At 49.1% G+C, this 1,090,029-nt stretch overlaps 379 protein-coding genes and 1 non-coding gene across 380 annotated transcripts; 197 read left to right on the top strand and 183 right to left on the bottom strand.

The window, feature by feature from the left end:
* Positions 1–101: 101 nt before the first annotated feature.
* Positions 102–761, top strand: LTR64_005671 (uncharacterized protein; the record flags this gene model as incomplete). The annotated part of the gene is made up of 1 exon (XM_064900009.1): positions 102–761. One exon carries the CDS (start codon positions 102–104, stop codon positions 759–761), a length of 660 nt encoding a protein of 219 aa, XP_064753321.1.
* Positions 762–1,093: 332 nt separating this feature from the next.
* LTR64_005670 (uncharacterized protein) lies at positions 1,094–1,849 on the bottom strand (the record flags this gene model as incomplete). The annotated part of the gene is made up of 1 exon (XM_064900008.1): positions 1,094–1,849. One exon carries the CDS (start codon positions 1,847–1,849, stop codon positions 1,094–1,096), a length of 756 nt encoding a protein of 251 aa, XP_064753320.1.
* Positions 1,850–2,505: 656 nt separating this feature from the next.
* Positions 2,506–4,215, bottom strand: LTR64_005669 (uncharacterized protein; the record flags this gene model as incomplete). Its single annotated transcript, XM_064900007.1, has 3 exons — positions 2,506–3,894; positions 3,981–4,091; positions 4,141–4,215. The coding sequence occupies 3 exons, from the start codon at positions 4,213–4,215 to the stop codon at positions 2,506–2,508; spliced, it is 1,575 nt and encodes a 524-aa protein (XP_064753319.1).
* Positions 4,216–4,819: 604 nt separating this feature from the next.
* LTR64_005668 (uncharacterized protein) lies at positions 4,820–8,827 on the bottom strand (the record flags this gene model as incomplete). The annotated part of the gene is made up of 2 exons (XM_064900006.1): positions 4,820–7,102; positions 7,190–8,827. The coding sequence occupies 2 exons, from the start codon at positions 8,825–8,827 to the stop codon at positions 4,820–4,822; spliced, it is 3,921 nt and encodes a 1,306-aa protein (XP_064753318.1).
* Positions 8,828–9,342: 515 nt separating this feature from the next.
* Positions 9,343–12,195, bottom strand: UTP4 (U3 small nucleolar RNA-associated protein; the record flags this gene model as incomplete). The annotated part of the gene is made up of 1 exon (XM_064900005.1): positions 9,343–12,195. One exon carries the CDS (start codon positions 12,193–12,195, stop codon positions 9,343–9,345), a length of 2,853 nt encoding a protein of 950 aa, XP_064753317.1.
* Positions 12,196–12,673: 478 nt separating this feature from the next.
* Positions 12,674–14,593, bottom strand: LTR64_005666 (uncharacterized protein; the record flags this gene model as incomplete). Its single annotated transcript, XM_064900004.1, has 2 exons — positions 12,674–13,618; positions 13,709–14,593. 2 exons carry the CDS (start codon positions 14,591–14,593, stop codon positions 12,674–12,676), a joined length of 1,830 nt encoding a protein of 609 aa, XP_064753316.1.
* Positions 14,594–15,252: 659 nt separating this feature from the next.
* Positions 15,253–16,920, top strand: LTR64_005665 (uncharacterized protein; the record flags this gene model as incomplete). Its single annotated transcript, XM_064900003.1, has 1 exon — positions 15,253–16,920. One exon carries the CDS (start codon positions 15,253–15,255, stop codon positions 16,918–16,920), a length of 1,668 nt encoding a protein of 555 aa, XP_064753315.1.
* Positions 16,921–17,157: 237 nt separating this feature from the next.
* LTR64_005664 (uncharacterized protein) lies at positions 17,158–18,489 on the bottom strand (the record flags this gene model as incomplete). The annotated part of the gene is made up of 1 exon (XM_064900002.1): positions 17,158–18,489. The coding sequence occupies one exon, from the start codon at positions 18,487–18,489 to the stop codon at positions 17,158–17,160; it is 1,332 nt and encodes a 443-aa protein (XP_064753314.1).
* Positions 18,490–19,354: 865 nt separating this feature from the next.
* On the top strand, positions 19,355–21,261 carry LTR64_005663 (uncharacterized protein; the record flags this gene model as incomplete). Its single annotated transcript, XM_064900001.1, has 2 exons — positions 19,355–19,798; positions 19,849–21,261. 2 exons carry the CDS (start codon positions 19,355–19,357, stop codon positions 21,259–21,261), a joined length of 1,857 nt encoding a protein of 618 aa, XP_064753313.1.
* A 589-nt stretch (positions 21,262–21,850) lies between these two features.
* LTR64_005662 (uncharacterized protein) lies at positions 21,851–22,609 on the bottom strand (the record flags this gene model as incomplete). Its single annotated transcript, XM_064900000.1, has 2 exons — positions 21,851–22,524; positions 22,585–22,609. The coding sequence occupies 2 exons, from the start codon at positions 22,607–22,609 to the stop codon at positions 21,851–21,853; spliced, it is 699 nt and encodes a 232-aa protein (XP_064753312.1).
* Positions 22,610–24,400: 1,791 nt separating this feature from the next.
* On the bottom strand, positions 24,401–25,072 carry LTR64_005661 (uncharacterized protein; the record flags this gene model as incomplete). Its single annotated transcript, XM_064899999.1, has 2 exons — positions 24,401–24,944; positions 25,032–25,072. The coding sequence occupies 2 exons, from the start codon at positions 25,070–25,072 to the stop codon at positions 24,401–24,403; spliced, it is 585 nt and encodes a 194-aa protein (XP_064753311.1).
* Positions 25,073–25,302: 230 nt separating this feature from the next.
* NOG2 (GTPase required for pre-60S ribosomal subunit nuclear export and maturation) lies at positions 25,303–27,472 on the bottom strand (the record flags this gene model as incomplete). The annotated part of the gene is made up of 3 exons (XM_064899998.1): positions 25,303–26,292; positions 26,582–27,323; positions 27,375–27,472. The coding sequence occupies 3 exons, from the start codon at positions 27,470–27,472 to the stop codon at positions 25,303–25,305; spliced, it is 1,830 nt and encodes a 609-aa protein (XP_064753310.1).
* A 327-nt stretch (positions 27,473–27,799) lies between these two features.
* Positions 27,800–28,789, top strand: LTR64_005659 (uncharacterized protein; the record flags this gene model as incomplete). The annotated part of the gene is made up of 1 exon (XM_064899997.1): positions 27,800–28,789. The coding sequence occupies one exon, from the start codon at positions 27,800–27,802 to the stop codon at positions 28,787–28,789; it is 990 nt and encodes a 329-aa protein (XP_064753309.1).
* A 589-nt stretch (positions 28,790–29,378) lies between these two features.
* Positions 29,379–30,974, top strand: LTR64_005658 (uncharacterized protein; the record flags this gene model as incomplete). The annotated part of the gene is made up of 1 exon (XM_064899996.1): positions 29,379–30,974. The coding sequence occupies one exon, from the start codon at positions 29,379–29,381 to the stop codon at positions 30,972–30,974; it is 1,596 nt and encodes a 531-aa protein (XP_064753308.1).
* A 43-nt stretch (positions 30,975–31,017) lies between these two features.
* BIO2 (biotin synthase) lies at positions 31,018–32,054 on the bottom strand (the record flags this gene model as incomplete). The annotated part of the gene is made up of 2 exons (XM_064899995.1): positions 31,018–31,980; positions 32,034–32,054. The coding sequence occupies 2 exons, from the start codon at positions 32,052–32,054 to the stop codon at positions 31,018–31,020; spliced, it is 984 nt and encodes a 327-aa protein (XP_064753307.1).
* Positions 32,055–34,220: 2,166 nt separating this feature from the next.
* Positions 34,221–35,228, top strand: NIT2 (Carbon-nitrogen hydrolase; the record flags this gene model as incomplete). The annotated part of the gene is made up of 2 exons (XM_064899994.1): positions 34,221–34,283; positions 34,461–35,228. The coding sequence occupies 2 exons, from the start codon at positions 34,221–34,223 to the stop codon at positions 35,226–35,228; spliced, it is 831 nt and encodes a 276-aa protein (XP_064753306.1).
* Positions 35,229–35,561: 333 nt separating this feature from the next.
* Positions 35,562–36,054, bottom strand: LTR64_005655 (uncharacterized protein; the record flags this gene model as incomplete). Its single annotated transcript, XM_064899993.1, has 2 exons — positions 35,562–35,655; positions 35,729–36,054. The coding sequence occupies 2 exons, from the start codon at positions 36,052–36,054 to the stop codon at positions 35,562–35,564; spliced, it is 420 nt and encodes a 139-aa protein (XP_064753305.1).
* Positions 36,055–37,075: 1,021 nt separating this feature from the next.
* Positions 37,076–37,608, bottom strand: RPS26 (40S ribosomal protein S26; the record flags this gene model as incomplete). Its single annotated transcript, XM_064899992.1, has 4 exons — positions 37,076–37,181; positions 37,243–37,345; positions 37,402–37,529; positions 37,586–37,608. The coding sequence occupies 4 exons, from the start codon at positions 37,606–37,608 to the stop codon at positions 37,076–37,078; spliced, it is 360 nt and encodes a 119-aa protein (XP_064753304.1).
* A 360-nt stretch (positions 37,609–37,968) lies between these two features.
* Positions 37,969–40,004, top strand: LTR64_005653 (uncharacterized protein; the record flags this gene model as incomplete). The annotated part of the gene is made up of 2 exons (XM_064899991.1): positions 37,969–38,145; positions 38,226–40,004. 2 exons carry the CDS (start codon positions 37,969–37,971, stop codon positions 40,002–40,004), a joined length of 1,956 nt encoding a protein of 651 aa, XP_064753303.1.
* A 397-nt stretch (positions 40,005–40,401) lies between these two features.
* On the top strand, positions 40,402–41,991 carry RSA4 (ribosome assembly; the record flags this gene model as incomplete). The annotated part of the gene is made up of 1 exon (XM_064899990.1): positions 40,402–41,991. One exon carries the CDS (start codon positions 40,402–40,404, stop codon positions 41,989–41,991), a length of 1,590 nt encoding a protein of 529 aa, XP_064753302.1.
* A 1,193-nt stretch (positions 41,992–43,184) lies between these two features.
* Positions 43,185–44,774, bottom strand: LTR64_005651 (uncharacterized protein; the record flags this gene model as incomplete). The annotated part of the gene is made up of 1 exon (XM_064899989.1): positions 43,185–44,774. One exon carries the CDS (start codon positions 44,772–44,774, stop codon positions 43,185–43,187), a length of 1,590 nt encoding a protein of 529 aa, XP_064753301.1.
* Positions 44,775–47,701: 2,927 nt separating this feature from the next.
* mcm7 (DNA replication licensing factor MCM7) lies at positions 47,702–50,104 on the bottom strand (the record flags this gene model as incomplete). The annotated part of the gene is made up of 2 exons (XM_064899988.1): positions 47,702–49,296; positions 49,465–50,104. The coding sequence occupies 2 exons, from the start codon at positions 50,102–50,104 to the stop codon at positions 47,702–47,704; spliced, it is 2,235 nt and encodes a 744-aa protein (XP_064753300.1).
* Positions 50,105–50,605: 501 nt separating this feature from the next.
* Positions 50,606–54,256, top strand: PEX1 (Peroxisome biosynthesis protein pex1; the record flags this gene model as incomplete). The annotated part of the gene is made up of 1 exon (XM_064899987.1): positions 50,606–54,256. One exon carries the CDS (start codon positions 50,606–50,608, stop codon positions 54,254–54,256), a length of 3,651 nt encoding a protein of 1,216 aa, XP_064753299.1.
* A 97-nt stretch (positions 54,257–54,353) lies between these two features.
* Positions 54,354–55,489, bottom strand: LTR64_005648 (uncharacterized protein; the record flags this gene model as incomplete). Its single annotated transcript, XM_064899986.1, has 3 exons — positions 54,354–54,529; positions 54,584–55,264; positions 55,315–55,489. The coding sequence occupies 3 exons, from the start codon at positions 55,487–55,489 to the stop codon at positions 54,354–54,356; spliced, it is 1,032 nt and encodes a 343-aa protein (XP_064753298.1).
* A 671-nt stretch (positions 55,490–56,160) lies between these two features.
* Positions 56,161–57,384, bottom strand: LTR64_005647 (uncharacterized protein; the record flags this gene model as incomplete). Its single annotated transcript, XM_064899985.1, has 2 exons — positions 56,161–57,041; positions 57,087–57,384. The coding sequence occupies 2 exons, from the start codon at positions 57,382–57,384 to the stop codon at positions 56,161–56,163; spliced, it is 1,179 nt and encodes a 392-aa protein (XP_064753297.1).
* A 600-nt stretch (positions 57,385–57,984) lies between these two features.
* Positions 57,985–58,635, top strand: LTR64_005646 (uncharacterized protein; the record flags this gene model as incomplete). Its single annotated transcript, XM_064899984.1, has 1 exon — positions 57,985–58,635. One exon carries the CDS (start codon positions 57,985–57,987, stop codon positions 58,633–58,635), a length of 651 nt encoding a protein of 216 aa, XP_064753296.1.
* A 1,190-nt stretch (positions 58,636–59,825) lies between these two features.
* Positions 59,826–61,085, bottom strand: LTR64_005645 (uncharacterized protein; the record flags this gene model as incomplete). The annotated part of the gene is made up of 1 exon (XM_064899983.1): positions 59,826–61,085. One exon carries the CDS (start codon positions 61,083–61,085, stop codon positions 59,826–59,828), a length of 1,260 nt encoding a protein of 419 aa, XP_064753295.1.
* A 1,833-nt stretch (positions 61,086–62,918) lies between these two features.
* LTR64_005644 (uncharacterized protein) lies at positions 62,919–65,948 on the top strand (the record flags this gene model as incomplete). The annotated part of the gene is made up of 2 exons (XM_064899982.1): positions 62,919–62,955; positions 63,094–65,948. The coding sequence occupies 2 exons, from the start codon at positions 62,919–62,921 to the stop codon at positions 65,946–65,948; spliced, it is 2,892 nt and encodes a 963-aa protein (XP_064753294.1).
* Positions 65,949–66,290: 342 nt separating this feature from the next.
* On the top strand, positions 66,291–66,845 carry LTR64_005643 (uncharacterized protein; the record flags this gene model as incomplete). Its single annotated transcript, XM_064899981.1, has 1 exon — positions 66,291–66,845. The coding sequence occupies one exon, from the start codon at positions 66,291–66,293 to the stop codon at positions 66,843–66,845; it is 555 nt and encodes a 184-aa protein (XP_064753293.1).
* Positions 66,846–67,524: 679 nt separating this feature from the next.
* LTR64_005642 (uncharacterized protein) lies at positions 67,525–67,812 on the bottom strand (the record flags this gene model as incomplete). Its single annotated transcript, XM_064899980.1, has 1 exon — positions 67,525–67,812. One exon carries the CDS (start codon positions 67,810–67,812, stop codon positions 67,525–67,527), a length of 288 nt encoding a protein of 95 aa, XP_064753292.1.
* Positions 67,813–72,223: 4,411 nt separating this feature from the next.
* On the top strand, positions 72,224–72,820 carry LTR64_005641 (uncharacterized protein; the record flags this gene model as incomplete). Its single annotated transcript, XM_064899979.1, has 3 exons — positions 72,224–72,332; positions 72,422–72,684; positions 72,740–72,820. 3 exons carry the CDS (start codon positions 72,224–72,226, stop codon positions 72,818–72,820), a joined length of 453 nt encoding a protein of 150 aa, XP_064753291.1.
* A 3,133-nt stretch (positions 72,821–75,953) lies between these two features.
* On the top strand, positions 75,954–76,740 carry LTR64_005640 (uncharacterized protein; the record flags this gene model as incomplete). The annotated part of the gene is given in 6 exon segments (XM_064899978.1): positions 75,954–75,984; positions 76,003–76,080; positions 76,130–76,216; positions 76,268–76,312; positions 76,359–76,475; positions 76,535–76,740. 6 exon segments carry the CDS (start codon positions 75,954–75,956, stop codon positions 76,738–76,740), a joined length of 564 nt encoding a protein of 187 aa, XP_064753290.1.
* Positions 76,741–77,740: 1,000 nt separating this feature from the next.
* Positions 77,741–79,033, top strand: LTR64_005639 (uncharacterized protein; the record flags this gene model as incomplete). The annotated part of the gene is made up of 1 exon (XM_064899977.1): positions 77,741–79,033. The coding sequence occupies one exon, from the start codon at positions 77,741–77,743 to the stop codon at positions 79,031–79,033; it is 1,293 nt and encodes a 430-aa protein (XP_064753289.1).
* Positions 79,034–79,500: 467 nt separating this feature from the next.
* FMP32 (Protein fmp32, mitochondrial) lies at positions 79,501–80,278 on the bottom strand (the record flags this gene model as incomplete). Its single annotated transcript, XM_064899976.1, has 2 exons — positions 79,501–80,143; positions 80,235–80,278. 2 exons carry the CDS (start codon positions 80,276–80,278, stop codon positions 79,501–79,503), a joined length of 687 nt encoding a protein of 228 aa, XP_064753288.1.
* Positions 80,279–80,835: 557 nt separating this feature from the next.
* On the top strand, positions 80,836–84,741 carry RAD2 (DNA repair protein rad2; the record flags this gene model as incomplete). The annotated part of the gene is made up of 1 exon (XM_064899975.1): positions 80,836–84,741. One exon carries the CDS (start codon positions 80,836–80,838, stop codon positions 84,739–84,741), a length of 3,906 nt encoding a protein of 1,301 aa, XP_064753287.1.
* Positions 84,742–85,403: 662 nt separating this feature from the next.
* On the bottom strand, positions 85,404–87,365 carry LTR64_005636 (uncharacterized protein; the record flags this gene model as incomplete). Its single annotated transcript, XM_064899974.1, has 2 exons — positions 85,404–86,431; positions 86,468–87,365. The coding sequence occupies 2 exons, from the start codon at positions 87,363–87,365 to the stop codon at positions 85,404–85,406; spliced, it is 1,926 nt and encodes a 641-aa protein (XP_064753286.1).
* A 6,526-nt stretch (positions 87,366–93,891) lies between these two features.
* LTR64_005635 (uncharacterized protein) lies at positions 93,892–95,686 on the top strand (the record flags this gene model as incomplete). Its single annotated transcript, XM_064899973.1, has 2 exons — positions 93,892–94,049; positions 94,096–95,686. 2 exons carry the CDS (start codon positions 93,892–93,894, stop codon positions 95,684–95,686), a joined length of 1,749 nt encoding a protein of 582 aa, XP_064753285.1.
* Positions 95,687–96,505: 819 nt separating this feature from the next.
* Positions 96,506–99,169, bottom strand: LTR64_005634 (uncharacterized protein; the record flags this gene model as incomplete). The annotated part of the gene is made up of 1 exon (XM_064899972.1): positions 96,506–99,169. The coding sequence occupies one exon, from the start codon at positions 99,167–99,169 to the stop codon at positions 96,506–96,508; it is 2,664 nt and encodes an 887-aa protein (XP_064753284.1).
* A 3,975-nt stretch (positions 99,170–103,144) lies between these two features.
* On the bottom strand, positions 103,145–104,182 carry LTR64_005633 (uncharacterized protein; the record flags this gene model as incomplete). The annotated part of the gene is made up of 1 exon (XM_064899971.1): positions 103,145–104,182. One exon carries the CDS (start codon positions 104,180–104,182, stop codon positions 103,145–103,147), a length of 1,038 nt encoding a protein of 345 aa, XP_064753283.1.
* Positions 104,183–106,242: 2,060 nt separating this feature from the next.
* Positions 106,243–107,527, top strand: LTR64_005632 (uncharacterized protein; the record flags this gene model as incomplete). The annotated part of the gene is made up of 2 exons (XM_064899970.1): positions 106,243–107,374; positions 107,427–107,527. 2 exons carry the CDS (start codon positions 106,243–106,245, stop codon positions 107,525–107,527), a joined length of 1,233 nt encoding a protein of 410 aa, XP_064753282.1.
* Positions 107,528–107,590: 63 nt separating this feature from the next.
* LTR64_005631 (uncharacterized protein) lies at positions 107,591–108,301 on the bottom strand (the record flags this gene model as incomplete). The annotated part of the gene is made up of 1 exon (XM_064899969.1): positions 107,591–108,301. The coding sequence occupies one exon, from the start codon at positions 108,299–108,301 to the stop codon at positions 107,591–107,593; it is 711 nt and encodes a 236-aa protein (XP_064753281.1).
* Positions 108,302–108,774: 473 nt separating this feature from the next.
* On the top strand, positions 108,775–109,254 carry LTR64_005630 (uncharacterized protein; the record flags this gene model as incomplete). The annotated part of the gene is made up of 2 exons (XM_064899968.1): positions 108,775–109,011; positions 109,066–109,254. The coding sequence occupies 2 exons, from the start codon at positions 108,775–108,777 to the stop codon at positions 109,252–109,254; spliced, it is 426 nt and encodes a 141-aa protein (XP_064753280.1).
* Positions 109,255–109,824: 570 nt separating this feature from the next.
* On the bottom strand, positions 109,825–110,646 carry LTR64_005629 (uncharacterized protein; the record flags this gene model as incomplete). Its single annotated transcript, XM_064899967.1, has 2 exons — positions 109,825–110,451; positions 110,539–110,646. 2 exons carry the CDS (start codon positions 110,644–110,646, stop codon positions 109,825–109,827), a joined length of 735 nt encoding a protein of 244 aa, XP_064753279.1.
* Positions 110,647–111,305: 659 nt separating this feature from the next.
* On the bottom strand, positions 111,306–112,889 carry LTR64_005628 (uncharacterized protein; the record flags this gene model as incomplete). The annotated part of the gene is made up of 1 exon (XM_064899966.1): positions 111,306–112,889. One exon carries the CDS (start codon positions 112,887–112,889, stop codon positions 111,306–111,308), a length of 1,584 nt encoding a protein of 527 aa, XP_064753278.1.
* Positions 112,890–113,353: 464 nt separating this feature from the next.
* Positions 113,354–115,444, bottom strand: LTR64_005627 (uncharacterized protein; the record flags this gene model as incomplete). The annotated part of the gene is made up of 2 exons (XM_064899965.1): positions 113,354–114,549; positions 114,664–115,444. 2 exons carry the CDS (start codon positions 115,442–115,444, stop codon positions 113,354–113,356), a joined length of 1,977 nt encoding a protein of 658 aa, XP_064753277.1.
* Positions 115,445–115,986: 542 nt separating this feature from the next.
* LTR64_005626 (uncharacterized protein) lies at positions 115,987–118,065 on the top strand (the record flags this gene model as incomplete). Its single annotated transcript, XM_064899964.1, has 1 exon — positions 115,987–118,065. The coding sequence occupies one exon, from the start codon at positions 115,987–115,989 to the stop codon at positions 118,063–118,065; it is 2,079 nt and encodes a 692-aa protein (XP_064753276.1).
* A 2,110-nt stretch (positions 118,066–120,175) lies between these two features.
* Positions 120,176–122,152, top strand: LTR64_005625 (uncharacterized protein; the record flags this gene model as incomplete). The annotated part of the gene is made up of 2 exons (XM_064899963.1): positions 120,176–120,429; positions 120,580–122,152. 2 exons carry the CDS (start codon positions 120,176–120,178, stop codon positions 122,150–122,152), a joined length of 1,827 nt encoding a protein of 608 aa, XP_064753275.1.
* Positions 122,153–122,531: 379 nt separating this feature from the next.
* On the bottom strand, positions 122,532–123,101 carry LTR64_005624 (uncharacterized protein; the record flags this gene model as incomplete). Its single annotated transcript, XM_064899962.1, has 2 exons — positions 122,532–122,975; positions 123,033–123,101. 2 exons carry the CDS (start codon positions 123,099–123,101, stop codon positions 122,532–122,534), a joined length of 513 nt encoding a protein of 170 aa, XP_064753274.1.
* A 2,130-nt stretch (positions 123,102–125,231) lies between these two features.
* LTR64_005623 (uncharacterized protein) lies at positions 125,232–126,425 on the top strand (the record flags this gene model as incomplete). Its single annotated transcript, XM_064899961.1, has 2 exons — positions 125,232–125,266; positions 125,405–126,425. The coding sequence occupies 2 exons, from the start codon at positions 125,232–125,234 to the stop codon at positions 126,423–126,425; spliced, it is 1,056 nt and encodes a 351-aa protein (XP_064753273.1).
* Positions 126,426–126,886: 461 nt separating this feature from the next.
* LTR64_005622 (uncharacterized protein) lies at positions 126,887–128,476 on the bottom strand (the record flags this gene model as incomplete). Its single annotated transcript, XM_064899960.1, has 2 exons — positions 126,887–128,187; positions 128,245–128,476. The coding sequence occupies 2 exons, from the start codon at positions 128,474–128,476 to the stop codon at positions 126,887–126,889; spliced, it is 1,533 nt and encodes a 510-aa protein (XP_064753272.1).
* A 908-nt stretch (positions 128,477–129,384) lies between these two features.
* On the bottom strand, positions 129,385–130,252 carry LTR64_005621 (uncharacterized protein; the record flags this gene model as incomplete). Its single annotated transcript, XM_064899959.1, has 2 exons — positions 129,385–129,905; positions 130,138–130,252. 2 exons carry the CDS (start codon positions 130,250–130,252, stop codon positions 129,385–129,387), a joined length of 636 nt encoding a protein of 211 aa, XP_064753271.1.
* A 507-nt stretch (positions 130,253–130,759) lies between these two features.
* Positions 130,760–131,683, bottom strand: LTR64_005620 (uncharacterized protein; the record flags this gene model as incomplete). The annotated part of the gene is made up of 2 exons (XM_064899958.1): positions 130,760–131,329; positions 131,621–131,683. The coding sequence occupies 2 exons, from the start codon at positions 131,681–131,683 to the stop codon at positions 130,760–130,762; spliced, it is 633 nt and encodes a 210-aa protein (XP_064753270.1).
* Positions 131,684–131,747: 64 nt separating this feature from the next.
* On the bottom strand, positions 131,748–132,852 carry LTR64_005619 (uncharacterized protein; the record flags this gene model as incomplete). Its single annotated transcript, XM_064899957.1, has 2 exons — positions 131,748–132,626; positions 132,676–132,852. 2 exons carry the CDS (start codon positions 132,850–132,852, stop codon positions 131,748–131,750), a joined length of 1,056 nt encoding a protein of 351 aa, XP_064753269.1.
* Positions 132,853–133,301: 449 nt separating this feature from the next.
* LTR64_005618 (uncharacterized protein) lies at positions 133,302–134,773 on the bottom strand (the record flags this gene model as incomplete). Its single annotated transcript, XM_064899956.1, has 3 exons — positions 133,302–133,799; positions 133,863–134,106; positions 134,157–134,773. The coding sequence occupies 3 exons, from the start codon at positions 134,771–134,773 to the stop codon at positions 133,302–133,304; spliced, it is 1,359 nt and encodes a 452-aa protein (XP_064753268.1).
* Positions 134,774–135,463: 690 nt separating this feature from the next.
* CYM1 (Mitochondrial presequence protease) lies at positions 135,464–138,562 on the top strand (the record flags this gene model as incomplete). Its single annotated transcript, XM_064899955.1, has 1 exon — positions 135,464–138,562. The coding sequence occupies one exon, from the start codon at positions 135,464–135,466 to the stop codon at positions 138,560–138,562; it is 3,099 nt and encodes a 1,032-aa protein (XP_064753267.1).
* A 736-nt stretch (positions 138,563–139,298) lies between these two features.
* Positions 139,299–140,105, top strand: LTR64_005616 (uncharacterized protein; the record flags this gene model as incomplete). Its single annotated transcript, XM_064899954.1, has 1 exon — positions 139,299–140,105. The coding sequence occupies one exon, from the start codon at positions 139,299–139,301 to the stop codon at positions 140,103–140,105; it is 807 nt and encodes a 268-aa protein (XP_064753266.1).
* A 655-nt stretch (positions 140,106–140,760) lies between these two features.
* On the top strand, positions 140,761–141,606 carry LTR64_005615 (uncharacterized protein; the record flags this gene model as incomplete). The annotated part of the gene is made up of 2 exons (XM_064899953.1): positions 140,761–141,451; positions 141,500–141,606. 2 exons carry the CDS (start codon positions 140,761–140,763, stop codon positions 141,604–141,606), a joined length of 798 nt encoding a protein of 265 aa, XP_064753265.1.
* A 459-nt stretch (positions 141,607–142,065) lies between these two features.
* LTR64_005614 (uncharacterized protein) lies at positions 142,066–143,781 on the top strand (the record flags this gene model as incomplete). Its single annotated transcript, XM_064899952.1, has 1 exon — positions 142,066–143,781. The coding sequence occupies one exon, from the start codon at positions 142,066–142,068 to the stop codon at positions 143,779–143,781; it is 1,716 nt and encodes a 571-aa protein (XP_064753264.1).
* Positions 143,782–145,253: 1,472 nt separating this feature from the next.
* On the top strand, positions 145,254–146,165 carry LTR64_005613 (uncharacterized protein; the record flags this gene model as incomplete). The annotated part of the gene is made up of 1 exon (XM_064899951.1): positions 145,254–146,165. One exon carries the CDS (start codon positions 145,254–145,256, stop codon positions 146,163–146,165), a length of 912 nt encoding a protein of 303 aa, XP_064753263.1.
* Positions 146,166–147,108: 943 nt separating this feature from the next.
* On the bottom strand, positions 147,109–148,941 carry RAD7 (UV-damaged DNA-binding protein rad7; the record flags this gene model as incomplete). Its single annotated transcript, XM_064899950.1, has 1 exon — positions 147,109–148,941. The coding sequence occupies one exon, from the start codon at positions 148,939–148,941 to the stop codon at positions 147,109–147,111; it is 1,833 nt and encodes a 610-aa protein (XP_064753262.1).
* Positions 148,942–149,646: 705 nt separating this feature from the next.
* Positions 149,647–152,442, top strand: RAD16 (DNA repair protein rad16; the record flags this gene model as incomplete). The annotated part of the gene is made up of 2 exons (XM_064899949.1): positions 149,647–149,788; positions 149,810–152,442. The coding sequence occupies 2 exons, from the start codon at positions 149,647–149,649 to the stop codon at positions 152,440–152,442; spliced, it is 2,775 nt and encodes a 924-aa protein (XP_064753261.1).
* A 2,275-nt stretch (positions 152,443–154,717) lies between these two features.
* Positions 154,718–156,730, bottom strand: LTR64_005610 (uncharacterized protein; the record flags this gene model as incomplete). The annotated part of the gene is made up of 1 exon (XM_064899948.1): positions 154,718–156,730. One exon carries the CDS (start codon positions 156,728–156,730, stop codon positions 154,718–154,720), a length of 2,013 nt encoding a protein of 670 aa, XP_064753260.1.
* A 1,575-nt stretch (positions 156,731–158,305) lies between these two features.
* BET2 (Rab geranylgeranyltransferase) lies at positions 158,306–159,245 on the top strand (the record flags this gene model as incomplete). The annotated part of the gene is made up of 3 exons (XM_064899947.1): positions 158,306–158,576; positions 158,622–159,073; positions 159,120–159,245. 3 exons carry the CDS (start codon positions 158,306–158,308, stop codon positions 159,243–159,245), a joined length of 849 nt encoding a protein of 282 aa, XP_064753259.1.
* A 609-nt stretch (positions 159,246–159,854) lies between these two features.
* LTR64_005608 (uncharacterized protein) lies at positions 159,855–161,554 on the top strand (the record flags this gene model as incomplete). The annotated part of the gene is made up of 2 exons (XM_064899946.1): positions 159,855–160,291; positions 160,342–161,554. The coding sequence occupies 2 exons, from the start codon at positions 159,855–159,857 to the stop codon at positions 161,552–161,554; spliced, it is 1,650 nt and encodes a 549-aa protein (XP_064753258.1).
* Positions 161,555–162,085: 531 nt separating this feature from the next.
* MSH3 (Mismatch repair protein msh3) lies at positions 162,086–165,328 on the top strand (the record flags this gene model as incomplete). Its single annotated transcript, XM_064899945.1, has 1 exon — positions 162,086–165,328. The coding sequence occupies one exon, from the start codon at positions 162,086–162,088 to the stop codon at positions 165,326–165,328; it is 3,243 nt and encodes a 1,080-aa protein (XP_064753257.1).
* Positions 165,329–166,712: 1,384 nt separating this feature from the next.
* LTR64_005606 (uncharacterized protein) lies at positions 166,713–167,561 on the bottom strand (the record flags this gene model as incomplete). The annotated part of the gene is made up of 1 exon (XM_064899944.1): positions 166,713–167,561. One exon carries the CDS (start codon positions 167,559–167,561, stop codon positions 166,713–166,715), a length of 849 nt encoding a protein of 282 aa, XP_064753256.1.
* A 1,015-nt stretch (positions 167,562–168,576) lies between these two features.
* On the top strand, positions 168,577–169,639 carry LTR64_005605 (uncharacterized protein; the record flags this gene model as incomplete). The annotated part of the gene is made up of 2 exons (XM_064899943.1): positions 168,577–168,593; positions 168,856–169,639. The coding sequence occupies 2 exons, from the start codon at positions 168,577–168,579 to the stop codon at positions 169,637–169,639; spliced, it is 801 nt and encodes a 266-aa protein (XP_064753255.1).
* A 169-nt stretch (positions 169,640–169,808) lies between these two features.
* Positions 169,809–170,186, bottom strand: LTR64_005604 (uncharacterized protein; the record flags this gene model as incomplete). The annotated part of the gene is made up of 1 exon (XM_064899942.1): positions 169,809–170,186. One exon carries the CDS (start codon positions 170,184–170,186, stop codon positions 169,809–169,811), a length of 378 nt encoding a protein of 125 aa, XP_064753254.1.
* A 465-nt stretch (positions 170,187–170,651) lies between these two features.
* On the bottom strand, positions 170,652–171,662 carry LTR64_005603 (uncharacterized protein; the record flags this gene model as incomplete). Its single annotated transcript, XM_064899941.1, has 1 exon — positions 170,652–171,662. One exon carries the CDS (start codon positions 171,660–171,662, stop codon positions 170,652–170,654), a length of 1,011 nt encoding a protein of 336 aa, XP_064753253.1.
* Positions 171,663–172,484: 822 nt separating this feature from the next.
* On the bottom strand, positions 172,485–173,021 carry LTR64_005602 (uncharacterized protein; the record flags this gene model as incomplete). Its single annotated transcript, XM_064899940.1, has 1 exon — positions 172,485–173,021. One exon carries the CDS (start codon positions 173,019–173,021, stop codon positions 172,485–172,487), a length of 537 nt encoding a protein of 178 aa, XP_064753252.1.
* A 1,122-nt stretch (positions 173,022–174,143) lies between these two features.
* YOR1 (ATP-binding cassette transporter yor1) lies at positions 174,144–178,661 on the bottom strand (the record flags this gene model as incomplete). The annotated part of the gene is made up of 1 exon (XM_064899939.1): positions 174,144–178,661. One exon carries the CDS (start codon positions 178,659–178,661, stop codon positions 174,144–174,146), a length of 4,518 nt encoding a protein of 1,505 aa, XP_064753251.1.
* Positions 178,662–180,227: 1,566 nt separating this feature from the next.
* Positions 180,228–182,574, bottom strand: PRT1 (Translation initiation factor 3 subunit b; the record flags this gene model as incomplete). Its single annotated transcript, XM_064899938.1, has 3 exons — positions 180,228–180,641; positions 180,696–182,262; positions 182,309–182,574. The coding sequence occupies 3 exons, from the start codon at positions 182,572–182,574 to the stop codon at positions 180,228–180,230; spliced, it is 2,247 nt and encodes a 748-aa protein (XP_064753250.1).
* A 705-nt stretch (positions 182,575–183,279) lies between these two features.
* Positions 183,280–184,232, top strand: LTR64_005599 (uncharacterized protein; the record flags this gene model as incomplete). Its single annotated transcript, XM_064899937.1, has 3 exons — positions 183,280–183,438; positions 183,485–184,000; positions 184,047–184,232. The coding sequence occupies 3 exons, from the start codon at positions 183,280–183,282 to the stop codon at positions 184,230–184,232; spliced, it is 861 nt and encodes a 286-aa protein (XP_064753249.1).
* A 694-nt stretch (positions 184,233–184,926) lies between these two features.
* On the top strand, positions 184,927–187,373 carry LTR64_005598 (uncharacterized protein; the record flags this gene model as incomplete). The annotated part of the gene is made up of 2 exons (XM_064899936.1): positions 184,927–185,052; positions 185,154–187,373. 2 exons carry the CDS (start codon positions 184,927–184,929, stop codon positions 187,371–187,373), a joined length of 2,346 nt encoding a protein of 781 aa, XP_064753248.1.
* A 214-nt stretch (positions 187,374–187,587) lies between these two features.
* Positions 187,588–188,989, bottom strand: LTR64_005597 (uncharacterized protein; the record flags this gene model as incomplete). Its single annotated transcript, XM_064899935.1, has 3 exons — positions 187,588–187,944; positions 187,992–188,906; positions 188,954–188,989. The coding sequence occupies 3 exons, from the start codon at positions 188,987–188,989 to the stop codon at positions 187,588–187,590; spliced, it is 1,308 nt and encodes a 435-aa protein (XP_064753247.1).
* Positions 188,990–192,630: 3,641 nt separating this feature from the next.
* On the bottom strand, positions 192,631–195,360 carry LTR64_005596 (uncharacterized protein; the record flags this gene model as incomplete). Its single annotated transcript, XM_064899934.1, has 1 exon — positions 192,631–195,360. The coding sequence occupies one exon, from the start codon at positions 195,358–195,360 to the stop codon at positions 192,631–192,633; it is 2,730 nt and encodes a 909-aa protein (XP_064753246.1).
* Positions 195,361–197,671: 2,311 nt separating this feature from the next.
* On the bottom strand, positions 197,672–200,719 carry LTR64_005595 (uncharacterized protein; the record flags this gene model as incomplete). Its single annotated transcript, XM_064899933.1, has 2 exons — positions 197,672–200,479; positions 200,540–200,719. 2 exons carry the CDS (start codon positions 200,717–200,719, stop codon positions 197,672–197,674), a joined length of 2,988 nt encoding a protein of 995 aa, XP_064753245.1.
* A 703-nt stretch (positions 200,720–201,422) lies between these two features.
* LTR64_005594 (uncharacterized protein) lies at positions 201,423–202,471 on the top strand (the record flags this gene model as incomplete). The annotated part of the gene is made up of 2 exons (XM_064899932.1): positions 201,423–201,558; positions 201,603–202,471. The coding sequence occupies 2 exons, from the start codon at positions 201,423–201,425 to the stop codon at positions 202,469–202,471; spliced, it is 1,005 nt and encodes a 334-aa protein (XP_064753244.1).
* Positions 202,472–202,845: 374 nt separating this feature from the next.
* Positions 202,846–203,729, top strand: LTR64_005593 (uncharacterized protein; the record flags this gene model as incomplete). The annotated part of the gene is made up of 2 exons (XM_064899931.1): positions 202,846–203,398; positions 203,524–203,729. The coding sequence occupies 2 exons, from the start codon at positions 202,846–202,848 to the stop codon at positions 203,727–203,729; spliced, it is 759 nt and encodes a 252-aa protein (XP_064753243.1).
* A 213-nt stretch (positions 203,730–203,942) lies between these two features.
* Positions 203,943–205,256, top strand: IDH1 (isocitrate dehydrogenase (NAD(+)) idh1; the record flags this gene model as incomplete). The annotated part of the gene is made up of 4 exons (XM_064899930.1): positions 203,943–203,975; positions 204,031–204,091; positions 204,138–204,212; positions 204,265–205,256. The coding sequence occupies 4 exons, from the start codon at positions 203,943–203,945 to the stop codon at positions 205,254–205,256; spliced, it is 1,161 nt and encodes a 386-aa protein (XP_064753242.1).
* A 1,361-nt stretch (positions 205,257–206,617) lies between these two features.
* On the bottom strand, positions 206,618–207,431 carry LTR64_005591 (uncharacterized protein; the record flags this gene model as incomplete). The annotated part of the gene is made up of 2 exons (XM_064899929.1): positions 206,618–207,259; positions 207,327–207,431. 2 exons carry the CDS (start codon positions 207,429–207,431, stop codon positions 206,618–206,620), a joined length of 747 nt encoding a protein of 248 aa, XP_064753241.1.
* A 2,530-nt stretch (positions 207,432–209,961) lies between these two features.
* On the bottom strand, positions 209,962–212,136 carry DUN1 (serine/threonine protein kinase; the record flags this gene model as incomplete). The annotated part of the gene is made up of 1 exon (XM_064899928.1): positions 209,962–212,136. The coding sequence occupies one exon, from the start codon at positions 212,134–212,136 to the stop codon at positions 209,962–209,964; it is 2,175 nt and encodes a 724-aa protein (XP_064753240.1).
* Positions 212,137–212,699: 563 nt separating this feature from the next.
* STT4 (Phosphatidylinositol 4-kinase stt4) lies at positions 212,700–218,600 on the top strand (the record flags this gene model as incomplete). The annotated part of the gene is made up of 2 exons (XM_064899927.1): positions 212,700–212,707; positions 212,762–218,600. The coding sequence occupies 2 exons, from the start codon at positions 212,700–212,702 to the stop codon at positions 218,598–218,600; spliced, it is 5,847 nt and encodes a 1,948-aa protein (XP_064753239.1).
* A 1,307-nt stretch (positions 218,601–219,907) lies between these two features.
* On the top strand, positions 219,908–220,306 carry LTR64_005588 (uncharacterized protein; the record flags this gene model as incomplete). Its single annotated transcript, XM_064899926.1, has 1 exon — positions 219,908–220,306. One exon carries the CDS (start codon positions 219,908–219,910, stop codon positions 220,304–220,306), a length of 399 nt encoding a protein of 132 aa, XP_064753238.1.
* A 3,056-nt stretch (positions 220,307–223,362) lies between these two features.
* LTR64_005587 (uncharacterized protein) lies at positions 223,363–224,581 on the top strand (the record flags this gene model as incomplete). Its single annotated transcript, XM_064899925.1, has 3 exons — positions 223,363–223,658; positions 223,709–224,072; positions 224,126–224,581. 3 exons carry the CDS (start codon positions 223,363–223,365, stop codon positions 224,579–224,581), a joined length of 1,116 nt encoding a protein of 371 aa, XP_064753237.1.
* Positions 224,582–225,372: 791 nt separating this feature from the next.
* On the bottom strand, positions 225,373–227,300 carry ADE17 (bifunctional phosphoribosylaminoimidazolecarboxamide formyltransferase/IMP cyclohydrolase; the record flags this gene model as incomplete). Its single annotated transcript, XM_064899924.1, has 4 exons — positions 225,373–225,528; positions 225,575–225,816; positions 225,864–227,110; positions 227,158–227,300. The coding sequence occupies 4 exons, from the start codon at positions 227,298–227,300 to the stop codon at positions 225,373–225,375; spliced, it is 1,788 nt and encodes a 595-aa protein (XP_064753236.1).
* A 686-nt stretch (positions 227,301–227,986) lies between these two features.
* On the top strand, positions 227,987–229,762 carry MSM1 (methionyl-tRNA synthetase; the record flags this gene model as incomplete). The annotated part of the gene is made up of 3 exons (XM_064899923.1): positions 227,987–228,030; positions 228,087–228,109; positions 228,159–229,762. The coding sequence occupies 3 exons, from the start codon at positions 227,987–227,989 to the stop codon at positions 229,760–229,762; spliced, it is 1,671 nt and encodes a 556-aa protein (XP_064753235.1).
* A 274-nt stretch (positions 229,763–230,036) lies between these two features.
* Positions 230,037–231,472, top strand: CHA1 (catabolic L-serine/threonine dehydratase; the record flags this gene model as incomplete). The annotated part of the gene is made up of 5 exons (XM_064899922.1): positions 230,037–230,048; positions 230,123–230,565; positions 230,637–230,705; positions 230,792–231,012; positions 231,099–231,472. 5 exons carry the CDS (start codon positions 230,037–230,039, stop codon positions 231,470–231,472), a joined length of 1,119 nt encoding a protein of 372 aa, XP_064753234.1.
* Positions 231,473–232,795: 1,323 nt separating this feature from the next.
* On the top strand, positions 232,796–234,712 carry LTR64_005583 (uncharacterized protein; the record flags this gene model as incomplete). Its single annotated transcript, XM_064899921.1, has 5 exons — positions 232,796–233,709; positions 233,799–233,910; positions 233,962–234,201; positions 234,289–234,374; positions 234,448–234,712. 5 exons carry the CDS (start codon positions 232,796–232,798, stop codon positions 234,710–234,712), a joined length of 1,617 nt encoding a protein of 538 aa, XP_064753233.1.
* Positions 234,713–235,633: 921 nt separating this feature from the next.
* Positions 235,634–237,184, top strand: MDM31 (Mitochondrial distribution and morphology protein 31, mitochondrial precursor; the record flags this gene model as incomplete). The annotated part of the gene is made up of 2 exons (XM_064899920.1): positions 235,634–237,109; positions 237,161–237,184. The coding sequence occupies 2 exons, from the start codon at positions 235,634–235,636 to the stop codon at positions 237,182–237,184; spliced, it is 1,500 nt and encodes a 499-aa protein (XP_064753232.1).
* Positions 237,185–237,684: 500 nt separating this feature from the next.
* RAM2 (CAAX geranylgeranyltransferase alpha subunit) lies at positions 237,685–239,088 on the bottom strand (the record flags this gene model as incomplete). Its single annotated transcript, XM_064899919.1, has 2 exons — positions 237,685–237,918; positions 237,991–239,088. The coding sequence occupies 2 exons, from the start codon at positions 239,086–239,088 to the stop codon at positions 237,685–237,687; spliced, it is 1,332 nt and encodes a 443-aa protein (XP_064753231.1).
* A 1,853-nt stretch (positions 239,089–240,941) lies between these two features.
* LTR64_005580 (uncharacterized protein) lies at positions 240,942–242,945 on the top strand (the record flags this gene model as incomplete). The annotated part of the gene is made up of 1 exon (XM_064899918.1): positions 240,942–242,945. The coding sequence occupies one exon, from the start codon at positions 240,942–240,944 to the stop codon at positions 242,943–242,945; it is 2,004 nt and encodes a 667-aa protein (XP_064753230.1).
* A 457-nt stretch (positions 242,946–243,402) lies between these two features.
* LTR64_005579 (uncharacterized protein) lies at positions 243,403–244,283 on the top strand (the record flags this gene model as incomplete). Its single annotated transcript, XM_064899917.1, has 3 exons — positions 243,403–243,434; positions 243,485–243,617; positions 243,678–244,283. 3 exons carry the CDS (start codon positions 243,403–243,405, stop codon positions 244,281–244,283), a joined length of 771 nt encoding a protein of 256 aa, XP_064753229.1.
* Positions 244,284–244,688: 405 nt separating this feature from the next.
* Positions 244,689–246,289, bottom strand: CAR2 (ornithine aminotransferase; the record flags this gene model as incomplete). The annotated part of the gene is made up of 2 exons (XM_064899916.1): positions 244,689–245,690; positions 245,744–246,289. The coding sequence occupies 2 exons, from the start codon at positions 246,287–246,289 to the stop codon at positions 244,689–244,691; spliced, it is 1,548 nt and encodes a 515-aa protein (XP_064753228.1).
* Positions 246,290–247,697: 1,408 nt separating this feature from the next.
* On the bottom strand, positions 247,698–248,298 carry PRE10 (putative proteasome subunit alpha type-7; the record flags this gene model as incomplete). The annotated part of the gene is made up of 2 exons (XM_064899915.1): positions 247,698–248,012; positions 248,062–248,298. 2 exons carry the CDS (start codon positions 248,296–248,298, stop codon positions 247,698–247,700), a joined length of 552 nt encoding a protein of 183 aa, XP_064753227.1.
* A 1,192-nt stretch (positions 248,299–249,490) lies between these two features.
* Positions 249,491–250,283, top strand: LTR64_005576 (uncharacterized protein; the record flags this gene model as incomplete). The annotated part of the gene is made up of 2 exons (XM_064899914.1): positions 249,491–249,529; positions 249,579–250,283. 2 exons carry the CDS (start codon positions 249,491–249,493, stop codon positions 250,281–250,283), a joined length of 744 nt encoding a protein of 247 aa, XP_064753226.1.
* A 463-nt stretch (positions 250,284–250,746) lies between these two features.
* Positions 250,747–252,934, top strand: GTS1 (the record flags this gene model as incomplete). The annotated part of the gene is made up of 2 exons (XM_064899913.1): positions 250,747–250,983; positions 251,033–252,934. The coding sequence occupies 2 exons, from the start codon at positions 250,747–250,749 to the stop codon at positions 252,932–252,934; spliced, it is 2,139 nt and encodes a 712-aa protein (XP_064753225.1).
* A 445-nt stretch (positions 252,935–253,379) lies between these two features.
* Positions 253,380–253,760, bottom strand: LTR64_005574 (uncharacterized protein; the record flags this gene model as incomplete). The annotated part of the gene is made up of 1 exon (XM_064899912.1): positions 253,380–253,760. The coding sequence occupies one exon, from the start codon at positions 253,758–253,760 to the stop codon at positions 253,380–253,382; it is 381 nt and encodes a 126-aa protein (XP_064753224.1).
* A 702-nt stretch (positions 253,761–254,462) lies between these two features.
* Positions 254,463–255,138, top strand: LTR64_005573 (uncharacterized protein; the record flags this gene model as incomplete). Its single annotated transcript, XM_064899911.1, has 2 exons — positions 254,463–254,645; positions 254,692–255,138. 2 exons carry the CDS (start codon positions 254,463–254,465, stop codon positions 255,136–255,138), a joined length of 630 nt encoding a protein of 209 aa, XP_064753223.1.
* A 511-nt stretch (positions 255,139–255,649) lies between these two features.
* MSD1 (aspartate--tRNA ligase msd1) lies at positions 255,650–257,968 on the top strand (the record flags this gene model as incomplete). Its single annotated transcript, XM_064899910.1, has 1 exon — positions 255,650–257,968. One exon carries the CDS (start codon positions 255,650–255,652, stop codon positions 257,966–257,968), a length of 2,319 nt encoding a protein of 772 aa, XP_064753222.1.
* A 919-nt stretch (positions 257,969–258,887) lies between these two features.
* On the top strand, positions 258,888–259,478 carry LTR64_005571 (uncharacterized protein; the record flags this gene model as incomplete). The annotated part of the gene is made up of 2 exons (XM_064899909.1): positions 258,888–259,147; positions 259,175–259,478. The coding sequence occupies 2 exons, from the start codon at positions 258,888–258,890 to the stop codon at positions 259,476–259,478; spliced, it is 564 nt and encodes a 187-aa protein (XP_064753221.1).
* A 467-nt stretch (positions 259,479–259,945) lies between these two features.
* On the top strand, positions 259,946–262,692 carry LTR64_005570 (uncharacterized protein; the record flags this gene model as incomplete). Its single annotated transcript, XM_064899908.1, has 2 exons — positions 259,946–260,582; positions 260,630–262,692. 2 exons carry the CDS (start codon positions 259,946–259,948, stop codon positions 262,690–262,692), a joined length of 2,700 nt encoding a protein of 899 aa, XP_064753220.1.
* A 613-nt stretch (positions 262,693–263,305) lies between these two features.
* On the top strand, positions 263,306–264,538 carry LTR64_005569 (uncharacterized protein; the record flags this gene model as incomplete). The annotated part of the gene is made up of 1 exon (XM_064899907.1): positions 263,306–264,538. One exon carries the CDS (start codon positions 263,306–263,308, stop codon positions 264,536–264,538), a length of 1,233 nt encoding a protein of 410 aa, XP_064753219.1.
* A 410-nt stretch (positions 264,539–264,948) lies between these two features.
* On the top strand, positions 264,949–265,847 carry LTR64_005568 (uncharacterized protein; the record flags this gene model as incomplete). The annotated part of the gene is made up of 2 exons (XM_064899906.1): positions 264,949–265,135; positions 265,192–265,847. The coding sequence occupies 2 exons, from the start codon at positions 264,949–264,951 to the stop codon at positions 265,845–265,847; spliced, it is 843 nt and encodes a 280-aa protein (XP_064753218.1).
* Positions 265,848–267,109: 1,262 nt separating this feature from the next.
* On the bottom strand, positions 267,110–268,192 carry LTR64_005567 (uncharacterized protein; the record flags this gene model as incomplete). Its single annotated transcript, XM_064899905.1, has 1 exon — positions 267,110–268,192. The coding sequence occupies one exon, from the start codon at positions 268,190–268,192 to the stop codon at positions 267,110–267,112; it is 1,083 nt and encodes a 360-aa protein (XP_064753217.1).
* Positions 268,193–269,651: 1,459 nt separating this feature from the next.
* On the top strand, positions 269,652–275,821 carry SET1 (histone methyltransferase set1; the record flags this gene model as incomplete). The annotated part of the gene is made up of 3 exons (XM_064899904.1): positions 269,652–271,214; positions 272,012–275,666; positions 275,718–275,821. 3 exons carry the CDS (start codon positions 269,652–269,654, stop codon positions 275,819–275,821), a joined length of 5,322 nt encoding a protein of 1,773 aa, XP_064753216.1.
* Positions 275,822–276,637: 816 nt separating this feature from the next.
* Positions 276,638–278,803, bottom strand: MIC60 (MICOS complex subunit mic60; the record flags this gene model as incomplete). Its single annotated transcript, XM_064899903.1, has 2 exons — positions 276,638–278,683; positions 278,732–278,803. 2 exons carry the CDS (start codon positions 278,801–278,803, stop codon positions 276,638–276,640), a joined length of 2,118 nt encoding a protein of 705 aa, XP_064753215.1.
* Positions 278,804–279,119: 316 nt separating this feature from the next.
* On the bottom strand, positions 279,120–281,084 carry NOP7 (mRNA-binding ribosome synthesis protein nop7; the record flags this gene model as incomplete). The annotated part of the gene is made up of 1 exon (XM_064899902.1): positions 279,120–281,084. The coding sequence occupies one exon, from the start codon at positions 281,082–281,084 to the stop codon at positions 279,120–279,122; it is 1,965 nt and encodes a 654-aa protein (XP_064753214.1).
* Positions 281,085–281,397: 313 nt separating this feature from the next.
* Positions 281,398–282,659, top strand: LTR64_005563 (uncharacterized protein; the record flags this gene model as incomplete). Its single annotated transcript, XM_064899901.1, has 2 exons — positions 281,398–282,370; positions 282,421–282,659. The coding sequence occupies 2 exons, from the start codon at positions 281,398–281,400 to the stop codon at positions 282,657–282,659; spliced, it is 1,212 nt and encodes a 403-aa protein (XP_064753213.1).
* A 77-nt stretch (positions 282,660–282,736) lies between these two features.
* On the bottom strand, positions 282,737–283,459 carry NAT4 (N alpha-acetyl-transferase; the record flags this gene model as incomplete). Its single annotated transcript, XM_064899900.1, has 2 exons — positions 282,737–283,344; positions 283,408–283,459. The coding sequence occupies 2 exons, from the start codon at positions 283,457–283,459 to the stop codon at positions 282,737–282,739; spliced, it is 660 nt and encodes a 219-aa protein (XP_064753212.1).
* A 261-nt stretch (positions 283,460–283,720) lies between these two features.
* Positions 283,721–287,422, top strand: MSH6 (DNA mismatch repair protein msh6; the record flags this gene model as incomplete). The annotated part of the gene is made up of 3 exons (XM_064899899.1): positions 283,721–284,083; positions 284,130–284,295; positions 284,340–287,422. 3 exons carry the CDS (start codon positions 283,721–283,723, stop codon positions 287,420–287,422), a joined length of 3,612 nt encoding a protein of 1,203 aa, XP_064753211.1.
* Positions 287,423–287,950: 528 nt separating this feature from the next.
* Positions 287,951–289,811, bottom strand: LTR64_005560 (uncharacterized protein; the record flags this gene model as incomplete). The annotated part of the gene is made up of 2 exons (XM_064899898.1): positions 287,951–288,648; positions 288,740–289,811. 2 exons carry the CDS (start codon positions 289,809–289,811, stop codon positions 287,951–287,953), a joined length of 1,770 nt encoding a protein of 589 aa, XP_064753210.1.
* Positions 289,812–290,392: 581 nt separating this feature from the next.
* Positions 290,393–291,535, bottom strand: LTR64_005559 (uncharacterized protein; the record flags this gene model as incomplete). Its single annotated transcript, XM_064899897.1, has 1 exon — positions 290,393–291,535. The coding sequence occupies one exon, from the start codon at positions 291,533–291,535 to the stop codon at positions 290,393–290,395; it is 1,143 nt and encodes a 380-aa protein (XP_064753209.1).
* Positions 291,536–292,224: 689 nt separating this feature from the next.
* LTR64_005558 (uncharacterized protein) lies at positions 292,225–297,183 on the bottom strand (the record flags this gene model as incomplete). Its single annotated transcript, XM_064899896.1, has 2 exons — positions 292,225–296,736; positions 296,785–297,183. 2 exons carry the CDS (start codon positions 297,181–297,183, stop codon positions 292,225–292,227), a joined length of 4,911 nt encoding a protein of 1,636 aa, XP_064753208.1.
* Positions 297,184–297,914: 731 nt separating this feature from the next.
* LTR64_005557 (uncharacterized protein) lies at positions 297,915–298,926 on the bottom strand (the record flags this gene model as incomplete). Its single annotated transcript, XM_064899895.1, has 2 exons — positions 297,915–298,104; positions 298,157–298,926. 2 exons carry the CDS (start codon positions 298,924–298,926, stop codon positions 297,915–297,917), a joined length of 960 nt encoding a protein of 319 aa, XP_064753207.1.
* Positions 298,927–300,602: 1,676 nt separating this feature from the next.
* On the top strand, positions 300,603–302,153 carry LTR64_005556 (uncharacterized protein; the record flags this gene model as incomplete). The annotated part of the gene is made up of 1 exon (XM_064899894.1): positions 300,603–302,153. One exon carries the CDS (start codon positions 300,603–300,605, stop codon positions 302,151–302,153), a length of 1,551 nt encoding a protein of 516 aa, XP_064753206.1.
* A 206-nt stretch (positions 302,154–302,359) lies between these two features.
* Positions 302,360–303,505, bottom strand: arc1 (ARP2/3 actin-organizing complex subunit Sop2; the record flags this gene model as incomplete). The annotated part of the gene is made up of 2 exons (XM_064899893.1): positions 302,360–303,231; positions 303,283–303,505. 2 exons carry the CDS (start codon positions 303,503–303,505, stop codon positions 302,360–302,362), a joined length of 1,095 nt encoding a protein of 364 aa, XP_064753205.1.
* Positions 303,506–303,903: 398 nt separating this feature from the next.
* On the top strand, positions 303,904–304,512 carry LTR64_005554 (uncharacterized protein; the record flags this gene model as incomplete). The annotated part of the gene is made up of 1 exon (XM_064899892.1): positions 303,904–304,512. The coding sequence occupies one exon, from the start codon at positions 303,904–303,906 to the stop codon at positions 304,510–304,512; it is 609 nt and encodes a 202-aa protein (XP_064753204.1).
* Positions 304,513–305,715: 1,203 nt separating this feature from the next.
* PRE4 (Proteasome subunit beta type-7) lies at positions 305,716–306,552 on the top strand (the record flags this gene model as incomplete). The annotated part of the gene is made up of 2 exons (XM_064899891.1): positions 305,716–305,745; positions 305,794–306,552. The coding sequence occupies 2 exons, from the start codon at positions 305,716–305,718 to the stop codon at positions 306,550–306,552; spliced, it is 789 nt and encodes a 262-aa protein (XP_064753203.1).
* Positions 306,553–309,448: 2,896 nt separating this feature from the next.
* On the top strand, positions 309,449–310,503 carry FAP1 (FKBP12-associated protein; the record flags this gene model as incomplete). Its single annotated transcript, XM_064899890.1, is given in 2 exon segments — positions 309,449–309,452; positions 309,467–310,503. 2 exon segments carry the CDS (start codon positions 309,449–309,451, stop codon positions 310,501–310,503), a joined length of 1,041 nt encoding a protein of 346 aa, XP_064753202.1.
* Positions 310,504–310,814: 311 nt separating this feature from the next.
* LTR64_005551 (uncharacterized protein) lies at positions 310,815–311,636 on the top strand (the record flags this gene model as incomplete). Its single annotated transcript, XM_064899889.1, has 2 exons — positions 310,815–310,889; positions 310,986–311,636. The coding sequence occupies 2 exons, from the start codon at positions 310,815–310,817 to the stop codon at positions 311,634–311,636; spliced, it is 726 nt and encodes a 241-aa protein (XP_064753201.1).
* A 2,766-nt stretch (positions 311,637–314,402) lies between these two features.
* LTR64_005550 (uncharacterized protein) lies at positions 314,403–317,393 on the top strand (the record flags this gene model as incomplete). Its single annotated transcript, XM_064899888.1, has 1 exon — positions 314,403–317,393. One exon carries the CDS (start codon positions 314,403–314,405, stop codon positions 317,391–317,393), a length of 2,991 nt encoding a protein of 996 aa, XP_064753200.1.
* A 562-nt stretch (positions 317,394–317,955) lies between these two features.
* On the bottom strand, positions 317,956–318,393 carry LTR64_005549 (uncharacterized protein; the record flags this gene model as incomplete). The annotated part of the gene is made up of 2 exons (XM_064899887.1): positions 317,956–318,119; positions 318,168–318,393. The coding sequence occupies 2 exons, from the start codon at positions 318,391–318,393 to the stop codon at positions 317,956–317,958; spliced, it is 390 nt and encodes a 129-aa protein (XP_064753199.1).
* A 935-nt stretch (positions 318,394–319,328) lies between these two features.
* On the top strand, positions 319,329–319,893 carry pli1 (E3 SUMO-protein ligase pli1; the record flags this gene model as incomplete). The annotated part of the gene is made up of 2 exons (XM_064899886.1): positions 319,329–319,616; positions 319,699–319,893. The coding sequence occupies 2 exons, from the start codon at positions 319,329–319,331 to the stop codon at positions 319,891–319,893; spliced, it is 483 nt and encodes a 160-aa protein (XP_064753198.1).
* A 1,199-nt stretch (positions 319,894–321,092) lies between these two features.
* On the bottom strand, positions 321,093–322,341 carry LTR64_005547 (uncharacterized protein; the record flags this gene model as incomplete). Its single annotated transcript, XM_064899885.1, has 2 exons — positions 321,093–321,817; positions 321,978–322,341. The coding sequence occupies 2 exons, from the start codon at positions 322,339–322,341 to the stop codon at positions 321,093–321,095; spliced, it is 1,089 nt and encodes a 362-aa protein (XP_064753197.1).
* Positions 322,342–322,581: 240 nt separating this feature from the next.
* EFM4 (Protein-lysine N-methyltransferase efm4) lies at positions 322,582–323,445 on the top strand (the record flags this gene model as incomplete). Its single annotated transcript, XM_064899884.1, has 2 exons — positions 322,582–322,649; positions 322,701–323,445. The coding sequence occupies 2 exons, from the start codon at positions 322,582–322,584 to the stop codon at positions 323,443–323,445; spliced, it is 813 nt and encodes a 270-aa protein (XP_064753196.1).
* Positions 323,446–324,160: 715 nt separating this feature from the next.
* On the top strand, positions 324,161–325,993 carry LTR64_005545 (uncharacterized protein; the record flags this gene model as incomplete). The annotated part of the gene is made up of 1 exon (XM_064899883.1): positions 324,161–325,993. One exon carries the CDS (start codon positions 324,161–324,163, stop codon positions 325,991–325,993), a length of 1,833 nt encoding a protein of 610 aa, XP_064753195.1.
* A 662-nt stretch (positions 325,994–326,655) lies between these two features.
* Positions 326,656–327,867, top strand: LTR64_005544 (uncharacterized protein; the record flags this gene model as incomplete). Its single annotated transcript, XM_064899882.1, has 2 exons — positions 326,656–326,777; positions 326,823–327,867. 2 exons carry the CDS (start codon positions 326,656–326,658, stop codon positions 327,865–327,867), a joined length of 1,167 nt encoding a protein of 388 aa, XP_064753194.1.
* A 1,401-nt stretch (positions 327,868–329,268) lies between these two features.
* LTR64_005543 (uncharacterized protein) lies at positions 329,269–330,552 on the bottom strand (the record flags this gene model as incomplete). The annotated part of the gene is made up of 3 exons (XM_064899881.1): positions 329,269–329,946; positions 330,100–330,152; positions 330,354–330,552. The coding sequence occupies 3 exons, from the start codon at positions 330,550–330,552 to the stop codon at positions 329,269–329,271; spliced, it is 930 nt and encodes a 309-aa protein (XP_064753193.1).
* Positions 330,553–331,821: 1,269 nt separating this feature from the next.
* LTR64_005542 (uncharacterized protein) lies at positions 331,822–334,206 on the top strand (the record flags this gene model as incomplete). The annotated part of the gene is made up of 2 exons (XM_064899880.1): positions 331,822–332,202; positions 332,257–334,206. The coding sequence occupies 2 exons, from the start codon at positions 331,822–331,824 to the stop codon at positions 334,204–334,206; spliced, it is 2,331 nt and encodes a 776-aa protein (XP_064753192.1).
* Positions 334,207–335,471: 1,265 nt separating this feature from the next.
* LTR64_005541 (uncharacterized protein) lies at positions 335,472–338,639 on the bottom strand (the record flags this gene model as incomplete). Its single annotated transcript, XM_064899879.1, has 1 exon — positions 335,472–338,639. One exon carries the CDS (start codon positions 338,637–338,639, stop codon positions 335,472–335,474), a length of 3,168 nt encoding a protein of 1,055 aa, XP_064753191.1.
* A 528-nt stretch (positions 338,640–339,167) lies between these two features.
* Positions 339,168–340,266, top strand: hus1 (Checkpoint protein hus1; the record flags this gene model as incomplete). Its single annotated transcript, XM_064899878.1, has 2 exons — positions 339,168–340,193; positions 340,240–340,266. The coding sequence occupies 2 exons, from the start codon at positions 339,168–339,170 to the stop codon at positions 340,264–340,266; spliced, it is 1,053 nt and encodes a 350-aa protein (XP_064753190.1).
* A 782-nt stretch (positions 340,267–341,048) lies between these two features.
* On the bottom strand, positions 341,049–344,681 carry NEO1 (putative aminophospholipid-translocase; the record flags this gene model as incomplete). The annotated part of the gene is made up of 2 exons (XM_064899877.1): positions 341,049–343,155; positions 343,210–344,681. 2 exons carry the CDS (start codon positions 344,679–344,681, stop codon positions 341,049–341,051), a joined length of 3,579 nt encoding a protein of 1,192 aa, XP_064753189.1.
* A 596-nt stretch (positions 344,682–345,277) lies between these two features.
* On the top strand, positions 345,278–350,554 carry SEC16 (vesicle coat component; the record flags this gene model as incomplete). Its single annotated transcript, XM_064899876.1, has 2 exons — positions 345,278–347,408; positions 347,670–350,554. The coding sequence occupies 2 exons, from the start codon at positions 345,278–345,280 to the stop codon at positions 350,552–350,554; spliced, it is 5,016 nt and encodes a 1,671-aa protein (XP_064753188.1).
* A 1,143-nt stretch (positions 350,555–351,697) lies between these two features.
* CBF1 (basic helix-loop-helix protein) lies at positions 351,698–352,830 on the top strand (the record flags this gene model as incomplete). The annotated part of the gene is made up of 3 exons (XM_064899875.1): positions 351,698–351,711; positions 351,893–352,380; positions 352,430–352,830. The coding sequence occupies 3 exons, from the start codon at positions 351,698–351,700 to the stop codon at positions 352,828–352,830; spliced, it is 903 nt and encodes a 300-aa protein (XP_064753187.1).
* Positions 352,831–353,010: 180 nt separating this feature from the next.
* LTR64_005536 (uncharacterized protein) lies at positions 353,011–354,130 on the bottom strand (the record flags this gene model as incomplete). The annotated part of the gene is made up of 2 exons (XM_064899874.1): positions 353,011–353,014; positions 353,244–354,130. 2 exons carry the CDS (start codon positions 354,128–354,130, stop codon positions 353,011–353,013), a joined length of 891 nt encoding a protein of 296 aa, XP_064753186.1.
* Positions 354,131–356,765: 2,635 nt separating this feature from the next.
* Positions 356,766–357,594, bottom strand: LTR64_005535 (uncharacterized protein; the record flags this gene model as incomplete). The annotated part of the gene is made up of 3 exons (XM_064899873.1): positions 356,766–356,943; positions 356,996–357,297; positions 357,475–357,594. 3 exons carry the CDS (start codon positions 357,592–357,594, stop codon positions 356,766–356,768), a joined length of 600 nt encoding a protein of 199 aa, XP_064753185.1.
* A 1,586-nt stretch (positions 357,595–359,180) lies between these two features.
* On the bottom strand, positions 359,181–360,047 carry LTR64_005534 (uncharacterized protein; the record flags this gene model as incomplete). Its single annotated transcript, XM_064899872.1, has 1 exon — positions 359,181–360,047. One exon carries the CDS (start codon positions 360,045–360,047, stop codon positions 359,181–359,183), a length of 867 nt encoding a protein of 288 aa, XP_064753184.1.
* Positions 360,048–360,508: 461 nt separating this feature from the next.
* Positions 360,509–361,900, top strand: LTR64_005533 (uncharacterized protein; the record flags this gene model as incomplete). The annotated part of the gene is made up of 3 exons (XM_064899871.1): positions 360,509–360,563; positions 360,684–360,754; positions 360,833–361,900. 3 exons carry the CDS (start codon positions 360,509–360,511, stop codon positions 361,898–361,900), a joined length of 1,194 nt encoding a protein of 397 aa, XP_064753183.1.
* Positions 361,901–361,938: 38 nt separating this feature from the next.
* Positions 361,939–362,776, bottom strand: LTR64_005532 (uncharacterized protein; the record flags this gene model as incomplete). The annotated part of the gene is made up of 2 exons (XM_064899870.1): positions 361,939–362,291; positions 362,338–362,776. The coding sequence occupies 2 exons, from the start codon at positions 362,774–362,776 to the stop codon at positions 361,939–361,941; spliced, it is 792 nt and encodes a 263-aa protein (XP_064753182.1).
* Positions 362,777–363,313: 537 nt separating this feature from the next.
* Positions 363,314–364,291, bottom strand: CWC24 (RNA-splicing factor; the record flags this gene model as incomplete). The annotated part of the gene is made up of 1 exon (XM_064899869.1): positions 363,314–364,291. One exon carries the CDS (start codon positions 364,289–364,291, stop codon positions 363,314–363,316), a length of 978 nt encoding a protein of 325 aa, XP_064753181.1.
* A 285-nt stretch (positions 364,292–364,576) lies between these two features.
* On the top strand, positions 364,577–367,688 carry GPI13 (mannose-ethanolamine phosphotransferase gpi13; the record flags this gene model as incomplete). The annotated part of the gene is made up of 2 exons (XM_064899868.1): positions 364,577–364,731; positions 364,778–367,688. 2 exons carry the CDS (start codon positions 364,577–364,579, stop codon positions 367,686–367,688), a joined length of 3,066 nt encoding a protein of 1,021 aa, XP_064753180.1.
* A 609-nt stretch (positions 367,689–368,297) lies between these two features.
* On the top strand, positions 368,298–368,972 carry LTR64_005529 (uncharacterized protein; the record flags this gene model as incomplete). Its single annotated transcript, XM_064899867.1, has 1 exon — positions 368,298–368,972. The coding sequence occupies one exon, from the start codon at positions 368,298–368,300 to the stop codon at positions 368,970–368,972; it is 675 nt and encodes a 224-aa protein (XP_064753179.1).
* A 1,795-nt stretch (positions 368,973–370,767) lies between these two features.
* Positions 370,768–371,437, top strand: LTR64_005528 (uncharacterized protein; the record flags this gene model as incomplete). The annotated part of the gene is made up of 4 exons (XM_064899866.1): positions 370,768–370,786; positions 370,941–371,125; positions 371,189–371,262; positions 371,320–371,437. 4 exons carry the CDS (start codon positions 370,768–370,770, stop codon positions 371,435–371,437), a joined length of 396 nt encoding a protein of 131 aa, XP_064753178.1.
* Positions 371,438–371,532: 95 nt separating this feature from the next.
* Positions 371,533–373,177, bottom strand: YVH1 (tyrosine protein phosphatase yvh1; the record flags this gene model as incomplete). The annotated part of the gene is made up of 3 exons (XM_064899865.1): positions 371,533–372,490; positions 372,714–372,995; positions 373,128–373,177. 3 exons carry the CDS (start codon positions 373,175–373,177, stop codon positions 371,533–371,535), a joined length of 1,290 nt encoding a protein of 429 aa, XP_064753177.1.
* Positions 373,178–375,368: 2,191 nt separating this feature from the next.
* LTR64_005526 (uncharacterized protein) lies at positions 375,369–377,515 on the top strand (the record flags this gene model as incomplete). Its single annotated transcript, XM_064899864.1, has 2 exons — positions 375,369–375,718; positions 375,892–377,515. 2 exons carry the CDS (start codon positions 375,369–375,371, stop codon positions 377,513–377,515), a joined length of 1,974 nt encoding a protein of 657 aa, XP_064753176.1.
* A 2,072-nt stretch (positions 377,516–379,587) lies between these two features.
* Positions 379,588–380,196, top strand: SEC22 (SNAP receptor; the record flags this gene model as incomplete). Its single annotated transcript, XM_064899863.1, has 2 exons — positions 379,588–379,696; positions 379,769–380,196. 2 exons carry the CDS (start codon positions 379,588–379,590, stop codon positions 380,194–380,196), a joined length of 537 nt encoding a protein of 178 aa, XP_064753175.1.
* Positions 380,197–380,250: 54 nt separating this feature from the next.
* LTR64_005524 (uncharacterized protein) lies at positions 380,251–381,344 on the bottom strand (the record flags this gene model as incomplete). Its single annotated transcript, XM_064899862.1, has 2 exons — positions 380,251–381,132; positions 381,186–381,344. The coding sequence occupies 2 exons, from the start codon at positions 381,342–381,344 to the stop codon at positions 380,251–380,253; spliced, it is 1,041 nt and encodes a 346-aa protein (XP_064753174.1).
* A 1,262-nt stretch (positions 381,345–382,606) lies between these two features.
* LTR64_005523 (uncharacterized protein) lies at positions 382,607–383,665 on the bottom strand (the record flags this gene model as incomplete). Its single annotated transcript, XM_064899861.1, has 2 exons — positions 382,607–383,128; positions 383,171–383,665. 2 exons carry the CDS (start codon positions 383,663–383,665, stop codon positions 382,607–382,609), a joined length of 1,017 nt encoding a protein of 338 aa, XP_064753173.1.
* A 2,857-nt stretch (positions 383,666–386,522) lies between these two features.
* Positions 386,523–387,632, bottom strand: LTR64_005522 (uncharacterized protein; the record flags this gene model as incomplete). Its single annotated transcript, XM_064899860.1, has 1 exon — positions 386,523–387,632. The coding sequence occupies one exon, from the start codon at positions 387,630–387,632 to the stop codon at positions 386,523–386,525; it is 1,110 nt and encodes a 369-aa protein (XP_064753172.1).
* A 255-nt stretch (positions 387,633–387,887) lies between these two features.
* Positions 387,888–389,169, bottom strand: LTR64_005521 (uncharacterized protein; the record flags this gene model as incomplete). Its single annotated transcript, XM_064899859.1, has 2 exons — positions 387,888–389,043; positions 389,099–389,169. The coding sequence occupies 2 exons, from the start codon at positions 389,167–389,169 to the stop codon at positions 387,888–387,890; spliced, it is 1,227 nt and encodes a 408-aa protein (XP_064753171.1).
* A 1,277-nt stretch (positions 389,170–390,446) lies between these two features.
* On the top strand, positions 390,447–392,921 carry ELP2 (Elongator subunit elp2; the record flags this gene model as incomplete). Its single annotated transcript, XM_064899858.1, has 1 exon — positions 390,447–392,921. The coding sequence occupies one exon, from the start codon at positions 390,447–390,449 to the stop codon at positions 392,919–392,921; it is 2,475 nt and encodes an 824-aa protein (XP_064753170.1).
* A 223-nt stretch (positions 392,922–393,144) lies between these two features.
* Positions 393,145–394,017, bottom strand: CAF16 (CCR4-NOT regulatory complex component; the record flags this gene model as incomplete). The annotated part of the gene is made up of 1 exon (XM_064899857.1): positions 393,145–394,017. The coding sequence occupies one exon, from the start codon at positions 394,015–394,017 to the stop codon at positions 393,145–393,147; it is 873 nt and encodes a 290-aa protein (XP_064753169.1).
* A 348-nt stretch (positions 394,018–394,365) lies between these two features.
* Positions 394,366–396,039, bottom strand: LTR64_005518 (uncharacterized protein; the record flags this gene model as incomplete). Its single annotated transcript, XM_064899856.1, has 1 exon — positions 394,366–396,039. The coding sequence occupies one exon, from the start codon at positions 396,037–396,039 to the stop codon at positions 394,366–394,368; it is 1,674 nt and encodes a 557-aa protein (XP_064753168.1).
* Positions 396,040–396,520: 481 nt separating this feature from the next.
* Positions 396,521–398,152, bottom strand: LTR64_005517 (uncharacterized protein; the record flags this gene model as incomplete). Its single annotated transcript, XM_064899855.1, has 2 exons — positions 396,521–396,673; positions 396,743–398,152. The coding sequence occupies 2 exons, from the start codon at positions 398,150–398,152 to the stop codon at positions 396,521–396,523; spliced, it is 1,563 nt and encodes a 520-aa protein (XP_064753167.1).
* Positions 398,153–401,026: 2,874 nt separating this feature from the next.
* On the top strand, positions 401,027–402,745 carry LTR64_005516 (uncharacterized protein; the record flags this gene model as incomplete). Its single annotated transcript, XM_064899854.1, has 2 exons — positions 401,027–401,401; positions 401,489–402,745. 2 exons carry the CDS (start codon positions 401,027–401,029, stop codon positions 402,743–402,745), a joined length of 1,632 nt encoding a protein of 543 aa, XP_064753166.1.
* A 576-nt stretch (positions 402,746–403,321) lies between these two features.
* LTR64_005515 (uncharacterized protein) lies at positions 403,322–404,262 on the bottom strand (the record flags this gene model as incomplete). Its single annotated transcript, XM_064899853.1, has 2 exons — positions 403,322–404,165; positions 404,225–404,262. 2 exons carry the CDS (start codon positions 404,260–404,262, stop codon positions 403,322–403,324), a joined length of 882 nt encoding a protein of 293 aa, XP_064753165.1.
* Positions 404,263–406,035: 1,773 nt separating this feature from the next.
* Positions 406,036–407,855, top strand: LTR64_005514 (uncharacterized protein; the record flags this gene model as incomplete). Its single annotated transcript, XM_064899852.1, has 5 exons — positions 406,036–406,509; positions 406,659–406,680; positions 406,716–406,789; positions 406,836–406,997; positions 407,049–407,855. The coding sequence occupies 5 exons, from the start codon at positions 406,036–406,038 to the stop codon at positions 407,853–407,855; spliced, it is 1,539 nt and encodes a 512-aa protein (XP_064753164.1).
* Positions 407,856–408,475: 620 nt separating this feature from the next.
* LTR64_005513 (uncharacterized protein) lies at positions 408,476–409,649 on the bottom strand (the record flags this gene model as incomplete). The annotated part of the gene is made up of 2 exons (XM_064899851.1): positions 408,476–409,419; positions 409,580–409,649. 2 exons carry the CDS (start codon positions 409,647–409,649, stop codon positions 408,476–408,478), a joined length of 1,014 nt encoding a protein of 337 aa, XP_064753163.1.
* Positions 409,650–410,938: 1,289 nt separating this feature from the next.
* Positions 410,939–412,233, top strand: LTR64_005512 (uncharacterized protein; the record flags this gene model as incomplete). The annotated part of the gene is made up of 2 exons (XM_064899850.1): positions 410,939–410,983; positions 411,037–412,233. The coding sequence occupies 2 exons, from the start codon at positions 410,939–410,941 to the stop codon at positions 412,231–412,233; spliced, it is 1,242 nt and encodes a 413-aa protein (XP_064753162.1).
* A 234-nt stretch (positions 412,234–412,467) lies between these two features.
* LTR64_005511 (uncharacterized protein) lies at positions 412,468–414,849 on the bottom strand (the record flags this gene model as incomplete). Its single annotated transcript, XM_064899849.1, has 1 exon — positions 412,468–414,849. One exon carries the CDS (start codon positions 414,847–414,849, stop codon positions 412,468–412,470), a length of 2,382 nt encoding a protein of 793 aa, XP_064753161.1.
* A 2,054-nt stretch (positions 414,850–416,903) lies between these two features.
* YCF1 (ATP-binding cassette glutathione S-conjugate transporter ycf1) lies at positions 416,904–421,670 on the top strand (the record flags this gene model as incomplete). Its single annotated transcript, XM_064899848.1, has 3 exons — positions 416,904–420,976; positions 421,031–421,254; positions 421,321–421,670. 3 exons carry the CDS (start codon positions 416,904–416,906, stop codon positions 421,668–421,670), a joined length of 4,647 nt encoding a protein of 1,548 aa, XP_064753160.1.
* A 3,079-nt stretch (positions 421,671–424,749) lies between these two features.
* Positions 424,750–426,553, top strand: LTR64_005509 (uncharacterized protein; the record flags this gene model as incomplete). Its single annotated transcript, XM_064899847.1, has 4 exons — positions 424,750–424,963; positions 425,011–425,454; positions 425,510–425,737; positions 425,790–426,553. The coding sequence occupies 4 exons, from the start codon at positions 424,750–424,752 to the stop codon at positions 426,551–426,553; spliced, it is 1,650 nt and encodes a 549-aa protein (XP_064753159.1).
* Positions 426,554–428,307: 1,754 nt separating this feature from the next.
* Positions 428,308–432,932, top strand: SAC3 (actin cytoskeleton and mitosis protein; the record flags this gene model as incomplete). Its single annotated transcript, XM_064899846.1, has 5 exons — positions 428,308–428,370; positions 428,421–429,399; positions 429,448–430,362; positions 430,409–431,032; positions 431,080–432,932. 5 exons carry the CDS (start codon positions 428,308–428,310, stop codon positions 432,930–432,932), a joined length of 4,434 nt encoding a protein of 1,477 aa, XP_064753158.1.
* A 522-nt stretch (positions 432,933–433,454) lies between these two features.
* On the bottom strand, positions 433,455–434,186 carry LTR64_005507 (uncharacterized protein; the record flags this gene model as incomplete). Its single annotated transcript, XM_064899845.1, has 2 exons — positions 433,455–433,501; positions 433,559–434,186. 2 exons carry the CDS (start codon positions 434,184–434,186, stop codon positions 433,455–433,457), a joined length of 675 nt encoding a protein of 224 aa, XP_064753157.1.
* A 557-nt stretch (positions 434,187–434,743) lies between these two features.
* ADE4 (amidophosphoribosyltransferase) lies at positions 434,744–436,504 on the bottom strand (the record flags this gene model as incomplete). The annotated part of the gene is made up of 1 exon (XM_064899844.1): positions 434,744–436,504. The coding sequence occupies one exon, from the start codon at positions 436,502–436,504 to the stop codon at positions 434,744–434,746; it is 1,761 nt and encodes a 586-aa protein (XP_064753156.1).
* A 4,144-nt stretch (positions 436,505–440,648) lies between these two features.
* LTR64_005505 (uncharacterized protein) lies at positions 440,649–442,637 on the top strand (the record flags this gene model as incomplete). The annotated part of the gene is made up of 1 exon (XM_064899843.1): positions 440,649–442,637. One exon carries the CDS (start codon positions 440,649–440,651, stop codon positions 442,635–442,637), a length of 1,989 nt encoding a protein of 662 aa, XP_064753155.1.
* Positions 442,638–445,624: 2,987 nt separating this feature from the next.
* Positions 445,625–445,977, top strand: LTR64_005504 (uncharacterized protein; the record flags this gene model as incomplete). The annotated part of the gene is made up of 2 exons (XM_064899842.1): positions 445,625–445,699; positions 445,741–445,977. 2 exons carry the CDS (start codon positions 445,625–445,627, stop codon positions 445,975–445,977), a joined length of 312 nt encoding a protein of 103 aa, XP_064753154.1.
* Positions 445,978–447,204: 1,227 nt separating this feature from the next.
* On the top strand, positions 447,205–448,104 carry LTR64_005503 (uncharacterized protein; the record flags this gene model as incomplete). Its single annotated transcript, XM_064899841.1, has 1 exon — positions 447,205–448,104. One exon carries the CDS (start codon positions 447,205–447,207, stop codon positions 448,102–448,104), a length of 900 nt encoding a protein of 299 aa, XP_064753153.1.
* Positions 448,105–449,834: 1,730 nt separating this feature from the next.
* LTR64_005502 (uncharacterized protein) lies at positions 449,835–450,972 on the top strand (the record flags this gene model as incomplete). Its single annotated transcript, XM_064899840.1, has 3 exons — positions 449,835–450,050; positions 450,102–450,430; positions 450,483–450,972. 3 exons carry the CDS (start codon positions 449,835–449,837, stop codon positions 450,970–450,972), a joined length of 1,035 nt encoding a protein of 344 aa, XP_064753152.1.
* Positions 450,973–452,745: 1,773 nt separating this feature from the next.
* LTR64_005501 (uncharacterized protein) lies at positions 452,746–453,854 on the top strand (the record flags this gene model as incomplete). Its single annotated transcript, XM_064899839.1, has 2 exons — positions 452,746–453,519; positions 453,570–453,854. The coding sequence occupies 2 exons, from the start codon at positions 452,746–452,748 to the stop codon at positions 453,852–453,854; spliced, it is 1,059 nt and encodes a 352-aa protein (XP_064753151.1).
* Positions 453,855–456,633: 2,779 nt separating this feature from the next.
* On the bottom strand, positions 456,634–458,784 carry LTR64_005500 (uncharacterized protein; the record flags this gene model as incomplete). Its single annotated transcript, XM_064899838.1, has 2 exons — positions 456,634–456,947; positions 457,029–458,784. The coding sequence occupies 2 exons, from the start codon at positions 458,782–458,784 to the stop codon at positions 456,634–456,636; spliced, it is 2,070 nt and encodes a 689-aa protein (XP_064753150.1).
* Positions 458,785–459,243: 459 nt separating this feature from the next.
* Positions 459,244–460,200, bottom strand: LTR64_005499 (uncharacterized protein; the record flags this gene model as incomplete). Its single annotated transcript, XM_064899837.1, has 1 exon — positions 459,244–460,200. The coding sequence occupies one exon, from the start codon at positions 460,198–460,200 to the stop codon at positions 459,244–459,246; it is 957 nt and encodes a 318-aa protein (XP_064753149.1).
* Positions 460,201–460,636: 436 nt separating this feature from the next.
* Positions 460,637–462,263, bottom strand: LTR64_005498 (uncharacterized protein; the record flags this gene model as incomplete). Its single annotated transcript, XM_064899836.1, has 3 exons — positions 460,637–461,497; positions 461,546–462,033; positions 462,086–462,263. The coding sequence occupies 3 exons, from the start codon at positions 462,261–462,263 to the stop codon at positions 460,637–460,639; spliced, it is 1,527 nt and encodes a 508-aa protein (XP_064753148.1).
* A 704-nt stretch (positions 462,264–462,967) lies between these two features.
* Positions 462,968–463,656, bottom strand: LTR64_005497 (uncharacterized protein; the record flags this gene model as incomplete). Its single annotated transcript, XM_064899835.1, has 2 exons — positions 462,968–463,286; positions 463,337–463,656. 2 exons carry the CDS (start codon positions 463,654–463,656, stop codon positions 462,968–462,970), a joined length of 639 nt encoding a protein of 212 aa, XP_064753147.1.
* Positions 463,657–468,634: 4,978 nt separating this feature from the next.
* On the bottom strand, positions 468,635–470,203 carry LTR64_005496 (uncharacterized protein; the record flags this gene model as incomplete). The annotated part of the gene is made up of 4 exons (XM_064899834.1): positions 468,635–468,777; positions 468,826–469,528; positions 469,578–469,850; positions 469,904–470,203. The coding sequence occupies 4 exons, from the start codon at positions 470,201–470,203 to the stop codon at positions 468,635–468,637; spliced, it is 1,419 nt and encodes a 472-aa protein (XP_064753146.1).
* Positions 470,204–470,785: 582 nt separating this feature from the next.
* TGL1 (cholesterol esterase) lies at positions 470,786–472,759 on the bottom strand (the record flags this gene model as incomplete). Its single annotated transcript, XM_064899833.1, has 1 exon — positions 470,786–472,759. One exon carries the CDS (start codon positions 472,757–472,759, stop codon positions 470,786–470,788), a length of 1,974 nt encoding a protein of 657 aa, XP_064753145.1.
* An 847-nt stretch (positions 472,760–473,606) lies between these two features.
* On the bottom strand, positions 473,607–475,257 carry LTR64_005494 (uncharacterized protein; the record flags this gene model as incomplete). The annotated part of the gene is made up of 2 exons (XM_064899832.1): positions 473,607–475,181; positions 475,234–475,257. 2 exons carry the CDS (start codon positions 475,255–475,257, stop codon positions 473,607–473,609), a joined length of 1,599 nt encoding a protein of 532 aa, XP_064753144.1.
* Positions 475,258–475,899: 642 nt separating this feature from the next.
* Positions 475,900–479,739, top strand: LTR64_005493 (uncharacterized protein; the record flags this gene model as incomplete). The annotated part of the gene is made up of 1 exon (XM_064899831.1): positions 475,900–479,739. The coding sequence occupies one exon, from the start codon at positions 475,900–475,902 to the stop codon at positions 479,737–479,739; it is 3,840 nt and encodes a 1,279-aa protein (XP_064753143.1).
* A 1,280-nt stretch (positions 479,740–481,019) lies between these two features.
* LTR64_005492 (uncharacterized protein) lies at positions 481,020–484,334 on the top strand (the record flags this gene model as incomplete). The annotated part of the gene is made up of 1 exon (XM_064899830.1): positions 481,020–484,334. One exon carries the CDS (start codon positions 481,020–481,022, stop codon positions 484,332–484,334), a length of 3,315 nt encoding a protein of 1,104 aa, XP_064753142.1.
* Positions 484,335–485,006: 672 nt separating this feature from the next.
* LTR64_005491 (uncharacterized protein) lies at positions 485,007–485,363 on the top strand (the record flags this gene model as incomplete). Its single annotated transcript, XM_064899829.1, has 1 exon — positions 485,007–485,363. The coding sequence occupies one exon, from the start codon at positions 485,007–485,009 to the stop codon at positions 485,361–485,363; it is 357 nt and encodes a 118-aa protein (XP_064753141.1).
* A 1,399-nt stretch (positions 485,364–486,762) lies between these two features.
* Positions 486,763–487,869, top strand: LTR64_005490 (uncharacterized protein; the record flags this gene model as incomplete). The annotated part of the gene is made up of 1 exon (XM_064899828.1): positions 486,763–487,869. The coding sequence occupies one exon, from the start codon at positions 486,763–486,765 to the stop codon at positions 487,867–487,869; it is 1,107 nt and encodes a 368-aa protein (XP_064753140.1).
* Positions 487,870–488,389: 520 nt separating this feature from the next.
* Positions 488,390–488,503, bottom strand: LTR64_005489. Its single transcript has one exon. It is a non-coding gene; the product is annotated as a tRNA-Met (tRNA).
* Positions 488,504–489,543: 1,040 nt separating this feature from the next.
* On the top strand, positions 489,544–490,792 carry LTR64_005488 (uncharacterized protein; the record flags this gene model as incomplete). The annotated part of the gene is made up of 4 exons (XM_064899827.1): positions 489,544–489,676; positions 489,724–489,931; positions 489,981–490,156; positions 490,203–490,792. The coding sequence occupies 4 exons, from the start codon at positions 489,544–489,546 to the stop codon at positions 490,790–490,792; spliced, it is 1,107 nt and encodes a 368-aa protein (XP_064753139.1).
* Positions 490,793–491,270: 478 nt separating this feature from the next.
* LTR64_005487 (uncharacterized protein) lies at positions 491,271–491,807 on the top strand (the record flags this gene model as incomplete). The annotated part of the gene is made up of 2 exons (XM_064899826.1): positions 491,271–491,447; positions 491,505–491,807. 2 exons carry the CDS (start codon positions 491,271–491,273, stop codon positions 491,805–491,807), a joined length of 480 nt encoding a protein of 159 aa, XP_064753138.1.
* Positions 491,808–491,842: 35 nt separating this feature from the next.
* Positions 491,843–494,713, bottom strand: LTR64_005486 (uncharacterized protein; the record flags this gene model as incomplete). The annotated part of the gene is made up of 2 exons (XM_064899825.1): positions 491,843–494,613; positions 494,677–494,713. 2 exons carry the CDS (start codon positions 494,711–494,713, stop codon positions 491,843–491,845), a joined length of 2,808 nt encoding a protein of 935 aa, XP_064753137.1.
* Positions 494,714–496,273: 1,560 nt separating this feature from the next.
* Positions 496,274–501,469, bottom strand: LTR64_005485 (uncharacterized protein; the record flags this gene model as incomplete). Its single annotated transcript, XM_064899824.1, has 2 exons — positions 496,274–500,029; positions 500,087–501,469. 2 exons carry the CDS (start codon positions 501,467–501,469, stop codon positions 496,274–496,276), a joined length of 5,139 nt encoding a protein of 1,712 aa, XP_064753136.1.
* A 773-nt stretch (positions 501,470–502,242) lies between these two features.
* mrpl8 (54S ribosomal protein L8, mitochondrial) lies at positions 502,243–502,944 on the top strand (the record flags this gene model as incomplete). The annotated part of the gene is made up of 2 exons (XM_064899823.1): positions 502,243–502,546; positions 502,595–502,944. 2 exons carry the CDS (start codon positions 502,243–502,245, stop codon positions 502,942–502,944), a joined length of 654 nt encoding a protein of 217 aa, XP_064753135.1.
* Positions 502,945–503,421: 477 nt separating this feature from the next.
* Positions 503,422–504,786, bottom strand: GCD7 (GCD complex subunit gcd7; the record flags this gene model as incomplete). Its single annotated transcript, XM_064899822.1, has 1 exon — positions 503,422–504,786. The coding sequence occupies one exon, from the start codon at positions 504,784–504,786 to the stop codon at positions 503,422–503,424; it is 1,365 nt and encodes a 454-aa protein (XP_064753134.1).
* A 605-nt stretch (positions 504,787–505,391) lies between these two features.
* Positions 505,392–507,017, top strand: NEM1 (Nuclear envelope morphology protein 1; the record flags this gene model as incomplete). The annotated part of the gene is made up of 2 exons (XM_064899821.1): positions 505,392–506,793; positions 506,851–507,017. 2 exons carry the CDS (start codon positions 505,392–505,394, stop codon positions 507,015–507,017), a joined length of 1,569 nt encoding a protein of 522 aa, XP_064753133.1.
* A 213-nt stretch (positions 507,018–507,230) lies between these two features.
* FUR1 (Uracil phosphoribosyltransferase, synthesizes UMP from uracil) lies at positions 507,231–507,974 on the bottom strand (the record flags this gene model as incomplete). The annotated part of the gene is made up of 1 exon (XM_064899820.1): positions 507,231–507,974. One exon carries the CDS (start codon positions 507,972–507,974, stop codon positions 507,231–507,233), a length of 744 nt encoding a protein of 247 aa, XP_064753132.1.
* Positions 507,975–508,676: 702 nt separating this feature from the next.
* On the top strand, positions 508,677–511,640 carry LTR64_005480 (uncharacterized protein; the record flags this gene model as incomplete). Its single annotated transcript, XM_064899819.1, has 1 exon — positions 508,677–511,640. One exon carries the CDS (start codon positions 508,677–508,679, stop codon positions 511,638–511,640), a length of 2,964 nt encoding a protein of 987 aa, XP_064753131.1.
* A 1,363-nt stretch (positions 511,641–513,003) lies between these two features.
* LCB2_2 (serine palmitoyltransferase component) lies at positions 513,004–514,155 on the top strand (the record flags this gene model as incomplete). Its single annotated transcript, XM_064899818.1, has 1 exon — positions 513,004–514,155. One exon carries the CDS (start codon positions 513,004–513,006, stop codon positions 514,153–514,155), a length of 1,152 nt encoding a protein of 383 aa, XP_064753130.1.
* Positions 514,156–516,380: 2,225 nt separating this feature from the next.
* On the bottom strand, positions 516,381–518,648 carry HCM1 (Forkhead transcription factor; the record flags this gene model as incomplete). Its single annotated transcript, XM_064899817.1, has 2 exons — positions 516,381–518,552; positions 518,595–518,648. 2 exons carry the CDS (start codon positions 518,646–518,648, stop codon positions 516,381–516,383), a joined length of 2,226 nt encoding a protein of 741 aa, XP_064753129.1.
* Positions 518,649–520,015: 1,367 nt separating this feature from the next.
* On the bottom strand, positions 520,016–521,565 carry LTR64_005477 (uncharacterized protein; the record flags this gene model as incomplete). The annotated part of the gene is made up of 2 exons (XM_064899816.1): positions 520,016–521,442; positions 521,502–521,565. The coding sequence occupies 2 exons, from the start codon at positions 521,563–521,565 to the stop codon at positions 520,016–520,018; spliced, it is 1,491 nt and encodes a 496-aa protein (XP_064753128.1).
* A 1,539-nt stretch (positions 521,566–523,104) lies between these two features.
* ORC2 (Origin recognition complex subunit 2) lies at positions 523,105–524,701 on the top strand (the record flags this gene model as incomplete). The annotated part of the gene is made up of 2 exons (XM_064899815.1): positions 523,105–523,134; positions 523,262–524,701. 2 exons carry the CDS (start codon positions 523,105–523,107, stop codon positions 524,699–524,701), a joined length of 1,470 nt encoding a protein of 489 aa, XP_064753127.1.
* Positions 524,702–524,842: 141 nt separating this feature from the next.
* Positions 524,843–525,547, bottom strand: LTR64_005475 (uncharacterized protein; the record flags this gene model as incomplete). Its single annotated transcript, XM_064899814.1, has 2 exons — positions 524,843–525,037; positions 525,122–525,547. 2 exons carry the CDS (start codon positions 525,545–525,547, stop codon positions 524,843–524,845), a joined length of 621 nt encoding a protein of 206 aa, XP_064753126.1.
* A 2,148-nt stretch (positions 525,548–527,695) lies between these two features.
* On the top strand, positions 527,696–528,541 carry LTR64_005474 (uncharacterized protein; the record flags this gene model as incomplete). The annotated part of the gene is made up of 2 exons (XM_064899813.1): positions 527,696–528,357; positions 528,412–528,541. The coding sequence occupies 2 exons, from the start codon at positions 527,696–527,698 to the stop codon at positions 528,539–528,541; spliced, it is 792 nt and encodes a 263-aa protein (XP_064753125.1).
* A 213-nt stretch (positions 528,542–528,754) lies between these two features.
* Positions 528,755–529,702, bottom strand: LTR64_005473 (uncharacterized protein; the record flags this gene model as incomplete). Its single annotated transcript, XM_064899812.1, has 2 exons — positions 528,755–529,416; positions 529,621–529,702. The coding sequence occupies 2 exons, from the start codon at positions 529,700–529,702 to the stop codon at positions 528,755–528,757; spliced, it is 744 nt and encodes a 247-aa protein (XP_064753124.1).
* Positions 529,703–530,537: 835 nt separating this feature from the next.
* Positions 530,538–538,639, bottom strand: GCN1 (translational activator of GCN4; the record flags this gene model as incomplete). The annotated part of the gene is made up of 2 exons (XM_064899811.1): positions 530,538–538,462; positions 538,510–538,639. 2 exons carry the CDS (start codon positions 538,637–538,639, stop codon positions 530,538–530,540), a joined length of 8,055 nt encoding a protein of 2,684 aa, XP_064753123.1.
* Positions 538,640–539,451: 812 nt separating this feature from the next.
* On the bottom strand, positions 539,452–541,346 carry LTR64_005471 (uncharacterized protein; the record flags this gene model as incomplete). The annotated part of the gene is made up of 4 exons (XM_064899810.1): positions 539,452–540,655; positions 540,704–540,836; positions 540,890–541,105; positions 541,157–541,346. The coding sequence occupies 4 exons, from the start codon at positions 541,344–541,346 to the stop codon at positions 539,452–539,454; spliced, it is 1,743 nt and encodes a 580-aa protein (XP_064753122.1).
* Positions 541,347–546,096: 4,750 nt separating this feature from the next.
* On the bottom strand, positions 546,097–550,484 carry LTR64_005470 (uncharacterized protein; the record flags this gene model as incomplete). Its single annotated transcript, XM_064899809.1, has 2 exons — positions 546,097–549,590; positions 549,728–550,484. 2 exons carry the CDS (start codon positions 550,482–550,484, stop codon positions 546,097–546,099), a joined length of 4,251 nt encoding a protein of 1,416 aa, XP_064753121.1.
* A 557-nt stretch (positions 550,485–551,041) lies between these two features.
* RPL19B (60S ribosomal protein L19B) lies at positions 551,042–551,563 on the top strand (the record flags this gene model as incomplete). Its single annotated transcript, XM_064899808.1, has 3 exons — positions 551,042–551,145; positions 551,197–551,347; positions 551,396–551,563. The coding sequence occupies 3 exons, from the start codon at positions 551,042–551,044 to the stop codon at positions 551,561–551,563; spliced, it is 423 nt and encodes a 140-aa protein (XP_064753120.1).
* Positions 551,564–552,368: 805 nt separating this feature from the next.
* Positions 552,369–554,539, top strand: LTR64_005468 (uncharacterized protein; the record flags this gene model as incomplete). Its single annotated transcript, XM_064899807.1, has 2 exons — positions 552,369–552,402; positions 552,645–554,539. The coding sequence occupies 2 exons, from the start codon at positions 552,369–552,371 to the stop codon at positions 554,537–554,539; spliced, it is 1,929 nt and encodes a 642-aa protein (XP_064753119.1).
* Positions 554,540–555,289: 750 nt separating this feature from the next.
* CBS2 (Cytochrome B translational activator protein cbs2) lies at positions 555,290–556,908 on the top strand (the record flags this gene model as incomplete). The annotated part of the gene is made up of 2 exons (XM_064899806.1): positions 555,290–555,572; positions 555,623–556,908. The coding sequence occupies 2 exons, from the start codon at positions 555,290–555,292 to the stop codon at positions 556,906–556,908; spliced, it is 1,569 nt and encodes a 522-aa protein (XP_064753118.1).
* A 753-nt stretch (positions 556,909–557,661) lies between these two features.
* Positions 557,662–559,861, top strand: LTR64_005466 (uncharacterized protein; the record flags this gene model as incomplete). The annotated part of the gene is made up of 3 exons (XM_064899805.1): positions 557,662–559,221; positions 559,270–559,369; positions 559,419–559,861. 3 exons carry the CDS (start codon positions 557,662–557,664, stop codon positions 559,859–559,861), a joined length of 2,103 nt encoding a protein of 700 aa, XP_064753117.1.
* A 288-nt stretch (positions 559,862–560,149) lies between these two features.
* On the top strand, positions 560,150–561,547 carry LTR64_005465 (uncharacterized protein; the record flags this gene model as incomplete). The annotated part of the gene is made up of 1 exon (XM_064899804.1): positions 560,150–561,547. The coding sequence occupies one exon, from the start codon at positions 560,150–560,152 to the stop codon at positions 561,545–561,547; it is 1,398 nt and encodes a 465-aa protein (XP_064753116.1).
* Positions 561,548–562,911: 1,364 nt separating this feature from the next.
* On the top strand, positions 562,912–564,085 carry LTR64_005464 (uncharacterized protein; the record flags this gene model as incomplete). Its single annotated transcript, XM_064899803.1, has 2 exons — positions 562,912–563,361; positions 563,420–564,085. 2 exons carry the CDS (start codon positions 562,912–562,914, stop codon positions 564,083–564,085), a joined length of 1,116 nt encoding a protein of 371 aa, XP_064753115.1.
* A 438-nt stretch (positions 564,086–564,523) lies between these two features.
* On the bottom strand, positions 564,524–565,390 carry LTR64_005463 (uncharacterized protein; the record flags this gene model as incomplete). The annotated part of the gene is made up of 1 exon (XM_064899802.1): positions 564,524–565,390. One exon carries the CDS (start codon positions 565,388–565,390, stop codon positions 564,524–564,526), a length of 867 nt encoding a protein of 288 aa, XP_064753114.1.
* Positions 565,391–567,873: 2,483 nt separating this feature from the next.
* On the bottom strand, positions 567,874–568,796 carry fcf2 (dTDP-fucopyranose mutase; the record flags this gene model as incomplete). The annotated part of the gene is made up of 2 exons (XM_064899801.1): positions 567,874–568,248; positions 568,461–568,796. 2 exons carry the CDS (start codon positions 568,794–568,796, stop codon positions 567,874–567,876), a joined length of 711 nt encoding a protein of 236 aa, XP_064753113.1.
* A 1,470-nt stretch (positions 568,797–570,266) lies between these two features.
* Positions 570,267–571,527, top strand: HAP5 (Transcriptional activator hap5; the record flags this gene model as incomplete). The annotated part of the gene is made up of 4 exons (XM_064899800.1): positions 570,267–570,354; positions 570,459–570,619; positions 570,679–570,735; positions 570,784–571,527. 4 exons carry the CDS (start codon positions 570,267–570,269, stop codon positions 571,525–571,527), a joined length of 1,050 nt encoding a protein of 349 aa, XP_064753112.1.
* A 981-nt stretch (positions 571,528–572,508) lies between these two features.
* Positions 572,509–574,965, bottom strand: SEC15 (Rab GTPase-binding exocyst subunit S15; the record flags this gene model as incomplete). The annotated part of the gene is made up of 1 exon (XM_064899799.1): positions 572,509–574,965. The coding sequence occupies one exon, from the start codon at positions 574,963–574,965 to the stop codon at positions 572,509–572,511; it is 2,457 nt and encodes an 818-aa protein (XP_064753111.1).
* Positions 574,966–576,739: 1,774 nt separating this feature from the next.
* On the top strand, positions 576,740–578,436 carry LTR64_005459 (uncharacterized protein; the record flags this gene model as incomplete). The annotated part of the gene is made up of 6 exons (XM_064899798.1): positions 576,740–576,897; positions 576,947–577,145; positions 577,230–577,397; positions 577,446–577,871; positions 577,919–578,188; positions 578,236–578,436. The coding sequence occupies 6 exons, from the start codon at positions 576,740–576,742 to the stop codon at positions 578,434–578,436; spliced, it is 1,422 nt and encodes a 473-aa protein (XP_064753110.1).
* Positions 578,437–578,577: 141 nt separating this feature from the next.
* Positions 578,578–579,275, top strand: LTR64_005458 (uncharacterized protein; the record flags this gene model as incomplete). Its single annotated transcript, XM_064899797.1, has 3 exons — positions 578,578–578,607; positions 578,653–578,944; positions 579,010–579,275. 3 exons carry the CDS (start codon positions 578,578–578,580, stop codon positions 579,273–579,275), a joined length of 588 nt encoding a protein of 195 aa, XP_064753109.1.
* Positions 579,276–580,629: 1,354 nt separating this feature from the next.
* On the top strand, positions 580,630–581,724 carry LTR64_005457 (uncharacterized protein; the record flags this gene model as incomplete). Its single annotated transcript, XM_064899796.1, has 2 exons — positions 580,630–581,349; positions 581,440–581,724. The coding sequence occupies 2 exons, from the start codon at positions 580,630–580,632 to the stop codon at positions 581,722–581,724; spliced, it is 1,005 nt and encodes a 334-aa protein (XP_064753108.1).
* Positions 581,725–585,961: 4,237 nt separating this feature from the next.
* Positions 585,962–586,711, bottom strand: LTR64_005456 (uncharacterized protein; the record flags this gene model as incomplete). Its single annotated transcript, XM_064899795.1, has 1 exon — positions 585,962–586,711. One exon carries the CDS (start codon positions 586,709–586,711, stop codon positions 585,962–585,964), a length of 750 nt encoding a protein of 249 aa, XP_064753107.1.
* A 1,520-nt stretch (positions 586,712–588,231) lies between these two features.
* On the top strand, positions 588,232–590,114 carry LTR64_005455 (uncharacterized protein; the record flags this gene model as incomplete). The annotated part of the gene is made up of 2 exons (XM_064899794.1): positions 588,232–589,807; positions 589,861–590,114. 2 exons carry the CDS (start codon positions 588,232–588,234, stop codon positions 590,112–590,114), a joined length of 1,830 nt encoding a protein of 609 aa, XP_064753106.1.
* Positions 590,115–590,192: 78 nt separating this feature from the next.
* LTR64_005454 (uncharacterized protein) lies at positions 590,193–591,527 on the top strand (the record flags this gene model as incomplete). The annotated part of the gene is made up of 1 exon (XM_064899793.1): positions 590,193–591,527. One exon carries the CDS (start codon positions 590,193–590,195, stop codon positions 591,525–591,527), a length of 1,335 nt encoding a protein of 444 aa, XP_064753105.1.
* A 1,303-nt stretch (positions 591,528–592,830) lies between these two features.
* On the top strand, positions 592,831–594,480 carry LTR64_005453 (uncharacterized protein; the record flags this gene model as incomplete). The annotated part of the gene is made up of 1 exon (XM_064899792.1): positions 592,831–594,480. One exon carries the CDS (start codon positions 592,831–592,833, stop codon positions 594,478–594,480), a length of 1,650 nt encoding a protein of 549 aa, XP_064753104.1.
* Positions 594,481–594,837: 357 nt separating this feature from the next.
* ATG3 (E2-like enzyme) lies at positions 594,838–595,995 on the top strand (the record flags this gene model as incomplete). The annotated part of the gene is made up of 2 exons (XM_064899791.1): positions 594,838–595,373; positions 595,428–595,995. The coding sequence occupies 2 exons, from the start codon at positions 594,838–594,840 to the stop codon at positions 595,993–595,995; spliced, it is 1,104 nt and encodes a 367-aa protein (XP_064753103.1).
* A 1,127-nt stretch (positions 595,996–597,122) lies between these two features.
* LTR64_005451 (uncharacterized protein) lies at positions 597,123–598,229 on the top strand (the record flags this gene model as incomplete). Its single annotated transcript, XM_064899790.1, has 3 exons — positions 597,123–597,204; positions 597,249–598,076; positions 598,132–598,229. The coding sequence occupies 3 exons, from the start codon at positions 597,123–597,125 to the stop codon at positions 598,227–598,229; spliced, it is 1,008 nt and encodes a 335-aa protein (XP_064753102.1).
* Positions 598,230–598,512: 283 nt separating this feature from the next.
* Positions 598,513–599,511, bottom strand: LTR64_005450 (uncharacterized protein; the record flags this gene model as incomplete). The annotated part of the gene is made up of 1 exon (XM_064899789.1): positions 598,513–599,511. The coding sequence occupies one exon, from the start codon at positions 599,509–599,511 to the stop codon at positions 598,513–598,515; it is 999 nt and encodes a 332-aa protein (XP_064753101.1).
* Positions 599,512–599,816: 305 nt separating this feature from the next.
* PHO13 (p-nitrophenyl phosphatase) lies at positions 599,817–600,812 on the bottom strand (the record flags this gene model as incomplete). Its single annotated transcript, XM_064899788.1, has 2 exons — positions 599,817–600,680; positions 600,747–600,812. 2 exons carry the CDS (start codon positions 600,810–600,812, stop codon positions 599,817–599,819), a joined length of 930 nt encoding a protein of 309 aa, XP_064753100.1.
* Positions 600,813–601,059: 247 nt separating this feature from the next.
* LTR64_005448 (uncharacterized protein) lies at positions 601,060–602,370 on the bottom strand (the record flags this gene model as incomplete). Its single annotated transcript, XM_064899787.1, has 2 exons — positions 601,060–602,114; positions 602,160–602,370. 2 exons carry the CDS (start codon positions 602,368–602,370, stop codon positions 601,060–601,062), a joined length of 1,266 nt encoding a protein of 421 aa, XP_064753099.1.
* Positions 602,371–603,727: 1,357 nt separating this feature from the next.
* CDH1 (substrate-specific activator of APC-dependent proteolysis) lies at positions 603,728–605,506 on the top strand (the record flags this gene model as incomplete). Its single annotated transcript, XM_064899786.1, has 1 exon — positions 603,728–605,506. One exon carries the CDS (start codon positions 603,728–603,730, stop codon positions 605,504–605,506), a length of 1,779 nt encoding a protein of 592 aa, XP_064753098.1.
* Positions 605,507–606,521: 1,015 nt separating this feature from the next.
* Positions 606,522–607,373, top strand: LTR64_005446 (uncharacterized protein; the record flags this gene model as incomplete). The annotated part of the gene is made up of 1 exon (XM_064899785.1): positions 606,522–607,373. One exon carries the CDS (start codon positions 606,522–606,524, stop codon positions 607,371–607,373), a length of 852 nt encoding a protein of 283 aa, XP_064753097.1.
* A 1,919-nt stretch (positions 607,374–609,292) lies between these two features.
* On the top strand, positions 609,293–611,178 carry LTR64_005445 (uncharacterized protein; the record flags this gene model as incomplete). The annotated part of the gene is made up of 4 exons (XM_064899784.1): positions 609,293–609,804; positions 609,879–610,233; positions 610,288–610,822; positions 610,874–611,178. The coding sequence occupies 4 exons, from the start codon at positions 609,293–609,295 to the stop codon at positions 611,176–611,178; spliced, it is 1,707 nt and encodes a 568-aa protein (XP_064753096.1).
* A 609-nt stretch (positions 611,179–611,787) lies between these two features.
* Positions 611,788–613,340, bottom strand: LTR64_005444 (uncharacterized protein; the record flags this gene model as incomplete). The annotated part of the gene is made up of 4 exons (XM_064899783.1): positions 611,788–612,246; positions 612,323–612,599; positions 612,683–613,006; positions 613,156–613,340. 4 exons carry the CDS (start codon positions 613,338–613,340, stop codon positions 611,788–611,790), a joined length of 1,245 nt encoding a protein of 414 aa, XP_064753095.1.
* Positions 613,341–613,976: 636 nt separating this feature from the next.
* On the bottom strand, positions 613,977–618,738 carry MYO2 (Myosin type-2 heavy chain 1; the record flags this gene model as incomplete). The annotated part of the gene is made up of 2 exons (XM_064899782.1): positions 613,977–614,080; positions 614,133–618,738. The coding sequence occupies 2 exons, from the start codon at positions 618,736–618,738 to the stop codon at positions 613,977–613,979; spliced, it is 4,710 nt and encodes a 1,569-aa protein (XP_064753094.1).
* A 1,170-nt stretch (positions 618,739–619,908) lies between these two features.
* NAP1 (histone chaperone) lies at positions 619,909–620,969 on the bottom strand (the record flags this gene model as incomplete). Its single annotated transcript, XM_064899781.1, has 2 exons — positions 619,909–620,267; positions 620,315–620,969. The coding sequence occupies 2 exons, from the start codon at positions 620,967–620,969 to the stop codon at positions 619,909–619,911; spliced, it is 1,014 nt and encodes a 337-aa protein (XP_064753093.1).
* A 1,189-nt stretch (positions 620,970–622,158) lies between these two features.
* Positions 622,159–626,169, top strand: LTR64_005441 (uncharacterized protein; the record flags this gene model as incomplete). Its single annotated transcript, XM_064899780.1, is given in 3 exon segments — positions 622,159–622,173; positions 622,185–623,168; positions 623,215–626,169. 3 exon segments carry the CDS (start codon positions 622,159–622,161, stop codon positions 626,167–626,169), a joined length of 3,954 nt encoding a protein of 1,317 aa, XP_064753092.1.
* Positions 626,170–633,416: 7,247 nt separating this feature from the next.
* On the top strand, positions 633,417–633,754 carry LTR64_005440 (uncharacterized protein; the record flags this gene model as incomplete). The annotated part of the gene is made up of 2 exons (XM_064899779.1): positions 633,417–633,528; positions 633,579–633,754. 2 exons carry the CDS (start codon positions 633,417–633,419, stop codon positions 633,752–633,754), a joined length of 288 nt encoding a protein of 95 aa, XP_064753091.1.
* A 246-nt stretch (positions 633,755–634,000) lies between these two features.
* On the bottom strand, positions 634,001–635,219 carry LTR64_005439 (uncharacterized protein; the record flags this gene model as incomplete). Its single annotated transcript, XM_064899778.1, has 2 exons — positions 634,001–634,722; positions 634,868–635,219. The coding sequence occupies 2 exons, from the start codon at positions 635,217–635,219 to the stop codon at positions 634,001–634,003; spliced, it is 1,074 nt and encodes a 357-aa protein (XP_064753090.1).
* Positions 635,220–635,829: 610 nt separating this feature from the next.
* Positions 635,830–636,294, bottom strand: LTR64_005438 (uncharacterized protein; the record flags this gene model as incomplete). Its single annotated transcript, XM_064899777.1, has 3 exons — positions 635,830–636,026; positions 636,058–636,195; positions 636,258–636,294. The coding sequence occupies 3 exons, from the start codon at positions 636,292–636,294 to the stop codon at positions 635,830–635,832; spliced, it is 372 nt and encodes a 123-aa protein (XP_064753089.1).
* Positions 636,295–636,820: 526 nt separating this feature from the next.
* LTR64_005437 (uncharacterized protein) lies at positions 636,821–637,977 on the bottom strand (the record flags this gene model as incomplete). Its single annotated transcript, XM_064899776.1, has 3 exons — positions 636,821–637,253; positions 637,315–637,661; positions 637,729–637,977. 3 exons carry the CDS (start codon positions 637,975–637,977, stop codon positions 636,821–636,823), a joined length of 1,029 nt encoding a protein of 342 aa, XP_064753088.1.
* Positions 637,978–638,433: 456 nt separating this feature from the next.
* On the bottom strand, positions 638,434–639,591 carry LTR64_005436 (uncharacterized protein; the record flags this gene model as incomplete). Its single annotated transcript, XM_064899775.1, has 2 exons — positions 638,434–639,241; positions 639,290–639,591. The coding sequence occupies 2 exons, from the start codon at positions 639,589–639,591 to the stop codon at positions 638,434–638,436; spliced, it is 1,110 nt and encodes a 369-aa protein (XP_064753087.1).
* A 2,700-nt stretch (positions 639,592–642,291) lies between these two features.
* On the top strand, positions 642,292–643,962 carry LTR64_005435 (uncharacterized protein; the record flags this gene model as incomplete). Its single annotated transcript, XM_064899774.1, has 1 exon — positions 642,292–643,962. The coding sequence occupies one exon, from the start codon at positions 642,292–642,294 to the stop codon at positions 643,960–643,962; it is 1,671 nt and encodes a 556-aa protein (XP_064753086.1).
* Positions 643,963–644,757: 795 nt separating this feature from the next.
* On the bottom strand, positions 644,758–647,849 carry PDR6 (member of the karyopherin-beta; the record flags this gene model as incomplete). Its single annotated transcript, XM_064899773.1, has 2 exons — positions 644,758–647,064; positions 647,115–647,849. The coding sequence occupies 2 exons, from the start codon at positions 647,847–647,849 to the stop codon at positions 644,758–644,760; spliced, it is 3,042 nt and encodes a 1,013-aa protein (XP_064753085.1).
* Positions 647,850–648,441: 592 nt separating this feature from the next.
* Positions 648,442–650,345, top strand: LTR64_005433 (uncharacterized protein; the record flags this gene model as incomplete). Its single annotated transcript, XM_064899772.1, has 2 exons — positions 648,442–648,743; positions 648,791–650,345. The coding sequence occupies 2 exons, from the start codon at positions 648,442–648,444 to the stop codon at positions 650,343–650,345; spliced, it is 1,857 nt and encodes a 618-aa protein (XP_064753084.1).
* Positions 650,346–652,361: 2,016 nt separating this feature from the next.
* LTR64_005432 (uncharacterized protein) lies at positions 652,362–653,630 on the top strand (the record flags this gene model as incomplete). Its single annotated transcript, XM_064899771.1, has 3 exons — positions 652,362–652,615; positions 652,665–653,301; positions 653,403–653,630. 3 exons carry the CDS (start codon positions 652,362–652,364, stop codon positions 653,628–653,630), a joined length of 1,119 nt encoding a protein of 372 aa, XP_064753083.1.
* Positions 653,631–653,788: 158 nt separating this feature from the next.
* LTR64_005431 (uncharacterized protein) lies at positions 653,789–654,637 on the bottom strand (the record flags this gene model as incomplete). Its single annotated transcript, XM_064899770.1, has 3 exons — positions 653,789–653,983; positions 654,032–654,153; positions 654,205–654,637. The coding sequence occupies 3 exons, from the start codon at positions 654,635–654,637 to the stop codon at positions 653,789–653,791; spliced, it is 750 nt and encodes a 249-aa protein (XP_064753082.1).
* Positions 654,638–655,509: 872 nt separating this feature from the next.
* On the top strand, positions 655,510–659,358 carry SEC8 (exocyst subunit; the record flags this gene model as incomplete). Its single annotated transcript, XM_064899769.1, has 1 exon — positions 655,510–659,358. One exon carries the CDS (start codon positions 655,510–655,512, stop codon positions 659,356–659,358), a length of 3,849 nt encoding a protein of 1,282 aa, XP_064753081.1.
* A 688-nt stretch (positions 659,359–660,046) lies between these two features.
* On the top strand, positions 660,047–660,754 carry LTR64_005429 (uncharacterized protein; the record flags this gene model as incomplete). Its single annotated transcript, XM_064899768.1, has 1 exon — positions 660,047–660,754. One exon carries the CDS (start codon positions 660,047–660,049, stop codon positions 660,752–660,754), a length of 708 nt encoding a protein of 235 aa, XP_064753080.1.
* Positions 660,755–660,887: 133 nt separating this feature from the next.
* Positions 660,888–662,107, bottom strand: LTR64_005428 (uncharacterized protein; the record flags this gene model as incomplete). The annotated part of the gene is made up of 3 exons (XM_064899767.1): positions 660,888–661,573; positions 661,619–661,873; positions 661,975–662,107. 3 exons carry the CDS (start codon positions 662,105–662,107, stop codon positions 660,888–660,890), a joined length of 1,074 nt encoding a protein of 357 aa, XP_064753079.1.
* A 1,271-nt stretch (positions 662,108–663,378) lies between these two features.
* On the top strand, positions 663,379–665,129 carry LTR64_005427 (uncharacterized protein; the record flags this gene model as incomplete). The annotated part of the gene is made up of 2 exons (XM_064899766.1): positions 663,379–663,591; positions 663,672–665,129. The coding sequence occupies 2 exons, from the start codon at positions 663,379–663,381 to the stop codon at positions 665,127–665,129; spliced, it is 1,671 nt and encodes a 556-aa protein (XP_064753078.1).
* Positions 665,130–666,551: 1,422 nt separating this feature from the next.
* LTR64_005426 (uncharacterized protein) lies at positions 666,552–668,747 on the bottom strand (the record flags this gene model as incomplete). Its single annotated transcript, XM_064899765.1, has 1 exon — positions 666,552–668,747. One exon carries the CDS (start codon positions 668,745–668,747, stop codon positions 666,552–666,554), a length of 2,196 nt encoding a protein of 731 aa, XP_064753077.1.
* Positions 668,748–669,179: 432 nt separating this feature from the next.
* On the bottom strand, positions 669,180–670,424 carry LCB3 (Long-chain base-1-phosphate phosphatase; the record flags this gene model as incomplete). Its single annotated transcript, XM_064899764.1, has 1 exon — positions 669,180–670,424. The coding sequence occupies one exon, from the start codon at positions 670,422–670,424 to the stop codon at positions 669,180–669,182; it is 1,245 nt and encodes a 414-aa protein (XP_064753076.1).
* Positions 670,425–671,682: 1,258 nt separating this feature from the next.
* rho4 lies at positions 671,683–672,439 on the top strand (the record flags this gene model as incomplete). Its single annotated transcript, XM_064899763.1, has 3 exons — positions 671,683–671,805; positions 671,853–672,056; positions 672,107–672,439. 3 exons carry the CDS (start codon positions 671,683–671,685, stop codon positions 672,437–672,439), a joined length of 660 nt encoding a protein of 219 aa, XP_064753075.1.
* A 240-nt stretch (positions 672,440–672,679) lies between these two features.
* On the bottom strand, positions 672,680–673,168 carry DAD1 (Dolichyl-diphosphooligosaccharide-protein glycosyltransferase subunit dad1; the record flags this gene model as incomplete). Its single annotated transcript, XM_064899762.1, has 2 exons — positions 672,680–672,832; positions 673,079–673,168. 2 exons carry the CDS (start codon positions 673,166–673,168, stop codon positions 672,680–672,682), a joined length of 243 nt encoding a protein of 80 aa, XP_064753074.1.
* A 483-nt stretch (positions 673,169–673,651) lies between these two features.
* Positions 673,652–675,277, bottom strand: LTR64_005422 (uncharacterized protein; the record flags this gene model as incomplete). Its single annotated transcript, XM_064899761.1, has 4 exons — positions 673,652–674,257; positions 674,308–674,482; positions 674,554–674,912; positions 674,969–675,277. The coding sequence occupies 4 exons, from the start codon at positions 675,275–675,277 to the stop codon at positions 673,652–673,654; spliced, it is 1,449 nt and encodes a 482-aa protein (XP_064753073.1).
* A 768-nt stretch (positions 675,278–676,045) lies between these two features.
* On the bottom strand, positions 676,046–678,148 carry LTR64_005421 (uncharacterized protein; the record flags this gene model as incomplete). The annotated part of the gene is made up of 1 exon (XM_064899760.1): positions 676,046–678,148. The coding sequence occupies one exon, from the start codon at positions 678,146–678,148 to the stop codon at positions 676,046–676,048; it is 2,103 nt and encodes a 700-aa protein (XP_064753072.1).
* A 206-nt stretch (positions 678,149–678,354) lies between these two features.
* Positions 678,355–678,948, bottom strand: LTR64_005420 (uncharacterized protein; the record flags this gene model as incomplete). Its single annotated transcript, XM_064899759.1, has 1 exon — positions 678,355–678,948. The coding sequence occupies one exon, from the start codon at positions 678,946–678,948 to the stop codon at positions 678,355–678,357; it is 594 nt and encodes a 197-aa protein (XP_064753071.1).
* Positions 678,949–679,490: 542 nt separating this feature from the next.
* On the top strand, positions 679,491–685,622 carry LTR64_005419 (uncharacterized protein; the record flags this gene model as incomplete). The annotated part of the gene is made up of 2 exons (XM_064899758.1): positions 679,491–679,995; positions 680,041–685,622. The coding sequence occupies 2 exons, from the start codon at positions 679,491–679,493 to the stop codon at positions 685,620–685,622; spliced, it is 6,087 nt and encodes a 2,028-aa protein (XP_064753070.1).
* A 2,399-nt stretch (positions 685,623–688,021) lies between these two features.
* LTR64_005418 (uncharacterized protein) lies at positions 688,022–689,854 on the top strand (the record flags this gene model as incomplete). The annotated part of the gene is made up of 3 exons (XM_064899757.1): positions 688,022–688,721; positions 688,769–689,530; positions 689,589–689,854. The coding sequence occupies 3 exons, from the start codon at positions 688,022–688,024 to the stop codon at positions 689,852–689,854; spliced, it is 1,728 nt and encodes a 575-aa protein (XP_064753069.1).
* Positions 689,855–690,337: 483 nt separating this feature from the next.
* Positions 690,338–690,839, top strand: LTR64_005417 (uncharacterized protein; the record flags this gene model as incomplete). Its single annotated transcript, XM_064899756.1, has 2 exons — positions 690,338–690,693; positions 690,743–690,839. 2 exons carry the CDS (start codon positions 690,338–690,340, stop codon positions 690,837–690,839), a joined length of 453 nt encoding a protein of 150 aa, XP_064753068.1.
* A 1,133-nt stretch (positions 690,840–691,972) lies between these two features.
* LTR64_005416 (uncharacterized protein) lies at positions 691,973–693,880 on the top strand (the record flags this gene model as incomplete). Its single annotated transcript, XM_064899755.1, has 1 exon — positions 691,973–693,880. One exon carries the CDS (start codon positions 691,973–691,975, stop codon positions 693,878–693,880), a length of 1,908 nt encoding a protein of 635 aa, XP_064753067.1.
* Positions 693,881–694,576: 696 nt separating this feature from the next.
* Positions 694,577–696,113, top strand: LTR64_005415 (uncharacterized protein; the record flags this gene model as incomplete). Its single annotated transcript, XM_064899754.1, has 2 exons — positions 694,577–696,019; positions 696,060–696,113. The coding sequence occupies 2 exons, from the start codon at positions 694,577–694,579 to the stop codon at positions 696,111–696,113; spliced, it is 1,497 nt and encodes a 498-aa protein (XP_064753066.1).
* A 1,511-nt stretch (positions 696,114–697,624) lies between these two features.
* Positions 697,625–699,210, bottom strand: LTR64_005414 (uncharacterized protein; the record flags this gene model as incomplete). The annotated part of the gene is made up of 3 exons (XM_064899753.1): positions 697,625–698,309; positions 698,358–698,962; positions 699,034–699,210. The coding sequence occupies 3 exons, from the start codon at positions 699,208–699,210 to the stop codon at positions 697,625–697,627; spliced, it is 1,467 nt and encodes a 488-aa protein (XP_064753065.1).
* Positions 699,211–700,884: 1,674 nt separating this feature from the next.
* TPK2_2 (cAMP-dependent protein kinase catalytic subunit) lies at positions 700,885–702,735 on the bottom strand (the record flags this gene model as incomplete). Its single annotated transcript, XM_064899752.1, has 1 exon — positions 700,885–702,735. One exon carries the CDS (start codon positions 702,733–702,735, stop codon positions 700,885–700,887), a length of 1,851 nt encoding a protein of 616 aa, XP_064753064.1.
* A 4,904-nt stretch (positions 702,736–707,639) lies between these two features.
* LTR64_005412 (uncharacterized protein) lies at positions 707,640–708,184 on the bottom strand (the record flags this gene model as incomplete). Its single annotated transcript, XM_064899751.1, has 2 exons — positions 707,640–708,071; positions 708,119–708,184. The coding sequence occupies 2 exons, from the start codon at positions 708,182–708,184 to the stop codon at positions 707,640–707,642; spliced, it is 498 nt and encodes a 165-aa protein (XP_064753063.1).
* An 871-nt stretch (positions 708,185–709,055) lies between these two features.
* LTR64_005411 (uncharacterized protein) lies at positions 709,056–710,285 on the bottom strand (the record flags this gene model as incomplete). Its single annotated transcript, XM_064899750.1, has 1 exon — positions 709,056–710,285. One exon carries the CDS (start codon positions 710,283–710,285, stop codon positions 709,056–709,058), a length of 1,230 nt encoding a protein of 409 aa, XP_064753062.1.
* A 651-nt stretch (positions 710,286–710,936) lies between these two features.
* Positions 710,937–712,685, bottom strand: PGS1 (CDP-diacylglycerol--glycerol-3-phosphate 3-phosphatidyltransferase; the record flags this gene model as incomplete). Its single annotated transcript, XM_064899749.1, has 2 exons — positions 710,937–712,370; positions 712,422–712,685. The coding sequence occupies 2 exons, from the start codon at positions 712,683–712,685 to the stop codon at positions 710,937–710,939; spliced, it is 1,698 nt and encodes a 565-aa protein (XP_064753061.1).
* Positions 712,686–714,478: 1,793 nt separating this feature from the next.
* Positions 714,479–715,114, top strand: LTR64_005409 (uncharacterized protein; the record flags this gene model as incomplete). Its single annotated transcript, XM_064899748.1, has 3 exons — positions 714,479–714,709; positions 714,777–715,016; positions 715,067–715,114. The coding sequence occupies 3 exons, from the start codon at positions 714,479–714,481 to the stop codon at positions 715,112–715,114; spliced, it is 519 nt and encodes a 172-aa protein (XP_064753060.1).
* A 568-nt stretch (positions 715,115–715,682) lies between these two features.
* LTR64_005408 (uncharacterized protein) lies at positions 715,683–718,553 on the top strand (the record flags this gene model as incomplete). The annotated part of the gene is made up of 1 exon (XM_064899747.1): positions 715,683–718,553. One exon carries the CDS (start codon positions 715,683–715,685, stop codon positions 718,551–718,553), a length of 2,871 nt encoding a protein of 956 aa, XP_064753059.1.
* A 2,411-nt stretch (positions 718,554–720,964) lies between these two features.
* LTR64_005407 (uncharacterized protein) lies at positions 720,965–721,144 on the top strand (the record flags this gene model as incomplete). The annotated part of the gene is made up of 1 exon (XM_064899746.1): positions 720,965–721,144. The coding sequence occupies one exon, from the start codon at positions 720,965–720,967 to the stop codon at positions 721,142–721,144; it is 180 nt and encodes a 59-aa protein (XP_064753058.1).
* Positions 721,145–722,086: 942 nt separating this feature from the next.
* On the top strand, positions 722,087–723,217 carry LTR64_005406 (uncharacterized protein; the record flags this gene model as incomplete). The annotated part of the gene is given in 3 exon segments (XM_064899745.1): positions 722,087–722,581; positions 722,593–722,971; positions 723,024–723,217. The coding sequence occupies 3 exon segments, from the start codon at positions 722,087–722,089 to the stop codon at positions 723,215–723,217; spliced, it is 1,068 nt and encodes a 355-aa protein (XP_064753057.1).
* Positions 723,218–724,716: 1,499 nt separating this feature from the next.
* On the top strand, positions 724,717–725,997 carry CHS5 (Chitin synthase, class 5; the record flags this gene model as incomplete). Its single annotated transcript, XM_064899744.1, has 2 exons — positions 724,717–724,788; positions 724,849–725,997. 2 exons carry the CDS (start codon positions 724,717–724,719, stop codon positions 725,995–725,997), a joined length of 1,221 nt encoding a protein of 406 aa, XP_064753056.1.
* A 1,316-nt stretch (positions 725,998–727,313) lies between these two features.
* Positions 727,314–728,185, bottom strand: LTR64_005404 (uncharacterized protein; the record flags this gene model as incomplete). Its single annotated transcript, XM_064899743.1, has 2 exons — positions 727,314–728,032; positions 728,089–728,185. The coding sequence occupies 2 exons, from the start codon at positions 728,183–728,185 to the stop codon at positions 727,314–727,316; spliced, it is 816 nt and encodes a 271-aa protein (XP_064753055.1).
* A 553-nt stretch (positions 728,186–728,738) lies between these two features.
* On the top strand, positions 728,739–731,648 carry LTR64_005403 (uncharacterized protein; the record flags this gene model as incomplete). The annotated part of the gene is made up of 1 exon (XM_064899742.1): positions 728,739–731,648. The coding sequence occupies one exon, from the start codon at positions 728,739–728,741 to the stop codon at positions 731,646–731,648; it is 2,910 nt and encodes a 969-aa protein (XP_064753054.1).
* A 218-nt stretch (positions 731,649–731,866) lies between these two features.
* LTR64_005402 (uncharacterized protein) lies at positions 731,867–734,347 on the bottom strand (the record flags this gene model as incomplete). The annotated part of the gene is made up of 1 exon (XM_064899741.1): positions 731,867–734,347. The coding sequence occupies one exon, from the start codon at positions 734,345–734,347 to the stop codon at positions 731,867–731,869; it is 2,481 nt and encodes an 826-aa protein (XP_064753053.1).
* Positions 734,348–735,895: 1,548 nt separating this feature from the next.
* Positions 735,896–739,361, top strand: LTR64_005401 (uncharacterized protein; the record flags this gene model as incomplete). The annotated part of the gene is made up of 2 exons (XM_064899740.1): positions 735,896–735,901; positions 735,954–739,361. 2 exons carry the CDS (start codon positions 735,896–735,898, stop codon positions 739,359–739,361), a joined length of 3,414 nt encoding a protein of 1,137 aa, XP_064753052.1.
* Positions 739,362–739,642: 281 nt separating this feature from the next.
* On the top strand, positions 739,643–742,619 carry PEP3 (tethering complex subunit; the record flags this gene model as incomplete). The annotated part of the gene is made up of 2 exons (XM_064899739.1): positions 739,643–739,856; positions 739,906–742,619. The coding sequence occupies 2 exons, from the start codon at positions 739,643–739,645 to the stop codon at positions 742,617–742,619; spliced, it is 2,928 nt and encodes a 975-aa protein (XP_064753051.1).
* A 3,356-nt stretch (positions 742,620–745,975) lies between these two features.
* On the bottom strand, positions 745,976–747,548 carry LTR64_005399 (uncharacterized protein; the record flags this gene model as incomplete). The annotated part of the gene is made up of 3 exons (XM_064899738.1): positions 745,976–746,888; positions 746,938–747,078; positions 747,133–747,548. 3 exons carry the CDS (start codon positions 747,546–747,548, stop codon positions 745,976–745,978), a joined length of 1,470 nt encoding a protein of 489 aa, XP_064753050.1.
* A 926-nt stretch (positions 747,549–748,474) lies between these two features.
* Positions 748,475–749,650, bottom strand: LTR64_005398 (uncharacterized protein; the record flags this gene model as incomplete). The annotated part of the gene is made up of 1 exon (XM_064899737.1): positions 748,475–749,650. The coding sequence occupies one exon, from the start codon at positions 749,648–749,650 to the stop codon at positions 748,475–748,477; it is 1,176 nt and encodes a 391-aa protein (XP_064753049.1).
* Positions 749,651–753,625: 3,975 nt separating this feature from the next.
* On the bottom strand, positions 753,626–756,459 carry GLG2 (glycogenin glucosyltransferase; the record flags this gene model as incomplete). Its single annotated transcript, XM_064899736.1, has 3 exons — positions 753,626–754,219; positions 754,323–756,134; positions 756,418–756,459. The coding sequence occupies 3 exons, from the start codon at positions 756,457–756,459 to the stop codon at positions 753,626–753,628; spliced, it is 2,448 nt and encodes an 815-aa protein (XP_064753048.1).
* A 938-nt stretch (positions 756,460–757,397) lies between these two features.
* Positions 757,398–759,995, bottom strand: LAS21 (major facilitator superfamily transporter protein; the record flags this gene model as incomplete). Its single annotated transcript, XM_064899735.1, has 2 exons — positions 757,398–758,207; positions 758,322–759,995. The coding sequence occupies 2 exons, from the start codon at positions 759,993–759,995 to the stop codon at positions 757,398–757,400; spliced, it is 2,484 nt and encodes an 827-aa protein (XP_064753047.1).
* Positions 759,996–760,427: 432 nt separating this feature from the next.
* RAI1 (decapping endonuclease targeting mRNA) lies at positions 760,428–761,627 on the top strand (the record flags this gene model as incomplete). Its single annotated transcript, XM_064899734.1, has 1 exon — positions 760,428–761,627. One exon carries the CDS (start codon positions 760,428–760,430, stop codon positions 761,625–761,627), a length of 1,200 nt encoding a protein of 399 aa, XP_064753046.1.
* Positions 761,628–761,971: 344 nt separating this feature from the next.
* Positions 761,972–763,466, bottom strand: tit1 (tRNA dimethylallyltransferase, mitochondrial; the record flags this gene model as incomplete). Its single annotated transcript, XM_064899733.1, has 2 exons — positions 761,972–763,348; positions 763,398–763,466. 2 exons carry the CDS (start codon positions 763,464–763,466, stop codon positions 761,972–761,974), a joined length of 1,446 nt encoding a protein of 481 aa, XP_064753045.1.
* Positions 763,467–763,837: 371 nt separating this feature from the next.
* LTR64_005393 (uncharacterized protein) lies at positions 763,838–766,570 on the top strand (the record flags this gene model as incomplete). Its single annotated transcript, XM_064899732.1, has 2 exons — positions 763,838–764,078; positions 764,124–766,570. 2 exons carry the CDS (start codon positions 763,838–763,840, stop codon positions 766,568–766,570), a joined length of 2,688 nt encoding a protein of 895 aa, XP_064753044.1.
* Positions 766,571–766,907: 337 nt separating this feature from the next.
* Positions 766,908–767,717, bottom strand: LTR64_005392 (uncharacterized protein; the record flags this gene model as incomplete). Its single annotated transcript, XM_064899731.1, has 2 exons — positions 766,908–767,551; positions 767,624–767,717. 2 exons carry the CDS (start codon positions 767,715–767,717, stop codon positions 766,908–766,910), a joined length of 738 nt encoding a protein of 245 aa, XP_064753043.1.
* Positions 767,718–769,925: 2,208 nt separating this feature from the next.
* Positions 769,926–770,465, bottom strand: LTR64_005391 (uncharacterized protein; the record flags this gene model as incomplete). Its single annotated transcript, XM_064899730.1, has 1 exon — positions 769,926–770,465. The coding sequence occupies one exon, from the start codon at positions 770,463–770,465 to the stop codon at positions 769,926–769,928; it is 540 nt and encodes a 179-aa protein (XP_064753042.1).
* A 505-nt stretch (positions 770,466–770,970) lies between these two features.
* On the bottom strand, positions 770,971–772,947 carry LTR64_005390 (uncharacterized protein; the record flags this gene model as incomplete). The annotated part of the gene is made up of 1 exon (XM_064899729.1): positions 770,971–772,947. One exon carries the CDS (start codon positions 772,945–772,947, stop codon positions 770,971–770,973), a length of 1,977 nt encoding a protein of 658 aa, XP_064753041.1.
* Positions 772,948–774,556: 1,609 nt separating this feature from the next.
* Positions 774,557–774,982, bottom strand: HRT1 (RING-box protein hrt1; the record flags this gene model as incomplete). The annotated part of the gene is made up of 2 exons (XM_064899728.1): positions 774,557–774,805; positions 774,860–774,982. 2 exons carry the CDS (start codon positions 774,980–774,982, stop codon positions 774,557–774,559), a joined length of 372 nt encoding a protein of 123 aa, XP_064753040.1.
* Positions 774,983–775,679: 697 nt separating this feature from the next.
* On the top strand, positions 775,680–776,927 carry LTR64_005388 (uncharacterized protein; the record flags this gene model as incomplete). The annotated part of the gene is made up of 1 exon (XM_064899727.1): positions 775,680–776,927. The coding sequence occupies one exon, from the start codon at positions 775,680–775,682 to the stop codon at positions 776,925–776,927; it is 1,248 nt and encodes a 415-aa protein (XP_064753039.1).
* Positions 776,928–780,741: 3,814 nt separating this feature from the next.
* Positions 780,742–782,499, top strand: LTR64_005387 (uncharacterized protein; the record flags this gene model as incomplete). Its single annotated transcript, XM_064899726.1, has 1 exon — positions 780,742–782,499. One exon carries the CDS (start codon positions 780,742–780,744, stop codon positions 782,497–782,499), a length of 1,758 nt encoding a protein of 585 aa, XP_064753038.1.
* Positions 782,500–783,344: 845 nt separating this feature from the next.
* On the top strand, positions 783,345–784,319 carry PNC1_1 (NAD(+) salvage pathway protein; the record flags this gene model as incomplete). The annotated part of the gene is made up of 1 exon (XM_064899725.1): positions 783,345–784,319. The coding sequence occupies one exon, from the start codon at positions 783,345–783,347 to the stop codon at positions 784,317–784,319; it is 975 nt and encodes a 324-aa protein (XP_064753037.1).
* A 120-nt stretch (positions 784,320–784,439) lies between these two features.
* On the bottom strand, positions 784,440–785,175 carry AHP1 (peroxiredoxin type-2; the record flags this gene model as incomplete). The annotated part of the gene is made up of 4 exons (XM_064899724.1): positions 784,440–784,475; positions 784,528–784,692; positions 784,780–785,035; positions 785,126–785,175. The coding sequence occupies 4 exons, from the start codon at positions 785,173–785,175 to the stop codon at positions 784,440–784,442; spliced, it is 507 nt and encodes a 168-aa protein (XP_064753036.1).
* Positions 785,176–785,746: 571 nt separating this feature from the next.
* Positions 785,747–788,353, bottom strand: LTR64_005384 (uncharacterized protein; the record flags this gene model as incomplete). Its single annotated transcript, XM_064899723.1, has 1 exon — positions 785,747–788,353. One exon carries the CDS (start codon positions 788,351–788,353, stop codon positions 785,747–785,749), a length of 2,607 nt encoding a protein of 868 aa, XP_064753035.1.
* Positions 788,354–791,331: 2,978 nt separating this feature from the next.
* On the bottom strand, positions 791,332–793,608 carry LTR64_005383 (uncharacterized protein; the record flags this gene model as incomplete). The annotated part of the gene is made up of 1 exon (XM_064899722.1): positions 791,332–793,608. The coding sequence occupies one exon, from the start codon at positions 793,606–793,608 to the stop codon at positions 791,332–791,334; it is 2,277 nt and encodes a 758-aa protein (XP_064753034.1).
* Positions 793,609–795,252: 1,644 nt separating this feature from the next.
* On the bottom strand, positions 795,253–795,873 carry LTR64_005382 (uncharacterized protein; the record flags this gene model as incomplete). Its single annotated transcript, XM_064899721.1, has 2 exons — positions 795,253–795,734; positions 795,783–795,873. The coding sequence occupies 2 exons, from the start codon at positions 795,871–795,873 to the stop codon at positions 795,253–795,255; spliced, it is 573 nt and encodes a 190-aa protein (XP_064753033.1).
* Positions 795,874–797,554: 1,681 nt separating this feature from the next.
* Positions 797,555–798,280, top strand: LTR64_005381 (uncharacterized protein; the record flags this gene model as incomplete). Its single annotated transcript, XM_064899720.1, has 2 exons — positions 797,555–797,678; positions 797,871–798,280. The coding sequence occupies 2 exons, from the start codon at positions 797,555–797,557 to the stop codon at positions 798,278–798,280; spliced, it is 534 nt and encodes a 177-aa protein (XP_064753032.1).
* Positions 798,281–799,406: 1,126 nt separating this feature from the next.
* On the top strand, positions 799,407–800,870 carry LTR64_005380 (uncharacterized protein; the record flags this gene model as incomplete). The annotated part of the gene is made up of 2 exons (XM_064899719.1): positions 799,407–800,103; positions 800,188–800,870. 2 exons carry the CDS (start codon positions 799,407–799,409, stop codon positions 800,868–800,870), a joined length of 1,380 nt encoding a protein of 459 aa, XP_064753031.1.
* A 1,373-nt stretch (positions 800,871–802,243) lies between these two features.
* LTR64_005379 (uncharacterized protein) lies at positions 802,244–805,495 on the top strand (the record flags this gene model as incomplete). The annotated part of the gene is made up of 2 exons (XM_064899718.1): positions 802,244–805,429; positions 805,481–805,495. 2 exons carry the CDS (start codon positions 802,244–802,246, stop codon positions 805,493–805,495), a joined length of 3,201 nt encoding a protein of 1,066 aa, XP_064753030.1.
* Positions 805,496–808,099: 2,604 nt separating this feature from the next.
* On the top strand, positions 808,100–808,876 carry LTR64_005378 (uncharacterized protein; the record flags this gene model as incomplete). The annotated part of the gene is made up of 1 exon (XM_064899717.1): positions 808,100–808,876. The coding sequence occupies one exon, from the start codon at positions 808,100–808,102 to the stop codon at positions 808,874–808,876; it is 777 nt and encodes a 258-aa protein (XP_064753029.1).
* Positions 808,877–809,304: 428 nt separating this feature from the next.
* On the bottom strand, positions 809,305–810,330 carry LTR64_005377 (uncharacterized protein; the record flags this gene model as incomplete). Its single annotated transcript, XM_064899716.1, has 1 exon — positions 809,305–810,330. The coding sequence occupies one exon, from the start codon at positions 810,328–810,330 to the stop codon at positions 809,305–809,307; it is 1,026 nt and encodes a 341-aa protein (XP_064753028.1).
* A 373-nt stretch (positions 810,331–810,703) lies between these two features.
* Positions 810,704–812,677, top strand: LTR64_005376 (uncharacterized protein; the record flags this gene model as incomplete). The annotated part of the gene is made up of 1 exon (XM_064899715.1): positions 810,704–812,677. One exon carries the CDS (start codon positions 810,704–810,706, stop codon positions 812,675–812,677), a length of 1,974 nt encoding a protein of 657 aa, XP_064753027.1.
* A 5,748-nt stretch (positions 812,678–818,425) lies between these two features.
* Positions 818,426–819,684, top strand: LTR64_005375 (uncharacterized protein; the record flags this gene model as incomplete). Its single annotated transcript, XM_064899714.1, has 2 exons — positions 818,426–819,253; positions 819,301–819,684. 2 exons carry the CDS (start codon positions 818,426–818,428, stop codon positions 819,682–819,684), a joined length of 1,212 nt encoding a protein of 403 aa, XP_064753026.1.
* A 303-nt stretch (positions 819,685–819,987) lies between these two features.
* On the top strand, positions 819,988–823,485 carry ECM16 (putative ATP-dependent RNA helicase DHR1; the record flags this gene model as incomplete). The annotated part of the gene is made up of 1 exon (XM_064899713.1): positions 819,988–823,485. The coding sequence occupies one exon, from the start codon at positions 819,988–819,990 to the stop codon at positions 823,483–823,485; it is 3,498 nt and encodes a 1,165-aa protein (XP_064753025.1).
* A 3,721-nt stretch (positions 823,486–827,206) lies between these two features.
* Positions 827,207–828,980, top strand: LTR64_005373 (uncharacterized protein; the record flags this gene model as incomplete). Its single annotated transcript, XM_064899712.1, has 4 exons — positions 827,207–827,451; positions 827,499–828,082; positions 828,130–828,467; positions 828,525–828,980. The coding sequence occupies 4 exons, from the start codon at positions 827,207–827,209 to the stop codon at positions 828,978–828,980; spliced, it is 1,623 nt and encodes a 540-aa protein (XP_064753024.1).
* Positions 828,981–829,090: 110 nt separating this feature from the next.
* Positions 829,091–830,787, bottom strand: SQT1 (60S ribosomal subunit assembly or modification protein; the record flags this gene model as incomplete). The annotated part of the gene is made up of 2 exons (XM_064899711.1): positions 829,091–830,532; positions 830,763–830,787. The coding sequence occupies 2 exons, from the start codon at positions 830,785–830,787 to the stop codon at positions 829,091–829,093; spliced, it is 1,467 nt and encodes a 488-aa protein (XP_064753023.1).
* Positions 830,788–830,891: 104 nt separating this feature from the next.
* On the bottom strand, positions 830,892–832,019 carry LTR64_005371 (uncharacterized protein; the record flags this gene model as incomplete). The annotated part of the gene is made up of 2 exons (XM_064899710.1): positions 830,892–831,817; positions 831,869–832,019. 2 exons carry the CDS (start codon positions 832,017–832,019, stop codon positions 830,892–830,894), a joined length of 1,077 nt encoding a protein of 358 aa, XP_064753022.1.
* A 705-nt stretch (positions 832,020–832,724) lies between these two features.
* On the bottom strand, positions 832,725–833,417 carry LTR64_005370 (uncharacterized protein; the record flags this gene model as incomplete). Its single annotated transcript, XM_064899709.1, has 1 exon — positions 832,725–833,417. The coding sequence occupies one exon, from the start codon at positions 833,415–833,417 to the stop codon at positions 832,725–832,727; it is 693 nt and encodes a 230-aa protein (XP_064753021.1).
* A 613-nt stretch (positions 833,418–834,030) lies between these two features.
* On the bottom strand, positions 834,031–835,011 carry BMT2 (25S rRNA (adenine2142-N1)-methyltransferase; the record flags this gene model as incomplete). The annotated part of the gene is made up of 1 exon (XM_064899708.1): positions 834,031–835,011. The coding sequence occupies one exon, from the start codon at positions 835,009–835,011 to the stop codon at positions 834,031–834,033; it is 981 nt and encodes a 326-aa protein (XP_064753020.1).
* A 1,046-nt stretch (positions 835,012–836,057) lies between these two features.
* Positions 836,058–838,266, top strand: LTR64_005368 (uncharacterized protein; the record flags this gene model as incomplete). The annotated part of the gene is made up of 2 exons (XM_064899707.1): positions 836,058–837,809; positions 837,856–838,266. The coding sequence occupies 2 exons, from the start codon at positions 836,058–836,060 to the stop codon at positions 838,264–838,266; spliced, it is 2,163 nt and encodes a 720-aa protein (XP_064753019.1).
* A 622-nt stretch (positions 838,267–838,888) lies between these two features.
* LTR64_005367 (uncharacterized protein) lies at positions 838,889–840,415 on the top strand (the record flags this gene model as incomplete). Its single annotated transcript, XM_064899706.1, has 1 exon — positions 838,889–840,415. One exon carries the CDS (start codon positions 838,889–838,891, stop codon positions 840,413–840,415), a length of 1,527 nt encoding a protein of 508 aa, XP_064753018.1.
* Positions 840,416–842,264: 1,849 nt separating this feature from the next.
* LTR64_005366 (uncharacterized protein) lies at positions 842,265–843,116 on the top strand (the record flags this gene model as incomplete). Its single annotated transcript, XM_064899705.1, has 2 exons — positions 842,265–842,574; positions 842,620–843,116. 2 exons carry the CDS (start codon positions 842,265–842,267, stop codon positions 843,114–843,116), a joined length of 807 nt encoding a protein of 268 aa, XP_064753017.1.
* A 219-nt stretch (positions 843,117–843,335) lies between these two features.
* Positions 843,336–843,804, bottom strand: LTR64_005365 (uncharacterized protein; the record flags this gene model as incomplete). The annotated part of the gene is made up of 2 exons (XM_064899704.1): positions 843,336–843,446; positions 843,508–843,804. 2 exons carry the CDS (start codon positions 843,802–843,804, stop codon positions 843,336–843,338), a joined length of 408 nt encoding a protein of 135 aa, XP_064753016.1.
* A 3,191-nt stretch (positions 843,805–846,995) lies between these two features.
* Positions 846,996–848,689, top strand: SMI1 (Cell wall assembly regulator; the record flags this gene model as incomplete). Its single annotated transcript, XM_064899703.1, has 2 exons — positions 846,996–847,006; positions 847,054–848,689. The coding sequence occupies 2 exons, from the start codon at positions 846,996–846,998 to the stop codon at positions 848,687–848,689; spliced, it is 1,647 nt and encodes a 548-aa protein (XP_064753015.1).
* An 861-nt stretch (positions 848,690–849,550) lies between these two features.
* Positions 849,551–852,016, top strand: LYS4 (mitochondrial Homoaconitase; the record flags this gene model as incomplete). The annotated part of the gene is made up of 1 exon (XM_064899702.1): positions 849,551–852,016. The coding sequence occupies one exon, from the start codon at positions 849,551–849,553 to the stop codon at positions 852,014–852,016; it is 2,466 nt and encodes an 821-aa protein (XP_064753014.1).
* Positions 852,017–853,153: 1,137 nt separating this feature from the next.
* On the top strand, positions 853,154–854,266 carry LTR64_005362 (uncharacterized protein; the record flags this gene model as incomplete). Its single annotated transcript, XM_064899701.1, has 2 exons — positions 853,154–853,951; positions 854,030–854,266. The coding sequence occupies 2 exons, from the start codon at positions 853,154–853,156 to the stop codon at positions 854,264–854,266; spliced, it is 1,035 nt and encodes a 344-aa protein (XP_064753013.1).
* Positions 854,267–854,705: 439 nt separating this feature from the next.
* On the top strand, positions 854,706–855,815 carry LTR64_005361 (uncharacterized protein; the record flags this gene model as incomplete). Its single annotated transcript, XM_064899700.1, has 1 exon — positions 854,706–855,815. One exon carries the CDS (start codon positions 854,706–854,708, stop codon positions 855,813–855,815), a length of 1,110 nt encoding a protein of 369 aa, XP_064753012.1.
* A 1,050-nt stretch (positions 855,816–856,865) lies between these two features.
* On the bottom strand, positions 856,866–858,467 carry CBF5 (centromere/microtubule-binding protein cbf5; the record flags this gene model as incomplete). The annotated part of the gene is made up of 3 exons (XM_064899699.1): positions 856,866–857,246; positions 857,301–858,316; positions 858,365–858,467. 3 exons carry the CDS (start codon positions 858,465–858,467, stop codon positions 856,866–856,868), a joined length of 1,500 nt encoding a protein of 499 aa, XP_064753011.1.
* Positions 858,468–858,841: 374 nt separating this feature from the next.
* LTR64_005359 (uncharacterized protein) lies at positions 858,842–859,959 on the top strand (the record flags this gene model as incomplete). The annotated part of the gene is made up of 3 exons (XM_064899698.1): positions 858,842–858,888; positions 858,937–859,216; positions 859,492–859,959. 3 exons carry the CDS (start codon positions 858,842–858,844, stop codon positions 859,957–859,959), a joined length of 795 nt encoding a protein of 264 aa, XP_064753010.1.
* Positions 859,960–861,705: 1,746 nt separating this feature from the next.
* On the bottom strand, positions 861,706–863,264 carry WBP1 (oligosaccharyl transferase glycoprotein complex, beta subunit; the record flags this gene model as incomplete). The annotated part of the gene is made up of 4 exons (XM_064899697.1): positions 861,706–862,140; positions 862,186–862,910; positions 862,955–863,065; positions 863,117–863,264. The coding sequence occupies 4 exons, from the start codon at positions 863,262–863,264 to the stop codon at positions 861,706–861,708; spliced, it is 1,419 nt and encodes a 472-aa protein (XP_064753009.1).
* Positions 863,265–864,344: 1,080 nt separating this feature from the next.
* LTR64_005357 (uncharacterized protein) lies at positions 864,345–865,575 on the bottom strand (the record flags this gene model as incomplete). Its single annotated transcript, XM_064899696.1, has 2 exons — positions 864,345–865,250; positions 865,327–865,575. 2 exons carry the CDS (start codon positions 865,573–865,575, stop codon positions 864,345–864,347), a joined length of 1,155 nt encoding a protein of 384 aa, XP_064753008.1.
* A 1,418-nt stretch (positions 865,576–866,993) lies between these two features.
* On the bottom strand, positions 866,994–867,503 carry LTR64_005356 (uncharacterized protein; the record flags this gene model as incomplete). The annotated part of the gene is made up of 1 exon (XM_064899695.1): positions 866,994–867,503. One exon carries the CDS (start codon positions 867,501–867,503, stop codon positions 866,994–866,996), a length of 510 nt encoding a protein of 169 aa, XP_064753007.1.
* A 438-nt stretch (positions 867,504–867,941) lies between these two features.
* LTR64_005355 (uncharacterized protein) lies at positions 867,942–868,336 on the bottom strand (the record flags this gene model as incomplete). Its single annotated transcript, XM_064899694.1, has 2 exons — positions 867,942–868,177; positions 868,285–868,336. 2 exons carry the CDS (start codon positions 868,334–868,336, stop codon positions 867,942–867,944), a joined length of 288 nt encoding a protein of 95 aa, XP_064753006.1.
* Positions 868,337–868,875: 539 nt separating this feature from the next.
* LTR64_005354 (uncharacterized protein) lies at positions 868,876–869,902 on the top strand (the record flags this gene model as incomplete). Its single annotated transcript, XM_064899693.1, has 2 exons — positions 868,876–869,434; positions 869,490–869,902. 2 exons carry the CDS (start codon positions 868,876–868,878, stop codon positions 869,900–869,902), a joined length of 972 nt encoding a protein of 323 aa, XP_064753005.1.
* Positions 869,903–871,648: 1,746 nt separating this feature from the next.
* On the top strand, positions 871,649–872,944 carry LTR64_005353 (uncharacterized protein; the record flags this gene model as incomplete). Its single annotated transcript, XM_064899692.1, has 4 exons — positions 871,649–872,239; positions 872,292–872,336; positions 872,385–872,466; positions 872,520–872,944. 4 exons carry the CDS (start codon positions 871,649–871,651, stop codon positions 872,942–872,944), a joined length of 1,143 nt encoding a protein of 380 aa, XP_064753004.1.
* A 935-nt stretch (positions 872,945–873,879) lies between these two features.
* LTR64_005352 (uncharacterized protein) lies at positions 873,880–874,731 on the bottom strand (the record flags this gene model as incomplete). The annotated part of the gene is made up of 1 exon (XM_064899691.1): positions 873,880–874,731. The coding sequence occupies one exon, from the start codon at positions 874,729–874,731 to the stop codon at positions 873,880–873,882; it is 852 nt and encodes a 283-aa protein (XP_064753003.1).
* A 757-nt stretch (positions 874,732–875,488) lies between these two features.
* Positions 875,489–877,420, top strand: LTR64_005351 (uncharacterized protein; the record flags this gene model as incomplete). The annotated part of the gene is made up of 2 exons (XM_064899690.1): positions 875,489–875,710; positions 875,771–877,420. 2 exons carry the CDS (start codon positions 875,489–875,491, stop codon positions 877,418–877,420), a joined length of 1,872 nt encoding a protein of 623 aa, XP_064753002.1.
* Positions 877,421–879,451: 2,031 nt separating this feature from the next.
* Positions 879,452–880,891, top strand: LTR64_005350 (uncharacterized protein; the record flags this gene model as incomplete). Its single annotated transcript, XM_064899689.1, has 2 exons — positions 879,452–879,981; positions 880,033–880,891. 2 exons carry the CDS (start codon positions 879,452–879,454, stop codon positions 880,889–880,891), a joined length of 1,389 nt encoding a protein of 462 aa, XP_064753001.1.
* Positions 880,892–882,893: 2,002 nt separating this feature from the next.
* LTR64_005349 (uncharacterized protein) lies at positions 882,894–884,030 on the top strand (the record flags this gene model as incomplete). Its single annotated transcript, XM_064899688.1, has 1 exon — positions 882,894–884,030. One exon carries the CDS (start codon positions 882,894–882,896, stop codon positions 884,028–884,030), a length of 1,137 nt encoding a protein of 378 aa, XP_064753000.1.
* Positions 884,031–884,297: 267 nt separating this feature from the next.
* Positions 884,298–886,034, top strand: LTR64_005348 (uncharacterized protein; the record flags this gene model as incomplete). Its single annotated transcript, XM_064899687.1, has 2 exons — positions 884,298–885,290; positions 885,351–886,034. 2 exons carry the CDS (start codon positions 884,298–884,300, stop codon positions 886,032–886,034), a joined length of 1,677 nt encoding a protein of 558 aa, XP_064752999.1.
* A 2,012-nt stretch (positions 886,035–888,046) lies between these two features.
* LTR64_005347 (uncharacterized protein) lies at positions 888,047–889,392 on the top strand (the record flags this gene model as incomplete). Its single annotated transcript, XM_064899686.1, has 2 exons — positions 888,047–888,234; positions 888,279–889,392. The coding sequence occupies 2 exons, from the start codon at positions 888,047–888,049 to the stop codon at positions 889,390–889,392; spliced, it is 1,302 nt and encodes a 433-aa protein (XP_064752998.1).
* Positions 889,393–890,321: 929 nt separating this feature from the next.
* Positions 890,322–891,860, top strand: LTR64_005346 (uncharacterized protein; the record flags this gene model as incomplete). The annotated part of the gene is made up of 3 exons (XM_064899685.1): positions 890,322–890,708; positions 890,761–890,973; positions 891,024–891,860. 3 exons carry the CDS (start codon positions 890,322–890,324, stop codon positions 891,858–891,860), a joined length of 1,437 nt encoding a protein of 478 aa, XP_064752997.1.
* Positions 891,861–893,166: 1,306 nt separating this feature from the next.
* LTR64_005345 (uncharacterized protein) lies at positions 893,167–893,778 on the top strand (the record flags this gene model as incomplete). The annotated part of the gene is made up of 1 exon (XM_064899684.1): positions 893,167–893,778. The coding sequence occupies one exon, from the start codon at positions 893,167–893,169 to the stop codon at positions 893,776–893,778; it is 612 nt and encodes a 203-aa protein (XP_064752996.1).
* A 434-nt stretch (positions 893,779–894,212) lies between these two features.
* LTR64_005344 (uncharacterized protein) lies at positions 894,213–896,051 on the bottom strand (the record flags this gene model as incomplete). The annotated part of the gene is made up of 1 exon (XM_064899683.1): positions 894,213–896,051. The coding sequence occupies one exon, from the start codon at positions 896,049–896,051 to the stop codon at positions 894,213–894,215; it is 1,839 nt and encodes a 612-aa protein (XP_064752995.1).
* Positions 896,052–900,950: 4,899 nt separating this feature from the next.
* On the top strand, positions 900,951–901,790 carry LTR64_005343 (uncharacterized protein; the record flags this gene model as incomplete). The annotated part of the gene is made up of 1 exon (XM_064899682.1): positions 900,951–901,790. One exon carries the CDS (start codon positions 900,951–900,953, stop codon positions 901,788–901,790), a length of 840 nt encoding a protein of 279 aa, XP_064752994.1.
* A 578-nt stretch (positions 901,791–902,368) lies between these two features.
* LTR64_005342 (uncharacterized protein) lies at positions 902,369–905,158 on the bottom strand (the record flags this gene model as incomplete). The annotated part of the gene is made up of 1 exon (XM_064899681.1): positions 902,369–905,158. The coding sequence occupies one exon, from the start codon at positions 905,156–905,158 to the stop codon at positions 902,369–902,371; it is 2,790 nt and encodes a 929-aa protein (XP_064752993.1).
* Positions 905,159–907,336: 2,178 nt separating this feature from the next.
* SEN1 (DEAD-box type RNA helicase) lies at positions 907,337–913,851 on the bottom strand (the record flags this gene model as incomplete). The annotated part of the gene is made up of 2 exons (XM_064899680.1): positions 907,337–913,775; positions 913,826–913,851. The coding sequence occupies 2 exons, from the start codon at positions 913,849–913,851 to the stop codon at positions 907,337–907,339; spliced, it is 6,465 nt and encodes a 2,154-aa protein (XP_064752992.1).
* Positions 913,852–914,443: 592 nt separating this feature from the next.
* Positions 914,444–919,251, bottom strand: DNF1 (phospholipid transporting ATPase; the record flags this gene model as incomplete). Its single annotated transcript, XM_064899679.1, has 2 exons — positions 914,444–915,691; positions 915,742–919,251. The coding sequence occupies 2 exons, from the start codon at positions 919,249–919,251 to the stop codon at positions 914,444–914,446; spliced, it is 4,758 nt and encodes a 1,585-aa protein (XP_064752991.1).
* A 5,623-nt stretch (positions 919,252–924,874) lies between these two features.
* On the top strand, positions 924,875–927,272 carry LTR64_005339 (uncharacterized protein; the record flags this gene model as incomplete). The annotated part of the gene is made up of 3 exons (XM_064899678.1): positions 924,875–925,091; positions 925,141–925,573; positions 925,625–927,272. The coding sequence occupies 3 exons, from the start codon at positions 924,875–924,877 to the stop codon at positions 927,270–927,272; spliced, it is 2,298 nt and encodes a 765-aa protein (XP_064752990.1).
* Positions 927,273–929,640: 2,368 nt separating this feature from the next.
* Positions 929,641–930,288, top strand: LTR64_005338 (uncharacterized protein; the record flags this gene model as incomplete). The annotated part of the gene is made up of 1 exon (XM_064899677.1): positions 929,641–930,288. The coding sequence occupies one exon, from the start codon at positions 929,641–929,643 to the stop codon at positions 930,286–930,288; it is 648 nt and encodes a 215-aa protein (XP_064752989.1).
* Positions 930,289–931,139: 851 nt separating this feature from the next.
* On the top strand, positions 931,140–931,797 carry LTR64_005337 (uncharacterized protein; the record flags this gene model as incomplete). The annotated part of the gene is made up of 2 exons (XM_064899676.1): positions 931,140–931,180; positions 931,224–931,797. 2 exons carry the CDS (start codon positions 931,140–931,142, stop codon positions 931,795–931,797), a joined length of 615 nt encoding a protein of 204 aa, XP_064752988.1.
* A 1,601-nt stretch (positions 931,798–933,398) lies between these two features.
* LTR64_005336 (uncharacterized protein) lies at positions 933,399–934,649 on the bottom strand (the record flags this gene model as incomplete). Its single annotated transcript, XM_064899675.1, has 2 exons — positions 933,399–934,156; positions 934,208–934,649. The coding sequence occupies 2 exons, from the start codon at positions 934,647–934,649 to the stop codon at positions 933,399–933,401; spliced, it is 1,200 nt and encodes a 399-aa protein (XP_064752987.1).
* An 864-nt stretch (positions 934,650–935,513) lies between these two features.
* Positions 935,514–937,231, bottom strand: LTR64_005335 (uncharacterized protein; the record flags this gene model as incomplete). Its single annotated transcript, XM_064899674.1, has 2 exons — positions 935,514–937,142; positions 937,190–937,231. 2 exons carry the CDS (start codon positions 937,229–937,231, stop codon positions 935,514–935,516), a joined length of 1,671 nt encoding a protein of 556 aa, XP_064752986.1.
* Positions 937,232–937,786: 555 nt separating this feature from the next.
* Positions 937,787–938,589, top strand: VMA4 (V-ATPase V1 sector subunit E; the record flags this gene model as incomplete). Its single annotated transcript, XM_064899673.1, has 3 exons — positions 937,787–937,816; positions 937,884–938,389; positions 938,439–938,589. 3 exons carry the CDS (start codon positions 937,787–937,789, stop codon positions 938,587–938,589), a joined length of 687 nt encoding a protein of 228 aa, XP_064752985.1.
* Positions 938,590–941,036: 2,447 nt separating this feature from the next.
* Positions 941,037–942,506, bottom strand: LYS9 (saccharopine dehydrogenase (NADP+, L-glutamate-forming); the record flags this gene model as incomplete). The annotated part of the gene is made up of 2 exons (XM_064899672.1): positions 941,037–942,289; positions 942,347–942,506. 2 exons carry the CDS (start codon positions 942,504–942,506, stop codon positions 941,037–941,039), a joined length of 1,413 nt encoding a protein of 470 aa, XP_064752984.1.
* An 855-nt stretch (positions 942,507–943,361) lies between these two features.
* On the top strand, positions 943,362–944,768 carry LTR64_005332 (uncharacterized protein; the record flags this gene model as incomplete). Its single annotated transcript, XM_064899671.1, has 1 exon — positions 943,362–944,768. One exon carries the CDS (start codon positions 943,362–943,364, stop codon positions 944,766–944,768), a length of 1,407 nt encoding a protein of 468 aa, XP_064752983.1.
* Positions 944,769–945,046: 278 nt separating this feature from the next.
* On the bottom strand, positions 945,047–946,012 carry LTR64_005331 (uncharacterized protein; the record flags this gene model as incomplete). The annotated part of the gene is made up of 1 exon (XM_064899670.1): positions 945,047–946,012. One exon carries the CDS (start codon positions 946,010–946,012, stop codon positions 945,047–945,049), a length of 966 nt encoding a protein of 321 aa, XP_064752982.1.
* Positions 946,013–947,247: 1,235 nt separating this feature from the next.
* Positions 947,248–950,001, bottom strand: MNR2 (CorA metal ion transporter; the record flags this gene model as incomplete). The annotated part of the gene is made up of 2 exons (XM_064899669.1): positions 947,248–949,331; positions 949,437–950,001. The coding sequence occupies 2 exons, from the start codon at positions 949,999–950,001 to the stop codon at positions 947,248–947,250; spliced, it is 2,649 nt and encodes an 882-aa protein (XP_064752981.1).
* Positions 950,002–951,231: 1,230 nt separating this feature from the next.
* On the bottom strand, positions 951,232–975,858 carry LTR64_005329 (uncharacterized protein; the record flags this gene model as incomplete). The annotated part of the gene is made up of 2 exons (XM_064899668.1): positions 951,232–973,211; positions 973,245–975,858. 2 exons carry the CDS (start codon positions 975,856–975,858, stop codon positions 951,232–951,234), a joined length of 24,594 nt encoding a protein of 8,197 aa, XP_064752980.1.
* An 890-nt stretch (positions 975,859–976,748) lies between these two features.
* LTR64_005328 (uncharacterized protein) lies at positions 976,749–978,149 on the bottom strand (the record flags this gene model as incomplete). Its single annotated transcript, XM_064899667.1, has 2 exons — positions 976,749–978,070; positions 978,128–978,149. 2 exons carry the CDS (start codon positions 978,147–978,149, stop codon positions 976,749–976,751), a joined length of 1,344 nt encoding a protein of 447 aa, XP_064752979.1.
* A 1,421-nt stretch (positions 978,150–979,570) lies between these two features.
* On the top strand, positions 979,571–979,887 carry LTR64_005327 (uncharacterized protein; the record flags this gene model as incomplete). The annotated part of the gene is made up of 3 exons (XM_064899666.1): positions 979,571–979,598; positions 979,650–979,798; positions 979,849–979,887. The coding sequence occupies 3 exons, from the start codon at positions 979,571–979,573 to the stop codon at positions 979,885–979,887; spliced, it is 216 nt and encodes a 71-aa protein (XP_064752978.1).
* A 1,582-nt stretch (positions 979,888–981,469) lies between these two features.
* LTR64_005326 (uncharacterized protein) lies at positions 981,470–983,378 on the top strand (the record flags this gene model as incomplete). Its single annotated transcript, XM_064899665.1, has 2 exons — positions 981,470–981,598; positions 981,693–983,378. 2 exons carry the CDS (start codon positions 981,470–981,472, stop codon positions 983,376–983,378), a joined length of 1,815 nt encoding a protein of 604 aa, XP_064752977.1.
* Positions 983,379–983,548: 170 nt separating this feature from the next.
* Positions 983,549–984,484, bottom strand: HIS6 (Enzyme that catalyzes the fourth step in the histidine pathway; the record flags this gene model as incomplete). Its single annotated transcript, XM_064899664.1, has 3 exons — positions 983,549–983,844; positions 983,935–984,005; positions 984,126–984,484. 3 exons carry the CDS (start codon positions 984,482–984,484, stop codon positions 983,549–983,551), a joined length of 726 nt encoding a protein of 241 aa, XP_064752976.1.
* Positions 984,485–984,944: 460 nt separating this feature from the next.
* On the top strand, positions 984,945–985,838 carry FAF1 (pre-rRNA processing and 40S ribosomal subunit assembly; the record flags this gene model as incomplete). Its single annotated transcript, XM_064899663.1, has 2 exons — positions 984,945–985,283; positions 985,338–985,838. 2 exons carry the CDS (start codon positions 984,945–984,947, stop codon positions 985,836–985,838), a joined length of 840 nt encoding a protein of 279 aa, XP_064752975.1.
* A 2,623-nt stretch (positions 985,839–988,461) lies between these two features.
* On the top strand, positions 988,462–990,541 carry LTR64_005323 (uncharacterized protein; the record flags this gene model as incomplete). Its single annotated transcript, XM_064899662.1, has 2 exons — positions 988,462–990,242; positions 990,292–990,541. The coding sequence occupies 2 exons, from the start codon at positions 988,462–988,464 to the stop codon at positions 990,539–990,541; spliced, it is 2,031 nt and encodes a 676-aa protein (XP_064752974.1).
* A 616-nt stretch (positions 990,542–991,157) lies between these two features.
* LTR64_005322 (uncharacterized protein) lies at positions 991,158–991,763 on the bottom strand (the record flags this gene model as incomplete). The annotated part of the gene is made up of 1 exon (XM_064899661.1): positions 991,158–991,763. The coding sequence occupies one exon, from the start codon at positions 991,761–991,763 to the stop codon at positions 991,158–991,160; it is 606 nt and encodes a 201-aa protein (XP_064752973.1).
* A 1,851-nt stretch (positions 991,764–993,614) lies between these two features.
* LTR64_005321 (uncharacterized protein) lies at positions 993,615–993,899 on the top strand (the record flags this gene model as incomplete). The annotated part of the gene is made up of 2 exons (XM_064899660.1): positions 993,615–993,656; positions 993,741–993,899. The coding sequence occupies 2 exons, from the start codon at positions 993,615–993,617 to the stop codon at positions 993,897–993,899; spliced, it is 201 nt and encodes a 66-aa protein (XP_064752972.1).
* A 1,800-nt stretch (positions 993,900–995,699) lies between these two features.
* LTR64_005320 (uncharacterized protein) lies at positions 995,700–995,912 on the top strand (the record flags this gene model as incomplete). The annotated part of the gene is made up of 1 exon (XM_064899659.1): positions 995,700–995,912. The coding sequence occupies one exon, from the start codon at positions 995,700–995,702 to the stop codon at positions 995,910–995,912; it is 213 nt and encodes a 70-aa protein (XP_064752971.1).
* A 1,872-nt stretch (positions 995,913–997,784) lies between these two features.
* On the bottom strand, positions 997,785–999,449 carry LTR64_005319 (uncharacterized protein; the record flags this gene model as incomplete). The annotated part of the gene is made up of 2 exons (XM_064899658.1): positions 997,785–999,027; positions 999,058–999,449. 2 exons carry the CDS (start codon positions 999,447–999,449, stop codon positions 997,785–997,787), a joined length of 1,635 nt encoding a protein of 544 aa, XP_064752970.1.
* A 431-nt stretch (positions 999,450–999,880) lies between these two features.
* RRP36 (rRNA biogenesis protein rrp36) lies at positions 999,881–1,000,777 on the top strand (the record flags this gene model as incomplete). The annotated part of the gene is made up of 1 exon (XM_064899657.1): positions 999,881–1,000,777. One exon carries the CDS (start codon positions 999,881–999,883, stop codon positions 1,000,775–1,000,777), a length of 897 nt encoding a protein of 298 aa, XP_064752969.1.
* Positions 1,000,778–1,001,294: 517 nt separating this feature from the next.
* LTR64_005317 (uncharacterized protein) lies at positions 1,001,295–1,003,997 on the top strand (the record flags this gene model as incomplete). The annotated part of the gene is made up of 1 exon (XM_064899656.1): positions 1,001,295–1,003,997. One exon carries the CDS (start codon positions 1,001,295–1,001,297, stop codon positions 1,003,995–1,003,997), a length of 2,703 nt encoding a protein of 900 aa, XP_064752968.1.
* A 6,175-nt stretch (positions 1,003,998–1,010,172) lies between these two features.
* LTR64_005316 (uncharacterized protein) lies at positions 1,010,173–1,011,261 on the top strand (the record flags this gene model as incomplete). The annotated part of the gene is made up of 2 exons (XM_064899655.1): positions 1,010,173–1,010,850; positions 1,010,920–1,011,261. 2 exons carry the CDS (start codon positions 1,010,173–1,010,175, stop codon positions 1,011,259–1,011,261), a joined length of 1,020 nt encoding a protein of 339 aa, XP_064752967.1.
* Positions 1,011,262–1,013,351: 2,090 nt separating this feature from the next.
* On the top strand, positions 1,013,352–1,014,677 carry LTR64_005315 (uncharacterized protein; the record flags this gene model as incomplete). Its single annotated transcript, XM_064899654.1, has 1 exon — positions 1,013,352–1,014,677. One exon carries the CDS (start codon positions 1,013,352–1,013,354, stop codon positions 1,014,675–1,014,677), a length of 1,326 nt encoding a protein of 441 aa, XP_064752966.1.
* Positions 1,014,678–1,017,456: 2,779 nt separating this feature from the next.
* On the bottom strand, positions 1,017,457–1,018,155 carry LTR64_005314 (uncharacterized protein; the record flags this gene model as incomplete). The annotated part of the gene is made up of 2 exons (XM_064899653.1): positions 1,017,457–1,017,631; positions 1,017,668–1,018,155. The coding sequence occupies 2 exons, from the start codon at positions 1,018,153–1,018,155 to the stop codon at positions 1,017,457–1,017,459; spliced, it is 663 nt and encodes a 220-aa protein (XP_064752965.1).
* A 1,102-nt stretch (positions 1,018,156–1,019,257) lies between these two features.
* Positions 1,019,258–1,019,770, bottom strand: LTR64_005313 (uncharacterized protein; the record flags this gene model as incomplete). The annotated part of the gene is made up of 1 exon (XM_064899652.1): positions 1,019,258–1,019,770. One exon carries the CDS (start codon positions 1,019,768–1,019,770, stop codon positions 1,019,258–1,019,260), a length of 513 nt encoding a protein of 170 aa, XP_064752964.1.
* A 1,357-nt stretch (positions 1,019,771–1,021,127) lies between these two features.
* On the bottom strand, positions 1,021,128–1,022,377 carry GCS1 (ADP-ribosylation factor GTPase-activating protein gcs1; the record flags this gene model as incomplete). The annotated part of the gene is made up of 2 exons (XM_064899651.1): positions 1,021,128–1,022,156; positions 1,022,330–1,022,377. The coding sequence occupies 2 exons, from the start codon at positions 1,022,375–1,022,377 to the stop codon at positions 1,021,128–1,021,130; spliced, it is 1,077 nt and encodes a 358-aa protein (XP_064752963.1).
* Positions 1,022,378–1,022,622: 245 nt separating this feature from the next.
* Positions 1,022,623–1,025,191, bottom strand: MEF2 (Ribosome-releasing factor 2, mitochondrial; the record flags this gene model as incomplete). Its single annotated transcript, XM_064899650.1, has 2 exons — positions 1,022,623–1,025,153; positions 1,025,182–1,025,191. 2 exons carry the CDS (start codon positions 1,025,189–1,025,191, stop codon positions 1,022,623–1,022,625), a joined length of 2,541 nt encoding a protein of 846 aa, XP_064752962.1.
* Positions 1,025,192–1,025,684: 493 nt separating this feature from the next.
* VPS17 (Vacuolar protein sorting-associated protein 17) lies at positions 1,025,685–1,027,569 on the top strand (the record flags this gene model as incomplete). The annotated part of the gene is made up of 3 exons (XM_064899649.1): positions 1,025,685–1,026,020; positions 1,026,185–1,026,638; positions 1,026,686–1,027,569. 3 exons carry the CDS (start codon positions 1,025,685–1,025,687, stop codon positions 1,027,567–1,027,569), a joined length of 1,674 nt encoding a protein of 557 aa, XP_064752961.1.
* A 108-nt stretch (positions 1,027,570–1,027,677) lies between these two features.
* LTR64_005309 (uncharacterized protein) lies at positions 1,027,678–1,028,727 on the bottom strand (the record flags this gene model as incomplete). The annotated part of the gene is made up of 1 exon (XM_064899648.1): positions 1,027,678–1,028,727. The coding sequence occupies one exon, from the start codon at positions 1,028,725–1,028,727 to the stop codon at positions 1,027,678–1,027,680; it is 1,050 nt and encodes a 349-aa protein (XP_064752960.1).
* A 2,660-nt stretch (positions 1,028,728–1,031,387) lies between these two features.
* On the top strand, positions 1,031,388–1,032,824 carry LTR64_005308 (uncharacterized protein; the record flags this gene model as incomplete). The annotated part of the gene is made up of 7 exons (XM_064899647.1): positions 1,031,388–1,031,407; positions 1,031,456–1,031,527; positions 1,031,615–1,031,660; positions 1,031,707–1,031,794; positions 1,031,842–1,032,163; positions 1,032,273–1,032,321; positions 1,032,372–1,032,824. The coding sequence occupies 7 exons, from the start codon at positions 1,031,388–1,031,390 to the stop codon at positions 1,032,822–1,032,824; spliced, it is 1,050 nt and encodes a 349-aa protein (XP_064752959.1).
* A 545-nt stretch (positions 1,032,825–1,033,369) lies between these two features.
* On the top strand, positions 1,033,370–1,040,098 carry RLR1 (THO2 plays a role in transcriptional elongation; the record flags this gene model as incomplete). Its single annotated transcript, XM_064899646.1, has 1 exon — positions 1,033,370–1,040,098. The coding sequence occupies one exon, from the start codon at positions 1,033,370–1,033,372 to the stop codon at positions 1,040,096–1,040,098; it is 6,729 nt and encodes a 2,242-aa protein (XP_064752958.1).
* Positions 1,040,099–1,040,829: 731 nt separating this feature from the next.
* On the top strand, positions 1,040,830–1,042,518 carry LTR64_005306 (uncharacterized protein; the record flags this gene model as incomplete). Its single annotated transcript, XM_064899645.1, has 2 exons — positions 1,040,830–1,041,900; positions 1,041,955–1,042,518. The coding sequence occupies 2 exons, from the start codon at positions 1,040,830–1,040,832 to the stop codon at positions 1,042,516–1,042,518; spliced, it is 1,635 nt and encodes a 544-aa protein (XP_064752957.1).
* Positions 1,042,519–1,045,233: 2,715 nt separating this feature from the next.
* LTR64_005305 (uncharacterized protein) lies at positions 1,045,234–1,046,964 on the bottom strand (the record flags this gene model as incomplete). Its single annotated transcript, XM_064899644.1, has 1 exon — positions 1,045,234–1,046,964. The coding sequence occupies one exon, from the start codon at positions 1,046,962–1,046,964 to the stop codon at positions 1,045,234–1,045,236; it is 1,731 nt and encodes a 576-aa protein (XP_064752956.1).
* A 1,692-nt stretch (positions 1,046,965–1,048,656) lies between these two features.
* Positions 1,048,657–1,048,851, top strand: LTR64_005304 (uncharacterized protein; the record flags this gene model as incomplete). Its single annotated transcript, XM_064899643.1, has 1 exon — positions 1,048,657–1,048,851. One exon carries the CDS (start codon positions 1,048,657–1,048,659, stop codon positions 1,048,849–1,048,851), a length of 195 nt encoding a protein of 64 aa, XP_064752955.1.
* A 5,701-nt stretch (positions 1,048,852–1,054,552) lies between these two features.
* On the bottom strand, positions 1,054,553–1,055,125 carry LTR64_005303 (uncharacterized protein; the record flags this gene model as incomplete). The annotated part of the gene is made up of 3 exons (XM_064899642.1): positions 1,054,553–1,054,565; positions 1,054,616–1,054,838; positions 1,054,900–1,055,125. 3 exons carry the CDS (start codon positions 1,055,123–1,055,125, stop codon positions 1,054,553–1,054,555), a joined length of 462 nt encoding a protein of 153 aa, XP_064752954.1.
* Positions 1,055,126–1,055,836: 711 nt separating this feature from the next.
* LTR64_005302 (uncharacterized protein) lies at positions 1,055,837–1,057,147 on the top strand (the record flags this gene model as incomplete). The annotated part of the gene is made up of 2 exons (XM_064899641.1): positions 1,055,837–1,056,044; positions 1,056,099–1,057,147. 2 exons carry the CDS (start codon positions 1,055,837–1,055,839, stop codon positions 1,057,145–1,057,147), a joined length of 1,257 nt encoding a protein of 418 aa, XP_064752953.1.
* Positions 1,057,148–1,060,583: 3,436 nt separating this feature from the next.
* Positions 1,060,584–1,061,409, bottom strand: LTR64_005301 (uncharacterized protein; the record flags this gene model as incomplete). Its single annotated transcript, XM_064899640.1, has 2 exons — positions 1,060,584–1,060,889; positions 1,060,936–1,061,409. The coding sequence occupies 2 exons, from the start codon at positions 1,061,407–1,061,409 to the stop codon at positions 1,060,584–1,060,586; spliced, it is 780 nt and encodes a 259-aa protein (XP_064752952.1).
* A 1,692-nt stretch (positions 1,061,410–1,063,101) lies between these two features.
* Positions 1,063,102–1,063,586, bottom strand: UGA1_1 (4-aminobutyrate transaminase; the record flags this gene model as incomplete). Its single annotated transcript, XM_064899639.1, has 4 exons — positions 1,063,102–1,063,145; positions 1,063,213–1,063,346; positions 1,063,390–1,063,481; positions 1,063,533–1,063,586. The coding sequence occupies 4 exons, from the start codon at positions 1,063,584–1,063,586 to the stop codon at positions 1,063,102–1,063,104; spliced, it is 324 nt and encodes a 107-aa protein (XP_064752951.1).
* A 254-nt stretch (positions 1,063,587–1,063,840) lies between these two features.
* LTR64_005299 (uncharacterized protein) lies at positions 1,063,841–1,065,000 on the top strand (the record flags this gene model as incomplete). Its single annotated transcript, XM_064899638.1, has 2 exons — positions 1,063,841–1,063,949; positions 1,064,294–1,065,000. 2 exons carry the CDS (start codon positions 1,063,841–1,063,843, stop codon positions 1,064,998–1,065,000), a joined length of 816 nt encoding a protein of 271 aa, XP_064752950.1.
* A 1,668-nt stretch (positions 1,065,001–1,066,668) lies between these two features.
* LTR64_005298 (uncharacterized protein) lies at positions 1,066,669–1,067,560 on the bottom strand (the record flags this gene model as incomplete). The annotated part of the gene is made up of 2 exons (XM_064899637.1): positions 1,066,669–1,067,455; positions 1,067,517–1,067,560. 2 exons carry the CDS (start codon positions 1,067,558–1,067,560, stop codon positions 1,066,669–1,066,671), a joined length of 831 nt encoding a protein of 276 aa, XP_064752949.1.
* Positions 1,067,561–1,076,160: 8,600 nt separating this feature from the next.
* Positions 1,076,161–1,076,617, top strand: LTR64_005297 (uncharacterized protein; the record flags this gene model as incomplete). The annotated part of the gene is made up of 2 exons (XM_064899636.1): positions 1,076,161–1,076,431; positions 1,076,610–1,076,617. The coding sequence occupies 2 exons, from the start codon at positions 1,076,161–1,076,163 to the stop codon at positions 1,076,615–1,076,617; spliced, it is 279 nt and encodes a 92-aa protein (XP_064752948.1).
* A 1,169-nt stretch (positions 1,076,618–1,077,786) lies between these two features.
* Positions 1,077,787–1,079,508, top strand: MRS2 (magnesium ion transporter; the record flags this gene model as incomplete). The annotated part of the gene is made up of 1 exon (XM_064899635.1): positions 1,077,787–1,079,508. The coding sequence occupies one exon, from the start codon at positions 1,077,787–1,077,789 to the stop codon at positions 1,079,506–1,079,508; it is 1,722 nt and encodes a 573-aa protein (XP_064752947.1).
* A 688-nt stretch (positions 1,079,509–1,080,196) lies between these two features.
* LTR64_005295 (uncharacterized protein) lies at positions 1,080,197–1,081,357 on the bottom strand (the record flags this gene model as incomplete). The annotated part of the gene is made up of 2 exons (XM_064899634.1): positions 1,080,197–1,081,233; positions 1,081,285–1,081,357. The coding sequence occupies 2 exons, from the start codon at positions 1,081,355–1,081,357 to the stop codon at positions 1,080,197–1,080,199; spliced, it is 1,110 nt and encodes a 369-aa protein (XP_064752946.1).
* Positions 1,081,358–1,084,986: 3,629 nt separating this feature from the next.
* Positions 1,084,987–1,086,018, bottom strand: LTR64_005294 (uncharacterized protein; the record flags this gene model as incomplete). Its single annotated transcript, XM_064899633.1, has 3 exons — positions 1,084,987–1,085,160; positions 1,085,231–1,085,584; positions 1,085,656–1,086,018. 3 exons carry the CDS (start codon positions 1,086,016–1,086,018, stop codon positions 1,084,987–1,084,989), a joined length of 891 nt encoding a protein of 296 aa, XP_064752945.1.
* A 679-nt stretch (positions 1,086,019–1,086,697) lies between these two features.
* Positions 1,086,698–1,088,568, bottom strand: LTR64_005293 (uncharacterized protein; the record flags this gene model as incomplete). The annotated part of the gene is made up of 2 exons (XM_064899632.1): positions 1,086,698–1,086,729; positions 1,086,783–1,088,568. 2 exons carry the CDS (start codon positions 1,088,566–1,088,568, stop codon positions 1,086,698–1,086,700), a joined length of 1,818 nt encoding a protein of 605 aa, XP_064752944.1.
* A 375-nt stretch (positions 1,088,569–1,088,943) lies between these two features.
* Positions 1,088,944–1,089,227, top strand: LTR64_005292 (uncharacterized protein; the record flags this gene model as incomplete). Its single annotated transcript, XM_064899631.1, has 2 exons — positions 1,088,944–1,089,115; positions 1,089,166–1,089,227. 2 exons carry the CDS (start codon positions 1,088,944–1,088,946, stop codon positions 1,089,225–1,089,227), a joined length of 234 nt encoding a protein of 77 aa, XP_064752943.1.
* Between the last annotated feature and the right edge of the window lie 802 nt (positions 1,089,228–1,090,029).

The following is a 1,090,029-nucleotide window of genomic DNA, read 5'->3' as shown; positions in this document are numbered from 1 at the left end:
TTCGCCACAAGAAACAAATACACTGCAGCAGGACATCTGCAGCCTCAGAGTTGCAGCATTAGTCAATAGCCATCAGACATCAGACCACAGACAGTGGACACATGAGTATTCTGCAGGCGACATATCCTCCGCTACGGGACCTACGTCTCGCTGAGCCATCAGACATCATTCGAATGGGCACACTGATGTACGCCGCCTTTGCTTCAGAACCGATGTTCAACTACCTCCGTCCCAAACACGCGAGTGTGGTGCAATATGCTCTACAGTTTCACCGCGAATACAGCAGGGCCATGATAGAGAATCCCAACACCAAAATAGTCATGGTAGTAGAGGACAAGTACAACCCAAAGGAACAGAACTATCTCAAGACCGATATCTCTACGAAAGACACTTGGTCGAGCACTCAACCAACACCGAAGGAGGGTAACCCCGTCGTCGTGGGACTGGCATGCTGGTCCTTCACGCACGGCAGGGATGCTCCGCCCATTGGTCAGCACCAAATACGTGCAAAAGCTTTCAACGACGATACTTGGCCCGAATTCGGCTCACTTCAAGTTCCGGGAGATTACGATCACGAGGAGCACTGGAAGCTCTACGAGACTAGCAAGGATAGCATGCGCCGTGCGCGTATTGACGATTGCGGCATGACTCTTGAGATGTTGGCTGTACATCCAGCTTACCAAAGGACAGGACACGCTACGACACTACTGAATTGGGGAAAAGATTTGGCTCAGAAACTGAACGTTAACATGGTTGTTTAGGCTACAGAGGCAGGCAAAGGAGTTTACGAGAAGGTTGGCTGCCAATTGCTGGATGAGTTCCGCCTGATTGGTGATGAGGTATCTCCACGAGGTGCATCAGGATATTTGTTGAAGTATGTTAGCAAGAAGGGGCAGGGGAGTGATAGTGGCGGTACGTAAATTCACCCAGGTCGCATCTGCATACACTGGGACCTGAAACGGGTCCTTGAGATACTTGACCTATGGCAGTCGCGTCGCAAAACCAGAAGCAAATCATGTTTGCTACTCTCTCTCAAAGACTCCAATACAGATACTTCCTCAAAATCACATTCGCTGAATCCCATCCATACAAGCTATTCCTTACTACTCTCCGTAATATCCTCAACAATCTGATCCACCCTCACCTTCGCCTCCTGCACCAGCGTCCCCATCGGCTCAACCCGCTCCTCCTTCCGATTCAGAAAACTCAAATACGTCTGCCACACCACCGCAAAAACACCACTAAAAGCAAATCTCAAATGTGCCGGTATCACCGTGAAATTCAGCGCCGTCACGGCAGGCCAGAACTTTGCGGAACTGATCACGCTCTCGGGTACTGCGCCTTTTAGTCGTTCGATGATCTGTGGTAGTGTCGCACCAGCTAGGAATGCCTGCATCCCGAAGAAGTAGCTGTTGAAGAGCGGCGCGAAGAAGAATTGCTGAATTAGGACTTTAATGGTGATGGAAACAGCAGTCGAACCGTAGTTAAAATGGCTTCCGAGAAACAAAAACCATTTGTACCCTGGGATACTGGCTACAGCGCCGACAGTCAGCATACGTAGCGTCCGCTTGCCGTCGTAGGGTTCGCGGCCAATTTCCTGTGCTAGTAGATCGCCGCATAGATATGTCGTAAGCGAGGTTGCGAGAGTGGTGGTCAGCGGCCTACGACGCTGCATCCGGCTGAACCAGCCTAGGAAATTCTTCATGGGACCGAGGCGGTGGTACCATAGTGGTGAGGGGACGTCGAGGATGATTGAGGCATCTTTTGAGTGTGGGACTTCTGTTACGATCTGGTTGGGTGTGTGAGGTGTCTTTTGGAGTTCCGAGGTCTTGATTTGTTCTTTGGTCATTACTGTGCGATGGAATGGACGCCGTTCGAGGCGTGCACGAGGACGTGCTGCTGTTCTGTAGGGGACGCTCGCTCGGAGCGCAGAGCGTGGTGAAGACATGAGTCTGGTTTCCTAGGACATGGTACCTGGAGTTCCAGGAATTGACTGTTCAGCAAGTCTACGGAGCCGACAGTCGCGACAAGCAGCCAGCACAAAAGGCTTGTTCGTTAGCATCAAAAGTATCAATCTTTGAGTAAGAGTAATGGTGTCTTGGTAAGGTAGCAAACTGGAGCTGGAGATGATGTCAATCTGCTTGCCTGGTTCGAGACGAGTCCCTCGGCTCCAAGCCGATTGGCTGCTCCGCGTCCTTTTGTTCGATCGTAACTTTAGGCACCGAAAGCCTAGTCGAGAAGCCTAAAAGTCCAGCTTGCGAGCACATTGAGGGCTTGTTCCGAGGAGGTTAAAAGGCTTGCATCTGGTGTAGCATGACATACCGAAGCTTGAGGAATATGATGTATGTCTCGAGATGTGATCGAGATATTTTGGTAGATGGTCACTGGAGCAAAGTCGAGCTCATACAAAGTGGAGCTACAATAGATGTCCTTTCATCCCGCTGCTAAGAGGCCGCATATAAATGAGCTCATCAGAGACTCGGTGTCCTAAAGCCCACACGGCTTTCAAGATCTATTCGCTGGAGTGAACTTGATCATCAGCGGCTGTAACTCCCATAAGATGTAGAACCTCGCATTATCTACCCAGTCATCTTGTCCTCCTTCAAGCTTCATATCAAAGTGCCATAACAGCTTTGCTGTGACGAGTCGTGCCTCAGCGAGAGCAAGAAGTTTGCCTATACAATTCCTCGGACCAAGACTGAAGGGTCTGAGGACTTCGTCCGTGGATAGACCATATGGTCCTTCTTCTTTGACTTCTGGCCCTAACCATCTCTCGGGTCTGAACTCTTTTGCTCGGTGGAAGAATCGTTCAGATCGACCCATAAACCACTGTCCCATTGAGACATAAGTGCCGCCTGGTATCACTTCGCCATCGATGACGTGACCTGCCGGGGGTGTTACACGAGGTGTGATGAAGCTGGCGACTGGAAAGATGCGCAGGGACTCATCAATTGTGGCTTTCAGGTACGGCATGTTCGATACGGCCTTGATTGTGATGTCTTCTGGTGAAACAAAAGTATCTCGTATTTCACTCCTCAGTCTTGCCATGACTTGTGGTGTCTTGCACAAATGGTAAAGTGTTGCGCTGAGACAGGTACTGGTCGTTTCTGCACCACCTCCGACGATAAGGACTGAGTTAGCAGTAATCTCGGCGTCGGTCAATCTGTCCCATCCCTTCATCTCCCTCAACATCAAACCAATGATATCAGGCCGCTTCATACTTGCATTCTTCTTTGAGCCAGCCTCAGAGTTTGTACTCTCCTCCTTCTCTCGCGCCAGTCGTTGGTTCACAGCATCAGTAGCTGTGTTGAAGAAATTTTCCCTGTCCGCCATCTTGTCTTTAGGTATCAATGGCGCCAACCACTTCATACGAAAGCCAAATCGTACGAATTGATTCAACGTAGCTGTGGTCTTGAGCACGCTCAGAAGGAAGCTGGGCCAGGGATGCATACGCCTCTTCTCTAAGCACAAAAACTCCTGGTCGAGCGCCAACTGACCGATAACGTCGTTGAGCGTCCACAGTAACCAGTCGACCATGTTCTGAGGGCCTTCGGAACTGGCCTCGGTAAGTTGGCTGCACAGCAAGTCCGTGTAGTGCTGTAGGACAGGCTCGACTTCTGCAATACTAGAGTTGAGGAAAGCGGGGCCAGTGAGTCGTCGCAGTCGTGCATGTTCTGTATCGGGCGCTGTGATCATACTTCCTGGAAGTCTTGCTTCCTCATCTTGAGGTGGAAAGTGGAACTGTGTCTTCTGGAGCTGTGGTCGAGAATTGTAGATCTGGGGCCACGCTTCAGGAGATGTAAATGACAGTTCATCTGGCGCTATTCGGACTGTAGCACCGTAATCGGAGTGTATGGCGGTGATATACTTGTATAGGTCGCCACGAGCATGGTGCTGTTCTTCGTTAGCTAAAGATGTCGACCCAACTATATCTGTCGCTATGTTCTCGAAGTACAACAATCTCAAGATCAATCACTTACATATGAAGCTGGTAGACGAGATGCTCGCCATAGGAGCGGACCAGGATACTTGCAGAGTGGGTGTAAAGGAGATACGTTGTACAGTGTTTTCAACACTAACAAGCCAGTACACTAAAATCAGTCAGCACAAGCGTCTATGCTCGACACGCTGCATACTCACTACCGATATAAAACTGATCCAAATCACGAAAGAAAAGATTGCAAGGTCAATAGCATCGTCGACGCTGACTGCCATAGTGGAATACATGTGGCTCGAAGTGCTGCAACATCAAGCGATGTCAACCATGATCGAGTTCGAAAGACTATATCTGTCCTCCCGCTAGAACGCTGATGTCGTATTCAAGCTAATCAGCCTTCGAAATTGTATCCTTGTCGTGGTTCTGTGTTGGTCTGGACGCCTAAGAGCGGTCTCGCTTGTATTCAGCTGGGGGCAGGGCAGCTGACAGGATGATGACTGCATCTACAATACTGGATATATTGCAACGGCATAAGTTCGTGCCTCGTACACCAATAAGACTAAACTGAAGAACCATAGGTGGGTAAGGTCGTGCTCGCTACTCCTATGGGTTGAGGAGTCATGCCGAGCATGGCGAGAAGTGCCTCGGAGCCTGGCGAGCTCCATCTACGAAAGAGCTTTAAAAGAAGTACGAGACTGGGGATATGGCTGAACATTCTAAAGTTCTCTCGCTACTTGTTTGTTGAACGACACATTCTCGAGAGCATAAAACGACTCTACCAATATATGCTTGACAGCCAATCAAGATGGAAAGAAAGCGTGTCTGAGCAGGAACTGATGCTGAATGTACCATTGTTATCTAGACGCAATGAATCCGGAATCACTATGTACTATTCGTGACCGGAACATAACTCGAACGCGAAACATTATCCCTCCGTCCCAAGAGCCTTTTCCACCCACGTTGATACCACTTCTCCCTCTGACTGAACCCAAGCAATATTGCCCTTCCTCTGTCCACCCCGAATCGCATTCCATATTTGACCTGTGACTGGTACTCTTCTGCGAGATCCGCATCACCCTGTCCTGGTTGACCGCAAGCCCACCAACCAAGACTGAATGTATGCTGGTCAAATAGTGGTCTGAGCTCTTCCTCAGCCATCCATTCGGCCCCAAGAGGCATGAACTTCCTATCACACATGCTCGAACCAGCGAAAAAGCTCATTGTGCTTGCGATCGAGCAGGGATTCCGGGGAAGAACACCTCGTATCTCAACTAGGTAATATGCCATGGTGCCCAGGACCGTCATACATGCAAGTAGAGCTTGAAGTATAATCTTGGAGCTATCGTCGACTCTCAGGCGCAAGAGTTCGACTCTAGCGGTACCGCGTATCGTGCTGCTCTGGTTGGCCTGTTGGGCTCCTACTGACAGCTGGTCTTTGGGCTTGCGGAAGTTTCGATCTATTGCATTTGTCATGTATCGTCGATACAGAATTTGTACTGCGTCTATGAGCTTGGTCACGTTCTGGGGCCCTGTCAGCTCATCTACAGTTCGATAGCTACCGTTCAGGACACTGAAGAAGTGGTCACCGACAAGAGCAAACGCAGTTTGGTTTCCAAGACCACTGTAAAGCAGTGACAAATGTCGCTGCATGCGAAAGCCAAAGGATTCCGCTCCAGCAGTTCCATTGGTGAGGAACTTGGCTGTTTCGTTGTGAACTTTGCTTGGCGTGTTCATGCCGTAAGTGATTTGCACTTCCTCAACTTGCTGATCGCATAATAAGGTTGTAATCACGTTGGTTTCATTTGGCAGAATCGTAACCAGACCGAAGTGAATACCAATCGAAGGACATCCCGCTGGATTGTCTGGTTGATCAAGAGTGCCATCGCCCTCACCATAGTTCAGATACATCGCTTTCGACGCGTTCCATGGTCCCAGATGTAAGTCGTACATGTAACCAGATTTGTACGACCTGTTTGTGGAGGAGTATATGCTGTATTCGGAAGCCCATGTAATGGTATCAAGATCACCTCCTTGCCCGCCACGACATCCATCCTTTAGCGGCGCTGAAGTAGAAACATTCATGGTACTGAGAGTGTCATTCCAGACATAAGTCGTATACCGATCGGGTACAATATGACATTCGAGGTGTGGCCGCAAAGTCGGGAAAGTCAAAGTGTATTCCATCGTAGTATCATTGATCGCACCAATGGATTTGTTGAGAGACCTGTCGATGACCATCGGTTGCTGTATGTCGGGGAAGACATAATCACCCCAAACATACCTCGAAGGGCCGGATGTATTGAGCCGCATCCTTTCGTAAGATTCTCCAGCTTGCCTATCCGTATATGTACTGTTCTTCCAATCCCAATCCCATAGAGAGTTTCTCTCTGCTGCTATATCTGTTGTCCAGATGACAGACTCGGTGACTAGCAAACCAGACGCAACGATCGTCAGTGTGGCTCCTATGAGCGACGCAATATTTGACAAAGCAGATCCGTAATGCCTCCTCCGCAAAGATTGATGGAGTGCAATTGGTGGTGAGTGTCCAAGCAAGTCGGTGAAGAGTAGCCTGCTGGCAGACTTCGTGGCACGTTTGAGTGCCTGGAAGGGTGCTATAACGGCGATGACAAAGTCCAGTAAGTTGAACATAGTTGCAATTAAGGTCATGACTATCGGCGCCACAAAAGGAATGACATACTTCATGCTTGCACTGCTGATGGAGACTGTTGCAAGTCCATCATCTCTCACCGAGATCTGGTAGATTGCTTCAAGCCCAACGATCGCCGCAATTGGCATACACATGGTCAGTAGGATGGCAACTTTCCTCGCAGCAAAGGGCATCCATGCATCACCATGACCTGGGAGGGCTGTACTTTTGGTTCTGGCTGTAAACTCCGACATCGAGGTATCAACAGTGAAAGCATCCTGCGAAGTAACAGCCCGAAATGATGCTGTCGAGAGTCCCTGCTTGAATTCTGCTTTTGACAATTGTCCCGTGTTTGCTAATAAACTGGTTATCTTTGGGCTGGATGCAAGCACAGCTGCCATGGTTACTCTTGATGAGGGTCTCTGAGGCAGACCAGTGGGAGAGTCGTAGATTGCGAGTACGACTGAGAATAGAGATACCATGATCAACCCTACGATCATGCCCCACAACGGAGCTTCCTATAGAGCATTAGCTTAGGGACGTCCACGTGTCAACTCACGACAAGCGCCTTAGATTCTGGTCGCACGACTTGTGGGATTACTGACCTGCACATGAAGCCTATTCTCCCAGCGCGCAGCTGTTGCCTGGCCTCGGCTCCCCTCTGGTAGCATGTACATCTGCTGCACGTACTGAGCTGCCACTCCTGCCAGTGTGATGTTGGTAGCGTTTAGCAGGTTTTTCTTTTCAAAGAATTGACTGTAATCGAAAGTCACATTGTTGTTGATGGTACGTCGTATACCAGACACAAGCCCTGGACTTGGTGGATTGGTCCAGTCCGTAGTGCTCATGTAGGAAAGAGTCTCGGTCAGATTCTGTGAGTTCAGATCATCTAGACGCCTCTCAGACCGAGGACCTTGGAGCACGGCCAATGACAGGTCACCACTCCGCAGATCCCTTGTCACATTCCAAGACTCCAAGCTGTGATCTATCCTACAGAAGACAGCCGCACTACCAGCGATATTGGGTGTATAATCAGCCAGCGTTAGGCTTGAAATAGAAGATCGTGTTACGGTGAGATTAAGGGCAGATGCGACGTATCGGACATCAGTGTTGTTTTTGCTCGAGTTGTAGTAAGTGGTATCTGCACAGTCCAGCTTTGTCTGACTTAGGAATAGCCCTTGACACACCGTGTCTTTGCAGTCTTTGATCTGTATATACTTAGAGAAGTAATACGGGGCACTAGAAGAATTGACTATGGCAGGACAGGTCGAAGTCGACATACTTATGTTGAAGTAGTAAGCGCCGTCGGCGAGATCCTCAGATGTCTGGTTGTACGCAAGTAACTTGACATCAGCGGGCTCGCAATCGATGCGAGGAACGAACACATCGACAGCAGAGGTGATACTGTCTAAGCTTGTAGTGTTGTCGACCAGATCGAACGTGCGGAAAACCATGCCATTCTGCAAACCTTCGGCAGGTTTGATGCTGCCACCGAGCACACCGAGGTATGCATCGAGAGGGTCTAGCGTGATATTGCCGGCTGCTGTGGTAGACAAGGTATTGTCGAATCTAACCGTCACCTCCATCGGTAGTAAAGTATCGACAGCCACAATCAAAGCAGTAGATATTAGCGTCACGATTTTCAGTATCATGAAGCCTGCGGTTGACATCACGACTCTCCAGTGTTTATTTCGAACAGCCATCTGAAAGCTGTCCAGCTGTAGAGGCCATAGATAGTCCAGGAGTAGCGACTGCTTTGCCTCCACGACGCCTTTAGTAAGATTCTGCCATGGTTGCAACGACTTGCAATGGTAGTCAACCTGTCTCCACAGACTCACCACGATGACCAAGATGCCGGTAGGGCCATACTTCCACGACAGATGGTTCGAGGTGATGGTAAGCTTAAAGCCATGTTCTTGACGACTAAGTCTCCAAACCAAAAACAGAGATACCCATAGCGCACTAAGGATCAGGCATAGTAGGAGAAGGTACCACCTTCGCAAAGACAGTGGGCGCCATTGTCGATGGTGAACTACTTCTGTCTGGCTTACTGACAGCTTCTTGGCTTCCGAAATCAGGGGTACATGATCTGACGGGTTATAGGACGTTATCGACTGTAAGCTATTGTGGTTGCGAAGACGAGTGGCTTCGTTCCAGTCAGCTATATCGTCGAGTTCATAGTCGGGATTGCCGATTGAGGCTCGATCGCGTGGCCAAGTGGAGGGAACGCGCTCGTAAGCCATCGGAACAATTATGCGGTCAGAGCTCAATCAGCGGGTCATTCCGCCAAGAGCAGTATTTATGCCGTCTCGTGCAGCATGTAACAGATCAGCAACTTTCACTGTGTCCAAAAGCAAGTCTATGTTCTCGTCGCCTTATCTAAAAATTAGGTCGGAACCAAATTTTCGTGTTCTCGAGCTTGTCCATCGAAATCGCAGAATCTATGTTTCAGGCTGGGTAGGCTAGCTAATATTAGTACCCAGCAATTTGGCTCTACTTCGCTTGCAATTGGTTGCAATAACCGGTCACCGATGCGAGTCTTAATCTAGACCCCCAACAAGTACAGTTATGATGGTGGTGGTGAATTGGGGGCGGAAGTCGCTTGATGTGCACGATCGTCTTCACAAGACCGTGGCAGCTGCCCATTACTGATTGACATGAAGAAGACCGGTGTTTGCTTGAACGACTTATTTATCGAGTATGATGATGCTTTCCTGCCTGGACAACATCAAATCCCCAAACCTTTACATATAATGGTTTACCATTCCTGCCCACCCATAAACCTTGGCGACAATTCAACATCAAACATTGGTCTTTCTACGATTACCACCTCGGGAGCTGCATCGTTGTCCACAGCCTGACCTAGCACTGCCAATCCATATATTCCTCGATAAAGAAAGGTGTGCCAAGATGCTGGTTGTGACCGATATTGCGTCTCAGTCTCACTATCGGCTTCTTGGTCCTCCTTCTGGACTACAGCATCTTGCCGGCTCGAACCAGAAATTTTCTTGTCGACTTCGTCATCAATATCCATCATGTCGTCGTCGTCAAGGTCGTCTTCTTGCTTGATACTTTCAGGTGGACTAGGTATGTCTACCTTTATGCTGACATCGTCATCACCGTCGATCGAAGTATCAATGTCAGCCGAGTACTTCTGTCCATACCTCATTTCACCGCCAGCGCCAGCGTTTCTCTTCCTCTTCTTGCTCTTCTGTTGTTGTTCAATGTGCTCGTTCCTTGCAAGAGCATGGTTCGACGGCACTTCGATCACATGCTGGCCTAGGCGGCCGACCTTCACCAAGTTCTGCCCTGTCTGCTTTGCTAGATCTCTCTTCAAATCGAGCATGAACAAGAATGTACTGCCGTATAACCACAACCTCTCAATGTGCTCGCTTGGCCTCAAATCCACCCAAGCTCCCATCACGCGATCCTTGATCTTCCGGAACTGGTCTGGAAATGTAGTATTTGGATTCCTTCTCGACCAATCAGTCAATCTACAGTTGATCGTATCGAATTCGACAACCTGATGATTTGCAGTTACAGCGAAGAGGTAGCCGGCATCGACGGGGGGATGTTCTGGGGCAACAGGATGGTGGTTGTGCCTCGTTGGGTGAAGACCCTCGTTTCCATGCGTACGTGATGGATGGTCTGGCAGTGCTAGAGATGGTTTGAACGTGAGTGCTAGAACTGCTGACCCCAGAGAAGGCAGTTGCGAGCCTGCAGGTGTACGAATCCACTGCTGGCCATGTACAACACGAGAGTCTGTTTCATCATCGGAGTCGGAATCTGAGTCCTCTGATGCTGAACTATCCGCAGCGCCGTTCTCGATTGTTTCTGAAGTACCAACTGCTTCATGACCCTCAAGAACCCAAGTATCAATGGCACCTGAGAGGTCACCCACTGCAAGGATGCGACTATCGGGGGCGAATGACAAGGTCGAGATATTGTTTGCGTAGGTACCAAGTGCACTCTCCTGCTGCGCCTGAACTTTGCGTCTCTTGCGATCGAGCTTAATTACCCTAGGATGTAGAGAGGGTTTCTCCCTTGCAGCACCTGGCGGTGTCACCTTGACCATCAAAACCACGTTGTTCAGTCGAACGGCGGCTAACCATTTGCTGTCAGGTGAGAACCCAACTACAGTGGCTCCTTGTGCAGCAAGAACTGTAGGCAGGTCGACTGGTCGCGATCTGACTTCTGCTTGACCACTAGCTGACGTACTTCTCCTGATTTGGAACAATCTAACGCCTGAACTCGTGGCTGCTGCAACCATGGTGCCATTACTTGATATCTCTGCAGAAGTGATGTGCTCTTCCCCACTGAGACGAATCTGTGCTAGCAGCTTCTGATTCTGGAATTCGTCAGATACCGACTCAGAGTCTGTAGGTTCCTGATATTGTTGTGGAATATGCCAGATGAACAGGTCACTATCACACCAAGTGAGCATCAAGCGTGCTTCGGAAGAGGCAGACATTTGTGGTTTTTGTGGCAAGTGTGGCAGTGACCGATGGTATTCCTCGTTCCACCTCTTCAGAGGAAGCACGACAGGCACTGTATCTATCCCTCCTGACACGGCAATACTCATGCTCTTGCTCTCGAAAGCTGTGATAGCTTTGACGTCGTGCTCGTGAAATCTTCGATGCCGTATTTCGTACCATCGCTGTGTCTTTACGTTGCCTGTGCCAGATTGAGGTGCATATGCAACCGTTCGTCGATCAACACCACAAGTCAGAATCATTGTGCCAGATGTGTTGGTGGTGATGTCCAGTATATCAGCAATATGAGTCTTGAGCCGCTGTACAAGCGAGTAGTTCTGTGCATCCCATATCTTCAGTTCGCCTGACGAGTCGCCCGATAGTATTGTTCCATTAGGCAAGCACTTTAGTGTCCACACCAATGGCTGTGCAGTATCCGCCGTTTTGCCCAAAGTCATGGTTCTTATTGTCCTTCTGCTTCGCACGTCGATCACTCTGATTTGACTCTGCTCGAAGCCTGCGACCACAGTATTACGGTCGCGCCAGGTAATGCTGATACACCGACTCTTCTTAGTGCTCTGAGCACGTATCAGGAATTGCGTAAACCGTAACTCGTTGTCGATCGTAGAGAACAGAATGATAGAACCATCTGCGCATCCAGCTGCTAGAAGCTGCGACGGTGCGGTGCGTACTTGTTCAATACTGTTTCGCACCTGGCCTTCTGTCCATTGTGGCTGCGGCGCAAAGCACCATATATCATCTGAATTTCCTTCTGCATGTCTCTTCGGCGTGCCTTTCTGAACATCCCATTCAGTAATACTGGTCGAACCGCCACTACTGAATAATCTCAGGTGACCTCGCTCAATCTGCGAGTCCTTGATGTCCTCTTCATCTGGCACAATCAGATCTTGCGTCCACTGAACCTGTTCAACTGTTCGATCGAGACCACCACGTAATATTCTTTCTTGAACCCATTGGCCTTGGTTGGGATTCCACAATTCGATATCGCCGTTAGTACGGCCAACGGCAAGTCTAAGGTCTTTCGGCGTGTGCTGTTTGGGATTCGAGCTGTGTGAGAAGGCGAGCGCGTTAATCGCTTGAGGCTGGTACGGCACGAATCGACACCGATGAATATCCATAGCGTTAAGATCACCTTGTAGAGTCCTGCATGGCGTGATGGTCGTTTTGGGGCCAAGGTATCGTCAATTACTGCACTGAATGATATCTGCAAAGTGAAGCTTTACGCTCAAAAAGTTTCCTGGCCGATTATCACTTTTTAGCGTGCTTCAGTTGGCCGCATCGCACCTCGAACTTCAGGCACCAATTTCATCGCACTCACTGTTCTGAGAGCATAATCTGTGGACAACTCTATGGCCAAACGATGGTCTGTGTAAGCACCATATGCGCCGATGGTAGCATCTTTTCTTCGTCGCAAACCGTATCTACTGTTTCCGTCTCCGAGCCTGTGTCTAGGTATAGATTGGCGATAAACCATCCCCACGGACTACATAAAATGGTATCTAATTCTGTTCAAATTCTGGACGCGAAATTTATCCTTGCTCAAATTGACAATTACTAACCTAGGACCAAGTCCCTCGTCGATACAGAACTTAACGACTAGATTACTGAGCCTACTAGAATCGGGTCGTTATGCAGACTCTCCACAAAATTTCCGCCAATTTCTGCAAACGACGGCAGGCCAAAAGCTCTTGCTCTATCTTGCATTTTGCGGCAAAAGCTTTCAGCGTCCACAATTTTGGCCATGTCCTGCCTGATCCCGTAAACCATTTCATTGCTCTGACCAGCACTTTCGGCCTCGCTGAGGTCTGAGAAGAGCCTAGAGCGTTCAGCTGCGAGCATGATCACAACCGCATCCAGTGGAAATATTGCCAAGGCTTGACCTATGATGCCTTTGTCAGTCTGTAGGAAATAGTGTAAGCATTGGGTCAATTGTGTGCACACTGCCCTCTGAATCCTTCTCAGGTCGTGGAGCTTTTCCAATGTGATAGGGCCGTCAGCAAAACCTAAGTTCACTTCGTCTGCTTCCTCAGTCCCTAGTCTCTCGGGTGACAATGTCGCTGAGTCGGACCGTTTTCCGAGTTGCAGAAAGAGTTGCATAGCGTCGATGCTAGTTTCGAGACAATGAAGCTGCGTCATCAGGTTGTAGCACCAAGCAGCACCTATATCGAAGGTCTTGAACCTCATAGAGCCCGACTCGGGCCCCTCAGCACTTATATCCCTAAAGAGAAAGGTTCCGTATACAGTGATTAAACAGTCGTGCAGTCCCTCAAATCTATCCCATATAAGGTTAAGGTCTCTCAGCAGTCGCTGAATCTTGTCTGGAATGTTGGGTTTATGCATGAGAGGTCTGATGCTGTCAAGCTGAACCATGATGGCACTGATATCATCGGCCAAATCACTTATCTTCACAAGGAGATTTTGTGAACCGTGTCCATGTTCAGTAGTGGGTCGGTTTAGGCAACGGGCCTGTCCGAGGTTGTTGCTCTCGAATTGTTGTCGTTTCAGGCTTGAGAAAGAGGTATATCTATATTTCATACATAGCTGTCAGATGTTAGCGGAGGATGTAACCACGCTCAAAACTATAACCGCACTGTTCAAGGTCATGCTGATACAAGTTTCAAAACTACTTACACCCATCTCCGCGAAACGGTAATCTTGAAGGAGCAACCACGCGATCGATTGTCCTTCTTGGTCACTTCCATCACCAAGATGGCAGACCAGTTGGCTTACACCTCGTAAATGGCGCATGGTGGCACTAAAATCTGAACTAAGCATCAGCTCGAACATGGCCGCAGCATGACACGATAAGTAGAGGGATACAGCGTCTTTGGGTCTTTGCAGATTGTTTTTGAGCAGGGGTTCGAGCGACTTTCGAATGCCCTGCAAAGCACGTCGGTACATTTCCAATGCCAAAACCTTCAAGGATGTGTCCTGAAATTCCAAACTCTTCAGGAGAACGCCTATAGCTAGCAAGCATGTCTTGAGGACGCTGACTTCTTGTACCGACGCCCTCTTGAACGCGCTTCTCACCCAGTAAGCGCATGGTGTCCAAAGATATTGTTTGCTCTCCCAAGGCCTCACATTCGCGTTACCAATGGCTGGCGGAAGGTGAATCGAATCTGGTAGAAAACTTTGGCGCATGGTTGCAAGCAGAGCAAAAGCGTACGAGGCTTTCGTGTCTATACTGAAGGGGAGCAGGATCTTTGGGTAGGCGAACCGATTCGCCAAAGGTAGTGACCCTGCTGCTGCATCGAGTTCTTGCGCAGATGATACCTCCGAGCTCTCGACTGCATCAACATCTGTAATAGAGGCATCTATGTTGTTCGGTGAGCTCTGCAGCAAGGTAGAATCACTAAGCCATCGAACTCTAGAATGGTCAGCGCTGACAGCTTTGAGCGTTGCTGTCTCCTTCCTGCGACGTTCTCGTAATGCTCTCACATTATTTCGGACGCGCTCCCTACGCGCAGCGGCCCTTTCCTCGCCTGTTCCTGGTTTCGGCGGTCTCCCTCTACCCATCTCAAAGCGCCTCAGTTTCCACCAGCATTGCGTACATCGAGTTATCAGAACACCTGCCAACCGTTCGGTTGTCAATCAGATTTGACCAGGGATATCTTACGCGGAGACATAGCTTTGACAATCGGCGCATGCGCGTTTTCAGCGGCGCGTTGACTGATGGGACAGAATGAAACCCTGTGAAGGTCCAAGTCGAACTCCCCACACTCGCTGCTCGGGCTTCAGTCCTCCGATTGGCACAACCCATAGTAAATTAGGCACACCTGCTATATCAGTTAAGCACCACGGACAAGGCGCTTAGTAACAAGCCTCAAGTTGAATGATTCCGATCGACGCCAGGCTTATTAGCCCCTAATTAAACGTTGCAGTGCCTCCTGTAAGGAAAATCGTACCCTGCTTACCTCCGACTTTTGCAATATTGACCATCATAGTACTTGAAGTGGGACAACAAGAGAACCCAACTCCACGTACAGTCACCTGCATATCGAAGCGTGGGATGCAGTCAATAGCGTCCCTTGGAAAGATTACACGACTCCTTGCATTTGTTGGATCCTGAATGCGATTGACTCGACTGACCACTTCACGTGTCAGTGCGCACATCTGATCCACTCTCAGCAGCACGCCATACAACCACAAGACCCCTTTCTCGACATACCGCATGGATGACATCTCATACAGAACTTGGGTCAAGTCCAGGTAGCGACTCGTCGCAAGGAATTATCTTCACCCCAGCTGGTTCAGTGTCTCCCTTGCCCACGAATCCAGCATTCCACTCGCAACCTGGCATAGCACTACAGTCCCTGTCGAAGAAGAAGGAGGAAACCCACTGGCCTAGGCCGGGAGCGCAGCAGAACTACAGCGATACAAAGGACGAAGCAGGCTACGAGTCTGATGCAGGCGATATGTCTGGAGGGCCGCCTTTGCACCGCCCAACAGGCGGCTTCTCCAACACAAGCGCACCACTATTGAAGGAGGACAAGATGCCTCGAGGACGAAGGGACTCCTATGAACGGGAGCACGAACGATCGGTAGGCTCACGAAAACCAACTCGTAACACATTCCGCTCACGTTCACCTAAGCAAGCCCGTCCCGAAGACCAGGCTCGAAAGAAATACCTCTACGCCTCGTTCTTCCTTGTCCTGTCCCTTATCTCGTTCGTGATTCAGACCGAGACGGCAGTCTACATACAACACAAATTGCATTGGAACAAGGCGTATTGCATGCTATGGTTGACTCACGGGTCTTGGTCGCTATTGTGGCCGACACAGCTTCTGATATTACGGCTACAAAAGAGACGGCAATCATGGCATAGTTTCTGGCTGAGCCACAGATCGTTGCTGACAAGCACAGCTCAAATGGTACAAACGCAAGACCTACATCCTAGCAAACTCAGCGCACCGAGACCTTGGAAACATATGTTCCAAGTAACAGCATTCGTTACGACGTTTCTTACAGTGGCCGGCGGCAGCTGGTATGTCGCAGTCGACCTCACCACTCCTTCCGACCTAACAGCAATTTACAACTGCTCAGCCTTTTTCGCTTATGCATTCTCCATACTCCTACTGAAAGAGAAGGCACGACTAGACAAGATCATCTCCGTCGCATTAGCCATCCTGGGCGTCTTAATCGTTGCATACGGCGACAGCGGCCATCCCAAACATGGCTCACACTCTGGAGGCGCCACAAATCCGCAACCAGACGAGCCAGATAACCGAACCCTCGGTAATCTCATCATAGGAATCGGAAGCGTCATGTACGGCCTCTACGAAGTCCTTTACAAAAAATACGCGTGCCCACCAGAAGGCACCTCCCCAACTCAAGGCATGTTATTCGCCAACACCTTTGGCAGCATGATCGGCATATTCACCCTCTTCGTCCTCTGGATCCCTCTGCCAATCCTACACTATACAGGTATTGAGACATTCGCCCTCCCCACAGGCAAAGCGGCTGCACTCCTCGCTGTCTCGACCCTCTCAAACGCAATTTTCTCAGGCAGTTTCCTTGTCTTGATGTCCCTGACCTCACCAGTCCTGTCCTCCGTAGCCGCACTACTTACCATTTTCCTCGTCGCGATCACAGACTACTTGCTGACGGGCGAGCCTCTCTCGGGAGCTACCATCAGCGGTGGTATCCTTATCGTCGTGGCTTTTGGACTGTTGAGCTGGGCTACGTACAGGGAGATGATGCAAGAGGAAAAGAAGCGTGTTGAGGAGGAGGGGAAGAATTTTGACGAGGTAGAGGCTATGCTTGATGACGATGAAGCGTTGGATGAGGACTCGTTTGAAGAGGATAGTTTGGGGAGGAAGGGGAAACGGCGTGTTAGTGATTGATTTTTTCGCGCGATAGAATGATAGAGTATATCTGCTGAGTATAGCCAACAGAATTCTTGACACGCTACAGTGTACGTTCAGCAAGTGAATCTCTGTTTATTTTGGCAGATGTCAAGGTAGAATTGAAGGCGAAAGTAGCATTGCATACAGCTTGCGCGGGCAATAGTGCAGCGTGTCATGGTATTCCGCTATCGCCTGTTTCTTCGAGCTAACCAGAATCTACGACTCTATAGCTGCTTATTTCCTTCCCTTCTTCCTCTGCTTAGTGCCATTGCCGCTCATTTCATTTCTCACTAGGCTCGAATCGATCATCTCGAAGTCCTGGCTTGCACTCATGCTGCTTGGAAACGCTATCTCAGGTGTGTCCTCCTTTGTGAGTAGTGGTGTGGAGGAACCAGCCGTCAGAGGTGCATCAATCTTCTGCTTCACAGCCTCCGATGCAATCTCTGTCTCTGTCCGTGGCACTGTGTCGTCCAGAATTGGGACGCTGCTTTTGAGGAACGGGTCGAAGGCTTTTCGGAAGAGCCACGTCGGGAATCGAACGATAGCTGTATCTTTGAAGGTCGGTTCGTGAATCTCGTCCAGATCGAGCAGGAATTCTTCAGTCGTGACTTCACCAGTGTCCGGATCTTCGACTTCTTCGAGGAGGAAGACGTTGCCAACACTATCGACGAGCAGCTGCTTTCCATTTTCAGCTGTGACCTGCTTTCGTTGACCTTGAGGTGTTGTTGCCGCGATTGGCTCGCCTGTGCCTAGGACACGACCAGCGGACGGTTTGCTTGTACCACCTTTCTTACTATCTTTCTTGTTCTGCTTATCGAGCTCACGTTTCTGGCGTCGATTGAGGTTCGTGTAGGGATCTGCTTCGGGCTCAGGTGGTGGAGGGACATTTACAGGACCAGCTCCTAGATTGGCGAGCCCTGCAATGCCGGATTCGTTGCCCCATGCTGTCTTTCGGGCCTGCTTGATGTAGCGCTCCATGAACGCGCGTTGATTCTTGTAAGCGACACGCAAGGCAACATAATGAGCTGCACCACCTCCGACAATAAACAACCCAATCAAGACCGTGCCTAGACCTGGTCGGTAACGCGTGTAATAGTATCCTGTACCTTTCCACGCAGGAAATCCATGTGTAAGAAAGTGATCGTATCGTTCTCTTTCCACGCCTTTAAGTACATTTGCAACCACGCTTAGTCGGCTATATCTTGCTGTTGCCTCTTTCATGAATTTATCAATTTCTTTCTGCGTTGGCCCTTTCGACACATGAACTCCTGGCGTTCTCTTCTCACCCGCCTTCTTAGCTGGTCGAGTAGACTTGGCTGCCACGAATTGTTGACGAGCCTTGTCGGGGTGTATAGATCTCGATTTTTTCCGAAATGCCTTGTTGATGTCGTCCCATGTTGCTGACGGCGAGACGCCAACGAAATCGTAAAAAGAGATGCCAGGTCCTTCTGAAGCCTCTACCTCATCTCGTAACCTGAATATTTCGTGGTCCTCTTTCGTCCAGCATTTGACCAGCAAGATCAGACAGCAGAGAACCAATAGGTAACGGAAAGCCTCCGCTCGCATAGTGTAGACGGATAACTGACTGCAAGTGGAAGAAACGCGCCCGCTGAATGCAAGGATAGTACTTTATGAAACCCCTCTGAACGGGACGGAAATGACCAACTAAATGAGGCATGCAATGATAAACCATATGCAGGATTAGTGTGCGATTATCAGCACTTGGGCACAAACTGCCGCAGCGCCGATGCAAGGCAGGTCGGATGTGCGTTGTTCGATGCGGTAAAACGCCCTGAATTCACTTCCGACTTTCTGTCAATAAATGGATTATTTGGGGAACTAGAGATCAATTTATCAAGCGATTCCCCCACTACAGATCGATCTCTCTCTCTTCTTTCACTCTCGAGTCGAGGAGATATGGTCGAGAAGGATGTTACTCTCTGAGCCTGCAGCTGGCAGGTCGAGAGATACGTTCTGCTGAGCAACACCGTCTTCAACAGAAGTCAAATTCTGGCACTGTGCAGGCACCACGATATTCCTGCAACCGAAACCAGTAGGCACAGTCTACTACCAGTCTGGTTACTGTGGCTGAGGACACTAAAAGAATACAGAGCTGATTCAGCTGCTGTGGCTTGCGCACTTCTGAGCCTGCTGTACGGACCGAAACCAGGGGCAAAAGGGACTCCGAAAACTTTACCGGTTCAGAGCACAGGCTGCGGCTTCCCTCAACCTCGACAAACGGACACTCCTGCAAGACGATTTCTTAGGCCTTCTTTGTTTGCTGCTTACCTTACTGTTCACAGTCTTGACAACTTGTTGCTCGAATTATTCGGAACACTCTTTTCACTCATTCTTACGGTTGCTCTGCCATCGTCCTTGCTCATCCGCTTCGCTCGTCGACCTAGCCTAGGGATCTGTTCCAGCAGCCATAATGTCTCGACTCAATATCCCGATCGATGTGCTGACCTCTCGTCTCAACCTGTCTGAACGATTCGACAGCGTTCGAAGCCAGTCGATTACTCAACGATTCTCGAATCTCAAACCTATCTCCGAATTCCTCGACTTTAAGAGGCTGTCCAAGCCAAGGGACTTCGGAGATGTCCAAGCAAGAGTTAACTACAATTTGGGCTACTTCTCTAGCAACTATGCCGTCATCTTTGTGATGCTCTCAATCTACGCCCTGCTGACCAACACATGGCTATTGTTTGACATTGTTTTTGTTTCCGCGAGCATGTGGATTGTTGGCAGACTAGGAGGCAGAGATCTTGAGATTGGCAGTTTCAGAGCTACAACTTCACAACTGTACACCGGCATTGCCTGTATCAGTGTCCCTATTGCAATCTTCTCTGGACCAATTGGCACCTTCCTCTGGCTGGTTGGTGCTAGTGGTGTGACCATTCTTGGTCATGCCGCCCTGTTAGATAGACCTATCGAGAATGCTTTTTCCGAGGAGGCGGTTTAGGTGGTCGGCCGCGAACTCCTTACGATGTGCCCCGCTGGGGAAGACCACCAGGGGCACGACTGGGGAGGCAGAGGGGTGGTGTATATGGTGTACACCAGTCGTGGAACGAAGACGACCGTGTTCAAGAAGTGGGCACGGAGGATGAAGATAACTTTCTACGGCACGATCCACGTTATGCTTACGAGATGGACGACCGTTTCTATTCTGATGAACTTTTATTCGATGGTATAGACCCTAATCCGCAACAATACATGGGACACAGGCGTATGGATGGTTATTATTACGATGATTCTGAATTTGAGGGCGTTGACGAATACTATATGAGGGACAAGCATTATCCGCTGGAACGAACAGGCAGTCGTCAGAGCATGCTGGCAGAAAAGGAAGAAGAGCTAGTGGCACGAGCATTAGAGCGTATAGCGCGAGCACGAGCATTGGGTAAGACTGATGTAAAACTGAGTCAGGCAGAAATTGATGCTTTGGAACGATTAGAACGATCGAAACCTCAACAAAAAGTCTCACAAGCTCCAGCCATGAAAGCCTTACCTACAAGCAAAAAGACCCTTACTCGAAAGGCCGCTGAAGCAAGCACAAAGAACAGGGGAACGTCACCCAAAGCACGTCTGAGCGAGGGCAGGGTTAGAAACCACAGTAATGCATCATCCCGTTCTGCAAGAGAAGACGATCTGCCGACATATCCAATTCCTCAAGATAGTGGCCATACAGGACGTCCATTTCACCCTCCTGACATGAGAGCTGGCTATCAGGGTAGTCCTCTCAGGCCCGCAGGCTCTAGATCCAACTCGTACGGCAATATCAGACAAACGGTTGGTCCACCTCCGTTGTATGCGCCTTACTATCAAAATCAGCGGTTCGCTTCTATGCCTGAGGGTCCTTACCACAGGCGTGGCGAGTCAGCGGCTTCGACCAGGCTACGCGCTGACTCAGGTCGTAGCGATCAAAGCTCACGTTCAAGGTCGAACAGCCAACTGAGGAGCTATCCAGTCGATCAGCTCCCAAACCTGACACAAACGGCACGTGCTCCCAGGTTCGACCCCAACGATCCACGATTTGCTTCTCCTCGTCCCTCTCCTGGACGTCGACCACGAGGATCTGGGTCGCGTCGTCAGTCGGACGATCTATATCCAAGTCTCGCAGACGAGCCAGAAGTGATAAATTACATGGTGTCTGGCTCGTCGAGAAGCAGCTCAGATTCAGATGGAACAGGACCATACCATGAGCCCACTGTCACAGTCGAAGTCGCTGAGAAGCCAGGTGCCAAGGCGGGATACTCAATGAAGACTCGAAGCGCTGCAGCCGCTTCCGGAACCTCAAAGAGCAAGTCCGGTGCTAAGGCCTCAGTAAGACGTCGCTAGAGGCGGGTGCATAACGTGGTATGTTCGCAGCAAAGGAAAGGCAAAAGGTGTTATTGGTCGGAATCAGATGAGTAGCAATTGGCGTCAAAGGTCTACAGCACTAGTAATCTTTCAAGGAGCATTATTCGGTTAAGATTTGACTCTCTCGACGTGCGCAAGCCTGACAGTTGTCCTTTGTTCCATGCAAGATCGTCGTGCATAGAGCTGGCAGCTTTTGGGTACTAACTTGGTACAAGCCTATCCGATTCGTCTTTCTGTATAATTTCTCGCCTCATTCTTAGGGCGTGAAGCTGACCTAATCACCTTCGTTTAATGTTGTGCTTGTCGCTGTTGACATGAGTAGCTTTCAGTCTGCGTAATTGTCTTGCCTGCATAGTTCGTATTCGAGCCCGAGAGGACAGCAGCTCTTTCAAATCCGAGTACAGGAAGACATTTACTACGATCAAAAATTGTCCTATTGTGCTACGAATATTTCTACTTGATCCAAAGCCAGCGCCAGGTGCAGTTCCGGGTATCTTACCTTCGTTTCCTCCCTCTATCCCAAATCGTGTACTTGCATTACCTCGTCATCGAATAGCAATCAAGTGTCCTATCCAGCCAACGCACTGCTGAACAATTTACTCGCCAATTCAGTCAACAGCCTCGCCTTGTCATTCTGCGGCAATTCTTGGTACACGCTGTATACGCTCTTTCCCTTCTTATCTCGGATACCACCCAGTTTGGCACCCGCCGCAGCCCCAGCAATGCCACCAGTAATGTTGCCGATGATCACGCCGAGTCCGAACCCACTTGCTGCTCCGACAATAGTCCAGAACCGGGTATTTGGCCTTGTTGTGCGGTTGGGATCTTCTCCGTCTTCTTCAGCTAGATCCGCGTCGCGCATCATCTCCTCGAAGACGTTACCGAATTGGTCGTGGCTGAACTTGGCTTCCTCAGACTGTGCTGGCTTTGTGCCGAAGAAGGAAGACCATGGGAAGCCGCCTGCTGCTGGTTTCTGACCATCTCCTGCTCCTTGGTCTTCGTCGTCGTCGAAAGTGGTACCTGTTCCTGAGTGAAATTGTCGCGTTGCGTCGTAATCCCGCCGTCTTGTTGGGTCGCTGAGGGTATAGTATGCGTCGTTGATGCGTTGAAATTTCTTGGTTCGTGCTGGACGGGATTTGTCGTCTACTGGCACACGATCAGGGTGGTTCTTGAGGGCTGCCTTCTTGTAGGCTGTGCGGATTTGTTCTTGAGTTGCGGTCGGCGCTACATCAAGGATGGCATCTGAAGAATGGGTTAGCTTGAAATCACGAAGGGCAGAGGAACGCAACTAAAGAGGCTTACAGTAATCTATGAACGTATCAGACATTGCAAGATTCTCTCTCGAAGCGAATGTCTGCTTCGTTCAGCCTGGTCCTACCGATATCGATAGTGGTCGTCCTGGGGTAGTAATAGGATATTGTTCGGGATCGTGTAAACACAGGTAAAGATGCAGAGCCAAGGGTATACAGACAAGTACGTAGAGCTGCTGAGCGGTAACTTAATGGTCAAAGTACATGTATGCGCCTGGTAGTAGGAGCCTGCTGATGCTCATGACCGGGCTTTGGATACTTCAGCACACTAGGAAGGACGTCATCGCTAGGGACAAGAGAAGGCGCCACTGTGGCTTAAACTTGATGCTCCCCAAAGTCCCCAACTTGCACGTGTCAATTCACCAACTTTTCTCCACTTCAGAGCAAGTGAGAACCCGACTGCCAGCCACTGAGATTTGTTGCATGCACCTTCAGCCCCAGCAGGTCGCAGTTCACTTGTGCAACTTCTATACCGACTTTTCGACCGCCCCAATCGCTGCAGTATTCAAATTATCCTCTACACTGACTGGCTTTCGTGCTGTGTTAGATCTTTTTAGCAAGCTTTGTGCCTGCATCGATTGCGTCTCTTATTCGTTAGATCCAGCCAGGTTTCCAATCACTGACATTGGTTTGAACTGTTTGAGTGAACCGCTAGTCTAGCTCTGCAGTACCTTACATTGAGAAGTCTGGAGCGTCAAGCCTGAGCACCTTCGTTGAACTTGACAGACAAGATTTGCGCGTCTTGAAACGTGCTTCTCAACTTCGCCGTGCGCAGGGGCATCTCAACCTTCTTCTAAGAACGCAAGTTGTGGCATTTGAGCGATAACAGCCGAAGATTGGGACAGCTTTCTACCTACTGCAACAACTGTCGACAGTGTTTGCGCTCTCGTATTTTAACTGAAACGCAGCTGGGGTCTTTCGAAGATGGGCTTTTGGAACGATGGTGTGCGATCGCGATCAGCTTCAAGAAGTCCCTCCAGGAAACGCAGAGCCACATCTTCACATGGAGGCGTCTACTCGAGGCCCAGTGCAGCCAGAAGCGCTTCCTCCTTCCTAGAGTCCATTACTGGTTACTCGACTGCCTCCAAAGCACATACACCACGTCGCGCAGACTCCTACACGTCTAGAGATCGAGGTCTGTTTGGCTCTTCGAGTCACCACAATTACAGCAGCAGTAGTCGTGCAAGACCCAGGCATGGATTTGTCGCAAAGATAAGGAGATGGCTTAGAGACCTATATTACTACATGAAGCGTCATCCTGTGAAAGTCTTCTTCCTGGTTATTATGCCGTTGATCACTGGTGGTGCTCTCACCAAGATCTTGAGTACTGTTGGACTCAGACTGCCTCCTCAGCTGCAGAGGATGGTAGGCAGCAATATGAACAGAGGTTACACACAAACGGAAAGATTTTATGCACGTGGTGGTGCTAGGGACTTTGGTGGCGGCACAAACCTTCCAGGCATGGACAGTGGTGGCTTGGGAGGACTTGGTGACAGTGCTATGGGCATCATGAAAATGGCTAAGATGTTTATGTGAAGAATTCCCGACAATCGTGTTCAAGTTGATCACTAGGAGTACTCGAGCTTTGTGACGAGCTCTGTGGCTGTTTCACTTATGTCTAGTAAAGCAAGGCAATATGGGGGTTCGTGCGGGATGGCGACTAGATTATGTCAGGGTTTCGAGTCGCAACACTTGAAGAAGCAACGGCTCCGGCATGCGGACTGGCTACCAACAACTGAACATATCTTTCCAGCAACGAAATTGGCAACCAATTATACAGACACAGGTTCCTGCCCGATCTCCGATAATCAAACAACTCTCTTGCACGTCAGCGAGCTGATCTTTCTCGCAGGATCAAGCACAATCTCCTGCATCGCAGCAAGTTGTCGGGTCTCGACTCCTGCCAACTGCGTGGCTTCTAAGTCATCCACATCCCAAACGTCGACTTCTCCATCGTCGTCCCTTCTCATCTTCGGACTCGTCATGGCACACGGTGCCATCTCAGCTGGCAACCCCACCTTCATGACCATCAGGTCCTTGCAAGGCTCGCACTCTCGAGACAGCATGTTGAGGCATTGGGCGTTCCAGAGGTCGGTGAAGGAGCCATCTTGCTTGACGGCGGCCCAGTAGGAAGCACTGGCGCCCTTGACGATGAGGTTGACGTTCCAGTCGTTGTCGGCGAAGCAGTCTGCTGCGGCGATTGTGGCTAGGCTTAGCGCTGTGATGATGAAGGAGAAGACGTGCATGTCTATTGTGGTAGTGTTATTGGGAGTAGCGAATGCAATTGGAGATCTGACAGTATCGTCGTCTGTTGCGACAAAATTGGTTCGAGGCAGCACGAAATTTGTGTTTCTATATGTCATGCGCGAATGGGATCAGAGACATGACTGAGCACAATCCATTTTGAGACTCGGCCGCCTTTGTTGGATTCATACTCACGGCCAGACAGCCGCCATTGACTGCGAACATACAGTCGGCATTGTTGGTTGACTTCGTGGACGGGCACAAAGCACAATGACTAACAACCTGGGTTGAGGGTAGCCGTGCTATATTTGACGATGCACGAGGCTCCAAGCTTTGCCTTGCTGTAAGAGTGCGTCTCGATAACGTCGCAAGCTACCGCGAACGTAACATTCGCTCTCGAGGATTGTGAGACTGGAATCAACTGTATTAATTCATCCACTAACCAATCGTCTGGTATTGGCACTATTTACGCGTTCTCTGTCTCTTCTTTGTGATTGGCGGTGATTTCATTCTCGTCGTTATCAGCTTCGTTTTCGTCCTCGTCGTCGATTTGCTCATCATCCTCTTCAAGATTTATTCCTTCCTCGCTGTCGTCATCGTCTTCATCCAAATCTGACCGCAAGAGCTCTTCCTGAGCATCTTCATCGTCCGAAAATGTTTCGAGGTCGACACCAACGTCACTCGTCACTTCGCTTTTAGTCTCACTCTGTGCCGTGCTTGTGGCCTGACTAAGCACATCCGCTTTTCTTTTACTCTTGCCTGGCATCTCACCTAACCTGCCGTCTCTGCCTTCAACAACTTCTTGCTTCTCGTTAAGCACTACACCATCCACTTCGTCGTCCACTTTTCGAGGAGGGGGCGTAAACCATGGAATTTTGCCTCGTAGGAAGTCGTTGAGTACCATTTTTGCAACGCCGTCTACATCAGCCTCACCACCTTTCAGTAAACGACCACCTTTTCTGCCGAGTATACTGAGGAATTCGATAGGATCACCCTTGTACTCATCGTACTTCATCTCGTATGTTCGTTCAATGTGCTTTGTTTGTGTGCGCCGTAATACTGCCTCGACATATTGTGCGGGGTGCTCTACGTTCTCGACTCTTACGACACCCCGTAGGAGGATGTCCTCTTCAGTGTCAGACTTGGATGGTGGTACGATACCTGGACAGTCGATGAGGTATATTCTTTTCATGAGTGTGATGTACTGCCAGACTTTGGTCTCACCTGGAATAGGTGCAACAGTACATACTCTCTTCTTGCGGAGTGTATTGATGATGCTGGATTTGCCTGTATTGGGATAGCCAATGAGACCGACAGAGATCTGCTTGCGGTTGCTGTGGAGGGAAGAAAATTGTCGCAAGAGGGTAATCAGGGACCCCTTGCCAAATGAGTTGGTAAGGGACGCATGGAAAGCCAGGGTAGGGTATTCTTTGCTCAGTAGTCGGACCCATTGTGCCTAAACGAAAAATATTAGTTATGTGAAACATTACTAAGAGAGGTGCTATGATGTGGTTGCGAAAAAAGGCGAAGCAAATCTCAACTCAAATGGGACACCCGTCATGCTCAAATGACTAGAACAGCGCAGAATGCACCGTCATGTCGAGAAACTACCAGCCAAAATGACCAGTAGGTGAGCTTGGTTGGTCTACCACTGCTGTAACAGGCATCTTCCACGGAGCAGAGGAAAGGGGCCTTGACTTAGCTGTGGAGGCGAATATATAGGGAATTCAGAGATCACAACTTACGCAAACTTTAGTCGGCACCAGATCGCACTTGTTTAACACAAAGATCAAGTGCTTATGTGGTGCCTCTTCTTTCATATACTTTTCAACACTTCGACATCTCGTACCTTCCGGATCTCGTGCATCCAGAACGTGCAGGATAACATCGGAGGAGTCGATGACTTTGTAAAGTTCGTTCCATATTCTTTTGCTTTGGCCTTTCGAAAAAATAGGTTCTCGTGCAGTTGTAAGTTCTTTGTCTTCGCCAGTCTCGGCCATTTCTTCAGCGGTCTTTCCGCTTAACAACTTGTTCTCTTCCAGACGCTCGATGTAGTTGTCGTGCATCTTCACTGTGTCATCGGCAAGGTCGTTGATGCTACTGGCACTGAGTTTGACTCGTTTGCGTTGCGATTTTGGGCCGAAAGTGTCTTCGAAAGGTGCGGATTCGACAGCTATTTTGGCAGCATGTTGTTTGACACCATTCTTCGTGTTCTCGGCGTCTCGAATGAGGCTCATTGGCAGCTTGTTCGTCTTCAGCAGAACCTGATATGGATCCGCGGTACGTTCTGCAACGGCCTGTCTGAAGGAATCCAAGCTACCCTGCGAAATGACTCTGGTGTTCCCAAACCATTTTCGGTTCGGCTCTATACGTGCTTTTGGAATCTCTCGAGATTGATACGATGCAGCTTGGGTGACCTTTCCTTGAGCATTCCGTTGTGCCTTGCCGTCTTTGAGCATATTAAGGGTTTTGAGCTTCTTCGCATTGCTACGTAGTAGTTAGCTGACATTGTCCTGACTGCTTCGCATTCTTGCTTACCGATAGAAGTTCTCGCCTTTGACCTTGACATTTTGCATGCCATCGCCAGTCTTGCCTTGCCGCAATTTGCGGTTGGCCTCCTTCTTGCCTGTACCCATTCTGACAGAGGTGCTTGGCAACCAAATAGATGACTGATGAGCCTGGGACAATTGTGTCGCCGCGTATGTATAGACAAGTGCCTGTGAGCTTTTGGCCTCGAAAATTCCCAAGATTTCGCGGTCTGGAAGAATATATCTTGCCGAAGATTCACCGTGTGGGTGCAGAAATGAGCTACGGTTCTGTGAGCGGCAGCTTGCGCAGTAGTGCAGTTTGTTCCCGTGTCGAGCTGAGATCAACCTCCTTGTGGTATCGTGAAGCACTATTGCGACATCACGAGGGCGAGCACTACCTGGCCCTGGCATCGTGAAAACGACTGCTGTCACAACATGGAGGCGGTACGAGGCCACGTCTGTCGCTCATGTCGACAACGACTTGCTTCGCAAACAGGACCCCGGTCTTTTAGCACATCAACGGCCAAACGACAAGTACCGCCAGAATCACCACACTATGTCGATATTCCATCCTCGTATCAGCCTTATATGCCCTATGTCACCCCTCAGAAGGGCACCCTACCAGTACCTCGAGAGCTGTTCCCTCTCAATCGACCTGACAAAGGCAACCAGCGATACATCGAAAATGTTGCCAAAGAACGTTTGCCAGCCAATGTCAGGCCGCTCGAGAGTCTGACAGAGGTCGGAAGGTACAAGGCTAAGATGGCCGAGATCCGCAAAGCCCAATTCAAAGAAGGTGTAACAGGCTTACATAAACGAAAACAAGCAGAAATAGCTAGCATAAACGCCAAATCGACTGCCAAAATATTGCAGAGAGATACTCTTCTCAAACAATCAGAGCGAGAGGATGCGCGACTCATGAACGTGTCCATACCAGCGCTCTTGCAGCCAGAATCTCAACCCTCTATTGACGCCTTGAAAGAGCAGGTTGCCTTGGCCAGACAGATGCACGAGCGTAAGATGGCCAACGTTTCCAAGCACCAAGCTGCGAAGAAGAACAACAAGATGGATGCACTACACACTTTGTACATGAACGCTCGTCACTTCATCACATCAGAGGAACAGCTTCGCGAGAAAATTCATGAACAATTCGATGTTTCCGACGCTCAAAACAGCGACACTACTAGTCATGCACAATTCAGAACACTTGAGTCCTCCGGGTCCAGCTTATGGAACTTCGGTGCTCCGGATGGCATCAGAGACATGGTTGCGAGTGCTTCTGGCAGGAATCGCGATGCGTCTCTGGCAGCAGCCAATCCAGCCATGAGGTACATGGCGAACCTCAACGTCGGAGCTGCCACCATGATGAAGGACCAGGCAAGGATGAAGAAGATAGCCGAGAAGTTGAGTGGTGGAAAGATATAGAAGTATGAAATATGCACATTTATTTGTAAAGGTATCCGAAGACCAAGATAGAAATCCAGTGGTCGACACCGTTTCTATCCAAGGTTATGGGACGCAAGTCTATCAGAAGGAACAAGATGCCCAGCTACCGAAACTCAGCACGAGATACTGTAGTAGTGTTGAGACGAGACACTATCCAAGCCAACAACATTACACCTTGGTCAAGGTCAGTTCTTTCTTGTGCACCTTCGCATTATACTTCAACTTTATAAGACGCTGCTATTGCTCAGACTTTTGGCACGCGTTCCACCGCTTCGAGATCCTCTTGTCATCTTGGCGGAGGTATAGAACTGTCGACTACCGTCAAATCCGAGTCCTATCTCCACAAAACTGCCTATTTCAGCCAAGCATCAAGAGCATGCGCCGCGCGCTGACGTAGTCGTCGATCGCCATGCCTCTTCTACAGAAAAGTTAAGTGTGATCAACTTGCCTTGTCCTTGTTCATTTTGCATATAGACATCAATAGCTTTTTGTTTTGTTGAGCTGGTTCCGAGACTTCCTTGTGCCTTTTATCAACGTCGTTGCGCAACACCTAATAAGACAATACCTCATGGCAAGGATAAGGCTTCCTGGTAGCACAGACTCTCTACACACAAATTACAAATTCAACGTACCGCCTATATTACAACCACGATTGACGTGGAGGTATTGTCTTGCATCCACAGCACTAGCATATGTCCTATATTGCTTTCTTTTCAACAAGCCGTTTTTCTCGTCCAAACTGCCGCAGTACACGGGTCCTTACAATGTTGGGGCAATCGATATCGAGGTTCCGGTTAGGGAGCAACGGCTTGTTGACACAGCTGTCTTCAAAGACAGTGGTGAGCCAGCATTCGAGTTGAAGACTGTCCTCTTCACAATGTACTATCCTGCCGCCAAGGGCGTTCGCTCAGGGAAGCATCACTACTGGGTTCCCAAACCTCTGTGGTTGACCTCTTTTGGCTACGCGAAAGTAGCACGGATCAACAACTTCTTCACCAACAATCTGTTCACCAGTGCTATGGGCATACTGGTCGGCGGCACCAAGATCCCTGCTCACGTCGATGTTCCAGTCGTGTCGACTGAAGAGATCGCGAAGCAAGTTCGTTCCAGCAAGGAATCCTCAAGCTTCAAAAACTTCGAACCGACCTCCTTCCAATCCGACACAGAATCCAGCGGTCTTCCCGTTATAATATTCACTCACGGCATGGCCTCTTCACGAACTCAATACTCCCACTATCTCGGCGAGCTAGCATCACGAGGTTATATCTGCGCCGCAATCGAACACCGCGACGGTTCTGGTCCAGGAACACAGATCATCGATTCCTCAACCTCCTCAGCAACCGTCATCGACCGCCTTCACTTCAGCCTCAGCGACGTCAAAGCACCATCCGACACAGACACCAAAATCGAAGCCGACGACTTCAAACGTATGCAACTCGCCTTCCGCGAAGCTGAAATTCTTGAAACAGTCCACGTAGTCCACTCTCTCCACTCCGGATCCGGCGACACCATCATTGCCACAAATTCTCGCAAAGAAGGTTCGAAGGCTGATCTCCCCTCCTTCACCGGCCGCCTAAACATCAACACCACCATCCTAGCAGGCCACAGCTACGGCGCAACCGGCGCACTACAGGGTCTCAAGCCGCGGACCGATATGGCCCGAATCTTCGCTGGTGGCATCGCTCTCGATCCAGGAAAGAGTTCCGGCCGTCTGAACACTGACGTTGACGTTCCTATCCTGATCATACACAGTACATCCTGGTCTGCTAAACGCTCCATTTTCTACGGTCGACCACACTTTGAAGTCGTGCGGGAGATTGCCGATAATCTGAACGCGAAGGGGATTGGAAGTTGGTTCATGACGAGCTTGGGGACTTCGCATCCTTCGGTGACGGATGCGCCTTTGATTGAGCCAACGTTGTTGAAATGGACGACTGGGGCGGGGATTGATGCACATGAAGGGTTGAGGCAGTATGTTCATGTTTCGGATGATTTTGCCAAGTTCGTTCAGGACGGGAAGGAGAGGAATCTGTTGGCGTTGCCTGCGAATAGTAGGGAGTATGACAGGAAGAATGAAGGGATGGACAAAGAGTGGAGAGAGTACTGGCAAGTACATGCAAGTCCTGTCAAGACGAAGGGAGAAGGTATTGTAGATTCAAGGTAGTGCCAAAATCTACACAATGCTGTACTTTCTATACGTTTCGAATCTACGATGCTGTAGGTTGCTCCTGTTTTCGCTTGAATGTGTCAAAGCTCTGGGCTGTGAATTTTGGTTCCTCCACGACCTTGCTGGCTTCTGTCTGCATAGGTTGCAGACCCCACCGTTCGAACATAGCTTTGTCCTCGTCCCAGCCATTGCAGTCTGTGGTCAACATCTTCTCACCAGTAAAGACAGCATTTGCACCAGCCATGAAGCACAACATCTGCTCGCTTTCTGGCATGCTGATTCGTCCCGCAGCAAGTCGTATTATGGTGCTTGGCATTACCAAACGAGCAGTCGCTATGCAACGCACAATATCTTCAAGCTTGACAGGTTCTTGTCCGTACATTGGGGTTCCTTTGATAGGCACAAGTTTATTCACTGGGAACGATTCAGGGTGTTCCGGCAGGGTTGCGAGAGTGTGGATAAGTCCAACGTGATCTGTTTGTGGCACTTCTCCCAGACCAAGAATACCACCACTGCAGACGTGGATGCCAGCTTCTCTCACATTCTCGATGGTTTGTAGCCGCTCGTCATAACTCCTGGTTGTGATGACGCTGGGGTAGTGCTCTCGACTAGTGTCGACATTGTGGTTGTAAGCAGTCAATCCAGCTTCTTTCAGTTCTCGCGCTTGCTCTTTGTCCAGCATCCCAAGGGTAACGCAAGCCTCCATGCCAAGTGCTCTAACACCTTTGACCATTTCTACAATGTTCTTCATGCCTCGAGTTCGACCTTGCATATCTCTCCATGCTGCTCCCATGCAAAACCGGTTGCTGCCGTTTTGTTTTGCGGTTCGAGCAGCTTCCAACACTGAGTCAACTGTTGATAGCTTTGTGGCCGTAAGATTTGTCTTGTAACGAGACGATTGGGCACAGTAAGAGCAATCCTCTGTGCAGCCACCAGTCTTGATGTTCATGAGAGTACATAGCTGTACAGCACCTGGCTTATGGAATCGACGGTGGACCGTGCTCTGCATTTGGTATTAGCATGAGCATTCTACCTAGCAAGAATAGGAGTTCATACCGCAGCATAGGCCAAGTCCATGAGAGGAGTCTTGTAGATCTGAGATATCTCATCCTTGGTCCAACTAGTCCTGGGACTCGTAGCATTCACTGCATCATTGAAGACTGACTGCGGTGCTGGTGTGGGAGGGGCATGATGTGGTATTGAGGCTGCGGTCCTGGGAATATCGTGGACGATACTATACGGCCTCGCAGCAATAATGTGGTGCACTTTTCGAGCTGTCCGCTGACAGACACGACTCGTTTCCATGTTGTGCTACTGAAGCATTAGAGCAGGTTATAGGATGTCAAAGAAGAACAAGATAGCAGTTTGGCAAAGACAATTCAATGTTCGCTGGTTGGCTATCCGTGGTGGGGCACTGTGTGTTGATAATATGCAGGAACGATAGACAAGCCCGTGCTCGGCCGCTGCTGCAGCTCAACACCCCAGGAGCTCCACTTTCACGATACCGCCCATTGCTCCGACTCACGATATGGGTATTCTCTTCCTCTGGTTCTTTAACGTCACCTTACCGCCATTTCGTTCCCATGCTTGTCTTGCACACGACAGCAATGTAGGGCGTGTCCGGAAACCCACTCCCACGTGTTGTGCTTCCGAAAACGAGCTCTGGTCACTTCAGAATGTCTTAATACAGTTCTGTTCAAACTTGTATCAATCCGCTCTGCAGACAGAAAAAGTCTTCTTCACCGTTTACGTTGTGTTACTTGTATGGTTTTTTGAGTTTTGATATTGCCACATTCGTTACCAGCTATCGTTATGTACCTTCGTGAAGGCTCAATTTCCGATTTGCCTTACATTGCAGATATTGGCGCAGAAGCACTGTGGAACGACGAGATAATACAGTATATTGCGCCTCGTCGCGAGTACTACCCTTCGAGTCATCGAGCTAACTACCTCCACCGGACGAGAAAGCGTTACTTTGCTGGAGATAGACTGATTGTTGCCATTGAAGACGCAGCGGATGGTTCGTGGCCTGGGAGAGAGTTAATTGTGGGATTTGCATTCTGGTCTGATACTATGCATACATCAACATTACACAACCTGCCGAGCTCGATACTAGGCAATGGTAGACATCCACTTCTGAATCTCCTATCGTGTAACTGACACTGACAGGATTTGAGCAACTTGCATTGTACGTGGAGGGTCTATATAGACGATGTTTCAATATGAATCGTTCTTTCGATAAGTCCAGGCTTCTAAAGTTTTGGGATTTACTCGGTCAGAACCCCTTCTTCGAAGAACTGCCGCAATACTGGGAGCTAGAGGTGTTAGCAGTTAGACCTACCTTTCAACGACGAGGTATAGGTTCAATGTTGCTAGCTTGGGGTTTAGAGCAAGCAGCTTCTCATGATCTCCCTGTCGTCGTCGCGGCAACTTCTGTCGGCGAAGGGCTGTACCGAAAGCACGGCTTCACCGAGACAGGACGTTTGCACTTCCCTGCAACAAACTTCTCTTGGGCAGCTATGATCTGGCATCCATCTGCCCGATCAGGGCACGACCACATTCACCGTCGTCCAACGTTCACGAATGAGCGGACGTAAACTCCAGACGTCACAGTTCACCCGTGCCAGTCCATTACAGGCACGACTCCACATATCCTGGTCTTGAATCGACTCTTATACGATAATGGTTCTTGCCAGACAATCAAGTACAAAATTTCGCCAGGATTATTGATCTAGTCGTCGCTGAGTTCGAGCCGTAACGTCCTGGTCGGACTGGCACACAAACCACAGCATATACGACTAAGATCAGCTGCAGGCATCAAGGCCGAACCGGAAACTGAGCCGTACTCTAATGCTCGAGAAGTCGATACACACAGCCACGAGCAGATATCTGTCAGTGCTAGTTCGCGGTTTTGACGTTGTAGTGTGGTCCTCTGGTTCATGTCGCAAGATAGCAAAGTGCAAGATAGCTGTAGTGCGACGCGTCGCGGTCGCGACATGATATTTGGCTCGGGATAAGATGGACCGAGCGCTGGTTCTATGACCAGTCGAATCCATGCTCTACAAATCCCTGCAACGATTGCATATCATCTTGTGGTTGTCTATTATTATTCTAATTGTATTTTCTATTAATGAAGAGGATGGTTCTCGCTGTATGTTTGTCACCTGCCTGTAAACTCTGGAAATTTGTCTAATCTTGATACGATCATCGTAGGCCATAGGACAAATATGTTCCACTTCCTCCATGAGCCACAACCTGGCTCAATGTCAGAAACTGGTCAAGAAAGCAGCTGATGCGGGTGCAAAGGTAAACAGATCTTTTGGGACGCATGTATATCGAGACCAGAGCCAAGTCCCATTGGTTCGCGATGCTGTTAAATGGCATTTCGCCACGTGCATCTATACATTTCCTGCACTTCCGGCGAGCTTGGCATCCAGTCCCCTATCACGAATCAGCTATGCTTACTACTCGTGTCATTTATAGGCACTCTTCCTCCCCGAAGGATCAGATTACATCGGCAGTGGCCCCGAAGAATCAGTATCCCTCGCCAAGACAATACACGAGTCTGAATTTGTCCGTGGCCTCCAAGATGAAGCTCGACAGCACAAGATCTCGATCCAAGTTGGCCTGCACGAACCTACGAACCCACCTTCGTCTCGAATACTGAACACCTTACTATGGATATCTCCCAGTGGCAAGATCCTAGAGGAAACTCGCTACACCAAGCTCCACCTCTTCAACCTCGACCTTGGTGAGTCGGGTGGTCCTGTCATGAAAGAAAACAAGACCATCCAGGCTGGGAATACGATCGTGGAGCCGTATAGTACGGTCCTCGGCAAAGTTGGCTCGCAGATCTGCTTCGACCTACGCTTCCCGGAACCGGCGATACGGCTCCGTCGTCTTGGTGCTAATATTATCGTTTATCCATCGGCGTTTACTGTTCCCACAGGCGCGCTGGGTCACTGGGAGATACTCCTTAGAGCCCGTGCGATTGAGACTGAGTGTTATATCGTTGCTGCGGCGCAGTGTGGACGGCATAACGAGAAGAGGGTGAGTTATGGTGATAGTATCGTTATAGACCCGAAGGGGCGAGTCGTGACGAGGGCGAGCAAAGTGGAAGATGAGAAGAGCGAGAAGGAGGGTGCGAGAGAGCCGGAATTGTTGACGTTTGAAATCGACACAAAAGCTGTGGATGATGCGAGGAAGACGATTCCGTTGGAGAGGAGGACTGACGTATACCCTGAAATCTAAGCGATTGGTGATGAGAATCGAGTATGGGAAGACATGTAGGAAAGAGATGGAGGATATAGACCTGTAAATTAGCTAGATGAGCATATTGTGTAAGAATAGAATCGGCAACCGCAAAAAAGCTGGATGCAATAGTTACTGTGAGAGCCCATGAATTTGGAAAACATGCTTGCGCGCCACAAACGCCATCTGACCATGTCTTTGTCAACGTGCTTATATCGAAGTGCCTTTCCTGCGACAAGGGTGTAATAGCGTATGTACAGCCAATGATTGTTGCTCTAAAGCCACCACCTAATAACTTGTCTAATGTTTCTTTGCTTTCTCCAGAAGCCCGATTTATATTCCTGAGCTTGGCTTGTTGTCTGGGTCCTCCAGAATGCCCTCGGCCTCCAATCGTCTTCTGGCCTCTTCTAAAGCCCACGTTTGTATCCTGTGTACGTTGTTATTAATTTGTCCAAAGCGCGCCTCTAGACTCTGTGCGAAGCTGGTGGCCCTTCACTTACGAAGTATCTTCCTTCATACTATAAGCAATGACTGCAATCACATAACCAGCACATCCGAAATAGAGGGGTATCTCCCATCCTTCTCTCTCTGCCTTCTCTCCTGGTCTTAGCCCCCATAGCCAGCCTCCTGGTGGATCGTAGTGGGAGTCGTGGTGTGGATCGTGCTCGGCGTGTACCGCGTTGTGATCGCCCTTCGTCTGTGCTGTTGTGGCAAGGAGCCGTGGTGTGGTCGAGTACTGTTTGACAGAGGACGTCGGTCTAGAGACGATTCTTGTTGTGAAAGCTGGCCTTGTCGACCGCGTGGCGGCTTGTCTAAGGGGGTTCATGGTGGAGGTCGGGTATCGACAAGAGTGACGAGAGGTACAAGTGAATGCCAGAAGCGCTATGTTGAGCGCACCCTCAGTCGACGAATATGACGATTAGTGCCTTGTATGTCGTATATAGTGATACTTCAGAGCAGACACTTGGAGCTGCTGGTTTTGTGCAGGACTTAGAGAGTGTATAGACACGGCTTGAAGCTTGCCCTCATCGACTAGGGACAATACACTGACGACGTGAAGTTATTTGCCAAGGCCGTCGTTGGAGCCTCTTGCCCGAGCTTCACAAGCGCGACACTGCCGGTTGACCGTAACCAGTGTTTGTGTGGTTTGCTATTCATATTCCACAGTACGTCGGAATTCAAAGGCTTAAAACTTATAGCTGGGAAGTCTTCGCTGCTTGTTCGTTACAGCAACAATGAATTGACGTAGAGATCGTGTTACTACAGCCATCAGGTACTTTCTCGGACTCATCATAATGCATCATGTGTGTCAGTGCTTCACTACAGACACATTCTGAGGAAAGGCTGGCAGCAGATCAATATAGTCAGCAGTCGCCTGCTTTGGAAATAAGGAGATAGAAGCACAATTGGAGATGGGACGAGCAAGATTGGGTGATGGTGACCATATCGTGTTCTACAGTCCCCCAGCATTCTGGCATAGGAGCTACCCATTCAAGGATGTCAGACAGAAGACGCAAGATCCACGGCGACAACACCATTTATATCGGACATCAAAACCAGTAGATAGGATCGGCATGCTTGACATGGTTGTATTTGTGTTCACTTTCGACGTTCTGCCGTGCAAGTGTGTGCATCTTTTCTTGACGCTTGCGAATATGCCTCTGTGTTGCGTCTAGACCCATGCTTCCATTCTTGGACAGAGACTTGATATCTGATTCACCATGGCTCAATGCTCTTGGCGACGATCGCTCCTTGGTTCACATTATTCGCTATACTGCAACGTTGTGCAGAACTTGGTAGCCGTACCACATTGAATTCTCCATGCAACAGGTCAAACTTCCACACACTTAGGCGGTCTTAGCGGCTTGCTGTGGGTTGACCTTCTTGCCATCCTTGTTGTACCTAATCCTTGGTGGAGGTGCTCGGTTTCGTCGGCCTTCTCGTGATCGCACTCTGTGTCCAACATATCAGTACTTCATTCTTTGATCACCCTCGAGCAGATTCCTCAACATACCGCACGATCTTTCCGTGAATAGCGCAGGAGACACAATATTGCAACTTGAGGTACATCTTTGGAACGGCGTAGTCGGTGAAAACTGAGGCATCGGAGATATCACCTGTCCAGCTTTATTAATTTCTCTTTCCCACAAAATCCACCTTCAATTCGACATACGGATAGCAGCTGATTCGACCATGTTTCGGATAGTAAATCTCTTGATGGCCTTGTCCTTTGGCGTACATCTCGAGCAGTTACTGCATCTGACTGGCTTTACGTGACCTCTGCCTTTCTTGTTTCGTCCACTGCACCAAAATCAGTACTTGCGCATCCTCGTTCCCGCCTCGTGGTTGTGACTAACTTGGACGCTCGCTTCTTGACCATATTGTGTGGTTGGTGGACTTGCCTGACTTCTGTGCAAACTCGACAGAAGTCAATAGACAATTGTGTGGTTTTGACAAATGACAGCCAAGTCGCGATCGTCAACCCGAAATGCGTCAATTCAAACTGTGCGGCACCCGTCGCGCCAAGAATTACGGCATGAAGGCGCGACCTTTTCGTCAGGTTCACGTGACGTACTTGTCGGTCCGGTTGCCAATGCCTTTTGTTTACAGCGCTTGGTGGAGCTGAGTCGGAGAGCCAATTAGCCCAAGATTGATATCTTCTGGAAGGCCTACATGAAACAAGTCAGCCATCCTGCTCATTGCGAAGCAGACACCTTGTGCATTGAACAAGTCGTACACCATGTCTGCCCCGGCTGGTACTCTTCGTGGTACCCCCACAAGTAAGCGGGCGAACATACCTTTCGAGAACAGCCCGTCGTCAGGGATACCCAGGCCGAAACTAGAATCAGTACCCAGCGAAATGTCTGGTCACTCGACGATATCAGCAAGTCGGCAGAAGCAGAGCAAGAGAGACGAGGTACGTGTGTAGTCCTATCTTATTGGCAGGAGGCCATGGAACTCCTCCTTATGTTGGCAGGCAGCTAATCAATAGAGTAGGCCATTCGAGAGAAGATGGCTGCGAACCTCAACAGAAAGAAGGGTGCATCTTCAAAAGCTCGTCATTCACGAAAGGCACCACCAGGCACAGTATTGGCTCTCAAACCCAGTCCAGCTCTACAGATCAAGCCTAATACCACCGTTGCCGAGGCTGCTCAGCTAATGGCTGCGAAAAGAGAAGATTGTGTACTGGTTACAGACGACGACGAGAGAATCGCAGGCATATTTACAGCGAAAGATTTGGCATTCCGAGTGGTTGGCGCTGGTATTAAGGCAAGAGAAGTGACTATCGAACAAATCATGACCAAGAATCCCCTGTGTGCAAGAACAGATACAAGTGCTACAGATGCTCTAGACCTGATGGTCAGAAAAGGCTTCCGACACCTGCCCGTGATGGACGAAAACCAAGACATCTCCGGCATTTTAGACATCACAAAGTGTTTCTATGAGGCTATGGAGAAGTTGGAACGAGCATATAGCTCGTCACGAAAGCTTTACGATGCGCTTGAAGGTGTTCAGTCGGAACTTGGATCTAGCCAGCCGCAACAGATCATCGCCTATGTCGAAGCATTACGGCAGAAAATGTCGGGTCCTACTCTCGATTCAGTCCTTAATGGCACACCTCCGACCACAGTGTCGGTTCGAACATCGGTGAAGGAGGCGGCTCAATTGATGAAAGAGAATCATACTACCGCTGTCCTTGTGCAAGACCAGGGATCTATCACTGGCATCTTCACCAGCAAAGACGTGGTCCTGCGTGTTATCGCGCCTGGTTTGGACCCTTCTACCTGTAGTGTCGTTCGTGTCATGACACCTCATCCCGACTTTGCACCCTCCGACATGAGCATCCAAGCCGCCCTTCGGAAAATGCACGACGGACACTATCTCAACCTTCCAGTCATGAATGACGGCGGTGAAATCGTTGGCATGGTTGACGTCCTTAAGCTCACCTATGCCACCCTAGAGCAGATCAATACCATGGGATCTGGTGGAGAAGAAGGTCCAGCATGGAACAAATTTTGGATGTCCATGGGAGATGGTGACACAGAGTCGATGATGTCTGGTGAGGGCTCACACCGGCCCACGACACCGGGTATTAGGTCCATCATGGAATCAGATATCCGTCCAACTATTGAACGGGGAGATAGTGTCATGCCCCAGGACTCGGCTTCACATACAGGTGCCGATGATCAGTCTGAAATCATGCCTGAGTCTCCGCTTCCAGCTCAAGAGCCACAGACCCTACCTTTTCCATTCAAATTCAAAGCTCCGTCAGGACGAGTGCACCGGATGCAAATCATTGCCAATGAAGGCATTCAAAATTTACAGAACCACGTCCGAAGCAAGCTGGGTAACGAGCTCGAGGCGGTTGGCGGAGAGAGCTTCGCTATGTCTTACATGGATAACGATGGCGACGTCGTCTCAATAACTACTGATCAGGATCTCAAGGATGCCATAGAGATTGCCAGCAAGTCTCAAAGAGATAAAGTCGACCTTTTCGTACATGATCCGTCACAACCGGCTGTGCCTATCACACTGAATCCAGCACCACCACTAAGCCCGCCAGAATCAACAACGAAGGCAGTCATTGAAGGTGATGATGAAATACGCAGTCGACCTCGTTCTCCTCTCAGGGACTTTGCTCAGAAGCAGGAACGGCAACAAAAGCAAGAGGTTATTCCTGGTGTGCCGAACGAGCTTCTTCTGCCCGGAGCTATTGCAACACTGGCGGCCGTGATCGTGGTTGTGTTCGCCATCGGTCGAGCTTCAAAAAATTAGGTCGTTGTTTATGACCAATTTGTTTTTATACTCCGTCGTTCTAGCAGGCAGATAATGGTTGAGGTGGGCACGATACCCAAACACTTTTCTACTCCGCAAGCCCAGTCACGCTCTTGTATCTTGTACAGATTAAACACTTCGCAACGAGAATCTTTCTATTTCAAAATGACTACGTTGAATCTATCTCTTATACCAATACTGCTCATCGTAGCCAAGCTGGTGTAGAGCTTCGGTGCCGCTGGTTGTATCGAAAGGTAGCACAGCGACGGCAACGTTTGACCTTGGTGATATGAAAGTTGAACTTCTTATCGATAGTGCTGAAATAAATTTGGCAGTGGTAGTTGGATGCGATCTCGTACAGCAATTGACTGAAGATTGAAACGCAACATATTCTACAATGGCTACGATTGTGCCACCACCCAGCAAGCGGCAGAAGATTGCTGCGACAGAGAAAGCAGAAAGAGAAGCAGAAGAAGCCCGCATACCAGAAGGATTAGGCCCAATACGCATACAATTCATAGACCAGGGAACTGGCAAATCGGCAGGCCCAGCAGTCGCGATAGATGTACAACAAGCCACAGTCAAGAACCTCGAGAACCTCTTGAACACACTACAGGCCAAAGATGCCTCGGAACGAACCCCATATAGATTTTTCTTCAATCAGCGTCCACCAGATTCAGGAAGTGACGAAGCCTCCATACTTGACGTGGACAGAGACATCTATACATCGATCCTGAAGCCTGGACTCAAGACTACAGAAGATGCTATAGTCCTACAATATGCGCCGCAAGCAGTGTTTAGAGTAAGACCAGTATCTCGCTGCTCAGCATCTATATCTGGTCATGGCGAGTCTATCCTGGCTGCTACGTTTTCTCCCGCGACCTCTTCATTATTAGCTACTGGTGGTGGTGATAACACGGCAAGGATCTGGGATTGTGAGACAGGGACTCCGAAGAACACTCTAAAAGGCCATACAAGCTGGGTGCTGGTGGTGTCGTTCTCACCTGATGGCAAGATTTTAGCAACCGGCAGTATGGATAATACAGTACGCCTGTGGGATGTTAAGACTGGGGAAGCACTTGGAGGTCCGTTAAAAGGTCACACGAAGTGGATAACCAGCATAGCATGGGAGCCTTACCATTTACAGCAGCATGGTAAGCCAAGGTTAGCATCCGCCTCGAAAGACGCAACTGTTCGGATATGGGATGTGCCGTTACGAAGAGTTGAGGAAACGTTGTCTGGCCATAAGGGGAGCATAACGTGTGTGAGGTGGGGTGGCATACACAGAATATACACATCTTCTCAGGACAAGACCATCAAAGTGTGGAATACAAAGTCATGGAACTGTTTACACACATTGACAGCTCATGCTCACTGGGTTAACCACCTAGCGCTCTCTACGGATTTTGTGCTTCGTACTGGCTATCACGATCATACAAAAAAAGTCCCGGAGACCGCTAGCACAGAAGCCAAGGTCGTGGCTGCAAGGTCTCGATTCGAATCTGCGGCTCGTATTGACGGTGTAATAACAGAACGGCTTCTTTCAGCCTCTGACGACAACACCATCTTCCTTTGGCAGCCGTCATCTTTCGATCCAAATAGTAACAGCACACCTAAACCCCTCGCCAGGTTATTGGGTCATCAGAAACAGGTCAACCACGTCTCTTTCTCGCCGGACGGCCACTACATCGCATCTGCATCCTTCGATAATAGTGTCAAGCTCTGGAATGCTATTGACGGAAAGTTCATCACTACTTTGAGAGGCCACGTCGGAGCCGTCTATATGTGTTGTTGGAGTGCCGATAGCAGACTGCTTGTTAGTGCTAGCAAAGATACAACTCTCAAAGTTTGGGACATGAGAACACAGAAGCTAAAAGAGGACCTGCCTGGGCACAAAGATGAAGTCTTCGCTGTTGACTGGAGCGCCGATGGTGCTGCGGTAGGAAGTGGAGGCAAAGACAAAACTGTTAAGATTTGGAAGAATTGAGCTGAAAGGAAGGTCGAAAAGTGCTCGTATCTTTGTGTAGCAACAATATGCATACGCTGTGGTACTACTTTACTTAAGAAAGAGGTACTTGGCGCACGAGACCGTCTTCGTCGATCTGCCAACTATGCAGCCATGATGACAAGAGTAGCAAGTAGAGGAGCTAGTCCTGGTGAAGAGACCTTGGACCTTCAGTCAAACATCGTGGCAGAAGGATTTGTCGTTCACGACGCGTCGATCGCGGATCTTCAGGCATATCCTTCCCTGCCGCTTCACATGGAATGTTTAATGCGTGGTAAGTCTCCTCTTCATCTTTGTGACGAGTTGCCGCTTCCTACAATACATGACGAATGTCGGCAAAGCTCCCTTCTTAGTGCTCAAAGATCCACTCTTATCAAGCAGATCTTGACGCAACTGCACATACCTGAACATCGATAGATTCTGTCTGTGCTCCCTAGTGCATGCTCGAGCTGGCTCAGAAGTTCAAGTGTGACAAGTTGAAGTCCTCGTGCCGAAAGGGAAAATCGGGACAGCTCTAAGATGCCTTCCACCTGATATCGGCAGTATCGTGATGACTCTATGGAGTACTCGCCCTCGAGCGCTACACGAGCCTTCCTCCCAGCAGACAACAAAGCCGGCAGATTGATGGGAGACTACATGACCAACTGCATTGGTGCCTCCCTCCCACTCCTCTACTCCCTGGTCGGCGCCAATCACGCTGGACACACGAAGAAAGTGACAATGAACGCGACGCTGCTGATATCGTTCTGCTTAGGAAACATTGTCGGTCCGTTGACCTTCACTGCGGAATCTGCGCCGGATTATACCCCGGCTAAGATCTCGATCATTGTGACTTGTGCTGTGGCTATAGGGTTGACGCTGATGTTGCGATTTTACTACGTTTGGAAGAACAGGAGGAGAGATGTGCTGGCTGGGAAGGGTGGCCTTGGTCATATTGTAGATGTGGAGTTTAGTGATATGATTGACGGCAGAACTTGGAGTTTAGGTACTCGTTGTAAGCTATACGTATATGTGTATATATGTATGTACATATACGTAGATAGTGCTGAGGGCTTGGTGTGTAGTAGACTGTTTCTATATCCATCTGATTGCGATTGACGAGAAGCATAGCAATATAGGTGAACTCTGCGTATCAGCTGACCTCACTCCGTCTCGAATACGTGTTCCATTTGTCTTTATGATTTCTCGTACACAATCTCACCCTCAAACCACGTCGTAAGCACACTCGCGCCTTCAAAATCACCTTGACTTAAATCCTTATCAACAGCAATAAAGTTCGCCTTCTTCCCTACCTCAATACTGCCCAATTCCTTCTCCCGACCAACAGCCTCAGCACCCGCCAAAGTCAGCATACGACATAACTTTTCTCCGCCCAAGTTCCTGTCTCCACCTCCAACAATATCAACGACTTTCGCCACATCAGGTAGCAGGTCCGGACTTGCCCCTGCGCCCCAATCACTCCCGATACTTATCTGCGCATCCGCGGCTAGCATCTTCGGAAAATTCCAGTCCATTAGACCACCGCTCGCCTGGGTGATGGGATGTACGAAGAAGAAAGCGGGGCTCATCTCAGCTGTCACATTCAACGCCTTGAATCTGGGGTATTCGTCGTCGTGGACACCTGAGCAATGAGCGATTTCGTGTTTTGGGCCTTTGGGATTATGTTTCCTGGCTGCTTCAAAGGCGTCTAGGGCAAGTCTCGTGCTGCCGTGGCCGGTACAGTGGATTTTCATTGTCATGCCGCGCTCGTCGTATTTTCGTACTGCTTCGTGGACGTTGAGGGTGAGGAGCTTGGATTCGTCGACTTTGCCGTCTGAGTTTAGTGCTGCGTGGGTGTGATATGGTGCTAGGGGGACGCCGTCGAGGATTATCTTGACGAAGCGTGTGTCGACGTGTTTAGAGGCGTATGTTTTGGCTTCGTCAAGGGTTTTATGGAGGGTTTCTGCGCGTTCCTCGCCGATCCAGTCTGGTGCATAGACGATGTGAGTTTGGATATCTATGCTTAGCTTCCCTTCTCGCTCGAGCTCGCGCAGACCCTGTAGCATGATCGTATTTGCTGACGCTTCTTGACAGCTGGTTACACCCGCTTGGTGTAGTCTCTTGATGCCGGACATCAGTACTCTCTTGACGTGTGCAAGGTTGGGTTGCGGAAGGGTGGTCATCACTTTGCTCATAGCGTTCTCAGCCATCTCGCCTGTCAGCCGCCCCTGATCGTCTCGAAAATACGTCGCACCTTGTGCGTCAGGCTCTGACTCAATATTGTATCCTGATCGTCTCAAAGCCTCGCTATTGAGGTATGCACTGTGTCCAGCACCAGCACGGATCACAACTGGCGTGTCGGGAAAATCCTTATCGAGAGCTTCCAAACTGAAGTTTTCGACCATGTAGCTATGACCTACCAGCCAGTCCTGGTTGGCGTGGCCATATTTGCACAAACACTTGCCTTTCTTTAGCTCTTCAGCTACGTTTGAGGGTGTGAGCTCTGGTGGCATTCGAATCTGCGAGCTGTCTGCCAGAGCCGACATGAGAAGGTGGACATGGGCATCGTGGATGCCAGGCATCACAAAGTGACCCCGTAAATCATATACCGTCAGCTTTTGCTGCCGCGCCTGTGCTTCAATTTCCGCCGTACTGCCAATCGTGATAAAATAGCCATCTTGACTTGCGATGAAAGCTTCTGCCCATGGCTGCTTTTCGTTGACGGTATATACCTTGCCGTTGACATACGCTGTGCCATTGTTGGGTGTTGATGATGGTGGAGCCATCGCAGTAGTGAGTATACGTGCACAGTACTCAGAATCTGTTCAGAATGCCACCTTCGAGAGCGACGCCAGGTCGAGCTTCATATTCAATCTGGACCGGAATAGTTCCGCAGCTGCGTTGGACACCAAATACCACTTAGTACTGCTTCATCAGTCATGGCTGCAGTGTATGAGGTAATATCGTAGAGCCGAGGACCAGCTTCGGTGATGTGGTATGTAGACCTGCTTGAGGCACAGTGTCCGAAGAAGGAACGACTCGATTGCGGAAGTGAAGTTGCGCGAATACGTGTGTACAGCGAGAAAAAATGGAGAGGTAAAGAAGTGGCTGGCATTGATCTTGAGCGTCTCCTCTCAGGTGCTAGATGGGCATCGGCTACTTCTCTCGTGTACTTTCGTGAAGGAGTGATAGCTATTAATGAAAAACCATGATTGTCTGAATCAGGCATACAACGCTTGACTTCAAGCTATCTGCGTCTCCAATCAAGAGAATAGTTCGAAAGTATCGATCAGTACTGCTACAGCATGGACGTGGGTTGACTTGCAAGTCATGGAGCTGTAGAAGCCGAATCAGGAGCACCGTGATCTAGTTACGAGGAAGGAGCCTGAGCTACTCAACATCTGGACACGCTTTCCTGAACGCAAATATAAAGAGACCATTTCTATTTCACACTGACGAGTATCTCGTGTAGAATTACACAAACCCAGCAGAAGGTGTGGATCGTGCTGGTGACCATACCTGCTAGAAAACTTCCAAACTCCTCAAACGTCCATAAAGTTTGCATGGCCGACCTATTTAACTCATCATAGTGTCCATAAATTCTGCCTATCGCCGAAACGCCTCGCCGATGGTTCTGGTCGCTATTCAATCAGATAAAAGCTCATTTCAGCGGTCTTTGATGTGCCAGATCGCCATCCGTCACTGTTCTCATGGTCTGGTTTTGCTCGATTTGTGCTCGGAAAGGGTTGTTTCCTCCGATGTTCGTAGGGATGTTCTTTTGACTCCGCACTGGTCCTTCACCTGGAGCAGACAGAGTGTTTCCTGCCTTCATTCTCGCGTGATCATAGTCAGTGTCGTCCTCGCTTCCCGAGTGACTATGGCCTGGCCTTCCTGTCCGTTGTTGAAATTGTCGAAATGATGGTGCTTCCGCCTCAGAGAATCCTTGACTGCGTATTGGTTCCATGCCTACCAACGCCTGCCTATCTTCTTCATCATCTACTATCGTGTTCGCGGTTCGGTCAACCCTCGACGTGCTATGTGGATAGAATTCTCCATCCGTGCCAACGGTGCCATTTGGTCGGCGTAGTGGTACACCCCAGGTTCGTATAGGATATGCTCGTCCCTTTTCCCACGTATGAGAGACTGGAGGAAAGTACTGTCGATATGCGGCCCAACCACATAGTATGCCAAGGGCCGATCCGAACAAAACATCGAAGGGATGGTGCCGAGCGTCAATGATTCGCGAACCAGCGATCATTGAAGCCGCTAGCGTGGGTAGCAGCACTACAAACGTCCTCCATACCTCACCTCTCTGGTCAAGAACATGTAACTTGGCTGCAAGGTACAAGGAGAGATAGAACAATCCGGCAAAGGCGCTCGACGAGTGGCCAGAGGGGAAAGACCGAAAGCCTGCTCAAAGTTAGTATAGGCCGAACACGTAGAGCATACGTCGTGCGATCCTACCATCTTGTAGTATATACATATCGTCTTGCCTGCACGAGGTCCTATTCAGAAGTCCATATGCTGGTGGGCCAGGATCATCGGCAGTAGCAGGATCAAGATTACACCTGGCAAGCAAGTCCGGTCGCGGCTTGCCAATCAAATTCTTCAGGGAACCAGTAATCACGAATGCAGCCCCCTGAGCCAAAAACAATCCAAGAATACCACAATTCAACTCCCATACTCGATCACCCCACGTGTAACGTCGGGCTCGTGATAGATTCTGCTTGGACTTGCTGAAGATGCCATCGATGAAAAGTGTATAAACTGCAATGAGTATCCCTGGAAAGAAACACGAATATACCATGCACATCCATATTGGTATACGCTCGGGATCTGCTACCGGATATTGGAGTGAAATATTCTGACTCGAAAAGTGTTGTGCAAATGGTGTTAGAATTTTGTCGAGGATCGCATAAATAATGGCAAGTACCCTAGGGAATATGTTAGAAAAGCGCACAACCCTGGTTGCTGTACATACGCCACTACTGCATAGTCGAAGAAATATCTGAGATCATTAGCAGTGAGCATGCGGCGACAGCTGGAACCATACGAGAATGCGATCTTCAAGGTAATTTTTTGACCTGATGATGTCGTCGGCAGGTAATTTTGCAATTTGTCCATGGCGACCAGCGCCTGGTCTGTAATAGGAGACAAATATTACAGCTCTTTACAAACTCATTAATATCAATCATACATGTATCGCTGAAGCTGCAGGGATGTCGTCGAAGATGAAGTGATAGATTTCAAGATGTCGCGTGCCCGCGAAGTTGAAATGAGGGAATGTAAGAAGTCCAGCCCTTGTGAGTGGTGTTCTCAAACCTGGAGACGCTTGGGACTGCCTCTGCTCAGCACTATCCACAAAAGGTGGTTTGGGGGTGCACGGCTGAACGAGACACCAGCTTACTTGTTCCAAGATCTAGCCAGAAGAGGTCAATTACAAGCACGCTTGTGGGGCTGAGTCCTTGGCAGAGGCTTGGCCGTACTTGCTGGAGCGACAATTTGGCCCCGAAAATCATCAGCAGCCGCATCTCTACAGGCTAAACTCGATTTGTAACGTTTCAAGTTTAGCAACAACTATCCTGGTATAAATTCGCTATTCTCCATCGCCTCTGTCAGATATGCCTACCAGCAATGTCGAGAAGGGCGTTAGCAACACAAAACAATCCGCTTTGTCCAACAACGCCTGCGCTATCACTGTGTCCTCGCCAGTCTACTCATCGTCGTTCATGTCGTCGTCCGCCTCGATGAAAACCAACCTCGTGCCATTGTTCGCAATCTGCCACACATCTAGTAGGCCATACTCGTCGAGTGTCTTTTGTAGGTTCTCTTCTGTGAAGCCACGGCCTATCACCGTCTGCCTGATTCTTTCCATGTTCAGTTCACCACGAGCTCCGACAGTGGCAGCTCCCGAGTCTCGCATGCTCCGGATCAAATCGTAGATTTTGCTGCTCACAGTCTGATCACCGCCGCCACGTTGATCATTGTGCAGACTCGCCTTGCTGACCTCAACCAATCGTAGAGCCTCGTCTACATCCTCATTGACGACCTCCTGAGCAAACCTGAGTCGTGCCAGGGCCTGCGCAATTCTGAGAACGCCAAGTAGTGTTCGTGGTGATGTGTGCGTGAACTGCTTCTTGCCTCCTTCGTCGCGCTTCTGTTGTTGACGCATTCTCACATAAGCTCCAACCATGTAATCACTCACGGCCTTCGGCACGACTGGACGGTACGTTCTTGCTTGAGCGATATATTGTCTAACTTCGTGAGGTGCGAAGACTACACCTTCAGTTTGAGGATGCTCGTTGTTCATGTGCACATAAGTAACGTGAGCGGCCAGTTCTTCATCTGTTTCTCGAGAGGGTGTGTCAAGAATGAGGAAGAGGACGTCGAAACGTGATAGAAGTGCGGCGGGAAGGTTGATGTTTTCAACAGGCGAGATGCGAGGATTGTATCGACCGTATAGGGGATTGGCTGCAGCTAGGATTGAAGTTCTGGCGTTTAGCGTTGTTGTAATGCCAGCCTTGCTTATGGAAATAGTCTGCTGTTCCATGACTTCGTGAATAGCGGTTCGGTCACCGTCGTCCATTTTGTCGAACTCGTCTATGCAGCAGATACCGTTGTCTGCAAGCACAAGGGCACCTCCTTCGAGTACCATTTCGTCTGTGACGGGATCACGCATGACGGCTGCGGTGAGGCCGACACCACTTGAACCTCGACCGGTCGTGTAAACTCCTCGAGGGGCTACCTTGGAAATGTACTTTAATAGCTGGGATTTAGCTACACCAGGGTCGCCCATCAGACAGACGTTGATGTCACCACGAATCCGCATGCCATCTCCCATCTCTTTCGTGACGCCGCCAATCAGAAGCAAGAGCAAAGCCTTCTTGACATCTAGGTGACCATAGATTTCTGGAGCGATAGACTTGGCGAGGTATTCGTACATTTGTCCACTGGCTTTGTGTGATTCAATCTTTTTGATGACACGAGGGTCAGATCTCAAGTCTTGATATGCTTTTTTGTGTTGGGTGATATTTTGTGCCTCAAGATATGTATCAGTCAAAAGGCCAGCTCTGATGGCTCTGAATCCAGTGTATGGTGTTGGAAGAAAGATGCCGTCTATATCCACAACATCGCCTGGGTTGATCTGTCTAGCTAGGGATCCGTGACATTGTATTGTCAATGTTCTCGGAATGTGTCCCACAGGTACTTGATCTGCCATCTCCTGGATTTTGACCTCTTGAAACGGCACGAATTTGGAGGCTCGAGTGGAAGGAAACAGCTGGCCTTTGGTCGCATTCTCTGTGCAGGCTGGAGATGGACAAATGAACATAGGTGTAAATTGTTTTGTTGTTATAGGTTGGAACACCTCGCAACCACAAGTATCGCAGGTATAGGCTTGTATTTGAATGGATGGCTTCACATCCGAGACCCTGGTAGTGATGCCCCTGACAGTGATGAGCTTTCCGAGATGCTCACCGCGAACCTGTCGTACTGCTAGTGCCTTTGATTTGGATGTCGATTGTGAGACGGGTTTGAAATTCAATGTATATCTCCGCGTCAACTCTGGAGGAAAAGTGGAGGCATCGGCGAGTGACTCGCCATTGACCTCAGCACCCTCACGCATTGTCTCATTCCGCTTCTGCCGTTGCGACATGATGATATCCAATACATCGTCTTTGAATGTAATATCCTTGCTCTCTTTAGGCATAAGTTTATCGATAGCGTACGAGAAGAGGTCAACATAGTGCTTAGTGTTCTTCATGATGGAGTCGACGAGCTTTAGAGTCACGTCTGTTCCTAAAGACTCTTCGAAGCTTTTCAGGTCATCAAGCTCAATCAATATATTGCTGCGTTCCCGATCCGCGATTTTCTGTAACATATCCATGTACTTCTTACGTGGTTGCTGTCGCGGTCGCTCCCCATCCTCTACGCCTTCGACATCGTCCATAAAATCATATTCGTCGCTTGTTGCGTCGCCATCGAGGTGAAGGTCATTGATCGCATCTGCGGCTTGATCCGTTGCAGATTGTTTGAGCTCGAACTTGTCCAAGAACGACTCGAAGGCTGCAAGTTGTGCTTCATAATCAGCTGGCGCACGATATTGAAGTAGCGCCATTGCCTTGGTCAAGTACGGGGTTCAAGGTGGTTGCTTGGTAAAGCACGTCTATTTCGAGTTCAGCAAGGAGCAACACAACTCAAGAAGTGGGCGCGTTCGACGCGCACTTGACGCGTCAGGTCCACTAAACTCAACTCGGTAAGGACCTTCGAAAGTCGCATGCCGCGGAAGTAAAGGTTAAACACGGACGGTAGCTGCTGACAAGCCTCTCTATATGGAGATATGCGGCCATTCGCGGTGAGCTGAGAGATATACCTTCCTGCGCCGTAACAGAATTACGGTTGTGTCTAATGTACACGAATGCTGTCTCGATACCATACCGAGGCTTGCAAAGTCGAAAACTTGCTGTGCTCAAGTATTCACGATTGAGAATGTGGACCCTGATCGACTTTCAAGATGGCCATGGATACATTTTACATACTAACAGTACTGCTGTCTCGATATGATTTTTAGTAGTACGGGTACTGCGGTAAAAGACCAGTTAGTGGGCACCACAGAAAGATGTCGCGAACTGTGAGAGTAGATGTGGTATTTAGTTCTCTGAAGAACTGCTTGGTCAATTTACCACCTAGTTTGATAGCACTTATCTCCAACACGAATACACCTGTACAAGATGTCGTGGTTGAGATGCAATACCGATCGCAGATATCATCTTCAGGATCAGTTTCTAGCACCCAAGTTCAAAGAACAGCGTTCGCAGGATGGACAGGCATGCCCAGCAGGACAAGGCCGAGCTCAATCTTGAATCAAGAGAGGACACGAAGTGGCAGAGAGACTGAAGTTCAGACTGTCGAGGTTGATGCTACGTTTGCAAGGACACTGGGATTGGTAGAAGGTCAACAGATTGGATTGATGGTCCACCTGGACCCTCCTCTAGCACATACCGTCAACATCGAGCCTTCAACACCGGCTGACTGGGAAGTCATCGAACTACACGCAACCTTTCTCGAGCTCAACTTTCTGTCTCAAATTCGAGCACTACCCAATCCAACTTATACCGAGAAGGGGAAGAGTGAGCCAAATCACGCCCATCCACTGACGCTACATCTCTCTCCGACTTCGACTGCCAATATAGTTGTCACATCACTGGCGCCTACACTGTTTTCAACCTCCCCATTCGCAAAAATTGCTGGTGACGCCGAGGTAATTGTGGCACCGAAAGCGCAACAGAAGGCTCAAAGGCATATGCGTACAGATACAAGAAGCACCATCAGTAAGCGCAGCGTCAAAAGTGAGACCAGTGTCAAGACGGGCACATCGCGCAGACCAGCTCGTACTAAGGAAGCTGCTTTCGTGCGTGGACTGGATTACACGATAGCAACGGACTTTATACAACCTGCTGAGGTCGTGGAGGGATTGACTATATGGCTTAGCAAAGCCACTATCTCTTCTGATGCGCTGAAAAATTGTGCATTCGCAAGAGTTTCTGTCATTAAGCCAGCTGCGTTGCGAGTCACACCAGAACAAGACGTTCTTAATCGTCTGAAAGAAGAAGAAAGTAGTACTGTCGGTCGACCAGCATCTCGCTTAGTCGCACGTGTATTGCCATGGGTGTCTCCGGTGACCGACCAACACGCAGTGCTATCTCCCACTCTCAGCTTACTACTTGGTGTCGATTCACTAAGTGGATTGATACTCAGAATTGATGCTGCTCCGGATCCTCAACCGCGGTCTGCGATTAGAAAGTTTCTGTTCTTTCCCTTCCTAGCTGACAAGACCAAGAAGCCCGATGCCATCAAATTCGGAGGCGAGTCGCAAAGTGCTCGTCAAGCTGTCGTGGATCGTTTACGTATAACTCATGGTGGCGACGAAGGTCTACTAGCGGGTCCATTGACGGATGGTATGATTCTACCGCCTTCCAACAATGCACCAAATGTCTCGAGTTTCGACGGCGGCATCTTAAGATTTTCGGCGTCAGGTCAAAATGTGGACGAAGGACTCTGGGCTATTGGCGCCGAACAAAAGCAGGAATACGACGTAAAAGATTCAATACCCCGTCCTGTCGAGAACGCGAAGCTTTTCCCAACCTTTGCAAGAACTTTACCTAAGGACGCAAAAAAACTCATTGGTATTGACAAACCACTTAAACAGTGTATGTCAAATCTAACGCTCTGCTCCTCCGTTCTGCTCACTGGAGGCATTGGCTGTGGTAAGACTTCGGTCGCGGCACATATCGGTCATCAGTTGCAGGAGGGATACCTTTTCAACGTAAATTACCTCTCATGTCAGAAGCTTGTGAACGATGAAACTCGGATATCGAGCATCAAGGACGAGTTGACCAGGCTATTTGTGTCTGCAGCCTGGTGTGCGCGGCTTGGAGGACAGTCTCTAGTAATACTTGACGATGTCGACAAGATCTGCCCAGTCGAGACTGAACTTCAGGTTGGAAACGACAATGGTCGTAGTCGACAAGTCACCGAGATACTCTGCGCCCTCGTCCGGCAATACTGCAGCATGGAGAGTGGTGTCGCATTGCTTGCAACAGCACAAGGTAAAGATACATTGAACAACGTTATCATCGGTGGCCACGTCTTCTCTGAGATCATATCTATACCAGCACCGTCAAAGGATATCCGCAACAAAATTCTAGAACATCTAGTAGCAGAAAATACTGTTGCTCGACATCAGGCCAATGGGCACTCCAGACATATAAGCGACTCAAGTAGCATTGCAGACTCTTCTTGGATGAACCCCTCGAACCCGACTTCACGACCAGGCTCCTCATCTGATTCAGCACAGCAAATAGACGGGTTCCATGCCTCGACAAATCTGGACTTACTAGATATAGCCGGCAAAACAGATGGGTACATGCCAGCAGACCTTAATCTTTTGGTTGCACGTGCTCGCAACGAAGCTTTGATACGAAATGTGTCCAATCCAGAAGCTTCTCAACTTACCCTCAGCAAAGTCGACTTTGATGCAGCTATCAAGAACTTTACCCCCTCGTCTCTGCGGAACGTCACCCTGACACACAGCAGCACAACCTTTAGCTCAGTGGGAGGTCTTACCACAACCCGTAACATATTACTCGAAACACTTCTCTACCCAACCAAATATGCTCCTATCTTTGCTCGATCTCCTCTGCGCCTTCGATCAGGGTTGCTGCTCTATGGTTACCCCGGATGTGGCAAAACACTGCTCGCATCAGCTGTCGCTGGTGAATGTAACCTCAACTTCATCTCTGTGAAAGGTCCCGAAATCCTCAACAAATACATCGGGGCCTCTGAGAAGTCCGTCCGGGATCTCTTCGAGCGCGCACAAGCCGCAAAACCATGTGTCCTCTTCTTCGACGAGTTCGACAGCATCGCACCAAAACGTGGACACGACTCTACAGGTGTAACAGACCGAGTTGTGAATCAAATGCTGACACAGATGGACGGTGCTGAAGGCTTGGAAGGCGTCTACGTCCTAGCAGCCACCAGCAGACCAGACCTCATCGACCCAGCACTTCTTCGACCTGGACGCTTAGACAAGAGTCTGCTCTGCGACATGCCCAACCACTCCGACAGAGTCGACATCCTCCGCGCAGTGAGCACAAAACTCCACCTAACCCCCGATGTCGCATCACGCCTCTCAGACATCGCAGGCGGCACAGAGGGCTTCAGCGGCGCAGATCTACAGGCACTAATGTATAATGCTCACCTTGAAGCCATTCACGACCTGCTCGGCGACCTGAATAACAACAAGACCACAAAAGTCAATGGCACAAAACCTGACTCCGACAGACGTGGCTCACGAACTAAGAAAAATGATAAACACGACTTCATCCAATTCCTCTACGGTAAAGAAGAAGATACCACAGCCCGTCAATCCGTGACATCTACCGCTTTAGATCCTCGCGCCGTGATTGTCGCAAAACTCGACGAACTCAAATTAGCGCGGAGGAGGGAGAAGACAGCACTCAAGGGACAGGCTTTCGGCACTACGAAAGAGCAGAGTGATGAGATTGAAAAGGAAAAGCAGGAGCAAGAGAAAGTGGTTATTGAGTGGAAGCATATCGAGAAGAGTCTTGCAAGTACCAAGAGCAGTATTAGTGCGCAGGAACGAAGGCGGTTAGCGAATATCTATAGAGAATTCGTGCAGGGTAGAAATGGTGAGATGCCGAGTGGAGAGGCGAATCAGGAGATTGGTGGGCGGACGAGTTTGATGTGATGTTATGTGAAGATATACTGTGGACATGAGAGATACAAAGACTTCACTGTAGTATAGGAATACGATTGCACATTCTTATCATACGTACTATCTGTATCTAGAATATGGCAAGGGCGTTTGGTGGTGAGCCCACGCTACCAGGGACGTTCAAAGGACAACTCGTGAGGAGAAAGCTGTACTTCTTCTTCTCCTTGCAGACTTGTGAGAGAGCCTTTAGATCCCATAGTTCGCCGATGTTCATGCCGAAGAGGGACAGGAACCATTGATGGAGAACTGTTACGGGTTAGCTATCGTCCACTGTCACACTCTGTTGCGGGTTTCACTCACCGAGCTCACCGATCCCGCCTTGCGACCCATCCTCTCGAAGAGGTGGGATCGTCTCATAAGCAATCGCATCACCCGCCACAGCAGCAAAATGCTTATTCCAATGCCACTTAGCAGACTCCTTGTTACCAGCCACACCCACTGTCTGATGTGTTCCGAGCGCTTTCTCCTGAGCACTCGCGTCCATGGATCCAAGTTCCTCCGTGAATCCAGTACGGATAATCAAAACATCACCGTGTTTGAACTCTACGCCTTCCCACTGCGCGACTTGCTCTAGCTCGTCTGTTGTGATGCGGTGGTCGCTGAAGCAGTCGTATGATTTACCTTGGCTTTCGGACCAGGCTCGGTAGTCGAGCAGGACGCCTCGGGCGACGAGGCCGCCGCGCTGGTGCCAGTGGTTCAGAGTTGGGAGTGACTGGTCTACGTCAAGATTGCCAAAGTCTTGTTGGAGACCTTCGACGGTAGGTTTGACGCCGTTGTAGCTGAGTCCGGTGGGCTGATGGGCGAAGTGGACGAGGGAGTCCCATTGGGAAGAGGCCTGGGTGTTGAACTCGACTTCGTCGTCGAAGCCATGGAGGCTGTAGGGTCCTTCGCTGAATGAGAGGACTTTGTGGACTAGGCCTTTGCGGGAGAATCCGGGGGTGTTAATGGCGTTGAGGCGCCAGTTGAGCGATACGGAAGTACCTGGGTGGTATTAGACGGCCTGTCTGGTAGAAGGTGGGAAAAAGACATACCATCTTGAGCTTCTTTGAGAGCTGCTTGCACGACGTTGGGAGTGAGGAGATTGAGGCAACCGATGTGGTCTTTCTTGCCGTTCTTGTCGAAGATACCCCAGGAGCAACCTTGTGGCATGTCCTTCACGGGTGGCAGAGAGTCGAAGTCAGGGATATTGCTGTAGTCGTTGGCCATGGTGTCTGGATGGTGTTGACTGGTTCGGATAGTATTAATGGCTCAGGTCTTGAGCTATGGTCAGAAGTCGAGGGGAAGTCAATGTGTTACCTTTCACTGTTTACCAAGACAGAACGCGCTGAGAAACAGGTCCAGAGAGTAAGTAGGTCCTTTTGGCTATGGCTCTTATTATGTACAACATCCTTGGTCTTGCTCCTTCTTCTCTGCCTTTCCAATGGAAAGTTTCCCTTGTAGTGGGGGACAGGATCAAAGTTTAGAGACTCTGGAATTCGAGTTTGAATCCCCCTCACGGTCACCCATCGTCATTGGCTTCGAGGTTTTTTTCCCTATAGGAGCGGAACTGACTGCTGCTCGTGTACTTCACGTGTGACCATGGGGAAACCACTGGCTCGGTACCGAATGAGTCGCAAAACCGTGGAGAAGACACGATTCAGAGGCAACAATTCGACGTGAACTTTGGAGCAGAATGAACGCATCAGTTTGATTTGGTATAATGGCAGCCGAGGTTGTTGTCGCAGGAGAAGAAGAGAAGACAAAAATGTACGGGGTAGCATTGACTCTACCATAGCTGCATATTAGACACAAAAGTACGCCGTACATGGCATGATCTGAGCAGTCGTGCCAGTGCTCGCTAAACTGTATGCAAGCTCAACCTCTACAGCATGTTCAGATCAGGCTCTCATCCTGACACCCTCTCTTGGTCCAGTCGCAAACATGCTCGTCCTCGCCCTTGCACCAAGCTTACACATCTCGCCCACTACACCACCACCACTCAATGTCCATTTTTCGGCAACTGTATTATCAGTGACTGCCTCCCTCAGCATACCACTGAGTGCAAAGTATTCCAGCAGACCCTTTGATTCAGGCTTGCTCAAGCCCTTCAGCTCAACGAGTTGTGTATTCCGTGCTGTGTTCAGCAGGTCGTAGACTCGCTGGTCAGCTTCTTTGAGGTATGGATCCCATAGTGGAAAGCCTGGGTCTTGTCTTTGCGTGCCCTGATTGAGTGCTCTGATCTGATTGACCAACAAATCGAAGGATGGATAGCTTGGATGGTTGGACTTTGTGGTGCATGCTAGCACTATACCACCATTAGGTAGAGAGTTTGGCGTTGTGTTGAACACTTGAGTGAGAAGTTGTTTGATCAATTTGAATTGATGTGCATGAATAGGCTTATAATCTGCGCTGTGATATTTGGTCATGCCCATCCAAAAGTTGATCCCATCAATAGCAATGAGTATTGGTGGTCGCGCGGTCTTTCCATCTTGTGATTTTGTAGTAAGCTCTTTCCAGACGGCATCCCATATTCGTGTTGCCATAGATGACTCCTGAGCACCAATCATGGCCAGATCATGGAGGGTCTTCACGTTCCTGCCTTTAGGAAGGTCTGAGTGGTTGTGAATCGGGGTCAGCTTGGAGAGGAGATTGGAATTTGAATAGGCGAAGCGGGTAAGGAGATCGGAGGTTAGCTGTGGTTGCACATATACTTGCTCGTCTGCTTCATTCTTTTTCCGTAATGGTGCATATGCGGACTGGTTGAGTACGTACTCCTGGCCTGAGATATGTTAGTGATGTGCGTCCACGCTCGGAGTACACGTACAGTCTGGCACATTGATCACCATCCACTTGTTCAAATATGCCATGCTCATAGCCTGTAGCAGGTGAACACTCTTCCCGCTCATCTTTTCTCCAACTATGAGTCTTTTCAACGTAGTTTTCTGCTCGTTGACATCCTCAATATCGCAGCCAAGCTCAGCAGTCTCTTGTCGAAACAAAGTCGACGGCGTCCTGAATAGATTCCAGTTTTGAGTTGTCTTGAACGCTTTAGCTTCTCGAAGCTGATCAAGAAGTGGTCCATCTAAAGCAAGCACTTGACCTATCCTACCACTATCCGACATATTTTCCGTAGTGAGCTTGTCGTGGTCCTGCAGTGGGATGGCGTTGGTATTGCTGAGTACGATCCGCCTGCGTTCAGTTCTCCTTTGCCCTACAGGTGGAGGTTTCGGTCTCTCTTTGCTCTTTTTATTGATCCTCGCGGACCTGGATTCTCGCAGCCTAGGCGCATTTACACCCGCGACTTTGACTGTCTTCTTCTTTACCACATTCTGATTTATGGTAGAGCTGTGAAAGGAGGCTGCGAGTATCGACGATGCTGTTGGGATTATCGATAATGGTGCTTTCTCAAGTCGTAGCCGAGCCAGGCAGCTCGTACATATTGATAGCGACATACTGAGCAGGAAAGTGATGTGCTAGAAGGCCAGATGTGTTGCGCCGACGAGCTTGTGAACGCTATCGACCTCTCGAGAAATCGCGACCTCTACCCGAAATGGACGCGCTAGGTCACATGTAGATAGGCCGATAAGAATACAAAAAGTTCGGGCAAGAACGACCTTCCTCTGCAGAGACACGACCAACTACTGTGCAAACCTCATTTCCGAGTACAATAAGCAGCGTATCAATTGTTCCACTGCACCTTGAATCGATTGAGGGCTGTAAATATGGCGACTACCAGTCAAACAGAGCGACTACCTGTCGAAGTCGACAAACCTACGCCATACACCTACAGCCTAGGCCAACTATGCGCGACAGACCCAAATCCACTTCCACCAGCAAAGGACATTATGTCCCAATCGCCCTCTTCGAGAAATGAGACCCTGAAAGTCATAGCTAGAGACGGCGCACAGTCTCTGTTACGAACCCTCCTCACATCTTCCGAAACACAAATACAATCCACTCCAGACGGTCTCGTCATGAGCTTACCTCATGTCCAAGACGCAGACAGAACACCGCGGTGGAAACCACTCCCTAAACCCAAGGAGCCTACGAAGTGGGAAGCGTTTGCTCGGAAGAAGGGTATAGGCAAGTATGGCGGAAATCTCAAAGGTGGCGCTGCACTGGAGGACAGGCGGAAGAATGCTGTCTTTAATGAGGAAACCGGAAAATGGGAGAAGAAGTGGGGCTACAAGGGCAAGAAGGAAGAAGGAGCTGTTCAAGCCGACTGGTTGGTCGAGCTGGACGACAAGCAGATGCGCAAAGAGAAGGGTCTAGCTGAGGGTACCACTATCAGGAATGAGGGAAAGAGAGAGAAGATGGAGCGAATGAGACGGCAAGATAGAAGAGAGAGGTCGAATGCGAAGCGACAAAAATGAGATACAGGCTTGTCAAAAATTTACAACATGTGTGATTGACAGCTCGTTATCGTACAGCTGTAACACTATCGAAACCACAGAACGAGCAGCAGAATTCAAGACGACGAATCTTTGCGCGTGAGTCCTCGAGGTGCGATTGTCTACTACGTCCAAATGGCTGCAATTGTGGCTCGGCATAGTGATCAGGACTTACCAAGCGGAGCTGGCAACACGCTGCTCATATCTTCCACGACCTGGAAGACAGAGAAGCAAACCTCAGCTATGGTACAGCCAGCGCTGTGGAGTACATTAGCATGCGATGAACAAGGCCATTCTATGTTGCATGACATGACGCGTATCCTGCTGGTGTTTCATCCCCATGTGATGTGTCTATGAGGCAACTGATCAGGTTCTGTGGTTCCTTGCTTCTGCTGCTGTCCTGTTGCAGGCGAAAAGAATCTGGAATTGTTCGTATCTGGAGGGCTCGAAAAGCTTTCTGGCACAACTCACCTCTAAAACACAATCACTCGATTGAAGCCCAATCCAATTTATGGTTTCTGAGCTACAGCTCTCTGTGGGGACAGAAGAACTGTATGTTGACCAGATGGGCTTGTATGCGTACGTCTGCTCGCTGCCGACCTTTTTGAGCAAGTGCTCTCGTCAACGTGGTGCTGGTACCGGTGCTTGAGAGGACAAATTAGATGATATAAAGGTATCTGAGGCTGTGGCAGAGAATGCCTCGGGATACTCGCATTGACTAGATCATCTGACTCTGCACGATGCCGGCTCCATCGCGAATAGGTCGCTGATATTCGTATATCAGTGCTGTCGAGCAATGCATACGTGTAGGCGTAACGATGTTCAGAATAGGGAAGTTGAAGCGGGACAGTCGCCGTGCAAAATCACGTTCGATAATGCATCCGTGTACCTTAGGTCAATTCTAGCCAGTAGTCAAGACTGACTTTCGCTACGCAGGCGCTAATGGGAGTGTGCTGCACCTGGACGCGCGTGCCGTTTGGCCCGGTCGCTGGACGTGGGAGGGTTGAGACAGATCCAGTGATTGCGACCAGAGTTATGATATGGTAATACGTCGCCAGGCAGATCGTGATCTCTCCATGCAAATGGCGAGCAGCAAGATCCTCCACAGATGCACTAGCTTTCCCGCATTATCGTTCTGCGCCAGGCAAGAAAGTTGCACAGATGTACGCGCTTTAATCGTGTCGTCGAGCTGTTTGTTCACCGAGCTTCTCGAGGACTTTGTCAACCATCCCATCAAGCTCCTTCTGCAGCTGGGTGTCCCGGCTCAACTTGGCAAGCGACTTGTGCCAAGTGGTTCTGAGCATGAGTAGACGTTGTGCATACCGCCGAGCATTTGCTGCCTCGCCTCGATGGAGGCAGCTAATGATCAACGACTGTAGAGTATTAGGGTTTTCCTTGAGGATGTCGGGACTGTTGCCAATGAAAGAGGCCAGGCTATCATATTGGTCATATTCGAAGGCCAGAAATTTGTTCATTAGAGGTGAAAGAGCACGCCGTGCTTGGCTGATCTCTCGTTCGCTGCTTTGCGTTGAGTCAGCTGCCTGCCGACTTAGCGCCGCAGTCAAGGTCGAAGTGTTTGGGCTAGACCCATATATTTGCAAGCGACCACCTGCTTCATCCCCAACTTCGCCCGCTCCTGGCTTCCTGAGGTGCTTGCGACTTTCATGACTCGTAAGACCGCGAAAAGGTATCTCATCGTCGAGAACAGCACCACTGACTAACTGTGCCCTCTGGGATACTTGGTCTTTATCATGCGTGTTTGCTTCCTTCAGGGTCGTTGTATCCGCATGACGCCCGTGCCGAGTTCCCTGTTGCGTTGTACTTCCCGTTCTTGGTCGTTCGCGACCCGATTGTGGCTTCGGTAGTCGAGGTCGTGCAGTTGGGTTGGCACTAACGATATTGTCATCGTGTGAAGTCGTCGCGCTCACCTTTTGCTGTAAGCTTGTGCTGAAGTCAGATGCTTGTTGAGGCGAATGCTCAAGTGTGTATGCGTGCTGCTGAGTACTATCTTCCTGCTGTGTACGATCTGCCAATGAGGGTTGAAACCCTGCAAGCGATTCAGACGAACCACGACTTTCGTAATCGCCCCGGGATATCTCGAGTACTTCTGTAAAAGCGCGAAGCAGATTTCGTTCATCGAAGCCAGCATCTGGTTGGCCGGCATACATACGGCGTCGCAGGCCGCAACTGATACAGTGTAGCTCAAACTGCGCTCTAACATATGCTTCGAATTTCGCAGGATGTTGCTTGGCCTCGGACACAGTCTGCGGGGCTTTCTGCAGCCACCCTCTCTCCTTCACATCCTGTCGTCCCTCTCGTTCAAGGAAGCACTCTCGAAGTATGTCGGCAAAGGTATAACCGCAGGAGCATTTCAGCTGCTCCAACTTGACACCCTCGTCAAAGAGGACACCGCAGAACGCTAGCATACACATTCTTATTCTTTTGCGTCCTTGACGTCGAACGCGACTGATGCCGACGCTGGGATAGAAGATGGACGAGGATGCATCTAGCCTTAAAAGACGTTGGCATGTGCAAGGCTTTGACTGCGGCTGCTCTGTCTTGTTCCAATGGATATATGAACGATATTGTGATGCGGGGAGAGTCCATGCCAATCATGAGGTAAACGCAAGGATAGAAGCATAGATGCCCAAGGTTGCCGAACTGGCAATAAGTCGTCGGTGTAGTGGTTGAAAGAGCAACACGACGCCTTTGCGGTTTTCGGCGACTCTCGTGTAGACGAATAAGAAGCCTAACCAGAACGCCTCACAAGCTGCTTATCATCACCTCGTGACTGTAGCAATTGGTACATTGGGAGCACAAATTATTGGCCGTGCAGGGAGCAGGGGACAGTGTCCTCCAAGCGCATGCCTCCAATTCATACATGGCGACATGTGTTGTCACATTGGGCAGTAAGGCAAGAAGAAGCAGAAGAAGAAGTGAAGGCGCAGACTGGCACATAAGTCAGCGACACGAGACATCTGGCTTCGTGTGAAACATCAACAGTCTGCGGACCTAGTTAGTAGCAGTCGCTCAGACGTACGCGTAATTGCTCGAGACATGAATATCTCGGGTTTGTGGCAGGAAGCTTTACAGGCAAGTCGACCCTTCGTTGGTTTAAGACCTCCTCATATCTCCACAGTGCTCCGCTTAATAAGGTGTCGGGAGCTCTGACTCCGATCCGATCTGGTACTTTGTTCACTGGTACTTTGTTCAAGTTTTGTGGACCTTCAAAGGCACTGAGCATCAGCTCAAGCAACTTCGATTAAGAGAAATGGGCTAGCTAACCCCAACACCATCTAGGATGCCCTGCGGACCGACCCAGCAAAGACCACAGTACTAGCTGAGGAGTATTCTCTCATCGAACACGAGGCAACCAAAGATCAGGAATTCCTGGCCTTGATTCAACGACGAGATCTAGCATCGTTAGGGCTTCCAGACAACCCGAAGCACCGTGAAGTTTTGCAAACCCATTTTCGACGGATCTATCAGCGCGCATTGATGATCAGTGACAGTGCCCAGTCCCATTTTGTTACTACTCTCACGTGCCGATTATGTCGCCTGCTCGTTCAGGTAAGCCTCGCGTGCAAAGGTCACAGGACCCCAGCCTCGTTCTTTGAATCGAAGCTCTAGCCGTGACAACATATTGACCGACCGCAGATTTCTTGTGACCTTTGCACTGTGTCTGCGTCCATTGACACCATCAAAATTCTCGGCCTAATCCTTCAGTCTGTCGATCATTGGGGACGTAATGCCTCACCCTACGAGAATGATGTATCGTTGAGAGTCTCGATACGGCAGACTTTTCACCAAATCATTGTTCTACTATCGTTTACAAGGCTACATACGAGGCAAAACTGGTGGGAGAGGCTTCTGAAGGTGTTAGGAGTGGTAACATTGAAGTCTCATTTGCACAAATTGGAAGATTCAGCGATTAAATTAAAACGTGATCTGGATCGTATTGCCCAGCAATGTATGCAGTATATGTATCAGCTGAACTGGCTAACCGGTCTACAGTCTCGCAAGCGTCACATGACGGTGAAACTCAGGGCTTTTGTCCTCGTAACAACACAGGTGTTCTGGCAGCAAGGACACACGAGCACAGCATAGACAGCACTGGCTCTCGACGTCCAGCTCGTAGTGGTAATCAGCCGCCAAGCTGCTCTTCCCTGAATCTGCTGCCATCAACGCCTAAAACTCCACAATTTCATGTCGGTGGCCGAGCTCGTGCTCAATTCGGCGATAACCATTACCACAAAAGCTCCACCATGAATGCGACCTTTGTAGGTGAGACTCAAGCCTCAGGTAAGCCATTGTACGCATTTCTACATCAAACGATGTACTACCGAGATGCTAGCTCTAGTCTTCCATTTCGTTTTTCCCCTTTTCTCCTACTAAATCTTGTTTACTTTTTGAATGGTCCACTGCTAACTCAAGTATCAGTAGCAGATGAACTCCTGCTCACTACATGGATCGGCACTGATCCGAGGACAGATGGGATGCGAAAACCCGTCGTCTCGGGAACTTGCCAATGGTTGTGCAGGAAGCCTTTATGGGGTCTCTGGCTTAATGGGGGTCTTCCGGCACCTTTCCTCATTACTGGAGCTTCAGGGTCAGGTAAAAGCTCTCTTGTCAGCTTCGTGGTACAGGAATTAGCAACATCGTCTCCACAGCCTGTCCTGTACTACTCCTTTAGTGAGACGTGGGGTCCGGCCTACTGCTCATTAGAACAATGCCTGATCAGCATTCTTGTCCAGATTCGTCCTCACGATTGCGGTACGGCACGAAGCGCCGTTCGAGACTTGCTAGGGAAAAAAAAAGCTCACTACCCAGATATACATCATTGTCCGTACCCAGAATTGCTAGGGCTTGTCGAACAAGTTCTTAAACACTACCCTGCCTACTGCTTAATAATTGACGGACTGGACAGCTGCGTAACGGACCGACCATCATTCTACCAATTTCTGACGAATGTCAGTGCTAGGAACACGGTGGCTGTCATGGCAACATGCAGGAATGCTGAATCTTTAGGGTCTTGTGCTAAACCCACGCTAGACTTGGAAACTTGTGTTGAAGAAAGGCGCCAGGATCTCGAAATCTTTGTGAGGCACGCAGTCAGAAGACAGATGGATGTGGAACCCGAGCAGCATCCAACATGGTTACAGACAATCGTCCACAATACCCTAGCTCACAGCCAAGACAGCTTTCTGCATGCAAAGTTGCTCGTTGATCTCTTCCATGATCGGAGCACTCTTCGGGAGATCTTAGAAGTCATCAGCCGTGCAGGGCGCTGCTACAACGCGTACTACGAACAAATTCTGCAGTCCAGCGACGCAAAACTGAGAGATTCACTGAGCAGGATCGAGCGGCGACAGAACATCTTGCGTCTGTTGGCTGTCGCCCAAGAACCCTTGACCTTAAAGCAAATAAACGAGTTCCTGGCGGCGAAGGATGATGTATTGATGAGCAATGAGGATGACTTCGTTCTCAATATCGCCAAGGAGGTCGAAGAGCTTTGTGGGTCGTTCGTCACTATCGCGAGTTCGCATCGAGTTACGTTCTTTCACGCTACAGCCAAGGACTTCTTTGTCAAGCGCTTTTGGGCTGCGGGTGACGAAGCGAATTTATATCTTGCTAGAAAGTGCCTCTATGTGCTTAGCCAACCGTCATACCGGCACCCCGACACAGCAGCAAAACTTCTTCGTCAGCATTTGATGCCACGCGAGCTCAAGAGCGCTAATCTCGATGACGACTCGCCTTCACCAGCTTATCGATATGCCGCATTGTACTTCTACAGACACGTTACAACGCTATCATCTCCTCCTTCAGATCTTGTGTCGAGGTTAGGTCGATTCCTACAGGGCACTGAATTTGTGACCTGGTCTGAGTTTACATTCGAATTCAAGCCCCAAAATGGTTTCGGCACCCAGATAGATGCTCAGAGTTCGTTGTCCAAGTGGTCAGCGACCTTGCCTCCAGCTGATCAACGGGATATTCAAATGGACCAGTACTTTGTGACTGCTCATATATTGTTATCTTCGATTCTTGGAGACGACTCGAACAACGGAGTACTGCAATACCTCCCTCGTATGCGGCTCGGCGACTTTCTCAATGCTGCGGGACAATCGATGAAGGATTTGGAGGATGCCTACAAGCAGAAACAGATAGTCTTTAACGGTCTTTCTGCTCTCCTGCCAGAGAAGGACCCATTTTTGCTGCAGGCAAAGGCGTCCTTGCTGCAAGAGTACTTCTGGCAAAAGCGCTATTCAGAAGCGTTGCACAAGTTGCGGCGACTTTATGAACTCCAAAAGGAAGTTGACGGGATTTCTCCAGATGCCAGATTCGTGACAGCATGGATGATAGCCGCTGCCCTTATCGCACTTGGCCAGTATGCCGAGGCCGAGACAATCATATCAGAGACATTAGAACAGGTAAGAGAATTGTACACTGAGAAGTATAGATTCTTCAACACGTTGCTCCTGCTCGACGGCACACGACTCGAACGCGTCAACGATCTGGTCAAGGCGGCTGCTACGTACTCTGCTGCACTAGAGACAATGACAGAGATATCGGGTCCCGATAACACATTTGTATACATTCTAAGAACTGCCCTTGGGGCTGTGCAACGAAAACGGGGCGACTATGTCCTCGCGGAAGAGAACCTCCTCAAGGGTTGGGGTGGGCGACAAATTACCTCTAACATTAGCGTCAATGCCTGTCTCGATGCAGCGCTTCAACTAGCAGCGCTATATCGAGACAAGGGTGATACGGCGGAGTGTTTGAAACTTTTGGACTCGGTTCACAGGTCAACCGTTTTCGAAGATGATTTCGAGCGAAACTGCCAATTGGTCCATATCCGCAATTTAGCACGATTTGAAGAAGGCGAATATGCTACCGCAAAACATTCCCTCATTGAGCTGGTCAACTCAGCGACTGGCAAAGATCGGGAGAGAAACAACCGTGAACTGCTCTGGGTCCGTATCGACCTGGCTGACGTGATGCGCCAACACGGCGATGAGGCTGGCGAGGCCTTGATGCTATTCTCCGAACTTGTCATCCCAATCACCCCAACAGAAATACAGGACGAGCCGGAAATGCCAGCGCAGCTTGAGATTGCAGAGCGAGCTTTGCGACTAGTTCGAAATGCTCAATTTGCCGAAAGCGAAGATCTACTTCAACGGGAAGGACTTCGCTGGTTACGACCAGCTGACTTTTACTTTCTGATCCAGGGCGGTCCTGCCTTGGACACTTCTGTCATTGCACCTGTCAAAATAGGCGAAGCAAAACAGATAGCCTGAGCAATGGATCAGCCTTGACGGATTGCATTGCTGAACGTCGTACTTGAAAATGTTATGGGAGGCAGTGCTGTGTATACAAACACACACGGCTATCGAGCCGCTCGAATTTTAAGCAGTACACGCTCGCTGACATGTTTCGGCGATCATTGAGCGGAGACATAGCCAGCCAATCATTATTTTGGCTTCATCATAATGACGCCGAATTCGAGAAGCACCACTGATTGTTCAAGGAGGGAAGGAAGGTTACAATCTGCATTCGCGATTGCTCAAATCCAGAACAAGACTGACTACAAAATTTACAAACAAAGCAAGCACTCGCGTTATCTCCAGGCAAAACACACCATGGCACCTCGCGAATACCCACCAGCCGTCATGATGACAAAGCAGACACCAGAAGAACAAGCAAACATCGACCTATGTAAAGAATACATGGCAATCGCCTATTCCCCAACTGAAAACACAGGAGCCGACTCAGTAAAGCACCTCTGCCACCCCGACTCCTGGTTCTGGGCACCAGCAACCTTTCCAGGAGCCGAAACACCTCAGGACTACGCTCAATCCCACAGCGTCGTCATGCAATCCGTGTCAGATCTGCACATCATCCGCTTCGATCAGGCATGGGCCAAGGATACTCACGTCCTGCTTCGATACACAGCTGAAGGCAGCCATTGCGGAAAGCCGTATAAAGGTATCGAGAAAACTGGCCGACACGCGACTTGGGCTGCTGCTGCGATATTTGAGGTTAAAGATGGTAAGATCTATAGCTTCACCAAGGACTGGGATCAGAAGACTATGCAGATCCAGCTAGGTTGGGCGCCTGTGAACGATAGTGATGATCCGAGGTGGAATGCTGAGGCGTTGGGGGACTTTGAGGGATCGAGAAGGAAAAAGGAATAACTTTTGACGACGTGATGATGGTGGCGGCGTGTATGGTTGTCGGTTTCTTGCTCATGTTGGAAATTTTATTCTTTGCTTCACCCGAACTAAAAGGATGGTATGCCGCAACACAGTGTAATTTTTCCTAGTCAAGCCTCTCGGTATACGAAGTTTTGTCCTCATTGAGCAGCACCTTGCCCTTCGTCCTATGCTATTGTTTTGGAGTCAAGGAGGATGCCCAGTACGGTGGGTTAGCACAAGCTTCACAGCAAATTACGAAAGCACGGGTAAGCATAGACTGCTAGAAATCTCAATGAAGGCAACAAGGAACCAGAAAAGACACCGAAAACAACTCTTCCATTGACCCATTGCAGTCTTCAACTGCTCTACAAGAATCGAACTTGTGATAGCTGTGGCCTCTTAACCACAGAAAACTCTCCTTATCTTCCCATCTCAAAGTGACTGGTTTCCTCTCACATCCTTCTCATCGTGTCGTGCCCCTTTTCCTCTCTCCTCTTGTCCCACTGACAAAGATGTGATGCTGTTTAAAGCCACATCGTAAACTCTCGTCTTCTTGCTGTCTCCGCTGCCCCTGCTGCCCCTGCTGCCCCTGCTGAACCTGCTTCCCCAGCTGCCCCATCTGCCCCAGCTGACCCTGCTGCCCCTGCTGCCCCCGCTGCCCCTGCTGCCCCCGCTGCAGCTACTCCAGCGCCTTCTTCTTCCACGCGATCAACTCGTGGTCGGGTGACTCGTCGTCACCCATGTAGGCCTTCCAGGCCGAAAAGGGTTCGCCCTTGTACTTGGGCTCTGGCATCTCGGCCAGTTTGGGAGTTTCTTCTCCCGAATTTTTCGACTCAGATGAGTCGGAGGACGTCTTGGTGGCTTCTGAGGCCTTGGTAGTGGTGGTGGTGGTGGTGGTGGAGGAGGAGGAGGAGGAGGTGCCCATTGGGCTCTTGCTTGCCTTCTGGTTTGACGAAGGTTGCTCCATTGTAGAGACAACCCAGAAGGATATTCAGGAAAAGAAGACTTTTAGCACACCGGAGTGAAGGAATTTGTTTATCAACAACATGTGCAAAAACGCCAAGCAATTTGCGAACTGTCCTGCTGTACATTGACCAGCCTTGCGTGACGTTCGGCCTAGGGGACTGACGCCGCTGCCTTTAGGCAAGAACATTCGATGGGCACAACGATAGCAGTATCGAGAACGGTAGCCCTTGCCTGTACAGATTGGTTCGAGCTGGTTCTCACTGCTGTCGAAGTACATTCCTGTAAGATCACTTTCAGCGAGTCCCGTGTAATCGTATACGCAACCACAGCCGCACTCGATTGCAAAGCTCACAGCAACATCCTCCTAATATGCGTTCGGGACGTTCGACAACGCAACCTCAGGCAAACCTCATCGTGGCGCGGCCGAAGAAGAAGCTGGCACAAATGCATTCGCTTAGCCGAGCGTTAGCAACACTCTCAAAAGGGGCAAAACTAAGACCGTTCTCAGTATACAGCAGATCTTTGTCCGCCTTTCCCTTGAGTAGACCGGTCTGCTTCAATAAGCGGTGTTGGCGGAAGCGCAAAGAGATGGTATCACAATCTGAGGTCCTTGTCGCTAGTGGTGACTGGAAAGCATGGATAACACCACGAAGAAATCTCTCCTGATTGTCTAAATGTCCAGGCTGGTCTCTTGCAAAGATCAATACAAAGAAGGCCTGTCGTGAGGGCTGTCCCACAGTGCTGAAAGAGTTTGTTGTCCTAATATCCAAGATTTCCTGAACAGTCTCCCAGAGATCTAGTCCAGAACATATGGCAGTACCAACGACCATGGCTGGCTGACTTCGAAGACGTAATCTAGCTCGTTCTGCTCTCAAGGATCTGGCTCACAAGTTACGACACAAGCCTTCAGCATGGAGGAGAACAGTCGAAGGAGTCAACAAGCAGCACACGACATTAAGGTGCTCAACCACATCCTGTTGGCTTCGATACAGGAAAACTCGAGACATTTCACCTTGTGATAGATCACATATTCAGGCTCGGGCAAACTATATCAGGAGTCTGCCGGGTTGATACCTGCCATCTTTGGGCCTGACGGCCAAGATTTTCAGACACGTTGGTTGCGATTAATATGGCTTAAGACCTTGCTGTCAATGTGTCTGTCGCTCGTATGGCATATGCTCGTGTGATAGATAGTCGAGACAACGATGGGTGTCCTTGCTATAGGTTGTGTCGCCCATGGTAGTGAGCTTCATGTCCTGGATGAGGCACTTCCTCAAGACAAGCGCTGCTGGCAACTGGGACCCGTTGAGCACGAACCGACGTCGTCCTCTTGGGTGCTTACAGCCACTTGCCATTGCACATATTGGCCGAATCATACTCGAATCGGCAGCATGATTGCGGCTAATAGCTGAATGCATGCCGATCATTGAGCGCAGTCTTCATTCCGTATGAGTGATGGCATTGGGTAGACTGAACATCTGCCATGGATCAAGAGTGCATCATTCATCTACGTGCAGTATTGTGTCGCTGGGGAGCGTGAGACTTGATAGTTAGGTATTGTTTGCATATGCAATCCAGAACGACGACTCGGATGTGGTGGTGCTATTCTTTCTCGACACCAATTTGAAGGCAGATGAAGCTCTCACAGGAACAGCCTCTGGTGGAAAGATGACTTAACATCAGGCCAGCGTCGCTGACTCGGTCAAGGCTCCTTCGTGTACTGCTTCTGAGGCTCTTGAGCACATGGTAATTGTGCGTGATGTCTTTGCCATTCTTGTTCAGCAGGACATAGCTGCCGCATGCTTCTGCAGGTCTTGCAATTAGAAGTCAGGTTCAGGGAGAGGCCAATCGGGCATTCATGCCATGGTAGGTTGGTCGAATGTCGCGCTTGCTCTGAAGCTCGACCAATAAGTGTCGGACGGCTTGCAAGGCCTGTGATACACATGCACTGTAAGGCCAGGTAGGGGTCAATGAGTGTATTGTACTAAAGCTAGAGAGTCTTTCGGGTATTGGGAGGCACAATAGCTAAGTACTTCCTGTCATATGGATTGGCCAAGTGAAACAGGACAGTCCCGGCGTCTGAGACGACTGGATCTCGGACTTCGTTCATGTTATCGGAAGGTGCATAGGTCGCCCTTCGAGTCCAAAGACTGGCGTGTCGAAGAACATCAAGGCTAATCGGCTGTATGTAAGCAAGATAATTGGTGACATTACCATTTTGCTCGATACAAGAAAAGCAAGAAGTGGTGGAGGGGCATGTCGGAACGTCGCGACATGGGTGCGCTAGAGGCTTAGCTTTGGAGATGGCTGCGCCTATTATAAATGAAGTCGGTCATCATGCATCTTATGAGTACGAGTACAAACCTTTCACAACGGATGTTCAATGCTGTGATATCCAACGCGGCTCACTTGGTGCAGTCTGTTACACAACAATGTGAATGTGATGGCGCAGGAAGACGCGAACTACACTTGGACAAGCCGAACTCGTGTGCAGCTCTGCAACATTTGTGCTTCTGATTACTCGAGCTGTCTCCCAGGCCAAGCAGCCTACCTTGATGTCTACATTGCTATCTAACTGCCTACAATTGATATGACCTCGATAGAGGTATCTTCAACTCGCATGCTCACTATTAGTAGAGGGTGTATCGCTCTCGATCAGTTCAACAACAAACTGGCAGCTAGTGCGGGACATTCGGAAAACAGGAAACTACAAGCTGCATGGTTACTGATGATTCAGGCTGTCGTACCGCTGACCAAAGGAAAGAGATCGCTCATAGAGCAAAAGTAAGTAATGTTCGTTCCTTAGAGATTCTCTTACTATGCTTTAGTACATCTACGGAATGAGAACGCGAAGCTTTCAGAGCACTGTGGCTAGCCGCGTTGAGAAGTCGGCAAGAGGACTTAAGACCTGAAAGAGATGATACTACAGACAAGCCAGACACGGAATCGAGCAGACCTGCCCCAGAGATCTATCCTGGTTCAGTTACGCTCACAAAAGCAACGGAGAAGACATCCGAAAAGCGAATGGCATACTGCTACGGCACGAGTGGACACAGAAGTCAGAGATCAAGCACGAGATCAAGTCTGATCACAAGCCCAATTGGAGGCGATGATCGATCACATCTGACACATGTCCTGTGGCCATGGATGAATACAGCTTGCTTTATGTTCCCCTTCTACTTTGACTCGACTCATACCAGACTCAAATTACTGTCGCCAGAATTACGACTTGCTAACAATATCCGCTAGTCAAGTGAGGTAGATCTGCAGGAATTCCATAGTCGAGAACTCTACCACGAGTTTGTTGCTGCTACATTAGCTACTCGTCAACTACAGAACCAGAGAAAAATATTTTAGTGTCGTGCTGTGCAGCAGATACAATCCAATACTTTACAAGCTGACGTTCTACAGGATATTCCTTTCAAGGAACAATATGGTATTAGCACCTCCGCAGGTTTGAGCATTAGAAATGAGGAAAAGACTGAAAGGGGGTATACACGCATTATGAGAAGTGCTTTGAAAGGCAGGTGAAAACAGAATGCTTTCGTGGGCTTGCATAAGAAAGGACTGTGTAGGCTTTTATCAGTAGAACATGCTCTTACACAGTGCTACGCCCCTGTAGGCTAGTGCAATATGGTATTCTAATCAAGTTCTGAAGCTCCTGAATCACACAACAGACCAACCCGGTATTTGTGAGTTCGTCTTTGACCCAGCAACAAATCATCTTAACCCCTTTTCTGTATTGACCATCTAGACACCGATTTCCTTCTTGTTTGCAACAGTTATTCTGTGTCCTTGCGTTCTCATTATACCATAGAGCGTGACAGAGGCTAGGCAAGGGCGTGGAGATCTGCTACCGTAGCGCAGTCAGCAGCTTCTGTCCTGAGGACTAAGAGTTGGTCCTAAATCGTTGTGTGAAAGGTTGGGTCTTAAAATTTCAAAAACAGTAGTCTCGTTCAAGGGCTGATGCCTGTAGAAATCATGCGAGATAGCTCTGACTAGAATGAGCACCCAGTTGGCTGTGTATATCCGTTCGGAGCATACAGAGCTTATGGTCTTATCGTCAGCGCCAAAGACAGTCCTCAGAAGCCAGATTTACTTCCAGCCCCAATGTAAATCATCACAATTGCGCTGGAAAAGGACTGTCACATAGCACTTTCTCGAGCTCACTGGACCTCGTAGATAAGCGGTCAACTCTTGTCCTCCGTTGAGTCAAGAGGAGCCCGTCCGACTTACGGAAACAGTGGTTGCTGAGTGACAGCAGTTTCTGGCGTTCACAAACACTTCACTTTTAGCTTGCACACAAAACAAATCTTGAAATTGATCGATCAACCTTGCCCCACCCTGGACTATTTCTTTCGTTGCAAGATCTTCCCTTCTCTTCTTTTCTTCTTCTTCCTTCCAGCCTCAAGATGTCTCGTACATTGTACGAGTACATGTCGGATCGCTTCTGGTGGGCGATCCAGGACGCCTGCACCGAGGCGGACCTCAAAGAAGAGCACATCAACGAGTTGCTCACAGGTGAGTATTTCCACAAACCCGTATCGGTTCCCACGAAGAATCGTCTACGAGTTTGACCGATACATTTTTTCCGAGCTAACATTGGACAGCATACGAAGGCCAGCCCCTCGAAGCCGCCCAAGCTATCATCGACAGTGGCAGGCTGAACGCCGAGGAGATCGACTCCCTCGCTCGACCGGTCCTCGAATGCCTGCAGCGAGCAACGAGGACGCCGGTAGCCAACCAGGCTGCCGCAGAGATAGAGGGAGGAATCTACCTCATGGAACTAGAGACACTATGTGTCACACTTTTCGCCTCGTTGGAAGAACGAGAAATCTCTTGGGTCTGTTGGATCTTGCTTCACTTCGGCATTGTAAGTCTGAACCCAACCTGAACCCGAACCAACGCTGACATGCTTGATTTCACAGCCACTTGCTATTCAGACGTTCGAAGAAGTGGAGGATGCTCGGGCAACCATGAAGCTGGTGAGATGGTCGGATTCATTGTGAGCAGGTTATTCTGGGCTCGGCGCGTCGTTCAGAGCCATCTGGCGCCATAGCAGCTTTCTTTTGGGCATGGGATATGGACAGGGATAGTTCAAGCCAGGTAGCTTCATCGTACACCTGGCACAAGGGAGTCAGTTGGACTCGAATCAAGGAATGCTGTCCAATATCGATTTCGAATATTGCCCTTCTTTGTGTGTTGTTTACGCGTTTTTCGGCAAGCATGCAATGTGCTTCGTAGTAGTGACTTCACTTTCCAGATTGTGAGTACCTCGTTGGTATTAAGCAGTTGTCCATTGTTCCTTCCGATACAAATCGAAAGCGATAAGTCAGCATTCCGCCTCAGGACCTTCCGAGCCTGCTTTCGAGCTCAAGCGTAGTTAGCGTGCAGTGTGCAGATCTCCCGTGAATCCAGGAACAGTTCTCTCCAAACGCGCTGAGGAGATCCGGACGCCGGTTGCTTAGCTTCGTCCTTCGGTGTCCATGGTGTACTTCATCCGAGTCTAACAACAATACTCCTTGGCCAATCAAGATGCATCGATTCCATCCAAATGCAAACTCTTGCAACGCACCGATCGAGTCTATGTACGACTGTCCTTCCGCACCGCATCCCACGAAGATGGGGACACCAGTATAGAATTATGGCAACGCATACAAGAAGCATACACAACTAGCGTCTGTGGGCTCAAGAGGGCTTATGAGATACCCAGGAGTGATGGCCACATCAGCTGGGACCCCCTGTGGTGCGATTGTGTGAGAGGTCGGCAAACACCGAACTGACCATATCTTCCGAAATTGCGGTCAGCTGGACAAGCCATCCTGGTTCAACGCGAAAGCACCCCAGAGCAGCATGCGCAAAGACACCAGTCTGACCTGGCAGGATATATACTCTGATGGGAAGAAGAGAAAACAACCCGTCCCAAACACAGGCGGTAAAAGCGAGGAGTGTGCATCATGTACCCCAGTCCTTCACATAAGACAGCCAGCAAGCGAAATTACTCTTGAAGAGTATGAGTGTCAGATAACACGTCAAATATCTCCATGAGACCTGCCCACAAGGCTAGATGTGTTCAAAGCTGCTTGACAATCTTTGGTATCGGTATGGTTCGCTGGCCAGATCAGGCCAGCATCACGTAGAAGTGTTGCGTAACAAGCTTATGTGACCACAGTTCGGTACCGACAGAGCTCACCGATACTTCTGGCTTTTGAAAGAGCATTTGCTCATGTACATACGCCCTCGTAAGTAGAGGCCATACTTTCTCGGTCTAGGATACATCGTCTGTATTCCTGCTGACAGGAGATGTGGCTCTCTTTTCTCAACAGCACGCCTTTGGCATTCTACTCACCGAATATTGATGCCAGGGCGAGATGAGCCGTAACCTCAAAATTCAGGTCTTCTAGAGCTCGATTCTGAACCACATCCAATGGCCAACTTGAAATCGTCTTCACGAACTTACCAGTACCTGATCGTGAGTCAATATGGAAGCAACCATTGAGGCTCACCTGGCGCCGGGCGTTATGGTCGTGTCGGAAGCTGATGCAAATCAATCTCGTGCCATACTTACTCCTTTATCGTGCTTCAACCATGGTATCAGTTGACTGGTCAAGCACTACACGGTTTGATGACGTTCTTCCAGGAAGGAGGGCAACCCACTTTGCTAATACTCATTAAGACTGTAAGCATGGTCGTGGAAGCACTCTGGAGCCGCTCATGGCGGTCATTATGCACGTCCAGCTCTTCTTTAGCGCTGGAACACTAGAGGATCCTGGATTGCATCCACATGCGATGGCGAGTCCATGTCTAGTCGCCCGGACGTGCGTGATTTTTGTTGTCTACAACCCGCCGTGCTGGAGCCAGTGATGCTGCCCACTTCCAGTCTTCATGTCTGAATCTGCGGAAAAGTCTCCCCCATGACCAGTGCTCAGGCCTGAGTGGTGCCTCAACATGGAGTGGTCCATGACATCTCCCTCGCCCCCAACCGGCTTTTGTTTGTGTGCATGCTGGAAATATTATACGAAGAGGCCACCACTTCACACGAGCTTGAAGCTCCAAGTATGAATACAGTTTTTTATATGATCTGAGCCTCTCTTGACCCATCTTGGTGTCGGCAGCTTGCGGCTGCGGTGGTCTCGACGCTGGCCTTGCCTGCTAGACCCTTGGTTCCAGCATTTCTGAACAGTTTGGATATCGTATTGTCATACCGAGATCGATATAGCCACCATGCTAAGTCAGCTACTGCATGGCCTGGGCAACCCACGAGGAGGAAGCTGTGTAGAGAAACCATCATTGGCGATGTTCTTGTCTCTACCATGGGTATGTCGTCGCGAGGCTCAAGGCTCAAGGCGCAAGGCCTGGTCATGGTGTTCTCGTCAATCAACGAAACCTTCACTGCATAGGCTGGATATGTGCTGATGTGAGTTGGAGGGAATTGTTGTCCTGGGCCCTGCCTCTTCTCCGTACAATTGTGGTATTCCCATTCTTCAGTTGCGACGAAGTCCTTATCCTCGTGTGGTTACTCGGGTCTCTTTCTTGCGCTCGGAAGGGTTTGTGGTGTTGCTACTAGCTATGCACCAGATGAGCTAGAACAACGACCAATTCTGTCCAGACTGTGACGGTATTATGTTGATTCTAATCTCTGAATGTTCGTCAAGGCTGGGGCAGAGATGTTGAGAAAGCTACTTCACTCCGGAAGCGGTCGAGCCGTCCACTCCTATCTATTGTTTCCTAATATGGTGATAGTCCTCATGGCCCCCAGACTCTATCGACCAGGCAGAGTTGGAACGATGGGTCTAGTACACAGATGCAACACGCAAATACTCGGTCTTGTCTGCTGCTAAGGATCTAATCGCCTGGAAAGGACATAGCAGAGCGCCTGGTGGATCCCTGTCGAGGCTCTGAGCATGGTCGGCTTACACCCTAGATGTCTCAGCAATGTCCGAAGGAATCATTGACCTTCAGGCCGTGCACCGGCATTTCGAGAGAGTTGTCATACAATCTGCCTGCCGTCGAATCTTAGGTCTTGGCAAGGACTCAGCTGTTCGGATTAATCTTTCGCACTTCTACTCTGCACGATCCTCACTCTTGGCTACACTTTCTAAGCTACGATTTTGTCTCTCTCCTCCAGGCAGTTCAGACAGCATGGCTCCGTTGACGCGAAGCAGAAAGCGAGGTATGTATCATTGTCCAGTTCAAGGCAGACGTGTACTAAGCAGTGCAATAAAGCTCGACAACCTTGCTGCGCAAAACAAGCGAGCGAAGCACAATGGTGAGTCAACTCACAACGAGCTTAGAACATTACCTGATCTAGACAATAGACGACGAAGAGTCTGAATCCTCCGATTCAGCGCCACTGCACCCTCTCCATCCTGATCTGAATGGGTCACCGAGGACAGAACCACGAAGTATGTATCATCACAAAGTAATTGAGTTGGATCTGTACTAAGTAATCACAGAGCCCAGAGCCCCAACTGGTCGAAACGAGGGAGCAGAACAGAATGGTGAGTCAACTCATAACGAGCACGAAATGTTATCTAACCCAGATAGACGATGAGGAGTTTGAGTTGCCACTCGAGCCAGTCCATCCTGACCTAGGAGGGCCTATCCCGGAATGGCCGCCAGGACCAGGCTCGGAATATAACTCTTGCGCTACAAGTTACCAATGTCTGTGTGGCCAACATTGTCAGCTGCAGTAAGACGTGCCTTCATAATGCGTGATATAGCGCAATACCGCGAATTTAGGAGGAAGGATGTAGCCGCTTACCACACATACTGGATGGAGCGACTGGAGGAGGAGGAGGAGGAGGAGGAGCTCAGGCAGCACTACAAGAACTTGAGGCGGGAGCGTGAGAAGCAGCAGAAGGAGCGGGAGAAGCAGGAGACGGTGAGAGAGGAACAGAGTGAGGATGAGGGGAACAATGACGAGTAACGATCAAGAAATCGGGGATCTGCAGATTTCTGGTCAATGTTGTTCTCCTCTCATTCTTTGGTCACATTCGTCGTTCTCTACTTACCAGGATGTTGCGTGTGAATTGTGTACGCTCGGATCACCTTTGGCTTGTCTGGCTATTTATGTTCTGTCATACTGATGGCAGATTGAACAAATACAGGGAGGAAGCAGGAAGTGATCGAAAGCAACACCGGCGCAGGAAAAGAAGAGGCATTAGTTGTCCGAAAGCATATATAGCTGAGCGGCATGCACAGTGAAACTGCCACACAACTGGGCTCATCTTTCTATCGAGGCTCAACTGATGTAGCACTGGCATCCTACTTACTCCGTATGCGCCACAAACAAACGTCATACCACTTGCAAGAAGTGTAGCCGACCATGTCCGGTCTTGTACATATCAATCACCCATCTTCGGTTGACACGGCCTGGAGATGCGTTCGTTAGGAACATGGAAGATGTCTCTACGAACGGATCAGCATTGCATCCGGAGCATGGATGCTCGTGATTGGCCAGGGTTGTGCTGCAAGGGACGCGCCACTGCGTTAACTCATTTGTAATCTGCATTTGAGTTTCAAGCTTGTGCCTGAAAAGCAGGAGTCAGAGGGTGAGCCATGCTTCTTTCAGTATGGTCGTGGTTTCAATGGAGATTTGTTGCTGGCTGCCCAGGTGAATCTGGGGTTGTGGTAGATGATCTGAGCTTCTCGCCGCTCTTGAGCCTCTTCTCGTCTATGTCTCCATCCTCATCCTCCAGACTCGCCCTGTGCTGTCAATTGCGACAACATCCTACCATCGACGACATGCTGTAGCCTGCTAGCGGGCACGTATTGCCATCTTCTGATCTTCATCAATCACACTCATTTGACCATTCTTGTGGTGGTGCTGTGCACGACTGCTTTTCACTCTTTGACCTCGAGCGCAGTATACTAAGAGCTACTGCTACGAACCCTGTTCTTGAAGCCTCTCAAACATTGCGCGAAACATGAAGATCTTCCTGGCCCTTTTTGCGACCGTCCATTTCCTCTCCTTCCTGGTCACGGCACATCCGTTCGTTATCGTCAAACCACAGATCACGCAAGGCGCTGTGCGGTATCCTCAAACAACGAACCATCATTATAAGCGGCAAGGATTACTTGACAGTTTGGAAAGCGCAGCAAATAGCTTGCTTGGAGTTGGAGGCCAGACAACCACTTCGTCGAGCAAGAAAAACGAGAAGACGACTTCCTCAGCCTCCCTCAAGACCTTGGTTGCACCAGCCGTAGCCTCCACCACAATTTCCACGCAGTCTCCACGCACTACCTCTACAAAGGACAGCGATGACGACGACCACCACGATAATAACGAGCCTTCAACAAGCACAGAATCAAGTACCTCGACAACGGATGTGTCCGCAACCACTACTGAATCCAGCACAACAACTCAATCGGAATCCACGATCAGCTCAACGACAACCGCCCTGCCGGCGTCCACTACTTCAACATCTCAGCCTGCACCATCAACCTCAGTAACCGCGACACCAACAGCATCAGCAAGCATATCCAACGACTCGGGCGATCGCGTTCCACCCGCCGGCATAGCCGTTGCAGTCATAATGTCCTTGCTGATCCTCGCGCTCACAGCATGGCTCATCTTCAAATACCACCCGAAGTGTCAGGCCTGGTGGACAGCCCGACAAGAGCGCCAATACCGAGAAAGAAGTCATCGTGATGCCCTCGATAGACCTACCGCCAGATCGAACAATCCCCGAGAACAAGCACTCGACAGTGGCGTATCCCGAAGAGCAACCATGCTCAAAAGTTTCTTCGCCCCAGCCACCGTCCGCCTCGGCGGAGGTCAAGAAATCAGGCGCAAACCCGTGAACTGGGGCGCGACCAGTCCAACCATGACAGGAACAGAACGAGACATCGACGCTGACGGCGAAAAGATTCCCATGACGAGCTCAGCAGCACCAATGGGTCAAATCGAGAGGTTTTCAATGTTCCCAAAGTCGAAACAGGATCGGGATCAGAATCAGAATCAGAATCAGGTGCATGAATTACCTGCAGACATGGGTACTATTACTACCTCAACACCAGCACCAATCAGCCCAGTGAGTCTGAGACCGAAGCCGAGTCTAAGTAGTTTACCGCCCGTATCGCCGCTGTCGACTCATGCACGAGGGAGATCATCGGCGGCGGCAACAGAGGCGGAATTACCCTCTCTACCACCGATACCGACCTTGCCACCTTTGACGCATGCGAAGAGGGGAAGTGATGGGGTGTTTCGTCTGAATTGAATGATGGGGAGACAAGTATGTTGACGAGGAAGAGGTGTAGTAGTGCGACAAGGTTGAAGTAGTTGAGTAGGTGGACAGATAGATACCCCCCTTTTTCTTTTAGCGTGATGTGTTTGAATGTGATTTGTGTGTTCTGCTGTAGCTGTTCGCTCATACATTTCTATACTCGCTTTGTTTGCGTCCAGTAAGGATCAAGTAATGTGCTATCTTACGAGTTGACCTCGTCTGGCTTGCATCTGGTTCTGGTACGGCGAAGTTCAAAGTGAAAGATAGTCTAAAACATGTGGTTTGGAACACTTGAAATCCGAGCTGAGTCGTATACAATTTGTTTTACACAATGAACAAGACTTGATAAAAGCAGGCTATCTAACGGGTAAGTGTTACGCTTCTCGCTCAATTCAACGACACAAAAGGACGACAGAAGTACAGGCTGCTGTACTGCTGTTTCCAACACCAGGAACCCAACCTCACATAAGTAATCTCCAAGCACCGAGGATAAGAGCAGCTGTACCCGTGCAGACACCCATCAGCCACTGTAAAGTCGAGAACTTGACAGCCTCGACTCTTTCTCTTAGGCTAGCGACTTCCTGCTCAATTCTCGCTTCCGTCTCTTTGATCCGCATATCTTGGCTGTTCGCTTCGTCCCTTATCCTTCCCTTTTCCAGGTTCAGGTCTAGACGCACACTAGCCTGAGTACGACCAATCTCGTCTCTTAATCTTGCGCTGAGTTTGGCCAGATCCGAGGATAATCTTTCGTGACTGCTTCTTGTGAGTTGGATCTCTGAGCTGTCGGCGTTGGCGAGTTCGCTCCTTAATTTAGCGAAATCGACTTTTTGCGTATATGTGGATCGTTCGGCGTCTTCTTTCAGGACCATGGTTCTTGTGAGATTCTGGATGGACTCTTCGATAACACTGTTCAGGACACGCATCATAGCGACAGCCTGAGTCTCGTTGAAGCCCTCGTCTTTTAGTCTTTGGACAAACTTGAGAGTATCGAAATGGTGGGATTTCTGGTTTGCTCGTGTTGTCGCAAACGTCCGCTTGGCAATCTGGAACGTTGTCGCATAAGTGCCGTTGTGTCGAAGTGGTGCGCCAGAACTGGTTACAGGTCTGCGGGAAGTTGTGTGTTTGACCTGTACGTGTGAAGGAGGAGTAGATCTAGGAGAGGACGGAGCTTGAAGTGTCGAGAATCTGGAGATACCCCGAGCAGGTATTGTTACTTGTAACGAAGGCGTGACGTGCCATCTTGTGCGCACTGTAAGTGGTGAGGCACATAGTTTCCGAGTCGTTGTGTGAGCGAAAGCAGATGCAGGAGCTGGCACTTTCGCGTAGATAAATCGTGGAAGTTCTATTATTGCTTTGTGGGGAGCCATGCTTGCCGAGCTGTACTGTGTCAACGATGGTAGATATTGCGTGGTCGATGCATATGGGTGTTATTGCTGTTGCTAAAACATTCTATAGGCAACCAGGTGAGTGGCACCCACTTCAGATCGTTCCTGCTCGTTTTCGTGCTGCGCCGTACCAATCCAGATTCAGGTCGTTCCTTCCTCGTGACGACGCGAACGACTACGTCATCATGTACGGCTTGACTCGAGGCCTGAACAGGTGGACATTTCGGGGCTTCACAGGGCTCAATTGTGAGTACCAGACACTTGGGCGTTCACTTCGATCATAATCCTCATTTGCGCAGACGCCGTTTATGGGTGTTGTTGTGCGCAGCAATGAGGACGAACGATTGCTGGCTTCCGCACTTGGCGCATCAATGTTAGATCATCCCCCGTTCGCTCATTTCGATCTCAATCATGGGTGTTACAGGCTTGTGGACAGTGGTGGCACCTACAGCCCGTCCAACCAAGGTCGAAACGCTCAATCGTAAGAGACTAGCTATTGATGCTTCAATATGGATCTACCAGTTCTTGAAAGCTGTTCGTGACAAGGAGGGAAATGCCCTGCGAAACTCCCATGTCGTTGGTTTCTTCCGCCGTATATGCAAACTGCTATACTTTGGCATAAAGCCAGTCTTTGTCTTCGATGGCGGCGCTCCCATTCTGAAAAGGGAGACAATTCGCAAGCGTGCGGCAAGAAGAGAGGGTAGAAGAGATGATGCTGCGCGCACAGCTGGCAAGCTGCTCGCTGTACAAGTCGCACGAGCTGCCGAAGGAGAGGCTGCGCGTCAGAAAGATGCGCGAGCTAGACCTGACGAGGAGGAGATACCTGAGGACCAAGAACTTGTCTATGTGGATGAGATTGGCATGAACCAGCAGCAACGACAAACCGGAAGAGGCTTCAAGAAACAGGATCAATACCATTTGCCCGAGCTCAATATGAGCATTGAAGAGATGGGTGCACCGAACGATCCGCGTGTCATGTCGCAGGCTGAACTCGAAACATATGCGAAGCAGTTCCACGATGGCGAAGATATCAATCTATACGATTTTTCCAAAATTGATTTCGATAGTTCTTTCTTTCAGAGTTTGCCAGCTGGTGACAAGTACAATATTCTCAATGCTGCCAGGTTGAGAAGTAGAATGAGAATGGGCTACAGTAAAGAACAACTTGATGTCATGTTTCCTGATCGCGCGGCTTTCTCAAGATTTCAGATCGAACGTGTCAAGGAACGCAACGAGCTTACTCAGCGACTCATGCACGTCAGTGGTATGGCTGAAGGTGAATGGGACATGGGCAGCAGGATCGCTGGTGAGCGAGGAAAGGAGTATGTACTTGTACCACATGATGGTGTCGAAGGTGGTTGGGCGCTTGGTGTCGTGTCGAACCGGAAGGGCTCCAAGAAAGACACTGTGATCGACCTAGATGCGCCTGATGAGGCTGATGAAGCCGGATCTGAGGACGAAGACTTTGAAGATGTTGCTATCGAGGGTATCAATAGGATACCTCAATCTTGGAAGAGGAAGAGACAACAGGTCAAAGAAGTAGATTACGACATCTCTTACGAGGAGGCGGCTGAAAGGATCGCGAAGAAGCGCAAAGCAGTTTACGAGGGTCGAAAGAAGGCTGTCGCACAGCCATCAACTACACCATCAAAAGTGGTCCCAATGAAGCCCATGATGCCCAAGCAACAGTCTACGAGTGGAGCAGACGATGATGCCCTATTTGTAGATCAAGGAAATGTGAGCGCAGAAGACGAGGACGATGTATTCGAGGATGTGACCATGACAGTGCCATTGGATGATGACCAAGACGATCTACAACGAGCAATTGCCATGTCACTTGAAAAGCCCGACGATGAGGGCGGCTTCATCGCCACGAACGATGACAAAGCAATTCTGTCAGACAACGATGACAAAGATTTTGACCTTCAAGCTGCACTGGCGGAGTCACGATCTTCGAAATATCAGCCGAAAACAAATGTCAGAGCTAGTCCACCACACCGCCCTAAGAAAGCTCCTTTCGCGGGTCCTTTACCGTTCGAGTCACTCAACTTGGGGCAATCGTTGCTCGGCAAGAAGAAAGCAAAGAAAACTGAAGAGAAACTTGCTGGCGGATTCGATCGAGAGCTTGGGGACGATGCATTCAAGAAGCCAAAGAAGGCTCAACCTGAACCACACTGGTTCAGTAATTCTGCCGAGTCTCGTCCGTTATGGGCTCAGGCCATGGATGAGACAGCAGAGGGTCAAGGGTCGAACGGAGTGGAGGACGTAGGTGATACAGAAGTTCAGCAGCAGAAAAAGCCAACGCGAGAAGTCATCGATCTCGAAGCTGATAGCATGAACGACCAGCCCGAGCCTGAATCTGTAGAAGTCCTGGAAGCAAGTAAGGATGACTGGAATGCGCTAGAGGACGAAGAGCACCTTCGGCAGCAAGAAGAGGCAGACAAGAAGGCTTTAGAAGCAGAAGAAGTCGCAGAGGCACGTCGAAAAGCACTTCAAGAAGAGCGAGAAAAGAGATACGAACTAGCTAGGCAGATCGCCGCAGACAACGAAGACCCTAAGATGGACGAGGTGGCTGACTTGACTCGTGCAGATCCTCCACCTCCATCTGGAAAGCCTACAAATATACCCACAACAAATATCGTGACGACAAACGGTGACAATTCTGAAGATGAAGAAGTGGAGTGGAGTGAGTCTGACCATGAACAGCCAGAAAAACCATCAGAAGCTATACTACCACAATCCGAAGAGCCAGCTGGTGGCCGCATGCCTGATCAGCAGACAGTCGTAGAATCTGACGACGAGGACGACACGTTCGAAGATGTTGAGAAAGCGCCATCGCCACCGCCCTTCGCGAGACGTCCTACACCTCCTTCTATCCAAAAACAGCCTTCTGCAATCGATCAAAGCATGTTCGTTGATGACGACGAAGCACAGGCAGCCGACCAAGCCTTCAACAACAACGAAGCAGCTCCTGAGACTAGTGAACCTCAACAAGACTTTTTCGAGGATGACTCAGACGAAGAACTCATGCGTCAGCTTGCCAACGAGGCAGAAGAGCACTTTCGCTTCAGTAACGAGCTCAACAATACCAGGCCAAAATCTCCAACCCAGGCTATGCGAGATTATGAAAACGAACTCAAACAACTCCGGAACCAACAGAAGAAAGATCGTCGAGATGCAGATGAGGTTACGCAAACCATGATACAGGAGTGTCAAGCTCTTCTACGACTATTTGGCTTGCCGTACATCACTGCGCCAATGGAAGCGGAGGCTCAGTGTGCAAAATTGGTACACCTAGGCCTGGTAGATGGAATTGTGACTGACGATTCGGATATCTTTCTGTTTGGTGGGACAAGAATATACAAGAATATGTTCAATGCGCAGAAGTTTGTCGAATGTTATCTCTCCGGCGATCTAGAAAAGGAATATGCTCTCGATAGAAGGAAGCTGATCCGATTCGCACATCTTCTCGGAAGCGATTATACAGAAGGCATACCTGGCATAGGTCCTGTTACTGCACTTGAAATCATATCCGACTTTCCAGATCTAGTCGACTTTAAGGAATGGACATTAAAGGTGCAACTCGGCCTCCAAACACCGAGCGTAATGGAAGGACTCCTCACAACTGCCTTCCGGCGTAAATTCAAACGTACCGTTCAACGAAAACTATTCTTACCTACAAACTTCCCAGATCTCCGAGTCGACCAAGCCTACCTCGATCCAGAAGTCGATGCGAACCCCGAAGAGTTCCAATGGGGCGTACCTGACCTCGATAAGCTGCGCAATTTCCTCATGGCAACCATCGGCTGGTCACAGGACCGGACCGATGAGATCCTAGTCCCTGTGATCCGTGATATGAACAAGCGAGACGTTGAAGGTGTACAGAGCAATATTACGAGGTTCTTTGCTGGAGGTGTTGGTGCGGGCACTGTCGTGGGCCGTGGGATTAATGGATCTACTGGTACTGGTACTGGTACTGGAGGAGCAAGCGTGGAAGGAACTGCTCCAAGGAACAGGACTGGAAAGGAGAGTGGACGCATGAAGAATGCCTATACGAGATTGAGAAGTGAGGCCGAGAAGAAGAAACGCGGCGCATTGTTAGACGAGCTTCCTGATGATGGTGTTGATGGTGATAACGAAGGGGATGTAGATTTCAAAGTTCAGAACCACGATGATCATGACGAAGAGGAAGGCGAGTCATCGTCACCTGCTGCTACCGGTAAGAAACAGAAATCAAAACACAGGGCGGCTGCTGCTAAGCCGAAAAAGCCTGGACGACAAACTGCGAAGACACGGAAGACACGCTCAAAGACTTAGAGTGCTGTGCATCAGAGGACACTTAGTACTGTGCGCGTATGCATACCCATCATCTATAATAATTATCTTTCGAGTTGAAAATTCTCATTATTAATTGCATGCATGCAACTCTCTATCGTTTGTTCTTTAACATAGTGCATGTATGTATGTGCATTCGTTGCATACCACAATAAGAGTGGTATACTTTTCTTCTTTCGAACGCCAACAATCATAGACGGACGATCAGATTATCCTCGTCATAAAAACAATATTCTCGAAAAGAAAAACTCCTAACCAAAAGCCTTGAACTTTTCTTTGTTTCTCTCTCTCTCTCTCTCTCACTGTCGAAAGGTCATCACAGGCCATTAAACCCATTTCCTGTAGCTTTGTTCCCCAAAGCCCCCCAAAAAGGAGAAGAAAAAGGCGGTGCGTGCTTGTTCACCTTTGCACTGATGCCTTACCCTGACCTTGAATCCATAGTCCCAAATCGTGAGGAGGATATCAATACACGCTTTTTTTGCGCCAAAACGTCCTCAAAGTTCGACTGTTGCCGCCCATCATGCAAACATGAAAGATTCGTTAGTGAAAAATAATGCCTCTTTTCTCCGTGTCCTGCCGTAAAACCAATCACGGCTGTTTTTACAAATATGTCGCCATCTTGCTCTGTGCCTGTGGCAAAGTGTTTATACCACGGCAGCCAAAGTCATGGGTGAACTGAATGGAGCATGGTGTTGTTGTGGACCCGAATCGTCAAGATAGCTATGTGCACTTCTGCTCTTGGGTAAGCCAGCTCTTCGAAGTGGAGGACAAGGGGATGACGACGTTGCTTGAGGTTCGGGCACTCGAAACAGCTCATTGAGTGGATGCTGCTCCTGTTTCTTGCTCTGAGGTGTTTTTTGAGGACTTATCGAAACACCCTCCGCTTTTCTTACTTCTTCCTTCAGTGCCCTTGTAATGACACCAGAGCGTACAACAAGATCTTTGAGATCTTGCGTGTCAAACGGAAGTTTTCTCTGCTTCCGAATCTCAATCTCTCGTGGTGACGACCCGGTTCCATTGCGGTTCTCATGCATGGCCTGCAGGAAATGGCGAGCTTGAGCAAGACTTTCTCCTCTGGCTCTACCATGTACAGCAGGAGTCGTCATGGTGGACACGGATCTCCGACCTGTGTTCGTCTGACGTCGAGGCCGAGCTGTGTAGATCGGCTGCTTTGTGTCTGCAGCCATGTCAGTGAACGGGTCAGATGACGCAGGTGAAGCATTAATGATGCTGGTCTCGTCGTCGTTAATAGTGGCTAGATTGATGATAGTTTCAGCATCTTCCCACAAGTTCTTGGTTCGTCCGCCAAGTAGTTGCAATTCTGCAGCCTTTGACCTTAGTCGCTTCAGTTCTTCCACCAAGGCCATAAATTCCTGCACTTGACCAAATTGGAGATGTACGCTAGGCTGCCTATCGATGATTGCTTGTGGTATCTTCACACTTCTGACTGAATCTCGGCCATTAAATGCATGTGTATCAACCAGGGGGAAATCGGCATTGTCTTCGCAGACATCGTCAAAGACAAAGTCGTCACTCCATTCTTCACTGACAGGCTTGTGTCCCAAGCGCCAGGTCTGATATTTGGACGTGACAGGTAATTCTTCGGGTGGTCCTTCGCGGTTTACAGGAACACTCTGACTTCGGAAATGCAGTTGTGGAAGACCTTTCCTTCCTGACGAACGACATCGATCACCATTCAATTGCTTACCATGTACAGTCTTTGGCCGTGCTGACTCGCTCAATTGCTGATGCTCGGACCAGTCGAAGATCGAAGGTTTGGAGATACTTGTATGATCATCCTTGTCGTCCATGTCCATCTCTTGAAATCTGGCAATCAAAGGATGTGCCGCATTGCCAGGCGAGGACATTGTATTGTGAGCATGTGTCAACTGCAGTCTGGTATTGGGAAAAGCTTCGTTCCCGGAATGCCAATCTAGCTCATCATCGTCAAATGTCATGTCATCCAGCATATCACCCACACGATCATACTCTTTAGCTTCGTGGCCAAGGGGTAAGAGTGGAGGAGAGGAGTCGATATTCACGGGATGCACCTTGAGTGGCACCGGCGTCATGCTGAAGTCCTCCGTATGAGGTGAGGCCGTTCGAGGAGGAGTTGCGATTAAAGCATCGTCAGCCGTGGATGTGGTGGAGGCGGATTTGGATACGTCGAGGGTGATGCCAATACCATGCATCCTGACATCCTGGTTGTAGAATGGAGAATCGTGCATGTGAACGTCGTCCGCTTCTCTTTGGTTGAGTGTGTTCCACAACTCTGATCGACTTTCAGTTTCATCTGATGTTCGGGCTGCAAAGATTGTCTCAAGCTTCGAGTCTCTCGGGACGTTTGAGCTGGCCGTCGTGGCCCGAGTAGCTATGGAATCGTATGCGGTATCGCTTTTGAAGTCAATGGACTCGGTGTCGGAGAAAACACGGCCATCAGCATCTGAGCTGGTCGTTGGAGGATCAGAAGCTGATAGGGAGGTTCTGGGACGGAAGGAGTCGCCTCGATCGTACCGCAAAGGGGGCGGGCTTGATGTCAAGGATGTTGAGTCTACTGATGGAGGGACATCGAAAATTAGTGGGCTTTCATGACGTCGTGGCAACATTGATGTCGTCGTTAATGCTGTTGGGCCTGCACGTACAGGCGAAATTGTGCCGTGGGCAGCGGTTCGAGTGAGTTGGACTGAAGGGTCAGTGAAGTTACGCCGCCGTGACGTGACTCTCCGAAGAGAGGATAGCGAACGTCTAAGCCTACGATCCGGGGTAGGCAGGCCATTGTAGTCTATTTGCTGCTGAGGCTCTTCACGGGTAGTATCCAGTACCTCTGCTTCATCCAGGTCTGAGCCTCTTAGAACTACTGGTTCTGCGTGAGTAGGCAGAGAGATGACTCTTATCTGACCAGCTGCCGTTGCAGTCTCTGATTTCCTTCGTTTCCTGGGAAAGTGTGTCTCGAAGAACGGACGCCATGTTTCCCTACCAGATGGTCGAGATGGTCCAGTCGAGGGTAGAGTAGAATCCTGGATGCTCTGGCGTTGTGCAAGATCACTATAGGTCGGCCTCGAAAGAATGTCCCTGAATGTTTGAGAACGTTGGTGACTGGTTGCTGGACGGCGTAAGATCTGTCCTCGTGCTTCGTCCGTTGATAAGCCTCGCTGCGAGAAGGACCTTTTTACCAGTTTGTTGGGCATCGACGTCCCACTTGTCGCAGGTCGTTGGTGTAGTGTCGACGATGTGAGAGACTCGTCGTCGTCCTGACATTTGAGAGATGGGGCTGGGCTCGCGTTGTGGGATGAGAAGGACGACAGACGCTTCATCCATCCAGAACTAGAACCTGAATCCCGATGGCTTGTGGTACTCCTGCTTGCCGATATCCTTGGACGAAGGATGGACCGTCTAGATGTCGAACTAGCTCTTGAGGAGGCCTCATCTTGAACAGGCAGCTCTCTGGTTGTCGATAACAGTCTCGACGAGGAGGAGAGGCGCTTCCAGCCGACCAGCCTAGGCAGATGAGACGGTACATCCTCGTACAGAATTGGTGTTGTCGGCTGGGACACACTTCGTCGAGGAAGGGAGGGCGCTGAGGTTGGTAGTGGGGCGACATGGGGCGACGATCCAGGTCGTTTTCGCTTGCCAGGGTGCAATGAGGGTGCGTCAATGTAGTCGTCGGCCTGGCTGACACCAAAGGCCAGGCCAGCTGCAGCTGCTCCTAACGTCCCTAGAGCGCAAAGCTGCACACCTTGTCAGCACAACGAGTCACCTGAGTCATGTAGTCTGTCACATACCGTCGCAATGTGCTCCTTTTGTTCCATCATAAACCTCGTACAGATACAGCCTGGGCTGTACCGATTTCGTGTTCATTGACTTCGTTCATTTCGTCAAAGACATGGATAGGTAGTGGAAGGGCAGGTACAGATGAGTGAATTGTATGGTGCAAACGTTGCTGTATAGTTACACGTGGCAGCGGGGAACAGTCGGTGAGGTTCGTTCGAGTCTGTAAACACTGATAGTGAAGATGTGCAGGGCAACCTGAGAGTCACCGAGTGGGAGTGGTAAAGGAGCGTCAATGAGGAAGCCTCCTCTGCTTCATGCCGATCCGACAACACGCAAAAGCACAAACTAGAACAACAGACCCGTACACAGACAGCGAGAGGTTCGGAGAAAGAGCAGAATATCAGAAATGCTAAGGTATGCACAATTCAAAGTCGTGGCAGAGTCCATCTGAGGGTGGAGGATCCTACTGGCTGCCAGGGTCTCCTCAGTCGACTGCCATCGCTTGGCCTGCTGAAACGCTTGCTTCTGTCTAAATTGGCTACCCTCCGCTCACGCCAACACTGTTTTGGTGCTAATCTACGCTTCCTACGACTGCCTAGGACTGCCTCGACTGCTACGTTCTTGATGGTCGCTGTCTGTTGACTGTCCTTGCTGCTGGTTGCCGGTCTAGAAATCAAATTCAACCGGAACAGCACTGAGCAGGATGGTCATATTGTAAAACTGCTCATCTCCCTGCGGTCACCGCACTCAAGTCCTACTGCTATTGTGACACGATAGAGGATGATCCCCAGGTCATCTCAAGTACGAGGAATGGTTGTGCAGCACGAAGACGTGCAAGCGCGAGATATACCTTTCAAAGCAGGGTAAGAGCATCGTGTGTTTCCGCTTGTTGCGAAACACTATGTGCGACAATGGAGAGGCCATCAGATGTCTAACCTTAACGAGTACTACCAACCAAGGCACTTCGCATGTTGACAAGGGCTGGCTGCTCGACTGGTCCTCAACCCTGACTGGTCGTGAGCAGTCAGCGAATTAGGATTGGCATTTCCGTTCAGATACATGGGCAGCCATGTACACCACCATGATAACGAGGATATCCCAGACATTATATCTAGGCGGCTCGATATCGTTCCGTCACAAGTGACACCACTCTGCTCTTTTTTGCCTTGCCCCGCCGATAGAGCAACCTGCCACAGAAAGCCACAGACTTCGTCGTGCAAGATCGACTCTGCCTCTTCCACGTTGGGAACATATGAAGATGCGAGGATGGAAAAGTCACTCCCACTGGGCAGCTTATCGGCTACGCCGCACTGCACATAATAAGCAGCACCGTAAGCGAGTCATGGACGAACCTGAGTCAATTTTTGTCAGACAGTGCGTGTACATGGCCGACCAGGCGCAGGCTGGCGAAAGATATGCTTCCGTTTATGCTCGCTCGCTTTGATCATCCACGTCAATCCACAAAAGATGCAGCTGTACGTAAGATTGCACCAATGACAATTCCTCTGCCGCAATGTGAGCGTGTCCAAGCCACCGAGCTATTGTATTGACAGCATGGCGAAGGAAGGATCCACATGTGCTCGTCTTTGGATACAGTAAACAACACTACTCCTGATACGGCAAGGCCAGACATTCTTGGGAAATTCCCACGACTGCCACTTTCAAAAGCTTTAATGTCGCTCATTGTGCTTGCAGCCCGCTAAACTTTACTGCTCCATCGTATACCTGCGGCCAAGCAATTACTACTTCGCTGCTGGTTCCTTGTACATTATTCAGGCAAGAGATACAGTGGGGTCGTGTCATCTTGTGCCACATCACATCAGGCACGTTGCACGTGTGCAGTTTCAATCTGTGACACAGTCAAACGGCCTGCTTTACCATCCAAAGTCGACCAAGTACTATGAGTTGTTTGTCGTACACACAGAACTCTGTCAATTTTCTGGGAAACTGTCGACCTATCACTCCCTTCTCGCAGTTGTCTCTACAGTGTCAAATTGTATGCTGATGCTTGCTAGCTACCAAGCCGATTGGCGAACGCTCATGCGGCAGATGTTTAGGGTTAAGCCAGTATCATTGGCTGTCAGCATGCGCTGCAGCGGGGATGTCGTTCTGTGAGAAACCGCAGCAGTAGCTGCGGTTTCCCGAAAACTCGGACAAGGGCTATTGTGATCCACAATTGGTTGTTTTTCCACACGCAAACTGTTTCGACCAACCGTTGAACTCAGAGATCCATTGACTCCTCATGAGCTCAGGCACTGGTTTTTTACACACGTGCCGGGTTGTATGTTGTCCAGCATCCTTGTTTAGATGGTTAAATCACCGGCACAGAGAATTGCCGGTACCAAGCACAGTCGAACAGAACGTCAATGTACAATCTGATATCTCGTCAAATCAGCCAACCCTTATCAAAACGATTGCCTGCCTGAAACTTGCGTCAGAGCGCTAGTACAGAACAGCTGTTGCTCGTACTATAGTTGGCAACGGCCTGCAATTACGCCATCGTGCGCAATAGGAGTTCTTATCAGCAGCCTAACCTAGAGGGCTGGCTGACAAATGAGACAAGAAATCCGTGATCTGGCTCGGAATAGGTAAAGAACCTGTTTTGGCCTGGAACTTTACCAGTTAAGCGCGCCGCCTAGATCTCTGCGGAGAACTTTGGCACCATTCACGCGTCTTCAGGTCCCAACGCGGTCGAACGCTTCGTTCTTCGCTCACCTCAAGAATTCGGTAAACAACACTGTCACCAGACCGGAAACACGTCCGACGGTAGCGTTGCCTATCCATGGACTTCTGTGCCGACGATTCCGCGTACTAGGATCATGCTCCAAGAAGGTAAACAAGCTATTGAATGAGGAACACTTGGATTCATTCATAATTGTGCCAATGCCATGCCGAAGCAAATCGATATGTGAGCATGCTTGGCACCATTGCAAAGTATGTGTTCTTCTCAACAACGTGGAAAGCAGGTAGGACACAAAACAGAACACTTTGTTGAGTATACGCATCCCATCAGTGCGGTATAGATCTGGCGGGGTAGTATGCAAGTAACGACGTATGTAGATGCTCGACTATCTACTTTGTACAGGATTTGATGGAGTTACTTCTGCACCCATGCTAGCGCCATACTCCCACGGTACAGCGTCTCGAGCTGCAGCAATAATGCAAAGCTTCACCTTCGCTTGCTCGAACATCTCCTGCTATCAGCTGCACAACAATCCTGCTCGGCTCTAGCTGGGTTGCAATCGGAAAGTTGGTATCTAATTGTCTTGAGCACCGACTTCTAAGCGATCGAACGCTTCTCCTTCCAGGGTTGTGGGAACCTGGTTCCTTGAGTCGGCAGTGCCATTGGATGACATTATCGATCTCTTGCTAAGACCATCCACGAAGCAGATGTTGTGTACCTGAGGTTTTCAGCTTCACTGGTACTCCAAACTGTTGTGAGATGCTCTGTACCAGATGCCAGTGTTGAACGATCTGGCTTCGAGATGATGCATCACGGTGAGACAAACACAAGACATCGTTGATGTGGATCTATGTAAGAGAGATATTACACAACCACGCTGTTCGTCGGGTTTGTGGTGCAACAGCACGACGACGTGTCAGGGCTAACCAGCCTACAGCGATTGAGAATACAATTGCTGCGAGAACGTCGTTGCTACTGCCACAACCAGGTCGACTTGTTACCTGGGTCGAGCTGCAGCAGACCACGCGAAGCATCTCAAGGCGAACCTCGTGTTGTAGACCTGACTTTTCGTGACAGCACGACGACCTATTTGCGAGCACTATCAGAATCAACTTGGTTCACTGCAAGGTTGTTGTTGTTGCCCTCACAAGCCCCCTGTGCTGTGCGTCTTCAGTGTCATGGTCACAATGATGGTTGTGGAAGACTACGCTTTCTACCTTTCGCCGGGTTCTGACCTCGTAAACCTCGTTGCAATAAGGCAGCAAGTGTCGATCGTGACCGAACCAGGTGCAAGTTTCAAGTCAGAGACTCGATAGTGAGGAACGATTCGCTAGCTGGTTCGCCGCGCTGTGGCCTGTGGTGTGGTCCGATCGTCTCGAGTATGCCTGCTTGAAAAAGGACTTTCCACACAGGAATTGGCTGCAGTGAATCACCTTGGTGAGCAACAGTTCATACTGTCCTCGTCAGCATGAGCACGAGCGTCCCCGGCTTTCCTGTGTCTTGAATCCCGTTGGACTTCACCTCGTTCGATATTGCAAACATTGGCATGATCTGATATACTGGACAGTGTGTCTTTCCGAGACCCCTTCCTGAGTATAACAATTCTTCTTGATGTGGGCTGTACTCTCAGCCTCTGGGAGAGCTGGCTTCACAGTGTGTTCGAAGTGCTGTACATGATACATTGCACCAAATTGTTGAATGACGAGTCCTCATTTGGATTGTCTCCTTGTGACCAGTGACATTTTTATTCGAACCACGCCCCGCCTACACAGAAAAAAGGTAAAGCATGAGAACAGGCTTGTATTCATGATCGAGCTCGTGTATGAATTAGTCGAGAACGTTGACATCTCTGCCTCCATGAATTCCTACACATCAAGATATCTTGCCAATGTATTTCCATTCCTACTTGTTGAGGCCATGAACGACAAGAGAGAGGATGGTGGAAAGAAACAGGTAATGATGCCATTTCGTGGACCAGTTTCCACGTTCCCACCGGCTATTTTCGTGGATTCGAGAAGCTAATATTAGATCTCGCGTCCCATTAGCGGCTTCCTGCTTCAATTCCAGCTAGCTTCAGGCACGATGCATGCATCATGGACAAGGCAATCCCGACCTTCTGGATAGGAATGACCAAGCTTTCGACACAACGTTCAAGTCCTGTTACTGCCTCATTGCTCTTTTACTTTATTACTGAAGGCCAACGTCTTCTGTGCTTCTGTGAATGCAAAGCTCTTTGACCTCAAAAGTTTACACTCACCTTTGTTGTCGCGCCTTCGCGAACGAGCTTACGAGCGCGCCAGCCGGTAATTGGCTATTCTAAATTGTCGATGGGGCCATGGTCCATACTAATCTCGACTGTCGGCATTTCCAGACACGACGAATCCTTCGGCTACAGCGCAGTGATGATTGCGTGAGCATTGCAAGCTGCCATTGTCAGATTACAAGGCCTAAACCATTCTGAGATTCTGGGGTCGGGACTTTTGGGACTTTTGGGACTTGAGCGCTGACGAAGCCTGTCATTGGTTCCATCGATTTTCATGCAAGGAACCTGGGGTTCTGACCTTTAGCAAGCTAGTCCAGTACTCGCGCTCAGCCTTATCATCCAAAACACCACTCCACGAACATCCAGGGCGACAACTGGTCTCGTGGCTTGTATCAATGATCAAACGCATTCAGAAATGAGTGACGAAAGATCTCGAGTGACGAGGAGTCAAGGTCCAACTCAGAATGAATGGGAGGAGCTACGACCAATCATTGAGAGACACTACAAACACGAGAACAAGACTGAGAACCAGGTTCGAAGGATATTACTTGAAGAACATGGAGTTCCAATCACGTAAGCCTCTCATTTGAACACATCAGAGATCTGCTAACGAGCATAGGACTAAGATGTTCAAACAGCATGTACGGAAATGGCGGCTAGACAAGAAATTCAAACGGAGGGAGATGATATTCTCGCTTCGCAAAATTCAGCAACGTAAAACGGCAGGAAAGGCGACTAGGATAACTATTAGGGGAGAATTACTTACAGAGATGAGACTGAATTACTACTTCAAGCGGAGGCCCATGACTACAGCCGAGCAACTCGAGACAGAGGCTAATGCTTCAACACCATCAGACCTGGATTACGCAACTCCGAGAGACGATACTTCGACAGACGACGCAGCAACAGTCATTAATTCACCTGCAGCTTCTCCGTTCACGCCACAGTCGCCTGTGTCCCTGGGCATTAGCTCTATCATAAAGTCGCCGAGTGACCAAGACCTGGGAGCGACCATTACGGATGTCGTACCTTATCGAGCTCCCAGCAGAAATTCTCCTTCTGACCATTCAAATCCACAAAGGTGGTCTTTGCACTATACTCTCAGCCCACAGGAGACCTTCTTACGACAACTTTACGAACATGTTCGATTGACGACGGGTGGAGAGATTGTCAAGTCGCACAGAAGAACTAAGTTCGACACAAGCAGTATTCTCCGAGCCTCTGGTTGGTTTGATCCATTCCTCAACAACGCTGTGGAAGCCGAGAGGATGGGTGAAAGAGATGTTGCGAACGCTATAATGAAACGGTGCGCGGATGTTGTTGCAGCTGAAGTCGAGGGTTATTTTCCCGACATGTGTGTGCTGGAAATGGTGGAGATTGTACACTACCTACAACTACGCCGATGTCAACAGCTCCAGCTTCATTTCATGTATGCATTATACGACAGTGTCACGAACCGGCTAGGACAATTTCATCCATTAGTCGAATTGCTCTGCAGCGCGACCAAAGGATATACTTGCAGTATATCGTCAACTTTGATACCTACTATACTGGATTTTCTGGATGCACATACCAAGTCCGATGTTTCATTGAATACACTCTTGCCACTATTTGCTTTCCAGGAATTGAGGTCGATTGATACCATGCCGCGCGATCTGCTGATGCACGCTCAGCAAAGCAGCCACCGGCGATGCGAACACTGCACAGAAGCAATGGATCGAAGCCCGTTCGTCTCACAAGCATTTCGATCCTGGGCACATCGACAATTTATCAGCCTCCTCAATGACGTCTGGGTCGAGCCGGACGCACAACAGTCTGCGTTCCACGCCATAAGAAGATCTCGCGTCTGGCGATACATCTGGAAATTCCCAGACATGGCAACACGTCGCCAGGAACTCCAAAAGATGACGTTCAAGCAGCGATTCTGGGCTGTAGCAAAGATATGTTTCGAGCTCGTCACACGGAGTATCGAGAGGATCTTCCTCAACTGTCACGACGAGCTGTCCGCGTACGATTATGTGTCGAGTCTTGTTCGTCAAAGCAGGATAGGACTGGAAGAGGATGAGATAATGCCGCTGTGGACGGATAAAGGTGAGAGCTCCTTGTTCGATATGGAATTGCATACACCTGAGCAATGTGAGCACGCGACTTGTGGACGGGTCAAGCGATCGTTGCAGTACTGGGTAGGTGAGCAATTGTGCTGCGTCTGACCATTAACATTTTGTTTTGTCTTTGGGGCTTGGAGAATTTGGGACAGGCGTTGAATGGTAGATGTGCATAACACTTGCGATTCCGGACTTGAAGATTCAAGGTTATTGCATACGTCTCCAGTAGACGAGAATGGTTTGCATCGTGCTTAAAGGGGGGAATCTGGTCACATTTATACATAGACCTATGTAGTCAGGATAAACGAAGTCGCAAGACGAACAACCTACACTACAGTGGACAGGCAAGAGAGATAGTAATCGAAGAACAGCAAACTCGGAAAGAGCGTGCCAAAATCAGTTGATTATCACAGTACCCATCTCTCATTGCGATTCACGACTTTACGCAAATTTCCATCTAGTACATCTCACCTCACCTAATTTCCTTCCCTCCCCTCTCAAGCTTCAATACTGAAAGACTGAATTTCGCGCCACCATTCCCATTCGCTTGCTGATATATGCTTTCCCAGATGCTGAATCCTTCAACTCCGTACGTCCTTACTACCCAACCCAATGTCTGATTTTTCATTTCTCATTCCTTCGTTAAATGTCATTCCTAGCCACGTCTTACGGAACTTAGACAAGTGCTTTGAATGTCCCGCTCGGGTGTTTCGGTAGCAATCTGCCCATCACGTAGCTCTTCGGCTGGATCATGGTGCTGTCGCTCGCTGGAGAGTTGCTGTTATTCGATGCAGCTCGTTGTGGTGATCTGAGTTCCATGGTAGGCTTGTTTTGTTGTTGTAGGTTTGTGTCGGTTCGTCGTCGCGGTGCCACGATTGTGGCCGTGATGGTTCGCGGGTTTACAGTTCGATAAGAAGAACGATTCTACCGCTTCTCCGGACTACTTTCTCGAGTCATGTAGCCTTCGCTCTCGTCCTCTTCATCTATGGCGCCAACGACAGGAGTTCGTCGCTCATTACGTCGTTTATGTTTTCTTCTGCGATTACTGCTGATGTTGCTGGCGCTGTCGTCCGGCGCGAGTTCTGATACGTCGTCGGCGATGCCGTCATCAGTCTCTACCTCCCAATTCTCATTTGATGCGTAAGCACCGAAGGCGGATGCTGGTGTGCCTGCTCTGATTTCTATATCAGACTGTTTGCGACGTTGTTGAGCGGCGGCAAGACCAGCACTTCGTTCTCGGAGAGCTCGCCGGACTGCTTCTGCGCGGAGGTGTAGGTGCTCGAAGGCATCCTCGAGTGCTTCCATGCCTGTATATATATCGCGCTCGATCTCGGCTAGCGTTGCTATTTCAGTCTCTTCATCCAATGCAATTGGAGGGCCAGCCTTGCCGGCATCGATACCGCTCACAGATCGATACCCTGGTGCTGTAGCGGGCCGAGGGTACTGGTAACTTCCACCGCTATTTTGTCGCATGCGTGCTGAGTTGTATGCTGGTGTGGCACCCCTTGATGGCATTCTACTTATTTGCTGTGGCGTGTAGCGACCGTTTCCTGCTTGTGGCCACGGTCCGGGAAAGTCATCTTCTGCACCACTACGAAGGAAACCGTCGAAGCGTCCTGATATCAAGATCTCCCATTCATCGCTAGAGACTGCGGCCAGGGTGGCTAAGGGATGATGTAGTGTAGGATTGTGTAGCAGATATAGAGCTGTTTCTGGGTCACGAGGTGGTGCAGAAAGTCGATATAGACGCTGAATAGCAATACCAGCTGCAATGACGTATTCAGGCCGTACTTTGCGAGGCATAGGTGTAGGTACAGGTCGCGGAGGCTGACCAGACTCTCGTTCCGGGCTCGGTGCTCGTCGTGGTGGTTCTGGTGGGAGGTCTACAATACCAAGGAGTTCTTTGAATATTGGTCGTTGATCGCCCGGAATATGCGTCAATATTGCGAAGGTTAGAGTTTCGTCGTCCACTTCTTGAGGAGCTGGTTCTAAGTGTTGATTTCCCTGTTGACGATTCAGCCAACGATCGACGCTCTGTTTTGTCTTCTGCGATTGTCGAATGTAGTGGTCGCGGTACTCCTCGGGCACGTCTATGTCGAGTTTCTGCATAGGAGCTGCAAGATCGAAGTTCAAACCAAGACCTTGTGGTTTTGGCTCAAAAGCAAATGGTGGCCAGGATGGGAGATCTTTCCTGCCTGATACAAGTTCGAGGATCTCGCCCCAACTCACACCTCGAATATCGCCAGTTTCGTCGTCTTCGTATCCGCATATACTGCATGTACATATTTCGGCCGACAAATCGCGGGCAAAGACAGCTTCAAGCCGATCGAGAAGTCGTCTTGCGACAGAGCGATAACCAGTAGCTACGGCTAAGGAGCCATTCTTAGAAACGACCTTCTCGTAATCCTGCAGTAATTGGCTGTAAGGTTCAAAGAGGTTGGCAATAAAAATCGGCTGTTGAGATGGGGAAGATATTGCAGCTTGCTGTACTGCCATGGGCTTTCCAGCATACAGCAAGTTTTTCGGTACTGTGTGAGTGAGACCACCATGCTGTAGTAGATAGTCTACTCTTGGCACTACTATGGGCACATTAGGTGGAGGTGGTGGAGGTGGCGGACCGCCAGCAGAGGAAGGAGTATTGAATGCAGAGTCTGGCTCGATCACAATATCCACTGGAGTTTGCTGACGCGAGAACGATTCGACAGGTATGACCTGTGGTTGCAAGTAGTGAACAGGCTGTACAGGCGGAGGATGCTGAGGTTGCGGTATTTTCGAACCAGGTCTTTGTATCGAAGGTTGTTCAGGAGCGATGGAAGTAGCATCGGAACTGGTATTGGTGGCTTGTTCCGAGCCTGAGTCGTCTCTAGGAGGTGAAACAGTCCTAGTATTTTGACTTGTTGTTGTACTAGGCACTCTGCCATTCGTCTTATCCTTCAACGGTGTTGTGCTTCCAGTCTCTTTTCTCGACCTGACTTTACTGACGGGGGAGGTACTGTCTGGTGTTTTGTTTGACAGAGACTTGGACTTGGCAGGCCTCGTCCTTATGCGTCTCGAGGAGCCAGTATCGCTGCCACTGTTCTCTTTCCTGTCCTCCTCAATAATAGTGTCGACAGTCACTGGTCGCGCAGTAGACGATCGAGGCTGACCAGCAGTTCTATCTGTAAGTGGCGGGCTGGGAGGGCCATTGTTAATGATACGATTCAGGTTCGCCAACTTCTCTTTCGAGGCATTTATATCGGTAGAAGGAGGAGTGAATAGATTGAGCTCTGGCCGTGGTCCAAGGCTCTCTTTAGCATGTTCTCTCGACAAAGAAGGGTAGGAAGATTTGGCGCGTCCGTCAGCGTTGCTGAGCTCAGTCTGCTCTTCTAGAATTCCAGGCATCGAGGATTTCCTGCGCGAGCCACCCGAGGACAAAGACGTTTTTGAGATTGAATTGTCCTTGGTGGAAGTTGAGCGCTGTGATTGTGTAGAACGGTGCTTTCTCTCTCGCTCTCGGTCTTTCTCCTTGTCCTTGTCGTGGTCACGATCACGAACTTTCCTCCTCTCCTTTCTCCTTTCAGGACTGCTATCTTGGGGTATGGCAGGCATATTGACAGCGGGATAGCCGCATGGCGCAGACGGTCGCTATTCAAGCGGCGCGTAACTCAGTGTCACGATTTGTTCACGCAATTTCCTGCAGAATGCGGCGCTTGCAGAATCTTTACTATCTGCTGCGACGGTCAAGTCTATCAGAGTGACACAAACGGGCGTTCTGAGCAAGATGAATTGCATGTGCTGCCAGTGAATGCTCCAAGGTTTTATTCAGTGGACTGACGGCGGAACGGACCTTCAAAGGCTCAAACCACTGCATGATGTCGCCTGCTCGTGCAGTGGGCAGTGACTTCGCGGGGATGCCCATCGCACGCTTGCCAGTAATTCGTCAATGTACATATCAGCCGCTAAGTAGACCGTGGTAACACGTCATATCGGCAACTATATTTTACCCTTTCTGAGCCAGCGAGAGACTCCCAGCCTCACTTTCTGCTCTACGCCAATCACGATCCGTATTGCACCTGTGTATATGCCTGACTATGGACAGCAATTTGCTGATAACCACCAGTCGTTACGACAAGCGCATGTACAAAAAGCAGAGTGTTCGAGGTGACCTCAATCAACTCTGTTGAAAATGACCATCTCCAACCATATGGTTCCAGATTGAAAGACAACCATAGGCAGGTGGGAAAGGAGCTTCCGCTAGCAGTCAACTCGGATCAGTGGTATTCAGAAACTAGGAGTTGCAGCTGAATCAAACAAATTTACTGTTTCTTCGTTGTGATAACGATTTGTGAAGCCCATTCTGTTTGCGCAAATGCGAACCTTCACCATGTATCTACTACCTCAAGCTGTGGATATTCCACGTGACATCATTGCACTCTCCTCGACCTCCCGCCAACTTCCCACATGCATCCGTAACCTTTATTTCGTAACTGTCACGGCTGAGTTATGATAGACCCCTAGTCGATCAATCAAATGGTATCAGCAGCCTGTCACTTCGATTTAGATTCGGCACAAGCCCGTCTGCGACATGGTCTCACGACTGAAGCAAAGCCTAGCATTTCACGCCTCTCCCGAAGCATTCATCTCTGATCGCCAGCAATCCTTCCTCGACGAGGCCAGATCTGAACTCGGCGAATTACACTCTAACTCAATCGTTAAAGCGCAAATTCTCAATCGGCAGGTTCATATAGTGTCGTCATATGAGGCATGTTACAGAATACTAAACACTCCAGTGGCAGGTCAAGCAGACGATCGTGATAATGCGAACGCAAACACAGATGGTAGTGGTTCGAGCACTGGCCCGGGAGCGTTTGTCGCTGGTCCAGCTTACAACGAATTAATGGCGGATTTCTTTCCGTTACCTAACCTATTACTGCAAGATGGACGTGCGCATTCGATAGACAAAAAAGTGTGGATGGATCGTATAGGTGGCCTGCCTACTGAGACGGCGCAACTCGTTCGAAGACTTACTCAAGAGCGATTTATTGCGCCTTTGCTTCAGCAGACAGGTACCACATTTGATCTCTACGACTCTTTGAAAGCATTTTCCTGGGATCTACTCCTGAGAGTCTTTCTCGGTTTGTCCCGAGATAGTGACGCAAAAGCATTCAGACATGTGGAGGATTTACAGGAGCAACTGCTTCGGGGGCAATTCTCCTTGCTTCCTGTAAAAATATCCACACCACTATGGGCGTCCGCCAGATCGAAGGGGATCAAGGCTTCGAAGGCACTTGACCCTATACTGGAGAGGCGGTGGGACGAGATGACCACAACTGATGTTCCAGGTGGTGTCTGCCCATTTTTACAATCCAGCTCGAACCTTCGCCAGGATATTGACAAGTATAATGCAACATCGCACCTCCGTCTCTTCACAAGTTCGATCTCGAACAAAGCCATATCGTCACTGTTGACAGCTTTCTTCTGCAATCTATTCCTCTGGCGACCTGGAACGTCGACTCAAAAAGATCAATCTCTTGCAGGTATGATAGCTGGACATTCTGATGTGAATTTTCGTAGAGCGCTACTAAGGAGTATACTTCTGGAAACAGAGAGATTATCTCCACCGGTCGTTGGTGTGATGCGGCGAGTACAAAAAGATCTCTCAGTACCTGCAGGCTCCAGTCAGGGCAACTATCGCATACCAAAAGGTCATGATACCTGGCTCTATGTTGTTGGCGCAAACCGAGACGAGAAGGTCTTCCACCAAGCAAATGAGTTTCATTGGGATCGCTTTATGGCCGCAGATAGCTCAACCCAGCATCCGCTGACATTCGGAGGTGGCCAGAAGTCGTGTCTGGGTGTTGAGATTACACACGACATGTGCATTGAAGTCGCTGAAACGGCATTGTCCTCGAATCTTAGACTGTTGGGTGATATCGCCGACAAGGGTGTTCGACAATGGTTAGGCTGGGACGGTGATATTGACGTCAGTGCTGTTGCAAGAGACATGAAACAGCTACCTTGCCAAAGGCCTAGGAAGCCATTGCTCGTCGGGATAACAAGTTAACATATACCATTTCGCATACTTCTGGGTTGACGTGCAATGTGGCGTCCCATTCCTAGATCGTGTCGTGCTCTTCAAAAGTCAAATGTACAAGTCGTATATTTGTGCAGATCGTGCGCGAGTCTCAGTCGACCTTAGTATGCACCCGAACCCGCTTGACAAAATTCCTGATGCCATTAAACAACCACGCCGCATTGACCGAAAGAAATGCGCCCACCCCTAACTTGCACGGAAGGTACAACATACCAAGCGCCTGCCAGAAAGATTTATCCATCTGTCTTCCAAACAACCATATCATATAAGGAAATAGCGATATTCTAAAGACCGCAAAGCTCGTCAAGTACGCCGCAGTCACAGCCAGAATAAGGTTGCGTCTGTGTGGAGTATGATTAATTAAGAACCACCTGACGGTTCCAGGAATCGACGAAGCGTTCATGAGGTGCATTGCAGCTATGAGTAGCATACCCTTGACGCGGCTGGTGACCAGACGATACTGAAGAAAGAGTAGAGCCGCACATATGCCGATGTGATGGATTAGGAGGTGCAAGTAATTCACATTCTTGCCGCGTAGTGCTGGTGATCTGCTCTTGAGCCTGAGAGTGTAGAGGAGTGCGAGAGAGTCTGCTATCAGGTAGCCCGTCTCGAAGCCAGTGATTTGATTGCCGAAGAACGTCTTTGCAGTGATGATAGCGACATCTGTCTCGAGAGCAACGACTTTTCCAGCTGTAGGTGCCGCAATAAATATATCACGGTTGTGCCACATACATATTGCTGTCAGAGCAGTGACGACGCTGCAATGGCAAAGAGACAATGCTTCTCGAGCATTGGTCAGTGTTGACATAGATTTGGAGGATCTTAGGATGAGCAGCCATATGATCGAGTAGCCAGCTGTCGATCCTGCCGTTGACCAAATTGGCCAGTACTGGTCCTCTCGATCGGACAGCATAATACTCGTACCTCGAAGCACAGAAACTTTGTTTGCATCAGTCTGTCAAGCTCTGGTCGTGTTTTCGTTCACTGAACATCCGCAACTGCTGGTTGTTTCCACCAAGCACTCGCAAAACGATCATCGACGATCACTTCCAGCAGCATCCGAAAGGTGTCAATGCAGCGTTTTGCCACCGTGTGAATCCTGCAGATACGGTACTGAGACAGCGATGGACCTGGGCGTCGCTGCTTGAGAGGATAGGCCTGGCTTTGTGGCTATTTCAACGAGCGATGATGCAGTACCTTCACATTGTCAACATTTAGGTATGACTTTGATATACATATTGTTTTCAAAGCAGGGTCTTAACATATAGTCAACGTATCGTTCGAAGCGGAATGTCATGGTTCACTATATCTATAGTCTAAGCATTTCGACAACAAAACTGAAGTAGTACTATCCTATCGAGCAATTTCGATCCTATGACATTCAAGAAAAGAAAGTAATGAAAATATGCAGCTCAAGATCATCACTCAACGAACGCTACCGTCATTCTAGCCTCAGATCGCGTTTCTATAAATTTGTATGTGCATAACCATTACGCACCAATCAACTTGTTGTAGCCAGCATCCCACCAGCCGAAGAACGGGGCATATGTGCCACGCCCTGTACGGTGATGGTGAGCATGAGCTTTAGCACCAGAACCCCAGCCCGCTGGCAGCCACTTGTCATAGCCCCAAGGCAAATCCATTCCACAATGAACCTCTATAAAAAGGTAGACAAACACTGGTATGAAGCAAGTCCGTGTGAAAGCATGAGCTTTGATAATGTTCAAGGCAAAGTTGGCCAACATGATCAGCGTTAGCCTTTCGCCTACTGATAGCTTGTTCGTGACTTGCGGATGCATTTCGGTATGTTTATGATGCGGCTCATGCATCTGCGCCAGTGGCTTCACGCGATGGAAGGCAAGATGTGCGAAAAAGAAGAGCGTGTCGTAGATGAAAAAAGCTGCCGCAAGCTCACAGACAAGACGCCGTGATGTCGGTGGAACTGGTGGAAGTGCTCGTGTAAGTTGTAAAGGTGACTTCCATGAGAAATTGTGGAGGCTTGGCAGAAGGAATGTCGGACTGATGTTGGCGTGACTCGAGGTAGTGTTGCCAGAGTGTTGAACCATGTAGTCTATAGGGTAACCAGCAGAAAGAACGATGTGTTCCAGTGGCACATCTGCAAACTTCTTGACCATGACAAGATCCATGCAGAATAAGGGTGCGGCGTAAGTAAGAAACTCGCCTAGACGTTTCGTTGGACGTTTCATCTTTGGCAGAACCCAGCGGCCTTTCTCAGTCTTCTGCGAGCGGACATCAATACGTAGAGCTGGGTTGTGGATGAACTTGTACGTGTATAGCGGCTCAGCGAAGATGTAAGAGGCCATGGTGAACACTGTCTCGAAAAAGGATCGATTGTAGAACGGGGAGTGGTACAGGTAATGCCATAGTGAATTCAGTGAAGGCTGATATATCTGTGGGAAGATGACGGCCGTGAATACCAGAATACCAAGCAGGATTTGCGGCGGACCACTGGCCTTGTGCTGTGGTTGCTGTAGCATCTTATAGTGCCCAGTATCGGTATGAGGCATTGTGTACTCGACGCACAACAATGGTACTCTTTTGGTGTAGATGATGTGCAAAAACTGATGGTGTCTACAAAATAGTGCTGTGGACCCTATTACAGTCTAGACTGTGAAAGATTGTGAAAGATTGAGGACGACGTCGTCATAGATTCTATACTACTTTCTATATTACCCGACCTCGGCACTCCTCTATGAACAATACATGCTCATAACCCGTTCCATAATGTCATTACATTAAATACTTGCTAGAGGTATCTGCTGGGCGGGAAAAGAGCATGGAGTGATGAGCCCGTAACAGCTATGCGAGCCTAAATTCTTAGCCACTGCCACAGCTGAGCTAGTATTTTTACGGTATTCGTATTGTCATTCACCTACCTTGCAGATGTTTGTGTCAATGGTGTCTGAAGCTAGTGAGGTGGGCCTCCGAGGACAGTACGAGTTCAGCAGCAAAGTGGTACATCCTTTGTATGACACATAGCTTGCCTCGTTTGATTCGAAAAAGATTCGACAGTCTTCGTTTCAAACGCAAACATACCAAAACGGACGAGCGAATTGCTGAAAAGCAGTCCAGCATAGCTACTGCATTTCGGGATTGTCTTGAGGTCATGCTGACCTAGGTATTTCGCTTGCCTGTGGCGCCTTGAAGTATCGCAGCTGGAGGACGTCCATAATACCAGACGTAAATACGATTAGGCGACACGCCACACGTCCAGGCTATCATTAGCAATTGATTGAGGATTGTGTTCCATACCATGCCATTCTTGACCCATCGTCGAGGACTAGTTTGCACAGAATGTGTTAGGATGTCGATCCTACCCTGTTTCTTCTGCTTGATACGCCGCAGTAGGGAAACGTCTTCCATGATCGGCACGTCTGGGAATCTTCCAACCTCTTCAAAAGTTGCACGACGGAGGAAGTAAGCCTGGTCGCCATATGGTAGTTTCGCGAAACGTGCACGTATTGACGTTCCGAAGAGCATGATTCGTAGAGCCAGCGAAATAGGACCTGGCAAAGACAATAAGAAGGCGCCTAAGGCGGGAGGGTTGTCCTTTTCGAGAGTGGATATAACGATAACATCCCAATCTTGAGGTAGGAGAGTGTCAGCATGGAGGAAGAGTAATATTGGTGATGTTGCAGCTTGTGCACCGGAATTCTGTTGACCTCCTCGTGATGGCGGCCCTTCGTGAGGCAGGATTTCTAGCGTTGAGTGGCGTGTTGTCAGGGAGTTGAAAATAGTCCCATCATTAGAGGTTCGACCAGCATTCACGACTATGACCTTGGGCAATGAGCAGTGCGACTGGAGACGAACGTGACACCTAGCGAAGAGATTGTCGATCGTCTTGCTAAGGACAGCGTCTTCATCAAGTGATGGTATGATAACAGTGATCGGATGACTGTCGTCTCCGCCAAGTGCCGATAAAGCAGTCGCATATTGTTCCTCGCTGGTTGATACGTTACTATCATTTTTATAGCTGAAAAACAGCCTAAGACACACAAGGCAGAGCAAGGTCACGCATGCTGGCAAGACGATCGTGAGCGCACCAGGCATCTGTACGTGCGGTAACAACCCGACTCGATGCACATCGAAGCTTGGTGTTCTGGTTCAGTGACTTGGGGAAAGCTCTTGTTCACTATATTCGGCGAGTCTTCAAGTTCTCGGATGTGGTTTCCATTGACCGACTGCATATCTCCACTCCTCCGCATTTGAAATGCTAGCGTCTGTGGATATTGGATGTGTGATTTACAATCCGAGCACTTTGTGTGGTGAGGTTTGAATATAAAGATTGAATGGCTTGGTACTCCGCGAGCGATGCGAGTGCAATCATTAGCAGTTGGCGTCCTTTGTGCCATAGTCGACAGGAAGAGGTAGCTTCCAGCCAGCTCGATATGTATTGATGTCCGGTTGGAGTCTCGAGCTCGTCTATGGAAGTCAGGGTGGCAATGAGCAATACCCCAAAAAGCGCGTCTAAGATTTTCTTCTAGCAAGTCAAGCTCATACCGAAGCAGGGACATACAGACCTACCTGTACAGATAGGCTGAATCTGACTCTCAGGACACTAGCAACCATGTCGTTACATTTTCGAACAGTCCATTTCGGCCTTAGCCAACAGTCTACCAGACATGTCTCGAAGATGGGCTCATGCCTCTCGTCACGTACTAGTCTACGTACTCTAGCCTCACATACAGATCTCCCTAAATCTCGTCGACGCCTTAAATTCGACGCTACGGAACCAATGACTATCAAAGAAAGTCTCAAAATCGAACAGAAACGAGAGGCACGGAAGAGTATAGAAAGAGAGACTGCTTTGTACGAAGCCACACAGAACATCCCAACATTCACTGAGACGCTGAAGAACCATGGGAAATGGCCATTGAACAGAGTTACACCCAGCATTCTGCAGGTCAATATTGGCAAGCTTTGCAACCTTACCTGTCATCATTGCCATGTAGAATCAGGACCAACCAAAGTAAGGGAGAATATGGATGCTCAGACAGTACAACGCTGTATCGAGCTTGTTCAGAAAACCCCGTCGATCGAGACCGTGGACATTACTGGAGGTGCACCCGAGCTCAACCCGCACTTTCGAACACTTGTGGTGGAAGCACGAAAGCTCGGTAAAAGCGTCATTGACCGCTGTAACCTGGTTGTGCTCTTCGAGAAGGGCCAGGAAGATCTAGCGCCTTTCCTCGCCGAAAACGGAGTTCACGTTGTTGCATCGTTGCCCTGCTATACAGAGGACAATACCGACAAACAGCGCGGAAGGCGCGTGTTCGAAGACAGTATAGACGCGCTGAAGACCTTGAACCGACATGGTTATGGTCAGCAATCTAGCCCATTACGCTTGGACCTGGTCTACAACCCGCTTGGCCCGAACCTGCCTGGCCCACAGTCTTCACTCAATGCTGCGTACCATGATCAACTCTTCAGAGAACATGGTATCGTGTTCAACTCATTGCTGACTATCACCAATATGCCGATACGACGCTTCGCCGACTCACTACTACAGAGTGGACAATACCTGCCATATATGGAATTGTTGACTAACTCCTTCAACGTAAGCACTGTCGACCAGCTAATGTGTCGAAACACTATCAATGTGGCGTGGGACGGGAAAATCTACGATTGCGATTTCAACGCCGCCATGGGAATGGGCAGATCCAACGAGGCAGGACAGAGCGTTGATTTGTGGAATATAGGTAAGTTATGCTCCATACATGGTATGCATGTTGCTGATGTGTCATGTTCTAGATTCACTGGACGACCTAACCGGCAATCGTATCTATACCGGAAAGCACTGTCTAGGATGCACAGCTGGTGCCGGTTCTAGCTGTGGCGGTGCTCTGGAATAATTCCAAGTATACTCACGCAATTGAACAGCTATACCTTTTGATCCTTCGCGGCCCTGTTCACACCTATCGCACCTCGTCGCCAAAGATGCTTGCCAGGAATTTCATCGTTCTTGGGTACAACGTCGACTTCTGGTCCTGCGTACGCCAGAGGCGATCGAGGTCTTCTGGTTCGTCAACGTCGTCCAACGTATCTCCAACCTCACAAGAAATACCGTTCGCAGTCAACGCTTTAACTTGCGCGTCGCCTGTCTGATCAGAAGACCAAGGAATTCCATCAAATACATTGCCACTACATCTCAAAGGGATGCTGAGAAGTACATATCCTCCATCACGCGCTGGCAATATGTGTGCCTTGCTCGGCGTCACGAGAGCTATTGAGCCTCGAACTCGATCCGCAGTCAGATCGAAGCAGTCCATGCCGATAAATGTTACAGATGCTTGGTGATCGTCACTGAGCCGCTGTATATACTCTAAACCACCACTGAGACGGGCGCCAAGTTCAACGCCAGCTATCTGTGGATGAATGTTCCACGTTGACGATAAGCCTTCTTCCTGCAAAAACCTCATCAGAGCAGGACGCTCTTCATCCGGAGTAAAGAGAAGAGTTTTCCGCACAGGCAATCCCGCGAACAGATGAAGCAAGTCAGAAAGAGCTGCAAGCGCAAACACGCTGGCACCTTCTGCTCCCAGTCTTGGAATGAGACGTGTTTTGCACTTTCCAGGTGATGGAAACCGTGCTACAAGCAAAAGATGGCTGAATTGTAGAGGAGCCATAGAGCTGGATCGGAAAGTCCTACTTGGCGCAACACCAGCGATCAATTGCCACGTCCGTCTTGCAAATAATGTGTATGTTTGAGCTGCGCAAGGGGCGCCTTGTGGCTGAGTTTACACAAGCTTGCAGCGGCACAAATATTCTGTCCGGGTCTTGGCGTCCTGTTGTAATGTGTTATATCGCCTCAGGATAGAAGGGCTGTATTCGACTGAATTTGTCACGAAGCAGAGGGCCTGAGTATGTCAGTCTTGACAGCACTATGCAGTCTGATTATAAATGATGCATATTGGATCCCCAGCTACAAAGTATCTCGGTTCTGTAAATTCTGCTTAATTCAAAGTACAACTTACCATCATGTCGCTGTGAACCTCTTCTTTCACTCCTCGCAACCTAATACGTCATTACCTATTACACCACTAGCCGCAATTGAGGTGTGCCTACTATACAACATAACCTCGCCGACCACCAACCCAAAATGTCCAATCCATCCAAACCAAACCTCTACATCCTCTACAACGCCAAAGCCTCCCTAGCAGGAAAATGCGACTACGTCTACCGAAAACTCACATCCCCAGCCGACGCACCAGCATGCAGTGCCTGTGATCTGACGCACGGCGGTCTACGGCTGACGGAGACCGAGACATGGACGAAGACTAAGTCACGGATAAATGCGAATGTGGTTCAGTTGCATATTGATGAACTTACGCCTGAGGTAGGATTACCACAAACATGTAGTAGATTGGGATGAATTGACTGTCTTTGCTAGTTAAAAGAATTTTCGAAAAGTGCTTCGCTGGTGTTTCCGACTGTGTTGGAACAGGAACAGGGCGGAGAGTTGAAGGTGCTGCTTACGGCGCAGGAGTTGAATAAGGTCTCGAAGGACCATGAGGCGTTTCTGAGCAGGCTTGTTGAGAGTGGGCGGCGTGAGGGTGTGGCTGTTTCGGTTGCGGACTGAGGTAAGGGAATAGCAGTGTGAGGCATGCAGAGACGATGTTGTGCATCCCAAAATGCATGCTAGGGCACTTAGTCCATACCATCCGGACTCGGAGGGACGAGTCTGCTCAAATACGCTATTATGGTCGAGACTTCACTTCTCTTCTCACAGCTAGAGAAAGACTTCTCTTTTTGGTGGCGTTTGTGTTTGTGATCCATGTAATCCTAGGCTTCGAAACTGACAGCATGCGGAAGAAGACATACTGTATTGTATTACTTCTACCAAGTAAAAGAGTGTCTGCTAGTATCGAATGAATTACCACTTTTGCAAGTATTGGACGACCAATCCGCTGGCCACTAATGATGTACGATGTACTCAACTCTCCTTGTACAGACTGTACTTTGCTACTAGCCTCAGTGTTACCATAAGAACGGAATACATGCAACTTGTTAACAGCTCTTCTATGCTCAAGCCGCCAGAACGTGTTACCATCCCTATAAATGCGTCTATCTCGATGCTCCTCATAAAGATTAAAAATCGATGCCTTCCCTGAAAAGTGCTCATTATTTGATGCAGCATTGTATGTCCATACTAGAACATGACAGTAAATGCAAGATTGAAAATTACTGCAACGCCCAAACAGAGTATCACCTTCTCTTTCAAGGTTGGGGCAACTTGAGAAGAAGCAGTGGAAGGTGCACCGTTCGAATCAGCCGATGAGGCCGCAGTGGAGGATGTAGCAGAAGATGTTGGCTCGATTACGGTAGTACTGGTGGACGTGACGACTGGTGGTAGGGTATGCGTACTAGTTGAGCTGGTCGAGCTAGATGAGCTGGTGGGACTGGTCAGCTCCATCGAGCTATTTGAAGTGATCGACCCAGTTGGGAAAGTGGTTGTGCCATTAGCAACGACGGTGCTTTGGGTCGTGGTCAGTCCATTCGTCGAAGAGATGGATGGTGGAGGGCGTGTGCTGATGGTAGCTGTCTGCGAGCCTGTGCCTGGCACAATATTGAAGGTGGTAACACTTCCAGTGAAGGATGGTAGAGTGGCCGAGGGCGCTATCGAGACGGTCGAAATGGCAGAGTCTGATGGGCCAAGTACAGTCAACATGCCACCAGTGGGAGCTCGGACGCCAGTGAGGGTCTCGGAACCAACAGCGACAAGAAAGGTGCAAGCATCGTCGGTACAACGATACCCAATACTGGACAAAATGGTGACCTGATGTAATGTTAGTTAAGCGCACACCATGGACTAAGAGCAAGTTCGAGTGCAGATTCCTGGGTTTCTGGATGGGAACTGGCTTACTGAGGGTGATTCTGTAGCGCTAGAATCCGGCACGGGTGCTGGCTTGGTCTCGGAGGTAATAGTAGGAGCAGCAGGCGTCGAGGTAGTTGTCAGCAAGCCGAAGCCCATGGATCCAAACGTGAGGGTAGTGACTGTCGTAGCTTGTGGTGCCCGAGCTCTCAGATTTTGATTCAAGGTGTTGGGCAAAATGTGGGTCGTAGATGGTTTGTCGCAGGCATCTTCGCAGGGAGGGCTTGAGGTGTGAATCTGCCAAAAGGTATTAGAAAGATTCGTAGGTCTCACAGCAGCTACTGTGCATTTGACGGATCCTCGAAGGATAGTGAAAACGCTTACCAGAGTATCAGAGGCTAGCCCAGAGGACGAGATGGCTGAAGACACACCCGCAAGTGACAGTGCCGAGAGCAAGTTGTTGAGTAGATGCATTGTCGTGGCGTCAATCCAACTGGTTTTCTTAGACGTTGATCAGGATACTAGTACTGTCCAAAGCGAGGTAGTAGAACACGGAAGCGCTGGGCGAAAATTGTTTCGAGGAACGTGTTTGTTGTGGCCGGGTAAGTAGTGTGACGCGGCTGCAGGTGGAAGTGACCCTTCACCGGTCTTACTGTGGTTCGCCAAGCAATGGCGAAGAAAGCGCAAACAAACTGGTTCAAACGAAAATTTGACAATGCCGTCGCAAACCCACTGCTGACATGCTACCCCCAGCCAGATTTTCTTGTGATGGCAATATCGATGACTGTCCTTAGGCGTTTTCGCGGACTCATCATGCTTCAGACTCTCTCGATTGCAGTGAAGCCTCCTATAACGTCCCCAATAAAACACTTCCTCGTCATGGAGTTTTCCAGTCGCTCCTGCTCGTTTTCGATTGTCCTGACTTTATGTTTTTTCCTCCAGTCTGTCAATTTCTGCGCCGCTATTTGCGAATCATTTCCTCGTTGGCATAGGAAGACAACCGCGTTATGATTGTGATAATCAACCAAATCTGAGATTTCCTGCACTTTGCTGTCCTGCTGTAGAATCTTCGAAAAAGGGAAATTGACGCTTTGTTTCATTTGTGGTCCCATTTCAACCTCATGTCTTTCGCGGGTATCGACAATCAAAGTGTTCTGCCACATCTTCTGATCGGGCGCGTCGATGATGGCAGGTGTTCGTGAATTGCTCGCGACGGTGCGTAAAAATTCAGCAGCATCCAACCTGTTCTCCTTGCTCAGCAATTTAATATTTTCCACAATCCCACAGAATGTGACATAGTCCAGTTGTCCTTCAACAATGCCTTCCTTCGTGATCTTCTGAGCATTGTTACCTGCTAATACTTCTTCGTCCCCGCAGGATACACAATTCGTACGCCGAGGTCTCATACCTATGCTCCTAAACATACTCCTAGGATCTGTAGGCCATGCATTGTACAGCAACATGTTCGGCTTCCTTACCTCATCTTGTCCTTTCACAATTAGTCTAAGGGTCTCACTCGCCATTAATGTTCCGATCGTGCCAACAACAGACCCTAGGATGCCGATCTCACCACATCCCTTTACCATTTCTGGACTTGGTGGATTAGGAAACATGCATCTGTAGCACGGTCCTCTCTTAGCGTCATCAGGCAAAGGATAGTTCAACACCAATACCTGTCCTTCAAGTCTCTGTGCTGCTCCACTGACCAAGGTCTTCCCAAGCAAGACACAAAGATCACTGATTAAATACCTTGTAGCAGGATTGTCAGTACAGTCAAGTACAATATCGTACTCTGCCACAATATCGAATACTGCCTCCGCCCTAGCCTTACTGGTAACATCAAGCCTCACATCGTGGCCCACAACTTCAATCTCACTGTTCAGCTCTCTGCATCCTCGAATCGCGCTTTGCACTTTAGTCATGCCATTCACCACACTGCTTTCACGATGAACCACCTGACGATGTAGATTACTCGACTCTACCACATCGTTATCTAGTAGACCCAGCTTCCCTACACCAGCGCCAGCAAGATACAGCGCAGCAGGAGAGCCAAGTCCACCAAGTCCAATAATGAGGACTTTGGAGCTTGAAATCCGTTCTTGGCCAGGTACGGAAATACTCGGGATCAGCATCTGTCGGTTATATCGTGATGATGCTATTGCTGGCGCTGGTGTCAGAAAATCAGAAAAGTCGTGCTCTTTTGCACCATGGCCATTTCGATGATGGCGTTCAGGCTGTTCGTTAGCCGTAGAAGTTGCATGACTCAAGGTATCTGCGTGATTTGACCCATGAGGGACATCCTCTTGCTGCTGGGTCGTCGTTTCAGGCCGTACACTACCAGCGACTGGATGCGACTCATCGTTCAGACCATGATGATCAGCTGCTGACGTTGAAGCCTGCATAGTCGAAGGAAGGTCGGTGAGATGAAAAGATCGCGCGAGTGATCATGAAGAGCGCGCCAGTGGAGATCTGGCAAAGCTTATCCACTGGCTCAAATGAAGCGTGCCAGACAACGATTTTGTCGTTGCACAATGACCAGAAATTATGGTACATGCAGATTCGACGACATGGACACCGTAAAACGAAAGCAGAAGAGGTAGGCTGCAGCCGCAAATATCTAAGGCAGAAAATCAACAAAGTACGTACTAATGGTTTGTACATTTCGTAAAATTCTTCTGTGAGCAGAATGGGGTATCTCGAAAATCCCTATGGAATACGCCCGTTAAACAATTAAAATGAGGTTCTGAAGAGGTCCTTTCCCCATCCAACGCCATGTCTTGAAGACCGCTAAATCCAGACAACCCAGTCCCCAGCCCAACGTCGTCCCTCGTTAAGTCGTGCAAAGACAGGTCAATTATAGCGCTCGTTAGCTTTCAGGTAGCGAGACCGGGCTTAAATCGACTGTTGATGAAGGACTTTGTGTGATTGACTTGTCAAGCACGACATGGTCGGCGCTATTGTTCCCGTCGATCGTTTGCAACTCGTTAGCCCACATACTTGCTTCTTCAATAGCATCTTTCGTGACGGCTGGACTCAAAAGTCCTTGCCCTGGCATGATCATAGATTGTTGATATCCGTCGAAATCGACCTCAGATAATGCTTCGTCATTATCTTGACTTAACACACGTCCACCGAGTTGAACATCTTTCTCCTCGACCTGGTAAGCAAGTGCCTTCGTTCCATCTTTGATAAGTTCGTCGGTGAAATTTAGACACCTCTGTATGCTTTGCGTCAACTTCTGAGACTCTAATAGAAGTTGTTGATGTCTTTGCAGATCTAGCATGAGCTTTTTCTCGTCACGAGCTCGCCTCCGAATGACATCTGAGGACTCCGTAAAAGAGCTGTCATCATCGGACAAAAAGTCGTCTTCGCCAGCATGACTGCCGGGCTCGCTTGCAGTAGGAGAAAAGCTCAGGTGACAGGCGTCGTTGTTAACTTCATCCAATGTTGAGAGAGTTGACATTGATGCACCAGATATGACGCGATTTGTGGCAGTGGGAATCAGCGACAGCCTCCCGGAACGAGAAAGCCGTCGGAACCTTCTCAACTCGTTGTTCTGCTTCTTGAGTTCTTTTTCAAGAGTTTTATTGATTGCTAGCAAGGATGAATTTGAAATCTCAAGGTCGAGCACTTTTCGTTCTCGACGCGCATTAGCAGCTGCCTCCAATTGTTCTTTTGTGACTGGTTGCAGTACTATTGTCTCCGACGATCCACGAGCATGACGTGGTTGCACAAGCGGCTTTTTGATAGCATCTGTCGAGACCGGGTCGCTTGGCCTGGAAGTAGCATCAGGATGATTTGAGGCGATACTCCAGCTAGGGGCAGTAAATGGTGATATCGGGCTTGCATCTTCAGGTGGCACGGGTGGACCCGATGAGATGAGAAGCGACTTTTTGAGATCGTTTTGCAGAGCCTGTCGCAATTCAGGAGTGGCATTCGACTTAATTGTTGAACCTATGGTGGAACTGCCACTCAAAGATTTTCTGTGAGATTTCTCGTCCATTGTGGTGATGACCGGTTTGAAGTTAAGAGAGCTACTACGCCTCCTATCTGTAATTGAACCTGTAGTCACCTGAGTAATGGAAGAAGATCTTGACCTGGCGTTTTGAGCAGTGGCAGGTAGTTGCCCAAGTACCTCACGATTTGGATAAGATGTTTGCTTTGTGAGTGGCTCACGTTCATCTGATAACAAGGGCGACGGTGTTTGCCCCAGTAAAGAACGTGTAGACGTTGCGAGAGCTGGTGCAATGGTCGATTTAGTGTCGGAGAGAGAAGTCGCGGATCGAGCGACATGCTGCTGGGGTATATCATTTGCGTAGAAGAATTTATCATCCAACTTATTCTTGACATCATCGAGCTCTTTTTGTGGTGAAAGTCGAGGGCTTTGTGGTTGAGGTGAATATGTAGGCTTAGTCCTCGACGAGGCGACATAGGCAATAGAGGTAGGCTTGGAGTCATTTGCTCGAAAAGCCTTCGAGTTGTCTCTCACAGAGGAGATATTGCTGCATCCTGATCCGCGCCTGCCAGTAGCGGTAGGCAAGAACGACAGCTGTTCAGTCGCTTTTGGCCGTGGCTGTGAGGGTGTATATACTGGGCTATTTAACCCCAATCCCAGGATCGACTGCTCTTCTTGTGGTTGGTCTGCCACTATTCGTGCTTTGGCAGCGGTATCTGGTGTAGAAGGTGATTCAGTATCTATGCGGGAGATCCTAGCGCCTGATCGCGGTGTGATGTTGCTGTAGAAAGAGATTGATCGTTCGTCGTCGGGTCGTTCTGGCGACAAGGTTTGCTGACGCAAGGATCGTGTCTGCGGCTGAACTTGTGAGGCAGGTGATGTGGGAATAGCGCCAGCCAGTCGCGGTGTAAGTCCATGGTTAGGTCGAGTGCGCAGGTGGGAGCTCAATGTTGGTGTCAGTGGTTTAATAGTCGTCGTTCGTTGTCGCGACTCGATAGGCATGGCGAGTCCAGCTTGCCGTTGCCAATCTGGCGAAACAGATCTAGCTCTTTACCTGCCCCAAAGCAGGCGCATCGATGGCTATCGCTGTTGTCATATGGTGATGCAATCACTTTCGTTGCCGTCACTGGCTCATATCCTCCACTCTCGCATCGATATGCCATATGCTTGTGAACAGGGGTGGATAATCAAACAAAAGAATCAGTAAACACGGGCATTCTTTAGCGGCATCCGACTCGATCGCAGTCCTCCACAGGTGCAGATGCATGGGGCAGCTCAAAGCTTTGGCGTCGAAGCATTGGTTGGAAACAGTCAATGTCGACACCTAAGCTTAGCGCAATCGACCCCGTGATTACGGGCCGGATTTCAAAATTTCAGCCTGGCTGCCTTCACGCGTCGCCAGGGTTTGTTCCTGTGAACGCGCCACAGTGAAGTCCTTGCGAGTACAACCAGTAGTCAGTAATTTGAGGACCAGCAACGTTGGACCTATTGTTGGTTGCATAGTCTGCCTCTATGCTGGCGAGACGCTATATCATTCCAATGGGATGAGCAATAAAGATGATCACGATCAAGAGCCGAAAGGCTTATCGAATGCCCCTCCTTCCGCGCAGCCAGAACCTGTCTCTTCTAGTCCAGCAGTAACTGCTGACGGTCAAGATCTCGATGAAGCTATTGATATTGCAAAGAGTGTGGTCGCTGCCTCACAGCACCATTCGCTCAAGCACCATCTGCTCGGTCCTTCTCTCACCAAAGCCGGCCAAGGTGGCGTTGATCAGAAGAAAGTCGCGGATGTAATCTATGAAGCGTCGAAAGGCAGCAAGTTCTTCAACAACGAAGAGGTGAAGGATAAGAATTTGACAGTCAAGATCGAGCGCATCCTCAAGCAGAAGGCTCAGCTGGAAAAGTTGGATCTAAAGCACGACCTGCGACGAGCCGACGCCTATATTACCGAACTGGAGTTGTCAAGAGATTTAAGTCAATATGTCGTCCACATAGATTGCGACGCATTCTATGCTGCAGTTGAGGAGATAGACAGGCCAGAACTCAAGACCGTGCCTATGGCTGTGGGGCAAGGCGTGCTCACAACTTGCAACTACGAAGCTCGAAAGTATGGTTGCCGGAGTGCAATGGCTGGTTTTGTCGCGAAGAAGCTGTGCCCTCAGCTGATTTGCCTGCCTCTGAATTTCGACAAGTACACTGCTAAAGCGAAGGAAGTACGAGTCGTTCTGGCAGAGTACGATCCAGGTTTTGAGAGTTCGAGCATTGATGAGGCATATCTCAATGTAACACAGTACTGTGAGGATCACCATCTCGGCCCTGAGGATGCTGTCGCTCAACTTCGTAGGGAAGTCCATCAAAGATGCAAGATCACAATCTCCGCTGGCGTTGCGCCGAATGCTAAAATCGCAAAGATATGTTCCAACAAGAACAAACCTAGCGGACAATTTCGTATCCCCAATGACAGAAACGCGGTTATGTCTTTCGTAAGCAATTTACCTGTACGAAAGGTGAATGGTGTTGGACGAGTCCTTGAAAGGGAGCTTGATGCTATCGGGGTCAAGACATGCGGCGATATTTATGAGCATCGTGCTTACCTCAGTCGGCTGTTTGGGGAGAAAACAATGCAATTCCTGCTACAGACTTATCTAGGCTTGGGCCGGACCGACGTGCAACCAGCCGATGATCACCAAAGGAAGAGTGTTGGCACAGAAAGTACGTTCCGCGATATGTCAAACAAGGCCGAATTGAGGTCAAAATTACGGCATATTGCTGAAGAGCTCGAGAAGGACATGAAACGTGTGGAAGTGAAAGGCCGAACATTATGCTTGAAAATAAAATTGCATACCTACGAGGTATTTACGAGACAGGTTTGCACTCCTAAAGCAATATCGATGGCAGATGACCTCTACAATTATGCCCTGCCCATGCTCACGAAGTTGGAGAAGGAAATACCTAATATGACGCTACGCCTGATGGGTTTGAGAGCCACACACCTGCTCAGCACGAAGAAAGCAGATGTAGACGCCTTCTTCGCCAGAAAACAAGTCACGTCCAGACCAGTCAACAGTAATATTGAAGGAGAGTGGGAAGTCTGGCCTGACGAGGAGTTCGAGGAAGCGGCCAGACAGGAACGTGAGGCCGAGTTCCAGGAAATGGAGAGGTTGAGCCAAGGATACGACGATCTCCCTAAAACGACGAACAATTCTCTGCCATTTCCCGGCACAGATATCGCTGACTTACCAGAGCATGGCAGCCCTCACGTGGACTCGCTGCAGAACTTCTCGACAGCAGACTGGCATGAACCCTTTGGTCGGTACAAATACGGTTCGGCACCAAACACTCCGGACAAGGCACAATTGAATAAGCAAGTCTCCCAGGACGGCACATGGGATTGTCCCGTGTGTGGGGCTCCCCAAGCCGCGAACGACAAAGATTTCAACGAACATATCGATCTCTGTCTCAGCAGGGGCACAATTCGGGATGCAGTAGCGGAAGTTGCGAGTGCCCATGGGCCTGAAGATAAGACGCCCAACCGTCCAGTAAGCGCTATGGGCGTGAAACGGAAAGGTGGTACCACAACAGAGTTGGCGGGATCTAAGCAGAGAAAGTTGTTTTTTGCATAGACGAGGCAGCTGGAACCACAGTCTGACACGAAGCTATGATTTTATGAAATAGAATGTACAAATACTCTATGCTTTCCCTTGCCCAAACACCTTCGCTTCGTAATAACGTCGATGTTATTGGCTTTCGAGTTGCTGGGTATTCGTAGTACTCTTTAGTCGGGTCGACATTTAATCAGACGTGACTTCTGAATCACGAAAAAACACGCTAGCAACTGCGACAGACGCGCGTTCTGTTGAAAACCTCGCACTCAGCCGAGACTACCATCAATCTTCACCTCGTATTTGTATCGTCGCTGCTATCATACAAGTTCTGTGTGTACACCATGGACGCACCACGGCATCTATTTCCCCTCGTTGTATCATGCTCTTTGCGCGAGCCTCCTTGATGTCCTCCTGTTCTCTGTACGGTATAAACGATTAGGGCTTGGCCGACAGATAGATGCTCGGCAAAAGGCAGCTGCTTGTGATGCTTGAGATGGTGTCTAGAGCATGGGAGCTTGTGTGCATCGTGAAGTGACACGTGCTGGTACGCAATAGTAACGACCCGATGGTATAGGGCACCAAGCGAGCTACACAACCTTGGTTCTACAATAGCTTATGCTCCAACGATCGAGTTGATTGCGAAGCACACTTGCTGTCCACGATCGTATCTCAACAGCTATACTAATGCAAATGGACGAACGTCCATTTGCTTGGCACCCTCACGGAGAAGCCATCCCCAAGTGCTTATGCAACGTTGTGTAGAGCTGTCAACTGTCGCTATGAGAAGGATATCAAAATCTGCAGCGTCGGCGGCATTGAGACTCGGCATAAGATGGGAATACTTCAGCACATATTTTGTGCCAACCAAAGTTGGATAAGTACTAATTTCAAACGCAATGAATTGCTTCCAGTGCTGCCAATTTCACCTAACACAACAACTATATAAACTTGAACCGTAAGTACAACTCGCCATCTGCAAGGGGTATGGTGACAAGCACGACCTGGTTGAGACAAGCTATCGAGCTCGAGCATCAACCCGACGAAAGTCTTAGCTAGTTCCACAAATTATCGACCATTATCTGCAAGCTATATGTGCTCTCTGTAGACACTACCACGGTCCCGATATCATTGCCACACTGGCGCAAATCAATCGAGCAAATACCAGGTACTACAGCGAGGGAAATGTCTTAGGTAGTATATTCAGCCTTCAGGGTCCAGGTCCACCCAAATTGATTCGTGAGTAAGGGGCTTGTATCGAAGGAGATTTTGCGTGGATGGGAGCCCTCAAGCCAAAATAGTAGGCCAGACCTGTTTAACAACCAGGAAACTCCCCTGCATCACCAATCTGACGATACTAGTGATAGACTAACGTGAGTATTCTTTGTGTCAGTTACATTCCCTCACGAGATAGTCACCTTCGAGCCTCATCAACCCAGGGCCATAAACTACAACTTACTCATTCAGTCGTGCGAAAATTGCACCACCCACAAACGTCGTATACTCCACGACCAGACAACGACCCGGCGAGCTTCCGTCGTGCTCTTCAAGCTCTCAGAGATATTGTGGCACGATTATACAGATGAGTCAGGAAAAGTCATGCTCATCAAGGAGCACATACAGCTTGCTTTGGGAACGTATCCTGGCCGCGAAGAGGACAAAGACGCCCATCGAGAAGATACATACAGATTTTGATAGCAACAACCATGGTAGCGTTGTTACAGGCGACACGCCGCAGAACCAGACTGGACACATAAACACATATCTGCTCAGCAAGGACTCGAGCTCAACATTACCTCGACGTTGGCGGCGAGATAGGTCACATAGGCCAACTCCGTCTTTTGGCACACGCTCTATTCAAAGCACTGATAGACACACCATCACTCGTACAGCGTCAATGAGTTCATGGACCGAGGATGCAATTACGTTAGCAGCACATGAAAACTCTCTAGAGCTGCCTCCACCAAGTTGGTGTCTGAAGTTACCAGATGCAGTCACTACGACTCCGTCCCTACTGACGTTGACGCACGAAGAGTTGCGAACAAGAGGTATATGGACACCTCGGCCCACTTTCGAATCGACGAGGATTTGTCCATCGTTTAGCATCGCTAGGCCTACCACAGCCAGGACCATGTCCGTTCGGTCTGCCTTGTCCAACTTTGCTCCTCATCCAGGAGTGAGGCTATTGTTGTACAATGAGCGTGTTGTTGAGCCGCCTTCCAACACCAACCACGATACTGAAGTCTATCCTAGCTCACTGCCTCTAGCTCTCATCGTTCTTGGCATCTGTCTTTCTGTGTTCATCATATCCCTAGACAGAGGTATTATCACCACAGCAATCCCTTCGATTGTGATAGAGTTCCAATATTACTCTGACATTGGCTGGTATGGGAGCGCATACCTACTGACAGCCTCAGCATTTCAACCTCTTTATGGCCGCATATACACTTCATTCAACGTCAAGTGGTCGTTCTTGGTAGCGGTAGCCATATTTGAGGTAGGAAGTCTCGTTTGTGCTGTCTCACCACATTCCAGGGCTCTTGTTCTTGGTCGAGCTGTGCAAGGCTTGGGCAGTGCCGGTATCTTGACTGGGTCTTTCGTTGTTGGAACCCACAGTGTCCGGTTAGCAAGCCGTCCAATTCTCTTCGCCTTTGTCGGCGTGCTATACGGTACTGGCGCACTTGTCGGACCCATGCTCGGAGGAGTCTTTAGCCAGCTTACGACTTGGCGATGGTGCTTCTACATCAATTTGCCGATAGGTGCCATCACTTTCGTTAGTGTCTTTTGCTTTTTCGATCCAAGAGGATCGCAGAAAATGCCGGAATTAGGTCGTCAGACCTCGGATCTGACTAGCATTGGTAACAGCTTCTTTCGACGTATCAAAGCTTTAGACTGGATCGGCAACACTCTCTTCACCTCGGCCTGCACATTTCTATTCCTGGCTCTTCAGTGGTCTCAGGAGCGCTCCTCAGACTGGTCTTCTGCACGCTGTATCGCTATCATTGTGTTATCGGGCGCGATGTTCTTGAGCTTTGGAGTATGGCTATGGTGGCAAGGTGATGAAGCCCTAATCCCACTTCACATTCTGCGGCAGCGCACTGTGGCAGTCTCATGTATAGCCGCCTTCTTTATCTACGGCACATTACTTATACACACGTACTACTTGCCGATCTGGTTCCAAGCTATCAAAGACAAGACAGCCATCGAGAGCGGTATCGCTACGATACCGTATATGCTCATAAACGCTCTCTTCAGTCTGGCTGCAGGCGTATTCGTCTCAAAGAATGGACTATTTGCTCCGCCAGCGATCGCGGGTTGTTTCATCGCCACGATCGGTGCCGGTCTTTTGGCAACACTACAGCCAAACACTACAACTGCCACCTGGGCAGGTTTTGAAGCTCTCGTTTCGGCCGGTCTTGGAATGGCTATTCAGCAGGGCTTCTCAGCTGTGCAAGCCACGTTGCCAATTCATGAGGTACCTATCGGAACTGCCGCGGTGGTTGCTTGCCAGAGTGCCGGCGGTGCAATCTTCGTGAGTGTAGGCAACACTTTGTTACAAAATCATCTGTTCGATGCAAACACCGCGAACACGATACCAGGCGTGAATATCAGAGCTGTGATTGAGCTTGGAGCAACACGATTTCGCGAATTTGTACCAGCTGAGAGTTTGCCAGCCCTGCTCAACCTCTACAACGATGCTCTTCAGGCGGTGTTCATCGCTGCTGTGCCACTGTGTGGGTTGGCCTTATTCTGTACCTTATTCATGGAATGGAAAAGTGTACGTGAAGGAGAAAGTCCTCATTACGAAGCACAGACAGCATCCGAGCTTGAAATTGGCAGCATACCTGGCTTCTCGACACCAGAGCTCGGCTCCGATGCACCTACCCTTGCTCACCTAGCACCACGAGCGCGTGCGCGCTGGAATCAGAGGTGGAAGACGCCTCGAACCGCGTCCAAAACACCACTCTCGACATTGAATGTTGTTCCCGAGTTAAACATTTCGGAGAAGACGCTTGCACCCTTTCAGATCAAGCACGACGGATTTTTAGCTGGAGAGATGAAAGAGGTCGAAATTCAGGATGAAATTGGTAAAGCAATTACTGTTTGAGCGCATGCGAAAAGGGGCACGGTCACGTGAGATGTTGTTCTTGTGGGTATCATTGGCGTTTGGTATGCGTACTACTTCGCTTAGTAGAGGTCTGTTGTGCGATCGCGGGCCACTGACATCGACTATGACAAGTAGCACCAGCTTTTGATTTTCTCTGGATTCTGGTGATACAAGTCCTCATTCTTGTTGAGCCTTTATCTATGCGCTCTGCCACGTCCATTTTGTCCCATCTCTTTCGCAGTGATCGCCCATCTCAATCACAGCACAATCCTCTAATTATTGCTGCTAGAAATATCCCTTTCAACGCCACCATTGTTCTTTCTATTGGTCGATTCTGTAGTTCCCTCCTGGCCTCTTTCCTCCCCACTCCTCTTCTTCTTTATCCACGACCAAACCTCATATCAACTTTCCTAACATCAGCATCCCACTGCTCCATCAAATAATTCAACATCTCCCTCGCAGTCCGAAAACCACCCCGTCGATGATCCTCATCAAGTAAATCGTAAAACGCTTCGCTCGTAACACAACTGACGATGTAATTGACTTTTGTCTGCTCGTCCAGTGGTGCCATTGAGGCGAGTTTGCCGTTCATTTTGACGTACCATTCAGAGAAGCTGATGTTGTTTTTGGTGTGTCGGAAGTCGCTGCCGTAGAAGACGGGAGGGTCGGGAATGAGGTAGGTTAGAGCGAAGTGTGAGATGGTGGGACTGGGAGTGTGAGAGGGTTGCGCAGAGGTATTGGGAGTGGTTGAGAGGCTGAGGAATGAGGTTTCGTTGATGGGAGATTGGTCGTGCATGGTAGTTGGGCTGTCTTTGGTGGCCATCTGTGGTTAGATTAGTAATAATTGTTCTCGCAGCTTGTAGAAGATGGAATGGGTTACCGTATGAGAGTCTAGTCTGCCGGCAGACATTGACTCGTGAAGTTGCGCTTCGTGCGACTCAGCGAGCATTTGTGGATTTTGTGAGTTCGTGCAGTCGTCGATCAGAACCATTGTACAACTCGATAGACGACGTTGATAATTTGTGTGAGTTGAGAGTAGAACAGAAGTAGCAGTGAAGGAAACTAGTGAATCAAGTTGTAGGCAGCTCGCGAAATTTTAGTGCAGACCTTCACTCGTCAAAGGTTGACACGTAGAGTGCACTGTGTTTACTTACTTCCACCCAATTACGTTCTGATAATTACCAATACACCTCTTGCTATCACTACCGGTGCTCATGGCGTGAAAGCGCCTATGCCATTCCCTTCGATTTCTTCTTGAGTGCTTCCTTGTTTTCAGTGCTTCGGGATGAATCCTGGCAGCAAAAAGAGTATACGGAGGGCTCTTCATTCTGTCCTGGGCGAATTCATCGAGCTCATATCAAAGACCAGTATGGGCTTGTCGACTTCTTCACGCGTTGTAGATGTTGGGTTATGTTACGATATATCCCTTCTTCGACTATAATGTCAGACTTGCCCGAAGAATTTGATCGAGAAAGACCAGACTCGCTTGGAAGATACAAGCCATCTTTGGTAGCTCGTTAAGCTGATCAAATGTTTCGAATCGCACATATTCGGGCAGTCGACTGGATAGATGACGAGTTTCAGGAATTGTAAGTGAATCTGCATCTCGAGGGTGTATTCTTCCTGGTTAGCGAGCCAGGATAAAGTGCTAGTAGAATCAGCAACACTGCCTTGTGTAGATCATGTCATGCTTGACAGACAATGCGTCTCCAAGGCCAACAACTTGTACGATGCAATATCGTGGTGCTCGAATGAAACCTCTCACAAATTACCTCCTATGTTCGATCGAAGCCTCTCTCGGTTATCGACAGCAAGTTCGTTGCCACATCTTGAGAATACTGACCCGGTACAGAGACGAGGTATGGCCTGAACATCGTCTCGAGTGTAATTTCCTGATGGCTGTTTTATACCCATGGTTGAACGAGTATTTTATGAAGCCCTTCATTGACGCTAAGTATGTTAAGAATCTGGGCCACTAAACAGCAGTTACTTGTCGGGGTTCTACACGGCAGGAGCTAGATGACATTCTCAGACGTGTAATTGTGCTGCTTGTTGCCGCTGAGAACTGGAAGGAGCTTCTCAATCACTTGAATAAAAAGTGCACGTGATGGAGTGGAAACAGGGTTTATCGGGTTCTCTCACAACACTGACTTTCTCCATCATCCATCAATCGAAGCTTTCCTTGCTGACAGCTTCGCGGTCTGGCATGTACTTCGTGCTTCAACTATCTTCCGTCTGCATGCCTCCAAGCCATTGATGATCCTACATGCCTGTGTCCCTTCTCCTCCTTGTCCAGCTACTGATTATGCGGTCTCTGTATCGATGCTGTTTGCCATCATGGTCTTTGTCGTTGCTTACATGCGAGGGCAGACGTGTCGATCTTGCTATGGCATGTTGACATATTGCTGGTGCTTTCAACGAAAGTCTTTGATGGTTTGATATCTTCTCAAAGGTTTTTGAGTGCTGACATGGACTTTGGACATGAAGACAAGCTAGAAAGTGCGATGCTGTGCCCGCAACAAAGCTCACTGACTTTCTGCTCTGTAACTTCTGTCATTTTCCTGAGCTCCTTTGAGCTAACAATGTCTGTGGTAAGCTAGCTACCTGTTGAATCAGTGTATATATCCTTCCATCATCTTGCCTTTTGCTCTTGCCCTTTAGGACATCACCAAAAATATATTATATGCTCACAGTACTCTCTAGCCAACACACTTCCTGTGCCCTGCTAAATATATGATGCTCGGAAACTCGCGGCTGTCGTCGCGGCTCTGTCGCCAACGAAGATGACTTCGACTTCACAATCAGCTCAACAATAGCTACAATAGTAAGTCGATACTGACCTTGCAAGTCAGCACTTCCGTTTGACTTACTAGACTTTAGTGAAAGGAATACCCACACTTCAGCAGGCTGTGCTGTTTCAGATTGGAGGTGTTTGCTCGATGGATGAGTATTTAAACTCGTTGAGAGTGTTCTGTTACTCGACACGATTCCTACCAGACACAGTCGATCGGTTGTCCCTTGACTCAGCAGTCCCTCGTTCGATCAATAAACACTCTAGAGATCTAGAGACACAGTCATCATGGCTGGCTATGGTCAAGTTGCTCGCCGAGCTGAGTACGAGAGAGCGCAGCTGGGACTTCCGCTCGCTCTGCAACGTGCTTCGACCATGAGGCTCAATCACGCTCTGATAGACGCAAGAAGGGCGAGTGTTAACGTGACTATCCACAACGAATTGCGCGGTTATCCAGCTAGGTATGCAGTATACGACATCAACAACCTTGGCTATCCCTGTGGCACTCGAGAGGTATACTTGCCCGCAGCCAAAGCGAATCCTCCACCAGTCCACGAGCAATGGAGACATACATCAGCTCACCTTTATGAGCCTTTTTTCTGCGGCGTCGACCTCCCTCCCCTGATGTTCCGCCTCGAGCCACACCACGACAACTTCCGAGACGAGAATGGCAACGACCATCCCGTCCCAGACTTGTACGACCAAGAGACTCGTCGCCCAATCAAGAATGGCCGCGGTGCACACCTCCGTTACTTCTCCTTTCTTCCTCGATACATCGCCTATGGCGTCAACGGCTCCCTCCTTGACTTCTGGTTCAAGCTCGATCCTCGACTGGAAATGAACGACATCCTGATGCGCATGGAACCGAGCGTGCATTTTGTGCCCGGCAAAATTGCAACAAAAGGAAAAGTTCGCAACGCTCTGCGTATGAGAAGAGATCGCAACTTTCGAGATCGCATTGGCCTTGCTCGGTGGGGTGACAGCAGACTATATCCTGGTGAGGGCGATGTCAAAGCACTCGACAAGCTCGATAGTCTGCAAATCTGCCTCAACACTACCATGATTGTAGACATGCCCGGAAGACGGTTGCTCAAGCCTTCATTCCTCGACAAAGCTTGTCGGCATTTTCGAGGGTATATAGACTCAGGTCTGCCTCTCCATTACTTTCTGCAAGATGCACCAGACTCCGCGGTGCCGTCGAAAAAGATGCTAGCCACACTGGAGCTGAGAGCGAGAATGCAGCACCTGGCAGTACTCAAGGGCGTTGGTGGTACCCTTGAGGACAATTGGATTTACCTAAATAAAATCGAAGATTGGCCTCCATGGTGGAATGACAAGGCTAAGGGAACAAAACAAGCGGAGGGTAGGAAGATCCATGAGATTGACAATCTGACACATAAAGAGTGGGCCTTTTTAGGTTATGGCGACAATGCAAGAGGTGGCTGGAGGGAGAGGCAGCAGACACGAGGAGACGTGATCTAGACGGTACTGAGGGTGTTGAGACACGCCTGTGACGTGATTTGGTTTCATTCCAGCGGTTTGAATACTTTGAGCAGTTGACATCGTGGTCTACCGCATCTGACAGACGCATTGCCGTTGACTTTGATAGCGTTTGAAACAATACTCACTCATCATGCATGCGAGCCATTGCCAAGTGGTATTTGAGCCAGAACCTCTCTGTATGAGCTCTATTGGGCTATGCAGAGACCTGGAAATCTCATATTCCAGATAGATTCGACTCAGTATTATTCTTGCGTTAAATATTGTCGTATTTGCATGTGCATACCTATCTACGAAGAAGCCAACTCCAATCGTGTTACCCTCCACCAACACTTAAGTCATTTCAAGCATATAGCTCACCAGGAGAATTTGCATTGCATGTTGCTCAATATACTGGCTGTACCAGCACCCACGAGTCAAAACGAATAGTCCGTCAAGTTCAATCATTCAACCTCCAACTCCTCAACCCGCACCCACAAACCCCGCTGAATCCACAACCCATAATTATCCTCCTTCTGCAACGGTCTCAACGGATCCATAAAAGAAAAATCAAACCGCCTCATCATCTCAAACAAACACTTCAACAACTCGATCCTCGCAATCCGCTCGCCAAGACACTTGTACCTGCCCGTCAAGAAGACAAGTTCGTGTTCTCGCTCCATGCGCGCGAGCAAGTCAGGATCAGCTTCGATCCAGCGGTCTGGGCGGAAGTGGGCGCAGTCAGCGCCGTAGAGGGGGTTGTGGCGGTAGAGGGCCCAGGCGGAGTATCCAATCTCTGTGCCGGGAGGGATGTGTAGGCCGTTGTAGATGTCGCCTTCTGGACCGACGACTTTGGGGTTCAGGCCAGTGTTGACGGGGTAGTAGCGCAGGGTTTCTTTGATGACTGCGTTGAGGTAGGGGAGTTCCTGGGCGCGGGCGTGGGAAATGACTTGGTCGCTGGGGACGCCTGCTGAGGTGACTTCAGCTTGGAGACGGTGGTAGACGCGTGGGTTGGCGATTGTGAAGATTAGAGCTGAGCGCAAGATGGTGCCGGAAGTGTCGCTGCCTGCGAGGATCTGCAGTAGTGAGTCGTCAGCTATCTCACCTTCATTTAGGCCGTGATTTATCATGCTTTGCAGCATGTCGTTTCTGGGTTGTTTTTGTGTTTTGTTCTCTTCGAAGCGCTTTGCGATGATCTCGTGGGCCACAGCTTTGACTTTACCCATGCCGACTCGGTCTTTGACGGTGGGTAGCGTCATACGCTGGAATGCAGGTGCTCTCATCAGGCGTGAGAGGACGGGCACTGCTGACATGAAGTTCATGGCGGGAAAGTTCGCTTCCATCGTCGCGATATACTCGTACTTGTCCTCATCTTCGAGCCAGCCGAACGGTCTGCCTGAGGCGAGACATGTGATGATGTCCAGAGTCAAGAATTGGATCTTCTGTCCTATGTCAACAGGCTTCAGACTGCCAGTTTTCGAGACGTATTTCGACTTGATCAGATCAACAAAGGTCAGGATCACCTTGTCCATGTCCGGCTCAAGGTTTGGATTTTCTTTTCCAGAATAGCCTGGGGTCAATTTTGACTTCAGCCTGGCATGGTTGTCCTTGTTCGTCTCAGAGAAGGCATTCTCGCGATCAGCATCGAACCGAAACGCTTTGTACCAATCACTTTTTCTATATGGCGAGCGAACAGCATTGACCTTGCGAACCAGATCGGTGTCAGACGTGACAAGTATGTTTGGGGCGATGCGCACAAGAGGCCCTGTCAAATGTCAGCCTATCTGATTGGTTCCCACCGTTCTGGTTCGTGTCGTGGTACCGTATTTTTCCAGTGCTTCGTAGAGGTACAGATGTCCCTTGCGACTCGTGGCAGCCCTGACCCACCACAGATTCGTCCAAGCGGCGAGGGGAGGTCCGGGGATGTGACTCAGCCGCCTGTAACTGGAGACATAGCTGACGATCCTAAAGACTATGGTCAGCAGCACGAGAACCGCGACGGCAGTGCGTGGAGAAACATTCTCCAGAATGCTGGAAACCGGATTCGAAGTCATTGCAGCTTCGTAAGACTGACAGCAGTGCCGCAAGCTCGAGACGATGACAGGTGGCACAGCATTTTGATAATGATCTTCAGTTACCAGGACTGTACCATGTCTTGATTGCCAGCACACCTTGCACTAGTGTATGCAGCTCGCAGCCACTAGTTGGTGACGATGCACGCGATTCATGCAATATCACTGAGCTATAGAAGTCTGCACCAGTCCGTGATTGCGTGAAAGAAAGCTAGACGGGCGGATCATCACTATCGCAAACTCTGCCGGTCTTTGCCCAATTGGCGTGCGTGTGAAAACTCCGAAAACGAGTCGACCGAAAGCTCTTCGAATTGGATCCGAGCTGGCGAACCGAGGCTAGAATATATCTGGCTAGCCCTAGACGCGGTATCGATAGTTCACGAACATAACGCGACACTATGCCCAACGCGTTGAGCTATATCGATCTATAATTCGGATCATTACATCCAGGTAGAACTCAAAATACGACTAACGTTTCAACGGAACCGTTCACGCATGATTGAACTTGAATGAAAAGAAGGCGTCGTTTGATGATTTTGTTCACACGTTACGAAAGGCACGAGCTATAGACATGGCCGCACATTTGTTCTCCTCAAGTTCCAATGACAACGATTATGCCCTCTCGTGTGAACGTGTCCGAAAGTTGTGACCGCATGCTTCATACCGAACGCCTTGTGTCTCGTTTCTTATGAGAAGTGTTGGATTGCGCTTGACAATCTCCTCCTCAAATGCAGAAGTACACGACCAGATCAACGCTCTTCCGCATGTGTTCACCGCGATGGACCAGCCTCTGTCTTGAAACTTCATGCTAGTTCCACGGTGTTGCTCCCAGGACTTCTACTTCTTGCCATCACACTTTGACGTTCGACCCTCAATATGCTGCATCGTGCTTAATCGATCTCGATGTGAAGACCATAGCAGTCTTTGGTGACATAAGTGAGCAACTCTTTCACAGAATTGAAGGGCTGGTTTGAGGGATGAGCGCGTGTAGGCATCCCATTGATGCGGCAGTACCTCTCCTCGTCGATTCCAATATCTCCATCGCCATCATCGTCGTCATCATCATCCAAAGACTCCTCAATGGTTTCTCCGATATAGGTGATCTGATCCTGCACAGGGAAGACCTGGATCGCCTTTAAAAAGGGCTGAAGCTTGAGATACCAAGCCAAGCAATCTGCCTTGGACACAGAGTTGAGCAAGGGCACGTTTTCGACGACGAGTTGTGTCTGGCCATCTTTCTCGAATTTTACCGTCCCAGTAAGGACATCGCTGAGCTTAGCCTCCTTCTCTATGGCTTCTCTGTTAGCTGCTCTGATGGCCTCGGGCATCTTTGCTATGATGGTTTCCAATCTATTGGCGAGTGCCTCGAGCTGTTGGAGGACAGGGTCGCTCTCCTCCTGACCTGGGGAAGCTGGAGGCGTTGGTAGGTGCTGAGCATGGTTTGAGAGGGCTGATTGCATAGTGTCGTTGTGCTGATCCTGAGCCATCTTTGTGAGGTGTATCTCTGAGGTGTACTATTCCTTTGGAATGGGAGTAGGAGGAAAGACGGAGGAAAGGAGTTGCGAAAGAGAGATATGTTCGTTCCGAACAATGAGCCATTCGTACATTTACGCATCGCGTTTGTTGTTGGTCATGTCACTTACCGTGGGTGATATTTACCACTTCACTTTCCCTAGAGTTCCTAAGGATGAAAGCATCAAGATTCGACAGCATCATCTCGTCTGGGTGGCTAGTGCTCTCGAAACCTTTCAACAACATGGCTGTTCAAATTTTCCTACTCTACCAGTTATGCTTGCTAAACTCCCACAGAACGCTCAAAAGTCATCCGGCATCACAGCCTGAATGTCATGCACGAGCAACGTTGAGGGACTTCATAACGTTCTAGTGCACCCGAAGAAAATGAGGCTGTTTTGGAAATGAACAATTTGGTCTTTACACCATGGAAAGCGTCTACTATAGGACCCGTCGCACATCTATGTTCTTATTCCCAAGAAACAACGACCCAGTGGATCCTCCATGGTGAGATATCCAACGGACATGCTGCCTGCGGTGCTCCAGTTCCAGTGTGTCCAGATTCCCATCAAGTCGTGTTCGAGCAAATTAGTGCGTGAAATTGTCGTTGGAAATGGGTCTCCATCTGCATCTAGTGTCCTTGACCAGCTTCTCTCCTGACCTCCCTATGCAACGGTTGATCCCAGACTCTTAGAGACAAGAAGTCGGCCTCTTGCCGTCGGAACTCTTTGCCTTCGATATACTGAGCAGTGTTCAGTCAAGGTCAACGTCGAGACCGTAGCAGTTTTTGGTGATGTAAATGAGAAGCTCTTTCACAGAGGTGAAACCCCGGCGATATCCATAGCGGTACATGTGTTTGCCCTGAATGTGAGCCAACCTCGCTTCGTCAATACCACATTGTCCATCAATGGCGGATGAAGGTAGAGACTCTTCGACACAGCTACCAATATAGACGATCTGGTCCTTGATAGAGATGACCTCAAGTGCCTTCAGAAGGGGCTGCATCCGGAAATACCAAGTCACACAATCGATAGGCCGTACAGAGTTGAGAATCGGTCTTTCCGTGATCGTCAAGACTGACTGGTTCTTCTTCCCATACTCCTCGATTCTCGACTCAGCGACACTGAGCTTGATCTTCGTCTCATTGGCTTCTTTCCGAAGGTTGTTGACCATCTCTCTGAGGCTTTGGGACTCTGTTCTGAGTGTCTGGATTTGGCTCTTGAGCTCGGTATTGTCCTGTTGACCTAGAGAGATAGGAATCCATGATAGGTATTGAGCAGGTGGAGCACCCACGGGCTGGACGAAGCCTGTGATATCGTGGTTCTGTCCTTGAGACCTAGTTGTGGTGTATCCTCCCAAAGACAAAAATCTTCTGTTGGTGGGAAAGAGAAAGGGCGTGGAAAGAAAAAAGGCAGGCACAAAAATAACATCCAAGAGGTCATTGTAGATTTGTGGGATGTGTTTGCTGCTGATAACGTCAATTTTGGCATGTGAGGACTTACGAGTTTCACTCTGCTGAAATATGCGAGTGAAGGTCCTAATTGCCGCACTCCTCGGACACACTATTAGACTGGCGTAGATCACGGCCTCGATAGCAGTGATCAGAGAACTTACCAGTAGTGTATCAGCTCGTCCAGGAATCTCAATGTTCTTGAAATATTTCAGCAAAATAACCATGCAGACTTTGTACCATTTCAGGAAATGCTTGCTATACGCCCATAAAACGCTCAAAATCATCACATCACAACCTAGCTCTGGGCGTATCTTCCATGTAAGTCTGACCCTGTTTGAGTTGCGCTACAGCTTCTCGTACCATATCCTCAACAATGTCCTTAGCAGGTTTGATGTCCTTGATAATGGCACTAACTTGACCCATGAGAAAGGGTGGATCAACCTCGACATCATTCTCCATATCTTGCGCTAATGGCACGATACCTTTGTCACACAGCTCTCTGATTTTCTCTGGTTGAGCCTCCCATTTGGCCAGATAGTCGTTCATCTTGACTCTCAGAGGTCGGCCAGAAACGACTAGTGTTCTCAAGGTATCTGTGAAGGTAGCCGACACCACTGCCTCTTTATGTAACCTCGAAGCACCAGACTCTTCAGCAGCGACAAATCGAGTGCCTACCCAAACACCTACAGCACCCTGCATTAACGAGCTTGCCAGACCTCGACCGTCGTATATGCCACCAGCTGCGACTACCAATGCTGGTTCACCAGTCAAGGGCGATTTGTATTTCTTTGCAACATCGCATACTGAGGGAATCAGTACCGAGTTCGAAATGTCACCAGTATGTCCGCCTCCTTCACCACCCTGTGCGCACACGATGTCTACTCCTGCTTTCAAGGCCTTTTCAGCATGTTTAGGCGCACCAACCATGTTCATCACAAAAATACCTGCTTCGTGAAGCCTCTTGATTACACGCTCTGGTGGCACACCAACTGCTGAAATGAAGATCTTCGCGCCGGACTCGATCGTCACAGTAATGAGGTCGTCCAATTGGCCATGGGTGTAATCGTGGTTGGTCTTTCGAGCGGAGCCACCGACCTGCGGTAGAGCCAAGTCGACACCGAAAGGCAGAGACGGGTCAGCCAGATTGGCCTTTAATTCGTCTATGATCTGGTCATAGCACTTAGTAGCGAACGAATACTCGGCATGTGGCTCTCACCTCTTGCAGCTGCTTGGGCGAGTACCCAAGTCCTCCTATGCATCCTATACCACCAGCATTCGATACTGCTGCTGCTAATGGTCCACCTGAAGTTCTCGCCATGCCAGCGAGCATGATAGGGTACTTGATTCCCAGTAGCTTGCATAGCGGCGTTGTGAGAGTTGGTGTTGACGCCATCTTGATTGAATACAAAGCGATCAAAAAAGACTGCGAGACCGTATGTTAGAGAGCATTGACGAGGTTAGTAGCAGGAGGAAGTAGTATATGAAAACGTTAGCAGAAGCGTAACACGAGTCGCACTGCAGCACTCGTGTGGGGAGATTCGTCTCAAAGCCGGGAAGACCGAGGTTCGCTAGGCACTCAGGCAGAAAGCTTGCCGAAGGATACCAAAAGAAGTAGAGCCGGACTGGTTTGCCATCTATCTCCATCTTCAGGCAAATGGTCGTGTGATGGTCTGGAAGTCAGAGGTCAACATGCATAACTCAACGGAAAGGGAGGGACGAAAATGTTTCTCTGGTCAATGGCAGATAATGCTGTACAGTTGCGCTCTAGCCAAAAGCGATAGCACGAGACCACTTTCCTGAGATGGCCAAGAACCAGGTCGCACCTTCCCAGGCCACACCCACCTAATGCTTTAACCCGTTCACGGTCGCGGCCACCTTGCCATTTGGCTGTTGATATTCGACCATTTTCGCAGGTGGATTTGGCACGAAGGACTTCCCATTCAGATTTTCCAGTGGTGGCTGCACATCTGTGCCAAGGGTGTCGTCTTCTGGGTCACCTTCGATATAGCTTTCGTCCTCCTCTTCCTCGTCGTCGTATTCGTCGTACTCTGACTCGGTACCGTCGTCCACCATTTCTTGAACAGGGCCACCTCTCCCCTGCTCTTGCATAGACTTAATAATGTCGCGCATCTTCTTGTCGGCGTTCTTGTACTTGTCTATTTCTTTCAAATGCTTATCTCTCTCTTCTGCCATCTTCAGGATATTGTTCTTGAGAGCATCGTGTTTCTTGGTCAGTCGTTGGTTTTCTCGTTCAAGTACCTTCGTCTTCTTGCTCATCTCTTCCATCTCTTTCCTAAAGGTGAGGAAGAGCTCGTTCGAATTGTTGAGGGTATCTTCTACCTGCTATTTAGTAAGTCTCAGCTTCAGCTTCATACAATAAAAATAGGAGGAAGAAAGGCTTACCTGTTTGAACTTTTCGACATAGATGTTCAGCTGCGAGCGTAGTTCAGCTTCCGTGTGGGAGAAGGTGCTCACTTGGCCTGTAAGAGTGCGACATCTCGACGCCTCAGCATCAGCTCGTTTGCGTTCGACCTCATGCTTGGCTTGCAGATGAGCTATTTCTGCATCTTTGTGGCGTAGTATAGACTTGAAATGTAATTCACGTAGTTCCGCTTGGTCGAAGAGCACCTTGCAGCGAGTCTTGATTCTGAAGACAATGTTAGCATACGAGTTCTGACACTGGCAGTTCGAACATACACATCGTCGAGCTCCATGTTCAGGTTCTCACTGTGCGAAGGAGCCCTCGCGTTCATGACGTCCTGCACATCGTCGAGTAACTCGTCCAGACGTACGTTTACAGTCTCCCTCGCGACTCTTTCTGTGTCTTCCAGCTTCTTGTTGTCATCCTTGAGCTTCCGATTCTCCTGCTGGAAAGTCCTCGAAAGTTTCTCCATCTTGTCCTTCTGTGTATTGACCTTGTTGTGCTCAGAAGTGATCTTGTCTTTATCCTTCTGAAGTTGATCGGCCTTCTTCTTCTGCTTCGCCAATTCTCGTTCCAGCTTCTTCATGTCAGCATACAGCGCGTCGTATCTCCTCTTGATCAAATCAGCTCTCTCCTGGTCACTGGTGATCTTATTGAGTTCCTCGTCCACGCGACCTGCCTCTTTCTTGACCTCTTTATCAACTTCAGCCTGTTGCGTCTTTTCTCCAGCCTTCTCCTGTTCCAGCTGAGCCAGTCTGGCTTGGATCAATTTCGCATTTTCTTCACTGCTCGGCTTTTCCTTCTTCGCTTTGTTCTTTTTAGTCGCGATTGTGGGTGGTGGAAGATCTCCATTCGTGATCGATGCATTGATGGTGGTTGCTGTGCTCGCCATGACTTGCACTAATGTTCGAGTGAAGCTAGGATGATATCGACGACTTGAACCCGAACTCGATTTGCAGGCAGCGCATTATCCGCCACTCTGCACCACCCTTTCCAATAGACGACCCTTCCTCGAATTAGACTTGATGAGTGCAGTCTTGCCGCCCTCAAAGCTATGCTGAATACTTGTTTATACAAGCTTTGTGTCTATGACTGTGTCGATTCTTTTAGTCCGATCGGGAACGCTACCAGTTTAAGATGGTCGTACAGCGCGAAAAGTGTTGATGTGAATGCGCGGATTATACAAGAGACTGTTTAATCATCGATGAAAGTGTTACAGAGCAGACTATACAGGCGGTGGTTGAGGGGTGCTGCCACATCAGAGTTCGAGGCCGACGACTTCGAGATTGGCAGAGCCGCACGTGACATGGCTGCTCTGCAATTGCCTCTCATTCGATTATACAGTCGCGACTTAGACGACTGCCACAGCACACTTCATCTTATCGCCATCATCATTTACAACACACATCGTACCTTTCTATAACAGGTCTTTGATTATCGTATAGCCTGTGTACACTGTCCGAAACCTGCGCCAGCACCCTGTCACATCTCCCGCTAATTCTTCGAGTGGGACTGAGCGCCGTTACTTCCAGCTAAGCACGTTCAACAGGACCTGCTGAGCGGCTATATTACAAGAGCTGGAATGCTAAGGCATGTTGGCCAATATGGATCGCCACTTCACGGTGTACGTCCTAGATGTGTTGGCTTCTTGACACCTCGTAGCAGAGTGCAGAGATATGCTTCGGTGACGAACATAGAAAACTTTCCTGCATTGGGAGAGCAGTTACATGGCTTCACCCTCAAGCAGAAGAAACACGTTCCAGAACTCCATCTGACTGCTTTACAACTCGAGCACGACAAGACAGGCGCTGAGTATCTGCATGTGGCACGTGAAGACAAGAACAATGTGTTCGCTATCAATTTCAAGACCAACCCAATAGACCGTACTGGTCTTCCACATATACTTGAACATGTTACTCTCTGCGGAAGCGAGAAATTTCCTGTTCGCGACCCATTCTTCAAAATGATGCCTCGCTCTTTGGCCAATTTTATGAATGCTTTTACCTCTTCCGACTACACTTCCTATCCTTTTGCTACCACTAACGCTCAGGACTTCAGAAATCTGGCCTCTGTCTATCTCGATGCTACGCTTCATCCACTGTTGAAAAGGACTGATTTCCTGCAAGAAGGATGGCGCTTAGGGCCGGAGAACCCTAAAGAGCCAGCCACTGATGAAAATACCATTTTCAAAGGTGTTGTGTACAACGAGATGAAAGGTCAGATGTCCGACGCCAGCTACCTTTACTACATTCGCTTCAGAGAACATCTATTCCCGTCTCTTGAAAATTCTGGCGGAGATCCGGAGAAAATGACCAACTTGACTCATGAGCAGCTTGTGAAGTTCTCGAGGGAGCATTATCACCCCAGCAATGCAAAGATCTTCACCTACGGCAATCTGCCTTTGGCTGATCACCTTCAGCAGGTCGACCAGGCACTTTCACAGTTCAGTCGTGCTGCTAAAGATGCAGACCTGAAAGGACCAATCGACCTTGCTGATGGTCCGATCACCTATGAAGTATCGGGTCCTCTCGACACAATGCAACCCGCCGAACGACAAACCAAATCATCTATCTCCTGGTTAGGATGTCAATCCTCCGACATTGTCGAGAACTTCTCATTGAGCATAATGATTTCGTTACTGATGAGTGGCTACGGCTCACCTCTATATCAAGGCTTGATCGAGTCTGGGCTTGGCACGAATTTTAGCCCAAACTCGGGTTATGACTCTTCAGCTAAGCTGTCTGTGGTCTCGATCGGCTTAGATGGAATGAAGGCAGAAGATGCAAAGGGTCTTAGGACGACTATTCGACAAATACTTCGTGAGAAGGGCTCAGAGGCGTTCCAGCCTCACAAGGTCGAAGGCTATATGCACCAGCTTGAGATCGCACTCAAGCACAAGACTTCCAGATTTGGTATGGGTTTGTTGGACAAGACTATGCCAGGCTGGTTTAACGGCACAAGTCCAATGGATGGTCTGGCATGGAACGAGATCATTGATGCTTTCAAGGCGCGACTAGCAAAAGGGAACTTGCTTGAATCACTAATGGAGAAATATCTCCTGAACGACAAATCGTTACAGTTCACTATGAACCCTGCCGAGTCGTACAATGCTGAGCTTGAAGCACAAGAACAGCAGCGGAGAGCAAATATACTGGAAGCACAAACGAGAGCAGCAGGTAGTTCTGAGGCTGTCTTTGAGCAATTAGGCAAACAGGAGATGGAACTGTTGGCAGAGCAAGAAGACGCACAGCACAGTAACTTGGAAACTCTGCCAACTCTTCACGTCAAGGACATACCAAGAGAGAAAGAGAAAAAGTCGCTCCGCTGGGACACCATCGGTCAATCCAGGACGTTATGGAGAGAAACCGACACGAACGGCATCACTTATTTTCAGGCGAGATACCTCATCGATCAATTGCCGGGCGAGCTTCGCGCACTGATGCCCTTGTTTACTGAGAGCCTGATGCGCCTAGGCACTAAATCCATGTCTGTGGGCGATCTGGAGGCAGAGATATTGCTCAAGACTGGCGGTATCTCAGTTGCACCTTTGCTTGCACCTAGCCCTTTCAGCAACACTGAGTATAGCGAGGGACTTACATTCGACGGATACGCGCTCGACCGCAATATGCCTGCTATGCTTGACCTTATGAGAACCATCTTGCTTGAGGTCGACTTCGACGCACCTCACGCTACATCTGCCATTCTAGAATTGCTAGAATCGAAGACCTCGGGTGCACTGGACTCAGTGGCTGAGATGGGTCACCACTTCGCAGTATCTTCGGCTGCCGCTGCCCTGTCGGAGCGTGCTCAAAAGAGGGAACAACTTTCGGGCCTGTCCCAAATTGAATTCAGTGCAAAACTGCTCAGATCTGCTAGAGCAGATCCTCAATATTTACAAGAACTCATTGGGAAACTAAAACTCATTCAAAGGATAGCTGTAGCTAACTCGGCCGATTTGTCCATGCGTGTAGTCTGTGAACCCTCATCGGTTTCGACGAACCAGGGACTCATTCAGAAGTTCACCCAACGTCTCCCACAGGCACAGACAGCACCATTTGCGGAGTATTCCTCGCAACCCGTGCCAGGCTCAACCTTTTCGAGAAACACATTCTTCAACATGCCGTTTCAGGTATCATATACAGGAACTTGTATAAACACAGTACCGTTCGGATCACCAGACAAAGCTCCTCTCACCATACTAAGTCAGCTGCTTACACATAACTTCTTACTACGGGAGGTTCGAGAAAAGGGTGGTGCCTATGGTGCGTCTGCCAGCACTGGACCTAGCCGAAGTCTTTTCACCATGTCGTCTTATCGAGATCCCAATCCACGTAATGCGCTGAACATCTTCCGGAAAGCTGGCGAATTCGCACAAGATCGAGCTTGGAGCGACCGAGAACTGGAAGAAAGTAAGCTCAGTGTCTTCCAAGGTATCGATGCACCCACCAGCGTAAGCAGCGATGGTGCGAAAGAATTCATGTATGGCATTACAGAAGAGATGGATCAACAAATGCGAGAGCAACTCCTCAGTGTAAACAAAGACGATATACAACGCGTTGCACGAGATTATCTCGTCAATGCGAAAGAGGAGGATGTATCAACAGCAATACTTGGTGAGAAAAAGAGTTGGGTAGACGAAGATAAGAAGTATCATGTACGAGGTTTAAATGTTTCAGCATAGCGAGTGAGTAAGTCAGCGATTATTATAGACTAATGTACAGCATATCTCTACTTCACCAGATGCTGTTCGAGGTAGCTCTACTGATCGCTCTTCGCGACTTTCCCTTTCTACCCAGCATGCTAACAGTCAAGCGCGACTGAACAGAGCTATACGTCTGCGACTTCGAGTGCTTCCACAGTCGCAGATCACAAGTCTCAAAATGACAAGGCGCAAGAGCAATGGACACTACACTTCACAGCAAAACCTCCAGCCCCAAAAGCTGGATGGTCTTGTTTGTTAGCTGTATCTGACCAGCAGACTTCCAGAACTATCGTTCTAAGAGGACCAGGAATGGTGGACTAAGGAATGCGAACATCTCGTGCGTCTGGGATTTCATTATACCCAATTTTCAAAAGAACCGTTCACGATCGGCCGTGCCTGATTGGTAGTGTAAGTACTCGCTCCTTGTGTCTGGAAGCCTTGAGGTCGTTCTTTAACGATCTAGGCATAGTCAAGAAAAATTAGATTGCCTGCTCTCCTCTGGAGACAAGTAGCAAATAAGTGGCGAGTGCTAATTTGCAAAGACCCTCTACTCTTTCTTTCACTCATATGAGTACGGTTACACCTGCCCATTCTTCTTTAGTCCGACCTGCACTCCTGCACAACCATGTTTTGCCATTCTTGTCCACGTGCCATCCTGGTATTCTCTACCCTTTGTACTTACTTGCCTGCCTTCCACCTGCCTCACTCACAAGCCATGCCCGAATCTCATCAAGCCTGGAAAGTCAAACTAGTCACGGCATTTATCGTCGTCTGCGACTGGCACAACTACCGAGATGGGGCCTTTCGTGGACGAGTCACCGGAGATACAACCTTCGAAGGTGCTATTGAGATCTTCTTGCGTTCCAACGCGTTTAGCACGGAGGAGAAAAAGCAATACATTACACCTCTGTTACTGCACGTCCGCAGATGTGAGATCCTGGAAAGTCAGGGACCAGACGATGATGTTCTTGAGCAGCAGCGCGGAAGGATCAAGAAGTACTTCGAGATTTTCCCGCAGCAAGATAGCCACGAGCTAGAGATGGAAAACTTATCGTTATCGAAATCGGTCAGTGCACATATTGTTGAAGATGACGGAGAAGCTACAGATGACGGCAGCGAGAAGCGTATTGGCACACGGCATGGTGATGAGGATGTGAGTGATCATGAAATTAGCGAGGACGATGACGATGACGACTCTGCAGACGGCCACGCAGTCGAATTCGAAACCGAAGCTGGCTGGTATACAATGCTAGTATGTGCAGACGATGACGAGGTGGTGACTAGCAAGGTTTACAAATGCAGGAAGGAGGAGCTGACTGGACGATCTAAGCCTGTGTTTGAGAGCAATGACAAACATGAGGTCGCAACGTTCATCAAGATAGAGGAGAAAATAGCACTTCTTACAGCATCGAGGAAAGAAGCGAAGAGTGACGTTGAGGCGAAGAAGAAAGAACTTGAGACAGTACAAGCCGAAAGAGATGGATTCATGAGGATGATTGAGGGTCAAAGAGAAGGCCATTGAGAATGGTTGGAATCGAAGAGGTCGAGAAACCGATAGACGGTCATTGAGGTGATCTATGGTGGCACGTTGGCAAGCAGAGGTATTGCTGAAGCCATAAAAGCATTGGACGTACTTCATGCTGATCCCTGCACCAAGTACTGAGGATCTGGTGGAAGAGCTGCAAACCACTCCAGATCAGTGTATCACTAAACATAACAGAATGTGGCACCAAGCGACCTGGAATTCAGAATTGACGTGGGTCTGAATTTCCTTGAGATGAATCTTCACTCAGATATAGACAGTGAAGGACAACTTGTTCTGTGCACATATGCAAGCTTCAACTTTTCAAGTTATTGAGTACCTTGTCGATGAGTAAGACGACCAGTATGATCGGGCGAAGCGAGTTCAGATAATGCACCGGGAAGTGGTTGAGTGTCATGGTACTACGCGAAAGGGACTCGGAGTGACCATGAACGCCTGGAGAATCGGGGATGTCCCCCCAAGCCGTCTACTCTGGCCCAAATTAGATTTCACAGTCTTCATTGTTCTCGCTCCTCCATCCTTCTTCCTAATCACCATCTCACAATCCTATCAGCTCTATCTTGTTTCCTGTCCTATTCTCAGATTTACGCAGCACACCTTATTGGCCTGACAAATCCAAAGACCATCTCCCAGGATGAATACCCTCGAAGGCCTCGACGAAGTAATCGTCAACGCCCTCCGAAAAGGAATCAACCAATACCGCTACAAAAACGGTGCCTTCACCAGACAAATCAGGAAGAACACCTCCATCCACGACGCCCTCCGAGTCTTCATCAACTCACCTCTCGTCACCAACGCCGAGAAAGCCGAGCACTTCCTACCTACATTTGAATACCGTACCAAGCTCGAGCAAACTGCAAAGACGAAGACGAAGGAAGACCACGTGTTCTGGCTCAATGCGTTCACGAGATTGCTGGAGGTATGTGAAGTCTTTGAGAATGATATGAGAGCTCGTGGTGTGAATCTGGGACCTCCGCTGCCTGGGATGATTCAAGTTGCGGGTAGTGGGAGGGGAATCGACCAGACGTTGGTGTTTGAGAATGACGGCACTATCAGTAAGCATGAGGGCGGCGAGCTTGGGGTCATTCCCGGGGCACGTCCATCCTCGGAGTGTGCACGAGATGTAAATCGTCAACAGGGACATGCTGGAAGTGAGGCTGGAAGCAAGGCTGGAAGCAAACGTGGAAAGAAGAATAAGAAGTCACGGGCTAAAAACGGAGTGGGCGATGTCGAGCTGGCTGGATCGGAAATTGTGAAGGGCGAACACACCGGGCTCACAGACAAGACTGACTGTGATGATACTGGTAATTCTGCCAATGGCCAAGGTACGTTTGCATGATCCAAGAAACGTGATCGTCACTGACCTAAAGCAGGTACCATCAACAAACCGACCAGTATCGAAAATAATACGACAAAGCCCGACGACATCGGCGACTTCAGCGCTGCCTTTGGCAGAAATGCTCGGCGATTCTTCGATTGAGGCGTGTACCAAACACATAATGGCTTAGATTGACGTGCTCAATTGTGCGGACAGGCGTATGTCGTTTGAAGCAATGTGGATCGACAGCGTTGGCACAGGAAGATGTACCGACTTGCGTAGGCAGTGTCGTCGTCAACGGATCTGGTATAAATGATGGGAATACGCATGAGCAGGGAATTGCTGTCACCATTGAGGCTTGCCATCAACGTTGCTGAGGTAGATAAATGTCAAGATAAAGTTGTTGCATTGATCAGCTTTGTCGGATCTCTTTTTCTCATCCTGCTCAACATCAAATCATTCCGACCACTCTGTGACTCTACCTTAGTCATCACGTATCAAGCGTTCACCCATTTCATTGCCGTCGCCGATTCGTCCCTGTGTCAGAAATCGCAAAGCAGACCCCAGATAAAGCACCAAGGCTCTCTGAAAGTCGACCACCTGAACCAAGCCGTACACAACATGCCATACAAGCAACCACAACGCATAGATCAAAATCCATTGCTTCCCAGTGCGCATTGGGGCAAGCGCAGTCAACCACAGCGCGGGTCAGGTCATCATCAGGATCGTCAACCATTCCAGCAGGGTCCAGCTACTGAGCGTGACCGTAGCGAGCAGCAACGACAGCCTGGTGTGCAAGAAGAGGCAAGCACGCGGACACGCTCAACGCATGAGCCCGATGATCTGGATCTAGGACCCCCCATGCTGCCGATTGATATTGAAGAATCTGGTTCGATGATCTGGTCTGAGGAACGACATTGTTGGGAGCCCGTTCTAGAGCCTGAAGAAGTAGTCGACGATGAAAATACAGGCACCAGGATTGGACATTGTGGTCACGAGTGTCGAAGGTCAGCTGCTTGTCCGTACAACCAGCCACCTAGCAGCCTCGATCGGCAACGCATTCCGGAAGGTGCTGAGGTCGAATACACCAGCTTGCCAAGAAGGATCGCAGAAACCCGACCCTCTAGTTATGCTGAATGTCCAATTGACGCATCACGTGTCGAGGATAATGAAGATGCATATGATGGCGACTTTGAGGATTACAGACCATGTCGACATGAGTCACGGTCCCCCAACGCCAAAGAAGTCGACAAATGTGCATCACCACAGGTTGCACGTCTGGCGAGGATGGACGGAAAGGCTCAGGACAAGACGACCGCCGAACGCATGTTGAAACGCCACACAGAAGGAGTAGCAGAACGCGGAAGGCACCAAACTCCACGAGATCTGCTGTTCAATGGCGGTATAGCACGAACTTCAAGCGTCGAATCACCTAATTTTCCTCCACGGGCGTTGCGTGTACTCATGGACGATCCTGATTATGGCCATCTCATTGCTGGAAGGAACGCTGCTAGATATCTGCACCTCCGTACACGATCTGACAAGCTTCTGTATCCTTTGATCGAGCAGATGGTGGAGGAGATCGAAGGAGAGCTACTGGATCTAGTGGACACTTTTCAGGCTCGCTGGCACGGAGAGCTTGGCTTCAGTTATATGGAAAGTGACTTATACCCGAGAGCCAGTGGCGACGCGATGACGAGCGCCGAGCAAGCAATGGTCCTCCGTAGGGATGAGAATGCACGCAAAGAACTGGAGCAGAAGGTCAGAAGCAGCATGCAGAATGCAGGCCTGGACGTGTCGGCTGCCAGACAACCAGCCAGCGCAGCAAAAAGTTCCTCGTCCAGCATACCTCCGCAGGAACTGCCAGACACATTCCGGAGAAAGCCTGTGTCGATGAGCTCGTCTAGCCAGCCGGTATTCACTGCTCCCAATGTCCATTCAGAGGTACATGCTGATGAGGCTGGCGGAAATTGTTCCAGGAGTGGATGGCCGTCGCAACCTCAGCGCCTTATTACAAACATCGAGGAAATCAAGGTTCCCCAGGCCTCGCGGGTAAGATGGGCGGATGAGCTGGGATTGGAATCTCCATATATCTGCAGCGATCCAGCTCGCAAGCAAGCTTTCCTAGTGAGAAGAGTTCGGGATCGCGCTGATACACTGTCAAGCGGAACTATAAGGCAAGAATGTGAGAGCGAAGGAGTACAGAATGCTGGTCCAAGCACGCTCGAATCAAGAAGTCATGACAGTCCAGCTCGAGATGCATCTCCTAGGCCCGAAGTCAAGGGACGTATTGACTTAAGCAATTTTGTGACAAGCGCGCGAAAGCGGTGGTTCTGATAGTGAGCACAGCTTACTCATGATATCTTGAAGCCACGGGTTCTCGTTCAATGCTCTTTAGTGGGAAGTTTGAGTATATAGATGAGGTTTGACATCAAGCAAATGAGGATGAGCTTCACCACGAAATTCATTCCTCACGCAACCTCTCCACTTTCGAAAAGCTTGATGGCAACTTCGCCGAGAACACGAGCACGTCGCGCGTCTGCTTCTTTCACCTTACGCTGCTGGCTTCGAATCTAGCTATGCAACGAGAGTCTAGCATTAGAGAGTCACCATCGTGTAGATGTTCCCCAACAGAGCCTCACAGTGCAGTGTCCTTCCATTGAACTCGGATGACATACACAAACACGTATCAGAGCTGATCCGAGATGCGTCCTCCCGTGCAGACAGCATATGGCCTTCAGAAATTGGTCAGGCAGATACGAGCCGCAGGTACGTCAGAGCTTGCTAAAGTGCTTCCTAGGAATTCTTTGCGGCATCCAGGACTAATGCCTGCAACATCATACGGCTCACACACAGCCTGGTGTCCTCGTGTGCTGCATTCTCCCACTAATTCTCCCTGTTTGACGTGTCTGCACAGCTTATAGGACGCGTACATGAGAACGGCGGTTTTGTGCTTTCGAGTGTTTGTTCAGATGCCACCATTGACGATGGAGCGGCTTCCCTAAAGCCAGCTAACGACCTCACCACTGTCGAGTCGACGAGTCCAACCTGACATGTCCTTTGTCAAGCACAACAGATTCGACTTACAGTACACGTCAGTCTCCCAGCTACAGATTTTCGTCCATGCTCTTTTGTGAAGGCATATTGAGAATCTAGACGTGTTCATCAAATGCAGGAACGGATGTTCCAAACCTGCCTTTTACACTACTACCCCTGCGAAGTCATAGCACATATGAGCTTCCTATGCATAGATTGCTCCTTCCAGCAATCCCATCGATTGCAGTCAAGACAATCGGCCTAGATCTTAAGTTTGTGGATTCTCTGTTTGTTTCCCCAACAAAAGCACAATCTTTAGGAAGTCTCAAGCACAAGCTGCAACCAATCTGCGGATCGTTGAAGTTCTTTACCATCCAAGCTTCTCACGCATTTCGTTCGTCACATGGTAACAGCGACGCGAGTGGGCAATGCTGAGGAAACACGACCGTGCGGATCAGCTTCAGCATGAAAGTGCAGACTGTCCAACGCTATAAACACGTATATTGATTGGTAAATACGTTCGAGACACGCAACACATGTAAGTCTTAGTGATATTCGATGTGGAACAGCTTCACTAAATTCGCAGTGCGTGGGATGTACTTAGGAGAGCTCATTCTCTTTTCTTCTCTTCCGATTCTTCAAACCTTTGCACTTACAAAGTCTAAAATCTCACCAAAGTCGACATTTCCAAGGCACTTTTACAAGTCTCCGCAACTGTACAACACTCGAATCGAGATAGTTCCCAATCGCAATCACCACCAAAGGTAGTCAACATGGACATCCGATCAGAGTACTACAAGGCGGAGGGCGAGGCCATTGTCATGAATCGATTCTACGACGTCGTAAGGAAGCACGGCATTGCCTCCAGCTGGGTTGGTGGATATGTCTTAGCTGAAACGTGTCCTCGACGGACGTTGCAAGCACTGGCCGACGACGACTTGTTCACTATTGAAGAGCAGAGGAATTTTGTCTGGCCAGTGGTCAAGCACATGGCTGAGTTGCAAATCTTCGCAAAGAAAGCAGAGGACATCGAGCGGATCCATGTTCATCACACCTTCCACTACATCATCCAGACCATCAAAGAACGTTTTCCAGAATTACGAGCCTACCCCAGCCACGAATCGGTCGGACCAAAGAAGAAGCTGATCTGCTTTGTGGATGGATGGCGTCTTGAAGACGCTGAGGAAGAGATGACAGTAGAACAGCCAAACATCGGCAAGCAACCCAAAGCAAAGGCCTTGTTATCCAAGGGGTTTTCATCGACGGACCAGGCACGAGTTGAAGGCAAGTTGTTCACAAGCAAGAACAGCACTCCACCAGCTCGAACCAACGGCAGTGGTACCTTAGCTCAACCCAAAAAGGAGACCCTGCCTAAACCTGCTGCGCTGTCTAGCAAGCCCGAAACTATGACCGATGCTTTTCTTCCATCTGTCCTTGACCTTCCAACCTCTCCTCTCAAATGCGATACTGTCCTCACGACTGTGAATGCAGATGACGAGTCGATTGCGGAGCTTGTCGATGCCGAAACGGATAGCGCTACCGATCCCTTCACATTCGTAACAAAAGCTTTTGCCAAAATTGCCTCGAAGACGACTATGCCCACGAACGCCGCTGCAACAACTAACGATGATGACGAATACGATGATTGGGTTGAGGTGAAGAAGGATGATTGTCTGGAGATTTGACTGAAGGATTCAGGCTACGCTTGATCGTGTGTTGAGCAGTGCAAGCACACAAAATATTCAAACATTGACTATATGGGGTTAAGCGCCATACCGCCGCAATTGGTATGGTAGATGCTGGGAGAGTCTGATTTTGTTGACGAATTCTGGGTTTCATTGCGATGTGTGGTGGCTTTTTGAAAACGAAAAGCGTGACGAATGTTTGAGATCTTGAATTGAAGCTGGGGGTTACAATGGTAAACATTCATCGACCTGGGTATAGTCTTGCTAAGTCAGTGTTTAAGCTCTGTATTCAAGAGTTCTTGTGGACAACCACGATCTTCACTGGTCTACCAGTAACTGAAGTAGATAAGTCTTCTAGTGGCATGGCTTCCTCATCCTCCCATTCCCATTATGTAGAAGGGATGTTACTCCATCGCAGTGACACAGATCGTCGGCCAATCCACGACGGACTATTACTGTAGAGTATGCTGTGTTGTGAAAGCTCTACTACAAGACATCGCAGATTTTTTAACTTACCGCGTTCCTCTCAACATACAGCACCATCTTACACTCGATGTATCTGGACGTAGTCAGCTCGCATTCTCGAAGCCATTCCGATGGCAAGATGACAAGGACCCAAGGAGTGCATTCGTGCATCTATAGACTCCACCAGCCAACCAATTTGCTCTTAAATCAAACATGTAGAGGTGGGTGGGATGTAAATATAGACATGTGTAAAGGATACAAACGAGTAAGAACGTAATTTTGAAAGAAGAGAACATTGCTCATAAATTTCATATTGCTATCTTCTGCTTCTCGCTGAACTATACGCTCTGAAAGTCGCTAAAATGCTGGAATATACATAAAGGTCTTCTGTGGTCCATATACATACCACGATCATGTAAGTACTGTACTAGTAGTATGTGTGGAAGCAGTCGCGAAGTTAGGCAGGACCAGTAAAGGCTTAGGACTCTCCTACCACTTCGACAGCAGTCTGTGCTGTCGGAATGCCAATTACTGCAATACCTCGTGGAATTTGAAGCTCATTGATGGAGAAGCAAGCGAATACGGTCAACTTCTGTAAAGCGGGACAGCTCTTGAAGATGCCACTCATCACCACATCGTCCACATGAGTGACGAATGACAGGTCGATGTCTTGCAGAGCTGGGTAAATCTTGACGCCGTCAAAGACTTCGATTAGTGCTTCATGGCTGATGTGTCGATTTGAATGAAGATCAAGACGTTCCAGATTCGAGCCTGAGTGTTGGAAAAGACCTTTGAATGCATTCGAGCCGAATCCAACTGCATCTGGATTCCCGGCTTCTTCCTCTCCAGGACCGATATCAGGGTCAGTGTCTCGGTTGCAGCTAAGATCGACGAACGGTATTGGCGGGTTCGACCAATCTTCCCAGAAGAGGTTGGCGAACATTGCATCAGTGAAAGATGCACCACCGGTCAAGCGGAGTTTCTTCAATCGGGTACAGTGCTGCTTGATAGCCGCAAGTACAGTATCGTCGGCGTAGAAATAGTCTTCGAGAGATAGTGTTTTAAGATTCGGACCCAGGTTCGAAATTAGGTTGACCAGTACCTCAGATCCTGAGTCTTGAGCAACAGATAGTGACAAGTGCTCGATTGTGGTCATGGTTGATATGCTGTTAATAGAGGCTTCAGTCATATGAGGACAGGAACGCATCTTGAGCCGTCGAAGAGTAGTGCACTTTGCCGCCATAATCTCCACTGTTGAATCTTTCATGGCATCGTTCAGCTCTGACAACTTTAAGGTCTCTAGTTGAGAGCCCATCTGTTGGAAAAGATCTATCCATGCTGGGTCTGAGATGAGGTTTGTAGCACCTAGTTGCAGGTGTTTAATCTTGTGGTTCTTTTCGAGCATATAGTGGAGAGAGTCGTCCTTAAGTTGGCCAGCAAATCTCAGATTGACGGTCTCGAGATCAGGCATGAAGGCGAAGATCTTCTGGAAATCCTCACTCTCGAGCTTGGCACAGTCGTAGACATTGATGCGATCGATTCCTGGTTGGAGGAAAAGTTGTAAAGTTCGAGGGGTAAGGACTCGCTTCTTGGACAGAATCTGGCTTAGACGGTCGAGCAGTTTCTGTGGCAGCTCACCAAAGTCTTCGACGTCGTTCACTACGTCTGCTACCTTTCTCACACAATGCTCAACCAACGACTTGGCCCCAGGCTTGACGTCGCCCATCATACGATCGCTTTCTGTCTGTCTTTTCCGAGCCTTGGGGGTTGCTTTTTTCTTCTTTGCAGCATGATCAGCCTTCTTCTTCTCATCTTTAATCTCTTTCCCACACTTTGTACAAAGAAAGCCACCATCAGGACCGGCTACCGTGTAAGGTGTGACGGTAAATCTCTTCTCACAGACATCGCAGTTGGCAAACTGGCCTGGCTTGGGAGGTGCTTTTGGCTTGTTCATCATGTCTTGAACAAGAGCATCGTCGTTAGAGCTCTCGTCAGGGTTGTCCCTGTGATGTTCAAATTTCCTCTTCTTGAACTCTTTGCTTGCCTTGATCTTGGCTATGGCTTTCTCTTCTTTCCGCTTCCGCTTTTTACGTTCCGCAGCATCTTCCTCGTCGCTAGAGTCCGGCTTGTTCTCCTCGGCGGCAGCTGCAGCGGCGGCTTGAGCAGCTTGTTGTTCAGCATCTCTCACTCTCTGCTGGTAGTCGAGGTTAATCTGTTGAGCCGAGATGTTGTGTGATGCAAGGAAGTCGGTCAGGGCAGACTGTGGCCCTCTAATGGCATTGCCATTACTTCTGCGCCGACTCCTGTCCATTGTCAGCTACGTTCGGGTCTGTGACGGAAGCACGACTTACATATCGAAGGCTGTGAGTCGTAAGTACTGGTGCTAAAGCCCTGCTTGCCGTGCTGAACGCTGTTTGCACGACAGTGAAGGGTAGTGAGTAAGTGGGGGGTCTGCAGGCTGGAACAATTCTTGAAACAACAAACACAATGCGGCAGAAACTACTTTGTGTATTATTGAATTGTCTCCTGCTACCAGCCTAACAAATTCACCTTTTGGCTACAAACATATTGTGATCAGCAAACATCGATCTCGTACCAGATCTGGTGGCAAAAGACGTGCCCCTTGAACCACAAATTCAGGCAAGAACGACCTATCGATAAGGAGACGAGTGAGGGAGGCAATAGTGTTCATTGGTTGACACGCATCGTTCAAACGCGCCTGCAGCACTTTAGACCGCGTTTAGCGCGTGCCTGCCTGACCCACTTGTTCAAGAAGTTCCTCTTTCCTGCAAGGCACAAGAAGCATATTTCGAATTCCCTACCTTCTGCCTACTGCCTCTTCCTAATCGTGCCGTCCAATATGGCTTCTCGAGGCAGACGGTCGTTGAGGACTTTGTCCACACCCTCTAATGGCAAGTAACTCGCACTGCTCGTGCTATCAGCCGCTGATGACATTCCAGTTGCCACCTCTAACCCCTCCCCTGCACCCCGAAGTCGAGGACGACCACGAAAATCGATGGTCAAACTTGAGCCAGATATGCCGACCCCGGACTCGCCTGAGTTGGAAACTCTGACCTTCGAGCCACCTGGAATCAAAGCAACCTTTCAAGGAATCGTTGTTCCAAGTAGGACCGTGGTCAAGAATGAAATCAACACAAGTACATCGACCTCCTTAGTAGACTCGGCAGAAGTTAGTGACTACGAGACACCCGAGACAAGTGAGGCCGCCACACCTGCTGAGATCAAGCTTGATTACAAGGCCACCAGGATCAGTGCAACTGATAGAGTGAAGGAATTGCAGAGATCCAAGAAGCGAGGTCGACCCTCAAGACCAATAAACATCAGTGACTCGGAGGACTTGGACTTGCGTCTCGACGATGCAAAATTCGCTGCTCAGATACAGGCGGAAGAGTGGGATCTATCAGACGAAGCACCACCCACAAAGCGTCTCAAGCCTGGTCGCAGGTCAATGCAGGAGCTTGACGAATCTGACACGACTGAGAGCGAGTACGATTTCATGCCGTCGAAGCTCAAGTCACGCAAGCACAAGGGTAAGGCCAAGGCCAAGGCAATACAAATCGACAGCGACGATAACGTGCCCTTGCTCCATCACCGCTCAAAACCCAAAGCTCTTCCATCATCAGCTCCTCCACGTACGTTCCTTGTCGATAGCGACGGCTCTGAACTTAGTGATCCCGAGGATGTTTCTGATTTTGATGACGATGTCACCTCTACTATTGCTGATACTAGTGATAACAGCATTGAAGATGTCGCCGTTGTCCCTCAGTCTCAATCCTTCCGCGCAGGTGAGAGCTGGCAGGAACGAAGAGCCAGACTATACGACGAAAAGCGTCTGAAGCGAGCGAAAAGAGAGAGAACTCGACTCGAAACTCAGCATCCCGAAATCAAGACCATGTGGAAAGACCTCGAGAATGATCCTCCAATAACACCTGTTACAGCTGAGCAACCCATTCATATCAACAGAAAGCTGAAGCCTTTCCAATTGCAAGGGCTCGATTGGATGCAGAAACAGGAGCAGACTCATTACAAAGGTGGCCTGCTTGGTGACGAGATGGGTATGGGCAAGACCATTCAAGCCTGCTCTCTCATCATGTCAGACTTTCCTGCTAAGCAGCCTACACTGGTCGTTGTTCCACCTGTCGCCCTCATGCAGTGGCAATCAGAAATCACTGATTACACTAGTGGTGCTCTCAATGTTCTGGTTTACCATATCTCTGCTAATCCAAAGTGCAAGCTTCTGTCCAAGAAGGATTTGCAAAAGTACAATGTCATAATGATCTCTTACTCAGGCCTCGAGTCCATCTATCGAAAAGAAAACAAAGGCTGGGCGCGTGGTAGCGGCATCGTCAAAGAGGACAGCATCATTCATGCCATCAAGTATCATCGAGTCATCCTTGACGAGGCTCACAGCATTAAGCAGAGAACAGCCGGTGTTGCCAAAGCTTGTTTCGCTCTCAAAGCCAACTACAAATGGTGTCTGTCTGGCACGCCTGTCCAAAACAGAATCGGCGAATTCTTCTCACTGCTCCGCTTCTTGAACGTCCGACCGTTTGCATGCTACTTCTGCAAGCAATGTCCATGTGCTGAGTTGCATTGGGAACAAGATCAGCAGAAGGTCTGCGTCAAGTGCAAGCACAGCGGCTTTAACCATGTCTCTGTGTTCAACCAGGAAATCCTCAACCCTATCACTGGAGGTGCTGATGATGAGATTCGCCAGGCAGGATTTCACAAGCTACGCCTGATTACAGATCGCATCATGCTTCGACGACTCAAGCGTGATCATACTTCCTCCATGGAGCTACCACCCAAAGAAGTTATCATTCACAACGAGTTCTTTGGTGAAGTCGAACGAGACTTCTCCACGTCCATCATGTCCAACTCGGCCCGCAAATTCGATACCTATGTCGCACAAGGTGTTATGCTCAACAACTACGCCAACATCTTCGGCTTGATCATGCAAATGAGACAGGTCGCGGATCATCCTGACTTGCTTCTTCGACGACATGCTGAGGGAGGTCAGAACATTCTGGTATGCTGCATCTGTGATGAGCCAGCAGAAGAGGCTATCAGATCGAAATGTCGACATGAATTTTGTCGTCAATGTGCAAAGACATACATCCAGTCCTTCCAGGACGCCGACGCTGATTGTCCCACTTGTCACATTCCACTAGCCATTGATTGGGAGCAACCAGACATTGAACAGGACGAGGAGAACGTCAAGAAGAACAGTATTATCAACCGAATCAAGATGGAGAATTGGACCAGCAGTACCAAGATCGAGATGCTCGTCTATGATCTTTACAAACTCCGAAGCAAGAAACAAACCCACAAGAGTATCGTCTTCTCTCAGTTCACCTCTATGCTGCAGCTCGTCCAGTGGAGACTACAGAAGTCCGGCTTCTCTACTGTTCTTCTCGACGGCAGTATGACCCCAGCCCAACGACAAAAAAGCATCGAACACTTCATGACCAATGTCGACGTTGAAGTCTTCTTGGTGTCTCTCAAAGCTGGTGGTGTAGCTCTCAATCTCACTGAAGCCTCCCGGGTATTCATCATTGATCCTTGGTGGAATCCAGCTGCAGAGTGGCAGTCGGCTGACAGATGTCACAGAATTGGTCAACGACGACCTTGTGTGATTACGAGACTTTGCATCGAGGACTCGGTGGAGAGCCGTATCGTGCTTTTGCAGGAAAAGAAAGCCAACCTCATCAACGGCACCATTAATAACGACAAGGTCGCTATGGAGAAGTTGACACCTGAAGATATGCAATTCTTGTTCCGTGGTTCTTGAGCTAGTCAGAGGAACCCTGATCATTGGGCTTGCTCACAGTACGAATTCCCATGATGCAACAAAGATCAAACTCGAAACAATATGGCTAGGCATGTACCCTCAGCCTCGTGTTGCATGCTACCACTACTTGACAGCGGAACTATCAATAATGACAATACTGGCTTTCCTGATCATCTCTTAGTATGTGGTATCGTGGAGTATTACAATATCATGGAGTATTACAATATCATGGATTGTGATGACAGTTGTATGAATTTTCAATGGAGCAAACACGACCGTTATGGAGTTACGATAGAAGCGATTAAAGCAAGCGAATATGATAATTAAGCTGTACTACAACATGATAAACTGAACACTTGATTTGATATCTCCATTTGTCCACTTTTGCGCCGGAAACTAATAACGACGTGGGTAGGCTTCTTGCACGGTTTCTAGCGTGCAAAACGATATGAATATGCTTGTATTGTTCTATTGAGCTGCTGGTGCTGCACTTCCTTGGGATCCGGCACTCTGGTTTCTTCATGCGTCTCTCCGTCTGTTTTCTGGCCATGGCTCCAGATAGCTTTTTCCGGAACTCGAACATTGCACCGCCAGAGGTCAGTAGAAGTTCCCCCTACCAACTTGCATCAGCGAGAACCTTCCTACGATACTTGTAACTGCTCGCGAACCGCCTGGTCTCGCACAAAACCATCTCTTCGATCAACAGCCTTTTCATCACTCGCAACTCGCATCCTGCCCATCCGCAATATCCGAATCATAATCATGCATATCCTCAATCAACGTATCAATCTCCCCAATGAAAGCCCTAAATATCCTGGGTCGTGTGTTCATGAACGTCTCGACATCTCTGCTATGTCCGGCCTCAACCATCTGAGCATCGTTTTGATTCGGCCAGCGAAAGTCTGTGATGCGATTGTTGGTGCGTAGATGTGTAGAAGGGTGTTTCTGAGGAGTGTTAAGGAGAGGAGGGAGGCGAGGAGGAGAGTTTGGTTAACGGGTGGTGTTGTTGGTGGTGGTAGTGGGGAGAAGGATTGAGGTGTCATTGTTGTTGTTGCGGAGTGAGTGTCTTGGTGAGTGGTAAGGTTGGTTGATCTGGAGATTCTGGAGAGGTACGTACCGTGCAGTAGGAGCTGTGAACTTGGTTGGTTTAGGAGTAATTGAAAAGAGGAAGGGGTGTTTATAGAATGCTGGGACAGTAAACGTCAAGCCATTTTTAGAGATCGATCTGGTCGGCACCAATGCCTTCTGTGAATGAGCAATGCTCAAAGTGTGCAGTCAATACTATGGTTTAGCCAAAACGTTCTAGGTCCATCGTGTAGTGCGGAAGAAATTGAAGCCATCTCGTCTCTGTGAACTGCTATTGCAGCCTTCACCTACGGATTGCGAGGAATCGTAGTCAGTAGAAGATGGACGGGAAGGATCCGTGCCTGGGTCAATGACCTGTTTGTCAACGGATGTCGGCAGGGAGGTCAATAAGAGATACAATTTCAGTACGGCTTCACTCGCGTGCAATGTAGAGTCTGGCATCTTCTCCTGCATTGTGCAGTCACCGAAGACCGCGATAGAAGCCGCATTGTTGACAAGCTGTCAGCTTCGGAGTAGGCCTTTGTCCTGCAGCTGTTCCGGGCATGTTGTCATATAAAGGACAATAGTCTGGTAAATTGTGCATGTGTGAGAGATAGGTGCTCGAGACGATCACTGTGTCGCAGTTGAAAAGGCCAAATTCGTGCATAACTTGAGGTGGGCATGGTAGTATCATTCTTTGCCAGTGGGGGGGAAGATGCAATTCTCGTCAGTGCTTCATGATGGCGCTTAGCTCACAAAATCTCACAACAGCAGTAATGAGCACTACTACCAGGGCTCCGGCAAGACAAAACGGTATAAAATATGGGGTTGCGGAAATATTTATGCCAAGCATGCTCATAGAATCTCCCTGGCTGTCGTACAATGGGCTCCTTCAACCATTATTTGTGACGAGATGGGCACCTTATTCGAAGACCGTGTTCTTTATCCATGGAAAGAGCTGGTAATAATGTTTGTTGGTCACTCATACGTTTTCGCTCGCTATAGTCATATCAGACCTATACGATCCAATCGTGGATCAATTGGTGAAACTAATGATACAAACGGCATTCATGCCATGCAATAAACTCTCTCTTACAGAAATCTTACTCTGCTCTTCTTTTGTGCCAGCTTGTCTTCGCTCTTCCGAGTCCCATCTCTTGTGCTTCAGCATCAAATACATCAAAGTGTGAATCGTGCCTGCTGTACCGCATCATTCCATTCTGATTGGAGACATACTTCCAAGCTCGGGCAATTTTCGGGCCTGTTTCCTGTCATCCGACTCTTGTTCAGGTGTCTTGACAATTAACCTGGGCACTGCTGGAGCAGTTTGTGCATGGCCGTGACTCGGTATCCTTGTGCGCTCCTGACCGGACGCCGATAGACTCCTTTGTTTTGGTTTCAGAGGCACGGGCTGTGGTGGTGGCATCTGCGTTTGTGGAAGCTGATTCTGAGGCCGTTGGATCACGGATGGTGATGTCCCACGAGCATTTCCATACGCACTGTCAGGCTTCCGGATTGGTCCATCTCTTGTGGCTGGCAAATTTGTGCTGCTGCCACTCCTAGAACTCATAGCCCGGTCATCCACCATTCTCGGTTCATCATGCTGCTTTATAGAACCCTCGCGATCGTGTCTTAGTTCCTCGGCTAGATAATCCTTTTCGGTCCAGCATCCTTGCTGCCAACACTCCTTCCAATCAATGACCAAGAACTGAAAGCAGAATGCATCAATCTTTAAACAGGGTTGAAAGCATATGCATAAATTGCGATAATCCATCTTATTCTGGTCGGCATAGCTGTGCAATAAGCTCAAATGACATGTGATGGCGAAGAGTAAATAGTAATTAAATGGTGGTAGCTTAGAAAGTTCATCCTTCAACAATTGTGGTGTTTGCTGTGCGCCATGGCACTCTCTCGATATTCGTGCTTGAGTGGCCTTGGGGAACAGTTCGTCGGGCAAGTCACGTAACCAGGCCTTGAACATAGAGGCGATTGTGTTGACATCGTACAGCTCCGGCTCATCGAACAGATTTATATCACGTTCGGTATCGAAGCGGCGTTGCCAGAATTTGACGTCTCGACCACTGCCTGGAACACGATATAGACCTTCTTGCTCACACTGCATGTTGAGATAATCTATACATCTCCACGGCAACGCAGGCATCCAGTACTCAGTTTTATCGTTGGACTGATCGAGCCGTTTGGCTATCCTGGTCTTCCGTGTCTGCTTTACCAACGGCAGATTGATTGTAGTGCATGAATAGTGTTCGTCAGGCACAAGCTCTCTTTCGTTCGTACTGCCACTTCTTGTCATTTTGTTGAAGAGACCTCTTCCGGCTTTGCCTAGTCGATCACCAACCCCACGACCAGTATGCTGGAAAGTAGCAAACAAGCCTTCTCTCTGTTGTGGTGGAGGAGCGGCAGCAGAATGTCCGTTCGGTCTCGGGTCTTCGTTGCCGATTCGGTCGGCAGAGCGATTACGTATTGCAGCTCCTTCAGCTGGGTATACATGATCTCGGAAACCATTCTTGATTGGTGCAGTCTTGAGAGGAGTAGCGTAGTGGTCGCTTTGTTGTTCTGAGGGAGGAGATATCTCGAAATTGAGTTGTGTTGACGGCCTCTGTTTAAGCTTCTTTTCGTCTTCCGGCCTTCCTGACCTGGATCTTGTCAATATGCCACCGAGTTTCGACTTGCTCTTTTGCTTCGACATTGGGCCGTCTGCAGATGCAGGAGGTATTTGGTTGTTGCCGTCGTCTTGTTGCTCGTTAGCCGTCATCAGGCGAGGTAGATCAGGTGTAGATGTTTGTTTCCTCAAAGAGTAGGTTGACCTATCTTTCGAATTTCCTCGACTTCTGCCACTGGATTTTACCGATGTATCTGCTATGCTGCCCTGATCGGACTGCGCTAGCAATTTTTGAGTGGATTTGGAAGCCATGATATTAGAGAAAAAGGATTTCGAAGCGTCTCTAGAGTGCTGCTTTGGCGACACCCTGCCTGATGAAACTGGAGCATCTGGAGAGGTGCCCAGCCTAGGCGAAGCAGGGCCATTTTCTGCCCTTATCTGCATGTCCAGAGTCGTGGTGGTACCATTGAGAGCAGGCGATAGAGGAGGAGAGCGTGGAGATTTAGGAGAATCGGTGGACCGAGCACTGAGAGTGCCAATCTGAGGTGAAGCATTACGAGAGTTAGATAGATTCAGAGGAGGTACATTGATAGCCTTAGGCATATTGAGGCGTGTGCCTTGCCTTGTCGGCCGCTGCTGCAGGTATGCGTGCTGCCGGACTGCCGTGTTTCGATGTCAGATGCCGCCTTTCAGAATGCGGATATTGACTCGATCGACCGGCAGGAAGCCTGATAGTAGCCTCTGTACCACATGCAGTTATCCAGCTACCTCGCTCTTAATAGAAACGTCGACCAAGTCGTTTCAGAATGTTGTTTCCAGTGTTTGTTACGGTACTTCCTGCTCTTTAGATCCCGCGGCTGGTGACGAAGACTCAATTCTGGTTGGACGGCAGTATTGGCATAAGGCGGCAGTGGTAGCAAATCCAAGTTTGTCAAATCAAGCCGACGCTATTGTTTGTGTATATTTTGTAAATTTGAAGTTTGCGGCAAGAACCACGTGGTGGTTAGCCTGCAGCAACGATGCTCACGCTGCAGTGCGAGGCTTGCTACACAGCATGACCTTGTTTGTGGTGCCAACAGAAGACTCGTGGATCGCAAGCACAATTGGTCGTCGCAGGAGGATCTAACAGGAAGGCAGTATTATTCAGACGAAGTCAATTCACCAGAATGCGCACAAGGTGCAGACGGCGCAAGGTTCACTCTGGGGTTGCAGTAGCAGACGCAGGAAACACGCTGCACTTGACGCTGTTCCGATTGCCGAAATGACTTGCTGCAGCTGTGCTCGACCTTGTCGCAGTCGTACTAATGTCGTCAATATAGCCTGATAGTTCCGGTGTTGCGGTCTGAGCGGTGGAAATGTAGTCGCACCCTGAAACAGTTCATAGACAATGCTGATTATGCTGGTGAGTGGATGTTTAGGCTTTCGCCTATGCTTAGAAGTGGTGTCTGGGAAAGGTGGACACGCCACTGTTTCGTGCGGGCGGCCGCTAGCCAAAAACAAGCCTGGGGCTCCCAAGGCGTGAGCTGGACTCTGTTGTGAATGGTTGCTTTCTCAGCTGGTGCAGAATTCTTGAGCCGATAAAGCACCTGCAACCGTCGAAGCAGAAGATAACCTCCTACAAGGCATGTGCCAAATCACTTCGACCTAGACTTGATTGCAATTCGTCTTGCGTTTCCAGTACCGTCTGAAAATCCGTTCGTGCAGTTATCTCACGGGAAACGGCCTGCATGCACTGGCATCAATGATGATTACGTACATGAATTTTACAAGACCAGGGGTTACCAGGAACGAGGTAATTACACTAAAACGACCGCAATAGGCATAGCTCTTGGCAAATGCACAACATCGCCGTCCACGCTAAACCTGGATCTCGTCCTCAGGACAAAAGCATATCTTTACTTTTCCGCTGCACAATCTTCAGCGTACAGGCCGTTTGTGCCCTTCTGTTGACAACTGCCCTCTCTAGAACAAACTCACATCGTGGCTGGCAAACGGCACGCCTTATGTCTCTTGTCTCAGGTCCAGGTCGTGGAGGTCAAAAGCTAACTGACCTACCTGGTGAGCTTACACTGGCTATTGACCAACACGTAAAGTACATACAACAGCTTGATACTGTGCGTGATTCGAGGTAAGGATGCTTTATGGTCGTTGATTACTTGACAGCGCAAAGATGAGATTATGTACTGGATCACCGAACATCTGCGGCTCAATGGCGTGTATTGGGGCTTAACAGCGTTGCATCTTTTGGGTCATCCTGAAGCACTTCCACGTGACGAGACAATCAGGTTCGTGTTGGGTTGCCAGAATGTAGATGGCGCGTTTGGTGCTGCTCCTGGTCATGATTCTCACATGCTATACACATTGAGCGCCGTTCAGATATTAGCAACTATCGATGCACTGCCTGCTCTTGAGAAGTCGAAGCATGGCGGTAAAGAGAAGATAGCTGACTGTGAGTGAGCAACTGATGCTACGAGGAGCGATTAACACATCTCAGGGATTGCGGCACGTCAAGATCGTACATCTGGCACGTTTGCTGGTGATGAATGGGGTGAGCAGGATTCTCGCTTCCTATTTTGTGGGTTGATGGCATTGGCTATCCTCGATATGATGCACAAAGTTGATGTTGAGAAGGCAGTCTCTTTCGTAAAGTCATGTCAGAACCCAGACGGTTCCTACGGGCGAGTCCCTGGCGCGGAATCTCATGCTGGCCAAGTATATACGTGTGTCGGTGCTCTTGCACTTACCAAGAGACTTGATCTGGCTGATCTTGATCGGCTGGGAGCATGGTTAAGTGAGAGGCAGCTTCCGAATGGTGGTCTAAATGGCAGGCCGGAGAAGTTAGAGGATGTCTGCTATTCGTGGTGGGTGCTTAGTAGTCTCGCCATGATTGGGAAGCTACACTGGATCGATGAGGCAAAGCTGACCAACTTCATCTTGCGTTGTCAGGTTCGTTACAAGTCTGTATCTTGGATTAAGCTGATATGGTACACAGGATACTGAGCATGGCGGCATATCAGACAGACCTGGTGATATGGTCGATGTCTTCCATACAGTATTCGGTGTTGCAGGTTTGAGCTTGCTGGGGTATCCTGGACTCCAAGCAGTAAATCCCATATAGTAGGTCTACTTGCTGTGCTACCAAGGTCGAGCTAATACTTGCAGCTGCATGCCAGAAGAGGTGATTGAGAGATTGCCTTACAACAGAAAGTGACCTCTTGTCATCTAATAACCCTCTTGAGCTTACAATGACACTTGGGATACAAGACGAGAGAAGAGCAAAAGCATCATGTCTATGGTCCGCTTCAGTCACACCACATGGCCACAACCTCGTGGCCGTATAGGCATGTTGCAAAATACCTCGAGGGGTGCCAATCTGATGTTGAGCATGGTCAGACAGTGCCTAAGGCTCTCAAGTCGACGGTAGTGTGGAAGGCGCATCACGACCTCAAGTCAATTCGCTATGTCGTCAGCTCACCCGCGTACTTTCCACGACTTGATTTTGTTCTTTGAGACTTTTAGTACCACGACTTTTATTTCATCGTCCCTTCCTTGCTATGCAGCACGTCTACTCTGCAATTCCGAGTTCTGTTCTTCTTTCCACTGCGTCTTCCTTGCGACCTGTGCATTGGTGAGGAGGTGCTTCCAATGTTCCAACCTTTGCTTTCCATTCTGACAACAACCTGAGCTCCTCATAGCTGCTGCCTGTCCTTGTTGCTTCCCCCCCACCATGCCTTCTGATCTTCTCACATGCACCATCTGTGCCAAAAGTCAACGATTCAGCGATGTTTCTCACCTTTTAACCCATATCGGATCCAAAGGTCATCTGGCCAATTTGCACTCTTTGCAAGTTCTAAGCCACCAAGAACGAGATGCTGGTCTCAAGTTGTCAATCTACAATGCATGGTTCCAAGAGCATGGAATGGCAAGTCTGCTCTCTGAACGCATGCAACAGAAAGAGGAGAAAAAGGCTACAAAGAAGGCAGTCCAGCAAGCTCGGCTGAGCTCCACTCCAGGCTCGAATGCTATGAACCCACAGAAATCACGAAAGTCACGAAAGACGTTCAAGGCACCAATTGCTGTTGCAGCATACGAGCTTCAGCCACTGACGATCAAGCGGAGCGAGTCGGAAGTTGAACTCAACAGTGCTAGCTTCACTACCCCGAGGTATGCACTCAACTTCACTTTCACCCGTCACTTCAAGCTGACACTTGCAGGCAAAGCAGCTATCCCGCTCTTGAATCGAGCCCTCCTAAACGTGAATCTGATGCATTCGAGGTGAACGAGGATGCCTTGCCTACTCTCAGTGACGAGAACCTCTCTCCAAGCAAATACTCTCCTGGTGCGCCACAACTTAAGGGTGAAAAATATCCGGGCATGCACTTATTTGATGCAGCACCAGAGGCACAGCGGCGAAAGAGGAATCAGAAGAAGGATAGCTCCGTCTTGAGGCAGCTTGAACACAACGCTTCTCTCGTCGTGCCTACCGAAGTGGTGCACTCTTCTGCCGGCTTGGGATATGTCTTGAAGCGCCGCTCAATGGACGATCTGGAAAACGACAGTCCTGTAGAAGGTGAAGAGCCGTTGCCAACCCCTGCTGCTAGAAAGAAGAGAGTCACACGTGCTCCATGGATCAAGGAAGAAACCAAACAAGATGAGAAGAAGAAGAAGAAGCCAAAGAGACGAGGACGTCCTCGAAAACAGCTTGAAACGCCTACCCAAGATACAAGCTCTGCCGTTGAAGACGATGCTCAGCTAACGTCTCATTACTCACCTACTGTGGACGAAGATCGTGACTTCAAGCCAACTGTACGAAATGCTGGCAGAAAGAAGAGAAAGAATGCCTTCATTGTCTACCAGGACTTATCACCCTCCTTTGGTGTTGACGGCTCGTCAGAGATGATGCCCGCTTACGTCGACGCTGATATCGGTCAAACACAATTGATGTATCCTCCTCCGGCTTGGCAGAAACAGCAGATTGACCTATACGATAGCTTCAAGCTAGTCAGTGACCGATACACAACCTACGCCAATTCGGCTGATGCTAGTCGAGACAAAGAGAACATCAACCCATTACTGACCAACATCACTGGTTTTCACCAAGAGCAGAGCATCAACCCCCTAGCCGTTCACAGCGTCAACCACAAGGACGGACCGAACTCCTCAATTTTTGGTGGCCGGATAGATCATCACAGAACACATGGGTCAATGCTTAGCCACGATTACCCACCAGCACCTTTGGGTGTACAACATACATTTGAGGTGTCGGCTGGTCCATTTGCTGGCAACGATGCATTCATGTCAACAAGAAACCCTTTGATGGCAGCCCTTGAAAAGTTCAATACACCTACAAAGCACGAAGCCTACGGCTACGACGGTTTCCAGAACGATCTGACTCCACGTTATCGACAACCACTTTTTGCACCCTAGGTTGATAGGCTGTCAGTTTCAGCTGAGATGATATTTCTATACGATGAACGATGCAAGCATTTAGTGGTTAGGGTTAGCAATACTCACTCGTTTGTGTCTCCGGAAGATGATGAAAATACCACGATATGATTTGTGTACGAGTATATGTGGTGAAAGATGCAGCAGTGAAGCTGATGGTCAGAATAATAGATGTTCACTGTACTAATCAAGCATCAGTACAGATAGATAGATGTTTGAGATTGCAGCATGTACTTGTTCAGGTCTGCAGTATTTACAGAATACAACCTCTGAGGTCAGAGAAGATGGTTCCTGGATCTTACGTGAACAATATCTCTTACTGAAAGAATGAGAGTATCCAAGCGGTGTGTGTTCGTATCTAATCCCTTCGTTCCTGCCTATTACAAGGACTAGTGAATGTTAATCTGTGCCTTCTTCACGCGTAGCGTGTCGCGGGTCGAACAAGCGCGTCAGTTTCGCGATATTCAGTTCAAATCAGCAATTCTAGATTGTACACGATCCTCAAAGCCAGAAATGAGTTCTAAAAAGCAGCAGTCGATATCTGCGTTCTTCAATAAGCCCAAAACTCTGGTGGCAGAATCTGATACATTACGTAACGATGAAATTGAGGTGCCAGATGCAAAGAGACGAAAGACCAGTGCTGATACCAGGATTTCTGTATCAGCAGATGATACCCACGACTCGAATCGCGATGACTCTCACTTGAGACCACTATCAGCTAATGGACAAAATACCAGGGTCTTTCCAACTCGCTCTCCCGTGACAGACAGGACGTCGAGATACCTATTTTCACAAACACTTTTACCGGACGACGAGAATACACCTGGGCAACACGATCCGAAGAAAGCAGATCTCCATCGTCGTTTTGTAAAAAAGCTTGGGAATCCAGACAGCATCAATGATATCAAGCGAAGGAATAGAGCGTTGTTCGTGGAGGACAACGATGAGCTCGATGGGGAGGCTGACGAGGATGAAGAAGCAACGCCGGAACCTGCAAAGCCGACTGCTAAGAGGAAGGGAGCCAAGACTGGAAAGCTGACACCCATGGAAAAGCAAGTCATTGAGATCAAGCAGGCTCATCCAGACACGCTGCTAGTGGTGGAGGTTGGCTACAAGTTCCGCTTCTTCGGAGAGGATGCAAGAATGGCTGCTAAGGAGCTCGGGATTGTATGCATACCTGGTAAGATGCGATTTGACGATCACCCGTCTGAATCACACCTAGACAGGTTTGCTTCAGCCAGCATTCCTGTTCATAGGCTGCATGTCCATGTTAAGCGGCTTGTCCAGGCCGGCCACAAAGTCGGTGTGGTCAGACAGCTTGAGACTGCCGCACTGAAGGCTGTTGGTGACAACAGAAATACTCCATTCACAAGGAAGCTGACCAATCTGTATACCAAAGGCACATATATCGATGACATAGAAGTTCTCGAGGAGGAGAGTACCAATGCAGCAGCTAATCCGGCTCGCTCTACTGGCTTCTTACTATGCTTGACTGAAACCAATGCCAAAGGCTACGGCAATGATGAGAAGGTGCATCTTGGAATGGTTGCAGTTCAGCCGGCAACCGGTGATATCGTCTATGACGATTTCGAGGACGGCTTTATGCGAAGTGAGATTGAAACCCGACTTCTTCACCTAGCACCTTGCGAGTTCCTCATTGTGGGTGATCTGTCGAAAGCGAGTGATAAGCTTGTCATGCATCTATCTGGCAGCAGAGCAAACGTGTTTGGAGATAGGGCTAGAGTAGAACGGCTCAACAAGCACAAAACGATAGCTGCTGAAGCTCACAATCATGTTACGAATCACTATACCGAAAAGATGAGACAATCTTTGCAGGACGAAAAAGCCTCGAAAGTTCTGGATAAGATCCTTGGACTGCCGGAGCATGTCATGATCTGCCTATCGGCTTTGATAACCCAGCTGTCAGACTATGGACTGGCAAACGTGTTTGATCTCACCAAGTACTTCCAGCCATTTTCAGCTCGCTCGCACATGCTGCTGAATGGTAACACTCTCAATAGCCTCGAGATTTACCAGAACCAAACAGACTACACCGTCAAGGGAAGCCTGTTCTGGACGCTTGATCGGACACGAACAAAATTCGGTAGCCGGCTGTTGAGAAAGTGGGTTGGTCGACCTTTACTGGACAAGTTGCTCATTGAAGCACGTCAGAATGCGGTGGAGGAACTTCTTGATCCTGAAAAGGTTGTGCAGGTAGAGAAGTTGAGAAAAGTCCTTATCCGGCTGAAGAATGACCTCGAGAAGAGCCTGCTGAGAATATACTACGGAAAGTGCACTCGACCAGAGCTGTTAAACGTTCTGCAAGCATTTCAATTTCTGGCCAACGAATACTCGCATGCTACTGTTCCCAATGAAACTGGATTTTCTTCCACATTACTATCAGAATCTATTATGAGTCTGCCAACGATTCAGTCCGAGATAACAGCTTATCTCGACCAGATCAACCTTCATGCTGCTAAGTCTGATGACAAATATGCTTTCTTTCAGGAAGATCACGAGACAGAGACCATATCTGAGCACAAATTCGGGATAGCAAGCGTCGAAAACGACCTCGAAGCATTACGGACAGTCGCAGCGGAGAAGCTAGGTCGGAAGCGACCTGTAGACTATGTCACGGTGGCGGGCATTGACTTTCTGGTAGAGGTCGAAAATGCTTCCGCAGCTATCAAGAAAGTTCCAGCGTCGTGGATCAAAGTCAGTGGTACCAAAAAAGTCTCTCGCTTCCATCCACCAGAGGTCGTAAAGCTCGTTCGCGAACGTGATCAACACAAGGAATCTCTTGCAGCAGCATGTGATACAGCGTTCGAAGCTCTCCTAGCAGATATTAGCACGAAGTATTCACAATTCAGAGACGCTATTCTGAGCCTAGCAGCATTAGACTGCCTGATGTCCCTGGCAACCATCGCACAACAGCCAGGCTATACTCGTCCGATGTTCGTCGCTGACACGCAAATCGAGGTCAAAGGCGCCAGACATCCTATGATCGAGCAACTCCTTCTGGACTCGTATGTACCCAACGATGTCTCGCTACGTCAGGATAGCACTCGAGCACTCTTGGTGACTGGACCAAATATGGGCGGCAAATCGTCATATGTACGGTCGGTAGCTCTCATCACTATCATGGCACAAATAGGCTCCTTCGTTCCAGCCGACTCCGCCCAGATTGGTATTGTGGATGCAGTCTTCACTCGCATGGGCGCTTTCGACAACATGATGGCTGGCGAGAGCACGTTCATGGTCGAGCTTTCCGAAACGTCTGACATTCTGAAGTTATCGACCGAAAGAAGCCTGGTCGTACTTGATGAACTTGGTCGGGGCACTAGTACACACGATGGCGTGGCTATCGCTAGTGCTGTGCTGGACTGGCTGGTACGCGAGAAGAAGTGTCTGACGCTGTTCATCACGCACTATCAAGTCCTCGCGCGGATGGCCAATGGTTTTGACAATCAAGAGCTTAGGAACGTGCACATGAAATTCTCCGAAGATGAGGAAGGAGGCGATAACGTGACGTTCCTCTATGAGGTTGGTGAGGGAGTTGCTCACCGAAGCTACGGTCTCAACGTCGCTCGGCTTGCTGGACTAGACACTAGTGTAATTGAGCTTGCCAGAGACAAGAGCTCCGAGCTGGAGGAAGAGATGAGGAAAAAGAGACTGCAAGGACTGGCTAATGGACTAGTGAAGGACGACAGCATGTTCAACATGGAAACTCTGGTAGAGAGGATCGAGACGCTTTGAGAGCAGGACTCCAGTGATACTCTAAGAGAGAGGATCTACGCAGGCATTTGCGTTCTCTGAGCGGGATGAAGGTACTGGTGTGTATAACATAGGATCAGGTACTGTTCGTACTGTAGTGTATAACTTGATCCAGGCATGTTACCTTATCGTTTGTACAAAACCATACTAAATGAGTCTTTACATAGCACAGGTACTTGCTCCTGAGGACTTTCTCTGATCAGTATCTGCACTCTTTTCTGGGCTCGCGGTGCCATAGCATGAAAATCCATTAGAGATGGATAGCTTGATGTTTTAGACTCTAAAAACGTGCGCGATGGTTCAGGTAACCGAGTTGTCTCTCCCAATGGAGAGACCATACTCGTTCCTGTTTGAAAACAACTTTACTGCGGTGTCGGTCCAGACGAGATGTTGACCTGTCGATCGTGAATAAATTTGTGGTAAGTTTTCCGACTACACCACCAGACGCCCGCATTGAATACCAGCCACCGTTGCAAGACCGATGTGCCACTACACGCATATGACATAACGCTTACGATGACAATATCCTGACCATCCACAACCCAGCAGCCTGGAAGACTCACAACTCTCAAGTTCAACAGGCGTCTGTTCACCTGTCATCCTACTCGTCAACTTCGATGTACATCCTCCCTCTCCTCGGCTACCTAGGCCTCGCACTAGGTTTCTCCTTCCTTACACTCTCAATCGCATCAGGCCTCTACTACCTCTCCGAACTCGTCGAAGAACACTCCGTCCTTTCTGCAAAACTGCTCCGACGCCTCATCTACGGCATAATTGCTGTTCAATTCCTGCTCGCAGCAGTGGATAAATTTCCCTGGCACCTGACGGCCCTAGGCATGATAAGCCACGCAGTATACCTGAGCAACCTGCGACATTTCCCTATCGTCAAGTTAACCGATCCACTGTTCTTGCTCAGCTGTGTGCTAGTGCTAGTCAACCACTGGGTCTGGTTCAGGCACTTTAGCAGTCCGACCGCGTTCGCGAATCAGAGCTACAGAGGCAGAGGGAATGATCGGTACAGCTACAGTGGGTATAATTACAATCAGCCAAGTTTCACGGAGATTGCGTCCTATTTTGGGATGTGTGTGTGGTTGGTGCCGTTTGCGCTGTTCGTCAGTTTGAGTGCGGGAGAGAATGTGTTGCCGAGTATGGGGAGTGAGTATGCTACAGGGGAGCATACGAATGTTCCGCAGTTTAAGAGAGGGCATAAGAGGAGGAATACGGGGATAGCTAAGGCGACGATAGGGGGAGTTCAGCAGTGGGTTGGGGAGACGGGTGCGGTTATGGGATTGTGGAAGGCAGATAATGTGAGGAACGTATGAGAGTTCACGAATTGAATTGCTGCTATTTATTCATTCCGCTTGCTCTAAGATGGTGGCTTGTAACCATCCACGTCTGTGCTGTTGGCAATCTTTTCATACTTCTTGTAGTTTTCCCCGTATTGCTCGATCTTGCCCATGATGGCCTTGTAGGCATCACTACCGATCACACTTCTCAACGGTGGATCGTCCATGATTCCGAACTCGTACATGGCCTTTGCACCCTTCTTAGGGTCTCCAGCCTGCGTACCATTACGCTTGGTCATCTGCGTCTTCGCATCGATATGATCGTAGGCGGGATGTCGCTCCGCAAACTGCATGCTGCGTCCAGCCCAATCAGTGCGGAAACCACCAGGCTCAATGCAAGTCAGTTTGATATTCCATTCCGGCTTCAGTTCTTGAGATAGAGCCTCTGTGAATCCTTCGACAGCCCACTTGCTAGCGCAGTAAGTGCTAAAGGTTGGCACACCCCGCTGACCACCAATACTCGTGACTTGCTGGATGCGACCTCCTTGTGGGCTCTGCTTGTCACGCATCGTCTCCAATGCTATTCTTGTCACGTCCAGCAGCCCAAAGAAGTTGATCTCCATTTGCTGTCGGATCTCTTTGTCTTTGTACTCCTCGAAGCAGCCTGAGAGGCCGTATCCTGCATTGTTGCATACCACATCGACGCGGCCGAACTTGTTTAGGGCCTTGTCGAATGCCTCTTGAATTGAGGATTTGTCCGTCACGTCGAGACGGCAGGAGAGGTAGTTCTTGTCGTTGGTTCCTGAGAATTCTAGCTGCTCGGGCTTACGAGCTGTGGCTACACAGTAATCTCCGCGATCGAGGACTTCCTGAACGTAGTCTTTACCGAAGCCGGTCGAGCAGCCGGTGATGAGAAAGACGCGAGGCATGGTGAGCTGTTTTGCTGTGTAGAATTGTCAATTGGAAGGAGAACTTGAAAAGAATAAGATTAACAAATATAGACAGAGCTATTTGTAGGCTATCAGCTTTTTGCAACCCTGACGATACACCGGTACGCCCGGCGCACACTCATCTAGCCGTTGTAACCTTTTTCCCTCGATTGTACCTAGGATGAACTCATTATGCTCCAAATGATGTCCTTCTATGGAACTTTTGACAGTAAGTACAGTAGCGAACATCGCAGTGGAAGGTACAACTCCAATCCAACGAAATAGGGATGATGTCATCGTACAAGGAATGCTTCACGTCCTTGCTGTTCGCCCCGCGTCGAAGCTGATTCGGCCGATTTTGTAGGGGTACTCCAGGGCATCTCTGACGCAAAAGCTCCAGGAAAGCGGCACAGAACAGTACGGTTGAGCAGCAACTTCCCGGCCGACCTGCCAGAAACGTTCTGAGATTCACGTACTCGGAGACAGTCATTCGCGGCAACTACGAAGTTGCGTCGACAATGTGCTGTGGTGAGCGGTGTTGGCGAAGATGTCTTTCGTCCTGAGAAGTAGCCTTTTTTCGGAAGAGAAACAGCTTTCCTTTCTGATCACCTTGACTGGTCCTTGCTAAACGACCAGTATTTGAGTACAAGTGGCAGAAGCTCGGGTCTTGCGATCGGATTGCAGAATTCTCGATCGCGGCGTACTTTGCTGCAGGTCTGGGATGACAAGCGAATCTTGCACTCCCACACATATCGTGGTTCCTGCTGCCACACTCATCTGTCAGGATCGAGGCCCTTGCGCCGTTGCTCGTTACGACAGAGCTAGGTTGAGAGGAACGTTCTTGCTGTTCCAGACCCTTCGTCGATCTGGTTGCACGTGGCAGAGACCTCCTATCGCAACCACCAAATCTTGTTATCAGGCCACAAGAACGTCCGCCGCCGGAGATCCCATCCGCAATTCTATACATCCCTGCTGGTGTTTTGTTGCCTGAAGATCAGAAGATCTAGAGCCAAATATGAATGAAGAACTAAGGTAAGCTGGAACCTGCTAAGCCCAGCGTTGTGGTAAATTTCAGCCATGTGAGTGGTGATTAACGTGGACCGAACCTTCCTCTATTCCCACATTGTTCCTCCTCTATATTTCTTGTTTCTATCGTGGCAAGGGCTCAGATGTTTGGTAATTTGCACCGATCAAAGTCAGGCTATCGCACTCGGTCTCCCGATACTCCTCCATATGAACGGCCACCTAGCAGAACAATTAGGCGAGGCTCAAATAATGATCTGACACGCTATAGACGAAACACAATTCAGGACCGACAAGAGTCGCCGCCTCCGCAACCACTTCAGCAGAGCCTGACTAGCGCATTACTTTCCTCGTCGCCGAATGAGTTCAGAGCAGCGACCCAGCATCCTTTCTTACGTACAGCTGGTGAAGGCAAGGTCACAAAGCACGATCTCTCTCGTTGGCTCTCGCAGGATCGCCTATATGCAGAAACATACATCTCGTTCGTCACTAGCCTGATCGCGAGAGTATCGTTACCTTATGCCCACATCGAAGATAAAGCTGCTTCGTTGAGATGGCGTATAGTCAAACTGCTCACGGAATGCCTTGACAACATTCAACGTGAGTTGACTTTCTTCACAGAGACAGCGAGGAGGTATGACCTACGACTAGACGAGCCCTGGGGAGGATCTGAATCTTTCGGGCCGAACCCAATTACGGAGCAGTATATCAACCTCTTCACAAGTTTCCATTTCGACCCTCAGCAGACTCTGCTCGAAGGTCTTGTCGTGCTGTGGGCAACAGAGAAATGTTACCTCGATGCCTGGACATATGCTTCTATATATCTAGCCCAGGATGTATCGCCGGACGCAGACTCAGACGGTGGTGCCCTACGCAACGAATTCATACCGAACTGGTCCAACAGAGACTTTGAACGTTTCGTGCAGGACATTGCAGACATTACTGATGAGCTAGCTCAGCGAGAAGGCGCACTTCGGAAGGTCGAAGTGTTCAAAGCGTTATGGCTACATGTTTTGGTCATCGAGAAGGGCTTTTGGCCTGACCTTAGCCAATGACCGCAAAAGGGCGAACGAAAAGTTGGGACAGGGATAATTCTCGGTTTTCTTCAACATTTACACATCCTTCTAAGTGATACCACTGTATACACGAGCTCACCTTTGATCGTGCACCCTCAACACGACTCACCTCTTCCGCCCAATTCCAGCTCCAAGCCTATCTCCACCCCTAAGCACTTCCCCCTTCCTCCTCATCACTACTACTAGGGTACTTACTCCCCACATTCCTCCGCTCCTTACTCGCCCTCATCTCCCTCAAAATATCCTCCGCAAAATCCGGCTCCAACTCCTTCGCCGTCTTCCGTCGCCTCTCGCCCTCTCCTATTTTGGGATCATACAGCACGCCCGCGAGCTTCGCCTGCTCGGATTTCGGCGAGGCTTGGCGGACGATTACTTTCTTGGGTTTGGGGTCGGAGACGGCGGGGCGGCGGTCTGAGCAGGAGGTGGACGGTTTGGATGAAGATTTGTTGTTGTTGATGGTGCGCTGGGAGGAGGGGGTGGACTTACTTTTTTGGGATTTGGATCTGGACTCACCTGAGTGGGACATTTTTGCTTGGTGCGTAGTAGATGGATGGATGGGTTGGGTTGTCAAGTTTAGGTTTCAGTTGCTTTGTGTATGAAGATCTGCTTCTTGATTGGGATACTTGTGTGATTTGTGATTTTTTCGATAAATGTAGGAAACGGGGGACTGTGATGGTTTATTTATGTGCTATTTTTGGGAGTGAGAGAGCGCTGGAAGAAAGGCGTAAGTACGTCTTTGTCTCCTGGGTGTGCTGGTACCTAATGTCCTTCGCAAGAGAAAGGCGTTGTTCCAGAGACAATAAGCTGCTTCTTTGTCTTTTGGCACATGGAACCTGAACCGGTTTGCCCTCGTGGACAGATCATGCAAGGCAGCGACAGCAGATTGTTCATATGGAGTAAAAGCAGAAGAAGAAAAATAGCTATCATCACAATCGAACGCCAGTTGTGCGCGTGACTAGCCCAGAGTGAAGGCCGTCATAATTTCCGCATCCTACTGTACATCATCGGCATTACTCAAGTTAACCACATCCTGACAATTCTGGACCTGCACATTCAGCCGCTTCACCTGTTCGACGATCTTCGGCCACGCATCACTTCCAATAACTAGCCTCTCCAACCCACCTTCGCTACCATTGCTGTCTCGCAGTCGTGCAAGAGCCGCTTCCGCCGCACTCCCCTCCGTCCGCATGATCGCATCAAACAGGATTTTCGCTCCTTTACCCGGGTCACCACGTGCAGCATCAGGGACATTCGCAAACTTCATGACCATATTGACACGGGAAGTCGCAGGGTGATCTGGATCGTCGTAAGGGGCCTCCCAGATCTGACTGTTATCCGCACCCGAACCAGCTTGAGTCCGAGGACCAGAAGACATCCCAGCCCGGTCACCACTCGTAGCAAAAGCAGTTCGGAAAGAGCCCAGGTTGACGTTGATCACCCTAACTCCGAAGTAAGCGACCTCACTCGCGAGTACACCGCTCAATGCTTCGAGAGCGTGCTTGCTGGCGTCGTATGCTATCTCACCGGGGTCAGGACATAATCCTTGAGTAGAGGAAATGTTCACGATGACTTTGGGGATAAGGTTCCGTGATGTCCGCATGTTAGGTAGACATGCTTGAACGATCCAGAGGGGAGAATAGAAGTTTATAGTCATGACTTTTTCGATAGTGGATGTTGGAATGGTCTCGACTGGTGCAAAGGCACAGATGGCGGCATTGTTGACGAGGATGTCGATGGAAAGGTTAGGATGGGAGGCCAAGAAGTCGAAGATGAAGGACTTGATCTTTGTGTCGTCTCTCTTTGCTAGATCATGCTGGAGGTGGTGAAGTTGTGGTTGTTCGTCCTTTGTGATTGAAACAATGGCAGACAGTGATTCGTGTGGCTCTGAGTAGCGAGAGAGGGAGACGAGGTTATGGTCTTGTCTCAAGATATGCTGTGCAAGCGCGAGACCAAAGCCGTTTGAGGTGCCTGTGACGAACCAAGTCGGACGTGGAGAGCTCATGTTTGCCAAGATATGAGTGCCGATAGTACTTATGTGGTGCTGGCTATACTGGGCGGTATCCTTCGTAAATAGTACACCTCTGAGTTCTGAGGGAAGGTTCCCCTCTTCTTGCGACTAGATCTGCCAGATATTTATGCATTTTGAGCATGATGCTGGATCAACGGGTTCTGGTGTGACCTGGACGTAGTTAAGGCGGAATTGCATTTTTATCTCCATCAAGCTTTGCCATGAGCTATGATACGGCAACCTGTGGGACGGCATGGACGCGCTGAATGCGTGTGAACTTCAGGCGTAATCATGTTGACTATCATGTCTTCTAGACCGTCAACAATGCTAACCAAAGTGGGCGAAATAGAACAGCTTACTGCCATAGACCATGGAAGAAACATTTGACATTTCACGCTGCCCAGATAGCCGATGTCCGGCCCGTCTATCATTTGTCAATGCAGTAGAAAAGCTGCATCCATGATACAGGCATGCCAGCGTCGATTTGTAGCGCAAGGAAGAAGCACAAGAGGTCTTAAGGTGAAGAATTTGTGAAGCAAAGTGTTCAGCTATTGGAAATATGTAAAGAAGAGCCTCCAAAGTGAGACTGTAACCGAAGCTCAAATGTGTGGTCTTCACCAATAAAGATGTGGTATCATAGTGCGAAGAGTTGCTTCGCGATGAGCATATGTATGCTTGAACGCCTTGACCCCATGCTATGTCGCTTGAAGACTGTTGTCAAATGTAAAATGCAAATACACCATGTCATACATGCGTTCCTGCTGTGTATTGACCGAAAAATAATACCTGTGCTGTGCTTTTTCGAGTGTTTTCTCATTATGCGTCTTTTTGGCCAACAGTCTTGTCACTGCCGTACACACCACTGTGTAGGGCAGCAGCGATGCCCACAGCAATACCAACCATGGCACCTGCAATGACCAGGGCAATCAACAGTTTGACCATGATTCTTTGCTTCTTAGGCAACCTCTGGAGCCAGGTTTGCTTCTTCGGTCGTGTCATGCATTTCTGTCGTCTGTTCCAAAATTTGAACTTGGTGAATTTGTTCTCGGCTTGTCTCTGAGCATTCATTTTCTCTTGACTGACTGAAGGTGTAATACCCCCTAGTTCGAGGTCTCGAACGTCCATCTGAATGACTTGTTTCGGCCGCTGGTCAGTGGAGGGTCGAGGGCTATCGTGGTTGTACATGTAGAAAGGGGAGAACTTTTGTGCATTCTGACATGGATTGTAATCTTGACCTTGTTCTCGCTTGAGGTCGAGAGAATTGTCGGTGGATATATCTTGTGATCGCAGCTGCTCTTCGGAGCTGGAAAAGTGCTGCTGAAAGGCGGGCTCAGGCTTCTGAAGGGTTGCCATGCTGTCAAAGATTGTGCTGTATAAGAGCTAGAAGTGTATAGAGAGTCGAAAGTGATAAGCTGATAGCAGACAGATGTCTGATGACCCTGAGCAAGTCTAGTTGCAAGGTATTGCGTGGCAGGACTGCTATGACTGCATGGTTGGGAATGACGAGGCGAAAATCCCCAGCGTGTGCAAAGGACGTGCACCCGTCCGTGTCACTCGAGCAAGGTGCTCTGCGCGTGATTCGGAGTTTGTCACTCGTGCTTGCCGTGCACGGTCGCTTCCGTGCTGTAAGGAAGGGGTAACGATGAGCCTATGCAAGACGGATTCAATGTATGACAGTGATCTCGAAAGATCAAGATGCTGGTCGGCGATTCGAAGGTCTACTGAAACCGCAAGATGTGAATGAGCAAGTGGTTGAACACAACTGGAGCCACAAGTCCTAGTAGTCTATTGCGGAAATGAGACAGGGCAGGGTATATATCGATAACAGCAAGATAGTCTCATTCACGCTGGGCTCGCTTCTATCAGCCAACTCTCTGTACATGAGCAGCTAGTCTACGTCTCTACCCCTCTATCTGAGCGTTGCGATTGTGAATATGGAAGAATGGTCGGCTGCATGCCCGTCTTTTTGGGCGATGTGACAGTTGATTTCATTCTTAAAGCTGTGTACCTGCATTAGCCACAAAGAATCGCCTTCTCCAACTAGTTCTAGGCCGTCACGGGGAACAGTCTTGAATCTGAATGGTCAAGCACGCTCATTGGTATAGATGATACTCCTCTCGAGCAACTAACTGCTTGTGAGAATCGCTCCGCGCCGTTTACCTCCACCTCCGTCACATTGTTTCTCGTCAGAGCCGTCCACTTGCCAGCAGGCGAGAGTGTTTTCGATATCACATCCATTTGTTCATCTGTCGTCAATTTGACTGGTTACAAAACCTTGTCGACTAACAGTGGTCTGATGTTCAACTCAGATCACGGTCGAGTTAAGAGCGTTGGTGATCGCACACGACGTTTTAGGGAACACAATATCTCATTTTGAATGTACATCTTGCTTTCTGAGCATCGCTTCCTAATTCATAGAAAATGCTTGCTGACTTCAATTATATGCAATTTTCATAAATGCATTCACCAGATCTCCTAATCTCTGAAGAAGTCGTCTCTTACAATATGGCTCTTATCGCACATACCCCTAAAGATGCCTCCCTGCTCAAATAGATTGATCGGCGTGTCCAATTCTGCGATTCGTCCTTGATCCATCACACAAATTCGGTCATAATTGATGATGGTCTTCAAGCGATGCGCAATGCACAGCACCGTCTTCCCAGAAAACCCAAGTCGCATTGTGCGCTGGATCTTCTCGTCGGTTTCAAAATCCACAGACGATGTGGCCTCGTCACAAACAATGATCTGCGCGTTACGCACAAGCGCTCGTGCAAGAGCCATAAGTTGTCGTTGACCAAGGGAGAAGTTGAGACCCTCTTCCTCCACTGGGCTGTCTAGGTGAATGCGTGTCGTCTTTTCGGCTGTAGGCGTCGTTGGTGTCTGAGGAGCTTTTTCATCCACAGGACCTTGTTCATTGCCAACCAAGTCGGCCTTGCGAAGAGCGTCCCACAATGCGAGGTCGGAGTGCTCATTGAATGGATCGAGGTTAGACCGAATTGTTCCTCGGAACAATGTTGGGTCTTGAGGTATAATTGCTAACCTTGATCGCAGGTCCTGCAATCCAATCTCTGCAATGTTGACGTCGTCTATCCTGATCTGACCACCAGAAAGTTCACTGAGTCGGAATAGTGCTGACATAATACTGCTCTTACCAGCACCTGTTCTTCCAACAATACCTACCCGCTCTCCTCCTCGGATCTGGAAACTTAGTCCCTGCAAAACCAAAGGCAGCTCTGGACGGTATCTCATCTCAACATCCTTGAAATCAATTGCACCAGACTGTGGCCAACTGTCTGGAACCTCCTTCAATTTTAATGGTGCTTCTTGCTCCAATTGAGATCCGTAATAATGTAATCGTTCGGTTGCATTCATATTGTTCTCTACCTCTGCCAACTGCCGGACTGTGAACTGAATCATCTGCACAATAGCCAAGATGTAGGAAAGCACGAGACCCGCGATAGCCGGGTTGACGTTAAAGCCACCAGTAACAACTAAGATACCAGTCGTAAGTACCAAGAGATTGCCGATCAGATCGAGTCTTGTCGAGAGCCACCGCTGGTTTGCAAATGTCAAGAAATAAGCCGAGTCCATCTGATCTACCGCATCTCGAATTCGTTCTGTGAAATATTTTTGTAATCCATATGCTCTGATGGATGCAACTCCGGAGACGGACTCCGAGAAGCGTGCAAAAACAACAGACCGCAGAACTGACTCGTGGCGCTTGAGTTCTCGTGCAGAAGCCCGGTAGTAGCTCGATGCGAAGAGGAAGATAACCAGAAGTGGTACCAATGCCACAGCGAAATAGTGATAGAAAGCGATAATCAGCGCAAAGACAGAAATGATCATAGCCAGTGTGAGGAAATACATCCTCATCGCATCCGTCAAACTGTTGTCCATGGAATCGACGTCTTTCGAGAACCGGTTTGTGATTCGACCGAGTGGTGTCGTGTCGAAGAAGAACATAGGTGCGCGGAGAACACTCTCCATCGCTCTTTGCAGCATGACCTTGCTGGAATTCGTGCCACTTGTTGACAAAAGTGTAGCAAAGGTAAACATGAGGATCACTTGGACCACACCCAGCATCGCGTATATGCCAATGTAGAATCCACGGCCAGCATTGAACTTGTTGCTGACCCAGTAACTGAGCCACAAGCTAGTAGCAATATTGGCACCTTGCGAAGCGACAAGAGCGATAAAAATGAACGGCCAGAGGAATCCACGACCAGAAGCACCAATATATGCTCCCCAGACTTCCCAGCTGACAGACTTGGTTGCACGTTCCTCGACTTGCATGAGTGCTTGTGCCTTTTTCTTGCTTTTACCCCTCTTATCTTCCTTGGTAGCCTCAGGAACCTCGATTACTTCCTTCTTTTCTGTCTCGTCTTCTTGTGATGTGCTAGCCATAAGTTTTTGGAAGCTTTCACTGTTGGCCATGAGGTTATCGTATGTGTCGATTGCTTGAATGTGACCTTCCTCCATCCATATGATTCGGTCACATCTGTTGAGAACGTGCAGCTGATGCGTGGCAAGTATACGACATTTGTCCTTCATTATACCACAGATGGCCTCGTCCATGATGTGCCTGCCTACATGAGCATCCACGGCTGAGAGAGGATCGTCCATGAGTACAATGTCAGCATCGAAATAGATCGCACGAGCAATGTTAAGGCGCTGCTTCTGACCTCCTGATAGTGTAATCCCTCGTTCACCGATTTCTGTAAGATCGCCTGCAGGAAGGATAGCAAGATCAGGCCTCAAAGCGCAGGCATCTATTACGTTGTTGTACCACTTCGACTTGTAGGGCTTGCCGAATAGAATATTCTCTTTTAGGGATGCATTCTGGATCCAAGCGTATTGAGGACAGAAAGCTCTCGAACCAGCCATCTTGATTTGACCATCAGTCTTCCTCATATCTCCGGCCAGTGCTGCCAGCAAGCTTGTCTTCCCCGAGCCAACTGTTCCGATGACTGCCAACAGCTCGTTTCGTCCAACATTGAAGCTGATACCAGAAAGTCTGAATGGCTCTACCGCAGTATCATTGCTCAGCGCATCTGAGGACGACGCAGGCGAAAACTCTCGAGAAGGTTGCGGGTTCTTCTTGGCTTCCTTTTTCGCTGCTTTCGCCTCTCTAGCATCTTCTTTAGCCTTTTCCTTCGCGGCTTTCTTTGCCATCTTCATCTGCATTTTGTTAGGTGGACCTTTACCTCCTGGACCATTGCCATCCTGGGTTGCTGTGCGTTCCCAAGTGAAGGAGGCGTCCTCGACCTCGACCGCGTTCTTCGGCATCTCATCGTCCCAGATTATCTCGTCGGTCTGCTCCTCAGATAACAGGAACTCCTGTATTCGGTTGAGGGAAGCGGATGCGTCAGTGGCTTGGCCAATGACTAGTGGCAACAAGTTCAATGGCATTCGTAGAGAGTTGAACAATGCGAGTGAGGAGAAAATCCTGGACGCGGATGACACGTTGTGACCAGTGACCGAGTAGACGATGAAAGCAATCATAGATGCAAAAACAGGCATCGACATCGATAGAGCATTGATTGCGTTCCTGATGGCGAGGAGGGTCTGAATCATCCTGATCTCTCGTCTGCGTATTTCCTTTAGCCTTGCCAAAAAGCTCGATTCCCAACCAAAGAACTTGACGAAGCGTACTGCGCCAAGGATTTCCTGGGTGAGCGTGACTCGCTGATCAGTAACTTTGTTGATGCCTTTCCTGCGGACGAAGAGTGCTTTGATGGCCTTAGTAAGGAGTGGCATCATCAGCGCCAAAAGGGCGTAACCTGCCAACGCGCTGTATCCGATGTTTATGCAAAGGACGACCAGGACGATAGCAATTTGGATTGGCGAAGTCCAGAGGATATGAAATAAGCCGGACACTTGATCAACACGGTATGTATCGACACTCATCAAGTTAACTATCTTTCCATTATTCCAGCCAGTACCATCACCAGATATTCCATGACCTTTGTCAGGTGTAGACTTCGGTCCAGTTTTGGGATGCAATGCACTGGAAATTTTGCGTGCCAGAACTGGTCTGGACCTTTCTTCTGGAGCAGAAGGGACGCCATTCGAAGCATGTTCTTGAGGTAAGGCTCTGCCTCCAGCCTTTGCACGACCAGAGATTATCAAAGTCTTCTCGAAGATAGCATTAATCAGAACTGCTCTTGCTTCACCACCAACCATCATACCTCGATATATGAAATGGTTGGTGGCTGTACTCTGGCAAATTTGCATGAATGTGATACCTAGTGCCAAGCCGATACCACGACCTAAGTCTGGCTCGGGTGTGCCGTTCTGAGTGGCGTTGTAACGTTCGGTCGAGTACTGTATCAGATATCTGGTCGTGAAGGGCGAAAAGACCTGGAATAAGGCAGAGAACAATGCACACATACCTCCGAAAACGAATTCGGGACCTAGTGTATCGTATAGAGCCCACATCAGCGGCCTCTTCTCGTTTCGAGCTGCTCGCCGCTTGAAAGACTCCATCAGTTTTGTGGCCATGACCTCAGAGCTTCTGTTCGGGTTGACTAGCCAGATGTCGTTCAATTCGATTGTTCTCCTATAACCAGCCGTCATCAGGGGATTGACCCATTGAAAAGTCAAAATGCTGAAGAAGCCCGCATTATATTCTCGAGACACTATGCGCTCCTTCGGTATGGGAGGTGGTTTGCCACGTCTCAAAGGATTTATCCTGTGGTGCCATGATTGTTTTTCTGGCTCTTGAGATTTGCTTGCAGTTGTTGTTATTTCTGTTGCCTCCGTCATTTCTGAGGCATGACTGCCTATAGTAGTTGCCGCCGAAGCGACTTTCTCGAGGTCATCGTGAACACTGCTGTGGTCGCTGGCATGCCGACTGACTCTTCTTCTCGGCCTCGGTACCTCTAGGTATTCTGTACTCGCAGGCTCATCGTTCTTCTCCAAATCCTGCTCTTCAACTTCTCCTCCTGTCTGCTCCAAAGCCTCAACGGCATCTCTTTGCGGCGAACGCGACATCTCAAGGCAAACTAGATGTCAGTAGAAAATAGGGATGGTGACGAGTCATGAAAGATTTCCAGCAAACACATAAACATTGCACGATTAGGCAGACAAAGAAGCATTACTAAAGCGAATGGTATGGAGCTCGACCGAGGCGTCAGCACGGCAAAGAGTGGTGAGTATCCTCGTCATGGACATTTTCGCAGGCAAAGGCACTTCGCACTTTAAAGTGTGGATCTCCGACAGAGTAAAATTGATCGGCGCCGAACCGTTCGGGATATTCACGTGAGCGGTTGGTAGAGACAAAATTGACCAGTTGGACATCGTGGCCAAAGCAAGCATGGTTCTTTTGGAGAAAGTGGGCGCAGAAAATGACCAGAAAGAATGTGATGAAGCATCTCGAGCTGCAGTGCGTCGGCAAGCTTGTGGGGAAGGAAGATTGCCGCTTTGCCGCTCATGGCACCCGAAGTCCATGTCTGCTTCTTGCTTCGCCTTCTTGCTTAGTAAAGTGCCTGTAGTCAAGTCGGTCTTGCTTCGTCTCGGCCTCATAGCGACAATAGACAAAATATCAGGCTGTCTTCATACTCGTTTCCAAATGAACTACTTTTGATTTCTAGCGACAATCTGACGGCATAAATTGACGTAAGAATTGAAGCTAAGTTAAAGTTGTTGAGCTTAGCCCTTGCCGGAGATAGGACAATCTCCACCGTCAAACCGACGCAACGTCCGAGCAAGTACAGTGTGGCCAATTACTCATTCCAGTTGGCCGTACTCGAGAATGATTTTTGTACTACGAAAGTATACATGGTTCACGTTTGACATCCTTACTCTCGATACCACTGGAGTATGCAGTATTTCGCAAGTGCAAGGTTGCCATCTAGTGGTCCTTTTCAGCCGAGGACAATCTTCGACTCACCGCTATATCGGAAGGTTCAAGCTGAGACCGATGTGAGGTCGGACCCGAAAGAACGAATGCTTACCAATCTACTAATGCCTGGACTCCCTACTTCTGTATGAAATGCACGGTGATCTGAAATTCGCAATATGCATGGTAAGCCTAAGAGGCGATTAATGCCAGATCATATGGCTTTGATGGTACTTCGATCTGACCTACACTCGCTGCTGAACTCTTGACTACTCGGTAGCGTACGAGAGTCGCTTCACACACCAAATTATTGCTGTCCAGGACGTTGTGCAATCTACCAATGTTGTTCGCTGGTGTATGGATTTACAGGATGGCAGGAAGTTTGTGACTGTTGACGCAGAAGCGTTCTAGCAACTCGATGGTAGATATCGACACCTGTGCCCATATCACGCAGTGCCCAACTTGGCTTGATTTGGTAGTCGTGAGGGACAAGACCTGATGCATGTTGCCAACAACTGACTCTTCCCTGGGCTTTATTTGGCAGCAGACCCCAAGCTTATATTGAACAAGGATACACCTCCTCATTGTGAAGTAATTTGATTTACCTTGACTAAAAGGCGGGCATTGTACTTGTCCTCAAGGTGTAGAACAGCCTTAGTATTGTCCGAGGCGTGAATACTGCAGGTCTATCTCCACCCTGCCATCTTCCTGTCTGACGCTCAAACAAATTCTTCTGTCTCCTCAATGACCTCTTCCACAACCTCCTCGACAGTCTCCTCACCCTCAGTAGCACTTCTCGTCTTTGACAATGCCATCTCCGCCGGATCTGGTAGACCAAGCGCTTCTCTTTCCTCTTTAACATCCTCGAGCTCCGCATTAAGCCAAGCATACCACTCACCGTACAGCCGTCTTCTTTGTTCGACAACAGCCAAGTTAGCACCTTCTTCCATCTCCTTGTCAAGCTCATCGAACTCTCTTGAGTATTCTCGGAGGTTGCGGCGAACTTGTTTTTGCTCTTCCCTGCTGAGTAGCGTTGGCGGTCTTGGTCGCCAGAGGAGCTGCTTGAATTTTTCGATAGGTGACTCCTTGAGCGGTTGACCAGAAAATGACCACATGCGGAATCCGTTTTCCATCTGCAATCAGGTTAGTCTGGCACGATTTGTGCGTTGTTAGTGTAGCGAACTTACCTGATGTGTCCACATACTAGCACTCGTCACGACATATCGACCAGTAGGATCCCATTCGACATCAGTAACGCCGTAGTGCTCCTCGGTGTTCATAAGCATCAAGTTGGCAGAGACCTTGTCGTCATCGACCGTCCGATCACCCTCATAGTCGAGATCGTAGAAGTCCAGATCACAGTGTTGTTGAACAGAGATCGTACCAACTAATACGAATCGACCTTTGGGCGACCAGTAAATGCCGTTGCTATTCTTCTTGTCGAAAGTCTTCACATGTCTGAATGCCCCGGTCACACCAGCTGTCTTTGACTTTTCGGGCGAGAAGAACGACACGGAAGTCTTTGGTAGCACGTTCGAACCAGCTACTGCTTCACCTGCCGTAATGACAACGAAGCGGTCACCTTTTGGCTCCCAGGCGAAATTGATCACAGTGTCTTTTAGTGCATCGACAACCTCGACAGGCACACCTTTCTCCCTTACTCGGAAGATCTCGAGGTTAGTGGCAACGGACTTCTTTGTCTTCGAGTGTCGGTCGACCTTGACGCAAAGGAACTTCGAGTCAGACTGCCAGTGTAGCTTGGCGTCAGTAACATTGAACAGGTTTCGAGTTCGGACGATCTCGCGGCTTGGCACAGACATAAGAGCGACCGAAGCTGGTTTGCTACCCATTTCGGGTGTCCAATAAGCAAGCAGTTGTTCGGGTCGTTTGTCCTGCTTGATGCCCTCACGTTCAGGTGTGGATGGTGCCCATTCGAAGTCCACGATACCGTCGATTTTGATTGACTTTCGCTCCTTGTTGGCATCTCGAATCATGCTCATGGACGGTAGTTCGTAGATTGATAGTGATTCACCTGGTTTCATCCTTGCGACATATTTCTCGTCGGCCGACCACTTGAAAGCAGGCCATTGTACCTTCGCCTTGGGTGGAACAGCGCCGTCTGGACCAGCAGCTGGCGTGAGATCATAGGCTGCAAAGGATCGGACCGGCTTGCCTGTTGTGAGTTCCCATATGACAATATGTTTGCCATCCTCGTCAATGCTAAGCGGACCTTTGCCATCTGGATCAACACTGATGGGCTGATTTGACCAAGTTACCATATAGTTTTCGAGAGGAGAAAATTGTACTAGACTGACGAAAGGATGTGGTAGTTGTTTTTGCTTTGTAAACTGTGGGCCGCCCCAAAGCTGAACACCTTGTTGGTGAATACTAGCAAGGAAAGTACCTTGAGGGGACCATGCAATAAATAGTTGTGTCCAATGTTTCCTATCAACAACAGATTCGGGATCATCTTTCTTGTTATTCCAGAAGACTCCGACATTGTCGCCGCGAAACATAGCAAACTGGTCTCGGCCATTTGGGTCGCCTAGCCATGAGCGTAGGTGATCTTTATCTGCGAAGGGCTCGATATAAGGCGCTTGGTACTCGTCATCAATTCGACCCTCTCGTCCATAGCGGTCGATATCTGTGAGTTTGTTGACACTCAAGGTATGCTTCTTGTCGAGAGCCACGGCGTGTAATTGTTTTGTGGCAGCAATGGCTTGTTCTGGCGAGGCATATTCGATAAAGGCGAAACTGTCGATTATCAGCCGCAGCGCCTTCTTGTATAGCAGACACTCACCCTTCCGACTTTCCGTTATCGCCAATTGGCATGTAGACCGATTCCTCTCCATCCTTGACCTGACCGACCTTGTTCAAAGTCTTCATCAGAAACTTGACGAGTTTTGGTTTCTGATCCTCAGTCACTATGGGTAATCCATCGACTACCACAAAGTTGTCGAATCCCTGGTCTTCTCTAATATCTCTGTATTTCTCTTCCAGGTCGCTGAAGTCAATTTCGCCCTCGTACTCGTCCTCTAGGGACAACTGATCAAATCCTGGAGACATCTTTGGAACGGAATGCGTTGGATGGTGCGCAACCGATCCTCTTCTTGGATTTTCCTGTCAAGACTGTGCGACTCGTGACAACGCCAACTATGACTCCAAGCAGAAGTGTGAGTCAATGTGCAGTCAGTATCCGAAGTAGACTTTACACTGACAAGTGTCTAGCCTGGCTGCGATGTGCTTCACCAGAGAGGCGCTAGTTGTCACCTGGCCGATTTTGCCCACGATTTCGAAATCTTGGCACTATCGCCAAACCTGCCGTGAACTTAAATATCACCTGCCCGCCAAACCACTGGCGCAACGATCAGCACCCGCCCAGCCATTTCCACGATGCAGACGCAGGACGGCCATGCGCTCGGACTTCTAGAGTGCTATTCGTAACAATCAATGCATGATCGTGTTTATCCTTTGTCGCTAGCTCGAAGCTTTACAAACACAACCATCTAGCTGGTTTGCTTATTGCTTGACTCTGAGCAATCCTACGTTGCTCTGGCGGATCTGAGCATTGTTCCCTCTCGGATGCGCGCAATAGCCATGCAGTAGACACGCAATATTTCACTTCAAGCTCATTTTGCGCGCATCTGAACCCATCTCGCTTGAGTGTCCAGGCACTGGCCTACTGTCTGCTCCTGAAAGCCACAACGACATAGCTCACTGTCCTGAGGATGACTTGTATGTGACTATTCCCACGCATCGGCAAGCATAGATATGGATGCTCATAACTGCTCAGTACCAGCCGAGGTACGCGTACAGTACATCAACATCATCGACGATATCCTCAACAAATCAGACCTTACTCAGGTGACTGAAAAGAGAATAAGGAATGGCATCCAGGAGCGAGTTGAGTATGATATTACTCCGCAGAAGGTAGACACTCCAGTCGTCTGACGAAGACGGAAATTGACAAGACCAGGCGGCGATCAAGACGCTGATAATGGAACGGTTCGATATATTCAATGCGAAGCAGAACAAAGATCAGGAGCCTGTCCCCTCAGTCGAGACAGCAGAACCACCACACCCTCCACCTACTGTGAACGGCCACACCAAACGAGTTACAGAAACTCGATCACCCTCTTCTGCTCGACCGAAGCGAGAAGCTGATGACAGTGACCTATCGGACGTAGTCGACAAGGCTCCTCCCAGAAAGAAGCGGAAAGAGAGCAGTGTGGAGGATGATGCAGCATTTGCTGCTCGACTTCAGGCAGAGGAGGATCGTGCTGCTCGTCCTACAAGAGGTGGCACATCGAGGAAAGCTGCTCCTTCGAAAAAGAAGAAGGTTCCTAGGAAGAAGACAGCTGATAAAGTTACCGGCTCGGATGATAGCGAGGTCGAGGAGAATGGCGCGAAGCGCAAAGTTAACAGGGAAACCGGTTTCCATAAGCCAATGAATCTTTCTACGACAGCATCTGATTTCTTCAATACTCCAAAGGTACGTGAGGCACTTTCGTCAACGTTCTCTCCTAACGTTTTACTAGCTTTCGCGACCACAAGTTACAAAGCAGGTCTGGGAATACATCAAAGCTCACGATCTACAAGACCCTGGCGACAAACGGTACATCGTATGTGACGACAAGCTCAAAGTGCTTCTCAAGACAGACAAAGTGCACATGTTTCAAATGACGAAGATTCTGAATACTCACTTGTATAATCCAGAGGATTAAGGCAAGTATCTGTAGGTTGGATACTGTCAGAGGCTGCGAGCTGTAAGCACACTGTTCTTGAAGCTACAAGCAAACCCAGCCGTTTGCAATCCCGCAGATTTTGTGGAAGATCTTTGCAATCCCGCAGATTTTGTGGAAGATCTTTGCAATTCGATTGGCGTTTTTTGCAAGTTGAGGCGTAGGCTGGACACATCAGGGGCGTCAGCACGAACCTGGACATGAGAACCAGTCACAAGCACTACTATTGAGCGACTTCGAGCAGTCGAGAGAAGTTGTGACTAACACTTCTGGTGCTTTCTGCCTGGCTGAAAGGTTTCACTGCTCCATTGGGTCAAGTAGCTTTTGCTATGCAGTCCGCTTAACGAAGCGTTGAGTAGATATCATGACTGAACTTGAGGTTGATATTACTTGAGAACAGATTGAGTCATCTTACAGTCATAAAACTACAACTGAGATTTGGTAGACCTGATAGTCCTGCAAGTAGGGTTTCTGGTTGCTTTAGTGGACCCTTCCTGGTGTTGCCTGCGACTGAGCAGACGTCAGTAGTGGTTGTCGATTTCTGCAAACATTTCCCCACGTCAATATATTCTCTTTCGTCGCGAAACCACTTGACCACAATCGCAAGTTCTAAACCTGAACGTATAAGTTGAAAGCATGGAGAACAATACTAACGTTCCAACTTCGCCCACATCCCATGGAGGACGAGGAAGAGGCAGAAGAAATAGTGACGCAGCACCTGGTAGCCCATATAGAGGTCGTGGCCGAGGAAGAGGTAGAGGAGGTCGAGGTCGAGGTCGAGGTCGCGGCGACAACAATAATAGTGAAGCAAACTTAGGAAGGCCACCGGGGGGCAGCTTCGGTGCTCGTCTGACTGAAGCTGCCCCCCAAAACCAGGACGCAAATCCGCAATCCTCAACCCAGGAACCACAACAGCCTACTGAGATGCAACCTCTGACCAAAGTACAATCGATAGGCACAGAAGACTCTGAAGTCTGCTTTATCTGCGCCAGTCCGATCGAGCACATCGCAATCGCACCTTGCAACCATCAGACATGTCATATCTGTTCCTTGAGGTTGCGAGCACTTTACAAAACTCGAGCTTGTGCTCATTGTCGAACAGAATCGCCCTTTGTTGTTTTCACAAATTCACCTGACAAGCGATTTGAGGAATTTGACGACTCGGAATTTGTCAAGATCGACCCCAATCTCGGCATCAAGTACGAGAAGCAAGAGATTTTTGAGGACACAATATTGCTGCTGCGCTACAATTGCCCGGACAAGGACTGTGACGCTGCTTGCTTGGGCTGGCCAGACCTGCATCGTCACGTCAAGTCGAAGCACGGCAAGACTATGTGTGATTTGTGTACGAGAAACAAAAAGGTCTTTACTCACGAACACGAACTTTTCACGTTTGGAGAGCTGAGGAAGCACGAGAGGTACGGGGACGATCGGCCAGGAGATATCGATCAGTCCGGTTTCAAGGGTCATCCAGAATGTGGATTTTGCAAAAAGAGATTTTACGGTGATGATGAGCTCTACACTCACTGTCGTGAGGCTCACGAAAGATGTCATATCTGTGATCGACGCAATGGTGGTCGAAATCCACAGTATTACCTCAATTACCAGGAACTGGAGAAGCACTTTGCCGCTGAGCACTTCGTGTGTCTAGATGCGGAATGTCAAGCAAACAAGACCAATGTCTTTGAGTCAGAGATGGATCTTAAAGCACATCAATTATCAGAACATCCTAATGGATTGTCCAAGGATGCACGACGCGATGCACGTCTAGTCAACCTCTCCGGCTTCGATCAATTACGAACACCCTACCAACCACAACGAGGAGGTCGACGAGAACGCGAGGGTCGTGGCAATGGCCGGGGTAGAGATCCGAATGCAGAACCACTTCCTCTCTCAACTGCCCAACCTCAATCGAGGGCTGAACTTGCTTTCCAGCGTCAGATGGCTATTCAATCTTCTCAATCAGTCACTAACCGTACCTTTGGCGGTCAACTCACTCAACCGTCGCAACCATCTCGAACGCCAGCTCAAGCGCCGATTTCACCTCGACCCGCACAGGCTAATCCAGTTCCTGGGTTGGAGAACTTGTCTGTCGATCCAGCAAATATGACACCACAAGAAAGAGCTCGCCAATTGAGACATCAAGCCGTGACTGAGCGTGCAACAACTCTTCTTCACAATAATTCCACCAAGCTGGCTACGTTTCGCACCCACATCGGCAACTATCGCAATGGCAGCGTGACTGCACCCGACCTGATCGACGCATTCTTCTCCCTCTTCGACTGTCCTTCTTCCGAGCTCGGAAAACTCATCCGCGAACTCGCCGATCTCTACGAAGACGAAACCAAAAGACAAGCTCTTCTAGAAGCCTGGAACAGCTGGCGAAGCATCAACGAAGACTATCCATCCCTACCAGGACCCCACGGCACAGGCATACCAGGCCAGCCAGGCACCGCCTCATCCAGCGCATCCCACAGCTACGCCACGGCGACAACAAGTACCTCCTCCGCCAACCTAGCCGCAACCCTAGGCGCAAACGTAAACTCTGGCCGCCGTGTTCTCAAGCTCAAATCCAGCACAGCACAATCCCGTAACGCAGCAGCAAACAACAGCGCCGCAGCCCGCTCCCTCGCAAACCCAGAAGCCTTCCCCGCTCTCTCCGCCGCACGAACCATGCGCGCCCAGGGCCACGCAGCACCGACTTGGGGCGGCAGCCAACCACAAGTCACATCCAGCCATCTGTCCATCGCACCTCGTCCAACAGTATCGACTCCAAACCCAGCTAGCTCGAGAAAAGCTACCCTCCCGCCAACAATGTCTCAGCGTCGAAACGAGGATTTGTTTCCGAGCCTACCGAAGACAGCAAAACCTAACGTCATGATTGGTGGCATGAATACTCGTGGCATTGGCAGGCTGGGTGGAAGTGGTCCAAATTCTGGTGCGAATACGCCGAGACTGAATGCTTGGTCTGCGGCTCCTACACCTGGCGAAGCTGCTCGAGCGCTTGAGAGTGTAGCTGGTGAGGATAGTGCTGCTGATGGTAATGGAGGAGATGCTGCTGCCAAGGGTAAGCGGGGAAAGAAGAAGGGTCAGCAGATTGACTTGAGGGCACTGATGTCGTAGGTGGTTAGCGGTATAGATTATGCGATAAAACAGCAGGCAATTGATGGCCTGGTATAGGTTGTGGATACCATAGCGACTAAACAGCTGTGAACAGGCTAGTTCTCTGTGTACAGCATAATAGACTCTCGAGGAGGCCTTCGTTTTCTTTTTTTGAATAACGCACTGACTAGTAGCTGCTGGCCCTCCTATACTATGCTGTGACTCGACCCCTATTTCATGCCGCCGCAACGTAATCTTCCTCGAAGTCAAAATCGCAGCCTCCAAAATCCCGATCATTTAGCAACGCATTTAGTGCTCGGGTACCCTCCTCGATACTGGTAAATTCAACAATCGGAAGATCGTCGTGGGTCCGGCCAATATCAAGCACGAGACCAGCTTCAATTTGAGTTCGAAGTTTGTTCTTGAGGACCTTCTCGATGTTTTCAATCACTGCGTTGATGACCAGTATTCGTGTATGGCCATGGACGTAGATTGCCTCTTCCAATTCCTTGTTCTTTGGGTACGTTGGCTCAAGTACTTGCCAGACTCGAATTTGCGTGCCGTTGATGTAGATGCCGGGGTGCTGACCGCGCTGCAAATGTGTTAGCTAGTTCTCACAAACAGTTCGAGAAGTCGTACCATGTAAAGAGCTGCTGCTCCTGTCTCGGCGACGAAGACAACACGAGCCGTCACAAAATCAGTGGCATTACCAATTGGACCATACATCTGGACAGATTCCAATGTGCCTCCACGTATTTGAGCCAGTAGGTCAGCGTAAGAAGTACCAAATGGAATGAAGTCCATCATAACAGTACGATAGAGGTTTTTGTCAGCAAGATCTGGAACGTAACGAACCGGATGTCTTCTGAAATAGTTCTGCGTCTTTGTCTCTGACGAAGCTCCTTTGAGCTCAGAATTGTGACGACTATCTATCTTCCAGTCAATCGGTAGTGCATCTGCCATCTGAACAACTCGGGAGGAGGCCAGGTGCTCTTTTGCCGTAGCCACTGTCAATGTGGCTTTACGTGGTGTGACAACCTCAGGCCGCTCTTCCTCTGGCTTCTTGCCGTATTTTTCGAGGAAAGAGGCGGGTATCTGTGGCATTGCTTCGTCAGAGTGCATCGAGGGTGGGCGCGACGGACGTCCTCCGCAGTCGTCCCCCAACTCAATGATATTGGGGGCAGTCTCTGCTGAGGATTCATGCTGTGACATGGCCGACGGCTTGACATGTTTCTTGGGCGAAGCTTTCTCGGACTGGACCATGTGCTTCACTGTGCTTTGGAGCAGCTTGATGGAATTGAGAAGACCTTTATTGTGCTCAGTTACTCGTCGGACCTCAGCTTCGGCTGCCTGGCGTGCATTGGTCTCATGGTCGAGCTGGATTTTCGTTGCTTCATGAGCGTCTTGCTCTGCTTCAAGAGCTCTTAGCAGGCTGGCATTACCATTCGAAGACTGTTGAACACCTCTATCACTTGGGACACCGCTCATTTCGCTTGCGTACAATAAAGGCTCGTTCTCCGATGAGTCCTGTAGCTGTGAACAGAAGGGAGGAGCCTATCATGGTTAGCAACGTTGTTAGCGGAGGTGATCTAAGGACGTACCATGGCTCGCATTAGTTCTTGGTGTTTTTTGCCCATTCGTTTTCGTGGACTAGAACGGTGGTCCTCCAGAGTTGTGAGATTGTGAATCTGGTTGAAGAAGGATGGATCTGCTAGTAGATCAGGTGACCTTATGCAGTCACTGTAGCCTGCATTCTGTAGTGACTGAGAGTATTGCTGAAGTAGTAGAGGGTGCGGTTGATGCTGTGGTGAGGTATTAACAACTTCATCGACGGGTGTGAACTTGAAGGCACCAAGTTGGCCTTGACTTAAGTCCTGCCTCTGTGAAACATTAGTTCAGAGAATTGCTATCGTATCAAAAAGCTGTCTTACCTCCATTGACGGGTATTTCACATGGAGAACCATGTTGTGACGGAAAAAAAACACGAATAAAAACAATCAATATGATTTAACGTGTAATCAAAGATCTGCAGCATGGGTTGAGTGTAATTGGCTTGAAGGCAGGGAGGCGTTGTTGTGCTCAGGCTTCAGACGAAAAGTTACCATTAGACTCAAAAGGCAGTCGCTGTCGTCATGCGCAGCGAGGTTCCAGTCGCGCCTGCCATAACGTGAGCTTTGTTCTTCAACTTCTGCCCAGGCGTCCTCCCCGTAATACCAGGTCCTGTGTCCTAATCGCTTTCTGTCTAACCAACTGCGTCAATCCCTCATTCTCACATTTAAGTCCTCTACAGCGGTCATACTCCCTAACCATGTCGACGATGGTGTCTGTCACACAAAGTCGCTGATGTTGACCTCGACAAGCGAGGAGCAGGTTTCCACAGCTCTCTTGACCATGAAAGAAATTCAACTCGAACACCTTCGTATCACGCCCATCTTGGCCATCGATGTCGCATACCAGCAATCTGAAGTAGATGTCAGTAACTTTCAAAGCTTGTGCAATTAGTGAAGATCTTCAACAAGTTCATATTGAATGGCAGGGTCACGAATGGATGGTGAGGTGAAAGTAAGGGGCGTTACCCCAGATCCACGAAGTCGATCATGCACCTTTGTGGAACCTGAAATAACCCAATTTTATCCCTCCCTGATCTATCTATCATCTCTCTACCCACGACCCCGACCAGTATGCATGTTTCGATGCAGTTGCGCTGCATGGAGCCTACACTGTGTGTTGTGCAGAGGTTTTGCGATTGAACACACAATTCTTTGCTAGTAACATGTAACGCTGACGCTCGCTGCATATCACATTCGTTCAACATTCCTCACTGTCTCACTCTTCCTACAAGATGGAGAAGTTCACGACCAGATACGCAGCCCAAGAGATTCCGGCGCCCTCTACAGGCGCGACAGAAACAAGAGTCAACCGCAAGCCTGTTCCAGCTCCAGCGCGAGCAGATGTCTCATCGAAAGAGGTCCTAGTCGCCGACGCGAAACCAGAATACGATCGACAAGACACAATATCCACAATTGACACCCTCCCTTCTCGCAGTCACGCTCATTCTCGCGCTCCAACCTTGAGCGCAAGTTTTTACTCCCGATGGACGCTGTTCAGCAGGCGCACACGCATTTTTATCCTCACAGCGTTCGCTCTCTTCCTTGTGCTCATCATCGGCCTTGCAGCGGGACTTGCCCTGCGGGAATCCCGCATCACTAATTTACCACTTCCAAACTCCCACGGCGGACCACACAGCGGAGACCTAACATACTACGATCCTGCGCTGGGCGCATGCGGACTAACGAACTCAGGTTCAGACTCTATCTGCGCCGTATCACATATCTTATTCGATGCTGTGTCAACTAGCTCGAATCCAAATGCAAATCCACTGTGTGGGAAGAGAGTCCGGATAAGAAGAGAAGGAAAGAGCATTGACCTGACGGTTGTGGATCGGTGTACGGGATGTAAGCCGACGGATATTGACACGACGAGGAGTGTCTTTACGGATTTGGCGAACATTGACGACGGCAGAGTAGACGTAGAATGGTCCTGGTTAGAGGATGTGCCAGCGCAGGCTACTGGCGGCTGAATCATATGTGAATGAAATGCTTTACAACACAAAAACGGACGATCGGTGAGGTGTCCCTCAGCAGAAGAAGAAGGGATGCCAGTAAGCGCGAAAAGACTATTGCTGACCCTGCGACGAGAGCGGACACAGTCGTTGCGTTTGTCATGGATCCAACAAAGACACCTTTACCCTTTCTTGCTATAGCCGAGCAAGTTCTTTCGTGTTACCTAGGATGTAACGGATCGAGCCTTGTGTCTAGTGGACGTTAACAGGCCATACGAGACCATACGATGTGATGGATGTCATCGCCAATCTAAGAAAAAAGGGTATGAAGGGTCTGCGGCTCAAATCAGCAAGTCCAGGACCCAACACAAGCTGATGACGGAGCGACGAAAGGCTTTTCCGTTTCCCGAGGAAGGTAAGTGTGTCAATCCGCTCTGCAAGACTGAGTGTGAGCCTGGTGAAAGCCACACTGAGCGGTTTCGAACGTACTGGTGTTTCGAATCGGTCAACCAGCGCTGGTGTTGCGTGTTGTGTACGGATAGTTCCAAGGCCAACGGAGGTAAGAGTCGAGTGCCGAGTGCGACCAAGATGATAGCAACGAAGGAGGAACTGGACCCTCGCTATGACCTGAAGCGGGGCCATCCTCAGCCAGCGAACAGAATGTGTCAGAACGACCTATGCAACGTTGTGGTCGACAAGAGCGCGAGTATGCGGTTCGCAAAGGGTATTTCCTGCTCCAGACGCTCCACGGTCGACTAGCAGGCGGAGCCAATCAACCCAGTCTATACAGTCTGCCTCAAGTGCTACCCAGTATAGCACGGCATCTTTGACCAGGGAAAAAACAAGAACCAAAAGGTGATACGGATGGCGATGACGAGGAAAGACGAAGAACGAAAACATACTCTTCCTGGCACGACGCTTATCGCTCATGCTGCACAGTAGGACGCCCCTGGTCTTACTGCTGTTGGCTATACTCCTGATGGCCATACTGCTCACACCGAAAAGCAGGTGTCAGACAAGACGAAGTGTGGCTACGAGGATATCGATACTGTCATTGCAGACACAGATATTGATTCGCTGTATTCGTATGAGGATTCAGACGATGATGATAATGGCGAGGGTGGCGATGGTCCAGAGGCACGGGTCTGTTGAAGCGGGCGACCACTATGATTCAGATGCCGCAGAGGAAGGAGCTGATGAAGCCGAAAAGGCTGAGGATTCTAAGGATACAAAAAACACTGACTGCGAAGAAGAATCAAGAACAGTGGCGGCTGTAAGCGTACTGAACAATACCTGCAACTATGTGATCAACGGACTGAACCTCGACTTCAATCAGGGCGATTGTACAGGTATCTTACCAGACGAGATTGTGAACGAGCTCGATGTAAGATTCCCTGGTGGCAATGACCGTGAATTTCTTGATGTTTGTAAGACGTTGGCACGTCTCGGTCAGCAAAAGTGTCGGGGGGTACGCCCGCAGTTTTGTTGTGGGACTCCCGACACTTTTGCTGGCCAGGACGTGCTCGTATTATTTGATACAGCTATTTGACTCTGGTTATACTTTGAATCAATGTTTTATTATCTTGGTTGATATCTTGGACATCGCTATGCTATACATGTTTAATCATATAGTTGATAAGCCAGCAATATATCTGAATCGCCGATGCCTTCATGAATGGCAAATCGTCTTCGCCTGTTCTCATGTAGGCTCGAAAATCAAACAGCTGCTGCGCAGCAGTTACTCTCGAGTCGAGCAATGCAGAACTCCAAGATGAGCTTCTGCAAATCCAATACTTTGAACGGCTTGCTCATATACCCTGCCATGCCTATCTTCGTAGCACGATCGATGGCGTCGTCTGTGACATCGGCGGAGACAGCTAGCACCGTAGGCGGTATAGCAGGCAACGACTCGTAACCATCAACGTGATGCTCAGGTTTGAACATCTTCAGAATCTGTTCTGTTGCCTGATATCCATCTAGCTCGGGCATCCAAAGGTCCATGAGGATAACGTCAACTGGTGCACAACTCGAGTTTCTCTTTTTCCCGCTGCGTTCTTTCATTAGCCTGTCCATGATACGTACTGCTTCTTTTCCATCGTATGCTTCGTGAACGTCCTTGTAACCTAAGGTGTTGAGCATTTGCACGAGCAGTTTGCGATTGATCTTATTGTCCTCAGCGACCAGGAAGGTGAGAGGGTATTTCGAAGCGAGTTGTCGATCCGGCTTGATGTTTACTTTGAGCGTAGAAGATCCTCTTCTGTGAATGCTTGGCTTGGGAACGTTCGCGGATATATTCGGTGTCTCGATCGACTTAGTTGCGGGGCTCTTTGACCTCCTTTCGGCGATAGATACATTTTTGGGGATCTGCCCGTTTGCTTGTTCAGTGGTAGCAACCTCAGGGAGACTGCTAGTCGGCGAGTCCTCATTGCTCTCTTTCGTCAACGGCGGTACAGATCGAGGCGCATATTCATCGTTTCGCTTACTGGGTCCGGCGGGTGTGCTGGCACGGCTGTAAAGATCACAAGCTTCTAAAGGTAGGCGCATTTCGAATTCTGAGCCACGGTTAGGTCCTTCCACTGCAGATCTAACCAAATGTAAATCGCCACCGATCTTCCGTGACAGCCCTTTAGCAACCATTAATCCTAATCCAAGTCCCTCAGTTGTCCTTGTGATCCTGTCGTCTTCCTTGGAGAATGCTTTAAATAGCTCGGGTTGGAAAGCCTCTGGTATGCCAAATCCAGTGTCGCTGATGTTGACTAAAACATACCGCTGACTGCTACTTAGACTGAGTCGAACAACGATCTCGCCATGGTCGGTGAACTTCAGAGCATTCAGGAACACAGCTCCAATCAGCTTGTGGAGATCTCGCTCATCGATCGGCAGATACTGTGGCACATCAGCCTCGACCATCCACTTCACAATCTTGGAAGAAACATGGCCGTTCGAGTCTCGTGACCTCACTTCGATACACTCTCCCAGGGGTGTAGGTTCTGAGACAGCAAAGTCGGGTCGACCACCGACTCGGAGTGAATCGTTGATAATTATGGGCAACGCGTCCCTGATATTCGTTTGCCGGAAGCCAGGCGTGGAAACGGGGGTGTCTGCTTCTGTAGGAAAACCAGAAATAGCTGGCATTGGAATCTTATGTGGTGTGAGACTCGATCCGAACAGGGGCGGTAATTTACGTTTTGGCGATACATCATCTTCCTCAATAGTACTATGCACTGGTGACCTTGGTAGTGATGTGACGATTGATGGTGACTTGCCGATATTCCTCAATTTGGTGGCAGGCTCGGCAGCAGATATTGGTGCTGCCTCTCTCTTTCTTTTGTTCGGGTTGATGATCTGGCTTCCGTCGGTCATGGTAGGCCTCATATCGAAGTAGCTTCCACCGTTAGCATTCGCAATAGGCGCCTCATGTTCGTACGAAGGGGTCTCTGGAACCTGCATGTTCAAGTCGTATGCTTGAACCACGTTGTCCGCAGCTTCTACAGCACGTTTCGAGCTGTCCTGCACCACTTCGATATTGTTCTTCAGCATCTGAAATATTTGTCGAACCTTGTGGTTGCTCTGTCCTTCAAGTTGCTCTTGAACAGTAGCATACATTAGGTCCAGCATGCCCACCACACCCTGCATTGGGGTTCTGAGTTCGTGGGACAGTGATCGTGCATAGAGCTTGAGGGATTGTGTGGCTGTGATGGCTGCTTGTGGTATTACGACTTTTCGTGAGTCCTGCTGCAATTGTTCGGCTGATTTTGCGAACCCTTGCCCGGCTAACAGCCTCTCTGTGATCATGTCCTCAAGAGAATGCATAAATAACTCAATGAAAGCCCAAGAAAGTCCCTGCTTTTGGAGCAGTCCTTCTTTTGTCCACATCATTCCGAAGTGCGCATAACACTTCCCATTGGCAAATAATGGGACTCCAAGATATGACTCTACCTCAAACGGTAACTGGTTCGGGTTGTTCTGGATGAACTGGTGAAGATTGTCTTCAATGAGGAATACCTTGTCGTGTTTCATGTATGCACAAGGACAGCTCCAAGCATAATACTTGTAGTCGTGATGCATAGCTATTTTTGCCTCGTGGTCGTTGTAATAGAGCGCAACAGCCATGAGGCAGGCACCTTGTTCTCCAATCTTTGGCATCTCCACAGCGACTGTGTGATCGTCGACTAAGATCCTTTTCGATACGAAAGCGAATTGAGCATGACAGATTTCTGTCATTCCTACCATCAGCTTGGTCCAGAAGGCTTCACCCTCGAGTTTCGAAAGTTCTGTTTTAAGAAGAATCAACCGTTCGGCGACGTTATTTTCATCAGCTTTGTAATTTCGGCGAAGTCGAACGGCGAAATCATCTTCACCGGCATGTGTAGCGACGCCTGGGTCCGAGCCTGCCATACATAGTGTCTGGCGCTCAATGTAAGCCCCTGACATGGACTCGACCATTATTGTTATCTCTTTTGCAGTGGCGCCTGTAGCGCTTGTGCGCAGAGAAGGGTTTCCTGTATCCAGCCCACTTTCAACTAGTCATGGAGAAGATAACACCATGCTTGCCTGAACCAGCTAACACCGATATCGACCCCGAGGCAACGCCAACGATCAGACCTGTAGCGATGAAGACTGGCAATCAGCTGTAGTCAGTAGATGATGCTAAAGAGAACACTAACAGTTCGATGATTAGGATCGAACCGAAAGGCACAGCAGCTAGACAATTTACAGAATTCGAGACTAGATCAGTATGTTTTACTGCAATAGGGAGGACGTGATGCTACACTTGTTTGCGACGTGAGCTTTGGAGGAGACGAACGCAATTGCCAGAACTCTCAGTCAGCGGCACAAAACATTGTTGGCCGTGCGCCGTGATGCAGGTTCTAGACAACACGTCTGCCAGGATCGTGGATCAGTTTTTGGAGTGTCCTTCAAAGTCAAAAGTCAAAAATGGTAAGTGAGCTGGATTTAGTCCTCGGTGTAACGGTCTGATGGACGACGATAGCTGAAGATGACGATTGGGTTTGCTGTGGCAGTGGTATCAAATTGTGTGAAAGGGAAAACAATGAATGAAGCTCAGGCAGATGTGTCTCGTAAAGATCTTGTAGATTGCCGGCACGAGTACGTACTGTATTGACAGGCGAGAGCAACCAGTGGTTTAGGAAGTTGGCGGTGTGTATGCACGGACGATCAGAGGTTCGGCTTGTGAGGGAGTGGATTGTGTGGCTACGGGCTAGAGCTTTTTTTAAACGTGCCTGCAATCTCCAGAACATAAGAGCAGCGAGCAGCCAATGGGCAAGGTACATGACTCAGGGCAAGCACTTCCATCATCAATGTGACGATTTGCGATTCATCTAGTCATGCTCGGTCGGATTTGACCATCTACACCTACTTCTTCTACAATCAACGCAGCAGCTGCAGCGCCTGTCACGATGACTACAATATTGTCAACGGTAATCAGGCCATTTCCTGGTCAATAACAATATACTGTGGCAGCGAACAGAGCCAGGATCAAGTTGCTGACGAATGTTTCATCTGGAACGGCCGGCACAAATTCGCGCTAGTGAAGCGAATTGATGTTCTAGACTTCGTCGATCTGCTAATCTTTCTTAATATGGTCCAGGCTGCAGCCACAAACTGGGTCCCCAAGCTGACGGAAAAGCTCGTCTAGCGGGAGAAGGTCTTGTGCAGGTCGTCATTATTCATTGTGCAGCGACACAAGCATACTCGGACGGCGACATCATTACCTGTAATGAGAAAGCGCTTCTGGCAGGCATGATAGCCCGACAAAAAACAATATGTCTGCTGCTGAATTGAAGATGTTGTTTGATCGACAACATCCCTGCATTTGATCCTTGCAGCACGAGTTTTCCTCGTGGGTGGCCTGTCGCTAAACATCGTCCACCACCATTCCATGCCTGGAATCGCTCTGGCAACCTATTGACCATGGTGTGTTGACGGCGGCCTGTAGATACAGCATTCTATTGTGCTTGCTGGGTGTCTGATGATTGTGTGACGTCTGTGATTATGAGATGTTGGTGAAAGCAAATATATCCTCTAATTTACGTAGCTGAACGGGTAACTGTCTGTAACAAACAAACCTCTTTTCCGCAAGTGCCTCTGCCACTGCAGGCTGCCTTGTTCGGAAATGTATCGCCGGAGGGTATTCGCAGTGACCTCATTGTGGCCTGCAGCGCTTGTACTCTGGCACTGGCATTTGAAAATCCCATACCGTTCCTTCTGCTGTAGCTGTGCTGATTCTTGTAGATCTCGTGCATCGGAACACACCTGGCAGGGTTCTGCTCAGGCGTAAAGTCGGTTTTGTGGGGCGGCAGGCATCTTATTGGTGAGTCCAGGCCTTTACAAGATCTCTCGAGAACACGTTCGTTAATCACACAAGGTGATCTAGAGCATTCTCGAGCTTCGAGATAAAAGCTTGACCACGTCCCGGCCAGCAAAAGTGTCGGGGTTGTCATAGCAAGTTTATGGGCGTGCCCCCGACACTTTTGCTGGCCTGGACATGCTTGACGATGCTGCATCGGCCCCTCGGCGTCACGTACAGTGCGAATGTACAGTAGTTCCGATATGCAAGCCACCAAATTTCCACAATAGCAGAACACGAGTCATGCCACAATTCAAGATGGAGAAACACCGTATGCAGAAGAGCAGAAAGCTGCTTTGTGGACAGGACGAGTAAAAGCGAGAAGGACAAAGTGTGTATTGAAGAATTTACCAGATCAAGATTTACATAGCCATACACATACCCGTATCAGAGCTCTTCCTGACCAACGCCAAGAACCTCACAAACCACGTTTCCTGTGGTTGACAGTGCCCAGACAACAATCAAGCCTATTCCAATCTTCCTGTCCATGCGCCAGCCGTTCAACGGCACGAAGATCAGTAGGCCGCAAAGCACCACTAGAAGACTTATGCCACTGAACATCAAGGTAGTACTGACCTCCAGCTCGTAAGGTGTGTATTGGATTGGCTTGTTGGAATGCTTGTGATGTTTGTGCTGCCCATGGTGGATGGTCATGTACATGCCACCTAAGCCGATTCCAAGAAGGATGTTAAGCATTGGACCACCAAAGCAGGCAGAAAGCGCCATCATCGGATAACCTAGTCGTGCAATCGTGACGTCTGCCACAAGATCTCCTAAAGAATTGCCGACGGCGAAGATTGTCAAACCAAGTATAGCATCAGACATATCAAGGATGACCCCGATAGCTTTGAGCACACCTACAACCTCGCCTGCGATAGTAGATATCCATGCTATTGCAACGAAGAATCCCAAAAAGCATAAGATGTAGCGATATTTCGGTTCCCTGGTGGCGGAGGTCGTGCTTAAGAGGAGCAGGAGGCAAAGTAGTGAGAAAACAAGGCTGCCGAGAATTAGAACCAGCAACTCCTTCAGGTTGTGCGTTTCATCGAGATTTGCGAAGACGATCAACACCACGAAGAGAGGCGCAGTGAATAGTTGAACGACAACAAGCCACCTGTTCCACTCTCGCTGATTTGTGACGCCCTGTTCCGCGACTTCGTGCATGTCGGCTCCTTTCGTGGCATCTGTGTTGTGTCTAGAGATCATTGGCCCGTGGGGATGAGCCCCAGGCCCGCCGTTTGGAGAACCAAGCGTTGGAGGAATGCTATCTCCATTCATCAGTGTTTGCGATCTCGATCTTGCAGGCGTGGTGTTGGTGGTGTATGCCGCCTCTGGTGCTTCTTCTTGTTCGGCAGGCTCAACAACGGGCAATGTCACTGTTAACAGAAATACCATAGGCGCAGTACCAAGCGCAATCATTCTGCCAATAATGCCAATATCTCGCCACTGATATAGTTGAGGGAAGAACGTCGCCAGGATCACTTGGGGTGCAGGCAGATACTGATACGGCCACCAGTTGTATCTTCGCAATTCTTGTTGTCTTTCATGACCATCGTCCAGCAAGGTAATTGTGCCTGCACCTGACTCAGGAGACATACTTGGCGGAGGAAGACGGATACTAGGTGGTCGAGAAGAGTTCGGACTAGTTCCATTGGATATCTGATGGCTCAGTGGAGACTTGCGATGAATATGACCAGGATCAGGCAGGTGTAATTTCGGGACGTCGATGTTTGGACTCAGTAGAGGTGAAGCCTGATGAGATTGTCCGGCTTCAAAATAATCAAGGCTGTGGAACGTCCCTGAACCAGCTGACGGAGGTGCAAGCATGCCTTTGTGCTCCGTATAACTATGCCGCGGACTTGATGTGTCACTTGATATAGTTATTGCGGGGGAGAGCAAGACCTGGGACGTATATGTTGGGGACAGATGGTTGGTTTTGAGATCCGCGGATTGTGTTTGTTTGTGGCTGCTTGTGCTTGACTCTCGTCCTCCAGGACTGTAGATCGCTGTATCAGGCGTACCTCGGGAAGGATCCAGTAGATCGGGGTCGATATGGAGTCCTTCTGCATCCCCTGCAGAAACAGCTCTATTGCGTCCTTGAGGGGTACTCGATAGACCTTCGTCTGCAGAAGTGACGGCCAGTTGTGGATATGACAAGCTAGAGATATGCACAGGTTCACTAGAGCCATCATCTGAATAGCGTCGAAGGCCAATTGACTGACTGCTTGTGGATCTCTTCTCCAGCGCATTGAGGACGGAACGAAACTCGATAGCTCCGATCAAGCTGGGTCGTATAGGTGTGATGGTGTTTCGACGGTCTCGCCCGGGACGACTAACTCGCATGTTACTTTGCAACTCCGCCAGATACCGGTCCCTCGTTTCGTCCTCGTCGTCGTTGTCGTGATATTTCCAAGCCGGAGTGCCTGGTGTCATGAGTGTGGGTATGCTGCCTGCAGAAGCATTCCTCAACAGTGGGCTCCTTTCTCCGGCTGGTCTCGATTCTTCGTCAATCTCGATGTCTGGGACTTCCAACTCTTCATGGCCTGGAACGTTGTGTTGTAGTCTAGCTTCTAGCTCTGCTAAACGTATTCTTGATTGTCTCTTCTGCCACCAATGCCAACCCACCACGAACACGACATAGAAGACGTAGAATCCCACCATACAGATGCATTCCCAGAGACGTAGACTTCCGTCTCTGAGGAAGATCAAGCTGAAACTAGCCGCAACAGCGAAAAAGCCCACGTCACGTACGAAGCTCTTTCGCCCAACTCTGAAGGGTCTGATAATGGCCATGCTCCCTGTAACCACAGCTGTAATGAAGCCGGCAGCGCCCATCAATTCACCCACAGCCAGACTTCCACTGTGGCTTTTCATTGCTGCGAACGTGGAGAACACATCAGGGCTACCATTCCCAAAAGCGAGGAATGTCACTCCTGTCAGACTCTCGCTCATACCCAATACCGCCGCGATCGTGCTCAGGTTCACGCATAGGAAGTCGGACGCGGCCAAACCGATTGTGCTGAAGAGAAGACTGATCCATATCACTAAGATCGCAAATGCAACTGGTTTCGCTTTCGATAGGCTGCAATAGTATAGCTGTAGATACGAGATCAGTCCGGCTTCTTCGTCGGGGCAGTTCTTTCGAATGAAGGCGCATTGATCGGCCACATCTTGGACTCTGTGGACAAGGCGACACTACGGTGAGGTGTTAGTATCGATGCCCAATAGTTGTAGAGTTGAAGTGCGATGTCCTACCGCTAAATCGGGTTCTTCCAGAGCTCTCAAAACTCGTGAGCTCTGTGTCGTTATCACACCCTCTGAATAAGTCCTCCCAAAACTGTAAAGCGCAAACAACAGCACTATCGCAAAGGTGCTAACGAACACCACCTCTGGAGGCTTCGTAGCACCGAATCTTCGTCGTCGCGCATTTGCCATAACTAGCGATACAGTTCATTATGAGGAAGTGAACGATGAGGAAAGAGATGCGAAATTACTGGTATGCGATACAGCCACGAGTGATGCCCATCCTGCGTTGAGGTGCATCTTCTTCGAACAACGTGCGCTCATCTAGCCATCATTTGGCTTCCCTTTTACACGAAACGTGATTGGCAAACGACCCGAACCAACGTCAGTGACGTACTTGCGCAGGCTTCGGGGCTGTTCCAAGCTTGAACACATGGCTAAGCCACATAATCGAGGCTTGCCAGGCGCCACAGCAAAGCACTAGCCAGCTCAAGCACGAGGGAAGCAATTCAAGTATCCTAACGCCGGATTCTTCCGTCAGTCTCACATTGGGTCTTGCTGAGGGAATGGAGAGACAAAGACTCCCAACAGTGCTCTTGCTTGAGAGCAAATGAAGGCTCAAGGATGGACTATACGAGTTAAATAGGAAACATATCCAGATTCTGATGATCCATCCATCGAGTCATGATTGGATCAGAGAAATGGGTAAGAACTGCAGAGTTCCATCGAAATACAGGTACACAGTAGTACCGAGGCTTTTGGTGCGACAAGAAATCGAAAACATGGTGTCCTGGTAATACGAGTGTGCTGCGCTGAGGTTTTGTCTACCTCCAATTACCTGATCGCTACGACGACATGATTGTTGCTTGTCTGCTGTAGCCATAACGCTTCCAACATGACTACTTTTGCAGACGTGCTGCCAGTAGAGCAGGTCCAATCTCACCAATACCGCGTAAATCTCGAAGAGCAGTGGTGTATAGGAACTGGCAAGTCTGCGCAACCTGCTTATGTTCACCCTGGTGCTGACAGCTGTTAGTCCCAAATGGAGGCTACACTACGTCGACCTTCATGACAGTGGCTTCGCGACACATGCAGCTGACTCATGCTAAGCGAAAGCAGCCGCATGTTATCAACCTTCACCTCGAGTTCTTGCGAAGGACAGCCCAGGGCGAGGCTATCTTCAATGTCAAGGATGTGAAACTCGGCTCTCGAATTACCAATCTCCATCTCACCCTCGCTCAGATGGACGATTCGAACAAGCTTGTGGATGAGGTGGAAGGATATATAACGATGTCAGACATGGCGTCGGAGACTGGTCTTTCCCTGGAGACTGGCTACAAGCTCTATCCGGAGCCACTAGCTGTTGATCTACTTGCGCTGGCTCAGGGCAAGGATGCGAACTATATCATACGAGGTCCAGATGCATTCGCCTCGTTTCGACGAGCAGCGAACCAAATAAGAATGCATCTCATTCGACCACAACAGAGACCGCCCCACTTCCCCAAAGCGCTGATTGATCAGTGGATTACGTTTCGACCACAAGGCAAGGAAGGCAGACTCACCAACGATGCCATCGGATTCGTGGTTGATATCTTCCCTCAGATTGTCGAACAATACGTCAACCAGGATGTGGAGGAAGCTTGCCTTGGTGATGGCCTCACCCCGGAAGAAGCGAAGGCCTATATTAAGAAGAATGGCTCAAGAACATATTGGTATCCGACCTTGTCGCTCAATTTGGATGTGAAAAAGCTGCTTCCTCAGGAAGGTGTTGAATGGCTGTTTGTACGCATACAAGCCAAGTCAATTAAAGACGGTCGATTTGATTTGCTAATTCACGTCCTCGACGAGGGTGGTGATCTTGTTGCCCTTAGTACACATTCTAGCCTTGCTGTGGACGCGAGTCGTAATACCACAAGGACAAAGAAGAAAGAGAATAAGCTATGACAAGCATTAATACGTGCCGACTACCTCAAATCTGAGCTTTTGCTACGTGGAGTCAAGGTCGAATACTCGCTGTCATATTTGTTGTATGAAAGTTAGTGCTGATCGTGTAAATCTTGGAATTCAGAACTATGATTGAAAGGTTAATAAAAAGAGTACTTCGGAAGACCAAAGGTTGCATGAACTCAGACTGGTCCTAATGACGTCGTGCCTGCGAGCAACATGCAACCACTACTCCAAGTTGGAGAGATCACATCAGTATATAGTAGCGTGAGCAGGACTTTGCGATCAATTTAGAGTGTAGAGCAGTACACACTGTTGAGAACGAAGCCCACTTTGTACCTGAGCCTTGCCGATATTGTTGGAAAACAGCAAAAATGCCTCCTTCAGGACTAGCCATTCTCATTGGAGCAGGCCCGACTACTGGTGCAGGTATTGCGAGAATACTTGCTTCGCCAAGCCATGGTAACCTTGCTGTCGCCCTTCTGTCGCGTACGGGTGATGCCCAGTTAGCCGACAAACTTGCCAAAACTTCCGGAGGTGGTATCCTGAAAGCTTTCCAAACGGACACCTCGGAGAAACAGTTAAGTAAGGCTTTTGAGGACATAAAATCATGGTCCAAGTCGATCGGAGACGACCTCAAGCTCAAACTTTCCATTTACAATATCAAGCATTCCCACAAAGTATCGATCCTGGAAGAAACAGCCCAACAGTATACACAGTCGATGGAGACTTATGCCACAGGAGCCGTCTTGTTCTCTCAACTGTCTCTGAAGTGGATGCTCGACCAATATCCCGAGCATGCTGCTTTGCCAAGTGGTGCTGTACCAATGCAGAAGAAAGGAACCATCATCTTCACTGGAACACTTGGCAGCGTTCGCTGCTCCACGGCTCAGTTTGCAGCATATGGAGGTGGCCGAGCAGCCGTTCGTATGTTGGCTCAAGGATTGGCTAGAGAGTACTCAGCGCAAGGCATTCATGTTGTGCATGCTATTGCCAATGGAGGTACTGCAGAAACGTACGAGGTGCAAAAACAGTTAATAATTGTTCAACAGGTATTACGGACAACTACCACAAGTATCATGCCGACGAGAGTGGAAAGATCGAGACAGAGGGAGGTGGAGAAGATGCGGAGGCTGTTCTGCAGGGTAAGAAAATGCGTGCCGAAAGCGTCGGCAAGCTCTATCTGCATGCAATGGAGCAGGAGTGCGATCTCTGGATTCACGAGCTCGATATGCGACCAGCTGCAGAGAAATTCTAGTGACAAACGAACGGATGGGTTCGCACACTGGCAGCTCGGTAGGATCCGGTTGAAACGGGCTGAGCATGCATATTGTGTCGTTATAGTTCGCCGTAAAGATATAATTGTGGAGATAGTAGATCTTGAACTCAGAGCTTCGGCGCATGCCACTTTGCATAGCTCTATCACGTCGCAAAGACACAGAATATCTTACCCAAACCCCTACGACTCACGATGTCTCTCGCACGACCAGCACGCAGCGCGCAGGTACAGCTATTGCCGTTCTTATCAATGAAGGAGGAAGAGTACTAATTTCAACCAGTCTCTGCTGCGTACTGCTTCCAAAATCTCGACACAAGCGACTACTTCTTCCCTACCTCGATGTATGCTACTCGCGTGGTGCAGCAGACGACAACTAATATGTAGCAGCCTATGCCACAGTTGCATCCGATATCTTTAAGCCCACGAAATATGGCGGAAAATACACAGTTACACTAATTCCAGGTAAGAGGGTCAATGCGACAAGCTACGAGCTCTCTTGACTTAAGTTTGATAGGCGATGGTATCGGTGCTGAAGTCTCCGAAGCGGTAAAGACGATTTTCAAAGCAGATAACGTGCCCATCGAGTGGGAACAGATCGATGTGACTGGTGTCGAGTCAGGCGAGAAACCTACGGAAGACCTTTTTCAACAATCGATAGCCTCGCTCAAGCGCAACAAACTCGGCCTCAAAGGTATCCTACACACTCCTATAGAACGATCTGGTCATCAGTCCTTCAATGTCGCCATGCGTCAAGAACTCGATGCATATGCTTCGGTAGTGCTGATCAAGAATATCCCTGGTCTGAAGACACGGCACGATGGAGTCGATATGTGTATTATCCGAGAGAACACGGAGGGTGAATACTCCGGGCTGGAGCACCAATCCGTGCCGGGTGTCGTCGAATCTCTCAAAATCATTACCAGAACCAAGGCCGAGCGAATCGCCAAGTTCGCCTGCGCTTTTGCTATTGCTAATAACAGGAAGAAGGTTACTGCCATCCACAAAGCAAATATCATGAAACTGGCAGATGGTCTATTCAGAAATTCAGTGAAAAAGATCGCCGAAGATTACCCGACCCTCGAGTATAACGACATGATCGTTGACAATGCTTCCATGCAGGCTGTTTCTCGGCCACAGCAATTCGATGTCATGGTTATGCCTAATCTCTACGGTGGTATCCTTACTAATATCGCCGCCGCCCTTGTCGGAGGACCAGGTGTAGTTCCAGGTTGCAACATGGGTCGAGATGTAGCAATCTTTGAACCAGGGGCTAGGCATGTCGGCTTAGATATCAAGGGAAAAGACCAGGCCAATCCAACAGCACTACTGCTGTCTGCAACCATGCTTCTGAGACATCTTGGGCTCGATGACCATGCAAACAGAATCTCAAAGGCTGTGTACGCAGTCATTGCGGATGGCAAGGTTCGTACTCGGGATATGGGAGGTCAGGCTACGACACATGAGTTTACACGAGCACTGTTGGATAAGATGGAGGCAGATCTCTGAAACCTTTACGGTAGATAGGGAATTGGTAAAGGGGTATACCGATAGTGTAGCCTGAGGCATTAGTTTTTGCCTAAAACACACCGAGCCTATTGGATTTAGTCTGCTATTGTTATTGTGCCTTAGGCAGCAACAATGAGTTTCTGTACTTTCCGGTTGACGTTCATGTCCTGTAACAACACTTCAACATCTTGTACACCGACTCTATATATATAACGCCGAGTCCTGTAACTTGCAATGGAGTAGGCTCAGTCGTGGTCGCCAATGTCTTCATCCAAGCCTCAATCCTAAGTGACCCCAGATCCGATCGCACGCCAGCGTTCGACGTGAGATAATAAGGTCTTCAGAGCATAACCTTATCCAGGCGCGGTAGGTGAAAGCGATTAGAGATTACAATATGTGAGGTCTTAGTCAGATGCTTCTGAGTTCGACCCAAGACTGAGTCGACCCTTCACTAGCTGTGTACGATCAATTGTCGCTGAATCCTAACATCCCTCCCCCTACCTTTCTCATGTTTACAGCTCTGGGCCATCCAAATTGACCCAATCACTCTTGTCAGCCATCAAGTTCTGGATCGAACAAAGGTACCTTCTGGGGACCAGGACTTCGTTCCAAGACGATAAGCATGCGAACCGCCAACACGATTGGGGGAAATGGTGTGATACTTTACGACAGCAATGCAGCCATATTGGTCGGCCTAAAGTTACAAAGCCACTAATGTCCTGAAGAACACAGACTACACGATCAAATATTCCATGGTGCTCTCTCCATCCTGTCATCTTTCGGACCTGCCCTCACGACCATTCCTCTCTGCTCACTCAAAACATAGCCAGCAGTGGGCTTGCATGGAGTTCTGCGAAGGCAGAATTCATCCTTATGGCGAGGCAATGGGCCTAGGTGACGATGCGGGTCTGTTGGACCACCTCACACAACGTGGCTACCTCGAAGCACCTATGGTGGCACATCAAAAGAACGAACGGGAGATAGGAAGTCTCGATGACGTTCAACGTGGCCAACTGCGCAACAATAAACACAACAACAACGACGCGTACTAGTCGACTAGTATGTGAACTAACTTACAACGTGAACAGTGGTATTTCCAAAAAGAATCTTTTCCTCACTCCAACATCTTCTCACGTGCTCGGAAATAGTAGTAGTATTATAGTTCACATAAATAAGAATACAAAAATGATCCGAGTTTTCGCTGGCTACGTATGCAAAACTCCCCCGCTGTATATAACCTAGCCAGCCCTATAGATGATTGAGATACAGTAAGTAATACGACTAATCAAGTCGTTTCGCAGGCGATGTCAAGATAGGACTTTAGGGAAGAAGTTCATACTCGTCCCATGTCATTAAGCTGCTCACCTCCTCGGCGTGCCATTCTTACACAGCAGCTGTATATTACTGACAAAATCCTGAATCATCGGCTCATAATTATTCGGTTCCCTCAAGAAGATTTTCTGCATCTGCGCAGCCAGATACGGAGCCGCAATTTCTATTTCGACTTCATACTCTTTCTTTGGGTCGTCGTAGTGAGAGACCTGTGTCAGATCGACCTGGAACTCGCGGTGGCGGTAGCTATGCCGGGTCTTGCTGCGACCGGACAATTCTTTCACTTCTCGTAGGTGGTCTCTGTCACCTTCCCAGGGTGTTTCGAGAGATATAGAGATTCGATAGTCGAATCCGTAGTCGGGGCAGGAGATTTCTTTGTCGGCGATGCGGGATTTGATGATGTGTCTTGGGGGGTTGCTTGGTTTTTCGAGGTCTACGGTTTGGCGGACGCGTACTTCTTTGCGGCGTGCGTTGATTGATCGGTCGACCCAGTACCGAAGTTGTGGGTCAAGGACTGCTTTGCCTTCGTCGGTGAGCTCGTAGAACTCGTCGAGTTCTCTTAGCTGAGTGTGGTGTATCTGTTTGTCCTCTTTGACTTCACCGCGAACTTTCGCTTGGTGATTTTCGTGGCCACAGGAATGCAGAAATTCGTAAATAGCTTTGTGTTGTTCCTTCAATTTGTTAGTAAGAGGCGTCCATCAGATATGGGAAACAGAAAGACGAATGAAGTTTACTTACCATGGTCATGTTGCTTTCAAATCTAATTTGACCTTTCAATTCATCACTATTGAGCAGCACTTCAGAATCAGCGCCGAAGAGACGAAAGCGCTGTCTGTTGTTCATGTCAACAATATTGCCGATTTTTGCTTCTATCTCCCATGATGCTCCAACAGGGACCGCTTTATCTCCAATCGTTAAAACAATCCAATCACATATATGGCGTGTAATGCTTTGGTTTGGCACGATGTTTGAGATTGTACCCTCCCACCTCCACTTCTGTGTGTTGTTGATGATCACGGGTGGACGAGGTGGTGCGGCATGATTTTGAGTGCCGTTGGTATGTTTTACCTCATTCTGTGGTGGTGGCGCGTGCCTCGGGGGTGTGCCCTGCCTCTGAGTGCGGTCCGTGACAGGAGCATCGACAAACTTCAGTCTCCGACCTTGACGGGCAGAGTGTGCCCAAGGAGGTATATCGTGACGAGGACGTTTCGCAGGAGGAGGTTTGACTGCGGAAGTGTCAGAAAAATGGCTTGCGCTCCTCTTCAACGATGGCTGGGGTGTTTGTGCTGCAGCTTCCTCCTCTTTAATGTGCATGTCCGAGTTCATTGTTGATCGATCGCCATTGGTGGCAGAAGGGCTAGAACTAACGTGATGATCGTGACTTGACGACTGCACGTTGGATAAGATCGGCGTGGGCGTAACAGTTTCCATGGGCGGAGGCTCCACTTGACGATCTATTGAACTGTGGTGACTTAGGTTGGGTGGCTGATCGGATTGAGGTGGAAGTGAAGAACGCCCTTGTGACATAGTACGACTACTGGTGCTGTGCTGTCGTTGGGGAGGAGGTTTGGGTATCGTTTTAGGCGACACACTCGCGCTCTTCTCGCGATGGAAATCAAACGAGTGCCCTGTTCTCTGATTGTTGTGTATACTGTCTCTTCTGTGTACAGAGTCTGCTACTGATTGAGGATAATGGTTGTAATCTTTGCTGAGCACAGAACTAATTGAACTGACGGAACCTTTCCGGAGATGTTGTTCTGCCAACCCCCCCTGCGAGGGCGGTCTTTGTGCTTGAGGTGACGCTTTCGGGTAGATTATGGGTGGACCCAGCGGCGTAGCAGGTTGACTTTGGAAGTGGTTCGTGGGCGAGATCTGACGTGGATATGATTGATGTGGTAGACCGTTTGGCAATGGTGCTGGTGGAGAGGAGAAGTGTTGATAGGCGGGATGTATATTGTTCTGAGCGTACGGGCTAGGTGGAGGATAGGCGTGATGGACAGAACCAGGCGTGGAAGAGTGGTGGAGGACTGGTGAAGGTGAAACAAAGGCGGCATTGTGTGCTATGTTCGATGGAGGTATGCTGTCACGAGGCGTGTAAACTCCACCATAGCCTCCAGGACTCTGCGCATAGGCAGAGGGTGGTCCTACACTTGGAGTCGAGGCGGAAGCTGAGGTGTTGGGATGGGGTGACTGCATAGCAAAATAACCACCCCCTCCGTGCGCCCTTGTTTCTCCTGTGAGCAATGGAGGGCCATATGGAGTCGGTTTGGCCGAAGTGACATCGGAAGAGGAAGTCTGGTCTATGCGCCCATCATAGGAGGAATGAGAAGTATGTGAGGCCGTTGGGACATGTGGCGGACCTCGTTGACTCTGCGAGTCATGCAGAATGGATTTGAGATCCATCGCTGCCATGCGCTTCTTGTGCCATCAGTGAAAGTGATCACGTTCTGGCATCCACAAAATCGCGCTTGTGTAACCTGTCACAAGGCTTCACGAGAGGTGTAATTCATGTCAAATTCAGCATCGTTTCATTATGCCCGTTACGAGATGGGCAATCAGATATCAGGCTGGATTGCGCGATGGATGAGACAAGTGGTCTATCTGGCGCCTACTTTATTTCCGCTATACAGACTGCGCTTGCCCTGCGTCTGCAGAGGAGGAGTAGAGGTTACTGCCACTTCGTGTGGATGAAGTCTAGGTAACGGCAACTTGATTCAGCCAAGATAAGAATGTACGGCCTTGGCTTCACCTGCGATCTTGCAACCATTGTCCACCATGCTCACGATCAAATCGCACCACTCTTGCCTCCGTAGTCGCGCTTCACTAATAGCCTCGTTTTGACCCAAGTTCGGTCCTGCGATCAGTGGTTCGCAATCGGCACATCAAACTGCTTCGGACACGGAAGTTGGAGTGGGATACACTTCTTGTACTTCAAATTCTTGTAATTTTATTCCATGAGCGGCGCTGTGCATTGTCATTGGTCAGCCAGCAGAGCCTGCATAATACCAACACGAAGTCACGAACACATCTGCGATTGTAATCCGACAAGAGCTATGGTAGTATAGAAAGCTAACCCGTGATCAATGTATGTATTTATTACAGGTTCGACAAGAATATTAGATCATACTAGCTCGAATCCATGCTGATGCAGCTTTTGACGAATATCCTTCATATACCCAATGCAAGCCAACCTGGCAGAATCCCATCTCCCTGACGCCAGATAATTGTATGATTGTGGGAAACACTGGGTGGAAGAGGTGCTCACACATAGTTTCCCTATCCCACTCAAGCTCGCTAGTACCACTCAACCAATCGAAACCGCCTTCGGACAATGTGGCCTAAAGCAAGATTGTACACATGCATCAGAAGCCTCTTACTTGTCATTTGGTACTTCACCAGCCAGATAACGACTACTGGCGTCGTTGCCGAACAGCTGCATGTCGCCTTTACCACCCATCTCCATAAACTCTTCCTCTTGCCTATGTTCAGCGGGCTTTTCTTCCTTCTTCTTTCCTGCCTGCTTCGCAGCATCATCTGTCTGCAAAGGAGCACCACTCTTGTCTATGCTCTGCGCTACTGTCGGGCGCTTCTTCCCTTGTGGGTTCTTCTCCCAGACAGTGATGCTAGCAGGACTAGCGTCACGTCCTGGCTGACCTGGTAGATTCGACTTTGGAACTTCGACAACCTTCGAGACTCTAATATCGTTGATGTCGGACAGGAGAGTACGCTCACGCTTGACCTTGCGCTTGCTGAAATCCATTTTTAAGCCACCAATGGCACCAGTCAGACCGTTGGTACTATCTTCGGGATTGATGTAATTGGTTCTATTCTGGTTTGGTTCCAATTCCTCTGTCGATAGGTTACGAGTCCAGGGATGTTCTAGACATTCATCGATGGTGATGCGCTTCGTGACGTCTACTGTCAACATGCGATCAATAAGATCTAGCGCTGGATCGCCGACTGGGTCCCAGTAGGGTGAAGGATAATCAAAGTGACCCATTTTAATCTGTTGTGCCAGTGTGTAAGGTCGTTCTTTGGAATAAAGTTCGTCGCTGAATGGTGGAAAGCCGCACAAGCAAATGTAGAGGACGACACCGAGCGACCATACATCAACAGCACGAGTATACTTTCGATGTTTTGTGTTCTCTAGAATCTCTGGGGCAACATAGCTAGGGGTACCGCAAAGAGTGGTTGTGAAGGATTCTTCGCCAATTATTTTTGCCAAGCCAAAGTCAGCCAGTTTGACCGATAAGTTTTTATCAGTGAGCAGGATGTTCTCTGGTTTGATGTCTCGATGAACGACGTTACGTTCGTGAAGATACTTCACACCCTGGAAAAGTTGAATAAAGACCTTTCGGGTTTCTGCTTCGGACAATTTCTGCTTGGCAACAATCCAGTTGAACAGCTCGCCTTCTGCTGCCAATTCGAGAATCAGGTAGACGCCGTCAACCTCTTCGAAATTTTCTTTCAAACACAGTACGTTTGGGTGCGATACTGACATTAAGACTGCTATCTCCTGCTGCAAACCTTCGGTCTGCGATCGTTGTGAATCACCCATGCGACGTTCGAATTTCTTGACGGCATACTTGTGACCAGTACAGCGTTCGACACATAGATAAACTGTGGCGAAATGCCCCTTTCCAAGTTGTTGCAGTATCCTATACTGCGAGTGGAAGGCGCTGGACATGCGACTTTTAGGGTACCGGAAAATGAAGCGAGCACTGTCAACTAAAGAGATCTCGTCTCCATCCTCGAGCTCTCTTCTCTTGTTTCGACCTAGCAAGGCATCGTTCACGAAGGTACCGTTGCTGGAAAGATCTTCAATCACAGCTATGGAACCAGCAGGCTTGTTCTCGTTGAATAGGAGGCAGTGCCTATTAGAGATAGTACCCAGGTCAAGCCGCATGTCACACTCGGGGTGTCGACCGAGCAAGTAACCACCAGCTGGGAAGCCTTGAGTCTCTTTTTGTTTCTCATATGCTTCTTCATCTTTCAGCAGTTCATCGGGCTCCGAAACCTTGCGATTCTTTGTAGTCGGCCTTCCAATCTCCAGTGGCTTCATTGGAGCGGGACAGAAGGCTCTTCTTTTCATAGTAAGTTTGTGTCCTATATTTGGATTCACAGGTATCAGAAAACCCCATGTCCCCTCGTCGTCATCTTCAAGCTCGTCTCCCAGGTCCCTCGGTGGGTACACGAACTGTGAGAGAACTTGTGTTTCTTGTGGTGGCGAGGATAAACCTGTGAGGATAGGAGATGAGGAGGTAGGCGTCACTTGTCGATATTGGTTGGATTTGGTATCGGGTGGTGTGACGGTACCCTCCTTGTTGTCAACAGTGGTAGCTGTAGCTATCGAATCGGCATGTGTTATGGGAGAAGGATACGCTCGCTGGTTCACAACTGGAGTCTTCAAGTGTTTGTCTTGCTTGTCGTGCTTGGTCTGTTGCGGCTGAGACAATCTCTGAGATCTTCGAGGTTTCTTGTCTTCGTGGTCATCGCCAGTGCTGTGCCTACCACGTTTAAGACTGCTCTTCTCTGTCTTAGGAGGCATCGTAGCAATTATCACACTCGTAGGATCGTCCTTCCTATTTTTGCAGGCACGTCGCTTTGTTACGTGGAGGTTACAGGCGAGCCTGAAAATTCCGGAATAAAGGTGTGGTGAAGATCGGAGTGTAGGTAAGCTGTGCTTACTAGTAGTGAGCCAACTCTAGGAGAAAGTGTGAGTGGAAGCTGCTATTCTACAGCATGTAAAAGTTGGCGAGAAGGATAAACTGTCAAGCTCAAAGCATTATTGAAGTAGCATACATAGGTTGTGCTTACTACACTATGTCTACATTATGCAGGTCTGAAGTCTTCGAAGTTCTGGAGGCCTATGCCGCTCAATTGAGATCGTCATTGGTTCAGTCGCGTTCCGAGACTGAGATTCTGGTGGATGTCCCGACCTCCGGCCCTGCAGGTCGATGCCAAGGCTGCGACATCATAGGCGTATGGATCGAGTTTCAGGCTTGTCAACTGCAAACCGCGAACAAGTCGTTCGGAGACAACCATGATATGTTGAGTCGTGACGTGCAGGAGTCGCTGACTCGTGGCACTTCCCGTGACGTGACTTGAGCTATGGACTTGTGAGTAAAGGTAATCAATCCTTGCATAGTTGCTGTATACTAACAAAAAGAAAGTCGAGGCTCACTCCGACGGGAGGCCTACGCGAAGCTCGCTCAGTTATCGACCCAGCAGCCAGTCGATCAAGATGGGGGAAATATCCGTAGGCTGGTCGCAGATCTTCCTGCAAAGACCTCTACTACGACTGGGCACCTCGATGGAGTGCTGAAGACGAAAGCACCAGCTCCTCGTTCGCGCATAGACGTGAGAGAACTCGACATCCTTCTGGCCCTATGTTCAGCCGCTGCCAACCTCGAGGACTACGACCATGCTGAAAGAGCTGTCAGACAGTTGGGCACCTACCTCCCCGAAGCCCATTCGCAAATATTCGATCCCTCCCCTTTTTTGCAAGATCTTCGTCCCTCGCCATGGGTTGTCACTACTTACGCCCTTACCCATGCTCTGCTAAGTCTGGGCATCAAATTTCCAGCCTTGAAGAAAAACGTTAGAGGTAATATTCAAGCATATGTCGCGAGTTGGTCTCGTGCTGCAGCTACACTGGCCTCCACGATCACAGCTGAGGATGACGAACAGACCAATGAAGAGGAAGCTATCGAGATCGCCGCTATCTGCGTTTCGCTGGTCGGCTTCCTTGATGCTGCAGCTCAACATGCTGATTTCTGGAATGCCTTTGAGCGACTGGAATTGATCAGAAATATCAGAACAGCTATGTCCGAACAGGTCCTGGTTGCTATCGAGAAAGCTGTCTCGACTATCAGGCACACTGACTGGGACGATCCTTTGACAAGGGAGTGGAAGAAGTCCTTGAAGCACTATGCTGTACGCGGCTCACCCTTAGGTGCCATGCATGTACAACAGGCCTTCCTGAAGTTCGTCGTCAACTGCAGTGCCCACTTCGTCGCTGCTCAGCACCCAAGGCAGTCGAATGGCCTGCTGGATAGTTATGTCAACGGCACCCATTCAGGGAAGGTTCAGAATGAAAACATCGACGACGACTTGATAGAGTACGTGGTCGACTTGATTACAGACCAGATGAACGTCCTTGAGGAAGGCTCAGACTATCTTCAGCTTAGCTCTGCATGGCAGAAACGTCTCGCCTTTCAAGTCAAAGCCTACGCTATCGAAGCCTTCGTGCATTGTATGGTACTTGACGATGATCTCGCCGACCCAGAAACTCTGCTTGCCTGGCTAGAAGATGCTATCGAGAGCCAACCACAGATGACCGATCCATTACTGTCGAAGACCGTCTTTCAAAGCTTGGCAGTGACCGCTCGGCATTTACCCGATGCTACTTCGAATGTGGCGCGCATGCTGTTGAAGTTCATTGTTCAAGGAACTTCCCAGATCGAAGCCGTCACATTAGCCGCACAAAGTCTAGCACATATACTTCGCCTCATATCTACCGACGCTATTATCACAACTCTATACTCACTGGGAAATGTGTTAAGTTCGCAGAGTGGAGCTGAGAAACAGCATCATTCATTTTCACCTCTAGGCATCAACGGCCACCACAGTTCTGTAGCGTCCGATGCCCAAGGCCCAACTGGCAGTGTAATCTCCCTCTCCATGAGTGGTGATGAGGAAACTTCGATAATTTGTGGCAACGTGGCTCGAGCCATTGTCACTATTGCTACAACTTGCAACGAGCACAAGATAGTGGCTCTGGCTCAGATGCTCTTGACTCAAAAGATCAGCAGGATCAACTTGCTCGTAGACGCACATATTGTTCAGAATACTGCTGTCCTTGCTACTCACGGCAAAGAGATCGAGCTCAAATCGCTGCTCCGACTTTACTCCAAAATGCACGAGGAAGCTGTTCACCAGAGGAATGCTGTGATCTTTGAGGCTGTTCGATCGGCGAGAGAGTATCTGGCCACTCATCTGGACGTCAATTCATCACTATTTAGAGTTCTGGCCGTTTCCCTACTTGAACGCATCCTCAGCAAGGGCGATGTGGTGGAAGGAGAGTTCAAGCACTCAGCCGAAGTCGAGCAGGCTGCCCAGGAAATAGCTCCATTACTCAAACCACTGGCTATCCTAGCTTCACGCAGACCAATTACGGTCCTGGATGGTAGTGTTGAAGACCGTTCTGAGATCGAAACTTTAGCACGAGAAGCCTGGTTCAACATAGCCGTGCACGGTGTCACGCTCCAGTCGCTGATCGGTCAACAATATTACCATGAGCTCCGATTACTGGCAATGCATTCAACTCCGCTTGTCGATGAAGAGAGGGCTGCTCTTCTGGAATCAGATGTTGAGCTCAATACGGTACTGAGGCGTGGGATGAGCTCGCAACATATTGCAGAGCAACGACGTCACCTTACAAGCATTATTCCCGACCATGAATCACGAGTTCGGCATTTGAGCTATCAAAAGGTTGTTTACCTGAATGCGGTCTATCTTGTTGAGTCGCTACGAGCTGCATCTGGAAGTTGTGCTGAAATGTGCGATTATCTTGCTGACCCATCGCTCAAAGACAGCGACATGGGCGCCTGCTTGAGTGCTATCGCAGCCGAAGTTGTTAAAGGCTATATTCAGAAGGCGCGGCCTGCTAAGGACGACGATTATGGCGGCCCCTATATTGCCAAACAGCTTGTGCGAATCTTTAGTGCATGCTGTAATCGCAGTGCTAAGATGCAGGAGGTTGCGAGATTGACCGCTGACTACATCGTAACCTTCGCTCCATCTGCGTTGATGCAAAAATCGTCCATATTCGCCCTACTTGAGCTCTTATCCATCATGTGGTCTAGCTGTCTTGAGTCTGAGATCGAGGAATATGAATGGAAACCCGTCTTCTCATCTCAACGTGGAAAGGTGACTGTGGAATTGAGTGACGACTATGCATTTCGCAAGCGAACGCTTGATGGCTTGCTTGTCTCTGCACGGAAGTGGATGACAAGTGCCATTGCTATTGCTCCTCTTGACGTGAAAGGGCTCCTCCAGACATATCTATCGGAATATGACGATACTGGTGCTTACGGTCACGTTTCCCTAGGGCGCTCGTTTGCCATTGAAATGGGGTCCTTAATTCCTTCGACTGATCAAAGACTTGCTGCGATCGAACAACAGGCTCAAGAAACCGAAGTGAACGTGGCATCTGACTTTGTGGCTCAATACACGACACGACAGGAGTACAGATTCGGCGGTCTGGCTGGCGATGGCCAACACATCATGCCAGCAAATACAACCAAACTGACCGGTCCTCTTACTGATGGTATCCAGACCTCGGAAGATATCGTAGATGAAGCTCAGGCAACCCTTGCCGAGATCGAACACAAGACGAGCTTACACTCTATGATACCTTTACAGGATTTGAAAGGTGTGCTGCGCAGGGCCGCTGCGTTACTTTGTCGAAGTAAGACATCACAGACCGCGATTGTGCAATACTTGGTCACCATTCCGTTTGAAGTCTTCACGAAAGAGTCCATTAAGATGGGAATCTCCCTGTGGCTTGGTGTAATACATGAGAACACCAGGATGGAGCCTCGAATATTGACAGAAATTGCCCAGGCATGGGAGAACACTATCGACCACCGAATTGGTATCTTCAGTCCCTCTTTTCGCAATCCAGATCCTTTCTATGTCAAAGAAGAGTTTGCTCCCTCTGATCGAGCGACTCTGCTCAAGCACGCTCAGAAAGCTCAAAATACCATATCCCCACATTTGCGATTACTTCAATTTTTCGAAAGTCATTTTAACGCCATTCGTTTAGGCAGTCCTCACACACAAAGGACATTTGTTAGAATGATCATGAAAACCCTTAAAGGTATGGAGCAGTTAAAAGGTCATCCTCTACTCCGTGAGATACACTTCCATACTGTTCTCTTTGGGTTCAGAATCCTGCAGTACAGCACTTGTCTTAATAAGAACACGATGTGGCGCCTGAAGGACAGAATACTTTCGACTGCACTATCTTGGTTTCGTCATCCACCGGCATGGTCCTTCGGTGGCAACCGCCTGCAAGTCAAAGCCGAGGTCAAAGTCATGCAAGATGTTCTTGTCATGCTGGCCTCTACTAAACCTGTGGGTTCACTTGGTCCTTCAAGAAAGAACAGCAATGAACAGAAACAGGCACTACTTGAAGCCCTGCTTCATGTTGAAATTGGCCGGCTCGAGGTATGGCTTAGTCCGCTTGGCACGACGACGTTGGACACAAGTGCTCACGCAACCGTTGCTGCGCTTGCTCGTGTGGCCTGGGCAGAAAGTCCAAGTCTTGCAATTCAGCTTGTCAAAAGGTTTCCTTCTGAGCAACTAAGCCGAGATGTTCGCTTCCTGCTATGCAACTTTCCGGATAAGGCAATTCAAGATCCAGCTGCTGTCGATCTCCTATTGGGAGACGTTCTTCCATCGGATTTATCGTTCCAGCTGAAGTACCTACTCATCTGGGCACCAGTAAATCCAGTTCAAGCTGCGACCTATTTTACACCTGGTTATGGTAATCATCCTTTCGTATTGCAATATTGTGTACGCGCACTCGACTACCATTCATTGGATATCACCTTCTTCTATGTGCCACAGATTGTACAAGCACTACGTTATGATGCTCTGGGTTATGTTGAGCGATTCATTGTCGAGGCTGGCAAATTCTCACAGCTTTTTGCACATCAAATCATCTGGAATATGAGAGCAAACTCGTACAAGGATGACGATGCAACGATTGAGGATCCCTTGAAGCCAACATTGGACAGAGTGACCGAAAGATTGATTGCTAGCTTTACTGGGGCGGATAAGGAATTCTTTGAGAGAGAATTCTCCTTCTTCAGCGAAGTGACAGATATTTCTGGCAAGTTGAAACCATTCATCAAAAAGTCTAAGCCTGAGAAGAAGGCCAAGATCGAGGAAGAATTGCGGAAAATTAAGGTTGAGGTCGGAGTATATCTGCCCAGTAACCCTGACGGTGTTGTTATTGGCATTGATCGAAAGTCGGGCAAACCATTGCAGTCCCACGCCAAAGCACCATACATGGCAACATTCCGCATCAAGAAAACAAGAAGCGTCGATACCGAACAGCAGGTTGCGCAAATAACACGACCTAAACATGCACGTCACAAATCCAAAGCATCCACTGTTGTGACCACAGCCTCAGATGACCCAAACAGCTATGAAGTGTGGCAGAGCGCCATCTTCAAGGTTGGCGACGACTGTCGACAGGATGTACTAGCATTGCAGCTGATCGCAGCATTTCGTGGTATCTTCAACTCGGTTGGCCTGGATGTTTATGTTTATCCATACCGAGTCACTGCGACAGCTCCAGGTTGTGGTGTCATTGATGTCCTGCCAAACTCAATCAGCCGAGACATGCTTGGGCGAGAGAATGTGAATGGCTTGCACGAATACTTTATTACTAAGTACGGTGGTGAGCATTCAGTACGCTATCAAGAAGCAAGATCAGAGTTCGTGAAGAGTATGGCAGCATATTCTGTTATCAGCTATTTGATGCAGTTCAAGGACCGACATAATGGTAACATCATGATTGACGACAAGGGCCACATACTTCACATTGACTTCGGTTTCCTGTTTGACATATCTCCAGGTGGTGTTCGATTCGAGCGAGCACCTTTCAAATTGACACCAGAAATGCTAGCGGTTATGGGTGGCGACAATCCGCATACCTCACAAGCCTACAGATGGTTCGAAGAGCTTACTGTGAAGGCATTCCTGTGCTCTCGCCAATATTGCAGCAAGTTGCTCCACTTGGTCAGTCTGATGCTCGACTCTGGTCTACCTTGCTTCAAACCACAAACGATGAAGAACATGCGAGACAGGTTCAGACTTGATCTGAATGAGAGGGAAGCTGCTGAGTTTATGGTCGGCTGTGTGAAGAAGAGTGCCGCCAATTTCTCGACCAAGGTTTATGATGAGTTTCAACTTTTGACAAATGGTATACCCTATTAGCGAGCATGGATTTTGAGCATTATAGCATAGCTGAATAGAACAGATAAGACTATTGTCTAATAACATAATCTACCATGGTAGGACTACTACCAAAGACAGATTTCGCAAGTCTATGCCATTGTTATTGTTGAAACTCGTGCGATTGGGACTATCTTTCAATCATGCCTGAGTAACCAGTTGTTCTGGCTGACCACTTTTGAAATCGAAGTACATCCATCTAAGTTATTGTGCAGCCACGACCTGTCGCAGCAGCCAGTGCTGGACCTCGTTTCCATAACCTCTCAATTCACCACAACTCTCACCACCAATTTTTCTGATGTACCACTAGCGGTACCTCGCGGTCACCTCTCCCTTCTTACCACCAGCAATCGCTAACATGGCTTTCAAATAGTACGTATCCAGCAAAAGCTGAGCCAACATCTAAAGCTGAGCCAAATCTTCTTTCTCATTCCACGAGGGAAGAAACAGAGTCGAAAGTGGCCTCACTACCTCGATAAAATCCCAATTCTACCAAGCATATTGAGGAAATTCGACCATAGCGCTCCGCCCACCTCAGCGAAGCCTAGACCCATTGTTCCTGCTAATACGAAGGCAAGGAAGACTGTGTGTGGTATAAGTCAGTATTTGTATTCATCGTCGTAGTAGAATTGGCAATATACACTATCCCTCCACCTGCTGGAAGAGGGGAGGGATTGTTGCTCGATAAACAGAAGGCACTTTAGGAGAAGGACTTACTCAACATCGGCGTACTAATAGGACTTTTTTGAACTTCCTTCTTCTTGTACGCGGTCTCTGGTCGGCCCATGTTCTTTTCGTTTTGTTTTGCGAAAACGGCGTTGGCGCGTTTTTGTTGTGGTGTTTGGCGGGCCATTTTTGTATATCTTTGGTTTGGGTGATGCGTGGAGATTTGGGGGCGTTGAAGTATGGAGCGCTCTGTGGATGGTGCTGATTCTTGGTTGAACTGGGAGAAATGTTACAAGTTGTAGGAGATAGTGTTTGGTTGTTCTTGAGGTGTTTTTGAGAAGTGTGGCTGCAGGGCTAGATGGTAATGGGGAGGTGGCCTTTCTGATATGGTACGATATGGACACTTTGTACGTTTGTATGGTAGGTAGGCGGAAAGTAAATCCTTGCCCCTTTCCGCCATGGCCAAATGTGGTATGGTCTTTCTATAGAAATGCCGGGGTTTGGGCAAACCAAGCAAATCCCAGATTGATCGCGCCGTTATGCTATGTGCTCGAGCTTGACGAGTAACCATATAGCATAGTACACCTTCAGCACCCGAACTATCTTGAATCCGACCGCGTGCGATGTTCACCTCTAGGCAGCCATTTCTACAGCGCGCCCTACCTGCTGTCAGAACTTCGCGTATACCTATCAAATCACGACCTTTCCAACGCAGCTTCACCTCCACAAATACCAACCTTCAAACGCAACCTGCCTCCCAGCCAAGTCCTCATGGCAACTTCTACCGCTCGCATGGCCGTGCGCTGTTCAAGAGCCTAACGCTAGCATTCTTCAGCTATCAGGTCTTTTACTGGGCATGGATTACACTTGAGGCGGAAACCACAAAGGACGAGAAGAGGAAAATCATTACTGGTTTGGAAGAGGAGGTGAAATTGTTGGCAAGTGGTAAGGGGAGCCATGTGTTGAAGACGGGGGAGGGAGAAGGGAGTGGGAAGAGGTTGTTGGAGGAGGAGAAGACGTGAAGAGGAGGGAGAGTTGAGCTATAGGAAACGGACGCATGTGGACATTGTTTAATGAATTGTCTGGAAAGGGAGGGAAGACGAATGTGCGATACGTTTGTCTCATTGGTGCTGCTCTGTTGTAGCAGACTTTTGAGTCCCAGATGCGAAGCTGTCCAGGCAGAATTTAGCTGGTATCCTATGGATCAGTGGTGGTCGATTCAGTCAACACGGAATCCGATCAGATAGCCCACACGAAGAGCATACCGTCGAGACTTCCCTTTTGATGTCGTTGTCGGAAGGTCCTGAATACAGCTAATGCTCATGTGAACGAGCACGATCCGAGACCAAGAGTCTTGGTGAAGCAGGCGGCTGCTCTTTTTGTGCCATCAAGAGTAAAATGCGACACGATTTCAAAGTATATATCAAGAAGACATCGAAGACTGGGATACGGGATGGTGCGGGTTGCAAGACACAACGTGGTCAGCTCGCGAAGCCTCTGATCATACTTGCAGCTTTTGTGGATACAGCTGTTGGCTAGATGCGGAAGAGGATCCTACCGTCCCGCTGTATTGCTCCAGGGAGCGTACTCAAACTATACACTTAAAAGAAACAATGGCTGCATCGCTAGCAAGTTTTGACTTGTGTTCCGGTACTACTACCACTCAACGCGGAACAGATCTACCTTACTTGTAACAAAGGCAAGAAGAGGTCAGTACGCATCACAAGTGCTCGTCTGGAAATAGTCGAAGTTGGTTTTGGCAGGAGCAGCAGTTTGCTCGATTTCCAGCACGTGACGGAGCAGCCATGTTGTGTAGCAAAGACCTACATGATACGCAACAGAATCTCGTGGTAAAGAGTGACAAGCAGTAAGGATGTCCATCCCGCAACGTCTCCTATCTGAAGCAACACTATCTGGCTTATCAGCATACAGCCACGCTAGTGTCCGTCCCACTGATAACAAGTTCCCACATCATGGACCATCCAGCGAGAGGACAAAAGTGCCGAAGGATTGTGTGCTGAATCCTACCATCAAGACCTTGCAGAAGACAGCACAACGTGAAGCAGCAGGCCTCAACTATTGCCACGTTGAGCGTTCATTCTGATTAAGCACTACACCATGCGTATGGTGCCTTCGAGGGCTTCTAGTGTTTGGCACCGTTCTCAATATCAGTTATCGATATCTCCATCGATTTTTCTGCGAATGTGTAGAATACTCTCGACGAGCTTCGTCCCAAGGCACACCATACCAAAGTTGGAGAAATGTTCCTCCTGACACAGGATTGTCAAGTAATGCCTGTGCTCATCTCGCTAATCCCTCACTTGCGCTCCTTTGCTGTATCATCAAACACTGTGGCGTATTCAGGTACAAAGCAAGCACAAGGTCAATTGTTTGCTCATACTGCTACCAACCGTGGCGGCAATGGGAGAACAGCTATTATGCAAGACAAGCTAGCTATGCCACTTCGTCCATCGTGCTTTTTGAGGTATGTCGATACAAAAAGCTGCTGATTGATGGTACCTATCAATTTGCTGCCGGAGGGCCACATATTGATGACCTATACAAAGGACCGTCCAAGCACATCGTTCACGCTTTGATCAGTAGAGGTCAACATGTATTTTGTTCTCTGCATGAACCACACGAGTGACTCGATGACCGCGAGGTATAGCAACGTATTAGCCCGAACGAAAGTTAGGTGGAAATTGAGTAGCGGAACGAAGTGGTCCACTCGCGTACTGGCAATTCGACGATCTCCGCGCTCAAGCTGAAGCCTACTCGTATGCACTCACTATACCAAGTGAACTTATAGTCAGCTGTCGATGTTACAGGCAGGGTCAACATCTCTTTTCACATGTCATGAGTTCCGAATTCGGCTTGCGGCACGTCCTCCAAGATCGCATAGTCCACGTCGCATCTTCTGGATGGGTTGACCTGGCAAAGACTCGATGAGCATTTCGAACCTTGATAGCTCGGAAGATCCTTCCAGAGCTCGATAGTGAGGCTGCTTCTGACTTACAGTTGCTCGGGCACGGTTGCGCATGCCAATCTGGGCTCGAAAGTCCATAGCACTTGCTCCATCCTTCAGAATCACAGATCATCGTCTATGACAAAGATGAATTCGCACGTTTGCAATCTATGCATGACCTCCACCTGACTGCAGTGTTAGTGGCTTTCGTGTTCATGCGGCTCTGAAAACGCTCGTGTCTGACATAGCATTTCTGACAACACCGCTCCGTCATTCTGCTGGTGAAGGTGGAGAACCATCGCTCAAGGTGAAATTGGGGGATTTTCGCACCAATCGCTGGAAGTTTCAACCAACCGGAGAAGTTGTGGTCAGCATCACGAGATGTACCCGAGCAGCGCCTGACAAGCTCGAAGAAAGTCCAAGTGTCAGACGTGTTGGCTTCGCATGCTTCTCTCATAAAGCTGCTGCAGTTGACAACTGATAGTGTTTAGTGCTCTTGTTGAGAACCTTGGTAATATGGTCTCGCATCCGAACAGAGAGTGAAATATGAACTCCAGTCGAAACATCGAGATCACTATAACAATGCCGGATCGGACCACCATACATCCGCTACGGTATTATGCCTCCTAAATCATTCCCGCTGACTTGATCATCGTGATAAGGAATATGGAAAGTGACACTGAGTTCTTTGCTTAGAAGAACGAAGTGCAGTCTCCCTATCTCGATGACAGTTTTCTTCATGCATGGACTCCCTTTGGTGACTGAAGGGAACTGCAACAGTATTATCAACATACAACTGTGTCTACTCCCATCTTTGTTGACATTAAGAACACACTTACGTCTACCACGTTACAGTCTCCCAGAAGCTGTCACGTACAAAGCAGTTCAGCACAGCAACCTTTCACAACCACTTCAACGTACCTTCACTAGCAACACATTCAGTCTAAAATTTCACCACTAGCATTAAGGAAAGTTTTCCGCACGATTGAAATGGCAGCCACGCAAGTCCTCTTTCCCCAAACATTCCACAACTATAGATCTCTCCACGAACTCGAAGTCCACAAATTCCATCAACTACCAGTTCCAAATTACAAAAAGAGAAAACATTCAATAATGTCTTCTGCACCACCACCAGAAGTTGCAGCATTGGCTGTTGAGGTTCCTCCAAAGCTTGCCTTTGATCCAAAAAAGCACATCAACCATGTTCCGCCAAAGAAAATATGGACCATGACTGAGATCGAACGCGGCAACCAAGGTGTATCACCAAATGCTGTTTCCGAGCCTTTCTCTCTGTTCACAGAAGAAGCTGTGAAGCAGATGAGAGCAGAGATTTTGAGCAAACCTGTCTTAGAAAACTGCACTTACCAGTCCAACCTGTCTCCTTGTCAGCTCCGTGGCTATGCGCCAAAGTAAGTTGCAGTATCTCTTGCACACGTACACCCACTCACTATGCAACCAGGTATGCACCGTTTGTGTACGACGCTTGGCACTCTCCTCAAGTTCTGGAAATTGTCTCCAAGATCGCTGGCATTGACCTGGTCCCCGTGATGGATTTCGAAATTGGTCACATTAACATTTCTGTCCACTCCAAGGAAGCTCAAGAGGAAGCCAAACGAGCTATTGCCGAACACAAAAGCCGACAAGCCGATGAAGGAGTATCAGGTTGCCCTTGGGAGGACGATACCCCAATCGTTGGCTGGCACACTGATTCCTATCCCTTCGTCTGCGTCTTGATGCTCAGCGACTGCAGTCAGATGATCGGAGGTGAGACAGCCCTGCGAAAGGGATCAGGCGATATCATGAAAGTTCGAGGTCCTGGCGTGGTAAGTTTCTCCATAACACAAAGAATGTACAACATTAGCTGACAACCCAAAAGGGAAATGCTGTTGTCCTACAAGGTCGTTACATCGAGCACCAGGCACTCAAAGCTTATGGTGGCCAGGAACGAATCACTATGGTAACCTCCTTCCGACCAAAGTCACCACTCGTTCAGGACGACACTATCCTTGACACTGTCCGCGCCGTCTCCAACCTACCAGACTTATACCGAGACTACACCGAGTATCGACTTGAGCTTGTCGAGGAGCGAGTTCGGGCCCAGCTCAAGAAGATTCGAGAACGAAAGAATCGAGGACACAAGTTCGACACACCTGGCAACAAAGCCTTCCTTCGAGAACAGAAGCAGTTCTTTGAATCTATGCTGAAGGCCTTGGTGGACGAGGACAAGGTCATTCCTGGCTACACCGACTCTTCTCACTTGATCTCTCCGGACTTGAAAGAGCGTGACGAGTTCTTCTCCAAATTCTACGTGGCTACAAGAAACAAGAAGTAGTCCGCACACGGAATGGGTCACTGACGTGACGAATCACGTCTGACTTCAATACTTGACGAAAATGAATTGACGAAGAACGATGTCGTACCGCATTGTGCAGGCTGGCGTTTCTATGTCAATTTAGGCGCATATGGCCTGACTTCGGATCTTAGCGATGGCGCACGATGTTCGGTGATGCATGACTGTTTGATGAATTGATACGCCAAAGACGAAAACACAAGCTACATGAATTGAAAAGCTGAGTCTGGTATTGTGTATTATTAGACACAAGACTAGACGGCGAATAGATTCAATGATAGATATCTAATGGCTCTTTAGCCACAAATGCCATGAATATTCTCGCAAGACTCGCTGCTTAGAAGAACCACGAACTACCTTGCTGCGGAGCCTAATAACATTCACACTGGGGGAGTGAACAGGCTACAGTGTTGTTGTAGAATTGATATATTTCGGATTTGTTTTCGAAGCAAAAAATACCAACTAAAGGCGAACATTCACAAAGTCGGCTGCACTAAGGCAGTTGACGATGCAGAGGCTATAAACTGAGTCTTCGGCGCGAAAAGACTGGCAGAGAGCCTCGCCAAGGCTGCGCTTGTTCTCCCAAGTACTACAAGCTGATTTTGCGTGGTTTCCAGTCTATCAGCGACCACCCAGACCACGCTTCTAACGTCCAGCAGCACGGTGAACAAGAGAGTCGTGCTGGATGTCCGTTACTCGAAGTTTAAATGGCACGGTGCCACTGAATGTTGCGAGTAGCCTGGTGGTAAAATCATGTCCAAAGTAATCGACGGCTAATGGTGGAACAACCGAGTAGACTGCTCGATGAAGACAATACCCAGCTTATCGCAGGTATCGAACACTGCTCCATCGTTTTGACTGCCAGTAGGTGCTGCGATGTACTTGACCCCAGATCGTCCTGCACGGTAGACGTTATCGACAAATGGGAACTGTCATCGGTCAGGACTCTACTCTTGAAAGACGATGGTTACTCACAAATGCGTCACTGGACACTACCACCCCTTGAAGGTTGGACAGCCAAGCCTCCCGCTCTTCGGGTGAGAAAGGTTGCGGGACTTCCTCAAACTTTGCTTCGTAGTCTTCAACCTCGAATTGTGACTTTGGCGGTACCTGACCAGAGCAGAGCATGTCAATGGCATTGCTCTTGTCAGGTCGTTTCACACCTTTCTTCCATTTGATGTTGAGTGTTCGTTCGTGGAATCTCATCCACCAATTATCTAGCAGCGTCAGCTCTGTTTTGGACGTCTTGTCAAGCACGACTTACCAGCTTTGTCTCCTGCTAATCTTGTGCAGTGGATTCGCGATTGCTGACCAGCACCAAGACCGACCACTTGTCCTTTATAGGCATAGCATACCGAGTTGGACTGTGTATACTTCAGGGCAATGGTTGCGACTGTGAGATCTTGCAAGGTCTGTTCGGACAGCTTTGCACCGCCTTCTGGTCGTACCACGGACTTGAAGGTATTTCCGGGTGTAATTTGCACGTCGTTTCTACCTTGAGTCAGACTGACACCATAAACTGTTCGTGTCTCCTGCTGTGGTGGCTCGTAGGTCTCATCGATCTGTAGCACAAGATATTTGCCTCCTTTCTTTTTCTTCAGTATTTCGAGAGCCTCGGGTTCGTAAGCAGGCGCGATAACGCCGTCTGAAACTTCGCGAGAGATGATTTTGGCGGTTGGCACGTCAACTTTGTCTGATAGAGCGATCACATCACCGAAGCTCGACATGCGGTCTGCACCTCGTGCACGCGCATAAGCTTGTGCTAAGCCGGATCTTTCGATACCGTCAATGTCGTCGACCATGTACACTTTACGTTCAGTCTCATCCAGGGTAATGCCTACAGCGGCGCCCGCAGGGGAGACGTGCTTGAAAGATGCTGCGGCTGAGAGACCAAGAGATTGCTTGAGCTCCTTCACAAGTGGATAGGCATTGAGTGAATCGAGAAGATTGATGTAGCCTGGAGACCCACTAAGTACAGTGAATGGTAACTTTCCCTCTTTGACATAGGCTGATGCGGGTTTCTGATGTGGATTTGCGCCGTACCGTAGTGCAAGCTGCTGCACGCCGTTGCCTGCATACTGATTTCGGAAGTATCCAGAAATTGCCGTGTCATAATCCGCAGTGTGAGTGAAAGCTTTCAGTGCGTATTGCTGTCGACTCTGCTCGCTGATTTCGCCCTTTTCAAGCTCTGACAGAAAGTGGCCATAGTCTTGTGGATCGCTTAGAATGGTGACTCGGGCATGGTTCTTCGCTGCAGCTCGTAGTAAGGTAACTCCACCAATATCAATTTCTTCGACAGCCTCGGGCACAGTAACATTGGGCTTTGCAACAGTATCCTTGAATGGATAGAGATTGCACACTACATAGTCAACCTTTTCAATTTTCTGATCGGCTAAGTCTTTCTCGTCTGATTCGATATTTCGAGCTAGAATACCACCGTGTACTGCTGGGTGAAGAGTCTTTACTCGACCACCAAGCATTTCTGGTGCGTTCGTTATTGCTGAAACATCTCTACGCTACAGTCAGTCACAGAGACGGAACAGCTGCAATGTACTTACTCCACCTTGATGCCCGAGTCTCTGATGAGTTTGGCAGTGCCTCCAGAAGCCAATATGCGAACGTTCTGCTTTTCCAGACCCTTTGCTAGGTCAAGTAGACCTGTCTTGTCATACACAGACAATATGGCTAGTTTTTGAGACATTGTTCTTGATTGATTGTTTCCGTCAGCACGATCTATCGGGCCCTCTTCTACCAGTACTGAAAACAAAATATCAAATTGTTGATCAGAAATGTCGTGCTCCAAAAATTACTGCTGACTCTCGGAACCAAAAACACACCCCACATTTCCTGATGCGGTATGCAGGGAGACCATGAGTGTAACGCTACGGCATCTCGAAGAGGCGTGAAATGTGGTTCTTTTCAACAATACTCTTGAGGATATATGTCGCGTTGAGCTGAGTACCGAACAGTGAATATGCTAGTATGTACCACGCCGGCATACATTAGTAGTATCGTGCATCAAGAAAGACGAAGTGATAGTCGTTGATGGGGTAGTCTCAGATGATTCTTGTAGGCCTGCTTCGTGACTGCAGGCAGAGACAGAAAGAAGACGGCATTGCTCATAGTAACGAGCTTTGCGTAGATAGTGGCATACTTTGCCATGGTCTTTCTGTCTCGTATCAGATTTAACGTGATGAGTAGCTATATGAAAGAGCCGAAAGTCGCGTTGGACGCGTAGGTGGAGATGAGGAGCTAGGACTAATCTGATCGTCGAAAGCTCAGTCGGGGCAACGTGTAAGCTGTTCAGCACATCAATGAATGCTTCGCAGCTCCGCGCTCGAGCGCTCTTGATCGACGGGAGATTCAGCAGATTTCTCAGTAGCAGTCATGTGCGAAAATGCACCGTCCAAAGCAGACGAGGATTACATAACGTACCTCAGTTGCAGCAGGCACAAACTGATCGATTCCGACCTTACTATGTAACCAGCCCCATATTCTATGTCAACGCTGGTGAGTATCAGATCGCGGCGCCGAGAAGATAAGATCTGACCTTTAGCAGAGCCACATGCGGGACATCTATATACCCTTCTGCTTACTGATATTTTGAAAAGATGGGAAGTCTTGAAGGGAGACAATCAAGCGTCCTTGCTTACAGGCACTGACGAGCATGGCATGAAAGTGCAGAAGGCAGCTGAAAGCGCTGCGACTGCAACCAAGCAGTTCTGCGACAAGCATGCTACTCAGTTTCTCGACCTGGCTCGTGCAGCCAACATTTCGTTCGACCGATTCATACGTACAACGGACCCTGATCACAAAGTTGCAGTCGAACACTTTTGGAAGCAGTTGAAAGAGAGAGGCTATATTTATCAGTCAACTCATGAAGGCTGGTACTCGGTCAGCGATGAGACATTTTACCCTGAATCCCAAGTCCACTTGGTTCTGGAACCAAGCACCGGACGGAAGATCTATGCTTCGAAAGAGACTGGCAAGGAGGTAGAATGGACTTCAGAAACTAACTACCACTTTCGTCTTTCGGCTTTCAGAGATCGTCTACTCGAGCACTACGACCAGCACCCTCAATTCATTGTCCCATCAATGCGTATGAATTTTATCAAGAAGGAAGTAGAGGCTGGCTTATCAGATTTGTCTGTCTCTAGGCCAAGCTCAAGACTACAATGGGGCATTAGAGTGCCGGATGACGATACACAAACTATTTACGTATGGCTGGACGCCCTGATCAACTACTTGACTGCAACTGGCTACCCGTATGGTGAAGGTGGTAACCATAAATTGTGGCCACCAAATGTTCAGGTCATTGGCAAGGACATTGTGCGATTTCATTGTATATACTGGCCAGCTTTTCTTATGGCACTGGACATCCCGCTTCCTAGAGCATTCCTCACACACGCCCACTGGACAATGGGTAAAGCAAAAATGTCCAAATCATTAGGAAATGGTGTCAATCCTTTCCTTGCAATCGAGCGTTTCGGCCTCGATGCTATCCGGTACTTCATGATCCACGACGGCGGTATTGTTGATGATGCGGATTACGACAACATGTTCATTGTGGAGAAGTACAAAAAGGGCTTGCAAGATGGTCTGGGAAACCTCCTTACTCGCATACTGAGAGGCAGGAAATGGTCAATACGTACCTCTCTCGAGCAAGTGATGAACAACGGCAGCCTCAAGAAACCGGACTCGGCACGTATTCAGGATATGATCGAAATGATTAACAGCACTGCACGGTCTGCAGATGAAGCTATGCAGAGTGTCAACCCTCGCAGTGCTTTACACAACATTATGAAACTCGTCTACGAAACCAACAAATTTTTTCAAGAAATGGCCCCGTGGAACCTAGTCAAGGACGACCATCCAGACTCTCGCGAATCATTACATATGACAATATACACATCGGCCGAAGCCGCTCGTGTGGTCTGTATCTTGCTGCAACCATTCATGCCTAATAAGATGCAGCAAGCTCTCGACCACTTGCACGTTCTACCAGATAAGCGATCGTTTCAGATGGCTGAGGTTGGTTGTGATGAGACATATGGCTCAGGGGCCAGTGAAGCTGCACATGAGAAGATCCCTGAGAACATGAAGAAGAGAATTAGGTATGCACATGATGGTGTACTATTTCCACCACTTCTGACGGAGGTATGAACTCGGCCTCAGCGAAGTTGCAACTCTTTGGCTGCCTCAGCGTTGGTGCGCCTAATCGACAGTGATTACGCAACCGTCTGAAATCAGCAGAGCTGTAATCGGAAACGACAGACATGCTACGGTGTTGTCGACAATGCCAGAACTTATAGCAAGTCACAAGGCGTCGACCGCGCCACGACAGCAATGATTGGGCTGAGAGTCAGCCACGTGATGAAAAGCGGAGCTTTCTCCAACCGTACCTGCAGAAGTGCGTCGCAATGCCGGATACTGCAAAATGACCCTGCTTGTAAGTAGATCTCCAGGATTTGCCTAAAAACATCAGGTGCTGTACTATACAACGACCATCCTCTTTCGGTACAGCGAACTCTCATCATCGCTCTGACATCGATTATGGGTTCGATAGCGCTTCCCGCACCGGGAGCCAAGCCTTGGATCGAGACACCTCTTATTGAGTCCGGTGCGTTGTCCAAAGCAGCTGGCTGCCGAATTTTCCTCAAGCTCGAAAACCTTCAGCCCTCGGGTTCTTTCAAATCACGAGGTATCGGCAATCGCCTTCTCGAGGCTATCAAGGCACAGGTATCGTCTAGTGATGACAGAGCATTGCATTTTCATGCCTCTTCTGGTGGCAATGCTGGTCTTGCGTGCGTTACGGCCGCTGTGGCACTTGGTTACCGTTCAACAATTGCGGTACCTGCCTCGACTGAGGAGTCAATGGTTGCGAAACTTCGTGCTGCTGGTGCATCCGAGGTCGTTGTGCATGGATCGAACTGGTTTGTTGCGGATGCTTACTTGCGAGAAGTCATGTTAGTAATCTCAAAGTCGGACTAGCATAGTCCGATCCGGGTTACGATCGGTCTTAAACTGATCTTTTTAGGATGTCAAAAGCCGAGGAAATGGGAGAGAAAGCGGTTTATGTACCACCTTTCGACCATCCAGATATCTGGTAAGCAGCATCGACGGATCAATGCACAGGTCTTCCTATCAGCCGCGAGCCTCAATCACTTGTCGATATGGGCTAAACTCTCGCAGGACAGGTGCTGCAACGATGGTACCTGAAATCAAGGCGCAGATGCCTCGCGGAGAGGTACCAGATGCCATAGTCTGTTCTGTCGGTGGTGGCGGTCTCTTTTCCGGCATCATGCAAGGTGTCGAAGGGATTGGCTGGCAAACGAAGGTGTTAGCAGTAGAAACAGTAGGAGCGGACTCATTATCTCAAGCCGTTGAGAAAGGAGAACTTGTCAAGCTAGACGGTGAGGAAGTCCTTGGTGCTATCTCCGCCTTGAGCAAACTTGTTTCTTGCTTCTCTTCAAGATAGTCTTAAGCTGATACTCGACAGAAATCACATCTGTTGCCAAGTCATTAGGGGCTCCTGTTGTTGCACAACAAGCACTCAATGATGCGTTGAAGCCAAATGCCATCAATATGGTGATAGAAGATGCTGAAGCGTGTGCCTCCGCCTGGAGGTTCGCTGACGACGAACGAATACTCGTGGAGCCTGCTTGTGGGGCGAGTATCGCGCTTGCATATGACGGTCGTCTGGAAAAGTATCTCAAAGCCTTCTCGCCAGAAACCAAAGTTGTCATTATTGTGTGTGGTGGTAGTAGGATCGATCTCAAGACGATGGATCAGTACAAGCAGCAGTTTGGCGCAAGAGCGAAAGAGCTTGGTCTGACACGATGCGCCGATGTGCCCAGCACTTATTCGTCTTGATGGGCTACGGAGGCATCACAAGGCTTATGACGATGTATCTGGACATATTTTAATTGACATACTTGTGTCTGTGCCTCGTTCTGCTTTATCCAGGTCATGGTGATCAATAGGACATGCATTGGGAGGTTATTTACATAAGCCAGGCCTGAAACATTCAATTTCCACGTCCAGGGTGTTTGTAGAGACTACCGCGAATGCCTATCAAACGCTTGAACTCAGTAGTGCTGTACTAGCCAGCATGAATTGATTACAGTCAATCTTGAAGTGCTCGTTTCTAGGAATAGCGTCAAGCAAGTACAACTACCCGAACAAGCGTAGGAAAGCACATGACTCGCTGCAGGAGCTATAATCCGGGGTAGATACGAAAGAACAGGGTAAAACCAAGCCGCGAAATGAAGTGCATGGGATATAGCGGCTTGCTCTGTCGCGTCGACCACTACCGCTTCTTCGCATTTCCGACGCAGCCGCTTGGCTCGGAAAGGTGGCTGAAATGGTGTGCCTTTTTCGTCTTGAAGGGAGGGAAGTGAGCTCTTGGTAAGTACAACGAAGTCACACAAGGTCAGACGTGCATTTGGAAATATTGATCCAACCTCGCCCAGATTATGTCGGTTGGGACGGTTCTCAAAGTGCTCCGCAGCTAACTTTTCGTGGCGTCGATTACGCGAACGTGATGCCCATGGTTGAAGGATATGCAAGTATAGTACTAAGCATACATTATCGTGCCAGCCACGGACATCGTTGTCAAAGACGAGCTATCTTTGCTACAGTAGCACAAGCTCACGAAGGTAAATACCAATAATGGCCTTGATGAAACGACGGCTTTGCGGGTAGCGAGATGAGCTCTACTGCTGAGTCATACATAGGCCTCCGCAGTTGTCGCTGTACTATACCACATGTATGGTAACGCTCTTTTGCTAGTGCCGACCAAAGCTCGTCCTGGTACGTTGTTGAAAAGTTCAGACGCGAACCAGATTACAAAAGGTGATAGCATTCAGCCATGGGGTTTCAGGCAAGCACTAGTTTCGTGTTAGATACTTCGTGGCGGACTTTCAGCTCATTTCAACCAATCACATAGAGTTATGTAACAAAGTTCCTGAGGCTAGTCATGCAGAGGCTGAAAATAGCACATTCGAAAAGTGCTGATGGGCTCCTTTGACTCGGGGTTCCGATATGCATGAACGAGTATGAGGTGTGCCCCTGTTCACGGTTGGGGCGCGCCTTATGGCACGCTATATGAACTGCTGTGGCCGCTAGAGCATGTCTTCCCACGAAGGTCGTCTAATATCTTTCTAGGTTCTCTGGGTGCGACGAGACAACGACAACATGGCGACTTTCAAACCAGAAGAAACCACGACAATCACCGCTTCTTCTCGGGCTTCAGACACTTCAACCCCACCCCCAGAGAAGTCTGAAGCTACTCAGCCCGTAGACCTCGAGCGTCTCGGAGAGCAACATGGATACGCTCTGGACGAGACGGTCCTCAAGCAGCAGCTCGGTCTGCCAGCAGATGCAGTACTGAAGAAAGACTCGACTGGTCGCGTCCTCATCCCTCAGCCATCAGATGATCCGCGTGACCCCCTGAACTGGTCAGTCTTGCAGAAACGACTAGTCCTGGTGATGCTCGCTGTTGCCTCGTTCACTTGTGACTACTCGGCCGCGACCGGTGCATCAGCACTGCTTGCACAGGCAGCACAATGGCACATCACACCTGATACCGTCAATCATGCGACAGCCGGTAACACATTCATGTTGGGCGTTGGTGGTATCGCGACTGTCTGGTTAAGTGCATATCTTGGCCGACTTCCTATCCTTACATGGTTCACTGTCATTGCGGCTGCCACTGCCATATGGTCAGCTGCTGCCGGAACTTTCGAGAGCTACATGGCTAGCCGAATCCTGAATGGCTTCTTCGTCGTTGCAGCGGCAGGAGGTGGTCTCATGTGGATCAACGATGCATTCTTCTTCCACGAACGTCCACGAGTCATCAATGTCTGGTCAACCGCTATCATTCTGTCGCCTTTCTTGGGTCCTCAATTCATGGCTGCAGTCCTTCAGGTCGCGTCGTGGCGCGTGGGCATGTATCTCAACTTTGGCATCATAATGACTTCTTTGGTTACGATTGTCCTCATCGGGCAGGAGACGTTCTATCCTCGACACAAGCGCAGCTCTGAAATTGCGGACCTCAAATCTTATCCTCGTTGGCAAAGATTGACTGGGTTGGCGCAAAGCAAAACAAGGTCAGCTCCCTCTTTACAAGCAATGCCGTGTGGAAGATCGCATGGTTCCAGTGTTCCTCCCGCTGTGCCATGATTCTAACTTCGCATAGATTCACCGGTAATACTCTCCTCGGCGCAGGCTCCCGAACTGCTCTTACTGCCACGCGTTTGCCGGTCATTCTAATCTGTCTCTTCTACTTCTTCGACTTCGGCTGGACAATAGTGAGTACCCTTTTTCCCTCTAGCGAACGAACGAAGGCTGACGTGCTGCAGGGCAATAACACCACCATCGCTGTCATACTCGTGCCTGCCTACAAGTTGGATTACTATGGTCTTGCCGCTATTTATACTAGTCCAGTCATCGGAGCTCTACTTGCAGTGCCAGTCGGCTACTTCATGTTCGATTTCATTGGTGCACTATACGCGAAGCGACACAACGGCGTCATCTCGCCTGAAGCACGTCTGATCCCAATCTGGCTCGTTCTGCCCCTGAAGATTGCTGGTTATAACATGGTGAGTACCTCAAAGTTCATCAGGCGCTCTCTAGCACTATTCTAACGCTTGTGCTCTCGCAAGCTTCAAAACTGACATGCAATATAGATCGGCATTACAATGGGTCGTCATCTCAATATCTGGATCCTCATCATTGGCTGGGGTATGCACAACCTAGCCACTGTGTTGACTACGTGAGTCAGACCTGAAGCGGGGTCCACCTCGCTGTCGCCGCAATTTGAAAATTTTGAAGCTTACAAATTTTAGATCTGCTGTCGGCGCCTACCTCATTGACTGCTATCCAGAGGCCTCTGGCGAGTCGGCAGCGTGGCTCAATTTTGCTCGCACTATTGCTGGCTTCGCAATCGGGTATTTTCAGATTCACTGGGCTCATACGAGTGGTCCGGAGCTGGAATATGGTATACAGACGGCAATCATGGGTGCGGCGTTTGTGCTGCTGGTTGTGCCATTGACATTTTTCGGCTCGAAGATCAGGGGCATGCAGGCCCCGCTGAAGTTCAAGACCAACTGAGCAGCAAGGTCGGTTGTCAGCTCCTCAGTGAGTAGAAGATTAAAGCTCTCTGCGGCCAGGTAGATATGTGTAGTTCAATCCATATATTGCTCAGGGGTTTCCCAGTAAACACATTTCGTGCCTGAGGCATAAACCATGCCCGTGCCGCTTCTTCTGGCAGCCGTAGAACCACAACTGTAGGCGCCGTCACTCCGGTGAAGCTTTTCCGCAGCTGCGATTTTGATTTCACGTGCAAGAAAACTGCATGACGTGCACGTCGATCAAGATGTATTGTGCTACACTTGAGAACGCAACTGTACAGAGTCCTTAATTGCTGGGAGATACTGGTACAGCATTGGTGGGAAGGACTGAACCGAGCAACATGAAGCAAAACAAATGAAGTTCAATTCACGCGCTGGCATACACGATGCCGTTCTTTTTGGCAGGCACGCGAGTTCGCCTCCGCGCTCAATAACCAGATTTCTGGATCCGACTTTCAGATATCATATACCACACAGGATATCGCATCATCATACGGCTACCATAGCGACGATCTGGTCACAGCCACTGAAACCGTTCTCAAAGACAAGATGGCCACCACCCAAAGAAACATATACGGCAGCACCTGCTTCGACATTAGTACCATTGTCGACTCCTGCTCGCTTCAGGATAACGCAGCGATTTTCTTCACCCTTGCAGCGACGCTTTCTCCATATCTCATCTGGTTTGAGAGACAAACAACCACCCCGAGACCGCGAGGCGCATGAAGATGGATCATCAAAAGAGCATAAGAGCTCAGATCAACGAAATAGTGGAGAGCATTTCTATGACCGCTTCCACATACCCAACTTCCATCGTCCGACTAAAGAAGAGCTTCTTGCAGCTGCAACTGGCTTCTGGTCAAGACTTAGGGTTCGCTTCAAATGGGCGACCATCAGAAGCATGCGCCCATACAACGTGGATGAGATTGTGGGATTTTTCTCCTGGATTGCTATAGGTCATATGGTCTGGCTAGTCATAGGAACCACCACTTTCTTCTCCCTGGCTATTCTCGCTATCAACACAGTATTTGCGCAAGAGACACTTGCTGGATGGGTTGGAAAATACCTCACAAAATCGTCAGGCTTGCAGATTGTGTTCGAATCTGCGATTGTGCCGAAATGGGGAGATGGTGTCATCACTTTTAAGAATGTCTTTGTCTCTCGCAGACCTGGTCAGGATGCCAAGTCCACTGTCAAGAAGGGCTCACCAGAAGAGGCTGCTGCTGCCGCGGCCGCACGAGAGCGCATTCCTCCAGAAGAGCAAAACTACACACAATTTGATATATCTCTGGGAGAAGTCAATGTGACACTCTCGTTCAGCAAGTGGTGGAATTCCAAAGGACCATTACAGAACGTTGAGATCAAACATGTTAGAGGTGTTGTGGATCGCACCCACGTATACTGGAATCCTGATCAGCCCTACGACCCGAAAAGTGCACGACATGAGCACAATCCTGGAGACTTTGAAATTGAGTCCTTCAAAATTGAGGATTTGCTGGTCACATTACATCAGCCAAAAGGCTTCAGACCATTCACGATTAGCATCTACAATGCGGATCTGCCTCGACTACGAAAGCAGTGGATCATGTATGATTTCCTCTGTGCAACAAGCATGACAGGAGAGTTTGACCACTCTCTATTCACTATTCACCCACGACAGACACATTCTCATACAGGAATGGACTTGAACGAAGTCGCAAGTCACGAACCGTGGAAAAAGCAGTCTAGAATACGTATCGACGGTCTGAACATTGATCACCTCAATCGAGGAGTCGAGGGTCCATTTGGGTGGATCAAAGAAGGAAATGTCGATCTTGTTGCCGACATCATGATACCTAATGATAATGACGAAAGTGTAATAAAGGTGATGAGCGACTTTTACGACCAAATCGAAGCTCAGTTTCTGCTCAAGAAAAGGCATTTACAGAAACTTCTCGACAACAACGTCACTTATGGCGAGCAAGAGGATGAGAATGACCTGAGACGACCCTTGCCAGTTTCGAAGGAAGTAGATCCGACTCCAGACTCGGACCGAAGGTATTTGGTCATGGACCTCAGAATACACTTGAACGATGTTCGAGCTACAGTACCGCTCTTCACGAAAGACCTGTCCTACGTCAACAACGCTCTCATTCGACCTATCGTAGCCTACATTAATTCGAGACGGACTTTCATACCCATTCATTGTAGAGTAGTCAAGCGAGTCTCAGACATGGACGGATCATGGACCGCATACGACAGCGGCTTGATGGACGATGTGAGCGCTGAAGTCTACGATGCATTTTCAAAAGATGTCACTGATGACGAGGCACGAATGAGGAGGTTCAAAAAAGTTGGCTTATGGAGTTTGCAGTTAGCGGTGCAAGCGATCTTTCTGGTGAGCTTTCTTGCAAGCATCTGAATGGTTTTGTGCTAATATGATATACAGGGTATGGCTGGCAATATAGCCTAGTGAACGGTTTTGCGTGGCGTCAGGTTCAAAAATATTTTAAATTACTCAACGACAATCATTGTGGAGGTCCTGGGCTATTGCGTTTCGTTTAGAAGCACAGCTGATATCCTTGTACATAATCGAGGCGCTCGGGCTTAGTCAATTGTATCACTCATAGCCAGCAACATATTGTTGACCGCTGGGAACAGGCATGTATAATGAAATGTGTCATGATGGTGTGAGCACAGGTCTCACAACAACTCAATGCTGACTTCGGCCTAGTCCTTCGTATGTGTCTATGGCGAATTGCTTCAATGGACTTGAGTGATAGCTGAAGGACAGTCTGGCAATACCAGCAACATATAATTATAGATTTGTGGCATCTGTCGCTAAGAGAACTGCATTGTCTTCGGCAGCGGCAGTCCTAGGTCTCTCTGTGTGAAAAGCTGAAGCAGCAATGGCATACAGCATCTAGCCTCAGGCACAAGTATCCAGCTGATCGAAAAGCAGGACTGTCAACATCATTTCTCTTCCAGTTTCGATAACTTATAATCCCAATACCCTTTCCGTATAGGATCCCATTTTTCGGCCAACGCCCTCAAACATTCCTTGGCTCTCGCTTCGTCTTTCGCCGTCTCATCCTTACTGTATATCTCGCTCAACCATTCCACAGCATGACTACTCCGAACCCCAATCTCCTGTCGTTCCACCCTCGTTTCCTTCGTAGCTGGATCTTCGAGCTCAACGTCCACCCACTGATCAGTCCATAAGTCTCCTTCAGGACCGAGAAATTCCTCGCAGAACACTCTCAGTGTAGTGATCCTTACATCGCCATGTCTCAGTAGACCGCGGAGATAATTCCAAGTACTTCCGTTCTGCGGCGCTTTCCTGATCTCATGTTTCGTATACTCGATCTCAGCTGTTACTAGGTCTGCGTCGACGAGACCGGCCTTGTGTAGCAACTTTTGCTCGTTGACTTCTTTGAGGATTATGGGTGGAGATTGGGATTGGACGTAGGTGAGTTCGTGGTGGCCGAAGAGGATGAAGTAGCGGTGGGACCAGGCGGAGTTGTTTCGAAGGTCGTCTTGGATCATGGTGTCGATGGCTTGGACTTCGGCGTGTGTTCGGTAGGTTGACGCTATTGAGTTGCTGGCGTTTGATGAGTAGGATGGAAGTAGGAGGGATGGGAAGCGGGCACAGAGCCATTGGCGGTATGACCAGACGTGGTAGTTCTTCGTGTCTTGGGAGAGGATGCGAGAGAGGAAGAGTTGTTCGGATGCGATGAAGCTGGATAGGATCTCGTTCGTCGCTTTACTTGAGGGCTGTGTCGGTCTGTTTTTAGGGCTGTTTTTAGGGCTGTCTGGAGTGGCTGGTCCTGCTGGATCTAAGGGCAGCAACTCAACCAACGCGTGTCGGTGGTGCCAAATTTGGTAGTTTTTCAAGTTTCGAAAAGAGACCTCGTCTAGCCACTTCAGCTCATCCTGGATGTTCCTCCATAGTCCTGGTTTAATTTCGTTGTCGTCAGTGTCAGATTGCTGGCTCGATTTGTCCTCATTGATCTCCACGATCTTAGTGTCGATATTGTCGCTGCTTGTACTGCCTTGCCATAATCCTTTCAGTATTCTCATCCGATAAATCCAAACTGTATAGTGAGCAGGGTTCATGCTGATCAGGTCCTCCGTCAATGCTAACGCCCGTTCTGAGACCTCATTCTCTGCCATTAGAGCACGTAAGAAGGACATTGCTTCCGAGTATCGTGGACTATAGGCAATAGGCGCCAGAACACCGGTTTGATCGACCTGCGGAATGGGTATGACATCCTGCCAGTGTGGATGGACTGCATAGTATGCTGCCGACTTTGACTTTGGTGGCTGAGCATCAGGAGGGAGAAGAACTACTGAGGAAGATGAAGATGTCGTGGCCATGATGGTAACAGCGAGTGTCTTAACAGTATCGTAGCAATTTCGCCGCAGTGACTCTGTCTTCTGATCAGTACTTTTGCTGTTCATTACACACTAGTTTCGGACAACGTGGTAAAAGACACATATCAGGTCTGATGTGGTGAGTTTGTGGCAGACTCTAATTCCTACATTTTTATTCACACTGCTCATTGTACCATTTCCTGGTTCGCAATGACGGAAAGAGATCGGCTTGTGTGAGCTGCGCTCTCAACATGCCATACACGGAACCAGTTTCACGCATCAGCAGCCATGCAGGAATGCATAGAACAATAAGAAGCCCAGGAAGCTTGGAGCATGAGGAGCGATATGGAGCAGTGCCAATACTCTGCTATGTTGGAGCTTGCGGTCTACCCGAGAGCAACGTAGTTGACATCATCCAAGTTCGGAGAGTACTCATGTACCTGCTATTCGAGTATACCTGCTGTACAGCAAACTTGCGAATTCTTGATATCAACAACAACCATCCGAAGTTTGAAGCAATCGTCAGCATGGGATCTGGCGCATCGAAGCAGGCTGGCAAAGCTGCCGCCGCTGCTGGGCGAAGACAGTATCCATCCTCTTCTTCGATTCTGAATAACGCGACCTCGACAACGAATGCACCTTCTCAATCTACTAGACCCTTTGCGCCCTCTCAAGTTCACCCGAATCCACAGACTGCGCCTCCAACTGAGACCAAAGAGGCACACGTTGACCTCGATGGCCGTGATCCTCAGTTCGGCTCAGCTCTTCGTCAATTAGGACCAGCTATTTCTGTCGAACGCGCAGCGCCTAACAAGGCCGCTTTTCCTACTTCGAGCCAGCCTCCACTGGGACAACAGGGCCAGAATATCTTCCCCACGAATGTCCCAAGCAAGAATTCTGGTCTGGCAGTAGTGCAGACCAGAGATAGGATAGCACAACAGTACGAGCAGGAGCTGGAGGGTCTCGGCCGGTCATCCTTCGCTGGGCGAACTCTAGTATCAGCTAAAGATATAAAGGAGATATTAAGAATGAGACAGCTGGGTGGGATGCCTACAGAGGCGATAGAAAAGCAGATGCGATTGCAGCCAGGGATCCTCAAACAGCTGGCGAAACCCGGAGTATTTGCCAACGTTTGAGCTGCTCTGCTTTTCATAACCTGAGGAATGACTCGGACATGCACCATCCTAGACTACTGGCTAGACTTGAGAATCACCTATCAAGAGGGCCAGAACATCACAATTGACGCCAACTATACGATTCCCTGATACACTCATGCATACTGGCATCTCCCAATGTCTCAGCCCATTCGGAGTGAGCACTCAATATGGTTATCGACATCAGCAGGACATCCCCCCATCTTGCCACCGGGTTAGGCCGCAATCCGGCGGAGCTGCCGAGGTCATAACGTGCAGCTGTTCTTGTGGTGAAACACAACCAGCGACAAGGTCTGATCACAACACGTGCACAGTACAATAAGGAATTGTTCATGGAATGACTATCCTGAATCTGGTCTCCTGCCGTATCACATGGCTTGTTTCTGATGCTTTGCCAAGTCCGCGTCGATCTTGGTGGGGCCTCCAATCTCAATCTGCAAGAGATCCATCTGATGGTCCAATCACATTCGTCATGCAGCACAACGAGCCCAGTGACCATCAGGGAGCTTGCATGTTCGATAGAGTCATATCAATCTACATTTCCTGAATAGCCCTTGGCTACAAGTGGAAGGTAGATTGAACAACGAATAGGTTTCGAAATCACTATACAGTACATAAAGGCCTTCATTCGTGCAGACTATGTCGTGTCTCAACTCGTACTCGGACATCATCTGACCTGTTATACATTCGCTTTGCACAAACATGAAACTACATTCCTTCATCCCATACAGCTTCACGGCGGCTTTCCTCGCCACCACTGCCACCTGCCTCACTATTGCTGAGATTAACGGCAACAAGTTCATTTCTCCATATCGCAACAGAGACGTTACTAATGTCACTGGCCTGATTACTGCCAAGGGCCCAGATGGTATTTGGATCCGGTCAACGAGGCCTGACAACAGCTCGAGTACCTCAGAATCGATATATGTCTTCGGCAACACTACGTTCAGCCGTAACCTGACGACTGGCGACATTATCTCTCTGAATGGCCGAGTCACAGAGTACAGGTCTTCTTCATCCCATTTGTATCTCACCGAGCTTACGAGGCCGTCGGCGATCAGAGTCGTGTCTACTGGTAATACAGTCACTTCACTCAAGATCGGACTTGACACAACCAGTCCTCCAACGGAGCAATTCACGAGCTTGGATAATGGTGACGTATTTGGATTGCCCAACAACGCCAGCCAAATATCAAACGCCAACCCCGAGCTTCAGCCTGAGAGATATGGGTTGGACTTCTGGGAATCGATTGTAGGCGAGCTTGTAACTGTCTCAAGGCCCACGGCGGTCGCAAAGCCAAACCAGTTTGGTGACACCTGGGTTGTGGGTGACTGGAGAAAGACTGGACAGAATAGCAGAGGTGGATTGACCTTGTTATCTGGCGACGGTAACCCGGAAGCTATTGTTATTGGCAGCCCACTGGATGGTACTGACAATCCGGAGGACACCAAGCTTGGCGACGCTATCCAGGATGTTACCGGCATCGTTACCTATGCTTTCGGCAATTATCGCATTCTTCCGCTCACCAAGCTCACTGTTCTGTCGTCGAGAGAGCCAGCTCTTCCATCACCCGTGAGGTACATTTCCACTGGAGGATGTAGCGGCATCACTTTCGGTGATTACAACATCGAAAACCTAGCACCTAACAGCACGAATATACCCGCACGAGCGGAGCATATCACCACGTATCTAGGTTTACCAGATATTGTCTTTCTACAGGAGGTCCAGGATCAGACAGGCCCTTCAGACGATGGTGTAGTGTCTGCAGACCGTACTCTGGATGTGCTAGTAGCTGCTATCGCCGATGTCAGTGGTTTCACATATGCGTATGTCGATATCGATCCAGTCAACCGCGAAGACGGCGGACAGCCTGGAGGCAATATCAGACAAGCCTACCTCTATAAGCCGCAAGTCCTCGAACTGGCGAATATCAACCCTGGCGGCTCTAACGACACTACCGAGGTACTGCCGGGGCCTCGTCTAAGCTTCAACCCTGGACGTATCGCTCCAACCAGTTCTGCATGGGAAGACAGCCGAAAGCCACTTGCCGCTCAGTGGCGAGTTGTCTCGGACAATTCCACGTTTTTCACAGTCAATGTGCACTTCACGAGCAAGGGTGGCAGCTCACCAATCGAGGGCGATGCAAGACCTCCGGTCAATCTCGGTGTTGATCAGCGTTCCCAGCAGGCAAACATCACTGCAGCTTTCATCGCTGATATCCTTTCAGAAGACTCAGATGCGGCTGTCATCTTGGGAGGTGACTGCAACGAGTTCACATTCGTCGAGCCTCTAGAGTTATTTGTCCAGGAATCTGGTTTAATTGACCTTGATGAGGCTGCAGGTGTTGATCCTGTCGAGAGATACACCTATCTTTTTGACATGAATAGTCAGGAGTTGGACCATTTCTTTGTTAGTGAAAGTATCGCCGTGCAAGCACCGAAGCTTGAGCATGTGCACGTCAATACCTGGGTTAGCTATGATGATCAAATCTCTGATCATGATCCCAGTGTAGCCCAGCTAAACGTTTGTGGAAGTAGAGGCGGATCCAATGGCAACAATGGCAACGGCAACGGTAATGGGAATGGGAATGGTGCCAGCAATGGCAATGGTAACAAGAACGGGCACAACAAAGATGACAAGAAGTCAAAAGACAAAAAGAAGGATCGTCGAAGCCGTGGCTGGGGCGGCGACCAGGCATCATGGTAGACATAGACCGCCACTTCTGCAACTCCGTGGTCAGCACACAATCTACTCCTACATCGAGGCAAAGCACTTCGCCCCTCTACCTCCATTAGTACTTTTGTCTACATGCAAGCAAATGCCCGTCTTTCGCGGAGATGACAACGACCACCGACAACACATCGCAAAACCCATACATAAAAATTTTCGATGTGCAATCAGCAGATACAATGGTCAAGTTTTCAAAAGGCACAACAGGATCATCCCTGGGCAACGATGAGTATAAAGTGAGTTTGAGATGAGAGTACGACAACATTGTCGATCGAACACCTTGATGATGTTGCACTGCCTGTGTATTTATGGCTATCAATACCTTGCTTGCTGTTCCTACTTGCTACTTTCTTTCTATGTGCTTGCTTATCGCAGTTGATGAATCGCAGAATTGCGCAGTCACAGTCACAGAACAAGAAACTCATTCAGCATCATGACGACTGCGAGTGCAGACCGTTGCGCGGCGTAAGCACAGTCCTACTTCTCGTTGGGCGTCATTTGCTAACTTATGGAAGTTTCGAAGGAGCACTTAGAAGTCTTCCAGACACAAAAATTGTCCTTGATAATCATACGTGGAGAGTTGATTCGAGTCTCCTCGCGGAGAAGTCTCAGTGCTGGTCCGATATCATAGATTGCAAGGACTGGGATGTGAGTTCTTGCGCAACACCAGCAGTGTCGGCAGATCATGACACTAACATGACTCAAAAGGACGGCGACAAAACCATAGTCCTAACAAATGACGACCCCTATATCTTCGCCCGCCTCATCCAGTACCTCTACTACGCCAAATACCAAGCCAGATCCGACATCAACGTCAAGCGCGACACCATCGCAAACCTCGAACTTGGCGGCGCCTCAGTCCTAAAAATCATCACCTCAGGCCGACGTCTCTACGCTCAAGAAAACAATACCGAAGAAGTAATTTTCCACCCTAAATCCGACACCGCATTCATCAACATCGAAGTCCACCTCCTAGCCGAAAAGTATCGCATGTCCACACTTGTCGAAATGTCCGGTAGAGCATTCGCCTGTCAATCGATCAATTCATGCAAGGACTTGGTGAATGCGATGAACGGGAATTTTGGTAAAGCGACACCGGTGTTGAGGGAGAATATTGCTCGGTTTGTGGGGAGGTTGTTCAAGGAGGTGATGGAGTGTAAGGATGAGGCGGCGAAGACGGTGCATGAGTGGTTGTGGGGAGATAGGCAGTTTAGTATGCTGGTGATGAAGTCGATGAGCGCGCATATCGATCAGACGAAAAGGGAGGAGGATGTCATGATGGTTGAGCCGCCGGTGAAGAAGGCGCGGAAGTGAGGCGGTGAATTGGCGGGCAGGAGTCACAGGAGTCAGCGATTGGATATTACTTCAAGCTGCTGACAGAGCTGCAATTGAAATGGCTTTCAACGACACAAAGAGCATAACCGACATAGCACGTTCAGAGAGTCAGTCAAAAGGAGGAACCAAATAGCCCGGGCGAGGCAGATAGACAAAACTTGCACTCAGCTGGAGGTTAAAGATACTTCGTTGTTGTCCTGGCCTTAGACCGTACAGCTTTGCCGTCAAGTGCTCTCTGACTGAACGTGAATCTTCCGACTCCAAACATATGTTGACACCGTTCTGCCTGACATCGGCTCAAAGTGAACCACATGACATTGTGCTCAAGTCCAATACAGTCTGTTCTCACATTACCAAACAATTATCACACCAGCACCACCAAGTTTAGTTCTCAATTCCTATTTGCACATTCTTCTCTTGTGGTGGGATGATCTCGTCTTCCTTCTTGCCCTTTAGCGACGGCAGCTCCTTCAAGGCCTCGCCAATAATTGACAGAGCTTTCTTGACTTCCTCTTCCGTGATCACAAGTGGTGGTGCGAGTCGGATGATGTTCTGATGTGTTGGTTTGGCCTTATTCTCGTTAGCATGTGGTTGCCCATTAGCATTGTCAGTAGTCAGTGTCTCCTGCGCAGGTTGTGGTCCGGATGACTTCTTGACGTGAGCAATCTTAAGGGCTCGACCAACCAGTAATCCTTTCTCTTTCAACAGCATACACAAGTCCCAAGCACTATGACCGTTTGTCTTTGTTTCGTCGATAACGATGGCATTGAGTAGACCTTTGCCTCGAATTGTGGTGATGATATCACTGTTAAGGTCTCGGAGGCCATCTCTGAACATCTGACCGAGCTTCTCGGCTCGCTCGACTAGGTTCTCTTCTTGCACCACTTCGAGAGCTCGAATAGCAACGGCACAGCCTAATGGGTTGCCGCCGTAGGTAGAGCCGTGCGTGCCTGGTTCGATGACTAGCATCACATCCTTTCGACCTAGGACGCACGAAACAGGATACATTCCACCCGAAATCGCCTTGCCAAGAGTCACAAGATCTGGCTTGATACCTGACCATTCATGGCAGAGTAGTCTTCCAGTCCGTGCAATTCCTGTCTGAATCTCATCACAGATCATGAGGACGTTATGCTTATCACATAGTGCTCGGACCTCCTTCAGATAGTCATCGGACGGTACAACGATACCAGCTTCACCTTGGATTGGCTCAACCAGGAATCCGGCAAGTGTCTTACCATGAATCTCAAAGGCTTCTCTGAGTGCTGGAAGGTCGTTAAAAGGAATGATTTTACCAGTTGCTGGGCATGCAGAGCCAATATTTGGCAGATATGGGCCATAATTGTCTCTTGACTCTGGATCAGTCGACATGGAGATAGCGGAGAACTGTTAACGTAAGTAATGGTTCGGGCAAGACTACATCAAGGGTTGTAGCTTACTGTTCGACCATGGAAGTTTTCAGCTACACTAAAGACCATGGCCTCATCCTTTGGAATACCCTTCACCTTGTAGCCCCATTTTCTCGCAATTTTGACAACTGTTTCTACAGCCTCAGCTCCAGTATTCATCGGCAATACCATATCAAAGTCGAAGTACTTGGTGACAAACTGAGCGAAACGTGGGAAGACATCGTTGTAGAATGCTCTCGAGCTTAACGTTAGTGTTTGTGCTTGTTCTACCAATGCCTTGACGAGCTCTGGATGGCAATGGCCCTGGTTGACCGCGGAATATGCAGACAGGAAATCGAGGTATTCCTTCCCTTCTGGATCCCATACTTTCGTGCCTTGTGCTCGGGCGAAAACTATTGGCAAGGGATGGTAATTGTGCGCAGCATATGTGTGTTCGGAGTGAATAGCCTCATCGGATGAGGAGGCATGGTACCTCGACTTATCAAACGTTCTTGACGCGTTCTGGTCGATCTTAGTCTTGGTACCATTCAGGTGCGTGCCATTTTGGCTTACGCCGTTTGTGGCGACAGGAGACATTCTATTGGCTGTTTACGAAGGTGTCAGCAGTACAACCTATAAGTTATAGGCTGGGTTTCCTGAAGTTTTCTTGTTATCAGAATCAGTATTTCGGTTGTCTATATGTTGTTAGGGAAAGATGTCGTAGGGCTCTATATTGGAAAATGTATCGGTCATGTGCGCAAATGTTAAATACTCATTACACAATTGGTGCAACGCCTGGGAGGCTCAAAATCGCTAAAGGCAGGAGAACTCTCGTTAAGCGCAGGGTCAACCGGGTCATCCCACGCTCGAATATTTTCGAAGGAACAGGTTGCCAGGTATAAGTGGGGAGTAACGAATGGAAGGGATATCGAAGGCTATCCCAGGTTCGGAAGGACAGTTCCCAAGCTTATTATAGTGGGGCAAGAGCCTGCAGCGACCCCTCGACACGCTAAGATGCACCATGTGATGCTGATTCAGGAACGCTTTTTCGGCAGTCCGAGGATTGATAAGTGGTGAGGAATACTCTCTGCGGTACTATAATAAGACCTGTCTCTTTTGTTCTACATCGCTTGAATACGTTAGAATGGCATCACTGAAAGGTCCTGGTGCGGCCGAGAAACACGATGGCTCAAAGCTACGTGTGGGCATTGTACATGCACGATGGAATACGACTATGATAGAAGCACTCGTCGAGGGGTCGAAGAAAGCTTTGAAATCCCAAGGTGTGAAGGAAGAGAATATTGTAGTAGAATCGGTGCCGGGATCGTACGAGCTACCTCTTGCAGTACAGAGGTTTTACGCTGCCTCTCAAGTGCAGGCTACCACGAGTGCAGTAGCGGGAGGAGTTGCAAGCGTTGCATCTGGAATTGGCGATCTGTTAGGAGGAAGTGCTTCGCAAACAGACTTGCAGGGCAGTTTACAGCCGAAAGCGCCGGAACAAGAGTCGGATGCAGGTCTCAAGCATGCCTTCGATGCAGTCATCGCAATTGGAGTGCTGATCAAGGGAGAGACGATGCATTTTGAATACATCGCTGAAGCTGTCACACATGGCTTGATGAGAGTGCAGCTTGACACAGGCGTGCCAGTAATATTTGGCTTATTAACGGTGTTGACTGAAGAGCAAGGACTGGCAAGAGCTGGACTTCCCGGCGGTTCTGGAAAAGAAGCCAAAGGACACAATCATGGTGAGGACTGGGGTAATGCTGCAGTTGAGCTCGGAATTAAGAGAAGGCTCTGGGCTGAGGGAAGAATGGCACAATAAAGCGACAATAGCTCCTGTTCCCTCAGGATCGCTTATGGCAGAGCTTTAGGCGGACGATCAGGAGCACAGTAATGAGAGCCTACATGGCCAAGGAATACGCCTTCGTTGACATTTAACGTCAAAACGTAAACCTCAACATTGCTGACGCTCGAGCAACAAGCATCCAGGACCATTGAAGCTGGACTACTCTTCCATCTCTTCGTCCTCCTCGTCATCGCCTTCAATGCTCTTCTTCGCGTGCTTCTCAGCCTCTTCCAGCAGTTCCTTGGGAACATGCTGGTGTCGACCTTTGGTTGGACCTTCCAAATTCGATATCCAGGTTATCTCAAGCTCGAATTCTTTGTCTTTTGAGTCTTCGTGAGCCACATATATAATCCTTGCTGCTTCCAAAACAGCATCTTTCAAGGTCAGGGAGCACGTTGGGGAGGCTAGGTCGAGCTTCTCGAGTTCGGCTTTGGCGGATTGTCGACCTTTACCAGTAGCAGCACCATAGTAACCCTACTTCCAGTTAGCTATTGGTCAATGTCGCAGCGGAAGCGTAACTTACCCAATACAAGCCACTTGGTTCGACCATGTATAGAGCAGGACCTCCTCTTTTGATCTCTGGATCGTCAAACTTGCCGCCTGCGCCTGCCTTGGGACCAGAGCCGACTTCAGCATCTACGCCCATATCTGCTTCCGAATCCCAACCCCCAACGATTGCACTGACACCGAAAGGCCGTACACTGGAGTAGAGAGTATATGCTTGCACATACCCACCTAGCCGTGAAGCTAGGGCACTCATTGGTATTGGTGCTTTGTATGTTTGCCGCCAGCTGCTCGCTTCGTCTCGACCTCTGCTTGTCAAATGCCTACCATCCGGTAGCAGACCTGATGTGACGATGCCCACGTTTCTGTCAATAGTTGCTATTCTCTTGTTGCAGCCGGGTTTCAGTAGTTTGGAGGAAATGATCTTCTCGCATGCCAGTACCACGCCATGCTTCGTCCTTATGCCTATACATGTGCCACCATTTTCGACCGCTTTCACTGCATACTCGACTTGGAAGTTGCGACCGTCTGGAGAGAAGACTGAGTTGGACAAGTCATAGCCTGTGCCTATCGACGTCTGCAAGTTTAATGTCAGTGCTCGACTTGAATTCAGATAGAAACACTGACCATTGTCGTATGGTATCTGTGTTTTTATGATTGGAGTGAGGAGTGAGGAGTGAGGCCGACGATGCACTTCGTCAAGGGATTGTCAGTGATGTTCAATGCTTTCAGTTGTTTCGACGTTGTTCGTGGCTATACTGTACTTTCCGCGCAAGGCAGGACAACACGCGCAATCAAAGCGTCGGATGCTCACCTGCCGGCCCTGCCTTTCAGAGATGCCGTAGTACGGTATGCGTAAGCACCTATTTGGTTCAATATTGACGTGACGGAATAGGAGACGTTGGCGCCCGACGATGACACCTCAACCCTTCGCGGTCCTGAACCATCTCTCTTTCTCACCCACAACTAGAACACACAGTAAATTTGGCAGTTCCGCTCTTCGTTCTACTGACGGCAAGATCCACGATTGCTGCAGCAGACCTTTTTGGCTTTAATGTGAGCTGAATAGTCCTGCTGAAACACAGTCGACCACAGAAAGTTTCCGATTACCCCTCTCGTTGCACACCTTTCCTCTATTCTCTTATCGCTAACGATCAGAATCCAGTATCTGACTTCTCTGGTTACCTGGATCTGACTTGGGCCTGCTCCCGTGGACTGGTGGACTCTGAACACTACTTGGACCTGGATCGGACCGGACTGGGACTTTCTTTGTTAGCTGTCCGTTTGATAGTTTATCTAATACAATCAAATCTTCCGTGCCTCCAACCCTCCCATTGTCATCGTCGAGAGTCTCCCCAACAAGCCTACTCCTAACCTTGAAGTCAAAGGAAGACACGATGAGTACCTTTCACTGCCACAATTGTGGCACGGTCACGGATGTCTCGAATATGCTGATAGCGTTCGAGCACAATCCTCACTGTCCTACGGTTTGTTCCTTCTCAGCCCCGATCTTGACTTTCTGATTCTTGCGTCTAGTGCGGTCTTTCTGTCTCCGAGGTAGACAGCAAGATGCAGGATGAGCTGGCTGAAATGCTGACGCGCAACATGCATCTTGGTGTTCAGCCGGCCCTCGACGTATCCAGCCCTCCAACACCGCAAGTGGTACCCCAAACGGCGCCGACCTATATCAGCCAACATTACCATCATTCGTCTCACATGGTGGCCGCTCCCGCGATGGAGGAAACCCAGACTTCGACTATATTGAAAACGGCAGGTGTGAATGCAGACGCACTACTCCCATCACAGTTACAGTTATTCAAGAATGCACTGCCCGATCAGAAGGAGAGACTGGTCGAGCTCTGGCGAATTGCCCCTCCGACATATGGTGGTCAAGTAAGCCAAATGGGCAATTGGCCTCAGACAAGCATGGAATCGGAAGAGGAGGCCGCCCAGCAGAGATGGGAGAAGCAAGAGCAACATAGATTGAAGAATTTGAGTGTACTTCCGAGTCAGGAAAAGAGAGAGACAGAGCCGTACATGGTAGATGAATATGGTTCTAGCATGAATGTCGAGAACAGTTCAAAGGAATACAGATCTGCCACAGATCCTGTACATAATCGGGAACGAGAATGGTGGCACATGGCCGAGGAGCCGATGGAGCATCAATATGGAATGCTACAGCAGTATGGCATGATGCATGGTTTCTGCGGTGTTGAGGATAACGACAACATGATGCTGTAGAGTATGGATTATTAGAGGATGGCAAGGGCTGAAGTCGTTGTACATTGTTGGATACAGTGTGTTGGACTTGGTAAACATTCCTACAAGAATGATGAGACGTGTTTAAAGAGGTTTAAGTCTTCTCCGACAACCTGTCGGCCCTGCTCTGAGATACAGTAAATCGTTTAAGGAACATGTAAAAGTAAATGTTTCAGATTAGCTGATTAGTGACAGGATGAAGTCCTCGGTCGCGTCTCTGTTCACTTCAGCGCAAGTTGCGAATAATCACACCAAGTAGCGCGGAATTGCACATCTCCAATAACTGCTGCAGCAACTTGAGCGTCATCTTGCTTATGAAGATCCTTGTAGCAACTGCACGGGCTGTGTAAAGATGGCTTGAGGACACTCGCATCTATTCGACCCTGTTTGTCTCGATCTCGCATTTGTCTGTCGCGCAGCATCGTTCGAGTTTGTCCATCCCGACATGGCATCCCTGAGCAAGCGCGAGCAGGCCCGCAACGAGCGCGAATTGCAAGACCTACTGCGAGTGCCTGGGAACTCGCAATGCGCAGATTGCGGCGCAAGGAACCCCTCATGGGCAAGCTGGAATTTGGGAATATTTGTTTGCATGCGATGCGCCTCTATACATCGCAAGCTGGGCACACATATCTCGAAAGTGAAGTCCCTTAGTATGGATAAGTGGTCTTCAGAACAAGTCGAGGTAGGTCATTGCAGGTACGCGATTATACAGAGAAGCTGACAAAGGAAAGAGTATGAAACAACGAGGGAATACTGCCTCGAACAAGATCTACAATCCCAAAAATAAGAGGCCTGATATACCACTCGACGCGGACGAGGTAGATTCAGCTATGGAGAGATACATCAGGAAGAAGTACCAGGAAAAGAGTCTCGTGGATGGCAGACCCGAACCACCCTCTCGCGCTGAACCTTCACCAAGCTTGAATCAAGCACCTTCTTATTCTTCGCCTGTTCCTGATCTGCCCACTGCAGGCAAGAAACACAAGTTCTTCGGCTTCAGTCTGCGCACGTCTTCCAAGAAAGATAGACCTGGTATGAATGATGCATTTAAAATAACACCCGTCGAATACAGTCCTACTAGCGGTACTACAAGAGAAGTGCCTGAGCTCGAGTTACAGGAGAAGCTGGGACAATTGCGAGACATGGGGTTTCGTGACAATGAAAGAAATCTGAACATACTGAAACGATCTGGCGGGGACATCGAGAGAACTATCGCAACCTTGGTCAAGATGGGCCCAAGTGATCCAACACCAGGACCAAGACCTAGTCCTCCTCCAAGTCAAGCTACTGAGCCGTCGGCTCCTGCACCTGCTGCAACTTCAAATAATCCTTTTGACCAGCTGGATCAACAGCAGGGACAACAGGGGTCAAGTTTCGGACTATCGTTTGATACGTCAAGAAAATCCAGTCAACCTCAACAGCCACCACCAAGTGCTAATCCCTGGCAAGCAGCCATGCCCGCACAGAATAGAGGGCTTGAACAACAGTTCGCTAATATGCAAGTTTCGAATACGTTGTTTCCTCATCATACTGGTGGTTATACTGGACCTTCAGCATACCAGGACCTAAGGCTGCAGAATATGACTCCTCCAGTACCTGCACTGCCTCAACAGTATGGCTCAGCATCACCAACTTCGAATCCTTTCTATCATCAACAGCAACCCATGTCTAGCCAATCGACCGGGAACAACCCGTTCCTCCAGCAACAACAAAGTCAACCTGTTTTTGCACCTTCATTCGCCAACAATCCATTCTTAGGCATGCAGCAGCCACATAGTCAGAACGGATCGAATTCGAGCAACAATCCCTTCGGCATCGCTCTGGCTCAGCAACAATCTCAGTCTTCGGCACAGCAATTCACGCAAGTCCAGCAACCTCAGACACAGAATATGAACCCATACGGTTTCGTTCCACAAAATTCGCATCCCTCCTTTCAACCGTCCCAATTCAGTAGCCAGCAAATGCCACCATATACTCAGCAGACAGCTCAATCGCCCCAATCACAGATTCCGAATTTCGACTACGGTCAACCACAATCGCAATCACAATTACAATCTTCTCAATCTACTCCAGGACACTCACAACCCCAAGCACAACCAGGCTATTATCAAAACCAGCAATTCCAGGCTCAGCCACAACCTCTTCAGCCTCAAGCTACAGGGCGCTATACCAAGAATGACATCCTAGCTCTCTTTAACGCTCCGACATCCCTCCAAACACAATCTCTGGCACCGGTCCAAGAGGCACAGGACGATAATACCTCTCAACAACAGCAGCAGCAGCAGCGACAGCAAATCGTCTCACCAGTACCCTCGAACAATCCATATGGAAATCCAGCCACACTCCCTGGTAAACGCGCCGCTACCATGCCAGTGTCATCCATGCACTCATCCGGCGGTCACACGATCGGTTCTAGGAATCCGTTCTTGACTGTACAAGGAGGAAGCAATAATAATAACAACACTTTTGGAGCTGGCCAGCAGCAACAGCAGCAGCAGCAGCAGGGGTATGGTACATGGCAGCAACAGGGTGCACGACACGCGAGTAATGAGAGCGTCAGTGTTAACAATCCGAGTTTGGTGGATGGGCGGCATAGTCCGGATGCTTTTGCGAGTTTAAGTAGTAGGTATTAAGAAGGGATATGGATTGTGTGGTTTGCGGAGACACTTCAGTTATGATGGTAGGGTATGGTGGCTTTGTGTGTGTTGTTCGGATAACGATCAGACTGTGGCACGGTTTTGGCAGGCAAGGAGAGGACTTATTAGGTGGACACGTAAGCGAGTACACAGATGGCGAGTTAGCATGTATGTAGAGTGTCTGAGAATTTTATGAGCATGCAAGTGAGCATAAAAGGCAGTTCTGTGATCTTAACTGAGCTTGACAGTGGATCTGTATTGATAATTGACGAATAGTTGCTTATTCGCCAGGAATTTGTACTTATGAATATATCTGGTGGACGCCAGGCTCGCTTTTCAATCTAACAGTCGTGTACGCCATTGAGGTTCTGGTCACTTGGTGTCTTCTCCCATTCTGTACAGCGTCTGGATCGACTGTGTATTTTCCAAGTCTCCTTGACCATCAAGAGAAGACTCCCCAGAAGAATTGACCCAAATCAAACCACACAAACATGATTGTACATGACACGGCTGTATTGACGTTGATCGCGACCCGTAGAGACTTGTACAACGAGTTGTTCGGTGGTGCAATGAAGCTGTTCAGAGACCAGTTGACCGTACTGAGAAGGCAGGCGACGGTCATAGGAAGAACAGAACGTTCGAAAGGAGACTGGCGTACTCCTTGTAGGAAGATATAGTTGGTAAAGTATCCATACCATATGGGTGTCAAGAACACAGCAGCGATGATCCACCAACCTCTGCAAAGTTGTGTGACTTCGTGGTTGTTGCATTCTTGTCGTGATCTGATTGTGCCTTGCTTCTCGAGATCAATCGTGGTGAGCATGTTCTCGCGTTGTTTCTTGAAATGCAGTAGCGAATGCTGTTCTAATGTCTTTGATGACAGTCAGGACTTGTTCGTGCTGGGGGCTAGTTACATACCGTAAGAGCTTTACGCTTAATCGTGCTATAGCCAAAATCTTCGCCAAAGTAATGCCCGTCTGATAATCTTATGCTGTTTTGCTGGAAATAATGATGGGAAAAACACAAATTGTTCAAAGGATACATGCAGATTCAAAGATGATAGAAATTGGAATTGGAAGTGTAGAAGGAGCATCTGAGTAGGCCATCGTGCCTGCACCCCCAGCTTGATTAATCGAATCGCGTTTGAGGCGGGTGGCAATCGCAAATTGTCCACGACTCAAGAGCAATAGAATCTTCTTGCATGTGTCACATATCTTTGAAATGCTGAATTTTAACGATGCATGACACATGGTAAGAAGTCACGTCGTGACGCCTGCTTGCTTTTGATGTTTCGCTGAGGGTACGGCGTCGAGCAAGCTGAATCACTCACTTAAACCACCCGACACCCTCCAGATTGTGTCGACTGAAACTTGAGCTGAGTGCAAGTGTGTTTTTGCTGGGAACCTCGAGATGATCACTTCGGTGTCGAAGTCAGAAATCTTCTTCTACATTAGTATTTATGCTGAATATCTTTGACCGATATACAGCATTATTGCCCTAACCTTGTAATTAGTGTCTGATGAACATGTCTCAAAGACAGAGGGCTGGTAGAAAAAGAGGCTCGGGAAGACCAAGGCGGAGTCGGTCCTCCAGGACTAGGAACGAGCTTCCGCTCAATGTCTCTGCATCGCCCACTCGTCTCGAAGCAACTGCACTCAGTGACTTCTGCTTACGACAGACTCAAGCGCTACCCAATATCGGTAGTGAGGTAAGAAACTTGTTGTGAGTGTCAGAGACTTGCTGACCGGGCTTAGTTAACAGGCATTGCTCAGACTAGCCAACAGGTAAGACCCGCCCAGGTACAAATTGTCGATCATAGCCATGACCAGAAATCAAACGCCAATTCTGCAAGCAACTCTGGACAAGCTGTTCCTCTCACGGCGTTCGAGCGACCCAGGGTATCGATGTGCTTGCTCAACTCTGGCTTCCCACCTGGTCAAGAACCTGTTGCCCTGGAGATCAAGCGGTCTGAAACGCTGCCACTCAACGCAAACACACAAACGACCATGAACGCTGAGAGCTGCAATCATGGAGCTGCTGTTATCCTCAATAGGGACTTCACATCTCTGCACGCAACAGCAGACGAAGCTACCAATAATAGCAACTCACAAACCACCCTAATCTGTCAAGGCCAGCTGAAGTGCGGCCGTTCCCTACGCTGCCAAGGTAGAAGTGAGTGCACTCATCGACCCGACTATTAGTACAAGAATTTGGAGGGCACCCTTGACTTGGTGGCACGATTGATCTGGATTGTGATGAGGACGAGCGAGGTCAACAGAGCAAAGAAGGTTGGAAACTATGTTGTTCGTTGTTAGCGTCTTTTATATAGTGGAATGATGTGGTATATCAAGTTCCTTCTTCTGATTTATCTACGCCCGGCTTGTACTTGTGTCTCTCTGTGTGTGTTGTTCACGACATGGCTGAGATCCTAGATCGCATCACATAATGAAGGACGTGTTAGTCCCTAGCAGGGGAGCATCTCAAACTTGAGCTATAGCTCGCGGTCAAAGTGGGATAAATGACGAGATGCCACGATCTAGTACATATGATAAAACGTAGTAGAATTGAAGCGGAAGAGCTTCGAACAGTTTGGTATATGTGATCGCAACGTCGTGAGACGTGAAGCTCGCCGGACATAGCGTCTTCTTAAAGCCGATATCCAGACAGCGGCTTCGATGAGTAGTAATTCCTAAAAGGCAAACGTATACAGATATGCCACCACGAATCGTTTCGCAAAGTTTTCATTTAGCACAGTCCTACGTCCAAGCTTCTCGATCACTCCAAGGCTACGTCCTTGTACCGCGTCGCAGTCTACATAAAGCTCGTCCCAAACCAGGTTCATCACTTTGCGTGCAGCAAGCATACATCCGAAGAGTGCACTCGAGTTCTGCTGGTCAAATTCCAGGGACCTTTGACAGTGGTCTGTCAGGGGGAAATAGTGCAGAGTCATCCGAAGAACGACACTCATCGAATATTATTCACGATTACGGTCAAATACTGAAGGACTTCGAACGTATAAGCAGAGATGTTGATGACAATGAGAATTCTTGGAAAGAGCTGAAGAGCTTGAATAAGTCATGGCAACAAAGTGGTGATGGGGAAAAGAACGTCCAAAAGATAAAGATTTTTGGATATGTCACCAGCCATCGGCCAGCGAAGAATGCTTACTTCCTTCAACTTGTCGACGATAACCTAACCTCTACTGTGCAATTGGTCCTTAGCAAGAAAGATTCTGCGACTACAATTGGCAATGGACGCGCGGAAGAGGGGGAATTTCAACAGCAAATTGCGGTCATCAAACCACACACACCTGTGGTCGTAGCTGGGACTGTTGTACCACGAAACAACTCCAAAAGAGGTACAGACGCCTCAGACGGGGCTACACGGAAGCTTGACCCTTATGTTGGCTACGTTGACCTGCTACCTAATCTTGAGATACAAGTGAAGCAGATCGAGCCGCTGAATACATGGCCCGACGATTTGCTGGCCGAGGCAGATACTCAATTTCCTCCTGAACAGCGAAATCTATCCTTTCGAACCAAGAACACTCTACGTGAAAGGATACGACTACGATCAAGGTTGCGTGCGAAGTGTGCACAACACCTTAACGGACAGGATTTTCATGAGATTGAAACACCATTGTTATTCAAATCAACACCAGAAGGTGCTCGAGAGTATCTTGTGCCCACGAGGTACAAAGGTCTCGCTTACGCACTTCCTCAAAGTCCGCAGCAGTATAAGCAGATTCTGATGGGATCTGCAGTGTCGAGGTATTTTCAGTTTGCTAGATGCTTTCGCGATGAAGATCTCAGGGCTGATCGACAGCCAGAATTCACTCAGCTCGATCTGGAAATGTCTTTTGCTGGCAGCCGTAAGGTTATGTCGACCATAGAGAACCTCGTACTGGATACGGTATGGCCTGCAGCAGGTCGTGCACATTTGCTAGACCTTCCATCTAGACAAGATCCTCAAATGTTACGGTTACCAGTGATGCAGTACCACGAAGCGATGTCCAAGTTTGGCTCCGATAAGCCCGATCCTAGATGGGGAGCAGAGATTCGTAGTGTCGACTTTGTCCCTGACAGCACGAAATCTATGTTGAGCTCGTTGCAAGATCCAATTGTCGATGTTTTCAAGCTCAGTTTAGGTGGTCAATCACCTAGAGAAGTTGGTCGATTCATCAGTGAATTCATGAAACTCCCATCTTCGGCTCAGTTCTCGACTAATCCAGAAGGTATGCCTGGCATCTCTGTGTACAACACATCTGCGCCACTTAGCGGCATGGCAAGTATGGGACACGAAGCCGCCATGCACTTCGAGGAGTTGCTCGAGCCGGAGCCTGGAGACGTGCTTATTGTTCAAACTAGGCATCGCAAGCCACTAAGTGGTGGCTCAACAGTATTGGGACAAATACGACAACGTATACACGAGTTTGCTGTCGCACAAGGCATTCTTGAGGCGCCTAAGCTGGACTCATTACTGTGGATCGTAGATTTTCCATTATTCTCGCCTCTCGAAGACGACTCTCCAGGACAAGGCGGCTCGGCAGGCTTTTGTTCTACACATCATCCTTTCACAGCACCCAAGCCTGGACAAGACCTTGCGAAGCTGCTCACCAACCCGCTCGACATCCTGGGCGATCACTATGATCTTGTAGTCAATGGAGTGGAAGTCGGAGGCGGATCACGCCGTATCCACCATGCCCGCATGCAAGAACTGATATTCAGTCAAGTTCTCAAGATGCACCCGGAAAGGATTGAAGACTTTCGACACCTATTAAACGTGTTGGAGGCTGGCTGTCCTCCACATGCGGGTTTCGCATTAGGCTTCGACAGACTAGTCGCTTTGCTTACGAACACCAGTAGCGTCCGAGACGTTATCGCTTTTCCAAAGTACCAGCATGGACGAGATCTCTTCGTTGGCTCACCCTCGCAACTGAGTCAAGAACAATTGCGGACATATAATCTGAGCATCGTGGATAAGGAAGTCCTCGATGTTGAGTCTTCGCCGAAAATCTCCAACAAAGCTTAAGCTTTGTAAACTGTAAATAGCTGCACGTGTAACGACCAGATCACGGTCGTCTTAGTGTATAATTTAGACCTGCTATATGAACACTCACGTTACTGATTGACCTGGAAGTTGTTTGAAGCACATTTGTTGAAGCACTAGCCAATAAGGGTGTTGGAGCTGGAACCTTGCTGCTCGAAAGAGCTCTAGCGTCTCGAAAGCTTCGTGATGTCGGGGTCGCCCCATCACGTTCCAAAAGAGCCGATCTCGGGCACGGCCGGCATATACTCGCGAATCCCGAGGTCGTGTTAGCTTAAAGGCTGGCTAGCACTCTTCGACTCATAGTACAGGCTCACATACAATTTGTGTCGCGTATCTGAGGGATGCCAGAAGAAGTTTGTGGCAACGGCTTGGTCGATTAGCACTTATAGACACTAAGATTTCAGACATGAACACCAGGACTATATTACAACAGCTGCAAGCTGTACGAAAGCTACCTAATATAAGCCGACACTTTTTTTCCACCACTCGACAACATCAAGCTTCATCTGACCCTAAGACGATAGCAGAGAGCTTCTTGTCGAAGTTCGCCAGTGGACAGACCTTCGTCCGGAAACAACTTTTAGACAGCAATCAGCTACGACTTTTTTCCCTTACACTTGATCGTGGTAGGCTGTGGACAGATTCTTTCTCGAAGCCACTCGAGGACGAAGGACCGAAGCACGGCACACCGCTCCCTGCAGGATATCATCTGGCTTACTTTACACCTGCACAACTCCCTGGTATCCTTGGACAGGATGGCACAGATGCATCCTTCAATCCAGAGGCACCTTTCACTCGACGAATGTGGGCAGGAGGCTCAGTACACTGGCCAGGGGCACACTCAGGCAGCTCAAAGCACTACTTGAAAGTTGGCGATGTCGCTACAGAAATCACAAAAGTAATGAGCTGTGAAGCCAAGACTATCAAGAAAACAGGCGAGAGTATGCTAGTCGTGGGAGTCGAAAAAGAGTTTCGAGATAGTCAAGACAATCTATGTGTCCTGGACAAGCGGAACTGGGTGTTTCGAGAAGCGCTCGACCCATCCAAGCAAGCTAAAATACCAGAGAAGCCCGCAGAATTAACGCAGAGCCAATTGGCAGATCAAGCGAAGGACATGGTAGTGCGAGAGTTCAACCGTGATCAAGTACAGCTCTTCCGTATGTCGGCTCTAACCTTCAATGCTCACAGAATACATTACGACCTACCATGGGCAAGGGACGTAGAAGGACACCGCAACGTGGTTGTGCATGGGCCATTAAACCAGATATCAATCCTGGATTTCTGGCGCGACGAGGTGGTCAAACAAGGAAAGCACGAGGACGGTGTTGTGTATCCAAAAGAGCTCTTTTACCGTGCTACAAGTCCTGTGTACGCTGGTGAACCATACAGAATTCTTATGCCCAAATCGCTACCAGAGCAACAAGAGGCAGATGTGCAGGTTATGAGCAACGACGGCACAATATGTATGAAGGCCACGGTACACAACTCATGATTGCCGAGTCGTATGTAACATCAATGTCGAAACAACATTTTTGCCCGAGCCTGACCTTGAGAACCTCGGGACGGAGTCTCTGAACTCGTGCTTGGTGGTTGTAAGAAGTGCGATGATGTAGTTGGACTTGGTTCCCCGCAAAAAGGAAAATAGCGCTAGATCGAATTTGATCCGGGGAGTCAATCGCGATTGGCACATGGGGCAACCAGGACAAGCGGCACCCTGCTAAACCCAACTAGTTGATCGATGCTCGGTATCTTCTGGATTCGGACACATGCGACCTCAAATCTGTCTTTTACGGCTGACGGCTGCTACTCGAAAGTCTACTAGGCACCTTTAACCGAGTTCCTCCAACCGCGTTGTCCAGATTCAGTTACCGACTCAGCAGACCTTTCGAGACAGCATGGTTTTGCGATCGATACTAGAGACCTGTTTCTAAACATGCCGTCTATCGTCGAGCGGTCGCAATGATCCCACAAACACCTTCATCTACTGTCTCAGGCGACAGCTCGGCGAAAAAACTTCTAGCCTTGGGTAGGCCATTCGTCGAGTTTCCGAGATTCAGCATCCTCGAGATCCAGACCGAGCGCGACCTCGACAACCAGCCAGTACCTTTCTCAGAATGGCTCACAAGACAATTGCAGCTCGGCAAGCCTTTCGTCATACGTGATTTCGACAAGCTTGAGCGATGGCCGCGACCACCTACCAGTACCGACCCCAGAAATGGCAGCGTCCCGAGTTTCACGATAGAACGACTCATCGAGCTGAGCACGAAGAAGAATATTCCAATCAGGAATTGTAGTACAGGAAGAGACTTATCATTCACCTTGAGCAAGTTTGCAGAGAGCGCAAGACAGTCATACCCTGAATTTCAGAACCTATATGCTCGGGATCTTCATTGTCCGCAGGAATGGCTTGAAGAATGCCGGGAGTTGCTCCCAGCAGAGGTGCAATGGGGAGGGAGACTTGATCTGTTTCAATGGCTGCCTCAATGCGCGAGAAGTGAGGTTATGATGGCCTATGTTGGTAGCGAAGGAAGTTGCTCAGGCTTTCATCGTTGCTTCTCGAGCACAATTGCTCTCAATTTCTTGATCGATAGAGAAGGTCTGTCCTTTATGACGCCCTCGAGATGCGCTACTGATCCTGTTTAGATGATCGCCCCGTCGTGTGCATTGGCACCGACTTTGAATCGCAACAGAAGTACGACGCCTTCATGTCTTCGAAAGGAGTATCACCACACTTGGATTGGCACAACCTGACAACACAAGAGATGCTACAGGCAGACTTTCCCCTCTACGTCTATGATCAAGAAGTCGGTGATCTGGTAATCTTACCTCCTGCCACGGCTCATCAGATATGGAATCCTTCGATTCTATCAACCAAGCTCGTGTGGAACATCCTACATCCGCTCTCGCTGGAGGTGGGCATACAACACGTTCAACCACCCTTCAATAGGCTGTGCCATCCTGATGTGGCACGTACGAACTTATCATTGGCATATGCCATGTTATCCTTGATCGAACAACCACCTAGTGACGCCATGTCTCCCTCTCTACCACCAGACCTACCTCTTCTTTCCCGCTTGTTCAGATCCTTAGTGCACGACGAGACCATAGAATCCGCTACGCCTCCACAGATCAGTCTCGTGACTCTACAACAAGGTACAATTGCAACCTGCAACTTCTGCAGCACAGCAATCTGGAATAGACATGTTCGATGCACAATCTGTGCAGATTTTGATCTTTGTCTGCTCTGCTACCTGAATGGCAGATCATGCGAGCATGCACAATCATATGCTTGGGCTGAGCTGGTTCCGCCGGAAAAGTGTAAACAGGTATTGACTCGCGCAAGAGAAATTCTAGGGTTCCAACTTGAAGAAGCTCGATTGCCAGATAGGCAGAAGACCCTTGGTACTGCTGTCAACGACCTTATGCATGCGAAGGAGAGCCAACTGTCGAAACTATGCCATCTATGCAGGATTGACCATCCCGAGTGGAAGGGTAAGCGGTGTGATTCATGCACAGCTTTCTTCTGCTACCGTGGACTGTTCCGACATTTCGACATGCAGCCGAGCGATGTGCTCCGTCACAGTGGTATCTGGACCTGCCCGAAGTGTGAAGAGACTTGTAACTGCAGGTGCTGCCATTTCGCTGAAGCTTATATCAAAAGCGAGAAACCTGCGAGCAAACGTCGAGTCAAAGCTAGCGACTCACGTGGTAGAACGATGGGCTTTGCTGACAATGTCTTCGATCAGAAGCGCGGTGGCAGACGTGAAAGTGGCCTGAATGGTCCCATGACTGTCGCTCATCTGGCAGGGAAAAAGCGGGCTATCGAGTCGAATGGGCACGAAGGTCCTTCCACACCGTTGCGCAAGCTCGACCTGCCGACTCCGGAACCAGACTTCTCCGCAAGAATGTACATGTCTCGCGAGAGCTCAGATTTCAACGGAATATCATACACAGCGAGCTCACTACCTCCGATTCTACCGAGTGTCAAATCTGTCACTGACGATCACAATCTTTTGTCGGCTACATCAGATGATCTCGCAAGTCACTTTTCGCCATCTACTCCGAACTTTAGTGTGAATGGTCCCAACCACAGCCTTGCGCCAATACTGTCAGCACGCGGGATATATGCATCGCCATACACTGAGCGCAAGCCGCCGCCGATTCCCCAACCACCTCTCAGTAACACACCACGCAACACTGCATCTTCTTTCTTGAATACGGTTACGAATCAGCCGTCCCCACCACGTACTTCTGCTCCAGCAAACCATGTGTCATTTACTACCCACCATGTCTCTACAGCATACCCACGAACGACACGACTGGATCCAGCCCAAATTACTCCTCAGACCGAATCTCCTCCAGCAAATTTGTTCGAAGTGATCGATGACTCTATCAAGAAACTAGAGTCCCAAATTTCTACACTAAAGAACTACGACGCTGAGTTCATGGCTATGAAGCTGGAAGACAGTCGGAGGATGCTGCGAAGAGAGTTGACGGAGTTAGAGACCCGACTTGAGGCAAAGCGAAAGGACAGAGGCATAGGTCTTGTCGAAAGGTTGAGACGAGAAGGGTTTGCAGCTCTGGCGGAATCAGTACAGAGCGAGGTAGGCATTGAGCCACAACACCTGCGGTCCCCAGGTCTAGCAGACAACGGTGTGTCAAGGTTTGGCCTGGGGTTGAACCACGACTTGACGCCGAACGAATGAGCTTGCAGCTTCAAAGATGTTTATCAATCATTTGTGGGAAATATTGCGATGGGTGGGCATGTTGGCACGGCGGGATAGCCATTACTTAGCAACGGGACATTCATTGTTTTTGCACATATACCCCTTCTATATTTGGATGCACATAGTTTGGGTTCGCAGGAATTAGCTAGTATTAGTACATTCGAGTGTGAACTGCATATGTCTGGAACAACAGAGAGCACACCTCGTTGAGATGTGGCCGTCTACACCTTCCGTATCAGTTTCGTTCCGTTCGGAAACAACCCAAAATTTCGAGCCAGGTGTGATCAGCGGGGGTATTCGCTGGCGGGTAAGCGCTTGGGACATATTTCATCTCAGCGGAAATTGCAGCATTGTGCTTCTCGTCAACATGACTGACGCGAGTGAAATGCAGTCTCGGACTTGTGTGAGTTGTCGCTGTGTGGTTAACAAGGTGCTTGGGTGAGCTATTTCAGGCTCTTTGTCGGAAGACATCCGCAACGAACCACGAGATAGTGGGCAGGCATCCTCATCTTCGTCTTCCAAAGTGCTTGCTTATGCTAATACTCAAACATTCTGACAACAGCAGACCGTGAACAGGCCTCGCAAGGGCAACATGGCTCGTCAGCCAGATGCCACAAATTCTGAGCTGCCTGTTGCTCGATCGCCTATTGTAGCAGATACCTTGCATTCGGTAACTGCTCTTGCAAGATTTGAGTTTGAGCCTGGCAGAGGCAATGATGGAACCAAGATAATGATGGTAGAATGGCAAGATGACAACGAGGATAGACATAGGGTAGGTTCGTGGCAGGTGTCCTGGCCTGGCAAGAAGACGACATTCGCTGCGGACGACAACCCTTCAGAGAGCACGAACAGGCTGTACTTCCTCCTTCCTCCTGGTGAGCCGATACCACCTAGCATTACGATTTCCTACCAGCCAGCGTCGGCAAGTACTACGTCAGCGAAGGACAAATCACCACAATCTAGCCTGAAAAGGTATGACCTGTCACCAAGACCGAGCTCAAGAGATGGAAATTCAGGCTCGTTACATATGACCGTCAATCCTCTACCCGCGATCTTCACGCCTGAGCTAGGTGCCACAGCGAAAGCAAGTGGGAGGAAAGGGGTCTTACACACTATATGGGCAAAGAGACGTCTGCAGGTACTGGCAAAGGAAATCCGTACTGAATCTGAGTTCAACCTCGAAAGTATAGCGCTTGAGATGGCCATGGCTGAAAAACAGTGGATAGAACAGAACTTCGGAATCACGGTGCCTCAAGCAAAGCCTTCCAACCCAAGTGGGTTGAAGCTAGATCTTGGGTCGATACAAGTTGATGGCAGTGCGAGCCCACCAGTGAGCCCCAGCATGCAGAGTCCTCTATCGCCTGGTGGTAGAAGACTGACAGACAAGCTCAAGGGCCTGAGCATTACGACAAGCGACAAGGACGGGGTCAACACACCGACAAGGGAGATCAATCCACTAAGTCCAGAAGTCGGCGACATGGCTGTTTCCTCCTTCTCTACTTTCAAGGGTGATCGACCGACCACACAGAAAGTACCTCAGACTGCTAGGAGGATAGTACCTATAAGTCCGCCCAGCGAAGTGACGGATGACCAGGCGCAAGCTGCGAGTGCCAGTCTAGCAGAGATTGCTCGAGGCGATATGTCGTCGAGACCTGATGGTGGGATAATACCATCGAGGAGGGCTGAGAAAGAGATTGAGGCCGATGGTCTCTTCGCGGTTGCAATGAGTCCTCGGGACCCCGACGAGCCAAAGAGTCCATTTTCAATACCGAGTAGTGAGGACGGTGGAGGAGCATTCTCAAAGATAAAAGGTACATTGAGGTAGCATTCAACGATGGGCACGACAGCTCTACATAGAGCAGTTGCTAGCTCGACTGTGAAACGATGCTGCGTCATGCTTCAGTTGCACTGACCACTTATCCCTCAGTCCAATATCACCACAGACCCTGCGACTCAAAGAGTAACATTCCACTCCTACCAGCCAACGTGTAAGAATGTGCGCACGGATCATGATCACCACAACACAATCAAATCGCAGCAAGCTTCCATATATCAATTCTGTTAGCAGTTCGTTTTCGAAATCTATCCTTGCCTGCTACCTCGCGTTCGTCGCTCTTTTTTGCCAGCCTCCCAAACTTTAGAGGCATATATTTGCTTCGAGACAGTCGTTGATTCTCTCTTAGGTGTCTTACATTCTTTAACTCTCAAATTCAGCACACCTACAATACTCATAACATGTATTCGTTACTTGTTCTTGGTGCTCTCACCAGCTCAGTGATCGGTCAAGTCGTCACATTTAGCAACACCACATTCACAGCTCCTGTGACGGTCGGCTCTGTGTGGCCTATTTCTTTCGGTGCTGGTAACAGGCAGCCAGTCTCTATTGCCTTTGGAAACAGCAGCTATGCCTTCCAGGTTGTTGGTGAGTTGCTAACAATGGCCCTACGTGTTGAATGAATATGCTAACAGCCTTGGCAGATGGTCTCACTGCTCCAGGAACATACAACTGGAATGTCGCTGTTCCAGTCAACGTAGTCGAAGGAATGTACCAACTTGCCCTTGTGCAAGGAGAATCAGATCCAGTCTACAGCCCACCATTCTCCCTCGTCATCCCACCAGAGGCAGCCGACTCGACAACAGACGCTCCAACCACCACCATTCCATTCCCAACCGGCGCTGGCGCCCCAATGATGACCGTCACAGCCATCTACCTCCCACCACCAATGAACATAACAAACAACTTCTACCAAACCTTCATCTACTACGACGAAGACTGTGGCTGCCACCAAACCAGCACCTGCCCACCATCAGAGGTTCCGACCGCCACCTCCATGACCACCGTCACATACTCCGCCGTAGAGTGTGGTTGCACCACCACGATTGAAGCACCTGCCGCTGAGACCGTTATCCCTATGGCGGCAACAATGGCTCCTGCCACTAACGTGCCAGTTGCACCAACTACTGCTCCTGCTCCGCCTCCAGCTGCAGTTGCGCCTGCTGCGACCACTACTGCTGCTGCCCCTGTACCGACTACTTCAGCATCAACTCTTCCAGCATTCACTGGTTCCGCTTACAAGCTCGCTGGTACGAGCTGGGCGTTTCTTGCGCTGGCTGCTGCTTTGGTGTTGGCGTAATTGGATTGATACGCCGGATTTGTGGTTTGATGTATGGTAGTAGGACGTTTACTCGTGGAGTTGCGATTTGTGTTGGAAAGTTCGTTCTTGTCTGATTTCTTTTGTGTTTTTGTTGTTGTGCATCAGGCTTTTGGGTTCGTTACTGAGTGATTGTTTGCACGAGGCTAGATTTTGCGTGCTATAGTTAGTATGCAGGGATATGGGCATTGGAGGCATATTGGCGGCTAGGCTGGCCCTGCCTTTTTCTTATGTTGCACAGTTGCATTGGTGCTTTCTTCGTCTGTAGCCAGAAGAGATTACGGAAATAGTATTGGATAAAATTATTCATAAACCAATACTCAGTTTTCCTGTCCTGCTCGAATACTTGGAAAGCTCTTTTTTATAGCGATAGTATCGAGAGCTGCCTGCTTTCTCGGACTGAGTGTATAGTTGACCGGCATCTTTTGGCCGTTATCGACGTCATCGTCTTCACCAAGTTCACCATCGAACAGGGCTTTTAGACACCCCCACATCTTTCACATCCGACCCTATATACAAAAGACACCAACTAAACCTCAAACTACGTGACTAAACAACCACATTGTCCACTCACCAACAGACATTTCCTCCCAACCATGGCAAGCACCTACCTCTCCAACCTCATCCTCAGCAGCCTCTTCATAACTTCCATCCCCCCACTCTACCAAAGCATCACCGCCGCCCAACTCCTCCTAAACTACGAAGACATGACCAAAAAAGCCGCCAAATGGTCCAACGAAGCCGGTCGCCAACTCCACAAGACGCGCACGACTCAGACTGCCGCTGTCGTGTCTACGCTAACGTCTACGCTTAGCGCGGCTTACTTGCTTTACTCGGCGCTGAGCGGTACTGACGACAGGACGAAGAGTTCAGCGGTCTGTGGTGTGAATGCGGTGGTGTGTACGTTGGTGTATCGGTATATAAAGGAGTTTTGGGGCAATGCGGCGAGGGTGCCGTTGCCGGGGAGTAGGGAGTATAATGATGCGGTGAGGGGGACGGAGAGCGTGATGGTTTATTTGAGGGGGTTGGGGCTTGGGTGGGGGGCTTTTGTGCTTGTGAAGGTTGGGTTGAGGATTTAGGTTGGGTTTGGGTATGGGTCGTGTGTTGTGTTCTGGTCAGGGGGATTGCAGGTATGGTTGGGAGAGCAGTAAGGCTGGCTGCTGGAAGACGGGTCGACCCTGAGCGAAAGGTACAGCACTATGGTTACGGTTTTACTTTGTTCGTCGAACTACGGTCTATCAAAGTCACAGATCTCCTTTTGCTGGTTCGCCTGCCCAACACCGCCTGATCAACTCCCGAATTTTCTCCTTCTCCAACTTCCTTGGGTTTGGATATTGTGCACTCATAGCAATATCGGTTGCCTTGTCGATATCTTCCTCCTTCATACCGAAGTCCGACAACGCTCGCTTCACTTTCAATTTCTCAAGCAGAACATTTAGGCCATGTATGGCGTCCCCATTACTTTCTGGCAAGGCTGAAGCGAGATCAGCCATTTGCGACGGAATAGCGGGCGCATTGTAGCTCAGGGCATGCGGAAGGACGATGGTATGCGTCTCGGCATGTGGCAGGTTGAAGCTTCCGCCTAGTGTATGGCATAGTTTGTGGTGGAGAGCCATGGCGGATGAGCCAAGAGTGATACCACAAAGCCAGGCACCGTATTGTGCTTGTGATCGTGCGCCTTTATTGTGCGGGTCGTTGACGATGGTTGGTAGAGACTTGGCAAGAGAGCTGGTGCCTTCGAGGGCGAACATTCGGATGATGGGGTTGGTGTTGGAGGCGTAGAGAGACTCGACGGCGTGAGCGATGGCGTTGACACCGGAGGTTGCTGAGAGAGCTGCTGGTAGTGTCATGGTGAGATCGACGTCGTAGATGACTGTGCCTGGTAGAATCTTGGGGTCACTTCGAGTGGTCTTTCGTCCATCTTGTGTCTCGCCAAGGATTGGGGTCATCTCGCTGCCAGCATAGGTGGTGGGGATGGAGATGTGTGGCAGTCCAGTCCGGACACTGATGGCTTTTCCTAGACCTGTAGTGCTGCCACCACCGATACTCACAACACAATCCGCGGCGTTTTCCTTCAGGTATGCCATGGCTTCTTCGGTGATGTGCGAGGGTGTATGCATTGTTGCATTGCTATACTTTCCTGCCGGCTTGATATTGCCGTTTTCGAGGACCTTGGCCAAGTCGTCCAGATGTGACGTCTGTTGAGGTGTCGACAACAGGAGCGGTGACTTGAGACCGAGTCTCTGTACTTCAGCAGGCAGTTTGTTGATACTGCCTGAGCCGAAGACGACCCGGCCAGGATTGGCGTTGTACTCGAAAGGGTTCATGATTGTCTGTGCTGTGATAGTTGCAAGGTGAGCAAAGATGTCGAGCACAACTCTTGAATTAAAGACAATGTATACTGAAATCAAAAATTCGATTGCGAATAAAATGTTCTGTCAGGACTCACGACCGTGGTTGTTGATGTCTGCTTCTGCCGTCATCGGGGGCAGATCCGGCAGTTGGAGAAGAGCACGTTCTACGGACAACGTACTGCGGAAGGCCACAACAGCTCTTTCGCGAATTCTCAACTCGCTCACATCACGATAAGTTCGACGTCGCTGAATCGAGAGGACCAGATCGAATATCTTGCTCAGGACGAGGAGGGGCAATCACACGCTGCTCAAAACGATTGTTGCGTTGTGAACGGAAGCACTTGATGATTAGCAGATTGCCAGCAAGAACGTCAATCCGGAAAGGATAGAAGCGCGAGCTGTAACGAATTCTCGTGCGTCGGTATCAGTGCCTTCAAGCCAGAATTCGGCAGGCCTCACTGTAGCTAGTCATCTATCGGGATCGGGACCATCGACGCAGTCTACGGGGACAATAGAAGCATCGCTGTACGTTTATGCGGTCGCACGTGAGAAAATGCAACAAACCACTGAGTTCCTCATATCTGAGCCATTTTGTTTGCTGCACAATGGGATTGTGCAAGGAACAGCGAGCAGACGGCCAGGTGTCGGGAGAATTGTGCCGGTCAGTCAAGGAAGAACCCCTGCCGAGTCAGCGATACAAAAGCCTCTTCTTGGCAGGGAATCGTTGAGGGCGTATGAAATTGACAATCATTGGTTAGGTCCAAAACAAGCACTCCGGCCTTGAGCCTCATTGACCTAATCCCCCTAGCGCCAAATTAAGCTTCATGACACGCGACTGCCTTCCTTTCTCCTGACTGGTTTCGCCTGCATGTTCGAGCAGCAGGTTTCATGCAAAGTCGGAGCAATGAGCTGACGCGTCCTGCCTGATACCAAAAAACTAAGTGTGCATACTGTAAACTTGACAGAAATGTGATGCTCGTGACACTTCACTTGCCAACACTCAATTCGCGAGGTCTTGAGCTCGCTCAGGTGATACCTTCTTTCGAATTCTTGGTTATCAGTCGTGAATCAGAAGTCCGTTTGCTCGGAGTTAGCGTAATCGGCTCTGAGGCAGGCTGTTCCACCAAGGTTCCGCCCGATAGCTTGAGCCAAGTTGCCAAGGACGTATTGGAGTGATTAGCAGGGGACAGCGTAGTGCATGAGTTGTGCGACTTCACCTGCTTCTACACTCGTTCCTGCACTCCGGTGGTTGCTCAAAGGCTGATTATCTTACGTTCTGTCACCATTCTTTCTTGTTTGTACTCTATCAGAAGCAAACGTGTCGCCTAAAACCTGCGAACACTCAGAGTAACATCTTTTGTCGTTTCTATGATACCAACAATTCTAAAGTCTCATGGTCCGTCGAGACGAATCAATGAGTCGACGAAGAACCATGTCGCAGCGAGAACAAGCACGGCCTTTACTGAACACTGATACCGAGAGTCAACATTCAGAATGTCTTCTGGACGAATATGCCGACATACCATCCGCAGCTCGAAGACGTCGCATCCTCATGAAAGCTCTAGCACTGGCACGACCAACTCATGTCCTAACGATGCTGAAGCGGTTCTGTTATTGCTTTGTCCCGCAGCTCTTGAGGACACATGTCTTCGATGATCCAGCAGCTAAGCCCAAGGAATTTTCCACGAGTTACCTAAACGGACTCCGTGGTATGACTGCACTCAAAGTCTTCACTTTTCATTACTTCATGGTCTTCACAGACGCCACACACGTTCCCTATGGAGCATCAGAACGATACACATATTGGACTGAGCTTCCTTATATCAGATATCTGTGGACCGGTTTCACTTCTCACATCTTCTTCGGATTGGCTGGTTATTTGACCTGCCAACGTCTCTTTATCTTGCTGGACAAGAATGATCAAGCGTCGCAAGCGGGCGTCCTCCTGAGCGTTTCTGGGTCTCTTTTTCGACGAGCGTTTCGACTATACCTACCTGTTTTCCTAATCACTTTGTTGATGGCGACTTACATCCATCTTGGATACTACGAAACTAATAGGCCTCTCCTACTCAACTGGGGCAGACTTTTCCCGGGTGACTGGAACGAGACAAAACCAGACATGTATGAGACATGGTACGAACAATTGAAGTTCTGGGGATCTGAAATGTACAAGCTCTGCAACTTCGTCAGTGCTGATACAGTCTATCCACTGCACGACCAGCATCTATGGTCAATTCTTGCAGAAATGCGCGCGTCGCTACACCTGCACGGCATTATCGTAGCGTTGGCCCGATGCAAGCGAAACGTTCGACTAACAGCACTCTGCATGCTGGTACTTGTCTATATGTGGTGGAACCATTGGGAAATTTGGGTGTATATCCTTGGGGCTATTGTGGCACAGATTGATCAGATCATGAATGAGCAAGAGGTCGCCAAATCAATTCTAGAGGAAACCAAGCTGGCACTTAATCGTGAGATTGCCGATCAGAACATTGAGAAGGAAGAAAAACACGATGGAATGCCTCAGCATGCGCCGAACCTTTTTCAGATGTTTCAGTCGTTCTACACAATCGATCTGTCACCTTACTTCCATGTACCGACGGCATTGCAAGCAGTAAGAATCACTGGCTTTCTCATCGCCTTCTACTTGCTTTCCTATCCAATACACGGAGCGAGAGGTGATCGAGCTCCGGGGTACGAGACTCTCAATCTCTTCATACCCGAGTGGTTGGAACGCAAGGACAAATTCTATGCAAATTGGGGCACGTTTTTGCTGCTTCTTCTGCTCGTCCGTTCAGATCCCAAGATGTCTAGATGGCGGAAAATAACAAATCATTGGTTTCTTCAGTACTTGGGCAAGATTAGTTTCGGTTTCTATCTCGTGCAGCAGATCATTCAACATTCGTTCGGTTACATGATACCACATCACATCTGGTGGGCATGCGGCACAGAGGGCGTCGACACAACAGAGGCGCCATGGCTGTCCGCGATCCTCGTAGGTTGGACCTTCACGTTGATTGCAACAATGTGGATGGCAGATTGCTGGAACCGAGAAGTTGAGGGAAGATGTACCCGATTTGTGAAATGGTTGGAGACAAAGTGTTTCAGATAGAATCCTAGAAGACATTGAATTGATCCATTGTCTTGCCTCGCCTTGTTCTGCTCGACGTCGCAAGTCCTGTAATATCGTGAGCTATTGAACCTTAGTCGGTTTACGTCACGTGGGTAAATTTAATGCTATTGGCCAAGGACACCACGATGAGTATGCTCGACAGCAATAAGCTGCAGAAGCAAGAAGAGAAGCGATATGGACATCTGCCTGCAACATCACAAAACGTAAGCAGTTCTTTTGATGAAGGGATAAAGGACGATTGGACCTCAAGGCACTGAAGGTGAAGTAGAGCTCTAAACCAATCACGAATCGCTTGGCGGGAGTGGAACACCCATCCAGGTGCTGAGGACGACACGGGTAGCCATCGCAGTTTACAGCAACCAACCTCGACGCCATTTGACATCTCGCAATACTGTCGTAAACGTCTGTCGCCATTCCTGAGTTCACACAAACCATCCTGACACGATAAAACACGTCAACTACATCTCGAGAACAGAAATATCGCGTCCAAGGAGTATTCTGGAGGTTCCTGGCCCCTTCGCTGCTTCACTTGCAACTGCGCCTGCGACGTTCTGGTGCCTGCGATAAAACGCCGTGTCATATGCTGAAGTGAACCCAGCACAATTCCGCGACAGCCATGCTTGTGCCCTCAAAGAGGTTCAAGGACTGATCGAGCCCAGATGGGCAAGTTTGGCATCGCGGATTTCTTTCCAACCGCTCCAGCAGTCCGTCAGCAACGTAAATCGGAAAAGGTTCACGACGATGCGCAATCACACGCGAACGGCTCCTCTCACTCACCCAGCAAACAAAGCACTGCTGCACGATCTGACCGGACGGAAGAAAGAAGGCTAAATGACACACTCAAGACTGACACTAAACCTAAGATGCAGCAGTATGAGATAGAACACTATGCTGGCGATATCCTCAACGGCGTAGGTTCCGCGAGCTCGACCAGCACTTATTCTTCCGTCTTTAGCGACAAAATTATTGCCTCGAACACGAACGCAGCCACGGTGAGCACGCTCACCCCTCTGACAAACACTGAGTCTTCACCTCGGGGAAAACTAGCAAGCCCTTCTTTCGATCACAACTACGGTGCAGTGACAGCGAACGGTGTATATGCGGCGCAGGGCAACATGACTCCGCAACTAACCCCTCCTGCATCGAAGACATGGGCGAGATCCCAAGATCTGACAATCAAAGGGTCTACGTGCACCTACGATCCTGAACTCGATAAAGTCATCCCTCTCAAAGAACGACGGAAAATGAAAGCATCGTTTAAAGAGTTTGGAGACAAACCTGAGCATAACATGATCCCAAACGACCCTCGTGGTCCTAGGCACAGTTACCTCAAAGGCATCACTGGAAAAGGCAAATCTAAAGTGCGCCCTGCCCCATACAATGTCAAATCATGGCATGGAGAAGCCACTACTCCAGCCATTCCTACCCAACCAAGCGCCGTGGTTGTGACAGGTTTCGATCCCATGACACCCTTGGCTCAAATCACCGCCCTTTTCTCGAGTTTCGGACACATTGCAGACATTGACAACAAGATAGATCCTATCACTGGAAGATTTTTGGGCATTTGTAGCATAACCTACCAGGATTGTGTGTCCTTCCAAGGTGGTGGTCCTTTGTCCGCTCAACTCGCTGCAAAACAGGCTTTTCTGGAAGGCAAGAGGGGCCAGAGGATAGGCACAAGAACGGTAGTCATTCAATTGGATCGAGATAGTGCTGTCTCACAAAAGTTGATCGAAGCTGCGATAGCGAAGCACAGGAGAGAGAGCGGGTTTTCAGGTACACCCACGCCCAAGCCGATACCGCCGAAGCCCGTCACACATCCTTTACCTGCCGTTCCTCCTAGCTCATCCTCCGGTTTCGCGAAAGTTGATGGCCCTCCTCCAACTGCGCCGAAGGGTCCGGCTGCGAAAGCCAACAGGACCAGCTCCGTCCCTGTTGCAATTACCCAAACGTCTCATACTCTACATACCAAGCCAAAGAACAAAGATGACGAGAGAGCGAAAGGACCTGCTTTGGTTGAGGAAGAGGCTGTTGCTGAAAGTCTTAAACAACAACCTTATGTATTCATATCAAACGAGCACGTACCAGTGCTGCCCACGACCATTCCACATCTAAAGAAAAGATTGCGCATGTATGATTGGAAGGATATCAGATGCGACAAGACTGGATACTTTATCACCTTCGAGCCCTCAAGAGCTGGTCAGACGGAAGCGAAGAAAACATACCACGGCTCTCACATGCATCCACTCTTCACCTATGTGATGAACATGCAGTTGAACCTCAATGGAAATGTTAAGCCTGCCGAGCCTGGCGAGGTACCTGTTCCCGTGGCGCCACTAGACTTCGTGTCGCAGAAGCAGTACATTCGGCAGAAAAGGGAGCGTGACTTTGATCTTGAGGAAGAGAAGCGCCAGCGTGCTAAAGATTTGGACCCTTGTCGCGCTGTAATGGAAATCGCCATTCAGGAGATTAGAGACAAACTTATTGGAGATGTTAAGTCGAGGTTGGCAGCGCCTGTCCTGTATGACTACTTGGACCCGGACAAACATGTGGACAAGCGACGCAAACTGGGTATCGAAGACCCTCCTGAAGTACGGCGACAAAACATGTCTGATGGCATCGCTCTACGAAAGCCTGGCAAAAGCCTGAATATCCTCTCACTGCCAAAGATTGGCAAGAGATCTGGTCTCGAGAAACTGACCGGCTTCCGAGATGAGAGGAGAAAAGCTCCTCCTCCAAGACCAGCAATTCGTCCATTGTTTCATCAACTTTCTCAGTGGGACGAAGAGGATGAGTCCGACGAGGAGAATCGGACATCAATCACGCGCGATACGGAAGATCTAGAAAGTCGACCAGTGAGTCGCATGTCTATGACCTCTGTATCTTCTGAAGACGAGGAACTCATCAAGAAGGTACAGCGGCGGCGCCTCAACCATGCACGTGAAGACTCTGAGATGGGCGAATCTATTATGAAGGAGGAGCCCACTCCTGTCAGACAAAGCGCCGAAGATCTTTTCATTCAGGGCCTCGAAAAAGAGCTTGTAGGGCTATCGAATGACAAAGCCGGCATCCGAAAACGGAAACGAATAATGGATAAGATCGAAGCTCGTAAACGGCAGAAAGCGGATGAAGAGTTGTTCGGAGTTTCCAAGACAGAGTTCGAGAGGGAAATCTCAGTCGAACCTATCGTCAAAGAGCCTGACACACCTGTTGAAGCAACACCTGATCCTGAAGTTGCAGCCCCTAAACCAGCTAAGAAGGCAAAACCTAAAAAGAAGACGAAGAAAGAGATAGCTGCAGAGAAGGAAGCCTTACGGCAAGCGCAAGCCGAGGCTGAAGCGGCTGCTGCTGTACAGGATGTCATGGAGTTAGTAGACGAGGAAGAGGCTATGCTCGAGGCTGCTGAACGAAGACCCGAAGTCGAGTGGGGAGTGTCTGCGGATCATCCCCAACCAACGGTCGAAGATGACGAAGACATATTGCCAGACATACGTGGTTGGCAAGCCTCGCTGGTCGACGCAGAAGATCTAAGTCTCCTCGAGGATGTCCTTCATCAAAAAGCGCCACTCGATATTGGTAATTCAATAGCGTTTGCGTGGAAGCAAGAGCAGCTGCGGAATTTGGGCCAAAATGTACAGCCTGGTGTCGTGCGTAGAGAGCCGCTCATCGAAGGCTACTATGTTCCCAATCCGTCTGGATCAGCACGAACTGAGCCAATCAAGAAGATCCTCGAGTCAGAGAAGTCGAAATACCTGCCGCACAGAATTAAAGTGCAAAGAGCCCGAGAGAAGCGAGAAGCAGAAGCGCAAAATGCTGGACCAACAATGCAAGTCAAGACCGCTCCTGAATTACCCAAGGCAAGTTCGAGAGGCAAGCGTGCGGACGATCGAAGAACAGTCAAGGACATTGATCGTCAACGTGAGATGCTTAGAGATCATGGCGACGATGCGGATGTCATTGGCTTCAACCAATTGCAGAAGCGAAAGAAGCCTGTCAAGTTTGCACGATCTGCCATTCACAACTGGGGTCTGTACTCTCTTGAAAGGATACAAACCTCGGAGATGATCATCGAATATGTTGGTGAGCGTATACGGCAGGAAATCGCAGATCTGAGAGAAATTCGCTACACAGAGTCTGGAATTGGTTCTTCATATCTCTTCAGAATTGACGAAGGAACGGTAGTGGATGCCACAAAGAAAGGTGGTATTGCACGTTTCATTAATCATTCTTGCTCGCCGAATTGCACTGCCAAAATCATTCGGGTCGGAGGAACAAAACGTATCGTCATTTACGCGCTGCGAGACATTGAAAAAGGTAAGCGATCCATAACCATGCTGTTTGCATATCCAATTAACGAAAACTTAGACGAGGAATTAACATATGACTACAAATTCGAGCGAGAAATCGGCTCGGACGATCGAATACCTTGTCTCTGCGGAAGCGTCAACTGTAAAGGCTTCCTCAATTAACGTTCTTTGCAGCACTCATTCCGCCTGCATCTCTTCTTATTTCAACACTTTGCAGGCGGGAATTTCGAACAATAATATGACGATGCGATGGACTTCTCTTACGACCATATTGGGCTTGCGACATCAACACGTTTGCTAACAGGTGGTGACTTGACGTGTGCTCCCTCTTTTTTCTTTCTGGCATGTACAGCAAAAGCGCACGACGCACTTTTTAGTGGGCACAAATCGCAATGCGGTGGGATCTCACTGTTCTAGATACAATGCCTTCAAGTTGAACCTTTGCCACGATTGGTAATGAGCAAGAAACAGAAGCATGATAAGGGCTGAGGAGAAAGGAGACGAAGAAACCGACTGTAATTGTACGATGCACTCGCACTAGCTTGTATGAGACAGAGCAGAAAGCAGGATGCAGAGTTGATCTGATCTTTACTGTCAATCAACGTATTAGGACCTCTTTAGGTAGCCGGTGACAAGGTGGTAGAAGAAGAAGAACGAAACGTACGTTGTGTATCATTCTCACTCACTTTGCTTGCTAGTACTAAGCTCTATCCCTGATTGCTTGTCCTCGCTGGATTTCGCTATGTTTTCGTCTTTTATTGATGAGCTCCGCATAAGCCTGTCACGAGCATCGTTTGGGACTGAAACTGCTTTCAAAGGTGAAGAATGCACGGTGGACATGAGGACATGAAGGAAAAAAGGTATATCTACATACGATCCTGCAGGCTAAGATGTGTAGGTACGGTATCACTATACTGGCCTTCCGTTCCTAGCGGTAATTCATCCCTCCCAGACCATCTTCTATACGTTCTCTTTTTTTTACTCCACCCGCAAACACTGAAGCCTTGCCTCAGTTTCAATAACATCCAACGCCTGTTGAACCTCCAAAACTTTTCTTACATCATTCAGCCAATCCCTGCTGAGAACACCAGCCCATCCCTTGAGTTCATTCATTTCTCTTGCCGCATTGTCGAGGTCGCCTTCTTCTAAAAGTGTCTCGGTTCGAGTCAAGATACTTTCTACGTCGTTGCCTTCTGGGATACCTTGCTTTTTGAACATTACTTTGGAGAGGAGGACGGAAGCTGCGTGGGAGGCGACGCCGGCGTTTTCGGGGAGGAGTGAGGCTTTGCGGACTTCGCTTGAGACGCGCCTGAAGCGGTCGATGAGTTGTGCGGAGCTGGGGATGCCTTTTTGGTATGCTGATGGGTTGATGGATGCGACGGCTGCGTCGACGATGGGATCGTTGTTTGCGACGAGTTTTAGGGCGGCCATCTCGCGGACGAATGGGGTTGGTCTGTGCGTGTGGTTCGCGTTCTCAATTGCGGACCGCACGGCGTCAACGGCAACCTGTAACTTTTGAGTAGAAAGGTTTGCGTCTATGACACCGTTCCAATTCGAGGTCAGTTGTTGGAGCTTGTCGACATTAGTGGTCAGGTCGGTCAGCTTTGATAGCCTTCCTTCTCTTTCAGATTCGACTAGGGTTTTCACGTCTTCTATAAACTGTTCTTTCATCTTGATGGCCTGCTCGGACAGTTCGTTCTTACGACGTTGTTCGAGCACTTGTTGTGTTCGCTCAATCTCCGACTTCAATCTGTTCTCATACTGTTGAGCAATTTTCGCCCTTTCAGCCTCAAACTCTTCTCGATACCGAGCATCATCTTCCTTTTGTGCGGTTTCTATTCTCTCAAGAAGGCGCTTGGCGCCCTCGTCGAATTCCCTATGTGCTTCTTTTATTCTCTCTTCGGCCGCGGCACGTTCAGCATCTCTTAACGAGGATACGTGGCTGGCGGCTTCAATAATAGCTTGCCTTGCTTTCTCCATAGGCGCATGGTATCGATTGGCAGTCTCTGGACCGTCTGCGTTCACTACTGTAATAAGGTCATTGATAACCTTGACCATCTCTTGCACGACAGGCTCGTCGCCGTTAGGAACAGTTACTGGCGAAATGGCAGCTACTGGAGACAGGGCCGGTGGTCGTGGGTCTGCTTTAGGACTTGGAGTGGCAGGTGCAGGTGGTGCAGACGTTGCAGGTACGGGAACAGCTTTCGACTCTGGCTTTGGTTCAGATTTTGGCTCGGGTCTAGGTTGAGGTTTAGGCTGTGACTTGGGCTCCTCTTGCTTAGGCACAGTTGGGCCCTTCTTCACAGACTCGACAGCGGCTGATTTTTCCTTGGTAGTTGTATCTCCTTGATTTGTCTTGGCTTCTTCCTTTGCGCCAGATTTTGGCTCAACAGCGCTCATATGAGCACCTCGCGAAGAAGTCGTAGAAGCTTTGCCCTCATCAACAGCCTTCCATGAAAGTCCCGAATGTAAAGGAATAGTGACCTTCTTGTCCTCAACAGGGGCAGGAGCGCTCGGAGACCTGTGTAAATTGGCTTTGGCGTTTGGAAATCGACGTTGAAAAGCGCGTTCTTCGAAGTATGCCACCACATCTTCACCAAAGGGTACATATTCTGTGAAGAAGTCGTGGAAATTGTCACTCCTTAAGGCATATACTACCATACCAGAATAGCCAAGCGCAAGGAGAACAGTCGTCCAGAGCAAAAATCGCAATCTTCGGAATCGTCTTGGCTTAGCAGGCGGAGGAGAAGGTGGTGGAGGTGGTGGTGGAGGAGGAGCCGCTGACGAAGGAGGTGTTGTTGCTGTGGTAGGCCCAGAAGGTGGAGGTGGAGGAGGTTCCTTTGGCACCACGGTAGGAGGAATGGAAGTCGTCGAAGAAGGGGTAGCGGGCGTTGGTGCTGGCACTGGTGGTATTATGGTAGTAGCTGGTCCAGTAGGCTTGACCACACCTTGCAGTGGAGTTTCTGGCTTAAATTTCGGATCTGAGCTGAGCATCGAGTCCGCACGCTCAGCATATCCACGAATCTGCAGCGCAATTAATTTCTGACCTGGCGTCCAGGAAGATTCACGTACCTGTGTCGCTAACGGCCTAGCGACGAGCTGCCGCCGAGCGACCAGGCTCAACGGTCTTGTCAGTCGCAGCATAATTGGCTGAACGACCGAGAAGAGCGCGTCGTGTGAGAGGGCAAGCGAAACGAAAGGTCGCGTGTTTAGAAAGGTTCGCGGATGTTGAGGTTCTTTTCCGATCGCAGCTTCAAAAGCTTCATCAAATCGGAGCTTGCGATACGCAATAGGGTCGATTATACATTCACTTCACGCTGCACAGATAGTCACTCCACTAACCGTATTCTAAGATACTTGTTTTTTTCGCAAACTTGGGAGGAAAGTTGCATGAAGATGGACAGAAGTTATGCACAACGAGAACAGTCCGCTTATTGTTGATCCTTGCTACACCGGATAATTATCTTTTCTGCTTTTGCTCGAGCTTCCTTCTCTTACGCCGCAGCTTCTCGGCTTCTGCATCCTTAATATTGTTCGAATGTTGCATCTTCTCATACAACTTTCTCTTCTTATTGCTCATCATCATCTTCTGTCTTTCAATTTCCTCATCCTGCTGCTTCTGCTGTGTGAGCCGCTCCTGTTTGCGTTTATCTTTCGAAGTCGGCTGCTTGCGAGACGCGATCGAGGTACCGGCAGCTTCAGCAGCAAGTTCGGCTTGGTGGTCATCTTCCTCGTCTTCTTCTTCTGCCTGTTCTTCGTCCTCAAACCCGCCAAAGGCCTCGTCAATTTCTGCACCTCCCTCGTCAGAAGAGGCACCTGCCATGTCAACAGTCATGCCATCCGCTGCTCCATCGAGTTCGTCAACCTCGTCTTGTTCCTCGTCCTCTGACACATCAGGCTCGGCACCGTCCAGAAGCTCTTGGGCCTCATCTTCGCTAAGCTCTTCATCTTCCTCGCCTTCCAGCTGCTGTTCCTCCAATGGCGTACGTGGATCATATTGTCCTTTGACTGGCTTCATCCAAGGACTCAGATGTGGTGGTAACGTTTCACCAGGCGCATAAACATCGGTCCTTAGTAACTTCGCCTCGTTGACGCAGTCCCATACCCATTGTGGCTGAACGTATGTTCTGCCAGCCACCACATAGCCAGGTTTAGCCGCGGCATCGCCATTTGTCATGTTCATTGGCTTATCCACAATCTGGTGAGTAATTCGTGGATCCTTCTCATCAAAAGTAAACGCTCCCTCACCCTGCACCTGATCCCAGCCTATACGTTTGCAGCCAAAAGCCCTCAACAGGAACTCGAGCGGTGGTCGAGGTGCTTCGCGAGATATGTAGAAGGTGAAGTCGGAGAAGAGATGAGCAGCTTCGTCGCTACTTGTCTGGGGCTGTGGCAGCTCGTCAGCATTTGGGGCCGCAACCTCGAACTTGTCAACGCCTCCGTTCTCTTCAACGTCCTCTTTAAGTTCTTCCTGTAACTGTTGAGCCGCTTCCCCTTCTCCTTCCCGAGCTATCTTGTCAATGGTTGCCTGCACTTCGGCTGGGTTTTGTGTAGGATCTTGCCCACTACTGAGCTGTTTCTGCGAACTACCATTCTGAATTGCATTGTCGGCCACATTGCGTCCTTCGAGCGTGAAAGCTGCTAGCTCAGCACCTCTGTCGTCACTTTGTTGGTCGAACCTCGGAGGATATACTAAGCCGATCTCAGTGAATAACTTGTAGTTTATGAAACCAAGTAAAGTGCAGTAGAACTCGACGAAAGTGCCCATAATTCTGTAATCCACATCTTGAGTAACCCTTTGCACAAACTTATATGGCACCAACCACATGACGTCCTGTCCATGAATTGTGGCCTGGTAGTATATGCCTTTGATCGACAAGAACGACTTCTTGAGAGAATTTGTAGTTATGAGGTAGTGTTGGAACTCGTGGCACAACCGCTGACATCTGGCAATTACTCTTGGTGGCACAGTCTCAGTCGAAGGCAAGTTTGCAAACAGGAAAAGTAAAGACAGCGCATCGTCTAGATCGCGTAATGCGTCCACGAAGGTTGGATATCGCTCTCGCACAATGTGGTCGAGTTTGATCTTTGGTGTCCCATTCTTTTCTAAGCGCAACGCATCTTGTAGTTCATTGCGCCCGAGCGACTTTGCGATCTTTTTCTGTAACGCCTTCTGGTCTCGAAACTTGGCTAGAAGAGGCTCGTGAAGGAGATACTGGATGTCTTTGGTGTAGTAGAACGTCGTCGAGTGAGTGGCTGACTTGTTCGCTTTCTTGATGTTCCGTGGCTCTCTGGGGTAAATGCCCTTGAAAATGCATAGTCGCCGGAAATCTGGCAGCGATATTTGCAGCTTTCGTACAGCCTGCGTTCGAGTGATATAGTTCTTGGCTTGGCCAGACTTGCCTCTCTTCTTTTGTTTAGCCATGTTGCAGTGTGTACTTGTGAGCTGTACTTCGGAATTGTAGAGGCTGTCGAGGCTATCACTGTCCAAAAATTTATTTGCGGAGGACGAAATCGAGGTCCAACTAAGCGAAGATGTGCCGAAAGCGAGGAGAACTACGGGAGGCCAAATGCACCCAATCTGTTCGAGGTGTTCTCGACTAAGAGATGCAATGTGGCCTTCTTCGACCTTGAAAGTAATAGCTGGGACGAGGCAGACATGATATATCCTGGATCGATTGTCACACAGGTGTTTCTATACCAAAGATGAGGCCGAGTGAGAAACCATTACCTATACCATGGCACCACAACCGAAAACCATTGCAGCATACGTTGCAGCCGTGGTTCTAAGACTCTCGATATTTTATTTCTTTCCGAACATAATATCCGTCTTGATTGACAGAGTCGAGATTTCAACACCCATATCTAGCTACAAGCGATTACTGGAAGGCCTGTTTTTGTTTGAAAGAGGAGTCTCGCCCTACGATGGCGGTGTCTTTCATCAGGCTCCCCTTCTGCTGGTCATCTTCGAGATCCTGCCACCAGCAGCCATATTTACACTTCTCGATGTGCTCAACGCACACAATTTGACCGTAATTGCCAACAAGCTCAGGTTACCGACACCTCGCTTTCAAAAGCTCGATGAGACGCAGATCGCCACTGCGTACCTGTTCAATCCTTTCACTATACTGTCATGTCTGGGCTCGTCTACGACATTGGTCACTAATGCTGCAGTCATTCAGGCAGTGGCCAGCGCTGCAGCAGGAAATGCATTCGGTGCAATGTTCGCCATTGCACTAGGTACATACCTGTCTCTTTACCCAGCTCTATTATTACCTCCGCTCATCTTATACTGGGCACAGTCGAAGGCAGCCAAGCTAGAAAGGAAAAACACCCTTTCCTTACTGAGCTTGTACGCCGGTATGATTGCGATCCTTCTTCTAGTCTCGACACTACTTGTTGGTGACCTGAAGAACTTCATATCTTCATGTTATGGAGCGCAGATTAGTGTTACCGATCTCACTCCCAACATCGGCTTGTGGTGGTATTTCTTCATTGAGATCTTCGATGCTTTTCGAAGCTTTTTCATCGGTGTCTTTTGGATTCACCTGGTCGGATATGTTGGAGCATTGACCGTTCGATTACCCGAGCAGCCACTCTTTGTTATCATTGCTCTTCTTGGCTTGGTCACAATCTTCAAACCATACCCCAGCACTTCAGATGTCTCCTTGTATCTTGGAGTGTTGCCGTTGTACAAGCACGTCATGCCACGTAAGTTGTCCATTTTACCAAGTGCTTGAAGTTTGACTAACGCTATGTAGTAACACGTTATACCTTCTTGGCTGCCTCGGTCCTGCTATACTCGTCTCTTCTTGGCCCAGCATTTTACCAGATCTGGATATATGCCGGATCTGGCAATGCCAATTTTTTCTATGCTATCACACTGGTATGGAGTTTGGGACTTAGTATGCTGGTTGGAGATAGCTTGTTTGCTGTCCTTAGGGATGAGTGGGAAATGTTACGCCCTGAGATGAGGGGCAAAGAGGTGAGACAGATATGAGTCTCGAAATTCGAGTTTGCACACGTAGAGCCCGTCTACGTTGCATTTCAAACGAAAACGACCGAAAGACGCACGGCTCAGTCGTCATCTTGATCGGATGACTTCGATAGAATCAGATAGCCTGGCTCTTTTACAGTACCATTGCGAAGAAGTCGAGGTCCTGGACTGAATACATCAACGTCGTATCCTAAGCGTTCGTACCATCGAACAGCCTGCTTATTGGACTTGAAGACAGTCAACATGCACTTTTCGACTTTGATCTTACTACCAATTCTTTCGACCAGTTCCATGAGTACCTTGCCCACTCCTTGGCCTCTCAGCTCTTTTGCAAGGTGTATTTCGTACACGTAGATCACCTCGTGACCGTCCTCGTAAGTGATCATGAACGACACGAAACCAAGGATTGCCTTGTCACTTTTGCAATTAGGCTCAAACGCTTTGTCTTCACCAGAGAGGATAAGATATCTCATGTCCGGTAGCAACATCTCCTTTCGTTTGCTGCTTGGAGACCATTTTATTTCCGATGCCTTGTAGTCTGCAGCACTACTTTCCTGGATCAACTCGAAACATGCTGACAGGATGTGCTCTTCGTCGACACGCAACGACGCTGAGAAGTGCAAGTCAAGGTGCAACGCTCTTCCGGTCTTTTCAAGGACATCCTTCCTAGCCTCAGCGATCTGATGCTCTGTAAGATAGAGCTTGACAAAGTCATCGTGATTCAAAGAGTTGACCGTTTCAACGAGCTTACCCTCTGCGATAGCCCTTGTAAGCACTTTGTTCGATCTCTGGGTAAATGTCATTGCCCATGACCACGATTCATAATCTCGTGTGCGGACCTTTGAAGCCTGAAGGTTTCATTCGAGGTACTTCCCATCACTAGCTCAGCCGCTATACTTCGAAGAACTTAAACACGAGACGCGGCAGGAGCGCGTCTTGAACGCGCTCCGCATTTGCCTCTTTTGGTAACTACGACCCAGACCTCAATCTCGCGAGGGTTAGGTCAGTAGTTTCCAAGTTGAATTCATACGCTCGGCTCGGTCTTGCCGTAATACACGTTAAGTATGGCAAGAAAGGGGTCGACACCAGCATCGTCAACACCAGCTACACTGCAGAAAGCTGGCTCATCGTCCGGCCAAAAAAGTATTGCAGCGTTCTTCTCTAAAACTCCTACTTCCGCCAGTGCTGTCAAGCTACCCGAGAGGTCGAGCCCTCGTAAGAAATCGAGCAGGCCAAACTTTAGTGCACCTACATCAAGACCCAAGTTGACCCCAGTCCCGAGCAGCGATGTGGTAGGACCAGAAGACGACGAAGACATAAAGGCTAGTCCTCGCTTTGGTTATGGCCTCATTTCGCCGGCCTCTGCTGACAGAGATCAGACAAAGCCTGTAGAGGTTGTCAATGGAACAGGAACACCTTCGAGAAGAGTACGCATTCCATTCGAGTTGGAAATGGTGGCTGATAAGAATCTAGGTTAAGAGCAAGAAGATCAATTATGTCGAATCCGATAGTGAAGGAACAGACAACGATGAGATCTTTAAGTCGAGGACTGCTCGGAGACAACCACCAGCAAAACGACGTAAGATGTCCGAAAGTGCAGACGAGGACATCTACGACCAGGAGAACGATATCGACGAAGGTAAGCAGCCTTGTCGTTTCGAATCTGGATGCTAATGACGCTAGACCTCGACGACTTTATAGCGGCCGACGACTCGGAGGAGGATGTCAGACCAACCAAGAGAAAGAGACAGAACAAACCCACTATTCGTAAGCCTTCCATAGACGAAGAAGGAGAGAATGAGCCAGGTACTGAAATCGCTGTGGCTCTGGACGACCTACCCGAATCCTCAACAGCTACTCAATGGACATTCGATCCTCAGAACCCGCAGCCGTTGCAGCAAAGATCGACCAATCTACCGTCTAAGAAGCCTGGTACTGCTGGGAAGAAGCTGAAACCCCACATGACTGAGCCTGAAAAGAGGTACACCTGGCTCGAAGAAATTAGAGATATTGACGGTAACCCAAAAGGCCACCCTGATTACGATCCTCGCACAATCTTCATACCACCACTTGCATGGTCGAAGTTTTCACCATTCGAGAAGCAGTACTGGGAGATCAAGCAGAAATTCTGGGACACTATAGTGTTCTTCAAGAAGGGCAAGTTCTATGAGCTATATGAGAACGATGCCACCATTGGTCATCAGCTGTTCGATCTGAAGTTGACAGATCGAGTCAATATGCGTATGGTTGGCGTACCTGAGTCGAGCTTGGACATGTGGGCGACCCAGTTCGTTGCTAAGGGCTTCAAAATCGCTAGAGTAGATCAGCGAGAGACGGCATTAGGTAAGGAAATGCGAGATCGTGAAGAAAAGCCAGGCAAGGGCAAAGGCGCGAAAGAGGAGAAGGTCATCCGCCGTGAGCTTGCTTGCGTTCTTACAGCAGGAACGCTTGTGGAAGGAGCGATGCTGCAAAACGACATGTCAACCTGGTGTGTAGCCATTAAAGAGTCGGTAAGAGACGAAAAGCCGGCCTTTGGTATTGCATTCGTCGATACCGCCACTGGACAATTTCACGTGACAGAATTCGTTGACGACAACGATCTGACACGTTTCGAGACCTTTGTGGCTCAGACGAGACCACAGGAGCTGCTGCTCGAAAAGGGTGCACTCTCTATCAAAACCTTGAGGATACTCAAGAACAATACAGGACCTACCACGATATGGAATTACCTCAAGCCAAGCAGGGAATTCTGGGAGGGCCACATCACGGTGAAAGAGATCGAGGCTAGTAATTATTTTGCACAAGAATGGCCACAAGTCCTTGAAGAGTCCAAGGACAAGGAGCTCTTAATGTCCGCTCTGGGCGCGCTTATACACTACCTCCGAACTCTCAAGATAGAGGAAAGCTTGGTCACCATGGGCAAATTTGAGGCCTACGACCCCATCAAAAAAGCCACAAGCTTGGTGCTTGATGGTCAGACTCTTATCAACCTAGAAGTCTTTGCCAATACGTTCGATGGTGGTGCTGATGGAACACTATTTCAGCTACTTGATAGGTGTGTCACCTCATTCGGCAAGCGACTGCTTAAGCTCTGGGTTTGTCATCCTCTCTTGGATACCCAAAAGATCAATGCCCGTTTAGACGCTGTCGATTCGCTCAATGCCGATCATAAAACCCGTGATAGGTTCACGGCCGAAATGCAAAAGATGCCTGATTTGGAGAGATTGATCTCAAGGGTCCATGCTGGAACTTGCAAAGCTCAGGACTTCGTTCGTGTTCTCGAGGGCTTCGAGCAGATCGAGTATACCTTCTCACTGCTTAAGGAGGGCCAGTCTAAAAGTGTTGATGATCAAGGAGTTATTGGCCAGTTGATCACGTCGATGCCAGAGCTTCACAGCAGGTTGAAGTACTGGCAGAAAGCGTTTGACAGAGAGAAAGGCAGAGAAGCTGGCATTCTTGTACCAGAGCGAGGCATTGAAGAAGACTTTGACGAGTCACAGGATTACATCGAGTCTATTCACAAGGAACTGAATGATCTCTTGCAAATTTGGCGAAAAGAGCTAGGCTCGAGTGCTGTTTGCTACCGAGACAACGGAAAAGAGATCATGCAGATGGAGGTGCCTATCAAAGTCACGAAGAAAGTACCTAAAGACTGGAACCAAATGTCAGCGACACAAGCTGTGAAGCGGTACTATTTTGATGATCTAAAAGCTCTTGTGAGAAAGCTGCAAGAAGCTCAAGAGACACACTCGCAAATTGTTAAAGAGGTCGCTGGTCGTTTCTACGCTCGCTTTGACGAACACTACGAGATCTGGCTTGCAGCAGTCAAGCTTGTTGCTCAACTCGACTGTCTGATCTCACTGGCCAAAGCGAGCTCAAGTCTAGGACAGCCATCCTGCCGGCCGACCTTCGTCGACGACGAGAGATCAGTGCTGGAGTTTGAGGAGTTGCGGCATCCATGTCTTCTCGATAAGGTCGATGATTTCATTCCCAACGACATCAAGCTCGGTGGAGATATCGCCAATATCACGTTGTTGACAGGAGCCAATGCGGCTGGCAAGTCGACGGTCCTCAGAATGACTTGTGTGGCTGCATTGATGGCACAAGTAGGGTGCTATGTACCGTGCAAGTCGGCTAGGCTCACCCCTATCGACCGAATCATGTCACGGCTCGGCGCCCAAGATCACATCTTCGCAGCGCAGTCTACCTTCTTCGTCGAGCTTGCTGAGACCAAGAAGATCTTGACCGAAGCCTCCCCACGATCTCTCGTTATTCTTGACGAGCTTGGCCGAGGTACTTCGAGTCACGACGGAGTTGCAGTCGCACAAGCCGTGCTCCATCATCTAGCCAGTCATATCGGCTGCCTGGGTTATTTTGCAACGCACTATCATTCGCTGAGTGCAGAATTTGACCGCCATCCCGAAGTCGTGTCCAAACGCATGCAGATCATGGTTGACGATGCCGAGAGACGCGTAACATTCATGTACAAGGTTGAGGATGGAGTCGCAGAAGGTAGCTTTGGCATGCACTGCGCAGCCATGTGCGGCATAGCCAAAAGCGTCATTGACCGAGCTGAAGAGGCTGCCCACGAGTGGGAGCACACAAGCAGGATCAGCCAAAAGCTCAAGGTCAAGCAGGAAGAAGACAGCAATAACCAGGAATTACCACTAGGCTTGCTCAGTGATGTCGCGTCCTTGCTGCGTGAGGAAAGCAGTATGGATCATCGCGGAATCGATGCACTTCTGAAAAGTATTGAAGGACTGTAAGATATGGGTCCGGATCGACAATAAGTATGTATGTCTGTACGGTATATGGTCTTGTCTAGCGTTCAAGCAGAAGAATAAGGCGAATTTTTTAATATCATTCTACATCAATTGTCTCTATGCCAAGTGCAGCAAACATGTTTGACAGAGAGAATAGCGTCAAGATTGCTAATGACTCTTCAAAGATCCACGGTGTTCGTACTACTAGAACTAACGTGGAAGTGAAGGTATGCTCGCTTGTGATGATGCTATCTTATGCTGTATTACTGGGCTCTTGACCACTGAGTTATTTAGTGCCAACCAAAGCATTTGGCTATATCCACTATCGCCTTGGAGTATTCCACTGTTCGTTGCAAGCACTTCGTTTAGTGTATCCAAAACACGCTAAAGACCATATCGTGTCCCACAAGCCCAAGTCTGTACACCTCTCGCTGACACAATGTCGACAAATCGTCCTGGTCTTCACTCCTCACCCCAACCGTCTTGAGCTTTCACTGAAGACGCGTCATCATCATCATCGTCCCTCATCCCCTAGGTGAACTGCCCTAAATCCTCCTCAACATACCAGCCATGACCATACGGCATGAGCACAAACTCAATACCAGCCTTCTTGTACGCAGCCTGAACATCTTTGACAGCGTTTGTACCGTCTGCTTCTACGGTCAACTTCTCGAAAGCTGGGAAGTCTTCCTTGGCGGTATGGGCGAGTTTGATGAGTTCATCGTCGAGGTCGCCTTCCAGGTCGCAGAGGTTGTCGATCCATAGGGTTTTGAGGGTTGAAGGGAGGAGGTGGAGGAAGGGTTTGCAGGTGTCTGAGCTGGATGATGAGCCGGAGGAGGAAGAGGAGGATGTTTCTGTTTCTTCATCGTCGTCGAGGTCTGTGCTGTCGGTGTCAGTGTCGCTGGTTGAGCTTGTAGCTGCATCTGGGTGTGTGGCTGGGTCGGGCGGGAATTGGGCGTGCACAATGTTGCTGATGATCTCGTCGACGGATTCGTCTGAATCGGTTTCTTCTTCGTCGTCACTCTCGTATTCTGCTAGGTCGAAGGCGTCCAGTCTGAGGTGTTCTAAGGCGGTGAATCCGCGAAGGCTGGGGAATCCATCGTCGTCTCCTAGAGACTCAGTTGTGATTGATAAACTTTCGAGTGTATTCTTGACCGATTCGAGCCCGTTGATAATATCGGTGGGAGTGATGAAGTCTTCTGGGCTCCCATCTTCGTCGTCTAGGTCTTCTATTAGACGTTAGCTCAAAACATGGTTTTCGTCAAGTCTCTAGCTGCCCCCGTAGGATAGCTGTGAGTTTGACGTTTGAAAGTCACTCACCTAGATCGTGTGTAAAGTAATGAAACTCCTTCAAATTTGGACATCGTTCGATGATAGGACTAATATCACGTCCCCACATCCATGGCGAATTAACCAGCGTTACCTTCTGCAAAAACGGACATAGAGCTGGCATAGACAGGTCCTCGAGTTGCGTTGCATGAAGACCGACGGCCGTAAGCGTTCTAAGCTTACATCTGTGGAATATTGTGTTCAATGTGGCTAGATTACCCCAGTTGTCTTTATACACAAGATTCCTCAAGGCAGGCAGTAGTGGTTCTTTAATGTCTTTGAGTCTTCTACCAAACAATTCAATTTCTGGACAATCTTCCCATGATATGAACAAGCTGTGGACGTGCTTGAGCTTGAGCAGAAGGACTTCGAGTGCCACAACCCAGAAGAGTTCCTTGGCAGGAAATTCAGGGATCAGAGATTCTAGCTCCTGCATGTCGTGGGTTCCTTCGGCTCGAACATGTTCCGAGTAGTAGGAGACGTCCTCTTTCTCGTAGTCGTCGTATGAACAGACACGAAGTGTCACCACATGGACCGACGTTGCTAATGAGGGATTTTCGGTAATGGACTTTGTGAACCGTACAATCTGATGACCTCCTAAGTCGACTTGACGATATAGATGAGCTTGTGAAATTCGATGTAAGGTTTTAGATGTAAGAGAAAGGTTGAGGAGTGCGGCACTTGCCCGTATAACAGTGTCTTCCTCGCTCCAGTCGAGGACTTGACATATTCTTTCGATCAACTCCTCCGGCAGGCTCAACAACGAGGCCCTACTTATAGGGCTGGTCGTCTCGCAATCTGAATCATCAAATGTGGCGTTGTGGCTTCTAGCCAACTGATCCCGACTCTGAAGATCGTCGTCCATCACATCGATGTCTTCTTCGGACCATCTGTGGCTGCTGGGTCGAACCTGGTATCTTTTAGCGACTCGTGCTCGTGTTGATATATGACCTCGTCTTGGCCCAATTATCCGGGCTCGCGTCGCTACGAGCCTCCGCGCTGGTGGTGGACCGAACACCGCGGCGCGTGTCGCTGCGTGACCACTCCTTGACGTGAGAACCATTGTGATAAGGAAGATTACGTAAGGATACACTCTCAATTGGACGAAGGACGAGTGAGATGCGTCTACTATTTCGCGGCGTGAATCAAAGTTCAGTAATAACAGAATAGTAACAAGGAGTGAGTCACTGCTGCTTTTTAGAATAACAACAAGATATTAGAATATTCCGTTGCTAGCATCAAAGCGTGAAGATGATGAGAATTATGGTTCAGTGTCATTCTGATTTGCCTGTCCGACACGGTGAAGGTGTTTAGCGTGTCCGACCACACGAGGAGGTAGTCACGGAACAAAGTTATCCTTCTGTCTCAGGCATTAACAATGCTTCAATTGTTCCCCAGACAGCGAAGCGCTTTTCATCAGGATCCCTTTACTGTACCGCAAGCACACATCCCACAAATAGTCGAAGAAAATTGAACCGAGGGAAACAGATTGGCTCTATGATGGAAACAGTTGTTTGGCCTTGATGGGGTTTGCTTATTGTTCTATGGCTTCCTGAGCAGATCTTTATTGATTGAAGGATCAGTTATCACTTAGCTACTCCTAATTCTGTATCATTCATCGGGAGCAGACTTTTGCGCTACAAACTAGTCGCTCTCGATGGGCTCAGCCTCCAGCTTTTCAGCACGCGCGTTTCGAGCTGCTTCTTTCCGTCTGCTTACAAACAGCTTTGCGGTACGTGCTATGTCAGCATAGTCCTCCTGATAACTCAGATATTCATCCTTGTACTGACCATCCTCGTCTTTGAGTGAGCAGTCTAATTGGAAATATTGTAAGAGCTGAGCACGAAAGCCGATATTTGGATTGACGATTGCCCGCTTGCTCCGAATGAATTTGATGGCTTGTGCGGTGGGATCTTGGTCCCATATCGGCACTTCAGGGCTAGTGATATCTACCGTCCTGACGAGGTCGAGGTGGTACTTCAGAAGGTATGCTGCGACAATGGTTGCAGATCGCGACACGCCTTTATGGCAATGCACCAAGACAGCACCTGGTCGTGGTATTGGCGAAGTGACAACTGAGTTTTCATTCATGTATCCGTTGGTAGGTGAGCTGAAAGCGCGACGATGTGGTCTTTGCAGTATCGTTTCTCTCAAGCTAGGTTGGGCTTGTAGCGTAGGAATAGATTTGTGGCTCTGAAGCCTAGGAATATCATCGTGAATATTCATGCTTTGCATCTGGGTGATGATGGATGACATGGCTTCAACGTGGATGTTCTTGTGGAGGGACTTTGTGGCGAGCATATACTTCTGAACGCCTCCGTGTATGAATTGACCAGTTCTGTCAAGGTCTGAAAGTAATTCCTCATCAACGGTATCCAACTTGTTGAGTCGCAATCGTTCAATCTTTGTGCCTGAGCCTTTTGGGGAGGGTAGTGGCAGTGGATAAGGCCTGTCAGAGAGAATTGTAACAATTCGTGAAATCGCTGGATACTGGTGGTCGTCGTCCAGCTCACCTCTCAGGTAAGCTGCTGCTGTTTTTGCGTTGCCTAGATACAAGCCTGGAATAATTTCACTGGGAATATCAGCTTTTCTTCTCAAAAAGGATTCTTCATAGGATTTCTCACCGCGTCTGATGGTCGAGAATTTTGGAATTCTGGAGGTCAGAGGTATTTCGATCGTTGCACCACTGTCGGTGTCATTGTTTGAGCTTGCACAAGCTTTGGGCACATCTATGGTCAGTCTAGGTCTCTTCCTTTGCGTAGACAAGTCTATGTCGTCCTGTGACATTGTGAAAGTCATTGCTGGTGACGATTTAGATGTGGAAGAGTAAGGTAGAGCCTGTTTTGTATAATGATCCGTATAGTGAATGCGGATCCAAGAGACTTCTTGTGTCGAGTCAGGGGTTTGTTGTTTTGAAAGTGACTCTTTGTCACTTAGTCCTCATTGCATCTGCCCTTGGTCTGAATGACAATGACAATGACTCTGGCATTGTCCTCAGTATCAAATTCCCGCTAGACGATAGGGGGCGCATGTTCAGGGTGTGCCAGCACGACATCGCCGCCAACGCATTGTGAACGGTGGTCAACTTGCTATTATCTAGGAGGCTGAGCAACACAATCTATTAGTGGCGCCACATCTGTTACAACCGTAGTAGTGGTTCGACCATTTAGAAATGCATGAAGTTTCCAAGGCATAGATGTGAATCCTGCATGGTACGACCATGGACGTAATTGTACGTTGGTCTCACGAAATGAATCTATGAAGTTACGGGGGGATTTTGTTGTAAATGTTGATGCCCCAGGCATGAATAGAATTCAATCAGCGCCCTAACTTTCACCTGGTCGGAAGTCCTTACACTACAGCCACGAAAACTGAGGTGACTCGAAGTAGGTGATATTCTCAGCTCCTGTTAGAGAGAATAGTTAACTCGTATCAGATTATCAGTAGGTCTACGGTGACCCTGGTCCCCTTTTATTCTACTTTTGCCCCTCAAACATCACTTCTTCGAGCATCGTCTTCTCACCGCTTTTTTCTACCATCTCTCTGAAACTTCCCTCTTTGACGTCCTTGGACTGGTACAGCTCTTTCGGCGTACCGTATTCGACTACCTGCCCTTGACCTAGGACTAGTACACGCTCGAAATCGACGATTGTGCTCAATCTGTGTGCTATGACAATCAACGTACATCTTCCTCCAAACTCTTCTCTAATGCTTTGCTGTATTAGTCGATCCGTTTCCATATCCACAGAAGATGTTGCTTCGTCGAGGACAAGAATTCGTGGCCGTGAGACAATAGCTCGTGCCAGGCACAGAAGTTGCCGCTGACCTTGGGAAAGGTTGAGGCCAGATTCTGATATACGTGTGCTTAACGATAAGGCAGTGTTCTTGTTTACTGGTGTCGAAGTGCCGGTAAGACTACCTTCTTGAGCGATGCCTCGGTGAATCGGTGTGGCAGTGCCTGATGCTTGCGTCGAAGACGCTGGGTCGAGGAGATGTACTCGAGCCAGAGCATCCCTGAGCTCGATGTCGCTGTGCTGATCGAATGGATCCAGATTACTTCGCACCGTGCCTGAAAACAGGACTGGGTCTTGTGGTATGATAGCGAGTCGACTTCTGAGGTCGTATAGCTTGATCTTCGAGATATCAATGCCATCTATCCGGATAGACCCCGATTGTGCCTCGAGGAATCTGAAAAGTGCTAATGTCAAGCTCGACTTACCAGCTCCAGTTCGGCCGACAACGCCAACACGCTCATTTGCCTCGATATTGAAGTTCAGGTTTCTCAGCACTGGAGGTAGATCTGCAGAGTAGCTGACAACAAGATCCTCAACTTGGATTTCTCCTTTAGTTGGCCACGCGGCAGGAGCATCGTCGCCTCCTTGATCCTCGGTCTCAATATTCGAGAACTCAATGACGCGCTCAACAGCATTGAAGTTTAGCTCAACGTTTGCGTATTGTCTCAGTGCCCAGATAACACTTTCAGACAGGTCCAGCGAGAAGGATAGCACGAAGCCTGCCAATGAAGCATCAATCCCTATGAGCGAGACGATCAGCGCAGCCGTGGCAAAGGTGAAGAGTGCGCCGACCATATTTGCTCGGAAGCTCATCCACCGGGAAAAGAGATAAACGTGGAAGATGCAGCTGCAGTGAGTATTAATCCTAGCATACATTCGCTCGAGATAGGCCTCAGTGCGGCCAAATGCTCGGATAGTGCCAACACCAGTGAGGACTGACCCAAACTGCTCGAAGATCGGCGATTTGGCATTGCTCTCAAGACGCTTAACTTCACGTGCTCCACGCAGGAAACGCTTCGCAAACCAACCTGAGACCATGACTAGCAGGAGCGCAAAGAGGAGCATAATTGGCGAGACAAAGGCTCCTGCGATAATCACCGAGAGCACGGATATACCACAATGCAGCATGAACCCAAGATCGCTGGCCATACGTGAGTCGATCATATTGAAGTCTGCAGTGAATCTGTTCGAGAGTCGACCGACAGGCGTGGTGTCTAAGAAGCGAAGAGGTGCTCGGAGGATCGTGTTTGTCAAATTCTGGAACATGACATGGGATCCGCTTATCGATGCGAGGAATACAGTAAAATATCGTATCGTGCCTATGATCCACGCACTGAAGGATATGGCAACGTAGACTCCAATGTAGAAGAGGAGGTCGTTGGATTGCTTGTCAGCTCGCAGAGTCGATAATTTGTGGTGCGTTGTTTGGCGCCAGCTCGGTATTTGGAGTGACATCAGTAAGTCACGGTGCTTGTGTTCCTCTGTTTCGTACTGTCGTGTCCAATGCGAGACCCAGTAGGAGCGACCAAGAGAGAACCCGATCCAGGAGAGAAAGACGACGGCTAAACACAACCAGTAGAAATATCCTCGACATGCTTTTACATATGTCTTGTAGACTTGGAAACTGATTGCTCCAGTCTCACGAGCCTCTTCTTCTGTGAATTTCTTTGGCGAGTCCTTCGACTTGTGGTTCTCCTCATACCCATTAGTTGCACTTGCTCTGGACCTCTGTAGTGCTAATGTCGCCTGATCGCCTTGAAGACGAGATGAGGCTCGGCGAGATCTTCGGGATTGGTTAGTAGCAATTTTCGTGAGGTCGTTGCCACCATCATCGATCAGCAATGCATCTTCCTGGTTTGCACTCTCTTCCTCTTTCTTCTGCTCTTCGACATCATATGCTAGGATATCGCTCAAGTGTCCATTAGCACGGAGATTGTCAACAGTGTCAGCGCGGAGAGCACGTCCTTCTCCTAAAAGTACAATATATTTGGTCATTGGCAGGCATAGCGCCACGTGGTGTGTGACCAAGATCCTCGTGCGACCCTGACACAACTCACCAGTAAGAGCGTTCTCATATAACTGGCGTCCTACGTGAGCATCGACGGCACTAAAGATGTCATCCAGAACAAGTATACCAGCGCGACTGTAAAGTGCACGCGCGAAGCTCGCTCTCCATTTCTGCCCACCACTGAGATTGATGCCGTTGGCACCAATATCAGTAAGATCGCCATCTTGCAGCATCTCGAGATCTTTTTCTAGAGCGCTCGCCGAAAGGACCTTCCTGTATCGACCCTCATCATGAGGCAAACCAAACAAGATATTGTCGCGAAGCGAGGCGTTCTCAATCCATGGTATTTGACTCACGTAAGCTATTGTTGCCGGAATTATCCAGTTTGATCTGTTTGCTTTATGATCGAAACGTTCCTGCTCTGCTATGGGTCGCGGCACCGTAAGTTTGCCTGAAAGCAGGTCTGCCTCGCCTATAATAGCCGATAGCAGCAGCGACTTGCCAGAGCCAGTACGACCAGAGATAACATTCAACTCACCCATGTGAAAACTGAGGTTGAGATCGTGGAGGCTGAAGGTACGATCCTCTGCTTCTTGCTCGTCAGAAGGCCAGGATATAGTTGCATCCTGGAATGAGATTGAATCGCCTGCTGTGGTGCTTACCTTCAATTCGGCCGAGTCCATGAAACTTTGTATTCTCCTCGCGGAAACAATGGCATCAATCATCTCCGTCACTAGCTCAGGCACCACGGCTAATGTCATCTCGATTGCCTCGAAGATGGACAAAGTGGTGAACGCAACTGAGGCTGAAATTGTGCCATTGATCCATGCATAAGAAGCCAGAGATATCGCACTCATGCAGGCTGGTCCGAAGATCCATATCGAGATCAACCCAGTATCATAGCAGAAAGACTTCCATTGTTCTCTCAACTCTTTCCGACGTGTTTTGAGGATACGCTCGTACCAGTCTTTTTCAAGAGCACTGAATTTGATTTGCCGAATTCCTTGAAGCGCTTCCGTAACAACAGCCATTTTTTGGTCACGGTATTTCATAAGCTCATCCTGGGCGTCACTGTATTTCTTGCTGATCAGATAGTTGATCGGACTAATTACCACGGGTGCTGCGAAGCCACAGAGCATAGGTATCCAACCGATAAGCTTGACCAGGAAGATGATAGCGAACACTAGTTTGACAGCCGAGCCGACAAAGAGATAGTTGTAGGTACAAAAATCGGATACTCGTTTGGAATCAACACCGATAAGGTTGATGGTGCTTTGTTTGGTTTTTGTGACTTCTTCGTCATCGTCGTTCTCTTCCTCTTCCGTGGTAACCTTAGTCTGGTCGTTCTGGAGGGCTGAATCTTTAGTTACATTGACTTCCCCTCGAATTTCAGCATCCTGATCGACCTTAGCGGCACTCTTGACGTCCTTTTTTCGAATAGCTTTGCCGAATATGACCGCCGAAAGTTGCTCGTAGACTGGAATACCTAGTTTCAAGAAGCATACGTAGAAGAGTAGTGATTCGAGCCAGGCTCCAAGAGCGACCGCAAGACCCATACCGAACGCAGCAATCCAAAGCTGGAACTGGTTAGAAGCACCACTATCTCGAGCTTCGAGAAGCCTCAAAACCGTGTAGAGCACAATCTGTGGCAGGAAGTTCGTAATAGCAGTTAAGATCTGAAGACTCCATTGAGCAGCAAATAACTTCTTGTGAGACCAGAAAATCTGCTTCCATAGCTTGTCTTTTTTACCCACCGCATCGAACTCCTGTCTGAGTGTCTCGGCTCGCATTGAGTAGTTAATAACAGGCAGATCATCGTGCGTAAGAGTGCGATTTTTCGCAGCATAGTTCAGTACAGGAGCGGGCCACGAAAAGGTGAATCTGTTAATTAGAGAAACTGTGTACTCACGGTCAACAGGTTTACCATCTTTGGTAAGCTCGGGACGTCGAGGGATCGAGACGCTCGTGAAGAAGATGACCATTGCCAAAATGAATTGCGTAGCTGAGAGAATTGCATGAGTCTTCTGAGGGTCAGGATAAACGTTTTTGAAGTACAACAGGACATCCTCAACAGCGATTGATACCGCCAGCAGAAGGGCAGAGAGTGAGTTCCAAGCGCCAAGTCTGCATTTATCAATAGAAGTAGTCGTAACGTATATGCCACAAGATTGCACGAACAAGACGGTCTATCATCTGGTAAGCGTTTGACATAATTGTTAGAAAGGACCTCTTACCCAGGTGCCGAACTGAAACCATTGCTGAAGAGCAAAATCTGCCCTCTCACTATTTGTAGAGATCAGGAGAACTGGAGCAAGAGCCACTGCCAGTCCTGTAAAGCTAGCCGCCACTAACAATACTCGTTGAGGTACATCAGTAAAGGCAGACTGAGACTGCTCAGTGGCTTGACCATCTTGATCCTCGTATTTCCCAGGGAGGGTCTGATACTTGTATCGATGTGTTAGGTGCTGTTGAAAAGCATTTACCGCATGAGGTATGGACGCGATTGCCACCAACACGAGACAGGCTATTGAAACAACGAAAGACGTGGTTGTGGCTTCGTACATGATGTTCAACGGAACGAGGGTTGCGATATGATAGTTCATCGCCCAATATGCATCGCCTTTCTCAAGCATTCCAGCTGCTACAGCGTGAAGAGCGGCCAGCGCGTGAAGATTTTGTGCTGTACAAGAAGAAAATGGTCGCAACGTAGTTCGAAAACAAAAATTAGTTCTACGGCAATAGTGGCGAACCTTTGCTGCGACGAGTATTATTCATAGTGACAACCGTCATACTGTTTCCCGGCATAGGAGATAACACTTTTCAAGCAAGAAGGATTGCATTTGTTCGTTCATTTAGTAGTTGAATGACGCGAAGTCGAATACAGCACACTCCACAGCATCAACGATGTGATGCCGGCAGAATTACAGACGCTCCACTGCCGACTGGGATCTTCTGTTATTCGCTGGCTGTCGTATACGGATACAGACTACGAGTGGCGCTTTCACTTCTGGCGTGCGCCTGACTCACGAGTAAGCACACTGAGTCATACAGTTGCAACGGCATGCAGAACATTGTGCAGGTGTGGAAGGAATATCTGACCAATTTTACGTGAGACAAAAACGTGCACATGGAGGAACGGCCTGGACGACTAGCGTGAGTGCTTGGGTGTCTGGAATGTGGTCGATGGCATGTGCTAGGCCGCTATAAAGCTATGTATGGGCACCCTCGAAGTAACGAGTAATATGTCCATTGGCGTACTCCCGGACGATTTTCAGCAAAACAACTCAACCATGACACGCTTGCTAATCCCCCTTACGCCCGCTTCCAGGATATCCCAATAAGTCAATCGATCAGATGCTTGATACTATTGTGATCTGAACGGCTCATACGCTGTGTGTTTTTGAGCTGACGGGGCGCCACTCCCCATGTTTGTCAGTGGGACTGCCTGTCCTCCTTGAGGTCCGAGATATGGACTACCAACCCTTTCATATGTATATGGTGTCTTTTCAGCTCTGGTTCTTCGGGCATCCTTCGATCCTGGGTTGTATGGCGATCTAAACATATGTTAATTACTATGCAAGCACAACATGCAGGAAGACCTCTTACCTTCCAGAGCAACAGCACACGGATAACAGCCAGAAGAGCCCAGCACCAACAGCAAATGCGGTCGCAACCCAGGTGACAATATAGCCCTTGTTGCCAACATCAGCGCGTATGCCGTAATCCTCTTCAAGTGTCTCGTTCAGCACTCCTTTCATTGTGAAGAACAAAGCCGTCGCGACAACAGAAGCCACGAGTGTGAAGATACTCGAAGCAGCCGCGAAGATAGTAGTAGCAAAACTACCCCATCTGGAGAAGATGGCAGAAATGCCCACCAGGACAGTTGCGGCAGTCGATGCCACAGCAACGATGTACATTATAGACATGGCCTTGCTAACCTTCTCATACGTGTTCAAGCCGGTCCTCAAGGACGAGGGCAGGAGATCCTCAATCTCAGTTCCTGTAGTGTTTGAGTCGAGTCCCCATATCGAGATGGCGTCGAACCAAAAGATCGTTTGTGGAGAGGAGCAGTTCGCGTACAGGTCATCACCGTTCCAGCCGCAGTATCCACGCAAATATAAGGTATAGTAATCGTACATGTTCAGCTGCTGTTTCGCTGCTTCGAGGGCCCCGCCGAGTACGGAAAGATTTGCGCCAGTCGTGCCACCTGCGAGGTTTGCAGAGGCTGTCGTTGTGAAATTGGAGAGATCAAGCTGAAGGCAATTAGCATACTGATATAGCTGTAAACCGAAAGAGAAGCCACTTTTGCGAAGTACAGGCTGTCCAACGTCGAACTCCTGTCTATTGAGCCTGCAAGAAAGACCAATATTAAGCATAGCAGTGCGCCAATCGTGAGCAGAAAAGGCGTGGTGATGCACACCACACGTCCGGCGTTGACCATCTCGTTGTGTTGGTGGTACGAACAACGATGAAAATGACAAGATCTCGACCAACTTCCGTGCCTGTAGCCGAGTAACAGCAATTCTGACCCAAAGAGAAAGACCTGAGGGCAAGTGAACAACACAACGAAATAATGAGGTAGAGAAGGCAAGTCAGCACTAATATGATGGTCTCGAAGCGGAGGCTGGACTGCGCCAACTCTGACAGGTGAGATCGTTGCGCAGCTGGCTATTTTAGGGTTAGGGCATTGAAATGGTGGGGAAAGCTGTGTCTGCTCTCAGGGTCCCTGGCCAGCTGCCAAGGTGGAGGATGCTTGTCGTCCGTTTCGAGATCAATGTGATCGAGTATACTAACCCAGGCTGGTAAGGCAGGAAAGCCTAGCAGTACTCGAGTACTTCCCACATACAAACTGCACGAAAATGCAAGCACGAGGGTTTTGAGACTGGAGAAACCTGTGCGCAGCATCTGCGCTTGCGGCTGTGGCTTAGAAAGGCTCAACGCATGCCTGTTGCCGCTTCTTGTCCACTTCATCCAAGATCGTGGCCAGCAATTGTCCGGGCAATCGGCGAAGCGTCATCGCATTGTGGTCGTACGCATCACTTGTTGAGTGTTGTCTTCGAGGACGAATCGTGTGGCAAAGCAGAAGACCATCCATTTCATCTGTGCGTAAAGGTCTTAATCATTGTGCGTCTTTTCGGATTGGCCCCAGAACATCGACGCTGGAGCTCCAGCTCGGGAGCTAATTGAAAGCTCGGCAGTTCGGGACAGGTGCTAAAAATAGGAATTGCCTGGTTGCCTCGTGTCCCAGGATGAAAAGATTTCTTGGTCCTCCATAGTTTCGACAAATGAACAAGGCTCTTTCAGACCACTAACTGAACAACCTCCAAGAGTGTGTAAAACTCACATTACAACCACAGAGTGCAGTATACGAAAATCGAACATTGAATTTGTCCGGCAAACATACTTTGTGGTTTCGATGCTGTTTTATTCACCGACCCGAACACTCACCTCTGTACGATTTATCATCGTCCTCGTGGCTGGGGATTAAAGTGGTCTTCTGTATGTGAGTGGATATGGACAGGTTAGCAGGTAATTTGAGTGGTTGTCAAAGACTCAATGTAGAGAGGAGAAAAGTTGTGCGTTTAGTCACTTCGGCTCCGAAAAAGATCTCAATTAAAATGTGACAATCTACCAGGTAAAGTACAAGACGGTCCTCTGTTGATAACGTACTAGTAGTGCTCGTTCAAACTGCAACACAATCATGAAGTCCCTCTATTACATTAAATGCAGGTAGAGGCAAGGCTCGCTGTTGCTATCTCATCAGGAACAATGAATCAAGGCACAGTACAACCCTTTCTCTACATATCTCAGAAGACCCCAGACGTGGTTGGCATGGTCTCCAGAGTGATGATCTATTGTTTCTGTTTGTATCTTCTTAGTGACAGTTTCCTGCTCACTATCTTCATGTCACCAGCACCTTCCACGTACGCGAACAGCGAGACGCTCGACCTGACCGCAGTCTTCTCTGAGGACATGGCAATGAATTCTTTCTCAATATCCAGGTGCCAGACAACGGATCTGCTGCATCTTCGTCTTGCGTTCTCCTACGAAAATGGATTTGGTCCCTCAAATTCCTCACATAGAGCTTTTGAATGGTATCGAGGGTGTGAAAGATCCGGAAAGAAAGATCAAATACATGTGTCTGGCGCTGCAGCGCATGGTGAAATCAGAGAACTGCTCATGTCTGTACTGCACAGGAATATCGTCAAATCCTTTACTTGTCTTCGAAGAAGCATATCGTCAACTCGTGAAGCGAGCGCTAATACCATCATGTGTTGTACACGAGCCTGACGGGACTATCAATGTCCCATCGGCGAAGACCGATGTGCAAGTGCACACTGCTGCAAATATTCCACCCACTCCATGCTGTCAAGCACCGTCCGTTGCAGCGTCGCCTGAGCGACCTCGCAAGTACATGACGGAACCAGACCCTCTGAGTCGTTCTCATTTCCCAAGAGCGAAGCTGGATCTTAGTTCTGAAGGTCAATTGGCGATACTGGCCGATGAGCGTATGATCCGTTCTCGGCCAGTCACTGTGTCAGAGGCGGAAGTCAAGAGACTTACAACAATTAAGGAGGAGAAGGACCTTCTTGAGATCGGCAGAACGAGCGGACGAGGCGGCAAAGGTTCTAGAGGTCCATACAAGAAGAAGAAGAATCAACTTGGTGTACCAGCCAGTCGAACTCTAGCTGGAGCTTTGAAGCGCGAGCAAGCTTGCGACGATCACGACTCAAAGAGATATTGCAACAACGACATTCGTGGGCAGATAGAAAGACTTAACCCTCCATCGTTCACCAGCGGCACTGACACACCATCGGATCCTCCACCGAGGTACGATTGTAACGGACCCATTGTCAATAACGTTGCTATTCACAGGCCAAACGCTGTCCCTGCTATCAACAGACAGCCATCAACTTTTCCACGTCAGTCATCCTACACCATCCCATCCGCGCCGACAACTCCACCGCGACAGCCCGTCTCACAATACACATTCCATTCGCCTCCAAGACAGAATGGAATAGGACACCTCATCCCACCTAATTCACCGCAGAACTTGTACTCTCCCTCGCAAGTGCAGGCTATCCTGAACAATCTGGGGCGTACACAAACGCTAACACTGCCTAATCTCAACCAATCGCCCCCACGACACAATGGCTTCGCATACCCTCCAACTCCGCCACGAGCCACAGCACAACCTGTGCAAAGAGTCTCCCCACAGACCTTCGCGCAACAGCTCAGGCAAATCGCTAACAACGGAGGCACCCCATCTTCAATGTCGAGCCGTCCCTCACCAACCAGCCATCCAGCACAATGGCAGGCTCAACCACGCGGGACATCAACCTCGCCCATGAGTACATCCAGCGGCATGACAGGACACTCCCCCGCTACCCCATCTCCTCGACGATTCACGAATGGCACTACGACTGGCGTTCTCCCAAATAACATGAACAATATGCAGCAACATGGACCTGTTCTGACTCCCAGAGGACAGCTCCCGGTGCCGCCATTAAGCATTGTACGTGACAACGTTTGGATCGATAGGTTTGGGAGAAGCTGGACGAGAAACTTGGAGGGCCGATTTGTGCCTTATAGAGGTCTGTGATGAAATAATGACATTGTTTGTCGCAAGAAGATTGTTGGGCCAAGGGACATAGACGTGGATAGGATACGAGTAGAGGCCACTGTGGATAGAGATAGGCAGCCTGTAGGAGCAGGCGAGAAAAGTTATTGTTGTCATCAGTCGATTTATGTTCTTGATCACGTGCTGCGACTTGTGCCGTTGATGTACTGTAATCGACATCGCGGTTCTTAAGCATGCCAGATGACCACACGTCCGTCCACTCCACTAGTGCTAAACTGCTGCACTCCAGCTTGACTGCCAGAGAAGACTCTGATAGTGTTGATCGTGTTCTGATGAGTAGTACTCAACTGAGTATCGTCTTTAGCCTTTCCTCTGAGATCCATCTGCCTGAACATGTTCCTCGCACTTTCCTCCGTAGCAGCGCCTTGACCAGTCCTCTTGCTCTCCACACTGCCGACGAGCTCCCAACCTTGCTCACTGCCTCGGAAACGGAAGGGTTCGCAATCGTAACCAGCTGCAATTATCTCTGCGTCGCCGTTCCAGATGAGACTGGTGAATGGCAGTGTCTGGGTACTGATGCTGATCATAGCTCTTGGTGGCTGTTCCGGACCACTAGGGTAGACGACCGTGATGCTGCTGTCGTGACCTGCAAAAGCAAGCGCATCACCAGATGGCGCAAAGGATACTGCGTGGATCCACCCAGCGCTGTCGTTCAAGTATTCTCCACAAACTGTGTTGAAGGGTAATCTCTCACCCCAGACGCTGGCCTCAGGTCGCTCATCTATACCTTTGATAAATCCCGAGAAGACACGGGCATGGCTGTCCGTAGACCCAGCAGCTAGCAACACAGAGTTCGGGTGCCATGCGAGAGTCGTGATAGTGCTTCTGATCGGCTTCTTGAGATGCTTAGACACCCACCAATCATTCTCTTCCTCAAAGTAACAGACTGCAATAACACGCGCGCCAGAACCAACTGCGAACTTTCGCTCGGATGGCGACCATCGGACAAAGGTAGCAGCTCGGTTGATACGGAGGAGGACGAGGGTAGGTTTCCAGCCACCATCTGTAGATGAAGGCTCCCAAACGTAGGCATTGCGATCTGCCAGAGTCCGTCAGTGATATGAGCAAGAAGAAGCATGGCGTCACAGACCTTGGGAGCAGGTCACGATCATGCCACTATTTGGCGCAATATCGACACCAGTGACTGTCTTGTCGTGACCTTTGAGCTCATCTTTCAGAACGAACCTGTTGCCGGACTTGCCGTACAGTTCAATTGTGTTGTCTTTGGCTACTGCCAATGTCTGCCTATCGGCGGAGAAGGAGTGATCCGCAATCGGGTGGTGGAACAAGTGGTGGACTTCTGGAGCTGCCATGGTGAAAAAATCGCAATAGGAGACTCTCTACTATTGCTGTGGGAGGTACTACTGAATACGAAGTTGTATGAATTGTCAGTACGCAAGTGGGATATTCTGTAAGATGGAGATGTACAGGCTGGAAACTGGCCGCTAGAAAGCCTGACCCCATGCTACCGCCACAGCCAAAGCTCAAATACTGGCGGCCCGATGACGATCGACTGCGAGTCAAGTTGAGGATCGTAACTTTTTTCAGATACAAGTCTACCAGTTACACGAAGTCGATTTTATTAGCAGCATTCAGAAGGGAGAAGCAGCAATACACAACGGATGAGTAATCGCGGGAGGAAGAAATACCCATAGTGAGCATTTTTGGCTCGAAGAAGAACTCGAGTTGTTGGAGCGCAACACCAAAAGCCATGGCAGCTCGATCAAGTACGTTACCGCAAAAGCCTGGCTCTGGTGCACCAACAACCAACACTGGAGCACCTAACCAGACTCTATACATCAGAAATCTCAATCAGAAGATCAACCGAGATGACCTAAAGCGAGCTCTCTACATGCTCTTCTCGACATACGGACCTGTCCTCGATATCGTCAGCTGTCGCGTAAGCGCAAAGGGCCAGCAGATGAGAGGCCAGGCACACGTTTGCTTTCGCGATATTCAGACAAGTACTCAGGCAATGCGCTCGCTGCAAGGGTTCGAGATTTTTGGAAAAGAGATGAACATTCAGTATGCCAGAGGTACATCCGATATCATACCAAAATTGAGAGGCACTTTCGAACCACCTACCGCTCCTGCGCCTGCCACGGAAGCCACAGAAGTGCAGAAGTCCATCTTCAACGCACCACCTTCCAGTATCCCCGCAAAGCCTACGACGAATGGTGTCTTGTCCACTGCTGGAAGTGGCCCGCAAGGTACGAAAAGACCGCACGAGGACGTTGAAGAAGAAGAGGATCAGGACGACGTGGCAATGGAAGAAGATGACGATGATGATGCTCCTATGGAGGAGGACGACGACGATTGAGAGACCCGAAAGCGAGTTGTTTTTATCAGGGATGCCATGCCCAAAACCACCAATACTTACTTCGAGGGTTGTGGCCTTGTCGAAGCGCAACCCACAAATTGACATGTGCATGCACTTAGACGACATCCTGAGGGCCACATCCACATGTCGTGTGTGCAGCGCTCATCACATCAATTGGTGCAGCAAGTCCTACAACTGAACAGATGACGCCGAACCATAGCATCAAATACTCGAGCGGTGTCACGTCACGCTCTGAACAAACAGCCTGTAGAGCTTCTTGAGTTCTGCATGGATGAATGAATAAGGCAGGCAGATCGCTCACCGGGTGATGCTGTACTCGTGAGCTCACTTTTGCGCTAGGTCTGCGACAAACTTACGGCAACACTGATACCACCAAGAACGCCAATACTTCGAAGCCCGTCACGACTTTCAGGTAGCACTATACTGTCGTACGCCCAACCTGAAAGACCTGATGAAAGGATCGGAGCAGACGGACTGAACCACAAGACAGGAACCTGGTATGATGGGGAGAGTACGATGGAAAATTGAAGCTCAAAAGGAGCTGCAGATGTGGATGGCTGTCGAAGAAGTGACTCCTATCAAATAGGTTGTCAGCCATTGAATTCACACCTCTACCTATAGTCGTACCATATCGTCTTCCTCAGTAAGATCGCAACTCTCGGACTCCTTGTCTGCGCAAGGTGTACTCGGCAGCATTGAGCCTCGTTTCTGCCGGATCTGTAGCTCAACGCCTGTCCACTTGGCATCCAACCAATTACTGTTCTCTAGCCTAGACGTGCAGAGCACGTCCAGTTGTTGGCAAGCTTCTGCAAACTCGTTGTGACTGATGGCTGGGTAGTGTAGAACCATGATTGTCGCATTGTGCACAAGCGCATTGCAATTTGAATACTTGTTGCATAATTCGTGAGGCTGGTACTGTATATAGAGAATAGATTGATGGCCTGGCAGGCCAGATACGTGCCAAGACTAGGGCGGAGCCTGCTCTGACGCGCTGGCAAAGGCAGTCGCGGCAGGCAAGCAGCGAGTTGCGACTGCTTCAGTACTGCTCGATGATTCTTCAGCATTAAGATAGAGCATCCCATACAACCCGACACTACGACACTGCCTGTTTGTTCTATCATAACAGACCATCCGTTGTTGTTCCCGAACTCTAGAGAATAGAAGAAGAAGTACAATCTCACCATGAACCATTATCCGCAAGCTTGGGGCAGAGTAGGTTATTTCTCTCTAAGCCCGATCAAAAGCTGATGAGATATGTAGCCTCGAAATGATGTTTACGGTCCATACGATCACTCCTACACACATTCTGCGATGCCGAAAACGCATACACAATCTCCAGCGGTGACAGGAACATCGGTGTTGGGTGTAAAGTTCAAGGATGGAGTCGTTATAGCAGCAGACAACCTGGCTTCCTACGGATCTCTTGCTCGCTTCACAGATGTCAAGAGAATCCGCACGTTCGCACCCAATACAGTAATAGGCTTTGGTGGTGATGTTTCAGATATGCAATACCTCGACAGATTATTACAGACGCTTGAGATCAACGAGAACTACCTCTCCTCATCCGAGCACTCTCTGAACGCAAGAAATCTACACACATATTTGTCAAAGGTCATGTACAAGAGACGGAGCGACTTCAACCCTTTGTGGAACATGATGCTGATAGCTGGTTTTGATGAGGATGAGAAGCCTTTCCTAGCCAGCGCCGACCTGCTAGGCACTACCTTCTCAAGTCCCACACTAGCCACTGGGTTCGGTGCTCATCTTGCGCAGCCGCTGTTGAGGAGACTCATGCCACATGACGAGGAAAGTGTAAAGGATGTGACCAAAGAGCAGGCCGTCGATGCCGTCAGAGCATGCATGAAGGTTTTGTTCTACAGAGACGCAAGGAGTATGGACAAATACAGTATAGCTGTCATTACCAAGGACGGTGTTGACCTCAAAGAGGATGAGAAGCTGGAGAACCAAAGTTGGGCCTTTGCTGACCAGATTCGAGGCTATGGCACACAAGTAAATTGAGTGTGGTTATGAATGTCATGGTTCAGAAGATGCTTCAGAAGGCACGACTCGATATAGTGTAAACTGTTTTGGCATACTCAGAGCATTAACCAAAGCACAATCATGGGTTATCGGTTGACTCTCAGGTCATTTTGTGGTTACTTGCAAGCCGCGATGCTTAACGCCTGATTTGCAGGTCGGTCCTCATCTAGTATCTGACGTGATTATTTCGAGAGGTCTCGACTGAACCTCAATGCAGTCATTAAGACGAGTGCTGAACATCAGGCACGCTCTAGGTGGCAAACTCTGAAATGGAAGGCACGAGAGAAGACCAACCGGATTTGGTAGGTGGAACATGGAAAATGCTCAGTGACGCGGGCAAAGGCAGCTTTCCATAAAATAAATCGCGTTTATGCTCGTTCCTTCAAGTTGCCATTCAATCCTTAGAATCATAGTCTCAAGGCAATACCTCTGCCGCACCCACCTACTTTTCCATTGTCTTTCACTTTTCACTTTGTTCAAGGGAGATATTTTTTTGAAGCTCCCATTTCATTACTTTAACATTGTCTCCGACAACCACTGACACGAACAATTTCCACAGTGTACAGCGATTCAACCATGGCAGATGTCGCAACAACTCCTGTTACGCAACCACAAGACGCACAAGCCCAACGAGGTACCAACTCAACTCGAAGAGGCGGACGAGGTCGAGGTCGGGGTGGCAGAGCAGCAACAACGGCTTCGCATGCGGATACAACGACGCCACAACCACCGCAGACAGATGAACCTTCACAACTACCACACATACCACATCGCGGCACTGGAAGGAGATTCCGTGGTCAACTGACTAATAACGACTCGGGGTCACTTAGACCACAAGCAACAGACTTCATACCTGCCTCGATAGTACCACCGAGCAAGAATGCAAAACCCACGTCAAAGGCCTCTCAGAAACCCCCGCCTCCAAGTCAACAGAACGATGCCAAGTTCACCGCTTCTCTTACACGACGAGCCTCTCGATCAACAGCACCAGACTTGGCCACCCGGATTCAGGAAGACATAGCTCACAATATTTACGAATGTGCCATCTGCTCCAACGAAGTTGGTAGGAAGTCAAAAGTGTGGTCCTGTAATACGTGCTGGACTGTCTTCCATATCGGTTGTATTAAAAAATGGTCGAAAAATGAAGGTTCTGCGGTGCATAGGCCGAATACACAAGATACAGAAGAGAATATTGGCAAGCAGTGGAGGTGCCCTGGATGCAATCTGCCTAAGGACGTCTTACCTTCCTCCTATACATGCTGGTGTGAGAAAGAGCTAGATCCAAAGGTCATATCAGGTCTACCTCCACACTCGTGTGGTCAGACTTGTGGAAGAAACAGAAACTTCCCAAAAGCATGTCCTCATCCCTGTGATCAGCTCTGCCACGCTGGTCCTTGTCCACCATGTACTGCCATTGGATCTGTACAAAGCTGTTTCTGCGGCAAGCAATCCTCAACACGACGTTGCTTAGAGACTGACTATGAGGCTGGATGGAGCTGTGGAGAAATCTGTGGCGATATCATGCCCTGTGGGGAGCATACCTGTCAGCAGCCATGTCACGAGGGAGTATGCGGTGCTTGCACGGTAGATATACCTGCTAGATGTTACTGTGGTAAGGTTGAGAAAGTTATGCCTTGTAACCAGAAGTCTGAGGAGAAGGAAAGCTTCAGCTGGATTGGAGTTTTCGACTGCGGCCAGACTTGCCAACGGGAGTTCGACTGCGGAGTACACACTTGTGAGCAACCTTGTCATCCTCAAGAGACAGATAGGCCACATTGCCCCAGGTCAACAGATGTTGTGTCAGAATGCCCGTGTGGAAAGACACCATTATCTGCACTATCGAACTCAACTCGCACAAAATGTTCAGACCCAATACCAAGCTGTGACAAACCTTGCGGTAAGAAACTGCCATGTGGTCATGCCTGCTCAATGACATGCCACGCTGGTCAATGCGATCCGTGTTTCCGCAAAGTACCTATCAAATGTAGATGTGGTCGCGAGACATTCGAAAAACCTTGCTACAGTGGAGCAGTCGAGGCACCTTGGTGCAGGAAAGCATGCAATATCCGACTCAGTTGTGGTCGGCACCAATGCGAGGAGCGATGTTGTCCAGGGGAACGCCTCGGTCATCAACGTCTAGCTGCAAGGACTGCCAAAAAGCATGTTCTGACAGCCTTTGTCAACACGAACGTGGTCTTGCCCCGGGAAGAGTTCGAAGCTGAACATATTTGCACTCGTACCTGTGGAAGGCCGCTCAAGTGCGGCAACCACACCTGCCCAGACTTGTGCCACAAGGGACCGTGTAAGTCATGCAAAGAAGCCATTTTCGAGGACATCGCTTGCGATTGTGGTGGAACCGTGTTGCAAGCACCTCTGCCTTGTGGTACACGTCCACCTACTTGCAATCTGCCTTGTCGACGACAGAAGACGTGCGGTCATCCTCAGGTTGCTCACAATTGTCACACGGACGAAGAGGATTGTCCCAAATGTCCATTTTTGACAGTCAAACCATGTCTGTGTGGCAAGAAGACTCTTAAGAACCAGCCGTGTTGGCGTGCCGACGTCCTCTGTGGCTTGGTTTGTGGTGAGACTCTCAAATGTGGTAGTCACACATGTAGAAAGACTTGCCACAGACCTGGCGAGTGCGAGGATGCTAATCAGCATTGTCAGCAGGACTGCGGCAAGCCGAAGAAGAACTGTGGTCACCCTTGTGAACAACCCTGCCACGCACCATCATCCTGCAAGGAAGACAGACCCTGCCCTTTCAAGGTGATCATTACCTGTGACTGCCAGCGAAGGAAGGAAGAAGTTCGGTGCAATGCTCGGGCTGGCGTGTCTGATTCGGCCAGCAGACAGAACTCTTTGAAATGTGACGATGAGTGTGCTAGACTAGAGCGCAATCGCAAGCTTGCAGCCGCGCTTAGCATACCTGATGATCACGAAAACGATCACGTTCCATACTCAACAACAACCCTGAAGTTATACCTCGAGAACCCTACATGGTGTCACGAGTACGAGGAAATTCTGAGGCTATTCGCTGCTGACCCTAACGAGAAGCGTTATCGGTTCAAGCCTATGAGAGCACGACAAAGACAGTTCATCCATAGCCTGGCTGAAGATTTCGGATTTGATGGAGAAAGTGTAGATCCGGAACCACATCGCCACATACACCTATTCAAAACACCGAAGTTCGTGGCTGCGCCCATGAAGACTCTTGCGCAGGCAGCTAGGATCCGCCGTGCACAACTGAATGTCCAAACGCCTGTCGACGGTGCATCTACACCAGAAAGGAGAGCTGACGAGGTCAAGCCTCCAGAGTACAATGGGTTACTTCTGAAGCAGCCACGCTTTGGGCTTACTGAAGATGAGCTGCGACCCTGCATCCGATCCGCTGCACCTATGAACGACTTTGAGGTACTATTTTTGTCGGCCATAGATGGCATTGCATTGATACTAAGGAATGAGTGGGAAGGTCAAGAGCAGGTTCAAACTCTACTCGAGACTCTGCAACCGATAGTCTCGGCTGCAGTTGCTCGAGAAGGATTTTCATCATCAGCTGTTTTGTGCGAGTTTGACTTGAGTGTGAGCAATACCGAGCCTCAGATCGTTCACGAGGCAGGACAAGGTGCTAGTGCAGGTCGAACCACAGCGGGCGGTTGGTCACAAGTGGCGGCAAAGCGTTCTGTACCCATGGCCGTGCCTACAGTGGCACCGGTCGGCCAGCGATCTTCCTTCACAGTACTAGGCAGCAAGTTGGCGGAAGCGAAGAAGAAGAGGAAGGAAGATCAATTACTGGAAAAGCGGAGAAAAGAACTGCAGAGTGAGCCGGTTGTCGATGACTGGAGTGCTGAAGTCGAGCGCGAAGAAGAGATACGAAGTCGCAATCAGAGTGACCACGAAGAAGGTGCCAACAGTACCGTCTTGACATAGGGTACTGAAGATGCTTCTGAGAACAGAGCATACTATAGCTAACGAATATCTGTGCCTTCGACTCAAAACCTTGTTTCTGCCTTTTCATACATGTCATGTCATTACGTCTCTCCGCAGTAGTTGCTTACCTCGGTTCAACCCTGACCGTGCTTCTACGAGTACGAAGCTCTCGCCAGCAAGCTGCAGGACTGTAATAACATAAGATTATCCGAACTTGCTATCTGTACTGCAAGGCCAGCTACTCTCCTCTTCGTTTGAACACTACCATTGCTTGGAGATAGCTCCTAGCAGTGGGCTTACCAAATCCCAAGATGGCTCCACCAAAAATCACCTTTTATGTCGATATCATCAGTCCATTTGGATACATAGCTTATTGGATGCTTCGAGTGAGTCGCAACTCGACGCCTGTTCTTCACTCTCGCTATAATGCACACTAGATTTTTAGGTGCTTACCTTTATGCTAATTAATGACACCTAATTAGAACTCACCAGTCTTCGCCAACGTCGAAAAGACATACATCCCAGTCCTCCTGGGAGGTCTACACAAACAATGCGGCAACGTCGCCCCCATCCTAATCAAGAACAAAGACAAGTGGATTAATAAAGAACGTGACCGCTGGGCTCAGCTTTACAGTATCCCCATCCGACAGGGGACACCGCCTGGCTTTCCTACGTCGACAGTATCATCAGGACGCGCATTGACATCTCTCAGCCTGGAAGTCGACCAGGAACAGCTCGCGAAAGCCGCAGATGTCTTCTGGGCTGCGATGTGGTGTCCTCAGGCTGAGGTGCTCAAGGGGATCAAGGAGGGCAGGAACGAGCACGGTGAATTCGATACTAAGGATCCGAAGACGCTGGAGACGCTCTTGAGTGCTGTGTTGGATGGCGAGATTGCGAAGAAGGTTATGGGGAGCATTGGGGAGAAGCAGGTTAAGGATTTGTTAGTTGCGAATACGAATGGGGCTTTTGAGAAGGGAGCTTTTGGGCTGCCGTGGTTTGAGTGTACGAATAAGGAAGGAGAGACGGAGGGGTTCTGGGGATTTGACCATTTAGGTCATGTTGTCAGGTTTTTGGAATTGGAGGAAGAGGGAGATAAAGGCAGGAGCGGGCAGGTGATGAGGGCGATGCTGTAGATTTTGCCAGAGGCTGCTTACACGCGAAACGTGGTTTGCACCCTTGCTTCTATATCGGATTGGAGGCAATCTGAAAGCAAGGGTGATACCCATGAATACAGCTCCAACGTGGTTCCAAAGATGAACTGCCAGTGGTTTGAAGTGCTGTCAGTCGCGAGTCTGAAGAGATAGGTACCTGACCCTGATTATTTCAAACAAAACTAGCGGTACAGCAGGAAATTTTGCGTTGAAGTGACACAAGGCAGGAGCAAGAAAGTCGGAACATGGACAGCTAGCCGTTCATGCCGTTGTATCCGAACTCTCATCCCAGCTTCTGTAGTAGTTCTTCTTTTTAAACGCATGCATATGCCTTGTGCCTCACAAGATGCGACCGTTGAACCAGAAAACTACCATGCATGTCTACTGCACCCTAGACCTTCACTCCAGGTTCATGGTGGACAAGCACACAATTGGCAGAAAGCTAATGAGACAAGGGCGACAGAAACGGCGAGTCATCGGCGGTAGATTGCACAACACTTTTTCGTCTAATCACTCAGAGTAATTTATGGTTTTCGTGACGAACATCAGGTCAGGCGCGCGAGAGTAAAAGAGAATAGATCGTGATAGAGGACTGAGAACGTTTTCTGATTCGGTACATACTCACTAGTGGTTCCATACTAGATCGCGCTCATAACGCGTGAAGACGCGTCAAGCTCTTGCTCGAGCTCTTCGCCGTGCCAGGTCGAGAATGTCGTGCTCAGAAAAACTCGCTGTAACCTACATCCTTCTCTGCACCAATCCCGTTTGTATTGACAACGAGTAATACCACAGTTTTGAGGTCTACAGACGACAAAATGGTGGCAGTAATGTTTCTGTACTTCGAGGTAAAAGTTACAAACTGATGAGCACAAGACGACCAAACGAACAGCTCTGCTAGACAATTGACGATGCTCTACAGTTCTCCTTTCAGAATGTTCACAAACGGGTGACCTCATAAGCCAAATCGACTCATGCTGAGCTTTGCGCACGGACAAAGTGATCGAAAGGCAAGCTGTTCATCGGAAACTTATCGAAATCGAACTGGACCCGTTTCGGAGGATATTCTGGGCGCCTATCCTGAGGGAGTTTAGCTCATGCAGCTCGAAGTTCCTGTCTGGTTGCGTTTAGAAATGGTAGGCTCCTCCTTGACCCGCTCCCATGCTTCTGATCTGCAAGCTCTTCTTCATCCTTCTTGCGCAATCTGCTTCAACCTTCCCTGCTTCTTGTATCATTCCTGTCGCATGCCTCTTTCGACGTGCTACGGCTTTAATCAGATACTCTACTATTGCACATCTATTCCTCAAATTACGACTGCTTCACGACCTTCGATTTGCGTGCCTTCCTCCATACGCCGAGCCTAGCCAGCGCGTCGTATATATTGCACCGCACGATCAAACCTCTCTCACACCAACGAACAGATTCGAATCCCGACAATACCAAGAAAGTCCCGGGTCATGTTGTTGCCTTCCGCTCTGTCATGCGACAAGGGACTATTTCAGCCAGTCCCACAAAGATCCACGCGCCCAAAACTGCTATCCTTCGACAAATATGATCCACTACAAAGATCGCAATCGCCAGTACTTGGACTCATCGCAAGCTGTAGAGCACTCCAGGGCATGTTAGGGGAGCGTTTCGCTCCAACACCACCACCAATTCATGACTCGAAATTACGCGACAGACCTCTGGCAAGCCCATTCGGTCAACCAATATCATCACCCATTTGTCCACCTGCACCTCGTGGTATCAACAAGCGGCGAAGGGATGACGTTGAGGAGGATGATGCAACGGCGTCCGTGAAAAGCAGAGCAACACGAGCGTATGTGAATATATTCTCAACACCTAAGCGGCGGCGCATAGTACCACTAGACCTACCTCCTGGTCTTCAAGCTTCAGACTTCGAGGCTTTGACAGACACAACTTCATCATCATTGAATTCATCAGGCTACCGACGTCCTCACCAGGATATAGACATGCCAGCGCCAGAAACAAGCGATGCTTCATCAGAAGAACAGAGCTGTTACACTTCCTGGACCGACAATGATGACAAGCTCTTGGTGGAGGCAGTCCTGTCGAAGCTCAATCTATCGTCACGAGAGTGGAATGATTGTGCTGTTCGATTCGGTAAGGACAAGGATAGCATAGGCAGACGCTGGCGTCTGCTCGTTGGCGAGGGCAAAGTTGGCTTGAGGCGTGGTTCTGGCAGGATGGCACGACCTGAACTTGATATCAAGAGCTGGTAATGAAGTGTCTATTTCATGAGCACTTTTAGATTTTTGCATATTTTACGATAACCACGATGACGATACCGACGACTAAATAGATAATAATGATGATGTATGACTGCCTCGAACATTTGTAATGTCAATTTCTTCATAACTCAGACACACCACGTGTGCGCGCTCGAACTTTGTGCTCTTGTAGAGCTTCGGACAATCCTATCTTTTGAGTTCAGCGAATGAGAATGGGTGTACATGCTGGCAGCGAACCTGAGTTGGGCGACCCGCGGCGGATGTGGCTGCCCGCGCTGCTATGTCGATCGCCTCCAATGGCCTAGACGCCAACCCCTGTCTGGGAGTGGCTCGCTCTTCTTGTCCACGACAACAAAACGTTTCACGTACATCGTCTCGCCTTCCTTGACGTGATAGGCAGAAATTCATTCCAGCAGGTATACTGGAAGATGCATGTGAGACGTTACATCGATGGGCAAGAACTGTGATGGTTCGTGTATATGAATAAGCATTGATCAACATGGAGTTTCGCGGGTTTCAGGAATACAGACCAAACGCTTCCCGTTACAACGGTCGGATATCTGAGGAGGAATGGAACAAACACAAACCAAAACTCCGCGAATTGCACGAGGCCAAACTTACTAGGCAGCAGATCCTAGATATCATTTCGAAGGATTTTGGTGATACCAAGCCGACTTATGGCCAGTTATGCACAAAATTCGACAAGTGGGGATTTCATGTCTATCGCCAGAATGAAAGAAAGGAAACCGCGACCACTGGAAAGAAAGCTCAAAGAAAAAACGTCAAGAAAGATCCTGTGCCGACCTCAGTCGTGGATCATGCCGACCACAATATCCAGCAAGCACTCTCACCTGAAAGCACCAGCGATGGCAGCACAGTTGTGCCAGATTTCAATGCTCTCGACCTGAGTGACAAAGCTACTCCCAGAACCATAGCCGATATTCAGGGAACACCCAGAAGTCAATACCTAGAGCCATCACCAAACTTCTCCGACTCAACACCTCGAGCACATCACGCGCGACACTTGAGCGACCAAGATTCAACCCCATTAGGCACAATCTATGAGCCAGATCCCACTTACGCTTACGACGATCTAGTCTATGACACCAATCAGAACACACAGCCAACCCAACCATGGTCGACTTCATTACCTAGCACGTCCGCTTCTACATTGCATGGAAACCGATCATCTATTTCTGATACACACTCGAGCAGGACCTCGTTGTATCACACCACTTCTGAACTCAACAACGTCGAGCCGGACGACCCTCCTACCATCGCAGCTCGGACTCGCAAAGCAGATGAGGCGCTGGACGCTGTACATTTGTACCTGAAATCAATTGGCCAGAACCAGAACCATGAGGATCTCATCGAGATGGTCAGTCTCGCTGCATACCCATTTGCCACTCGATCTTACTCCTCGGCTTTTCGGATATATCATAAAATCTATGATATTATGTCGCAAGATATGGGATGTGATGACATCTCGAAACTGGGCGTGCTGATGAAATGCTACCAGTCTGCTGTTGAACCACAAGATCTGGATTTTATGCAAAGAGAATTACATCAAGTGCTTACATGGCACTTCGACGATGCTTCGCTTGGTGCATTCGCAGCTCAGATGCTATCAAGTGTCGAGATACAGATCAGCGAAGGGTTCAACCTGGCCCAAGGATCGTTGGTGTCGACGTCTTCGATCACACGCAATCTGAGCCACTTGATGGTCAAGGGCACTAGCTCTGAATATCCAGGAACCAAACGACTTTATTGGAGGCTAAGATTGCTAAAGCACTCGCCCTTTCATTCAGGCTGTCCACGCTTGCTTCGGCTCATGTCGGAGCTGCTGTCATGGGCATGGGCAGCAATGGCCGTGCTTAAATTTCCAGATGCTGCAGTTCCATCGACGGCCTGTTTGTGCAAGGACGGCGTGTATTTTGACTTTGTCCGTATGGTCACGACAGTCACATTGGAAGCAGCTACAGGTTTTGAGATATCACAATTGATCAAGGTTCCAGCTCTGAAGCAGACGCCATGTGCTTGTGTGATGTGCGGAGATCTCGAGACGACATTCGCAATATGTCCCATCGAAACGTTTACAGCAATCGCACTGCTGACCGTCGATCGATGTCGGCTAGATTGGACGTCTTGTCATCCCGGCGGGCGCCATCAGGAGCTCACACCGAAAATGATCCTTCACCAACAGCTTTTGCCCACAGTTGAGTTGCTACTCGACCAAGTCGCAGCCGACATTCGCTCTCAGACTACAATACACACTTCTGATCTCTACGATGACTTTCTTTCTTGCCTCTGGTCTTGCTTCGAAACTCACGATCTACCTCTGAAGAATGCCCGATTTGATGCTTCGGAACAAAAAGTCGAGGACATGATGACAACGCTGATCACCGAAGAGCTCAACAAGACCCATCCTGCCAGAAACAGCACCCTCGAAGATCCTGCTAGTGGAAAGATGCCAGTCTTCACCTACGGAGAAGCCAACGACGAGCTAGCAAACAAGATCACAGCCAAGCGCACGAGATCGAATGCCTCAGCACTTACCAAGTCCTCGTCTAACGCATCAGAGCGCAGTATGATCCGCATCAGAAAGAAGCTCAAATTTCGCACTAGTGCAGACTACCTTAACAGCATGTCATCCTATTCTTCGCTTTCTTCTAGGAATAGCATGAATCGATTCAGCTATGTCACTGGACTTCCGGAACTTGAGACAGTAATGGACGATGGAGAACTGCAAGCACTGCCGCCGGACCTGACGCCTGATGAGTTTCGTACTATGCAGCGACACGATAGCTGGACCAGACGAAGTGATCATTTTAGTTGGGTGCCTAGTCGTCCGGGAAGTACAGTGGGGAGAGGCAGTTGGAGGGAAAGCAATGGTCAATATACATCACGACGAGGAAGTGAGAATCCAGGTAGTGCTATGGCTGCGCCTAGCTCGAGGCCAGGTAGTGTGACCTTAGATCGAAGGACGAGTCAGAAAGGATATGGTCCACGAGAGCAAGCTATGCAGAATTCAATGGTACAAGCGGAACACATGCGACAGAGTCAGCATTCGCAGAATCAGAACCAGGCTGTATATCAACAGAACCACCAAACACCTCAATCGCAACCTCAGCTATATCCTCAACCTGTATCACAGCAGAGTTACTACCAACGTACCATGTCGTCCCAACCACAGTCGCAACCACAACAATTCCCACCTCACAACATGCCACCTCCACAACCTCAGCCTGAGCCACAATACCAGCACTCGTACCAAGCTCAGCCTGTCCAACAAGTTCAACAGCAATACAATCAGTCACAGTCGGCGAACTCGAGCTCGTCGTCGTTGCAGAATCAGGTGGATAATGTCGTCCTGGGTAATAAGCCGCAGAGACGGGATTCGAATAAGACTACGAAATCGAAGGAGTCGCAGAAGGGACGGTGGTCGAGTGAGAGGAAGAGGGTTGATGGTATTCTGAGTGCGTTGCAGTAGGACTGGTTTGTGAAAGAAAAGGATATGGGTGCGAGAAGGTGCTGTTGAAGGTGGCTGTCGTATTGTCGATTAAGATTGTTAATATAAGCCGGCCGAATAAAATGCTTTTCTCCTTGCCTGCACGCTCTATCGTCCTTGCCAGCCGCCAACGCCACTTCTGTGCAGAGTTTCTGCTGCAGATTCCACCACCATAGATTCGTTTCGCTTGTGACTACTTCGAGCGTGGTGCATCAAAACTATTAACGCTGATTGATTTTTGGTCAGTTCTACCAAGTACGCTGCCTTCCACATGACCACGAGAATAGGTATATAGACATCAGCTCGGTGGGGATGTGCTTCGGGAATCGTCCAGTTAGCTCTGAGTGACAGAGTGGTACAGTCTTCTGAAAGGTAGGTAGAGCTTCTCATCAACTCTGCTTGACAATCTACGTCTCAGTCCGCAACGTCAAATCGGAAAGAGGAGAGATATAAGGCCGGAAGACCTCTTCACATGAGTGTCCTATCCTCCGATTGATGGTTCAACGCACAGAACGTATGCTTAGTACAACATCCTCCTGAGGTCTCATCCTTTCTTGCTCTTGGTCTGTCGCTTTCTTCTCGCGTTCTCAGAGGGGAATACAACCTGGTTCCTGGGTTTGCGTCTCGCGTGCTTCGTGATGCGACCTGAGGATTTAGTACTTCTCAATTTTCGAGCAGAGGAAAGACCGGTCCATTGCATAGCCTCATCTACATGCTGTTAGGCAAAATTCTCAGTACCAACTCATATCGACTCACCATGAACCTGTGTCTTTGTACCGTCGTCACCTGCCTCTTCCTCTTCTTGTGCCTTCTCCCCCTCAACGTCCATCTTCTTCTCTTCGTCTGGCTTGGGCGCATTTGCTATTTCTTGCAGCTTAGCAGACAAACGTTCTAGGCGAGCATCATGAGCTGGTCCAAAGACTTTAGTGCGTAGGTTAGCATTATTGCGCTTCTTGTTTGAAGCTCGAGAACTCTTCGCCATCTTAATCAGCAACTGAGATCTCACGGCTGACTGTCACGCGTGAGTAGCTGAATACCAGCTGCGGTAAACACAGGTCTAGTGTTTCTGAAGCTGTGCTGGAGAGGAAGTGACAACCATAGACATGCAAAAGAGGAAAAAACGAGAATGACACGAGAATTTAGACAAAGCAAGCGCATTCTGGCCGGTGCTGTTCCGGGGAAGAGCATGTCAAGTCGCCTCACCAACGCCAATTCTTCATGTTCTATGCCACCAGCACTTTTGTGTTGTCCCGCATGGTGCTCGGTCTTCCATGCATCTGTACATCATGATTCTAAGAACTCGGTAGATTCAATTGACTTTCTCCCAGGGACAATCTCTGCCATTTGTGACTTCCATCTACGCGAGTGTATCCATGAGTACTATGCAAGCTGACCTCGTAAGAGGCACGATTGCAGAGGTCAAACAGCTCACAGTCGATAAACTGAAGAGGATCCTTAAAAATGAGAATCTACCAGTAGGGGGACTAAAGAGTGAGCTTCAGACGAGGCTCGTTGCCCGTAGGCAGTTTGATCCCACTTCACCCGAACATGCCATACTAAACCAACTTTACAGAAATCCACGATTGCGATAGACGAGGAGATTATGAACGACTGAGCCGTATTAGGGATGCGACTAGGGGATATCCTATTGTTGCGACAAACTCCAACTTACACTTCAATGCACCCAATCCATATCCTTCACCTTATTCGAACCATACTCCTGCCTCCTCAGCCTCACCACAATACTACGCTTCCCCTACTCCTCGGTTACCACCGCTACCATCTCTAGCCATGCCAGGTGGAGGCTATCATGCAAGTCGAGTGACGTATAAGCCTTCCCCATTTTATTCGATTATCAAGCAATTGGGCAATATGGTAGAATTAAAGGTCAGGGAACAGACAAGAGATACAGCGAGGATGACGATTAAGCTGGACACTACCACTGCGATGCAGTTCCAGAGTGACTCGAACTGCAGAGCAATGGTCTTTTGCGCCGCCGAATCATTCGATTCAACTTGGAAGCCTGCGGACATAGCATTTCCCTCGAATTCCGAGTTACGTTGCAACCAGGAAGAAGTGAAGGTCAATCTTAAGGGGTTGAAGAACAAGCCTGGTTCAACTAGGCCTGCTGACATTACGCCGTTCCTCCGTAAAAAGACTGAATTTCTAAACAACGTCGAACTAATCTATGCTCTAACAACCAAGGTACGTCTCTCACTATCTACTTCAGCTCTTTCCCCTCTTCTTGTGTCGTGCCAGATCTCACAAGCCGTATTGGTACTTACAGGAATCTCCACAGAAATACGTCTTATCGGTCAATCTGGTACAACGAAAGACGATTGAAATGCTCGTACAAGCCTTGAAATCAGGCAAATTCTTGGGCAAAGACCGAGTGGTCCGCGAGAGTAGGTGTCTCCCTTTCTTCGAGATTGCATTATCTAATTTGTACCAGTGCAAAATCGAGCGAAAGACGACGACATAATAGCTACTTCAAGCAACATGTCGTTGAAAGACCCAGTTCAGATGACGAGAATAGAAACCCCATGTCGCTCTATAAGCTGCAAGCATAATGAATGCTTTGATGCTGCAGTATTCCTGGCTTTACAAGAACAAGCCCCGACCTGGACTTGTCCAATATGCAACAGGCCGGCGGCATGGGAAACGCTCGTCTTCGATCAATTCGTACAGGACATATTAGACAATACAAGTTCAGACACAGAACAGGTGACGATAGAGCCTGACGGCAGATGGTATCTCATCAAGCACGAGGAGCCATCATACAACAAAAATCCATTCGTGAAGCACAACGATAGTGACGATGATGACGATCTAGTGGAGATTGCGGATCTTGAGGCCCCACAATCGACAGCAACAATACGGACACGGCCATCACAGGACTTAGTAAGGACACCGTCTCTGAATGGCTTCTCACCTCCACCACCACGGCCGGTCTCAGCATCACTAATGCAGCCTCTTAACACCTCACAGGTTCAATCACAGTCTCAAGGGAAGAAGAGAGCCAGAGAAGAAGTAATCGACCTGACCTTGGACGATGACGACGATGAGCCACCAGTCAGTCGGATAAAACGTCCTTCTCTAGCTTCCCAGGTTTCAGCTGACACGAACAGGCTACTAGACTTGACATCCGGACCAGGACCAGGATCAGGGCCATTTAGGTTCAACTTACCACCTCCTGTGCCAAGGACAGATAGTCCAAGTCATTACTCGGATTATTACGACTTCGACCAGCTACGGAAATTTCAATAGTGATAGATACCTGCAAAGTGCTTTTCAGGCGTAACGGGAGAGGGCAGGATTGCAGCACGAGTGCTGCTGCAGCATTCGGAAACAGAAGGGTGGTTTTCGTCGTGTTAGCGGGAGTTTTGGTGCAGAATCAGCGATTGCTTCATATGGTACAGACAAGGAGCGCTCTGACCACGACCAGCACTGGATACAAGCAGACAGAGAGAGAATGATTGTATAAATTAATGACATGGTCACATTGTCGGACTGCTTGCGCTCTACCTAAGCTGTATACATAAAACATCAGCGATGGAAGTACTAGATATAGTGGCAGACATCAGCGATTCCGATATTGCTTGCGAAAATCACTTAGATTTCACATCTCTTTCAATTGTGGTTCTCTTTACATTTAAAACATGCTCTGTTGGATTTACCTCTTCATCTCCTAACCAGCGCAGCACAGACACACCATCGCTTCGCGTGATCTTTGCTCTCACCCGGACGCTCAGCCAGCCACGGCCTCACATTGCAATCCACGTCGATCTCAAAGATCTCAGCTGCAATGAGTATGCCTTTGACTTGACGCACGTCCTCATCTTCTTTCTCTTCCTCTTCATCGTTACACCTAATCTCTTGCTCACCTGCTGTCTCACCACTACCTAATCTTGAACCAGTCGCTATCTCGAAGAACCTCGCCACGATACTTCGACCAGTATGGAATCCTGCTATCACCAACGCACACGCTTGTCCTTCGTGGTCTTCATCTTCGTCCTTCTCGCGCAGGTAGCTATTAATTGTCTTTACTAGATTAGCGTGCTGGCTGGGCATCCATAGACAATCTGCGATTATGATCTTGTCGAAGCTGTGTTTGGGTGGTTGGGGATCGGCGGGTTTGCCGTATTGTGTGGATGAGGTGAAAAGTTCGTCGCCCCAGGTTAGGCCGTGGATGGAGATGGTGGTGTTTGTGCGTGGTGGTTGGGGTGGCGTTGAGGTTTCGTTTGTGGTATCGTCTGTGGTTTGGGAGGAGACAAGTTTGATGTGTAAGTTCTCTTTGACATTGCGGGCGATTGTGTCGTTGATGATAGCTGGAGAGGAGGAGTGGTCGCTGATTGTTACGCTGCGAGCGGAGGAGAGAGCTGAGATGATTGATGGGAGAGCCGTGCCTGTTAATTGGAAATTATGCTTAGCTCTCAATTCTGCTGCTTGCCTGTGTCGAGTAGCTCTTTTAGATGGAGTCGACGCGAACATACCATCTTCGAGCTTCCTCTCGATTCTTGGCTCAGGTAGAGGTCAAAGAGGTGGACCTCAAGGCTCTTCACGTACCAGCTCCAAGTTCTAACACATCTTTTCCGCGCATATCCCAATATTCCTTGTTGTAGCTCACCTTTCCATCTTCGGAATCATCAATCCTGCGGTCATTGCTTGCAGTCTCAATTGCATCTGCTGCAACGACGCCCGCATTCCAAAGATAATGAGCAAACAGTTTCCGACCCTCTTCTACATCAGGATGCTGTGGTATGCCTAGCTTGATCTCACCATGTCGAGGTGAGTTGTAGATGACTGATTGGCCAGGTATGCCATGAGAGTTCTGTGTATCATCTGTGAACAGTGCCGACAGAGAGGAGGAAAAGATGTCCTCCTGTGTAGGATTAGGAGGATGCGGAATGAAAACTCGCGCTGGCAGCATCTTGAGATAGCGGGCGGAGCGGAACAACCTCATTCATCGCCAGAGCGAGTTCTGATAGGCGCGGGAGGATGCCACGTCGTTGCTGCTGCACCTCTCAAGGTAGACTTGGTGGTGGAGGGGTGGAGGCGATACCAAGTGCGGGGTCATGATAAGATAAGCAATATTTCTTTTCAGCTTTCGTGATGATTTGATACTATCAAATAACGAAGGTTTGGGGGTCAAGATCAATAGATCAACACCATGGGAGATCTCTCATCCAACGGCAGATTCAAACACCTTAGACCGAGCGAGTTAGGCGATAAAGACTAGTGAGTGCGTGTAGCCAGCACATATTAATGACTGTGTGCTGATATCTTAAGTTGGGACACGACCTACCAGAATGAGCTCGACAACGGCATAGGACAAGATGGGGACAGAGACATCACTGCTCTGGACTCGTGGTTCGCAGAGATAGACGCACCTATAAAAGTGCTTGAATTTCTTACCAACGAGGACTTTCCCCTGTCGCCAAACAATACGGAGAGAATAATCGAGAGTCCAACCGTGCTTGATCTAGGAACGGGAAATGGTAGCAGTCTCTTCGAGCTCAAACTGGAAGGTGAGTATGATGGCGCCATGTTCGGTGTAGACTATTCGGGTCAAAGTCTCGATTTAGCAAAACAGCTGTGGAACAAGCACCTTCATCAACAAGAAGAGGCGGAGAAACAGCAACAGGGAACGATCTCATTTGAGCAGATGGACATCCTGAAAGATGTACCGGAAGACAAGCCATGGTGGCCTAAGGCAGGGTTTGATCTTGTGCTCGACAAAGGCACTTTCGACGCGATCTCACTGTCAGCAGAGACTGTTGAATTGGAGGGTGCGATGGTGCGGGTTGTGGAAGCATATCCAGGGAAGGTGGCACCCATGGTCAAGCCAGGCGGATTTTTGATCATCACGTCAGTGAACTGGACAGAGAACGAGGTGGTAAGGTGGTTCACAGAGAGTGTAGGCACGCAGGGCGTTCTTGAAGAATTTGGGAGAGTTAAGTATCCCGTGTACGAGTTCGGTGGTCGCAAAGGACAAGGCGTTGCTAGTGTTTGTTTCCGCAGAATTGCTTCGTAGCAGTGGCCCGACCGCCCGCACTTTTTCCGAGAGGTCCAGCTCGCGTGCGAGGTCAGATACGAACATCAGCCAGCAGTCTCAGGAATCTCCTGGATGGCTGACAGCAATGTCGTTAGCATTGGTGAGCTTCAGTATTGTACCCTAGGAAGTTGAACCACCTCGGCACGAGACAACCGTCAGAGGAAAATATCCAATGCATACCGGATTCTACCAATCATGTTCAAGGTGATTACTGTAGCAAAGTCGGTGGCATTGCAATTGAAGTTCCGGCAGATCAGTGCTCCCCACAAACCTACTAGCTATCCATGACGACAGTTAATGAGGTATAGGACAGAGGTGTCGCCATATCAGCAAGCACAAGTTTTATGGGCCGACGACGATGAGCAAGATGAAGCGTAGGGTATACCTTGATACTCCCATCGTCGTGAGAAACGAAACCCGAGGACATGGTAGGAAAGCAGAGGCGTCATGAGTCTGGACGGTCGAGATGTTTCGTTAACCATCGAGAAGAAAAACTCTCTATTTGCTACGGGCAATCTTTTATTGGCTGAACAGGGGTCCGTCAGCACCGATTTTAGGACTTTCTACGCCTTTGTAAGGCCGGCATATGCTACTAGTATTGATGAGCACCATAACCCTCTTCACTTTATTACTATTTCTTTCTGCTCTATATAATTGATCTGGTCTTGCCCGCACTACAAAATCACTTACAAGCATGGAGGCTCTTCTACGGCAAAGCAAGGGAGTATGTCCCTTCCTCAAGAAAACTGCACCTGGAACTTTACGCACATTGAGCACCACTGTCCACCACAGCCCAGGAGGCGGAACAATTTCCAAGCTTCAGCACTATGCTCGACGATGCCCAGTCATGAACAAGGGGCTTGCTGTTCAGAGTGCGAAACTCAACGCACGGCACTACAGCAAGCCCGCCACCAGCTCCGGCATCGTCAAATCTTTGATGGAGAAGAAGTTGCACACGACTGCTGAAAAGAAGGCTAGCATTGACAACCAGATGTATCGTGCCGAGCAGCGACCTCCTCCACCGTCCGAAGCCAAGCAGTTCACAAAGTATCCTAAAGTGCACCAGCACGCTGGTCCTAAACCTGCCGTTCCTGAAACTCCTAAGTTCGACTACGAAGAATTCTACAAGAACGAGTTGGACAAAAAACACCAGGACAAGTCGTACCGGTACTTCAACAACATCAACCGTCTTGCCAAAGAATTTCCGAGAGCGCACATGGCTGCGCAGGACGAGCGAGTGACTGTATGGTGCTCCAACGACTACCTCGGCATGGGCAGAAACAAGCACGTTCTCAAGACTATGCACGAGACGCTCGAAATGTACGGCGCCGGCGCTGGAGGAACAAGGAACATATCCGGTCACAATCAGCACGCCGTAGCCCTCGAGAAGACTCTAGCAGACCTCCATGGCAAAGAGGGTGCTCTAGTTTTCTCTTCTTGTTATGTGGCGAACGATGCAACTCTTGCGACCTTGGGCAGCAAGCTTCCGAACTGTGTCATTCTAAGTGACAGCCTCAACCATGCCTCAATGATTCAGGGTATTCGCCACTCTGGTGCAAAGAAAATAGTCTACAAGCACAACGACCTTGAAGATCTGGAGAACAAGCTAAAATCTCTCGATCCAGCTCAACCGAAGATCATAGCCTTTGAGAGTGTGTACAGCATGTGCGGCTCGGTCGCGCCAATCGAAGCTGTCTGTGATCTAGCTGATAAATATGGCGCAATTACCTTCTTGGATGAAGTACATGCTGTTGGTATGTACGGTCCAAGAGGAGCTGGCGTAGCCGAACACCTTGACTACGACACCTGGGCGGATGAGAATCGAACGCCTGAATCTCAGAAGGGCACAGTCATGGACAGAATCGATATCATCACGGGAACACTCGGCAAGGCTTATGGTTGCGTCGGTGGTTACATTGCTGGATCTGCGAAATTTGTCGACGCAATTCGATCTCTTGCGCCGGGCTTTATCTTCACCACAAGTTTACCACCAGCAACAATGGCTGGCGCACGCACTGCGATCGAGTACCAGGCTCGATACCAGGGTGACAGGAGAATGCAACAGGTACACACTCGCGAACTCAAAGACGACTTGATTAGCCGAGGTATTCCTGTCATTCCCAACCCATCTCACATCGTTCCGCTACTCGTAGGCGACGCGGAATTGGCAAAGGCAGCGTCAGATATGCTGCTAAACGACTACCAGATCTACGTGCAGTCCATCAACTACCCGACCGTGCCGCGTGGTGAGGAAAGACTACGAATCACCCCTACCCCAGGCCACATGGGCGAGCTCAGAGCCGACCTCGTCGAAGCGCTCGAAGGTGTCTGGAACCGCCTCAACCTCAAACGCATCTCCGACTGGCAAGCCCAAGGTGGCTTTGTCGGCGTTGGTGTCAAGGACGCTGAACCAGTCGAGCCTCTTTGGACCGACGCTCAACTCGAGCACGCTGCTGAACTTCCGAAGATCGCTGTCGACAACGCGATGGAACCTCGAGTCATGCCTGTTGCTGCTGCCGCTGCCTGAAAAGGAGGGAAGTTGATGGGAAACTATGATCGTTTGGAATATAGCCGGCGAAGTGATACGCTCAGCTTTTATAAATGAGCTTTGAGCACCTTCGTATCAGAGATGATGAATACATATGCCCGCAGTGGTACTTCTCATTCTTCACCAAGATATGTCTTTCAAGTCAAATTTGTTTCTCTGTTCTTTTTACGTGCAGCGGCAAGCTTCTTTGCCTGGTCTCGTGCTATTGACTGATGGCAGAGCGTTTGTTCATATGACGATGAAGCACAATAATACCAACCTAGTAGGTAAGTCATTTCCTTTCGTTTCCAATGTCTCATCTCATCTCATCTCATCAGGAAGGTTACAAACGCCCTTGATGTGTGTCAGCATGGAAATGTCGCTGTATCGTCAGCTCTCGCTTGCGACAAGCAGCCGTGTCACTTCTACTCCAATGACCAGATCACGAAGATAGTACACCCACTCTACAACCGACCATAGCCAGTTTTTCTCCATACTATCTTGCCACTTGCACCATATTTCCCTAACGTTGTGAAACGCACTCATTTCAAAGAACAAAATCTGCTCACCTTGATTATTAGTACTGCTGGCTGAACCGAAGTTCTCAGTATCAGCATAGTGTACTACCAGTCAGCCAGCCAGTCAGCCTTTTCCTTCTTGCGATGGAGTCGCGGTATAATATCACTTCTGGGTCGTCGGACCCGACGGCGCATGCAAATATTCATACCACATCGACACAGACTAAGACAGTGACGAGCTTTACGAGCCTACCTTTCGGCAAAGCGTATGTTACGCTTACGAGCGAGTTGCCGGATCTTCGTCTTGCTAGCTATCCGGTTAGGAATTCGACGATGGGGCATATGCAGAGTCTGTCGATGGACGGTGAGATGGATGGTACGATGGCCATGGACAGTATGATGGCTAGTGGGCTCAGTGTTGGGTCCGCGAGTACTGAGGTCTCCACTACCACAGAGCAGGTCCTCACCAGCGGTACAGATAAAAGCGTTGTCCCACGCTCGGAAGATTCTACCATCACAACCTCGTCCTCGGCTACATCGGAATCATCCAGCATGTCAGATACCAGCGTAACCGGCGGCGCAGATGCGTCCACTCCCTCGACCGTCTTCGTAACAGTCACCCCCAACAATACCTCAATGTTTACCGAACATTCCACCACGATGATGCTGACCACTAGCACGTCTATCGTGCCAGTAACAATCCTCTGGACGAACACATCGCAGCCCACGAACATGCAGCTTTTGAATTCGACAGAGTCGTTGGATCTCACGACCTCCGACTCCTCGACTGGTGGTATGGATTCCTTCACCTCGATGATGCTCAGCACGGGACCGACCACCCACGCAACACAGAACGTCGTGATTCCAACGAGCCCGATCAGCATAGCTACCAACAAACCACGCGCACCACGATCAGTACCCACGGATTTCGCGTCGATCGAACCATTGACACCACAGCCAACATCAGGAGCTGGCCTGTATGCCGCTTGGAAAGAGCGCATCTCCGCGCCTAAAATGATGTCAACAGGCTATCACCACCATTGCGAAGGCCCTTTCATGGCCTATCTAGCACTGACAGTCTTCGTCCTTGCGACCTGGTTCACGATCGGTCCAACGCTCATTCGGTGGTGGAGGTACTGGGTCCTGAGGAAGTGCGACAAATGCGACGACGAATTACCTTCATACACGACCAAGCCGCCGCGCCCAGGAATGAGGAAGCGGTTGTCGATTATCGTACCAGGATCGCAGCCTGGAGGCTCGTCATGGGTTTCTGGAAATCAACGAGCGGTTCGTGGTGATGAGTTTGAGGTGCCATATGAGCGGTACAAGGGTCGAAGGCATACTAGTGATTTATGAGGATATGTAGAGATTGAGGTTGGAGCTAAATTTCTCTGTAGCATGTGACAGCAGCAGCAGACCTGAACTCTCGAAGAATTAGTTTGGTACATGGGCTTTAGTGTTTGCTTGCTGGTACAATCATGTCACCTGAAGCACGAGAAGGTAGCCAGACAGGTTGGCCTAGAATGCCACTGTGAATAGTCTCCAGTTGTTAGTACACAGTTTTCCATCTCCTGTTCATCATCCGTTGCTGTTGTCTTTCGGCTGGGACTGCTAACATGACCACCATAATGCAATCAGCAGCAACGCCGTCGATATCACAGACAATGGTTCGCCAAATGTTGGACCATTCGTTCTTGAGTAAGCGTGGAAAACGTCTCAAGTCGAAAGGATGAAAAGTGAGGTAGCGCATGAGCACTTCGGCGACCAAGACAACCATTTTGCCAAGAGTATCGGAGCTGCATGTCGCGTATCTTCTCGTTCTAGTCGCACGCGCTGAATAGAATATGCCTGCACATCTCATCAGTCCGAAAGCTATTCATGTTTCCTGGTATCGTGCCAAACAACCTCTTAACTAATGTCTTTCATCCTCTGCTCAATCTCGGGAGGTACTTTGCGGACCTGAGAACGAACAGAATGTCTCCCAACGCCTCGCTGCCCACTGTGGAGCCGCTAAAGTTATACTGTTCGTCCGCGTAATTGGCTATCCTGATACGAGATTGTTGGCTCAGGGTTTCGAGTTTCAAGCCACTGAACCCGAAAGACGTACTTTAGGACCGGACTTCAACGGTCAGGCATCCATGATTAGGACTTCCGAGATTCATGCAGCACGGAACAACTAATCTCTTGCAGTCAGTGGGTCATCACTGGACGAGGATAGGAACGCTCGAATCGAGGGCAGTAGATTGATAGTGCATACTCTTAGTTCCGAACGTATACAATTGGATGAGGCAGAAGAGGCTAGATCTGGGAATGGGCTGGAAGCTTGTAGACGAGCTCACTTAGTCAAAATCTCCATCGTAGCTTCCGCTCCTGCATCTATGAGGTACAGCATGCTTACCTATCTCTGTGAGGCAGTTGCGATGTTGTCCAGCTTGGCAGGCGCAACAGGAACGGCTAATAAGACAGTTGCACAAAAGCGGTAAGTATGTTGTCAAAGATTGGTTGTATTGTTACAGCTTTTAAACCGTCGCCATGATTGCTGCTATCTTTAGCTAATTGAAATGTACCTGTTACACGTCTGCAGATACTCCTCCCAAGAGATGTAGAACTGTAGAAATATTTCACTCCTGTACCTACACCGAACGTTCCATCGTAATGCTAAAGGTCAAAATGTATCTACCCAAGCTGTATGCAATTTGCGCCTCACACCAGTTTTCCCGAATTTTATGCTACCACAATTCAGACAATAGCACTGTCCTACTGGTGCTGAATGTCTATGCTCAGGTAGCTGACGTCGAAAGTCACGGTTTCTGGGGTCCAGAGTGCTTCACTTCCGAGACCCATGTATCCAAGATAGGTGCTTGTGCTTGGGAACTCGGCGCGACCAATCTGGGGTATCGAGGTAATGAGTGGTGCAATATCGCCGACAAAATTCTCAACATACTGGCTGGCAACCCATGTCAGAACGTATTGACCAATACTGTTGGTTCCAGAATAGAGGTTGAACGTGGTCCCGTTAATAACTTGAGAAGATACTGCTCCTAAAGCCAGACCAATAGGTTCCGTGGAGGCACCAATGGTGCAAAGCCACACCATGATTTCGTATTTGGCTTGAGTTGTTGACTGTGCGCTGTTCATATCATCATCCAAGAACATGTCTATGGCGACGTTAGTGTTGACATTTGCTGCAGTCATTCCTGCAACATCGGTAATATTGGCGGGCTCCTCGCCGAGGCCATAAGTCCATTCAACATCTACAGGGATGTTTGCAATGGTGCTTATCGACGCCGGAAAGATCGAGCCTTGTCCATCGATCTTGATGTTAGGAAAGGCATGTACAGGCTGCGTTATTGGACCTTGTGGATATTGCCATGTGACGCTGAATTTTGGCGCGGTTAAAGGCGTGGCGTAAGTGTAGTTATTGTGTTGTGTTATCTGGTAACCGAGTCAGCTTCGTCGTGACTTTCGATAAAGTGTTTGACCCATGCAAGGTCCGCTGCCAAGGTCCGTCATACATCGAGCGTAATACGCGTCGATGTAGTCTGGTAAGACGGGCATGAGAGACAATGCAGACAGGAATAGACTTACATTCATGCAGAGACCGCCTTGTTGACCATCCCAACCCCATTGATTAGGATTCACTGCGAAAGAACTGTCAGTACTGTGTTCAAGATAGAGAAAAGATCCGGAGAATATCATCCATTGTTCCGGGCTGCGGCCAAAGCTGCGTGAATGATATGCCAAGTCTTGTCGTGAAGTGGACCAGACGGATATCGAACGTCCGATATGATCAAGGGACCATTGTAGTCGAGGGAGTTTTGCGGAGGATAGGGAAGACTCACATGTATACTGTTGGCCGAGTGACCTTGGGGTGATACCATATGCCTTCTGACAGTATGTGTCTATACTGACACTATTGTCCTGAAATAGAGGTTGTTGACCTGTCGCCGACCGATGCGCATCAAGGCCGATCAAAACTCCCAAGGTTGCGCCGATAGGTACCGCTATGAGCCCAAAACTGACCAGAGACCGTATTCCCATGTTGACGGATGGGCGAATATGACCAGTGATTCTGCAGTTGAATTGACCGTGTGCCAGTACAGACAAGTTGGGAGAACCTCTCTAGACACGGAGGATTTGATGTTGAAGAGCAGTGGCGTGGGATCGCGTATTGATGGTAGTCCGTCGTTGGCGCAAGAAGTGGTTGCGTAAGTACACGTTTCTTGAAGATCTTGAAGAGCAAGAATAGCAGCACAAAGATCGTGTGATCGTGGCAAGTCTGTGGTGCGAGCAGAACGATAAGCAAGTCCTATCAAAACTGTGGGCAAAGTTGCACACTACCGGCAGTTTTACTAGGATTGCTAGACTTTGAAGGAGCCAAGTGGAGACGGACAGAGCGTTTGTTGGTCCGAGAGGCGATAGGTCGACCTACGGGAAGCTGCGAGTCCCAACCTTCTGAGACACATACATCTCGTATCCAGCCAAGTCGATAAATGCGTTTCACAGCCACGGATGATAGGCGTGTTCATCAATACCTTGATCTCCGAAGTCATCTATCGTGCCAAGTCACAAGCGTTTGGTTTGTTTCAGAAAATTGCAGAACAATAAAGACAACGAGGGTGTCGAAACGAAACGGCTATGTGCGTCACACAGAGGCGGCATTCCTGATGATGCAAGATCTTCCACTAGACTCAGGAACAGAAACTGGCCCAAGCAAATTTCGTCGGTTGTGGCACCTAAGCTTCCAGGCACTGAAAAGCTTCTGCCGGAGACGGCATTGTCCAAAGTGGTGCCCCTGCAGGATGTGCATGAGCTAGATCGCGTTTGAGCCTAGCTGGAAGTAAGATTGTGTTGTTTCGAGCAAGATCAGTGGCTCCTCGCACCGCTGGTTTCCGTGTTGTAAAAATGGCGTGGCGGCACTGAGGCAAGAGCATGGGGCTGGGAGCTGGCCGTTAGTTGAGTACCCAGTAGTCAGTAAAACTTGCAGAATCTGCTCTGATGTTGTCGCAGGTTCAGAGTTGGCTCGGACTTCGTGGTCCCTGCTGGACATTATCCTTGACGTGAAGCCATCTGCTTGTCATTCTTTTCTGCTTCCGTGCACGCTCGTTGTACATCTGAGTACATTACACGCCTCTCAAATACCTTACCTTCGTTGTTTGTCCCGCCTCCTCTACACCTGTTCAATTCAGTCTTCGTCGTTCGTTTCGAGGGCTCGAATTCTCAAAACACCATCAACAACGTTGTCGATCGCTCAGACCTTGTACACTACACCCTTTGCTCACCTGGCAACAGGTACCACCATTACCCACGATGGGTAGACAGGGCGAAATGACCGAGATCAACCTCGTACCTATGGAAGACAGCTCGAGTGGCCACAGCTCGATAGAACATCCATCGCGGACAGAACAACGTTCATCAAGTGCGAATCACAATACCATTAATCATAATCGACAATCATACTCATACTCATACTCACAATCACGCCCTCCGGCTCCGGGCCACTATCACTACTCCAGACAGTCGTACGTGGACGACACACCTGGTGCTAGTCCACCAGGCACGCCCATGACTGGAGGTGGAGGTGCACATCCTTATGGAAGCCTGCAACCTCCAAGACATCCTTCGTACGCTACTGGCAATGGTGTAGACACAAGGAGCTCGTCGCCGTTTCCACAAAGTCAAACACCTTTCGTAAGTTGCACACATCACCCAATATACCTTCTACTCCTGCTGACATTTCTATAGCGCAGTCAAGACACTCTTCGCCCCCTCTTTCCCGACACTTCTTCGACCTTTTTCAACAAGGACTGGGTCAAGGATGGCTCAATAGCACAACTGCACAGTCGAGATGACGCCGAGTTCTGGCACGGGTGGAAGAGGAACCTCTTCTATTTTGCTCCTATGCTGGTCGCTCTATCGCTGGCCTTGTACTGGATCTACTTCGGTCTGCGGATCGCCTTCATTATCTCGGCACAGAACCAGAAACGAGCAACCTTCCCCCTTGCCTGGATTTTCGTTGCTGTCGAAGTCAGTGTCGCCATACCAATCTTCATGCAGAACTTCTGGACCATGTTCGCTCTCAAGAAGAGGAGGAGGCCAAAATTGAGGCTGATTGGCAACGACGTTCCAACCGTCGACGTGTTCGTGACATGCTGTGGCGAAGATGACGACCTTGTCCTCGACACTGTACGAGCCTCTTGCGACCAAGATTGGCCCCAAGACAAATTTCGAGTCATTGTGCTAGACGATGGAAAGAGCGCAACACTCGAGCGCGCGGTGCGGGATTTGGCTGACACATATCCCAATTTGTACTACAAATCTCGTCCCAAATTCCCTGGCGTCCCACACCATTTTAAGGCTGGCAATCTCAACTATGGTCTCGACGAGGTTCATACCATGCCTGGAGGAGCTGGCCAATTTATGGCGGCTCTGGACGCTGATATGATTCCTGAACAGCATTGGCTTCGTGCTGTCACTCCACATCTTCTTTTGGACCCAAAGATGGCTCTTGCCTGTCCCCCTCAGCTCTTCTACAACACTCCTCCTGGAGACCCCCTCTGCCAATCCCTCGACTTTTTCGTACATGTCTGCGAACCCATCAAGGATGCCCTTGGTGTCGCATGGTGTACCGGATCTGGTTACGTGGTGCGAAGAGATGCGCTGGATGAGATTGGCAACTTTCCCCTTGGTTCTCTCGCCGAAGACGTGGCTACTTCCACGTTGATGCTTGGTAAAGGCTGGAAGACGGCATTCGTCCACGAGCCTTTGCAATTCGGTACTGTACCTGAGGATTTTGGCAGTCATCTGAAGCAACGGACGAGATGGGCTATTGGCACTGTTGACACTTCCCTCAAGCTCAACTTCTGTCTCTGGGGTGACAAGATCAAGCGCATGAGCTTCGCACAAAAGAGTTCGAGTTTTCTTTACGCCTTCCTTAGCTTGTTCAACATCCTGCTTACAGTCTCTATGTTCGCTCTTCCAGTTGTTCTGATCGCTGGAAAGCCATTGGTTGCTTATGCTAACTTCGAACAACTGAGATGGCTCATTAGAGCATGTTTTGCAGCATATGTTGCCAACAGGGCGACCGAGTTTGTCCTGTTTATTCCTTCTGGCTACCATACTGGTCAACGTGGTTCTCGATATCAACTATGGATGTCACCCTACATCGCACTCTGCTTGATCCGGGCCTTCGTGCTTCCTAAGTGGCTAGGAGGACAAGCTCAAGCTTTCAAGCCTACAGGATCTTTGCAATCGGCATTAAACGAAAGAGACGCAGCCAAACGTGCTCCAATGTGGAGACGGATGTGGACAATCATTGTTAATTACATGGCATGGTTTCACGTCGGCTACGTGTACTTCTGCCTAGTGGCAGTAGCTATGTCTTCCTACCGATGTTTTACCAACCTCACGACTAAGGATATCTTGATCTGTTTGATCACCCACGCCTTCTGGCCACCACTTACGTTCATCATTGTCTGCAGTTCTTTCTGGATTCCTATCACCTACGCTGTCGATCCTCCGACAGTGCCTGATCGGGAACAGCTTCTGGTTCGAGATCCAAAAACCAATGTTGCTCATCCTACGAAAGAGAGCAAAAAGATTGCGTTCAAGGGTCAAAGCGCCTGGTTCGAATTCGAGTTGACATTTACAACGTTGTATACCACTGCAGCATTCGTGGCGTCTTTCTTCTATTGAGAAAGGGCAAATTGTTTTAATGTTTATACTTAGCGGCACAAATGGGTGAGGCGCGCACGATAATAACGAAACGTGGGTCTGGAGTTGATTCATTCTGGCAATCTTTGGCTAGATTTGCACGAATGCAAAATTACATGGTGCTCATTAACTGGAAAGTTCTATCCAATTCGGAGTTCAATAGTTTAAGCAGATCTTGGAAAGACCCGAAACATGGTACAGGTGGGCTACAGCGGCGTCTGAACATAGATTTGACATAGCACATGGGAAGGTCGAAAGATTTCGACACAGTGTCTCGGATGTACAAGCAGCAACAAAAGGCTGAATACTGTTGAGGTAGACAATCTGTATCGATTGTAAGAATTAGTATTACGCACCAAACAACAAGAACAAATTCAAGCGTGAACTTCTGGTCATTTGCCTTGTTTTGATCTGATCTGGTCTGTCCCCGTAGTGACGAGCCTCGTAAGCCCATTGATAGTAATACAGACCTACCGCGTTGTTTCAATAGTCCACTTACTAAATGCTGTGATTCGCTTTCCGTAGCAATCGTCCGAGAGCAGCAATGATTCGGATAATAAAAGAGGATGTTCGCATACGGCTGATGTGATCATCGGGTGTTGCTAGTCACAATACAAAAGTATCTAACCGCAGAATAAAAACACAGGTTTCAACTTTCTTGTATACGAAACCAACCCTATTTCTGCACTCCGCCGCGTGAAGAGGTATAGATGGTAGATACTCTTCCGATCTTTCGATTGTTCAGTATGTCCTCGCTATTTACTACGTATACAGTCAGAGTCGTGTTGGGTGTGGATACATAGCGTGCAGTCCGGTCCGTGGTGCAGGGATACGGCACGGACATCGTTCCACGTTAGGATATTTTGCTTCCTTGTTAGTAAGCTAGATCTGCTGGTAGAAAGGGCACGACTCGACTTAGACGGAAGGAGGAGAAGGAACGAGAGCGTGCACGCGGAAAGAGGAGAATTTCAAGAAATAGGAGGTATGCTTCAGCGATGGGCACTGCCCTCTTTCAGCCTATTACTCGCATAAGGAGCACTATGCTCATGTTTGATTGTGTACAAGCGCCTGGTGTGTATTTAAACGACGCTCATCTTCTTACTCCGACAATCTGCCCAGCCTAGCATGTACTTTTATTCCCTAGAACTCCCTACTCCGAAGTCGAGAATACAACACGAATCTTGTGTATCCTAATTCATCTGTCTAAAAACATCGTTGCTCAGTGAGAAGGTCAATTCAACCATCTGTCATTGGTCGCTTCTCTTCCGTAAAAATACACGTCTGATACCGCCAACATCGCCGAGGCCCATTATCGATCTACGTCGGGGAGACTTGCTTCTTTGCTGTGTTAAGTGGTTCGCGGATGTGGACGATTCGGCGGAAACACTCGAGGTGCGGTCGAGGTGCGAACCCTGAGGTGTGCTGATGGCAGATGGTCGACCGCTATTGTTATTGGTTGCTAGTGGTGTAGATGTAGTACTCCAGCTTGAAACGCGGCGAGGGTTGTTATTCAGCGCCGAGACTCGAGTCTTTGGTGATATGATTGTGGTAGTCGTTGTTGTTGTCGGCGCAGTTACGGTCGTCGAGTTATTGATCGAGGTCGACGTAAGTGTTGGGCTGCGTGTAGAGTGAGAATGATTGTGAGATACTTGACTGCCACTAGCAGCTCGGGCTTTCGACATCATTGTTTCTACCCATGCATCGTTCGTAGGAGTACGTGGAGGATTTGTTGCTGGTGTTCTGCGATTCGCTGGAACTGGACCTGCACCTCCTAACGGTGTATATCTATTCGTCATAGTAACAGTCGTCGTTACAGCTGGCGAAGTCGTCGTAGTAGTCGACACCCGACTTGCTGGTCTGTATGACGGCATGGGACCTGAGATCCGGACTGGACGATCAAACCGAGCTGGACTAGTGCTCCTGGCGATGGGTAGGTCGTAATTAGGTGGTACCACAGGAACCGGAGGCGGTCGCCAGGGAGCCATTTCTGCCTTCTTCTCTTCCGCAGATTTTGGCCGATCGTTATCTGCTAAGCCAAAATCGAAATTCTGGTCGGGAACTGTGGCCTGTGGGTGTGACTGACCAGGTCCAGCAGTCTTTCTCAAACTTTCTGGTCCTTGTACTCCAGGATAGCCCGAGACTTCGAGCTTGTCATCCGTCAGGCCACGACCACCGTGATGTAGACTATATTCTCGCAGATATTCTGCAAGATCAGCCCAACCTCCTCCAACTCGCACCATGATTCGATCACCGTTTTCTCCAACAGCACGTACGAACAATTTTACCGGAGGAGCATCCTTCAGACGAGGATTTCTCAAATGATAGATTCGTACCAGATTAGGATTGTTACCAGCAGAATCACGGCCCTTCGCAGGTGATAGTTTGAGTACTCGACTTGGTGACGAAGCACGAGAGGATGTCTCTGAACTTGCATCGGACGAACCAGAATCAGAGCCGTTGGCAAGCCGAATCTTAGCCGGCATTGAAGCCAGTATACTTTTCAACTTATCGTCGAATGTCTCTGCCCTGGTCAAGTTGCTACGAGGTGTTTCTGGCACAGGGTTAGTAGTCCCGACTACAGCCGCTTCGTCGTTCTCAAGAGGAACAGTCTCCGGAGGAGGTGATGGCATTCTGGTCTGACTTGGTACCGGCAGACTCAGCCTCTTACTGGATCGTCTAGGCACCAAAGGCGGAGCTAAAGTTTGGTTTGCTGCCAAATAGGCACCCCTAAGGCTCAAAGGATCAACTCGGAGGCTTGGAGATGGAGAAGCTGGTAAGGGGGTCAGAGCTCCGAAAGTATTGTCATGATCTGCCAGTGGGTTTCCGGCTTCTTTGACAGGGGAAGTCATCTGTGCTTTTGTGACATCGTCGTAGAAAGTGCTCCGAGGACGATTTAAATTTGCGAGCATGTCGTAACTAGCACTTTTCTGTAGAACGACCTTGCGAATCTGCTCTTTCGGAACAAATTCGACGGACGCGACAGAGGCTCGGTGCATGATGGGTGGTCTGGTGGAGGATTGAGGCTCCACGCTATCAGATCTGCCGGTCATCCATGGAAATCCGTTCTTGTTGGTAGATGTTGAGCTACCAATTATGCTAATCCGTGGACTCGGAAGTACAGGAGTCGCTCGCGCGTCCATGATCTCGGCATTCTCAATGGAGTAGTTCGAGAAGGTTGATTCTGCCATGGAAATTTCCGAGACACCTCTTCTATGACCTTGGTCCGGTTTTGGATTGACTTCGCGAAGTGGTTTTCTTTTGACGCTGCTTGTACTTCGTGATGGAACCATCGAAGAGGTGGTGGAGTCCAACGAGGTACTGTGTTGTAGAGTTGGGAAAATGGGATCAGGCGATGCTGGCAGAGGAACCTTGGCTGGGGATGTGGTAGGCGTGCCAGATTTCTGGCTTTCTCTATGAGGTGTATCTTGGGCCATCTGGTTGCGAAGAACGACTCGTTCAGCTTGTGCAACCCATTCTGCATATTTGTTTTCAATGTTCTCGAGATCATTGATCCATGCTTGTGGCAAAGAGTCCTCTTGGCCTTCGAGCATGTCCAAAAGATCATCGACTCGTTTGCCAAGATTCGATACTCTAGTTCCAAAAAGTGCTTTGCCAGTTTCCAATTCTCTTTTGTTGAGTTTACGACTTTGCACCTCGTCTTGTACAATCTTGTTGATTGTCACCAATCCGAGCTTGACTTGGTCGATCGTTGTTATAAGATCAGGAATCTGGCGCAAGACGGTGAGTCGGATAGACCACGTCTCTAGAAGTATCTGCAAATTGGCCAGTACTGGGAATGATTGGATGACAGTCGCAGTAACCAGAGCAGTGAAATCCCTCATTCGACCGTAGCCCAACGAAGCTGATGACTGTGAGGTAGGATGGTGTGAGCTGAAGACATATTCCTTGATCTCATCCATGCCTAAAGTATCTATAGCATCCCAGATTTCATCAAGACGATCCTCATATTGCTGGACCACATGCTCAGGCAGAGAGCCATAGTATACAGCCTCTTTCGATTCTGGGGCTATAAAACCAGCACCCCACGCCCGGTCTGTACTGGAAGGCCATGACCAAGCTGCTACTTCGTTGGTCCACTCTTTCAATTTCTTCGCAGCTATGGCAGCGCGTATGCCCAGCTTTCGTTCCGATTCGGAGGCATCCAAAATGCTCCTGGCGATTGCGTTCTGTTCAGCTTGGTTTCTGCCTATAGCATCTGCTTGCTGCAGTGCTTCGAGAGTGGAATCAGGAGACAGATTCTTGAGCAGAGGGTCAAGTTCTCTTGCGGCGAATTGTGCTTTCCGAGTGGGGGAGCGCGAGGGAGATCTCGACGTAGAGAAGTTGCGCTTGTGAGCCGGTGGAGGCAACTGCGTGGAAACAGAGAGATGTGTAGGGTTTGGCTGCATTGCCGTCATACTTGGTTATAATTGTGGCATGGCAGTCTGGGTGGGAGAGGAGGCAGGAACGATCAATATGAGCAGCTACCTGGGTTGGTTCTCGAACGCCTCGGAAGGTCTTAGTTTTAGCGCTTTGCGGTGGTATCGTGATGGAGGGTGCTTGTGAGCATTTATCGTCGCTGTCTCAGAACTTCTTTCTTTCTACACTTCGTATACAACGGTTGCTATGGTTGGTAGTGACACACAACTGCACGTATCCGAAGCAGGAGTCTGTTATGCTTGGTAGAAAATACCTGTTCGGTACTAGCACTCAGTATTTCGTGCATGGTGACCAGGGTGATGCCAGGATCTTGACGAACTTTGAGGACTTGTGGAGTGTATTGGTCGCTTACTGTACTATGACGCGTCGCATTGTCGACACGGTGGTGAAGTTGCTGTTAAGAAAGCTCACGCAGCTGCTTTGAAGCGGTCAAGTTCATATGATGATCCCAACCATTTGTCCATACTCAGATTCGGCTCTCCTCGCCTATCATCGATATTCACATCATGCGTTTCAAGAGCAGAATCAAGTCGGTGACTATATTCGAGAAAGTATGCGCTTCACTGGCATCGCTGAATCCGATTGCCTGGTGTCGGTTGACTGAGGACGATGTCCAGTTCACGGTCATTCCTGATAAAGGAACACAATGTTGGTCCAGGCTACAGTTGGAAACGATTTTCGACAAGTACATTTGCCAGTCTGCTTCCGAGAAGAATACCATCAATCTCGAGATCCCGTTGCAAGCATTGTCGCGGGCACTGAAGTCCGCTTCAAATGCTACAGATGTGTGGATTAAGCTGACCAAGAAGGATAATGTGCCCATGCTCTCTCTAACAATTCATAGCAGTACCTATGTGGGAAACAACAGTGTAGTCACTGCGGAACCGATCACTGATGAGTTCGGTGAATTTGACGTTGATATTGATCTGAACGATCCGGCTTTCGGGGGAGCTGGATATGGACAGCATAGAGAAAGACAGACAGTTATTACTCAAGATATTCCTGTCAAGGTGCTTCATCCTAGTGACGTCGGAGGACTACATGAACCAAAGCTCCGAGAGCCTGATATACACATTTACATGCCAGGTCTGGCACAGGTCAAGAGTATATCGGACAAATTCACAAAATTAGCTACGGCAACCACTGTCTCGACCTCTGCAAAGAACGCGCCACGTCTCGAGATGAGTGCTAACATGTACGGTGCCCTGAAGATAGCAGTAAAGACAGATGCTCTATCAATCTCGAGCCTCTGGACAAACTTACTGAACCCCGACCTCGATGCGACCCAGTTTGAGGGCGGCGAGCAGGCAGTACGAGATCATCCCAGTACGAGGATGAAAGAGCTTGGCGGGCCTGATGGGCAGAATGAGGCTGGCTGGGCAAAGGTTAGAATCGATGCCAAGGATTGGTCGCGAGTCTTAAGTGTGGGCAGGGTGAGCAACAGGGTGATAGGCTGCATCATCGATGATATGGCGCTCATCATGTACTGTTGGATTGGCAACCAGGACGACGACGAAGAATCATGTCTCACAGTGAGTCTGGAAGCAATGTCAAGATCTTCTGCTAACAAGCTTGCAGTATTACATCAGCAGCTTTAGTGCTTAAGCTTTCTTTGTGACTGTCGACAACCGATAGACATATCCATAGGAAAGACTGAGATTGGAGTGGGGGGCACATGGCCGTATCTACGAAGAATGTCACGACTTCTGCCATATGAATACTTCACACAAGCGCGAAAAACCTTTGTCACTCTGTTGTACTCACTGGACGTGTGTATGGTAAAAAATGAAGTCGACAACGGACGCAACGCAAATTCGGCTTCTCGTCGCAGACCTTATGTTCGAGAGACATCAATAATCCGGTTCGCAGCAGGCGACGTCACCGATAACATCTTCCATCCGAAGAGTACAGAAACCGAAGGGTCCTACGAGACTTTTGCCAGGTCTCTAAACATATCGCCCGCCCTACTGCTACAGCAATATGCAGCTTAACACGAGTGAGCACGAGGGCTTCCAGTATTGACCACGGAGAGACTTGCAAAGAGGTCAAACGCGCGAGCTGGAGAGCAAGGTCGCGAGTGTGGCCACATTGCAGCTAAGAATCACGAGGGAAACATCAGAAAAACTCCTCTATCATCCCCGACTGGATATATACTGTCAGACGCGGGAAGAGCAGGGACGACTTCTCGATGTCGCAGAACATACCACTGCTCACATATCGTGTCGAGTTGAGCTGAATTTCGAGACCACGTACAACCTTCGGAGGTTGGCAGGTCACAAGTCTCGCTTCGAAACAACACACATCGTACAGATGGAAGAAGGATGTGACAAAAGACGAGCAAGTTTCTATCAGAACTGATTGAGCAACAACGACGATACTATCCCTCCTCACACCTGCACCTTTCTATAACTCGGCGGCCTCACCGCCCTACTAATCAATTTGCCACCCCAAACAGGCACCAAACTAATCGCCGCAACAGCCGCAACCCTCCAAACCCAGCTCCAACTAACCACATACGCAAGATCAAAATACGCTCCCAAAAACGGTACACTGGCCGCATAGAAGACACCCGTGCCAACGATGGATAATATCATGATGGGGTGCCAAGTCGTGATGCTCACGGCCACCATGATTAGCTCATTTAGCACGAGCACCGTGAAAGAAACGGATAGCATGCGTGGTCCGTCGACGGCTCCGACGAGGAGTTGAGATAGGCCTTGGATGACGATGCCTTGGTAGATACTGACTGCGACCCAGGTGAAGAAGGTCTTGTATGATAGGCTCTGTCCGGTCTTTAATTCCTTGTATAGCTCTGGGTATAAATTCGCGAGCTTCTCGTCAACGTCTCTGTCAAGCACAAGTGAGAAAACAGGCGCCATAGTGTATACAGTCGCATAGCCGACCAGCAGCCAATCCTTGAACAACCCCTTCGGGTCAAACTTCCCAGCAATATTGTACATTGTCTGACAGACACTAATAATCAGACCGCGATGGATGATAAATTGCGCCAATTTCGCAGAGCGCTTATAGCTGTTCCGCCCGTGCCAGACGAGCAGTTTTGTCACATGGCTGAATTGGGTGATGGAAAAATCCGCCGCGAGAGAGGCTTGTCGACCTTCTTTGCCGACGATGCCGATGCCGACGTCGGCGGCTTGGATCATGGAGACGTCGTTGCCGCCGTCGCCGATGCAGCAGACGCGTTTTTTAGTGTGTATGCGGATCAGGGATGCAACTTCTGCTTTTTGAGTTGGAGAGCAGCGGCAGGCGACGACGCAGGGGAGGGTGACTGCGATACTGATGAATTGTGTGCGGTGGTGGGTGAGCATGATGGCGAGGGATTCGCCGTCGATGAGCATGCAGACGTCGGATCTGTTTTGGAGGCCATCGAGGGCGTCTTGGGCTGCTTGCTTGTTGGGAATCTTGGCGATGGTTGTGATTGATTGGCCGCGGGCAACGAGGCGAGCAGATACAGCGACGCAGCGTGCTGTTTCGACTTTGTCGCCTGTCAGCATCCAGACCTTGACGCCTGCGTTGCGAAGGAGTTCGAGGGAGGGTTTAACGTCCTTCTGAAGCCGGTCTTCAACACCAGTGACGCCGAGTAGCTCTAGAGAGTGCTCCAGGTGCTGTGCCACTATTGATGCTATGTTGGTGTCGCGATTCTGCAAAGACAGGCTTGCGGTCCGGTACGCGGATGCGAAAGCGTCGTATTGTTGCTGTGTTAGCTTCTTGCGGCCAACGACTAGAGTACGAAGACCTTCTCGAGCCATGTTTGCAGTCTCTTCATTGAGCCAATCATTTGCTGCCACGATAGTACTCATTACTGTATCAGCGCCTTTCTGGTAGAAGACCAGGTCGTCAGTAATGTTCAAATCTGGCAGATCAGAAGAGACACGGACTATGACACCCATACGTTTGCTGTCGGATGTGAATGGGAAAATGTCGAGAATTTGGGCGGTGAGGACGATCTTGTTGGTCGTCGTGGATTGCAAAGTGATCATCTCGCGTGTACGCTGGTGCAATCTTAGTCCCACACTTTCCGTGAACTCGACAATAGCAATCTCATCGGGTGAAGAAGCCTGATATGAGGTTATCTGTTCGCCGTTAACTTCTTCAGTCGATGGTGTCACATTGTGACAGAGTGCAAGTGCAACCACGAGGTCGCGTACGCGAGTTCCGACCTCTCGTCGACTGCGAGGTGTAGTGCCATTTGTACGAGCAAGTTGCTTTTGTTCCACATCCTGGGCGAATGCTTGGTCAATATAGGTCGAGACTTCCTCCATTGCTTCTCCAGCATATGATACTGTGCCAACATGAATCTTCTTAAGCTGCATTTCGTTTTGAGTCAAGGTTCCTGTCTTGTCCGAGAGCAGATACTCGATGCGACCAAGATCCTCCGGGATAGTGCTAGTACGGACCACAGTGTCTGGGATTCCCCGATCGCGTTCGATGAAATGGGCATAGACAGTCTTGCCCATGTCAAGGTTGACACGCAGACTGATAGGAATGATAGTCGAGAACAAGATCAAATATATCATGATTGCAACATACCATGGTTTCTTGTTCGATGGCTCGAAGCCTTCCAGAGCAACCAGAATGATTGACAGACTAAGTGTCATTATGCACAAAATTTTGGTGAGTGTATTGATCTCCATTTCCAGAAGACCAATCTTTGATCGAGACTGACTCGTTGACATAGCTGATCGTGTTTGCTTACCAGTATAAATGATAGCAGCAAGTGTAGTCGTGTTCGACGCTAACACAGTATTGGCCCAAGCAGTATTATCAATAGACAAAGGCACAGATGTGGTTGATGGATCTGACTCGGCTGTATTCGCATCTTCGTCCTCTCTATCCTTAGCAACATGTGGATCATAGGCTGATGGTGCAGGTGTCAGAGCTGCAGTTCCTACAAAATCATTGACCTTCTGACTTGGGGCGCCAGCGGCGATTCGTAGCCGACGTAAATCGGCCACATTCAGACCTTGAGTCAGTGGACAAGGAAGTCGGAGCTTCCAGTCTGTCTCACCATCCAACTGATCAGTTCTAATAAAGGTTTCCGCTGCAGACGAATCTTCAGCAGGCGACTGATCAGGTACAATATCTACTACTGCCTCAGCAGGAGTGCTTTTCAGAATGATCACATCGGCAGGCACTCGGCGGTTCTTGTCCAGTTTCAGGACGTCGCCGACCTTGAGATCCCTCGACTTTTTCTGAATCTCCAGAGCAGGTGTGGCAATCGGTCGACCTGAGACATCCTGGTCCAGGGCCAGCACTGTATACAGCTCAGAATTAGCTTCGGCATCACGGCGCCTCCTTGCGATGTCGTCAAATGCCTCCTTGCCGATAGATATGGTTAAGACGAAGACGAGAGGAGCAATGTAGGTCGACATGTAACCGATGCGTAAATATGGGATGATTTGCGACAGAGCTACAAGCAGAAAGTAGATGTTGAGGAAGAAGCGAAACTCGTTGTAGAGGGTCAAGGGTAAGAAGGACCATAAAGAGTACTTAGCATTAGAGACAATATTGGGAGGATATCGTTTCTGCTGCAGACGGGCAACTTCGATCTCTCTTGAGTCCTTGTTGCTAACTTCAGGTTCCTCGCGCAACTCAGCATATTCCTGTCGCATGTAACCAGCAAGCTGCACACTCTGCCTTAAACTTGAACGGCGTGAGTGGTGGACTGGGCGTGATCGTGTGGTGGTTCTATCGACTCGACGGACGTTCCAGCCGCGAGAGTCCTCGTCCAACTCATCTCCAAGCAGACCTTCAAGGTCATCACCACGATCTCGTTGCTGCTTGCGTCCTTTGGCAGGCCAGAAACGCTGGGGCGAACGCTCAAGCATGGGCTTCAGAGGCACAGAGTTGATCGTGGGAGTAGGATGCCATGGTGAAGATCGAGCGTTCGCGGATCGAGGCTTGGGCTTTGGGCTAGCATAGTCCAGTTCATCTAAGTCAAGATCATCTTCGGGATCTGTGTCGTGACCGGTAGTGGGATGGTATTCGTATGGTAGAGGCATTTCCACGATCCATCATTCCATGTAGGCTGGAGGACCCTGAAGACTCAGCTCGATGTGATGTGCTGAATAGAGATGTGCTATCGGCTCGAATGGCTGCGTCCAAGTCGTATATCTCTTTTGTGTCTGTGAAATTCGTCAAATATTGTGCATGAGCTTGTGATTTCAGATTGTTATACAAACAGGATTGATTGTCTCTATAAGCGCAGGCATTAGCATTTCACATGGCTCAGGCTGCAGGCGCAAGGATAGACCCGCAGACTAAGCTCCGGAAGACACAGGGGTGGACCTTAGCGCAGGTCGTGGAGCAGACCTCCCTAAATTTCGGCTCCTGGAGGCTTCAACTTTCCTCAAGACTGCTCGATCGGGCTATCTCGAAAGACCGATACAACTACCTCTTCCAACTGCCATTGATATGGGAAGGAGTAACACAATGTATCAACACAGTTTTTGATCGATTCTATTCTTTTGCGACTTGTGGAACAAAAGCCACGAGGTAAGCATTGCGCGCTGCAACACGTCACCCTCGCTCTCAGTCGCATGGCCACCGTGGCTGACCAGAGACACAGCATTTCCCATACCGAAAGGAGGACATTATTATGGACTTCTCTAATTTGTCGCGCGACGACCAAGATGAAACTATGACAACAACGAAAGAGAGCCACTGGCAGCCCGCGCTGAGGCCGAACGACGATGAGATGGAACAGAGTGATGTTTCTTCGTCTGTTCAGCAGCAACAGATAGAGGGACCTACCCAGAGACCGAGCTTACAACCATCCATGTCGCATTTCTCCTTCTCACACCAAGACGATGACGAGGAGGAAGTAGGAGAGCAGTCAGGTCCAGCGCGTCTTGATCCATCTTGGGGAATCAAGCGTACCGACTCAGCACATCTCCTGGATAATGTTCGCCGCTCTCCATCGTTTCCTCCTCCAGAACCGGATCTTGACCAAGTCGAGCGATTGGTGCCTGTGCAAACCTCGAGCCATGCCCTGTCAGACGATCGAATTGGTACAGAAGAAGAACCCGAGCCACTATCGAACGCTGCCGAAGTTGAATATGTTCCTGAAGTTGAGGGAATCGAAGACCCAGAAAAATCACGGTATGACGAAGGAGTGCCACTGATAAGTTCAGAGCCACACCCAAGAAATCAGCCAGAATCTGTAAGCCAGGAGGACGACTACTTCACTCAGCTGGAACAGAAACCTGATGAGACCGACCTGCGTCCGTCACTTGAACGAAAAGAGACGGAAGATGTGTTAGATAGTCTCGGTGCCAGCAACACCACTCCCGACTCTCCTCCTTTGCCAGCCATACCAGAATCCGACCAAGAGTTACCGCCTACTTCTAAAGAGATAGACCTTGCCGCAGCTTTCGGTGATGGCCTTGAGGGTGAGGAGGATTTGGCTGCTGCTTTTGCCCAGACTGCTGAGCCTGAACAAGATCCTTGGAAGGCAGCCATGGATGATGGCGACAATTTCCTGGTTGATGATGCTGATGATCTGCTTTCCGATTCTGAGGACGAGCAACAACCACAACCTTCACAACAGCTGCAGGTAGCTCGAGGACAGCAAGCACGTACTTCCGCCGTGTCACACTCAAATCCTTATGCACCACATCAACCATCGACCGCAGAGCTAACCCAATTCGACTCCACTACCCAGAACATAGGTTTACAGAGACCGATGCAGAGTCCCATGAACGCCTTCCAGGCACAGCAGCGACCATCAAATATCAACAACAGAGCTGCAAGCTATGTTGACCAGGCTAAAGGTGGCTACAAATCGCCCTACGACTTACCCATGGATCTTGCTCCTAAGAAACGGGTACAAACCCAGCGCGTCGCATCGTCAACCAACGCAGTCCCTCCACCCCCGAGGTCGAGCAGCATTAACACCGACAAACAGCTTCAATCACCCTTTAGTCCCCATCCGCCATCGTACAACACACTCGCCACCTCTTCGCCTCTAAGCCCTCCAACCACCAATTTAGCTGCTGGACCGGTACAAGCAGTCCCTCCAGCTGCTAAGCGGCAAGCCTCCGGATTTTTTGAGGAATTGCCAATCGCTCCCAAATCTAGGCCACCACAACCTGCTCCACGTATACCCGTTTCACAACCACAATCGAGTCTACCAAGTTTACCACCGTACCAGAACACAGGCTTTGCAGCTAATCCCGTGCAGCAGCAGCAACCACCTCAACAAGCTGTAGACCCTTATGCACAGTTTCAACTACAGCGCCCCGAAAAGCTTGACCCTTATGCAAACGTGCCTATACCACCTACGCAGAGCTCTTTGGGCCCGACGCCTCCAGCTGTAGCTTCTCGCTACTCTCCTGCCCCTCCTGCGGCAGTGAATGGTATCAAAGCGTCGCCTTCACCACGATATTCGCCGGCTCCTCCTGCGCAAGCAGCAGGGCCACGTTACTCACCTGCACCTCCTGTACAAGCGAATCGATATGTCTCGCAACCACTACCTGGAGCTAGCTTTCCTCATCTGCCTAGAACCTCTAGTCCTTTAGCTCAACACAGAAGGTCCATTGACGACACCGCCAATCGAGCACCACCCCGACCACTACCACCACACCATGCTGCCTCTTTCTCTGCAGCCGCCGCGACCAGCATGTCGCCTCCTCGTGGTATGGATCCTGCTAAGCAAGAAATTGTACCACCGAGACGTCCTCAGACTCAATCTCCAAGCAGGCAAATGACTCGTCCAGGTATTCCTTCTCGTATAGTACCTCCCCCTAATCGCCCAGCTTCAGCTCTTGGGCAGCTATCACCTACACGGTCGCAGCCCCTTCAGAGCATATTGTCACCTCCTCGTCAGTCTCAATTGCGGCCTGTAGAACAGTTGGATTACATAAGGCCGGCGGACGAAACCGTGAATGATCCACTAGAAAGATGGAAGGGTGCACCCATATTCACCTTTGGATTTGGTGGCACAATAATCACGAGTTTCCCAAAACGCACTCCTCGTTACAATGCTGCAGCTACACGTCCTCAGATAAAAGCTACTGCTGGTGAAGTAAACATCAAGAAGCTCAATAGTGTCTTGAATCCTTCTGAGAACTCGACTGAATTTCCTGGCCCACTGAAAGGCAAAACCAAGAAGAAGGACATCCTTACCTGGCTTTCATCTAGCATAAAGAGACTAGAAGCCGATGTTATGTCCCATCCGAGCAAACGTCTCGAGGAGAAGGTGTTGCTGTGGAAAACTATAAGAGTGCTCGTTGAGCAAGATGGCAATCTTGACACTCCACAAGCTGTCCAAAACGTCAGCGCTCTTTTGTTGCCAGGGGTATACGGAGCTGATGATTTGAACCGGTCTGAGAACAACGTTCAAGATCTATCCTCCGGAATCTACCGTCCAGCTAGCTTTACCGCCAAGACCGAGACTGTAGATCCTTTGGCAGTAGAAGGACTGAGGAAGACACTACTAAAAGGCAAGCGCGAGGATGCCGTTTGGCAGGCAGTCGATAGCCGGCTTTGGTCCCATGCACTACTTTTAGCCTCAACACTTGATCGATCGGTCTGGAAGCAGGTCGTGGCAGAGTTTGTGAGACAGGAAGTTAGAACCATCGGTGCTAATTCAGACTCGTTGTGTGCGTTCTACGAGATTCTGGGTGGTAATCTGGAGGAAAGCATCGACCAACTTGTGCCTCCTTCTGCACGAGCTGGCTTACAGATGGTTAGCAAAATTGAGAGTGCCGGACCAACACGAAATGCATTGGATGGTCTGGACCGATGGAAGGAGACACTCTGCCTGGTGCTGAACAATCGCAGCCACGAAGACCAGCGAGCTCTCCTGACTTTGGCAAGACTACTGTCAGATTATGGTCGCATCGAGGCTGCCCATATGTGCTACCTCTTCGCCCGGAGCCCTGCGTTGCCTCATATGTTTGGTGGTGCAGATGATCAGAATACAATGATCGTACTGCTTGGAACTGATCACCAGCGTCAACAATCAACATTTCACAACGATACAGATGCCATATTGCTTACGGAAGTTTACGAATTTGTGACGTCGTCCTTAACAGCTGGATCAACTGGAGCACCGATGCCACACCTGGCTGCTTTCAAGCTTCGACGTGCGAATGAGCTCGCTGATATAGGTATGAAGGCCGAGGCGCAGGCCTACTGCGACGCGATTGCAGCAGGGTTAAAGTCGAACACAAAACATTCCCCCTACTACAATCCTCTGCTATTGGGAGAGGTGGAAGATTTGTCAAATCGTCTCAAGCAAGTACCGGTGCAAAGTGCATCCTGGATTGCTAAACCTAGCGTCGAAAGAGTAACTGGCTCTCTTCTGAGCAAGTTCAGCAGTTTCGTCATAGGTGAAGATTCAGACGCTGAATCAAAGGGATCTGCTCGTGAGGCTGCTGAAGCTCAGCCGTTCGCAAATATCTCAGGCTCTCCATCTCTAAGTCGCAACGCGTCTCAAACAGACTTATACGGTTCGTATCCGACACCGATACAGATGACACCTGTGGTTGCCGCAACCGCAGCCGGGTCAAGATATGCCCCTAATGGTATGAGCTCTGCCAGGTCATCCTCAGAAATAGCGCGCGGACGTGCATCTATGGAGTACCAACGTTCACCTCCCTCAACGTCTCATTCTAATCATGTCAATTCTAATATGTATATGCCGACGATGCAACCCGCACAAAATCCATATTCACCAGTGACGATGTCGCCTCCAGCAACTGGCTATCAGCCAAATCCATATCAACCCAGTCCAGAATCACATATGCCAATACTTGCGGAGGAGATGTCTCCACCTAGCCAACCGATGTCATATGCACCTGTGGCTCCATCAACAAACGGCATTGCAGTTCAACCAGCATTTGGGGGATATACGCCGCTAGAACCACCTTTCGAACCACAGCAGCAAGCGATTGATGAGAACGAATATGTGCCTGAGCAGGCTCAGACTGGGTTTGAGCCTCCTTCAGCCGACACCGGATATGGCTACCAACCTCCAGACGATGCAGGTTATGTGCCTTATGAGCCAGAACCAGAATCGGAAGATGAAAAATCAAAGCCTAAGAAGTCTTTCGTAGACGATGACGAGGATTTCGCAAGGGTTGCAAACAATGTTCCTGCGCCACAACAACACGACGGTGCAGCAGAGCAGGCACGAAAGAAAGCCAACGATGCAGCTGCTGACGCAGCTTTCCGTGCAGCTGCAGAAGAGGACGCTAAACGTGCCAAAGAACAAGCAGCGCAGAAGAAAGGAAGCGGCTCCTGGTTAGGCAGTTTCTTTGGTGGGGCTAAAAAGCCAGAATCGCTCGATGCTGGATCCAGCAACAAGGGAGGCGACGCTAAAGTGCATCGTGTACATTTAGGAGAGTCGAAGATGAAGTTGTACTATGATAAGGACAAGAAGAAGTGGATAAATCCAGACAACCCAGAAGCGAGTGAGAAGAAGGCCGCGCCTCCTCCACCAAGGTCAAACACAAGCTCTGTACCTCCGCCAATGGGCGGGCCTCCGAGAAGTGTATCGACACCATTCTCCTTGCCTGCTGGTGGGTTGAGCAGAAGTGGTACACCTGTCTCCGTTGCCGTTGATACAGGTAGTGAAGGTGGAGATTCTCGACCAGGTACTGGACACGGTCAGCCAGCCGGATTTGCAGCAACACTACCGCCCGGAACTCAGCAAAGTCTTGGCATAGGAGGTACGAGCTCCTCGCCTACACCTTCGAGTGGTCCGGCACCACCTGGTTCAGGGCCACCTACGAGGCCTCCGAGCGCATTGAGTAATGCGAGTGGTTTGGATGATCTTCTTGGTGGCCCACCTGGAGCTGGCAATAGGAGAGTTAGCGGCAGGGCCGCCAAGGGGAAGAAAGGACGTTACGTGGATGTAATGGCTCAGTAGAGCGTGCGGACATAGCTGTGGTATGCAGATTTTATCTTATAATACAAAGACTCCGAAGTTACAACTATCCTTATTCTTTGGAGCGTGTCCACATCATCACTGAGCTGCCGCGATCTTATTACTATCGCTGGTGTAAAGTTCGAAGCATAAAGGCATCAATTGTATAAAGTCCTGATCAGGACGACAACGTCAGTCGTTGTGCTTCAATCTATCCACCAAAGCTCGATAAATCATGGCGTGAACCTGCATGAACTTTGTAGCATGTATCGGAGTTCAAGCTCAGAATCCCTTCCGATAGCTGTTGGTCGCACAAGTATATCGCTTTCGAGGAAGGAGCAAAGAGCATTCCTTTCTGCTTCCTCAGCTTTGACGCAGCATGTTCATCCACCAAACCCCAACTTCCAAGCACTTCGCCTACTCAACAATCATAGCGGATGGTCGCGATAACTAAGACAAGAACATGATCAATCGGCACAATTGAGACATCCTGTACAGTCAAAAGCCTTGAGTGTGTTGAACTCACCAATTCTGTTGTGAGTGCTCGAAGTACCAGAAAGACCTGGCTGATATGGTGATCAGCCTCACAGCAGTGAATCTGTGCCCTGCATATGAAACTCTCTATCGTCTCTAATACTTTACCTTGCTAGTCGCGCTCAAGCAGCTTTGTTCTCGCCTGCTTTCAATTCTCGACTCGGTTGCACCAGCAAGGCCCTTGGGGCTGCATCGTCAACTCACCCACTACCACACTAGCTCTGCCTAGGAATATAGCCTTACACAACGTCCTGTTACACGTGGAAATAGCCACCGAGTGCTTGTCTGGTCGGTTTGCGTCTCCCTAGCAGGAGGAGAACAGACTTCTGGTAAACTCATCAGTCACTCCTTCGATCAAGGCCGAATCACAATAAATCGTCGAACAGATGGTGTGTTCCAACGACTTCTCATAGGACACATTGACAGTGTGACACGAGGTCGACGAAACAGCTGCGCCAAGACCACCCACTAGACGTTAGTGCGGTGCTAGCGAGCAATGCTAGCACTGGCACTGCACAAACGGGTTCGAAGCTTACATCCACAAACGTGATCAAACGTGATCATTCATCTCATCAACCCTATCACGTGTCTTGCGGAATACAACCAGAGCGGATGACCTTGATCAAGTATGTTTGGAATCAGCTTGTCTTGGATGCAGAGCAAGCCTGCCTACTGCATGTCCCAATCATGTCTCCTTGTCCTCTGCATACCTCTATGCCTCACTCGGCATCGCTGTGCATTGTCTTTGCTAACAATCCGTCTGCTAGATCATACCATCCTCTAGGTAAACTGCACAATCACTTATAGGTCGCGCTATTTCAAGCGAGTGCAAAGCGACGCGAGCATTAGTGAAGCCTTTGGCGAGACCATCGAAATGGCAACCAACAATCCGCCGTCTCCGAATAGCAACAAGCGCAAGAGAGACCATAGCGAGTCAGGTCCTGGACGCGGTATGAAAGCTCCTGCTACAAATGGCGACAACTCTGCAAACGCGATGTTTATTTCCCTCTTGCAAGGAATCGACGAAAACACAGGTCCAGTAGCCGCGCAAGATGAGACATCTCGTACCGCGCAAGCCGCTCTACAGCAGCAACAATCCTCTTACCCCGAGCCGAACGTCTTTGACCATTCCGGACAGACCGCATTTGACGAATCTCATCTGCAGCCAGCTCTGCCACATCATCAACTGCAAGCTAGTGGTCAAAGCATCTTCGACGCTCGACAGCCGCAGCCAGGCAAGCCGGCAGTGGGCACTCAAGCCTGGCACCAGCAGAGGAAGGACAGTCACAAAGAGGGTAAGTTGTGCATAATGCAGCATGTGAGTGTCGCTAAAACAACTCATAGTTGAGAGAAGACGTCGAGAAGTAATCAACGAGGGTATCGAGAACATTGCCAAAATGATCCCCGGCCAGGACAAGAACAAAGGCCACATCCTGGCTAGCGCATGCCGATACATACAAGAACTGCAAGCAAAGATAGCCTCCTTCGACAGCGAACGCAATGTCTTCGAGATCACGCAGCAAGAGTTGACAAGGAGGAACGAAAGTCTAAGAGATAGCGCCCAGCGTGCATGGCAAGAGACCGCCAAATGGATGGGCCGATGCCGTGAGGCAGGTCTACAGTTTGACGACTACGATGGCAGTGTCGAAGCTGCGGAAGCTTTGGAAGAGAACACTAACCTGGCAGGCGTAGCCTCCAATGGCGAAGGATATGCTGTTGACAAGGCAGAAAATACCGTCTCTTAGAAGGGGCGGTTACATTCTGCACCACAGTCTGCAGCCTCTGCTGTGCAAGACCTGGAAATGACTGCAAAATTGGCATGTACGCTTGATGCGATGGCTCAAGGTCATGCATGAGCGGTTTATGAGTGATTCGGGCAGTATCGCAACACAATTGTTGGGGAAGTATATGAAGTTCTTGCATGCTTACCTGTCATATGGAAGTGGATCGCATTACTGGGCATGAATATTGAGATATCCTACCACAGAGATGTGTGATAAATGTGCATTCTTTCATAGCCTAACCGGAAATCTTCTTGTACATTGGTCCTGACTTTTTACGGCAATGCAACCATGGCTCAAGTCTCATTTGAAGGAGCAACGCAGAATGAAAGAAGACAATACACATGCCGCACGGATTCTCTGCCCTCATCTCTTACAGTTTACTATCCTTCCACTTTGGATTCCGCTTCTCCACAAAAGCCAACACCCCCTCATGGATATTCTCACCAACAGCAAGCCTCTCCCCATACAGCAACGCTTGAACCCTCGTCGCATTCTCAACACTAGCATCCTCCCACCCAGCATCAACGCCCGCCTTCGACACAATCACACTATCCGGACTATTCGCACTAATCTCCCTCGCAAGTGCCAACGCCTTCTGAACGACAGGTCTCTGTACGATCTGTTCGGTACCTTCAGCCAGTGGGTCAGCATGATCCTCCACGACGGCATTAATAATGCCCCATTCCCTAGCTTCGTCCGCCGATATAATTCGACCCGTCAATGCCACCTCCATCGCGCGCACGCGGCCGATCTGTCTGCAGAGTCTAGGCAACGCGCCCGCCGCAGCGACGACTCCCCTTTTGACTTCAGGGAGACAGAACTTCGCAGACTTGCTCGCGACCACGAGATCCAGATTCGCGACGGCTTCCATACCGCCTCCGAATGCGATGCCGTTCACCGCGCCGATGACGGGTTTCTTGCCGCTTCGTCTGCTGAGGCCCGCGAAGCCGCCAGCTGGTATTTCGCGACGGACAGACGGTTTACCTTGGAGACGAGCTTTGTTGTGTTCGTTCCATTCTTTGAGGTCGGCGCCTGCGCAGAATGCTCGTCCGGCGCCTGTGACGATGCAGACGCGCAGGCTTGGCTCGTTATCGTACCATGTTAGGAGGGCTTGGAGGTCGTGGTGGATGGCTGACGGGATGGAGTTTAGGTGACGGGGGCGGTTGAAGATTATGAGGAAGGTGTGTGGTTGGGGGAAGAGGATGTTAGCGTAGGTTTGCGACGGGGGTGGAGATTTGAAGCTAGCTTGGCTGGCTGACATATTGTTGCTTGTCCGATGCCGCTACTCTCTCGTTTTGCGAGTGCCCCGAAGCTGTTCTTTCTTTCCACGGTGCGATTTACTAACAACACGATTGCACAAATCTTTGCAAGGTCGACAATTAGCAAGCTCGTTAGCTTCTTCTCAATTGCAGTCCTGCAAATTCCAAAGCTGACAATAGCATGCCAGGGCTGTCAGTGTTTGGAGCTTAAATCAGTAACGTTTAGTACCTCGGCTATACGGAGGTACCGGATGTTGTTGCCACTGGTTTAAGGCACCAGCCAAGAACCAGAGATACATCTTTCCTGCACGTCCTTTTGTTGTACAAACGCCAGCAGTTGTCGGTCATAATGGCGATAACTCGACAATCCGTAGCGATGTTTTCTGAAGTGTGCAAAGATATACTGCTTTTTGCCTCCGACAAAATTGTTGGCAGTTTTAGTCAGCGTCGCCCTTAGGCAATCGGTCTAGACACTTTCGACCGCGTCCACCGTAGGTGGTGCCTTGTCCTTGATTAACAAGCAGCGATAACGAAGATGTGGCTGCATTCGCGCATCAAGGTTAATACACTGGTGCGACCCTCGCCACTATTGTGTGAAAATAAATCTGGTCCACTGGGCAAGAAACCCTCCATGATTTGCAGGCTCGATCTAGTGCAATCTCGTGCATGGTGTAGTTTTTTTTGGAATCGGGTTATCGTCGAGCAATGACACGATAGAGCAGTGTTGCCTAGTATAGGGAGACTGAATTTTGACTGCTGTGATGTCTATGGTAACTGAATGTCCCGTGATACATTCTGACTTGGCGAATAAATTCATTCCTTCAGCATGAGCGCGGGAACCGGATACCCTACTATAAGGTGACGTGCTTAGGCTTGTGCATGGCAGAACCGATCTTGTTATGCCCCAAAACGGTCGTCTCGTGAGATTCCATCCTGTCCTTCAGGAGAACCCATTCGCGAAAGCAGAAGTACTGCATTCCCCGACTGGACTTTGCGGATGTGCTATCTGTGTCGGCCTTACCAGGTGTTGTGGCGACAGCACCCAATAGACTCAGCCTAGCTTTCGCCTTTCAACGTGCATATTAGCCACAAGGGCACATCCAAACTGCAGCACTGTTTCAATACCTAGTTGCCACTCATTTTGTACGACATCTCCAATTGGTAGGGAGATTGACGACCTGCATCGGCCTCTTTGATGTGCAAGCATCATGGTCTCGAGTCTTTGTTCTAAGATTGCAGTGGCTGAGGACATTTGAAACCCAGGGTTGCATCACTATTTTGGTCCTGTCGTCGTGGTCATCGCTGGCCTTTTGCGAGACATCGGATCGGCCAGGCAGAGGAGGACATTGGTTGAGACCTTCGTACTGTGGTAGATCGTTCAGATTTGTATGACAAACTACGGAGGCATCGTGCCTGGAAAGGACCTCACTACGGCTCGTGGCTGCTGGGCTTTTTGGACCTGCTACTGATTCTGGATATCTGGTATTGGCTGCTAGGTACGAAATGACGATCCTTGCAACTATCCATGCTCGGAAACAGCACATCGAGCTAGCAGAGATCTCATTTTAGTGGACTGAACCAGAATTCAAAGTATCCCTCGCTTTCGTTGCTGCTGTTGACCCTGTAACAAACCGCATGTCTTGAAATTGAGCATGGCGCAGACATTTCGCTGCACGCATTGTTAGCACAATGGAGCCACGCCCGGACTGATATTCGAGAACGAGATGGCTTCAATTGATGGTAGCGCGCTCAAGAACACGTTTGTTGGAAACAAGCTCGTGCAAGAATTGCAACAGCGGCCTCGCCCACATGCCTGCTCCTCTTCGATTGGAATGGTCGAGCACTGCGGCCTCGATAGGTGTAGCCTCAATCAGCTACGAAGCTGCTGCGTATCTGGGATGAAGTTACATGGACCATTGTGACAATTTCATAGCAAGGAGCAAGTACTCGATAGCGCCATCTCAGTACGTGAACGAAACAGCGATAGGTCTTTGATAAGGCTGAACAAGAGGTCGGGTATCTTTTGACGAAATTGTGGATGTTCGAAGAGGAAAGCACGACTTGCCACACTGAACATGGTTGGAACTGGGGTCAGGCTGAGCAAGGCTGTGGCAACCTCACCACACACTCACTCCTGCCAGTCGAGCTTTAGGCCACCAGCAATCATACTGGTCAGGGGCAGAGCAATACACAGCAGTCCTACAGTAGAGCTTGCCACGTAGCCTTCAAGCTTGCTGATAACCTTTCTTGCCACTTCTGGATAATTGAGACTATGTATGATGTGGAGGCTGCTACACACCTCCTGGCCTTTCACAGTTGAGCTACTCCTGCAGTATCGACCTGTAATAGTCCACTTCTACACAGCTTCACCTGCACGGCAAGTCATTGACTAGCAAATGGTTCTTGAAACACCCAGTAGCTCGTAGCCAGAGTGCCAAGCCTGTGTCCATCCCTGTCTGAACTCATGAGCACTCACTCGGACTGTTGCTCAAGCGCCTTGATCTCTGCAAAGATCTTCAAGTCGTCGAGGGTGAATTCGACCGTCTAGCATGCCATGTGATCGATGCATCTGCATCTCAGCTAACAGAATGTAACCGAGCTTCGTAGCGTCGCCATCGCTGAGCATCTTTGAGAGCTCTAGTCGCCTGTGGTGCTCGGCGCAATGTCCCAGTGTTTGAGAAGTTGACGTACTGCAAAGTTCCACTCAGCTATGGTTGCACTGATGAACTTCTTAGCATCCTCCTTAGTAGGCTGACGATCTCCCCATGTGCTGCGCTTTGAGGCGAGAGCTCGAGCATATTTCAAAATCAAACTTCTATCAAATATTAGTACGGCTTGCAACTCGGTATCGGATGATGACGGCTTACTCTTTTTCGATCTTCGCCAGAACTAGCCAGCAATAGTTCCAACTCCGAGCACTTGCAGGGTCGGCGACCACCAAAGCCTTAGCCTCATCTAAACACTCTGAGCTGAAAGGAATATCCCTCGTTAGACCACGTAATTCGTTCAAAAGGTTGTTCGAATTAACGTAATATGCCCAAGCTGATGTTATAGGCTCTGCAACTTCTTCAGAGTCCAGATGTGCAAAGATTCTCTCTATACGACGTAATTCGGTAATGGTGTTGACTTTATGTGTTCGTAAGGAGTGAATAAGTTGATCTTTGTTGTTCTGTAGGAAAGTCAGTATGAGTTACAGACGGCAGAATGCATCGTAGGAAAGAGGAAAAAGAGCGATGTAATGATGTTGCCAATTTGATGGCGGGATATGATATGACATAGATATAGGAAGGAAAGCAGTCGAGGAAAAGGGTGGGCATATAATCAACGCTAGACAAAGGAAATTTACAAAAATGAAACCAGGACTGACTTGAGTCAAAGAACGTGCTTGATCAGCCGGTGACTCTGAAGGCACAAGCTGATACTGCTGCGAATCTTTGCTTTGCTGAGAGGATGCATGTCGTGACATCTCGGTAGTCCTTGAGGGAAGCGTCAAGCGTGTCGATGGGGTTTGGAAGTGAGTTTCTAAGATATCGACCTAGAGCGAAGCGCTGGAAATCGTGTTGTAGAACGCAGCCTTCACCTTAAATACTGGGAAGGGCGGATCGAGTGAGGCCTGGTACGAGAGTCTAGGCCCGTATAAAGGAGTTGTTCTCCGAGCTTCTGACTCACTCAGGAAGTACCTTCAATGAGGTTGTCTCGCTCGTTTTCCTACCGACTTTCAGGGGATGTTGAGTGCAAGTATTCCGAATTGGCGAGGTAGCTCCGATCTCGATATCACGAAAGCGAATTTTACACGGGTCGGGAGTGCCAACAGCTGGCCACACTGAAGGGACAACGACGCGGAGCTTGCAATGAACAACAAAAATCGAACTAGCTTGAAGAATTGGTGACTGGAGAACCTCTCATTATGCACAAAAACCGCGTGCTTAATCATTAGTATATGACTCCGATTCGATAAGGACGAATTTCGCATTGCCTCGTGTATGGCCGATACGATGTTGATTCCAGGCAAGCTGGAATTTTGCTAGGGCGTAGTGCTGTTGCATAGGTACTATCACAATAGTAAGCAAGAGAATAGAAGCGTTTCGAAACCCGATCGTTTAGTCAGAGTTCCGCCACCTCGATGTGCTGCTGACTCCAGCGATACATCGAGGCCGCACGAATATAGCAAGATCCGATCCCTATAAGGGCCTCCAACACTTGACATTGGCAATAGGTAGACACCAAAAAGAGTGTCGTTTACTGGTGATGCTGTAAATCGAGATCTCCATCTGTCGCTGACCAATCAAGAAAAGCTTTGGGGATAGTCGAAAATGTCATGCGCACTTTTTCAAATCGCTATTTCCCAAAGCCCATTTGGTGAAAGGTTCTGCTTGCATGCCTTGCTCTCATGTAAGCGAAAGCTAAGTCGTAGCGGCGCAGGAGTATAGAGCATCGGCTGTATCGAGTATCACTATGAGAGGCGGAGTGATATATTGTTGGATCGACCAATCCTCTTTGGGCAACTCGTGCGGGTCTTGTATAGCGTCAATTGCTGCGCAGGCTCACCGGGCCCCACTCTGGCCGCAACAGGAAACGGCTATCATCCTATGTCCCCCCCATTTCTGACTCGTGGTCTGGCATCAGCTCTCAAAAAGCCCAAGGCGTCCCATGGTGAGTACTTCTTCAAGAACCTTTTCAGTTCTTCGTGCGGAGTCGATGAGAATGTACAACGGAGCCAGAGAGGCTGCGAGCATCGGCTCGTGGCTGGAAACATGACCATCGAAGCGCCAAAGTGCAGGAGCCTCCCTACCTTGTTCACTGGGAAATCCGAAATGTTCGTCCAGCGGATGAGTAGCAGGCGACGAAGACATTCGACACAGCTCGTAGCGTAAGGCTCGAGGCATGTATGAGGTCAATGTACGCTCATGAGCCTGGTGGCCAACGTCTGGCTCTAAAAATATCCCAACCAAGACAAATACTATCTCTGTACAGCAAGTTTATGCCGCGGCATTAGCACAGGACAGTTAACATTCGACATTCGGCTTGCAGCCATACAACTCGATGTCGGACCTAGCGATAATTTCCAGGCCGTTGTTGATATGCCGGATTACCAAGTCCGGAAGAGTGTGCGTCATACGAATTACTATCGTTTGACCACGGTTGTGAAGCTGATAAGTTCGGTCCACCTCCATTATAAGAGCTCTGGGGGCCAGTGGCCGGACTACTTCTTCCACTGCCGCTTCCCTGCAATCTAGCCCGGAGACGATCTCTCGGATTTCCTGTTGAGGCAGGAGTCGCGGCAGGCGCTGGTTGTATATTCTGATAACTCCCAACTCTTTGACTTGGCAGTGGTCGTGCTTGTGTTGCATAAGGATCTTGTTCGCTTTGACGAGACGAAGAGGAATCGAACGACTTCAGAGCTGCTGCGTTTGGTCGAGGAGCTCGCAAACTCTGTACTTGGGCTTGTGGCTGAGCTTGAACAGGACTTGGGTCCCATAAGTCACTCAGACCACCACCTCTTCCGCCTGAATTTCCACGACTATGTGGCAGACCACCTGAGTTTCCATATTGACTAGGATACATGTTTCCGTACTGAGAATGTTGTGGCTGCTGAACTGCTGGTGTCATAACGGGCTTTCTCGGGTCAGGCGGCAGCCATTCGGGAAAAGGTCTGCCTTTCTCGGTGTAGTAGGCTCGTAGCACATTGGAAACGTGGGAGCAGTCTTCGTTGTCTGGATCGTCCTCTTCATTGTCCCTAGCAAGGACCTTCTTGATCGCACCTATTCTAGAGGAAAAGGTGCTGGACCATGTCGCGCCTGGCTGTGCCTGCTGAGGGTTCTGCTGATATTGCTGATATTGTGGTTGGTATTGTCCGTATTGTGGTGCAGGAGTGCTAGATGTGCCACCACTGAAATATGAAGATAGGTAGGATGCCATATTTTCCCGCGAGAGTGTAGGGGAGTATTGTTCTAGGCCAGGAGTTGTGTACTGGTTGATCGAGTACGATCAACTGCGGACAATCGAGGATCAAAGTATTCCAGGTTGCGACCAGGCGTAATCAGCTGTAATCTAAGCAGATTCGACAAGGGTTGTGAATGCAAGACACTCGGTAGTATCGACACCCTAAGTCCGGCTGAGAGTCTATTGTTGTATCGGTGGGTTGTTCTCGTCAAAGGTCAAAGGTGAAAGGCAATGGGTTTGCCCACCTTGCACTGAGACAAAAGAGCATGCAGTCAATTTATTTGTGACGATATACCTCTTGTCTTAAAAGTGGCCGACCACGTCCGATTACGAGAACTCTTGAAGAGGTCATCTCACGCTTGACATCTCGCAAATAAGTCTAAAGTAAATAGTCATCCTGTATATTTTCCTATCAGCAACGAACATACTGTTTCAAGATGAATCAGGACGAACAGAGAGATCATTCTGGGTATAAGCGGCCAATGTGTCTGGGTAAGGTGATGACGCGTTCTATTCGTGACTGAGGAACTTATTTACAGCATGCAACCAGCTCGTCCAAATTTGCACTTGCATAAACAGACATAAACATTCCTTCTGCTCAATTCTTTACAGCTTTTCAGTCTGAGATCCTCGATACAACGATAGAATTCTTCACCTTCGTTCGTCAGGACAAGCTGGATCTGGTAGGATACTTCGGAAAGCACGCTTTATAGCCAAAGGTATCTGGATTAGAAGCAAACATGCGTGTCGCAATCTTACAGTATTCACCTCTGCTCCCTTCATCGTTAACCTCCCGAAATAATGTCAGCATTGCGGCCAACTTTTCTCGTGCTGAATCACTTCTGATGCGAGAGGAGCGTTCTGGTACCTTAGAGAACATAGACCTTCTAGTTCTGCCAGAACTTGCATTCACAGGCTATAACCATCCGTCCTTGGCTGCTATTGCTCCCTATCTGGAACCGACAGCAGACGGACCTTCAACACGCTGGGCGATAAGAACCGCCAAGCGCCTCAAATGTACTGTCGCTGTTGGATATCCCGAAGCTGCAACATCGCTCAGTCCAAGTGGCGAGAGCGGTGGAAACTGGAACACTGCTTACGATGCCAAGATCACAGCTGATGAAGGCACGATTGCTTACAATTCCTTAGTCTTTGTCGATGCGGAAGGACAAGTCGTGGCTCATCATCGCAAGCGCTTTCTCTACTATACCGACGAAGCGTGGGCTCAAGAGGGGACTAGCTTCTATTCGGGCGTTCTGCCCATGGGCAATTCTGGTAAACGTGTAAAGGCTGCAGCTGGAATATGTATGGACGTCAATCCATACAAGTTTGAAGCTCCATGGACAGCCTACGAGTTCGCGAACCATTGTAGGACAGCGAAAGCTAAAGTCGTGGTCTTGAGTTGTGCATGGTTGACAAGACTATCGGCACTTGAGCTTCTCGAGGAGTCTGTGAGGCCCGACATGGATACTCTAAGTTACTGGATCGAACGCTTTCGACCATTGGTCGAGGCTAATGGCGCAGAAGAAGAAGTGATCGTTGTAATTGCGAACAGAACAGGCGACGAAGGCGAAGCACCGAGGATCGGCGAGGTTAGATATGCAGGAAGCAGCACAGTCATGGGCTTAAAGAAGAGCGACAAGCATGGCAATGCACAAGTCAAAATTTGGGATGTGATGGGACGTGCGCAAGACGGACTTCTGATCATCGACACTAACACACCAGCAAAATTTAGTGTCAAGAGACAGGCACAACCTGAGATGCCGAATGTGGCAGAAGCAGATCTAGAGCACAAACCGGTCATGGAAACAGCCTTTGCAGCGAGCTGAGAGGCTTCCGAAAGACTTTAAAGGCTGTATCTTCGAGGCTACTTCTTCGCAACAGTCACCCAGGCCTCGAATTTGACACCGCCATGTTTTTGAGTCTCTGTAGCTATGGCCTGCTTGATAGCGTCTGGCCAGCTGGCAGCCTCGTCCGGACTCCAGCCCTTGATTGACGAAGCTGCGATGGACGACTTGGTCATGAATTCGAAAAGCCCGTCCCACTTCGTCCTATCATCCTCCTTCAACACGTGCTCGACAACAATGGTTTCCAGTTTCTTCTTCTCAAAACCGGCTTCAACCAATTGTTTTGACACGAATCCCTCTTGATAATACTGTGCGCCATTTACAGGTATGGCGTTCGCCTTGGCATATCCTGGTCCTTTGACAATGTCTTGCGCTGTAGCAAGAAGACCTTGTACAGCAAAGAGCTTCCACACAAGTACCACAGCAGTTCCGCTTGGTTTTAAGGTACTCCTTCAAGCTCTGCACAGGATGGGTGAATGTGAAGAGGCTGAAATTGTTGATGCTATGAGTAAAATAGTCTTTCTCGAAGCAAGATAGATCAGAGGAGTCAATCACTTTGGCTTCCACTGTGACTTCTGGCCACGCAGTCTTTATCTCTTCCAGCCTGGCTATCATACCTGCCGAATAGTCTGTGGCGACGATGCGTGGAGAGACCCCGGATGGAGCAGCTCTTTGAACAAGAATTTCTGTCGCGGTACCAGGACCGGCGGCATTGTCGTGGATGATTGAGGACGAGGAAATGTCCAGAGGATGTGATTCTAGGAATTTGGCGAATAAGTCCTGAGTCGTGTCGCCAGTCAAATGGCTATAGCGAGGTGCTAATTCGCCGAAATATTGCTGCTTCCTTTCCTCGCTCATGGTTACTTTTCAGATCAACTCGTAAAGTTCAACGAACAAGTAATTCCATTGAGACGTACCTGAGATGCATACAGAAAGCAGATCCTTTTATACGGCTTGACTTAGTAGTGGAGTTTTGAGGTACATCCAGTCCTTCTCCTCATATACGCTCATGCTTCTTCTTCTGAGAAGACAATGTTGGTGGCCTGGAATATTCGGTGCACCTTTTTGCTAGGCAATCTTCAAGCTGGTGGGCTAGTGGTACAAAATGTTACACTATCTAGACCCACTCAGCAGACCATCCCTGCCAAATGTCGCGCGATGTTTCTGGTACTACGTGGTTACTGCATAAACAAAATTTCGGCCGAGCTCGTTCTGACGCTCGAAACGTCTTTTCGGCGTGTACGAGCAAACGCATATTTTGGATGGCCGGTACGAAACATATGATCTAGCTTGCTGAGAGTAAGGCACAAAGCAGAAAGAAGCAGAACGAGGTAAGTTGATTACACATCGCATGGTTGGTTCTTCACTATCTACCATTCGATCTTTACCTTTAAGTTATACAGGTACAGGCTCAGGCTCATCGTCAGGCACCTTCTCGCCACTCTCGATTGCCTGCTCCCGCTTCTGTTTCTGCCGTTCTCGCTTCTTGTCCAGGAGACGATTCAACTTCTTCGCTACATTGAAGACTCCTCCTGTACCCGTACCACAAGCAGCACATGTAGGATCCTTCCGATACCTCTTTAATGCGCACGCCTCGCAAAAGTAATGATTGCACTTTGTGACAATTGGATTACTATAGGCCTTCTTGCAGATGATGCAAGCGAAAGGGATGCTTTCGAGCAACTTCTCGTCGTCCTCATCGAGTTCATTGTCCTTTGTAGATCTGTCGGCTGACGCAACCGTGCGACCTGTGAGCTTTTTGCCTTTCGTGCCAATTTCCCAGTCTCTGTCAAGTTGCCAGCCCTGTTTGTAATCTTCTCTTGCGTGTAAGAATTTGCACGAATCGCCAAAGCCGCAGAACCCAGTCTGCTTGTAATCTTTGCAAACATCCGGGGCAAAATCGGTTACTGTGATCGTCCTGACATTCGAGTTCAGCTTCTGAGGGCCAACATTGGTTTGGCGATCTGGATTTTTCTGTATAAAGGATTGATAATTGGCGGCGCCCTTGTACGTGCCATCAACTCCGGCGGTGGATGGTGCGCCAGGCTTCCTGACATGGCTTTTGTCGTGCTCATCGTCAAACCAATTGGAGCGCATAGTAGCATTATCTGCATTAGACTGTCGAACTGCAACACTGTCGGTCTGGTCTGGCACTCTCGCGTCTTCGTGTCGCACATTTTTGCCAGTAGAGGCTGTTACCGTACCTGCGTTCTTCCGCCTCCTCTTGATCTGTCTGCCGTTCTCGTCTTCGGATGATGTGAAATCTGAATCGGATTCTGATGCAGGTGGTGGCGTTGCAGGTCGTTTCCTAGCCGTTGTTTTGGTTGCTCTTTTCTTGAAAGTAACTGTTGGAGCCACTGCTATGTCCGACATAATTGTGAGAACAATGAGTGCCACAGTGCCAAACTCAAGAACTTGGGAACCAGAGATATTGAAACGCTGACAAACCCAAACCGTCCCAGCGAATTGGCGTTGGCTGCTGTATAGCACTTTTGTTGAGCAGATTGCGGCTACTGTTTGCAATGGCCTGCATCGCGTATTCGCTGGCTTGGCCTTATCTTCGGAAGCGGCCGTACTTGTGGATCGAACGTTACATGTACTTGTGCAGCTCTTACTCTCTCGTTCACTCTCCTGCCTCGATGCAGCAAACTTGGGCAAATGAGTCGAGAAGGTAGCTCGAAAGAACTATCGGCCACCACTCACGGCTCGGATGTGCTCACAGATGGACTGAAACGACGTGGTGGGACAAACAACAGAGCCGTCGCATTCAAGGTCTCCCACGTTCTTGTCTCAATCTTTTTTGGCTGGCTATTGTGAGTGCAGGAAGTCTCGACGTGTAAACTGCAACCTTTCTGACAGAAGTAGCTTCGTACATGCTACCGGTCTTTTCCTCTTCACGAAAGGTTTCCTATTGACACGACTTGTCCTCGATAACCGTTCGTCCTGCGAAGTACTACCCAATGGTCTACCGTCTCGAGATATCTCCGAAGGGTGCTGGCACCCGAGAACTTTCAAAAGAGCTGTTGTAATTATAGTTGATGCTTTACGCTACGATTTTACTGTACCATTCCTTCCCATTGAGCACCACACAGCCTCGAAATACTACCACGACAATCTGCCATTTCTGTACGCTACTGCTCTCCAAAACCCCGAAAAAGCCTTTCTCCTTCCCTTTATTGCAGATCCTCCCACGAGTACTCTTCAGCGATTAGGAGGCCTCACAGCTGGTAATCTGCCTACATTCATCGATATTGGCTCCAATTTCGCTGGTCAAGCCACTGAAGAAGACAATCTGCTTGTGCAGCTCAAAGATCAAGGCAAAAAGATAGTTCACTTAGGTGACGACACGTGGCACGCACTATTCCCGGGATACTTTGATTCAAATCTTACCCACGCTTACGACTCGTTTAATGTTTGGGACCTACATACAGTTGACAATGGAGTTATCGAGCACATCTTTCCTCTACTTGAGAACCAGAAATCTTTGGGATGGGATATTGTTTTTGGACATTTTCTAGGAGTAGATCATGCTGGCCATCGATATGGTCCTGATCACCCTGCAATGGGCGAGAAGTTACGTCAGATGGACAATGTGCTTCAGCGCATAGCCCAAAGTATAGACGACGAAACAGTGCTGGTCGTTATGGGAGATCACGGCATGGACCCTAAGGGTGATCATGGTGGAGAGTCTGACGAAGAAGTTGAGGCTGCGCTATGGGTCTACTCGAACAGGCCTCGCTTTGGTCGACTGCTGAAAGATCATGTTCAGCCGCCGTCAAATGCAAAAGTTCGACCTGTAGAACAAATTGATTTTGTGTCTACACTTTCTCTCCTACTAGGACTACCTGTGCCTTTCAACAACCTTGGCTCGCCCATTCCAGAAGCGTTTTTACGGCATACGCCAGCAACAGGGCAAGATCAGGAGAATTTAGCCAAGGTCAATTCTTTAGTCTTCCAACAGATGCAACGATATCAATCCAGATATGCTGAATCACGGGAATTCTCCGAAAGCTCTTCAACCAAGTCTCTACGTGATCAATTTATGTCGATCACGTCTTTCGACGCGCGCCTCAATGAAGTCTTCTCGCAGTGGCACTCTCAAACAGTTGCTATGTACCGACAATTGTGGGCGAATTTTGACCTTCAAGACATGGCTGTTGGGCTTGGTGTGCTCGTACTCGGCTTGGTGGTTCTTCTGCTTTCTTCTGGAGCGTCACCAAGAAACAACGAAGATCAATTGCTTAGGACACTAAAAGGTATAGCTGTTGGTTCATTCGCTGGGTCTGTGTTGGCCATACCTGGACTGATCAGTGATTTCACTCTGGCACAGGCCACCTCAGTCGCAGGGCCGCTATGTCTTGCAACTGTAGGAAGCGTGTTGGGCGCTCTTATCGCCATATTTTCAGCTGTCCCGAGTCTTGGATTCCCGTCACGAACATCGATATGGACGTGGCTGGGCCTTCTCTTTACCTTGTCTCAAGCGGCCGGGTTTGCTTCCAATTCTTACACAATACACGAGGATACTATCTTGACCTTCTTGCTCGGCACGTTTGGCGCGATCACCTTGCTCTCATCGCTACGCCAGACAGTTGAGTCCGATAGAGTCCTTGGAACATATCACTCGGTCCTATTTCTGATTCTGACGAGAGCTGCCTCGTACTCTCGCTTGTGCCGAGAAGAGCAAATGCCAGGCTGCCGTTCTACCTTCTACGCTTCTCAAACATCGTCCACATCAGCAACATGGCAGCTTTTGATCCCATGTCTATCAGCGATTGTGCTTCCTGAGATTGTAAAAGCTTTCTACAAAGGCACAGCTTCCTATGTCGGCACAGCGAACTTCTGGATTGGCTTTTGCTTCCGTACTGGTCTATCACTAGTCGCAATGTATTGGACGGTCGACTCAGCAGACAACGGAGAATGGTTTGCTGAACAATTTTCATCCTCAACCCTGAAGACGATCAGTATTACCATTGCTCGTTGTGTATTCGCTATAGCTGTTCCTATTGGATTCAGCACGTTCATTTGGGCCAAGCCATGTGTCGACATTAGTGTTCTCAACCTGCCCTCTTCTTCAGCAGTTGGTGACTCAAAGCCACATGTCACCATTCTCGGCTATGCCAATGCCTTTGGCAGTCGATACTTCCTCCTGATACCTGTTTTTGTGCTCTCCATCGTTGTGCTTCTGCCTCCCATGGGTCAATATTCATTGGCACTCTGTGCTTGGCAGATTCTCTGCTTACTCGAGATTCTGGACACGAACGGTCTAATCATTAACGCTGTTGCCCAACCATTTATTGGACCAGTTGTTCTGGCAATGCTCGGCTCATATCATTTCTTCAAGACTGGTCATCAAGCTGTGCTCAGCTCAATACAGTGGAATGCAGCTTTCGTTCCGCTACGAACTATACGATATCCATGGTCACCCATCTTGATCATTCTGAACAACTTTGGGCCTCAAATCATGTGCGCCGCCGCGGTACCGCTTACTGTGTTATGGAAGAGACCAATCTCCAAGGAAGGACTCAGAGGTTTCTGGAGCGATATCATGCGATCTTGCGTGGCACATCTGCTGTACTATGCAACGATTCAGGTAGCTACGACGATGTGGGCAGGTCATCTAAGAAGACATCTGATGCTGTATCGTGTTTTCATGCCGCGATTTCTGATGGCTAGTGGCGTCTTACTGATAGTCGACTTGGTCTTGATCATTTTCGCACTAGGAGGAACTCGTGTCACTGGGTCAAGTGTTGCCGAAATATTCGGCTATTGAGAAAAGAAAATTTTATGCAAGATATTCGTCGATAAGCTGAACAGCCACGGTGTCTAGCTTCCATTTAAAAAGCACCAACCACGATGCGCAAGCGCCACCGTGTCAAAATTGTGCCGTCTTGAGTAAAATCCGCAGTAGTCCTGCCTTCATGTACACGACGTTACTTGGGAAACTTTGAAGGACTCTGAAGGACTTCTGGCGATAGTGGAAGGCAGTACTTCGGGCCTTAAAGAGGAAGTTAATCTAGTCCCGCGACGCGCTAACAAGGTGACGTCACGCGTCGTGATCCTTTCCAACAACAGCTGTCGGAAGCTGTACCTGCAGTAGCGTAGTTCCTTGCAGGAAAAGTACACAGACTGGGAAGTTTTCCGCCCACAGGCGGCTTATCGCGAGATCTCTCGCGTTTTCTGTCAGATCATTGGTATATAGTCATCTGTGAGGTCTTGTTAAAACGTTTTCGCAGTTGTTTTGATACCGTCTGAACTTCTCGAAAAGGTACATCAGAGGGTAGTGAACCACTACATCTCGATGCTGCTTCTGATATAACAGATTCACTACTCATCTTACTGACTTGTTGACCTCAACCACTAACTAAAACCATATCAAACGATGGCAGCTACAGAGAAAGACCAAAGTGCTATTGAGAAAGCAAAGCAACTCAACAATATACCCTGGTGCGACGAGTACGAAAAGATGATCTCCGGCATGCTTTACGATTCTTTCGTGTCCGAGCTGGAGGCAGGTAGATTCAGAGCACGAGCGTGGTGCCATAAGTTCAACAACTGGTTCCCACATGAGGACCCCACCATGGACTTTCGTCGACTATGTGAAGCACGAAGAAAGTTGCTTCCAGAAATATTTGGTGCTGTGGGACCAGAATCGACTATCGAACCACCATTCATATGTGACTACGGCTCAAATATCAGGATAGGATCTCGCTTCTTCGCAAACTTTGGTTGCATTATTCTCGACTGTGGTCTAGTGGAAATTGGTGATCGTGTCATGTTCGGACCTAATGTTCATCTTTATGCCGCCACTCACGAAACAGAGGTTGAAAGCCGGCGTAAAGATATCGAGTATACAAGACCTATCGTGATTGAAGATGATGTGTGGGTCGGCGGTCAAGCCGTGATTCTTCCAGGCGTGACTATCGGCAAAGGCTCTACGGTCTCAGCTGCATCAGTTGTTACGAGGGACGTACCCCCATGGTCAGTGGTTCGCGGGGCGCCGGCAAGAGTTGTCAAACAGGTCACACCAGTGGAAGATTTGCCCAAAGGGACGTGAGTCTCCTACTGTTCGGTGAGACCTACAATACACGTTGACAATTGTGCGTGGATCGCCTGTATAAGGTATTATCGAACGGAAATATATTCGGGCCCAGGTCAAATTGACAGAACTCCGAGTCCCGTGACGTCCCCGCGATATGAGCAGTACGGAAGCAGTAGCCAACTTAACAACGAGGATAGGGAACAACAATTATGCAATCCCAAACACATTGCCTCATCCAAATCAATTCTTGCGGAATATTGACTCCTTCTAAATCATTCTTCTACAAGTACTGGTTCTATGGCGAGTGCTCTCGAATCCACCTCGTTGGTAAAGGACATCGAGAAAGCCCTGCCAGTAGTGCTTCCGGGATCCAGCTCAAGCCTCGGTCGGACAGAGCTTGACAGTCCTCCCGCCTGTTTTCGTTTTCGTGATCTCCCAGAGGAGCTACAGTCGTTGATTGTTCGATTTTGCATACCCGACTGGTCTATCCAGCTGTTCAAATCAGCACACCATGTGTGTAAGGCCGAGAGCGGAACACGTAAGCAGGAGGTACGATACACTGCACGACGATCGCCAGCCTTCCAGGCCTCACTATATCAGACCGACAAGCATATGAGAGAGCTATCGCGCGGAGAGGCTTCTAGAAAGTTTGTCGGCCTGCTCTCCACTGGGTATCTAACTGTTACAAGCAAATCCTGGAAGCTCAATACCGATTGTGCCTGTCTTCCCCCAGAGCAGCGTATCCTTGTGAAACAAAACTCCCTCAGCTCGGTCCTGCATTCAGTCACAACTGTTCATTGTTGGTTTTCCGGCTTTACTAATTTCGACCTTGACCTCCTGCAAGTTTTGCCTAACCTCCGGGTTGTAGTTGCCTGTTCATCGAGGATACTCTTTGATGACTACATATATGGCTTCGCTAGCGAGGATATTCTCATTCGGCATATATCTGACGATGCGCTAAATAAGTTGGCTGCAAGTGGCTTTGACACGTTGCAGATGGACATTGTAAAAAGACTCTGGGAGGTCAATGTGGCGCCAATCGTTGAGATGAAAGTGGAAGTAGGAGCAGGGAACATGAAATTCTCTTTCATTTGTATCTTTCGCCTGTACAAGGCGGAGGCTGGAAGAGTCGCTTCTACTGTCATCTATAGATGTTCGTCGGACAAGTGGAAGAGTATGGACGATCGTGGTAAGATTTCAGCGTTTGTGGGAAAGTCACAACGGGTGCAGTAGTCCGTCACTTCTGCTATTCTCGTGTGTCAGCTCGATGTAGACATTATTAATAAGAGTTGTATTTGGGATAGTTTGCATCAACTTCGCTTGCACGGTAGTGTATCATATTGTCTTACCCCTGACAATAGTCTTCGTGACAGAGACGTGGAAGTTGCTAATCAGCTCCGCCATCTTCTCTTTGCTCAACAAGAATATGAATTGGAAAAGTAAGTAATGTTCGAGGAGGCAGAAGAGCGAGCGAGAATGGATAATCGCAAGATAAACAAGTAGGCTTAGCCGTAATTGGAGTAGCGTACAGTGGAACAGTAGTATCCACCAGTGCTTCATGTTACGACGAGCATTAAGAACATGTTTCGACGTGGTTTCCTTGAAACACTTTATATTGAGTACCGACGTTTCGATGAACGAGTGTGTGTCGCAAAGGAGTCATTGACCATGAGATTTATCCACGCGACGACTGGATAGTACGACAGTGCACACATCACACTCAAAGTATTGCAGCCTCAATTATCATGGCCAACCCATCATTTCCAAATGAATACAATCTCCGTACAGTAGCCGAAACAGCCAGCAAGCCATGCTTCGTATGCCACAAAGTAAGCACGAAAGTATTGATCACAGCCGATAACAAGGTAGGCCACCCATCATCCGGCATACATTGAATCAATTCCAAGCAAAACCCCAAGTTCGAATAAGCTGAATGGCAAACGCTACAGGACTTCTTCTACACTTGTCCTTCACACCTATTAGACCGTGGCTTCGCCTCTCCTATCATCGACGAGAAGGCCGAAGCCGAGAAGAAAAAGCAAGAACAGCTTGCCAAGGAAAAGGAAGCTATCATCAAGGAGTATGAGGAGAAGATGAAGAAGAAGGGAAAGGATGTGAAAAAGGTCGACGATCCTGCGAAAGTTGCGGAGGAAGAAAAGGATCAGAAGGTGTGTTGTGGCTTTGTCGAGCTTGCGGTGGTTTGCTGTTTTACTAACGATTGACAATCACAGCTGAAAGCGCTTGATTCGAAGGCGGCAACTGGCGCAACGTCGGATGATGGACCTCGACAGTATGTACTTCACAGGTGTGTAACTTTCACCTCCAGGAGAGGTCGTCAGGAGCGGGACTAATGAGTTTGTAGAAATTTCTACCAAATCCGACTCGACCGCAAATCGAACATTGAGAGATCGAAGCGGGAAGCGGCAAGAGTCAGCAGTGCTGGGTTCTTTCCTTCTGCCCCGACAGGCAATTTGGCGTAGCAGGACGAACTGTATTACGAGGTAAATTATGGTAAGACTTCCACTGGGAGGCAACCCGCCATACTATCGGGCGTAGATATAGATTTCATGCCAGACTACAAATTGCCCTTGGACTTCAAACCTGGAGGATGACGGAGAGCAGATGTCGACCCAGTCGAACACGATGTATCTTGACCCGCAGACTGCGTGCTCGGCTTGTTAGCAAACGATGACGGACTTGGACGACGTTGATTCACGATTTCATCAACCTTAGTCCTGATAATACCAAAACCTGGAGTTACCCAACCACCACAGGAACAGCGTAGGCCTGTCCAAGCGAACTTGCCCACATTAGCACCGCACTTTTTGTTCGGACAGGTCAATCTGCCTTCCATCTTTCCTTCCGCAAGTACTTCCTTCATCCAGGACAAAGGATGCAGAAAGATGTGGGCGCATTGTGGTGGCGGCAGAGGTGTGCCGTCTTTATGTGGCTGTTCATGCGAATTTGGATCTCGGTGTGGAGGAGGTTCGTGCTCCACGACGAAAGGTGTGGTGGCCAGCACGTGCCGGCACTTTCGACATTTGATGCTGACTTGCGACATGGCTTGCAAATGTGGATGTTGTCGAGCTTTATCTTCGGTAGTGCCGTCTGGAGCCAGTATGCCAGGTGCAATTTCTGTCATCCTCTCTTTACTCGAGGTGTTTGCTTCTTTCTCAAACGGCTCATCCTCGAAAATTATGTTTTCCATTTCTGGCGCCTGCATCGTTCTGAGGCTCTCTTCGACTTTCCGTCTGTTCATCCATCGACGATAGATTTTGTGATTTGTTAGTTCCTTCTCCGTTGTAGGACAACCCATGTCCTCATACATGTGGAGTTGGTCCATGAAACCCTCGTTAGGCTCGGCGATTGGCCTTCCTTGTCGGAGTAATTGCAGTGCTTCAACCACGGACAAGGGTTTGCGTGGTAAAGCTACCATATCTGATATTTCGGAACCTTGAGCTAGCGGGGTTTGCCGAGATAACCACAGTAGGTATGCTAGTAGAATAGTTGCTGATCGTGATTTGCCCATGGCGCTAGAAAAAATGTTAGTACTAGTGAGACAGAAAGAATGGCGCTTTTTGACAGTATGTCAATCGACTTTTGCTTCAACGGTAATCCCGGTCGCCAATAGAATGAATTGAACATTTCAAATAAGTGGCAACCACGTGCCGCGTCAGAGGCTGGACTGCGTAGTTCGACTGGCTCCCAATCGTCGTAGGAGGCGGCACAAGAGCACCACGCATGGACAAGGCTTACCAGTGAATATAAACTCCACTTCCCTTCTCATCAAGATTGTTGACGCCACTGCTCGAATTGGGACCACGATCAGGCCTGTAGTCAAGACCCTGCTGTATGAAAGCATTGCTTCGCGGAAACCACTCGAGCAGGTTCTCGTCCTCAACATCATCCACAGGTATATGGAAATGCTTGTAACCGCGGATCAGTGGAGCATCGTCTTTGAATTCCCAATCAAGTACGGAAACTATATGTGTAATGTTGGCATTTTTCAAAGCTTGCGGACGTCGTAGTCCAATGAATCTGTATCATGACAGTCAGGTCAATACTGCCACCCGATATGCAAGAAAGTGTTGGTAGAAAGCAGAATTGTGGCAAGGTCTTCCAAGATTTCGGTCCATACAGGGATGATAGGAACAGCAAAACACAACGTACCCGCCAATATATAGGTTGTAACCAGGACACTTGTCGAGAGTGGGTTCCATGATGCGCGAGCCTTGTTGCGAAGTGGCATAAGAAAAGTACTAAGAAGTGATTCAAGCAATCAACTTGAAGCATAAGATTTGCCAAATCAGACACGGTGCGTCCGAGGCACATCAGGCATCAAGGTATAAACATAAACTAACAGGGTAATATTTTTTGCACAATCTCAGCGTCCCATGTGGTGCCTCCAAAGAAGCTTAAACAAGGATGCACTCCCAATTTGCCGCGATGGAATGTCGGTGTGTGAGAAGCAAATCTGCTACTACTGCTTGCTTGCACTTGATTAGTCAGACACCAAGTACTGTATGTGAGGAGGCCAGGTTCCTACTGGAGACGTTCACGGTCCTTAGCCAGCTGAGGCGGTGCATATGGACACTCCGATACCGAATGAGGGCCTCAGCCCTACAAAAACGCCACTCGAGGACCAGCGAATGGCAGACGTGGTTTCACTGCCTTCAAGCATGCCAAGATTTCATTCGCACACTTGAGCGGCACTGCGCTGCACTGTCGAACTTTCTGACTTGACTTCGAGACAGACACTTAGCACTCGCATGTCCGTGAATGCCGCTACCCATCCTCGTACAAGTGACAATGGCGCTACCACAATATCAGTCCTCTGAACCGGGTGATCCTCTATCATGTCGCCTTGCAGTGAGTGGCGGAAGATGCAAGTCTGCCAATTTTAGAATACACCTGGCGATATGTGGGTGAACGCTCAATTACCAATTGGTTGTGTCAGCGTTGCGACTGCCGTTCGTGTTAATGCTGCGCTTGAGGATCTATCACAATGCGTGGGCAGGATACTGTTGGTTACATTTGAGTCCAATCGAGCCAAGAAGGTGAGCAAAAATAAGCATCATGAGGACAACATGGGTGCATCTATCGCGTCGTACGATATTCACTACGCCGTCGCATCGGTCACATCTTCGTCACTCAAGCTGAACGTAGATATGGACTTATGGCAGCCACACAGAACAAACAAGGAACAGATACTTTCCTTCCTGCCATAGTAACCTTCTTCCTGAATTCCATCACTGATCAGATAATTCTCAGTGGGTACAGTGAAACAATATGTCCAACGAGCGATACATGTATATACCGCAGCTTCGTGATTGCTAGCCAAACGACTATCCTCCCATATTCTGTAGGCAGTTGAAGGATCGGTAGTACTTTTCTTGGCACTCATTGTTTTCTGATAGTCGAGCAAAGTATTGCATACTGCAACGTTGGTGGCCTTGGCAACATCATCGTGAGATGGTGTATATGAAATGATCACGACAGCACTTGCTGCAGGTGACCCTCAACGATGAGCTTGCGGCCAGCTTAGGGCCGAACACGGCCATGCAAGGCTAGCAGGGTTGTGACTTCCCTCGACTCCATAGTCCCACTAGGACATGCCGGTCACGGGCAAGTGCCACTCCTGAACTCAGAAAATCCTCCACTACCCTAGTAAGGCTGAGCTGCTTGGTCTCCTCCCACTCGAATGCAGAACCACCTGCACCATCCGGTGGCATGGCACGTCACTCGAGGACGATTCGCCCGCCTGATGCAGTGATTCTACCATGCATCTTAGTCCCTCAGAATGCCTGTGATGTCCTTGCTCTGTTAGCTCAGCAGTTAGCTTTTCTTTGGCAGCCATGGTCAAATCTATTCGCCCATACCACGCATCCGTCCTTCCACTCTTACTTGACGTAGAGCCGACATTCATATTGAGAAGAGAGAGCAAATGAGACAAGAGAACACCGGCCCGTCACTACCTCAGGTCAACGTCTTCTGTTGGTATCCAATGACAAGATTTCCGAGCTAAGTGCGAGGCAACCTCTATCGATCTTTTGTTCTACATGGTTCAGCTTCTTTTGCGCAAGCATTTGCCTCTTCTGCGCGTCAACCTGTCGAGAAACTCCCGGCATTCGTCAATCTCCTGGTGCCACTCAGCTGAATCCTGGCCACATATGTGGTAAATCTATTTGGTCGCCATCTTGATTGCCACAAAGTGTCTCAGATTTTGCGCGAGCAGATGTTGTTTGAACGGTCAGTACTTCGGGAGATCATTCGCAACAGGTCACGGAGAAGATGGACATACCACACAGATCGTTGACAGCCTCGCCGCTCCTCGACGCGACGTCCGGCTCTTTGAGATTTCGACGTCCTCGTCCAGTAAATACTTTCAGATTGGGCCAAGCAAGTCCGAATATGCCTATACCTGGTTCTCATCCAGAGGATGTTCCTCCACCTCTGCCGCCTCCAAGATACAACAATGATCTTGACCAGGGATTCGATCTTGCATGGGAGTGCCAGAACGAAGACATCTCAGGGGAAAATGCTATATTACCACGGCTCAAGCTGGGCTCGACTTTGTTGACTGGTCAATCACACCCTCATGTTGGTAAGGAAGATGAGGACATTGAGATGGACCTCGACGATGGCTACACGTCGAGTAGAATGCCTCCTATTCGTGGGGTGAGTCATGCGAGTTTCGCTGCATCAGACAATACACTTGCGTCGCCTACGAGGAATTCTATGTCGTCTAGCATGCAACAAAGGTGAGTAAAGACCACATACGCGCATGGTTCTAAAATACTGCTTTCTGACTCTCATCATCACATCGGTTTGCTCTTTGCTCGACGGCGAGTGTTTGAAACCCTGTAGATTTCCAAGTTCTCGTTCAGCATGGCCCACAGACTGATTGGGCTTATACTGAATTTCTTTTGAACAGGTTACATGGAGAAAATCCTCTAGCACAACAAACACATCACCAGTCGACTCATGCTTATGACAAGCATATTCTGTCGAAGATCGGCAAACCAAGTCCAACATCTCGCACAGCAACATCACCAACCAACGTTTCTGTGATTACACATCGCAGGGGTTCGATTCAGCCGAACACTCCTTCTATCCCGCCTCGACATAGTCAACAACCATCGCCGTCGATGGAGCCTCTCATACGCTGGAACACCAGTCCTGCTTCAGCGCTGTCTCCCAGCTCGGTATCGAATTGGCAAGGATATCGTTTGACTCCTATCGCTACCAGCTCAGAACAACTGCCGCGACTAACAAACCCTCGCCGTCTATCGAGCTCGGCAAAGAGCGACATCAACTCACGGCCACGTCTGGCTCCGACACGAAGCCGTGAAGACACTCGGACTCGATCGCAACGTGGAAGTTATGATTCAGCAACATCGATGAGTGACGCACGGTCTACTGGTGATGAACCTGCCTTCAGTAGACTTCGCCTCAACGAACAGGCTAATGAGATGACCTTGCATTATGGCACCAAGAGGAGAGCCATCTCACCGCCTACGGCAGACGCTCGATCTGGAAGAGCAGAACATGGTCTAGCTCGACTTCAAACGACAGATATGATGCCGAGTACATCGCTCTTTTCGTCTCATCATGTGGGATCGATTACATCGAACGCTACTACTACCGATTCCGATTCTACCACGTCATCTTTCTTAGTCTCAGATCGTTCGAGTCTAACGAGTGTGTCATCGTCGAGTATATCGTTGATGCCAGGAGCATCAGGGAGCCGTGAAGGCAGAAAGACAAGTCAGATTTACTTGAAGGATAGCCAAGACGCGAATCCGTTATATACCAACCTCTCAGACCGACCCTCAGCAGCTGTCGTGTCGTTGCAGAAGCACGATAGCCGACCATTTGTTGGTGGAACATTGCTACAAGCTACAGTGAATGATTCGCGCACAGTGCCATCACGCATTGGTGGCCATTATCTATGTGCTTGTTGTCCCAAGAAGCCCAAGAAGTTCGACACGGAACAGCAGCTGCTAAATCACGAAAACGAGAAACAGTACACATGTGCTTATTGCAACAACCGATTCAAAAACAAAAACGAAGCTGAAAGACACCAGAACTCCCTACACCTACGCAGACAGTCATGGTCTTGTGCTGCAATATCCACGTATCAGGCCGCCTTTCACCCCTCACCTGTGTCGAGTCCTGATTGCTCAACTTTAGACTTATGCGGCTTCTGTGGTAAAGAGTTTGCCAATCAGCCTCCGGATTGGGAAAACCGGATCGAGCATCTGACCAATGTGCATAAATTTGGCGAGTGCAACTCGACCAAGAAATTCTTTCGAGCCGATCACTTTCGACAGCATCTCAAACACAGTCATGCAGGCAAGAGTGGAAGATGGACAAACATATTAGAAAGCAGCTGTCAGCGCGAAGAGACGTCATCCGACTCTGGAGTCTTATCACCAACAGCCAGTGAACACTCGCAAAGTGGCAGCTTGCATCGCCGACAGGGCAATTTGGCAAATCCTTCTGATGCACCTTCATTCGGAGTGGAAACGATTGACGAGAATTACGAAGAGCCATGAAGGATGACTTTCCAGTTGGGTTTGACATCCACACTCAAATACAGAACCGTGGACCTACAATATGATCCTCGTTCTCCCTCGGCAAGCGTCTAGTGTCAAGAGCCAGAATAAAGCGTGCTGATACAGGCAATGACGGTGCTTTGATAGCTTCTCTAGCATTCGCTTGGCTGCAGAACAGTCCTCCACATGGTGCCTGCCCCAGTCAGTGCGGCAGGCGGCCTGAAAAGAGCCTAATCATGCAGCACGGGCGCTCCTCGAGCCGAAGCCGCTTGTGGTTTTCTCGTGCAGGACACGGAAGGGCCAAATGATTTGATTAGCCACTACTAAGGTCGACCTACATAAAACGAACCTGCAAGATGACTAGGTTCGTGAACGAGCAAGCGTTTTGGCATCGGAATTCCGCTGCATGAAGGATAATGACATTATAGCCCAAGAGTGGCACACGTAGCTGGACTCCTGCTCCAGTGTTGAATTGCGCCGGTCGAAGGATGGAGAGAGCACAGGACTGCATTAGCAGAATTACAGTGACTGAAGGATTTGACCTGATACATGGATTTCACACGCACAGTACCGGTACGTTCTCCAGTCCGCAGTATCGCCATCGATGTTGTGTATTCTGACCGAAGATTCTTTGTTTCGCTTTTTTTCGAGATCGCCAGTCAACTGGGAACAGGAGTGGCTGTGAACGTCGTCCAGTGTCGAGAGCAACAGTGATAGCGGTCAGCACATAACCCTTACCAACTTACCTATAATAGCAACGGCAGCCATGGAATCACAACCGTGCTGCGGTGTGTTTGATATCACGCTTAGATATTATACTAAGGCCCGACACCCCGATAGACGAGACGCTGTGATCTGGTCGTCATATAATTGGGTAGATTGGCGGACCACTAATGCATATGAGTGGTCAATGGTCTTGCTGTGCAGAGCTGACAGCTGCGCTCTTGAATGCATGTCGAAATTCAATGCGTGAACGAGCTACTTGAAAAGCTTTTATGAGCTTTTTTTAGCCGACATGCTTGGCGAGCTTGTACCACGCCCTCTGTCCCTTTGTTTGAACTTACTCTTGCAGGAAATGCGTGCCCATTTGTATAGAGACGAACATCTGCTGATTAATTCAAAGTGAAAAGTGGATTTTGGCCAGAATTCAGTTTGTCTCTTCTGCTTCAAGGCGCCTAGTTCAGCACCTGATGGGATTCGCATGCATGAATGACTACCTGTAAGAGGAAGTGCACGGATGTGGTGTACGTCGACCTAGTTGAATTGCTCCTACAGCTGCGGTCAGACCAGAGTGCGTACTCAAACAGTAGAGGCTCTTCTGAGCGATGATCCCCTCATATCGATCCGTTGGTGTGATTTGTTTGGTGAATTTGGCGGAAGAATGTTGCCATCTGAATAGCTACCAGATAACAGCCAGCATTCTCGATGATAAGCAGCCTGCATCTGCCCTAGGATATATACCGGTCAGATCACAAAATTCTCGTGGTTGTAACATCGTTAAAGAGGCCATGGTTCAGAAACGTGGGAGCTGGACGAAGTCGACGATATCAAAATGAAAGCCACGTCGTGTGTTGTATAGTCCAAGTTGTGAACCGTCGAGCAGGGGTGTGTCTGTGTCATATCACGACTGAAATTGTAATGCCTGGAACCGTGTTGGTTTGTTCTCTACACATAGGATTCCGGGAGAGTCAAAGGTGAAAAGCGTTGTGTTGATTGGTAGGGTGGATTATGTCAGGTACAACCGTGTCTGAGCGCGTTCGACACGTGCCGCGAGATGGGCAGGAGCAGCCCGATGACGATGCAGCCAAAAGTCCAGTTGTCCTGATACTCGATCGCAAAGTAAATAGAATATTACGACCTTCGACTGCCTCTGCTTGTCTAAATACGCCCTTCCTTGCAGGCAGGACGATATTTTCAACTTCTTCTTCAAGAACAAGCATAGCTCATCCCCTAATCAGCCGTCAAGATGGTGGTCTCAGGGATAGCTTCCACACAAATAGGTACAATACCTCTGCCCCTCTCAAAAGCCGGCATGCCAGCTGACAACAAACCTAGCACGAATAGATGGCCTTATGCTCTCAGCGTCAGTCGACGACGAACAGACAGAAAACGAGCTTGCTGAGGTGAAATCGCAGGCGAAACTGATCTTCCGCCGCTTAAATCGCAATTCAGCTGCAGAATGTATGATTGAGTCTGGGCCATATAACCTCTACTACCTTATTCGCGATAGTGTATGCTTTCTGTGCATTACAGACAAGTCATACCCAAAGAAATTGGCGTTCACATACCTCTCCGACCTTGCGCAGGAGTTCACCACAATCTATCCTTCCGGGCAGTACCTTTCTGCCACCTTAAGACCATATGCCTACGTTGAATTTGATGGCTTCATACAGAAAACCAAGAAAACATACCAGGATGCGAGAGCGAGCAGTAACTTGGACAAATTAAATGATGAGCTCAAGGATGTAACTAAGGTTATGACCAAGAATATTGAGGACTTGCTTTACAGAGGTGACAGTCTGGAGAAAATGGGCGAGATGAGTGGACGGCTACGAGAGGACAGCAAGAAGTACAGGAGGGCAGCAGTGAGGATCAATTGGGAGCTGATGCTCAAGCAGTATGGGCCTTTTGCTGGCTTAGGGCTCGTCATCATTTTCTTCTTGTGGTGGAGGTTCTTCTGAAGGGCTGCGTTTCGATCACGAGAAGACGTATGGTTTCGAAGAATTTGCCCTACGTCAAATCTCGTCCTCTTCCTCGTCGAAATCATCCTCCGCACCCATATCATACAGAATCCTGCCACCTTCACCACCACCTCCAGCTTTCTGTGCATCAAAATATGGCAGGACGACGCCGTCACGCTCCATGCGCTGTCGCGTCGTCAAGTTGAGCTCAAAAGTCACCCCAGCCAAGTCCTGATCTGTGGTTTCGGGCACTAATTCCGGCTTTCTGAACAGAGGATGATCATCAAGCAGCAATACAGGCTCCTTTGAAGACGCGCTATATGGTTTTGAAGGAAGCCTCTGCGGCAGAAAATACCACTCCAGGAGACCACGTCCACTTCTGCGACGATGCTCGAGCTGAATGACGATTCCCCGTTGGTCACTAGGGATCGACCTGGCTTGAGGCTTCAGACCAACAACTAGCCCTTCTTTCTGTTCTGCCAGACCAAATAATGGCGCACCGAGACTTTTCTCCTTTGCTTGCTTTTCCGCAAGTAAGATGGATAGAGAGTGCACCGTCATGATCGTTGTGGCGCTGTACTCCAGCAGCGATAACGGACCAGGGGAGTATGGGTTGGCAGAAGTATGTAACGGCATGTCTTGGTGGTACACTGCCACTAGTGATGGTGAATTCTGTGGCGTTTGTTGAGGCGGTTGCAATAAGGACATCAAGAAGGACGTCAGGTCTAGAGTCGATCTGGGCTGTGCTGACATCTTGCATAGCGCATTCAGACCATCAATGACAATGAGACATCGCTTGACAGCAGACGTGATGGCTGATCGGACAGCTTGCACAATCTGCTGAACATTCTTGTTCCAGCAAGGGATGAAAGTGTCGATGCCAGGAGGTGTACGAGCTGTCTCGAAGGCTAAGAACACGACATGACTTTTTGAGGACTAAGAATGTCAGCAGGATTATCAGTATCAGGAGGGCGGAAGCAATATGTTACATTAGCTCGGCGAATGAACTCTTTCAATAGAGGCTTCGCAGGTTGCTCCAGGTTATCAAGCACTAAGGTGAAAGGCGAAGCACCTTCTCTCTGGTTGAGTAGCTTCGATATCAACAGAATGTTATGAGTCCTCCTATGTGATGAATTTGTATGCGCCATGGTTCGCTGGGACTCTATAGAGCATGTAGTGCGTTTGTCACAACTCGGTACTCATCTATACTATAGAGAGCGAACTGGTCGAACATAGGAAGTGGTGCATTTTTTTACGTTCGTGACCTGGTCAATAAATTCAAGGCTGAAATTCGTTTGATGATCGCACTCCGTCATTTGCCCGATCCGCACCACTTTTCTTGCAAGTTGCAACACGACAGCGACTGTGCCTCGGAGCGACTGGCCTACTCAATATTCGTCCACACAAAACCCAACTTAAATCGAAATTGCTGTTTACTGCTGATCATACCTCCTGAATTCGCCAGCAGTACTGAAGCCTCACAACAAATCTGAGAAGAAGCAGGCAGGGAAGCCAGCAAGCAAGCAAGCGCGAACGAGGCATGGACGAACCGCCCGCAAAACGACCACGGCGCGACGACCGAGAAGCAGACATAAAGAGCACATCGTCCCCACGATCCCCACGACCTCCTCACGAAGACCACAGAAGCAACGGCTACGACAACCGCCGAAAAGATACCCGCGACTACGACAATCGCAAGCGGAAAAGGTCGCGGTCGCGGTCGCCTACGAGGGATAAACACAACAGGAGAGATCGAAGCCGTGATCGGGATGGTAGATCGTACAGAGACAGGGATAGAGACAGGGACAGGGACAGACACGGCGACGGAGGAAGAAGTCGCAGGGACAACAGGGAACGAGACCATAAATCACGACGATATTCCAGGTCACGGTCTCATTCACGCTCACCACACAGGAATGGCGATACTACTGCCGGTTCGAAACGTACACGTTCACCACTCCCACCACATCCTTCTTCACGCAGTGGTAATAACCACGATAGACTACCACCCTCAAAGACGAACGGGATTTCGACAACACAACCTAAGATCGAGCCAAAGAAACTTGATGATGAAAAGATGGACATTAAAGACATTGACGATGATGATCCCGAGGCAGTGATGAAGCATGTCATGGGATTTGGAGGCTTTAGGAGTACAAAGAATACGAAGGTTCCGGGGAATCAGATTTATTATGTGAGAAAGGAGAAGAAGACGGAGTATAGGCAGTATATGAATCGTGTGGGTGGATTTAATAGGCCGTTGAGTCCTACGAGGTAGCAGGTTGGTATGGTCTAAGGCAGTCTCTGCAGAGCGCGAAAAGAGACGGGTTTGAATAGCTTCAGATGAGCTGACTGGGAAATCATAGGTTCATATTCTCACAGCCTACGTGGGTTCTGAGAATGTGTTGATTCAGTTTACGGAGAACCACACTGCCACAGCTCTATATTCAGCCTTTTCTTCTGATTGAGAGCTTGTCCTCGATGTCACAGATCCAGCAGCAGGTGCTGCTTCATCATCACGAATGACACCACCGTCGTCGCTCCAGATTTCCACAACGGTCTTCGCCGGACGATCGCTCATCTCAACAAGATGGTCGTTCACGTTCCTGCACAGTTCTCTCACACGCAAAGCTTGCTCTGTATCACCAATCTCCATCACCAGCAATCTTGTCTTGGCGGCTACAGCTATACGAAGAAGAGCGACGTAGAATTGATCAGCTTGGTCAACAACTTCATCCAAGAATATACTTGGAGGAACCAGGGCAAGTCTCGGCTCGAACTTGCGGACGCTTTTGGTTGTCGTACCTCCTATTCTGAAGTCGTTGGGTGATATGTAGGGTGGATTTGACACAATAACATCGAAGAGCACATCAGAAGGATTGGAGATCTCGACCAAGCGTTTGGACAAGTTGGAACGAATCACTGTTACTGACTGCTTCGCGAGTGATAGAACGTCCATGTGCTCGAATCTTACTTCTGTTGCAGCTTGCTGGTGAAGCTTCCCAAGGCGAATATTGTGTCTCAGGTTGTCTTTGGCCAGGGCGAGCGCATGCTGAGAGACATCAAATCCCCAGACATAAGGTCCACCGTTGGTCACGGCCGCGTCTGAACTCTCGAGTAACGAGTGGAGGAGCAATGCGATACAACCACTTCCCGTGCAGATATCTGCAATTCTGAAGCTTTCTGTCTTCAGCACAGCTAGATCACGCTTCACCAGACGAGCAATTTGAGCAGTATAGACTTCTGTATCCCATCGTGGTATTAGGACATTCGGTCTGCACTTGATTTCCAGCTCTCCGAATGGCTGTGTTCCAAGAATATACTGGAGAGGTTCACCTCTTGCCCGTCGCTTGACATAATTCTCAAGTTTCTTGCCGGTCAGGCTTGATGGCTGCCATATTGTTGACTGATTGATGTTCCAATCCTGTTCGTCAATCCCAAGGTCATTCTGAAGTATGGCTTCTTTCATCCATCGTAGTTCGTTCTGTGCTGAATCGAGGTTACGACATTCTCGTAGCAGTAGAGGAAGCTGACGATTGATACGAGCTGCACGATGAACAAGACTGTGTGGCAAGCGAGGCATAAGCTGCCTCAACTCCTCAATAGCATGCGCAGCAGAAGATACATGCCAGGTGCGGATAGTGGATTACGCGTGCGCGTAGCAATCTCGCAACTACGTGTTTCCGATCGTTCATTCATGATCACCCACATCGACCGTCCCCAACTCTTCTTTGCTTGTGTTCCTCGTCCTCCACGTGATCGTCTATCATGCAACCCTGTTATTGCTTCTGCCAGGATACATTGAGTGCGACCTTCCAGAAGCGTATAGGCCGAAGCATGATCTCCTTCCTTCCTTACAGGGATCGACTTGTCACGACTGCATCTGTACTTGCACAATGCTGACTATCTTCTGGCTCCAAGACGATCGCGAAACTCTCAGATCAGTCTCCGATGCTCCCGCCGAGTATCGTTTCACGAGACCGAGATCGAGGGAGTCGATTGTGGCACTCTTTTGCTACACCAGTGACGATCATATAGACAATGGGACAAGAACCGAGATTGCAACACGATCAATTACACTGACTTCACCTAATTCATCCTGCCAGAGTATATGCATCTCTTTTCGTGACGTCTCTCGTTATGTGGAGAAACAGCCTCGAAGTCCTGCTGTAAATGGCTATTCATTGCACAATGCAAGGTACAGTAGTCGCACATTTGACAAAGTCCGTTCTCCTGGGATACTCACACTATCATGCACGACAGGTGTATTCTCTAGAACGAGGCTCAAAGTTTCACAGGGTGGTCAAGTGTTGCTGGCTTTGCGAAGCCGACAGAAGTACAGCTTCACATCAGTTCCTGTGTAAGGTTCCAAGATGCCCAAGATCGTTGGGGGCAGCTGATATCGTCTTTAATGAGATTCTTGCAAAACTCACACCTCTGACCACTGCTTTGCATTTTCAAAATATGACGGCTGCAAGGGTAATGGCTACAAACATATGCATTTGAGTTTCTGCCATCACCTTTCACATTCCGGATCCGCAAGACCTCCCAATATCCTGGTAGCATTGAAGAGGACGAGCTTACGATCGCGCACCTTGTCAGGTCGGTACCTGCATGACTGATTGTCTGGGACCAATACCACTTCCCAAATGTTGCTTGTTTACGCAGACTGTTACACCGCCTATTTCTGTTGCAATCGGGATCAACATTGCCGTTAACCAGGATGATTGTTGGGCGCCAGAATCTCCATACAGTCACATGACCCTTAGGCTGTGCTATCTGATCTTGGATTTTGTCAGCTGGAATCGTAACTTATCTGCCGAAGTAGTGTAGCACGATGACATTGTTTCAGGCGGACATACAGCTGGCTATTGCTGACTATTGTGACTTCGCAAGCCACAGGAACTCAGGCAGATCAGCTCTTACCCTACGTTTCTGAAAGATGGTAGCCGATCTTCTTTGGAGAGGAGCTAATGTAGCTTGCTGCACTAGCAAGCTTCACCGCTTTCTTCTCCAGGACTGTCCTTAGCATTGTATGGACTGGAAGACAATCTCAGCTTCAATCGTTTCTTGAGAAGCGAACAAACATTATGAGGCGATTAGGCAGGACTGGTCCGGCTTGTACCAGGACTAATTAACTAGCACAAGACCACAAGTCTTTTCATACGTCAAAACGTCACTTGTCGAACCAAGACAGTATAGTGGCAAAGAAAGTACTGACACCGACTTCAGACGAATCCATAAGGTAAGGCCTCGTTTGCATATGTGCGCTCTCGTGAAGGTATTTATGATGGCTCGCCCGTCCTCAAACTCCTCGCTGGCACTATCGTTACCACATCAAAGATATTACAACAATCCTGCAATACTCGACTGAATTCCACAACACAGATCAGTATGGAAACACTATTAAACTATGGCCGAGGAACTTACGATACTACTGGTGTTATGAAACCTCTCGGAACTGTTGGGCCTGCTCGACCAGGATCCTCATCGCCACCAGCCACATCACCGAGCTCTCCATCACCAAGTGAGTGAAGGTCTTTCATAGTCAGTACATTCAATCTGTCGCCCGGCCCATGGCAGAGATTTAGACAAGCTGGTATTTACTGTGGCGATCCTCACCGCCGCGGCACTATCAGCTCATGATCAGGCATCACCTCGTGCAAGCTGCTGGAATGGTTCCACTGCCTGAAGCCATGCATCAGTCACAAGCGAGTGAGATCTGCATTCGACCAAGACAACCAGCCGTGAGCCAAACCGTTATCGGAACCGGCGACAACAGCAACATCAATTTCGCCTCCTGACGATATCTCCAGTCCGTAGCCGAAAAGCGGTCCTGAGCTCAAGTACAGGCCATGATCGATCTTCCTATCAAATTCAATATTAATAAGGCGATGCTTGTGCAAGGACGAACGAATGGTGGAGGTGCAGGCCCAAGCACGAGGGCTAAGTGGGTTGAGAGATGTCCAGGTCGTTGTGCATTGTTCAAGTCAGCTTCATGGACGCGGTATGAAACATAGAGTAAAAGGAGCTGTTGCAGGTACATACTCCAGAGTCAGCTGTACACCACAGTACTCACTCATAGCTGTATAAAACGTAACAAGTTAAATGGTATGATCTCCAATAAGCCCGACGATTAAATCGTACTTCCAAAATCTATCCGTGGTATCTAATATACATCTATCTAAAACAAATTGTGCCACACACATACGTCCAGACTTGATCATACATAGCCTCGACTCTAGAACAGGTAGTTAGATCGTGGTGTCCCCGGAGCATCAGCGCAATGAAAACCGGCAAGTGGTGTTCAACGGCGCAGTGCGGCCTTAGCTCTGACCTATCCTCGCCAGCTCCTGATACAGCACACTCTCAACCTGACTCGCCGCACTTTCAAGTCCATCTTTCTCCCTTGCAGTAAGCTGTCCCAGCACATATGCAGAAACATCGTTGCTCGTCCTACTGCCACCTGCAGGTCGTCCAATCCCAACTCCTATCCTAACGAACCGGTCGCCTAGTGAGTCTAGCAAGCCGCCACCGCTGAAACTCTGTTGTACACTCTTTATCCCATTATGTCCTTTTGCGGAGCCATTTCCTCTGCGCACCTTGATGGACCCAGGTTGCGTTTCCATCTCATCATGCAGGACTACTAGGCCTGGTGTTCGTGCTGCTACGTCTTGGAGGCCTGCGAAGTGTTTCCAGGCCTTGAGCAATGGTGGGCCAGAGACGTTCATCTGTACAGAGGATTGGTAGAGTGTGAATTCAGGTCGTCCTGCTTCTGCGCCAACGGATATGTGTCCGCCGCCATAGGGTTTGGACTTAGATGTGAAATGGGGCAGGTTCATTGAGGCTTGGAGGTGACGCAGAATCAAGTGCGCTGCGCTGTGCCGCGTAGAGTGGTATGGAGGTGGGTTGCCGAGACTGGCCACGAGGAGGGAAGTAGGTCGCATGGGCATAGACATGATATCAAGTGCCGGTCCGGTTGTGGCTTTTAGAACGGAGCTGCTCGGGATGCCGCGGATGGATTCGTTGGAAACACCTTGTGGTCGTGTGATGGACACACGCTTGTTCTTCGACTTGCGACCTGGTATGCAAGGTCGGGCTAAGTCGACATCGACTATGGTTTGACTAGTTTGCTGTTCAGGTGCGATTATGGTATCTGGATCGGTCGGTAAGGAAGGTTCTGTCGTAGAGGCAACATTGTGTTCCTCCTCTTTCAAATCTAAGTCGTGTATTCTTTCTGCAAGAGTATCTGGCAATGGTTTTTGGCCATCAGATGGCTCCTGCAGAATGTGCGTTCCCGTCGCGTTGTCAACGTCGGCTTGCTCTGCAGCCGCGCTACTGTCGGTGACCAAGGATACAAGGATAGGCAGAGGATCTACCCGATTGGTGATGTGTTTCAATGATGAATTCAGCTCAGTCCTGTGTTCATCAGCCATGTTGATCACTAGGGTCGTGGATTATTTACAATCGCTTACCTGGAGTTGTGCGACTACATCAGGTCGAAGGCATTGTCTTTGTTGATGGTGGGTGACAAAGCCTGTTTGAGTCATTGAGGACTCATGATCGCAGGCGATTCGAAATAAGCTGTGCTATATGAAGAAGGTATGCCGAGAAGCTCTTTATGGGTCTTCCACTAAGACTTTCTGTTATCGATTCTGCTCGCAGCCACAATACTTGTGTGACTATTTCTTTCAAGGTTCATAGCTCCTGGCGGTGTGATGCCGGGGCAACTCCATCTCGAGATCCTCGTCATCCAGCCTATACAAGCGATCAACATCTGCAATAGGTTGACGGGCTCTATTGTCTCTCGGCCCTTCAGTGCTTGTGCTACTTGATGGCTTGCGAGGAAAGTCGTCCTTTTGCCAGTCAACCATGTTGAACGCATTTGCTTCGTTATTCAGGGGTCCAACCGAGTCGGTAACGCTGGATTGTTTCTCCCGTCCCTTCTTGCCCATACCGAACATGCTGATATGCGACGTAATCCTTTTCGTGGCAATCTTTGGCTCACTTTGTCGTGTCGCATTTGATACTGGCACACTGATGCCACTAAGGTGCCTGCCATGGCTTGTACCGTCTGGGTCTGATTGTGAGCTAGAACGGTTCAAAAAGCCCTTGACTCTGAACACCTTCCGGATGATGGTCCAGCTGTACGGCATATTCGTCACGATCATGGCCGTACTTGCTTCTCTCGTATACCAATAGATCCACTCAGCCGAAAAGGGTTGAGTGAATGATAACCTCTTGGAGAGGATAGCACACACCATCGTGAAGAAGCCCAGTGAGAAAGGAAATATCAGTAGCAATTTCTTTTTCGGTTCCAGATGTGCTTTGATGAACATAGGTAATGGGATGAGGATGACTAAAAGGTCGCTGGTCAGATTAAATACGATATTGACAGTCAGATGGTGCGTTTGGGTCGCGCATTGAACATTCGGTGTAGGTGTCTGCCAAAACGCGCTGAAAGGTCGACACCAGTAGCCGTAGTAGAGAGAAATCATCACGATATAGGTGATAAGGCAGTATCCCGAGGCAAGTTTGACCATAAGTCGCTGTCGCAAATTCTCTGTCAAACGCCAGTAAAGCATCAGCAGACATGCTTTCGTTCCCCATTGCACCGCGCACATCATGGATTCCACTACCAGGACACATTTCGAACCCCATATCCGATCGTCGATGTCTTCTGGCGTGAGGGTGGGAATGTCGTGTGGTTGAATGAGGTTGGTTGATACGTCAGCGCATATATTGAGGAACACAATCAATACTGTGTATAAGACAAAGATGAAGAGCATGAACCAGTCTTCTATCTGAAACTTTCGAACGTCCTTGAATAGCAGAAACCTGGAGACACTAGATGGTTCGGTTAGCTCTATATCTTTCAACAGTCAGTACTCTCATAACTCACAGTCTTAGGATCAGCATCGAGCAGACTGCTCCATACCAAATCCATGTTTCAATAACCACGGAGACTGCCATGGTAGACACAGAAAGACCGACGGCTGGTGGTAGAAGCACTCTAAGAATGGAGAACGAGTTAGAGCCAGCAGATCGGAGCTGAATCACGAAATCTGAGTACTGTCATCCGTCCTGGTCGTTTGAGCATGACTGAAAGCGATTGTCACCATTTCGAATGTGTCTGCTCGTGCGTGCGAATGGATAGTCCGCAAGACAGACACAGCATTCGATGTTGCAAGAACGGCAACGCGTGCGAGAGATGTACGGCATTTCCTAGGGAAATCTCCAGTGGGGGTGATAAGGTTGGTACCATGGCTTCTTAGTTTCATCGTGCCTCGAATGACTCGATTGCGAACGATTCCAGCTCCTCGGCCAACCACGGGTTGAGCACTTGATGGGTCTTTATGGAGCGGCACGTTAACGATCGGCTGGCCTGGGACACCGCGCCGAGAGCCAAGATAGTTTGGCTTGCCCCAATATCATGGCTAAGAGCTCGAATGTGGCCCGCTTAATGTCGATAGCATCATGCACATTAGAATTAAACATCGACCAGGATAGGGTGCGATGTTTCTTCTGATACATCGTATATTTATGACACCACGCGACCGGAAAGTTCTCGGTCACTAATGATGCTGACAGACATACCCTAAAAAGGTGAGCTTAAAGCTTGAAGTCGCAGCAATGATGCAACACTTTATCCTTGATGGGTGCTGATGAACTTAATCATTCAGTGTCCGTTGGAGCGCAATCAAGACTCTTGTTCGGACACAACGGTACATTTTCGTCAGGCGGGTATGGATCTTTATACCTAGCCGAATGTAGACGGCGGCGTCTGCCGCAGCTTATCGCAGAATGTTGTAAACGGGGATTCCTTCTTCAAACCGGTGGTTATCGCCGTTATGAATTTCAGGTATCCTGGAGAGGCCACTGCCGCCGTACTTGGAACCTTGTCCCAACACGTGCCAATCCGACGAGCTAGGCATGCTAGGTTGTTAGCCACAGATCGCAACCACGCGTCCATTGCTCGTATTTGTCCGCGACATGGTGTAACAAAAAGCAACGATGCAAAGCCTCAGATCACAAATTGTTGTTCGTCGTATTGGGACTATGTGCTTCGAATACCAAGACAGTCGTAACAGCACAATGCAGGAGCAGGGAGCAAGAGCTGATAAAATGTGCTGGTCGATACGGTAGGGGCAGTAGGGTGTTTTACTGCCTGAGGCATCATAGGATGTTGATGCAAGGACGCGTGGGATTAAAAAAAAAAATAATGAGTCGCGCATTCTTCCTTCGACAAGATGTCCAATGACACAAAGGAAGAATACTTGAGTATTGGCGGCAACAGGCACACGTCAGCATCGGCCTGGCATGCTAAGAGTGCTTGCCTTGCATTTGGCGCCGATCAGAACATTGCGCTCTGGCAACCATTGAACAAGTCGTGCCGTGGTGTTCATGTATTACTCAAAGGCCATGCAGACAAAGTCACTGCTGTTTCCATCAAGGACGGTGCACAGCCAATTTTGATCAGTGGGGCTGCTAATGGCGAACTCATCTTGCGTTCTTGGGAACCGATTTCTGGTGGCAGCAGAATTCTGCATACCACCAAAGCGCATGATGGAGCAGTGAACGTACTTGCAAGCTTAAACGATTCTCCCTACTTTGTGACTGGTAGTGCTGATGCTACCATCAAAGTATGGAGGCACAGTGACATGAGCACTGAGCTCGTAACGACCATCAAGCCAAAGCCACGATTCATCCCATTGGCACTCGCAATCGGTACCTTTCCACATACCTCGCCTGATCGTGGTGTCTTCGTTGTCGCTGCTGGTACTAGGAACGACATGTTTGTCTATGCTCTGTCCAATCTGAGCGAGTCTGCTAGTGTGACATTAGCATGCTCTTTAACCGGACACGAAGGCTGGATTAGATCATTAGCATTACGAGGTTCCGACGATGGAGGATATATGCTTGCGTCCACAAGTGCTGATAAATATGTTCGGATCTGGCGGTTCCAGTCTAGCAATCGTGTCCCTCAGCAAAACGGCATCGTGAGCAAGGCTATCAATAATGTCGAGAGCACGCTCACTGCCAAGGTCAAAACAGTAGGTGTGGCAGACCAAAACTACTCGGTAACGTTCGAAGCTCTACTCCTCGGACATGAAGATTGGGTGTACTCCGCTGATTGGCAGGATAGTATGGATTCGAAAATCCTCACTGCATCCGCCGATGGTACGTTAGCAATATGGCAAGCTGACCCGACTTCTGGCATCTGGGTCAGTGAGACACGTCTCGGCGAGATCAGTGGTCTGAAGGGTGCGACTACAGCCACTGGATCTTCTGGTGGCTTCTGGAGTGGCAGATGGATATCCGATGGAGAAACCACAGCTGTCATTAGCCTAGGTAGGACAGGCAGCTGGAGGATATGGCATTACGACTCTACTGCAGATTTCTGGAACCTGATGCCCGGTATTGGCGGCCATATCGCATCCGTGAATGGATTGAGTTGGTCTCCACAAGGTGAGTATCTGCTGTCCACAAGCTCGGATCAAACCACTAGGTTGCATGCTGAACGGAGAAGAGGCAACGACAGAAGTTGGCATGAGTTCAGCAGATGTCAAATACATGGCTATGACTGCAACGTCGTGACATGCATCAGCTCGTCTCAATTTGTTTCTGGTGCAGACGAGAAATTACTGCGCGTCTTCAACGAGCCAAAAGAGCTCGCAGACACGCTACATCGTCTCTGCGACATCGCTTTGCCCGAGACTTCATCTTTACCAGAATCCGCCGCTATACCTGTCCTTGGCCTATCAAACAAGGAGATAGGTGAAGCCGATGACATAATCGAGGCCGGCCCACGACGCGGCGACGACGAATATGCTGCAGCAAGTGCATTGGCTCGAATATCCCTACAAGGCATCAACGAGCCTCCGAACGAGGATCTACTGTCACGCCACTCACTCTGGCCAGAACACGAGAAGCTCTACGGTCATGGCTACGAGATCAGCGAATCCGCCTACAAAGACGGCATACTAGCCACAGCTTGCAAGGCGAGCTCTATCGACCACGCCACAATCCGCCTCTACGACCCGGACAATGACTGGCGACAGGTCGAGCCACCGCTCACCGCACACTCGTTGACCGTCACGAGGCTAGTCTGGAGTTCAGGACCTAACAGCTACCTGCTAAGTGTGGGAAGAGATCGTCAATGGACTGTGTTTAGTCGTGATCACTCAACAGCAGCTAAGCGGCTCAAGCTCTATCAAGCTATGCCCAAGGCTCATACTCGAATGATACTCGATGCAGCTTGGAGCCCGAGCCACGAACACGTTTTCTTCGCTACTGCTGGTCGTGACAAAGTCGTTAAGTTCTGGGGACATGGGTCAAGCTATTCAAGCGCGGTTGGTTCACAGCGGAATGATACCGACGCTTTCGAACTCTGTACGACACTGGCAAGATCGTCGGCCGTTACTGCTGTTGATTTCACTGATCGATTCAGCAAGTCTCATGCAGTTCTTGCAGTGGGTGAGGAGGACGGCACATTGTCGGTGCATGTTTTCAATTTAGCCAGTCTGAAGCTTGAGAAGTCATTGGAGTTAGCGAAGGATGTTTGCTTGTCAAAGTCTGTCAACCGGCTTGCGTGGAGGCCACGTGGTATATCTGTCGAGACTGAGACCACAAGTGTTGAGCTAGCCGTGGCTGGAGCTGATGGGTCGGTCAGGATTCTGAGGATAGACACCGCAGAAGTTTGTGAAGGCATACTGTCAGAATGACATATCCATCGCTCATGTATGTTCATAGAATAGACAGAAATCACAGCAGTGTTGATACTTGTCTATCCCAGTGAAGCGTTAAGGCTTCGAATAGAAAATACCAATTTGTAACGCCTTGACCCATGCAGCTGAATGCAATGCTCACAGCCAGTTGAAGGCTGGACAGGGTATCTCAAACACAAACAATCGTCCTCTTATGATCTCCGTCCATTCATCAGCAATCCTATTTTGCCGGTCGTTTCTCTAAACCATAGCCTCCAATACCTTGTTCCGTTGCCATTTCTGGTGGACCTCTGCGCATTTTTTCTCTGGGCCCTCTTTCCTCAAGGTCTTCCCTCAGCCATCTCAACACAAGTTCACTCAATAAGCTATTGCCCGTCTCCTCATTAACTCGATCTCTTTCCTTCCTCGCCTCTTCCAAATACTCTTTCATCTGTCCTGATTCCTTGACCGTACCTAAATGCATATGAATCACGTACGTCGGCCAACCAACCAAGTTATCCAAAATATGCGTCGCATACACAACTGTGCACGCCCGTCTTTCAGTCTCCATCTTCAACCAATCTAAGAAATTCTTTCGGCTCAACAGGTCCAAATCAACCGTGATTTCGTCTAGGAGTAACACTTCCCACGGTCTGAGTAAACCCATCGCAAGCTGTACTCTTCGTCGCTCACCATCCGAGACAGCATGCATTCGCCAACGCAGATCAATATCCAATATCTTCACGAGCTCATCTCGTCTTTCTGGATACGCATCTCCGCCAATAGAGCTCAGAAGGTTAGGCACGTCAATGTCTGTTCGCACGATCGGATTTAGCACCCATTCTGTGCCTAGGTACGTGATCCCAGTCAGGTTACTTGTGAACGGGTCAGATCCATTGACCATAATAGTATTACGGGGTCCAAGACGCTTGCCTGAAAGCAAGCGGAGAAGCGTAGTCTTTCCTGCGCCATTGGCACCAACGAGAAGGGTACGAGATCCAGCTGGAAGAGAAAGTGATATATTCGAAAGACCCGGTTGTGAGGATTGTGGGAAGGTGTAGGTCAAGTTCGAGACTCGGATGGCGGGAGCTGCGTCGCCATTAGTATCCGCCATCTTGTTGCTGTATAAAAAGAAAGTATAGAAGGAAACTTGCGGCGCAGGAAGGCGCGGAACACCGAAATTCAAGTTGAATGATGAGCAGTATGTCATCACTTATGCTATTTAGATGCCTCGAACTTCAGGCTTACACACACAACATGGCAGGCGTGCAATGCTCGTGGAGGAAAGACCGATCGTTCTTACAGCAAAGCCTCTGTAACGTTCCCAAGAACCGCTCTATTCAAAAATTCAGCTTGCAATAATTCGTAGACTTTTTTCTATGTGCAATGAAGTTTTAGTACCTCCCCAGTCACGTTTAGAGTCTGTGAAGACCATGTTTCGTCCTGTATGCCTAGTATCAAATCATGTTATGCGTGAACCAGAGCTCGAGGCAGAATCCGGAGACGCTGTTTCATCGACGGTTCCTTGTTGCAACACTTCATTTTCTTCGGTATCAGCAAGTAAGCCCACTTGCTCATGGTGGCTGCTTGTGTCCTTTAGCGAACCCTTCCTTCCGCGTTGCGTTCGGACCCGAACTGGACTTGTCTTCGCTGATTTCTGTCCACCATCGGTCGCAACCCAGATGGCGCCAAACAGAATCAACCCACTTCCGAACCATGACCATATCCCAGGGGTAATGCCGAAAATAACCTTGTCGGAAATGAGTGCAAACAGCATCTGGGTGTAAAGCATTGACGTAGCTTTGGCTCCAGATCCCTTGATCTGCGGCGTCTTCTGATCGTGTGCAGGAATAGCTTGTGGTGTAACAGAAGCAGCTAATGGAGCGCTCATCTGAGGCTCTGTCGTCCGCGTCTGCATCTCAAGGTCGACCTGCGTACTTACAGGGGTTTCCTTCTCAACAGCTGGCGCTCCTCCATAAGCCATGCCCTTAGTCAGTAGCAACTGCATAATAAATCCAGCCAAACCGAGCATGAGAAGGAGACCCCATTCCGTGAGGTTACCAGGCAAACGAAACTTTACGCTTGGCAGCACCACGAGAGCTACCAGGCTGACGAAGGTGCACCAAGCTGAGAAGTAGTTGACCGATAGCAGGGCATGAGCTCGCTGACCAATAGCTCGAATCGATGTCATCGCGCCTATCGCGCCGACGACGCCGATCATGGCTACAGCAACGGCTGTTAGATGCTCTGCGGACGTCGGATGAGCAGACGCGTGAGACTCCATTGATGGCATAGTGGCGTTGCCAGCGACGGGCTCTGGTAAACTCTCACCTTTGTGACTGCCATTAATCAGCGATATTGGTCTGGCGATGAAGACAACTCCAGTCAAACTTATGAAGCCTGCAATCTGTTGTTGTCTACGAAATGTTTCCCCAGGAATTAGTAAGGAGAAGGCATAGCAGGAACCAATCGGTGCTAAGAACGTCAAGATTATAGCTTCACTGATTGGCAAGTACAGCAGACTATAATAGAATCCAAAGACTCCTAGAAAGCCAAAAAGACCTCTGCTGACAAGTAACAACCTCACACGACCAGGAGGTCCCAAAGGAAAGTGCGGTACAGATTTCGTCCATAGCGCATAGCAAGTAGTGATCACTACAGTGATAGATTGTCGTGCGAACAGGATTTGAAACGGATGCATAGGCTCGCCGTGCGATCCTGGTGTCTCCAGAAGTCGTGTTGCAATGTTCATCAAGGAGCCAAACATCTGGCTGAGCAGAACAAGAAATGCGCCGTAGTTAGCGACCCAAAAATCCTGCAGTCTCTCACGCCACATCGAAGGAGCAGGTATACTGTTCAAGTTTGCGGAGACATTACTCAATGTTCTTATCAGACCATCGGCATGAACACTACCAACCTCTGTTGAGCTGAAAGACAACTCTGAGATGTCTGATCCAGAAAAAATGCTTTCTGCTGAGACCCGTCTCTGGAGGCTACTCGAAGGTACAAGTAGATGCTTGTTCAAAGTTGATTGCGACCTCAATTTGTCGTCCGAGGAGGACGCTGAAGCGACAGTAGTCGGATCGTCGATAGAGTCATGATTGCTCTCGGGGTTGGCGAGTTTTTGATCTGTCATTGTGCATTACACTTGCCATGGGGCATGCTCGCGTGATCGATCTTTTGACGCACTTGCTTGATCAGCAAGATGATCCTCCTCAGCCGACTCACAAGCGAAGTTCAGCAGCGAAGGAATTTGCTGCAAGATGATACTAGAAGTCAAGGAATACCCAGCCAAGCCAGTGTTTCAACTCAACGTCGTCGTTGGGCGTTTCGACTTCCCACCGTGCCCACCTATTGGAGGTTTTGGAGGCTTTGAGTTCCAGGCGTGGCTGCCTCTGCATTCAATGTGCTACTGGTAAGTTGTCCAGCCTGCTTGAGTACGTATATATCATCTTTTGAGTGGTCCTCCGGCGTTTACAAAGAGGCAACTAGCACAACAGAAGTCAAAGGTCCGATCAGATAGAAACAATTTTGTAGATTAAGACTACCACAGGAGCTCTCGAAGCAGAAGAATCCACCCAAGATACCCCCTATCAAAGCCACTAACGCCTTGCGAATCAGGAATGCAAGACGTCTATAACGTCAACTTCATATTTACGAGTATCATGTTCTTCGTATTGTATGCCCAATACTTCGTTACTGGCGGCCTTCTCATTTTGCCGCAGCGGATGTGTCGGTTGAGCCTGGCTGATGCCGGCCTTGATAGCAGTCTATGCTAGATGCAAATCGGGTGTCCAAGAAGTTATAGCACTTGCGGTGCTCTACACTGGTCCATTCACCTTGATGATTTCGAACGCCTTGTATCGGCTGAGATATTTGTCGTCTCTTCGATGTGCTTTCAGAAGTCTCCCAGGTGTTGGTGTCGAAAATGCTAATTTATTGTTCAAAGCTAGATGTTTCAATTGCTTCGCAGGATTATACATCGGATCGAAGACCACTAGGCCGGCTCGACCATCAGTATAGACCTCGACGCCGACTACAGTCATCGAATGACCTTGATGCTGGAAAAACAGTGGTGGCTTATCGGTAATGACGACTTTGTCGGTATTGCTTGGTTCTGTTCCGTCTTCGAAGTGCTTGCAGACAGCATGCATCATGGCCGTGTATGCTTCAGTCTTGTCCTTCGACGAGAATGCTTGCGCCTCTGCAGGTATACCCAAGCTTAATAACAAAGCTTGTGCTTCTGGAGTGCCGATGTACTTCCGTGTCCAACGTATGCCACCTGTTTCGATTCTGCCCGCACTGTTGTAGCCTTGATCCCACGCACTTTCGATCATATCTTGTAGTCTTATGATTGAAGGCAATCTCTTGTTATCGAAGTGTTCGTGGCCCGGAGCGGCAGCGTCTCTGATGTAGGAGATTAACATCTGTATGTTGCGGTAGCCACAGAAGCCTCCTTCTTGTGGCAATTTGGCAACGTGCCGCACAAAAGGGTTGCAGTAGAAGGCTCGTGCCACTTTCTTATCAAGAACCGACAGTCTCGCGAGGACAGGTACAAGATTCGGGGTCTCGTTGCTGATAACTTCGACCTTGACTATTTTACCATCATGGCCGATCTTGTTCGACACAGTGGTTTTAACGCCGTCTTCGAGCAGGCGTATCAACGAGGATGGCATTCTCTTTTCATTTGCAAAGGGCCCCAACTCGGTTTTACCAAGTCGTCGTACCTCGCCAATATTCGTCTTAGTGTTGAAAGTTGGGCCAGTCTTTAGTATCGGAGTGGAGAACATGTCCTTAAGCGATGATATCCAGCGATTCTCTTTGACAGGGGACTGAACTTGAGACAGAACTTCATCATGGTTCCTGAGCGCGTTTGAGATATCGGTGGAAAAGTTATTCGAGACGTTGATAACAGCATCATGGTTTGCCATGTCTTCAGCTATATGGAAATCAGTATGGAATTGCAGATCGTCAGCAGGAATTTGCTCGCCGCATTGATAAGGACATTGTACAAATTCGATGCGAGAAGGCGTAGAACGACCAGAACGTGGGTTTGAAGACGAGCTGTCTGTTCGTTTTGGTGCATGAGACTGTCTCGCTGCTTCCATGCCATCTTTGACAGCGAATGGACTATCACCACCTTCGGAGTGAAAAACTTCAACATGCAGGAGCATCTGGTAGTCATTCTTTTCTTTGTAGTCGCAGAACGGACATTCCAGAGTCTCGACCTTGTCGCTTGTAGACGCCATGATGAGATGGGTTCGTAAAGGTGTCTGTTAGGATGATTGTTTTTGGTGGTCAAGACTGATTGCTCCAGCAGGCGAAGCGACTTTAGCGGCGATACAATCAGAAAGCTGCATGGTTAGCGACAACAATTCATGTAGACAACGGCTTGATGTTGTTGGCGATCATTAGCATGCGCGGTATCTTGATGCTCTGCACGTTGCATGACCAGACTGACGGGAACAAAAGCATGGCCAGAACAGTTCCCGTGACGCGCGTCTGGCGAGGCTGCTGTCGACGTAGATATTTCGAGGTCGGAGCGATGACTGGCTCTTCACCCCGAGACAATCACTCTTGGTGAGTACTTCAGGGTCAGCGCAGGCTCATTGTAAATAATGGCAGACTATGAATGTTGACCGTCACACACCAGCATTGCAAGCTATAACACCACGCGATGATTTTCTCCGCTTGTAAACAGACTACAGGCTGTTCAGGGTTTCAGCCATGAACATCAAACCGTGTTCGAGACGTCTGAATCTAACTTCCACGTCCCATACCTATCGAGTCTGCATCTACGTGAGATTTACTTATTGGAGGGTTTGCTCGATGTGTTATGTCAGGAATGATAACGATAAATTGGTGGCTTGAATAGAGGCTGAAGATCTGCGCACAGGGCAATGCCAAGATCGATGAGGGTTGGAGGTGGAGATTTCACCGAAGCACGTCCTTTCCCTGCTGTTCCGTCCTTGTTCCAACCGAAAGACATCTTGCTCTGCGAAAACAAATCCTACCGACACAATGTGCGATATACCTGCTGGCTATGACTTGAAGTCTATATCTCTGAAGTTGAGCTGATGCTTGTTACCGTATGTCGAGAAGTCGAAAAATCTCCCCGGCAGTGCCTGACTGAGCAAGGGGGATCGGCGTTGTCGATCTCACGCGAAGGGTATGCCTCAAAAGCAATAGGCTCTTTGCCAAGATTCGCTGCAGCATCAAACCTCTCGAGTATTCTGATGGCAAGTTATGGCTGGTCATCAAGTAGGTCGATTCCATTCACAATGTGGCTATCCGGAGCGTGTGTGTTCTCACGACCAACATGTGACTGACGTGTCCCTCTTGCCGTCCGTTTGTGCAACTACTTCACCACGGTTTGTGTGAGCGCTTTCCAACATATAATCTTCGTCCCTCTTCTCGAGACTATCATTCGATATCCTATTGCAGCCATATACCCGGTACAATTTGACCTCATCCAGAATAGCAATCATGCTGCTCCAGAGCGTCAAATCATTGACGAAGATTTTTAACACTGATGCCTTGTTGTTCCTTGGCACAAGATTGGCTGGCATTGTACTGAGCATCACTTCGGTCATTCTGCTGTGTCGAGCTGTAACGATACAACATCACTTCCACACGCGTGGGAAAGGATTGCTTCACGATCTGGGACCTCTTGGACCAGTAAGTCAACCACTTTTGGTTGCTTCACGAGGCTTACAATGGCAGCTTGCTTATTCCTTGGTGTGGTCTGTGGCGTCAGTGATACTGCCAGGCTGTCAGCGCAAATACCATCCCGCCCTCGATATGGGCTTTGACTGTCTCGGCTGGCTTGTCTCGTTCGCAGCAGGTGCAGCCCTCTTAGTCTGGTCACTTCGAGATGCATACAGTATAGATAATTGCAGGCAATCATCGGATGTTCAGGCGTGTATGGAGGCTGAGTCAGCGTTATCAAGCACAGAAAAATCGGGAGCCATTCTCCTTTTGCTTGCTGGGTATGTGCCAGCTTTTCAGAAGAGCTCAAGCTGACTGAAATGCAGTATGACTCATCTCGTCATGTTCGTACGTGCTTGTATTGCTGTTTCAGCTCGCAGGAAGAAGTATGTGCCGTCTCGAAATTCTTGGATGCAATTGGAGAAGGAGTCCAACCACAGTATCGAGATCGTGCCGCTTGACCTGAACACAATAAACTTCGTTATAGCCGAAGGACAAGCACAACCGAAAGTTGGTGGGGGGGATGAAGCAGATCATACGGACAGCACGAAAGTATCGCCTGTTTGACAACAAGCATCACTACCCATGGCCTTGCGTGGGAAGTCTCAAACGACTATAGTGAAACGAAGGCAGAAGCAGACGAGTGGTCAGAACGACAAAGCTGAGAACGCGCATATGTTGCATATACAATAGTATCATTGCTACACCAACACGACTTCCACAGATTGTCGGAGAGGTCAGGTTAGCACAAAAGATTAAAGACATAAAATCAATGAGTCGGCGACACCTACTCAGCCAACAATACCAGTGTACCTTTTGTCTGCTACAAGTAATGCATCGTGGTGCTAAGCCACAGAGATTGTCAGTCGTCGAAAAGCATAGACTACTGGTGGGTAGCACCTTTGCCGTGCTAGTCGAGGGAGAAGACCTCGTCGTCTGTTTGCCTTCTGCGTGTGAAATAGGAAAACAGCAGTTGCAAGACTTAGATCCGCGTGAAATGCATGCGTAGCTAATTTTTACTCTGCCATGCTGTGTGGTCGGAAGAAAACATATATTCAGGCTGCACGACACGTCTTCTGCGGATCAATCCACACTCTGAAAGTGCTAACTACAAATTTTTGTTCCACATCTTCACCATCCTGTACCTTTTGTTTGGACCGATTTCACGTGCTCATATGTGCTCTTTGGTCGACATTCCTGATGGCTAGCTGCAGATTCTCAAAAGATTGTGGCGACCGGCATGGCAGTGTTTGTTGACCATTGATTGAACAGGTGGCTTTTGCCTGGTAAGGCCACAATTTCTGACTGAACAACAAGCACGGTGCAAAATAAATCTCACTTCTTTGCACTGGAGCCCCAAACATTTCAGTGTGGAGGATCCCCCATCAAGACCACTGGAAGACAACTTCGCCATGATGCCTCCCTCGCTGTCAGTCATAGGCGTTTTCGAGCGCGTCTTCCAAGAGTTCGTGAAGATGAGGCCAATGCTACCCACGTATCTGCACTTGATAGCTTCAGCCATCTTCCCAATTTACACTGCGGCTCATGCTTCTCTTCGCAGACCGGTATCTGCCGCCCCGGTGTCAAAGAAGAGAACCACCAGGAGAACTCGGGTAGAGGAAGACGATGGTGAAGAGGAGGCGTCTTCGCCGATCGAAGCGTTAACCACATCAGACGCCATCATGTTTCCGATCCTCGCTGGAGCTATGCTGACGATTCTTTACTTCATCATCAAATGGCTTGAAGATCCTGCTCTTCTCAACAAGATTCTTGGCTATTACTTTAGCTGGGTAGGTACTTTCTTCACATTCAAGTTCGTGAGGGATGCTTTACGACTTGGTCGTTCCTTCATCTTCCCTACTCAAGTTTCACACAAGGGGATACTACACGAAGCTGATACTGAGCGCAACGCATTCCATACACGAGGGACACCAGACGCTTCGGCAGAGAAAGCGAACACGAACACATTGAAGGCTGCCTTCGTTGACTATATACTCCTCCCCATAAGTTCGGCGAAGATCTACTGGAGAGCACGTCAATTTCTCCACGACAAAACCACATGTGTCGCAACCACTCGAAAACCTCTGTCATCGGGAAGCGCCACATTCAGAATCGACAGACTTGATATCCTAGCTGCAGCTGCCTCCGCCACAATCGCATTACTCACCTTGACACTCAAAAGAACACCATGGTACCTGACAAACCTTTCTGGCTTCTCCTTCTGCTACGGCACATTGCAGATCATGACACCCGGTACATCAGCGACTGGGTCACTCCTCCTATCGCTCCTCTTCTTCTACGATATCTACATGGTCTTCTTCACCCCTATGATGGTCACCGTCGCTACGAAACTCGATGTACCGATCAAGTTACTTTTCCCACGGCCAGCCGACACATTCTGTCCAAAACCAATCGACGCCCTGCCAGGTAGCCAAGAGATGGAAGAGTACCTCAAATGTCTGAGTAAGCAGAGGACAATGGCGATGTTGGGTCTAGGAGACATTGTAGTGCCAGGCATTTTGATCGCGTTCGCTCTGAGGTTTGATCTGTACAATTACTACCTGAAGCTCGTCAACAAAAACAATCAGAAGATAGAGAACATTGAATCTGAAGAGAAGAACAATGACAAGAAAGATGCGCGTCCACTCTATCAACCAGCTCGAGGAATGTGGGCTGAGCGATTCTACACAGCTCGTGGCCTTTGGTCGTCAGCACTCCAAGCAAGGTCGTTCCCGAAACCATACTTTAAAGCTACCATGGCTGGCTATACTGCTGGTCTCATTGCTACTCTGCTCGTGATGCAGGTATACAAGCATGCTCAACCAGCTTTGTTGTACCTTGTGCCTGGAGTTCTCGCTGGCTTCTGGGGTATGGCTTTGTGGCGAAGAGAGGTGAAGTTGCTTTGGCAATATGACGAGACGGAGGACGAGCAAAAGAAGAAGGAGAAGCAGAGCGAGTCGACAAGCGAAACTGTTAAGAAGGATGGCAAGAGCGAAAAAGACGTGGCTGCGCGGGAAGAGGACGAAGAGAAGGACGACGCCAGATCGAGAAGTGACGCTCCTCAACCAGCATTCTCTTTTGACGTGTACATGGCTCCAAGAGAATCGAAAGCACTAGTGGAGAAGGAGGATTAGAAGTTTAGAGCTTGAAGAAAAGTAGAGAAAGACAAGGTAGAAGAGGTCTGCGAGGACAGCGTCGCTAGGATAGCGTGCCTAGGAAGCAAAATTGTGTTCTCACAGTGAAAGCGTGCTTTCAATCGTTTCCACTGTGCTTTGGTTTGCCTCTTTCTCTGTCATGTAGAGTTGTGTAATTTGCCCTCCATGCTTCGTGCTCGGACCAGGCCGTTTCTACGCAAAGACCCTGGCTCAGAGTTGCTCATCTCTCTCGTGCTGCTGATGCGACTTAATGAAGACTGACTGATTTGTGGGGTCTTTATTGATGGACGATGTCTCTGATCTTGCTCGGAGCCACAATTGGTGCTTGGTTTTGCTTCAGGTCACACCTGCTCCTGTGATGCAGCTGACCGATCTCCACCCATATTTCGTACGAGGAGCTGTCGTTGACAGATGTAGGCAGCTAAGTGTTGCTCATCGTGCTGTATCGCTATCACGGATTTGGGTGTGAGGTATTGCTGACAACCATGAATGCCGTCGGAGCGTCGTCTGGTACTATGCGATTTGAGATAGAGCTCTTCACCATCGTTAAAAAGGTCATCCACCACTACCACTCGCGCCATCCAACACGGCTTTCCATTCTTGACACCTCTTTTCAGCACTATCGACGATCTGCTTTATGCCCTCTAGTCCTAGAACTCCTCCACCACCGACCTTCTCGAGACGCAAGATTCTGCAGCTCCTACTTGACCAATCAACTACTATGTTGCCCTTCTCTGTGCAGACGTCACTCTCAAAGTAATCGATATCGAGAAGTATCGTTGCTCCTTGCGACTTTTGTTTTGAAGGTGTGGCTGTTCCATTGACCTCTGCTCCTTCATTATCGAACTTGATCCTCGAATCTGGCTCGAAAACTCCAAAACTCAGCGGACATGGTAGGCCTCTTAGCTCTAAGGTCCTTGCTTTTGTGTAGTCCGGACTGCAGAAGATCTGCTTGCTGTCCTCGTCCCATCTGGCCTGTGGTATCCTGACGTCTTTCAGTGCAGCGATAACTGCCATCACTGTAGTGTCAAACGCATTTGCTTCTCCTCCATAGCTGAGAGCCACGCAATCGATGTATAGAGTCCAATATGCTTTCAATACGTCTTTTTCAGGCTCGACGTATGCTGGGTCGTCAGGATCTAGTCCGGCAGATCCTGAGGCTGCTGGGTCTGACGTGTGTCGAATCTCAAGACTTGCAATGCTCACGAACCTGGAGCTATGTAATAAGGATAACACGCGCTGGGAGATGCTCTGTCCTGTAACAGTAGGTGCGACGTTCGCAGGAAAGGACGGATGGCAATTAGTGCTAAGCTCGAGGTTTGGCACTAGGAGATTGTTCAGAGTGACTGCTTCGTAGCTGTCTTCTTCTGTCCGTTCTTGGCTCACTCTCGCAGACTCGCTTGAGCGGTAATGTGCTATCTCTGAAATTGGCAGTAGCTCTGCACGTATAGCACATACTATTGTGCTTTCACCAAGTTTGACCAGCGAAGAGCCATTGCAGTGTGTCAAAGAGCCTGTGTTTAGGTGTATGGGCCGCGTTTCTGTAGGGGTACGATTAGAAGGACGTATCGGTGGATCCTGAGACAAGTAGGCTTGAAGTAGTGCTGACGGTGATATGAGAGGCATCGCGGAAATGGAGACTGTGGAGGGGAGCGTCTGTATGGCCATGAGCAGGGAGCAGAGTCTACCTTGTATTTAGCCCACTTGGCAAGGAACGTGCGAAAGTGGCTCGACGTATTACTCGTCTAGAGCTGAACCGGAAAGTCTAGTACATTGGTATGTTAACACCGCATTTCCGACCTCCTCCACTACTTAGCACAGCGACGCGAACATGGACACTATGGTTTCTTACGAGACTTCCTGAAGATCAGGCTTCCAGGCACTAAGAAGGCAGGCTGATCACATGATCTCTCGGCCAGTGTCCCTTGACCTCATCTTGACTGCGCCAGGAAGATAGCTAGTCAGCGACAGCAACAATTCCTACAGGCCTCACTGTCGCTCTACCGATATGTTGCGACCGACACGTACGTTTTGAACCTCAGCTCTTATTCCAGGAAGACAGCATATTTCGAACAACTTCAAAATCGATAGCGAATGCTAACACGAAGGTCATAGTGAGACGGTTAGCAGCCGGTGCCGCCCATGGCAAACCATTATACGAGGCAACTGGCAAAGATGCAGGTCACCCAGTATCGAGGATAAACAAGCAGCCTTTCATGTACAGGTTCTTTGCGAAAGGTATTGGTGCGAGCATGTGGTTCTTTGTAAGTGTTATCTCAGCAACGAGCTGGCTCAGCAGACTACAGCGCACGAGAACGATTCGAAGCATACTTTTCGTTCCTGTTGGCGATGCAATCAACAGAGCAGGCTGCATCGAGAGAGATTTCCCATATGCTAACACATATGTCAACAGCTACTGTACCGAGCGAAGCAAGATGGAGCTGCGTTGATAGGATTGAAGCATCCTTGGGATCATTAAACACTGCCGAAGCGTACTGAGGATAACAAGAAGCAAGCAGACTGGTGTGCAAAGGTCCATACCTAGTGTGAAAAGATCATGCCAGACAGCCAGGGATAAATGCTACGCGGCCATAAAGAACTGGCAAGTGGCTGTAGGACGGTTCTGCAGGAACATTGTACATACGCAAAATACACTCGATTTAAGACCTGACTTGGACTGGGATTGGCTCTGACCTCATTGTGTCAATTGTTTGACAGCTGATACTATGGACATCTTGAAGATCATTCGCGTCTTGACTCTACATTCTATCCTTTGTTATCGGGCACTTATGGGAGTCATAGCAAGACATCGTCTTGCCGCACTCAATTTGCCCAAGCTCTTGAACTGAAAAACGGCGTTCTAATATGCTGATCGCTATTAGTTCGTCTTAATGTTCATCCTGCGGTAAAATGCCCCTAGCATGGCTATAGCAGTATATATAGTCAGCCCAGCAGAACATTGTACGAACATCGAGTATTCTGAGTATCGCCGAGCAAGTTAAATAGAAGTTAGAACGGATAGACACCTGTCGGTTTGTTCTGAGGTGTCACTAAAAAGGTACGGAGCATCAGAGAAACTTAGCAGGATAAATTCCGGCGCAACGGCCCGTTGATCAGCTCTCTTCAGACGCTACTGCAGGCCCACGTTTCCACAGTCTGTCTGCGCAAGCAACATTTAATTTTCTGCTGCCAGCTGGCGTACTCAAGAATTCATCAACGTCAATAGTCGACTGATCGAGGTCTCAACCTCTCCCATTCTTTTGCCAAAAATGTCAGAGGAAGCACCTCGTAAGCGGTCGCGCTTCGATCAAACTGAACCTGAACCACGAAAGAATTCTCGATTTGATCGCAGATCGCGTTCACCTGTCGCAAGAGACCGAGACTCAGAGTCGCGTAGAAGTCGCAGCCCACTAGCAAAGTCGGCTCGGAGTCCATCAGCAGAGGAAAAATCCAAGCCAAAGACACCAGTTGATCCAGCTGCAGCTGCAGCTGCCGCAGCAGCTAGAATTAATGCGCAAATCGAAGCTCGAAGGGGTATACAACATGTCGATGTTCCACCAATTCAATCCGCAGACAGCCATGCCCCTGCCGAAACACCAAAGCCTGCTGCCGCCTCTAGTGGTAATAGCGTGAGCAAGGTAGATGGCGACATCTACATTGCTGATGGCGATTACATCAAAGACGTTGAAGTCAATGACTTGAGAAATCGTTACACACTGACCAAAGGCTCTACGCAAAAGATGGTAAATACTCCTTGTTGCTTTGCTGACCCAATCTTTGTGTTTCAAGGGCGATCTTTTGTATTGAGATGAAAGCTGATGCTTACGCTGCTGATACACTGATACTTTAGCACCAGCCCCAAATGTTGCAACTACTGACTTGCGTGTGATAGATCAAAGAAGAAACTGGCGCCGGTACGCTTTTACCACCCACACTCAACTTTGTATAGGAAAATGCTCATGTTTGGAAGATGTCACGACTCGAGGATCCTACTACCCTGACAAGAGCATGGCCACTGCAGCTGTATGTTGCGCCCTCACTGTCGTCGAGTACATACTAACTTAGACAGAATCCTCCACTATACCTTCACGTCACCTCCACAAGCAAAGAAGGCCTCGAGAAAGCTGTCGAGAAGATCGAAGAGCTCATGCAGCAGGAGTTACCAAACTTGGTCGATGAAAGGCGGTTTAGAAAACGGGAACCTGATTACGAGCGAGATGAGCTGGGAAGAGTACGTATCGATGTTGATCATGCGTAAAGAAATTGCTGACGTTTCTGTCAGCGCAAATGGCCCGAAGCCAAAATTCTTATCGATATGGAGAACATCCCTGGTTTCAACTTACGAGCACAGGTCGTCGGTCAGGGCGGTGCATACGTGAAGCATATTCAGTCCGAAACTCGTTGCAGAGTCCAGATCAAGGGCAAGAATTCAGGCTTCATGGAACATAGTACTGGCCAAGAATCTGACGAACCTATGTACCTGCACGTAGCGAGTCCGGACCAGGAGCAAGTCGACAAGGCAAAGAAGCTCTGCGAAGACCTCCTAGCCTCTGTGCGACAGAACTACGAGCATTTCAAAGCGAACCCTCCCCCAGCACGAATGGAATCCTACACAGATGGCTATGGCGCGGACGCGAATCGAGGCTCATATGGTGGCGGTGGCTATGGCCGAAGGGAGGATAGACGCCACGACTCTTACGCCTCCAACAATCACTCGAGTTATAGCCAGAACGGCAACTATGCTGGCACTCCCACAACACCTACTCCTGCTGCCTCACAAGAACCGTCTGCCACTCAATCTTATCAGGATCAGTGGGCAGCATACTACGCGAGCAACCCTCAAGCAGATCCGTACGCTGCATATGGTGGCTATCAGGCTTACATGCAATACTACTATTCCTACTACCAACAACAAGGTATCGACCCTAGCCAAGCCCAGGGAGGAACTCCGCAGCCACCACAAGATCATACAGGAGCACCTCCTCCACCTCCTGCCAATAACGGGTACGACCCCACCAATCCAGCAGGCTATCCGGGTGCTCAACAGCCCGGTGGCTACAACGCTGTACCTCCTCCACCTGGGATGTAGGATCGAGTAAAAGGACACTATCTACAAGCTCAACCTGTCAATCTCTGCCTGGCAGAACAGAAGTCTTCAGACAGTATACAATGAGGCCCGGCGCAGAATATTCTCCAAGAGCTACCAGTTCTGCTAGAAGCATTTCCTCCAAGGAGGTTGTCGGATCTACGAGTAGCCATCTCCAGACAAGTTTGCATTCAGGAGAGCCTGTTGCTGCCATACGCTGTTCTGGAAAACAACCTTGGAAAGAGGCTATCTGTGTCGCGACTATAAGGTCTCGGCGATCTTGACTGATAACATCACATCCACAAACGTCGAGACATTTCCTCGTGCGGACCTCGACGAGCAAAGAGACAACAGATCAGGACGGTACATGGAACAATCGAGTCATGAGGTCTCCTGCTGAAGAAGGCCCTGATGCAAATGCGGTTGACGTATCGACCAGTTTGGTAGTGACAGTTGGATCGACTTGACTGGTTGCCTGGCATAAAGCCAGCTATCACTGTGTGGTAATTTAACATTTGTAATCGATAGGGAGATCTCGCGTTGGCCAGCGGTTTCCCTAATTATGCTACTAATCTGGTGTTGTAGTCGTACCATGTTTTACATACTCATAAGCTCGCTCCCCATCAACCATAATCCCAATTCTGCCGTTGTGTGAATTGGCTCGCTTCCTCATCACTTGCCAGTCCCCTATCTTTGCGCCTCCTCACACCAGCAATACCTTCCTTACACACGTCACAAGCCATATCGCATATCACTTCACTCTGCACAATTGACCTGCTACTAGCAGCGCCTGTCTGTACACCTGCACCTGGCTGTCCAAAGTACTCCGTGATAGTCTTGTGTCTGCAAACATTTACGTTCTCACAGTACTCAATCACTTTCTGCAGACTCTTCGTTCTCTGCTCTGCTTGAGCCTCTGGTTGTGTTGCGGACATTTGAGTCGTTGGGTTAAATTGGCTGTTCAAGCGAGCATTTGCTGCGGGCACAAAGCCACCACGATTGTGCTTTTTCGCAGCATCTTTCTGCATGTCGAGTTTTACTCTGTAGATGGTGCGATCGCGTTCTTCGCGGGTGTAGAGAACGAGAGATTGTGCGGCTTTGCCGTCGCGGCCCGCACGGCCTGATTCTTGGATGAAAGATTCGAGGTTGCGAGGGAGACCATAGTGTACGACGAAGCGGATTGTGGGGATGTCGATGCCCATACCGAAGGCGTTGGTGGCGGTGATGATGTTGAAACTGTTGAAGATGTCCTCGTTATTAACTGGAGGAGCTTCTGTGTCTAACGTTTTGTCTAGAGGTGCTTGTGGGGAGCCGCCTGCGCTTTGCCTGATGAACTGATTTTGAATCTTGAGACGTTGCATAGGTTCCAAGCCAGCATGATAGGCATTCGCGTTAATGCCTGCAGACTGTAGCTTGGATGCTAGAGACTCTGTCAGGTTTCGTGTGTTGACATAGATGATGCCGTTGACTGCCGGCACGGTTTTTGGAGTTGTATTGTCAGGTCTTGTCTGGGGTTGCAAGTGCCGAAGCATCATACAGCGTCGATTGTGGATTGAGGTCAGCCATGCTATAAGATATGGAAAGATATCGTCACCTGAGGAGTCCCTTGGGTTGCTCTCTGAAAAATACTGTACCTCGTAGTGGATGTTAGGCCTTGCAGTACTGGTAGAAAAGAATAACGTTTTGTCTTCTTTGAGCTTGAGATATTTGTAGATATCCGCACGTACTTTGGGTGTTGCTGTTGCTGTCAAAGCCATTATTGGTACGCTCGGCAGCTGCAAGTTGGATTTTAGCCATGAAAGCTCTTTGTATGCTGGTCTGAAGTCGTGACCCCATTCTGATATGCAGTGAGCTTCATCGACCGCGACACGAACGAGTTGTCCTTGCTGATGTAGTCTTCTCAAAATCTTCCGAAAATTCTCGGTCGAGCACAGCTCTGGTGTAACATATAGTAGTCGAGTATATGGATGTCCGCACTGAAGGTCAGCTTCAATATTCCTACGCTGTGTATATGGAGTAGTCGATGTGATCGAATGCGTTACAACACCAAAGCTATTGGCGGCATTCACTTGGTTCTGTACTAGGGCAAGAAGTGGCGATATCACCACTGTAACACCTTTTGAGCACCATGCTGGCAGTTGAAAACATAGCGATTTCCCAAATGAGGTGGCAGCCTGGACGAATATGTCTTCCCCCTGTAGGGCTGCTGTTACGATCTCACGTTGCAGAGGCCGGAACGCCTGCTTCTGGAAGACCTTTTTGAGGGGATAATCGATATCAATGTTCGAAGCTGACCTCTTACGTTTCAGAGGAGTCCGAGGCATATTTCGGCATGATATCCGAGCCTCGATACCTTTGATCGAGTAGTGACCATTTTCGAAGGCGACTGAGGCAGAGCCGTTGTTAGTACACCAAGGCAGTCGCCATCGCGCCAGTAGGGCTTTATCGCGCCCGGAAGGCACACGCAGTCACGTGAACAATAAATTTGTGGCTGTCGGAAGGTGCAACGAGGTGTGCGTCCTACTAAGGACACGCTTTCTGTGTTGGACGGGAATGCGTTTCTCTTACCTTCTCGTCCTACTTCATGCGTGAATTAAATGATACTGAACGGCCATGCTCACCGTGGATGTTGCATACATTTTGACTGAACCCAACTACGTGCGGCACCGTGTTCCGATGGACTGGATTCATTGAGACGCTCATCCCCGCACGAAGTGTACCTTGTTACACGCCTCGTTTCGTACGCAATTCGCGAACTCACCACAAAGCAAACTGATCTGTCTCGCTAGATGTGACTTGAGATGTCCAGCAGCAGCTCTAGGACCGTGACAGCTCACAAGATACCTACATGAAGCGTTCCGAGGTCAATCTGGGCAAGCGCGATCTAACTGCGGGGACAAAATCTACCATGCCATTCCAGGGCGTAAGGGAGTGCTAGCAGCCCCCCCAACGACGTGCAGGGCTTATCTATACGCCACCTTGGCTATTGTATCCTACTTCTTCTGTTCATATGCTTTCCACTCATCTTTTGTGTTGAATATAGTTTTTGAGAAAACAGTCGCGCACAACTGACTCGAATAGACACCATGGGTAGTGCAGGGCAGGATATGGCAAAGATGCGCGTCAAGGAGGTAAGAGCGACCAAGAGCTGCTCAATATACAGCATTGCTGACTGGTCGTATAGGTGCGCATTTACCCTATCAAGTCGATCAGAGGTGTCAGCTTGCAGTCCTCTCAAGCCACGGCGATGGGATTCTTCTACGACCGAATCTTCATGTTACAGCGAGTGAAGGATGACAAGAATATGCATGTGCCTCACTTTCCTTCAATGTGCCTCTTCACCACTCAGCTGTCTCCTTCAGATGCGCATCCTGATAAAGTACTTGTCCGCTTTGCCCTAGATCATACCTTTGACCAGCCAGAGAAGAGATTACCTAAAGAGGAGGAAGTCCTCGAAGTACCCTTAGCGCCGGACGTGGATGGGCTTAAGACGGTTGAATACACGCTGCATCAAACAGTAACAAAAGGATACGTCATGCCAGAGAAGATGTGCAAATGGTTCAGTGATCGATTTGGATTCGAGGTCAGATTGAACTACATTGGCGGCAACAAGCGTGAGGTTCTTGGCACTGTGAATCCGAATGCACCTCAGGTCTATGTCGGAGATCCAGATCCCAAGAAAGCAGCTGCTCAGAAATCATCCTCCAGCGATGGTGGTTGGCTAGGTGGTATCAAAGCAGGAGTTGAAAACCTGGTTGGAACAGTCGCAAGCTACGCTGGAGTGGAAGGATACAAAGGCGTCAACGATGGAATAACTTACGCGGACCTAGCACCATTCCTCGTTGTGAATTGGAAGTCCTTCTTGGAGGCACAAGAACGCGTCGGGACCACCATTGACATGGAGAAGTTCAGGCCAAATATCGTGGTCGAGGGAGCTGAGGATAAGTGGGAAGAGGACTACTGGAACGAAATTAGTATTGGATCCGAGGAGAGTGGCAGTCGAATAGTTTTTACGGCCAATTGTCCCAGGTGTGCTAGCATAAACGTCGATTATGCAACAGGCAGACCAGCTGAGGATGCTCAAGGTCAGCTCCTGAAGTCGTTGCAGTCAGACAGAAGAGTCGATCCAGGCATGAAATACTCGCCCTGCTTTGGGAAGTATGGATTTTTGTCACAGAAGAATGGGATGCGGCCAACTCATCCTATCACGATCACAGTTGGTGATGTGGTGGAAATCACGAAGAAGAACGACAGGATGACCCATCTCTGTAAGTCAAAAGCCTCTATTCCGTCTACTTTACCTACTATGTCCCATGAGGATGCCCCTATTTCGCCTTGTATCCAGATTCAAACACCGTCTTGCAACAATCTCTCTAGTTAATTTGAACACCTCGCTAATCGTAATTATAGATTGGCCTGGTGTAAGCACATAACCAACGCCACTGCTTGAACACTTCTCCAGCACAAAACGTATGTGCCTCGAAATCAATTATATCGCCTTACAGCAAAGTGCTTGTCAGTATTCGGCGTCTACCACTTTGACGAATAATCACCGAGTGGGTGCTGGTACCATGGGAAGTGTTGAGGCCGACTCATATTTCGTCGAACTCAAGACTTATCGCTTTTGTGGGGCTCTAATCTGCTGAACAACAGTGTGTTCACCATCTGTGACGCTTCCCTCTGGAGTCTGCTCTGAGTTCTGGACTGCTTCCTGTAAAGGTGCTTTGGCAATGTCATCACGGTCAAGGACTGGTGTGGCAGGTTCTTCATCTTGATGCGGATGCATAACATTCAAGACCATGCTTGGCTGCTTGCTATAGATGCGTAGTCCAACCACACAGAATGCATTCCAAGGATCTCGATTTGGGTCTTTATCTTTTTCCTCCTTGACGACCTCTTTGCCGTCCTTCTTTTCTTCTAAGGTGGGAATCGCAGTCTCGACAGCTTTGCCGCTGCCTCTAGGCATGTTCTGCTGTCCCTTCTGATGTGCCAAATCATAAAGTGTGCCAACTTGCATGAGCTTCTCTTTTCGCCATATGTTTTCTCTAATCACTGCCTCGACATCCTTGCGGTTTGTCTTCCTGGCCTCGACTTTGAAGAGGACAGTATATCTGCCTTTTTCTAGTGGTACCTCGACGTTGTTGCTCCGGACCAACTCGTAGTTGTTCGCGCTACGCGAGAGGTATTCCTCTTCCTCATCGTCGTCCTTCTGGATCCGGAACTGTAGGGTATAGTTGTACTTCCCTTGGAGACCTTGGTAGTACCTGTCATCCAGCTGACTGATCACTATCACTGCGTCTGTCGGCTCAGGCACGTCGATTTGGAACTTAGTCTGTTGGTAGTTTGTCGTGTTCCAAGGCACTTGGACACTTGTCCATTGTTGAGCCACATGCCATTCTGGTCCGAAAATCCTCGTGCGATCGAGGTATTTGTACTTCCTTAGCATGTCTTCGTAGCTGATCCAGAAGATACCATCATCTCCAAAGCGATGGTTTAATCTTTCAATCCACTCGTGAGTCCACTCTTTGCTACCATCTGACCAAGCGCCGTTCCACTCGGTGCTACCCCATGGATTGCGCATTTTCACCAAACGCTGCCCATGGCCCTCATACGTGTCGAGGATGGCGTATGCGTGTTGACTGACGATACCTTGTCGTCGCTCGTTGCGGATCGAGGAGTTTCCAGGGGCACGCCATTCTCGATAGCTGGCGACAGCGGCACTGAAGACGAACTGAGAACCGATCTTACGAAGCTCGTCGTGCCAGAACTTATCCTTGTTGAGGATGTTGGTTGTGTATATCTCCGTGGTGACACCACCTGTAAGGTCTTCGATAGCTTCACCAGTCTGTCCTCCGCTAAGGGCTGCATAGCTCCCGTGAGCTTTGGCCAAAGCCTTTTCGAGTAATGGAACCCAAGTCTCGTTCTCCTCGCGGCAAGATGCGAAGTAGAGAGATTTGGAACCCGTCTGGAAAAGATCGTTGTAGCTTCTTTCTTGGTCGCGTTGCTGGACACCGTACATGCCCAGGACGACATCACCACTTTCGTCGTAGCTAGGTGCACGTAGATATAGCTTGTCGTCAATGATTGTCTGGTGCCAATCACCATCGCGGTAGAATACAAAACCATATACACCGACTTCAGCATCCTGGATTACGCAGATGTTCTTGACGAGCTTCTCATTGCAGGTCAAAATACTGAAGGCTGCAAGTAACCAGCAGTCACCAAGGTTGCCCTGGATTATATCGTCAGAGCTGGCATTGCGTGAAAAGAAGGTCGGATTTTCGAAGACGTCGCAGACACGTTTAACATCGGTAGGAGCAGTCTTGTCGGGATTTCCACCACCAGCAGTGCTGTAGTTATACAGCCCATCGAGACAATCCCGCCGTCTAGTAATCTTCAAATCCCGCTCAATGTCAAAGTGAGTATCAGTGTATCGTTTGTTGTGCGTGCGGCACTCCCTGATGATTCGTTTCACATCGCGAATACAACGAGCTTTAGCTTCTTCGTGAGAGCGGAAAGCTTTATGTGAGCGATCTCCTGCTTGCTTCGATGCGGCAGGGCTTGACTCAATCAGTGAAGACGGCAGAATGCGGTTGATTTTCCCAAGGTATTCCGGCTCAAAGACATTCCAGAATTGATCAAGCTTCTCCTGAGGATGTAATTCTGGCTTCTTCGCTGCGGTAGTTGAAGCAGCAACATCTTCAAGAGTAATTTTGATCGTCTTGTTGCTTGTAGTCGAGATCTCTTGCGAGCTAAGTTTTCCCTTCTGGCATTCGATGCTGAGTGATTGTGCTCGCGTGACATCACGTGTTGGCATCAGAGGGAAGGCTTGCGCGACGTTAGCATCTTCGCAAGCGTTGGGCGTGTATTGAAGTTTTGGAGTGATGAGAGGTGTATATTGCGGAAAGGGAAAGCCTTGTGCTTGGAACGAAGGATGCGAGGGCGTTTCCATTTGTGGTGGTGGTGTCTTGAACACGCCCTTCATGAAATGACTCATGGTGACGGAAGGTGAGCATGATACACTGGTGAAATGGCTGAGCTCAGGTTCAGTCTGTATCTGACCTCGATAAATGCCTTTCGCGGTACTCATTTCCGGGAGACAAAGGACTATCTCGAATACCAGGATGGTTGCTTAGGTAAAGAACAAAGAAGTCCTCGCCACGAGAACGAATGAACAAAGACAACATCTTGCCTAGGACGACAGATCAGTGACCCTTAAAAGGTCAGTGGAATTGGGTCGCTATCAGTGCTAGGATGAGCCGAGAAGTGAATCCTGACTAACAGGCATGGACAACAACACGAGCGAAGTCCGCCACGGCCAAAGGACCAAGCTCCACTCAAGGGATAGTCGACCCTCTGTCGGCCAGCGAGAGCTTAATCATCTCAAGCTCGCTTGATGCTCCTGGTCATTGTGATAGCTATCTTGCACGATTTGTTGAGATACACATGAGGTCCGAAACTCCCAGATGCAGGTTGGCTCTTTCCGGGGATACAGCCTCCCGGCTTGGCATGGATCAGCAGCAAAGACCCTGCATGAGACTAGTGTTCTAGTTGTGTCGCCTTGCTGGCTTTGTTCATTTGCCTTGTCTTGCTGCAGCCTGAGACCGACTGCTTGCTGGCTACATAGGGACTAAGGAAAAGACTCGTATGACTATTGGAACTACCCAACCATCCTCGAAGACGTCTTGTGTCTGGAAAGGTCTAGAAAATGTAGGCCGGTTGTGTGGTTAGTGGCATGACACGATTTGTTCCGGATGATTGTCCCCCGTTAAGCCGGACGGGTTTGGGGCGTCGGACAAGCAACTCGTGCCATACCACTCTGGTATTGCCAGACGACCCTGACACCTTGAAATGAAACAGATATACAACGTGTCCGAGATATCACTGCATGACAGCGAGTGATTGCTGTTTCCCAATGTGAAAAAAGAGCAGGTGCTCAAGGTGTAGCTATATACTCGGTCCTCGGTGAACAACAATTGATGGAAGTTGCGTTGGGGTCGTACTCGAGGGCGGGAACGAAAGTAACGACCGTTCTCCAAGCTGGACCAAAACCGGGTAATGGTGTTTTCTTTTCTCCATGGCACAGAAGCGATTGGGTCATGTCGCCAACCCTCACTTAGCGAGCGTGAGAATTTCGACCGATGCTGTTCAAAATATTGCATGATAGGGTTGAATTTGGCAACGAGGTTCAGAGCCCCAAGGCAACAGCGCACGCGAGTACACTGACAAAGGACCCTGCTCTGGATGCGGATATGGTCCACTGTTTCTGACCGCCTCGAAGTAACGTGAAGCTGCGACGCGCCGTAGTTCGAACATGGAAGGCACACCGCTTGTTGGCAACTTCTCTACTAGTGCGCCACGAGTTTAGTCAGCAGCGAGAGCTTTTGGAGGATGGGGGAAAGTTACGAGTATCACAGATTCAGCTCAAAAGTTTGCACACTTGTACAACATGGACACATCGATCGTTCCTGGTATACACACATAACGGTTTAGAGACCACCCCTTATTGGAAGGAACACTGTCGAACTGCCCTATGTTATTGCGACATCGATCGGGTTCACATTATTTGCGACGAATAAAACAGTAAGCCAAGCTTGGGGACGGCTTACAATCTCGCAAGTAGTCGTAAAGAGTGTGCTAAAAGCTACTGACCTTGTACAAAATCTTTGCTAAAAGAGAACTCCTCGTGAAAGGGACACCATTCTCTAAGTCAATCTTGAAAACACGAGGACGTCTTCAATCAGTAATTCAAAGGAGAAACGAAATCGCTGAGAGAGCCATGTTGAAGATCATGGGTGCCTCAGGCCAGGAACAGGCTGTAAGGTGCTGGCCGGCTCAAAAGCCGAGGATTAGAACCAATGACGTGTAGTTAATCGAAAATGTAATGCAATTGCTCTGCGTTTGCCTGTAAACTTTACGCGGCTTGCCTGCCCTCGTGCATACGTACGTCTCTCATTTCCTGAAGGCGTCAATGCTGTATTTTTATCCTGTCAGTCGAGGTTGTTTGCGTGGGGAGGACTGAAAGCAGCAGCAAACTATCCCTGAGCATCGATGATCTCAACATCACAGCAGCAAGCACCGCTGCAGGCAGTATCACACCCGAATTCGATCGAAACCATTCTCAAGAGCCATCATACCTCGAAGCAGTTCCTGTGCTCCGATCCTGAAGGATGGGGGCCCATCAGTAACCTTCGATGGGATCTGACTCCCTGTTTCCTCGATATCTGGGTGTTGGTCGTGGCTGCTTGGGGTCTGTTTGCAGGTGCTGGAGCTATTGTATATCTGACCAAGAAGCGGACGCCTCAGGATGTAAAGAAGAACTGGCATTACTACAGCAAACTCTCTATCATCGTCCTCATTGTTCTAGCAACCATCGTGCAGGCTGCGCTCTACGTGGCATATCCACCAAAAATCTTCTACGATGATATACGCTTCTGGACGACAGTCGCATTAGCTCTGTCTGAGATTGTTATCCTGCTCATTCAGCATCTCGAGCACAGTCGAAGTCGAAATCCCAACGGTGTCGTCCTGTTCTTTTGGCTGTTCTTTATCCTCTCGTTTGCAGTCAAGCTTCGGAGTTTGGTTTCAAGAGATGCACACAAGACAAGATTGCCCTTCTTCATTACATTCTGCTTGACGTTAGGACTTGCCATTGCGGAATTCATCCTCGAGTATTTTGTGCCCAAGAGGCAAAGTGCTTACGACGCCCTCGGAGCCGAAGACGAGTGCCCAATCGAATATGCAGACATCTTTTCCATTCTAACCTTTGGTTGGATGAGTCCTATGATGAGATTCGGTTACAAGAACTACCTGACTCAGGACGATCTATGGAATCTTCGGAATCGTGACACGACAAAGGTTACAGGTGAAACACTTCGAGAGGCCTGGGAGATGGAGCTCGAGAAAAAGAAGCCCAATCTGTGGATTGCTCTTGCACGCTCTTTTGGTGGTCCTTACATTCGTGGTGCTATGATAAAGACTATCAGCGATAGTCTTGCCTTCGTTCAGCCACAGCTTCTACGTTTACTCATCACCTTCGTCCATTCATACAGCGCTGGAAATGAACCTCAACCTGCTATCCGAGGTGTTGCTATTGCTTTGGCTATGTTCGCGACTTCTGTTTGCCAGACAGCTGCTCTTCATCAGTACTTTCAACGAGCATTTGAAACTGGTATGCGTGTCAAGTCTTCTCTAACGTCCATGATATATGCGAAATCTCTCCGGCTATCCAATGAGTCACGTGCAAAGAAGTCTACAGGAGATATTGTGACATATATGAGTGTTGACCAACAGAGGCTGTCGGATCTTGCACAATGGGGTCAACAGCTGTGGTCAGCTCCTTTTCAGATCGTCTTATGTATGGTTTCGCTCTGGAACTTGGTCGGCATATCATGTCTTGCTGGTGTTGGCGTTATGATCGTCATGATTCCGATCAATGCTTTGATTGCTCGATTCATGAAGAAGCTCCAGCTCTCACAGATGAAGTACAAAGACAGTCGTGCAAAGCTGATGACTGAGATTTTGAACAACATGAAAAGCATCAAGCTCTATGCCTGGGGTTCGGCTTTTATGGACAAGTTGAGTCACGTTCGTAACGACCTCGAGCTGAACAATCTGAGGAAGATCGGAGCTGCACAGTCTTTCGCCACTTTCACATGGTCATCGACCCCGTTCTTTGTCTCTTGCTCTACTTTCGGTGTGTATGTACTGGTCAACAAAGCTCCGCTCTCAACAGACATTGTATTTCCAGCTTTGACTTTGTTCAATTTGTTGACCTTCCCACTCACAGTACTGCCCATGGTTATCACTAGCATTGTCGAGGCAACGGTGGCTGTTGGACGTCTGACCGAGTTTTTCACCACCGACGAGCTACAGGAAGACGCCGTAAGATTTATAGATGAGCCACCTCAGAACAACGGCGAGGAGTCTGTCCGGATACGAGACGCCACCTTCACATGGGATAAGAACGAGACCAGAAATGCGCTCGAGAACATCAATTTTGTAGCAAATAAAGGCGAGCTCACAGCCATCGTTGGTCGAGTTGGTGCCGGTAAGTCCTCACTGCTTCAAGCGATACTTGGAGATCTGTGGAAGTACAACGGAGAAGTCGTTGTACGTGGACGTCTTGCTTATGTTGCTCAGCAATCGTGGGTCATGAATGCTTCGGTCAAAGAGAATATCGTGTTCGGTCACAGATGGGATCCTCATTTCTATCAGCAAACCATAAATGCTTGCGCACTGGTTGACGACTTCAGGACACTGCCCGACGGCGATCAAACAGAAGTTGGGGAGCGAGGCATCTCGCTGTCTGGAGGTCAGAAAGCACGTCTTACTTTAGCACGTGCTGTTTATGCTCGAGCTGATATTTATCTTATGGACGATGTCCTTTCGGCGGTGGATCAGCATGTTGGACGTCACCTAATCAACAATGTGCTTGGTCCGAAAGGTCTACTGAGTGGTAAGGCACGAATTTTGGCCACCAACTCAATCCCTGTTCTGAAGGAAGCCGACTATATCTTTCTGCTCCGAGATCAAACTGTTCTTGAGAAAGGCACCTATCAGCAACTCATGGCCATGAGAGGCGAGGTTGCGAACGTGGTCAAGTCTGCAACTCAAGAAGAGGACGAATCTGAAGGTGATCGCAGTCCTAGCATCCAAGCAGAGGATTCGGATGAATCCAACACCGTTGTTGCCAGTGGTATACAGGATGAGCTCGACCCTGAAGAGGCAGAAGAAGCACGACAAGAGGTCGGTGGACTTATGCCCATCAAATCCAACCAACGAAGTATTACAGCTCGCAAGACCAGCTTCAACTCATTGCGACGAGCCTCTACAGCAAGTTTCAATGGCCCGATGGGACGACTCTCGGACGAAGAGAATGACCCAAAGAAGACTAAGCAGAGCAAAGAGACTCAAGAGCAGGGTAAGGTGAAGTGGTCCGTCTACACTACATATGCTAAGGAAAGCAATCTTATTGCCGTCGCCATCTACGCTGTAGCCCTGCTTGCGGCTCAGACTGCACAGATCGGTGGCAGTTTCTGGCTGAAGAACTGGTCAGAGATTAACGAACGGTTAGGGTCTAATCCAGATGTCGGCAAATACATTGGTATCTACTTCGCGTTCGGTATCGGTGGTGCTGCATTGGTGGTAGTCCAGACCCTACTTCTCTGGATTTTCTGCTCTATAGAAGCCTCACGCAAGTTGCATGATCGGATGGCTTATGCTATTTTCAGGTCACCAATGGTCTTCTTCGAGACGACACCTGTGGGAAGGATTTTGAATCGATTCTCTAGCGATGTCTATCGTGTCGATGAAGTAATCGCGAGGACTTTCAACATGCTCTTTGTCAACACCGGCCGTGCTATGTTCACTCTGGGAGTGATTGCCTTCACTACACCTATATTTCTGGTACTGGTCATACCTCTAGGCATTGTCTACTTTGTGTACCAGAAATACTACCTGCGGACCTCGAGGGAACTGAAGCGTCTGGACAGTGTCAGTCGAAGCCCAGTCTACGCACATTTTCAGGAGTCTTTGGGCGGTATTTCGACCATTCGAGCTTTCCGTCAGGAGAAGCGTTTTGCTATCGAGAACGAGTATCGCATGGATGCAAATTTGAGAGCATACTTCCCGTCGGTTAGCGCTAACCGCTGGTTGGCAGTCAGGCTTGAATTCATGGGTTCTTTCATCATTTTCGCAGCTGCAATCTTCGCCACTATCTCGGTCACGCGTGGAGGTGGACTTTCCACGGGCCTGGTAGGTTTAGCCATGTCGTACGCACTGCAAATCACACAATCGCTCAATTGGATCGTTCGACAAACGGTGGAGGTGGAAACCAATATCGTCTCTGTGGAGCGTGTTCTCGAATATGCAAACTTGCCCAGTGAAGCTCCTGATGTAATCTTCAAGAAGCGACCTCCAATAGGCTGGCCAGCAAAAGGTGAGATCTCACTGAAGAACTATTCCACGCGATACCGGGAAGGACTTGATCCTGTGCTACGTGATATCACGCTCAACATCAAGTCTCACGAAAAGATTGGTGTCGTTGGGCGTACAGGTGCTGGCAAGAGTTCCTTGACTCTTGCTTTGTTCCGTATCATAGAACCTATCTCCGGAAACATAAAGTACGTGCTACAGCCTGTTGTCACTTTTGAGCATTGAGCTAACCTTTCACACAGCATTGATGGTCTGAACACGTCCTCTATTGGACTGCTCGATCTACGGAGACGGTTAGCTATAATACCACAGGATGCGGCTTTGTTCCAAGGTACTATCCGAGACAACCTCGACCCACGTCACGTTCACGATGACACGGAACTGTGGAGTGTGCTGGAACATGCTAGACTAAAGGACTACGTTTCAACCATGCCTGATGGCTTGGATGCATTGGTCCACGAGGGTGGTAAGTACAAAAATGCTTTTTTCTGTGCTTGTTATGTGCTCTGTCACTAACGGTCCTTTTTGTTAGGTTCCAACTTGAGTCAGGGACAACGGCAGCTGGTCTCACTTGCACGAGCACTGTTGACGCCGAGCAATATCCTAGTCCTGGATGAAGCAACAGCTGCTGTCGATGTTGAGACTGATGCCTTACTCCAGTCGACACTTCGAAGTAATGTCTTCGACAATAGGACTATTATCACGATTGCTCACAGAATCAACACAATACTGGACTCGGATCGAATCATTGTCCTTCAGCAGGGCAAGGTCGCCGAGTTCGATACTCCACGCGAGCTCATTAACAGAAGAGGATTGTTCTACGAACTGGTAAGGGAAGCTGGCCTGCTGGATAGTGTCACGAATGGTTCAACGGCACACTAGGACTCTGTTCAGAAACCCGAAACTGGCAACGATCCTCTAGCGCGGACCGTATATTCAGACCCCAAGCAGATTCCTTGCTTCACGGCCTCTACCTCAACCACATCACGAGCTCGGTGAAGAGGTAGGAAAGTACTTGGCAACGGTATTGTCGTCCTCAGCTAGCGTCAGACAACGTGTGCTGGGCGTTGTGGAACCATTTACCTCACGAGAATCCGAGATCGACATCTGTTCGACGGCCTGACTACTTCAGCTACAACGAAAGCGGGACTTCTGCACTGCTGACAAAGTACAAGATCTCCCCAGGATCACGCTTGGGTTGTGTGGTAGAGTTACACTCGTCAACCATGTTCTCGGAAGGAAACTACATGGCAGAATCATTGTGCCTGCTTTCTAAGCTTTGCTTGGCAAGCTGTCTGCGGTGATGTAGTGTTGGTTGTGCTACCTGGCTCGATAACGACTTTTGACTTTTTATAGGGTCTGGACTAGGCAGTGATAGAGACACATATGAGATGATGATAAGCAGATCACTGTATCCCGACTATCTGCAGTGTCTGCGAGCCGTTATGGGAAACCGATTATCGCGCGGTATCGCTTGCTAGATGAGAGAGAGCCATGAAAGACGGCCATAGATGTTTAGAGGGCCGAAGATTGAGTCAGCTCACAGCGCCAATTCTTGGACGATGTCGCTCCCTCGTTTCATCTAGCATTGCTGTTCCATGTGACCGCCCCAATGATGCGAGTATGTCTTAGATCGATCAGCCTTCATCTCTGTATTGATGTGGCACAAGATGCTGCGGAGAAGGTTCCTTGACCTCGCCCCAAATAGCAGTGTGAACAGACTTAGACATCGGGTGCACATTCGTGAAGAGTCGACAGTGTTCAAGCATCGAATTTGTGATGTGCGAGCCATAGCTAGTATCAGTGATCTATATAGTCTATCACGCTTCTCCCGATGAGGAGACCAGGAGTCCAGCCACCCACCAAGAAGACGAAGTACATGGTGCTATTCACGAAGGTCCTTGTGCAGCTTAAAGCTTGGCAGAATATTAGGAAAGTTTTTCCCATCTGCAGCCAATGCAATCACGGCTCGAAGTTCATTAATGTCACACAAGAACGAAAGAGGTGGTAACGAAGATGGTCAAAGTCGGCATTTGTGAGTGTCAGCTCGAGGAACTTCCAAGGCTCTTTGTGTTCCCGTAAAAGCTCCAATGTAGCATCGTGCACGATGCTGGCCAACAACAGAAGCGTTTTCTGTGGTCCATCACTTCGAATGTCTGGTCTGTCGTTTTGAAGGGCATTGTCAATGCCATTACCTCTGTACGAATGTAGTGGCGATTGTCAGCACTCGAGACTTTTGAACCCACGAACAAGAAGAAGCCATTAGTGATGCGAGACTGCAGTGATCGAAACGTTGTGTGGAGTCAGCAATTACGTTCTCGGCAGTCGGAGTTCAGAGCTCGCCTACACTCATCCTGAAGCTCTTGACCAGGTCAGTCACACAACACTAACACCTTATAGGATTGAACACATGTCAATCTCTCGGGTTAATATTAAGTTTGCTTGCATACGGCAGTAGTCTACTGATTGCTATCTCTTGACGAGTGTTGCACGAAGAGCTCATAGCGCGATGGATAGCCACTTCCGGATGCACACTCCCCATTGCCGGCTTCAAGGTAACTCGCCGACCTTTGCAGCAGACGTGCTGCTAAGACTCGGCTTGCGTGCTCATCCTTGCCACGCAGAGAATTGTGCACCTCCAATTGGGTGTCCTCAGACGAAGCAGGCATAGAACAATTGCATACAATGAGCTTGCCACCACGTTGCGGTGCACTTTGTGCGTTGTGAGGGCAGGGTTCATGTCAACCAGTGCAATCGAGCGAGCTTATGTACTACTTTGGCAGGGCCAGCGCACGTCGACCAATTGCAAATGCGATCATCCACTTCTGCGACACCTTTTCTTGTACACTGTCTAGACCAGAAGGAGTTGGATGGGTGCTTGAGTCTCCGTTAGCTGCCGTCAAGCTATACCTCACCCTCGGCAAGCCTTCGTTCCTTTGTCAAGTCATCTCAGTTGATCGACTTCTTGTTCCTTTACCTTGGCTTGACGCGGTATTTGCAAAATCAGGCTCTCCGATCTTACAAGCACATCGCCAGATCTGATTACATTCCTCACCTGCTACTACAACGTATAGTCATACCCACTCCTCGAGGTCAGCACATTCGCAGTTATTCTACTTCGGACGATTCAGAACGACCTAGCGTCGTTAGCCCATACCCTGCCGAATCGACAGCACCACTCAACACTGCTTACCGAGGGATACTGTTGCCGGTTTGACCTGAGCAAGTGCTCTTCAGCTTAGGCTGGTGGAAATTTGTTTGCTTTTTGTTTTTCTTCGTGGCGGTGTATACTTGCTACTATATTTCTGTTTTGTGCGTTAGAGTTGTCGACATACTTGTGAGGTTCAGTCGCCCGAGTATTCGGTGGCAGGCTACTGAGAGCAAGAACAGTCGTATTAGTGCTGAGAAACTCTGGTAAGTGCATCTCGTCATCCCAGAACAGAAACATTATATTCGACCACTGGCACTCAGTTACGAGAATAACCGACAGAGCATATGAGTCTGCTCGTGCTGTTGGAGGCCAATCGCAGCTGTTCCAACCTTTGGGTTAGGGTTGGCGGACACTACTCGCTCACAGCCGGAAGTTAAAATGATTTCTCCCCACTTTGGAGGCCCCATTCTGGATTTCACGCTCCAACACTCAACGAAACCACAATAATAACGGTTGCACAGGTCACAGCGGTCAAGATCATCGCTACTGTCTGGTCTTTGAGGTTCATCGATGAGGTCGATTCCAAAGCACTATCACGAGAACACCATTACGTCCTTCGAATCGAAATGCTGGTACAGAACCCAATGAGTGTGGAGTCGCACTTCAAAGACGCCGAGGCATGGGCCATGTACCAGAAAGCTCAAATGAGCGGATTCATGGATTACGACATGCCGACTTTTGGCATGAAGCAACAACAGCCACAACATAAACCTCGTTCGCATCAAAAGCAATCAGTAGGTATTTCAGTATATGCTTGCGAACCACGACGCCGCTAACCAACTGAAGAAGAGGCCACGACCCCCTGTTGAACAATCTCCTCACTGGGTAGCTCTTGTGTTCGAGCCGTCCGGCAAGATCTTGAAGAGGTCGTCATCGTCTATGAAACTGTACAGGGACGAAATGTTGAAAGAAGCGCTGCCAAAATTCTCCGACTGTCTGCAGGGAATCCACGGCAATCATATGGGTAAGCAATGTCTTGCAAATTGCGACAGCAAGTATTGATGTTGTTAGAAGCACGTACTGGATATGCCAGCGAAGATTGGACTATAATTCCTGAGGATCAGGTAACTGAGCCAGCACAGCATCGACCCCACAAACGCAAAAAAGGCATTGAGGACTTTGACATATCCGACGCCACGTCCTCGAAAGAGAACATTTACCAGTTTTCAGAAGAAGACCCTGATCCCGACAGGTCTGGTTCTGTACATTATCGAGCCGATGCTACCGAGGATTGGGAAAAGTGGTTCAATGATGCATTTCGCGCAGTACAACAGGTTAGCTGTCGCATCATTGCTAAGGAGTGGATCAAAACGATACATCCTAAGAAGCAGAGCACGCACCCATACAATGGCAAGAATCCACGAACAGGAGAACGAGGAGATCCAAGCTCCACCAAGCCCCCTTATTGGCCAAGGGACGTGATACACAAGGAGCCAGATCACATCAACAAGGAAGGTAATGATATCAAGATTGCCCTAGAATATGAAAGAAACACTAACGCTGCCTCTAGCAAGAACAAAGCTGTTGGTTCATCTGCTCATGCGGACACCCCACCAGGAGATGGTCACAACAGGTGAGGCCAAAACCGAGCGATCGATAACAGCCATGGCGTTGAAAGAATCACTTGAGCAGAAGAAGCAGGAAAGTCAGAACAAAGATCTGAGAAAGAAGTGGTCAATCGTCGAGCACATCATTGATGTACGAACACACCTCGAGCAATACGAGGACGAGGGCATATGTGAGTGCATAATGTGGCGCTTGTTTGCACTGTTTCACTGACGCACGAATAGCTGGCGATACTCTCATCAGTGCTCCTGACTTCAGCGATTACAGTCGTGGTTCAAAAGTGGATGAAGACTCGGAAGAAGCCGAAGATGCTTTGGAAAGTAATGACCAAGAGGAGATGCTAGAAGAGGCTAGAGACATCTCAGCAGAGTGTTTACAGGAAGGGATGTGTACTGATGTCGACCAAGTCAGCAATGTTTCACAACAACCCCAGTTTGCGCAAAGAGAGCCAGGTGTCAAGCAAGGCAATAGAAGGTCGTCGCGACGCGAAGAAGCTCAATCCGCGCCTGCTTGCATGCCTAGAAAATCACAGCACATACAGGTACCACAGACACAACCGTCTGGTTCAACGTTTCACCCACCATTGATCATGCCAGGATGGGACAACTTCCAGAATAGCCTTATTGGTCTCGACCATAGATCTGCCCCTCCGCCTAGTCAGCACAACAACTACCCGCAGGAAGGTTTCGGTGCCGTCCACTGGAACCATCAAGTACACCCGTGCATGGATATCACTTCACAATTTGCAGAACGATGCATGATAGCTCCTGGCCATATGGGGAACACAAACATGCATGGAGGCTATATCCACCAAACACACTCACCAGCTTTTGTACATCAGCCAAATCTTACTCATCCACCAGGGTATCCTATGGAGGGACAAAATTCGGCGCCAATGCAAGTCCGAGGGTCTATGGGCTATGATGCTTTCATGACTGAGAGGCCCACAAATGGTGAGATGATGCAACGCGGCTACTTTCCGATGTGAGTTGCAGCAACAGCGAGGTATATGGTATCAGCAGGGTGGGCATCGCTCATCGAATGAGCTTTCGCTTCAGCCTTGGACTCTCTCCACGGAAGTTTGTCTGCCAATATTGTCATCAGGCAAGCATACCGTCCATGATGTCAACCAGTTCGAAACCGTCACTAGAACTCAACCGGAAATACAGCTGTTACAGTGTAGCAGCTCGGCCTACTGTGATCAGGACCAGGACCAGGACGATGCCACAACTGGTTATCGACAACCAGCCTTGTTCTAGTGCTCTACATCCAATAGACATCTATCCGAGAGATGCAACGAATTTCCTTTTGTTCACTTACGACAAAATCACGCAATTTTCGGGAACACAGGCCACCTGCTTTGATTTCTTTTGGGGGCACAACCTTGGTCCAATACAGCGTGCGACTGGCTCTTTTGACTACAATTTTCTGGTTTTCTGCTGCCATGTGGTGGGGAATGTTTTACGTCCCCATGTTTGCAAGCGAAGTAAAGTTGGGTGGATATCTCTGTATAAGATAGTCGATTTGTTTTTGGTCGATTCAGACAATTTGTGCGCGTCGAGTTTGGTTGATTGCTGCCGACGTTGGTCTGAGAGTGCAGTACCTTAAACTGTCAAACGACCTTAGCATACAGCGTGGAGAATAAGATGCTGGAAACTCATGACCGGACTTGCAAGAAGGACGAAGATTGAGGCAAGCTGCAAGCATATCATACGGTAGTTGAGGAGGATGCGAAGAGTCGGAATGGCTGTATCGGTATGGAGCCACATGTGTTTGAGAGGCTGCCAGATAATAGTAGATGATAGCTGGCACCCTAATGAATGTACATATCGAAACTAATCAGCCATCTTGGTTATGAGTTTCGCAAGTGTAGACATCAGTAACAGGTAACTGAACGCGTTGGGGAACGCGATTTGGTGATATCTTCGGGCGTGGCTGATGCCTAGAGATTCAGGCCTAAGAATTCCATGTGAACCGAACAGCCGCTCAGAGCTAGGCTATTTCCGGCTGCACGCATATGTTCGCGTGCGGGCGCGACTGGACAATTCGCTATCCTTCACAAGTTCTGACAATCATCAATCCTCCAACTAAGAAAGACAGCACTCCCAATTTCGCGTTATATCCTTCGACATACGAGAGAATACCTACATGCACACCAAGCGATCTCATACCAACTCCGTCTGCTGGCAGCGACATTGCTGCCGTCGAGATGCAGCAGACACCTAGATCCCGATCTCCATTTCGAAACGCAAGTACAACCTTTCGAGGACAAGGACAATCACAAGGCCGAGGTCGTGGACGAGGGACTCCTGCTCAGTCTGCGACAACACCTCGGCAGAGCCATGGCGCCCCACAAAGAGGCGGGTCTGATCAGGCCTTTCGAGGTTCCAGAGGTAGAGGCACTTCAAGAGGACGAGGATCTGATTTCGCAAGACGAGTCAATTCACCACCGCTCCATACGACCCTTCCACAACTGCCAGTCGACATTACTCCAGACCAGCTCAAGCCACACAACCCAGAGAAGATAGCCGCACGTCGAGAGAAGGTGAGTCCAGCTGTGCTTTCCCTCTTTGCTAACACCACACCTTCACTATGTAGGACTTTCTGACATCGCCATGCCCAATTTAGCTAAAAGAGCAGTACCAATTGTACCGCGAGAGTGCAATCCAGAATGGATATATGAGTTCAGATGCCCAATCCAGTATCGACGATGCGATCAAAACACGCGGAACCTGTACACAGATGTGTGATGAGAAAGAGAGGGTCGAGCGTATCTTTCAGAATGCAGTTGAGCCAGAAGAGACGGTGAGCAACTACAAACATGCGTGGTTGCGAGCAGTACTGATAGGGCGCAGATCTCTAATCCAAACACGGGACACCCAGTCACAGTCGAAGGTCGCATGGTAAAGAAGTTTCGACGAGCTGCTGCTGGAGCCGAGAGACAAATTCCTGAAGAGCTTCGTACACCTGCGACGCTCAAGAAGACACTCAATTACCTTCTCAAGAATGTCATGGGACAATCGGACCGCTATGGCAAACATCACAAGTTTGTCTGGGATAGAACTCGCGCTATCAGAAACGATTTCAATATACAGAGTTTCACGAAGCCCCAGGACGTAAAGTACGAGGTGGACTGCTACGAGCGCATCGTCAGATTCCATATTCTCTCGCTGCACATTATGTCAGATCCAGACCAGCAGAAGACGGCAGAGGAGTACAACCGACAACAAGAGCTGGAACAATTACAAAAGACGTTTGCCAGCTTGATTGACAAGTACGATACCTTCGGCCGAACTATGCACTTTCGCAACGAGCCAGAGTTCAGAGCGTATTATATTCTATTTGTTGCACGAACAACTCTCTATGATCTGGACACGTTCATCCAGCGATGGCCGAGGCATGTCTTGGACGACGGTCGAGTTCAGACAGCGCTGAAGTTGCATGCGGCTGCCAGCAGCATCGACTACCCTACTGGATCTCCAAATCTAGACCCTATCCCTCCTTCCATAGCTCAGGCCAATGCTGGAGCTTATTGGACGCTTCTACAGAGCAAGCAAGTTGGCTACCTGATGGCTTGTGTTGCTGAGATCAGCTTTCAGCTTGTTCGATTCACCGCTATAAACGCTCTCTGGCAAGCTGCTAAGACTGCTCCGGAAAAAGGCCAGTCAGCTATGAGAGCTTGGTCTAAGCCTGTTCTGACCGAGTATCTTGGATTTGACTACGAGGAACAGACCGTGGAGTTTTGCGGAAAGCTCGAGATTTCTTTTGCAAAGCATCCAATGAACCAGGAGGAATATTTGGATTTCCAGTCTAATCCCGCGAAAAGTCTCGAGAGTAGGTCAATATAGTCGATTCACTTGTGGTAATGCTGACGATATTCAGGAATTAGATACAACCCATCAGAAAAGTCCTCGCAGGTGTTTTCGGAGGCCATCGTGGAGCAGAAGCGACAAGGCCGGACCTTTACTGCTGTGCTAAATGGCTTCTCCATTGCTGCCGCGATCCGTGCAGGTATGATCGCCGACGATGCTGGACACACACCGCTAGTCAAGACGCGGAATGGCATGTTTGTGCAGGATGACGACGATGACCAGGAGGAGGAAGAAGATGAGGAACAACAAGATAGGACTGGGGCGCCTGCTACATCGGCCGGATTATCATCATTCAACCCTCAAGCAGCAAGTTTCAATCCTGGCTCAGGTGCCATACCTCAATCTAGCAGTGCCCTGGAGCAGCCCAGCTGGATGAGTGATTTCGGCGCTTCCAAGACACCCGAAACGACACATCGTATCTTTGGCCTGAGCAAGCAGGAGCAACCCACTACCAGCTCCGCTGCGATTGCACAACCACTGTTTCAATCGAGCAATTCTGAGGCGTCACAGAAACCGTTCCAATTTCCAACGGTATCGACCGCCACCACGACTTCAAACCCAAGTCCCACATTTCCAACCTCCACTCAACCTGCAGCTGCAGGGTCTTCACCAACGACCTCGGCCTTCATTACCACATCTATCACCGAAGCAACTCAATCAGCTACTGCGTCACGCCCATTACCTAATTTCTCCTCATTCTCTCCTACCTCAACGACAGCTACATATCAACCAGCTCAGTCAGATGCTGCACCAGCCAAGCAACCTATATTTTCTCTCACTTCGACTTCAGCAGACGCTTCTTCAGAGTCGGCAAAGCCACTCTTTAATCTTGGCCAAACTGCAATAAAAGCTAGTGCTGAAGACCAGACGGAGCAAGCTGGCCGACCCATATTCGACAGTCTCAAGCCCACGTCGGGGACAATACGTAAGTTCATCCTGACATTGGAGTGACGCTGGGTTAACAATCTTAGTTTCTTCTGCATCGGAATCTTCGAGCACAATTTTCGACAAGCCCGAAGCTGCTACGACGGCAAGCACTGCGCCGTTCAAGTTCAACTTTGCATCACAGCCTGCGAGTGTTCAAGAACCACTACCGGCTTCTTCTGGAAGCGCTCGAACTTCGCAAAGCTCAGCGACAGGTTCTTCCGGCCAATTTGCTAGCAGCGCAAATCTCCAAGCGACGTCAGACACAACATCACAGCCTCCAGCACATTACAAACGGCCGTTTTTCGCGGATACTAATTTCACACAAGTGCCATCACTATCGGACAAAGCCGCTAGCACAACTCCTACTCATCCTGCGCAAAAAGGTGAAGGTCCAACTTTTCACATTCCACCTCCACTCGCCCAATCAACACCAATTTTCAATCCCAATGCACCTGGCAGGCCCCCAGTTGCTACAACAGTTCCTGAACCTTCAGTTACCCCAGCAGAACCAGATTCCGCGAACGAAGAACAGCTACTCGAGCATTTGTGCAGAATTGGAACGGTGCAATCCGACGGCATCCTCGATATGTATATAAGGTTATCACTTCCAAGAAAGCTACAGGATATTTTCAGCTCCTGGACCAGGAAGAGCCTTATTAAGAAGACCTGTAAGTGTTGGTCGATGGAAATACAACGAAATTGCTAACAGTCTTAGCCGTGATCGAGAAGAAGATTCGAGCAAGAAAGTTCTTTGTACTCTGGAAGTCCATCGTAGACCAGCGACGACTTCGACGACGTGCAGATAAACGTCGACGATTACTTGCTGAGACAGCCAAAGCCGAACAGCAGAGAAGAAAGCACGAGGAGGACGAAGCGGCACGAATTGTGGAGGCTGCAGCTGAAAAGAGGAGAGTTCAGGAAGAAGTGCAAAAGAGGAAGGACGAGCAGAGACAGCTGAAAGAAGAACAGAAGAGATTACAAGCACAGCAGATGAGACCTCCAGTCAATAGTCCAGCTCCACAGGCAGGACAGAAGCGTAAGACGCTCACGAACAGTGCGTCTCGAAGCAACCTCCAAGGCATTGCTATGAGCCCCATGCACAAGCGTTCACGGACGGTGGGCAGCCAGTCTACAGAGATGCCTGCGCTCGGAGCCTCATCATCCTCACTTCCGCCACTGCCTCTGTCTGCTAGCCGCACAGAGCACAACGGCTTGCGACGATCATTGAGCCACAAAAGCCTGCGCCAGTCTCTTACACAACAAAGACTTGACCAGACTCAGACCGACTATTTCAGACTCAAGGCAATGGGTGTAGACCCAGAGACACCTTTCGTACCCGACACCGCCGCCACCTTAGCCGCTAAGAAGCAGAAACAGGAGGATCATCAAGCTGCCGTCAACGAGCGCGTTATAAAGCGACCCAGTTCGACACTCAACAGATCAAGAACCTCGACACCGTCGTCTCCACCAAGATTCGCGGCGGTTACCTCTTCAAGAACATCGCTTGCCCGTACTTCTCGGCCAGCACCACAGGCTGTTGCACATACAGAAGCCACAGACGACGATCCTTTTCTCAAATCTTTGCGAGAAGCTAGAGAGGCGCTCAGTCAAGATGCCAACTGGTTCAAGACACAAGCTGTCGACCTCGAGAAACAAGTCGAGCAGCAAGAGGAGTTCCGACGCAGTCTAGGCTCAGCCTCAAGCAAGGACGAGGCTCTGGTGCGAGACGCTGCCGGCTTCTCAAAAAGTCTGAATGGCTTTGAATATGTGCCACCCGAAGTGAGGCCAGGCCAGACATTGTCGAGGACGGAGCAACGTATTCGCCGTACGGGCGCTCGAGGTCTGGCTAACAAGCCCATTGGCGGTTCCGGGCCGTCCTCGCCTCATCCGCTCGTGCCCATGTCAAGACGATCAGCAAGTTCGCTTCGCAATAGCCAGACGTCTCACGAGAACACAAATGGTGCGAGCCATGGCAGAAAGCGATCGTTTGACGAAGTTGGTCTCACCGTCCAGCATGATGTCCACAGTCTCGAGCCAAGCTTGAATGGTGAGGTCGACAATCATGCCACTAAGAAAGTGAAGAGCACGATGAGCTTACAAGGTTTACAAGCTCTGGCACGGAACCCTTTCGGCAATGGTGACTACGACGATAGCGACAAGACAGAGGAAGTAGAAGAGGGATACGACGAGGAGGAGTACGATGGGAAACAACAGTATGGCGAGCAAGAGTACGATCAGGAGGAATACGAAGATGAAGAGGAGGAAGAATTTGAGGATGGTCGACAGGTTGTCGCCTATCCTAAGATTTCAGCGTACTACGAAGAAGGCCTCGATGACGCAGAAGACGAAGAAGAGGTCCCTGAGGACGAGGAATCTGAAGAAGATGACGGTGGCGACTACACTCGATCCCGTTATCGACAGCCTGGCGCAGAGTGGAATGGTACTGGTTTCGAGGACGAGAGGCTATCACTGCCACGACAAGATAGTCGAGCTGTTAGTACCAGTGCTGCTACACCTGATACTGGACACGGCAGTACCGTCAACGATGCTATCGAGCTGAGTGATTGAGCTGCTTGTTTCGTTGTCAGGTAATACGAGCTGTCGATGGGAACGATGATCGCACGGTACAAGTCGAGGACTTCAAGTATAGTCCTGATAACCACTGTCTAGAAAGAACAATCGAAATCAAAGACAGAATGCTACAAGTTGTGCAACCTCTCTTAAGATTTTTGAAATCTTCTAAATATGTTTTATCTTCCGCTCTTGCTCAATCGTGCCCTCATCGGCAATTTTGCGATTAGATGTGTCAGTGATTCCATGGCGGTACAGCGTGTGCTTATCAGTGAGTTCAATGCAGTGAGCATTGCGGGGAGAGTACACGGAACAAACGTGAACAAAGATGAGCAGAGGTACAGCAAGGTATAGAGATTCAGTCTTCATAGAATAAAACTGTCAACTTTCTTTTCCACTCCGAGCAAATCGCGCTTGCAACATTTCCATATCGGCGAAAGGTCAATCTCGCCATCTACAACTCTATTCTTACAAAAAGTACATATCTCAGTCGAGTCCAAAGTCAATAACAGGGACACACTATGCCATAGCACCCATCGCCGCAGCCATATCCATCTTCGCCGCCCCTGTATACGCCTGCATCCAAGCCGCGTGGTTGGATTTCTTACTGTCAGGACACTGACCACACGATGGCTGCTGCGGCTGAGACTGAGGCTGAACCTCATACACGACCCAAAGACCGATTGCGCACGGATTCCAGTCCTGGAAGTACACCAGCGAGCTGTCCGTGCTGCTTAGGCCCCAGCTCATGACTCCACTGGCACCGCAAGAGCCCGTCCATGCTTTATATGCTGATCCTGGAACGATACAGTTGAGTGTTACGGGTGAATCCGGGCCAAGTGGTGGTTTGGTGTTTCCGGTTGTTGTTTCTGTGGCACCAGTGTTGTAGGCGTATTGGACGAGTTGGAGAGATCCTGGACCTTCGGTGTTGGTGTTGTTGCCATTCCATCTGAAATCTGAGGTGACGAGTTGGTCGTGGCGGGGGAAAGTGAAGTAGACTGAGCATTGCTGGTTTGTACGGGACGGTGGAATGTCGAAGTTGAAGATTGTTTCACAGTTGTTGGGGGAAACGTCGGCGAAGTAAGAATTTTCTAGGGCGATGTCGGATTTGTTTGTTGGGACGATGAGGTGGGGGAACTCGTAGTTGCCGTCTGGGAGGTAGAATGGACATTGGGATGTGTCTGCGCGAAGTTGGAGAGGTATTGCGATAGTGGTAACTGCGCTAGCCGCGAGGAGGATGATTGATTTCATGTTTGCTGATAGGTAAGCGAATCCCGTGTCCTGCAAGGATGCAAATTGTCGCTGCTGTCTTTCGTGTCTCCTTTATGTACTTCTGACGCCAGACCTATGACGGAGGAGGGCATCGTCGATCTTCGTTTTCGAGCTGTGCGAAAAGAGCATCACTACTGCTTCAGTGATGCCTGTGTTGCTACCCGAGTGTTACAGACACTAAGATCCGCGCATGCGACTTGATCAAGGACCAATGGACTGCATAAAGAATGCTTATGAGCCTCATTCCGTTGTGGCCATGCAGTACGAGAAAGCGGAGGGTGTAATTCTAGGACACGGCTCGATTCGTCAAATGCTTGTTTCGTCGTTCATCCTACGACGTCAAAGAATACTAATCTCTTGTTCAACATACCAACGGGTCTAGCGAGGTTGGCAAAATCCACAACAGTGGCTCGTGCATCATTACACAGCAGCACCATGGATCTTTCGCTGGTGTGGCCTGTATGAATTCTGTTCGACAAGAAAGGCAAGTCGCAGAAAACGTCAAAAGACATGCATGCCACATCATGCAGGAGCGCTTAGTGTTCCCTCTGATAGTCGCCAATGTTGTGAATGCTGATGTCCATTCTAGTCTTTACAGAAGGACTTTCAGCCTCTTCATGATTCGTCATATGATTATTGGCAGGCACCTCGATTTTTCCGTCGGCAGGTTCAGCAGGGACAACTTGACCATTAGTCTCGACGACAGCTCCATTCGCAGCAACCTGAAGCTGCTGTGGTCCTGCGACACCCGAAGCTACAGCACGGCGAGCTTCTTCCTCGACTTTGAGTTTCCTGCTCTGGCCACGAATTTGCTCCAAATGATCAAAGTAAGCACGGTCCACAGGAGTGACATACGTGCCGCAGAATACTCCGACCTCGAAATTCGACGGAGCATCAACTGCGCCAGAATCTGCAGCAGCCATGATGCATGCCTTTTTCAGGTCGTCAAGTGACTGGTAGATCACACTATCTGCGCCAATATGTTTCGCAATGGCATCGGCACCTTGGTGATTATGTGCTACAAGCTCATATGGCGATGCCAAATCAATGCCATAAATATGAGCATGAGTAATTGGGGGTGCACAACTTGCGAAATGTACTTTTTTGGCTCCGGATTCTCTTGCCATGTTCACTATCTCATGGCTAGTAGTACCACGAACAATGCTGTCGTCGACAAGTAACACGTTGCGATTCTTGAACTCAATGGCCATGGGGTTAAGTTTCCTTCGAACACCTTTGACGCGCTGTTTTTGTTCCGGCATGATGAATGTTCTGAAGACATACCGATTCTTGATGAAGCCACCAGTAAACTCCTTGCCAAGCTCCTTCGCCACAACGGCAGCTGAAGTGACAGATGTCTCGGGAATAGGGATGACTACATCGATCTCGTCCAGTTCTTGCTGGCTCAGTCTGTTCTTGATATTCTTGGCTAGCATGACACCCATTTGCTGCCTGCTACGATGTACACTGATCTGGTCGATGACAGAATCAGGTCGTGCGAAATAGACAAATTCAAAGATGTCAGGAGCATATGCCTTTGGCTTCTGGACTTGTCTGAAATGAGGTTCACCGCCTTTTTCGATGATAACTGCCTCTCCAGGCATTATGTCTCGGATGATCTTGAACCCAAGCTGCTCCAGAGCGACCGATTCAGAGGCCATCATGTAATCGTCACCTTCACCTTGCACTGAGGGTCGGGAGCCAAGCACTAGAGGTCGAATGCCGTAAGAGTCCCGGAAACCAATGATACCATAACCAGCAAGCATGGCAGTACATGCCCAACCGCCTTTACACTGATCGTACATCCTGCTGAGCGCTTTGAAAATATCATCCTCATTAACTCTTGCTTTTCCAGTCTCATTCAGCTCGTTCGCAAAGATATTGAGCATGAGCTCTGAATCCGAGTCTGTATTGATATGTCGATGTGCCTCCAAATCCAGGAACTCTCTTAGCTCTGGGGCATTGATGAGGTTGCCGTTGTGAGCCATGCATATACCATAAGGACTGTTCACGTAAAACGGTTGAGCTTCAGCATTGGCACTACTTCCTGCGGTAGGATATCGCAGATGTCCTACACCCATAGACCCAGGCAAATCAGCTATTCTTGATCCATCTTGAAATACTCTGGCAGCCATTCCATTTCCTTTGCACTGGTATATTCGTCCACCGGCTGCACATGTCGCAATACCGCAGGCATCTTGACCTCGGTGCTGAAGGAAGTAGAGGGCTTCGTGGAGGTCTGTCGCTGCGCCATTAGACGCCGTGTTGGCAAGTAGTAAAGCAAGGATGCCACACATAGTGGTTGCTTGAAGTTCGAAATTCAGTCCTAGTAGAGGAATCAGTCATGCTGCAAGAAGATACGCGGCAGAGGTGTGCTTGGGCAGTGTAGTGGTCAGGTCCAATTCTCAACATGTAGTTTTAGAAGTCTAACATCTTTATTTTGAATTTGCAATCATCACAAGCGGCCTGAGAGAGTGTTTTCCGACCACACGTACCGTAGTGAATTCGGCGTCAAAATATGTCGAGTCTCGATCAGGGTACTAGGTCGGATCTTGCGCGTCGTGAGCAGGGCTTACGACATTCCGCAGTGGATTTGTTGAAGCTAGAAGAGAATCTGGAGACTTGAACTAGTTCATAGATCTTAGACATCTTGTCTTTCAGGTTATTAGAACAAGTGACTGTATTTCTAAAAATTTCAACGCGGCTCTCCCGAGCACTGGAAAAGACGTTAGGCACCCCACACGCCCCACTCCTTTGCTGAGTGTACTTGTTCATTCTTTTCGACCGGAAATCTACCGAACTTCATCGTGCCTTCCTAAGTACAAACGAACACGTCTTGCGTCTGGATCAGGTTTGTCACTTTGAAGGTTGATGAGAGTCAATTGGCACATACTGATATCAAGTCAATCGCCCACGTTCTGTGGTGCAGGAATTGGAAAGGGACAGCCACAATCATGGACAGTAAAGCTATATTACATCCGGGAGGTCCAAGGGATCATACTGCTGCGCGTGTGTCTGGCTCGCGAGCTAGATGTCGTCTGTGGGTCTTACTGGTAGTTTATTTGGCAAACTGATGCAGATACTGTCTACGCTATGTCCTACGAAAGTTGAGACCAGACACAGTTGACGTTATATTAGCCTAACGGACCATGAACTTGTTACTGACTTGAGAGCACTGATAAGACCGATATGATCATACTATGAGAGATGCCAAAGAACACTTTAATTATCTGCTAGCCTGTGGGCTTTGTTATTGTGAGCGAGATTGCAAACTAGAGCAGTAAGTGAAGAGAAAGTAAGATGCTGGAAACGACGACATTTGTCCCAGTGGGGGAAAACACAGTGAAGGTGGTCCTGCTGGTAGTGAGGTACAAGTGAGTCAAACCTCTGTCCTGCCTGCATTCATGAACTATAATGTCACCACGTCTACTATTTGAACTCCTCCTGCCTCTCCCACAAGCATATCGGTATACCTTTGGTTTGATTCGTGTTCTTGCTCTTCTTCCTCTTCTGTCTACATTGTTGTCGTTATGCTTCCTTCAAAGAATTTGGGACGAAAATCATGGTCTTTCCAGCACATAGAACCAGAGTTATCCAGAACTACGATTTGTGGTACACGCCGAAATCCAGTGGCAATAGACGACGAGGACGACGATGTTTCTGCCTTGACTCCAGCAATTCGGAGGTTATCAACTAGTCCTCAGGCCCCAGATGTTCGACCTTTGTTAGAGCCACGAGCAAACCTCAAGAGAAAGAGTGCGGACCTTGACGAGGGAGTGGAACACCAAGCTTCTGTGTTCGACCAAGGCCTGCCAAAAAAGAGGGTCGCACCTGCCGGACTGTCAAGCACTACGCAACGATCAAGCTCAGATAATCTAGCCCAGCGTGGTACAGAAAAAATACAAGGATTCGGTCTAATTCACAGTACCAGCACGACAAACGACTTACAGACCAGGATTTACTCAGGGGCCACCAATGAGATAGAAGAAAGCCCCAATTTCAGACGCACCATTCGAGGCGCTACACTTTCAAATGCTGAGAAGAACATAAGAAAAGAGCCGATCGGGGCACGTACCACAGCGTCTAAGCGTACTCACGTTATCGAGCTTCTTGATGACTCCTCGGACGACTCGGACGCTGACGGCGATACTTTCAACACTGCACCTCTACATCAGCCACGGCCGAGCATCACGCCGGCCCGCAGACCAGCACTTCTGCCACGTATCTTAAAAGACAACAACTTTAATGTCCCCGGGGTCAGGTGTAATAATATCGACATACGTCGAGGCTCTTTTGTCGAGTTCAAGGATGGAACATTTATGAAGGTCAGCCGAGTCCAGCGAGCCGAGCAGAATAATCACATCCTAGTAGGTCAAATTTACAGCCGTATATCTACCTTCGGTCCACATATGCCTTTACGAAGAGATAGCTTAGCCTGGGTAGTCGATGCCAAGAGTGGTGAGACAGACACTCGCTTTCGCCAGACATATTTAGGCCAAGCACTTCTTAATGAAGTGGTACAGAAGGTTCGGACCGTATCAGGTGAACATCGAGATGACTTCGGACTCTGGCGCAGCTCGGCCACAGACGTAAAAAGGGCGCGAGAACTACGGGTGACGAACCAAGATTACAACGACTTTAACTGTATCACGGATGGCCAAGCGCAGGGAACCACAAACATCAACCAACTCTGGACAAAGGCTATACTTACCTGCCGCTGGGTTGAAACGATCGTACACGATGAGAACGGCAAAAGGAAAGAGGAAAGGCTCGAACGACCGAACAACGTCGACAGTGACTGGCAGACTAGCTCTGACGACCTACGACAGGCGTGGCGAAGTTATTCTGCAATACTGTCGCCTGGAGGAACGCCTATCACCTTTTGTGACTCGTACTGCGGTGCCGGCGGCATGTCTTGTGGAGCTAGGCAAGCAGGCTTAACGATCCTGATATCTTTTGACAAAGATGGAAAAAAGATATCGACCTATAAAGCCAACTTTCCGAATTGCAAGAGCTACAAGACGGATGTGAGCCAGTTTATTAAAAGGACTCGGAAAGGAAGTCGAAAAGTTCACGTGTTACACTTAAGTCCTCCTTGCCAGCCATTTTCAACAAACAATACTAGACCTAACGAGGCCAAAAACGAACTGAATCAGCCTCCCTTGTTAGCATGTGCCGACGTTATCAAAGGTGTTAGACCACGAATAGTAACCATTGAAGAGGCTCCAGGTATAGTACAGAGGCATCACCCCTGGTTCTATGCCTTAATTAACCAGTTCACTGAGATCGGTTTCTCTTTACGATGGTCGTTCATAACCTGCTCAGAGTTCGGGGTACCTCAAACGCGAAAAAGATTTATGATCATTGCAGCTGCACCTGGCGAGGCCTTGCCTCCCTTCCCTTCACCAACGCATACGACCGGCTCTGTTACAATCAAAACTGTTCTAGACTCAGTGGAACGCGCTCATGCACGCTCGCCATTAGCCAATCATGAGAAGAATAAAACCAGTCATCGTACACGTCAAGCACCATATGATCCGGACTGTCTAGCCAAGACTATCACATGTGGAGGAAATGAGAACCGTCACCCTAGCGGTAAGCGACCGTTCACTGCTAGAGAGCTCGCGTGCCTTCAAACATTTCCTCACAGGTACAAGTTCGGAACGAAAGAGGATGGAAGCTCACTCGCAGCCACCGAGATCAAGGTGCAGATCGGGAATGCGGTACCACCGCTTTTAGGGAAAGCGATCATGCTTGAAGTTACTAAGAGCTTGTGGAAGACGGATTCTGAAAGAAGAAATAGAGCAATGGCAGCTAGAGAAGCTATCGAGTTAGACTGACTCGACTAGAAAATGGATTAGTGTCGAAAAGACGTCGAAGAATTCCGTCCAAGGAATTCAGTTCAGTATGTATAGAATCAGAACCACATTTGCCAATTCGTTCGTGCTCTGGCGAGTTTGCATTGCATTTCGTGAATCGTCAACCTTCAAAAGAGTCATTGTCCACTCTGAGATACTCCAGAACAAGATGTGTATCAAAGCGCCTAGTGCACTGTCGGGTGTTGCTGTGGCCAGTTAGCGGATTATAAGCAACGATGTCATAGGTGCTCTAAGACGAGCGAGGCGATCCCAGCCCACCTGCGACCTTTATGTCAACCGAAAACACGATGGCTGGCAAGATGTTCCCTCTTGCTTTCTCGACTAAGGCAATCGCCTTTGCAGTGACTTGGTTATGGGAGCCAAGCGACGTTGCTGGTAGAAGTCGCAGTTTGGAAGTGACATGAAGAAGCGCAATTTAATCTCGGAACTCACTCAGCTTACAGCATATGCATACAAGGCGGAAACGCGTGTCTGGCATGTGTGACCTAAAGCAACGCCGAAACGAAAGTCCTTCACTTTTCTAGAGACGAAATTAGAGAAAGCACGGCATAGGAGACAGACCATGGATAGCGCAGGTCGCGCTTCCCATGTCAGCGGCTTTGCACCCGTTCCTGCAGCTTCTCTAGGACCTTCCGTGGCATCTTTCGTTCCTCCTCCCGGCGCATCAACCACATTTGCTGTACCACCACCTGCGCATCACTTCGCAGCCTCTGGTCACTTCAACCAGCCTAGTCATGTCGCTGCGCAATCTGCGCTTTCCATTCCTCCTGGGCGCATGGAACCTCCCCCTCTGAGTTCAACTGCTGGACCTATGCCGGGCACTGTCCACAACCCTATTATGGGTCCGAGAAAGAGGCTGATTGTTACTTGCGACGGTACTTGGCTCGATGCGGACAACGGACTGGTCAATGGACAGAAACAACCACCTTCGAACGTCAGTAGATTTGGATGGGCTGTGAAGGACACCTCAAGAGATGGTATTCCTCAAGTTGTTAACTACCAGGCCGGCGTTGCCTCGTCAGGAGGACGTATTTCCAGGGCTGTTGGGGGCGCAACAGGTCTTGGTCTGAAAGAGAACATCCGAGAAGCATACACATACCTAGCCACGAATTGGAGAGAGGGAGACGAGATCTTTCTCCTAGGCTTCAGCCGTGGCGCTTTCACTGCGCGATCTATTGGTGGATTGATTGGTTCGTTGGGCCTTTTGACACGTCGAGGCCTACCCTCTTTTGGTGAGATTTTTGAGGATTGGGAACATCGTCTAGACAATCGATATCAGTCTTCTCTCCCTGATTCACCTTTTCACAACAAGGGGCCCTTCGACGAAAGATACGTCCACGAACTAGAACGACTCGGCATGACCAAGAGGCGTGTGCCAATAAAAGCAATATGTTGTTGGGACACTGTGGGTTCACTCGGCATACCACGAACGCCTTGGCTCGAGATGTTCATAGGTCAAGGCAAAGGTATGAAGGATTATCAATTCGTTGATACCAGAATACATCCTTGTGTTGAAAATGCGTTCCATGCTCTAGCATTAGACGAGCAGCGAGCTCCATTTTCTCCAGCAGTTTGGGAGAAGCAGGCGGACAATAACGTAACGAATCTTAAACAAGTCTGGTTTCCAGGCGTTCATTCCAATGTTGGTGGAGGTTACGACGATCAAGAATTGGCGAATATCACACTGGCATGGATGATGTCCAGGTTAGAGCCCTTCCTCGACTTTCGACCAGACTTTCTTGTTACGCAGCTGGATGCGCAAAAACAATATTACCGTGATACTGATCAGAAGCCTCGAAAGTGGGCCTTCGGAGAAATCTATCGCTCGCTCAAAGGTGCCTATTCATTGACCGGAAGGAGGGTACGAACTCCAGGAGCTTACCAAAGAGTTGACCCTATGAACGGCCAACCTACGGGTAAGAAGCTCAAGAACACAAACGAATACATCCACGCCTCAGTCAGGGCGCGTCTGGGTTTGAGAGGTCCAGGACCCCAAGACAGAGGTGAATACAACCCACCTGCCCTGGCAGATTGGACCTTTGAGCCAGAACCAGCCCCAGTTGGAGGAACTGCTCAAGGCCAAGGTGGGAATCTATCAGATGGCATGATGGTTGTATGGAACTACAGGGGGGCCAAAGACCGTGACGGACAGACCCGCATACCAGAGGCAGTACTGTTGGAAACAGAACTTGCCTTGCTTCGTCAATTCCAAGCTGTAGACGACTACATCCGCTACATGAGGCCGCCAAGTGGTAAACGACGATCGAAGCGCTATCGTGGTATGAATGAAGAATCGCATAACAATGGTAGCATAATAGATGAGAAAAGGAGAAACATGGGTCCCGCGCCTGACGACTTTGCTGAGCCCATGGATGGAGACATTGACGGCACAGGCGATCATGACAGAAGACGAGAGAGGAAACATCGCAGAAGAACACGTGGGACAAGTCTAGGTCCGGATGCACCACCAGATGACTACGGACCAGATCGCAGGGAGCGCGACCCGGATAGAGAGGAGAGGAGGAAACGAAGGACGAGCGCGCGTTACTGATGATTTATTCTGTTCTATATTCCAACAGCAGTCGAGCGCCAGTCAGCAGATCTTCGATCTTCCACACTCCCCCAACCACATTGTCATAGTATCTGCCACGGCTAGATCGTCGCCAGAGTTTGCCGCATGAGCGTCAAGCCAGACCTTGGTATTATGCTTGTCAAGGTCAGGTATCCTTGATAGATTGTGACAAATAAATGGCATGATGCCAGAAAAGTCTGGCTAGCAGGATGTTGGAGTCAACCTTTTCCGATGCTCCAGTACAGCAAGTGGTTGAAGCAAATCCATCTCCAAGCAGAGGTCACAATTTACGAATCTCTATCGACGTCGACGAAGAGTTTCATGTTCGATGAACCACAGTAATCAAACACCGACTTCAACGATCAAACAGCAAATACTCGTCGCGCCTCTTGCCCGAATTTTCCCCCAAGCATCTGCTCGCCATCGTCCCACGGAATTTGTGTCTTCGGCGACCGGAACGAAAAGAGCACCGTTATCACAAACGCTGTGACAGCAGACGTTCCAGCTATGGTGTACAAGACGGTCCTGTTGTTCACACCGACTAGCTGAGCGATGACATCCAATAAGGGGTTGAACAACAGCATTCTGAAGGACGTCGCGTCTAGAACGAAGCTGAAGAACAACCCAGTGTATAACATCGTTATGAGTAAGATGAGGAGGAGGAAGAAGGAGAACATGTTTGAAAGTGATCCACGGTAGGATTGCGCTGTTGTGCTGTTGACAGATCGGAGCGAATCTTTTTCCTATTTTTCCTATTTTTCCTTTGCGCCAGGAGGGGTGAAGGTAGTGTACTAGGTAGGACTTCGAGAGTTAGCAGCACTGGGTATCGGAGGCAGACGGAGAGCAGAAGTCGTCTGAGCTTTTATGCATGGCGCCAACGATGCGACAGCTGCTCAGGTTCTCCAGCCTGTCGATGTGCCATTACCTCAAACCCATTTGAGCACATCCTGCCTGATATTCGAGTACATTACACCCAGTTCTTGGGCCAGTCGTTCACACCAGAGAATCATCATAATGTTCGGGACCGCTGTTCTTTTTGGTTTAGGTTGGTCGGACGCAATACCCGAGTACTATGGTGAGCACATTCATAGTACAGGTCCTCAAAGCGAAAATGGGTGCCTATTCTATGATTTCTATAAAAAACCCGCTGCCACGAAGGGATTCAATGCCTCATCTATCCACGTCTTCTAGTATCAAATAGCTATTGCAGATACACTACGAGGAAACTGCTTGCTGTTAGTATAAAGTATCATTAAAGCTGTCACTACAAGTTATACAACAACCTGAATCATGGGTTGCACATCCTCCTTACCTCCTGCCTTTGCATCCTCGCACAATGGCGAGGCATCTCTTCAACCAAACCCCAGCCCCATCCACACTGGTGGCTACTGCCTGGACCATCGCACCACCAGTCGTCCCACGTGGGCAGGGCAGGAACCCACCGGCTCAACTAGTAGTCTCGAATACTCAGACGAGCTCTACCTGGAAGATTTCGAAAGCGAGTACGAAGAAGAAGACGACCAATACCCCAATACACCAGTATGTCAGAGCGACATCGGCGACGATCATTTCGACGCAGACAACGAGCCTGACGAGCAGTTCGAAGCCATTTCAGGAGTTCATTATATCCTCGATGGAATGGCCGGCAGAGTCGATGTCTGGCTTGATTTCGAGTACGATTCCAACCACCAGTACGCAGCGACTCCGGAATGGTTCGAGGTTATGAACCAGAATAATTACTATACGTATATGCAGGTGTATGGGTCGTTGATGGATGTTATCGATAATGTGCCGACAATACGGGTATTTCATGAGATGGTGGATTGGGTGGCGATGATTTTGATGGTGTGGAGGTTGGTGAGGAGGGAGGCAGCGGCGGAGGTGCCGTGGGTGTGGGAGGCGAAGTTTTTGTTTGTTTGGGTGTGTGCTTGGAAGGATGGGTTTCAGGGTCTTGATCTTCGAGCTAGGTGTTTGGGTAGGAGTTTTGTGGAGGATATTAGATTGCTGATGGTGTTGGGGTCGTTGGTCAGGTTTCGAATGGATTATAAGGAACTGTCGAGGAAGAGGCAGCAGAGTGACTGTTGTGTTAAGTGGCCATCGTTGATGGTTGTCCGCGTCTTGGACCATAGAGCGTGGGCAGAGCTCTCTAAAAAACTGTCAGTAGATAATTGTTCGATTTCTTCACATTCGGGCAGCTTATTCATTCGTCTCTCGCATGTATATACCACTAAAACAGAGGGGTGTAATATTGGCGACAGGTAAATAGCGTTCTTTCATGTACGGCAATGCTCGTATCCTACCATAATTGCGCGTATGCAACATCAAGACAGTCCATGTCCTTTTCGAGAGCACAAGACATCCTTCCTTCCAAGATTCTGCTACACTAGCCGCATTGTATCAAGGAGAGTTGTTGCAATCGCATGATCAGTGGGGTGAATATAGGCTGCCGCTATATCGCCAGCTTTGAAAAGATGTGGTTGTGACACCTCGATCAGCCTCCCATGTCGTGGAAGCTTTCAGTAAACAGCGTGCTGTCTGAGTCTTCTTGGAATTGCAGTCCGAGCGACGTTTATTGCAGCAGAGCTGGCCTTATGCATTTCACCGCGTTGTTGCGTGATGCTGCATGTTCGGGTATCTCAAGTCTTAGAAATGCAGTTCATTCTAGTACACGAGAAGTTGTGAACGACGATTTCACCTAAGAAGACTGAATATGCGTTTTGTACAGCGGTACTCAAGGATGATGCTCGGACGCAGGTTGTCTCTTCCTGTCGATAGTCATGAAGTCAGCACTTGCCATGTTTTAGCTGTCATCAACATCGTCGTTGTCAGAAGGGAAAGTATCCTGAAATGATGCCCTTAATGATGCAAGGCAACGGCACATTGGGAAAGCATCCGTTGTGCTTGTCGATCTGCCGCTCTTGACCGTTGATACTGGACAACAAGCGGCCACGAACTTGCTCAAAGGTATGGCGCGTTCGTGCACGCGACAAAGCACGCGCAGCTTCTGCTCGACCAGACCAATCTGTATAAGACTGGTCAAGGTAAGTCTAAGCAGGTGTGACGAGTGTTAACGCTGACGCAGATTTCGAAAGTGAAGCCTTGTGCTGCCAATGCCGAAACCCAACCTTCACAAGTCGAGCTAAACACGCCGAAAGAGAGCCCGGATGACTTACGACCCTCAACAGCAAGTTTGTCACAGATCTTGCTGGGACTGAATGGAGCCGTGGCTCTCAAAGAAGACACAAGAACGGAAATCGAAGGATTGTGCTACAAGGTCGACTCGAGACCATTTCTTTGCCCTTCATTGCGGCCCGAATAACTGCAGGATACCCTGCAGCAAATATGGTCCACACAACCCACGACTCTGTTTGCTTGACGTTGCACAAGAGCTGGATCTTGAAAATGTTTCTTCGTTTCACTGGCTCTTCCTTATCAACTCGAAAATGAACCTGGACACGAACCGGCTGTGATGACTGAAGCACTTCAAGAAGCTCTATTGTGAGTAGGCCAGAGACTGGTGAGGTTGTGCTGGTCATCCTGGATGTGATATTCCTCGATAGCCGCTGACTGAACAAAACTCTTCCCTCACACTGCTCATGCTGCAAGCCATATTTTGTAGTTTTCAATCTGAGCCGTATGTCATATCTGTCTGCCTTTTCCTATAGTTCACTCAAAATACCCTACAGAATCCAGGGAAAGAACACCCCACATCGAGGTCGAACGTCTGCACCGTCGATCTTCCTGAAACACCAAACACAATCAATCGGTATCTAAAGTTTACAAGCTACACTGCTTGGACGGTGGATGCTCAATATTTAGCAGCTTCACCAACTGCCCTCCGGGGGAACCACACCATCAATGATTCCTCAAATTTGATCTTGCGAGTAGGGAAAATTCGGTACGCGTCAATTGATGGTCTCCACGTTCGATGAAGATTCATTGTGTCAAAAGCCAAAGTTGATTGCCAGCGCTCGGCAGCCGTCAGAACACACCAGAAATGGGCGATGGCTTGCCATGGTGTCGTTGACTATGCAAACCAGAGAGCTAATCTGAGAACACGAAGTCTTGTAGCTGCTTGACCCGTCTGCGCATCGCGAACCATTCGTTTGGAAGGGAAATACTGGGCAAGAGTTGGAATACGTTGCATGAGGCAGCACAACACAAAGAAAAGTCGAGAGAAACGTCCTTGTCTTGAGGCTGAGTCGGTCTCAAGCAAGGACCGTGCTCCAACACCCACACCACCGTGGGAACAAAGAATAGCACAACGTTGCAACTACAAACAACGCATTGTCTTAATCTGCTAAAACTATCACTACTGGTATTCTGATCACAATGTTCTTCTACGCTCTAGCAATTGGACGAACTTCCAGGTGTTGCTCGTCAAACAAAGGTAAACACGACGTAGGTCCTTCTTATTCCTGCTCGATTCCCCACAAAACAAAATCGTGACACTTCACTCCGTCAAGCAAATAAACAAAATTTCATAGACACTTCCACTTCTCTCATGCCATATCGCGATCCTAGCACTTGGCACATTTCCAACAAAATGGTCACCACTTTTGTCGTACTGGGTGTTGTACTTCTAGCTGTGCCTCTCGCTGTCGCAATCTTCATAATAGCAACCAAGCTCAGGCAAAAGAAGAGGGTAGAGGTCATGAAAAATGCCGTCACAACGTCGACAACAGTCCAAAAAGGACCAAACGGTCGAACAGTCTTCGAGACCAAGGCTACACGACCCTCACCAACACGAAATCGATTCAGTAAACAAACAGTTCCGGCAAGTCCAACTCTTCCGTTCACACAGCAGCAGGCTGCTAGACCTCCGAGACCTGCAAGGCCCGCCTCGATCAAAGGCGCGTGGCAGCGTCTATCCCGCCCCTTTTCCATGGCAGCTGAACCTCAAGAAGACCAAATCGAGCTTACCAAACCAATGCCAAAACCACACGGGTCAAGATTTCAGGAACATACCAAGACTGTATACGATGGTCCTGTGAGCCCAATCACTGGCCCTGAAATTGCAAGATCAGGCTCGAGCACTTCTTGGAACACTGTGGACAACCTCTCCAGCAGTCCGGTTAGCCCGCTCAGCGTGACAGGCATGCGCAACACGACATATCAGCGCAATGGCGGCTTCCACGACATCCCATTGACTCCTCCCACCCACTCCAAGAGCGTCAGCAAAGGCAAGGCACGCAAGAAGTCCGTGCATGGTATCGACCTTGGAGTTGCGAGAGGCTTTATGCCACCAAATGTGCACAACAAGCAGGACGCGAAAGATTTCGCAAAACAGCAGGGGAAGGAGATGGCCAAGCAGGCAGGACACTATGCGGCAGCTCAGATCAAGCAGAACATTGTGGATGCGAACAAGAAAAAGGTTGGTAAGGTGCAATTGACGCAGCCACCTAAGGCAAAGACTTCCAAGGTAAGGCAAGATGGTTGGATATAAATGACTGGAATACTTTCGATTTCTTGTGTGATGCTACGTTGTGGTACGAGCAATGTCTCCGACACATAAGATCTGGATTTGAGCAACGTTGCAAACGAGGTAGGTACGATTGAATTTCTGTATAGTCATTGTCAATAGAACGGTCAGAGGCTGTGCCTCAATTTCTCCAATCTCCTGATTCTCGCGAACGCTACACCACGGCTCTTCCTGTTGAAACCTAGCCGTTCTTGCCGCTTCTGATTTCTTGATGCGCCGTAGTCATGCCACAGGTTACGCGACTTCACAACAAGTTGTGCTGAGTTACCACCCACTGATTTATATCAAGTTGTATTGAGTTGCGACAAGTTGTGCGGAATCACTGATATACGCATCATCTAGCCTCGAATTATGTTTGGTTTAGTTGCAAATTCTTACCATGTTGCAGAAGCGCATCTCACGCTGCCGTTTCACCCTTCACCTTCACGTTCCTTGTAGAGGATAACGCGTGTGGTGCTCTTGTGTTTTGCGTAGGATGACTGCAACATAGAGAACATGTCGGCAAGTTTGAGAAAATTGATGTCAGCAAGAGCACAGGTATGAGGAGTCCATTAGCCGGCCGAGTCTCCTGCTACCACCCGATCATGGCCACGTAGCGGCAGTCGGGAAAGAGTTGTAAGACGATGGAAGAGAGCATGGCTATGTTGTGTAAGGGATGGTAGAACAAAACGAAAGCCTAGAACGACTGATCGATTGTATTGGGACATTGCTGACCAAGAGAAGGTTTGGGATACTGCAACGACTGGATGCACAAGGACGGCGCGGACTCGACCTCCTTGCCCTGCTTTTACACCATTGCTGCGTTACAGGTACTGTGCGCTCAGAGATCCGCCGCTTAAATACTGCTTAAGAATGAGATTCTGGAACACATGCGACAACACGGTTTGCTGATTTTGATTACGATGCACAACGATATCGGGAGATATCTGCTGCCGGAAAGCTAGTTGGCACTTCGAGTGTGGTGTTGTCCATGTGTCAGCTCGGAAGATTACAGTTGTTGCTTGTTCATTCAACAGATCCTTGTCGGACTCGGTTCACGCCGTGCTTGGGATTTGGGTTGTTCAGCAATGCTCATGGTTCTATGCTAATGTGGCAGCAGCCAGAAACGACTCAATGTTGACTATGACAACGGGGCGTTGGTCGGTGTATAGCAGGCACTTCCTTCGCCTTGATCAAGCACAAGGTACAGCATGTTGGCTTAGGTCGTTCGAGGTCTTACAGTGTAAATCACGTGAAAATAGTGATGGAAGAGCCCTTTTAAACCACTCTCCCATAACAGCTCGAAGTAACCACACCAGATGAATTACTGTCAAAACGAGTTCAACGAAGCACTTGGAGGAAAGCAACGTTCATAGTTATCCTACTCCGTTGCAGCCGGCATTTCCTGAGGCATCACATGCCAGGAATTGGGTTGTTGACATACTAGAGGCTGTGAATAGTCGTTTCCGAGAGGTAAGTGAAGCAGTTCTAAACCCCTCCACCTGTCTTGATTGTTTAAAAGGTCACAACTACGTGCCTTTGAAAATCAAGTGAAAGTGTTGAGTTTTGCGGATCTTGTTTGCACCTTCCTTGAAAGCAGATGAATCCTTCGAACGTTCATGACCCTGCCCTCTCTTTCTCTACCAATTTCTTACGTCTCGACAACCTTTCCAAAGCCTCTAAATTCACTGAGCACACAACTCCAGTACCAAAGCATGACTCTGGTCAACTTCCTGACAGCCACTGTGCTGTTTATTCTGGCCGCACTCAGCCAGAGCGCTGCAGCCATTGACAAGTTGCTTCTCAGTCAGATTGTTCTTGCAAAAGTCAACTACTATCGAGCACTTAGCGGTGCTGCACCAGTCATCTGGAAGGATGTTAATTCTTTGGTATCCGGTCTCGAAGCCAACAACTGCTCGGTTACCTACGATGTGAGTATCAAAAGCATAATCCGAGATCATGTTGCTAACAAAAGCTCTCAGTACTGGGATGATAAGGGTCGAATCATCTTCTCCATTGGTAGACAAGACAACCAATTCCCGGATACCGTAAATGGCAGTTACTTCGCCGTCGACCACTGGTGGGAGCAGCGAAAGCTGTACGATCCTAAGTCCGGCGAATACGACGAACTACAACCTTTCTATGACACATGGGAGTTCACTCAGATGGTCTGGTCTGCAAGCACAAACATCGCTTGTAGCTGGGGTGTGTCGGAATGTGATGTTCCTGCGGATCAGGTTGTCGCTAATGTCACTAAATATCTTCAGTTCGTGTGCAACATGGAACCTGCTGGGAACAAGTGGGAGCAATTGTAAGTCGACCTCGTTGAGATGATGTACCCGAAGTTTGATTAACACGCTCAGCTACGCAAACGTACACTGCCCCGATTGTACTGGAGTCGAACCACAAACTACCACTATTGATCCTTTGACTATCTCTTTCGAGGGTGAGAAGAAGCGAGCTGCACGATCTGTACCAACACCTCCAGCGAAGATATCCTACAGCGACGAGCAGCTCGCTGAGCTGAAGGCTGAAGTCGATCGTGTCGAGCAATACAGATACCTTTCTCCCGAGGAAGTTATGGGTCCAGACTTCATACCTGGATGGTCAAATGCAGGCATAAATGCAATGTTGGCCAAAGAAGGCATATTCGCCGACATGGACACCACAGAGATGGAGGATATGGTTCACAGTCTTCGAGCGAAGACCCTTGGCAGAGCTGCAGATGATCCAAAGCAGAAGCGAGATGCTCCTCCTTCAGGAGAGGCAGGAAAGGCGTGGGGAAACCACTACATCAGCACTGTTAATGCCTGGCGCAAGCAACACGGTCAGCAGACCCAACTCTCGAAATGATGTCTAATGTGATCAGAAGGCATTCTTTGATCTGTTCTTGATTTGAGCTAATGGTTACAGGCATCCAGCAAGAGGTTAAATTCGATACCATCCTGGAAGCAGCGCTTATCGGCTTATCGGCTGATCTTTCCGCGGATCATTGTCGATGGCCACAACGACAGGATGCTGATGCCACTCCAGGACAGACATGGAGAGCAGCATGGTGGTTGGCGGATGCGACAACTACTAACTTCAGTCAACAATTTGACTATGCTCTGCACATGTGGGAAGTCTTCGGCGACAACCCTGAAGGCAAGTTTATCGGCAGTCTTTGGACAACATTTTATGATCAGCTCGTCAATTCAGCCACTACTACTTTCGCTTGTGTCTGGACACCACAAAAATGCATAGAGAGTGTAGGCAAGCCATCGTACTTGCTTTTCTGTGGTGCTGGCGGCGTCTATGTACCAGTCCGAACAAGTGCTCATCCCACAACTTGAGCTGAGATGGCGAAACCGCAGAGAGGCATTGAGAACGAATGAATGCACATAGATCGCTTTCTGGTCGAGACACTACTTCGATAACAGCTCGACGAACCATCAGAATTCAGAGTCTCGAGTCAGTCTTCAGTAGCTGAATGAATCTGCTACCAAAGCCAATAGATTAATATTGCCCTTCTTCCTGGCCACGATTTGTGATAGTAGGAATTAGGCATAGACGACCGAACATAAATGCTTTGGCAATTGCCGCCCGTAGCTGTTTTGAGACACGTAATGACGGTTGCACTTTGCCTAGCATCTCAGAAGTGCGTCACTGCCGCGACTTGCGACGTAATAAAATTATGCCAGACCAGGCACGAGCAGAGAATATTATAGGTCGAAGTATGCGCGTCAGCTGCAGGTCAACTTTTCTAGCTCGATCGCTTCAATGTTGCAGGCTCACGATAGAAATATTTGCTAAAGTTGTACACAATAGCAGTAGAGTGTCAAGTAAGCGCGCAACTCTCTTCTGCTCTCGAAGCTCGTGGCTCGACGAGCAGCTTCCACCCCACCTCTGACAGCTTGACATCAGCCTGCAACAGCCTACTTGATCCGAGCTCCTGCCACGCGCATGCAAGATCGACGACAATGACCTTGGGCAGATAGTACGATGAGCAGACCCTCAGACCAAGGTCCGCTGCTGCGGCGGAAATCCTCTACACCTCACTACCAGACCTTCGGCGGCATATCCCCTCCCAAGTCAAGAGGTCAGCCTCTATCCGAAGCGAACAATTCCTCCAGCGACTTGTCAAGTGCGCAACATGAAGAGCAGAACAATGAGTCGCCGCTGCCGATGCGGCAGATGGCGGTCCTGGCCTTTATAGCATTATGTGAGCAGACAGCACTCAACTCCATAAGCCCATACTTGCCAGAGATGGCTTCAACTTTTCCTGAGGTCAATGCTGGGCAGGTCGGCGTGTATGTTGGCACGATAGCGTCAGCCTTCGCGCTCAGTCAGATGCTCACAGGCTTATTCTGGGGTTGGTTGTCAGATCGCATAGGAAGGAAGCCGGTCATTCTCTGTGGCACTATATTGACTGCTGCCTGCTTCGTTGCATTTGGATTCTGCAAGACCTTGTGGCAAGCCGTACTGGTACAGGCTATGATGGGTATCGTGAATGGAAATCAGGGAGTCGTATCGACATGCCTCGGTGAGATCACTGACAGGAGCAATCAATCAAAAGCCTTCACATACTTGCCAGTAATATATGGACTTGGTGGCATAACAGGTCCAATCGTAGGTGGGCTGCTGGTTATGAAGAACAACCCGTTCAAGCCATCACAACCGAACCCTTACCCTTACCTCCTGCCGAACCTATTGTCTGCTGCAGTTTTGGTAGTTGACTTTGTTGTCACTGCGATTTTCATGGAAGAGAGTTTGGAAGAAGTACAGAACCTACCACCTCTAGGCAAACGAGTTTCGAGTCTGTTCTCATGGCTGTGGCAGTTCACAAGCTCGCATCGACCTACATACTTACGGCGAGGTAGCAAGAAAGCTGGCGTGTCTCGTCGTGCCGGATCCGAGAACGAAGAGAGCGACGACGAATCAGCAGACGGAGCGATGCCGCACTTCATGGCTAATGGGGCCGAAGAACTCAAGAGGAAGGATATATTAAACCGAGACACAATTCTGTTGTTGCTTACATACCTTATCTTTCAGCTATCCAACATTTCTTTCAATTCCTTGTATCCAATATTCGCCCAAGCAGATCCTCCCACAGGTCGTGATCTCGACCCAGAAGAGATCGGCTTGTCTCTGGCGTTCGCCGGTGTTGTTACCATCCTATTTCAAGTCGGTGTTTTTGGCAAGCTACGAGATAAGATGGGAAACAGGTGGGCATATAGAGCTGGACTTGGTCTGTTCGTTATTGCCTATGTTCTAATGCCATTTGTCGGGTACAAGAAAGTACCCGAGGAAGGAGAACCTGCAATGGGCTCTGGTCTTGGTTGGCTTTGGGCTGAGATTGGTATCGTTCTTCTGATCAAGACTGTCGCTGCAGTAGGAGGTCTGACAAGTGCTCTACTTTTGGTAATCAAATCCTGTCATAGCCGATCACTTCTCATGCTAACTAATTACAGATCACAAATTCATCTCCTGACCACCGTGTATTGGGTGCCCTCAACGGCCTAGCACAAACACTTTCTGCAGCTGGACGAGCAGCTGGCCCATTTATCAGTGGTGGATTATTCACAGTCGCGACAAAAATCAGACCAAAAGGGGAGGCCTTGGCTTTTGGAGTATTTGGAGGTATCTCGTTCATCGGCTTTCTGCTGTCTTTCGGCATCAGAAGTTCTAATTTAGAGGCAGAAGGATGGGACAGCGATAACGACTCGGTGTCTGATAAGTCGGATGACGAGGACTAACGTCGATACAGCTAGGCGTAGATTATAAAAAGGCTCGAGCATCTTTATGGCACGTTGACGATGAAGAGAACGACTAGACGAAACCGAACTCGGCTTGGGTCGAAAAGTGTGGAATGGTAAACTGCATCCGCGAAGGAGTTTGCCCGTTCGAAGGTTATCACGTAAAAAGTCAGTCACTCAACTGGACAATGAGACTTATTGTATATTGACATCAACCACTTCAAACAACATACACAATACATTCACTTGATACCTGACCTCTTCCTGAACACAGACCAAACCCCTGCAAGTCATCATTTAGTATGCTTTCGATCCCATCCTCACGAAAACTAGCATATCCAGCTTTGCTGCTACTTGCGATTACTGCGACGGCACGACTCTTCTTTGGACTACGTTTACCGAATAGTGAAGAGGCGGTTACTCGAATACTATTGCACTCTTCTCAGAAATCAGTTCAAATTATCCAGCTCAGTTACGATGTTGACTTTCAGCAGTCTTTGGACAATATCTTCGTCGCTCAGTACCACTCAGAACAGTCTTTGCCAGTTGTCAATCCTCTTCTAGTGCTGCTGTCAGAATGCAGGCACAATGTGAATCCATACACGAGTCACATCCGGCTTTGGTCGGTTCCTATCCTCAACATCTCTATGGTCCCAACGGGGCAGGCTAGTGACCTTTTCAGAGACAAAAGGTACTTCAATCCAGCTATCATACCTCTACCTTCCTACGTGACGACTTCAACATCCTACCGCTACCTTTTGGTATCTCGCCTGGTTACTACAGGCTCACACCAAGAGTCCCACATTTGTTTCGCCGATGTATGCACGTATGACAGTCCTTCGATATCCACAGGCACAAGATCTTGTACCGACGACGATCTCGACGTGCTCGGCCACGGCGGTGGAATGCGATGTATTACCACTCCAGAGAAGCTGAATATTCCACCTACACCTTCGCAGAAATGTACCGGCGTTTGGAGCACCTTTCCCCACATCCCAGGCTTTCACGATCCCAGAGTCTTTTGGAGTGGACGTGGAGAACCACTGATCGAAGTGAATAGCGGTAGTGCCTACGGTTGCGTTGGATTATGGATGGTCGACTTGCGAGCTGCGTTTCCAGCTCTTGACGAAGTGCTGAAAAAGAGGAGGCAGGGAGCAGAACAGCAGGAGAAAGAGGATAGTGAAGCTGGTAAAGATGAAGGGCTCGATATGGTGGCTCTGGGAGCAAGCATGCAGTACAAGTATTTGACTGAAATCACGAGGAACCCAAGAAACAGCAGGGCTGAAGTCGAGAAGAACTGGGTCTTGTTCTTTCCAACGGAAGATGAGGCTTGGGTTCAGTACGATATGATGGGGGAAGTCCAAGGACAAATATCCGAGATACCGCATGGTTTGGGAGACGTGCCTAACATGGTGAGCACGTTTACTATACAAAATGCTTCCCCAAACACTACAAGTCTGCTTCAGGTCGAAGGCACTTTCTTAGACGAGCAGAGTTTATTAGAGAGCTCCAGAGAGCCTGCATCGGCTGACAAGCCAGGCTTGGCAGATCCTTCATCGCACGAGACTCTGCCGACTAGCCATATCCAGCAGGTAGCGGCGTCTACCTCAGTATCGGCTGAGGCAATATCGAGTCTGGTCTCCCAGGTCAGCATAATACCTCTCGAAGATGGACCAGCGAGGCGAGCCTTGATTCAAGAACCTGCTCGTACTGACATCATCGGACGAAGCGACGTTGTTCCACCAGTATCCTCGCCTGCAAGTGAAGGTTATGTTAAGTTGTCTTCGAAAACAGTCATGAGATCGGCGTCGGAAACGCCTTACACAGAACCTCCAACAGTACTGTACAACAGCAGTAGCCATGCTAGCACTTCTACAAGCTCCAGCGCCACACCACCACATACTACGTCTGACCAACGCCTACACCACATCGGTGGTCGCAGCATAGCACAGCTCTCATCCCACGGACACACCACACCAAATCTAACTCACCCTCTCGAACCCTCCTGCTTCGATCACTCCAATCCCTTCCTAACAAGTGACAAACTCAACAACACCAGCCACTGGCACCAAGGCTCAAACTCCCTCCGCCTCATCGTGTGCACACGCGAACAATTCCGCCAAAGAGCATGCATACCCAATTCACAGGACTCGCACAAACCCCTCACCAGACACGACTACACAGAACTCTTGCGGCACGAAGGCCTAATAATCCACATCTCAATCGTGCATCGAAAATTTACCAATGCCTGGAAATTGCCAATGCGGTATGAGCGGTATGTTCTGCTGTGGGAAGCGAGGAAGCCATATAGAATGATTGGTGTTAGTAGGTACCCATTGTTGTTTGAGAATGAAAGAGCTCGACCGTGGTCTTGGGAGGAAGATATGGGGTGGGATGAGGGGCACAGAAGACGAGAAGCGCGATCAACAGAAGAAGAGGAAGAAATTGCATATTTTACGTATACACCGTCAATAGCGTGGGCGTGGCGGTCGAAGGGTGAGGATGAAGGGCTGAGCCAGGACCGTGGTCATGAGGATTTAGGGACGGGGCTTCTGGGGGAAGATGTTATTGTTGGGATTGGTATGGATGATACTAAGCAGGGATTTGTGAGAGTCAAAGTCGATGTTTTACTGGGATGCATGAGATTATGTCCTGGTGTTGTTTGAACAGAACAGAGCAGAAAGTGTGGGAAAAACGACTCGGTTTCCGTAGAGCTGTACAAAATGCTATTCGTTCAACGCTGGCTTGACAGATTCTATGTCGGCAGACGCTTCAAAATCTAGTTATTACCCTCGGTACCTATTGCTGACCCTCCTCCTCCATTCCGTCCATCGTCCTTACTACTTCTTCTGGCCTTGCTCATAAAATTCGTCAGAGTCTCGCTCATACTTCTCAATCTACCTTTTGTACCCTTTATGCTGTCGACAAAACTCCCACTCTCTTCTTGTGTAGTAGTGCGCATGAGTGTTGGGCTCTCACCACTGTCCGTTGACACCTGCGCCCTGCGCGCATCATGAACACGCTGCGCAGCATTTTCGGACGCGAACGCATTTGGAATGCCAGCTTCCAGATCTACGTCGGAGCTGCCTGCTGCTGGATGTCTCAGCCTAGCAGATTCTCGGTTTGACCGAAAACGACGAAGTGGAGAGCGGACGGGAGAGTCAGTTCCCTCACCTCTTAGGATGCGGTCTGCGACAATGCCTGCCAAGGAGGATGAGAGAGGCTGTAAGATTGGACCAGGTACAAGAGATATGCTAGCTCGCTTGAGTGTGCTGACGCTGTATGGTGCCTCGAGGTGTGGCTTGGGTGGGGATGGACCACGACGTGTTGGCGTTTGTGGCTGAGCTGGAGAAGAAATCGTACGTCCAAGTCGTTGATTCGGAGTCTGTAGTTTTGTGGTCGAAGGGGTGAAGAACGGTGTCTGCGATGATGTCGAGCGTGTTATTTGATGAACTGGTGTTTGAGGCCTGTCCCCAGTGTCTGGCTGAGCCTGCATACGAGAAAGGTCGTCTGTCGAGGAGATGAACGGATTTCTGTTGATGTCTTCGGTCGAGGTAGCTGCTGGAGTGACTGCAATCGAGGGTACAGCTGAAGAAGTTCTTGAAAGTGCCAATTGTGGTGTCTCTGGAACATGAATATTCGTGTCAAGCTTGAGGTTGCGGGCTTCTTGCTTGTTGTCAGGTTCCGGCGCATGTGCCGCTTCATCATCCAAAAGACGGATGCGTTCAACGTCATGCTGAGTTACTTCTTCATTTTCTTCCTCGTCCTCCTGCTCTCGTCCACTGGTAATCAGATAAACACCACCGAATGTCAAAAGACAGCCAAAGACGAACTTCAGAACATGGTCGATGTCTGTGCGTTCAAAGTCTCGATAAAGAACGGCAGAACCGATAATGACGGACAATGTGAAGAGCACGAACTGTGTTGGAATGACCTGTGTCGAATTGAAGTTTTGCAGAGCTCGGTTGAGATATCGAATTTGGAGAACTGCTGAAGCTACCAGTACAAGAACCAGGATATAGAATATCGGATACTGGAAGGCGCGATACAACGAAGTCGAGAGCAGGGAAGCAACACCCTTTGTGGAAAGTGCAGTATAGCCACCAAAAAGACCGACCAGACCAAGGTCGACCGACAGGGTACGCTCGCCATATCTTGGACTCGCTATCATTAGAGCAATGATGAGTACGACAGTAATTGCAACATAAACCAAGAACTCCCACCTCTTGATATCAGCCAAAAGTCCGCCAGGGCCAAGTTTCTTCTCGTTCGTTTTAGCAGAAAGCACAACCGTGACTGCGCCTCCTATGGCAACAACGACACCCCAGAAGTCTCGTTGTCGAAAGCGTTCCTTCAGCATAAGCGGAGCGATTAAGCAGTTCAAAATCAAAGCAACCACTCCAAGAGGACTGACAATCGAGGCAGGTGCAAATCCGTAAGCTAGAAAATTCCCCGTCTCACCAACAGTCATAAGTGCAATCCCGAGCCACCACCAGGGCGATCTGAGGTAGGACTTTCTTTGAGGCTGGCTGTCCTCACCCTCGTTCTCATCTTCGCCGTCTTCCTCTTGAGCTGCATGCTTCTTGCCATTGTCGAAGTGCCCATCTACTTCTTCAGGTGCACCGTTAAGCTCGGTAGGAACTGTTGCAGCCTCATTTATCCTTTGTCTCTCCTCAGCCGCCTCTTCCTGCTGTATAAGAGTGCCATATTGTCTCAACTTTTTCGGCAACTGTTTTCGAGCAGTCTTTGCCTTAGGATCCTGCTTGTCTCTCAATTCTCGGTCGATTCGAATATGTGCATATCGTTGTGTGTTGAGCCCAAACGCGATTATAGCGTTTCCGACAATAGCTGTGATGATACCGACCAGCGAAGACCACTGATGTTCAGGCAGTCCAGCATAGCTGTCGATTGGCAAATATGGTGCAGGCATCGACTCATGAAGGTAGCAGTCCTACTTGGAGAGCTGCTGTGGAGATAACGATATGCCAGTAGGGCCATCAGAAGTCTACCTGCTCGATGGGTGTTTCATAGTGAGTATTAGACTGGTGCAGTGACTGCAAGAAATCGTTGCCATATCGGAAAGCTTGTTTCTTCATCTTGTGGTGGGCCATTGTTCCCAATGACGCGACGCGGAGCACAAGCTTGCGATACGGAGGAATTGAGTTTAGCCGTACCACGGTTATCTAGGGAGCCACAGAACGATAGGACGAGTGAAGCTGGAACTCAATGGCAATCACCATTACACACTTCTGACCGTAGCTGACTTGCATACTATCAACCAATTTCATAGTTTAAGGATGATACAATTTGCCGAATTCGCGCTTCATCGTAGTCATTTCGTTTATCTATGTCGAAGGGCCAAGGAGGCTCATCTCAGCTGCTCCATCTCTTATGCCTTAACCGCGTAGATATTGTATGACCCAGCATAGGCATTGAAGTCTAGCGTTTTAAGATCAACCTTGACCTGTTGCAATCCATTGCCATTCGTCTGAGCAGTCGTTCCGCAGCACGACTTCGCAGCAATAGGACTCGGCGCAGTAGTAGTGCCACAACACGACTTTGCAACAGGAGCTGGTGCCGTCGTCCCACAACAACTCTTTCCCTCCCCATTGACATTCTCGTCATCCGCATTGTAAACATTCAAATCATACCCCTTATCAACAATGAGCACGTCCTGAAACCCCGCCTCCTTCAAATACTTCTGATACCCACTTACCAAACTCGCTCCAGCAACACACCCAACGTACAGCCCCATATCCTTCTTCAAATTCTCCGGCAGCTCCACCCCATCTTTGATCAAAATGTCACTAATCGCCACTCTCCCACCACTCTTCAACGTCCTATGCATCTCCTTGAACACGAGCGGCTTCTCCTCCTCCGGCACCAGGTTCACCACACAGTTACTGATGATACAATCCACACTCCCGCTCTCAACTCCACCATTCATATCCGTGATCGGCGCCTGCACAAACTTGACGTTCTTCGCGCCCTTCCCACCATTCACGTTCTGCGCATTCCGCCGTGCCTTCTCAAGCATATCCTCATTCATATCGACGCCAATGACTGTCCCCGTCTCACCAACTTTGGGACTAGCGAGGAAGACATCGAAGCCGGCGCCACAACCTAGATCGACGACTGTCTCACCTTCGTGCAATTTTGCGAGAGCGATAGGATTGCCACAACTGAGACCTAGGTTGGATTCCTTGGGAATGCTGCTGAGTTCGGCTTCGCTATAGCCGAAGGCTTGAGCGACTTTGGATTCGTAGGTGCCGTTTGTGCTGCGGTTGCTGGAGGCGGCCGAGTAGTGCGATTTGACAGCGGCGTATATGTCGGATGTGGTTGACATGGTGGTGGTGGTTTATTGTGGTCTGGATATAGGTGATTTGTATTTATGATGCTGTCTTCGCAGTGAGTTTGATGTTTGGAATGCTGGTTTAGCACAAGCGATTGGGTGAGCTGGTGGTTACGTGTGAGATGCAAGGAACAGAACACAAGGCGTACGAGTTCGTTGTTCTTATAGAATTCAGTGGCAATGATGTAGGTAAGTCTATAGTATGAAAAGGTCTCGTACTGTTCAGTAACTTTTGAGTTAGAAAATATGCGAGGCGAAGCAAATGGGATCTTCTTGCTGCGACCAATCAAGTTCTGGATATGACAAAGCCAAGAAACCGTTACAGCGCATGAGGAATATTCCTCCGTGCTCCGCAAAGCAACCAACGGCAGGCATCGCAGGAATTCAGCACAGAAACACCTCACATCTCAACATACAATTTAGTCGAAGTTTACCTCCTGATTACACTCGAAACACCTGAATACACCTGCTCCACTTCTTTCGTCATGTATGTTGGAAGCTCTTGACCAGCTGGTACCGCGGCACAAGTACCAATGATCTTGGCGAGTGCAGCACGACTTTCCTTCTCTACACCCACCCAATGTCCTGATTGTGGTAGCAGCATCACTTCACTACCCGCGGCCAGGTAATCCGAGATACCCTCTAAACAAATTGGTCGAGTTACTGCCAGGTCGTTTTCGCCCCAGAGAATTGTGGTTGGTGCTTTAAGTGCTCCGTCGTACGTGTCCGTGAATAGTGCTGACGAGGCAGAGGAAGATGACCGTCGTCTGATTGGAGATACGGAAGCTGAGGCCGAACTCTCGCTCTCTATTTCGTAGAGAGCTGTGATAGTTTCTAAGGACTTCTCCCATCTTTTGAAGGCTGCTCCATTCCTGTAGTATGCGGTCTGATGCCAGAAAGTTTCACTTGGTGATTCGGCACGAGGGTGAACTGACTGGCCGTAGCTTTCACCACTAGCAGTCTTGCTCTCAATTTCGATCACGCCTGGGCCAAGAGTCGCCGCTAAGTACTCCTGTGGATCGCATTCGTCTTTGTGCCTGCCATGTTCTGCTCTTGCAATAGCTCGCAGAAAGAAGAAGTTTCCACCAGACCCCAGATATTGCACCATTATTTTCGGCAAGTGGAAGACGAATATGTAGCCAAACGAGACGATTTGCATGATGAGCGGTCTCAGCACATTCAAAGACTTTTGGAGGCAGCCAAAGTTTTGTCTAGGAGCTTCTCTGAACTGTTGGAATATTTTGGAGGAAGCTGCAAGGATTCGGTCTTTGTTGGCGAGCGCTAAACGGACCTGGGGTCGCGTTAGTATACACTTCTCAATTCAATCACTTCCACTTACGTGAGGCCCGTTCATCAGAACGAAGCGATCTGCTAGCTGGGGAGCCTCGGCTGCCAACCTGAAAGCTAGAACGCAGCCCCAGTCATGGCCGATGATTATGGTGTTGAAGTCCTTGTTCGCTTCACTACAAGCGTTCCCATGCTCTTCCCTGATGACCAATGTGAACTCGGCAATTGCTTCAAGCACAGTGGCATCAGGCTTGTCAAAAGTATCACTACCACCAAAATTTGGTAGGTCCAAGCAGACTATTCTTGCAGAATCGATAGGGATCGCCGGCTCTTTCAACAAAAACCTCCACATCATGCTACTATCGGGGTACCCATGTAGAAGGATGAACAAATTGCCACTGTCGTTATTGTCCCCACCACCTTCTCTTAACCTCAATTTGTTCGTGATGTAGTGTAGCTTCAATCCATTCCGAAGCTTGAAAAATGCATGCTCGAAACCAGGTATAGGCTGCTTCGAAAGGTTCCAGAATCGATCTCGTGCTGCTCTCAATTTAGCTATCTCTCACAGGCAACCTTCGCTTTGAGGACGAACAAATGGCAAACCGCAGCTGTTGTTGCTCGGTGGGCTTCTTGAAGAAAGAGCCACTTTGAATCCCTCTACCCAGGTAGAAAATCCAATTGAACAGGGCGAACGTGTAGAAGAACACCAAGTATGCTGCTCTTGTGACGAAATTCTGCAAGGTACTGGGTTCGTGAGGGTTGGAGATCATGGTTGCTGTACCATTGCAATAGGGTGTTATATAGGCACAACAACGTCCAGTGAAGAGAATGGCAGCTTCGTCGGTCTAGTATGTAGCGGTCTGAGTTCGCGAGAGCCAGGTAAAGGACTTCAACAAGAGAGGCAGGGTCGAAAAGTTATGGGTAATATCTCACGCGGTCAACAAGAAAGAGGGATGAAAACGCTTGAGCACGACTACCTTAAACAATTCTCGGTTCTGTTGCTAGAGAAGGAGCGAACCACCATCTCGATTGTATCACATTGTGTGCGTGCCACTCCCGAATGATTGCTCGTTTTCAGCCGCTTCAAGCAGTGATTTGCACCAGTTTCTGCTGAGCATCAGCAAGCAAGTCACGTAGTAGTGTTCGTACGGGGTTGAGATCTGCTAGCCCCGCGCATCGGCTACACGGTCATTCCAGCCAGGCACCCCTGTGCTGCTGGCCAATGAGAGCACAGTGATCTACGACGACAATAGACACGACGTCGATGAAGCATGTACACAATCTGTATCCATTCTTTGAACTGGTTTGCAGCAGAGATCTGTTGCGACTGCCGTTGCAAGTCTATCTTCGCTCTCTAGAGTTCAGAATCTACCGCCTATTTGTCATCGCATTCCTTGTTACCACACAGGGATATATTGAGCAATTGGACGGACGTCAACCATGTCTGAAGGTTGCTCAACACAGGATACTTTCTTCATGGACCACCGGATCCCTCACCGAAGCATTTGATGCTGCCAAATGGAAACTGACCGAAGCTGATACACTGTCCGGCCACATTCTTGATGGTTTTGGCTGTTCCGAGGTCCTCCTGCCGACAACCCGCTCGCCAATAGATATAGCAAGTGTCAAACCAGCCCGTACACTCAGATATCATTATCGCAGGGTCATTGCCGAATATGGTTGTGATATCACGGCATTGTGTATCGGCCTTGACCACGAGCTGAGAGTGGAAGATAGCAGTGTCACAGTCGAAAATGCTGAGCTTGAAAACACAACACTCAGAGCATGTGGAGCTAAAATCGTGTCAGCTATCATCCCTTAGATGTGGGTCCATATATCTTACCATCCATTGTTGTTGGGATCACATTGTCGCTTGTCCTGGACTGTGGCAGGATTTATGGATGTTGAGTCAGTAGGAGAAGGATGAGGTGAGAAGCGTCCTGGAACGTGTGGCTCCGCAGTAGTGCCAGGCAGATGCATTGGTTCTGTCTCGTTGCAAGGATAACCAGGACGGCCAACAAGAGGATGCTCAAGGTCGGTGTAACCATTACAGTTGTGGGATTCTGTGTGAGCTGGGGTATCCTCAATAGTAGTATCGGGAGGTTTGGTGAGGGTAGTGAACGTTGACGGCAGTGGACTCATGCGTGCTGGAGATCCAGGCATGAGAGGATTTGGCTCATCCCAAGCTGGATATGATGGTTCCGGCCAGGTGGTGTTGTGGTCATGATCTTGATGGAAAGGACCGTCGGAAATCTCAAGTGGCGTTCGCTTCTCAGTCGCGCAGTTACACTGCCAGTTGTAGTTCGGACCAGTGGAGCAATACAGATTGATGTCGAGGGCTCGAGGGTATGGAGCACAGCCTGGAGGAATTTTACAGATGATCTTACCGCCTGCGCAACTGCAAGCTTTACCACAGTCTGCAGCATCCCACTGGCGGTATTTGTCACCAGTAGTACCGCCGGTGCAGATGAGGGTATCCGTCCTGAAAGAACTTAGCAAGTGTAGGACCGTCGCTTGTGGAGGAAGCAGTGGTTGGCTCTGCCTACGCTTTTGCGGTGGATGAAACTTACTTGCTTTCTGAGTGAGGTCCGGTGCAGGTCATAGCAGCGATGTTAACCACTGCCAGACCAGCGAGTAGAAGAAGATAGAGGAGTTTGGGTGCCATCATCGTCGATGACCTTCAATGAGGTGCTGTAAGAATTTGTCTTATCGAGTGACAAAACCTGGCAATGTGTAACTACGAAGGTTCTTGAGTTATCAGGAAGTCGGGAGATTGGCAAAGAGAGTGGAAGAGAAAGACTATTTTGTAGTCTGCCGTGGTGAGAGTAAGTGAGTGCTGAGAGTTGTTTGCTTGCAGCAACAAGTGAAATCCCAAGGTTTTGAACGGTCTATACGTGGACATTGTCGAGGCACGACCAGAAACCTTGAGGACAGCAAACACACATGCTGTCACCAACAATGTTGAGATTTGATTCGTCATCGTTGACTCCAAAGTATCCTGTTTGTAATATGGCCAGCGCGTTTCAAGACTTTCATAGAACCTTCACTGTGACTCCGTCAACGATACCCCGATTCGCTTGATCGAATAGGCTCAAAGTAGACCCTCCTGTCCAGCATGACTAGTTTATACAAACTCTGCCAGCTGTTGTCCATCACATTGTGATTGGAGCTATCACTTGATCTTCGATCAACCTTGTAAGGTATTCACTGTATTTGATTAGTCTTAGTGGCCAACGCTCTGTCGTACAAATGACCGCATGAGTAAGCAGAAATCTCAGATATGCGAGAGTGTATCCTCCAGAACATATACCGTCTCGGTGTCTGCTTCAGACCCCACAATCTACAGTGCTTGACAGGACACGTTGGTGATTGGACGCTACTTGCAGGCCTTATTGGTGGATCTGTTGCGCTGATCAATTGATCTTGTTTCTAGAACGATTATCGAGTCAGCAGTAGGTGAATAACAATGCCTCGAGCTCGACGTGTGTACGATATAACAGGCACATCATGGATTCGAGCCTTCAGAGAGCTGTGTCAAATCAGATTACCATTCTGAGTATCAATGAATTAGCGGCCTCTTTGTACTGTACATCGTTGCCATTCTGCTGATGCTGGTCTCAGGGTGAAGGCATTGAGTGCGAGTGTGAAGGGATGGAGTGGTAGACCTTGGTTGTTGAGGAAAGCAGACCAAGGCGGCAGCCTCTGCAGAAATCTTGGTAATTGGCCAAAGTGGTGCTCCCACCCCGAGCGAGACGGGTTGCGCTTGGCGTCACGATAATTTGTCTCCATCACGCTTCGCGAATAAGCTGGGTCTGAGGTCGTTCCTTCCAGTCATCCAATGGAAGGTATCTTTGTTGCGTTGCGAGCACCACACTTGGCCATTCACTTATGTATCAGTTGGCTTTCTCGGACAATCGCCCACTATGGCGGCGCAGGGGGCACAGCGATATGACACCAAGTTGAGTCATTCGTGTTAAGCGTATATGTACAGGTTCTCAAGATTACTTTCAATTTTTAACGACTAGACGAGGCCATGAGCGATGTGCTTCGAACGAAAGTGGAAGCAGGGTGTAATCTTGGGCTGGCATCCCTAGCCTGTCCAGCATCCAGGCCACGTTGAAGGAGAGGACATCTCTTGCCGCCTCACCAAGTTGAGCATTACTTGTTCACGAAGATTCGGCCATGCTATACAAAGCAGCTAGAGGGCAAGTTTTGCTGGCTACAGACATACTAGCATGTTGGACAGCTTCGAACTATTATTGTAAGACTTCGGTTACTAGCGACTTGGCTAATTGCGGCTGCATATGCTGGGGCGAATTGGGGCTGGGAACTAATTAGCACTCAGCCTGATCCACCGATTTTTGAATCTCTCAAGATCTTGCAGCCTTTCCCCCATGAACAGCATCTTTTTCCTGTCGACAATATTATCTTGACCGTCAGGACTCGTTGGACTACTTCAGGGTGACCCCGATCATGAGGCCGACCAAGGGTTCCGACACGTTTGAGCTTCTCTTATCTGGAGATACCGCCATCCTAGAGGGGACTCAGACCAATGGAGGGACGATACACAAGTATATCACCTCATTGAGACGCTGGTTCAGACACGTAGTCCTGCTGTCTGGGTCGCAGTACACAGAATTGAATCAGTCAGAACAGCCTGCAAGAAGCAGTATCCTTCGAGGTTGGCGATTCGGAGCCCTCATATCGTGTCTTCTGGTCTGCCTCAGCCTGATCTGTAATATTGCCTTCACTGTCTATATCATACAAAGATTTCCACCAGGACCGAATGGAGTCGGCAATATTGGGCTTGAAAGCTGTGCAGACGTTCTCTCCACCACAACCAAGCTCCATATCGCCATTAATGCTTTGGCTACGATTTTGGTAGCTGCAAGCAACTACAACATGCAGTGCATGACGGCACCTTCACGTCACGATGTAGACGTCGCACATCAACAAGAACGACGGCTTGATATTGGGATACAATCTGTACACAACCTGCGCTACATCCCTAAGTGGCGAGTTGTTCTATGGTTAGCCCTTCTACTCAGTACTTTGCCTCTTCACCTGCTCTGGAATTCAGCTGTGTTCTCACTAACGACAAGCAATCGCTATGCGGTTTTGGTGGTCAACAACGATTTTTTGACTGGGGGAAACACTACTGCTGGGCTCGATTGCACAACCATTGACAAATACAAATCTCATGAGCTGGATACCTATGCGACGTGTTGGCTCTTGAATGCTGCTAAAGCAGGCTCTGACCTGGAAACGTTGTCTCCAGAACAGTGTATGCGACGCTACATGGCTAGACTTGATGGTGACTATTCCAACCTGATTGCAGTTGCTAGAGATACTTACGAGGATCAATCTGTTGCCTTCAAGCCTGCAAATGCCTCATTGCCTGTACTCGCTTATTTTGAGGCGATCTCATACTCATCCACTTTGCAATCGTCCTGTCTAGAATTAAAGGACAGCGAGTCTTGTCAGACTTACGCCGCTGGGAACAGTTCCACGTCGTGGAGACCACACGATATTGCTAGCACTTCTGACTGGGTATGCGAGCCAGATCATCTCTATGAGAAGGGCTGCTCAACCGCTTCGGCTGTGCAAAATGCCTCTCAATGGACGATCCTGCCTGAACGATACGTTATTGACCACTGTTTGTCCAGTTCAAGCGAAGTGTCGTGCAAGCTCCAATACAGTCAATTCATACTCTACGTTGTCATTGCTTGTAACGCTGTCAAATTTCTCGCAATTGTTGTCCATTTACTCCTTAGTCGCGAAGAAAGGTTAGTTACAATAGGAGATGCCTTAGCATCATTCCTGAAGCGACCCGACCCCTACACGAAAGGCAAGTGTCTCTACACCACGAACACGTCACACTCCGATCGGTATGGATCGCAACTGCATTGGGAGGGTATAGATGAAGGACACCAGCCTCTTCCATGGGAGCGAGGTCCCCTCTATATTGAACGTTGGCACCAAGGGGCATCTTGGGTACAGGTGTTTCTTGGCATGCTGCTGTAAGGAGTCGTTGTAATGAGCAATAGGAGCAGGCTAACTAACATCAAACAGGTGGCTTCTTTGCTTATTCGTCAGTATACACTATCTGGTTTTGGGTTTGCAAAAAACCGGCACACAAAATATCCTTCGAGGAGGATTTGGAACAATGAAACTAGGAGCCTTAGTCAGTACTTCCGCTGCTGAAGGAGGCTCGGTGAGATCGATTCTCTCAACGTCCCTTCTTGTGAACTTGCCTCAGGTGCTCTTCTCGAGTCTATACTTCATGTACAACTCAATCTACACCTGCATGGCATCGGCGTATGAATGGAGCCTGTTCGCCAGAGTCAGGAAAGGCCTCCGAGTAACAGATCGAGGCGGCCATCAACGCTCGTCATACTGGTTGCAACTGCCGTGGAAGTTCTCACTACCGCTTTTGATAACATCTGCAGCTCTACACTGGTTGATCTCGCAGTCTGCTTTCCTCGTCAACCTAACGGTATTCACGCCTGCTCGTGTTCCCATGACAGAGCCCGACAAATACATTCAGTCAGCGAGCTCGTCAGGCACCATCACCGCTATAGGATACAGTCCATTGGCCATGATGTGTGGCGTTTGCATCATCGCCGTCATGCTGATCGCACTGGTTACAGTGATGCAAATTCCAATGAAGCCTGGCATGCCTCTTGTGGGCAGCAACAGCTTTGCGATCAGTGCGGCGTGTCATCCGCCCGCGGACGATCACGATGTAGCGAGGAAGCGGGTCATGTGGGGCGCTACTCGCCATCAGCAGGAAGACATGCCTGGACACTGTTGCTTTACAAGTTTTTCAGTTGAGCCACCGAGACTTGGAGACTATTATGCTGGTGAGAGCTAGCTTTTGGGGATGCGTGTTTGAAAATACCGATTCTCTGAATGAAGAAAAAACAACAATCATTGTCAAGGTATTTCGACTTTCACTTCGTGACCTTCTCTGTGGCCCTGCTAATATATGCATTGTCGCTAGAACTATACTGCACGAGCAGCGCATCAGTTCACGTTTGACATGCTGTAGATGTTTAGAGTGTACCTCGACCTCCACCTCTATGTCTATGTCTATAATTCGCATTCCAGACATCTCTCCACGTCACCATCACTGCCTCACTCAAGGAATGACACCATTCCACGGCATTTTAGGACCATTGGGATGTCGCTTATAGGCAAGCTCGAGCAACTTCTGTCGAGCCTCTTTAGGGCCGAAGCCGTGTCCTTTAATATACGCCATCAGACCGGCGATAAGAGCAGAAGCTAAAAACAGGTCAGTACTGGTGGAATCAGTCCGTGAGTAAAACTTACCATGAGAAGTTCCGTGCTGAATAACGTCCTCGTTGTTGCCCTCGCCTGTTCGTGCTGCACACTGGAACCCTGTATCTTTGCCGTTGGCGTCTCGCTTGCGATCATCGCCTGGACCATGTATCGTCACCCAGTCGTCACGGTATTCTGGATCGAAGATGTGACTTCCATCGTTGATGTCGGCGTCGCCAACCGTGATCAAGTCAGGCAGATAGGGGTCATTTCCTGGTTTGCCCCAGATACATGGTGGTCCTTCGCAGACTTCGTCTCCGTTCGGAACGCCTGTAATAACTGCGACGCCTTTCTTCAGGAGGGCCTCGGTAACCTTGAAGAATGCGTCCTGGAATGCTTCCCAGTGAACATCACCATCTCCTCCACCGCCCCAGGCGAACGGAAGCAGAACGACCGCTTTGTCATTGTATTTCCTCGAGACGACCTCGTCGTAAATTTGGGCCATACCATCGAGGCTGATTTCGAGATCTAGGGCCTCCAGGAAGGTGTCCGTGAAGACATTCGTCTGTACCGCTGTAATATCGGCTCTCTTCGCAACTCCATTGATTGCACCAGCAGCAAGATCTGCCGTGCAAGATCCATGACCGTCAACGGGTCCTCTACCAGCCAAGTCTTCTTTCCTATGCGCAGAGAAGGGTTCGGCGAAGATCCAACCGATTTCGCGGCCGTTGGGTTCGTCGGAACTCTTCCAGGCCTGTCCAAGCATTAGCTAGATAACAGCAAAACTGCATTTGTGTACTGACATCCGAGTCGGGGTTGATGCCGCCGTCCACAAAGTAGATTCGAACACCTTTGCCAGCAGTCTCGTCGTACACAAACTGAGTGGCGCTATCCAAATCGTTGTGCGCACTCTCTGGCAGGGAGAGGAACTTGAGCTGTCTTGGTGCATCATCCTGTTTCGTAAATCCTCTCCTCCTTAATCGAGTCGATTTCTTGGTTGGATTATTGGCTCCATAACGCTTTCGTGGTGGTTGAGAACCGTCCTTGTTCTCTTCAACGTCATAGACGTGTCTGATCTGGTACATGCTGTCAGCCTGTTAAGCTTCTTGTTGGCATATTCCGCACTTACCATCTTGAAGGATTTGTACTTGCTGTTCACGAGGTCAACTTCCATACGTGAAGTGACATACCAAGTATAGCCTGCGTTACCGAGTTTCTGGGAGATACAGGAGGTGGTCATCTCACCATCTTGACCTATCATGCGAGCCAGTTCGGTGTTCGATTTTGGGTGACCCTCAGGAATCCCAAGACCTAAGAGGGAATTGTCGGGATAGGTTGTCCAGAAAGTGAAACAGTGCTTCTCACAAGAAATGGAAGAGAACAAGTAGAGAAGAGCAAGTAGAAGGATCTTCAGCTTCGTGTCCGCCATCTTGAAGTCTATCGCTATATGCAGGTCTAGCGGATAGAAAGGTGGTGTGGTAGTACGGTAGAAGATTATTTCCAGGGGTGGATTTGAACAACTAGAGTAGAGGTTCCAGCTCGAACTTTCACTTCGGAAGGACACATTTTGTTTGATCTTAAAGTTGTCGACCCCTCCTCCGTTTTGTCTTCATACGTGGAACAATAGCAAACAATCTGAATCTTTGCGATCGGGTTCGTCAACGTCGACTCGATATTGGCAACGTGAACTCTGGTGCTGTGTTACACGTCCAACAGGTGATAATCCTCGAGAGTTGCATAAGGCTAGCTTCAACACACCCTGGCGGTTTCGAGGACATTGTTTGAAGCATAACTTTGTGTACTAAGTGACATTGTAGAAGCTGGTGAAGTGCTTTTCATAGCGCACACCGAAATATTGAGTGAACTCAGATGTTTGATTCGATCTTCAGCAGAAGTGTTGCCAACCACTATATTTGTGTGGTGTTCCTACACTGTCAAAAACTTCAAGGTGCACCATGTGCTCCTACTGACTGTCTAACGAAGACGAGTCCTGCAGAATCTGATATAGCTTCTAGCTCGCAGCGAGAGTACCGTCACTGACACTTGGCCTCGAAGTACCAACACTGATACCCTTGGCACCGAATGTGGGGACCGTTGCGGGTGAGGTTCGACCTGAGCCTGTGCTCCCCGCCTTGTCGTCTTCATCTAACAATCTACTCCGTCTCTTGCCTATGGTACGTAATTCCTCTGTGATGATATTATCTACTGGCGTATTAGACGCGCGTCTCAATCTTGTGGCAGCACTTTCACGTCCACTATCGTCACCATTAGCGATGTCATTCAGGGCTTGCTTCCTCTGCTGAGCGACCCAAGTGGCGGTCGGCGAGGCTGGTATTGCGGACGTTGCAGGTGTTGTTGCTGGAGTCTTGGGTCGGGATGCATCCTCGTTGGTTCCCTCTATCTTATGAGTATTGTTGACCTGGTAAGGTAGCTCTCTTTGCTGTTGCGCATAACTCTTCGTTCCAGGTACTGGTCTCGTGATATTGTCTTGGTTTGTGTCGTAGTCGGAGAACGATCCTCCTTCATCTTCAGACCAGGTGCTAGCGCTGCCTTGTTTTCGATGCAGGTAAGATGTGTCTCCAATCTTAGCAGCAAGATAACGACTCGTGCCATTGACACTAGCGTTCAAGTTGTCATTAGTGTACCTAAGAGCCTCAAAAACGTGTGGAAAGACCAGCTTATCTACGTCTTGTGCCCACAGGAAGTCTAGATGCTCATAATGGGAGATCTCGCTAGCAATAGTATGACGGGGAAGCTCTCTAAGCATAACCCGGATATCGACCAGCGAGTCACTACCACCATAGACAAGCACAATTGGCGTTTTGATGTTTCGAGTTGGGAATTTCGCAGGCTTGTAGTATCGGTTTGTCGCACTGATTTTGAATTTGCCGGAATAGTCGTCGTCATACATTTGAAACGATTTGTTGCGAATGATCTGAAACCAATGCACGACAGACTTTGTGCTGGTGAAGCTATACAGATGAGGATAAGCAGCAAGTTTCTGGTGAGTAGACATGTTCTTGCTGTTCCAACCGAAGAGAAAGCTAAGAGATAGGTCGATAAGTCTGACAAAAATTGGTGGATAGAGGATAGACTGCCACATCGTGGCTGAAGATAAAATGCTCTTCCTGCCGAATGCCAGAAACAGGAGATCAGGGCTTGTCTTGACCAGAGCGTCCACAATGCCATTGCTCAAGCCAGCAGGCGACATAGCTGGAGCCAGAGCAATGAACAGGTTGACCTTTTCGTTTAATTCAGGATGAATTGCTAAAGTCGCGAAAGCCTGAGCTGTGCCTTGACTGAAACCAACGTAGGACAGGGACTGCTGGGATGTGGCCTGAAGGATGTAATTGATCGTATCGGGGATATCGTGGAAAGCAAAGTCGTCTATCGAGAAATTCCAAAACCTGATAGAGGAAGGGGAGTGCTTCGTAGACTTTTTGCTGTATTTATTGCCTCGATTGTTCCCAAGCCATACATCATAACCCTGACTCGCGAGAGCAAAGGGCAGACATCTTTCTTCTTCCGTCATGCAGACCCAGACCTCGCTGTTCATCAGCAGACCGTGATGCAGATAGACGATTGGCTTGCGGACAGAGTCCGTACCAGCATTGACTCGAACACCCGCCTGATCCTCTCCTTTCCTGAAGGGTAGTCTGTGCACTCCCAGTAGATAGCCATCTTTGGTCTGTACGATATGCTCCTCAGCGTAGTAGCCCCACAATGCGCATAGCTCGGTGAAATCTGAGCACGTTGCGATCGACGATGAGATGGTCTTCTTCTTCGAACGAGCCCGTTTCGACGTGGGCGAGGACAGGCGATTGAACAAAGCTCGTGAGGTATTGTAACAAAAACGAATGATAGGTGAAGGCAATAGCAAGGTGATAGCTCGTAAGACAACTTCGCATGCCACCAGAACGAGTGAGCCCACGAGCGCTAGATACTCGTGCCAAAAGAGCCGGCCAAGGAACGGAACTCGTTCCATGTTTCAATATGTTGTCGACTAAAGGAAACTGCACAAATTATGTAGAATGAGACGCGAATTCAGAGCCAGCTGCCATACTCTCTGCTTCCCGAGTATGGCACTGTTGCTGATAACAATAATTTCAGCTGGGTCACGACTGCGCTGGCTGGAAATCCATGCCGGGCACGGAGTACCGATTGTAAGTGAGTCGAGCACAAAGAAACAACGTCATGCAAGGGCAGAGCAAGCATGTGAAAACAGGAAGCTGTCCCGTGCTTCTCCCTGAAAAGGAATGGTCAATCAAGGCCTTAAGGCATAAACTAGAGATATTCTCTTTTTTTCTGCGAGGCACATCAATCATCTTTTCTCCTTCCATATGAACAACGCAAAACACAACGTTCCTGTAAAAGCGTTCCTATGAGGATTGCCATCTCATGGCGCCCATGAAATACGGAAATCGTCTTATGGAATGGAGATGGATAAAGGACGATCTTGGGTGCAGTGTCAGTCAACCTTCAGGTTGATGGCTGAGAGTGCAATGATTGACCTTACAAATTATACAGAACCAAGACCAGTAGGCGTCGTCAGGCATGCGGAAATCAGTAGTAGATGGAGACGTGTAGCCAGTTCCCATGCAGCGTGGTTGCAAAAAGAAAGCTCGCCGGCAGTTGTAGTCAATTTTATTCACGACTCAGGGTTCGCAAAACTTCGGAAATTTCATACATCAAGAACAGTTGAGCAGGATTGAAATTGAGTTGTTTTGTGATTGCACAACAAAACATGAAATTGACTGTTCGACACCCGCCAGACGAGTGTCAAATAAATTTGCCCACGGCTTCTAACTATGCTAGCATGCTTCCATCACAAGTCAACCTCCGCTGCTTTGTTCCTGAGCAGCTTTGTCTCTGTCTTTCGTTGGAGTTACAACCGCTACTGCTGTCGCTGTACTGCTGGCCCTCCTCAGCTTGTCGCCACCGCCGGCCTGTTCTCTGCGCGCCTTCGCGCCTGCCTTGAGCCCTTCCCATTTTTCTCGGTACTTCGCTAGAGTCTCCTTGAGTTTCACGTTTTCGTCCTCCCTCTTAGAGAGTCGTCTGTCGTTCTTCCTCAAGGCCTCCTCGAGCTCCTCAATTCGTTGCTGCGCCATACGCACGCCTGCGTCATTCGAGCGACCACTCGACACAGGTAACATCTTTCCGCGCGAGTTCTCGGGTGTGGTAATCGGGCTGAGCTGCAATGAGTGTCTTGATTGTGCAAGACGCATGTCCTGAGATGCAAGCTCGAAACTGTGCAGGCGCTTTCCGACATCATTCAACGTCTTCCGTAGGACTTGGTTTTGCAGCACTATTTCTTCTGCTGTCTGACCATTTGGCAGGATCTGACTCTGCCACTTGTCTGCGTTACTCAGCGACCTGCCAGCCATCTTCTGCGTTGCTTGCAACAACGAACCTGATGGATGAGACAGTATCTGAGACGAAGCATCTACGAAGTCGTCGTTCGAGGCATTTGACAGAACACGACCGTGGTGCCGATTACGAGCCAGTTCGCGATCGACGTAGTTTGCGGCAGTTATATCAGCGTATGACATGGTCCCGCCAGAAGTCGGCACTAGAAGGAACGATTCGTGCGGTCTAGAGTAGCCTGAGTCGTTGTTGTCACGTACGGCTCGTAATGCCGCATTTGAAATTAGTTGAGAGTAATCCAGTGCAGCAGGTGAAGGATCGGATTTGGGTAAGACTTTCGTAGACGGTCGACGGGAGGTCGATGTTGTGCCGTCTTCTTTCTGGTATGCCGGTGGCTGCGATAGTGGCAAGCTGGCAAAGGCCAGTGGAGCAGTCAAGGTCGAGATGACACCCTCAAACTTGTTGTAGAACTGCTGGAAGGGAGAGCTTGCATTCGATGAGGCTGTATCGGCCTGGGGTACAACACTTGCAGGTGGTGCCCACGAAGGACGGGTCACCTGTTGATCCCCAGCAGGGCCTAGCACCTTTCTTCCCTGGGGTGAGTCCTGGGTAAATGCGCCATCAGCATACTCGTTCGATACAAGCGGCAAGGCTGGAATGTTTCTCTTCTGTCTAACGCTGGGAATGCCTCTCTTGGTTGCTAAGTTGCTGGCAATTGAGCTAGAAAGATCTCGAGCTGTATTTCGAGCGACATGTGGGAGGCGTGGTGGCTGCGGAGAGTCGTCTGTTCTATCGGCCTCTGTAGCAGTCTGTTTCTTGTCAACTTCAGTGTGACGCGAAGGTTTGGCGTGGGAGTCCTTGAGGATCAGAGCCAGCTGCTTGTGATGCTGCTCGAGTAGATGTAAGACTCGAAGGGCTTCCTGGTCGGTCGTGCTTGCTGCCGCGGTAGCGAACTCAGCAGCAGCCAAATCATGTTCTTCGCTAGCAGCAACAGGATTTGCTCTTTTAGTTTCCTGCGCAGCGTTTCGTGCGTGTGTATATGCCTATACGTGCTGCTGTTAGTGCTTAATACCTGGTCAATCGTGGTCTACTCACCAAAGTCAAGGGTGCGCTTTCCATCTCGGTCGCTGTGTCCAAGTGTCCAGGGTTGGCGATTTCATGCTGCTCTTTGAGAACCAGATTTGAGCCGTGTTACCAGTCAAAAGGCGTCGTAGCAATCTATTGTGACAATGTCCAGTTTCACCATGAGTAATCAGATCAACTCGTGGTCACTGACGTACCACGCGCAAGGCAATGGTTTTAGGCTGCGTAGACCCACCAGATGGCGGCTAAAGGCATCGCCCGAAGCAGGCTCAGCTAGCCTATTTGAGCCCGGAGCTGAGAAAGTTGGACAAGTCGGCTGGCGGAGTGGCAGGGATGCTTGCAGCACTGCTGCGTAACCCTAGGGTATGTACAGTAACAATAGTAGACGCAGGGCATAGCAATCTAGCAATTGATTCTGGTTTCTATTCTCTGCTCAACTGCAGCACAGACTGTGTCTCGTACCCTCGATCTACACTTGTCATATCCATCGTACTTGCATCACGTCGTATCCTGCATTTATACAATCACTACTGGCAAGCCAAGCGCCGCACCGCCTTTCTCTATTAGCCAACAGTTCCAATGTCCTTCTATTGAGTATAAACTGACTGAGGCGTGCCACGTGCTCAGCAAGCTGTCGCGTGAGCAACATCACCATAGCATCGAGCTTGACCTGCCTACATGGCGACCAGCTCTGCACAGAGCCTGCCCTTATCGCCGCCTCCACCCTCCCCTCCACGAAAACGATTGAGCAAAGTGCTTACGGGCGGCCGTCGACGCTCGTCAGACGTTCAGAGTGAAAACGGTACAACTAGCCTCCACGGTTCGATTGAGTCGCTAGGTCTTGCCAAACCCCCCTCGGTTCAAAGTCGACGCAGCCCGAGCCGCGATGGAAGCACGAGATCCAGCACCAGTGGTGGTGTGAAAAAGCTGGTGCCTGGGCATGCTAAGCGAGAACGCAAAAGGATCAGAGAGGAAGAACTACAACGAATCGCTGACGAGGAGGTTGCTAGAGGCCGTCAACCCGCTCCGACCCCCGACTCACAAGCTCCTGGTGTAAGCCCAGTTGCGAGACCATCCACTTTGAATCGCAGCCGCAGCAGTCTCGTCACAGTCGACTCAGATATCGAGTCTCGACCCTCTCTTATTAGTCATGACTCGCACGCTGGCTATCTGACAACTTCATCCCCACTCATCATGACCACTACAGTTGGCAGTAATGAGGAACATTCCTCCCGCAACCCGTCTCCAGAACAATTTCCTTCAATCGCTGAATCTCACCCAACACCCATAAGTGTTCCGACTTCGCCAAAATCACCCCCACGCGTTGAAGTTCCCTCATTACCCAAATTTGCAAATCTGACAGACAAGGCAAACACGCTAAAGCCAGGTTTCGATTCCAGTCAACTAAGAGGCAAGTCTCCTGCAAGGAGATTTAGGGACGTTTTCGCAAAGACTGGCAAGAGTCCGAGAGTCAGTCCGGAGCGTCGAGATATAGACCTGGCCACGACTGTGCCTGCTCATGACGGCGCAGACTTAGACAGGAGCAGTACGGGTTTTGGAGAAAGACGACTTTCGAATGATCCAGAGGCTCGAGCCCCTTCTCCTCTAAGAGCACAAACCCTCGTCGCTGCGCCTGTATCCAGACCTACTGTGCCACCACTACAAGTTGACACTCCTCAACCTAGGACACCACCTGGCTCTATTTTCCACAATCCGACCACAACAATAACGCCTCCCACACCAACCGATCCCGAGAACAGAAAGACCCTGCACACTTCACCCAAACCTGATTACGCTGGGGGATCGTGGCCAGAGCAGAACACGACTGCCGTGCAGAGCAATGGCCACAGACGCGTACGCTCACATTCAGGTGCCATGCACCAGAAGAGCAAGCTCTCGACTTCGACTATCCCTCCTCTCACCCCCACCATCGAAGAGGTCAAAACACCTACCTTGTCTTCTGGAACATCAGGCTCTCGGAATGTCAGTTCTGGCAACGGCTTCTTCTCGTCCTGGGTTTCAGCTGCTCAAAATGCAGCAACGTCAATTACTAACTTGACCAATCAAAACCGAAGCCGTGCAGGCACTACCTCGAGTGATTCCAGTAAAACAAAACCTACAGACACTCCACCTAAAGAAAAGGAAGTAGCCGCTCCCAACTTGGAAAGGCTGCCTCAAGAATTGAAAAAAGAGCTTGCCGTAGATACTTTAGGATCCGGTGACCTCAACCTCAGTCATCTTGGCATCGAAGAGAAAGTCGATAAGAGAGCTCCATCCCCATCCCGATCGGAACATGCTGCGAGTGTGAAGGATGATATGGCTGCGAGAATGGAAGACCTCCTAGCCAAGCGGGCTGTGTCACAGGCATATGAAAAACCCAGCAAGTCAGGAGAAGCGACTCCAATCGCCGAAATCTCTGACCCTGTCGCTTCCGTCAGGCCCGCTTCCACATTTGACTCTGCGACAGGTGCACTCACCCCGCCAAACGGTAGTATCTTCGAGGGTGAAACGAATGGAGTCAAACGCACTAATAGTGTACGCAGCAAGCTCCATGATCATAGGAGTAGGGGTTCGTCAGTGACTACCGCCCAGTCAACAGCGGGTGGTATGATGGGCGCAAGCACCACGACATTAACCAACGCAACCGCAGCTTCAAAACTGTCCGGCTTTGCAATTGCTCCAAAGCCAAGAAACCGTGCTTTTCATCAGCAGTTTCGCAGCGTCCCAGAGGATGACTTTCTCATTGAGGACTACAGTTGCGCTTTGCAAAAAGAAATCCTGCTAGCTGGCAGGATCTATATTTCCGAAGGTCACATATGCTTCTCAAGCAATATTCTAGGTTGGGTCACTACCTTGATTATCTCATTTGAAGAAGTAGTTAGCATTGAAAAAGAGAACACAGCCATTGTCATTCCAAATGCCATCGCTGTACAGACACTCCATGCTCGCCACACATTTCGGAGTCTGCTCAGCAGGGAGGCCACCTACGACCTCATGATAGGAATATGGCGTGTCAGCCATCCCGACAGCTTCGAGAAGAGCATGAACGGTCAGAAACTAGCCGCAGAGATGGCCAGTGCTGAGAATGCCGCAATCAACGACGAAGCAGGTGACGCACCAGCAAGCGGCGATTCCACTGAAGAGACGGACTCAGAGGACGACGACGATGACCAAAGCGTTGGCGATACCGATAGCCTAGGTGAACAGGAGTATCAAGAGGCTAAGAGCCTGAGTCGAAAGCCCTCTGGTGGTAAAGACATAGGTTCTGGGCCAATCATGGCAGCATCTGTTGCTCCCGCAAGTGGTGATGCAACTAGTTCTGTTGCACCGATCGTCGCAACAGCGGACAGCGTTCCGGATTTTCCAGGGCCAGCCACCCATGCACCCACAGAATGTGCTGACACTGCCACTCATTACGACAAGATTATCAAGGATGAAGTAATCCAGGCACCACTAGGCAGGATATACACTCTACTATATGGTACCCAATCGACCACTTTCATGAGAAAATTCCTGGTTGATGGTGTCAGCAAAGCACAGGATCTTCAGATGGAGGACGACAAAAAGGGCCTGGACAACGAGAACAAATCAAGAAAGTATCAATACGTCAAGCCACTTGGAGGTAGTATTGGCCCGAAGCAGACAACCTGTATCACAACGGAAGTGCTTGATATGTTCGACCTTGAGAAGGCGGTTAGTGTTTCATGCACGACCGCAACACCCGATGTGCCAAGCGGCAGTGCCTTCAGCACGAAAACCAAGTATTGTCTTACCTGGGCTCCAGGCAACGCCACAAGATTTCAGATGAACATGACGATCGAATGGACGGCAAAGTCCTGGCTCAAAAATCCAATTGAAAAGGGCGCGCTTGATGGACAACAACAGTATGGTGACGACCTGATCAAGACCATCAAAGCCGCGCTTGGCCGATCGAGAGCAACGACAGCTGGCAGTAAAGTGCTGAAGAACGGTAAGAAGAAACGCAGAAGCTCCAAGAGAGACAAGAGCGAGTCGGCTCAAGCAGAGAGCAAAAAGGACGAAAATTGGGGTCCGATTGAATTTCTCAGGCCAATGCTCAACCCTATTGTCGCACCCGTAAAACCATTTGTGCAAACGAATATTGTGGTGGCCGTCCTTACAATGATGGTGTTGTGGATGTGGTTCCGAGGAACTAGCTCAAGGTCTTCTCTAGCTCTCCTAGGAAAGGCTGAACGTGGTTTGTACTATGACGACCTTTGGCGTCGCGAAGAAAACGAGTTGTGGGGCTGGTTAGAAGACCGTGCTAGTATTGATGGCATGGTGCTTCGCGAGTCGTTGCAAAGCAATGACGCACAGAAGAAAGATAACAAGCAGAAGTTCCAAAAGCGGCAGAAATTGTTGAAGAGCAGGAACATGCAGACTCGGCTAAGGGAGGAGAAGATGACTGTCAAAGAGATGGAAGAAGCCGTTCGAGTGACCCAAGAAAGACTCGAGTCACTGCAGCGAAATCTGGAGCGACACAAGAATGATGGGCATTAAACCTATGTGAAAGGATTGCGAGGACCATGTCTCATTTTGTCGTTTTCTAAGCGGACGAGTCATGTCTTGTCCTGCGTTTGACGATACTTTACCAATTAGCGTTGCAGTTTTCGTGTCTGAGCTGAAACAGTATCGATAGGCAGTGACCTGCGAACCACTCACAACAGAATGCAATGCCATGTGGAAATCAGTATCTGCCACAAAACGAAATCAGTAGCATGTTCGCGTTGTACGATACAGATGTACTTGGTGGCAGGGATTGTTCTCCGGGCGCGATCGGGCCATGAGGGACACTAAAAAATCCCCCGAGCCTGAAAGTTGATTAAGTGGGTCGGCCATGTTGCCAGCAGGAGCTTGGCTGCGCGACTTCTCAAATTGTTTGTTTGAATTGGCTTCTCTAGTTCGAATCATGCTCTCTGCTAATCTCCCAGAAGTGTTGATCTTCACAATACCTGCTCAATAGGAGTGACCTCTACTTTTCTGGCGTGTTCATGCTGAAGGAGGGGTACGAGAATGATTGACGTGGTAAACGTTGTTCCGAAGATAAGATATCATGGTTTCTAGAGGAATTCACGGATAAGGAATCTGCAGCTACTCCTGCAAGGCATGCATTTCAGCAAGGCAGCTGCACAGATCTGGAGCTACACGAATGTCCTAAGCATTGGCGAGAATGGGCTGTCCAGTCTTACCTCTTTTCGATAAGCTTGCCGCCAATCAATCTCCTTCGTGGCAGGAAATCTCCCCAAAGTCTATTTCAGTCGACCAATTTGAGTTCGTGGCGTCGACACTTGGTTAACTTCGTCCCAGAACACACCTCGAGGCTGAACCTGAACTTGTCACAGCTCGGTAGGTCGGCAGGGTCAGTCAAAGATTCTCGTTGTGTTCTGACCATACAACACGCGCCAGATGGCACTAATGAGCCGCAACTCGTCTTCTCTTCTGAACTCACCCCACAACCAGCACAAACGGGGGTTCCAATATCCCTGCTAGGTCTCTATGCAACTGCCAGCATGTGAGCATGTCATGGGTATCCGACGATCCCAACAGTGGGCTGGACTTCATCACGGTCTTGCGATGCTGGACCCCAATTTTCTGATGCTGCTGTCGAGCATTTTCCATGTACCGTACATCTAGTCTCTCGTTTCATGTCTCTTATCGTGACTGCGTCAATAAGACCAGCAATCAGTCCTTTCCTCCCGCAAACGTGCAGCTTCATGGCTGGACCTTGGTAACGCAACGCACCTACCTACAGAAGGACAGACACAGACGGGTTTGCCAAAATGCGCTTCAACCATGTGACAGTTTGTCTGAGCTATCTGTTGGGATCGACTCTGGCCAATGTGGTATTCAGAAACGAGCATCTTGCTATACGCCAGGACAGCACCGACTCGCTGCTTCCGACTCTCTCAGGCTCGGCTTCTGTCTCAACCACGCTGCTCGCCAACCCACAAAACCCATCATCAAGCGCAAGCGAGAGTACCATCCGCTCCTCAAGGACATCCGAAGCTACCACTGATACCACGGCCAGTGCAAGAGACTCGGTCGCAACAACACAAACACCATCACCGACGGTCTCGGATGCAATCGCTTCATCTACAAGTATCATACCTACCACTACTGCCACACCTTCAACAAATGGCACTTCCGCCCAAGATGACTCAGCTCAAGCACTTCCACTGCCTCCTCACATTACCCCAGCTTTGTCAATCGCAGGCGTTTTCCTTGTACTCACTGGTGTTGTCTACGGAGTCATTGGGGTCAAAAACCAATGGATACATGTCTTCCTATCAACAGCTTATCTGGCCAGTGTAGCAGTCGTGGTTCTGATCATTTATGTGGTTAATCCTCCAATCAACAATGCACTTCAAGGCGCCTACTTCGTCGGAGTTTTTATGTCTGGATTGATTTTCGGTGGCGGAGCACTTGTTTTCAAGGAGATGACCGAAGGTCTTGGGTGTCTGCTTGGAGGCTTCTGTCTGAGCATGTGGTTCTTGACTCTCAAGGCTGGTGGCCTCGTCACAAGCACGAGCGGTAAAGCAATTTTCATCGCAGTCTTCTGCCTTGTTTGCTGGTCAACGTCGTTCAGTCATTACACTCGACCTTATGGTCTGATATTTTCTACTTCATTTGCCGGCGCGACTGCACTGGTATTAGGTATCGATTGCTTTTCAAAAGGTGGTTTGAAGGAATTCTGGGTCTACCTATGGGATCTGAATGATGACTTGTTTCCCTTGGACACCAATACATACCCGGTCACCCGCGCCATACGGGTCGAGATTGCCATCATCGTCATTGCGACCATCTTCGGTGTCATCTCGCAAATCAGGCTCTGGAAAGTCGTTCAGACTCGACAGAAAGCACGTGAAGCTGCCGTAGTGGAAGACGAAAGACGTCGAAATGCTGTTGAGGAGGCTCTGGGTCGTCATCTAGAGCGACAGAATGATCGTGACAGAAGTGAATGGGAAAGACGTTATGATGATCGACGGGATATAGGAAATGGTACAACTACATGGTCTGAAGCTCACGGAGATGAGAAGGCTTTTGCGAGTTCTTCTATAACCGAGATTGGGTCGAACGAACACCTGGGGTCAAAAGAAAGTTTAGAAATGACCTCAATGGCAGCAAATCCTAACAAGCAGCTATACAGCTCCAAAAGTAAGAGGCAGAGTAACATTCCAGTCCACCCTATCCAGGAAGTGGAGGAAGAAGATCGTGGCTTGGAAAAGAGAGATCACAAACACCGATCAGTCGTCGATGTGACAGGATCGGAAGGGCTCCTACCACGTCTTGATACAGAAGACTTCGGCTTCGGGCGTGACTCGCCAAAATCACCCAGGATAGAACAACACGAATTGACTAAGAACCCATCCAGGGAGAGCATGCTACAAGACGAGTCTATATTGTCACTGCGACCACAAAATTCTAAGCCAGCTTCCAACAAGACCGCACACAGACTGCAAGTTGGGGAAGCAGAGGCACGTCCTAAGAAGCGCAAATCGTTGGAACTTTTGAACGATCTGAGGAGACGCTCAATTCAATCGCTCCGGTCGAGAAGCCCGATGGACCACGATAAATCACTGCATGAACACCGCACGGAATCCAAAGAAGCACTAGTAAGACCCACAAGCATCGCAACACGCAGTCGTGCATCATCTGTGGCAGCAACATTAGATGAAGAAAACGAGAAGTTGGATCTGCAACCCCTCGAGTTCGATGAACTCGTGCGATACGGTAGTCGACCACCACAGATAGTTATCTCGCCTTCACAGAACTTTAGTTTTACCGAACAGTTGCAAGCCGGACTTCCATCTTCACCGTCTGCGCTGTCGGAGTCGTTCGAAGCTGATCCAGAAGCAATTGTCCGATTGCCTGATGTCAAAGTTCATGGGTTTGATTTAGATCTGTCAGGAAGGTCTGCAGGCGATACAAATCAGACCTCCATCAATGAGAATTTGACAAGAGATGCTTTACAGCGCGTGCCGAGCCAGACATCGAACGTCGTCATGTCGTACCGCACAAACGAATGGGCAAAGCATATCGCCACAGCCGATGCACCCATATATGAAGAGCCAGAATCAGCAGTTGTTCGTGACAACGAAGCAGCAATGCGCCTCGTGGCTACTACACCGATACAGAACTCGAGCATAGAGTCTTCCACGAAATTGGAGTCTCCTAAAACTGCTCCTGCTCCTCCCTTAGACTTGAAGGTAGATACCGACCTCCAGGCAGCAAAATCAATCACTTCCACACCAACGTCTGAGCACGAACTACTGACAACACCCCTCGCCCAACTACACAAAGATACTAGTCTCTCCAGGGTGGCATCGGATGCTTCTACTAGAAGTCCTCCTCGACGATCGTTTACTGACCCGGTACAACAAGCAGCCACAGAACAGCCACACCAGGCCAAACAGACTCGGAGGATATCAAATCCCCTACAAAGACAGGCTAGCGTCATTCAGCACAGCACTATCGATGAGAATGCTGTGACAGACTTTGTGCCCAAACTCTACGCCCCAAAACGGGCCTCACCAAACATGAACAATATAGGACCCTATCAACATTTCTACACATCGCAAAGCTCTTCGCAGATCGACCTGACACGTTCTGGCTCTAACGGGTCAAGCAAGCAGCAGTATCCATCCGCGTTCACACGCAGCCCCAGTGCGGCCCAAGGCAGTTTTGATAATCAAGGATATGCGGCACGAAGCAATTCTCCATACGATGGTCACCACCCAACAGCCCTACGTTCAGAAACACGTCTGACTGATTATGGCTCAAAATCTCATCAACCACTACAACGCAACAACACCAACGAATCACGACGGGAGAACATGCTGGCTGATTGGCGAATGCAGCTTGGACAAACACAAAATACACAAGGTTTTCCACAAACCATGGCTCCAAATCCATATAGCCAGCAGATGCTAGACTATCAGACAGAGAAAACACGCAAAGAGCAGCAAAAGCACCAGAGAGCCAGACAGGAGGCTGCTCTAGATCAAACTATGAGAACACAGGGAATGATCGATGCACACAAGGAAGTGCTGAAAAGAATGCAAAGTCAGGCCAACAAAAAATTGGCTGACAAGTGAGTAACAAGGAAAAAAGGAGTTGTGATGATCGCAACGAGAATTTCGGATTCTGGTTTGGACCTGAATATAACATAATGCTGGGAAGCAGGGCTGCTATGATTTACGAAAAGAGGAAACATAAATATCTGCTATTACGCAATGGCTATTGGATGCCGGAAAAGTACATGGTTTGGGCACAGGGAGGTCGACACATGGCACAGGGGTGTTTTTCTTTTCTTTTTCTTGCTGCAAGATATCCACAGGTCAAAAATCTAGGTATCTTTCTTTTGAATGAGTACATATTGCACGATACATCGACCTTCATGAGATCTGTGTGACCTTTACATCAGACTTCTTCTCACACCACTGCAGACGATCGAGTCATGCGTAGAGTTCAACTCTGTGAGAAAGGTCGTCATGTGCCACAACTGTACCCAATGCGGCTCGATACCAGCCCACATATAACTACCAAGTCACCTTAGCAGACTCGCTGCTGAGTATCAGAATCTTCCAAGCAGCCCGATCCGTACAATCCGCCTGTCTCTTCCTTCATTGACCCCCCTGCTGCGCATCCCACAACCTCCTAAACCAACTCGCCTGATCCGCCAACAACTCCTTCGGCCCACCACCCTCCACAACCCGTCCCCGATCCATCACCAAAAACCTATAGAACTCCACCACAGTCTGCAATCGATGCGCCACAGCAATGATCGTAAACCCCCGGAATTCCTCCCTGATGATCCGCTGCACGACCGCATCAGTCGCAGTATCGACGCTCGCGGTCGTTTCATCAAGGATCAGGGTGCGGGAATAAGCGCGATTAGCGATTGCGCGTGCGACGCAGAAGAATTGTCTTTGGCCATGGAAGAATTGCTTGTCTGGGTGGATTTGGGCATCGAGGCCGCCTGCGTTGTTGACGATGGGTTAGGAGGCCGACGCGATTTCGTCCCCAAGGATATTGAGGCGACACTGGATATCGAGGATTGGCCTGCACGAATCCACAAGGTCCGTGGCTTGGCAACGTCCATAGGCAGTGTTAGCAGAACGTAGGCACTGAAGAGGAAACTTGGACGTATGGTTCGATTGTGCTCAAAAAATGATAGTGCACAAAGTCCCTGCCACCATTACCAGCAACGCAGCCGCGGAAGTCGAAGCACGAGTCTGGGACGCGGGTTGCAGCGTCCAGATACGCAGATTGATCACTTGGACAATCGTGAAGATGATCAGCAATAAATGGAAATTAGATCAACTGATAGTTAGCCTCTGCACAGACTGCATCTCACGGACCAATCTGGTTGTCCTCAGTGGTGAAAATCCGACTTTGCGCAATGCGCGCCATAATTGGAAGATGCGAATGGGCGTCGCGAGTAACAGCAAGCTTAAAGGCAGGATTGACAAGATCGTGTCTTCGAAGAGGTGCGTGAAACCGAAGGTCAACGCCCCAAGTAGCTGGAGGAAGGGACCGAGTTCATTGTCGCCTACCTCTATTGCGTCTGAATGCCGCTGATACTATAGGAAGGCAAGACAATCAATCCTCTGACCGCTGTAGATTCCACACGTTGTAAGAAAGATAGTTGAGAAGACGTGACACGATCGAGGACAAGCATCTTGTGCCAAAACGACGAAGCACCGAGAACGCTAAAATCGTGCAGATCAAGAGGGAGGGGACTCGGTGATTGTCCATCGAAAGCTGGAAGCGATGAGAGCCATCAGTAGCATGAACAACCGAGCGAGAGACTGTGCCGATGATATGTGGTCACCATGTCGTAAGTCGGTCAATGTCGACGTGCAGACAACAATGATTTAGTGTGCTTAATCTTGCTCGAGGAATAGCTCAACCGAGTAATAGGTGGTGCTGACGAATGGGACATCATGATAAAGCGTGCTAATGCAACACAAAAGAACATCGTGATGCATGAAATCAGCCAAGCACGTTCCGGACGCAATAAGTGTAGGGATTGCAAGTGAGAATCACCTCCTTTCATTTTGTCCGGTACGTGCCAAGACGAAAGCCTAGTCGAGTAGTGCGGGGTGCGGGCTGGGGAAAACGCGTACTTTCGACTCTGGCACCGTAGATTTGCAAACGCGCAATACCAGGTTCACTCTTAATTTGCAGAGAGAGATATCGAAGTGTTAAGGCGGTTACATCAAAAGCTGTATAAGACATTATCAGGACTAGAAGCCAAGTGATCGTGTATCCGTTTCATATATTGCTATATCGCTGTAGGCGGCGGAGGATACAAAACGGGGTTAATGTCTTGTCCGGTGTAGCCATTTATGAAGCCTCTGGACTACCTCCACCTCTATCCTCATCCAGATCTACAATCATCGAGTGAGCTCAAATACTCGAAGCTGAGCACTAACCTAGTATTGAGGTTGATCCGACAACCTTACACATCAACGACTTGACTTACGAAGACCTTGCAAAACCACAAACTGACAACAAGAAATGTCAGAAATCGAAGCACCCAGCCGTCCACCACCAGATCTTGCTAGACTCCATCAGACTAGCTCGCCAACTGTGCCAACCAAGCTAACTAGCGACGACACCTCACAGAATCAATCCTCCAAGACTCCTGGGGTTCTGCGTCGCCAGCTTCATGAACAGGGCTACATCCACATCCCGAAATTACTACCACCTCATCTCCTCCTAGCAGCCCAAGCAACGTCCAAATATCTCGTGTCTAGGACACGGACAGGTACTTTCTGGCCGTATGTGCGAACTGTGCCGAAACAATATCCACCCTGGCCTGAACTGAATCTCAAAGCGCCCAACCCTGATCTGAATATATGGGGCGTGCAGCATTTATTACATCCAAACTTGACGAGTTTGCGAGATGTGTATGCCGAGATCTATTTTAGTGAGGAGGTCATAGGTGTGGTTAGGGAATTGCTTGGAGAGCCTGACGATACTACTACAGAGAGTAGTGGCCAAGACAGGGCAGCGGTTAGCGATGAAGATCTGGTGATGGAGTTGTTTAATCTATTGTGCTCACCGACCAAGAGTCACGACTTCGAATTAGCTTGGCACAGAGATGATGTACGGCCTGACGTATCGCCAGATATAGAGGAACACGAGCTGAGGACGAAAACGCCTGGCGGAAGACAATTGCACGCTCAGTACAATATTGCGCTATTTGACGACGAGAGTTTGATAGTAATATCTGGCTCACACAGGCGAGTTCGTACACAGCAAGAGAGGGATGCAACACCTTACCAAACAGGTCTCGAAAGCGAGATCGTGGTGAAGCTACAACCTGGTGATGCTGTATTTTACGATTCAAATATCCTGCATCGAGGTGTATACAAGGGCATTGATGAGAAGAACGAGTTGGGCCGGATGACGTTACACGGAAGTGTTGGATTGAAGGGCTATGGTAACGAAAGGAGTAGGCAGGTTTTGCAGCATGGTGTAGGGACATGGATTGAGAAAGAGGAAGCGAAGTTTAGCAACGTTCAAGACGAGGGAAAGAAGAGGAGGGCAGAGACTATGCGGCAGGCTCTTGTAGACATGGGTAGGGGCAGGGATGATGTTGGATACTCACTGGAAGGATGATATGCTTGGGCATTCTGGCTGAGTGTGATCACGGATTTATTTTCAGGATGGCAATAGGTAAGGTCAGTATCACCTGTAGCGTACAACCTTGCATCGGGATTGAATCTCTTCTTGGGTCAAAGGAGAACAATATTGTCGATGGTATGTGTCCTACTCTTCCTCTACGATACTTCTATTTTATCTTTGTTCCATCATTGTTTTACCTCTGTCCTGTCGCTAATCGGCATCCTTTCTATCTCTTTCCCACATCTATCCTATCTCTATTCCAGCTCTGTTCCATGAGCTCGAAGTTGTGGACAGGTTGGTAGAGCTCAGTGATCAACAGGGGAAATAGGTGACAGAAAGTGTGACCCTACCGTTCCGGGACAGACCCGGGCGAAGATGCCAAAAGGCAAGGCCGAGACAGGCTGAAAACCCCCACCCCGCGCGCAAAAAAGATATCATGAAAGTTCTTCTGGAACTATTGATATGCTACACACTTGTTAGACTTGTTTGCTTCTCGAAGGATTCGCATAAACTTACTCCAGAGCGAGACTCGAACTCGCGGCCTTCGGATAACTTCAAGTTAGAACTTGAATTCATATATACGTGTAGTATATGAGACCGACGTGATAACCAACTACACCATCCAGACGCGTGTGGCGAATTTGAGGCAGATTTTTGTGCTGAGCCAATATGACAGTCTCGAAACTCCAAGATGTGCGCTGACTTCGATGCTCGAGAACGTCGGCCAAGATCTCGTACTATTGGAGCTCTTCCGGCTATAGATAGAAGTTAACCTACTTCCCGAAAATGGTTAGGTCCTGCTCCAAAGGACAATCTCAAAGAACTAGACCACTATATTGTACCTTTAGCTAGATATATGTATACGGTAACATCTCCATTGATAGATTACTTGAGTCTTATATACTCCACTAACTCAAGCAAATTATGTAGCTAAGTTCGGAAGGAGACGTATAGCACGAGCAACACTAACAGAGCCGCCTCACGATTCATAAAATTAATGGTTGCACACATTCACGTGCTGAAGAAGAAGTCGAACGAAAGGCACAGAGCGCAGCACAGGTCGACACCGACAGTGCCTTGGATTGTATCCGGAAAACTTGCTCTTGAACAGCACGGAAACGTGAGGGTACACGACTAACCTACCACTTTCTCAATCTGATACTCTACAGCATGTTTTGGGTAACTTTCCTGTTCATGACCAGGAATATGCATTGGCTGATCGTGGAGTGTCTCCCGGCATCGGTAGCGATGTATCGGTTTAAGAGGGCATTTGTGGACACATCTTCCAGAATTTCTAAGCATTGGAGCATCAATTTGAAGATTTTTCAGATGTCTTCTCATGTGCCGACAAGAGTAAAAGCGTAACATTCGATATCATACTCCACATCCTTGCGTTCATACAGTAGCCGACGGTATGCACTAAATATTGCTCTATTTCGGCCGAAATTTGACTGTATCCTTTCGTCATATTTCAAAGTCTACGATAGGTGGAAGACGTCATGCGACCCTTCTCCAGCCTGAAGGGCTCTGTTTTGGTGGTGTCAATGGACGGTGTTAAAGACTCACTTATAGGCAGAGGTTTGGTTTGTAAACTTCGAAATTTCAATCCTGCACGTAAACCTGTAAACACTTTTCAGAACAGGTCACAAAACCACGCAATTTGTCACAATGTCTCAAGATTACAAGTTTCAAGGATGGATGGGTCTCGACAAAGACTCCGACAAGGGCAAGATGGTATGGCAAGGATTTGAGCCAAAGCCTTTTGAGGAGACCGACGTCGATATAAAGATCACACATTGCGGTGAGTAATATTGTACTTGTGGTCAGGGCTCAACTGACGGAGAGAAGGTATCTGTGCCAGTGATCTGCACACTCTACGATCAGGCTGGGGTCCAACAGACTACCCAGTCTGTGTCGGACATGAGATCGTAGGTCAGGCGGTTAGAGTCGGCGGCCAGGTACCTGGGGGCATCAAGGTTGGTGACCGGGTCGGTGTTGGTGCTCAGAGTGGTGCTTGCCACAACAAGCAGGGTGACTGTGAAGCCTGCGCGGATGGGTGAGTTGCGCCTGAACCCTAACGACGAATCTCAACTGATCCATTCCAGGATGGAGCACCATTGCAAATACAGCACAGACACTTTCAACTCGAAATGGCCAGATGGCAGCAAATCTTACGGCGGGTATGCCGACTACTGGCGAGGGAAGTACTCGTTCGTGGTCAAGATTCCAGATGCCATTCCATCTGACAAGGCTGCACCTATGTTGTGCGGTGGTATTACAGGTGAGCCATCACACTTTCTTCGGTAAATCAAAACTGACTTGTACAGGTTTCCACCCACTGATACAGCACGGTGCAAACTCAAAGTCGAGAGTTGGTGTTATTGGAATTGGTGGTCTTGGTCACTTCGCGCTTATGGGTGCTGCACAGGCACTTGGTTGCAAGAAGGTAGTCGCCATCTCCAGATCATCGACTAAGAAGGAAGACGCCTTCAAGATGGGCGCAACTGATTTCATCGCCACCGAAGAAGACGAGGATTGGGCCGAGAAAAACGCCGGTACTCTGGACGTAATCGTCAGCACGGTTTCGTCGCACAAGATGCCTATCGAGAAGTATCTGCAGCTACTTGCGCTCAAAGGCACATACGTTCATGTCGGCGCACCAGAGGATGCCATTCCCGGCTTCAACATGTTCTCGTTGATTCCAAAGCGCGCTTCGATCCAGGGCAGCATGACTGGTTCGCCGCAGGATATCATCGATATGCTCAAGCTGTTTGCCGATAAGGGCGTAATGACATGGAACAACAATGTGCCAATGAAGAAGGCGAACGAGGCAATTGTGGATATGGACAATGGCAAGGCAAGATACAGATACGTACTTTGCCACGAGGACCACATCAAGGAGGTCAAGTACAACTAAGTGCAAATGCCAAAAAGGGCTTTCGAGCAATAATGATAAGATAATCAATGATACCATACTATAGAAACAGGTGTTCTTAGACTTCGCGACTGGATTGGGGATGGGTTCCAGCTCGCAAATGCCATTCGTTGCATGTTCTCTTGTGCTTGCTCTCCTGAGTCTTCCCACATCATTGTCCATGCTTCCGACTCCAGGTCCTGGTGCAGCCTTGGCAGAACAATTTTATTCGATTGCAATCTCCTGCCAATTGAACCGTGATCAGATATATCTCTCAAACAATACTCTAATCCGTTTTCATTGCGAAGTCACTGCTAAGATCAATTCAGCCTTGCCAAGATCATTTTGCAAATACGCAATATCTCGCATTGTGAAAACTGCCCAAGAGGTCTGACCAAGAAATCGACACCTGGTCATTTCCAGTCTACGCGACGATCACCATCGACCGAAGGTTCGCCAGCGACTCCTTCTCATTCAGGCCATGGGCCTCGCAACATACACAATGGAAGAAGACCCAACACAAGTGACCCTACCATACCCAGCACAAACCCGCCAAGCCTCTGCTACCATCAACGACACCCTCACAAACATCACCTCGATGTCCTTCTCCGACAAAATCATGATCACCATCACACAAAACGGCAGATTAGGTCAATGGGTATACCAGAGCCACAACAATTCTCGCCTCTTTATCTTGCTAACACATCCTAACTAGGTCTCCGTCCCCCTCCTCGCCGACAACCCAACCACATCCGATCCACATTTCAACCTTGCACAAGCAGGGAACGAAGACAGTTTATTACCCGTCACGCGCTTTCAACCACGTGTACTCCTCGGTGCCGGTGGTAACGAGCGAGAGACGCAGGCTCAGCTCTATGCTAGTCAGGTGGCGAGTCTGATTACTACGAAGGACCCGAGTGAGACACGAGTGCTGATGCTGGGGCTGGGTCTGGCGAAGGTCGATCTGAGCAGAGAGACGTTTCTGGAGATTTTGGATCTAGTCACGAAGGTTTTGTGATTGGTGGAGGCGTCAAAGTTTGTCTGAAGAACTATCTAATCCACAGCACGAAGCAAACAGGGCCTACGAGCATGCCAGATCCTCCTATCGCTGGTCAAACCACTTTCCGTCGCCTGCCTCCGTGCGGACTTCACCTCCTCTACCGTCGCGTTAATCTCATATACACTTCTTGCCAGAAGCACAATTCCTAGCTCTGCTTCGACAGATTCGCCAGGTGGAATTGCACCCCTCAGTGCCCTCTGCAAAACACCAGACCATACAAACTTCTTGCTCAGGTCCATGGCGACATTATGCGGCTGGCCATGCAGACTTGGCTGCAACCTCAATAATAACTTCAGTTCTTCCTGAGTCAGATTCTGCACCTTCACAACCAACGTCGCGAAAATATTCCTTTTAACCTCGAACTCCGATGCTTTGTTCCGCACAACCGCACCCTGATCATCATCTTGCACAGCCTTCACATCAAAAGAAATCTGAACATGGTCAACTCTCAACGCGTCAATCATCCGCGCACTAAACCTAATGCCCTTTCGAACATCAATTTCACCAGTACGCTTCCCGTGTTCCTCCTTCCAGGTTATTCGTAACCTCTTGCAGAGTTCTTCGCGGTACCAGAAGGCTTCTCGAGACGCTAATTCAGCTTCGAGAGTGATTTTGCTGGCGCTGACGACGAATTGACGTTTCGTGTCAAGGCTTGGAATTGGAGCGAAAGGATCGGAAACATAGATTCGAGGAATGAGGACTAGGGCGCGCTCTGTGTGTGTTGGTTGCAATGTAAGAGTGGTTGCTACTTGCCATTCGGGGTCATTTAGTTCGTCTTTTGAGTTGGGTATGCAAGTTTCGACGGTAGCTGTTATTGAGGTTTGCCAGATGCTGCGGAGGTCGAGCTGAAGAAGACATTGAGGCTCGTTAGCGACCTCGTTCTTGTGACTGGCCTCAGGTGGAAGATCCTTATCACTGTTGGAGTTAAAGTCAATATTGCTGTTAGGCGGCATACTCAAAACGTTGCAACGTGGCATGTCGACACTCGCATTGACTGTAACGTTGATCACGAAATGAATCTGTCTCGTGTAAAAAGTGCCTTCAATATCATTCCTTGGTTTGCCCAAATATGCGTAATCAATCAGAATCGAAACCTCAGTCAGACCTGGCTTGCCGAGAATCTCGAAATCGAAATCCTGCTTTGACATTGCCTCGACAAATACTGAATTGTGACCAGGTCCATCCTGGGCAACTCTTTTGATGGCTGGTCGGGAACTTAGCTGATGCTGAAGCTCATATGTGTCCGCCGGGACGAGGTCTTTGGTCCCTAAAGCGTCTTGTAGCTGCTTCGAGACAGAGTCCTGATAACTGAAGAGTACAAGATCCGCTGGAGTATCTCCAGTATTCTCCAGCGTAATGGTGAAGGTGCTCTTTTCGCCGTCCAACAGCATCAAAGACTGTTGCAGTAATGATGTCGAAATGATTTGTAATTGTGGCAAGCGATTCTCGACCTTCAGCTCAAGAATCGTGCTTGCTGGCAGATCGACTTGCACGTCCGACAGCTGTTTGCGTTTAACGATGTGTGGTGGTCTCCATGTACCCCCAAATATAGCAAAGTCTCGCTCAGTGCAGTTCTTGACTTTGGCTCTGCAGCCGATAACCTTTAATGATCCTGTTGCTTTGGGTATTCCAGTCAGAGTGAATACTTCCAGTGACAGAGGTCCAACGATGACTCCATGAAATTGTGGTTCAAATGCACAGCCTTCAGTGAGCAAGGAGATCTTCTCAATCTCAATGTCAATCTCTAGCGGGTTCTGCAGCAAGACTTCGAAGCTTGCGACGCAATCCTTCACTAGGACTAATTGACCACTGACCGACCTGTTTTCTGAGAAAGGATTGTAGATGAACGGGTCTTTCTTGGCTGTACCTGATTTGGTAGTGTGAGATAAGTCCTGCGCGGAATGTGGTATGAGCTTTCCAGCACTTGGGTGCTCATACAATTTGGTTCCTTGAACAAGAAAATCATCCCAATAGTCGGCTTGTATAGATTTCATGCCGACCCTCTGCGCAGTAGTGACGGCATTGTAGATGCCACTTGCTAGCCTGGCCTGCTCTTCACTCGCTATCAGAGGAACAGCATTGCCAAGGCCCTTGCTTACTATGATTGTCTGTCGAACGATGAAGAGGACAAGAGACATGAACTCAATACTTCCAATCAGATCCAGTACTGCATCGCTGACACGAACACAAAGTCGAAGTACCTCCAATTTTGTTGCAATATCACCAGATGTGAATACTGCCAACCATGACGAGAGGCGTTTTTGAGCACCCGCAAGAAGTTCGCTTCTGTCTATTGGCTGCTGTTGGTCTGTGGGGCTGGGCAGCCCGAAGACTCGAGCCGCAACATAGAGCAGTGCACGCATCGCAAGTGCAACCTGCTGTTGACTACGGTCATTCGGTGTAGGCAAGAGTGGTGCACCAGGTGAGGAATTGACACCTGTTTCAATGGCACCAGCCTTGCGTGCCGCAACCAACATAGGAGGTAGTCTCTGCAGAATGTCCTTGAGAAAGAAACCCTGCTTTCGCTCAAGACGGAGCTGTGACAGACTCTGGCACACAGCCAGATATATCATGGAGGCTGACTGTACCGAGAGCTGTGTTTGAGCTTCGTTGATAGTCTCGATGAGTACATTGCCGAGTGATGAGCTTCGAAGGATAAGAGCTACTGTAGCAGGTTCGAGACCAGGTGTACTAGCCAGTACCAGTGGGCCACCAACTATCTCGTTCAGCGCTTGGTCGGTGAGGAGTCCCCTGTGCTTTCGAACTGTGATGAGCAATTCGCACAGCCGAACTTTTGCTTCACACGTAAGGAGAGCTGGAAACGTACTGTCATACCCTAGAGTCGCTTTGTCGTACAAATTCATGATTGTTGCTAGGAGGCCAGGCAACATTGCCGTCAAAGCTTGGAGTTGGTGTGTAGAGCTTCCAGTAAACTTGTCTGATACAGCTCTGTTCGCTTCCGCTATGCTATGGATAGCGCTACTACTGGAAAGCCCTCTTCCTGTAGGATAGCAATCGTGTGGTATGTTGAAGCTTTGACCAGACCACGCCAGAAGTAGCATACAGACAAGAATACCTTCCAATGACTTTAGGTGCCAAGCTGAATCATCGACCTCTCGAGCCGCACGCGCGCCATCTGCAAATTGTTCTAGTGCTTCACGCAGCAAGCCCATCTGGAGTTTAATCAGTGCTGCAGCGATTATCCTTGTGGACTGAGACTTCTGAGCGCCATCTTCTGGTATCACTGAGTTTTGTGTTGGATTCCTTGTCAAAGTAGGAATGATGGACTGACGTTGGCTGTTGTCAGTCCTGTTAGTCTGACGCATATTCGTTCCGTCAGATGTACTGGACTGCTTTTCTGACACAGGAAGCACGATTTCTTGCGACCTCACTTCTTCCAGCATCCGAGTTAGCACCATCAACGCTGTACTTGAGAGCCATTCTGTCAGCTTTCCAGTGTTAGGATTGTGGCTTGTTGACTGCAGCGCTATGGACTCTCCGTCCACAGCCGTTATCGTACTGTTCAAGACTACTACCTGTGAAGGGATCTCCTTGCCCGTGAATTGTGCCGCCCATGATTTCAGGTCAACTCGAGCACTTTCGGCAACATTCGCCAGGTCCGATACTAGCGAGTCTGAGAAAGAACTACCATCGAGAATACCCAAGATCAATTGAGGTTGTCTGTTTGGCTCAAACCATTGCGTATCCCGCAAAGTTTGTGCTTCACTATGAGCACTAAAGTTGAACAGTAGTGCTCTCATGGGCTGATCGGACAGTCCTGTATCATCTTTGCCTCCTGTCTGATCTGCTTTGTCATCATGGACAGAGACGATAGTAGCAAACTTGCGAAGGCTCAGTATGCAGGAATCAAAATTCTGTGGCTTGATTCGTCCAACTGGCACACATAGAACGTTGATCGGTGCTAGTGCAATGGGCGAAAATGCGTCATGTCCCATGCTCGCATCGTCGAACTCACTCGTGGCTCGTCGAATATGTGGTTCTCGCACCTAGCACGAATACATCTTGGTGGCGTCAACGCATGTTTCAGAGGACTTGGTCAGGAGGGAGTTGACTGCACTTGATATCGAGCTGCCAATACCAGTGCTAGTACGTGCATACCGACCGATTGTCGTGGGACACGTTACAGTTTCTGGCGGCAACGTTTCAATCTTGACACGAAACACACGCGTAAACTCACCCTTCTAGTGAGGGCTTATAGGCATGAAGAGATTGAGTGACTTGTGTGCCAACGAGGTAGTACTCTGTAGTGGACTCGGATTGCCTTAAAGCGTTTCGACCACCTATCTATTCCTCTACAAGAACCTCTTCGTTTCAAAAATACCCACACGCCCACGCTCATGCCCAAATCCAAAACACCCTGTCATATACATCAACCACCCCAAGCCAATACAAATCAACAAACTTCACGTAGGCTGCGCCGTGCGATCCGGTACCACCGTCTGCCTCTGCTGTACTCTTCCTCTTCCCTCCGCAATCTTCTCAACCACTCTGCCAAAGTACTGAGCTACAAACCCTTCCGTATAATAAGAATGATTCGAGCTATGATCGGCCACCAAGTTGTGCGCCAGCTCATGACACAAAATTACCCACCAGTATACCAGCGCATCATTGCATCCCGCCTGGGCTTGTGCTGCATCACCACCTAGGATCTGCATCTCGTGCAACTGCTTGAAATATAGGTAATTGCAGAAGATGCTGCCGTTGCGATTGAAAGCAATAGTCTTGCCACCTGTCTCGTAGAATATATTGAGGATGCGAGGAGACAGACTGAAGATGTCACCTGTGCTCTTAAGCAGGTCGGAAAAACGTGTGAGGCCGTTGATGTTCTGTGAGAGGAAAGCTGACGGCTCAAGACCTTGCATTTGAGGTAGGAACATCTGAATACCGTGCTTGAGCTCGGCCACGAAAGTGAGTTCATGAGCGGGCTTTTCGTCGCAGTAAGATTTTGTTTCTGATACCGTGTTCTGCTCACCACGAGAGAAGATTTCGGAAGAATTATGAGGGCGAGACTTTTTGATAGCGCTGAGCAAGTTCTCGCGCATATGATGTGGTGCTGTCACTGTCTGATCCGGACCACCCTGCGAATATGGTGGAGGTGGATCTGTCTCAGACTGTGCAGTACGGACACGCTGCGGAATAGGCTCAGGAAGTGCTTGCGATCCTGGACGCTGTTGACGTCCACCAAAAAGATTCGAAAGCATACCACGTGCAGAACGTAGTGGTTCGTTGAAGATCTCCGATTCAGGCGGCTGTGAAGGTCCAGCCAGGGCACTCTTACTGTCTGGCGAATCTGGGAAAGCACCAATTTGTGGTCCTTCCTTCTCCTTCTTTTGTACTGCTCGTGAGGTCTCCCAAGCTTTTTGCTGTTCATGTATCTTCTTCTGCTCCTCTTCCAGTTCTTGTTGACGTTTGTTCTCTGCAAGTCTAGCTTCTGCAGCCTTTTGTCGCAGGATACGAGAAACATTGAAACCTCTGTTTCGAAGCTCTAGCAAATCTGTCTTCAATAGCATCTCAAGTGTAAGCGGCGAATGAAGTTTGGGTCGATTCAGTAATAGGTGAATGAGAGCCTGGCTGACCTGGTAGAAGTCAGGACTGCCGCCGACAACCCACAGAATATACTCTCGATTGGCTTGAGTAATGACCGCCGTCCTCTTTTCAGAGTGAGTGATGTTCCTGCCCTTGAGTGACCTCCTTAGCGTGATGTGAGATACTAATTGCACACTAAGATTCTTCTCAAGCCAGCGAGAATCGTGCTTGATGTTGTCGGCAGGTTGCTCGTGGAGGAACAGCTGTGAACGCTCGATGATGAGTCTGTGGAGCTTCTGAGCAGGACCCTGATCAGGTGCTCGCGAGCCATGTCGTGCAGCCTCTTCGACCAGCGAGCTAAGCATCTGCGAACCCAGAGCAAAATAAAAGTCTTCCAGACCTTCTTCTTGAGGCGCAGCGAGAATGCTAGACTTGAAAAGATTATAGGAAATGAACTCGTCAACGATGATAGCATCCTCGGCACTGCAAAGCTGCCACTCTGTGATACCTTGGCTCTCGTCATCATCCAGGTAATCCTCATCATCGCCGATAAGGTTGCCATTCTTGGGTCCTGGTATGTGCTTGCTCGCTAGCAGGAAGGGCGCCCGCTTCATCTCCCGGAAAAGATCTTTATTCTTCTTCAGCAGACTAACACTGTCCGCCAGACTTCTCAGCAACGTCAAGTACTTTTCTGGATTCTTGAAAGTGGACGATATTCTAGCTGGCTCTCTGACCAATATCTGAGCAACCTCTACCTTGGTCGGCTCAGGTTTCGAACCACACTTGAGAAGGAAAGCGTTGGCCTCCTGACCAAAATCCACATAGTTGAAGATCTCTCCGAAAGTGTCGCTGTCGCCAAGGAAGACATTGCGAGGAGATGTATAGCTCTTAAGTATAGTCTTCTCCTTGTTTTTGGAGAAGATAGGCACGAAGTTGAGGTCCTGCAATTTGGGAATAATCGAAGCATTGATCTCGTTTAACCGTCCTGCAAAGTATGCAAAGATAGCCCGTGCTTCTTGGTGAGACGTCAATTTCTTCGTAGCTAGAATCTGAATACAGGTTTCGATTGGTGGATGTCTTCGCACACCGAACATAGCCGCATGACCATGTAGATCTCGCCGTACAATATCAAACCCTAGCAAGCGAGCTCCTTCGTCGATGTAGCAACTGGAAGGTGTGCTAAGGTCAGGCTTGTTCTCTAGAGGCAGGAACGGAGTTTGCACTTTCGAGTAATCAAATTGAGCATAACCATTGGCGTGATAGCCACTGATGAAGAATGCCATAGCTCTGGCTGTGAGTGATGCATCACCAGTTTGACCTGCTTGAGCCATGATGGAAATAAGCTCGGCAGCGTCCGGTGTAGTGCGAAGTCCCAAAGAGGTCAAGAGACGACCTTCTGCGCTATTGCTCCTGTATGGCCCTTGCCAAGCAAGAACTGGAAGGCCAAGATCACGCAGCTGAGGACGAGGTTCGAAGAGTTCTGAAACTTTGTAGCGCTGTTCTGATTCTCGTACTTCGCTTTGTCGATCCTCTTTCGGACAAATAGGTGTGTTGCGCAATCGTTGCATGTCAGCTGAAGGAATATCGTCCCTCACAGAAGCCAAATATTGAACTAGAGCCATGTGACGACCAGGGCTTTGAGCATTCACATCCTTCGTAGGCTTGAGTAGACGATCAAATACCACGCCAAGCTCCACTGTCTTTCGCACTCCAAAGGCATTCAACACCTTGTCCTTCACGTTGTTGAACCCAGTGATGGTTGGCAAATCGTCGAAAAGCTTGACATTAGGAAAGTATGCATCACCAGGCTTCTTCATACCAAGCTTAGTAGGAACCACAGTATGAGCGCTCAGCAGTTCGACCAGCGACTGCTTCGATGATTGACTCATAGACTCCCATTGCTTTGAAATCAGAGCAAAGACTTGAGAACTGAAGGCGGCGGATGAGGTCAGATCTTGGTCTTCTCGAAGCATGGATCGACTCTTTGACTCTGCAATGAGCCACCGCATCCAGGGTACGATTTGCAACTCTTGCCAGCCCAAAGACTCTAGATTCTGCTTCGAGAAGCTGCTGGTATATTTCAAGGGCATAACTGTCTCGGGTACTGGAAAGTTTGGTGGTATCCGGCTCGGGTTGTGGAAGTATTCAATGCCGCCCAGCATGAGCAATCGACCATTTGAGCTCTCCTCGGTTTCTTCATTCGCGACAGTAATAGACAATAGCGTCGCCACGGTCTGGCCATCAAGCTGTTCCTTGGCGACGTTCTTGACCAACCAGTCCAGAAACTCGGTAAGTTGTTTGCTAGTCAATGCATTGGCCTCCAGAGCTTGCTTGATATCCGAAACCGTAACTTCGGTGACTAAGCCGAACTCAACCAGCTTGTTAACAAATGGCTTTGCTTGCTCCATAAGTTTCTCAGGCAGTACTGGCACGCCCTCGACAAAACTAAGGTCTTTCGGTGCTATACGCACTTGATGGGTTGGTAGCACACCACAGCTTGACAGTACGTCAATCGCAGCCTTCTTGCCGCTTCTCCAGAAAGCATCCTCAAGAAGCTCTCCCGTCTTTGGTGAAGGAGTTGACTCTCTGAAGGTAAAGTTTTTGAAGATAGTGATACCTTCCTGTAAGAAAGGCTGTACGTGATCCATGCGTATCTTTTTAGCACCATTTGACTGATTCTGTATTCTTACGCGCAACTCTGCCATCTCTGCTGTCCAAGCTATCCGGCACACTATACCAGCAGCACGAAGCATTTCCATGTTCCACGTCCGAACATATTTCGCGTTGAGATCGATCGATTCCCGCTCGACCGTTGGGATGACTGAGGGTGCGGAGATATGAGCATTGAGGCCAGTTGTTTGGTGGGTCGGAAATCCGATGAAGATCCTGCCTGACCTTGACGGCAGGACTGTGCCAAAGATGTCGCCGTGTTTGGTTGTGTTCGTGAGCGTGTCATTCTCGACGAAAGGACCTGTGAGTACAGCCAACTTCGTAGTCTTGGGTGGTGGTTTCTTCGTAGCTCTTTCTAGTTCCTCGTTGAATTTCACTCCAGTAAACGTCTTGATGGTTGCGGTATCTACGTTCAGGAATATGGTTGCCTTGACTTTCTGCGTCGAATCAGTCTGCTCGATCTCTTTCTGCTTGGTGGGAAGCACAGCATCTTCCGATTGTCGACCTCCAGCTAGTCTCGAGAAGAAGCCACGCAACGAAGGCGCCTCATCTCTTGCGGCTGATCGTGTCGCACCAGGTTGTGAAGACTTGAATGCAACTATTGGCATCCATTCACCGTCTATTTGAGCCAGCTCTTTTGATACATTTATCACCTTCATGAAACCTTCGCTCGTTTTTGGCTCGATGTCCTTGGGTATAGGTACATCCACACTCGGAGAGGTCTTCTTGGTCAGGGTCAAGATGTTCCATTGATCTATCCACAGCTCAATCTTTTCTATGCCAACAAAAGTGAGCGAGCTTGCTAGAAATTGACTCAAGGATATCAAGGAAGGTATCACAGAGGTTGTGTCTCTGTAGTCCAGCACGAAGTTTGTGTCAGTATTTCCTTCTCCTTCCGGCAATTTCAGCCGTCGTGTAAATAGTGCATTCGTCTTCCAGTAGAATGCCATAGCTTCTCTTCCAGACGAGACAAAAGGCTCCTCGCAATCAGCGAAGACGGAGTAGAAACCAACACCAAATGCACCGATTTTGGTCTCATCTGGATTACCCTCAGCTATTCTCTTCAACCGAGTCCAGTCGTTCTCGTTGAAGGGTGTTCCATTGTTCGTAACGACCATGCGCTTAAGAGTATGGTGCTGGATAACGTGCTTTAGCATATTCGAAGGTGTGGCATCTTGAGGCAGAGGTATCGTAGGCGATGGGACAGAATCGAACTTAATTGTGACCTTGGTCGCAGTGGCGTCCGCTGCGTTCTGTATCAGCTCTCTTAATGTCGTCCATTCTCCTGAGTATCTTGCAAGTACTTTGTCAATCAGGGCTCGAGTATTCACGGTGACAGCCTCCTCATCGGCACCCGATCTTAGAGTCTGAGCTCTCAGAGCGGTGAAATCCATGGCCGCCATACCTGTTCACCAGGAACAAGAAACTGGATAAACTCAATGCTTGGTAAATATATACGCTTGCTAGTGTCGCATGCAGTAGTCGATAAGTGGCAATGGGAACAATGTTGAGCATATGCAAGCAATTGTGGTGGCAAGGAATATGAGAGAAACCCGTTGTGGAATTAGGAAGACGAGAAAGGCATTAAACGCTACAAAAATGCAAGATCTGTGATATGCGAACAGAAGCATGAAGTCTATGCAATAGTCACTCCTCAAGTGCATCTTCGTGTTTCGATGGACAATCGCCTCGGACACGTTCAGGCAAAACACCATCACGTCACACGCTTTTAGCTTAGTCGGCTCAAGTCTGCCTCGTTTAGGCGACAAGGCCCGGCTGTAACATGAGGAGCCAGAACCTAAACTTCGGGTGCTGCTTGCTACGCGGAAGTAAGTGGCCGGCAACGAGCTGTCTGCTGGATATGCTTCAACGGCTTTTACACTGCATCGGTGTTGATACTCGTAGGCGAGTGCTCTACCAGAAATTCGTAGCCAGGTGCAGTAATTACAGAGGTCTGCAGCTTATGGGAATACTGCTCTGGCTCACTTCCTTCATCGCGTCCATCCTGACTAGTCTCATCATACAGATCTGCTTCAAGAGAATACCACGATTCAAGCACGGAAACACAACAGCAGCAGTAATCAAACCTCCTGCCGCGCATAATTTCACCATCACTCCTGCTGCAGGGGCATCAGCCTCTTCCCCCTGACATAGTCGACATCCCTCCATCTTTACAATGCCTGCCTCGTCACAGTATCGTCGGCCCCTAGGTCGGGACAGTGCCCATCGACAATCCCTCCTGCGCAACCTCGTCACGTCACTAATAAAACACGAACAAATATCCACCACATACGCCAAAGCGAAAGAAGCCCAACGTGTAGCTGAAAAGCTTATCACCCTCGGAAAAAAGAACACAAATGCCAGCCGCCTAAGCGCGAGAGGATTCTTCCACGAGCCAGACCTATACCTCCCTAAAGTCTTCGGCGAGCTTGCAAAGCGCTACGAGAGTAGACCAGGCGGTTATACGCGAGTATTGCCATGTGAGCCATTAAAAGATGACCAAGCAGCCAGCGCGATATTAAGTTTAGTCGATGGACCGAAGGACGTGAGGTTCAAGATGACGGCGAAAGCACTATCAAGGCAACAGGATGAGATGTTGCCAATGAATGAGATTACGGCCACGAATATACGCAAAGTGACGAGGTTCAGAGCGAATGGAGCAACGGAGCTGTTGAAGGAGGTTGGTCGGATACAAAAAGAGAAGGCTAGTCAAGAGACCAAGGAGAAGAAGATGTTCGAGAAGGATGGGACGAGGTTCAAGTGGACATCAGATCTGCCTAGGAACGATCCTAGATGGATAGAGAAGAGAGGACCAGGAAGGTTGGTGAGGAGAAAGATTGGGCCAGATGACGAGGAAGACGTGGATGCTAAGGAGTAAAGAACGAAAGAATGGCTTGTACAGCTGAAATTGTTTCAACCATTCGTTGGTACCCAGACAGCACACCTCACGACAAGCACGCGCAAGTTGCGGGAGAGCACCCGGGCATATCGAGAAATATAATGCCGGATCCTCACACTGCGAGACCGTCGCTCCGAAGGCGAAGGTCGAATCTTCAGGCAGAACGGTCGTGCTCGCTGAGCACAAAGACTGTGGCGAATGAGAACATGTACATTATAGCAGAAAGAGCCGGGAATGTGTCTACGAATCAGCTCGAGCACCTCTGCTGTAGAGCTCACGGCATATTCTGGCAGGCATGAAGCGAGTGAAAAGCACGACTTGAGCAATCTAAAGGGCTCGATCATGTAACAAGAACTGGTCATCGATCATGATCATTCGATCTTCTGAGATCGTGTTACATATAGACCCTGCTCGGAACGTTGCAGCATGCATATTCCTTTCCACGTTCACAACTCTTTATAGCTCCAAATCCTCGTCATGGTACTGATCCCTAATAGTGCGATACATATAGCCCGTAGCCACACCTCCTAAATTCGTCACAAACATATCAACATATTCACTCTCGACAAAATCAGTCACCGGGTTCTGTACACTTTGCAAGCCCAGCTGCATCTCCCGATCTTGATATGGGACCACTTTCTGCACGTCTCCGTAATCAACAAAGTCAAAGGGGTCGTAGGGCACGACTGGTGACAGTTTGTATGTCTCGGCCAGGACTATTACAGGTACTCGGTGGAATCTCGCAGCTGTAACTAGTGGCTTGGTGCCTGCTGCGGCGACGATCGAGCCGTTGCTGAGGACACCGGTAGCTGAGATGATGACCTTGTTGGCTCGGGACATTAGGGCGAAGATGGAGGAGTCTGGGATGAGTAGCACTGTGATACCGTGTGCGATTAAGGGCTTCGAGAATGATTCCGTGTCGAGATCCTCGTAACCCTCGGGTACCTTGCTGCCTGTAACGGTTGCATGTGTAGCTTTATGGCTGTTCGGGTAGGACTCTGCTTGGATGAGGGTGAATTTTCGTTTCGATGCCGCCTTGAGCAGGAAGCGCTGGACAACAGGTGAGGTGGAGTAGGTAAATATCGTTTCTTGTGGAGAGATGTGGTCGAGAGCATAACCTGCAACTTGTTCATCCGCTTGATCGAGTTCATCGACGATTTCTGTGATGGCTTCGAGGACTTCAGCTCGAAAGTCTGTATTCTGTGCTGGCTGAGGTACGGTGGAGGGAGTGGAACTGCCACTTCTTATTGGTGACGATCCACCGGCTGAGCCTCTCATAGTTGGATGAGCCATAATGCTAAACATGGACGTGACGGCAGGCCGTCTTTCAGGACCACCTGTTTGCTGTGATAGAAGTGCTGGCCTATTTTGTGGCCGACCAAGAGGTGAGTCGTCCCTAGCTGGTGCTATGGCTGAAGCAGGCAAGAATGATGTGGGAAGTTCGCCGGCTGGGGTGGGTGGAATTGAGTTTGGTTCACTTCCTAAGGGAGTATCTGCTTCTCGGTTCTCCTCCTCTTCCCTAATGGCTCCAAGCACTCTGCGCACGATGTTACCAACGGTAAGCTCTCTCGGAGCGGCCTCAACCAGTTTCTTGCCCACATCTTGCACTCTCAAAATTAGCTTGCCAGGCTCTGTTGCCCTCGTGGTTGAGACCACTTTTCTGAGTAACCATGCTGTTGCGAGGGCGCATGGCTTGGGTCCTCGTATTTGTCTTCTTCGGAACAGCGAGATGAGGTGTTCGATCGATTTCTCTACAGGCCAAGAGGGTAAACTTGCTCTGAAAGATGCCAGACCTGGCACTGGCAGTAAGTCCGCAGCCATGAGGAATGTTGTTCAGTCTCGTGTGTGTTTTGAGTGACGCGACTGGAATTACGGCTTGAAAATCCTTCTTTCTTGTTAGTCTGCAGTGAGCTTGAGAACTCAACACCCCAAGAAGTCTCCGATGACTGCGCCTTTGTGTATGTAGGCACAAATGGTATGCAAATATCAACGTGTTGCCGGCTGTGTGACTCTATCGTGTCCGAAATCTGGTACACATCCGCATGTGCTCGAGAGATGTGTGCCTGAGGCAAATACTCACGATTGCGGCAGGAAGCCGCTGTCCAGGTGCTCTTGACTAAGTTGGCGAATGCGTGGCTGATCTTCACGGACCTGACGTGAAGGTAGTGATGCTCCATGTCTACCAACCCCTCGTAGACTCTCGAAGTGTTTCAACTACCTGCCTTGCCAAAAGCCAATCACTTTGCACACCACTAATAAATGTATTAAACTGTCCGCCTAATATACTGCGACAACGGCACGCTTACGATTTTGTTCGGCAGTAGACTCGGCTTGAGCAAAAACAATTGCATTTACCAACCTCAGGATGTGCCGGATATAGTCAACACAACTGTGCTGCCAGAAGTTAGCGTCTCGCGCAGACCATCATGAATTCGCTGAACTTGTTATCGGCGAAAGTTATCGGCCAGCCAGTGGCTCGTTCGCGGGCCAAATCGCAAAGCGAAGACCTGCGCCGGAAGCTGAGTGGAGAGTTGGTTAGAGGAAGGTCGCATAGCGCGCAACAGGCTCCTGAGGTCAAGAGCGGGGATGCGTCCGAGCTCGACGAACCTATTATCAAGGCTGGCAGTGACGATGCCGAAACACCCGGTATTGAGCCTGGGGATGAGAAACAACTACTGCTTAACCATGAGAAGAGGAGAGAAGAGTCTGGCTTCGGAAGCAAATTACATTCAATCGTCAAGAGAATTGCCGATGCCATTACCGCGATACTAGCAACTATTGGCATGCCTGTTGTCTACGTTGCGAAATGCTTTCGAGATGAATCTGGTCAATATTCAGCCCTTGTACCATTCAAGCGCAAGAGAAGGAAGCTTACAACCAAAGATGTCAGTAAACCCAAGCCTGATGAGCTACCGGAAAAGCCGTACGATCGCATCACACGGGAGACGAAGCTCAAGCATTCTTACTCGAGTGATTCTTTGAGCTCTATGAACTCCCTGCAGACCGACTCTGATTCGGACAACAAAAGAAGAAAAGAACGCAAGGCAAAGAAGGTAGAGAAGCTGGATGTTGATGATGGGGGTCATAGACGTCGATCGAGTCGTATACGACTGCTTCAGCATGAGGATGTAACTCAAAGGCGGAAGTCAAGGCTTGCTGATAGTGCTACAACTCCAGATGGTGGACCTCTGACTGTTGACAACATCAAATCTCCCATGTCAGTAGCGACTGCCAACAAGCTGCGATATCCTCATGCTCCACAACCTCCTAGACCCCTAATACCCAGACGTCAGCCGTCATACTCTAACGTGGCAGCACAACTGTCAACACATGCTCACAGACGGCTTTCGTATACACCTCATATTCACCAGAAGACTCTGATCCTCGATCTGGACGAGACTCTAATCCACTCCTTTGCGAAGGGGGGACGAATGTCCTCCGGACACATGGTCGAAGTCAAGTTGAATTCGCCAGTCTACAACCCGGTCGCCCAAGCAGTACCTGGCCAACCCGCTCCACCTCAGCAAATCATTGGTCCTCAACACCCTATCCTATACTACGTCCATAAACGACCTCATTGCGACGAGTTTCTGAAAAAGGTTGCCAAATGGTACAAGGTAGTCATCTTTACTGCTTCAGTGCAAGAATATGCAGATCCTGTGATTGATTGGCTAGAACAGGAGAAGAAGTTCTTTGCTGGAAGGTATTATCGGCAACATTGCACGTTTAGAAACGGCTCTTATATCAAAGATCTAAGCAGTATTGAGCCTGATCTCAGCAAGGTGATTATCCTGGACAACAGTCCAGTTTCCTATGTCTTTCATGAAGGTGAGCTTTACGTGTCTATACCAACATTCGATCGAAGTTTGCTAACGAGCCTCTCAGACAACGCTATACCTATTGAAGGCTGGATCAACGATCCAACGGACAACGATTTACTTCATTTGATACCCCTTTTTGAAGCGCTGCAGTATGTCACGGACGTACGAGCGCTTTTGGCTTTGAGACGAGGAGAAGCAGATACAGGTGTGACAACTAGTGCTGCGGCATAATCTCGTCATGTGGCTGTCGCCAAACCTGTACCTCGATATCAAGCAATTGAACCTTTCCCCCCATTCTCTGATCCTGGTTTGCGTGCTGACTTGACTCATTGCCTTCTTTCCGTGGACTTGGTTCATTCTAGTTCCGACTAATGCAAGCAAACAACAACGCTAACAATAGCAGTTCCGTCCTGCTTTGACAGTGACAACAGAGATACCTTTCGCTTACAGAGTATAGAAACGATCGCCGAAATCACCCAATCCAGGCACGATATAGTTCTTGCCATTCAAGCCCTGATCCACAAAAGCAGTAATGACTCTCACCTTCGGCACCTTCTCCAGGAAATTGGCGATACCTTCAGGACTGGCAATCAAATTCAAGAACAAGATTCTTTCCTCAGGCACACCCTTTCCCTTCAGCACTTCCACCGCCATGATCGCACTTCCACCCGTAGCAAGCATAGGATCCAGTAGTAGCACCCAGCGATCCTTGATATCTGGAGGCAGTTTCTCGTAGAACAACTTTGGCAGACTCGTCTCCTCATTCCGCTGAATGAGAATCTTGCCAATTCTCACACTTCGACAGCACTCTCTAAGACCTTGCTCCATTGACTCCCCAGCCCGCATAATACTCACGCCACAGATCTTTCCCTCAAACCTCACGCCAGTATAGTCCTTACCTACCGGGGAAGTCACAGTATGCGGCACGACAGGGAGGTGGTTCAGTCCTTCCTCGACTAGGAGCCTGATGATCCGATTACTGTAGAAGATAAAGTCCGCACGTTGAGTATTCTCGTCGCGGATCATGGTGAGAAGAGCGATGAGCTGTGGTGTTTGAGGAAGGATATGGACGTTTGGTTGGTTTTTGACTTGGCGGGAGACTGTTGCTGTTGGCTTTTCGTTGGCTGGGCGGTAGTCGGGGCCTACGCCTAAGGCTGGAGAGGGACATTCCCCGTTTTTGTTGGACATTTGGAATGTGTTTTCTGGGTTGTTGTAGAGCTTTTCTTGTCAGGTCGATCACTGCTCGTGTGAGCAAGGAGAGCTTCGTAGTTGGTGGAGACTCGACTCGAGGACTTTCTCTTTTCTGCAGAGCTTATCTCAAGTCCTTTCTAAATTTGAGCTGCTACAAGAGCGTCGAGGGAGTTACTGTGTGCAGAGCGGGCTTCCAAGTAAAAGGTATAGCTCGCACAATATCAGATCACCTCGAAGTAAGACCGGTGGATTCCGTTGTAGGATACGGTCTATCTGTATCTCGGCCCACGTACAACTGTGGTCGGTGGGGTCTTGTTGGTCGAGTAGAGTTTCACTGGCATAGTAAGAACTGGCCGCTTTTCACGTGTTTTAAAACGCGTAAATTCAGCCAACTCTTTCCATTCTGCTCATTGTTGTCCTTCCACATGTGGTACTCGAGGTATCCATGCAACAAAGTGAGGTCATCCTGGTAAATAACGCGCAGTCAACCCAGTCAACCTTCACCACCTCAACAGGCCTTCACTCCCAACTTTGGCCCTGTGCCATAACATCCACAACAGTTCATTTCACTAGAATTGGACGATCATGATTGGACGCAATTCACCTTCAACTTCTCTGGCCACGACGCAGACAAAGGTCGTACTGGTCCAATAAACTAAAGCGAGTTGCTGATGCGCGAGACAATCGTGCTACATAACGATGGAATCTCAGATGCACCGGCGTCCAGTGGCCGCCAAGTATGGCAAGAATAAGGGCAGAGCCATGGGCTACAACTTTTTCGCAGAAGTCACGAATCAATCTGTACCGAAGGCACCTTCTCCCACGAAGCAGTTCCCAATCAGTCCGCAGTCCTCATCGAGCGAGGAAAGAGGAAATCGAGATGCTATACCGATAGAACCACCTTCACCTTCACCTTCGCCAGCGAGTGGACCTATACGCACTATGGCATATTCCAAGTCATCACTCTCACCTGGTCCTGGGATACGACCTGCGTCATCAATGAAGTCTTCCGCGAAACCGACAGCGAAGCAAGAGCCAGCCGCATTTGAGATTATCTCTTCAGATGAGGATAAGGACACGAATGATGGTCGTCCATCGAAAAAGCGGAGACTCGGACAAACAATGAAGCAAACGAAGCGTGTGCAGGTCGAGGTCGAAACAAGTGGTACACGCTCAGTCGCGGAGTCAAAGGAGGCCGGAAAGAAAATGGAAAAGCTGGTTTCAAGAACACAAGAGGTCTCCACGGATGAAAGTCAGACATTGAATCCTCAATCTAAACTTGCTGAAAGTGCGTGCCTTCCTCAGCCTGCGGTACAGAAGACAAACAGGCAGATTCTGGCGAAGAAGCAGGAGAATGGCATGCAAAAACAAAAGGCTGACATTCGAGACCAATCGAGACCAGAAATGCCCAGGACAAGGAGATTGGCACCGAATAACCTTCCCTCCGCAGCCAGTCGCGATGTCTTTGACTTACCAGAGGTCGTACCCATCAAGACAAAGTCAAAGACGAAGCTCAAGAGGACGAGTCGTAATCCAAACCCGTCAGACACAAAAGAGGACAAGCTTTTAGACCATGAAGAGCCCAGTGACTATTTCGAGGCAAAAGCAAAGCCAGTGCGAAGAACTAGAGCCTTAGTGAAAACCAATGCTGAGAATCTGCAGACTCCGAGAAAGAACCAGCGACGCACGACAGACGACGATGAGGTATCTGTGACGAGTGTAGGCACTCCGGGCTCGATTGGCTTGACCGAACTACGTCTTTCACCAGGGCACAGTCCAACGCCTCTGGCTAGCCGCAGTCCTTCCATATCTGGCGACTCTGCGCAGAGCCCTCGTCCTCATGGTCGCATGAGGAGAATAGATACGCTCGATGCACCTAAAGATACTTCTGCGCATACGACCTCGTGCGGTCCTTCTGCAAGTCAGGAAAGCTCAACGCTCACACGACGATTACAGCAAGTGGTCAGTCTAGAGCAGACTCAAAGTGCTATAACCTTACCGACTCTATCGCGCTCTAACAGCTCTCAACGTCTGGGCTATGGTAGAGCACGAGCTACCTATGGCAAAGAACGATCACATCTAGCTGACATGGTTAGTGACCTTGATGCACTAAACCAGACCGACAGCCAGGAGGTCAGTCAAAGACTCGCTTCTCAGCTAGCTGCCACAGGTGCCTCCTCACAATTGCAAATGGATCTTGATATCCAAGATAGTTCCAGTGACGATGCAGGAAAAGGCTTCAAGCTGAAGAGCATTCACGAGTTAAGACAAGCTGGAACCAACGACCGTTTTGAGAGGGATCTCGAAGCCCTACTGGGAGACATTGATCCTACGCCAAGAACGGCTTCCAAGTCACTAAGATTGACAGCATGTATGAAACTCTTTTCACGGCTGTCAGAGGAAAAGTTTGCGTCTTTCGTGTCTGATCGCGGCCTAGATAGGCTGACTGCGTGGTCGAGGTCATTGCACGACAATACTTCGAAGTTGTTGGTTGTGATGATTTTCTGGCGCCTGGTGCATACAAAGAATGCTTCGGCTGTAAAGGCCAGAACTATCGTTCAAGCTGTGGCCTCAAGCAGTAGTTTGATCACAAATCTAGGGTCTATGGCACAAATGATCAAAACCCGCAAAGAAAACCTCTCGAAGCATACAATCCAAGAGTTACAAGACTTCGAACAGACTCTGGTAAAAGACCATTTACTACCAGCTCAAGAGGGTGATCAGATTGTGCCAGCTGCGGTCACGCTCGGTGCTTTGAACGACTCCTTACGCAGACTTGTTGAGGTTGGGACAACCAACATTTCGATTGGTACAGAGTCCTACAGAAAGATCATTTTCTTTATGCTGCCCTCTGCCTCGCAGTCATCAGGAGCAGAGGCTTTACGGAATAAGTTTGTTATTAAACTGGCCTTGTCTCTACTGCAATTGTTCGCGACGCACTTAGATAACGATCTTGGTTTGACCGCTGAAGAATATGTCAAACTCGGAGACATTCTCGCCGACATTACGAAGAAAGCTATGGATGGAAGTGAAGACGTGATCCAGGCCGTATTGCACTTCACCATCAGCTTGTGCAATGAGAGACCTCACATCTGCCAGTACCTTAATTCCTCAAAATTCAGCGATGCAGCCATGACCATCGTGGATAGTCGCTTTCTAGATTTGGTCAAGTCAGTCGAGACCGGTTCGACAGTCGATCCAGCCGTACTTGACTCAATGCTGTTGACGCTGGCTTGTCTTCTTCAGTTCACAGAGCATGACTTGAAGGCGCGAGAGAGCTTTGCTTATAGTTGGCTACCAGACTCATTGGACAACTACCTTACCAAGCTCACTTCCATCTACACTGAAGCTGCTCCACGCCTCGCAGATGCAAAGACAGCCGAGCAGGCTCAGGTTCTCGTGGCATTCGGCTACCTTTCCCTCCTAATATGCAACTTATGCCTAAGCGACGACCTATGGACCGAGGCCTCGGCTTCTCTTGGAGACAACACGATGTCAGATGTAGTCGCGTCCGCAAAGGAGATGCTCATCCACCTACAAGGTATCGAGCAGGGACAAACACAAGATCACGACATGAGCGAGCTTGATGGAGATGGCGCATCAGCACTCGATGGCTTCACTCAACGATTCAGTGCTATCTTGGCTGCCGTAAGAGTATCTTGAAGGCGATCTATACGGTCTATGACTTGATTACGATGTTTGGATAGCGACGTAGGGTGCTTCCTGAATGTGCTTGACTCAAATTGGATACTGCGTGAGACCAAGAGTTCGGTTATAGTAAACATAATACTATTCTCCTTGGCTGTTAGCACATAGCATCTTATGATATCCGCAGTAAACGTTCGGTGCAAGCTTTGAGTAAGTAGGTCCTGCCACCTGTAATCTTAGAATTGCTGAACTCAATCCAAACGAAGATCAACAAGTATGCAGGTGCGCTTCTGTGGCTATCACGTATCTTGCGGGACCTCTCTTGTGCTTTCTGATGATGACCTCACTTGTATCGATGATTGGTATAGCGAAACACGAGCTTAAAAATTTGGGGTGAGAGATTTAACATAAAGAAGGAGTAGGAACGCGTATGTCGTCGAGATGATTATGCTATGCTCTCTAGTCATGTAGACGCAGAAAGGGTTCAGCCATATCCCAAGTAAGAGTGAGTCTCTACTGTCCACCAACGCAGGCATAGCTCTCGTGTTGGCTTGACATTTATGTCTGACAACGGTTACGGGTGTTTTGATCGCCCTCGTCGCATTGTGTTAGTGGAGATTCGAAGTCAAGCCAGTGGTACAGTCAGGAGTAAAGGGATCGATGACAACCTGCATGACTTGACACCGTGATGGGCATTTTGTGCCCATCAGTCGAGAAGGAGGGACAAGACGTGAAGTAGCAGAGCCACCCAACCGCGGAAATTCTATTACGCTTCAAGCATGGCTAAAACAAGTTAAAGAGCCAACGCCATCACGTGGCCATGAGTAATGCGATTGCCTAAGTATTGCCTCCGATGATCCCTAGAGGTTTCAGTGGTAGACACAATTCTGAAACACCTCGAGATCAGGTTACAGTATGAGGACAAAATCTGATCGACGTGCTGGAGTCCTTCGGTGTGTCAGGTACGTCGACGGGGAACAACGTTGTCAACGACGATCCCATTGTCTGGCCACCGGCATCGAACAACTCACAGTACTCCACGAGATGTAGTAATTAGAGGCTGTGACAGCTGACCCCGCCTCATGACTTCAAGCCTCTGATAGGACACGACAATCAGCTCGTACATGCTAGTTCCGGGACCTCGAAAGTGCCCGCAAAGTTGCATGGATCGACTTGCCTTTTTGAAGGTCATGAACAGACTACGACCGAGCCTTCAGCCTGATCATCTTGCAAGCTGCAGAACCGCAGTCTCGACCGGTTAGCAGATGTAGCGAACATCACGCCGTGTCTGAGGTCCTTTCCAGCACAAATAACACATGACTAGTCTTCAAGTCTGAGATTTCAAGCGATGCCTACCCAGGAATAGACAGACTACGCTATGTCCTCGCCCCAGCTTCGCAACGATGAACATCGAGTTGGAAATGTCTATGGCACCGTCGAGGTTGGCGGCCAGGCGCGGGTACAGCTCGGTAACAGCTACAATCACACCACACAGAATGTGTCAATCCAAATCAACAGCACGATTAGCACTGTCTGGAAGCTGTACAAGAAATGCAGAACCACACCAGAGAGTTATTACAATATTTCGCAAGAACTGAACTCCCTCCACGCCTTCCTCAAAGAATGTGAAGAAGTATTTCCAGAAGAGTTACGCTCGAGCGACCGGTCCGCCAGGTTGACTATCATTCTCGTTGGGTGCACAGACATCGCGGAGGAGCTCGGTGCAATTGTTCAAAAGTATGAAAGCCTTGGACTGCAGCAGAGGAGGACTTGGGACCGGCTACAGTGGCATTCGAACGAGATCAATCAGATTAGAGCTCGTATTACCTCTCACGTAGGAATGCTCACAGCTTTCATGACCACCTCACAGCTCAATGTAGCACGCAAGCTCGAAGCCTTACTTCTTGAATTTCGACGCGGCAATATGGACGGGTCTGTAGTTTCATCAGTGACGATTGACTCCCTGAATGGCGATGAACGGGCACAATGGCGAGCTGTTCGAAAAGAATTCGAGGAACATGGTATCACACTTGAAATGTTCACTTCTCAACGTAACTTCATTTTCAAGTGGTTTGCGAAGGCTGTGACAGCTGGCCACTTCGACGAAGAGAGGCCTACTGATCAGGATACAGCTTTTCTCCATGGCGACAATGACAGCTCACTTGACAATGTGCAGCACAAGCTATCTCAGTCAGCATTCACCAACAGTCCCCCCCAGGCTTCGCAGCAATCGTTGACTCCCACACATTTGTCGGAACAGCGTGACAGCATACGTCCTCCGGAACCGAACAATGTTCAAACCCACTCAGCACGCGAAGTCAAGACCCATCTAGAACCGAGCGCAGATCAAAAACAGGTTTCAGCCACACGAGTCCCTCCTCCCAATCGTCGAGGTTCTGGTGCAAAGGTGTCCCGCTTTGCACTGACACTTGTCAAACTCCGGAGAGCTCTGGAGGCGGAGCGTGATAGACAGCGCCAGAGAGCTCTGGAGCGTGATAGACAGCTGTTCGAAGACTTAGTGATGGGCTGAAGTGCGCCCGACTGACTCAATCGGACATAGACCTTGTGCTCATGATGGCGTGCACCAACATTTACATCGACGCTGATCTTGTTGCCTGCATATGCATCCGCGGCGCCAATCCAAACGCAAAGATACAAATGCCTGTACTTGACGAAAAGATTACATGTCCTTTAGAGGCCGTGATGAACCCCTGGGCCCCGCACGAGTTATGCGATGTCTTCGAGGCAAGATTGAGCAAGCTTCGAGTGCTTCTCGAAGTCGGTGCTGAGCCGGTGCACACCAACGCTCTTGTTTTCTCTTCAGGCCTGCACTGGGTTCTGCACACTTTACTTCTCCTACAAGCAGGGGCTAACATAAATGAATGCAGTAACAATATTGAAAGCCTTGTTACACCCCTAGCAGCCGGTATCGTTTGTTGTAGCTTTCATCCGCTTCCAGCTCTCGCGATCAAGGACGAGCATTCTCGACTGTGTGATACGTTACTAAGTGGAGGAACAAAGCCGACCATGGAGACCCTCTCAAACGCCCTCGCAGTTGCGGTGATATGTCCTAATCCACCTGCTTGCCAACTACTTCTTAGAGCGGGCGACAACGTGCCCGCGACATTCTTGAAACAATGGCTTCAACGACGGCATGACGGGGGTGTAACCAATAGAGATCTGCTTCAGGATGGTTGCAACACGACTCAGAAGTTTAATTTTGCATGTCCGCGTCGCTGGACCACGAGAAGATCACTTGAAGTCCTTTTTGTTCTCGAGTCTAAAGCTGAACAGTCACTAGTCCACTGAGAGACAAGCATCGTGGGACCGTGCGATCAAGAGGTAACGATCAAATGCTTATTTAGCTCTGTTGCTTGCTGCTGTGCATGCGCCGATAACAGACCGCACGCACCAGAGGGTTATCCTACGTATCAAGACGGTCGAGGCATGACCACAACATCGAAGCGTTGGCAGCATTACTGCGCAGCGTGTTATACACATCACGAGCTCATATATGAGAGAAACCTCTCTGTGCATCCGTAAGTTTAGACTCCCTCTACACTGCTCCACAAAATCACACACAACACCACATCCCAGAAGAACCCAACACCACTAACCCTTCCACCCTCTCCGCCTTCATCTACGGCGCCCATTCCGCCGCCCAGGGCCAAGGCGCCTGTGCAGGCCCTGAGAAAATCGGTGTCTGGGATAATACCCGGGGATGTCGGCGGATGACGATTGCGACGGGGTTTTCAGCTGTGAATTTTGGGGCGTTTTTCGGGAGTGCGGTTTTGGTTGCGGTGCAGTGAAGTGTGAGATGGGAGGAGGAAAGGGAGCTGAGAAGGGTGGAGCTGGAATTCTTGGAGTTAATTAAATGTATGAAGTGGTGTGTGTAAGGGACTGGGGAAGAAGAGGGAAGGCAGAGGAAAGTGACTGATTTTGGCGTTGGAGTGTGATCAGGGTCTAGTTGAGTTGGGTTGAGGCATATACACTTTGAGGCACATATAGTTGCCGCCTTTGCTGCTGTTGCTCCCTCATTCGTCAATCGTGTGAAAGGGCCAGCTAGCTCGAGCTTGTGGTTTTCGCATGGTGAGTATATTGCGGGTGAGAGAAAGCGAAAGTATTTCATGGCAGGATAATCTGATTACAACGTTTGGCCTACTTCTCTCCCAAGCATCTTCTGTCTTTTTTGCATAGCCCAACACATCCCCAAACTTTTCGTCTTTGACCTCCAGCTGTATCACTTCCTGCCTTAGTGCTGTCCTAAAAGGTCTCGTTGACTGCAACCGAGTGCGGCCATCCCAGCTACCCAAATTAGACTCCAAGCTCGAATAAACACAACGACGCGCTGCACAAAAAGCACGATAACTAATCGCTCCTAAACTCCCATAACCCAACTCCTGATTCGTAAAGACGTTATCCGTCCGTCCCAATGTACTCACTTCCCAAGAGCTATTCAAGCTCGTCCGCATTAACATGTTCATTCGACGTTGAGGAGATGACGTTGCGCATAAACTCGTTGTATCTATTTCGTGATAATTTCGTAAGCAAGAAAAGTTGAGTCGATGAGATTAAATTTGAAGGGAGCAAGATTCCATCTTGTCCAAAACACGTAGTTCAAGTACTTTGTGCCATGATACAGCCTAACAAGGCTTTGGTGAAAATATCGCCAGAAATGGTGTGGCATGTTTTTGAGGTAGTCTTAGCAGGGTTTCTGATCAAGTCTTGGTTTCCGGACGCCAGAAGAGTATCCACCTAAAATCGTGAAGTAGAGCTTCGAGCAAAGACCGGTCTTGACTTAGTAGTTGGCATAGTGGAGGTAAGAGCAGACAGATTGTTGTTGGCACTGCCAATCTTAGTGAAACCCTTAGAAATATCCAGCTCTTCACCGTCCTCTGACGCCTCGTCCGGGAAGGAGCCAAAATCGAACAGATTATCTGCATTCTCGTCATTGAAGTCGGCAAAGAAATCAGGAGTCTTTGTAGTGAATGACTTCTTAAGTGGCGAGCCAGCAAAATTTGTTGTCGTTGGAGGCTTGAATGTGACGTTGTCAGGAATCTTGCTAGGTGTTTTAGCGTTGAACTTGCCATTGGCACGCTTTGTCACGTCTGACAGAATGCCAGCTGAGGTATTGAATCGCTGCATAGGTGGCCGAGCAGAAAAGACCGACTTGATGGGTGAGGATCCAATAGGCGTTCCTGGATTGTTGAAATCATACAAGAAGTTATCATCAAACGAGTGAGATAGGCCTGGGGTAGCCAACTTAAAGGCAGGACTATACGCATCAAATTCGACTGCCAACTGGTCATCTCGCTTGCCTGGCGATCCTCCTATGAATCGAACCATTTCTTCTCGATGACGACGTAGCTGAGTATTAGGTGAGATAGACTGTGGTGGCAGGAATGGTTTCTTGAAAATTACAGGAGGGGTAGCAGGTACAGCAGGAGGGCTCTGTTGAAGTGGTGAGGAAGACCGTCGAGTGTTCAAAGCTGGGTTCTTGGAACGACGACCACTGGGAGTAATATCGTGGGAAGAGCTTCTAATGCGAGCAATCTCTTCTTCAGCACGGCCGACCTTCTTCCTGGGCACGCATCCAAGCTCCGAGGTGAGCATAACACCGCCATTCCTCGGTCGATGGGCAGACGACTCGAGTGATGAAAAATAGCCGCTGTCATCCATACCACTTGTCTGTCGTCGCTTGTGCGAGGGATGAACATTTCTAGCAGGAGACGATGTTCGCTGCGAAGTTCGAGGTACCACTGGAGGAGATGAGTTGATGACAGGAGGTGAGGACGGCGGTGGTAGCATGGAAGGCGCAGGCAGATCAGGTACCTCCTTGCTTAGAATGATCTCTTCCTCATGCAAAGCAGGATCCGAGGCAGGCAGTGTGGCATCAGAAGAGAGCTCAGGTAGAGCTAGATCAGCTGCGGGAGCAGTCTGTGGCCGAACAGGCGGGACAGGAGCAACGGGCTCGATAATGTTCTGCGACTGGACGATCCAACTCTTCGGCTGCATGACTTCTGTAATTGGTTGTGGCATAGCTTGCATCATTGGCTGGGAGCTAAAGGGCTGTTGCATGTGCATGTTAATGCTATTGTTCTTCCGTGGCTTGTCCTTGAAGAATTGAGCTTCCATACCAGGTTGAATGACCCAGTAACAGCCTTTGCCAGCATCACTCTTGGGACGTTCCTGCTTGATGAAGGCCTTGTTGAGAGACAAGTTGTGTCGTATACTATTGTGCCAACCAGTCTTGGGATCCTCTCTGTAGAAGGCAAAAGTGGTCGCGATCCAGTCGTATATACTGGCAAGCGTCAAGCGACGACCTGGTGCTCTGAGAATAGCCATGCCAATCATCTGAGCATAACTATAGGGTGGCTTCTGTCCATCATCAGAGACAGTAGGCATGTCTTCAGGCTCTGGCAGCTCAACAGGTTCCTCGCCTATTTCTTGGAAAGTGGTTGGCTTTCCTTTCTTGAAGGGTTTGTCGCTACTTGGAACAGTTTCGGAGTATGAACGTTTTAGAGGGGCTCTTCGGACCTGCGAAGGGTCGGGAAAGTCGACAAAGTTATCAGGCAGAGGCATGTGCATCTGAAAATTTTCTTGGTCGAAGTGCTGGAAATTACCATCCCACGCAGTGTAGACGGGTTGAGGATGTAGAGAGTGTGCAGGCATCAGTGGTTGAGAAGATGGCAGACTTATTCTCTTTTGAGGACTATCAGTGTATATAGGTATAGACTCTGGAAGGGACATGCTGGGAACCAAGTTCATAGTCGAGTAGTCGCCTGGCATTGGGGGATAGTTGGATTTTATGGGCGACATGTGGTGCTTCGAATGCATATGTATGGTTGGATAGGCCACCTGCGAATTGATTCTTTGACTGGCCTGTAGTGGCATGGCGGAAGGTGCGAGTTGAGGTCGTGGTCGCTTCTGTGGTAGAGGGTGTGAAAGTGGGTGGGGGTGGGGGTGTACCTCAGTGAAGTCTTGGTATATCTGGATGGGCGGTGGTTGACGCGTCGGCGACATGGTGGTTGATGGGTTAGAATATCCGAAACCTGGTCATGCGTATCTCTATATCAAACTGCGCGTCAGCGCACGTTGGCGGTGAGCTGGGGTCAAAATTGTGGAAATTGCAGACGCGGCGAAGTCGGTATCGTCGGAAGCTTAAGGTAGACCCAAAATGTGCCAAATGAGTCGGCGGCGTGCTTGCACTTCTTTGACCCCAACGACGTATTTTGACAGCTATCAACGACTATTGTGCCTGGTCTCCGTTTGACAGATTTTGAGAAAGAACGAAGGGTTTGAAGGTGTTCTTCTCGTTGGTCGTGGCTCGAGCGCGAAGGAGGGCAGGCTCTGTCCCGTGCGAAATTAAATGCTATTCGTAAATCGTCGTTTGTGGTCTGATGGTGATAATGCTCGTATGTGTTTCGTGGGTGCACCAATGACCCGAACCAGGGTATAAGTACTGAAGTATGTGTATATGTGCAACGGTGGGAGGAACAGAGGTTAGTAAAGTCGAAGTGGGCAGGCGCAGGTGGAAGATTCGAAGTGGGTGAGATTGTGCCTGTCCATAAGAGCCGACCGATACGAGTGTGGCTGCTCTCCGCTTCATATCACGGCTATGAGGAAATCCTGTATGATGAGACCGAACGTGGTGGACGCCCGGCCGGAGGTTTGTAAGATTCCCTTATCGACACGGCCGCCCACTTTGACGCTCAAACCTGGCAGAAAAGCAGGTCTACAGGCATGTCACTCCAAAGGAAGAGGTTTGAATGAAGCTACGGACGCGACACGCCCAGATGTGAGACCTTCCAATCATATCCGCCTCTCTCACGTCAAAGAGGGCCGCTCATACACACGCCAATTCAAGCTTAGTGTGACCGTATGCCAGGAACTGTCGTTCCATTCGCTGACGTTTAACGCTTTCTTGCGTCTTCCCTTGCAGCGCTGGCCAACGCATATGCGAAGCTAGTATGAGATTGTATCCAGGTCGGCTGCATTGACTGGTTCTGGCTTGCCGTAGATGGCTGTGCCTGACATGAGCTTGTCTGTGCTGCGCGACATCTCGAATCTCGATCTGTAGAATTGTTCATTCCGCTGCAAGCAGATCGCGCAATACGTCTACGTATAGAGAGATTGAGATCTGCTTGCTATATCTATAAATCTACAGACCATCTAGAGCTGGGAGCCCGGAATTGTAGAAGCCAAAACCCCGTCGATCTCACATCGAATGGATAGCTATGTTCCGGACTATCCTGGTACATGTGATTGGTGCTCCATCTCAGTTATCCAGAAAAGTGAACAGATTTGTATGCAAGATATTAAGTGCCCGGTCAGCGTCTCTCTCCTCAATGACACACGATATATTGATCTCGGATGCACCTACTCCTGCGTTAGTTTTGATAATCATAATTTGGTGAAAAGGGCTCACCTTGAGAAATCATCTCTATGTTCACGTTGTTCTCACCCAGTGTAGAGAACATTCTACCCGCTACGCCCACCATATTCTTCATCTGTTTACCAACCAGGCTCACGATAGCCATATCCGGAATTATATCAACGGCACCAAATGATCTCAAATCATTGATAGCGCCTTGAAGATCTTGGTCAACAATTTTGTACTCGTCGTCACCTCCACCTGTATAGAGTGGCGCTTCAGAATGCAGAGCCATTGAGATATTCACTTCACTCGTAGAGATGACATCGACTGACAGTCTCCATTTGTCTAGTGTCGCAAAAATGCCGGCAAAGAAGCCGTGAGAAAGCGACCTCTTGTTCGAGTGCACATTGACCACCAAAATTTGATGCTTCATGGTTACCGCAGTTGGTCGCTTGGGTCGTTTGCCAGTCAATCCATTCACCAACGTCGAGCTTCTGGATCGAAAAAGTGGAGAGGCGCCATTTTGCAACGTTGGTTCCAGCTCATGGGCAGAGTCTGGGTAGATGACGGTGCCCTTGCCTCGGGGGTTCATAACATTCTTGATCCTGATCGGGATCCTGGCTCGAATGACCTGATCCATGGTGGACGGATGAATGACCTCTGAGCCATAGAATGTCAGTTCGGCTGCTTCGGCCGGACTGATTTGTGGAATGAGCTGGGCCGTTGGCACCTTTCGAGGATCAGCAGTGAAGATGCCGTCCACCTCTTTCCAAATCTGCAATTCCTGTGCGTGTGTGCCCACCGCCACAAGAGCAGCACAAAGGTCCGTATACCCTCGACCGACTGTGGTAAGGAGTCCTCGAGGAATGGCGCCAAAATAGCCAGTAATGACTGGCACTATTTCAGAAGATGCTGGCAGAAATTTTGCCATGTTTGCTGCCACACTATCGTAGAAGTCCTGGTTGAGACTGTGTTCAACCTTGAAGTCGATGATGTCGGCAAAATCGACGTATTGAGCAGGAACGCCATGCTCTTCCAGAAGCGCGGTCATGAATCTGCAGCTCAGCTTTTCACCAACACTCATAACCTTATCTCGAGACCTCGGACTCGTCTCTCCGAGAGTCTGAGCAGCCTCAAGTATGCGGATGACTAGATCGCATTCATCATTGACCTCCTGTTTTAATCTTGCTTGTAGCTCTGGCGTCTTGATCTCCTTCTCGGCGGTTTCGATGTGGTCAGCACGAACGGCATCGATCAGGGTGTGGAAGGACTTTGAGTAGTGGTTCTCAGCGTCCGAGGCAGCACGGAGCAATCTGTTTGTGGTACCAGCAGCTTTGGTGGAACTGGACCTGGCAGAGCACACAATGGCCACATCGTTGTCGACGAGACTCGACTTGACAACGTTGACAATATCGATCGGGAACTTTCCAACGGATGTGCCTGGCAGAATAATTGTTAGTAAAGTTCATTACTGCCCTTCTGGAAGGCTTCCCACATACCACCAAATTTTTGAATAACTTTTCCCCTTGGTGGGGCGTCATCAACGCCATTTAAGGCCGTCATAATGGATGCTGAGATGAGAGTCGATCGTAAAATCGAAGGTCCATAGGGCTTTCGAACACGATCGTGAGCAGTGATGTGCTATGTTATAAGTTGCAATGCGGTGTAAAAGAGAAAAAAGCACAGCAGAAATCAGAGTCGCAATAGGGCACCACATTCATGCCGTGCATGTTTAGCGAGATCGGGAGTCAACAAACCAAAACTTTTCGAGATTGTCTCCAGTTCTGGCCCTGTGCCGGCACGTCGAAAGATGTGCGTCACTGGTGTGTTCGAGGTTGCTTCGTGCTTCGTTGTGCATGTTTGCTCGTAGATCTTGTTCCACGTCGTGTGCAAGCCTACTACTGTTCTAAGAATGCTGTGACCCTGCATACATGTACGACAACGCATTACGGACTCATCCAAAGAACCTGTCAAAGCGCTGATATGGAAAGCAAGTCCTCAGAGCTTCTACTGCCACTATTACTATCGATTACTGGCCATACTCAATCTCCTCCTCCCCACTGTGACTTCCTCGTCGCTGTCTTCACTTGCTGACTCGTCGCGGAAGCCTTCCTCGAGTTCTCGGCTCAGTCTTTGTATTGAGGCCTCGTCTCCATGCCTCGTGTGATCGACTGCAGCATTAATAGCACGAGCCTCGCCTGAATCTCGTATGCCTAGTCTTGCATCATTTCTTCTTTGGCCATGGATTCCTCTACCTTGTTCGTTCATGTCGAATCCCACCATGGCTTCTCCGCTTTCCTGATTGAACAAGCCACCATCCTCATCACTACTTGCGCTATCTCGTCTGCCTCTCCCATCAGTATCTCCGTCGTCTCCTCTATTCCTGAACTTCCATAAAGACGGCAGTACTAGCCGGAAGATCAGATCGCCCAGTCTCTCTCGTATCGATCTGGGTCGCAGCGCATCTGGTATGTATTCGCCAAAGATCGAAGTCGTAGATTGCAATGTAGATGTCAACGGCGCGTATTGTGAGTAACGCGCTATATCGGCTCGATGACGCCTGTATATGGGCAAGAGGACGAACATGAGTAGCAGGTATAGCGCTGCTGCTACCAGGAGAGGTATCAATGCAGTCTTTGGCCACGATCAGTGACTTCCTCGCGATGGATTCCAGTCTTGCTCACCTTCACTACTGCCAGTGCCGATCCTGCCATGGTGAGGATGGGTGTCCAAGCAAGTATGTCGCGCTCGTGTTTGATGCAAGATCACAACCAGCCTTGCGCAGATAGAGTAGTTGTTATCAGATAATCATGTAGGGGAGAGGAAGGAAAGCCTCAGTTTGACATCGTATTTTGACTACTCAAGCCTCTCACATATATGCAAATCTACCATTGATGTCTTTCGCGGAGACTTGCTGACTAGCACTTCGTGATCCCTCACAACACATACTGCACAGAGCGAGTTTGCGTAAACGCTGTGTATCGACCCCATGGGCTGTAAGCGACCGCAGCGTGGTGGAGCCTCAAGAAGGCCCCTGCCCTTTTTGGACTCCAGACATGTTCTTGCTTGTCAGGTCGCTTCGCAAGATCAATATTGCTCAGCATGTACCAGGAGGGAGATCTCAGTGACGGGGTGTGTGCAGCCTCGATGAGCGAGTATCCTTCTTTCTATCCACCCTAGGTCGATACACGTGTCCAGCAACATGCATGGACTCCTATACTTGACTTTACCCGTGCTACTCTGAAATAGCTTACACCAGCGGGATATGAACAAATCGTCGAAAATGCCGTTGGCCAAAAAGCGCAAGGCTCAAGCAGTAGCTAGTGAGATAGACATGAGCGAAGATCAAGACGAACTCGATCCCTCCCTACGAACCCTAGCTGAAGATGCACTTGCGGACACAATCGAAGTCACTGCTAGAGAAGACACTGCACTGGAGACTCCCTCGAAACGAGGAAGAGGCAGACCGAAAGGCGCCAGAAACAAGCGTACACCTACTCCCGACGGTGATATTCCTCCTGAAGAGCGCTACTTCTTTCAGACTCGAGTCGGTCCAGCTAATCAACAACCTACTTCTACAAACTCTTTCTCTGCTCTTGGCCTTCTCACCCATGACGAATACCTCGCTGAATCGCGCAAGTACAAAGACCCTCATGAGCTGGAAATGAGATATCTGTTGAAGCTGCACGGAAGAGCGTTTCCACAATGGCAGTTCGAGCTGGATCAGGACTTTAGTATATGTTTGTATGGTTGGGGAAGCAAGAGACAGCTAGTCACCAACTTTGCCGAGTATCTTTGCCATCAAGCTGCAAAGAAGAACGCACCACATCCCAAGATCGTTGTGATTAATGGCTATGCCCACAAGCTCAACGTACGACACGTTTTAAATACAATTGCTACAGCTCTTCATGCAGACCCTGACGAGGAAGATCCAGCACCAGTCCGTCTCGTTGGCCAACCTCAAGACATCCTCGATACCCTGTTGACTAGGCTGAATAATACTCCTTTTCGAATCCACTTGTTGATCAATAGCATCGATCATGTATCCTCTCCCTTTCGCACGACCGCCAACCAGGCTTTGCTAGCACGACTTTCAGCACATCCGATGATCAATACCTTGATGACTTGCGATACTCCAACCCTTAATTCGATCTTTCCGTCCAATATTCGTGATCAGTATAGCCTCCTGTTCCACGACGCCACCACCTTTGCTGCTTACGACACAGAAACGAACGTTGTGGACGATGTAAACGAACTGCTTGGCCGAAAGGGTCGACGTGTTGGTGGTAGCCAAGGTGTCAGCTTTGTGCTGAAATCACTACCCGAGAATGCCCGCAATCTCTATCGACTTCTTCTCTCTGAAATTCTTACAATCCTGAACGATGACGAGACAGGTGGAATACCAGAGCCAGAAGATGAATTTATCGATCCTAGTCTACTTGATGCAACAGCAACACCACGGAAGCAAAATGGCCGCAGTCAGGCAGCAGAAGACATTGGTATCGAATACAGGACCTTGTATCAGAAAGCTAGTGAAGAGTTTATCTGCTCGAGCGATATGAATTTCCGATTTTTACTCAAAGAATTCCACGACCATCAGATGTTGACCACGCGGAAAGACGCAAGCGGCACTGAAATGCTAGGCGTGCCACTTGATCGTGGAGAGATGGAGAACGTGTTGGAAGAATTAGTACTTTGACCAGACCAGCTCATGCAAACGAACAAACTTGCAAGATGCATACAACTCCTCTTTCCCATACAAAACAGCAACTTTCATTTATCGACCACTCGGAGTCCCATGTATTCAATGTTTGCAAGACCTGACTAGGTCGTTGCGACATTACCAGTCCTTTTCTTTCCGTGGCGGGCCCTCGCCGAGATTTTGATAGGGTACCTCGGCTGGACATCTGCCCTTTATACCCTTGGGCCAGTGACCACTGCTCTGACAGTCCTCCAGTCCCTTGCAAACACATACTGAATTGTAGTCGTGGTCCCCATTACGATCAATATGTCCGCGGTCCTGGCAGTAATATTTCTGAGCTCCGCAGCAGTTTCGGGATTTGCCAGGAATCCACGAAAAAGCACAGCACCATCTGAATGCACGTGTGTCGCAGCATACGCATACCGCCAGGTCAAGCAGATTAGTGGTACTGGTTTGACGCTTTTCCAGGCTAGAAGTGCTGTTGGGAGACGAGAGGTTAAACTCGGATGCTTGGTGAGTCATGTCGGGGTCGAGATGGAGGCTTTCGAAGAACTTCCATGACGCTGTCATTTCATCATCGCTGACAGGGAGGTATGGATAGGCTGCTGGATCGGCTAGATACCGGGCGGTGAAGTTGGCTTTTAGGTTGTGTCTGTCCAGAGCTGCCTCCCATTCATCTAGGAGGTGTGCGTTGTTTCCCGGGTCTGCAATCCATGCTGGATCGGGGCCAGCCAGGAGGGAAGCAATCTCTTGCTCTGTGATCGTTGTGGTGGTTGGTGCTGCTTCAGCACCGTGGATAAAGAAAACGGCGGCGACGCTACTGAGGATGTGGCGGCAATGCATCTTGACGAGGCTGTGGAGGCGTCAGGAACCTCCTCAGTGGATGAAGTGTTTGTATCTGCAATAGAAGTCTTGAGAATATGGAAGGAAAAGAAAAGAAGTACAACAGGCAGAATATCTACGTCTCATATACCTTTCAGTTGTGTGTGGTGTTGGACGTACAAGGACTGGTTCTCTAAGCTCTAACACTAACATGGCTTTAGCTGGATCTAATGAGCAGGTTCGGCTGGGAAAGCATTGCTGAGATTGTGGTTATTTCATGGGATTCGCACAAGAGGTCCCAATTAGCCGGCGTTATCATGTGAGAACGAGTCCCGTTAGTAGCTGAACATTCAATGGATCACGAATGAATATACTGGTGCATACGCGAAGACGATACTGGTCCTGTACGAGGCACGACTAAGATATAGAGTGCTCGGCAAAGGGTTGCCGAGATTGAGGAGTAACGCACACTCCAGAGGCGGCTACTTTACAGCACACTGCGCTCTTTGGTTCGTGGCTGAATAAAAAAACGACCGGTTCTTCAATCTGCTCACACAGCACATCTCGCTGAATCATGTGCACCACCAACTCGAGACCACCTTTATCATTCAAGGCTAAGTAATCCCGAGAATATTAACAACGGACTATACCTATCGCAAAACCTTCAGCTAGCTACACAGACTGATAGATCACATGCTGTGCATTCACTTTCAAATGTGTGATCGGCCCTACTTGCCTACCTATGAGATCTGACCTTTCACGGTTCTTTCCCGTGTACGATGAAGAGTCGATCGAGCTCAAGTCACGAGTTGAGTTGTAAGTTAACACTCTGGGTCAAAGCTGCAGTCAGTCTGTTAGTAATGCTGCAAAGTCAGAAAGGATGCATGTCTATTTCAGTTCTCGAGCCAAATTTGGACGGGAGAGTCGAAGGACGCGATTTGAGCAGGTATACCTTGCTGGATATGTTGTAGAGGCAGAGAAGTGCTGTGAGACTCGAGGAATAAGTGGCATGGCTAGTAACAGTGCTTCGAAACAGTTGTCAAGTCCATAGACACAAAAACGCGAGCACACAGTCGTACTACTCGAGTAGACTCGCGCTAGCATATACGTAGCATCTACAACAAGGTCCCGAGATGTCATGCCAGATTAGTCTACTGTCGTCCATGTTCAACTTCGCAGAATCACTCTCGAAAAAATGCAAAAAAAGAGATTATTCTCGTGGAGAAGCTGGCTGATTATTGTTAGACATTGCCCGATGCTGAATTGAAGAAATCACTCACGAATCGAACCCAGAACCTTTTCCAGGCCTTGGAGGGCACTGAATGCTAAGGAAACGTCATACCACTGTTTGACGTTAGGATTTGTATCCAAGGATTAGAGAAGAACCAGTCGTACCTAGACCACATCCCCATTTGAACAGCTGTATGTGCTGATTTGTGATGGCAAAATTTTGGGTTTATTATAGATACAATTTGTGCGGCTGGAGGACTATTTAGGCCTGGTGTGGTATATCGAGTCTTGGCGCTCGATGATCCGGTAATTTCAGGAATTTCTGCAGACCTCCAGCAACCTCCAGCAACCCACAGCGACCTCCGTTCGTTCATGCGACATACGAAAGACTGAATTGCAGACAGAGTCTACTCTGCTGACGGTTTTCGTTATCGGTAAACAGGCTCCCTTTGATTATGTGAAGGAGAGAGGCGACGTCTTTTCTATGTCGTGCATATTTTGAGTCATTGACGTGGTGACGCCTTTGACCAGAAACTTCGGTGGTATCAATTACCGCCTATTCGGGAGTACGCCAGTGAGCAAACCTCAAAGTACACAAATTCCGCGACTGCAACCAATAAACATAGATTTTCCTATTTTGTCCTTAAATACCTGAGCATTATCAACAGCTTTTGCTAAGACAGAGATACTCTAATCCCGACTTTGATACAGGTACCCAGCTGCTGGTCTACCTGTTTCAAGCATTCATTGCCAACCACTATCGCAGCAATGTCAAACTCAACGACTCACAGGACACTACCCTTCCCCCCGATTACCGCACAACATATACTCAATTGCTCAGTCCACTCATGGCACCCCAGGTACCGCTCAAAAACACCCAAAGCACGTCTAATCCCTCTCACCCAACCATTCATAGACTACCTCCGCGCAGACGGCATCATGCTTCCTCCCGAAACGGTACGCAACGACGACGACAGCGGCTACTCCGACAGTGAAGACGAAGACGACCCTTCCGAAGATTGGCCTGAAGTCCACGACAAGATCAGATCGACAATCGCTGAATTAGGTGGAAAGGTAGTCCCAAAGCTTAACTGGTCTGCACCAAAGGACGCCACGTGGATGTCGAGCACGAATGATATGGAATGCAGGACGCCGAATGAGATTTATCTTTTACTCAAATCGTCGGATTTCATCACGCATGACTTAGAGCAAGCGTTTGACGGGTGTATCGATACGGCAGACGTACCTTACCACCTCATTCTTCGCAAATCATTCAATCTCAATCCATCGTTGGAGTTTCGGTGTTTTGTCCGGAACAAGAAGCTCATTGCTATCACTCAGCGCGAAATGAACCACTTCCAGTTCCTCTTCGACTTGAGAAGCGAATTCAGCTTGAAGATTGAAGAGTTCTTCGAAGACATATTGAAGGACTTTCCAGACTCTAATTTCACCTTTGATGTGTATCTACCTCCACCGCACGATCGAGTATGGCTCATCGACATCAATCCATGGGCACAACGCACAGATCCGTTGTTGTTTTCGTGGCTGGAATTATTGACAATGGATGAACCGGAAGATGAGGAGTTCGTGCCAGAGTTCAGGTTGGTGCAGAGAGACGATCCAGAAGCGTATCAATTCTCGGCTACGAAGTTTAGTGCTCACAAATTACCTAAGGATGTGGTGGATGCTGGCTCGACTCCAGGTGGGATGAAGGGAATTATGGAAGAGTGGAAGAGAGTCATGAATGGTGAGGGATTGGATGATTCTGAGGACGAGACAGTGTGAGCGAAGCTGGTGAATGAGCATTGCAATTTATTCGCGCAAGATAAAAGACAATATATCTCAATTCCCTTGTGTTCACCGAGGGAGCAAACGAGTACTGAAAGCGACAAAATTCCGTGTACGATATACGTAGGACACAACACCCATGTCTTTCACTCCCAGGCTGTTCTATCACAATCATGTGACTCAGTATAATAACATCGCTACCAGGGTAACTCACGCAAGCCTCTTACTTTTCTTCTGCATATACCCCCAGACCTCGGGGATACACCCCTCCGGATTGCGATCCACGACACGCACCTTATCCCACCCATGATCAGCAGCCGCAGCAGTTCTCAGATCCCCAGCCGTATCCCTTGTCAGATCACAACCACTCGCCAAGAACTGATACCCAAGCATCATGTACACCTTCTGCAACAGATACGCAATCCGGCTACCCGACCTTCTTCGATCGCCACTATTTCCGACATGCTCGAAGAAGATAATCTTACCACCAGGCTTCAACAAGCGATAGAAGAGATTTGCAGTCTCCCGTGGATCTGGAATGCCACAGAGTGCTCGAATGCAGACAATCGTGTCGAAAAGTCCTTCGGCCTCGTCATTCTGGAGCAGGCCATGTTTATCCATGTACGGAATCAATGCGTCGGGTTGAGCACCACAAGACAATATCTGGTACATCCTCGGAGCTTTCCCGCCAAACACCTTGATAGCTTCACCTTTCAGCTGATCATGCATTTCAGTCCCTGGCTCCACGGCATAGATTTCATCGATCTTTCCTGCTTCGAAAGCTGTCTTGAAACGTTTGAGCTGGAAACCTGACCCTGGGCCGATATCTAGTACTTTGCCGCGACAGTGTTCGTCGAGAATTGGCTGGAGACCTTGTGGGACGTCGTTAGAAAGACATGATCCGATAGTTGACCACCATAAAGCGAAGCTCTTTGATTGAAGTTTGTCGAATTGGAAGTTAAGTAGTAGTCGCGGGTTGAAGAGTGTGGTTAGCAAGAAGGCTGGATACGTAGTAGTTATTAGCATGAAGATATCGACGGCAGTAATCTTGTGATCGCTGTTTATATGAAACTCACTTGGCGTCAGCACCACCATCAAGATACCTGGCGTCAGCAGGTTAAACAGCCATGCTGCTGGAGTGAGATGTTCTGTGTCCATTGCGCTCAGTATTCCCTTCGAGGATGCCCTTTCCAATCCCTATGCGAGAACGGCAATGTGTAGAGAATACCGTGGATGCTGCGAGCCCAAGAAGCCAACTTCAAGATGATCAGCAATACGAGCTAAAGCGCGTGACTGCGTGGGATGAAGTCATGCCATGCCGTGAATGCATGTCAGACAGCTATAACCCTGGAATAGGCCACCAATACATCGAGCAAGAGGACATCTGCAAGCATTTGGAGCGCCCACTGACCTGGACGAATGAGACGATACGCAGCGTAACAGAAAGCTTTGGTAAGGTATTACTGATGGTAGTCAATACCTGTAACGTAGTCGATACCTGGAACGGGAACGAATAGGTATTGAACCCATCCACGATACTGTAAAATTACAGACACCCAAACGGCATAGCAGACTGACCAGTGCCGCAGACGCGCTCACGGCGCGTGAGCAGTCTCGGCCTTCCCTGCCCTCCACATTCGTGGGTTCCTTCATGAGCATAGAATAGCATTGTGATTGTCCAGGCGTTTGCTTGACATTGAGACGAAGGGAAAAACGCGTGAAGTCTTGCTGAATTGTTTTTTGTGCTGACACGTTACAGGCAGCCTCGAACCGAATGATGATCCACTAATAGCAAAAAGCTATATAAGTATCAAGGATATGCTCAGTTGATTGGGGACTAACACCATCCGATACCCAGCCACCACATGAGACGCTAAGACCACGAAATCTCATGCATGCTAATGCTAATCTTGGCCAATCATAACCTCATATGCTCGTATAGTCAGATCTCGTAACTCATACTCAATGTCATATAGGATATCGACAAGTCCTTCTAATCATCCGCATCAAAGGTACCCTCAACCTGGACTCTTCCTACACTCCAAACCTCTCTTTCGTCCTCCACCTCGTCACTTGCAAGACCGAGAGCTCCTTTTACACCACCTTCTGCCTCTTTCTGTTCTCTCTTTTGGTTGCCTAGCTTGAGACCAACACGCTTCATGTACTCGCTAATGCTGCGCAATATTGGTGCTGGGATATCCTTCTTCGCCTCATCACTGTTCATGAACTTGTCGAACAATACGCTTTCCGACTCAACAACATCAAAGAGTTGAATGAAGCAAGCCTCAGCTGCGAGCTTGATCGGAATGACGGGATCGCGTAGCGACTGGAAGATTGGCAGCAGTAGAGACGAGGCGAAAGGCTGAATGTGACTGTTGTGATGTCTCGCTAGTGTGCGGACAACGACCAGGCTAAGTCGACGAGTATCGATATCATTACCTTGCTTGATCTTGCTGGCTAGTGCCTCGATCAATGGTCTAGCGATGGACACATCGGAAACAACCGTGTCGTCATCGTCGTTTGGATGGACGAGGAGAAGTTTGCCCACAGCCAAGACTGCATTGTGTTGAATGAAGGTTGCACCTTCTGCCAAGGAAGATACAAGAGCCTCTTTGGTGTAATCGAGATGTGCTCCTGTAACGACCTTAGGATTTTCTGCAAGCACTGCATTAACAGCCAATATCGAGGCTGATGTTGCTGGTTGAACAAGTACACGACTTTTGACCATAGAATCAGCTGTGGCAGGAGGCAACACTTTAACCATGGCACCAAGCAATTTAGCCATGACCACCATCATCTCATCAGAGTTGGCGTCCTGTGAGTCCATCAGACTCAAAATGGCGTCTCTTGATGGCTCACTCATATTACCACCTACTTTGCTGACAACCTCCTGCAAGGCTTTGAGCATGGCATTCCGTACTCCAGTGTCGCTTGTTTTTGCACCGGTCGTCAATTCTGTGATAAGAGGATCGATTCTTGGAGTCAGCGTGATCAGTGTGCTCAAAGCACGAATTGCTCTGTTGCGAAGCACATCGCTGGTAGGATCTGCAATACATTTCGTGAATGTTCGTTGCAACTGTGGTAGGAAAGGGCGCAAGAAAGCAGGGATCTTGTCCAGAAGTTGGTTGAGAGCATGGATGATGGCTGTCTTGACGTCCACGGATCGTTCTCCGACGACTCGAATGAGCGGTCCAGTAATCTGTGTCACGAATGGTTTCAACGAATCTGACGCTGATTTGTCGATCATATCGGAAATACCATTGGCGGCTTGAAGTCTCTGTTCCGCTGTACCATTCATCAAACCTTGAAGGAATATCGCCAGCACAGGCTGTATGCCTTTGGGCAGCATGAACCCAGGTAGATTGCTGCCAGGAGTTCCTACTTGCTTCATGACTGTTGTTGTCGATGCAGTAAGCGATTCCATTTCTTCCTTTCGTAGGTGACTCTGCAACGCACTCAGAGCAGACCAAGCAGCTGAGACCACAGCTTTGTCGCGATCGTCGAACGATATAAGTAGAACACGAATGAGGTCTTGGTTGTAACGGGAATAGTCGACATCAGTCTTGCTGAAAAATTGACCAAGGTGTATAGCTGCAACTGCTCGTCGATTGTGGTCATCATGTTTGATCATTTGAAGCATAACACTCATAGCGGTATTGAGACCATCGTACTCGTCAACTGAGCATATTACAGCATCAAAGGCTGCATCCAAGTCGACCTTTCGCTCGTCGTCTTTGCATGTGATGATGTTGTCGGCAAGATTATTGAGTATGGTAGGTAATCTACGGTTCATAGCCGCACCACCAACCTTGGCTAGAGAAGCGATAGCTCTGGCATTAAATGCTGAGATAGGTGAAGTAAGCAGTGTAGGTATCAGGTTTGGTAGGATTGCGTTTGCTCTCATCTGTTCTGTCAGCAAGGTCAAAAGAGCTGAAAGCGCATTTTGAGCATCATCCTCATTTCGCAGAAGGTTGAGCAGATATGGCAGTACCTGATCGACTGCACGCTTGCCGATGATATCCTGCAAAGCATCAAATGCTTCAGCAGCTGCTTCCCGAACTTCGTCAGCAGAATCGACAAGAGCCATTCTGACGATTCCAATGATTTTCTTCTCGTTGTCCTCGATCGAGTCAGGCGCCGCCGCAGTCACAATCTCACGAAGAGCTATACAAATACCTTGACGATTATCCGCATTTGTTGAGCTCTCGAGTCCTTGCTCTAACGTGGGCAACAGAGAATTGAAGATGCTTTCACCAGATTTTCTGATAACTTCGCCAAGCGCATTAGCGGCGATGTGCTTCTGCTCTGCATTACTGGAACCCAGTCTTTGGATTATCATCTGAGTAAGGGTTGGCACAATCTCACGTAGCGTTCGTGGAGTGGCAACAAGCGCTTTCCAAACTGCAACAGCTGCAGTCCTGACCAGGCCAGATGTATCGCAGCGGCAGATATACAACGAAGACAATACCCGATTCCTGCGATCTTCGCCGAGTACTTCTAATAAGGACTGACCAGCGGCTGCTGTACGATCTTCATCCTCTTCAGCTTCTGCCTTGGCTGACAGGCCCGTAAGGTTGAACAACAGATCGCCAACTAGCTCAACGGAACTGAGACGAATTCGATAACTATCATCGGCAAGACCACGTTGCAACTCAGGCAGTAACAGATCGATCGATTTCGTGGCAAAGTTTTTGACAAGTAGTCGACCTGCATGCAATGCTGTGTCTCTGATTGCTTCAACATCATCTGCAAGCCCACTAAGCACTGCTGGAATGATTTGAGCGAGATAGTTTGCGAAGCTGTTGCCGAAACAGGCGGGTAGATAGACGAAAAGTGTCATGAAACCTTCTCTGACCACAGCTCTGGTACTGGCCACATTCTGCAGGAGTGTCGGGAGAGTCTCTTCGAGACGTGCCGTGCCAAGACCCGCGAGGACTTCAGACAAAGCTTGGGCTGAACCAATTCTGTCACTAGCACCAGTATCCGTACGCAGTGAAGCCATAAGACTTGGAATCAGGTCGGGGAATGCATCTTCTCCCAGCTTCTCAACCAGACTGCCCAATGCCTTTGAAGCAGTCGCGCGAGTGGCTGGAACCGGATCTATAGCGGCAAGACGTAGACCTTGCACGAGAATAGGTAGGTGAGTGATGATGTCGCGCTTCTCGGTCAAATGAGCAAGACTACCGATGATCTGGGCAGCTTTGCGTTTTGTCGAGGATCTGTCGTTCAAACCACGTTCTAAGATACGCACAATTAACGCAAGCGAAGGTGAATCGATGTAGTGAATGAAGGACACTCTTATCAGGCCGTCGAGCGCATCTTCGGTGTGCTTCGTAGGATCGCTTAGTGCTTTAAGTAGTGTATCGACAAGGCTCTTGACCTCTGGATTACTGATGACTTCACCGAAGCGTTTCAGACTGCTGTTTGCCGCCGCTCGTACTTCCTTGTGTGAATCTGTTAGCACACTTGTCAATGGAGGGATAATGTCTGGTAGACTTTGTGCCAATTGTTGAGGGTCGAGATAAGCCATTGCTCCAAGGAGATCGCAAGCACCCTTCTTGCTTCGCCATTGTGTCTCGTCAAGTCCCTCGAGTAGCTGTGGTAAGACTTTAGCCACACCATATGAGCTGAGGCTAGAGAAGCAGGTTTTTGCAGTATCCAAGCAGGCGTCACGAACTGATGCGACAGGATCACCGAAACTGCTCAGTAGCTGTGGCAGCACATCGACAACATATGGTTCGAATGCTCTGCCTAGGATGGCCGACAACAATTCATACCCCATCAATGCACCTTGTCTCTTGTCCGGATTCTTCTTGTCGTCAGTTGCGCCTTTGAGAGATGACATGATGCGGAATTGTCGCAATGCAGAGATACCACGTCCTTTTGTCATGCCAGCCAATCCATACGCAGCACCTCTTCGAGCGGCATATTTCTTGCCTTGCAGCAGCTCTTCTAGTAGTCGAGGAAAGTATGGATCTGCATCGGGTCCAGCGGCACGCACGAGGGATGGCAAGCAGTTTGCAACAGCATATTGTACGGATTCTGACGGTGTGCTTAGAGTTTCGATGAGCTTCTCGAGCACTTTTTTCATTCGTGGATCGCCAGCAGGAAGATGTTGTGCGAGTGAGCCGTAGAAGATGATGACTGCTTCGTTGACATAGTCCGATTCTTGAGTCGCATTTTCTGATCCTTCCAAAGTCTTCTCAAACATACTCATCATGGGTTCTAGTACGTCTTTCCCTCGCTGTGTGACAATGGCCACGCCAGCATCAGCCATTTCTTGGCGTACTTTTGCATGTCGGTCGCCTAGGGGCCCGTCGGAGACCAGAAACTGCATGAAAGGCAATAGGTCATCATGGCCGAGAACATTCGCGAGCTCTTTGAAAGCAAGTGCGACACCACTTCGCTTTTCCCACGGGTCAATCAAATCACCCCGTTGCACAATACCAAATCTGTCGGCTTTTGGTGCAAGTGGCTGAGCTTCTAGTTGGTATTTAGTCTGAAGCTGTGACCTCATATCTGTTGTGCTTTCGGGAAGAGCAAGCAAAGCTTGGGCCAGAGCTTTAGCAGCTGCGTTGCGAGTGCTTCGAGCCTTGTCCTCTAGAAATGTTGGGATGAGGTCGATCATTGGTCTTTCCACCTCGAACTCATTCTCTTGCCAGATTTCGAGTGCGGTGGCGGCATTGTCCTCCTCGTCGTCTTGACAGGCAATCCAAATGTACACCGAGTACTTCATGTCAGATAAATCAAGGAATTCGTTGATAGCTTGGAGTGCTGCAGACCGAACTGATGTATCAGCGGAAGTGGTTGATTGTAGGAGCTCGTCTCGCTCCTCATCTGTGATATTGGCAGCCACAGCGGACGCAAATTCCATCGCGCAGTCCTTAATGAGCCGGTAGTGTTGAGGATATCTCTGCATAGAAGTAAACAGACGATGAAGGACAGCAGCTCGCGGCAGATGCTCATCGCTGCAGGCACTCATCTGAAAGGACAAGAATTCTAGAGCAAGCAATACTTGCGCATCAGCATCCTCTCTAGAGGCAGGCCTGCCAATTCTGCCATTATCGAGGACGGAGAAGATGAGCGGGATTGAATATGCTAAGGATGCAGTATCGAATGGTCGCTGTTCGGAAGCAAATCGTAGTCGATAAAGCACTCTTGTAGCAAGCTCTTCCAGCGGTTCAACCTCTAGCTCGGGCATCAAATTGATAGTCCCAATTGCTCGTAGTGTGACAACACCGACAAAAGGTCGCAAGGCTCCAAGTCGATCTGTAACATAATTTGAGCAAGCAAGATAGGCTGCGATGAGCTCGTCGTCAACAAAAAATGAGCCACCAGCTTCAAAGACCTCGACCAAGCATGCGATAGCTGGAGACATCCATAATCGTGCTTCAGTGGGAGGACCAACAGCCAAAGCATGGATAAAGCCTGCGCCTCTTCGCAGCTGAGCTGACAAGTTTTTGACACGCTTGCGTATCTGGGTTTCACGAGCCAGCTGCGCATCAACCTTCGCCTGCTGATCAGGAGTAAGTTTCTTTTGTGCAGCTCCCTTTTTCTTTGCAAGTTGCGACCGGAGCTCCTCTTCCCATTTCAGAGTATCGTAGTCCTTCACATTCTTGTTCTCGACATGTCCGTTGATTTTTGCTAATGGGTCTACCACCATGACTCCATCTGGGGCCCGAGCAATGGCAGCGTCTGTGACACCCAGACCATCGAGTTGAGTAGCATTAAGGTCGCGCCGTATCTGGTCGACTAATACAGGGCTGATGTGATCAGGTGCCACGAACATCAATGTGGATGCAGCTCTGCAGGCAGCTCGTTCGAATGACGATAGCACATCCATCTTTCCTGGCTCAAACATGCTAAGGATTTCGTGCATCAGCTCGGAAGTCCTCGATGCAGCTAGTGTGCCTGGATCGATACCCATAGATAGCAGGTTTGAAACCCACTCAACGCCGGGTATCAAATCTTCACCATAGAGCACAACAGTTGTAGTTGCTTGCTTGTCTAAAATTGATTGAGGCACACTTAATTGACTCTTCTCCCAGATAGCCTTCGAAGGACTTATGATTGTGACTGCTCGCTTCAGAGGCATGTGAGGTGCTGCATTTTCTGACTTTGGTTTTTTGACCTGTCCTGAATATTCCTCGCGAAGATAGCTCCAGATACCCAGAACTATACTTGAGCCAACAGCCGAAGTGTTTGCTAAATACCTTCTGGCAAGCTCTTCTCCTGTAGATTTGCGGGTTTGAGGATCGCTTTCCGGCGCAAGCAGTAAATGCAGCAGTGCTCGACCCCATGCTGATTTGCCTTCGTCAGATGCATTCTCAAGGTATGCATCAATGGCCAGGAGAGCCTTGAGAGCCCAAATCTGGTCTTCGGCAGTTGTCACCTTCGAATAGACTTGAGGATTGAGTAAGAAAGAAGTCGGCTGGATCAGAGACAAGCCTATAGCATTTGGTGAGAGTTTCGCTTTAGTATCTTGCAGGAGAGTTGCCAAAGCCTTGTGTTGGGCAAGTGCAGGGACAACGAACGCCGTCGATACGTTACCAGCCTGAGCAGCTGGAAGTGGCTTTGCGGCGATCTCAACGTATGCCTCTGCAGCATGACCTAGAAGAGCCATAACAAAGTCCTTAACTGGACCGGAAACAGGAACCGTCGACAAAGGAAGGAGAGCTGCAGCTGTACCGGTAAGCCATATTTTCTTGAACGATGCACGTTTATCAGTACATCCCTTTACTATCAAGTCTGTCATCTCCTTTGTCCACGTCTCATTAGCCAACAGGAAGGTTGAATGAGCTGCAATCGTAGCTATTTCTCTGCGAAGAGCACCTTCATTCGCTTCTTTTGCAGCCACAGGCACTGCACTCAAAACAATGTTGGCAGAAACTTTCTCTGACGGAGCGACTTCTCGTAAACAGTCGCAAACTATAGCTCGTAATTCGAAGCTTGCCGTCTTTGAAGATTTGAGGTTTGCAAGCAGGTCATTGATGACTTTTTCCAGCTCAGACCCATCTTGCTTCCTGACCAGTAACGCGGACAAGCTATGAGCGGCCCCCTCTCTGATCGAGGCATTTGTTGATCCTAGGGAGGAGAGTAAAGGTTTTAAAAGCTTGCTAGAAAGGGCCTGGGACAGATCAATCTCTTCAGGTAAGGACTTTGCTAGCGACGGAATTGGACCCTGTAGCACGTTCTCCGGAGATCGTAAGATCCCCTTCTCGATCGTCGGGATGATAGTCGAATATACGGCATCTTTCGATAGAAATCTGCTGAAGAACTCGTTGAGCCCATTGGCCTGCTGCTTCGGCAAGGTCGTCTTTGCACCAAGGATAACCTTGATATAGAAGTCAAGAATTTCGCTTATGTGCGACTCGAACGAGGGTTTGACATTGGGTAAACGTACACTAACGCCTGATACAACGCCAAGAAGGGCGGCATTTGCAGGGCCGGCAGTAGGACCAGATGTAAGTTCTTTGACCACAAGACTCAACACAGGCTCGTAATGTTGAGACTGGAACAATTTCCGCAGGCCACGCCTGCAGAGGACAAGTGCAGTGTGTGACAATCCCTCTTTTGCTTCCTGCGCTAGGCACTTGTCTAGTAGCAAGGCTTGTGCTGCACATACTTGTCTGAGAAGTGGCTCATTTATACTGGCTAGTTTAGCTTGCTCTTCCTCTACCACGGTACACCACTCGAGCAGGACGAAGGCATTGCTGGCTGCCACGACAGTCTTCTGACTCTCCTTCAGCAGGAATGCTGCCAAAAACGTGCTGACTTTGCCGGATGTATCAGTTCTCAAATATATCCTCAGGCATGACTGGATAAGTTTTCGTGGTCTACGATCGAGCTGACGGGGGTATGTGTTCAGCAGACAAGGGAAGAAAGCAGCGCTCTCGGGTGAGGTGCTAGTCTCTTTAGCTGCTCCTGTTAATTGTGATCTCTGGTAATTGTTAAGGCTAACGTACTGTCATCCTCGAGTTGCGCCAGTAGGCCTCGGAGTACTTCTATTTGAGCGTTGGTCGAGTTACTCTGAAGACCCTTCACCTTGTCCTCGAGCGTGTCGACTGTAGGAACATGATCCACCTCATTTTCCATCTCGATCGCAGCTCATGGTCGACCTGGCAGCATGGTATCGAAATTATGGGATCAAAAGATTTGGGTCGCCCGCTTCGTGCCTGCCACAAATCCCGTATATTTTGTGCCTGAGGCAGATAAGGGTGGCGGCCAGCAAATTCAGGTGTCCATTGTGCTGGGCAGTTCTAAATGCGCACAAGAAACCGACGACGAAAGCATACACGTTCGTTTGAATTAGATTCATCATTCAAGTTTTGGCTATCATCTCGTCGTAAATGTGGTGGACTGGCCCGCCATCTAATCATAATTGCTCTTTGTTCTGCTGTTCTCTCTCTACGCACGCTCAGTCTTGTACCCAAGATGATTTTCCCAATAGGCTTCACTACCGCCGTGCCCCCAAGCAGATCTGCCCGCCATCTCATTACACATCTGATGCGATGGTGGCTTATGCTATCGTTGTTCATCGTTCCAGTCCACGTCATGTCCAGGTAAATCAAAATAGGCATGGCCAATGCCGAGCTAAGTCACGGTGTCGTCTTTGTGTATGTCGTCTCTCATAATCCAGGCAAACAAAACGAAAAGCAAAATCTGGCGCCCTCCCCTTCCTGGAATCTTGGCGACATCGGAAAAAAGTCGTATCATAAGGTCGTGTCATCGGTAGTGGGCTGTCAGTAACACATTAGTCTCGTCGTCTTTCTGACCAGAGCTCATCGTCACAATCGTAAACGCTTTTGAAATAAGTCAACTCGCTGAAATGAATGTCGTGTGCCCTGTGTAGCCTCAATGTCGCCGCAGGGTGCGCCCTGCTGGAAGGATCATCAAACGTCATCAAATCATCTACCAGGCATTGGTCCGGTCTTGATGGGTTGCATGTGTGCTGTTGGTAAGGGCATACCAAAAGACTCGGGTCGGTTCATCTTTTGACGCTTCGTGTCATATCCAGGATAATCGTCGCGGCTTCCCGGACGCGGCCCCTGATCATCGTCGTCTCTGCGTCGCTTTAGTGATTGACTATACCCTCCAGATGCATAAGTGTCAATCGACCCTGGCGGATGCGAGCTCCGCGAATCTCCAGTTGGGTTATACATGCTTCCTGGGTTGGACTGTGGTGGTGTCCTATATTCTCCACCCCATTGCGGCTGACCACTCGGCATGGTGCGTGGCGTTCCTCGTCCAGAACCAGCTTGGTGAGGTGAACTGGTCATCTCTGGAGAAAGCTGCTGGTGACCTTGCGGTGCGGTATATGCATACTCTGGACGGCCCCCGTACGCGCCGTTGCTGTGAATATAGCCGTTCTCCGGATGCTCACCATGATCGCCGGCAGGATGTCCACCGAAGTCTGATTTGTGATCGCTGTGACTCTCTGAATTGCCAGTATTTGGCGCAGTAGGAGGACCCATGTCGCCTTTGTATCCGTCATAGCGGGCACCGTTCTGTGCATAACCTGTCTGTGAGCTGGGTGTTGTCGCATAATATGGTTGCTTGTTGTCATATCCTTGATGTCCCGGATATGACTGCATGTTTTGTACTTGCTGCCCAGGCGGTGTGGTTGCTGGAGTGGTCGGCATAGAGCGAGCATTATTCATGCCTCCAGTCTCAATTGAAAGCGGTTGACTCGATGCTCCATTGGTCATGTTCTGCTGATTCCATTCATACGAGCCATTGGACGATCCTACCCCCATCACGCTTGACGCGCTGGTCGGAGGAGTAGGGAAGGTGTGCGCGCGGTCGATGCCCGGACGTGGCCCAGCTGACTGTCCACCCATCGAGTGAGGCGTAGAAGGTACTTGGCCACCAACACTGGCTTGCATGGAGTGGTGGTGGTGCAAGGAAGGTGCTTGGCCAGGTTGCGAAGGTCGAGCTGAGGCAGTGCCGTTTAATCGAATTCGCTGCTCGGCTTCAGACTGCACAGCATGCGTTCGATTGGCATTGTCTGGATTGTATAGCAAGCCGCCAATGTTATGCACGAACAGCGGGTATAGAATGTCCGTGATCTTTTCCTTGTTCGCAAACTCGAGCGCGCGGTCGAAGGGTATCCTGTCATAGGTCAATCACCAGTTCATTCATAGGAAGTAGAATGCTAACCAAACACCTTTCAAGTGCATCGGACCGATCTTGACGACGTGTCGAATCTTTTCTGACTTTAGTATACCATCTCTTCGACCACGAGTCATGCCAGCGACATTAAGCAGTTTGGTGCCGTTTATGAAGTGATTGTCTGAAACAATGTATCAGTCTAGTTTCGTGTAGCCTGCGTTTCTTGAAGCTTACCTTCACGACGTGCCACACAAACACCTTTGGCCTCTACTTGAAAACACAGACTTCCTTCATCTTCCCACAAAGTTGCTGTAACTCGTGGTTTCATTCCTGGTGGTGCAACCTGACCAGTTTGATCGAAAGGCTGCTGCGCTTGGGGGTAGGGGTGTCCTGGTGGTCCACTGGGTGGCCCATAATTATGTGCTGGTGCTGGCGACATCGACGCCATTGCTAAACACGATTGTTAGTCCCTGTTCAACTATAGTGACCGAGATTACTTACCAGGTAACTGCAAGCTCGGCTGCATGTGCGGGCCACCCGATTGAGGTGATGTAACGGGGTTAGGATAGCCATAGGTAGGATAAGTCGATCCGGACGCGTACTGAGCAGAAGCTGGTGGCATAGGCTGTTGATGACCATAGGGTTGATAATGACTGGGTGCTGGATGAGAATAGGCAGGTCCCGACGACATATGAGGTGCCGCGTGTATATCCATATACGACTGTGGTTGATTCATACTGCGCGTCTGTGCCCGCGGGCAAATTCCACACCGCGCTTTGACACTTCGACCGACTTTGAAAGAGTCGAATTGTTGTACAGACTACGTCCCGCAAAGTGCGTGCAGGTCGATGTACGTGGAAGCAGAAACGATGCTTGTCGGATGTGGGAGATCTGTATGCGCACAGACTCCAGCCCCCCAAAGCTGCTGTTGATCTATCCGAGCTGCAACAGCTACACCGTGACGAAGAACCGTTGATGTATATGCACAGTCGGGACAAGGTTGGCCCCGTGCGTTGCAGCGAACAGGGTGAACGATTTGAACTATAGCCTGCAGTACTTGACAATGGAACACCTCCGTGCTCCTGCAGCTAGAAATGGAACGAAAGTTGTCTTCCGGATGTGAGTCTACCGACAACGAGACGTCGCGTTCCAGAAGTATATGACGTCCAAAACTGGGTTGCTGCACGCTGAGTGGGACTGTATAGGAGTATGTAATGGCAGCAAAGGAAGAGAATCCGGAAGTGTGCTTCGCGATGATGCTTCTTCTGCTTGCCAGTCCTGATAGAGTTGTACTTTTCGTGTTTCGCGTCAAGGTCGTAAAATTCGTGGTTTTCGTCACTTCGTCGCGTCGTTGCTTGTGTCGAAAAGTGTTGCAAAGCTCAAAACGCGAGTGCAGAAACTGAACCAGCAATGTCGAAAAGCGCTAAGCACAAACTGTACGCCGCCAAAGCATCAGCACGCATTCACAGGTATAAGCATCTAACGGGAACGTCAGACACGAGACACAAGAAGCAGGATGAAGGACGCTATACGTCAACACTGCATGCGAGACGTGAAGCTCTGACAAGCACACAGTGGGTGAAGTGAAAGAAGTGGTAAATGCGTAGATGCAGTAGTATGGGGAGAATTAACGTACCGAAGAGCTGCAGCAAAGAGGATGGCAGGTGGAGCTGGACTGACGCTCAGTTCATGATTGGAGACCGAGGCGATAAAGTCCAGAGGAAGAAGATGTGGTTATAGCCCAGGACGGAAGCGCAGATGCAGAAGCGGGCGGGTAGGCAAGAGGTGCAGTAGTGTCGACAAAGGTGTGAACCTCAGAAGGGGCAGTGAGAACAGCTGAGTTGCGGTTCTGCCACAGATAATATCAGAAGGACTATCTCAACACTCGCAAAAGAGCTTGCACACGGTTTTGCAAAGTGGATTTCTGCTAAAGAAGTGGAGGCCTCCAGGTGCAAATTCAAAGCATGGTACAGGCCTGTCGACAACGATTCCCACTCCCGGCTCAGACGAGGACACGGGTTGGCTGATCAGTTTAGGTTGGGTCAGGATTCAACGAGAGAACCATATGCTCCGAGTACGCTGAAGCTTCTTCCACCACTTCGCAGAGAAGCCGGTCAAGAGGACCGTCGAAACTGACGGCGAAAAGAGGGGATCCAGCTAAACTAGGAGAATGCCACCGCACTTTTGCTTCCACTAATGGACGATTGGCAATCATTATTCTCTGCCTTTTCGGTAGGGTCAGCTAAAACTTGCCTACTCTGAATCCGCCAGACGCTTATCCTTGTCCGTGGTGCCAGCTATCTTTCGGCTTTGGCTCAGACCATGATAGCCGATCACGAACAATGTACAATGCTTCGATCTTGCAACGACTCGTACCGCGAGACATGTCAAGACACCTCGTTGTTCTCTACGTTCCATTGTGAGGAGTACGAGTATGTGCTCACATCTTGAAATGAACTTTGTTGTAGAAGCATGATCATAGAGCCTGAACTGTCACGGAAAAAGCAAGCCTGGCTAGACTCCTTCCGTCGCTTCTCCAGCCTCTCGATGTTTACATCGGATAACCTAAGTTCAACAGCCCAGCCTCCAGCGATGATAAGCGTGTTAGTGCTTGCGTTCTCAAAAATGATGAGACGTTCGCTTTACTCTAGAAGTGGGGCAATTTAGCCATTGGCTTACACCCATGATCGCCCTGGCATGGCCAGCAAGCCACATCGGCGACGGCACCTCACAGAGCAAGAACCTTACCGTAAAGTACAGAGATTCTTGTAATGCTGATACGTCGCCTAACTAATCCAGCCCAGATAAGATCATGATCTGTGCTGCACCACACAATTCGACCATATTCTCTTCCAGCAAAAAGGCAAATGGCCTTCTGGACGATAGTCACACCCGCGTTTGTTAGAGGAGTATTGCTTGGCTTTGCCAGTCGCATTCGAAACTCGTGACCCAGAAGAAGTTGACCTGGTTACTCAAAGCAATCACCACTACTCAAATTTTCGAGCAGCATTGCGATCTGAACGAGACTGAAGGGACTAGAATCTGTGTAACGACATCGGAACATTTTGGTGGTTGCACCGCTGGCCATTCATGGCGCCAGCCCTCTTTGAGCTTGCCTAACGAGCTTCAGGGCGCCTAATCACGCAGGACTTGCAGCATGCACATTCCAATTGGCTGCGCAATTCGCGTCTTTGAACGTGTTGGGCTAATCGAAGTCCGGACCTCTTTCCTACGATACCACAGTGGAGACGGTATCCGCAACATTTCCTTCCCAGCCATACTTTTGTTGCGCACAGACCTCTTGATGTGCCTTGTGAGCACTCCTGCTAAAAAGAGACAGTGGTGACCACGAAGGAAGAAGCACAATATGTTTTCACAGACGTAGACATATCAAAGACAGCTTCGTATGTGTAGAAGAGGCAATGAGCGCGGTCCAGCTTTGGAGCTCAATCGGAATAATACAGACAATAACCATTGCTGTCAAGGTGCTCTGACTGTTTCACGTCGACCCGCGCCGAGACCGTGGTCATCTTTTGCCACATCCTGCCTGCTGAGGCTGGCTACGGCTGCTCGGCTTTTGAGTATCACACACCAGCCGCCGGATAACGGGATACCTGGTCAATGACCAGACTTTACGACTTTAGTGACTTGCTGAAAAGCTCTAGAAGGCATACCATGTTGTACGACTTACGTCATCCGAATGACCTGCACAACGGGATTCGTGACACGCGATGAACAGATCTGCGTGCTTCTAGACGAGCCTCGAGGTAGAGGCTCTCTACTTTACAGAATCGTGGCATTGACCGGCATGATACTGAATCTTCACTCAGATTCTCATCAAAGTCATGTCGGCTGAGATGCAGGGTCCCCTGAGCTTGGTATTTGCGATCAGCTGGGGTAATTGGCGGTGTGTGGAAAGAGGTGTGCCGTAAGTTTATAACACGGGTAACCTGCTTCGTTCTTTTCAGATGTGGGACTTCGATAGCGTCATTGATGTTCTGCCTTGCCCGTTATCGTTATCCAAATAGACCTAGCGGTGTTCTAATAGACTTGCCAGACATTTTTTGGTGGCATGATGGATTGAAATGAACAAGTCCTGAGATTACTTGTGGTTTGGTCAAGGCATACTAATTGAAGTTCTAAAGATCGGACCCAAATATGCAGTTCCTCGCCTAACATCCTGCCTAGTAGATCATCATGCATCCTGCAATCCAAGGCCGACTGAAACTTTGCGGCTGTTACCCATATCGAGTAGCCTTGCAGTTTGCAGGTCAACCTCACCATTCGTCGTCTTGTTCTTTATATCAAAGACGTGGCATCCTACAGTAGTCTTGGTGTAAAAAGTCACGCCCTTATGATCTGGGAAGCTGCGGTCAGCTCCAGAGACCAAACTTCGAGATACTGCACCATGTGAACGATGACCTGCCAAGCGTCATGGCTCTTTCGAAACTGTTTTTGTAAATCTGTTTGTACAGTAACATTCCGTAAGTAACACAGTCTTGTCATGACATGTGCTATCTTGCTATCGTCGGAAATACTCTCATCGCACGAAACCTCGATCTTGAGAAAAGGACCCTACGAAAGGCGTACTAGGTTGTTGTATCCGCTGGCCAGGAAGCCAGGTGGCTGGTATGATAGGCATGAAGGCTGGCCACGTCTGCGAAATCGTATCCACACCCCGTTCGGATGCTGGACTTTCCACAGTACTAGTCCTAATCAGAGCCGCGTTGAAAAGTGGGACTCATGCAAGCCACATTTCTAACAGCCTGTAAAGGTCGTCCACGAACTAAGCTGTCCACTTTCTCTCCACGAGTCAGTCCATCGGTCGTTGGCAGGTCATGGTTTGGCTACGTGGAAAACTACGAAGCTTTTGCACAGAGGAGGAAACCGTATTGATACCAGAATAATCGCTGTCATTTCTTATCTATAATTATTGCAGACAAATGACACTCTCAAATGCATGGCGTCAATCAGTGCATGTGCCATGTTTTTAAAGCAGAATGTATGCAGGAAGGCAGCTTATGTACATGCAATCAGCCGGGGATGCATCTGCAGTACCTGAGGAACTGCTCCTCGGCAGGTAAGGTCACCCGGCAGCGAAGTTCTGGTTGGCAAATTCGGCTTCGATCAGCGTTCTCTTATCCGAGACTGCTTCTCTGTACCTTCATTGGCTGTAGCGGATGAGCCCTGAAACTATGGCTTCCATATGCAAATCATACATGCATACCCTATCACGACTCCAAGGTGCCGCGAACCTTGAATGGAGTTTGATGAAGCTTTCGCTCTTGTCTCAGGAGACGAAGTTGTTCTCAAGAGCTGAGATTATGGTCAGGTATGTCAACCTTCCAAGCAGATTTGTCACTTAACGGCGCGCACAATGCGCCTGTCGACGGGGCGGGCGCTGTATACGGGGAAATGAACTTCGGTCAACAAGATTGAATTCACGATTGTGGATTTCCATCTAGGACGATTGCAGCCAGATCAAGCCACTTTTGATCTGCGATCTGAAGTGCAGACGAATCAAGCTTTGTTAGGGATGCATGGATAATCCGTTGAAGCTGAGATCTGAGACGGAGCAGTGCCAACGTCTCTCTCCATTTCCGGAAAGACAATCGTATTCGTCCGTGATCAACATCGACAACCCCTGAGAACATCTTGAAATCAGCTTCTCCTAGCAGCAGAACCAGCATGCCCTGAGAAACTCGCGATGAATGAAATGCATTCAGCCTGCCATTTTTTGATTGCGATGCTTCCAGATAACATAGCCAAGCTGGTGGCTTGTTCGCGTTTCTGTTGATCGACGTCGGAGCGACTTGTAGTTGCTGGTTAGAAAAGACATTTCGATATCCCTGACCTTCTCGCTTCAGTATCTTCGGATACAAGGCCATTGCGATGACTGCAGATATGACTGCATCATCACTGAAGGTATTATAGCGAGGAGGTGGCTCAAAATTTGGAGAGGCGGCCTTGAGATTTCTGGCCCGATGCAGCTCAGCAGTCTGGGCTGTGTCTAAGACCATAAGTCCTGCATCGACGAGATTAATGTAGAGCTGTGTCTTCTGTTCTTCCAACTGTTGCAGCTGCAATTGACTCAGGTGAAATCTACGACAGAACTGATATCCTGTGCCAGCAATACTAGCTCTTTTCCAGCCCAGATATGCGTTGTATGTCGTGAGAAAGTCCGAGTCGCCTTGTGCAAAAGTAGCACGACTGGACACGCCATTCTGTGTGCTTTCCATGAAGATGGACTTGATCGAAAAACTGGCAATGATGCTAATAACAGCGTCCAGGCACTGGAGGATGACGCCGAGGACAGCCATCTTACCTAGAGCCACATCCAGCGGCAATTTCGCCAGTATGCGACCAAGCAGCGTCAATCTCTCTGCACTGTCGATAGCGCCGACGTCTTGGAGTTTGGACATGGCTCTCCGAATGTTTTTACCTGTTGGCGGATCGATGGCTGCAGCAAGTACTTCTTCTGCTGGTCCGAGATCCCAGATTTTGACTCGCAGGATCGGATCCTGCAAGCTCAACCGAAGCATCTCAGGCGTCGTTTGCTCCGACATTTTCGTCTCGTATCTATGGCGCGTGACTAGGTGAAAGCATAGTCCATCTCTGACACGTGCGGCCCTGCCTTTACGTTGCCGAGCGGATGCTCGAGCTATGAAACCCTCGGTCAATCGCGACAATTGTCGTCTTTCATCGAACCTCATTATTTTCTCCTTGCAAGTATCGATGACCGCTGTAATGTCAGGAATGGTGATGCCAGTTTCTGCAATATTGGTTGCAATCACTATCTTGCGATGGCCTCGCGGAGGAAGCTGGAATGCCTGCTCTAACTCCTGGGTAGAGAACGAGGAATGGAGCATGTGGATTGTCCATTTCGAAGCAAAGGTTTTAGTTGTGAGCAGCAGGTTGTGAAGTCGGCGAATTTCCCCAATGCCAGGCATGAATATCAGAATCGCATCGCTGTACTGGAGAAATTTTGGTTTTGTGGCAATTGAAGAAACCAATTTCACGATGAGGTTATAGTCAATACGAGTGTAGTCGTGGTGCGCCAACACACGCTTGGTGAAGGTACTGTAGTTCTCGAGACCATCATTCATCTCACTGCCAGGTTCGCCTTCGTCGCTGTCCAAAGACTCGATATTGTCATTTTCAAGCTGCGGCAAATCCTCCTCTGGGCCTTTGGTGCTCGTAACTTCTTCGATCGCATCCTCCAGAAAGCAAACCTTTACGGGAAAAGTTCTTCCGGGGATATCGAGCACAGGAGCGTGGTTGAAGTAGGCTGAAAACTTGGTTGCATCAACTGTGGCTGACATCAGGACGATCTTCAGACTTGGTCGACGCTGCTGTACCTTTTTCAAGGCAATGAACAGTAAATCCAGGTCCATTGTCCTCTCATGTACTTCATCCAAAACCAGACAGTCAATATGATCAAGTTCTGGTGCTTCTTGCAGTATTCTCAATAGAACACCAGTAGTTGCAAATGTGATACGCGTGCTTGGGCTGGTCTTGCTTTCCAACCTTATAGCATACCCAACAAGTGACCGAGGCGAACCAACTGCGTCTTGGTCTTCACCCATTTCAGCTGAAACTCTCCTCGCTATCGAAATTGCGGATATTCTGCGCGGTTGTGTAACGAAAATGTTGTAGTCTCGACCATTACTCAAAGAGGCTTCAAGAATGTACGAAGGAATCTGAGTAGATTTGCCTGCACCAGTGTCTGCACATATAATCAGAAGCTGATGGTTCTCAAAAGCTTGCAGAATTTTAGCTTTGTATTGGTAGACTGGTAAGTGGTCACGCACTCCTTTCATTTTGTTAAAAGCTGCTGATTCTACCTTTTGTGACCAAGTTCTTCGAGCTTCATCGGGTGAAAGTCTTTCGAAGTAATGGCGTTTAGAGTGGTTCGCTCTAGCTAACCTTGTAGATTTATGTGCTAAGGAGTCTTCAGTTGTCGTTCTACCAGGCTGGCTCATCTGCAGAATGCTCCGTAGGTGCTTTAGGTTCTCCACGTCGTCCTTTGCTACAAGCTCTGCGTGCTGTTTCTCAAGGTCAAGAAGCATGTCCCTCCAGACCTTGGGTAATCGCTGTGAAGATTTTGAACTGACCAAACCAGAAGAGACGAGAAGGAAGAGGCAAGAGACCGCAAGAAAAGATTCGCTTTGCTCAATACTTTTGGTGGCGACACGCTGCATCTGAAAGCGCCAGACACCAGGAGGACTCTCGAGCAGAAGACCAACTGGCAGACATTCCCGACCTCTTTCGTTTGGTACTGAGTTTTTCTGCTTCCAATATATGTCGAGCTGTAGTCGCGCGGAATGCGCTGTAGCGAGGAGTGTCTTGAACTTGATTCCTTTTCGTTCCAGTAGATCTGCCATAGCGTCCTCGAGCACTCGACGTGGACTCACTCCTGACGGTTTCCCGAAGTCGTGTATTTGTATGAGTTCATCTTCTTTGTCTCCTGATTGTAAGGTGTCGTTCTCGTCATGTCCAAACATCCCTTCCAGTAACCCATCGCCCTCAAGCGGGTCTACTTCTTTTAGTTCAGAGATTGACTGTTTCTCCACACCAGCCAAGTCGTTCTTAGCATGTTTACTTGCTTGCCTGACCTCAATCTGTAGGTCTCTGAGAATTGGTTGCCATTTTTGCTGTGCAGAGAATTGGTCAAAGAGTATGTCACGTTCAATCACATGAATGCGAGCTCTAATTTTGTCTTTCCTCGCTTTAGATCTGGCCCCATTATCGTTGTCAGCTTCTTCTAAATCAAAGTGTTTCGTCTGTAGTTTGAGCCAGCGTTCTGTCAGTAGGTCCGGATCGTTTTCATCGTCGTCTTCTTCGGTGCTTGACTCTGTGTCTACCTCGGCAGACTCCTCAGCCGGCGCACTGGTCGGACTCCCTTGCGCTCGATGTATGTCAGCTTCAGAATTTTCTGCTTTGCTTGAAGTCAGCGTATAATGTTCAAGATGATTGCCTGATGCAAAAATACCTCGATGTTGGCTCGCGCGAAATGCAGCTGGACCTAAACCTTAAGGTAGTTTTTGCCCGTGGCTGGGGTTCTGGACTTACCAAGCGAGGGCGTCTCAAGCAGGTTATCAGAAGCTTTCTTTCCTGCACTCACTTCCCCTGTTTCGTAATCTGGCAAGTCTTCGGGCGGTACATTATCAGCATACCAGAGAAAAGCTTCATACAGGCCGAGTATATAGTCACTGGCAGTTGACAGGCCATGTAAGTACCATGTTTCAGAGACGTGTTTTAAGGCATCATGAACACGTGGCATGCACAACTGAAGCAATACTTCCTGTAACGTCCACATTTTAATCAATGCTTCGGGACTGTCGCTTTCGAGCAGATTCATGGTGCTGTCCTGTCGTGTAGGCTCAGTAAGTACAGGGCTGACTTCGAGCATGAGAATCTCATCAATTAGCTGCTTGGTTAGCCCCGTGATTATGGCTCGATCTGCTTGCTGTCGTGATTGGCGTCTCTCATTATGCAATTTTACCACTTGACGGTTTGCGTCACCTCGAAGTTTCGACACGTTTTGTTCAACCAGATTTTGCAGCTCCGCCTGTTGAAGGTGCTGCTCAAGCTCGTCGGGAGTCATGTCACGTATATCTTTCTGGCTGGTGCTCTGAGGCACATTCTCGTCGTCTCCAGGCGCACTTTCTCTGGTGCTTGACGGAACACCTTGGTTGATCTCACTGTTCGGCGTGACAAGAGTCTCTTCTTCTTGAGACAATTCTTTTGTCTTAGAAGGAACTGACACTGTAGCAAATCCTCGTGCAGGATTTGTTGCAGGTTTCTTGTTCTTCTTCTTGTTCGCCATGATAGTGTATTGTGCACAAGCACGAAGATGCTATAGTACAGTGAATGTTAGATCCATAGCATCAACCCTTGTAGTGATGTTAGTGGTACTAGTGATATGGATGTGATCTTGAGAGGCTATACTGCTTTTGGCTAGTCTGTGCCAAGGTTTCTTCCACCGCGCTAACCAAACCTCTAGAAATCTACCATCGTCACGACGACTTCAACGTTCCTGTCGACCAGTTCTCATATCAGCGGCGGACAATATGTAAGTTACTATTACCTCACCGATCCGAGCACTTCTCCTCCCATATACAACGATGTCGATATGTGCCCTGCTCTGGACGATGAAGAAACTTCCTCGATGCAAATCGCCGAAACCCCTCACTTTACTGACACAAATCTTCTCCCAGGGTCAACCTACGAACTCAGAAGCGACTGGCTGCCTCAGTCATAGGCTGTGGTAAGCGAAAGATCTGGCTCGATCCTTCAGAGAGCAGTGAAATCGCAAATGCCAACTCCCGACAAACTGTCCGAAAATTGGTCAGCGATGGCCTCATCATCCGCAAGCCTGTTGCTATGCACTCACGATCCCGAGCTCGAGCCTTGAACGCCGCACGAAGAATCGGAAGACACAGAGGTTATGGTAAGAGAAAGGGTACCGCAGACGCCAGAATGCCAAGGTATGCAAGCAGGATGAGGTGGCAATTTTCGTGAAGCTGATACTTGTGCAGCCAAGTACTCTGGATGCGACGACTCCGAGTCCTTCGACGTTTGTTGGTCAAATACCGAGCCGCTGGCAAGATTGACAAGCACCTATACCACTCCCTATACCAGGAGTCTAAGGGTAACACCTTCAAGCACAAGAGAGCTCTCGTTGAACACGTATGCATTTTTCCTATGCAACATCAGGACAATATTGACTATGTACAGATCCACAAGGCCAAGGCTGAGGCGCAGCGTGAGAAGACCCTCAAGGAGCAGATGGACGTAAGACGTGCCAAGGTCAAGGCTGCCCGAGAACGACGAGTCGAGCGCAAGACTGCCAAGGCCAACGCTCTCACTGGTGAAGAGGAGACTGCACAGACCAAAGAGACATAAAGAATCTGACTATCTTCACGACCGAGGTTATGTCGACTGATCCGGCACATTGTTGCTAGCTTTCAGGATGACGGAATGATATGTTCTGGCAACTTGTCTTGTTCAGAATACGGGTTCATGGAGTATATTGTTCAACGCGAAATGATTACGCAGCTTTCGAGATGAGGTTGAAATTGCAGCAGGACACGAGCCTGCAAGCTCGCATGGTTGCGCGGCTACATGCTACGCATTCGGGAGGAGATTGGCCAAACAGTGTGGATGGTCATTCGAAGATGTACAAAGTCGTGATTTCAGGCGGTAACGCTGCAATGTGACTGTCCTGCTATACAAGCAACTACGTCTTTGTCGTGGATGCCGTAATACCAAGATAGCTGTATTGTTGACAGGTTGGTACTTGCGCCAACAAGGCCTTGCTGCACAATGCCTGCTGCACTTCAACGCTGTCGAGTCGAGTACGTTCCATTGTTGTTGATGTCGAACCCAACTTTCTTAGTGATTGCGGTCCAGCCGATGCATGCCTAGAGCGTTGTACATGCAGAAGTGGCTCGCAAGCGCTCTCTCATGGAGAAGGCTTGTTCCTAATGTAGTAGTTTCCACAGTTCCAGGTTGTAATCAAGGTGAAACGATTATGCATTTACTAATGTTTACCATTGAATTTCCTTGTCGTCTACCACAATGTGTTGCTGATCAGAAATCTGCACACTCAACCAACACTAGAGTTGCTGAACACGAGTACCAAGACTATCTTTCAACAGAGATCATTGTCGTTGACCAATAAGGAGCGAGACTCTGGTTGAACAACAGAATGTTTGGCGGAACACTTTGGGGTGGAAATATAGGTAGGTAACGAATTCAATCATAGATGTGGCACTTTAAAGATATGTTCGAACTGGTCACGCTGCCGCTGCCACAGCTGGCAGGAGGTTCACTGGGCAAAGTCAGAATGTAGACCTGACTTCTTAGGTGGTCTGGTAATCTGATACTTTGATGCCTTGGCCTGATGGGAATATGGCATTAATGAGCCCTCACTTGATAAAGCACCTGAGCTCTCGCAGCCAGGACTTATAGCTGACTTTTATAGGAGGAGTGGATGATCATTCAGACAAGGAACGAGAACCACCACGTCGACCCATCAGCCTTGAATTTCCAGACTATGTTCCGCCTTCTTCACATGATAGGCTCGATGCTGCTTCTAGCAGCAGGGCTCGAGACAGAATATGTCACACTCGGACATTTACTTCAATATCAGATGAAGACCTAAGCGTCTTTAACATCAAGTTCAACTGCAATGTTGAGCTAATAAGACTACTGCCGAACCAAGAACAACCTTTTCCCTTTGACAAGGACCTGGAATCCATGCTGGCTGAGATCTCTGTCAACAACAACGATGCATTTCGAGAGACCCTCAGGATGGAGCCTCTGCCTGGACATGCTAAGCCTCGGTTGACATACGCTCGCAACTTCTTTGGTAGTCTAGAGGATTTGGCACGGTATTGGGATAATAGCATGGATCAATATTACCACGTCCCAGCTGGAAGAGCAGCTCGCCAACAGCTTCGCGATCAGATCAAGCAAAAGTTACCACAAGGTGACCGTGCAGCACCCACGGCTGGGAAGACTCCAACGACGGGAAAAAATACCACGACGGAAAACGTTGATGCTATGGACACCTCATGGGACGCTCAGTCAGCTGATGACAAAGATATGGCATCTCAAGTCGAGACGAAAGAAGTGTACAAAGGCTATCGCTTCGGCAATGGTGAACAGGCCAATCCTGGGACGCGTGTTGCTCTGGTCAAGAATCTTCTCAAAATGGTTATGCACAAATTTACATGCCGAGATCATGAACCTATGCCTGCACCAAGAGAGAAGCTTGTAGTACGTGGTGTACGGGTCCAAAGCATTCAGTATCAGTTCTGTGTGGCAAGAATACCAAAAGACATGAAGATGGCACGAGCTCGGATGGTGGAAGGACCACTTATGGCTGTTCACTGTCGGGAGGAACTTAGGTTCAAACAAACCCCAGCAATACCTTCTGCCGACTCCGTACTTACTGGGTCCGCTACACTCGAAGGCACAGGTGCCAAGCCTGTTGTAGGGAGTGGTGCAGGACCAAAATCTGATACACAACACTCACCATTCGTGGGTGAAAGGTTCGATCTCCTTCGTGAGGTCGGGTGCATGCTCATTCTGGCGACTCAGCGTAATCGAGAAGGAAAAAACAAGAAGACCTTCTCAGGCGCCGACAAGTGGTGGGCAACTCAACAACGATGGGGCGGTGGACCTCTTAAATGGGGGCAGTTCGCTAGCGAAGTATATGAGGATGAAGACCCAAGCTGGAGTCCTGCAGAGAAGATCTTGCAGGAGCAGAAGCGAGCTAAAGAGCTTGAGCAGAAAGCAAAAGGTAAAGAGGCGAAAGACCTCATGACAGGGTCAGATGTCGATGCACTAATAGCCAACAACGCACCAACGTTGCCACCTGTGCCAGGTGATCCTATGACTGGTCCGAGAAAGAAGAAATTACGGAGTCTTGACCGACCTCCTGGCAAGGATGAAGAAATCAGAGACGGAAAGAGGTTGATGTACGTCCCTGCATTTCGGAAGAAGTGGCATCAGGACTGGCAGATACTAAGACCCAACACGCCCATGTGGGACGACAAGATAATCTATAAGCATATCGGCAAGCCAGAGGAGTCGGAATTCGACGAAATCTACATGATTAGCAGTGTCAATCATCATGTTGCGTTGCTGAGAATGAAGGTGCACCCAGAATATCTTGCATGGCTTGAAGCTGGCGAGGAAGTACCAGATGAGAATGTTGCAGGGTTGAAAAAGAATGTCCTGCACGTCGAGAGAAGTACGTGGTTCGATATGTTCGACGTACAGGCACGCAGGGAATTTCTGACGGCGTTATGGAGGGTCATGTCTTGGCTGAACCGTGACTATGTAGAAAAGGCTGAAGTTGAAAAGGTGTAAGACAATATCGATACAATACCACGATTAGAATCCAAGTAACAAGTAGCATTCTTAGAAAGTCAGACCTACTGACTATTCATCCCGTCATGCATAGTTCTACCTGGTATATGGTATTCCTTCTTCGAAACGATTGGGTACACTACTCGAGTAGCTTCATGATCATGAAAGCAATTTGAACAACATAGGCCGCATCAGACAGATTCAAGTTGTCCCCAATGTGGTGATTGGGCCCGAGACACGTCAACATCGCCCACAAACCCTCGACCTAAGTCAAGGCGCGGGATCTTGACAGTGAAGATAAGCAGCTGCATCGTTTGCGGTTTAGTTGTGAGAAGAAGGAAAGGAAGAGATCGCGAGACGTGGAACGCGTGAAGTTTGGCTGCCAGAAGAAAAATTGCTTGGCGTTGATGGTCTGATGATCAGGTGATTCTAGGCTAGACTTGCTGGTTTTCTGAGCGAGCGAGACGGACTTGTTTCCAGCCGCCGAACTGGGCGATACTATAGATGCATTGCACGAGATTTGAGATCTGCCAGCCTGAGATACGATGGATTAAAAGTCATTGCTACTGCTGCCACGACGAGCATATCGATCTGAGCAAAATCGATCAGGTGAGGTGGAAAGGTGGTGAACAGTAAAAACAAAACCGCTCTGCGCCACTATATCAATTTTATTCCGGCTTTCTCCAAACACCTGACTTGAGTCGAGTCTTTTGAAGGCGGCTCTCTGCCAGGTGGTGATCGTTGATCAGCATGGCGAACACAAGTCGACATATGATCTCGTCGTTACGACACGTCTCGAGATACAGATCATTGTCGAGCGACGTGTCAGCAAGATGCTTCTCGACGAGTGTGGCGAGCCGAGCAACATCAGCTCAAACAAGAATTCTCGGAAGCAGCCTCAAAGATAGCGATCCCGAAATCTACAACATATTAGAAAATGAGAAGACGCGGCAGCGTCAATTTATTAATCTAATCCCATCTGAAAACTTCACCTCGCTTGCTGTATTGGAGGCTTTGGGAAGTGTTATGCAAAGTATGCTGGTGTACAATCTGAATGATTGATCTGTTACTGACGAATTACAGATAAATACTCAGAAGGATATCCTGGAGCCAGATATTACGGTGGCAACGAATTTATCGACCAAGCAGAATCACTGTGTCAGAAGAGAGCACTAGAAGCATTCTCATTGAACCCCGAAGAATGGGGCGTCAATGTGCAGCCGCTTTCTGGCTCGCCTGCCAATCTTTACGCATACTCAGCCGTGCTCAATACGCACGACAGAATCATGGGTCTCGATCTGCCGCATGGTGGTCACCTTTCTCACGGCTACCAGACACCAACCAAGAAGATCTCTATGATCTCGAAATACTTTGAGACATTACCCTACCGCTTAGACGAGAAAACAGGCATTATTGATTACGACGGTTTACATAAAATGGCACAATTGTATCGTCCAAAGGTCATCATCGCCGGCACGTCCGCTTATTCCAGACTGATTGATTATCAAAGAATGAAGCAGATCTGTAACGACGTTGGTGCCTATTTACTGGGCGACATGGCACATATATCAGGCCTGGTAGCAGGTCAGGTGATACCATCACCGTTCCCACACGCCGACATGGTGACAACGACCACTCACAAGTCTTTGCGTGGGCCCCGAGGAGCCATGATCTTTTACCGTAAAGGAGTACGAAGCACGAACAAGAAAGGTGAAAAAATCATGTATGACCTCGAAGGTCCCATCAACGCTTCAGTCTTTCCAGGCCATCAAGGAGGTCCTCACAACCACACGATAACAGCGCTCGCTGTAGCACTGAAGCAGGCACAAACCAAGGAATTCAAGGACTATCAGAAACAGGTCTTGGCCAACGCAAAATCCTTGGCCGAACGACTAGGTAACTCCGACTACACAGGCGGTCTCGGCTACAATATCGTCTCGGGTGGCACAGACAACCATCTAGTACTAGTTGACCTCAAGTCAAAAGGTGTGGACGGAGCTCGCGTCGAGCGTGTCCTCGAACTCTGCGGCGTGGCAAGCAACAAGAACACCGTACCAGGAGACAAATCAGCTTTGAAACCTGGTGGTCTGCGCATGGGCACTCCTGCCATGACGACTAGAGGTTTCGGAGAGGCGGACTTTGCTCGAGTGGCTGAGATAGTAGACAGGGCTGTCTCGATCACGGTCAAAGTTGACAAACAAGCAAGGACGGCGGCAGAATCGAAGGGCGTGAAGAATCCCGGAACTGTGAAGGCGTTCTTGGAGTATATCAAGGATGGCTCAGACGTGTCTGAGATTCTGGTAATGAAAAAAGAGGTTGAGGAGTGGGTCAGCACCTTTTCTGAACCCTGGCTCAAGGACTCTATGTGAATGACTATGCGCGTGGGAGGCTCTATTTGATCTTCTTGGGCCGCTCGCGGGCGCACTGGTGGTGCTGGTGAGCACATGTTTTCCTGACCATACACATATTCCACATCATTATATCGTAATCTTCAATCAATTGCAACGGTTACCAATTCTCCTACTGCTGATGTCTCTAAGTTGGATATTCGGCCAATCACATAGCTCGTGGTTTGGTCTCTTGTCCCTCGGAAGCTGAAGCTTCTCCACAACCCCAGACTTTCGACTCAAATCGCAGCAGCTTGAAAGTCTGTTTAGCAGTCCCATTTGTCCGGTCACCACAATGCAGCTCGAAAGCTAGGCCTACATCAGTATGGTGGTGAATATGGTGCTTGACGATCTGACTACAAGTGCCATCATGGCTCAACACATAATCCTTGATCCATAGCAGCTCGCATTGTGAACAGCTAACTCGTTACAGCTACATGTGCGACGTACATTAACACGTTCGCAAGGAAGACCGAGATATCGCTGACAGCTTTGTAATACGGTTTCATTACTTTTGTGCTGTTGTCTTCTTGTATGACACGCTGCCCTTTAGCAATCCGACCTTTCCTTCGTCCTATAAAAGCATCAGGTTTATCTCGCATCGGTCGACTCCAGCAGCAGCAAAACACCTGGATACGACCTCCAGGAACCTCGAGGCGAGCCTCTTCTACCTCTACACCTCTAGCTCCCGCTCCTTCTCCAGAACCGACATCTCTCCTCCAACGTATACCCGGCATGGGACGACCGAACAACACAGTCCAGGACTCTGTCCAGGACAAGTCACTGAAAGAGCGAAATAGCTTCTGGGACCACCACGCGAAACAGCTGACATGGTCCAAGCCATACTCCAAAGTCCTCTCGCAACAGACCAAGACCCTTCCGGACGGCACAAAGCATCCACACTGGTCGTGGTTCCCTGACGGCGAAATTTCCACAACCTACAATTGCTTGCATCGACATGTCGAGGCCGGTCGAGGGGATAATGTAGCGATGATCTGGGATAGTCCGGTGAGCAATAGCAAGGAGACATACACATACGCACAGATGAAGGAGGAGGTCGAAACTCTTGCAGGCGTGCTGAGGGAAGAAGGCGTGAAGAAAGGAGATGTGGTACTCATTTACATGCCCATGATTCCAAGCGCGATCTTTGCGATGCTAGCAACACTACATTTGGGCGCTATGCATGCTGTCGTGTTTGGTGGATTTGCAGCTGCATCGTTAGCACAGAGGATTGACGCCGCGAAGCCGAGAGTAGTCATGACTGCTAGCTGCGGTATTGAAGGTGCAAAGGGTCCTCTAGATTACAGACCATTTGTGGAAGGCGCGGTTGAAAAGAGTAAATTCAAGCCGGAGAAGGTGATTATCTGGCAGAGGGACATGAAGAGATGGGATCCGGTTGAGAAAGACAAAGGACAGAGAAATTGGCAAAGATTGGTCAAGAGTGCGAAGAACAGAGGGCTCAAAGTGTCTGAGCCAGTACCGGTAAAGAGCACGGATGGTGTGTATGTGATCTATACCAGTGGCACGACAGGCTTACCGAAAGGTGTTTTGAGGGAGGCTGGTGGACATGCTGTACACCTGAATCTAAGCATAAAATACTTGTTCGACATCAAAGGCCCAGGCGATGTGATCTTCACAGGCAGCGATATTGGATGGGTCGTCGGACATAGCTACATTGTATATGCGCCATTGTTAGCAGGAGCCACGACTATACTTTTCGAAGGCAAACCAATAGGAACACCAGATGCTGGCAAGTTCTGGCGCATGGTAGAAGAGCACAAAATCACTACATTGTTCACAGCACCAACGGCCTTGCGAGCGATTAGAAAGGAGGACCAAGGAGACAAGTTCTTCAAAGAGGTTGGAGAACGAGGTGGACTCAAGAGTCTAAGAGCATTGTTCTTGGCTGGCGAGCGAAGTGAGCCCAGTATCATCACACACTACCAAGAGCTTATCAGCAAGTATGCAAAGAGTGGTTCGCAGGTGATAGATCATTGGTGGTCAAGCGAGTCAGGTTCGCCTATGACAGGTATTGCGTTGAGACCAGCAATTGGACATGAGCACGAGTCGCAGGAGGAGCACCAAGCTCTTGTAATCAAGCCTGGCAGTGCCGGAAAACCTATGCCTGGCTTTGATGTAAGAATAGTAAACGACGACGGAGAGGAAGTGAAGAAGGGCGACATGGGTAATATTGTGCTTTCGCTGCCGTACGGACCAAGCGGCTTTACAACGTTATTCAATGATGAGGCCCGGTTCTACAAGGGCTATTTGAAGCGCTTCGACGGAAAGTGGATGGTATGTTCAACTCCGTAACACCTTCGTTCGTGCTGACATGAATTGCAGGACACTGGAGATGCTGGCATGATCGACGACGACGGCTACGTCCACGTAATGAGCAGAAGTGACGACATCATCAACGTTGCTGCCCATAGATTTAGTACTGGTGAGTTTTGTGCTCTGCTGCAAAATCCAGACGACTAACGGCGTGCTAGGTGCCATCGAGCAAGCTATTCTGTCAGCCAAGGGCGTGGCCGCTGCATGCGTGATAGGTATCCCAGATCCGATGAAAGGACACCTTCCTTTCGCGTTCGTAGAGCCAGCTGGTGCAACTTCGGATGATTTCCCGGCAACACCACCAAAAGAGCTATTCAACCAAGTCAATGCAGAAGTTCGGGCCCAGATCGGAGCCATCGCTAGCCTAGGTGGTATGATCCAGGGTAGGGGGATGATTCCAAAGACCAGATCTGGTAAGACCTTGAGGAGAGTGTTGAGGGAGCTGATTGAGCAGGCTGTTGAGGGTGACTTCGACAAGGCGGTCAACATTCCTCCTACCGTCGAAGACAAAGCTGTCGTTGATGTCGCTCGAGAACGCGTCAGGCAATTCTTCAAAGAGAAAGGACTCAAGGAAGGTGGGGACATTAAGGCTAAGCTGTAAGCTGCAGTGTTGGATGAGTTTGGATATGTTCTAATGAGATCATGGTGATCAACTTCTTCTTGTTCCTGCCTCGACGCGTGAATTTCGACGCGTTCTTGCCTGTATCTTACGCGACTATAGTGTCAGGACAAACGAATTTATGGCACTATTAGTCTGTTCACTTGAAGAATGTCACTACTAGGCTATGCCGTATGAGATCCATCTTTGAGTCGACGAACCCTCAATTCCTCGCTTTCTTCTACTACCCACATTCTTCTGTGTTCAAACCCATTACACAATCTCTTCATCATGGCAACCTCAACGAGGATTCAGCCCAAGAGAGGAGCGAAGTCAGCCTCAAAGCCCATGCGAGATGTGGTCTTGGACCTGGACGACGCGGAAGACTTGAACGAGCTTCAAGAGACTCAAGAACAAGAAGCGACACCAAGCAAGCAAAAGCCATCAACTGGAGACTTCTTCAAGGACGCTGCTCGTGATCTCTTGGCCGCCGAAACAGCTGCAGAAGACTCAGACTTTGGAAAGAGAACTACAGCTAGCAAGAAGCGTAAGCGGACCTCCGATGGTGTGGCTAAGACCAAAGCGCAGCCCTGGAAGAGATCGAAACGTCAACCATCTCCAGATGTTCCTGATATGTCGGACATGAGCTCTGACGATGAGCGTGAGGAGGATCGTCGGCTGTTTGAGAAGAAAAAACGAGCACCGCCATCACCAATCGTGAAGGCTTCCATCACATCCTCTATTCTCCGCTTAGAAGTCCGATCTGGTCCTGCAACAATAAACATCAACCTCGCCGACATCCTCCCAAGACACGTCTTCGATAGGAATATTGGTGGTGCTTCTCCCGACCTCGACGGCAGCACACTACTCGGAGATGGCAATATCGAAGCTACCCGACAAGTGAGACAGAGAATACTGGAAGACTTCTCTGCTATGAGACTCAATCCAGATTATGCATGCTTCCTAGAACTCGAGCCCGCGTTGCGTAATCGCATCTACCGAGAAATGCTAGTGGATGGCTCTGTTGTCGAATTCGACCCTTGTCCTCGCTCCTCAAGAGATCCGACGCTGCTCCAAACTTGCCGTCAGATCTACGAGGAAGGGCGTGGTATCCTGTATGGCGAAAACGCATTCCACTTTGACCGGACCTTTAGAACTCGTGGTCATTACTACGACAGAGAACAAAGAGAAGTTGGGTACAAAGATGTCCGTCGCTTCCTCGAGACAATCGGATCCCATAACATTGCAAAGCTACGATTCGTATCGCTACGCCTCCAAGACGCGGTACCATCGTTCACCCCCAAGCTCGATTCAGAAGAACGCAAATATGTCAATGACGCAGTTCTACATCGAGTACTCCGACTGCTTGGTGATTCTGAATGCGTTCTCGACAAATTCGTCGTTGGTTTCGATGGCAAAGGAGCCTTGGACCTGAACCACGTCGCATTTCTTAGAGCATTCACTTCCATTTCTTGCCGCAAGCTCATCAAGACATGCCGGTTTGGTCACTCAAAGATTGCAGATCATGTCTGGATGCGACTAAAAAACTTCATGAAGATGCCCAAGCTACTCAACGTAGACGAGGATAGACAAAAAGTACCGGTGATGCAGCATGAGCTTGCCACCCGTGGGTATTGTCATCGCTCTGGTTGGCATTATCGTAATGCAGGATGCAGCGATGAGCAGTAAGGGAGACGTAGCAAAGCCAACGAATTGATATGCCTCTGCAAAGCAACGAGTTCCAACAAGAAAGGGCGGAGATGGCTGTGAGAGGCCTCGTCACAGACTGCGCAAGCTCTAGGGAGACTATGTATTGATAGAGTGTACATGGAGGGCAGGTCTTAGGCATTCATATCGACATGATCATGGAGCAATACCGCCGATTTAGTTACGTTTGAGAGGACATACACAATGTCGAAACATTACCTAGCAGGATGTAATACGAATACCAGCATGATTCAACAAGTTCGTTTTTATCGCTCAAGAATACAAGTCAACAGGTGTGCGGACCATTTTGCAGATTGAGGCCTGTGCATACCTAGGCAGACAAAAGTTTTACAACCACACCTTTGCGCGACTTGACCAGCTATCGTGCCTCCGATTTTTACTTCTGCAGACACGTAAGTGGTACAGCGTTTCCTGACTTATCCTAGACCGACTGCTTGGTGTAATCGCAATGCTGGCATCTGGTACAGAGTGCTGTGTTCGACATCTCGAGGTGGAATCCATCGCGTGCTCTCAAGGATTCTCGCGGCGAACAGTATCACAGTGTCACACAACCTGGGGTGATACGAACTCATTTTGCGGAACATGCACATGGACAAGGTAGTCTACTTTGCAAAAGGAAGCATTATCTATATTCCGGAACATTTAAGGTTGCATGACAGGAGTACTTATCCGCAACATTAACGCAGTTCTGCTGATGAATGTCGCATTCAATGCGCCCCAAACTACTTTTGGATATCGCAAATCAGGTCAGGACTACGACTCGAAGCAAGATTACTGGAAAACCTTTCTTATGACATCTCGACCTTTATGTCTCGAACCTTGACGAGCAGCGACGCAGAACGACGAGCAAGCAATTTTGCCCAACTCCATCGTCGCCGCAAGCGGCTTGACAGTGCCGTAGTGAGCAGCAGACTGGTGCCAACAGAGATTGTAGTGGGCACGAAGCACCAATAATTGAGCTCTTGATTGCTGCAAGGCAAGCCAACCTTACTTCATGGGGTAAGACAAAAATCAGAATGCGCCACGATTGGCCGTTGCCATTTCCCTCCCCTGATCTTCCTCTCCACTATCCAGGAACACCAATGACCGAATTTCAAGTTATGCCTGCAAGCAATCTCCCGTGCTTCGATATATCACTTTCTGACCATGCCTTCTCGTCGCTCGTTCTCTTTCTTTCCCTAGCACGCCTCAGTCAAGCTCACAGTCACTCTTTTCGAGACAATCACCAACTCGTTGCTTCGGCACGTATTCACTCTTTTAACAACCCACAACGAAACTTACGAATCTTCCGATTTACCTAATTCGTCGATACCCCAATATCCAAAATGAAGGCAACAGTCGCAGCATTCGTCGCCCTTGCAGGCCTTGCAGCCGCCGATGGTTGGGAGCAATGGTCCAGCTCAACCTCATCCTCGAGCACCACCTCCAGCAGCACCTCTAGCCGTACTGTCTCAAGCACTAGCACCAAGACTACAAGCTCTACCTCGAGCTCCAGCACCACTACCTCGAGCAAGCCTTACGATCCATCCAGCACCTGGGGTAACTGGGTTTCCTGCTCAACTCCAGCTGTTTCCACCTCGACCAGCTGCACAACATACCACATCGAGACTCAGGGATACCCAATCACTTCGTCCTGCACCGCTTTGCTAGTCACACCAACTCCAGTCTGCTCAACCACCAGCTCCTCCTCGAGCTCGTCTTCCACCACCTCCTCAAAGACTACCACTACCTCCAAGCCAAATACCGCCACCTCAAGCTACAACTGGAACGACTGGGTAAGTCTACAAGAAACCATGCGCGCTTTTGACGGAGTTAATGCTAACTGATTCGTAGACCACCGAGCCTGCTGGTCCTGATGGCTGGACTACCACCGTCGTGACTGCCATCACAACCTACGTGCCAAGTGCAACCACCATCGTCCACGCCGGAAAGACCTACACGATCACCGCCAGCACAACTTTGACTGTCACTGACTGCCCATGCACAGTTTCCGTCCCAGTCTGGACCAAGACCTCAACTTCATGCGACAGCTCGGCTACTGCCTCTACCACCACTCCAAACGGCAACAAGAGCTCTACTTCAAGCGCATCCCAGACCACTGGTACTCCAAAGGTCACCACCTCTTGCTCAACCCCAGCCGCCGTCACTAGCTGCTCAACATACCACCTCGAGACCTCAGGTTACCCCGTAACCTCCACCTGCTCCGTCTCTACCCCGTCGGCAGTTTGCAGCACTGTCACTGTTCCAGATAACAACGGTGCCAGTAGCTGGACCATCTGGTCAGACAGCACCACTCTTGTCTCCAGCAGCAAGACCCCAGCTGCTTCATCATCCACAACCTATGCTACTGGTGCCATCACTGGATCCGCTTCGTGGACCGGACGGCAATCACCAGATGCCACCTCCAAGGGCCCAATTGCCAGCTACACTGGTGCTGCTTCCCACAACGCCGTCGCTGGCTTGGCCGGTGTTGCTGGTCTTGCTGCTTTCTTCCTGTAAACGCTTGGAAAGCCTTGCGTTGTTGGGTGCTTAGCATTCTAGACTGTCATGCCTTGATTCGATTTCAGGCAGATATCACAGATGTGTTAGCTTGATGTTTCCTTTATGATCGCAACGAAGCATAGCATATGATCTGTGCCTCGAATCTCTGGTTGAAATTGTATGTACGTTCGTGTACCACCAGGTCTTCGATAGCTATTGACAATACTATGTTTGTTCTGAAAAACTGTTCGAAATTGCTTCATTTGTTATGTTATCATCAGTCCGATCAGTCTGAAGTCACATCTCTGTGCACTGTCGCAAACTGTCAAAGTCACTTGCTAGTGGCAGATCTACCATTCTTTCTGACGACACAAATCTTTCTCACTGCTCATTCTGTTCAAGTGGCGTCGTTGCTTCGTTGACAAACCCAGCTCAAATCCAACATATCCCTTCCTCTCACTTCCGACACACTCCCACCACATACCGAAACACGTTCCACCCCATAAACTCCTTCGTATTCCTCACATCACAACTCTCAAACACCCCCGACTCCTTGACCGCCTTATCCACCCTCCCATTCAAATGACAATTCCCCATAGCAATTGGCCAAATCCACCCCAACAGCCACGCCCACACCCGTGTCAAAAGATCACTATCATTCGCAACATGCTCGAAGAACAAAAACTCCCCACCGGGCTTCAGTAACGCATGGATCGTACTCACTATCTCAGGCATTTGGTGTTGTGGTGCACTACACATGGATTTGATGCAAATGATTGTGTCGAAGATGCCTTCTGCTGCACCAGCACCTGCCGAAGAAGAACTCGAGGGATACATCCCCACCCTATGCAATGCGGGAATCAAACTCCCTGGCTCAGCACCCGCCTCAAGAACAACATACTTGCCTTGTCCTGGATTCAACCCAACCCCTCTCGCGTTCCCCAACAACCTCTCATGCAACGCCGCATTCGGCTCCGCGCCCACAACCCTCTCCACCCGTCCCTCCCGTACCGCATTCACAAGATGCCTCATCTGATCACCATTCCCCGGACCCAATTCTAGCACCGTGCCCTGTGCGCGGTTGAATAGTCCTGCGATGTACGGTGTCTGTTCAGGCGAGAGAGCCATTTGGGGGCCGAGGAATTTCCATAGGGCGCCGAACCAGAGGGATTGGAATTTGTGGGGGTTGGTGAGGAGAAGGGTAGGGTGGGAGAGGATGGTGATGGGGAGGTAGAGGAGGGAGTAGAGGAGGAGTTGGAGGGGAGAGGTGAGGTCGAGGAGGCGGGCGGAGAGGGTGTTGCTTGTAGGCATGGTGGGAGACATGGTGCTGGATGGTGGATGTATGTGTGTATGTGAAGGTCTCTGAGTTGTCAGGTGGTCGTAGAGGATTGGGTAATGCGTATGACGCTGCTGTTTGTTATCTGGTGTTATGAGATAGCGATCGTGTTATTCAGCTTGAGCATTTGTTGCTTGTCCAGCTGTGCTGACAGGAACGAAACGATATTTCGAGGTCAAGCCTCAATACCTCGGATGGTTTCCTACCAATACGAGTTGGAGAGACATTCGCGTTTTTAGGTTTCGTATCTCGCTTGCTAAAACCTTCCCACTCAAAATAGACAGTCGTGGCAGTATAATACTCGGGTAATGAACGTAGCATCTGACCACGATACAAGATTCTCCGTGTTGAGCAAACGCACTTTGATAGTTAGCGCACCAAAAGTTCGAGCTATTTGCGACGGAGCGTGCTTCGAAGATCTGGCAGAAAACAAGCTATGGAGAACGTGCTTAGCGACAGGCACGGAAGATGAGTGTTCGCGTTGGGTAAAGAAGTAATTGATTGTTTTATTACCACTATCTTGCATTCAAGTATGCTTGTAGAGAGTGACGATGCTGCATCTGCTTATGCTGCTCAACTTCTGCTCCGGTCAGCTTCCTATAGTACCTCCGATCCCATAACTCAATCGCTCACAGATGACCACCTTTCGAATTGCTTCCACCAGCATCAGGTTCGTGTTGTTGGCTTATCTATTTCTGATCACGAGAGTTCCGTCAGTAAGATGTTCGTAATTCGGCCAGACCAATAGTATGCTCAAGGCAACCCAAATAACAGCACTATCAAAATGGCAAATAGGCTATCACGTCGACACGTGCGAATGAGCTCCCTGAGAGGTAACTTACACCACATGCTTTGCATTGACAGTTCTGTCCACATGTGCATGTCTGAGCTCCGCTGCAGTTGCACTTCTCACCTCCTGAACCGCATGAGCAACCCATGATGAGATTCTTGTTGTAGAAGTTTTGAGTATTGGTAGTTTGTGCTAAGCTTGACTAGGTAGGAATGTCTCCCGTGTAGAAAAGGGTAGAATCGAGATAGAATGTGAACTGGTCAGGTGTAGCTATAAGTACTCCTAGATACGTACGAACGTCATGATGCGACTGATATCACAGGTATATCCTTGGGATCCGAGCAGAGTCGAATACAAGTAATTCTTGTCATTCTGCTAATGTGTTAACCAATGGCTGCGTTGCAGATGCATACTTCAGTCACCCGGCAGGTCCAGTCTGAAGCTCACGATGCACATGACCAGTTATACGGGAGAACGTGAGGGGTTGACGAGTTCAAGGGAATCCTCCTCAGTGACATTTCGACGGACCTGATTCTACTGTGTACTTGCACCAATGTGGAATACCGACATTAGCACTGTCGAGCATGCGCACTCAGCCAATACTGCCACCTCCCAACGACATAGAGAGGAAGGATGTCCTAGAACTCATTGAGTCCGCCGAGCTCTGGTGCTGCCTGAGTGCCTCAGAAACAATGCTGACAGCAGTAATCAGTCAAGTCTTGTCTTCTGCCTCAAGCATAGGTTGGGGCAGACGGTTGGTCAGAATTTGGCTGCAGTGCAGTACCCTGGCCTTTCTGGCATCAGATGATTTGCACCTGAAGATATGTAGCAAACACTGGCTTGGCAGACTCGACTTCGGGAAAGTGCAGATGCGTCAGGTATATATCAAACTTGGCAGGTATTAAGAGTGTGGGTAGGCACGATGCAACGACAGTCAAAGACATTTGACCAGAACTTAGATGCTATAGATTGGATTCTCGAATTGTATATCTATACAAAAGCTCTTTCTTGGCAGGTTTAAGGTCCTCTGCCGTAGTATATCCGTAGCCATCACGAAGCGATTAGAGCCGAGAAGACGTCTGGAGGTGTGTATAGTTTTCCTACATCAGGTAGGCGATGATCCTGATGTGTTCTTGGTAAGTTTGTGACCTGAGAACACAATCAATTCGTTCGAGGGTGACAAGTCGTGCAGTCAGGCCAGGTTTTGCATAACGCGGCAGCTCGCTAGCCCTCCTCGACCTGGTGACAGCATCACTAGAGAGTCTGTGCTATTCTGCTTGAATTTTCAAAGACGCTGCTCGTCGACAGCGCATTCGTCAATGTCACGCCACACTGCTCCATGGCATGCGATGATCGTCAACCGCCTCCGTTTCGAGCTTCGTAATTGAGCAATATCTGGAGTCAGTCGAGCGATGAGACCATCGGCATACGAGAAGGTCGTTACCGCATGTACCGCTGCTGAAATTTAGGCTTGTGAGCCAGACAAGGTAATGCTTTGACACAAGTCCTCCTGCGCTATACTTCTGTTTTCTGAAGCGATAGACGCTCATATTTGAGTGGTATGTGTAGACATAGCTCATCACGCTAATATTGTGCCTAGACTCTTTCGTAAGGCCCTCCTTTGTGGTTGCCTTGCGTAGAAGATTACTGAGAGTTGTTCAAGTTCTGCGGTGACCATCCTTAGCCCTTGGGCTTTCGTTTTGCCATCAATTTCTTGTAATGAGCTTTCTTACCACTAGTCTTCGCAGCCTGAATTTCGTTGTACTTCCTCTTAAAGCGACCAGTGTTCTGCTCAGTGCGCATCTCCTCCTCGACAAAGGTCTTCGATCGGTCTTTGTTGTTGATGCGACCAGAGTACCACTCTGTTGGACCCTCCACAACTGTGCCGACCTGAGAGAAAGTTGGGATCTTGCCCTCCCGAGTGTTCTTCTTGTAATGTCTGTGAGGATCGAGGACACTGCGCATTTCGATAAGCTGCAGATCGCGCTTGAGAGATGTAGTGAGTTCGGTCTTCGGCAAATTGAACCAATCTGCGCCTGCGTCGGTTTGATCGTTCTATTTCAATCTCGTTAGCAACCCACTCGACCCGTAATCGTGCTGAAGATGAAGGAACATGTTTGAAGAGTCAGAGTAACTATGATTTTGTGTAACTTTCATGGAAGCACGGCAACCTCAAAATGAGGCGCTGATGTGCATCAAGAAAAAGTTTGGGATTAGATTTCCTCATATTGATATGTGCTGGGAACAACAACGACTGAAACACGTACCATTTTCTTACGATTTTCCGTCTCATTGACCACACTTCTAAGACCATCTGCCATTTTGCGCTGTGCCACTGGAACCATTAGATCGGCATTTGTCTTGACCACGCCATTGTGATTCTTGAGGTAGGACGCTTTCTCGAGGTTGTGCTCAAGCTTTGGCAAGTGAACACGCTTTACAGGTCCGGCTGTGGTAGGAACAGTGTCAAGAGCCTCGAGACCGGCCTTCTGTCGTAGTCGGGTCTCAGCTTCCTGTAGCAATTCCTCGATACGCTCATCAGACAATATTTCTGGAGCAGATGTTACTACTGTTTCGTGAGGTAGCTCGACAGATAACGCCATTACGGCTCGTGCAAGTGGTCAGGATTATCGAGGATACATCAGAACATGCGACACAGCAATAGTCCTGGAATCAGCCAGTAACTCGTACTCTGAGGCAACGCGACAAAGTCAATAAAAAAAATGGATCGAGTGCAATTGCGCCCAGGTCGCAAATTGGAGGCCGTATAAACTACAGCCGACAGTTGAGCCGCATGGCGCAAACACTCAGAAAAGCTTTCGAAATATCCAGGTCAACCTGGACAGAAGAGGATGCCATTGCCACCAAAAGTTGATTGTCACGCGCTGGAGATGTCCAGCCCACCACAGTGTCGGATATATTGCAAGAGGGTGGCTTAAAGACGGTCAACACGTATTAGTGCCCAATGTGAGGCATTGACAACGATGTCTACGTAGGTTCATGGAAAGTTGAAGGGCAGTGCAAGCTCTTACTTCTGCTACCTTGAATATTGACGCAGTATCAGCAATGTAAGTAGGGTGTAGAAAGTCAGAAGCATGGGATCAAGATGGGATAGCAGTGCCATGGCGGACAACGGAGGATGGAAGACGTTACCCTGAGTTGACTGAGCTTGGAGCGGTGAGTACTTCATAATTGAATTGTTGCTACTAGGCTGTTTTGTTTCTGTGACCTCTTCTATTTACGCCTTGTACTTTTGTGGAAGAAATCGCCTAGCCTGCAGATGTCAGTCACCATATTTCAGCATGGTTACACAGAGGCTGCGTAGGAAAGTCATCGTCGACGAGGATCAGCCTGGTGTACCTGAAATACAGATCAAACTCAGGCTTCGTTCCCTTCAGGCTTTCTGAGCACTACACGCGCCTATCAGCTTCGAATGAGGCTTTGCCAACGTATCTCATAGGGCGAACCTGGTTCAGGATTTGTTGGCAAATTAAATTTCTCAGCAAGCTGGTCAGTGAGTGGTCACTGGTCCTGAAATTGAGCTAGATGATGCTGCAGGTTATTGGACCGTCAGCTCCATTATGGTCGTCGCGATGATTGGTGCTTTAAACCGCGAGGAGCTTCATGTAAACAATAGCATCATCCTAGACTGTGAACTGAGTGTGCTCTCAAGCAAGATGTCGAATTTCAAGATGAAGTCCCTTGAAGCTGGCGGACTTTTAGCAGTGTTCTTCGTCTCTTTTCGCCCTGCTCTGGAGAAGGAAAGAGACCCCGCCGTGACGCCTATCCGCTAACCACTTTCCATCAGCTATCGGTGGCTCTCAAGTCAGCGTTCACCTCTAGCCGCACCCAGGTTCACCGTCCTTTGCTCTCAGGCTCATATGCACCGTGATCACTTGTCCTTTTGTTGCGCCAGTATAAACAGATTTCTTATCTTGGCTATCAGCCAACGTGGGACGACAGGATATAACGAACACGACCTGTAGCGTGTCGAGCGCATCTTTCGGTATTCGAGCGCACCACTCTGCATGCGCGACTAGTCAAGAGTCCCACAATACGAACGAGTAGTGAAGATGGAACAGCAACAGCCAGGCTCGAATCCACAGAACCCCAGAAGCCAACAGCAGCCATTGTATGACATCTCACAAGGTGGACATTATGGTAAGTCACAATCTCTATTGTTCTGCGATCATCCGAAGATCCAGTCTCGGACCATAATACTCTCGTGAAACAAACATACTGACTTAGTCCTATATAGGCGCCAGTGCTGCGGTACGTTAGATCCCACGATCTGTTTGGTGCAAGCCATGCAATCGAAACTATGACCCTGGATCCTCCTCAAATCTGCGACCTTACTATTGACCCTAAACTACAAGACGGACCGAGATCAGAAGAGGAAGACTCGAATAACGTGGAAGACCGCACTGTACCATCCTTGGACTCAGCCAGAATTGTGCAGACAGAAACTGACTGGTGTTCATATAGCTATCAGCCCAAGGATATGTACCTCACACAGAGCTGTACTCTGGACTCTGGCAGAACGTAAGCGCAACCCGTCAGCTGCAACTGTATTGACTAACCGTGAGCTAGATCAACCAGGGCTTGACAGGCACTTCTCGTGAGATCCTCGCGACCTATTGGCAGCAAACCATCAACCATCTCGAGACCGAAAATCATGATTTCAAAATCCACCAGTTGCCACTTGCGCGTATCAAGAAGGTCATGAAGGCCGATCCCGAGGTGAAGATGATTTCCGCCGAAGCCCCAATCCTGTTTGCGAAGGGATGCGACATCTTCATCACCGAGCTTACCATGAGAGCCTGGATCCATGCAGAAGACAACAAAAGGAGGACACTACAACGCAGCGATATTGCCGCTGCTTTAGCCAAGAGTGACATGTTTGATTTTCTGATCGACATTGTGCCACGTGAAGACGCCGGCACTCACAGCTCCAAGAGGCCAACCACTTCTGGTGGTCAGCAACCAGCTCAGCAAGTGTCTCAGCAGCAACCTCCTCCACAACAAATGCCAGACTATGGAAGTATGCAGCATGGCGGCATGCCTCCACCAGACAGTCAATATCGTCCAACCTCAATCTATGGTGCTCAGCTGGGTGGTGATGGTCATCCCGATCCCAACCAAGGATATCCTCCACCAGGTGCACCAATGTTTGCGGACCAGGGTATGTACAATCCATATGCAGCTCAAAGCCAATTCGGAGGTGGTCAGTCAATGTATCCATCCATGCAACAACAAAGACCACAGTCTCAGGGCTATTCTGGTAGGCCAAGAACTGCAGGTGGCGACGATCCTCAAGAGTATGGTCCTGGCTAGCAGCCTCGCTACGAGATGAAGCCCAAGCCAAAGAGAGGGAGAAAGCGGAAGCAACCTGGCCAAGTACCGCCGGTACCTCCGGAGCAGACGAACCTGGACTACTATGCGCCAACTGAAATAGAAGGAGGCGGATACTGACTCTTTAAAATTACTTGGAGCAGACCCAGCCACCCCTTTTGTATTTAGTTAGCAAGCCGTAACAGGCAGGTATAAATGAGCAGATAGGAACTTTATGAGGCACGACCAGCACACCGCGAAGAAGAGGAGAAAGCGAGCATGAAGGCATGTTAACGAATAGTTGGAAGGTAGAATCGTACGGATAAGACCAAGAACACAGGCGTAGCACTAATTGTTACCCTCGATCTTTACTTTGGTCTTGAACATATAAGCAGATCGAAAGGTTAGAGAGTTATACAACGTAGCCCACAATCAAAGTTCCTGCGATGAACGATTTTCGCTGAAGGTGTTTTTCGATCTATAAGCAATATTTAGACGAGCATTTGTGCAACTCATGGGGAAGCTGCACAACTACGGCAATATACACTTGCGATCTATTCATTCTCGGGACGCAACCTTGACGAGGATTTAGGCAGTATCAGTCACAGTACATAGTGTGGCTATTGGAAATAGAGGATAAAAATCATTACCTGGTATGCGTCCTGGTCGTAAGTTGGTTTGTGCGGAAGTCTTGGTTTTGAGATGTTGCGATTTTATTCGTTCACGAGGTTGGCGTTCGATTACCCTGCACCGTGACTGAAACTCAATGGCGTGCTACAAGGTTGTTCGCAGAGCCAGGCAATTAGACCCGTACGAGAACAGTATGAGTAGTATGTTCAAGTTCGTAAGCGCGATAACCACAATCATCCTCAGTGCCGAAAGTCAGAACGAGAAGAGAACATTGATCACATAGCGACCGCGCATTTTGGTCAAAGAGGAAGACCTGACGATCCTGTCCGGTCTTTTACGACACCTACTGTCATTCTACCGATTATGCATCCATCGTTCTCTCAGACCAGCCGCCATACCAGCAGCTCTACCCATGCTCGCTTGGCCCATGGCACCAGCACCACCACTAGTTCTACTGCCAGCATCTTGACCACCGCTCTTTCTACTCTGAAACCCTACAGGAGCAGGTGTATCCTTGACAACTTTCTCGAGCAGTACAGGACCCTTCAGCGGATCTACACCACGATACTTCTTGTTCCGCAGGCTGATGTCATAGAACTCCTCCGGACTATCTGTCTCCATGAGCGCAACGGTCTGTCGTAGTTCGTCTAGGGATTCGAGTAGGATAGGTGCAGTAGGAAGGGTTTCGACGTATTTGACGAGTTCGTTGACGTCTATGCGGAGTTGAGCAACTGCGGAGGTTGTGATTCGGGAGACAGATTCGCTGAGGGGAAGGGCGAGGACGGAGGAAGCGGTATGGCTGATAGCGTTGAAGAGCATGAGATTTTTGAGCTCGTTGGGCAGATTAAGGAGGACGGACGACATGATGTTGCCAAGGTACTGAGTAAGGGCGGTGATGTATTCGCTCACTTCGACCGGAGGGTTGTGTGTGAGCCAGTCGTAGTCGGATGTTTCGACGAGGTCACTGACTTTACTGTTTACGAGCTCGAAGATGCGGTTCTCGGCGGTCTTTTTCTGGGCCATGAATGCTGATGTGGCGCCCAGGTGGACTGCGCCGTGGCCGAGCGAGGATATAGGACGAGAAGACGTGGCTGTGCTAGTGGTGATTGGAAGTGGTGTTGAGTTCGAGCGGCGCGCTTGCATGAGGAGACCTTCGAGTTCGTGGCACGCAATCTCAAAGTGGTCGAGGTTGATAAGGATCTGGACAACTTGACCGAGGTACTGTGAGCTGAGGCGGGCGATGAGGCTGCTGCAAACCTTGCTCGTGAGTAGGTCATCTAGACTAGCGAGGAGTTTGGTGTCTATGATGGATGGATTAGGGAAGCTATCGTCGGCGAAGAAGTAGAATTGATTGAGGAAATTGCGGATGTTGATACAGCAGAGCGGGTACATCTGACTGAAGGGGAAGGCAGTTGGGAAACGAATGGCTGATACAGGTTGATCAGGTGTGTACCAGGACACATTGACGACTTTTTCGTACTCCTCGCTGTTTTGAATTGGCATAGGCATGTAGTCGTCTGTACTGACTATTTCGAGGAAGTCTTCGCTGAAGCGCTGGTTCAGAAGGTCTGTGTATTTATCGAAGAGGGTAAGAAGGAGTTGTGACATCAGAATTGTGTTGTAGCCGTGACCTGATAAAGTCTGAATATAAACTACTACTAGCTCTTTGATTTTGAGCAGATGCTCAGCATTATCGACTTGAGGCAATGCTTTTGTAATCTGAGAGATAGCGGTATGGTTCAAACTATCCCAGAGCTCCTCGACCTCGGCAGTCGTACGGAGATCTGGCACCTTCTTCGTAGTAGCACGTTCTAATATCGCGAATCCCGCGATGTCCTCGAGAAGGGTATGTAGATCTGCAAGCTCGTCGTCTGTAAGTGTCAAAGGGTTGTTGTTGACGAGTAAATCCTTTTGTGTCCGTCGATTACTGGCGTATTCAGTACGAAACTTGTCCATCTGATTCAGAGTCTGGTGAATATGAAGAGCCTCAAGCAGAGGACTAAAATCCACTTCCAGTTCCTCTGTGTGGAGGATGTCGAACTCCTCGTGTTCATCTGCCACAAGCTCGATCGCAGAGTTGAGCTTAAAATTGGCAAGATAGTCATTATGTTCTGTTCTCTCTCGTAGTCGATCCTTGCGAAGATTTGTGTGATAGAAAGATAGTTCACCCAAGTATTGCGACATCTCTCGCACACGAAACAGCCATGTATTGAGATCTGTCATTACTGTTTCCGCGATCTTTTTTTGAGTCGCAGGTACAGACCGCTGGATGATTTCGCTAATCGTGTATTGTGTTACGGCCTGAAGATGCACACTCTGTAACTCATCAAGAGCTCGTAATGCAGCATAGTACTTGCGCTGATTCAGCAGGTCTTCAACCTGATTGGCAAGTCTTAGTACCTCGAGACAATCATCCAAGGCATGCTTGGCCTCATCAATGTTCTGCCGCACTCCACGCGACTCGACCAGTGCCTTTTTCTGGTCAACAAGTTTTTCAGTACTTGCCTGAATTTCTTGGTTGAGCTGAAGAATTTCGTTGGTCAGATGGACTGTGCCTTCTCGAATGCGAAGCAACTGATTTACAGAATCCACAAATCCTTGATGGGTTGAATTGCACTGCCTTTCAATCTCAGTTTCCTTTTCAGCAGCGAAGCTCTGCAGTTCTTGTAAGACATGAGCGGTTTTGTTGCCCTGACTGAACTCGCGCAAAGACGGAATGAGTTGGTCAACGTAGTCATCGTCCGAAGGAGAGATTACAATCTGCTTGAGTACCGACGAGGGATCATTGCGGAACCGTGTGATAGAGGGCATCTTGCAGCTGCAAATTGTAGCAGTACAGGTGCGCCAGTTCGCAATCGTTACTGACAAGCTCTCCACCAATTGAGTCGTGGAAAAGATATCACGAATTGATTGCTGTTGCTGGTCGAATCGTGATGCGGTAGTTAATTGGTTGCGCCAGGACCGGCCTACCTGCTGCTTACACGGCCATACACGACTCGCTAAAGCAACGCCGCTTGATGCAGAACTATAGACTGCATTTGCCCGAGAAACCTGAAATTTGATGGTCGTAGGTTATGGGTCACAATTTGCTCATATCAAAGATGAGTTAAGGATGAACAAGGGCGGAACTCAATTCCAAGCTGATGCCCCCTGCTAGCGTGCTATCGGCGACATGACTTCTCCACTACTCAACTTCATTTCCTCCCTCTCTTCGCTGCCCTTTCCTCTACCCTATCAGTTCACATACACCAAGCTCGACGCTTGTTCTGCGACAGCCAGGCTCTATCTGCTAGAGCTATGAGGCACCTGTCGAAGCTCTGGAGAAACAGTAGTGGCCTAACTATTGCCTCACGATATGACACTCATTTACCTTGACGTAGGTAAGTTCAAGCCAGCCATGATCATGAGAAGTCGTCTCTTCGTGATTCAGTCCTCGTTCAGAGAAGTCTTCGGCACTCGGTACGACTTGACGCTGCATACACGACCCGCCTGGTTCCCAAGGTCGAGTCTTCAATATACTGGTCCACCCTACAGGAGATTTGCCTGAGGCACGAGGCACTTCTGGAGACATAATAAGATGCCGGTCAGCACATGCACGAAATCTCTCTGCTCACCCGTACTCTACTTCCTACGGTCGTCGGCACGCACATCAAATATGGCATCGAGCCTCGAATGCTGCTTGCAGTACCATGATGAATAGCTGGTTTGCTGACGATATTCTTACATCTAGTGTAAGAAACATCTTTCTAATGGGTGCATATTGCTGTTGTACCAGCTTGAACACATCCGGACATGATTTGAAGCTCTCTCTTGACTTCACACAAGCTGTAACCACATTAGCCTCTTCCACCTTCACTCAGCTCAGGGCTGTCTCAGGTTAACGTAAGAATGAGGACCAATGACTCCAATCTGTTGAGTTTGTCGAACATGTCTTAGACAAGGTGGCTGGTAGGAAGCAAGTCCCTCCAATGACGGACCATGGAACATCTTTTTCACCGGTCCATTGTCGAGCATTGACGGGGCAGATGCCGAGTTGGGGAGGAAATGAGTTGCTAGCGTCGTTCTTGCCACATCTCGTCACCTAGAGAGGCTGGTTGTCGTCCCAGCAGGAACGTGGTTGCCAGGGTTATAAAGGTGACTCGCTCCTTCCTGTTTTGCAACGACCTTTTCCATTTTCCAACACTTGATCTTCTCACTGGGTTTCTGCACTGGTTGCACGAAGCTTCTTCAATTCTTTCAACTTTCACCTCCTCTATCAGCTTCTTGCTGCCCCATCTTTACACTGTCAAATCAGCTGCATCACAATAAGCTACCTCTTGTAAACATCTTGCAGGGATTTCGAATCATTGTCCCATCTAAGGTATGTACCGAATCATTTCCCCAGCACACCTTCTGCAGAGCAAGCAAAGTGCCTTTTCTTCCTCTTTTTTCGTCCAATTCCGTTCAAGGAAGCGGTTCGCAGAATTGGTCGAGGATCGAAATTGGTACCTGCGGAGCACAATCTCCAGCCTTAAACAGATCTGAAAACTCTCCTTACCAAATTTCGATCGCTGACTTGAGCACTTTTAGACCATCTTTCGACACAATGGAAGCGTACAACCTTTCATCAAGTCCTCCATCTGGAGGCACGAATACTCACCATGGTACACCATCTACTATTGCCACTATCATGTCTCCTGAGGCTGGAGCGTCTTCGGTTCACCGAGATGCAGACGTCAACAAGCTCGATCTTGCACTCAACCGGTAAGTCAGCGCTGTCACATTCGTGCCAGAAGAAACTAACACAACGCAGACGAGAAGCCTCTGGCAGCCTGACTATTAGCAAGCGCAGACATGTTGAATTGGCTCCGGTCAACACCTCCATTCCAAGAGCCCCTCTTCGAGTTTTGTCTGGTGCAGCGGCTCACTTCACACCGACACCAACCACCATGACACCTGGTCAGCCTCTGGTTGGCGCTGCTGCAACACACAACGTTCCGGGAGATCCTTGTGTAAGAGACCTTTTGGACGGCTCATCCTCTGACACATCTTCTACTCCTTCTCCCACAGAAGGAGTCAGTCTAACCAGATCACAGCACCCCGGTGTCATCGGTTGCGGCCCTCCACCACCACCTATGCAGCTTGACTATCGCAACGTCGGCAAATTCACAACTGAACTTGTTGGATCGACTCGAGCTTTCGTCGTAAAAGGCATAGCTATACAAGACCAAGCTGGCTATGAGCTTGTTTCTGAAACATATGAGGTACGGAACAAGCACCAACTCTTCTGATCATAAACTGACTCGCTGCAGAACTTCAAATCCCTCGTCGACACTTACGGCATCTACGTGCAGAACGGACTTTTTGCTGTCGAGTTCTATGACCACGCTGAGGCCAAGGAGGCAATGCACTTGACGCAAGCCATCTGGAATGGATTCTTCAGCACAGGTCAAGCCAAATGTTCATGGGTTTTGCCAAAAGAGCTCGCTGCGATCAAGGGATTGCCAATCGACGAGATTTCCAACCATGTCGCCGAGTTCACTATCGACATCGTCAAGTGTGGTCCAGTCGCCACCACCAACGTCGACGCTAGAACCATTTTCGACATGTGTGCAGAGCTCGGTCTCGTCAAGGCCTTCCGAGTTCTCCCCGCCTCAAGACTGTCTTCCATGCGATACCAAGTCGAATGGTCCGATGCACGAATCAAAGCTCTCAAACTATCAGGCAAAGGGATCTCAGTAAGTCCTCCCATCCTTAGTCTCTTCTATGTAACTGACCTCAGCAGGGCTTTCGAGTTGCTATCAGTGCCTTCAAGCCTGACCTTACTCCTCAACAAGCAAGTGGCATTGGTCTCTCCAGCACATTGGCATCCAGCAACGCTCGAGTCGAAGCAAACTATGGCCGTGCCACATCTCGTCGACCATTACCACCCTCTCACAGTGACGGACGCGGCCCACGATTTGGTCCACGAATGCAGACGGGCGCTAGAGGTGGCCAACAGCACAATGTTGTTGACCTCGATCGGATCCGATATGGTCTTGACGTCCGAACTACCGTGAGTACTCATTGCCGACGCCCTTACGAACGCTGACATCCTCTCAGATAATGATTCGAAACATCCCAAACCGTGTTGATCAAGCAGCTATGAAGATGATGCTTGACATGACGTCCTTCGGACGATACGATTTCATGTATCTCCGAATCGACTTCAACAATAAATGCAACGTGGGCTACGCCTTCGTTAACTTCGCACATCCTGTCGACATCATCACCTTTGCAGTTGCTCGAGTTGGCAAGAGATAGAATCTCTTCCATTCCGATAAAGTCTGCGCTATCTCCTATGCCAGTGAGTACATGGTCATAGCTTCACTGTTTCTGCTAACCTGTCTCGCAGCGATTCAAGGCCGAGACTGCCTCATCACGAAGTTTCGGAACTCATCAGTAATGGTCGAGGAGGCTGGTTTCCAACCAATGGTACGTCTTATTCCTGACCATACTAGATCCAACTAACCACCATAGCTCTTGGTCACTGGCGATGGTCCTGCGGCTGGCATGCAAGAGCTATTCCCTGCATCTGACAACGAGAAGAAGTTGCAGCGCAGCTGTGACAACGCGGAGACAGTCGGTTTGTACCACCCAACCTCAACCAACAGCGCTCAGTCCAATACCGTTGCACCAGCTGTTACCACCGTACCGCCACCCAAGACTCAGCGGGCTGGTGGAGTATACTCATTGCCGGCTAATGGTCGAAAGGCCATAGCACTCAGCCAGGCAAAACATGATCCCTCTTTATCATCATCTTCGCGCACCAGTGAGCACACACAGCCTATGCGTCATCTTTCCTTGCTTGAACATTACTGACTAGTTCTACTACAGGTCTTTATGCACCCAGAGAGGGCCAAGCTCACCGAGAGCGACTTCTGCGACAGCAGTCCACATTTGATCGAGGCACTTTGTTTGCGCAGAACGAAGTAGCTCTTCGAGAGCCCCGAACCACACAAGCTTCCTCCACTATCAACGACGCTCGAGTTCCTACAGGTGCTCTGCCAGCTCAACACTATGCAGGCTTCGCACGAGTTCCCGAGAGATTTGCTGCAGCCGACGCTGGAGCTCTTGGTCAGTCTTTCTGGCGACACGGCTAGATGATGTCTTGTATGAATTGATATCTTGATCAATGTCTTGTGTGTCATTTGGTCATTTTATGACACAATCTTGCAATCTCGAACTGGATTGTCGCATACTGGGAAATGTTACGAATCATCGTCATCATGGAACTTGAGAGGAAAAACTCAAATGGAAGAATTGATTGATTAATGAATGGAGAGAAAGTTCCTGGTGTCATGGACACTTGCGACACATTCACAAGAACGTCTGGAAGGGTATAACATGAGTATGAACAGTAGGCAATTGCCAATAAATTCATTTGCCCTCAGATATGCCCTCCTCGCTTTTGTTCCATCTCTGTGACCAGTGTAAATCTTCGTTGAGAATCTTGTTTCGTGGTGTTGGAAGAAAGAGGACTGTGAGGCTGAGATCATTTCTTTGGGTAATGTGTTCTGGTTGCTCTAGTTCCCAAGCTCTTCCCTTTTGTGAATGTAGGATGTATTGAGTCCTTCGCTCTTCTTAAGCAGCTACCACTAGACGTTGTCGGTGTCAAGGATCAAGGCGTTCGAGAAGGGTCCACTCGGATGAAGCGACTCTGTGGGGTTGTAAGCTGATGGTCAACCAAGATTTAGAGTGTGAGGTTGATCTACATGCTCACGAAGCACGAAGACTGGACAGTGTAGATTGCTTGTGCTGGAGTCATGGGAGTATAAGTGTAACTAGTCAAGCCGAAGAACAGACTGACAGGTTGGAATTTTAATGCTTCTTCCAGCTTGGTAAAGTCCTGCTTTGTTTCTGACTCTTTTTCTACGCAGAAAGGCTCAATAGCTTCTCCAGCTTCTCCAGCTACGTAAATAAGCCTTTCTTGCCTGGGTAAGCATAATTCTGGCTGCGGGAAACTGCATTAGATCGTGCGGAGCGAACCTGCCGTGCATGATTGTCCATTTGTTGTACCGCGTCATGTGCTTGTGGATATTCGGAATCGAAAGATATACATTGCATGTAGCCTGATAGCTAGCACACTATGCTCGATTGCTGCAAGTACCTGGACAAGTATCTCTGTATTGTAGCGGACAATTCTTTACGTTTCGATAGTTCCGCCGGAGACCAGACCAGCGGCCGTTGCATTGTCATACATTCGACCCTCCCCAACCATCACTTCCTCCAGTACCGAAGACTCGAGCAAGCCGAGAGCATCAAGAAGAGCTGGCAAAAGAGGAGGCAGCGGTAATACAGAATTTGGACTGAACGTCAAGGTTTGCTTATCAAGGCTTGAAGCCGGTGCAGAACTCCTTCCACGTACACAACCCATCCATACACCACCGAAATTCTCGATCGCAGTGCTGTACAGCGTGGATATATACCAAGAGAATGGTTTCACGATCGGCAGCGATGGGACCTACAGGCCTTCTGTCACTCCCCACTGAGATCCAGCAGAAAATTTACAAATACCATTTCGAAGATGTCAGCATCACGGTCGATGTCAGTCCACAGCCATACACCACACCCATGGGCCGTGGGGTCAAAACGAACATCAGCTTCCCGGATCTGGTCAACCAATATGCCCTTGTACTGACATGCCGGACGCTATACACGATCGCGAAATCATATAGGAAATATGCTGGCTTGACGCTGGATATCAGAGAGTACACAATGTCTCCGTTCATAGACCACCTCAAACGAGCGATTCTGGCGCAACCGCAATTGCTCCGACTGTTCCAGAACTGTATAAGACTGGTACTGTGGGGGATGGATGGCGAGGTCTTCAATGACTTGAGACAGTGGATGCCGATGCTGAGAACACTGCGACTCGTCGACGTACATGTTGATTATCCTGCTCCTCCGCCTCTTTGGTTCAAGAATCTGAGTGATCTCTCGCGTTTTATCTCCGGAAATGGGAAAGAGCTTGAGGATGAGACGCAAGGAAATTACGAGCAGCTCATTCGCACGAAGGGAAGTTGGGCTGTTTCTTCTTGTCTTGCAAAGTTCACTGGTCAAGACTTTGAGCACAGAAGACCACAGCCAGTATCCCTTGCTGGACTCGATACCGAAGTTGCCATCGTCCGTTCCGACTTATATACCATCGGGAACGATATGTCATGGGCCTTATTGGTAAGTGTGCTAACTATCATGCGAACATATATACCTCATTCACAAACAGTAGCCCTCACTGAATCTCAGACATACTAACGATGCGAGCAGATCACTGTAACGGCATCGGCGCCAGGTGGTCGCAAGTGCATCATGGCTAGGCGAGCCGATGACTGGCTGCGCCTCTCACCGCCGGAAGACAAGCTCTTTGAGGTTTGTAAAAGAGCTGTAACTCAGCTGGCGCTGAAGAGGAAGGTCACCACCTCGAGAAACTGGTTTGAGTGGTCGCTGGTCGAGTATCAAGGCCAGCGACCACTGTGGAGAGAAACAGTCGATGTGAACGCTCGATGGATCAGAGCAGCCAACTTGCCGAGCTGTTTGCAAGATATAGTATGAGGCATCTGAACCGAAGTCGAGCAACCACTGATGAGTCCGGCTGATACTGAGTGAGAATGAAGTCAACCAGAACACCGTCATACCCGCTTCCGTTATAGATCAACCGATGTTGACGATGCTTTTCCGACGTGAACTGCTGACCTCACAAGCAGGGAACTACATGGCTAATGTGGCAGATAGATATGGAGCATTCGACACTGGAGGATCGACACAATGGAAGTGTCGCCAGTAAGTAAGGGTCGCCCACACTCAAGGTCAAGGGTGCCCTAAATCTTGGTAAGTGGAAGCCAGGTTTGCGATTCTGCTGGCTGTTTTAGCCTGAATCTGTGTCTGTCAACCTGGCCGGAGGTAACCACTGTGTTGAAACGATCACTGGGCAGAAATCTCCTCAGGAAATCGAAGACACGATATCCTACCACGGGATGCAAAGTCCTGAAATTGCAAGCAGCGCACATATCTTGTACAATACTCACAGTCCAACCAGCGTCGAAGGACCAAGTATTAAGAGGGCATCAGCAATGATCCCTTGATTGTGGATGTGCCTGGCTCTATGAGAGCATGATGTCGTGCAGAAGGCTCCCTCCATGGAGCAAGTTATTCCAGACGAGACAATCGAGTTGTTGTTCACCTGTAGCTTGCATCCACCGCTTGAAGAGGAAGCAGTCATTGTCTGCTGGGGTCACACTTGATCTCAAGCCCCAGTGGTTTACCAAACTTGAACAATAGGACGAGTCTATGCGCATACGGCAGCTCAGATGCCATGACTCCTTGTCAACCCTTGCTCTGCGATAGGCTGTGTTCTCGTGGCTACAGTCTGGTTACGGTCAAATGCACAGCAGGCCCCAAGCCTCGAATCCAGCAGCAACCTCATCTGCTCACCCTGCCTCGTTGTGTCTGAGACCCACATCGAGATTGAAGGACGTTCAACCAAGGGTGCTATACTGTGTCGAAGAGGGCATTCTGGTTGTGTGAAGTTGAACTGGCGAGGCTTTTTGCGTGGGCCAGGATCTCATATTGTGATTGGGTGTGGAGTGCCACGTCGACATTCCAGGAGCACCGACCCTTCTCAGCCCTAGATTGAAGGCAATGCACTACGAATCAAGCACGCTGCTAGTGGCTTTGACCAATTGTGTTGTCGACTAAAAGCTCTTAGCTGTTGTCGCCCCGTCGGACTGTGATCCTTGTTCGTCGAAGGAGGCATACTGATTGTTTCGGAGCCAGTTCACCACATTGCTGCCGAGCTCAGTCGCGTTGTCTGTGTGCTTGTTTTCTTGCTGAAAGGCTCGCTAGGTCTAAGGTGCTAAAGCAGGGTCGAGGTAAGGTCGGGCTGAGGTCGAGGTCTCGAGGTCATCCGGAATTTTGACAAGTAATGGTTTTCGCTGCCCAATGCTCTCACATACAGTCACTTGCCAGGCACTGAGTACTTGCCAGCTATTCTTGTGTCTTTTGAAGCTTCAAGGCTAAGTTGTATGGGTTAGACGTTGTGGATAGCGCGGATGATTGTCATTGTTGAGTGGCAGTGCACTTTCAAATCCTGGTCAAAAAAGTTGCACAATTCTGCGCGTTTGCAAGCCCGAAGCAGGATGCTGGATACAACCTAGAAAAGCACAAGTACGATCTCCCAGACCCCTAGGCAATGGCACAACGAAGAGCCTCTGGACTACCTCACATGGTCACCCGAAAACATCTGGTCCAAACCACCGCCCACACCCAACTGTGATGCATTTACACCAAATTGAGACGACAACAATGTGGCCGGCTACAACACATGCTGATTGCACTCTCGACCTCTAGATTACGTTGCATCGCAGTGGCAGGGTGTGCATGAGCAACAGGCACTGCACTACCCCCAGCCTCGTGACCGTGGATTGGACTAGCGAAAGACCTTCACAACAACAACATTACGGCAAGCTTGGAAGCCCACCGATGCAACGACGAGCCCCTTGACGAACCGAGTTCCACTCTCCGCGGACTGTTGGGCAATGGCTAGGTAGTGACCACGACGGTCAGTAGCTGGGACAGGTCTCTCAAGGTACTAGCAAAGGAACGAACATTGACTCTGCACACATTGTCTGCTGCACGAGTATAAGCACTTGTGAAGCAGTCGTTATTTGTAAGAAGACACCGAAATGGTAGGAAAGCATATTGACCTTGCCCAAGACGATGTACAAATCCAGCTGTCAGCGCGATCCTGGTACCTTCCATTTTCAGCACAAGACCTCTGAAACTCGATCCCAGTTTTCTCCAGCAACGGACGACGTCCTCCTTACTATGACCAACTCTACTAGACCTTAAGAATCGCTTGATCTGGGTTGGAAACGCAGGCAGACCGAAATAGCAGTATTGCTTGTAAATTCGCAAGCCACGAGTCAACCCGTACAACATCTTTGCTCTCTACGAGCGTCCTCAATACATACATTCGTTCCTCAAACCCTACGCCACATGTCGGATGGTCATTCTCGATAATCAAAGAACAGCGAAATCGGTCTGAGAGCGCCAGCCAAGGCGACAGGAAGATCTTTTAGAGTCAGAGAACTTTCAAGCATGATGGCAAAAGAGTCCTCAAGTAGCAACCCTGACGTCTGCCTCCAGTTCTAGTGTTGTGCAGCTATTAGGGATTGAGGCCTTGAGACGGCACGTTCTCGAGTATTACAGGACAAGTTCATATCTGAAGAACGGAGGAAACAAGAATACTCACAACTACAGGTGAAGAGCATCGCATATGACGCGAAATGTTCGTGGCCCGTCGCGCTCATATCTATTGAGGCTACAGCAGATCTGAATCTTGTGACTTTGTCCCTAAGGTCCTGGGCTGTGATGGCGGGTTCGTGGCAGCAGTGCAAGTCTTGTCGCTGATGCAATACTGGCAATTTTCATATCGCACGCATGTTCTGAATGTCGGAATGAGGCTCGGTTTTTAGCTGCTTGCTACAGCAGACTGCTAACTTCAGGAGACAAATATTGGAGGCATTTGCAGGTATGTCTACATCGTGCCCACCCCTGTCTCCGCTCGTGTCCTGCCGCGTCAGTGAATCTGCCACCATTGGCATATATCTAAATAAGTACTTCTGACCTGACGTGTGCTTCGTCATAAGTCTTGAAAACTGGATGATTGACGAGGCTGTATTATGAAGAGGTCAAAATCCATGCCACGAAATTCATTGGACGCCCGTTCTGGCGCTCTCGTTGAGACGTAGCTGTCTTTTTAGGTAAGTCTCGAGCCAGGGATTTGCTGATCCATTGCTCAACTATATTCGGTCCTCCATGTTACAAGGGTTTCAAGTTCACAACCTCTGCTTTTTTACATTACTCGTGCATCGATGGTGGACCAGAACATGAATGACCTCATTCTTCGAGAATTGAAAGCACAATGTTAGGAAACTCGAGCGAACCAGCTACTCCAGGAGACTTCAAGAGCGTCTTTGACCCGGTTCACTGTGCTATGCTGATATTGATTGTGGCATCGGAGAAAAGCAAACTTATTGTGGCAGTGATGTGCACCTTCATGCGTACGCTGCATATTTGGTGTCTATCTCCATGACAGGCACAAGGTTCGAACTGTTTTCGAGATCAGAGGCTAAGGTGTGACTCAGAGAAATACTCTGAAAGATCCAGACGTATTTGAGTTTCTCGATAATGGAAATTTGACAATGTTACGAGATAATCATTCCCATTGGAGACTGAGAAGAGGAATGAGCAGGAGCTAAGCGACACCGTGGATCATCACCAGCAGAAGCACACAGGATCATAAGCTTCTTACGTCTGAACAGGAATCATTCACCAACTTGTATTTGAGGACAATCTTTGTGTATCTATACACTACTAACAACCAGTACTTGAAGATACGCAAGCATGCAAGAGGGGCTTAACTCAATATCACAGATTCATCCCAACACATTGTGCTTTTAGTATATGTCTCCTAAAACGTACCTCAGTTTCGTCCGCATGCAGCCGTAGTTGCCAAGTTGCCACAAGAGCAAGACGATGTTCTCTTTCTACCACTAATTGGACTCGACTTTCATTGTCCTTGCTTAAATGGTGGCACTGTGGAAGCGTGATGGAGTTCATTGCACTAGTCCAGATGAGGACTAGATCATTGAAGGCCAGCATCGCGAACACGTCCGGTACAAAACTTCGCGTCAATTCTTGAAGTTGAGTATATACATATTATACTACGAACACTGTCTACTATACCAACAAAGGCTACCTCGCTGGGTGAAATCCTGAAATCTGCAAGTTACCTGGTCGCAAGGACGTAGCCCAGGGCAAGTCGAGGATCACGTCGCTTACTTTCACCACTTCCCATGCTCGACGACGCTTCACGACCTGGAATGCCCACCTCTAGCTCCGGACTAGGCGCCCAACTTCTCGCGCGTCGCTCTTTCGCGTCTTTGAGCATGTCTGGCTCTGTGACTTCTTCCTTGATGAATTGCTTCCTACCACCATAATATTCCTCAACGTCGTTTTCAATTGACTCAACGACTTCCGATTGTCCAGGACTTCCGCCTGGGCCTAGATTGAGGGCCGAGCACATGGTAGCCATTACCTGCAAAGGCGAATCACCTGTGCTAGGGCTCGAATTTCCAGCATGCCGAGGCAATGTCTTGGTGTCGACGTCCATCTGCTCAGCCTTGATCGCTGGTTCCGGCGTACTGGAGCTAAATGACTTCGAACGTCCGCTAACACTTAGCGGGATACGTCGTTCCTCGGCATCCATACCCGCATCATCTCCCTCGGCCCTCAGTTGAACGGACAAACAGTGAGAGCATGTCTGCGGGTATAGCCAACATTTCTTGTTCTTCCGATGGTGTTTGCTACCCAAGTTTCGACACAGACCTGAACTTTGGAGACAGCACAATCGATCGTTCTTTGGATCGTCTCGTTTGTGCATCAACGAGCCTGTCTCACTCCTCCTCTTCTCTCGAGCTGCTTCGCGTAGAGCTCGGCGCGCTTTGCTAGCTTCTACGCGTCTTTTCGAGCTTGTCATTGTTCAAGCGGGTCGAAGCGGAGTTTGAAATGGCTCTTCGCGGCAGTGACCACCTCTTCTCCGGTTGTTTAAGCAAAGTCTTCTTTCTTTGTGGCAACAAGGACCGGCTGATAGTGAGGGCTCGCCGGTGTACTAAAAAGTCGTGTGGTTTGTGATGCGTAATCGCGAAGAGAATTTTACTGGCTCGAAATAGTTGCATGCTGCTATTATTGGTATACGAGGCCTAACCACGATTCTCTCGAATTGTGAATTTCGTGAAGAGCGAGCTCGAAGCATTATATGTGCTTCCTGGGAGCGATAGAGACAAAGACAAAGTTGCTCATGGTTGCTTTGTTGCCCGGATCCGGCATGACATATCTGGCCTGTCGTGTTTTAGACGTCTTCGGACGCCTATGAACTGTCTTCAGGATCTATACCGAGCTAGGACATCATATTTGCCATGATGCTCAGTTTAAGATATCAGCATGGTACCTCTGCTTGGTGGCCATGCGTCGGGGTGGAGATATGGCGGGTGGTCCGTGCGTCTACCCATCTTGGTTATATCTCTGCCACCATACCTCACCACAACACATGTCGCTTCTCTTCAGTGTTTCTCCTTTGCAATCAGAATGGCACTCTATGGCAGGTATCGAACACCACTTGATGGTAAAGAGGCTTCGATATGCAGCTCACAGTACTTCAATCCTGATCTGGCCACGGACGAGTGTGCTTGTGGCATGCCCATGCGCCCATTGGAGTTCTCAAAATTCTCAGTACGTGCATCGTAGTTGGATGAGCACCACGCTGAGAGTCATCACTGTAGCTGAGCAGCTCCGCCAGTCATCTCAACTTCTTCACTGGTTGGAGCAGTGATATTGATTCACATTACTACAAGTTATCGAGTGCTTTATTGTTGCTGCACTCTCTATCACTTCACAAATGAACAAACACGCAGGCTGCAGCCTGCCTCCATTACAATGAGTATGGCAGGTCACTGAGAGTGGCATCTGTTAACAAGTGCCAGCGTCTTCTCCACTCACGATTGGACGCGCAGAAACCGGCGTCACTTCAGTGTTTACTGAATTTCATGTCACCTCGCGAAGTCGGCTTGGCAGCCTGCTCTGTGTCTGCATCAAGATCGCGATCCTCGAACTTTCCTTCCTCCCACCTGTTCGTCAAGGCTATGTCAGAATCGTTGCATTCGCGTACAATTTTACGAAATCCATTGGTAACTTTTCACAGCCTTAGTTCGTGTAACCTCTACTTTGGTCCATCGTGCGCAAGTCCCTAAGAATTTTTGGTGTACTCTGAAACTGTCAAGCAATAGCCTCTTGTGCAGCGATATCAATTACCACCAGCGAATGAACCTATCGTCTGGTCCCGATACTGACTTCAGATTGTTCTTATCGAAGTCAACTCTTCTTCCACAACACAACTGCTTATTACTCTCCAGATGTGAGTGAGACTTGTGGCTTGCTCAGCAGCTTTACTGACATGATGTAGCCCAGTAGCAGCAGATCGTCCTGTTCTCAAACTACACGATGAGCGGTTTCAAGTCTCTTCCAGGGAAGCTCCCGTCTGCTCCGCTGAGGGCTCGAGCAGAACCTCTCAACCGTTTCTTGTCAAACTCAACTTACGAACTATGCGCTCACGAACTCGAGGCTATCACGAACCCTCAGCAATTGTTCAAAAATGATGGTACTGACAACATGCACTTCAGAAACCGTTACCACATCCGAAAGAGAATGGTAGACTTTCTCAGAAGTCCCGAGAGGCGCTACGTCGAAGGTTTTGTCCTCATGGCGGCTCGCAAGGCATTGAGACTTAGTCGAGACCCTAGCCCCAACGTGTGCGACGATGAATTGTCAGACACGTTGAAGGCAATCCAGAAGCAGGTAGCCTCCTTCTACGTCAACGGCAAGAAGATATATGATACCAAGGCTAAGATTTCAGCTGCTGCCACTGCCGAGGCCAAGTTTGGTATCGATGAGGCTGTTCGGAGTATCTTCAAGAAACGATCAAGAGAAGATGATACCGATGCTGAGCGAGCTCGGAAGAAGCACATGCCCGAAGGTTCATTTACTAGTTCTCCTACACCCACACCCACACCTGAAGAAGGTGGTGCAGGCACCAAGTCAGAATCGACTGTTCCTAGTCCTGCTGAGTCTTCTTCACAACCAAAAGCTAATGAGCCCGTTGACTCCATGGATGGTAAAGGACAAGATACGGAGGATGCTAAAGAACCCAAGCAAGGTCCAGAGGAACCGGCTCCTACTGGTTCGTCCTCACCACCTGAAGACAATTCAGCCTCCAAAAACAAACCACCACCATGCAAATTCGCAGCGTTCTGTGCCTCGACAAGGCTGACGTGTTCGAAATCTCCTCCATGCGACGTTGAGAATATCCTTCCCAACCTCAGGAACGGAAAGTTGCAAGACTTTTTCAGTATGTGTCCCGAATGTTCAAAGCAGTTGTGTATAGCCGGTCTTGGGCCTATGCCAGAGGGTGACAGAGCAGCACACCTAGCAGCAGCAGCAAGCCGTGATGCAACATGTTGGTTCAGCAATAAATTCTACGAACGATCGGAAGGTTACACACTTCTTTCTGATGAGAACCCTCTAAGTGATTACTTCAGGACTTTCTGGGGTGTGCAATCCTTTAGGAAGGCTGCAAAGGAAATCTCCGACACTGTCGAACAAGATCGGTCTAGTAGCCAATGTAGACCAAGCACCGACGCCAGAGAAGACTTTGTGCCATCTTCGTCTGCTGCCGCTGCTGCTAGTCCTGGAAGCGACGACACTGTTCCCGTGACTGCTGCGTGCAGCCCATATCCTAGCCCACCACAGACACCACAGTCCCCGGTGTTCTCTACTACCTCAAACGATCCGCCTAGTCCACTAACGCCAAGCACTCCTGTGTCGTCAACTACATCTAGCCACAGATGCCTAAAGAAGCGATTTGTCTCTGACCGTTCTCACCCATACAAGCGGGACTCATCAACAAAACCTCGAAGAAGCCCTCGAAGCAGTTTGTCGAACATATTGTCGAATCAAGGTCAGATTTTTGACGGGCTTCGACATTCATTGGGTCTCCTCAAGTGTCTGGTCCGCGAAGTCCGTCAGAACCGATGCTTGAAACACCTGTCACAGTGCCGGTGCCAACAATCGTAGCTCAGCCTACACCTCAGCTTGCACCTCACTCTGCACCTCTAGCAGCATGCCCTACCACTTTCGAACCGATGCAATCATTTGGCTTTCAGCAGGTAGCCCAGCCTCCTCAACAGACATTAGACGAACACATGGCATTGGAGCCAGCCTGCGAGAGGAACAACGACAAAGAGCAAGGAAAAGCGCAACACAAGCACACAGCCAAGGGTGGCGGTAATGCTGGCTCAACCAGCGCAGGGAAACGCAGCTTCGGCTAAAGCACAATCAAGGTCTCGGTCCCTAACACCAGTCATGCAGTCGACGCTACTGCGATTAGAGCAACAAACACTGCGATCATGCAAGGTGCATCTGAAACTACAAGTGCCACACAAAATGTGAATGTGGGTGGCCATGGAGCGACACCGGTCACCGATCACGACCTTGATCGCTTCGCAAACTTGACTAGTCGTTTCAACCCCAAGTCTTATCGTGGAATCAACAAGCTGTTCAACGAGCTGATTCAAGCGGCTCGTGGAAAGAATTTGAAGCTCGACCAGGTCCGTGCGCCAATGGCTTCAACACCAAAGCTGGTGAGCAGTATGCCAGCTTACACAAAACGCCACGATCCTGGCTGTCTCAACTGGCAGCTCAAGTATAGGGCTCCTAACGACGTCAGAAATTTCTGTTACGAGGATGTCTTGGCCAATTTGAAGGAGAAGGTGAAAGATATGTGGCGGGACACAGAGTCAGATCAGTGGGTAGATCTCTTGACCCTTGCCTTACAGTCAGGACTCCACCCCAGAGATTTGTTCACTCAGAATGAACTCGGTGAAGAATGGTATCGAAATACAGTTCTTGGAGAGAAGTTTGCAACTGAAGACCATGACCTCTATGGTAACCAATTCTTGTATCCAGGAGAAGGATTAGCATTTCCTCCCGACGATGAAGAAAAGAAGAAAGAGCCTGCAGAACCTGTCATAGACAACAAGTACTTCGACGATCTTCACTATTACAAGCACATGAGACCCGAAGCCGCCGATGCAAGAGCTGTGTTCCTCTTCGAGGAAATCCGTCAGCGAAATCTCTTCAGTTTGCTCCAAGAGGTCAACACTGAGGGTTTCACGGGAGAGCCTGGAAACGACCTGAACGCTGATAAATTACTAGATGACATGGAGACGAGCACCGATGACCTACACGCTGCCATCGAGCAAAGTGGCTACCTTTGGACTGGCAGACGAAAAGCACTGTGTGGCCTCTTCGACATGATTCACCATGCAAGAGCTGCCATTGAGAACGACATGATAGCTGAAGAGGACTGCCGAACCCCTCAGAGTCGAGCAGACTATGAATTTTTCTTCAACACGATGGAGGTATTGGTTGCACATCGCTTCCCTAGGTGCACCAAGTTCGGCGTCTTCAGTGACATTGAAGACCCGAAAGGTTTGACGGTCATCGACTGTGAAGAGTATGCAGCTCGTATGCGGGGGGCTAAGGGCTGGATCTTCCACAGTCCGCCACCATCGGCATGTCAATCGATGTCTGAGATATCGTACACGGCTGCTCTTCAACCATGGCAACGCAAATCACAGAAGTACAGCTATCGGCAGTCGCTGCGAAAGAACCGACGAAAGGTAGCGCCGAGGAGCGTTGCGCGCCGAGCCAGGGATGCCAATACGGCGATGGAGACTTGAGTGCAGAGTCCATCTGAAAGTGTTCACCAACAGCCTCTGGTGCAAGGTTGGTGTGAGACTGAACTGCGGAGCACGCAACAAAGAGTTCAAGGACAAAAGAGAAGTTTGTGTACAACGTTGATCACGACATACATCTGCAGACGCCTCACATCTCAGATACTCTATCCAGCTTCCATAACTGCAATGATCGCAACGATCGCGCCCGTCTGAGTGGCAATGGCAGAAGCAGAACAAGCGCTACCGTTTCCATGGCCAGCAAGACAATCTCGCCATGACCTTCTAGCCTTGATCGAAGCAGCCAAATATTTCCTCGAAGAACTTCAGTCCCGATCGTCCGAATAGTGATAGAGAGATAGAAGGAAAGCAGGAAAGAGGAGAGCAGGTGAAAAGGAGCAGGAGAGAACAGAACCGAAAAACCTACAAAAAAAGTTAAGAGCCACACAACACAACAACAACATCATCGTTGCTACTGTCAACGCAGAAGAATGCGACAACAACTTCTGCGGTAATGAAAGGTGGAAGAGAATAGAACCGGAACCCCGAAAAAAGAATTGCCAGAAAAGAGCTGTGCAAGACAACAACGACACCAACAACATCATCGTCGTGGTCATCACTGCCATTGTCGCAGCAGAAATGGTGACAGCGACAACAACGACAGCAGTAACAAGAAGGCAACCAGGAACTATGTCGAGGGAATGAAGAAGTAGACAGGAGGACTACTAAGGGGACGAATGTCACGGCTAAGCATGAGAAGTGCTAGCTAAACCTCTTCGAAGACACAAAGATTTGAGATAAAAGTAGATACTCCAGTAGATAGATAGACGGTAGTTCCTGGTTGCAAGACCCGTTAGAAAGTAACAGCAACATCATCAACATCATCATTGAGTACTGGAACGTGTTCCGAGCATCTACTGTGATACTACATCGTGTCGTCAACCCAGCACCACTTGGAGATTCTGGCGGGGCCATTGACTTCTCGTATGTGTGTAGGATGCGCTTTTACCCAATTCCCACATGCTTGTTTGATCGTAACCTTGACGTTGGTCGTCCAATGGCTAGATGGGTAGCGACGAATGTACAGATTACTGAGATGCAATAAGCCCACGAGTTAGCCGTAGTACGGCAAGAAAAAAGTTTGAGAATCGTACGGTTTTCAGGGTTATCGCGATGATAGCTGATCTCGAGTCCATTACGCGTCAGCAAGGATGCCTGATTTCAGTAGCTGGGCTTCACATTCGTTCGCCTTTCTCGAAGTCGGAACTTGATGATCACGAGGCGGTGAGCGTCTGACCATTCGGGCGAGATGAAGTCGATTCTCGAGCAAAACGAAGGTAACAGCAACGACACGATCGCGTCAGAAAGCACACCACTACTGGCTGGGGGAAATCATGCACCTACAGCTGATGTCCAAGCAGCAGAGGCAACCTCAGCAAGGAGGGAGTCTGCCACAAGTACACAATCCAAGAACACATCTTCGAGCCAACTAAACAGCAACGAAAGCACGATAATCGCGACACCTCCAAGCGTCTCACAGAAAGAACGACCTCTCCCTGTCCGCCAGATTCTGCTTCTATGCTTTGCACGACTAGTAGAGCCAATTGCCTTCTTCTCGATCTTCCCCTTCATCAACCAGATGTGCGCCGAGAACGGCAACCTGGAACCAGCGGACGTCGGCTTCTACTCTGGACTGATAGAATCACTCTTCAGCCTGACACAAATGGCCGTCATGATTCTCTGGGGTCGTCTGGCTGATCGCTTTGGTCGCAAGCCTGTTCTCTGTATCTCTTTGTTCGGAGTGGCATTTGCAACAGCGTTGTTTGGGTTTGCGCAGACTATTTGGCAGATGATAGTGTTCCGTTGTCTGGCAGGGATATTTGCTGGGACTATTGTCACGATTCGGACAATGTTTACGGAGCATAGTACGTCGAAAACGCAGGCTCGAGCTTTCAGCTGGTTTGCTTTTTCGGGAAACTTGGGGATTTTGTTTGGCCCTTTGATTGGAGGTGTGTTGGCGAATCCGGCCAAGCAGTACAGAGGGACTTTCAAGGGTGTTAGGTTCTTCGAGGAGTATCCTTACGCGTTGGCTACACTGGCTACTGGGACTATTGCTCTTGTCGCAGCAGTCGTGACATTCTTCTTTGTGGAGGAGACTCTTCCATCTTCTAGTAGAAAGTCTGGTCTGAGCAAGAATGATTTAGAGGCAGAATCGGCAGCGGACGAACCTATTGACAACGAAGGAAAATACAAGACTACTTGGTCCCTGGTCAAAGCGCCAGGAGTCGCACCGGTGCTCTATCTCTATTCTCACAACATGCTGCTAGCATTTGCCTATACGGCCATCATTCCAGTTTTCTACTACGAACCAATCTCCCTAGGAGGCTTCGGATTCTCCTCCAGACTAATCTCGCTTTTCATGGCTCTTACAGGAGCAGCACAGGCAACCTGGTTGCTTCTCGTCTTCCCACCTCTACAGCATCGCATCGGCACAGGGGGCGTACTACGGCTTTGTGCATATGTATATCCTCTCTTCTTCATCGTCAGTCCGGCATTGAACGCGCTTCTTCGCCAAGGATCTCACGAAGGAAAAATTATCTTCTGGGTGATTGCACCTATACTGCTCTGTCTGGGTGTCGGGGTTAGCATGTCCTTTACAGCGATTCAGCTTGCGTTGAACGACGTGAGTCCAGGTCCGAAGACACTTGGCACACTTAATGCGCTGGCATTAACGCTCGTGTCTGGACTTCGAGCATTCAGTCCAGCTGCTTTCACGAGTCTGTATGCAGTGGGCGTCAGTAAGCAGATTTTGAAGGGTTATCTGGCTTGGGTTGTGATGGTAGTGCTTGCTGCTGGTTTCAGTGTCGCTGTAAGATGGCTACCGGAGAAGGCTGAGGGAAAGATAGACGATGATAGGGGACATGTTGATGAGGAATACAGTGATCAGCCTCAAAGATAGCAAATCATTACTACCTCGACTTTATGAACTTTTATTCTTCATTGTCTTCAGTCATAGACATTTGCTTAGGTCAATAGTTTGAAGTTGCCGCTTTCACAGGCTGTAAAGTGGTTTACGCGGGCAAAAAGTTCACCCATTCGCTGATAGTTGTCACATGTTCCTGCTTGCAGCTGGTGGGCATCACAATGCATGCGGGCTGCAGCCTAGCTCAAGGTCACAAAGTATTGTCCACCAAAGTGAGGCCTGCCTCTCATTCTACAACACTACAGCACTAATAGATATTCTTTACGGCTTGTACAACAGCTCCAGTGAGATCCCATTTCGAAGTCTATCTGTCAACCCAACACAGCAAGAACCATGGCATCAGCCCTTCGATCATGGATCGACTGGGGTCGCGACCACCTCACACCCGTATCACATACCTCAACCTTCAGATCAACAGGCCAAATCACACCCGAGGAATACGTCTTAGCCGGCGACTACCTCGTCTACAAGTTCCCATCCTGGTCGTGGTCCGATGCAGCCACACCATCCAAGCGAGTAAACTATCTACCACCAAACAAGCAGTTCCTCGTAACAAGAGGCGTGCCGTGCCACAAACGACTCGACGACAACTTTGCAGGCAGTGGAGGCGCGGCTGACGACTTGGTCCGTGATGGATTTCTGGGTGGACCTGACGATGAACCTGGTGCCGATGCGGACGATGGCTGGTTGAGGACGGGTGGGACGAGTGAGAAGGAGCAGGAAGGCCTGCGTGGGCAGGTCAGGACTATGTCTGAGTCTGGTCAATTAGGGACTGCGGAGCGAGAGGATGAGGAGGAGATACCGGATATTGAAGATGAGGACGATGATAATGAGGCTATTATCCGAGACAAGTCGGATCCTTCTTCAACGTATGTCTCCTTGTGCCAGAAAACTGGGAGTACTGTAGCTGACGAACTTTACAGGTCAACACGGACATACACCCTCTACATAACCTACACACCTTACTACCGAACTCCTAGAATGTACCTCTCAGGCTACATCTCTCCCTCCGAACCACTTCCCCCCACAGCCATGATGGAAGACATAGTAGGAGACTACAAAGACAAGACCGTCACGCTCGAAGACTTTCCCTTCTTCGACAACAGCGTAAAAATGGCAAGCATACATCCCTGCAAACACGCCAGCGTTATGAAAATCCTCCTCGATCGAGCCGACGCCGCACTCAAGCTCAGACTACAAAAAGCAAAAGCATCAGGTACAAGTCAAATTGCAGGAGGAAAACCAATATCCGGAATGGAAGGGCTGATAGATGATACAAACAAGCTCGCTTTACAAGAAAACCAGAAGAGAGGGCACGAGGCTGGTGTAAAAGCTGGTGGCGGTGATGAGTGGGAGGTACTTGATCAAGCTGATGAAGATGAGAGTGATGAGAAGGTTGCGATACGGGTAGATCAGTACCTGGTCGTATTCCTGAAGTTTATGGCTAGTGTTACGCCGGGCATTGAGCATGATTTTACGATGGGTGTTTGAGCGGCATATTAGTGTTATGAAATGTGTTTTTGAATCAGCGGGTTGATGAGTCGATGATGGCGCGGGATTGAGTCATGGGGAGCGTATGAACAGTCCTTTTTTGATCCCTCATTGTAGTAGCATTGAGAGTTGAACTTCCACGATGCAGCTATCACTATGTCTCGCCGTAGCCGCTGAGTTTAGTGGAGGCAGGAGCGACGCGTTGTCTCTCCTACTTGAACTTTTTGCAGTGAGATGCTCGCATTACTCCCCAGCACTGCCTACTCTTCTACTGATGCTCAGCCCGTTATCAATTGCATAATGCCTACAATTGACTGAGAAATATGCTACTGCTTGCTTGTCACGTTCGTGTAGCAGAGGTCAAAAGTGTGCTAACGTTGACACGAAAGATGTCCGACTTTGTTCCTCAAAGTATATAAGCTAATGTAAGCGACTGTTACCTCGGGGCCAAATCGTTGATCTGTGTCCCTCATCTGTGAGGGACTGCCTGAACTTGACGGCGACGCGATTTGTGTGTGCCCAGCGTATGCATCAGTTCCTCCTCCTCCGTGCCTCGTTCGCGCTGCTCGCAGTGGCTCAAGCAAAATGTTCGCGGCTTCGTCATACCTCTCGCCCCTATCAGATTTGATCAGGCAATACCCAATATCTATACTGATTTTTCTCGTCATCTTCAACTTTCTGTGGAATAAGTTTCATCAGCCTGGCCTTGCTGGCATTCCCGGACCACCACTTGCAGCATACTCACGTTTATGGCGTGTAGCACATGTGTTGAAAGGTTCGGCTCATCTTGAGGCTCTCTTGTACCATGACAAGTATGGTCCCATCGTTCGGATTGGACCAAAACACATATCGATAGCAGATCCCAAATACATTCCAACTATCTACAGCATCAAACAAGATTATACCAAGGTGAGAGTGCCGAGTCGTATATTCATCTACAGCTGACAGACAAGACTGCCTTCTATCCCCTCCAAAGCATTTATTGGGAAAAGCAGCTAGCTCTCAACTCTTTCTCTGTACGAGATCAGGAACGACACAAAATATTGAAACGCCAGGTTGGAAATGCTTACTCATTGGCCAGTCTTTTACAATGTGAAAAAGGGGTTGACTCGTGTATTGATCTTCTCATGCAACGTCTCGATAGCTTTGCATCACAGAATCAGGTGGTTGATCTTGGCCCGTGGCTGCAGTACTATGCCTTCGACGTTGGTAAGTTTGATGATATCTACTCACCCACACAGCTAATGATCTAGTCGGCATGTTTACTTTCGACAAGAAGTTCGGCTTCCTAGAACAGGGCAAGGACATTGACTCAATCATGAGCACTATCGAGTTCATATTGGCATATTCTGCAATAATTGGTCAGGTTCCAGCGCTTCACCTATTACTCCTTGGCAATCCACTTCTGATCAAGCTCATGCCGCCTATGGAACAATGGAACCAAATCGTTCAGTTTACGTTGAAAGCCATGCGAGAAAGAGCAGAAATGAAACCTGGTGGAGAATATACCGTCTCCAATACAGATGGCAAAGACTTTCTTTCGAAGCTGGCATCATCCAAGTCCTCTGAAGATGAGAAGATGAACGTGCGCGATCTTGTGATAGCCCTTGCAGGTAACGTATTCGCTGGAAGTGATACTACCGCAATTGCCCTTCGAGCTATAGTCTATTACCTGTGTCGTTACCCAAAATGCTTAGCGAAACTAGCAGACGAGATCATGAAGCATGACAAGGACAGCAAGCTCAGCAGCCCAATCAACTTCAAGGAAGCAAGCGCAATACCATATCTCTCCGCCGTTATCAAGGAAGCTATGCGTCTCCATCCCTCAGTAGGTCTTATCCTAGAGAGGCACGTTCCTCCGCAGGGCGTCGAGATTGAAGGTCATTTCCTTCCCGGTAGGTCAGTCGTCGGCGTCAACCCATGGGTCACTGGTCGGAATGCAGAAACTTTTCCTCAGCCAAATGAATTTCGTCCAGAACGATGGCTAGAAGTGCCCGAGCAGGAGTTGAGGGCGATGGACAACCTTCTGGAATTCAATTTTGGTGCTGGAGCACGAAAGTGCCTCGGACGACATATGGCTTGTGAGTTTCTGAGGCCAATGATAGGGATCGCGAATGCTAACCATCTCGTTTGTAGGGATCAAGATGATGAAGGTTATTCCAGAGCTGATCAGGCGCTTTGAGATCGAGTTTGCGGATCCGGAGAAGGATTGGCATGTCACGAACCACTGGTGAGTCTCCTTGAAAGTCTTCGATTTTCACCCAGATAGAGCTGAAAAGTAGTGGTAAGGACCAATGCTAACGACATATCTTCCAGGTTTTTCCAGCAAGAAGGCCTCGTTTGCAAACTGAGGCGCAGACAGTGAACGCAGCGAATGCCGAGAGTCATTCTCGTGTTTCGGGTCCGTAGTGGTTTTCTCACTCTGGACCCTCGTCGATGTTGCCTCGCAGTGTTGATATACACCTCCCAATTAGTTTCTATGCAGCCGCTCTTACGACCATAGTACACCCGTCGATTCTATGTCTCCTTCCCTGCTAATGACTCTTCCACCCCATCCGCGAACCACTGACAATCAATAAGAAACCCCATCGTCTTCGCAACATTGTTCTCCACACACTCCTGGGCTCCCACCGGACTCGTCGTCGCACATCCATCCCTCAACATAACCACATCATAACCCTGACAATACGCATCCGCCAACGTTCCCAGCACGCACTGATCTGTGTTCACGCCTGCAAAGATCAGCGTCTTGATGTCCTTTTCTTGGAAGTACAAACTAGCTGGTGAAGCTGGGAGATGCATGCCACTGATCCGATTTTTGTCGATGATCATATCTGGAAGAGAAGTCTCGAGAGACGAGGTATACGACTCGTGAAGTGGTGGGGAGAGTTGCGCATTCCACTGATCAGCCATTAACATCCTACCAGCCGAGATGGCGGTCCCATCCAACAAAGTGACTGTTCCGAGATCCTGTCCAAGACCTTTATATATCCTCGCATCCTTGCCTAAATCTCTATTCAGCACCCCTCCACCAGAAGAACCCCTACCATTATCACTGTCGACCTCATTCCCCACCACCATCCTCTCAAACTCCTCCACTCCCACAACCCCAAACCCAAACGCCCTAACCGTCGCCGGCGGCATCCTCTCCAGATCCTCCTCCCTCAACCCCCAATTCAACCACACAACCTGAACCCCGGCCTTTCTCGCAGCAGGAACCGCATACCTGAGTAAATGCTCCTGAGCTTTCAGACCTTTTGAGCCGGCAGGACGACCAAGGGCCTCCGAAAGGAAGAAGTTTTGCATATCGATTATGACTAGCGCGGTTTTGGAGGGGGTGATTGTGATGGGGGAGGAAGTTGTGCGGATTGTGATGGCGCTGTGACGTGGGTTTGTGAAGGGGGGTGGAGGACGGGTTAGGTCGAAGCCTGTTTCGCTGTCGTAGATCCAGAAGTCGTGGTTGAGGTTGCCGATGATGGCTTTTTGTCGTGGTGGTTGGGTTTCTTCGTTGGACATGATTGTGGGTAACTTCGGAGGTATACTGTGTAGTGAGAACCGCGATTCTTTGGGAACGTATGACCGACCATATGATCTCTCCTCTTTGTATGCACCTTGTGCTCCAAATCTGCTTGGGATTAGCCTGTCTCCAAGGAGCGTTTCTCCGAAGGACGAATGTGGAATATTGTGATAGTTTAGCAGGACAAAAAATAGCAAGAGAGACTAGGCGACGTTAAGGGTTTCTCTTCGTTCGACGTCGCTCATCGCTGTAAATCTATGTCTATCGAATCGTCATTCATGACCTTGACATATTTGCTTATCAGCTATCTCTTTGCGAGCAAATCACTGAGCTTGTCGACATAGAAGTGTGGTCTAGCATCGCCTTCGAGGAACTCCTGTTTCGTGCTGACGCCAGTAAGCACACCAAGAGTACCACCAAGCTTTCCTTCTAATCCAAATTTGATATCCGTGTTCGCTCTGTCACCCACCATGCAGGCGCGACTACGATCGAACTTGAACTTGCCCTCAATAGCGTCCATCATTGCCTGGCTAGGCTTGCCAAGTGCAAGAGGCTCTTCTCCTAGCATCTTTACCAGTGGGGAGGCCATAGTACCTGCTCCGGGAAACAAAGCACCAGCACTAGGCAGCGTCGAGTCAATGTTTGTAGCCAAAAAGATCGCACCTCTCTTGATATAGTGGTATGCCAGGCAGATCTTGAAGTAGTTGTAGTGGAAGTCCAAACCTGAAAGCACGACTCCAACTTCGGGATCGAGGATGGTTGGGTCACCAGCTGCAATCCTTGTATAGTCACTTGGCTCGACGTATCTTCTGTATGCAGGGTCGGTGCCTCCAATATGCGGTATGTTCTCAGAATCTAGCTCTTGTTCAATTCCTGATTCACCAATCACAAAAACTTTCGGCTTTTGCTTCAATTCAGGATGTCGCTGTGGCAGAATGCGAGAAATGTAGATGCTTGCAGAGTAGCTAGACCCGAAAACTTCTTCTTCAGTCGCAGGTATGCCCATGCCTTCCAGCTTCTTCCTGTAATCTGTTCTTGATTTTGTTGAGTTATTGGTAACGAAGACTACTCTCTTGCCTGCACCTCGCAGCATCTCTAATGTAGCAACCGTGCCCTCAAACAGGTGGTCGCCTGACCAGAGAACGCCATCGCAGTCGAACAGGAAGATCTAGAAACAGTAAGTACAGCACAGGAGGATGGCGTGCGACAACTCTGTATACTGATTGAATCGTACATCAAATTTGGATAGGAAGTCCTGTATGGCTTCTGGCTGCCCAGTCAAATATTGTGGCTGCGACATCGCTTTCGAATGTCTCTGAGTCTTATAGGCAGTGCGATGAGCTATGCGACAAAGATTGTTTGCAAATCGCTGTCCTGATCCGAACGATATGCCCACGCTTCAACATTTTGTATGGGGAAAATGACATCGGCACGGAGTTCAACCCGCCGGCAGGTGCAAAGCTGAAACTCAACCCCACCTGCCAACGCCCGCAGATCGTGGTTTCGCGAAACCGACACGTGAATGACGCGTCTAATTAGCGCCCTAATCAGTCGACCAAAATAGTCTTCTCCAAGCTCGAATAGTGTTCGAAGAAGCTGCTGAAGAGTCGAATGGCATGATGCACATCGTCAGCTCCACCAGTTTCTCGACAGCTGTGCATTGACAGCTGCGGGTTACCCAAATCAAGTGTTCGTGCACCTAATGCTGCAGCGAGCATGGGACCAATTGTGCTGCCACAGCTTGAGTCGTTTCGCACAACAAACACCTGCAAGGGTACTCCAGCTTCGTCAGTATCGATCTTCTTGGGTGCCTTTCGAGCCACCTCTTGTAGCAGGACAATACCAGGCGAGTTTGTAGCATATCGATTATTGGCATTCACCTTGATCACTGGACCCTTGTTCATTTCTGGCTTGTGGTCGGCCTCGTACTTGGCAGCGTAATTTGGATGAACTGAATGAGCCATATCAGCGCTAATAAGAAAAGAACAAGATAGTGTCTGCTCATATGCCGTCGACAAATCCGGGTCGTTAGTCTTGTCGTAAGATTTGTCCGATTCACTATCGGCGAACGAGGATGCAGGAAGCACGGAAAGCCTTCGGATGACGCCAGGAAGCATTGATGAATCAGCTCCTTGAGCTGTGGTCGAGCCAATCTCTTCGTGGTCAAAAGCAGCAAATAGACGAATAGCCGTCTCGTTGTCGAGCGCACTGTCTTTCTTCACCGAATCAATCAAGGCCATAGTCCCACAGTAAGTTTGGTTGAGGTTATCAAGTCTTGCTGAGAAAATGAATTCATCAGTCAATCCACCGAGGCATGCCTTTTGCGTATCGTAGAGTACGACCTCGAAATCGACAATATCTTCCGGATCGGCGTCACAGTCATCTGCAATTAGCTCGACTATATGCTCATGATGTCTTTGGGTCGTCACTTTCATGACTGAGAATTCTTTGGTGGTGTCCTCTTCTATAGCATCTCCTTTTCCTGCCTTCCGCTTGAGTTCAGCAGCAACCAATCCGGCTATTGGGAATAGCTGTGTTTCCTTGTTGAACTGAAAGGTTTCCTGTCGGTCGAGGTGAATGGCTAAAGTAGGGATACGCAGGACTATTGATGTCAGCATTTGGGTATTGCAGCAGGAGTTGCACTTACGTGGTTTGTCAATATGCACAAGCTTCTGAGCAATCTTGCCGTCAGATCCTCGCACCATTACTCTTCCTGCAAGCCCCAAATCACGATCAAACCAGGTATGCCATAGTCCTCCACCATATGTTTCGACACCTACTTGGAGAAATCCCTCTCCTTGTTTCTTGCTTACAGGCTTAATCTTGAGGCAGGGAGAATCTGTATGCGCACCCAACATTGCTACAGGGTTTCCAGGCCGCCATTTCTTTCCAATTGCAAAGGCTATGATGGTCGAGCCATTCCGAGTGAGGTAGTACTTGCCTCCTGCCACACAAGCTGTCGACCACGAATCTCGTTCCTATTCACATTACTACTTTGTCAGCTATGCTTCTTCATTTGTCGCACCTTTATCTCCTGGAAGCCGGCTTTTGACAGTCGTTCCTTGACTGATTTCACAGCATGGAATGGTGTTGGTGAGACATTCACGAAAGACAAGAAGTCGTTAGCTGCAGTCTTGATGTTCACACGAGCCATTGTTGTTGTTGCAAAGCTTCGGCGTATGATCAGACCAAAAACCATGTATCAAAAGCCAAAGCAAACAGGAAGCGCGATAGATAATAGACAAAGTGTTGCGTTTCAAGCTGGGACTGGCTACAGGTGGGCAATCATGGGAGATGTGGGACGCTGCTGCAGATGCCTCATGCGCCTGCAATAGCCAAGCTCATGCAAGGCGCGCTCCCTCATTTTAGCGCGGCTGTTTGAGTCCAGCATGTTCGCTAAGCTTCGTGTGTGGTCGCACCCTGGCCAGTCGAATCCCATACAAACAAAAGCTTCACGCGATGTTATGATGCCAGCAAAGGCCAACATCTGGTCGTGTCATGTTATTGTTTATTCAGGATTAACTGCATATTCTGCAGTAACACAGACATCTTCGGGTGCTGTAGGCTTCACTAGCATCAAGAGCACGTTGAGTGACCGGATTGTGGTAGTCTGCCCCAAACGCAAGGGAGACTGTCAACGGAGAATGCGTTCACAATGATGACGATGAATTATATAGTCTTGTAGAGCGTATAATGTAGGAGAAATTCCGACAGATGAAGCACGCGTCTCCAGGATCCATCTGCATAAACGCTTTTGGCTGGACTGGCTGTTTACGGTAGCCCTGTAGGCATGGCGCGGGCTGCGGATCGCTGCAAGCAGCCGGCCACTGGACTTGTCGCAACGCCCACTCTCTCCAACCTCTCCAATCCATGAGTAACGGCAGTACGTACCTCGCAATTCCTCTGCGTGCTCAAACATACTGCAACAACAATACAAACGACCGTCGCAACACTCTCACATCAACTTTCGCTCACTTGTCACTTCCGTCGCTATTCAATACCCGTATCCGCTCATATTCATCAGCTTGTTTAGTCTCCTGGTTGACCACTCAACAACTCTCACTTTGAGTTGCTACCAGAGCAACATTCGCTTGTACACAATCTACACCTCGATCTATACTGCCCAAATCTACCGATCACATCCGAACAGGTCTATTGCGAGATTGAATCTTTCGCGCCTGACTTGTGGCTGCGAGCCACAACTTCTGCTTGAGCATGGAGGAGGACAAGAGCAGATCTATGACAATTGACACGACTCAAAGGCCCTCTACACCTTCACTGCTTACTCCTGCCGAGTCCAGGACACCTCCGACCATCACATCCAAGCGATATATCGACAATGAGGCTAGTTTGAGTTCAAGGAGGCATTCGGAGCAGGTAGAAGAGGATGCGCTAACGAAACGATTACGCGAGATTGAAAACGCTGGCAGACAGCGTGAGAGAACGCCTGGCCAAAGTCCACAACGTAAAAAGCAGCGAATATATGGCGACAGATTCATTCCTAATCGAGACGGTCAAGATCTACAAGCAAGTTACAGTCTTTTGCACGAAGACGGCTCTCCTGCTACGCCATCCAGGTCGAGGCGGAAAGTAGCGCACGAGGAGCTGCATTATCAGAAGACGGAAGAAGCAAATCGGACATATTCGAGAGTACTGCGTAATGAAATTATGGGAGACACTGTACCGCACGACATACGTTCCCGTACGCCTGAAGACTTTTATATGAGGCAGCATACACCACCAGGTCAACCTGCATCTTCAAACCTTCCTCCAGCTTCACTTACGCCGAATACTCCTCATACCAAGAATATGTTTCATTACAGGTCGCCTCAGAAACAAATAGGTTCGGGTCATCCGACACCAAGCTCGTCTACAGGTAGGCTTGCAGGCATAATGAACCTCAATGCGAGATCTGATCTTTACTCAATATCACCTATCAACTATGCATCACAATCGATACTACAAACACCTCGAAAACAACCCCGTCCTATTTCGAAAGTTCCATTCAAAGTACTGGACGCTCCAGAACTCCAGGACGATTTTTACCTCAACCTGGTCGACTGGGGGTCAGCAAATATTTTAGGAGTCGGCCTCGGGTCTTCTGTTTATATGTGGAACAGTCAGACAGGAAAGGTCACTCAATTATGCAAACTCAGCGATGGTGATAAGGTCACCTCGGTTCAGTGGATCCAGCGTGGCTCACACATCGCTGTCGGTACACACAAAGGCTTCGTTCAAATATACGATGCCGAGCGCTCGCGAAGATTGCGAACGATGATGGGACACACGGCAAGAGTTGGTGCTCTAGCGTGGAATGACCATATCCTAACATCCGGATCGAGAGACCGGCTAATATATCATCGCGATGTACGCAGCCCTGACCAATATCTGCGACGTCTTGCTGGTCACAAGCAGGAAATCTGTGGTCTTAAGTGGAACACGGAGGATGGTCAACTGGCAAGTGGTGGTAATGACAACAAGCTTTGCGTATGGGACAAATTATCCGAAACGCCACTTTACAGGTTCAGCTCGCACGTTGCGGCAGTAAAAGCAATAACCTGGTCGCCACATCAACGACATCTACTAGCTTCAGGCGGTGGTACCGCAGATCGCACGATCAAGTTTTGGAATACCAGTACCGGAAGCATGATAAAGGAAGTCGACACAGGCAGCCAGGTCTGCAACCTAGCGTGGAGCAAGAACAGTGACGAAATCGTCTCGACGCATGGTTACAGCCAGAATCAAATCGTCGTGTGGAAATACCCAAAGATGGAGCAGGTCGTGTCTCTCACTGGCCATACTTATCGGGTACTCTATCTTAGTATGAATCCTGAAGGCACAACTATCGTTACTGGGGCAGGAGACGAGACACTGCGGTTCTGGAAAGTCTTTGGCAAAAAGAGCGCAGGAGAGTCAGGCATCGTGAGTGATGGGACAAAAAGAGGCAGCAGAATTACGTCTAGTAGACTAAACGACTGGGGGTCGATAAGGTGATGTCGATATTTCAGGAGCAAATATCCAGAAAATGTACAGCACCTTTACCAGACACGATCGAACGAAGATTAACAAAATCAATCGCTTCCGGAAAAGCTAGTGTTGCAGTTCGACGAAATCAGAACAGTCATTATATTCAATCATTGAAAGCAGCTAGCAGCACTATCGCATAAATTCAGTCGCTGCAACACACATATATTCAGTCCCTGCGAGCAGGAAGCGCACGGAAAATTAAGGTCGAAATTAGCATTTACGAGGTTGATGTACAGCAAGCGTGCGAGTGAGCAAGCGAAAACAGCATTGGAAGCATGAGTAGACGCTCTTTTTGGCGTGAGGCAGGAGCAAGCATTTTGTGCGAAGGAGTTTTTCCCTGCGAGTGTGTGTAAAAGGTTTTGGGTTTATATGGGTGGTGGTTGAACTACCTACTTATGGAGTTTTGCGTGTTGGTCGTCTCTCGTGCTCTGTCAATCAGTCAGTCAGTCACTCTAGATAGTGCAATGCATTTGTTTATGCAAAGACAATTTCTGTCTCTATTCTCTCCTTGGTGCCTGGAAGGACGTAAATGTTATGTACTGTAGTGTGACAAAAACATAAGAACATGTGCATATTGATGGGCTCCTGTTGAACACGTTTTGAAAAAGGCAAAGGACTGTATCTGTGGGGAAAGTTGGAGTGCATTTGTCCTCCACGGAAAGTCACAACCTAGGCAAAGGGAGAGGCTGTGAGCCGAGTACCAAGAGTACAGGGGATGGATTTGCAAGATAAGAGAGCTACGGGATGAAAAGCGGTTTGCATCTCGTGGAAGTGGCTGTCAAAAACCAATCCAACGAAAGCGTGTACGAAGGATTTCACGATACTTGCGGTGTTCGTTGAATAGCCAGAACAACCTTGTGCATGTTTGAGAGAGAAGCTCGGTGGAAGAGGAATCTTGCAAGTCCACGGTAGAAGAGGAGTTTGTGTGGATCTCGACCTGACCACGTATCTCTGCCACATCCCAATTCAGATCTGCTTCACCATGGCAGACCCTTCCACCTTCCCAATATACCCAGATCTGAGAGGGCGAGTTGCTCTTATCACAGGCATTGGTCAAGTCGGCTCGACCGAAACCAAAACCTGGGGTAATGGTGCCGCAACAGCCCGGCTTCTCTCTCACAACGGCGTCAGGATCTTTGGCTGTGATCTCAAGTTAGCTGCCGCAGAACGAACACAGACACGCTTGCTTGCCGAAAACAGTAATGCGGAATGTGCAGTTGTGAGCTGCGACGTAACAAAGCCTGAGGAAGTTGACAAAATGGTGCAAGGTTGTCTGGAAAGGTACGGACGGATCGATATTCTTGTCAACAATGTGGGTATGACGGCGCCAGGAGATCCTGGTAGCATGGACCTCGAAGCGTGGGAAAAGCAAATCGATCTAAATCTCAAATCAGTCTTTCTCTGCTGTCGTGCTGTTTTGCCAATCATGGAGAAGCAGGGCAGTGGCGTGGTTATCAATAATGCTTCCATCACAGCAATGCGATACATTGGGAAGCCGCAAATTGCGTACGCGAGCGCAAAGGCGGCTGTGTTGCAGTTCACAAAGGCGAGTGGTGTCATGTATGCACCGAGAGGTGTGAGAGTGAATGCTGTCGTGCCTGGCTTGATATACAGCCCTCTTGTGGAGAATTTGCTCAATAGTGAGAAGGAGGAGGATAGGGAAGTGGGCAGGAAGATCATGGAGCACAATGTGCCCATGGGGAGAATGGGTACGCCGGAGGACGTTGCGAATGCGGTGGTGTTCTTGTGTAGCGACGCTGCAAGGTATATCACATCGCACGCCCTCGTCGTGGATGGAGGGATCACGAATTCAACAGGGACTGGAATGCCATGACAGGTCTTTCAAAGAGGTATTCGTCTTCAACAGTGACGAGGATGTCTGACGCAACATCACGAGCCTAAACATGGTCGTCGCCAGGGCTGAGACGTGGATTTCCAGATCGATCGGTCTCAACCTCTTCAAGACTTGTGACAAGGAGTTCGCACATTATAAATAGGATATTTGGTTGATTGTGCTCTCCTTCAGAAATCTGCAACGTTCTTAAGCAAGTTGCTAAAAGGCAATACATTGAGACATTCGGTGAGGACTAGGGCTGATCACAATTCCATAGTCAGTACTGGCATCTTCAAGTCGTTGTGTTTGCTAAGTATGACGCCGGTCGCATGCTTGTGGTCTGGGGTGAACCATAGACATGCCATATCGCGGACCATCGCTTATTTGGATCGGACAGATCTCGGGTTATGAGCCTGCTCTGATTCGATTACTGTACTAATAGCTCACTCTGCCGCGCGAAATGGCTGCTCCTTGGCCAGTCTAGGCACGACAGGCCGGGGAAAGATCAACTCCGGCCCTCTTTGTCGAATCAAGTGGTTATCAACGACGTCTGAGGAACCTCCACCTGGCACAGCGATTCGAGGGTACGACTGCCTGGCTGAAAAGCATTAGATCTCGTGCTCTGGATGGTATGAGAAATTTGGCCCTAATTAGACTGTAGGACTAAGGAAAAAGCAATATCGACGAGGTGCCGTTGTGCCGGGGTCACTCCCGGCATGTCAACGCTATCGATCCGTCACCACAGGTCCTTGCTCGAAGGAAAGTATCCTACAGAACCTGCTTCGACCTCTCTTTTTTGACTCGCGCATTACCTCGGTGATGCAGACTCTGGAAGATCGCCTATTGGTCGAACTGTGAATCGTGATGGTACAAGGCCATCGAGGAGGACCGGAGAAGGCGAGCAATGCGATGGACCGGTCTTCGTGGTCCACGTCATAGTATTCCACCCCAAGTCTGGGTTAATGCAGCCACGCCCTGCTTGGCGATGCACGTGAGCCGCAACGTTGTTCCCCAGTCAGGTCACGGTGGTCGTGATCGAAAATGCGCTCAATCAGCTACTGTCAATTCTGATGTAGTAGAGTAACCCACTGTTTACTGCGACTCTTGATACGTGGTGTAGATGCGCCAAAGATCACGATTAACTCAAGACCTGTTCGTGTGAGGAACGTTTTCCAAGTCACAAAACAACACGGGCTGAAAGGCTACAGCTAGAAATGCACATCGTAAGCATCTTCAGTAGTCGACATGTCGAGCCTTCTTCTACTGCGACCGCCTCCATAGGGCACTGAATTGTTTCAAGAAGACTTACCGCAAAAGCTGCGAATATCTGCTCGATCTAGTGTACCATCGCGCCTCTCGAAATGTCTTCCCACTTTCTATGGCGCCCACGGGTACAAAATTATTCCTGCAAGATAACTTATTTTGCATTCAGCCGCGATGTTTGTTGCTGTTGTCCATATATTCGCCATCGCTCGTGCAGAGCTTTCAGAACAGTGTCACCTCTTGAACATCTGCTTCACTAGCTGCTCCCAACCTGGAGAATTGACACGAGAAACGCATTGAGCCAAGAGTCTTGAGTGGTGGGAGGTTGAGTTCGCAGGGGGAGGCTGGAGCTCCGCTCACCTCCACTGAGTCGTTAGAGAGCCCCGCACACTCGCACCAAGTGGACGAACACAAAGATAACGCCACGCTAAATCTCACGGTCGGATTCCTTCCTTGTCGCATCGTCGTGACTATGGACTCACTTACTTCATTGGAGCAGATTTCAACTTGGATACGATTCCAAAAGATGCTCGATTCGGGCTTGGATGTGCTAGGCACAAAAATGCACAAGCCTATAATTCGGTTGATCCCAGCACAAATGTCGTCCTTCAAACATCTTCGCCCACCATTCGCACTCTTCAATATTGGTTGCAAACATGGCAACCAAACCGTATGGCGACAAAGACGTGCACGACCGGCATAGTGCTGGCTCTCCCAATACTCCCAGATCTCCCAGTGGTGAACTAGCCGAAGGCTTTGTCTCTGAAAATGCCGACCTTCTGCAACGACGACTCGGTAATCGCCAAATTCAACTCATCGCTATTGGCGGTTCGATCGGTACAGCTCTTTTCGTCTCCATCGGCGGAGGTCTAGCACGAGGTGGCCCTGGTAGCTTGTTTATAGCATACACACTTCACAGTATCATGCTCGGTTTTGTCAACAACTGTATGGCTGAAATGGCAACTTTACACCCCGTTTCTGGTGGCTTCATTCGAATGGCTGGTAAATGGGTCGACGACGCCTTTGGCTTTATGGCTGGCTGGAACTTCTTCATCTACGAAGCGCTACTGATCCCCTTCGAAATTTCTGCACTCAACCTAGTGCTTACCTTCTGGAGTGACAACATCCCAGTAGCGGCAATTTGTGCTGTTTGCATCGTCCTCTATGCGTGCGTCCCCAAAAGCGACTCCTTTCCAATGCGACTGTCCCAGTATCCTCGGTAGTGTGCTGACCGTGTCGCAGTATACTCAACTTTCTTGCTGTGAAGGCATATGGTGAAGCTGAGTTCTGGCTTTCCGGAGGGAAAGTCATTCTCATCTTCATGTTGTTCCTTTTCACCTTCATCACCATGGTGGGTGGCAATCCAAGAGGTGACGCTTATGGCTTTCGCTACTGGAAAAATCCTGGTTCGTTCGCCGAATATCGAACGGAAGGTACGCTTGGCCGCTTCGAAGGGTTTTGTGCTGCGTTGTGGTCAGCATCCTTTACGGTCGTGGGTCCCGAATATATTGCCATGGTTGCCGCTGAAGCAAAACGTCCACGCGTTTACATCAAGAACGCTTTTAAAACAGTCTATTACCGGTTCGGCCTGTTTTTTGTGAGTGCTCACTGCCGAGGACAGAAAGTCATGGTAATGCTAATGTGCCCACAGATCGTCGGATCACTCGCCGTCGGAGTCGTTGTTCCCTACAACGACCCTACTCTAGTCAGCATCCTTGCAGGCGAGGGTTCTGGTGGTGGAACTGCTGCTGCTTCACCATATGTCATTGCGATGAGAAACCTAGGCGTTTCCGTTTTTCCACATGTTGTGAATGCTCTACTGGTCACCAGTATTTTCTCTGCTGGCAACACCTATACCTACTGCGCTACTCGGTCCCTCTATGGTCTTGCTTTGGAAGGTCGGGCGCCCAAATTCCTCCGCCGCTGCACGAAAAACGGTGTGCCCATCTGGTGCTTCTGCATTGTCATGGTCTTTCCCTTCCTCAGCTTTCTCCAAGTTGGCAGTGGTTCCTCTATTGTCCTTAACTGGCTCACGAACTTGATCACAGCTGGAGGTGTTCTCAACTACATGATCATGGCGACTACCTACCTTTTCTTCTACCGAGCTTGTCAAGCACAAGGTATTGATCGCAAGACCTTCCCTTATACTGGTTGGTTCCAGCCATACAGTGCCTACATCGGCCTAGGTATGTCCATAAACCCGTTATTGACATGCCTTTACTAACATTCTTGCTTAGCGTGGATGACCACGGTTGTGTGCTGCTACGGATATAGCAGCTTTGCCCCTTGGAGCGTGGATAACTTCTTCATCTACTACACCATGTTACTACTCGCTCCCTTCAATTTCATCGTCTGGAAGCTTCTCAAGAAAACGAAATTCGTCAAATCTCACGAAGCGGACCTTGTTTGGGAGGCACCTGTAGTCGATGCCTACGAGGCTTCGTTCACATCACCGCCTGTTGGATTTTGGACTGAGATGCTTCAACTGGTCGGTATTGGTCGGAAGAAGAGGGATCGTCGATCATCGGTTGCCTCGTATTAAGGGATGCGGCTTTCGCAGGAACGGGCATGAGTCGCGATCACTCGGAGAGAATCACACGAAACCATCTGCTGGTCCCTAAAGCAACGCAAACGGGAGGGACAACCTCACCACGACAACCAGTATGCAGAATATCCGATCGCCTGCAGACAGACTGGAAAATTCTATCAATGACTACCTCATACCAGATATCGTCTTGAGGCTAAATGTGTCGTCTCGTGCTCGTATGCATCAATGGTAGTCAACCACCCACCCACCCAAAGCGACAACAAAACGTTGACCTCAACCATACGAAGCCATTTGCAGCAACTCGCTATCAACGAATAATATTGCTAACACGGATCGTATCTTGACAGACTTTCCAACAGCCACTACTTATCGTCTGGCTGCAGTACTTCTTGCCATACATTCCACGCCTCGATCATCTCCTAGGACCAAGTCCCCTGTCCTGCCTGGGTACTAAATAAACACCCATCAATATTGAGCGCGACATCCTACACGTCGCAACACCACGACCACGCTCTCGGTTTCCATCAATTGCCGCAGAGGCGCCTACCACGACCAAGACAACACGAATTCCGACACAAATCCGTGCTCCCCTCCCTCGCTCCCTCAAAGCTTCGCCACCACCCTATTTTCTCCCTCCAACTCCTCAATCAACCTCAACGCCGAATCCACCGACCGCCTCGTGTTCCGAAAATACCTCCAACTCTCCTCACTACTCGCCTGTCCCGTCACAGTCCTCGCCTGAATCCCATGACTGATCGTCGCGCCTCTCACCAGATTAAAGATTCGCGCAATCTGCACGTCTCGGCCGTTGTTGTCTTTGCGGACGTCATAGCCGACGATATTGGTGTAGTGGTTGAGGAGGTTGTCGAGGTCTGGGAGGCCGTATTGTTGGCGGGAGAGGGCGGTGTCGTAGGGTGTGGAGCTTGGTGAGTCGAGGTCGTTGGCTTTTGGGCCGCCGAGGAACGGGGATAGGGTGAAGAGGAGGTCGAGGAGGGGGTGGCCGATTGTGCTTAGTTCCCAGTCGAGGATTGCGATTACGCGAGGTTCCGTGGGGTGAAGGACCTGTGTACACACTTTTGCATCAGTATGCTTGGTTCTTGTCTTTTGTTCGTTGGTTCAGATGCTTTTTGCAACTTACCACATTGTCAAACTTGAAGTCTCCGTGAATGATCGCGTATCGATCTTTCGGCAAATGCTGTCTTACGTACGCCATCACCTCATCATATCGTTCATGTGCTCTGCCTAGTACAGCTCCTGTCTTGATGTCTTTGACCGCAGCTTGCTGTGCTTCGATTCGAGAGAAAGTCGTGCATTGTCGGTTGTAGAAGTCAGTCTTCTTGCCATAGCCTTCGAGACCTAATTTATCGGGATCGAGACTGTGTAGCCAGGCCAGGGTCTCAATGAGGGAGAACCAGCTGTAGGGTTGAATCGTGAGTTAGCAGTTGTATCGCGAGCATGGAAAAGGGCAGATAGTGGTGGGTTGAGAGGTCGAGCTTACACTTTATAACGATCTTCCGGCGAAAGCTCACTGAGCTCGATGTAGTCTTTCATGATGCGACCCTTGATGAACTCCATGACCTGGACGTGCACAATGTTAGCATTACAGTTCTCGTGGTAGTCGAACTGATTAAGCCTCTTTCCACTGACATAAAATGGCGTCCCAATAACATCGTTCTCCATACACAAAGCGTACACTTTGGGTACTGGAAATCCTTCCACAGATCCCAACGCTTTGAGCACCCTGTACTCGCGGTCGACCTGGTGGGCCACAGGGCTGATAATCGTCCCTGGTGGTTTCTTCCGGAGAATGTATCGCTGACCTCTGTAGATGTGGTGTTAGCTCTGTAAATTACAAACGCCATCAAGCAGTAGATTGACAACAACGGTCGGCCTCGTAGCAAGTATACGGAAGAAGGACTGATTGACTAATCCACATTATATATGTCAAGAGCTCGTATAGATTCAACTTACGCAGCATCATCCACAAAATAAGTCGGATTACTCTGTCCATAACCTATCTTGCTCGAAATCACAGGTAATTTGAGGTCAGGTATGGCTTTCGTCTGCTGTAGCCATTTTCCGAGAGCTGTGTTGTCGAAATCATGGCGTGAAGTCGAGCCAAGTCCTTGTGGTACGGGAGGAGCACCTTCAGCCATCGCTGTTTTGAGGAACCAGTCTCGACCGTATATTTGCTGGAGGACGTATACACTGCTCTTCTGAGAAGGTATATGGATATACAGGAGACATCTTGAGCACTGTGAATTACTTCCTGAGTTGTGATAGCAAGGTGGGAGGCACATTGAGCTTACCGAGCCAGAGTGGTGCCGACACCGAGGCAGGCCTGCGCAAGCGGACAAATTGCCGCCTTCATATGAAACTCAAACTCTGGTGCGGCAAGGACGATGGAAAATGTACTTGCTGGCAATAAAACTGTGAAAGGTATGCAGAGATCAGCTTCACTTATCAGATCGAGAACATTTTTATTCTCAACTATATTGAGCAAGCTAGCTGCTCTCCTCAAGATCAACTAGCGAGTTCAGCAAATGTCGTTGATCAGAAAGTCGACCTCGTAGCACCACTATCTAGGCGCCATTAAATATCCTTCAAGAAGTATTCCGGAACAGAACAACATACAGTATCGTTTACCACCGACACAAACCAGCATCGTAACAGGTCAGAACATCGTGCAATAGAATATGACACACCACGAAATGCCTTGCCAGACACCTCGTTCTACGCAACAACCTTAAAATGCTCGTAGTTCAGCTCTTGCTATGATCAAACCATATTCCTCAAATGTCACTTTCGCTCATTGCATCGTCGCCGCCTCCTTGCTGTGCCATGGCCTGCGCCGAGACGATCTCTGCTAACCGCTTCAGTCGTGGTGTTTGTAGCCCTGCGATGATGTTAGTGGATGCTTGGAATGTATGAATCATTGATGTACTCACATGAGGGTGTATAGGTTTCCAGCGCAGTGATGACCCTAGGTTCGGCGATTTCGTATGGACCACTGTCCTCCATATCTACAGGCGCGAGAAGTAGCACGTCACTCTTTTCTGTCACTCTGCTTGCTACTGCTTTCATTATTTCGCCATTGATAGGCTGCTCGTAGTCAGCAACTAGGTACTGATTGAGCAGTTTCTGAATCTGGTTGGGCGACAACATCCAGCAGATGTCCTGGATGATCTCAATGTCGTTAAGTGTGGCTTTCTTCAATTGCAAGAGCTTGGTGGCTTGCATGAGGTGTTCGAGTTGAAGAGTGCCTTCTGGCATGTCATGGCTCTTGCACCATTCTTCAATACGAGTGATATTGTAGTTGATTTGCAGACCTCTCTTCCAGGAGAGAAAGTTGCGGCGCATTAGTAAGTCGTTGAAAGCTGTCACACCTACCAGGCGTAGAAGTTCAGTGACTGTTTGTGTGACGATACTGTCTTCGAGGTAGTATGCCTTCATGGCCTTAAACACGTTGTTGAGCAGCGAAAGAAGCTGATCCATGCTATAGGCAGGTGTGTTATTGGACGGCAGTAGTTTGCCAAGGAAACGGTTCGATTCGTTCGTAACGAAGCCTGGCAGCGATTGCGATTCGATGATGGCAGGAACAATCATCTTGTGCAATTTCTTCTTCAGCACCTTCATCCAGGTGTGATAGATGTTGAACTCGAGAGATTCCAGATCGTGCTTGACGATCTCAAGCAATCTGTCGTATTCATAGTTGTCCGTCTTCTGTGCCTCATACCAGTCTTCGGCGAGGAACACGAATGACAGCATTTCGTGAACGTTCGAGAGCCAGAAAGCACCAGGATTGATGGCTTCGTCTCCATCGTGTTGCATGACTTCTTGCTGAATAGATTGCATAACGTTGGCCAGGAAACGCTCAGACTCCTTGACGAAGCCGTTGTTCCACATTTCTGAAGTGACGAGATTGATGAGGTAAGATGGGAAGAGGACTTCTTTATCGGTAGGCGCAGGATTGGCAGCTGGTGAAGGTATCTTGATGCCCTTGATTAAGCCCATCGTGACTTCCTCATTAAGATCCTCTTCCTGCGAGAGCAGATTCTCAAGCTCCATCTCAACATTATCGAGGCTTGGGTTGAATGTCGAGCCTGACAATGTCTTCATGTGTGTATCAATGGCCATTGACATCGGTCTAGCATTGAACGCTGCACTATAGCGATCCGACTCGATTCTTTCAGCAGCACCAGCGCTTCTTCTCTTGACTGGTTTCTTTGATGAGACGAGGTTGATGAGGCCGTTGGCGGGCTGCACAGCGTTACCGTTCGTGTACGGCTCCCCATTGACAGGGTAGTTGTTGGGTGCTGGAGCTCGCTTGGCCATTTCAAGTTGATCCTGCAAGTCGTTGATCTGCTGCCGTAACGTTGTTTTCTCTGATTCGTGCCCAATGTTGATCTCCTTGAACTTAGCGAGCTCATTAGTGGAAGTGCTGAGAGAGTCTTTCAGCCTCTTCTCCTCCTCTTGTAATCTCTTTGCATTTCCGAGGTGCTCGTCATGCGATCTCTGTAATGTCGTGTGTTCTTCTTCCAAGGCACTGAGCTTTGCAGCAACAATACCCGCCTGGTTGGCTTCAGACTGCAATTCCTTGGCTCTCTTGTCAAGAGCATCATGCCTGGAACGCCAGATCTTGAGCTGGCTTTCGTATGAGTCGAGCTTCTCCATGAGGTTCTTGTTCTCCTTTTTCAGTGCACCAAGAGACTGGGTAAGTTCGACGACCTTGTTCTCGAGCTTGTAGGAAATTTGTCGGAGGTCACGAGCTTCCTCTCTTTGCTTCTTGTAACCACGACGAGCCTGCTTACCACGCCACATACTTTGAGCAATGACAACCTTGCGTCGGTAAGATCTCCAAGCACGAAGTGAACGCCACGATCGGAAAGCTCGTTGTATGGTAACAGCGGCATTCCTGTAGCGGGTTTCGAGGATGGTCTTCCTGCAAGCGTAGCCCTTTGCGATGGACTGAAATAGGATGAGGTTGCTTCGGATGTCGGTGTATGTTTTGCGTTCCTTCGAACCACGCCATACTCTTTGGATAGTAGTAGCGGCTTTGATCTGTCGCAAATCATCTGCCTTTTGTCTGGCCATGTAGCCTCGAATAGCAGTCTGAATATCAAGGATAGAATCTCTGGCTTCGAGGTACTTTCGACGGTAGTACTTCGCACGCAGGTTTTTCTGGATCATGATGGCGCACTCTTTCAGTCTAGCAGACCGCAAGTTCTCCAGATAGGCAAGCATACCAGCTCTGAAGAAGATCTTCGTCAGACCAAGCTGGTACTTATCCGCCTTTTGATGCCCGATGTCACCCAGCGCCTTTTTCAATATATTATGAGCCATATCTTTGATTTCGGTGGTCCATTGATTCGAGTGACATAACATGTAGTATCTAAAAGCAAATTCCTCGTAAGTCCATCTTGTCGGGTACCCGGTAGTCGATATTCGCACGGTCTCGAGAACACCACAAGCTCGAAGTTGGGATAAAACCATTGGACCCTCAAACTTCCAGGCTTCCTTGGCTTCATTGGGTTTTATACAGCGGATATAGTGTGCATCGGTCGAGTTGATAGTGTTCATAAGCTCAATCAGAGAGCTCTTGAAAATACCGCCCAGAGTCGGCTTCCTATTTACTGCTACACCCACTCTTCGGCCTGGAGTCGAGGAAACCTGCTTCGAGCCAGCAGCACTAGCAGAGTCTTTCTCACGCACAGAGACAGCAGTCTCGAGTACCTGAAGCATGAACTGATTCGACGATTTCCGCAGTACTTCCATCTGCTCGTCCGGCACCGTATCTCTGTTCTTTTCAATGAAGCCGTCTGACTCATAGGTAACATCTAGAGCATAATGGCAGACGGTGAAAGCGGACTTTCCGAATCTTGGCTTTTTGTAGAATTTCTGCTTGTCTGCAGCAAAATTGTGATGAAGTTTTGTCACGAATTGATCATCGGAACCCATTGGCAGCCTCGATTCCTCGTCGAGTAGGGCCAGGATACCGAGCTTTCCTTCAATGAGATCGATACATGGTTGGTTATCCGAGAAATCAATGAAAGTCCAGTCAATCTGTTCTCGAATGTATTCTTCTTGCTCAAGCTTGAAAACATGTGCATTGAATTCTTGTTGTAGCTTCTCGTTGGCGTAGTTGATGCAGAACTGTTCGAAGGAGTTCTTTGCGAAATGCTCAAAACCGTAAATATCAAGCACACCAATGAATGTATGCACACGTTGAAGGACATCCTCAGCAGCCAAACCTCGATTGATGGTCTCAACAAGCCAGTCGAAAAGACAGGAATAGATGAATTTAGCAACGGAGTCCCTAACGACCGTGGCTTGCTGTTGAGTCAGGTTTGAGGTGATCTTTTCGCCTCTTGTGATCAGTTGTTTCTTGACAATCCATTTTGAGAATTCAGCAGCATTGATGCCCAATAGCTCACAAGCTTGCGCCAGCGAGGGTTCGGTAGAGGAAAGTTGGGAGTCGGTTCTCGTAGCTGTGATTTTGACATTGCCAAGATGTAGCAAACCAGCCAGCATGCGCCAGACTTCACGCTGTATAGTATCATTGACGCCAATGGTGGTCATAGACCTCCTAGTAGCTGCGAGCTCAGCTGCATCGTCTACTCCATCGATGACTGAATCACCACCTTGGTTAAGGTAGTCAAATTGTTCGACTGGCAGAAGTGCCAGTGCTTGCCTCTCCTCTTCCGTCGCGCCTGCGACCAGTTGATAGAAGATGTGGTAATTTCTCTCTTTCAATGGCTGGAAGACCAAACGTGATCGTTCGAGAAGGTAGACACGTATTCTGGCACCAATGATATCGGTCTGCTTATCAAACATGATCTCAATGTACTTTCCGAATCGGGAGGAATTATCGTTTCTTGTTGTCTTAGCGTTACCAAATGCTTCCATGACTGGGTTGGTTGCCAAGATCTGTTCTTCTGTTTCGGAAATGGTATCTGCTCTTGACTTGCTTCCCTTGCCCTGCCCAGGAGCACCTCTCGTAGCGAAATACCTCATAATGTACTTGGCAGAGACAGTCTTTCCTGCACCAGACTCGCCCGAGACTACGACTGTCTGGTTTCTTGTGTCTCTCAACATGTCCGCATAAGCTTCTTCGGCAATGGCGAAGAGATGAGGTGCCTGAGAAGCACGTTGTTTCCCAGCATAGATCTGTACCATTTGAGGGACGTATAGAGAATCAACTCTTGCAAACGGGTTGGTGGCTATCAGCACGATGCCCGAGTATGTGTATATCTCTTTCTGTGCATATCGTAGTTTGATAGCCTGCAGAATGGCTGGCTCGTTGAGATGGGATAGGTTGGTCAAATCTTCGGCAGCCTCGAACATGGGCGGATTGGCCAGAGGTGGGAGGGAGGCATTACGGGAGTCGGCCAAAGCAGCTTCGTCTGCTTCCACAACTTGTTGAGAGCCATCGTCTAACTCGAAGACGAGCTGAACTCTGTCCCCAGCTCTTCTCTTGTCCACCACGCGGCCGCCAATGTATGCATCTGTCTGAGAAGGGAACCAAGCCCTCACATCAACTTCCCACGCCGACATCTTGTTTGGTTACTTGTTTCAAATGTTATGCCCGATCCGAGGGCTCTATCTTCCGGACATGAGTGTTCTTGGAACGACACGATGAGGATCAGGTTCGGGATAGGGGTGTATATACCAGCAACAAACAGGCCGCCAACGCTTCCCCAACACCACGGCACAAACGCGACAACGACGATCGAACGGAATTAGATATTATATCCTGAAGAAGTGAAAGAGCGATAGTAATCGACGTCAAAGCGTGTCCAGGTGCTCACACCTCAGCCAGCTGAGAATAATTCTAGAGCGACTGCTTCAAAGGAGGCCGAGCGAACGCGATGGTCAGCCATACCCATCCACGCCTAACCATTTGCACTATCCGGGCCTGCGCAGCAGGACCAAAGTCGACCACTCAAAGGGTCCCTGCTGTCCAGGATCCACTTTTCGAAGACTGCTTTGCCCCTATACGTCTTAGTGTACACTTAGCGTTACCACCAAAAATATTCCACCAACCTGTAACACCCTTGATACAGGGTCGGAGAGACATTGATTTGCACGAGCAGTATCCGTCGAAATGGTTATTGTTTTTCCTTTGTGTCTCACCTTGACGAACTCTACATCACTCGAACCAATGCCCCGAGCACAATAACCCCTTCTGCTGATCTCTTCCTGTTCTACATATTTCGCTTGGTAAACCCTTCTGAAACGATTCCGCCAGCACCAAATGGGATTAGTGAAATTGATCCCCATGCGCCTCACCTCTCCTGAGCACAAGAGCTTCTTCTTGTTGTGGCTCACCGCTTCTAAACTTCCTGGGGACCCAGCAGGGTGTAATTACAAGTTTTGATGGACAACCAGGTACAAGTAGTCCCTGGCATCTCGAATGTGTAATTTGCAACACCATGCGAGCAATGAACGACTTTTGTATAATGTCATATCAAGACCTATTAACCAACGCCGCTTGTCAATGGACTGACGCATCTGAAGCAACAGCTATAGAGCTCCCCCATATACTAGATGAGGCTAGACAAGGTGACTGATCAACACCCACGATGCACTACCATCTCGGAACCACGCACAGAGAAACGTGTACGTCTCACCTCAGAGCTGCCACTCTGCTTATACTTCATCGCGCTAAGATATTCGCTTGCTCTCATCAAACAGTAAGGTAGCTCTTCGTCCAGTGTCCTTTGTCTACTGGTTCTTGCACTCAGACTGATTTTGCTGGGACCTTGGCTTGCCGCCTTCCTCCTCATCGTCATCCGAGTCTTCTTCTTCCTCCTCGTCGTCGTCCTCTTCTTCGTCATCATCAAAACCATCATCTTCCCCGTCGTCCAGCTCCTCGAATGCGAGAGCCTCACCCGTAAACCAATCAATGGCTCGTGGAATCAACTTCTCTTTGATGTCCTCACCCAGCTGATAATCGAGCTCAAGACGTTCTTCAATGTCGGACGCAACATCATCGTCGTCGCCCGGCGCAGCTGGGGGAGAAAAGAAATTGAAGAAGGATTCGGTAGGCACAGTCTTCTTGACGACTCGAGTCTGTTTTGTGTCTGCAATTAATTAGCATAAGTCACATGGTCGAGGAATTAGTACATACTCTTGTTTCGCTGCTTCTTGCTTTCAACCCTCACAGTCAAGTCCTTGCCAGCCTTCCAGTCAATCTTGTCACCCTCTGCGTGGTCGTAGATGAAGTCCCCACCGTAGCCGGTATCTTCGCGGTAGAAATATGTTTTCGACACTGTCTTGTTGGTGAAGAAATCATTGGGAGCGAACTCGAAAATAAGACGGAAGCCAGGCTTCTCGAGGTACTCCATGCGGATGTCGGTCAGTGCCTTCAAGGCGTCCTCATCACGTTCTGTGATCAGATCGGCTAATGACAGCTGATTCTTCATAGCAGTCAGCCAGAATTCTGGAATGCCTTTGGCATCTGCAGGAATGTTGCTCTCAGCGGCCTCCTCCTTCTCGACCTCAGCACCTTCCTCATCCTCGTCTTCATCCTTGCCAGCTTCGACTTCGGCGTCTGTAGGCTCAATTTCACCATTGACGATCTTGGCTCGCTTCTCGTATAGTGGGGTGAACTTAGCAAAGTATTTCTTCTCGAGTTGTAGTACCTCCTCCTGAAACTCGGCCTCGAGCTTGGCATGGTCCTTCTGAATACCTTGTAGGCCAGTTACCCGCTTCTTCACTGGCGCTGGGAGAGACTCAACATAACCGGATGAGCGGCCTACAAGAGAGCCGAGCTTTTCCTGCATCAGTGAGACTAGGGCTGGGTTCTTTGCGAATATCGAAGCTGCAGCGGCGCGCTCGAGGTCCTCTTCAATGAAGTCAGTGTCTGATCACTTGGTCTGCATGACGAGAACTAACCTTCTTGTATGCTACCAATGTTTGGCGCTTGTGCTCTAGAAGAGATTGGCGCATTTTGCGCAGGTGTATTTTGCGGCGTTCTGAGGTCGAAGGAGGCCATGTCAGTACACCAGTATGCAGAAGTGAGATAACGAGGCTCTAGCAGGAAAGACTCACGGAGCGGTCACGTCTCGCCGTCCTGGTATATTGCTGGCCATCTTGTTGGGTAGATCAATAAGGTTGAGGCCGGCTTGGGTACAGCGGGTGGATGTCAAGGATTTTGTCTGTTGGGAAGATGAAAGGCCGACTGGCTGGGATATCTGAAGATCACGAAAGGGTTCTGCAAGGTACGGAGTAACGCTGGTTTATGCCTTGTGGCTTCCAAACTTTCTCTGCAGGTCCGACAGTCACGAAATTGCCCTCAAAGTAAGATAAAGTGGTTCGTGAGAAGAAACACAATCAATATGGAAAATGTGGTGACTGTGACAGCGGGCCAACGAGGATTACCAGGACTGCCGTAGTCTTGCGTCAACGCCACTGCAAAAACGCAAAACCTGCAAGGGCTTATCGAATGCCTCTCCAACGTGATCACAGTAGGCCTGGAAAGTGGGGCACAAAACGAGGATGTCTTAGCCAATCAGAGCATAATCATAAAGTTCGAAATTCACGTTCATCTCACGCTCGAGCTTGGACGAGGCTTTCACATACAAAACCATCGACGATATGTCCCTAGATCCGTAACATTCATCCAAGGCCTAGCCACCAGACAAAGGCACGTCTTGCCGAGAGTGATAGCATCTCATCCCGCATGATCTAACCTCAACAACTCTTCTCGTGCAACTCGGGAGAGCACATTAAGCTACACGTAGCTGTCCAAAGAGCTTGGAGGAATTTACCGTTGTGCACACGTCTGCTACGATGGAACGACCCAGTGCTCGAAGGTCTTCTTCGGCTCAACGCCGGAGCAGTCAGTCATATGTCAGGCGTGGTTCACTTCGCCGACGCGACTCAAATATGAGCAAGTACGTAAAAGGTGAACTGGATATATACCTACCTAACGAGTCTGTCTGCAGCGCTAGTATTGTTTCTGAAGTCGAAATGGCAACAGATGAGGTCAGCTTTAGATCGTGCCTTCCTTGAACAACCCAGCTGACGTGCCTAAGGCATTTTCTGGGCCTATCTCCGAGAGTGTTCCAACAAGCGCCACATCATTCGCATACCAACGTCCTAGGCAAAGACAAGGCTCCATTACCAGTTTCACTTATTTTCAAGATGAGCAGGAGAGTCCCGAGTACTCAGACGAAGCTATCGAAGATGTCAGTGATGACGAGGATTTATTCATGGCCAATGGCCATGACCAAGATCTTGAAGCTGGCACTACTTCGCCTAGACGCAAATCTTCTGGACGTGACAGAGACGATGAAGACGCCCCTCTGCTCCGACGTACAGAGTCTGGTAAACCGGATATCCAGGAGCACGAGGAAGGTGGTGCCTTTAGCCAGAAGTTCTATATTCAGAGCGAGGACCTCACAATGGTCGTCGCCGGCTTCTCCACAAGCTCACTCGGCTTTATCGCCTATCTGGTCATTTGCTGTCTCACTGCAGGCATCGGCTACCTGATATTTAGGTGGATCCCCAGATGGCGAATTAGATTGATAGGAACTCCTACGCCACTCGAGAAGTGCACATGGGTCGTTGTAGAGGTGAGCTTTGAACACAACAGGAAATGGTCGAGATCGCGGGCTAAGAATAAGCAGAACCAATGGGGAGAATTCACTGTCCACGATGTTACCAGCGAGGAGTACGGCTATCCTATGTCGACAGTCTTCAATCGTCCCTCCAAGGAACAACTCAATGGCCACAGATATGACTACGAAGAGGATCTGAAGGAGCTAAGATTTCTCGACTATCGCTACATGCGCTTCATTTACCATCCTCACCAGGACAAATTCGTGCTCAACAACGACTGGTGGGATCCACAATGGACAGATGTGAAGGCTATGAAGCAAGGTCTCGACAGTGAAGAACGTGACCCGCGTGATCAAGTCTTTGGCAAGAACGTTATTGAAATCAGGCAGAAGACGATTCCAGAACTGCTCTTGGATGAGGTGAGTATAACGCAAGCTCGAACACTTCGCAGCTAATTGCGGCTAGGCTTTCCACCCTTTTTACATCTTTCAAATTGCCAGCTTGTTGCTGTGGTCCTTCGATGAGTACTATTATTATGCTGGAGCAATCTTTCTGATCTCAGTCTTCAGTATCGCCACTACTGTTATCGAAACCAAATCGACCATGCAACGTTTGAGTGAGATCTCACGTTTCGAATGTGACGTTCGTGTCCTTAGGAATGGCTTCTGGCGTCAGTCAACATCAGGCGACCTCGTGCCAGGTGACGTCTACGAAGTCTCAGATCCTTCCTTGTCACAATTACCATGTGATAGTCTTCTCCTGGCTGGCGATTGCATCATTAACGAGAGCATGTTGACGGGGGAGTCTATCCCAGTTTCAAAAGTCCCTCTTACGGATGATGTGGTCAACTATGTTGACCTGGGCGCCACATCCGTTCATCCCATCGTCGCGCGACACTTTCTCTTCTGTGGTACCAAGATTATCCGTGCCCGAAGACCACAGGACGAGGACGACGATGAAGCTGTCGCTCTGGCTGTTGTCGTCCGCACTGGTTTCAACACGACTAAAGGTGCTCTTGTCCGATCTATGCTCTTTCCCAAGCCATCCGGCTTCAAGTTCTATCGAGATTCCTTCCGCTACATCGGAGTCATGGGCTGTATTGCTGCCATTGGCTTCGTTACATCATTCGTCAACTTCGTCAAGCTCGGTCTGAAATGGCACCTGATTGTTGTTCGTGCCCTAGATCTGATCACAATCGTGGTACCTCCTGCTCTGCCAGCGACATTGACCATTGGCACCAACTTTGCATTAGGCCGCTTGAGGAAGAAGCAGATATTCTGTATCAGTCCACAACGCGTCAATGTGGCTGGCAAACTAGACGTGGTCTGTTTCGATAAGACGGGTACCTTGACAGAAGATGGTCTGGATGTGCTCGGTGTTAGGCTTGTACAGCATCCAGAAATTCGGTTCTCTGATACAGTCGAAGAAGTGCATGATCTGTTGCCCCCAGCGCCCTACGACCGTGATCCTACAGTCAACTATCGTGTCAACAAGAATATGCTCTACACAATGGCTACTTGTCACTCTTTGAGAATGGTTGACGAGGAACTCATTGGTGACCCACTCGATCTGAAGATGTTCCAATTCACAGATTGGACTTTCGAGGAAGGCTCGCAGAAGACGATGCATTTCGTTGAGCATGGCACTCATCAACCAGCTCCATCTGTTACCAAACCACCATCCGGCATGGAATACGATCTTGAAGACTCACAAAACAACGAGAACCCTATTCCCATAGAGCTTGCTGTCCTCAAACAGTTTGAGTTTGTGTCGCATCTCAGAAGAGCAAGTGTTGTCGTTCGTCAGAATGGTGATCCTGGCATCAGTATCTACGCCAAAGGTGCTCCGGAGGTCATGAAAGACATCTGCACACCATCGAGCATACCTGCCGACTTCGAAGACCTATTGAATTTCTACACACACAAAGGCTATCGAGTCATTGCTTGCGCATCAAAGTATGTGTCACGCATGAAGTGGCAGGAGATCCAGGCATTGGATCGATCAGAAGCGGAATCAAGGCTGCAGCTTACTGGTTTCATCATTTTCGAGAACAAGTTGAAAGAAATTACAACTGAGATTATCGAAGAGTTGAATGAGGCCAAGATAAGGACTGTGATGTGTACTGGTGATAACATTCTGACAGCTATCAGTGTGGCCAGAGAGTGCGACTTGATCGATAGAGATGCTCACTGCTACTATCCACATTTTGTGGAGGGTGACAAGATGGATCCTAAGGCTCAACTTTCCTGGGAGAGTGTCGACAACAACTTGTATCAACTGGACAGTGAGACGCTTCTGCCAGTACCAATACCCGTGGAGCACGACACCTCTGCACCATATGATGCACTTGCAAACACAGATTACACTCTCGCCGTCACTGGTGATGCTTTCAGATGGATTGTCGATTATGGCGCCTCAAATATGTTGAAACGCATGCTTGTCAAAGGTCATGTCTTCGCGCGCATGTCTCCCGATGAAAAAGCCGAGCTCATCGAGAAGTTGCAAAGCATTGACTATACCTGCGGCTTTTGCGGTGATGGTGCCAACGATTGTGGTGCGCTCAAAGCAGCCGATGTTGGTGTTTCGCTTTCTGAAGCCGAAGCTTCTGTTGCAGCTCCTTTCACCAGTCATATCTTCGACATCTCGTGTGTGCCAATATTGATCAAAGAGGGCCGTGCTGCGCTTGTGACCAGTTTCTGCTGTTTCAAGTACATGAGTTTGTACTCGGCCATTCAATTCACCTCGGTCAGCTTTCTCTACGCGTCGGCATCCAACCTTGGTGACTTTCAATTCCTGTTCATTGACTTGGCACTCATCCTGCCCATCGCCATTTTCATGGGCTGGACTGGTGCATATCCTCAGTTGAGCAAAAAGCGCCCGACAGCTAATCTTGTATCCAGAAAAGTATTGACACCACTACTTGGACAGATTGTGCTCTGCATCCTGGTACAAGCTGTGGCTTTCAAGACTGTCCATTGGCAATCATGGTATATACCACCCAAGCTCAACAAGAAGAAATCAAACGTCGACAACTCGCAAAACACAGCTCTCTTCCTGGTCTCATGTTATCAATACATCCTCTCAGGCATCGTCCTCAGCATTGGTCCACCCTTCAGAGAGTCGATGAGGAAGAACGTCCCGTTTTGTGTCACTATTGTCATCACATTGGCCTTTTCGCTTTACATGCTTTTGGATCCTGCCAAACCTTTACAAAAGTTCATGGATCTCACGGACATGTCTTGGGACTACGAGCTTTTCTTGCTAGCCTTGGCAATTGTCGGGTTCATTGTTGCTTACCTCGCTGAAAGACACCTGTTTCAGCCACTGGCGAAGTGGATCGGAAAGACAAGAGCGGCGCTACGGCCTTCACGATCAAAGAAGAGGAAACAGTACAAGGAGATCATTGAGGAGATGCAGTAGAGTCAGAGATGGCCTGTAAAATATTGTGAATCATTACGAAGGTGTACAAGATGTGGTATATAGACCAGAAAAGACGAACTTTCAGCCTTGTACACCATAGATGACTCGGGTCTTATCGGACCCAGCTAGATACTAGACATCATAGCAGAATGCTTTTCGGTCTTTTGCAGCTTTGCGAAAGTGTTCGGCAAGATGTTGAGTCATTAAAATACTTCGAAGGCGAAGAGTACACCTGGGCACATTCCACTGTACTCATAAGGTGTCTCTAACAAGACGAGGAAGCGATTCTTTCCAAATCGTTGATCACCCATTCACGATGGTGTCCTCCTGATGCTTGTCTTGCTTGCGGGTACAAATACAGCCACGAAAATGTTTTACTACGTTCGCTTACCTAAGGTTGAAGTTGAGCCACCCTGTACTGCACCTGGCCGCGATTTCGTGGGAGGATCGTATTGCGTTGGCGTCGCGTCTTAGCAATAGTCGCAGGGTTGTTTTCCGTTTTGAAGTACAGTAAATTCACGGCAGTGATTCTGCTGTATTTTTGGTCCTGGACTTGGTCGATCAATACATTGCGAGGAACATCCTTGGCAGTAAGAATGTTTCTTTCGTGATCGTCAACAGGGTGAGTGGCGCTGAATTGGCATCCTCCACAATTGGTGGAATTCGTGCAGAATCAACCAATACCGTTCTAGAGACTTGCGAGGCGAAACTCACTAGTAGGACACAACGTCAATTACGCAACGACATAAGCACGTACTATGAAGTGTGCGATGGACAGTCATCTATAAACCTATTCTTCATTCCAACGAAACGTTTTTTCTCTACATTTCGTGAGTAATGACTAGTTTCTCGGTAGAGCTGTTCACACCGCACATCAGGATGTGGACTACACCTTAGCCACAACTTCCAGGCTGTTAGCTTCTCACAGCCCTATCGAGCTTATATCTCGCCAACACCACGAACCACACTCTGCCTGTGCACTGCTCACCGGCTAGTGGCATGGAGGGCGACCGAAGACGTGGTGAGGCAACGCTGCTATGTACAGCACAACATAAGGAGACGTCCACTACCTCTGCACTGCTTCAGCCGTGTTTGTCAGACACCAGGGTGTTTCGTCCACCACCCGAACTAGCAGTACCGAGCCGAAAAGACTCCAACGAATACGGCTTAACAGCAATCTCAGGTCAAGCAAGCACAGTCATGGGCAACGTGTACTACACCTACCATTACCATTCTTGCGGCAATCCCGCTCCAACGGTAGAAGAATTGGATGCTCCGCATCGGGTCTCAGTGCCCACGTTCGACAACCTGCCTCGGGCAAGGCAGTCTGAGCGGTTACTTATCGAGCCACATGAAGTCAGATCAGGAGTTCCTTCACATACCAGAGTGAACCGCAAACTTTCGTCCTCATCAGCTCGGATCTTAGAGTTGGTTCTTTTGTTCCTCATTGTCGCCATCTTGACCAGATTCAATTCGCATACCTGCTCCTACAGCTGTTAACCTCGATATACTCGCCTTGCTGTGATGTTTGCACATACCCTCTCAGCACTCCATAACCACTCACTGCATGTCAGTGCAAAGAACACCACATTGTCTATACCAGAGGCGACATAGGTATCTCTTTCGCTTGATGGGACACAGTCCGACTGCTGAACAATGGCCAAGATCTTTCCCAGCACTATAGCACATTGCTCATCGTACGTTGTCGGGGCATACAGCGCGAATATTTGGCTCGAAGCAGGAATATCCGATCATTCAATTGTCCCTACAACACAGCAAACAAGTCTGAAGGTTCATCGCTACTAAGGAGCAGGAATGTTGCTATTTCGATTTTCTCCATTGCGTCGTACTGTTCAACCACCGCATCGAATTCCTGATCTTTGGCAGTGTATCTGGTAGGATCAGGGCAAGCTTTCTCGAGTCATAGGCACGAGTCTGTGTGGAAGTGGTTGATCCGGCATTGGGAAGACACGATCTTGCAGGATAGAACTCCTTTTCACTTTCTGAGAAATTGAAGATGCAGGTAGAGATATCAGCTCACGCTCAAAATAGGAATCTTTTGTTCGAGTGATCATTCAGATTCGCGAGCCGATGGACTCTGGCAACATCGGCATGTATGTTTCTAGTCACAGGGTTAGCGAGAACAATGAGTATCTGTCGCAGTGTTTCTAACCATCGAGAACCCTCGATAAGCTTCCAGGCCCATTTTTGGGTGGATTTGGTGCTTCCGTCTGTTCACAAAATCTTTGATATGTAGAGATAGGTTGCTGTCATAATCGAAGGAGGGTTGTGTTTGGTAGACGTCGTACTGCCACTTCCTAGATCCTCATGCGAATTCACTGCTGTGATGTCTGTCTTCCTGAATTAGCATATCTCACGAGAGTGTCTGTGAATGTCTGCATTGCAGCTAACAGTGAGGAAGGCGAATAGATAGCGATTGTAATCTCGTCACACACCGCAGTTTGCTGGCCTCAGAAAGTTCGCTCTTTAGTGGTAGATATCTAGGCGTGAATTAGGGCAGAAGCCGCCATGTCTCAGGCGTACTTCCAGAGCTCAGCGCCCCTATCAGAGCCTGTAAGCAACACCCAAGTTAGTTTGCGTCATTGTCAGATGCTTGCATCATTTAGTACCTCAATCCAAGTCACCATCTTCGAGCGCAATCCCCCGTTCTTCTTATACTGCCGGTGTACCTTGCTGTCAATCCTCGAGGCCTTCGCACAAGCCGAAAACACCCTGAATGAGCGTCCTGACCCGATCCCTGCCACCTCATCGCCGCTAGTTGCCATCCACAACTATCGCCATTGACCTTCCTGCACCACTCTTCCCGCCTTGAAAGCCTCGTACAAGACGAAAGCAACCATGGCCGGGGCACGCAATACAGCCCGTGCCTGGCACCCCTGTTTCGAACCTCCCTGGAGGAACAGACGGAGTAGCAAATGGTATAAATAGCAGATAAATGGCAGATAAATGGTAGATAAATGGTAGATAAATGGCAGATAAATGGTAGATAAATGGTAGATAAATGGCAGATAAATGGCAGATAAATGGCAGATAAATGGCAAGTGGTTTAGAGCTCCTGCCGACACAACACCCGCGTGAGCGAGTGAGTCATCCGGAGCAATACAACCGATAGACAAAGGAAATTCGTAAAGTCGTTACTGTTTGTAGCAATGGTTGAGAGCCGCCTAGCCGACGTGAAGAGGCCAGTGGACATCCCTTTTCTGAGTTTTTTTGGTATTTTCAGACAGTTTTCTTGTGGCAAGCTCGTAGGCATTAGCCGAAATAAATAGCTTTCACATCCATTCGCTTGGCCTCGTCCTTGGTTCGGATAGCTACACCACCAGGGATGGCATTCCTAGCAAGGGTCTCAGCAGCCCGAATGTCAAATGATTCCCAGTCAACCCTCGGAAGAGGATTGACGACAGCTTCAGTAGCTGGTGGCGCCTTCTCATAGCCTCTGCCTGTCTCGCAGAAACATATGATCGACTTCAAAGTATTCAAGACACTTCTCGCGAAAGAAGGCATGACTACTATGCAGGGGAAGGATACTATCACAATAATAACTATGTGCAAAGGCGCGGTCTCTTCGGCAGAAGCTTTGGATATGCTATTTTGCAAGTTACTCTGTGAATTCTCGAGAAAAGAGAAAGAAGGAAAGAAGGAGAGGAACTCGCATGAAGAGAGAGAGGTATATATACCCTTTCAGCGGAGCCTCTGCGTCGCTTCGATCAACTTCTGAAAGACTCTGTCGACAGTTGCTGATCTCATTCACCACATCCAATAAGAAAAACAGGAAAGGATATGGCATGTTCCGGGACGTACGACTTAATCAGCACATCATCTCTGCCAGTTTCTGTGATCTGACGAATAGTTTGGAAGGACGATCGCACACATGCATGATCTGAGCACATCGCACGAGCACTGCCCATATCTCACTAGCCATTCTCAGCAGTAAACTTTCCATGGCTGAGAATACCAGAGTGCTTGTGAGAACTCTTGACCAGTAGTTGTGTGCCTGTGGGAACCAAACGAGGTGGACCCTGGAGCTAAGCTGAACCTCACGCATGTGCAAGAATCGCAGTGCTAACTTTTTCCTGCAACAGCTGGGAATTTCAAAAGCAGAGCATCATCGTCTTGAACAAGCTTGATTAGTACCTCTGTAGGTGTGACAACGTTATATCGAGTATCAATCTGTTGGTATGGTGTAGTCGAACAAAAGTGCTTGCACATGATCGGGTTTCAATTCCGCCTAATGTCGCTAGACTGTATAGATGTGGACCTGAGGATTTTCGCCCCCACTCCACCTTGCTCCACGGAGGCTCACAGAGAACGATGAGCTTGTGAGGTTTGCCCGAAAGCAGATATTCCGCTTTCAAAAACGGAAATCTTTCCTGTTGAGAAGGCTAGACTTCTGTAGTCGGATCGGCTGTGAAATTGGTGGTTAATCTTGAAGCCGCATGAGCCTGAGGTGTCGAAATAGCATTCTTCAGCTTCGAGGTGCAGTTCTTGTTGCTGAGAGACAGGTTTTCGGTCGCTTTAATTCATCGGTCATTTACTGCGATAGTCCCATATTCTTTTAAGCTGACATGATCGTCTCGTCTTCGTGAGGTTTGATGCGCGAGAGGAAAGAAGCCGGAAGGTCTTCTGAAATGGCCAATGGCTCGTTGTGATGTGGAGCACTCGAGGAGGTACTTGAAAAATGTTGCGAGAAGCCTGACTAGACTCAGTTGGCCGAATATAGGCATCAAGTGAATCCGCCAGATGAGCGTTGTTGGAGGTCTCCCTCAGAAAGACGACCAATGTATGCCGTGACATCGATCTCCAATCGATGATCGTGTTGACTACAGTACGGATAGTAGCACTCAAGAGTTTCAGCGACAATCTATAAGGGTGCAAGTGACTGATCGGCTGTAAAGGCCTTTCTTTAGGTAGTAGTAACTTGGGATGCATGCGCCAGTAGGTAGCATGCAGGGTGCAATGCTTCGTCAGAGTGAGGTAGGCTGGTGAGCTGCAAGGTGGGATTGCAGTTACTGTGACATGCCGCCGATGCGGCTCAACTTCGCTGTACATATTCATAGCAGCAAGATTGGACAGTAAACAATGGCGTTAGCAGGCCACTCTCGATATGCATTCCATTTAGGTCGAGACCTTGGATACATTACAGGTTCTCTCCCGACCTTGAAGCATCTCTCACCATCAAGAGCATGTTTTCATATTCTATGGCCACTACCATACGACAAGTAAGGTATCTGGTAGCATGGACAGCTCAGTCAGGCTTGATATGTGCTCCTCTTGCATTTGGGTGATCGCTTCAATATGCAGTTCTGAGACGCAACCTCGTCCTACCACAGAATGATGTGACACGAACGTTGAAGTGCCCTCCCGTAGTCCCTAACTGCAACAGAGCAGAAGAGAAGCTCAGTATAGGATTCTACACTCATCCCGCAAGATGATCTCTTTTGTCGGACGAGCGTGCGGTGCAAGGGGCAATAGATGTGTTCCCTCCACTATTTTGGTTGGACTAACGAGGTTGGCGAGCATATGTAAAGCATTGTGTCATGGAAACAATACCACTAATCTATAGTATATGCCGTACGCACTCGTTGTCGGTCTTTCGGACTAGCCTCTTGCTTTGAATATCGCTGCCCTGCTCGGCCAGCTTGTACATTGTGTGGTGTACTTCAAGTACATTCGGATGCGCCTTTTCTCCGAGCACCTTTTGTGTCTAAGGTCTCTCTCTCTCTTCTTGCGCCCAACGTGTCTTATACTTCGGACGATAGGGTCATCGGTATTATCTGTGATCATTGGGGCCGACGCATGTTCCGGATATATGAATGTGTATCTTGCGGAATGGATTGCACGGCGAGACTAACAACTGTGATCAAGGGGTGGAAAAGGCTCGGGCTCTTGGTGATTGTAAGATCGTCGCTTCACTAAGCCTCAGAGTACCATTACATCCTATAGATGCTCAATAACAACTCATTGAGCAGCCTGGACCGATGCCGGAAGTTGCGACGGCACAAGGCCAGGTCAATCTAGGTATCTCGTATATCGGTGGGCGTGCTCTGGATGCCTGTCTAAAGTGGGTTGAGTAGTGCGACAATCGCGCTCAGCGTCTCTTGTGGTCATGGTGACTGGAGAGGTCTAAATGCCCGGGTAGATTGGATGATATACTTGAAACAGACTGGCATCGAGGTGCGACGATCAAATAAGGTTCATTGTGTGTATGCGAATGTGAAGCGGATTCAAAGCCGCTTTGAAAAAGACCGTTTTATTCCGTCTGTGAGAACACAAATGACCAATAAGTCGTGCATAAAGTTGATGCTATGTCAATGGACCACTAGATACTGTTCAATGAGGCTTGAACGAGGAGCTATACAGTATTTCACGAGAAACGACGCATGCAAAGCCATATGGCCACCCTCGAATGCTCGATCAGCGGAAACGGGCCTGTCTTACGAACCGACAAATGGGAAACTTTCAGTATTGTGACTCTCTCAAGTGTATGTCGATACAACATGATACAACGTGCATTGTTTAAAGGAAACCTGCAATGTTGCAGGCTCGCTATGACGATGCAGACTCCCACGCAGCGTAACGATGCTGTATAGTCACCATGAAAATACGGGCCTTATTCTCCTCGAGCCTGAAATATGTAACACAGAATTCGGCTGACTTATTGCCATGGCATAAGGACTTCACTCCAGGGCTGGCATAGACAAAGCATTGTGCTTTTCCGAGGCTGTTACAGAACGAGCTGCTTGAAGGCATTGGTAGTCCTGGTTTTCAATGCCAGTCTTGGTGTCCCTCTGCACAAGTAAGCTATTGGTGCTGAAGAATCAACGAAAGATGTCGATTGTTATACAGTCAGCCAGATCCCATTGGATAGCCAAGCGAGCATCCGGTCCGTGCCTGCCAAGTCCTCGCCACCTGGGTAGCTACTGCACTCCTCATTCCAAGATTTTGATCAGGATGCTGTAATTAGGTGTGATCTTCAAGGTTGAGGATCTCCATTGATGGAACGATTTAAAGTCACCTCTTGTATCAGCTTTGCCATTCAAAATTAGCAGCAGTAGTAACAGCATCAAACAGCACTCACAACGAAGCAGATATTCAGCCAGTATTCTTCGTACTCACTCAGGATGATGTTCTCGTCACCGATCACTTGTTGCATTCAAGCACTCCTCTTCCTTTGCCTCATCACCTCGAGCCTAGCACAATTCAACTACACAAAGCTACCTAGCGAGATGGTTATTGGTGGTACTTATGAGATTGCCTGGACTGGAGCAACTGGTCTGGTTGACCTCTACGTCAAGAAGGACCCATCACACTCCTCATGGCGGTCATATATATATGGATGTACGTATATCCCCAGTTCTGCAACTTGTCTTACGGCTAACTTATTGCAGCTGGTAACGCTACCTCAGTCAACTTCACCGTGAGCGATCTCTATGTAACAGCCGGTATGGACCCTGGACGCACCTATGTTTTCACGCTATGGGATGATCTCGGCAATTGCACCTCGTCACCCATTTACCTCCGAGCTGCATTGACGAAGTTCCGAGGTCGGCGCCAGATTACATAGATACGAATGGTTGGATTGAGTTGCAGGTGTTCGACCCAAGCTTTGCATTCCTCCTTCGACTTTAGACAGCCAACAGGTGATGTCAGGTCAACCAATATGTCAACAATTGAGACGTTGTTCAGCTTAGGTGAATTTGCTCTTCAGCCACTGTCACAATGTCGACTTCGAATGAGAGCAAAACTAGTGAAATAACGTTCACCTGACCCTGGTAAGCCTGTCACTAGGCCCGCACATCCAACCCAATTCTCATAGAATCTTCAAGCCAGACTCAGTAATTTGTTGCACTAGCGCGAATAGGACCTGCAAGTTGTAGACAGAATCGTTACCTCCATTATGAGGACATATGACGGGTAGGCCCAGCTCTCCCATGATCTTCTCCATGCCCTTCATGTTAGCATAGTGGCCTGGAGATGTGATGGCACGGTATGCTCTGCCGATATCCATTACCACTATATCTTCTAGACCAGCGATGCCCATTTGACCCAACCACTTGAGGTCACTGGCGATAGTGTGACCAACCAGGATAATCTCATCACACGTTGATGAGTAGTGACCGATCAAGGAGGAAACATACAGCGCCAGATCCGCTTGAGCAAGAACATCCGACTTGCCGAAGAGGAATCTCGTCTTGTTGTCTTCGACGAACTTCGAGTTCGTGATGTGCTCGGTCTCTCTGACGATGATGTGGTGGCCCTCAATCGCCGGCGAGGATATAATGTCGGTACAGCTAGTGAAGGCTAGGCCGACTTCGAGAGGGACTTTATGGTCTCGCTCCCATTGCTCCAAGTCAATGCTGGGTAGACCAAGCTTGTGTCCTGGCTCTTGCATGGTATTGGCCAGCTCACGTAAAAGCGCGAGATGCGCACGATCATCTTCCATAAGCGCGATTTGACTAGCAGATGGAGGAGCGGTGCTGTTCTCTGGCTGCAGAGGTGCATGCAAAGTGAGGCTTGGAGATGTAAGAATGTCTAGCGCACTTGTTAGTATTTGGTTCAGTGGCCTGAATACATAGACGAGAAACTGAGGAAGCACAAGCTCAGACATCCTTTACCTTAAGCACAGGGGATCGGGTCATTTGGACACAACTAGATGGTGGACACTAGGGAGACTTACAGTCAGATACGGCTTTCAGTGCTGCTTCTGCAACATTACGCTTTGCGACCTTTTTCGACGTGGCGCTCCCGGTGAAAGAGACCTCGACGGCCTCGCTCTCGTAGCCCACATGAAGCGTGCAGGCAAATCCACCAGTCACTGGTCCATCGTCCTTGAAAGACAGTGTATGTATGATGCGAAACTGGTAGAGCTCGTGGAGTTGAGAGATCGGCGAGGCCGGGCCTGACAGTATACTTCGTGCCCGAGACAAGATAGCATCGTGGCACTCACTGCTGAGGCTGCTTGGTGCAGTCGAGGTTGGTGACGATCTTTCGGTCGAAGAGGAAGAGTTTGAACGTGAAAGAACAGACATGATGATAGTGGGCTTGATGTATGGCGCAGAAGCTGTACAATCTGGCAGACAAGGCAGAAGATTGTGGCTGTGTAAGCTGTCTGATTATCTTCTCCTGCTGTTGATCCAGTGAGATGGCGAAGGTATGCTACTCTGGAAGAAACACTTGCGCTCATGGCCGTAAACTTGAAACAGTTAAATAGTGCCGCATCAGTCTGCAGGTCCTCAGTATCACTAGTGAGGGTCATGGTGCCTACCCTCAATATCACTTATGATGTGCTCGTGCACACTTTTGACCGTGATCGCTGTGGAGTATCTTGCACTTTCATCTTACTGTGCTGGTATTCCTGTCGATGGCAAACGCCATGAGATGCAAGCCAGTCGATTTGTCACGTAATCGAGGTCGAGCTAGTTGTCAGCTCATCACAAAAGGTTGCACACAATGCCAGAAGCTTTCGAAAAGATGAGCAGAACTTGTGTCCATCACTAAATATACAGTGCTGGTTTGCTATGGTGTCATTTTGATACATGGTGGTCTGAGTGCGCTTGATTGACAATGTCTCCTTAGGGTCTCTAGGAGACTCGTCGAAATACCTCGCTAGCGATCTGCGTCATCATGGTCGTTTGTTGTCTACACGCCATATCTGAACTCTCGCATTTTCTTTTGGTAATACCATGTTGCTAAGGCACCTGTAGCGCCTAAAGCAAGAGGTACTGGAGCTCTTCCACCAGTTTTGATAATGCGTGGCACAGCGGAACCGAAAAGAACCACGCTGTTGCCTAGCGCTAGCTCGGTGCCGTAGTCACGATTCTCCTTGATCAAGTAGCCTACCCATACATGTTAGCGTAGTTCACCTACCACTTTTGAAAACTATATCGCTGATATGACAGTAATTGGATCGAGCAGGCGTACCGGCATAGGCATAGGAGGCGCCAAGACCAAGACCAGCTATCAAGCTTGGTGCCGAGCGCGTTCTGAGATATCCTGCCGTACCGCCTACAGATACTATACTTCCAATTAGCATCTTCCTGTCAGTGTATTCATCTAGTTGTACTCACGCAGTCCCGCTAATGTAAAGGATGGATGCTGCGCCATATTTTCTGCTTTCGCTCAACATTTGCATGTTGATGGAAAGCACGATCGTCTTTCTATCGCAACGTGAAAGTAGCAAGTTCGCCGAACGTTCAGTTTCATCACGTCACTCGCGCAGCTCGGGAGTCTATAACTTCAACTTGTTCGGCAACTTTGTTATTGTGTTATTATCCTTCCCACGCACCTCGAACGATGCCTTCTTTCCGGATATCAGTATTGAACATTTTGAAGTCTCCTGTATGCTTCTGCGAGACGGGCAGAAAATACGAGCAGGTTTTGGCTTCAGCCGCGGCGGCATGCTCGGGCTTGACCGTGGCCAAGAGGTCCTTGTGCTCATTAGAGAGGCGGTAAGCATCAGTTTAGATTAATATGGAACTAAGGTAGAACAGCAGACGAACCGCATTCAGCCGTGAAGAAAGTGGTAGTTTTTCACGGGTTGTGTCTGATGCGATAGTACAATTTTGAAGCTTCGAGGGTGTTCTCGAATGTCTATGGATATGACTGATTGCTGCAGTGAGTACCATATCGTTTACTGTAGGTATGGTCGAACTATCTCCTCAAGCTTCACTTGCATGTCTGCGAAAATATTGATGGCTTTAACCTGCTTGATCTCCTGTTTACCACTATCTCGTCGTGTGAACAATATGCGAAACCTCTCCTCATCATCGATCAGATCCAGTGGCTGTTCCGGTAGCGTTGCTTCTACTTTTCTTAAACACTCGTCGTTCTCGAACAGCGAGGAAAAATTGCTATCGATGGCCAATACATCAGCGGAGGTTGTTTCGATCAAGGCGCGCAGAAGAGGTGGTGCGATAGTGATATGCTTTACCCCGCTCAAGGACATGCATTCAGCGATGGTGGTGAGAGAGGCGGGGAGAGTCGCGGTTCGTGCATAGCCATGTTTCTGAAAGTAGAGCTGAGATTGCACACAGACAAGGTGATTCGGTGAAGGGTCTACAAGCCTGCAGTAAAATGTTAGCAGGATGACACGAACCAACACAATGCCACCAAACATCGACTTACCCTTCCTCGAAGTGCACAGCGAGCTCGTTGACATATGGCGCAATGTACCGGCATTTGGCCTCAGCCGCAACAGCAGCCTGCTCGAGTGCAAACAACGTGGTGGCCAGGGTCGAAATACCGTGGTCGCGTTCTAGAGTTCGACAGGCTTGCAACCCTTCCCATGTTGACGGGATCTTGATACAAACACGATCCTTTGCATTCAGATTTGGTGAGAGATGGTCGAAGATGTCAACAATCCGTTGGGCTGCAGAAACAGTACGCGATGTGCTGTAAGCGTCGAAAGGGTTGACTTGGATGTGCATACGGCCTTTCAAATGCGGCAGAATCAATAAACCAAGTTTGATCATCTATGGCAATGGAATCGTCAGCGTGACTTTTACTTAGTGAGCCTGTTGATAGTGGAAGATGTCTTACACATATTTCGACAGCCAATGCCTCGAGCTTGATGCCAGGGTGCTTGCTAGATACTTTCTTTGCCGCATCAGCAGATTGACGAATAAGATCTTCATGTCTAGTGTTTAGAAGCTCGAAATATGCGATAGCTTGGTTGGAAGTACAGTCTTGGAACGGGCCAAGACTTTCTGCCACAGACGCGTCAAGCGTGTCGCAGTCGACAATCGTTTTTGCTCGTAGCTCGGAAAGCAGGTTTGGTGATGAGCCCATGATGTTGCTACCAGATTGTCTTCACCTACTCAGAGTCAGAGACTTCTACAATCTGGCGATGTGAACATTGAAACTGATAGAATGAGTGGAGTTGAAGAATTATGTTGAGACGTGTTTGCAACAGCAGCGGTTGCATTGCCATTCTTGAGTAATCGGAATTTGTTCGGATTAAGAGTTATTGAGATGCTGAGCAAACGTGCATGGCGCCTAGTCCAATGATCTCATAACAACGATGGAATATCCTCGATTGTGATGAGACTATCTTCTGGACTTGAGAATCTACGAGTTCTAGAAAATCTCAGCCTTCGATTCGCGGTTGAGGCCCTTCTGCTGCGCCGTTGTGCTTTAGGGTGAATCGCTGAGAGCAGATCACCCCCAAGACATCTATTGCTCGTGAGAATCCAACCGCTGTGTAAAAGCATAAAGGTCGTCATAAATGATAACAAGCAATAGAGCTTAATTCCGATCTGTCTTCGCTGTGTTGACTTCCCTTGCACCTTCTTGCATCGCTCTGAACTTCTTCTGCTGATGTTGGGCAGCGGTAAGCTCCTCTTCTTCCTCACCTTCTGGCAATGGAGGTACCATACCACCCCGTAGACGCTTCATCACTACCTCATCGTTCGGTCGTACAAAGTACACGACACTGTATCGCGGCCACAGGCCCTGTTCGCCTGGTGCAGGCACAACACGATGTCTAGCAGAGCACAAGATTCCACCTGTAAACTGTACAGCAGCGTCACCTAAATTGACAATAGCATGACCGGGCTTGGGTTTTACCCATAGCCATCGTCCTGCAGCACCACCTTCTGGCTGATCGCCCTCGAACTGCTTGTGGAAGTTGCCTCGTGATGGTTCGGACCAGACTTGCAATCCTCCCAGCCAATTGAAGAGAATGGTTATTGTCCCAAAATCAGTATGACCTGGGGTTTGTATTTCTGGCAGATCTGTAGATCTTCTTGGTGGACCACGTATCATGCGGCAGTGGCTATCACAAGGTGCTTTGAGACAATTACTATGACTAAAAACGTCCTCGGGCAAGCCCGTCTTCGTTGCAAGTACAGACATAATGTCGAGACCGACACCGTGACAGCCGACAACAAAGCTTGCGAGCATCGCACGGTTGGCCGATTCGAAGACAATAGCTGGAGGAGTGGTTGGAATGTGGTGTGGAGTATCGAGGATGTCATCCTTGCCAACATTCATGAACTCTGCTGTGTCTGGTATGCCTTGGTCGTCGGTCTTGGTCTTGCCGACACGTTTGTAGCTATGCAGAAATTAGCTCATCTGATCTTGCGCATGCACCGTGACAAACCCGAGTAGTGAGAATGGCTTCTTCGGTTCCTTGTCCTGCTTTTCCTCTAGGGGTAACTTGAAAACCGTCTCAGACAAGCGACCAATAGCTTCGGCCTCTTTCACAAGGGATTCAGACTTCGTGCCACTGAAGTCGAGATAGAAGAAGCCTTGTGTCCGACAGATCTCAAACAGTCTAGCTTGCTCAGCATCAGAACCAGCCAGCAACTCCGATAGAGAAATAGTGCTCAGATGTATTACAGGATTTGTGTCTTTAGGGAAAGGTGGATAGAGTTGAGGTGCAAATTCGGCTGAGTCGTTCATGTCCTCAGCAGCTTCGGCGCCAGCAGAAAGGGACAGACCCTGATTGCTCGAAATGTATGGTTTTGCTTGTTTGAGACCAGTAGGTTATATCGCAGTGCTGGCAAAGGATAGGGACTTCAAGATGATGAGGTGTAGTTGAGAGGCGGGCTGTACGTAAAATGAAGGACGAGGATGAGGTAGATGAGCGTGGAAATCAAGGTCGTTGGGGATTGTATCACTGGCAGACTGGACTTCAACTCAGCAATTTCTTAGTCTCAAGGCGTAAATGAAACTTGCCTTGCCTCGATTACACACAAGATCATCAAGGTTTCAGGTTAGGAATGGAATCGTTGTGTTTGCTAGCAAACAACCATACACATCATCCAAATTACCCATCACATCCTTGCCAACCTCATGTCTTGCGCAACCTCTTATTTCCACGTAGCCTTCTCGTGAACAGTGTGGTTCACCAGATGAAAATTAGCTTTCGACCTTTGAAAGACGTACTGTCGGGTTCACCAAATGAAGTTGTCCGGAACCATAATGCATCTAATTATACACCAAGTTCATTCACAATGCCAGTAGAAATAGCCAAGATAGACATCGTCGATCGAGAGACTCAATCTGTCCACAACCGGCGCTCTGCGCTATTATCTAAAGAATCCTGCATCGTTATCGACAGTTGCGGGTACCACGACGGTTGGAAGTTATAAAGACTGAACGAAGAACAGTATTTATTGCTTCAGTGCATGGTATGTTTGAAAGTTGCCGCTCGAAACAGTGAGCTGGAGCGTATACAGCGGCATGTAACCTAGATGTTGTCTGCAGCTTGAATAAGCTTACGCTGCTCGAGCTCGAGCTGCGAGCGTTCGATATCTGGACCACATGATGATTACCACTCTGCCAGAGCAGCAAGTCTGCATGTTGATCAACAACCAGCAGATGCACCATAATTCCAGGGTCTTGTGAGCAAGAAGGTGGGTGTCAGTCTTCTCAGGCGAACAACCGACGATCATAGCAACGTCGGAGACCTAGCGAGATCCTGTATATGGCCACCAGACCTTCTGATATGCTCTACTGTCGATACAAGACGATTACCGAATACTCGAGAAGAATGATCAGGACGCAGAAACCATTGCATCATCAGATGACTGAATGCAAGAACTACAAGGATGCACATACAATCCTTTTCTTTGGCTTACGTTCGAGGTCTGCCATATTGGGGATCCGTCTGTAAACGAACCTTCCAGCGGCGTTCGTTGAGCAAGAACAAAGTAGCTTGGAACTCGGAACAGGAAAGCGAGCCCAGAAGACTTAACTTTTTTGAAACGAACAGTACTCAAGTACGATCGACCTGGCTCGGCTATTGGTGGACAAATCGGAGGACATCAATTCGCTTCGGCTATCACTAGGCGAAGCGAGGATATACACATCGTGACCAGCGTGGAGAGACCGGTGATGCGACTACCCGTATTCTGCATAACGACTCCACTTGCTGAGGCACTGCTGTGCTACGTCCGCGTCTTCTTCGTCGGACAGAACGGTCTTTCCAGAACCGCAATGGGCATACAGCCGATTGTCTTGAGGCGCAGTCGGGGCCCTTCCTGTGAGTCGATCTGGAGGTAGAACTCCCTCTACGTGGTGCTCAGCAGAAGATTTCCAACTAGCTGCAAATCTTACCAACACGGTTGCAGCCTTCGCTGACCACCACGTGACCTTCGTTGGCACGCTTGCAGATCGTGCTCGAGGACGACAATCGTTGATGTACCTACAGTCGTTCAGTATCGGCCTCTGCCGGCCTTGTACCCAGTCGAAGTCTGAAGCCAACGCCACAATCAAACATAGGAAGAAGTCATCAAGTAGCAACATTTCAAACTTTTCATGTTCAGATGCTGACAGTGACGGTTCTACTTTCTGTATTTCGAAATTCGTTAGCTTCAAAACCAAATACACGTGGCTGTGATTGCTGGTTGACTCTATACGAAATCTGGCCTGGCAATCATGTAGCCGGATGGCAGATGAGTTCGTGGTTCCGCCCTCGAAGCTCACAATATGCTAGGGAAATGTGAGCCGCGAGCCGTCGGTAGTTTTGGCGCTAAGACGCGACCAAATTCAAAACGACCCGAAGCTTGCCGGAAACCCGCACAGCTCAAAGCGGAATAATCAAAAGCTGTGCTCATTCGCTGCCACCGACTATCTCTCCAGGCTTGTCGAACCTCAATGTAACACTGGGTCTTCGACGCTCGCAGTAGCACTTCTTGGCAAAGACTTTCGATACGATCTAGAAAAGACTTGCTGGAGCTTCTGCCGCCCATTGTCCGTTCGTCGAATCTAGTGCTTGCGGGACTCATTCTGGAGCATGGATCGACCTTCGATATGCTTGCCTCTGCGTGCAATCACAGCAGGAGAAATCCTGCTATGGAAAAGCAAACTACCCCACGGGTCGGCGGCAAAAGTCGTAGACCACACGGAGTCGCGATGCGATGCAGTGCAACGTTATCAAAGCCGGCGCTCTTCGTTCAGTATATAGGTCAAGACTTTGCCCAGCACTTGGCTGAGGTCTTAGCTACTCTTGTCATCAACTTGGCTGCAGACTTCTTCTAGGCACACGGCTTATCTGCTTCCAAGCATTGCCAAAAGTCTTGTTCCTCGAAGCTTCATATTTCCTACCGAATCAGACTCTACAACGAACAGAACAACCAAAAACTTACCACCGCAAATATGGGTGGTGGTGCTAAGAAACCCACGAACATCTTCAAGCTGTCTCTAGGCGACGATCCAAAAGAGGTCAACAACTGGCGACTATGGTTCGCTGCCATCTCCTTCGGCATCATGGGTGCCGCTAGAGGTATCGACGAAGGTCTTATCAGTGGTACTTTCAACACAAAATCATTCCAGAGCCTACACCACCTCAAACAATTATCACCTACCGAGTATGCCAATGTCAAGGGCAATGTCAGCGCCATGGTCCAGATAGGATCCGTTGCTGGCGCACTGCTAGCCTTTTTGCTCGCTGACCGTATCGGTCGTATATGGGCCACTCGACAACTCTGTCTTTTATGGATACTCGGCATCGTCATCTTCATGACCAATCAGGGACGAATGGGCCAGGTCTATGCCGGGCGGTTCATCGCCGGTGTTGGCATAGGTGAGACGACTGTGATCGCCCCGGTCTACATCAGCGAGATTGCTCCCAAATCCATCCGTGGTCTCTGCGTATGCATCTTTTCGGGCTCAGTGTACATCGGGATAATGCTAGCTTACTTTGCAACGTACGGCGCATCTTTACATATCAGCTCAAAGTCGAACTCACAATGGTTGGTCCCAACTTCTCTACATCTCATCTTCGCCGGCCTCATTTTTGTCCTCTCCTGGTTTCAGCTCGAGTCACCTCGTCTGCTGATCAAGAAGGGCGACAGACAACATGCAACCAGAAATCTCTCGAAGCTTCGCCATCTGCCCGAAGAGCACATCGTCGTCCAGCACGAAATCAACGAGATGGTTCGTCAGCTTCATGAGGAGGAAGAAGCCACCATGGGAGCTGGCTGGCTTGGCTACCTCAAGGAGATGTTCTTGATCAAGGAGAACTTCTACAGGATCTATCTTGGATTCTTCGTGCAATTACTCTCACAATGGTCTGGTGCTGGTTCAATCACCGTCTACGCCCAAGACTTCTTCGCACTTCTCGGCACTACCGGACAGCAGGAGAAACTCTTCGCAACCGCCATCTTCGGTGTTGTCAAGTTCGTTGCTGCAATCATGTGCGCTCTCTTCCTGGTCGATGTCATCGGTCGAAAGCGTTCCCTGGCCATCGGTATCTTCCTCCAGGCCATTTCAATGATCTACATCGCAGGATTCCTAACAGCAGTTCCAAACATCGACGAAGAAGGATTTGAATTTACGCCAACTCAAAAGCACGCTTCGCTCGGTGCTATCGTCTTCATCTATGTCTCTGGTTTCGGATGGGCCATGGGCTGGAACTCAATCCAGTACCTCATCAACGCCGAAATTTACCCTCTACGAATTCGAGCCATCTCCAGCTCATTTATCATGTGCTTCCACTTCGTCAACCAGTACGGTAACTCGCGCGCTGTTCCTCAGATGCTTCTGTCAACCAAGGAAGGAGGTCTGAGCTCCGCAGGGACATTCTGGTTCTTCGCAGTGATTACCGTTATTGGCTTCTTCTGGGCTTGGTTCTTCATCCCAGAGACGGCTGGTCTCAGCCTCGAGAGCATGGACAAGCTGTTCACGCTCAAGTGGTACCAGATTGGACGCATGGGTCGTGCTGTCGCCAACGAAGCAGAGCAAAGATCGATTGAGAGAACTTTGCAGGAGAAGGGTGCCGTTGAGCTTGTTGAGGAGACTGGTGAGAAGAGAGATACTAGAGTATAAGTTCACAATGCACTCTACTGTGTGCATGCTGTTGCGTCAAGCTTAGCTTTACGATTTTTACGAAGATAGACTACGTGATGAATTACATTCATGTTCAAATTCATTTCCATTTTCCTTTAACTCATCAGTCCTTGACCTTCGCTCCATCCTAGCCCCAAACCTCCCTAGCCCAGTCAAACATATTCTAGGACCAGGTCGTCTCGATCCGTCACGAGCAAGCGGTCCTCGTCCACCGACCTGACAGAACTTACAGCTACTCGACGGCACATTCAGGTACGTCAGAACGAGTTCGCAATTTCTGCTTTGAAGCAGACGAGCGCAAAGACCCCATCTCTCGTCATTGGCTGTAGGTATTGGTAAGTTGTCGAAGAATTGAGCACCTCTTATAGGAAAAGCGACGGGCTCTGATTACGTGGGTTGACACTCAGTGTGATGACGTGTACTTGATAAGGCGACGATGCGATGACGCGAACTGAAGGTGCTTTTCTGCAAGTCCAAGTTCTTTCTCGAAACTATGCGCTGCATTAATCCAGATCCTCCGGGAACGATAGATAGCGACTCCATTCGTGGTTTTGCTACAGCTTTTTACGACTTCTAGGTTGATGCTTGGGACCATACGCGAATTGGTTAATCGGAAGATCAACGATGCTTTGTCAGATGTGATATTGGTTCCACTCCAGTTAATTGGCTCTACTGCTACTAGTATCCCACCTTGTCAAGTATCCGCTGTGAAAGAGGCTAGTATGAGATCGAGCTGTGCGAAGACTCGAAATCTAGCATCACCAACATGACGCATCACGTAACATATCCAAATTGTCCACCCTTACAACTTATCCAAAAGTCTCTCACAATTTCATTTGTCTTCCTCCCTCCGCGTAATGCCTCAACTTGAGCGACGAACCTAGCCCGCTGCTCTGAGTTCGTGGCCTCGAGCGCTTTCTGCGTCAAAACTGCACTCTCTGGTTTGATCGCTTCTTGCATGATTCTCCTGGCTCGCATTAATTGTTTCAATATGAAGGCCCGCAATAACTGAGAGAAGACCTCGATCTCCGAACGTGCACACTCTCCAGCAAGCAGGTGTAGAGTCAACCCGAGTATGGTAGGTGAATATGTATCGAGGAGCGAGGTCAAGGTAAAGCTGGTTGCTGTGTTGTGCATGAACTTGCTAGAAGGCTCGGTCAAGTCGAGGAAGGAGGTAAAGAAGGCTGCAGCGATGCGACGAGGCAGGATATCTGTCGTACTTCTGAGCAGAAGAATTGTGAAATCGAAAATTGTGGTCATGAGCTCTAGAGCCGAAGGGCTACCAAGAATTTCAACACCAAATTTCGGCATACATCGGATGATGAAATCGCAAATTGAACTTGGTGGATTAAAGGAAGCGTCTGGTATTGGACTACTCATTGTAAGTATGGCTTCTTTGGTGATGGCAATGACTCGCTGCAGCAGTCGCTCAATGTTGGAAGACGACCCTGGCATTGGTGGAGGTGCAGCTGAGACAAAGCAAGACGACGTATTCATCGTCTGATCCAGATTAGAGTTTCTGAGATCGATTAACGCACACAGTAGTTCTGTCTCAGTGATAGGAGCAAATTTGAAAGGTGATGGATGTTCTTCCTTAAAGCCGGCTCTGAGTAGTTCGCAACACACGGCGACAAGGTCGCCGTTTTGAGGCTCTAGCAAACGGCTCCAGGGTTCAGACAGCATTTGCAGAATTGCCTGCTGAGTTGGAGTGCCGGGTCCATCTGTCCAAAATGTATTGTTGCCGATCGAGGGTGTCTCAAGGTCAATAGGTGTGTCCGAAGGGCTTTGCAGACCTTTGGCAATAGCTGCGAGCATACTGACACGATCGAAGAGTGGGTCTGGGGCATCATCATCTTGTATGTTAATATCGTCTCGTTCCTTGATTTCGAGACTCTGTACAAGTTGCAACATCTTCTGCAACGGCTCGATACGTTCTTCTTCAGAGGGCAATGCCTGAATCAGAGCAGCAATACCGCTAAGCACTTTACCACGTGAGTGCAATGAAATGTTGTTCAGGGTCGTAATCGTACTCAGGAATTGAGGTAGTCCTTGGACAAGAAAGGTTCTTTGACTGTCGCACAGATTGTGGATAGCACCAGCAGCCTGGTTTGAGAAGGCCTTGATCTGCAGGGAGCGAAAGAGAAAGTCTAGGCTGCTGATCATGAACTGAGGGTTCCGCTGTAGATATGCGGTTGCCTCTGCAAGAAGTCTTATGACAGCCCGGCGAACACGACCTGGGATTTGTGTCGAGTCCGAAATTGCTTGTGTCCACAGCTCTGAAGAAAAGATTTGTGCAAGTGATGAATCGCACTTTTCAGGGTCGTTCGTAAGAGCATCGGAAATTGAGGTTAGCACGAAGAGGCCTGCCTCGAACTCTGACCACGAGAGTGCAGCGGATTGTGTGACTGTCTGCGCGATGTCTTGTGCTAAGCCGGGTCCCAGAATACCAAAAGCTGTCTCGAAGAAATCCTTGGCCTGAAAACGGAAGTCGCCAAAGCGTGTATGTTCATCCTCGTCCCAGATCGCGGTCTGTTTGTCGAGCTCAGAGGATGGGTACTGAACCTTTACTAGGGTGGCAAGGCAGACATCCTTGATCAGGTTGGTCAGACTATCGTCGAACTGCGAAGGCTCATCCCAGTCGTTGTAACCCTCGGCAACCGTGGTCATCATCTCGAGAACAATCTGGCATATGTCATCCTCAACCATGGCGGCGCCCTGGCAACCTGTCAATTTCTGAACTCTTTCTAGAACAACAACAATTTCGGGGTCTTTCAGGTATTGATCATTTGTACAGTCCAATTGACTGACGACAGCTTCAAGAAACTCGACATAAGCAGTTCCATCTGGCGAGAAGTAGCCTGACAGCATATTATCCATAAGGTGATTTGCCGCAGCGGAGTTGTTGACTTGGGATCGATAGTCGGGAATGGTACGATTAAGGAGGCGATAGTAATCGCCCTGTAGAACTGCTATACAGGGCATGCAGTATTCGGCGAGTAGTGGTTGCTCAAGAAGATGTAGCAACAGTTGGATCGAATTGCTAAAAGGAGTGATGTTTTCGGCCACGAACTTTGTCCATAGCTATGCGCACTGTTAGATAAAGACAACTTACACTGCTCAGGACTACTTACCGGTACTTGGTGCAGGGCTTCCGCCAGGAGTTTCCCATGTAGGTTGCGATCTGCAATTATAGTGAGAGGAAGATCTTGACCTATGGACGGTGAGGTATCGATTTGTGATGAGAAAGAAAGGATCGTGTAGTGTAGTAGCTGCCACGCATCAGGAGCATTATCAGTGAGCTGTATCTCGTATCTGTGGTCAACTTGTCCTTTCGCGCTCGACCCGTGTTCCTCTTGCAAGGCAAGCGCCAACCGAAGAACAGCTTTCCATGTTGCACCCGAAAGAGTGGTTGACGAGCCCAGAATATCTGCGATACTTGCACTGGAATTTTCAGGCAGATACCGACCAGCCAGAATACAAGATAGGACGTGCCGTAGAGGATGTGCCCAAGCAGAAGTGGGCTTAGCAAAGACAGCAGCGAGCACTGAGGAAAGCTTCGTTACCACGACTTCGGATCCAGCCGCCGCGAATCTCACGTAGCAGGTGAGCAGGTGTTCGAGAAGTTGCGATACATGCTCTCTATCACCACCGATTCTGTCCCGTTCCCAATCAACTTTGACTTTCTGACCTAATGTTAAAGCCCCGTAGAACTGAAGGAGTGGTTCGTGGCTATTAAGTAATTCAAGACCAGTCTGCCAAGCCGTAGGTTCGCGCTGTAGTCTTTGCAATTGTCGCTGTATGGTATTGATGGCATCTGGGTTGCCTTGATTTTGAGGCGAATTGAGGTCGCGAATCAGCTGTTCCATGGCTCATGGAAAGCCCACCAACACGATATCGAAACGAAACTCCTAAAAGAAGTTTTTGTCAGCTTCAGTGTCATGAGAGCTAGTCTAACTGAACGACCACGATCCAGGCAGCACGACAATGACTAGCACTTCACAAACTGTAGTGGTCGAAGATGAAGGAAGTCACTTCCACTGCTTGAGAAGGCGCTAGTGGAATACACATCATTATTCTCACAATCACAGTCACAATGTGACTGAAGCAGTCAGAGCTACGCTGAAGACAAGGAATGCCGTTCGACGAGAGTATATGCTGATGAGGAAGCAGGAGTTTCACTTGCAAAAATAGGTAGGGGGGCGGGAATGTGTTACCCACCAAGCCCAATCAGGAAGTCCGTTGACATTCCTGTCCGTTGGCGACGATGAGTTTGACGTGAGTAGAATAGATTGTCATATCATAGTTGGTGCAGTAAGCGACGTGTTTGGACTTTCTTTCTTCATGCGCTGGTTGGCAAATCAACTGAGCAGTTTGTTCCGCTCTTCTATACAAAGACCTACCAGTACTGCTGCCTCTATCAGATCCTTTTCACTATCATCCCGCAAGTCGTCACTCGAGATGGAGACTGTAGATACCAGCAAAAGACTGGCTCAATTACGCCAGTTAATGAAAGAGCATAAGGTCGACGTGTACATTGTCCCATCAGAAGATAGCCATCAGTCAGAGTACATTGCACCGTGTGACGCAAGAAGAGAACATATCAGTGGCTTTTCAGGTTCGGCTGGTACTGCTGTGGTTACACTGGAAAAGGCCGCTTTGGCGACCGATGGACGATACTTTAATCAGGCTTCGAAACAGCTTGATAGCAATTGGCAACTGCTGAAGCAGGGTTTAGAGGACGTCCCAACATGGCAGGAATGGTAAGCAATATATCGGCCCGAGACATCCTAGACTAAGAACACGACAGGACGATAGAACAAGCAGAAGGTGGCAAGACCGTCGGTGTTGACCCTACTGTAATCACTGCCTCTGACGCGCAAAAGCTCAACAAGAAGCTCAAGAAGACCAATGCTCAACTGATTGGTGTTGACCAGAACCTAGTCGACAAGATATGGAAAGACAGACCTGCTCGACCCGCTGAGAAGGTTATAGTACTGCCACTGGAATATGCTGGCAAAGACTATGACGAAAAGATTGCAGAGTTGCGGAAAGAGTTGGACAAGAAAAAGACCGCAGGCATGGTTATCTCCATGCTGGATGAGATAGCCTGGCTCTTCAATCTAAGAGGCAGTGATATACCATACAACCCAGTTTTCTTCTCCTACGCTGCAGTCACTCACGATACGGCCACACTGTATGTCGATGCTTCTAAGCTCGACGATGCAGTCTACGAACACTTGCACGGATCTGTCGCAGTCAAGCCTTACGAAGAGCTGTTCTCGGATTTGACCTCAATCAGCCAAGCTGCAGCAAATTCTCCAGAGCAGAATGGAGTTGAGCAATCGAAACCGAAGCACACAAAAATTCTTGTATCCAACAAAGCCTCTTGGGCATTGACGCTAGGGCTTGGAGGCGAAGAGAAGGTTGAGGAGGTCCGCAGTCCCGTTGCCGATGCAAAAGCTATCAAGAATTCGACTGAGCTGGAGGGCATGAGACAGTGTCACATTCGAGATGGTGCAGCTCTGATTGAATACTTCGCGTGGTTGGAGGATCAGCTTGTCTCGAAAGGAGCGACGATAGATGAGGTCGAGGGAGCCGATAAATTAGAAGAGATTCGCTCAAAAGGTGACCATTTCCGAGGTTTGTCCTTTGACACCATCTCGTCTACAGGTCCAAATGCAGCTGTCATACACTACAAACCAGAACGTGGGAGCTGTTCTACCATTGATCCCAAGGCTGTCTACCTCTGCGATTCTGGCGCTCAATATCTTGACGGTACGACCGACACTACTCGGACATTGCACTTTGGTCAGCCGACTGAGATGGAAATCAAGTCCTATACACTGGTTCTAAAGGGTGTCATCGCACTTGATAGAGCCGTCTTTCCCAAAGGTACGACCGGGTTTGCGATTGACATCCTGGCGCGACAAGCCTTGTGGCGTGAAGGTCTGGACTACCGACACGGTACCGGCCATGGCGTAGGCTCATTCCTCAACGTGCATGAGGGACCAATCGGAGTCGGTACTAGAAGTGCTTATGCTGAAGTCTCCTTGAGTGTTGGTAATGTGCTCTCAGATGAGCCAGGGTATTATGAGGACGGGAACTTTGGCATTCGAATCGAGAATATGATCATGGCTAAAGAGGCCGCAACAAACCACAAATTCGGGGACAAGCCTTGGCTGGGCTTCGAACATGTGACCATGGTACCCATGTGCCAGAAGTTGATCGATTCAAGCATACTGACTCCTGAGGAGAAAGAGTGGTTGAACTCGTATCATAAAGAGGTCTGGGACAAAACTCATGCTTTCTTCAAGGACGATCTAATACTCAATTGGCTGAAGAGGGAGACCACACAAATATGATATTAGAAGATCGGTTCTTGTGCATGGATGAATGATCACCGGGCCAGTTTCTTCGAAGAACAAATGTTCACAAACGGACATATTCGTGCAGGGCGCAGTTCAATGTACACTCAGTGGTTGATACAACAGGAGCCATCATGCGCAGTCATGCATATCATCGTGACTGCGTATTGCAAGGTCACAACTCGATCTTGCACGCTTATATAGCACAGCAGCTGCAGACTAGCCACCAGCGAGGGGCCATGACAGAGGATGGATCAGCGAAGCGTCAGCCTCAACCACTCAGCCTCAACTATCTCTAAGGACAGTCTTCTAAACATTAGTGCATCGTGCGCGAGAGTCTAGGCATGTTGGGATAACACTACGTCTTCGAATTTGGGTCAAAATCGACAGGCATTCGAAGACATCTTACCACTCTGGACGTTGCGTCGGAGGCAGGACATGACACAGCGTCAGAAAGAAGATGAGTGACAGTTTAGGAGAGAAGCACACGGGCAGTACCTACGTACGGTGAATAGTATCAGAATTGACGTCCTGACTGAGGTCTGACAACATCACGGCATTTCAGCCAGGTAAAGGAATCTTCCAGACGGGCCATTACTCCAAGGTTTTGATCCTGGATTGTCGTCGAGCCAGTTGAACACAAGGTTATTTCAGTGGTCCTCAGAGCCTGGCCATGGTGCATCGAACAGCACTCATTGCTGTTCAACTTGGGTCCAGGCTTGGCAGTCTTGAAAATGCACTCATGGGTCAATGCAAGCCAAGCCCGCTCAATGCACTGCTCTTAATATCAAGCGAATGCGTGCTTTACTATCAGCCGATGCTCGACTTCTTGGCTGCTAGATTGGAGTTCCAGAAGACAATATAGACGAGCTTCGCATGCTTTGACCTCGTAGTAAATAGCAGTATTGCAAAACAGCGCGAAGCAAATGTGTGCAGATGGGGGATTGCCGTGAACCTGCGGAGGAACGTGAATGATCGGGACGATGTAATGCATTGCAAGCGCAATTGTCAACCTCGTCGCGGACGGTCAAGAGGTTCCGCCAATAGAGCTCAAGAGATACAGCTGAGATCTGTCTTGGAGATAGGGGCGAGAGCTCAGCGATCGAGATGGGGATGAACTCGATGCTCGATGAATGAATCTGGACGCGGACTCCAAGATGAGTGGGGGCCATGCTTTGCGGGGGGATCTTTCTTGGTAAAACACGTGGTTGCCCTGATCCTGATCCTTGACCTTGTGCATGTAGTGAGCAAACACGATGTTGTAGCTTTGATGGAATTGAAGCATATAGAGCACATCTTATTCCCGAATCCATGTCGCTGAACATGCTCCTCGGATTGCAGTCAAGCAGGAATGACGTCGTGTTTCCCAACCACTATACACGTATTTCCAAGATGAAACCTTATGCTTTCGCACCAGAAGCCGTTACCCCTTTGCCGTCAACCTTACGGAGTACCAGCATGGCGGTGCATGTCCCAAATTTAAGCTTCTCCAACTCCAAAACGCCAATTGGCCCAAGATCTCTGCCTGCAAGCAAAGTCGCAAGAAAGCATCCATAGACGGAGCTTATGCGACTACGCTTGTGCTTCAAGTGGTTAGTTTGTGGCCTCCAGGATCTTGGTCGCTTGGTTTGCAGGAGCGTCTTGGCCTGAATGGGCAAGTGCTCAGACGCATACTGCGCCATCGCAGCCGACGCCTCAAACTGCTTGCAAGTGTTTTGAACAGCCTCGATGAATCTCTGATCTTCGTTCCAACGTTCTCGCTTCTTTTGTACATTATTGATTGACCACCTTTTGTGAGTTCGTTACTTGGCTTACGGAGGTATCCTCGGTTCTCCTCGTTTGTATGGCTTCTTGATAGACTTGTCCCACGAACCTTTCTGGTTCTCTTCAACACACTCTTTCATGACTACTTCCCACCAGACTTTCGTTGGAATTTGACGAGAACGCATGTATCTTCTACCTTCTCAACCGCCGAATTTTCACAAGTCTACCTCTTCGCAAGGAGGCTGAAAGATGAAATGCGGCCTTAGATTCAAAGCACTCGCTGGCGCTCTCCTTTTCATTGGACTGGTCATTATTCTTCTTGTCCTCGAAGACAAATGTGAGACCTATGACCCAGTAGGCTATGTCCAAGCCTCGATACCCTGGTTTCAGGACTATAAACCACCTCATTCAGGACCTGTGGGAGGAGAAATAGCGGACAAAATCCTCGTTGTGCCGGCACTCGAGGAGGACGATGTCTCCTGGGTGACGGACGAGTTAAAAGAGTACGCGCCACGATCTGGGAACAAAAGAATTATGCTAACCCTTTGCTAGCTGGCAACACGCCATATACACAGTCAACCCATCCGCCAACTCGACCCAAGCCCGTGGACTCGTCACACCAGTCAATAAAGGCCACGAAGCAATGGCCTATCTCACCTACATAATCGATCACTACAATACTACCCTCCCCTCAGTGATCGCCTTCCTCCATTCCCACCGCAACGGCTTCTTCCAGGCCTGGCACGTCGATACCCCTCTCCACGACAACGTCTACGCAATGCGTCACCTTCAGACCTCCTATGTCGAAGAGATGGGCTACGTTAACCTCCGCTGTAACGTCAACCCAGGCTGCAAGAACCCTCAACGCAGCAACCCCCATATCACAGGTGATGTGTGGCTCGAAGTCATGGGAAATACAAGCACACCAGCATTTAACCAGCATAAATATCGCCCCGCCGCGCAGGAAGTGTTCTCAAGGGCTGAAGATAAGGAAAAGCTGCAGTTCATGCACCCTGTGATATGGACGCCGTGTTGTGCCCAGTTTGCAGTGAGCAGTCGGATGATCTACAAGAGACCATTGGAGGATTACGTCAAGATCCGACAGTGGGTGATTGAAACCAGCAAGGACGATGCGCAAAGCGGAAGGACGATGGAGTATCTCTGGCACGTCATTTTCGGACAGGAGGCGGTACATTGTCCTGATGCTGAGACATGTTATTGCAAGGTATACGGCAGGTGTTGAAACAAAGCTGTTGTATTTGCACGAAATGTTCTTTGTCATTTGTGTAGACTTTCAATGTGTTTATCTTGAGATTAGACGTCTTCGAGTATTTTAGCAAGCAAGTAAACGGCGGCGTGGGAGAATATGACGACGGGATCATGGATCTGGGAAGGAAACAAAAAAGTATATTCGAAGTTTATCTGGAGTTTCACAAACGTGTATGGGAATTTGGGGCTCCTGAAATCAAGAGCAAAATGGGCTCTGGATTTAGGGAACAGAGAATCAACTGTCATTGAGAGGAGACCAGTTTACAATGATAGATTGGTTGTCGTCAAGCCTACAGTATATATGTTCCCCGAGTTTCTTTGTCATAACTATTACTGTGATTCAATGCCCTTGTCGTGGATGAGTTCTCAATTCAGATGCTCTTCTCGTGGTGCATATATGTACAGGTTTATCTCTCCCACGTCAGATCCTTTGCATGGTATGTTTCGTTCGGTCCGAAATTGTGGTTCTCAGGCTCATTCAGATCGGCCTCGAAGCATTCTTCGATCACGCCCTTGACATCTTGAAAGGCTGTCCGCTCCATGTTGAACACTTCATACAAGCGTAGAGTACCGTCCCTCTCGATGATTAGCTTCAGCTTCGCCTACATGAAACGTTAGCGGCGTCTTGCGCGCAGTCGAGAGTCTCTCACCCTCAGTTTGCATGGGCTATCAAGACCCCTTAAGAAAGAAACTGTGAGAAAGCTCTCGAAGCTCAGTTTTTGTTCGAGCACATTTCTCCTGGCCCATGATAATGCTCTGAGTTGTCGGCGAGCTTTTGCACCGTTAGTCGTTAATGGATACGACACAATGAGTGTCCACTTACAGCAATTGCAGAAGTTGTCGTGAAGCTTTGATTTGATCTCTTGTTTCAAAACAAAGTGCTTGAGGTCGGCATAGACGGCTGGCCATAGAAATTCCCGTCTAAATAGTTCCGCAGCCACCCGAGTGCAACCGACAATGTACTGAATCTTGCTCATGGCATCGCGCCTGGCATTTATGCGATCAATGCTTCCGCACAGGGGGTGTTTATGGTGAAAGCCAGCGTTCTGAAAAAAGCTAGACATGGACGGCTCGTAGAGAGATTTGTTGGTGAGAACGATGCCGAGCCATTTGGAGCGTGACTTGGAGCCCCTATCATATTTGACCTTGGGCCAATCTCTGACGGTGACCACAATGCTTGAGAAATGCTCGGCGAGGATCATGTCTAGGATCTCCTGGGGCAGACCGAGGAATGTAATCGTTGAGGTCGTATTCATGGTGCTTGTGAACTGCGTATTTAGTTGCTTAGAAGAGGAACTCTGAGGATGTAAAATAAACAACAAGAAGGACATCGGCTCGTATATAATCTAAGCATATCTTTGCATTAAATTCTGTGAATCAGTCAACACTTTCTCTATTTCTGTTCTGTGTTAGAGTCAAGCCATATTGCAGGTATTTTAGAGGAAAATGGAAGGTAGCGGTTTTCGACCAGGAAGGTACACCTTATCCTTCGTCCAGCTTCGCCATACAATATGCCGTGAATAAGGGAAGCTCGATGTAGCGAGCGCGTTGGCACATCGAAGTACTTGGTACGAGTGCTCAATCACCAGTGAGGTACACATTCAAACAACCTCCGGGTCAGGAAGAATATGGCTTGAGGAGAAACAGCAAGAGGCTGGCAGTTGCGTTAACGTTCGGGATGAAATGTGGCGGTCGAACCATAAGCTGCGTCGAGTCTCAATCGCGATACTTCGCCATTCTTGCTATATTGTCGTATGTTAGACTCGAACAGTGACTGTGATAGTGTGAGTGCATGCACATTGGTGCCATACATGTGCTCCACTGGCGCGTCTCGTATTCTGTTGTATGTCGTCCTGGAGCTCGAAATATATGCCTGAGTCACGCGGTGATGATCGAACTTTTAGCGGCAACATGCTCCTGTGCCAACACCTAGCCTCAAACCATAGCATTACCGCGCGGAGGTAAGCAATGTGAAGTAGTGGTGGCAGTAAGTCAGAAGAAACTCCTTCACGTGTTTCGAGACCTTAGAAAGAGTACTGCCCGTCATTAGCTCGCACAATTCTAGCAATCTTATGAGGCCGACGACCAGTCGCGATGCCGTCCGCTAGACGTTGGTATAATCAGCGGCATGAGCAGTAACAACCCGTATGCCGTCAACGGCTATGGCACTCCCTCGAATGAGTCCTCTTCAAACCCCTACGGCACTAATCCATACGGAGGGACGAACCCCTACGCTGCGCAGAACAACAATTCATCATCAGCCCTAAATGGCTATGGCTCAAGGGGAGATCGCAGCAGGCCAGGTCCTGGTAATGCGCCGTCCTCAAATACCAATCCATATGGTCGAGCACCACCTCCTCGACGCGACTCAGAACGCGATCAGTCGCCTGCAGCCCATGGTTCGAACAACATATACGAAACTCCATCGCAAAGACCTCGCTCGCCAGGCGTAGGCTATGCCCAGGCAGGTCCTCCTCCGACGCGAGGAGGTGGTGGTGGTTATGGGGGACTCGGTACTGTACAACAAGGGCCAGACTATGGCAGGCAACCGTCAACGATGGATTCAAGACCAAGGTCACCACCTGTAGATATCTACGACAGAGCTAGACCACCTTCTAGTGCTCGTGGTCCAGATGAGAGAGCAGTCTCAGATACAAGAGACATGCCACCTCCGCACACGGAACGAGAAAGACCATTCATGCCCACAAAGCCCTCCACTTCAACCCTTCAGTCAACCGGACGTCCTAATAATACCACTCACAATGCGACTAGGCAATACTCGACACGTGGATCTAATAAGAGCATGGACGAGATTCTCAGACATATCCAGACACATTGGAACATGATGGAAGGCGATGAGTGTGTACCCGTCAAGGTTGCGTTGCAATTGGCCGACCCCTCCTCTCTCGGTCTTGGGAACCAGGAACAAGATTTTGCCGATACACATGTTGATCTACAGAAAAGTTTGAAAGGTGTAGTGAATGAGCACTATGCCGACTTCAACAGCGCAGTTGGTACATATCACAAAATACAGGCCAGCATAAAAGAATCCCAAAACAGAGTACGCTATCTGAAGACTGGTCTCGCAACCGTCAAGGGTGGCATGTTGACTACCAGACCAGAGTTGAGAGACCTTGCCGAGCAAAGCGGTCAATTGGACGACTTGCTGTCGACAATCAATCAGATGGAACAGCTTCGAGAATTGCCTGCAAGACTCGAGGAGAAGATCAATGAGAAGAGATGGATTGGTGCAGTTGACATCTTAGGTGATGCTCTAATTAGCAGTAGGAAGAGTGGTCTTGATGATATCGGTGCGATGAGTGATTTAAAGGGTTATTTCGCCAGTCAAGAAAGCAGTTTGGTTGATATGCTGATTGAGGAATTACACGACCATCTCTATTTGAAAAGTCCTTACTGCTCAGAACGTTGGAAAGGACGAAAAGTCGGCAATGTCGAAGTCAACCCCAGAGACTCCTTTGGTGGAAATGCTTGGGACCGTCCAGTCTACCATTTCCTCTCTGCTCTTGACACAAAAACCCCTATGACCGAGGATGCTAGCAAGAACCCAGAGTCAGACACATTTTATTACATACAGATGATTGTCGAAGCCCTCAATCGCCGTGGATATCTGGAAGAACTAGTGACCCGGATAGAGCAAAGACTACCGGTGGAGTTGTACAAAGTCGTGGAAAGAACAAATATCGAGATTGACGCGAAATATCCAGCCCATCTAAGGACGATTGACGGCAGACCAAGAACAAGCCCTGTCATTTTGCGACCGAGTCAAACTGACTCCAAAGTGCTTGCAGATTTCTTGTGGACCTTGTACGCGAAGTTTGAGGCTATTGCAGAAGGTCATAGAGTTCTCCATGAAGTTGTGCTAGGAATCGTCAGCCGCGAGCAACTGGCCAAGCCAGAACAATACGGTGCAAGCTTCAAAGAGTTGTGGAAGCTGTATCAGGCGGAAATCCGCTCTCTGCTGCATGACTATCTAGCCACGGACGGTGAGTTCGGCGCGTCTGGTACCAAGCACACTATGGCGGCTGGAGACGTCTTCTCGAAACAGCCACGAGACAGAAACAAGCGGATGTTCAAATTGTCAGAAATGGACCAGAGAGCTTCCGACATCAAAACCGAGGAAGACGAACTGGATGAAATTCTCAAGTCTTCTGTGCCCGGTTTGGTCACAAAGTCTAAGAACAGCAACGTGAACGGCCTTCTAGCAGATAGAGGAAACAACGACAGTACAGCAACTGGGCATAAGCTACTAATCGAGCCGAGCGTCTTCAATATGACCATCCTCCTGTCACCTTCCTTAACCTTCTTACAGCATCTCAAAGATATCGTTCCACAAACTTCAAACATTCCAATGAGTACTTTAACCTCTTTCTTGGACGACTTCTTGATCAACGTCTTTCACCCTCAGCTCGAAGAGGCGGTCACTGATCTGTGTACAGCGAACATGCTCGACTTTGAGGCATTCATGGAAGATCCATCGTGGAGCAAACATTCGCCACATCCCATCTTCAAGGGGACAGTCGGCTTTATGGCACTGGTGCATGCCTTTTCGGCCATGCTCAGCGAGATACCACAAGATCAGATGTTCACACAGTTGATCATCACGCAACTTTTCAAATATTATGATAGATGCTTCGGCTTCTACAAGAACATTGTGAGTCGTGTCTCTCAGGGCAATCAAGCTGGTGGTGCTCATACCACAATCCTCAAAGCAGCAGCAGAATATGCTGAGGAGGGCGATATCAGAGAGACTACGCTCTCACTGTGGAACAACAAGGACATGGAAAAGGCTGCTAAATCAGATCTCATGAAGAAGGAAGTCCAACTTCTTCTTGCAGCCTCAAAAGCAAAACCCGTCCAATCCTACGACATTATTTCAGATCGAAAGTCAGTACATCAACTCTCCCTGGTCTACAACAGCATGCAGTGGCTTTCAGCCTCTCTGTCACGCATTCGTCATACTGAGGCAGGTAAAGGGAAGGCGCATGCACGCAACACATCTTTGACAGCCCAGCATAATCAACGCAGATGGACCTTAATCACTAAGGTAAATACCGGCAGCTCAACGACAGCGCCGTCCTCAGGTACATTGCCTGTATATATGCCACTTACATCAGAAACAGTCGTACCATTTGACGAGACACTCACGTCCTACAAGAGCCTAGCGATCAAAGCCCTACTCACACTACACCTCGACATTCGCTGTGGTATCGTTCATCAACTTGCTCGCAGCCTTCGACCAGCGAGCACGAACACCCAGTTGATCTCGGATGTCAGCAGTCCTTCGTCTGGAACACCACAGCCAGGGACACGTGACTCTACACCGCCTCCACTCGACAGCGGTCTATATCATTTCGTCCTCCCTGATCCGCCATCGTCCGCTTCTCCTCTTATTCTAGAACTCAACAACGATCTCATAGACTTTGAGGCTAGCATATCCTGTTATCTCGGCCACCGCGAGCGCCGCTTCATTCTTGCAGGTCTTGGTCGTCTCGTCGATCGCTACCTCGTGGTAGGCGCAGACTTCATCGGCGTCATGAACAAGTACGGTGCAGAACGAATGCGCGTCGACGGCATGGTAGTGCAACAAGTCTTACGTGGCCTGGGAGTATCCACCAAGTCCTCCACAGGAACCGAAGGTGAGATCGGTGCTGTTGGTCTGGGTGTACACGAATCCGTCAATGGCGACGCTCCCGACGCCGACGCAGACGACGCACTTCTCACATCCAGCTCTCAGTATTACGAGCTATTCCTCCAAGGACCAGAACAAATCATGGCTTATGTGAGGGAACATAAACCGAAGAACGACGTAGCGTATAGCTATGATGAGTTGAGGACATTGATCGAATTATGCTTTAGTGCAAGCTTAAGAGGTGAGGATAGAGAAGAGAGCCTCAAGGCGAGGAAACAAATGGGTGATTTGCTGTTACAATTGGGAGAGATTATGTGGGATTCTTGATAGTGCAAAACTCGAATGTAAAACAATTCATGCGTGTGTTCATATCAGGTTATTGTTCAGTTGTTTTATTCTTCCTATGCAAAGTTCGGTCTATTGTTTACTGCGAGGAAATGACACTGAAAGTTGAGCTCAGGCTCTTACATGTTGGTACAGTCCTGAAGTTGGTCGTGATTCTTTACCTTGAGAGCTTACCGTCCTCTCTCATTCATCATCAGCGCTTAGTGCAGCCCAACTTTAGACTCGAGTAAAATGGTCCGGGGTCGAAAGGTCCACCTGACCACGGAGACGGATGAACTTTGTAGCTCCGCTCCGCGCTCCACCTCGCACTTTGCTAGCACACCACCAGCAACCATTTGTCAGAGCGGACGAAGAGAGTCTGGGAGAAGTATATGAGTATCTAGCCGTGGAGGTCTCCATGCCACTTGTCATAGAGCGGTTCATGCATAGATCATGAGTGGATGGAGGGAATCAAGTGCATGCGTGCCGTGGTGAAGGAAAAGGCTACTTCCACTTTTCGCAGACACCGAACAGGGTTGTTCCCATAGCTGTAGTGAGACGATATGTCGGCTCCAAAGGGCTATATATATGTAGCTTGACTTCCTCTCTGTCCAACTGACCTGTGAACACGTAAAACAACCACACAAAGAACAGTGTTATAGACCGACTAGTCATTCAATCTCCGTCAAAAATGGCACGCCTTCAAGTAGGCGCCTTGGTCTTTCAATACCAAGCTATCGATGTCGTGGGTCCTTTGGACTTACTCAATGGGGCAAGCAAGTTCATCCAGAACGCCGTGAACACCTACACCCCCATTGACGAGAAAGTCCTCGCCAATGCACCTGAGTTCGACTTCCACCACATCGGAGAATCACTCGAGCCAGTCGAGCTCATGTCCAGCTCCATCATTGTCAAGCCCACCGTTACGATCGAAGAATGTCCGCCTCTGGATATTTTGCTGGTTGTTGGCGCAGACCCGGGCTCTTTCCAGCTTTCGTCGAAGTTCGCCGAGTTCATACGACAACATGTCAAGAGTGGGAAGCTTGTCTTCACTACTTGCACTGGTGCAGCCATGGTCGCTTCGACAGGTATTTTGGATGGGAGGAACGCCACGGTCAACAATCAAGAGTTCAATTGGGTCAAAAAGGAGTATCCGAATGTGAAGTGGACAAAGGATACTAAGTGGGTTGTCGATGGTAACATCTGGACTGGCTCAGGTGCTATGGCTGGGATGGACATGATGGCATATTGGTTGAAGGAGACTTATGGACTGGATGTGCTTCGAGCAGGTGCGGCTGTGCTTGATTATGAGCCGCGAGACGTTGAGGGCGTGCAAAACGTGTTGCCAAAGCGGTATGATGCGAGCGGCAAGCAAATCTCTACCCACATCTTTATCTGAGTAGTGGCAACTGTGTCAATAGCACCGTAGGTTCGTTGAGGGGCGAATCAATCACCTCGCCTATATCGTCACCATCTGTTGCTTCCAGAAGTCAGTGACCATACTCAATGACCGCAAGGTACATCTAGATTGTTCACTGGAGTGATCGCTCTTGAATAGCCCGGATGTCGGCTGCGACTTCCTTCGCAAAAACACGGTCGTCTTCTGCCACATAATCGTTCGCTGGTCGCGCCAAGTGTTGAAAACCAGGACACCGAGCATGGGATTGTGTCGATATTTCTGATGTGATGGCTGCATCAGGACCTAAATCATGTGCTTTTATACCCTGTTGGAACATGAGAGGATGCTCACATACTAGGCTGTAAGCCACTTTGACGCTCTCAAGGATACCGGGGAAGATGTGGAACATGGTAACAATGCCATTGGTGGTAGGTCTGGTTGGTGATTCGAGACAACCGAGTAGACGTGTCAAGTAATTTTCCAGGTCGCATGTTGTTCGAGCCATTTCTGGGTTCCACTGAGGGACCTCTGGAATGCCGACCGAGAATCTATATGTCACAAAAAGTGCCAGCGTAAGTCGAGTCCACTCTTCGAATGGGAGATGTCGCTGAGGCGAATTAGGGGTGGCCAAAAAACAGTCGAGATAATCTTTAGCAGCATTGAGACAGCCCTGGAAAGTAGGCATCAATGAATCAGCTTCGGCGGAAGGACCCTGGAATTGTGTTGTGGTGGGTGAGGTCCTCTTTCTTCCGAAACGATGGACGAGGCCGACTTCATATACCATAACTCTGACGGCGTGATATCGCAATTCAAGCAGACCTAATCGGTCAGTATTGCATATCGAATAGTAGCAAAAGATCATACCTGTGTTGTTGACGTTGGAGGGTATATCCTTTTTCCATCGGTCAAGTCGACCCTGGAAGTCGTTTACATGGGCGAGCAAAGTTTGGAGGTCACCCAAAATCTTCTCGAATTTGTACATTTCATTCACTTCCTCCGCTAGCTGTTGCAGTGTAATGGTATGCCAGGTGAGTTCATCTGACACATATTGTTTCCTCTGGCGAAGATACTGGGCACATTCAAGAGTGTGTCTAATGAAAGGCAGCTTATTAGGCTTGCCTAAAAAGTATGATATGCTGCCCCTCGTGTAAGCCAAAAGCTAATCGTACAGGTGAGGGACTCATACATAGCAGAAAGAAGGCAACAGCCCAGGTACGCACGCTGCGCTTCCAGACTAGCAACTTCGACCGTCTTTGTAGGATCATCGCGGAGTAGAGGATACTGGAGGAAAATTTCGTGGCGATTCCCCATCAAACTGATAGGATCTGTATCCAGGCTGAGGTCTGTTACCATGGCGATAGCAAGCTGTATATATTGGTATGCTTGTTGGGAGCGTGGCGTAGAGTGAAAATGAAACCTGGCGATCTGTGAGCCGCGGAACACTACGACGAATGCAAGAGTACCATGCAAGATGAATCAGTAGGCCTTGAAGCAGATCGAGACTCTTTTCGCCGTTCACAATTATCCGTGTAGCGAGGACGACTTTGAATTCCTTGGTAAGGGCAGCTTGTAGACAAGGGTGCTCTGAACAAGCAGAGGTGACGACGGCTAGAAGAAGGAAAGGTCTCTCCTCAAGCATATAGGCGAGGGTCCACTGGTAGGGAACGACAACGAAAGGAAAGTGTATTTGACGATGGCGATACGTGTCCAAGAGGTGTTGCAACACTTTAGCTGACAAGCCATGGAAGGTAAGATTGGGCAGCTGTCTTGAAATCACCTCGGACGTGACAGACGAGTGACACGAGTGGCTCGCACATCGACTGGGAAAAGACTGTGCTCGAATTTGGCCGCTTGGTATGTAGTTGAAATCAAACTCTGTGGTATGTGAATCTGTATCAGTATGAGACAGCAAGTTGAGTATATTGTGCAGTTTGTCGTCGAGGTCGGCGACGCGTCTAAGTAGACTCGATCAATATTGGCTCAGCGACGATGTTTCTTCATGGTTCGCTCACGTTCTTTTGCGGTGCGCGAGTGGCCTCGCACAGTTGGTATGAGACATGACACATGTGACTCGCGCCTTTGCACACCTAAGTGATATATTAGTTCATGTCCGTGGGACGGACCACGGTAGTGCTGTGCACAGGATACATCCCAAAACTTCAAGCACACTACGAGGCGGTTTGCTGGAGACGTCTTCGGCAAACTCACTTCGCACATGGCACACCTTCTTCAGGTCGAACACACTTCACTTTCAACTTTCGACATTGATCGCAGGAGAGTGGCGGCTTAGCGCGACTCGACTCGAGTGACACTCCACCCCCATGGTTCATTCTCGACGGTCCCGCTCGCGGCCGAGATATCAGTCAGACCAATAGTCGGCGAGCCAAAGTATGTGAAAGTAATTGATGGAGGGAAGGAGCATCGGGACTACAAGAACGCGGAACCACGGACGCCAAGCACCATTTGATCATGACTCCGCTGGCTATCAGCTTCCTCCAACCAATGCCTTCACCATGTGTTCTTGGCCAACACGCCGAGTACAGCCATAACTTCTTCTTCTAAGCATAATGTTCTTGCGCTTCCCATCTTATCACACACTGTTGCTTTGAGAAGTCCAGCCTACCATGCCTCTCAGTCAAGTGTGGGACGTAATTCGCGAAGGTCAACGTACACATACCCCAACGGGAAAGCTCACCGACCGTGTAATCGAAGTTTTTCGTGATATCTGGTATCTTGGCTTCACAGCGTTTGGAGGACCTCCAGCGCATTTTCAGATCTTTCACAAAAAGTTCGTCGAAGAAAGAAACGGTAGAACACCATGGATCAGCGAACAGACGGTAAGCGACTAGCGACATGACTGGAATCCAGGCGTCAATATCAATGGTAAAAGAGCTTGCTAACAACACTTCTCGTTCAGTACCAGGAACTTTTTGCCCTTTCTCAGGCTCTACCAGGTCCGGCAAGCACAAAATTTCTCTTTGGTATAGTCCTCATTCATGCTGGATGGATTACAGCAATTTTTGCCTTTTTGATCTGGTCTCTGCCAGGGGCATTGGGCATGTTTGCTCTGTCGCTTGGCGTAAACAACATCTCGGAAACACTTCCTGACACAGCCTATGCTTTCCTGTCTGGTCTTAATGCCTCCACCGTCGGTATTGTTGCTGTTGCGGCAGTTGGACTTGCAGAGAAGTGTATCAAAGATCCACTTTCACGGATACTGGTCATTTTCGGAGCATGTGCAGGATTATGTTACAGCGCGTTGTGGTACTACCCTGTCATTATAGTCATCGGGGGTGCGGTGACCGTAACCTGGGATATGTGGCTTGGAAGACAGGTAAGACTTTACCAACAGCGATGGTCAGCAAAGAAGAGACGGGCAGCAGATGATGCAGCAATAGCAGAACACGAAGCAGGAAGAACTGTTTCATCTGGGTCAAACTCGCGACTTCCTGAAAATGCCGCATCGATTGAGCTTCAAGAACCTGCGAAGGCAATTCACGCTAAGAACGATAGTGCTGTCGTCCAACGTAGACAGCCTGATCAAGGTGCAACCCAGTCCAGTGCCAGCGCAGCAGAAGCAGCAGCCTCACGAGTACCTCCAGAGTCCATGCAATCTCAGCCCAGTAGACCAGAGGCACCCATTTACGGAGTTTCCATTCGCTCAGGTGTAATCGTCTTCGTCCTTTTTGTGCTCTCTTTCATCGGCATTATGGTCGCACGATCTGAAGTTCCCGGTGATCTCAACAACCGGCCTATTCAGATCTTTGCGAACATGTACTTGGCTGGGACCATCATTTTCGGTGGTGGCCCTGTAGTCATTCCACTACTCCGAGAGTATGTGGTCACACCAGGATGGGTTTCACCTCGTGATTTCCTGATCGGACTGGCTATCATCCAGGCTTTTCCAGGTCCAAACTTCAACTTCGCGGTCTATTTAGGTGGTCTAGCTCTGGTGTCAGCACAACAATATGGCACAGTCGGCGCGACAGTATTCGGAGCATTTCTCGGCTATCTTGGCATCTTCCTTCCTGGTATGGCGTTTGCCTATGCCATACAGGGAGTTTGGCGCAAGTTGCGAGATCGAGCTCTCTTCATCTCTTTGCTCAGAGGTATTAATGCAACAGCAGTTGGACTAGTCTTCACGGCTGTCTACAGGCTTTGGGAGGTTGGCTATCTGACTAACGCTTCTACGTCTAGCGATTCTGCAATTCAGGGAGGAAGAGTTAGTGGCCGAAGTCTTGCTGATGAACCTTGGTTTGTTGTGATTGCTGTATTGACTTATGCCGGCAACAAATGGTTCAATGTTCCTGCTGCCATTGGCATTGCAGCTGGTGGCATCCTTGGAATTGCGTGGTGGGGAGCCACCCAGCGCTGAGCGCCCGTCCTGATTGTTGTATCTGATTGTAAATTTTGGCCTGGCTTTACCTTCGAAGGTTGCATTCACTATGGCGATGAAGGATGCTACACCCGTAGAATGCAATCAATACCACAGAGACCATTTTCGATACCTTGAACATTCAAAGGTTGCCTCTAGTGGTAGAAAGACATATCTATGAGTTGTCTTACTATAAGACTGCTTCCCACAGTGACACTATCGGACGATGCGTTTTCGATTGTATCGACGCCCCCACCACTGAGATTTTCAATTAGATCAGACAAAGCACAGTGACAGGACACGAATCATTATGCCTCTGTAATGACCGAATCGATCACCTCTCAATTCCCACACGCCTCCCTCACTCCTTCCCTTTCCCCTCCCCCTCCTTCCCAATTACCCCCAAATGCGTACACCCAAAACCCCTCGCATACTTCAACCCAAATCCAAACATCCTATCCATCCCAATATGCGCCAACCACACCAGTCCCCCCGCAACCACATCCCCCCTCCCAACCCCCCACCCAACACACAACGCAATCAACGCCGGCGTCTCCGTGTGTAACGCATTATACGTCGCTGCTCCGACGGTGGAATCAGCGAGGTACCCGGCCATGGCGAGGTCGGGGAGGAGGAGACCGGCGCCGAAGAGCCACCAGGATAGGTTGGTACGGTGATAGGCGTAGAGGGAGCAGGTCAGGAGGGTGGCGCCTTCGAGGCGGAGGAGGAGGCGGGGCCAGGTTTGGACGATGCCTGAGGTCGTGGCGGTGGTGGGAGGTGAAGGTGGCATTCTTGTTTTTGTTGGTGTTGTGTGAGTGTGTGTGTGTGGTTTGGGAGGGTGTGGTTGTTGTGAGTGATGTGCAAGTGTTAGTCAGACTTCAGTGAGATCGTCTTCGTAGTCAGCTTGATTTCTAGCCATTCTGTACAACGTTGGTGATTGGGAAATGAATCCAATGATTCGTAATGAGGGGTCCTTTAGCGGAGGATATCGAGGTGGCCTGATTCCACTTCACCAAGTGGTACGAATACGAATAGCATAAGTACATTTAGTCCTGGCTGAAGTTCGGCGGAGTTTCATATTCAGTTTCGGCAAGCACGGTAGACATTCTATAAAGACAGTGCAGGAGAATGAAAAGACTAAGACACAGAAAATTAGGGTATTTTTCCAAGCAGCCAGCCAGTCCATGCGACCTGCAAACCACCAGCCTCGATCCGATGCTCGAGCCACGAAGGCGAGCACCAGAATGGGCGTGGTGGCGAGTTCAGCGATGGACTGACTGGCTGCTTCACCAGCTAATCTATAAGTAAAAACAAAACGCTCACCGCCGTGCGGGTATCTATCTAATGATACAGTCTCATAATTCATGCTTCGTGATATCGATACAGTTGCCATCAGGCTCTTTCCCAAACTCCAAAGGACGATCAAGATTCATCGGCCTTGATTAGACCGCCATTGACCAACTCCGCAACCAGTCTCTTTCTTGCTATTGGCATTATTTCGTGGGTATAAGGTGTCTTGTCCATCTGGCCAAGCATGATCTGTCGTGCTGTTGTGCAGGCGAACACGCCACAATCATCGCTGTTGGTTTGTTGTGGACTAACACCCTTGTCGTTAACTGTCCATTTGCCCTCTTCGAAGGCGTTACCGAGGTGGAATTTAAGGTAACCAAGAATCGTTCGTGCATGACTAGCATTACTGCCATGTCCCATGCTGTTATACATTGTGACTTTGCATTTTTTAGGCTCAATGGTGCAAAGTGTCCAGTGAGATCCTGAGTTGATAGGGAGAAGGATGAGCTCGCACTCTAGCAGGCTCTTGCCTGCGATCTTCCTGGTCCATCGTTTTGGAGCATTTGCAGGATCGGACATCTTTGCAAAGAAGTAGCTACTGAGAGCGGCGACAGTAGGAACTTGTGTTGATCGATCATCTCTGCATCCGTGTTGTGCGACCATGGCAATATAGTCGTTAATCACTGCATCATTAAGCCACTTTGATTGGTGGCCGAAACCAGAATATTGTGGGACGACTCGAGCAAAGTCAGTAGCCTCCCAGCGAGCGTGACCATTTTTGACTGCGTTTCGTACTTTCCTGTCCCATTCTGCACTCAATGGAACGAGTTTGTACTCGCCACGAGCCTTTTCGAGCTCGCGTTCCTCGATAAGGACCTGGCGACGTGTCTTGCGGTCGGTTCTAACGGTTCCGAAGATGCCTGCTTTTGGTGTTCTATACTCTTTAGCAGTAGTATCCTCTGAGATCTTCAAATTCTGAAGCTGCTTGGCTGGTGTTTCTAGGATGTCTGTAGGAACAGAGGCATCCTCCTCAACTATAGCCTCCGGTTGTTCTTCTTTGACAGCTGAAACATCTTCTGCTGCTGGACTTTCCATCTGTGGAGCAATTTCCGGCTTTATCTCTACAACTGGAGAAGCACTTCTTCCCTTCTCCTCTTCTTGTGGAACATCCTCTACGAATGGAGAGGTGTATATTGTCTTTTCAGTCTTTTCAATCTTTACTTTAAGCGTAACTTCTTGTAGCGGGTCTGGTGACGTGTCGGGAGAAAACTCTCGGGGTGGTCGTGAGGGAGTCTGCTGCTCGATAGCAGCTTGAGACGCCAATCTCTGTTGGTGCTCTTCATTCCATTTTTTGGTTTGAGGGCTAATCCATCCATCAATAGGCAGCTTGTAGCCATCTGCGTCAAATGAAAGATGGTCTCTTCGTAGGTATGCTCTGTACTCGGCATCTTCCTCTTCGTCGAAGAGACTGGACGAGGCCTCAGTGCTCTTCTCGTCATTTGTGGTTGATGGGCTAGGCATCTTCTGCTGTATAGGAGCAGGTCTGGCAAGATTAGCTGGCATGCTCTTAGCACCAACTGCCTCTGCTTTGACAGGTCCAGCCTGCGATTGTGCAGTGTTGTCCTGTTTTGGAGTCTCTTCATCCATGGTATCCTTTTCATCTTCCTCGTCTGCAGCCCAAAGAAACTCTCGAAGGCCGTTCTGCGCACGACTGAGGGTGACTACCTTAGGCAGAACGGGTCGAGGTGTTCGCTTGTAAGGTGAGAAGTGATAGGATGGATATTTCTTCGTATCGGCGCGTAGTGGTGAAATGCTGGATCGATTTCTTCCAGCGTGGGCTATATATTTAGTTTTGTGTTCTTCTTGGGACACAGACGAGTCAGGTAGAAGCGCGGTCTCTTTGATAGTTTCTTGTACCCATAGCTCTGTTTTCCACGGGCTATAGTCGTTAAAATTGGTGTCAAGTTCTCTAAGACGTCTCTTTGATGGCTTCATCGAGTCAATGTCCCCTCCTTCGATATCTCCAACCTCCTCAGAGGCTTTTCTCTTTCGCTCAACAGTTGGTCTGATTATGTCTCCATCGCCTTGTAGAACACGTTCCCGAGTAGGTATGGGAGGAATTGGAACTCTTCGTCGAATATTGTTACGCGCATTGGCAGCTTTCTTCTCGCGTTGAAACGCGCGAACGATAGCATATACGGGCTTTCTAACGAAGCCACAGAGGCTAGAGAGGAAGCCACCAATCCCAGTCGTGCTAGGAGCTGACGGCTCGGTTATTGCGCCAAGGTTGGTAGTTGCTTGCCAATCCATGTCGGCATTTGCAGCCATTTTGGCAGGTGCAAGTCAGACGTGTTTTTCTTTTGCGACAACTTGCTTGAATGTACGATTCGAATGAGAAAAAGTTTTCAGACTTGGACAAGAGGTCGAGCTACATACAATTCGTGTCAAGAATTATTGTTTGTTTGCGATCACTGAATTGCGAGAATGGTATTGACTGAGAAAGCAGAAAGCTCGTTCACGTGTTCACGAAAGTGGAAATGCTGCCGGTGGAACTGCAAGCGGCTAGTCTGGCCTGAGGCATCAGTACCGGAAAACGCATTGCAAACGTCCACCATGAAATACAATGCAGCAATATTTGGAGGCTCTGAAATCACTGTCGCTCGGCACTCGAATCTGCTGTGCCTAAAGCACGTCTTGCTGCTGCGAATAGATCATTTGCTTACATTAGAAATTATGAAGTGATCTCTCAGTCGGTCGTGACTATCCAACACGATATGTACTAAGCCAAAGGTGATGGAACAGCATAGGAGCGCCCTCAACTGCGATCCACCCAATACCGCCATAAACAATGAGCTTGGTCACAACCTCAACATCATATCTCACTCTCACTTTCTGCACGGTCGCAAACAGTTCTGATCTGTCCTTCTCATCCTCGGCCTTCATGAAGGTCTCACTGCTACCATTGACCTTTTCTGGTTGTGGTGAGCCGATTGCGATGGGCGAAAGCTCACTTGGTGAAGCGCCCATCTGCTGACGAAATTCTTCCAGGCTCAACGACCTCTTCCGAGACTGTGTCGGTATATCTGGTAGATTAGCGAAGTAGTCGTTGGCTAGCTTGCTTTCTGCGATCAACGACGTTTCCGCACCTTTGATGGAATCTCGTCTTCTCTGCTGTCTGTATGCAAGTGCTTCGTATGCGTCAGCTTCTGACTGAGGACCAATTGACACAGCACGTCTTCTGTTGCGTAGATTGCCGAGCATTTGAGGGATATCTCGTGCAGATGGTATGACATTGTCGTCGTCCTTTTGATCAGGTACACTTTGGTATTCCGAAGCACGCTTGAAGTACCGTCTTGGCAGATCTAGGCCAAGACTCTCAACCACTCGGAAGATAGGAGGTAGGATCGTTAACAGTGTCGGCTTAGCTACGGCCCTCCAGACAAAGACTGACACGACGCCGAGCACAATCCTTGCGATCACCTTCGACCATCCTAGCTGCTCAACATTGAATGGGATCGCTGAAGGATAATTCGCGGCTGTGTCGACGTACTGGGTCCTCGAGATGTGCCACCCACCTATGTCAAGACCCCATACAACACCAGCAAACGCAACACTATCGTCAAAGCACGGACAATTATCTGCTGGCTCAGGATGGATGCGGACGAGCAAGAGTACGATTAATCCGCTAATCAGCACATTCTTGATCTCCCCGGAGAACAACCATTCATCCCTGATAGGACCCAAATAGAACTGCGCAAGTGCTACTACTGCACCGAGGAGGCTGCCGCAAACGACGTCGAAGAAGCCGTGCATGCCGCAGTATACCCGTCCCATCACTATCGAGCAGGCATAGAGATATGCCGCTACTTGTAGATATAGTCTCGCTTGCGGTGAAATCGATAATTCTGGATCTTGTAGTAGGAGGATCGAAAAGACAGCCACGGATACAGCGTTGGTGGAATGCGTGGATGGGAAGCCGTACTCTAGCGCTGCTGAACCTGACATGGTGATTCGAGTAAGAGGAGGGGACAGAGGACGTGGGAGACACAGTAGGTCTTTCACAAAACCACTGGAGAAGACACCTGCTGCTAGTATATTGGTCATGCTAGAATAGTTAATTTTCTGCACAGCATTCGGCCACACCGACTTACAACCGCCCCAGATAAGGCTTGCCACACCAGAACATGACGGGCAAGACCGCCATGAAGCATGTATGCGTGCCCAGATTAGCACTCATAGCGAAGTATGAATCGAGCGCTGGACTGCGCAATTTGTCCTGTAAGACAGCCACATAAGGTGTCTCTGTGCGCACTATGGGTAGCAAGCGTTGTCGAAGTGTATATCTCCATGTTGGAAGTCGGTATTTGTCTGACAAGCTGCAAGTCAGACCTGAGCATTGAGTGGGCGGAAGATGCAAGACGCACAATGATCGAGACTCTCCAAACCAGCGTCTACTTTACCATTTTTGTGCTTGTCCATCTCTTGGATCTAGATGCGCGCAGAGCCATGAAGTACTGATCGGCAGCGCGACTGGCTTATGCGAGGAAGTTCTGGCTGGAATGCGTGAATGCAGCTTCGCTCTCACATGCTCGGCCACAAGTTAGTGTTTCGCATGCGTCGCGGTACAGTGAGCAACCGTATCTCTGCCACGGCTAGGCACAAAAGCTAGAGATGCATCGGGATGCTTCAGCGCTTCGGACACAGCACACGAACGTTGACCTCATAAGTGATGGACAAACAGACTGAGAGCTGTATGAGTAGTCACTTGGGGTATGTGTTCAAGGGCAATCGCTGTCTTGAGGCGGGGTCAGGCGCTTCAGTGCAGGAAACGTGTGCCGTGTGGCCAGGATTCAACTGTGACATCCCCGACTTTGGCGTGGTTGCCCTGCACAACCAACCGTCAATATCCAAAAATATGCGCTTGAATGTTTCGATGTCTTGCATGTAGGAAGATCCAGTAAAGCATACATACAAAGCACTATATCTGAACTTCAACGACTTTCAAATTCCTCGAACATTGTATCTTCGACATAAGTACTCAAAATAAGATCGTGATTAGTGAGACTTATCAAAAGTGCACTCGCACCAAACACAAATCATGGCTACACAAACACAGTCGCACAGCGATCATTTCACTTCGTCGATAATGTCTGAAAAGGCAGCAACTTCACACACAACCCCTCTCTCACCAAGGAAATCAACACGAGCACAAAGTACAAGGACAAGCAACGGTACAGCTAGCACACATAACAGCAGTGCGAGGATGTCGGAAGCAACCAATATTACCCAACCACCAGCCTACTCGAAGAAGTTTGTCGTTGTGGGCGATGGTGGATGTGGAAAGACTTGTCTGTTGATCAGCTATTCACAAGGCTATTTCCCTGAGGTAAGGTTGTGCCCTGCGGGTGAACGAGTTGAGCTGACACGCTACAGAAATACGTACCAACAGTATTTGAGAACTATATTACACAAGTAACACATGGTCCATCTGGCAAATCTGTTGAACTGGCCCTATGGGACACTGCTGGTCAGGAAGAATACGACCGACTGCGACCACTATCATACCCAGAAACAGATTTACTCTTCGTCTGCTTTGCGATAGACTGTCCTAACTCATTGGAGAACGTCATGGATAAGGTACATCAGCCCCCAAATCCAGCATCTACCTTCTGCTAACCATCTACCAGTGGTATCCAGAAGTTCTTCACTTCTGTCCAACGACGCCTCTCATCCTAGTCGGCCTCAAATCCGACCTCCGCAACAAGCGAACCTGCATCGAACTCCTCCGAACACAAGGTCTGACCCCAGTCACACCAGAACAAGGTGCAGCTGTAGCAAAACAGATGAACGCAAGATATGTCGAGTGTTCAGCTAAAGAACAAAAAGGTGTAGCCGAGTGCTTCGAACTCGCCATAAACACAGCAGTCTCTGTTGAGGAAGCCAGCTATGAAGCCAAGCCATCGGCGCCAGGAGTGCAGAAGGTGAAAAAGGCCAGGAAGCGGACGTGCAAGATATTGTGATCCAAGTTCTCGTCGCTTTGATTCATATATGGTTCCAGGCCACCATCCTTCGAGGATGAGGTACTGCTGAGGCGTCTGGCACATAGGGAGGCGTTTTGAGCCACTGGACTGGCTGTTTAGCTGAATATTGCTTCGCTGACGAGAACAAAGATTGTGTTGATAGACATAAAACCCTGCATGTCCATTTTGCTGATTGCAGCACCAAGCTCAGCTGATCAGAGCCACTTGGTTCTCAAGCCGTCATCCCTTAGCAGACCTCTCAGCATCGCCGTTACGACGATCACTGCGCTCTCCTGATCTATCTTCCTCTCCTGCTTGGTTGTTGCTACCACTACCCATCACATCCTCAAACTGACTCCAAAGCCCTTCAACCTGACTGAACTCGTTTCCTATCTACACCAACATCTCATTAGCTCTTCCTCATCAAACCCTCGCTTACCATGTACAAACACTTTTTATCATTTACACGTACCTCAATAATCCCTTCTAAACTCCTGTTCAACGCATTCATCTGTGTCAGGACTTGTTCGAGGGACTAGTGCTCGTACATCAGTCTCTTTGTCACACAAAGCTCGAGCAAATAGCATTTCGTAGAATGAACAGAATAGGCCTGAAGTAGAATGGTACTGTACTACTTACGTCTCCGATCTGCCCAACGAGTTCAGCACGGCGGATCTCGAACTCGCTGGGTTGGCGGGCTGGGTCTTCATGGCTGTGTAGGTTTGTCATGGTGCATTAGTATTTTCTCTTACGACACGACAATTAGCGTTACGTTTGAACCTGGTTATCTCGCATCATCGTGTGTTGTGGTGTATCTGTGTCAGTATAGACGGAGGGGTTGGTCCGGGCAGCAGCGCGGAATAAAATGGAGCGTTCCCAATCACCATCCACAACCGGCTTACAGGACCTGAACATCAACGCGTGTATCTTGTTCGCTATGAATTTCAGTCTTCAACCACAGTAATTGTGAAGTTTGTTCATTCTGGCAGAAAGCTGCATCAACGTAACAGCTGATACCGAGAAAAAGAGCGAACAATATATCGCGACGATGGGAGGACAAACATACATCTGAAAACCTGGACACAGAATCTGCCGAGAGAGCCGTCGTTGTGACACCCCGACGGACAATCAGATACCCGAAATCGTTCGAATCATATAATATTTCATACAAATCGTAATTTACATACTAGCGTGGAAAGTATCTCCCTTTGCTCAAGCTGTCTTCTTGAGGTAGAGAGTCTGGACGTTGCAGTATGCCTTCAGCCCGGCAAGAGACCATTCAAAGCCCATTCCTGACTCCTTGTGTCCACCGAATGGGAAGCGAGGGTCAAGTTCCAAATGAGCATTGACCCAGACACTTCCGGCATCTAGCTGTCTGGCGATGTTGTTGGCTCTCTGCAAGTCAGTAGCCCAGACAGAAGCACCAAGACCCATCTTGGTGTTGTTGGCACGCTCGATGACCTCTGCCTCATCCTTCCATGTCATGACTGGCACAATAGGTCCGAAAGGCTCTTCGGTGGCGAGCTTGGAGTCCTCAGCTGGTCTGTCAACGAGGGTTGGGGTCAAGAAGTAGCCTGGCTTCTCCTCGTTGACACCACCAACGGCGACCTTCTGTCCATCCTTCTCAATTTGGGCGTAGAAAGTCTTGACCTTCTCGAATTGCATGCTGTTCTGCACAGGACCGAGGAATGTGCCTTCCTCTGAACCGTCACCAACCTTGAGAGTCTTGGTGTGCTCGACCATAGCCTTGAGGAAGGGATCGTAGATATCTTCGTGGACGTAAATTCGCTTGATGGCAAGGCAAATTTGACCGGAGTTCTAGTGTTGTGTTAGTATCTTGGAATAAGCCGCCGACTATGTTGGCTTACCATGAAAGCAAGAGTTGCAATCTTAGGAGCGACTTCAGCGATGTTGACATCTGGGCAAACAATAGTTGGGTCTTTTCCACCGAGCTCGAGAGTGACTCGCTTGAGGGTCTTGGACGCTGACTCCATGACCTTCTTGCCAGTGAAGGATGAACCAGTGAAGGAGATCTTGTCGGGACTGTGAGGTGTTAGTGTTGTCCATCGAGGGTTTCATGTCATGAGGAGCATGATGAGTAGGAAATTGCTTACCCGGGATGTGCTGTTAGCCATGGACCAAGGTTGTCATCGCCAGAGAGAACTTGTACGACACCTGGAGGGAAGAATTGTTGTGCGAGCTCTCCGAGCTTCAGATCACAGTAGGGTGTGAAAGGAGATGGCTTAATAATGATTGGGTTACCGGTAACAAGTGATGGAGCAATCTTTCCACAGGCGAGGTGGATTGGGTAGTTCCATGGCACAATGCCGACTGAGACACCGAGAGGTGTATATCTGACGTGAATTTCCTTAGTACCATCATCGGATGTGGTGACCTCCTCTTCTAGATTAAAGCTAGACAAGGTCTTGGTCCATTGCACACCAGCAGCGACTTCAGCTTTGGCGAACATCAACTGGGGAATTTAGTTAGCGGATTATCCAAAGCTATGAGCTGCAGGTGCAAACTTACAGGCTTGCCTTGCTCTTGTGTGAGCATCTTAGCGAAGTCATCACCATGCTTCTCGATTGCATCGGCAAACTTGTTCAAAGCCTCTTGTCGCTCAGCCCATGGAACCTTCGACCATGTCTTGAAAGCTCTCTTCGCAGCATCAACAGCGGCGTCAACATCCTGAGGAGTCGAAACTGGAACCTCTGGGTTTGGCTTGCCGGTAGCTGGGTTGATGCCGTGTCGAGTCTGCTGTGTGCTGCTCAACTTTCCATCGATCGTGTTGTAGTACTCGCCGAAGACTGAGAATTGTGGAAGGCCAACGGAACCCATCTTGACTGCTCTGGCAAGATTTGGTATAGACAGATAGTATGTACTGGTAGACAAGATATCTGCTTGATAACGATGGCACAATTATCGACCACGACTTCCGGACGTTATATAGAGGCCCTCCGCAGGTAAAGGTGGGGTATTGTACTCTTGCTCAGCATTTTCCAAAACCACCTCGGCGACGATAAAGTCAGGAACAAAGTGGAGTAGTGGGAGCGTGCACAACGGATATCTGGTTCGTCATAATTTATGCTCGTTACTCGACTCCTCTGCGTGCGAATCATTTATCAATGCCGCACCTGATGGCTAGAGTCTCTTCTTGAAGGCATAATTAGGACACAGCCATCACTGGCCTGTCTGAAGATCGAGCTGAGCTGGCCATTTGTGCAAATTTTGTGCAAGAACGAGAACCGCGGAATGCATTTGCGAGGGTGTCATGGTGAATTATTCGCTGCGGTGGTGGAAGAGGAGTTGTTTCTGCATCGAAGGACTCGGAAGTGCTGCCTGCTTTGGTAGCACAGGAAATTGACGAGACACACCATTGGTCGAAGAAGCGGACACGCAAGTACGTCATTCGCCGCACACCTTTATAAGGCCCACCTAAAGCAATGCTTTGCTTGTGCCTGTTCCATCTTGGAAGTCATGCTTACAGATCTCGAGAGCAGCCAATGGTTGCAGCAAGAAAGAGAAAGCTGATACGCTACGTGGTACTGACCTTCGAATTGTGTCACCAGTCCAGCACAGTGGGTGATATACTACTTGAGCTGTCCACTATGCACCACGCGTCGGTTCTTCCACAGCGAGTATGCCATACAAACTCTTTGTTCTGTTCCAGTACATGGCCGCCCTACGAGTGATCTGCTCGCTCCATGCTTCGCTTGCTGGGTGTTCTCCACCTAATGCTGCGGTCAGATATGCTTTGTCAAGATCACTTCGTACGTAAAACCTATTGTACTCGTCCGACAGTGCTCTCTGAAGCACCGCACGGCGTATGTACCGTGTAGGAGTGTTATTCCAAAGGTCTATCCCGCCATTTTTCATCATCAACATACTGAGCGTTTGCAGCATGGAGACAGTCAGTGGAGTTGGTAGATCGTCTGTTTGAAAGATCAAGGATCCTGCTGGCTCTTTGCTTTCCATTGTGCTGAATAATTGGGCGGCGACCTGGTCAGCTAGTGCCTTCCATAAAACATTCATGGGCTCCACAAGTTTTGTAGATATTTTGCTAGGACCGACAGCGTCCAGAACAACCTTGGCTTCGCGGAACACTCTCAGTAGCGTACTGATTTGACCTGCTGTTATGGGACCAACATCCTGTTGCACCACTTTTTCTGCTTCAGCCGATAACGTCGCTACAAACTGTCCTGCAGCTTCTAAGAGTGCAGCGTCATACGCGCGTCGATACTGCTGAGGATCATCTTTCGATAGCCCAGTAACAATCTCGTTGGCAACCTCCTCATCCTCGTCATCGTATTCCTCGATCTTGTCTTGCCAACGAATGCGTGTAAGATTGTTCAACTCATCGTGTATTATACCATAAGCCTGTGTCCACTTGTTCAGCCGTTGCAAATATATCCGGGGGCTTTGACTTAGACCAAGCCGCTGAGATTGAACAGATATCAGGTTCGAGTCGTCGCGTCGTATATGCATATGGCGGACAAGGTCTGACCTCCAAAACGTCTCATCTGCTCCTTGTTCAGTCCGCGGCAACGTGTCTGATATTCGCTTCAGACCACTAGCTTGTGTTTGGACAAGGTCCTCAATCCGTTCCGAGAATACAGCACGAACTGTACCCAAGGACGACGTGTGAAGCAGAGTCGAAAAGCAGACCGGCATAAGTATATTCATAATCTCCTTCCTCATATGCAGTACTCCAGTAAGCTTCAGGTTGCTTAACAGATCTCTAAGATCTCGGACCACGTAGGAAACATGTTCATCTACCCAAGCTTGGTAAATATTGCGCACTTCCGACGGTGATAACACTTGACGTTTGAAGTAGGGCGTGAATGATAGGATGTCTGATGGCAAAAGAGGACGGTGAAAGTCCAATTGAAGAGTGTCAAGCTTTGCCAGGCTGCTGTCTTCGAAAATAGGATGTTTCTGCAGGTTAGCCAGTATTTCACTAACTCCACGCCCAGATAGCGCCTTGATAGCAGTGACTGTGGCGATCAAGTACTGACACTTCATTCCCACAGAAGATCTACTAATCGACGGGGTTGAGGGTTGAGTCTCTGAGTCCCTCTGAGCAAGTCTTGCGCCTCGTAATGCCTGAAAGTGCTTTAGTGCATCAGCAGACGCTGAACTTGTGGTCAAGCAGTACGCCGCCACCGCACGGTACAACCCTTGCAAGGGAGTAGTCGGCCTCACGAGTATGCCATCTAGACAGGCTAGAAGACGTTGACGCACAGTCTTGTGCCGACTCTGTAGCCACTGCAGGCTTTGTATCAGACCATTCGCCTGCTCTAAGTGTTTGATAAGTAAGCGTGACAAGACAATCAGCCGACTCGCCAGAAGAACAGACTTTTCTTTCGTCGCTTTAGCAGTGCATCTCAACATAGCATCGATCAGTCTTAGGTGGCTCAATGCGATCACTCTTGCAGGTGGCTGTGCTGCTGTCGTCTCGAAAGTTGGTGGCACGCACGCATGGCCTAAAGCCGCGATATTCGACTCTGCAGAGGGGACTTTGCGATCGAGCTCGACAATCTGCTCTGCGGTGTCAAGCAGGTCCCGATAGTTGCTCCCTACCAGTGCACGTACTTTCTCTCTATCACGTAGTGCGCTTGCACGGAGTCGTTTTTCAAACGCTCGTACTTCGACAATAGCATACTTCTCGAGGGCCTCCCCCCAAGTCGAGGGAGGTTTGGCACTATCCATGTGTTACGAGCTGTTGATTTCATAGAAGAGCATGTCGTTGGAATATCTGAGTGCACTTCGTAACATGGGCGTGTCAGAGAGGGCGGAGGAAGTGATCATTGTACATTATCTAGGACAGAAACCCTAGCAGATCTTGGCATAAGCCCGCTACAGTAGTAGCTGATCAAGTCACTCGGTTACCACATCTGTTGAGGCATGTCTATCTATTATATATCGGCATTGATGTACACTTCCTGGAGGTCGTCAAGCTCGTCTAGCTGGTCTAAGATTGTTTGAATCTCGGACGCTTGCACCTCGTTTACCTTTGCTAGAGTCTCCTCCTTAGGATCGTAGAGAATCTGACTTCTCTCAACTTCGAGACCAAGTGCTTTCTGCATTCTTTGAGATACTGCTGAAAGCATTTCCGGGACGGTCTCAACAACAAGCTGACCTTCCTCTTGAGTAATCTCCTCTGCGCCAGCTTCAATGGCTTCATCCATTGCCTCGTCGATACCAATGCTGTCATGCTGTCTGAACCATATCTTTCCTTTCTTCTCGAACGAAAAGGCTGTGGGTGACAGCGACCCGCCGGCTCTCTGGACGATCATCTTAACGTCAGCTAGCACACGATTTTTGTTCTCTGTTTGTCCTTCCATGATAGCTGCTACGCCGTAGGGCAACATGGCTTCAAGGAGAACATTGTCCAATGAAGCACCGTTCAAGCCTTTGCCTTGACCCTTTGCAATAGCTGTCTCAATTGCCTCTTTTGAGATTTGTGCCTTCTTCGCAGTAGCGATGGCAAATGCCAGGTTTGTGTTCATCTTGGGATCAGGGCCTCCATCTAGGACTATATCAGTATGAAAATCGCACCACAGAATTTGTGTAGTCTAACACACCTTTGGATGCTCTTATTAGACCAAGGACTAGACTGGTTCGTTCCTTGCTCCTGCGACGGTCATTTTGTCCTTTGTCGTGTTTAATCTTAGACCATCGATTATGTCCCGAATTAAGGCAAGCACGACTGGAGAAGTGCCGACATGGCTGGAGAGGAAGCTGCGACCACGCAGCGAGCCTCAATGACTGTCCGCGGAGCATGCGTTCCTGACTGGATTGACCAAATCGTCGCTAAACATCCTTCCCTTGAGGCGATGACTACCACTACTGCGAATATGGTACTATCCTTCGCTACAGCCTTGCCGCAGTTTCCAGGTAAACAAGGCTGGACCCATAAGAGAGCACGCGAGCGCCTGGAGATTAACCCAGTCCTTCCTCAACTTCGCAATCGTATACCTGACGCTCAGGTAGCAGCCTAGGGAGCTTGTGCGAATAAGATGATGGCAGCAGTCTTGACGGCATAAACAGTATGGCGGCCTCCGAAGGGGAGCCAAATGGGACACACACAAGCGAGAGCCCACCTCCCACTCTCGATGTCGAGAAATTGCACTCCTTACCGACTGAGCAGCAGGATCTTTTTCTCTTGACGCATGTTGCTGAGCTGCAACGGTATACTCGAGCGCTCTCCACCCAACAACTACCTAGCAATCAACCTTTGATCAAGAGGGAGGTCATCAAGATTGTTGGGTTGTCCACTCCAGCCGCTTCTAGAGTAATTCGACACTCACTAGGCCGAATATTCGCAGATACCTACACGCGTGGGAGCCGGCAGCTTCTGATTGAAACTATCAACGATCTTCTCTCATTCGCAAATGCTGGCAAATCCGAGAAAGAGCTGGGCTCGCGGTTTACAGCCATTACCTGCTTGGGATATGTTTATAAAAGCGCCGGTGATAGTGCTATAAGTCTACATGGTTTAGTGGTCTCAAGCCTGCTTAAGCTGGTCAAGACCTCTCAAAATCATACTGGCTTTCGTGCGTCTATCTTCAGAGCCCTTGGCCAATGTGTAGACGGTTTAGGATCTAGCCTCGACGAGGCTATCGCAAGAGATATATGGAGGCAAGCACGCACGACTGCTACGAGTGACAAGTCGGCTTTTGTGCAACAATGCTGTTGCTCGTGTATCTCGTTGCTCTTCAAACAGACTACCTATTTTTTGAACCAGAGCGACTTCGAGAATTTGAAGAGTGTTATTTGGAAAGTGCTCGAAACCAATACCGTTGCTGCTCGCACCTCAGCCTGCAAAACTTTGGCTGGAACTCTTTTACGTCTCTATAGCGATGCCAGACCCTCTGAGCAAGCTCCGGCTATCCGCAAACCTAAAAAGCCTATCAAGAAGCAAAACAATGTTCCAGACGAGGACGAAGACGAGCAAAGGCCTGTTACGAATTCATCAAAGTCTTTGAACCAGCTATTGTTAACACTCCCCGAACTTTTGCGTGTGATATCTGTACACTACACCAAACCAGCTACAACCAACAAGGCCAGGGCTAGCTTAGGTATCTGCTACAAGATTGTGCTTGAAGGACTCCCTGAGAAAGTCTTGCATAACCGCTATGACGAGATTGCAGAACACTTCTATTACGATGTTCTCAGCTATGCGAGCATATCCCATAATCGTGTTCGACTCCTCCTTAGCAGAAAGATAACGAACACCCTTCTGAACGACCTTGTCGGCACTCGCCTTCTTACTGAGAATGGTCAAATCCATGCTGCACGCTGGCTCATAAACGATATCCTGAAAAATTATCCGAAAGTCTTGCAGGCACGACGAGAGCCTTCGAAACATACACTGGCCGCAGCGCTGCGAAGCCTTTCTGTCCTACTGCATCAGCTTGGTCCTGCTGCGACCATCTTTCAAGATTCTTGCAGGGAGGCAATCTTCCAGGTTGCACCACACCCAAGCTATACCGTACAGGTTCATGCTGCAAGCTGTCTTCGCAACTTTGTAACGGCATGTCCAGCACAACTGGGACGTGCCATGCAGGAAGCGCTTTCGCATCTCAAGAAAGAGCTCGACCAGATCGATGGGAAGCTGTTTAGGAGAGCGCCTGTGTACAGTCTTGCCGTCGCTGCTACGCTCAGAGCCGCGCGAGAAAATCCATTACACGGCTCGTTAAATGTGTTCTCTCAAATCTTCTTGTATGCTACTGAGCTACTCAAAACCAGTGCTACCTCCGAGCTTCGACTATGTGCTGTACAGGTACAGGTTGCCTGGACGTTGTTGGGAGGCCTCATGACCCTGGGACCGAATTTTGTCAAAGTTCACTTGAATCAACTTCTCCTTCTGTGGCGCAACGCCTTACCAGCACCGCTGAACAGCGACAATACTTCACGAAGGTCCCAATTGGAGTTGAGCTTTCTCACTCATGTTCGAGAAACAGCCCTTGCCGCACTATCGGCCTTTTTGGATCACAACAGCAACCTTGTGACCAGTGATGGTTCACGTCGCATCTCGTTAATGCTTCAAAATTCCATTGTATTTGCGGACAGCTTGCCACCTGCGAGACAGACCGAAGATCTTTCTAACCGCTTGGATTCGTCCTTGCAGCTGCATGATCATGCAGTCAATCTTCGAAGGCGTGTACTACAATGTACTATCAAGATGTTGGGCTTGAAGCACATTGATCGCAACGAGGTAGTCTCTCTTAGTGATACGGTCGGTATGGCCATTCGGCTCTTTACCGATCCTGATCGTCCCATACAGCGGAACGTCGAGGCCGCTCTAGCTAGCTCTGCGAGTACTTTTGAAGGCATATGGGATCTGACGGATAATTGGGGCTATGGTGTCAATTCACTGGTAAAGAGGTTCGAGGTTTCCCTGCCGGCAAACGGTCGTATTGTAACGATTGGTAATTGCGAGTTTGCCGTTGAGCCTATGGAAACGACTATCAACGAGACCGCATCATCCCCTGTCGTATCTGCTCTTGAGCACGATTCGACATCCATATACTGTAATGATTCGGTTTCTGGCCAAGATGAGTCGTTTCTACCAGAGACGGCTTGCATAACTTTAGCCGTGCAACTGTTCGCTGTGGCTTTGCCACTTCAGCCTCCGCGTGTCCAGGAGAGTTGTGTCGAACAGGTCGCTAGTGCGCTTGCACAACCGTTTCAGCGAGAACCAGGTCGCAAGTTTGCTCTTCAGATCAACGCAGTTACAGCGATACTTGGGGCACTTGCTGTCACGAATGGAGAGACTGGCTATCTAGCAGGCAAGCTTGCAGCTGCTACCACGAGTAAAAGTCTCGCCGAATTAGTCAGAAGGAATGTCCTTGAGCATGATGCGGTCCTGCGATCAATCTCCACACAAGCTCTTGGACGATTATGCAACCTAAGTGGTAGCCAATTCACAAGCACAGAAGTCAAAAACTTGGTCGATGTGATCGTGGCGAACAGAGAACCTCATGTGCGAGCTGGTTGTGCCTTGGCTCTGGGTACAATACACGCTCAAGTGGGAGCTATGGCAGCAAGCTATCATTTGAAGAACACTATCGGAGTCCTTCTGTCATTGTGTAATGACACTCACCCGACCGTTCATTTCTGGGCATTAAAAGGTCTGGCCGAGGTTGCCGAGTCTGCTGGTCTCAGTTTCTCAGCCTACGCAAGTAGTACTTTAGGGATGCTAGCACAGCTGTATTCAAGCGATCACCATAATGAAGAATCGCATACTACCGGAACTTCGACAATTGAGATGGACTTCCAGACGCCAGTAGTGATTGGAGAATGTGTTGATTGTGTCATAAATGTCCTTGGTCCTGACCTTCAGGATGTAGCGAAGGCAAGAAACCTTATCCTTAATTTGGTGCAATACTTCCAGAACGAAGAGGCATTGGGTCTGCAAATGCAAAGCTATGTTTGTTTGGGCCACATATCGCTATATGCCCCCGCTCATGTCCAGCTTGCAAATTACGTTCATCAGCTACAGAAAGCGCTCGGATCTGGTCATTCTTCGCTAGAAGAGGCAGCTGTAACCGGCCTGGAGAATTTAATCAAGAGAAATGCAACGGAGGTGTTTCTTGTTGCCCATACAGGTTTGGCTGACAGCCTGTGGGATATGCTAGACAAGAATCCTCAACACACGGCTATCCAAAACTCGATCAGAGCATGGATGCAGCAAACATGTTTGACTGAAACTACCTTCTGGCTTGACCAATGTCAAAGCATACTATCGCGGACTCGAAAGACAACTGAGCACAAAACTTCTGATATCGAGACAGCAAAACCGAAGACGGCTTTGCCCGACCTGGCAGATGAAGACGTTGCGGGTTTGACGTCTGGCGCGGGCATAAACGAAGCTGATAAGCCCGGTCAAGCCGTAGAAGGCCAGGAGTTCATGCGCTGGCAAACTCGAGATACTGCTATGAGCTTGCTCAGCGAAATGCTCGATATCATCCGGAGCTCAATGCTGACGGATCAAATCATACCTGCGGAACAGGCTTTACAAAGCAAGATTGCTGAGATCGTCCGTGTAGCTTTCCTAGCGTCGACTGCTGTTGTCGTTGAGCTACGTATACGTGGACTTCATATCTTCGATCAGATTCTTAAGATCTTTGGGCGTACACCGGATCCCGACTTTCTCGAAGCGTCTCTCCTCGAACAATACCAAGCACAGATCAGTTCGGCGCTGACGCCTGCGTTTGCAGTCGACTCAAGTGCAGAATTGGCCGCTGAAGCCATCACTGTGTGCGCGACCTTTGTTGCCACAGGTATAGTGACCAACGTAGACCGAATGGGTAGGATATTCAAAGTGCTCTCTTCTGGCCTCGAAAACTTCTCTCAGGAAAAACCCGAGTCCTCTATCGGCGATTTGAAGGATTTGAGCTGGAATGCTCAATCAATGCTTAAGATGGCACTACTCGCTGGCTGGGCACAATTGGAGCTCGCAAGTACAGAACAAACTTACCTGGAGGAGATAGTGCGACCATATGTTCCAAGTCTTGCACCTCTATGGGTAAAATCCTTACAAGAATTCGCAAGCTTAAGGTTTGAGCCTGAGATCTCGGATTCTTTGGGTGATTTCGCTACCAACAACCTTCACGAAAGGTATGCTGCCTTCGATCGAGAAATACGTCTGGTCTTCTACCAGAGGAACTGGTTGGGCATCGTGGACGCTATTGCGTTACTGGTAGAGAAGGACAGCAATGCTGTGTTCGACGCGCTTGACAACAAAGAGACGTCGGACGCCGAGCACAAGGTTAACGGTGACACGTCAAAGAGTCAGGATGTGAGCTTCAGGCAAGAGCCTGTTGCTTTCTTCTTCATATTGTTCGGGCTAGCCTACGAGGCGCTTGTGACACAGGCAAGAGATAATCAGGCTCACACGCTGGCGATCCTTTCTGCTCTTAAGAGGATACTTACGCCTGCTGTATCGGGAAACGCCATTTATCAGGACGCGATATTCGACGAAACAACCGATACTCTTGACAGGCTCGCCTTGACGAGTACTTCGGATATACAAGGCGTGCTCGTTCATATAGCTCGAAATCTATCTCTTGACCATATCATCGCAAAATCCGAAGGTCGCGACGAAAAGCTTTCTGACGATGTCGATCAACTCTTCGAGCTTACGAGGGTTGTCATCCTTGTTCTGGCAGGCTTGGTACCCACCCTCGAAGATCCACCTGCCCAAGCTGCACGGACATTGTCCGAGGAGCATGTCAATCTCGTACAGACATCCTTTCAGGCTCTCGTCGATGTAGCTGATGTGTTTCCCACCATCATACGAGCTGATCTCTATGCGTGCATATTGCACTGCTTCTGCACAATGCTCGCCACAGGCGTATGCCAACAGGAGCTGGTGCCTGGCTTGATGCCCATCTTTCGATTGTTCCTCCAGAAAATGGTTAGATCGGCAGTGAACTCCTCGGAGAAGGCGATCAAGACAAGACTTGTTCTCGGCGCTCTTCGCCAGATACTTTCGACTCTAACGGTAGCACAGCGTCGTGAGAGTGACTACTCACTCACCTGCGCCAAGAACTGCCTTTTGTCGATTACTGTCTTGTTGACGACAGCCTCACCAGTATTGTCTCCATCGGATGCGCTCATTACCAGATCACTCGACGACATTATGGACACACTCCAGGATGTCGGCCTGGCCAAGATTGCTGCCAGTTGCGTCAGATCGCTGTTGGGTAGTTCTGCAAAGACACCTTGCGATGAGGCTGTATGCCGTATCCTGTGGCTTAAAGTGCTGTTTTTCGTCATGGATACCACAGCAGATGATCCAGAATCTGTAAAAACAGGTCTGATGCAAGCTCTTACTACATCGATAGGGACTCTTCCGACCATGACTGGAAGAACTGCTGCCGCAGTGGTACTTGTGCCTTGTCTCTTGAAAAGAGCTACCTACCCTGTACCAAACGGGAGCACAGAAGATCTCGCGAAAGAAAGCTCATCCCGATTGCTTGAAATAGCAGGCGCGGATGGACCGGCATTCAGGTCAGCAATCGTTAATCTTGAAAGTGATCAGCGAGGACAGCTAGAGGCATTGCTCCGATCAGCTGGACTAGGTAGACGACCTAGCCATAGAAGGACGGATACTGGGACAGATAGCATAGATGAAGAGAACAGCCCTGCCATCGCACTGAGGATGGACTTTTGAGGTTGAAATTAGTCAATAGCTTTTTCTGCAAGCAGCAATTCTATCACCATCATGAAGGATCATGCCACATGTCTTGTGGCATATCAGCTCGCATCTCTTCACACGCGCAAATCACTGTCAGCATATGCGGCGTCGCATTCATGCTGACAACACTATGCAGTCCTTGTTCCACGTGTCTCGCTACCCGTAGAATTATCGCATCGATATCGCAACTATACTGCTTCCCGAAAGGGATGAAATTGCTCTCCGGTCCAACGTAAATATTGTGCCAAATTGCGTCGACACCGACTACTTCGTATGAACTGTCAATGCTCTGGACGTGCCATCTGGGCGCAGAGGCTGTAGGGTTCTCAAATATTGTTACGGACCATGGTCAGTGAAGGATCGAACAACGAGTCTGGACGCGAGTACTCTTAGCATCGCCGTTGTCTGGTTCTGAGTGGTGCAGGGACGCTATAGTTAGAAAGCGGCGTGTTTTTTGTAAGTTACTTGATAGACACGAAAAACCGTAAGCGATTGATGGGTTTTCGATCTGGTGCGTCGCGTTCAAGAGCGGCAGGTTGAGTAGTAACGGTTCTGTGAGCAGAGTAGCAGGCGCCCATGGTCGGGTTTGGATTGCCTTTTCCAGTAGGAAGCCGGCGTCACAGTGCCTGAAACAGCTGTGGTTAGTGAACTGCCATGTTTAGATATATAAGTATTTATTTCTTTCACATTTTCCTCTTTGTACTGAGGTCTATCGCACGCGCAGCGTACTGCATGACTTGTTCACCACATTCTTTCGAGCAACGAGAATGGGAAAACACTTGATGCCTCTCTTGCACCAAAACACACAGCTCCTATTCAATGCACCAATCTCGGTCGTCGGCTTACAGCACACGAGATAATGCCGGATACTAACTTTAGCTTGCTTACTGGCTCACTTCAAGTTGCGGAGGGGAGGTCGATGCCACCCAGCTCCAATTGCCAGCTTCAAGTTGTTCAGAAACGTGCACGCGGCAAGAAGCATTGGCTCGGAACACTTCCAAGTTCCTGGCCGAAATTATTCCATGGACACCCCAGATACAGTGGATGGTCCCCAGAGCCCCGGACTCTGCCCCGACCGAGTTCCGTGGCTACAGGCCCCAATTTCTCCTTTGAGATCCCAGGGCCACTTTCCCAAAGTGGTCGAGAAAGGAAAGTCCTCACTGCCGTGTGGCTGGATAAGGTTGGCCCCGTCAGTGAAGGGAGCAACGTTTGTTTCGCGAATCTTGCAGATGCCGAGTATGAGCAGCAGCCTGGTCGAAGAGAGGCTGTGAAATCTACGATGAAGAGAAGACTTGATGTGTACTCATGTAGATGAGAATCGTCAGTGGCACCAGACACATGTTCATGTACTCTTGCCGCTGTTGTGTAACATGAGCGCCAATTTGACGACCAGCGGGGCAGGAATGAGCATGGTTGTGTTGTGTAATAACCAGGTACGACAATGGCCAGACTACGGCTATCAAAGAGCTTCTCAGGTCAAATGACACGAAGAGCGCCAATCGGCATGCGACAAGATGCACGTCTGCCAACGTCGCTAGTACAATGCTGTACCGATAAGATGCTTACCCACAAGCCTGAGAGGAGGAGTGACTAGGTGGTGGAAGAATGTTGCACCCCAGCGGGGTCTCCATTTTCTACAGGAAGAAGGTAAGAAGTCACGCGCGTTCGTCTCTTCGACATCCTGCATGGCCAGAAGTTGTGGGACAATACGATGTTTCTACCAGAGGTTGTCACCTTGAACCTTGTGAACATCCGACAACTCGGGTCATCTACAACGTGTTCATAGCTATGCGACGATGGCAGAGGGTTTTGGAAAGAGTGTGCTGCTTAGCCTGTCTAGACTCTCTTCTCGAAGGATCTGCGGGCGTGCCGGGGTACCGCTCCAACCACCTGCCAATTACAACATGCGCTTTTGTCAAAGTCAAGCACGCTAACACGCCGCGCTGCACGGGCATGACCATCGCGGCATGGCGATTTTCTCAAATCGGCGGGCACAAGGTCACAAGTTTCGAAATAAGTGCTGCTTCGTCAGAGCATACTAGGTAAGAGTCAACGAGTTTAACTTTCTGCCTATACACACGTTAAGATCGTAAGCTTGACCAAGACGTTATTGTATGCTTATTTGCTGCTGTGAAATCGATTCAGGCAAGTTGCACTGTAGACACAAGTGGAGTGGAAGCTTCCGAGCTGTTTCGCGTCCCACACGTTGGTCTCTTGGGTTGGAGTATTACGAAAAGTGTTATTTTTGAGACATAAAATCCTGCTTTCCCCATCGATTATCTCCTTCTCAGTCATCCGGCAAGAGGCTCATAGCGGCAGTGCAGTCAAGGATCATTGACGACTAAGTGGCAACCACAGCCCGCAGCAGTCCAGCCATGGCGACCGATATTGCCAGAGAGAAGGGCACAACCGAATCACCTCTACATTTTCAGCCAGAACACCAGATGAAGCCGACGCGATCGAATAGTGTGACTATTCGCAATGCCCGGCTTGCCACCGAAAAGGAACACAACATGACCCTGATGCAGGGTGTACGACTTTACCCGAAAGCCGTGGCCTGGTCTATGCTCATCTCCACCTGCATTGTCATGGAAGGCTTTCAAGTCTGCTTGCTTCCCAACTTTTACGCATTCCCTCAGTTCAGACAGAAGTATGGCGAATATGTTCCATCGGACGATTCTTACCAAGTGCCTGCACCATGGCAAGCTGGTCTCAGCAACGGTGCCAATGTCGGTTCAATAATCGGTCTCATTATCAACGGTTGGGTTTCCGAGCGTATTGGTTACAGAAAAACTGTCATGGGATGCCTTGTGCTGATCACGGCCTTCATCTCGATTCTCTTTACCGCACAGAACGTTCAGACTCTGCTTGCTGGTGAGATTTTGATGGGTCTGCCATGGGGTGTTTTCCAAACATTGACGATTTCCTATGCTTCTGAGGTGTGCCCAGTTGCGCTTCGTGGCCACCTTACCACCTACATCAATTTCTGCTGGGGTATCGGTCAAGTACTAGGTATCGCATCTATCAAAGGTATGGTCGGACGAACCGATCAGTGGGCTTATCGAATTCCTTTTGGTATGTTTTTCGTCTAGGTATTGATTTCGCAACTGACCCAATTCTAGGTCTACAATGGATCTGGCCGGTACCGTTGCTTATTGGTGTTTTCTTTGCGCCGGAATCTCCTTGGTGGCTCGTCCGAAAAGGTAGACTTGACGAAGCCAAGAAGTCGCTCGAGAGACTCACTAGTCGCAACCGCGAGACGAACTTTGATGCAGACGAGACAGTCGCCATGATGGTCCACACCACGGCTCTAGAGAACAAGATTACGGCTGGTGCAAGCTACTGGGACTGCTTCAAGGGTACCGATCTACGACGAACCGAGATCGTTTGCGCTTGCTGGGCGATCCAGAATCTGTCTGGCAACTCGTTCTCTGGCTACTCCACCTACTTCCTCGAACAAGCTGGTCTAGATCCATCGAACGCGCTGAGCTTTGCGCTTGGCCAGTACTCGATCAATTGTGTTGGTGTCTTCGGTGCATGGTTTTTGATGGCTCGAGGTATTGGTCGACGAACTCTCTATTTCGTTGGTCTCTGTGGTCTGTTCCTCATGCTGCTCATTCTTGGTTTCCTTGGTCTCGCACGAAGTTCGAACCCTGACGGCGTATCACTGGCTGCTGGAAGCATCATGCTGGTGTGGGCGATGTGCTACCAGCTTAGTGTGGGCACTGTCTGTTACTCACTTGTGGGTGAGCTACCAACCCGTCGACTGCAAATTAAGACTATTGTGCTTGGGCGAGCTTGCTACAACATCATCGGCATCATCTGCTCCGTTCTCACTCCCTACATGCTGAACCCAGGAGAGTGGGACTGGTCTCTTTTCACAGGTAAGCTATTCAGACTATAACTCAAAACGTATGAGCCTAATACTAACACACTTGACAGGCTTTTTCTGGGCTGGCTTCTGCTTCCTCTGCATTATTTATGTCTGGTTCCGTGTTCCTGAACCGACAGGCCGAACGTATGCAGAGCTCGATCTGCTCTTCCAGCAAGGTGTCTCGGCAAGGAACTTCAGGAAGGCCAAAGTCGATGTGTTTGGAGAGTCGGTTGAGAGCAGTGGTGTCATGTCACAATATGAGCGAAAGATGAGTAATGCCGCTAGCCATGAGGAGGATAAGGCACAATATCAAACCGACGTGAAGGGAGTTTGAAAGTCACGACGAGGCACTATGGAAGATAGGTTGCATTTTATGAAGGATGTATACGAACCAAAGAATCAGAATGGACTTGAATTGAGGCTCTCAAGAACAGACCCAACTTGCTTGGCATCACAAAAAGACGCGTGAACAGATTCCTCGCGCGGTAAGAACGCGCTAGTGCTGATCAAGTATAGCGTCCGTGCTGCATCACTCGAGCAACATTTCCAAAACACCAGCACGACCCAGAATGACAGCCATAGCAACATCATTTGGTGACTCTTAATGCCTGAATTCCTTACACCAATGAATCAACAAACAAGCCCTTGCCTTTTGTATCGCACTCGTCCATTTGATAACCTCTGCTCCTCTTTGATTGTCTTAACCACTTAGGAGAGTCCATTACTGCATTGCTCTTTTGCGAGACCACTTACGCAGACTTATCGTCCCACAGCTTGATCTGCTGCGCGCAACCAAGTCGATTCTATGGCTCTGACCATGACATCTCCGTCGAAGAGCAAACAGCCTCTCGTCGAGCGCTCCTCGAATCTACCTTCTCCAACCAAATCACCGTCTAAGATACCACTGCCACCATCTCCAGTAGCCAAGCAGAACAATAGCAGGCATCAGATACTCCAACAGAACACGCTTGGTCCGCCGCTCAACCAGCAAGACGATAAAGACAGCAGCTTGACTGCTGTCCCAGCCCCAACCCTGGACCTTGTTCAGAAACCAGAACTCGCCCGCAAAATACCAGAAGCACATGCTTCGGGTTACCTATATGTTTCGCCTAGCGACAACATATTGAGTCCTACCACGAAGAAATTAAGTGATGTGAAGGGCAGGCGGATAGGGTATGGTCATCGGCTATAGCTGCAGACGGTTATGCTAATTCGTGTTCAGAAACCTGCACAAGACTTCTCTATACAAAGCGCAAAGCTTGTTCGGACGACCGAAGGGTACGGATACGAACGTTGCTGGCGATAAGGATAAATCGTGATGGGTCGTCCTCCAGATCGTGCAGAGCCTATTTGGAAATAGTGGACAGGGATTTTGACCGTCGAAACACGGCGCATGGATAGACGATACCATTTGGATTGAAATGCATGCTTAGCATAAAGGAGTTTGGAGCAAAACTGTCCTACGATAGAACGATAATTGCGGTAAAGATCGCTTATGCAGTTAATCAGCGACCAGAAATCGTCAGCACGAATACGTTTCACATGTCGAGAGCTCGAAGCAGTTCGTCCGAAAATTGCTGCTGGACGCCGGAACGATCAGTTCCTGACGGTGAGAATATCGCCGAACTGGTTTGAAATTCGTCGCAAAAATGTCGATGACATCATGCCGCTCAGAGAATCAAGTTGCTCTTTTTCAGCCATTCGGTCTTCTTGCTGTAAAGTCCGACTACGTGACATGCTGTCTGCTATTGCGCTATCAAAGACATGCTCAGGCGGTCGTTTCATTGTCTTCTTGCCCATTCAACGTGCATTGAACGAGTGTCGCTCCGAGTCACGTAAACCTCCAAACTTCACCTGTTCACCACTAGCGTTACGACTTGTATTCCGAGTCTTGGCATTCTTCGTCATTCTGCTTACTCACTTCGCTACCCTAGACTTTTCTGCTTTGTCAACCTTTATGGCTTTTCCACTCCAACCACAGTGTCTGCATGTGCTCATACCGGCGTACGTGGGAGGATCGACATTACTCTGCCTAACGATTCAGACGCGGAGGAATATTGTCCGCTAGTACTTCAAACTAAGGCCTTAACGGAAATAGTATGCTGCAATACCGTCAGCCTCTCGTTATGACTCTTATTTTTCTGGAAACAACACCACTGCTAATGCAGCCTTCGTCCGTGCACATATATCGTGATTGGATATGACCCTGAGTATTACCAAAGCAAGTGCATATGCCTAACGTAGCAGGATGTGTGGACAGGGCTTCCAGCAGGAGTATATACAGGTAGGCTCTTTTCACCTTGTCTTGATATTGTTTGATCACATCACACAATTCGCAAGCCAGACAAAGCATTGTCCTCTACTTAACCCAAAGTTCTTCCCCTGCCACCTATTCTCTTCTAATCGAGGCGTTGCTTGACCCACCATATCCCGAGAGCACACAAGGTGAAAGATGGTGGCAGACATCATTCGAGACGCTCCATTGGGGCAATTCATCCGATATGTAACACGAAACAGAGTGTTGCAATATCCAGAAGAAAGAGACGACTGGCAGTGTCCAGAGGCATATACCGGACTCCAACCTGAGAAGCAGATTGACACCAACTCACAAGCATCCACAAGGATACCTTCTGCTGCCACCACACCAGACAAAGAGAAGGACGAAACGGATGTCGAAACTACACCGCACCCCATGTTGACAACAGCCAGGACCCAACCAGATATCGAACGTCATGCTGTCTCACCTGCATTGATTCGTACCAGATCACAGGCTGAACGGTACAATACTACAGAGGAACTCACTGAAGCCTACAACGACGTCGTTCGACAGGAGACACTCAAGACACAGCCCTCGCAAGCTCTTGCCCCTGAACGAACAGCAGACAATCGCATCTTAGTAACCTGGTACACGACCGACGATCCAGCTAATCCTCAGAACTGGTCACCCAGAAAGAAAGTTGCGGTCATTGTTCAGATCTACCTATATACACTGGCTGTGTATATTGCTAGTGCTATTTACACTCCTGCTGCTCCTGAACTTGCTGCGAAATACAATCTCAGTTCTCAAAAGGTCAGTACGGGATTGAGTATGTATGTTGTCGGCTACGGTTTAGGGGCGCTATTCTTCAGTCCCATCTCAGAGATACCACTCATCGGCAGGAATCCACCATATATTCTCACGTTCTTCCTGTTCCTGATGGTCACCATCCCACTGTCGCTGATCAACAACTTCCCCGGCTTCGTCGTCTTGCGACTGATCCAAGGTATTTTAGGTTCGCCGGCATTAGCTACAGGCGCTGCTTCTATCACGGATATCTACAACCTCATGCAAATGCCTTATGCACTGACCGCTTGGGCTGGCTTTGCAACAGCTGGACCAGCTCTGGGACCTTTGATTAGTGGGTTTAGTGTCCCAGTGATGGGTTGGCATTGGTCAATGTGGGAGATCTTGTGGCTTGCGGGACCTGTCTGGGTCTTGATGATGCTCTGCTTACCTGAAACTTCAACCCCGAATATTCTCCTCCGCCGCGCCAAGCGTCTTCGAGCCCTTCAACAGAAGGCAGGATACGAAGGCGCAGCCACTCAGTTGGTTGCCCAGTCTGAGATTGATCAAGCCAAGCTCACTACGAACGACATCATCAAGGAGAACTTGTGGCGTCCTTTCCAGATCAATCTTCTCGATCCTTCTGTCGCATTCACCTCTCTATACATTGGCCTCATCTATGGCATCTTCTACTCGTTCTTCGAGTCCTTCCCCCTGGTGTGTGGCCAAGGTCTGCCTGCACCTTCCATCACTCGTGGTTACAAGATGAACCTCGGCGAGCAGGGCTTGATTTTCTTGTCAATCACTGTCGGCGTTGCTGCTGCTGTGGCAGTGTACGTCGCATACCTTCACTACTACGCCAATCCACAACTTCGTGCTTCTTTGGCGTCTGGTCAAATGGCACCACCCGAAGGCCGTCTTCTCATCGGGTTACCAGCTTCGATCCTCGCCCCGATCTGCCTCTTCTGGTTCGGATGGACTGGATTCAACTCACCTGATATCCATTGGATCGTGCCGACGCTAGCGATCGTTGTCTTCGTCCTCGCTGTCTTCCTTGTCTTCCAGGTAGTGTTCATCTACCTTGCTCTTACCTATCCACAATACTCAGCTAGCTTGTTCGCCATGAACGATGCTGTTCGATCCTGCATGGCTTGTGGTGCGATTCATTATGCTTTTCCGTTGTTTCATAACTTGGGTATTGGAAGAGGTGCATCACTTCTGGGTGGGCTGATGGTCATAGGCACGATAGGAATTTGGGTATTGTACTTGAAGGGTGCTTGGCTGCGAAGCAAGTCAAAATTCGCTTCTACTTATTGAGGCTATAGAGAGGTCGCTATGTGTATCATGAAGTGAAGAAGAGTCATTGGTTTTTAGTTAGCAAAGCGTTATCGCATCAGGCTGCATGTAGCGTTTGGTGCTCAAAGGTATAGATTAATTTAATAGAGAATCGAAAGATTATTAACATCGTGTGTCGAAGTGCAAGTGCTCATGCTTCGTGGTTGCAATGATCGTGTCTTCAGCCTGCGGCTTTGGGGAAGCAGCAGTTTGACTTAATGCTTCGTTTAAAGGCTTTTAAGTCAATAACGTTGCTCCGTTCACAACTGGACAATCGCAGTAGGGATTCTCTTACACATGTCTCGGTCGAATTGGTCGACTTTTTAGACGAAGCGAAGACATCGAGCAAATTATCTCCACTATTCACGCCAATCATCTGGCTTGACGGCGAGCCCAAGCCCACGCCTAGCATTAATGTGCCTTGAGCGTGTCAACTTCTCAGCCGCTCCTCTACAGGTTGCATTCACAGCCGCAACCATGCAAAGTGCAACCAATGCTATACCTCTAAGGGTGACTGGGGTGTCCAGCTGTTCGCACGTGCCACTTATCGGCGATCGACTGCCATCGAGTTGTCAGAACCCTTGACAGAGATGGTCACAATACCATCATTGCGAGTCTGCTTGTGATAGAGCGAATGTCGACAATCACAATATGAGTGACAGAAAACTCAGCTGCACGATGAGCCATTCCCCGTCCGACCAGCAAGAAGCAGGGGAGCATATCGCTGAATCTGCTGCGGACAGCACTTCTAACCATGGCAGTGGCCCGGTTCAAGGTCATCACTATCCAGCTGTCAGCGCCTTCGACAATGCGCACGTTCACCTCGGCGATCGACATTCTCATTACTACGCTGCCACGAACAGTCATCAGGCTAATGGTACCGCTAGCAGCATCGCCGATAAACTCTTCTTTCCAGAAATATTTCAACGCTATGAGACTATTGAAGAACGCTACGGCGATACCTTGGATTGGATATTTGACCCTCCTGAGGACGAGCAGCCACCGTGCGACTCCTTCGTAGATTGGCTGCGAGGTGGGGACTCAATTTATTGGGTTTCTGGCAAACCTGGGTCTGGGAAGTCCACCTTGATGAAGTATCTTGTTGACAAGGTTCAGAATGGTAACTTCTTTGGCAACGATCCACCTGTTGTGCTATGTTGCTGGTTCTGGGAAGCTGGTCAACCAGTTCAGCATAATGTCTCAGGCTGCTTAAGGTCAATTTTGTGGCAGTTGTTGCAAGATCCAGTTTGTCAGCCAGTCGTCTCGAAGGCACTGTCTAGCCTTGATATTGACAAGCATGAATTGACGGAGCCTCGGTTACGTGCTGCTCTCAGAAGCGCCCTTTACGCTGTACAGAATATGTCCACAACGATTGTCATGTTCCTGGATGGCTTGGACGAATGCGGGTTGGAAGGAGGAAATCTCCTGAAAATCGCTCGGGCCCTCAATGAGGAATTCACTTGTCTCAAGATCTGTATCTCTAGTCGACCGGAGCAAGTTTACAAGGATGCCTTCTTGAGTAATCCCAAACTGTTGTTGCAAGATTTGAACAAGGGTGATATCGATGAATACATCACCCAGGAGTTTCTGTCTGACCCAACGGTCGAAAAATTGCTACAAGGTAAACATGTGAACACTCTTGACGACTTGAGATGGTCTTTGCAGGACAAGGCTGAAGGCGTCTTTCTCTGGGTTCGACTTGCTGTCAACAGCCTCCTCCGCGGCATCAGTCACCGGGACTCACTCGAAACATTACAAGAACGCCTTAGAGATCTCCCTAGCGATCTGGACAATCTGTACACAGTCATGCTTGCTCGCGCAGGAAGTGACACGAAGTACTATGAGTCTCAAGCTGCACTGTATTTCGAGCTTATCATTCATAAAGAGATGACACTAGACCAGTTCGCTGTGGCGATCAACGAGAGCTTTAGGGAACGTTGCTTCGACGGTCAGCTGGATTGGGATGACAGCGTCCTACGAGAAGAGCTTGGTGGAGAAGACCTAGCTGCTTGGATCAATGTTCGCACCAGTGGTCTGCTGGAAGTAAAAGACAACCACGTTCCTGCATTCGTGGTGACATCCAAGCCGAAAGACTTCTTGCACATGCTCCAACAGAGAAGGGTCACATTTGTTCACCGAACGGCACACACCTATCTTCTAGATACTGTTCGAGGGAGGGAGATACTTTCGGCATGCACTACAAGTAATGAGATGATATCGTCTATTTGTTTCAAATCCCATCTGGTCTGCAGAGTCTTGACTAATATCTCGAGGCAAGTTCCGACGACCCTTCATAGTATCTTGCGGGGCCTTTGCCGCTCAGGAGAATGTTATGATCTCTCCAACGTATTGTGCAAGGACTTCGAGTCCTTCTGCAATAAGCTTCTTCGTCGGAACCTCCTCCACGTCAACATGTATTGGATGCCTGGCGTCTCTATAACCGAGCCAGCTCCTTTTCCAGTTTTCACTGACGGAGAAATCGACTTTTGCCGCGTATACTGCCATTTGGGTTGGGTAGAGAATGCCTGGCGAGCGTTCAATGGCTTCTCTGGTCCTCACGACCCACAATATCTTTCGAGGCTGCTTTTCTCTGTTATTAGAATGAGCATGCGGGACAAATACAACGAAGCTAAACGGAGGTTCTTGCGGCACTTGCTGTCTCTAGGGGCGGATATGACCTGCACGTTCAGCCTTGAGCATGGCGAGCAGCTCCTCGCCTTACCACACTTCTGTGAAGTGTGGGAGCTTCCCAATGACGCCATACTGGCACAGGTATTCAACCAGGAGCTTTTAAAAATAAATTTCGCAATTTCAGCTCTGCCCACAATTCAAGCTTGTGATCACTACTCTTATACTCTGGATAGACCGAAATTACGGTGGACAGGTCGCGTGGGACTGTGTGTATGGGGTGATACGACCTTGCTCGACCCCGCGCGATCATTCATTGGCTACGACCATGCTGAACGAAGTATCTGGGTCATGCAACGAATTTACATACTTTGCCGTTCAACAGACCTTCCAAACAGGCCTGCGGAGCTTTACCTTATCTCGAAAAGCCAGTCAGACATTATGTTTAGCCAATCTGCTGACGCTGAGACAGGAACACTGAGGTTGAGTAGATGCCAGCGCTGTCTCGACTTGATATATATCTGGAAGCATATCGAGTCTATATTTAATGACCTAAGCAAGCAGCTCGAACGTGCTCGAACGCTTTTACAAGCTCTCGTGCACATGGGTCATGAGCCAGAGGTTGTCTGCCGTTACGTAGAACTGAAGGAAGCACGACTAAGGAAACAGCAAGTACCCGACGAGGTCCTTCACAAATGGAAGATATGGATGCTTGGACCAGCATTTGACCTCAAGACGCAGCCCTTTGCCAGTCTAAATCAAATCTGTGTGCTAGGCAATGCTCGACACGGTTCAGTAGCACAGGAGGGGGTGCTCGAGGCGGGAAGGAGCAATTCGATACCTAGCTTGGAAGGGCCTGGCAGCTCTATGTCACAAGTCAGAGCACGGCAGAATCCTTTACGTCTGCTAAAGCGTTCGTGAACGAGACAACGCAGTCGATCAGGTCAAACAACCGGAAAGATAGGAAGCTTTTGTGATTCATAAACAGCTAAATCTACCCGCAGTTCGTGATCTCGTTTCAACAGCCCTCAGACGTAAAGACCTGCCAACTAAAACATGGCTCCTTCTTTCTTTCCTTGTCTTTTGCTATGTTCCAAATCATAACTTCGACGCTTTAGCCGCACTACCAAAACCCTGCACCTTACTTCCACCAAGCTGCTTCTCCTCCACACCATACTGCTTCATCATCTCAGCCGCCCGTCTCTTCTGATCCTCAATCCGTCCAATACACTCGGCGGCCCTCGCTCTATTCTCCCGTCTCCCCAACTGATTCAAATGCACCTCATCCGGCCCGTCCGCAATCCTCAACGTCCGGATATGAGCCCACATACTCGCAAGCGGCGTATCCTGACACACTCCCATTGCGCCATGAGCCTGCACGGCCCGATCAATGACATCCAGCGCCATCTTCGGCACCAATATCTTGCTCTCAGCAATCTCGACCAACGCACCTTTAGCATCTCCAGCATCGATCTTCACTGAAGCATTAAGCACCACGAGTCTCGCGGCGTCGATTTCGAGACGTGATCGGGCGACCCACTCGATGAGCACGCCGTGTTCGCGGAGGGGCTTGCCAAAGGGGACTTTGCGCTCGTCGTTGAGGCGGGCGATCATCCATTCTAGGGCGACTTCGGCGGCGCCGATGGAGCGCATGGCGTGGTGGATGCGGCCGGGGCCTAGACGGCCTTGCATGATTTCGTTGCCGCGGCCGTGGCCGAGGATGAGGTTGCTGGCAGGGACGCGGACGTTGTTGAATGAGATGTGTCCGTGGCCATGAGGGGCGCTGGTGATGTTGTTAGTGTCTGCAGAATAGTAGGAGATAACAACTTACTCATCGTAGCCATAAACGCTCAACATGCGATGGCAAACAAGCCCCTTCGCATCACTGGGTACCAACACCATACTCTGCCTCTTGTACTTATCCACACTATCATCAGCATCATCATCTCGTCCCATGACAATATAGATCTTGCACCTATCATCCCCAGCCCCCGAACTCCACCACTTACTCCCATTCAACACCAACTCATTCCCCTCCTTCCTAATATTCAACGAAATATTCGACCCATCCGACGACGCCTTATCCGGCTCCGTCATCAAGAATCCCGACCTAATCTCCCCAGCAAGCAACGGCCTCAACCACTTGGCCTTTTGCTCGTGCGTCCCATACCGTGCAATAACCTCCATGTTTCCTGTGTCTGGTGCCGCGCAGTTCGTCGCCTCACTGGCCATTCGGCTGCGGCCCAGCAATTCGGCCATGAGGCCATACTCGAGGTTCGTGAAGCCGCCTGCGCTCTTGGTGGGATCGTACTCGGAGAGGTTGGAGTAGTGGTTTTTGGGGAGGAACATGTTCCAGATTCCTAGTTCGCGAGCTCGTTTTTTGAGGCCGTCGAGGACGGAGGGGTGGCCGTCCCAGCGGCCGTCGCCTGTGCCCATCTGTTGGGGATGGTAGGTTAGCTTGTGGAGTATTAAGAGGAGGAGGAGGAGAACTGTTTGGACCTGCTTACCTGCATGGAGTAGACTGCGTCGGCGGGGATACATTCTTCCTCGACGAACTTCTCGACGATGTCGAGGGCTTTGCGGGCTCTTTCACTGACGAAGGGTTCTGCCATGATTGGGATGCGTTTGCTGGCTGGTTGGCGTGGCTTGCCGCCTGCTGTTGGGAGAGGTGGAGCGTTGGACATTGTGGAAGATGAGTTCTGACTTGTTCTTGTTTCTCACTATGTAGGATCTTGTACGAGCAGACACGCTGCAAGTTAATGGCCTGCTTGTAGAGGTGAGTAGAGCTGAGAAGAAGTGGACTGTGAGAAGTAAGGTAAAGTATGCACCACGTATAGAAACAACAATCTGTATTCTCAGGCACGATCACAGGAGATACTCGGGTCTATTTACCAGAGAATCAGTTCATTCCCATGGAATTGATAGACCTCGGACGCGATCTGCTCTTGGTAAGTAAGCTGTTGGAGTACCCGAACAAAAGGACGAGGCAGAAGGGTTTAAACCTCGGTCATGTTGGCCAATCAGCTTGAGTGATTGTATCGTCGCCGATCTTTATCCCGAGTACGTCCTTTAGCTTTTAGCTACACGCCTGGAGTGACCACGAGAAAGTTGGTCTGTATTGGATAATTTCGAGGGGCAAGTGGTCAGCCCTCGATAGTGTGGTTACGTTTGTGCAGGTGTGTTGGAAGTGCTCTATCTATAAGTTGTAGATCGTGTCACCAAACTATTACCGGGAGGTCGTCTGTAGAAAACCTTGATGTGCTAATGCCAGTCACAGGCTTCTCCTCAGTGTAGTTATTGAATTGCTTCCCATGCTCCTGATTGACCTCCAATGAATGCTTCTTGAGACCTTGGCTCTATGATGCTACCTGGAGCTGTGAGTTCGCTCCTGAGTCCTGATCGAGCATTGCGAATGAATCAGTTGTGGATGCAATCTGATGAAGTAGAGGGGGAGCTGATATTTCAGTTGACAATTTTATACGAGTGCAATCGAGGACAAAGAGTGACCGGCTGAGCAGCTATAAAGTAGCTCATCATCGGTCATTATGCCGAGACCATTCCTTTTTCTTGAGTCAGTTGTATACATAGGTAACATTGCCGGGAGCACGATGTCGTCCGTTCAGAAGGCGGCAAGTACGAACGGCTGCGTCTTGCTACCATTACCTAGGGACAAGACGATACTCGAGGGAACGAATTGTCGTGCAATACAGAGATAGGTCAGATACAACACGACAACATAGCACAGAGGAATAAAAGGAACAAAAACATTGTGTTTGAGAGGGTTAAAATCTTTATTCGAGCCATAGTAGCTCGAGCAAAAATTGCTGTAACATCGATGCTGTTGTTCAGCTCGATCAAATGTTGATGGTGTTTTTCTCTCAGTTGAGCTCCCTTAGAATGCTTGTGAAGGTCAGTGCCTTTTTGATTCCCGTGTAATCGCCTTCGGCAGTGCCACTACCGCCAACCTCGCTGACAACGCTACCCATATGCAAGTGTCCATACTATGTAATTCGCCCACTCCATTTTGTTTTCGCTTTACACTCCATTTCATCAAATCACAATCCCAGTAGACATAAACTCCCAATACCCATAATGCTTCATTAGTCTTTCGACCAGATGTTGGTACACTTTGACACCTCGTTAAGGAGGGTAGTAGAACAAGCAGTCCGCAAGTCATCAGTGCCAAGGGTCCAACCAAGACTGCAACGAGGGTGAGATGGTTGTAGGAGTGTGTCGAGTTTCCTCCTCTTCCGTATCCATCAAAAAAACAATAAAAAACACAATAGCGGCACATGTCAAGCATTCCTCGCGTGAAAGGGAGATGAGAGAGTATAACATTTGACCCAAGCCCATCGAGGTTACAAGTGGAGGTTGAACACTCCAACCCACTCATGGTCCTCGTCTTCTGAGCTGTCAATAACCTTTTGCTGACGCCAATCCTGGTTCAAATATGCAGGTCGTGATTTGTTCGATTTGTTCCGACTTTGTCGTCGATTCCATGAGTCTTGTACTGTCGATCCGCTTCGCTTCTTAATGGAGGTCTGAGTCATGGTGCTCTTCTTAGTCACAGATGTAGGTGCTTCTGGTCCCGTAGGGTTCCGACGTCGATTTCCCAGAGCTGCCCATTTGTCCATAGGAACCTGGTTAGGTGAAGCTCGCCGAGGTGTCTTGGGCTGCAATGTCTGAGGCTCATTTTCGTTGAGCTTAGACTGTGATGACACCTTGCGAGGTGTCCTCCACGAAGCTTGTACATTGAGGTCAGAAGCAGGCTTGACCGTCATTGGTAGTGGTGGCATAGGAGGGACATCTTTGACACTTTCATGACTAAAGCCACGGGAGTTAATCTCGCGTCGACGCAAGGCAGCCGCTCGCTCTTGTTCTTCCTCCTCTTCGTCTTCTTCCCACATGTCACTCCAGCTCTTCGCGACGGTCTCCTTCTTGTCAAAGACTTGAGACATCGTTGGGATCGGTCGAGTGCGCTGTACAGGTAGTGAACTTGGGACAGGTCCGGGTGCTGGGCGACGTGCTCGAGCACTACGTGAGGGGATGTGCATAGACTGGAAGGATTGCCCGAAAGCAGACCCGATAGTAGATGGGGTGTTGTATCTCCCTGAGAACCAAGACTCGCCATAACCGTGACCTCTGTCCGAGAACAAATCCTCTTCGTACTCATCAGGGATGACGGGCATGTGGCTTACAGGTTTAGCTGGCGTAGCATGAAGGACCTGTGACCATGGGAAGGATTCGTCGTCTACATGCGGTGTAACAATGGACGGTGTTCGCAGTGGCTCACGATTTGCACTAGCCCGAACGACATCACGTTCTTCGGTGCAGAAATCGTCCATGTCATCTTCATCAACAGTGAAGGTCAAGGCTTGTTGTATGGCAGACCGAAGTGCTCGCATATCTCTCTTCTTTGGGTCGAGAGACAAGGCAATGGAAAGGATATCGTAAGTGTCGTTTGACATATTTGGGAATACGTCGAACAACGACTGTCGATCTCGAACGTAATCAGCAAAGAGAGGATCTGTCTCAGTCGGTGTGACGAAAGGATTCCGAGAGAAGAGGACATTGAGCAGGCATATGCCGATGGACCAAACGTCAGCGTGAGGTGCAGAGTATCCTTCGCCGGCATGATCGTACTGTTCTGGAGCCATGTACCGGTCACTTCCGACGCAGGCCTCAAACGACCATGCGTCCCTGGTAGCAAGGCCAAAGTCACCGAGCTTCATATCGCCACTCGCAGTGAGGAAGATGTTCTCAGGCTTGATGTCTCTATGATACAACCCATTTTTGTGCATGTGTTCAACAGCAGAGATGAGCTGCAACATGAATCGTCGAACATGTTCAGTCTGAAGAGGACCACGCTGTACACGAATGGCCTCGTAAAGATCACCCTGAGAGCAGTACTCGAGAACCAAATACGTATGGGCAGCTGTTTGAAAATGGTGAACCAGGTTGACGAGGTGAGGGTGGAACTTGAGGATAGCGTGGCATGCAAGCTCGTCGGCGCCTTCGTCCGCAGTAACTGGAAGTTCACATGACGCGACAGATGGTCTGGTCAAACACTTTATAGCCACCTCTTGCCTCGTCAACAGGTCTTGTGCAAGGAAGACCATGCCAAAGGAACCATGATTAAGAGGAGCTATTGTCTGAAAACGTCCATCCAGCACCTGTCCCGCCTTGAAGTAATCTCTCATACACTCCATGTCCGTAAGGATTAGCACCAACGATGGCAGCTAATTCAGTCGTCAAAGTTGTTCCGCCACCGAAGCAGTAACAAAAAATGTAAAACTTTTGGGTGCTCAATATGCGTACGATGAGCCTAGGTTTTCAAACTCCGTATTGACAATGAAGCAAGTATTTCGCCAAGTAGAATATCGAATGTGAGTCGAGTAAACAATCGAGAAGTCAACGAGGTCAGTGCCTGATGACAGCTAAGCAGAACCTCCGACACCACCAGGAAACCACCAACGTCATACAATGGATTTGATGCCAGGTGATTGTAACTCCGTGTATCTGCTTTTCGTGGGTCCTGAACTCATGTATTGTGCGAAAGGTCGTGATTAAGTAACAAAAGAAAGCGTGATCGGTCGGCTGACTCAGAGCTAGGAACTCGTGGTTCGATCGATGGAGTGTAAAAAGGAGAGGTTATCGTTATAATCGTATCATAGCTAGGTAATCGAGTGTAGATGGCAATGCCGAGGTGAAGAGTGGTAGTTGCTAGTGTAGGGAAAGGTAAAGATGGTGGTAGAGCTCAATATCCAGGTCAGGTGGAACCACGAGATGTTGCCTGGGTAAAGGTGACAGGCACTCCACGACGTAGAGCAGGCACAGCTGAAGCTTCAGTAGGATAGACAGCTTACTACTGCTGCTGCTGTTGTCTAGAGGCGATCGATGTAGTTTCTGAACGGATCGAGGTCACAAGAGCCGGCCAAGTTCGATTCCGTTGAGCTCGGAGCTAATTAGAGATGAGTAGAGCAAAAGATAGTGTCGTAAGGCAGGTGGTCGGAGCTTCTGGTGGTGTGAGGTGTCGTCGGGTGAACGCAGCTGGAATGTCGAATGGAGGGAACGTCGGCGGATAGAGTCAAAGTACAGGTACAGTAAGCTGCCACTGCAGATACACACGCTCGAACTGGGTTTGAGGTGGAAATGTAGCTGGCAACTTCAATCGTAGACTCTACATGGCAACAAGCTTGAATTCGACCTAGTAGGAAGTCATAGTGAAGAACATGGGAGTCAAGAGGCGGTATAGGTGTGTTTGTATGAGTTGCTTTCGGTGCATAGAAGGATGGAGACTGTAGAGGTGGGTTGAGATACTGCAGCAGCGCACGGGCTACCAAGGCACAGGAACAGACTCGCAGCAGCCGGCGGGCGAACACTTTGTTGGCAACAGTTGCTTTCTTTCAACTTCGAGCACTAACCAATTTGAGTCTACGTAGATGGAGTCACATTATGCAGCTATCGACTGGCTGGGGCCTGGCAAAGACTGGACAAGGACTCGACTTGGGCTGGTTCTGGCTGGCGCTTTGCCTCTGCTGGCGTCGTAATTTCCCTAATTCGGCCTTTGTCCAATCACGTATTTCTTGGCCGGACTCAGATGTACTCGTGCTGGTTTCCTTTGCTCGCAGGCACGCTTCCCGCCCTCTACACTGCCCGGCTTCGGGGCTTTGGCGCTTGTCTTTCGTCAGCTGTTCTCAGCCATGCCTCCAGAACAGGGTGTACTAAGCGGCTTTGTTATGATTGTCTTGCTCAACAGGTTTCACCAGACGAAACATGCTCCCTCTCGCTTCATCCACAGACTCAGGGTGAACCTGTGAGAGATCCCCATCGAGCCTGTATCATAATCAACCCCGTAAACAATGGGCAGATTGTGTATTCCGTACAGCCAGTTCTACGACAGCACACTCGTGACGTTTGGCGAGGTCTAGACAATAATGATGAGCCTATCAAAGTTATGAGCACCTGAGAGCGTCATTGTGCTGGTCACCCGTAATTCGCTTTTCTGCACGATTATGATCAGGAGGGCAGCACAATTCCCGAGCACATTGAGGACAATGCCGGAGATATGGCATCATCTTCATTGTTCGCCCGAACCTGCTGCGATTTGTTATCTGGTTCATCACCAGACTTGGATACCGAGATCTAGGGACGTGCCAATTCATGGCAATTCCATCACGTCATTGTCTTCTTCTCATCTTGCTTCGAGACAGAATGGACTGGTCAACCAGAATACAGAAGCGGTGGTTGAACTTGAGACACTGGTGAAGGTCGGGTGTTGCATTGTGGCATAAATGATCCGGGTGTTGTACTGCACCAAATGCGTAACTCTGCAGGTTCGTCAGTGCAACCGGCACCTTCCATGTTATTACCCCGCAAACAAACTGCACCTATCCGCGCCCCTTACAGTAGACGAAGCACGAGATCACTACTATGCTTCAAGTGGATTGGCTAATATTGAGCTCTGCCTCGATGGCCACATCAATGGCTTGAAGCAAAGGACAGGCAACTACATTGTGACCGTTCTCGTAAGAAGGCGTGGTATTACTAGGTGCGTATAGCACTGCAAGCAAACACGAACACCGAGAATGGAACGTTGTGAAGCCGATCCTGTCAATACATAGTATCGTACACGTTTTAAAAGGCTTGAAACATTGGGCCATAACTTCAAGAGATTTCGCTTCGTTGTGAAAACATCAGACAGCTGGCAGCGTGCTAAGTATACCTCGCATCGCGTCGTCGTGCTAGCAACCGCTGCCCCTAGCTCCTCGAACTCAATTGTAAACCTGCTGGATCAAAACATCAGGCATAGGTCCCTCATCAAACGTGTCCAGCGAAGTAATGAACGAGTCCGAAAGTGTTGGCAGATAGAATGGTGACCGTGACTTCCTATCGCTCAGCTAAGTACGATATCTATCGTCCAGACTTCGTTCAGGTTGTGCCATCAATGACCTCGAGAACAGATAACGAAAACCCTGCGGAAACCATATTCTGATTCTCACGTGTTCATTCCCTTTCTATGCTGTGGACCACGTGAAACGTGATTGGCTCGTTGAGCAAGACTATAGACTTACGAGGAAGGATTTCATGATTGGCCAACGCACGCGCCGCAGCTTTTCGAACGAAGCAAAATGCTTTTCACTGCACTGCGAAGCGCCTATTGACCATTCGTACCACAGTAGAAGCGCGCAACCAGTGATACAGTCTACTCAAGCATAGTAAAAGCGCCGAAATCGGCTCAGCAACGTCTGGGTATAATTCGCTCTGAGGAACATGCAAAAATTGTCGCTGGGAAAATGCTGCAAAGAGCGGTGAAGGGACTGCAATTTCATTGAGCTTCAGACCACGAATGAAAGGACAGTAGAAGTGCAGCAGTTTTTAACATCGTCGCTGCACGTCGTGCATAAGTGTATTTCCTTTCGAGTATAGTTCTCAGAGTAGATCGATCGTTCTATCAAAGTCTCGAGCTCATCACGAGGTAGTCCGTTGTTTTCCATTACAAGAGCTTGTTGAGGTCCAGATTTTGCCGAAGACTAGCCATGAGCGTACAAGCTTGGCTGAATACAGCCTAATCAGTTTGGAAAAATTGGGGAGGCTTGCACAACGGTAAGGGCCGCCCAGGCTCTCGGTTTATCCGTCCCCATGTCCGCTGGGAGGCTCGAGGTCGGCTCATTGACCGACATCCACCAGAGCTGCCCACGAAACTCTCTCGTCGTTCTATTCACTTACAGCTTGCATTGGACTGCATATCGCTCGTTGCGCTCGAAGCTTGCCACCCAAATAACAGGGCTGCTTTTCCCATTTGCCACATATACTTTCCAATCGGCCAGTTCCTTGTCCAGCAACCTCGACCCAGACATGCAAGGCATAAACTCCATCAACCATAGATCTATCCGTCCTCGACTCCGCTCATCTCGCAGCAAGAATCCATAGGACAAGCTCTCGGACGCTAAACCACGACAAAAACAGTCGTCGACATGAATTTTCACACGTTTCGAGTTCGAGGCGCGTGAGCTTTCGAGGCGGTGGCTTCACCGCCTGATCAGGACGTTTGTCGACTTCGCACATTGGCGAGGATAGCAATTTCATTTGTTCGTTTCATGGTCAGAAATGAAATTAATGGCTCATGTCGCGAAAACTTCAGGCATCTATCCATGAATGCGCAAACATCAGACATGTGCGTCTCTCAACGTTCGCAAGGAATGCGGTCGATGTCTTGCCTCTTTGCATGACTTGCCAAGGCATTGCAAGGAGTCGATGTTGTGGTGTTTTCGTGTATGTCGAATGAAGCCGGTGCCAGAGCACGGAAGAGAAACAGCGCAAGGACCACCGACTTTCCGAGCTCACCAGAATGTAGTCATGTGGTGGTCGGCAAAAGCGATCACTCGCTTTGGTGCAATTTGCAACAATTGGAAGAACGCCTTGCTGACCACCATGTGGAAGCATCTTTCGTTCCCCAGTCTCTTTCAAATCCAGTACCCTATCGCAGGTCGCAAAAACAGCATTCGATTGATCTCGTGAACGCGAGTCAACAAGGAGTGAGATCTCTGTCCGAGTCTGATGTGGTTTGCGTGTATCCAGGGGGACGCCATTGGTGACCACCTGGTTGTTCCGCATATGCTTGATCAGCTATCCACCTACCATCAACACCACCATCATTATCTTGTGCCTATTCTGCTATCCTTCAGCCTTGAATAGGTATGTCGTCGTGATTGTGTGTTCAATGCTTTTACAAGGAGTATCGAATGAAAATTGTATCGATCATTGCACCGAGCTCATACCAGTTTTTGAACAAATGGCAAAGCAAAAAATATCAGATTGGTCGTAGATTGCAGCTCAGCTTCAGCCTGAGTCACCAGCGCAGGCAGGACGACGTCAGCCTTTCAATTGTTCTACGGCTCATGAGAAGCAATAGCCTGGTCCTCAAGCAGATACCTTCGCGCGCTCGTCTTCATCGTCTCTGTTGGATGCAGCATAACGTGCTGGCTCCTTCGTCCCCATAACACAGCCTCTGTATGATGCGTTCTCTGTATCACGCCCTTCAGCAACGGCCTGCGCTCGTGGCTCTCTAGACCTGGGTAGATGTACTCTTCCCTTCCTCTGAGTCGCAGGCTCAACTGTCACCAGCCTGGTTAGCGGTCTCGCCCTTATCACCGAGGAGGCGGAGAGCTGCGGAAGCTCGTGAGTGTGTATCCTCTGGAACGCAGAAACACTGGTGTTTGAGTGCTTTGCCAAGAATGTTCTTCTTCCGATATCTGTCTGCCCAAAACTCAGAAGGCGGACCAAATCCCGGACGGTTCCATTCCTCCAAGGCGATTCTTTCTCGCTGCTCATTATTGCGCTCGACCTCATCTTCTACACGGCGCCACATGACTCGAAGCTTGTCGGTGCGAGGGTGATACAAAGCCGGCCACCTCAGTCCGTCAGTCAGGATCATCATTTCTTCAGATGGTATCCACTCTTTTTCCTTGGCATACTGCCATGGTGATCTGAAAAGCATGCCTCTATACGCTATCTTCCAGTTTGTCACATCGATATCGAGTCGCTGATGAGATTAGTAACCTGTGGAGATCTTGCGGGACGAAAACTTACATAATAAAATTTAAGTTCGTCGCTGAGTCTGAAAGAATCGATGTTCTCTTGCCAATTGATATGCATGTATTGGAGCTTGCAGATCACAGTACAAGGTGGCTCGTCAGGACCATCATCTCATCGTCTTTCTTGCCGCACAAGGTAAGGAAAAGGTCCGTCCAGCTTTTGCACACAAGCGGTCGTCCCAAGTATTCGTTGTCGAGACTAGGTCATCCAGTGTTGACACGTTCGATGTTTGGGAAGTACGCCCGATATACACTTACATCGTATGGCTCATCTTCTATATGGATCTCTTTCAACCCCGGACACGCCTTGAACGCCAACAATAAGTCCTTCTTCGAGGGAACCGTAAGAAAAAGAGCTCGTTCGAAGAGTGGAGTGGCCTCGAGGCGCAGTTGTTGATTCACCTGCGTTATGGCTCTCCAGGAGTTAAAAGCCTGCACGTCCCTTGGCCATTCTTGACTATAATCATCAGGGCAGACACGCAAGTATGCGTCTTCAAAGATTTGTTCGTAGATGGGTAAGCGAAGCTCACAAGGAATGCCCACGAGAGTTGGTTGTGCCGGAACAACCGCCATAATGACTAGGATGGTTGCTAACAGATTGCAGATAGCAAAAGATATGATGAAGAGGTGGGAATGGAAGAAGGCGGAAGTTGTACCAAACCTCAATCTTAAATTGGCGCTAGGATACTGAAGTGTCTGTCGATGTTAGTGAAACGCAGAGTGTCTACCTAAAAGTGTTCGCTGACTCGCAATCGCATCTGACTCGTCTTGTACACTCACCAAGAGACACCCATCCTGCATTGTTGAGTCGTGTCCATTGCCACTTGCCGCAGCAGGATCACTCTGTCACTATGGTTTCTAGTATGTTCCCATGTTCAAGGATTGAAAGAGTACTGTGCTGGTGCAGATATATCACCGTTTGCCTCACACCATCACATTTCTGGAAGCTCAAAAGACTTCTTCTGTAAGACAGGAATGTATTTCCAGACTTGTAGCCAGCAGACCCAACTTAAAAGAGTCCTTAAGATCCAGATGCCCCACGTTGTATCGGGATTCACCAATAATGGCAGATAGCCTCCAAGTGGAATTGGCTGCGTCTTATCGACATAAGGTCTGAATCTCTTCTCATAGTCGACAAATGCGACATCAGGACTGTCCTCCTTGGCGTGTTGCACCAGAGCCCAAGCCAGAACGTATGCACCCACAATTGCGAGATTGGTGCCTTCCCCCGTCAGAGGAGATGGGGCATACGCTGTATCGCCAAGAAGTGCGCACCTGCCATAACTCCACTTGTCGAGGTAGACCTGGGACAATTCTTCAAAATAGAAGTTGTCGGCCTTGAACATGGCATCGACCAGCCGATCACACTCCCAGCCCTGACCACGAAACCTCGAAGCCATGACCTCCTTCTGCTGTTGTGAGTCTCGACTCTTCTGTGCAATATGAAGATCCTGGCCGAACTTGGCCTGTGTCATGTACGCAGACGATGACTTGTCGTTCAGTGGCTTGATAAGAGCGCCGCGACGACCCGACATGGAGTAGAAACGTGCATTGGGCTGGTCTTGAGGCTCAACAGGAATACTGAAAAAGGCACAAAAGGCCTTGATGGACACTACACAGGACTTGGCGATTTGGGTGGGAAGGATTAGGTCTCGAGTCTTGGACCGTAACCCATCAGCTGCAACGATGATGTCGAACGTCTCGGTGGTCGTTCGAGCTCCAGACGACTGAACGTGCTCGATGGTGGCTTTGACGTTGCTGGACGTCTGTTCGAGGTTTGAGACTGTGCAGCCGTAGCGCACTGACACGTTCGGAAAGCTCGTAGCAGCATCGAGCAGAGTGCTGACAAGAGCTGGACGCATGATTTCAATCTCGTTGGACACGTTTGTCGCACCAGCAGGAATGCTAGCAAAAGTGGTGTTAGAGCTGTCGACAAAGCTCAAACCTGCTTCATGGGTAGTTTTAGCTTTGAGCTGATCTAGTAAACTCATCTTCTTCACAACTTCCTGGGCAGGCCCCTCAACATCGATGATTTGCCCTTGCTGACTCTCGGAGCGCGAGCGCTCTAAGATGACTACGTCGAATCCATGCTTTCCTAACCAATATGCAAGGACTGTGCCAGCTATGCCAGAACCACATATCAGGACCCGTTGCACTGCCATTGCTATTATCAGACGCGGTGGAAGTACAATGACCTCTTCGAAAGACAGCCAGTATCTCACTGCAGCTGAGGTCTCAAAGACAATCCAGTAAGTGAGCGTGACTTCTTTGTGTCAGTGGGTAGGGGACTATCCAGTTTTCACGGATGAGCTGGGTATCGACGAAAGTCGTGAGATATATTCATATCGTCCGTGGAGGCAGTACATGTTCTGCAAGATTTTGACTCGCTACACTGGTACTCGGCTGTGCAATGCATGCCTATCCTCGATCGAGCCCCCGAGCTGGTCATAGAAGAGCAGTGATAGAATGCCGATATCTCGGACCCCACCCCGAGAAGATGGTTTGCATGATTTGCGAGATCCACGACGATGTGAGCACATCGAGGTTAGAGTACTATCATATTGTCATACTTCGATGTCCTGTCTTTAGTGCGCCAGACACGTCTACTGCACTTCAGCTTCGACAGGTGGGAGCGTCGTACTTCTTCAACCTAGCCTTCACGGCTGAAACAAAACCAGGCATGGAACAAAGACATCACCAATCCAGGTCCTGAAAGAATCGCTATTTGTATTTCAACCTGAAGAGGAGCGTGGATACCACACTCTCAATCCTTTCTTACGTGATGATAGAGCGAAAAGGTCGTGAAATACTATCTATAATGCACCACCCAGTCTTTCCACAAGCCAAAGCGCAGCTCGTACTCGTGCACCTACACGTCTTTCAACCTTCATCAGGTCGTCCTGAGTTGTCACAGTGGCATCTTTCTCTAGCCACTCCACCTCTGCCTTCAATTTTCGCTTCAACTCTTCATCAGCAGTGACAACCAGTGCACCAACTTCCAGATCCAGGCTATAGCTGCGCTTTGTGTAATTACTGCTACCTACTAGTGTAACGCTGGGCCCAGCTTCTTCCTCTGATTGTGTATTCATTTGTGAAGGTAGTGTTATCCATATACCTTTTGCGTGGTATGTGAAGCCACCAGGCTGTCCGACAGTACCCTTTCGCCACTCCTTGAGCTGTACAGCATCTTCTTTCCCAGCTTTCGCTACCTGTCTAAGGAAGCGGCGAGATAGGAGGGTGTACGCAGCAGGCAGCATGCCGGATATACCAGAAGAGCCGTAGAAGCCGTTGGCCCAGGGACTGGCCGTGATGACTGTACATGCCTTCTCGAGGTTATTTCCTTTCTGAACAAGCTGTTTCGAGGCAGGAGTCGCTTCGAGGAGACCAGCGCAAATGTCTGGATCGATGTTGAAGTAGCCTGCTGTGAAGGTCCATCTCGCGTTACGGAGTGCGTCATCCTTTGCTAATGCTGCAAGCAACTTGGTAAGCACGGGTTTCTCAGTTGATGTCGGATTGCGAAACTCGTAGTTCATAAATGACTTGGCTGTAGGTTGACCTAGGAGGATATCGAATTGAGCTAAGGGATATACAAATGTTTTGTCTTCGTCGAACTCGAGCGGAACGATCTTCTGCCTTGCTCTGACTCGAATCAGTGGCTCGAGCAGTTGTTTCGCGTGTCGCTTGAAGCGTTGTGGGTGAAATACAGGGTCCGGAATACCTCTGTGCATTGGCGATTGAAGCTCGAAACCGGCTGTGTGCTCATCAGACGGTACAAGATTGTATGAGATTTCGGAAACACCATCGTGAATATCGTGGTAGAAGTCGGCCAGCTCTTTCGATTTGAAGATGTGGTATCGATCCAGCCGATTCGTGAAGTAATCATCTGAGAGATTGGCGCCAGAGAGCATGATTTCATCGTCGAAGCCATAAAGTTTCATGTGCTGGAGACCCCATCCTTCGTTGATGCGCTTAGGCATATACTCTTTCTTCCAGCCATTGAGATTGGGTGTATGGTACATGCGCACCTTGACTCTACCGCCAAATTCTGCAACGAGCGGCACCAGTAGGCTTGCACATGAGGGATTTGGATCTTCTCGAGTGCCGCGCAGGTAGTCAGTCAAGATGGCGACCTGCAGATTAGGGTTTGCTTGTAGTGCATCTCTTATGGTATCTATCAACTCATTCTCGGTTTTGCCAATGTAAAGGGTTGATAAGTATATTCGCTTTTGAGCCTTCTTAATCTTATCCTGCAACCGTATCTCAGCATCATGGCCAGCTCTTGACAACGATCAAATTACCTTGAGGGTCGTGTAGAATGCTGTAGGAGAATCAACAATCTCAATCTGAGACGCGTCTATCTCAAAACGAGGCGCAACCTGGTCGATTTGTGTCGTCACACCAGCCCATGGATGTGCTTTTGCCGCGACAGATGATGGTACTGGAACGGACGATGCTGTACTAGATACATGTCGTCGACTGGTCGTGCGGATCGTCGACGATCGAGCTGTCTTCGCACAATTGCAATAGCGCAGAGCTTTGGTAGCTGCACCTCTTGTGAACATGACAGGGCTTCGGCCCGCAACGACTATATCATTTCGATCTGAAGGCAATAGTACCGATTCCTACATACTAAACATGCTCTACGAAAATGGTCGCTGCAACCGGCTAAACCACGGACATAAACGAATACTGAAACTCAGAGGTACCACAGTATAAGGAACACCCTACATGAGGACATCAAATTGACGATACACGACATGAATGGCCATGATTCTCTTCTAATGTGTGTGGTCGAGATCTCCGCATGCTTGTATTTTCTGCAAAAACATACTTACGAAATCGATACGCTTCCCATGATGTAACTTTTCGATCACCTTAAGCGGGATCTATCCTGAAGCTCAACTTCTTGTGGTCCCTTGCAGCATGACCCACCAGACATGCAGGTCCTGACCGTTGGGCGATCTTTACCCCTTTGCTTAATGAACGCAAGCATCTCATGTGGAAATACTGTTAATCCGGCGGAGTCGTGGACTATGACCGACGCGGAGGCAAGTTGGTAGGGTTGGACAGCCTCGACCAGGCGACTCCGGGTGAATGCAGACTACATGCTTCTACACGAGATCATACATTGCTACACGCAGAGCTCTCAAGCATGAGGTTGAACGACCACCGGCTGGAGTGGAGAATTCGACGAGCAAGTGTTGAGGTGAAGTCAAAGTGGCATGACGGCGCACTGGGCTTGCGCAAAGGTGAGAAGATAATCAAGCAACTACCAAGACAGGAGTTGCTCTGACACAACAAATCATGGCTCTGTAGCCACGTACAAGTGTCCAAACACAAGAAAGACGCAAGGACTAACGATCGTTGGCGCGGGAATTTGGCGACCTGAGATGTCGAGGCGCCCTTCAGAGCTGTCCGCCAGGCACAGAGTATGAGATTCCGAGGTCAGAACGGCAAAGAAGTATATATCGATGAGCATGGGTCAACAACACACAGAGAATTAGTGACACCGTGCTACCCGGTCTGGACAGCCACATACGCCACAGGCAATACCGTGGCAATCGCTGGAACCGAAGCTCTCCGGACGACACCCTGTTGCTTCACGAGCAGCCTAGCTAGATTCGTGCCTCGCGTCTATCTGGTATGACAAGAACATACTCGACCAGCAACTGCGAACTATCAGATTTGCTTTCACGTAACAAGTAGTACCTGATCTGGTGAAGTGGTGTCTGCTTGACACAGATTCATGATTGAAACTTTTACCTACTGCAACGTATGGTCATAGCGTGATGGCGCCGCAAGATATACAGGTTCGCCTTACGGTTATGATCAGCTCGTAATGTCTTGGCGATATGTTATGGCTGCGCTTCATTGGTTCCCGCACAGCACGATGTTCGCATGCATCTGTTCAACCCTGGCACGACTCACGGAGTTCCGAGGCTTTCAATATCTGATTGGACCAGCTACATCGCGTGCAGTTGGTACCTGATACAATTCCAGTTCTGTGAGGGCAATATCGATGCCGTATTTGGCTGCTCTTCTTGACTAGTCGAAAGTTATACCACCAGATGCTTCCGACTGGAGCAAAAATACTGTATGCAGATGTCATCGAGGCTGTTTTACTTCCGACGCTGCTGCGCAAAGCAGGAATCCCATCCTAGCTTATTATGCGCATTGCGGAGAAGTCACAAAACAAGACATTCAAGACGGCTGGGCATGAGCTTGTCCGAGAGCTTGTGAAAGATTGGCAGCTCTTGTCTAAAGATCGGCAGGGTTCAAAAACATCCCATAAAGACTGGAAAAAGTCTCAGGATTCGTTTGTCTCATTCTAGACCAAGTTCTATACTCTACAATCATGAAGTTTCTATCAGTCCTAAGCACCTCTCTTCTCAGCGCGCTGGCATGCGCACCTCTGGCCTCTGCCTGGAGCTGTCTTTCAGATGCCGATGTAGCGGACATCATTGCCAGACAGAAGACCTTCTTGTCGAGACAAAATGTAACAGCCGCAAGAGCAGCTGTCGCAACGCTCTTCTCTCCCAACCTGTTGGAGACCAGTGACTCTATCAACGTTTTACGTGAACGCCCAGTGAGTATCCTCGGACTTGTGGTACTAACCACTTTACCCGCTGCTTGGCGCTAACCATTCCTTCCAGTACGGAGTTCCAGTTTACAACGCAGAAACACCCAGATATATCAACGATACGCTATCGGAGCCACCACTTCAAGCGCTCAACACTGTTGATCTGCTACATGACTGCACCAAGATCGCATGGTATTGGGAGATGATCGGTGTTGGCGGTCCTGGAAAGCCAAGAGCTCGAGGTGTGAGTATCATCACAGTCGACAACTCGCAACAAATCATCAGCCACCAAATCGAATTCAACAGCCTTCAGGTAAGCAGCTGTCAATCTTTGAGACGCAAAAAATTCTGACCTTTCTGTAGTGGGCATATAATATTGGCTATAACTGTACGGCGCCAGCATATGAGTAAATGTTAGTCTGGTGAAAACTTGGTCGCGGTCACTGTCGCAATACGAAACATATGATATGGTGTTCAGTTGGGTGAAGTACGGGTTAAAAATCCAGATACCAGGAAGTTGTCGACCAAAATAATAAATACCAACCTAATCAATAAGCTGAACTGATGCACATCCCTTCTGATCAAGCCCAGTCCCATGTGTCCACCGTTCGATGAGTGTAAAATATGTCATACAATGTATCGCAACATGTTCGAATCGCCAGCTGAGTAAGCAGCGTGAAAGTTCGTACGGTCATGAGTGATGAGTACTCAAAATTTGTAGCATAAATACGAAAGAGCTTCGGTGGCAACACGTGACTTGGCTCCAGACTGTCGCGCCTTCCGTCGTACCTGTTCAGTAATTCGCGAACGAGTAGGTACGCTTTACAGATTTTGATGTTGGGATTTGCTTCACGACAGGCGTCACTATTTGCGCTATAGCGTTCGTTCATCGAACCCTGATGGTGCAAGAATGATCTGTCCACGACGCTCCTACGCTACGTTGTAACGACTGTTCGTTATCGCGAGTTTATCTTCTGTTATGGCACGAACTTTGCGTGCTATAGTACAGGTCTTGCTCTTTGCCTCAGCAGTGTCGCAGAGTTCTGACACTGGTCACTTGACTTCCTCCTCTTCGTCTTTCTGTCCATCACGAACTGTGAACTATATTACTCACAAGCTTCCGCAGCAATGCCTCGCAACCAGCCGAGCAGTAAATTCCAGTCCTACACAAGCTGTTAGCAACAGCACAGCGGTTGCTGAGATTGCCGAGACCTCCACATCGATATCGTACCTCGACTCCCAAGAACCGCAGCTCAAAACCGTATCTGCTCCCTTGATAACGTTGACCGCCACGACCCTTCACGAGAGCTTCAGACAGCCACATGCCACTGTCGTCACAGAAGGACATACGCCGAAAGAGTTAGCAATACCTGACGATACTCTCAGCGAAGACTCGGCATTGGAGAGCGGCAATTTTCTCTCCTTTGAAGAATGGAAGAAACAAAATTTAAAGAAGGCAGGCCAGTCGGAACATATTGCTCAGCGAGATCAAGGGGATGGTCACGAACCTCGGCAAAGACCTGCTGGCGTGCATAATTCACTGGAGGTTCTTGGGGAAGACGGTGAGATCGATCTGGATTTTTCTGGTTTCGTGCCAGGTCATGAAAAGTCTTTTCTTGAGACTTCTCGTCCTGTCACCGGATCGCAGGCATCAGAACCAGAGGTCACATCCGATAAAAAACCCGGGGGCAAGCGTAGGAGCAAGGACGCTGGTCGCACCAGCAAAGAACGATTCAATTATGCCTCCTTTGATTGTGCTGCAAATTTCAAGAAGAGCAACAAGGAAGCTAAAAGTGCTCAGGCTGTTCTGTCTGAGAACAAGGATTCTTACATGCTCAACCAATGTTCCGCGCAAGAAAAGTTCATCATACTCGAGCTTTGTAATGATATTCTTATTGACACAGTCGTCCTCGCAAATTTCGAATTCTTCAGTTCTACCTTTCGCACCTTCAAAGTTAGTGTTTCCGATGCTTACCCAGTAAAAGTTGAGAAGTGGAAAACCTTGGGTGTGTACGAAGCTCGTAATACACGAGAAATACAGGCCTTTCTGGTTGAAGATCCGATAATATGGGCACGATACCTCCGGATCGAGTTTCTGACCCATTATGGCAATGAATTCTATTGTCCTGTGAGCCTGGTCCGTGTCCACGGTACTACGATGATGGAAGATTGGAAGCACTACCAAGGTAGTGCATCTGGTGAAGATAGTGAAGAGGACGAGCAGGTATCTGCTGAAGAGGCTGTGGTCGACTGCTCCATTATAGAAGCTGTTGCAGAACCTGCTTCTATCTCTAGCGATACAGATGCGACGTCGATCACTATTCTGCATCCAGAAGCAAGTCAATTGCCGGAAGACGTAGAGGAAGCGTCATCTCAAGAGGTGATGCCACACACGGATACCACCACTGCATCAATACCCCCGATTGAGGCTGTCATGTCGGCTCTGGCATCTTCCAGCACGTGTGTTCCAGAGGACCACACAACCGATTTACAGAGTGGTGGGAGAATAACAAGTGAACGATCGTCAATCAAGGCGAAAACAACACTGTCGGGTTCTTCTGAAATCGGGTCTCAACCCACTACGAACGCAATGCCTTCGTCCAGTAGCACTAGTACGAAGTCTGCCAAAGTTCAGCACGCAATTTCTTTGGACGTAAAGAATGTGACGGAGCACAACTCTCATGAGATCGCCACAGGAGCAGCTTCGATGAAGAACAGTAGTCAGGTCTCTCCCAACATGACATCTGCGACAAAGAATTTGAATACCACTAATATTTCGAGCGCATCTACAATGAAACCCGCATCCTCTGCGGTCAGCTTGGACAAGTCGCGGGTGAGCAGTACTGCCACGCAAGCACAACCAGCAGCACCGACCACGCAAGATTCCTTCTTCAAGGCCGTTCAGAAGCGTGTGCAAATGCTTGAGGCGAACTCATCTCTCTCGTTGCAATACATCGAGGATCAATCTCGGGCCCTGAGAGATGCGTTCAAGAAAGTGGAACAGCGGCAACTAGCACGAACGAGCAACTTCCTTGATCAGCTAAATCAGACAGTACTGATTGAGCTCAGAGAATTCCGTCAACAGTACGACCAGCTCTGGCAGTCAACAGTGATTGAGCTTGAGATGCAGCGTGAAAGATACGAGCATGATAACAAAGCCATCAACGTCAGGATCGGTCTGCTAGCTGATGAAGTCATTTTTCAACGTCGAATGGCCATTATGCAGATGGTCCTGATTGTTGTTTGTCTAGTGCTTGTACTCTTTTCACGTGGCACGATCAGTAACTATCTGGAATTACCTATCGTACAGAATGTCTTGTCAAGGTCACCGAGTTCTCGATGGCTCAACAAGTCGACTGACACAACACGACGTCCACTCGAGCCATTACACACTCAACCCGCTCATCAGCTTCGATCTGAACGAGGTGGAATCTTGAAGGGTCATCAACGAATGCGATCTGAAGACTCCGTTACTGACACACAAAGTGGTAATGATAATTATGCACCTCCGACTCCCGTCAGTGACTACGGTCAGCGTGATGAGCTCCTCTCGAAAGACGAAATCAACGACCCTTTCGACTCTGAGAAAGAGGCAGCCAAATACGAAGATCCTGAATTTGATCCCAGCACGATTGAAAGACCCGCTACGAGCCCTCCGACGCTGCGCGTCAACGGTGAATCATCAAGCATTGCAGGAACTATTGAGATGTCCGAAGACGACATTGATTCTCCCGTGGCCAATAGACTTCTGAGTCATCCTGCTACCGATCAATTCCTGCAACATCCCTTAGCCTTGCATGATGGATCATCTGTACCCAAGCATCTCTCATGGGATCTGCCAGATGGATGAACGCAATCTCGAGTTCTAACGAAGTGTCTGAAGAGCATACTCAGAAACCACCTCTGTCTGCAGAGAAAGGTGCGATCAACATCTGCGACTGGGACAAGTCGCCCTCCGGATCACTCCATCGCGTGACTGTACAGTCGACGCTGTTCCGATCAGACAGCAATGGTTCACTTAGGGGATTTGCGGCTACCTAAGAGGAATCCGAGCCACAACTACCAGAGAAAGTATGTATGAAGACCTATCAGCTAGTAGAGAATTTTCTGCACTGCTAACGCGACAGATCGGATCATGGTGTCCGTTAGCGTGCTAAGGTCATTCAACAAGATATTGCTACCAATGGTTTCGCCCACTTTCAGCCCTGGTTGGATGTTAACACGGATCCCAACAGGAAGAAGTCGCACGGCCATTTGAACAACATCAGATGCGATCCATTCAGAAAGCTGGCAGTGAATATTGACATGACGTCGGTAAGACGCTTATACACCAAAACACAATGTCGTTGTCGTTATATTAACCACGTCAAAACCGTTTTCAGCAACTATGCTTGGGGTTTACTCGCTACCATTTGAGTGCGATTCTGACTAGCACTTGCCATTCATACCCCATATTCCGAGCACCAGAACAATTACACTGTGAGTAAAGCTAGCAGTGGTTGGATCTATAGCACACTCAGTCACGATCGGGACGAATCATCTATCAGCTAATACAGTATGGATCGAGGCTCGTTGTGGTGAAACGTGTCGCGGACAGGTAATGGTCAGCGAATTCGTTATCTGTCTGCATTGGGTACTTTAGGGCCTTAAAGCTTTTTTCCTCGATATCAATAGGATTGACCTTGCCTCTTCAACACCATAGGAGGCTTGAAGAGTCTGAATCTTGAGTGTTTGCATACGTAGTGATTTAACATAAGCCATCACGATACTTCTTGATGGTCTAGGAAAATGTCAGCGCAGAGTCCAGCCCCAGCCGTGATTCTACTTGATTGTCAACCCTTTGTTTTGTTCAGCACAAGTGCTTCATTCGAATGCAGGATATTCTGGAGACAGTCGTAAAACTTTACGGCTTTTGATGTACACGAGATGTCCACATGCACAAACGTAGAAATTTTAGACTTCGCTCCTCCTTCGCAGGAACATCCAGCAGCATCAACCAATTGGCGTCTTGTCCGAATGCCTACAGAAAGAACTATTTGAGGTTGCTTTCTGCGTGGTATGGCATGTAGCTCTCTGAGAGAGCCTGTTGAAGAACTTGTTCGTCAGCACCTACGCGGGCGCGACCTACCGCGATGGCCAGCTCTCCGACCTATTCCAGGCTCGAAGCCAGGAGGAGTCGCTGCCACCTTCTCTCCACAAATCTCACCCTTCCGCATTGAGACCGAGAACATTGAAGGCAAAAGTCTCACGAAGAAGATCAAAGTATTGGCGGCGCTGGAGAAGCGAGATCCTAGCTCCCTGCACTGGATGGTTAATGCTAATCCGAGCAAGAAAGTCTTATCTTTGGGCACACAACGAGTTCGATTGCGACGGCAATGGTCAGAGGCTGTTCGTATGTCCTTGAAGAAGGCTGGTATGGACAATCATGGGAAGAGTCTGTCGCAGAATGCTGGGTCACGAAGTGGGACGAGTCTTTCTGGGACGTTGGAGTTGACTATCTATGCTGGAAAAGGGTTTGGTGAAAAGTCACAATCGATGGTGGGCACCACGGACAGGATAATTCGTGCTTTGATCAAGTCAGGTCTAGGCACGACCCGTCAAGCTACTGGTGCTGACAACGACCGTGAATCGACGCTCGAGCATCGATTGCGAAGCTGATCTTACGTGTGCTCCTGACGCACCATGAAAGTCCCCACTACCTACAAACCGGTCCTACCGCAATTTACTGGCAAGACTAATGATTGTTGTGGCTGTACGTCTGGGTTGGATGTATACGCAATTCTGGTCTGGTTGTTCGTCGTGCCTCAGCTTTGGAACCCGCCGCGCAAAGTTGCCCGGTTTCGACATCGAACACGCATGTCAAACGTCGGCATACACATGGGCATTAGCATTCGTCTCATGAATCATGAGCTGACGCTTCTGCTGACGGCTGCGATTCTGAGACCACTCTGGCTCTGCGTCGACCACTTCCATACTGTCATGTTCAGAATATCGCAAACCAATTCGAATTCGCACACACTGCACCAGCTGAAGCGTTGACGCAAGACTTTACGAGGTTGAGACTTCTGTGTTGGTTATATCGCAGAGGTACAACGTACTCTTCTACTCAAGTAGGCCTCAACTTTTCCTCCCGGCTATCCATTTTCTCTTTCCATCAACCACAAATACGATCACTCAAAGACCAAAGATATCAATCACTTCCAACCAATTCGACCAAGTACAACCCTAAACACCAAATCCATTTTTCTTCGAACGACGACCATGTTTGCCCAAGTTGACTCACCGATCAACTACTCGAAACCTGGCTCCGGAGGCAACTCTGGAGGATCTGGAGGCACCAAGCCACCTTCTGGTGGTTCCGATTCGAAACCCAAGCCTTCGGACGAAGAGCCTCCCAAGCCTCCACGAGGCCAGGAGGTCCGAGGTTGGGGTATGGGTTAAATATCTCTTACCAAAATACAACCGTTGAGCTTGAATAATCACTCAGATTCGCGCGAATCTGGTGTGGCGACAGCAACAGGACAAGGGCCGGGGCAAAGGGCGGCCCAGGGAGCTGTATAGTTATACATCGATATCGAGTGGAGGACTAAGGACACATGAGCATTTTGTGTTCGAGAGCTTTGGGGAACCAACAGTGATTGCTGAGGTGATCTGACAGTTGCTGCTAATACTTGGTCAGACAGGGCTAGATAGCTGGAATGGAATCATATCATCAACAACAACAAAACCTTTTCTTATTCTGAAAGCTGTAAATACTCTTTTACTTTCTACAAATTTTCTTTTTACTTGAGCCACTAATCCATACAGTTTGAGTCTCTGCTGTCTTGTCTGTACCTTTACCGGATCTTTATTTTCAGCTTCACGTGCTCTTTCTCGCCGGACTTGCCGACACCACTCATCTTCTACAGTACAGTATGCCCGCTCTAGGGTCTCCAGACTTTCGACTCTGGAAGGTCCGTCCCGACCGAAAATAGTGGTTGCGGTTCGGACGAGATTTCCGCTGAAATGAGGTTGAGGCTCTGCGCAGATCTGCTTGGCATGGGATTTGTTAGTAAGCAGTGTATACTTCACTTCTAGCTCGATAACTTCTCAGGCTGAGATGTTTAGAAGATAGTGTTCGGGACCGAGTCCGGTGCAGTGATCTAAGAGCTGAATGAGAGTTGAAGATGGGACGGTGTTACGGGCGGAGATTACGGCGATCGACAAATGGGTGATCTACGATAGATGTTGATCGCGTCGTACTTCGAATGTACGACGGAGGAACATGGTTCCGTTTTCTGGATACTTATTCGCGATTGTGAGAACGCTGGAAGTAGTCTCTCTTTGCACAAGACGAGACGATATCAAGGATAACTAAGCGAGCATTCAGCACGAAACATCAATATGGCGGCAACAGATTCAGCAAAGAACATGGCGGCCTTCCTCGACAAGCCAGGCACGCCGTTTGCAGTGCGTGAGGCTCTCATGCCTACACCGGCAGCTCACGAGCTTGTGCTTCGGGTTCACAGCGTTGCGATCAACCCGACTGATTACTTCCGCGCGGCTCAGGGAAGGGATGTGCCCGAAGATTCCTACCCGTACGTCATTGGCTGCGATGGTGCTGGAGTGGTTCATTCTGTTGGCAACGATGTCGAACATCTCAATGTCGGAGACCGAATCATGGCGATGAGCACTGAGTTTTTCGTGCACAAGGCCGATCATGGTATGTTCCAACGCTATGTGGTTATTGATGGGAGACATGCCTGCAAAATACCTGATCGATTGAGCTTCGACGAGGCGTGTGTGTTCCCATTGGCGATGGCTACCGCTGCTGGTGCTCTTTTCGAGAAGGAGAGCATGGATTTGAACTGGCCAAGGCTTGCAGGTACCTCCGAGTTGGTGAGCAACAGAAAAACCACGCTAATGATGTGGTCGTTGTTTGGGGAGGAAGCTCGAGTGTGGGATGCTGCGCTGTTCAGATGCTCAAAGCTGCTGGATATAGAGTCGTTGCTACAGCAAGTAAGCGCAACTTCGACTTGTGCACTCAGGCAGGAGCGGAAGTGGTGTTTGACTATAACGACGAGGAATGTATAGACAGGGTATGCGAGTGGGTGGAACAAAGGGGCTTGCAGTCTGCTGGTACATTTCCAGTCGTGATCGATCCGCCTTCCTTTGAAAAATGTGCTGCAATTGCGAAGAGGTTGCCAGGGCGAAAGTATGTGACCACAACATTACCACGAGGACTATTGACCAAGCCAAATCTCGGAGAAGGGATCGGTGTTGGGGACTGTGAGTTCTTCTCCGTTCGTCTCACGACCCCTGGCTGACAATTGTGTGACAGGTCTGGTCCTTCAGCAGGCTGATTTCCTCGAGCATTTGTGGTCGAAGTATATGCCGGATGCTCTCCGGAGCGGTGAGCTCAAGTGCTTACCTCCAGCTGAATTTGTAGGGCGAGGGCTGGAGAGCGTTCAAGGTGCTTGCGATCTCATGAGCAAGGGTGTTTCTGGTAAGAAGTTAGTCTTGAGTGGAATATAGGCAGCAATTGAAAGAATAGAGCGAATCGATACCATCCAAGTCGTTCAATCGTTTGCATACCGGCCCAGAACTGCATCAAAACGAAAGTAACTGATAGAATGAGGTAGAAGGCTCAGCCTGACCAGGGTCAGACAATGACCAATCATGGATCAACTATACACACCCAGACCCATACATGCATAAGCTGGGAATGCAGGCAAATATCTTGATCAGACACTATCTTCTGCTCTTGTTGTGTTTGACAACAGTCGAAAACACCACTTGACAGAGGTGAAAATGACCAACACTACCCCTGTTGACTGCTTAACTTCCAGACTGTCTGATTTAAGGCTGAGTGCTAAACTGAAGATCGAGCAGGAGCAGACTAAAGTCGACAGCTTTCTGAGTACTGTGCACAATAAAATCAAGACTGCAGCCTGTATTGTCTCTATCGGTCAATTCGAAGTTAGGTCGGTGAGTGGCTGGAGCTCAATGGATCTCAACTGGAACAACCATGAGATACTGTCTCAAAAGCACATGACCGAGCGGGTTCGAGAGCTTGCAGCCGACATGGGCTTCAAGTTGAAACCAAAGAACCGTGATAGACCGAACCGCCCAGGGTACTTCTCAGGCAGATATCATGCTTGCCATGCCGAGTCCCAGCTGATAGCGTGGGCCATTAATCAATATTGCCCTGTTCAACGCAGTAAGACGACTGGCAGGGAATACATGAGGGCTGGCACACTGAGCGAAGCGGTCATCATTCATGTTTCTCGTAAAGTTTGCAAAGAGTGCCACCGATTCGCTCGACAAGCACAATGGTTTACAGGCATTGAATTCGTCTTTCAGCAGCCCTACACTGTGAAATCCCTATATCCAAAGTGTGCTTTCTGTCGCAATACAACGTCAAGAGGTTATGTATGCGCTGATTGCCAAGGTGGCAACAATGGCGTACATGCTTGGTGTGAATCACTTCTCTTTGCAACTGAGATGTTCTCTTGTGAAGTGGAAAAGGATAAGAGGGTGATAGAACGGGGTACTAAGATGATGACAGAAAGGTGCACAGCCCTGAAGGTAGCTGCTAAACAACAACGTGCACGTATAAAGGCTCTCAAAAGGGACACAGCCAAGGTCCTGGCAGAGTGTAGGAATTTTAGAATGGAGCTTGAAAAGAGAACGAAAATGAACGAGTGTGAAGGCAAGAACAGAGCTTTGCGAGATACTAACACTGACTTCAGTAATCTGCCGGAACCTGCGACGACGCGGCTTGATACTGGTTTGAAAGAACTTCGGCTGTGATAACAGAAGGATGAAGATACTGCAATCGATGTGTTTCGATGAAGAGAAACATTTGAACGAAGCATCATTCCATGGCCATTTTGCTCCGCCGTAGACTACTCAATCTGCAGTGCAATCTAACAATACTCATTCGCGCATCCGTACGCGCTTCGACTGCCAGTTGACCTTCAAAGATTTGTCGATTCTCGTAGTTGCTCTACCCGGTCTCGTAGTCGTTCACGATGCTGGTCTCCCTTACCGTTGGGAAGGTCGACGCTGGGGTGGCAGTGCTTCTGACCGAAGATAAAAGATTAGTATGTTGTGACCGTTGAAACTCAACCAGGCTCTGATTCAGGCTAACAGTCTTTGTGCAGATAGAGTTCCCTTCTATACTGTTACCGCCATCTATTCGCTCAGGCAGCATAGTCGATATCACAGTTAAGCAGAACCACAATGCAGAACAGCAGGCTGAGGAGCAGTTCCAAGCTCTTCAGCAGAATATCCTCGAACGCTACGGTCTACAGGCACCAAGCTCACCTGTCCTCCGCCTACGAAATGCCACACAGACAAGTATTGTGCTGGAGTGGGATCCTGTACAGCTCGCGACCTCACAGCTCAAAAGTTTAGCACTTTACAGGAACGGTAGCAAAGCAGGGAATATACCAAGACCAATGGACATGCTGAGTACGAAGATTAGCGGGTTGAGTTTGAACACGGAATATAGTTTTTATCTGGTACTCAAGACGAGTGGCGGCACATATACCTCGAATACAGTTACAGTCAAGACACATGAGATGACCAACTTGACCGGCATTACTGTAACACCAGGTGTACTACAACCAGCATTACGAGAGGCTTGCGAAGCAGCCGTTGAACGCATAGGCGCCAAATTAGTCGACACTGTCCGAATAGACACGACCCATTTTGTCTGCACAGAACCTCGAGGCGACGCCTGGCAGAAGGCCGTCGAGATGAACATTCCAGTAGTACGACCTGAATGGCTCGAAGGATGCGAAAGAGAGGGCAAGATAGTGGGAGTGCGAGCATATTACTTGGACGCCGATCCTAAGCTGCGTCAGGTTGGAACCAATCCCAACATCCAGCAACAAAGTAGAGAAAGCATGAGCCAGAGGCAGTCAGTGCAGATTCCACCAGCGAGGACCTCAAGTATACCTCAAGCCCAAGCAAGTCAAACTAGCCTCCCAAGTCGGGCTCCTAAGAGTCCTGATAAGGAGGTCGGAGAGCCTGGTCCAACAGTTGGAGCGACTCCAGAGTTGGCCCAGGAAGAAGTACCCAGACAGAAAGATCTGCCACCAGATCCTCCGACGCGCGATGACAGTGACAACTCGGAAGCCGAAGACGGCACAGGGGATTCGGAGAAACGACTACCTGCACCGCACGCGGCCGAGGATACTGAGGATGACGATGTGCAAGAGGAAAAACATTCGCCGCCTCCTACAAAAGCAAACAAACCAGGAGTAGAAGATGAAAAAGGTGAAGACATGGAAGAGGTCGCCCTGTAGTTCTCCAGTTGGTCGGGTCAATCAATCACGAAGTTGCTTCGCATCCAGATCTTCTAGTGCAAGCGCAATTCTGATGATCGTTCGAAGCTCTGACATCCTGAATACGGCTTTCTTCATACCTTTGGATGCACTTAATAGTGCAGGTACAGGTTGTAATGGAGCACTGGCTGCGTTACCTTCTGCAATGACTTACCCAACTCACTTCGGAATGTTATCAGTCTGAACTGGGCTGTCGCTCAATTAACAGAATTCGGGGTTGGTGACTGCACACTTCGTGCCGACTAGCACCTCTGGGATGGACTCAGCTGGAAGGTCCTCGACGACCTGAAGAGGCTCCAAGACATTGTCACTAGTGAACCTCAAGTGAAGACAAGGTGACGTCGCTTTGAGCGCTCTGCCACAGATGACTGGAAAGGTCACTTATATTCCACTGCTGAACATCACAAAGATACCATCTTCTTCCATTGCCCTATTACCTGGTCCATGTATACTAAAGCAGATGTAGCCCAATCCTCCACATCTTTACACAGAAGCAGAGTCATAAATCCCAAAGATCACATTATTATCATGACGCGCGTTCCTGATCTTCCAGATGAAGTCCTTCAGCCTATGCTCAGAACTCTTCTGACTCCAGACATTTACACCTGGGATATTCGATCACTATGCAAATTCGCCATCGCGTTTCCGCTTTCGCAAGACTTGGCCTTCGAGGTATACAAGGAGTATGAGCAGAAATGGCACCAAAATCGTGGCCATCATTGGACATGGAGGAGGCCGCGCGTCAAGATAACGAAGGACGGCGAGAATATTGTTAGAAAATGGGGCAGACACCTGAAGGACTCGGGTATGGCGTTGGAAAGAGCGCAAGCTATCTGTCGGAGACTAGGTTATCAACCGACACCGTGGGATGTTGAGCCTGAGACAACTGAAATCAGAAGAAATACCAGAAAGACAAACAGGGAGCATACAGCAAAGAGCAGTGCGACTGCTAAGGCGGCCAAGACAGCTAAGACATCAGAGAAGCGTGTCCTTCCAACTCGATCGAAGAGAAAGTTCAATCAGGTTGACTAGCCCTGGCTACCTGGGCGAATTTGATCATACAACCATCACGGAGCAAGGTTCGTGAGCATCGGGTGTATACCTGCCCAACTTTACTGAGTATTCACACCTAGCTCTTCTCAGACTCTGGATTGCATCATTTCTTGGATTTCCAACCGCGAACAAGAAGTTGCATGAAAGCTAGCGCGACAATCCTCTCGTGTTAACCTAGAGTTCGGGCTACCAACTAGCATGACCATGAGCTTAAGAGATCCCAATCACTCATAATATACATCCGCCGCACAGCATGTACTGTAGCACTTCCGGACCAATCTTTCGATTTGATGTACATTGTTCGCTGTCACGAGGTCGAGGTTGTCATCTGACTGATTGCCGAATTTGGCAACGCAATAGTGGCCCTTGTCGCTCCTGCTTCCCTGGAGACTACTAGTGCCTTCAACAGGACCATAATGAAATTCTTCCTCGTCGACAAAAGTCCAGCCTCTTTTCAAGTAGACGCAAAACCTCATTACCAGACCGTAATTGCCTTTCCACTTCGACCAGCGAATTGGAAAGATGGCATCGTAGTTGCCGGTACCTCCGTTGCACTTGATGTGAATTGTGTGTATCAAACCTCTGTGCGATGAGTTTAGGTCGATGATGAAGCGAACTTCTCGATCGTACAGTGTTATAAGGGACTTCACAAGAGCGACTTCGACACGCACAACGAACTGCACCTTGAACTTCACGATCGAATCATCAGTCTCATAAGCAGCAATTCCTTGCTTGTTCGTCACATCACTAGCGCTGGCTGTAGGTTTGACTGCAATAATCTCTTGTGTTGGTCGAGAACTCTCGAGATCTTGGATACGCCTATTGATCTCCTCTATCTTGCTCCCTAGCACATCTGCTTCGTGTGGTTGATAGTTTTGCACGAACACTTGCTGGAGCTGGTCCAGTAATGATTTCGTGTCTACAGCATTGTTACCGAACATCACTGCATAGTCAAGGATCAGCATATCCTCCCAAGATATTGCTTCAAGGCTTGCTCACGTAGAGGACCATGGCTAGTGATATTACTATACCGATCGCCAGCATGAAGCGACGATCCGTCCTGGCTCGTGATCTGAGGAAATTGATGACCTGCCATGATGTGGGTCTATAGCAGTAGCATTACTGCAACCACACCCTTGCCGAATCGCAATGTGCGGAAGAAACACCTATTCACCTAAATTACAGGATCAGTATCGACATCAAGCATCACTTGGAACAGATACTGCTTATAAGCGAGGGCAGTCCGGTTGTCATTACTGACAGAAGGCAGGGTCGGTAGCGCTTGCTCCACAAACCACAACTTGCAATACAGCAATTCAGTAGACTTTTAGCTACTAGAAAAGGCTCACGAGCTGGAAAGAATGCACTGACATTCGAGACTTTGACATAGAGCTAGCATGCTTCCTTCGTTCCACGATCTGAAGCTCAATCGTTCGAGATACTTCTCTTGGTGTCCTAAGAGGAAGGTGAACCTCCTACGGTACATCAAACACGTGTGACTTCACAGAAGTCTTGGCAATAGTCGCCGCCACTATTGACGCCAAGTTTGCTCGAGACGAGACGCGTTTCCTTCTTGTCTTTGTCCCTCGATGTTCCTGATGGTTTCGCAACCAGCTACGATTCTCTGAGCTTTGCTCCACTAGGTCAGAATGGTGACGAATGCACGATCTAAAAAACGCAAGACGGAGACGATCGACCTCACTAACGATAGCGATGTGGAGAATGCTACTCCTAAGCGCAAACACCAAACGCAGACTTCATCCGCTTATGTGACTCCACCAGCGAGCAGCCAGGTCCTTCAGAGCTCGCAAGGAAGATCACAATCCAACTTATACCGTCCGACACCATCGCAGTCCCAATCACAACCATATTCACAAGATGAGCGGCATGCGTGGTCAGCCACTCAGCAGCGAGCCATTGAAGCCGATATTGGTCGCGAGATCGTTCTTACGAAAGACGATGACGATGAAGACGTTTATGAGAACCGGCAGGTCTATGGCATTCTCAATACAAGCATCGTTGGCATTCGGTACTACGCAGGCGAAGCAACAGTTGGTGAATATGTAATGGTTCGACGTGAGCCTGAAAATCCTTTTGATGGTAATGCGATTCGAATAGATAACGTGAGACGCCAGCAGATCGGTCATCTTGGCAGGGACATAGCTGCTAAACTTGCACCTTTCATGGATTCTGGCGATCTTATTGTCGAGGGAGCTCTTACTGGTCTTAAAGGAGAATACAAATGTCCTGTGGCCCTTAAGTTGTTTGGAACGACCGAGCAACCGGCAATGTGGGATCTGCGGAAAAGAATGATGGGAGTCAAGTTGCCTGTAAAGGAGCTGGACAAGGCAGAGGCTGCTCGTCAAAAACGACAGCGAGAGCTCGACAAGCAGCAGAAGGCTAGGGACAAGGAGGCCGCAAGACTGGCAAAGACTGGCAATATTGTTATTGACAACGTCGGGCCTAGCAAATACAGCAATCTTGGCACAGATGGGGACGGTACAAGCTCGACGCCGGACATCTGTGAAATGCTCGGCGATACTGCTACTTTCAACCCACGAGATGTGCAACATGCGGTGGGCAGATTTGCCCAAAGCGAAGATGATCTCGCCAAGATGGCTATGGCTGAACAGCCTGAACAACTCTCAACACAATTACTACCATATCAACGACAAGGAGTACAGTGGATGCTTGAACATGAATCACCACAGCTGTCCAAGAAGGAGGGAGAGAGCATACAGTTCTGGAAGAAACATAGAGGTGGCTATGTCAATATTGTCACGAATTTCTATGTCCAAGGTGCACCTGAGCTTGCTTCTGGTGGTATCCTAGCGGATGATATGGGCTTGGGCAAGACCATTCAGGTCCTCTCACTCATTATGTCTGACCTGAAGAAGAACGGTCACCCGACACTTATTGTTGCGCCGTTGTCGGTCATGAGCAACTGGAAGAACCAAGCAGAACTACATATCAAGAAAAAGTATACTCCGAATGTCTTGATATACCATGGTCAAGCAAATCGTGGTCTCACGCCGGACCAGCTGAAAGAATACGACATCGTCGTTACAACATACCAAACAATGACCCTGGAACTGTTCGCGAACAACAAGGACAAACCAAGCGCTCTACCAACATCAAAAGGTCTATTCTCGATCAAGTGGCGACGCGTTGTTCTCGACGAGGGACACAACATTCGGAATCCAAGAGCAAAGATGTCTCGTGCTGCACATTCCCTGGCCGCAGACTCGAGGTGGGTGCTCACAGGCACACCTATCGTGAACAACCTCAAAGACTTGTACTCTCACGTCAAGTTCTTACGCCTTACTGGTGGCCTCTCCGAGTTCGAAATCTTCAACGCAAACATCATCAGACCAGTCAAAAGCCAAGATCCTGCTGGTCAGACACTACTTCGAGCGCTGATGCAGACATTTTGTCTGCGTCGAATGAAGGACATGAAATTCGTCGACCTCAAGTTGCCCGAACTCTCCTTCCACAAATACCCTGTGAAGTTCCTTCCTCACGAGCAGGAAAGATACGATGCATTCAAGGCTGAAGCCAAAGGTCTTGTTGAGGCTGCCAAAGCCGAGAAGGGTGACAACACAATGACGCATCTGCTCGAAGTTCTGCTCCGATTGAGGCAGACGTGCAATCACTGGAAGATGTGTGGCGAAGAGCGTGTCTCGAAACTGCTCTCATTGATTGAGCAGAACGAGGGAAAGATTATCGACATCATCGATCCTGCTAATAAAAAAGCCCTACAAGACCTCCTACAACTCAAGCTCGATAGTCAAGAGGACTGTCCAATCTGTATGCAATCACTAAATGACCCTGATCGCGACCCAGTCATCACAGCCTGCGCTCACGCTTTCTGCAAAGACTGCATCGAACGCACTATCCAGACACAGCACAAATGTCCAATGTGTCGAGCCAATCTGACCAGCACAGACATGCTCGTCTACCCTGCAGCTGGCTTCGGCGAAGGCGTAGCTGAACAAAATCTCGACATCGACCCCAACGAAAGCAGCAGCAAGATCGAAGCCATCGTCAAGCTCGTACTCGCCTCAACAAAGGACGACCCAGAGACCAAAACCGTAATCTTCAGCCAATGGACCAGCTTCCTCGACATCCTCGAACCACATCTTAAGAAAAACGGCGCCAAATTCTCCCGTCTTGACGGAAAGCTATCCCCTCTCAAGCGCGACCTAGCCATCGAAACACTATTCACGGACCCAAATACTCGCATCCTACTCGCATCCCTCTCAGCCTGCAGCGTCGGTATAAACCTCACAGCAGCCAGTCAAGTCGTCCTAGCGGATTCCTGGTGGGCACCAGCCGTCGAAGATCAAGCAGTCGATCGCGTGTATAGACTTGGGCAGAAGAAGGACTGTCGTGTTGTCAGATTTGTGATGGAGGGGAGTGTTGAGGAGGAGGTTCTGGAGGTGCAGAAGAATAAGAGAAAGCTCGTTAGTGCTGCGTTCGGTGAGGCGCAGGCGAGGAGGATGAGGGGTCCGAATGCTAGGCGGGAGAGGCTGGGTGAGATTGAGAGATTGTTGCGATGAGGGTGGGGTCGAAAGTGCTCTGTGCTGGTGGAAAAGTCGACATATTTGAGTCGTTAGTCATGATACCCTGTATAATTAGCTGTTATTTGCGACGGGCTGTAGCACCTGCTGGGAACAACGTGTACAATAAAAGCTTCACGTAGACTTCGGTCTGCTACCGAAAGTGTATCAAGAGAGACCTGCGTTTCCATTTACAGCAGATCTCATTGCTATTCTCCCTAATCATCTTCCTCATCGTCATCGTCCTCGCTATCAGAGAACGTATTGAGCGTCGCATCTATGGGAGGTATCTCGAAATCCGAAGAGTCATCATCGCTACCATAATCCGCGGCCTTTTCTTTGCCTTTCGGCTCTTGCCGAGTTGACAAATTATCAGCTGGGCTTACAATTCCCTCGTCGCTGGTTTGAGGCAGTGTCGTTTGTGTATCTGGCATTTCGGGTATCTGCAAGGCTGTCGCTGTAGTCAAGGTAGATGAGACTGTCTCATTTGGCTCGTGTATTGGCCCACCTCCGACACGTTGTCGTTTGCTTGTTGACGTATTGTTCGCCGGCTCGTCAAGGGACATCGGTGGAGCTTCGCTGATACTCGCAGCAGAAGCTGCAAGCTGTGCATCCGCGCTCTGCTCGAGTAGGGTCGTGAAGTCACGTTTCTGCGCACCAGCGTATGCCTGGATGTTCGAGTGTGCGGCGTCGGATTGAGGGTGTACATCGACATTGTTCTGAGACTGGTTTTCATCCTGTGATACTGAGTCTGCCACGTTCACACCGTTTTCCGACTTTTCAAACACCATGTTATCGTTTTCGTCTTCGTCTTCCTCCATCTCATCGTCCTCGGCATCGTTCATAGGATCGTTTCCGTCGACTAACGTTCCGATCAATGGCATTCTTGGTCGCAGCAGACCTTCGAGACTCATTTGATCTCTGGCACTAATGCTATTCTTGATCTCAGCTGATCGAGCAAGGAAGGGAAGTAGGCTGGATTGATGGTCTGCTAGCTTGCCACTCACAGAGTCTTGTTGTGGTCGTAGTGGATATAGAACGCTCGCCAGCATGGCTTCATGATGTTGGAGGAGGACGGATGTACTATCCAAGCTGGCGCGCAGGGTTGAACTGCCAGTCAACTTGTGAGATGGTAGATGAGCAAGCAAGATAGGAAGGAGGTCGTAGGCCGCCCGGAATTGCTTGGAATTACTAGGCAAATTCAGAGTTCGCGATTTAACAGGTCCGAGCATGTTCATGGTCAACGCTACGGCTGAGGAGCCACTCTTGTTATTGGTGTCGCCATCAGCAGGTATTGCTGTATTTGAATCCTTCAGGCCAGCTCCAATTGATAAATCGTTGCAGCAATAATGAATCAGCCGCCTGATGTTGGCAGAATCTGCCTTGATGAAATGTGAGATGTCACGATGCATGAATGCAGCGAACAGCCTGTAGAAGGCCTCTCTCACGTTATTGTCAAACCCTTCAGAGCTGAATATGTTCCACATCTGCGAGTACAAGATAGGTGTGACAGGATAGAGTGCCTGTCCAAAGGCTGAAACAAGTGCTTGCAACAGTTCGAGCACCTGCACATGTACTCGAGGTAGGTTCGTCCACAACTCCTCTCGTTCTTCACGAGTGATCTCGTTGTTGAAGCGTAGCGCGGACTTGGCTGTAGGCACTGTAACCGCGGCTAGTCGAGCAGTGAGATCCACAATTGATGTGAGTGGTATTGTGGCCTCCTGAGCATATTGGTTTGTCAGTATCGCTCGCAATAGGCTGACTTGGGCGCAGAGACGTTCAGTACCTTCGGCGACGCCGGTCCACTTGTCCAGACCAAGTACATCAGGAGCGTTTGTGGTCGGAGTACTAGTCGTCTTCTGCTTCCGAGTGGACTTTGATATCCTTGAGCTCACAGGTGTCCAGTCTTCTACCACGGCTCGAAGGAGTAAGTCCGCAGTATCATGAGCAGCTTCAATAGTTTGCGAACATATGTGTGACCATTCAACTGCCATGTTGTTCTTGGGTGCGCAGAAGTGCAGAGATGCGAGAACATCTCTTGCCGCTATCTGGACTTCTTGACCAGCACTCTCGTCGCTAAGCAGACTGAGACATATCAACTTGATCGAAGCTATGTTGGGTCGGATTGTGGAGGCAAAGTGTTTGATAAGTGCCTGCCAACTTTTCAGCACGGCAACTAGGACCGAACTCAAAGACTTGACAATTTTTCCATCACTAGAAGAGGTACTAGGTTTAGTAGCACTGATCGATGCTGTGATATAGGCTGGCAATGTAGGCGTTGTGACATCTCGAACCAAAGCTTGATGCCTCACAGTGAGCAGATATACACGAGTGATGACACTGACACAGATAAGCTTTATTTCTGGAGGATCTGGCTTGTTGAGGCAAGATATCAGATTCCTGACCCAGCTTCCACATTCGGAGAGGAAAGTAGCACCTCCAGCTTCAATCAATGCTCTGGCGATCACGATACCACAAAATCTGCCTTCAGGCGTACGGTCTTGCAATAGGGCGGAAGTCTTGGTCTTCAGTTTGTGAATGATGATTGACTGGTCGCTGCTTGATGAGGATACCTGAAGTGCATCGCTGCAATTGGCGATAGTCGAAGCTAGATATCCGACTTGACGAGGCAGCTGATCACCGGAGGTTGAGATGAGTCTATTCGCGACTGCACGCAAACTACTGAGACTGTGGTTCATTTCTCATTAGGTCCTTATCGCCTAACGATATTAGCTGAATGCGATTTGGTGGTACGAGGAGCATACACCGAGAACAAAAAATTTCCGAGTTCGATTTCGCGTCGCTGACATAATTAAGCTGCTGCAGGTTAGCGTGCTATGTTCGTGCTACTGGGTGGAGCTAGGTATGGTCACACTACTTGAGTAGGAAGAGCATCGAGATGTTCTATACCGCGGTCATTGTCGAAGCAGGGTTACAGGGTCAAGAGGAGATTAATAAGGTTCGTGACCGTAGAGACCTAGGTATACGTCGCTCTCGGTCGACAATGCTGGTTCGCGCGTTCCGAGTGACCCTCTCATCCTGACAACGCGACTACTCCGGGTAATGTTTCGGGTCGCTCCTGCAATTAGGACATATCGAAATGCCACTCGTTACAGCTGCTGGTAAGTTCCTTTCTTCTCTCACAGCCTATACCTCACGACGGACTTATACGTATACTACAATATTGTACTGCTTGAACACAAAAGAAATACAACCCCATCTTGCCGGCAGCAAACAGATCGTATGCTTGAGAGCTCACAGTAGTTACGCATCGATAGCGTACTCACGAGGTACGCGCACACAAAGACATTCTCGAACTCCTGAGACAAGTTGGCAAGGACTTTGCAGGATAGCCCTGATCGTCGCTTCCTTGCACAATGCTGGATCTTCTCGACCTGCCTGGAGAGCTCCGTAACCAGATTTACTGCGAGATTTTCCCTCCAGCCACAAGGTTTGTGGTGTTTCAGTCAGGCGCAGGTGTAAAGCGGTTCACGTCTATCTCGTTGATGTAGACGCCGCAGAAGGGACCACCCACAGCGGCGTACTGGCAGTATACGACGTGACCAATAATAGATTGATACAGATGTCCAAGAGAAGGTTCTGCCGGGTACGTAGGGAGATGGCACCCGGCAGGTTTGCTAGAAAATATTCACCGTTGGCAATGGGTTTACAGTCCTTGGTACGTAGGTGCCAGGTCAGGTAGCGTGCTAGCTGTGTATGGTGGAATCTAGCGTCCATCAAGCACAACTCAGGGACATAGGAGAGGTCAAAAGATTCAATGTCGCTGCTTGGCAGCTGTTTGGTCCATATAGTGACTTACACGGGACAATGCTGCATTACTACTGCAATTTGGATTGTGATCTCAAGCTCTTCCGACCATCAGTGATTCAGTTTTCGTCGCACGAAGCAGCCTCTACTTCGCGTCAAAGCCTCGTGCATCAAGTCCCAATGGAGACATCAAAACTGCTGCAAATGCCTCCGATCGTTTCTCTACAGAATTACAAGCTTTAGACAAAGTAAGTGGTTACAGAATCGGCCTTGCCTATTTGGGCTGTAAAGGTGGATCGCTAGTCACGCTTCCTGGGTTAGTGTGAGATGCAATCATGTAGTGGTGGTACAACTGGAAGCAATGTTCCTTTTCATTGTAGGTTCCGAGCTTATGCATCGCTAGTCCTGTTGGTCGCATCGCCCAAGAATGCTACCATAATGTCTAGAGGCGTATCGTCCTTCAGTTGGCTCAGTGAAAGATGTCGGTACGAATCCTTGAGCCTCGCTTGCAAATGCTCGAGACACTGACAGTAGCAGGCCCACGAGGACAAAGCCACACGATACATCGGCCTGCTGAATGCAGCAAGAGTTAATGGCTCTTGGAACGAATTCCCCGAGCTCATTCGAAAAGTGAATAAACACGCACCTCAGAGGACGGTCTTGACCCAGACGGCCGCAGCAGAACATCATGTCGCGACCCATGCTACACAAAGACCTCAGACAACACATTTCTCCTCAAGTACGACTGTCGACACCTTGCAGCGCACGATCGAAGGGAGCCAGGATCATACAGAGGAAATATTTCAAGGGCGGACATGTCTAGCATGGGCGGCTTTTACTGGCATCAGCAATGGAACTCCACACTCCATACCTGTTGGTAATGTGATACAGCTATTCGATACTTATGGACGAAGAGATGCATCCCTTTGGACCAAGATCTGCCTGCTCAAAGCAGTATCGATACAAGGGAAATCTCAAATGCAACGTGAAGAAGAACTGCAGGCCGTCGCGATATACAAGGCAGCTGCTTCGTGGGTTGAGCTCAATAATGATCTCGTGAAAGCAACACCTCAAATGGCATATTGGGCCGAACAGATCCTGGCAGCATATGGAACAGGCAGTACAGACGCAGTATCGACTGAGGCAAGATCTAGAGCACTACAGACCTGGTCCACCCTAGTTTTAAGGTCACAAGAGGTGTCTCGAACCACATACGGAGACTCAGGAATCCAGATAAGTCGGACGTCTGTATGGGAGTATTATTACGATATGGCGATCCGCCGTCTCGAACAGCCCAATCATACTACAACCCACACTCGAGCCAAGCTTGCCGCCGAGCTTCGAGCTATCGAAACGGCCTACGAAACGGCTTTACTAAAGAACAAAAAATTCCCCAAAGCCACGGAGTCGAATGTTGTCATCGAGCAGTGGGTAGAACGTGTTGTACGAAATTGGCAGATCCTTTGCGGTCCTGGCTGGCAAGAGTCCGATCTTGGACCAGGTGGTCGTAATGCTGCCACCCGAAACGTTCTTGATATCCTCTATCGAGCTGCTACAAAGACTTTCCATTCCACTTTGATCCTAAGAAGGCTCTTTCAAGTACACAAATCACTTGCCGAGTTCGATCTTGCCTACCATTGCCTCGATACCTATATTGAACTTGTCGAACGAGCTCGAGAACGCGCTGCCAAAGCGGGAGAACCAAGTCCAGAATCTGAAGAAATCATGCTACTTGTCGTTGCCGAAGGTGTCGAAGGTTTGTGTTCTTATGGCCATCAGGAAGAAGCACGTAAAGCCTTCGACTTGGTCAGCCAGCTGGAAGACTGGTTGGACGAAATAGTTCCTGACGAGCATGAGGTCGTGCCAAATGGTCATGCAGATTCGGGACACACAACGCCAACACCACCGTCGAATGAAGCCCTACAGGTGGTATACCGCGCTATAGGCATTGGGAGGGCTCATTGGGCTAGGTGGACTCCATTCAGCGAAACACGATCCACACTCCAGTCAGATGCTCTTGAAGCACTGCAAAAGGCAAGCAGGCTATCGGATCCCCATCCCCAAACACTTTATGCTCTTGCTCTCCTTTGTGCTGAGACGAGAGACATCTCTCAGGCTGTGAAATGGACCAAAATGGGCTTGCAGAAACTGACACAATTACGTTCCCAAGGAAATCTGCAACAGCAAGGTGCCTTCTGGCATTTGATGACGTTGTTGTTGAGTTCGCAGCAGGACTTCGATACTGCTTTGCAAAGCAGCATTGCAACCTTAGACAATGTGCTCGGCCCCACACTGTTCAATGGACATGAAAGCTTAGCCGACGATCCCTCAACTCGAGCAACTGAGCAGATTGCTGACGACCTGGAATGCGATGACCTACAGAAGGTCGTCGAAGTCCAGATCACTTATCTTGCCTTGACAGAATTGATGGATGGGCCTGAAGCTGCTCTGAACGTCAGTGGCGAGCTGTTGAGTCTGTATGCGAAGCTTTTCAAACGCTTCGAGGTAGGCGACATCAAACCTGCCATTGACGAAATGCCTCCTCCACCAAAGACTTCGGCAGGCACGATCAAGAGCGTGAGAGGTAGCATATTTTCACGAAGAAAAGCGACGCCGTCCCTGGCTCCTTCTGTTACAACGACCAGTCTCAGGTCCGTCGCTAATACCGACATCAGTGGACGCCCGGGAACACAGACGAGTCAGGCACCAACTATTCAGGTGACCGATGAGACGGGCAAATCATCTTCGAAAAAGCATCATCACCTTGTACATAGACATCATGAGCATAAAGATAGCCGGCTAAGCAAGGATACACGACCCCTGAACACTAGACGCATCACCGAAGAGCCAGAAAGTTTGGAGAAGGAGCCCTTCGCATCGGCCGACGGGCAAACTTCGCCAAAGAACACAGCCGCCATCGACCATGCTCCCTTAACAGGACGAATCCACGACGATAGATCTGAGGCAAAACAAGATCTCGGCACCGTGCCTCACAACGTTACCTCGCATGACCAAGCACCTCCACCATTAGGACATCCTGAACAACCGCCGGAGCAGGATGTGCGGTTACCAAACATCAACTCCAGCAGCACAAGTACCTCGCCAATTCCTCGATCCTCGAAGACTGCAGCTCAGAAGCACGCCTTTGTAGTGCTGAGTAAGATGTGGCTAATGATCTCGACGCTGTACAGGCGCTCTCACATGTTTGAAGACGCTAGAGAGGCATGTGAAGAAGCTGCAAAGGCTGCATCACGTGTTGAGGCTTTGATCACCGTAGTCGATGCATCAGCTCGGGCACTTGCGAATCCCGGTTGGGGTGGTAGCGGTAAGAGCTCGGACGAAGTATGGGCTGACGTCTACTGCTCGAAGGCTGAGCTACTGCTTGCCATCACACAACGGCGAGAGAAAGAAGGTGCTGTACCCACAAGTGAGGCATGGAGGGACATCGTTGAGCAGTACGAACATTGCCTCATGTACTATCCAAATCATTCAGCTGGCATTATCGGACTGAGCAATATCCTGCTCGACTACTACGATAAAAAGATTGATCTGGCAAAAAAGGTGGACGATGGTCGGTCTTTTGGATCACGACATGCTTCTGGCAGTAAAGACGAAGACATCATGCTCGGTGCACAAACACCAAGTCAGGAGCATCTTCATGATCCGTTCATATCTAGCTCCGAAACGCCCGAGGATCTCAGGAAGACACCGGAAAATCTCAACCGAATTGCGGCACGGGATCGAGCGTATGGACTCTTGAACACTTTGACAAAGTTAGGAGGTGGATGGGACAACTCTGAGGCATGGTTTGCATTGGCTCGAGCACATGAGCTTGGTGGTGAGATTGAGAAAGCAAAAAAGATATTGTGGTGGTGCATTGAATTGGAAGATACCCGCCCCATCAGGCACTGGAGAAACCTGGGTTGTGGAGGATATGTTCTCTGAACGTTTTTAGAATTCAGTACTCCATAAAGTATGATCACACGTATCGTTCACCTTCACGCAATGAGGGTATTTATTTAGATTCTGAAGACGAACAAGTCCTATGTTTGGGGTATTTGATGTAACGTGAATGACCAAATGCTTGATGCCTGAACCGTCTCCGCCAGGCACGAGGTATAGAGTGTGACGCAGCACCTCGATAGACTGCCGTAGCAACACATCTCGAGCAACTTCTGTGCCTCACACAAGAGGCACAATGGGCTGAGGACATTCAGCTCAGCGCAATGGCGCTCCGTGCTGATAACGATCTGCTGACAGCCCAGGCTGTTGACGGAAATGAGTCTTCGCTACCCATCTTCAATGTCGAGCGAGTGCAGCTCAACTTCAACATCGCTTCCAACTTCGTGGCTGGTCAGGTAGCGAACAATGTACTTGTCCTAGCTCTAGCCACTAACCGCATCCTCCGGATCGACCTCGAGAACCCTTCTGACATTGACGGTGAATGAATCTGTGGTAATTTTACGGTTCTTGTACTGATACTAGTCAGATGTTGACCTTCCTCAGCCGTCCTCCAAGATTGGTTTGATACGGCGCATGTTCCTGGACCCGACTGCCTCACACCTGATCATATCTACCACCTTGGGCGAGAACTTTTACTTGCATTCACAAGCCAAACAGCCCAAAGCACTAGGACGTCTCAAAGGAGTATCGATAGAGTGCATAGCCTGGAATATATCACAACCTACAGCTTCGACACGAGAAATACTGATTGGTGCCACGGATGGTTCGATCTGGGAGATCTACGTCGAGCCTAGCACTGAATTCTACAGACGTGAAGAGCGATATGGAACTCAGGTATGGCGTTTACAAGAAGGACCTGTGACAGGAATTTGGGCAGATGCACTCAAGTCTGATTCCAGAAGGGTCTTGATCACCAGCCACAGCAAGATTTACCACATTACTGGGAAGGTCGCATCTAAAGGAAGAGAAGGATCGAGCAGCATATTTGCCGAGCTGTTCCAAAAGGAGGAGCCTGTCATACAGTCTGCCCAAAGCCCTTCTACGAACGCGCCATCATCCCTGGCTATATCTCCGGATCTACCTTCTACTGCAGTCCAGGACGAGAACTATGCTAGACCGTTCGGCTGGCTGGGCTCGCAGGGTGTGCTTACTGGTGTCTTAGCCACAAATCTCACAACCAACTCTCTAGGCAGCAAGATGTTCAAGGACGCTAAATTGCACCCGAGGTCGATCTTTCCTGAGTCTTTGTCGGCAAGAGGTGGTAGAAAACTCATCCAGGACCCTATACAGTCCATGACGTTGACACAATGGCACGCAGTCGCCCTTGCTGAAGGTCGAATTGTAGCCGTCAACAGGCTTACAGGTCAGATCGTTTACGACCAAACTGTGCTCGAGCCAGGTCAGACTGTCGTTGGACTGGTCTCAGATCAGAAGAAGAACACCTTCTGGCTATTCACATCCACCGAGATCTTCGAGGTTGTAGCTACAGACGAAGATAGAGATGTGTGGAAGATTATGCTCCAGCAGCAGGACTATGATGCTGCACTCAGATATGCCAAGGGAGCCCTACAGAAAGACTCCGTTGCAATGGCATCTGGCGATCACCTTTCAAGCAAAGGACAATGGACCAAGGCAGCTTCAGTATGGGGCAAGAGCAGCAAAGCTTTCGAAGAGGTCTGCTTGAATCTGATCGACTCTGGCCAGGACGATGCACTTCGAAAGTACTTGGTGACGAAATTGACAACGTACAAGAAGTCTTCTGTGATGCAGAGGGTTATGATTTCTACCTGGCTGATACAGATCTTCATGGCGAAGTTGAATTCTCTCGACGATATGGTCGCGACCAAAGCAGAATTGATGGAGAATACAGATACTAAGGGCGCCAAAGATGAACTGCAAAAGATTCGGCAGGAGTTTCAGGACTTTGTGACCAAACAGAAGCAAGATCTTGATGCCAAGACAGTCTACGAGATTATCTCATCGCACGATAGGGAGGAAGAGCTCCTCTATTTTGCCAACACGATCACCGACTATGAGTACGTCTTAACGTACTGGATCCAGCGAGAACGTTGGACTGAAGCACTATCTGTGCTCAACAAGCAGTCGAATCCAGAGACATTCTACAGATATAGCAACGTGTTAATGACACACGCTCCTGTCGGTCTGGTCGAGATCCTTACCAGAAGAAGCAATGTTGAACCACACAAGATGATCCCAGCTCTGCTAAGTTACAACGAGATTGCTCTTGCGAACAATACACCTCTGAAAGACAACCAGGCAATTCGTTACCTGAACTTCGTTGTCAACAACTACCCTGAAGCGCCATCCTCGATTCACAACACCCTGATTTCGTTCCTTGCAACACTACCCAGCACTTCGGAAACAACACTTCTATCCTATCTCGAATCCCAGCCGGCACCACCACTCTTCGATGCAGACTTCGCGTTGCGTCTTTGCACTCAACACAACCGCATCCAATCGGCGATTCATATCTACTCAGTGATCCTAAATCAACCCCTCGCCGCGGTATCCCTAGCTCTCGAACACAAAGACATCGACCTCGCCGCTCTAGTCGCCGACCGCGTCGACCCAACCCCAACAAACCGCCAACTCCGCAAACACCTCTGGCTCATGATCGCCGAGCAAAAGATCCGTCAACCTGGCTCAAGCATAAAATCCGCCATCGAATTCCTCAAACGCAGCCCCAACAGCTCCGAGCTCCTCAAGATAGAAGACCTGATCCAATTCTTCCCCGATTTCGTCGTCATCGACGACTTCAAAGAGGAGATTTGTCAGGCACTAGAAGCATACAGCCGCCACATCGACAGTCTCAAGTCGGAAATGGACCAGTCAGAGGCCACTGCGAAATCCATCCGTGACGAGATTGATACTCTGGACTCACGATACGCGATTGTCGAGCCCGGCGAGCGCTGCTGGATATGTACGCTACCTGTCCTGAGTCGACAATTCTTCGTCTTCCCCTGTCAACACGCCTTTCACAGCGATTGTCTGGGGAAGAGGGTGCTTGAGAATTGTAGCCAGACGAAGAGGAAGAATATCAAGGATTTGCAGGGAAAGGTTACTCAGGGGATGGGCGTGGGTGTGCAGAGGCAGAAGTGGATCAGGGAGTTGGATGGGATTGTGGGGGAGCAATGTGTGCTTTGTGGGGATTTGGGGATCAAGGGTGTGGATGAGCCGTTTGTCAGGGAGGGGGAGGGGAGGGGAGAGTGGGATGTTTGATTGAGTCGGAGAGTGGTAGGTTGTTGAAGTTTTTTGATTGCTCCATACGTTATGTAGCTGCCTGCAGCTACTCAAGTACTGCTGATTGACAGCTATCTACCTCTTCCATCTCGTTCTCGTCCATAGCGACTCCTCAACTATTCCATTTCCTCACTCATCCCTCCATTCCGCAGCCTCAATCTTCTAGGCAACGACGTACTATCCGGAAACATCCTCCTACCCCTCGGAATCACATCCCTAATCAAATCCAGTATCCATCCCGCAGGAGCAATCAGCAGTGCAGCCCGCCGCCCACTTCCAATAGCAGCAGGAGCCGTCTCTCCACCAGGAGATCGCCGCATGGTCAAACACATGAGATACTGGCTCGCAAGTAATATGCCGGCACCAATGAGAAGTGGTGCTGCGATGGTGAGGAGGTCTGGAGAGACGACTTGTTGTTGGTGGTAGTGGTATTCTTTGTGGAAGTCTAGGAGGGTAGGGAGTAGGTTTAGATTTAGGTTAAATTTGAGGTTGGGGAGGTAGGTGAACCACATGATGGTTAAACGGTGAGCGGATTTGTTTTTGGTTTTGGATTGTGGGAATCTTTGAAAGGTGTGGTGGTTGTGTGGTGGTCGGTCAAGTAGTGGTCTGGTGAGACGTGTATTTGTACTTGGGGACGATGGCACGATGTCCAACATGGTTCTTCGTAGTATCGATCAGGTCTCGAACGGACAAAGAAGACAGTGTATACAGTTTCGTAACCAGGATATTTCGAGATCTTGGGTGTGTTGGAGATGGATTTCCAGAGACATGTTTCGGGACGTGTAGAGTGGTTTCAAGCTTTGTACTCATGCGTGTATTGTGTCTATCCGTCTTCTAGTGGCATGTTGCTACAACAATCTGAGGCTTGGGCTGTAGTATTTGCTGCCTTAGAAGTCGGGGTAAGACCTACACTATCGTAGACAGCAAGCTTGTGCTGCGTAGCGTCTCGCCCGAGGTTTCAGATCGTAGTATCTCACGCATCGTCTTCTTTTCAGTAAGGGCAAGATGCTTTGATCGCCGCACCTGTCCAAAGAAGGCTCAAGTAGTGCAGGGTAGTAGAAAACGTCTTCAGCAGGCCTTGCTCTTCTTTGACAGGACATCTAAAGTTCTATCTCCAAGACAGGTTTGAGATAGCAGTCTTGAGATTTAACAGTACCACCTTCACGTAAGTCTGACTGTAAGCTTGTCAATATGCGTCTCATTCAACGATCTCGTTCCCAGATTCTGAACATGTCATAAGCTGGAGTCTGACGCGCGACATGGCGTTCTCTTAGGAACGAGCTGACCGTCGGGTACTCATTGAGCAAGTCAAGGATGAATTCATTCGACCAATGAAGAGGAAATTTAACGTTAATCGACGTCGCCACTTCTGGGTGTTTCAGGATCTCTGGGTACAGCGCCACGACATCGAAGGCTTTCAAAGGCCTACGGGTTCTCGAGCTTCGGCAAAAGTATGTGGTGGCAGTATCGGAAACCGAAAAGGACTGGAGATTGGGAAATCTATCGTGTTTGTTATCCAGAATGTCGACCATCCACCACAGCATATCCTCAATACTGGACGAAGACCGCAAATCAGCACTTGCCCTGTATTCTTGCCATGGAGGAAGAATCGTCGGGTCCTCTATATCGCCAATACGGTCGAGAGGCAATAAGGTCCCTTGTTCGTGGCTGAAGGACAGACCGAGTTTCTCTAGGTTCGGTGGAAGAAGCTTAACTATGGATTGCTGTCTGGTCATCCAGGATGGCATGTAAGGACTCCGTTCGCGATGAAAAACTGGAAGTAGCAGACAGCTTGGAATGTCGATGCTTTTCAGTGCTGTGAAGCCGGATATATCAAGACGGTTTTCGTTGTGGTCAAAGAACCAACACGAAGGAATGTGGAGAGATGTAGCTGAGTTTTCTAGAATTTGCAGGCCTTGTTGTACTGACGTGGGATTACACAGTATGGCATTTCCAGCAGATCCAGACAGGTTGGCTGATAATTTCAATCCCGGACAATTTTTGTATTCGGCTGTCCTTAGCATTTGTACTTTCCTCAAGCGCAAAAGGCTTTGCAGTGAGTCAAGCTTAAAATGCCATGGATCGAAGCAAAGCTCGCGTAGCGCAGGCAACATGTGGTAGTAGTCTTGGGTAGTCTCTTGACCATCTTCTGCTTCACGTGGCTCCTCTGACAAATCCGCGTGCAGGTGCACGACTTCGAGGCTGGGTACCCGGAACAAGTTCGTTATTAACTGACGTGGAAAAGGCTGACGACATTTTACTTGGATGGATATCTCTCTCAAATTGCAAAAAGGCGTGACCTGGTCAGTGAACGTGCCCAAGAGGGTTTCCAGATACGTGTCTGGAAGGGTAGAGATTGCTAGTTTCTCCAAAGACGTCGATTTAGTCAGCCAACCTAGGAAGCTTGTCACAGTACGACGCTCGTAGACCGGAGCTACCACAAAACGGACGCTCCGTACATAGTTAACAAAGTCTGGATGCTCGGACCAGGTCCTTAGCAGTAAATTGAGGCGATCGTAATATCGCCTTGGATAAAGTCCGATGCGGGCATCGGCAGCAGGTGCTCGAGTCGTGTCAACTCGCTCGAGAGAAAGGTCGCGATATATTGATGGTCGTACGACATCAGACAAGCGTTTGCAAGTCGTGGCTAGGGGCAGGTAGAACGGTTTTGCGGTGCTTCGTGGAGACGGGCTCCTTTGCGGTTGGTGCACTTCAAGATAGTCAATGATCGTCACAAGCAGCTCATTTGGGAGCTTGAGAAGGAAAGGTTGTTGTGTCTGCATGAGACCAGATGTTTGCGCAGTATTCCTGGAGTCATAAACGGTCACTTCGCTGGCTAGTCGTCTCTAGCAGCGCATGTATTGCGAAGGTAACTTCAATGCTGTCGATAAAGCTGTCATAAGGATAGTGACGTTATTTGGCCATTAGGCCGTAAATTACGGGTATTTGAGTTTACAGCTTTCGAAGTAAGGACTCATCGCACGTGGTGTTCGGCAAAGCGGTCTGGGCGGGAGCGAGGGAATCAGCAGAGAACCAAGATTTTAAGGTCTTTTCATCTTAGTCCCCCAAGCAAACCTTTACAATAAGCTGCGGCATTCGCTCACCTTGGTGTTGTCTACGGTACAGCCATCTGAGAGGGAAGCTAGTGGGCACTTCGTGCTTGCCCAACTTCTCGTCATGTTTCATTGTGTGTCTCTCGAAGTGCGCAGTTTTCTCTCTTCTTCTTGTTCGAGTTCCTTCTTCCAGCGTCAAATCGATTGGCCACACACACCAATAGACGCAAGAGGTGCGACACATTAATTATGTTCCAAAGGCCAAACGGATTTTACCACGTACTAAGCATATATCCAAGCCGTGTCATGCGGATCGACACCAAGATCCACAGATTTCTGAAACCCAGAATCGAAGTTGAACAGGGACTCATACGTTTCGAACGAGTGCTGCTGTAGTGGCGAAATAGTGGCAATGATGTTATCTACCGCTGAATCGTCCACTCCTGATGAATCTCTTGTTGCTTGGTCTACCCGAGTTGTCGACGCGGATTGTGTATCTTCCATTTTGTCGTAGAAGTGCCTGAGCATTTCCTCAGCCGAACCTGCGATACGATTTCTCTGCTTCATGACTTTCAATCTTGCGATCGCCTTTTGTATCGATTCTTGAATCTGACGATACGTATCCGACCCTTGTGCAGGCAGCTCAGTGACTACACCGGCCAGAAAGACTGAGGCGTCAATGGTATAGAACACGTTGCCATAGAGCTTGAATTGTGGAAATGGAAGTATCTGAAAGAGGTCCTCCTGAGTATCTAACTGGTCGAGTGCTGCCGAGACTGCCAACGCTCGGCTTGTAGGCTGAGAAGCAATGAAAGGCCGATGAAGGGCAATGATGACGGTGTTGATGTGATTCACTAGGCGTAAATATGATACGGATGAACGAAGTCGGTCAACGCTCGTCAAGCCCACGCTGTTGAACTTCGGCATCGTCGACCGCAGTTCGCAAATCTCATCGTGTAATGCCATGATTGCCAGATAGTCATTACGGCGCGCTCGATTCGACAAGATCGAAAGGACATCGTGTATCTTGTGAGCCACATGAAGGAGGAAAATCGTCGAGGCAAATGAGCAATCTTCGTAGGGTACAGGAATAATCTTTGCTGTGTCGTAGGGAAAATCGCAGTTCAAGAGGGTGGGTATCACGGCGTCCTCGCGATGAATAATTCGTGGTCTTTCCAGTCCCATCGCTAAATTGCTAGACTCATTTAGTGCTAAGAAGTTCGACGTGGAAGCGATATACTTACGCATCAAATATGAACAGGCGGGTCCACAAGCGCTTCTGGTGTTCCAGCTGCCAGACCGCAAGCAAATGGGGCTCAACATCTTGACCTGGTGCTGGCTCGATAGTATCGGGAAGATCATGGAGCCCGAGTTCTTGTGCTTGTCTGTAATTGAGATGTTAGCGATGTCAATCGTGGATCAGGTCAGGGTGTGGTTACCTGATCGCACTACCGAGCCGATTCCATGCCTGCGCTCCTCGTCCTGAAGTTTTCAACCAGTCTGCAGACACCAAATCATGTTCAACACTGGTTTCGCTGGGGTTATGTCTCCCGATCGTTTGCATAATGTGATCACCTGTAAAGTGGAACTTGTCTGCAAGCTGGTCACAAGACTCGTAGTCCTCCAATCTGAGTGCCCTAGCTGCTTGATGCTGAGGAGAAATACAATCGAGGGTTTGAGCAAGCACCTGCAGAAGTAGTGCAGGGAAATGTCGAATATCAAGAGTACTCTTTTCTGGGTGTGCCTGATCTAAAGCTCCTCGCCATTGGTCATAACGACGCCGAAAATGCTGTTCATCGATACACATGAAATGAAAAGTAGCCTCTCCAAAGTACAAGTCGAACAACATGAGCATCACTTCGTGGGGAGGTAGTAGAGAAGCGGTCCTGCTCTGCTGCTTTTGACGGTCCTGTTCGACCGTTTCTGTAGGTCGGATATGTGGCTGAATAATCTCTGACCTACCTAGACAGACTTTCTCTTGCATTCCATCCTGACCTCGAGTGAAGCTGTCCTGATGCAAAAGCGCAGCATTGCTAGAAGTTGAGGAGTAGCCTACCTGTCTTAGAAGGTTAGAGGGTACTGCTGGTTCCGAAATGCCATCGAAAATGTCGGACTCTGTGATCTTCGAGACAGGTCCGGTTGCTTCACGCGTTGATTGTTGAATGAGAGTTTTTCTGAGAGTCAGTCAGTAAGTTGTCGAGATTTGTGCGATAAGCGGTTACCTTTCTTCGCTAAAGATACACTTCTCTGGGATTCTTCTCGAGGTACAATGATTACACGGCTGTCGGCGATTGCATTTCTGTTTCCTTTTGTAACATTCCACGCAACTGGTCACAGGTCTTCTTCTCGATGACATAGTTGTGTGAGGTAGTGTCAAGCTGTAGTAGTTACACAGCTGCAATTGCCTGTCCAGATTCTACAACGGGTGGCAAACGCCTCATGTCAGTGCACCGTCTCGGCTATCGTGACTGCCTGCCTCTCGAAAGTCATGCCTAGATTCGGGTATGCTGGAGAGCCAATTCTAATTCGTGCATGCATGGAGCTGACGAACATTGCAGAGAGGCTCGACACGAAATCGACCACAACCATGCATGTCAACTCTACGTGTCTGGGAGCCGCGGATAACGATTGTCATTTCAATTGTTTCTCGTATCCGCGCCCCGCTATCCCTAGCTAAGGCCCCGGAGAACTTCGTTTCGCCTGCACATAATGCTTACTGGAAAACTACTGTACTTTGCTGTCTATACCTTGCCATGGTCACAACGCTATGAACCAGCCTTCTCATGTTCCAGCTGGTCGAATAGCCTTTGGTGGCTGAACATAATCGAACTCACCACAACTCTTCGCCAACGACACCTCACTTGCATGACTCGCACCTGTCTGCCTTGCATCCGCTCCAGCAAACATTGTACCACTCAAAAAGGTATGTGGGAATCCGGCGTCGAATTCATACGCCCCTTCGACCTGCGCAACCTCTTCTTCTGTCAAAAGCACTCCAATACTATTCATCGACCCCTGTAAGTGCTCAACTTTGCGCTGGCCAACAATCGGAAACACATAGGGACACTTCTGCATCACATACGCCAGCGCGACGTTCAACAAGGTCGTCTGTTCACCCTTCTTCTCGGCAATCTTCTCGAGTACCACACTGACAGACTTGTCTCTTTCGCTCGTAGGGATGAGATTTCTGCCCTCCTTCTTCTTCTCACGCTCTTCGAACCCTTTCTTGGTCTGGAATCGTCCCTGATTCAAGACGCCATAGGGAGCCAAGCCCATACCCTCAGCTTGACACATCGGAATGATGTCCCTCTCAAAGTCTCTCATTGTTGCATTCCACATTCCTTGGTAGACCACAAATTGCCTCAAACCGTGATCCCTGGCATACTGATTGGCCTTGCTGACAACCCAAGCCGGGGTATCCGATATACCTAAGTACAGAACTTTACCCTGGGCTACCAAATCGTTCAAACTATGCATCAGCTCTGGGATGCTGACTGTAAAGTCCCAATAATGTACGTAGTACAGGTCCACGTAATCCGTTTTCAATCGTTTCAGGGAGCCTTCTAGAGCCAGTTTCATCGACTTCGTACCAGTACCGCCTAAGTTGCTCTTGGTCTTGGGCTCGTAGCCGTCAACAGTAGATGGGGACACATTAGCATACTTCGTCGCAATTACCAATTCGTCCCGGTTCCCGCGTGCGGCCATCCATTCGCCAAGCCACTCTTCTGATTGACCAGCTTGGTACACGTTCGCAGTGTCGATGAAGTTGCCGCCATTTTTGTAGAAATGGTCAAGAATTGCATAGGCGGCATCTTTGCTGCACTCGCCATAGCGCTCTTTTTGTTTGTCACCAAAGGTCATGCTACCAAGACAGAGTGGTGAGACGCGTACGGCAGCGGTGGGGCTGAGTTGGCGATGACGAGCGAGCAGGGAATTCTGAGCGTTGGTGTTAGACATCTTGCCAGAGAAGTGGTTCGACAGCAGCGAGCAATAAGGCGGTAAAGTCAAGCAGCTGGTTTGCAGTACTGGACTCGTTATGAGGTTTGGTTTTCGATACGAGAAACCATTTTGATTGAGTGACAGATGAGATCTATATACGTTCCGGCTGCAACAGTGCTCTGTTCATCATCGTGAAGCCACGTAAATACGTGTGTAGTCGGAGTTAAGGTAGTCGGCGTCGTGTTGAGAACTCATTTCGATGTCATGTTCGAAGAGAATCTTTCTGCGCCATCGTTTGCACAGAGTGTGTCTCGGAAATTGCATCAGTTGTATGCTGCTTGTGCATGCGGCCGGCTTCGTCGGCAGATCGCACTCAGGTATTCTTGATCGGTGGTATTGGCATCGTCCTTGCTAGAGTGATTTTCAACGAACACTTGCAAACTTGCATCTTTGGTGCGTCACAAAAGTGACCCTTTGGCAGAGGTCTTGTATCGCCGTGTTAACGACTGTGGATCATTTCATGCAGGTGGATAAAGTTTCGGCCGACCATCAAGCTTTCAGTTCGTGTAAACTTCGGATGACACAGCGCGTCAACTCCTCTCACAACCGATCGAGCTGACAGGAGATTTTCAACTTCGTCAATTCTGCTTGAATACGATACAGGGCAGGCTTGTTGGTTTGCCGTCGCGGTGGCACGGAGGCTAACTGGAAGAACGCGGTTCGGGTGACCATCGTGGGCGATGCTAGTCGTAGTTGTGGGTGAGCAGCTCGGGCTCCAGATTAACTGCACTTCCTCCCTCATATATCGAATGGTCTTCGACATTCAGGAACACGTCAATGAATGTCTGCATCTCGAACCACTCGTGAACGGTGTTGCATATCGCTCAAGAACGACTTCCAAGGCCGCAATCGCAAAGCGCACACCGGTGCTTCTGCTTCCCTTGGAATCTTGAAACGTCCAAACACTCAGAGCAATAATAAGAGACAAGCACCGACCAATTCTTTCGTGAGCTTGTTCATCACCATTTGTCAACTAAATCGTAAATACTGATCATGCCATGTTGCACGTTTCACGCATCACACATATACTACAGACTGACCACGCTTGACAAATTGCTGGTTTCACGAAGTTCCTTTCCGTTCAGCAATCATGTGCTCACGCCTCGAAGGGAAGAGGAGCTCTAGTACGATTTTTGTGTTTCATATTGTCCCTGTACTACGTGCTTTCACTCACTCGCACTTCAAAATTTCACTTTTGCAGATACTATCCCTACAACTCGGCGGCGCAAGTGCGTTACTACTACGGGGCACATCGTCGATCGTCGAAAGAACACCTCCTGCTACTTTTGCAAGCCACTTTTGATCATGATCTAAACAACTCCGAATTGATCTGCCTCGAAATCTTCAGCTGACGCACAGATCTTGCCGCGATAATATTCCTTAGCTCATACTTTCAATGTCGTCCTTTGCGGACAGCGACCTTGTGCTTGCAGGCTACCTTGATGATGACTGCAAGAACGAAACATTCCGCACGGGGTTGAATGTAGGTACTTGTCTCTGGTCTTTCACCCAGTATGGCTCAATCTCCTTGAAGTGGCAGGCTCAAGGTATCATCGGTAAGCCAGCTGATCTAGGTACGCTCAATCAAATACTGATAGCGCCTTCTCGTCCAGGCAGTATATACCACTCAAAGCATGATTGCGAGAGCGGCGTCGATTTCTCCAGTCATCTTGTTAGTAGTGAACCTGGAAGCGGTCTGTGTATCGTGGTAAACGGCAAGCTTGCGACTTACGACGCCATAATGTTCGCGTCACGTACCGAGAGTTCAGTCGCTCCAACCACTACCAGCACCTCCGAAACCTCATCTTACACTACCTCATCGGAAACCATTCAGTCTACCTCGTCGTCCTACACAGAGACGGCGTCACCCGTTTCGTCTTTGATAACAGTATCGTCTTCCTCTCGTTCCTCTTTCACTACGTCTACCTCCTCTACTTTGACCACAGCACTGAATACCACGGGATCAGGAAACTCCACACAAACAGAAACCGGCTTGTCCACTACCGCCAAAGCAGGCATAAGTGCTGGTGCAGCAGTCGGTGCTTTCATTATTTTCGCCCCTCTCATATTCTATGTTCAGCGTCACTTACGCATATCATGGACGTCGCGTCGCGAACACCGACAGCAATATTTCTGAACACCAATGCTAAAGATCTACTGGGAGAACACCAGACACGAGTTCATGTCGAAACTGTAATATTGCACAACTTTGGAACAAGAGAGAGTCACGGTCAAGGCACTGGTTATATGATGTTCTCAAGCACAAAGGTTGTGACTCAGCGACCTACTTAGGCGAAAGGCGGAATTGATAATCAGGCGGTCAACACTTTGAACACTGAGCCGGTCGCAATGGCCAATATATTCGGACTGCACGTACCTATTGCGTCCTCCATGGAGCCGATAAGACATAGAAACATAGCGAGAAGAAACAGGCAAGAGAGAGTCAGAGGGCTACGGTAGCATCCCTGACCAAGACTTGATTTTTGATTTTTGATTTTTGAGCTGGACGGATATTGTCGAGTCGCAATCCAAGTCGAGGGTGAACTGGCCAGAAGTCTTGAGTTTCTGAGCTTCTTCCCACTACGTGCAGCGACACAATCGAGTGGACATACTGCTGACCCCAACGCAGATGAAGCGAGCTGTTGGTATGAAGACACTCATGCTATGTTTAGCAGCTACAAATAGCCAACAGCTTCACTAGCAAGGCGTAAAGAATACCAGCAACACCTACACTATTCGCCAAACATTGCACTTGTTGGTTGATACAAGGTATTGTCCTGACAGACGATGCAGACAACAGAATTACCTTGTGTTCTGTCTGGAGGTCAAACCACTGTGACTTCACAATCGTCCAGACGTTTCCCTTACGCAAGATTCAATCCTTACTGCTGCCATCGCAATTCAAACAGTACCGTGGACAGATACATATAAGTTCAAGCATGTACCACAGCAAGTCTCTCCCCCTGTCATGAGCACATCCCATATCCCATACCCCGTACCATCAATCCCAGTCCTTCCACCAAAACACACTCCTTCATAACAATGAACACACAACAACTCATCCACTACCAAAACCTCCCTTACGAGATTCAGCTCCGAGTAGTCAAGAACCTCCTTCCAAAAGACCTCGTCGCATTCGCTCGCACTAACACCGAGTCCCTTAACGTCGCGGACGTTGCACTCCAGGACGACTTAAGGAGTCTGGCGGGACGTGGGAAGATTGATGCGTTTAGGGAGTTGGTTACTATGACGAGGGTGGTTGAGGCGCGGAGGCACAGTGGTAGTGTTGCGGCTTCTAAGGCTCAGGCTGAGGCTGCTGGTGGGAATGAGTCTCAAAGCAGGAGGGAGTAGCTAGAAAATGCCAAGGTTAGCTATTACGCAGAAGACAGAGTCATTTCAGTATCACTGCGAAGCGTCGATTGACGGGGGAAGGCGGGTAGTAGAAGCTGTGTCATTTTTGGTGCGAATCTTGTGTCAATCTTTTCGCTTCGGCACTGACAATTTGCAAGTCATCACCAGCGCAAACTAGATCCTACAAGAACTTCTCACAACCCTCCAAATGTCAGACTTCATAAGATAGCCTTGTCCGACAAGAGTCAGTAAACGATGTGCTGAGGGGACGATCAAATATCATTTCTCGGCTCGTGCAAGTGCGGATGTTAGACTTCTCCGCACCTCAAGTCGGACTCCAGTATTAATCCACGTAAAAGCCCATTGGATGCAGTACTTTTTGAAGTGGCTCAATCAACGCACCAGGGTATAGCCCCGAACGCCAAATGATGCTCTGAAAACAAACGTCGTTCACAATCAGAATTCCTCGACAATAACGCATCCGTCATGCAACAAACAAGGCACATACCTCCTCATCTGACTTCTTCGTTTCGTACATCGTCTTTGCTCTTGCTGTCTCTCATCTTTCCTCTGATTCACCTTCTAGGCGACGGTCGTTGGTGATATGATTGCTTCTTCTTCTGCGTCTCGCGCAGCTTCCTGTAACGCTTCTTTGAGTGCAGTAGTCGGTGGCTCATTACCCGGGGGTAAGTCTGATCTGGTCTGGGTCGGACTGAGTGAGGACCCACTGTAGTCGAAGGAATCCGTATGATGATGCGTAGCTGTACTCACCTCGTCTGCTTCGTCACTCATATACCCTGGAGAATTGAGCACCGAGGTTTTCTCCGACGCAGCTTCTCCTTCTAGGACAATTGGATTAAATCTTGTCGGACTCTTGTGTCCAGTGGCAGTCATATGAGGATGAGCACTAGCTACCAAGCCTTCGTCTCCTAGTTGGTCATCGTCCGCTTGCGTGATCTCGAAATGAGGCTGTCGAAGAATAGGTTTCGTTGGTCCCTTTGCTCTTCCATGGCTAGCATTCAAGGCCTTCATGGCTGCTTCAATCGCTTGTTCCGCGCTCTTACTTTCGGGCATGTCTCGTTTCGGAGGAGTCTGCGATTTCGCGATGGGATCTTCGTCGCCGGTCATTAGGAGGCTTTGCCGTCTTTGAAGCTCCTCGAGTTTGATGATTGGATTCTGTTGACCACAATGTTGGCATGTGAGATGCAAAACGCCGTCATATTTAAGCAAAACTGGATTGGGAAATGTGCGGGAGGGACTTGGAAGTGAAGCGACGAACCCATTCATCTTGTTGTGGTACTCCTTGAGCCACTGGTAAATCACCTTTGCTAATTTCTTCAGCTATGCCAAAATAGTTCGTCCTACGGATGGGGGCTGGAGTTACAGGCAAACTTGGCCGCTCGACTTCTGTAGGGAAATCAGTTAATCTCAGGCTGGTTCGTCGCTCTCTGACGGGTGGTAGGTCATCCGTTCCGGTTTTTGATCGCGAATCATGGACAACCTGTATGGGTGCCTTCCGAGGTTTGTTGAAGCTTTCTATGAATCGAGTAATGTCCGGATCCTCGTCCCATTTGTTCGTCTGTTGTGAAAAAGCATCCCAAGGATTGTCAGGTGGGCGTGATCCTCTCGACTGGATATCGCCAACTAGACCAGGAGTATGTATTGTTCCAACACCTATTTGACTCATGCTAGGCGTGGTAGAAGCCATGGTTGGATCTGGCGCGAAGTATCGTGTGGGTTTAGGCGCCCTAGACTCCCATGGAAAGATGTGTCGTAGTGGAGAGGGTGGCCTTTGATCCTGATGTGGCTGCGCTGAATTTGAGGAAGTAGCATGCCTTCGCCTCTCATCTGGTTGAGGTTCCAGCATGGGCGCTACATCAGGCACTGGTTCGTCCACTGTCGTAGGTGCAAGTTCTGGCTCTGGTGGTGGTGGTGTCGACTCACGCGACTTCGGAAATACTCTTGTTGCCTTTGGTAGTCCTTTCTCTTCCCATGGGAAAATGGCTTTAGGTGGAGCCGAAGGAGTTGGTTTCTGCTGGGGAATATCATACCACATATCTCGTGGTGGTTTTGGATACTGTGTAGGTGGCTCGAATAGCTGTTTACTGTCTGACATCTCATATTGCTGTGATGGAAAATTCGCAGCTTCGGGCTTCGAGCCGGTTGGAGGTGGTTGAATAGCTGGCTGCCAATCAGTGTGTGGAGCTGACCAGCGCCTTTGCTCTTGCGTAGACATTGGTTTAGTCTCTTGTCGATCTATCCTTTCCTCCAGCGCAGGCTGGTCGCCAAATGGCCTTTCCATAGCTGCTTGATTGTGTTCAGGCGCTGTAATGTGTATGCCAGGCACCGACTGTGGCTGTGGCTGAGTTATCTGATATCCGTGGCTACTTCTTGGTTCAGATGCTTGCCCAGTAAGCTGATATGCAGGTTGGTGTGGAGTCTCTTCACCGCGTACATAATCTTGTACCTTTTTCTGCGGTTGCACGAACTGGTTGTAATCTACAGGAGCTGGTCTCCTGTAATGCCTGTCGTAGACTGACCACCATCTTGCTAGCAGCTCACTGTACACGCCGTGATCTCCTGTATGGTCTCTCCCTCTTGTCCATGGTTTATCTGCACCAATGAAGTGTATTATGTTGATACTACTTTGGAAGTGCCTGTATGCGGGCACGTATTGGTAGTTCGCATTTGGAGTGCAATTGTAGATGAAGCTCAACCTTTCCCAGTCGACAAAATGCATGTTCAGCAAGCCCTGATCCGCACCATCGAAGCTGATTCCCCTTCTAGCCAGAGCTAGCAGAGAATAATAGTCACCCATGTTCGGATTGAAGACCATCAGACCAGAATTGAAACAATCTGGCCAGCCCACATCTGGCACAGCGGCAAAGTTCGTGTCCATGGAGAGGAGTTCGTTCGGGGCTCGCAGGGCAACCATATCCGCGTCGAGGTAGATTATTCTCTTATACTGTGTCAACTTCCATAGCTCGATCTTGGTAAAGGTAGATATCAGGTCGGGCCTGTTCATAAGATAGAGGTTTGCGGGCTGTTGGTTGGCAATCTGCTCGACAGGGACGATGTCATCGTATACGGTCTGTTTAACTATCAGTCATGCTCTTTGATAGCAATCTTTTGCTCCGACCTGTAGCTCTTTTATTGTCGTCTGTGACAGCTTGTCGAGTACAACACATGCAATCAACTTTGCTTTTGCACCTCGATCGCGTAGGGAATGTCCTAAAACCATAGCACCTGAGGGAATTAGTGTTCAGTCCTCGAGTATCAGCTTTGGCATGTCTACTGACCTGGCAGGTAGCTATCTGTCATAACGAGCTAAATCGACCATTAATGCTTGTCAATCTTCTACGGATAGCACTCACTGTGGCGTAGACAGCGTAGAGCGCATCACGTTGAAAGGCCATGATGGACACTGGTGCCAGCTACTGTGGTGTGCGAAACAGAAACCCGAGCTCCAACTATGCATGTGGCTCTGAACTCAGGAAAGAGTATGCAAAGATGACCACGCTGTCGCAAACGGCAGAATGTTTGCAAAAATAACAAGACCAAATCAACAACGAAGACCTGCACGCACGGCGAGAAATGCAACTATTGATGATGGTATCGATGTGCCAGTGTTGCTCGACAGCTTTGCCGCCTCGAAATCTCCCCGCAAGGAAGTGACAACACCGTGCAGCACCCGATCGAGTCTAGCATCTGCAATAGCTTTGGTGGGCCTTTCAACGTCCAACGCGACCAGCGTTTGATTTGTTGAGCTTGGATCTGATCGATGTCTTGCTGCAGCTTGTCTTGTGACATTTGCACGACGAGTAAAATACGTATCCATAAGCGACATTGCTTCAGGCAGGCATTAGCTAGAACTAACTGGCTCACGAGGACCTGTAAGGCGGTGAGCAATCATGAGACTCTTTCGCACATTTCACCACTGCGAGATCTTGCAACGATAGTCCGGAAAGAGCGACAGCCTCACAACACGAGAGGTGGAGACCAGATCTATATTGACGTTACTGAATGAACAACTGTAATTTTGATAGCTGCAGGAAGGTTTGCTCAGAGGCTTGCTAGCGGGTCTGCAAGCTTTAAAAATGTGGGTGCGTCATTCGGTGGATTGAGGGCCGATTGAGCCAGTATAACCTCAAGATGGCTCGGCAAGTTGGACGCATGCACTTACTCGTCCATTGACCTCACAATTGCTGATGCTGTGTGCCACTACAGCACGTACCGCCTCGAACCTTAGGTCTGAGAAGTGTAGCACGAAGATAGAGCAAGTCGCCAGACTGCCTTAAGGTTCAACTCAACAGTTTCGTGTTTTCAAGCCTTCCGCAAGCAAAAATACTGTAATCTATACGCTAGCCATTCCGGAAATTACACCGGGCAGGAATCCGTTAACAACCATGTGCTGCGCGAACGTCCAAGCCATCATATACAAATATTTCGGCGAGAAGACTGTCCATACGAACAGATGTTCGCGCAGCACATAACACGCTAGCATCACCGTCGACGCGTGAACGGCTGCGAATTGACTCAAGATACTGAACCAGTCCGTCCAGGATCTCCCCTGGCTGTCATTCCTGACATTCGATCGCAGAATGCATGTAGTTGCCGATGTCCACCAAATTGGTCCTGCCCAGTTGCTGACAAAGGTTAGGATACCTACCATCAACACGTTGTATCCTGCAATACCATTGTACGCGTTGGAAAGATCGACCGAAGAGATGGCGTTTGTGCCACCGAAAGCATAGAAGCTTGAATACTGCATCATGAGCATAGTCAATAGTGTTTCGAAAGCATGTAGTCGTCTACCCTTCCTGAGTGCACTGAGCTGTAGGTGGAACAAGAGGAACAGAGGTATGTTGACTGTCCGTGTTTGTGTCATGAGGAATAGTGACACGATATCGTGAATCGTCTCCAAGAACGACGAAAGGTGCTCAGGGCTGGCCCATGGAGTCTCTGCATAGAGCGATAGCACTATCAGGTTTGCCAATCCTAGAAATACCACTCTTGCAAGACTCGTCAGTGGGTATTGAGATGCGAACTTCAGGATGGGGTCAAGAAACCCTAGACCTTTCATCAACTCTGGCGCTTCCGCAGCTGTGAATGCCAGCTTGAACACTAGTGCACTCGAAGCAACAAGTACAGGCAGCAAACCCGCCTGCTTTAAGTTCAGCGTGGTCAGTCTGTTGCGCAATCTTCGTTGCACTATCGCATAAGTGAAGAAAACAGAGGTCCATAACAGCCAAGGCGACCTGTTAAAGACTTCTCTTACCAGATCTGCTTCGCCAGCGTACTTTTGTCCAGTCTGGTTGAAGCGCCGCACAATTCCGAACAGGACGCATGAACCAATACTGCGAATAAGCGTGCCAGAATCTTTTGTGTCAACTCGTTGCTGCCTGACAGCCAGACTGACAAGCCAAGCACTTGTGATCCAGTACCAGAATTGGTGTTCCTCTTCAACGTAGCTGCTTGCGAACATGGTTGCAGAATAGGTCGCTTGCATGAAAAAGAAGAAAATGCTGGTGAATCCAGATTTGTTGAGATGTGTGTCATAGCTAATTCTCGGAGGAAAGCAACAAAGTACAGCTAGCACAATTCCCAGAAACATCAATTTCTCATTATACTTGCTCGCTGTACCACTCAGCTGAGCCTGCGCCTCTGTCAGAAAAGAGCTAATGAGTTGAGTGCCATCTCTGATGAACATGTACTCGTCGCTCGTGAAGGACTGGTGCATTTCCTTGACAACCAACCATTTACAAGCTAATCGTTGCTTCCCGGGTAGTGCCGCCTTGTTAGTACAAAGGGCCAGATCTCCGATTAAATCGAAAGCCTCAGGATATGTCGCATAAGCAACTTGTTGGATCTGTTGCGCGTTCTGGTAGAGGAGGTTATGGCGGTCTGCCTTGCTCTTCCACAGGGCTAGCATTTTCGGGATGATGGCACCTAGACTATTCTTTGGGACTGGAAAGCCTAGCAAAGCAGCCAACGTGGGAGCAACATCAGACTGATCTACCTCGTCGTAGAATCTATAATCTTGGGAATATGGTTGCGGACTTGCTTGACCCTCGAAGTACTCCTTGAACTTAGGGGAGATGAACGTAAGAGCAGTGGACACCTCGCCGGCTGAATTGGCACCATGATTGCCAGCTTCGTTCATGCCATGGTCGCCCAGCAGCACAAGCAAGGTTGACTGTAGGTGATTTTCTTGTTCCATTGCACTGTAGATTTGTTGCACAATAGAGTCCATCTCAAGCTGTTTAGCAGGCATATTAGGCCCTCGAGGTCCAGTCTTATGCCCGATATGATCAAGACCAAGATAATGCATGATCATGCCTGACCAGTCCTTCCTTCGGAGCTCATCCGGGATGTGCCGAGTTACATTGTTGTCAACCTCTGTGAAATCAGACACGAAGAAGCTTGTAGTGCCATCTGCACGGTCGAAGAAGTTTGGAAATAGCCTCAACCATGTATCGTCGCCATACATTACCAGCTTTCCTTCCGGCTTTGCCTTGAGTTGAGCTAGCCACGAGTCTTGTGTCGCTAAGGTTGATGAGGTATCTGATTCTGCAAAGTTCAACACTAAATCCAGGAAGCTCGGCACAGACCCTGTGGTGATCGATTTGACCCTAGGCATAGTGATAGTAGGCGGGCTAGCATGACCGGTAAATGGTATGGCAGCGCCGGACCTGATTAGGCCTTGCGTGAAGTTGAAGCTGGATGCATTTCCGTAGACAAAATCACTTCTCAGAGCGTCGACGACCATAAAGATTACCTTGTCGAAAGGCGCTGGGACCCTTCCAGGAGCATCCTCTGGCCATGTCGCAAGGCCAGGCAGAACGGCTTTGTGTGGGAAGAACCCTTTGGCGAAGACCAGGATCGCTACTCCGAGGACGAGGTTCCTGGCAACCAGCGCGATCTTGGTGGATAGACTGTCTTGTACCCTCATGGTATTAAGAGTGCGTGCCTCAAAGACTTCGTTTGGCAAATCAAGACAGCGCGAACCACGTCCGTATGCTGCTCCATCTCACTCTTCCCATAGTCTTGGTAATGTACAGCAGAAGGAGAAATGTGATTTTAAACGTGTCAAATCAGGAGATTGGCTACGGGTGACCGCCTATACCATACTGGTATGACGCAATGAGCCAGCCACTTCTACTTCGAAAGCAGCTATGCGGAGCTGCGTTATCCAACTTCGTTGCCAACCGTAGCAGTCATTCTCACGCGACATCATGAAGATCGAACAGTGAAGCCTTTGTTAGCTATTGTGACACGAAGGTCGGTAGAGAGCTTCCGCCTCTACAGCTTTCGAGCGCTTCCATTTCAGAGCAACATCATGTATTACACGCGTCTGTGACGTCTTTATGACCACCAAGTCAGTATGTCTCGACCTAATACCTTTTCCATCCATCCTATCAACAAGTTCAGCAACCTAGGTGCGGCAGTACGACGTCCACGTGAAATCACCTGTTTCTCGTTCGACGAAGATCACAAATACAGACAAGACGATTCCTCGTTACGATACTACTACGCTCCACTTCTCCCAGCCGACCTAAACAAGGGCTTCGACAGCTTTCGCAATCTAGATGATACAGCGGACGATCACCTTGATGGACTGCTACAGGCTCTAATACACTACGAGGGCGAGAAGAAGGCCAAGCTAGATACAGACTTCGTGACATGGCGCGGCATGATGACCAAGATCATGATTGTGCCATTTTCGAACCTCGATAGCTGGGAGATGAATGCAACCATGTTTCAAGACACTATCTTCATTGAAGAGAACCATGATAAAAAACTAGACAATCGCCAAGAACAGTATGGTCAAGCTCCTGTTCGAGGAGCTATGAGCCAGGATCTTATGAGCTATTGGGGCTACAAGTTCGAGGCCATCTCCTTACTCAATCAGCATTGGTGCTACACAGATCGCAAAAACATCGAAACCAGGGACGATCTTCAGGTGAGCAACTACGCGCAATACTGCTCCATCGTCCGCACTGGCTTCGGAAAGTCGAAAGTCGTCATTGGAGGAGAAGTCGACGCGGTCAAGGATGTCAAGCCACCAGAACAAGGTGTACCAGTAAACTGGGTAGAGCTCAAGACCACCTCAGAACTCGTCAATGAAAAGGAACAGACCAAGTATGAGCGAAAGCTGCTCAAATTTTGGGCACAATCTTTCCTGCTTGGAGTGCCGAAGATTATTGTTGGCTTTCGAGACCAACAAGGCTGGTTACAGAGATTGGAAGAGCTTGATACACAGACCATACCTGACAAGATTCTGAAATCTAGCCGTCGACTATGGGACGGACAAATTTGTATTAATTTTGCTAGCGTTTTTCTTGAGTGGTTGAAGAGTACAATCACAACCGAAGGCGTTTGGCGAATTAGGAAGCGAGAGAAATCACCAGTGCTAGAGGTCTTCAAGCTGGAAGAATCTGGTACTGGGAACATTCTGTCAGATCCCTTTATTGAGTGGCGTACGACTATCTTGCCTGGACTCCTGCCAGTACCAAATGGTGAACCTGACTTGAAGGAGAAACCAAAGGACCTCCATCGAATAGCTGATCCCCAGCCACCCTAACAGCTGCCTCACCCGGTCGTGCCGCTGAGTTAATTCGATCATGCTGTGATCGGCAATGAGCCTTGAACGCGGAGTACCTTCATGGGAGCTGATGCTAACAGTTTCCGCTCGACTGCCTGGATTCCAAGCTTATCTTCGCCTCGCCTTCGACCACAAAGACCAAAGACATGCTACAAAACAGTGGCTATTCACGAGTGCATGACCTGAAGTCATGGGTGGAGCTATTGGTTATGATGCCACCACTTGCAGGTGGGCTGCGCAGCAGTCTGACTTCTATGATCGTCCAGTTCGTTCTGGTCAGGTGAGTCCTTCGCCGCTTCGTCTCTAGGAATCGGTTAGTGCATTCATCCGGCAACACCATCCTCGCTCCGTGCAAACGTCGTCGCTACGCCTGTTTCCTGTCGTGAAAGATATTCGTCGCGTTTTGAGCGTTTTCGAAAGCCAGCTAGCACTTTCTGGTGCCTGCGGCTTTTCAGGTGTACCTGCCACTCCTGGTCGTTCATCAGAACAGTATCGCATGTTTCGCATACATGTGTTTGCCGTATCAGACCTTTTTGCTCTTTCATCTGCGTGAATGTACGTGTTGCAAGCTCAGACGTTGCATAATTAGCAGGTAGCGCCTCCCCTGCAATGAAGCAATCTACAATCTGCGAACTGGGCATAAACACTGATTCGGTCCAGTTTTGAAGGTTCGTACTATCCAGCAGAAACATCCTGTCCATAACATTAGCAGCCTTCAAGGCTTTGGCGAGTCGACGCCGTATCCATCGATTCTGCGTGTTGGCATATTGTCGAGTAGCGATCTTCACGAGATCCAGGCCTTCCTCCAAGGCTTTAGAAACACAATCGTCCTGAACCATGCCTTTCTCGTGGTCTTGACGTTCCTGCATGTCCAGCCATGACCAAAGTTGTTTGTATCCAATGGCGACCCAGATACCTTTCGTCAGATCAACTTCTAGTCCATCGAACTTCGCTTGCTTCTCCACCTTACGCATAGCTTGCACCTCTTCCAGCATGCCCTGTTCTACCATCGTGTCCACCCTGGCATCCAGACGTGTCTGCAAAGTCTTGCTTTCTGCATTCAGCCAAAAGATCAACGGATCGTATCGGAGGTGTGAGCCTCCTTCGGAAGGCGAGGTCTCTTTTCGAGCCTTTTGTGCTGCGTAGATTTCCGAGGCCTTCTGTCCAGATTGAAGCCAGATTTCTAGTGCTCTTTGGACCTTCCTTCTGTCTTTTGGATGCCAGGTTTTAGCTGCTTCGGGGTCGACTTCTAGCAGCTTTGCGTATATTGCTTCCGTGGGTCCTTCTAGAATAGTGAGGTCGGATCGTTTCTGACCGTCGATTAAAGCAGCGTTGTCGACATCCTCTGCAGTCTCTGAATCACTTCCGCTCTCGTTACCATTCTCACTGTCGTCCAAGACACCGTTCAGTAAAGCACCTTGGAACAGCAAACTGTAGACGTAAAAGTTGGTGCCTCCAACCAACACAGGCAGTTTTCCACGCTCGCGAACCTGCCCAATTATCCTTGAACTCTCGCTCACGAAGTTGTGCACCGTCCACGGCTTTTCGTGAAGTTCGATCTGGTCGAGAAGATGGTGAGGAATACCATTTCTCTCAGCTTCAGGAATTTTGTTGGTTAAGACTGGAAGTCCGCTGTACATTTGCATTGCATCTGCGTTGATGATTTCGCCATTGAACTTGGTCGCAAGCTCGACTGCTAGCTGCAACTGTGTTAGAGACGTTAACAACAATTGAAAGGCTTTGACGTACTTTGGACTTTCCACTGCCCGTTGGGCCAAGAACCACAATCAAAGGCGCCTTAGGAGGAGTTTTAGCCATGGTCGATACGCATCGTCTCACAAGCCTCCCTCCAAGCAGCATAACCAAGTCTCAAAAACAACATGTTGCCAAAAACACGGACAGATGAGACATCATGGTTTCGCTGATTGAGAGATAGGTGTGAATTGAGGCAAGCAGCCTCATGCCGCTAAGCCTCGTACTGAAAGAATGCCTTGGCGCCAACGCCAAAGCTCCGCAATTCCGCTGTCGAGTTCCAACCACTTCCCAAGAGTTACACTTGTCCCGAATACCACTGCGTGTCTCGACCGAGTCGAGGTCACAGCGCTGCTAGGAGCCGTTATGCAGCACTCAGAGTCATACGGCTTGCTCGACTATCGTGCAACTTAAATGCACGTTGCCGAAGTCGCGCAATGGACGCGACACGTTATGAGCACCGTGATGGTACGATGAACAACAACAGTGGCGCTGGCTCTCAATTCAACAATAATGGTGCTGGTAATCAGGTCAACTGGCCAGGACCAGATGGGACTGCTACCTTCAATTTCGGCAGTTCCGCAAACCACTCAAGCAGTTACGGAAATGTTGTCGTCAGTGGGCAGGCTCATTTGGGCAACCAGTACAACTTTTACAATCATCCGAGCCCAGCTATACGTAAGCTACCTGCAGTACCGGTAACAGGAGTCTAAGGTGTACCAGCAGCGTCAATCGTCGTTAATCCCAAAGAACAAGTCATGGCTTTGCTCCGAAACGACGAGACTTTTTCCCGGTATGCGCAAGTCGAAAAGTCATTTGGGAACAGCTTCTCGTGGCTCTTCGAAAACGAGGGCCTCGGATTTTCAAGGTGGTTGGAAGATGACACAAGCTTGTATTGGATCAGAGGTAAGCCCGCATCAGGCAAATCGACCCTGATGAAGATGGCGTATAGTCATCCCAGAACTCAGGCCATTCTGAAAAACAGTGACTGCAGAAGAGCCGGAGCAGCCTTCTTCTTCCATGACCGTGGATCACTTTATCAGAAATCATTCGTTGGGCTGCTCTGTAGCATATTGTATCAAGTTCTGAGTGCCCTTCCAGAGCTTATCGAGCACATTCTACCTGCGTTTGGCTCTACCCTCACAACTCTCAGGACTAGAAGGTTACATCAGGATATTACCCTCTCTTTGGCGGAACTGCAGACTGCATTCGAACTAGTCTCCACGCAGACCGTTTATTCGGTGCAGATTTCACTTTTCTTAGATGCTCTGGACGAATACTCAGGCAAACATGAGGACATTGCTAAATTTCTGGTTTCCACGGTAAGAACAGCAAACTCACTGACTGCATCAACTAGAATCAAAATATGTTTTTCGAGCCGACCTCTGAACATTTTTCTTGACTACTTCTCAGAGATCCCGGGTTTTTTCATGCAAGATCACACTATTGCGGACATGGAGATTGTAGTGGATACCATCCTTCGTGGAAACCGGAGGATGGAGCAGCAACTTGATAGCGAAGATGGTCTTGTCAATGGTCCCGTTCTGCTTCTACGGCAGCAGATCCTCGAACGTGCGGATGGGGTTTTTCTTTGGGTTCGACTTGTGCTGGACGAACTGCTAGAGGCATTTTGTGACGGAGCAGACGTTGTCCAGCTGAACACGCTTCTGGAGTGTATTCCTAATGATTTGAACGAATTCTATCTTAGGATTTTGGATCGGATACCACAGAAGTACAAGGAGGACGCCCTGATCATGCTGGACATCGTGCGATGTGTTCTTCAACCTCTGAATGCAGAAGCTTTCTACGACACCTTTCGCAATGCACAGTCGGAGAAACTGGCGACCTTTGAATTCTGTAATATGAGTGTTGGTTTGTTGGATAGACTCGAGAGGCTGCTACGTAGCCGCACAGGCGGCCTCCTAGAACTGGTCGAAATTGAGAGCCAGAAATATGACATTGGTCGGGACGTGGATGTATATCGAGTGCAGTTCATCCATCAGACGGTCAAAACGTTCGTACAACAGTCGAACACACGCCTGCGGCTTCACAAGCGGGCTTCTAGCACTACCGGTTTTGAGTACTATCTGAGGGCACAGTTTGCAGCTGCCGGACGAGTCTATAGGCTAAGCGATAAACATATGAAGACTCGGCTTGAGGGTATCTTGGGGTACAAACTTCACGAGTTTCAACTGCCTGTGCACTTTTCGATTGGCCTTCTAGAAAACATGGCGTACGCGGAAGTAACTACTAGGAAACCATTGACAAACATCTTGAGATTGGCTACAGACGAAGCAGTGGTAGCAGCGTATCACACGCGCCTGTGGACAAAAGATACAATGTATTCAGCAATAAACACAGTCACGGAGTTGGCAGCTGTAGCCGGGCTCCATCTCTACCTGAAAGAGCACTTCACGAATCGTCCATTGCCTGCGCCTGAAGCCGATCGGCTGTTGTGTATCGCGTTGGAAAGTTTTGAGATGGGCCTGATGTCTATTAATTCACTGACAGAAGTCTCCTGCTATCCTTCAGTCGTTGATACAATACTGCAGGCCATGACAAGAGACACGCCCGAAATAAGGCTTGAGGCATTTGAAGAATTGTGTCGTATCAGCGTCGATACCCTTCGTCCTGAAGGAGTCTGCTTTTTGTATGAGGCCATAGAGCTTTTCTTACAGCATGGTCAAGACGTAAACATGCTTATGCAATTTGAGATTAGAGGACGCGGCATTGTGAAGAGCACAGCACTACATTTTGCTGTGCGGAATTGCAATATGCAACAGGTCACTCTCTTGTTGCGTTATGGTGCATTGGTAAACACGTTGAACACGTTTGAGCAAACGCCTCTCGATGTGGCTTACAAGGGAATTTGGCAGGACTCAGGTGAGAACGATTGTCAAGAAATGGTCACGATCATTGCACGACTGCTCGATACTGGAGGTAAAATCACTTCAAAACGAGGCAAGACATGTGTGGATGTGCACCTCCAACGTCTTTGGCAGGCTTTCCAGCAAAATCGAGAATTACATGATGCTACTGGTGAGCATCTTGTCGAACGAATTCTCCATCCGCCGATACTGGTTATAGGAACGAGCTTCAATGGCGTCCACAGAACCATGGCCTGGGTCAAAGACAAGATATCTAAGAAGTCAGAGGGAGCCACGAAATAAAGCCTACGGACGTGCAGCCCAACTAAGAAGTACTTGCAGCGCACAAGGATACCAATACAGTCTGTGGAAGTCATGCAATCTCACTGTAACTGACACAGTGCCTTCGCTGCAGTATCGTAGGGACCACCAGTGCTTTTCTGTTGCTGCAGTGTGACGGACCAGCAATCTGCCAGCTTCTGTACTCATGTAACCGTGCAAGCCCTTAGCAGGGGAACACAGTCGATGACGAAGAGAACTCACTAGAAGCTGAACATGAAAATCCTAAGGAGTCCAGTACGAAACATGGACATGATCCCTAACTCGATCAGCCTCGCTCAACCATCACGAAGATTTGCACTTACCAATGATGAACCCTCATCCCCGTCTGCCCATCTGGCTCCTGCGCTCGCCACTCACTCCATGACTTCGGCTGATCTGGCGGATTGCGAGTCTTCCTATTCCAAATCTTCTGGCCCCAGATCACATACTTGACCTCAAGATCCTCAGCATTCCTCATCACCCACTCCGCAATCTCTTCACCGCACATAGTAGCTTGCTCAAGAGCATCCGAGACCAGGATGTCCGTAGCTGTGCCGTTATTGTGGTCCGAACCAGGATCGTTGCGCTTACATCCCACTTCACGAATTCGTCCTGGCCAGGCTTTCTTGATGGCTTCGGCTCCCTTGATGGCGATGTCGGTGCAGCCCCCTTTGTAGTTGTCGTTGCCGCCGTCGTAGCCACCGCAGCCGTCTTCAGATGATTGGCAGCATTTGAAACTCGCTGGGCCTGGGCATTGGCCGGACACGGAGGTGCCTTTGCAATCGCTCTGCCAACGACAGTTCCCGGCGACGAGGAGGTCTTGACTCAGGTCTTCGAGGGCTTGTTGGGCGCTGTCGCAGCTTGGTTTGGTGCAGCATTTGACGTTGTCGGGTGTTTTGGGGCAGGCACCTGTGATGGTTGTGCCGCCTGCAGATTTACATTTTGATTCTTCTAGGCACACGCCTGTGGAGAGGGAGAGAGGTTAGTATGTGGAAGTCAAGGTATGTTGACTAGAGACGAGGAGGATCTACAAACCAGGACCGCCATCTTTCCCAACGCAGGGTTCATTGACCGTTGAAGCAACGATGCTCACCACAAGTAAACTCAACACTTCGATGGATAGTCTCATTGTGGATAGTACAATTAGTAACCTAGTTAGGAAGCAACGCTATGAGCACGCAGCACGTCTTTATAGACTTCAGCCCCACCTACTTTGACATGCAGCCACCACGTTCGGTCCTCAAAATACGTCGAAGTCAGCCGAAGCTCGTATCTGCACGTCTCCGAGCTCTCCCACCGTATCGACACCAAAGGCCAATAACGGCATACAGGCAGTTCGAGGCTACCTACAGCGGCCTGAGAGAGCGGTGTCTCGCTTAAGGTGAGGAGTGCGTCGCAAGCTGGACCAATCGCGTTTGTGCCAAGCTTTGCTCCCGTGCTTGGCATGATGGGGAAGAGGGCAGTTTCAGCTGTGCTTGTTTTGTTCACCGGTCGTGAGTGAGACGTTCCAGATTAGTTGGATGGTCTCCTGTTCTGAAGTCGATGAACGTCAGAGCGCAAAATTGGTGACGCTTGCCTGTAACTACAGCAAGGTGCATTGTTGACTGACCTGAGAGCTGTATTTCTGAACAGGCTGAGGAAATGCGGAGAGGCATGCAGTAGTTTCTCTTCCGCAACACTCTACTATTTCGAGTCTGAAATCTATACCATGATGAACCCACATATAATGCATCAAATGATCACTGTTGTTTTGCTAGACACATAAAAGACCACAGTGAGCCTTGGTAGTATTTGATGGCAATGAGTATCCACAAATGGCAGTGTCGATACTGGCCGGATATGTTGACCAGAGTCCACAAGCTGTCCGTCTTGTTTCCAAAGTGGCAAAGATCATTAAGGCCAAGGCGAAGGTCATCGGTGTCCCAGTACGAAGCTTGCACCATTAAGCTGAAACGCATGGTAAGACGGTCGTGACCGTTGACAACCTGCTTCTCCATTCGTAATAGACAAAGATGACATTTCCACCAAGATTCAGCAGAAGATAAAAGAGGCCAATCAGTGAGTAGGTCACTGGTAGGGAGGGTGCGATGATGGTATGACCGAATAGCTTGGCTGGCAGAGAAGAACCACACAGGCAACAATATCAGCAATAAAGAATTGGACATAGAACAGTCGGATTTCGATGCTTCTGTCTTTCCTTGTGACAGTGCTTGGAAACTCATTAACAGCTGCTGGTCCTTGTAAAGATTCGAGTGTCAATACAAGCTCTACTGCCTGCTCGGCCTCCTTGGATACATGGTCGTCTGTCAACCATAGCGCAGCAGGAAGTCTTAGCAGGCCGATGATAGCAAGAAACATGAAGATTGAGTCTAACGCATAACCGCCGAAGCCGTCCGAGCCCAATAGCAGGACGGATATAGCTCCTCCTGCTTGCAGCACAATGACCCAGGTTTTCAAGCTGTTGATCGAAAAAAGTCCTTGCTTCGCTGAAGGCGGCGGACGAATGCAGAGAAATGGAGCTTGATGCATTATCGCTTCTGGACAGTCCAATCCCTGATCCGTCCAGGTTATCGGGTCTAGCGACGTGTAGGCGCGTTCAGTCTGAAGCTCAAACTTGTTGTTGAACTGCAGCTTCATGGATTAATATTCGTGGTGAGGGGGATGTACCCTTTCTTGGAACCTTTGAGCTGCGCATATCGACGGATTCATATCGTGCTAGATTGTGTAAGATGGTCGGATATATTCTGGTGGTCGTAGTCAGTAAGAAATAGCACCAATTCGTTGGTTATCAGAAGCATCAGATGTAGCATCCCATCAATCGAGGAACAACACCATTGGCGAAGCATGGTTACAACAGAGCTTTGAGGTGTTTGTTTCACCGTCGTATGAGCCACAAACAATTGTAGCGTGAACACGACTAGATCTTACCATGGCTTATGGGTTGTCGTAATATCGCGGTGACTCTTCCAGGATCCGTGTGCTTCACCACACTTTCGGAAATCAGTCGGGCAATGCGTAAACACGCGACTCCAATAAAAGATTTCTAGTAACGCGCGATGGAGAGCAGAAACTCATCTGATTGCACCTCCTTCAAGACAACCATCACGAGCGGTTGCTCCTGTGTTGAGGACATGCTACGGTTGATGAAAGGGTTAATGTGTCAACGCAGTATTGATCACAAAATTCAACCGTATCTACTCTTTCTTTCTCTCTCCTTGCCATATGGTGGATGCACAGCTTCGTCCACTAGTGCACGAGCTGTATGCCAATGCTATCGCTCAGTATTTCGGCAAGCTCTCAATATCAGGTGTTTCCAACCACCACGTCCTGATTCCTTTCATTCCACTAATGTAGCATTCATCCAACCAAACAGCGCCAAATACCGATGCTCCTTCAACAGCACTTTTTCCAATCTGACAAGTCCTGCACACTTGTTCGTGTCTTCAGTGTTCATCTTACCCTGTTCAGCCTTCGTTCGATACCATATGCAGCCCTGACAATCATCGTCGTGCCTGATTTTGTGGAGAAGGTCAGCAGCTTTGTCCAGGTGTACATGTTTGGAAGCACTGTTGTCGCTTCTTTTGATAGGCGTGTTTACTCCAATGAGGGCATGTGTCATTGCATGTAATATGGGGTATTGGTGGATGGAAGGTAGGTTTACGGCGTCGTAGAGAAGGTTGAGGCCTGCCTTGAGGTTTTCAGAGAGCTCGCCTGTGGTGTTTGAGATTGAAGCTGGTTTATGCAGGTGTTTGCAGGCCTGTCTGAAGAGGATGTGAGAATCGTTGGAGGGTGTGTATGGCGGCGGCTCATCCTTTGGAATTGAGACATCGTTGACAGCGGCAGCTGTGACCGCAGCCTTTCGCGTTCTGGGCGGCATGATGGAGGACGGCAATCCTTCGGAATGTGTGAAGGTCAAGAGTTTAATCTTTCGTGGTTGAGATCGCTTCAATTAGGTCTTGTTGTTGTCTGCTGTTTGGTTTGTCTGAATTCTTGTCGTCGTTGTCTAGAATAGAGTGTATTGTCCTCGCTGAAGATCTCTGAGAGAATTCTGTCGGGGTCGTGCATGTGAGATTGGTGAGATTCTTTTGCTCTTGTAGCTTGCTCATTCTGGGTGAAGGTGAAGGTCAATGGTATACATATTGTAAGTACTGGCCTAAGATGTCATGAAAATACTTTCGATTTAGATCTAACAAAATCTCTATACAGAAATACAATGAAAATGTGATTTTGCACCAATACACAGAGATGATCGCCTATTTTATATTCCCACAATAGCTTTGAAGACCATAAAAAGAAACTCACTTTTGCCTGCTACAAATATGTCATATTTATGCCCTCGACTTTTAGATTCGTCCTCGAACGTAGAGGTCATTTGTCATTATTCAGATCAGCTTCAGTCTCCTCGCAATCAATACAGCGCACGTAACAAACAAAGCAATAGACGCAACGATACCACCGAACCACGCATAGCCGCCCACATCCTGTCCAGGAATATGAACATTCATACCAAATAGACCTGTGATTAGATTCAGTGGCACAAGAATGGTGGCGACCACGGTGATTTTGGCCAGTGCCTTGTTGGTACTGTTACCCTTAAGTAAGTGGTCGACCGACAGCTGAGCCAGGTAATTGGCATGCGAGCGACTGAGCATCTTCTCGACGTGACCTAAGTTAGACATCATGGTCACAACGTGATCCTGGATGTCACCAAGATATAGACCGATGTCGCCACGAGGTGTTATATCGTATTGCTCGTTGCACCTCTTCGCAAAACCTTTGATGACATCTGCTTTTCCGCCTAGTAGTCGCATCATATTGAGAACACGCTTCCGAGCTTCACCTATCTGCCTTAGAAGCGCGGCGAAGTCGTCTTCGCGAGCGATGAAGACCTGGTCCTCGATGTTCTCAGACTCAGTCTCAGCCCCGTGTATGATAGGAGCGAAAGAATCGACAATATCGTCAATAAGGGCGTAACAGATATAGTCCGGACCCAGGGAGACGAAATCACCAACCTTGCTGATTCTTCGACGAACATTGCGAGCGTGCGGATTCGGGGTATAGCTGAAAGAGAGTACACCGTCGGGAGTGACAATAATATAGAGATGGACAGGCTCCAGGAAATCTTCTGACAGTTTGTTCATGTTGAACGAGCGGAAGCACACGAAATAGTAGTCACGAAACAGCTCGACCTTCTCACGTGGTTCTTGAGTTTCGATGTCCTCTTTAGTAAGCCTGTGAAGTTGAAATGCAGAAGCAAGAACATCAAGCTCGGCCTGAGTGGGATTGACGACATCAAGCCACCAGACACCACCCTCTGGACCAACGTCAAACAGTTCGGAAAACTTGCTGCCATCCGAAACATAGTCGGCCAGTGTCTTTGCAAACTTCGGCTGCTGAACATCAGTGGAGAAGAAAGTGAAACGATCAGGCACTTGCTTTGCGTCTGCCGATGGTGTAGTATTGTGTGTGGCAGTGATGCCAGAGGATACTGAGGCAAGAGGCTTTTCATAGAAGTTCTCTCCATTTAGAGCAGCATTCTGGTGATCGTCTTCAGCCTGACGCTGATCGTGGAAAACTTTCTTGTCGCTTCCACCACTGATACTTCGAGAAGCGAGATCGAGGGGAATCTTGCCTTGCTTGCATAGAGCAACGAACTCCTCTAGCTCCTCAAAGTCAACTCTATATGTCTTTCCAGGCTCATCATCAATGACAAAACTTGCATTGCGTTCGGCATCTTCGTGTGTAGCTACTCGTGATTGCAGTCCAGCAGGAATGCTGATATTGCTCAAAGTTGGCCTTCGGGTCTCTGTATGTGAAGGAGCCGCTCTGAATCGTGGAAGTTCGACGGACTCAGTCACACTTCCGATGGTGTTAGCTCGTTGTCTTCGACGTGGTTCTGCGAACGCTTCGACAGAGTTGGCAGGTGAAGTTGATCGGGAAGAAGAATTATCTCGTGATCGTTCGGTTTGACGAAGGATTCTAGGTCGACCAACTCTTCCAGCAGTATCTCGTCTCGCTGAGCCTCTCCCATTGACTCGTGCGACAACATCGGAGCCAGCCTCACTCCCATCGCTAATGGCCAATTCATCCTCGAAATCTCTGGCTATGCTAGGGTGCGCATCGTTGGCCGAGCGAAGGGCATCATCGACATGAAGCAGGTCCGTCGGAGTCAAGACACTTGCTCGTGGAGTGGCCTGCTGCAACTCCAATGTAGGAACTTCCATGTGCTGCTGTGGAGCGGGTCTCGCTTGGATAGGAGCAGCAGAACTACGTCTTGGTCGGTGGTCGTCTAGCTCGGGAGCGGGAGTGCTGAACCGAGTGTTCAGCGTCTCAATGCCCGGGGTACCGTCGGACGACATCGTGCTCGGCAAGATATGGTATACGAGATTGTGGTTGTAGTTCGTTTTTCGATACGAGTTGCGCTTGACTGCGCCTCAAGCGCAGACTACTATCTGGTTGATTAACCCAGCGTGAAGGTATTGTGAGACTGCGTAGTAGTCCAACTCGACCTCGATAGCTCAATTCAATGTATAGAGTTTATGATGTAAGATCGAGTCCAGTTATGGAGGTCGAGTTGTACCACAGAAGACCAGGAATGCAGTGCCCAACAATGGTCGGATTGGAACCGCAACAATCGTGAAGGAAGCCAATTTGGCGAAATGACTACTTAAAGGATCGTTGTCGAGCGCCAGATTGAGTAGGGTAATCGTGGTAGAAAGACTATAGCAGCCTTCCTACACTATTTGCGAAAGATCGTGTTGGTAGAGCTGCACTTGGTGTAACTTCACAACGATTGACCAACGGCCGCGACGAGAGTGGCAGATAAGACCAATCGAAAACTGATAGATATAGTGATATGAAGGACCAGTAGATACTGTGGGCAGATCGAAATGCTATATGAGGGACAAAAGTTTGAGTCTGCTAGCTAACAAATTGCCTGTGACTGTGAAGATTTTACGTGACTCTCGGCTGTGAAGGCAAGGGGTAGGGATGACAAAAACAAGCATTCTAGTGCTCCATCGTCTTGCCGACGTTGCATGTGGTAAGCGTGCTCCGATTGGGCTCTAATTCACTTCGTCGCAACGAATCCGGTCCAATATTCTTTACCGAACCAAAGTTTGGATTTACCCGTGTGTACCACAACCCTATCGCCAGCTGCGTTCAACCCCAGATCTTGATTTCACATACGCTCGCGACACAATCACTCCTTACGTTTGTTATTGGGCCAGAAGCAACACGCCCGAGGGTCAACAATAAGATGGAAGCCATGATCAAGCAAATCCAGGATGTCTCCGAAGGACAGATCGTGAGTCAATCCAAAGGTAAAAGGCTGACTCAATGAGAACGCTAACTCGAGATTTAGGACTTTCAGGGTCAGAGAGTGACTGAGTGGTTGTCTACGATAATGCTTGTCCTGACTTCGGTACTGATAAACCACGACTATGTTTTTTATGCCTGCTAATACGAAGCAGCTCGTGGGTCTTGCTATTGGCTTCGTTCAACAAGATATACACCTTACGATGTGGATTACTCTGGCAGGCACTGTAGTGACGTTACTCGTGGTTGTGCCACCATGGCCATCGTTCAACAAGAACCCTCAACCCTGGCTAGGCTCACGGACAAAAGTGTCGCATGGAGGGATAGTGGTTCAAGGCATGAAGGTCTCTTAATTCTGCTTGCCTTGAGACGGAGATACGACAACGGCATCTGATATGGGTATTTTCACATCGAGCCTGTTCAAGCCTCGGCTAGCGTTTCCCTTACATTCAGCGTTAGAATCATGTCTGAGCCTCCGTTCCCTCTCCACTTATCCTCTGACTGACAGTGATTGTGGCCTGTACCGATCCTTGCAGTAATACTCGTTCCGCCTTTATTCGTTTCATCGTAAAGCTCATGACAATCGTCCACACGTACGCCGTACCCATGCTGTTCCGCATCGTTGACCGTATGCTGGAGCACACCCACAATCTAACGACCGTATTTCTGGAACTCCCAGTCTCTGTTGTCTAGCGGACATACTTGTCTCGTCTTGAGCCATCTCGATATGCAGTGAAAGTGAAAGGCGTGATTGCATATTCCCCAGGCGACTGTGCACTCTTCATTTGTGGCAGCTCCTTGGTTGGCCTGGCACTCGATGCACAGGTCCATGATGTGGTTACGGCAAATGGCGCAGTTGTCGACGACTATATCCCAGGCCCAAAGAGCAACTGCATTCCACTGTCCCAAGTTAGCACTTGACTCTTTCCAGCACTTCAACGAGGGGCCGCATACCTTTTTGACCTCGAATTTCTTCTTGTTGTCCGTAGGTGTGTCTACTCCACCAGACTTTGTCGTCTTGAGCTTAGATTGTGGTGTAGAATCGGCAGTTGCGTCCTCCATCTCTACATCGGCCATGTTGGGAGAACGAGATGTTGAAAGGGATAGAACGACTGAGAAGATAGACTGAGAGTTGTTTGCTGGCTTGACGAGTTAATGTACAAACAATTGAGCAAGCGACACAGTGACTAGACAGTGACTCTCAATCCATTGCTGGCGCCACGAAGTGACAAACAGCCTCACGGACATGCAATTGCTAGGCAGCAATTCAGGCATGCTCTTGCCACATGCGGCGGCCTGCGGACGTCACTCTCCGCCAGGGCTTGTCCGGTCGCAACAGCTGCGCACGTATTCTCTCACCACCATTCATGCCCAAATCTCTTCTCAACTACAAGACCCGTTCTATCGTAACAACAGAAGCTCTAATCTTCTACCTCTGCATACCACTGTGTCATTCAGTCAATCGTGCTGGTCGCTTCAATCGCGCTTGCTCGTATTGACAAAGCTCTCCCACCCTCATCCCAGACAATCGACAATGAACAATACGCCAAATCCGCTTAGATCAATCCAACCAAGAATACGCAACCTGAGTTTGTACGCACATCGAAAGCGGACGAGATAGCCATCTTACAAGTCCTCGACATACTTTCGATATACCCCAAACCCCTTTGGATTCGATTTATCGCATTTTGATTTTGAGCGCTGCAGCATTTGGTCACTTTTCAGTATCTCAGGTCGAAGGTCGCCTATTTAATCAGACCTTACTGTATACAAGATGCAGACACCACAGAAGGACGAACCACAGCCAGGTGCTCGAAGGTCCTCCAAACAACATCGACCACGTACGGAGCACAAAGTGCAGTCCGATAACGACATCACCCAGGTGAATCAGCAAGAAGGAGAGCTGACACCTTCGAAGAAGAATAGAAAACCACGTAAAGCATCGAACGCGAGGAAGAACGGGGTGCAGTCAGATGTGGGTGAGACTATAGATCAAGGCCAGCGGCACGGCAACTACCACGACAGAAATAAGAAGACCCCAGCTAAAGCAATTCGAAGCGACGCCTATGCAGGGCCTACCTTTCATCAGTCTCCTGCCGCCTCTGCCCTGCCCATGCCGAGTTTTCTCTCTAGATCCGTGCCGAACAATGCCCCCGTCAGCACTATTACTGAAACTGCTGATGGCTCTTCGGATGCCAAGGAAGAGGCTGTAGCAGATATCGAGGAGAGAAGAGAAGCCACACCACTAGACTGGATGTTCAATGCCGCTCGACAAGCTCGTGTAACACCGGATGAGGCAAGCCCGGCACGTAGATTATCTCCATCAAACCAGAGCCCAACCATACGACGAGAAGATACAGACTTTCCTTTTGAGCTTGATGCCATCCAAGACAAGAGACCTAATCAATCTACACCGTTCAGCCAACTACTTGCTGCGTCACGGGCACCACAATCCATCTCTGAGGGAGGACAATCCCTTACAGACGAAGAGCGCAAAGCCAAGACTGCTGCTTTGAAGAAGGCACTCTTGAATGCAGGCAACGAGCAGCAAATCCTACCCGCAAATGATAGCAACCCATTCAACGCAAAGAATGCTCCTGCTAATAGTTACACTCCTCGACATACGTCCAATCCCAGTACTCCTTCTTATACCAATGGCTACGGTCCTGGTCAGAATAGCCACTATTTTCAGTACGCTCCTCAGGGGTCACCAACGCGCAATTTCACTAGCCAGACTACTAATCGTCCACCGTCTTCCGGCTTGCGCAACGTTTACAACCCAGCCATGGCACCGCCTCTATCGCCACCACCAACTACGATGCCTGAGCAACGCATCTCGACTGCTCGAAGTCCTCAACCACAGCCTGCCAGAGCACTAAACTTCGGAGCTATTTATGGCACGACCCCATCTCGACCACAAAGTGAGGGCAATCAGCATGGGCACAACTCAAAGCCAAGTCTCGAGCAAGGACTTGATGACCTTAAGAGAGCTCTCAATATGAACTTCTTTGGACAAGCTTGAGTTGCTGTGTCGATTACTCCGATCAGACAACACAGATTTCTTGGAACCGTCGTTGCAGGTCGATAACAGGGCACATTCATTGAAAGAAATAACTACTAAGGCAAGATGTACAGTCGCTCTCTTGGTTCAAATATGCCTTGCTTTTCAAATGGAGCACAGCTTCGAGCATTTCGACAGTAGCTATATACAACCATAAAGAGTAGAGGATCCCATCCACCTACGTTACGCTCGTTACCAATACATACCATTGCCCCGTGTTTTCTCAGCCGCTGAACTGCTTTCGTTGTCGCAACCATTATTAAGATGTTGTACATGGTAGTCGTTTCGTGACCTTCGGTTCGAGACAGGAGTGAGGGATCTTCGGCACGGATGTCATACCTTCGGCAGATGCTACTCGAACCATCTGGGCCTAAACAGAGGCATATCATCGCTGGCAGTCCGTAGGGGAAAATGTGTCGAGCCCATCTTCCTGCCGAGTGTGCTGACTCTGGTCTTGCACGTACGATATCTATCGTAGCTCAATGTCGATGGCACATCTCTTCAAATTCTTTGCTCTTAAAGCCTTACTGGCTTGCCCTCATCATCTCCAAATGTCTCAGCACTGCTAGGTTACTGTCCATATAGCGATTCACACAGTTCGTCATGCATGTATTTTCTTTACTGGTCAATTGTCCAGTTGATATGTTGCCACGAATACATTTCTTGAAACAGGTTTCTGTGAATTCGTGGATCGCTAAGATACTGGTCAGCTTGTGTTCCGAAGTAGTGCTTGGACGATAGGGAGGTTGGGCTCCACGTACTTCTTTGCACGTTCGCTTGCTGATTCTGCACCTGGACGAATTGTTGTAGATCGCGCTGGTCGGCTGGAGAGAGGCGCGAGATGTCCTCGGCGGAGATGTTGAGGGTATCGGAATCGTCCATGTCTGGCAAGTGTTTTGTCAGGGAGATGATATTGGATGCTTGACTGAGCGTGAATAGAATGGTAATGTCAGCGCTGGACGATATCGACGTCGCAGGATGAGGCTCGACTATCAAAGCGCAAGAGCATCGGAAGAACTTCGGGCCTGTGTTAGTTTCCTTCGTTCCAACTTGACGTATGCTCCCAGTTCTCTTGTTACTATTCGAAGAACGAGCTCGAGTATCTTAAGCAAGTCCAAGATGCTGCATAGTATGCTTCCTGATCTACGGCTGAAAAGTTCATGTCCATCATGAACCACGAGATTTGTCCATGCCTGTCAAAACTTTATCGCTGATTGTCCAATAACAGTCGTGGGCTTTTTGTTCACTACTGCATGAACTCGCTTATGTCTGCATGGCTCGACAAGGCACATTCGGCGCCAGCTGCGACTCATGCGTGATGTCTCGCGGTCTGCTGCTTAGTTCTTGCTCTGCGAGAAAGTGACAAAGACGATGACACTAAACTTGGGACAGTGATGAAGAGAACGTTCTGAGTACAAGCCGATTCAGCTTGGATATGGCTGGCAACCAATACCCTAGCATAGTAGGACAAGGGTCGTCCTCGATTCATGCTGGGAACCGGTACGATAATGTAACAAATCATGGATTGATAGGTGTGGTCTTTCTACGAATGGCAGGATATTTGTGCTGATGGTCCAGTTCATTTCAATGGGGAGCGCGTGGATACCGAAGCTCTCAAGCTTCTGCTCGATCGTATGTCATTGTCGCCAGATGAGTCGCTCAGACTACCGGACGATCTACAGCCAGCGCTAGTGGTTCCCGCCGCCCTCCTAGACCCACGCTCTCAAACGGATCAGCGGCAGCATAACAACATCGACGTGCCCGGGTCGCTACCTGTACCAGCAATTCATACTGAGTCTGCCGGCTTTGCTAATAACACTTCTGGCACGAACTACAGTCGTGACAGAGTGGGATCTGATGGGTTCGGATCCGCGTATCGAGAACGAGAAAGAAGGAAATACACAGTCATCGAACTGGTGCCATTGCGACGGAAAGACGTTCCATCTTTTGCGGTCATGACGTTGATTGGGCACCCTCTGGCCAGGGTCGTCACTGATATAGGCGCAGCGACTAGAACTTATACCAAAGCGGTTCACCGATGGCGCTGGACAACCAAACAGGGAGTTGTGACTGCCGTAGAGCACCCGATTATACAGCTGAAGACACGTAACAGTTCTGCACTAAATCTACATCTAACCTCGGGTTGGGCTTGGGCGCCCCGTGACGGTTTGGAAGTCCCGCCGCTAGTTCCAGGGGTGACTTGTGAGCATCCACGACCCAGCAAGTGTGTCCTGAAGTTCGACCGTGCTGTGTTCGCAACTAGGAGGGCGAACGTTCAAATACACCTTGCCTACGTCGAAGCAGATTCAGATTCTAGTCCCTCGAGTGTGATCCTAAAACAGCCTGCAGAGCTGGTTCTTCCACCAGTCCTCGTCGAACGAACCGAAGTCAGCTCTATCCCATTTGACACAACTATCAGTCTGAAACGAAGCCTTGCTAGCAGACAACACAACAACACTAATGAGCCGATCTGCGTGGAATTAAGCATTAACGTAGTTCCTAAGAGTCGTGTTCGATCAGTAGCTTTTACGACTGGCGAAGTGGATGCTCAAGCACTTGAAATTTACGACAATGCGGAGGACGCTGGTTGGCGAAAGCGCGGCGCACGTTCTGGTAGAGTCACCAATCTTACTACACAGACACTTTCCATCATATCTGCCGAGGACATCCACGTTTTCGTGCGTCTTGTTAACGGATGGCAATGGGTCCCACGTACTGAGAACAATGCCGGAGTCCTTCTATCCTACGATATGTCTAACCTGACGGGGATGGGACATTGCTACGGCCTCACCATCAAGACATCCTCGCCTCTCGATCTCAAGCCAATTGAGCTCAAAGAGAAGATCGAAAGGTGCACACTTTGGAACTGCCAAAATTACAACTCCCGTTCTCGACCTCCTTTCTGAATAGTGGCCGTATCGGTGGTCTCTACCAGAACTCAGTCAGTTGGTGGTCAGGAGTAGCGACCACTCACCTTGTCATGCGTCGCAGCAGTCTGGGGCACACCCTCGACAACAACCGCGTGTCAGTGTTCCTCAGTGTCAGGTATTGGCCAGAAGCACGTAGCGAGAGTGGGCGTCAATGTGGCTCTACAAGAAAAGAAGTTGCAATTGGAAATCTGGCTTTTACAAAAGCACGATGCTGAACGTCTGGCGGAGCCGATCTGGCACGTAATACTGTATCGGCGACATTTTGCGCCAGGTATGGCTGACATGTGACGTTGCCCGCAGAGACAACATGAGAAGTGACCCAGATTTTTTAAATGTTTGTCTTGAACGTAAGCGAGTTCCACGTTAGATGTGGGATCACTAGCACGTCTGGACTCATTAGCAGGGTCGCTTCGGCGAAAGTGGACATTCTTGACCGCCAAGAAGCTCAAGAACAAAGATGGCAGGTACGCGCAGGAAGAAGAGACCATGAGAAGCAGCTCCGCGCAGTCCCGGCTTGCCTTGTATTGCTTTGCAAGCACGAGGAATACACATTTTGGACGTCCATACTGCCCGAATTACCATTCTGTGCAGGTTCACTAAGAGTGGACATGCAAGATCGTGCGTGGTTCAGTACTTTTGGCGTGCTCCACAATTGTTTTTTGCTTACCAAGTACGGTAGGCCCCTCTGGACCCTGCAAGCCACTTCTCAGGAACATGATGAGCGCCAAAAACACCCTCTCTCATCGAAATCTTTATGTTAATACATGATATCGTTGCTCAGCGTCAATGCCAGCAATACCAGCGTCACGCGTGATGGTCTAGGTATTCAATCTTACAGCTTTGTTATGGCTGGTCATCAATACGGGAATTTTAGTGGACAAGGCTCGTCGGCCATTCATGCTGGCGATAACCACTACCATGGCCTCATCGTGAACCTTGATGGACAGAACTTGAGTGTAGAGACGCTCAAGCTTCTCCTTGACAGCTTAAACCGTCCAGCAATAGACGCGCCAGAGACTTTGAAGCAAAAGCCCGCTGATGACACACTGTCCAGCCTTACGCAGAAAGGAAGCTTGGTGGCAAAATCACTCATAGTTGCGACCTCTCCAAGTTGGCAGAAATTACCCAGCAAACGTGCTGTCTCTTTTACACGGGCCACTGCTCAAACCAATTGCAATGACGTGGTGTATGGAACGAAACCCGACCCTGATCAGCCCTTCTCACCGACTTTGCAAATCCAGCATGATGAATATCCGGAGCAATATGTGAAAGAGGCTCGCGTGGTGCGATCGCGATTGAAAACCTCCAGGCACGATGCAAGAACTGCCAGTCGTGATCGGAGTCGATTGGCTGGGCATTACAAGGAAACAATTGGGATTCTCGCACAACCCGAGCCGTCATCGCCGCTGCTCGATCTCAGTCTACTTGCATCAGCGTTGCCAACGATGATTCCCTCCGAGATCCCAATTGAGCACACTCCTATGAGCCAAGCCAAGATTCGTCGCCTACAGACATCATCCATCGCCAATGACGGTCACACCAAAGACGCAATCGACGCATCAGATACGAGAAACCAGACTTCTGAGGAAGCTGAGACCGAGTCGCAGCCAAGTATGTCAATCTGCCTTCGTGAAGTTCAGCTCGAGCACAAAATTGAAGGGCCGAATATTCAAAAGCACTTCACTGTAACCTTTGATGCTCCATACTGCATGGAACGTATCGTCATGTCCACAAGGTCGGGAACACGCACATATGTCCAGACTCAAGGTCACTGGAGGGATGTATCCACAACGCAGCTTGTGAACTGCCTAACAATGCAATCAGTACCTGACGAAAGCCTCGAATTAAAGCTTTACCTGCATAAACCCTGGGTTTGGACTAGTGAGGTCCATACACGCGAGCATCGGTCAAAACACAAAGATGAGATACTTTATGGCTTCCATGGATCGCTTTGTGCTATCAAAGTACCACCGTCAGCGCTTCGGGTGGACGATCTGTGTATTGACAGAAAGCTGCGTTTTGGGCTGGGTCAAATATGTCTTCGAACACAAGTGGCTCACAGCCCTTCGTACCCGGTGCTTGAACTGCCACTATTCCCGCCTGAAGCTAGTACAAAGGGCAACGAAATCAACATATGCTTCGGCACGTTCTTGAAAAATCTGGAGAGACATGTTGACTCTTCTCGAAGAAGAATCACTGCTTTTTCGACTGTCAACTTTCCTCGTTTCCATGCTCAGTATATCCAAAGTGTAGAGTTGAGGAGTGGTTGCCTTTGCGTCACATATTTACGTGCTAACAGACAGTGGCGTCGAACCGGCTGTTCCGTAAATGCCCAAGAGTTCTTAGGACAACAACCTGGCATTGTCTGGGGACATTCGACAATACAGATATGTGTGATTCTGCGAAAGGGGTGGCGATGGTGTCAGAAAACTCCCTCGTACATACAGGCGGCCACCTGGTGCGAAGATCGTGAAGAGGGTCATGCGTTCGTCCTTACTAGGACAGCGACAGCGATAGACAACCTTACCATGCACGTGCTGCCATGCAACTCAACTTGTTGTGCCGACTCCCAGATTAGCTCGTTGTTCTCTGAGCCCTTGTGATCAGCAGAACCGCGAAGAAGATCTCCAGTCTCAAATTGTGTATATGCGCACATCAGACCTTCCTACAGAGTGTGCTATCCTCTGGATCATTTCCGTCGCACGACAATTGTCTACAAGGTTCACTTCGTTCCATTCTCCATGGACAGAGGTCTGTCAGCTTTACACAGTTGTGCATACCTTGCGATAGATTATTGACGTCTCAACGAACTGTGATTTGACATCTGCTTGAGCGAACAAGAATCCAGTTCAGCTCCTGCACTTCTCAGCTGCTGCTCAAACAGCCATATTAGCTGTTGAAAGTTGCCGTTTCGAGTCATGACATTCACATTTTGACGCGGTAAAAGTGCTACTATGCAGCCATATCAAATGCGGTGAACAATAACCTCCCGGACGAAGTCAAGGGTGCGCTAGTGCTGGGTTTGGTTCAATTATGCGAAGATATTACACCTTTGTAATCTCGGCTGGGAGGCTGAAGACACACTTCTACTTACGGATGGCAGCTTCTAGGTCGAGGTTGTGCATGTAGCCAATAGCTCTTTCTATTTACGGTCAAAGCAAACAGTATGATTCATCCTTTGCAGCTGAGCCGCACGCTAGAGCATGTCCATGTACTCGTCACAATACACTATGAAGGTGTATAGCTATCACGCAGGAGCAAGCTTCTATAAGTATACCGAGATGGTATGCATACAGCAAAAATCACACTCTCGTCTACAAGCAAACAATCAGCGACCTTCTTCGACTTACCAATCAGTTCACAGGCATTACTCTGCTTGTCCTTGAATATCATTGAATTTAGAGTGGAGTGGCCAATTATTCTATAACATCACCTCAGGAATCATATCATGGCAGTCATAACAATGACATCCGTCCCCAACGTCGCGATGCATGACAAGAAGTCATCGACAACTACTGTGGTTGTACAAGAAGTGGGCAGTGACCACGATGACGATGCCAGCCCTCACCCAGATACCGACTACAAGCTCAATCGGGATGGTCGGGAGTCACTCCGACTCACGGCTCAGCACTACTGCCTTGTTGCTCGCCAAGGGTTCCTCCTCCACCCCACGCTTGCAGAATCTATCAGAAACATTTCTCAGCCACGCATCGCCGATGTAGCGACGGGCAATGGAGTCTGGGCAGCGGAAGTTGCTCGAGAGTATCCTCACGCCTCGGTGCTCGGCCTCGATGTTTCCGATGCACAGTACTCACCCAAATGGACATGGGGACGGAATTCGGGATTCGATCTCTATGATCTACTCCAGGATGTCCCTGCCCACCTTCAGGGACAATTCGACGTGGTGCACGTGCGATTGATACTTGCCGCAGGACCAAATGTTGACAAAAACATATTCATTGATCGTTTTCGAAAGTTACTGAGACCTGACGGATGGTTGCAGTGGGACGATCTATGCTACCCAAACGTTCACCTCGTGCAAATGCCTACAGATGGTGTGGTCAAGACCTCAAGCGCACGCGACTACCCCATCATGCATCTGTTGAACAAATACCTTAGTCAGGAGGAGCGTATCTCGTGGATCGACCATTTTCAACCAACGATACAGCAAGCAGGAGGTTTCGACAGCATCATACATTCCGTTGCGCCTGTGAGACCCGAGCTGTTGACCATGGAGACAGAATTAACGATTGCCGTCTTTTCTGACCTTGCAAATATCCTCATCCTGAATAGCAGAATTACGAGTCCACAAGAAGTATCAGATCTGCGGAGGGCTGTGGTCAGGATGTGCAATGATCGGAATGAGGGTCTGCTGTTCACATATAATTGGCATACGGGGATCGCACGGAGAAGTTTTGCATAGCAGGTCGTGCCGTTGTTAGAGTGGCGCATTTCCATAGACTTCTGGCTATGTATAGCAATCTATTCTATATTTTCACTTACCACTGAAACTGTGTGATATTTCTTGGTTGTTTTACCATATTCACAACTTTGCCAATACAGCAAGTGCTCCTGAGACCTACTGCCGTGTCAGTAATGATCCCAGATCTTGCTACCTATGTACCACGTACCGTAACATCCCTCCCAGGCTCCTTCTCAGCATAAACCACCTTCCCGTGATCAAGCACCATCGCATACCGCGCCGTCCTATTCGGACTAACACCCATATCCCATCCTATCGACTTACTGAACTTCGCATCCGGATCAGACAAGAACAAAATCTCATCTTTGATGCCCTGTGCACATCACATTAGCCTCACCACGATACACAGCCCTGACCCAAAACACGTCATTCCCTTATACACAGTCGGAAAAGCACTCACATTAACCTTTCCCCAAGCACTCATAACGAAAGCATCGTTACTCGCAACCACACACACCAAATCCACACCTTTTCCCCTCATCTTCTCCGCGTGCTCGATGTACCCCGGTAAATGCCGCACTGAACATCCTGGCGTGAACGCACCGGGAACAGCGAAGAGGACAACTTTCTTGGAGGAGAATTCTTGGCTGGCTTTGAGGGTAATAGGAATGCCGCAGGAGGTGGGGGAGGAGGTTTCGGGAGTGTAGGGGATGTAGCTATTGGGGGAGAAGAGGGAGGTTAGTATTGTTGTATAGGAGGGGGGATGGTTGTGACGAGGCGGTGTTTGTTGAGTATGATGGACTTACGAGAACTCTACACCTTCGGGGAAGGTATCGCCTTCTTTGAGGCTCGCCATAGTGTTCGGGGTTTTGGATACTTCTTGAAGGTATGTTTCAGATCGTCGTATGAAGTTGGACTTGAGCAAAAATTCCAATGGTTGCTAGTTCCTTCAAGGTGAAGGTCATCAGCCCCGCTACTACAATGATCGGCCTCATCCCGGGTACATCCGCTGTCCTGCCGCGGTATCTGCCGCGGTATATGCGAGTGCCTGAGGCATATATACCGCAAGCAGTATGTGAATCTGATTCATGTTTTCTGCTGAAAAGACTACTTATACTTCTACCTATGCGAAAATAGTCTCTAGCAACAAATGATATCACGGAGTTGAGTAGATGAGTCAGACTTGAAAACTGTGAATTGCTTCAAAATTGCATGACGCAATGGGATATCTCTATGAAATGCTTTCTGTTTGGAAACCTGCCTGGTTCACCAGTGTCTGGGGAGTGATCTGATAACAACTCCTTCTGGTCTCTTCAGCGGCTGATATCATCTGAATTCAATTAATTTTCTTTGTACAGAAATACTGCTCAGCTCATCCAACAAAGATGTCGTTAATTCGTGAGAATTTTGACAATGCACATACTCCCTCATATCGCATAGTTCTCAGCGTGCAGGAAGATCTCATCACGATTTGGATCTGTCCAAACCAATTTCTGTAGATCTGCCACTGTACGTGCCACATCACACCGCATCTCGGCTGGACCGCAGACATATATACACGTCCGTCTGCTGAACTCACTGCTCAGGTTCTTGAGCATGAATGAGATATCGGGTCGTCCGTATTCTGTCCGCCAGCCGTCATTGCGTTTTGTTGTGTACAGCGAGGCTCGATTGGGTAAAGTCGAGAGTGGTCTTGCAGAGCTGACGTTGTCGCCAGTCAGTATAGCTGGTGCCGGAGTATGTGCGCTTGCTGGCTCCGTTGGTGGGAGCGTGCCTGGCAAGAAGGCAAAGCGCATCAAGGACTTTTGAAATCTAGTTGGTGTTTCAGGAAAACCAAAGTCAAATCCTGAGTTGCGATTCCGCTTCTCCTCATCTTCAGGACTCCTCGACCCTGAGAATGCCCAGTCGTTGGTCGATATGTCAGACGTTCGTTGTGCTGTGGATCGATGCTGATTGTAGAGACGATCTGTTTGCGTTATCACTCCAGCGTCCTTCTGCATCTCTGATAGCGATGAGCTGGCTCTCTTTTCGTCGATATTGGTCCGCACCGATACATCACTTTGACCAGGCGGCGGGGGGAAGTACGGCTGTCTCGTTATCGGAGATGCAAACGAAGTCTTCTGAGGTAATGCTGTGACAAGATCTAGCTCTTCACCTTGCACATCGAAGTCGTCAACAAGTCTCGAATCACGTTTGTTGCCAATGCCTTGCATAACGTCATCTACCTTTTCTGCAATCAATTGACTTATTCTGTTCTGTCTGCCATCGACACCAATACCGAGACCTGTAGTGTTGTAGCGTCTGGCACTGGTGATAAAGAAGTGGCAGTGAACAGAGCCAGCAGGAGCATATTCGCGACATATCCTCAGCTCTTCTTTGAACCATTCCATGATGTCCGGTCGCTTCATTGCCCAAATAACATGCACACTTCTGGTAGTTGCCTTGCCATCTCGCATACGCTTCACCAAATCCAGCAACTGAGATGCAATGGCAGTGATGCCAGATCCTCCAGCGAAGAAGATAACTTGGTCGAAAGACGACATCTGCCTTTGCATGCCACCATAAGGTCCTTCGATGAAAGACCGATATGTCTTGAAAGGACCTTTCTTGGTCGCTGTGTCGAACACACGTTTCGTGAAACCACTGAAGGGCCGAAACACCAACATCATATCTCTGTATTTGTCGCCATACTCTGACGGGAAGTCCTCGCTACATAAAGAAGCAATGGTAAAAGGATGGTTTTGTACAACTGAGATACCTGGCATGCGAAGGTAGGCATATTGACCTGGCTTCCACCTTGTCTGAGTTGGAATTGTGACCTTGACAGCATTCTCAGGTAAGATTGTGACAGCGGACTCCTCGCCAATGAGCCAAGATGGTCGAAATGGATTCATCCAGTTGAGGTAGAACAGCCGTGTAATCAATGAGACGACCATAATGATGACGGTTGTATACAAATATGCCCATGACGTGAGGTAATTGTGGCAATGCCAGAAGAGCAGACCGATGAAAGCCCATGCTACAGGAATATGCATGAAGACAAACACTTCGTAGAACCTATTCCTCAGAACAGGTAGAGAATGGATCACCAGAAAGGCCAAAGGAACCAGAGCAGCTATACCGGTGGTGAAGATGTAGTACTGTTGGTTGAAGTAGAGCTTGAATTTATCAAATCCATCTGGGTCGTTCACGGACTGATACCAGTATGGCACAGCGTGGATTATCGCCAAGATGATGCATATGTAAGCACCCCATCTGTGCAGGACAATGAGTCTTTCATGGCCGATTCCAGTCATAAAAGAGATGACGTTAGCCTTCGAGGCCAACGCTACAATCCACGGCACTAGAGCTATTGACATCATTCCAGCTCGTATAGCAAGTGGTGGTGAACCAAATGACATGCTCTCATAAAACAATGGCTTGGGAAGGAAGCAGTATAGTACGGAGAAGATGAGACCGATGGCCGCAATGAAGATGACTGCGAACGAAGGAAAGGTGAACCGCCATCCAGCAATCTTGAGGTGTGGTACAGGTCGATAGAAGACATACCGGAATAGAGCTACCACGTTATTGAAAGGAGCAATGGCAGATGCTGTTGATTGCTGCTTCTGCTGACGATATAGTAGAGGTCCAGAGGCAGGAAAGAAGACCTGTTTCGAGTTGTCTGTTGTAGTGCTCGGTACCTCCCATGGTGCCGAGTTGGCTGAGTTTTGCGAAGCTGATAGTGCCGAAGTAATGTATTCGTCCTTGTATAGCGCTATCCGTATCCTGTCACCCCAGTAATTCCATAATCTTAGCAATGTGGTGATTGTGAGTAATATTATGCAAAAGAAGACCCATCCAAGAGCGTATTTATCAGCTTCCGTCCATGGATCCTGCTTTATTGCTTCTATCAGATGTGGAGGTGTTGTACTGTTGATTGGAATCTTGACTCTCTTTACCAGCTCTAATATACCCTCCTCCACATGCGACAATTGCTCTGGCACTCTCTTCACTAAATCCTCCAGAACATGTGGCACTGGTATCGAAGGCATTTCGGTACGATGTCGTGGCTTCGGAAACACAATGCCTCGAGCCTGGATTGCCACGGGTAGTCGCTGTCAAGGCTGGCCGTAGTTTCGTATTGTTGTCCTTCTACTGCTCGCCAGTTGATCGATTGGCTAGTGTTGCTGATTGAATACGCGCTTGCGGCACAGTAATATGCTTCAAGCAAGTTTTGCAATGGCAGCCAGCTGCACGGAAGACGGTGTTTTCTTAAGCGAAGGAATTGAAGTTGGTGAGGTCGATCGGTATTGTCTTGCACAGAGAGCACAGCTCGTCGGCGAGGATGTGAAGTTGTTGCACAGACAAGCACATGGGATCACTATCTACCTTCGAGGTACATGAGGGATCTAGAATGAAACAAAGTTCAGGTGTTTCTTTCTAAGCGCGAAAGAAACAGGCCGGATTCGATATGAGAGTGATGGACGTCCGAGCAGAGGACTCATGGGGTCCGTCTAGAAAGCATTCTGTGTGGTAGTCGTACTCATTGTGATAGTTCATCTGGGCATGTATAGCGTGCAGATCATAAGCCAGTGCAGGTCCTGGCAGGTCATGGTCACACATCGCGCACAGAGGTCACTCTGCGCCAGTTTGTTGGCTTGCAGCCATATAGCGGCTTCGAAAGAGCAGGCATTGGGTAAATCGATCGTGAGTCCAGCAGAACAAGGGAAGCCGCAGGTGCGGGCCGCGGAAAGGTGGGGAGCAGCCAGCAAGCAAGAGGTTACCAACGGCGTTATTGAGTGCAGTTCACCTTGATTGGTGTGATATGCTCGAGTACCTGCAGTCTAGCAAAGATCTAGTTCTGTGAAACAGAAGAACAGAAGCGAATCACGTCTGTGATGCAGCCGCTCGCCAGGTTGTTCTCTTCTTAGCGTGCTCTAATTCTAGCGAATGACGATACATCATCCTGCCAAGAGAGTGCTTCACTTCATGGCCCGCAGCCACCAACCAAGAGACTCCCCAACCACCCAATTACACCTTCACAACTTCTGTCCTCATTGATTTTCCTCGTAAATCAAACTGCGCAAGACTTCTTATTTGACCACGAGAGTATGAGAGGATATGATTGTGGTTAGTTTGTCTGCAACGAATTCGTGATGGATTTGGTGTGGGATCTATCAATTCACTGGTATTGTAGACGATCCGATGGAGTGGTTTATAGGAGCACGTGGAGATATGGCTTGAAGTTGTACCAGTCTGGCATGTGAGCTGCCAGCTGTTACGGTCCGGACGGTTCCAATGCCGTGTGCACAAAATGCATGCATTGCAATACATTCTACATCTGCGTGCTCGTCTTTCTGCATGAACTTCGTGCATTCAGTATGCATCCGTGACGATCAGATATCACCACGAACGATAATGAGAGCGCTTTGCGGCACAGTCAGGCTTCACCTTCGACGTAATTGAGCGTTGGTATCACAACAATTCGGTGCAACTAGACCTGATCTGCAGCCACATGCCCACGACTTACCATCGGGCGCTTGGGTACTCGTTGGCTTCCTCGTGGTTGTCGACGCACCTCCCTTAGGATTGATCATCTCCAGATTATACCGAGAACGAGCAAGCCACATCTCCAGAAGGAGATTGTGATGTGAAAGCGGGCATGTAGCACAAGAAATCTCCTAGTCTCTTCTCTGTAGAAATTTCTCTGCTCATGCTTATCTCACTATTGCTGGCTATTGAGCGTCAAGCAAATTCTTTCCATGTCACCTTCATCCTTTCTCTTCTTGAAGCCATTGCTGCACCGACCCAAACGGTAGCATGTGGGTTGAGAACAACGGCACCTTCTAGCTAAATTTTCGTCCGCTTGGACTTGGCAATCCTGCGATCGGTCTCGCCGAAATAGTGAAGCTCGAATCGTCACGCCATTCAAGAAGGGGGCTTGGGCATAGAAATCGTGTTTATCTCGTATAGCATCTGGAGGGATAGAGACATCATAGTCCTCGCTCTTCTCATTGAATGTGGTTAGGTTGGCAGTCAGTTTGTAGTATACATGCTTAATGCCATCAAAAACTGATAAGAACGTGTCTCACTGAACCAGTCTTCGTCGCCAAGCTCAGCACAGTTCAGCCCTCATGCCTGCGGATGACCATGATTTGCACAAGTTGCATCCCACAGCGTGCTCATGTTGTCCTTGACAAACTCGAGCTCCGTGTACCACAGTATAGTCAGTGGATCATGTCGATAGTATCTCAAGTCTAGGAGCTGGGATTGTTATCTCGTCCGAACCAGCTTGCCCAAAAAGCAGCTGCCCAGTGCTGGCAGTGATATCCACGCAACATGGCTGCTGAGCGCTACAACTAACACGAGCTGTAAAAGTACTACTTTAGTCGCAGTGTAGACTCACGTGGTAGGCGCCTCGCCGAACAGCCTTCACGACAACTCAGGACGGAGCTTTATGCACTCGTTCGTCTATGAGACCTCATCCCCTGGAGGTGCAAGTCGTCTCTACGCTAAGCAGAATTCAAGCTCGAACTGAAGCAATTCTTCCCCAGATTGATCTGCACGACACAAATTCCAAGTGAGTGCGGGAGAGTTGGTGGAGAAGCACGGAGAGCTTGAATAAAATTCCCGCATTTTTCGTTGCCTATTTCCGCGCCCGAGAAGGTGGTCACTGGTCAGCACTTCGAGAAGTACGACTACGGTTTGATCACAGCAAAGCGACAGAATGACATCCAACTTCTCAAGAACAACACGCTGGATAGCGAGAAAAAAGCAAAAAGCAAAAATCAAATATCGGCAAGGTTGAGATTGAATCTATCTGCGTGGATGTAGAAGTCGTATCCGCTCCATCACCACATTCCCCGAACTTATCACAGTAATCAGCACGATGTGCAATGCTGTACCGTTCAAGAACGCCCACAACACCCAGGTCAAGGTGTTTCCTACCCATGCAATTATCAGAGTGTCCCGCCGTTATGCAAGAATCCCTTTCGCCTTTGCTAATTCACTTTTCGTTATGATATTGGTATCATGCACATTGGCCAACGCCATCAAGAGAGGCCGGAGCAATGATCGAGGATTGACCATGTGCCTGCTGTAGTATTGCATTGTTGGAAATTTCTGGTGCCTGTTTGCTCTCCTGAGGCGGTGGTTTCTTGGGCAGACTGGCAGGAGTACCGTATTTCTGCTTCAAAGAGTCTTCTCTGTTCAAGGATGTGACATTGCTATTAGAGTTTTGGTGATGCATTACCGAGTTCAGGCTGTGCCTAGAATTGTTTTTAGTCCTTCCAGACCGGGCAGCAGAACGCCCTTCTCTATTGTTTGGCACGAAAGATCTGGTTTGAGGATTAAACAGCGATCTCTTGTGGCTGTGATATTCTTGACCAGTTGAAGTATTAGGGAGGGCACGATGAGTATTCGATCCATACTGCTCGTTTTGTATAGAGTTCGGTGTTATCACTCCATAAGGTGGAGGATAAGGTGAAGTCGGACTCATCGGGCTAGGAGCCATGAAATTTTGATTCTGGCTGGGGTACCACTCCGGAAACTGACCTTGTATAGGCAGTGCTCCCATCATCATCATGTTCTGGTTTTGTGGATACTGCATAGCCTGAGGATATATGAAGTACGGGTTTTGCATTTGCATAGCTTGCATAGCCTGCCAGTCACTAGGACTAATTTGCTGGGGGACCATGGTAGATTGGTAGCCTTGCATATTGCCATACGCTATGCTTGGTTCGAATCCAGGGAACGTCTGTGTAGGAGTTGCTCCATAGATAGTTTGGTCATAATTCATTGGTGTCATGTTGTAATTAGGGGTCGTTGCAGGGTCGGCATATGCTTGGGCATACTGAGCCTGGAATGGCCCGGAAGGAACAAAAGCAGAACGTGCTTCGAAACTATCGTCCTTAGGCTGCTTGTGCTTCTTCGTCTTTTTCTTACCGCTAGACGAAGAAGATCTGGACATGCTACCTGAATGCTCTTCATTCGAGGTAGCATCACTGGTGAAGGGTTCTTGAAAGTCGGCAAAGATTCTGTCACGCGCTAGTTTATACTGTGCCTGTCGCTCTTCCCGAGTAAGCTTGGACTTGTCGCGACTAGGCGTACTTTCTGTGGGTGATGCTAAACCATCATCACTGCGAGCTTCGACGCCATTCTCAGACGTCGTCTTGGAAGGTGCACACGAGCTTGGTGCCGTACTGTTCCCAGCCGAGAAGTGCCTGCTACTAAGCTGTTCTCTGCGCATAATCTTGATTGCAGCGGCAGTCGGGCCAGATGTGCCTGCCACTGCGACTGACTTAGCAAGCTCAGATAATGGTGGCGGGAGTGGGCGCGAGTTTGAACGCAGAATTCTGACTGATAAGTTGTCTTCCGTGACAGCGTGGACTAGACCGTAATAGTCAGCCAGCTTGTGTGCCAACATACGGGCGAAAGAGGTTTGTGGGGGGAGGTCTAAAACATCGTTTGTACCGTCTCGAATGAAACCGATCAACTTCTCCTCTAACTGAAGCAAGGACAATCGATCTTTTTGACACGTCAGTGCGTCCATCAATTTGTCGTCAGGAAGAGTATGTATTGTTGGTATCGGCTCACGCACATCATCGAGTGTCAGAATCGGAATATTGGGCTTCGGCATCTGTACATCTTGTGTTTCCAGGACCGGGCTGATGGGCAGGTTGCCAAAGCGAGGAGGGTTTGCGAGTGTGGGAAATCGTCGGCCAGGGATAATGACATTTGAGGAAAACGTCCTCGATGATTTGTGAGAGTGAATCTCAGTGTCGTGTTGGAAGCTCGAGTTCCTACTCAGGGCAGGATGAGGATTCTCGTCGTCAACAGCTCTAACGCTGGCTGAATCGTCAGGACGAATGCTCTCCTTGTCGTCCATGGCAAACGTGGTGACCGAGGCCAGGCTCTTTGTATCGAAGCTTTGTGGTTTGTTGACAGATGAGCCTGATAACTGAGATTGGTCCTCCTCGTAGGAGTCCGCGCTATCTCCGCTATTCTCCATTTGAGCGGTCTCTATACTCGCATGGTTCAACGATAGCTTTTGCATGGATTTGGTCACGGTCTCGTCGACCGAAGCTTTCTTTATACCATCTTGATCACCTCGTCCCTCCACAAGCACAGCGCCCGCGCCAATCTTCGGAGCCGAAGCTGCAGGCACTTCGGAGGGATTCGAAGTCGTATGCTTCACCTCTTTCCGAGAAGTGTTAATGCTTGTGGCCACTTTTGGAGCTGGCATTGCGGCTATTTTGGCGTAGGAGGATATTTTCGAAGGAATGGAAGCGAGCTGGGGTTGTGCCATTTTGAGCAGGATGACAAGGTTGTCTCGTTGTGTATAGTGCTACACTGGATTTCTCACCAAGCGGAGGTGCTGAAACACGAGAAGTATCTGCTTCGCCTTTTTCGCTCACACAACTGTCGCGTCGATCTTGACGATGCGTACAGGACCGAAAGCCTCCATTGGATGATGTTCGTAAAAAAGGACCGCAGCCCGAGTTTTAGGCAGTATTTTCTTCGAAAGTTCGACTAGGTACTCCGGGGAACGTCTATCGCAAACGAAATAAGTGATACTTCGTGAATAGTCAGGCAAGGAGGATTGGTCGAACGAAGGCAGAAGCCTGGACGTCTGTCGTGAGGTATTTGTGGGTTATCGACTTCAGTGTTTTCGCCCTTCCTTCATCTGTCTCTGCACCAAGCGTAGCCCTCAATCCATTGTCGACTTGTCACTTCCTGCCTCAAACGAATCGACCCGACACAACAAGTCGCAAAATTAATAGTGCGGATGTGTCAAGCAACAATTGAGAATTGTGGACCAACTCCAGATCATGCACTAGTACGTCTTAGGTCAAGTCTTCGCTAACCTTACTTGCCACAAGATGTCTGACTTTTACTTGCGAGATGCGGCAAGTAACTGGAACACATTGACCGATCCAACTTCAAGTTGACCAGGTTGGATGTACATAGTAGAATTTGATGCTCGAATTGCGTGTATGATCATTCCTGCATCCAGATCTCAACAACAGCATATCTTGATTGACCAGAGTTTTGAGTGTTGTCCGGCTGATCAGGCATGAACCGCTACAAGACCGCGCCAGGTCTAGGGCCACCAAAAGCTGGCACAACCACAACTTGTCAGAAGTGTTTGCAGAAAGGCCATTATAGCTACGAGTGCAAGGCGAGTTTACAAAGTCGGCCTTATGTCAGTCGAGCTTCGCGCACTCAACAGCTGCGGAACCCCAAACTGAAACCGGCGTTGACTGAAACCAAACTGAACGAAGCTGGGGTGAAAGAGTGAGTATTGTTTCTGGTAGCATTTGCTTCGTAGTTGCATTAATCATGATTCTAGCATCACGAAATCCAGCGATGAGTCGCACAAACAGCATCTCCCAGACGAGGCTCCGATTGAACCGCAGCGAGGAAGATCGAGGAGCAGTAGCCTGAATCGACCTAGCAAACGGCAACGACGCTCAGTCTCTTCTTCCTCCCTGAATTCAGTTTCCACAATCTCCACGGTGTCTTCGCGTTCAGATGAGCATACTAGACAGCCACCTTCGCGGCGACCTAGACGAGGAGTGGCTCGAAGATCGATATCCAGGTCGCCTTCCAATGGAAATACTCACTCGCCGTCGCATCGATCCCCATCGCCGGCTCAGATTGTGCAATCCAGAAGCAGGGGACGATTTGATCATGTTCCTAATCGTGATGAAGACATCGCCAACGACCAGCGCTTCCATGGGCGCAACCCGAAGGCTTCGAAAGCCTCTGACAGCGTAAGACATCAGATCCACCGGTCGCGAAGCCCTGAGAGAGTCCCCAGAAGTAGACCTTCTAGGCAGAGGAGCCTTAGTCCGTACAGCAGACGCTTAGCCTTGACACAGGCCATGAACGCCGAGCGATAACATACGGACCGGCCGTAGCGATAATGTATAAATGATATTATCGACTGTCATGGGATGTCGTTCTCGTTGTCTGATGCTTCCCGTTGGCGATCCCTTTCGTCTTCTTGCTCGCGTACATGGACAGCCTCGACCAGAGTGCTTCCCTCCACGCCTAGTTCCTCTCCCTCGTCATTACGTAGACCAACCTTTTTCTGCTCTGCTTCCTGCTTCGTCTTCTGTATCCTCTCCCGTACCAGTTTCGCAATTGCATTTTGAGTCTTGACATCTACCACTTTCATTCTCTCAGCCAGATCCCTCTTCAGATCCCAGTTGGGCTTCTTTGGCTGCAATTTAAACAGATCCAATCCCTTCTGGGCTTCCTCCTCGTCCTTGGCAGCCTGTTCTGCTGCTGCTGCCGCGATACGTTGTGCCTCCTCCTCAACAGTTTCGTGCCTCGAGTCTGGTTGCTGCTCGAAGCCGAGCTTCGGTCCCTTGGCAGTTACATCGTAGTTCCTGCCCGAAATATAGCGCTCAGATGTCGAACTCGGTGCTGTTTCGGAACGATCAGCTAGACTTTGATCAGCAGTTGGCTCTACACCTGGTCTTTTTCTCTTCAGGGATGCGAGTTTCGCAAGACGTGCTTTGCGTTCAGTTGCGGCAGCGTCAAGCCCGGTACGTTCATTAGACATACTGCTACTCTTATGCGAAACACGAAACCTGAATCCAGATAAGCGAATAATGCTGTCATGAAGAGTGTATAATCTACTTGTATGCGACTTTCTTGTCCCGCTCCGTATTGGTTATCAAATCGGAGGTGGATAAAGAGTGGATTCAGAGGCTACGGAAAGAGCTGACCAGGACTTCTCCCACTCGCGACTGTCATATAACCAAGACTTTCAACTGTTACTGTAACTGCACGGCTTGTCAGCCATTGCGCTCAAATGTGGTGGCATCTGAATGTCATTTCATGTCAGTGCAATTGCCCGATGGATGCACTGTAGGCGTGTCCGCAGTCAAGGAATTCACTCAATCTATCAAGTCTCGCAATGGTACGCGCTTACGAACACAAACCAGCGTCCTATCATACCTCCGACACGACGAGCTAATCACCTGACAACGCTCCGCTGCAACAGCTATTGTTCAAGCACGTCTACCGAACCAGGAGTAGCTAATTCTCTACCACCTCATCCAAACACTGCGAATAAAGATACCAGGGATAACCAAACTTCGTTGTCTCAGGAGACCGGCGACGAGAAAGAGCCTCGAGGGACATCCTTCAACCCATTCACAGTAACATTAGATCAGCTGCCTGCGCATGCAGACCTTCTCTCACACTCTGAAAGAATTGCAGATTTTCCCCACATTTTTGCGACATATTTGTTTGACGTCCTCTCTGCCCGCGAGGCCGATTCAGGCCAGGAAGGGAACAAAAATGCATGGTGGTCAATCCACATCGACCGTGCAGATCAGTATTGGAAAACACAAACCAGTGAGAGTCGGCAAAACTGGTTGAATGGCTTTCGGAGTCCATTAGCACGAGCGCAGTCTGTTGCCCGTCTTCTTGTTGGCAGCATCTTGATTTCTCCAGATCGTATACTCGATGTACTGGCTCAACTCAAGCGTTTAGAAAATGACTTCGAAGTCAGAGCTTGCTGCCTGTATGTTACTTGCAGATTCCACAAGGAGAGACTTCTGAAAGATGTGGACTTGATTCACAGGTATGACGAGGAGGTCAACAAGCTTCGGTCGGCGTCATATTGGCCCGAGAGATGCATGTCAGTCGCCCTACTTCAACCTATGATCTGGCGTTCAAACGATGAAAAAGTCAAAGAATTGGTTGCAAATCTACTAACTAAATACAATTTCATCCGTGGTAGGACTGCTACCGCTCTCGCGGAGGTCTGCTTATCAAGGAAGTTGCCAAACGAAGCCTTCTCCCTTCTTAAACATCTCTCTCGAGAACAGATGGAGAGAGAACAAACAAAAATATTAGGATGTTGTTCCAGGTTGCTCAAACACGACACTGTGGTACAAACAGCAGGCGGGCTAAACTTTCACTACCTCTCAGAACTCCTGGAAAAGGGCTTGATACCCAACGCAGACCTCTATAATCGCATCATCCGTAGAGCGATGCAGACAGGCTACGATACTGTTGCCTGGGACATATACGACTATGCAAAGTCGGTGCAGGTAGCAATTGACCCAAAGACTTACGTTATCTTGCTTCGTGACGCTTTTACAGCTGGGAAGGCCGCAAGGCTCGGAGAAATTATGTCAATCATCCACCATCAGGAAGAGCTGTACGACCATCGTGACTTGCTGATCTACTCAATGAATATTGTAAGGAGAATACACCACTCACAAAGACATATGACTGTGGCTGAAGGTCTTTCACATCTGGTAGCCCTCTACGATCGAGCATACATCAGAACGTCTCTGGCAAAATTCGGGTTTATTGCTGATCAGCAGCTCACAAGCTCCGATACAGCAAAGCGTGAGCCTGATTCATATGCCCTGAGCTTCACTGTCTGGGCCCATGTACTTTGTCATAGACATGGAGAATCGGCATTACCACTGTGGGGCAACATCGTGCGTCTAGTAGGAGAGGGAGAGCAGACTGTTGTTGCATGTATGAAGCACGATCTAATCTATAATGCGTTTATATGGCTGCATCTGAGGAGAAAAGGTACCATGTCCACCGCTCTGGAGGTCTTCCAATATATGTTGGAAAAGGATCTCTGCCGCCCGACCGCAAGGACCTGGTCGATCCTGATCTGTGGATTCCTGCGCCATGAACAACGTGACCAGGCAAAAGAGATATTCGATCTGATGCAGCTGCATGGGTTCACAATTCAGAACGTTTGCGAGGAGTACGTACCTTGGGGTGTCAGCTTGGAAACCCTTGATCAACGGAAAGAAGATGTGCTCAACGAGCAAAGCATGCCTGATGGCACTGATCTATCTTGGATAGGCGAAAGTCCAGGACTTAGCGCGGACGCTCAGAGCACCCCTCAACTGAAGTTTTGGGAAGCCATTGCGATGGAAGATATGCTTCCGGATCCGATGGAGCCGCAGCTTGCGATCGCGGCTAGTTAATGCTGGTGTCCATTAGTTAACTCACTCTACAGCTGTCATGTGTTATCAGTCCCTATGTGTATAATCTAGAGAGACCCAATCATAGGATCTGCCTGGTCTTTGTTCTGCTTGTAAACTGCCGGCCTTTGTCCAAACCATTACGGATGGAAACCGAATTTACCACATGCGCGTAACGCTAACAAAAGAACTGCCAACGCACCCAGAATATTCATGCGTGACGCGCTAGTCTCTGCCTTTCCTGTGCTTTCCAGGTGGAGCCTGAAACTGGCAGGCACGAATGACTTGGAGTAAAAGTGCTATGGAGCATCTATACTGAACTAGCGTGTTCGGTTTTCACTATACCAGCTTCGATCGCTGATCACTTTCTACACGCTTCTTACACAGGTGCAGTTCCGACCCAGTAAACTGTCCTTTCTCTTCTGCTTTCTTGCAGTCCATCATGAGCGTTCAACCACTTTGAATCGTACTGCGTGTTTCATGCGCTATAGGCAAGCTGTACTTTGTGAATCGCCCGGGTTTATCTACTTATCCCGGCACACTCTTTGAGCGACACAGCGTTCTGTGCTCTTCACTCAAACATCGCGCCGGTGATACATACGACAAGCCTCCTCACTGCTTCTGAAACTCCAACGTCAGCCGTTGGCAAATTTTGATCGTCAAATGAGTCTGTTCTTGCTCTCGCAATTCTGCTTCGGCTTCTCGACTCAAGCACCGCAACAGGATAGCTGCATGCTCGATAGCAGTAGCAAAGTCCTTTCACAACACTGTCATCCGTATAATTCATCGGTCGAAACATAGCTGCGCAATCTGGCAGTCTTTCATCTCAGTCACTTTCTGGTTGTGAACTCGTACTGCTTCAGGTTTCCTGGCGCGAAATTTCATCGACGCTTGCTCTCATGAGTGTTCACACTATTGCAAAGACCTAGGGTATCATTGTGGTAACACGAAACGACTTGGAAATACCTATAATCATATGTATACCTGGCTGCGCTGCCGCCGCTCAGATAATAGGGCAGAACTGCAATAGGACTGACTGTGTCCAAACAGATTGTCTGACCGTTACCTATGTCGCCTTCGAGAGGTCCTCGGCAACTGAACTTTTCGCCTGAGTACACAAACAGTTGAGATGGCATTTGCTGGTCATAGTAGAGCTTTGAGCCTTGCAAAAGATTCACAACTCAGAGAACAGATTGATAGCGCTGCACTTTCCGCTTCCGGTCAGACGATACAGTCGCGTTACAGTATCCATGCGCCTACCTCACCCACCGCAAATGATACATTTGACGAGTCTGACACCAAAGGGAACCCCCCCACGTCTTCTTTATGGGTTGGAAATATACCGGTCGGTATTGCTACTGAGGAGCTTGAGAAGTTGTTTTCGAGATACGGAGCCATCAAATCTGTTCGCATTCCTACAGGCAAACCTCACGCTTTCGTTAATTACCTTGATGTGGCTGCAGCTATCCGTGCTTGCATCGAATTGCATGGCCACTACTTGTTCAACAACGAGACGCCGAACCACATCCATTACCAGAGATCACGTCATCCTGTCTCCGTTGAAGGCCCTCACAACAGCCTCAGAGCTCGGGGCGATATCTCACCACCACCATTAAGAAGAGCCCTCAAGTGCGACTTGTACCGTCCCTCGACATACAGGAATGCTTACATAAAAGAAGACAACGATGACGGAGGACAAAATCAGGAACGCACAAAAGACGATCGCACATATATACGAGATCTCGTGGATGCTACCAGTGAGATCGAACACATAGAGAACATCGAGCCACGAAATGCTTTCAACAGTAGAAACCAACAGAGCCACGGTAAGAATGCCAAGTTGTATGCTACATTACCAGAACCGGAGTTACAGGATCCATCATACAGCCCCGATATAAGACCCTTTATAGGATTTCGTATAAAAGGAACGGCGGCAGAAGAGTCAAAAAAGTTGGCACCCTTGAATAAGGTTAGACACGATGACGCCAATGGCTCGAACGTTCATCACAATAATGTCAGCGCGGAGGGCATGGTGCTGGATAACCACATCTCGTCAAGTACCGAGTCAATGTCACTCTCTAAAATGAACCAACCAACGCCGTCGATCAAAAATTCAACTCACGGTCCTGATGACTTGAGTCACAAGGCAAGCGAAACCAACACATCCACGCACGAATCGTTATTGATAGAACAGTTTGACAAGGTATCCGATAGACCACATAACTCAGGCGATCGTGCTGCCAAGGATAAGCTGAAGCTGAACGATGATCGCAATCAGGACACCGGTTATCCCTTTTTAGGTTCTATTGTAGATGCTGCGGATAAGACAGACAGCGCAGGCCTACCTCTGACCTTGACCTATAATAGCTTGCTGTCGAAGAACAAAGGAATTTCGACGACTACTCAACCCTTAGGCTCTAGGTTGTCGATCACGCCTTCCTCCGACTTAACCTCATCAAGCAGAACGTCAACGCTGAAGAAAAGATGTTCCGATTGCAGGAAGCCGGAGATGAAAGGCGTACCACTCATCTGGTGCTCAAAGTGTCCACGACGTTACCACGAAGTGTGTGGAGATCCTCGCCCCAACTTGTGAGTTATGAAAGGAGATCATTTTGCTGCTTGAAAGACTAATTTGATCTCGGCAGGGACGATCTGTCAAACTTTGTATGCGGTCGGTGCTTGTATAAAGCTAAGCAAGCACTTCTGAGAAAGATTTCTACACCAGATCTAGTTAACGATCCGGTATCCGGCGCAGCTGCTGAAAATGCGACCGAAGATGAAAGAAACTCCACCAAAAACAGTACTCATGTATCCACTGTTGATCAACAGCAACGTGAGGTAGCAAAGTCAGAAGTCTCAGTCTCGCCTATTAGGTTCGATGACTTAGACAAGTTGCTGGGTCATGGGCGTGCGCTCGACGTCGATGCTGCCTTCAACCCTGGTAGGCTAGAAATGTCGAAAGCTGTGCATGTTGATCAAAAGGGGGGAGAGTGGTATCCTGATGGTTTAGCAGCTGGAGGAGAAAAGACCCGTTGCAAGACTCAATGTGAGAGCCCTAAAGGTACTCTTGCACTAGTACCAGAGATTACTGATAAGCAAGTCGAACCGGAGAGATATTTTCCGGAAGCAACACTTCACACACAAAGGTGGAACCCCACGAATCTCATGACTACTAGCCATCAAGATCAGCTCGAGTTCCAACAATCGGCATCTGCCGCTATGCATGACCTGGCGACTAATGATATACGAAGACCTTGGTTGACGATCAACAAGGAGTATATCAGGCAATGTCAAGACATCGGCAACAGGTACAGAACTGAGGTGACTTGCGACAAGTGGCCAGATCGCTGCTACCATACTTCAGACTGCCGGTTTGCGCACTGGGATACAGGGGTCTATTTGCCTCAGTATGGTGGAAAAGCCAAAGCGTGGACTTGCCCATCACATCCTGACTGTCCTATAGACGAAGAACAGTGTCGATTCAGTCACCGTAACACGGGACTATACGTGAGACCCGATGGGAGAGCTGAGAGTCTCAAACACTTGACCTGCCTCTTCTGGTACCGGGATGGTCGATGTAACAAAGCAGCTAGTGAATGCAACTTTGCTCACCGGTGGACTGGGCTCGTGACTAAGTATCCAGCAAAAGATCAGCGCCGTACGACTACTGATTCACTTTCAATTGAACTCTCGACAAACCCTTCTTCGACGTCTCTAATGATGACAAGTTCTGGCAGATATGGGTTATCGCCCTCTCAGCCTGTTCTTAGATGGACAACACCTCCATCCCCTTCGCAGCTCTCTTCCGGGAACCTTCCTCGCTACAACCGCAGCCTTGCAGCGCACGAGTATTTCACACACGCAGAGCCGCGGGTTAATCCTAGCCGAAAGTTTTCAGACTCTATTGAGGACTCAACTCAAGACCCCAGGTATACACATGGCCCTAGAACTCTCAACGGGCAAGGCATGTCCTCTACAGACGCGCAATGTTCAAAGGATAAGTCAGAGAACGATACATCTGTTATCACCGATAGTCAGAATACTGATAAACAAAGTGTCTCGAGTCAGGGTAAATTAGCCAGCGAGGACTATCGCCGGAAGTCGACGAATAACTGTAAAAGTTGTGGCAAGGTTGTGTGGAAAGCAGACATCTGTACATCATGTCAGAAGGAGAACGCTGAACCTGTCGATGCCACCCCAGACCGTGCTGACAACCAAAGGTCTTCTGCTATTTCACCACAACAGTCCTTGTTGTCAAGCCCAGATATCCTGGGGGATACAAGACTCGTGGAAGTCTCAATGCATGCTGTTCCTGACCCGAGCTCGAAATGTAAGGCACAACCTTCGATGGCACGATCCATCAAAAGAAAGAGAGAGTCCCTTACAATGTTTTCGAAGAAACGGCTCAAACCTGACTTGAGTATTCTAACAAAAGCTTCCTTGGAAGACGTCTCGAAGATACCAGCTATGCTCGAGTCAACATCTCATGCTCCGAAGCAGGGGAGTAGCACTGGTACTCGGCGAACACAAGAACAAGACAGGCGAGAAGAGGAAGAAGTCATCTCGTTCCAGAATGTGATCTCAGAAGTGAAATCGGCAAGGACTGAAGCACAAGTTTCAAACATTAGCTCTACAGATGAGATTGCCGACCATGCGGTCGAACATGATGATCCAACATTAGACCACACTGAAGAAACACCGGTAATCACGGAGCCTGATACGCTCAGTGATGCTAGCTTTGGCGACAATGATTCGGATGCCCCACTAGCTCGGAGACGTCCTAATTCACGACCTGACCAAGAAACAAACCACAAGCAAGATCTATGGTCCGATACTACGAATAAGTCACAAGAAGCAGATGTACCTCCTAGCAACCCTGGTATCGAGGTAAATGAAATAGATGACAGCAGTGACATTCGTCCGCCCCGTCGATCACGACCATGTGATTGCAGCACAAAGCATAACAAGTGTTTACATAACGAGCAAGGTGAATTAGATGTTCGCAGATGCTTTGTGTGGATGTCCGAGGGACATCACCGCAAGTCCAATCGTGGTCGACAACAACTTCAGGACATCGCAGAAGCGACCCAGCGATATTTTCAGTTCTGCGAGAACGGCGACGGCCTCGATCCTTACAGCGAGGGAGCTCGACTCAAGTATTTGCAGCATCAACAATCCGGTCAAGCGATTCAGGGTTATTATATCACATCCGATGCTATCAATACATCACCACACCCGCATACCCGCTCTCTCAACATTCCGGATAGCCGTCTATCACTAAGGGCGCCAGATATCAGATACGAGGATGTCGTATCAGAATCTGCTGTAGAAATCACACCATCAAGGCTAATTTTCGAAGTTCAAGATGATATACAAGAGCTGCAGCAGCAGCAGCTAACCATTCGAAATGTGTCTAGAACTCGTCATCTGATATTCAAAATTATTCTGCCAGATTTTGTTTCCATGGATATCAAAGTCGACCCAAGCAAAGGCAATATCGAGCCGCAAAGTTCATTCACCATTAAGGTCGCGGTGGCTCTGATTGCAGACAAAAATTATTGTTTTACGGAACTCGATTCTAAGACGAGCACTGGTGCCGAATTAGAGATTGGCTATGCTTACCTCAAAGGCGCATCAGTCGATGATGTGGGCTGGTTTCAGCAAGATTTTTCGGCGAGGAGAAAGGTGACGCTTAAATGCATAGATTTGCGACTGTCAAAGAAGCGGGATACTACCGTGTTCCAAACAGATGCTTCCCAATCAACAGAAAAAATGCCTGTAACCAACTTGCCACTGTCCAAAGTCCCAGCAGCGCCACTTGCCAGCGATACAGCTTTAAGCTCGGGATTGCAAGCAAGACGTAACAAAGTCGGTCATGACTTTTATGATCTGTACTTTTATCATTTGCACAACGCTACCGCTGTTGTGGACGCAGTGCTCCGGGGCATGCGGAAGGATAATACGTTGAGTATTATCAAAGTGATCCAGCTCGCTCATTCTCGGATGTATCATCGCCTTGTGTCTGCACGTTCATTGAATAAAGCAGGGTTCGAGCAACTTGGTCTTAGAGATGTCAGGAAAGCTCTCGAGGAGTATGCGGAACAACACCACGCCGAAGTGCAAACCCCTCTGGAGTCCGGTTGGACTAGGGACGGCCACGATGTGATATGGAAGATTGGTAAGCCGCATACAGCGAATCACCTTCACATCTCTTCTCCTCTACCTAGAGCCGATCAACCTACAGAACGCATCGGGTCGTTGGGGATGCCGAAAGTGCTTAACAGCGAACCTCTCACTGCTGTGACCAGCACGATCCAGGATGCGCTCAATGAATCGTCACAGCGACCATCGATCAAGCTGATATTGAAAGTTCCGAATGGTCCACAGAGTTTCGATAGACAGTCTGCATCTACTGCTTCGTGTAATACCACATCTACTCTACCAGAATCTAGAACCCAGCCACCCTTGGCGGCAATATCGGAAAGGTTGGCGAACTTTCCACCAACACCAGAAAGCGATCGACCGACGCCTCAGCGAGAGGGTTTGAACAACCATGACGTCGATGCAAGTGATATGGTAGACACCAATAACGAGAACAAGAACATGCATGTGCAAGATGTGATGGCTCGGATGAGAGCGTGCGGTATTCAGTTTGAAGACGCGAATGATGAGGACTCTAGCGACGAATCCATCATTCTACCGGGGCAGCATGTGTCAAAGCACATCACGTCTGGGGTCAAGTTCACGAATGACAGTATTCAACTATCGCGGATCACGAAGAAGCAGGGACTGAAGCATACAGCCCGCCAACGACTGATACAAGATCGTCAAAGATCGCGAAACGTCCAAATGAGTGGTAACCCACATGAAGAATGTGACAAGAAGCACGCTAAGCAACCACGACTTACTGCCTGGGTGGACCGAAAGATTCTAACAGACAGGACGGCGGACAGATATGCTCCAGACACCATAAGCTCTAAAGTGGAGAAGATAAGCTACAGGCAGTTTCTTGGTATTTCTGGAGACTTGGAGACCGAGCCCTGCGTGGTCAGAAATGGAAAGAGTATACAATTGGCATTTCGAGAAAAGCAAGCACGGTACGGAGAGATAGGTCGTGTAAGGAGCAAGAGGCTGAAGGGACAATTTTGGCCAGTAAGTCAGAGGGAGTAGCCAACAACAGGATGTCTGTTTGTTATTTTCTAGGCAACTGTTAGGTGAATCTGCTGTTAGCAAGCGTTAGATAAATGCATTGAATCACTTCCACCAGATCTTCTGAAGCATAGTATCGTGATGTGTTTCTGTTCTCTTCCGCTAATTCCCGTCCTGCTAATTCGTGAGTCAGAGTTCGGCATAAGTCAGCTATACGTACAACTTGCGAGTTAGGTCGCGAGTTGGGTTGCGAGTTAGCACGACTGGCTACTCTGTGGCCTTAAAAATTGTGTCTTGTTGTGACAAACCGAAGAGTGGCTGAATCGTGTTCAAGCAACGATATAGTGAAGGGACTGAAAAGCTTCGACAATTAGGCACGGTGTTTTTGGAGGAAAACCAATTCCCAAGCCATGCACTCTGCGATTATTTGACCACAAGTAGGGGAAATCCTAGGCATTGATGAAAACAAGGAGAACGCACTTTCAACTCTGTCTACCATCTCAGTTTGCGTTGTGAGGTATTTGAACATCTTCAAGACCTGATCGATGCCGCAACGGGCTTGTACCAACGTTCTGTCAGTAGGTATATAGCTTGCGTGATGTCTACCGCCTTCTCATGTGTGGTGCAAAAGAACAACAGCATTCGAACATAGTAATTTTGCAACAACGTCAACCTAGTCAGCCGACAAAGCATTAGCACGTCGCAGATCGAAACCACTGCCACTCATCCTGAATAGTATACAACTAAGTGCGAACGAAAAGCCATGTGTTATTGCATCTGGTCAGCAGACTATGACCACAGGACACAAACATGGAGAATTTATATTTGTGTCGCGTTGTGGCGATGATAACTGTGATTGAATAGACCAGCACCACTGGACGAGGGAAATACCAGCAGAGAACGATGAGGATGCTGAGAATGTAAGGGATAATGTGGACGAGGTGGGCGACGAGGACGACGACGGGTATGATGGGGACGATGGAAAGAGGGAAGACGAGGAAGACGATTTATTACATTTGGTGGAAAGTAACCTAAAACTCAGCTGAACAGTGGTCTGGGCTAATCTCAAATCCACAGTTCGCTTGGACAACGGTTGCAGTAGCAAGAGTCACCACCAAGATGTCTGTATTCAACATGACACGTCCATAGATTGCATCATGTTCGGCCAATGAGCTCGAGGAACATTGGGTTTCGGTCCAGCTTGTGCAGCTCAGCGGCCGCTCACATTGATGGGATCAGTTTGGCCGGTATATGAGGGCGTAGATCTATTTGCCGTCAATCGTCACTGTGGCTGAACACGACGTGGTATCTGGAATCATCCACTATCAGCAAATTGATGATGTCTGTTTGGCTGACAGCACCTCTTCCCCCTGTAATTTACCACTGGAGATTTGTTGGGATTTGTTTGATGAAGTGGTTGTGCCGAGCGATTGCTTTTCAAAAGACCTGTACGGATTCCGCTATCATGTGCAACATTTCATCTGTCCACAGACCATTCAAGCACCGCCAACTAGGTAGTAACCCTACACATATTGATCAGCCTCTCCATCCTCTCCCCGAGATTGAGTTGATCTTACCGCCATGACGAAACATAGAAGAGAAACGTAAGGACTCAGCCGTTCACCTATTCTGGCACTTTTCCAGAAAACGCTTAGAGGCCCTTCTTTGTTCCGGTCCATGACACTAGGTATCAGACTGTGGATGTATGTCGATGTACATATGAAAAGAAGTATGACTAGAAGGAGAGACTGAAAATTGAAGATCGCTGTCTGAGTGGAGGTTCAAGTCAGTCGAGAGTTCTTAGGAGAATCGCGCAGACATTAGTGCTTGGCAGATTTTGAACCATACATATGTATACATATGTATGGCTGAAGAGGGAAGAGACTGTATATCCGAAGAAAAGACGCTATGAGAAAGATCGAAATAATCCTCTTTTATATGTGGTGTGGTATGGTCCAGGACGACACAATCGGCCGACTGTGACTCCGACAAGCTGTTTGACAACAATGCGAGCCAGCGCACGCTGCATATATGCATGTTCTGCATGAGAACAACAATCACAATTTGATGATCTCAAATTTGTAGGTCCTGGGGGGACTCATCCTATGATGTGCCTTCCGCGCCCTGGTCGTGCTGATGACTAAGATGAAACATATAGACTTACCATTTTCCCGGCTATTGCTGTAGTACAATTCAAGTCCAGATTGCAAGCAACAGTTGTAGAGGACTAACAGATACCTGGGTACTCCTCTTCAGGTGAATTCGATTTTTGTGACAAGTTGTCCTTGTTCAGAAAGAAGTGAACGAGCCGTTTCGAATGAGAAGCTAACCGGGTAGGACTCAGCCTATCGGAGTGCAGCATTTCACTATGGTCGCAACCGCCTTGACTGCGTTTATGTCGCAAACCTACTGCATCTTCGAGCGACTTCATTTGTGTACGGTCATTTTTCAAGCGTTCAGAAGGAACCGTCAGTTTGGTAAAGCAATGAAGCTGTGAAATACGATGTATGGTAAACGTGCGTCATTGCACTCCAACCTCAGTTCAGTCTCAAAAGCACGGAAGGTCTGAATGTTTGTCATCTGTGACAGAAAGTCGACCTGCGGCACGCTCCGGTTACCACAACTTCCGACTGATTCGAATTAAAAGAGGCTATTGAGGTCTGAACCTACATCATGGAACCACGAGCGCGCGCTGGCAAGCACAAAGCTGGCCTCAACTTTGGCGACGAACTGCGCAGTCTTCTTTATGGTGCGGGTGCTCCTGCTCATCCAGACCTTACTCAACCACTCGAGGGCGAGTACTCCAGACACTACTTGAACACGCTTCCAACCGAGAACAAGAACCATCCTCCAACCCCTTTCGCTGTGAAGCGTGGTGAAGCCAATCTCGCAGAGCCCTATCCCGAAACCCTACGTGTGCTAGACGAAATCGTAACAGACTACATAATAGAAATGTCTCACAGCGCTCTCGAGGTTGCTACGTATGCAGGGCGTGCAAAACTGAAGGTAGATGATTTCCTATTCAGTTTGCGGAAAGATCAGGCAAAGTTAGGACGTGTCTACGACTTCTTTGGACGAAAGAAAAAGGTCGACAAAGCGAAGAGGACGGCCGACCAAGGGAACCTCACAGATTTGAGAAATGTAACCTCGCAGCAAATGCAGGACCTGGCAGACGTTGTTGGCGAAGAGGGCACAGGAAAAGGCAAAGGCAGAGGAAGAGGCAGAAAGAAGAAGAGAGGTATCGAAGAAGTCAACGATACGCCTGCAGACTATAGTGAAGCTGCAAATTTCGTGAAGCAGGTTGAGAGTGGCGGGGTTGACTTTGGGAATGGTGGAGTAATCGAACAGATTATAGATGTGGATGTTGAGCTGGATGACTTGGAGGCTTTCGAGGACGAAGATGACAACGACAAGCACAGAGACAAACGGACAAAGGGTGTGGCTGATTGAGCAAAATTCACGAAAGGAAACACTGGGTGCTGTTACGAGCAGCACAAATTTCCTCACTGACCAATACGAAAGTGGGCACATCAGTCATCAGACGAGTGTCTGGCGAAGTGGGACAAGGGACAGAATAAGACATCATTATTGAGCGAAGGCGTTGGAGGTGTGATTGCATATTTGAAGCGCTTGCGAGTCGCTCAGAATACTTCTTAGTATATAGGATCCCCGTTCTCTATCAAATCAGAACCAGATTCTACAACACAATCTGCAAGCCTCGATCGTCGAGATCCACGTTCATCATTCGTTGTCATGCTGGACCGATCTCCCACAAGTCGTTGGAAGTCGTGATTAGAAACTCCATACGCCATACTTTTGATGCAGCCGACCAGCCCATAAAGCCTTTAAGCGAGAACATCAACCAGCTTCTGCGTCTCCTAAGCAGCAGAGATACTTTCACCTCGATTCTGTCTTGGACCTCTGTTCTGCTTCCTGTCTCCGCCCTCCTTGTTGTTGTCGGTGCCGCCTACTGGTCCACCACCCATGGTCAACGTGCTGGTCGCGAGGCGATTGCTCAGATCCATCTGCGTTCGTACCATATTGGCCAAGTACGACACTGTAAGTACATCTTGAATATGCTCGTTGAAGTTTCTCTCAATGTCGGTAGGCTCGACCTTTGGTGCTAATGCCAGTGTGTTCAGCAGGTACTGGCCTAGCGCAGTACTTGGTTCTACCTCCTCTTCTATCACACCCTCGACATATTTCGAGACACGATCCAGCATGTCTATCGTGCTCACGAGGCTTTGCTCCAGTGTCTCGATGTCTGTAAGGATGTTTGTCGTTCTGTTCTCGGCGTCTCGTGCACCTCCTAGTGAGTCGATGGCACTTACGTCCGCAGCGTCGTATGCGATCGAGTGTGGTACAGGGATGAATGCTGCACTATCGGCCGCTCTTTCAGGTGTCACTCCCACAGCGGAGGAAATGTATGCTCGAACTTCCACATCTTTTCCAGCCTGGCTAGCGACCGTCAAGTGCACGGCCGGGTATGGATATGTGCCCTCTCCTTGACTGCTGTAGTGGTTCTGAATCAATGCCGAAAACGTGTTGAGCTCCGAACTTGTCGCATACCATCCTACCAGTACTTCTTTGGGATTTGCTCGCATGTGTAGTGCCAACATTGCTTTCTGATACTCCATATCCACCTCGACCTGATCTGTGGTTTCGGTATGGCCAACCGCGAATGCGGAGTGTATTGTGACGGAACTGTCATCGGTGTCGCTGCGAGTGCCAAGTAGGGTACCGATTACACGATGTTGATCTGGCGGTCGTCGAGAACTGTGGTCAAGGATCGAGAATAGCGCTTGTGGCTGAATTACGACTGTGAGAGGGGTGGTCGAGGTTTGGTATCCTGCAGCCGGGCCCAGCGGCCTTGACAGGTGAAGTGAGGAGTCGAGTTCGACCATTTTGGCGATATGCTTTCGTTGGAAGAGGCAAGGTCGACGTTCGATGCAGAGTGTATGACTACCAACTCAAATTGTATCGCAGCCTCGTGTATCCTGCAATTTTCCAAGATCGACTTGTGCGCGGAGGACGTCCCGGAGCATGAATGACTGATTGGCCTAGTAGAGCGACAAGGTGGATGATCAAACCAGCAACTATTGCTAGTTACTACAAACGGTTTAGCCTTCACCTATTTACCTTCTTGCGTCACATCTTCTCTTCTCCTTATCGATAAGTATTTTCGGTTCGGTGAAGGAGAAGGAGTGCCTTGCCACTGTCTTTCCCAACCTTTTCCTTCTTTTTCTGCGGGTGTAGGGCCAGAGGAAGAGTGTCAACATGTCAAATCACAGTCTGCTACGAAAAGACCAATTGGAAGTCAGCCTACATAATGAGAAGAAGCTCATAGAGGAGGGTGTCCTGAAAGAGGACAACCCTTTAGATCTGACCGAGGACTTCCGGAGGCTATGTGAGGCGTCGAGAAGGGGTGACTTGAAGGTGTGCCAGGAAATGATACAGGAGGGTGCCAACATCAACGCTAAGGACCAATACGACTACACCCCGCTCATTTTGGCCAGTTTATGCGGTCATTACGAAACTGTCCAACTCTTGCTAGAGTCCGGGGCTCTTTGTGAACGAGACACCTTTCAGGGAGAACGTTGCCTATACAATGCCTTGAACGACAGGATACGGAATCTCCTATTATCATACGACTATTCGAAATCGACGGATCCATTACAACCATTAGCAGCTCATTTGACTAGCTTGCTGTATCGACAACAGCCAAGGACCTCCGACCTTACTGTGGCAGCTGGTAATGATAAAGATCCCTTCGAGTTGCACAAATTTATTCTTGCGGCGAGATCTCCTTATTTCAAGAAGAAGCTTGATACAGCTCCGGAGACAACGGCATGGAAATTGCCATCCTCAATTCCACAGCAGTCTTTTGGCATAGCCTTGAAGCATTTGTATTTAGGTGAACTGCCGAGAGAGCTTGGTGGTGGTCCAGGCACCGGCTTTTCCGACTCGGAGATCTTGGCAGGTGTTGATAGAATCAGCAAGCATCTGGAAATCAAGAATCTGTCCGAGCTTATCCTCGACAACAGCGACCGCCGATTGGCAAGACAAAGACGACAAGACGATGTCCAATTTGGAGTTAGTCAACTTGATGCATGGTTCCGGAACAATGTTCTCTACCACGCCATTGAGATCGAGACATCGAAAGCCAACGATGTGAAGTGGGACCGCGTCAATGGTATCTTCGCTGATATCCTGCTTCGTGCCGATGAGGATGAGGATGAGGATGAAGATGGAGACATTGTCCAGAAACTTACTGGAGACACGAACGTCAGTACGAATGCGCTAGGAATTCCTCTTGGGACTGGCACACCATCAAGATCACCATCACGATCACGATCTGTTCGGAAGTCTAAACTGTATCCATGCCACAAAGCGATGCTGATACGGTCGGAGTTCTTTATGACCATGTTTGATTCCCACTTCAAAGAGGCGCAAGACACGCCGCACCTGCAGATAATACCTATCGATTGTTCTCCAGCTGTACTCGAGATCATTCTAGCCTTCTTGTACAGTGAGAGGTCAGACTTCGGTTTGGATATCGCAATAGATGTATTATTTGCATCCGACATGCTCTTCTTAGAAAAGCTGAAAACAAAAGCAGCAGTGATCATCTCAACTTTAGGCAATGGTACAGCAACAGGAATGCAAGATCAACTACAAAGAGATGACGTTGACCTTGATATCTATGAGATTCTCCGAGCAGCCTGGACGACCCGAGTTCAAAGGCTGGAAGAATTCGCTGCTCGATACTTTGCCTACCGCCTGGAACAGTATATCGACGAGCCGGCTTTTGCGGAGATCGTGAAAGAATCGGCCGGACGCATTCAAGCTCGACAAGAGACAGATACAATCGAGATTCTGGACGACATCAAGTACTATCTCAGTGAGCGTTTCCGTTTGCGATTCGAGGACACTGGATTCGACGAGGCCTTGGCTGCTGAGGAGCAGGCACAACATGTCGAGCTCCAGGACATACCGAACATTGGTGATTTTGAGACGTCGAAGAAGCCAGCAGGTGTACCTACGGATGAAGGTGTCGATATGAGTTCGCCACCACGAGAATTAGAGCACGAGGTTCCGCCACAACAAGAAGTTTCGCTCGAACACGAAGGCATTATCCGGACCCTGGACGGTGAGGTCGCTGGCGATGAATTTGAACAAGATGCCATGAATTATCAGATTCTGCTTGGCAAGATCGACACTTTGCTGGACCAACTTAAGCTCGATGCCTAGTGGTATTTGTGATTTAGTCAATGGTCAGGTCATAATTAAACAAGTTACACGAAAGAGGGATGTCAATGCCTAAGGCATTAGACTCTCCGAGCAGGTCCTGTGGTTGTGCAGGCTGCTATTTGGTTACGTTCCTGTTTCTAAGGTCACTCAAGTGGCAATTCTGTCAGCTAGGAGCTACCTTCGGAGGCAACTGTAGCTGAGGCCTTGAAGCATTCGAGGTGAAGGCACAAAAACGTGTGCTCATTGTTGGCCCAGAACTGGGAATTCTTATCTGCAGAGGTCCTGGCTGTTGGACAACGAAAATGTCTACAACGGTTCTCCTTCGTTAGCGCTTGGAGACATGCAATTCAAGAAATACCTTCCGGTCAATATCAATGCATGACGTCAGAGGCCAATAGTTGTTGTGGCGGTGGAGATATCAAGTTGCGCAACCTGCGATCATCCTCTACTCGACACACGTCGATGTTTGGCTGAGTAGGTTCCAGCCTTGGACTGTGTTCTTGAGGAACTGAAAAGTTCGAACGTGTGATGCATTTGGCCGCGACTTGCCATACTGAGAAGGAGATGAACCTCTCTTTGGAAGGTCGACCACTCGCACCGTCGTGACCATTTGACACTCCTGCAAATGAGCTCAAACAGTGTGATGGTACACGAGCAAGAAGAAGGAGTGAGGCAGTGCAGTGAATCGTCAGCCCTACTTTCGACTGGAGATCAAGGTTGGTGTTGATTCTCATTCGTGTCCGAAAACCCTGTCCTCTTGATTCAGGGCTGTGTGGCTCTGACTAGCTCTCTGAAGAGCCAAGCAGCCTACTGCATGCAAACGAAAAAACTCGACTGTTGGAGGGGAAAGGCTCGCCAGGTCTAGGTCGGGAGGCATGCAAAGCTGCTGAGAGGATGTGCACGTGGTTGACGGTCTCATCTTGCTTCTCGGTGATGCACTGCCTCGATCTGCCACGAGTGTGCGAAGCGCTAGCAGGGCCGAAGAGCTCTTGAATTGTCTCAGTAAGTCGACTCAGTGTCGTCAGTCGCTTTAGAGTCAGTCAAGTGTATGTATCGAAAATCCCGTAGAACTTGGATTACAACCAGTGTTGTTGGCATTGTATGGTGGCAGATATTGTTGTTGTAAACACTAGCTGTATTTTCGTTTCCCGTCGAAAACTTTACTCCAGGCGAAAGATTCACAAGAAGCTGCCGCATTACTTTGCAAATCCACGCTTCCCACCATCGACACCGTAAGACAATTCGAAGGTGAGGGTGAATAACTGTCGAGGACGTGATTTGGCTTGATACCTTGATGCCTGAGACTCGCCTCGTGTTCGTGTCCCCACTCAGTCGTACCAATTTCGTACAACGCACCAAGTAAAGCAACCCGGAATAACACGGAGGTCAGAGTGATGATCTACAGAAACAACGTTTGTGCGGGAATTTAGCGAACACACTCAACTTGGACTTCATTCTTACCCATTTCTCAATTGTCCTAGGTGTTTAGGACAACTTTCATCCCTTTAGACTGCGTCTTCTTTGTTCTTGGCCTTGGTAGACATGGTTTCAGCTTGTTGCCGCCACGTCACCTCCCTGGTCGTGTGCTGACGACTGAAATTGACTTGTCAGTCATGGCGCACGACCTGAATATGGTTGAGTTTTGGTGTCAATATCCGTGGTGGTTGCCCATGTGAATACCTGTGTATTGGTTGTGCAAGCGCACCATCCTTGGCCGACAGGAGAAGTGAAATCTGCCATCTGGCTGCACGTAGGCAAGCAATTCAACGTCGGCAGAATGTGCATGCCCATCTTTCTGGTGGTCGAGTGTACCGGCAAGTTGCAATAGGCAGCGACTCAAGTGCGAAAACCGAAGTACAACTCTTTCAGATTTCGTTGTCGCTTATGCTCAGAGCCATACTTGAAAAGACTGCATTGGCGTAACGATTGCCGTCACATATCTTGACGAAGTGCATATACTTTCAGCGATACTTCTTCGAATAACGTTGTCGTTGAGAAGTTACCTCGGTCCTGCTCCTAGGCTATCGCTCGAGAATTGGACCATTGCCTGTCAGTCTCGAATATGGTTGGCACTTGCCGCGACCGGTGCTGTAGACTCATCGGGAACAGGACCGATATCAGAACATCCAGCGATATTGTGCGAGATGGTATTTGCATGCGTCAGCCTTGGGCATGCATCGCAAGCAACGATATTTCGTCGGAAAAGAAGGATGCAACACGAGATGGCTTCCGATGAAAGACCAATGTCGCGACCAGCGAGATAGTGTCTGACATCCGAAGTCGAAAAGAAAAGCAGCCCAGACAATCATGTTCGCCACGACCCCACGCGTCATCCTCAGCGCATCGACATCTCACACGATTAGCTGACCATCCGACACCCTTTCCGCATAAATGCAGGTTTGAAGGTTTATATGCCCTAAAGCCAGGTTATCGCCCAACAAAAAAAACACCAGAGAGCTGGCCTTGCTCTAGTTGTCCTAGTGGTCAAGCGTTGAGAGCGTGTGGAGTAACATCCTGCCTCGCAGCCACCTAGTCTCATTGATGGTGTTTTCTCTTCAAGGTCCTAAAGCTGCGCACGACGCTGCAATGTGATTGAAGATAGCCCGGAGCTCCTATTCTAAACAGGAACGCTTGCGCAGCTAGTACATCGATGGATAGCGAAGAAGGGTAATTGCAACAACAGTATTGGGCGGCTGAAAAGCAAGCGGTGTTACGTTAGCCCCTGGTTGAGTTTTTGCTACTTTCAGGAAGTACTGCGGTTCGAGTCCTGCAATGGCAGAAATCACCCTGTATTGCTTTTTGCCAGAGACACCATACCACTAGCGTCAATAAAGTAGCAAGACCAATCTTTGGACTTTGGCGTGCGTTGACATCGAGCATTGGAAGACTCTGCAGGCTGCATCTCTGAAGTGGCGGTCAACGCTTAGCTCATGCCCGGAAGCAATGCTTAGAAAATGCTACAGGCATGGGGCACTCTGAACATCGTTTCTCAGCTACAATTGCATCAACATAATATTGTCCAGATGCATCCATCTGGCGTGTATTGCACAGACAGATACTACATACTACAACAAAGATGCTACCTACGGTGACGGCATTGGCTTCGTGTTTTGCCATCTTGTAATTCAAAATCTTGAGTTGCACGACCTCTGTTCGCATCTCAAGGCGTACGGCTATATATCGAGCCTCCTCACAGTGACAACTGTATTGGGTTCGTCGTGGAGGTCCATCACGTATCTGCAGGTTGCTGCTATATCTTGTCCCGCCCTCGTCTGCAGCTCTGAAACAATAGCCAGGAAATCAATCCCAGCAACATGCAGACAGTTTGCTGAATAGGGTTTGCTGCCTCGAACTGGTCATAGTCCCTCTTTATGATTCAGGGACCGGATAGCTTGCGCAACGCTTCCTGCAACGTTCTTGTACTGAAAAAAGATTGGGCTTGTCCTGCAGCGGCCGAGCGAGTCGCGAAGCGCTTTCATTCGCCCTTGTCTCCGACGTTCTTTCAGAAAGTGCAAGATAGACTGACGCTACTCCTTTCGCTGACGGTACGTGTCTACTGCCACGCACGATCGCGAGCGGACGACACCTCAAGGGACTGAATGCTGCTCGCTGCTGCTTTGGTCAACCCAGTCAGTCAAAGCAATTCAACCCGTTGACTAATCTTTGGAGCTTCTTGCCTAAGCAGGCAACTGATCATGATCGTTCTGTAATTGCAAAGCTTCGTGTTTAATGCTGCAATCCTAAGACGACAAGCGCCTCTATTCACGTGCTACGCTCGTCTGCAATCATGTTTTTCGACCGAACAGATATAGTACACGATCGGAACACAGTTTATGATAGCATCTCTGCGCAACGTCAAGATGTGAAATACTGCACGTCGGTTCTCGATCTCGGAGTCAAATAAAATAGTAGGACATTCTCTCTTGCCAAAGTCACGGCTGGGTACTTGCACGATGCTGTACAATACCATACCTGAGGTTTGAAAGCTGCTTCTCGATCAGGTCGGCCTCGACGAATTGTCGAGAAATTGAATGAGCCACAAAGGGAACTCAGACATATGTTGCGCAGGTATTGACATGATGTCCGAGTTATCACGAGTCAGCGTCCGCTTTGATGATTGGTGATCCAGCTACTCCACGTTTGTGCCTTAAGAAACGGAGCCAGGTCCTACAAGCCATGGTGACATCGACAACCTGCTTCATTGAGCCACCACATGCTACGATCAGTGCCCTAGCACGTGCACTTTTAGAGTATATATGTACAAGCTCAAAAATTTGTTCTCAACCCAAACACAGCACACCAGACCCGGCTGGTGTAGGAGCTGGACCTGTCAGGTCGAAGCAGACATCGGGTCTGTGGGCATCAGAGAATCCTCCGTTGTGTCGATAAACCTCGTCCATTCTGCTCCTATCAGTCGCATCGCACGGAGTATCTGGGGTTTCCTTGGAATGCCACCGAGATGTTTCAAGTTTTTGCTTCTTTGAGCGTTTACAACTGTGGGAATCGAACACCTTGCTCATGGGTTCGACTCCAGACCTGGTAGAGAGCAATCTTTCTACGATACGATTCCTGCGATGGCATATATCTGCACCATACTCGACATATGCTTATTTTTTCAAACATGCTACTGTCATATTGTTATGTTCTCGTCTCTCGATGCATCTTTTCATCGATAAGACGTATGCAAGCATAAAAACGTATCAAAGTCGTTGCGAACTCTTCTGATACCGCTTTACTACGCCGTCTAATTATTATACGTTTCTTACAGGGATCGGCAAACAACCAATGGGATATCGACGCAACTCGCTTGGTGATCCCTATAGCATCCGTGCAGCTGAGAAACTCATCGTCGATGTAATTACACATAGACAGCCATTGCAATTGAGGCACATTGACGTAAGCTTGGGTCGACAGTATGCCTGCATAGCACAGTAACGATGGACTGGGGTTCGATTCCCGTAGATATTATCCCACTACCTCGAAGGCCGAGAACGGATGAGTTGTTACTATCATTGTGGAGTACACATGATCCCTCTTGCCACACCATAGGTCAATTCGAGGTCGGCCTCAATATTAGTGGCCACAACGGTACCTATTCTTGCTCCAATTCAAAGGTATATGAATTAGTCGTTCAAAAATGATCCCACAATAGCACAACACACAGCCACCACTGCCAGCAAAATGTGTATGGGTTGAATCCGGCCAGGTCAATGTGAGCACTTCGGGCTCGCGGGCACCGGTGCTACCTCGGTGTGCAAATGAAATCTCTAAGGTCCTGACTTCGTGTTGGGGTTGCAACGATTTAGTGGTGAGGTCGACTACATCACGGTCCAGAGAGGTTTCCCTGAAGGTTTCGCGATTTAAGCCTTTCAGTTTTTTGCGGCCTGTATGGCTCAATGGCAGGATTTTTGCTACTTTGCTGTTTTCTCAGCTATTATATGCTCGCGTCAATGCATATCTATTACCAGTTGGCGACTACAGAAACTGCTGAGTAAATTTGGAGAAGACAGAAGAAATGACTGCTCTGGCGGACGCCCGATAGGTATAGTGCAAGAGGACCTGCAAGTTAGCGGATGTCGTCACATATCTTACAGTATATAAAGGTCCTTTCCTCCTTGTCCATGGCCATGTTCTTTTCTTTCTAACACTTACTATGTAGCACCAATACTAGCATCCATACTAGCAATCATAGCAATAATTTTGAACGACATACTAATAGTAGCAGACACATCATTGAGCATCTACAGCATGAACGCATTGGTACGAGCATTCGTGGCAATTCTCTGCAGCACGTTGGTCGGAGCAACGATCGTATTGACTATGCGAACCCTCCGTGACATGGTGGCCACGATGCTAGCAGACCGGGCGTCCCCTCCAGCACAACTTCCTGTGCTCACGCAACCCGCTCCCACGCAGCATATTCCCTCAGAATCCAATACGATTCGACCCACCCTTGCCGGCTTACCCACCGATGTTCGTGCACGAATCTTCAAACACCTTTTCAAAGGCACGAACCTACATATCCCTGACTACGACGATTTGGTGGATACAACTGATTCTACTATCGATGATTTCAATACCGTTAGGGCAGTATTGCAAGTCAACAAGCAGCTACGCTACGAAAGTACCAGCGCGCTTGAGAAGTCCATTTCTATTACCATTGAACACAACGGACTCGTAAAGTTGGCCGCTCGAGTGTGCCCGAAATTGAGAGAACTCATCGTGGAGGAACAGCCTATGACTATCAAGAAGTACCGGAAACATCTCCCGCACCTTCAACGCATTATCGTTGCTCAACCAGCAGAAGATCCAATCTTTTATGAAGAGCTTGCCTGCGTGGGTTGGCAACAGTTTTTCATGATGCTGTGTGGACATAAAGACACCAAGTTGCTGAACGATCTCAAGAGACTTGCCAAACACGTGGATAGACGGGATGACCATTTCCGCTTCCTGCCTAGGGACATGACAGTGGAGAAGGGCGAGACACCATGTGCTTTGATCTACCGACTTGATCAGATGTACATTGACTGCAAGGCAGACTGTAAGACTGGAAGTTACGGAATTTCCGTACGATATGTAAGTCTCGGAATCGTGAGCTCAAAGGCTTTTGCTAATGCTAGCAGCGACTGGACATCGATGTCACAAACTGGACAATTGTTTATAGAGGAATTGACATCAGCTCCCCATCTGAGGCGTGCTTCTGGATATCTGCAGAAGAAGTCGTAATCTTGACCAAGAAACTCGAACGCCCGGTCCTGTATCACCCCAGCACAGGCTACACCAGGGTGCTAATGTGGTGCATCGAAGACGAGGAGCACGAACGGCAGGGAATATACAATGATGACTGGTGGGACTTGCGAGAAGTCAGTCCTGTGCTAGGGTGGGAACATAGGTTCTGCGATGAACGGACTCTCAACCGAGCACTCGAATCACAATGTCAGTGCATACCCATAGATGCAGAAAAGCGAGTCAAGAAAGCTGTCAAACTCCTCGCCAATAAGAATTAAAGGGTGGATGAGGCCGGTACAGGGAGTATCTGTGCAGCATCATAGCTGGTCAGTAGAATAGATATCTTTCTCAGATTGTGTCTTCCGTAATTGCTGAATCTACTGCCGCGCCTCGCTCGAGAAATATGTTCGGGTACGGGCGTCCACCTCAGCGACTGCTTGATGTTGCGATACACATCAGGTGGATGCATGTCTCAGATGCCTCGTTCGGTTTTCATGCATGACGTTAATGCCTCAGGTGTCAATACCGACTTTTTTTATTCACTTCCCGCCGTTGAGGCTTCGGCACTCGAGAATTGCACAATGCCTTCTTTCAAGCCAACACGAGAACGCAAGCACAAAAAACTTGCGCGCCGGACTGAGGGTGAGAATGCTCGTCCGTCGAAGAAGCAGCGTCGCCTGGAAAAATACGTCGAGAAGAAGTTGAAGCATGATGAGGCTAAGGATTACCTGCGCAAGCTAGAATCACAAAAAGAGACTTACAATGGGCTTCAAAGTTCGAGCACGCTCAAGCGAAAGTTCGGCGACTTTGTGCATGGACATGTGAGTCAGCACGAATCTTCCAAGCTGCAAAGGAATAGCAGTTACTCGAGCGAAGACTCTTTCGACGGCGCGAATGACGATGTCCCCGATCCTACCAGCGACTTCGGCGACGAGCCTGCAGTGGTTGCAGATGCTATAGCGGACGATGCTTGGACTAGGACTCGTGCTCCTCCGATACAGGGGACTGGTCTGGCGCAGCCTCTCAAGCTCGATGCGAATGGCATGCCGGTTATACCTATGCGACAGAAGCCTTTGCCTGTGACTGCCAGCATCAGTAGTGACGGAAGTGAGACCGACAGCGAACAAGAGAACGAGGATGATGAAGATGATAGTGAGGAAGAAGAGTCATGGGCGGGCTTCTCAGGATCAGCAGCTACCTCCTCTGAGGAATCAAGTGAGAATAGCGCGGAAGAGGAGTCGGACGACGAGACGGACGCCAGTAGCAATGCTGAGGTAGACACTCGGCTCAAGCCACGAACCTCAGCCTTCAAATCATGGGCAACTCAACAGATCAATCAGTCGATCGGCCATACACCTTTCTACGAACAGCCACAAGCCACACCTCAAACCTTCGAAAAACCTGCAGCAGGTTACAGGCTTGGTATCAAAGAGACGGAAAGACCAAAAGACGACCATCGTGCGTATAGTGTGCATGTTGAGAGAGCAGAGAGCATACAAGAAATTCGACTGCAACTACCAATCCTACAAAAAGAGCAAGAGATCATGGAAGCTGTGCACAACAATACTGTGGTCGTGCTGAAAGGAGATACAGGCAGTGGCAAGACTACCCAGCTACCACAATTTCTGTTTGAAGCTGGATATGGCGACAAGGACGGGCTGACCCCGGGCATGATTGGCATCACACAACCCAGACGGGTCGCTGCGGTGAGCATGGCAAAACGCGTCGCCCAAGAGCTGGGCAATCACGGCGACAAAGTCGCTCATCAGATCCGGTTCGACACGACTGTATCCTCCAAGACTGCTATCAAGTTCATGACTGACGGCGTATTATTACGGGAGCTGAGTCAGGACCTGCTTTTGAAGAAATACTCGGCAATCATCATTGACGAAGCGCACGAACGAAGTGTTAATACAGATCTGTTAATAGGTATCCTAAGCAAGATTGTTCCTGCCCGCATGAAGAAAAGTGAACCAAATCCTGATCCTAAGCCTCTAAAGTTGATCATCATGTCTGCTACCCTGAATATCAAAGACTTTCTACACGAGAAGCTTTTCTCAACATTTATGAGGCCAGCCTTGGTGGAAGCTGAAGGCAGGCAGCATCGTGTTACCACTCATTTCGCGTTGCGTTCGAGGCCAGATTATCTGGAGGAAACAGTTGAGAAGGTCAAGCGTGCTCATAAGAAATTGCCTCGAGGTGGTATTCTGGTCTTCCTTACTGGACAAAATGAAATCAAGTATGTTCTGTCGCGCTTACGGAAAGACCTTGTACGACCCACGGCGAAGCTGGAAGAGGCCGCACCTCGGATGCACATTTCTGCAGTTGACACACCACTTGAGCTCGAGGACCTCGATATCGGTGATATTCACACTACAAGCCAGGAAGACCTGGACCTAGCCGATGAAATTGACATCGTCACGGATGAAGAGGAGCTTGATAAAGAGTTTGAGGTGTCGGATGATGACGATGAGGAAGGTATGGTTGATGTACCTGCGCTCAGGCAGGACAAAATTGCTTTGAAACGCGATCCTTACGACACGGTTCACTTGCTACCTCTATACTCACAACTTCCAACCAAGGACCAACTAAGAATCTTCGAACCGCCTCCTGAAAGGTCGCGCCTCATCGTTCTATCAACGAACGTAGCAGAGACCTCCCTTACCATACCAAACATACGCTATGTCATAGACTGTGGTCGAAGCAAAGAACGCAAGTTTAATTCTGAGACGAACACACAATCCTTCGAAGTGGACTACATCAGTAAAGCTAGTGCACAGCAACGTGCTGGACGAGCAGGCCGAACTGCTCCAGGCCACTGTTGGAGATTGTACAGTAGTGCAACATACGAGCAATACTTCCCTGAGCATACTGAGCCAGAAATCCTGCGCACCCCGGCCGAGAATGTTGTGCTATCAGTCAAGGGATTTCGATTTCCGAAGCCTGTGACTGACTTTCCCTTCCCGACCGCACCGACTCGAACAACCCTTGCGAATGCGGAGCGACTCTTGAAACATTTGGGAGCCATCGCTGGTCCAAACGGCGCCCTTACTGATCTCGGCAAGAAGATGACGTTGTATCCAGTGAACCCCAGGTTGAGCAAAATCATAATACATGCCATTGAAAAGGCACCCAAAGCACTGAATCAGATCATACTCCTGGCGTCTGCACTTTCAGTGGACGACATCTTTGTCAACCAGACTCAAATTAGTCCGGAAGTGGACGACGACGGCCACGACGATGAGCAAGACAAACTGAAGCAGCGATACGGCAGAGCTCATGCCCGCTTCAGCAGGCAGGACAAGGCTTCAGATGCATTAAAGCTGCTCACTGCTGCACAGCTGTACCTCAAGGATTCCGAGAAAGATCACTTCTGTCAACAATTCTTCCTTCGGTCAAAGGCTATGCAGGAGATCTCTCAGCTCTACTCACAGCTTTGCAGCATGATTCGGTCTACACATCCGCACCTATCGCATGTACTCGGCACTGCGCAATTGACGGAAACCACGAAGCCTGATGTGGTCAAGTCAATCAATACTTCTGCCGCGTCTGGGTACATCGATCAAATTGCGATCCGTTACGACCTGCATCCTGAGCAGTCCATAGTCGCTTCTTCGCCACGGCGAGCCATCGATGTACCATATTTTCCACTCATACCCATCAATCAACGTACAGGAAACTCGGAGAAGAGACCAGCCTTCATTCATCCATCGTCTGTGCTAGCGAAACTCAGCACCAAAGTGCTGCCGCAGTATATAGTGTACAGACACCTACAAGAAAGAACAAACTCGCAGGTTTTGACGTCCTCCGATACCGAGATAGTCAAGACGCGCATGCTGCCTCTATGTACTGTCGATGCTACAGCCCTGCTGTCGCTGGTACGCGATACAGGCGTCATGTCTTACGGCAAGCCTGTACCAAAGACCAAGATAGAGGACGTCAAGAATACGAGTCCGAAAGAGCGAATCGCGTGGGTAAGCTGCGAGATGAATGGGTGGCCTTTGCCGCCGAGTAGAGTCAGACAGGTGATGGATGTGAAAGAGGCATCGGGATGGAGGGTTGTTGAGGTGCTCGCTTGAACATTAGAGTCATCTTGATATAGATAAAATGAAGAACAACGAATAATTAACCACTTCCTAGAGTGCCTTGCTTAGTCTTTTGTTACATATATATGAATATATCACTTCAAATCTCCTATCCGAATTTCCTGAAGGATATTGACTCGTCCAAGCACTGGCATTGCAACTGTGAAACTGGGATTCGAGGGATCATACTTTGATGACCAGTACGCGAAATTCAAAGCTGAAAATTTTCTATACCAACAAGTAAAAGTACATTCCCAACCTCTTCTCACTCAACTCATACGGTGAGAAGTCGTGTCTCTTAGGCCTGCGAAGATGCATAGGTGATCTGGTTTTGGTCAGGATCAGATACTCGTGGTCCAAATCCGGGCCTGACTCCCGACGAAGAGTCGCGTGTCATCGTTGTGACTTCCCATTGATCTGTTCGAGTAATGCCTCCTTCGGTCAAATTCCTCTCACTTTCGCTTGTCATGCGGCCGCCAGACCGTGATGTATCATGCTTACTGGAATCTTTGCTAAGCCCTAAGCGGTCTGCGATCTTGGAGGACAGGTTCGTATGAGACTTCGTTCCCAGACTACGATCTCTTGTATTTCGGGCACTAGGAGTGTCGGGTGTTATGATGAAGGGACTTTTCTTATCGCCGGAAGATGTGATATTGTATCCGCCTTGTATTCTTGCATGTAGACCACCAGTCAACAGGCTATCTAGAATGCTTTTGAGGCCGGGAATACAGGCCGTCAATACGGATAGATTGACTGAGATCTGGCCGAGGATAGTGGGAACTACCGCGTGCCATGTTTGATCGGCGTGCAGGTTTTCGTAGTATGGTTGGCTGGTAGCAAGTGCTGGGATAGTGAAGGCCGGGCAAAAGATGCGCGATGCGAAGAGAGCGCAGACTGCGCATTTCTTCCGTAGTGATGTCTGTACGCTCCACATCATGGTTACTGGTAATATGCAGATTGCAAAGTCAGTCAAAATATTGAGGATGCCGTTGTATAGCCTGATGCCTTGCAGTGATGTGCAGATATCACCTTCGGACGAGCGCCATGGATGTGGTATGCCACAAGCAAATGCGAGTGCGAGGATTCCAGATACCGTCCAGACAGTAATGACACCCATGAGGATGCGATTCGCCTGTAACACTCTTGCTTGTGGACTGATGACGGCAATCCAGAGACACACGGAGATCTTGGTCGCAGCTTGAATTGCGATAGCCAATATTGATGCCGCATAGTACCGTGTACTATATCTCTCAAAGCTTTGGATACTCAGGGCACTTCTATGTTGACCCAGTCCGTTATTGCAAGAAGCGACTATTAATGCTGTTTGCGTAACGAGCATCACCAGACTTGTTATCAGAAAAACCTCTGGAAGTTTAATCTGTGTGAGGTTGATTCGAATAGTGATCTTTCCAACCACTGCCATTGCTGAGTAGATCAAGAATATGATACTCGTTGCGACGATCCATGCTGAATGATTTTCCGGCGTCACAGCGAAGTAGGGAGGAGAAATTTGGTCATCCATCGTGCCTGGTCAGTTTGCAGCAGCAAGTCTCTTCAGTGCGAAGGAGGGCTTCCCACAACGAGGTCGAGCGCAAAATACGTTCTCATCACCATAGCCTGCAGCCTAACCCTTGGGGTTGGACGCGACTATGCAGGTACAAATAGTAGTGTGTCATTGTCGTAGTGAATATCCCTACCTTCACAACTTAGCGGCGCAATGCATCTCAGCATTTCCAGTAGCCAAGCGAGCTATCAGCGATTCAGTAAGAGTGCCTGTGTGGATGACAGAATGTGGCGTGTCTTTTTGGTCGATGACAGTGACTTCCTTGTCCATTAGACTGCATGTGCAAGAAATGGTACTGAACAAGCATCGATGGCACTAGTTCAAGGAGCTGCTCGAGCATTAGCTTCTTCTAGCTTATTTACTAGACCTTTGAATCATTCAGCTCATTTTCAATCCAACGAAAAATTGGTTGCTGCCGTCAAGATATGCCCACTTAGACACATGCCCGTGGCAGACCAACATAGTGCGATGAGATTTTGAACCAAAGAGCAGCCCATTCATCCCAGCATGCGTTCAAAGGTCTTCGAAACTGCATATCCCTTGACTAGAGTCTTCTTGTCCATGGAGACGGTCTAATCGAGGCGAACTTTGCACATCATTCGAAGATACGATGAAAGTATCGATGCGATCTCTCGAAAGGAATGGATTGACGTTCGGTACGAGCGGCACATCAATCCTTGTCGTCTAATTCTGATAAGGTGAGCTACAGTACTGTACTCGAGTACCACTGGTGGGCGCTCTTGTACAAGCGGCGCCCACCATCAGCAAGCACGACGCTTGTTCGAGGCCCATCTTCCTTACGGACACAACTGCTGGTCATTACATAGATCTTTGCTCTCTTCCTCAACTGGCACGCCAATGATACCATGCCCGTTCCTCTGGAATACTACACCGTGTACCGTGTCAAGTAAAAACACCGTAAGGAACACGCACTAATTTGATGCCCAGGGTGTTTTCGAGAACACCGAAAAGGTTCCCTTAGCCCGAAACCACCGAACATCCCACTGTAGGCGTGCTCCGGCCATCGTTTTCCAGGCGCAGAGTCCGAAGGTGGGTCAACAAGTACAAGAAATGACTTTAAGACTCATCTCCTAATTGTATTCTTGTTGACTTCGTGTCTTGCAAGCATGCAAGTGTCGACTGATCGTTCATGCGCTAACACGTACACTGCTAGCGACACATCGTACTGAGAGACCATACTACTTGAGTAGGATCGCAAAGAGAAGCTGGTCGGCGTTGGGCAAGTACCCTGACCCCACCTTCCTTACGTTCCCCACCTCTGGTCATTACATAGCTGTCTCTCTCTCTTCCTTAGCTAGTACATACACAATACATACCCACTCTCTCAGATATCAACATCGGACAATGCCATGCTCACCTCCACCTTTCGTGCATGGGTGATCTGCCGGGAGAAAGCTGCCGGGTGGAGCTTTGGCGAGCGGTCCCTCTTGATTCACCTGTGCTCAACCTTGCTACAAGCGCATTTTCGACCTATTCCTTGGAATTTTCTGGTGCCGAGAGGTCTCTGCCCCTATCTCTACTCTATCCAGATTTATACCAGAGACGAAAAAGACGTGATTGTTATGTTGCAACTGAAAAGCTCACCATTTCTACAGAGCAAAATTCATATACGATTGTTATGATGTTGTCGAAATAGAGTACAAGGTTAATACCTCTTTTTAAGGTACTGTCCGCACTGCCCGTAACGTTCTTTACAGTTTGTGAGGAGACGCTTGGAACCCGCTGGGTATTACTTGAATATGTCCACTCCTGCGCGGACGATGCCAGGCGTTTCGACCTGCTCTAGCTCTAAGCCCTGAAGATTGCACAAGTCGACTCAACAAGGATATGTATAACCACGATACCTATTTGGGCACAATGGAACCGCGATCGTGTTCCGCGAGATCTCTTATTTTGGTATGGTCTACATTCGACTATATGATCCTGCCACGTGGGATTCTGACGAGAAGTCACCTCTGCTTTTTGGCGGTATCTTTAAGGTTCTAATATCTCTCCGAAGGGAACAGGAAGTACTTTATTATCTGTATAAGTGCTCGTTAAGCATAGTCGTTGCAGACGCAACGGTGGCTTCAATCAGCGCAACAATCTGTGCAGCTCGCAGCAGATCCGCATCAGATATCATCAGCCAAGATGTCCTCCTATCTACACCATCGGCGACCTTCACAGAACATTGACCAGGGCCAGGCGTACGAGCTCGGCCACACCAGCAAAAGTGTGGGCGTTGATATTTCAGAGACTCATGATGAATCCAAACAACCTCCACCTGCTGTGCCGCCTACGCTCGAATCTCAAGTCAGAGTACGAAGACTATTCAGTGGTGCTCAACTGTTCATGTTCTCACTGACCAACATGGGCTTGTGGGAGGGGATGTGCACGTGAGCAGCAGAGGAACGAATTGGCTGAAAGCGCTAACGTCTTACAGGAACATGTATTTTGCGCTTTACGAAGGCGGCCCATATACCTTCTCCTGGAGTATCTTGATCTGCTTCTTCGGAGCAATTTCACAAGCAGCCTCGATCGGCGAGATGGCCAGTATAATTCCAATCGCAGGGGCACAGTACCACTGGACGTGGCATCTGGCGCCTTCAAAAATCAAGCGTTTCGCTACTTATATGCAGGCTTGGTTCACATGGTTTGGTTACATATCGTTACTTGCGGCTGTCGCAAACGTTACCATTATCCTCCTGGAATCACTGGTGGGGTTAAACAACCCAAGCTATGTCGCGCAAGGTTGGCACACCGCACTCCTAGTGATTGCAATGTGCACACTTCAGGCAGGCATGAATATGTACCTCTTCTGGCTCATTCCATGGGTTGAGTTCGTTGCTGGCATTCTGCATATATGTCTGTTTGTGGTCTTCCTTGTCGTGTTGGCAGTCATGGGCAATCGACACAGCGCATCCTTCGTCTTCACCGCACGCAATACCTCTGAGATTCAATCAGGTTGGACTAACCAATTTGTCTCCTTCCACCTCGGTATGCTGACCTGTGTTTGGTCGTTTACAGGTGAGTTCAATGTGTGTTAGCTCAATTCACGTACTGACCAGATTCAGGATTTGACGGAGCTATCCATATGAGCGAGGAAGTACGAAAAGCGAAATCCGCTGTGCCAAGAGCCATGTTCTGGTCCATCTTCATGAACGGACTCCTCGGATATGCAATGGTCATTACCATCCTGGTCGCCATGGGATCTGTCGAGGACGCCCTGAACTCAAGTAGTCCCATCGTCGCCATCCTGATGGAAGTGACTGGGTCATCAGCAGCTACTACAGCAATGGTAACAGGCCTGTTCATCATCTCCTTCGCCATCAACATGGGCATGATCGCATCAGTTTCTCGGCTAACATGGGCCTGGGCCCGAGACGGTGGCTTACCAACGCACTTCGCCTATGTAAGTTGGATTTTCTTCCATCTATCAGCTTCAAGTCAGTCTAACCACTCCTTACAGGTCGATCCCAAACACCGCGTCCCAGTCCGTGCAGTCTGGATCGTCACCCTCCTCGTCTGCATCCTCTGCCTCCTCAACATTGGAAGCTCAAGCTACATCGCCTTCGGCGCCATTACCTCCCTCTCCTCCCTCGCCCTCTATGCCTCCTACGCAATTGCCATCAGCAGCATGTTATACGCACGGTACTCTAGCAAGGGCACCCTGCAACTAGGAGAATGGAACTTTGGCCGATGGGGACCATATATCAACATGTTTGCTTTGGTGTATACGTTGTGGATGTGTGTTTTCTTGCCGTTCCCGTCGAGTTTACCTGTTACTGGTGCGAACATGAATTACTGTGGACCGGTGTTCTTGTTTGTTGTGGTTGTGGCTCTGGTGCTTTGGGTTGTAAGTGCGGGTAAGAACTGGCAGGGTCCGAATATTACGATTATGGATTTTGTGATGGCTCAGTCGTAGAGAAGTGGTACAAGAAATGAGTCGAGGAGATTTGGATATAGCATATCGAGTTTGGAGTCGATGCAATGAATTTGGTATCTCATAGGGTCGTGACAGACCACAGGAAATGATTATATGTCGGCCTTGAAGACCAACGACACACTATCATCGCCAGCAGTGATGATGCGATTACCTCCTCCACCTTGCACGAAGCCAAGTACACCACCGCCTTCACCACCTCCACGATGACCCTGCCACTCCTGTATGAAGCCCTGACCAGCAGCAGTCGTACCTCCTCTGACATCCCACCTGCGCACGACACCATCCATGCCCGCACTAGTCAATAGCCAGCCTCCTTTCGCTTGATTGCGAACAAAGTCGACCTTGACCACAGTCTGATCTTCATGTGCCTCTTTGATGTGCCGTCGTACAGCGAATCGATGAGCCGTGTCGAACAGCGCTATCGAGCCATCTACGCTACCTGCTGCCAGCATTGTGAGAGGTGGAGAGGAGAATGAGAGTGTTTCGACGCCATCGCCTTGTGCTTGTAAGGAGGCTAGTATTTGACCTGTAGAGCCGACTTGCTGCTTCGACGCGCCACCCGCCTTGTTCTTTTTCGATGTGTCGGCTGTTTGTGGTAGGCCCACGACTCTGATGTTGCCTCCCGCGCCACCTACAGCGACTATGGCTGTTGTGCATGCTACGCTGTACAGGCCTCCTTCGACCTCGAAGCGCTGATCTTCTGCAGTCATGCTAACGACGGGTTGTGCTGATCCGAATACGTCCCAGACGTATAGGCTGCTGTCTTCTGATACCGTGGCTAAGAACTTGCCGTCTGGAGTCCAAGCGCCAGCTGTAGAGGAGGCTGTGTGTAGATACTGGGTCATCAGAATATTGAGCTCATTGCCCTCATCTGCAGCATCAATCCTGTAGACCCAGACACTTCCGTCATTGGCACCGAGCGCAACCACATTCGGCTGCTGTGGATTCGGACACACTGATAACCAATTAATCTCTTCAACCTCCCTTGCTTCTGCGACAAAATCCCATTGTGACCAGTCATCTTTCTTGCTATGCCTCCATGTTCTCAGCTTGCCATCTAGACCTGCTGTGGCCACATATTCGCCGTGAGGTATCGTGAACACAATCGCATTCACGCTATCGGTATGTCCTTCCAGCTTTTTCAGCAGAGGTAGTCCCTTTCGTTCTTGCTGTTGCTGCTGTGGTCCGCTCTGGTAGCTGCTGGGAAGTACTGGGCCAGGCTCGACAGTTGCATCGAATATATAGCCTATATCATCACCACCTCCTGTCGCAACTATCGCGGGGTTTGTAGGATGCTGCGCTATACAGAATATGCTGTCTTTGTGCTCGTCGAAGTGTGCTATTGAGTCGTTCTGTAAGTGTATTTCTTCTTGGATGTCCTCCTCGTCATCTTCCATAGGGTGATCATCGTCTTCAGGTATTTCTTCGCCTACTTCGTCGGCGTCTAGGAGGTCTTCGTCCTCGTTTTCGTTAGAGATATTTTCTGGCTCTCGAGTGGGCTGATTCGAGGCCATAGTTTTTGAACTGGTGCCTATGGTGGATTGTTAGATTGTGGGGGCGATGTAAAAACTGATCTGCTTTATGTACATCTATCCTTTCTCTAGCAATATTCCGCTGATAAATCTTGGGGCAGTCACAGAATTTCCAGTCAGATATTGCGTCATTGCCGACGATCGACCGGATATTAGTAAGCACTTCAATTGGAAGCTGATAGCGAAGCACGAGTATGGTCCTGGACGACTACAAAGCATTCCTACTCACCTTGCGTAGAAGACAGCACAGACATGTCATGCCTCTGCGCCAATGCTTACAGCACAGATTCGAGAAATATCGCTAAATTGGAAAGAGTCCTAATGTTGAGAAGTCGTACTTATTAGGTTATCATTATCCTTAGTTCATGAACATTAAAGTCCCAGAAAAGAATGATACGACCAGGGGTATCACTATGCACAACTTTTGTCGAAGAGAGAGAGCAGGTATAGACGCTGAAGCCGCGTTGGAGCTGCTAGCATTGGGTGCTGCACTGGTCGCAGATGCTGATGAGCTCGTGGAGGAACCAGCTTGTCCCGTCGGCATGATAGTTGGTTTACTCATCGACGCTGTTGAGGTAGGTTTCGGGTTCGGATCGTCCTTATCACCCTCTCGATACAGCTTCAGCTCATAGTTGTTCGCCTCAAAAGTGGTTGTTTCTCCAGCATGCATGACCTCTGCGCCAAATTCGATCTGACCAAGGTAAAGAGCGCCAGACAGCAAGCCTTTCTTCCAGATATAGCTCAACAATGGTCCAAAGTCATCATCTGCGCTTGTCATGTTTTGATGAGCTAACCAGGAAAAGACGTTTTGACCCTGCGCATTCCAGCCGTGATATAGACTGAAGTTCGTTCCTGATACCTCAATAGTATCGATTTGCGGAGTGGATTCCGAATGGCCAAGTGGCAGCATTGTGGGAGGATACCAGAGCCAGATCATGATTTCGATAGGACTTCCTAGACCTGTCGAATTGGTGATATCGTCGCTGAGGAACATATCGATAGCTGCGTTGGCCTTGAGAGCGGTGTTGTCGTAGGCAACGGCTTGCACCTCAGGATCATGGTCGTATCCTTCAACCAACATAGACCAGTTACCTGAGAAGTGTAGAGTTGATGCATTCCACAGCTGAACCGGCAGTCTTTCCGGATGCAATTTCAAATATGGAAAGGCCTTGACTGTGTCGGCAGGACCTCTCCATTGGAAAGTGACAGAGAATGACTCGCCTTGGTCAAGTACATTTGTGCAGGAGAAACCAGTGCCATCGTCACCCCATTTGTTGTTATTAACTATAAAACAAGGTCAGTCGTTGCAAGATATCGGAAAGAAAGTCCGCATACAAGAGTAAGGCACTGCAGTCGAGTTGTAAAAGTCCGACACTCCACAGAGCGTCACATTATTCGGGTTGTCATCTTGCGCCCGTACAACCCTTGCAAAACACAATTGCCATGTGGCTAACAAGGCAATGAAGCCAGTCAGCAGGTCAGGCATGAAAGAAAGACAGAGGGAACCGGTTGGATGTACGTGAAACCGAAAAGAAAGTCGTTGCTAATAGGTGCAGGCTGGAGAGGGCTTCGTACAGTATATATTGAGAACCTGTCAAGTCAGGAGCACAGGTGCAGGCGAAATTAGTTGGGCCCGTTCTTAGGTTTGAGGCGAATTTCAAAGTTTCGATCAACAAAGACATTGTTCACTCGGCATGACGACGCCTTCCGCGCCTCGACAAGTTCGAATTTAATATAGTCGTTCTTGCTCGATATCACATCTGACATTCTCGTCGGTGAGTACAACACAATGACCTCTTCACTCATGCCACCGCATCCCTGTAGGGGCTGAATGCACCATGACAGATCGCGGGCCTAACCCACAATGTTGGGGCAGAAGCGAGGGGATCTCAAGCTGTTCTTAGCATGGTTAAACCCTAAAACCGCCACTAATCACAGGGTTTTCTTGGGTGACGACAGCAATCCACCCCTGCTAACGTGACTGTGTTGTGGGGAGAATATGGTCGCGTTTCGAGATGCGACTTCTCAACGCGACGAATATTGCTGTATCTGAATATGCTGGTCGTGCTTTCAATATGGCTATTCGCACAATCCTGTCCTCAAGACACATCATATCATAACCAAGTCTAATGCTACAGTCCGTTCGTGATACCAGCGAGACGAGTCATACCAAGATGCTGTGCTAACTTCCTTAAAATCCCATAGGATGCACTTCTAACCACTGCCTTTCCGTTTCAGTATGGCCCCTCCCCAGCGGCTCATTACGTTTCGGAAACCTGCCTAGAGCTGAGACACAGTCCAAATGCTTCTGCGAGAATTCACACCCTTTCTCGACCAAATCTTGTATGGTCTTCTCGGCCTCGCTGTCCTCCTTGCCTTCGGCCAGACGCTTCAACTGAGCAACCTCTCCTTCTTGCTTCATGACCTCGAAAAGAGCGCGACACGCTATCTGAGATGGCAGATTCTCGGCATGCATAAAAGGCAAATAGAAAAAGTAACGATGTGGAACACCAAGCAAGGGCTTTGATTCATTTTCCTGCTGTATTTGGCGATCATATCCCTTTGCGATAGCTTCCGATGCGAGCCTCAAAGCTTTGACGTCTCCAGAAAAAGAGAGGCCCGGGTCCTCGTGGTTGCCGACGCGGAATATGTTACGGGTAAATTGGTCAAGCAGGATAACCAAAGCAAGTGAGCCAGAAGGTGTACTCGTCCATGTCGCATTGAGCTCGTCCGTCAGCCTTGCCTTTTCCACTAGAGGTGCAAACCGTTCCTTGATGATTGCATCCTGACTGGCTGATCCCATAAACCAATCTTTAGGGCTAAGGCCGAACCAATAATCAAGGATGTCCTGAATCGCCGGATCTGTTCTCGAGACGGTGGCCATCGTTCTTGATGTCTGCGACGTGTATGAAGTTGTTGAGATTGCTCCCGAATTGTGCAAAGAGAGATGAGCTTGAGACGCGCCCAAAGCAAAGCTTCGGTGACTGGAGCTGAGGCAAAGCTGGATGAGAAATAACCTGTTCACAATTCTTGAAGTCCTACTAAAGCTGCCGTGTTTGAAAATTCTGGTAAAGGTGTTGGCGTCCAGCCTACTGAACGACATTGTTAACGCTGGCCTTTATCTAAAAGTCCAAACGCTCGACCATGCTTCGATGACAACATGAGCGAATGTCAAGCTTCGACTGCAGGACTCCACTTCCAGGTGGCGCCAGTCGACGCGCTGGCAACCAATAACGGTCTTGATCAGGTACGAGCTTATCTAAGCATTGTACCAGATTCATGAGTAAGCACAGCATAAATACCTTTAATTACTACCAGTCAAGATATCGTTCTCAAGGAGAAGGCTGACCTGCGACAGCCTTGAGATCTCGAGTACAGTACAGGAGACCTCTCCGTTCTCGGCCGATCTGTCTTTCTGACATCTTCCTGTGTCTATTTGCCTCGTGCAATTTGCCGTTTTACTGTAACGATTTTGGTAATTGAGTAGCCATGGTCTTTCAGTCTGGCGCCAGGACGATCGCAAAGTTATTCCTTTCTCCGCCGGGTCTGAGCTCTATCTTCTTGAATACCGTGCTCTTGTCCCGTTGCTGCTGAACGTGGTCCAACCTGAATAGCATATACGCTAGCTTCTGGCTGTTGTGCTTCTCAATCGACTCATACCCGAGATGTTGCATGATCGACAGAAAGTGTTCGTGGGTCATGTATCGAGAATTGCTTAGGCAAGGCAGTGGCAATACCACAAAGAGACAAGGTAATCGAGTGTCCTTGGCTGGTTCTCTTGCTTCTTGCTCGTCCTTATCGGTCTCCGAGAGTGTACTCAGTTTTCGCAGAAAGTCTCTCGTTCGTCGTAACATATTACCGCGATGAGCAACGTCCGGCACATAATTCAACACTAGACTCAGACTCACGATATCAAACTTATCTTCATCGTGCAGAGGAATTGGCAAATCCATAAAATCAATCTCTTCGATCGTACTCTTGTCCTGACTGTGTAGATCAATCCTCTTCACATCTCGTACACCCTTACCAACAAGTCGCGAGATAGCATTTTGACTGCTCAGAGCACCAATCTCAAGCACACGAAGATCCTGTCCAGGGTCCGTATTGCTTTGCTGTCCAATGAGCCCACGTTTCCGCAACCACTCGACGAGCTTGATGCTACTATCGCCGCCTCGGTCTTTATCCTGTCCAGTCAGACTTGCTGCTTGATATGCTGCCAGACCACCCAGCTGCTCAATTTGCGTGTCAAGATCCCGAACGAGTTGCTGGTTATCGCCGGCAACTGCTATGGCGCGAGCCTTGTGCAATTGATGGTGTGTGTTTATGAGCTTTCGAGTTGCTTTTGCCGATTTACGGCGTGGATTGACTTCATTCGTTGTGGTGGTAGCAGTGGAATGATTCGAAGTAGAAAGCTTTTTGCTTGTAAGTGGTGGGCGTCCACCTTTTAAGGACTTTACGGCTTTGGCAGTCCTAACCATCTTCGTGAAACGAGAAAATCGATGGAAATTGACTATTCCTTTTCATGGTTGGCTTGTCTATATCTTGAGGAGGTCATTGAGCTAAGACCAGAGTGCCAGTGCGACAGCGGATTTAACAAGTGCTCTCTATAGCCGTATTGTATAACGATACAGGCTTTGGTGTGTCAAATTGAGGTGGCTGAGACTTGTGATGCCCTGCGACGACAATGGCTAATGCTTCGGGCGCATTCAGGCTATGAATGTTGTAAATTTATTCAGGTTGCACATTTGGCTTATTTGATCCGACGAAATTTACTGCGAAGCGTAATCCTTACGAGTGCACATTTTACAAGCAACCAAAGGACGTCTCTCCGCCATCATGTTGCATGAGTCTTCTCTAATCTCCCAGATAGCTCAGGTACCATCTCATCTTACGTTTCGTGCGAATGAAGCAATCGATGGTGACCTCCGCAACGTGCATGAGGACCCCTACCTCAAAGCTTCGACTATTCGGCTCTCGCTACTCGAGTAGGAAGAGTCTAAACAATCGTAGCTCTAGCTTCTCCGCAGGTGAATATTCCTCTTAGCCACAGGTTCGACTCCGATTGACTTCCAATGTCTCACGCTTTTTTACAAACAATCCCTATGTCGAGATCACCACAGTCAAACATGGCGCCAATACGCCAGGTTGAAAGTTGTCCATGTTGAGCTCCAGGTGCCTCAGGCTTCCAACTTTGACCTTAGTAGCGTGGCCAGGCAGGCGAAACGCGCTAAGTGGAGTTCACAGCCTAATATGCCTGGTAGTGCAGGCACAACAAAAGTCAGTGGTCTTTCCGCCTGTAGATTATTAGGGAAGTATGCCACTTATCACCACAACCCAGCACCAAATACCGGCAAGTTTCATCTTGGAAATTGTATCTATGCTGCTAGACACGCTGAGCACCTTCACATTCAATCTCATAAGTACTTCGTCTTCTTTGTGCACTTGAGGTATATACCAGGTGCTTGTTACATACTTTTACATCTTCTGCCTTTATCAAGTCCTCAAGAGGTCTCTTCATGCTAGCATGCCACCAAAGAAAGCCAAAGCACCGGCAGTACAGTCCCTGCAGGGGTACGCTATCGCTATCGGGACAAACACGATCCCTAAAGGACTTCTCGGTGGCAAGTCACTTACTGATGTCAAGGATGAGATTGGCGTCAATGGAGGATCTTATGTCACCAAAGTGCATGAATGCACCCACCTCGTTGTCACAGAAGCACAATATAGCAAGCCTGTTGGCAAGGTCGACGAAGCCAAGACTGACCCTAATATTCATATAGTCAGCTATGAGTGGCTTGAAAAATCTCTGTCTGCCATAGCTCCTGTGGATTCTTCAATCTACTCTTACCGAAATCAATCTAGTTCAGTCAAAGACACCACGACCGATACTCACGCAAAAAGCACGAAGGCCAGTGATGGAGGCCAAAATGACACCAGTGACGACCAGGCGCCCTCCAAAAAGCGAAAACGTGACAGTGATGTCGACGGAGCACAGAAAAAGATAGCCACTGGCGACGAGAAGGCTATGAATGTAACTAAGCAACTCGATATGAAAATTCCACTTGACGAGGGATTTGCCTCTGCATTTGGTACCAAGTTCACTGTTCACATCGACGAAGATAGTGTCATTTACGATGTAACTCTCAATCAGACCAACTCAGGTGCTAATGCCAATAAATTTTATCGAATGCAACTCTGGCATGACGGGATGGGCAGATGGTATACCCCAACACGCTGGGGACGAGTGGGTGAGACTGGTCAATTAAAGATGGCTGCCGACGCCACGACTTACAACAACGCACTCGCCGAGTTCAAGAAGAAATTCAAAGATAAGACAGGAAATTCATGGGAAGAACGATCTACCGGCTCCATCAAGAAGGGCAAATATGCCTTCATCGAGAGGTCATACGAAGACACGGACACTGAAGGCGAGAATGAACTTCCAGGTGCAGAGAAGAGGAAGGAAGAAGACAACAAGGATGCGAAGCCCGACAAGGAGATGTACGAAAGCAAACTGCCAGAACCGGTACAACGCCTACTGAAGCTCATTTTCAATCAGGACAACTTTCAGTCCGTGTTTGATGACCTTCAGTACGACGCGAAGAAGATGCCTCTAGGTAAACTGAGTAAAAATTCTCTTATGAGAGGCTATGCGGTACTGAAAGAGCTTGCATCGCTGGTAGGCAACTCTGGAGACCACGATGACATCCAGGACCTTTCCAACCAATACTTGTCCCTTGTCCCTCACGTCATCAGTCGAAGCCAGCGACCACCTGTCCTCGATCACATGGACAAGATCAAGAGGGAATTAGAGCTTCTAGAAGCCCTGACGGACATGCAGATTGCAAATGACCTAATCAAAAAATCCAGCCAGAGCAAAGAAGAGGTCAACTTGCTCGACCAACAATATGAGAAACTGGGTATGCAGGAGATGGAACCTGTCAAAGCTGGAACAGAGGAGTACATGCAGCTCGAGAGCTATCTTACAAAGTCTGTTGGTCACACACACGGCACACGGTATAAAGTTCAGGTCAGTATCCCTGTAAATCCTCAAGAAGGCCCCAATCAGCATACTTTTCGACCGCTTACCCAGTACGTCCGAGTTAACATTGAACAGGACATCTTCCGCATAGAACGAAATGGGGAGCATGAGAGATTCGACAATTCCGAGTATGCCAAAGTCCCGAACAAGAATCGGCGGCTTCTATGGCATGGCAGTCGAGCTACAAATTTCGGTGGAATTCTTTCTCAAGGCTTGCGCATCGCTCCACCAGAGGTATGCTAGCAATCCTTCGTCGTACCACGCATGCTAACAGTCACAGGCTCCTGTCAGTGGATATATGTTCGGTAAAGGTGTCTACCTTGCAGATATGTCTAGCAAGTCTGCAAATTACTGCTGCGCTGGGAGTTCAGGAGGCACGGGTCTGCTTCTACTCTGCGAAGCTGAGCTAGGCGAACCACCACTGAAATTGACTGACGCCGACTACAATGCTGGGGATCGTGTCAAACAAGAGAATTGTTTGTCGACTTTAGGCATGGGTCGAACGACTCCTCAAGCATGGAAGGATGCGAGTTGCCTGCATCCTAGCTTGAAAGGTGTCAGCATGCCCGACGTTGTGTCTGTCAAGCCCGGACCCAATAGAGCTGGAGGACAATGGTTACAATACAACGAGTACATTGTCTATGATGTTGCTCAAATCAAGCTGAGGTACCTTTTCCGTGTGCAGATGTAGGACTATGGATACTGAAAAAAGGAGGAGTCAGTTGAGTATCGTGCGTTCAAGCAATGGGCGTCTGGAGAGCGAACTACGTATTCTAGAGCAGGTGTCAAGGCAAAATTCAAGGGGCGCACGGTATCTTATGTTTTATGGCTGGTATCGAGGATCAGTGAGCCACATCTTCTATTCTCATAGATATTGAGGGTAGCATTCTACATGACGAAAAAGGCTTTCGGTGGTCAACAAAGGTTGCTTGCCAGATGGTGGTTGGCATTCGAGTGTGAAGTCGTGTTACAGACTAACTTTCAATCACACACTTCACGGATCGCAACGTACATATCTATTCGAGACAGCTAGACAGTATATCGAGACAACGCAGTGATGTCCAAGATTGTTTTTCAAGCATGATTTATTTTCATATGCTGGCTGAAGCTCGCCCTCTATGAAAGTGGTGCTTGTAGTTCGGTGGCTTGCATAGAATTCCCGGCTCACTCCGAACCCCGAGCCGCGTCCACAACGTTTTCACTTGGCAAGACCTCAACGAATCCATTCACATCGAACAAAGTTCGAATGTTTCTGCAAGTTCATATGGGTATTACGATGCTAAACTGTATTGTCATTGTCCCATACGGTCGTGATGGCGAACGGCCAATCCTCAGCTCCTAGCGGCGACTCCCATGTACACACCAGGAATAAGACAAATCCTCTGCTTAAGCCATGCACTAATGCACCAGCCGTAGAACAAGCGAGCTCTCGTCTCTGCGAGGACGACACCCTGGAGAGCCTGCTCGATCATGAGCCTCATTCATTGACCAGCACATCCACATGGAAAGCAGAATCATGGCTTTTGCTATCTTACGCTCTACCACTGATAGGCACTTACTTGCTTCAATACTTCTACAGCGTTGTCACAATTTTTGTTGCAGGCCATATCGATAGCGATGCACTTGCGGCGGCCAGTATTGGCGTCACGACCATGACTATCATCGGCTATGCCATTTTTGAGGGCATGGCAACTGCCCTAGACACACTTTGTGCCCAGGCTTTCGGCTTGGGCAATCTGACAGGTGTTGGCCTACACGTTCAGAAAATGATGTTGTTGATGGTCATCGTTGGTATTCCTATCGGTGCATTCTGGCTCAGCTCGCCGTGGGTTCTGGCACTTTTCGTCAAGCAGGAGCGTCTTGCTCACATGGCTGGACGATTTTTGCAGATCAGCTTGATTGGCCTTCCAGGCTATGCTAGCTTTGAGGCTCTGAAGCGATTTGTGCAAGCGCAAGGAGAGTTCAATTCGTCGTTGGTCGTCCTTGTTGTTTGTGCACCAGTCAACATCTTCTTGAACTGGCTATTCTGCTTCAAGCTCGATTGGGGACTAGGTGGAACAGCTCTTGCAGCTGCGTTGACTAACAATCTTCGACCTATTTTGCTTGTGGCGACCATTTTCACCTGGAATAGATGGACTTTACAATGCTGGGGCGGTTTCAGCCGGAACGTATTCACAAGATGGGGTCCTATGATCCAGCTCTCTACTGCTGGTTCAGTACTCAATCTAGCGGAGTGGTTCGCTTTCGAAGTGCTCACTTTCAGCAGCTCGTATATCAGCACAAAGCACATAGCTGCTCAGACAATTTTGACCACATGCTCGGTGCTCGTATGGCACATTCCGTTCTCAGTAAGTGTTGCCGTCACTACACGAGTTGGACATTTAATTGGCGCTGGGTCTCTAAAGACTGCGAAACGAGTCATAATCTTCTACGGCGTTCTCTTCATCTGTATCGGTATCTTCGACGGAATTTTGCTCTTCTGTTTGCGGCATATCATACCAAAATTCTTTTCTGACGATGCCGAAGTGCAAGCCATCGCTGCTCGAACTATGCCATTTGTCGCACTCTTTCAACTCATTGATGCGATCATCGCTGGTTGTAGTGGAGTTCTGCGAGGGTTCGGCCGACAGGCGATATGTGCATGGGTAGCATTTCCTGTCAATTACCTTGGTGCAGTACCCCTAGCGCTGTGGCTTGAACTCGGATCTCCTAACCTACAACTTGTGGGCTGTTGGACTGCGCTGCAGGGTGGAATGGTTGTGATTGCTGTTGTCGAGCTTGCCGCACTCAAGATCATGAATTGGGAAAGATGTGTCGAGGATGCTCGTTTGAGAATTTAGACCTCGCTCATTGAAGATTCAGGAGTCAACAGCAAACAGCCTTGTTAGTCAGTGAACACCATTGCGGCCCACACACTATCGTTGAAGTTGCCAGTTGCTCTCGTAAGATCACCTACTTCACGTTTTTATCGACGACCGATATGATAGTGTGCGGCAGACGTCCACGTCTGCCGCGGCGGCATGCACAGTCTATGCCCCTTGATCCGGCATGCGTGAGCAGAAAGATGTGCTGGTTAGCCTTTCTGAGGTACTCCGTGACGGCTACTCTGTTACCGAGTTCTCGAAAGTCTTCTATTGGTGGCAATGCAGTTCATTCAGACTTTTGGATGTTCACGATATGGCTACTAGAGACGATGTGAGGGCCGTCGTTTTCAGCAAAAGGCCGGTCGTGGAACAGCTGGCGATCACATTTCATGTCATCGAGATGATTGCATCCGGGTGTCCTACACATAAAATAATGGGTGATCGCAGGCTCTATTACGCACTCGAAAAGGCACTGGTTGACAATGACGACACGGCTTTTCTATCGATTCTAGATAAATATCTAGCTAGCTTGCCGCAGCAAAAGGGGGACCGACTGGAAAGCCGTATTGTCTGCATACAAAAAGGACGGCATCTCAGCATGGCAACAAGAGTGGTATGATAATCCTATATCGTCGCTCGGTAGAGGAGGTCACTCAGTTCAATTGATATAGATAAGTGCATTTCTGGCACGTCTATAGCCCACGCTCAACTAGGTCGTGATGACTTGTCTTGGTGCTATTTGTCCTTTACGTTGTATTGGTGAACAGTCCTAAGTATACAAACTGAAATACAGGCTTCCGTTAATTAGCGGAGCACACAACAATGTTTGAGACCTCGATCAGCATCATCTGCGGGGATACTTAACTCCATCGATGATTTGTACTTAACCAGTTGATTCTCACCTCGACACCCTGCCAGAGTCCGGACTTTGAACATCGACGTTAACATCGCTCACCCTCAACTGCTTGCAATGTACTGATTATGTCCGTGGATAAGAATTGAGCTCGAATATTACGATGTGGCCACGACTACCAGATCCGCTTCGTGGAAGAGACCACAGAGAAGCAAGAGGTCGAGATGAAAAGCTCACGGGGTTTGGTAGCACTTCGCCAGCATGAACCAAGAAGTCCTGCAAATACTATCTCAACAGGCCATGATTCGACATGGGCGTCCTACAATCGCTTACCCCATTCGCTATAAATATACGCCTCATACTCAAGGCAACGTCGAATCTTATGTGCAAGGTTCTCGTAGGCTGGCCATTGTTGAAGCCTACACCTTTTAGTGATACTCTGTGCCTCGAGTAGCACTCAGAACTTGCAGTTTTGCATTTTTACGTTTGTTCAACGGCACTATCGTCTGAACCGCATAGCTCTGAAATGCTGGTTCACTCGAGCTGAAAGTCTGCAAGTAATCAACCTTTCGCTCCAGATTTGAAACTTGCAACACAAGAAACACAGCAAAGATGTCAAGACTTACCTTTAGCCTGTCAGAGGCAGACCAAACCACCTCCAATTTACTACAACTTCCTGCGGAGATTCGACTTGTTATCTTGCGGCATCTAATGAAACGAGAATACCCCTTGGCAGATCAGATGGCTTATCACCTCCTTGACGGATTATCGACGTTCCGGGAGGGAAAGGATCCGGCCTGCAAATCCAGAACGAGAGTCACATCAGACCTGGACCTGTCAGGACAAATTCTAAGGTGCTGTCAATTGCTCTATCAAGAAGCCAGCGGAGTGTTGTTTGACGAGAACAGCTTGGCGGTACTCTACACAACAAGATCGTCAAAGACCTGTCTAATAGCCGATCTCGTCATTCCTATGCCGCCAGACGTTATCCGGGATGCTGAGATTGTGACAGACTTGATCTCAGCGGCTGAGCGCCCTCTTCCTCACTCGGGTACAGCCTCGAGTCGATCGAGCCGAACGCGAGAGATATACCCGAGCCTACTTGAGTTCCGACATCTCGCAGTCTACATCGAAAGCTGCGAACCAGAAAACGTGGCGTCGTTTTTCCGGACCACTAGAGACTTCGTTGCTAATCGAAACGTCTCGATTCGGAATATTGATGTTAATTCACGCTATGTGCACAGAGTATCGGATGCACTGCAGTGGTCCAGCTACTGGCGCTGTAAGAGCATCACCTTTCCCGACAACCTCACATTTGACACCTCAGACCTCGCCCACCTGACCACCGGCTCAACGACCGTCATAGACATGGTCGCATTCGCCAAGATGTTCTTTCGTGTCGTAACCGATCATTCAGGCATCAAGCACAATGACCCGCGTTATCGTTCTCCCTGCTGGCTAGTTGAACTAGTCGACGCCAATATGCCACCACCTGCCAAGCGTTACAACGCGAACGACCTATCGGACCTTCTGTGGCCATCTGTCCGCGCAGGCAACAAGACTGAATTCTGCAGACTGGCTAGAATCGTCTTGGAGAAACTTGTGGAGGTCACCCAAAGACAGACTGAAGAAGCGGTACAGGAAAACATCAACTTCGCCAAGTTCATTCCAGATTCGGTCGAGAGAATCGTAGAGTTGCGGGTCAAGCAGAAGGAAGCTGAGGAAAGCATCAGTTCCTTTTTCAGGGATGTCATCGGCGATAGAGGACTGCCACAGGTGGTTGAGGAGGAGCCCTTGGATGGAGGTGACGAGGTCGGTAAATAGAGCAAGTGACAATGTCAGGAATAGGCATTCGAGGAAGAAGAAAAAAAAATTAAGGGCAAGCAGACTGTTGCGGGTTTGAAGGAAAAGTACAGATCAAGAATGAATCTTATCAAGAAGACTCACCACATTTTCTCTTTCTTGTGAGACGACACCCCCGTCGAATTCAATCACATCTCTTCCTGGATGGTCGCGAACTATAGACCATCGTCTCGGGCTTGCCTACCATCTTTCCCACACTGAACTTGGTATATTGAATTTGCTTTTTGTATTACAATTGACCTCAGACCAGAAAAGATCCAATCCACATGTTTCGACGTTGATTCCCAACACCTATCGTAGAAATGTGTGTTAGTCATCAGGTTCTGTGTACACTTCGGTAGAACAGACTTACCATGACACAGTCGTTCACTTCATTGTTGACAGCTGAAAGAGATTTTACATCATACACCACCTGACAGTGGACGATGCTCCAGAAGCGTACGCGACAATGACGTCTGCCATGGTTCATGAGCTTGCTCAGAGTTCGGGCGTTTCGAAAAGCGAAATCATTGAGCACACGTTCTTGCAGACAAGTTTCCAGACCCTCGGGAAATTCCAGCTTCTCATCACACTGGAGAAGATGGTCTCCGGTTACCATGTGTTGATTTGCTGTTAGTGAAAGATCATTGTAATCAGCGTCCCCATGCATGATGACAGCCGATCGACCTGATTGCGGTAGATGTACCCGATAGTTAGGCTCTTCGCTGTCCGGGTAAATATCGATACGTCGTACTACGTCTAGAAAGAGACCCAAACCAAAGGGGTTGGGAGACAAACCTCCAAGTATAGAGTCGTCGATGGCGACTCGAGGTGTGTAGCGAAACATGGTCTTGAGAATGTTCTCGCAAACCGCTGATTGGGGAGTCGAGCTTTTGACGTGGGAAAACAGCTGAAGGGGCTCAGACTCGTCGCAATCGATGAAGGTCTGCGCTGCGAATACTGGTAATGCTTCTTCATAGAATTGACGGGAGGTGAAGAGTTGTACCATGTCTTCTGGTGCGAACATCTACATTGTGTTGTTTCCTCCCCAGGAGTGTTCTTGTCGAATTACAACTTCTCTGCAAACACTATAGCGTCGATCATCATTATCATCGAATAAGAATTGTAGGACCATGTGACGGAGTTCGAAGGGTAGATCGAAGGAAGGGAATATTGCCATCGTCTCATCATCCCGTTGGGAAGACCGCCGGGTTCTCCGCCGCCTTCGACGGCTCTTTGACAAGCTCAAATTTGCTGACGGACCATTTGCTGTCTGAAGATCTTATGTCTCTGCAGTGCTGATAAGTAGGATATGCACACCAGGTGTGGACCCTTCCATTTTTCCAGACATAAGCATTACGATCTGACAGTTTTGTGACGTCTCCAAAGTTGTATGCCGGATGATTGTTCATGACGAGGTAGGAAGAGGTCCTTGCTGCCATGTTGATTCGTGGTCTTTCATTTCTTTCGTGGTAGCAGGAAAAAGAAATAGGGGAATGACTCTGCTATCTCTTCTGTTCATATAGCTTCCGGGGGCTGAGGACCTGCAACCATAAAACGTTGTTTTGAGCGACCTTGCGCTAGCGAAGGCTACACCACAAGAGTCAAATTATCGAGCTCTTCCTGTCGTGGATTCGATGATGTCTGCCTGGCAACATTATTACAAGATCGAAGGATTCGAAACTAGATATGTGCAGCAATTGCACTATGAATGCCCTCCCGGACAGATTCTTGGTGCGCTCTCCAGCCGATGAATATCTTCACAGTCATTTCTAAGTCGCAGCTCGGTCTCATAGTCGATGGAGCGATGCATGGGTATATGTTTTGGGATATCACCAGCCGCCAAGTCTCGTGTGAGCGTGAGAAGACATTGTAATGCATAATTCGATAACAAAGGGCTGTCGGAGTTTGCCAAGAATCCGTCAGAAGGGGGCAGTAGCATTCATAGGACTGCCTCGTCCTTACCCTCAGATTGACCATTTTTCTTTGTGCCTCGCGTTGTTCTCGAACAATAGTGTGTACGGCGTGCCCCACGAAACGGAAATAGATCGGCCAGCCAGATATAGCTTGATATACGATTATGCTGTGTTGAAGACATCATTCACCGCGAGAACCAAAATTCGAAGCTGCAACCTGCGAACATTTTAGCAGAATGGTAACACCAATACGAGATCCTGAAATTTTCCAAACCTGTTACGAAGCATTGTTTCCCTATATATTAGCAACATTATATCCTCCTCTCGGTGTCATTATAGCAACTGGATCAGCAAGAGAATGCTGGTGGGTAGTCCGCTTCCTGGATTTAGCCATCAATTTGGGGCTGCTCTATTGCAGTTATTTCCTCGGTCTCATCCATAGCTGTTACATAATTTGGCATTTCTGTAGGGGCAACCCATTTTATCCTTCATGCGAGGATGTGGCGAGGCATGAAGAAAACAATAGACGAAAATTGTAATGACGCAGGAAAAGCGATGAGAAAGAGGTGTATGTGCTACAAGATATTAATCGATCGATTTGTGTAGAACCTCATCCTGAAGCTTGTCCGTTTCAAAACCATGTTCAATCTCTCTTAGGCTTGAAAACCCTCTAGCCCTTCATGCGTCAGCAGACAGCAGATATTGTGGTAGTCGCACAAGTACATTGAACGTGAGTTCTAAGTGGCAATACTATGTGAGTAGTCTTACCCAAGAATGATGAAACAATTGTCTCAGAAATCTAGGTAGTAGGGTGCAAGACGCGCACGATCGACAAAGATGCAATAGAATGAGCCTAATGACAGAGAAGGAAAGATTTCAATCTGGCAGTCAATGAGCTTGAAGGAATATCCTCGGAAGGACCAGGATAGGTCGAGCTGTGAAACAAGTCAAATCAACAGGCAAATTATGCCGCTCGCCGGGCAATTTACGAGCTCCACTCATGTGCTTCCAAGCGGCAACAAGAGAGGCCATATATACCAGGAAAAGCAAGCTTCGAGAAGGCCAATGAAACGTATGTTATACAGCTTGATGTTTCAGCTTGCAGCTTGAATGTCATGGTCTGCTTGTGCAAACCATAGAACGTGCCTGTATTGCGATATTCGAGAGTGGCGAATATAGCCTCGTGATGGATAGAGTTCGTTCTCGTGAGTGAGCTATATCCTGCAAGAACAAGGATAGATGGAAGAAGCGACATGGCTAAACATGGAACATCCGCTTAGTGGAAGATCATGTCCCAGGAACTGCATAGCGACTGAAATACTGTGTACTGGGTTATCGTAGTGGAGCAGTATGGCCGTGCTTGAGCTTGGAGGTACAGCACACCTGCACGTTATGTACATGTTCTTGCAGCAGTCCAGACTGTAATGGTAGTAGCGAGAGACAAACAGCTCGAGTGATTCAGTAGAGACGAAAGACATGGCCAAACATATGGCTTGATATGGCAACTACGGAAGTGGCTCACCCTATCTGCATCGCGCTTGCAGAGTGTGGCGTATTACGGAGACGTAATGGAGAGCTATGAGTGGTCGACTGGGTTGATGGTCCCTGTTGGTGATGCGTGCCTCCCTGAACATACAAAAGTTGACGAACAAACGAGCGATACCATGATCCGGACAGAGTCCTTTGTTCAACTTGATCCAAGTCGTCGGTCTGTATCTCTTGACACTGTTTTCAGATCTGTTAATTTTCAGCCACTGCTCGTGGTAGACGCTATACTGCCACCACTGTACAGCCATAAACTCTAAGAGGGTCTAACAACGAGCCCTGACCTGTTTCCGTCGGACAAACAAACAAACACGTTCCGCAACATCAATACACCAACCCTTTTTGCTGTCGCTTCATTACCGCAGAAGTGGCTACGGCGGTCATGACATCGACGCCGACCATGGCGAATCCGTAAGGAGTTTGTTATTGCGCATTGAAGGAGTGCTAATAGTCGCCAGAATCGCTGATGCGTTCCGCTCGTTTTGGCATTCAATGACCTCGAACGACCGCCATGCTACACACAACAGTCCTTACAGAACAGGTCAGCATGTGCCCATCAGTCAGAGTCGCCACGCGCCGCTTTCCTCCATTGCGACCAGTGCCTTAGAGTCGCATCCCGACGTTTCCACTCCCTATCACGATGAATCAAAGAGACCTTCAATCTCCTCCGCCAGTTTCGCTCAATCTCCCTCGAGGCCTTACTCTCCCGGTATGCGCTCGATGTCCTCTCCCAAAGTCCCTAACGTGGACGAAGTCGCATCTCCTGGTGAGATTCAGATGCAAAGTTTCGCCGATGGTGCTCCTCCGCCTCCTCCACCCTCGCATTCCTGGAAAAAGATTGACAGATGGGCCGAAGCGAATTACGAAGAGCTCTTCGACAACCTCTGCGAGGGTTGCTCTCACAACGATGTAAACGAGCTAGAACACGAACTGGATGTGACTCTCCCGCAGGACGTTAGAGAGTCTCTAGCTATACATGATGGCCAGGAAAGAGGCGGACGTCCGACTGGTATCCTACTTGGCTGCATGCTACTCGACTGTGAGGAGATCGTCCAAGAATGGCAGAATTGGAAAGTCGTGAATGAAGAGTATCTTGCAGGAGTCCGACGCTCACAACAACCCATCTATCCCATCAAAGGCTTGAGCAACGGCGCTTCCTCGAGTAGTAGCGCCTATCATCAACAACAGAATGGCAAAGCCTGGCGCGAAGAGCTTCTGGCTAGACAAGACTCACAACCTCCCAAAGCTGTACAAAAAGCATACGCGCATCCGGCCTGGATTCCTCTAGCACGCGACTGGGGTGGCAACAATATCGCAGTTGACCTTGCTCCTGGTCCCACGGGCAAGTGGGGTCAGGTCATTCTTTTCGGTAGAGATTATGACTGCAAGTATGTCATTGCTAAATCGTGGGCTCATTTTCTAGCCACAGTTGCGGACGACATCACAAGCTCAAAGGTAGTCGTTGACGACGAATCTGGCGAAATGAAGTTGAAAGAGTTTAGGACCGAGAACGTGGAGCCTGCCTATATGGACATCCTGCGCTGGAGAGCAGATCAAAGATATGGTAGACGTGGTTCCGCCACGGGTCGAAGAAAGTCTCAAGGCCCTCCTGGTCTCAATACAAATGTCGCCAACGTTAATGGTAGAGGCTCGCCGTACGGCAGCCCGACTTTGGAAGAGCGCGGTCGATCGCCCCATCGCTTCGCAAGGACCGCCAGCGGCAGTCCTCGACATGGTATGAGCAGTCCTCTGGCTAGGGTACAAGAGGAAATAGCTCATCCACAACCTGTACGCCCAGGCGGCGATACAGTCAGAGATTTTGCGAATGTGATAGAGTCAAGAAGAGCGGACAAGCTGGTAGATGCCCCAACTCCGATCGATGCAAACTCTTCCTCGAACAAACTAGTGGACGCACCCACTCCAGTCTCCACAACAGCAGAGAAAAGGGATTTCCCTAAATCAAGCTTGAGCCGTGTCTCAACAGCTGACGATCTGAGCCCGACTTCCTCCAATGCACATTCCAAGGCAAATGGGAACGTAAAAGGGCTTGGGGTGAACGGGATCGAGGATGACATGAAAACTGTGGCTATATGACAAGCACATCCTTCACTTTGAGCCATCGAGACCAGTCCCTCCTTGTGTCGATTACTTCTTGGATACGGTATCAGTTAGCGAGCTAGGCTACGAAGAATGCATGACTCATACTGTTTGACGAACAACTTTATAAATGGGTATTGTTCAGTTATACATTATCAGCATATTGTATGACTAGAGAACTTTGCCAGATGTACATTGAGGAACTCAGTGAGTTCCGATCCAGCGTTACCGCATTGCTTGGTTGGTACCTTAGCAAAGAGAAGTGAGCTTACGGGTCTGTTGACAGTATCAACTGATCTTGCTTACAGCAACGAGAAAGTTTAGCTAGAATTAGGCAAAGAAGTATAATGTTGTACCAGTAAGTATAAGAGTGACTAGGATACATGTCCACAATCCAGGCTCCGAAAATAAGTCCTGTAGGTACCGTATGCAGCACTACGAAGATAGCTAGAAATAGTAGCACTTACCTCACTACCTTTGCAATCCCCGTCTTGACTTTGGGTCAGTGCAAAGGTTCATGTAAACCAGTGCGGTGACCCAGAAGTACTCAGAGGGGAAAAGACTGCCACTGTACTAGTGTGTTGAAACAAAAGGAGTAAGGAGCCATTATTGCTGCCTGACAAAGCACGACGAACCAGGCATCTAGTGGCCGAGGCCGGAGGTAAATAGGCGTCCTCCCATTCGCTGCATCCTCGACGCGTTTCTTTCCGCTTCAACTTTTTGTTTCGAAATCGCTGGTTGAGACAGGCTTGATGTGCTTTTCTCTATACATCATTTACGTGTGAGCCGAAAGGCTGGGTGAGGTCAATCCAGCGTGCTTGTTGTAGTATGCATCACTAAAGAAGACGAATTGCTGTCATGCTGATCCACCGGGCCATAGCTCGCAGCTTGCGAGCACGGCCTCACTCGAGCCTGGCGTTTTGCGGATATGTTTCCCCTATAGCTTGTCGAGCAGTTCCTGCTGAACTGAGACATAATGGTTGTCCACGTCGGGCATTCAACACATCAAGACCAGCGCCTGCCGTTGAGAGTGTATTTCACTCGCAACTCGAAGATCCCTCGAACGCAGCAATCCTCAACTCCCTCAAAACCTCTCCGCCTGTACCTCAGACCTTGACCGAGAAGATTGTCCAGCGCTATGCCGTTGGCCTCCCGGAAGGTAAATATGTCACCTCTGGCGACTATGTCACAATTGCACCACACCATTGCATGACTCACGACAACTCCTGGCCCGTCGCTCTCAAGTTCATGTCTATTGGGGCAACCAAAATCAACAACCCTCAACAAGTGGTCATGACCCTCGATCACGATGTGCAGAACAAATCAGAGAAAAATTTGACCAAGTACAAACAAATCGAAGAGTTTGCGCAGAAGCAAGGTGTGGATTTCTATCCTGCTGGAAGAGGAATTGGTCACCAGATCATGGTCGAGGAGGGCTATGCTTGGCCAGGAACACTTGTGGTTGCTAGCGACTCGCATACGAACATGTATGGTGGTATCGGGTGTCTTGGGACTCCTGTGGTTCGGACGGATGCTGCCAGCATTTGGGCTACTGGACGGACGTGGTGGCAGATCCCACCTGTCGCAAACGTGGTTCTTAAGGGTGTCCTGCCAAAAGGTGTTACTGGGAAAGACGTGATCGTAGCACTTTGTGGACTGTTCGACAAAGACGATGTATTGAATCATGCCATTGAGTTCACAGGCTCCGAGGAGACGATGCGCAGCCTGCCTATCGATTCTCGACTCACGATTGCGAACATGACTACTGAGTGGGGAGCTCTTAGCGGGCTGTTTCCTCGAGACTCGCTGCTGGAGGGTTGGCTGAGGTCAAAGGCCACAATGGCTGCTCTAGACAAAGCGGAGGGTCGTGCCGGCAACAATCGCTTCACGCATGCACACATTGATGAACTATTCCAGGAGAACCTGATGGCCGACAAGGGTGCAAAGTATGCAAAACAGCTTTACCTTGACCTCAATACCTTGTCGCCTTATGTTTCTGGGCCGAACTCTGTCAAAGTAGCAACGCCTTTGGTGGACTTAGAAGCACAAGACATCAAAGTCAACAAGGCATACCTGGTTTCGTGCACAAACTCGAGAGCTTCGGATCTTGCTGCAGCCGCTAAAGTGTTCAAGGATGCTGCGGAGAAGAACAACGGAGCTATACCAAAGATTGCCGATGGTGTAAACTTCTATATTGCTGCAGCTTCACTGCCGGAGCAGCAGATAGCAGAGGATAATGGTGACTGGCAAGCCCTTCTCGACGCAGGTGCCCAACCTCTGCCTGCTGGATGTGGTCCGTGCATTGGGCTCGGGACTGGTTTACTCGAACCAGGCGAGGTCGGCGTCAGTGCTACGAACAGAAACTTCAAGGGACGTATGGGAAGCACAGATGCAAAGGCTTATCTTGCCAGTCCCGAGGTTGTTGCTGCAAGTGCTTTGAGTGGCAAGCTCAGTGGTCCAGGCTGGTACGAGAAGCCGGAGGGCTGGACTGGTGTCCTTCGGGGTGAAGGTGATGGCATCCGGGAGGAGGACCGTATGATGACGGCTGACGAAGCATTGGACAAAATTATCGGTCAGCTAGACAGCATGATTGGAGCAGCTGAGAAGGACTTCGGTGAATCCAATGAGGAAGCAACCTTAGTAGCGGCTACAGAAGTCTACCCCGGCTTTCCTGAGCGTGTTGAAGGCGAGATCGTCTTCTGTGATGCTGACAACATCAACACAGACGGAATCTACCCAGGTAAGTACACCTACCAGGATAATGTGCCAGTCGAGAAGATGGCCGAAGTGTGCATGGAAAACTACGATACCAAGTTCTCCCAGCTCGCGAAGCCTGGTAATATCCTGGTGGCTGGCTTTAATTTTGGGTGTGGTAGCTCAAGAGAACAAGCTGCAACCGCCATACTTGCCAAGAAAATCCCACTCGTGGTTGCAGGTAGTTTTGGCAACATCTTCTCTCGAAACAGCATCAATAACGCGCTAATGGGACTCGAAGTTCCTAAGCTAATCGAGAGGTTACGAGATACCTTCAGTGTCGCACCAAAGACTTCGACTCACGAGATTACTGAACCATTTGGAAACAAGGAGGATCAGCAAAGTCTCGACTCTACAACTCCTGGCCCCTTGAAAACGTTCGAGAAACAGCTATCTAGGAGAACTGGCTGGAAGCTAGTTTGGGATGTCAAAAAGAGCCAAATTCAGGTTACCGAAGGTGAAGGTGGAAAGACGTGGACGGAAAAGGTCGGCGAATTGCCACCGAATGTGCAGGAGATAATCGCGAAGGGTGGTCTGGAAAAATGGGTACAGAACGAGATCGGAAGTTGAACCTCAACTGCGAAAACGCTTGACGCATCAGGTTAGACGAACCATGGCCTATATACCAAGCTCTTTTTATCAGCTTTCTTCGGTTGCTTCCTCCTCTGGGCATGCTGAGGGAAGGCCCATTGATGTGCAGTCATACGCCTGGCCTAGCCTCGCACCGAGCGACTGATTAGACTGGCGCCAAACCATGAAGTCTAGCACCTGCAGACCGACGTAACAACTCCATATTGTATGGTTCTTCAATCGAGCTAGGTCAGGACAGAAGGGGTATCAATTCGACGCAATAACCAAGACAATGGCCTGAGCAAGAGAAGAATAGGCATACCACTGGTCGCTGCAAGCTACCCTCTGCATATTCGAAAAGACACGAACAAGGCTATCGCCCCGAAGGCTCTTATGACCATGATCAAAAGATTTCCGAGACGAAGGTCGTTCCTGTGATGATGCACTAGTCATGTGTTCCGCCGAGCACCGTGAGAAACCTTGAACTCGAGTGAAGGGAGGTCACGTTGACTTTGCAATTCTATAATTCGCAAGAGGTTCCAACAAGAAGTGGTCAAGAAGCTCGAGAATATAGTATGTCCCTATGAGCCATAGCAGCAGGTGGCTTGAAAAGTTTAAGCGTCGCTTGAAGGACAAAGACTTGTGTGACATGAAAGGGTCGGAAGAACGTGCAAACTTGATGGGAGTGCGAGGTACTAATAAAGTGCATGCAATATACATATAGTCGATAGATGAATAGAAGGTGCTCTCTGGGATATAGAGGACTGATCGCCCTGACCAACTGGCGGGAATACCTGTGGACAATGCTACGTGGTCTTGTGTCCGTAACAAGCCATTTGTCAACACCGTCGTGTAAATAGCTACAGTATTATAGCTACAGTATTATCATCTTCAAATTGTGGATACGATAGATCTCCGAGCCTCGCACTGTTCAGATTGACGTGTCAGGCAGAAGTGGCTGCCTTGCAGTGGTGTTTGCATTCAGTAAGGCACCTTCCTACTATTCTTGCAAGTCATATCTTTCAAACTACACTTGTGGATCCATTATTTCACCAGCACAAATTAGAAATCGTCGACTCTCAAGTCTACCTTATCGTTCTCTCAAGTGACTCAATCGCGGCGAGTTTCGAGCTGTGTATGGGAAAATTCAAGCAATCGAAGAAGCGCGACAAACCAGATGCCTCGAAAGCTGCTGGCCGTGGAGTCAAGCGGCGGCAGCATAGTCAAGCTGCGAGATCAAACGCGAGGGTGAAGCAAGTAAAGATCAGCAACGGGCGATCATCGGCAGCTGGTCGCCAAAACCCGAAGATACCATTTTCGAAGCATGATCGTGTTTTACTCGTGGGAGAGGGCGATTTTTCCTTCACGCTCTCTCTGGTGAAGAATTACAAGGTTAGTGCTGTTCTCGCCACATCCTATGACGACGAAGACACGTTGAAGCAGAAATATCCCAACATCAACAGCACTTTGAATCAAATAGCCAAAGTGGGCAAAGGTCTATCTGTCGAAGATCTCCGAACCAGTGATGTGGGCGGTGACGAGGAATGGGCCGGTTTTTCATCTGATGAGGTCGCGAATGCTACTGAAGATGTTTCTGTCGCCAGCACGAAAAGCGCAGAAGTGAATATCCTACACGGCATTGACGCGACGTTATTAAGCAAAGCTCATCGGAAAGTGTTGAGTCAATATGCACCATTTACCAAGATTGTATTCAATTTCCCACATACTGGCGGGCTCAGTACAGACGTCAACCGCCAAGTACGAGCGAACCAGGAGCTTCTTGTCGACTTCTTCAATAGTGCGAAACCATTACTTGCGACCTCTTCACGACCTGCAAAGTCGAGGGAAAACGAAGATCTAGGGGTTCAGGACGAAGACCTTGAGAATTTCGAGGCGAAAGAACAGGAAGAGTCTGCAGCGCTCACGAGAGGCCAGGTACTAATCACTCTGTTTGAGGGTGAACCATATACGTTGTGGAATATTCGTGACTTGGCAAGACACTGCGGACTACAGGTAGTCGAGTCCTTCAAATTCCCGTGGGCTGCATATCCGGGGTACAAGCATGCCAGGACGGTGGGTGATATCGTGACTGGCAAAGATCGCGGCGAGGAGGGCAAGAGAAAAGGTGCTTGGAGAGGTGAAGAGCGTGATGCGAGGTGTTATGTGCTTGCACTTAAGGAGGAGTCAGGTCTGCAGGACAAAAACGGAAAGAAGCGGAAGCCGAATGATGGTAGTGATGAGAGCGATTGAGCTGCAAACAAGTTTGGGCTTACTAATACAGAAGACGCCTAGCGATCAGAACGACGTTCTGTCTGTAATGCCTAAGGTATGTTTCCTTTCACATTGTTCTATAATGCATCCGTTGAAAGGCTACGACGAGGGTTGCAGCAAACCAGCAGTGTCAGGAAGGTGCACAGCCTGTCTCGAGCAACGGTTCAGATTCAAGGGGTTTCAGTTTTCTGTCTTCATTTTGGTCAAGAGTCGTGGCAAAACATGACCTATGATGATGTTTGCAGCAAGCTTGGGATTGTCAATGCTGAAACTGCAATTGTTCTGTTTGGCATTCGCTTTGCTAGCAATTGAATGATGCATTCAATGTGCTTGTCGATGGCTACTTAAAGCTGGTGGCAAGACACCAAGCAACGTACCTTTCTTACCACCGACCACGCAGAACGTTGCATTGACCAACATGAATATGAACTGGCGACTACAACCTGAAACCAACCCATTTCCGAAGATTCAAAAAGATGGCCAGTGGATAGCAAGCCCACCTTTCAAGCGAAAACCAATTCGACAAAGTTCCTCTCGCTTTATGCAAATGCCTGGCGAGGTTCATGAAAAGATATTGCGGTTCTGTCTCAAGTCAGATAAACCATTGACGCCCTCCATCAGTCCTACCACAAGCAAAGGTGATTTGTCCTATGGACGATCAGCCTATAGTCCCTATTCAAGGTGGCCTTTGTCATCACAGCTGCTCAGGGTAAGCCAGGATCTATATCGCGAGGCACGCCATGTGCTTTATAGTGATAATGTACTCTCCATCACGTGGCAAACTATCTATGGCCCTCCCCGAAGGGTACCAGAATACTCTTGCACGATTTTGGGAGCAAGTATAGTTTATTCGGACCACCACTTTGACTGGAGTTCTGAATGGGGAACCGACCTACTCAGCCTGGTTAGCATACTCAGGGAAGAACGTAAACGCTGGGAGCCAGACACGGAGTGGCTTGAACAGATTTACCCCGCCTTATTGCAGTTTGACAAGGTGCAGGTGGTCATGCAAGATACCATTGCCTGGGGCTATTTCCATATGTCTAAAACATTGCAGAATGTGCTGAAAAACAAGAAGGTGGTTCTTGTCTTGCCGGGGCAGCAAGGCAGCTTACTGAAAAGTCCCGCAGATTTAGGCGACTTGCTCGCACGTTGCCACAGCCTTCGGTGCAAAACCTTCGATGTTGCACATCGCAGCGATAAGCACGAGGCAGCTGTACAGCCGCATCGTTGGCTGATCCAGAGTCAAGCGCGTGTTTCCGACCTACACGATAGATGGCAGCTCATGTTCACCAAACTGATCCCTCAGCTCAGAGACATTGGCCAATCAATGTTCATAATTCGCAACGACCGGGCGGTCCATAGCTTGCAATGTGCTATGATGTCCGACAACGAAGCCAGCTTTGAACTTGCCATGGTCGAGATCCTGCGCTTGACAAGGTTGTGGATAACTGAGCTCGAACAACATATGCAGGAATGCATCAACGAAACGGGACAACAGTTACTAGCCACGCAGGATTCAGGATAATCTAATTGAGTATGGCAGAGACGATTTGAAAAGGGCCTTAATTGACAAGCGTTGGGCGCATAGGGAGAGGCACTCGAGGTATGGGTAACACTGGTTTGGTTCATGGAAGTATGTGTGTTACGAGAGCAAGGACAGCATGCAAGATATGTAGTCAACTTTTGTTCCGAATGGAATCGGTTTTTTTTTCTTTTTTTTTTTCCTTTCTTTTTCTTTTCTCGCAATTCGGCACTGGTAAGGTCGTCCATCGAGAGGAGAAGGAGACTGTTCCCAGCCATCACGAGATCAACCGTATCAGTGACGTGAATATTCCAGGAGAACTCCCTGTGCAACGAAGCTCGGGTAACACCCATGCCAGTGCTGCCTCGAGCCCTCTTGCAATGACCGAGCGACGATTTGGCTGTAACTTGAAGGACGGATAGAGACGGTACACAAAATTCCCACGCCAGGCTGAAAAAGAACTGAAATGCAACGCCCAAGAAACGAAAGACTACTACACAACACCGGCAAAACGATCTCGAGGTTGAGCGGACAGAGGTAAGCAATACGGCAAGATAGACAACGACTAAATACAGAAACAATGGCAGACATGGCAAAATTTCAAGGACGAGCATACAGATATGCTAAACACATAATTTAAAGGAGCAACGAGCTCAGACTGACGTGTCGATATCGAGAAGATGAATGATATGTCAGCATCAGCTGGATGTTGCGGAGCCACTCCTCGAACCAATGTAGACTTGCGTCAAGCTTGAATTTGACAATAACCGGAGCGAGCTGGCTATAGTATAGAGTATTGTTCTTTTTCAATCACTAGACATATAGTGTTTTCGCTTCCCATTATACGTTCCTAGCTGTACAGAGCTATTTTCAAACATCGAGCCAGCCAGTATGAAGCACATATTCGACGCCAGATCATTCCCAAACACCCATCGAAAGCTCGTTCGCCCTCCGTTGTCGAAACAGCTGGCTTGCACAGGAGAACAATACTCGAGAACTTGAATCTTGGTCTTCTCACACAATGGCCACATTTCTTTTTGAGTCTGCTGTCGTTCAGTCACTGTCGGAATCTTCGGCCTTGCCTGTGCCACTCTTTCTCTTCTCCTTTTTCTCCTTCTTTTCCTTCTTCCTGCGCTTGCGTTCGGCTCGCTCTTCTGGTGTCTCTCCTTCGTGCTTGCTCTTGCGCTTCTTCGTGTCATCGCCGTTCGTCTGTGGTATGGCGGGTATGCTTGGGTCTTGTTCCTCAGCTCTTCCTGTAGGAGCGACTGGTGGTGCTGCCAATACATCAGCTTTGCTGGTAGTCTCGGAAAGACCGGGACCAGATGTGAGTGGTGCGCCGGGGCCGTCGTTCGCTGATGGGTCTTCCGACGCATTGTAATCTTGATATTCGGCATTCCATTTGGCTGGAGTATTTTCGTTTGCTCGGCCATATTTCTAGAACTTGTTAGTATGTGCAATAGGTAGGTACTGCGTAGACAATTCACTCACGTCAAGTTTGCCTTCTGACTTCATCTTCTTCTTCTCGAGCGCCACAGGGCCCATGCCCCATCTTCGTGGGTACAAATCCCTCTCCATAATGCATCGTTTGACCTTGGCCACCACGCCATGGTCACATGTTGAGAGCTCTACAGTCGACATCTGCGCCACACCCAACGCGATAGCCTCTCCCTTGGTCGTCATTAGAACAACCTCCTCGTGCACCTCGATGCCAGATTCGAATCGAAGCAGACCAGGTATCATGAGCTTGGCACCATAGCAAACAGCATTGACCGCGCTATCCTTCACCACAATTCTTTTGTACGTTGTAAGCAAGCTCTCAAGTGGGGATATGACCGTGCGTAAGTGCGACTCGTCTCTGTTGTTGTCGTAAACCCACTGCGCATCCAAGACGTCGTGTAAAGTGACCAGTTGCTTGCTTTCGTCCATAGCACCACTCCTCACCCTTCTCAGCTCCTGCATATGAGCACCGACGCCAGTAAGCAATCCTAGATGTACGCAAAGGGTACGAATATATGTGCCTGCTTCGCAACTAACCCAAAATACACCGAGATGTCTGTCGTTATCAAACTCCATCAGCCTGCTGTCGTAAATTGTCCTGACACGCAGCTGTCTCTTGACGGCGGAGATCAATGGAGGTCGTTGGAAGAGTGCTCCAGTGAGAGTCTCCAGTGCTCTGGCAAATTGAGCTTCACCTCCAGGCAGCTTGTCATGAAACCTCACCACAGCCACATACTCTTTTCCTGCGCCCTGCTGCGACTTGACGAGCCGAGTAGCGCGATCTATGCAGACAATGAGACATCCTGTAACTTTGGGATCGAGAGTACCACTGTGACCAGTCTTCTCCACTCTAAGCATGCGCTTGACCCACGCAACAACTTCGTGGCTGGAAGGGTTCGATGGTTTGTCGAGGTTTATCACACCGGAGGAGACATAGGACTTCAAATCGCGCTTGTATGGTGTACAACCTGCTGGAATAGGTGTAAAATGACCAGTTCTCACGAGCACTGCGTCTTATTAGCTCAACATCATATCCAAATTAGCTTGCCACGCACATTTGTCGTAATTCTTGAGCAATAGCGGCCAGTCCTCGGTAGATATTGCAGGAGTCACATTCTCAGGCTTGATGCTGAAGTCCATCTGGTCGGCTTTTGCCATCTTGTCTATGCTTTTCTGTCACACGATTGGGAGCTGCGTTGCTTGCGCCCAGCGCACTTTCGCTAGCTGAGCAAGCTGTCAAGGGCCACGGTACATGAGCCTTTTGTGAAAATACAACAGTAAGAGATGTCACTGGTAAGGATATTCACTTGTATTGCTGTCGACAATAACCATGCACATTGCGCTCCGACAACTTTTCCTCCGCAGAATATCTCACAAAATTCTGGCTGCCACACTAAACCCAAAACTTATTAGCTCCACTTTCGATTTTCACCTATAAGCTGAGGTGGCCTTTACGACCTTCTTCATCATCTTTGAACTATTTTGACCACTCCAGAACTTCTCTGTCTTAATTGATCTCGCGTCGATTAGAAATGGCGGACATTATGGACAAGTTCTGGAGTGCACCTCCTGTATCAAGGTAGGACGAGCGAGGCCGGAACGATTCATCCTGCTAATGTGCGACCAGGACTCTTGTGGCTGCTATAGCTGTTGAATCGCTCCTCGTCCATGGTGGCTTGGTCAATGGCTACCTCGCACTGTTTCATCTGCCTTCCCTCCTCAAGTTTCCTTTTCCTCAGATCTGGCGCCTCATTACACCATTTCTCTTAGTTGGAAGTGGGTTCAATGCACTTTGGGATCTGTACATGTTCTGGACTTACGTTACTCAACTTGAACTAAACTCGCCGCGCTTCGCACAACCAGGAGATTTCGCAACTTATGTCGCTTTCATAGCGGCAACGATTCTGGTAAGTCTTTTCAACCCAATTCAGAAATACCTCGCCTTTCTGCCCGCTCAGATTCTATATCTGATTCGGTTCCTGGTGAGCGAGGAAGATTACCCCTGCGTGACATGCAGCCTGTCATTCGCATATCAATCTAAGGCTGTATGTGGCGTAGGCATGGTGGTAGCTGTTTGAGATAAGCTGTGCGCACAAAAAGGTTGCGTACGGCGGTTATGGCTCCCTACATTTCATTCTTGTACAAACGTCTTCGTCTTAGTCATTGACTAACAAGGAAACAGGCAGTGGCTGGTCTACTCCTCAAGTCCTACATCTTCACTAACGCTCTCCTACTCGCTTTCGTCTATACATATGCCCAGGACAACCGTGGTAGAAAAGTCCATTTTATCTTTTTCCAGATTCCAGCCGAATTACTCCCATGGGCCATGCTTGGCATGTCACTAGTCATGGGCGGCACGAACGCAGCACTACAACAAGGTGCTGGTCTGGTCGCAGCACATCTATACGACTTTTTGACCCGACTATATCCGACATTTCAAGGTGGACGCAACTACATTCAGACACCAACGTTTGTCAGGGATTACTTCGCCTCTGCTCGGCCAGCTACAACCCAAAGAGCCTATGGGACGAGCTTTAGACCTCAGCCGGCGGCCCAGCAGATACCATCTACTGGCAGGAGCTGGACAAGTGGTTTCTCGTCCGGTGCGTGGTCCGGTAGAGGGGCTGGTCATCGTCTTGGCGGTGACTGAATCATGAGATAGATGTGTAGCTGCTCATTATTTTCGCATTCAATCATTTTCCCTTTTCCACTAACTCTCGTGTTGCATCTGAATGCAAAGCTGACTTTGTTCGCCTTGACACAGTGTATCAACTTTCCTGCTGTCTCACGTTGACGCGCAGATAGACACGATTCGAGAAATCAGAGTCATGCACTTCACCGAGGTAAAACTTCTGTTTTATCCATGCTATACATCATCATCACAGATTCAAACAGTCACGTTGCTGCTGAACACGACCGTTCAGCGAGAGCGAAGGTCCAGGGAATCTAACTGCTCCACATCGTCTAGTGCACGATTTCCAGCCCTCCGCATATGGAAAAGTTCTTCGAACAACAGTCGTGCTCTGCGGTTACACACGACATCAATCCAGAGCAGAGAACTCATATTCCTTTTCGCACCAGCCCAGTCTTCAACGCCACAGCACTCAGCGGCCTCCAAAAGCCACACCCACATTTGAGCGCTATGGCTCAAAGCCAACGGTTGAAAAGCAATAAGGCGTACAACAAGGACCCACAGGACCAGGTTACCGTTGATTTCTTGCTGGTTGCGTTGCATCATATTAGCTGTGGCAGCATCTATCTGATTCTGGAGCCAAGGGAACGGTATTCGTAAAAGTGGCCAGTCGAGAAAGATCAGTACACAGAAGGCAAGGATGGTCAGTTGAACTAGTTCATAAACTGCGTCAGATGAGAGAGGCAGATTCGAGGCACGATATGTGGCTGATGCCATTGTCTCGAGAAGTAGGTTTGTGTCAATATTGCTGATCCAGGCTACGTCAAAGGAACAGAGAGTGTGAGCAAGATGCCTGAGATCACAGCGCTGATGGCTAAGTTGTTTGCTGCAGTCACGGGACGAACAGTGGAGGTTAGAGCATCCACATATATCGATGCTGTCGCGGTCAAAGGCAAGGAAAGCCATTGTTGCTTCCTTACGAGCTGGAGGGTCCATCCGTAGGTCACTTGTCGATGCAATCCATGGCATCTGTCACTGACCACCATCTCTAGCTTCGTTCCATTCCTCTACGAGCCCCAAGGACAAAAGCTGATGCAGCGATTATGGGACGAGACTATGGCGGAGCTGAGTTTCGCTGATCCCAAAACTATCTTATCTGGCATGGGAGCCCAGGATGCTTTGAGGGCCTCAGCATAGCAAGCTATGTCAACATCCTGAGTTGCCAGGCTGGGTCCAGTATGCTATGCCTGGATCGATGGCGGTCTGCGCAGTCGATTTGCCATCCAGAAGTTGTGTGCCTCATACCGTGGCTAGTATGAGTCGGCAAACTAAATATTGTGGTCACATCCGCGCTTTGAGACCGAAAGCACAGCCTACCACTTCTGAGACAGCAGCAGAAGAAGATAGCTTGTAGACGTGTTAAAGAGCCAGTGACGTGGTTTGGATATCCATTCCGTCCATAGTCCACAGTAACAACAAGATTCGGTGTTGAATAAAATTGCAAGCCTGACTGAACGGATCCGACCCCCATGCATCTTTTCCGAGTACCAGACTACCACAACACTCATAGAACGCGAATTGGCCAAATCGATTACAATGAGATTTGAATGCTGGTCTAGTCAAATGGTGACAGCTCTCTAAACTTGAACAAGAAAGCTTGTATGACACGTATGAAGTTGCGTGCCAGGCCAGGAACGTAAAAGTTCCGGCAAAATCCCATTCTATTGTTTTACAGAGATTGCATGAAGACTTTTGAATGCTACGTCACGAGGTCTCCTTCCGCAGCTTCTGACTGACTTCCTCTCTTGGAGGCTCACAATACAGCCAAAGTACAACAAAGGCCACAAATCCAATCACGACTGTCCAGAGTCCAGCAACCCAGGGCCATGCTGCTGTGATCACAAAACTCCTCGGCCATTCATCGTGAGCGAAGTGCCGTACGGTGACTTGCCGACGCTCCTCAATATCTGTCAAGAACGGCCTCTTGTAATTGACCTTGAATGCAAATATACCATGCTGGTCTGGAGTACGGAAAGTGGTACCATACGTCGTCGAATTTAAGGAAGTCGATGTTGGACTCAGGGCTAAGCGATGGAAGGGCGAAAGCATCGTAAACTCGAGTTGAACAGCATCCGAGGCGGGATGCGTGAAAGGTGCCCAATGAGTGCGGTCCCACTGGGATAGCTCAATGGCGAACGACTACACGAGTTAGCTGTAGTCTGGAACAGAACGATATATACGCACCACATCAGTTTTGATTCTATAAATCTCTGGGTCGGGAAAGCCAACCTGTGTCGTGTTAGATATTGGTTTCGAGGCATCCAATATCTGGTGATGTTGCACACGACCAGCCCTGAGTACACCAATCTCCTTGAATGTCCATTCTGTTAGTTGTCTGGCAAACTGCTTATTCGCAGTCTTAGTAGGCTTGCCACCTGGTAGCTTGACTTCAGCGTCGAACCACTTGTTTTGTAACATCTCTAGAGACCCTAGAACAGTAAATCGTGCATTGTTTCTTGCCTGCAGCGCGGAGACCAGCGCAATCTGAGAACCCGTCGCGAATACATCTGGTTCAGCATCTGCCTCTTCTTTCGGGTTGTATGTGTATGCCGTCTCCGGTGCTCTGAGGATGGGGTTGATCAGGGTACTCGCAGCACCTAGTGTCTGTCCGACAGCCTTTGGCACCGCCAACATACCATCTCCTCCAAAAAGACTGATCACATCTGATCGTGATGGTCTGGGCTGAGGCAGGACAAGGACATTGTGACTGTCGGCGCTGGAGGTAGTATCGTAGTGGAAGTGATCGATAATCTGAGACGATCGATCGGTAGGTAGAGCAATATCGAATTCGAGGAGCAAACTTGAAATTGCAGATGGGATGGCCGTTTCACTGGACAAGGCTAGCAGGATGTTACCGCCTGCATTTGTAAAATCGAGAAGGTTCTTCGGTGTCAGGTTCGGTCCATAGCCTACGTGTGTTAACATATGTGCTTCATCTTAAAGTGCAACGAACCTTTGGACTTGGGTGGAAGTAAAAGCACATGGTCATACGTCTTTGCTCCAAGCCTGAATAGCGATAACGCTTCGGACTTAGGTGACTCAAACTGTAGTACGAACGACCTCGCTGTTTATAATCATCAGCAACGGCATCTTGTGTCCTGGAACTGCGCCTTACATTCGAGATCGGACCACAATTGGCTATAGAGGTCTTTGTCTGCTGTATCTTCGAGCACAACCAGTAGTCGGTCACCAGTCGCACTCTTAGCTTGCACCCATATCAGCAAATAACACAGCAAGAAAGATATCGAGCTGAGTAGTCTCATTGTGGTTGCGATATACACGGCTGTTGCCAGCAGCCAGAGTATCGAAGAATCTATTGAGCGGACTGCACCTGCCGCTTTGGAGACGTGTTCACCTTCCGCAGCGTAAATCTTTGCCAAGGCTTTTAGGGTTCGATGCGGCGGATGTTCCTGCAGCTTGACTGGGGTAACAGAAAGAGAGCTCTCCCTCCTCCTGTGCAGTAGACATACACGACTACGTAAAGAGTACGCACGGCTAGCAGTGCGAGGGAACCGTCGCGATTCGAAGTCTAGTCCATTATCCAAGAATTTGAGTACTCAACGTTGGCCGCAACTGCGCGCCCCATATACCTCGAAACAGCCCTCAGCGCACCTACAACCACCACAGACATCATGTCGGCCGGCATACCAAGGACCTTCTGGTCATCACCAGTTCGCTATTTGAAATGGGCTTCCCATGAAAAGCCAGCAATATTCTTCAGCGTCATAGTGGGCTCTATGGGGCCTGCCTCTTTCTTCATTATACCTCCAATTAGACGGATCGTAGGCGATCAAGATCCTCCACCAATTCCAATGACATATCCAAGTAAGTCTCTTCGTATTGGTTGAACATACACGAGTCTGCGGCGTGAATCGAACAGCATAGGTGCTAATACCTGCGTTCACAGTTCCTGAGGGGCCGAGGAAGATACCACAAGGATACGATGACTGAAGATTAGCAGCGACCTCTTGACGGAGCACAACTAAGGAAAGAGATGAGATGAATAGGCGAAGCGTTGAGCTCGAACGACTGTTTCGTGTATATACTGGGAAATTCTTGATGAGTCACAACCACAGCTCAAGAGCACGACCATTTCTCTCGTGGACGTTATCGTATGGAACCTGGTTCCTCAGTACCAGACTCTGGACGAGCATTCTCGCTGTTCACTCTCGCCTGCTTGTAACTTCACGATAGCCTCTTATGCATGTATAACCTCAGCTCGTATTGAAGCATGTTCCTGCTGTACCTTTCCTCCGAGTCTGAAGAACTTCTCTCACTCAGTCAAGTGTTCGGCAGCTAACGTAGTCGCAGACCCTTCGATATCGTTGTCAATACTCACCGTATCATTGGTCGTGTGCTCCCTCCTCCAATACATACCATGGCAAGTCCTCCTTGTCCACTTTTGTGCAGGTCAACCACGGTTTGATTACCTCTTCCATGGTAGCTGGATCGATATGTGTCCTCACCACCATCAGATCCTTGACGAATACCTTCATATCCTCCTTTAGCACGTTCATGTGGCTTTCCAAAACGCTGCACGCCTTGCTGGACATCGGGAAGTACGTGTGGAATGCCCTCATTGCATCGTGATCCAGGTACGCATCTCCTCCCTGACTGAATTGCTTGTACCATGCATAGCCGCCATCTTCAGCCTGTCTATTCATGCCATCATTACCTGATTGAGAGACGTATTGTCGGAAGCAAGATAGGGCCATCCACATGTAGATGTCGTTGGCGTAGCCGGTTCGGTGAGGTTTGTCGACGTGGTTGCGACATAGAAACTCTGGGTAATGCCCTGCGATCCTGATTTCGATAGCTCGTTTAGCCAGTTCTAGCTCATCCCACTTTCGCTGACACAGCTCTTTAGTTGCTGCACGAAGCTGTCCCTTGGTTGCCTCGCCCAGCATCTTCCACTTTCCCACAATGTGAACCACAGCTTCCCTAAAGATGGCAGGACTCTTGACTCGTCGACCGAGTTCAGCCCAAACGACCGGATTAGTAGCTATCGATGGCCAGAGAACCTTATCCTGCCTCAAAAGCGCCAGATCTACTACTTCCCTAATGTGAGTTACAGCGGCGATCGTGTCTGCAACTTCAAGCAAGTTCGAACAGTCCAGTACAGTTGCGCCAAATGTGCTCGTATCAAATGCTGGTGTGATGCCATAGAAGCAGCCAAAGAGCCAGTCCCAACACTTATCCTCATCTTGACCGCTCAGATCGACTCTAGCAGCACGAGCTGTAATAGGGTTCTGTACTCGACCTGATTCACTGATTTGCTTGGCCAAGGGTTAGTTTACATGCTCAAAGCATTAGAAAATAGCATACCAGGGAAATAAAAGCACCACGATCGTCCGAATCGCTATGCTGCTGGACCAGGACAAACCTATATGGCGTATGGCCATCTCTTCTAGCTGCAGCAGTCAATCTAGGTGCTTCGCCATTCTCGAAGGCATTTCGGAAGAAATCAGACACACGGCGCAAAGTGTGTGAATGTAGCCTATATACCTTGCTTGTGGACACAACAATTGTAACATCGCCGTCTTGATACTGTGGAAAATCACTAGAAGACGCCATCTTGTGATAGGTAGGGGAAAAGAAGGAAAAGCAGGATAGTTGCAGGATATGTGTTTCTATGGATATGATGCCTGTGCAGATTTCAAAGAGGAATTGAGATCTCTAGCTCTGTCTGAGGAAGAACAGAGATTAAGGAGAGGAAAAATACGCGAGAACTGAGGTCGAACAGACGGTGAACAGAGGAAGAACACAATAAAGGAAAGGAGACTATAGACACGCTCAGCAGAGGTAAAGCTAGGAGGAGCAAATGGAGGATAAACAGAGGCTGGACAGAGGTTGAATCGAGGGAGAACAGATAGCGAACTAGGTCAATGGAGTGGGAAAATTAGTACCCGGTATGGGTGAAGCTATGATCCTGTCGCACCCTCTCTTGAGATAGACGGGAAAGGCAGAGGAACAGAGTCAGAGTAGGCAGAGAGAACAGGCATATGGACATGACGAAGATGAGAGCTTTGCGGGGAGGAGACGAATACCGAGCTCGGTTAGAGAAAGAACAGATTTCGAACAGAGAAGAGGTAAAGAAAGAACAAGGTTTAGAATAGAGGTAGAGAAGCGATGGAGTGAAGGAGAGAGCAGTCGAGAGAGAGGACATAAGACAGAGCGTAAAGAGAACAGGGAATAGGAGAGACGGAAGATGAAGAATAGATCACTAGTAGAGAAATAGAGGAAGAACAGAAATCGAATTAATTATAAAAAATGAAAATTTTATATTGCTGAACAAGAGAACCGCAAACCTAATCTCAATTCTCTTACCTGACTCTGGCTTCACACCTGAACTTGTCCTTGACTTGGATACTGCAATGGTACTGACATGAAAATAAGCAGGCTGGCCAACTGTGCACTGGGAAGGTGGTGTGCAAAACCGGAGACAAGGAAGCGCAAGACACTAAAAACTACGGCACCTCAGCGCAAGGCGAAGCTCAGATGATGCCAGGCTAAAGCCCACGACATCGAGATCGGAGTCTGAGGAAGCGGAAGCGGAAGCGAGACTGGGACGGGACGTGAGCCTTTAACCAAACATATCGATCGCACGCCCCAACAATACGAGCTGACAGCTTTCTCAGACATCAAGTTGACCTTAGGTTTGACCCCATGACATCTGAGCTGACCTCAAAATGCATCCGAATTTACACTTTTAGAACCTTGTCTGCACATGGTTCGGACCTCCTTCAGAAGTACATCTGAATCTCACCGTGAATCTGGGTCTTCAAGTAGTGGTCACTCACTCCACTTCCTCCTCAACATGGCCATTCCTGTCAATTACTGAGCACTGAAGCTAGTCAGGTATCTCATTCAGGATCCTCAAGGTAAGGATGGCATGTTAGCTGCATACCAGAAGTCACTGCAGTAATGACTAAAAGGTTTGCAGATTGTGGTGGTGATCGGATCGACACCATGTGAGAATAGCATGCGAAGGATCAATCGATGTTTTCTGTCCTGCTTGACTCCTCCATAGCTTGCTCTGTGGACTGAGGGAAGTTTACTGGCTTGCCATCCTGCACATACACCTCCTCCCACCCAACCAGCATCTTCGACCTCTCCATATCTGCAAAGTACTTATCATCTAGGGCGACCACATTCACATAATACTCGTCCTGCAAAGCTTTTTCATAGCAGTCCAGGCTGGGCATCAACAACTCCACAAAGCCATCGTAGTCCGCTGCACTATCAGCACCCTTACTGAGACTCGGGATGGCGGACGTGAATGATTGACGCAGTGATGAAGGACAGTGATATTGCTTGTAGCTCAAGATGCCGAACTTGGCGAGATGAGCAGAGACTTTGGGAGCATGGATATTTGTCCAATGGTAGTGGAATTGTTCTTCAGTGAGATTGGGATTACGGTAAGCTAGTAGGGTGACGCGGAGAAGTCGTTGTCTCTGAATGTTGGAATTAGCAGATGTTGGCTGTGTTCCTGTTTCCGCCATGGCTTCAGAAATTCTTAGTTCAATCCTGTGTCACTTTAGTAGATAGAGTCGATCAGCGAGCACTTTCAAATCTTTGTAGTCACAATGCTATGTGTCGGATCACGTCGTGCAGGAGGAGGTTGTATGGAATGACGACAGTATTTCAAAGTTTCTGTGGTTTTGATATGTGGTGGTTCCACCAAAGCTTTGTGCTGTAAGCCCCTTTACTGGTACTGTAGTAGAGCGCTTCAATAAAGCATCTTAGGAAGGTCTACATGCGAATAATTCACCAGGTTGTGGCAAGCATAATACTGCGAGCACCACGACCACCGACCACGACTTCGTTGGCTGTCGGGTTTTTGACCTCATCTTCAGTTGCAGCATCGAATGCATTCGCGAATTCTCAGCCAAAGCAATTGAGAGCTTTGTATCCTTCCCTCAGCCTAGGAAGTTTCTGCACTACTTCTTCCGATCGTCTTTCCCGCGCTGCGTATAGCCCTCTTCGGCCTCCTTGCTCATACCCTGTCCCCAGCCACCACTAACTTTCTGCCCCATCTGCCTCTGCTCGATACGCTTGAGCGAATCCTCTATCAGCCCTATGTGTCCACGTAAAGTGCCTTCTACCTCGTCTAGACGAGCTTCCATCTCCTCATAGATGAAGTCGTGCTTTTGATTAGCGTCGTAGATGAGATAGCCTGTCAGAAATTGTTAGGAGGCAACCTGGTCCACGGTAGCGAGGCTCGTGGCTTCTGATCTACCAAGGAGAATGCCAGTATCTGCTAAGCAAACACAAGGTACATACCTGTCAGACCTATGTTGGCTCCTAACAGGCCAAGGAGTAGTCTCTGCGCCATGCTGGTAGTGTTGTTTCACGCGAAAGATGCAGTGTTGCTGGCCGTTGAAACGAGGGCTTGTTTGACGTTGCTTGGGCAGAGCCGGTCAGAATAGCTCACGGTTTGTGTTTGTCCATCTGGCTCTTTCTAACAACGTGTCATGAAGGACCGGCTTCGAGATGCTAGCTTCAAGTTGAGGCCAGCTAGTTGCCTAATAGAGTCTAGCGTGACGTGATGACATCTTTGATTGGACGGAGGAGCAAAAAAAGGCCCAGGAGCTTCAGGCGTTCACTATGTCGAGATGAGTTTCGCCGTTCTTCTGCCTCGTCCTGTTGCTAGCCTCGTTTGGCAGAAATTATAGCTTGATTAATAGCTCAATGTCGTTTTTGCTGAATGTCGAGGGGTGTACTCAGGGAATTAAGCTTTCTGTCCGCGAGAAAGATGCCGAGGTTCTCTCCAGCAATGAACATGCTATCGAAAGTTGTGGCTGGCACCTGCTGGTGCTCAAATAGTTCTGTCCCGCGCAACGATAGCAGCGTCTGAGCATACGGCATCCCAATATGACTGACGATACAGATAAGAGCATTGTTCTATACCACTACAATGCATCACCGTACGCAAGGAAGATTGTCATGTACTTGGCTCTTCGTGGGTTGCCATACTCCGAGGTAAAGCAACCAGTTATCATGCCACGGCCTGATCTTCAGGCTATCGGCGTAGAATATCGACGGATCCCAATCATGGCAATAGGTAAAGATGTATATTGCGACACACGCATCATCATACAGAAGCTCGAAGAACTATTCCCGAACGATAAGCTTGGGTCAACGACTCCTGAAGGGCGAGCTCTTCAGAAACTATTCGAGATCTGGCACACCGAAGGTCCGCTGTTCTTCAGAGGCGTGCGATCTATGCCAACCAAAAACTTTACGGACCCAGCGTTTCGAAAGGATAGAGAGCAAATGACGGGGTCATCCTGGACTGCTGAAGACCTCGAGCGAGCGAAGCCGGAAGCACACATATACATGCGTAACTTGTACAACATGCTCGAGAACTTATTGGCTGATGACAGGACCTGGGTTCTCAAGACTAACAGGCCAGGATTGATAGATATTGAAGGTACGGTATACTTTGAAGGCGTTCCATTTCCAGCAAATGCTAACCTCGATAATAGCTTCCTGGCTCCTAATGTGGTTACGTGGGGCAAAGGCGCTCCCAGAAAGCCTCTTTTCCAGGGCTATTTTCCCAAAGACTTTTGCATGGATAGAACGCTTTGACGCTGTCCTGCAATCTGCACGAATGCAATCGCCAAAGCCGAAACAGTTGGAAGGTGCCACAGCAGCAAAACAGATTCTATCTTCAAGTTTTGCAGAGGGTGAAGGTGGGGTACCCTCCACAGACCCACAGAAGTTGCGCAAAGGGGACCATGTTGAACTATACCCAACTGATAGTGGATTCAATAACAAGGATCATGGACAACTGGTCAGCTTGACCGACCAGGAAATAGTGATTAGTCTCAATAATGGACTAAGGTTACACACACCACGCTCAGGGTTCAGAGTTCGACAGGTTGACTCTAAGCTATAGCTGAGCTCGCGAAGCTAGCCTGGTGAGAAAGGAGGTCTAGCTGGCCACTGACAGATCACCTGACTGATAAGCCGGGCGTGTGTTACCCTAGCCATCTGTCGCTCCACATGCACGCACCTCGACATCTCGACTTCACTCACGGGGATGTAAGCAATCCCCATGGACACACGAGTGTTTCATCAAAGCCTCGGAATATACATTCCGTGCGTTCACCAAGTCAGACTGAGTACAGAATATGAGATTTGTGTACTTTTTTTTTGGGAGTGGGAAGATGACGTGTATTTGTACTTGCACCAGTGACGAGAGTCAACCTCATATACCATCTGAGGGAAATGTCCTGCCCGAAGTAATGGTGGACGCCTGTAGAGAGCATGGCGGTCCGATGCAAGGACCCGGTTGTGGTTGTCGATAGAACTTGTATACGAAGCATGATTTACTCGCATAGCAAGCAACAGAAGCTGGAGTAATCATTGTGCTTTTCTCTGATTCGTCGAATCAGAAAAGGTTCGAGGAAAAGGTCGGCTAGAGTGACAGGCGTTATTAGACTTTCAGAAAGGCCCGAGCATTGCTGCCCAACGCGAAGGGACCGACGTACGAAACGACTTCCTGTTATTCGATCAGGTTCAGGTCCTGCGGTCTGCGCATAGCGTGCACTGTCGCGATGATCCGCCCTTATTTTTCCTATTCGACAAGTTGCTTGGCTAACAGTGTACTGAATACAGTAGAGAATTGGTTTGATAGATACCACGCAACGCTGACTCGTCATGGCCTGGAGCATACGTAGCCAAATATTAGAGTTTTGTACACAGTGTCAATGCTTGGGAGCCTCGAAGTAGACGGTACAATGGTCAGACATGACCATCACATAACGCAACAGAAGCTGACCATTAATTCTTTACTCGTTCTTCACCTGGGCGGTGAACACAACATCATAAATGACGATGAACGAAAGGACAACTGAATGACAAGTGACACGAACTAGTACCAGGAGTACTTCGTAGATGGTCCAGCCAATCACGAACGACGCTCAATGTAGCACATGGCCAGGTGGAAGTATGGCCGACCGAAAGAGAAAGGATAGGCTGGAATAGAGCCTGGCAAAACAGTTTTGGCGCGGCGGCAAGTCAATGTTACGGCCAGAAAGGACGATCTCATCGCTCTCAGGCTCCTGCCTGCGACAAGTCAGAAAAACTGCCCAACCAGTCAGATGATTGGCAGGCCACCCCATCCCACTTTGCTTCGCTGTGCTCTTCACGTTCTCTTCCTGTCGCAGCTTCCATTCCTCCCCTACATCCTTTCATTGTCGCCGTCGCTGTATACTCACTGTACCAAGTGAGCCTGTTCCGTCGCCGGATTTGCATTTGGACCCTGGTTGGCATTCTGGAGCAGTCATCTAGAGCTATCAAGTGATTGTGTGCTCGCTTACGGCAAGCCTGCGTCATTGGGCACTCAGGCGTTAACCGGTTCGAAGTCTCTATCAAAGCGTCTTGCTCAGCCAGAGTATATCGGCCTCAGTTTTGATTCGATCTACCAAGGATCTCCACGTCTCAAGGACTTCTCCTGCCCGACTGCCTGTTGGGCATCTAACCAGGATCTTGTACCATAGGAGTGTCCCGGCCCTCCATTTGTCAAATCCACCATAGGCATCTTTCCACCTGGCTCAGTCCTAGTCGTGATTATTCCCTGGTCGGACCTGTTTCATAGCCGCCTCGCTTCATAAGCTGTTCCAGCCCAAATTGTGCCGCAATGCCTTCGCACTCGCATCCTCGCGGATATCCTTTGGACGAACCTGACTATGGTCGTGATCGTGAACCTGCGCGAGGCACAAGAAGGGAAAGAGACGGCCGCGACGTGAGAGAAAGAGAACGCGAAGTAGCAAGAGAACCCAGAAGGCCCATGGACCCTGAAACCGCTCGTCTCCCAGCCCGTGTGATCGAAACTGATATCATGGGAGGTGACCGACAACGCGTTGCGAATACTGGTATTGTGCGTCCACCGCCACAACAGGAGCCAAGAACCGGTAGGAACATAATGAATCTACGGGATCGTGATGATGAAATGATATATGACACTCGTCCCTCTCAGTATCCTACACTCCGGGATCAAGCAGACAGAGAACCAGCCAGGCGTACACCGTACGATGGCGAATTCGACGATATACCCGCTGCTGTTCGACCTGTCATTGACCCCTCAGGTGGACGCTCCCGGGTTGATTCAAGGCCAAAGTACAATGAATATTTCCTCCCTGGAGATGGCATAGACCGGGAAGTCATACAGTCCGAACTCTGCAGATACCTTGGACAGGACGCCACCATGAAACCGGGTGAACACCACGATGTACGGGCAATTTCTGCAGTGTATTGTGCACTGGATGCTGACGAAAGACTAGGGACGAAAAGGATATATAATACGGGCCTATCGTGCTCTGACAACAGTACGTGGTTGACTTTTTCACTACCTGCAAACAACTAACAGTGTATAGGAAATGATTCGTTCTCTCAAGGAAGACAGCGTCAAGTATGCTCGTGAACGAGAGACGGCTATTCGCAGAAATCGGCAGCCAGGTCAGTGAAATTTCGTGTGCAATGTAGTTTGTCCTAATACTGAGACTTTGCAGCCCCATTCCAGCAATTTCGGGATCAAGATCGTTATGGTGCAGACGATGAGATGATGGTTGACGCACCGGAAGAATCTTACTCCAGGACCCGTTACGAAGAGCCAAGGATGCGTGCACCTCCTGTTACCTCTGGCTACATGGCCGAAGCCGGATACCCTGCTTACTATCCTGTCTCTACCACACAACCACCTCCTCCAGGTGTTGACCCACGGATGGATCCACGATATATACCAGGCAACACGACCCCTCCTACTGGCAGAGCACCAGGATATTCTACCCAAGGATACGCACCGATCACGACACGGACTTCTATTCCTGCAATCCCTGCTGGTGGTGCTGCGTACGCCGATCCTAGAACTGGTGTTGTGCGAGATCCAGGTTATGGTGCTTATCAGTCAGAAACCAGAGGTAATCGTCACCGGTGATGTGCCGCTGTTCGTCGAACAGCATGTCCTCCACGTTTGGAGCTTTACCTAGCCTGGAGTCTGGCGCCTGACTTTGAAACGGAAATGATTCTCCCATGCTGCCTGCGAGGACATCATGCACAATACATTGTCCTCTGATCCTAGGCCATGTCCGTCAATATTGCACCTCGACGAATTACTATATGTCGAAGATTTTTGTTGCCATTTCAAGGACCCTGATGTTTTACGTATATTTTCACCACTTTGGATATACCTCAATTTTCCTGTTGAGTGACCACTTCCGGTATCGGAAACCTCTTCTTGCATAGCACGTACTGGACTTTGGCGCCGACGAATGTTGTTCTGTTTGGGACCACGACTATCATGCTTGTGGCTGCAGTGATTAGATATTAGGTACGGACGAATTTAGCGGAAGACTTGGGCTGGTTGGATGCATTTCTTACACGAAAATAATGACATGACATCCCTGAATTTCTCCAAAACAAACGTTGGTCTTCCACTATCTTTTGTCACAGGTTCGTGATCCGTCTCGTTGAACCTGAAGCTTGATTTCTTGCCTTGGACTGGCCATCGCTCACTTAACGTTGACCGAGCATTTGTGGGTTTGCGAGAGTATTGTTCTAAGGTATACACACAGTATTACGGCACCATGCATGGTTCTAGATGAAGCAACGTAGATCTACATTTTGAACTTCATGGACTTTCCTTGCGTGGATGAGCATTGAAGAAATGATATGTTGACTCCCTCCGGCCTATATTCTTCGATTCCACATTCTACGGAACACTATTGCCCACGACATCTGCATGTGATCACACTGAACTCACACGCAGGCAGAAGACGACTTCATGCAAGCTTAGAACAACGTTTCGGAATTTCTATTTTTTTATGCCACAATCTATCATACGATGTGATCCACAAATGCCCTATCACGCCATCAAATATCGTACATTCTTTGATGAAGATCGTTCTTGGGACCAGTTGGCGCCCTCCTCACCACCTGCCTTGCCTGTCTGAACTCTCGACGTGCCATGCTCGCAGCTCGAGATGATCCAGCCCCACTGGCTTCGCCCTCACCAGCCAGGAAACCCTCTCCAGGCACTGGCGGTGGGAAGCCAGCTGGGAGAGTGCCTTCTTTTGTGGTTGAGCCTGAGCCAGGAGCTGTTGCGTTCACTCCGACGGCAGATCCAGGGGTTCCAGTTGTCAAAGGTGGGTCATCTGATGTACCGGTGGAGTTTGAGTTCTGGTTTATAGGAGATGTGCCGTTGGCTTGGAGGCCATCGATGTTGTTTCCACCAGTGTTGCCTCTGCCTTGGCCGGCAGCGTTGTCGTCATCGTCGTTGTCGCCAGCTGCACCACGACCTGTGGCAGCGTCATCATCATCATCATCAGTGTCATCGGCACCACCGTCGCGATCAACGCGACCACCTGCAGCTGCAGCAGCGTTATCATCGTCATCATCATCGTTGTCGTCGTCGTCGTCACCACCACCTCTATTTCTGCCGCCACCATTTCGTTGTCGTTGGCCAGCTTGTCTTGGACCTGCACCCTCAGCTGCGTCCTCATCGCCGGCTTCAGCACTGCCACTGCCACGACCATGCCTCTTCACCACGTCGACTTCATCTGAACGGGCAACGTTCGGCAGAGCATAAGCCGATGTCAAAGAGGTGTGGAAGATTGAAACTGATAGAGCGAGTGGTAGTGATAGATCTGTCGAAGTTTGTAACCGACCAAATGCTGATGTGCTTGCTATTGCAGATGACAAGAGAGTGACTGTGGAGAACTTCATATTGACTAGCAAGGAGTGTAGCGAAAGACCAGCTTTCGAGGAATGAATGGGGAAGAACAGAAAATCACTTTTTGGGAGACGAAGGAAAGACAACAGACCTGCTGCAGGAAATAAATGAAGAGCTTGAGGGAAATAGAAGGATCGATACTTCGATGTACGTGTAGATATACCTCTTTCGAGGTCCAGCAGTTTCACGTAGGGACTTTACCGCGTTGCAGTCAGCATACGATGAAGCTCAAACTTACAGCCAAGAGTTACCAAGCAACAGCGATAAAGCTGCTTGTGCTTCGTAGACCATCGAACCAGACAACAATATCTTCAACATGTGGATAGAGAATCAACGTGCCTGATGCATGCTGTCAGGGAGAGCCGCCAGCTCTCGCAGAACATAGCATGGCATCTCGACAAAGGCTCGGCGTGAACTGGGACTCTCCTGTCACAGAGGCGGAGACGCGTACTCGTCTAGACACTGGTGTTTGTATGGAGAATATCTCTGAAACGCGAAGATGTTTCGTCGTGGAGTAACACTGGACGCGCCTGTTGTAAGCAGTTTCGGAGTTGAGATGGCTACAGCAGGTCCGCCGAGGTATTGCCTTAGGCAGTCGTCTCAGGCACGACACCCAGGCAGCAGTGACGTCAAGTTGTAGTGGGTGAGACGGTGACTCTTCAAAATAGTAAACGAGACCAAAGTCCTGTCGCCAATCTTTGCGCGAAAGCTAGATACATCCGATCACGAACCGAGTCAGATCTTATCGACATGTCGCCGCCAGTACAAGACACCAACATTTACACGAAGCGACCTCTCTACATCTACGACCTGCCTTCTGAGCTGATCGAGACACTAACCTTGCAGACCACAGCATCACGTACCTTGGAGGCATCAGACGACATCGAGGAGAAGCCAACAACGAGGAACTTGAACGAAGACGGACTACCTACCTCCCTATCATGCGCGCTGTGTAAGGCCTCCTTCCGAGACGTGAGCGATCAAAGACAGCACGTTAGATCAGATTTCCACAGGTACAATTTGAAACTACAGCTAAAGCAACTTCCTCCTATAGACGAGGCTACTTTTGTGCAAAAGATTGGAGAGCTTGATGAGTCGATATCCGGGTCAGATTCTTCCGAGTCGGAGGAAGACAATGAGAATGGTAACGACACGACACTATCGGCGCTTCTCAAGAGGCAGGCCAGGTTGGCTCAGCAAGATGAGGAGGGCACGAAGATAATGCAGAAAAAGCGCGGACCTGGCAATGCGCCCATGTACTGGTTGACCAGCCCCAAACTACCCGATGGGATGGGTTTGGGATTGTACAAAGCCATATTGTCCGAAGCAGAGCAACAGACAGCCGAGAAAGAGCTCGTCACTACTCTCAAGAGAAAGCAGATACAGCCGACACAAGTGAAGCATAGCGGTAATAGGCAGCAACTCACGTCAGGTCCTATCGATCCACATTTCTTCCTATGCATGATTGGCGGTGGTCATTTCGCCGCAGCGATAATAGGTCTTGCGCCAGAAGTACGGAAAGGTCCTGGTGGCGTCGAAGAGCGACATGCTGTAGTAAAAGCACATAAGACCTTCCACAGATACACCACAAGAAGAAAACAAGGTGGATCTCAGTCTGCGAACGACAATGCAAAGGGCAACGCTCACTCTGTCGGAAGCTCAAGACGTCGCGCCAATGAGGCGGCCCTTGTGGTAGACATCAGGAATCTGCTTGCTGAGTGGAAGCAAATGATCGATACAGCTGAGCTGATCTTCATCCGGGCGACTGGTAGTCAAAACAGACATACATTGTTTGGGCCATACGAGGGCCAAGTTATGACCTCCAAGGACAAGAGGTTGCGTGGCTTTCCATTCAGTACTCGACGCGCCACCCAGAACGAGCTAATACGCGCGTTTCAAGAGCTCACCCGAGCCAAAGTGGAAAAGCTGATTGAGGAAGAGCCAGAAAAGCCTGTGTCAATGACACCAAAAGCCCAGCCAAAGAAAGACGTACCTGTAAAGCCTACTGCAGAGCAAGAGGAAGCTCTACTTCATACCTCTCAACTTCAAAACTTGATCAGACGATCGAAAGCTCCGGGTGTCCTTCTCTATCTGAAAAAGAACAATTTGTCGGCAAATCTCACCTTCTATCCACCTAATCAAGGTACAAATCACCATGCACCAACACCACTGCACCTTGCTGCGTCGCAGAATGCTGCTGCAGTTGTTGCGGCACTTCTGACCAAGGCTGGCGCAGATCCTACTGTTCAAAATGCAGACAGCAAAGTCGCTTACGATATAGCCGGAGACAGTAAGACTCACGACGCTTTCCGCATCGCTCGATATGCACTTGGTGATCAGGCCATTAACTGGAACGCGGCTCATGTGCCATCAGCTATATCTCAAGAGGAAGCGGACGCGCGGCACAAGCAAGAGCAGGCCGATACGGAGTCGGCAGAGGCTGAGCGCCGCAAAGCAGATCTTGCAAGGATAAGACAAGAAGAAGAGGAGCGCAAAGTCGGCAAGATCGAAAAGAAGGCCGGTACAGGCAAGACGCTTGGGGCTGTGCCTGAAAAGACTTGGATTGAGAAGAATGAGGAAGACCTGAGAGGCCTGTCGCCCGAGATGAGGCAGAGACTCGAGCGGGAAAGGAGGGCAAGAGCTGCTGAGGCAAGGATGAAGGCTCTGGCTGGAGGTAAGTAGGTGCACATAACGCTCGTGAGTACCTTCCGATAAAATGGTATTCTTGAGATGCATTGCGAAAGATACAGCTCAAGAATATCGTCAGCCTTGGCCATCGATAAGCTCAGAATTTCGCTGTATCCTTCAGGTAGCTGACTACATAAGACTCAGCTCAGAGCTGAGAACGATGAACCTGTACTCCAAAGCTGAAAAGCGCAATTCGCCTGGGCGACCTCACCAGTGGCTTCTCGTCAAAAGTTTCCGCAGACCAAGAGGTTATTCAGACTGCTCTTGGCGGACCAGGAGGACTGAAATGCGCCTCGTATTCTCCCCTCACCAATACTTTGGCAGTCTTCAGCAGCTCGATGCGATTGTGCAATCACAGTCCACTTGTATCGTATTGATAGCAGATGCTGATTTTGACGTGCGTCTGCCGCGCAGTACCATCCTCTGATAAGTTTGATGACCAGGATACGCTAATGGAACAGATGTGAAAAGTCGTCATGTCGCAGCTGCAGTGCAAAAATATCTGGGCTGCTTCGGCATCGATGTGGCATAATGCTCATGCCAGGCACGACCATAAAATACCGAACCTGATCGAATACTAGGTCTGTGAGTCATCACGCGATGTATCGACTGCTCTACGACTCTGGTCGAGTTCCCTTCAGCTGGCTTTACTGCTAGTATACGAACCTCCACGTTGGCACAGTCACTGCTCGAGACCATTCTCAACAGCATGAGGTATGACTGTTCTTTTCTCTCAGGAGGTTTGTGTGACAGCTCCGCCACTCTCAGGTCGAGTACGCCCTTGGCCATACTAGGGTTTGCATGCATAGCTGTACTTTCTCTAATACTACGGAAATATCTGCCTCAAGACTGTCCACAACCATATTCTTTCCACCAATCGATAAAATACCTGGCATTGCTGCCTGCGCTTGTGGATAGCAACAAAATGCATTCTTGTTTAGGAACATAGGCAGTGTTTTGCCTTTTTGATCTGATCGTTTTCAGTGATGCGCATTGCGGACAACTCTCTCTACGAGATAAAAGCCTTTGATTAGATCTCATGGTGTGCGCCTCCTCGCTCTCATCCTATCGCCGCTTGTTGTTGCGTATCTCAATGAACCAAGTGGTTGCTGTCAAAGGCTGTGATACAGATTCGTACGATGTGGAGCCAGACCGTTTTCTCTCGAGCACTAAGATCTGTGCCTGGCTACGAAAATCTTCGATCAGCTCCTGACCATGCCGCACATGCGTCGTCTCATGATCAGCCCAACAGGGAAAGTTCTTACATCTCTCACGAGTCAGAGGAACTGCATACGTGGGGCGCTTCTTTGGATGTTACAGTGGCCCAGCCACGCTCCACGAGATCCCACTCCGACAGCCATTCAGACAATCATTCACTTTCGCAACGAAGTGAGGATATCACGGTGAGTCGGAGTGATGATTTTGAAGCTCGACCACAACAGCGATCCGAACCCCCACCAGAAATCATCAGGGAAGCCGGACGATCATGTCCTGCAATATGGCGCGAGATTTGGCTGCCCCTCTTGTGGATTTACGGCTTGATGTTGTCAATGCTGGTCACATTGGCCTTCGTGGTTTGGAGATATCAAGTAAGGCCTGCTAAAGGATTCTTCTTCGAACCCCCAGGCTGGACATTCAAAAAGCAACGAGCATATATCTTGCCAAGTATACCTGCCAGTACATATGCCTCGCTACGAGAGTCTACGTCTACAACGACTAATTTTGGCTCTAGCTCGATTGACGTTTATCATCGCTAGAGCACCACAAATTGCAACTTTTCTCGCCGGACCTTTGATGCAACTATGGGCTTGGCGAACTGCACAAGCACTAGTGGAAGCTTCTATAACGGTCGACGAATTGCCAACTCCGTACCAGTTCAGTCTGCTCATTGGCATTTGCATGGCTTCTCCAGATAGGTTGCGACGATGGACGTCGTTTCGCTCATGTCGTCAGCAACGAAAAAGGTCAACAAGTTCTCCTAAAGTTCTTGTGCATGCTGGATTCGTGCTGTATGTCTGTATCTCTATGGCAATGATCATGTTTATGGCGGACGGCTTGATACACTACACTACCAGGACAGTTGAGGTTCACCAGGCAAAACGATCTAACGATATCCAAGAGTTTGGGAAGGGCTTGGCTCAACAATGCCTCTCTATGGATAGAACGGCCAACTATGGCTTGCCATGCACGGTCAATAACCTCATCCCCATCATCGATTTTTTACGACAACAGAATGAGATGCTCGCCTTGTACCACAATACCTCTACGATGTCGGAAATTCGTACGGTGGAAGCAAACGGGCAAGAAATAGCGATCCTACTTCCAAAGACATCGGGGCTTTCTCCATTTGTTGATTTCCGGGCATCAACTATCGGCATCACGACGCAATGTAGACCCATCACTCATCTGTGTAATCTGGTACCTTCTGGAATAGACGATATGTTCTCGCAATTCACCTGCAGCTCAAATTTCTGGGGATTGCTTGGCAAAACGACAAATGGTACATTTGATCCCGACTATCCACCTCTATCTATCAAGGCAAATAGGAACATTGTGTAAGCATGTAACTCACTACACCGCTAATGCCAATTTAACATGCGTCACAGTATGGCATACTTCATGGACAAGAATTTGACGGTACCCTACAACAGCGTCGGCTACAATCCTACAACGGGCGGACCTGACGAGAATGGAATCGTCTTACCTGACGACCAGCTCGTTAACGAGGTCCACATGGCTCTCGCCATGAGGTTTGCATCGACAGCTGTAGATGCCGATGTAGACCTTTCTATGGATAAAGGTTTTTACAGGGGACCTACAGGGACGTACGACATCATTCTGAGCTGCAATTACGAATCTTTACACGTCGATTACACTTGGTTCAACGGCACGATCCGCGACGTTATGACTGCTCCCGCACCGAACGGCACGCTATCCGAGATCTGGCATGGCCGTAGTTCGCCAACATCAGTATCGGGCGATAGTCCTACCTTACAGACAATCCTCAAACAGGCTGCTGTACAGGACTCCAGCGAGACCTTTGCACGAAAATGGGCTGACCTCTTCTCGCCCGTCGTTATGGCTACTATTGGTGGCGTCACATCAAACAGAATGAACTCGTTGGAACAGATCAGGGAACCGACACTGGTCGTGAAAGTTTCGATTCCAGCGCTGACGTTCCTGGCTTTCTGGTGCATTGTCTACATTATCTTTGGCACTGTGCTCATGGTTCTTGCGCTTCGAGCAGCCTCAGAACAAGACATCAGGGATGCAAGGGCTCGTCTGAATGTGTATGGCATAGTTACATGGGCAGTCTCGTTAGCTCAGTCAGCCGGACGAGAGGACCACGAAGAGCTCATGCCTAGGGAGCAGAACGTCAGAGAAGAGCGACACCTGGTGGGTTTGTTACAAGGTCCTCAGCAAAATTTCTACTACAAAGTCTTTCGTGGTGGTGGTGGCATATGAGAAACAGCATGTTTTCATTTCTACCAATTATGCTATCTTCCATGACCTTCCATGTCCTTGAACTGTATCGTCCCAGATGTACCAGCTACAGAGACAAACTCTTTTGCCACTCGGACTTTCCACTGCAAACGAGCTACAGACAGAGCGACCAGACTCGAAACCTTTGACTCATGCGGAGGGCGAGATTTCACGATCTCACTTATCGCAAAACAACTCCTTGGAACGATTGCTATAGAAGAAATTATAGCTCTCAAGCTGCTTGATCAAAGCCGTGGCGGCGTCGAAGCAGCAAACAGCCCGCGCATGGCATCTGTCACTGCAGGCAATAGACGGGCTGCAAGGGCAACCTGAGTGAGCCCTGTCGTCATGCTGGCAGTCGGCCTTGACGTAGAAGGAGAGCTGTTCGAGGTTGAAGACGAGTTGTTCTTTGACGCCGCAGATGACATTGTCTTTTGATGGTGCTGCCATACTAGCTTCGAGTGGTGTCTGGTCGTGGGAGAAGGCGTGGTTCGACCGTGTCTGCTCTGTGGTAACGAAAGTAATGCTTAGGGTGGCGATGAGGAGGACTATAAGAAGGGCTTTGAGGTGCAAATTTTGTCTTGCCATTTTTCTCTCGATGTGGAAGAGGCTCTGTGGACTTTTGCGGTGGCTATGGGAAGTGGTACTCGGTGTTCATTTGAGAAGAGAAGGAGAGTAAGACTACTCTTTCGCAGACTGTCTCACAAAATTCCCCGCAGGGCACAGTCACAACAGGCAGCAACACCGTCTCGCTAGATTCTCGCAAGTAACCCTGTATACTATTTCGCCTCTGACGTTCACGTCGCCAGCCACAAAGCGTAGATGATTCAATCATAGAAATGACTCACGAAAGCCGTCAAAGTAGCTTGTAGCGACCGGCTGAAAGACAGCAGGTCGCCTGCACAACTTTATGTCGTGGAACTTCCAAAGTAGGCAATCATCAGTGAAGTTTGGGTCAGTTGTATCGGCGAAAGTCTCGGCATCGTGACCCAGTTAGCTGTGTAAGCGAACAATCATGCACTGCTTACAAGAGGCGTTTCGATGTTCGTGGCTACGATCAGTAAAGGATTTCTATTGGCTCTTCTGCTTGTAGACGATCATGGGTCGGTTGGTTCGAATAAATGACCGCAAGCTTTAAGTTCGCACTCGTAGGTTTGATGTTTAGAGGTCTTCCTGTCTCCACCTTGTACTCTTGCGCTCAACTGTGTCCCCTACCCTGTCCCATAGCTCGTCAACTTTGAAAAACGAGGATGTTCTTGATGGGTAAGTTGTTGCTCCGCGGCCACAATGCTGGACACAAGTACCAAGGGACCTTAGTAATCACGTGGGTCGTCTTGAAACTTGGTCCATGCTCACCCGGGGAGAGTGGAGACACGCGGTATATCTGGCCTGAGGCAACAAGTCAAGAAGACAGGTCTTATAATATTTGTCACTCAAAGTGACGGGATACTGTGTGCTTGAGGAGCTAGGAACATAAAAGCGTTGAGATCTCAGAATCAAGTGCCGATTCCCTCGTTCCTACTCACAATGCGTAATCCTTCTCAGATAGTTTATGCCTGAGGCATATCACAATTAGGTTCGTTCGTTCGCAGCTGGTGGAGGTGGTTTTGGGGGAACGTGGTTGACTACCACTTCTGCTCCTATTGCTAGCCAATCACGATCAAGACTGCTGCAGCTGCAGGCTTGAACATAAGGTTGAACGCAGCTCGGATACTCTTGCTGGTCAAGATGATACTCAGTCCACCGCAGAAGTGGTCCAGCGGAACATGTTCACAAGGAACGACCTACTATCGCGTATTTCGAGCTCCCTTCACACCCGACCAGCATTCGAAAGGACCAGAAAAGAGATGCAACGAGATTTTCATAGTTTTGGTGCGAATGGCAGGAACATTTTTCGGCAACTCGAGTATTGCTGAGGCTCGCGACCCCAGCTTGATTGTGTATTCGTTCCCTGGATGTCTGCAGCTGCGCCGAACAGTAAGATATGGGACGTACAGACGAAGGCTTGGAACATGAAAAACACGTACACCAGAATACAAACTCTCAAGATCAGTCATTGAATATCCGATCTGGACACGAATATGGCAATACTGTTGTCCAGGGAAATGCAACAGCTCATTTCGGCGACGTTGTTGAGTACCATTATCATGCCTCGCGAGAAGGCCCACCGGCTATAGAGATCCTTGTGCGCTCACTGTCATTTCCTCGCATGAGTGCTCGTCTACAGAACGTGGCAGATGCCTCACCTACAACTTGTGAGTGGCTGTTCAGAACCAAGCAATATACAGACTGGCTAGACGATCGTCGCCTCTCTGTCCACCATGGCTTCTTCTGGATAAAGGGCAAGCCGGGAACCGGGAAGTCAACCATTATGAAGAAAACAGTCGATTGGATCGAGATGGAAAGGGCCGACCAGCTTCGAATCTCCTATTTCTTCAATGCGCGATCGGCGCATCCCCTAGAGAAATCCACTCTGGGACTCTACCGCTCCGTCATACATCAACTGCTGACAGTTTATACCAACTTGCACCAGCCATTTGTCTCGATGTTCCAGAGCAAAATAGACGAAGATCTCAAGGTTCATGATGCTTGGACAGAGATTGAGCTGCAAAATTTCTTGACCAGGAACGTTGCAGCACTTCCTGCTCTTATGCTCTTCATCGACGCATTGGACGAAGGAAACGATTTGGAAGTCGCGGCAATGGTAACATATCTCGAAGAACTTATCAGCCGTGCTACCGCAGCAAACGTACCACTTCGTATTTGCCTCTCGAGTCGCCACTATCCGCATATCGTCGTTCGACATGGGCTGACGATAGTACTGGAAGCTGAACCGGGCCATGCTCAGGACGTGCAGCTTTATATCGACAATATCCTGCCAAAGGTAGATAACCAAATTCTGAAAGATCTACGCACAAAAATTCTCGATCGGTCCCAGGGTATCTTTCTCTGGGTTGTCCTAGTACTTCCGATGCTGATGCATGTTCACAGGCAAGGCAAGAGCATTAAAGCCATGCATAACGCTCTCGATCAGGTTCCGAATGGTATCAATGAACTGTTTGCGTCAATATTGAGCAGAGACCTCGAAGATATTGACGAATGTCTGGTTCTACTTCGATAGGTTCTTTATGCCTTGGGACCTTTGCACTACAATGCCCTCTTTACTGCCTTGCGTGAGATTCACCGTTCCCCAGACCCTGACGACATTTCGAATCTGAGCCTAGACGATGTACAGCGTTATATTTTGAACTGCTCACGAGGACTAGTGGAGATTACACAAGAACATGAGTCAAAGACGGACGATCTTCTAGACACTGGCAGGCACGACTACGAAGGATCAAGTACAACCTCATCTTTCTCGACAGCGCAGAAGCGCGTTTCTGCAGAAATGCTAGGTGAGTCTGCCCGCAACGTTCAGCTGATTCACCAGAGTCTACGGGAGTATTTGATAGACACGATTCAATATCCAGAACAACTCGCACATATCAAAGAACATACCTCGTCGTCACCTACCTTCGAGGCCGAAAGCTGCCATGCTGAGATCGCCACCCATTGTCTTAGTTATCTGATGCGTCTAAGCGATGGAGTGCAAGACGCAAAGGTGGACGAAGAAGACATCGAACAACATTGGCCCTTGGCAGACTATGCTGCAAAATTCTGGTGGCAGCACTTGCGAGCTAGCGGTTCTTCGTGCTCACGCACATTGGTAGAGTTGGCTTCCACGTTTCTTAGTGGCCAATACCTTGCTTCCCTTAGGTCAGTCCAACTTGATGATATAGACCTCAATTGCGCCATCGGCTTGGCAGACACCACGCTTTATCCCAGAGCTCCCAAAGGAGGCATAGACCAGGGTCCGTACTATGCTGCAATGATGAATCTGCCACTTGTGATGTCTGACTTGCTTTCCCAAAAGCCCGATTTGCAACTGCACGTCGGCTATATGGGCACCGCTGTGCATGCTGCTGCATATTATGGGCACGACAACATTGTCCGAATATTGCTCGATGCAGGTGCTAACCCAGCCAACCACAACTCCTTCCATGGTAGTGCACTAGACTTAGCGGCATTCAGAGGACGTGAGTCAATCGTACGCATGCTTCTTGCACCAGGTGCCTCGGTGAATTCGAAAGGCGGATCTCGATACACTGCTTTGACGGCAGCATGCTCTCACGGTCATCTTGAAATCGTGAGTTTATTACTAGCTGCAGGCGCTGATGTGCATGCCTTGGACCGCACAGGACGATCTGCTCTTGTAATTGCAGTTAGAGCAGGACATAAGGAACTGGTAAAGATGCTCCTCAACGCCGGTGCAAATGTCAACAAAAGAGATTACCAACAGACTACTGCACTGATGTGGGCATGCTATCATCGGCACTCGCAAGTAGTGGAAATCTTACTCGAGTAAGGGGCTGATATTACCGCAACTAATTGGCGGGGCAAGACAGTATTACAGCTGGCCATCGTTGAAGCTCTGAGAGGGCATTCTGATGCAGAAGATATCATTAAATTACTTCTCGACCACAAGGTGGATGCACCTTACGATAGGAGGACACTCCTAGGGAATGGTCTCTGCACCGCGGCAGAACATCGCAACGGGGTAGAGGCATTAAAAGCAATAGCTTTGTTGCTGGCATATGGTGCTGATCCATTGTTTGTGAGAGAATCTCCTGGTCCCTTCATCTCTCCCATCGATATTGCGCAACAATCCGCTCATTCGGCCTTGGTTGATCTATTGAGAAAGGCCGTCGTTGATATGGCTCCAAGCATCGACATCAGTGCGGAGCCTGCTCCAGACACAGCAACAGCAACAGCAACAGCAACGACTGCAGGACCGATAGTGTGCGACCATGCGAAATCGATTAACAGTACGAATGAGACAACCTTGCCCGACCACGTTCCTGATAACTCAGTGGAGCCGCTTTACGAAGCGGAAAAGGGAAGAGCTTCTGGCTGTGCGGAGTATGCGGTAGAAGGGAATGCTCCAGCGTTACCACAAGCAGCAGAAGATGAATTTTCTTCGTTACACATAGCAAAAGCACATGCAAAAGCGAGTTTCTGGCGACGTACTCGAGACAAGCTAAAGGACAAAGTTCGCAAAGGTTCTGCCAGTGGCAACAACAGGTAAATGTTCAATTCTATGTGTGCATAGGTTTTGGGAAACCCTGCAAGATATTGCATCGGTACATATATTCAGCAATATTGAAATTCACCTGCTGCTGTGTAATTCTCGAATAGCACGTTTTGTTCGCCTCGTGAAGTGATTTCCTTCAACAAGAATGGAAATGTACAGTGCTAGTTGCTCTTGTGATTGAAGACAGGTTGAACAACAAACATTTAAAGGTCGCACCTTCTCGTGTTGGGGCCTGAAACGTGGTCTTGCTTCGAACCTCGTCACCGATATTGGGGTTCAAGTTCGGTACACCTGATAACGCATGTCTGCTAAATTGTTAATTTTTATGCAGTCCGGTCTTCATTACACGATCTTCGCAAAGCCCATTCTGCCTTCCGGCTTCATTCAGCTTTGGTACAGCAAAGTATTCATCAAAGACATCTGCAGCAACACGTGGCCTGTAGTTCGTGTATCTATTCCACCAACGAAGAGACTGAAACGGGTTGGGAGAACAAGCTAGTAGTGTTCGATTGAATGGATGGAGACCTGAAACGCTGATCGTTCCGGAGGCCAGGAGCTCGACTACAGGATCCTCGTCATGGTTGGCTGGCCGGAGGTCGATAGCGTACTTTTGAATGCACGGCAGAGGGTTGCGCGATGTTTCTAGAATTTGGTTGGACCGATTGAAGCTGAAAGGGAAGTGCATGCCTCGACTGCGTGTGCGATTTATGAACTGAGATTATACACAGTAGCAAAACGTGGATATACGTTTCAGGTAGAAATCCTTTCGTGAGCGGCCCGCCTAATCGGTAACCAATGTTTTGGACTTGGGCATCCGACACAAACGCAGGCAAGCCTTGACAAGGATTAGGCATCGCAGTTGAGACGCCGAGCTTTTCAAGAGCTCGAATTGATTGAACATCATTCGCTTATGTGACACGATGCTCGAAAAGGCAAGCATACTCGCATACAATTGCAATAGGTGCGTCATGTTGACCAGGCCCTAGAACACCAACACTTCGGTTATTCATACTGTCTACGAACAGAAACACAAATCTTGACACGAGTGGTCCTTTTATCTCCTGTCCAGTAATTATGGCGGATCAGATCGACACATCTGGACGTGAGAACCATTCCATACGTGCCAGGCAACTAACAAGCTGAAAAAGGCGGTACAGCGGGACCACTTGTTGCCATTACTTGAGGCCAATGATGTGAGATGTCTCAGAAGTCAGGTTACAGGGCAAGTTCTGTTTGAGCCAGCAGATCATCATTCACGATTACGTCGCTTCTCTGTTGAAAGCCAATACAACAGGTCGTACAATATCAGCAAGCGCGGAGAACGATAATGCATCGTTGTACAAAGTGAAGGAAGTCCACGAACATGTCACTCACATTTTTTAGACGCGTCAAAATGGACTCTGAGGAGTTTGAAGCCCTTGGTGAAATCTGCGATGGATTGGGTCAGTTGCATCGCTCCTTCCGGCTAGCTCATCTCAAGACATCCAGGCTCAGGAGACCGCACCCAATGAAAAGCGGTTTTCTAGGGAGTTGAAACTGTAGTGCCGTGTTAGCGGGCACGCCTAGCACAAGCCTGCACGCTTGATAAGCCCACGATGGCTTGTCCGTGGCCGCGGCGTGCATGCTGTTTGAACTGACTTCCCACTCTTTTGCTCGCTGTTAGCGCCTCAGACTGTCCATGTCCATCTCAAGAGCTTTCTCTCGTCTTTTGCACCTCGTCCTTTTTCCTGCTCTTCACCAGCCGTGCTCTTGCCGCTGCCACCAATCCAGGGTTGTTGAATTCGACGACCTAGCCGCTCGTTGATCACACATTGCTGCGTCTACCATTTTCGCTCGTTCCACTGCCCACGTACAGCCGCACGAAAGTAGCCTTGGGACCCAAACAGCAGTACACGACTGAGATAGGCACAGAAGGTTAGCTGTGCAATCGCAGGTGTCCACGAAGAGTATCAGTCAACAACGATTTGACACCCTTGAACAATTCTCTGAGCTCAATTCACAAAATAATGTCGACGGTCGTGGCTGCACCCAGCCCTGCTCCCATGTCTGTACACGATCGACATCCAAGTCCGCGCTCCTATGCTCCCTTGGCACCTGCCATGAGCTCAACACCAGTAGAAAGATATGGAAGTGGTGCAATAGAAATACCTGCGACCGACAGAACCCCACCGGGAGGAAAGAGATCCCCATTGTTGTGAGTAGGGCGGACATGAACATATTCAGTACTAATAGCAGTAGACAACGCATAACCAGCAATCCTAAGATTGTCGTTAAAAAGGAGCCACCATCCTCACCCTCTCTGAACCCGAATGCGCGACATCGACCACGCAAACTTGATTTGAACACTACTACAAACATACCTGGTCCCTTGAGCTCAAGACCTTCCGCAGGCGCCTCGATGCATGATGTTGGCCTAGCATGTTTGTCGCCTGGCTTTCAGACACAAGATCCTAGCATGCGAGAGCAGTTGCAAAGGAGCATTTCGGTTAGAGATCAACAGCGGTCTATTATCGAGTCGAGATTACTCAAATCTGCAAAGGGAGATCATACCCCAGAATCTGCAAGAGCTATCGAGAATCCGAATCCTTTCTCACGAGCTCCATCCGTAGGCAAAAAGCGTCCGCCACCATCTGGCCTTTCTATTGTGCCTCCTCGAGCCGAACAATTTGCCAATGAAAGAGTAATTCAGTCTGCTCCTCTCGGTCAGACATTTACAGGTCGTGACGCTCCACCACCTTCCATGCGAGATCCACAAGCACAAATTCATGGCCATCACGTTCAGCACGTCCCAGCGATACAGACAAACAACCGACTCCCACCAATCTTTGATGTCTTCAGTCAGGATACGCTGCAACCACAAAGACCGCCGATCTATCATGCAAATTCTACACCAGTTCACCTACACGGCCCACCTCTACCATCTCCTGGCTTCCCTCCTCAAACGGCTCATCCCATGTCTCAGCCACCACCTCCAAATTTCGACCGACCACGCGAGTACAGGTCTGCCGAGGAAGCAGTTGCTGAGTTGACTGGCGGACGAGAAGATCTACAGCCTAAGATCGTGCATTATGGTGCTCGACAGCCACCAACTCCGCCATCACCCCATCCACAACGTAATGACCATCTTACACCATACAAGTATCAGCCACCTCACCTAGAATCTGGTGCTGGCCGAAGGCGCACTCGCAACGAGTACGAGGCCGACAGTAGCCCACCCCTCGGAAACGGTCCAGACCGTGCACCACGTATCGGGCCTTTTGGTTTGGGACGTGATAGTCCTGCAACACAATCTGCGAAAAAGGAAGAGTTCATGCACTACATCTCTAAAGCTTGGGATCTCTGGCACGCTTGATTCATCGTTCGCCTTTTTCCTCTTTGGGGCTTTGACTTTGTGGAGTAGTATCAATGTATGCAGCGTGGGTGGTCTTTGTTTTACATTTCTCGTCATATCACGAAACTTATGTTGGATTTATGCATTCATGCTGTTGATGGGGCATGAAATGGCAGGCTATTTACCATCACTAATCTAACGAAGGAGGAGGAGGGACGGTTCTGGTCATGTAGTTACTCTTGGCTATGGTATTTGTTGATGGCACCAATACTTACTCCCTTCGTAGGATGCAGCAGTCGCTCATTATATAGTCGTAACGGTCCGACGTTCGCTTCCCAACAGATCATTCGACCTACGTAGAGCATAATCCTGCATTCTAGCTCATGCAACCAATTCTGCTGATTATCGCACCACAGTCAGTGGCACCATCACGGAGAAGAGCGTATGCTGCCGCTGATATGGTTCCTGAGGCACCACGTTGAGGGCAGTCTTTCTTCTAATATCGAGTCAGAAAGGGCTGAAGCATCTCGGGCGTATCTGTTGTCTCGATCTAGTGCAGAAATCGACATGCTCCCACTATCAATTCACAGACATCTTCTTTGCAAACTCGTAGGCTGACGTCTGTATCGAGGTTAATAATGTAGAAGTAATCCTGTGGTGTTATCCGCAATTTTTGGCGCGGCTTTGCTTACTTGATTAAGCTTTCAGCGAACCTCGGTTGGAGGGTGATCGGGGCAACCACCGAAGAAAGTCGATGATAGATTCATCTTTTGTTAGAGTTCGTCGAAGGCGACTTCTCAAAGTGCTTCATATACAGCTTTCGTTGAGCTTGTGACAACGTCTTATACTTCTCGAAAGATTGCAGCCATTGTTGGCAGTGAAAGAAACATTCGTAACAGATTGCAAGAAGGTCCTGATATACACACTCGCTATCTCAGTCCATCATCAAGATGTCTGTTCCATATCTCATCAACTCTGACAAGGGCTATGTCCCAGCCAGCCAACGCATCCCGTCAGTCGTAAAGCACCTCGTCAGCGACCGCGCCAAGAAAGCTTTGGACCTCGTCGAACGCTTCGTCGAGGAGGAATGTATTCCCGCCGATGCCGTCTTCACACAACAGATCAGAGAAGCTGGTGATGCTCACTCATCAAACATTGTCGGCAGATTCGAATCTCATCCTTCTGTCATCGAGGACCTGAAGAAGCGAGCTCAGGAATTGGGCTTGTGGAATATGTTCTTGCCTAAGAATCACTTCAAGGAGGAGGGTGCTGGGTTCAGTAATTTGGAGTATGGATTGATGGCGGAGTATTTGGGACGAAGTATTACTGCTTCGGAGGTATGTGTTTACTGATCGGGGGTTAATGCTTATGCTAATTTATGGTTCGTAGGCAGTGAACTGTGCTGCTCCAGATACAGGTAACATGGAAGTGTTTGCCAAGTATGGTACTCAAGAACAAAAGGCGCAGTGGTTGAAGCCATTGATGGACGGCAAGATCCGATCAGCTTTCCTCATGACTGAGCCGCAAGTTTCGTCTTCTGATGCGACAAACATTGAGATGAGAATGCACAAAGAGGGCAACGAGTGGGTACTGAATGGCCAGGTATGAATTTTATCACTTGCCTTCTTGACTTTTACTGACAATATCCGCAGAAATGGTGGTCTTCTGGTGCTGGCGACAAGCGCTGCAAGATCTACATAGTGATGGCCAAATCTGATCCCAACAACAGCAGCAAGTACAAGCAACAGTCCGTCATCCTTGTCCCAGCAGATACTCCTGGTGTTACCGTCCACCGCATGCTTGGTGTTATGGGCTACGACGATGCGCCGCATGGTCACGGCCACATCTACTTCGACAACGTACGTGTACCGGACAGCAACATGATTCTTGGTGCTGGACGAGGTTTCGAGGTTGTCCAAGGCCGACTTGGACCTGGTCGTATTCACCACGCGATGAGAAGTATCGGCAGTGCAGAGAAGGCTATGGACTGGTATCTCGCACGACTCAACGACCCCGCCCGAACACCATTCGGAAAGCAATTGGCCGAGCACGCCATTCAGCTCGAGAGAGTAGCGCGGAGCAGAGTCGAGATAGACAGTGCTCGACTTGCTGTCTTGAACGCAGCCAATACCATAGACGAGGGTGATGCCAAGTCGGCACTGAAGGAGATCGCAGAAGTCAAGGTTGAGGTCCCAGGCGTACTGATGAACGTACTCGATCGTGCCATGCAAGCATACGGTGGTGCCGGTGTCAGTCAAGACACACCACTGGCGCAGATGTGGGCTAGTGGAAGGACAATGAGAATTGTCGACGGTCCAGATGAGGTTCATATGATACAGTTGGGACGCAACGAGAGCAAGAGAGGTGGAGCGCTGCTGAAGAGGATTGAGGCTCAGAAGGAGAAGACGAGAGAGCTCATGAAGCAGTATGGTTTGAAGAACGAGGATCCACTGGCGATCAACAGGGTCAGTGGAAAGAGCAAGCTTTGAAGCAAGCCATGGGTGGAAAGTTTGTACATTGGCAGTGATGTGTAGCGCTAGGTTTTTTTGAATAACCCGAATTTACCTACAAGTACTTCGCCATGCCCAATGTTCTTCTCCCTCGCGTTCCCTTTACCGGTGCACAGTTTTAGAAAACGACGGAACACTGACCGTTGATCACCAAGATTCTGAGCTGGCAACAACCCAGTCTCATAGGCATCATTCACAGTATGGACTTATGGTGATGCTCGAGAATTGAAGATGGGAGCTCGGACGACTTGGAGCGGATAAGTATTGAAAGTAGCCGCTCAAAACCAACGTACCGCCCGGCTGACGAGGCAAGTACCGTCACAGCGGACGAAGCAGATTAGTGCCAAGAACATCTCACTGTCTTCTTCCTTCACCAAGTTCTTCTGCACTTCAATCATACCTACAGCTACTTGCATTCGGCCATCATGATCCGCTCACTACCTGAAGCCAGATCATGATACTACGATATAGTCACAACCCATGACTAACATTGCTTGCTATGAAGTGCATTTGCAGTACAACGTCGCCAGCGAGGGATAAGAGACCTATCTCAGAATTCCATCTCTCGAGCAGCGCTGTGTCAATTGTCTGATTTAGCTCGCCGCTGTGAACAATCGCTACGATGCCATTACCCTGATGATCGACGAGATGATCCACGTGTTGACGGTTTTATGAGGTACACCAGAACGTTGCCGCGAGCTAGAGGCTCAACTATACCAACAAAGAATTTCGTGGCCAGTATCGTATCAGTGAGCGACGGATGCTAAGAGCGATCTTACTGTATGTCAATCACGTCTGTGATTGTCGCAGAACTAAGTGTCCAAACCATCAACAGGCTACATCAAAGAGAAATGACTACAGGCAAGCGGTTACCCGTGATTCGTGACCATGCCTCACGTATATGTGTACGGACGCCCGCTTCTAACGAACCGACGCATTCCACTCACGACAGGTAGAAGTATGGCTTCGTGCCGGATGACTGATAAGCATATAGAGGCTGGCCAGATACTCGCGTCATTCTGACAATAACAGCTCTGCGCAGAGCCAGGATGTGTCAGGAGTATCGCAAACGATGTGCTGTATACGTACGCTTACTCTATAAGTAGCTTCCTCTGCTTACAGTGATTCTGTACCATCACAACCCCTTACCAATACCGGAAAGCAAGAGCGGCACGTTCTTCTTCTCAACCAAGCACACCCGAACAGTATTTCAACATCCAACACAATCTCACACTCGACAACCACGTCTGGCAGATCAAACCAATACACAGAAGGACAACCGCACATGCACGAAGGCAACCCGTCCGATCCCACAGCCGGAAACGATAGGCATTATGATATTCTAAGTCGTGTTGATAAATCCTTCCAGGGTCGAGAAATCCCGTTTCGTGATACAGCAAACTCGGTAACCGACAACTACGGCACCTCTAAAGGCGCTCCAGGTCAACTTCCGCAAAGACCAAAGAAGGAATGGCTACATGGCAGTCCAACAAAGAAATCCACCAAACACAGCAACTTACATCGTCCTTCTACCACAGTAGCACAACAACAACAACAACAACACCCCTCTCAACCGTGCTGCCTAGAAACAGGCCAGCCCACCCACCAACAACAACAAGCCCAACATATCTTTTACTACGGCGATCCTCGCTACTCCCGCGGCTTCGGCCCCGTCATGACATTTCCAAACAGTAATTGGAACGGAGTCACTAGATCAGATTACCCTCGACCCTACAGAGCGGGTGGGAACACTTATCACGGCGGTTTCAAATACAAGGACAAAGATCCGTATGACTACCGTTATGCGGAAGATTACGTTGAGCACACCTCGAAGTATCGGCCTTACATCGGCGATCCAGAACGAGATCATCATCGTCGGCACCATCATCATCGATGACTCAGCGATGCATCATCGTCAAAGTTGAAGTCATGTATGGATTCGACAGGGCGTGAGTTGCTTGGTATTCACCGGTTGCGGTGCTCATCGTAGGGCGAAATACAGCATGTTTCACATTCCCTAGCTGGCTTTTACAGACACGAAATAGGGTATAGCTATATTCTCATGGTTGTTTGCTGGAGATGTGGCTCTCTATACTAGCATGACAGGACAAGCAAGTGCTACTGCATTGAATTAGGACTTCGCTTCATTAACATCACGTAGTGTATCCATCTCCAACTTTGCACTCCTGCCACGATGCTCGAGGATGGAAGCGATGCTTTTGTGTTCATTGTGTACGTTCTAATCCACACTATCCCGCACACCTTCGACCAGTGCAGGCGCGATGAATTCCCCACTTCTGCAAGTATGTATGTGTGCCCTTAACCAACTTCCTACTTCCTCCCAAATCCAAAGTTCAGAAATGACAAGCTACTGGGTGCACTACTAGCAGTCTTTCCAGCAGCTGACTCATCTGTGACTAGACGCTTCTTGACAGGATCTGTATCAACATCCTTCATCCACTCATCGCCCGGAGCATCGAGCACTTCTGTGAAAACACTCTGTGAATGACCTTTGCTCGGCGATAGGTTGATATCTTCGAAGTGTTGAGCGTTGTGTCCTGCTGCATTGATCTTTGTGGGTTCTGGTCGTGAAGTTGGTAGGTTTTCATCGTCGTGAGCTGGCTTCAGCTGTAGAAAAGATGCGATGTTTGCTTCTGATGCTGCACGGCGAGCTTTCTCGGAGTATGATGGGTCTTTGGATTTGTCTTTGGACCGATCACTGCTGCCACTGCTGGGTTTACCCTGGCGGAAGAAATCTGTCAACAGGCGTTGTTGAGAGGTAGTTCTTTGTAAGGTGTTGATTTCAGGTTCTGGCGTATTCAATGTCGAAGACGGGACTTTCTTTGATCTGTCTTTGCTAGTGACTTCGAATTGAGGATCGTTGACCTTGGAATTGACTCGCTTCTTGGCTCCTGACTTTTGTGATTGCTTCTCGGCTGATGAGGACGGCGATGCTTGCTGGCCAGCAAGAGCTGCTTTGAGGGTCGCTTCGATTGCTGTAAGTTCATTCATGTCCGAGCTCTTTGTCGAGGCGCCATCCTCCTGGGTCAGAGTTCCTTCTGACAACGAGTTGGTGGACAACGAGGGAAGAGTCGCGTCGAATTTGCCCTGCTCGGATGAGTTTTCTGCATCTCGTCTCCCAGAGGAGTCGTCGCTAGTCTTGCTTCTGGTCAAACTCGAATAGAAGCGCTGCCTTCCTGAAGGTGATCGATCAGTTTTCGACATTGTGTTCTTGCTTGGACTATCACTTCTTGCGGTCCGTCGTGCAGTCAAGTTTTTCTCCTCTGTTGTGTGCTTCTCCTTCGAGGCAGAGGCTGTCTTCTTTAGTAGCCGTTCTTCCTCGAAAGCAGTTTTCTCAGGACTGATCATCTCTTCGACTTCGTCCTTGACGATTGCCTTCAAGTCATTCTCATCAATGTATCGGTCAAATGGCAAGCGTTCTTGTTTTGGCCTACTTTCGTAGCGACATTGACTAGGAAAACAGCAGCCTTCACATCCATACAGTATCGGTCCTTCTTCTTCTCCTTCGGCAAAAGCCTTCAAAGCTGAACACTTTCGCTTCCACTTCTCCACATCCTGCCAACCAACATAGTCGAACTCGGATGTACAGGATCGATTCGCTTTTCGACGCTTGACATTGCGCTGATTCGAGGTAGTCTGACCGGAGCAGTAGTAGTGGCCGTCGTTGAGGCATCTACGTGTCACTGCTAGAGAATACCGAGAACGGCAGATGTGACATTGCCATTGCCAAGCAAGAGGCTTGGTTGGTGGTGGTGGAAGCACGAGCTGGGAATAACGTGGTCGACGACCACTCAACATACTCGATTGCTGGTTGGTTGTGCTGGCAGTTGATGGTGTCGCGGGAGAGATATCATTGAAGTAGCTTGACGGCGAAACTGTGCTAATAGAGAGTTTTCTCGTCGCTGAGCTAGCAGAGACTGGTGAAGTGTTGGACTTCTTCGCAGGAGACTTGCTGCTGTCGAAGCTGAACCAATCGAAATTGAACTTCTCCTTGAATGGACTGATCGGAGTTGTCTGGATCAAGGCTTCGGTCATGATAATGTCACCGTCTCGATCTACCGGAGGCATTCTGTCAGGCTTGGAAAGGTCTTTGGTACTGAGTAAGTCATCTGTACAAATGTGAGTGATGTCAGCGTAAAAGCGACCCATATCGAAAGGCAGGAGCGAGGGCAAGAGGGTATAGGCAAATCGAAAAAGCAGTCCAAGCGTGTAAAGTCTTTGTTCATTTATTCCTTTGATGTTCTTGGAAGGAGAACTGGAAGCGGCAACCCGGATGCGTTGATTGTGCTGTGCTCGTGACATTTGCTACTTCCTCTTGTTCTTTCGACGATATGCTTGCTCAATATGCCTTTGTGTTGTTCGTTCCTTTCATGTAAACCTCATGCTTGCTCTGGTAACCATTCATATGCATGTTTGCTTCAGTCTCTTGTACTGGATTGCACAATTGTATCCGAAATCGATGCATGGCAGTTGAGGTGATCGAGATCAAAGTCTGTCTGCGTTCAGAAGCGATTGCTCACGACAAGTCTGTGCGTATTGACGTATGGCGCTTGGACTTTCACGACTGCACATCACTATAGATATGTTCCACACCGAACATTAACTTGATGCTGCTCCCTCCGGAGAAAGATCTTGATCACATTGTAGGAAATCGAGTGCAACATGCTCGATGTCCTCAGGTGGTTAATAAACTGCCATCATTATGAGATCCTTGAGTGAGTAATTCGCGCAGGTAGTACACTGGTAATCCAGATATCCTATCACTATTGCGATAGAAGATAGTTTGCGCATAGCAGATACTAGGCCGACGATATAAAGACACAAGTCTCATCTATACGATAAACCGTGGTAGATGATCGGTGGGCTCGGAAATATTGCCAAGGCGGCACGAGGCTGGTAGCGCGGCACTTGCCATTTTGAGCTTTAGCGTATATCTAACGAGTGGCTGGTGACCAGTAAGTGGAATCCACGTCTGCGACGCGTTCTTTCCTCGAATCAACGACTTCGCTACACCTCCAGCCCCTCGATATCGCAGACACTGCGCTATACACAATCATGAGGCTGGCATCGACATGTCGGTCAAATATGACACTCTGTGCTCTGCATTCCGTAGATTCCTATTTTCTCCTACCATGTGCTTGTGATACTACCAGCTTTTCTGATCTGTGCTTACTGAACCTTTAGTAGAACAACAGCGATCATCTCACCTGCACAGTACAATAGCTTTGACCACGTCAGGAACACTAGAGGATCCTGATCGGTCCTCATTCAAACTCAACATCAGCCAAAATTCTCTTCCTCTCAGGTACAGACGCTGCGTTTGATTTTCTGCATCAAACCCCTCCAGAATTTGAGGCCAAAGTCTATACATCGAGCCCTGTCCGCCTGCAACGACTTCCAGACAGCAGCTCTCTTCTTTCCGGTCCAGGACTCAGTCCACCACCTCCACACCGCTTCCGCTTGGTAGAACACACCCGTTCATTTGAGCCAGGTGCATCTCCATCAGCAGGCGTGAGGATTCCATCACACGCGGACGAGTCAGATACTCCCAGCTTCTCCTACGAAGGTCGAGAGTCTGATATCAAGGCTGTTACCAACGTCAGCCATGGTGCAAAGAAACTACGTGATTGCGATAATAGTCATCGTCCTCTTTGTCATTCTGGCACTAGTGGGCTACGCCATCTACGCCGTCCAGAACCGAGTCAGTATGTTCTCGAAGAGGGAGAAAGAGCTGGACGAGGAGGAAGCAGAATAAAACACAGAAGACAAAGGACTGGCGTTAAGCTTGACACCGTCAAAAGCATGGTCGCCTCGTTCGAGTCCTCGCAACCCAATGCTGAAGAGCAACCACAAATCCGAGCTCCCCTCCAGGGTGTCGTACAAACTCGGGTTGCAAGCTTCGAGAACCTACATGGGTCGACCACAAACATCAACGACCAGCCGACGAGGTCAGCCACAGCATCAGCAGACCTTCCACCAAGACGACAACCTGCCACTCTTGAGCCACCAATATTGTTTTCTCCACAGGCAGCGAGCAAACGTCGCTGGGAAAATCCCTCTCTTCGGCAGATGGCCCAGATGCGTGTTCCCAGCCTTGTCCAGCAGGATGACGACCTCGACCTTGAGATCAGGAATGACGAGCTTCTAACCATGAAATCTCGTCCGTTGCCAAAGCCAAGAGCTCAGAAGCCAACACACAAGCATTCGACCACATTAGCTGCGTCAATGAACACCATTTCGCGTGCAGCAAGCATTATGTACGAGCCGGAAGATCGAGTCTTGCACACACGATCAAAGTCTGTGCCAAAAACTCCGATAACAGCAATAGACTCAAGGTCTCGGTCACGAAGTTCTACCAGATTAGTGCCAGCGAGCTCGCATGCAACCATGTTCCCGTCAGCCTTCCGTATTGTTGCCACAGAGACTGATGAACGACCATCCTCGTCATGCAGTAATGCTTCCACAATATCCTCTCCTGGTCCTGCGACGCCTAAGAGTCCGACTTTAACTGCTGGCAGCTCATGGTTGTCTTGGCTGACCAGCCCCGTCACGTCCCCCGTCACAGAGAAGCCACCTTCACGCGCAGAGCACGCCTTAACCAAACTAGGCCGTGCACTTAGTCCTCTTGCGTCTGACGCTGATGACTTCGGCTTTGTGGTGCAAAAAGGCGTCGGTGATCACTGGGCTGATTTGCGAGATGCTGACCACCATGATGAGAACTTGGCTCCGTCAACAGCCAAGGCTCGGACGGTCAGTCGACAAGTCCAGTGGCAGGACGAAGAGAGTGTTCGTTTTCGGTGGTTTTGAGTTTGGAGGATATTGTTTTGAGAATTAGCGTCAAGTGTACAGCGAAATATGGGTAAATGGATGATTTAAGCAGCATCGGTTCTTGGGTAACAATGACTGCCCAGGCTATTGCTCATGTTCTAGGAACGTGACTAATGAGAAGATGACTGTGAATTTAGCGATATTTGCATATATTTCATGAGCAGTAGTATATATCATGCACAAATACAAATCTGTCAAGAAAAACAACTTGTTTAACTTGCAAATGCATTACCAAATACTCGTTTCCTCCTGTTCTTTCTCCCAAACAACGTTTCGAAACCTAGCCATCATGTGGCGTTCTGTCAGTCCTACAAAATGGCCTTGATTAATAGGCCCCTTCATCTTCTGCTAAGTGAGTAAATGAGGAAATACAATTCGTCCCGTCTGGTATATTCACCAACTACGTCCTCGATAACAGATCACATTCGGATGGCTTTGAGGAGTTCATGTGGATCGAGCTCATTATGAAGTTCAGTGAGTGCGCCGTTGACGATGGGGATCAGACGCTGTATAGATTCAAACAGTTGGGGGCATTCGCAACGTACTCACTCTGCGCTGAGCTCGTTGAAGATTGCTTGCGTTGGTGCCGTGTTCGTGGATGGACCGCTCAATGCTTCTCTAATGTTGTGAAGCTGGCAAAACGCGTACGAACCGTGTTTGTCGTCGAACGGCGGCATGTTGGCAGAGACATCTCGTCGTACAAGGAGCAGGACCAACGCTCTTGATCGTAAGGCAAACGTGTAGGTTAGTGTTGCTGAAGATACAAATGCGACGCTGGCGGCGGCATCTGAGACGATGTTTCCATACATCAAATCACCTTGAAACTTGGACAACGCCTGACATACTCACCTCGAACGCAAACAACAGTACTCATTATCCATCATGAGCAACTTCTGGCACCCGGACGGACAGCCTCAAGTCATGCACCAAGGGGGATACTTTGTCCCCATTGCCACTGCACGAGCCGGACAATGGCAATGTCTTAGTTGCCAACCGCAGTGGTCTGCACAACAGCCTGCTGTATACCAGACTCTTCCAGCTCCGTCAAACCAAAGCGGACCTCAGACACTTCCGCACGGACGGAATTCGTGGCCTAGTTTCGTCTCCGGATCGATGAGGCCTTGGTGGGAGGGGTGAAAGAACAGGAGGAGAAGCTGTTTAGCATTGACGAAGCATTAGTCTATTGGAACGTGTGCGGAGGTCTTCCTGGCAGCGATGATGGAAGACGAAGTTCTGGCACACAAGGCTGGCTGGATAGCTGTTTGTGTTGTTGATGGTAGACAATCGATCATCTTGAACATGACGATGCAAACGCAAGAGGGGCCTTGTAGATCAACCTTCGTTCAAACTCGTTGTAAAGCGGGTAATGATGAACTGACAAGGCATTGGGACAGGATACAGAGTCACCTGAGAGTCCGGATTCGTAAGGATGTTACATTGTGGAAGTATCGGAAAGAATGAGTCTCCAAGCGTCGACGCCTGAGCGGCTTCATGCCTCAGGCGTCAATGAGCGGCTCATTGACGCTGTTTGAGCTTTCCTACGTATAGATAGACTTGTTCGATTTCCTCCTATTTCGAAGTCAAAAGATCGACATCGATAACGATATCTGTGTCTAAGGATCGATTGAGTCCGCCAATCAAGGTCAATATGTGAGATGCCGTAGTGAAGCTTCCTCCTGAAAAACCAAGATGTGACTAGACGATGGATTTTGCCCAAACATTCTGGTTCATGATCGACAGCTACTTGTATTCATCAGTGCATCAGAAAGTCGTCTCAATCTCGAGTCTCTTGTCTGCTCGACGTTATTGTCCTTCACAAGGCTGAAACTGGCGCGGCAGTGGCTGACCCCTTAATCTGCCTATTTCAGAACTAGTGCTCCTTCCTGTTCAACCAAAAGCAGAGCAGGAACAGCACCATACCTTGGCAGTTCATCTTCTAGAATGATCAAAACTCACCAGCATCGTCAAGCTTCGCTTGGCTAACACCAGCTAATTAGGCGAGATATTCTGGTTGTCGCCCCGTGTCGTCTTACAAGGATTGAAGTCACCAACTATGGCAGACCCCGGGCAGGCGTCTTTCAGCCCCCAGATGCATGGGAGCCGGGAAATGACCATGGTGTGCCTTTTCGAAACGGCATCGACCATTTCTCGATATCGCCTTCGTAGGCTGTTCTCTGCTGATGCTTCAGCTCGACAGAGGCCACAACGAACACCTATACTATGGCGGCCATCATCACCACTGGAAGTTCCCAACCCATAGTCACGATCACTCCAACTTCAACTTCAAATTCTTCAGCGTTTCCCACGCTTTCCGCAGATAGGACTTCGAGCTCATTCACCATCAGCACTTCCATCACGAGCGCGTCGACAACAAGCAGCACGAGCACAATTGCCACGAGCGCACCCATACCATCTGGGTCCAATTCCAATGGTTCAGCTCCTCCGTCAGGTCTGAGCACCGCAGCCAAAGCCGGCACAGCGATTGGAGCTTTCCTCATTATCCTAATTGGCACTTTCATCGTTTTGTTCTGCATCCGACACAGAAGAAGGAAGCGCAATTCCAATTCCTATTCGCGTCCAGACGATTCGACCTTCCTACCTTACGAGAAGGGCATCGATATATCAAACTCGCACGCCAAGCCAGAGCTACACGGCTTTTCCGCCGCCGCAACACAACAAGAAGGAACAGACACATTACATGGCAAGCCCGAATTGGCCGCTGAGACATACCCGATCAGTCCCCGAAATGGAAGCAGAACCGAGAACGCGCATCTCCTATCCACAGAAACGTCTACACAATCAGACTCGTCGAGGAGCCAACAAGGTCACATGCACAATCACAGTAGCAGAAACAATGGCAACAGCGAACTAGCAACAGACCTCATCCCACCACCTCCACCAGACGAAACAAACATCAACGTCCTCAAAGCCCAAGAGCGCGAACTTGCACATCGCATGGAAGTCAACGAAGAAGTACAAAGACTGAGGCACGAACATGCCGCGCTGGTTGATAGGATAAGGGTTGCGGAGATGAGGGCGAGAGAAGTTAATCAGCATTAGTTAGTAGATGTATCGACATCATACATGAGTAGTTATTGAAAGAATGAAAACGAAGACACGTATTAACGAGGAACGAAGTGGGGTCCAACCGTCACAAAAGACCACAAAGGACCACAAAAGGCCATACTCCGAGTTGACGTGCTTCTCTTTGACTTCAATAATTGATTGCACTATGTTGATTTAACTTCACCCCTCAATATTGTAGATGTCCATGTAAGACACAAGTACACTATTGATCTACATGGACAACTCTGCATCCGTCTCTTTCCGCCTTTATTGAAGTCAATTCAGGACATTTGTTCAGAAAGTGTAAAAGTGTAAGTATGTAACTATGTAACTATGTACATATCAAGATCAACCACGATGGGTCCAGCCGCCGTTGCTGATGAGGAAAAAGGCACATGATGCCCTGAAGAACTAGTGTGTTTGAAGCGAATAGAAAAAGAAATGTACTGTTGTCCTCTTTACCGAGTTCGTGCCAATAAAATTCGTGACACGTGCAAACCTCGTGTCTGCATCAAGTTTCGTGCATATATCATGGTCCCATTAGGTTACTGTCAATTGATATCGTGAGTCATTCAAGCGATCACCTCATCCATCTGCTTGATACTCTCCTCAAAAGGATTCAAGTCCATAAACCTGCCATCGTCAGAAGGCGAAGGTGTCGGCAACAATCTCAGTTCCGGAAGTCGTGATTCAGTACAGCCGTGATCTCGGTCGCGTGCCAAGAAGGAACGTCTGGCGTTCGCAGCGTTGTAGATTGAGACGAGAGGCTTGCGGGTATAATCGTCATGCCGCTCGGTCATTGCGAGTGTGGGATAGGATCTCATGGGTGTGATTGATTGTCTTGTTGGATCGGTTAGTGTCGAGCCAGCCTTGATGGGGAACTGGATCTTGATCGGCTTGGGTTCGATTGTTGGAAACAATGAGAACCTAGCGCTCTTTCGTATTGATGTTGATGCACGTGTAGACTTGCATATGGTAGATACAGATCGACATTGCGAATTTGGGCTGTCTGGTGTCTCTGGCCGTCTTACCATCGCATCCATGACCTTTACTCTGGAAAAAAGAGGCGAGATGTCAGCTATAATGCTGCCTCCGTCGCTATCTGTCTCGTCTGTTCTCAACGAAATTGATAGGTCAGCCTCAATCTCTGCAAGGACAAGATTCGTCTTGCTTGCGGAGGATAAGCCGAGTGGTTGATATATTTCACTTGGAGCAAGTGTATCAGCGTTCAGATCTTGCTTTTGCACATTGCATTCTTGTAAAAATCGATCAGAAATTGTTTTTGTGACTGGTGATGAGGGAGGCGAATCGAATCGTGACGAGATCATGTTCTCTGGTTCAGGATACAATGGCGAATCCATGTCGTAAGAAGCGTCTTCAGAGCAACTGGTACCCAATGATGACGGAGACTCGATGTTAGCGTCGTCGCACTCGTCAGCGATGTTGACTGAAGCAATTGGGCTTGCTACTGAGTATTGACTAACGTCGTTGTTGCAGTCCGAGTAACCGCCAAGGACAAGTTTCGATGCTTGTCTATTTTCCCAAGGGTAACGACTGCAGCTAGCTCCAGTATCTCGAGCACTGTTGGGACGCTTTTCAGCACCAGTCATGACATCGGAGCTTGACAGCGAAGAGGGTGTGGCTGGGCGATTGGTAACCTCAAATGATGTGCTAGGAATTTGTACCTCTTGACCATCTGCAGCGTTTCCAATAAAATCTGTGGTATCACTCGCAGAGTCAAGATGCCACACATATCCGGTATCATAAGGAGGTGAAGGTAATGGCTTTTGGGCTAACGGATTAAATACTTTGGTAGTGTTCTGATGTGGGGTTATGCTAGGTTGCATAGCATCGGATGATGGACCATACCGATGAGGTTCTGTGTTGCTGATCACGTAGCTGTCATTGGGTCGGTCATCGTAGTTGTCGTTGGTGAGCATGAAGATGTGTTTGCGCCTCACCAAGTCGACTCGCCTGTTTCTACTACCTCTACTGTGACCAGGCTTTAGTAGCGCTGGAGCAGCATTATTGGATCGACCATCATGATCTTTACGGTTGACTGACAGGCGTGTGACAGTATCAGGAACTACAGACAACCCGTTGTTGATAGCGACATGTCTGATTCTAGCGGTCTCGGCCATCATATTCTCCTGGATGATATCGCTTGAGAGATAGCTGCAAGAATCTGCAATCGACTGTCGTCGACCAACATGATTGAAGAAGACGGGCGATGCAGGCGATACGGGCGACTCCGAATTAGAAGTACGAACTCTTTTCCCTGGAGTTGGAGGCAATGAGACACAAGGTGGTTGTGATGGCGGACCTCTACCATATAGTCGGCGAGTTGCGCACGAAGCTTCTGAAACCTTCGACACTGTCCTGGACAGACGTGGGCCAAACAGGTCCGCGGGCAACATGGTGGAAGGGTTTTTCAAATCTAGTGAACCGGCTAGACTGGAGTCAGGCCTAGGACGCCCAGGTCCAAGGCCACTCTCGGTTTGGTGGTTTGAGTTTTGTTCTGGCCAGCCAAAGTCGAGGATGCTACTGCTGACCGAGATAGCTTCCGAAGTCCTGCGAGAGCGGTGTGGACTCCATAATAATGGACCGAGTGAATTGCCTTGAAGCCGAGGGCTGTCGAGGGATTGTGTCTCATCTTTCAAGTCAGGCGACGAATTTTTCCTGAAGGACAACATCTCCATACATTCATCAGTGAATGCCTGATCTTGTGCAGCGTCGTGCAGAGCAGGCAGTGGTCTCAAAACACCGCCAAAGGTCTCTTCACGCGGCAACAAACGCCCGGCCTGGGTCATTTTGCTCTTCTCTAAATGCGCAATCGTAGGAGCAACAGTAGCTCCCTGGACCATCTTACGTCGCTTCTTAGAGGTAGAATGCGCACAGAGGCTCTTTAAAGTTGTGATAGCCTTGGCCGACGGTCGTGGAGTAGATGGCTTGTCAGAACATTCAAGGGATTTTGCTCTGGTCGGAGCACCACATCGTTGGTTGTCGTAGTTGGTACGTCTGTGAGACTCACTGATCACATTGACAAGAGCGTCCAAAGTAGTTGATTGAGTACGCATAGACATATCACTTCTGCTCTTGATACTGGACATGGATACTGGTCGACTTGTAAGCCTCGATCGTGGCCTGTCGATGATCGTCTGAGCAAGTGATGTGGACGACTGACAGGCAATTTCGTCCTGAACAGCTCCCTCTCGAGAGAATGGTGGCACGAGGAGCGGCTCACGAGACGTCTTCTCTCGAACGTACTCGTGGCTCGGTAACATAGCAGGCGCGGGAATCGTAAGTCGTAGTTGTTCTCGTCCTCTACTCTTACAAACACCTTGTTGCCTGTTGATATCCATTGTAGGACACGAACTCATCCCAGAAAGTATTTTAATGCTTCCACCTTGACAAGATGGTAGACCGTAAGTTTGGAAGAATGTTCACGACTTATACCAGCAAGGACCTGCAATGTCTTTGAACAGATGGTTTGTTGTGTCTTCGTCCTTGTTGAAGAATATGGTTTGGAGAATCTACTCACGGGGTACTGGCGGGTCTCATAGTCCCTCGATAGATATGTTTGATTCGGGAAGTCCAAAGCAGGTAGGTGTCGAGTGGATTGGGATCTGTGGCGTATGGCAAATGGATCCTAATATGCAGGTCACCCATCTAGAGCACATATCATGGTAGGTAGATCCGGAGCAAGACAGGGAACCTTTGCATCATGCATGCAAGCCAAGGAGGCGAGGAAGACCGTTGTGAGCATTCGCAGCAGACATGGATTGCAAATGCACGTCAGGCTTGCAACCCGGAAGTTAAGGTGGTCTCAACTGGGTTCACTCGACTTGGACGTTCCGAGTACATACTCACGAACGATTGATGTCAGATAGTACTTGTAATGACCCCCCATCTCTTCCTCTCAATCACAACAATACGAGTGTGCTCAAAAGTTCTTAGCCTAGAACAACACAGCATCTGATTGAGCATCTGACCCGCCTTGAGCAGTGGCAAGCATCATCATTAATTTGATGAGATGTTCGAGCCGAGGTGGCTGCCTTGGAGGTGTCAAGCTGTTTGAGGTACAGAGCCCACGATGCAAGGTGAATATTTTCAAGAACAATGTGGCTCATGAGACTTGCATCAGACCACGGCTTGGCTGTCAGCCCTGCATACACAGGCTTGGTTTCCTGCCCTGCCTTGTATGACTACTGCACTTGAGTGCTATTGAAAATCAGGGAGTATCTGGTCGTTCTTTAACCTTCCGTTATGGCATGAACCATTTGAAGATCTCGCTTCGGATCTCGGACTGATGTAAAGCCGAGAATAATTGCGGGCAGTACGGAAAGGAACGACGAAGGTGCAAGTGAACACAGGTGCGAACCTCCCAGGCTTCATCCTACATCGAATCGGTGGGATTCCGTTAGTATTGACAGATGGCGTTCAGCAGCATTGAAAACGCAAGCCGCATCGGGGCAGCAGCAGCCCCGACCGTGCTAAGCTTCGTTCAGCGATTGACGTCTGTGATAGTACTCCACCCGATCAGGAGCGTACCGACCGCCGGTACCGAAAAGTTAATGTTCTAATAAACTCTGCCAGCGCAAGCTCGTTTTGATATTCGACCGGCCATATACAATTTCACAATTGTGTCCACTCAGCTTTCTTTGAGATCTACATCTAGCTATGTTCTATATTGAAGACGATCGCCAACGCACATACATATACTCATTTGACTTGAACACGGAGTATTGTGAATCTGAAGCGAGATTTGCTACTGCCGGGTCTCACCACGATAAGGTTACGATATCAACTCGAAACGGAAGACGATGTATTCCTCCTATTGGATGTTTCGGGATGCAGCAAGCTGTTTTCAGTCAACTTCATACTCGCATGTGACGGGATTTGGAACAGAACCAAGATCTGAGTTCCGAAAAAATAGTTGCTCCAAAGTACTTGATTACAAGCGAGTTTTACTGAGAAAGCAGCTAATTGTTGTAATTGCAGGTAAGCTGGAACGTCCCAGGTTTTACCTCTCCCTTACTGGTAGACGTTGTCTATACCTTGTTAGCTTCGCATTACCATGCCCCGGATTATGGGGTGTAAGCCACATCATTAGGTTGGTGCCACCATCGCGCGGTCCGGCGATCTAAGCTTCGAGAAAACAACCTCGATAGATTGTCGAGCGACCCTTAAGTGATACATTGCGACGTATCGTTGCAGATGCTAACATATCGATTGCTGGAATGCGCAAGTTGTATATCAGCAAATCTCCCTACTGATGATCGCAATTTCTGGTCTCGTTGGGTTTGGATAGGTCATGAGTCCATGTCGTCTCTACGTTGGCGCTCTGTCCCGACTAGCCCAGGAATAAGGTAATTGCATACGCTAAGATACCGAGATTTCGTGTCTACGCCGCTCGCTTCGTGTAAACAAGAAAATTTGTCGCAAGCTTATCGACTCGTCATGCGTGTTTCCAATCATCCACGCAGTGTTGATGAGCATTTTGTAGCTGCCCTCTCGCACATACTGAATGACATCCCCGCTCATCTCTTCTTTGCAAACATGGCACTTTCGCCTCTCTTCTTACGTATAATAGGAGCACCATTTGGTCCCAGATCTGGTCTCGTCATTTTTGGTTCCGATGTTCTTCGTGTCGCGGGGTCGCCTGCCGTGGGTTGAGGTACCTCCTTTTCAAGCCTCGGAGCCTTTGCAGCATTTCTGTCATGTTCCGAATCTCTTTTACGTTTGCTGTGGTCGACAAGAACCCCATCGGTCTTCACTGTTGGGATACTAGCACCATGCTCACCTAGCTGTTTTTGTGCTCGCTGTTCTCGTCTTCTCTGCAATAATCTCTGATGCTCATCCTCTTGTCTCGACACGTCCTGTCGCATCTCCCTACCAAGTCTTTGACTTGCGTCAGAGGTACAGGCACTTTCCATATGTCCAAAATCGCCGCAGGCCAAACATCGACTAGCGGTGCAAGATGGTTTCGTGTGACCCACTCCACCACAACGCATACACTTGCCAAGTGACGCCTCCCGCGCCCTTCTGTTGTCGCAATTGTGAGAGAAATGTGCATTAGACCCACATGTTGTACAGTTGATGTTTGCGTTCAGTCCAAATCGACCTCCTGATGGACCGTTGGTGCCTGTACCTGAGGTTTGATCTTTTGGTGTGAAAGGTCGATCATTAGCTTTCAAGGGTTGTACTGATGATCTCGGTATTGCGTCCCTGAGTGATGATGCGGAATGTCCTGAACTTTGTCGCGGTAACGAGTCAGGCTTAGAAGGCCCAAGTGTGCCGCGAGCGGAAGCTGGCCCAGTGTCTAGCTGCTTGGCTTGTTTTGCACCATTAGTTTGTGCTATGCTGACTTCTCGTGGAGAAGACCGGCCCGATTCTAGGGATGGAACGGCGGATGCTTGTCTCGAAGGTGCACTATCGAAGGTAGGGGTAGCTGTTCCATATCTCGAAGACGCTCCAGACGTGTTAGGGTTTGAGGTAAAATCAGAGATTTGATTTCCAAATGCATTGGTAGGTTGGTCGTCCATGTTTTCCATTTCAACGTCGTCCTTCATCATATCTTCTGTCAAAAGTGGCCTGCTTAGAAGTCTTAGGATGTTGTCCTTGGTGTACAAGTTTCGAGCCTTGGCATCCTCAACTAGAGCTTTCCAGAACTCGCCCTGAACCAGAGCCTGCGAATTTCCTAGTACCCATAGAGAACATTTCGCACGCGTTAAACCCACGTTCATACGTCTGACGTCTTTTAAGAAACCAATACCCTGGGTGCTTGCTCGCACGCAGGAAAAGATGATAATTTCGCTCTCTCGGCCCTGGAAAGCGTCCGTCGTGTTGAAGTCGATGGCACCCAGTATAGCTTCGCCGTAACGCATGGAAAATCGTTGTTTGAGTGACTTCAGCTGTCCCTTGTATGGTGTGATGATACCAATCTTTCTCTTGAAATTATACCGAGGCACGTCCGTGGTCAGTCGGTCATACATTGCCATAGCAGCCTCAATCTCAGCTTCGTTGACGAGTGAGCGTCCTTTTGGAGCGGACGAACTCATACCCTCGACATCGAAAAAGCGATAAGGACTGAAATATTGGCTTCGATGCCAAGGTCGTGTTCGCAGCTGTGCCATATCGGGACCGTCACGTAGTCTCGAATCATAAAAGGTCTTGCTCGGAAAAGCACTGATTTCAGGGTGCATACGATACTGGACATCGAGTAGGTGCACGTCTTTCCCATGGTTGTTGGCCATTCTTGCAAACAAGCTCTGTTCATATTGATATTTGGCAGCTTGCCGTGACAATACCGTTGGAGGTAATTGCTTTGGATCACCCACCAATATGCATTTTGAGCAGCCATATTTCAGTGGGATCAGAGCAGATAACTCAATCGACTGAGCAGCCTCATCGATTATCACTGTGTCAAACTCGACGTTCAGACCTTGGAAAATCTCATGTCCGGAACCGCTCAATGTTGCACATAGCACATGAGCAGAATCCAAGATTTCCTGTTGTATACGACGACGATTGATGTCAGCGTCTCGATTAGCAGAATTTTGTTGCTCTCGCATCTGGTCGATCTTTGCGGACAGAGCTGTCTTTTTGCGCCGAAGGCCATCCTGCAGCTGATCATCAGCAGGAGAGACTTGTTCACCCTTCTGTCGAGTGGCATCCATCTTCTGCCTGAGTTCAACCATGTCGTCTGAAGCTTTCTTGTGCTCCATCATAACCGCATGGATATCTTCTCTGTTCCCGTTGGTCCCTACGTTTTCACTGAGTCGAGCATTGACCAATTCTTCAAGCGTGACATCCTTGACTGCAGTGTTAATGGCTTCACTCCTGCCTAGCCGCACGACGTTGATTTTCTGTACATGACCGCCTGGCACTTTAATTCCATCTTTGAAGCGCATGACCAGCTCATCGACTGCAGCATTACTGGGAGCTGCAACCAATATCTTTTTCGTTGACGGTGGCGGACCTCCACTACCAAGTGGTCGATACGTGTTAGGACCATTGGTCGAGGCCATGCCAGTCAACATGGCACTGAGAATGGCTGTAATTGTCTTCGTCTTACCAGACCCAGGAGGACCTTGGATCAATGTGAATGCATCATTATCGACTGCCGATTTGACAGCCTTGGCCTGTGCAACATTCAGATTGTGAAGGTCGCGAATTCCTTCGACTTGCTCGTCCCTATATGCCAGCAGCGGAGATGGCTTGGCTCGTATGATCTCCTCCGACAGATCGTAGTATGGCAGTGCCATGAGTGCACCATATTCTCTCTCCAATGGGGTCAGTGAGAGCACGTTGACCGCAAACACAGTGGCCTTGTCGTTCAGATAGTTACGTAACTTGTTGTTGCTTGAGTTCACTCGGTAGACGATCTGCATTTCGCCACGTTTTCGTGTTATCTCCTTGATTCGGGCGAGACAATGCGGCTCATTAGGCTCAACATGAGGTCGACTACCTTTCGAGAGAAGGACAACATCAGCAGGAGCAAGATTCAACTCCTTACCTTCATTCATCGATATAGTACTGTTGACCTCAAAGAAGTTATCGACAATCATAGAGTTAGCGACCTTGACTTCAAATACCTTGAAGCTACCATCCTCTCGAGCAGTACGAAAGCTTTGCCAGCCTTCAAGCACTAGTAATGGTTCAAAAGTCTTCTGGTAGTCCTCGACTGTCCGAAAAGTGTTAGTGACGAGAGTGTAATCATCCTTGGTTGAATTCGGAGGTGTATCAGTCTCAACGAAAAAGTCCCAAGCCAGAATCGTTTTGTGCAAACCTGTCAGATCTGGACTGAGTCGTGCTCTCATGTCTTTAGCCGATCGAACTTGCTTCACCTTCTTGGTCGGCATAGGTACAGCTCGATCCGGGCGACGAATGCCATTTGTTGCAGTTGCAGTTGCAGTCTTCGAGCTTGTTCCAAACAGCTCGTCTTCCTCAGAGTCTTCGTCTTCCGATTCAGAAGAGACCATCAGGTCACTGCGTGGTGTGGTATGGTCTTTTCCAGGTACACCAAGACCACGGAGACCGGAGCCAGCATTGGATGTCTGCGTAGCACCAGCTTTTCTCCGAGCAGCAAGCTCCTTTTGTCTTGCTTTTGCTTCAGCTTCAGCCTTCTTCCGCTGCTCGATGAAGGTCCTTGAACTTTCAGCTTGCTTCTTCGCTAGCTGTTCTTGGAGCGACGGAGGGGCAGGCCTCGAAGGTATCGAAGGTCTCTTTTGCTGCTGTGGCTTTTGTTCCTTCTTCTCCATCGGTAGACCTTGTTTGCGGATGGCTTGAACCTTCTCGAGTTCTAGCAAATCTTCATCCTTGATATCGTCATCGTCGTCGTCGTCAATGGAAATGACCTCAGGCTTAGGCTTGACTTCTTGCTTTAGGTTGGGGTCTGTCCAGGAGTCAAGTCGTTGTTGCTTTTTGAGCTGCGCCTTTGTCCTGATCGCGATTTGCTTGCCGGTATACTGTTCGAGTGCTCTGACTAGCTCAGCTTTTTGGTTGTCGTTGAGTATCGTTTTAGTGCCTCTACCCTTCACATTCGAGCCAGCGGCGACTTCTTCGACGAAAGTTAAGGCATAGCCGTCCTGTGGTATTTGAGTTCCATACTCTTTGAGACGTCTCAGCATGCCAATGATCAAGTTGACGAGAGTTTCGGCCAAGTATGGATCTCTCAGTCTGAGCCACTTCACCATCGAGTCCAGAGCCTTCGGCGGCGATGCGACGGTCGACTCGACGTCGACGTTAAGCAGTAGCGTAGACACATCGACATCTGGCTCCTTGTTTCGCTCGAGCACGTTGACAAAGAGATAGTAGTGGCCAAAAAGTGCTTGCGCGAACTGCATAGTGTTGCGGCAAACCTCGGTCATCAGAGGTCTATCGCCCACATCAACCGACCACTTCTCCATTCGACGGAAGATGGTGGTGAGGATTCCCCAGCAGTATTGCCAGAAGGCTTGAACAGCATTGCCATCACGTTCTACAAGAGATTGTTCTCGAAGCAATCCTGTATTGTCACATAGAATATCCATGAGATCCTTTCCTGTCTTGAGTAATCTAGGAATTGGTGAAAAGGGCATAAGGTTGGCGATCCTTCTAAAGACCCAGCAGGTGGAATACAATGTGTTAGCAAAAAAAGCTTTGGTGACATGGTGAAGTGCTTCGATTCGACCCGACTGATTCGAGATGTTCTTGATGAGCTCAAGGGTCGCCTGGTATATGCTGTCGTTGCCTGAGAACAATAAGGCCATCAGAGCCATATTCGTGTTCTGATGGGAGAACAAGGGATCCAAATGCTCGGCTGGAAATTCTGCTAGATGGTCGATGCATTGACTCAACAAATCTTCTACCTTGCCAAACATTGTGTTGAAGGATTCCTTCTCTATCTTGTGCGAGGTCATGTTTCGTGCAGGGAATTGTTCAAGGCCCGTCAGAGACATTGTGCTGATAAGCAAAGCTTGGGAAAGATCAGAACGGTCAGGATCGAGGTGGCGATTGACTGTCCGCCACAGATCTGGGGTGTGCGAGCTGCTATTCGTCACAGGATTGCCAGCGTGAATGCCTTCCCAATCAGTCTTGAGCATAAGGCAATCCAACGCTAAAGTGTTCCTGACCAAGGTGACGATCAGATCCCGGAGCTTGTCTTTCTTGTTATCGGGGCGCGTGTACTGGAAGCTGAGGATGTTTGGCAAATGTGTGCTGACCAGGGTGAGAACATCAGACAGAACAGGTCGAGCAGTTGCTTTACGGATTTTATCATCTTCGGAGAAAGGGATAATGGTTGTAACTAATGCTCTGACAGCCCATTCAAAACACAATTGCCTAGCTTGATCCGAGGTTGATGTGGACTTGACCCTGATGAAAAGTTGATGGGTCAGCGTTCGAGTTGCTGGAGGTCGGTTTGCAGGCGGCAAACTGTTCAGGAAGGGTGCGATCCATGACAGCAAGTCTGCATTACCGTCCTTCGCTCCAATGTCAAGGCCCTCGTTGAACTTGGGACTCGCGAAGATCTGCTCAGCAACAGTGCCAGCTGAGACGGAAGGGAGGTTTTGCCAGTATACATCAGGTGTTCTCGTCCAAACAACGTGCAATGTACCGATTATATAACTGATTGCAACTGTTGGCTTAGCTAGATGATCCAAGAAGAGTCGAGCAAAATTAAAACCAAGATCGAAGAGCTTGATTGTGATCTGCTCGTCACTCAATGTTCCGCAGATGACCTTGGTAGCGCCCCAAAAGCGGACGAGACCAATGTCGTCCTTTATGGCATCTAGCTCTTGCTTGATAAGGTTCTTGATGGCCCAGTCCCACTCTTCATCGCTAGGATGTCTCCCAAGTCGTTGGTATGTCTTGATTGCCCAGTTTAGTCGGTGTTGGTGGGGAGAGAATAGGAACTTGGTAACAGCAGGTAGGATGTCCTTGATCCTCAGATCTCTATGTGTTTGAACGAGGTTGAAAGGCCTGTCAAAATGTGCTTTTAGTAATTCGTCGTTGTCGTAAAAGGCATCACAATGTAGGGTTTCGAAGAAAGCAAACAGCTGTCTGTTATTTAGCGCCTTTGGTCCTCGCTCTTCCTTAGGGAGTGGTTGGAGTGTTGCAGTTGCGTCGTCGAGGCCGGTCTTGATTCTGGATAAATCTCTTCTGTGAATTATGCTGAGAAATTGCTGTACTTCGGCATCATCGTATTCTTGCAGCAGTTGTTCCTTGAACGCAATCTTCCCGAGATAATATTGTCTGATACAGGCTTCGCACTTGGCGAGTTGTGTGTCCATGGCATTGTACAGCCATTGGTGGTATTCGTAGCATTCGGGGCCATCGTAGGCAAGGAGAGGTAGTGCTGAAAAGAATTTGTCCCGTCGTTGTCTCGCTTCTAGCACACGATCATCTTCTTGACCAGGATCATCGCTGTCGTCGGTCCGGTTGTCGGACAATCTAGGACAGAAGATGTGAGCACCGTCTGGTAATTGCTTCAATTCCCTAAACTCAGTTAGCCACTGTGTACACATTTTCTAGATAGTCACACTCACTGAATGACCTGTACGTGCTCGGCCATGCCGACTACCTATACGCATGCGCTGGCCTTACTAAGGTGGCCAAGCTATCGTATACTACTTGATTTGGAATTATGGTGGGTGTGGAAGGGGGATGTACTGTTAGGAGACACATCATAGTCTCTTTGTCCTGCAGATAGAACCTCAATTTCCACAAAGCCTCCAGCGACAAGCGATGGTGGTTTGCGAGTTCAGCATGATCTGTGAGTGAAATGTGAACGAGTGTGTCGCCCTCATTAGAACCGCTGCCGAACCACAATAGAAAATCAAAGCGCGCGATCAAAGAACGCGTTGAAGTGGTTATTCCTGCCTATCACGTCATCATGCCGCGTCGCGTCGCTCTTGCTTATTAGTTGATTCACATTGGCTTCACAAAGGGTTTGTAGTAATCAATTACGAGCCCTCCTCGAGTGAAAGTCACTGGCAGCCTCGCTTTACACTTGCAATCTCGAATCTAAAATAATATTGATTGTCAAGTACGCTAACGCTTGTGCCCAAAATGCGTCTCTAATTGAACTAGATGAGATCAAACGCCAGTATCAAGCAAAACATCGCAGTCGTCGGGAGTCAGGTCTATTCCATGTCATATCGGTACTATCTCGCGTGTGGCTCTGTGGAGTCAGGTCTTTCCCCCTCTTCTTGCACTACTGTATACCTCCTCCTCTGCTGGTTCGTCGATACAGGTGTAAGTCCGGGTTGTGAATGCGCTGATTCCGTCCTCATCAAATATGCTGCAGATGTGAAATCTCTGCTCTGTTCGAAACTCTGCCGCATAGGGCCCTCAAATGATTGTCGTGGCCTTGACCGCTCGAACGACGGTCTCGGCCTGTCTATTGATATCCTTGGCGCAGTGTTAGGCCTTGGCGTTTCTGGTGACGATTCGATCCTATTCAATCCGCCCCTCGTAAAATCGAAAGATGGAACCGTTCTGTCCGTACCATCACTGCCCGTCTGGCTATGAGGCTGTCGTGTACCCGCTGTTGGCGCTTCTGAAGGTGGATAGATGGGCCTTGCTGATTCTGTCATGCTAGGATATCGTGCATGGTGGCTGCCAGCCTTGGTATGATGTTCGCTATCATGTGCAACCTCTGTCATCTCCGATGAACTTTGTGACCCAACGGCTGCCTTTGGTGGCACGAAAGCCTCATATCGTTCCAAATAATCGAACTTGCCTTGCCGAACCTGTTCTCGAACAATGTCCACATCGTATGGTCGGTAGTTCTTCTGGAAGAATTTGACACAAAATCGTGGTAGCAAGCAAATTACCACAATCAGGAGCAGCAAGCACCAGAAATTGAGCGTACCATAGACTTCAGCAGCGGATTTGTAGAATTGGAAGGAGCCGGTGAAAGAGGAATAGACACCTGTCCAGAAAAAGATCAGCAGGCAACTGATTACCGTGACCAGAACCATGAGCCAGTCCCATCGATACGTGTTAAGCAGGATGTATGTGTTCACAACCACGATTGTCGCACAAGCAATGTAAATGCCAATTCGGCTTCTGTCGTCGACGTTTCGACCACTTTCGGTTTGGAATGTCGCAGGTGCAAAGAGCAAATGACCCATGAAATAGCAGATGGCTGACTGGTAGACGCCATCAAACATGTATGCCCAGAACTTGAGTTCTGACCACTCTTTCCGCTCCATTCCTTTACGGTATAGCTGAGGAACAGCAAGCGAGACTTTATCGCTAACGTCCTGGTCCAGTATACCCATCAGAATGACGGGAAGAGATGTGAAGGCCAAGTTGACCAGCAAGATGTACGTGTAATCGAACAGATACGTGATGTCGAAGTTGTTGTAGATTTGGTACCAGAAGAGGGCGAAAGTCCAGACAATGTTCTGTGAGACAAGTTAGCAAGATTTGTTATACACAGGACACGACAACCTACCTTGTAGAAAAAGTTGCCCGTCATTTGAGCAAGTCTTTTGTAAGACCAGCGTCCATGGACGAGCACCAAGCGTTGCAAGAACCGGAACTGACCAATGGCGTAGTCCGAGGACATGACAGCCTGCCTACCTTCCTCGCCAGCAATACCCACTCCCACATCTGCTTCTTGGATCATGGCTACATCGTTGGCACCGTCGCCAATTGAAAGTGCCATGATGTCGAGACCATGTCGAACAAGTTGGACCACCGCTGCTTTTTGTGCAGGACTGACTCGGCAGCAGAGAACTGATCGACACTGTTTGCACAAAAGCAAGAACCTTTGTCTCAGATCGTCTGACAGCACAAGCTTGAGTGACTCTCCATCGATAACCAAGGCATGAGTTGCCGCTGGTGGTTCGTGGTTCAGACGTGCCGCTGCGAGCTCTTCATCCGAGCCTGTCAGACCGAATGTATTCAGGTGCTGATCAAGCAGTTTTCCAGCATCGACAGGAGTGGCATCGGGGCCAAGATCGAACAGGATCAGCTCCATTTCATTGGACAGAAGGTTACATGAGAAGCCAATATTGATAGCAGTCTCAACTTTGTCGCCGGTAAGGACCCAGAGCTTGATTCCTGCTCGTCCGAGCAAAGCAATAGTGTCGGGAACACCGTCTTGGAGACGATCCTCAATTGCAGTACCACCAATCAGCATCAGCTCTTGTTCGATTCGATCGGAAACCTCCTCAAGACGGTCTTCACGGTTTTGTACAGCCGCAGCTGCGAAGTCGTGGTCTCTGACCCAGTCCTGATAGTACTCCTCAGTCAAATCCCTTTCGGCGACGCAGAGTGTACGAAGACCTTCTCTGGCAAAGACTTCGAGGTTCTCGGCGGTGGCCTTACGTAGTTCTGATTGTTGTCCTTTTACCAGTCGCGAATAGATCATGCTATCAGCACCTTTGCAGAAAAGCTTGATATTACCGTCCGGCATACGAATAATGGCAGACATCCTCTTTCTAGTCGAGTTAAATTCCAAAGTGTTCAACACTGTATATGTACGATCTTCGCCCTGCACGTTCAACATCAGGTCGTCGTTGTTGCGACCGAGCACAACAAACCCACAATCTCGAGCTGTGGCAACTAAAGCTGCTTCATCGGGCGACTGAGCCTTGAACTCAATGATAGGAGGATCGCCAGGCGTGGTTTCGGTAATGACTGTATGGCACAATGCAAGTGCTATCATGAAGTGTTCGCATGCACGCTTCTGTTCCTCACCTGCACGTCCGCCAAGGTCATAGACATAGTCAGGAGAGACAAAGGTCAAGTTTTCATCCTGCAGGTAGGGATTGTCGTGCCTTTTACGCAGCTCTTCGAGCATCACAACCCTCGATTCGGCAATGTGAGCACCCATTTCGGCGGCTTCCTTCTCAACATCGACGCCCTGTCTGCGGCGCAGTCCCATTTCGGCTTCAGTGTAAGCCTCACCATATGGGCGACCATTTATTGTGCACTTTTTGAATTCCATCACGTTTTGAGTCAACGTTCCAGTCTTGTCGGAGAAAATGTACTCGATTTGACCCAAGTCATCAGAAATATTCCAGGATTTAGGAGTGCAGGGATAATCCAGTCGCTCGTAGTACATGAACATGTCCGAGTAGATGAAGAATGCTTGCGCAGACCTGATGATCTCCAAGGAGATGTACAGTGAGATAGGTACCAAGTTTTGAAACAGGATCACAGCCGACCAGAAGGTGACGATTCCATCAACTGGAGGGGTGCCACCATAAGAGCCATACTCAAAGAACTGTGCCGTGTAGCCACCATTGACATTCCATATGACACCCTGAACGATGCCGGCAACCAAACACATGATAAAGAGGATAACGAAGTTGTAGATGACGTTGCGATTAAGCTCTTTCGCCAGTCTGGCACGCTTGCTGGGAGTGATACCAGCGTTCAGCATGATCTTGGTCTGTGAGCCAGTGAAGATTACGACACCCAGTACCCATTCAGTATTTCGAAGATTGCAACCACGAAGCAGCAAGTTATTGATACCAATAGGTTCTGTCCGTTCGTGCTTTGGGCCATCAGGAATCTTAGCATCTCTTTCATACCACCGCATCGCACCATTATACGAGTACAGGTTAGGGTGCGGGCCCTCACTCTCAATTAGAAAATCGGCTTTTTCACAATCTCGAGCGTGTTGAACTTGTCGACTGGCGTGGAGAGCACTTCGGACCTTGAGATTGGTCTCCCCGTCCAAGTTCTTAGTCTCAATGTAGCAAGCACCATCAGGATCTGACGTGGAGAGGACTACGACGTCAGCGGGTATTTGATCGTCGTTGTAGATCCTGATGAAATCGCCAACTTGAACATTCTTCCAGTAGTCTCTCTTAAAGACAGCCTTGCCTTCAGTCTCTTTATGCTTGTCGAGAATGTTGCCATAATCACGGACAGTCAGTGTACTCTTACGCTTTGAACTTCGCTTGTTGCGTAAGGCTGAGGTAGCGTTTGCCGCTCCAACGGTCAAGTGATTGGGATCTTCTGGGGCAGTGTCGAAAGATCGAGGACTTCCTGGAGTGTCGGGCGCTAAGTGACCATTTATTTGAGGACTATGAGCAGATCGAGAGACAGGGGTCATGGGTATATCATCGTCATCGGTGCCAATGGACTGGATAGAGCTGCGGTGTGACTGGATTGAGGTTCTGATCGTGGGTCTTGTCATGTTCGTGGCCTGTCGAGTCAATTCTTCTCCATCGACGCCCTTTTCACTCGTCTTTGTCTTCTTCTTGTGGACAAGCAAACCCTTCATGTGCTTGTATGTACTTACGATTATTCTCGTACTGGCCTTCTTGATACGACGCCAGAGAGAGATGTTGTCAGCGGATGCATTAACATTGTTCCATTCTACTAGTCGGTAGACTGGGGAATTATTGAGCTCGTTGTCCAAGACTGTGCGGCGCCAGTCTTCTATTGCGTCCTTGATTGCGGTGAGAGCAAGAATGACAATCAACGGTACGGCAGATAAACCCGGGTTGTCCACACCAAAGATGCTGAAAATACCAAGGATGATCACAAACAGGAAATATATATTAGCGATATTGTGGAATTGAAACCACAGGTTCTTGGGTATAAAGCTCAGCGCCGTATACTTTGCGGTCCTGATCTTGTTTCGAGCGTATTGTGCTTTGGGCAGGCCATGTTCGTTCCTCGCATCCTGTGGAAGTGGCGTATTGAACCATATTGTGCGTCCCTGAGATTCTTCAACAGGCTGTTCCTGGCCCATCGGGCTCTCTTCCTCAATTGTGCCATTGTTTTTCTGACCACTACGCTTTTCTTCATACGGAGATAGTTTGGCAGTTCGATTAAGGATGGACAGTCTTTTCTTGACTGCGCTTTGACCAGTTTTACGCTGAGTCGCCCATCTCATTCGCTTTGTCGGTTTCGATATGCTGGCATTGGTCTGACTCGGTTTTAGCCCTGGCTCGAGGTCTTCGGGATCGACCTTCGTTCCCTCAAATTGCACCCTCTGCATGGCTGATACTGTCTATGCTAACCAGGACTTTGTTGATGTTCTCCGGCCTCCTAAAGTGCAAGTGTCACGAGACGTTCCCAAAACCTCGAAGTGTGTTCAGCGTTGATCTCTGTATCTCGCGCGGACTACCGAAGCACGCGTTCGCACGCCTTGAAGTGCTGACCGGCTTCAGCTTCGATGTATTCGGTGGTGGTGCATTGTTGAAACGCCCGGCTAAGACAATGCCGCAGTGAGACAGTTTTTGTTTTGACGTGAAGGCAGTTGCAAACAACCCTCCTCTTCAATACGTGCAGGGTAAATCGGCTTTAGTTGTGGAACGAAAGACGACCAAGCGCGGATGAACCGGAACTAGATGATTGACTGGAAAGATTCGAGAAAAAGATACACAGCTCGCCAGCGATGGTGTAGGCAACGAGTAACGCAATGGCGACAATAGCGAAGACAGAGGCAAAGTGAACGTGTCGGATGCGCTGGTAGTCGATGATCAATCGGACTTTTGGTTGGTGAGTGAAGGGGTTTACGGGGCATTTTCTCATGTCAGCGATGGCTCCTAAGGCGCAGGAGCACGTACTTGCTAACCCCAAAACGTCACTAGCGCCTGCCGCAAAGATGCACGATGGGATATGCTACAGGCTTGGTAACTATTCGGCCGAGTTCAGCTCTCTTCCAACGAGTCAACGATAGGCTGGAGGAATAATCATCTAGTCTACCTATGGCTAGACCTACTGGTTGCCATGGTTCACCTTCCTTTTTTTCGAATAGCACAGTCAGACACCGCATCTTTCATGGTTCTTGTCTATGCAAGTCATGACAGAGTTGCGCAGAGAAACGCGGAGTAGTGAACATAGGTCAGGCGGTATTAAAACTCGAGAAGTTGTGATTACTCCTAAGTTTGCACGTCTATAAAGCTCAGAGCTGGGCATATAAAGTTCGTGTTCAGCACAAATAATCGCCGCTTGTCAGATTTACCTTATCCAATCATGTGTGTGCTTGTAGTCTGGCATCCTTCTTGAATTGCTTTTTCAGGCCGCCCCTCGTGTGCTGTGCAGACATTAAATCCGATGGACTTGACCTGTTCGGTGATTCGTTCAAACAAAGGTCGAGAAGTCGTCCGTCAACCAAGTGTGGTGGCCTCAATACGTCCCGGACTACGGATATCCGGCATCCGATGATGCACAATACATATTCAGTCCAAGATGCCGTTCTCACGACCAACCCCACGAATACAAATTGCTGGTCGCTGGTCGCTGGTCGCAAGGCGCAGCGTATATCTATGTTGGTGTTGTATGACCAGGACTGGACGCCTGAGAACCCGTGAGATATTGATTCACACAAAGGAGACGATCCGAGGCCAACATGACAACCATGAAACTCAGGTATTTGAAAATGAAAATCAAGGCTCGAATAAAAATGCTTCACGTTGGCTGGGGGGCGGAACTTATGCAGGATGGTTATTCATTCAGCACGTAATTGCCGCTTGTAAGCGTTTGATAACACTGTCTTAGATGCAACTCTTCGTGTGAGCTCTCGTAAACACATCACATACGAAATCATGCACGTGGAAACTAGAAGAAGAGCTGCATTCACTGAAGCTCTAAGCTGAAGCTGACTAATCCAAGATCGGCGGATTAAGACAGTCGCGACGTATGGTATTCCCACAAGTGCGACTGTGTCAAGCAAAAGACTGTGCTCCCGACTACTTTGAACTTCGTGGGTACTACTGTCACTCGAGAACCAGACACGACCAGGAGCAAGGACCTCGGATACGTATGTCGCATTTGCATCACCATAGCAGCGCGCCTCCCAGTTCTATGCTGATCCATAAGGCCTGTATCGCGACGCAATCAACACAAGTCAAATATCTGAACCGCGTTTTCTTCAGTACAATACGAATAACGGATCTCGAGCCCGTTGCGGACCGTAAAAGTCAATATCATCCACCGAGACACTATCCAGGCCGTGCCTGGGCTGACAATGTCAGAAACAGCCACTCGCCATATCCGCTGCAGTTGATGCGTGTCTTGACTCCTCAACAATCAGCTAGAAGCAATGTAGATCAATGGTTTGTACGTGTTACCTCGCAAGAACAATTGAAAACGACTCAGGTCATGTCTGATGGAGTTGCACGCACCGTTGCATTGAGCAACACTGAAGTGTTAGGACCACTAGGAAGATCGTTCTGTGACGATTTGGAAGCGTCCCATGCCGGCGTCTTCGTCCTGTCATTGACCAAACAACGTGCGTTGCGACTGATCCAGATCGTCGATAGTTGGAAAGACACTTACTCAATTCCCCTGATTCAGCACGATATTCGATGGAACAATCGGGACCGTCGGAGAATGCTCAATATCACATTCTATGACTCCGGTCGAACTGCATGCAAGTTTTTTCGCGACTGAATGGCGTTTACCAATGGCTTGTTCTTCCCCGAGATTGCCTCACACATGACCACATCTGCGGTCTCGCAAAAAGCGTACGAAATTTGGAAAAAGGAATAAGGGCTGACCTATTGAAAGACTTCAGTCATTATTAGTACCGCCTACCGTATTTCGAAGCCATGAGCGTGCACTTTGACATATCAGAACTCGCTTGAGCCACATGGGGGCAGACGAGCGGAGTATGAGGCGACACGAGCCATTGGAGTGTGGCTACCTGAATACGAAGTGCAGCTTGTCCCAGAAACGTTCTGCGTCGAGATGTCTGACCAATTGGAAAGGCTGTACGTGGTTCTTGCTGCGCTCATCTCCATCACTAGCACGTGGCAACAACGACAAGAGAAAAGGATCCAAGAGAAAGGGGTCGTAAGAGAGCTAACGCTCTTGTTCTGGAGTGTCTGTTGTAGTGAGGCTATCTCTCTTGGACTGAGGCGGAAGCTGGGTTCGTGGATTTACCGCTCGGCATGTCCAAGTTCACAACGTCCTCAAAGATATCACGTCTGATGGTGAAGAGGGTCAGTATTGGAGCCTGCTAGGTATTGGTATGGGGAATATCACCATCAACGTTGTGGGTTGCGTGCAAATTAGGCTCATTGAAGCGAAGTTGTCCAAATGGTAGTGCACGAAAATACTTGCAGCCAGCCTATCTATCGAGAGACAAGTAGGACAAGCGTGTGCTGAGCTCAGCAAAAGCACTCTCGGCGAACCTTCGAAAGAGTTAGCGCAGACTCCAATTATGGAAGAGTTGTTTCGCTTAGAATTCTAGTGGTTGCAGACCGCATTCATAATCCCTGCTACTTCAAAGATCAGCAATTTCCTGCGGCCGACGGAGCGGCTATTAGCTCGTGGCAAGACATCGTCGCAGTCGTCGTTCGGAGAAGAGTCGAGCTACATCGAGGTAATCATTATCGACAGCAACAACCACGTGGAGATAAAATGGTTTGGTTTCAGACCTGCCTGCAAAGTTGATACCCGATGGATCGCCGGATACTGGACGGAGGATAACTTCAGCTAGTCGAACAATGACGAATCGGCACAATTATCGTTGTTTGCAGGGAACTTGAAGTTGAATCCCGCAAACTGCTCCTGGCGTGCGTTTAATTCAGAGCTCAAGCCTTCTGTGTAGTGGTGCGCCACGGACGCGGTGTTGTAGTGTCAACATAAGGTTCTGCAGGTCTCACCCTGATCCAAGTTCACAGACCAGGAGCACGCCTGCTTGCCTATCAGACGCTGGCCTCAAGCTGCGATTTCGTTGAGGTCTTGGAGTCTTAGATTGTCAAGGGCTGCTGTGTCAGCAAGAAGGCTTGTATGGTAGAAGTGTTTTGCCTCATGGTCTCAAAGCTCAAAGACATTGTCGATCGTGGTGCTCGCAGATCGTGAGACCTTCCCAGCGAGCAGCATAACGGATTGTGGTGCCAAGCGACGACGTAGCTTCATCATGACCTCAAGATTCGAGTGCAGCACGCTTCGGATATCGTGTGGACCCATGTCGATCCACTTGATGGCGTGCAAGTGCGGATTCATACATTAAACGTGAACTATCCTATCGTTGTGCATGCTACAGTACCGTAAAACGTGGCACTTGTGATAAAGGTCACAAATGTGCCTGAGAGATCCCTTGAAAGCAAGGTAATTCAACGGCAACAAGTGATCCAAACGTGTTGCACAAGGCTCTTGTCTGAAACAAGCGCACGACAGGTCTCGGTGTGTTCAATGTCGCGTTGCTGTGGAATTGGCGCTCGAGGTACGCGAGACTCGTGGCCAAGCAGTGCAACTGGCCAGATTGTACAGTACAAAGTGCGCATATAGTCGTTTCAGGTTTACCACCACCGTCAGGGAATGGGTATTCCCGATGGTCCGCAATACTTGTTTCCACGGTGGTCATGTATTGTATACGTCTCTACATTGAATCATTTTCTATCTCTTTGTCAGTAGTACGTTAAAGTACAGTGCACTTCACGAAGTACAGCATCGGTTCCGAGTCGGTGAGTAAGTGGCCTGAGCAGGAGATAGTCGCGTGTCTCTGCAGAACCCGAAATTGCACAGCAGCTGTGTTGTTGAGCATAAGATAAGCAGGTGTGAACAACTGAATGGCGAGAAGAGACCTACAGTAGCGGATACGTAGAGAATGAGGTCCTCCGGGCACGACAAGCTCGAAGCTTATCCGTAGATGAAGGCTACACCATGAGCTCAGTGCACACGCTTGAGAGGCGCTTGGCTGATTGTGGACTGGTGTGGCTGCCGAGCCAGCAACGGGTGCTTAATCTGGACGAAGATCCAGAAAACAGAGGCCGACCTCCGTGCTGGGAGGGAGCAATGCGCAGTCGCACTCGTCAAGCCTGTCGGCAGTAGTGGCCTACGCTTTGATTCGCAGGGCACGCCTAGCAAAGCCCAAAGCTCCGTTCTGGCAGGATTGCAGGCATTTGCAAGCCTGCGGGTTGTACAAGGCACGATCATTTTCAGGTTGATTATCTCGTCCGCCAGCCTGCGAAGTTAGCTAGTGCGTCTTCATTTTCCAGTTGCGCTTTTACTGATTCTCGCGCTCTTTATTCCCATTGTATGTCACCACCTCTGCATCATCGACGTTCGTTTTCCCTGAAGTCCTTTCACCTTCTATCGACCTTGTTCACGCAGACACACACAGTCTGCTTGTGCTTGGGCTCGTCTCCATCGGCGTATACTACTGCTTAGAAAAATTCCGTGCATACCAGACCCGAATAACTCAACGATTCATCCTTCTTCTTTGTTGGACCTCTCCCACTCCGACCCAACGACACTCTTTCGAAAGCCAGATGTCCCTGCTACGACTTTGAGACAAAATCCCTCCTTTGCTCATCGCCATTTTTGCACCTATTTCGGATCCTTGCTGGCTTGTGTACGGCCCTCAAGCAATACAGGCGATAAGCAACGAGAAACACGAGTACTGGATTTTGGACAAAAAGAAAACTCTTAATACTTAATTCATCGATCTTGCCTTGACTGGCCCGCTGAAGATTTCGTGCAGCGATAGGCCTCTCTGTCGCCATGGCACCTGCCCAACCTCGATTGAGAGTGCTTTCAGGTACGTAACCCAGCGCCATCTTCCTCTCCTGCAGCATCGTATTCCTATGTCCCGTCTTTCGTTGCTATTTGCTGTCACTTTCTTCCTCTCCTTCACGACTCGAAATGCATAAAGAGCTAAGACGAATATGTACAGTCGGCGGCAATGCTGTATCGGCATTTCTCTCCTGGCGACTCTCCGCGACGAACGCTTGCGACGTTACTTTAGTGTGGAAATCCAACTTCCAGCAAGTAGCGCAATACGGGATTTCTTTCAAGTAAGCCGCAACAGCACATACGAGGTTATGAGAATTAACACAATCAGGTCTGCAGCATTTGGGAACGAACGTTTCAAGCCCAGATATGGTATGTACCTATTGCAGCACCGTTGAGGGAGGTACTAACCTTTCCCTAGTCGTCTCGAGTCCTGAAGAAGCCGCTTCGGACCGTGGACCAGCATTTGACTATGTCATTCTCTGTGTCAAAGCACTCCCTGATGTCTACAACCTGGCAGATATAATACAGTCGGTCGTTACGCCTCAGCACACTTGTATCATAGTCAACACCACCAACACCTTGGGCGTCGAGAAGCAGTTAGAGAGCAGATTCCCTACAAACGTCGTGCTTTCTCTGGTATCAGGAGCAGCTATTACACAGATCGGCGCCAGCGAGTTTGAACACACTGGTTCGCGAGAAGTCTGGGTTGGTCCAGCAAACTTGGACGCCAAAATTCCACACTCTATTCAAAGGGATATGTCTGAAGCCTTAGCCATGACTCTCACGACTGGCCAAGTCGACTGCAAGGTTTCTGACAATATCCGTCAACAACAGTATGAAAGAATGATTGGGTATGTGCAAGAAACCTTTCTTTCATGGCTAGATACTGATTATTAGCGCAGGCCTATCGCATTTCACCCGATAAGCGTAATATTCGAGACCTCGAACTTGTCGGAGCTAATCAACAAGCCTGGAGTCCGCGATCTGGTATCGGACGTCATTGAAGAGCTCATCCACTTAGCAAGCTCCAACAAGTGTATGCTTCCTGCTAACTTCAAGCAAAGGACGATCGAATCGATGAGCCAGTCATCTCAGGAGCAGAGCACAATGTACCAGGATTTTACTGCGAGACGGCCGATGGAGGTTGAGACATACTTAGGTGCTCCTACTGAGTTGGCAAAAGAGGCTGGCATAGCTGTGCCGCGCATAGAGACATTGTATACTATTCTCCGACACATCAACGCTACAAACAAGGATAGACCAGCCCAAGCGACACAGCAAGTGCATCCTCCACCAGCCAGCGAAAATCAAACGCCAGTACCTCAGCCTGCTCGTATGGCACATAACCCTCCACCTCCACGCCCCATGAACGGAAACCCAGGTCCCATGAATTCAGGTCCTCACATGCGCCCGAATGGCATGCGTATGGGCCCTCCACCTGCCCGACGAGGTCCGCCTCCTGTCAATGGATACCGAGGCATACCTCCCAATGGCTATCCTCCTCGAGGGCCGAGTCAGCTCGGCCGAAGACCATCTTTTGACGAGAATAATATGGACGAGTTTCAACATGTCGTTCTGTACGATGACGTCCCCGATGGTGATGTAGCAGCAGCATATGGAGAGCCTGGAAACGCTATGGCTATGCGCGAGCGCGAACTCATGCTTCGTGAGAAGGAATTACGAATGCGAGAGCACGAAATATCCATGAGAAGCAGGAACGGTAGCAGGAAACCTCATCAGAGCAAACACCAAGCCTATATGGATGACGATGATGATGACGACGACGCGTTCGACCCAATGGACAACAGAATGGCACACGCACCAGTGCTCGATGCGGACAACATTGATATGATGAGCGTTACGTCTCGCCGCACGAAACGTGCACCTAGCCAGAGTCAACTTCGACGGGGCATGTTCGAAGGTGGTGCTCCAATGAGAGGAGGCTCTCAACGGCCACACAATGGTCGTCACAGAACCAGCGCTCAACTGATGTCCGACATGCCAGTTCTTGGAGGGAATATACTTGATAACCCCATGACGGGATTTTCGTCAAACAGATATGGTGCTGTCGATCGTAAAGAGATGGCTGATGAATCGCGTGCCAATTCGTTAACAGCAAGCAGACTCCATGAGATGGGAGGAGCTGGTGGCCCCTATCCTCAGTCAAGTCGCCGAACGAGCCGCTCGCCTGGCAACCCTCTTAGCCCGATGGGACCAGGCCCTATGGCCCCAATGGGTCGACCTCATGGGCGACCATCACCACCAAACGATACTTACATGCAAGGTCCACCTCGGAATGGTCGTCCCTCACCACCAGGTGGGATGCAGGCACCGGTGCCTAGGTATCCGGTAGGGCCGGGGAATTTGATGCATGAGCAACAAGCTGGGGTGAGCAAGCCATACCCACCTAAACCCACCAAAAGTCTGACAGGTAGCGCCAGTGCTAGCGCCAACAGTGGTGATAGTGGCAGTGCCAACATCGAAAGCGACCCGTCTGCACACAGCAGCACCAGCAGTTTTGCACCACGAGCGATGATGGGAGTCCATTGAATGAGACTCTCCTAGCCCCACGAATCGGCAGATCATGCAACGGTCTCTGTGTGTCCGACCCCTCCCTTACACGTTTTTATCTCATCTACCAGCGACTGGTGTCAGAAGCTGGCATTGTCGGGCGACACGATCGGCCTTGACGCTTGTGTATACATGGAAGGATCTTCTATCTGGATCAGCAAATAGTGTAATGGAAAAACAGAGCAAACTTCACGACCTTACGAATACAGCCTTGGTGGGACAGGTTACAGCGAAGCAACAAAAAGCAAGCATTTTTCTGCCGGAATTGTCGCTTAAGGACAAGAAACACGAATTGGCCTTTCTTTTTCTTGAGTACATAGACCTTTGAAGACAATCTTGAGACTGGCAGGCAAGAGGGAGATGCTGTGGTAGATGGAAATGCTTCGCAGCCTGCGAGTGAGACAGTGGTTATGCATGAGGGATATCCACAAGACCTCCTCTGTGAACATTGGAGGCTTGTTTGTATTGCATTTTGTACGGCGAAATACCCCTTGTTAACAGATATAAGACTGTATGGGCATTGGGACTACAGATAATGTCATGGTCATGAGATTAGGTAGCATAATAATTTGGACGTACACGACAGCCAGTCATTGAATAGCAAGAACAAACAACACTGTGAGAGGCAAGGTCCTTCTTCGCTTTATCGATGGTCTCTCCTTCCTGCCCGTATTTTGACTTTCGTCAGCAAGTTCAGCTCTGGCTCCATGTCGCGCCTGCCCGTGGTTTGGACAGTAGTAGTTGCCTTAAGGCAGTAACATTAGCGTGCCTGCCTGAAGGTGACGCGCCATGCTCTCGTTTGAAACCCTCTTGTACAGTAGTATGAGACACATCAGTCTACGGCCAGCACTCTTCCCTTTAATAAACGATGATCAGCCGTCTGGACAGGGACTTAAGTAGCCTTTAGACTCCTGCAATAAGACTCTGAGCGTCCTTCAAGTCGCAGCCCCCGTGCAGATCTGACAGAGAACAATCCTGCTAGTACAACAGGTCTTTCCCGAAGGACAATCATTCCCGGTGCGAGATCGTTTTTCCTTCAATCGAGCGACAGCCGTTGTCAATTGTCCTTCCTCTATCAGCTCAAAGCAACGCTCCACTTCCTGTGTTCGATCCTGATCGATGTCCGGAATGGCATCCCGCATTCCCAGCACGCAGCAGACTCGAGCCTCCACGATAAATGCGATAACAGGCACAGCTTCGAGTCAGGATCCCAACTCTTCTTTGTCGACGAGCCTTAACAAGCAAAGACAATATACACATCTTCATGCACAGCTCGCACAGCTAAATGCCCGCCTTGCAGATACTGAGAACTTGCTTCGCATGACTAGTATGCAGGCTCAGGATATGAGGTTCCTTGGCGGGTATGTGGGTGCTTTGTTCATGGGAGCTGGTAGAGTGCTCGGTGAAGAGAGTGTGAAGGGTCGAGAGGAGAGGAAAGTCTGAGATGACCGTATAACGTCAATGCAGCACGATTCAATCGCCGTAGCATTGCAGCCAGGACAATCAACAGAGCTCCAAGCTGCCCTGCCTCCAAGGCAGTCAAAGAGGACATGGCATGATATGGCGTAGATCACGCAACACATATGCTAATATACCAAGCGCGATTCTCAAGCCTGTAGACCTAGTGTTTCCTACTGGATAGGACACTGACCACGAATGATGAGCACTTGTATGCTCCCTCGAAGACAAAGGACAAGGCCCTGGGACATATCCAGGTTATTCGTTGAACAAGGCTCAGGTCTCTCCTGCGTATAGAGAAGCACAAAGCTCAAACTTTCAATTTCGAAGCTGATGAGCTATTGAATCAACAATGTACATTGTGACCTGTTGCTGAGGTCTTGAGCAACATCCCTGATCTCGAACGACCTATCAATGGTCGACGCCTGCTTTTGAAGCTCTGACAACTGCTCGGGGAAAGCCTGCCAAAAGCTTTGTCATCCATGTCTTCCTAGCTCTTTGACTCCTCGTAGGCTTAATCTGGTAGAAGCCTCAATCAGCAGAACCAAATCCTCGACCCACAAAAGCAGACTCGAGCATCTGAAAACTCATCAATTCGGGAAGCTGCCACAGTCTAGGGGTAATCTTGCTGTCCACAATCTATACTTTGGCGCCACACCTTGTGTAGTGTAGTGGTTTCTTGACGGCAGGACTTCAATGCCAGAGTGGCCGAAGTTGTGCTGATAGGGGCACTGGCGAGCACGACCGTAGTATTCTTTGCAGAATCAATCCGAGGGAAGACGCTAGAACTCTAGCTGGTCGAGCACGAAATCTAGATATCGTTACCGCTGATGACGCTATTACGCTCTTAGACAGAGTCAAAGACTTTTGTCAGGACGAAGACAAGGCTATGGTTCAAACCCTTATCCCTAAGATTCAGCAATACATCAGCCGTCCGTTAACATCTACTAGCGCTGCTGTGCTAGATGGAACATTACAAATAGTTGCAAATTCTCATTTCACTCCTACCTTAGCTGTGGAAACTCCGGGTCTGGTTCTTGAGAACGAAAGCAGTCATGAGCCATATACATACGATCACGTACTGCAACCCCCAATCGACCGCAGCGGCGATACTAGTGATGGACGACGCGGGCTGAAACGCCGTGCAGAAGACATTGGCATCCAAGCCGAGGCTTTTGGAACACTACTCAGCTCGATTAGATCTGCAGATGAGTCCTCGTTGCTGCAACTGCGCGATCTTGCTCGCGATGATCGAGCCATCGAAGAGCTCATTCGAGTTGCGCGAGACATCCTGAGAAGCAACGAGCTTCGCACCAAGAATCAAATTCGATTGAGACAAGCAGTTATGAGTATCGGGACCCTCATTGACATTCCACCTATCCGCATTCCAGCTTCTCCATGGACTCAGGTTACAGATGATGACGACGCTGTCTCACATTCGGTGTCCGTCTATTTTACCTGGCAACATCATGCTTATCCTTCCTTGAATAAGGACGTTTTTGTGGAACATATGATTTCCAGGGATTTGGCCAGCTAGTTCTGCTCGCCTTTCCTGGTGAACTGCATCCTGACGGTGGCATGCGTGCGTAACCACTACTACTTGCAAACCTTTCTGACCCTAGCCAGATGTATACGGACCACCGAATTGCTTTCGCAGATCCGAAAGACTCTACCACCAGGGCAATCCATTTTGTAGAAGAGGCTACAAGACTATGGGGACTCGAAGAAGGTAGAGCGTCGTTGACAAATTTACAAGCCTTTCCCTCGTTGGTTATAAGGTAAGTCATGCTCTTACGAAGTTGCCAAGGTCCTTTTTGACATGCTCAAGCGCGAACACACTTGGAAAAGACCATCTCGGTTCGCTCTATGCAGATCAGTGCGCATCTCTTGCTAAAGATATGACCAAACGTGTTAAGCGGATCTTGAGGCAAGGCCAAACTGATGAAAGTAAAACTTTCCACCAGTCGTGCTGTGCGGCACTCCGAAGTGCTTTCATACTGCAAACGTGAGGCATTGTCTGTCTGAAGAAGGCAACTGCTAATATCATATAGCGACATATATCTGGCGTGGATGAAACCACACGATCTGACACCACCAAAAATAGAAGCCCTATATGAAGAATCGCTGGAAGAGGTTAATTGGCAATCATACCCCCAGAATGGCCTAATTAGAATGCCTTCCACCAAATTGATTGCTGATGAAAAACATCATCTATATACCATCGCAGCGGAACTATTGCCGTTTGTCCTGAGCGGCAATCCTGATGATAGTCCATTGCCTGGCTACACCATCATAGAAGCGAGCGCAAAGCATGACGGACTCCACGACATCGAGCAGCGATTGTCGAAGTGATACCAAGATCTCCATCCCGAATGCAGAGTCCGGAACATGGGCAAAACACCCATTGCTGTTCCGCTCGTTGACCTACAGTGAGTTTTTGAGTCTTCGAGATTTGAAGCTAATTGATCTCAGTCTCGCTTACTATGGTTTTATCATTATGGCTCAAGGCATCTTACTGGGTTCGGCGAGCACCGCAGATCCGGAATTCTCATGTGCCAAGGATAAAATCATCAACGCTTCTAATCATGTTGCCAGTTTGTTCCAAATGCTCCAACACATCACCAGCCAAGGCAATTTCGGAGTCTACTTCGCACACATATCCGCCATAAGCGCACTCATTCTTGTCCAATTCCTCACTGAACCGGGTGTCCCCGACATCTTTCATATACTGACTGTTGTATTGGTATGTGTCTCTCGGCGCTGGGTAATTGTGCGTGGAATTCTAAGGATGATCTGGGCTACACTCACACGGCATAAAGTGGAATGGTACCTCAATGCAGCCACCTCAAGCCTCTTCCATCTTGCTGCCCTAGAAGAGTGGGGCCCGCGAGAGCATCAGTTACTTAAGAAGTGTGCATATCCAAACTACGCTGAAGTGCACGAGAAAGGCCGAGATTATGTGGAGATGGGTGATATACTGCAAGAATATGCTTCTATGCAGATAAGTGGGAGCACAGAAGTAGACCCTTCTATTAGCCGGCCATAACCCTGAACGCCCTTCGAGCAGGGTTGATTTTATCATGTTGTTTCTATCGAAGCGATTTCTGATCCAGGAAGCCTGTTTCCATCCCCTGATGTGTACACATGGATTCGAGAGTCCAGTCATACAACCCTCTGCTTCGAAGAGATGGGGTAAGGCGTTGTTACTATGGCTGTGCGTTTGTTGATGGTTCGCTTACAATGACTTGCTCCAACAAGTGAGGGAGCCTTACACTGCGAGATGACGTTGAGAAAGTGGGCCGCTATAGACGCATCGCTGAGTAAAGAAGGACGGCAGGAGCTGGCTATGTCCACGGGGTGTTTGAGCTCCGCATTGCATCAAGACCATGTAGATCACTAAGGTTGTTCAACAAGGCTAGAGGCTTTCGAAAACTACCAATGTCAAAATCAAGTTCCGTGTACACGAGCTCGATAGCGCGTACTTGCGAGCTCATGATATTACCTATGCACTAGGGTGTCCTCAAGACTCGAGCTGCTGAATGCTGGAAGCTACCTGCTCTTACTCACGTTGCATGAACACGTGCAGATATCTACCAAGGAGTTTTACGCCAATTCTCTTCCGCTTTAAACCCTTCTTTTCTGACCATGTCGTGAAAGAAAGGGAAATAAGAACTGGCTGCCCGTTCTAAATTGTAGGCTTGATGGCTGATGGCGATTAGAGGTCGAAGGGTAATTTTGAGGTTGCTTGTGTATAGCTCTACCTAGGCTAGCGCCCTGAATATCACATCTGATACACTTCATAATTGGCGTGTGTGTCTAGCTCTAGTCGCGCTGTCCATGGTAGAATCGATCCACACCCTACCTCGGGAGAGCGGAATACGAAAAATCAGCTTGACAAGCGACCAGTGTATCTGGCACTGAACAGTATTTTCCGTGCAAGCCATGCACAGCTCTGTAGGAGGAAGAAGATTTGCGAGCTTGGAGACCCGTGAGGTCATGGTCGATCGCGGAGCTATATGTCAGGACGGATGGACAACCGCTGGTAGTCTGCAACGAGAAGAAGAACACCATCTCGTATGCCATGCTCAAGAGTGACGAGGTTACTCGAAGTAGTAAAGACCAAGAGCAGTAAGCTGAAGGCTTGATCTTTAAATACGCCTGAAGGCTTAGCAAGAAGAGCTAGTAATTAAGCTTACACGACACAACCACATCCTGATCAGCAAAATCGTCCAGTCAAAATGTGGCTCTACCACATTCGTAGGCCAGCCGGGTATGTCGATTAGGACAGGCATTAATGTCTCTTCGTAATTACGACTTGACCAACGGCCGGCCTTGTGAGGAGGTTCTGATGATGTGCTCTGATTGGCTGAAGCAGCACCTGCATTTGGCCCAAGGTGCAAAGTGTGTTTAATCTTTTGTCCCTGGGGAGGTACGTGGAAGCTGACAAAACATCCCATTGCAGAGTTACGAATTGCGTTCTATGGTGTCACAAGCACCGAGAACGTAAATCTACACCATGAAACCTCATGTATATCTATCCTGCCGACTCCTGATGAAAGTATCAACAGCAAATTCTTCGTGCCACCACTGAAAGACAACCGTCATGGGTGACTGTACCGCCTCTGGTTGACATATCGGTGCTTGTGCTTAGTCAGTAACTTCGTAGCACAAGAACTTCTTACCACCAGGACCAATCATTGTGTAGCCAGTGCTTGTTGGTGCAGAGGTGGATGGAGATGTACTCGTTGGCGCAGGCACTCCGCTAGTTGTTGCAGTGCCGGAAGTCGAGAAGGAGAAAGATGATGGAGCAGCGGTAGTTTCTGATTGCGACCAGGTGTACCGGCTAGTTGACACTGTAGCAAAGGTTGTCGGCTGTGCAGCACGAGAAGTTGTAGTGGTCGTTTTGCTGGCTGCCTGTGAGGTTCTTGAGGTGGTACTAGTTGCGCTGCTTGCGGATGAGATTCTTTGGGTAGTGGTAGTGCTTGAAACGACAATATTCTTCGTGGTGACTGACGCACTGATGCTGACTGATCTAGACGATGTAGCAGCGACCGAGGTGGAGGAAACTGGTCTGGTAGCTGGTGAGTTGCCACCACCACATTTCAGGACTGCCGGGCCAGGGATGGTGTAAGCCTTGCCACCGTTGTCTGGCTGACCACTGCTACCATAGATGCTGATCTTGATGCTTGGGTCATTCGCGTCGTAAGCACCTGGGAAGGAGACGGTATTGGTGGGTACACAAATGCCGGAACCAGTGACTCTGATACCAACACAAGACATGTAGAATTGCGCACCACCTACGTCGTATGCGCTGTGTAGAGCAATAATTTCACCGCGGAGGAGATAATCACCTGGCTCGAGGCTCGGCATGGAGAAGGACCATAGACCTCCGTTGGAGATGAGGGCTGTAGATACCGTTAGCCAAGTAACGAAGTGGAAGGGTAATCAAGACGTACTATCAACACCCCATTTGCCTGTGGAGGTATCTAATCCCTCTTCTGCTACCTTGAACCACTTCAAACCACTTCCATCGTCAGTCGCAGCATCGTCGACTTTGGCCATGTAGGCAATAACAGGTCCTTTGTGAGAGGCGGCGATCGGATCGTCAGCGTCGCCTGCCGTTGGACCCGAGATGGCGTGGTTCCACTGCATGCCAAACCTGTCACCTGGCGCAATTTCAATGACATTGGTGCTCACGGGGCTATGCAAGGGAGCATTGCAGATAAGAGCTGAAGAGCTAACATCTTGAATCGGACTGTTGGAAGATGGTGCTCGGACAGCGAAGAGGTGGCCTTGCGATACACCATTGACATAGCCAGTGTGAAAGAAGGCATGTGCAGAAACCGATGTGGCGAGAGCGCTGATGGAGAGGATGGCCGAGACGAACTTCGCGACCATTTTAGGTAGTGTTTTCAACTGTTGTCTGCTTAGGCGCCAGAATGAGTCGATGCTGGGGTTGTCGAATGAGAGGATACGAAAACCAGTCTCGAATCAAAAGAATATTTGCCTTGTCTGTATGAAAGAATGAATGAAGCACAGCTTCTGACTTTGAGTGAATGGACGAGAGGGGCTCAACCACGACTCTGTGCTGCTTGCTGGGTTAGTGAAGCAGAACGTTGACACCGACATCAGCTGCTCCTATATATTACCTTCAAATGAGCTGTGGGAGCAACCTCCTTGACAACCTCATCCTGACAGAGGGTCGTATGTCATGTGAACATCCTGAGCAATATCGCCTGCGATGCAGAACTCTTCGACTGATGCCAACAAGCACTCCTGGTTTTGTTGTGGCCATTTCTGAAGCCGAAAGCATGCTAGTCGCCCAAGTTGAAAGCCATTGGTGGCAAGGACAGCATGGTCTGCATATCGCTTAGAAGAGAAGGTATTGTGGCGGCAGGACAGAGGTCTCCAGATCGGAAGATATGGTAATAGTTTCAAGGACTACGAGGTGCTGGAGAAGGGTAGACGACGGACCTCGATAATCTCGGTACTAGTAGTTCATAAAATTAGTGCAAACCAGACATGGCAGCTAATGCTTGGCGTTTCACGTCAGGCCTAGATGCTGGTCAACGACAAGGCTGTGTCATAAAACGAGACAAGTTTATCGTGAAGAGTAATAGCCGATCACCTTAGACATGACCAGTCGGAGGCTGAAACGAAGGCTAAATGCTAAAGAACGCCAGGGAGAGGGCGGAAACACGATTTCATGATTCGCGTGAAAACTGCATAAGCTGAGAAACGGTTACATGCAAACTGGCTGGGTTAGCCGTTCTCATCCTGACAGTCAGGAGCATCGTGTTCTGAGGATCGACGCCTGGCCTTACCAGTCAGATCGTAACGACTTGGCATACCTGTCTCAAAATGTACAGTGTGTCCTCTTTTTCTTGTGACAGGCTCTGTTATGTCCAGGTCTCCTGCTTGTCTATCTGCATGACCAGCGCTCGCGGATCTCGCACCCTTCATAGAGGACCTTCGTGGTTTGGGTGGGCCAGTCTTCATGTCATCGCCACTTTGCTCGCTTGCGCTTGAGGCGGCTTGTGAAGTTGGAGATTTGGACCTTCGCTTGGGTGGTCTGAGAAATTGTGGGTGTGCTTTGGGTAAAGAGGAAAGAAAGTCTTCAGGACCAGCTTCATCGTCGAGTGCTGCCCAAATGTCTCTTTTATCAGTGACCAGTAGGCTGGATGGCGCGTCCGATGGAGTCTGGGAACGCTTTCGCAGCAATGGCGCACTCTCGTCGTTCACGCTCTCTCTATGAGATGATGGCGAGGTTGGCCCAAGGCTAGGTGGTCCGAAAGTACCCATACCAGGCGCGAGAGGAGCTCCAGGTAAACCAGCTTCATGGCCATGGGCAGAAGCCTCTGGTTCGGCATGGTCTAATCTCCAGGATAGAGCCAGGACACCAGCTAACAAAATGACAGTACCTAGAGCGACCAGCCCAGCATCCAAACCGCTAAGACGAGAACCCTGCTGGAAGTAGATAAGGCCGTCGAGTATGGCGATGATATTGTAGATGCAAAAGACGAAAGGATAGAGAACACTAGTACTGCATAGACGCAAGCCCAAGTGCAGATAGTAGAGCTGGATCAGAGCAAAGAAGACCAAGGCTAGCAAAATCAGCCAGGATTCAAAGCGATTGAACTGATTGCGGTGATCGACGAGTGTTCTGACGATTAATTCGACAGCGGACTTTGCCATGAGCAGGGAATGTGCCGAAAGAATACCAGAAATTAAGCCGTAGGACAAGCCACGAATGAGGCGAAGTCTTGCAAGACGTAGTTGCATAGGCCTGGGAAGCGACGAGGTAAATTGACGTTTCGGATGTGCAGACTGAGGGGATCCTGCAGATGAGGACGAACGAGGCCTCTCATGGTGGGTAAACCAGTGGCGCATGATGTGCCTGTGTGAGGAGTAGTATTTCAGCAGATACGAAAAGGCAATGGTCAGGACTGCGACGAAGAGGGTGGCTGCCATCCAGATTATGAAGGGCTTCTCTTTCAGTAGTGCGATGAGCTGAGAAAGGTTATGAGCGGGCTCGCCAATTGCGCCGAAGGTAGCGATCAAAGCTGCGCCTGCGCATGTTCCAATAGTGCCCATAGCAGAATACCTCGTAAATTGCTCCTTCAACAGTAGAGTGGCAAAGGCTGTGTTGAAAACAAGGCCAGAGGCTTGCAAGGTGGACAGAACAGGCAGAGGCAAGGTGGTGATCTGGATGGTGCTTCCGATCAAATTCGAGGACACGAACATGAGCATGCCAGCCTGCCATCTCGGCCGTTTCCAAGCGGGCTTGCGATCATCGTAGTCTTTCTCGTCTTCGCGTAGATGGGACTGTCGCTGGAGGGTCAGGCCTAAGCTCTGGACCGAGGTCGAGATTAGACCAACGAGGATGCCGACCTGTGCTCGTCAATTGGCATGCCATCGTAGTCAGTGGACGAACATACGGCAATGGTGCCTTGCGGCGAAAGGTCACCTAGCCCAGGCATCTTGACCTGTTTTGCGGTGAAGGTGGTGGGCAGACTTTAGCTAGTGCACCTGTCGGAAGCGACATCGTGACATAACATGTAGAGTTGTGAGTTACTGAACCATAAGGAAGGTGAATTACTTGTTGTTGGCTAGCAATGTGAGCTCAGATGTATATCACTGAAAGACAGTTGCAAGTCAGTATGGCCAGTAGAATACGCAGGTGCCAGAATGGAGAATCGAAATGGGAAGGTGACGTTGTTGTCGCAGCGCTTGGCTGCGGCTGCTGGATCTACTGCAGGCCTACCTATCCATGTCTGATTAGCGAATTCTATACAAGTGTGATAGCTCAATTGTTCTTCCTGAGCTTCAAAGTTGCTCAACTCTCTAGAAACTGCATTGCACCGTGTGTGTCTGAATCGGCTAAATTACCACAACTTTGAGAAGGGCTGGCAGCTGCGTCCTTCGCGACTTCCCTGCCTCGTTCAACCACGATAAAGCTTCGAGACTCAGAATCATATCTGTAACTAAACAGATCGTCTTGCCTCTACGGCCAAAAGCTATCCACCACCGCAACTATGTCGGCCCAAGCACTCTCGGACGACCAGGTAAGTCGATCGAGCCTACGAAGATATAACCCAAAAGAGGACGGGAGCTGATGTGTCTCAACGACAGGTCGCCCAGGAGCTTAAGAAGATGACCGCTTTCATCAAGCAAGAAGCCATGGAGAAAGCTCGAGAAGTCCAGCTCAAGGCTGATGAGGAATTCGCTATCGAGAAATCGAAACTGGTCAGACAGGAAACCCAGAACATTGACACACAGTACGAGAAGAAGTTCAAGCAGGCTGCCATGTCTCAACAGATCACTCGCTCTACCGCTGCCAACAAAACCCGTCTGAAGGTACTGCAAGCCCGTCAGGAACTCCTAGATAAGCTCTTTGAGGACGCCAGGAAAAAGATCGGCGAAAAGAGTAAGGACGAGGACTACGGGGACATTCTGAAAGATCTTATCCTAGAAGGCATGTACATGCTGTACGAGCCCAAGGTCGGCCTCAAGTGCAGGAAAGCCGACGTCGACAAGGTCAAAACAGCCGCCGAGTCTGCTGCCAAAGAGTATGAGCAAAACACTGGCGACAAGACCGAGGGCGTGATAGACGAGAAGGACTACCTACCAGAAGATTCGTATGTTCTCAGTTGTTTCTTTTCAAGGTTCAGCACTGACTTCAAACAGGACTGGAGGTGTCTTCATCACAGGCAGCGGCGGTAAGATCGAGCTCGACAACACCTTTGAACAACGGCTGAAGATGTGCGAAATCGAGGCTCTCCCTACTGTCAGAAATACCCTGTTTGGCGCCAACGAGAACAGACATTTTACCACTTAAATACTTGTCAATCCACGTCTCTAACAACCAGCATCGGCGTTCGTCTTGCATCACTATCTGGCAGGCTATGTTTCGTAGCCAGATAGACGGCTCCTTGTGGGATGGGACCAGGGTGCTACAATGAAGTATGCTGCTCGCTCTATAGCCGATCCGGCTATGCCCAGCAAGAGGTACACCCACTGCTCTGCCATAGCCAAACTTCCTTTCCTGGTGGCGATCTGTATCAGCGCGTGCTGTTGATGTGTCTACTTCTTACTCAGCGGATGTGTCAGCTTATGATAGAATGTTTATGAGATGCTCGTTCATCGCAAAGATCGACTTAACGATGTCCTTCCCGTATACCCCGTATACTGCTTCGACCATCCTCCCTTGTTCTTCTGGCTGTGTCAAAAGTGTGCTTTTTTGTACACAATTGATTCCGCTAAACAGTTCAGAGAGGTCATATACCATTATACATGCTGAAGGTCTTCTAACTTGTCTAACTTATTTACCAACGGTCGAAGATATGCCGCATAAATTAGAACTCTGGTACCATTTCAACATGACCAGTCTACAATACATGATAGCTACCGCCATGGCTCAAGGTATAGCCGCTCGACAAGTAGAGCGACATTCACATCTTTCAGACCTTTTTAAACACGGACAATCACCGCACGATAAGGGGGACAAACACTACGTGGCATGATTTCACGTACAACACCTACCAACCTGATCCATTGCGATTCGCTTCTTGAGCAGGTCATGCTTTATACGTTTGCAAATCTTCCTCAAGTCATCGTGTCCGCCGCGAGGTGGTCCAGCCTTGGTCTTTGTAGACCCCTCTGTAGGGAGTGGCTATCATGCTCCTCAATACTTGCCAGTTGTCGTTGGAAGGTGTAGTGGCGTGCTTGACCTTTTGGGAAGCAGGAGCTGCACGGGGATTCGACCAGCTTCCGTATGCTCGCGCACATAGCTCTTGCCGTTGCCTGCCTGCGATCTGACGCGCTGTCTGCTGGAAGGAGCTTGATGGCTTGACTCTGCTTGATGGCTGTCTAGATCTCAGCGGATCTCCTTCGTATCTCTCTGTGTAGGAGGATAGTCAATAGTACCTGGTGTTCCTTCGTATTTAGCTTGTCTTGTATCAATAGCTGGTCACGCCTTCTGCTGCTGCTTGTCGTGATTGCCAAATGGTATCCCAGTGATGTGCTCAAATAGATCTTCTCGTTTGTAGCACTCTTCTTCCTTCTTCTCAACACATTCCACACAGAGCTTCTGGAAAAGTTACGTTACTCATTCAACCTCCTAAGATTTGCTCAATTGTTGTACTTTGCCTATACTCAAATACTATGAGCTTCTAAGCGGACACAGACTGACCTCGTTGAGAAGAGCATCGCCATACCCAAGCCTATTCAGCATAGAAGTTGACTTCTCCTGCCGAGTAAGTAGTGTTGATAACAGACACACTTGTTCTCACTAACCAGGAACATAGTTCAGCATGGATGAATCCACATCTCCAGTTCAGTGCTGTTGCCCGCGACAACGTCGTCAGCAGAGTCAGGCAATGTGACAGCGTGTAGCATGTCACGTCATGTCATCACCCTCTGCATTTGGGTCCGACAATCCTCAAGTGTGGCCCCGTCGTCGACAACCATCTTGGAGCTTCCAAAAGGCTATTCGATTCAGCAGCACACACCGATGTTCTCTTTACCAGAGCCCTCGTCACCGATACCCTCTTGTTTAGGTCTGCAATGCCAGCCCTGCTGAGCTTCAAAGCACAAAAAGGTAGGAGCAGGATGATGATCAATTCATATCTGAGGGTTTCGGTCCGATGATGAGACATATACTTGTTACGATCTGACTCTCCTACTCGGCCATGCGCTGACTCCTACTTTTTGGCTTGTCCAAGTACTTATAGCTTCGCGACGATTGCCAAGACTGTTGCCTAATGGTACCACGGTCGACGAGTGCTCCACTGAGCACATTTGGACTTAAGCAGAAAGTCTTGACTGGTAGGTACTTCCCAGTCCAACATTTCGCATGTATATCCTAAATCGAGCTTCAGGTCATTTGCATATTGAGTCTGTCAATTGAAGTTTGCTGGAAAGATCCTGGGAGAGAGACATGGTGACGGAGTACGGGAGCATGTATGAGGATGGCTCACATCATTTCCTCGTCAAGAATATAATACTAGGAGCGTGCTGGTAAGTGTGCTCGTTTTCCATGGCTGATATCGAAAAATGGCTCGTATTGACTTACCCTTGAGGTTTTGTTGTTGTGAATAGGTTCTGGTCGATTGAGAATCGAGTAGCAGTTTCTGATTACGTCAGTCAAAAGATCTTTTCGCCGGCTCCAATCAATCGCCCTACAGCACGTTGAAAGGCAACGCCAGCATAGTGTGACCTGAGATTCCTTTTGGAGTCGAATGACAACCAACATGCATTGATCAGGCTACAACCCTCGCAAATTATCTAATCCACAGTCTTCTCAATGAGCTCGATGTCGTATTTCTCCTTCAACTCGACAAGTAATGGCTCGGCAATATCCCACGTAACGGGCGCCAAAATGCCCTTCTTGTTAATCTTGCCATCCATCACCTGCTGACAGGCAACAGCACATGGCACACCGACCAATTTAGCCATGCTCGAATAGCCCTTTGGATCACCATAATCTACCAATGTGCTCGTCCGTGTCTCGTTCGTGCCGTCTGCCCATTGGATTCCGAACTTGTGCTGCAGCATGACCATGTCACGCTCACCAGGCTCGTACTGGCACTTCTCTTCTAACGTTGCGCATAAGGTGTCTAGCGGTGTGCCTCGTGGAGTGATCGGCTTGTCTGAGAAGATACCGATCCACTTCAGACCAGAGATAATCTTGGCTTTCTCTTCATTGTCGGCGAACGAGGTCGCTGAGCTGATTGCCCAGAGCAGATCTGGCTCGCTGTGAGAGGTTGCGCCGACGATTTTTGCAGTCGCTTCGGCCCAGGGGATTGGTTTGTCGGAGAGGAAGTCGCGCTTGTCTTCGGAGAGGAAACCGATGTCGACGAGGACTTTAATGAATTGTGGGAAACCTTGGTATCTCAGTGTTCCTCGTACTAACGTCTTGGCTTCGGGGATGTTGTATTTCTCGGCGAAGGGTGTGCTGTCTCTGTTTCCGTATGCGACAAAGGCGAAACCTGGATAGATGAAGTATGGCTTTGCGCTTGCCATTAGTTCTGGACCGCTGTATGTCACTGTCTGTCCGTCTTGGTAGAACGTGGCTGTGTTTCTGAGAGCAAGGAGTACACCTCTACTCGACCAGGAGAATTTGTAGCCGAGTGGATTGTCGCTTGCTTCGGGCGCTGGAAGACCACCGCAGAAACTCTTGAAGGAAGTGATCTTTCCGCCTGCCTTGTGGACTTCTTCGATCGTCTTGACTGCGTAGAGGTGGTCAAGGCCTGGGTCGAGACCGATCTCGTTCAGGACTGTAATTCCTGCTTCTTTGGCTGCAGAGTCGAGCTCCATCATGGCGGGAGAGACGTAGGAAGTTGTGACTACGTTCTTCTTCTTTCGGATTGCGGACTTGATCACGGCTGCGTGGAAGGTGTAGGGGATGAGAGATATGGCCAGGTCGACCTTCTCCATCTCGGCGTCAAGAGCGGCATCATCGTTGACATCGAGGGAAACTGCTTTTGTGTTGGGAATGCCAGAGCTAAGTTTCTGTGCTGATTGAAGTGTTCTGCAGGCTAGGAGTTGTTAGTACAATCTCACCACGATTTCCTCTCTCACTTGCTATAACTTACCGACTGTGACCTCAACGCCAGACTTGGCGAGAATCTCAACTGTAGGCTTGGTGACGAACCCAGCACCAAGTAGAAGAGCTTTCTGACCGGTCGTGGTGGTGGTTGCGGAAGTCCCTCCAAGGTTCAGTTTCTCCTGAATCGACGATATAAGTGATGCCATGTTGCGCAATGTGTTATTGCTTTGTATACAAGATTTTTAGAGAAGTCGTAGTGATCGTATCTTTGTGTATATTTCCCGAAATTTTAATCCCCAAGCAAGCACACGATCGTACTGTGTTTCTGCAGGGACAATTTCATACCCCACTGATGCAATAATCTCAGGGCGACTTCGGAGTTGTGCGAGGGGCCGTACACGTGAAACGCGCTAGGGGATATTCTTTCCGCTCGGCATTTTCGCAACGCGTCTCTACACTCAATACAATAATGTATAACTCATCGGGGAACGTGAGCGCAAGTATATACTGAGGTGCTTAGAGTATTGCGGAAGTTTCGACGTTCCAAACTGCATGACCGAGTCGCACCGCAGCGAGGATATCTATTGGATGTGTGCCAGAGCGAAAACCAGCTTTGTGAGCTTAGACTCTGAGTAGTCGGCAGTGCCGATATACAACCTCCTTCAAAAGTGTCAATGTGATGACTTTGGGACTCTGACAAAACAGAAAGATCTCGTTCTTTGAAAGAGACCGTCCATACCAGTTGGGGACAGGTCTACGTGCTTTTGTGCCTGATTAACACATCTTGTTCCGAGTCGTTATTCGAATGATGCACTTTCACCCACTCCGGTCAAATATTTGTGCATACCATAAAAAGTGTAGCCTTGAGGCAGCCTGGCTGATATTGCAGATCGAGGAGAATGCGGAGATGAAGGGGTGTCTCCACTTGCAGAATGCTCTATTGACCGAATGACTTATAGAGTCTGATGAACCTTCGTGATAACTCACAATTCGTATCTGACCTCAGGACAGGTAGTCAATAACACCAGAAGTCGAAATCCAACTACTTTCACCTACCAGGAATGGCGACCGAACAGCTCGCTGAATGGATACACAATCTGAATTACAGCGACCTACCAGACTCCGTGATTGAAGCAGCAACCCGTTCATTCCACAATTCATTGGGCTGTATTATTGGCGCAGCAGGCCATGAAACAGTCCTGAAACTGAATCGTATGTACAGATATGAAGACCGACCAGCACAATGCACTATATTTGGTCGATCGCGATTTGACGGATTCCACCGGGAAACTACTATCTCCAATGCGATATCCATCAACGGTGTTGCGTCTCACGTGAACGACTATGACGATACTCATCTTCAAACAATCATTCATCCCGCTGGCGCCATCGTCGTCGCTCTTCTCGCGCAAACTGAGTCCTCGCCTGACTGGGCCTGTAATGGTGAGGAATTTATCACTGCTGTCGTTGTCGGAATCGAAACCTCTTTACGACTTGGTAATGCCATCTCGCCTAATCACTACAGTGCAGGTTGGCATATAACAGGTACAGTATCTCCCATTGGTGTCGCAGCTGCAGTCTCAAAGCTTATGCACTTAACCCTCGAGCAAATTGTTTATGCTCTGGGAATTGCCAGTACACAACCTGTTGGACTACGAGTGCACTTCGGCACAGACACAAAAGCTCTTCATGTCAGTCGTGCCGCACAAAGTGGTCTACAAGCCGTCGAGTTGGCACAAGGTGGGTTCACTGCAGCAGTCGACGCTCTCGAAGGACGGAGAGGCTGGGTTGAAGTCCTTGGGCATGGCGCGAACAATCTGAACGAACAGATCAACCAGCTGATGCGACTGACTGAGGAGGCGAGAAACGGCAATCGGCAAAGTACCGAAAAATGGGAGACCGAAAAGAACACCTTCAAGCCTTTCCCTTGTGGCATCGTCATCCACCCGATCATCGACGCTTGCATACAGTTACACAACGAGCAAAAACTCAAGGAGAAACTTGCCACGATCAGTTCTATACATCTACAAGTCCATCCACTTGTCCTCGATCTAACCGGAAAGAGAACACCACAAGACGACCTCGAAGCCAAATTCAGCGTCTACCACGGTGCCGCCATCGGCCTTCTATTCGGATCCGCAACGCCCGCTCAGTACAAAACCAAGGTCGTCCAAAGCCTACAAGTCATTCAGATACGTGACAGAGTAACAGCAGAAGCGAACGAGAAAATTCGCAGCGACGAAGCATTCGTGACAATAAGATTGACCACCGGTGAAGAGATCACCAAGCACGTCGAGCACGCTGTTGGCAGTCAAGATCGGCCGATGACAGACGAAGAGCTCAGGGACAAATTCAGGAAACAGGTCGAGCCAGTGCTTGAGGCTGAACAGGCGGCCTTGCTTGAACGGTTGGCGTGGGAAGTGAATAAATGCGGGGATATGTCTTTGATTATCGATGCTGCGCAATGAATTAGACCTAGGTTAGAGGGGAACACTTTGCTTCGGGTCAACGGGTCGGCGAGCAATATGGTGTGGGACCCAGACATGACAAAGGGAGCGGCAAGTGGGCTTGGATAATAGTTTCAGTCAATCGCCGTCAAGGAAGAGACGTCGCAGGAGGTGAACTTGACCTTCTTAAAGACAGCACAACCGTAAGGACTTCGCTTCGTTGCTCCTACTCTAGCAGAGCCGTCCTAAGTTGGTCCACAATACATGAACGAAAGGCGAAGAGAAAATTCGAACCCCTGCTATACTACCCTATTACCTCCACCATTTCTCAATACCAGATTCACAGCAAGTTCTGCCACTGCTACACCACTACGTGCTTGAGTTTCCACCGTCGAAGCACCAATATGCGGCGTCAGTATGACGTTCTCATGGCTGAGCAGCGAGCCGTAAACCTCTTGAGTCGGTGGCTCAACTTCCATTGCATCAAGTCCTGCGCCTAACAATTTGCCTGAATCCAGAGCCTCGAGCAAGGCAGCCTCGTCCACAACACCACCTCGAGCACAGTTGAGGAGGATGGCGTCTTGTTTCATTTGCGCGAACTCTCTACGAGATATGAGGGCAGTTGTCGCTTTCGTTAATGGTACGTGAAGTGAGACTACGTCTGCCTCTTTGAGCAGGTCTCCCAGATCATGAACCTGTCGCATTCGAGACCCGAAGATATCTGACCACGAAGAGCCCTTGTGATTTGGGTCGTATGCGATGATGGTACCTTCCATGGCTGCGAACCATTTCTTAGCGAATGCTAGGCCAATGTTGCCCATGCCTGCGATACCGAGCACTTTCCTGGAAAGACTTCTGCCAAGAGTTTGACTGCGGATGACGGTCCTCCTGTCTCGTATAGCTCGATCGACCTCACAAACTCTTCTGGCAAGACATAGTGCCAACGACAGCGCGAGTTCTGCGACAGCTTCGCTGTTCAGACCAGGCGTGTTGTATACTTCCACACCTGCCTTGACTGCTGCATCGAGGTCGATATTGTCGACGCCCACACCTTGTTTGACGGCGTATTTGAGCTGGCTATATTTCTCAAACTCTGAAGTTGTTAAACGTGAATCGCTGCGAAGCATGACTGCATTGGCTCGCTCGTAGATAATTTCTTGCGAAGAGTCAGGCCGTACCAGTACTTCGACTTCATCGTTGTTCTTCAGCTTAGCAAGAGCTTCAGGATGATAAGGGTCCAGAACGGCGATTGTTGGCTTGATCATTTTTGCAATCGTGGCGGCGTTGTGGTTGAGTATTTTCGAACAACCTCTAGCTGTGTGTATGTCTTGATACTAAGTTCGGATCAGACCGGTTGAGGTAGGTGGAGTCAGGTGCGGAAGGTGGACTCGGCCCGGATGTTTTTCTGAAACGATCTCAGTCCTCCTCATATGCATGCTCACCACAAGTTCAGGCCCTGTTTACCACTCCTGCGCGGATCTCCTCCGGATCTCATCACAAAAGAAAGCTCTGGCAACGCGAGTTCGTCGGCAGTTCCTCGAGTTTCGTAGAGGTACTCGACCCGTATCAATGTTAGTAAACAGCATGTAATCAAAACCAAGTCACCACACATGCTGGTCAGCACATCAGGTACGACAATTTCTGATGCCCTTCTTAGCATCCTCATAGAGTGTTCTTGTCTGAATCAGCATATAGGCTTGAAGCTGCAGGAGGCAACGAGGGAATTCTGTCCACAGCCAGATCGTAAATGTATGACAGCCAGCTCAGCACATATACCGCACATGGAAACCTACCTCGATTTCTTGCGCTGTCAATCTCATGATAGATGCCATACCGAAAATGCAGTCGTCTTCATTTCATGTTGTCGAATATCTTCAGTACTGTTCGTGGGGAACCCAGGAACCTGCAGGTCAAGTCTTCAAGTGAAATACGCACGATTGTCAACAGCGTTTCCATGACTCACAAGAGCACCGCAGGTGCCAACATCTGGCAAGAGCGTTCTGAAAGTCGTAGTTCTATTTGATCACACCAATGCAGGAAAAGACGATATACCTAGCTCGATCGGAGTGAGGTCGCAGAGCAAATTATAGCTCGGTACACAGATCTAGTACACTCGACCTTGAAAGAAGTCCCGGCGAGGAGAACAGGCAACCACTGTAAATTCGACTTGGAAGTCGCGTTGGAATAACACGAAATTGACGCGAGCTTGTAAAGATTTACGGTGGTCCGTATGACCAGCTACACAGCTACACAGACACCATCGATGACTTCAATACAAACATCAATCCCTAGATAAATAGTGACCGAGTCATTGGTGTGAACGAGGTTTTGACAAATCGAGGTCAAGTCTTTACGTGTCAGAATTGCCACAGAGATGTATACTTGAAACATGGTTCTTTAGTTATGTACGAAGTTCCCAGGATCAATCTATGGTTTAAGAATACAATTATCAGTTGACCTCAACTCTTCGCCATTTTCCAACTCAACGTAACTCAACTTTTTACACGATTCCATAGAGTTTCTTACATAACAGGTAGCATCCAAGAGCGAAAACGAACAAGAAGCCAGTGATGCCCCAGAACCACCACAGACTATCGACATCCTGACCAGGTACCTTGACGTTCATACCCCACATACCACAGATGATGTTCATCGGCAAGACAATCGTACCAAAGACAGTCAACTTACTCAAGACATCACCGGTCTGCTCGGATCGCTCGTTCATGCGGATGCTGACCTGCGCAAGGTAATTGCTGTGTGCTCGACTAAGCAGAGTTTCGTAGTGGCCAAGATTGGAAGTCATGGTTAAGATGTGGTCCTGAATATCGCCAAGGTAGAGACCAATTTCACTTTTGGGTGCAACGTCCCATTGCTCGTTGCATCGCTTTGCGAAACCTTTAATCACATCTGCCTTGGTTCCGAGTAGGCGGTAAAGGCTCATGACTTTCTTTCTGGTCTCACCCACTCGACGCAGCATGTCGTATCCACTAGTATCCCGCTTATCTTCTCCTTTACCGAACGGCAATGAGAATGAGAACGTACTAGATTTGTCATCCTTAATACCATTCTTCTCGTTGTTCTCTTTCTTTAGCTTCTCATCGCCAGTCGCGTCTTTGTTGACTGCAAAAGCACCTGGGGTGTAATCCAGCACAGACTCGTCGATGTCATCAACTTCAACCTCAATATTGTGGATCATAGGCACGTAAGCATCAGTGATATCATCGATCATGGCGTAGCCTACCCAGTCCGAAGAAAGGATAAGATAGTCCTTGAGTTGTCTGATTCTCCGTCTGACATTTGCGGGATGTGGTATTTGTCCGAAATGGAAAGTGAGGATGCCATATCGAAAGACGACGATGTACACATTGACTGGTTCGAGATAGTCCTCGGATTCAGTATCTTGCTCAAAGGTACGATAATTGATGAAGTAGTAATTCTTGAACAACTCCACCTTTTCTCGGGCTTCTTGCATAAGAATATCCTCTTTGGTCAGTGGATGCAATCCAAAGGCCTTCTGAAGGACAGACATTTCGGCGTCGGTGGGCGACATCACATCGAGCCAAAAGGTAGGACGAGGGCCATACTTCGTTGGCTTTTCCTTCTTCTTTGGTGCGGAAGTAGATCCAGCGTTCTGTTGTGCAAGTTCGCCATGGTCAATTGAACGAGCCTTGCTGGGCGCACGAGAACCCGAGCTCGACTTGCCCTGCTGGCGGGTGTGGCGAGCCGACTCGAGTTGAGATGGTTCTTGAGATTGAGATCGCTGTTGAAGAGTGCTAACTTGGCTTAGTCGGGATTGAAGGTGACCAGATTCGCCTTCTCCATTCTTGGGACTGGTAACGCCTGACGACTTTGCACCATTGAGAGGGGCAGGAATCGAGCTTAAGTCAGCATCGGATTCACTCGAGCTTGACTCATCTAACTCGGGTGGCTCGGGGATGAACAGCTCCCTGAAACAACCACCTTCTGGAACCAGTTCGGAGATTGTGGCCGCGTGAATTGTGCTCTCGAATTCTTCATTGAAGTAAGTATAGCGCAAAGGAGCGGCCTCCTCGTCTCGATGCCAAGCTTTGGGCTTAGAAGGACGTAATCTGCCTTCAACCATGACAGGCTCGTTGATACGTCTCATTCGGCGTTGATCTGCGGCCCTGTCCTCCTTCTCTTCCCGAGACCATTCGTCCAGTACCCAAAGCTGTGGCCATTCTCGCTTCCTCCTCCGTGGACGACTGTAGTTGGTTTCGTCCCTAGAACCAGTTTGTTCAAAGTCCTCCTCTGCCATTTCGGACATGGCCTCAGAAGGAAAGCAAACATCCGCATCAGGACCATAAGTCATTGCACGTTTATGGCGGGTCATGCCTTCTGGAGCAAGTCGAGGGCTTGGTGGAGCTGAATTTGGGTCGCCATCCAACAGTTCCTGTCTGTCAATGTCGATCAAAGCATCTCCAGCGAATTTGTTCTTGATGTTTCGAGAGCTCGACAAAGATCTTTTCAAGAAGCCGGGTTCAGGCATCATGGGGTCATCGGCTGCCCCAACATGTGGACTACCAGGAACAGAGGGCGGGTTATTGACGTCGTAAGGAAGATTGTCTGAGTATTTTGGAAAGGAGTTACCAAGATTGCCCATGTTCGATCGTGTTCTTTTCCTGGCACCAGAGGATCTACTAGAACCTCGAGTGTCCGAACGATGCATACCATATCCAGATTGAATGACTGGACTTCGATGGCTCTCAGAAATCAAGGGGGTTCGGTCGGTCGGATCGTCTTCATCAGACTCATCTGAGTGTCTAGAAACAGTTCTTCGACGAGCGTGGTGACGGCTATCGTGACTACGCTGTCTCGCACTGGCACCAGCCCTCTGAGCAGCAAGCACATTGAGACGACTCTCCCTTCTTTGTCGCATAGGTTGATGATTACGATGATCAAGTAACGCGTCGCTATCCACACTTTCAGTGCTCCTGTTACTTTTTCTCTTGTAGAACGACTCCCCTGGTCGCATGGGACCACTATCTTGTTCCTCTTCGTCGATGATGTTGTCCATGTTGCTAGCTATACCCGAGGTTTCGGAGGGAGGAGCGGCGAACGACTGTCTTCTGTTCCTTCTCTTCTTTCCACCACGATGTCTACGCTTCTTGGAGGGACCTGTTGCAGACGAGGCAGTACGGGCACCTTGAGCAGACCCGCTCCCGTCTTCGGCAGGCAAGACGTTCAGAGCTGGGCGAGTTGTTGATGAATCTGTCTGGTCGCGTGCTCCAGTCATTGATGCAGAAGACTGCGCTTTGAGTGGCGGAGGTAGAGGCTGCATGATAAGTTCCCGACCTTATTGCTCAAAAGGCAACTCCGCTTCTGCGTTCTCTGCCCAAGCCGCTAATCAATTGCTTGAGCTGGACGAGCGTGGTATGTTACCATGTGAACCTTGAAATCGATGCAGTGATATGTCAGATAGTGAAAGCTCTCCTTCTCAACACGTGAACAACGCCTTGGTCAGACTCGGGACCTCCAAAGACGATGACGATTGGCAAGCACAAACAAGCTCGAGTCGACAAGAAGTTTGCAGAAGCTCCACTGAATTTCGTCTGTGGCTTGTATGTGAAAAGTCTTGGGGATTGGTCGAAACCTGTCAATCACCGTTTCGCTGACACGGGGCCTTGCTTTGCTTGTGACACGCTCGGCAGGCACGGCTTTGCTGAATGTTTGTTTATTGGAGAGCACGTTTCTACGAACACTCCGCTGGTGGTTCGGAAATTCCTCGACGCATCGTATGCCTGAGGCAGGACTCGCACAGGATTCAATGTTTGACGAATTCGCACGCATTCCCTCCAAGCCTTCCTCTACGCGTTTCGTACCTCTTCGCTCCTCATCATGCCGCTATGTCCTCCGTTACTGCACACGCTTCCTGCTTACACTCCCACCTCAGGCCTGTCGTCTTGCATAAAATTAGGTGATATGTTCTGTTCTTGACTAAAAGTGATTGATGACTGACTTCAACGACATTGATAAATCGCAGTGCAGTGGTATACTTGCCGCTCGACCAGGATACTTTGCATTCTGTTAGCGGCATATTTGTTCTAGAATCAAGCAGCCACGAATAAATCCTCCATCTTTTCTACATCAACATACTGCGAAGAATCAACAGATTGCGGTCAATAGACAATCGATCAATTCATATCTCATGCGTATCTACCAAAAAGCCATTTAATCAGTCAATCGCTATCTACTCCTCAACAACCATGTAATGATGTACATCCATTTTATGTACCTCTAGCCACATTGCCCGCCCAACACCACTATCCGAAAGAAGTTGTCCAGGTCATAAAGTCGTGAATAGAATATGTTCAAAAGCAAAGTACAACCGGCATCATCTTTTCGTACCCAAGATAAGTGATGATGCAACTTGATATCCAAGAAACGTGCCAGATCGCCTGCTAAATTTATTCTGAAAAGCATTCCATACGCCTATCCGACTCTTTGAATTTCGAAAAGCTTCAAATCAAATCACATTCCCCTCTTGCACACCACTCATCGCACCCAGACTATGGGTACTCGCCATGGCAGCCTGACTCATCCTGCTTTGAGCTCTCTCCTTCTCTTCTCTCCCACCACCTGATCGTCTGGATCGTTTCCCCTTTTCAGGTCGCGCCACAAGAACCTGCGCAGGACAAACGACAATCTCTTCTTCTCCACCACCTTCGTCGCCGCCTTTCTTCACCACGAGCGGGAACAGAACCATTCGCACGATCGCCTGTTGAGCTTCGAGTTCCTCGTTACTGCTTGTTTCGCCAGATCGTTCGTTCATGAGGCTGGCGTTGAAGAAGACTTTTCTGGCTAGGTCGCCGTTGGTGTCGTACTCGGGCTGTAGAGGTGGTAGCATGATGTATTCTGCTTTTTGAGTGCGCATCTCAATTGATAACTTGACGGCCGTGCGCATGACGTTCTTGAGGCTGTCAAAGATTTGTTGTTCCAAGTTCTGGGGTGGCGGTAGGAACTTGGAAAGGGTTTGTAGGATTTCGGTTGCGACGGCATCGGTGTCTGCATCCTTTTGTGTCTTGAAGGATTGTCGCTTGGCGAGCAAGGTCAATGTGAGTGCTCGCCATTGCTGTACAGCTGACGCAGGACCGACTTCGGCGAGGTTCTTCTCGAGCTGTTTGAGTTTCTGTCGTTGCTCACGATCCATACCAAAGAGGTATCTGGTGAAGACAAACTCCCAAATCATGGTCATAACCACCGACATGAAGACATCGCGACGTTTGACTCGGTCGGACAGGAAGTCGTCCACATCCGAGCCATCAAGAATTGAATTGTCGAAACGGTCAACAATCTTTTCGTCGCGAACCTCACTCGTAGAGCGACAGACTCGGGTATCGCTGAATTTGCTGAATCGCAGGACCCATTGTTTGACGTGCTGACACAACTGCTGGCACGCAGTGTCGAAGTAGTCCTCGTCACGTACAACGACAACTTCATCGACACCTCTAGCCAGAATCTTAGACTGCAAGTCTCTGATCTTGGCTCTTGCGACCTCCAGATCACGGCGCAATCTTTGTAGCTCGGCATCCTTGTCGGCAAGCGCGTCTTCCAAGTCGGTGGTTTGGGCAGTAACAGCGGCACCAACTTGGGCAGCAATGACACCTTCCACACCTCTCGAGACTGACTCATGCTCGCTCCTCAAGTGCTCGAGGTCGCGACTCGTCTCTTGAAATCTGGCATGCGCTGTGTCTTTCTCGTTGAGGAGAAGGGTATATTTGTTCTCGTGCTCTTCTCTCAGGGCGTCTCGAGCTGCAGCAATTTTGCCAATCTCCTCTCTCAACTGTTCGATCTCTTCATCGCGTAGACGGAGCTGCTCATTCACAGTGCGAAGGGCTTCTTCTGTCGCAGAATCGGCTTTGCTGTGTTCGAGGTGCAAATCTTCAATGTGTCGTTCGGCGAGGGCTTTTTGTTCAAGCAGCCCTCTGTTCTCATCGGCAAGTTGATCGACGCGTGCTTGCAGATCGAGGACTTGGTTCAGAGACTGTCGCTTGCGCAAAGAGGGAGGCCGTGAAGGAGATCGAGGAGAGGAAGGTGCAGCGCCATAGCCGTTATAACTCTCGGCCATCGAGGCGCTTCTGTCGCGTGCTGCACCATCAGCCGACTGAGGCTGCTGTGGTTCTTGAGTGTCACTGAACTGGCGCAGGTTCCGCAACGAGTTCGTTCGCGATTTGCTGAGGGATCCACCTACACGTTCACGTGATAAGAGTGCTGCCCCACCAGCAATTCCTAGTGCTGCTGCGCCCAAGGCAAGACCTGTATTCTCATCGATGGTACCAAGGCTGCTGCTGCCTCTAGGCGAGAAAGGTCGCTCATTCGAGTGCCGTGGAGATGGGCTGAAAGCTTGTCGGTCAATATCCTGCGTTTGTACTCGGTCGAGTAGATTTGACGATAGTCCTTCGGGTTTTCCTGCTCGAGGTGAAAGAGGTGACCCTGCGACTGCTCGAAGATTACCAAACGAATCTTTCTGTGATCGCAATGAGGTTGGCGATGTTGTTGACTCTCGAAGATTACCGTAGCTATCTCGGATCATGCGCATGCTAGGACTCACTCGCCGACTGCCGACTGATGACCCGGATCGAGGCTGTACAATCTCCCCTGATGTTCTTGGTGTCGTCGCCGATTGCGTTCGTAAGTGCGCAAGTTCGGGAGGACCTCTAGATGCGCTGTCTGGTCCAGCTGGTGACGACTCGAACAGAAGAGAGTCTCGCTCCTTCGAGGTTGGTTCTAGCTCAGATCTTTGTCTTCTGTGCTGCGTGGAGAAGTCGCCAGCTGGTGAGACACTGCCTGACGAGCTCGCGGTAGAACGAGGTCGTAGTGATCGTAGTGGTTCACTTGCTTCTTGTATCATTTGCTTGCCATGTTGTGGAGGAAGCTGAGGACTGCTCGGATAGCCACTATCTCTGTCTCGAGGGAATACATGCTGTACGTCTTGAGGTGAGTCAAATTGTACACCGCTGTCTCGCACTGTCGGTTGACTTTGTTCGACGTTCGCAAACGACCATCCAGGAGTTTGTATAGCTGGAACATTTCGTTCTGACTGTATACGACCACTTCTCGATTGGCCGGCATCAGCTACTGCACCAAGACCAAGTCCAGCTGCAATGCCAAGCGCGGTATCCATAAGATCGTCGTGATCCGGAGGTGGTGTCAGAGCACGGTTTCGCGGTAGATCGTCAGGGTCGTGCTCTATCGTCAATTGAGGCGAACGTCTTCGTCGTCGACGCTCTCTTGTCGTCTCACTCACTTGCGAGCCGTCGCTATCCTCAGCAGTTGGTACTTGTTCGATTGCGATTGGTTGACTTGTCCATTCCTGTGATGCTTTTCGAGGTATATTCTGTTGGGCTGTAGACATTTCTTCAGCTTCTCGCTGCTCCGATATCGTTTCAATATCTTCATTGGCATTCGCCCTCTTGGGCTTCTTCTCCTTCTTGGACTTCTTACTGCTCTTGCGCGACAAAGGAGTTTCAGGTTCCTCCTCTTGTGGCATCCTCACACCTTCTGACTTTTTGAATGGCACCTTGTAGAATTCCTCTGGGTCTGGTGATTCTACTTGAGCCTTTTGCTCTTTGACTACCACGTCTTGCAATGGCATTAGCTCTTCAAGCGCAATTGTTTGAGACCGTGATGCGCTTTGCTCCGCCTCCATTGGTTCTGGGTCCGCCAAGATCGTTCGTTCTTGTCTAGGCGCAAAGTTTCGATAGAAATCTTCTACATCTTGCTCAGGTAGTGCCACCTCCGCCATACCGGTATCTTCGTCCATTGCACTTTCTGATTTGAATGGTGCAGGCGGTGGCATTCGCACTTCCGACTCATCAGCTAATGGCTCATAGCTGCTGGCTGTGGCAGAATTTTGATTTTTCTTTTTCTTGTCCTTCTTCGACTTCTTCGCTGTTGACAAAGCCCACTCATCCTCGACATCCTGCTCAATTGCAGGTGTGACGGGCTGAGGATCGTCAGTAAGTAACGAGTCCTCTGCAGAAATTTCTCGTGCAGCTTTGGTTGCTGGAAGTGGTTCTGGCGCGGATGCTTCAACAGAGTGTGGCGTGTCGATAGCTTCTACAGCTTCAGACAGCACAGGTTCACTAAGTGCTTCCTTAGGATCTTGCATTTGAGGCTCTGCTTCGACCATGTTGGATTTGCGTTTCTTTTTGTCCTTTTTGGACTTCTTGACAGGAGTAGCCATTGCCCATGCATCTTCAGCGGCTTCTGCTTGTTCCTCTATTGCTGGCTCAGAAATTTCTTTGCTGCCTGCTAACAGCTCAGCTACCGCCACAGGTTGCGCTGGCTGCTCGACTTGTGCAGGGGTGTCCACAATGTCCTTGTCGTAAACAAGATCTATGTCGGTCTCGATGGCTGGCGTGGAAACTCCAGAACTCGGTTCGGCAGCGCTCGACTTTCGCTTCTTTTTCTTGTCTTTCTTTGATGCCTTTACCGGTAGAGCCCATTCGTCTTTTTCGACCTTCACTTCCGCAGCTCGTGCTGGACCAAGTAACACTTCAGGCTCTGTCGCAATGTGTTGAGATTCTGCATCCACAAGCATTGGCTTTTCCCCACTCTTGACCAATGCCTCCATGGTCTTCTCATTCTCAGCCAGAACAGTAGGTTGTACTTGATCATCCTCCATTGCTTCGTTGTTGCCCCCGCTGGCTTCAGTATGGGAAAGCTCAAGCGGCTCGTCATGAGGTAAAGAGGTACCAGTTTCTAGATCGGGGACATCAACATCAGACTTGCGTTTCTTCTTCTTGTCCTTCTTCGACTTCTTAGTCGGCGCAGACCACTCATCCTCTGGCTCTTCAAGTTGCCTGTCCGTGCTACCTCTAAGTTGTTCCATCGCCATCTCTGCTGGAATAGCAACAACGACTGGAGTTGAGTGAACGTCTTTCAAGGTTGATTTATTAGCGCGCTCGTCAGCGACAGGCACATCAGCTGTGGTCTGGTCTTCCTGTGTATCGGTGTTGTCAAAGCTTGGCTGACCCTTCTCTACGGGGTCGATAACTGGCTCAGGTTCATAGACATCGGCTGGCGTTCTGTCGTCTGTGACTCTTGCTGAGGCATCATCTTGACCTGACGCTAAGTCTTCTTCCTGCTTCGCCACGAGGTTTGCCGCTTCGCTTTGGATGGAACGGTCAAAAGAAGTGTCGGTGTTGTCGCGCATAAGTCCTTCCTCCATTAGTGTGTCTTTCGCGACTGCATCCATCTGGCCTTCTTCTGCGACGGCGTCTTCGTCCACTTTTGGAGTGTTCATCGCTTCCTCGATCACTTCCGGTTGGTGCGTTGGCTCGTCAATGACCTCTGTCGAGTCTCGTCTAGACAGTGATTGTTGGGTAACGTCCTGTGCTTTCGTCTGATCTGCCGATTCTGCCCGTGGTTCCGCAAGAGAGGGCTCAGTCTCGCCGAATGTCGAAGCACGTTTGTTCTTGTTCTTGTCTTTCTTCGACTTCTTCGAGGTAGGCTTGGTGTACCACTCTTGCGACTCTTCAGCTGGCGTAACCATGGCAGGGTCATTGAGAGTAGCTCCGAAAGTATCCGTAGCCTCACGTGCAGGCTCTTCAGTTGCGTCTCTCTGCACTGCCTCTATAGCCCTCTCTTCCGCAACAGTGATGTGCGGCTCGGAGGACTGGACTTCGAGATCGATCGATGGTTCCACGGGTCCTTGGTCGGGCGGTGCTGCCGCACCTCTAGGCTCCTCGTCTGCAAGAGGGTCATTGTCAACTGGTTTAATTGCAGGTTCGGCTTGCAGCAAATATGATTCAAGATCTTCTTGTGGAGTTGAGATACCACTCTCGTCGGCTGTGGACACTGCTCGGCTGCCCTTCTTCTTTTTCTTGTCCTTCTTTGTCTTCTTTGCAGTTGCAGGTACCGACCACTCGTCCTCTACTTCCACATCAGTTGCAGCAGGATCTACAATGGTAGGCTCGATCGGAAGTGTAACAGGATCAACAGCTTCCGACACAGTCTCTTCGAAAGTGTCAGGCTCGACAGGGTCAACAGGAGTAGGCTCATCCATGTCGACATCTCCAGTGACTGACTGCGAACGACTCTTCTTGCCCTTTTTCTTGTCCTTTTTCGCCTTCTTGACTGGCAGTGCCCATGTTTCGTCGCCTGCTTCATCGATTGTCCGAGCTGAACTCTCGGGTTCAGTAGGTTCATGGGAAAGCGGATCTGGCGTTAGCGCGGGCGCAGGATCTGCAAGAAGGAGTTGATCTTCGCCCATAGTGACAGATTTCTCGACTAAATGCTGCCCTCGAACTACGGGCGGCCGTGTGGGTTGACTGTCCTCGGATAGGTCCAGGTCGACAAGCTTTAGAGGTGCGGCTTCAACTTTCGTGTACTCGGAAGTGGCTTGAAGTGCTGGAGACTCAGGCAGAGGAACTGATTGTGCTTCTTGAACTATGGTTGGATGTGTTGATGGTTCGTATGCGGTCACTGGTGCTTGATCCTCCTTAACCATATCTCTTGAGGACGGCATTTCACTTCCACTGTGAGGTGGAATCTTCTCCGTTCGTATCGTCGCTTCGGCTGATGCATCGGCAGGAAGATTGGCAGTCTGGACGTCTTCAATCGCTGGCAGTGGGACATCTGGCACGATGACAGCTTCATCCTGTACGTTTTCGACAGAATCTGGAACCGTTTCAGGTAGTTCTGATTGCTCAGTTGGCTCATCTTGCAGTGTATACTTGCGCTTTTTCTTCTTGTCCTTCTTTGACTTCTTCGTCAGCATGGACCATTCGTCCTCTGCTGCTACAGGTTCTGGCTCAACAGGAGTTTCTTTTTCCAAGGGCAACATCGCATCCACCGTCGTGCTGGGTCCTGAGACAAGCTCGGCCATAGCTTCGGGGATGGCACTCAAAGTGTCATGATCCTTGGTTTCCGGGAAGGACTCTATCTCTTCAATTTCCTCTATGGCTTGAGATGGGAGGGGAATTTCTTCGGGACGATCAATATCCGATTGTACTGGCTCGTTCTCGAGCCCACGCTCTGAACCCTCGATAGGTGCGGTAGTTGGAGCACGCTCAATATAGGCTTCTTGCTGTCTCGCTTCGGGCAATAGAGATATTGCATTGTCCTCGTCAGGAACAATTGGGTCTGCCGTTGTAGTCGGCTCATTTGCATTTGAAGCGATAGGGTCGATCAGTAGGGATTTTTCAGCTGCCATCTCTTCAGCTTCCGCAACGGGCGTCGCAGGCTCGCTCAAATCGAATGGAGTGGTCTTCTTCTTTTTCCTCTTGTCTTTTTTCGACTTTTTGCCCGAAGTTGAAAGAGCCCACTCATCGTCATCTTGGTCTTGGGTACTGACCACTGTAGGCTCTGTGTCGATGGGTCGCTTGGTCGGCTCGTCCGAGCTCGTTGAAGGTTCGACGGGTGTCGTGGCTTCTGCAACGAGTGAAAGATCTGAGGCCGCTTTTGACAGGATGGTTGTAGGTTCATCTAAGGTTGGCTCTTCATTCAATGTCACAATTTCTTCCGCATCTGGAGCAGGAAGGCTCACATCCTTGGCCGTCACTTCCTCGGACACTTCTACTGGGTCGACTGTAGTAGGTTCTACAGCCACGACTGCATTAGCAGATGCCTTCCGCTTCTGCTTCTTATCTTTCTTGCTAGGAGCCGCTGATGACCATTCATTTTCAGATACAATGTCAGTGACCTGTGTGGGCAAAGTAAGCTCATCCTCAGCAGCCACATCTGGTTCTCGCTCAGCAGTGTCAAACGATCGCTCTTCTTTGGTAGCAGGTTCAGGCAAGGCCTCCTCGGCTAGAGGTTTCGGAGTAGAAGGCGTCAAAATGACTTCCTGTACAATAGCAGCTTCGTCTTCGAGCAAGGACTTGCGCTTTTTCTTTTTGTCCTTCTTGCCCTTTTTGCTCGAGGAAGAGAAACTCCATTCGTCCTCGACTACTGGCTCAGCATCCCGGTGTGGTTCTGTTTCATCCAACGCGAAAGCATCTTCGAACTTCGTTTGTTGAGGAGCTGAGTCATCGATCCCAGTCGTGCTAGCGATTGCTTCAGCTGCTGCATCATCAGGCTCCGGCAGAGGCGTAGTGGTTGTCGTTGAGATGGCTTGTTCCTCCAAAGGCTCATCCTGCAGCACAGATTGCCGCTTCTTTTTCTTGTCCTTCTTCGACTTCCTGAAGCTGGAAGGCAGGACCCATTCCTCCTCTGGCTCTGGAGCCACAGAGTCAGCCACTTTAGCTTGCTCGACTGATGTATCATTGTCCGCAGGCATAGTCGAGAGCTCTTCTTCATTGACAATCTCGGCTGCATCAGGCTGAGGGACGAATTCTTGAGGGAGCTCAAGCTCCTCCGTCACTGCTACTTCGCGTGCAAGATCTTCTTCGGTCGCGGGCTCAGGAGTATTCCCAGCCATAGGTTGTCGCTTCTTGTTCTTCTTGTCTTTCTTGGGTTTCTTGCCCACAATTGGCACAGACCACTCGTCCTCAGCTGCTTCGTCAATTTCTGTGGGTGCTTGAACTGGAACATCGTCATGTATCGTATAATCCCCTTCCGCAGGCTTCAGAGTATCGGTCTGCAACGCCTCTGTGGTCGAGATTTCGGTTTTGGGCAGAGATACAGGCTGGGCAGTTTCATCGTGCTGGATGTCGGCCAGTGGCTCGTCCCTCAAGTCGACAGCGCCGGAGTGCTCTTGAGCTTGCTCTTCGTTTGCTGCGACGGCTGCACGTTCGGTCTCGACTGTAAGTGGTGCAGTCTCGAGTTCATCGATGGCTTTGACGTCCAGAATCTCATCGGTAGGAGTGGTTTCCACCTCGACTTGTATCTTATCAGCTGATTGTTCTTCAGCAATGTTCGTCGGCTCATCGACAATGAGATTCGCTGTTTCATCACTTAGCGCCAGCTTCTCATCTTCTGTGACTTCAGGCAACGGCTCGTCAGCTCCAATTACTTCGGAAACTGACACCTCAGCGGTAGCGTCTACTTCAGCAGGAATGGTCGAATCGGTTATGAGTGGGCTTGACTGCTCTTCAGCTTCGGCATCAGCGGTGAGTGACTTTCGCTTCTTTTTCTTGTCCTTTTTCTTTCTGCTTGAAGACGACGAAAATCCCCATTCCTCATCTTCAGGCTGAACGTCAGTCGTTCCGGTTATAGGTTCGGATACCGCTGGTTCTTGTTCTGTCAGCTCTCGTGCTTCGGGGTGGACGAGATGTGGCTCGTCAACGGTTTGTGTGCCTTGGACCTCGGATTCTGCTTGAGTGCTTTCAGAAACTTCAACATCCTCGAGTTGCATAAACTTTTTCTTCTTTTTATCCTTCTTGTCTTTCTTACTCTTCTTGCTCGAGCTTGGTAGTGCCCATTCGTCGTCTTCAGGCTTAGCAGCAGGCACTCCAGTGTTTTCAATTGTTTCAGGAATTGCTTGACTCGTTTGATGGTCCGAATTGGCATCGTGAGGGACTGTTTGAGCAATCTCTCTTGATATTTCGATTGTGCTGTCAGGCTCGTCTTTGATAGTGGCTGGTTCATCGACAGGTTGGACAGAATCATCAACAGGTGGTTCTTCTGCAACGACAGTCAAAGCACCAGTAGGCTCAACAGCAGGGTCGACAAGGGTTTTCAATGGCGCGACCAGTGTGGCTAGTGGCTCAATTAATGTTTGTAACGGCTTGACTAGAGCTACCAATGGCGCGTCGGGCAAGATTGATTGTCGCTTCTTTTTCTCTTTGTCCTTCTTGCTCGTCTTGCTATTGCTTGATATGGACCATTCAGTGTCGTCTGCTTCGGTGACCTCGGGCTCCGCATCGTCCACTTCAATAGGTAATTCTGCCGCTGCCGGTTCCTCTTTCTCGAGCTGTACCTTAGGCTCAGATACTGTGGTATCAATCGCTCGCGTCGCCGTGAGTTCTACTTCAGATGCCAGCTCCAGCTCATGCACGGCAACGTCATCCTGGCTCCCTTGGTTGAAAGTTTCTGACACATCTTCGCTTGTAGTAGCAGGTTCGTCCTTGATGGTCTCGGAAACAGATGCTCGGATAGGTGCTCTTTCCAAATGTTGTTCCAGGTGTCGTTCAGCCTCTGGTGCCATGACTGAAATATCAGGTTCCACAACTTCAGCAGGTTCGTCGGCCTCTTTCTCGTCAGCTTTTGCCGTAGTCGATGTAACTTCTGCAGGCGCTATTGACAAATCAGGCACGGTAGGCTCGGGTGTTCCATCAACCGCTGGAGTTGAGCCACGCTTTTTCTTCTTCTTGTCCTTCTTGCCTTTCTTGCTGCTTGTAGACGTCGACCATTCATGCTCAGCCGTTACCTCAACAGCAGGTTCTGTTAACAATTCCTCCTGTAGGGCTTCGATCTGCGTAGACTCATATGATGCCGCTTCAGGCTCCGCCGCCGTGTCTCGTGCCAGAACAGGCTTTTCCAAAGATTCAGGATCCGCAATATCATGGGTAACCTCTGGAGCAGAGGGACCTTCGTTTGTAGGTTCAGGGTCTGAGAAGGTAGTTTTCGAACGCTTCTTTTTGTTCTTCTTGTCTTTCTTGCTGCTCTTGACCGGTAAAGCCCATTCGTCCTCCGCCTCGGTAAGAACCGGCGCAGTGCTGGAATCGGCAGTATCGGCTTGTTGGGAAGGATCAACGACTTCTGCGGCAGGCTCTATCTCCGACCTAGGCATAGACATCTCCTTACGTGAAGTTTCTGGAGATCGCGGCATTGCTTCGACTTTAGCATCATTCATGCCCTCGCTGATACGATCCGGCAGGGTGGAGGCCTCGGCTCCGACATCAATCGCAGCGGGCACTTCAACATCAGCCTCAGAATCTGACTCTGGCAAGGGCACAAGGTGAGCCGCAGTCGTGATGGGCAAGGTTTGATCCTGTCCTCCAGGCGCCTCTTTCGCAGATTGGGGGGTCTGCTGCATAACTTCTTCCCCAGGCAAGGAAACATCTCCGAGTTCGTCGATCGTCTCAACTAAATCAAGTGAGCGAGGTAAAGTATCGTGTATTGTGTCAGAGAGTTCTTGTGAAGGAAGTTGCAGGCCTGCTGTGAAGTCGTCTGTAGGGCTAGGTGAGTCCGCACTTTCCATAGGTCTCTGAACGTGGCCAACTATGTTCAGTTGCTCGCTCGGTGAAATGGAAGATTGGTCCGCGCTCAGACTTGAGGTTGTAGTAGGCTGCGCTTGACTTTCAGATGACTTGTCTTGCGAAGCGGGTTCAGTCGGAAGTTGCTCTTTGTCTTCTGCAAGCAGTTCTGCGGACGTGTCCTCGGCCTTTTCCAATGCCACAAGTACGGGTTCGGGAATAAGATCCGTAGATTGCGAGGCGATATCGACTGGAATAGCCTCAGATTCAGGCATGGTTGGAGCATGTGTCTCACTTGCGATTTGATCATCGGTGAGCGCTATGCCGCGTGTGACATCGCCTGCTGAAGTAGCTTCTTCAGTGAAGGTTCCGGCATCTTCACTTGGATCGTCCAGAGACAGAGAAGTTGTCGAGCCACGGTTTTTCTTCTTCTTGTCCTTTTTCGACTTCTTACTTGGTAGAGCCCACTCATCTTCGTCGACTGATTGTGGTTGTAAGGGCGCAGCCTCTTCGAAAGCTGGCAGTAGTGCTCGTTGACCATCCGCCTCGGCGGCTTCCACAGGTTCATCCGCTGAAGTCTCAATTGCTTTCTGCTCAACAGGAAGTTCTTGAGCTTCTTCTGCTGATTTTACTACAGACACAGGTACAGACTCAGGTCCAGCTTCAGAAAAAGTACCTTTCTTCTTTTTCTTCTTGTCCTTCTTGCCTTTCTTGCCAACACTCACAGGAACGGACCACTCGTCTTCAGCCTCAGCTTCAGCTGACACAGGTGGTTCCACTTCTTCTGCAGCGGACGACAGCTCCTCCAGAGGCTTGCTCTCAATCTCCAATGGCTCAGCCACGATCTCAGGTTCCAAGTCTTCTAGTTTGCGTTCTCTTCTGCTTGTGTCCGCAGTGGCCTCTTTCTGGTCTGTAGGGGCCTGAGTATCAAGGTCGTCCTTGTATACACGTTCAGGAGAAGGTGGTACTATCAGCTCCAGTCCAGATTCGCTGGCAGGCGTGCCTGGTACAGAATCTGCGTCGGCCCAGATGACGCTCTTCCGCTTCTTGTTCTTCTTAGATGAGCGTCTAGATAACGATGGAGCCCATGAAAGCTCATTGTTCTCCTCCAACGGTGTTTCAGGTAATGGCACTATTGCGGCCTCGTCGAGCGGATTTGTCATACGCTCATTAACAGGTGTAGCCAGTGGTGACTCGAATGGTGTATCCAATGCTAGACCCTCATTAGCTGCTACTGGTGGCAAAGATGTGGCTATCGTATCTGCCTCAGCAGCGGCTGACTTGAATTCAGCATCCGGACCGCTCAAGGAAACGGATTGATCTTGGCCAACGATCGTAGGTGTATCAACTTCAGGTGCTAGTTCGTCCTTCAGCACTTGTGCCTCCGGTGCAGGTAACAGTGCTTGCTCTGCGCTGTTCACTGACTCACTCTCGGGCAGGCTCAACTCTTTCTCAATGGTCGGCGTTGTTGGCGCTGATACATCCTCAACGCTACTGGAGACGCTAGAGCTAGAAGTTTTCTTTCCCTTCCTACTTTTCTTGCCCTTCTTGTTGCCTTTGATCCAAGAATCGTCGTCGCCACGAGGAGATTTTGGTACGTCGAAGAATTCGTCAATGGTTGGATCTGCATAGCCTTGTCGTACTTGCTCTGTTGTCTGAGTGTCGGCCCAAACGTCTTCCGGAAGGTGCTGTTCATCGTCCTCAATAGCTTCGACTGACGTCTTTGGCGTGACCCCCCGTTCGTGAGTCTCAACAAGTTTGCTTTGATCTGCCGCAGCGGCCTCGACAGGTACAACAGGAGTAGATGCCGCATCTGCTCCTGCTTCGCGTGACATGTCCGCCACCTCCCCAATCTCTTTCGACTCCAGAGGAGGCTCGATTGTATCTTCCATAGGTCGACCCAGATTGACGTCTACAGATACGGCATCATCAACTTTGACTGTATCTGTTGGAGGTCGACCAAGATTGACATCTAGAGAGTGCTTATCATCGTCCTCTGCGGCAGGATCGTCAAGACCCAGGTCAATGGCCAGTGCCTCAGCTTCAGCTTTCGTCAACATGATGCCATCAATTTCAACCATTTCTTCATCCTGAGCTGGCGGAACGTCAGAAACAACATCCTCAGCTAGCTTGTCTTCACTAATTCCCGTGGCAGTATCCGATGGCAGAGGAGCATCAATAGCTTCGTCCTCGATCGCCTCGGGAAGAGGTGCTTCTTCAGCTTTAATGTCAGCAGGTGATTGGCGCTTCTTGGCCTTCTTGTCTTTCTTCGACTTCTTAGATGCAGGAGTGGCCGCACTTTTGGATACCTCTTCAGCAGGTAGATGAACATCTAAGATTTCAGCCTCGGCTGTATCACGTAGAGATTCAGGTTCTGCGACAAGCGGTGCTTGATCTGCGACAACGCCAGAAGTGTGGTCGCCCTCGTCATCTAAAGAGCGAACTCCTTCGGGCAGAAGGCCAGTCACTTCTGGCTGAGCAGTCTCAGGCTCTTCCAGAGTCCAATCAATTGTGCTCTTTCGCTTCTTTTTGTCTTTCTTCTTTAATTTCCTGCTAGGCACAGCCCAGGTATCGTCCTCGGTGGCAGCAGGAGTGTCGTCGACAGATTTACTGAATGAAGGCTCAACGAGTTCGGCGCTGTCTTGTTCTTGGTCGCGAGACCGTTCTGGTACTATCGATAAGTTCGGATCTTCAAGTATAGTTGATTTGAACTGCTCTGTCTGAATTGTCGATGGTACTCGTGAAGTTTGCTCCAGCTCTTCTTCGAGACTTCTGGGGACATCGGGACTCGACTCGAGTGTTTCAGTGTCAATGTTGGGCGTTGTGCTCCTTGCTGGTTGGTGTTGTTGTCTTGCAGAATCACTGACAGATTGTCTCCTGTTCAGTAGATCGAGAACGACTGCCGGTAGGTGTGATTGTGCTTGCTCGTCTGGAGCATTGTTGCTCGTTGCCTCGTCTCCGTCCAAGAACGAATTTGTTGTGTTGCCAGCTCGATCAAGTTCATCACTGGCCTCTAGCAGTGTTTCAGCTGCGTTGACAATTGGAATAAGCGCTGCTTCTTTCTGCGCCAGTGGCTCAAGCGGACGTTGTTCAAGCTCGTCAGCTCCTATAGCTGCAGCTCCGGACCTAGATCTCTGCACAGGTTCAGTCGTAACCTCCTTCTTAGCTTCTTGAGCCTCGGCGTCACTGCCCAGTTCTAGAATTGCGATATCCTCTCTGTCATTCATGGACTTGTTGGCTGCTGAAACAGGGGCAGATTCTGGTTCGGAAGCAGGAGGCCCAGCGTCGATGTCTATGGTCTCCGAAGGTTGCTCTTCGACCTGCGAGCTGGCATCAATCATCTCCTGAGTTACGCGACTGTCCCATGTGCCTTGACGTTTCATGTCCTTCTCTTTGGCCTTCTTCTCCCTCTTGGAAAGCCCAAAGTCCCACGGAACCTGCTCTTCAACTTGCTCTGACAGATCTTGTCGTTCTCCAGCCGCAGATAATGGGACTTCAGCTTCGTTCGATAGGGCAGATTCAACTGGTTCAGAAGTGTCATGTGGCTTGTCAGCCTCTAGATCAATTGCTTGTGCATCAATGTCTTCTTGTGTAACCCGCATGCCCCAAGTACCCTTACGCCTCATCTCTTTCTCCTTGTTCTTCTTCTCCTTCTTAGATAGGCCGAAGTCCCATGGGATCTGCTGCTGAACCTTCGGATCTGCTACATCCCTACTAGATTCATCTCTGCCCCCTTCAAGTCCACTGACGGGCAAGAACGCTTCGGTATCTTTTGGTGGAACCTCAGCTGGGGAAGCAGCTTCGTCAGCCAGCACAGCATCGATAGACTCCTGAGTGATGCGGTCATCCCATGTGCCATCTCTCCGCATCGCTTTCTCTTTCTTCTTCTTTTCCTTGGAAGAAAGGCCAAAGTCCCATGGTAATTGTTCCTCAGCTGACGCGCGATCTTGAGCTGTAGTGTCGGCGTCAACTTCAGCTTCAGCCTCGAGCTCTCCGATCGTGGCTACAGGCTCATCGACAGTATCCTGGGTATCAAGTTCAAGTCTGTCCAGATCCTGCTGAGCGACTGGCTCTTCAGGTAATGGCTGGCTCAACTCAGACTTTGCATGACTCGCGACTTCAGGCGGAAGCACATCTTCTGCTTCTTCATCGTCATCTTCCGCATCGGCCTCTGCAGTGTTCTCCGGCTTCTTGCTTCCCCAAAGACCGAATCCCCCAGCTGCAGCACTCAAAACTCCAAGAACAGGGTTGAATGCTTGCTCAGTCAGGGATTTCTTTTTGTCTTTTCTGCCCTTCTTGCCTTTCTTTGATTTCGAGCTCGAACTAATCTCTAGTTCTTCTGTGTCCTGCATTGCCTCTACTGATTTAGCTTTGTCCTCATCATCGATTTCGGCTTGTGCAGGCTTTGCAGATAGTGTTGTTGGCTCAGTAGAACCTTCAACTTCTTCTGGCGCTTGACGTGCGACCACTCCTGGCTCGGCTGGTGTATAGTGTGGTTCAGACTGTCCAGCTTCATGCTGGGATTCCATTACAGGTGTGACCATGTCGCTATTGCTGACCTTTTGGTCGGAGCTGACAGGTTCAGGTAGCGAAGGTCCTCTCTTCACAGCATCAGTGGGTACAGTGTCCACTATTATCGACGAGACTTTTGGTGAACCGACGACGATACCTCCCTTGACTGGTTCGGCTTCGGCTACTGGCTCAGCCGCCTCAAGTTGCAGACCTTGGTCAGCATCTTCGAGCGATTCTTCCTGTTTGGTCGCAACCTCACTTGGCTGTTCTGCCCCCAGCAATTCCACAATCTCTAATGGTTGATCTATCTCCTGGGTGACGTCCTCAAGATTGAACTCCTGGCTAAGCCGACTTGAAGGCGTCTTCTTCTTATCCTTCTTGTCCTTTTTCTTGTCCTTCTTAGTAGACTTTTTGCCTGCACGAAGGTCGTGCGAAGGTTCGTCTGTCAAGGGCAAGTCTCTGTCCTGGCTCTCTGATGGGGACACACTCACGCTTGATGGAACACTTCCAGCGATTGGACTAAGCTTGTCTTTTGGTACAAAGGGAGCATTGTTGCGTAGAGGCAGGAAAGCTTCGAGTGCTTGCTCACGAGTAGTTTCTTCAGGAAGACCTCGCGAGTTGACTGCGCGAGCAAAGGCAAGCTCGAAGGCACCAAGCTTTGTGTTTGCACGATTCAGATCTTCCGCAGTCGGTGCGAAAGCTTCACTGCGCTCTTGTCTAGCGTCAGTGACTGATCCCAGGTGTTCTTCACGCGTCATATTCTTATCAGATGTGAATATTTCGCCAGCGAGATCTTTCTCGATAGTCCGGTCTTCAGCAGCGTGGGGCACTTCTGGAGCAGCTGCTAAATCTCCCATGTCGGCTGACTGATCAACGACCGGAACTGCTTCGGACTCAAGACCATGCACAATGTCATCTACCTGTTCTTTGACATCTTCAGGCAGATCAGGCTTTTCCTCGACCTTGGTCATCAAGTCAGCTGTCTTGTCGTCATCGGCAAGGTGTTTACCATCGACTGATTCCAGTGTTCTCTTGGACAATTCCACCGGTTTTCCAATATCGAGATCTTTTGTTCCACCTGACTGCAAAATGTCCTTCTCAATTGATTCCTCTTGTTGCGGTTCAAGCTTAGGTGAAAATTCGTGCGGTTGGAGTGCTCTTCTACTCTCAACAGGCGTAGGTTCTGTGATGGAAATGCTTGGTCGCTTGTTCTCATCTTCGGCAGCAGCAAATGACTCCTCAGAGAGCGCAACATCTGCATCTCTGGTCTCGCTTTGACTTCTGTGTGCCTCGGCAGCCATACCGCCAATCGCAAGACCAAGAGCTGTTCCACCGAGTAGAGCAGCTGCTCTCGAAGAGATTCCACTGCTGGTTCGATGCTTGAACGGTGAAGCAGATTGAGATCTCGATGGAGGAGTGACACCTCCAACAGGTGACTTTGACAACGACCTGACGACTGGCACAGCACTCTCAGACGGTGTCCTTTGTGGCAATGAAGGTGATGGACCGGTAGGTGGCGACCTGAACGGCGACGCTCGTCGAGCAGGCGGCGAGGATGCCACACTGGATGTCAGCTCTTGTGAAGGAGGTGATCGGTTCCAATCCATGGTAGGCGTATCCGGCCGACTTTCCGCGCTCATGAATTCTTGATCATCTGTCGTGCTGGCCACACTTGGCAAAGGACTAGCAGATCTTGGGACGATATCCTCCTCCTCGAGCTCGGCAAATAATGCAGGATCTTGCAACAGTTCACTAGGTGAATGGAACAGATTCTTCGGCAGTTCACGACGACTCGTTGGCTGTCTTGGCTGAACCAGTTGTTGCTGCTGTTCTCTTGCTCGCTGTCTCTCACCTGGCACAGGAGTGACAGATCTGGAGTCCGTGGTTTCTTTCTTCACTCTGATCTCACCACCAGACCAGCTACGTCTGCGATCCGTCCTGCCTCGCTTGTCCTCAGCTTCACTGTCAGACACAGAGGCTGCAGCGAGACCTTGTAAGTCTTCCGTCGAACCATATGCCGACGTAGTTCGACTAGGTGGAAGGGGAGGAAGTGTTGGCAGGTCATCATCAACAGGTATTTCAGCTTTCACTGGAGTGTGTCTCTCGACCAGGTACAAAGGCCTGAATTCTCGCGAGTGGAATTCAGTTGACTTCGGTCGGTTCTGACGAGCTTTGGGTGTAATTGGTGAAGTTGGCGCAAAAATTGGTGAGCTTGCAGTCTCCTTCGTGGCTGATCGGGGAGTGATTGGTGGACGTCTGAACAATGGCACACGTGTCGTTGCCGGAGAGGAAGTAGATTCTTCCTTGCCTGCATGTGCTAGCCGTATGATTGACTGCGTTCGTGGACGCGGTTGTGTGTCTTTCTCCGAAATCTCGAAAGCGGTTTCTTCACCACTATCGATGGCAGCAACTGCAGTAATAGGCTCTAGCAATTCAGGTTGCACTGCTGTAAGCGCTCTCGGATGATTAGTTAGAAGGTCTGTAATAGTTGGAGCTTCGTCGAAATGCTTTCCCTTGACCAGCTCGTCTGGCTCAGCATTCGCTCCGGTCATGTAATAGTTTTCTTCCGGTACTATGATCCCCTCTTGTTTCCCCATAGCACCATGGGCTTCTTCTTCGTCTCCCTTCTCGAGCCCCGAGACACCGTTAGTACCCGTTGACACGTCCGTTTTGGCCGTTGGTAGTGGCATTTCGGGGCGTTCCGCTAAAAAAGACCGCTCATCCTGTGCTGAAACAAACCCATCATCGGTACTGCGATCACGTACCTCATCAGTCGTGTTGGATTGTACGCGCTTTCGAGATATGCTTGGTGAGATTTCGTAATCTGCTGGCGGCTTAGAGAGGTCGGGAACACTAGCTGAAGCTGCAGATTTGGATGAGTGCTTCCTTCGACGCCTTACGTCGTCGTCAGAATCATCTCGGCGTCCAAGGTCTGATTTGCTGGATTTAGAATCCTTGCGTCGAGGTGTACTAACATCGGACTTGCTGCTCGAGAAAATACCTGAGAAGAAGCCTCCAGATTTACGCTCTTCCTTCTCCTTCTTGTCTTTCCTACTTGAGGAGCTCTTGATAGATCGGGCATCGTCGTCATCATCCCAACCACCAGAACCTCGCTTCGAGTCCTTCTCTCGCGACTTGCGCTCGCTTCTGCTTGATGTGCTCTTTACTGATTTTGTATCGTCGTCGTCATCATAAGCCTTTGAGTCACGCTTTGATCTTCTCCTGGAGCTCTCTTCCTCAGCAGGCCTGGAGGTTACGGACTGTGAATTTTCAACGTCAAAGCAGTCAGCATCCTGTCCTGACTTCCTTCGAGACTTTCTGTCTTCGTCCCGCAGAACTGTGGTGCTGGCAACTGATTGAGTATCATCATCGCCGTCGTCATAGTCGGTCTGCCGCCTTGATTTGCGGCGAGACTTCGAATCTTCGTCCTTAGTGCTGGGCAGACTTGTCATTGACTTGGAAGCTCCAAAATCATCGAAAATCTCACTGCCACGCTTGGACTTCCGCTTCTTCAGTTTCTCAGGCTCAGCATTGTAGAAATCTGGCTCGACTTGAGGAGCGACAGCACTGGGTGCAGCCTTTGAGGCTCTTGATTCGGGCTCGGCCACAGGTGCGGGCGGCGCGACAGGCATGACAATGTCTCTAGATGTAGGGGCAGGAGTGTCCGACTTTCGACTCCTCGCACTTAGGTCGGACTTCTCAGACTTCAAGTCAGGCACTGATCTACGAGAACCTAGATCCGACTTGGGTTCAGCATGTGTTGCCTCCGCACGTTTTGCGCCGATACCAGCAATGGCCGCAGATGCGGCTGCGATCATCGCAGCCTTCGAGGTACCACCAACCTCGCTCCTTGCGCGTGAAGGTTTGATCTTTTCGTCGTTGGAGGAGCCAGCAAGATAGTCAAATACTGAGGCGCCATTTTTCTTGGGCCCAGCTGCCAGACTGGATGATCGTTCCCGCGGAGTTTGTGATGCAGGCATGGGAGCTGAGACGTCAACTTCGCTGACCTTGGCCGCATCTGGCTTTGCTGTAGAAACGAGAGTCTGCCGTCGATTCTTTTCAGCGGAGGCTGCTGCCGCGGCGGCTGCCACATCCATAAATGCACTTCGCAAAGCAGGATTGGGCTTTGACGAGTCGGATCGTCCAGTGTCACGTCGTGAAGGCGGTAGGGGAATCTCAGTAGGGTTGACTGCTGGTCGTTCGTCAGCAGTAGATGGTTCCGCTCTGACGGCTGCAGGACTGGAATCGACTTTGTGCGACTGAGAATCCGTGCCGACCGCGGAGCTAGCCCGTTCCGCGCGTCTGGCTTCAATTCTGCTTTGCCTAGACGACTCGGCAGAAGACTTGCTCTCGAAATACGATTTAATTGCTGGTTCTGTTGCTGGACGAGGAAGTGGTTCTTGCTGGAGTGTTTCGTCAGGCAAAGTTTCAACACGGCTCAGCTCCGGTCGGCGAGAAGAGGGGACCTCCTCATCCTCCATGTCGTCCACTGAATGGACGAACGGACTCTGGTAAAAGCTCTTGGCTCCAAGCAGGTCCGCCAAGCCGCGTTCGTCTAGTGGAGTAGGTTCAGCAGAAGAGTATCGCTGCTCATCTGGTGGATGATCTTCTTGTACTGGCTCGTGGACTGCAGGCGCTGATGCCAGGTCTTGACCTTCTAGTCGGGACGACTCGCCAGCAAAAGATCTTTCATGCAAGAATTTAGCCTCTTCGTCGTCATCCTCCAAAGTGTACAAACGTTCTGGTCTTGGTCTGTAAAATTGCTCAGGATGTACCTCTGGAACTTGCGCACTCCCTGGCTCGGCGTAAAAGGCTTCTGGTTCTGGACTGTGTGCTTGAGCGTCATGCTGCAGGTCATCTTCTATCTGCTCATATCTTTTGGTTTGCTCCGCCGGGTCCTGGCGTTCGTATTCAGGTGTTCTGGCCTCGTAAACCCAGGTGTCGTGGTTCCCAAAGGTGACTTTAGAGCCGGACCTCTTTCGCATTATTGGTTCGCCAGTGCTCTCTTCTTGCTCGTCGATCGTCTTCGGAGTTTGTTGTTGCATTGAAGGCGCCAAAGGGCTATGAGGGTCCTGTTCGCTGACCGCGCGGCTTGCCGGTGGTGTAGGCTCTATCAGACTCAGTCGGGGAACTTTCCACGGTAGTGTTAGTGGATCTTTATGGCCATCATCCAAGCCATAAATCTCATAGAGATCTTTATCGAAATGCGACCTTCGCTTCGATGGAGACAGACTTGATGTGAAGGAAGGCACGATATCGACGATGGTGGGCGACACGTCGACACGATTCTGAGCAGCACGATTGTTTTCCTCGACCTTCGCGGCAATCTCTTCAGGCACGAAGAATGACTTGTAGTCTTCGTACATAGGCGACGGGCTCCGAGATACTCTCTGTGCAGCCCTACGTGCAATTCTTTGTTCTGGACTCTCACGAATAGATTCACCTGGTTGTGTTTTTTTAGCGTCACGAACTGGCGACTCTGCTCGCTCAATACTTTGTCGCTTTTTGCCAGATTTCTGTTTCCGCTTGTCTTCCTCTGGGTCCGCAGCGTCTTTCTTGTGGCTAGAAACAGCTGTGGCTACAGCGATTCCAGCACCAGCGGCTATGGCAGCCGCAGTAATTTCTATTGGCAATGACTTGCGGTTTTGTTCATCCTGTTGTCGAGTTTGTGCTGCTTCCTCTTCGCGATGTTTCTGTGATTGCTCTAGACGATTTTCCTCTTCTTTCTGCCGCCGCTCTTCTTCCTGTTTTCGCCTTCTTCGTCCTTCTTGCTGTTGCTTCTGCTCTGCGCGTAGTCGCTCGATCTCGGCATCGATATCGGCTTCAGTGCGCGATGATGCACCAACAGATGCCCGGCGGCCGGATTGTCTTGTGCTCTCATTAGGCGCTATGTCCACAGTAGCATCTGATCCCCTTGCCACACTTTGTTGCTGCTCATCTTCTGCAGCTCTCTGCAGCTCAGCTACATCCGTGGTGCGGCGACGTTCTTCCTTCTCACGTTTACGAATTCGTCGCTGTTCCTTTTCGCGGACACGTCTTTCGTTATCGAGCTGTTCTGGAGTCAGATCCCAGGACACGCTGTTCCTGCTGAGGCTCGAAGGATTGAACATGGCGGGATCTGGACTAGCGGGCTTGATTGGAGTCGTGGTAGAGGATGCTCGACGCCTTTCAAAATCCTCGCGAGGTCTAATTTCACGACGTGTAGTCGGATTTTCATCTGATGAAAATGTGGTAGGATCAGGAGAGACAAACGAATCCAGTTCACCAGCATGCGGATAAGGTCGGCCCGTAGGTTGCGGTTGTCGTAGTGGTGGTTGGTTAGCAGTAGCATTTATTTCTGGCTGAGAAATAACCCTTGACGAGCCGACTGGAGTGGTGGACTCGGACAACGGTATTGGATCGATATATTGCATCGAGGGTTTGGACGATGAAGACGGGCCGCTCGGCATGTCAGTTCTTGAAGCAGCTAAAGCTCCCAGGCCTGCGACTGCTGCTGTTGCTGCCACGGTTGGGTTGAAGTAACTGGAGCTAGTCGGCTCGAAGGGCTGATCGAACGATCCTGGCATACGAGGTTGGGTAGCTTGGACGATCTCAGGTCCAGATCGCTGATGCAGAACCTCTTGGTCTTGCTTGGCAGCTTCCATAGATTGTCGTCGCTTGAGCTTCTTTTCCTCACGTTCTTTCTTATTCTTGTTCCACCGCCAGTCCCATTTGCCTGTTCCTGATGATTGCGATGCCAATGACTCCTTACTTTGTGTTGTAGAAAGCCGGCCGCCATACGCTAGACCCATGTCAACACCATCATTTGACTCGTCGTCACTTGCGTCCTCCCATATGTCGTCGTACTCATGGTTCGTAGTCTCGCTGTCTTTTAGATTGATCTTGCGGCCAGGTCTTGATTGAGTATGATCTGTTCTTCTGTCAGCGTTCCTCTTGTCCTTACCTTTTTTGTCGCTTTCAGCAGCAAGTGCAGCACCAGCAGCTGCCAATCCCATAATAGCCGCGGTATCATTGCCACCATATCGATCTTTTCTCCGTCTCTCATTTCTCGAGTCCGATTTGGTAGAACTTTGCCGTCTAATGGTGCCTTCTCCAAAAGCCAAATCTGCATCGGACGAGGACGATGAGGCATTTGAGAAGGTAAAGATGCCTTTTGATTTCTTGCCCTTCTTCTGATTGGCAGAAGGACTGCTAAAGAAGGAGCCAAAACCAGTATTGCCTTGCTCGGTTGCTGTAAGGTCCACATACGAGTGCTGGGGAGATACACGTTTCGAGAAGTACTTCCGACGTGTCGATGGTCGCTCTCTGCTACGCGATCTACTGCGACGTCGATGCGCTGCCTCAGCTGCTACACCAAGAGCGGCCGCACCAACTGCTACACTTGCCACATTGCCACGGCTCCGGCCTTCTGTTGAGGAACCTGATGAGCGTCGCCGCCGAGGCCTGGAGTGTCCAATTTCCGCACTTCTGCGATCGAGTTTATTTGTCGAACTTTTCCGATGTAAACGTAAATCTTCTTGCGAGGAATGGCGACTGTGTACACGGTCATCGCCTTTTCTCGAGTAGCTTGTTCGCTGCTGTACGATTGGTCTGCCCGATTTGACCGAATAGGTATCGTCAAAGTCGTGTCTCGAATTGTAGAGCGTGTTCCCAAGCTTTGCAGCACCTAGACCTGCAAGACCTACAGCGGCAGCCTTCTTGACATTAGATGACTTCTTGCGCTCGTCGTCTGAGGAAGAATGCCGATACGGTTTGTCCACTCGCAGGTTGCCTCCTTGCCTACTTGGATGTCGCTTGAGATTGTGGTGATAATGATGCTTTCGAGGGCCGTGTCCAGGCTGAGAGTCCGGGTCAAAACAGTACTTACAGACCCCGATGTACTCAGTATACTCCTCAAAATGAGCCACATCTTGGGGAGCGTTCCACCAATTGGCTAACTTGCCGAGCGGACCAGTTCGTTTGCGCCTCAGCTTTTGTTGCTGCATAGTGGGAAAAACTGACTGATTCTGGCCCATCTGGAAATTGGAGCTTGACCCGTAGCCTTGCATGCCTGAATGGGTCGAATGATGTGCCTGTTGTTGGTTGTGATTTTGGTGAGTCATGTACGCACCAGCAGCAGCCCCAGCCAAGCCCATGGCTGCAGCAGTGCCGAGACCGTGGCCAGGTTGACTTGATTGCTCGGGACGTAGAGGGCGAGGATCTGGACCATACATATCCGCAGGCTCTTGAACTTGCGATCCTGAATGATATTGAGCTTGGTGAGCCTGCCCATTCTGCTGGGCGTAATGACCGTGTTGTTTGTAATCGTGCTGAGTGGTCTGGTTATTGCCGAAATAATTCATAGCAGCTCCTGCGCCGACGCTAACAGCAGCCGCTGTAAGAGGATTAAAACCCGCACTTGACTGAGAAGGGCGACTCCAACGTTTTGGACTCTCACGTTGACCTGGTTTGACCTTGGTGGGCTTCTGTGAAGAGCCAGAATTTGATGGCTTCACATTCTCAGGTTCGCTAGCAGAGTTCATAGCATAAAAGCTTGCAGCTGCGCCCATCTGACCACTCGCACTTGGTTCAGGAGGAGGTTTAGCATCGACTGTCGGTGCTTGTAAATGGAGCTGTTCCTGGTTGACCACATATGCAGGTACGTTGGGGCGCACACCAGGCTGAAATTGAACGGATTCGCCCTGATCGCCATAATAGTCTGACGCATGCCCAATCAGTGGGGGTCGATATGGAGGGGTATATGTGTTTGGCTCAGAGAAGAATTGATTTTGTGGCAGCGCGGCGTCATGATTGTTTAAGGCCCGACTACTTTCGTATCGCTCGGACTCTCGTCGAGATTGTCTGTGGTGTGGCGCATCGCTAACAGAGCGAGTAGCCGCACGCCTCGAGTCCTCATAACCGCTGCGATTCGACCCCCTATCAGTTCTGCTCGATTTCTGAGGCTTTCGACTTGATTCTAGCTGGTCCGGTCTGGCATAATGATCTTCTTCCTTCTGTCGGAGAACCAGTGCCCTTCCATCGCCATCTTGATCATAGCCATCGTTTCTGCTTCCTCGGTATGTAGCTAGCGACCTCTCATTTCCATCGGACACCCAGCCGTCGTTCTGATCGTAGTTTCGCCTATAGTCGTCCGCTCTTCGATCTTCTTCCCTCGACACTAAAGCTCTCTCATTGTTGTTTTGCGCTCCGCTTCTTCGTTGAGTATTGGGTTCGTCGTACTCATAAGTGTCGTCATCGGTTCTTCGTCGAGCCAACGATCTCTCAGGATTATCCTGTCCACGAGAATGCGCAGTGACATAGGTAGAGGATTCTGACGGAGCGGTATCGGCACGTCTACTCTTGGAAGTGGAGGAGTGGTATGTGCTTCCAGTCTCTGGGTCATCGTCGCGTCGGGATGATTTGCGTCGTGGTTTAGCAAGAGATGTGCTGGACATATTGGAGCGCGATTTCTTCCTCGATATGGTCGACTCATCCTCACCGTCTTCCCTATGCTTGGACTTTGAGGGCTCTGAGCCGGTCTTTGACCGACCAGAGGTCGATCGTCCGAAGCTGAACATGGTGATACACTATCTTTACGATTTATTTATCATCTTTCACAATTTCTATACGTGTTCGATTCGAATTCGCGGTAACGGGGGTATCAAATGTCGTCAAATAGCAACCAACTGCGTCGCGTCGCTAATCGGATTGCGTAGCAGTAATTTAAGAATTGAACTGAGATGCTGTACAGTCGTGAAATCGTTATAATATACACCGGTATATGTCAAAAGCAGCGAAAGTGAACACAATGAGAACATGCATGAGAAAGTGATGCGAATCGTCGTTCTGCACGCTGCGCTGCACAGTGGACGCTGCTGTGCTGTGCTGGCTGATCGACATCCACATCTTAATTTCGAGTGGCTGGAGTCGCCACAACTGGGTCAGCCTAAAAGTCAATCACTAAGTTCAATTGGGTAATGCTGGGCATCAATTGTGGACATTCACTTCGCTAGAAGCCTTCAATTCAATGGAAATGTTCGTCAATTGATGTCAAACAACATTGTTGCAGTGAACCTTCCCGGGCCTGTTCCCATGACGGTGTTGTCTTTGCTGAGATCGAGACACTGCGCTCGAAGTGCACAGACATCTGATGGTAAACGTCGAAGCCACGAGCAGTAGAGTTAAGAGCCTCCCGAGACCACGTGAGGTCCACCTCAGCTGAGCTTGGACGCGACTGAACCAGGCTTCAGGCCCGAGCCTTTTTATGTGGAGGACGACAGACACTTGTCCTAATCTTGTGTGGGAAAAACATGCAAAGCACGGCCGTTCTTCAAAAGATGACAGTCGATATGGTACGTCGCGTTCACCATGATTGTTATTCCTCACTATTTCAATTCCAAAATTGGTCGACCAGTCCTGCAGTTGTCAGGTTGTCTGTCATATAAGGCCTCCTCGTGGTTCTGAGCCATCACCATACCGAACTCTTTTTCTTCACGATTTTATTGGAGTCCTGATCACTATGCCTCCTAAATCCAAATATGCTAGATTTCTGTTTCAACTTTGGAGTGACGGGCTGCAATAACGCCGATTGTGACGCTCCGCTGGCCATATAAGGTCCGGATGGGTATCCTGTTTGTGCCTCATACGCTGACCCAGACACTGACGAAGCACTATGTCGATGTTGTGGAGGTTGTGGCGTCTGAATAGCTGGAATATCTTGCTGTCCGTATAATTTCTTAAGTCTTTCGGTTTCGGCGTCGACTTCGGCTTGTCTACGCCGCCTCTCCTTCTCCTCTTCTTCAAGCATTTTCTGTATCTGTTTCTGTTCAGCTTCTTCACGTTTTCTTCGTGCACGTTCCTCGGCCGCTGCTTCACGTCGAAGACGCTCTGTCTCTTGATCAATTTCCCATTGTGTGCGTGGATCAGTAGGAGGGATCCTGTTCTCGCTTTGTGGTTGTGTTGCTGATTGATGGGCAAGAGCTGAAGAAGAAGCCGCCAGGGCAGGTGGTGTATTAACTGGAGAGGTCGCGCTGCCTTTTCTACCGCCAGCTAGATTAAAGGTCTCCTTCATTGAGTTAAAGTAAACATCCCGAATCACAACAGCGCCAAGCAGCAAAGCTACTTCAAATCCTTTGAGATCTTCAACCTCAACCCGAGCCATGTTGGGTTCGTAGATTGTGACCTCCTTCAAGTTCTTCAGTATTGCTATAGTTATATCAGGCTCCTTGTTCTTGTTTTTGCTTCCATCTGGATTCGTCGACCTGCCTGATAAATAGCAAGCCAAGTCCTTGGACAATCTTCCGTCCTTCTTCCATTTCAACGCTAGCTTGGGTGTGAACTCAGATATTGTAGGGTCATTTTGACCGCGGTCAAGCTGAGAGTGAGAAGGGGTGCGAAAGGTCTGCGTAGGTATTTCAAACTCCCAGGAGGCTGTCGATGTTATAGAAGCAGGCCTATGCTTCACCACAATCTGCTGATCAGGGTTGTAGAGCTGGATAGCAAACTCAAGTGGTAAGATGGGCTCCGGAGCAGGCGTAACTCCGCCATTTCTTCTAATTTCGTCTTGACTTAGTGTAGGCTTTGTCCAGTCTGGAACTAGAAGCACTTCCGCAAAGAGTACATCTGGATTGTATGCATCGTATAGTGCAGCGGCATATCTATTTCGGGAAGCAGACTGTTCAGGGTCGAGGTATCGAAGGGAATAGGCAGGCTCGAAATCGTTCCCGTACTGTGAGAACAGCAAAGTCGAATGCGTCTTCGGTTTCTCTTTGGTCGTTTTAATAAGGTATGCTGCAATCCAGGTTAGCACACATACCACAAGCCTGACAGCCTCGCGACTCAACTCACTGGGCAGATTCTCGTCAAGCATTGTCACGACTGTTTGTTAGGGGATATGGTAAGCAACGCAGTACAGAGGCAAGAATCACGAACGTTGCAAAGCATATCATTACTATCAACTCGCAGACGTTGTAGCAACGGTGAAATTCAGAATAGGCTGATTCACGAGTACACAGCCTCATGTGCAGCGTAATTGGTTGAATGCTCTTTCAGCTCTTGCGTGTTGTGGGAGGTTGACGAACGTCGTTGTCGACTCTCGCGTTAGTGGGTGCAACCTTTTTGCCTTGCCGAAAGTCTGACGAATCAGACGCATAGCCTCACAGACGCGCAACCCAAACCCGCTCTGAGGTTCCTGACTTCGACAACCCTGTTCCGAAAATAGATCAGTCGTAGAAAGGCATACGACTGCACGAGTATGTCGTCCAACATCCCGAGTCCTGTGCATTGATCACCAAGTGTTCATTATGATGCGGTCATTGTCTCCAACGCTTTCAGTGTGGACATGGACTCAATCTGTCTGGGGAGAATGTATCAAAGTGCTGTCAGGCTTTCAGGCAGCCACAAGTACTCGTACGGAGGCGGAGGCTGCGAGACTGGCGAAGGGCTGGTAAAGAATTTGAGTCATGTAGGATGGCATCGACGTGAGTAGATATGGTGTCTTCTATCATGCAATACTCACACTTCTCTCCTGCTGGATGAATCTCTGCAGCCTCAACATGAGGAGCAGTGAGCACAATGCCATCATCGATGTTTCACCTTGCAAGTTGCGCAAAACAGGCTCAACTTGAGCCACACGGTACGGAGTCATTGTTCCAGATCGCAAGAACATCGGTCCAGATTGCCAACAAATTCACGACCTTGATGGAGGCCTGCCCGGGTCATGCTGAGAGGTACACAGATCTTGGTGAAACACCCGAGGTTGACGCACGTCAATCGACTCCAAGATTGCTTGCTTCTGCCCCTTCTTCGACCCGCGTGATGGCAGCCAGGTTCTGGGCTGTGTCTGTTGATACAAAGCATTGGTCGGAACTCAAATCCACTGGACAACGTGGTTGTTTAACTCTACGTCACACTCAACTTGGTTTGGATCCCGCAGTTCTCCTTCTGCCGAGAATTGTCCTCATTGGCCTAACCTGGATACCATCGTCACTCCCAAACAAAGGTGTTCAAGCAGGTCGTCCTTGCTCTCAGCGTGTCAGCAGGCCAGAGACGCTCCTTCATGAGTTCACATGTGAGAACAGGATGACGTACGACAGGCGTCGCGGGGCATTGTATCGTGATTGCCTGCAAACACAACTTCTCATAGTGGGGTGCTAACCTGCCAGCAATAGTCTATAAAGAAACCTTTTCTACTTTCGATCCTCTTAACTTTCTTCCTCTCAAAGCAAATTTTAAAGCTTACTACTTCAAAGAACTTTACCAACCAAACTCAATTCACAAATCACATTCACAATGGAGTCCGTCAAGAACGCAGCAAACTGTATGTGACCTTCACTCTACGATCGAGTAGCACTCGCTAATATTGCTCTAGACGTCAGCGACAAGGCCGGTGAGATGACATCCGGTGCTTCCAAGGAGGCCAACAAGAACGTCGCTCAGGACAGCAACGCCAGCCTCGGTACCCGAGCCTCCGCAGCCAAGGATGCCGCTGGTGACAAGCTCGATGAGAGCAAGAACTCTGTACGTGCATCCTCACTCTACATATGAGCGACTACTAACAATACTACCAGGCTTCCGCTGAGGGCAACAAGCAGGCCGCTACTCATTAAGTAGTCGATCGTCTACCTCTATGCTTCACGAACCTAAGATTGATACGATTCGATATTGATTGAGAAGTTTTAAAAAATGCACCAACCCGAAGGTTGTGCTGTTATGATAATGAACGCATGAGCAAATGAGCCCAATAGCTATACACCTCAAGAGGGGTCAGCACTCTTAATCAGAGCTGTTACAATCAAACATCTTCATCGTCACTGCCATTCTACTTCCATATGCTATTGTGATGCTGTACATTGTGTCTTTTGAACTCATTCATGCACCATCAAGTATTATAACTCTATTACGTGAAAGATGTATACAGTTGCAAGCAAAATGTTGCTAACAGCTCTTGGTTGGGTGGCATTGAATGTTCTGTACCCGCATGCTTGATTCGCTGCAGGCTATGCCGCTTTCAGAACGCGTCTGCTGTAACGACCACAACCACAAGGTCGGTGTTGTGATCTTTCCAACTCCTGCAAACCTCTTGGATTAATATACTACGCAATCTGACGACTCTTCGAACCGTCTAGCTGTCCTGCCTATGACAGCTTTGAAATCGTCATGCTTGTAACCTTGAACCAGGACAGTCTCGATATCAGAACAAACGACCCTCCCATTTCCATGCATGATCCAGGTCGCATCCAGATACCCCCTAAGCATCACAAGCCATATCCCGGGTTTCCATTAGTTGTCATTCTCTACGTTGCGATTTTCTAGCAGCCACTATAACGGACATTATGATTTGAAGCTGACAGATAAAGCTCAGCTCACAATGTGCTTCATATTAGCACTACTTGTCTGATAAAACTTCCTCCTAATAGTGGTATCGATGGTCAAACAAGCACTTGAAGATTCGCAGGTTTGCATATCTCATCCCTGCCTACTCATCACAGGAGTCACATCTTCGTACAAAAAGATTCAAACTGATCTCTTGTGGTAGTTCGGCACGACATAGATGACCTCTGTCTCAGCGACAATTCGCCGTAAGAGGGCTGTAGGAGAAACTTGCTCTACCAAGAAATAGTTTGAGACTTCCTAGAACAGTATGTTGTCATCCCTAAAGCGAGTACTTATCAAGATAGCCACGAGTCATGCCACATGCCTGCTCTAGAAAGCACACGATATTGACACAATGTTGCCTCTGCCCCATTGCGACTCTAGACGGCCATTTCATGGTCTAGGGTTATGTTGTCCAACACGGGCGATTCAAGACGACATTCTCTATCGAGGTCAATACCACAAGCACTCCTCTCGTTGAGATGGGTCCAATACATGGTTTCCTGAAGGTATAGGGAGTTGCCCCTCGACTAGAAAGATATTCATGCTATACTTTTGACCCTTAGCGTAGTGAAGGTCTGGTGAGAGCTGTCACATGTCTTCAGACACTGGTGATAGAAGCTTCTTAAGTGACACTTGTCGCTCGATGCAATGCGCGAGACTCCAGAGGTAAACAAACATGCTTTGTTTTTGTCAACCTTCACTAACCATTTCGTTCTCTACAGGCAGCACTACATTCCGTTCTTGAGAATCACACTTCAGTGTTTAGTGATGGGATGATAAGTGGAGATATATCTCACAATCACTACACTCAAGATGCAAAGTGTTGCTCCCAGTCCATCGACGAAAGATAGCATCGTAACCTTGAAACTACTACCTAATGTCCTTCGAAATATCGACACCTCCAAACCCCTATCAACAAAGAAAAAGACAAGATCTGTACCTGTAAGTCACTTGTGCCTCCGCTGCTAGCAAACTGGCACCCAGAACGTGCTCGAAATACGATTGTCGTACAAGCTGACTCACATTAACTTCGCAGCGCAAGAATGGTGTCTCTCGACGACAAAAGCTGGGCAGACCTCAAAAATCCTCATTAGAACCACTGCGTAAAAAAGTCAGACGCCGTCCAGGCGACGCAGAGAGAAGGCGGAAACTGAAACGCGAAATTGAGATAGCTAGAGCGCATCAAGAGAGTGAGAAGTACTTGATCAAGAAGAACGCTGCGAAGTGGGCCACGTTCGAACCCGAAGACAATCCTGAATTGGACTGGCTAGAGGTCCAAGTAACTCCTAACACAGTTGGAATTCCTGTCCTTATTCGGAGGCCACCACACGGACTGCCTGACGCAGCAATATCCGGCATTGCTCGAACACAATACATGACACAAGCCGTTGGTCACAAGCTCGGCATACCTCCACCGAACGCCAATCTATCCCCTCTCCTACATCGGCTCATCGACGCTGACAGTATGGAGCGCATCGAGGCAGCAATCTCTCGACAGAAGCTTCCTCTACAGCCTGCCACTCCCACTTCTGAAACATCGTTGATGATGCCAACAATGTATGGCAAGCTACAAGACCGAGAGAGAGCACAAGTGCAGGCTGTTCTCGATGCAGGTCAACAGGTCTTCCCATCTGTCTCACCTCCTCGCTATGGCGCCCCAAGCTATGCCATGCAACCTGTCAGGCCTCCACGAACAGGTCAATATGACATCAACGATCCATCCTACCATCATGCGGCGAATATTCGCGACAACACATTGGCTCCAAACCCTCTACGCTCTCGCGACCCGAAAGTCCAAGTGGATCTCTCAATGGTGGCTCTGAAAAACCTTCATCAATACAATGCCAATCACATCGAGCACGATCTCTTCATGAGTGGTGGATTGGCTGCAGACGACTTACCCTACCAAGACTCCGAGGAAAATCAAACAGCTATTGCTGCTCTGCAAGAACCGAACGCCAGAAATTCCGAATTTATCATCAATGTTGACGACAAAGACTTTAACAACGGAGCGACAAATGCCAAAGATACAAGATGGATCATTCGACACCGCACTACTTCACTCTTCCCACCAGTCTGTCTCCTCTCAAGAATTCGCGATACAGCAGTGGCAGTGCACAACTCTCGTCGTGGCCGTGCTCGCATCTGCTCAGTCGTCGCCCAGCACTGCGCTCACGAAGTCAGATGGCGGGAGGAATCTCGCGGCCGTTTCATCGTGGACGACGACTTGAATGGTGGTTACCAGCAGAACGCTGTGGCAGTGAACCCTCAAGATATCCACGTCAGACATCCCGATATGCATTTTCAAAACATGGGACCGGAGAACACTATTCCTCAAGACATGAATTATCAGAACACGAACCAGGAGAAGCTTGGATACAGAAGACAAGGGATTTTCAACCCGCAAATCAATGCTTATGAGCTTGAGGAAGAACGACCTGAGGATCCGAAGTGGCGCACGGCGCAGGAGTGGCGCGAGGTGCTACGCACTGGTGGAAGAGACCTGACCGAGGACGAGAGATGGAGATTGGGTTTGATGAACGATCATCACTCTGTGGTTGATCTGACTGAAGACCAGGTGGATATGATGATGGAGGGTGATAGGCCTTGGGATATTAGTGCAATTGGTGGACATGGTAAGATGGTGTTTGATGGTGTTGTCATGAATCACATGGTTGGTGGTGTGAGAGGACATTTGGTACGGACACCTGATTGGGATTGAAGGACATTAGGAGTCAGGTATTGAGTATTTGGTGTATCTGAGTAAGACTGGCGTAGCTCTTGGGTCTTGCATATTGAAGAAATTGAGCCTGTTCAACCTTTAGCACAACAAGCTATTGGAGAGACTTGAATAAATAGCAGACGTACTTGGCGTACTGAAGTCATTTTATGCTACGTAAAGCCCTCCTGTACACTGTTCCAAGCCACACAATCTACGAACTTGGCCCCTTCTCCACCAAAAACGTCTAGGGCACTGCCGATTGTGAGATCAACTTTGCCATCACTGGCTGCTCGTACGAGCTCTAGATCTTCCACTGTTCGAGCTCCGCCTGCATAAGTGACTGGGATGGTGCACCACTCCGCTAACTTGGCGACAAGCTCGTGGTCGATTCCTGCTTGGAGGCCTTCGTTGTCGGCGGCATGAACCAGAAACTCAGAACAGAAGGGTTGAAGAATCGCTATTGTGTCTGCGAATAATTTAGCGCCAAGCTCGAAACATCATCGAGTGTGAAGATTGCTGAGAAGAGGCCATGACAGCAAGTCGGAAAAGTGCCTACCTTTGGTTATCTCCATTTCAGTCATGGTCTGCCATTTGTTCATAGCTACGAACCAGGTATCGTCCTTGCGCCTACAAGACAAGTCAAGTACCAATTTCGATTTGTCGTCATCCAGCGCTTTCAGCACAGACTGTAATCTTTCGAAAGCGAATCTTCCTTGTGGAAATAGGAATGAGGTGATAATGACCTACCACTTCTCAGTCATCAGCTCCGATATTCTGGTCTCAGCCTCGGATCGTCGCAAGCCTACCTTTTCAGCACCAGCATCAATCCATTGTTGTGCATTCTGGTCTGTGATGCCACCACCGACCTGCAGTTTGCCCGGCCACGCAGAAAGTGCTTCACGAGCAGCATCGTCGTTTCCTGGACCAAGCATGATCACGTGTGCGCCGAGACAGTTGGTCTCTTTGTAAAGGTTCGCATAGTAAGCTGCAGAATGCTGGGAGACATAATTCGTTTTGAGGTCGCTGTCTTTCTCTGTAAGCGTGCCGCCTACGATCTGCTTGACCTGGCCAGCGTGAAGATCTATACAAGGACGGAAACGAGTCATCTGGAGTATGTGAGCTCACAACAGGATGGCAGTAGCGTTCGCAATCTCAAGGGTTTGACTTGTGCATAGTGATGGATAAATTCGAGGTTAGTGCTGCACCCAGACAGGCAGGAATAAATCTGGCGAATATCGTTTCGGGCAACCACGAACATTATCCGCATGATTTCTGGAGCACATCGCTGGACATTCTGCAATTCTACGATTCGCGACATGACTCAACTCGTCTTGCATGTATGAAAACTCCCAGGGCTCGACTTACAAGACACAGAGAATGCATATTCGGTGCCTGTATAAAGCCAGCTCAACGAGACACCATGTGATTGAGGCCTGCAGTCATCCCGCCTGAGCAAACATTGCAAATTTCAGCCTGCAGGCTCTCATCGCTACTCTGAAATGTTCACTTTGGTGGCTGCGCAGTAAGACACAACATAGCATACTCCTACATTAAGAACTCCTTAAAATGCTGGGTAAAAGAAAACGAGAGACGCAGGTTGTTTCAAGAACCCGAGACGAAGCAGAATCTGAAGCTAGCCACCAGGGCGCAAGTGTGAACATCAACGATATTTTTCGCAAGCATTTCGAAGCGACCTTTTCGCCTCTGCCTGAGGAGGATACTTGCCAGGGCGGCGACGAGGATGAGGATGAACTTGACGACTCTGATGCGGAGTCGGAAGTTTCGGTATGGTCTGGGTTGTCCGAAACGAGAGACGACCCTCTCGTTGTAGAGGTCGTCGACTATGCAATTGCCAAACATGGCGATAGCAACGAGTTCCATCGTGCTCGACAGAAAGCTTTCATGGTGAGACTATCTCGCCTCACGAACCTACAAGAACATCAAACTCACGATAGCTAGTCTTCCCGACCTCCTCGCGATATTGTAGCCACGAACGAGAACCGACGACTAAAAACCCTGGATGAAGATGACCCTGCGGAAAAGCTCAATCTGAAACACGACCTCGATCTTCAGCGACTACTCAAAGAATCGCATTTGCTAGAAAAGTCCAAAGCATCTGAAAACCCTAGCAAGCAGAGACACATGGCGCTCGAGTTGAGATTGCAGGAACTAGGAGCTAAGCAGTCTATACTGACACAGCAGAAAATGCCCGCTGCTCACCGCATTGGCATGGCGAAAAAGGCGGATCACAGAGAGACACTTCGACGCAGAGAAGCGAAAGAGAATGGCGTCATCCTGGAGAAAGCTGCTAAGAAGTCAAAGAACGTTCGAAGAGATCGTGGCGTTGATGTTCCTGGTGTGGGTAAGTTCGCTGGTGGTACTTTGAAACTATCCCGCCGAGATATTGCAAGCATCCAAGGTCCACCAACCACTATCACACGCAAAGGCAAGAGAAAATAGCGTGTGGGATAGGAGAGTTAAATCGTGTCGTCGAGCCTCTAGTAGCTCAAGTCGATTTAGCTGCGCTGTAACTTGCTCGGCTTGACAGTTTGGCGAGCCGACTAGCAATGCTGTTTCATAGTCACCGAAGCGGGTAAGTTTTCGAACACTGTCGAGGGACAGCGCCGAGATCTCGAAATCAGCAAAGACGGCTTCTCTTCCTTATTGGGCGTAAGAGCTTGCGGGATACAGCTATGCGAGACTGCTAATGAACGACGACAAAGCGTCTGCCGAGCGGCACTCGAGGGGCCGCGGCGTATTCGAGGAATGACAGCAACTCTCTACGACCGCTCGCATGAAGTGCAATCTCGCTCGTATTTGATCTTTTCCTTCTATCGACCTCGATCACATTTTCCCAGTGATATGCAGCCAGGAGGGCAACACTTCACATGCCAACTTTGTGTCGATCACGAAACAAGCAGCCAATTGAAGCCATTGCCGTTGAGGCGTCAGCCAGGATTGGAGGTCTTCAATGAAATGCGCAGCCAATTATGGGGAACGTGTGCCATCATCCTGGTATGCATAAGAGCAAAACATCTGAAACCTTAGCGTTGACGCTTACACCTGCCACACAAAAGCAAGCAACACCCACCTGTGACCACACGCGCTTGTTTTGAAAATCTAGAACTCTAACTATTTTCAATAGAAGCAAGATAATGTTGTAAACTGCCAGACTCTTCCCATGGGCAAGGACCCTGGGTCTCTGTAACCTTTGTAGACTCAGCAACTCAGCAACACGAGCAGAACCTTGTACTCTGACGCCTTCTCCGTTCTGGAATATACTCTTTGAATCGTAGCGTGATTGCTGCGGAGTACTCAACGAAAAGCTCGATGGCAAGCTGCGAGTGAACTTCATGCATTTAACATTGCGGTTTCGGATCATAACGGTTCCTGAGCTCGGTAAGAATGGTGTCGGCTCTGTTGGTGGAAAATTAGCAAAGTGGTGGTGTCACTTCATGTCTGTCTTATGCACGGCCAGTCTGAGGACCATCAAAGTTAATGCACGATCCTGGTATGATCTGTAGTGGTTGTTCTTACAAACAGCTACGTATCCCAACCATAGCAGGCGGATATACTTTCCATCTTACACGCTGCTTGTTCTATGCTGATGGACAAGCCACTGGAACCTGCGAAGCTTGCAAGACGAATGGAGCAAAAGCACAGAGAATATCTCGAGTGTGGGCGCGTGTTTGAGGCATGTTTTGACTGCTGGCAGCCAATCAAACCGCGCAGCGCCAATGGCTCAAGCCGAGCGCTAGCAGCTAATGCTGGCTCAATCGTTCTCAGCCACTCGTTTCAGATGTTGATTCCGTTGATCAAGCACCGCACTGGATCTTGGGCGATGCGCTGGAATACACTAGTCACATTCAACGTCTGCTTCAAGTTTTGCGCACACAACGAAGTGCTAAGCACCGCCATCAAAATAGCTATTCGTCTTTACTGACACGTTTGAGCTTTCTGGTAGAGTGGTGGTCCCTGGAAGAAGGATTCCTTGGTTATGCCAATGTCAACAGAAATCGAGTCAATCTGACCTGTCAAGTCAGTTTTTCTTTCGGATATCAAGCTCTCTTCAAACGTGACTTGGTCCAGTTATTTGATTAGAAGACTTTTCGCGGAATGATTCATGCAAGTGACAGTGAAGGGAACGTTGTCCGAGTACTGACCGTTCGATATTGATTCGAGAACATAGTTCGGCTTTTGAGGGGAACTAACCTATCTGTAGCAAGGCTTGATACTTTCGATACATAGCACAAACATGAGTAGTATACCACGACACTGCTTCTCAGTGATGTAGAACAGAAATAACAACTGTCGATGGCCTTGGCAGCCAAAGATGGATCCTCTACCCAAAGCACGAGATGCCCACTGGGCGCGAGTTCGGGTCCCACTCCCCTAGACCCGAATCCCTGTAGTGGCAGCGCGGTCCTTTAACCATGCCGCATTTTGCACCGACCGCGTCCCTGGCTTCGCTTTCCCATATTTGCACCACATTCTACTCGTGGTGGAATTGGACGTTGTCTCACTTTCCTCTGCACGTCTTCCCTCTTTCGACCTTCTTCGGTCTCTACACGAGTTTCACCTTTCCCCACGCTGCTGTTGCAAGCTGTGTATATTCACTTTTTTGTCTATCTCAAGACTTTCTCTCTGCGAGGTTTATACTCGCTGTTTAAGACGCAGGTTAACGTCTATCCGAGTGAGACTAGTTCTCCTTTTCCCCGTCCACTTTCGTTTCACTGCGCCGATCGCTACATTGCGAGACTGCTATCGAGTATCAACCAGAACCGACGTCAGGACGTTCGGTACGAAGCAGGTACTTCGTTGTTCACTACACACATCATAGATACCCTCGCGCACTCGTTGTTAAACGTCCGAGTCTCAATCGTGGCCCACACGTGCCCAAATCGACAGCCCACAGACCACTTCTCATGAGAAGGTGATCAAGGACGTCGGTGATCAAACACAAACGGAACATTGGGCCCTTCCCCACCACAGAGCAGACACTTTTCACACAGAAACACTACTACAAGAACTCGTGTTTGAGCAAACTCGATTTGATACGCTTTCGATGTTTCCAGCCGGCGCGATGGCGCAGTCACAAAAGCCTGAGACTTTCATGCTCTCGAGTGAAGCCCAGCAGAGTCTACCTCAAGATGCACAGGTTGCACTGCAGCAGGTAGATAACCTAAAGTACTTCCTCATTTCTGCTCCTGTCGACTGGAATCAAGAACACCTCATCCGTCGATTCCTCCTCCCGACTGGCGAATACGTTTCCTGTGTACTGTGGAACAACCTCTTCCATGTCTCGGGCACAGACATTGTGCGATGTCTGTCTTTCAGATTCCAGGCATTCGGTCGACCGGTTAAGAACCCTAAGAAATTCGAAGAGGGTATCTTTTCAGATCTCAGAAATTTGAAAGCAGGCACAGATGCATCTCTAGAAGAGCCAAAGAGTCCTTTCCTAGACTTCTTGTACAAGAACAACTGCATTCGCACACAAAAGAAGCAGAAAGTCTTCTACTGGTACAGTGTTCCGCACGACCGACTCTTCCTCGATGCACTGGAAAGAGACTTGAAGAGGGAGAAAATGGGCCAGGACGCAACCACCAAAGCCATTGCTGAACCAGCTCTGTCCTTCGAGTTCGACTCATCTCAGTCACTGTTTGAGCAACTGACGAAAGCTCAACAAACTCAATCCTCGTCGTTTGCAGGATCAAATAGCATTTCAGCGCAACAGCCCAGTCAGTCTCAATCCACATCTCCTGTTACTAGAGCGATCGATTCTATGCCGCCTCCACAGATGCCCCAGCAAATGCTGCCACCACAGCCACCACGGACACAAGAGCAGTACCACCAACCGTCATATACCACCATGCCCATGCAACAGCAAATGACACATGAACCACTAGGTCAGCCAGTTCACCAGCAGGATTATGCTCAACAGATGTACTACGATCGGAACAATCATATGCGGCATTCGTCTATGCCTGCCTTTATGGAGTATTCTCCTGCCCCCTCGTTTGTCTCATCGCACTACGACAGCTTCAGTGCTCGAGGTGTCAGCTATGAGCCTATCACACCTCCTCAGCAAGCTGTGCCAGTTGGTGTGGAGCCAGCCTACATCGCTAATGAGGAGACTGGTCTGTACACTGCCATTCCTGAGATGAATACTATGCACGCGTACAATCCCATGGCCACTATGCCACCATCGACTATGGCTGGACCACAATTTACACAAGCCACGAGAGCGTTCGCGCCAACATACCCGATGATGGAAGGTTCGCCAACTTACAAAGCACGAAGGCGACGGTCTAGCATTCCTTCGTCCATCATGAATGCTGTTGCTGCCAACGCTGCAGCTCAGCTACACAACATCAAGACATCTCATATGCCACAGAGACCATCCGATCTCCGGCGATCGATGTCCAGCTCCGTCATACCAATGGCAGAGCGTCATGAAAGCACCGCAACACCACCGCCACCGTCATCACACCCATATCCTTCGACCTTGGTGTCTCGAGAACAATTTCATGATTACTCTCGACATAGCACGCCACTCGCAAGCCTGGAAGAGAACGCTTCTGAGCCTATGCAATTCCCAAACTTTGATGGCAACGACTATACCCAGTCATTGCAGACTAGCCCAGCTTCAGCTCAACGGCCAGGTCCCATTCGACGTGCTAGAAGTGCAACAATGATGGAGCTCGGTGTTCCTTACAAGTCTCACTCCTGCCCAATTCCTTCTTGTGGTCGACTTTTCAAGCGTCTCGAGCATCTGAAGAGACACGTCCGAACACATACTCAAGAACGACCCTACATCTGCAATCACTGCAACAAGGCCTTTTCTAGGTCTGACAACCTTGCACAGTAAGCCCATATTCCTTCTCCTGCACAATCTAGCACTAACATTGTCCAGACATAGACGAACTCATGAACCACAAGCAGATGGGCAACCATTGAGTGGCCTGAGTGAAGACGACGACTTCGAACAGGAAGAACTAGAATTCGGCTCAATGGATGACCTTGCTTCTCCTGACGAGATGGGTCTTACTAGATCTGACCTCCTGGGAAGAACATCTATGCCACCACCAACGAGCATGCCTCTTCCACAACCAATGCTCACACCATCTCAACTCATTCAGCCACAAATGCTCGCGCATATGTAAGTGATCTATTATGATCTAGAATTGTACAATCTCATATGTTGGACATACTTCAAAAAAGCTTTGCATAGCATATGGCGTCTGCTTCGACATCAAGTTCTTGCAAGCTTGTTTACGACCAGGTTACGAACTTGCAAAGTTGCTGTTAGATATTCTTTTGTCGACTTAGTCTTGCGCTTATTGAGTTGTTGGGCCTATGATCGCATCAGCCAGGCTTGGGCGTTATCATTGCTACGAGATGCATTTGAGGAGCTTGGTACTGCATTTTGATGCGTTTATTTTTCGATTACTTCTCTTCGGATCGAGTTCTGTACTCGAACTGCGGTTGATTAGCAAGCATTTGATGTTTCGGTGGCGCTTGTGTATTTGTATATAGCGACTGCTCGTCAGGACTGTCTGATACGAGCTGCAAGCCTCAATACGGAGCTGGTCGGCGTGACTAGCAAGTTTCATGAATCCAAGACTTCGAATTCACAAGTACAAAAATCGCGTTTATTTGACAACTCAGAATACTCATCTAAAGCGCCTGACTCAGGCTCATAGTTGCCATAGACTTTGTTGTAATTGCTCGAGGCCATTCCGATTTAGCTATTGGAACCACCACAACCTTGCGCGTTACCTACACCTGAATCTCCTCACTGCTCACAATCGTAGCAAACGCATCCCCCAACTCCTGCAAAACCACTTTCGTAACCTCAAGTCCACCAATTCCCGGAATGTCTCGGTCTCCAATCGCATCACTCACAACCACAACATCATACCCAAGCTCGGCCCCCGTCCTTGCCGTCGTACTCACACAAACATGCGCCATATACCCCACCAACACAATCTGCTTCCCCAAATCCCCCAGCCCCTTCAAATACTCATCCAAATCCGTCTTTCCAAACGAACTTGGGAAATTCTTCGCGATGACTTTCTCTGCCTGTTTAGGGGTCAATTCTTCGAATTCATCGAAGAGGGGTGTTTCGGAGGTGAATACTGGTGCGCCCTGAGGTGTTTGATGTTGGACGTGGATGATGTTTTTGCCCGAGTGGGTTGATTGGCGGTATTTTTCGAGGACGGAGGAGATGGCGCGGCGGGATTGGGTCACGTTGACGGTTTTGAGGATGCCGTCGGCGTATTCGTTTTGGGCATCGATAATGACGAGGGTTGAGGAGTTGATGTTGGGGGCTGAGGGGGGGATGCCGAGGAGTTGGCGGAAGCCTTTGACGTCGGCGCTGCCCATGGTTGGTGGAGGGTGGGTGGAGGTTGGTGTGGTTTTAGTATGTGGTGAGGTCAAGGTATGGAGTCCTTGGAACAGAACTTTGACTTGGAAGGCTGGTTAACAAGTCTTGAGATCTTGTTTGTAACCTGTGACTGTATGTTGTTCAGAATCTCTGGATTGTGAAGTACCATCATCCATGTCGGAGCACGTTCTTATACACTTTCCATTTACGCTATCGAATTGCGGGCAAATGGACCGGACGTCATCAGGCCGAGGCCCACTAGTGTCGGACCTCAATGTTCTTCAAAACTGTATACTGTCAATAGCATGTGTCGATATTTCAGTTGCAGAGTGTAGGCTGAGTTCAATACAGGCACTGTATTCACAAGCCATCGAAACATGTATAAGATCAGGGAACCTGCAAGCCTTCGCTTGACATGTCTTAGCATTTCTTGGCAGACTCGAGTTCCTGATTCAAGTTTGGGTAATAGAGTTAGCAAGTGGCGCCGGGACAGGAGCGTCTCAGAGATCCGAACAGCATAAACAGCACAAACTGGTAGGTTCTGCCAACGCAAAAACTCACAGGTAGGAGATGGTAGGTAAAACTACCCTGTCGAGGTCAGAAAGCATAATGAAGGCAAGAAACGGGACTAGTATGACTGGATATCTTTCAGCGACCTGAGCTTCGAACACACCAGAGTTGCCATCAACGCCTCTCTGAGATCTCAAAGGAATGAGCAAGACGTGGCCAGATGGTTTCGTTTTGAAGCCGAAATGGTAAGAATTCTTTCACAGCTGCAGGGAGCACTTTAAATTGTCTGAGTTCAGCAGCTTCAGGAGCCTGGACTTTGTTAGGTGTTTGGACAATCGACAAGAAAGATGTCCCATGCTCTGGTACGTAGTGCCTCGCGACCGAAATCAACCATTGACGGGATGAGCTGCTGAACCTGAATCGAGAGATTGAGTTGCTCCTGCTCCTAGGCTCGAGGTCTGGGTATGGTGAAAAGAAGTGCAACAGATGGCTTTCGTCCGTAAGCCTTCTTGGTAGGTCTGCACTAAGACAATCTGCGGGCTCCGTATATTCGAGCTGTTATCACCATTATGTGAGGATTTCATCATTTCCTTTTTGAGGCCATGGACACGTAGCCGGATGATCAGCTGCTCCCTGGTATTCAGTCTGATCGAGAGAGAGCGGCGAGTGATTACATGAGTATGCACATAGACATCTCCTCTGAAATGTATACGGTTGATAAAGTAGCCAAAGTGTGCAACCACGCCTGCTGCCGATAGACGTCATTATATGACCAGAACCGTAATGTACACCTGCTCTATCTGTACCAGTATAGCTGTAACGTCCTACACTTTGCTTAGAGTCAAAGACCTACTACAATTCTGATCAGCTGATGCTCCTACTTTGACGTACCAATTCTTCATCATCCAAATCATCACATCTACTTCACGATGCTGTTCCGACTAGCTCTGAGGCCAGCAGCGCCTTCTTGCAAGATACACAGTATAGGTCTTTCCCTCTCTCAGTCGACGTCACGGACCTTCTCTTCTTCTCCGATACCACTTTTTGCGCGTCGCATACCTTCTTCCTCGACTTCAACAGCAGCAGTGCCACTGCGCAGACATCCTCTCCTGCTCACAGCTGGCACCATAGCCTTCGCAGCGCCTTTTATTGCCTCGAGAACAACTACATATCACGACACAGCTGACTTTAGTACCACACCTTACTCCCATGGCAGGGATGCAAAGGTTCCGCTGAGCAAAGACGGAGGCAGAACATTGAATCCAGCTGCAGTACGACAAATCAGCTTTGGCAGTATATTAGGGCTTGGCTTGGGCATAGTGGTGAGCGCATTCAGCAGGATGTTGGTCTTAGTGTTTGGGCTGGGAGTTGTTGCTGCTCAGGTAAGCTCGATCTACACCCTAAACCGTGACTGCGCAGGCAGCATTCGATAGGCGAGAGCACATTGCTGACACGTCCGTAAATAGTATGCTGCCCGTCGAGGCTACAATATCTTCCCCATCGAGAGGTTTCAGCGCTACTTTCGAAACACCAATCTCAGATCAGCCATCAATGACAATGCTGCTTTCAAGATTAGCTTTGGTCTGATGTTTGCCCTGACAGCTCTAGGAGACTTTCAGTCGTGAAATCACAGGCTTTGGCAGGCTCTAACACTCAAAACATATGACGCAATCCCCTTTCCGTGGCTTTCATACCGGACCGTGTTTAGCATCGAGCAGATTGGTACTCGTGTGTGCTGATTTATGGCAGACATCCAGCATCGACAAGAGTGTTTAATGGTGCAGAGACTGTTTCTGGATTCGACCGAAAGAGAAGGCATTGAGGACAAATGCGCCTTGGATGGCACAGCTAGCAAATGGAAATAGAACAAATACTATTGGATGTGAAGAGCATGGTGTTGAACTTTACAAATTCATCCTCGAGACGTCCTTCAGACCCTGTGTTATCCAGCACTTTCGAAATGCCTAATATGAGGACTAAAACATCTCTAGATTCCTTATACACGGATCCTAGTCTGTCAGAACACTATCCCAACTCAATGTCACGTCCATGCATTACTCGGCCAGCGCCGGCCCCACCATCGCCGCCATTCCACATCTCCTGCCGCCATCACAAGCTTCATTTTTTCCAATGGAGAATTCTTGGCTTTCAATAAGTACACACATTCGGGGATGTGGTCTAGGTACGACTGACTTTTCTCTAATATGGATCTGCACTCTCTAACAGACAACAGTGGTATGACGTTTCCTTAGCATCGTTCAGTGGTGAAACCTGAATGGAAAAGGTTCTGGGTTCGATTCGTGAGTAATTGAGGCTTCACTTGATCTGTACCCAATCTAACAAAAGAATAGCCAGCTTCTCCACAAACATGTCTTTTTGTATTTTATTGCTTCGATTTCTTGAAATCTGCCAAATGCTTGGCTAACGAAAGTTGCTGACTCATATGCAGAGATGCGCCACGGTATCGGCAAGTATACGGATTGGCTTTCTGCGAAATAGAGGTGCACCATCTCCTGAGCGGTAGTCACGCTTCCTCAACTAGACGCCGAGCTTGTAAGCTGGAGTTGTGTATATAGCGTCTGTCGATTTACCTAGGATCTGCTAGGACTAATGAGGTTACAAAGCCTCGTCCTTCTATTTACACTATCTCCTCCGTATACAAATAGTGGTGTTGTGTCAGGGTACTCCGTCCTGATCTATCTCAATTAGTCTATTCTATCTAATTACGTACCTCTGGTGTGACAGCGATTCATCGCCTGAAGGGCGATACTAAGGAGCAGTCGACACGCAGTCTACTTATCTATCGTATCACGTGCCTTCCTTCTCCTCCGGGTCTCAAACTAGCCTAGTCTCTGTGACCGTAACATGTTGGCTCTACCGCGCTAAGAGCTACCTAGGCCTCTGTAGAGGTAGGGTTAGGCTCTAACTCGGTTCTAATTCGACCCTAACTTTACTAAGGCGTTACTACTAAATGTAAAATCAAATAAGGATTAATTAGATACTAAGCTAGAAGAAAAGGACGTAGTAGGCCGCTCTAAGTAGCTACGCAGCGCTAAGCCGCTAGCCCGTTTCACATTAGTCTCCGGCACAACGCTAACCGACACTTCAGCTCTACTTTGATTCAAGGATACGCTTGACGTCACGGAGACCCGACCTTGTTATCCCCATACAATTCAAATCTACAGGAGATATCTAAGGTAGTTTAGCGTGATCAGTGATGCTAATTTGATGACGTTCTACGCTTTCACTGCCTCGACAACTCGACTCAGCTCCCTTTCTGGTTAGGCATGCCATAATAAGCAGCTTACCTATGTTACCTTTCAATCTGCAGTCGGACCATTCTGGATATAACTCAGGTCTATTGTGATCGAGCACTTGCGTTTAATTGAATCCACATATACCCGCACGCAAGGCTAGACCCCGCCATGCCAGAATCAAAGGCAGCAGACACAACCAAACCAAACAGTGAAACCACAAAGTCCAGCACGATTCAGAGCGCAGTTCAACAGACCGCAGTATCAGACCCATCAAAGGAAGGCAAGGAGGAACCGAAGAAGAAGATGGGATTCTTCGAGAAGTGGCGGGCTAAGACAGCTGCCGGTTATGAGAAGCATCGTGCCAGGGGTGGGAATTTCTGATTTTTAAATGTTTGCTCAATGAATTTGGTGTTTTCAGTACTGGTGTTTTCAGTACTGGTGTTTTCAGTACTGGTGTTTTCAGTACTGGTCGCTATGAATATGCGTAAGGTGGAAATTCTGATGCATCGCGTACAATGTCGCCGGCAACGCTCATGTCCCAGCTACGTTCCGGTCCCTCCTAAATACCTCTACCAAGAAGCTTGTCGCACATTGTGAACATATGTCAATACCACAGACACGACGGTGTTCACGTTCACAATCCTCGTGACGTATCCGAAAGCGCTGTTCCGATCGACTCCCTCACCATTCCAAGACCCGGCACCTGGCCACAATGCCCAGTCGAACCAAAGCCTTTTGCAGAAGTGACTCCATCTCAACTGTAGATTCAATCGAACATACCAAAAAGTCCAGCAGCAATAAATGTCAAAACCGGTGGAAAAATCCAATGCTGCGTTGCACCACATGGAGCCAGTTTAGAGCAATGTCTAGATGTCTGTCGTCACCTTTTGGACCATATCAACAAGATCAAGCATTCAATCGACGAAGGTATTTCACGCGTGTCAGTCGCTTCCGAACATGTCGATGATGGAACCAAAGCTTACAACCTGGCGCCACGCCTCATGACCGATGCATTACAGATGTGCACTTACAATCTGAGTGCCGTCATGCAGCACTTGCGCGAACTTCGGACGAAGAGTAAGGTACCGGATGAGACGGGTGAAAGTCAAATGATAAGGCAACTCAACGAAGCGCGTCAGTGCCTTATCATACTTTCAAAAGCTCAGCAGCATCGAGTACATGCGTTCCAGGACATCACTATGGCCGAGGCCTCCCTTTCGACGGCAGTATCGACGATAGGTGACTTGATTCGTATGAGAGGACTCGATCTTGGGTCGCGGACGATTAACATTATGGGTCGAATGGATGATGAAACCCTACAGCAAATTAGCCTAGGAGACTGGTATGCAACAATTGGACCATCAGCAAGCCGAAAAGAGGCAAGTGCCACATTCTAACACATGCAACGATACAATTTTGCGACACACTGGATTTTTTCAGGCATCAAGTTTGGCTTCTCACGGACACAAGACTGAAATCCTTGATAAAAGCTTTCGCATTCAGCGTAGCGGTTTGTCAACATCTGCACCGTAAGAAGACAGCGTTGACCGGAGGATACAGGATCCGTCCTTAGGCAGCAAACTTCGGGCGTGCTCGAGGCTTCCTTTCGCAAGTTTTTCCACCTGTACATGATCTTGTCTTCAGTCAGTGCTAAACCTGCTTCATTTCTGATCTCACAGGCGAAGTAGGCAAAGAAGACGACTGTTCACCAGTGCTGCCCAATGACTGCTGACGTGGATAATGCCGAGAAATTCAAGACTCCCAACTTATCTATCTCTTAGTTCCACAGTGTCCTTTTTCCTGTTCTTTTCACAGTACGAGGCACTGACACGAACATCATTGAGAGAAGAAATATGGCTGATGTCGACAATGGGTGGTTAGAGATTCCAGGCGAACGCGTAGAATGCCAAGCCTGATGTAGACTAGTCCAGTCTGTCAAAAATGGTGGCCGCCAGGGCGTTGAAGCACTAGTACGATGCTTGAAGATAAGGGTTATGTGGTATACCCCTCCATTCGAGTACGTATAGTCCTCACAAAGGTATTAAGCTAGCCTAAATAGGGAAGGATCTATGTTACGGGTATTAGCGTATCGTCCGGCACAAACTAACGAACGTTCTAGGTTTTGATAGTAACATCACCTACTAGTTAGTACAGCTTACTCAATCGTCGCAGCCAATCACCAGCCACAGACTTTGAACGTGTGGCCTCGCTTGACCTGCCTTAGCGAGTCGTCTCGACATGATTGTTCCTTGCCTATGCCTTTCCACCTCCTTCTAACAATTCTCTGAACACGCTTTCGTCAATCGGGCTTTCACTGCGAATTTGGTCTCCTGTATCCTGGTTAGACTCTAGACCGACTCCACTATCATCCTGGTCTTCGAGGCTGTCAGGTGTTGGAAGATGAGCTTGCACATCTTTGACGTAATGTTGGTTGTCAGCCCGTTTCTCTTGCACATCCTTCTGATCGACTGTTTCTTCCACGCTGACCTCCTGGCCAGGCACGGATGGGACTGCTATCGTTCCATCTTGCCATCTGCGAATGAGTCTGCTGACATCAGCTTGATATTTTAGCACCTCCAACTTTGATTGTAGCTGTTGAACAAGATCTTGCTGGCTCTTGAACATGTGCTGCTGCTCTTCCTTTGTAGTGCCTTTTTCAGGGTTCAGGGTTGCATCATATTCAGGGACCTGAAGTAGGTTGTGAGGTTGAGCAAGAGCCTTGAGCTTGCTGTCATCGATAAGAACCGTGTTTGATTGATCCCAGCGATGGCCTGGACCCGCTGTGGTTTGAATGCTTATATCGTTCCAGACTTTACCGAGCTTTTTGTAAACCTGAACTTTGTTGTTATATTGTGAAGTAGTCAAGTCGAGTTTGTCGCGCGCCCACAAGGCAGCGAGCTTGTTGCGATAAGTAGGATGTAGGAATTGACTGACCATCGAGGCAGCAGAATCAGGTTTTGCTGAAGTATAGATCATGACAACATGATTATCAAAGAGGTAGTCGATGAAAGGGGCAACTCCAGGACGCATATAACACTTTTGACCTACAGCACGTCTGTTACGGTAAAGAAGAGTGCCATTGAGGTCCAAGACTACCAATAACTTTCTGGGTTCGTCAACCAGAATTGGCTCTTTGGAGGCTTTGGCGATGTAGGCAGGATCGGTCGTTGGTGGTTCTGGGGATTTCGTCCTGGACTTCCGTGGACTGGCGTGACGACGATTCTCGAACGAGTCAAGAGACTGGCGGATGTGTGCTAGATATGGGTCGTCGATGGCTTCGATCGACGGAACAGGCTGGTCTGGTTGAGTGCCACGCGTCGATCTGACAGGATATCTGTTACTAAATTCAGTGGTTGGTTGCACTGCTGATTCCACCAGCTTCTTCTTTTTCTTCTGTTTCTTCGATAGTGCTGGAGCTGGAGCAGGTGCTGCATCTTGAACCATCTTGCGCTCTGCGATGCCGTTGGATACTCTATACGCTTTGTCAACTCGATAGCTGGGATATCGAGCATATGTGTGTACTGACCTCAGTGGCTCATAGGGTTTGAACTTTGGGTTGGTCGGGCCCGCGGTACTGTAATTCGGCTGAAACGGGGCTGCATGGGCATTCAATGCTCCGGATGTACTGGTTGCGGTCTGTAGATTTGAAGCGTCATCTTTATAGGAACGCCAGGAATCCACTAAAGCATATATGTCAATGTTGGTCTTGTGGTTCTGCCTGTTATATTCACCTTTTCTCCATGGAATTGGGTTAGCAGGCGGGTGTTGCTGGAATTGGGGCAAAGGCTGGTAATTTAGTGGCTGCCAGGTAGGTGCGCCTGCTTGATACGCATGATGTGGGACATGCTGGTGATATTCTTGAGGTGGAGGTGGCGGGATATAATAGGTCGCCGGCAGGTATATATTGTTATTTTCCATGGTACAGGAACAGGCAGGAGCCAGGCGAGGTTTGAGAAGTGCGGGCAGGCTTGACAACCACTGTGGGAAATTTAGGTTAGCAGGTGCGATGTGGTAGGATGAGTGAACAGGAAGTCACCCCTACTCTTGTCGCAATCGCGCGGATTGATGCTTCCTGATTAGTATGTGCTTTGGGAGTTATTCTGACTCTTCAAGAAACTAAATTTGTAGAGCAGAGTGTGGTGCAGATAAGATTACGGAAAAATAAAGAAAGATCGCGCAGAGGTGTCTGTTCATTCAGGATCGGCTAAATTGCCTACTTTCGTTGTGAAGATTGTGCCACCAATGTGAGACACGAGCGACTGAAAGAAGCAGGACATCTTGCCACTTCTACTGCGATCCTACCTCTTGTTGTCGTGTACGAGCTTTGTTGGGCCACGAGCACCGTGAAAATGCAGCCTGTACAGCCACGGGACGAATCTGACCACGACGAAGACCTTGAGCTGCACACTAATTCCTCTTCGGCAGACGACGCGAGTGACCTTGATAGTGAGGCCGACGCAAAGTCGAATGATTCGCAATCTTCTGTCGCGTCCCAGGGAGAAACTGGTACGGATGATCTCAAGGACATCAGCTTTGGTGCCCTGGCCGAAGCTCAAGCGCGACTGAATCCAAACCCTCGCAAACGGAAACGTCCAGATTTAAAGGATGCTCCTCTAGAAGATAGCAACGACGATGTGCGACCAGCTCGTAGGCAGAATGTTTCAAAAGAAGAGAACTTCCAGGACCTCAGTCGGACATCCAAGCATGCCCCAGCAATCATGTCCAGCCGAAATCCTGTCTCAAGAAAGAGAGAAGTCTTTTCTCCTCCACCAGTCTTGAAGTCAAGAGATCCACGATTTGATGCTGCAATAGTCGCTGACGGTCGCCGTGGCAATACTTCTTCCACACAACGAGCCGCTAAAAATTATGCCTTCCTTAGTGATTACCAAGCAAATGAGGTTTTAGATCTAAAATCGCAGCTCAAGAAGACAAAAGATCCTGATCAACAAGCACAATTGAAGCGTCAAATCATGTCAATAGAGGCAAAGTTGCGCAATGCTCAGACAGATCAACGTGAAGCCGAAATATTGCAAGAGCACAAGAGAAAAGAAAGACAAGCCATCAAGGAGGGAAGGAAGGCCAAGCCCTACTACCTGAAACCCAGTGAAGTCAAAAAGCAGATCATACAAGAACGTCAAGATGCCATGGGTAAACGGGCTCGAGACAAGGCAGAAAAGAGAAAGAAGAAGAGGGAGAAGACCAAGGAGGCTCGAGATATGCCCCGAACACGACGCTTCGTTGATTGAACATGTCAGATAATCAGCAATACTACGAATGTGCCAGAGATCATAGACCATTTCTCGATGGGTCAATATTTTTACAGATACAGAAGCTTCATATCTTCGTCTTAGCTTGTGCGAACGAGGTAGGTCTCGATTGCTTGTCATCCGTCCAGTAAAGTGGATGTCGAAAGGTAGGTAGCCACATCATCTCGTTGCCTCCCTCGGACACAGCCCCTGTAGAGCATACAGAATGGAATACTCATTCTTCTCTCTACTGTCTTTCCTTCGATGCTTTGGTATACTGGTCGACATGGTCTGTGCACAACGCCTTTCCGTTCCCGCAAGCACCATCTATTGTCTTTGTGCCGATATTATCATACGCCCACAATGTGAACAATGAGACGTCTACGACCCTGCCATTGCAGTTGTTGAACTATGCAGGACCTCGACCTTGCTGGTTGTACAATATGTACAGCATCAAATCGGCAACGAGCTATCATCAGCAAACACAATAACTACCAGGGTTGTCTACGTCTCAGTGATGGACCCTCAGGGGTTCACGTCTCTCGTGCATATTCAGGACGAATATGTCCTGTACCCATACGACAATCGTGAGGTCTTGGATCGCTTCGCTTTACTGACCATAATCATTGCTATCATAGCACTTCTAGCCTCTTGCTGCGGTACTCGATACCGTGGTATCTCGACATTATGGCAGCCACATCCTTCTCGCAAACTCCCAACAGCAGACTCCTCGGAGGATGATTTCGATGCGGACACGCCTGTTTCACCATCAACGTGGTCTGCCTCTATTACCACCTCTCCTGTCGAATGGACTATACCAGACACAGCGCCCACCATACGATCTACAATTGATGGCGCTGCAGAACTGACACGTCTCCAAGAAGCATTCAGAGCCTACAGACTACGATCCGAGCAACGCCTAGCCAACCAACAAGAAGACTTTGCCAATGAGCAAGACGAGCTCGCTACACGATTCACAGACCTACACCACAAGATCCAACAGCTCATGTCTTCCCGAGGCCTCGAGATCCGGACTCGAGCACAAGGCCGCTTCCTCGCATCACTCGAGATCGAGACTGAGACCATCGATACCGAGGAGTTCATAAAACGCGAGCAGGAGAAGTTTGCTGAAGAGAAGACACAAATGCAAAGAGAATACGATCACAAGCTATCCGAGTTGAGAGCACAGCTCGAAACAGAGCAAGTCTTTGTCTTTAATATGGAACAGCGATCTCGAGCTCTCGTTGGTCAACAACGCGACCTCTTCAACGCACTATGCCAACCTGATATGCTATCGTCAGAGTCAAATACTTCAACTCCAACATCCCTACGGACTCCTCAACCAGAATCCAATCCCAACATAGAAGCAGCAGAAGCAGACAGCGCCCGAACCAACCTTCCATCAAACCTCGACCATATGCAAGCAAGCATCAAACAAATGACCACAATAATTCTGACCCTAGAACAACAAATCCTAGAACTTGAGGAAAACTACAAACGCGTCCTTGCATTGATGGAAAAATCGTGGTTCGGGGAAGTGCCCTTTGACGTTTACTATCCTGATTATGCTCCGGATCGGTTTAGGAGCAAGAAGACGCCATCTCCAATCGAAAGAATAGGGGGTTTGGAGAAGCCAAAACAGGATTTGTACGAGTCTATTGAGGGTGATGACGATGATGATGGTTTGCCTGAAGGGGACTTCAGGGGAATTTTCAATCCCGGGAATATACCGGCGCCATTAAGTCCTATGCAGGATGGAGATAGGCATTATGAGCCGCCAAGTGTTGAGTCATTGCCGGACACACCGAAGAGCCCGGTTGCTGAAGGAGATGTTCAAGAAAATAAATCAGAAGAGCCCATCGTAGAGCTCATTAACCCACCGGTACCACCACCGGAGAGTCCTAAATTGCCAGTGAGCGGACATCGAGGTCCAAGGAAGCGAAGACCTGATTCCATCAAAGTTCCTGGCAGAGGAGGTCCTCCAGACCCAGGGAGTCCTGGAGGCGGGGGAAGTCCTTCACCACCAAAAAGCTCTGGTCTTCCTAATGGTAAGCCTCGTCCTCCAAGACCTCGATCCGTGAGCAGTCCACTGCATACTGCGACCTATCCGACCACACCTGGATCAGGATTTGTACCTCGAAGGCCAGAGTGGACTATTCAGTCACCTTTCTTGGCGGATTTTACTACTTGGGCTAAGCAGAGTCCAAAGTACTCGACACCACCACCACCACCACCAGAGCAGAGGGAGGAGGACAAGGACAATGACGATATCGAAGACGATGAGGAAGGGGACAGTGATGAAGAAGAGGACGAGGACGAGGACGATTTCTCTCCAGCAGATCCGATTAACACAGCACAACCTGAAGATGATTACACGGAACTGATCATCCAGCTGTCGAAAACAAACAATGCAGACCACCTGGTCAAGTACTTCTGGTCACTCAAAAAGTCTCAACGCATAACAGCCTTTACAATGTTTCGCTCGCAGGGTTGGAAAGCATTCTGTAATTACATGTTACTTACAGGATTGCAGCCGCCCCCACCACAACCCAATCAGCAGCAGCGGCAGCCACCCGATGGTGAGAACTCTGTAGCAAGACAGCGAAGATTGATCGCTGAAAGGCAGTTCGGAATAGACTTTCCCAACGGCCATCGAATAATCCCGACCTCAGGAGCAGGTGACCTGTGCGCCCCTGAGGCTGCGGTCAACAGCTGGCGTGCTCAAAACCCTGGCTTGCCAGCGATGACGGTCGCACAGCTGCAATTGGAGGTCCAAAAACTCATGCGCAATACGGTCTTTGCGAAAAACTTCGGCATCGAAGCAACATATTGGGGCGCAAGTCAACTTGCCCTAGCTGTACACAAGTGGGGATCCCAGCATAATCTCAACATCCAGCTAGGTTGTTTCTCGCCTGGTATTCTCACGCACCTCGAGACTTTTAAGGAAGTTTCCAAATTGCCTGTGATTTATTTGTGGGTACACAATGACAATCGCCATCAAGAGGTAAATGGACGTATCATTTCCAAGGGTCACTGGTCAGGATTAGGACATAGATATGGGAGTGGCGATACACCTGGAAATGGTTCATGGGGACGAAGCAGTCGAAGAGGGGGAGGCAATCGTGGAAGAGGAGGTAATCGTGGAGGACGCAACCGTGGAGGACGAGGCAATCGAGGAGGAGGACGTAGCGATAGAAGAGGTGCTCGAGGCAGAGGGTAGAGACTGCTCAAGTGTTAGTTGGAAATTCAAAGTAGTATGCCCGGTTCTTAGATAGGCCTTTTGAGTCTTGAAGTTGCTACCAAATACAAGTCTCTCCTGTGTCAATGCTGTGGAAGTATATGCTGCTGTTGGCCTCTGCATTCCTCATGTTCTGCCTGTTTCTCGATGGAAGATCTGTTGCTATGTTCTCAATTTCTTTGTCTCTTTTTTGCTCTGGCACGACCCAGTTCGAGCTTCGTGGCTGGTCGAGCTGGGCATGATATAAGCGAGGTTTTCGTAGATAAAGAACTAAAGCTGTTATATCTAGAGTCATTCGTCAGCTTCAATAATGTTATATATGGTTGTATATGCATATCTCGGCTGCTGTGGTGTGTACTTGTGACTATTCAGCACATGGCTACACTTACGAAAAATCTCGAATCCGGGAGCTCTTTCGTGCAACGAGCTGGATCAGCGGGCATATATACAGGTACTGTAGGAGAAGCTCTCCGTTGTAGCTACGTAGAAAGCAAGTAAGAACAAAGGCTTGCCAGTGGTAGGAGGATGACGACCTGAGTGCACAACTGAGGCATGCCTGCAGACGCCCCTAAGGACACCTGTAGTTCTGAGTCGTTCGAGCCTGATTGTAGGCACTTTGAGCACCCACTAACCGCTAAGCATGCAGCGCAGTCAAATCTTGCCAGCACACGCACCGCAGCCACCTCGCCGCCGTCAGTTCCTATCTTCAACCATCTTCCTTCCACCACAGTTGCCGCCTCGAGAGCCTCGTACAAGACGAAAGCAAGCATGGCGCCACCTGTTTTGGAACCCTCCCGGGTCCCAACGGGGCTAGACAAAGGAAATTCGTAACTTCGTAACAAAGGAAATTCGTAAGGTGTGTGGCTCGTAGGCCCGGCATGTAACTTGCAGCAAGCAGTGGGTGCAAAACGTTAACCAGGTCTTGATGATGACCGCGCCAACGCCAAGGGTCCTGTGGTCAGGCAGTACCACCACAAGTCTCCGGTCCATCAGCCCATCGACAAATGCAATGGTCGCGAGACCTATGGTCAAGCGGTATCATTGCAAAGAGTCTGAAGACTCCTCCCCTGCGAATGTTAGTGAGCTGCTTGGACAAGAGGGAGAGATAGAGAAGAGAAAAGAACTTACTAAAAAGGGTTTGTCGTCAAGTCAGCAATATACTCTTCGGCAGTGAAGACGAGGTTGCCAGTCTCAGTCTTCGGCCGGAAGAGATAATCTTGCCATTGCTCACCAGTCATTCTGGTGACCCCTTTGGCTTGTAACTCCTTGATGGAGTCGGGGCGCGATGGCTCGTCGTGATAATCACGAAAGTTTTCGGATCCGAACTGGATCTGTCTTCGTCGGAGGACTTCGGAGCCCCGAACATCGGTCGCTGGCTTCTAATCGGCGACCGGGTCGGAGCGAGGAGGGGCAAAGCAGCAGAGGCTTTTGAAAATGGCCTTGACCACTGATGTGATACCCATTGTGGTGAGGTAAGAGGATCGTGAGGAATGTGTGAGAGTGAGGTGGTTTGATAGTCGATGGTTAAAGCTGTTTGGATCTTGGTGCTGTATGTCTCTTGTCAGTAATCTGAGTGAAGATGGTGGAAGGGAGTTACTAACTTGTTGTGGATACTCGGTGAGTTGGAAAGGAAAGAAAGAGAGGAAGAGACAAGCAGCTGAGGAGCGAGGTATTTATGCCCTTCTGCTGTGCTCTCAGATCAACCATGGATTCTCAGATCAACCACGAATCCACAGAGCCTTTGAGAATTTCGAAATTCGATGCTGGCCCTTCTCGACAGAGAGCACATTATGCGCCAATCATGTTGTGAGAATGTCTGGCGCAAGTGTGGACATTGAGGTTCGTGTAGATCAGAGGATATGGTGGACTCAAAAGGACGGGCAGGCTTGAGACTATACTGCAATAGGACAACTTTTCCCTGCTCTCATGTGCACGACGTACTGCCACACCTCGTACGCTTCTTGGTCGTCGATATTGCTCTGTAAATGCATCGCATTGTTTGATACTAGTTCATGCATCAGCACTCGAGACATACCCTCAGAAAGACAACAATCCTCCTGCAAAATCTCTTCAAGCATGTACAACGGCATGGTAAGTCCTCAGTCCAGCTGCTCTGAATCTCTGATGTGGAAGTGGATCCAGGAGGCTATAGTATGCGCGACATTTTAGCGCGGTCGATCATCTGTTATCCACTCCTTAATAGCTGCCATGGGCGCTAAGTGGTAGAGGGTCCAGCTTCGAACTTGTCGCAAAGTTGAATACTGCAAATTCTGCTGCTTGATGTTGCTACAATCGATGTGCTCTGATGAAAGTCGAAAACTGTAGTGTGTTGCGACTTTCCAGTGTAGAGCTCTTCTCTTGCAAGGAAGCGGCAAGCTCGTTGAGTGAGAGAGCACATGTTCGATGGCGGCCATTTTCCAGCACACAATGGCTCAGGTTCACGCTCAGCCTCAACTATCAGCTAGTTCGTGGAGTCTCCTGTACGTTTTGTCGTTCATGAATCCGCTTGGGTCCACCGCGCTTGACAATCTACAGACTTGATGGTGATCCGTGATGTCGAAGCGGACCATCCCATTCTTTTCATTTCGGTGAGTTGCTGTTGATCTGAGATGCGCTCGACTGGTATTGGTCCAAAAATCGACATCAACGCTCTTTAATTGAAGCCGTTTTTTGTCCATTTGCAAAATTGGAAGCTGGCCGAGAGCTGCTGATCTGGCAGTCTTTGGACTGACGTTTGACGAAACTCAATGGTCGGTGTTGATCTGTGGCAGTCAACTCGTTTCTATCTCCTTCTGTGTGTCTCTGTTGCCTCTGGCTCCATAGTCGTTGAACTCGTCGCTAATCTCTTTTGCGAAACTTTGTATAGTACGTCTTGCACATCTCTGCTGGTCCGTAAAAAGCAAGTGCAACATCATACCTCATTGGCTTGCTGCTTCCATTGCGCTAAGATCTGCCATAGTATAGGTTGAAGCAGCAGGTCGGTTCGAAGTGCTGGGATTGAAGGCTTTCATCAACGGATAGATAGCTAGATTGAGGTCGTAGGTAGTCCTATGCCAAGATTGCGCGCGTTGTCTTTGTAGAAAGTAGAGTAATCAAGTCTTGATTGGCAGCTAGTGTCAAGGATCAGCCCTGAATTTGTTTTCAATCATGTACCTCTTTGTCCGAGGACAGAGTCTCCCTCGTCGATGTCTTACGTGCTAGCTGAGCTCACAAAGTCAGCTTCGGACCGAACGAAGCGGCTACGATGGCTTGGGACATCAGCTTTTGATTCTGGCAGTATTGTAGAATTTGGATAGCCACTTGTAAAATAATCACTTGCGAAGTGCTAGCCCTGATGAGCTGAGAGCCTGAACAGCATGTGATGTGTATCTAAGATAAGTCGCGTTCGAGTAAGAGTTCAAGCACCAACGACATATTGGACTTCTGCTAAGTATATTCACTGCTGCATTGGTGAAAGAGAAGCACGATGTCTTGCTAGAGCTCAACGCCTAACCCATGACAGGAGTAGGATTTCGTAGGATCTCACAGCTTACCTGGAGGCAAGTGGACCTTACGACATAGGCAGCCATGGAATCCAATCGCACAAAGCATTACAAGGTGATTGTAAGGACGGTGGAACAACTCGTTGTCATGCCACAAGTGAGCTCATTGTCGCTCCTCGAAACAGATAGGTATAACTAGCCGCGTCTCTCCCCTGCGGCTAATGCTATATGCGGCCAAGCTCTGATGAGCAGGTCGACGTCTCTCAGACCGAGCTCATTTTATTGTTTCGTGACATTAGGACAAGACCCGATCGAACACGGCTACATTGATGGCTTACAGCCTGAGCTTCGCCGTAAGACAGCTGCAACGTGGTCTGGCAAGCAGACGATCTTGATGCTCTCCCCAATCGGTTGAGAACAATGCGGTCGCCATGATCAGCTCATGGACGACCTGCATTGATCGAATCACAATAACGCCTTCTCGTGATCGACGTACTAAATGATTCTTGATCAGGCCATGCATTCGCGTTGACAGTGCTTGCAGCTAGACTTCAGCTTTTGTCTCTCTCTTCCACGACCACACAGGCTCGCGACTCTCGTAGCGTTCGAGGATGCCGAGTCCGCTCATTCGATGTCGTAACAATCTTTCGAACGTTTCCCAACAGCAGCAGAAGATACCGGCACCAAAGATATCTACTCTACAATACCAAACCTCCTTAAACGTGTACGAAACATGTCCTATCACGATAGAGGTGGAAAGTAGCGGAGAATGAGGTGAGATTGGCAGCAAGAGGATGATGGTGGTATACTTTGACATACCAAACACCAAGATGTGGTACAAGTCCTTGGGCGTTTATATCGTTTCTGCCGGATTGAAGCTGTCCTTTCAAGCTCTGCACTGTATCCTGGAGAGCGTCCATTGGCCTTAAACATTGAACTGCACATGCATGACTTGGACAGCACCCAGAGGTTGCATCTAGGACAACTAACAAATCGGCTATATACATCAAATGCACGTAGCATCTGCGTGACACATTGTCGGGCCTTAGTAGTACTTGCTGGACGTTCTGGGAACGAGCCTGAGGTTCTCGCATCGGACGCCAGCATCAACGACGATGTCCTTCGCACGAACCTGCTTAGATCCATCATCATCACACAACTTTCGACGTTTCGAGCGCCGAGGCTTTCGAAGAGCTCATATTTGAGCGTGACCTGGCAGTCAAGTCCGTTTCCACAACTGAAACTAGGCCGGGCCCTCCTTCAATTGCTGTTTGAAAGAGCCCCAATATCTGCACGTTGCTTGTTCGACCTTGGGTTCGTCTTTAGGACTTGCGTTCTTTACAAGTTGAGCAACTGCTTGGTCAGGCGCTTGCTAGTTGCCGCAGAGTTTGTCAAGCAGCAATACCGTTACTCGACACCTCAACCTGAATTTATTGTTTGAGCCCTGCAATGCTCTGAGGAAGGAGCTTCGGCACCCCAGCTTCTGCATCTGCAAGTTCACTCTCCTGGACGCCACGCCTTCGTGCCTTGGGCCAGAACGGAACAAAGCAAGACGTGCAGATCAACCAGCAAGAGTTAGTCACTTTCAACAACAAGCTAAGCATCAGTGCGTATATATGTACGCAGATCGTATCACGACACTGGCGAAATCCTGTTCTCCAAACTCGCTGATGTCGATGAGGTACTGTGTCGAGCTGGATCTCAACCCAGGATCCATCGTTCAGCTCTTCGTTCGAGCAGGTAACCAACCAGAATCACCGTCGTGCATTCGTGGGTTAAGATTGTACCGAGCTGGAATGCAGACACAACATCTGCATTCCATTTGTGAGACAGAGCAGGCCCCTTAGTACTCCGTACTAATGCAAGCCTTGCTGGCTACACGTATAAACCACCGCTTGCTGCAACGTCGTTGATTGTGCATGAACCCGAGAGGATGTCGCATTCTTGGCGAGCAGACGATAGCGATACCATTGCTTGTCATACTGACAGGAAATTTCCAGAGCAATAGTCTCCGACCTGGCCAGCATTGATGCTCGAATTGCTGACAGCTGGTAGGAACTCAGGTTCAAGGATAGTCTGTGAAGGTGTGCTTGTTCTGTTGAAGTTCTTGTTCACATCCAACTCTTATTGATATCGGCAACCGTCGCCGAGGAAGCGCAAGCTGTCTTGCTGAGTCGTATGGAAGGAAGTCTGCGAGAGGCTGCAATACTTTCGCTGTCCTGGTATTAGTCAACGCTTTGCGGTATCTAATTCGTGACAATTCCAATCGCGTGCCTCAGAAAAGGTTGTCAGAGACTTGGCAGTACGCAGGCGAGATACTGCGAACTTGCGAGGCGGTCTCCTCCATACTACCATATCGCGGGCCTGCAGAGCTATTCCAGCAAGGAACGGTTGAGCGTGATCGAGGCTACCTTGCATCGGACAGTATGCAGACTCAAGGGTGTAGAGCACCAAGTACGTCCGGAACGAAAACAAGGTGGAGGCAGATCGTTCTATTACTCACAATTCCGATTTCCAGCACGGCCCTCGCAAGTGACGCGGAAATTGATTTCCAACAACTTTCTTCTACACAACAAAAAGTTACCATTCGCATTTCCTCTGGGCACTACACCGAATCTGCTGCCAAAACTTCGTACTTCTTGTACCTACGAACCAGTTGCGACCGACAAACGACGATGAGTACAATCACGAGTGAAGCGCTAGAGCCTGTAGACCCCATCTCTCGACTACCATCAGAGTTGCGCCTAAACATTTGGGAACACGTTATCGACGACTGGGAGCTCTGGCCAATTATGTACGATCCTGATGAGTTTCGGTCGTTCACACGGGTTAGTTTCCGCCATCGACCCCCTGTAGATCTCCTCCTGATTGCACCTCACTTCTACGGCGAAATCAGTCAGGTCATCAAGAACAAATGTAACGGCACGTTTGTCGTGAACAACGGTCTCGAACTTTCCGCCTGGAACCGAGGCGGCCTACTGAACCTGATGCTGTCACAATACGGTCACCTTGTCCGCCGCTTCTTCGACATCTGGACACTTCTCGAGCCTAAAAACGACCCTTTTTCGTCGGTCCAGTGGGCGATGATGCCGAACATTGATACGGTCGTCCTTGATGGCTCTCTCCGAATGTGGCTGTTTGAGCTCGATCCACAGCCTGCGCTACTCGATATCTTGTCCAGAAATTGTGATGCCCAGCTGTGGAAGAGCCTACGGGAATATGGTGCATACCGCATGGCCGCCGACGTCTACGACCTGCCCTCGAACGTGATTGCTCATTTTCGCCTTACTGTCAACATTCGGTTGGTTTGGATTCAGCAGTTTCTCAAACTAGACCTTCCAGGTGATTTGCTTGTAAGTTTCAAGAGAAGGAAAACCCTGCCACTTCTCTCGTTACTTGTATGACTCTAACACGATTTACAGCTATTCGAATTCACGATGTCCTGGAAAAACGTCCAGCGTGCCGCGGCAGACAAGGACTTTCAGGTTTGGCCTGGCCACGGTGAGCTCAAGATCAAGTTTGCCTACACAGAATGGTATCAGGAGGCGTGGATCAATGCTACGGACAAGACAGAGTTTAAGCGGGCTGTGCTTGAACCTGAACGATGCGAGGAGGATCAATGGCCGTCACAGGCGGAGCTCGAAGCCATCCAGATACCAGCTGACGACGCATATCGAGCAACTACGGTACCAAGACATCATGGGGTGGACTTCGATGCGGTATTGAACCTGAACGCCTGTTCAGATTCCATCATACCTGATTGAACGATCACAGATTCACCCGTCTGTCCTGCGGGGCACATTATCTATCCATGGTGTGAATAGGTAGAAATAACTTCTGATACCACGGATTGTCTTATATCAAGTCCGGCGAAAAGCGTGCTCGAGCCAATGTGGACATCCCTAGGGCCTGTGCTGGTGAAAGCCTGGACCTTACTCTCACGTGACCAAACTCTAAGGCAGTAAGGTTTACTTGACTGGATGGCTATTTATACTCGATATGAGTATTCACTAGCATGGGCTTCACATCGATTGTCACAGCAATCCTCGACGGTCTTTGCTGCTTTACCAGAGGTGCCTCGACGCCGACAGATCCAGAGACTGGGGCCGCTGGCACTAGCAACCGCTACAGAACTCTCGCTGGCCCCGGTCGAGCCAGGCTGGCCTGCGATCTTACGGCCTAGATAGCATCTCAGACCTGAGGATCGTTAAAGTCCATTGTGTTTTTCTAGTGAGAGCATTATGCACACCAACTGAACGACGAAAGAACTACACTAGTACAGATGATTCGGTTTAGTGGTCTTGTCATTATCGATAGTTGTGCAACTTGTCTGTATTTTGGGTCTATGGTGAGATCGAGTTCTTCCCCGGCTAAGCCCGTATTCTGGTCCGGGTTTGATACCACAAAGTTTTCCAACCAGGGCCTAAATACCTAGACTCGGCAGATTTTTTCTTGTTCTTGGTAGCTTCGAGTTTCAATACAATGCAGCATTTTTCAGTATTGAATGACCAGTGTTGTGAAGTGCGTACAACGTCCTGAGACTCGTGGAACATCACGTCACGGTGAGTGATCCTCGAACATGCTGCTCGAAAGTACCACTAGCAAAAGAATGCGAGTCATGATCCGTTTTGCGCCTTTGGTTGTCGGTTATTCAGCAAGTTCGCTACCCGTACCAACTTAATGTGCGAGAAGACAAGGATCATCCAGTTCCTCACTATGATCTGAAAGCTACATCTATACCGACAACAGAGATGACAGGTAACTTCCAACTTGGACCCCCTGCGATATACGAACATATAGCTTCTACGCGTAGTGTTGGTATCCTTTAGATGTCTGCCACGGCATTGGGTTGACGGATGGAGTATGTGCTATTCTCAGATGGTACGACCTAGACACAGCAGGGTTCGGAGGTCTTGACGAGAACAATATGGTGGCTAGCCTTTCGAAGAATGATAGTCTGATTGTGGAAGGTACACTTTTGCCAAAGTCAGCATGCATATGAAGGACTGAACTCACCTGATGGAAGACGCGAACGGCGACCTTAGAGTCACCAGCGATGCTTCTCCTGCAAGTACAATACCTTGCCCTTGTGTTTGATGCTGATATGCTGTAGATGTATAATGCCGACAATTGGGTGTTCTGTGCGATCGAGATCTTCCTGAAGAGATACTTCAATCTCCCATTTGAGTGGGCTGATCCGCCAGACCGACGAAATGGACGACACTTTCCACCAGATCATCCACTATCTCCTAATCATGTACCGGACGAACCAACAACGAATCCAGAATCTCCTCAAGCGATGGAAGTGGATATTTAAATTGGGAGTGGTCAAACATGTGATGTCAGGTGCTTTGTTGTTGGAAATATCGAGGCGATACGGAAGATGTTGTGGAAACGCGGCGATGTAGGACGAAAAGCAATGCAGATCCGCTCGTGCCAGGGCCAGTAGATGTTGAACAACACCTGTGTATGAAAGAAAAGGGGCTCTACTTTACTGTTGATGCCCCAGGCATCTCTTCTCACCCAAACATTTTTACTCCGCATGCGATCTGACGTTCTGTTTACTCATCCGGCGCGCCCTGAACTTCGACTGCTCATTCGTACCTATGGCACGTCTATACGTGCCAACACGTGCTATATTTAATCAATAATGGCTGGGAGGCCCCCAGTGATTACCTAAACTGTTTCTCGCCAGTTTGCAAGCATTCGACTACAAAGCGCAGAAGTATATTCTTAGCCGAAGTCTTATCTCCCTTTCAATGTCCTAGTCCCCGCTATCCCGACGTCTCGTGAGAGCATACTGTCGACTTTTTTTCACATCGACTGCCTATCCTTAACCTCTTGACTTCTTATCATGGCTACCGATCTGCGCCATCGCACCACAACTACGTCTCCTATTAACCATGTCGACGCCAATTACAAAAACCCCAGCGTCAGCTCAACACCACGTCCTCCCCTCCAATCTCGAGTAACCAACCATCCAGCAGGAGAAGTGAAACACGGCCTACCGAGTCAAATCCTCAGAGCGGTAGTCTCGCTAGGCTGGTTCCTCATCTCCTGCGTCTGCATTCACATCACTCAATGGCTCGGTGCCCCTCTCTACTACTGGGATAAATCCTATTTTTACGCCTGGATGGCTTTGTCGAAACAGTCGTTCGCAATCATTACCATAATGCTCACACAGTGTTTCTCTCCAACCACGATCCGATTAAGCGGCGACAGTAGTATGCGCGGGCAGTTTTCAAAAGCAAAGGATGGCTCAGGATTGTTGGAGACGCGGTTCCCAGAACGGATGGTTCTAATCTCAAATCATCAGATATACACGGATTGGATATATCTGTGGTATACGGCCTATGCGAGTCGTATGCACGGCGCCATCTATATAATCTTGAAAGAGAGTCTGAAATACATTCCACTTATAGGATGGGGAATGCAGTTCAATGGCTTTGTCTTCATGAGCAGGAAGTGGGACACGGATAAACCCAGGTTGCAGCATCGTATGCGACAGCTTAGTACGAAACATGCTGTGAAGGTTGCAGGTACTGGAGGAATAGTCAAGACTGACGCTTCGAGTGGATTAGATCCGATGTGGATGATCATCTTTCCGGAAGGCACGAATTACAGCGCCAACACGAAGAAGAAGAGTGTGGCTTGGAGTGAGAAGAGTGGAATCCCGGATATGAGGCATCAGCTACTACCTCGTGCTACTGGCATGTTCTTCTGCTTGAACGAGCTCAAAGAAACGGTCGAATATGTATACGATTGTACCGTTGCTTATGAAGGTTCACCGAAAACCGGCTATGCGCAGGACTACTTCTCGCTACGCTCGACCTTCCTCCAAGGACGACCACCGAAAAGTGTCAACTTCTACTGGAGACGTTTCGCCATCAAGGACCTGCCACTTGACGACCAAAAAGCTTTCGAGAAATGGATCTTGAACTGCTGGAGGGAAAAAGATGACCTTCTCGAGACGTTCTACAATACTGGCCGGTTTCCGGCAGATCAAGACTCGCAAGCAGAGCCGTACGTCGAGTCGCCTGTCAAGTTGAGGAGTTTGGCCGAGCTCCTGCAACCTTATGTGGTGGTAATTACCGCGGCATTACTATTGAACATCGGTAGGATGCTCTGGACACGGTTTATCTCGAGACTATGGATTGCTCTACGTCCTGGCGCAGAATAGATCAGTCCTGAATTACACATTACGACCTTAAACCAACCTAACCACTTCTGCTTCCTGATCTCTGCTTTCGTCCTATTGCCCTTCCATTTCCACTCCCCTCCTCACCACAAACTACCCTCAAACAATCGTCATTTACACTTCCGCCCATCCTTCGGTCCCTGTACTCACCCGTCCTCCCCATCCCTCCGAGCACCCTTAGTCCAATCGAAATCATCGCTTACGCACCTGAACGCCGCATACCCATGCACCCCGTTCTGCTTCTGATTTCGGCCTTCGTTATGGTTGGCCGTGTAGATCCAGGGGCTGTCGCATTCGGTGTCCACCTGGCAGTCGGCCCAAAAATAGCGTTTGCAGTTTAGGCGGTCTGAGATCTGAAGAGGGGAGAGAAACGTTAGTATTCATAAGAAGGGAAACGATTAGTAAAGAGAGTGATGATTGTGACTGTGACTTACAAACATACTTCCCAGCTCGAAGCCGGGGAGTGATGGGATGGCGTTTATCATCCTCGGGGACGATGGTGTAGTTTTTGCCGACGCGGAAATTTGAGCCTGCTGAGCTTTCTTTGCCCCAATAGGGGTTTTCGAAGATTACGACTCCTTTTGGGGAACATCGCCAATCCAGTCGTTTGGGCCTGCTAGGGCTGTTGGAGTCAGGAGCAGGCTGAGGACCGCTAGGATGGTGGTGCTTGGGAAATGCATCTTGTGAGGATGTGGACGTGATTAGCGGGGCTAAACGAGTGAGATATAATGGAAGATCGGATTGTATGGAGTAAACGAATGATATGATAAGCGATGGGATAAAGAGTGAATACGTAGCAATGATAGAAGCACGATATCTGGAAATCTATAGATGTGCGTTCATCGATTGCTAATCTCACAGTTTCAGTCTCCTTGTCTATTGTTGATATTGTTGAGGCTTCATATTGTCTACGATGAGACCAGCTTGTTGTGCCTACATCCACATGCCAATTTTTTGCGCATTCTTTGTATTAGAGCTTCGCCAGGACTGCTGCAGCACTTTCCATGCAATCCCATTACCAGATTCCAACAGTTTGGCTATTTCTGCGTCTTCGATGAGATTAGGATGTGCTACGATTGTGTCAACCACGATGTTCCGTAGACCGTGATCGGAAGGCAGAGTTGTGCTGAAGACTAATTCCGCTGCACGAACAAACGCAGTCGTCTCCCAATCTTCTGCGGCAGCAGACTCGAACTTTTGCTGAGCAAGGTCTTTCAGATCAGCGATTCCATACTTGTCAGCCAATGCATATACATAAGTGTTAGTGCTTAATCTTTCTGTGCTACTCTTTGTGCTGCTTTTTGTGCTGGGTTGTGGTAGAGGTGTTGTCATCGACAAGGTCCTCTTCTTGCTCTTTTCCACAGCCTGGGGTGGATTTCGTCCCCATGGATCAAAAAAAAACGGTTGGTATGCTGTCTGGCTCCTTCCCAATGCTAGGTATAAACCTTTTGCTGGACTTCGACTCTGATGGACGCCAATACGCCTCGTATTCGACTTGTGATCTGAATGCGTCTATGTTGTCTTCCACCCGGAATGGTGTTTTTGCTTCTTGACCAGCTACGTCGTCTTCATCTGGTTTACGGTCATCGTAGTCTAGCCGATACAGGTAATCGAACATCAAGCTGACCAGTCTCGGATCGTCATCGTTACCCAGATCTATCTCGTTTTTCGACTCTCCCTCCTACACCAGTATCAGTATGGCTCTTTTCCAGTAGTGAGTACCAACATTGCCCCATGCACATGCAGTGCAGAAATACGACGATCGAGGACAAAGCACAGCCTTGTGAACATGGAAGGTTGCGTTGTTACACGATACATTCAGATCAGAGTATTGACCCGAGATTCGCAATCTGAGTGAGTCGCCAGTCAGTGATACCCTATACAAGCATTTGCGTTGACGGACTTTTCCAACGACGCAAATAATGCGTCCTGGCCCTTTCTGTACATCTTCGCCCATTAAGTAGCAGTCCCAACTTCTTCTCACAGCCTGGTGTATGAATGTGGTTCAAACTACAAACTGCTACAGCCCGTTGAGCTTATAGTGCGTGAATTGACTAAGGCGGAGAATTTGGTTGTGCCTCGACTCTATGACCAAAGAGAAGAGTAATAAAAGAGGCGAGAGTGTTCGTGGCCTTAAGTGCTGAGCGGTGATTTGAAGCAAATACGCTGCTGCCTGGTACCTGGTTTTGACTTGCTTGGAGACATCCAGCAACCACCCCGCCATCCACGTCTAGTTGAAGCAGAGGGAGTTCTCCTCTAAAAAGTGTATCATTAACGAAGACAACGGCATTGCAGGCGAGATTCAAGTTTTGTGGTTGGGCTGGCCATCGATCTGAAACTGGCCCTAGGTGATCGCGTGGCATTGCTAATACACGCTTCATTTCGAGTGGACGCGACCAACAGCCATAGTTCTTGTTTCAAAGAAGAGCAGGTGACGAATATTGAGGTCATGGTCACAATTCTCAAGCTAGATTCGATATTCGACATCGTCATGCTGATACAAAGTGGAAAAATCCACAGTTTCTGCTTACTTTTAGCGCTATTCGTGCAGGAAGGAGCCATTCACATTACATTCAGTTAATACTCCCACTAGTTATGAACGACATCTCGATCACGGTTGAATACGTTACGAAAGCACGTGCAATACGTAGCTGTCTGGTTCTCTGTATAATACTCTCAGTCCAGTCCACTCATATTCCTTTTCACTCTAATTTTGTTCCGAGTTGCTAGGCAAGACTAGCTCGCCATGTCTGTACTCGCCTTAGATCTCCAAAGGATGATCAGCGTTCTCTTCTCGCTCGCCTTCTCGAACAACAGTCTCACCAGACTGTGTCTCTGAGCTCTGCTCAGGATTGGCTGCTGGCTCGGCATCTATGTTGAGGTTCTTCTTCCATAGCTTGAACATGGTTGCAGTGGCCGCTTTGCGCTTCTTCTCACTGCTCTCTAGCTTTTATTGTAGCTGGAAAATCGACTCTTGCTGAATCTGGAGTTTCTCTTGATTTGCAGCGTATCGTGCGTCGAGGTCTCTGAGGGTATCGACAAGAATATTTTGCTCGTTGCGATATTGCGTCTGCTTGTGGTCGAGGTATGCGATGTGCTTCTTGTGCAGGTTCACTTCTAGCTCGAGGAGAGTCTTGGACTTCTGGAGACAAGCATTTTCGTGTTCAAGGTCCTTAACATGTGCCTGAGATATTGCGTGATGGTCGGCTATCTCGTCAACCAGGGCTTTAATCTCTGGTTGAGACGACCTGAGGTGCAGCTGCTGTAGTCGAAGATTCTCTCCTTCGAGAAAACGAGTGTACTTCTCCAGCTTGTTCACTCGTTGAGGCCAGTTTGCCTGACGCATCTGCTCCAGTTCTTCCAACTGCGCCATGCCGAGGAGACCACCTTCGTCCTCCCCACTGCCACGCACTTCCCCACATCCGCCTTGGATGAACCCTTCTTCAGGTCCACCCCTCATCTTCAGTATTGTATTGGATGATTTCTCGATTGATTGTGTTGTGTTGGATTGTATTCTGCTGAATTGATTTGCTGTCTGATGTTATTTCAATGGAGAGAAGAACAGGAAACAACCACAGCCATCTCACTCAGCATATTTATACTCTTATCACTGTTGGAGTACACATAAAGAAGGTAAGTACGTAGCTGGACAACGACGATCAAAGACTGCATTGTTCGAACTTGAAGTCATTGTCGGACCTTGAGGAACGCCAACGAGCATTGTAGTCAGCATTGCGTCGTCAATTGTGTTGTTTGTCTTTCATCATTACCTTGGCTAAGAAGCATGAACAACATGGCAGTGTCACGGTCGGAGATCGATGAGACTGTGACAAGCTTGTAGACGTTACATTGTTCACACCATAAATTCACTTCATGGGACCTTCTGGAATCTTGGAATCGATCTCAGATCATCGATGAGGCCAGCAACAGCCTTGTCGCGTGATAACATAAAGAAGCTGGACGAGCTTCCGCTGCAGCGATGGACTATGGCGATCCGTCAGACGGTGTACCAAAAGTTTGTGTTGCAATGGCCACTGGTTGAAACCATTGAACTGCCGAAGCAGACCAGGACAGACCAGCACGTAGAGTACTTCGTGGTGAGTTCACATAGCACATAGTACAGGACATTCGACGACAAAAGAGATGACACGAAGATAACGCGTCAAATACGGTGCACTCTAGATGCGTGAAGCGACAGACTGCAGACAGCATTGATTTCTGCCGTAGCATGTACTGAAGTGTAGTTAGTGGCTGTGCTCCTCAGATGCTGAAGCCAGTTACAGATCTTCGTTCGAGGGTCACGATGGAAGAGTCCCTCGCTTAAAAAGAACACGAAGATTATGTTGTGTGCCAATATATAGTATTTCGTAGATCAATTCCGCAGAGCTATTGTATACATTTGCAAAAGTCTATAGTGGATGGTAAATAACGCCAACACCACTTCTGATCTGTTGCATTGAGCAATAGTTGAGGTCAGCTAGCTCGCAATGATGCGTCGACATTGTACAATAGTTCGAGGTGATTCTCAATACTCGTACATCATTTGAAAATGGCTGACCACTCTAAGAGTCGATATCCATTTCCATCAACACTTCAATCCACTCATGCTCGTCATGCTTGTCATCCTTATCGAACACGCTGGCTTTTCGCTTAGCGCTAGCCTGCACGTCTGTCTTTGTATCGTTCGTTCCGAAGTGCTGCTTGTTCTTGCTCTTGGTTCGATCCGTTCTGTCCACAACCTTCTGCTTGGACTTCTGCACCTTCCCACCCTCAACTTTGGAACCATCCACTTTCACGTAAGGATTTACACAGCCTGTTCGCAGCCTCACTGCCTGCTCATCTTCGGGACTGAGCTCGACATCGAAAGGAATTAGAGCAGGTCGGCGTTGGTGCGTTATGTAGCTCTGTGAGTAGGTATTCTTGTCATGGTCCGAGGACATCAATGGTCGACCCGGTAGAACGGTACCCATCGACATCTTGTCTAGGACATTGGGAGGTATATCGGGAGACGACCTGATAAGACTACTGCTGCTGTTAGACATGCTTCGAGAGCTCTTCGGGCTGGGTTCTGCCATACTTAGAATTTCTGGACGATAGATAAGCTTTGGAGGTAAAGATTTTTGACTATGCGGACTTTTCGTGATCTAATGGATGAGAACTGTTTGATAGCCTTCCTGCTACTTTGTGATCGACTGTACTGCGGTTTCGAGACAAGCAGGAGGTGGTGTGACAGACCTATAAATCGTTTGAGAGCACGCCTCGGAGAGGAATCAGTTTGCTCAAATGGAGAGATGGCATGGAAACTTTGTCGTCACAAAGAGACTCATGCTGGAGCGCAGACCTCACAATGAAGAGGGTCTCACCTATAGCTGAAGACAAGGGGGCGTGCATCATGAAGATGCGATCATTGTGCCTGTCCGTCATTGTGATCAAGCAGGCTGAATGATCAGTTGGAAGTTCATTATCGATACAACAACCACTGATGATCTGCCGTGTAACGTCGGGAAGTTGCGTCGGTCCAGCCCGCCTGACGACAGCATGTCGCACGTATTGACCACATCCTATTCTGCTGTTAGTATGTGTGGGTGTATGAGACCATGGCAGATAATATTCGATATGCTGAACAATCTGTAAAAATAGTCAAGGGATGAAGAAAGTAGACTTTGCATGCAGTCACATGCGCAAGTTGGCTTCAGGACCAGCTTGGGATAGGTTTTCTTGTGACACGGTCGAAAAGCATAAAACTGTAATGGTTATTCAATTCTAATATTGGTTGCCAACCATTATATAGCACAACAATCCAAATGGCGAGAAGTACTCAGAATAGTCAAGCAACCAGTTTAGATGTCGGATTGACGTAGATTCCGCAACAGTGTTGAGCTAACCCCAATGGAACATGGTCGTAGCCATCTCTGAATTCTCCAGACTAACGCTATAGTGGTAATTTCGAAGTTGCAGAAGTTGTCGAGACCAAGCATTTAGAGTCGTAAGGAGTCGGCGACAGGTATTGGTCCAGGCCATGGCGCCATCCAGACGTAGTGCATAAGGCCAACATGCTCCGAATCAGTGTCACGGCGTGCAGCTCCGACGGACCTATGCCTCAACCCATAGTGATAGTCTGGATATGACGCTGGTGTATGTCGTGCTATCTGCTTGAATGACGCTTTGTGCCCAGACACGGCTGAACTTGGTCAAACTTGGTCATTTAGAGGAAGTAAAAGTCACTGAAAGTCCTGGTCTCGTGACATCCGAAGTAGAGAGGCGACGTGGTAGCCTCGACAACTCGTTCTCGAAGTCTTTCTGATCACCAATATTTGATGTTCAATCTGCACGGAGGATTTCGTGGATCGACATGCTTTCTTCTTTATTAAGCCTGTAGTTGTGGATGAGCCGACCTTTTCGTATCGTCGTGAAAGTCGTGGGTCAAATTCTTCACCAATCGTCACCCCAGCCTTCATCTTTCTTCTTGGCAGGTACGTCGTTCGTGGTCTTCTTCATTGCGCTCGTGCCGATACTGCTTGGTTTAGCAGCTGGAGCGTCAGAGGATACACCGAAACTATCCCAAAAGTCCTTGCGCTCGGGCTCAGCGCCTGGTCTTCTGGAAGCAGCTGAGGCAGCGGCATTGTCCTGGCCTTCGACGAACTTGTGAAATTGCTGAGTTGCACCTTTGGCACCGGACGCGACACCGGAAGAGACAGTAGCGAGGCTTTTCTGAGCCTGAGCAGCGAAATCTGTGGATGCAATGTTCTTCGCAGTTGGCTGAATATAAGAGTCGTTCACTATCTTGGCTTGTTTTGTGACGGCCGAGCTGAACCAGCCAAAGCCACGGGTGAGCGCAGCTACAGGATCTTTTTGGAAGTCATCTGCGGAGGGCATTCCTCCTTGTTGTTGCTGGGGTTCTGAGACTGCAGAGCCAAAGCCGCCATACTTCCCGCCTTGACTCGGTGGGAGATTTTCAGGTCTAGAGGAATTTGCACTTCCCATACGCTGGAAGTATTCTTCATTCCTCGCTCTCTGCTCGGGATCCATCATCCCACCTTTCCCAGGAACGGGAGACTGTGTTCGTGACCCTAGAGTATTTCTATTCATGCCCGCAGGCGTCCCACTGCGACTCTGCTCTTTCTCCTTCTGCTTTTGTAACATCTTGGCTCTTTCCTCTCTGAACTTGGCAAGATCAAAGCCTCGGTCTTCGACTTGTGCAGTCAATCGTTCTTTGTACTCTTCACCAGCCTCTGAATCGTAGCGTTCTTTTATCGTACAATCTTCGAAGTCTGCACCTTTCGAGGAATGAGCATTGAAGAAAGCTTGCCATGCTTTGTTGCCTCCCAGTTGCATCCGTTTTATTTCAGTCGACTTGAAGGCGTCCATCGATATAGAGCGGACGAAGGAGATATGGACGCCGAGTCCACGATGGGTGCCGGCGCATTGTAAGCAAATGAAGACAGCAAATTTAGGTGAAGCCTGGCACAGAATCAGTATGAGGAAGAGGCAGGTGTGTAGAGGCAGTACCCATTGTGGTGAAGGAGCGCCGCAGTCGCAACATCGATCGTTGCCCGCACCTTCCCTTTTCTGTAATGCTGCAAGCTGTTCAGTTTTAGCAGGCGCGATCTTAGAAGTTGGCAGTCACGACTCACTTTGGTCCGAGTCTCCGGGTCAAGCTCCCAATTCGCTTGTGTAGCCATTTCTGTTGCTGTTGTGCTCCTGCAAGCACCAGAATGAGGTGAAAGTTGTGGGGGACTTTCTCGAGGGTCTGTGTGACGTTGAGCCGGCGATGATCCTTGTCAGTAACCCCTTTTCTTGCGAGACTCTGGCAAGAAAACTATAACGATGGGTGTTAAAAGGTAGACATTTGTCTGAGAAGAAGTGGTAATTTATATTCAACAATCTATAGTACAGAGACAGGTCCTCGCCCATATCTGGTGCGTAATCACGCTCCACCTCGTAGCTCTGCTATCAACGCCTTTTCTCTTTGTCCTGTCATTCTCTCGAATCTATCGACTGACATGGTAAAGGTACCTCTACCGCCAGTCATGCTCCTCAAATGCTTCAGATAGCCAATCATCTCTTTCAGAGGCACTTTCGCCTTGATCGATCTCTGCTTGTTTACCTGTTGGTCTAATCCGGCCGAGCTGCCAAATTCGAAAGGATCTTTGGGCGCATAAATTCTGCTTACGTCAATTTCTCGTGGAAACGCTTGTGCATTAGCCTCCGCTTCCTCGTTGTCACCTAGCGATACAATTTGACCTCCTCGACTCGATGAGATATCCTGGATGATGCTGCCGATGCTGGCGTCGTCTGCTCCAATGTCCACGTTCATCACAGGTTCCATGATTGCAATCCCACCCATCGACGACACTTCTCGGAAAGCTGCAATAGTCGCGAGTCGAGCTGCTGCTGTTAAGGATGCATAAGATGTGTCGCTACCGAAGATGTGTTTGGCCGGATCGAGCGTGAGTGTGACTTGAACGTTACGCATCGGATAAGAGAAGCCAGGTCCTCGTGCCAACGCAGCCAGTGCACCATTCGTGAATGCGCTTTGTACTTCACTAAGTGTAAGATGACCAGGCAGAGACGCACAATCATCATCTAATGGTCGTCCTTTTCTATCGAGTGTGGGAGCTTCCACGATGACTAGGTTTCCATCCTGTTCGTGCTGGAGAGCGTAGTCAGAGTGTTCGTCCGTCAATGTCCGAGACCTGTACGGCTCTACCGCAGCAGTGCATCCTGCCTTCCCTTTCGCATCTCCTCTTGCCGAGGAGTCAAAGATTTTCGAATTTGATCTTGAGATTTGTGTGACAGTTTCGCGATAACCGATCGCAATCTTCCCCATCGTAGCATTCGCTTTCAAATCGCCAACAAGTCGGTCTCTAGCAATCTCAAGATGTAGTTCACCCATTCCACTGATCAGGGTCTGGCCAGTGTCCTCGTCCTGTGTAACGTGTAAACTCGGGTCTTCTCGTAATAAGAGGTTGAGCTTGTCGTGCATATCTTTTTCGTCCTTTAAGCTGTTTGGCTCAATGCTCGCAAAGAACACAGGAGGGGGCACATGAATAGGCCGTAGTTGCAGCTGGTCCAGAGGAGAGGGGGGTACTGCCTTGTTTGTAGCGCAAGATATCAGCGTATCACCTGTTCTTGCATACTTCGAGCCTGCTATCACGCCTATCTGCCCAGCTTCCAGAGACTGTACTGGGACTGATTCGTTCGCGTACATTCTAAGCAGATTTGTCGCTCTCTCAGACTGCTTAAGATTTGTGTTATATAGCAAGGCGTTACGCTCGATGGTGCCAGAATACACACGAATATAAACTAGCATTCCCTTTCGAGAATCGTTGACCACTTTGAAAGCCAAGGCACAACCTTTCAGCGTCTTGTCGATCCCCACAACTGGAACTACGGCTTGCCTGCTTGATTTGGATTTCGTAGAGCTGTGCACGATCATTCTCCCAGCAAGCAGATCGTCAAGATATCCCGTCGTTGCACCGATACTGACCTCTGCTTGAGGTCTTTCAGCAGGGCTAGGCAGCATGTTGTTGACTGCATCTAAAACAGGCTGAACACCAATATTGCGAAAGCTCGCACCAGCAAAGACTGGAATGACCTTGCCGTCACCTGCGTTGAGACACTGGCGTATACAGGATAGGATTTGTGCAGGGGTAATGGCCAGATGGTCTTCCTCAGCGTCGAGAAAAGCCTCAACCATGGCGTCATCATGTTCGCTGAGCACTTCTACCAGTGCAGCTCGTGCTTTCCGTAGTTCTTGCGCCAAGGCTGGTTCTTCTGCCTCTAAATGCGTCATGTTGTAAGTGGTGATAGACTTCCCATCACCACCAGAGGCATATTTCAAGCCAACTAGATTAACGACATCTACTACACCACAGAAATTGCCTCTACCTCCTTCGAACCAAGGTATTTGACACAAAGCGGGCCAACCACCAAGGCGAACGCCAATTTCTCGCACGGTTTGTCCGAAAGCAGCACCGTCGCGGTCTAGTTTGTTGACATATGCAATACGAGGGATCTTCCAATCCGCAGCTTGGTTCCATACCTGCTCGGTTTGAGCTTCGACTCCAGCAACGCCATCGAGAACACAAACAGCCCCATCTAGGATGCGCAAAGATCGTCGAACTTCGAAAGTAAAGTCTGCATGTCCAGGTGTGTCAATCAAGTTGATGCGATGAGATAGAGTGGATCGAGGTAGAGATTGACTTGCAACGGCTTCAGCGGTCTTGACATCCTCTGCAGAATCCACCTGTGGCGGCCAGTTGAACGTAATGGCAGCCGACTGAATAGTGATGCCTCTTGCACGTTCAGCAGGCAAGAAATCTGTTACTGTTGAACCTTCGTCGACGTCACCAATTCTGCGCGTATGGCCGCTGTAGTAGAGCATACGCTCCGTAGTGGTTGTTTTGCCCGCATCAATATGAGCGATGATACCAATATTTCGGGTTCGGTCAGTATCTGTAAGTTGCAAAGTATCGTGTTTTACTCTGCCACATGAGAATGGCCGCCCAGTAGGCCAGTGTGCTATATGAGGCGTCCTTGCATGTGCTACAGCCAACCCGTGTCTTCTCAGTGGTCCATAGCGTAAAACCATACCCTGACAAAGGGTCGAGCAGGCGACAATTAGGATCAATAGGGAAAGAAACGAAACGGTCAAGAAAGAGTGACGGAACTGAAGGATCTGCGATGCTGTTGCTGATGGTAAAAGTTCGATGCGACTCTTCGACCTCATCGCCGCTTCCGAAAGAGGTAAGGTGCGCCAAGGTTCCGCAACATCGAGCCTGCAATGCGGGCCGGTCGGTCGGTCGTGCTTTCCACGTATTAGCTTATCCTATACACTGCTGCAACAACCTAGTGAAGAGACGCGTAACCGACTGCTTACTTGTTCCACAGATCTGTTAGCACCTGTTCCGTTGTGCAACAATCTTGTACTCTTCTGCCCACACGACTCGCGCTTTCGAAGCTCCTGCCTGATCATCTTAAGGGCAGATGGACTACTCTGCAGCCATTGCAGACGATCCAGCAGCCGCCTCACCATGGGGCTCTTCCTCACCTCGAGCACATAGAACGCCTTTCGCAGGGTCAGTGCCTGATTCTCCGACCGGACCGATCAGAAGCGACACGGACGAGGCGCAAAGCAGATTACCTGAGCCAGCACTTGAAACTCCGACTGGACCTTCGCTCAACGGCCAGCCAGTTCCGGAGGTACAAGGCTCTGACCCTCGGCAGGCACAGCAACAGGTGCGGCCATCATCCCAAGCTCAGCATCCACATGGTCAGCAATACACTCAGCAGGATCAACAGCAGCAGTCCAGACCTGGCGCTGTAAGATATCACAGTGCTCGTCAGCAGCGGCAGGTACCACAGTATAAGCTACAGGCGAAGGTCACAGGATTGGAAAGGACTGGCAGAAAGGATCCAGTCTTACGTTTTGATGTCTACGTATGCCTCTCTATGCTGTCCATGCATACCTGCTAATACCACCATAGACCAATCTACCCAAATTTCGAACTACCCAATTCCGTGATGTGCGTCGAACACATTCCGAGTTCATTAAATTACAAGAACATCTGATCTCCTCAAATCCTGAAACCATCGTGCCGGCTGTGCCACCTGCCTTGACTTCGGCCGGTGCTGGCACCGAAGAAGACGAAATCCGAGTAAAAGCAAACATCCAAAGGTGGTTGAATATCGTATGCAGCAATGAAGTGCTTATGCGCGATGAAGAGATGGTCTTCTTTGTCGAGGCTGATTTTGGCTACTCCCCTGTAGTAAGGATGAAACAACCAGCCACAGGTGTAAGGAGGAAGGTTCTCAAGCAGTTTGCGCCGCCACCTGATGATACTCCCGAGTTGCATTTTGCACGACCTATCGTCAAAGCTTTCTACCTGGCTACCTTGGACTCAGCTCAGCGGCTGGACAAGGTGGTCAAGGCTAGAAGAGGTACTATGTCACGCACCTGGAGATAGAACTATGCTAACGAGTTGCAGGACTTGGTTTGGCAGAATCCTCACTAGGAGAAAAGGTGGCTGCCATGCACGTTCAGGAAACACATCCAGGTCTATCTCACGCTTATCGCAAGCTTGGTCGTGTAATACAGTCGTGCGGCGATTTTCATGCTGCACAAGGAACTGCTGAGGCAACGACATTGGCCGATGCCCTAAACTACCACTCTGCGGATGCTTTCATCGTCAAAGAAACTTTGACAAATAGACACATCCTTTTGCGAGAACTGGTGCAAGCTGAGCAAATTCGAAGGTCGAAAGAAAGCGCTGCCACTCGACTGAAAAGCAGCTCCAGCATAAAGAAAGACAAAGTAGAAGAAGCCATCACACAACTCGATGAGGCCTCCCAAGCTGAAAATTTCCTCCGAGGCAAGACACAGCGAGTAACACAAAATTTGTTGGCCGAGAAAAGACGCTGGTTTGATCGCTCTTCAGAAGACATGCTGAACTCCATACGAGATTATGTTCTACGACAAATTGATCATGAGCGACGTATGTTGGCCACTCTTGAATCTGTAAGACCAGACATTCGGGCAATTGATGCATCTGGCGGTCTCTCAAGGCTAGGTAGGGAACATTTCCAAAATGTCAGAAAAGCTAGCATGGCATCGTCACAAACAGCAAGGGGTGACGCATGGTCCGGGGTACAGCGTTCTAGAGATGCCCTTAGTAGGAGCATGAGTGGCAGCTTTGTTGGTGGCATTCCTGAAGCTGAAGATGAAACCGAGGCGAATGAGGGCGAGGCACAGAGTGGTCGACCCAGAAGTGGCACTGGTAGTGCAAGCTTGAAGAGCGTCAAGGAAGACGAAGACAATGATCGTGTGGATGCGCGAAATGCAGCGAGTCGGTTGGCGCAGAGCACCTTCTGATGCGCTTTGTCTATAGTCTGTCCAACTATGATCTGCATGCCTTTTCTACACAACATGCCTAAGTACCTCTATCCTCAGCTCTTTTGTAAGCATAGCTTATCCGTACATTCACAATGTTCGAAAGACGAACTCCTGAACCCCGGGAATGCGTCTGATCTCCCTCAGTGTGTAGCATCCTGGACGAAGGCCTTCGCGGACCGGATCGATCACAACAGGACCATCATGAGCCTCACCGGCGTCGGCCTCCAGGTTACCTGGGTTGGTTCGTCGTGGAGGAGGAGGCAAAGGTTCCATACCGTGAAGAGTACGACGAGCAGGGGCGGCCGACGACTCTGGCTCAAAGGCTGAATCAAGACTTCGTGGAGAGTGGCTGCCACTTGCCACGGTCGAGCTAAAATCTCCTTCTTCATCCTCCTTCTCATCCTCAGTTAGGAGTCGTTCAGCGTCCTCCTCGGCCCTCCTCCATGCTCCAGTGGTAGTGGTAGTGGGATTGATACTACCATTTTCGACTCTGGTAGAGCTGTGAAAACCACTATCCTCGCTTTCACCCGTGAGTTGACGCTGAATTTCAAACTGTGCGACTACTGGCTCAGTGTTGGCGAGGCGGGCACGGGCGGCTTCTTTCTCTGCGCGGGCTTGTTTGTCGGCCTTGTCCTTAGCCTCGAGTTTGCGGAGTAGAGTGGCTGTGAGGTCGGCTCTGGCTTGATCGGCTTTGGCGTTGTTTCGAGCTCGAGACTTAGCTTCTTTGGCTGCTGCGGTGGCGGTGGCGGTGACAGCGGCAGCGGCAGCGGCAGCAGCGACAACAAATACTGGAGGCTGGGTGGGTGCATGGGCACTGGCATCCCAGTTTGGTGGTCCGTATGCTGGAGCAGAAGCCTGAGCTGGCACTGAAACTGCAACTGGAGCTGAGATTGGTGCTGGAGCTGGGCCTACTGCTGCTGCTGCTGCTGCTGCTGCTTGAGGAGCAGCTGGCGGATTCCACCAACTTCCTGATGCTGCGGAGGGATGGACTTGTCCTTGTGCGGCTGCTGCGGGCTGGGCAGCTGCTTGTTGCTGTCGTCGTACTTGTTGCTTTCTTAAAATGCGTGCGTTACTTCCCGCAACACACTGTTTACCGACTACGGTTGGTTTGTTGGCCATAACCATACCTGGCCGCATGATGTGTGAGTACTTGCATGCTGCGCTGTGGTAGCAATGGCCCTGTACAAAGTGGTAGTAGCAGCCCAGTGTGCGGGTGTCGATAGTATTTCGGTTGGGGATGTGCGGAGGCATCCTGCTGGTGGAGTGATTAGACAGGATGCATCAATGGACCAGGGATAGTGTTACGTATGTGTTTGTATGGCATGGGAGTGGGGTGGTGTGTGTGTGCAAGCAGTATATTGGATGTAGTATATGCACTTAATGTGTGATGAACAAGCCATACTGAAGAGTTTGCATATGCCGTGCTTTGGGTATATATGTATGTGAGAGTGAAGAAGGAGAGGTAATATGTCAGGAGATGATATGATATGGTGTACTATAGCACTTACCTTTCGGTGGATTGACTGTAGCTTGCTATAATTGGCTAGTCCAAAGGCTAAGTTGTGGTCAGTATAGTATTGCTATGAGTGAGTGAAGAGGTGTTGCACCTACCGAGTTGGATGTGTGTATTGGAGGTCTCTGAGACGCTATAGCCTTTGGCTATACTTGGATTTTGAGCTAGCGAAGGTGCTACTGTATGTGTGAATTAACGATGATTGAGACTGGAGCACAACTGACTGGTACTGGACTGGTGTTGTAAGTAGACTTGGTGTTCGAGCCATCGAGTGCCGTTTTGGCGCCGGAAGACAGACATACTTATAGCCATGAGATGCCCATTCTTGATCTGACGAAACTTAAACTGAGCACTATAGCAAGGGGACCTGTATAGAGACTCATCGCGAGTGGTCAAACATGAGCATGTAAAGAGTTGGAAAGCTGCAAGACTTTCGATATGGATTTGGATACCAATCGCGAGCAATGGAAATGGCACAGATCAGGCGTGTAAGTCAAGACTGTCAGACTCTGACCCCACAAATATTGTAGGTGAACGATAACTTGCTCTGATCGAAGCTGAGGGACGAGGTGAGAAGAGCAAAGGTCCTCAGGAATGGAGTAGAGGAAAGGTCCTCAAGAATAAAGTAGAGGTATGGTAAGCTCAAACATCCTCACCAGCACCCATACTGCGGCGTTTCTTGACGCAGGCTTCATTGTCCTATGGAGACGACGATAACTTGTGAAACAAAGAGCTGTGTATATATTCGAATGATCGCGGAGATGTTGTGTTCTGTTTCCTGCAGGCAAAAAGCTGGGCTTGGCGTGATGCGCGTAGGAGTATCGGAGCTCCAAGATCCCAGTGCTGGATTTCCCGTAATAGGCAGGAGACATGCCATTTAGAGCAATCTGTGAATTAGATGCGAAGCCTCGTTGTCAGACAACAGCAACTAATGAGTGCATAGAAATAGGCAGCAAGGTCAAAAGTCGATCTAAGCCGTCGAACCAAAGACTGCACTCAGAGGGATTCCATATCGCGTGTAATGCTTTGCATCATTGTGTATGATCGTGTATGATTAAATTGATTCTGTATGATCTGCTAAATTGATGGAAAAAGATGTGAAGTTTCGCAAATGGTGTGCCGTGATGGAAAAATTGGATGGATGAAGGGACTTTTGCTTAGAGCCAAGAAAGAATCGCGAACAACTCTGGTTTTGAAAAGAGCTCGCAAAATCGCATTGTCCTGCGAATCCCTCTATCACAGATATCCAAATTGCATCTTTTCCGAGTCTAAAGAAGAGCACCACCGTACAGATGATCTGAATGGCAAGCATTGGGAATCAGCTCGACCCGTTAAATCCACGAAAAGCTGGAATATCCTTAGGTAACTCAGCCCAATGAGGCTTCTCTTCCACGAAGATGCACTTGGACACAGGTTCAGCAAGCTCGACACCTTCGTCAAAGCATCCTAAGAGAACACCGACTTCCTCAGAGTCCTTGTAATACATCATGGAGATGGACGACCCACAGGTTGAGCAATGAGCTCTGGCTGCGTTGTCGCTTTTGTGCCATTCATCAGGCTCAGTTTCGAAGACGACATCGGCCTTGTGAAAGTGTACGAAAGGCAAGAATGCCGCACCAGAGCACTTCCTGCAGGTAGTGCAGTAGCAAAAGACGGTTTGACGTGGCTTTGTGGCTGTAAATTTTATCCGACCACATGCGCAACTTCCTTTCATTGACGACGATGAGTTTTGCGAAGTCATGCTGTATGCAAAAGCAGTGATGAATGTTCGAAAATAGAAAGTAGTGGTTAGATTAGAGGTTGTTGGAGAAGAGCGCGATGCTGTCGTTGTTTATCCTATCACTCTTGGCGATAAGGTCTCCAACGATGACGATGGCTTTAGTTCAGTCATGATAGAGACAAGAGATAAGTGTGCCAGAATTGTAAACATAGCACCTTTGCAACATCATCAGTGCACGCGGATCTAGGTCGTAGCGAGGCCTCCCAAGCAGCGAATAAAAACGTGAAGGTCGAGTGAAGGGGAAAATAAGTCGCTAACCAGAAGTGGTAATGGTAGCGACAGCTTATCTAATCCAGAAGCCGGATACTTGTAAGCAATACAACATGTCATAGTCTGACGACGCAGGAGCGCTGATAAGTGCGCAGAAGTTATTGGATTTGTGACTCTAACAATATTCGAATATCATCAGTGGTGTGAGGATAGCATCGCTGATTCGTTTGTCCACTGCCCGGGAGAACGTCCATCAATTGTCCAGAACAAGCTACAAACTGAATTCAATTTACGATGGCTCCCAAGGTTTTTGCGTGAGTGTATAACGGTTCCGAACCACGTATACTGACTGAGATACTTAGAACAGGCACAACTGGCTATATCGGAGGTGACGCACTAGTAGAGCTCGTTCAGGCTCATCCGGACTGGGACATGTAAGCCCAGACACTTGAGCCTACGAGGTCGGAAGTCTTATCTACCAAGGCTATCTGGCTGGGGAGTGTTGACTGATTCTCTGGCAGTACGTGCTCTGTCCGGAACTCGGAGAAAGGAGCCAAGATCGCCAAGGTATGTCATTGCTTCTGCTACCGGAGAATTATAATTGACAAGGCAGGAATTTGCACACATAAAGCTGGTATATGGAACTCTGGACGATGTTGACGTGATCGAGGAAGAGGCTTCAAAGGCCGATATTGTCTACCGTATGTCGTGCAAGGCCTGAAAGGCTCAGGATGGTGACGTTTTGCAGATTTTGCAGATTGCGACCATATTCCATCAGCCGAAGCAATCATTCGAGGGCTTGCCCGTCGCGAGACAAGCACACCAGGATGGTATATCCATACTTCCGGAACATTGATTCTGGGATGGAAGTCTCAGAAGGACAATACCTTTGGTGAAACTCAAGCAAAAGTGTACAACGACTTAGATGGTGTGGACGAACTCGTCAACCTGCCTGATGGCGCAGCACACCGACACGTTGACAAGATCGTGCTCGCCGCCGCAAAGAACCACCCTGGCAGAATCAAAACGGCCATTGTGTGTCCTCCATGTATCTGGGGAGGAGGTCGAGGGTAAGTTGCGACCACGCAATGGCTAACGCTAGTCCTCCAGACACTGTGGCGGTTTTCTAGGGGCCATGACCGCTGCGGTGCTTTGTACAAAAGCTAATCGGTTGTCCAGGCCCGGCAATCAGAGAAGCGTTCAACTGTATAAATCTGCTGAAACTATGGTGAGTGACTGCCAATCAACCCCATCGGAACGATAGCTAATTGTCGGTAGCTCAAAAGACAGCAGGGTTTCATGATCAATAAGGGAAAAAACGTGTGGCATCATGTTCATGTCGGAGATCTAGCAAAGCTGTACCTACTGTTGGGAGAAGCTGCTGTGGCAGGAGGTCCGCCAGCCACATGGGATGATCAAGGATACTATCTCGCAGAAAATGGTAGGTTTGTTTGGGGAGAAATGCTGACTGCAATTACGCAAGAGGCTCAGAAACAAGATCTGTTACCCTCGGCGGCGATGGAACAACTTGAGCCAAGTGCAGCGCTGGGTCGTTACACATTTTCCATTGGTACTGATTCGCAAGGACAAGCTCTCCGTAGCAGGACATTGTTAGGATGGATGCCGGAGAAAACAACTGCGGACATGTACCAGGAGATACCGAAGATCGTGGAAAGTGAGGCCAAGACACTTGGACTCATTAAAGGTCATGCTGAAAAGGTCGCTTCGTAAGACCGACTAGGGTAGGCTGGACTCAGAGCTTGCGAGGGTGTACTTTCGAAGCATAATGGGATTCTCGGCGTTCAACGGCTGAGAAAGCCCACATTAGAGCTTCACGATAGCAGCCTCACGCTACATCGTTCACTCGCCAATATAGCAATGTGAAAGCCACAGGAAAACGATCGTGATGTGGAGATTTTTGAGAATTGAGTACGGTTGAACTTAGCGCGAATATTGCATCCACGCTTGTCAGGCAACAAAGACGAGGCTGAGGCAGCAAAATACACCCGCTGCCGCATTCCTCGCAATCGTGACAATGAAACAAGCGACACAAACGACATCTTGAGGTTATCGACATGTTGTACCCTCAATAATTCCACTTCCTACTCATCAACGCAACTGCTCGGCATTAATCTGAGAAATCAGCCGCGAGCAAGAAACTGCCTACACGATATTCTTGCTAGGTATAGAAATACTAACCATCCCTTCGCATGAGCAGCATTTCATCAATTCGTCCTTTTTGGTCAAGGACGGCGCGGGAGGCTAGGCCTTAGACCATGGCGTATGGCGGTGGGTCAAAGAGAAAGAGAAGTGATAGGAGCATCCCCGGCGATGAAGGAGCACGCGCTTCGCCGCATCGACCTCAAGATCTGGATCTTGCTCGACAATCACAGTCACAATCTCCCTCCCAGAATCGAGACGATGGTGGTGCAAGAACGACGAGACGACAGATTAGAGGTGTGCGCAATGCTAGCCAACAGCAAGAGGAGGACAATATGGCTGCTACAGGCATTGAAGCACCAACTATCGAATCATCCACTCCACCGGCTCCTGCACCTGTCCTTGAGGCCCCTTCCACGAATGGGCAATCAGACACATCCAATATGCCGCCTCCACCTCTGCCTTCTGGACACAATGGTGAAGCGAGCGTGGTCTACGATTACATCACCGACGACGTGGTTCAAGACTGGCCAGGTCAAGGAAGGGAGAAGATAAAGACGAAAGTCCTGGAGACCTACACAGACACTACCGACATCACACTGAACGTGATCGTGGAAGAGTTGTTGGAAGCAGCCACGATTGGCCGGATTGACCCTCATGAAGCTGGACTGCTCGTCAAAGAATGCATCGACGACACTTCATCCACTGCACAAGCAATCAATCCTGTCCAAGATGCTGTTCTCGGTGCAGTTCACATACTTTTCGCAGAAGAGTTTTCGAATCCTCACATTGCTGAATTGGCTCTGTTCCTCTCCGCCGCCGATATTAGTATGGGTATCCTCCGTCTTGAGCTTGAGGCCAAATTACTGGAGCAGCTGAACCTTATCCGCGACAAATTTCACAAAAGATTCATTGTCAAGCAGACTAGCGCCCTGTATAAACAGGCGAACTACAATCTCCTACGGGAGGAATCAGAAGGTTTCTCAAAACTCTTGACTGAATTGTTCACAACTGCCACACACGAACCGCCCACTAGCGATGCTGTCAACGGCGCCGTGGAGAAGGTGAAGGCTATGATCGGCGCCTTTAACCTCGACGTCGGCCGCAGCCTGGATGTTGTCCTTGACGTTGTCGGTTCCTCAGTTGTTAGACAGTCACGTTTTTTCGTCAAATTCCTTAGAGCTAGTCCGTGGTGGCCAAGGATAGAGGGCGATCAACCGTCATCTGGAACGTTCGATATCACGGGTGGTCTTCCGGCATGGGCATTGCCTGAAAACATACACGCTGAACTGACACCAGACCAGCGAGCACAGCAATTGAAGCTTGCCGAGGAACGTGATCTACACTTCTGGAACCAGGCGCGTCATGAAGGTCTGCGTGCCTACTTTCAACTCGGTAGACATCGGTCCTTCACCAACGACCATAGGCGGCCTTCTACAGATGATGCAAACCTAAAATATGTCGAGGAAACAGGCACAATACCTCATTCTGGTAGCCGTGAAGCTGCTCAGCTCCTTGGCTTTAAGCTTCGCTTCTACGCTCAGGACGCGGAGGGTGATAGTGCTGACGGTACTCCCCCAAATCTAATCTACCTAGCCGCCTTGCTGATCAAGATTGGCTTCATATCTCTGTATGACCTCTATCCGCATTTGTGGCGGTCTGACGAGAACATGGAAGCGCTGAAAGAATTGAAAACGAAAGAGAAAGAGCAGAGAGATCGAGCTGCTCGACCAGGCGCGGGCGCCTTGAATGCGCTTGCGAGAGCAGGCGCTCTTCCTGACGACGAGAAACCATCTGCTGTTTCCAGACTTAAGGACCAAGGAACACGTGCTAGTACCCCAAACGAGTCTGAAAAATCTGCTTCGAAGGAGCCAGCAGTTGAAAAACCTGATCAAAAAGTCATGTTACTTCAGAGTCTGCTTGCCATCGGTGCTTTGCCAGAAGCCTTGTTCATCCTGGGTCGCTTCTCGTGGATGACGGACCTGATACCCGAATTACCAGAGTATATCAATCGCATAATACATCATTCTCTCAGCCACATCTACGACAACTTGCGACCCCTGAAATCGGCATCCTCTCTTCAAGCCCAAAGACCAACCTATGAAGCAGATACGCCGGGTCTACAAAGAGGCTACGCGACACTCGAGCAGGCTCCACTTAGAAGAACACTGCGATGGCCATTGCTCGACAGGGACGATGCTGAAGCTGATGGCGTTAACTACAAATTCTACTGGGACGAGTGGAGCGATAATGTTCCTATGTGCAGAACAACCGAGGATGTATTCACACTTAGCAAGACATTGCTGCCTCTAGTTGGCGCCAAAATCGGCCAGGACACCTCGCTTATCTTAAAATTTACTCGCATCGGCAAGGCCAGTCTTCAAGACGACAATTCCCAAGAGAATAGAGATCGTTGGCTCGATCTGATCAAGCGTATTCTGCTTCCATCGCTCAGCCTCACAAAGTCAAATCCCGGAGTCGTTAACGAGGTATTTGAACTGGTTAGCACATACTCCACCGAAACTCGATACCGAATGTATCTTGAATGGTCGAAAGGAGACACCTCAAGGACAGATGACATGCGATCAGCCTTCGAATTGGCGAGAGCCGAAACGAGGGACGTCCTCAAGAAGATTTCGAAAACAAACGTCAAACCGATGGCGCGAACTCTAGCCAAAATCGCCTATGCAAATCCACATGTTGTCATTACTGCAGCGCTGCCCCAGATCGAGTCTTATGACAGTATTGCAGACGTCTTTGTGGAAGGCTCGCGGTATTTTACAGATCTTGGTTATGATGTTTTGACGTGGGCGCTGGTCGAATCGATGGAAAAGGACAATCGTGTGGGTGTACAAGCTGATGGTATCTTCACTAGCAAGTGGCTTACGGCTCTTTCTCACTTCATTGGAAAAGTCTACAAACGACACAACCTCATGAAGCCGGGACCTGTTTTACAATACGTCGCTAAGCAGCTTTATAAGGGCAAGAACATCAACCTGATCATTCTTGAGCAGCTGATCGTTGCTATGGCTGGTATTGCACCCGACACTGATTACAATGACACGCAATTAGTTGCCATGGGTGGTGGCCCCCTCCTACAATCTCAGACAGTTCTTCAACTGCTGGATCAGAGGCACAATCTGAAGGCTACGGCAAAACGTCTGATCAAAGCTCTCCAGGATTGCGACTTGGTATCCAATCTGTTACTTTCTATGGCGCAGCAGCGACAGGCATGCGTATTTCAAGAGGGCGATGCTCCTCTGAAAGCCGTGGGCCATAGTTTTGACGAGATTACTCGAGTAATGGCTCAGTATCTGGAGTTGCTCAAGACGAACATGTCTATTGACGAATTCCAGAAGTCGATACCCTCAACCGTCGTCATGCTCAACGAGTGGGACGTCCCCGCAGAGATCGCGTTTTGGATTGGCCGACCAACAATTCAGAGACAGATCAATGACTTTGACAAAGACAACACTACGAATGGTGCTTTGAAAGATGCAAACGGCGACGTCGACATGAAAGAGGAAGAAGAGGCTTCCGAGGAAGACGGCGAAGCTATCGAAACTGAAGATGTTGCGACTAGTGCTGCCACCCCGACCGAAATTGAGATGACAGGCAATGCGGACGACAGCATGGTAGATGAGGAGCAGACGACCAACCAGCAATGGCATCCCGTGCTAAAGGACATTATGAATGAGATTGAACCTCGTCTTCCAAGTGAAGTGGTCGATCTAATTGGCGTTGGCTTCTACGTCACGTTTTGGCAGTTGTCCTTGTACGATATCAGTGTCCCTAAATCTTCGTATGGCGACGAGGTCAATCGCAACAAGAAGAAGATCACAAGCATTATGGCCGATCGCACCAACATTAGCAGTTCTGGAGCCAAGGCCCGAGAGAATCAGGTGAAGGCTTTGGAACTGCTCAACGACGACCTTTTGTCAGAAAACAGACAGCATCTCAAAGCCTTCTATGAGAGCAAAGCTCGGTTGACCAAGGAAAAAGACCAGTGGTTCGCTGCTAAGAGCCGCGTCTCCAAGGAGTTAAACTATGCGTTGATGGAATACTGCTTCTTACCGCGAATATTTCTCTCACCACTCGATGCATACTTCTGCTTCAAGTTCGTCAAGATGCTCCACAGTCTGGCGGCTGCAAACTTCAGGACCTTGGGCTTTTACGATAACCTGTTTAAAGCAGAAAGACTATCGTCGCTCTTCTTCATGTGCACCTCAAAGGAAGCCGACAACCTTGGAAAGTTTCTGTGTGAAGTGTTAAGAGACTTGTCTAGATGGCACAATAGCAAGCATACCTACGAGCAAGAAGCTTTTGGTATTAGAAAACATCTACCTGGCTTCGCTTTGCGAGTCGAAAATGGTAAGCCTCAAAAATTGCTGGACTACGACAAATTCCGTGACGTGCTCTTCAAGTGGCAGTCGGCTCTTTACTCAGCTTTGGTCAAGTGCCTGGGGACAAACGACTACATGCATGTACGAAATGCTATCTCGATCCTCCGTACACTTTCACCTGCTTTCCCAGTTGTCGACTTTCATGGCAGATCTTTGCAGAAAGCTGTTGACAAGCTGCGAGAGTCTGATCGGGAGGACCTCAAGGTCGCCTCACAAGCACTACTTGGTACTTTGACCCGTCGGCAGAAGGAATGGATTAGTCCAGAAGTGTTCCGGAAGGGACCAGGCGCAGTGGCGGAGAAATTGACTGACACACCAGAACCCATAAAAGAGGAGTCGAAGCCTCAGATCCAGGCACCAGCTATCAAGAACGTGGACACCATGACTAGAGACACGCCTGTCAGTAAGCCTGAGCGGTCAAACACACCATCTCTCAAGGACTCTGACAAGACGCCTTCGAGAGATGGTAGAAGTTCTTCGCGCACGAACACACCATTACCTCCACGCCCTTCACAAGACACTAGCACACTCCGTCCTTCAAGGCCTGAAAGTCGGCCACACGATCTGCCTAGAAGAGTTTCACCACCTCCTCGCTTCAACTCTTCCAGTAATCTCCCTCCTCGCGCTGACGTGGACGTTCGCAATGGGTATCGAGACTCAAGATCTGGTCGCCTACCAGCTGGTGAATCGCCTCGTCCGGAGAGCCGCACTGACAGCAGACCGGAGTATCCGCCTCGACATGCACCTCGTGGATACGAAATACCTCCGGATCCTACACAACGATATCCTCCTCGATCGTCGGATCGTCCTAGCATGCTCGACCGTGATGAGAGACCTGTTCGCAGGGAACATGATGCAAGACACGATCCGCGAGCAGCACATGACGAAAGAAGATATAACGAACGTGATCCGAGGTCAGATCGTGACCCACGAGCTGACGTTCATGGACGACCCGAAAGAGATGTACGGCATGATAGAGAATACGGACGACCTCTTGAAAGAGAGCATGGTCGAGCCCCCGAACGACACGAACGGCCGGAGCGTGAGTATGAACACTCTAGCAGACGAAGAGATGAGGCACAATTTTCCGGTCGTAGGGACGATCCAAGAGACGGACCAACATCAGGTAGAACACCAACAGCTCCGCCTGCACCTCAAGCTCCCGCGATCAACCCAGCCAGAGCTGCATTAATCCAAGCCAACGATGAGCAACCTAGCATATCCATACGCGGTCAAGCGCAGGATCGAGCACGTTCGTCAAGACCGGCATCGCCAAGACGTGAAGACGATCGCAAGCACGTAGCTCGTCACGAAAGAGAAGGACGGCACGATCATAGGGCCGATCAAGAGAGAAATGCTCCAATGTCAGCACCACCTACAAGGAATCTGCCCTCAGCAGGACCACCACCACGAGATGGTCGCAATCAAGGTAGACCTCCTGTGGACATGTCTCATGGCCGTCTTGAGCAAGAGAGCTCGCATCGACCACAGTCTCGCACGGAGCGTGGACCTGAGATGGAACCACCATCTGGACCTCGAAGTCGGCCTTCTAACCCAACATTACGCAACGAGGCTGTACCAGCAGCACATGCTTCTCCTCGACAGCCACCTTCGGGTCCTGGCAGACATTCCCGTTCTGGCTCTTATGTTGAACCAGCAGTACCACCAGTGACTGCCGACACTAGCGGGGTGCACCCTAGTCGGATGAGTAACCTACCGCTAGCAGAACAGCCTCGAAACATCAGGCCACCACCATTGCAGACTGCTCCCCCGTCGGGGCCGCGAGGAGCGCCAACAGGACCGGCATCTGCAAGTATACCATCGCCGAATACGCGTGGACCTCCTTCTGGTCCACAGGCAGATACTCCTGCGGGACGTGGTCAACGGCATCCTGTGGCTGCAGTTAACAACACCCTTGCGCAAGCAGCCAGTGGACCAAGAGGTGGTGGTGGTGGTGGTCGAGGAAGAGGAGGCGTGCGGCAGAATAGTGTCTCGTACAACAATGGCATGCCGCCATCACCAGTCGGTGGTCCACCAAGTCAAGGATACAATAATGCTCCGCAAGATCTCATCAAGAATCCCAATGGTATGCCTGTACAGCCTAGAGGACCTTCGAATAGACCTGACTTGCGGGGAGAGGATGGATCAAGGTCGACACGATCCCATCAACACGATGATCGAGGTCACAGGAATGAGCGAGAAGGGGGCTACAAGCAAGATGATGGCAGGAGAGATCGAGGTCCGCCTGGTGGATCACGAGAGGATGGTGCATCACGTAATGGACCAAGAGGATACCCAAGAGGTCCCAATCCCAACGGACCTGGCGATGACGGACCCCCAAGCAGGAAACATGCGAGAGACGAGAGCAGTAATGCACCATATAGTGGTGGTCGTGGTGGCAGAATTGCAAGTGAGTCAAAAAGACCGAGACGTGGCGGTTAGAAGCTTCACAATGTCAAACAGAAGACCGGATGAGATAGTATTCGGTTTGATGTGTTAGTTGTGCTAGTGGAAAGGCAGGGCAGAAGAGAATTGGATTGACATGTAGTTGTGCAAGTTGAAGTGCATCCAGATGAGCTCATTCGTACATTAAGCGGCCATTGCAGGGCGTCTTGTGTTACTAGGTGTCAGGAATTGAACTTCCGATTCATTGAAGACTTTCACTTTCGGAATTCCCATCATAGACGTTTTCCTTGCTGTCCTTGGTTGACCAATTCGTAGTGGCGTGTAGAGGAGATCAACCTGCTGAGTAATGAGTCTAACCAATCGGCACAACTGGGAAAGACGCGCTGTCGGAGAAGTGCAGGCCTTGTGTGGCTCCAGCGGAAAGTCAGTCTCGTCCTTTTCTCAACTGCGCCGCCATCGACATCCCTGAATTATCTGCAACGCCTTCTCTGACAATACACCCGACTGTATAGTCGCTCGACGTACGATGGAACGGTAGCATTCCCACGTTCCTTGCATAGACTTTTAATTTCGAGCACTCGATACCTCCACGTATCGTCCCAGCGAACAGCATACAACTATCCACCTTCGAATGTTGACATCGCAATCGATATACCGAGACGTAGTCCACCACTGGCGACAACAGCAAATTTGTGCTGCAGTCCAGCTTCAAGGAGTGGACTCAAGAGAACAGGACTTACATCACCATCACTACCACAACCACCACGATGCGCCTCTCGACCCGCTCGACGTCGTCGCTTTTCCTCACCACCCTCTCATTCGTCTCCATCGCATCAGCTCACGGCGGACACAACAAGGTCCCAGAAGGCGAAGCCATATCAGAAGAGCCAATCGACCTCCGACTATGGCTGCATATCCTCCTCATGACCCTGACTTTCGGTCTCCTCTTCCCACTAGGCATGGTTCTAGGCATAGTTCGCAGCAGATGGCATGTCCCTGTCCAGACCGTCGCAGCCGCAATCTTTGTCCCAGCGTACTTCCTAGGTCATTTACACAAGGGAAGACAATTCGCTGGACCGCATGTGCATGCCTATTTTGCGAATGTGGTGTTGCTCATGTTGGTTGCGCAGGTCACGTTGGGTGCGGGACTGAAACTGCATCTTGAGAATAAAAGTGGATGGGTGGGCAGGGTATTTGGCGGAAAAGGTGGATTGTATGGACGGAGAATGATTGTGATTGTGCATGGTCTGATTGGAAAGATTTTCCCTGTGGTGAGCTGGACTCAGATGCTGTTTGGCGGAATCGTCGCGATGGGGTACTGCCGAGGCGACCACTTGGGTCAGTGTTTGGCTCATTTCATCATGGGTTCTGCATTTATTGGGTATGGTATCGTTATGACTATTCTTTTGTTGGTGGGACAGGCTTGGATAAGAAAGACGGGCAAGAGTCAGGAGTTCTTTGATTCGATCGTCATTGCGCTTTGGGGCTGTGTCAACACCTTCACCGAGCATAGATGGGGTCATCCGTGGGTCAAGAACGATTTACAGCACACAAGCATGGGCATAATCTGGTGGTGTGCAGGTCTATTAGGAATTTGGTTGAGCAGAAGCCGGGGAGGGCGGCCAAGGAGAAATGTGATACCCGCGCTGGTTATTATCTTCACTGGTTGGGGCATGAGCGCGCATCCACAAGAGCTGCCTTTGAGCACAATGGTCCATACCATTTTCGGTTACAGCTTGATGGCTGCAGGTGCTGCCAGAATCATCGAGATATCCTTTGTCCTCCGCGATAGCAGAGGCGCTGGTGAGCCGAACAGCTGGCAGCATTTGACTCCATTCGTAAGTCACCTTTTCTCACACTATCACCTCCTCATATACTAATCCAATTCCCAGCTCCTCTACGCCTCCGGCTTCCTCTTCATGGGCGCCACCGAGGAGCAAATGGCCTTCCTTTCCGCCGCCAACGTCACCCACGTCTCCTACATCCTCATCCTCTACTCCGTCGCCTTTCTCCTCTACCTCTTCGTCAACATCCTCCTTCACATCTACGCCCAACACACCTGGCCCGATGACGAATCTAATGGCCAGATTGCCCTCGCGAAGCAGATGCGTACGACGCGCGGCGCTCACAGCCGGAGTGTTAGTTTCGTTCCCGGCTCTGTGGGGCTTGGAGTTGTGAATCGTACACCGAGTGCGATACAGAGTCCGTTCTTGGACGTTCCTGAAGAAGAGGATGAGGAGGAGAAGGAAGGAAGAGCGAGGATTAATGGACATGCGAAACCGAAGCAGAAACCGAGGTTGCCGAGTCGGAGTCATAGGGTGACGGATAGTCAACAGGTGAGGGATGCGGAAGAGTTTGAGCTTGAGGGTTTGATTAGTGATGTTGATGAGGATGCCGAGGATGTGGGACGCGACAACAAAGAGAGGAAGAGACAGGGAGATAAAGAGGTTGTATAAGGGAAGAAAGTTAGTATGATTAATGAGCATTGGCTGTGTAGTGTTGATGAGAGGTGAACAAAAAGAGGAATGCAGACATTTTGATATATTAATTCTCTACCAATATCTGGCTGATGCAACACTCTCTCAATGGCTGTGCCCCTTGTGCCGTGCTCCGTTGTCACCGCTGTCGGGAGATCGTACCTGAAGCTGACCAATAGTGCAGGACATGACACCAAGTCTAGACCCCAGAGTACATACCCATTCTCATCTACTACCTAAAGCATCGAATATCCGACAACACAAGAACGGTCGAGTAGCCTCCAGTCATCGTTGATCAGGATGACACGCTGCTTTGCTCGAGCTCATCGACTTCAACTATGTCCCCCCGAACAATTCATTGGCTATATTCATACATGACCCCTATGATAACAGCCTGATCAGTTGTTGTGTGATAGGAATCCAAGCTGTAAGAGTGAAGTCGGAGTATTATCGCCGCATACGGCTGGCTGTTCGAGAACAATGAGCTTGACATGGGCCCCAGCTCTCACCGAAATCCAAATACAGGAGTTGGGTACAAAGCCTTTGTTCGGAAGAAAAGTGCTTGGCTCCACGTTGGATTTCTTACAACCTCGAACGCATGTCAAACTTGTAGGAATGAAGCCGAAATAATTCGCTCACTATGGGTGCAGGAGCGCTGAGCAAATCTAGCAATGTCGCAAGAGACTGTGAAGATGCAAAAGAGAAAAGCAATCTCTACCGATGCTCTCACAACCAAGCCCAACAGCACCAACCACAAAATCATTTTCTGCACAGCCCGCCTGACGTCCACCCGAACTCGCCATAAAACCATAATCTACCACAATCATACCTTGACCACGAACGGCCACCGTCACCGCCGCCGCAAGAACCAGATCGTCTTCTCTCCTCAAGCTCTCTCAACATTTGACATTCACGTCCCACTGACTTGCACAACCCGCAAGAAAGTCGAAGCCTTAATGCTTGAATGGATCCGCATCGTGCCCGCCGTTGTCGAGAAGGTACTAGACTGGGATCGAGAGGTTCTGCTGGTATTCGATGAGGAGAAGGAATTAGGAGATGTTGGGTGGATGGAGATTTGTGTGTATTATCCGGGAGAATTGGACATAGACTGGACGGAGGATATGATGAGTGAGGGAAGAGCGAGGGCGTGGGCGAAAGTGGCGTCCAGGGAGGGATCGAGGACGAGTAGTGCTGTTGCTGAGGATTGAGACTAAGAGATGTGGTCGTGCTATGCAGTGCGTAGTGGCAGGATCTGGGCATATGCAGACCTAGCCTAGGATTATGAGCTTCTAGACACTGACAGGACAGTACAGGCATACGCTGTCACCAGAGATTCGTTCTTAGATAGGTGAAGGAGATGATCGAAGTTGCTTGCTTCGCGGCCTCAAGGACAAAGTCGTTGCTGTGGCGCATCAATAAAGCTAAGATTTATGGCCTCAGAGTGCAGCACAGTACTCCGATTCATGAGATAGAGTTGGCTGGTAGGTCGTAGAGTCCGCAAGTGGGGGTGGAGCAATTCGAAAAGAGAACTTTGGTAGACTTTGTGTTCGCCTCCATTGTGTTCAACGCGCATCATGTAATCACGAGTACTCATTTCGGCATCAATTGGCACGGTCAAGCCATCGAAAGGCCGCTCGTATTTGCGATCGAGTCCAAAAACATAGACCACACAAGAGAGATCTTCCGAGGCATCTTCGGAATCCCAACAAGACATGCTGAAGTACACTCCGCGCTACGCTGGACCTCTCAAGATGGACATTGGGATGGAATAGGTTTTCACAAGGGAATCTGCAAGGCAGAGCTTCATCTGTAAAACGACTTCTATACCGTATGTTTGAGCGTCCAAGAGCAGTCTGTGAACCAACGGTTAAACATGAGTGGACAAGTCGGAGCGACTGTTTGGATATTGAGTACTAATGAAGCTCATCGCGACATGGTGCAATCTCTGTGAGAAGCTTCTGGGCTGTTGAGACCGGTCTGAGGGTTTTCTGTCAAATACATCTCTCACCATATCATCGTGTACCTGCTTTATTGGTCTCCTGTTCTCTGACGCCACCTAGAAACCGATTGCAGCGCAATACGGCGGTATGGATACATGTAAGTGTTTCAATGCCGAGAATTGGGTCGACAGAATGATCTGGTGCGGTTGAAAAGAGAGGAAACTGTCATAGAGGTGTAATCAATCGCTGTACAAACACACGCTGGGGTTTACACGGCGCATGCCTTTTCTGACCGCTACAGATGCATTGCCAACAAACTCACAAAGACCGGAAAGTGAAGATTGATGTTTTGATCATAGCAAGCAGGAAGCCATCGCTAATGAGAAAAGGCATTGAAACGACGAGGAGGTCACCCAGCCGACGTTCTGTGTGATGACATGGTTGTGCAGCCTTTCGCTATTTCTCGGGAATGTAGACGAGCGAGACATCAAAGACATGACGAAAGACGATCCTTTCGATTTCCGGTGGCAGAGCGTACCAGCTTGCTATACTTTGGTGTAGAGAGGAACTGCGTTGTTTCCAGTCAATTTACAAAGTTTGGAGGGCAAAGTTGCAACTGCTCAGATCTGTGATCAAGCTGAAAGCATCGCCTGGTAAAGCTTCACGATAGTAGTCACTCCAGAAATTCTCGGCCAGTATTTGGTTCTTGGAAGCTATAGATGGAGCTAAATCAAAGCAGGCGAAGCTGCTCCTGCTACCAATTCTCCCAAATCGTTGCGGGCATTACTTTCCTCATCAGTTGCCAATGGCCGATTGCGCTTGCCACATGCAGTTTCTCAAGTACTTTTGTGTTAGCACGAGTCAACAGGTCTCCCGCTCTCACGAATCTTGCAGCAGGTACTTCGTGCTTCGGAACCATGTACGCCTTCCTCGATTTGCTACCAAGAAAGTCTGCCTCAACAGGTTTCCTAAATTCGACAGGTATGGTATTCTTTCTACAGAAGAAGACCATGTTCGTAAAGTCATCTTGATTGTCCACTACCGTATCACCTTCACTGATCTGCTCGTCTTCGCGGAAGACGCGGCAAGTGGGAAAGACCTTGTTGATGGTACGGTAGATCAATGAAGTGGAAGGCATGCGTAGATCTCCTGCGTAGTTGATGGCGATGACTCCGTCGGGCTTTAACATCTCACTGAGACTGGACAAGAACTCGAAGGTGAAAAGATCGACAGGTTCTGCTCCGCCAGTGAAGACATCGTGAATGATGTAGTCGTAGTATGCTTGTTGTTCTGCTTTCCTAGTTTCGACCACATTGATAGCATCGCCAATATATGCTGTATGATTTTGAGGTAAGCCAAAGTAGTTCACAGCAAAGCGATGGACAGTCGGATCGAGCTCGATGATGGTAGTGCTCACACCATGAGCCAGTAGGGCTGAAGGTGCTGTACCTACTCCAAGACCAATGTTCAAAGCTCTTTCCTGCTCTGTTGGCTTCTTTCGATCGACCAGTCGGACAGCTTCGAGCATGGTGAAGACGGCATATACAGGCTCGGCCACCCGCCGTTTGGTGTTTGGAGGAAGGATCCATTCACCACCAAGCAGACTATGATCACATCGCATAACACGGAAGTTGTCCTTGTTGTTTTGCAAGACGGAGATATAGCCGGTGAGGGATTCATGCCTGTCGATCAAAGCGTAATCTGATAGATGCAATGTGTTATTGAGCAGTTCTGTCGTCTTTTGCAAAGGTGCATGGACATTAGCCAGGGCGTTGAAGATCAAAGCGGGAAATGCTGGCCAGAAGACACTCTGTGGGACAATTGTAGTGTAGGTGGTAGCTATCAGCATCTGAAGTCCTACTCGAGTGAAAAGTTTGTTCGTACCCATCCACGTTGGCAATATTGTACGAAATGTTCGCTCCAAAATTGTAAACAGAAAGTAGTTGAGCATAGGTGGTGCTGCTTCTGCTATACTATCGTCTAGAAAACTCAAATCGAGACTTTGGAGCTGTTTGGTTGCAAGGTATATCGATGTGGTAACCAAGGGATACAGAGTGACACATTCGATGACTAAAGGTCCGGTGGGATTTCCCAGGGTTGAGCTGAACTGAAAGAGAGCAAAATGGACTACTGGGATCCAAAAGACAAAGGCAGCGAAGTACTTGTCTAGCCAAATGGGTACATAGCCTTTGATGGCAAAGGATAGCATGCCGGCCACCACAAGGCCGTATTTGTGGTAGACTGTAGATGGAATAGAGCCATATACTGGTGCAAGGATGAGCTGTGAAAGAGGAGCATAAAGTGCTGCCAGCAGCACGAGATAGAATGCTCGCCGTACAGAGGCATCCAGGATGACGGAAAACATCCTTCTCGAAGTTGGCTGTTGGCTGGTGGTATTGGCGACTGTCACGTCTGGACTTGGGGCTTGTGGTGCAGAGCTCAGCGTTGTCGCTACTTGAGCGTTCTTTCGTGGTCTCCTGGCCATGACTTCGAGTTCTTCGAGGTATTGGTGTTGTTGGACTGCGCCTTGCTAGAGCAACATTGAATGATCATTCAGTAACGAAAATGGATAAACATGTCCGTTTTATGCGCCTGATCGACCTTGCTGCCTTCTCTTCAGCGAGCAGCCTTCCACAGAAGTCTCTCGCCTTGTATGCGACTTTTGCCGGCTAGAACGGTAGGCCCAGGACCATGAACGATAACGACACAATTTCATCAACATACAAGTACGACTGCAAGGATCATTTACACCCAAGGCCGCCGAGGTGAATTTGAGCTTCCGGCCTTGGCACAAGCGTTAGCCTTAACTTAAACCCTTGATCTCGTCTACGCTTCGTAATCTATTTCACACGTCCGACCTCGCTATCTTATTCGCTAACAAGGTCGGGAACGCGCGTATGGTGTCTACTTCATTCTGCAGTATGTCTGCCAGGACAACATCAACTTTCTGTCTTCGGAGGGCTGTCAGTGCGGACAAAGACGCTCGTTAGGGAAGTGAGCGCAGATACCCTGCATATACCACGTTCCTCAGCCAGAAACACTATGTTCTCACTCGCGCATCTTTGTTCTACAGAACATCGCTGTCAGCATGCCAAGCCAAAGAGTCACTCGTAACCTCTTTTGCACAGCTGCTAGAGACGATCCATGGCCAACCCAATTACCGAAGCGACTGATGCAGCCATACACTCCGTGTCCTTGCCGCGGCTAGGTAACGTCTATGAAGCAGTGGCAGCGGTTGTTGAAATGTCGGGATGGCGAAAAGAGACGGGTTGAACAGAACGAAGGGATATACACCGAGCAGGATGAATTGGCAGACGCGCCCACGCTGGCCCTTCGAAGCCCATAGCACAAGCCCTGCAACCATGGCAGTCAGCAAGATATGGCGACCTTCACGGCGGCGCAAATACATCAGAAACAGCAAGTACTGTCACTGGTGCTACATATACCACAACTGTTACTATGGTAGCAATGTGCCCGGTCAGGCGAGCAAGGGGTATCTTGTGAGAGACAAACATGTTGAGCAGTGGTGAGACCAGCCAATAGCTTCCATCGAGTCCAGTCAGCTCCACCTTGACTCCAACTGGGAATACGATGCCAGTTCGCTACTCGGTCCAGAACTGAACAACATCTTCACCATACGTGCCACGGAACCTTGAGAATGTGTGTGTTGGACGACCATTTCTATCTACACTATTTCAGGCAGCAAGGCTTGAAAACTATTTACTAGGCCGTTGTGATGGACGGCGTTGGTGCCAGGAGCGACAAGGAGGTACACAACTATCCAGAATCTGCAGACCGTCTGGACATGCTGAAGCACTAGTGAGCCGCCAGCAAAATCGATCAAAATCCCAACCTCAGATGCGGAAGCAACGCAAAAGTCTGGAGATGAATACCAAGTAGATTAGCGCAGGACTACAAGCGCTGCAAGAGCTGGAGTTGGGAGTGCCAAGCCACAGATCAGAAAGAAGGATAGCTGGGCCTTCATCTCGACGTGTCTAGCTCGGCGGTTTGTGATGGTTGTTGGTGAGCCGGCAGCTCATTGTATTGCTGCTGCATGTCTGGCTGAGGTTTTTGATATTGGTTATAGCTCGTCTGGCCCCCGTATGCCAATGAGGTTGCATCTGGCGGCATTGTCCCGGTTCTAGCTTTTGTTTGCTGTCGCAGCAACAAGAACGCGATGATCGCGATCACTGCGACTCCACCGAGTGTGGCACCAACACCTATTCCTGCTTTCGCTCCTGTTGACAACCCGCCTGAAAGATTACTGGCCGAGCCTGCAGCCGTCGCTGTTGAGGAAGGTATCGATCCGGTTCCGGTTGCCGAAGTGCTATGGGAGGAGTTTCCAAGCGTGGTGCTGGCTGACGAGCTTTGAAGAGATGTACTCAGAGTAGGGGCAGCGCTTGTCGCGGTCGCATTCGCAGCTATCGTGGTCAGAATATTACCAGCTGCGAGGCTGAAGGTTGAACTTGAGCAGTCGCAGCCGCTGAAGCCGTAGCAACAGTATGTACCGAAACCACAACCCTGGACACCATTTCCTCTGGCTAGAACAGCAATCGGTACTACAGCTTCAAGCTTCGCGTGTTCACGCACCATTCAAACATTGGTTCCTACAAGCAGGATCACGACCTTTGCTCAATTCGTCTATCGGGATCCACCTTCAGTGTGCACTAGTGGCGTACTTTTGATCGGCACGCTTGACCTTCTTAAAGTATGAAGTGCCGTGCTACTAGTGTGAGGAGATCCACGAGCAACGCGGCCCGGAACACGGTATCAGAGCCAAGAGCATGAAACCTAATGGCCGGTGCTCGTCGGGCCTCGACAGCCGCGACTCCGCATCATCACGCTCGTTTACTCATGTGAGAGGTTAAGGGCAATTCGCCACGGATGTTCCAACTGCTTTCCTCTGAAAGATCATAGCCAAATTCGTCTTCAGATAGACGATACGTTCTGAACTTAAACAGCATCGTGATGCTGCGGGCGGTACGAGCTGTCGATTGGCCTTTGCCAGTATAATGGCCCTGCCTGTCGTGCGCATCGTCGAGGTAGGCCCGCGTGATGGCCTACAGGCAGTCAAAGAAACCATTCCCACAGACACCAAGATCGAATTGATCCGACGGCTCTCTAGGACTGGACTTAAAACGATCGAGGCGACGTCCTTTACCTCTAAACGTTGGATTCCGCAGCTGGCCGACCACAAGACGGTTTTGCAGGCCATTTTATAAATCGATACCTGGTACTCGTGCTGGTAGTCCTTCTCATCGTCGAGCTAACGGCTGATTGATAGATGATTCAAGGAGAGACAGATTCGATTGGTCTAGTCACATAGGAGTCCATTCACTCATCTGAGTAGTGATTGTATCATGTCAATGTGGGCAGAAGAAACTCCTTAACGTTGCCTGAGGTATCACTCATCAAATGAATTACGCTAAATCTTACTCAACTCGAGAACAGGCCGACGGACATCATTTTCAATTTTGATGGGCTTGATCTGTCTGGTGAGATGATTACGGTGAGAGCCCTGCTAAAGGGGGCAAGCCTCACATCTCTCATCGATGCAACGCCCGAAGACGTTCCGCGTGCGTTGCAATTGGCCTGGCAGACTGGATCGCAAGATCGCATTGACAGTATCTCCGCCGTCACCATCTACCTCAGTACCGCGACGAGTTGTGATTGCCTCCTAGCATCGGCTTGCTTCATCGACCTAATGTCCTCTATAGTTGTCCACTTCTTTCAACATCCCACCCCGAGCTTGAAGATGGCTGTCTGAGAAAGCTTCGAAGATCATTTGTATACCCTACTACTAACTCTCGCCCTTCATGCCACCAGAACGGAGGAGCCCACTCTAGACTACTTAAAGGTGCCTCTAGTCCGTGTGCGCCGGCTTTCGATCAGCGACCTCCACAACCTAATCAATTTAGTCGCTTTGATCGCATTGTCCGCCGAGTCTACGCTGGACATCGTCATAGAGGCTTTCGATCCCGCAATGAGTTGGATCGTATCTCTCGCACCCGAAGTCTCTACTTATCTCATCCGTCAACTTTCAACTACCGCCGCTGATCACATCGAAGAGGCGGTCGATGCAGTTCAAGGACTTACTGCCGGCTTGTGCCAATGAATCTTCGATCAAGCGATCAGGAAAGCTGACGGTACTCACACATTGGCCTACTGGTGGCGCGAACAAAAGCAGGCAAAGTGGCCCTCACTTTCATACGCCATCTACCGACGATCTATCAGTTATCCACTTAGCAGTATGGCCATTGTGGTTCTCTTATGACTAGCCAAGCTACAGTGGAAGCGGCAGCGATATCATTGTAGTGAGGGAGATCTGCTGTCCGATTCAACCTTATCTACTAATGACATCCGTCGATGCAAGCAGTCAGGCTCAACTGGTAGTCGGTCTACTTACCCTCGACCCTGACTTCACTTCTGGTCAGCAAAAGGCGGTGCTGGTGTTCCTTCAACGCCCTATCACGTATGTCAGGGGTTCATCAGGAACAAAAAAGGCATCGTGGCCAGAATCAAGCAAATCCTCCATGCAGAATCAATTACCCTCGTGCTTGTTGTTACACCCACGCATGATGCAGGTGACCACCTTCTGTGACGACTGCTCGAAAACTGCCCTGGCTATACGCCTGCACGGGTTTCGACTAATGTTTATCGAGTTCAACTGTACGTAAGAGCCTATATTTACATAGCCGTGGTTGGGAAAGACACTAATTACTATCTAGGAGCCCGTGGTAAGGTACAGAAACGAGTTTCTGAAGTATGACTTGTCTTTACCACATGCGTTAGAGTCGGACCAGGAATTTTGCGCGGTCAGCACTTTGAGAATATAATCGTCGATAAAATATTACAGCAGACTGGGGCAGCATCACTGATCCGTCTAATCGAGGGGTCCTCAGGCCTAGTATGTATCGAAGACCACGTACAGCTTCATGCGGTGGTACAACCTCATGCTACGGCTCTGAGCTTCGACGTGCTGCTTTTCGAAGCATTATGAATCGGTCAACAAAGGGTGAGCAGGGTCATGCTCAACACACAATACGGTATGCGTCTGATGATCTATAACGTTTCATCTGCCGTATTCTATGAGGTAAAGTCGGATCAAGTCTGCACTGCGCGCAGATCCCGCTGCCTCGTTCGACTCTCGCTTGACCTGACCGCCGTTGATTACTTTTCTTACAGCATCCAGCAAAGGAGGATTTAGGTCGAAGATCTCGGTCTAACCGTGGACGGGTGCAACCATGTTCAACCGTCGTAACTCAGCTACGTAATGGTCCTGAGCGTGGGAAGAATTCCATCATCATTCTGACACCATACACTCGACACGCGGCACTCCTAAAGCAGCACTTGCCATACGAAACAGTGACAGGTACTGACAGCTTTCAAGGACTGAAGGCCGATGTGATCATATTTGTCACCGTTTGGTGCAATATGCATTGAGAGATTGTATTCTTGAATAGCATAAGGCGCTTCAATGTGGTGCTGACAAGAGCACGAGCTGGAATTGTCATCGTTGGCAACGAGTATACCTTGACGGGCACGGGTGTGGTGCGCAGTCGGGACGAGCAGACACATCATCTAACCTGACAAAGGCTCATCAACCCCTGTCACGTATACAAGATGGTTCAGTCAGTGGTCAAGCAGTAGAATAAGATGGACAAGTAGGATTGGTATAGCAGCACAGAACGAAAAACTTTTTCATAGGAGAGTGAAGTGTTGAATTGTGGGCATTATGTAATGGCCAACCAACCAATCGACCCGATGTCTGTATCTACCTCTTATTCTATGTCCTGGAGGGCTCAACCATACCATGCTGAATGCACCAAGTTGACGAAGGTGATTCATGTAGTGTAGTTGTGCGGTCTGAGGTGCAGTGCCGGACGCGGGGTTGAGTGTGATTCCGAGTGTGATCTCTACATGTACTCGTTACAGTACTCCGGTCGGAAGTGGCTCAGCCTCACCTGATAGCCAGGGAGCTCACAACTTGACCTCGAGTCCTATGTCGGCTTCTTTGTCAGAGTTGCGGCAAATGCTCTAGTGAGATCTTCGAGAGTACAATCGATCACTCAGCTCCATTGTCCTTCCTCTGTTTCACTACGTAGGCATGATGTCATGTCGTAATCCACAACTTGCGACTACCATCGTAGTCGCAAGTCAGTGGGTCATTCGGTCTAATAGTGTGCCCCTGAAATGCCACATGTCATGTTGCCCTAGATGAAACCCCTGCTCTCGCTTTGACCTTGAATAGATTGTGTTGTTCGGCCAGAATTTGCCGAAGCTGTTCGCCAGCCAATTTCGCGGCTGCCTGCTCTTTTTCCAACTCTTGTTGCTCAATTTTAATTTGCTTGCGGCGCTCCTCAATACTTTGTTGGAGCTGCAGCGACTGACGCAAGAGCTCGCCATAAGTCTGCTCGCTTCGTGCCAGTCGAGTTCGCAGGCGCATGCTTGCATCCTCATGCGTGTGCTGTCGAGTGGCCAGCTCATTCGCTTGGGAGGAAAGCTGATGCAGTGCCTTGATATCTACCTCTACAGCACATCCTTTCTCGCTTCTCGACGTGGAAGATTGGATGCTGGATGATCCCTGGTCATTGTGCTGCAATTCCTCTTAGCTGTAGCGGCTCAGTACTGACATGATCATACCGTTAATGCCTCTGATCCGTCCGATGTTTCTGTTGCTGGTGACCTCGATCTTGGTCCGGATCGTGCTCTTTTCAATCTCAAGTCCACGGAAACTGTCAGCCTTGACTGGCAAGAGACATACAACATTTCGAACACAGATCTTGCTCTCTTGGACCAGCTTCCTACTGTAGGGCCATCTTACCAGCATACACACAACTCTGCAGACACAGTCTCGCCAGCGATGCGAGTTCCGCATCGTTGTGTAGAGTCAGATGTGCTTGCAGTCTTACAGAACCATCGGGACTTGACGCGTGGTGATGTCGCAGTTTCAATATCCACTGATCCACGCCAACCGTCTTCGAGTGATGATCAGGCTGCTACAATGGGGATTTCGTCTGACAGGTTACTGATCATGAACAATGACTCCCGCCTGACAGATAAAGATGGTACTCTGGATCTTCCAGCTAGATGTCCAAGAGCGAAGCAATATAGCGAGAATCATCGCAAACAGCAAACTTCCAAACCAGTCGACTCGCGAACACGGACCTCTAAGTATAGTTCGGTACCTGAGGTTCAGCCTCTTCGCACACGATTGCCTGGACAGCCTAGCCAGTACCTCAGAGCATTGGAGATTCTGTCTCTGGAAATGGCCAAACAAGACAGCTTCACACAATTTGCAGGTGCATTAAGATTCCTGCGATCGCATGAACGCATCCGTCTACCACAGGTGTCAGAAAACTCCGTGGCACTGTTGTGTTCCTTGGACACCATTGATAGTAGTCAGCATGCGATCACTCTACTTCGAGCCATGGCTTTGGTACGATTTCACAGGCATTATCTCGTAGTCAAAGGCGGTTTCAAGAACATGGGCTCTTGTATTCTACGCGATACGAATCAGGTCCAGAGAAAACAGAGGTTACAAGCCGCTATCTTGGACGTGCTCGTCAATGAGGCTCAAGAGTGCTACGTAGGGGAAGAGCTTATCAAAACTCGGAAAAGGATCAAGAACTTCTTGACAGCGAGTAGATCTTGGTCATGCCTGCACAAAGCATTTGGGAACGGATCATTCGCTCTCATACCACGGATTGCTGCTTCTCAGTAGGGTTTTCTGATGATTCTCTATGCACTGAGGTTCTGACTAACTGTTCATAGAGTTGAAAGATTACCCAGCATTTGTATGGGTGTTTTTATTGGCTACCTCACCGAGAAAAGAGGCGAAGAAATCCTTCCTCTGAGTCGAGCACTATCCTCACATCTAACAGGTATTTTGGAGGGCGGCGAATGTGTCCTCGCAGACAGTATCAGTAGCGGTATGTACCAGAGCTGGTCAGACGTATTATCTGAAGAGACGGTAGTCTTGAGATGTGCTCACTCGTCGGACAGGTAAATGAGTACTTCGTGATACCTGAGATTGTTATTGCAGACACTTCTCAGTCACCTATATTATCCGTTTACTGAGTAATGCTGTAGCGCTTAGCAGAAGCAAAAGACACTAGCATTGCTTCTTGACTCACCCCAAGGTGTTGACCAGTTTGGATACCACAGTGATATCCTTGTCCGAGTCCAACCAGACTGCTCCAATGAGTGCAGTTACGGCGAGCTTGAGTGTCTTTGGAGAAGGTCCATCGAGATCTTGTCGGACGCAATTGTTTACACAGAGGTCGAGACCGTGCCGCCGAGCCACTGCGGCCAGATAACTGGCACTTGTGCAAGTCGTAACAATATTATTGACACTTTCTGCTCACAGACGGCTTCAGCATGATACGCAATCAAGACACGGCTCTCGCAAGATACGCACCACGATCACTGCCAGCATGGAACCAGACATCGTTCAAGACCAGATCAAGCACTTTGTGGCCGAGTTGAGCAAGACGTCTGTTACCGTCGTCAAGATACAGGATCTTATCTGTCTCTTTGTCTTGTAATTTCACAGGAGCGTGCAGGGCCTGCGTCAGAAGAGTCTTTTCTTTGAAATGATACTGCATGATACCTTCACTCTTCTGCAAGTCAATAAGGTGTGCCATGATAAGTATGACACTGATAGCAATGAGACGCTGGATCTGTCTTCAGGTCAGTTGGAGTGTGAGAAGAGAGGCACACAACGTGACGATATATGTTGTGTCTCCGCACGCTGGGCGCTATGGTACTTTGTCTACTCGTCGACAGGGAAACCCTGAATGAACAGGAGCAAAACCAGACTCAGAAATGACCGTCATATGGAATAGAAGCATGACGGTCAATGACACTGTCATACGTACTGCATCACGATGCACCGGGTCATAACTTGAGGATGGCGTTATACACGAATCTCCAGGCCTCGTGCATTTGTGATTCTGAGATACATTGCAACTTGTCAACGTGCTAAGAAGGGAACCTGTGTTACCCGATCTGGGAATCGTTAGCGGATCTGCTGAGAATCAACCCCGGGAGAAAAGTTGACCGACGAATAACGATGATCGATACACATCACGTTGCCATCATGGGCAAAATAGAGTGTCTGTATCAAACCTGTATCGTTCATCAATATGTGTTCTAACTGGCTCATCTGATTCCACATAGCCCCTATAACACATCGCTCTCCATTCAGATTTGGGAAGGACTCAATATAAGATGACTCATAGACGTTCTTGCACGGTTGCTAATCGAACATCCAGAATATCGTCTCAATGTCCCAACCTGCCTCAGAGACCACTGCAACCCGGAATGCACGCATTAAGACAAGGGCAGCAACCACGATGTCGGTGATCAAACCTTCAAAACAGCCTCGACCAATTCAGTTAGATGCGAAGAGGTGGCCATATCGAGGTACAGGCATACTCATTCAAACGATTTTCGCCACAAGTCTCGAAGAATGTCCCACTCATGTGGGCAGCGCAGATGGGTATGAGGTCTTATGCTCCTACAATTGGAGATCAACCATCCATCCTTCAATCTATGTCCCAGGTAAGTCGTTGGTAGATCTGTAGGAGCATCGATCAAGGTAACGTTGCGACGCAGGAGCTCCTCCGACATACATGCCTCCAGCCTTGGCTACGACCCTACCTCAGGATCATGGCACATATTTCATCGACCAAAATGCGTATAGATCGCCGTGGTCCACGTTCGAGCCCATGTTTCGAGCACTGTCTGTGATGCAACCTAGCTGTGCCTTCGATCAGGTCGATGTTATCGTCAATCGAAACAGCTTGAGGAAACTCCTGACATTCGTCCACGGCAGTGTGCCAGATACATTTCGAGTAGATCTGACACTTGTGCACGATACATTGGTCATTACACGCCACGAACGAAAAACACGCGAAAGAGTCTGGGACTCAGTGACTGCTGGATATGGGCATGAGTACGAACGCCATTGCACAACTCCAGCGCCAGGAATGGCAGACAGCACGAGCCACCACCGTGTTATCCGATATCGCCTGGGTCTCCTTGATTGTGTGGTGCGCTTTGAGGTTGACGCCCGCACAGACGATTCGAGCACTACCACAAATGCATTTACCATGCATGTGGAAACCCCTAAATCCACGGACGACATCGCGGAAGCGCTAGAAGGACTCTCTATCACCGCGAACACAGTCAAAGGTCGGCATGAGGGAAGCGACCATCAACGGCACCGTATCGAAGTGGTACAAAAGGGTAGTCTTCAATACCCCGGTTCGCTTGTTGAGCTAAAAGCACGAAAAAAGATACCTCGTGACAAAGACGTGCTTCCACAACTTTGGTTCGGTCGTGTGAATTACCTGGCGGTTGGGTTGCATACCAATGGCGACCTCCGTGACGTGTTGTTCGAGAATGTCGAAAGCAGATGTCTCGAGTGGGAAACAAGATGCCAAAGCGATCTACGCAAGCTCGAACAATTGTTGAAGCGGCTCACAGTAATTACTAGGTCGACCAGTCGTAGATCTTGTGTCATGGTTTGTGATCGCGGTTGTAAGCCTCCACGACTTGCTATCTACGAAGATCTGGACACTCAGCCTGTTCTGTCCGACCAAATCTTAAAGCAATGGTGGACCAAAAGTGACCGGTCTTACCAACACGAAAACAACGCGTGATGGATTTATTTGTTGTCTCTAGCTAGTCGTACACTTCCATGTTGAGGTATGGTAGAACTCATAAGAAAAGTGCAATAGCACAATCTGGGTCGTGAGCGATAAACTGCAGCTGTGCATCACATGCAGAGCTACTCAAGCAAGTATGCAATCAAGAGTAACAGGTCTATTTGCGAATGCACATCTATCACCAACTATTTGCTCCATCGTATTTGAATTAGAAGTCATCGAGGGATCGCAGCGATACAGTGTCCATTTGGATCCACCGTCCCCAGTAACTAGTGCATATCGCAATCGAAATTACAGCAGCTGCCTACCAACCTTCGACGTTCCTGGCTGCGTGGTATCGAGGACTCCGTGCTCAATAACCGGGTCAATGATTGGAAAATCTGTGTATATAAAGGCAGTCCTTGTAAACGCTCATCCAAAATGCTTCTCTACTGCTTCCAGAGCCTAATCTGCACTACATTGGAGGTACTCTTGCCCATACACTGTGTGAATTTGAAATGGTAAGAAGACCTCCGCGAAACAAGAAGCAGCAGAAGCAGAAGTCCGAAAATCTAGCAAAACCCGAGACAGAGATGACTGCCTGTCTATTGTTTCCTGCACTACATCAAAAAGTGTGTCAGGCAGTAGAGGACGACATTCCCGTGCCGACATTCCACGCTGACGACGACGACGACAATGCCGAAAAGAAATGGTCGACTAACATCATGGGCAAATTCAGTTGCACCAACACCGATTGTGGTACAAGCACTTGGGGAAGCAAAAGAATCGCTATCTTGATTCGGGGGTATCGCGGGAATGAGTACAATGTGGTGGTTTTTAACCAGTATTGCCGGAGTTGCGAAGAGCTCGGTACGATAGAAATTGATGAATCTACCTATGTCGATCGTGTTGCGTATCGACTCAAGAAATGGGCAGGTATCATCATGGAGCCGCCAATCTTCCGCTCACAGAGAGGCTTACCGCACAGAGAGGAACTGTGCGAGGGATGCCGAAGAGGCTACTGTGAAAATATGACTGCTCAAAGAGAGACACGGTAAAGGACAAACGCCACCAAAATTAGCCTCATGGCTTGGATGAATAGGATCAGAAAGCACAAACACCGAACAAGATACCGACCTACGCAATGTTGTCCCAGCACCTGAGGCTTATTCTCACGTGGCCCACCGTCGATGGCAGTGAAAGTTGAAAGTATGCAAACAATCGTGTCTCAAGTACTGTAGAAGACCGTTTGCACAATCTGCGAGAAGCTTGCTAATGACAGTCTATATTGGGAGAGGGGGATTGATTACAATCGGGTCGATTAGTTCACTTAGGTCAAACAACCGAAGTCTGGTTATGACATGGTTGTTAGACAGACAAGAATGTTTTGAGCTTGTCTCATTGCCTACAGAATAAGTCTCTCGCACATCTGAAAGTCTTACACACTTTGCAATGCTCCGAAACCTCCCATCTATGCCATTGACATTCCTGTAACAGTCAGTGTATACTAGAGGCAATTCGATTGGAAGGAGAAAGAAAAAACGACGTCTGCTACCTTCGCCCTCCACAAGCAGTTCTGTGCAATATAGTGTCGCTACTAGGAAGTAACTGATACCTGATATTTGATATTTGATGTTATGTATCATGTTCTACCATCACTTTCACCCGACCTCTACTTGTTCTCTCACTTCTCATTGCGCTTGCCGCAACCCTGACTTGAGTTTGCCCGTGTGATAGTCATGAACGGGAAGATGTAGACACCTTGCTTATATACAAACTGTGTGATACCTGCTCTCACTCGTGCTAGAGTCGAGGCACTACGAATGGAAACAATAGCTCGTCCACCAGGTTTCTGACTATTCGTGCTACTCCAAAGCAGTGGATGTATCCTCCGTTTGCGAAGCCTGATGAAACATAAACATAAGCGAGTCATATTATATTCTTTCTGTAAGTAGACTCACCATATGCGTGGACGATGTGCTGTCCGTTACGGACTTCCTTTTCAACTCGAATACCGGTTCTTCTTGCCGTCCTAAACCCAACGTTGTGTCGAATGATCTGATAATCTGCCAAATTCGATGAGAAGTGGTCAGGTATATTCTCGTGGATTCGATTCACAATCTGGTCGAGGATCAGCTTTTATGTGTATACCGCAGGCAAGACATAGCTGAGACTTACATCTTGTGCTACATCTATATCCACGTCCGTATGGCTAGTATTTGATAAATTCCGATCCTACTGCTCATGTGATGGTACTTACTGGACATCTGGCTGTCGTATGCCTCCAATAATAGCGTTCCCGTTTCCATGTGGAATTACATATGTATAGGTTTTTCCTGTATCGTGCATAAAAAGCTTGTCGTACGAGGTCTTGATCAACATAGTCTGACCACGGACTGGCTGGATGTCGGTGTCGTGAATGTCGGATAAAGAGCTAGACCCATTACCTGTAGCGTTGATAACGATATCCGCATCCTTGCAAGAGATGTCCGAGAGTGCTGTTATCGTAGCCCTTCGAAACTTTACACCTGACTCCTTAAGTCTTTTCTGTAGCCACGGCAAAAAAACGACCGGCTGGAGAATCATACTTCTATCTGTGGTATTGTTTGAGCCGCTCGTTCATCAAGCTAGGTTGGTAGCGACCTACATGAGACACCAATCTTAGAGCCCTTGACAAGTCTTGCTTCAGGCAGAAACATGAACTTGCGAATACGTCAGCCGTGCCTCGAATCAATTTACCTATTCATCAAGCATAAGTTACCTCTGGCAGCATCCTCCACCAAATTTGACTGTTGTCGTCAAAGTCAAAAAAATCCTCGAGCATAATCAATCTCACACTCGACTCAGGATAATTCTCAGCCCAGTGGCTGAGCTGCGAGTAGGTATCAAGCTGCATCTGCTGTTCAATGCGGCTACTCGTGCCTCCAGCAATGAAGCTCGCTCCTGCCCACGGACTTGCCCATTCCGCGGATAGTCCATCGCCAGGTAAATTCCTGGCAACGATGATTATTTCATGTTCTCGTGCCAGAGCACTCGCTGTGACTAAACCTATCACCCTGTGTTGAATATAGATTGTTAGCTCATACTGTGTTGTGGATCATACTGGGTCGGCAAGTTGACCTACCCGGCGCCAACGATTGTAATGCGAGCCATGGCTCTTACGGCTAGTATCGTTCCGGTCCTGCTGCAACCGTCGATGATACTACAACATAAACATGCAGAAGCTAAAGAGAAGAAAGATTATCTCCTGGGGTGTGAACCGACGATCGGCTAGCCACCCGATGGGTTTCTTGTTCATTGGAGACGACCTGTTGGCTAAAACGCCCTTTCACATACTAGCCGTAGTTGAGCCGGTCGAGCCTGTGATACAGTTTTGATGTGCAGCATTGCTATCCGGATATATCCTATCTATGACTTTGATCCTGTCACGATCGCGATAACCAGTCTGGGTTCAGGCCACCGTTCTCGAATATAGTAATGGAATCGCCTTTCTCAAAGCAAGAACTTGAACTATAATAGCTATGCTTTGTGATCTGAGATACCTTTTGACAGCATCACCCCAGGCAACTCCCCGTTTATAGAAATGCATTCCAGTCGCACTACCAGTCCGTAAACCATCGATAGCATCCGCTAGCTGTGCACCAAGACCTTCCTCCTTAACTTCTTGGATGGAGTTGAGATATGTTTTGAAGGCAAACACGATACTCCCGGAACATGGTAAACGATGTAGTGTTTGTCGTTCACACCTCAGGAAAGTCTGCAGCGGGTCAGCAAATCTTGAACATTCAGTGAAACTGCTTTACCTTTTCCGGGTCAATTTGTTCTGAACGCTCAACCTTATCATCAGCCCTTGCATGATTTGTGCTATGTCCAAGAACGAACAAATCACCGCTTGTGACAATGGACCAGTTCGATCTCTTAACATATTTGCCAGCTTTCAAATTCTTGAAGAAGCGATCCATACTAAGCTCTATCTTCTCCTTGTAATGAGGTACTGGTTCATGAATATCTGCTAGCCGTTTTCCGAGTTTGTCTCTTGGATTCCAGCCCGAGGGGCAGATTGTGATATAAGCTTCCAGAACGTATTTAGGATTAGTCGAGTTCTCTTCGGGAAGTAGAAGTAGAAAATCTTCGTCCAGTATCTTTCCCAACGTGTTGAGAAGCACAATTGGGTTAACCTCGGGAATGACTTGCGCTGGGTAGATCTCCCCGGTAACAAGATTTCGCAACACAGCGACTTCGCCTACCTGGGAACCGGCTCGATGAATCTTGAACATGGTAGGATATCTCTGAGGCAGATAACTACCTAGTAGCCATGTATAAAGCTCAGACATTGCCGGAGCGATACGAACACCGTCATTGACTGAACACGCAATATCTGGATATTTTGCTAGGATAGCCCTTCTGTATGCCAATCTGTCTACGTAGTTCTTGTCCATAAGAACCTGTTCCGATGGATCGAGATACTGAACAGCTAATTTTCGAATTTTGTTAGTGAATTCTTGGTTTCTACTAAAGAACAGCATGAAAGCGTTGCTAGAAAATAGCTTCAACGTACCCATTGTAAGATGATATTGTGGTTTAAACAGTCGGAGCTTGAGAGGCTCTTCATTCTTCCAGCAAAAATCGTGTAGTGCTGTTATTGGTGAAGAAACACTGCTCGCCAGGTGTGGCTGCTTGTGACTCTGGCTCTTAGCGATGGTTTTATCCTCGTTAGCAGCTACTCGTGAGCAGCATTTCACTATGCCGACACTTGTAACTCTCCAGCGCTCAAGAAAAACAGCAAAAACGATCACACAAAGGACGAGAATGAGGTTATAATGGCTGGTGCATGTGGTACTCATGGTAGTGCCCATGGCCCTAGTATTCCTGGACTCTGGTTTTGGTTGACAAGAGAACACTTGTAACGGTCGCTTAGATGCTCTCGTTGCAACGTGGGCAGGACAACTGGCCAGGCATATTGTTTCGTAAAGTGCAAATAAATGGTTGCTTTGCTTCGTAGAATACCCTGAGTGATCTTTGAACATAGATATCTTGAGAAACACTACTCGATACGTTTCCCGCCAGTTATATCAGTCGTGCCCGTAATCCATGTTGTTTTACGGGTTTTTTCCGCCTGTAAGGCTTGCAAAAGCTTGTGATGCTGACTCTGTGCAAACACCAGCTGAACGAAAAGAAGGGAAGCCTCGTACGTGGTACAACAAGCCGGTTCACCGGGCCGGTTGCGTTTGAAACCCCAGATAAAATCATTGCGCTGCAAGCCGTTTCGAGCCGCCATCAATAGATCTCCACATTCAACGAAAGCTTCCTCTACTGGACAACAGCAAACTTCGGTATTGTCATTGATTGTTGCGTGACGGCCGTTACTACGTTAAATGCACGGTCGGATATTGACAGGTCAGTCCGCTAGCGATGAATGAATCAGCTTGAGCCTAATCTCCGTTACGGTTCCATGCTAAGCAGATTCCCCAGAGCCAGAACAGAAGAATACCTGGCAAAGTTTTGATGCGCTTCAGCTTGTGTAATACGAGGAATGACTCGTGACGGGCCTCCCAGCGCGTCCACATTCTGATTAACTTTCTGTATGCATGTTGCATCCACTTGGTTTCCCTGCATGCAGATCATCATTATGCTTAGGTTATGAGGTATCTGGCACTTCAAGGAACAAGGCACTCTCTTCAGTCCTATGTGCTCAATTCCCTCGTGGCATGCTGCATTTTCTGGTGTTTGCATATTGGTGACTGATACCCCCAAATCATTACAACTCTAGTACAATTCACCTACATCCTGACAAGGCAGTGTTTCAACGCACAAGGGCTACGCAAGCTTCTGACACAGCTTGTTTACCGTCAACGTCCTGCAAATTCCCGTTGCGAGCCATTCCGTGGTAGATAGTTTTTCCCAAACTAAAACTTGAAGGAATAATTTTAATCATAATTGTACTTCGACTGGGTATTGTAGCATTTTGCTCACTGATATGTCTTCTCGCCAAGTATCGCTTCCGGTGCGTTTACTGATATAGGAAATGAACGCGAAGGTCAGAATTACGTCGAACAACAACAACTTCAGAACAGACTTACCGTGTTCCTCACGAAAAATCAACATAGGTCTTAGTCGGATCGTCGAATTTCCATAGGCACCCAAGATGATACCGTGGCTTCGCATTTTCGCCATGAGATCAGCAGCTCCGATAGTGTCAAAGGCAATGTAAGTGCTATGATGGGTCAGCATAGTTGAAATTTGCGAACTAGACTTACCCTTTTCCTCGGCCTCTCAAGTTCATGACCTTCTCAGAGTTCGTTTTAGCAATTTTCTCGAGCTCGGTATACAAAATAGTCACATCACGTGCCTATCGATCAGTCAACCTCAATATTCTTACATGTAAGACGACATGACTTACGACTTGGCTTACGAGATCTCCGCTGTAAATACAATCGATAAGCGCGTCATTCATAATGACTCGAGCTGGATCACCCATCCAACTGCACAAATTATCAGCCTGTGCACATTTTCAAAATAAGCATTACTCACGTATTGATTGACGATCTGCTTTGTCTGGTTGGAGGAGATGATTACCAAAGTAATAACCTGCGGTTTGTGCCTTCTTGGAGTATGTCACAATATCTCGAGGAGTAGTTAACTCCCCGATATCGTATCACGAGCCGGATACAGCTTCGACCGACCGGGTGCTTGTACCCGGCGCATCTAATGAACGTTGTAAAATACCAGAGACAAGCATCAGTCATCAAGACTCACGACCATAAGGCAAATAGCTGGTTGCTACTCCTAGAACGTATCAAAGCTTCGGTTGCCAATGGTGAATGAGGTTGATATGGATACATCCCAACAAGGGATCAGCATTGCGGCAAGATAGACTTCAGCCTTGCTAGTCTGAAGTCCGAGCCGACGATTAAATCACTCATATACTCTCAGGGAGAGCTTTCAAGTTAGCCGCAAGAAGCCGTGAAGAACCGTCGGTGAGGAAGATATGGGCGATACGATCTTCGGAAGAATTTCATCCCAGACCCTACATTGACGTCTATAAAACTAGAAACATCTCTCAACTTATCGATTATAATCCACAGAAGCCATCCCTCCTAGTTACCGATAAGACCTTATAAAAATTTATTCTTGCCTGCTTCACAATGTCTAATCTCACAGACTACAAACTCCTCTCATTTGATGTTTACGGCACCTTGATTGACTGGGAAACCGGTGTTCTGGAAAATGGCAAAAGCGTCGCTTCTCAATCAGACAAATCACGAGAGGACCTCCTGCGCATTTATTCTGAGCTCGAGAAGATTCAACAGGTCAAAACTCCTGACATGCCATATTCCAAACTTTGCGCAACCGTCTATCCACAATTTGCTGAACGACTTAGAGTTTCAGTCAAACCGACGGTTCAGGAATCTGAAGTGTTTGGCCAGTCAGTCGGAAATTGGCCAGCATTCCCGGATACAGTGGATGCATTGCGAAGGCTTAAGAAACATTTTAAACTTGTTGTCCTCTCTAACGTGGACAGAGAGTCCTTTAAAGTCAGTCATGCGGGGTCTCTTCAAGATTCTCATTTCGACAAAATCATTACAGCCCAGGATGTCGGATCTTACAAGCCTGATCCCAAGAACTTTGAGTACATGTTTAAGACTGTGAAGCAAGAATTCGGCGTTGAACAAAATCAGATCTTACAAACTGCTCAGAGTCAATTTCATGACCATCATCCAGCAAGGAAGATTGGATTGAAATCAGTCTGGATTGAGAGGCGTGGAACTATGGGTAATCTGAAAGAACAAGTTTACGACTGGAAATTTGTTACACTAGGAGATATGGCTGATGCTGTTGAGAAGGAAGTAGCAGCACAATTTCAGTAGTTTGCTAGTAAGCACCGACCGGGAACTGTAGCCGGCGGCGGAACAACCGAACAGCTCTTGATATGGAAAAGTTTATCAACACGAATTCCTTACGCAAATCTCTGTCTTGAACCATTTGTAATGTATTATTCCTTGGATCAGCTCCGTATTTCTTTTACGTGGCACTCGATATGGATAAATTAGAGAAACTTCGGCCTCTAGGTATGTCCTGCCAAACTGATACTTACCGTGATCTCAACACCGGCATGCTAATTCCGGATAGGCGCTCTTGAAAAGTACATGGTAGCTAGAAGCGATCTAGGCATTTACAACAATGTTGCAGTTACCGCAATATACACGTATGCCGATAATGGTAGCCTGAAGTTGGCACTGTTTAATGCTCTTGCTTTGGTCATACCACAGCATCCGATTCTATCTGCTATACCAGTCGATACAGCTACAACAACACCAAGATTCGCTAAACTCCCGTGCCTAGATCTCGATCAAATCGTTACCTTTGCAAAAGGCGACGGATACTGTCCTACCGGCGAAACCTCACCAAGTGTTGATGTCTTCCTTCAACAGCAACACAACTTTGTATTCCAACACACGAACCCGTTGTCACCTTGGTGGAGGTTACACGTGCTTGAAGAGACCAGTAATTCCACTCACTTTACGCTGGTTTTCGTCTTCCATCATTGTATCGGTGATACCAAAAGCGCTATGGCCTTCCACGAGGCTATCGAGGATGCTCTGAAGACACCGTGTTATAATAATGTGGATTCCTTGCTACAGGTTTCTAATCCGATTCTTCTTCCACCTGTAGATGAAATTCTTGTCGATAATACCTACACATGTCCTCCACCGAAGGAAGAAAATTCATCGAGAGCATGGACAGCTACTGTACAATCGATACCTGCGCAGACAAGATTCTGCTCGCATTGGATTTCAGCAAATACAACCACAGCGCTCCTCAAAGTCGCCAAAAGCCACTCGCTATCACTGACTGCCATTTTGCAAGCCATACTTGTGACAGCGATCTTCCGTTGCATACCATCAGCCTACGACGAGATTAAGGTGGATTGCGCAGTGTCCTTGCGTCCCTGGTTATCATCACCAGTGACCTCAAAATCAATGGGAGTTTTCATTGACAATTTTTCGCAATCATATCGGCGACGCCCCTTTAGCTGGGAGGTGGCACAGGCAACGCAGATCTCAATTAATGAGGTAGTCAAGTATAATCGTGGCGATGGCATGTACCGTAGTCTTGGTCAGATACCTGATCTCAGGCAATGGTTGCAAGCTAAGAGGGGTTGTCCAAGACCAAGTGCACTGGAGTTATCCAATGTTGGAAGGCTTACACCGGATCCGTTGTCAGATCGAAATAACTTCCAAATCCAAGGTATGTTGTTTAGTCAAAGTGCTGGAGCATACAGTGGAGCGATCAAAGTAAGTGTCGTGACGGGGCGGGATGATAGGCTGGCTCTCGGATTTTCATGGCAGGAAGGCGTGGTGGAAGACGCGGTAATTGAAAATGCGATACAAGAGCTCCGAAGCACTCTCTTCGAAGTGATAAACGAAGACGAGACTCATGCTTAAATTTCTTCCCAGGAATATATGGCTCGGTTCGTGGAGCCTGGGTACATGCCGGCACCATATCTGCATAAATACAGTCTCGATCTTGTGTCCTCAGACACCTGTAGTAAAGTCAAGCTCGTCAATGAACAGCATGGGTGAACAGAAGTCCTGGTCAGCATTTTGCATTGGTGACAATAACCCACCAGACACGATTTCTGAACGGTTGCTTCCTCCACTCGTATCAATATTCCATAGCAATGCCCAGTTCTTGAAATTTTCATAAGCTGAGCCATCTGACTCAAAGTGTCCCATATGTCGAGCTTGAGTTCTTGTTTCAAGACGCTCGAAAACAGTCTGCATAGCTTCAGTGGCGGCCTTTTCTGCAGTAGCAGCATACAAGCCCAGTGACATGTGCTTCAAAAGTCTTATTCCTTGCGCTGACGCTGTTCGTAGCCGAGTGTCTGACTCACAGGTACGTTTGGCAAGGACCACAAGAAGCGCTGCCCAACATGTAGTAAACTCGGTATACGATGCTCGTGCTAGGCCCGTTGTCTCTTGTAGTTTCTCGCATAAGCCAAAAATGGCCAACGCGCTTTCGAAACAATTTTCGGTAAGTTCTGTGCGGATACTGGCATGCGCGGCATCTAGTCGTGCGTCGACGTTCATGCTGATACGAGGGGCATCAAAGATGAGGTATCGACCGACGAAGACGTGAACTAAATGATAAGTCAACGCTAGATGTAAGTTAGGTCGAAACAACACGCCACTTGTCGACAAGTCTCTGCAATATGTAGTTTGTGGTAAGGTTTGCCAGTACTTAAAGAGATCTTGTTGGATCTGTGAAAGTGAGGCAAGGATCGGATAATTGGACGTCTCTACAGATCTTCTCATAGAGGAACTAGTTTTGCAGTCAGTCATCGATATTTAGCTGAACAGAAGGCCAAGAAAGTGCCACTTACACTAGTTCTCTTGTATTTTCGAGAAAACTGGTAATCTTGATCATTGCGAGCATATTAGGCAGATTGTCGATTCTTCCTGGAGTTTGAAGAGCTGGGTAATCCACTGGTTGGCATGCATCTACCTCAGATACAGTTATGGAAGGAGGTCTTCCATGCAAGACGCAGATTCTCCTAGATCATGTCAACATATACACATAAATGGTATAAGCATATTTACTTCTCAAGGATGTACGTAGTCCACCATAATCTGTTTCGTACTTCGATGTTCCGAGCATCTGACATCTTGCAATACTTGCGATGCATTCCATTCCGAATTGCTATCTTCATAGCAAGGCCGATATATGTGTAGCATAGTCCGCCGGCATCGACTGGTAAAGTATACATGGCCATTAGGAGGAATGCTTGAACGCTTTCGATAGATGCGATTGAAATGACATCCGGAATAAGACTGGTTGCAGCCTGATAGAAGGTTAATGCAACGCTGTCGTCTAGTGACGATAGATCCTCAAGGTCCAAAGAGCTGGTCTTGTGAGCAGTATAAAATCCACCTTGTGAGCTTAAATGTGCAAATTGTGTTCCCACAGCCATAACCATTAAGATAACACAAACAGAAGCAGCATCCTGATTGTTGAACGGGTAAGATTGAGTGAAGAAGTTATCGAGGCTGTAACGCAGCAGCTGCTCGTCGACGTAAAAATAATTGGTTTGAGCGTAGTTAAAAAATACATCGACAAGAAATTTCGCAATAGCTAAGGGCGGGAAGCACATTGCAGCATCGTAGACAGTCGACCTCGGAGGATTCAGCCTTGCTACTCTGTGCAATTCCGCATCTGGAGGTACGCTTGGTATATTCTACACGCAGTAATATGTTAATTCCATCGACAATTGTTATCGCCGTGATATTACCTCGACGTTGGAACTGAGAAGGCCCTTGTTGAGAGCATGCTGTACATGGATTGAAAAATGACAGTGAGAGAGTTCGCCCGTATATACTTCTCAGATTAGTTTCGTAATTAGCAAATCGGCATTGTGCTAGAGCTCACCAGCAGTTTTCGAGGATATTTGGTCGATGATAAAGTCCTCACTATCGTTAAGTGGCCCTGCACGCTCGATACTGCCTCTTTCGGAGTATTCCATGCCCTGACTTGTTTGTCGACTTTGTAAAGAGCGAGCAAGCGTGATCAGTGACTGTTTGTCAAAAGCTGTGCGTCCCGTAAACTGCTTGATAATGTCTTCCATGACTTTGATTCTCTCTGGATCTAAGTCTTCATCTGCAGCACCTTCGCATGCAGATGAGTGTGGCAAGGTACCGGGCAAAACGACATCCCTTCCACTACGAGAGGGTTTATGCGTTCTAACTGACGGAGAAATCTCCGAGAATACACAACGACGTTGCAATCGGACGCATCTTGTGCACGGGGATTCACCGTGACATTTTTCTTTGAGATGTCGACAGATATCGCATCTGAATGTCTGTCAGTTAGAGCTAAGTAGCTTTCGACGGGGGGCCTTGTTTACGCGCGTTTGACTCGTTTTCGTTTCTCCACAGGAACTTGTGGTCTTGTTCGACGACCGCTTGCGAGAGTTGAGGTTGTTTCGCTACCAGACGTGTTCATGATAGCTCAGGCGCCAGAGACTAAGGCTTGTAATTTACGTTCATTAGCCCACCGACATATACCACCACGAAAGTAGGTCCACAAGACAACGACGGTCACTGGAGATACACCAAGAAAATAATGGTCTGATCTATGGGCTGGTACTGTATCGTGCTACGGAGAGAGATGTAAAATAGTCAAAAGAGGTGTGGCTGTAAATCAATCCTCGAATGACGTACTGAGTTGCGCCTGCCATATTGGGCTTAGTAGCATCGACATCCCACGTAGAGGATGGTTACGACCTGCAATCCCTCGCCGACCACGATAAATCGAGTAAATCTACATATACTATGGTTGAATATTTTGGTCTCATGCTCTTCTGATCTAGCTCTTGACAACCAGAGCATAAGATCACAAGAGCAACCGAAACCATGGAACATATATACTACGTTGGTCAGACACATCTGACATTTCATAGTTACTCCGTGATCAATCTCCCTTACCAATTGCACTGCTACCTTCCAAAGTAATTTCCCTATCGTTTTCGCACTCCTTGTTACTACCCAGCCAACATACCACCCCACTGCCTGTGATCAGACCTACTTGCCCTAGGCCTGAGAACTTGCGTGATACCCTGCTTTGTACGAACTTCTACGTTGCGATGCTTGCACTTGGATACACATCTATCGCTGATGACCGTAGGACCACCAGAAATCTAACTGATAACGACAGCCACTGCGCGCAGCTGAGCATGCGTAGGCCCCAGTCCCATAGTCTTAAGGTCTATCAACCATCTAAAAAGTATCCTCATGTGTAGGCGAAATTGCCTGCTCGTGGGCGTGTGCTCTTCGTCTAGGTCGCTCACCATGGTACCAAACGCGCGTTGTCGACTCTGCGACACGACACGCCTTCGGAGGCGCTCGAGTAGACGGGAAGACACCACGACGTCAATCCATGACAGCTGCGTCGACCGAAGCTAGAGTTTCAGCGTATATAGTGACGAATCGCGGTAGAGATCAAGTGACAGAGAGGAAGGGTAAGACATTGGTGGACTGCGCAAGTATCGGTGCTGCAAAATTAGCGTAAGCCGACTCAACTCAGCATGCTCACGAATCGAAGGTCTACGTCTGCTAAACTTCATCAGTCTTATAACACTCGATTCAGGTAGTTACTGTAAGCTATTGACATCAATTCTCGTTGCAACTTCACTGCTAATGCGAGTATTGCAGTGTCGAAGACTCTCGAAAATAATCGACAAAAACACCTATACTTCCCCAAATTATATATACAATCTATGTTATAGGCTCTATGTCTATCGAGAAAAAGTAGAATGACGACTGAATCATACACAGTCTCGGAACTTCAGACCTTCACCCTAGGAAGGCCTCCATTACCCAATGATATCGTGCTCTCAACGACCTTTAAAGGTTCTGCATAGCAGTCTCAGTCCAAGGTTTCTTACCAGACTGTCGCAATAACACCTCGATTTCGCTTGGGTGAATTACTGCTAAGACAACCATAGTTAACCACATGAGTAGCGCATCAAAAATATAGAGGTAAACCTCGTGTGAAATAAGGTAACCATCATTGCCCTGAGCATACTCAATTAGACGGAACACACACCGGACCCAGATAAGAACACTGGCTAGGTACAGTGTTATCATGTGCTTCTGCCATGGAATTGACTCATACGGAACCCTGGTATGTTTCGTCTTGAGCATTCGTTTGTGGAAAGTGCCGGCAGTGATGACGAAAGCTGTGAAGAAGAGAATCTGAACCACTAGACCGCTGATAATGATGGTTTCGCCGGTGTGGAGAGCGCTGACTGATCCTGATGCCATAATACCACCACCTGCGAAACGTGAGCATCGTTATTGCAAGTGTCAAACGTCGTCACAAACCTGCGCCTTGCATGACGAAAGAGATGATGTCTCCGACAACAAACCCCTTAGTCAGCCATCGTCGAGGTACTAGAGAGTACCGTTCTCCGTTTGTGAGCAGAACGATACGCCCTAGACACATATAGATGCTAGCAGCGTACAAAGCAGGTGCGACAAGGACAAGGATAGTGTGTAATGAATAGATGATGACGGTCCAGTCGGGACTTTGTTCGGCGGCGACAGCTCTCTTGCGTCCTGTCAGTACTAGTGATCAAATACCGGTTCACATGGAGAAATTCACCGTCACATAGCCGACAACCTCAACTGTCGAGCATGTTAGCACAGAACGGTCAAATGGCTTTGTGTGGCTAACATAAACCTCCAACTGCGAACACAGTCCAGAGCCATGTTCTCGTCCGTACTAGTTGCCAGATATGCACTACTGTAATGGCTGCGAAAAGCAACACGAAGACTATGGCTGCAGCAAGGTTGGGATAATAGCGAAAGAGCTGGAAGTCAACGGTTTCCTCGTTAGCAGTAGCCATAGTGCGAATGGAAAAGTGGTTGCTGGAGGGGGTGTCTTCGATACTCTAGCCAGGTGTGGTCGGTATACTGGTGCTGAACACTGGATGGCCTTGACGTAGATAACCATTTTGCAACTGGCAGGTTGTGCGTTATATATAAGCTCTCTTTGCCGACTTATGGTGACCTGGATGTGTAGTAAACTATATCAGAGTACACGCGTATACTACCCTGCCCTGTTCCATTCGCAGCAATTTAAGAGTCTCAGATTCAGCATAGAACGCCATGAATAGCGGCAGCGGGGACAGCGCTTCTTCATCTTTTTGCAGAATGCTTCGACATGGAGGAATGCGCGTATTCGTTTGCCGCGGTGGGCACTCATGGCTCCATGCGTGGAATCATCATAAGCTCATACCAAGGAGCTAGTGGCAAGCATTTACCTTCTCGAGCGAAATCCATTATGCATTATTCACTACTCATGACTGGCACGATGCCGCTGCTCAGCAACATGAGAAATCTATCGATATCATTCTGGCTAATCCTCGCCGAATTTTGTGCAGATCTCGAAACAATGCATGAGTGCTCAAGCTAATTTCTTGCGGGCAGTATTGGAAGAGCATTACCATTCGTCACCGCTTACGGGTTATGATGCAACCTCCAGGTAGATTCACTTTCATTACTCTTATTTGATACAATACATGATTCTTTCTGTGGGGCCACCAATTTTATATCGCTCTTACATGCAACAGCCTCGTGGAGAATAGTTTCATATCATATGTTACCTATCTCGATTTTCGACCTCAAATACAAAACAGCTGCAGACTGGGTAGGTTGTAACGAGTCAAGCGATGCAGTGGTGAACTCTTCAATCAACTCTCTTCCGATCTCACCTGCCCACCAGAAACTTCGGAGATCATTCATCAACGCTCCCCAGAATGCAACGATCAAGATCGCGAACAGATCCTTTTGCAGCACAAGCTCCATGAAAGATCTGTCGACCATGCTCATCCATACGATAGTGGCCGGTCGCCCTAATTTTTTACAGCTTCGCAAACACTCTATCGCTCTACCAAGTCCCGACTTCTCGTACTGCACGTTCGATGTCTGTGATCTGATATGTGTTTCCAAGCTGTCGAGAGCTGAATCAAAGTCACCTCCATTGTCGTCGATATTTTCAGAACAGTAGTCGTCTATCAAGATCTTTGTTGGACCAGTAGAGATATACTCAAATACGGCGTGGGATATGCTACCCATTCCTTGTAAGCACGAAAATATTTCCGCAACTTTGTGGGTAACAGTCTTCTGCTCGCTACCGATTGGTGAACTGATCTGTGCGAGTGTGCAAAGCATGTTGACAATAGTAAACAGGAAGATTGCATTGGCATTTTGTTGCCCGACACTTCGTACATTCTGTTGAAACTTAGCAAAAGCAGCGGCTTGATACTCTAGCGCATGGCAGGTATATTGTGTACGGATTTCATGTCGTGTGGCTGCTAGATGGTAGGCTGATAATGCCAAGATCCCACTGAGCAGAAAATCGTGTTGTAAAGCTTCTTCGATCGCAAGACTTTGCCAGATTGCCAGTAGACCCGGTTTGATGTTCATCGTTGAGCACGTGTACAAAAGATAGTGATGTGTAAGTTCAATGTCCAGCTTTCTGTGGTGTAGGCCAGTTTCGTGATCATTCAATTCTGGTCGTAACTGCTGATTAATATTATCTGAAGGACTGTCGTTCACTAGATTTTGCGACGACACAGGTGATGCGTCTGATGACTCGAGTTCTAGGACGTTTCCGAAGCGACAGTCGAGCTTTCGAACCGCACAATTTGCGCACACAGGGCGTTGCTCATCACACTATAAATGTCGATCAGCAACTACTAGTTAGAGCCAAGTCGTAGTAAGAGATTGTTGTTCATTCGACATTGCGTAGAGCCGATCGGTAACGTACTCAACTCGCGAGGTTCGAGAGCTGACTTACCTTGATGTGTCTCGACCTGCATTGGGTACATCCTCTGCGAGATTTCGTGTGTGTCTTTCGCCCCTTGGTGGTGACAAGGTGACTGCGTGGGCCCATGATGCCCTAGAACAATGTACAACTATGCCTGGCGCAGATATTACGTAGATCTCAAAAACATGTTAACTGCATTGAAAATGAAAGACTCAAGGCTCGAAGTTGGCAGTGTAGCTTGAATGTCTCCAGCTGGACATAAGCCAGATACGGAACAGTGTACATTCCCAACACTCTCTGAGCAACGGTAATTGTCACAGAACTCGCCCAATACTCCTACATGCAAGACTTGGTCGTGTTAAATCTACTGGATAGCCATCGAACTGCTCGAATGCGCAGTCCCTTGATTACAGATCCTTAATGTCCAACGAGAAACCACCTCCGGCCAGTCCGCCTCCAACGAAGCCTCACACGTGATGAAACACGCAGGAAAGTAGAGCGCAGGAATCAATGCTACAGTCTAAGCTTGCATAAAATCATAGCTTTAGTGAGCAGGATCAACTAACTTATACACCACAATGCATGAATTCACAATGTTCCCTTTCCTATCCGTTCTCTAGTCTTTATACGCTCTTCGTAATACACTTATCCAGATACGAATGTACCTCCACTGCCGTCTGCGGCCACTACTACACACGCCTCGCCTTCCACAACTACAAACGATGATATCGAGCAAGGCCGCGAAGAACCACCCTGGAGTCTCTCCCACCCTTGCTTCTCCTGCTCAGGCTAATTGTCTACAATATCCGCCCGTACTTGCTACTGCTCTGCTCATCTACAGATATCGAGTGAGCATCCAAACATGAGGTTATAGGACTGCAGAACTTGATCACCGCTCGGCTCACGACCTCTCAAGAACCTATTTAGCATACAAGAAGAACACAGAATGTGGCCACAAGTGGTGAGAACGGCTCAGCCTTTGTGGCGCTCGAGAATCAATAAAAGTTCGTCACACATGCTCTTCAATGCCCCTCCGGTGCAAGCTTCAGTTGTTTCCTCAATCGATGACACTCATTCTGGATGAGTGTGTACCTACATGCCCTGAAAGCGCTATGCCTGCCGCTCGCAAGCAGCGTTCAGATTCCATCTCCAACTCCGTTCAGCATGAATTAGCGCACCTTGCAGCGCAGCGAGCTTCGCACTACCTGACCTTGCCCATTTGTAGATTGTTATGGCGTTGAGCTGATTGACAGGGGTAGAGGACGATGGCTGTTAAGGAGTGAAGATTGGAAGTTTTCGCACGTTCACTAGTGGGAAAGATTCAACCGAGCACTTAGCAACCACGAGTTGATCGGATCTTGGATCAAGATCTCTGACACAACATCTGAGACAAGCAATCGGTTGTGGTTAAGGTCTGTTATCTACTATCTAGCCTACCTAGCAGTAAGCTGCTAGGTGTGTAGGCCGATTTTGTGGAAAGGCTACGCTAAATCGGTCTATACAGCTGGTATATACTCCCTGCCTAGTGCCGTAGCGGAAAGAGCTGTTAGCTATAGAACTGCAGCTGCTTCACAATTCCGCAGTTGTGGAGAGATTTAGAAATGTCGTACCAGCCACGCTCTACTGACTGGCGCCTCATTCCTGCTGTAACACATTTGTCTCTAGCGTATACAGACCTCAAACCAAGCCGGCAGTAGCGACCTTGAGAGCGTCGATTGGAGGTCTTCAACGTATATTTATTGGACAACAACGAGTATAACGAGCTAAGGCTCTTAAACCAAACGAGGTTTGTCGTGCTACAGATCGAGGTCATGGACGAGGCTATCGTATAACAAAAGAATCGTCTTACACATAGTTTTTGCCCATTCCTGCTTCGGCCAATTTGCAATCAGGTTCGGTCGCAACCCTGCTCCGATGATCTATCATGGTCGGAATAATACACGAAAAGCTCTCTTAATACGACTCCGACGAAACGTCCAACTTGAGGTATAACCACGATTAAATCGGCTTCTTCTCTCCATATGTCCACAAGCGTCCGTGATCATCGCACGCTCGCTTTCTGAGTTGCTGATGTCCTGAGACTCATGTCATTGCCCAAAAAGATGCTATCGATGCATTCCAACCAGCTTACCCTTTCTACGATCAATGTGCGAAACATGATCAGTATACAATTCCCCCAATATGCCAAAGAGGACGTCAAGTCTTTGCGCTCAAGCACAGGAACGGTAAATTCCATTTTCCGAATAGGTGAAGTCGCCAGCGCACGTTTCGCGCTTCAGCAACAGCGTGACAAAGAGTGTCACTTTCGCTCACTACAATCAGAATCGACTGCTATGATCGAGTTCGCAGACAGTTGTTACTTTCCAAGCCCACGTCCTATCGGAATTGGCCAACCAAGCGATAGCTATCCTCTACCATGGATGCTCCAAACCTGGATTACAGGCGAGACTTGCACGTCAAAGGGCTTGGCGAGTTCAAGGGTGTTTGCATCAGATATCGCACAGTTAATCACATCGCTGCGCGCTGTGGAAGTCAAAGGCAGACACTTCGTTGGACAGAATCGAGGAGGACGTCTCACCGATCACGATGCGTGGATGGCGACTTGCTTTAACAAAAGTGAGGCTTTACTCGATGTGCCACGTCTGCGTGCTCTTTGGAATTCATTTCGAGACCTTCCACCATCCGAAACACCGAACACAATGTCCCATGGTGACTTGACACCAATGAATGTCCTCGCACGAGAGGAAAAAATTGTCGGCATTCTTGACACAGGATCGTTCGGCCCGGCTGACTCCGCCTTAGATCTTGTAGCCGTATGGCATATGCTTGAAAAAGAGCAGCGGGAAGTGATCAAAGATACTCTTGACGTTGGAGATGTTGAATGGAGGAGAGGAGCTGCGTGGGCTTTTGAGCAAGCCATGGGCTGGGTTTGGTACTACCAGCACAGCAATCCTATCCTGGCAGCCTCAGGTAAGATCACTTTGCAGAGGATTCTCGAAGACGATGAGGTAACGTCTCTTGTCTGATATATTGTGACTTGTCTTAGCGTTCGTGCTCTCGGAGAAGGTGTGGGACAACCGATTGAGCGCTGACTGTGAGTCGAAAAAGGTATGCAAAAAAGACCTAACGACTTGTCACGAATTTAAAGATGTCTGATGCCAACGAGGTAGTTACACTCGGTTGAGGTTGACACTGAGGTGAAGGCTTCTTCGGCTGTAGCAAAAGACGATTCCTTCAACTAATTCATTGCATTAATGCCTGAGCAGTTACCGGAACACCTGAGCTTTGATGTTTGACACATGATTCGAGTACACGCCAATTCTACGAGGGTGCTCTTCTACGTGGCGTTGCAATGGTCAGGAAACCTTGCACTCATCCAACCGGTACCAGAAGTGACGCCTCAGAATCTCGATGCGGCCAGTAAGGCTCTCCACGAAGCTTGTTCACTGATCTTCGGAATTTTGAATCACTGCTGCTGTATTTTGTGGTGTAGGGCTTGCCAGTAAGTAGAGATTCCATTTTAATTACTACTGTCCACCCAATCGGGCTAATCAGATCCGTCGTCGGTCTTCCTCCATAATGCCACGAACAGCTTCACACAGCATGTTGATGCTCCGGTGGAAGCGGAACTCACGAAGGTTGAAGTGCTTGCTGAAGCGCTTGTTGAGGCTCTTCAGAGTGACAGTATCGAAAAACCGGACAGGCGCCGAAGAGGCAGGTGGACTCCTTCAGCCCTGAAGTATAGACTAATTGACGGAAGGCACTCTTTCAAGTAATTGTCACATGTGAAAAGCAGTATTTGCTGTCCGAATCATGCGCACGAAAGCTGGTAATTCGAGCTGGTAGATAGATAGTAGTGTCTGTACTCTGCTCAAGGTATCGGCCCTGGGGTTCTTATCTGAGTTCACATGCTCACGTGGATGTGGCCCAAGGCAATCATCGTGTGCGCCTGTGCCGTTCATGCCTCAGGCCTGGGGCGGGTTTCGTGTAGGATTTCCAGGCAATTTACTAGTGACGTTGAAACTTTTTGGACGTGATCACTCTCTTACCGATCATCCCATGTTTCAAGCTCCATCACTACCGAAGTCCATCGAGCCAGATCTTGTCCTCTGAGACAAGCCATGAGCACATTGGTTGGGGTGCCAGCGCCGTCCAGAGCCCTTCTACGGTACCTACGTGCTCAAACCCAAGTGACTGGCCACTTTCAGCACTCTTCAATCCAACCTTCACGTCGACTATGTCGACGACAGTTCTCCTGCTCGTCGCAAAGATGCTACGGCAGCCCGCGATCATACAGCGACGCCCTGTTTGCCAGGAATAGAGAGATGTGCAAAGCTTTACCAGCGCCACGATCATACCCGTCCACTATCTCGAACCGCAATCGATATGCCTCATCAGACACAACTCCCACTAGGAACGAAAGACCATCGTTGTGGGATCGTATATTCCACCGGAGTCGCATACGTGACCATCAAGCGCACGTGAATCAAGAACACACCAAGCCACTACCAGATCTGTCCTTCAGCAGCACTGGTAGTTACGAAGAGACATCGGCTCAGTTGTTTAATTTATCGCGTGCACTTTCACGCAGTCCTACCGGTGCAGAGCTGAAATTGCGCTGCACAGAATTTGATAAGAATGGAAACGTTACATTGGTTTCAGGAGAATTCAAGAAGAGCGAGTTGATTGCGAAATATGGGCTTCTGCCACGAGATTTGCGCAAAATAGACAGCAGTGTATTGCCCCATATACTGGTTCGACCGACTGCGATTTTACTAAACCTCCTCCATCTTCGAGTCCTCATTCAATCCGATCGAGTCCTTGTTTTTGATGCCTATGGCAGCACGGACTCGTACACGCAGTCTCTTTTCATGTACGATCTAGAAGGCAAACTTCATCAAAAGACAACCGCAAACTCGTCAGTCATCTCAGATCCAAATACTCCCAGCAACACATACCTCCCCTACGAGTTTCGCGCCCTCGAAGCAGTCCTTATCTCCGTGACCAGTGGTCTAGAAGCAGAATTCGCCCTGGTCAGAGAGCCAGTAACGCACATCTTACGAGAGCTAGAAGAAGACATTGATCGTGAAAAACTGCGACATCTACTTATTCACTCGAAAAAGCTAGGAACTTTTGAACAAAAAGCGCGACTGGTCAGGGATGCGCTCTACGAACTACTCGAAGCAGACGACGACCTAGCAAGCATGTATCTCACCGAACGAAAGACAACAGGAAAACCAAGACCCACACAAGAACACACCGAAGTTGAAATGCTCCTAGAGTCCTACCACAAAATCTGTGACGAAGTCGTCGAGATCTCAGGCAATTTAATCTCCAACATCCGCAACACCGAGGAAGTAGTCAAAGCCATCCTGGACGCAAACCGCAACCAGCTCATGCTCTTCGAAATCAAAGTCTCAATCGCAACACTCGGTCTCGCGGGCGGAACACTAGTCGCAGGTTTCTACGGCATGAACCTCGAAAATTTCATCGAAGAAACAAATTGGGGCTTCGGCGCCGTCACTGGCTTCTCCATCGCCTTCAGCGGCTGGTTGTGTGTCTACGGCCTCAGGAAATTACGCAAAGTCCAGAAAGTGCGAATGTGGGGAGAAGGAGGCATGGATCTATATAGCCCAAACCACGGCGCTAAGAGTGTTGCGTTGCGACGAGAGGCCCTTGCTCGTGGACCTGGAACTGGAGCTAGTCAGGGAAATTGGAGAGCTGAGGCGCTGGAAGCATTGGCAATGACTAAAGAAAGAGAACGAAAACTAAACGCTAGGTTTGGTGGTCCAGGTTTGGCTGCTGGTGGAATGGCTGTCAGTGCAACTTCTGGACCTGTGCTATGGCCAGGTATGGAAGGACTGGGCCTGCATAAATACAGTTCAGACTCCTTGGGTGACATGGAAGACACAAACTCTGATGCAGACGATGCAGGAAGTCGGCTGAGTCTGCTGAAGAAACAGAAAGCAAAAGTGAAAGAACCAGCCTCGGTCAGTGTCAAGGACGACACGGCTATTGGATTAACAGAAAAGGGAACGAAGAAGTGAGCTGGATTTGTTTCTCATCTCTTCTCATATCGTGGGTCAGGGAATCGTTTTGTTTTGTGAGCTGATAAGCGTTCAAGCGTTTGCAGGTGGCGTGTATAGTACAGCGTCAAGTACCATAATTGAGTAGATGGATTAACGTTCTTCAAGGATTTCATATAATGCTAAGATGAACAAGACATGCAACGACTAGAAGACCACCCAGTTCGCTCGAATTCAACTTTAAGATAGATTTGAACCAAATTTAGAGGAAATACAGTAATCTATAGCTCCTTTCACAACATGTTCCCTTTGCCGGAAACTCTTACCAAAACCCCCGTCCGATACACAATCAACAAATGACATGACTCCGCCAACAAACGAACTGGTAACGATGTAGCGAACGACATCGTTGACTCTTTTTCGACTGTCCGCGAGTGCTGAGAACGTCCTTGCAGTTTCACGCGTCACGGAAGTATTGTGATGTTTCGCAATGCCATGGAACACCGAACGGCTGGATAGTACAGGCTGCGGGTAATAGTGAATTGAGTTCTCTCAACACCGGACGTTTCCGATATTCGAACGTTTTGTAGAGCTGGGTATAGGCCACAGCAACATTTGGATTGACGGACAACTTCTGGTGAACACATATGGTAGGCCAAGACAATACTCACTCAGACCCAAAGAGGAACGACATTACACTATCGTGGTTCTATTCCTGAGCCCTCACGGCCTGAGGAGGGTTCTTGGGACTGTATATGATCTGGTCCGGATACCAAGCCAGTCTTCCAGCGGCCTTTGCTTCCAAGTGCAAGGCATCGCGTCTCGGCTTGGTCAGCTCAACACCAGACGTTGGCTCGCCACAATCTGGAATCTCCTCGCTTCCCCAGACCCATTCATCCCAGCCTTTCCAGTCTTCCGGGCACTCGTCGAATTGACGGAGAAACTTCTCGTGAGTGTACCACTTTCTGATAGTATCTTCGGTCTTGCCCATGTAGCGGAATGTCTCGACGAAGCTGTTAAGTCGTCGGCTTCGGCCACGTATTTGTTGAAAGACAACAGGCATATGGATATTAACATACGCCACACCAAATTCGTTGCTAGCTTGGGGAAAATCGCGGATGTGGAACTCGCGTTGTTCAAGAAGAATGGAAGAATCCTCGGCAAGCACGGCGTACAGAACAGGTGTATGCCACTGCTCAGACTGCTTGTTGATTTCGGCAATGATGTAAGCGTGTGTTGCTTTCACGAGGTACCTATTTGCATCGAGTGTTACCGACATTGCATACCAGATACAAGATACATGTTCGTTTGCTGTCCAGGAGTAGTTGCGCTCTGAACAAGTTGGCAGCAAATTTGCTAAATTATTCGAGCGCTTATCTTGTCTATCTGTGTTAATAGTCGTGCCGTGGAAATTCCGAGGTCTGATCCGAAATGGTGGCATCTGCTCTCCAAAGGGATTGGTAAATGTGCCATCAGAAGTTGCTATGTGTTGCTTGAGGAAGTCTACGAGTTCAAACCTGCCTCTATCGTAAGGGTCTACGATTTGACCCGGGTCTGCAACATCGACGTATTGCTCACGGGTAAGTAACGACCGCAATTTCAGAAGATAAGTCAAGTTTTTAACCTCACCACTGGTCTTTAACTTCTCTAGTACATCATCATACCAGCCATCAGGTATCAGCAGACGACAGGCATCAAGGAGGAAGGCCGAAGAAGCTGGAAAACTGCGGTAACCATTGGCGGTGTCTAGCCAACTTTGGTCCGGAATTATATATCCACACTGATAAAAATTCTTACGAAGACTATCGAGCTCTTCCATCAGTATGTGTTGCAGGCTATCCAGGCTGTACCCAAGAGCATTGATCAACATGGCGCCAGTCACAAAACTTTCCATCAACGCTGGAAGTGTTAAATAGATTACAAATCGAGACTCGAAGTATGCACGATGAATGTCATCGTCTGTTTTCACACAAGCGGAGCACAATGTTTGCCCTTCAACTGTCTCGAGGATGTAATCTTTAGCAGTCCGTTGTATGAACTGAACCAATTGTTGACTGTACGCGTCCAAGCTTTCCGACAGGCACGGAAGTCGGGAATCTGTTGGCGAAACCACTAAACCATAGCTGCTATAATAAACATTCGTCACTTCCAACAAGCCTCCAGATCGAACACCAACACGACTGGAAATGGTAGCCAGGTCTATGTTCGTACCTGTTTGTGACCTGTTTGTGCCAAAGGTCATCAAGATTGAGATACTGCCGCCGCAAGTTGTCCTCAACAGCGAAGCAGAAATCCACTGATTCCCAAGCCTTACCCCCTCGATGCTCAAGCAGCTTAAAGTACAGAGCAGCCTCTTGCCTGTAGAATCTCATGTCCTCGTCGTTACGCTGCAGCATGTGTGTGTACAACTTAATCATGTCTCCTGGCATTTCTATCGAAGTCTTGGTCAGCTGGTATTGGTTGACGCTGCGGACTGCTGACGAGCAGCTTGAGGGTACGTGTCTGTATCGACTGAGTCGGCCGAAGAATGTGACATGTGAAGCCTTCACGTCCTCTTCACCACGATTCCCATTACGTAGACGTTCATAAGCGATTGGTGGCAGAGTTACCCAGAAGTATTGGGGCTGCGTGCTGCCATACACGGCAAACCTTCGATTGACATCTGAGGTCCTGCTCTGGGCTCAGCGAGGAACTTGTTCACGTCGTTTGTGGCTCTCGGAGAGTTCGTTTCTGTTGCATTAAGACTGAAACTGTAAATGTTGAAGCTCAAGAGGCTAGTCGACAGAGTCGAATGTGTTTTTCAGATCGACGAAGACGCAAGGACCTAGCTTTTGATATCACATGGTCGTATGTGCGAAGCAGCCGCCTTGATTACACCTCCGTCTGAAGAGTGCAAGTACGAATATGCGACTGTGGCGTGGGTCGTGGCCGTGGTCGAACGAGTCAGATCTCAACTGAGGTTGACGAATCCGCATTCCGCGATCAGCTGCCTACCCGGTCATGCGTCGCCCCACATCGTTTAAGGGAACGGCCATGTGTCGATCACTACCTTGCTTTACCCAACGAAGACCTAGTCGCATTGCTGAGAACAACATAACGATTCATCAAGCGTTGAGGCCAACAATGCCGCTTAGACCCATATTTAGCTCTTGACTGTTAAAACCCTAGCTAATGTCCCCTGTCGCCAACATTACTAGCGCTCGACTTAGGCTGAGCTCAATGCCCTCCGTGGCTGCCTGCGCCTGCGGGTCGTGAGCAGTGGCCTACAACGCGTGTATCACTCACCTGATACAGCCCCTTATCGTTGCACGAATGTTGCTTCAGCCATCTACTGGCTGCACTGCACATCGACTGGAACACCGAATCGTATGCCATCCATGGCTCTTTAGTGAATGTTAACATCGTGAACATGACTAACGACTTGGACAATGATTATGGTCCTGTTTCTATCTACGACAATGCTAGAGTGCATCAAGGTGACAATTACTATTACGGACAGGCTGATAAGATTGCGAACCCAAGAAAAAGATCACGAGGGTTCTGGGCCGCAACTGCCACTATGATCCTGATTGTTTGCGCAGCTGTCGGTGTGGGTATTGGGATACCATTAGCTACTAAGTCTCGTAGCACAGGAGTAGCACAGTAAGAACACTTACAATTTACGAACAAGTGTCTGACTATGCAGAATCAACGGCACAACTTCTATCCTACTCACCCCTTCTACCGCCTCTTCTACCCCCTCGTCTACACCTAGCATCCAAACAGATCAAAATGGCTGTCCTGGCACTCACCGTCAGAATATGACCGCGAATGGTGCCGATTTCACTATATATTGTTATACGACCTGCAACACCTACTCTAATGACATAGGACACTTCAAAGCAGATAGTCTCCTTTCCTGCGCCGGTAACTGTACCCAGTATCCAGATTGTCGGGGCGCGGTTTATATCATGGAGCCTGATAGTAAGACTACGTGCTATTTGAAGAACCAGACAGATAGATATACACCAGACGAAGGCAACGTATGTGTTGTAAGGATATAAAAAGGAGCATTATTCCTGGCATCTCTACTGCACAAGGAAGATAAAATGCGCTCTTTATGCATATCTCCGCGACTATCGTGCGGCAATGTTTCTCTGCGGTGCCTCCGCACTGCTGCGACTACAATGACCGAGCTCGATTCGGCACGTGATAGTTTCGTGCTCAGCAAGTCCAACCCGAGCCTAGTCACCCAGTGTGACCAGAACAGTTACACTCTCGGAGAAATAGCAGGTCACAACATGGTCATCGCGGTGCTGCCGGAGATTGGGAGTAACTTGGCGGTGACTGTGGCCACGCAGCTCTTGAACGACTTTCCCTCCATTCAATTAGGGCTGCTGGTAGGAATCGGCGGAGGAATACCTAACGAAGAGGAGGACGGCGATGACATTCACTTGAGAGATGTGGTGGTCAGCAAGCCTACTACCAGTTTTCGTAAAGTGGTGCAGTTTGACATGAGCAAAGTACTTCACCAGCGGCGGCTTCGAGCGAAGGGGAGTGTTGGCAAAATCTCCTCGCGTCCTGCAGGCGAATGTCAAGATGCTGAGAGTCATATACCTGCCGCCAGGTGGCTGTCTGGTTAGGTGGCTCCGCTTCCTCCGCAAGACCCTCGAGCAAATGGCTAAGCTACTCACTCCTTGTCTTTGTAGTTATTGGACAGAGCCTGGCCACTTTGAAGCGCCTTCTCCAGCTTTCAATGTTTCACTCGCCCGGCCAGCTTGATCAAGTCAGCATCGGCGCTTTGTTGTTCTCAATTCCTATGTGTTATGACGCTCATCATGAAGTACTCGTACCTATACGAAGAAATGTGATGAGCGCTGATATGCAGAACACTTGCCGCGAGCCGGGACTACTACGAGGTCAACAATATCAATGAGTCATCTGGCCACACAAGATAGAGGAAGACCAAGTGCAAATTATCTACAATAGTAGTATCGCTCCACGCTTCGCGAGGCTGCGCGTCCCAGCCTTCCTGCGATGCCACATACTCGGCTCGCCCTGCCTCTTGTCCCAATGTTTTCTACCTACATATAGTATCCAGTAAGGTTCTTCGTTTGGCCAGGTCATCCGCGACAGGATATACCTCTTCCCCTCTCATCTTCTGCTCTCTTTGACGCATCCTAGAGCTGAAAGTAGGTATCGGGTGGATAGTATAAACTGACTACGGGGTCTATCTAAGGAAAATGCAATCCCATCGAAGAACGAGCTGGGGCGTTAGCCTCATGCTCACTATTTGGACCAGGCAAGTGAACAGATTATAGAATATCGTCGATATCTGAGCAGACGCGTACACAGCCTACATCTTTACGTGTGCACATCAAGAGCAGCCGTGATTGCCACCAGTTCGACTCGCAGAATTCTTGTAGGTCAGAACCGTACTTCTCAAGCAAGGAACAGACCTTTCAGCTGGTGATATTGTACATAGAAGAAATACTTCTAGTTAACCTGAGACTGTTCTGCTCAAGCATATTTTCCCACAAAAGAGATCAAAGCATCATCAACCTCCTTTGGATGCGAAGCCGACAAGAAATGTGCACCTCCCTGAACAGTAACCAGATCCGTGGCCTTCGCATTTGTGAACAACTTAATCTCTTCCTCCGCATTCGCGACTGAATAGACAGCATCATCGGTACCCTGCAAATCAACGTCAGTATCAATCACACCAGCACACACAAAACACCCATTGAGAAAAAGACCAACTCACATGCAACCACATAACCGGACAGACAACATCAAACAACCGCCCATGCAACCCATCCCTCTCCCTCAAATTAATCGCCGCCATCCTCGCCCTCCTTCTCCCCTCATCCCCTTGATAATTCGCCTGAATAGTCTTGCACCAGAACTCTCGCTCCTCCTTGGGGCAATCCTTGCCGAATCCGATATCAATCAGAAAATTGCAGTAGTCGAGATCGGGCTGGAAATCTGGGGTTGAGTTGGTGGTGGTCCAGTTGTTGATGGGGCCGGTGCAGGCGGCGGCGCCGTCCCAGCAGCCGAGTTTGCGGGTGCGTTCGGATTCGTGGTCCATGGAGGTGCCGAGAGGTATTATGCCTTGGATCTGTCAGGGGTGAGTGTGTGTTAGCAAATCCCGTGTCGGACGGAGCGCTGCAAGTTATGGGCATAACATACCTTATCTGGCGCAAGCAACGCCATCCTCACCGTGATCCATCCACCCTGACTCGTCCCGAGGACAAAAGCCTTGGATATCCCCAGTGCCTCCATGACCTGAAGATTCATAATCGCGGTGTCCCAGTAGGTAAAGTTCTCCGATTTCGTCCTTGTCTGTCCGTGTCCAAGCAGCTCAATGGCCAAGAGGTTCATCTTGTCGGTCAGCTGTTTGTTAGCATACTGCTTGCGGTAGAGCTCAGACGAGGTAGTGAAACTGTTGACTAGGACCAGAGTGGGTTTAGACGAGTCATATGAGTAGGGCATCTGGTATGCTGCGTCAATGCCGCCCAGATGGGGAACGTGGACTGTCTTTGTGTTTGGCATTTTGTGGTTAGTAGTCGATACGAACACAGTGTAACGGAGGCAGATGTGAGGGTTAGTTATACACTGAGACGTGGTAATGTGCTAACAGTATGAAATGTATCAGATTGAAACTATATCAACCATCGCATCATTCCCAAGATGGCGGATGCTCTGCTCATATTGTCTTCGTTGATATTTCCCCTCTTCTTACGTCCGTTCCCGAGCTCTCCGCGCGAAACACGGTTACACAATGGATCGACACAAACGTGCTTCCGCTTGGAGGAGCTGTGTTCTGCCTCGAGAGTTCCTCAATTATTCGGTGCTGTGTTTGGTCTGTTTAAACTTCAGCAACTTTCGGAGACGTTTTCTACGCTCCCGCCTTGCGCTGTTCTCCAAATCTTCTCGACACGACGGCGCAAGGAAATTCCGTCCAATACGCTCTTCCGAAGCATAATCACTTACCAGTATATTCAAAGTGTATCCGAACTTGATTTTCAGTAACGGAAAAGAGGCAAGAAATAACTCGAGATACAAGAGGTAACATTCTCATATCTTGCAGAGATTGTAGACCTTGCAAATATCTGCACCGACCATACAAACTTAGAAATGACCGCTCCAACGCTTCAAGAAACCATAGTACAGTAGAGCATAGCAGGACCGGGATAGCGAAAAACACAGCTTTCCATTCGAAAGGGTCGCTTCACCAATCGTCGTCGTCATCCTTCTCGTCATCTGCAAGCGCATTAGTACTTCAAACACAGATATCGGTAGAGCTTGTGACTTACCAGAGCCACTAACTTTGGTCTTTCGTTTAGCAAGTGCAGCTTGCAATGCCCCAGCAAGTCCACCAGCGTCACCAGCTGGAGTTGGTGGCGCACCATCAGGTGCAGAGGAACCTGTCTCACCACCAGGAACCTGAGCAGCTGATCTATCACGTTTCTCGGTGTTCTTCACTTTCCTGAGACCACCAGTTCCTCCACCTCGAATAGCGGCCAGTAAATCGTCTCGTCCACCCCCGCCAGCTTGAGGTAATGGCGGAGCGTTGCCGCCAGGAGGTAAAGGTGGTGGCGGTGGCCCGCCAGCGCCCATTGGTGGCAGCGGAGGAGGTGGTGGAGCTCCTGATCCCATGGGTGGGAGAGGTGGTGGAGGCGGTGCATTATTCATGTGAGGCATGGGTGGCGGAAGTGGAGGAGCACTACCTGACGATGAAGGTGGTGGAAGTGGTCGCGAGGTTGCAGGCATAGGAGGTGGAATTGGTGCTGCATTAGTACGTGATGCAGGAGGTGGAGGTCCAGAACCTCTTGAAGGTGGTGGAGGTGGAACAGGGCCACGACTTGGTGGAGGAGGTGCATTGGGCTGTCGTTGACCTGTAAATGGAGGTGGTACTTTGAAAGCCTGACCAGGTATTTCGTCATCTGCTTCTTTTGGTGGGCGTGGTGGCGGAGGCGGACCGGGATTAGCGAGAGCCGCACCTGAAGATGCCCTAGATCGACCAGCAGATTGTAAAGGTGAGGCATCCTTGACAGCGAACTTTCCAGCATCGGCCAGTGGTGGAGGTGCCCTGAATTTGGGTTGTGGTGTAGAAGGAGGTGACGGTGTACGTGCTGGTACGGGAGAAGGCTCTCTTGGTGGTGATGAAGCTCGACCAACAGGTCTTCGCGATGGTGGAGGTGCAGGTGGTGGTCCTCTGCGGCTGGATGTTGTGGTGCCTGTGTTATCTGGACTCAATCTAGGAGCAGCTGGCCCTGCAGGTGGAGGAGGCGGAGGTGGTGCTCTGCCTGAGTTCTGCCGGGCTGGTAAGGCTGATGCAATACCATTAGCCATTTCTTGAGCTTGTTTTTGTTCAACATATGATTTGATAAAGTCCGCGTTCTGTGCAATCTGATCTTCAGTAATGCCCATTTGCAACAATTCGTCCAGTATTGGTCTCCATGATGGGTCTGTGAGATCTATCCCTCCACTACTTTGCGGTCTGCTTCCTCCCACTCCGGTTGGCACAGAGCTGTAGATGGGTTGTGGAGCAGCCATCTGTGGTTGCTGAGGTGGAGGAGGATTTGAGTTGTTTCTACCTCTTCCAAACAGTCCTCCGAGCCTACTATGGCCCTTGTGACCACCACCATTGACGTGAGCGACCTGCGCACCACCTGCTCCCGAGCCGAATGGTGTTGATTTGGTTGCTTTGCTAGCATTCTTCTCCCTCTCATCCATCTTTTTCTTGAACTGCTTCGCCTCTTTCTCATCGACAAAGGAAAGCGCTGCTATACATTGCTCGAGCTCGAAGGAGTGGAAAAAGGTTCGATCCTGGTTGTATTGAAAACTGTCGTAGACCTCCTGATCCCATATCACACCACGGTTAGCAGGCGAGATGTCGAGGAGTTTGATCCAGAAAGTGTTCCCAACAAGATCGTTGGAGAGCACAGCAGCTCCCTGCAGACCTGTATACTTCCATCTGTTCTGACCAGGCGGGACTACGTATAGACGAGCAACAGCTACTGCTTGGATCTTGTTCGAGGCTTTGGGTACTAGTCGCTTGACGGTCTCCTTGTCATGGTCGCTGAGGACAGAGGGCATGGTCGAGGAGAATGTAGCTGTCCTTGATAGTGCTTCGGTAACATGCCATATGAGAAGGAACCGGCTCGCGTGTCGCAGTTATGGGATAGTCAGAAATAATAGTGCTTGGGAGACGAATGGAAAGGCTGACGAGGAATGGAGACGCCGGGTGACCAGGATGATGCTCGACCAGTGCGACCATGAGCCACATGGCAGCCTAAGCCACCCTGAATCCCCCACTAATGACGTGTTCGTACCAAATGAGCAGACTCAGCACGAGACATTGATATATATCCCACCATTATTTTCAGAAACTTCTACAGACTTAGTACACATCTCAGAAAACACACAAGGTCAACTTTCGATTTCTCAGGACTCAATAAGCTACCTACCAATATGCCTAGCCACCCAAGTGAAGAAAGAGCACCAGAAGGCCTCACTGACAAAATTGCACAACACTCGTCAGACTCGAATGCCTCTGATCACCCCATCCATGATGAGAATAAGGGTCCAATAGAGGAAGCAGGCGGCCCACTGAAATCAAAGGGCCCCCAGATTCCCGAGGGCAGTAAGCAACGATTATTTCGAGGAATTTGACAGTAGCTAACATTCTGCAAGAAATGCCAGAAGCAAAGAGCAAGGATGAGCTACACGCAAAGGCTGCTGAGCTCAACAAATGAGCAAAGGAGACAGTTTCTCGCCTGCGAGCTGGCCATCACACCAAACCATAGTACAAATAGCATTGACCCGAGTGTCTTGAAGGAGCGTTCCGTTGCATATACAGCATGGCAGGAAAACAACGCATGTGGTCACCCGGCATCTTTTTTGCTAATTGCAAATGCTTCGTGTTCCTCTCCAGAGCTGTCTCGTTCCTCATGATTGTCCTGAAAGCAGTGTCCTCAGCGCGTGTCACCTGACCCCTGCGTTATGCTCTATCCGATCGTGGTACACACATGAACGATTCGAAGGATTGTAAGTCGAGAATAGACACCGTGTTGTTAGATTATTGTCCTTCTTCAGCGTCAGCTGCACATTCGGACTCCTATGCCATTGATGATGTTTCAAGGACAAAGCTGCTCCTTCGATTGAGAGAAAAGAAAGAAAAAAAAGATTGGCATAATTCAAAGGTAGATATGCGACGACCGAGACTCGAACTCGGACCTCGAGCATGGGAAGCTCGAATTCTACCCCTTCACAAGAGTTAGTGGAGGCCACGAATGTGACAGAAAAGGATTTCTCACCTAAACTATCGTCGCCATTGGAGGAAGATTGTCGATAGTCCCAGTAATCTGAAACCCCATGCTTATGTGGCATATTAGCTCCACAATTTTGACAAGAACAAATATGAAGACATGATAACCCCTCGAAGAACAGCGAAGATGAAGCTGCTCCGATGGATGCCCGTCTGTGTACCCCGCGCTGCTGTCAGATGCTGTGCATCATTGTCTCATGATCAGCTCATCACCGCATTTCAGAATCTTG

The sequence above is a fragment of the Lithohypha guttulata genome (genome assembly GCF_036872675.1).
Source record: "Lithohypha guttulata strain CCFEE 5908 chromosome Unknown scaffold_4, whole genome shotgun sequence".
Lineage (NCBI taxonomy): Eukaryota > Fungi > Ascomycota > Eurotiomycetes > Chaetothyriales > Trichomeriaceae > Lithohypha > Lithohypha guttulata.
Note: the sequence above shows the minus strand (reverse complement) of the source record. Positions and strands in the feature narration are given on the sequence as shown.